At 43.0% G+C, this 964,433-nt stretch overlaps 6 protein-coding genes and 2 long non-coding RNA genes across 14 annotated transcripts; 4 read left to right on the top strand and 4 right to left on the bottom strand.

Annotated features, from left to right (window-relative positions):
• The first annotated feature begins 16,544 nt into the window (after nucleotides 1–16,544).
• LOC129551612 (uncharacterized) lies at nucleotides 16,545–24,734 on the top strand. Of its 2 annotated transcripts, XR_008685108.2 has the most exons (5): nucleotides 16,545–16,794; nucleotides 17,279–17,424; nucleotides 18,620–18,784; nucleotides 22,949–23,009; nucleotides 24,600–24,734. It is a non-coding gene; the product is annotated as an uncharacterized LOC129551612 (long non-coding RNA). The 2 variants fall into 2 exon arrangements; XR_016039638.1 differs by lacking the exon at nucleotides 18,620–18,784.
• Nucleotides 20,599–552,127, bottom strand: KIF26B (kinesin family member 26B). 3 transcript variants are annotated; one of them, XM_055419734.2, is made up of 15 exons: nucleotides 551,224–552,127; nucleotides 550,005–550,406; nucleotides 353,050–353,586; nucleotides 302,446–302,615; nucleotides 187,629–187,812; nucleotides 129,054–129,260; nucleotides 123,533–123,626; nucleotides 122,060–122,322; nucleotides 118,070–118,253; nucleotides 102,715–102,874; nucleotides 49,981–50,143; nucleotides 45,585–48,993; nucleotides 31,868–32,070; nucleotides 31,254–31,404; nucleotides 20,599–27,732 (listed from the first exon to the last, which is right to left on the bottom strand). In XM_055419734.2, exons 1-15 carry the CDS (start codon nucleotides 551,284–551,286, stop codon nucleotides 27,584–27,586), a joined length of 6,339 nt encoding a protein of 2,112 aa, XP_055275709.2. In that variant the 5' UTR covers nucleotides 551,287–552,127; the 3' UTR covers nucleotides 20,599–27,583. The 3 variants fall into 3 exon arrangements, with proteins under 3 accessions (XP_055275709.2, XP_055275710.2, XP_088701634.1); XM_055419735.2 differs by lacking the exons at nucleotides 550,005–550,406; nucleotides 551,224–552,127 and adding an exon at nucleotides 409,789–409,885; XM_088845508.1 differs by lacking the exons at nucleotides 550,005–550,406; nucleotides 551,224–552,127 and adding an exon at nucleotides 365,437–365,603.
• Nucleotides 552,128–595,126: 42,999 nt separating this feature from the next.
• Nucleotides 595,127–731,072, bottom strand: DRC8 (dynein regulatory complex subunit 8). Its single transcript, XM_055419733.2, has 8 exons — nucleotides 730,858–731,072; nucleotides 730,318–730,436; nucleotides 691,549–691,633; nucleotides 636,960–637,032; nucleotides 612,821–612,900; nucleotides 612,191–612,233; nucleotides 612,020–612,086; nucleotides 595,127–604,450 (listed from the first exon to the last, which is right to left on the bottom strand). The coding sequence occupies exons 1-8, from the start codon at nucleotides 731,070–731,072 to the stop codon at nucleotides 604,335–604,337; spliced, it is 798 nt and encodes a 265-aa protein (XP_055275708.2). The 3' UTR covers nucleotides 595,127–604,334.
• On the top strand, nucleotides 730,256–731,306 carry LOC148775174 (uncharacterized). The gene is made up of 2 exons (XR_016039637.1): nucleotides 730,256–730,393; nucleotides 730,759–731,306. It is a non-coding gene; the product is annotated as an uncharacterized LOC148775174 (long non-coding RNA).
• An 86,280-nt stretch (nucleotides 731,307–817,586) lies between these two features.
• On the bottom strand, nucleotides 817,587–818,531 carry LOC148775173 (keratin-associated protein 3-3-like). Its single transcript, XM_088845063.1, has one exon. It carries the CDS (start codon nucleotides 818,025–818,027, stop codon nucleotides 817,698–817,700), a length of 330 nt encoding a protein of 109 aa, XP_088701189.1. The 5' UTR covers nucleotides 818,028–818,531; the 3' UTR covers nucleotides 817,587–817,697.
• Nucleotides 818,532–822,940: 4,409 nt separating this feature from the next.
• Nucleotides 822,941–843,185, top strand: HNRNPU (heterogeneous nuclear ribonucleoprotein U). Of its 4 annotated transcripts, none has more exons than XM_055419730.2 (16): nucleotides 822,941–823,859; nucleotides 824,702–824,813; nucleotides 824,896–824,969; nucleotides 826,881–827,020; nucleotides 827,584–827,683; nucleotides 827,911–828,023; nucleotides 828,338–828,601; nucleotides 828,758–828,877; nucleotides 829,184–829,312; nucleotides 829,402–829,570; nucleotides 829,822–830,076; nucleotides 830,333–830,517; nucleotides 830,879–830,950; nucleotides 831,403–837,001; nucleotides 838,903–839,002; nucleotides 839,633–843,185. In XM_055419730.2, the coding sequence occupies exons 1-14, from the start codon at nucleotides 823,169–823,171 to the stop codon at nucleotides 831,454–831,456; spliced, it is 2,478 nt and encodes an 825-aa protein (XP_055275705.1). In that variant the 5' UTR covers nucleotides 822,941–823,168; the 3' UTR covers nucleotides 831,457–837,001; nucleotides 838,903–839,002; nucleotides 839,633–843,185. The 4 variants fall into 4 exon arrangements, with proteins under 4 accessions (XP_055275705.1, XP_055275704.1, XP_055275703.1 ...); XM_055419729.2 differs by having other exon boundaries at nucleotides 831,403–838,641; XM_055419728.2 differs by having other exon boundaries at nucleotides 831,403–839,002.
• COX20 (cytochrome c oxidase assembly factor COX20) lies at nucleotides 841,114–847,859 on the bottom strand. Its single transcript, XM_055419732.2, has 4 exons — nucleotides 847,513–847,859; nucleotides 841,936–842,050; nucleotides 841,765–841,828; nucleotides 841,114–841,376 (listed from the first exon to the last, which is right to left on the bottom strand). Exons 1-4 carry the CDS (start codon nucleotides 847,552–847,554, stop codon nucleotides 841,235–841,237), a joined length of 363 nt encoding a protein of 120 aa, XP_055275707.1. The 5' UTR covers nucleotides 847,555–847,859; the 3' UTR covers nucleotides 841,114–841,234.
• Nucleotides 847,860–937,934: 90,075 nt separating this feature from the next.
• Nucleotides 937,935–938,692, top strand: C17H1orf202 (chromosome 17 C1orf202 homolog). The gene has a single exon (XM_055418755.2). It carries the CDS (start codon nucleotides 938,050–938,052, stop codon nucleotides 938,494–938,496), a length of 447 nt encoding a protein of 148 aa, XP_055274730.2. The 5' UTR covers nucleotides 937,935–938,049; the 3' UTR covers nucleotides 938,497–938,692.
• The last annotated feature ends 25,741 nt before the right edge of the window (nucleotides 938,693–964,433 follow it).

Here is a 964,433-nt window from a genome sequence, read left to right as displayed (position 1 = left end):
CTAAAGGAGATCAGTCCTGGGTGTTTATTGGAAGGACAGATGCTAAAGCTGAAACTCCAATACTTTGGCCACCTGATGTGAAGAGTTGACTCATTGGAAAAGACTCTGATGCTGGGAGGGATTGGGGGCAGGAGGAGAAGGGGATGACAGAGGATGAGATGGCTGGATGGCATCACCAACTCTATGCACATGAGTTTGAGTGAACTCTGGGAGTTGGTGATGGACAAGGAGGCCTGGCGTGCTGTGATTCATGGGGTTGCAAAGAGTCGGACATGACTGAGCGACTGAACTGATCCTATATTTTCCATTTATCTGGGTTCATCTTTCATGTTATGTTCTGCTTTTTGTCTTGGTGTGTTTGTTTTAATCCCCTTTAATCCCATAACAAACAACTTATGGAGTCTCAGTCCTCCATCCAAGGACTGGGCCTGAACCACTGAAATGGGAGCATTGAGTCCAGGATCTCAGATAGCCAGAGAACTCCAAACCCCAGGGGTATTAATTACTGAGAACTTTCAGGAAGGCCTACACTTGTGCACAAAGTCTGGTAACACCCAGCTGCCAATGGTATCCAGTGCAGGACACTTTACCCAAACAAGAAGCAAGACAAAAACAATCATCAGCAACAGGATTCCCACAGACACTCCAAAACATACCACTTCACACAGCCCTGCCCATCAGAAGAAAAAAGGAAAAAAAACAAACTCACCTGCCTCCAGTAGAATGCAAACACAAGTCACACTCAACAAGAAGTCAACACAAACAACCGAACCAACCTTTCCCACCAAAGGCAAAAACCAAAGGAAGAAGGAATATGACCCTAAAGCCTTGGCAAAGGAGACCTCAAATGGAGTAAATTGGGGGAGAAAAAGAGAAGACAGAGAAATACAACACAAATGATGGAACAAGGTAGAAATTCACAAGACCAAATAAACAAAGAGGAAACAGGCAAGCTACCTGAAAAAATAATTCATAATAATGATAGTAAAGATGATCCAAACCCTCGAAAACAGAATGGAGAAAATACAATAAGCAATCAATTATCAAGGACATAGAAGAAGTAAAAAACAAACAGATAAATAACACAATTACTGAAATTAAAAATAGAAGGAACCAATAGCAGAATAACTAATGCAGAACAAAGGACAAGTGAGACAGAAGATAGAATGCTGGATATATCTGTTGAAGAGCAGAATAAAGGAAAAAGAATGGAAAGAATTGAGGATACTCTCAGAGGCCTCTGGGACAATATTAAACACACCCTCAAGTTACAGGGGTCCCAGAGGAAGAAGAGACAAAGAAAGGCACTGAGAAAAATTTTGAAGTGATTATAGTAGAAAACTTCCCGAATATGGGAAAGGAAATAGTCAATCAAGACCAAGAAGCTAAAAGAGTCCCATACAGGATAAACCCAAGGAGAAACATGTTGAGACACATACTAAATAAGTTAACAGAGTTTAAACACAAAGAAAGAATGTTAAAAGCAGCAACGGAAAAGCAACAAGTAACGTACAAGAGAAAAATCCATACAATTAACAGCTGATCTTTCAGCAGAAACTCTGCAGACCAGAAGGAAATGGCAGGATATATTTAAAGTACTGGGGGGAAAAAAAAAATCTACAACCAAGATTACTCTACTCAGCAAAGATCTCATTCAAAATTGATGGAGAAATCAAAAGCTTTACATATAAGCAAAAGTTAAGAGAATTTAGCACCCAACAAACTAGCTTTATAACAAATACTAAAGGTACTTATATAGGCATTAAACACAAGAGACGGGAAAGACTACAAAAACAAACCCAAAACAATTAAGCACATGCCAATAGAAACATATATATCAATAATTACTTTAAATGTAAATGGATTAAACACTCCAATCAAAAGACATACTGGCTGAATGGATTAAAAAACAAGACCTATATATATGCTGTCTACAAGAGAGCCACTTCAGACCTATAGATACATACAGACTGAAAGCAAATGGACAGAAAAAGATATTTCATGCAAATAGAAATCAAATGAAAGCCAGGGTGGTGATTCTTATTTCAGACAAAATAGACTGAGAATATTATAAGAGATAAAGGAGGATACTACGTAATGATCAAGGGATCAACCAAGAAGACAATAATTTTAAATATTTATGCACCCAAAACAGGAGCACCTCAGTACATAAGGTAAACACAAACAGACATAAAAAGGGAAATTGACAGTAACACAATAATAGTAGGGCACTTTAACACCCCACTTGTACCAAAGGACACATCATCAAAACAGAAAGTCAATGAGGAAATACAAATGTTAAATGAAACATTAGACTAAATGGATCTAACTGATATCTTCAGGGCTTCCATCCAAATGCAGAATACACTTTCTTCTCAAGTGCATATGGAACATTCTCCAGGATAGACCATATCTTGGGTCACAAATCAAGCCTCAGTAAATTTAAGAAAATTGAAATTTTATCAAGCATTTTCTTTGACCATAATTCTATGAGACTAGATATCAATTCAGTTCAGTTCAGTCGCTCAGTCGTGTCCGACTCTTTGTGACCCCATGAATCACAGCATGCCAAGCCTCCCTGTCCATCACCAACTCCTGGAATTCACTCAAACTCATGTCCATCGAGTCGGTGATGCCATCCAGCCATCTCATTCCCTGTCGTCCCCTTCTCCTCCCGCCCCCAATCCTTTCCAGCATCAGAGTCTTTTCCAGTGAGTCAACTCGTCGCATGAGGTGGCCAAAATATTGGAGTTTCAGCTTTAGCATCAGTCCTTCCAAAGAACACCCAGGATTGACCTCCTTTAGAATGGACTGGTTGGATCTCCTTGCAGTCCAAGGGATTCTCAAGAGTCTTCTCCAGCACCACAGTTCAAAAGCATCAATTCTTCGGCAATCAGCTTTCTTCACAGTCCAATTACAGGGGGAAAAAAAAACTGCAAAAAACACAAACACATGGAGATTAAACAACACATTTCTAAATAACAAAAAGGTTACTGAAGAAATAATGGAACTCAAAAGATTGCTAGAAACAAATGACAAAACACAATGATCCAAAACATATGGGATGCAGCAAAAGCAGTTCTAAGAGGGAAGTTTATAGCAATACAATCCTACCTCAAGAAACAAGAAAAACACTGAATAGACAACCTAACTCTACACCTAAAGCAGCCAGAAAAAGAACAGAAAAAACCCAGAGTTAGTAGAAGGAAAGAAATCATAAAGATCAGAGCATAACTGAAAAAGAAATGAAGGAAACAACAGTACAGTAAAGATTAATAAAACTAAAAGTTGGTTCTTTGATAAGATAAACAAAACTGACAAACCGTTAGCCAGACTCATCAAGAAAAATGGGGGAAAGATCAACAAAATTAGGAATTAAAAAGGAGAGGTTACAATAGACAATGCAGAAACACAAATGCTCATAAGAGACTATTATGAGCAACTATGCACTAATAAAACGGACAACCTAGAGGAAATGGACAGATTCCTAGGAAAGTTCAAGCTTCCAAGACTGAACCAGGAAGAAATAGAAATTATGAACAGGCAATTACAAACAATGAAATTGAAACTGTGATAAAAAAATCTCCCAAGAAAAAAAGACAAAAGGGCTAGATGGCTTTATAGGTGAATTCTATCAAACACATACAGAAGAGTTAATGCCTATCCTTCTGAAACTCCTCCAAAAAATTTCAGAGGAAGGAACACTTCCAAACTCATTCTATGAGGCCACAATCAACCTGATACTAAAACCAGACAAAGATATCACAAAAAGAAAATTAGAGGCCAGTATCACTGACGAACATAGATGCAAAAATCCTCAACAAAATTCTAGCAAACAGAATTCAACAAAATATTAAAAAGATCATATACCATGATCAAGTCAGGTTTATCCCAGGGATATAACACAGTCTTCAATATATGCAAATCAATCACTGTGATACCCCATATTAACAAACTGAAAGATAAAAACCATAGGATAATTTCAACACATGCAGAAAAGACTTTGGACAAAATTCAGCACCCATTTATGATAAAAACTCTTTGAAAAATGGGCATAGAAGGAACCAATCTTAACATAATAAAGGTCACATACAACAAACCCACAGCAAACATTATTTTCAGTGGTGAGAAACAAAGCATTCCCTCTACAATCAGGAACAAGACAAGGGTGCCCACTCTTGCCACTATTATTCAACATAGTTTTGGAAGTCCTAGCTACAGCAATCAGAAAAGAGAAAAAAATAAAACGAATCCAGATTGGAAAGGAAGAAGTAAAACTCTCACTCTTTGCAGATGACATGATATTGTACATAGAAAACCCTAAAGATACTATCATAAAATTACTAGAACTAACCAGTGAATTACAAAATCAATACATAGAAATCACCTGCATCCCTATACACTAACAATAAAAAATAAAAAACAGAAATTAAGGAATCCATCCCATTTACCATTGCAGCAAAAAGCATAAAAGACCTAGGAATAAACCTACCTAAGAGACAAAAGAGTTGTATTCAGAAAACTATAAGGCACTGATGAAAGAAATCAAAGATGACATAAGCAGATGGAAGAATATTCTATGCCCCTGGGCTGGAAGAATCAATATTGTGAAAATGACTGTACTACCAAAAGCCATCTACAGATTCGATGCAATCCCTATCAAATTACAATGGCATTTTTCACACAACTAGAACAAAAAACTTCACAATTCGTATGCAAACACAAATGATGCCAAATAACCAAAGCAATCTGGAGAAAAGAATGGAGCTGGAAAAATCAACTTACTGGATTTCAGACTATGCAACAGAGCTACAGTCATCAAGACAGAATGGTACTTAAACAAAAGAAAGAAATATAGACCAATGGAAGAAGACAGAAAGCCCACATACATATGGGCACCTTACCTTTGACAAAGGAAATCTGAATATACAATGGGAAAAAGGTAATATTTTTAATAAGTGCTGCTGAAAGAACTGGACAACTACATGTGAAAGAATGAAATTAGAACACCTCCTAACACCATACACAAAGATAAACTTGAAATATGTTAAAGACTTAAATGTAAGACCAGAAACTATAAACCTCTTAAAAGAAAACTTTCAGAACATTGTATGATATAAATCATAGCAAGATCCTTTATGACCTACCTCCTAGAACAATAGAAACAAAAATAAATAAGTGGGGACTAATTAAACTTAAAAGCTTTTGCAAAGCAAAAGAAACTAAAAAGGTGAAAATACAACCCTCAGAATGGGAGAAAATAATAACAAATGAAACAACTGACGAAGGATTAATTTCCAAAATATACAAGCAGCTCAAACAACTCAATACCAGAAAAACAAACAATCCAATCAAAAAGTGGACCAGAAACCAAACAGACATTTCTCCAAAGAAGACATACAGATGGCTAAGAAACACATGAAGAGATGCTTAATATCACTCATTATTAGAGAAATGCATATCAAAACTACAATGAGGTATCACCTCACACCAGTCAGAATGGCCATCATCAAAAAAATCCACAAACAACAAGTGCTGGAGAGGGTGTGGGGAAAAGGGAACCCTCTTGCACTGCTGGTGGGAATGTAAATTGATACAGCCACTGTGAAAGAGAGTATGGAGATTCCTTAAAAAACCAGGAGTAAAACCACCATATGACCCAGCAATACCACTTCTAGGCATATACCCTGAAACCAAAACTGAAAAACACACATATACCCCAATGTCCACTGCAGCACTTAGATGTCCATTGACAGATGAATGGATAAAGAAGCTGTGGTACATATATACAATAGGATACTGCTGCTGCTAAGTCGCTTTAGTCGTGTCCGACTCTGTACGACCCCAGAGACGGCAGCCCACCAGTATCCGTCGTCCCTGGGATTCTCCAGGCAAGAACAATGGAGTGGGTTGCCATTGCCTTCTCCAATGCATGAAAGTGAAAAGTGAAAGGGAAATCACTCAGTCGTGTCCAACTTTTGGCAACCCCATGGACTGCAGCCTACCAGGCTCCTCTGTCATGGGATTTTCTAGGCAAAAGTACTGGACTGGCTTGCCATTGCCTTCTCCGACAATAGGATACTAGTCAGCAATAAAAGGAACACACTTGAGTCAGTTCTAATGAGGTGGATGAACCTAGAGCCTATTATACAGAGTGAAGTCAGTCATAAAGAGAGAAAAAATATCGTATGTTAATGCATATAAACGGAATCTAGAAAGATGAACCTATTCACAGAGCAGCAATGGAAACAGACATAGAGAACAAACTTATGGACAAGGATCGGGGAGAGGAGCGAGAGGGTGAGATGAGAGGAGAGAGTAGCATAGAAGGATACACACTAACATAGGTAAAGAGAGAGCCAATGGGAATTTGCTGTATGACTCAGGGAACTCACACTGGGGCTCTAGAGGGGTGGGAATGGGCAGGACGTGGAAGGGAGATTCAAGAGGGAGGGACATACGTACACCTATGTTAATTCATGTTGATGTATGACAGAAATCAAACCAGTATTGTAAAGCAATCAATTAAAAATAAATATTAAAAAAGAAAGAAATCTCCCAACAAAAGTCCAGTTGGCTTCATAGGAGAATTCTATCAAGCATTTTGAAAAGAGCTAACACCTATCCTTCTCAAACTCTTCCAAAAAATTGCAGAGGAAGAAATACTCCCAAGCTTATTCTACGAGGCCACTATCACCCTGATACCAAAACCAAAGGTATCACAAAGAAAGAAAATTACAGGCCAATATCACTGATGAATGCAGAGGCAAAAGTCATCAAGAAAATGCTGCTGCTGCTGCTAAGTCACTTCAGTCGTGTCCGACTCTGTGTGACCCCATAGACGGAAGCCCACCAGGCTCCCCCATCCCTGGGATTCTCCAGGCAAGAACACTGGAGTGGGCTGCCATTTCCTTCTCCAATGTGTGAAAGTGAAAAGTGAAAGTGAAGTCGCTTAGTCGTGTCCGACCCTTAGCGACCCCACGGACTGCAGCCCACCAGGCTCTTCCATCCATGGGATTTCTAGTCAATAGTACTGGAGTGGCTTGCCATTGCCTTCTCCGCATCAAGAAAATACTAGCAAACAAAATCCAACAACACAATAAAAGGATCATACACCGTGATCCATGATTCATGAACAGAAGCAGAAGATATTAAGAAGAGGTGGCAAGAATACACAGAACTATACAAAAAAGATCTTCAGGACTCAGATAACCACAATGGTGTGATCACTCACCTAGAGCCAGACATCTGGAATGTGAAGTCAAGTGGGCCTTAGGAAGCATCACTATGTACAAGCTAGTGGAAGTGATGGAATTCCAATTGAGTTATTTCAAATCCTAAAAGATGATGGTGTTAAAGTGCTGCACTCAGTGTGCCAGCAAATTTGGAAAACTCAGCAGTGGCTGCAAGACTGGAAAAGGTCAGTTTTCATTCCAATCCCAAAGAAAGGCAATGCCAAAGAATATTCAAACTAATGCACAATTGCATTCATCTCATACACTAGCAAAGTAATGCTCAAAATTCTCCAAGCCAGGCTTCAACAGTATGTGAACTGTGAACTTCCAGATGTTCAAGCTGGATTTAGAAAGGGCAGAGGAACCCAAGATCAAATTGCCAACATCTGCTGGATCATCAAAAAAGCAAGAGAGTTCCAGAAAAACATCTACTTCTGCTTTACTGACTATATATCAAAGCCTTTGACTGTGTGGCTCACAACAAACTGTGGAAAACTCTTGAAGAGATGGGAATACCAGACCACCTGACCTGCCTCTTGAGAAACCTATATGCAGGTCAAGAAGCAATAGTTAGAACTGGACATGGAACAAGGGACTGGTTCCAAATTGGAAAAGGAGTATGTCAAGGCTGTATATTGTCACCCTGCTTATTTAACTTACATGCAGAGTATATCATGAGAAATGCAGGGCTGGATGAAGCACAAGTTGGAATCAAGATTGCTGGGAGATATATCAATAACCTCAGATATGCAGATAACACCACCCTTATGGCAGAAAGCAAAGAAGAACTAATGAGCCTCTTGATGAAAGTGAAAGAGGAAAGTGAAAATGTTGGCTTTTTTTTTTTTAGTTTTACTCAACATTTAGAAAACTAAGATCATGGCATCTGGTCCCATCACTTCATGGCAAACAGATAGGGAAACAATGGAAACCGTATCAGACTTTATTTTTGGAGGGCTCCAAAATCACTGCAGATGGTGACTGCAGCCATGAATTTAAAAGACGCTTGCTCCATTCGAAGAAAAGCTATGACCAACCTAGACAGCATATTAATAAGCAGAGACATTAAGTTGCCGACAAAGACCCCTCTAGTCAAAGCTATGGTTTTTCCACTAGGCATGTATGGATGTGAGAGTTGGACTACAAACAAAGCTGAGCGCCGAAGAACTGATGCTTTTGAACTGTGCTGTTGGAGAAGACTCCTGAGAGTCCCGTGGACTGCAAGGAGATCCAATCAGTCAATCCTAAAGGAAATCAGTACTGAATATTCATTGGAAGGACCAATGCTGAAGCTGAAACTCCAATATTCTGGCCACTTGATGGGAAGAACTGACTTACTAGAAAAGACCCTGATTCTGGGAAAGATTGAAGGCAGGCGGATAAGGGGATGACAGAGGATGAGAGGGTTAGATGGTATCACCAACTCAATGGACATGAGTTTCAGCAAGCTCCAGCAGTTGGTGATAGGGAAGCCTGGCCTGCTGCAGTCCATGGGGTCACAAAGAGTCGGACATGATTGAGCAACTGAACTGAACTGAACACCATGATCAAGTGGGATTTATCCCAGGGATACAAGGATTGTTCGCAAGTCAATCAATGTGATGTACCATATAAACAAGCAAGAAAAAAACCATATGAACATTTCAGCATATGCAAAAAAAGCTTCTGACAATATACAACATCCAATTATGACTTTTGTTTGCCCAGACTTTACATTTAAACTGCCTTTATATGTACAATCAGAATAAAAACCCTTTACTAAACTACATGCAGATTTTTGGTTAAAAAGAAGATAAGGACCATCAAACCCAGAGGGGATGCTGGGTTGACCAGTCTGTGTGCTGAGCCTTGAGGTATTTATGGTGAAGGATCTGCTCTGAGACCCTGCAGGCCCAGCTCAAGGGATGTGGGTGGAGCATCCTCCTCTTAACCCCTTACCAGCTCTGAGATATAGCGACATTCATTTCATATAAAATGGCTAAGGCCTTTTTACTACTGGAAACAATTTGACATTAATTTTCAAGAGGTGCCATCTTTCAGTTCAATGTGTTTCACGGGTCATATGATCTTCGATTACCAAGGTGACACTCAGGACAATTTTATGGCAAATTGAATCCCAAATTACAGCCCCTGAAGGAGTCTGCATTAACAATGGTCTGTAAGAGCCCAGCAGGGCGTCTGAGCCAGGTTATATTGCGATCAAATGCGGTCACTAACGTAACATTTCAGTGGGAACAAGAGGGATGTATTGTTAAGACACATGCTTTTCTTTTCCCTTCAGAAAAGGAGGGCTCAAATCACCATAGACATGGAATAATAAAGACAGAATTATTTTTGCATGAATTGGGATTTCCTCATAGCTGAGTTAAGAAACATGACCCACTATGAGAGAATGGGAATTACTCACCCTTCCTATTCTTTTCCCCTCCTCTCCTCTCTCGCTTTCATTAAACACTGATTGTTTTAGTTCTACTGTAGGCATTTTACTCCTTACATTTGATAAACCAGTGTCATTAGAATAACAGAGCATGAGAAACTGACTGGGTTACTAAGCAAAACCTGTAAAAATAACAAGCATCATCCACAGACTAGTTTCTGAGGTATTTCATGATGTGAATCCTCTGTACACAGCAATGTGCTAAGTTTTGCAATATCCTAGTAAGACAGGCTTCCTACCTTTTGAGAACCTCCTATAGAAACCAGATATTAACACTGATTTTAAATGCACATGCATTTAAAATCACAAATATGAAACAAATATAAGAGATAAAAAAGTTGATTTTGCCCCATCAAGCAACATTCCCCCATGATTTAGGTAGTTTTCTCATACATTAAATATTGGACAATTAGTGAATTTTTATGATTCTTCAGGGAACATGAACATGGACTTATCACATTGAAAGCACATGTGAAAACTGTACTCTGGGACTTCATTCTATTGGTTCATATTTCTTTGTATAGAATATACATTTCTAACTATTCTAAAAGAATAAATGTTATTCAGTTTTTTGCTGTTCTTCTTTTCTTAAAAAACTTCAAATTAACTGCTATGTGATATGTGACTATTGAACGCATTTAACCACTGAAAATATGTCTATTTTGTGCAAGGCTCTCTTCTGGGTACTGGGAAACAGTTACTGCAGAGCCCATCAGAGCTCACTGCCCAGTAGTGAAGGCATAGAACAGACAAAACAATGATGTGTGATTTTCAGTCACTAACTACTCATCTCCTGAGTTCTGAAGACATAGGATGAGCCTTCTAGCGATTCACTGCCAATTCCCAGAAAATAGAGGGTATAGACTCGAGAGAGAGCAAGTGAGTGCGAGTGAGCATACGTGAGAGAGGAGTTAGGAAAGTAAAGAAATTCAGTATTATAGGATGAATTCTGTCTTCCTTCCCCAAGTTTGTTTGTTGAAATCCTAACCCCCAGTACCTCAAAATATGACTGCATTTGGACACAGGGCTTTTACAGAGGTGACTGAGTTAAAATGAGGCTATTAGGAATGGGTCCTAATTCAATCTGACTGTTGTCCTTAAAAGAAGAAGAAATTTGAACATACAAAGAAATACCAGAGGGGTGTGTGCATGGAGAAAAGACCATGTGAGGATACAGCAAGAGGGTAGCCGTCGGCAAGCCAAGGGGAGAGGGCTTCAGAGAAAACCTACCCTGCCAGCACTTCAATACTGGTCTTCCAGCCTCCAGGAGGGTAAGTTGTTTAAGCCTGTGGTATTTTGTTATTGCAGCCCTCGCCAACTAATATGTTAACCATTCTGTTGGGATTTTTAAGAAAAAACAATCTCAAAATTCCAGAAGACTTGCAAGTACAGGGAAAAAAAAAATTGTTTTTTCCTGAATTATTTCAGACTAAGTTGTTGACACACCAGAAAGTTCCTCAGAGTTTTCTATAAATGATACAGATTGTTGCAGGCATTGCCTGAGGTTGTGGGATGTTAGTGAAAAAGACCAGGAGATTTCTTGTGTCCTGTCTCTACCATAAGCTCTGTGACTTTGGGCAAATTATCTCTGCATCCAGTGACAACTGGGCTAAATAACTTCTGAGTTTGCTTCCAACACATTTTGTGATTTTATATCTGAGGGACATTTTTTTCTACCATGAGGGTTAAAGGGCAAAAATGACTCAGTACTGTCCACCAGTGCCAAGTGCACCTGCCCACCACTTGTCCCTGTGCTTGCCAGCCTGTGGCCTTTGACAGGGCGTCTAGCCTTACTTCCTCCATCTGACCAGAAGCTGCCCACCCTGCAGCCAAGCCCAGCTCCTGGCAGACTGTTCCCTCGTGCCCATGTTAGTCACTCTGTGCCAAACGCCCTTCTGCTTCCCCCTCCCCCATGCTCCTGGAAACTTTCTGCTCACTCTTTCTGACTGTTCCAAGGAGACCTCTGTGCTGCTTAAGCATCTATTCACTCCCCTCAAAACTTATCACAGCAACATAATTGCTTCTCTATTTGTCATCCTCCCCATTAGACTCCAGATCGCTAGAGGAAAGGACCTGGGTTTCTTCCTTTCCTGCAGCCTCAGGTACTGCTGCCAAGCATGGCTCACAATAGGTCATCAGCAGATAAGCATGCCTTAGGAACTGCGGGCTAGACACTGTGCTGGGCTGGGCGGAGAATGGTCCTGCTCTTGGGGAGAAAGATAATAAAAGAGGGAACCACAGTGGAAGAGAGAGTGACGATCACTGTGGCAGAGGCACGCTAGAGGGGACAAGGAAGTTCACCGGAGGGCACCTTTCAGACCTAGAGAACCTTCCATTAAGCCAGGCTGATGCACACTTGGACTTCACCAATAGTACTCTGCCAAGGGCAGGGAGTGAAGAAATGTTTGCTAGACTCTAAGCTCATAAAGGACCTAAGACCATGACTGCCCACATTAACTGTTGTCTCCCCAGCCGACACACTGTGGTAACCAATAAATATTTGTGCAATGAGTGCATGGATGAACCAACAACCAGGCCCTCCTTCCTGTTCTTTTCAAATGCTTTTCCTACCTTCCCTCTCACCTTCTGACTTGTCCTTGTCCAAAGATGCGAGCTAATACTTAACCTAAAGGAGGTGGTGATGAAGATCAAAGACATTAACAAATATGAAAGCACTTAGTACAGTATAAAGTGCTCTATAAACATGAGTTACTACTTACCGCTTCTTCCCTTCCATGGGGCATGTTGACTGAAGCCATTCTGGGCTGACCTGGTTGGGCTTCAGAAGCCCTGAGGACCTTATATGTTCCTGTCAATGCAAAAGAAAAAAAAAAAAAGACTCAAGCCTTCTCAATTTACCATTCTTTAGAAGTGTCCTACGTTTTAATAAGGACCTTAGAGATTCCTTCCAAACCAGAAAAGAATAATTTGGGTGCAGTAATTAGGGTTCACACAGTCACTGCTCCTGTGGACAGTCCTAATGAGGGTTTTTCTTTTTTCTTATTGAGCTCTCCCAAAGGGAGCTCTTATTAGAGAGAAAGGAGTTCCACAGTCATGGTGGGAGGCAGCTTGTATTAGTCAGGGTTCTCCAGAGAAACAGAACCAATAGGATGTGTGTACATACATAAAAAGGAGGTCTGTTCACTGCTGTGGGTCACACAGGAGTATGCAGGGGGTGAACCATGCTTAAATCATGAGCTGGGGCCGGTAAGAGGGGCTGCCACCGGCCTGGAGCCTGGGATGGCTCAGGAGCCTACAGGGAGGTGTATGGTGGAGCAAAGCCCCTCAGCCTGTCTGTGCCTGAGTGAATTGAAACACTCCATCAGGGACAAGGAGAAGCCTCCTTCCCTGCCAAGAACTCCTGAACCAAAAAGTCCAGTTATCTGCTGGGGTGCAGCCAGAGGGAGACACGGACAAACCAGGTGACCTCATGCGAACTGCGAGAAGCCTGAGGGTTCGAGTCGCTCGCTTCTCCTTCTCCAGGCTGGCGTAGCCCATCTAAGGCTCTCGTTTTGGCCTTTTACAGCACGACCTTCCTTGTCTATTAAAAAAAAGCACATATAGGGAGGTGGGAGGGGGTTCAGGAAGGGGAACTTATGTACACCCGGGGCGGATTTATGTCAATGTATGGCAAAACCAACCAATATAATATTGTAAAATAATTAGCCTCCAATAAAAAATAAATAAATAAAAATAAAAAAATTTTAAAAAAGCATATAATGCTGAGTGAAGTGGGTTTCCCAAGTGGCGCGAATGGTTTTAAAAAAAAAAAAAAAAGTCCAGCCAGTGCAGGAGACAAAAGAGCCAAAGGTTGAATCCCTTGGTCGGGAAGATCACCGTGTTAGGAGCCCTAACATCTGAGTAGCCAGGATAGGCCTGAGACCTTGCTTAGGCTTAAGTTTTGATTTCTTGGAGAGAGGGTGGAGGCTAAGTCCACAGAAACTCCTCCCTAAGAAGATCCCCCCGGCGCCAAAATTAAGAAACTCCTCCCTAGAAAAGTCCCGCAGGCGCCAAGAGTCGGGCCAATCAGAGTAAAAAGGGAAATCCCCCAGAAAAACCCCGCTTGGTATAAACTGGCCAATGAGCTTCTGCGCGTGCATGAACTGGCCAATGAGCTTCTGCCAGCTTGATCTTTTGAACAGAAATAGGTGCTTATGTAAGGTGAGACTATAAAAACCGCTGTGACCTGGGCTCGGGGCTCTTGTCCCACTCCACTGCGCTGGAGGAGGCATGAGCCCTAGCTCGAGCTAGAAATAAACCCCATTCTTGCTTTTGCATTGCTGCGAGTGTCTTATTCTACCAGTATGGGGGGACCGGACTCAGGGCATAACAACCGGAGGAGGAAATGGCAACCCTCTTCAGTATCTTTGCCTGGAGACTCTCACGGACAGAGGAGCCTAGTGAGCTACAGTCCATGGGATCGCACAGAGTCGGACGTGACTGAAGCCACTCAGCACACAGCTGAGTGAAGTGGAGAAAGATGGAGATGATGAAATTATTGCCTACCCCTGCCGCCTCAGATACAGCCACCAGGTGAAAACAGTTGGCAAAGGCGGGAAGACGGCGCGGGGGGTAAGCGGAAAAATCAGTTCAGGTTTTCAGGTGTCCAAAAAAGGAAACTCAAGAGGCAGGGCCAGGGGGCTGAGAGAGGCTGTGGAGAAGGTAAAACTGATCTCCCCTCAGTCTCTGAACCTTTCTTACCTCCAGCCCCCTCCACCTTTTTGCCTCGCCCTCGAGGGAGATCCAGCTTCTAAAACTAAGACATTTCCCTTCTCCTCCACAGTTAAAAAACTTTCCAGAAAGATCAGCAGCCTGAAGCTGGTGTGTCTTGGTAACCCAGCCCCGTTGCTCAAGCGGAGGGCAGCTGCACCGTCCCACGGGGTCTGGGTGACCAGCACCTCCGAGGGCGCCGAGGCACGCGGTGGATCGCCGTGCTCTGCAGCGCAGTCCCGGCCCCCAGCAGCCGCGCGTCCGCGTGCAGACTGCGGGCGCGGAGGATCGTCATCACTCTTCCCGGCCCCGACCCGCCCTTCGCCCGGCTCAGCCGGGACCCTGGCGCCGCGCGCCCTTCACTTCTGTGAACCGCGGCGGAGTCCCCGGCGGCCACACATTCGTTCAGCGCCGGGCTGCCTCTCCTCTGACAGGTACGTGCGCGTGCATAGTGCGGAATCGAGCCGTAATTCTTCACTTTTCACTTGTATTCGACAAAGACTCCATTACCACCTCTGCTTGCCCCGGGGGGCGGTGGCCGCAGGAGAATCGGGCTGCGCGGGCCAGGCAGCTCCCGCCACCGTCAAGAGAGGACTGCGCGTGCGCAGAGTGGCCTGGCCGCCCCGGGGGAGGCGCCTGCAGACCGTGCCCTCCTGGGCTGTTCCAGTACATTAAAGCGTTCTTTGTGAACGGGGGTTCCCGGGAGCTGCAGAGAACACCTCAGGGGTAGTAAGCTTCTGCAGCGAAGCCTGAAACCACCCGCCAGGAATGGCTAGCCAGCACGTGAAGGACTCAGAGCCACACAGCACAGTAATCAGTTTAAACCTCATCACCGGAATCAAACCAGGGGGCTCGTAAATTAATAGCTAAGGCATTTTGAAATTGTTTTTCTTAGTAATATTAGAGAGACTGAAGACATGTGGTCGACTTGAGAAACAAACTGAACCATCCTTTGTGGGGGGAGAGGGGGTGTACCTATATCCAGCAAGGCGTTTGGAGTGAGGCCTTGGGTCTGGGGTTCCACTTGATCCTGTGTCCCCATCGCTCAGGGAAGCGCTGGGAGCTATGCCCCCTGGAGCAGCTGCCTGCACTCCTCGGAGTGACTGAGGACGGGGAGCAGGCAGGGTCACAGGATGTTATGAACGTGGGACCAAAGAAAAGTTACACGTGCAGCAGAATGCCACCACCTGGGCCTTCATCAGTCATCCCACCTGGGAGCGGGGTTTGGGGAGTGGGGGACAGACAGCCCGTCTACATCCAGCAGGAGGAGGCCCCTGAGGGCTATAAACGAATGGACCAGTGCTGAATGAGGCCACTGGATCACAGGCACAGCCCGTGGGAGAAGTGAAAGCAGGTCTTTGTTCTAATTATTAAATGCCTGGCACTCTACTATCTTACCACCGGTGAGCATTAGCAGATTCTGACATCCTTCTGCATACAGTGTCTCCTTTCATTGTCAGAACCAGCCCGAGGGACATCGGCCACACATTCACTTCTACACAGACAAGGAATCTGAACCCAAAGATCTCCCTTGACCCCCCTCAAAGTTGAGTGCAGAATGCCGCTCTCAAACTAGCACCCAAGTTGGTGACTTCTTGGCTAGGAGTGAAGACACATGTCAGAATTCTCAGGGAAGTGTTCCCAAAGCGTGTATATTTATAATGTATATAAAAGTTCCTTTCTGAGAACGATGACCCAAACCCTTTGTACACTAACACTTGTGTGCCCGGCACTGTGCCAGACACTATGGGCCATAGAAAGATCTGCGCTTGGAAAAGTTGAAGAACCTGCCACCCACAGCATGCCAGTTTAGCATGAGGGTTATTTTGAACTAAAGGCACTTGAAAAACTGCAGATGTAAGTATGCTCTGATTTCCCCCTCTTATTCCTGAAAACAAGAGATATAACTCCCCTATGAAAGATGCCCTCCCAGTACCGGGGAGAAGAGAAATGTTCTTATCATCAGGATGGGGAGTCAAGGCTGAGAGAACACTGCACATAGAGCATTGTTAAAATAACTCATCTTCCTTTAGCCTACCCACATATTTTAGTTCTCTTTTCACAGCTGCCTCTCTTCAGCTGAGTTTAAAAGCATTTAGGCTTTGCCACTTCTTTGGATCTTCAATTTTTTTTTTAAATGAAGGCTCTCGTGGCCCATAAAGCTTATATTAAATAAATATGTATGTGTTTCTTCTGTAAATCTGCCTTGTGTCAATTTAATTCTAAGGTACCCAGAAGACCTAAGAAGGCTGGAGTTAAGTTTTGTCTCTGCTACACCTCCAGAGCCTGATACAGAGGCAGATACATTTGTCTTCCATCAGATACAAAGGAACGTATAAGGACTTGCTGCATCTTAGAGCAAGAAGGCATCCCACTTTGGAACTCCTTGATATACATTTGTGGGGTGAACAAGTAAGTGAGTCAATGAAGTAGGAATTTAGAGAGGAAGAGATGACTGTAAATGGGGCCATTGGAGGAGGCCTTTAAGTTGTTCAGGTCACTCTCCATGTGTATAAAAGGCACAATTGTAATGTTGGTTTAAAACATGGCTACTGTGTATAAAACACCTTGTAATCTTGGATTCCTCTCGGGAGGAATCACTTCTAGGGATTTATCCTGAGATTTGCCAGAGATGCAAAAAAGAGATTTATGTTCAATATGTTTATTGTAATTTATACCAAAAAAAAGTGGAAACGATTTGAAGGTCCAATAGCAAGGAACTGTAGTACCGAAATGATGGTCAATCCACCCGATGAAATATTCAGGAGCCGTTAAACATTAGTTGTAAGAACACATGTTCTTGACTGGGGAAATAAATGTGCGTTGTAGGGTTATTAGTGGTAGTAGTATTGGTCGCTCAATTGTGTCTGACATTTTGCAACATCATGGACTGTAGCCCACCAGGTTCCTCTGTCCATGGATTCTCCAGACAAGAATACTGGAGTGGATTGCCATTCCCTTCTCCAGAGGATCTTCCTGACCCAGGGATTGAACCTAGATCTCCTGCATCACAGGCAGCTTCTTTACTGTTTGAGCTACAGGGTAAGATTATTAAGGGGGAGGAAAGCAAATTTTGAAAAAGGGTTAAGTCTGTGATTATCCAGTATTTGTACAGGTGTTTTTGTGTGTCTATTATCACAGTGGTTCTCTGAAGTGTGATTAAAGATAATTTTTATTTTCTAATTCCAGCTTTTCAAAATCCTAGTTTTTTTTTTTTTTTTTTTAAGCCTTTTCTTGCTGGCTCTTCAGGGAACTTGGGGTTTGTGGATGGAGCTCTGTGGTTTGGCGGAAAGCCTTTATTTCGAGTTTTTTTTCCAAGCACACACAAGACAATGTAACATACACATCTGGACTTGGGACTGCTATGGAAGGAAGGTGCCCAAGGATGGGTAGATCGAGGGCAATTTAACAATTACAAACAAAAAAAAATAAGCAGGAGAGAGAGAGTGAAGTCACTCAGTCATGTTGGATTCTTTGTGACCCCATGAACTGTAGCCTGCCAGGCTCCTCCATCCATGGAATTTTCCAGGCAAGAATACTGGAGTGGGTTTCCATTTCCTTCTCCAGGGGATCTTCCTGACCCAGGTATCAAACCCAGGTTTCTGGCACTGCAGGCAGACTCTTTACCATCTGAGCCACCAGGGAAGCAACTCAAAAAATAAGTGGACAACACACTATTTACCCAGCACACAGGTGGACCGGGAGCTCCCAGAGCAACTTCCTCGGGTGACCTCCTGGTCACTTCCCCAGATGGAGAGGCCATGTTGGCTTGGGGGGACAATCTATCCCTCACTCCTAAACCCCTCAGGCTCCTGGATTATTTTCAGACTCTTGGTAAATTCAGGGAGAAGCCTTCTGAACAAGGGCTAGAGGACTCAGCTGAGTAGCCCTGGGGATGACAAGCCTTAGCAGGCAGGTTTAGGGCTGGGCCAGCCTGGAACCCCATGGGGAGTGAACTTCCACAGCAGAAATAAGGTGGCTTGCAGGGTGATCCATACTTTTCTTCTCTCCCTCCTTGTCTTCCCAGTCTTGGGCCCAAGAAGATTCTTTTGGAGGTGGGGTCTGGCCCAAGGTTCCAAACAGATGAAAAGGGGCATGTAGTGGGGGTTGGCAGGAGAAACCGTCACCCTACCTTGAGGGAAACTGTGTTTGCCTGTTTATAATGGGGTTTCTGTTTGCCAGCTGGTGTTGTCAATTTACTGAGTTCTTGGGAGGCTGGAGTCTGTTTTGTTTTCAGCCCCAGCAGTGTCTGAGACAAAGCAAGCACTGACTGAAGATTTGTTCCATGGTTACTTTGTAAATGGTGAGAAGGCATCCATGTGCTTGAATGCTACTCTTCTATCTCAAGGAGGCCTGAAGGCCAAGGCTACTCAGTGGTGGGGAAATCAAGGCTGTGTGTCTGGTAAGCAAGGGCTCCAGTTGGTGCCAATTGTAATTACGGACTTCATTCCCAAAGGGGCGTTTGCAGACCTTGTGTTCTTTTGTCAAAGAAGTCTGACATTTCCACACACTTCTGCCCAGGATTTTCCCGTTCCCTCTTCTTCCAAAGGTGATCCTTTCATCCATTCACTCATGCATTCAACTAGTATTGTTTGAGTACCACGTTTGAGACTCTGTTCTGGACCCCGGGGATATAGAAGAACAAGAGACACCCATTGGTGCTGGATGCACTGGTCACTGACAGGCCAATGTGTTTACATTCAAGTGCTCTGTCTGTTTACAAAGGTTTTCTGGAAACAAAACCTTCAACTGGAAGATCAGACATTGCAGTGGGCCCTAAGTGAGACAGGGCAGCATTTTCTCCATGCAGATGTAGGAATGGCCTGGTCTGCTGCTGCTGGAAGGCAGTGTCACCTTGCTTTGGTTTTTATGTCCTTCCAGTCCCCGTGTCTGCAGGAGTGTGCCACGGTCCCATGATAGAGTCATTATGTCCTCCCTGAGACCAAGGGACAGGATGGAAAGGATGAAAAACATAAGTTATGTTAATAACAATTTGGAGAGCTTAATGGTTTAGGCGTGCTGTGATTCATGGGGTCGCAAAGAGTCGGACATGACTGAGCGACTGAACTGAACTGAATGGTTTAGGAGACAAATCCAAGTAAGAACATGGGTTTCCCTGGTGGCTCACTGGTAAAGAATCCACCTGCCAATGCAGGCGAGGGCAGGTTCAATCTCTGGGTTTTGGGAAGATCCCCTGGAGTAGGAAATGGCAACCCACTCTAGGATCCTTGCCTGGGAAATCCCATGGACAGAGGAGCCTGGCGGGCTACAGTCCATGGGGTCATGAAAGAGTTGGACATGACTTAGTGACTAAATGACAAGTAAGATTACATGTTTGGTAGTCCTCCCTTGAGGGAAGAGCGAGGTGTTAGAAGCAGTTCTAGGTGCTGTCTTTATGGTCTCTCGACTCCCAGGGGATGGCCAGGGCTAGGTATCCCCTCCACCAGCTCTTCTATTGAAGGTATTTTGTCTAGAAAACCCTTATGGCTCCAGTCTTCTTAAGAACTTATGACTTCTGCTGCAGTGGCCCAAAGTGAGCCCACGAGGGACCAGTGTAGGATGTGGAGACAAGAGGAGGGTGGGGTGGATGGGAGCTGTGTGTGTCCAGGCTGGCTCAGTAAAGTAGGAGACATGGATTCAGAGCACGCCAGGAACAATGAGTGTGACTTGCTAGGAGTGGTTGCTGCCCTCTCTCTGACTGCGGAGCACTCATCCATTGGATGGATGAGGTAAAACCAGAGAGAAGTGTCTCATGCTGCCCAGGGGAATACCTTCAGTGGGAGGCACCAGACTGTTCTTGAGCATGGTGGACACCTAGGAGGCCTTCTTCCAGTTTCTGACCTGTTCCTGCTTTCTTACCTGAGTATACCCAGTTAGAGGTGAGACCATCACAGCTGTGACAAGGGGCTGTGTGTCCAGGCCCAAGCAGTCTTCATGACTGTCAAGGCCTCTATTCTGTACCAGCCCCAGAGGCACTGGACTGAGAGGGAGTCCCTAGGCCAACAAAGCTATCACCACATCAACACCTAACTTCTTGACACGTTTCATGAGTGATCACCAACCTGTGGACTTTCAGGGATTCAGGACTCAGCCCCACATCCACCCACCCCGCCTGAGCTTCTGAACTTGTTGGGGGCCAGTCCCACAGTGGGAGGAGACAGGCCTCATCCTAGGAAGGCCCTGGGGCCTGGGAGGAAGTCCTCAGCTAATGTGTTGCTCTAGTGAGATGCCCTTGCCCCGGACCTTGAATTGTTTACTCCTCTGTTCAGAAGGATAAACTGGAGAGAGGAATTCATGACTGAGTAGGAGAAAAGTGAACATTTAATGCCACCATAGGTTGATTATTTTTAAACACCAGATTCTTTTTTGACAACATTTTACACTTCATATGCCACAAAAAGTCAGAGATCGTAGCCAGCAAACAATGTCTTCACACTGGAAATGGCACACAGCTTAATGAAATCATGTCACCAGTTTTTGAGAACTATAACTTTCATTTCCAGACTGTTCTCCAGGTAGCCTGCTCACATTTTATCAAGATCAAGCCAACAGTTAACTCTTTTATCACTATGTGAAGGCCCATACACAAAACCAGCCTGTTTGCAAATAGGCTGCTGGGACCTACCCAAGTACAGAATAGTTGAATTTCTGACTTTTAACAAATTTTATTAAAAGCTTTTAACAGCAAACACTTGTAAACTAAGAACTTCATTTTTAAAATGGCACCAATCTTTTATCCAAATAGTGAATTTAACACAATGACATTAAATACCACCATTGAATTAAAAAAAAGATTTTATGAATTTGTTTATGAATTTGCTGTTTCTGACACAATAAATGCACTTGGGCAGGTCTTGTCTCCAATTTTCAAATTGGCCCATTTCTACAGATTAGCATATTTATATACACATACATACATGACTAGAGCTGAAGGAACCACAAAGATCATTTAGCACACTGCCTTCATTTTACAGATTAGAAAACTGTGTTCCAGAAAACTTGGGTAATATATCCAAGGCCATAGGACTATGGTCAAAACTGGAGTGCAAACTCAGGTTCTGTCCTATGTTCTTCCACCACGTCACATACCTTCTATACACACGCATCCGCACACGCCCCCGTGCACACACACACGTCAGTCCCTCGGTGTGGTGAGCGTCCACATATCACACACCCGGTACCACAGCACCTTGTTTGTGGGCAGAGTCCAAGATGCCGGACCCAGATCCCAGTTATGCCATAAAACTACTCTGTGAACTTGGGCCAGTCGTTGCCTATTGACTTCAGTTTCTTCATCTAAAATGATTATCCCCAGCTCCAATACAGAGCTTTCATCTCTTCAAAGCACTTCCCATACCTTTCTCTTTACACTATCCCAGAAGGGCAGCTAACATAACCCCTGATCTTCCACCGGCGAGCCACAGGCCCAGCAAAGTGAAGCGACTTGCCCAAGGTTGCATAGCACGTGAGGAAACCAGACCTGGAGAGCGGCTTCCTTACCCCAAGCTCAAGGCTTTTTCTCCTAGGTTTAGCTGCCTCTCAAATGAGACTACTGACCCCCCAGCCCCTCCCAGCCTCTCGGGGATCGAGGGAGGGGACAAGATGCCTTAAGTATTATGGGTTTTAAGACTCACTAAAGTGCTTTGGTTTCTCCAGAAAAGAACATGTACTCTCTCTCTATATCTCTCTCTCCAAGGTAAGGAATTTCAGGTTCCTTTCCCAAACCCCCTTCAGGAACACCGGGGATGCTGGGGTTTCTCAGGGAAATGTGGGAACTTCATACTCTCTGCACTTTTCAGAAATTTAGGGCAGGGCCAGCAGGAAGAGGCTGGATCCTCTCTCACTAAGGCCCATGGAGGCTGGTTTCCAAGTCCATTATCATCAAGTTCAAAAGGAAAGGATCTTTTCCCTTTCAGCTACTTACTTATTATAGAAACAAACTACATTTTGAACTAAGTCCTGTACTTTGAGGATTGGAGCCGAGTCCCTGTTCTCCTGATTGATTTCCCTTTCCTTCCTGGTACCTGTGTCTCTGTTAATGGAGCTTTCTAGAGTGAGGCAAACAAACAGCCATAGGCAGATCCACCAAACTTACACTTTGATGCATAGCACTTGGATAGCATTTCCAACCATTGATGTATAAGTAATATAAAACATGAGCAATGCTTCAAAACAACAGCCTGAGTTTACAAATAAATTATAACTTCTTCATAAAGTGAATATGACAATGTGGGGTGTTGGTGAGCAGTATGGGGAATAAAACAGTGAGCCTCTTTTGTTTTGAAGGTAATTTCTCTATCTATATAAAATAGATGTGCGTGGGCCCGCACTTCAGGACTCACCCTAATACTCATGCAGATGCTGGGAAATGCATTTAGAGAATATTAATGATATGCAGTGAAGCCTTGATACCACCTCAAGCACCACTATGTCTCTGATATTATGACATCATCTCTGGTTCTAAGGGGGAGCCACCCAAAAGCAGAATATGTTTGTTTAGGGATAGGATAAGTAGCTTCTAAAATTCTGCAAAAAACCTTTCTGTTTTTTTTTTTTTTTTGAGAAGATGAGCCTCTCCTCGATTGGGATGATGCTTTTATCTGGAAATGACAAACAGTTTGGAACAGGTATGTATTTTTTTCAGGAAGATTGTTAAGTGACACAATTTGCGAGATTTTACCCAGAAATGTTGACAGATCTTTGCTGGAGGAAGAGAAAGAGAGGTTAGAAGCCAAAGGAACACTATATTCTACCACCTTGTCCTCCCACTAACCCCCCACCCCCCAAAAAAAACTTAGACCATTTGCTGGCAGTTGTCAGTGAAACTGAGTGTCAGTTTTGATTCATTGGGCACAGAGAAAAGTGGGCTGCACGGCCTCCCTTAGGCAGTCATGCTTCAGTGTGGCAGTGCTGAAGAGTGTCCTCTATGAGGGAAGATGGGCAGTACTGCCTGGGTGGGGGCAGCAGTCAGGCCTCAGGACCTGTGCCAATGGATGGTATATCCAGCATCAACTTGGCAAGAATGGGGCTTTCAACATGTTTCTTATAGGCATGGTTTCAGGGTTTAAAATACATTGCCTTTAAAAGTGAGGAAACCTTTTACTATGTGCTCTAAGAGTGGGGCTAATATTCCAGTAGGAAAAGCACAATGAGTAAATTCATGAATTCTTCTGGTTTCCATTTTGAAATTAGCTCATCTTTAGTAATGTCTGTTATGGCCCAAACCCTTTATGGAAGAGGGAATTTAGACACATTCATCATATCGTTATTCGTGGTGGGAGCCTTGACTACACATCAGCAGTGGCCAACGACACAGACAACTGTGTGGAGAGAGCTTAACAAAAGCCCAGGCTCTTGCAAGCTCTACCTCCATCCCAAGAAACCCAGGTCAGACACCTGCTTTTGAATAGTAACGCCTGTGATAAAGGCTGACGGAGTAACCAAAATTCATGGTCAGCACCTGAAGCTCATAAACGGTCTCTTGCTCAAAATGAACAAAAATCTGAGAACCAGTATAAGATACATATGTATGTGTCAGACTATTTGAACCACAGCCCTGGATGGTTTCTGTGGCTACAGTGAAGTCACTGCCACCTTCCAGGAACACAGACTTCAAGTTTAAGACTAATTTATGACAAATGACCAGATTCCTGCCTGCTGAATTCCCCACTCTGGGCTGCATAGTGTTTTATCGCAGCTTTCTTCTCTCCCCAGTTTGGGATCTCTTGTATGAACCCCACCTGAGTCAAAACAGGACAGACCTCTGCTTCCGCATCTCAAGTTCCCCACCTTCAGAATAGCAATTGCAGAGAAAACAGACAGGGTGTTTCAATTTCAAGTCTGGAAGAGATGAAAGTTAGCAATAGCTTCCCCATGATGAAGAGGGGAATTCAAGGATGAGAAGATCAAAGGTGCCAGCTCTCAGGTGGGGCTTGAAAGCCCAGGATAAAGCAAACTCTCACTCTGTGGCAACATGAAACACCATCGTGATATGGATTTACTCCGAGGGAACAACATCACTATTCCCCTTTTGGGCTCTGAGTTTTGTGTTAATGCTTCCACCTCACACTGAGCTGAACTTTGGAGAGGGAAGATGATTTCAGACAAAGAATCAAGGCTTCTAAATGTTAATTTCAAGTAAATATTTTTCTGGGCCTTTCATTTGTGGATAATAAAATGGAATAATGGGTTCTTTAACATTCTCTTTGCCTTCCTAGGTTATCTGTCATCAAAACCACAAGGGGACCCGGACCATTTCACATTTGGTCATTGAATGAAGTTGTTCTTCAGTTACTGGAACTTCTGCACAACAGCTGATCAGCTGTACAATCAACTGATAGAACCAGAAACAATCACACGATAGCATAAAATTCATGATTTCTTCACAGAGTTCATCAATACAATGTTGTTTGTAGCTGACTTAGGTCAGAAAAGAAAAAAAAAGGAAAAAGTCAGAATGAATAGCCTCCATGCCAAGTTGTTCTGCTACACCATGGCCAACAGCAACCTGCAAGAAGTTCAGTGGTGTGGCATTTTAAGAGGCCAATCTGACTTGGCAAGAGAGCTCTTGGTTTTATTCAACCCTTTGCTATCTCACAAAGTTGTTACATATAAAGCAGGTTTAGGCAGGATGCAAACTGAAGGCCATTACCCCTAGGAAAGATTTCACTGATCAAGATTTGAAATTCCTGTAGATGTTTCTACTTAGTTTCATTCCAGAAAAGGCATGAGGGCCCCCTTGCTGGCCTGTTAAGGAACTCAGCTCAGTGAAGTAAACTGTGGGGAAGATATGGCCAGGGCAAAAGCTAAGGACACTGATTACTAATCAAGTGTGCATGTTTCCAACAAAGAGAAAGATACCTTTGACAGTCAAAGACTTTCCATGAAATGGTATATTTAAAGACAGCAACCAAAGGGATGCCAAGTGGAAAACCCAAACAAATTCAACAGATTGACATCTCTTGGGGTCCAGACATTTCCATTAGGCTGCTTTTTAACAAGTTCATTTACGCAAGTGCAGAGACCAGAGCACACCCAGCCCCAGAACCATGGGGCTGCCCTGCAGAATGGGGTTAGGGTGGGGGAGGCCTGCCTCTCCCAAGGTGACTTGTTAAACTGGAGGGGGAAACCATCCATTCTGGAGTAACATTTCACCATATTTTAGCCCGTGTTAGCTATCAGATGGAGCACAGCTTCTGTGTGCATGATGCCATACAAGCGAGTTTGAATCAAACATAAAGTCAGACAGAAGCTGGCTCCTAGTCTAGGGGGTTGTCTGTGCCCTGTTCTGATCAGTAAAGGGCTGCACTATGAAGCTCACAAGACTTCGGTTCCCACTTAACTGAGTTCAACTGAGCTTTGCCAGTTGCTTAGCCAGGTATGCTGGGCTGCATGTGTACAAAGGAGCATTGACAAAGAAATGCAATTGTTCTTTTTCCTTGGGGAGCAGTTGGGGCTGAGGAGTCAGTTACCCAGGACTGCCTCACCTGGAAATAAATTCATGAAGTTATGCTGCATTTGAGGTAAAAAAGAACAATACTCTGGAAAATCCTGGGCACCTCTATCGATGGCCTGGCTAGAGAGGCCTGGGAGAAGGCCCTGACTGGAAGGTAGGCAAACACCCTGCTGTTGCACAGCTCTTATTAGATAATCCCTGGACCACTCTATGCTCTGGGTTTCCATCACTAAAATGGGTATACTAATCCCTAAGGGAATTGTGGCAGAGATGGACATCTCAATTTGAGAATAAAGTCCAAAGTTCCTGGAGTCAAGCCTTGTACACCCACATGCATGAAACCCTGGGCCCCACTGGTGTGTGATGTATGACAGGAAACCTTTCTCTGCCTTCAGGTGTCAAGGTTGAGCAGACAGGCCGGGTCCTTTCTTGGTATGGAGGCTTTCATTCAAATAGACTGGAACTTCTTGCATTAAACAGCACTCTGGACAACAGAAAAGTTGGGTAACCCCGCTTCCCCCCCATCCTTCCTTGTTCTGGACCAATACTACTTCTGTCTCGGAGCATCTGCAAGTCCAAGAAGGTCTTCAGACTGGGAAAAATCCTCTGCTCTAATAAACTTGCAAAACTGGGGAACAAAAAATATGGCTCCGTTGAACTGGTTCAAGTGTTCTTTAAATCCAGAATCTTTGGAATAAAAATGAATATGAAAAATGTGGTTGAGGACCCCAGCTTCGTGGGTAAAGGAACCAGTCTCACGTGCCTCAGGACTTGTAAAGAGTTGGATGTGACTGAGTAACTGAACTGAACTGACGTGCCTCAGGACTTGGAGGGGAAACTATTCAGCACAAACATCCCACTCAAAGGGTAAGGAGGGCCAGGGTCATAGAGGCCCCTTTCCCCCTGAAGACACACCTGTTTCTCTCAAGCTCACACGCACCTGCTCCATAATCGACCTCCAAGTCTGCCCTCTGACCCTGCCACTGGGGGGAGGTGGCAATGAGCATCACCTGCGGTTCCAACTGTCCCTGGAAACACACTGGCTCGGGCCCAGAAGTCTCTAGCTTCTGTTTGAGTGGCCTTCCCAGCAGAACCATAGCAGACAGTTAACATTTATTCATATGCAATACTGATTAGGAAAAAGCTCTACAAACACAACTTACTTAGAAATAGCAAGTCAGAAATAGGCTGAAACACCAAGAGAAAACGAGCTGTAAATACATTGCAAAAATGTGTTTGATTTTTTTGTCCATGTTGTTTTCATCTTGACTAGCACCATCTGTACACAAGAAAGTATGAACATAAACGTTTGGATAATAACAAAGATTTGCAAGGCACTTAATCAGTCATTCGGGGAAACATGTTGCTGTTTTGTTTTAGCTTTCCACAACAATCCCACGTCCACTCTCGCCCTTTCTCACAACCCAGGAGAAGAGGGAGGTCTCTTTTGCCAGCAGTTCTTATGTACAAACAAGTTCTTCAAAGGTCCTCAAAGTGCTTTTTCAGTCTCACGGGGGCTTCCACGTCCCTTGGGCTTCCCATCATTCGCTCCTCTCCTGTGTGTCTTATGTCTGCACCGTCCCTACAGAAAACAAAAGAAAAACTCGCCTTCCGCTCCACGCTCACTCCAGACTTGCCACCAACCTTCGTCCTCCTTCCGTGGTCTCTGAGCGGCGCCGGCACTAAGGGCCGGCCCAGCGCGGCTGCCTGCGGCTGGGGAGCGAGGGCCGGGCCGGGCGGCTCCCGTCAGCGGCGCCGGGAGGTGATGTCGAAGCAGGTGATCATCATGAGGTGCGCCTTGCAGAAGTTGACGCGGCTCTCCAGGCGCTCCGTCACGCACTCCAGCGCTTCCAGGTACTCCAGGGAATCCAGCTCCAGAACCTGCTCCAAGTCAACTGCAAAGAAGAAGAAGCCCGATGGGGACGCGCCGCCCGCGGGGAAGGGTGACCAGACGGCTCAGCCCCGAGGCTGCTGCGCCTGCACCCGGAGGTCTTAGCCCCGCCGTGCCCTCGACCCTCTGTAGCTCTCAAGTCGGGAACAGAACCCTTTGCTGTACTGTACTGGGGCGCTCCATTCTAATGATAACACTAGATCCCCGACATTTAATTGAGGCTCTGTGTGTGTGCTAAGTTGCTTCAGTCCTATCGACTCTTTGCTACCCTATGGACTATAGCCCACCAGGCTTCTCTGTCGATGGAATTTTTCAGGCAGGAATACTGAAGTGGATTGCCAGTTCCTTCTCCAGGGGATCTTCCCCATCCAGGGATCTGAACCCTGCGGTTTCTCAGTGGTAAAGAGCCCACCTGCAATTCAGGAGACATTAGAGATGAGGGTTCAATCCCTGGGTCGGGAACCCACTCCAGCCTTCTTGCTTGGAGGCTCCTAACAGGCTACTGTCCATAGGGTCACAAAGAGTTGAACAACTTAGCATGCACACGCATGTTAATAACTAGATTCTTAGACTCACAGACACAGAGAACAGACTTGTATTTGCTAAGGGGCAGGGCGGTGAGGGAGGGAACTGGGAGTCTGGGATTAGCAGATGCAAAGTATTATATATAGGATGAATAAACAGGAAGATTCTACTGTATAGCACAGGGAATTCTATTCAATATCTTGTGATTAAGCCATATGGAAAAAACATAGACATGTATATATATATATAAATGTATATATAAATACATATATGTGTGCATGCAACTGAATTATCTTGCTATACTGCAGAAATTAGCACCACATTGTAAATCAACTATACGTTGATGAAAAATAATTATAATTCTTTGCTCAGAAGACAAGCAAGATTTAGGACCCAGATTCTGTCCCTAAAGTTCAGACCTGCACAGAGTTAAAAGTCTGTTTCCTTCAGTTCCTCAAGGGCAATTATATGAGGCCACCTCTCCCGCGCCACTGGCTACTAGTTGGTCCAGTTGTGACTGGGTAGGGTGGTGGGCTGCTGCAGAGTGTCCAGCATGGGGAAGACAGGTGTGGACAGCAGCCAGGGCAGTGGGGTGACCCTGGAATCCAAGGCAGACCTGTACTTGACTCCCAAGAAGGTCACACCTGACCTTCGCTGGCACAGGGTCCTTAAAAGTAACACGAGAGTCATCCCTAGTCTACCTACTTTCCTAACTAGAGTTGTTACGGAGATTAGAACCAAAAGAAATGATGAATGTGAATGTGGTTTGAGAACTGTAACGAGCTATCAGAAAATCTGAGGTGGAAATCAGGGCTGACTTCTTTTGAAGGGGAGTTAACAGAGTTCAGAGAAGGGATGTGTCCTGTTCAGGGTTACATAGTTTATAAGGACAGGGGCTCGGAATAAGGTGGAGGCTCCTGAATACTAGTCTAAAACAAAAAAACCCTCCATAGCTACATCAGGTTATGTTATTGGATCCCCTTGAAAGTGGCATCAGAATTACGAAATTTGAAAAAAAAAATGGATCCCCGCACATATATTTCTATGCTAACACCCTGTCTATTATCCAGGGAATAGTCAGCATACAGCCTTATTGATTTTTTTTGGTCATTCTTGATTTTAATTCATCTTGAAGGGCCAATCTCTGTGCTTCTCCTTTCATGTGGCTTTCTGTTCATTACCTTTCTCAGCATAAAAAAAAAAAAATCACTGATTCCTGACAAGAACAAAGACAAGAAGGAAGCAATTGTTTCCTGGAAGCATCTACATTTGTACCAATGTTTAAGCAGCTCACTTCCTGGAAAAGTGTGACTTTGTAAGATGAAGACAATTGTCAAGGCTGCCTCAGGCATAAACAGCTCTCAAAAATGTTAATGAAAGGATAAAAAAGGAAGAAGAGGAGCTGCTGAATGGGTGCCCCTGGGATTCTGAAGTGCCAGAGGATTCATGGAAGAAGGAAAAGGGTGTATACAGGTGGGAGAGACCAGCATTAGGCTCCATGTTTATGCCATGGCCAGACTTCAGCTAATGTCCTTTCTCGTGTCTTGTCTGCCCCATCACAGCTGAGAGGGAAATACCCTGGAGAGCAGGAGTTTGTGTCTCAGTCAGGATTTCTAACAAGGGGCCCCCCTTGGTGCATCAGGCAACCAGGCACTGAGGAAATCAAATTCCTCAGCCCTTTGAGAACTGCTATTTTCATTAACTCTGATAATACAAACACTAATTACTACTAAATACTGAGCTTTCATCACAGGCAGGCAGTTAACTAGCACTTGACCGACAGTAGCTCATTCACTCTCCCAACAGCTCTATGAGATGGGCAAACCATTCTGTTTCCCATCTGATGGTTAAGGAAATCAAGGCTCAGAGAGGTTAAGTGTCTTATCCAGGTCTCACAGCCACACCCAGAGTGGCTCTGCATAACTGTGGCTGACACCACAGATGGTATAACTCAACATGATAAGATGCATCATGATAACTGGGCCCAGTGTCCTGTCCTCCTATTGGTTTGTTTAATCCTCATATTCATGGGTGATGTTATTAGCGCATCGTTATGGAAAGGAAGCCACCTAAAGACATGCTGTGAAAGTGGCAGGGCACAGCTAGGAGGCTGGCAAATTCTGTCCTTTTCTCTTTGCTCAGCATCATTTCACCCAGTATTTTTCTTAAATCTCAGCTCCAGACTCTGACTGTCATGCTCCCTGCACTGACCTGGGAATGCTGGGAAGAGGTGCTGTGACCTTCAGGGGTCAGTCATGAAGAGAGGGAGACACAAGGAAAAGCTGGTGAGTGCGGGACAGGAAAGGAGGGAAAGGAATTCTAGTGGAAGTAACGCATTTTATTCCAGAGGCTAAGTTGTCCTGCATTGGGCCCCATATCATTGAAACAGTTGGGACCAGATCTGAGCTTTATTTTGTGGTAAATGGAATGGTTAGGAACAAATAAATGAGAGACAATTGAATCCATCTTTCAAAGAGAGCAAAATTGCTCTGAATTGTTACTAGATGGTCGCTGTCATCCTGGGCTTTCTATTAAATGGAAATAACACTGCGAATGTTATTCTTTTCACTCAAAAATGTTTTTTTTTTTTTTGCTTTCTGGGTTCTTTGTGAGGCTTTTCTAGGATTGCACATTCTACCCTATTAAGAGCTCTATAAATTCTTGTCTGTTTCAGGCTAGATATGCAATGTGATTTTGTGGCCTGGGAGCAGATTTGTAATATAGCCTTCATGTCTGGGTGATCGTCCACCACATGCAGGGGGGAGAAAAAAATATCTCATTTTCAGGTGCTCTGGACTGAAACACATAAGAAATAATCTGGCAAGAGCAATGGTCACCACCCCGCTGCCCCCTCCTCCCCATCTGCTCCCAGAAGAGTGGGATTGAGCTCAGGGAAGCTGTCTCCAGCCGCTGGGCAGGGGTGGGGTTCAGACAGCGTCTGTGCCCCTCGGCCTGGTCTGTTTAGTGGGTGAACCCAGGAGTCGCAGTGATGGGCCTTACATTCACTGAGCCACTTGTTAGGGTCCAACATCAGATACTGTTTGGTCGTTTCCAGCTCCTTCATCAGCCATTCGTACTTGGCTCGGACCTCCGCGATTCTCTGCTGGCGATGCTCCAGAATTTTCAGTTTTGCATTAAAACACATGACCTCCTAGGACGCAGATGAGAAGGAGATGGTGGTGGGGGGGCGAAGAGGGGAGGAAACGGGGACCTTCAGATCCAATCCAGCCCACGCAACCTCTTCTGGAAAGGAATACTTCTGCTTCTAATCCATGCAAGGAGGGCGAAGGGGGCTCAGCTCTGACGCCCATGCACAGGACAGGACTACCACAGGCTTATCCCAAATTTAGAAGGCGATTGGCATCCCAAGCTGGAGCCAGAAAAGCCCAGAGGGCTCACCAGTTCTCCCAGTCTTTGAACCTTCCATGTCTCCAGCTGGAGAAATAGGCGGCTCTCCCTAGCAGCTGGGTGCACAGGCCTGGCTGCTTGCCAGAGCCCTTGCCTCCTCCCCGCGTGGAAGCCAATGGTCTCCGGGGCCTGCGCCCCATCTCAAGCGCTGCCCCTGGGGGGTCGACAAGGGGACCTGCGGGGGGCACGGGGTGGGGGAGGCTCACCTTGCTGCTGCCCCCTCGTCGCCGCTGCAGCCGCTCCACGTCGTCGATTTCGTAGACTTTAATCTCAAAAGGTTCTCCGAGGCCCCTCTGGGTGCTGCGCAAGGGGCCGTCCACCCAGCGAACGCCCGCGCTATTGGTAGGTTTTCTCACTGGGGAGGGGGTGTCAAGGGACAGCGCCGGGATGAGCCTCCGTCTCTGGGAACCTAGGCAGGGAATTGAGTCCACAGATCATAATTTAGAATTTATTTTGAACATATTTTTTAATGCTGGGGTGGGGGCATGACAGCCTGCCCCCTCCCCACCACCCTACTCTGCCTGCAGCATAGCTGTGTTTGAAATGCTCTGACCTCCCCCCACCTCAGCATCCACTCCCTTTCACTGGTACTTGCCTTCATCCCCACAAGTTCAAGCCCCACCCCCACCGGTGGTCTCCCCCTTAAAACTCAACAGGCTGGACGACACTAGAACTGACAGCCACTCTGTGGCTGTACCCTCAGCATGGGCACGTGTTAGCATGAAATCAGAGCTGTTCAGTGTTAGGGGAAAATAGATGCTAACATTGGATATTGTAGTAGGAGGAGTTTATTTGCTTCTAACAACATTGGAATCAGCACTGCTCATGCCAGGCCCTACTGGACATACTCTACATGCTTTGATGGAGACCGCTAGCTGTCCCCCAATACCTGCCCTCCTCTTCAAGCTCAGCAAGAGACCCCAAGTGGGAGTTGGGTGCACAGGGTACCAGGGATACCCTGTGTAGTACATGTGACTTAAGCTCCACCAGTGCAATAGAAGTGCCCTTTCAACAGCTATAATAGAAAGTGTCCTGAAAAGGTGAGGTCTGCCCTGCTTGTCCTCTCTCCTTTGTCTCAGATGGAATATGGCCTGCGGCCTGGTCCATGACGTGAAGTTTGTAAATAACAGATAAACAAGACAAGGAGCCAGGATTCCTGGTACCCAGGAGACCTTCATATGATCGCCTATGCAGATTTTTTCTTTTTAAAAAAGATTTACTTTTTCTAGAGAAGGTTTAGGTTGACTGCTAAATTAAGAGGAAGGTACAGTGAGTTCCCATATACCATCGGGCCCCACAGACCCACAGCCTCCCCCACCATCAACATCCCCATTACAGAGGTACATGTGTTAGCGCTGATGAACGTGCACTGACACGTTGTTATGCATATGAACACCCGGAGTCCATAGTTTACATCAGCGTTCACTCTTGGTGTTTACGGCCTATGGCTTGGATAAATGTGTAACGATATGTATCTACCATGACAGTATCACATAGAATATGTACACAGACTTTTACATGATACTGCTAAGCTGCTAAGTCACTTCAGTCGTGTCCGACTCTATGCGACCCCATAGACAGTAGCCCACCAGGCTCCGCCATCTCTGGGATTCTCTAGGGAAGAACACTGGAGTGGGCTGCCATTTCCTTCTCCAATGCATGAAAGTGAAAAGTGAAAGTGAAGTCGCTCAGTCGTATCCGACTCTTCATGACCCCATGGACTGCAGCCTACCAGGCTCCTTCCCAAAGGATGGGTTATGATTAAACACTACAGAATGTGGCACATATTAGGCTGTAGTGACTGAGGATGGACAGATGGGGTGGTGCTGCAGACCAGGATGAAGACCACAGGCAGGGATGGTGATATCTCAGGATGCTGTCACTGCCTGTATTCTGCTTCATGGTCACGATTTTACCTGTATTGTGTTTGTTAAACATTGTATATTTTACCCCTAGTCTGAGTGGAGGGAATCTGTTTGTGAACTGGGGAACCAACGGTAGCCTCCCTGTGAAATGAGTTTGATTGCTGGGTCTGCAGCGAGATGCCTCTGTCATCCTTGGGACTTCCTTGAAAAATTGACCTGGTAAGCATCTGGCTCCAAAGTTTGCCCACCTCTTAGATTCTTGATACTCTTTAGCTGCCGGTGTCTGCATTGCATTTGTGGTATTCAGTTGCAGTGCCCTTCTATATCTGGGACCCCAGAGATATCTGGGAAGAGGGGTGGACCAACATTATAAGGGTCGAGCAGAATATGTAGGGGTGGGGTTCACTGTTATGCCATTTAAGATGGCTGCCCTCTTGCTTTCTATGCATCCCCTGCTTAACCAATCCCGGCTTCATTCACATGACTATCCAATCCTCTTAATTCTAGGGCTTAATCAATCCCTGGTAACCAATGAGACTACCTGACATCAATTGCACCTATAAATGGTAGCCTCCTTCTCCCCCAGGTAGTGAAAACTGCTGCCATGTCCTGCCTGCTGCACAAGGTTGGGTGTCACTCTAGGACCCTTTGTGTAAGATCCCCTGTCCCTAAACCACTGATGTCTCTGTTGCTATCTCCCAGCTCTTTCTTCGGTCTGGGCCAACTACAAGGTTTGCGGGCCTGTGGGGTGCAGCCCAACACATACCATGCAGATTTGAGCCCTAAGAGGCAGGTCTGTAAAGGATTATAAAAAGCAATCACTAAAGGACTGTCAGGACAGGAGGCCCCAATGCACCAAGCACCACTTATTTTGGTGACTGGTGACATGAGTGAGTGAAACCGTGGCCTGGCTTCTGTGGATGGGGTCTAATCTTTTCACCCACATATGAAGTGGATCTAGCCTTCTGCTTTGGGTGACTACCAGGTTTGTCCCCCTGACTCTGGCCCCTCTCCTGGTAGGAGGCTGTAGACCTGGCCTCCCGGTAGGGAAGCCTGGTGCTGCCTCAAACAGCTGCATCTCCTGAGGCACACACCCACCTGGCACCTTCTTTCGCCAGGACCAGACATTAGGAAGCTTGCTTTCTCCTGGAAGGAGGATGGTTGGGAAACAACACCATCCCAACAGGTATATCTTGAAGCTGAAGGGAGCCTGATCTAATTTAACTCAGAATGGATATGTGCGCCCTCCTGCATCTGAGGGAAGACAATGGAGTCTGTGGGAAGCCTTGGCTAGCTGCATATAAAGTCTGAGCTGATTCTTTGAGATAGAATGTGTGTCTGTGCCCAGTTACTCAGTAGTGTCTGACTCTTTGCAACCCCATGAACTGTAGCCCACCGGGCTCCTCTGCACATAAAATTCTTCAGGCAAGAATACTGGATTGGGTTGCCAGTCCCTTCTCCAGTGGCTCTTCCCAACCCAGGGATTGAACCCAGGTCTCCTGCATTATAGGCATATTCTTTATCACCTGAGCTACTAGAATGGACCTCATTAAAGTCAGATTTGATTCCAAATAGGAAAATGAGTACATCAAGGTTGTGTATTGTCACCCTGCTTATTTAACTTATACGCAGAGTACATCATGAGGAACGCTGGGCTGGAAGAAGCACAAGCTGGAAACAAGATTGCTGGGAGAAATATCAATCACCTCAGATATGCAGATGACACCACCCTTATGGCAGAAAGTGAAGAGGAAGTAAAAAGCCCCTTGAAGAAAGTGAAAGAGGAGAGTGAAAAAGTTGGCTTAAAGCTCAACATTCAGAAAACTAAGATCATGGCATCTGGTCCCATCACTTCATGGGAAATAGATACGGAAACAGTGGAAACAGTGTCAGACTTCATTTTTTGGGCTCCAAAATCACTGCGGATGCTGATTGCAGCCATGAAATTAAAAGACGCTTACTCCTTGGAAGGAAAGTTATGACCAACCTAGATAGCACATTAAAAAGCAGAGATATTACTTTGCCAACCAAGGTCCATCTAGTCAAGGTATGGCTTTTCCCACGGTCATGTATGGATGTGAGAGTTGGACTGTGAAGAAAGCTGATCGCTGAAGAATTGATGCTTTTGAACTGTGGTGCTGGAGAAGACTCTTGAGAGTCCCTTGGACTGCAAGGAGATCCAACCAGTCCATTCTAAAGGAGATCAATCCTGGGTGTTCATTGGAAGGACTGATGCTAAAGCTGAAATTCCAATACTTTGGCCACCTCATGCGACGAGTTGACTCATTGGAAAAGACTCTGATGCTGGGAGGGATTGGGGGCAGGAGGAGAAGGGGATGACAGAGAATGAGATGGCTGGATGGCATCACCAACTCGATGGACATGGGTTTGAGTGAACTCTGGGAGTTGGTGATAGACAGGGAGGCCTGGCGTGCTGTGATTCATGGAGTCGCAAAGAGTCAGACACGACTGAGCGACTGAACTGAACTGAACTGAACTGAAGGAGGGCCAAAGAACGTACACACCATGATATGGCAGCCCTGGGAATATGAAGGATACAAAGCACTGAGAGTTTTCTGGAGGCCCCGGAAGATGGGCCATATTGGTCAGTGGGCTGCTGTTGGGGGAAGCGCTGGTCCTTACAGCACCACCCCTGCGGTGTTTGGGGAACTCTGGAGGAGTGAGTGCCCTCTCTCCCCCACGCTCCCTCCATCTTCCTCCCAGATTCCAGTTGGTTCTGCTTGTTGCATGCTGGGCCAGTGTGGCCTGTGTGACGTGATGACCCTTCCAAAGAGAAAGATACTGTACTTTTCTCAAACTTCAAGAGATCTGATGACTGCTAAGAAAAGCTTAAAATATCACAAGCTCAGAGAGAAAAAGAGCCAGAACTCTCTGAAACAGAACCAGGGGGCCAAAGCACAGGATAGCCTTCTCACCAACCTAGGGAGCTGGGAACGTGAAAGCCACTACGTGTAGCTCCAGATGGTGGCAGGGGCGGTGGTGCAGCGCTCAGGGCAGCACGTGCCTGTTCAGAGTGCGGGTGAGCGGTCTTTCCTTCAGGAGACAACGAGGGACTCTAAACACAAAGTTAACTTTCCCTACAGAGCATACTCTCTCCTCTAGGCTCCGTTGGTTTCACATCAAATCTCATTTTGGGGGGCCAGATCTTTATCTTGTGTATGTATGCATGTGCAAACACACATGCATACACACACACACATACACTAACTTATGAAACTAGGAAGTGTCAACCACTGAAGTAAATATCTGTCTCCCTTACAATGGAAATGAACCATCCGGTAGTTTGGGTTTTTTTTTTTTTTTAATTGGTCTGATCATGCCAGCTGACTCTGAGCAAGCGGTTCTGCCTTTGGGGCTCAGCTCCTGTGAGACATGGCTGCTGCAGAACATGCATGGAGGCCAAAGAACACCGAGCATCAGTGGGAAGATGCTCAGCTCTCAGAGACAAGGAGAGTCTGAGCATCCTTCAGGTGGAGACTTGGCCCTCGTTCCTCAGGCTGCAAACACTTGTGGTGGGACTCTTGTAAGCCCTATTTTCTCAGCTGGATAATATATACTGAGCCCCTAGGGAGGTATATGTATGGGCATTGTACATGCTGCAAGTGCTAAGTCGCTTCCGTCATGCCCAACTCTTTGCGACCCTATGGACTGTAGTCTGCCAAGCTCCTCTGTCCATGGGGATTCTCCAGATAAGAATAATGGAGTAGGTTGCCATGCTGTCCTCCAGGGGATCTTCCTGACCCAGGGCTTGAACCCATGTCTCCTGTGGCTCCTGTACTGCAGGTGGATTCTTTACCACTAGCACCATCTGGGAAGCTATATGGGCATCTCAGTGCACCCATCGCACTGGGTGCATGGGTCCAGACATTTCTGGGATGACTCTAAGGATCTGTTCATGAGAAAAAGGGGAGGAACTGAGGAGGCCATGGGATGGGTGGTGTGTCACTTATCTATCACTGTGTGACCAATTACCCTAAACCCAGCAGCTAAAAGTAACAAATGTTGGTTCTCTCACACATTCCTATGAGGCAGGGACCTGGGAGAGGCTGATGGAGCAGGTAGTTTTGGCTGAGTGTCTCTTGTGATCTGCAGTCAAGTTTTCAGCTCACAAGATGGGGCTGCCGTCATCTGAAGGCTTGACTGTGGCTGGAGCATCCACTTCTAAGCTCACTGTTGTGGCTGTCAGCAGGAGTTTCAGTACACTGCCTGGTGGGCCTCTGCACTGGGCTATTTATGGCATGGCAGCTAGTCTACCCAGAGCAAAAAAGAGCAGCTCCAGTGTCTTTCACAACCTAATCTTGAAAGTGACATAACCATCACTTTCATCTACCTTATTCAATTATACACAGAGACCAACACTAGTAGAGTATGGGAGGGGATGAATCACGGGTGATGCCAGGTGGCAGGGCCCACTGGGGAACACCGAGGAGTCTCATTACCACAGATGGGACAATATCAGGAATTAGGGTCACTCTCTATTAGCCTCCTCATCTCTCCAGGGCACCCTATGAGATGAAAGCAGAGATCACCCTGATTGGTGATAGAAAAGTAAAGACGCCTGAAAGGAGAAAGACATTTTACAGGGCTACAATATGCTGATAGAGATATTCTGAAGGTTAATTTCTGTTATCTTTTATCCATGATTTTTTGCAATCTTCTCAACTTCTTCACCATGTCAATCAAGCCCTGCCAGGGTGAGAAGTGAGTGCCCAATGTCAGGTGAATTGCAGTCTAAGGGCTTCTCCTGTGTGTAGTGACTGGCTATCTTGGATTTTCTCAGAGTTCTGAACTTCAGTTCAGTTCAGTTGCTCAGTCGTGTCTGACTCTTTGCAACCACATGGACTGCAGCACGCCAGGCCTCCCTGTCCATCACCAACTCCCGGAGTTTACTCAAACTCATGTCCACTGAGTCGGTGATGCCATCCAACAATCTGTCGTCCCCTTCTCCTCTTGCCTTCAATCTTTCCCAGCATCAGGGTCTTTTCATATCAGTCAGTTCTTTGCATCAGGTGGCCAAAGTATTGGAGTTTCAGCTTCAGCATCAGTCCTTCCAAAGAATATTCAGGACTGATCTCCTTTAGGATTGACTGCTTGGATCTCCTTGTAGTCCAGGGGACTCTCAAGAGTCTTCTCCAACACCACAGTTCAAAAGCATCAATTCTTCGGCATTCAGCTTTCTTTATAGTCCAACTCTCACATCCATACATGACTATTGGAAAAACCATAGCTTTGACTAGATGGACCTTTATTGACAAAGTAATGTCTTTGTTCTTTAATATGTTGTCGAGGTTGGTCATAACTTTTCTTTCAAGGAGCAAGTGTCTTTTAATTTCATGGCTGCAGTCACCATCTGCAGTGATTTTGAAGCCCCCCAAAATAAAGTCTGTCACTGTTTCCACTATTTTCCCATCTATTTGCCATAAAGTGACGGGACCAGATGCCATGATCTTAGTTTTCTGAGTCACACCCAGAAAACTAAGTCAAGGCAAATTTGGCCTTGGAGTACAGAATGAAGCAGGGCATAGGCTAATAGAGTTTTGCCAAGAGAACGCATTGGTCATAGCAAACACCCTCTTCCAACAACACAGAGAAGACTCTACACATGGACATCACCAGATGGTCAATACTGAAATCAGATTGATTATATTCTTTGCAGCTAAAGATGGAGAAGCTGTATAAAAAACAAGACCAGGAGCTGACTGTGGCTCAGATCAGGAACTCCTTATTGCCAAATTCAGACTTAAATTGAAGAAAGTAGGGAAAACCACTAGACCATTCAGGTATGACCTAGATCAAATCCCTTACAATTATACAGTGGAAGTGAGAAATAGATTCAAGGGATTAAACCTGATAGACAGATTTCCTGAAGAACTATGGACAGAGGTTCGTTCTGAACTTGGTCATTGGTAAATCAGGTCCACGAATGAACTGATATCATCCAGAACTTGCACCCACTATTGAGGGGCCTCCCCGCCCCTCACATCTCCTCCAGAAGTACACTGGGAGTCTTACTTGGGGTGTGATGGGGAAAATTGAGGACAGGGGCCAGGGGAATGTGGTCAGACCAGAGGAAATGGAGTTTAATGCTATGAAGGGAATTTCAGAGGGAGAGATGGTGCCCTTGCTCTGCTGGAAATGGCACAGGAAACAACAGTGCAGAAATGCCATTTCATCACTTGGAGAGAATTGACCACAGTGCTTTGGTCTGGGTCCCCATAGAAATATGAGTTCTTGGATTTCCAGCATGCTCTCAAGAAGATGCTTCCTGCTCTCCGCTGCGCCTAGTCCCTGCCAGTGACTGCTCTATTCCAGGCTCCTGGGAGGTTGGGGCAGCACCTTAGTTGGGCAATAGTGATGTGGGACCTGTCAGATGCAGCTGTCTGGTTTGGGATCACTCGTCCTGAACCAGCCTCCCCGCTGATGCCAGTGGGTCATCAGAAGGATTCCTTCTTCTCTATCACTCTGCTCCTCAGCCCAGCACTCTGTATGGACATGGAGACGTCAAGTGTTAAACAAAAAACCTAAAGTTGATAAGTGCCAACAGCTTTGCTTCATGAAATGGCCCCAATCTGACCTGAATCCCCTGCTCTCCCAGCCACTTCAGGCTTGGCTGCCAGTTGCATATGTTTGGAGGGGCCCCCAACCTGTCATGGCCCATCCCACCCTATTCTCCACAGCGCTGATGACTCCAGCAAGGAGTCTGATGTCAGGCCTTCCATTTTTACCATCACTGAGTGCAGATAAAAGTGTCCACACTGAATCTGAAGATGCCGCTTCTTAGGTCAAGTGTCAGAAAACACAGGCATTCCAAGCGCCGAGGCCCACAGCACACCTTGAGGGACACACAGATGCCCACCCCGGCTGCCCATGGAGAACCCGCCTTATCAGCTTTCCTGCCATCACCCTCCATCTTCATTCTGACCCAGGGAGCCGTCACTATGAAGACAGTGAGTCAGAAAGCAGAAAGCACCGCACCGATGCTGAAAGGCCGCCCAGGCATCGGCAATGAGGAGGGGGAGGGGATCAGTGAGCGAGGATTTACTGACCAGCAAGAGCCAGCCAGCCCCAGGCCTCCCAGATGGATGCAGATGTGGCTGCATGGGCAGCTGTAGGGCTCGAACTGAAGAGTGAGCTTGTCCCAGGCTGCAGAGGAGATGGGGAGATGGCCGGCCATGGAGCTCTCCTCTGGGCAGAGCCCAGGCCCCTCACACGCTCACTCAATGCCTCTCAGCCCCGCACCCACCTCCGCCCACACTGCACTCTAAGGAGCTTCCTCAGTGTCTTAGCGAGCCAGACTTTTCTATTTTTTCCCAAAGTATTGTCAAAGCGCCTGTCTTATTTGGAACCCTTTCTCATCTGTTTCTAGATGAAGTCTCTTAGAAACACTCTAGTAATCTTCAATCAGCCAGCAAGCCACTTGCCTTAGCCCTGTTTTCATTAAGCTAGACACCACTGTGTTTCCTGAAATTCATTAAAACAAAAGAAGATTGCACCTGAGAACCGAATGGACCATGGGGAGGGGACAGAGTGAAGCATGGTGCTCTAGGCCCTTGGAGGAGTAACCAGTCACAGATTCCAGTGCAGAAGATCTGTAAACTGAACCCATCAGTCAGTAATGTTTATTCAGCTCCCAGAGAAGGGAAGGCACAGTGTTTGGTGCTTAGAGTGGGAAAGAAAATAAGAGGTTAGGTTCAGTGTTTAAAACGGGTCACCAGCAGGGCAAGCGATCAGAAGTACATAGCAAAGAACTCAGCTAACTTGTAGGACCACACTACCAGCCAGCCAACCAACCAGTGAATCAATCAACAGTGTCCACCTGATTCATGGTAACCTGCCCCAGCCCAGCTCTAGGGACTCAACAGGCTGAGTCAAGTGCTAAACAGGCCTCAAAGAAGCTCCTGCCAGGCAGGTCAGCCCTGGCTGGCTTCTCTCCTGGGCTTTCTGGATGCGGGGTCACACCATACTGGGGCTTGCTGCAGTGGAAATGAACTTCACTCAGACCTAATCTAATTTTCATATTTCCTCAGCCAGCCTGAGAGACAAGTGGGGAGAAAGAAAGAAGTCAAGGGGGTAACACACCAGGTGTGGGGTCAAGTGTCAGGAACATGGGGAAGAAGAGAGAGAGAGAGTCAGGGAAGGCCTACGCGATGGGTGATATAAATGAGCTATCAGTGGAAAGCTGGGGCCTCAGGTGGGGCCCAGCTGATGCAGCCACACAATACACTGCCCATCACGGATTCACATACTTTTAGCAACTGATTTTCAGTTGCTAACCTTTGGACAGGTTGAACATTTGCTCCCTAACTGGACTGGCTGTCATAACTACCTCATGCCTAACAGTTACACCTACATGTCCGTGCACCTATCATAGGGGGGCTGGCAAGGAACGGTGGAGGCACAAAAATGAAAATCCATCAACAGGAAGCAACCCACAGCTTCTGTCACCTTATGACACTCTCAACCAAGAACCTATAAATGACTCCCCGTTGCCAGCTGCAATAATTCTTATCATAGTTGCCAGATGTTCAAGCAATAACTTGATCTGGGCTTAAGTTTTCTGTTTATCATCACATCCATTAAGAATATTACCGTTATTGAGTTAATCCCACTCTGTTGTCCATAAACCTTGCTCTTACTGCCCCAAGCTGCCTCAGCTGACAATGCCCGTTGTCCCAGCATCCTTCAAGGCCCTGGCTCAATCCCAGTGTTTCTCTATAGCCTTCTTCAACTGCTCTGGGCCATCTTTGTCTAAATATTTCCTCCACTTAGCCCTCAATTCCTCGCTCAGCACTTGGCAATGCATCTTGGTTCCTGGTTCACTGTTCTCTGTTTCATGTTCTTTTTCCTTGCTCTCCAATGAGATTACATACTTCTCACAGTAGCTTGGTTTTCTATGCTGCCTGCCCCTTCCCAAACACACTTGGACTTTCATATCACCAAGCTCTAACAGCACAGAAGAGGTCTGAGCAATGTTTAACAACTTAAAAATAAATCCCATTGACTATGCATCATCTTATGGAAAGGAAGGCATATTATCACCAATATTCTTTATGTTATTTGCATCATCTTATACAGTGTGAGCATAGAGAGACCGTGGTGGTTCTCTACCAACCCCTTCATTCTACTTCTATGTGAGAAAACTGAAGCCCAGAGAGTATAGTTATTCCCTAAATGTCACACAGCCCAAGACCCCAAGTCTCCTGCCTTTCTAGCTCAGTCTTCCCACTGCTCCATGCCCACAAGAAAAGCCCAATTCTGCTCACTCCCCACCAGCACGGATCTCCAGGAATGGGACAGGAAAGGTGAACCATCAGGATGTTTGGTTTCTCCACCTGCACTACAAAGCACTCAAACAGCTCAAGGTTATCTTCCTAGTAATATATTTCTAGTTCGTTTTCACTAAGGAGATAACAAAAGAAATGAAGTTTTCCAAATTCGAAAGCAACCTCCACTAACATATGACTGCTTGCCTCCCCTGCAGTTCCCAACATCTCTAGTAACTGTAAAATCCAGCCATCGAGCTAGGAATTTCCTTTGATGAGCTTTATGGCTTCTCTTAAAGAAGTTGCCTTTGATTTATGCTGATCATGTCTGACATCCAGCATTTCTCTTAATAATAATCATAAATAAGTGAGACAAGGTCACCTCACATGCAGGGAGCATATCTCCACTGCCATATCCATTAGGGAGCCCAGGATCTACAGCAGCTGCTCACAGAGGTTCGATGCCCTCAGCACTCTCTATGAAATTCCATCTCTGGCACCTAGCCTGCTGCTTTGATTGTACACCAACAGCCAAACCTAACGAGGGACCTTCAGAGAACACATTTACAAACAGAGGCAGCACCAAGCAAGGAAATGTGCAGAGACTGTGGTCTACTTTCCAAGCAGTTACTTTAGTTTTTCTTCCCCTCTACACCAGTGCAACAGCCAGACCAAACAATTCAAGTAAAAAAAAACAAGTAAAGCTATTGAAAGAATAAACTGGATAGGTAAACTCAAGGTGTTCGAGTATGTGAAAGCACTCTGTGACACTCAAATGTACGTAAGCACATAGCAAATGTCTCACAATAATCTGGATTTTGAAGACCAAGATTGGGTAGATTGTAATAAATAAGGTTTATCAAACAAGTGTTGGGAAGGCCAGACTTTTTTTTTTGGCAAAGGCTCTGGCTTAAACTTTCTTGTTATTTTTAGTAACCACTATCAGTACATTTTAATGCCCTTGACTCTGAAAATAGGACCCAACAGTTGTTATGTCATACTGAATAGATTTCTGTTCTCCTCTTGTATCTTATGGGATTCTGCTCCCAGGTCTGGTGGTGAGATTCAGGGTCAAGGGCCTGATGTGGAGCATCATCAAAGTGAGTCAACGCCTGATGCACACAACACCTAGGAAATAAAAGTGTCAAGATTCTGATAGCCACGATGACTCCCAAACATGCAGGGAGGCTAACATCCTCACAGCATTTCATGATCTGTGATGGGATGGGTGGATGGGGCAATCTATTAATACCTCATAACATCTAGGATTACAACATGACTCTGTTGTCCCTTGAAGTGTTAATATTATTTTTTTTTTAGGCAGACAAATGGTTTATCATGTGCACTGACCACAGTCCTTACATCTGAATTGGAATATTCCAGAGTTTGTGCCTGTCTGTAGTGTGAGAATAGAAAAAAATCAACCCTGGGGTTGAGAGAAAAAAACCTGAGAAGTAGTTGCTGGCTGGAGCAGCTGCAGGAAAAAGGAGACCTTTCTTTTGGGTCTCATCTCATCTTTTAATTCCAAACGTGCTGGTGGCATCAATATTCCATTGGACAATGGTTTCTGAGAGCTCCAGGTTCTGCAGAAGGACCACAGTGTAGCTAAGGACAGACTAGAAGGGCTGGACAACAGACCACTCACACATCAACCAAGGTGCAGAACTGCATGTGAGGCTCTGCAGGAGATGGCTTCATTACAAACAAGTCCCGCGCTAAAGATGAGCAGGGGCAAGTTCTCTGAAGGCCATTTAAGAGCAAAGATGAGTCAGCAAACTTCTCAAGTAGCTAAAGTTGTCCTTGGTTCCTTCTGTCTTCTCTCTCTGTCCCTTTCTCTTTTTACTGACTTTTCACCTCACCTACCCTATGGCCACCTGGGCCATCATCTCTGATCTAGGTCCTCTTCTCCTTGCCCATCACACCTTACTGTCACATGTTCCCCCAAACTCCAAAGAAACAAATCAGTGGGCTTTATACATGGCAGTCCCGCCAGAGGACTTGTCTTTTGATAGGAGATTCCTGGACATAGCAAAGACTTCCTCCAAAAGCATGCATTTTGGTTCCATAGTGAGGGGGTGGTGTGCTCTGTGTGTGTGTGTGTGTGCGCGCACGCGTGCGTGTGTGTGAATGTTGGATATTTCAGGCCTGTGGTGGGAGCCTGACTGTTCCACCAGTGTGTGTGGAGGGGGCAGTGGGGTGGGGGAGGGGCTGCCCCCACTGCACCTTCCATGAGACACTGGGCTTCATCCCACCCCAGAGAACAGCTGCTAGGCTCTGGGGGCCACTGGGTCATAAGGGTAGCTGCTGCTGCTGCTGCTAAGTCGCTTCAGTCGTGTCCGACTCTGTGCAACCCCATAGATGGCAGCCCACCAGGCTCCTCTGTCCCTGGGATTCTCCAGGCAAGAATACTGGAGTGGGTTGCCATTTCCTTCTCCACATAAGGGTAGCTACAATGACCTGATCCCTTGAGTGGTTCTAAGCTGCAGTATTCTTGGTCCTTGAGCAGAGAAACCAGCTGTCTGGGCCCAGAATGGGGAGATCTCATGCAGGAAGAAGCCTCTTCCCGCCCCCCACCTCCAACCCCCCATGGCTGGTGAGTGAGGAGCGGTGCCCCGGGGGCCTGAGTGATGCCTGAGTGATGCCCTGACGGAAGGTCGGTTTTGACAGTGATGGCTCTGTCCCCAGCAGGTGACAGGTGGCGGGGACAGGGGTGCCTGGGCTCCCATCCCTGCATCCCAGGGCCCACCCCGCGCCCACCAGGTGCCCCCGCCTACCTGAGTTGGCGCGCTTCTTTGGGGCTTTGAGGCTGCGGCAGCGCCCGCCCACGGAGCTGCTGTTCTCGCTCATGGAGTCCTGGGTGGACGATGCACTGCCGGTGGCCTCGCTGTCGCGCATCATGCTCTCATAGCCGCTGCTGCCGCCGCTGTGGTAGAAGAGCGCCGTCTTGCCCATGGCTGGCGGCAGCTCCCCGCTTAGCACGCTGCTGTTGTCGCTGCCGTGGCCGCTGCTGCAGCGGTGGGGCCGGCGCGGCGGTGTGATCTTGCTGTAGGGCGAGGGCAGCGGGGCGGCGGGCGGCGGGCGCTCGTCGCTGGGTACGGCGCGCTCCTCCGCCTCGGGCCCCGCGCGCCCGGGCGGCCCCCGCGAGCCCGCGCCGCCCTGCAGCAGCTCCGAGATGCGCCCGTTCACCGCCCGCAGAGGCAGCTTGGACGCCAGGCCCGAGCCCCGGCTCCGGCTCAGCGACTGGGTGGACCAGGACATGTGCTTCCCGCCGGGGGGCGGCCCGGAGCTCTGGCCCACCGCCTGCGGCAGGGACTTGGTGGAGAAGCTCAGGGTCTTGGTGGTGGAGGTGGACAGGCTGCGGGCCTTGGGGCTGGCCAGGAGCAGCTTGCTCACGGCGGAGATCTTGGACTGGCTGGCCTTGGGCGAGGCCCCGGCCGACTGCGTGGGGCCCGGGTTGGTGGGAGAGGCCCCAGCGCTGCGGCCCGGGCTCCTCCCTGTGCGGGGCATAGTGCTGTCCTTGCCCGCGTGCAGCCGGGAGCTCATGGAGGACAGGCTCTCGGCCCTCTCCAGCGAGAGGCATTCGTAGTGGCTGACTGTGGTCCTGCCCAGAGAGTTGGTTCGGCTTGCCAGCTGCTCCAGCTTGGCACTGAAGAGCTTGCTGCTGCTGCTGGCATCCTTCATCTTGCCGCTGGGCTCGTCGGGGAAGCTGGCCAAGAAGGGCACAGGTTGGTTCAAGGGGCTGCTGGAGCTGCTGCTGCAGGTGCTGTGCTGGGGGCTGGCCCGGTTCTTCTGGTCCAGGCTGGACTTCCGGACAGGGGGCAGCGGGGGAGTCCCTTTGGGCCGAGCCAGGACACAGTGCTTGGGGGACGCCACCTTCCTCTCCAGGGTGGCCTTGGAGGGCTGGGTGCTAGAAGCCGAGCCAATGCCATTGGTCTCCGAGGCGCAGTGGTAGAAGAGGCTGTCTAGCTCCTCCTGCCTGCTGGCTTTCTGAAAAGCCCTGGGAAGGCTGCTGGACTTCAGGCTTTTGTTGAGATGCACGGGGCTCTGGGCAGCCACACTGGGCAGGGCCATCTCACAGCCATCCACCACTCTCCTGAAGTTGTCGGCCCCTGGGGAGGCAGACGCCTCACCGCTACTGTTGCTCAGCCCATCACTGGGGCTGGCCTTCTTGTCCTGTTCTGCTCTGGCCTCAGGCCTTGGGGGGCCCGTGACTGTCTCAAACCTACTCCCTTCTTCACTGGGATAAGCATTCTCTTTTTTTACCTCCTCTTCTCGTTTCAGCCAGGGGTCCTCAAATTTCATCTCTTTCTTTGCACCACTTTCCTTGCTCTCCTGGGACTGGGCTGTTTTGGGGACTGAGCTGACGGTGGCCAGGGATGCCTCAGGCTCCTGGACGTTGCGGGGGCTCATGGCGATGCAGGGGTATACTGTAATGTTGGTCTTCATGGGGATGTACCCTTCGCAGTTGCTCAGACTGGCCGTATTAGAGATGGTGACCATGGCCTTGCCCAGGGTGGATATCTTGCAGCCTTTGATGGGGGCTGCCTTGTTGAAGGAGACTTCCCCCATTTCAGACAAAATGAGCAGGTTGTCAGGGCCTGCCTTGGGTTTCTCCCGGCACACCACGGCGGTGTTCTGGATGCTGCCGACAAACTCCGAGGCGGGAGGATCTGCCATTGCTTCCCCATGCCCAAAACACGCCTGTGCTATGAAACTGTGGCACGGCTGCTCACCGTCACTGCCTGTGCTCATCTCACTCAGCCAGGAGCTGATGGAGGAACGTCTGCTCCCCGCCTCCCGGGCCTTCTCGTCCAGGTTCAGCTTTGGGAGGGGCAGGAACTGTGTGATGCTGACCTCGGACACAGGAGCCACGTTTGAGTAGCACTCCAGGTCCTCGCTGATGCTGCCGATGATGCTGACGGGCCGGGAGCCTGAGGCCAAGGCCTGCACCGAGCAGTCGCTGTTGAAGCTGATGATGCTGGTGGGGCGGCCACTGTCTAGCACCCCGCTGATGGTCAGCTCCTCCACCAGCGTGAACACCAGCTCGTCCTCACCATTCAGCTCCAGAGGCTGCTGTACCGTCACCATCGTGGTGCTCAGAATCTCCTTCTTGGAATCTGGGGAAGTTGCTGCCTGATGATCGTCATCCACAGGGGTTTCTGGGAACCCTTCACTCCCAGTCGACATGGATTTCTTCAAAACCTGGGGGCTCATTCCGACTGGGGGGGTGCGTACCTCGGGCTGCAGCAGGGGCTCACTAGACACCATGCCCGAATCCTTGCTCAAGGTGGGCAGCGGGGCTGGAGAAGGCAGGACCCCCTTCTGGGTGTAGACTTTGCATCTCTGGGAAGGAGAGCTGGCTGGCTTGTACTCTGAGGTCTTGGACAGGCTGGCGATGCCCAGCCTGGGGGAGCCCATGGGCCTGGGCTTGCCTTCCACAAAGCCGCAGGAGTTCAGGCTTTCCCGGCTGCTCTGGAGGCTGGGGCTCTGCGCGAGCTGGGAAGAACTGTGCTGGTTGCTGCTGCCGAGGACGCTCCGGGGTGAGGCAGGGGTGGGGCTGTTGGTGAGCAATGCGGCAGGGACCGGGGAGTGATTCCTCTGCACCTTGGAGGCTGGGGGCTCCGCACCTTCTCTGTCTGTCAGCTGGCCATCTGAGCCATCATCTTCCTTATCAGACTCACAGAGCGGGCTTGCCCCGGCTGCCTGGCTCAATGGGACACTCTTGCTTGCCTGCTCTGCCCCAAACTGGGCCGGCAGCTCTTCGAAGGGGAACTTGCTGGGCTCCTCACTGCCATCGATGCAATCCAACCTCTCCTGCAGCTCGGCGAACGTGTTGCACTTCAAGCAGTCCCTTTCCGATTTGCCAGCACCAGCCTCTCCGGCCTCCATGGACCTGCTGTCACCCCTGGCCTTCTGCAGGGCTGGCACAATGGGGACAAAGTCTGGGGGCCCCTCGTTGTCGGTGAGCTCCTTGTCAGAGAGGGCCGTGCCGTTTGGCCCGATGTAGATGACCGTGTCGCAGGACTGCTCGCTGCTGGAGGAGTAGTCGGGGTCGCTGGACAGGTGAGGGATGGGGAAGTCTGACTCGACGGCAGCCCTGGCGTGGAAGGGTCTCAGCTGGGTGGGCCGGCGCATTCTGCCTTCCTCACAGGAGCTCTCTCCCCCGGAGGAGCTCGATGTGTACTGTGAGTGAAAGGGAAACAGTTAGTGTGGCATCGTGGGGCAACTGGCCAGGTGACTGGCCAAGGCCATTGGCTCCACTCTGGCCATCCAGACCCCAGGCCATTACCCGGGTGTGCCAGGCCAGGTGCCCCAGCTCTGCACGTCATGCCCTCATACTACTGTGAGGCACACTGGGGAAGCAGAGGCTGCTCATGAAAGGGGGTGACCGGCCCAGGTCCCATGTAACCTCCTAAGGACTTGAGGGGGTCACCAGTTTGTACAGCCAAGCCATGTATGACAGTTTGTCCCATGGGACACTGGTTGGAAAGATGTGCTTTTGACCAAATATATGTGTGTCTATATAAATACATATATATATAAAGGAGGGGGAAAAGCCCCCACAAGTCACAAGCTGGCCACAGACCAGACTGACCACAATCATAATGATTTTCTCAAACATTCTTGTCATACTGCCACTGTCCTGGCTTTGCCTCTGCCTGACAAAATGAGCCCAGTGGTTTCATCAACCAGAATCAACCCCTGAATTAACAGGATAACACCCCTCGGCCTGAAAAATTGCCTCCTGGAAATGCAGGGGAAGTAGGGTCACCTGAGCAAGGAGTAAACTAACAGTCCCCTTTGGGATCAATCAGTTGAAGGACCTAGGTAGGCAAGATACAAACTCTGGATATTTCCCATTGCTCTTAAAAATTTTCACCTCAAAGTCGCAATCGTTTAAACTCTCTAAAGTGAACCAAGCACTCCCCGTTAGGAGTCCAGGCTGGATGACTGAGGAAATCACCAGCAGGGAGGAGGGGATGGGACCTCTCTATCGGCCAGGAGGCAGTCCTACCCCGAGGTGGATGCTAAGCCAGGCCTTCGGCAGCCAAGCTCACCAGGCCCCTGGTGCTGGGGGATTAGGAATATTGATTCCACTCTTTCTGACTCAGTTCCAGGGCAGGGCTCCGAAAGCTGCATCATCCTCCACACCCCTGGCAAACCCCTTACCTTCGTTTTCTTTTTCTTCATCCTCAAGACTCGCGAGGCGATCTGGATGGTGGACAGGGTTTCGGCGTAGTTCCCCGCGGCGGCAGAGATATGAGCGATCATGGTAGTGCGGCAGTTCACGTTCCCCAGGGACTCCCGCAGCAGCATGGTGAGCTTGCTTTCTCTGCCAACAAAGTGAATTAAGGCTGCATTAGTGGGCCATGCTTCACTCTGGCTGTCAGGGTAGGACTTCGGGCCCCTACATGGCTTGCTGTGGGCAGTGAGGTTTTTTTTCCTTTTTTTTATAATGCGTACTAATTAACATCATCTTCTACATAAAGCTATTTGTAGTTGGCAGCTGAGCAAGTGCTTCTAACCCCAAGGATGGAAAGCATGCAGAACACCTCCCTTGGCACCACTGTCCTGGCTGTGATGGGGTATTCCTGTGTGTCTATGCATATGACACTGTCCAAAAGGAGACCTGGGAATAGAAATGAGAGGCAGAGATGGGGAGAAAACAACTCTGTGACCCGTGATTGGGCATGCTGTCTGCACATCGGGCTTTTCTCTGCAAATTTCCACACCAGGCAATCCCTGCAATAAAAAAAGCACTTTCCCAGCCATGAACTTGTATTGAAGAGCTATGTGTTTATAATGCATGCAAGGTTTCTTTTGCCAAGGAGTTGCACCCACCTTATTGCCATTGTCTCCTAACATATATTTGCATATGGTAGTGACAAAGGAAAAGGTATTCATATTCCTGATTAAAACTGGGACATAGACCCAAGCACTCAATCAGCAACAGAAAGCAGAACTTTCTAGAAGGGACTCCACTAGGGATTTTGCAAGTGCTGTGTGGGGCCAGTGTCCTGAGTAATGAGGCCCAGGAGTTTCCAGATGGTGTTTCTAGGCTCTTTAAAAAGTGATCTGAAGGAACGACTCATGTTTTTTTTTTTTTTTCATTACTGAACTTGTCTTGACATTCTTCCTGCCTTGCTTTTAAGAGGCTTCTGCTTACGTCATCATCAACTCTTGTCTCTTAACTGCTGCCAAATGTCATTTTGTCTCCGGAGCCTTCCCTGATCCTGAAGTCTGAGGGAGCCTCTTTGCTTCCCATGCCCTGTGTTGAGTTTGTTTAGACAGAGGAGAGGGGTTTGTTCTCAGGTTTGTAATCAGGTCGTCAGGGCCCCCCTCGTGGCTCAGATGGTAAAGAATCTGCCTGCAATGCAGGAGACTCAGGTTTGATCCCTGGGTCAGGAAGATTCACTGGAGAAGAGATTGGCTTACCCACTCCAGTGTTCTTGCCTGGAGAATTCCATGGACAGAGGAGCCTGGCAGGCTACAGTCCATGGAGTCACAAAGAGTCAGACACGACTGAGTGACTAACACTTTCACTACTTTCAGCGGTCAGCCATTGCCCCCTCCCTCTCCCCCCCCGCCCCCGCCAGCTCTCTGGAGAGAGTATCCAGCTCAGGAGACCCTCAGGAGACCCCGTGTGACATGTCAGCAGAGATTAGACCTCAGAGACAGAAAACCACTTCACATGTGACCTGCATCAGAACTTCAGGGAGAAAAGACTTGTGTAAGAGGAATAGCTTCCCCTTTCCATCTGGGACCAATTAAGGTGTCAGTTCGGAGATACTGGGCTCACTATGGCTCAGTGCCAGTACAATTTAAAAATACATCATAGTTTCCCTTCAAGGAAAACACTCGGTGATAAAAGTAGTGGAATGAGAATGCTATAGACTGAATGTTTACATCTCCCCCAAATTCATGTGTTACAACCTAACGTCCCATGTGATAGTATCTGGAGGTTGAACCTTTGGGAGGTGATTAGGTCATGAGGGTGGAGCCCACACAAGTGAAATTTGCACCCTTATACAAAAGGCCCTAGAGAGCTTCCTTGTCCCTTCTGCCCTGTGAGGGAACGGTGCGAAGATAGCTACCTATGAGCCAGGAAGCAGGCCCCCACCAGGCACAAATCTTCCAACACCTTGATCTCAGATTTCCAGCCTCTAGAACTGTGAGGAATTCACTTAAGTCCCTCAGTCTATGGGATTCTGTTATAGCAGCTTGAACTGACTTGGACAGAAAAGTAAGTGGATATGGAGGAGGAGCCCTCCAGCTCTAGCTCCTGGCTCTAAACATTTATCTTCCTTCAAAATGTCTATCCGGAACATCATGGAAACCTCTAGAGCTGACAACCAGATGGAGAAGTCAAGTTTCATTCCTGGCACACATTCTCAGTACAGACACTGTCCATGGACAAGTCTAAGCCTTTGTCTTCCATATGGAAAGTGGGAGATACATCCCATTAGAATTAAGTTGTGATCATATATGGTTAATTCTTATTGGTCATGACAGTTATTTTTATTAAGTCTTCAGGAACACTGAGCTAGTGAATGCTGAGCCATGCTCCTAGGGGAAATATGTGGGTTTATGTTCCTGAGACCCCTGGGTCACAATATTTCATCAACTGATCAACACATAACCTTGTTTTATGTGTATATCTATTTAAAGACATCCTAATTTCTATTCCTTATAAATAATGAATTATATGTACCTTCTATATAATAAAACACTAGTTGAGAAGGATTTAACATTTCCTTGACTCTGGGTAACATGACCATAAATTTCTTTGACTTTCAGCCTTATAATATTTTCCACTATGCTTTAAAAGAAAAAAAAAAAAACTGGGCATATTATGAATCTACCAATACAGCCTGTTTCCACAGTATCATCATGCACTTCAGTGTTACTTGAGTACTTTCCAGAACTTTGATGCATCTACATCAGTGAATTTCCTCTTCCTGGATGTACCATATTGTTGATTCAGTAACACTGAACTCACACCAACAGCACTATATCATGCCTGAATGAAGCTTCTCTCACACATGTATTTTTTCCGTAAATCACAGCCTTCTTGCACTAGACAACTACCGCACTATACCTGGGGGCTACTTTACACAGTGAAATCACCAACAAAAAGCATAGATACAAAACAATACAAAAAAGTGTCACTAAATAGACTGCAAAAAGACCCTTGTTTACATGATGAGAGGTGAAACAAGAAGACAGAGCTGTTGGCTTGTCCAGTCTTAGCTGGGAACACGTGCACTGGGTGGCTCAAAATTTTTATTACTAAGCATGTCTGCAAATTACAGTAAAACTATGGATTTTGAACATAATTCACAACATAGAATCTGCAAATGATTCTGAGGATCAACTGTACTATGAAGTTCCTACTGATGAGTCTTGTTCATCAGTTGCTCTGCTGAAGGCACACCCCAGTTATTTATCCACGTGACCCTGTAAAGGCCCCAGGAAAAGATACCAAAGACAAAATAAACAGATATAGCATTGTTATTATCAAACTGTTTGCCCTGTGTGTTTCCACATGATTCCCCGATTCATAAGACAATTTTATATTTTTAAGTCCACATTGTTGGAGGAAGTCAGGGCCTGCGCGTTGCTTGGCAACGAGCATTTTAGCTCTCCTTTGGAAAGCCAGTAAAACTGCCAGCAAGATTGTTTCACGTGGGCCTCTCTAGACTCTAAAACATACCTGATGGGAGTGAAAGATGGTGGCTATAAAGTTTTTGTTTTTTCTACCTCATCATGATCCTTTAACTTGGAACAAAGACAGTTAAGTTGGGGAGAGAAGGTGAAAGAAGGGACAAACTGTAGGTTTAACTCACTGTCTTTGGCAGGAAAGTAAAAAGACTGAAAAGTTTCTAGGGCAGTGATCGGTTCAAACTCAGTGTGCACCTCTGCATAGACACCAAGGCAAGAGAAATAGGAGAGCACAGGTACAGAAATGCTGGCCACCGAGCCCCAGGGCCAGCGTGGATGAGAACTTAGACTTGAGGACCCGTGTGAGAAGGATGGGTTGGGCGGGACAAGAAAGGATGGGTGACAGAGTAGGGTTGACTGGGGTCTGGGAAGGACCATGCCATTCTTTCAGAGAGTCATGCTCTATGCACACGTATTTCACTTCCCTCCCACCCCACTGCACACATTTTTTTAAGTGATTTTTTGAAAAATGTCTTGCTTTTTAAAATAAGCCAACCTTTTATTAGCCATAGCAAGAGAACACCAAAAAATAGCCTAATGAAGAAATTTTAATTAATTTTATAAGAACATGACAGAGCACGTAGTACTCTAGGACAGGAGCTGACAAACTGAGGTCTGCCACCCCAATCCAACCCCCTGCCTGTTTTGGTAAATAAAGTTTTATTGAGACATGGCCACACCAATTTGTTAACATATTGTCTCTGGCTGCTTTCACACTACAACAGCAGAGGTGAATAGTCATGACAGAGTCCATATATTTGCTATCAGGTCTTTTACAGAAAAAGTCCATTGACCCACGCTCTAAAGTATTGACAAGGTGGTTTCATTTTAGACAGAGTGTGGAAAAGTTATCAACAAGAACACAGAGGTATGTCTTAATTTCCTTGTGTACGTGCTCGGTCGCTTCAGTCATGTCTGATTCTTTGTGACCCTATGGACTATTGCCCATCAGGCCCTTCTGTAGATGGGATTCTCCAGGCAAGACTACAGGAGTGGGCTGCCATTTCCTTCCTATGCAACAATCTCTTTCTGTCTTGACAGTTGTCCGTGTTGTCTTTCTTTCAGGTCATCTGTCTTTCTTTCAGATGTTTCCTGAAGGGAGAGCTTTTAAAATCAGCAGCATGGAAACAGGCAGAGGAACAAGCGCTGGTTTTAGAAATCACTTAAGCACCAGGACACAGTCATCAGCGACTGCCCCGTTCACTTCCTATGTGATACAGAAGCAGAGGCTGTCCTTCTCAAGGGGCTATAAGGCTGCTCACCCTCCAACTCATTAACCTGTGGATGCCTAGAGCGGCTCACTCAAATAGCATTTGGTGAATGTGGACCCTCAGGAGGCCATCCTGCAGACCCTGAGGATGTGCAGAGCAGAGGCCCTAGAGCCCACTACCCACTGAGGGAGATATACATGTAAACACACATTATCTGACTTTGCCGGTGGTCCAGTGGTTAAGGATCCACCTGCCAATGCAGGGGACACAGGTTCGATCCCTGGTCTGGGAAGATTCCACATGCCACAGAGCAACTATGCCTGTGTTCCACAACTACTGAGGCTGCATGCTGCAACTACTGAAGCCCAGGAGCCTTGAGTTTATGCTCCACAACAAGAGAAGTCACAGGTCTGTGCACTGCAACTCTCTAGAGTAATCCCCACAACTAGAAAAAGCCTCAGAGCAGCAATGAAGACCCAGAACAGCCAAAAATAAGTAAAACTTAAGAAACCAACACATTATCATACCATCCATTAAAGCCAATGACAGAGAGCAAATCTAAAACAGCACATGATAAAGAAAGACCCTCAAGCCTGGGAGTGTCCCCACCATCTTCCTATTGGCTGGAACACCCGGACTTCAATGGGTATAGCACAGTTCTCTCCTTGGCTGAGAGTCTCCTACGTGGCCCTGCATCCAGGGATATATTTGCTTGAGGTTCCCCCCGAACCCAACAGAACTCTAAATTCCTTTCTGAAAGGACAATCTGGAATCTCAAGATCATTGTTCACTGATCCTGAGAGTTGGGAAACTGTCCCAACTGGTAAGTTGGTACAGGGCTGCCAGAGTCACACATTTACAATGTTGGCCAGGTAATTTCATAAGAAAATAGACATTCCTTCCATGACAGCTGTTAAATATATTTCTTCCCCAGAAAAGAGTTGAAGAACTCTGGATGTAGGAAGAAAGGCATCTACTGACCATGTTCTTTTGAAGAGTAGTGAGCTCTGAATCACCAAGTTGAGCAACTCAAATACAGCACCATGGATGGGCCAGTCCTTCTTCAAGGCCTGATTCTTGGGGGGAGAGAACCATAAATGTCCACTTACAGACATGGATCTGTTTTTAAAAATATGCCTCCTTCAATGCAAACACAATGAGGGCACAGAAAAAAGCAAAGTGAGTTATATTAATTCCTAATAAAACAAAAGGAAAGGAACTTAGTTAATCTAGAAAATTAATCTCCAGAACCAGAGAAAGATTCCTGTGGGCAGCAGACATAAAAATCATAAACACATACATGCATGTGACCTCCAAGACATACACACAGGCATGCTCTTTTTTAGAAAAAGGAGACAGTGTTTGTTTATTTTTAAGCAATACATCATTGGCATTGAAGAACAGAAACCATACACACAAAATTGTTATAGATGTCAGATCAAGATAACAACCAGTGTTTATATGCCAGGAAAATTCTGGTATTCCTCATGTTGTTAAGGATATGACTCTGGAACTACATTGCATTCTAGCAACTCTCCCATTATCTACCCATTTTACCTGTAAACTACCAGAAGCTATTGTAGAGCCCCAAACAGAGCTTGAGATGCTGGGCAAGAGACGCCAAGGATGGATCCAGCTCCAAGATTCTAATCTCCCAGCCTTAGACCCCAAACACCAGGCCCCTGCATCTACTCACTGACCACCAGGGAAGAGGAGAGAAAATAGGAAGAAAGGACAGAAAGGAAAAGAAGGACCAGAGATAGGCCAAAGTCATGAACTTGGCCTAGTTTTTGGCTCCTCTACACCCTCCCTCCCACTGACCCTGCCTCCTTCCCATTCACATCCTATTGGTCTGTGAACATCCTTTTCTACTATTGTCTGAAGAGTCACCAGTGTCCTCCTGAGACCAGATCAAGTATTGAGGACAAGGGTCCCAAGACACCAGGACTTATAACCCAGTGCTCCTGGCCCAGGTGGTCAACATCTGAGTGGTTCTTTATTTCTCACTAGAAAGAGTGTTCATTGTGCAGAGGGTAGATTGAGTCACCAGGCCCCCAGGTGAGGGCAACTCTCATGCCTCTGCTTATCTTTACTTGTGAGACTGCTGAGCTGTGACAATGAAATACATGTGTCCACAAGGGAAAAATCACTTCGCTTGAGTTTATTTCCCTGTAAGGGATGGGTGGTCCCCTGTTCGGTGTTGCTTCACAGACTTTACACATTTGGGAGAAGACTTCACACACCTTTTTGCATGGGAAGATGTTTGCACTGCAGGAATGGCCATTTCTCAACAACGTTCCCCTCAAGAATGCCAACATTTCAGGGCATGAATTTTCTGGTTTCTGGCACTACAGTACAGTCCAAAGCTTGATACAGGCCAAACTATCCTACTGGCATACCCAAAAGGAGTTCATGAAGTTAAAGGGCTTTTGGCTCAGTTTCAGATATTACTCCATTTGTACTGCAAACGGTGTGAGCAGGTCTGTGTTGTGGGATGCTAAGAACAAGCGTGCGTGATCCTGGCAACCTTGATAGAGAAGCATGGTTCTCAGGTCTTCCAGTGAGGGTGATTTTGGCTTTCAGAATAAAGCATTGGCAAAAATAGCTGCCTGCATCTGGCATGTGTGTTTGAGGTACCTCTGCCAGCACTGGCATGCAGCAGTGTGGGAGATGGTGAGACCGCTCATCAGAGGAGACCTTAGAAGAGAATCCTGTGGAGAACCACCCACTGCCAACTGAAGGACCAGCTTTTGTGATCCAACCAATATGCTGCCTGGTATGAGTTCATGCCCTACCTAACTTGAGACCATCTGCTGGTGGAGGTCCTGAGAGTGGTCACAGTTAGCCTAACTGTTCTCTCATAGAGCTCTTTATTAAATACTATAGAACTCTATATTAAATACTATAGAACAGTGACAGATTTTATTTTCTTGGGCTCCAAAATCACTGTGTATGGTGACTGCAGCCATGAAATTAAAAGCTGCTTTCTCCTTGGAAGAAAAGCTATGACAAACCTAGACAGTATATAAAAAGCAGAGACATCACTACGCCGACAAAGGTCCATCTAGTCAAAGCTATGGTTTTTCCAGTAGTGAAGTACCAGTGTGAGATTTGGACCATAAAGAAGGCTGAGCACTGAAAAACTGATACTTTCTTTTTTCTTAAATTTATTTTAATTGGAGGCTAACTACTTTACAATATTATGGTGGTTTTTGCCATACATTCACATGAATCAGCCATGGGTGTACATGTGTTCCCCATCCTGACCCTCCCCATCCCATTCCCTGGTCATCCCAGTGCACCAGCCCTGAGCACCCTGTCTCATGCATCGAACCTGGACCGGCAATCTATTTCACATATGATAGTATATATCAGTTCAGTTCAGTTCAGTCGCTCAGTCGTGTCTGACTCTGCGACCCCATGAATCACAGCACGCCAGGCCTCCCTGTCTATCACCACCTCCCAGAGTTCACTAAAACTCATGTCCATTGAGTTGGTGATGCCATCCAGCCATCTCACTCTCTGTCGTCCCCTTCTCCTCCTGCCCCCAACCTTTCCCAGCATCAGAGTCTTTTCCAGTGAGTCAACTCTTCGCATGAGGTGACCAAAGTATTGGAGTTTCAGCTTTAGCATCAGTCCTTCCAATGAACACCCAGGATCGATCTCCTTTAGAATGGACTGGTTGGCTCTCCTTGCAGTCCAAGGGACTCTCAAGAGTCTTCTCCAGCACCACAGTTCAAAAGCATCAATTCTTCAGTGCTCAGCTTTCTTCACAGTCCAACTCTCACATCCATACATGACCACTGGAAAAACCATAGCCTTGACTAGACGGACCTGGTTGGCAAAGTAATGTCTCTGCTTTTTAATATGCTGTCTAGGTTGGTCATAACTTTCCTTCCAAGGAGTAAGCATCTTTTAATTTCATGGCTGCAGTCAGCATCCGCAGTGATTTTGGAGCCCAAAAAATAATGTCTGACACTGTTTCCCCATCTATTTCCCATGAAGTATATATTTCAATGCTATTCTCTCAAATCATCCCACCCTTGCCTTCCCCCACAGAACCCAAAAGTCTGTTCTTTACATCTGTGTCTCTTTTGCTGTCTCACATAAAGGGTAATCATTACCATCTTTCTAAATTCCATATATATGCGTTAATATACTGTATTGGTGTTTTTGATTCAAATGCATTCTTTTTAATAGCTGAGTAATACTCCATTGTGTATATGTACCACAGCTTTCTTATCCATTCGTCTGCTGATGGACATCTAGGTTGCTTCCATGTGCTGGCTATTGTAAACAGTGCTGCGATGAACATTGGGGTACATGTGTCTCTTTCAATTCTGGTTTCCTCAGTGTGTATGCCCAGCAGTGGGATTGCTAGGTTGTATGGCAGTTCTATTTCCAGTTTTTTAAGGAATCTCCACACTGTTCTCCATAGTGGCTGTACTAGTTTGCATTCCCACCAACAGTGTAAGAGGGTTCCTTTTTCCCCACACCCTCTCCAGGGTTTATTGCCTGTAGACTTTTTGATAGCAGCCATTCTGACTGGTGTGAGATGGTACCTCATTGTGGTCTTGATTTGCATTTCTCTGATTATTAGTGATGTTGAGCATCTTTTCATGTGTTTGTTATCCATCTGTATATCTTCTTTGGAGAAATGTCTGTTTAGTTCTTTGGCCCAGTTTTTGATTGGGTCACTTATTTTTCTGGAATTGAGCTGTAGGAGTTGCTTGTATATTTTTGAGATTAATTCTTTGTCCGTTGCTTCATTTGCTATTACTTTCTCCCATTCCGAAGGCTGTCTTTTCACCTTGCTTAGAGTTTCCTTCACTGTGCAAAAGCTTTTAAGTTTAATTAGGTCCCATTTATTTTTGCTTTTATTTCCATTACTCTGGGAGGTGGGTCATAGAGGATCCTGCTATGATTTACGTCAGAGAATATTTTGCCTATGTTCTCCTCTAGGAGTTTTATAGTTTCTGGTCTTACATTTAGATCTTTAATCCATTTTGAGTTTATTTTTGTGTATGGTGTTAGGGAGTGTTCTAGTTTCATTTTTTTACAAGTGGTTGACCAGTTTTCCCAGCACCACTTGTTAAAGAGATTGTCTTTTCTCCATTGTGTATTCTTGCCTCCTTTGTCAAAGATAAGGTGTCCATAGGTGTGTGGATTTACCTCTGGGCTTTCTATTTTGTTTGATTGATCTATGTTTCTGTCTTTGTGCCAGTACCATACTGTCTTGATGATTGTTGCTTTGTAGTATAGCCTGAAGCCAGGCAGGTTGATTCCTCCAGTTCCCTTCTTCTTTCTCAAGATTGCTTTGGCTATTCAAGGCTTTTTGTATTTCCATACAAATTGTGAAATTATTTGTTCTAGTTCTCCAAAAAATACCATTGGCAACTTGATAGGGATAGCATTGAATCTATATGGGTATTTAGGTAGTATACTCATTTTCACTATACTGATTCTTCTGATGCATGAACATGGTATATTTCTCCATCTATTTGTGTCATCTTTGATTTCTTTCATCAGTGTTTTATAGTTTTATATATATATATAGGTCTTTTGTTTCTTTAGGTAGATTTATTCCTAAGTATTCTTTTCATTGCAATGGTAAATGGAATTGTTTCCTTAATTTCTCTGTTTTCTCACTGTTAGTGTATAGGAAAGCAAGGGATTTCTGTGTGTTAATTTTATATCCTCCAACTTTATTATATTCATTGATTAGCTCTAGTAATTTTCTGGTGGAGTCTTTAGGGTTGCAGATCCTCTCCTTTATGTAGAGGTTCATGTCATCTGCAAACAGTGAGAGTTTTACTTCTTCTTTTCCAATCTGGATTCCTTGTATTTCTTTTTCTTCTCTGCTGTGGCTAAAACTTCCAAAACTATGTTGAATAGTAGTGGTGAGAGTGGGCATCCTTGTCTTCTTCCTGACTTTAGGAGAAATGCTTTCAATTTTTCACCATTGAGGATAATGTTTGCTGTGGGTTTATCATATATGGTTTTTATTATGTTGAGGTATGTTCCTTCTATGCCTGCTTTCTGGAGGGTTTTTATCATAAATGGATGTTGAATTTTGTCAAAGGCTTTCTCTGCATCTATTGAGATAATCATATGGTTTTTATCTTTCAATTTGTTAGTGCGGTGTATTGCATTGATTGATTTGTGAATATTAATGAATCCTTGCATCCCTGGGATAAAGCCCACTTGGTCATGATGTATGATATTTTTAATATGTTGTTGGATTCTGTTTGCAAGAATTTTGTTGAGGATTTTTGCATCTATGTTCATCAGTGATATTGGCCTTTAGTTTTCTTTTTTTGTGGCATCTTTGTCTGGTTTTGGTATTAGAGTGATGGTAGCCTAATAGAATGAGTTTGGAAGTTTACCTTCCTCTGCAATTTTCTGGAAGAGTTTGAGTAGGATAGGTGTTAGCTCTTCTCTAAATTTTTGGTAGAATTCAGCTGTGAAGCCATCTGGTCCTGGGCTTTTGTTTGTTGGAAGATTTCTGATTACAGTTTCCATTTCTGTGCTTGTGGTGGGTCTGTTAAGATTTTCTATTTCTTCCTGGTTCAGTTTTGGAAAATTATACTTTTATAAGAATTTGCCCATTTCTTCCAAGTTGTCCATTTTATTGGCATACAGTCGCTGATAGTACTCTCTTATGATCCTTTGTATTTCTGTGTTGTCTGTTGTGATTTCTCCATTTTCATTTCAAATTTTGTTGATTTGATTCTTCTCCCTTTTTTTCTTGATGAGTCTGGCTAATGGTTTGTCTATTTTATTTATCTTCTCAAATAATCAGCTTTTAGCTTTGTTGATTTTGGCTATGGTCTCTTTTGTTTCTTTTGCATTTATTTCTGCCCTAATTTTACGATACTTTCAAACTATATTGCTGGAGAAGACTTTTGAGAGTCCCTTGGACAGCAAGGAGATCAAACCAGTCAATCCTAAAGAAAATCAACCCTGAATATTCACTAGAAAGATTGATGCTGAAGCTAAAGTTCCAGTACTTTGACCACCTGATGCAAACAGCTGACTCATTGGAAAAGACCCTGATGCTGGGAAAGACTGAGGGAAGGAGGAGAAAGGGCAGACAGAGGATGAGATGGTTGAATGGCATCACTGACTCAATGGCCATGAGTCTGAGCAAATTCTGGGAGATAGTGAAGGACAGGGAAGCCTGGTGTTCTGCAGTTCATGAGGTCGCAGAGTCAGACATAACTTAGTGACTGAACAACAGCAAAGACAACATCAACATAGAACCCTTAGCACAAACAGCACCATTTGGGGATGCCTCTGATGCAGGGAGAGATGTATTCTTCCCCTTGCCATCCTGGTTAGCCAGGACTGGCATCATGGTGGCTCAACAGCTTTGGTGACTGTGCCCAGTGAGAGGCAGGAGAGCAGTGATGGTGCCCAAACAGGGCTATTCCAGGTGAAGCAGTAGTTGTCCCCGGCAGGACTACATGACGAGCATTCATGAGAGCTTCCTGAGGTACATCAAAAATGATCTGGATAGAAAGACAGTTTATATAAACTGGAGAGTTTACATTGTAGGTATGGGTTAAGGCCAAGGAAATGGGAGTTATGACTTTAGTCATCTACCCTTATACACATAGGAAGATGAAATCTAAGGAAATCTGGGCTGCATGAATCCATTTGATCCTGGAATCAGTGTTCTGTTTATCTGAATAAGATAAAATTCATATTAATTCAGCCCACTTCATGACAAAGACCAGCTGTAAACAGGGAACAGACTCAGAATCTTTCAAAAGAAGTATATAATGTAACTTGAATTTAGAGTTAAGAGAAGGTTTCAAGTTAAAATCCTACCTTATCTGCTTCAATCTCACTTAATGAGATATATTTGCTATTCCTGAAGTGTCTATAAAATATAGGTTCACATATAAATTAAATGCTTTTCATGAAAACTTTCTTACTTTATTCATTTGCTTAACAACTCATTCCTTCTTATCTAGAACAAGAAAAAACTTCCATCCTGGTCTAATCATTGATCACTCAGTGAGTAGAATCTGAATTACTCTAGATATTCTAAATCTAAATTTTGCTCAGGAAAACATACATTCATTTCAAGACTAGCACTCAGGTATGACATAAGACATTTTAAAGGTAATTCATGTAATAAGAACACAATTTAGAAAACTCACTAATTCTAGGATATAAGGTTGAAAAATAGGTACAAACTTCCAGTAAATAAGTAAACTTTGTGGATATAATATACAGCATGGTGACTATAACTAGTAACAATACTGCATTGCATATTTGAAAGTTGCTAAGAGAGTAGATTGAGGTTTCCCTGGTGGCTCAGAAGTAACGAATCCACTGCAATGCAGGAGACCCGGGTTTGATCCCTGAGTTGGGAAGATCCCCTGGAGAAGGAAATGGCAACCCAAGCCAATATTCTTGCCTGGGAAGTCCCAGGAACAGAGGAGCCTGGCGGGCTACAGTCCATGGAGTCTCAGAAGAGTCGGACATGACTTAGTGACTAAACAACAACCAGAGAGAAGATATTAAAAGGTTTTATCACAAGAAAAAAATGTTTTGTAACTTATGGTGGTGGACATTAACTAGACTTATTATGGTGATCATTTTGACTTATATACAAATATTGAATCATTATGTTGTACACCTGTTGTATTGTCACCTTGCTTATTTAACTTATATGCAGAGCACATCATGAAAAATGCCGGATTTGATGAGGCACAAACTGGAATCAAAATTGCAGGAGGAAATATCAATAACCTCAGATATGCAGATGACACTACCCATAAGGCAGAAAGTGAAGAGGAACTAAAGAGCCTCCTAATGAAAATGAGAGAGAAGAATGAAAATGCTGGCTTAAAACTCAGCATTAAAAAAATGAAGATCATGCCACTTCACAGCAAATAGATGGGGAAACAATGGAAACAGTGACAGACTATTTTCTTGGGCTCCAAAATCACTGCAGATGGTGACAGCAGCCGTGAAATTAAAAGATGCTTGTTCCTTGGAAGAAAAGCTGTGACCAACCTAGACAGCATATTAAAAAGCAGAGACATTATTTTGTCAACAAAAGGTGGTCTAGTCAAAGTTATGGTTTTTTCAGTAATTATGTACGGATGTGAGAGTTGGACCATAAAGAAGGGTGAGCGCTGAAGAATTGATGCTTTTGAACTGTGGTGTTGGAGAAAACTCTGAGAGTCCCTTGGACTGCAAGGAGATCAAATCAGTCAGTCCTAAAGGAAATCAGTCCTGAATATTCATTGGAAGGACTGATGCTGAAGCTCCAAAGTTCTGGTCACTTGATACAAAGAACTGACCCATTAGAAAATACCCTGATGCTGGGAAAGACTGAAAGCAGGAGGAGAAGGGGACAACAGAGGATGAGATGATTGGATGGCATCACTGACTCGATGGACATGAGTCTGAGCAAGCTCTGGGAGTTGGTGATGGATAGGGAAGCCTGGTGTGCTGCAGTCCATGGGGCTGCAGAGTTGGACACAACTGAGCGGCTGAACTGACTGATACCTGAAACTAATATAATGCTATGTAACTTATACTTCAATAAAAATTCTTGAGAATAAAATAAAAAATAGAAAAATAATTTTAGAACCATAGAGTATTAGAGCTGAAAAGATTCTTAAGGGTCATTTTATTTCCTAATAAGAGTACTGCCACTATTATAGGTGATCTGCTTACTGCCAGAATATTTTTAATGACTGAAAATTTCAAGGCAGCCTGGGTAATATTTTTAAATAGCCTCAATTTTTCTCTCTTATACTGAACTTATATCCTTTTTATATGTCTAACCCACAGACATTCAACTATATTTCCAAGGGGCACACAGATCATCTTTTTGTGCACACTAGCCCTTCACATTTTAAAAGACACTTATCAAGTCCTTAAATGTTCTCTTGCTTGGGAGTAGTCCATGTTCCTTCTATTGCTCCTCAAGTATTTGGTTGGTCATCCAAGCTCATACTAAGCCCCCCTCTACCTACCACATAATTTAGTACTTCCTCTTCACTCAGACTTGTCTTGACTCCTATGCAATAAGGAATATGGCCTCACCCAAAGAGATCTAGCTTTAACCTCAGCTTTTGGGAAGGAATCTGTATTGTATCTGCTAGGGCTACCTCTGTGGAGAGTAGGGACTGGTCACACCAGATCATACAGCCACACCCAATAGTCTTAAGGTGGGAGCTGGCCATGCCTGGAAGATCAATCACGTGATTTACTTCAGAGGCCTTGGGTCATGTGGTATCAGTCAACTTAGAGACCAAGTTCAGCCAGGCTAGAAATTAATCCATCATGTCTCTGTGATGAAGCCCCAGGAAAAACTGCATACCAAAACTCAGTGCATATTGTCACACATTGACAACTGGGAGGGTAACACATTATAGGGGAAGACAATGGAGGCTTCATGTTTGAAACCCCTCTCTCCCCAAACTCTGCCCCCTGCATCTCTTCCTTTGTATGCTTTTAATCTGTATCCTCTGTAACAAGATGTAGCTGTGAGTACTTTCAGCAAGTCTTTGAGTCCTTCTAGTGAATTACCAGACCTGGAGGTGATTTTGGGAACCTCTAAACGTGCGGTTGGTGTCAGAAGTGAGAGTAGTCTTTTCTGGACTCTTCCTCTAATTTTGTAGTTGGATCCTAACTCCTTACTGTTGGTGTCAGAAGTCTTGGGCAGGCTTGGCAGTTCAAGGACTGTGTCCTCAAACCTCACAGTTTGGTCAATGCCAGGAAGCTCTTTTCAACAGGATTCCAAGACCATCGAGGGCAGAAGTTAGGCTTTCAAGACCATCGAGGGCAGGAGTTAGGCTTTCAATTTGATCTTTCTTTTTATTTCGACCTTTCTTCACAGTAATCCAAACAATGTTTATGACTTGGCTCCAGGACAGAAGGGAAAGAGCCTATATTTATTTTTACTTAGTTTAGCATAATCAAGAGCTAGGAATGTCATCACTTTGTTGAAAAACAAAAACAATAACTTAGAGAAGGCAAATTAGTAGACCTTACAGACAAATAGGATTCTCAGGTTGCTTAGTGGTACACAATCTGCCTGCCCAATGTAGGAGATGAAGGATATACAGGTTCGATCCCTGGGTCAGGAAGATCCCTTGGAGTAGGAAATGGCAACCCACTCCAGTAATCTTGCCTGGAAAATCCCATGGACAGAGAAGCCTGGTGGGTTGCAGTCCATGGGCTTGTAAAGAGTCAGACACAACTGAGTGACTGAGCACACATGCAGGCATGCACAGACAAATAGAAAATAATAGGTCCATAGATTTCCCCTGAATTAGCAGACCAGCAAAAATAGAGTGTGGTAGTGAAGTTTAAGATATTATAAAGAAGTGCTCAATGGCTTATTAAGCAGTTACTGAACTCTGCAGACTGGTCTGTATGGATGCATGCTCATTATTTAATCCACCTGCAGGCCCAGAATAGGAGTAATAATCATGTTTATATTGTTACTGAAATTTAGATTATAAATACTACTCTGACATTTTTCACATTAAGTTTTACTTTCTTTTACAAATTTATCGATGCTTTACTATAGACATTTCTATAGCCCTGTCACTTTTTATAGAGCCTTTGCAGTGGTTTATGACAGCTTTACTGGGGGAGAGATAAAGAACTATCTCAATTATGTTGCATTATGACCATTACACATCTTTTGAGTAAAGATGAGCTCATTGTACTATTTAGAGACTTTGCTATTCTTCAGCTTTAAATTATCCTCGGATTTAGAGGATGTGTTAATTCCAATGTCAAAGATCTCTGCAGTAATCCAAAAAGCAAAGATGGGTGATAGAAATGGAGTCAAGAGTCACGTTGTCATGGTAACCCAGAGCTTCTCCCCTGATTTCTGCTCACCCTTGTTCTTCTCCATAGATTCTCAAAGAATTCTCAAGAAGAAAGAAAATGAAAGTTACAAATGGAATTCTTGATATAATAAAATCCTATTTTTGTCTAGTGCCTTCTATCAAATCTTTTCTACTGCCTTCCCACCATACCATCCCTAAGCTTCCTATATCACCTTAGTGATAAACCTATATTTTTAGAACATTATTATGCTTTTTCATGAGGTTTTAATGTTTATTTCAGGCAAGAAACTTACATGAAGCTTACGTTTGATGTGGTATTTTGATGGTGCCTCTTTCTATGGCTCAGTCTGTGATCGCCCTTCAGCGTTGACATTAGAACTGTGCAAAATCTGGGCTTTGAAAATCTGCAAGTGTATTTAGAGTTCTTTCAAAAGAAATGTTTACCAAAAAAAAAAAAAAGTCAGGGAAACATCTGGAAGGGTCTCATCGACTTTTTTTAACTGACTCTCTAACAAAACACAAAGATGACAGAGCAATGTGGGTACTAGGTGAATTATGGGGCTTTTATTTTCCAGCTCTGGAAACCCATATGAACCCTTCTTCTACCACATTCCTTGGAAAGGCCAAAAAGAGGTTAAATAACATGAGATAAAGAGTCTGGGCTTGACAATTACACTTCATTACAATCATGACTATTTCCAGTCTCCTGAGTTCAATTTAGGCAATTCCATGCTTTCTTTCTATCAAAACAAAATGAGCAGAGAAAATGCAAATTTGAGCCCTAGCTGTCATCTTGTTTGCCTTCACTTGACTATGTTCTGATCATGCGCACACAAAGGAAGGTCTAATCTCTCTCTGCTCATCAGACTGCATGCCAGCGGGCACCCCTCGTGTTATAGAATAACCTTCCAAGAGAGGTGACATAAGCTGAATCACTATGTGAAGCCAGGGGTACAGAACATCACCCTGTTGGGAGGGATTCACACCAGTACTTGGGAGGATGGACTAGATGATGAAACGTGTCCCCCCTGTGTTCTCAAGCTCATCTCTCTCCCTGTGCAATGGCTTTTTAAAGGCAGTAGCATGGAGCTTAAAACAGGATTCTGATTGTCAAGGTCAGGATGAGCCATTTGTGCCCTCTTCTTCCAACCTTGCTCCCTAATCCTAGCCAATGGCCTTTCCAAGACTCGGGAATGCTGAAAGTGGCCTCAGGAGGAAGAGTGAAGTGCCACTGCCACAAAGTTCATCACTCACCAAACAGCAGCCCTGAAGTGCTCACCCTGTGAGTGGCTGACTGGCATAACCACAGCTCTAATCCATCTGTTACTTTACTGATTGAAAATTTAGGAGGCTTCCTCCTTACCATGTAAAAGATTACAATAAAGATAACTTGGGGGCTTTGAACCAGATAACTTGGGCAGCCCCCTGAGGAGGAAGCTGCAAAATATCCTAAGGTGCCTTTCTGCACTGTGGACACTGTCCCACCCCACTATTTCTGGAACAAGGGCAGATGTTTATGTCTCTCCTGCATCTGTGTTCATCCCAACTTTCAGCCTGCAAAGACCTTTACTTTATTCCTGTCCATGGAAATTCTTCCATTTACAACTCAATGCACAAATTATTACCCCATTAATTATTAAGGAAAAAAAGGAAGGTCTAATGTAGTAGAAACCCTCAAGGACTTGTGTCCTTGAAAACTGCTTACTTTTCCTTTTTTTTTTTTTTAAACTGTGGTTAAATATACTTAACATGAAAGTCACTATTTTATTTTAACCATAAACTTTAAATTTAGTGTATGGTTCAGTTGAATAATATTCCATTGTGTGGATATACCATATTTTCTATTCATCTCTTGCTGAACACTTACTTGCATTGTTGCTGTATGAAGAATGCTGCCAGGAACATGGGTGTACAAGTGTCTGTTCAAGTCTGCTTTCAATTTTCTTGAGTATATACCTAGGAGTGGAAGTGCTGGATAATATGGCAATTTTATGTTTAACTTTTTGAGGAACTGCCAAACTGTTTTCTGTAGTAGCTGAACCATTTTACATTTCTCCCAGCAATGCACAGAGGTTTCAATTTCTCCACATTCCTGCCAATACTCATATTCCATTTTTTGATAATAGCTTTCCTGAATGGACTCATTTGAAAAGATCCTGATGCTGGGAAAAATTGAAGGCAGGAGGAGAAGAGGACAACAGAGGATTAGATAGTTGGATGGCATCACTGATTCAATGGACATGAACTTGAGTAAATGCCAGGAATTGGTGATGGACAGAGAAGCCTGGCGTGTTGCAGTCAACTCTTCAGGGTTGCAAAGAGTCGGACACGACTGAGCAACTGAACTGAACTGAAATTCCTAATAGATGTGAACTGATATTTCATTATGGTTTTATTTGTACTTGTCTAAGATCATGGCATCTGGTCCCATCACTTCATGGGAAATAGATGGGGAAACAGTGGAAACAGTGTCAGACTTCATTTTCTGGGGCTCCAAAATCACTACAGATGGTGATTGCAGCCATGAAATTAAAAGATGCTTATTCCTTGGAAGGAAAGTTATGGCCAACCTAGATAGCATATTAAAAAGCAGAGACATTACTTTGCCAACCAAGGTCCTTCTAGTCCAGGCTATGGTTTTTCCCGTGGTCATGTATGGATGTGAGAGTTGGACTGTGAAGAAAGCTGATCGCCGAAGAATTGATGCTTTTGAACTGTGGTGCTGGAGAAGACTCTTGAGAGTCCCTTGGACTGCAAGGAGATCCAACCAGTCCATTCTAAAGGAGATCAATCCTGGGTGTTCACTGGAAGGACTGATGCTGAAGCTGAAACTCCAATACTTTGGCCACCTCATGCAACGAGTTGACTCACTGGAAAAGAGTCTGATGCTGGGAGGGATTGGGGGCGGGAGGAGAAGGGGACGACAGAGAGTGAGATGGCTGGATGGCATCACCGACTCGATGGACATGAGTTTGAGTGAACTCTGGGAGTTGGTGATGGACAGGGAGGCCTGGTGTGCTGTGATTCATGGGGTCGCGGAGAGTCGGACACGACTGAGCGACTGGACTGAACTGCACTGAACTGAATGACTAATGATGTAGAGCAGGGGTCCCCAACCTCCGTGATCTAATGCCTGATGATCTGAGATGGAGCTGATGTAACAATAATAGGAATAAAGTGAACACTAATTATAATGTGCTTGAATCATTCTGAAACCATTCCCCCGACTCCCATCCTAGTCCATGGAAAAATCATCTTCCACAAAACCAGTCCCTGGTGCCAAAAAGATTGGGGACCACTGATATAGAGCATCTTTTCATGCCCTTATAGGTCATTTGTATATCTTCTTTGGAGAAATATCTGTTCAAGCCTCTTGCCCATTTTTGAATTGAATTGAATTTTTGTTGTTGAACTCTGGTGGTTCAGTCGCTTAACTGTGTCCGACTCTTGCGACCCCATGGACTGTAGCCTGCCAGGCTCCTCTGGCCATTGGATTTTCCAAGAAGAATACTGGTTGCTTCTGCTGCTAAGTCACTTCAGTCGTGTCCGACTCTGTGCGACCCCATAGATGGCAGTTTATCAGGCTCCTCTGTCCCTGGGATTCTCCAGGCCAGAATAATGGAGTGAGTTGCCATTTCCTTCTCCAATCCATGCACGTATGCTAAGTTGCTTCAGTCGTGTCTGACTCTGTGTGACCCCATGGACAGCAGCCCACCAGGCTCCTCTGTCCACGGGATTCTCTAGGCAAGAACACTGGAGTGGGTTGCCATTTCCTTCTTGAGGGGATCTTCCTGACCCAGGGATCGAACCCTGCTCTCCTGCATTGCAGGCAGATTCTTTAATGACTGAGCTACAAGGGAAGCTACCAGGACACTCTAGGAATTCTTTATATATTTTGGAAATTAATCCTTCATTAGATATATGATCTGCAAATAGTTTCTCCCATCTCCCAGGGTGTTTTTCAATCTTTTGAGAATATCTTTTGATGTACAAAAGTTACTAACCCTTTATAAGTCTCAGATTTTAACATAACATTTTTTGGCATCTGTGATTCAAAAGCATTCCCATATTTGGTATTCCTGTGATAAGCCTGCCAATAAGAGTTACCAATGATTTCTTATGCTATTTTGTGCTTAAAATACTTAATCCAATATGGTCCTTGTTACTTGGAGACCACTAACCAGCCAGCAGATGGGGAAAACTTGAAAGACTATTGTTACGCACATGTGCCATGGACTGCCCTGGGATAAACTTCTTTTGAAATCAAGAATAACTAACTTTAAGGACAGTGATGAGGGAAGCTCTGTTAGAATGCCTTCTGGGTATCATGTGTGGTTTAAAGAAACATGATTCCACAGTCTTCACAAAATGTACCAATTGGATTGGCTCTTGGCACAAAGACCAGTGCCTAGTAATTGGAAGGAATTAAAAGGAAATTAAGTTTAAAAATGGTTTCCATTACTGGTCCAAGTCTGAGAAAAAATGTTACACAAGGTCACAATTCATACATGAAATCTTATTGGGGAACAACATGAAAGCCATGAAAGAATTATGCATTTCTTGAAAAAGAATTAAGAAACATTTGATTTTTCTAGTGACACTTTGTTTATAAAGGGCTATTGCAGCACAGATTCTGCATCTTTTAAGTTGATAAGTTCAATCTCAAATAGCTGTTCATTTTTTAATGGCATAAATGTGGTCTGAGTTCAGAGTCTAGTCACTGTCATTCCTGAGAGATCTCTGAGTGGGCAGTTTCTCAAAGTCCTGCCAGCGACAAGAGGCTTGTAAAAGAGGAATCAATCACAATGTCCTATGACACTTCTTTGCCCCCCACCCCATCTCCACTTTTTGATTTTGAAAACATCTCAGAGTTTTCCCAAAGTGCTAGGAAACACTCCTGGTGGGCTAGATGGATGGTCCAAATGCCACTAATGATGCCTGTTTCCTGGAGAACTCCCTAAGATGGGCAGAAATAATTTCTAATATAGTGCCCAGCTGAGATCTGCCAGCTTCCTACCTCCTTAACTTCCTAACTTCCAAAGCATTACCTTTATTTTCTTTTTGAAGATATAACCTTTTATTTATTTATTTTTTATTGGAGGCTAATTATTTTACAATATTATTTTGGTTGGTTTTGCCATACATTGACATGAATCCGCCTCGGGTGTACATGAGTTCCCCTTCCCGAACCCCCATCCCACCTCCCTCCTCCCCTTATCCTCCCTCTGGGTCATCCCTGCATACCGGCCCTGAGCATCCTGTAATACAAAGCATTACCTTTAAAAAAAAAACCAAAAACTCAAAGTCAGAATACAACCAAGGTAGACACTGCCTTGGCCTAGAACGGGTGCCAAATGCTGAGTATGAGGCTCACAGTCTCACTTGCATAACAGCAGAGAGACTCCTCCAGCCCCTCCAAGTGTTCTGGAGCACAAGCCATGGCCTACATGGGTGTGCACAGCTCAGTCTTCAAGGGTAGATCACAGGAGAGACATGTATACCAAAGTCGCTGTCAGGCCCATCTTGAGAAATATGGACAACAGTCCCCAGAGAGGAACAGCTGGAACCACCAAGATGCCTTCGATTTCAGTCAAGACTGTAGCTAAGTCAAGCCAGGTCAGTCTGCAAACTATGTCTGTGTTACAACCTCAGGGTTCTTCTTAGACTGAGTCCACATAGTTTGAAGGTCTCAGAACAAAAAAAGAAAGTTTGGCCTCAGTAGTGTGTATGGGTTCAATAGAGCCAGCTTGTAGAGTTCAATACATGTGGTCTTTTGGAAAAAATGCTCCAAAATAGCAACAAGGGGTCATCTGCTTGCAGTTAAGTCTTAGCAGAGGAAGCAGCTTCCTGTGTGGTAGGAGGTCAGAGGTCTTGTTACAAAGAACCTGTCCATCCTCATTCCTCTGCATTAATACAAAGAAAGTCTTAGCCAAGCAAATAGGCTATTTTGGGGTAGTTGACCCAACAAGCATGTATTAAGAACCGAGGATAGGGACTTCCTTGGTGGTCTAGTGGTTAAGACTTTGCGCTTCCACTGCAGGAGGTACAGGTTCGATCCCTGGTTGGGGAATTAAGATTCTACATGCTGCTCAGCACAACCGAAAAAAAAAAAAAAAGGAATTAAAGAACCTAGGATATAAGGAGGCCCTCAGCTAGCCCTGGAATTGCAAACACAGATGAGATATATCTGTAAGGCTGAAATTGGGCTGAACATTTTTGTTGTTTAGTTGCTAAGTCGTGTCCCCCTCTTGGGAACCCAAGGACTGTAGCCTGCCAGGCTCCTCTGTCCGTTGGATTTCCCAGAATACTGGAATTGGTTACTTTTTCCTGTTTCAAGGGATCTTCCTGACCCTGGGATCCAACCAGCACCTTCTGCATTGGCAGGCAGGTTTTCTACCTCTGAGCCACCAGGGAAGCCCTAGGCTGAACATAGGTTCTTGTTTACCCAGAATGTCTCAGGTTATGCCTACTATCCTGCATCTATTTGGTTTATTTTGTCCTCAATTTTTCAAGTTTTAAAAAACAGCATTATTATAAAGACTGTAATAAAAGGAGATAGGAAGAGTTGGGGAGACCTTCCCTCTCTGCTCCCTTGGTTCCATCTTGCAACATGTTTGATACAAGCAGTGAAAAGAGTTTACACTTTAAGACATAATGTTCCTAGAAAATGGAAAGACTTATGCTGAAAGGCAACTGTGATTGGTTATTGCACACACATAATTTGTGACTGTGCTCAAACAGACTTCTATTTATACCCAGAGAAATATAAGCTGTAGATGTCAAAATTAGCAAAATTTACATATGAAGAGTTAGAGTAACTGAGCTACAAAAATGTTATGATAAATCTTACATAGGGCTTTCCTGGTGGCTCAGTGGTAAAGAATCTGCCTGCAATGCAGAGTCCAGGGTTCAGTCCCTTGGTCAGGAAGATCCCCTAGAGAAGGAAATAGCAAACCACTCCAGTATTCTTGCCTGGGAAATCCCATGGACAGAGAAGCCCAGCGTGCCACAATTCACGGGGTCTCAAAGAGGTCAACATGATTTAGTGGCTAAACAACAATAAGAAAAGTTTATATGGAAAAAAAACCCTAATGATTACATCAGGGAAGTAAGTAGTTTTGTCTTTTGCTGCCTGCGACCGATTGGATTTGAGAAATGTTTGTGACTTTAAAGAACTAGCTTAAATGATATGAAATTGCTGACATCAGACAGGTTTTTTATGCTATATAAATTCACCTAAGTGTCCTACAAAAAAGCATAGGAGTCTTAGAAACAGGTCTTCTAAATTCTGATTGTACTTTGTTCAAAATAAAGTCATAAATCCATAAGCAAGTGTTCAACAAATGAAATAAATACAGAAATCTCAACCTCTGAAATTTGTAGAGTTGCAATTATTAAATAAGACAACACTTGCAAATAGGGAGGAATGAAATACATTCCTGCCAAAGCAAGGAAGGAACTAAACGAATATCTGACAGCAAGAAACAAGCAATATAAAATTCTATAATTGTGCTCCAAAATTGATCTTGAGACAGATCTTCTGAAACTTTAGCACCGAAATTCTTATGAATTGAGAAACTCATTCTACTGAAATGAACTTATAGTTGGTTGTTATGTAATACTTTTGCACTTGACTATGATATTCTATCAAGAGAAATAGAGGCTGTAATGTATAGATAGTTTTATGTTAAGAAATGTATGTACATAAATATTTAGGTAGGCAGATAACTAAAGAAGCAAAATGCTGAGGCTCTAAGATAATGCTAGAAAAAAAAAAAAAAGAATCTTAAGAAAAATACCAATGACATGACCTTAGGCATAGACTTGGTGAAGGTGACCTAAATACAAAAAGCTGTATCAAGAACAGTTATTCTGCTTATTTTACCATCTGGGCAAACAACAGAAAGATTTTTTTACTTTGGTGCACATTAAATTTTTTATCAGAAAATATTTTATTTTTGAGGGTGATTTTTCAATAGATATATTTTATGGATTGACTAATCTAACTTCAGATAGTTAATAGCATTGAGTACCCATTTTTCACTCTCAGAAGTGTCTGTTTGGATAGTAAATTTTGTGGTTCTGTTACTTATAATTTAGAACAGTAAGAGATGTATAACAGTAAAACATAGAAAAGTAGCCCCCTAAAAGCAATATGGTAATCTGAAAAGACCTTCCTATCAAGTATAATTAAACAGTATGGATAAGATATTTTCACAAATCTTACTAAATGCATTGGTGAGCTTATAAAAGAGTAAAAAAATTTTAGGCAAAAAAGTATATACAAATTTGGGGACTCAAGAGAAGTAGGCAGAACTGAAGTTTGCTTTTACCCTGAAGATATCTACCAAACTAAGTGACATTCAAACTTAGCTTTATATGGCCTCGAAGGGCATGGATAACAATATAAAAGCCCAATGCCTGCCCAACTTGAAGATTTTAATGGGACAATCCCCATCCACAACAATTGGCCCCTTACATACACAAGAAATAAGTCTTGAAATATGGCACTGAGAAAAGAAGAAAGAAATTATCCCCAGAATTTGGAACCAAAGGCAGAATTAACATAGGTTTGCAGTCTTAATTCTCAGTACCTGGGTGGCCCAAAATGTTTCAAGCTGAGAAGATTATTTATAGTATCCTCAACTGGTAGTAATCCCAGGCATTGAGTAGAAATAAATACAAATGCTAAAGTAAACCATCTTTATCCCAGGTCTCAAAGAGTTCTCACAAATAAAATGCCAAAGAAAATGAGTTGCCCCTGGGCAAAAATAAACATACAAAGAAACAAGGCATCTTGAGAAAGATGCAGCAGAAACAACATATGGCAGAAGGAGATGTTCAAACGTAGCTTACAAACAAACAGCAGAAAATGGATTAAGATGTTTAATGAAATAAAATAAATTAAGGGAAAAAAATATTAGGAATGACCAATTTCCACTTCTGGCCATGTTGGAAAAATAGGACCTGGATTTATCCTCCACTCTTAACAATGAGAAAATCAAACGGAATATTAGGGAAAAATTGATTTTGGATACCAGGCAATGGGCAACAGCAGAAAGGAACCTTTGAGAGAAAGGAAACAAATGAGGTAGAACCTGAACTTGCCCAGTTCACTGTCCAGAGAGAACTTTCAGGCCACAGAACAGAGGTGCTCAAACAGAACCAGACAGTGACCTTGCTGAATTGAGGAGACAAAATTTGGAATTTGGGGAGGACAAGGCAGCTAAAATTTTCAGGGAAAAATACAGAAAGAAAGAAAGAGGCATGTTGGAAAGAAAGAGAGAGAAGAGTTTCTCATGTGAAGTTGGGACTAATTTGTGCTCAAGCAGAGTGGAAAGATTTACTAATGCATGGAGCACTGGACAGACTGCTCAGAAAGGGCCAATAAGAAGAAGAATGTTAGGGTCCTCTGTGCTACTGCGCTGCTTCAGTTATGTCTGACTCTGTGTGATCCTATACTGTAGCGCCCCAACCCTGACCAGGCTCCTCTGTCCATGGGATTCTCCAAGCAAGAATACTGGAGTGGGTTGCTGTGCCCTCCTCCAGGGGATCTTCCCAACGCAGGGATTTCTTACATCTCCTGCATTGGCAGGAGTGTTCTTTACCAATACCACCACCCAGTAAGCCCTAGGGTCCTCAACTAATGGTCAAATTAGCCCAAATGCTCTGCACCTGCCCCAGAGATGATTAAAAGCAAGCCTCAAAAGGAACAAACTGATTCCAAATAACTGTGTAAATCAGTAAATAATTCTAAATAACTCGCAGGTAAAAAAAGTAATTTTAATAAAAAACAAAACATTTTGAACTAATAACAATGAAAATAATCATCACTATCAAAACTTGAGGAAAGAGACAAAGCAGTACTCAGTGGATGATGTAAAGAATTAAATGCTTATATCATAAAATAAGAGTGAAAATTGTTAAGCTAAGTAGCCATCTTAAGATGGAAGCTGAAGAATAGCAAAATAATTTAAAAATAAAGTAGAAGGAAAGAAATAGCAAAGAGTAGAAATCCATACAATGAAGAACACACTATAAAAAAGTTACAAAAACCCAAATAATTAAGACAGTTTGGTCTTGGCAGAGGATAGAGAGTCCAGAGACAGACGCCTACATATTTGACCTATATTATATGACCAAAGGAGCACTAGAGATGGGTGGGGATTCGATCAATGATGCAAGGAGAAATTATTTGCAAAATAGAAGAACCCAGAGTTCACAAAGTATCCCTAGGAATTGATAAGCAAAAGCTCAACAACTCTATAGAAAAATAAGTAAAAGATATGAATAAGAGTTATACAAAAAGGAAGAACTAACAAACATGAGAAGATATTCAACCTTATTAGTAATCAGGAAGATGCAAATTAAAATTATAATGATATGCCATCAAGTACCGCGCAGATGGCCAAAATTTTTTGAAACCAGACAATTCAACTATTGGTAAGGTTGGACAGAGAGAGAACTCTGGTCTATTGTTAGACCATTATTAGATCCTACTATTCTAATTTGACCTAACGGAGAAGGAAATGGCAACCCACTCCAGTATTCTTGCCTGGGAAATCTTATGGACCCTGGTGGGCTACCGTCCACAGGGTTGCAAAGAGTTGGACACGACTTAGTCACTAATCACACACTCTCTTGACCTAAGAGAGCACATTAGCTTACCACAGAGCAAGTATGAAGGGAGAACCCACAGTTTTGATGTAGGTATAGAGTCCTGATGATTGGTTTAGATGCAGATCAGTTTTGATGTAGGCATAGAGTTGAATGAGGCCCAAGGTGCTGGGGACTCTCAACACTGGTACAGTCAGGAGGATGGGGGTGGAGTGGCAGACACTGGGCATTCTTGGATATCACAAAGGCCCTGGGTACCCGTGGAGGGGGTGAGGAAGGCATTCATTGGGAGGAAGAGGCACTGAGCACTTAGGGGCGACATGGTAGCTCATAAACTTTGCTTCTTTATAATTTTGTCCCTTCGCAGCTCCACTCACAGTGCTGGGTCAGATGTGGCTGCAGAGATTTCTGTTATCTGCTTCTGCATGTTCCTGGCTGCCATGACAAAGGAAATCTGGAGCAAACCTCCTTTGGTCAATTAGTAGTGCTGGCTCCATGGAACTGTCATGAAGACGAAATGAGCTTTAAAAAAATAAAGAACTGAATATAGGCACATAGTAGGCACTAGATGATATTGGTGGTGATAATAATGATAGTGGTGGTGGTAATGGAAGAGGATGTGGAGCGGGTCGGGACCAATTTGCTTCATTTTTCTGTGTTCTCAGGGTCCTCATCAATAAAATGGTAAAAATAATAGCATTTACCTCTAGGGCTGGTGTGAAGATGAAAAGAGAATACTTGTACAGAGTAGGCTTATACCTAGCAAATACTCCAAAATTGGTAGCTTTGCTAAGGTTATTGCTTTTGCACACTACCCATGGTTCTAAGACCATGCGAAATGGGTCTTTAAATGGGTCTGGAAGAGGGGATTTAATGCCAAAGGGCAATTCCAGCTCATCCAAAAAGCTTTCAGAGGAATAGTCACTTAGTTCTTTTCATTGGGGCTTTTCATTTACAAATTATAGGTTCAAATGAATCACTTTGGTGAGGAAAAACCTCTCGTTTTTGGAAAGGTCAAGTTGTACAGGTTTTTGAACGTGGCTATTCTCCTTTTCTGAAGAAAATTGTCAAGCAGGGGCTGAGATAGGTTTCATTATTCCAGCAAGAAATCATGCAGGGAGGTTCGCTTTTTCAGAATTTGATTGTCAAGGAGTCCACAGTGGGAAGAGATGTAGGCTGTGGATTTATCCATTTCCCTTGAGTGGGTAGAGGTTGAATTAGCCAGAAGTTGGAAGGCTTGCAGGCATTTTCTGGGCTATACAAAGAAGAGACTACTATCTCCTTTACTGCAAAAAGTTAATCACAAGAGCTGATGAAGCCTCATCCACACAGAGCTTATTGGTATCTCTTGGCACAGTTTTCAATACACAGCTCAAATTTTATATTATGGTCAAAAGATGGGCTGCTATTCCCAAAACTGAGGATATTAATTAGTCACAATGGGAGTTTTTCCTTAGGTTTCTAATGCATTCCTGGAACTTCTCTATACTAAATCCTTAGGGCACCAACTTCAAAGCCATGCAATAAATGACGATTATAAAGATGTAGTTTGAATAACTAAACCTCTTAGATGAACAATATGATATATTTGTTTCTGCCAAATTCTAGACATTTGGAGAGTTGTGGCAGTAAATAAGAATCTATGACAGAGAAGGCATATTCAGACAACTTACCGGAACTTCTTACCTCTTTCTTAAATGTATTTTATAATATGGCTTTTAGTGGCACTAGTGGTAAAGAACCCACATGCCAATGCAGAAGATCTAAGAGACATGGGTTCAATCCCTGGGTCAAGAAGATCCCCTTGGGGGAGGGCATGGCAACCCACTCCAGCATTCTTGTTTGAAGAATCCCATGGACAGAGGAGCCTGGCAGGCTACAGTCCATGAAGTTGAAGAGTTGGACATGACTGAAGCGACTTAGCACGCACACTTTAACTGATGTACTATCATAAATAGTGCACGGCCTCAATGCATACAATATCACTTAATACACTGTAGATGCTTGATGAATTGTCAAAATAACCTAGTAGAATGAATACTGGCTTTCCTGGTAGCTCAGCTGGTAAAGAATCCGCCTGCAATGCAGGAGACCTGGGTTCAATCCCTGGGTTGAGAAGATCCCCTGGAGGAGGGCATGGCAACCCACTTCAGTATCCTTGCCTGGAGAATCCCCATGGACAGAGGAGCCTGGAGGTCTACAGTCCATGAGGTCACAAAGAGTCAGACACGACTGAGTGACTAAGCACAGAATGAATATATTTTTGCCATATATCTGATTCAGAAACTAGGGCCATAGCTTCATTTCTTCTCCCCATTCTAAATGGCCGGCATCACTACTTTGTCCTAGCTGAGAATGGGGCTCTGATGGCTACAGTGCAAGTCTGGGGGCCCAAAGGATCCTCCAGGTAATGAGGCAGGTCGTCCAAAGTTGAAGGCAGATGTATGATTCATATCTGTTACTAACAGGTAGGGTTTAGAGCAGGTTGGTTTAATTTAAATTAGTGCAAAAATAATGAGGAATCTGGAGAAAAAGCTTCTGTCATCTTGATGAGCTCACGTGATAGGAGAGATATGTTTTATAAAGAAATAATTAAAATGTAATATCAGTGCCTACCATGAAATACCTAAAGAATGCCACAAGGGGTTAGGGGAGGGAAAGCACTTTTCTGGAGCAAAGAATTAGGAGGGAGGAAAGAAGATCAGAGAAGGATTCAAAGACAGTATAGTATTTGAGATAAGCCTTGAAGGGTACGCAGGAAGGAATGCAACATTTTTTAATATTAGGAGGTTGATTTATGTAATTTACCACATTAAAGAATTAAAGGAGGAGAGCATCTCTTCAGAGGCAGAAATCAATTAGACAAAATTTGGCTATTTTGTTAAACTGCTTAGAAACCCATCAACAGAAGATCAAAAACTCTGACATCCTCCCACAATGAAAAATCATATATCAATGAAAATGAATAGACTATAGCTACACATATCAATATGGGTATCAAAAATGAAATACTGATTGAATTAAGTAAGTTACGAAGGACCAGGGAGGGCATGATTCTATATTATGTAAAGTTCAAAAACAGAGAAAACTAAGCAATGCAGTTTTTAGGGACACAATTTAGGTGGTTAACATTGTAAAGCAAGCAAGGGAATTTTAGATATAAGACTTTTTTCAGCACACTGGGCCCCTCTGGAAAATGTGGGAGGTCAGTGGAATCCGAGAAGAGCACACGGGGACCTCTCGAGGCACTGAAATCTATTTCCTCATCTGGCCGGTGGACACACAGGTATTTGACTTGTTATTTTATAGACTGAGCAGATATGTCTCTACATCTGTTCTATATATGACACAGTTCACAATTAAACCGTACAAGAAACAGGCAGAAGAAGGAGATCCAGCTCAATCCTGGAATATAGTGTGTTCCTGGGAACTATTCACTGAAGGAATGAATGAATGGACAGGTTACTGTGAGCAGAAGCAGCAGCATCTACAAAGCATGTGGGCGTGAGAGGGCACGGGAGTTCAAGAGATTGTGCACAGTTTCTATGATCAGAAAGGTGAGCCTGGCCCAAATTATAAAGAGCTTCATAGGCCATAAAAGGGTTTGAACCTGTAGCCAACAAGAAGCCACTGAAGGATTTAAAGAGGTGGGTGACATCAGATTACATTTTAAAAGCACACTCTGGCAGCTGTGTGGAGGGTTGTTGTTTAGTCGTTAGCTTGTGTCCGACTCTTTGGTGACCCCACAGACTGTAGCCTGCTAGGCTCCTCTGTCCGTGGGGCTTCCCAGGCAAGAATACTGGAGTGGGTTACCATTTCCTACTCCAGCCGATCTTTCCCTACCCAGGGATTAAACTTGTGTCTCTTCCATTGGCAGGTGGATTCTTTACCAATGAATCACCTGAGAAGCCCTGTGTGGACCAGATGGAACTAAAACCTTTTCTGCCTTCCCCAGAAAGAATTCTCGAAGAAAACAGTGGAAACATGCCCTTAGGGCCTCCCCTGGACTCTGTTCGAGAAACTACATACATAAACATCTTCTCAATACAAGCAATTACAATTAGTCCTCAGTGTAGGATTTTATGCTTACAGAAGGCAAGGTTCATGGGAGACATGAGATAAACGGTTTGAAGGAAAGAGCTCACACAGAACTTTTAGGACAGACGTGTTTAACACTCTATTGGCATGTTGGGACACGGAATTGGGAAATGCATGCTTATAAACTGGGCCCTGATAATACTTCCTTTTAGCCAAACCTAGAAACTCCCAAAGTTATTTTACTGATTTCACTGCTAAGGTACTCCTTACAATACCTAAAGAACGGTAAGGAAAAACAGAAATAAATAGCAATTGTGGTTGCTGTCCCAAAGGAATATCGTAAAGTCTCTTCAAGTCTACTATTCTTCAAAGCAGTAACAAATGTACCATAACCTCTATTTCTTGAGTTCTTTATTATATCAAAATAAAACTTTAGCTGTATTTTTATTAAAAAAATTACTAGGTACATTAGACAATTTGGTACAACTTAACTGCTCCATGAATATAACTGAAATTTGTTCAATTACACATGAAATGAATTATCACCTCATGTGCATGGACAAAAAAAAAAAAATCTATTAATGCTCAATTGAGCCTGAACCAGTTGTGAAACAGGTGAGAATTTATGGTTGGATACTCTGATTGAAGCTCTATTAATGTTCAAGAGAGTTTTTAAATGAATTAAGCCCCAACTCATTTGTATGCTCCATCCCTCCTCACGTCTAATGGTGCCTAAATCAAGCCATCCTTGAACAGTCACAGAGCCCTGCACATACCTGAGGGCACCTTGGGCTCTCTGTGCATTGGCCCCAAACTAACCTAAAGCCCTCCCGCTTTGGCTGTTTTCTTCTAACAGCAACATAACTTGTGATATGATGATTAGTTATCATTAAAGATAACAATTAGCTGTGGATTCGGAGTCTTGCCTTTGGCCCAGTAGTTTATCATGATTTGTGTCAGGCTGTGTCGACATCATTCTAGGAAAAGACAGAACAGCTGTGAATGGCTCAGGCATTTAAGGATGGACAGTGGGAAACTCTGGAAAACAGATGAGTGAGAATGGAGAACGAGTGGGAGCACATGAGGAAAGATCTGCCCAGACAGCCTTTACTGCAGGTTTTCTGATTCCCTCGGCCTTACTTGAGTAACTTTCCTCACTGGCGGTTAAGCACTGGTGTTCGTACATCACCAAGTGTGAGACTTGCCTTTTATGTCTCTATCTCCCCTATACTGTAAACTGTCCAAGGAGTGGAAATCATCTGTTTCTCTGTCATATTTCCAGTGTCTTGAGTATTGTAGGGGTCCAATAAGTATTTTTTAATTAACAGTGAGTGGTTGACTAAAAGATAATGACTAAATGCATAAAAGAACTTACAGATATTCTGCTACATATTGCTCAAATTATTTCTTGTGTCTGTTTGTTATGGGCTTCCCTTGTGGCTCAGTGATAAAGAACCTGTTTGCCAGTGCAGGAGACTTGGGTGTGATCTCTGGGTTGGGGAGATCTCCTGGAAGAGGAAATGGCTACCTACCCACTCTAGTATTCTTGTCTGGACAATCCCAGACGGAGAAGCTTGGCAGGCTACGGTGGGGGGTAGCAGAACAGTCAGACACGTCTTAGTTACTAAATGACAATGACAACATGTTTGGTAGCCTCCATCAGACTTGTAACAAAATCAGGCACTTAAACTCCTCCCTCAGTCGGGGGCTCTGGGCCAGAGTTCACCTTGCTGATCAGAATAGCACAGTGCTCCATGAATAATGGAGTTAAACTTGGTGTATCGCTTGGGATATAAAGTGTAAGGTGAAATTTGTATCATCAAGGTCAGCCTTAAAAATCTCTTTGAAAGAAAAATCCTTGTCTCATGAAATCTAACACATTCAGGTTTTGCTTCAGGGTTGGAACATGTCTCTGGCTGAGCCCCAGAAGGCTGTGGCTTGTATTCAAAGCCCATATTATGTGAAAAATTTGTCTTTAACTATTTGAATGGCCAGACAGATACAATGGGGGTACAGCACCCTCTGCTCACCTACTGCCCCCTCTGTGATGGTCTCTCTGAGGCAGGCGGCAGGTGGAGTCATTCACTCCTTAGAGAATCTGTTATTTCTCTCTTTGTGCAGAGTACTCCAGGTTGGAGTCTCTTAAATTAAATGTCTGTATCTGGCAGCAACCCGATACATCAGGCACACAAACTCCTGCTGAAAAATGCATGAAGCTTCCATTTTAACAAAAGGTAATTATAATCCACTTGGCCAAAAGGGATGCATACTTTTAAAATCAAGAATCAAAGATACAATACTGCCAGATTAGTCCGGGTTATAACGTTTTGAAATATATGCAAACTCTCATTTTTACCTTTGGAACATGTTTCTTTTATATTTTATTGGAGGCAAATTACCTTACATTAATATATTGGTTGGTTTTGCCATACATTGACACGAATCCGCCCCGGGTGTACATGTGTTCCCTTCCTTGAACCCCCCTCCCACCCCTCTTCCCCATATCCTCCCTCCAGGTCATCCCTGTGCACCATCCCCAAGCATCCTGTATCATGCGTCGAACCTGGACTGGTGATTCATTTCACATATGATAATATACATGCTACAATGCCGTTCTCCCCAATCATCCCACCTTCACCCTCTTCCACAGAGTCCCAAAGACTGTTCTATATACCTATGTCTCTTTTGCAGTCTCGTATGCAGGGCTAAGGTTACCATCTTTCTAAATTCCATATATATGAGTTAATATACTGTATTGATGTTTTTCTTTCTGGCTTACTTCACTCTGTATAATAGGCTCCAATTTCATCCACCTCATTAGAACTGATTCAAATGCATTCTTTTTAATGGCTGAATAATACTCCATTGTGTATATGTACCAAAGCTTTCTTATCCATTCGTCTGCAGATGGACATCTAGGTTGCTTCCATGTCCTGGCTATTATAAACAGTGCTGCAATGAACATTGGAGTACATGTGTCTCTTTCAATTCTGGTTTCCTTGGTGTGTATGCCCAGGAGTGCGATTGCTGGATCATATGGCAGTTCTATTTCCAGTTTTTTGAGGAATCTCCACACTGTTTTCCATAGTGGCTGTATTAGTTTGCATTCCCACCAACAGTGTAAGAGGGTTCTCTTCTCTCCACACCCTCTCCAGCATTTATTGCATGTAGACTTTTGGATAGCAGCCATTCTGACTGGTGTGAAATGGTATCTCATTGTGGTTTGATTTGCATTTCTCTGATTATGAGGGATGTTGAGCATTTTTTCATGTGTTTGTTAGCCATCTTTATGTCTTCTTTGGAGAAATGTCTGTTTAGTTCTTTGGCCCATTTTTTGATTGGGTCATTTATTTTTCTGGAACTGAGCTGCAGGAACTGCTTGTATATTTTGGGGATTAATCCTTTATCAGTTGCTTCATTTGCTATTATTTTCTCCCATTCTGAAGGCTGTCTTTTCACCTTGCTTATAGTTTCCTTTGCTGTGCAGAAGCTTTTGATTTTAATTAGGTCCCATTTGTTTATTTTTGCTTTTATTTCCAATATTCTGGGAGGTGGGTCTTGGAGGATCCTGCTGTGATTTATGTCGGAGAGTATTTTGTCTACGTTCTCCTCTAGGAGTTTTATAGAATCTGGTCTTATATTTAGCTCTCTAATCCATTTTGAGTTTATTTTGGTGTGTGGTGTTAGGAAGTGTTCTAGTTTCATTCTCTTACAAGTGGCTGACCAGTTTTCCCAGCACCACTTGTTAAAGAGACTGTCTTTTCTCCATTTTATATTCTTGCCTCCTTTGTCAAAGATAAGGTGTCCATAGGTGTGTGGATTTATCTCTGGGCTTTCTATTTGTTCCATTGATCTATATTTCTGTCTTTATGCCAGTACCATACTGTCTTGATGACTGTGGCTTTGTAGTAGAGCCTGAAGTCCAGCAGGTTAATTCCTCCAGTTCCATTCTTCTTCTTCAAGATTGCTTTGGCTATTTGAGGTTTTTTGTATTTCCATACAAATTGTGAGATTATTTGTTCTAGTTCTGTGAAAAATATCGTTGGTAGCTTGATAGGGATTGCATTGAATGTATAAATTACTTTGGGTAGTATACTCATTTTCACAATATTTATTCTTCCAATCCACGAACACAGTATATTTCTCCATCTATTAGTGTCCTCTTTGATTACTTTCACTAGTGTTTTATAGTTTTCTATGTACAAGTCTTTTGTTTCCTTAGGTAGATATATTCCTAAGTATTTAATTCTTTTCATTGCAACAGTGAATGGAATAATTTCCTTAATTTCTCCTTCTATTTTCTCATTATTAGTGTATAGGAATGCAAGGGATTTCTGTGTGTTGATTTTATATCCTGCAACTTTACTGTATTCATTGATTAGCTCTAGTAATTTTCTGGTAGAGTCTTTAGGGTTTTCTGTGTAGAGGATCATGTCATCAGAGAACAGTGAAAGTTTTACTTCTTCTTTTCCAATTTGTATTCCTTTTATGTCTTTTTCTGCTCTGATTGCTGTAGCCAAAACTTCCAGAACTATGTTGAATAGTAGTGGTGAGAGTGGGCACCCTTGTCTTGTTCCTGACTTTAGGGGAAATGCTTTCAGTTTTTCACCATTGAGGATAATGTTTGCTGTGGGTTTGTCATATATAGCTTTTATTATGTTGAGATATGTCCCTTCTATTCCCACTTTCTGGAGGGTTTTTATCATAAATCGATGTTGTATTTTGTCAAAGGCCTTCTCTGCATCTATTGAGATAATCATATGATTTTTATTTTTCAGTTTGTTAATGTGTTGTATTATGTTGATTGGTTTGCTGATATTGAAGAATCCTTGTATTCCTGGGATAAAGCCCACTTGGTCATGATGTATGATCTTCTTAATGTGTTGTTGGATTCTGATTGCTAGAATTTTGTTAAGGAATTTTGCATCTATGTTCATCAGTGATATTGGCCTGTAGTTTTCTTTTTTGTGAGATCTTTACCAAGTTTTGGGATTAGGGTGATGGTGGCCTCATAGAATGAGTTTGGAAGTTTCCCTTCCTCAGCAATTTTCTGGAAGAGTTTGAGTAGAATAGGTGTTAGCTCTTCTCTAAATTTTTGGTAGAATTCAGCTGTGAAGCCGTCTGGACCTGGGCTTTTGTTTGCAGGAAGAGTTCTGATTACAGCCTCTAGTTCCATGCTTGTGATGAGTCTGTTCAGATTTTCTATTTCTTCCTGGTTCAGTTTTGGCAAGGTGTACTTTTCCAGGAATTTGTCCATTTCTTCCAAGTTATTCATTTTATTGCCATATAATTGCTGATAGCATTCTCTAATAATCCTTTGTATTTCTGTGTTGTCGGTTGTGATCTCTCCATTTTCATTTCTAATTTTATTGATTTGGTTCTTCTCCCTTTGTTTCTTGATGAGTCTGGCTAGTGGTTTGTCAATTTTATTTACCTTCTCAAAGAACCAGCTTTTGGCTTTGTTGATTTTTGCTATAGTCTCTTTTGTTTCTTTTGCATTTATCTCTGCCCTAATTTTTATGATTTCTTTCCTTCTACTAACCCTGGGGTTCTTCATTTCTTCCTTTTCTAGTTTCTTTAGATGTAGAGTTAGGTTATTTAGTTGACTTTTTTCTTGTTTCTTGAGGTGTGCCTGTATTGCTATGAACTTCCCCCTTAGCACTGCTTTTACAGTGTCCCAGAGGTTTTGGGTTGTTGTGTTTTCATTTTCATTCATTTCTATGCATATTTTGATTTCTCTTTTGATTTCTTCTGTGATTTGTTCATTATTCAGAAGCGTGTTGTTCAGCCTCCATATGTTGGCATTTTTAATAGTTTTTCTCCTGTAATTGAGATCTAATCTTAACTGCATTGTGGTCAGAAAAGATGCTTGGAATGATTTCAATTTTTTTGAATTTACCAAGGCTAGATTTATGGCCCAGGATGTGATCTATCCTGGAAAAGGTTCCGTGTGCACTTGAGAAAAAGGTGAAATTCATTGTTTTGGGGTGAAATGTCCTATAGAGATCTATTAGGTCTAACTGGTCTATTGTATCATTTAAAGTTTGTGTTTCCTTGTTAATTTTCTGTTTAGTTGATCTATCCATAGGTGTGAGTGGGGTATTAAAGTCTCCCACTATTATTGTGTTATTGTTAATTTCCCCTTTCATACTTGTTAGTAATTGTCTTACATATTGCAGTGCTCCTATGTTGGGTGCATAAATATTTATAATTGTTATATCTTCTTCTTGGATTGATCCTTTGATCATTATGTAGTTTCCTTCTTTGTCTCTTTTCACAGCCTTTGTTTTAAAATTTATTTTATCTGATATGAGTATTGCTGCTCCTGCTTTCTTTTGGTCTCTATTTGCATGGAATATGTTTTTCCAGCCCTTCACTTTCAGTCTGTATGTGTCCCTTGTTTTGAGGTGGGTCTCTTATAGACAACATATATGGGGGTCTTGTTTTTGTATCCATTCAGCCAGCCTTTGTCTTTTGGTTGGGGCATTCAACCCATTTACGTTTAAGGTGATTATTGATAAGTATGATCCCATTGCCATTTTCTTAATTGTTTTGGGTTCGAGTTTATATACCCTTTCTGTGTTTCCAGTCTAGATAAGATCCTTTAGTATTTGTTGGAGAGCTGGTTTGGTGATGCTGAATTCTCTCAGCTTTTGCTTGTCTGTAAAGCTTTTGATTTCTCCTTCATATTTGAATGAGATCCTTGCTGGGTATAGTAATCTGGGCTGTAGGTTACTTTCTTTCATCACTTTAAGTATGTCTTGCCATTCCCTCCTGGCCTGAAGAGTTTCTGCTGAAAGATCAGCTGTTATCCTTATGGGGATCCCCTTGTGTGTTATTTGTTGTTTTTCCCTTGCTGCTTCTAATATTTGTTCTTTGTGTTTGATCTTTGTTAATTTGATTAATATGTGCCTTGGAGTATTTCGCCTTGGGTTTATCCTGTTAGGGACTCTCTGTGTTTCTTGGACTTGGGTGATTATTTCCTTCCCCATTTTAGGGAAATTTTCAACTATTATCTCCTCAAGTATTCTCTCATGGTCTTGCTTTTTGTCTTCTTTTTCTGGGACTCCTATGATTCGAATGTTGGGGTGTTTAATATTGTCCCATATGTCTCTAATATTGTCCTCATTTCTTTTAATTCTTTTTTCTTTTTCCATCTCTGTTTCATTTATTTCTACAATTCTATCTTCTAGCTCACTTATCCTGTCTTCTGCCTCCGTTATTCTACTGTTTGCTCCCTCCAGAGTGTTTCTGATCTCATCTATTGCATTATTCATTGTATATTGACTCTTTTTTATTTCCTCTAAGTCCTTATTAAACATTTCTTGCATCTTCTCAATCCTTTTCTCCAGTTTATTTATCTGTAACTCCATTTTGCTTTCCTGATTTTGAATCATTTTCACAATTAAAATTCAAAATTCTTTATCAGGTAGGTTCCCTATATCTTCCTCTTTTGTTTGTGTTGGTGGGCATTTATCCTGTTCCTTTACTTGCTGGGTATTTCTCTGCCTTCATCTTGCTTATATTGCTGTGTTCAGGGTGGCCGTTCCGTCTTCTGGCAGTTTGTGGAGTTCTCTTTATTATGTAGTTACCTCGTTGTGTGTGGGGTTGGATGGGTGACTTGTCAAGGTTCCCTGGTTAGGGAAGCTTGTGTCGATGTTCTAGTGGGTGGAGCTGGATTTCTTCTCTCTGGAGTGCAATGAAGTGTCCAGTAATGAGTTTGAGATGTCAATGGGTTTGGAGTGGCTTTGGGCAGCCTGTATATTGATGCTCAGTGCTATTCTCCTGTGTTGCTGGATAGTTTGCATAGTATGTCTTTCACTGAAACTTGTTGACCCTTGGGTGGTGCCTGGTTTCAGTGTATGTATGGAGGCATTTGATGAGTACCTATCAATTAATGTTCTCTGGAATGGGAGATCTCTGGTGTTCTCAGGATTTGGACTTAAGCCTCTGCCTCTGTTTTTCAGTCTTATTCTTGCAGTAGGCTCAAGGCTTCTCCCTCTGTTACTTCCAAGGCAGTTCCTTCTGTTGAAAAAGCTCTTCTGTTTTCTGGTCTCCTCAGTTTCTAATTCCCGTCCTGACACCAGGATGCGGTGGTGGACACTTTTTTTTTTTCCTGGCTCACCTGTTCAGTCCTGCTGTGGGGAGGGAGGAACACAGCTAACAAATATCCCTGTCATCGGTGGGGAATGCTCACAGTGTCTCGGCTACACTGGGAACGCTCCCGCTCGAGGCGTGTGTGCTTTCCCTGTTTATGCTGCTTAGGCTCTAGGTTGTTCTACCGGGAGCTGTCCGCGGCTGGCGCTGGGTTGCATGCACTTCCCAGGTCTGAGCGACTCGGGTTCAGGTCCTCAGGTACTCCACAAAGGCACAGACTTGACTGGGCCTGCGTTTTGTGCCTTCCCTGGTCCGAGCAGCTCAGGTGACCAGGCGTTTGGCGAGCGTGGTCGCTGCAACTTATTGCCTTCCCGGTCCCTGCTGCTTGGTTTTCTGGGTGTACAACCGGCGCACTTTCTCAGGCGGATATCCACCAGCCTGAACCAAAGAAGTCTTGGTTAGCAAGGAAGCCTGCCTGCAGCTTGGCACGGGAAGCCTCTCTGGGGCCGCGGCTGCCCCTTCCGGCGCTGGCTGCCCTCCCTGCCTGTGTCAGAGGGGGCTGGGGGATGGGCCACCCGCTGCTGGCTCGCTCTGCTCAGTCCTTTGTTCTGTGAGCGGGGCTGGCGGGGTCCTGGGTTGGGGCTTTACGCAGGCTTTTCACAGCCTTTTGCCTTTTAGCTGCAGCATCTGCTTCACTATTTTAAGTTCGCGCCCTCAGTTTGCCCTGGGGCATTCAAGCCCGGTTCTCCCTCTAAGCGCTGCTGCCGGCGCCTCCCTGCCCAGCCCCCGCCTGCTAGTGGGGGCGCGGGCGTCTGCGCCTTCTCCGCTGAGAGTTTCCTCTGGGCACTTAGTCTGTGAGTTTTAATTATTTACGTCTTTTGTCTCCCAGTTATGCGGCCCTCTGAGGTTCCTCTCGCCAGTGTTTCCAGGTGTTTGGAAACTTCTCTTTTTTTTTTTTTAAGCCTCCCTTCCCGGGATGGAGCTCCTTCCCTCCCTCCTTTGTCTCTCTTTTTATCTTTTATACTATTTCCTACCTCCTTTCGTAGACTATGGGCTGCTTTTCTGAGTGCCTGATGTCCTCTGCCGGTATTCAGAAGTTGTTTTGTGGGATTTACTCAGTGTTCAAATGTTCTTTTGCTGATTTTGTGGGGGAGAAAGTGGTCACCCCGTCCTATTCCTCCACCATCTTCCCATGCTCCCCCTGAAACATGTTTCTTTAAAGGGTTATCAGGGACATTGTCTCAAAGGACTCTATCACATTTCTGAGATAGAGGTGAATGGTCACTCTGAATTAGCTGGTGGAGAAGAAAAGCACAGGAAGAGGGACTTCCCAGGCAGTTCAGTGGTTAAGACTTCCAAAGCACGGGGCAACGGTTTAATCTCTGATCAGGGAACTAAGGTCCTGCATGCTATGGGGTGCACCCCTCAAAATCAGTTCAGTTCAGTTCAGTCGCTCAGTCGTGTCCGACTCTCCGCAACCCCATGAATCACAGCATGCCAGGCCTCCCTGTCCATCACCAACTCCTGGAGTACACTCAAACTCATGTCCACAGAATCGGCGATGCCATCCAGCCATCTCATTCTCCGTCGTCCCCTTCTCCTCCCGCCCCCAACCTTTCCCAGCATCAGAGTCTTTTCCAGTGAGTCAACTCGTCGCATGAGGTGGCCAAAGTATTGCAGTTTCAGCTTTAGCATCAGTCCCTCCAATGAACATCCAGGATTGATCTCCTTTAAAATGGACTGGTTGGATCTCCTTGCAGTATAAGGGACTCTCAAGAGTCTTCTCCAGCACCACAGTTCAAAAGCATCGATTCTTCGGCGATCAGCCTTCTTCACAGTCCAACTCTCACATCCATACATGACCACGGGAAAAACCAAAATAAATAACATTAAAAGGAAAAAAGAAACTGCAGAAAGAGAGTCTGAGTTTCTGGAGGTGGGCAGTGGCCTGGCATGAGGACCCATGTCTCCCTGGTCTCAGCTCAGCATCACCTCCTGAGCCCATGTCACACAATCCTTCTCTTTTGAAAACCACAGGTATTTGGTTTCACATACTTCTCTGGGAGTGGAACCTGAAGAAACTTCACAAATTCCCATTGATAGATGACAGTCTCATCTACTGACTGTAGAAATGCCCCAAACTGTGATTATTAGCCAGGTGTTGGAGGAAGCTCATCACCTCACGCCCCATCATCCTCAGCCCTGCCATCATTCTTGCCTCTCCCCACCTTACCTTTTTTGTGTTCAGCACAATTTCCAGGCCCAGATTGGGTGACGACCGCTCTCTTCCGACAGGGATCTATTCACTCAGGAGTGTCTTAATGCACCTACAGAAGCTTCTGCCAAGGGGGAAGAGGGCTGGAAACTGTCTTATCAGGAGGCTCTGCCCCTGTGCAGTCTCCAGAATGGGGGAGGGTGACACTTCTCATGCAGGAGGCCACCCAGCCAGGCAGGAGGGCTGTCTGGGGGTCCTGTGTCCTCAGAGAGCATTAGAGCATCCTGAAGCTCTTCAGGGTATAAGAAATGGCTATATGAACAGGCTCTTACATGAGAAAGATTACAGAAATTAACAAAGACCAGAAGACTGTGAAATAGCTGAGATCTGCTGAGTTCATCTGCTGGTGGTACCCAGAATACGGCATCAGGATGGCTGAGCTCCTCTGAGAGCCATTTAACAAGGTCAGGCCGAGTTCTCCTTACCAACCCTGCACAAGGTTCTCTCACTTGCTAACTCGAACATTCTCACGTGGTATTTCTGATTCAGCCCTGCCACTGGATTGAGATTCAGGGAGGGGGAATTGTTTCCCATCCTCATCTTTCTTATTTTACTTTCCTCGCTGCCACATCGTGGAAAAGGTGAGGCCAGGAGATGACCCTGAATGGACAGTTAGCCACAGCTGGTCCCCTGCTTGGGACTCACATTTTCACTTACAACCAGCTGCACGTATTCAAGCTTTGCACATACATTTGATCCATTATCTGGCCTTATTTCAACAAGTACTGATTGAGCACCACGCCATTCCGGACACTGTGTCAGGAAGAGGTAATGTACCAGAGGCAGTGAAGTATCTCTGTCACCTACCAGTCCTGTAGATAAGAACAAAAAGTCACTTACTCCTCTGGTCACAGTTTCCCTATCTGTAATACCAGTATGACCATAGCAGTACCTATGCTAGGAGACTGTTCAGTTCAGTTCAGTTCAGTTGCTCAGTCATGACCAACTCTTTGCGACCCCATGAATCACAGCACGCCAGGCCTCCCTGTCCATCACCAACTCCCGGAGTTCACTCAAACTCATGTCCACTGAGTCGGTGATGCCATCCAGCCATCTCATTCTCTGTTGTCCCCTTCTCCTCCCACCTCCAATCCCTCCCAGCATCAGAGTCTTTTCCAGTGAGTCAACTCTTCACATGAGGTGGCCAAAGTATTGGAGTTTCAGCTTTAGCGACTGTTAGGAGAATTAAATCCCCAGCAAGCCTTTAGTGCAGTTCTTGATGCACAGAAAGGGAATGATGGCTATGAGCTGTTATCATTACACTGATGCCCTGGGACATCCCTCAGCCACGGCTCACGCTTGCACATGCCAACCACCTGGATTGGAGTGGAAACCCAGAAAACAAGTACTGGAAACAATTTCCTCCTTCTCCCTAGGACTCAGAAAGTCCATAAATTAGGAATCTCACAGCTGTGCTGTGCTGTGCTTAGTTGCTCAGTTGTGTACAACTCTTTGGGACCCCATGGTCTACAGCCCACCAGGCTGTTCTGTCCATGGGATTCTCCAAGCAAGAATACTTGGGTGAGGTGCCATGTCCTCCTCCAGGGGATCTTCCCAACTCAGGGATTGAACCCAGGTCTCCCGCATTGCAGGTGGATTATTTACTCTCTGAGCCACCAGGGAAGCCCAAGAATACTGGAGTGGGTAGCCTATACCTTCAACAGGAGATCTTCCTGACCCAGGAATCCAACAGGAGTCTCCTGAATTGCAGGAGGGTTCTTTACCAGCTGACGTACCAGGGAAGCCCCTAGAAATCTCTAAGCCCTTGGAAAAAATGAAAACAAAGTTCCCACTCTACTTTTTGCCCTTTTATTTACTTCATCATGCAAAGATGGGCATAATAAAGTACAGAAACAGTGAGGACCTAACAGAAGTAGAAGAGATTAAGAAGAGATTGCAAGAATACACAGAAGAGCTATACAAAAAAGGTCTTAATGACTTGGATAACCACGATGGTATGGTTTCTCACCTAGAGCCAGACATACTGGAGTGTTAAGTCAAGTAGGCCTTAGGAAGCATTACAAAAACAGTGGAGGTGATGGAATTTCAGCTGAGCTATTTCAAATCCTAAAAGATGATGCTGTTAAAATGCTGCACTCAGTATGCCAGCAAATTTGGAAAACTCAGAAATTGCCACAGGAGGAAAAGATCAGTTTTCATTCCAATACAAAAAGGGCAATGCCAAAGAATGCAAAGTACCATAAAATTGCGCTCATTTCAAATGCTAGCAAGGTAATGCTCAAAATCCTTCAAGCTAGGCTTCAACAGTACATGAACTGAGAACTTCCAGATGTACAAACTGCATTTAGAAAAGGCAGAGGAATCAGAAATCAAATTGCCAACATCCACTGGATCATAGAAAAAGCAAGGGAACTCCAGAAAAACATCTACTCTGCTTCATATACTACACTAAAGCCTTTGACTGTGTGGATCACAACAAAATGAAAAGTTCTGGAAGAGACGGGAATACCAGACCACCATACTTGCCTCCTGAGAAACCTGTATTCAGGTCAAGAAGCAACAGTTCGAAATGGATATGGAACAATGGGCTGATTCAAAATCGCGAAAGGAGTATGTCAAGGCTGTGTATTGTCACTCTGCTTATTTAACTTCTATTTCATGTGAAATGTTGAGCTGGATGAAACATAAGCTGGAATCAAGATTTCTTGGAGAAATAGCAATAATTTCAGATATGTAGAGTACACCACCCTAAAGGCAAAAAGTGAAGAGAAACTAAAAGTCTCTTTGATGAAGGTGAAAGAGAAGAGTGAGAAAGCTGGCTTAAAACTCAACATTCAAAAAACTAAAACTAAGATCATGGCATCTGGTCCCATCATTTCATGGCAAATAGATGGGGAAACAATGGAAACAGTGACAGACTTTCTTTTCTTGGGCTTCAAAATCACTGTGGATGGTGACTGCAGCCCCGAAATTAAAAGATGCTTATTCCTTGGAATAAAAGCTATGACAAATCTAGACAGCGTATTAAGAAGCAGAGACATCACTTTGCTGACAAAGGTCAATCTAGTCAAAGCTATGGTTTTTACAGTAGTCATGTATGGATGTGAGAGTTGGACCCTAAGAAGAGAGAGCTGAAGAACTGATGCTTTTGAACTGTGGTGTTGGAGAAGACTCTTGAGAGTCCCTTGGACTGCGAGGAGATCCAACCAGTCAATCCTAAAGGAAATCAGTCCTGAATATTCACTGGGAGGACTGATGCTGAAGCATCAGTTTCAGCATCAATGGCCACCTGATAGGAAGAGCCAACTCATTGGAAAAGACTGTGGTGCTGGGAAAGATTGAAGGCAGGAGAAGGGGGCAACAGAGGATGAGATGGTTGGATGGTATCACTGAATCAATAAGCATGAGTTTGAGCAAACTCCAGGAGATGGTGAAGGACAGGGAAGCCCGGTGTGCTGCCATTCATGGGGTTGCAAAGACTGGGACATGACTTCGCGAATGAACAACAGGAGGAAAAAGGCCTGACTGGTGAGGCTGGTAAATATGGTCATGGGCACATGCAGCCCAATGCTGTCTGTCTGTCTGCCCCTCTGCAGGTCACACATCCCTCCACTTGAGCCATGTGGCTGTCTGGGTAAGGGACTGCTCTGCTGACCCCATTTCTGCCCATTCCTGAGTCCTGGGGTCCTACTCTGTGGAGCGACAGGAGATCTTCCACTCTGCTAGGATTCAGCAGATGGAGAATTCAATTCCCAATCATACGATTTTTTACATAATTTTATTTATTTATTTATCTTTGGCTGCATGGGGTCTTCGTTGCTGTGTAGACTTTTCTCGAGTTCCGGTTAGTGGGAGCTACTCTCTAGTTGTATTGTGCAAGCCTCTCACTGTGGTGGCTTCTCTTGTTCTGAAGCACAGGCTCTAGGGAGTGTGGGCTCAGGAGTCATGGCTCCCGGGCTCTAGAGCACAGGCTCAATAGTTGTGTGGGCTTAGCTCCCCTGAGGCCTATGGGATCTTCCCAGACTAGGGATCGAGCCCGTGCCTCCTGCATTGGCAGGTCGATTCTTTACCACTGAGCCACCAGGGAAGGCCCTAATCATACTCTTGTATCTATTTGCCAACTGGTTTGGAATACAGAGAGAAAAGGGTCTGGTTAGTAGTCTCAGAAATGGCACATCAAAGAGAACCTCCCGAAAAACCAAAAGAGAAATGAAGAAGCTTCCTGATTTCTGCTCAGTCCTCAAACCATATAGGTTCATTATCTGAGAGGGACAAAGAAAACTATATATTTTGGCTTTGCTGCCAAGGATCATGATTGAGTTGGGGGCCTAACAGTCTGCTCCCAATTCAGTGAGGTTCTGTGAGGGGACAGAAAGGGTTCCTCCTGGGAACTGAAAGGATGACACACAGAGCTTATGTGTTGTGTTTGTGTTAGTCACTTAGTCATGTCCAACTCTGTGTGACCCCTTGGACTATAGCCCACCAGGCTCCCCTGTCCATGGGGATTCTCCAGGCAAGAATACTGGAGTGGTTGTCACTTCCTTCTCCAGGGGATCTTCCTGACCCAGGGATTGAACCTGGGTCTTCTGCATTGCAGGCAGATTTTTTACCATCTGAGCTATAGGGAAGTCCCTATAGCTTTATGTGTTTATAGTTTATGTGTTAGACAGTGATGGAAAGACCCAATGTTTGAACCCATGGCTTGTGATCCCAACTGAGTCCCAGGCAGCCTCATTTCTCCCTGAGTGACCTGTATGGTTCTGTGATAATCCTGGTAGAATTCATTTACTGGTAGGTGATGCTCCAACTCTTAAGAAAATAATATCAATCTCTGAGAATTTTCAAAATTAAATGTGAAGATACCACTGGCCAGGGAAGCAAATGGTGGTAGGAGGGAAGAATGAGAGTAAGATGCTAGAATTTCATACAAAAGAGACCATGTACTACTGATTTTCTGAACTCACTTTCTCTGCATCCTAACCGTCATTAAAATGTATAAAAATGGATATTTTGAAGCAGCAACACTAAGAATTATCATTGCTGCAGTTGCTTGGCAACCTGAGACTTTGGTTATTTTATTTCTAAACAGGGAATGCTATAAACTGATATCTGGAGTTTGTGAAAATAGTTTTAAATTGATGTTCTCTTTGTAAATCAGGAAGAGATAATACAGTATTAACATACATTTAAAGGTTGCTAAATATGCATATGTGTGTCTCATACCACATACACACAAAGATTCTTCCTCAGAGTTTCTCTCCATTATATGCTATCTTAAGTAAATCTGGAGAATTAATATCCCTTTGCATTTTTCCTGGAAAGTATCTATTTAATTTCCCTTTGTCAATAATATGCACTTGAGTCCCAAGGAACAAATCTTTTACCTCCTGTGTGAATCAGGGAAACTGAGCATTGCGGCTCATATTAGTCATGAGCTCCTTCCTCTAGCTTCCCAGACACTGTGTGGGTTGCCAGTTCTGAGAAAGTCAAGACAGGCCCAACATCTAACTGGCTACTGGGAGAAAATTATTTCTCAAGACAAGGCAAAGGAATGTCCACCTTCTTCAGAGAAGCAACTCTTATGAAGGTCTGATGAAATCTTAGGGTGCTCCCAGAGATCCTGCCTACGGGTTCCATCATGGATGAAGTATTCACATTTTGAAAAAGTTGCCTCTATTTATAAAATGTCATTTCTCCACATTCTCTTGAATGTGACCTTGGTTCCTGACTCCTCAGTAGGGCCTTAGGAGGAGAAAGACCCTGATGATGAACATCCCTTCCCAGATGGAGATAGTAGTAAAGAACCTGCCTGCCAATGAGGAGACATAAGAGATGCAGGTTCAGTCCCTGCGTTGGGAAGATGCCCTGGAGGAGGGCATGACAACCCACTCCAGTATTCTTGCCTGGAGAATCCCCATGGACAGAGCAGCCTGATGGGCTATAGTCCATGGAGTCACAAAGAGTCGGACATGCCTGAAGCAACTCAGCAGGCATGCACACAAAGTGGCCCCTGCAGTGGTATTTGCTTGCCACTGAAGCTCAGGACAGCAGACTGCCTCGGGCTCCACCTCTCATCTCCAGAGAGAAGGGCACCAGAGAGTCAGATGCCTGAGCCCCAGAGAGTGTCTGTGATGGACTCTAACACTCAAGGATTAGGTCTTGGTCCGAACCACAGACCAAACCCATAAAAGAAGAGCATAGAGCACAGTTCCATCATGGGGCTGTTCATGCAGAACCATGCTTCAAGTTGACTTGGGAAGAGCATCTCAGACAGACACAGCACGAGAGGGTCACAGAATGACTTTCCATGACCTCTTGTTCTGTGGAAGCCGGGACATTATAACATTTCTGTTGTTTAGAAATAGAGGACAGCATCTTATTGGCAAATAATCAAGTAGACCGTTTGACCTATTGAAGTCATTATTTCTCCAAATGGAGTCACAGTTACAAATGAAAGAAAAATGTTTCAGGCTTTAAGTATCACTGTGTGAAGGGTATGCTTCCCCTTACCAGACATCTAAAAGATACCAGAAATTCTATTTTGAGAGAACTGGGTGGTGGTTAGAATTTCCAAGTCTTCGGAAAGACTGGTCCTGCAGATCAGCTGGGACATAACAGAACTTTAGCCAAAGCTAAGTACACACTGACAGATCCTTGTGGTGGCCCTTCTGGGTACCAATTCTAGTGATGTGTGCCTGCCATGCTGGTTTGTGGCATGGGAATTCGTTTTGATGCCACTATATATTTTTTCTCATCTATCCAACGGGAAGGCTATGATGAGGAACAGCAAATGGCTGAGCAATGCAAGGAAACAGGCAAAATGCACTGTCAAAAAAGCTTAGGGCTATGACAGTTTCCCCGAGACAAGAGGTTCCCCAAACTTAGAGAGTTCTGTGTAGCCTGTCTGACAAGGGGGTTGGAGCCTTTGGTGGTCTCCTTCCTATCCCCTGGTGCTTTTCTGAATAGTGTCACCACTTGGGATTGATTGATGGAACTTGGATTGCCCAGCAAACCTGAGCTATGTCACGGCTGTGGCTGGGAAACTATTCTGCGCTTGCATTTATCACTTATAAAGGCAATATCATTTGCAAAGTCAAATACCATTCAGGGCACACCTAGCACCCTTGGGAGTGCCTGGGATGGGTAATGAATCCAAACTCGCTTTCGGGCTTGCTCACATGACAGAGAGTCTGTCTGGCACGATGATGAAGAGAAACGAGGACAGGCTCTATCCCTTCTGTGCACATTCCAGTTAATTTCCCAGAAGCAAACACAAGTGATGTGAGTTCCAAGCACAGAAGTGTCCAGGGTGACAAATGAAGTGGGTTTTTTGTGTACTTTGGAGGGTGCGGGGGGAGGGTCATGAAAGTGGAGTTTGGTTTTCCTTTTTTTTTTTTTTTTCCTTTAACTGAACAAGAATAAGAGGAAAACTGCAAGGGAACAAAACCTCCCTATCTCAGGAACTTACTGCAGAGACAGGGTTTGACATGGGAAAGGTGTTTAGTATGCTAACAAAATGCTGTTTGATGGGGGTTTGGAGCACGGACTGAATTGATAAAAGAAATCTGGGCCATCCTGCTGTGCTGAAGACCTCATGCTGTGCAGAGCAAAGGCAGCTAATATATTACAGAGCTTGATGAGGCTGGGCGAGTGGATTGGTAAGGAACTGCCAAGGTCTCTGAGGCTGTAAAACGTGATGTGGTTTGATCCTGCCACCAACTGGCTGGGTGATTTGAGTAAATCTTGGCCTTATCTTCCTGCACCTTGAAAGAGGATAGTTTATTGTTGACTGATCACTTTGCAAATGCATTCTCAGAACCAAATATTGACTATCTGCTGTGGCTGAGAATCTGAAACAATATTACGGCAACGTCCTTCGAAAGCTCACGCATAATGATGGGCATTAAGGACTGAGAGATGATACAACAGGCTATACAAGTGCACTGCCAGTGAAGATTTGGGGAGGACAGAGCTGGCTGGGTGGTCAGGCCACCATGTTTTCTGACACCAAGCAGTGGGCAGCTCTGCAAGATCCCCAGGAGGATCCTGACGGTGGGGGACAAATCTATGCCTGTGTCTTATGTCAACACCGGATTTATATTAAGGATAAGCCTACTTCAACAGAGAGTGAGATGGTTGGATGGCATCACTGACTCAATGGATATGAGTTTGAGCAAACTACAGGAGATGGTGAAGGACAGGAAGACTGGCGTGCTGCAGTCCATGGTGTGGCAAAGAGTCGGACATAACTTAGCGACTGAACAACAAAGTCTACTTCAGACATGGAGTGTCTTTAATCATCACTCCCTCAGAGCCAGAAGGGAAAGAAGGGGGCTGAAGCAGACAGATGTCTGCAGAGAACGGTGAGTGGAGTTTCCACATTTAGTCAGCCCTTGCAAGCAAGCAGATAGCTGGTCGCTGTGGCTAACTGGTGTATGGTATGTTTAATTTAACAAGAGACCTTGAACTATGAACAAAAACAATTTTTAATGTTGGTAGTAAAACCCAACTTGAACAAAAAGGAAGTTACTTACTTCATCAAAAGTAAAAGTAATTTCATATGCTTACTTTTATCCATCCCCCCCACCATCAGTTCAACAAATATTTACTGAAATCCACAAAAGCATATTGCTCTACAGAAACAATATGAGATATATATATATATATATAAGAGATACAAATATACAAGCAAAATACATAATCAGTGACCTCATAAGGTGGTATTTTGAATTTTGTCTACATCATGATCTGTTAAGTTATCATACTAATACACGTTTCCCTTTGTATGGACAGGAAAGCCAACAAGGGCTGATAACTCTTTCTTTTCTTTCTGAGATCTTCAACCTTGACAGTACCTCTCCAGACCTTTATTTTTTCCCCTCCTCTCTTCTCTCTTTCCTTCCTCCCTCCCTCCCTTCCTTCCTCTCTTTCTTGTGATCACAAGTTGACTTTATTCAGCTGCAGAAATGATAATGAAACTTCATAAACCTTCAAATTGAATTTTTCCTCATAGCAAAGAATCACACAAGGGCTGGAACAGCCACTTCTGGGTGTATCCTAGGATTCCAAACTTCAAGAACTGACACAGACCAGCTTATAATCTCTATTTAAACTCCAAAGTAGGCTAGTAATGGGCTTCCTGGTAGAGAACAAAATCACAGTGTTGGCATCAACTTATGGGAGAGGCAAAGGACAACTCAAGAATTCGTACTGAATCTTATTGTAGAAAAAACTGCCTGACTTACCTACACGACAGAAACTTTTATTTTGTCGAATCCTACAGATTAAAAAATGATTCCATATACTGTATATTTGCTTAATCCTCATGGCAACTCTGTAAGATACGTGTTATTTCCATTTCAATAAGTGGGTATAGGCTCAACCACATTATCGTTATTGGTTATTGACTACAGTGTTACACACTTTACAAAAAACTTCCACACATATCATTTCAAGCCTTTTATCCTAGTTGTGTAAATAAGATATATAGCTATAGCCCTCACTTCATGAGATGGGAAGGTTCAGATAACTAGTGAACAGTGCAGCTGGACCTTGGCAGAGCCTGAAAAATTAGAGAGCTCCCCTCATCCCATCACCACATTGTCCAGTGGAAAAGCTGAACTGGAGCGAAGGTGGTGAGGGGTGGCTTCAGGGCTGGGTCATTCATGGCCAAAGATGATACGGCAAATTTTTGGCTATTCCAGACATAGGAGGAGTTCTAATTTCATCTTTTTGGAGCATAACCAAAAAGAGGAAAAGGATCTTGGAAGTGAAACAAGCATTTGCATGGGATGCTGCTGCTGCTAAGTTGCTTCAGTCGTGTCCGACTCTGTGCAACTCCATAGATGGCAGCTCACCAGGCTCCCCCGTCCCTGGGATTCTCCAGGCAAGAACACTGGAGTGGGTTGCCATTTCCTTCTCCAAAGCAGGAAAGTGAAAAGTGAAAGTGAAGTCGCTCAGTTGTATCTGACTCTTCGGGACCCCATGGGCTGCAGCCTACCAGGCTCCTCCGCCCATGGGATTTTCCAGCCAAGAGTACTGGAATGGGTTGCCATTGCCTTCTCCGTTTGCATCGGATAGTGGGTGGCAATTCCCCAAGCTTTTCAGTTCTCCTAAATAGGATTGCCAGATAAAATACAGGGTGCCCCTATAGCTTATGCAATACTGGGGACATACTTACACTGAACAGAGAAGGCAATGGCAAGCCACTCCAGTACTATTGCCTAGAAAATCCCATGGATGGAGGAGCCTGGTAGGCTGCAGTCCGTGGGGTCGCTAAGGGTCGGACACGACTGAGCGACTTCACTTTCACTTTTCACTTTCCACTTTCACACATTGGAGAAGGAAATGGCAACCCACTCCAGTGTTCTTACCTGGAGAATCCCAGGGATGGGGGAGCCTGGTGGGCTTCCGTCTATGGGGTCACACAGAGTCGGACACGACTGAAGTGACTTAGCAGCACTTACACTGAAAATATTTGATTTTTATCTGAAATTAAAATTTAACTGGGCATCCCATACTTTTATTGGTTAAATATGGCAGCTCTACTCCTAAGGGAATGGTAATTCAATCTTAGGACCCTTGCTCTTATCCCTATAAAGCATTCATACAATGGTGGCAAAAATTTGAGTGCATGAATGCTAAGTCATTTCAGTTGTGTCCAACTCTGCGATCCTATGGACTTTAGCCCCAGGCACCTCTGTCTGTGGGATTCTCTAGGCAAGAATACTGGAGTGGGTTGCCATGCCATCCTCCAGTGGATCTTCCTGACCCAGGGATGGAACCCACATCTCCTGCAGCCCCTGCATGGTGGGCAGATTCTTTACCACTAGTGCCACTAGGGAAGCCTCAATAAGAATCTACCAATGGCAATTGTTTTAAAGCCCTCCACTGAGGTAACTTCCTATTACTTCTGACTTGAGCAGCCTAATGTTAGGACTGGGGCAAATTTATGTATTTCCACAGCTTTTGAATTTGGCAGATCATGCATTATGTAGTTGCTAGCGAAGGCCAGTTTCCGGCACTGAACTGACAATGTGGCCCATACCTCCGTAGTACAACTCTCCCCAGCTGTCACTAGACTGAGAAACCCACACCTAGCCCTGGTACCATGTTTACTTCATCCCATTCTTCAAGTAGAAGAGTCACTTACTTGTATGGGATGTGCTTGCTGCCATTGACGAGAGCCAGGATGACATTGCCCAGGGCAGACAGGGAGAGGCACAGCCCTGAGCCTCCTTCCCGATTTTTGCTAAGAGCTTTCACACAGCTGCCAAGATCGATGAGGTGCAGGCGGCTGCGGCCTCCAGACACTGCCACAGGAGAGAAGACAAGAGAAGAAAGGACAGGTTAAGTTTGGTAAACCCTCATCTGTCCTTCATGTGGCTCCTTGGGAAATCTTAGGGGAAAAAAGAGGAAGTAAAAGGTTGAAGCTCATGATCTAGTATGAGACCCCAACCAAATCATGCAGGGGTAACAAACAGCATGGTCCTCTTAGATTCTGTCCATCACACACCGCTGGCCTTCTGAAACCTATGGTCATTCCTACTATAAATAAAGGAATAATTCCTTTTGGTTGAATTAGATGAGATTTAACAGAGAAGGTAAATTTCTATTAAAAGAGAATAAGATTTGTGCCTATAGAAATTTCTGCCTTTGTGTAACAGAATTCTGAAATTGATCATATTAAAACATGAATAACCCATAAGTGATTATCTGCTTTGGTTGAGTGTCATAGAGACCAGTAACCTAAAGCTCAGCCAGGAATCAGGTTAATAACTCAAATAATAATCAAATGGGTTAAAACCAGTAACGATGAGAAAAATCTTGAAAATAGCCAGAGGGGGGAAATTATGTTATAAGTAAAGTAACAATGATACAATGATGTTTCTCAGAAATAATACAGGTGAGAAGACAATGGAGCAATATTCTTAAAAGTACTGAAAACTTCCAACCTACTGTTATACACCCAACCAGAGTATCATTCTCAGATAAAAGGAAAATGAAGACTTTTTCAGACTTAAAAAAGCTGAAAGAATTCATCACAAAGGATATACACAAAAGAATGAAGAGTTCTGGAAATGACAACCATGTGGATAAATATATGCTTTTCTCTTATTTAAATCTCCTTAAAAGTTAATTGACTGCTAAAGCAAAAATAACAACAATGTAATATGTGGGTATAACACACACAAAATTAAAATGTTTGACAACAATAACACAAAGTTTAGGAGTGGAGAAATGAAAATACTCTAAGGTTCTTATTCTAGACATGAAGTGGTATAATATCACTTGAAAGCAGACTGTGATAACTTAAAGATGCATACAACAAATCCTACAACAATCACTAAATAACAAAGATTTAGAGCTAAAAAACCAGCAAAGGATATTAAGTGGAGTCATATAAAACGTTCAATAAGTTCAAAAGAAAGCAAATAAAAAGGAGAACAAAGAACAGATGGGTTGAATAGAAAACACATAGAAAAATAATACTTTGGGCCACACCATATGAATTATCCCATTAAATGAAGTAGTCTGAATATTAAAAGTCGATATTGTTGGATTTGGTAAAAAGCAACTCTTCTACATGCTGCCTATGGGAAGTGCACTTCAAATATAAATAAACAATAGGTTGCAAATGTAAGTAGGAAAAGGCTATACCATGCAAATAGTTGCCATAAGAAAGTTGAGGCAATTACAACAATATCAAACAAAAGAGACTTAAGACAAAAATATTACTAGAGGGAAAGAGAGGCATTTTATAATGATAACGACAAAATTCATCAGGAGGTCTGAACAATAAAAAATGTTTATGCTTTAATAATGGAAGTTGAAATATATGAAGTAAAATCGGATAGAATTGCAATAATGAACAGAAAACTCCAGACTTATAGTTGGAGATTTCAAATACCCCTTTCTCAATAACTGATATAATAAGTAGACAGAAAATCAGTAAGGATATATAAGATTTGAACAACTATCAATTCATTCTACCTGACATTTACAGAACATTCAACCCAACAACAGCAGAATACACTTTCTGAATTTTTTTTGAATTGCACACAAAATATTTACCAAGATAGATCATATTCTGGTACATGAAACAAATCTAAGTAAATTTTAAAGGTTTCACATCATTCCAACTACACTTTGACACACTAGGGTTAAATTCTAAGTCAATCCAGAAAGATACCTGGAAAATCCCTAAATATTTTGAAACTCAACAACACAGCTCCAAAGAACTTAGGGTCAAAGAAGAAACCAAAATGAAAATTAGGAAGTGTTTTTAAGTCAATGAAAATGAAAACCAACATATCCAAATTAGTAAGACACTTCTATTGTTAGAAGGAATTTACCCCATTAAATGCCTATATCAGAAAACAACAGAGGTCTCCAATCAGTTACCTCAACTTACACTTTAATAAACTAGAAAAAGATGAGCAAATTAAAGACTAAATAGCAGAAGGAAATAATTAATACAAAATCAGAAATCAAGGAAATATAAAATTTAAAGAATAGAGAAAAATCAATACCATCTAAAGTTGATTCTTTGAGATCAACAAAATTCATATTTCTCTAGCATGAATGATCAGGAAAGAGCGAAGACATGAATTTCCCATGTCAGGAACAAAAGAGGTAGTAGCCTCACTACAGTTTCTACAAATAAAAAAAGGATAATAAAGAAACATGATGCCGGTAAGTTAGCACAACTTGGAAGAAGGAACACATTTCTTGATAGATACAAAGTACCAGAGCTTACTCAAGCAGTAATAGATAATGTGACTAACCCTACATCCATTAAGGAAACAGAATCTGTAGTTAACAACCTTTCTACAGAGAAAGCAGTGTATTTAACCACACTAGTGAATTCTACCAAACTTTAAAGGAAGAAATAATATCAATTTTACACAAATTCTTCCTGAAAATTAAATAGAGTGAGTGCGTGCTAAGTCACTTCAGTCGTGTCCAACACTTTGCGACCTCATGGATTGCAGCCTGCCAAGCTCCTCTGTCCTTGGTCTTCTCCAGGCAAGGATACTGGAGTAGGTTATCATTTCCTCCTCCAGGGGATCTTCCTGACCCAGGGATCGAACCCATGCCTGCTACATCTCCTGCATTGGCAGGAGAGTTCCTTGCCACTAGTGCCACCTGGGAAGCCCCAGACAGGAGAGACTACATCCCAATTAATTTATTTGAGACCAGGATTACCCTGATAGCAAAACCAAAGATATTCCAAGAAAAAAGTTGAAAACCAATTATCCCTCATGAACAAATAGGCAAAAGTTCTAAACAAAATACTAGTGAGTCATACTAGAAAATTATAGCTAGGAACATATTAAAAGGATTGGCAAGCCACTCCAGTACTCTTGCCTAGAAAATCCCATGTACGGGGGAGCCTGGTGGGTTGCAGTCCATGGGGTCGCTACGAGTCTGACGTGGCTGAGCAACTTCACTTTCACTTTTCACTTTCACACATTGGAGAAGGAAATGGCAACCCACTCCAGTGTTCTTGCCTGGAGAATCCCAGGGACGGGGGAGCCTGGTGGGCTTCCGTCTATGGGGTCACGCAGAGTTGGACACGACTGAAGTGACTTAGCAGCAGCAGCAGCATACCATAAATAAATTAATTAATGACTAAATAAATGAATTAATCCAAGGAATGCAGGGTTGGTTAACAAAAAATTCATCTATCATTATAATTCACCATATTAGCAGACTAAAAAGAAAAAGATTCTCTCAGTAGATGCAGACAAAGCATTTAACAAACTCCAACATTCATTACTGATATAAATGGTCGGCAAAATATACATCAAAGGTGATATTCTCAGTTTAATAAAAAGTGTCTAGGAAAAACCTGCAGCTAATAGTATTCTTAATAGTAAAAGACTAAAGCTTGGAGAAGGAAATGGCAACCCACTCCAGTGTTCTTGCCTGGAGAATCCCAGGGACGGGGGATCCTGGTGGGCTGCCATCTATGGGGTCGCAAAGAGTTGGACATGACTGAAGCGACTTAGCAGCAGCAGCAGCAGCAGCAAAGCTTTCCAAGATCAAGAACAAGACAAGGATGTTCACTCTTTCTATTCAACATTATGCGGGAGGTTCTAGCCAGCTCAACAGGCAAGAAAAAGAAATAAAATGTATCCAGATTGGAAAGAAATAAGTTAAACTGTCTTTCTTGACAGATTACATGATTATCTATGTAGAAAATCTAACAGACGCCACAAAAAAAGCAACTAGAACTAATAATTGAGTTTAGTAAGTTGTGGAATACTAGGTTCATGGATCGAGATAATTGTATTTCTAAACTGTAGTGACAAACAACTGGAAATTGAAATTTAAAAATACCTTTTACAGTAACATCAAAAATATTAAATACTTACACATAAATCTGACAAAAGGTACATGCACTGAAAACTACAAAACATACTTGAGAAAAATTAATAAAGACTTGAAAAAATAGAGAGAAGTCTGATGCAGGAGACCAAGGAAAACATCCAGGAACCACTGACCTGACCCCAGCCTTGTCTCTGCTCATCCTGTCTTAACTTTACATCTAGCACTAACAAAAAAGGTGATGCAGGTTTACAGAAAACATAAAATTTCAATTCAGGTTCTCCAGTGACTCTGGTACACTTGTGGCAAAAAACTTTCCACATTAAGGATGTTATATTTTGTTTATCTCTGACTATCTCCAATAAAAATCCTTAATAGGAAAGATATAATATGTTACTTTTCTTTTATCCTATTTTGTATTATGCAGGATCAGGCCACTGGCAGCGTGCAAGGGATATAGTTATTTTTAAAGCAAAATATCATCTGTTTTGCAACCTAATTATATAGACAGAAGAAGCTCAGATATTTCATGCACTCTGCAGATTAAAGGGCAAAGACAGGGACCAATTTGGACTTTCAGACTCTAATAGTCCATTTGATGTAATGGAATAAAATTCGTAATGTACACGTAGTAAAATAGAACTCAGAGAACAAAAGCATAGTTTAGACTGTGCTGAAGAATAATATTATAAAATACCTGTAATTATACCTGCATGACTCAAAATGAGAGTCATATTTTAAACAATGTAAAATCAACTTTGCTCTATAACCACCGGAGTTTCAGTAGTCACAGAATCCTGAACTTCACACACAGTGCTGAATCCAGAATGGTACACAGTGAGTGAGCACAGGCCATCAGCTATTATCAAGAATTCCCATTACTACAGGTGGCTGGAGAGAAAATAGTTCTAGAATCAATGAACAATAGGTGATAATTAATAGCAGGTAAGAAGCAGGTTCCTTATGGACTTTGCAGATTTTTGAGGTCAGAGCTGCAAGGTTTAGGAATATAACCCAGTCTGCCTTGAGACTGTTTATATTTGAATATGTATATTTCAAGTCTAGACTTTGACCAAATGAAATTACCCATGTGCCTTACTCTCCCACAGGAAGCAATATACAAATTAACCCCACTCCTGAGTGATTCTTCCAGCTCATGTTCATGGAACCAGGATATGCTAAATTCTCCCCAAAACACTTAATTCCTACAATCCTGCAGGGCAAGAATTCACTCTATTTTATAGATGAGGAAACTGAGGTTCACAGATATTAAATCACTCAAGATCTCATAGAAAATTAAAACTGAATCTAAGACGAAATCCAGATCTAACTTTTACAGTTATAGTTTACTCTTGTAACTCACTTTCTCATAACTTAGTGGTTCCCAAACTTGGCTGCACATCAGAATCACCTTGGGTTATTTACAAAATATGGATGCCTGGCTCCTACTCCCAGGCTTTCTAATTTAACCAGTCTGGAGTACAGCATGGGCTTTGGGATTCATTGGAAGGCTACACAGGTGATTCTCTTGTGCAGCAAAGTTTTGGAACAATGGCCTTGCCACTTGACCAGGTTAACCCAGGCCCTCCATCAGCTGTGTCAGGCACACTATCTAATGCCTCAGCACATTGTAGGCTTGTGACGTGTGGTGGCTGTTCCCTAGCTTGTCTTTGTACTTTTGCACCAAAAACATGAACTGTACACTTATCAACAGGTCAACTGGGTTTCCTCCTAAACCTAACTATGCCACTTGTACTTAATATTATAAATACAAATAATCAAATATTATGTAAATCAATAAAATACGTTTATATAAAGAGTTAATGTTTCTTTAAAACTAGAATCAATGCTTTGGAAAGGTGTGATTAAAATGAGTTAGTTTTTGAAAAAAGATACTGACTTTGGTGTGAATGTCAAGCATCTAGAAAAAGTCTCTAACCAGTTAGTTGCACAAGTGTCTCTTAAGTCCTTGAATCATTCAGAAGAAATTGAAAGCAAAAGCCAGACTATTATTAATATTGAATGTGGTTTATAAAAGTCACAATCTAAAGTTGAAAACTCATCTCAAAGAGAAAACCATGGCCCTGTATCAGAAGACCAATGAGTAAACACACAATTGTATGTTTTAAGTTGAAAATGTTTATGACATGTGTTGATTTTATATCCTGCAACTTTACTGTATTCATTGATTAGCTCTAGTAATTTTCTGGTAGAGTCTTTAGGGTTTTCTGTGTAGAGGATCATGTCATCTGCAAACAGTGAGAGTTTTACTTCTTCTTTTCCAATTTGAATTCCTTTTATGTCTTTTTCTGCTCTGATTGCTGTGGCCAAAACTTCCAAAACTATGTTGAATAGTAGTGGTGAGAGTGGGCATCCTCGTCTTGTTCCTGACTTTAGGGGAAACGCTTTCAATTTTTCACCATTGAGAATAATGTTTGCTGTGGGTTTGTCATATATAGCTTTTATTATGTTGAGGAATGTTCCTTCTATTCCTGCCTTCTGGAGGGTTTTGATCATAAATGGATGTTGAATTTTGTCAAAGGCTTTCTCTGCATCTATTGAGATAATCACATGGTTTTTATTTTTCATTTTGTTAATGTGGTGTATTACACTGATTGATTTGTGGATATTGAAGAATCCTTGTATCCCTGGGATAAAGTCCACTTGGTCATGATGTATGATCTTTTTAATGTGTTGTTGGGATTCTGATTGCTAGAATTTTGTTAAGGATTTTTACATCTATGTTCATCAGTGATATTGGCCTGTAGTTCTCTTTTTTTGTGGCATCTTTGTCAGGTTTTGGTATTAGGGTGATGGTGGCCTCATAGAATGAGTTTGGAAGTTTACCTTCCTCTGCAATTTTCTAGAAGAGTTTGAGTAGGATAGGTGTTAGCTCTTCTCTAAATTTTTGGGAGAATTCAGCTGTGAAGCCATCTGGCCCTGGGCTTTTGTTTGCTGGAAGATTTCTGATTACAGTTTCAATTTCTGTGCTTGTGATGCGTCTGTTAAGATTTTCTATTTCTTCCTGGTTCAGTTTTTGAAAGTTGTACTTTTCTAAGAATTTGTCCATTTCTTCCAAGTTGTCCAATTTATTGGCACACAGAAATCCTTTGCATTCCTATACACTAATAATGAGAAAATAGAAAGAGAAATTAAGGAAACAATTCCATTCACTGTTGCAATGAGAAGAATAAAATACTTAGGAATATATCTACCTAAAGAAACAAAAGACCTATATATAGAAAACTATAAAACACTGGTGAAAGAAATCAGAGAGGATGCTAATAGATGGAGAAATAGACCGTGTTCATGGATTGGAAGAATAAATATTGTGAAAATGAATATATTACCCAAAGTAATTTATAAGTTCAATGCAATCCCTATCAAGCTACCAATGGTGTTTTTCACAGAGCTAGAACAAATAATTTCACAATTTGTATGGAAATACAAAAAACCTCGAATAGCCAAAGCAGTCTTGAGAAAGAAGAATGGAACTGGGGGAATCAACCTGCCGAACTTCAGGCTCTACTACAAAGCCACAGTCATCAAAACAGTATGGTACTGGCATAAAGACAGAAATATAGATCAATGGAACAAAATAGAAAGCCCAGAGGTAAATCCATGCACCTATGGACACTTATCTTTGACAAGGGAGGAAAGAATATTCAATGGAGAAAAGACAATCTCCTTAACAAGTGGTGCTGGGAAAACTGGTCAACCACTTGTAAAAGAATGAAACTAGAACACTTCCTAACACCATATACCAAAATAAACACAAAATGGATTAAAGATCTAAATGTAAGACCAGAAACTATAAAACTTCTAGAGGAGAACATAGGCAAAACACTCTCTGACATAAATCACAGCAGGATCCTCCAAGACCCACCTCCCAGAATATTGGAAATAAAAGCAAAAATAAACAAATGGGACCTAATTAAAATTAAAAGCTTCTGCACAGCAAAGGAAACTATAAGAAAGGTGAAAACCTTCAGAATGGGAGAAAATAATAGCAAATGAAGCAACTGACAAAGGATTAATCTCCAAAATATACAAGCAACTCCTGCAGTTCAATTCCAGAAAAATAAACGACCCAATGAAAAAATGGGCCAAAGAACTAAACAGACATTTCTCCAAAGAAGACATACAGATGGCTAACAAACACATGAAAAGATGCTCAACATCCCTCATAATCAGAGAAATGCAAATCAAACCACAATGAGATACCATTTCACGCCAGTCAGAATGGCTGCTATCCAAAAGTCTACAAGCAATAAATGCTGGAGAGGGTGTGGAGAGAAGGGAACCATCTTACAATGTTGGTGGGAATGCAAACTAGTACAGCCACTATGGAGAACAGTGTGGAGATTCCTCAAAAAACTGGAAATGGAACTGCCATATGATCCAGCAATCGCACTCCTGGGCATACACACCGAGGAAACCAGAATTGAAAGAGACACATGTACTCCAATGTTCATTGCAGCACTGTTTATAATAGCCAGGACATGGAAGCAACCTAGATGTCCATCTGCAGACGAATGGATAAGAAAGCTGTGGTACATTTACACAATGGAGAATTACTCAGCAATTAAAAAGAATACATTTGAATCAGTTCTAATGAGGAAGATGAAACTGGAGCCTATTATACAGAGTGAAGTAAGCCAGAAAGAAAAACACCAATACAGTATACTAACGCATATATATGGAATTTAGAAAGATGATAACGATAACCCTGTATACGAGACAGCAAAAGAGACACAGATGTATAAAACAGTCTTTTGGACTCTGTGGGAGAGGGCGAGGGTGGGATGATTTGGAAGAATGGCATTGAAACATGTATATTATCATAAGTGAAACGAATCGCCAGTCCAAGTTCGATGCATGATACAGGATGCTCGGGACTGGTGTACTGGGATGAACCAGAGGGATGGGATGGGGAGGGAGGTGGGAGGGGGGTCAGGATGGGGAACATATGTACACCCGGGGCAGATTCATGTCAATGTATAGCAAAACCAATACAATAATGTAAAGTAATTAGCCTCCAATTAAAATAAATAAATTTAAAAAAAGAAAATGTTTATGACATGAATGTATCCTTTTATATGATTTTCCTTTTTAACTTCCCAGTAAACTGACCGATTCCTTCTGACCATGTTGCATGAGAGGGCTTCTCTGAACTCACACCACCTGCTTCCACAAGGGGTAAGAGAAAGGTTTTTCTCTTTCTGAGGATTTCCCTGGTGGCTCAGTGGGTAAAGAATCCGTCTGCAACACAGAAGACTGCCTGCAATGTAGGAGACCCGATTTCAGTCCCTGGGTTGGGAAGATTCCCTGGAGGACAGCATGGCAACCCAATCCAATATTCTTGCCTGGAGAATCCCATGGACAGAGGAGTCTGGCGGGCTGCAGTCCAAGGGATCACAGTAAGACACAACTCAACAACTAAACCACCACTACCATCACCTCTTTATGAATCAGCTAAATGAGGTAAGGAAGAAATTCACTCACTGTTTAATACACAGCACACATGGCATTTGGCGTGACACGTAAGAACTGATGGGCAGGCACCTTACTGGGCTGCGGAGGACACTGTGCCAGGTGACAGGAGACTCTGTCCTCAGGGAGCTTGCTGTCTGTCTGATGGGGCTGAGACAAGCCCAGAATGACTGAGCTATAAGGCAGTGGCTTAACATCCCCCGAACTGCTATGGGACTTACAGGAGAAAGATATTCCAGAGGGGAGAATCTGAAAGGCTTATGGGGCGGCAGCTCAAGGGAGAAGTGGGGTTCAGACAAGGCTTTTAAAAAATGTGTGTTTGTCTACATTGGGTCTTAGGTGAGGCACGTGGATCCTCACTGGGTCACGTGAGGCCTCTGGTTGTAGTTTATGGACCGAGGTGTGGCACACGGACTCAGTAGTTGAGGCTCATGGGCTTAGTTGCTGCGTTCCCAACCCTGGAATCTTAGTTCCCCAACCAGAGATTGAACCCGAGTTCCCTGAATTGCAAGGCAGATTGCCACTGGACCACGAGCGAAGTCCCCAGTCAAGGTTTCTTATTTATTTATTTATTATTGATGTTATTGTTCCTTCCAAGAGGAGGCAGTCCTGACTCTAGTGGTAGGAGAGATTGAAAATAAAAGCACAGAAAGATGATTGATGGGGGTCCCCGTTGGTGAGGTCCCAGAGGAGGCAGAAGGGCACAGGATGAAGAACAAAGAGATGGGAGGGGGCAGATCTATGGGAAAGGAGTGGGGGAAAGCGAGGTACATGGACAAGGAGGTTTGGACGCCAAGAGGACAGAAGCTGGGGCCACAGCCAGACTGCCTTGTTCTTCTCCTTAAACAGGAGGCTGCTTATCCACTGAAAGAGAGAGAGCAGGGGCCTCAGGCTCCAAAAGAAGGTTGGGAACACCTGCCCTGATGGAGGTGCTGGGGAGGCCACGAGGCATTACCATAGGAATCCCAGACTGCAGAGTTTGGAAAATTGTCTCCTGGCCCAAGATTTTAAAAATCATATTATAAAAATCTCAAAACATGGAACTGTCATTTCCCTGTTGACGAAGGAGAACGTGAGAACCTGCAGTGGCCCTCATGTGTGGCCATCCTTGCCTCACAGGGCTTTGCAATGATGGACAGCAGAGGCCCAGGTCTGCCTCTTTTAAAAGCAACATTATTTCCCAGATCCCTTTTCCCACATTCACCACCCAAATAATGGATCTCTAGAGTCCTATGGATCACATAGCCCTGGATAGAGCATCAGCTGATTCAAGCCATTCCAAGACACACAGGAAAGCGTGGCTGGTGGTCAGAAGGAAACCGAGATTAAGGGCATAGTCTGATGAGACGTGTAAGCAGAGGAGTGCAGGCAGAGAGTGTCCGTGTCCTCGCCCACTGGTTCATGTGCGCACACACAGATGGAGGCCTGTGTGCCGTACACAATTGCACACACAGCCAGCCCAGCCTCCACTCGGCCTCCACACTTCTTCCCCTGGAGGCGATAAAGTGAATGAACAAATCAGAGACCTAGTGTCATTCTCAACCCTGGGTAGTAGTTGCTTGCAAACTGAGATTACTCATCAAAATGATGCTTTTCAAGACCATCTTAATCAATGGGACTTGTAAAAATCTATATGGTGAACTTTTCCACTGAAGTATCACTAGTACCATCTGGCTTTGAACTCCTAATTCACTCATCTTTATGGGGAGCAACTCCTGACTGTTATGGTTTTAGGGTCTCTTTCTCAATGGTGCAATTTCCAAGGGGCATCTCAAGCCATTACAGAAATAGCTTAGCAAAGCGGGGGAAGGCTCTGTGATGGGTGAAGAATCAGCCTCACTAATTCTCCAACTACCTTTAAACCAGGAAATATTTTTAGCTTAACCTAGTGCTATCTGCAAAGCAGTGATATATCAACACAGAATTTTCTTTTCTATCTTGATTGGACACGTTGAAAACATTTTCGTCTGTCCACTCATATGCGCTTATGTGTATGTATGTGTGTGTTTATAAAATGCATATATGTGGATATGATCCAGGTGCCTATGCACACATGGTGTATTTATTTCTTACAGCAGACAACTAATCTGAACTCTTTGGATCTATCATCTTCACTTTTAATGGCCAGTTACCAGCAGTCTGCTCTGCTCTGCTTCCCTGCAGGGTGACTAATTAATAAACTTTTCCTTAATTGAGTTCTGGCTCCCAGGTCCAAGGGGATTATTACTTATATATAAGTAAACAAAATTTCCATTTTAAACAACACTCCAAATCTCCTCATTATGTTTTAAACAGATATAAATTCACTGAGGTCAAGCAAGCCACAGGCTAGGAGGCTGTGTGCATTCTGGCCTAAATTCTCTTCCTCACAGGAAGCCAGGTGCTGTGGCAGGCAGGTGATGCCCCCAGATCCTTCAGGGCTTACTCCATCATCAGCCTCAATGCCTGCACTTTCTTTGTTCTCATCTACAGCCATGTTTGAAAGTACCTATCGAGGTTCTGGAAGCCATTAATGGTATCTGCCTTTTCTTTAAACATGAATTTATTATTTAAAAGCCATTCACTTCCACAATTTATAAATAGGAAGAAAATGAATTTGATGTTAAATATTTAATAAGTGCCCAGGATTTGTTAAGGGCTGACTTGGGTGGACGGTCGGGTTTAAGGAGTGTCCTGCTGTGGCTGCTACTAAGTCGCTTCAGTCGTGTCCGACTCTGTGTGACCCCATAGACGGCAGCCCACCAGGCTCCTCTGTCCCTGGGGTTCTCCAGGCAAGAATACTGGAGTGGGTTGCCATTTTCTTCTCCAATGCATGCATGCATGCTAAGTTGCTTCAGTCGTGTCTGACTCTGTACAACCCTGAGGACAACAGCCCACCAGGTTCCTCTGTCCACAGGATTCTCTAGGCAAGAATAGTAGAGTGGGTTGCCATTTCCTCCTCCTAGCCTACACTTTTTGGTTAAGTTCTTAGAGTTGAAATAATTTAATCAACTGTTTCTTTGTTTTCAAGATTCCTCCCTACTTTCAGATTCCAGATTGAGAGCAGACCCATGAAAGGAAGTGAAAAACTGACAACAAAGTTGCTTTAACTTGGTTTGAAACCTAGAAGGAGGAGATTGTCCTTCCTCCAGAGCTTTTTGGCTCAGAAACATGTGGAAGCTATTTGGCTCCAGATTCAGATCTTCAGTAAGTCACCCTTTGCTGACAGTATAAGAATCCACTGTAAGCTTTGATTACGATGATTACTGGCTGCTTAAAAGAATAAAATAAATATTTTTTTCAGACTCCCCACATTCATGCTGCTAAAATAGAACCCAGAAAAATCAGTGAGGGCAGGATCTAAAGCCAGATCCCAGATTGTTAGGAGAACTGTGGATAAAGCTCTGTTAGAGAATTTAAAGGTCTGGATCATTTCATCCCTATCCTAATTCCTTGTCTCCTCTTCTAGCAAGTTATTCTAAATGGAAATGCTATACATAATGTGAGCCCTCCACTGAAAATCAATCTCCTCTGAAAGACTCGCATTCAATAGATTTTGCTCATCCCCAGCCAGACCTGTATCAGCACCACTGGTTGTCAAGAGTGATCTGATCAGCTGGTGGACGACATATCTCCTTGGGTGCAAGTGAGGGCCAGTAACTCTGAATTCCTGGGCAGCAGCCAGTATAAGTAGCCAAGGTTGTGGGTCCAAGCCTGGATTAGTGGAATTCTGGCCCCAGCAACGATATCTCGCAAGATTTTAGTCCCAGGACTACACAACCCCATAATAGGAGAGAGGGGCAGGGCACATCTCTGGGCCCAGTTAAAACTAAAGGAGCAGGCAGCAAGAAAAGTGAATGACTGATCCATGTGGCTACAAGGATGCATCTCAAATGCACTGCAGCATGCTCAGCCACTCAGTCTTTTCCAACTCTTTTGCAGCCCCATGGGCTGTAGCCAGCCAGGCTCCTCTGTCCATGAAATTCTCCAGGCATGAATACTGGAGTGGGTTGCCATTTCCTTCTCCAGGGGATCTTCCAAACCCAGGGACTGACCCCCATCTCTTGCGTCTCCTGCATTGGCAGGCGGATTCCTTACTGCTGAGCTACCTGGTAAGCCCCTCCCATGCATTATATTAAATGAAGAAGTCAGACACAAAAGGGCCACACATGGACCACATGATTCCATTTAGGTGATATTCTGGATGAAGGCAAGACTATAAGGACAAGAAGCTGATCACTGGCTGTCATGGGCTGGGGAGGGACTGACTGCTAGGGCTAGAGGGACTTTTCTGTACCCATGGCTCTGATAGTGGTGGTGGTGGCTACACGACTGAATAGATTTGCCAACATTTATTTAACACTATATAAAGAGGGTGATTTTTACTGACTTTAAATTACATCTCATAAACCTGAACTAAACAACAATTAAGGAATAGGAACAATAGCAGAAGATTGGATCAACAAAGGCATTGAGATGGGGGGAGGAGGGAGCTTCCACTTCCCTTAAGTGGAAAGTGGGAATGGAAGCCCCCCACAGCTGCCTCCAGGAGAACCAGTTTCCAACTCTTTGGGCAACAAGGAGCCCAAACTGGGGGGCCCATCCATAGGCAGAGGCCTCATGTCTTAATTCCAGGTTCTATGGAATTTGGTTAGTTGGTTGCCTCCCATTATAGTCAATTAGCTCCACAACTTCTAGACACCAGGGTTGGGCTCCTAACTCAGGGCTTTCATTTGTCTTTCTGGCATCCAGTCAGAGAGTGCTGGGGGCCAACTGCCTGGGTTTTGAAAAGCCCTGTAGAAGGGGACAGAGAGTTGCTGCTACTTGGCCGGCCAAGTGTTGGGGGTCACCCTTGCCTTAGAAAAGCCCAGTGAGGTCAATGGACTACTTTGCCCACAGCCCAAGGTCCCACTTGAGACACTCAACTGAGTGCTGGCACTCAGCTTCTGAGCATGGAGTATATACTACTTGGCAGGCAAAGATTGGAGTGATGCAGTGCTGGCTTTGAAAGCAGTCAAGAGGGGACTCTGTAAGTACTGAGTTGGGTTCCTGGCAGGGCAGCTTGCTCACAGAGCACGTCCTGGGCATAGGTGTTTACAGAGAAATGTCACCTCTGGGCATTTCCTGAGAGAGGGAGGCAGCCAGGATCTGGTTAAAGTCTGATTCATAGTCTATTTTAAAAACATGATTTTGTTTCTTCCAGGTTCATAGAGTGAATTCAAGCTAATGATTAGTAACATGGCCAGGATGCTTTGGTAGACACGTTGGTCTTTCATGATGAGCACTTTTATGGTTTATGAACAAAAATACACTATGAAGCGGTTGTTTTTCTTTACTAAAGTTTGTTCTTTCACGTTCCCATGGCAATTACACGTGTAAATTATCTTTACCAAGCGAGCCCTTTTCTCTTGGATGTTCAAAAGCAAAGGTCAGCCCAGACTGGTGAGATTGTACTACATTTTTTTAAAAAATTCATTTACTTGATATCTTCTTTTTGGCTGAGCCCCAAGGCATGTGAAATCTTGGTTCTCCCACCAGAGATCAAACCCCATGCTCCCTGCACTGGAAGTGCAGAGTCTCAACCCCTGGACCACTGGGGAAGGGCTTAGATTGTGTTATGTTTTAAAAGGTCCCGGGTTGCCCTGGAGGAGAGCCTTCTCCCCAGGGAGGGCAAGGAGGAGCGGGGGTAGAGGTAGACTTACTTCCCCCCTTGCCGCTCTTTTCCATGCGGTACTGATAGATGTGTAGCGTGAAGAGCATGTGTGAGTTGCGGAGGTCATCCTCATCGCAGTCTTGCTGGTTGCCCCGCCGGGAGGCGATGGCCGCATCCAGGAAGAAGGCAGCCTTCTCCGCGGTGGGTGCCCGCAGCTCGCTCTGGTTCTGCAGCTGCAAGACACAAGGGAAGGGATGACGCTGCGGGTGAGAGGGCTCGCCTACCACTCAGGCTGGCTGTCCCTTCCCCACTCTCCAAGGCTGATGTCCTTCTGGAACCAGGGCCCATGCCCATGTGCAATTCTCAGCTTAATTTATTCATATCTGAAAATTAACCCTAAGCATGCTTATTGGAGAAGAATATTTTTACCCATTTTACAATGGAAGTAGAATCTGTAGGTTGTTCTTGTTGTTTGGTTGCTAAGTCATGTCTGCCCTTTTGTGACCCCATGGACTGTAGCCTACCAGGCTCCTCTGGCCGTGGGGTTTTCCAGGCAAGAATACTGGAGTGGGTTGCCATTTCCTCCTCCAGGGGATCTTCCTGACCCAAGGATTGAACCTGAATCTCCTGTATTGGCAGTGGATTCTTTACTTCTGAGCCACCAGGGAAGCCCAGAATCTGTAAGTAGCAGATGTGAAAAGCAAATGGTTTTATCTCAGTGTTCAGTGGGAGCAGATGTCCCGCCCTGACCTCTGCAGAGCCCAGCAAACCCAACATCCTGGGTAATCCATGTACCTAAGGGAACATGTGGGATGTGACTGCATCTTGAGTTCAAAGATTAGACTGTATAGAAGCAGGTAATCCAGAGTACTGTATCTCAAAGAAGTGAAAAAACTTACTTGGCTTTAACTCGACTCTCAATTTTTCCAGCTATTTAATTAAAGTCAATTTTAGGAAACATTTACTAGAATAGTTCTAAAGAAGTAAATGTAAAAGACATGAAAAAAAAAACCCAAGATACTTGAATGTCTCATCTATATCATTTGTCTCATCTAAAGGGATATCTACTTTATCTTTAGTTTCTAAATTATGTTCAAGGCATACTCATTAATTGATTAAAGAAGCATCAAGGGAAATGTATCTAAATCCTATGAGATGTCTTGGCAATTATATTGACAGTAAACCTGACTCAGAACAATATTATCAGCATTTGACCTGCATTTCTTTATCAGGGGAGGGGAAGAAAAGGAAACTAATATTTCTGATTTGTTCAAAGAAATGATTTGCAGTATGAGCCTTAGGGTCAGTAGAAATTTTGACAGTTTTGCTGACAAAGGTCCACTGAGTCAAAGCTATGGTTTTTCTAGTAGTCATGTATGGTTGTGAGAATTGGACCATAAAGAAAGCTGAGTGTTGAAGAATTGATGCTTTTGAACTGTGGTGTTGGAGAAGACTCTTTGAGAGTCCCTTGGACTGCAAGGAGATCCAACCAGTCCATCCTAAAGGAGATCAGTCCTGAATATTCATTGGAAGGACTGATGCTAAAGCTGAAGCCCAATACTTTGGCCACCTGATGTGAAGAACCGACTCATTAGAAAAGTCCCTGATGCTGGGAAAGATTGAAAGCAGGAGGAGGAGGGGACAACAGAGGATGAGATGGTTGGATGGCATCACTGACTCAATGGACATGAGTTTGAGCAAGCTCCAGGAGATAGTGAAGAACAGGGAAGCTTGGCGTGCTATAGTCCATGGGGTCAAAAAGAGTCGGACATGACTGACCTACTGAACTGAACTGATTCTGACTCTAACTGCACCCATAATTCTGAACTAAGAGAGTTGATATTTAGAACCTGAGGCCACCAAAATCCTCAAACTTCAAAGACAGGTCCTCTTGTGCTCATTGTTTTATACTTACTATGGCAGAAAAATAACCCAAAAAATGTTTAATATTCTTCAACAAGAAGGTAAAGAGGACGTGGGTCTTGTCCTCTTCTTCTTAGTTTTCAGTTAATCAGAGCTTTCACCTCTGTGGAACTCCATAATTGATGTTCCACAATTAATGGAACACTAATTAATGTCTAAGTAATCCTGAATGCTTAGAGTGGGAACAGTGGGTAGGGTCACACCAATTCTGTCACAGGTGCTGTTTAGGTGAGGTCTGAGCACATCTTATGCTTCCAACTGTTGGTTCTCAAAGTGTAGTCCCCAGACCAGCAACATCAGTAAAACATAGAAACTTGTTACAAATGCGTATTTCAGGGCTCTATCCCAGGCCTACTGAATCAGAAATTCTAGAGGTGGAGCCCAGCAATCTGTGTTTTAACAAGTATTCCAGGCGACTCTGATGAAGACTGAAGTTTGAGAACCACTGCATTAAGGTTTGTATGACCACTTAGCTTGCATTCTATTTAGGTTTCATATCCAAATAATATCTGATGCATCATTAAAACTATGAAGAGCCAATTTTAGTCAGACCTGGTACAGACCTTTGGGCACTGCTGAGAACTAACCAGATGATCACAAGTGACAGCAGAAACATCCAAGAGGGCTTCCTAGAAGAAGTGACATCTAGCTAATACACCCAAATAAGGAGTTAGCCAGATGAAGAGCAAGAGGAGAGGAACAGGCACTGTTCTATGCACAGGGAACAGAATTTGCAAAGGCCCAGAGTAAGAGGGAGGATGGTTGATGCCTTAGAGTCTTGCTACTGAGAGTGTGGTCAGTCACCAGGAAGCTTGTTAGAAATGCATGATCAGGGGCCCAATCCCAGGCCTTCAGAACCAGAATCTGCATTTTAACAAAATCCTCAGGGCTTCTTATGCACATTAAAGTTTGAGAGTCACTGCTTTCTGAGGTGATCTAAATGTAATTTAAGAAGAGGAGCAAGGAGGGACGGAGAAGGCAATGGCACCCCTCTCCAGTACTCTTGCCTGGAAAATCCCATGGACGGAGGAGCCTGGTAGGCTGCAGTCCATGGGGTCGCGAAGAGTCGGACATGACTGAGCGCCTTCACTTTCACTTTTCACTTTCATGCACTGGAGAAGGAAATGGCAACCCACTCCAGTGTTCTTGTTTGGAGAATCCCAGGGACGGGGGAGCCTGGTGGGCTTCCGTCTATGGGGTCGCAGAGAGTCGGACATGACTGAAGTGACTTAGCAGCAGCAGCAAGGAGGGAAGTGGGAACAGGTGATCCTGGAAGGTCATGTCAGTCTGTGTGAATCGCGAGGATGCACAATGGAAGTAGGAGGATCTGAGATGCTTTAAGCAGGGCAAGAACATGGACAGGTATGAGTAGGAGGGTAATAGAGGGTACCTTCACCTGAAAAAGTAATCCCACTTGAGATGAGACAGGTATTCTACTTATCAAAATGAGCACATCTAAAATGGAGGAATCTGATAAAACTAGAAACTAAAGCCTACTGCTAGAGACTGAAAGAAGTGATTATTCTGGGTGTGAACCAGGGACCTCCCAGGTCATTCCTGCATCTATCATCAAACAGCGAGGTAGAAACACTTTCAACAGACAAGACATCCTGAAGAGGCCAACTGGAACTTCTCTTGGCTTAGCAATTATATCATGGTTCTAATTAGAAAGTGGTTATTAGTTTTTCCTACAGCACCACTAATCCGGCTGTAAACCAGTGCCAGAAACACAGTTTATAGAGCCATAAACAGTCCCAGTAATGGCTGGAGCTATTTGTGCAAAGCAGTAAATATTTCGGCTTGTTGTTAAACAAAAGAAAGATTGTACTTTTTTTTTTTTTTGGAAAGGGGCGTAAAGAAAAGTGAATTCAATTTCCCCCGATTGCTACAACAATTGTGGTTCCTGCTCATTGTCAATTAGATTCAAGGTACAAATATTTAGGTTGAGCGAGCAGCTGGCCCTGCAGCTGCAGGCCATAAAGTTCCAGTCCACTTTAAAGTAAACACTTGCAAGCCTCCCCGGTTTACATGTTGAGTGAGTCATGAGGTGAAGTGCCCCAGCCGCTGAGGTAGGGATGAGCCACCCGCCGCCGACCAAGCCCCCAGAAGCAATCACCTGTGTGCCACAGATGGGGTCCTCACACAGGTACACGCCTGGGGACTGGCCATCCTGCAGGCTGCCCGTGGCCACCTCCGACAGCAGGTCCCGAAGGTTCTCTTCTTTACCCCACACCTCCACGGCTGAGATCCGCACCGAGAAACGTGCTCCAGTCTTTTCCTTCCGTTCGTTGATCAGCTTGAAGAGCCAAGAGATGGCACAGGGGATGATGCCCAGGTTTTGCATGGAGTCGTCTTTGCCGATCATGGTGTAGGACTTTCCTGGGAGAGCGAGGGAAGAAAGAATAGCAGCTTGAGTATCTGGACATCATTCTGTAGTTTCAAGAATAGATGCCAAGGATGCAGGAGAAAGGCCTGGGGAGTGGGGAATGGGAAGAAAGCAAACGAAAAGGTGAAAAATATTCAACAACAACAAAAATTTGACAGCAACAACAAAGAAGACATTTCCAAGTAATATTGATGGAAGGGCTATAGTAAATAATGTGAGAACCCAGACTGATGTCAAGGTTAAATCACAATTGACCTTGAGGAAGATCCTACAACATTACAAGCTGTCCAGTTTCCACATTGTTTTCCTCACGGTGCAAAGGCTAGAGGTGTTTCATCACTGTTCTGGGTCTTTTTATCACACCCCACAGGTTCACTCCACATACTTACACTTTGTATCCGTTCTCAAGTTAAATGCTGTGTATACTTTTATAGCATGAGCAAATTCCCTTTAAAATCTGGATCACTGCTTTGATTAGAGATCAAGAAGACCACAGTGGTAGTGAGATGAAGTGGGCTTTCCATCCTGGCCTAGAACTGGCTCCATCATAGCAAAGTTGCTGCTGGGAGCTCTGCCCAGGGCCATTTTTTGGAACACCCCAAATTACTAACTTATCAAGCATGCCAGCTAAGACCGGGTGAGCAGATGGCTATAGGTCAGGATTAAGAAAGCACTTCAGGGGGATTCAGTCATCAGGCCCTCACAGAGCTAGCTGTGTGGAGGCCTCCTTTCCCAGGTGCTTCAGCACAGGTGAGTTCCCGACTGCTGGGTGATGGGAAGTAGGGGTGCTGCCAGATTGATCCCCCCGGACAGGGGCTAATGGGGTCTGGGCTTTGCTTGGTGGCTGCTCCTCTGGCTTTATGTAGAATCCAAGAGGAAAGGGGGGCCCCCTCCGTTCCCCAACAACCCCTGCTCAGGAAATGTAATTTTCTTGCTGGCTTTCTGGGCATGACCCTGACCCAGACCAAGTGGGAACAACCCCATTAGTCTCTGTTCATCTCCTGGGCTTTGAGGCTTTACTAGATGGCTGGGAATCCACTTAGGGTGAACATCTACATTTCAGAAGCAGAAACGGTTATTCATGATTACTCAGCTCAGCACTGCAGGATGACACCTTCCCCTTCATCTGAGGACAATACAGAAGAAAGGATGAAGTAATGGGGAATCCAGCAAGCAGCATGAAGAAGAGAAGTTCTCACTGACCCAGCTTGGCGTGGCCGAAACAGAACACACAGCCATCTGCCCCGTTGACCACAGACTGGATCACTTCTGCCACGGTTCCAGCACACACTTCAGCCTGGCGGACACAAGAGGAGACACAAGCCGTGAGTGGACCATTAACAGTGGAAACTCAGGGTCGCAAAGCCTTGGCATTTTCAGATGGGTCAGCGCTAATGGAGTTCTGGGGTTCTCAGAACCCTTCTTACTTCCCGCTCCCTTGCAAGCCTGAGTATTACACTCATTACATGCAAACCACCCTCCTGCTTAATCATACATTTCAGTTGCTGTCTCTGCAGACGAGGCAGGAACAGGCTGGAATGGGAATCCAGGGTGCCTTCACGGACCTCACACCCTTCTCTGATTTGCCATTCTGGCCTCCTTGTACAAATATTTAAATTTTCCATTCACCCGCTGCTAACTAGATCTTTCCTTCCTTTCACACACACACACACACACACACACACACAGCATTTATGAAATGGATTAGGCTTTATTAGAGAGTAAAAGGTGATGTGCCATTTCAGGAACGTGACCTTGAGATATATTATAGCTCTAATATAAGCAGGAGGTTAATGATGGATGTCTGCTTTGTCTTTCTAACTCCCTCCTCTTTCTCCATCTCCATCCTTCCCTTTTCAAAACCAGCTTTTTCTTTCTTTCTCTATAGATCCACTCAACGTATACATTATTAATCACCACTGGTCAGGATATTACAATGGGTTTTCTTCAGCCTATTATGTGTCTCATCTCCAATGTGACTATTAAATTTTTAGACAGAGGCCAGGCTCTTGGTGACTTTTGATATTTCCCCATTAACACCCAGTAATACGGCACTCTGCAAATGATAAGAAAGTACATTTTAGGAAGTGATTTGGGGATCTGGGAAATCCCTCTGGTTAGCATCCAGGGCTTTCACAGCAGCGAGAGGGCAAAATCACTTGCCAGGTGCTGCACCTTCTTTCTGCCTCAGCATCGAGGTGGATCTGGAAGCAGTGGGAGGACGTGCAAACTGAGAGCTCCACGGGCATCAGAGCAACCTGCCTCCTAGTGGGAATCTGAGAACTGCAGCCTCGGCAATGAATGCAGTTATTCAACTCCAGGTTGCAGCAACACAATGAACCTAAGTGTTCAAAAATCAGTTTTCTCTCCTAAACTGAAACGGAAAAACCACACTCCCAACAACTGTCAACTGTTCTGGTGGTCACCTCGGCAGCTCGGCTGGGGGCTCCCACTCAATGAAGGTGGTAGCTGGACAAGGTTGTGGTGGGGACCACAGGCACAGTCTCACCCCCAGGGCCTAAGCAATGAGAGCCCAGTGCCAAACCCTGAGATGGAGGCAGTGGAAACTTGATGGAATTTGCTAACATGCCTCTACAGGGCTGGGAGAAGTTATCACCAAATGAATCCCGCCTTCTTTGGATATGAAGTGAGATGGGATCTAGGAGGTTGAGAGCCCACCTAGAGCCATACATAAAATAAACTATATTAGATTCAAGGTCAGCAAAGAGAAAGATGCTTGAATGTGAGCCAAATCCACACACATCCCTGACTCCCCTGTCCAAAGGCCCGAGGACAGAGATACAGGAGTGGCCTCACAGGGCACAGGGTGGGCGGGCAGGTGTTCCCGTGCAGAATTCCTGCCCAGTGTTCACTGAGAAGAAAATGCTCAGCAACATGTCCATCTGGTGTTTGTTAGGAGCTGACTATGGTCCCTGGAGGCCCCTGAACCAAGAGAGGTAGTAGCCTCCCAAGCAGAAGGGTTGGGCAGGGCTGGGTTCCCCACAGGCAGGTCTCAGCTCTCCCGCCCACCCCTCCTGGTGATGACAGAATATTTGTGTTCTCCTTCCTCCACCCAAGTTCATAGGTTGAAACCAAATGTTCCATGTGATGGTATTTGAAGGTGGAACCTTTGGGAATTGATAAGTCATGAGGGTGAAGCCCTTGTAGACAGGATTAGCACTCTTATAAAAGAGGCCCCAGAGAACTCTCCTGATCATCCCACAATGTAAGGATGTATGGAGAAGACAGCTGTCTATGAATCAAGAAGCACCCCTCACCACACATTGAAACTGCCAGCTTCTTGATCTTGGACTTCCAACCTTCAGAACTGTAAGAAATAAATTTCTGTTGCCTATAAGACACCCAGTTTGTGCTGTTTCATTCAGTTCAGTTCAGTTGCTCAGTCGTGTCCGACTCTCCGCGACCCCATGAATCACAGCACGCCAGGCCTCCCTGTCCATCACCAACTCCCAGAGTACACTCAAACTCATGTCCACAGAGTCGGCGATGCCATCCAGCCATCTCATTCTCTGTCGTCCCCTTCTCCTCCCGCCCCCAACCTTTCCCAGCATCAGAGTCTTTTCCAATGAGTCAACTCGTCGCATGAGGTGGCCAAAGTATTGCAGCTTCAGCTTTAGCATCAGTCCCTCCAATGAACATCCAGGATTGATCTCCTCTAGAATGGACTGGTTGGATCTCCTTGCAGTATAAGGGACTCTCAAGAGTCTTCTCCAACACCACAGTTCAAAAGCATCGATTCTTCGGCGATCAGCTTTCTTCACAGTCCAACTCTCACATCCATATATGACCACAGGAAAAACCATTGCCTTGACTAGACGGACCTTGGTTGGCAAAGTAATGTCTCTGCTTTTTAATATGCTATCAAGGTTGGTCATAACTTTCCTTCCAAGGAGCAAGCGTCTTTTAATTTCATGGCTGCAATCAGCATCTGCAGTGATTAAGAGGGTGCAAATGGACTAAGACACCTCCCAAAAGCTGGACCCAGCAGAGGTCTGCCCCAGCAATGGGCAGCTGATGACTGCCAAGCCCACTCGAGGGTATTGAGGGTGGCTTATAAGGAGGAGCAAGGGCTTTTATAATCATTACTTAGCTTCAGAAATCTGATGTCCTTAGAGACCCAGTGAAAGCAAAGCTCATGACTGCTTCAGGCCACTGCGGGGGCTGCTGCTTCACCGGACAACCACAAGGGCCTGAGAGCAGAGGCACATTTGGCACACTTGCCTACTTTCCTGTTTCAGAGGCTCAAAGGGTATTCCCTCGTGGGGGCTGAGGCTGGCCATGCCAGCCGCCTGATATCACTATTAACAATGACAACAGAATACTAAAAATAGCATTTATTGGACACTCACTATGTCCAGGCTCTGCTCTAAACACCTCATGTGTATCCACGCAGTGAATTACAGCAACCACATAAGGCATTTTTTATCTTGTTTTCATTTTATGGTTGAGCACACTGAGGCCCAGAGAGGTGGAGTGACTTGCTCAAGGACACATTGCTAGTAAATAGTGGATAAAATGGTGGGAGGACAAAGATATAACACCATACTGAGCAGGACATGACTTGTTTCCTAGGAAGAATCCAGGATGGATGTTCACCCAGGAAAGGGTCTATGAATGAGACACTGAATTTTTGAGCCTCAGTCTCCTTGTCTGTAATGTGAAAACAGCAATACCTCCCTTTCCAATACCACTGGACTCCAGGAAGAGTCCGAATGGGTTAATGTACATGAAACTTCTTGAAAACTGCACATTTATTAATTCATTTACTATATTAGAATTGTAACAGAATCAAAGCATTCTGAAGTGAGTGCGACTGTCAAGAGTGAGCATACAAGCTCTGGAACCAAGTGTGAAATGTAAGCAAAGACTAGCAATAAAGATGGCTCCCTTTTCCGGAATAAATCTAAAACTCATTAATAGGCCACACTTAATTTAGGGTTTGCTTTGGAATTCTTATGACTTAGGGAGATTTGCTTTTGAAAAGTTTTAGCTTAATTAAATTGTTTGTAGGTCATTTATTAGACCCAATGTCAAGTTTAGATTAGTGAGCCCATTGGGTGGTGGAACACACAAAAAATGTAATGAAGAGAGAAACTATAGAACTTATTCATAAAGTACTTCATCTTCTCATGGTAAAACTCTTTGGGGAAACCACATGCTCGGCTTGTTAATGAATGGAGCCTATAATATGTGCTAAGTGCCTATGGTGTAATATAGGCGCCTGTGTGAATATCATTACTTCCTACACTCAGATGCCACATGGAGGAAATTAACAGGAGCTGCAAATGGCAGCCATCAGCACCCTGTCTTCAGGTTCTGCTCTAGGCTATTCATTACCTGATTGTACATTGTTTTGTATAAATCTTGGGAAGTGCTGGAAATTCATCAGGAAGGTGCAGGTGTCTGATGCCAAAATGCAGGCAAAGTAGGCCACTGTACACCTATAACCTGGGTTACAGATGTCTACTACAAGATCCAGTGCACCAATTCATGGCAGATGAATTGCACCAGATGGTATAAGTGGATCTTCTAGTAGACATCTGTTCTTACTGGGATGGGTTCCAGGAGCTTTGGTTAAGGAATCTTGGCACCCTGGACCCCCAAGAAGCCTCCAAATTATACTCATAACTGAACAACGAAAATGGCCACAATTCTCCACCCCTCTCTATGTGTTTTCCCCTTGCAGTGTGACTCTGCAGCTCCTCCAATCAAGAGGCAGAGCCTCTTCCCCACCCCTCAAATTTTGACCAATCAAATTCAGCAAAAGGGACGATGTGTCAGTTCTGAGCCTAAGACCACAAGAGGCCTGCAAATTTGGATCCTGTCACTCCCATGACAGCAAGCCCAAGATAGCCTGCTGGTTGATAAGAAACAACATGGACGACAGACCAAGTGAGCTGGCCAATGCCACTCTGGACCAGCCTAAAGCTGGCCAACCTTCAAACATGTGATGGCATCAGGCCAAGATCAGTGGAGTTCCTGACCCAAACCAGAGCTGATCACTGATGCACAGGTGTGCCAAGCTGGGTGTAGAGGAAGGCTCAGCTGACCCACAGACTCATGAGTGATAATAAATGATTCCTGTTTTAATCCACTAGGTTTAGGGCAGTTTGTAATGCAGCAAGAGCTATCCCTAGCCTGACCCAGGCCACAGGACTGCATGACAGCCTCAATTTTTCTGCCTAGCACTCCAGGTCCTCACTAGGACTACCCTCTATGGAGCTGGAGAACCCTGCCAGCTAATTCTAACCCAGCTTCTTGAAACACCTTTTCTCTTCTTATAGGCTCACACCCAGAAGCCCAGGCAGAGACACATCCCTGGTGGTTCACTGCAGATGTCCAAGCAGAAGTGGGGTCCCAATGGACCAGTTGCCAGCACCTTGATGTAGCTGTTCCTAAAATTTCCAATTCGGCCTGCTCCCTTCCTGCTCCTGTTTGCCATCCACTGATTGGCTCACTCTTCCTCCTCTCCGAGAGCATGTTCTGATGAAATCCTGACACAGCCTGCCCAAGGTGTGACACCAACCATTCAAAAGGACTGAACTAGTCAATGGAACTCAAAATGACTTGCAAACATTGTTGTGTGGACAGTGGAACTGACCCAACAGACTGTTCTGGAAGGCAGCTATTGGGTCCTAGTGAAGAATTACAGATTCTTGAAACTAATCAATATTGCCTGAACCTGAGGAGGGGTTATACCCACCTGAGAAGCATCTTGTGGAAAAACTGCATCAAAGGCAAACATCTTAGGAGGAACTTGGTTCCCTCTCTTTTGGAAGGCATTTAGACCTCCACATGTCAGGGGGTCATACAAGGTGATTTGCTTCTTCCGTGGGTCCACCTTTAAGAAAGAGCTGGATTCTGAGGTATCGCGAGCCAGCGTGGAACAGATGCGAAGCATGACTTTCACCTGTTAAGAAACAAAGGCAGGAAATGACAGGCATTAAGACACTTGGATAGTTTATGATGGAGTACATTTATGTCCTTTGGAGACACAAGTGTATATGGCAGTGTGGAATCGTCTCATGACAAAGTATGATAAAACGCACAATGAATTAGCAACATAATCCTCAGCAGGTCATGGGAAAACTGACTTATTTATAATTATCAGGTAGAATATTTTGATACGTCTGTTACTTTATTACAGAAATGGCACATCACGCTCTTGGCTTCCTATTAATATAAACAGAAAGTTAACTGTACCCAGGTGGCCCAATTACTTAGATGAAAAGGTAGTCTGGACTGCCACGCTTTGGGGGCTGGTGTAGTTCCCTTGAAGCTTGCAGATCAATAAACCCTGGACATAAAAGTTAGCTCCGTAATTTACTCCTTGCCTCTTGCACATCAGGACTCTTACAGACAAAAACCCACAGTTATTAGTGTCATCATTAGAAGCCTGTGAAAATGGCTTGTTTTTAATGGCCAGCATTTGAAATGTGTTTCAAGGGGCAAAAGTGATAAAAGATTTGTTTGAAACATGTTATTTGGGATCCCATTAAGTGAGTGCATACAAATGGTCATTTCAGGGGATGAAAGCACATCTCTGCGGGAAACAGGAGGCAGCACCCCTTTAACCTGCCTCTTAAGTCATCGAATGTGGACATTTCTAGTGCTCAGTCCAGCCGAGCCCCACCCCAGGGCTGAGCAGGGCTCTTGTGGGAATGGACTGCTTACCCTGTACTCTTTGAGTTGAGTAGAAGTCGAGCTGAAGCCTCACGCACAGTTCTGGAGGCTCAAGTTCTGAGAAAATGGCAGCATTTGCTCCCTTACCAGCTCTTTGTTACTGTGGAGCTAGTTCAGTCCAAATGTGTGAACACCTAACCTAGGAGACAGGCCCTGGGGCTGCAAAGACCATAATACGGTCTTCTTTGCAAAGACTAGCAGGGCAGACAGACACAGAGACAGGGGGATTTTTTAATATAAGGAGGCAAATTCTGATGTTATGAATAGGATCATTTTTATTATTTAAATTTATATATTTATTTAATTGGCTGTGCTGTGTGGAATGTGGGATCTTTGTTCCCCGACCAGGGATCGAACCCACGGCCCCTGCATTGGCTTTGTTGTAATTGGAAGCTCAGAGTCTTAACCACTGGATTACCAGGGAAGTCCCACATAGGGTTATTTTTGAACTCCTCTCTACATCATGCCCTCTTCATCTAATCAATGTTCGGGCCTGATGAAATCTCAATCATCAATTTTGGGGAAAAGGACTGTGAAATTTTACATCAAAGCTTTCAAGCATACAGAAATGCTCAGAGAATACTCTCCACTGTGCCTAGTGAGTGAGGTCATCCTCCTGCTTATCTCAGCCTGTCTGCTGAGATAGATGAGATAGGAACTCATGTGCAGTGGACAAAGCTGAAACATCAAGAACTCCTAGGGCACTGGACTCATCGGAGGTCCTGCATCCTGTCCTGGCTGGGCTTGTTCTTATCACTTAAGAAAAGTACTCTAGTGTGGATCCAGGGGCTGTGGTCATAGTGGAAGAGGGCAAGGCTGGGATGAAGCTGACCTCTCACAGTCAAATCTCTGTTCTCCCACTGAGGTCATATAATTTTGCTGCTCTTGTTGTTCAGTCACTAAGCTGACTCTTTGTAACCCCATGGACGGCAGCAAGCCAGGCTCCTCTGTTCTCCATGATGTCCCAGAGTTTGCTCAGATTCATGTTCATTGAGTTGGTGTTGCTACCTAACCCTCTCATCCTCTGCCACCCTCTTCTCCTTTTGTCTTCAGCCTTTCCCAGCATCAGTGTCTTTTCCAATGAGTCACCTGAGCACTGAAGATGGAGTGCTTTCAAATTGTTGTGCTGGAGAAGACTCCTGAGCATCCCTTAGACAGCAAGGAGATCAAACCAGTCAATCCTAAAGGTAATCAACCCTGAATGTTCATTGGAAGGACTAATGTTGAAGCTCCAATGCTTTGCTACCTGATGGGAAGAGCCAACTCACTGGGAGGTCAAGTAATGGTACCTGCCTTTTGCTGAGGGTCTATGGTATGCTAAGGCTGTGCTGTTACCAATGGTATCTTACTTAACCCTCTCAATAAGCCTGTGCATAGGTGGACTTGTCCAGATTTTATAGATGAGAAAACAGATGTTACAGAACTTGCGGGGGGTACAGCTGGGCTCTGATCCCACCTCTGTCTGACTCCAAAACCCTGAAAAGTATCCAATCCATACTTTTTCCATTATGCCAACTACTGCCTCCCATACATAGTCAAACTTCTCAGAGCCTCAGTTTCCACATCTGTATATGAGGAACAGCAATGCCTATCTCATGGGATCGTTGTGAGGATGAACTGACACGTGGAGTACTGAGCACAGAGTAGGGGCCTAACTCCTGTTCCTCCTCCTCCTCCCTCTTCTCCCCCCACCTCCCGCTTCTTCTGCCTCCCCTCCCCATCCTGCCTGTACTTGCCTCTCTCTGAATCACGATATTCTAGCATTTTCCAATCACGGTGTGAATGATAAGGTTTTGCCCTGGACTCAAACAGGATGCCACAGCGGAATCACTGCAGATGGAGCTGGGTATGAAGTGCTGGGCCTTACAAGGCTTCCATCAGTAAAACACCGTCTAGTCTCATACATAGTCACCGCGTATATGACAATAACCATCACGTCTGCCTACATTTCATTCTGGCAATTTTCTTGTCCACCGTGAATGTCTGCAATCTTATTTCAGTTCCACTCATGTCTATAGACTTGCCCCACTTACACAGCAAGTGTGCTAAGAGCATGTATTCAAACTGCAACTTTTGGTAGGTGCCTGGGGCCTCTGGGCTTTCTGTCAGACAACCTTCTAGCCCAGCCCCTAAACGCTACAAGTCAGGGATGATGCAACTCCAGGCAGAACTGATGGAGTCACATGGCCCACTGCTTTTCTATTTCACAATTTCACATGCAATTTCTGGGTAACTAGAGGTGCTGAATGTAAAATATGAACTAAGCCAGGCAAGGACCCACAAGGAGAAGCAGGAGAGAAGGGACTGGATTGGCGAGTCATTTGTTCAGGGGGAAGGCTTCTGAATCTTAATGAAGTTCCAGGCCTGCGGTTCAATTTTCCCAGACAAGCTGCAGATCTCAGCCGCTGGTCTAACCAAGGAGATCCACAGCTCTTTAAAAACCCATTGAATTCTGGGCTGAGGTAAATGCCACCCTCCACTCTCTTCTTTGCAATTCATTTATATAAATGGATATATATTTTTTTCACCCTTAAAGGAAGGAAATTGGGTTCCTCTGCTTTGTTTCTTTGTGTCATTATTCCTTGAGCCCGGTACTCCACTTCCTACTAACCCTCTGTAATTAAAGCACTAAGGAGATACCACTTGTGATCAAGAAAGTCCCCCGACTTCTTGCCAGGAGTTTGTGCTTTTGTTGCAAAAACTGGTAGGTTCTTGGCAACATCTCTGACAACCTTCCTTCTCGCCACTGCCCTGGGAAGAGGGTCCCCACAGCTGTCGACATGAACAGCCTTCTCCCCAGGTCTCAGGGTCAAGGGGACTATTTTGGGCCCAGCAACTGAGGATCTAGAAAGGCCCAGAGTGGGGGAATGCCTGACTCCCTGAGAGGAGCTGAGCACCTCACCCACCAAAGCGCTCCCTGTAGAGACCACTTTGCCTCATTCATCGAAGTTTTCAGTGGCTGGTGCAGGATAGGATTGCTCCCAACAACACGTATCTTGCTGTCCTGCTCATTAATCATTCCAGCGCCTCCTCCTGGATGGCCTGGCAGGACTAATGGAGAGGCGGGCTTGTGAGACTCACAGAGCCTGGACCCTGAACTGGACAGACTCTCCATCAATGTGAAGCAGCGCCGACTGCCTCAGCCTTCCGGGGAGCCCACAACAGGCAGCCCCACCGTGCTCACTGCTCCGCCCCTGTGATCACCCAGACCCCCACCGATACTGAGGCTGTGTCTCCACCCACAAGCTGTCTGGTCACAGGCTCTCCTCAGACTATACGGCTCAGGAGGCCTGGGGGCCAATTTGGCCATTCAAAGGGTCCCCCATCAGTCAGAGAAAGACTACAGGCAATGGTGAGGTGGTGGGACGTGGAGAGGACACAGCAATCCTTCACAAGTGTGGCTTTGTTTCAGCTCCTTTGTGGAACCTCACAATGAAGGCTCTGGACCAGCACACATGTAACAGGGATCAGTCCCTGGCTGGTGTCTTGGCCCCGGTCAGTGCAATGAGAGTGTGCTGGCAAGGATAAATAGTTTTCCCTACAAGGTTAGGAACGGCAGAGTAAATTAACCACCACCATCTTTCAGCCGCTTTCTATTTCTATATTTTGGTTCTTTATCCTGGTGTCTGAACTCAGAGTTTTAAGAATCAGCTCAATAGAAGCTGGTCATGGTGAAGTCAGATCAACCTAACCATCAACACTGTGTGGCATCATTTCTGCCTCAATTCCGGCAGTATTAGAATTATCTTCACCTTCCACATATATTCTTGAGTTCCCAAAACACGTCTGGAAGTGGTTCTCTGAGGCATGCAGAGTCACATAAGAGGGGTGCGTCAGAACCCACCAACCAGAAGCATGGTGGGGCGAGAAGAGCAGGTGAGACCATCAGAGGGGATTCTAGACCAAAGGAGCCATCTCCTGAGACAGAACCTCCAAAGTGCAGAGCCGGGAGCACTGATAACTCCAGTCCAGGGTCGGTTTCCGTCCCACTGAGGCACGCGGTGACGCTAGGACGGACCATGATGAATGTAAGCCGTGGAAATAGCCACTTTGCCATCTCTCATGGGCGACTTTCTCAGCTCAGATGAGAGAGAGAGAGGCCTGGACCAGAGAGTGAGCTGACATCCAGCCCTGCCCGATCGAGCCGATGGGAGAGCAGGAAGCATTGCTGGGCTGCCCGCAGCACACCGGGAAGCCTTGCCTGGTTTCTGTGTGTGTCTGGATGGAATTCAGCTCTTGAGGAAAAAACATGGGAGAATAACAACAGGCTCTATCACACCTGAAGTACATCTCCATTCTTACAGGTTCTAGGTGTGATGGGCACTGACTTCAGTGAACTGGGAGCCAGGGGACTGGCTTCTTAGGCAAACATCACCACCATGGTGCAGCTGTTCATCTAAGGTGCGACCGGGGTGGGCGTGGGAGGGGGGACTTGGCTTCCTTATCCCTAATGTGGGCTTGTTGTGTCACCTCCTTTGCAGGACAGGCGTGAATAGATAAAAACAAAAAAACAAAGACATACTCTAGAATGACATACAAATGTGAAATATCATTCTTTGAAGAAAAAAAGGAGAAAAAAGGAATGGATTTGCATTCTTCAAACTAATTAGTACAAAATAGACTTTCTGCATCAAATTAATGAAATTAGAAGCCCTTCTCCTAGGTTTAATTATTAAAATTGAAGCAAAAACTTATTTAATGGATACATACAATGACAAGAGAGACAAGAATAAAATACCCTCCTTCTTCTTCCCCCTCAAATTAAATTAAGGCATATACAGTCTGCTTATGTCTTTGTAAAGGTGAGTAATCCATGTAAATTTGGATCTGAGGCTCTAAAAGCTAAATGAGCTCTTTCTCTTATTTTATTCCTTTCTTTTCTGTCTTGATCACACAAGATAATATGCTCACAATGTCTACTTATGGTACATTAGCCACTTCTGGAAAATTCTCCAGCCATTCTAAGTAAGATGATTGACGAGACAGGCACCTTAAACAGTATATATTTCTCAAAGTGTATTCTTCTCAACACACTCACTTTTCTGATCTACCAAGAAATTGAGCAATCTTCTATATTCTTCTGAGCTTTGGACATTCTGTCAAATCTATTATAAAAGATTTTGATGAAGTACCAATTTCTAAAACACACTGCAAGGGATTAAGGGTGTGATTTTCCAGCCATTATTTAAAGAGTGCTTTCCTACTTAGATGGAGAAGGAAATGGAAACCCACCCCAGTATTTTTGCCTGGAGAATCCCATGGACAGAGGGGCCTGGTGGGTTGCAGTCCATGGGGTCGCAAACAGGTGGACACGACTCAGCGACCCACTTCCTACTTAGAGCCTAATGTAGGATTCTATTGCTAATCCACCACTGGCACACTGAAACCCACAAGGATGACTTTCCTTCCCCCTTTGGAGTTACCAAATGTGCCTGATAGGAGAGAGGGGCAAAGATGTTTCGTAAAGAAGCAAATTAAAATTGGGTTTTAGAACAGGAGAAGGTTTAGATATTTTTTCTGATAAAATTTCTAGAAATACCTGAAATTACCTTTAAAAGAAATTAATTAGTTAATTATTTGGGGCTGCTCTGGGTCCCCGCTGCTGCGCATGGTGAGTGGGGGCTACTCGTTCTTGCAGTGCGCAGGCTTCTCATTTCCTGGGCTTCTCCTGTTGTGGAGCATGCGCTCCAGGGCGAGCAGGCTTCAGCAGTGGTGGTGTACAGGCTTAGCTGCCCTGCGGCAGGTGGGGTCTTCTCAGACCAGGGATCGAACCCGTGTCCCCTGCATTGGCAGGCAGATTCTTAACCACTGGACTGTCACGGAAGTCCCTCCAGGAGTTTTTAAGGAGACCATGGAATCATATGCCAAATAGTAATAACCTTGGAGGTCTCAAATAACTCTGATGCTAGCGTGTCCAGGGAGAACCAAACAGGTCCCCTACATTTACAGACGGGGCTTTTGAACATTAGGTTACCAAGTCATTATTCCATCTACACATAGTTGCTGTAACAGAATCACAGACTCACATTGAAGTTAAGTTGTCAGTTACAGATCAAAATTGGATTAAATTTCTTTGCATAAAACCATAGTAGTAGTCCTCCATGACATATTCGTAGGCCAGGGGGCTCTCTTCACCTGGAGGAGGTCCAGGGCAGTAGGATCCAGTGCCGAGTTTGAGGGGTGGAGGGCAGACTTCAGGAGGCTGAGGGCGCTCCAGGCCTGTTTTAAGGCAGTGTCTCCTCTGTGTTGACAAAATCAATCACGTAGTCAGTCAGCCATCTACACCACTGCTATAACTTCTTTTACAAACTTTCATCTACAAAGGACTATCTTGTTTCCATATGGTGCTCCACAACAGCTTTGTTAAGTTAGTTTATTACAATTATTACAGCCATCATCCATACTGTAAGGCCCAAGAGACTGAGATGCAGGGTATTCAAGTGACTCATCCGTCCAAAGCCAGTTGCCTGGCAAAGGTGAGAAGCCTGTGGGTCTGACCAGCTCCTCCTACAGTGAGTGTCCTGGATCAGAACCAGAGAAGGAGCCCTGTCCACCCACTAAACCCAGTGGGGCTTGAACTTGTCCCACTTTGGGCTGGGCTCACACTGAACTACCTTTACAAAGATGGGGGCGCTGTCACTATACTGGGGGTGGCTGTCTTCTCAGAGGTGCCTATGGCTGTTGTTGTTTAGTCCGTCCTGACTCTTTTGCAATCCCATGGACTGTAACCCGCCAGACTCCTCTGTCCATGGGATTTTCCAGGCAAGAATACTGGAGTGGGTTGCCATTTCCTTCTCTAGGGAATCTTCCCGACCCAGTGATTGAAGCCACTACTCCTGCACTGGCAGGCAGATTCTTTACCACTTAGCCATCAGGGGCAGCCCAAGCTCAGATGGTGCCAGATAACAAATAATGAGCAGCGATGCCATCAGAGAGGAAAGATTTACATTATTAAAAGCCAGGCTGGGAAGAGAGATGGGAGGTTGTACAGTGTGTGAGACCAGAAAATAGGGCGGTAAGGGACGTGCTCAGGGAGTGGGGGTGGGGGATTCCCCGATGCCCTCCATCACTAGTGTCTGTCACCAGGCAGCCAGCAGGGGACTGCAGTGCTGGAGGGAGAACGAAGCTAGGGGAAAAGTCCTTCCCATGAAACTCATGACTGGCAGTCCCTGGGACCAGGGCCCCTCACACCAACTAGCAGGCTGGGTAAAGCCTGGCCAGGCTTCAAGGAAGGAGATGGGCACGTTTCAGGGGCTGGGCTGTCAGCAAGGATGGTGACTCTGACAGCCCTTAGCAAAGGCTCCATCTCTACAGTGCTTATCTGAAATGGATGAGCTGTTTAGAGAGACAGCCTAAGACACAGGTATTCTCAGGTCTGAAAGAAAGAGGGATGTGGGATTTTCTCTCCAACATTCAGAATGCTCACTGTCTGCAGGTCCTCCCTCTGACCACGTGGAGTATAGCCCAGAGCTTGGGAGCACAAGCTCTGGAGACCTGGTGCCTGGGTTTGAGTTCAAGTTATATCTTTTATTAATGCATATCTGTGGACGAGGCTTCACCTTCTGCGAGCCACATCTAGAAAGATCATGAACTCTGAAGTCAGAATGTCCTGGCTTCTACAAGCTGTGTGACTATCAACATATTTTAACAGTCTCCTCATGAATAAAATGGAGATAATAATCTCAATCTAGAGAGATTTACAAGATTATGAAGCAAAAAATCATGCTAAGTGGGATTCCCAGATGGCGCTAGTGATAAAGGACGTGCCTGTCAGTGCAGAAGATGTAAGAGATGCAGGTTCCATCCCTGGGATGGGAAGATCCCCTGGGGGAGGGCATGGCAACCCAGTCCAGTATTCTTGCCAGGAGAATCCCATGTACAGAGGAGTCTGGCAAGCTACAGTCCATAGGGTTGCAAAGAGTTGGACATGACTGAAGTGACTCAGCATGCATGTACATGCTAAGTACTTAGCACAAAGTAGGTCTTCAATAAATAATAGTGACCATCCCACTGAACCCTCATTCATGACACTGCTATACGAGCTGGTGTCCTAGAGAGCAGATGATTTCTGCTCTCCCTGTAAACACCTTAGAACACGAATTCAGGCAATCTACTCACTAGATTCTTAATAGTTTTTACCTGTAGGAGAGATCTAGAGAGAGAAAATGTTACATCAACATACAGTACAGAACTCCATGCTTAACCAAGGCTGCCCAATCTGCATAGATGCTAGGTTAGCTCATGTCTTCCAACTGCCACCCACTCTCTCTGTTGCCTGATTTTTTATAAATCCTGGGTAAGTGACAATTAAAGATTTTCCTGAATACCGAGTAGGAAAACCATTGTAGTTAGTTTCTGATGACTGTGGTTATTTTTATCTTTGGAAATACCCATTCAACAGATAAACACAGCATGGAAGACATTTTCGAGAAAAGCAGTAGTGAAAGTGAAAGTCGCTCAGTCGTGTCCAACTCTTTGAGACCCCATGGACTACTGTACTCCATGGAATTCTCCAGGCCAGAATACTGGAGTGGGTAGCCTTTCCCTTCTTCAGGGGATCGTCCCAACCCAGAGATCATACCCAGGTCTCCCGCATTGCAGGCAGATTCTTTACCAGCTGAGCCACAAGGGAAGCCCAAGAATACTGGAGTGGGTAGCCTTTCCCTTCTTAAGGGAATCTTCCCAACCCAGAGATCGAATCCAGGTCTCCCACACTGCAGGCAGATTCTTTACCATCTGAGCCACCAGGGAAGCCCAAGAATACTGGAGTGGGTGGCCTATCCATTCTCCAGCGGATCTTCCTGACCCAGGAATCGAACCGGGGTCTCCTTCATTACAGGCAGATTCTTTACCAACTGAGCTAAAGCAGTAGTGGGAACTCCTTAAATCAGAATTCTTTCAAAGGGACTGTTTGGATTTGGGACCTTATTGGGATTACCTGGTGGCTCAGATGGTAAAGAATCTGCCTGCAGTGCAGGAGACTCGGGTTCAATCCCTGGGTCAGGAAGATCCCCTGGAGAAGGGAATGGCAACCCACTCCAATATTCTTGTCTGGAGAATTCCATGGACAGAGGAGCCTGGCAGGCTATATAGTCCATAGGGTCGCAAAGAAGTCGGACACGACTGAGTGACTCTCACTATTTATAAAAGGCCCATTTACCACTCAAGCTCGCTCATGGGTTCTGACTGGAGAGGTAACTAACAGATCTGTCTTTAAATAGTGAGCATTCAAGAAATGCTGTGTCTGCTGGTGCTGGCTGTCATCAAAGATGCTTTTCAGCTTGGCCACCAACAGGGCCAAGGGAAAGCTGTTTTTCTTTTCTGCAGACCAGTTTATCATAAATATGAAGACTTCAGCTTGCTAACCTGACGCTTGATTTAGTGTCTTCTGCACCTCACTGCTGGATTCTCCTTGGTCTCGGGAATTTCAATATCCCACTGTTTCTGGCCTTTGACCTAGATAAATAAACACCCGAACTCTGAAAATAAGTCAAGTGACCCTGTCAGGGACTGTCCAGAAATATTAGCTACCAGGTCCTCCATGGAATTTAGTATAGCACCACGATAAACAGTGTAGTTCTCTAAATCAAAAAGGCAACAGCAATGATCATCTAATAATTAGCTGTGTATTTCTCTGGTATTCATCATTTCCATCCATTTTCTTTATAAAACTGTGAGTTAGGAACACTGTCCACGCTGCTCCCAAGTTCTATTAAATATATGCGTCTCTCATGGGTTGATCATTTTGTTTCTGGCAACACCTCATATGAATGAGGCCTGGGTAGAATCTAGCAGTGTCAGCATTAGCTGAGTTCTCAGTGCCTCCTGGGTCCAGACGTCAGGTAAGCCAGTACAGAACCCTCTCATACTCAGCACTGAGGTTTTTCCAGGCCCACGCGCTTGGTGCTGGGAGAGAAAGCATCCTGAGGAGGTGGGATCTGACGCAAGGTTGGAGAGTCCCCTCCTGGACAAGCCATGGGGAGCACACTCCAGGATGAGGCTGTTTCTCCAGCTGGAACTCTTCAGCTTTAGTTCCAGGAAAGAGAAGAAGGAGATTCTTGTCCTAGTGACAAAAAGCACCTGAGGGATCTTTAGGGCCAAGAGGTTGAAATGTGAAATAGTCTTAGCTAATATTTAGAGTAAATAAATACTTTGGCCACCTCATGCGACGAGTTGACTCACTGGAAAAGACTCTGATGCTGGGAGGGATTGGGGGCAGGAGGAGACAGGGACGACAGAGAATGAGATGGCTGGATGGCATCACCGACTCGATGGACATGAGTTTGAGTGAACTCTGGGAGTTGGTGATGGACAGGGAGGCCTGGCGTGCTGTGATTCATGGGGTCGCGGAGAGTCGGACATGACTGAGCGACTGAACTGAACTGAACTGAAACATTTCATCAAAAACTGATGCACCCGATGGATCGCCATGCCCAACTCCTCATTCTTGGGACCTCCTCAGACTAAAAGAGGTGGGGAGAGGGAAGAAGGAAGTGGGAGGAAGACATCATCCCAAATCTCAAATCCCTGGGCCCTTCCTAAGTCTTAGAGACTTTCAGTCTCATTCAATGGAAAAAGATGAGGAAAGTTCAATACCAGCAACTCTAGCCACAATTACTCCAATGCTTTCACTGTCAGTTCCTCCAAAAGGCCTCTCTGTTTGAGAGTGCCTCCCTCTAATTCCACTAAACACACATGAAACACACAGTATGGACAGAGCCCTGGTGGCTCAGCTGGTAAAGAATCCGCCTGCAATGCAGGAGACTCCGGTTCAATTCCTGGGTTGGGAAGATCCACTGGAGAAGGGATAGGCTATCCATTCCAGTATTCTTGGGCTTCCCTTGCAGCTCAGCTGGTAAAGAATCCACCTGCAACGTGGGAGATGAGCATTCGATTCTTGGCTTGGGAAGAGCCTTGGAGAAGGGAAGAGCGACCCACTGGTATTCTGGCCTAGAATTCCATGGAGTACAGTATTCCATGGGGTTGCAAAGAGTTAGACATGACTGAGTGACTTTCACTTTCATCTTCCTACCTATTTGAGAGTGCTTGTCTCCAATTCCACTAAACACTCATGAAAAACACAATGTTCATAGAGCCCTGGCCAGGGTTGGACACGGGAGGCACGGGAGGAGGTTGGGGGGAGTGGTAAAGAAAGTCAGACCTACGATAACAGAAAAGGGAGAAGGTGGCATTTCCATTTTAGATCACTTTATTTTCAAGTTTTAGGCTTAGAACCAAAGCAACTTAATTCTCCGCTTAGCTCCAAAGAGCCCGAAGTTCAAAGCTGCCTGCTGGTTGGAAGAACTAGATGGGATCTGATAAACCTGGGCAGCCCCCGAGGTGAAGGGCATGCTAAGAGGCAGGGATGAGTGAAGCCCAGTGGGGAGTAAAGGAGCAACTGCTAATGAAAAGCTCCAGCCACCTTTGGCCAGAGGCAAACCGCTGACCACCTCCAATTTTCTTCACTGACTGGATCTTGGCAGGGAGGCCCTCGCTGGCAGCAAGACACAAGTTCAAAGCAGAAGGGTGAATCTAATATGGAGGATTATTTGAAAGACATGTATTTTCTTTACTTTCTTAAAATGTCTGTGTGAAGAATCAGATTGAGTTGAGAGAGAGAATTACCAAATAAATGTGAGATTGACCTAACTGCGGTCTTATCCTGTGTGCTTATGGTAAGAACTGAAAAAGAAAAACTGTCAAATTAAGGTAGAGACTCATAATCCAGGGGCTTCTGCAGTGGCTTAGCAGTAAAGAACCAGACTGCAGTGTAGGAGACAAAGCTTCAATCCCTGGGTAGGGAAGATCCCCTCGAGAAGGGAATGGCAACCCAGTCCAGTATTCTTGCCTGGAGAATCCCATGGCCCGAGGAGCCCAATGGGCTACAGTCCATTGGGTAGGACATGACTGAAGTGACTGAGCACGCATGCATGCACCCATAATCCAACAATGATAATCTGCTTTGCCTGGAAGGCTGGGGCGAGGGAGAGGACCTGGGAGGGGGGGAATTCTCCCAGTAGCTGAGAGGCTTTGGAAACCTTTAATGAAAGGCGCTTGATCAATAAGGTGTACTACTGCATTTGAGAATTTAAAAGCCTTCCTAGCATGCAGTGTCTGAAGCAAATGTCAGAAGCATTTATCATGTGTTGGGATGGATGGCATGCAGCTCCAGCTTGCCAAACTGTGACAGCGAACTTTGCTTAGGTCCCACACAAATACCCTTGACAGGCCCTTTTATATCACATGGAATCAGCTTTCCTCAAAGATCAGAATGCGTGAGGAGGCTTGATCATGGCTCCGCAGATGAAGACCGCCTCCGGGCTCTGTTACTGGGAAGTGTCCCCATCATGGAACTTTGTTCCTGGGCTCCAGCTTATAAATGAGTGTTTTCTCTTGCTTTCCAGGTAAACACATGAATTGCCCTCCTTGTCTTTTCAAAGAGCCTGAACTGCTGTCCTCTCTTCAGACCATGGTACCCAGTTCATCTTGTTTAGACTTAGAAACCTCAGGCTAGAAGAAACTTGCCCAAGGGACGCGGATTGACAAACAATGGCCAGTGACTCTCCCAGACTCCTGGCCACTCCCCCAACTAGTTGAGGGGGTAAACACCCAAAGCAGGAATCAAGAAACCTTCATCCATTCATTCCTTCAGCATCTGTGGAGCATGTCTCAATCTGAGCCAGGGTACCATGCCAGGCTATGTGTTTACAGAGAACTTAAAGAGCAGATGTTGTCTTCAAGGAACTTAGTGTATCAGGTGAGATAAAAAGTATAACACATGGTACAAAAGAGCTCTATACTGGGGTACAGTGAGGGCCCAGCTGGGAGGGGACATTTCCACTAGGGGATTGGGGCTAGGAAAGGTTTCAGGAAGATGATGATCAGGGAGAGGAGACAGGGTCAGCCAGGCACCTAAGGCAGGGCACAGGTACCTGGGCAGAGTGAGCAGGTAGGCAGAGGCTAACTGGGGTCTGGGAACCTGCAAGTAGCCATGGGGCCTTGAGTCAAGTTTCTCAGGCTCCCTGCACCTTAGTTTCCTCAACTATAAAGTGGGGGTGGAAATAATGCCTACACCTCAAGGAAGTTGTTAAGAGGATTACATGAGCTGATGCATGTGAAACTCTCAGCAAAGAGCCTGGCACAGGGCAAGGGCTCAATGAGTATTGCTTCATGACTTTACTCTGATATTCCTTAGGGTGGGCAGGTGGAGGAGGGGTAAGAAATTAGACTGGAAAAGTAAGTGGATGTCAGATTGTGTAGAGACTTGCCTTCCAAATTAAAAACTCTGTACTTAATTTGGAAAATGGGGAGACATTAAACCAGTGGTCCCCAAACTTTTTGGCACCAGGGACTAGTTTCATGGAAGATAATTTTCTTCATGGACTGGTAGGGCAGATGGTTGGGGGATGATTCAAGCAAATTACATTTACTGTGCACTTGAGTTCTATTATTATTACATCAGTTGCTTCCCCGGTGGCTCACTGATAAAGAATCTGCCAGCCATTGCAGGAGATGTGGGTTCAATTCCTGGGTAGGGAAGATCCCCTGGAGAAGGGAAATGACAACCCACTCCAGTATTCTTGCCTGGGAAATCCCACAGACAGAAGAGCCTGGCAGCGTACAGTCCATGGGGTTGCAAAAGCGTGAGACACAACTTAGCGACTCAACAACACCACCACCTCAGACCATCAAGCATTAGATCCCAGAGGTTGAGAACCCCTGAATTAAAGGACAAAGAAGGAAAGTAACTGGGAGGTTCCCATCATTCTGCAGTAGAGCAGCTTCGGGATCACGATTTCTCCATCCATAAACCAGTGCTAACAATACCACCAACTTTCTTTCAACTTGGGCTGTTACAAAGTTAAAGACGAGAGTGTGTGTGCAGCTAGCACTTTCACAGCATAGCATTTTAGACATGCTGAGTCAATGAGTCTACTGTGGGACTTGTGTAGCTGACAACTCTGCAGAGTTAGAAGTCTGCTCTATGTGAGTGAACTTGGTACTAAAAGCAGCCACGTGACCTGACAAGGAGAATAATGAACCAGTCAACCAACCAATAAATATTTATTAAAATGCCAATGAGCAAGGCACACTCTTTACCTAGGAAAGCAAAGTATGCCAAAACATTTTCATTCAAGGAAAGAGCAAGACAGATCTGCTTCAGAACTCTCAAGAATAGAACACTTGGTGTACGGTAAGCTATATATAAATCCACAGGACCTAGACTGCTCGTAACCATGAAACAAACAATGCTGGTGGTAGTTGGGGACAGAGGAACATCTCTTCTCTCCCTAGTGGAGGAGAATTCATGTGTTGTTGTTATTCAGTTGCTAAGTTGTATCTGACTCTTTGTGACCCTATGAAGTGCAGCACTCTAGGCTTCCCTGTCATTCACTGTCTCCCAGAGTTTGCACAAACTCATGTCCATCGAGTTAGCGATGCCATCCAACAATCTCATCCTCTTGCCCTCAATCTCTCCCAGCATCAGGGTCTTTTCCCTGGCCGAGAAGATGAAGATCCCACATGCCTCAGGGTGACTAAGCCTGTGTACCACAACTACTAAGCCTGTGCGCTAGAGCCTGGGAGCCATAACTACTGAAGCCCACATGCCCTAGAGTCTGTGCTCTGCAACAAGAGAAGCCACCATAATGAGAAGCCCCCTTATAGCAACTAAAGAGCAGCCCCTGCTCACCACAACTAGAGAAAGCCCACATGCAGCAATGAAGACACACCACCGCCAAAAATAAGTGTAAAAAAATTATACTCATTAGGAAATCAACATTAAAGGAAGTCAGCAATTATTCTGAGACCATTTTTCCTCCTGGAGAACATGGTCCTGGCTCTGCAAGGTGTGTGACTCTATGGGCACAAGTGTGGACAAGTGGGCATATTTGAGATTAACATTTAACACTTTCATTGAACAATTTCCAGCATCAATAAGCATGCATGGTTGGGTAGAATGGCCAATATTTATTTCACGTGGAAAACAGTTATTAAAATCAGGCAATTTGGGATCATTTCACCAGGGAAGGATCCTTTGCTCTGGGCCATCATTCCAGAACGATGCTTGAATTTAATGGAAGTGTTTCAGAATAAACCAGTCACTAGAAACATAGTGTCACTAGTAACACTCACTGGGTAGGGCAGAGGAAATGCAAATGCTGCTTTGTTGGGCAGTTGAAAGCTGGCAACTTTCCGGCCAGTTTGTCCAGCTTTGACACACCAAACGTGAGGATGATGATATAACCCAGATCCAACTTGAATCCCATTTAGGTACCAGAAAATTGTATTATGATACTGTCTACCTGTAACACGGGCCAGATGGCAAAGGGCCCTTGAGCAACATGAGAGAAAGCTCTGGTGAACTCTACTCAGAATGAACTGATTTAATAAACTCTCATGCATGACAAAAAACATTCATCTATAAATGAAACGGAGTAAACAAGACTATGATGAATTTCCCCCAGAAGATTGAGTCTGGGATAGAGGTGTCTGGGTGGGGTCATGATAGTGGCAGCTAACAGAGAGACCTGCAGCTGGGGTGTCTGAGTCCAGGGGCTAGTACCCAGATCTGGCAGTTACACTGGCAGTTATGCCCCAGGCAAAAAAAAAATCATTTTCACATTTGTGAGACTGTGGGTGCCTTGGAGAGCCTGCATCTTATTTATCTTCACATTCCAAATATCACTCATGGCATCTTTCACCAGTTTGGAGCTCGGGTCTACAGGATCAGTAAAGTCTTAATCTGAGATTCAGAAAGTAGAGATGGAAGTAATTTGGAAATGGAATCTCTCCTAGGAAGGTTCTGGATGCAGGCACAGAGGGAAATGAAAGAGATAGGAAGGAAAAGGAACATCATTCTATTAATAATAATGACAGACTAGATCATCAGGGGTTGGAAATGTTTTTAAAGCGACCCACCCAGATTCTAAACTTTTTCTTCTTATATTTCTAGAGGGTAGGTAGGTGGTGGTAGTTAAACTGAAGGTGAGGTAGGGGCTGTGTCTGAATTTACAGAACATATGTAGGTAAGTGGGGCTTCCCAGGTGGTGCCAGTGGTAAAGAACTCACCTGCCCAAACAAGAGACCTAAAAGACAAGGGTTCCACCCCTGGGTTGGGAAGATTCCTGGAAGGAGGGCACGGCAACCCACTCTAGTATTCTTGTCTGGAGAATCTCATGGACAGAAGAGCCTGGTGGGCTACATTTCATAGGGTTGCAAAGAGTTGGGCAGGACTGAAGTGGCTTAGCACGCAGGCATGCATAGAGATAAAGTGAAGTTGCTCAGTCGTGTCCGACTCTTTGCAACCCCATGGACTGTAGCCTACGAGGATCCTCCATCCATGGGATTTTCCAGGCAAGAGTACTGGAGTGGGTTGCCATTTCCTTCTCCAGGGGATCTTCCCGACCCAGAGATTGAACCCGGGACTCCCACACTGGAGGCAGACGATTTGCTGACTGAGCCACCAGGGAAGCATGGAGACAAGTGCATTTCAAATGCTGGCTTCTCTGAAGGACAGTGGGGGTGTGTAGGGTTTTTTTGGAAGGTGGTGGTGGTGGGGGATGCTGTTGACCTCTTTGCTCGGAGTCAGCTCTTGCACATGGTTTCAATTTAACAAGCATCTCTCTTTCTTAAATTTATTTGCATCAGGTCTCAGTTGCGGCACTTGGGAATCTTCACTGAGTCATACAGGATTTTTGTTGCAGGACACGGACTTTCTAGCTGTGGTGTGGGCTTAGCTGCCCTGCAGCATGCGGGATCTTAGTTCCCAGACCAGGGATCAAATCCCCACCTCCTGCATTCCAAGGCAGAGTCTCAACTGTTGGACAGCCAGAGAAGTCTCACAAATACCTCAAGAGATGGTGGACTCTTGCGGACTTCACTTTGCCACGCTCTTTGCTAAACCTCCCAGCTACCCTATTAAGGTAGGCCTTTTATTGTCATAGAAGAAATAGGTTCAACAGCACAGAATGGCTTCCCTGAGCTCTCGCAGAAAGTAAGAAACAGACACGGGATTCAAACCCAGCTCTGGATGGAGGTCAGGTACACTGTCCTCTCCAGCACAACAGTCTCGCTGGGCAGATATGGCGAGAGAACTAATACAGACCCTTTAGATCAAGTCCAACCTGGAATATGTAAACTGTGCTCAAAACAGACCTCACACTGAGTATATTTATATTCGCTTTTTTTGGCAGGTTTTGTGGAACTCCCTAAAGTCATTTTTTTTCCCCCTTGTGCTGCCGTGGTTGAGCAAGCTGAAACATATTTCAGCACTTTAAAAACGCACAAGCTATGATTAAGTATATTAAAGGACTTTTAAAACTTAGATTAATGGTCTGATAAGTTGTGAAATAGCTCAAAACTGTATAAATTTGTATTCAGGGATTTTCTAAAATTGTTACTGACTCGATAGATTGTAACAAGTTCTTTGAACCTGTTCTGTTTTATTACTCAAATCTGTACTCTGTAATTTATGGACAGGTTGAGGAACACAAACACCCCCTTGGTGGACTCCCCAGAAACTCTCAGCTCCTACAGTCCTGCATTAAGAGAATCTGCTGACCACTCTGCAGACACATCAGCGGGACTAGAGATGGTTCAATGGTGAAGATGAATGTAGTACCCTTCTTCCTTCCAATAGATCTGACTTCCAAAGGCCATAAAGACCTTTGCTCAAGTCTCAGTGGTTGCCTGGTTTAACAGTTAACATCCAGAGCTAGTAAAATGGTAAGTTATTCCACATTGCTCACCCAGAGAGTACCTGTCACTTCATGCTTATTATATTTACAGGTAAAATAGCTGAGATCTAAAGACGAAAAGTGGGACTTCCCTGGTGGTCCAGTGGTGAGGAATCTGACAGGTCGATCCCTAGTTTGGGAAGATTCCACATGCTGCAGGGCAACTGTCCGTGTGCTATAACTACTGAGCCTGCGTGCTGCAACTACTGAGGCCCACGTCCCCTAGAGCCTGTGCTCTGCAACAAGAGAAGCCATTGCAATGAGAGGCCTGGACATCACAACTAGAGAGGAGACCCTGCTCACTGCAACTAGTGAAAGCCCGCTAAGAGCAATGCAGGCTCAGCTCAGCCATAAATAAATAAATGAGAATTTGTTAAAAGCAAAGAGGTACAGTACCATACACAAGTTCAACAGTTAGATGCAGTGAACTCAGTATAGAGTCCATGCTTCTCCCCTCTCATTTAATAGCTTTCTACCTGGAAATGAGGTGTTAATAAATCAGTGCTTGTGGACTTTAGAGGAAGTGAAGACCTCCAGGACTGAAACCCCAGTCAGCTATCTGAATTTAGATCAAGGCAGGAAAATGGATGGCTCACAGGAGGAAATTGACCCCAGTCTTCAAAACACACACACACACACACATGCACACACACATCTGCCTATCTCCTTTTAACACTCACTAATGTATTTGCAACAAAACTCAATGCTATTCTGACCAAAGGCAAAGCTCTCATCAATAGTTCTGGGTTTGAATTTGGGATAAAACTAGAGGTTGAGAACCTTGTGAACACCCTTCCAGGTAGCATCAACTCTTGCAGGTCTCTTGGGTACTGACAATATATCTAAAGAAATAATCTTCTAAATGCACACGGGAGGTCCAAAAGGGTTGACATCCAAAGGGCGTGCAGTGTGGAATTCACTGGCTGGTGAGTGGGCCAAAGTTGTTGCTATGCCCTTGTGTATCACATGCTCAGAAACTGGTCAAGCGGTGGCAATTGAGAAAGAGGATCTGTATTGAGTAAAATGAATGCAAGCAGCTCAGAGTAACGCCCCACCCTCCGTCCTAGGTCTGTGTCACTCTACTAGCAGAACAAAGCTCACGCTGTTAACAGCAAAAGAGATGATCTGAAATAGCCTTTAGTTTTCGTGACTGTTATCACAGTGTTGGCAGAAGGAGAAATGAGGGCAACAGACAGGACAGAAAATGAAACAGGGGTGAGAGGCATGAGCCACGTCCAGCCAGGGACAGGGAGGGGTGGCGCGAGTGGAAGCCTTTTAGTCTCCAGGAGTGAGCAGGGCTATTTTGAAGGAGTTACTCCGATCCATGCTGGGCCAATTTTCCTCTCTGCCCTCCAGATGCACTCTTCACCCTTCCCCATCCTGCTCTGTGCCAGGGAGGCAGCCTGCCTGGACCACATCCACAGATGCTCGCACATTCCGAAGGGAGGAGGGCATGTCGGGAAACCCCTCTACCCTTCCTATTCTTTGACTCTGAAAGCTGCTCTCTCTCTTCGTTATTTCAGACCAGGGATATGGGCACTCTGCTGTTACTATCCCTGGGCTACTGCATTAGCTTTTCTAGTTTTCTGCAAATGGTCCATACTTCTGTAAACAATCCCTCTATTACAGTCTTCTCAAAATAACCTATTTGAGTATGACACTGTTTTCCTGGTAGGATCCTGCTGATATACCTGCTTGCTCAGGCGGTATCATTTTTCCCTCAGTTTGCAGGCAATGGCCGCTCTTTGAGAAAGGGGAGGAGAGAGAAGACTCTAGTTTTGACATTTATAAGTCATAGAGTGGGAAGAGGCCATGCGTGTGTGCTTCATCGCTAAGTTGTATCCGACTCTCTGCCACCCCATGGATTGTAGCCCACCAGGCTCCTCTGTCCATGGGATTTCCCAGGTAAGAATACTGCAGTGGGTTGCCATTTCCTTTTCCAGGGGAATTTCCTGACCCAGGGATTAAACCTTCATCTCCTGCAGGGCAGGTGATTCCTTACCGCTGAACTACCGGGGAAGCCCTGTGGGAAGAGGCCACCTAATGTTAAATACCGGGTGTGTTGGGGGCTTTCGATGATATGACATTCTTCCCCACCCGTGCACACTTGTGCTCAGAGCATTGCTGTCATGACAGCTGCTACAGCTCTCATCCCCATTCTACAGCTGGAGAAACACAGCAGAGAGAGCAAACACTTCCCTTAATCACACAGTGTGCTCCCTGAGCAGGACGAGACACACACGTAGACTGGTATTAGTGAAAACTGAGGCTCCTTTTTATTTGATTTGCTGCTATTTTCCCCTTAGGAAACTTCAACTGTAGAGATAAACATGGATTTTTTTTTTCTTTGTGCAAAGGTTCCAGAATGTTCCTCCTTTATTTGGTGGAAAATGGAGCACTGTGGTCCACATGCCAAGGGCAGTGAAATACAGCTCACAGAATCAGTCTGGTTTGTTTTTTCCTTTGGATTATGACCAGGCGGCTGGGAAGGGAATAATTCAGAAACACAGAGAATGCCCTACTGTTCATTCAAAGAATGAAAAAAAGAACTAGGAGAGGAAAAGTTTAGAAAGCAATGATTTATGAGAAGAAAACCACGATTTCTGGTAGTGTAAGAGAACCTATTTCCCCTCAGTTCATTAACTCTGCTCTTTGAGCCTATTTAACTACCCTAAAAGTATTTCATGCAAAAGTTCTGTTTCTATGTTGGCATTTCTAGCATCATATAAACAAAAGTCTCAGTGAGTTGAGTGGATTTTTCAGTTTGCCTGTAGGCACAGACACCTAAAGAAGTCTTGTTTTTAGAGGAAAGTCATCTCAGACCAGCTGCAAGGAGCCCAGTGAGCCAAGGACAGAGCCCAGAACAGGCAAGCTAGAGGCTTAGGATCCAGAGCCTTGACAATACAGTTTTCTTATCTTTACACAGTGGAACCCAGGTTCCTAACAGGTCCCAGAATCAGGCAGCAAGAAAACTTCTGATCTCTCACCTATGAATTCCCTCCCTGGTGATCACACTGCCTCCACCAGAAATACTCCAGGGCAGGCATTAGCTGCCACACACCCCACAGTGCTTTCTGTGTTCTTTAAGTTCATAGCCAGGAGAGAAAAGTAACACAGATTTAAAGGAAAAGAATGGAGATCCGTAGAAATTGGATGCTTGTTAGAGCTTAGGGAAAAATGCCAAAGAAACTGTGTGAGTCAGGACTTCCACCAGAGGATTGAGACCAGGGCCCAGATGCCACCCACCTGGTTGGGAATGCACGGAGGCCTACTTACTGCGTGAGGCTCAGGGGGCCTCTTCCCCCGGGCTGGCCCCAAGCTCTGGGTGTGTGGATGGGCAGGAGAGACATTCCTCTGCCTCTAGAATTCTCTCCCTTAATTCTGTTCTCTCTGGACACCCATCATATGATTTTCTAAGACATATTGTCCAGTAGAAGTTCATCCACAAGAGTTGAGTCAATGAGCCACTGGGTCCGGTTCTATTAGCAGCTGGGACACTGAGTAAAGAGAACAAATCTGCCTAGAATTCGTGAAACTCTTCTTTGCTCCTGCCTCCCTAGCCTCCTGAGCCCTCCTCTCTCCCTGGAGAACTGGAGAAACTCTTCTGACCATGACCTTGAGCTCTGCACAGAACTTAATTCTCTTGTCCAGTCTGGATAGGGTGGGACCTGCAGTCAGAACACCTGGTTCTCACTCTTGACTCTGTCACAACCCAAGTGTGCATTTACCTCTAGAACAGTGGTTCTTGACCAGGGAACATCTGGTAACATCTGGGGACATATTCGTTTGGGGAGTGCTCTTGGCATCTGAGTGGGCTTCCCTGGTAGCTCAGTGGTAAAGAATCCAGCTGCCAATGCAGGAGATGCAGGAGATTCAGGTTCAATCCCTGGGTTGGGAAGATCCCCGGGAGAAGGGAATGGCTACCAACTCCAGTATTATTGCTTGGGAAATCCCATGGACAGAGAAGCCTGGAGGGTTTTAGTCCATGGGTTTGCAAACAGGTGGACACAGCTGAGCAACTGAGCACAGAAACATTCAGCATCTGAAGGGGAGATGCCAGGGATGCTCTAAACACCTCATAGTGCACCAGGCAGCCTCCTACAATCCAGAGTTAGCCAGCCCCCAAGAGGCCTTCCCTGGTGGTTCAGATGGTAAAGAATCTACCTGCAATGTTGGAGACTCAGGTTCGACCCCTGGGTTGGGAAGACCCATGAAACCCATTCCAGCATTCTTGCCTGGAGAATTCCATGGACAGAGGAGTCTGTGGGCTACTATCCATGGGGTCTGCAAAGAGTCAGACACGACTGAGCAAACCAGTGCACTCAATACCATAGTGCTGCTCGGAAGAAACCTTGCTTTAGAGTTCTGTTTTCTCATTTGTAAAATGAGAGGTTTTGATTAGATCATCTTTAAAAAAAAAAAAAACACTTTTTGGAGACAAAATTCTGCAGTGTAGGTGAAGTATTTGGGGGAGGTAAATAATCTTACATTAAATTTAGATGTGAATCACCTCATAAATGATGCTGAGAAGTAAAATTAATCCCCTGAAATATATAGGTAGAAATATGGTAGCTCATATCAATAATATAATAACTGAATGTGGCCTGTAGCTCAGGCAGTCCCTTAGGCTATAAAATTGTAAGAAACTGCACTGTGTCAACAACCTAGCCAATAAGGCATTCATTTAGAGGGCAGGAAAAAAAAAAAATCCCAGGTTCCAAATCCCAGGCTTCCACTTAGGAGAGTCTGGTAGGAAGTGGTACATACAAACTCCTCTTTGTCTAAACAACGTGCCAAACAGAAAAAGGCCAGAGGTGATTCATGTGGAAATGGTTTTTTAGAGGAGTTGCAGTAAAGTACCCCCTTTCCCAAGCCCTAAAGAAATGTTAGCTATAAAATCAATGAAACACAGCAGAAAACACCTGAGAAGGCACCAGGGAAAGCTACTTGACACCCAGACATTCGAGGTGCAGGTTCAGAGGTGGCCACGACACAGCGACAATCGGCTCATGCTGGTAGCTCAGGGCACTTCTCCCATCCGGCTATCACATGCACAAAGGCCAGCATCACAGGTCCTTTTGCAGGGATTCATAAAAATGTCCCTAAATCCCCACAAAGACAGCTGACAGTAAATATAATTACTGGGAGGATGGGGGAGCCAGGGAACAAGGAAAAGTCTTAGGATGAAGAAAAAACTCCAGCAATGACAACAATCGACATTCCACATAGAGATGGGTGCCTGGAAACTCCAGGCTTGTTTTCAAGGAAGGTCTGGGTTACCTGGAAACATCTGTCTGGTCTCCTCAGTGATAACCTGTGCTTATGAGTTTCTGAGGCTGGATTTTTTTTTTTATGTTTTTTTATTGTGGTAAAAGTCACTATAGTATAAAACATACTATTTTAGCTATGTTTAATTGTACAGTTCAGTAGCACCAAGTACATTTACATTGTTGTGAAAATCTCGTCATTATTCATCTCTTGAGTTTTTCACTTTACTAAACCAAAACCCCCTCCCACCCCCAAACCCTGGCATCTACCAATGTACTTTCTGACTCTATGAATATGACTATTCTCGGACATCCATGGTGGCTCAAACCCGAAAGAATCTGCTTGCAGTGAAGGAGACCAGGGTTTGATCCCTGGGTTGGGAAGATCCCCTGGAGAAGGGCATGGCAACCCACTCCAGTAATCTTGCCTGGAGAATCCCGTGGACAGAGGAGCCTGGCAGGCTATAGTCCATGGGATCACACAGAGTTGGACACGACTAAGAGACTAAAACCACAGGTACTTCTGAAGGTGAATTATTCTTCGAAAATTGTATTATGTATTTTTGGCTGTGCTGGGTCTTCGTTGCTGGTGTGGGCTTTTTCTTGAGTTGCAGCAAGCCGGGGCCACTCCCTGGTTGTGGTGCACAGGCTCTTGTTCCGCTGGCTTCTCTTGTCGTGGAGCATGGGCTCTAGGGCACGCGGGCTTCAGCAGCTGCAGCTCCCAGGCTCTAGAGCACAGGTTCAGTTGTTGCGGTGCACGGGCTTAGTTGCTCTGTGGCAGGTGGGATCCTCCCCGACCAGGGATCAAACCTGTGTCTCCTGCATAGGCAGGAGACTCTTCACCAGATTCTTGACGGTGAATTTCTATATTTTATTTTCTAATGTTCAGACTGAAGAAAATGCGACAAGTCATAGCCAACTGGACTCTTCAAATATCTGAGCCTGAAAAGACTGACTCTGAGAAGGTGAGCACAATCCTGACCCTCCCCACTGTGTGGAGGCGACCAGACGTGTGTGGAGGATGCTCCCTCAGCTCCAGGTCATGAAAGGCCCCAGGAAAGACCAAGGAAGGGGCGTGAGGGATGGCAAGAAAGCGTTCAGGCCCTAGACTCTCCTCCACAAAGGCCTCCTTTCCATAATTCAAGGAAAATGTCACACAGAAAGAAAACTGACAGAAGAAGTAGTCTCTGTCAATGCCTGTTTTCCTCCTGGGAACATTTATTAAATTATTGTATTGACAGTGCTAATAATGTTATGGATTTTAAATCTTCATTTCCCTGACATCCTTACTGACATGATGGAAGCCCTATGATATGAACAAAGTCACCCTCTAAGGAGGGAGTTAGAGAAGGCAGCAGTTTAGCTGGGCAGGTAGTACAGTCACCCACTCCAGGAACCTGACTTATCTGGGGCTGGAGCGTATAGAGTTCAAAGGCGTATCAGTGAGAACAATTGCTTTATGTTTATTTTATACTTTCAAAAACATACAGGAAAGATAATCTTCCCAACTACGTGTGTTAGTCTCTCAGTTCTGTCCGACTCTTTATGACTCCATGGACTGCAGCGCTACAGGCTCCTCTGTCCATGGGATTCTCCAGGCAAGAATACTGGGGTGGGTTACCATGTCATCCTCCAGGGGATCTTCCCAAGCCAGGGATCGAACCTGGGTCTCAGGCAGATTTGTTTTTACTATCAGAGCCACCTGGGAAGCCCATCACCCTTTTAAAATTGCATTTATTTGGTTATGCTGGGTCTTAGTGGTGGCATGTGGAATCTAGTTTCCTAACCAGGGATCCAATTTGGATCCCTGAATTGGGAGCATGGAGTCTTGCCACTGGACCACCAAGGCTCTTTTTTGAAAAGGAGGATGGTGATGTGCAAGAACTAGGGAAAGGCATGTTTGGAGCAACAGCAGCCCCCCAACCCTCCCCCAACCTTCCCAAACCCACGGTGCTGTTGTAGACGGTACCTCCCCAGGCCTTTGGCACCAGTGAAACTAAGGCTAGAGAAGTGGATGGCCCTACCACCAAACAAAGAAAGGTAAAAAGTGGGCCACAAAACAGCCTGACCCTCAAAACCTCAGCTGGGAGACCCTAACCCTAAAGCAGGACAGCTGGGAGTGAGGCGCCCATCCTACCCGCCACCCCATTGTCTACCCAGGCCCCTGCTCTGTTGCTTCAGGAGCATCTCCCCAGCCTCAGCCCCGACTTGTTTGGATACTTACTCAAATTAAATGATCTCTAAAAACTATGGAGGTTTGATGTAAAATTGACCCCAAACCAAAGCATGTCAATTGATTCTTTTTTTTTTAAGCCACTTTTCAATAAGCAAGAACAAACCTCTGCATGGGGGAGGGAGGGTCAGGGAGACAGCAAATAACCTAAAAGGAAAACAAGACTAAAGGACAATACAGAAAGAACTGATTTTAGGGGAAAAGTAAACTTCATTCATTTAAAAAGCATCATGGCCTAGGCAAATACTGGAGCTTTAATGTGAAAAAAATTGTCTTTAATTTAGATAAAATTTGCATCTATAAGTCCCACTTATAATCATCTCAGGATGTGGCAGAGCAAAAGGCAAATATCCTTGTGTTTGTCACCTGTGTTCTTGGGATTTCTTCTTCTGTTTTTGCATTTTATTCCATGTGCATTTCAACTGGGATAGAAAGGTTTTATTCTTTCTCATATACTGGGCAAAATATCAAGAACTCTGTTGATACGTGTATTTATAAAAATTTTATAAATCAAGTGCTCAGAGCAGGAGCAGGAAGAAAGAGGGTGTGTTTCTGTTTCTCCATTAAGCCGGCACACTTTCCAATAGACAGGGCAACAACAAACACAGCTGAGCCACTAAAAGGCCTTATAACTTGATTACTTTTCGTCAGATAGGCATTTCATAGGATCACACTAAATAAAAACAAACAGATAATATAGGTATGTGACATGTGTGTTAGTTGCTCAGTTGAATCTGACTCTTTGTGACCCCATGGACTATAGCCTGCCAGGCTCCTCTGTCCATGAAATTCTCCAGGCAAGAATACTGGAGTGTTCATTCCCTCCTCCAGGGTATTTTCCTGGCCCAGGGATCAAACCTGGATCACCTGCATTACAGGCAGATTCTTTACTGTCTGAGCCACCAGGGAAGCCCAGGTATGTGGCATATCTTGAAATAAACATGAACAATAGAACATGAGAATTGGGATGAATGTGAGAAGTAAGGAAGGGTGTTACTAGGATGATTCCTTCTGAGGATAACATTGAATATTTATTGAATATTTCGGAGAAGGCAATGGCACCCCACTCCAGTACTCTTGCCTGGAAAATCCCATGGACGGCGGAGCCTGGTAGGCTGCAGTCCATGGAGTCGCTAAGAGTCGGACACGACTGAGCGACTTCACTTTCACTTTTCACTTTCACCCATTGGAGAAGGAAATGGCAACCCACTCCAGTGTTCTTGCCTGGAGAATCCCAGGGACGGGGGAGCCTGGTGGGCTTCCGTCTATGGGGTCGCACAGAGTCAGACACGACGGAAGTGACTTAGCAGCAGCAGCAGCATTGAATATTTATATTTATTGAATATATTGAATATTTTAGTCTTAAAATTTTATTTCTAATTTTTTTGAGATAAAATTCATATAACATAAAATTTTCCATCTTATCCAGGACAAATCAGTGGATTTTTAAAAGATATGTATATTTACAATGTTGCACAACCATCACTGCTATCTAATCCCAGAATACTTCTACCGTCCCCAAAGAAACCCCACACCTGTTTACTGTGTGTGTGTACACTGAGCAGTCACTCAGTCATGTCCGACTTTTTGTCACTCTTTGGACTGTTGCCCGCCAGGCTCCTCTGTCCGTGGGATTCTCCAGGCAAGAATACTGGAGTGGGTTGCCATGCCCTCCTTCAGGGGATCTTCCCGACCCAGGGATGGAACCTATGTCTTCTGTGTCTCCTTCACTGCAGGCTGATTCTTTACCTGCTGAGCCATCGGGGAAGACAGTGACTCCTGATTTCTCCTCCTCTAACTCCCTGGCAACCACTAATCCGCTTCCTGTTTCTGTGGTTCTGTCTGAGAAAGACTCTTCAGACAGAATTCCCAACAGCTGCCACAACAACATCCCCGATTGTCCCAGGGACGGCGACAGGTGCAGAGGAGGCAGGATGGCAGACTGTTTCTGAGCTTTGGGCCAGTGAGAGGGTCCTCTGCGCACTTAGAGATGGCTGAGGCCTCAGCATATAGGAGCTCATGCCTGAGAACAGCCGGGGGAGCAACAGAAGTGTGTCCAGCCTCCTTCTCAGGACCTCACCCTCAAAACTGACTCCCTGGTCAGGCAGCTCCTCTGTTCCCATGATAAGCCAGGAGCCAAGCGAGTGATGAAACCCCAGAACCTCGGCACTCTCGGTGTCCGAATATGAAAATGTCATCTACCTCTTTCTATTTCCAAAAGTGACTCCTGCCGTGGAAGCCACAGCCAGGTGTCTGTGAAAGGGCGATATGCAACATTCCAAGCCGAATGACAAAAAGTAAATAAACCCTGCCTGCCCCAGGGTGAAGCACTCCTACAGGAAGAGGGCCTGTCTTCTGGAGCAGGGATGCAGGCCCTTGGCCTTGCAGCCAAGAGATCTCAGCTCTGTGTGCATTTGCCATACTTCTCATACTTAGCAGAGAAAAGCTATTCCCTGAGGATGTTGTTCCCACAGAATTCTCCATTGCCAAGGCCAGAAGCACACTCCTCTCATCTCAATCAAGGTGGCATAAAGAGGGAAGCCAGCTGTGCATATCTGTTATCTGGACGATTAGCCCTTTAGATGGTAGATTCCTCTCTGAAAGACTGGCACTTACAAACACCTGATTCTCACCAGGAAATAATTTTCCTGAGTCTGTCAAGGGCAAGAAGGATGGACATCCTTACAGCATGGGCTGGAGGCTCGCAATGGAATCCGTGTAAATACACGGGAGACACCCTGGTAACCTCTGACCAAATAGAACACTAGTCTTTGAGAGGCAGAGGCCATACTAGAGATTCCACTGTGTACACAGGGAGCATGTCAGAATGATGCCTCTCCCAAGCCTCTGCTTATTTTTCTAAAATCAAGAGAAAGGCTTTATTAATTCCATTACTGGAAGTGTTTAGAGAGCCTGACAAAAGGAAGTCAAAGCTAATGGACAAGCACCTCTGAAGAAGAGCCGACGAGGATGGAATCACAGAGCAGTGCACACTGCAGAGCCTCTGACCACTTTCTCATGTGGGGAGGAAGAACAGAGATGGGAGGACAGAGAGGCTCTACACACTGGAAATCGGACTTAACCTGCACCTCAATCTGCGGATGAAATAACTTCACACATGTTGATCTCTCAGTCAACACGTTTACTTGGAAGCAGTGCAGTGTCATGGTGTAGACACAGGTGGGAGCTGGGAGCAGAAGACCCCTTTAGTCCCAATGCCATCACCTCCCTGGCCTGGTGCACCGCCGATATCAAGCAACACAACTCCTCTAGGACCACAGGTGTGTACAGGGCTTTCCACGTGACGGGCACTTGCTAATGTCTTATTAGTACCTGAACACATAAACAAGCACAGTTCTTTGTCACTGAGAGATCTACAACCCACCTGGAGAAGGGGGCATGAGGGAAACCAAATAGGATGTAATGCAATTACTTCAAACCATGAAAATGTGAGTGGTAAAGCAGGCAGTATTATCATTCTAACTGATATATATTAACATGATAGGTTTTAAAATTTTAGATGTAACTAAGAGGCTAAAAATGACTTGTAATTTTTGTGAAACGTGACCATGAAATTACAAGTATGAACAGGTTGCCTCGATCCCCAGTCCACAGCAAAATCAGTGAATCCTCATTCCGGGAAAACAAAACATTTCAGTTTGAGCTTTTCCTGACTTTTGTGACCTGACATTTAGTGACTGTGTAACCCTGGGGGAGAAATATAGACTCATGCAACTGGGTGTCTAACATAAACAGAAGTCCATAGACCGGAAGCCAATACTGAGCACTGCTGTGAGTTAGTATCAAGGTACAAGGGGGCACAGCATGTTAGCAAATCTCTGAGAAACATTTCCTACCACAATCATCCCAGGGCCTCCTCGGGTCTCTGCCTGCAACACATGGGAACTGCCAAATGAACAAAGGTGGATTCATATTCCCAAGATTTCAAAACTCAGGGAAGGCATCGAGGAGGAGGCAAAACTGGCCTCTGAAAGGGAATGCAAAAAACCAATATACTGGTCCCAGCATGGGGTGATGATAGCCTTAAAGGGGGACAGTGGATGTGGAGAGAAAGCATCAGATGCAGATAACATTGCAAGGGGAAATTTAGCAGAATTTGGTGATGGGTTGAACTGTGGTGCTGGAGAAGACTCTTGAGAGTCCCTTGGACTGCAAGGAGATCCAACCTGTCCATTCTAAAGGAGATCAATTCTGGGTGTTCATTGGAAGGACTGATGCTAAAGCTGAAACTCCAATACTTTGGCCACCTCATGTAAAGAGTTGACTCACTGGAAAAGACTCTGCTGGTGATGGACAGGGAGGCCTGGCGTGCTGTGATTCATGGGGTTGCGGAGAGTTGGACATGACTGAGCGACTGAACTGAACTGAACTGTATGTAGAAGAAACACAAAAACGATGCCAAAGTTTCAAACCAGTGTGTAATTATCACTTGAAATCCTTGAGTGTTAATTTTCTCATCTATAAAGTGGAAATTAAAACCAACCGTCTGGGTGCTTCCCTGGTAGTCCAGGGGTTAGGAGTCCACCTCACCAATGTAGAGGATACAGGTTCAATCCCACATACCACAGAGCAACTAAGCCTGTGTACCACTACTACCGAGTCTGTGCTCTTTAGAGTCTGCCAGCAGTAACTACTGAAGCTCTCATGCCCGAGAGCCTGTGCTCCACAACAGAAACTACTGCCATGACAAGCCCACTTGCTGAAACGCAGAGTAGCCCCCAATCCATACACAGTAACCAAGACCCAGAACAGCCAAAAAATAACAATAAAAAAATAATATTTAAGAGAAAAAAAGAAGTAATTTAAGAAACAAACACACACATCTGTCCCTATCTAACTCCTAACTCTACCTCAAGGGAAAGATAGTTGATCATTAGAACTGACTCATGAAGAAGACCCTGATGCTGAGAAAGATTGAAGGCAGGAAAAGAAGGGGACAACAGAGAATAAGCTGGTTGGATGGCATCACCGACGCGATGGACATGAGTTTAAGCAAGCTCAAGGAGTTGGTGATGGACGGGGAAACCTGGTGTGCTGCAGTCCACGGGGTCGCAAAGAGTTGAACATGACTGAGCGACTGAACTGAACCGAAAAAGTGCTCAGGAAAAGACAAAAAGAACTCTTGACCATGCAAGAAGCCCCTAGCTGGATTCTTCATTCTGTCGGAGGCAAAGTTTCCCTAAGGCCCAGTGGGATACTTTTGAGGGCTTCCCCAGTGGCTCGGCAATAAAGAATCTGCCTGCAGTGCAGGAGCCACAGGAGACACGGATTTGATTCCTGGGTCTGGAAGATCCCTTGGAGGAGAGAGCGTGGCAAACCATTCCAGTATTCTTGCCTAGAGAATCCCAGGCACAGAAGAGCCTGGAGGGCTACAGTCCACAGGGTTGCAAAGACTAGGACACAACTGAAATGACTGAGTGTGCACACATGGGATACTTTGGGAAGACAGTCAATATAAAGTGGAGTCAACAATACACAGAAAAAGAACAAGAACTTAAGTGGTCATTTCCTTAATCCTCTAGCACCACAAACCAGACGCAATTCCCAGTGATAAAGCTCCACACCTTACCCGATGGCCTAACACAAGATTTATTCACTGATTACAAGGAATACTCTTCACACCCAACCAAACTCTCATAATGCCCCTTAAACCTATTTCTCATCTTAGCCCAGTGAGCTTGGAGCAAGACCAATCATCTTCCTCATTTTAAACCTGGTAATAACATCTAACTTCCTCTGGCTCAAAGTAGAAAAAATCACAGAACTTTATCTGCAGTTTTAAAATCCTTAGAACTGGCTCATGGACACACAGGAGGTAAGAGAGGACGGGCCGAGCTGAGCGTAGCACTGACAGATACGCACTACCACGTGTGAAACAGACAGCAAGCGGGAAACCGCTGTACAGCAGAGGGAGCTCGGCTCTGTGCTCTCTGATGACCTAGCGGGGTGGGATGTGGTGTGCGAGGCTCAAGAAGAAGGGGGTATAGGTACACATATTGCTGATTCACTTCGTTGTACAGCAGAAACTAACACAATGGCTGTAACATAATTATATTCCAATAAACAAAATAAATCACTCCTCTTATACTGGCTCAATTGCAAAGCACAGCTTGGATAAAGCACAGCGAATCTTAAAGCCTCAGATACCATGAAACTCTATTTCCCATATCCGTGCTATGACACTGAGTGACGGGTCAGAGCCTACAAGTGAAAACACAAAATGAATGAGTTCTCCATGCCTTCAGTTTCTCTTCAGTTCAGTTCAGTTCAGTCGCTCAATCGTGTCCGACTCTCCGCGACCCCATGAATCACAGCACGCCAGGCCTCCCTGTCCATCACCAACTCCTGGAGTACACTCAAACTCATGTCCATCGAGGCGGTGATGCCATCCAGCCATCTCATTCTCTGTCGTCCCCTTCTCCTCCCACCCCTAATCCTTAAGAACTTTTTTTAGGAACCCCCCAGGAGACCGTGTGACCCCAGGGCCAGAGGGTGATGATGCTCGTCCACACCAACAGCGAGTCAGTAAATGCTCCCTCTAGCTCCCCGTTCCCTTTCATGCCTTTGCACACAGCAAGGGAAATGCCTACAACTATGTGATGCTCCACATGCCTTCAAGCCTTTCAAACAAGACTTTGAGAGCCCTTTTCCCCTTTGAATTCTTAACCCGAGATTGTTAATTTAGATGAAAATTCGAACAGGGAATGATGACAGAGAACAGAGACAGCATCGTGCTCCCACACAACCTCATCCTGTTTGCACTCTTAGTATTTAAAGGAGAGTTTGGTCCTGAGATCCGGCTACCTAACAGCCCCAAATTCTGCAGAGCTCAGCTTGTGAGAACCATTCAGCAAATCGGCCATCTTTTCTCAGAGTTTGTCACGGTGGACCACTGAATGATCAGTGTGGTTTGGTTTGAAGAATGTAAGAGAGCCCTCCGATCTCAAACTTGTATTCTTGCCACCAGTCATCCCTGTACACTCTGGAGGTCACAATAAAATGCAACATCTGGTTGGGGGTGGGAGAGTCCCTTCGAGCCAGCATCTCTCTCCCACCAAACCTACTCAGCAGATCCTGAGGAGGGCAAGGAAGAAGCGAGCTCCAAGTGGGAATAGAACTGGAGAAGGCAAGTCTGCCTCTCCACCAGTTGGGAAGGCAGGACCCCGAGACACAGCCCTGTGCCCCACTGGACGCTGAAAGGGTGGCCAAATAAGAATACCTGAAATAGCTCCTGAAAAGCCAAGAGCAGTCACTTCTAAAGAGAAGCCCATGTAAGGAAAGCTCTTCCAGGATGGAATAAATCAGGAGCAGGAAGCGCGCTGCCATGTTGCAGTCTACCCAGCAGCAGCTGGGATATCTCCGGGGAAATAGTAATTGCAGGTCTTTATGGGTCTGCTTATTTCTACAGTCTGGTCCGCAGAGACAGTAAACGCTGACTGTGTCTGAAGACAGGAGGCACCTGATCAATCATCATTTGCTATTTCTGACCCTGTGCTCTGGCTGGGGGGCAGGGCTATGCTCTCTGAGGACAAGGAATATGGCGGGAGGCACAGCACAGCCACGTTAACTTTGACCTTGTGCTCTTGGCTCAAGTGTGGCTAGAGAAGCAAGTTTTAGACAGCAGTATGTTGCACTTGAAAGCTTCCGCTTTGTGGGGAAGAGAAAGAATCATTACTCTTGCCCTTAATTTACTTTTTCCTTTTTTTTGTTTACATCTTAGCACAAGCAATTGTATTTATTTGTTTGGTATTCATTCATTCATTCACGCATGTTCTATCTTATTTCAGAAAAGATTTTGTACAGGGTGCACAATTGCCCGGAGAAGCCAATGGCAAGCCACTCCAGTACTCTTGCCTAGAAAATCCCATGGATGGAGGAGCCTGGTAGGCTGCAGTCTGTGGGGTCGCTAAGGGTCGGACACGACTGAAGTGACTTAGCAGCAGCAGCAGCACAATTGCCATCTAATGTGCCTTTAACCTCCAGGACCCTGAAGGCATGCAAGTTGATGGGCAGAACGTGGGGCCCTTAGGATGGAGGAGCTACCTGGAAGCCGGGGGTGGGGGGCAAGTGGGGTAAAGCTGAACTGAAAAGAGGCTCCACAGCCAACTGACATGTTTCATGCGTCATGTGAAAAGGGCTCGATAACTTCCTGAGGGCACTGCAATAACCTGCAAGAACTAACACTGAGCATCTTTAAAGCAGGGCCATAGAGGCAAAGAAAATTACCTCCTTTGTTCTACGTAGATCTGTTTCAGAGGTGTTGGCAGTACTGATGTCATGCTCCTAATGTTTCACCTGAGCAAAAACACACATTAAGGAACACTGTGGGACTTCCCTGGTGGTCCAGTGGTAAAGCCTCCGCTGGCCAGTACAAGGGAGATGGGTTTGATCCCTGGTCAGGGAAGATTCCACGTGTTGTGGGGTCACTAAACTCATGCACCACAGCTACTGAGTCTGTGCTCTGGAGCCTGTGAGCTGCAACTACTGAGTCCACGTGCCCTAGAGCCTGTGCTCCAGAACAAGAGAAACCACCATAAGAGGAGCCTGGGCACCACAGTGAAGAGTGGCCCCCACTCACCATAACTAGAGAAAACCCATGAGTGACAATGAAGTCCTGGAGCAGCCATAAATAGACTGAAAAAAAAGTTTAAAGAAGGAACACTGTGCACATGACTTGCCAAGGGCTGTCATTCTCCACAGTCTTCACAGTGATGTCTGAATTAGTATAGCATTTCACCACAGTGAACTCCAAGAACTGTTGGCGTTCAAAGTTTGCTCTCTATAACGTTATTTTGGAACAGAGACCATTCCCTGGAGTCTGTGGCCTGTGCCCCAATGGGAGGGGCCCTATGTGTATCTTGAGGTTTGGGTTTTGTTGAAAAAGGCTTCTGGATGCCTCATCTAAAGACGCACAGTTGAGGTGGGCCTTTTCCTATCTTTCTGAGTTATTGCAGAAATAACTTATCCCAAGCTTTCAAAATGCTGTCTGCTGCTCACATTTAAAAGGGCAGGGGGTGGGGCATCCCTGGTGGCTCAGTGGTAAAGAATCCGCCTGCTAATGCAGGAGACATGGATCAATCCCTGGTCCAGGAAGATCCTACATGCCGAGGAGCCACTAAGCCTGAGTACCACAACTATTGAGCCCGTGTTCCAGAGCCCAGGAGCCACAACTATTGAGCCCATGTGCCAGAGCCCAGGAGCCACAACTATTGAGCCCATGTTCCAGAGCCCAGGAGCCACAACTATTGAGCCCATGTTCCAGAGCCCAGGAGCTTAAATTCCTGAAGCTCGCACACCCTAGAACCTGTGCTCTGCACCAAGAGAAGCCACCTCAGTGAGAAGCCCGCGCACCACAACTAGAGCAGCCCCTGCTCACCGCAACTGGAGAAAAGCCAGTGCAGCAACAAAGACCCAGCACAGCCAAAAATCAATCAATAAAATTTAAGGAAAAAGGGAAAAGAGAAGCAAGTCCACACTGTGCCGGGGGGAGGAAATGCAATGGTGACCAGCCTCTGCCCTGCAGGAGGTCTCAGCATAGAAGAAAGGCAGAAAGCAGTCCTGGCAGAGACAGGAGGGAAGTGCAAGCACACTGCCTGGGGATGAGGGGTGGAGGGGATGAGCAGCTCGTGTGACTGAGAATGGGGGAAAGCTCATTCCAGCAGAGAGAAGAGGTACAGAGACTCCAGGACACAAAACGTCTCTGAGCGGACACTGAGGCTTCAGTGTGGCTGCAGTGCAGGTGGCAGCATTTGGGGATAGGAGTGAAGTCAGGAGTCTGACCAATATACTGGGATTGGATTGTGCAGAGCCTAGCGTGACTTGCTCAAATGTTTAACATAGTCCAGTGTAATTATGATGCTGGAGAAGACTCTTTCTTGAGAGTCCCTTGGACAGCAAGGAGATCAAACCAGTCAATCCTTACGGAAATAAAGCCTGAATATTGACTGGAAGATCTGGTGCTGAAACTCCAATACAACAACAACAAAGTGTAATTAAGTTTAATGATCACACTCGGAGTTTAGGAGTGTAATTCTGCTGTTGGGGGACACATTAAAGAAGGGGCAGAAACAAGGATGCACTGACCAGGAGAGAAAGCAGGAACCCATGGGAAAGCCCTGGGAAGAACGCCGGGGGCTGGGAGGGTGAGAAGGAGTAAGGATGGGTTCAGCTTTGCACATGGGGTGGAAGTGGTGGGATCTTTGCAGAAAGTGGCATTTGACTCAAAGCATTTGAATTTTGTTGATTTCCGCTTGTAATAGGCTCTTTTCAGAATCCATCGCTTATAAGCTCACATTTCATTCCCTGAACACACAAGTATTAAGTGCCAGCTCCTGTGCTGGGAGGAGGGAAGGCAGCAGATGCCAAGATGGCCATGGAGATGATTTTCTCAAATTCTCATAAGGAATTTGCTGTCGGATGGGGAAGTTGGACCAATAATGGCAACACAACTAACTGGCTAAGTGTATACACAAGGAGAATAGACAGGACAAAATGCTTCTCTTGTTTCACTACTTTCCGTCTTTGTGGGAATTCTTTTCCTGCAAAACTGATGGGCTGGGGCCCCTGTCACTGACCACTTGTCTAGTGGTCAGTACTCAGTGCTCTCATACCATGACGTGGCCTCAATCTCTGGCCAGGAACCAAAGCTCTACTTCAAGCCACTGCAGGCCGAGGCCACCCGAGCTCATTCCTATTTTAAGGGTAAAACCTAAAAATTGCCATTTTTTGCCACCAGGTTATGTTTTTCACAAAGTTTGTCACAATAAGTGCAAAAGGTTAAAGTCACAAACCAAGTTACCTCTCACATCTCATCTTCTCTGTAGGATCCCTGACTCCCCATCCCCACCCTTTGCCCCCTCAACTCCTCCACCCTGCCTCACCTCTGGGCTTTGTTCTTGAAGGTGGCCACTCACACGGTTGGAAGGTGGATTCACGGCCAAGTGTGGCACAGAGAGAACAGGAGGACTAAGTTGTCCATATGATGCGGTCCCTCAAGTTGTCCCAGGAGCCTCCAGGTGTGCAGCAGTGACCACAGTGGTCCCAGGAGACACAGCCAGAGGGGTGTTGTGAAGCACGGGCCACACACAAGGATGAGGCTGCAGAGCTGCACAAGTCTTCATGTCCCCACTGAATCCCTCCATGACTAGGAAACCTTGGTTTCTGCCTCATTTGTAAAATGTTCTGTAGGTCCATTGAGAGGGTCTGGTGGGCTGACAAAACGCTGTGTGTGCAGTAGTTGGTAAGATGAACGCTGATATGCTGCTGATCCTAATCACACCGTCACAGGCATCAAGAGCTGCAAGCAGAGCCAGCCGGAGCTAAGACTGGAGCCAGAGTCGACCCGCTTGACCCTAGACATGTGACTCTCTGTGCTTGCTGCTCATCAGTAAAACAGATTCTTTAAATTAGCTAATGCATGTAAGTGTATGATGTATGTAAATGAGCTAACATGCGTGTTATGCACTGAAACTCTGAGTCCCCCAGAACTCATACGTTGAAACCTAACCCCCAGTGTGATGGTGTTTGGAGGTGCAGCCTTTGTGAGGTGTTTAGGTCATGAAGGTGGAGGCCTCATAAATGGGATTAGTGCCCTTACAAAAGAGGCTCCAGAGAGCTCCCTCATGCTTTCCACCATGTGGGGACACAGCAAGGAGATGGTCATCTATGCACCTGGAAGCAGGCTCTCACCAGACACCAGATCTGCCAGCATCTTCATCAGCGAATTGTGAGAAGCCAATGTTATTTAAGCCACCCAGGCTATGGCATTCTGTTATGGCAGCCCCAAAGGACTAAGACAGCATGTAAACATACTATGTATACAAATGAGTTAGTGTATGTACTATGCACGTAAATGAGTTAGTACATGTAAGTGTACTGTGTGTATCATGTATGTAAATGAGCTAATGTAGGCAAAACACTGAGAACAGGACTTAGCAGTTAGCACTTTGGAAGGATTAGCTAAATTATTATTACATTGGGGATGAGAATGCTACTCCCTTTTTAGCTGGGATTCAAAAACTGATGCTGAGTCAGAACCACAGAGCAAGGTTCAAGTAGTCTCTCCACAGCGCACATACCCGCCCCTTAGTTACTGATATGAAAGCATTTCACTCACTTGGTTTGCCTGTGCATATGACCCTGCCTTTCTCATTCCAGGTCTGCTCTTCTCCCCCGAAGGGGAGCATTCCGCACGCCACATGGCTTTTTACTGTATCTGCAGCCGCTCAGGCGGTTCCCCACATGTCCAACCTCCTCCTCCACCACCCCCGCACTGTCAGCCTGTGCCTACATCATTGCTGTTTCGTTATTAACAGGCCAAGATCAAGCTGGAAATAGCTCTGTGCTGTTGAGTTTCAGCACTGCCTCCTGTCTTCCTGATGCCCCTCATGATAAACAGCTGCCATGAGCTAGAATGATTCCGAGCACTGGGCACTGGGTGACCAGCCTCTGGGGGCAGCACTTGCCCCCCGGACCAAGGTGCTCTGGCTTCCCCTGAAGGGACTGGGGCCAGCGTACATCACATCTGTGCAGGTTGCTATGAACCAGACTTCCCATGGGACCAGAGGGTACAGACTGATCATTCCTGAGCTAGGCTTCCCTTGGGGGCTGTGATTCTGAAGGTGAGACCCTGAAGTCCAGAATCTGTCCTCTCCAGAGCACAGAGGAGTCTGGGGGAGGTCGCCTCGGTGGAGACCCGGTCTGTCTGTCACCACCGTCTGAAAAAACTCTGAAGGGATGGGGAGTGCGTGGTGGAGAGAGGGAGCTGGCAGTTGGAGGGAAGGATGGCTCCAGGGCAGACAGCACACCTGACAGCAGCTGTAACAACCTGAGATTCCCATGTCAGATCTCCGTGGGAGGGGCGAGGCTGAGAGCTTGTCAGGTCTGCATTTCTCTGCTCTCAGAAATTTATGGTGTCCCCAAGAACCTCCATGAAGTCAAGTGAGATGTTTAAAACTACTCTGTGCTCTGTGAAAGCAATCCAAAATCCAAATTCCCTCTTTGTTCTTCTAATAGAATTAGGGACAGAATATAATAAGAGGATTAATATCCAGTGATTTGTTTTAAAACAAATATCATGGCAGAATTAAAATGAAGTAACAGCTTAAGCTACATTTTTATTTCATAGGAAAGAAATAAAATAGTGAGTCACCAGGGCCAGCATCACATGATCACATGTGTAGTGCAACAAGTCTCTCCTCCCTTAGCAGAAGGAAAGCTGTTTAAAGGCAAGATCTGCATCTTGGGGGTATCTGAGTCTCCTTCCAAGAGGGGAGATGCCAAGGGGGAGATGCTCAATGAATTGAAGTAATGGGTGTCTGGGTCTTCAAATGAATAAATACCAAAAAAAAAGGAAAATGATGAATAAGATACAACCCATTTCTTCCACATTCATGGTCAATATGGGGCCACATGCACAGTGGATGGAGGTGCGACAATGGGAGGGACTGCAGGCGGCAGGTGATGCAGGAGGGAGCTGGGCCTGGAGGGAAGAACAGCTTTTTTCAGGCCAACAAATGATGGGGAGACAAGCATCCCTGTCAGAGAGGAGGGCAGGTGAACAGACAGGGAGGCACCACAGAGGGGCCTGGCATGTTGGTTACATATTAATATGATGTGGCATGAAACCTGCAGCCAAAATGTTGAAAATATTAATTGAAAAGAACAGACTTACTCAAGAGCAAATCAAAAACCCTCATTACTTGCTGTCCATTTGGTAGTAAAAGCAGATTTCCTTAAATTTCAATTTAAGTACTATGAGCCAGCATACACAAAGGCTTTAAGAAAACATCTAATAGATTCCAGTATGTGTAGCAGAATGATGAGCTGTTTCTCTTATACAATCTGACAAGAATTCTGCCTCGACTCCTGTCAAAGATTTGAGAGCATCCTATGTAACACTACATCATCGCCTAGACACAAAATGCATGAACTAACCCTCTCCCCTTATCACCTCTTCCTGAGCCTGGGTAAGTGAGACCCTGGAACTGAGGTCTTTTGAGTGACAGTGTCAGGCATTTTGCCTTGCAAATAAACGTGCCCTTTGCAAGTTGTTATGTTGCTGTGCAAGTAAATGGTGACCAAAATCATTCAACCTGAATGTTCTGAGAGGGCAGGCAGGACGGTGACATAGTGGGCACCCTGTCCCTGCAGCTCTCTGCCCTCTGAGCTTCAGTGAATGAATGTTTATCCAGCACCTATGTGTGTAGGGAGCGCCGGGCATGGGCACGGTCAGATGAAGTTCCTGCCTTCAGAGATTCCGAGGAGGGGAAGCGGGCCAAATCCAACACAGCAAAATAAACACTGAATTGGGGGCCTGCGGGGCTGCTGTGAGGACAGCGTGAGGCTTGGGGGCCCAAGGGAAACTTCTAGGAGAGAATAACACCCACATTCAATCCCAAACAAGAAAGATGAAGAGTCAAGGAGGAAGATGCAGGAGCATGGCTGAAGCTCCTCATAGCGCTAAAAACTGTACACTTGGGTTCGAGGGGCCAGCGTGGGAAGGTGGGGCCGGAGAGCAGGAGCAGTCTATGGCAGCCCCGGCTGAATATTTGGATTTTCAGTTGAGGGAAAGGGTCAACTCGAAAGGGAAGCCACGTGATCAGCTGGACAGGAGTGGGGTGAAGAATCTGGACAGCTGCTGGCACAATCCAGGCTCAATCCCCCTACTGGCCTGGGAACAACTCTTGTCTGTCACAAGAGGAGTCTAACAAGTTGCAGGTGGTCACCTGCTGGCTCTGCATCGAGGTGGTTGGTCACCTACCTTTTCTCTAAACTCTCTTGCATAGGCACGCTACTCTTCCTTAGAAACTGCTAAATGAGTGATCCACAAAACGAATTCTCAAAGAAACCCTTATTTCAATAGCTCAGTAAATACTGATAAGGTTGCATTGGAATTTGAGGCGCATCATCCCCTGCATTAGTCCTTCCTAAAGGCTCACTAACCTTCCTGCGAATCCTGAGGATAGCTTTCCTTTGTCTGTTCAGCCTTTCCAGGGGCAGCATCTTCTCCTACTTGGACATGTTCCTCTTCCCTCCAACCCTGATGTTCCGATGGGAACAGACACTTTTTTACATCCCACACCCAGTCGGGGCCAACCCCAGCCCTTCTCTGGAATTTTCAGCTCAGGGCGAGAGAGGAGTCTGTGGGGTCTGCTGGCGGAAGCTGTAAGATAGACTTCAGAGCTGTCAGCAGGTATGTGAGGGCAAAGGCTGGTCTGAACTGAAGACTGAAGCCAAGACGTGGAGAAAGCAGAACTAAGAGGCAGAGAGAGAAACAGAGGGCTGGAGCCTCAGTGAACCCTGCCCCAGGCCTCCCTGACTTTTCCTGCTCTGGGTCCACCGACACCAATATCCCTCCAGTCATTTCCCGCTTCTGACAGTTTGAAACCAGAAAGTTTCAGTTTTCAGTCAGAAACTACAAGTTTCTGACAGTTGCTTGAAACTAGAAGGACTTCTAATTAAGACAAACCCCTCTCATTCTCCTTTAGGTCCCTCCGCTCATCCCCACTCCAGACTGTACCACCTTCGAGTACACTTATTTTTCAAGATAACTTCAGAATCACACTGACCACTGATACCAGTCTCATATCTTAACAGGAGCATCTCACAGGAAACCAGGCAACACGGGAAGTTTGAAAGGTAGGAACTGTCTGCCTCAGTGATAAAAGCAGAAGGAGAATATAGAGAGGGTGGAGGAGCATAACCGCCAAGGGCAGACGGCTTTCTATACAACCTTAAAAAAAGCCCCTTGCTTCAGTCCACCTCAGAGAGGACAAAGGACAAGTATAACTTCCTTATCACATACGTTCAGGGGAATTCTATCTCTCAGTACAGGACACGTGAGTTCTCTTAAGAGAGAGTCTGCAGGAACACAGATGCTCTGCAGGCCACCGCGATTCATTCATACAAATTAATTGCAAGGGAATCTCGGTAGTAGTACATCAAAGTGTTAAAAACAAAACAGAAGTATTGATACATCGTCCCTTGCCTGCTGCACTATCAGCTGTCATCACAATGTAATCTGAATACTTTAGGAATATGATAGTGTGCTCAGTAAAAAAGCAAAGAGGGAGAAAACTCACCAGGAAGCCAATTATCTTGCACAAATTTCAGCTTTATCTGCGGTGATAAGCCAGAGTGATGACTACAATAATAGGTATTTTTAGTTTGAGTTGTCTACCTAAAGAATGATTTTTAACTCTTTTGAATAGCAATTTTTGGAACTCTTAAGGACAGAGAGCATTCTGAACTCATCCGTGTATTCCCAAAGTTACTAGCACATAGCAGGTACATCACACATGTCTTATGAACCAATCGATGGACGGACACATGCATGGATGGATGATGGATAAATGAATGAGGGATGGAGTAGGCAAAAGCAGAAAAAATAATCACAAATTGACTGCTATACTCTTTAATGTCATTCAATTCAGGGAGCTCTATCTGCCTGGCATATGGCTAAACATTTGTGGGGATATGAAAGCAGTATAAACCGAGATCCCCATTCTCACAGACTGAACACTGAGTGGAGGAGATAAATTATACCCATAAAACAATGAGAGCAATATAAAGCAGTAAATGGTTAATGTGCAGAATCCTTGCTTAGGGGTAGGACAAGGTGCAAAACACCACAGAAACCAGATTTGGGGAATAGATACGGGATGTTGACAAAAGGAGGCGCTTAGCCAGATTTGGAAGAGGGGTGGGTGTGGACAAGCGGATAGAGTGATCCATTATGAGAGAAAATTAACAGCAGAAGCCAGCCATGGAGGGCAGGCAAAAGGGGTTCAGGGAGTGCTGCTTCTCCTAGCACTGTCTCCATAGACCACAGCTCAATACATCCTCACAATATACCCTTCTGAAACAAGAGTTGACATTCAAACATCTCTATTGTCACTGAGCTGGTGTTCCAGACAGAGAATTTTAATTGCCCACATGGTTGAATATAGTCTAGGATGGGGTCCACTGTTAGGTCAGCTCCAGGTCCCACCCAGCTCTGACTCAGGGTTGTCACCATTCTGGGCTAGAGTACAAGGGCCTTTTCTCTCAGGGAATTTAGGACATTTGGGGGGTTTGTTTTGGCCTTTAAAAAATCATTTTGAATATTAGTTTACTTTCTTTTTTCAAGCACAGTATTTTAAAAAATCTTTGTGTGGCTGCATGAGGTCTGAGTTGCGACACACAGGCCCCATTGCACGTGGGATCTTAGTTCCCTAACCAGGGATCGAACCCGTATCCCCTGCATTTCACTTAACCACTGGACCAGCAGGGAAGTCCCTGAAGATTAGTTTACTTTCACTCCTGCACTGAAACAGGAGCCACACAGGCAACTCATACCATTAGAGTTTTTAATACAGGTGATAAAACACCACAGGGACAGTAGCAGAGTTCTTCCAGATGATAGCAGGATGCTGGCAGCAGAGGAGGGAGGCCGAGCCCCTGCCTCACCTGTGCTCACCACCCTGCAAATGCAGCTGCAACACCAGGGCCAGGGACATTTGGTTACTGAGCCCTTCCTGAAGCTAAATGTCTGCACGTGAAGGGTGCAGAGAGACAGCATCACATAGTTGTCCAGAGAACAAGTCCCAGAACTGGGGCTCCTGTATATCCCAGCTCCACCACGACCAGGCACATGACCTTGGGCAGCTTTCTCACACCTATTTCAGCTTCTTTGGGTGTAAAATGGGGGTGATTATATCAGATCCTTCCAACAGACTTGTAATGAGGATTTAACAAGTTAATACATGTGAAACTCTCAGAACAGTGTTCCAGTGGCACAAAGAAACGGCCAATATATGTTGCAAGATCAAGAAATGAATGCTGAAAACAAAGCTGGAGAGTGTTCCCATCCACTCTGAAAAGCTGTGACACCTCTGGGAAGTCTCTTACCTTCTCTGAATCTCATCCATCAGCAGGGCCTGCCGCTGCCCCCTCCCCCACACTGCCCACTTCTCAGAGCTGTATGAAAGATCAAGGGAGACGATGTGGATGGAAGGAGGTGTGAGCCATAAGTCTCACACAGATCATCAACGCATCACTGAGACCCAGGTCATGACTCCCATCATCACCTCCTGTGATGGCTAATTCTGCACGTCCATTTGGGTGAACACAGTACCCAGATATTTATGTGGTCAAGCATTGTATGAGATGTTTCTCGGAAGGTATTTTTAGATGAGATTGACATTTAAGTCAGCAGGCTTGAAGTAAAGCAGATTACCCTCTGTAACATGAACAGGCCTCATCCAAACAGTTGAAGGTCTTAACAGAAAAAAACTGACCTCCATGGAAGAAAACAGAATTCTGCTATTAGACTCTCTCCTGGGTTTCCAACCTGCCAGCCTTCCCATACATTTTGGACTTGCCAGCCTCCATGATTGTGTGTATCCCCCCACCCACCTTTCTGCACACACACACACACACACACACACACACACATCCTGTTAGTTCTTCTTCTCTAGAGAGCCCTGACTGATACACCTACGATTTACTGAGCACATGTGTAGGATTCAAAAGGCGGCAAGAGAGACATGGCCCTGCCCTCAAGAAGCTTACAGCCAATAGTGAGAACCATTCAACATGGAATTAAGGAGATCAGTTACCCATAGGGTAACAAATGCAACAACGAGAAACTTGAGGTGCTATGAAAGCACCCTCATGGGGCACCTAAGCAGGGAAATCTTCCTCAAGGAAGTGGCATTCCTGCTTGGAAGGAACTAGCCAAGCAGAAGTTGAGCAGAGAAACAGCAGGACCTCCAGACAAGAGCAAGTGTTCCAGGCTGGATGCCATTCTTGCCCGCACTTTGGCCACCACCAGAGTGGATAGTCTGATTTCAGCACAGTGTAGCTAGTGGTAGCCTGAATGGTATTTTCTTAGTCCTGGAGTCCTTTGGGGCCGCTGCAGGTTGCTAATTTTTACCACATTCTATAGAATGTGGGATAGAGTAGCTGAAGGTAGATCAACAATCCCTGTTCTCTGACCTCCCCATTTCCTATGACTTTTAGCTTTCCACTGCTTTATATGGGACTTCCCTGGTGGCTCAGTGGCAAACAACCTGCCTGCCAATGTAGGACACTCGAGTTCGATCCCTGGGTCAGGAAGATCCCCTGGAGGAGAGTGGCAACCCACTCCAGTATTCTTTCCTGGAGAATTCCATGGACAGAGCAGCATGGCGGGCTATAATCCATGGGGTTGAAAAAGAATTGGACAGCACTTAGTGACAAACAAAAACTGCTTTACTTGACAACACAGTGCAGGCAGTATTTTACTGATCAGGTTTTTAAAACTGTACCCTTCACTGAAAATCTTCTGATACAAATATGGTGAAATGTTTTTCTCAAAATAGTCAAATCACAGAATAGATCAAGTTCACAATGACAGGGATTACTGCCCCTCAGCTCATTCTTGGGGTAAGACATTCCCAAAGGCCCTCTGTCCTCCTTCCCAAATTCAAGGGGTGGGATGGGGTGGGGCAGGTGGCTGCTAAAGAAAAAAAAAAGCCCAAAAGATTCCACAGAAGGAATGGCTACCCGCTCCAGTAACCTTGCCTGGAGAATCCCATGGACAGAGGAGCCTGGCGGGCTACTGTTCATGGCATCACAAAGAGTAGGACATGACTGAGCGACTACCACGTTCACTTTCAACCTCTCTGGACTTACTGTTTGAGGGTCAGAAAGAGCCAGAAGCAGACTGCTTAATGATGATGGTTATAGGTTAGGAATTTGCTAACTGGTTCCACACTGCCTGATCCCATGCTCCCCCCACATGCCACAACACACATGAACTTCCAGAGAGCCACGCCTGGCCCCCAGCAGCTCCTCCATCAGTACCCGCTAAACCAAACTCACTACATGGTCTCAATCCTCTGCCTTTTTCCCAAGCTGGCCTGAGCTGTTCCAGCCTAACAGCTGTGCTATAAGTTGTCAGATACAGACAAGGGTCATAAACACAGTGTAGGTGGTGCTACTCTGGGGGTGGGTAGGGGACCGGGGATTAAGTTGGGCTATCTGGGAACAGTGATGGAGCAGGCAAGAGTGCTCTTATCCTTGGCAGGCATACTATTGTGAGTTCACTCCTGAATGTGCAGAACTGAACCTATAAACCTAAGAAGCTAGCACTGGAAACAAAATGATTTTATCATCCGTGGTTTCAGTAAGAACAAAACCTCTGATTAGCTACAGCTGGTACACTGCTCCACTAATGAATCCACCAGATATTCATTGTTGGTGGTAAAGAGATCTCAACTAAGCTGCACATGGACAAAATTTTTATGTGAATAGTTGGCTGTAGTGTGGAACACACAGGCAAGACCAAAGGAACAGGAAAAGAAACTTGGAAGGAATTTTGTCCCTGCCATGGTTCTACTTCTGTTGTTTCATCTAGAAAGTTATATACTCAAATTCAAGACTAGAATTTGGAGATTGGTTTGTGGATCATATGTTTGTGTCCCCCTGATATCATGTAACGAAATCCTACCCCCCAAGGTGATGGAATTTCGAGGTGGGGACTTTGGCAGTGGTTAGGTCACTAGGGTGGAGCCCTCATGAATGAGATTAGCGTCTTTATAAGAAGAGACAAGAGAGCTTGTTTGTGCTCTTTCTCTGCCTTCTGTCATGTGAAGGACAAGTAGATGACTGCGGGCAAATCAGGAAGAGAGCTCTCATCAGATACAGGCTTTGCCAGAACCTTGACCTTGGACTGCTCAGCCTTCAGAATTGAGAGAAATACATTTTTGTTGTTCCAGCCACCCAGTCTATGGTATTTTTATTATAGTAGCTGGAACAGACTAAGACAGCGTTACAGAACAGAGCGAAACTGAACTTGTAAAGGATGATGAAGGAACCCAGGGAGTGCTGTGCCTCTCAGAAGCCAGACAATTTTTATTTCAGAAACTATTTAACAATCTAAGCGAAATACGTTTTGCTTTTAAGAATGTATCAGAATGATTTCCCCCTCCATAATGATACATTTCAGCTCAATGAAGCATTAGAAAGGAATTCAAACGTTTTGTTATGCTAGTCACTGAGTAGGCAAGAATAGCATTTCCTACTCCCAGGCACAAAGGACAACTTTCTAATTAACTCAGCAGTTTGGACTCACCATTTTTTTTTTATAAAACATTACTATCAATCCTATTTTAATGGGATAATTATAGCAAATCATGATTAACTTTTCTTTCAGCCATTAGCAAGAGAAAGACATAGAAAGATAAGATGTTAGAAATGTTAGTTTAAAATATACCTACGCTTCCCATACTCTTGATATCAGTAATTGTTAAATTGAGCTGAGCCTGACTAAAATGTGGTTTTTGGACAAAGCATGATCAAAAGCCTTATTCTGGCATTACAATCCATCTTATTGCCCTTTGTTTAATTGAGAAAGTGGCATTTATTCCAGGGAGAATTCCCTTATTTTATCTTGTGTTTCCATTCCATAAATCAGGATGCTAATTAGGGATTACAGGTATTCCGAGAAGCCCCAAACCTATCCTCTAATTATGCTAAAGCTTTATAGCCTTTAAAAAAAAAACCCTTAGAAAAATCACCTTCCACCTCCTACCACACAGGTGTGTGCATATGTGTGCATACACACACACACCCCCCTCTCCCATCATCTCAATTCCTTTAAAAAATCATAGACTCGAAGCTGAAGTCACAAAGTTGGGGGAAGTTTAAGAATCACTCACTCAGGGACTTCCCTGGTGATCCAGAGGGCTGACACTCTGAGCTCCCAATGAAGGGGGTCTAGGTTTGATCCCTGGTCAGGGAACTAGATCCCACATGCTGCAACCAAGAGTTTGCATGCCACAACTAAGGCCCAGTACAGTTAAATAAATAAAAACATGTAAAAAAAATGAATCACTCACTCAAATTCTGCCTCAAAGTCTTCATGACTCACAACTGTTTACACTCCAAAGCTTAAACTTTTGACTTCCCCCACAAAAATGGGTTGACAAGTTACTTCATCTTGTTGGGCCTTAGTTTTTTCATATGCAAAATGAAAGGATTGGACAAGATGGTCTTTGGGAAAATCTCTCAGGGAGGGATGCTGCTGGCCCTTGCACATTGCCGGAGTGCCAGCACTAGGCAGCATCTTCTCCCCAGTGTCACCCTCCCAGGGCAACTCAGTGCTGAGGAGTAAGCGGGGCCAAAGACGACTGGGGTCTTTTTCGGCTGTGCTGGGTCTTCGCTGCTGCCTGGGCTTGCGGGGAACTGGGGCTACTCTCCAGTTGTGGTGCTTGGGCTTCTCATTGTGGTGGCTTCTCTTGTTGCAGAGTTTGGGCTCTAGGTCACGTGGACTTCAGTAATTGTGGCATGGTGGGCTCCACAGTTGTGGTTCCGGGGCTCCAGAGCACAGGCTCAATAGTTGTGGCCCACAGGCTTAGTTGCTCTTCGGCATGCAGGATCTTCCTGGACCAGGGATTGAACCTGTGTTTCCTGCACTGGCCGGTGGATTCTTTACCACTGAGCCACCAGGGAAGCCCCACTAGGGTCTTGTCCTTTAGATGCTGCTGGTGCCTTTGCCTTCTTATGACAGCTCTATCGTGCAGGATGGTTCCTACACTGCGCTGAACGCCCAGTTAGGATGCCTAGTACTAAACAGAACTACCATAAAATACTCAACACTTTTTGAGTGTTCTTTATGTAAGCTGGCACTGAAAGAGTACAAACTTCCTCCCTGCTTACCCATGAATCATTTCATGCAGTTTGCTCTGTGTAGATACTTCAGGCAAAGAAAACCAGAAAATTAGTGTTCTATATATAATGTTAATGTGCCATCCTATCAGAAATCTGATGTAATTAAACTGAAATGTGCTGCTTACCCTTCTCCGTCTGCACCTAATAATGAAGCCAACAGAAAAATATATTCGTACAACTTGATCAGCAGTCTTAAAGGCAGTCATATCAATAGTGAAGAACAAAAATGGCCCTCATGCTTTCTTTTACATGTGGTTTACCATGACTTTTCTGTCCAGTAGCCTTTAATGGAGAACATCTTCCCAAAACCTTCTGTCTTTGCAAGAATGAGCCGCTAAACTCAAGAATGACATGGCAGCGGATGTAGAGAAGAGTCCCGCCTCATCACTTAGCCATTCAGGTTGGCTCCAGGACCACCGCAGCCCTCCCAGCAGGGCACCTACAGTTCCTGAGCTTGGAGGGGTCCGGTGTTGCAGCGGCTTACTGCGCATGTGCAAGGGAGGGCGGGCTCTGGGACAGATGCCGACCACTCAGCGTCTGCTGGGGACGGAGACAGAGCGGTGATGGCGAAGAAACCACGAAGATTAATGAGTCAGGACATTTTCTTCAAGTCTCCTTTCTCTGGAGATACAGGTTGGAGAAGGGGTCAAAATAAGAAAGAAAGAAAGGAGAAAAAAACCCAAACTAACTACAGGAGCTTAGCCGACTCAACCAAAACCAACCAAGCATAGAAAAGAACTGTAATTAGGAAATGGAAGTTCACATGAGTTTATTTCCCAGAAGAGTTAACAATTCAGTTTTCAAAGCTATCAAGCCAGCTATCCTGATGAATGAGCATGTTTTATTTAGGCAGTCTATTTCTCCCCAACCCACAAAAGCACACCAAAATAGAAAGCTCAGATTCCTTTCTACTGTCTGGCCTGTTTAAGGGAGTGGGGAGAGTAATCCCTGGTGAGTGAGCAGTGAGATCCAGAATTTTCCATCACATTAGGCCACTGGAAATGAATGTTAAAGGCTGATCCAAATCTTTCCTCTTTGCTTTGGTAAAGTTTTAGGATGAGGAAAGGAAGAAATGATGAATTTGATCATTTGTATACTATTTCAATAACTCAGACCTTGGTGAGTTGGAAGGCATGAAATTTTCTCCTTGGTATTGCCTGGCATCACTCCCTGAACAAGCAAGAGCTACATTGCCCACTTCTACTTGTTGAACAAATGAATAAGAGCTTCGTTAGTACTTTAAAAAAGATCTTATTTAAAGTTGTAATCTAATTTTCAATTTTATTGTTATCCTCTTGTAATCAGAACATAAACTGCACAGGAATCTTGGCTTCTTCTTCCTTAGAGTGTCACAAGGGCTTAGTAATTGAATGACTTCTGCTCTAAAAATGTTAATAAATCTGTAAAGGGAAAGAATCTCTACTGAAAACCACACGTGGTTCATTTTTTTTTTTTCTACCCTATAGTCTACATGCCAAATAAGGAGAATTTTAGAATTAAACTAAGTCTAGACAGTATAGGACCTGGTAACATGAGCCAAGCAGTGAGGGAGAGTGAGTGTGTGTATGTGTGTGGAGGAGGAGATGTTATTTAGAGAATATGTTTTATATTTTTGTTGTTATTGTTCAGTTGCTAAGTCACGTCCAACTCCTTGTGATCCTATGGACTGTAGCAAGCCAGGCTCCTTTGTTCTCCACTATCTCCCAGAGTTTGTGCAAATTTACGTTCTTTGAGTCGGTGATGCTATCTAACTATCTCATCCTCTGCCATCCCCCCTTTTCCTTTTGACTTCAATCTTTCCCAGCATCAGGGTCTTTTCCAATAAATCAGTTCTTCGTATCAGGTGGCCAAAGTATTGGAGCTTCAGTATCAGTTCTTCCAATGAATATTCAGGGTTGATTTACTTTAGGATTGATCTGGTTTGATCTCCGTGCAGTCCAAGGGACCCTCAAGAGTCTTCTCCAGCACCACAATTCGAAAGCATCAATTCTTCAACACTCAGCCTTCTTTACGGAAAAACCATAGCTTTGACTAGATGGACCTTTGTTAGTAACGTGATATCTCTGCTTTTAACACACTGTCTAGGTTTGTCATAGATTTTTTTTTAATAGAGGTCAAAATATGCTGTGACAGAGTTTGAAAAGTAGTGCTAAATAAGAGGCAGATAACTGAAATTTGAGCACTGTGAAGAAGGGCTGCCCAGGTGGCACTAGTGGTTAAAAAAAAAACAAAACTGCTTGCCATTGCAGGAGACATAAGAGACGCGGGTTTGATCCCTGGGTTGGGAAGATCCCCTGGTGAAGGAAATGGCAACCCACTCCAGTATTCTTGAAAGGAGAAACCCATGGACAGAGCAGCCTGGCAGACTACAGTCCATAGGGTCACAAAGTCAGACATGACTGAAGCAACTTAGCACATGAAGAAGAAGAACAGTGGCTCCCACCTATATTGCCCAAGAAAAATAATCTGGCCAGACAAGCAATTCTGTTTCTAAACCACAACTCTGAGGCCTCCTTGGAATTGCCTGCCTTGGGGCTGCACTGTCTACAGAGAAATCTTAGTGAAGTGCTTCAGAAATGCACAGATGGATGGGCATGAGTGTTGGTCAGGATCCAGCATGACGGGAACCACAGCCCTTCTTCTACCCAGAAACTAGGCAAAGGGGGATCCCTAGGAGAAGAAAGCAGCACTTGTAGCTCAGGAGAGGTGGCTGAGGCTGAACGCCAGGCAAGCATTTTCACAGGAGGCTGGAGCCCCTGGAGACCAGGAGATACACCCCCACCCCGCTGTGCAGGCATGTGGCCCAGAGCAGCCCACCAGCTTCTGTGTGCTGTCCCCAGTAGTGGCACCTCCTGCCGGACCTGGAACACAGTATGTCTATAGACATTTCGCTGAGTGAACCGACTATGACAAGCCCACCTCAGCCGGGTTCCAGTTCAATTTTCCATAATTCTTTATGTTTGTTTCATCCAATTTTTATGATCTTTTCCAAGTCTAAAGAGTCTGTTCTCTTGCTGTTATTGTTCTTTAGTCGCTCAGTCACGTCTGGTGCTTTTGCGACCCCATGGACTGTAGCCCGCCAGGCTCCTCCGTTCATGGAATTCTCCAGACAAGAATACTGGAGTGGGTTGACATGCCCTCCTCCAGGGGATCTTCCTAACTCAGGGATTGAACCCACATCTCTTAATGTCTTACTTTGGCAGGCGGGTTCTTTACCACTGAGGCACCTGGGAAGTCCTCCCTTGTTGCTAGCACCCACCTATAGGACTTTTCTTGTATTCACAAAGCGTATTTGAGGGACAAAGGCAGACAGTTGATGATTCCATTCTTTCAAGGCATTCCTGGAGATTATGAAGGAAAAGAAGGTCTCTTTTCCCTTCACGCTTCATGTATTTCCCTTCAGAAATTCTTCTGGGAAGAGGAGAATTAATCATCCCTAATGTAACTGTCACTATCACCATTCTCACCCTTAAAAGCATATATGCCCCCGTGGTGGGGCTGCAGAGCCAAATACTGAGTGAGTTAAACAGATAATGTACGCTTTGCTCTAGAAGCTTGTAATCCAACACTAAGAGCTCAGACATTAATCTGTGACACACTAACAAATGAACCTTAAACATGAATGTTAATTAATTGTGCAAACAAATTTCATGAAGAGCTTTTACTGACTTAGGAGAAGGAACCGTTTTCAAACAGATTAGAAATATCATTTACATAAAGTCAAACCCATGAAATATAAACAGGGACTAAGCTGCTTTGATCCACTAATCATCTTTATCTGTTCATTAAGAATGTCCCTACATGACCACTTAGTACTACAGCTTCTTTATATAACTTGAAAGTTAGGCAGAATTACTTGAAGTCTGTGATTCCAAGTTTTCCTTAAGTCAAATCTTCCTTCATCTTGGTCCAAGTCAGTGAGATGTCTAAGGCTGTCTATTAAAATGATGAGATTATAAGTGCTGTTAGTGCAGGGATTCTGCCTGTATGTCCACTGCGGCAAGCCTAGTGCTCAGCACAGGACCTGACACAAAGAAAAGTGAAAATGTTACCAGCTCAGTCATGTCCGACTCTTTGCGACCCCGTGGACTGTAGCCCACCAGGCTCCTCTGTCCATGGAATTCTCTAGGCAGGAATACTAGAGCAGGTAGCCATTTCCTTCTCCAGGGGATCTTCCTGACCCAGGGATCGAACTCTGGTCTTCCACATTGCAGGCAGATTCTTTACCATCTGAGCCATAGAAGATGCTCAGTAAACATTTGCTGTGTGCCAAGTACTCCTCTAGGTGCCGGGGATTCTGAGATATTTCGTGTGTGTGTGTGTGTGTGTGTGTCGGGGATTCTGAGATATTTCGTGTGTGTGTGTGTGTACTGTGCTTCAGCTCCAGGTACACTGTGTGTGTGTGTGTGTGTGTGTGTACTGTGCTTCAGCTCCAGGTACACTCTGTGTGTGTGTGTGTGTGTGTGTGTGTGTGTACTGTGCTTCAGCTCCAGGTACACTGAAGTTACCCCAAGTTTGTCCATCACTGTGGTCTGCAGAAAAGCTTCTGCCTCAAGGAGCATCTGGCAGCCAGCAATAACTCTGGGTGGAGGACCCGGTGGGGTGGGGGAGGACCGCTGTTGCTGGAAACAGCCGGCAGTGGGATGAGAGCAGGGGAGGGTGGGGAACTTCTGACTTGCTCTGTGTCTACCCTGGCCTGTCACTGCCCTTTCTCTCTCAACCGCGACTCTGAAAAGGGAAGCCTGTCCCCTACAGGATGAAGGTGACTGGTTCCCAATTTATTCTGCTACCCTTCTGGTCCCATTACTTTCTTGTCTCCACTCGAGTTTTTAAAGGTCACGTGAAACAGAAGGGAATAAAATGTCTCACAGGTCCTGACGTCTGGGTTTGACTCAGGAGGCACTGGGAAATCTCCTGCTCCCTCAGGGCCTCAGTTTTCTTGGGGGTAACTGTAAACGAACCCACAAAAGGTGTCTTCAGGTCTCCTGAGGAAGTCCTTGGTGGCTGAAGATGAGAATTGGGGCTGGGCTGGGCTTGCTCCTCACTGGGCCTCAAGAACCCCAGTCCCACCCCACTCCCGGGTTAAATAATTGAGTTACTTTTGGCAATTCTATGAAACTTTTCTACTTCAAATGTAATAGCACCAATTCTTTATGTTCTATATGAAACTTCACTGTATTTCTTTGAAATGTTAACATGTAAATTATGCAACAGAGATAAATTGACAGGGATTTTTCCATACAGGTAAGAAGAATGCTGATGCTGGGAAAGATAGAAGGCAGGACGAGAAGGGGATGACAGAGGACGAGATGGTTGGATAGCATCACTGACTCGATGGACATGAGCTTGAGTAAGCTCTGGGAGATGGTGAAGGACAGGGCAGCCTGGCATGCTGCAGTCCATGGGGTTGCAAAGAGTTGGACATGACTGAGCAACTGAACAAAAACAAGAAGAATGCTGGAGAAGGAAGTGGCAACCCACTCCAGTATTTTTGCCTGGGAATATGCCTGGGAAATCCCATGGACAGATGGGCTACAGTCCCTGGGGTCTCGAAGAGCTGGACACAACTGAGCGACTCAGCGCAAGAATGCAGTTCCTCATGGTAGTGGACTGTCAGGGGGTGAGAGAATCATGAGCCTGGTAAATGGACCTCCGCTAAGAAGCACACGCCTCCAACGGAGGAGGCAGGAGGAGGTGTACTTCTCTACCTCTGGTTTCAGTCGCACGTTTTCAAGTTAAAGCACATAATGACACGGCCTTCCATAAAGCATACCCCCTCCTGCTGTCACTTCCTCTCCACCAGTGCCTACATCTCCACGCTCAGCTGGAAAGCTGCCGCGAGGTCAATCGTCAGACAGAAGTCACACCTTCTGTCATCTTCTGAGACACTCAGCCTGATGACCCCACTGCCATGGACAAACTCTGGGCTTCCTGCAGTCCCAGCTGTTAATGTCACCCTTTCTCTTCCATTACTTCCATGGACACACTCCGGGCTTCCTGCATTCCTGGCTGGTAATGTCACCTTTTCTCTCTCATTCAAAAGAGCACATTGGACTGCAAATGAGTGAGAGGGACAGTATTTTGTTTTTAAAAAAGTAAGGGTATCATCTTTGAGCTTTAGTTTATGAATGGCTTTAATATTAATTGTAGTTATACCTGGTCTTATGCTGCTTATCTTACTTATATGTCTATCTGATCACTACATCTTGGAATCAAGATCAAACCAGTGCCCCCCAGATTATTTTCATTCAAGGCCTGGCTCATCGTGGCTGGAAACAGTCCTTCTGCTGGTTAAGGCCCCTCCTGATGCCCTGATCCCTTTGTCTCAGAATTCCAGGAAGGGGCGCCGGGATGGGGGAAGTGGGGAGAGAAGGTCCTATGCTCAGGGTCCCACCTGAACGTATATCTGCAACAATCATTTTAGAAACCACACACTGGGCCACTGCCACAGATGGAGGAGGATGGCTTCTTATGTGGTTCATTTTGAGGCATCTTGGACAGGGTCATAGTCGGGGTACATGGGTGCCCCAGGTTGGCTAATAGTCGGGTACCTCTTTAGAGTAACAGCATTTAAATATTGGTTCACAGATACACAGAAGAGAAGGAGGATGTCTTTTAGAGCAGGAGAGGAAAAGGAGACTGCAGTGGGAATTTGATGTCACCTTGTCCAGGGTGGTTCAGCTTTGGCACTGAAGTTCCAAACTCCTCTTAGCTAAACCAAAGTCCACGCACACTTAAAAATAGTTCAGAAGGTAAGTTTTCTATTATGCATGCTGCTGCCGCTAAGTCACCTCAGTCATGTACGACTCTGTGTGACCCCATAGACGCCCACCAGGCTCCCCCGGCCCTGGGATTCTCCAGGCAAGAACACTGGAGAGGGTTGCCATCTCCTTCTCCAATGTGTGAAAGTGAAGTCACTCAGTCGTGTCCGACCCTTAGCGACCCCACGGACTGCAGCCCACCAGGCTCCTCCATCCATGGGATTTTCTAGGCAAGAGTACTGGAGTGGCTTGCCACTGCCTTCTCCGTCTGTTATGCATACCTCACCACAATTAAATTAAAAAAAATTTTTTTTTAATTCCTGCAATTACTTGTACCCACCCTTCTTAGAAGGCAGTCTATCAGCCATCCATTATGACCTCAGTGCGCACCCAAGGGGATGCCACTACCACTCAGGTGAGTCCTACTCATGGGGTTTCCTCCATTTCCTTCCATGGCTGGTGATGCTACAGCATCCCTTGCAGGCTGAGCCCAGGCCACTGCCCTGCTGCCTGGTTTCCTGTTTTACCTCTGGGCCTGGGAAAGTCCTATCCAATGCCATGGAGCATTCCAGGATTGAATGCCTTCCATTAGAATAAGCATTATGCTCAGTCACAAAGTTGTGTCTTTGTGACTCTGTGTACTGTAACCCACCAGGCTCCTCTGTCCGTGTGATTTTCCAGGTAAGAATACTGGAGTGAGCTGCTATTTCCTTCTCAGGGATCTTCCCGACCCAGGGATTGAACCTGCATCTCCTGAGTCTCCTGCATTGGCAGGCGAATTCTTTACCGCTGAGTCACCTGGGAAGCCCAGAATAAGCATTGCTTGGGACTAAAGAAGGAAGAAGGCACAGAAGAAATTCATTCATTGACTGATTTCACTTTCTTAAAGAAGGTACTAAACTGATTTTTGGGCTTCCGTGATAGTCAGTTGGTAAAGAATCTGCCTGCTATGTGGGAGACCTGGGTTCAGTCCCTGGATTGGGAAGATCCCCTGAAGAAGGGAAAGGCAACCCATTCCAGTATTCTGGACTGAAGAATTCCATGGACTGTATGGTCCATGGGGTCACAAAGAGTTGGACACGACTGAGCGACTTTCACTTTCAAACTGATTTTTAAAAGTTGGACCATGTGTCTGACAGAGATGGAGGGAAGACCTGAAGTAAAAATTGCTTTGTGCAAAGACCAGAAAGAGCATGGCATGCTTGGCACTTGGAGAGCAGTTTTGTGTAGCCGGTTAGTTGGAAATAGAATGATTAAAAAAGAAAAAAAGAATATTGCTCTATTCAACATAATCTTAAAATGTAAACTCTGTTGGAAAGAGTAGCAGAGTAGATTAGCAAGCTAGTACTTTCCCAGTGGGTAGTGCAGTTGGGGATGGGAAGGTATGGGTTGATATCCCAGGATTGAATGCCTTCCATTAGAATAAGCATTATGCAGAGAAAAGCAGAGAAAATCAGGAAGGAAGAAGGGCAGAGGGTGTGGGGTAAGCTCTAAAAGGACCACTAGTCAGGCTGAGGCCACTGAAGACCGTGAACCTGGGAATAAGCACGCTGAGGATCAGTGACCTCATGAGGAAAATCTTGCAGGAGTTATGTATGGATGTGAGAGTGGGACCATAAAGAATGCTGAGTGCTGAAGAACTGATGTTTTCAAACTGTGGTGCTGGAGAAGACTCTTGAGAGTCCCTTGGACTGCAAGGAGATCAAACCTGTCAATCCTAAAGGAGATCAACCCTGGATATTCATTGGAAGGACAGACGCTGAAGCTGAAGCTCCAATACTTTGGCCATCTGATGCAAAGAGCCCACTTACTGGAAAAGAACCTGATGCTGAGAAAGATTGAGGGCAGGAGGAGAAGCAGGTGACAGGGGATGAGATGGTTGGATGGCATCATCGACTCAAGAGTTTAAGCAAATTCCTGGAGGTAGTGAAGGACCGGGAAGCCTGGCGTGCTGCAGTCCATGCGGTCGCAAAGAGTCAGACATGACTAAGCAACTGAACAACAGCAACAGCAAATAAGGAAAATCTCAGTCCACATAGTCGAGCAGCCACTCCCCTTGGCAAGACCTGCAGCTTCGAAAACGAGTACCACTGAGTCAGCAATGAGAGACCGGCAGGGTGGCATGGTCCAGTCTACTTGTGATGAAAGCCAAAGAAAGAAAACAACCACCCCTTTCTTCAGCTAAATGTTTTCATAAGTCCCAGGTTATTTACCCATTGAAGAGTAAACCGTAAGTTCCTTCACCCAGACGTTCATCTCAGAAGAGAGAGTTAAGAGATGACATCTAAAAACAAAGTTATCCTAAACACAGCTGAGCCAGGTCTTGAGATGGTGTCCCTACATCTCATTGCATGTCTCATCTCTAAGTAACTGTAACAACTCAAAATTGTACTTCTTGGCAAAACGGCACACAGCAAATGCTTCCCAGAGATCCCATCAGTGGTCTGGTTCAAATGAAGAGCTTGTGATTTCTCTAAAGGGGAGGAACAGTGAAAGTGTCACAGGGAAATGACAGAGCATCTTTATGTCTTATTCCTGTACGGTCTCTTGGTCTCTCCTGCTTCTGCCTTCCATCTTTTGTGCTTTGGGGTCTTTTCTTTAATTGGTTACAGTTCTGTCAATCAATACAAGGCTGAGTGTTTTTTTTTTTTTCCTACCAAAACCAAACCACATCTCCAATAGATGGAATGTCTTAACTTACCACTTAGTGTATGCAACCAAAGGAAAATTTTACAATACTTCCCAATGAATATCATTTTGTCTCCTTCTCTCCCTGTCACCTTCTTGTTTTAATTATCCAGTTGAGCCCCCATGCTCTTCCTTGCCTGTGACAGAGAACCCCACAGTCGAAACCTGAGTGGATGCGGCCCAGGTGCCTACCTTGCCCAGGCCTGGGGTGTCCTTCACCTTGGTGACGGCCCTCAGCAGGCAGGGCGGGGCCGGGGGTGGGGACGTCTGGAGAATCCCGCTGAAGCTGGTGGCAAAGAGAGGTGGCTCGGCAACAGAAGAAGTGGAAGGCCGATGTTTCTTTTTCTTAGATGAGAGATTTAACTTCTGGGCAGCTCTGGAGGGAAAAAGTCAGAAAAAAGACCATAAAGGAAAAAGTATGGCACAATCAGATATGCTAGGGTCACTTTATGTCCTTTCCCTCAGAGAAGCCCCTAGTTCTTATCGCAGTGAACACTTCTTTCTCTTCCTCCAAGGGCCAGGTGGTAGCCCCTGATTGTGACCAAGTGAATCCTATGTTGTGCATGCCATGCTAAATCGCTTCAGTCGTGTCCGACTTGGTGTGACCCTATGGACTGCAGCCTGCCAGGGTCCTCTGTCCATGAAATTCTCCAGGCAACAATACTGGAATGGGTTGCATTTCCTCCTCCAGGCGGAAATCTTCCTGACCCAAGGATCAAACCCGTGTCTCTTACGTTTCCTGCACTGAAAGGTAAGTTCTTTACCACTAGCTCCATGAGTGAACCTAGGGAACTGCCTGATTCCTTCACACAGCAGAGCAACGCCATGACCTCACATGGTTCTGCAGCCTCCATCCACAAAGAATTGCTTATTATCCACGAACACTCAGTTTAAGCATGAATAAAGCTGGCCATCTTTGGGGATAAACAGTACCAATTAGGTTAATCATTTCATAACTTCTGGTATAAACTCAAGTGTGAGAGACCTTATGATTTTTTTAGAAGCTCTAACACATTGTAAAATCCAGACTGGTCTGAGGAAGAACCATGTGGTGACCGTTCAAGGTATGCTGTGGATGTGATTGTGGAAGAAAAACACAGACCCCAGTGCAGTGGGGAAATATAAATCAAGCTGTTAAAGAAACATAACACTTAGAATAAACTGCAGCCAAGGTATAGGGTCCTGAGACTAGGGGCAGCTCGCGAGGAAAGCAGGCTTTTGTGCAGGGTGCTGTTTCACTACAAAATGCAATTCATGGGCAAGAGCAAGGGGTGACAGAGTCAGAACTCACAAAGGTGGCAGAGGATGCAAACGAAAAGGTGGGAGCGAGGGTGCTGCTGTCGTTAATAACATTTGTTGTTCTCATCACATCTGCCCTCATTAGAATGTCCTACAACACCTGAAATATGACAATCTTATCATAGAGAAGAGCAAAAAATAAGGCAAAGGCACAGACTATTACATACTCACTTCTGGATTCATTCTTGGTGTTTTCACACTATATTCTTGTTCTAAGAATTCTTCACCAAAGGTGAAGAAACATTTTAGCTGTTGCTTAAAACAAATGGCATTTTCTTTTGATGTATTCTACACATCAAAACCTTATAATCCATCCCATGTTTTTACCAACTGCATAACAGGTCACAAGCAAAGTAGCTCAAAAAGATTAAATCAGCATTGTTTCCACCCCTCCCCACTTCCCACCACCTTCCATCTTCATGTGTGAATCTTAAAGCTCTGGACTTGTTAATTTTAATTTTGTATCAGTAACTGTCATGTTTTTGACAAATCCCCTGAGCTACAAAATGGCCACTGCACAAGTACAGCAAATAGAATTACCACTTCAAAGCTTAATTTTTTCCTTAGCTGTAAAATTGAACATCTTTTTCACAAGAGTGATTTACAGAGGAATGACGCATGATGAGGAGTGACAGATTTTGATGGAATGATACCCTAACAGTCCCAATGCCAAACTTAGGGACCTCTATAGTGAATCTGTAAGATGATGAAAAATGAAGGGCACTAGAAAGAGATTTCCACAGTGCTTTCTTTCCCCAATCAGAAAAAAAACAAAACAAAACACCTAGGAGTAATTTTTTCTCATGCTTTCATTGCCACCCTTTCTGATACTGCCCCTCTAAAATTAAAGGTGAAGTGGGACTGTTCAATGACCGGTCAGGTGCATCTGTTGGGAGTTTTCATTACTCTGTGAGATTTTCTCCTTGGACAAACAGTGACTCATCCAGAGGTGTGTGTGTGGACATCACATTCTACTGACAGCAACCTCTTACTGCTTTCAAGTCAGGGTGCCTACAGACACAGGAGCATTAGGAAGAAGGGTGAAGAAGATGATCTGAACTGAATGGATCGTGTGCTTATCCATTCACATTAGGATTCTTTCCGACGGTGGTAAAAGGACCAAGGAGGTGCTGTGGTTCACACTTCCCCACCAGTTGGGGGTTCCTAGGCCAAAAGTGGAGACAGAGAGGAGAAGGGAGTGACACTTTGACAGGCAGCTCAGAAGAGATGCTGGCTTTCTGTCATTTCTCTTATCTGTACTACCCATGCCCATTTACTCCCCCGACACAGACCCTGCAGAGCAGGAAAGAGAGGGTCCTTAAAATTAAAGTGTATAAAGGGCATTCCCAAGGAGCCAAGGTTTCATTCCTCTGTCTCTCTCCTGATATTAATGTAATGTTTGATAGTTGATATTAATATAATATCAAAATTTTGCTCTATCACTGGCTCAATCCCAACAGCATACAAACATACTGTTATTTCTCCTGTCTTCAGAAATAAAACACAGGTCTTTCTCTTCATTCTTCTTACCCAGCCAGCTACCGTTCTGTTTCCTTGCTCATCTTTGCAGCAAGACTCATGGAAAGTGTTGTCTATACTTGTTTTCTCCAGTTCACCTCCTCCCATTGCCTATAAACTCATCCCAACCAGGCATCCGTCCCATATGTCCTCTGACACAGCTCTTGTCAAGGCCGCAAATGACCTCATGATTGCTAAATGTCATGTTCCTCAGCCCCATTTTACTTGACCTATCAGAGGTCCTTCTGATATCCTACTCAGGCCAATATTTTGAATCTCAGCAAACTTTGTGAAGAAGATACTAATAGTACTCCCATTTAACAGACAAATAAATGAGTCTTAAAGAGTTAAATCCAAAGTCCTTTGAGTATCTGACTTTATTTGAACATCTAGCTTCTTCAGCTACTAGGTAGGTGATAGGTAAGTTACTTAAATTCTGATAATGTTTATATGAAGGGTCCAGTATAGCACCTGAGCATATAGTTGGTACTTAGTAATATTATCATCATTATCTTTATTACACATGTTATTATCGAGCCTCAGTTCTGCATAGTAAGACAGAACAAAAAAAAAATAATCTACCTTTATAGATGTTTATGAAAATTAAATAAGAGTGCAGGTAAAGGGTTTAGTATACAGGAGGTACTTAATAGATGGTACTTTGAAGGAATAAAATAATAAACAGTGGAACTGAGACTGACTCTAGGTATCTGTTCCCCATATTGCATCAGATCATCTCTGAACAGGTAGAAAAACAGGCAGGTGAAATGTAAGGGCATTTGTGGGGTATAGGGCATCTTTCTAAAAATCGGAGTAACCCATTAGTGATGGGTCTGCTTCTTGAAATAGCTTTTATCATCGAAAATGTCCAAGTAGTGGCTAGAAAGCCATTTACAGGGAATACCAGGGAGATGAAAGCAGGCACTGGGGACAGGGTATGATTTCCAAAATTTCTTCCGATGCAAAGACACTGAAATGATCCCTGAAATCTTTATTCCACTCAAGGAAGCCTCTGTTGGCTTCAATGCAGAAAAACAGTAATGCAGGAAATTATTTGGGGAATACATAAAAACTATTTTCTTCTTAAAACATATACATATATGAAATTTCAAGGGGGAAACTTTGCTCACATCACAGTTACGAAAAAAAAAAAAAAATACAAACCCTAAAACATATATATGAAATAAATAGAAGTATTCTAGAGCTTAGAAATCACAATTTAGAGCCAGATATTGCATAAGAACATTTTATTTTAATTTCGACATCATCCTAACCAGCTATTTGATCTCTATTTTATATGTTTCAATTTCTTGGAAGCCAGCAGCCTCTGCTCTTTTTACAGAGCACTTCAATGACACACAGATGGGTCAAGTTTGAGGGACAGAAATCATTTGTATATAGTTGTATTATTCAGTGACATAAAGGAGCAGCAGTCATGAAAGAATTGAAAAGGTAAAGACATTTTGGCTAGCAGTTATTTTGTGTAATTAATGCCTCACAAGTTCTTTTCTTTTTTTTTTTGGTAGGGAGAGGAAGAGATAAGTATGTCGTCTGATAAGATTTTAAACAATAAAAAGTTAACCTAAAAACTGTGAGAAGTAATATTTACTTGACTCATTCTTGGCATGGACTGTATCACATATTTCCTACAGCTATTCAGCCCTGCACACATCTTTAAATATCCCTGGGCTTCACTTAATTCTCTGAACCCTATTTCAATTTAAAAAAAAAAAGGTGGCCTCTCTAGCAGGATGAAATTAATATTCACTGAACAGCTATAAAGAAAGTGACGCCACACTAAGCATTATCAGTCTGTGAGGAGAGGAGCAATAATATGAACTTGGCAAGAATTTAAAGCTAGCGAGCTCAGTGCTTCCCTCTGGGCTCTGCCCTTTCTCTCCATCCTTGCTCGTCTCACACAGGAGACAGTTACCCTAACACAGCAGTGTGATGCCATCTGAATTCAGCAATCAGTTTAGAATTGAGATGACCTTCAAAGGGGATGGTTCCTTGTTCCCCCTGGCCAGATCCACCCAGATCAAAAAGAAAGAGGCAAATAATTATCTAGTGAATTTAATTGGTTTAGGTGGGAGAGAGCTTTAGATCTCAGCTATACAGATCAGAGGGGGAACTTATGGGGTATCTTTTTCTTTTTTTGGATTTATGTGATAGACTATTTGACCTTGGACTTTCAGAATTACGGAGTGTTTAAATGGCAAGCCCTTCATTCAAACGCATCCCATGAGAATTAAGTTGGGGTTTACCCCACTTAGTGTCTAGAGTTTACTAAAATATTGCCCTAACAATATTGTAAGAATTGTTAGCTTCGTGAAGAATAGAACTCTCCATAGAGAATATCAAGCAGGAATATCAGGTAGTACAGTTGTTTTTTTAAGGATTCTTCATCCTTTAAAAAATTCTAAGTACTGTGTTTGCTAACAACACTCTGAGAGCGTTTCATCCTGTCTGAAGCGGGTGTTCAACTGTGAGATGATCATAGAGGTGGGTGAAAGCTTCAAAAATTAAGAGGTCATTCAAGCTCTACTAAATGGAACCCAGGCAATTGACTGGTGAGACATCAACTGAAAAACTGCTCAAGAGGAGGGCAGGGTGAGGCCCTTAGAACTGCCCCATCTGTTGCCCAGAGAGGGTCCTGACCCAGGAGGGAGATGAGAGTGGTAAAATTGCCAGCGTCAGCAGGTAAAAAGACAATCCACATGGCAATTTAATGTGAGATGGCCAGGGCTGTCATAGGCTCCGACGGCTTATGTGCCATTATAAAATATTTCAATGCTCTGAGGATTAAGACTGTCTGGCAAATGAGCAATGGCGTGACAGATCACAGCAGCTCCCAGGAAATCCATGGGGTCAGTGACACAGGGGTGGAAGAAAATAAAACAGATTATAAATAGGGATGAGGTGTGACAAGAACCAGTGGTCTGAGGCAAAGCCCTCTGGAAATAGTTAAGATATCCATCTATGTGTTAAAAAAAAAAATCAGTTAGGCTTCATTTTGAAATAATGCCTATTTAAAAGTATTCTGGCACTGCCATGAAGCACGTTACTCATTCTGGAAATTCTCCAAACAGGGAATAAAAAGCGTCCTCCTTCACCTTTCTGTTTTCTAATTGGCTGTCACTGAGGTCATTTCCATGCCTCCGGAGACCAAAAAGCATACGGGTCTTGGGGTTTTTCAGATTTTTATGTAAATGATCCATTTCATTAGCGTAGGAAGATAATTCATGACATGACTTCAAATAAAATGTTTATTGCTAGGAGGCAAAACATGGCTGACGGTTAACCTCAAACAATATTGCATTAAGACATGGCAGCCAGACACTATTATAATTTGAAAATAGATTGATTTTTGCAACTTGCTGCACAGCATTAACCCAGAGTGATAATCTCTATGAATTTACCCCTACTCTTCTCTTAAAACTTTACCCATTCAAGGCTTCTACAAGTTGCCCTTATCAACTCCTTGAGGCTTCAGCAATTGAGAGGCAATTGAGAGCCTATGTCTTATGTCTCAGCACTTAATGAGACGCCGCTGTGCAGTGTGGTCTTTCCTTCTGGATGCCATTAGTGTTGACTCTATCACTGCATTATTACTGATGTAATAATAGTAGAAATAAAGTATACAATAAATGTAATACACTTGAATCATCCTGAAACAATCTCCATGACCCCCGGTCCATGGAAAAATTGTCTGTCACGAAACCAGTTCCTGATGCCAAAAGGGCTGGGGACCACTGGTGTATACCCACTCAGGGCTTCTTAACTGATCCAGCCTTTGGAGTTAAAGGAACATATGCAAAGTCCCAAGACAATGTATCTGAAATTCTAGAAATGCTTAGACCTTGGAATGCTTCACTCTTTCTAAAGCCTTTTTTACATACTGTCACATCCATCACACTCAGTCCTGTGAGACAAGCAGAGAAGGTGTTTGTACCACAAAGTACAGACGTAAAAAAGCCACGAAGGCACAGAAGTTACCTGATTTTATTTAGTCGCAGGACTAGTGATTCTCCTAACTGAGTTGAGGATTTGTGTGTTCTGCTTTAGATTTAGGGTCAGTCCACCACTTCACGCTGTTATGCAATGTGATAAATAGAAGCACTTATTTTATTTCATTTGGGCAATATAAAACCAAATGATAATCATGTGCCTCATAATGAAGACAGAAAAAAAGCAGTTACATAGTTTTGTATGTAACTCAAATCAAATCATATATAAGCATTTACCAATTACTGATCTAGTTGCTTAGCAACATACCTTCTCATCACAAGAGGAAAATGTCTCAGCTGAGTGAGTCAGGTCATGCCCATTAGGATATGAAAGAATTAGGATATGAAAGGCAAATTATATGGAAATGGTTTCTCGACTTCTGCAACCCCAACCCAGAGCAAGTCCTTGCATGTCAGTAATACCACCACCACAATTACCACCGCCACACACCATTCTTCTGTGCCATTCTCCACTGCCTCATACCTCTCCTTCTACAGATACAAGAAGAATGTTGGAAGCTGCTTAGAATGCATCTCAGTGCTCTGGAAACTGAATCAATCAATCAATGACAACTATATACTAAAGAACTATGCTTCCCCGGTAGCTCAGTCAATAAAGAATCTGCCTGCAAGGCAGGAGACCCGAGTTCGATCCCTGGGTCAGGAAGATCCCCTGGAGAAGGCAACCCACTCCAGTATCCTTGCCTGGAAAATCCTATGGACAGAGGAGCCTGGTGGGCTGCAGTCCACCAGGTTGCAAAGAGTCAGGTATGACCGAGTGACTAACACTTTCACTTTCAAAGAACTATGCAATTAATAGGCTATGCATGTCAGTCAAGTCATCTCTGAGTCACCCCACAGGTGCTCTGTGTTCAAGAGTCTACCCTACGTTGTGGCTATGAGAGGAATCCACACCACCCAACATTATTGAGAACCTCCACTGGCTCCCTAGAAGCTCGGAGAAGGTAGACACTTTACCTGAACTGCACATCATCCATTCATGCCTAGAGGTACAAAATGGGGAAAAAGCAAACTTTAAAAACCATACTGTTGGTGAATACTACTAATCCATTCCTGTCTGGATTTTTTTATGGTCAATGTGAGAATAATAGAGGTGAATGTAAATACGACTAAAGGCAAAAACAATGTGATGAAAAGAAGCCCTTTCATAAAGTAACTTTTCTTTTTTTTAAGAAAGCTATTCAAAGCAAAATCTTCTCCTTTGCTGAAAGCCAGGTACCTAAGAAAGTGTTTGCTGAGCCAAGATCCTTATGTGAAAATAGAAATGCTTTCATATGCTCAAATAAAGCAGGAGATGTTGAATAATAAAAGAATTAGCCATTGACATGGAAGGCTAAGGGCTTCCCTGATGGCTCAGATGGTAAAATAATCCGCCTACAATGCAGAAGACTTGGGTTCGATCCCTGGGTTGGGAAGATCCTCTGGAGAAGGGAATGGCAACCCACTCCAGTATTTTTGCCTGGAGAATTCCATGAACAGAGGAGCCTAACAGGCTACAGTCCATGAGGTTGCAATGAGTCAGACATGGCTGAACAACTAAGGACGCACACATGGAAGGCTAAACAGGAGTCCAAAGCATGAATCTGTTATTTCCTGGCTGAGGAAATGTGGACTGTAGGAACACAGATGCACACTGTGTCAGTGGCAGAATTTACGTCCTGCTGAGGCCCTTTGCCTCCATATCTCTGATGCTCTGTTTTCTCAGGGCTCAGGTAAGCTTCCTTGGTGTCTACAGGGATTTGGAGCATTTTAAGAAAGACTCTTCCACTCGTCTTGCTGGGAGTTAAGCCCTTTCAGCTCATTATACAGCAGCTGCTGCTTGTACTGTGTGGTCCCCCAAGCTCTGTCACCTCAGGCACCTGGCAGCAGGATACCAGGCATGGCAGCCGATCTTGGCAGCTTCCTTAATATTTCATGTGATGGGGCTTTGAGGGAGTGCCTTCACCAACGGCCCAGATGCCATCTTTGGGAGGCTAGGTTCCAGGGCCTGAAAGAAGGCTGGGAACCTCTGCTCTAATGAACTTCATCTCCTCTGGAACTTGACAGTTGGTGCCATACTCTTTTGGCAGCTTGAGGACATGTGGGCTTTCTTATTATACTTTTCTATTTCTGTGTTTTCAGCAAACCCAGTAGGTTAGACCAGAACACTGCTGAGACAACCAGCTCCAGGTCCAACTCTGTGCGACCCCATAGACGGCAGCCCAGGAGGCTCCCCCATCCCTGGGATTCTCCAGGCAAGAACACTGGAGTGGGTTGCCATTTCCTTCTCCAATGCAGGAAAGTGAAAAGTGAGAGTGAAGTTGCTCGGTCATGTTGACTCTTACCAACCCCATGGACTACAGCCTAAATCAGGATCCTCTGTCCATGGGATTCTCCAGGCAAGAGTATTGGAGTGGGTTGCCATTGCCTTCTCCAGGGTACATACCTAAGAACTTTACCAGGGATGGAAAAAGTCTAATGGGCACTGGAGTCTGGAGGCACACCTCTAGGATCCTCTGCTCCAAAGGTGTTCACTACAGATGTCCTGGACAAGGCCACGTGAGGGGACAGCACAAGGCAAGCCCACTGCCCGATCAGGTGGGACACAGCCTTGCCCGCTCTCTAAACAGTAACAGTAGCCACGTACCTGGGTTTGAGGACGCAGCCCCAGCTGCACTCCACATCTCCCTGCTCCTGCTCTACAGCCTGTGCCAAGCCTGGGTCTTCCCAGACTCCTAACCTGACTTCCTGATCTCCTGCATCTTGCCTTCTGCTTGCCGACTTGACTTCAGTTTAGAAACCTTCTGCTTCAGCCTGGACGGATCTCCTAGTCTTCTTTCCTATTGGCACTAAGGTCCTCATGACGTTTCCCTGTGCCAAATGACCTGCTGGCCAAAGTCCCTTCTGATCAGATGCTCCCTGTCGGCAGATCTTTAGGTTCCTGGCCTGATCTGCCCAACCAAGCCTTCTTTTTAGTACCTGGGAAACCAGGTAGCTTTTAACCTCCTCCAGAGTCAGACCTTTGCAAACTGGGCTCAACAAATAAAAGAACTGCAAACCCTGAGGCCATCAGACCCTCCTCAATACAACTGTAGTTGAAAAATCCATCCCAAACTAGGTAATTGTAGTTAATTGCCAGTACTGCTATCTTTCACAAACATGATTAATTGAGAACTAGCTGGTCTTCTTGATTGGAACTGATAAACTCATGTATCTACAACTAGCTATTTCAGCTGCTTATAAATATAGACAAGAGAAAAAGACAATCATAGGCTAATTAAAGCCTATTCCTTAGGAATGCCTGTGTCTGATTTTTCTGCAGGGAAACAACTGTCCATAATATATGTATGGATATCTATTACATTGCAAGAAATAGCTAACTAAAATTAAGGTTCCTTCAAGGAATAAGCATATTCCAGATAATTTGATTTCAAGAATCTAATGAATCTAATATTCTTTTCATTACATCATGCAGCCTTTTAGATGCTAACTCCAGTAGTTTCTAGTTAAATCATTTATATATATGCTAATGTAATGCTCAAAGAAAGAAACCACATGATCTACCATAAACAGAGAGCCCATTTAAAAGCCAAGGGTGACCACTAATTCCTTAGTTTCCCTTAATATTTATCTTCCTTAGCTGTTTGGCAGAAAATTATCTTAAAAAGCATAGGAAACTGAAAAGCAGTTGTTGCTCATTTAATGTCTTTATTTTAAAAGAAACAGTGCTTTACCCTCACTTTCCCCATATTTTGATCATGTGAAATTAAAAACTGACATGAAATTAAATACTTCAGATATAATTTGCTGCCTGAAGCAGCGAGCTGCTATCAAGGTGTGATAGCTAGAAATGGACAGCAATTGCAGAGAAAACAAAGCCTTTAATCTGTAACTCTTTGCTCAATACCTGTAGCTCTCTCACAGCAAAGATAATTAATTGTCAATGCTGGGTGACACACTCTGGTCTGGGGGCTTCTTGGTTAATTAAATGTGAATATACGTTAGTTTTGTTTGCTAATGGAAGTAATTTCTTTTTTCCCCTTTAATATCAATGTTTCTTTTTATTTAACAAATTATTTGGTACAGTTGAAATCTGAGGAAATCATTAAGTAAGTTATTTCAAAGGAAAACAATTTACTAGGGGTCTCTGCATTAAAAAAAAGGTAGGAACCAGACACAGCAGCGATTCAGAATGCCTGCCCTCCATCTCTGTTGCAAGGTCAGGCAACCCCAGATTCGGGGCAATCTTTTAGACTGCTGGTACCTCAGCAGCCCCACTTGAGGGAGAGAGGTAGAAAGAAACTCACATCCCTTCCTCTCATGTTTATTCTACTGCCAGGTCACTTGGAAGGGAGTCTATGCAGATTGTTGAAAAACATGGCAAAATCACATTGCAGGTATACACTCAGTTCAGTTCAGTTCAGTTCAGTCGCTCAGTCGTGTCCGACTCTCCGCGACCCCATGAATCACAGCATGCCAGGCCTCCCTGTCCACCATGTGTAAAATATGCAGTTAGCGGGAAGCTGCTGTATAGCACAGGGAACTCAGCTTGGAACTGTGATGACCTGGAGGGGTGGGAGGAAGGTCCAAGAGGGAAGAGATACACGTATACACATGACTGATTCACGACGTTGTACAGCAGAAACTAACACAGCATGGGAAAGCAATTATACTCCAATTAAAAAATACATAGGTGAACTCATCACAGGCATGTTCAAAGGCTCCAAAGCAGAGGAAAGGAGGCAGCTTTTGTTTTCAATGAAGTTGAGAAGCCATCTCCATGGAGCAGACAGCATAGATGAAAGACTACTCCAGAGGAAAATGACTTGTGAAAGGACGAATCTATAATAATCACGGTCAATTAGGACTACAGGGGTTGGCAGAAAGGAAGGAAATTCTCACACATGATACAGCATGGATGAACCTTAAGGACATTATGCTTAGTGAAATAAGTCAGGCACAAAAAGACAAATATTGTATGATTCTTCTTGTGGTACCTAGAGTAGTCAAAGCCAGAGAGACAAAAAGAAGCATTGTGGTTACCAGGGACCGAGGGAGGCAGGGAATAAGGAGTTACTGTTTCATGGGGATGGAGTTTCAGTTTGGGAAGATGAAGAGGTCTGGAGATGGATGGTGGAGATGCTGCACAACAACATGAGTGGACTTAATCCTACTGAACTGTATATTTTAAAATAGTTAGGATGGGTGTTAGTTGCTCAGTCGTGTCCGACTCTTTGCAACCCTATGAACTCTAGCCCACAAGCTCCTCTGCCTATAGACTTCTCCAGGCAAGAACACTGGAGTGGGTTGCCATTCCCTTCTTCAAGGATGGGTACAACTATGTATATTTTACCATGATAAAATTTTAGTTTATGGTTTGTTTCCAGGTTTCAGCATCAGAAAACAACAACAACAAACTATGGGGGCAATTCTTTTTGTGACTTTGCATCAAGGCTGCTAACAAAGACCTGTGCTTTACTTTCTGTTGCATGTTCTTGCTTATTTGATGATTCTATATGAGCAAGGCAGTTATTCTAGGAAACAGCCTGGGAAGGAAACAGGAGGTAGGTCTGGGTGCCTGTCTCCACTGCCAGGACATGGATTTGACCACCAAGGAGGGATGCTCTCCACCCCTCCCTTTGCACACTGCATCTGGGGTTGTTGAAATCTGGACATGTATATGTGTGTGCATGTGTGTGTGTGTGTGTGTGTGTGTGTGTGTAGCATGGGTATGGAGGGAGGAGGCTGCTGCCACTGCTGCTAAGTCACTCCAGTCGTGTCCGACTCTGTGTGACCCCATAGACAGCAGCCCACCAGGCTCCCCCGTCCCTGGGATTCTCCAGGCAAGAACACTGGAGTGGGTTGCCGTTTCCTTCTCCAATGCATGAAAGTAAAAAGTGAAAGTGAAGTCGCTCAGTCATGTCTGACTCTTAGCGACCCCATGGACTGCAGCCCACCAGGCTCCTCCATCCATGGGATTTTCCAGGCAAGAGTACTGGAGTGGGGTGCCATTGCCTTCTCTGAAATAAATTAAATAATATAGAATAATAAAAAAGATAATGCAGTGGATTTCTCCCAAGTAATTCACCTCTCTCTCAGCTAAAGTCTTTATTGGACTTCCCTGGTGGTCCACTGGTTAAGAATCTGCCTGCCAGTGCAGCGAACACGAGCTTGATCCCTGGTCCAGCAAGATCCTACAGGCCACACGGCAACTGAGCCCAGGAGCCACAGTTACCAAAGCCTGCATGCCCTAGAGCCTGTGCTCCACAACAAAAGAAGCCTCCACAATGAGAAGCCCATGCACCACAACTAGAGAGTAGCCCCCACGCACTGTAACTAGGAAAAACTTGCATGCAGCAACGAAGACCCAGAGCAGCCAAAAAAAATAATAAATTAATTAAAAAATAAAGTCTTTATTACATTCTTGCTACTTTTTTGTCTTATAGTTAAAAAGTATTTTTGAGAACAATGATCAAACAATAATAATTAAACTGGTAAAAAGAAAAAACTATTTTGAAATAAATTTCAGGCAATGGAGAAATTTGTCAAAATACAACGAGGATTTAGTTCAAATTTCCTGGTTAACTCCATAAAGAAACCTGAGCCATGCTAAACTGCACATTTTACTATTGTTTACTTTCCTGGGCCTATTATTTTTAGGCAGGTGAAATCTAAAATGGGTAAATTAAATTTTATATGCTGTAGTTACTCTTAGGTATTAGAATCCTAACTTTAATGATCACCATTTTTGCAGAATTTGGAACATGATTACCTTAAGCACCCATATAGGTTTCAAGTACTATCTCAACTTACTTACGCATCGTTAATTATAACTATAGTTTCCTGACACTCAATCCTTGGCTAAGAATAAAATTCCTAGCTCTGACATTAAGGTAATAATTACATTGGGCTTTGCAGATAGCTCAGCAGTAAAGAATTTGCCTGCAATGCAGGAGACCCAGGTTCGATCTCTGGGTCAGGAAGATCCCCTAGAAGATGAAATAGCAACCCACTCCAGTATTCTTGCCTGGGAAATCCCATGGACAGAGGAGCCTGGTGGGCTACAGTCCCTGGGGTAGCAGTCAGACACAGCTGAGCAACTGAGCATAACATTTATATACTGATAGAGCACCTAGGAACAGATGATGGGATCCCGGTCTCTAGCCCCAGATGCCAGCCAGCTGTGTCTGTGAACAGAGTCACATGCCATTGGACAGAGTGTAATGCATATTATATAACCAATCAATCACCTTCTCCTCCTGTGAATTCTTGCATTTACACAATATACTTCTACAAATTACTTGTAATTTAAGTTTTTACAAATTGAATCTTATTTCACATGGATTTCCATTAAAATTTCAGAGCTACTTTATCTTTACAAATGTTATTCAATTGAAAGTGGCTGGAAACTCTTTAAATTTCTATGCTTTCCCTCTACTCCGTCAAACAAATCACTAGAAACCAATGCAAAGAGCCATTCAGTGCTGTATCCAAAGGTGCACAAAAGTGACTCCTAATGCACGACTAATTGCCAAGAAACGGCTAAGAAATATTTAAGAGTCTCTTAATTTTTACACTTGCTTTTGACTCCATAGACAGAAACCACTTATTTTCAAGATACATAGTCTATGTTTAGAGCTTCATGTATAGTATTTGGATACAAAAACTACTTGGCTTGGTTTTTCAGATTGGAGAATCTTCAGCATGAAGTTGGCAACCGAAGTTGTGTGAATGAATGTGAGATGGCCCAGGGAGGTGCAGAGAAGAATGAGAACTGAAAGTGGCTCACAACAGAACCATCGGAAACCTCAGCATTTAATGACTGGATGCAACAGGAGCTATCAAAGGAGCCTGAAAAAGAGCAGCAGAGAGATGAGGGGAAAGATGGAACAAGACGTCGATAATGTTAATGTTACTAAGAGACCAAAAAAGACGGAGAGTGAAAAGTGTCCACTGGGTTAGAATTAATAAATTCATCATCAACTTTGACCAGAGTCAGAGGAGGGGTGGAGTACATTCCAACAGATTGAGAAATAAATGGGGGCTATAAGCTGAAGCTCCAATACTTTGGCCACCTCATGCCAAGAGTTGACTCACTGGAAAAGACTCTGATGCTGGGAGTGATTGGGGGTGTGAGGAGAAGGGGACGACAGAGAATGAGATGGCTGGATGGCATCAGCGACTCGATGGACATGAGTTAGAGTGAACTCCGGGAGTTGGTGATGGACAGGGAGGCCTGGCGTGCTGTGATTCATGGGGTTGCAAAGAGTCAGACATGACTGAGCGACTGAACTGAACTGACTGATAAAGAAATAAACATAAGGAGGTCTACACCATTGTTTTAAGAAACTATAGAAGCAAAAATATAAAAAATTATATTTTAAGGCTTCACCTAAATGCCTTGAGCTGAATTATGATGCTATGTATAGCTTTGTTTTTATAGAGGCTAACATAAAAGCATCCTTAAACATTTCTATACCTTGTAAAAAGTAAATGGCTTTCATCTTATTATCTATGCATTTATTATTCATGTTATTCTACAAATACTTATTGAATACCTGCTATTTACAGGTAACTATCTGAACTGAACTGATGCTATTGCCCACTGTTCTCTACATTAAAATTCCCTAAAAATCTCCAAGGAAGACTAGGAGTCTCCAGACAAACTCTGTATCTCTTTATTGGGTAAAAATAATAATTCGATATGAAAAACACAGGCTTTGCAGTCAGAGTGTGTGTGCGCTCAGTTGCTCAGTCCGACTCTTTATGATCCCACAGGTCATAACCCACCAGGCTCCTCTGTCCATGGGATTTTCCTGACAAGAATACTGGAGTGGCTTGCCATTTCTTCTACCAGGGGATTCCCAACACCGGGATCAAACCCAAGTCTCCTGCATCTCCTGCATGGTAGGCAGATTCTTTACCAGTGAGCCACCTGGGAAGCCTTGGAGTCAGAGAGTCTTGGTCAAATCCTGGCTTTGCCACTCTTGGATCTAGATAAAGATAATAATGTCCACCGAGAGGGTCTGTGTGAAGATAAAGGGCAGGATGGATGAACAGTGGCCATTAGGATGGTCTGCAGCCAGTGAGCTCAATACGTGTTTTGTTCCCTTCTGCATTTTTTTTACTCTCCTTCTGATTCATTTACCTTGAAAGTGAAAGTTAGTCCCTCAGTTCTGTCTGACTCTTTGTGACCCCATGGACTGTAGCCCACCAGGCTCCTCTGTTCATGGGATTTCCCAGGTAAGAATACTAGAGTGTGTTGCCATTTCCTTCTCCAGAGGATCTTCCCCACCCAGAGATTGAACCTGGGTCTCCTGCAGTGCTGGCAAACTCTTTACCAACTTAGCCAAAGTCTAGTTAATGTCCAATAGCAATAATCAAATTGGTCCAGGAACTGGTATCTTTCTCTCACACACTTCTCTCTCTCTCTGTATGTATATATATATATATATATATATACACACACACACATAATATGTAGAAAAATGTATGGATCTAATTTATTTTATAAATACACAGTTTTATAAGTCACTTAAAATCACTTAGGGTATAAATTCTTAATCTTATATATGACTATCCTGCTATTTATTGATCTTCTAAGTGATTTTCCACACATTTTTATCAAGGCTGCTAAAAGGAGCTCCTACCTAATGCTCAGTTCAGTTCAGTCGCTCAGTCATGTCCAACTCTTTGTGACCCCATGAATCACAGCACGCCAGGCCTCCCTGTCCATCACCAACTCCCAGAGTTTACTCAAACTCAGGTCCATCGAGTCAGTGATGCCATCCAGCCATCTCATTCTCTGTCGTCCCCTTCTCCTCCTGCCCCCAATCCCTCCCAGCATCAGGGTCTTTTCCAATGAGTCAACTCTTCGCATGAGGTGGCCAAAGTATTGGAGTTTCAACTTTAGCATCAGTCCTTCCAATGAACACCCAGGATCTATCTCCCTTAGAATGGACTGGTTGGATCTCCTTGCAGTCCAAGGGACTCTCAAGAGTCTTCTCCAGCACCACAGTTCAAAAGCATCAATTCTTCGGCAATCAGCTTTCTTCACAGTCCAACTCTCACATCCATACATGACCACGGGAAAAACCATTGCCTTGACTAGATGGACCTTGGTTGGCAAAGTAATGTCTCTGCTTTTTAATATGCTATCTAGGTTGGTCATAACTTTCCTTCCAAGGAGTAAGCATCTTTTAATTTCATGGCTGCAATCAGCATCTGCAGTGATTTTGGAGCCCAAAAACATAAAGTCTGACACTGTTTCCACTGTTTCCCCATCTATTTCCCATGAAGTGATGGGACCAGATGCCATGATCTTAGTTTTCTGAATGTTGAGCTTCAAGCCAACTTTTTCACTCTCCTCTTTCACTTTCATCAAGAGTCTTTTCAGTTCAATATTGCATTGATCAATTCTTGTAGTTCTTTTAAAGTTAGTTAGGTGGGCCAAAACTGGTAAGGTGCTATCTGTGATTTTAGATTATTAGATGATAAATGCTCTGTTAAATCTGGGATTTCCCTGGTATCTCAGTAGGGAAAGAATCTCTTGCAAAGCTGGAGACCCACATTTGATCCCTGGGTTAGGATCTAGAATAGAACATTCCAGCCTCTTCCATGCCTATGATTTCAACAGGGCTCAAGGAGTCTCTGGGTAGAGAGAAGAGCTCTGTAAATGAAGCTGTGTGATTCAGTACATGCTCCAGCAAACAATGATTTAGCCTTAAGTACTTTAGCATTTCAGAGTTCCTTCAAGAGGCAGAAAGGAGAAACAGCAGAGTTTACAGATTGTTGAGCCAAGTGCTCTGGGTTTGGATCTTCTGTCTGACACTCACAGCTCTGTGACCTTTGTTGAGTTCCTTACCCTTCCCATGCCACAGTTTCCTCAACTGCAAAACAGGATGGCCACTGTGTGGGGTTGTTGTGAGATTTAAATGAACAGATGTCTTAGAACAGTCCCTGGTGCATAGTACATACCCAGTAAATGTTTGCTTGCTACAATTACTGTTATAATAAAATATTAATATGAAAGCTATATCCTAAATATTTCTTTCCAGAGATTCTTTCCCATAAGCTTCTTAAAATATAATCATAAGAAGAAAGGTAAAAGAGATGCCTTTCCTTTAAACCCTGTTAAGCCATTCTGGGTCAACTCCGAACATGGCTCACCAGGGCTTATTGCAACTGACTCAATGATATTGAATCTGATGTGTTCAAGTCCTGGGCATCTTGAATGAGAATTCTGGTTGTGCTGTTGGTGGGGCTGGGTGGGGAGTGGAGGTGGTATTTATAGCAAAGAAAGGTCAGGAAAGAGGACAATGTCAGTAAATGAATTGGGGAGAGTCGGACACGACTGAGCGACTGAACTGAACAACCTTAAATCAGATGTCAGGGAAGTCTCTGTTGATGCAGTTGCTTCGGCCTGAAAACCACCAGTTGAAACTAGACTCTTACACCAACCATGTGTCTGCAGCTTTTATGTGCTGGACGCAATTATTAGGTAGTTGCTTCTCTGACAAGGAGTCCTTATTCCAGAATGACTGTGAAGGATAACCAGTTTTCATCCTCACTCATTAGGCAGTGTCCTAGAGCACTTAGAAAAATCAATACATATGCAAAATCAAAATTAAGCAAACTAACACGGTTGTTTAAACTGGCCCACAAGTTAAATTGGGTGTAGACAGTATCATTTTCCTTCATGTACAGGAAATAAATTGTCTCTGCTGCAGAGACTGATAGAACCTGACTGCTATGTCTTTCACACCAGCCAGGCACCTGCCAGTGTGGTCCCTGGTCATGATGAGGAATGGACAAAAGTGTGACTTGCCGGTACTGCTTCTTAAAACGGACTGTGATTGTGTTTTCCTTACGATATTAAACGTTCCATAATGTCAGGAGCCATATCTGTCTTTCCTGCAAGTACGTTCTCAGCATTGCCTCAACATAGTGAGCACTTCATAAACATGGATGAATAGATGGATTAATGGATGGAGTTGGCTCCAGATCAAGGACATGGGTTTCCCTGGAAGCTCAGCTGATTGAAAAAAAAAAAAAAAAAAAAAACGCCTGCAATGCAGGAGACCCCAGTTCGATTCTTGGGTTGGGAAGATCGCTGGAGAAGGGATAGACTATCCACTCCAGTATTCTTGGGCTTCCCTGGTGGCTCGGTTGGTAAGAATTCACCTGTCATGCAGGACACCTGGATTCGATCCCTGGGTTGGGAAGATTCCCTGGAGAAGGGAATGGCTGCCCACTCTAGTATTCTGGCCTGGAGAATTCCAAGGACTGTATAGTCCATGGGGTTGCAAAGAGTCAGACATAACCGAGCGACTTTCACTTATCAATGACACTGAAGAAGAAAGTCTGGCTGCCTGTCTTTTGAATAGGAGCAACCCTATGGTCCTCACATGCTTCCCAATAGAAGAGTTTGGAAACATCTGTCTAGCTGGAGGCAATTTACATTCAAGGATTCCTCCAGCCCAGAGGTTCTGCACAGCTATGTTTGGAGGGCACATTCTGATGTATTTAAAATTCTAAATATCTTCCAAACCAAGCCTGTCCATTTATATTAACAGGTTCTTCATCATCTGTGGGAAAGGTGGTTATTTTTATTTTTAGGAGAACTAAAATAAGATTCCATTTATTTCTTTTTAAAGAGTTCAGCACAATCTAACCCAGGAATTTCCAGATTCACCAGTATCTCTGTCAGTCTGACTCCATACCCACAGTCTCACTCATTCTGCTGTGTTCCCTAAGGAAAGGCATATGGTCAGAGCTGGTGCTTACTATCTCCCGCTCCCATGTAAGTTTCATGCAAGGCTTTTGTTTACTTCATTTCTCGCCAAGAATGGTGCCTGGTACACCCACAGGTACTCAAGTACTCAATAAACACATGCATAAACACATGCAGAAATGTGTCAAAAAATGCAGAAATGAATAAAAACACTTTGGGAGGGGTTGTTTTTACATTTTGCTAGCTCCTTAAATGATGGTAATCCATAAAATACTTTGTGTTATGGGATTTTGTTGGCTATTACGTTCATAAAACTAATAGAATTATTGTGCTCAATATTAGTCTGTGCCCAGCATTTGCTGTAGCAAGCTTTTGGGGGAGAGATGTTTTTGAAGTTGCCTGTTGAAGCAAATATCCTCACAGGGTTCTCCATGAATTAAAAGTTGTAGACTTCTGTTTCAGAAGGTTCATTCCAAAAGTCATTTGCTAATTCTTTTTTCCATTTCTGACCTTTAGAAAAGAAACCATTTGCTCCCAGACCAGCCTGGGAGGGCTCTTCCTCTTTCCTCCAGAGGGGGCTCAAAGTCCACATTCTCTTGACTTATCCTTGGGGTAGTTCTAATGAGAGATGCTTTTAGATACTGCTCATATTTATCGTTAACTGATGAATCTTTGATTTTTTTTTTTTTTAGAAAAATAGATATTTGTCACAATCATATTTTCAAGGTAATTAGATCAATAATGTTCTTGTACTTGAACAATATGTTCTTATTAGGCTGTCAACAAATGACAATTCAACAATTCAATTTTAATCCTGCTCTGCATTTCCCCATAATAAAAATATGGCTAAGTCAAACAACTTTACTCACTTATTGGATACTCAAAAATTCTTAAGTAAAGCAACTGTGACTATCTAAGTCTGCATTATTACAGCGAATTCTCAATAAGGGCACAGTCGTACATTTTACTAGGAAACAGTTTTCTATCTTCTGAATTTTAATAACTCCCTTTCATTTTATTTTAAAAATAATTTCCCATTTATATTCTTTACGTCCATGTCTTATGCCCTTACAAAGCTGTAAGCTCCTGGAGGGTACAGCAGTATCTTATCCCAACACTTAGCCTCCATGTGGCAAGGGCGTTAGAAACATTTATAGATGAAAGAATGAATGCACATGTGGACCCAAGAGTGAGTATGTCAGAGTGTGGTGCTTCTCGCTAACTCTGCTCCCAGACACCTGGCACAGTTTCCTTATCCAAAATGCCATTCTTCAAAGAGTCAAAAGCCAACAAAACACCTACGCAAAAATGCTTCTGTAACCACTCTGACATTTTGACTTACTATTAAAAACATCTAGAACCTTACTATACCCTTATAAGGCTCATTAGTACCTTTCCCACTCTCATGAATTCGGGACATTATACCTTTACTAAAAGTGGGCTTACCAGGTGGAGCTAGTGATAAAGAACCCGCCTGCCAATGCAGGAGACATAAGAGACGCAGGTTCGATCCCTGGGTCAGGAAAATCCCCAGGAGGAGAGCATGTTAACCCACCCCCCATCCTTGCCGGGAGAATCCCATGGACAGAGGAGCTGGATGGGCTACAGCCCACAGGATTTCAAACAGTAAGACACAACTGAAGCAACAGCACACACATGCACAAACCTTTAGTAAAGTAAGCAGTTAACAGGCAGGCAGGCTCTTACTACAACTGTAAAAAGGCTTTGGGGACTTCCCTAGGAGACTTGCAAGAGACATAGTTCTGATCCCTGGATCAGGAAGATCCCCCTGCAGAAGGAAATGGTAACCCGATCCAGATTCTTGCCTGGAGAATACATGGACAGAGGAGCCTGGTGGGCTACAGTCCATGGGGTTGTAGAGTCTGACATGACTGAGCGACTAAACGACAACAGCAAGTCAGGATCCAGTGGCTAAGACTCCATGCTCCCAGTGCAGGGGGCCCGGATTACATCTCTAGTCAGGGAATTAGATCCCACATGCTGCAACTAAAAATCCTGCATGCCATAACTAAGACTTGCACAGCCAAATAAACAAATGTTTTTTTTTTTTTTAAAAGACTTTGAGTTATCTGAAAGGTGCTATAAAATCTTGTGCTTTTACTATAGATGCTTTCCCAGTGACTTTTTCTGACTTCTCCAGTGAATTTAAGTTGTTACGTCTCAATCTCCTGTTCTCTCTTCAGAGCAACTCTTCCTTTCCAAGCAATAATTTTTAGAAATGGATACACAGATATAACGAGATACCAGCAATGTAAGACCACCCACCTACTCAGCCACAGAACCAAGGTTCTAAACACAGGGTGGGGCTGCTCCTACATCCTCTCCCTTGTACTTGACTCATGACTCATGATCTACTGTTTCCAATCAGCTGTGAAAATGTGATGTGATTTTGAATCTTACCTGGTTCAGTTCAGTTCAGTTCAGTTCAGTCGCTCAGTCGTGTCCGACTCTCCGCGACCCCATGAATCACAGCACGCCAGGCCTCCCTGCCCATCACCAACTCCCGGAGTTCACTCAAACTCATGTCCACAGAGTCGGTGATGCCATCCAGCCATCTCATTCTCCGTCGTCCCCTTCTCCTCCCGCCCTCAACCTTTCCCAGCATCAGAGTCTTTTCCAGTGAGTCAACTCGTCGCATGAGGTGGCCAAAGTATTGCAGTTTCAGTCTTACCTGGTACCAGTTATTAATTCATCATCATTATAATCCCTATTTGGAGAAGGAAATGGCAACCCACTCCAGTATTCTTGCCTGGGAAATCCCATGGACAGAGGAGGCTGGTGGGCTATAGTCTGTGCGGTTGTAAGAGTCAAGACATGACTGAGCGACTAACACTTTCACTTTCTTTCATAATCTGTATTTAACAGGATCTATTAGGGCTTTCCTGGTGGCTCAGACAGTAAAGAATCTGCCTGCAATCCAAGAGACCTAGGTTCAATCCCTGGAGAATCCCCATGGACAGAGGAACCTGGCAGGCTACAGTCCAGAGGGTTGCAAAGAGTTGGACATGACTGAGCGACTAAGCACACACACACATTAGTAATCACTGTCTATTTTGAGAATCCAAAAGCGATTTTGTTTTAATTGTACAATATGAAGATAAATTTATGACACCCACACACTTTTATGCTTCTGTGTATAAATAGAGACTTAAGCCAATTCCTGTCTAAAATGCCCTCCCCTCCCTGCCACCTCCCTACTCATCCTTCTAGACCCAGCTCTAATGCCTGGCACTCCTTTCCTACCACCCAAAGGAGAATTTATAATTTTCTTCCATATGTTCTGATAATATTTTGTCAGTAGAGCTATTTTGTCGCTTATCATAGTGTATTACACTAGAGTTAATTTGTGTTTTAACCATATCTCTCCTTAATACACTTTTGAATCCCCCAAACTTAAAAACTGCTTGTAATATATTAGGTGCTTGATAAATGTTTGTGCACCAAATACTTGCTTCCTGCCCTGAATCTGATCTGCAGGCCTATATTTTAAAATTAGATATACATTTCATAAACTGCTGATTTGATTTTTATCAAAACTCCTAGTAGAGTTTTAAACACAATACAACAGAGACTGAAATTTGGACAGATTTAGTCATTGTTGCCAAAAGCTAAATGCTGGGCACTATTTTTTCCTGTCATCATTTATATATTTAACCCTCTTCCTATCTCAAGTGCCACACTGCAAAATTCTTGCCCACCAAGAGAGAAAACTCCCTACCCCCCACCCACGGTGGGGTGGGGAGCAAAGCCAGCAGCCATGGAGAGCAGAGAGACCTTTAAAGAGCCATCAGCCCAGCTCCCCCCGCCCCCACTCTCCACTCGCCAGCTTTTAGTCCTCAGCATCCAGGGACAGTCTGGCAACTGGAACTTTGTGTTCAGCTGACGAGCATGTGCAAATGACAGTTTTGGCTGTCAAGGAGCTTATTACCTAAGCGAGGAGCTTACATATTTATGAGCTGACAGCTCAGATTTGTGGCTTTGCAGTATTCCTCAATTTCCCTCTAGAACAGCCAATCGGTGTAGGAAGGCCTTGCAGGCTCATTACTTCACCCTGCATCCCCACCCCAGCACCAAGATACAGCAGGTGGCTCATTTGTGGAGACATCGAGGGTCAGAGGAAAGTGAAAAATGAGCTTGCACAACTCCTGGGCTGGACCTGAAGAGGGGAAAGTGAATAATAGATCCACAGTGCATTCAGCCTAATGGCAAACGCAGCTGCCGTGGGGCTTTTCCACAGATACATGTACATGTGTGTCTGTGTGTGTACACACACATAGTATGAATGTATACATCTCTGTAGAGCTGTTAATAAAGCACACTCATGGACATGATCTCGTCACCTCTGGCCATCTTATGGCTCTGTATCAGGACTGGTCATTAAGAATGACTATTTCTGTTAAACATGATTTCTTTTCTTCCTGCAAAAAAAAAAAAAAAAAAAAATTCTGAAGAAAAAACAGACCTAACACTAAGGCAGAGCTGCTTCATGTTGGGCCAGAGTTCAAGCACTGCTATGGGAAACCAAAACCTTCGGCGAGAGGGCTCAAGAAATACACAGCAAAGTCCCGCCGGTAAGGCTGGAATCCAAACTCAAGTTTGTCAGGCTCCAAAGTCTCTGCTCCTTCCTTGCCTGAGCTGCCTCAGTGATGAAGATGACAACATAAGTGATGTGGATTTTTCATGCCGAGGGTCCTTTTCTTCCTCTCTCTCCCCGCCTCTGCTCTGAGAACCCCTCCTGCATCCTCTCTGGCGGGGACCTGACACCACCCGCTACTCATGCCCAGGAGAGCAAAGCCACACAGGGCTGCCCCCAGGGGCCAGGGCTTTCAGAGCCTTATCTCTCCCTGTGGAATGAGAAGCTTGGTTGCTCATAGTCTCAAACATCAGAGCCTCTGGCCCACATAAAGCCCGTCCTGTTTCTAGACAAAGAATGGATCCCGTACTACGAGGACAGGACAAAAAAGAACACTGTTTTGTGTCACTAAAACATGAATCCTAGGATCTGAGAGACCAACTTGAAACACTGGTACCCAAGGTACACTGTGCCACCTACAAACTTAAAACCAAATGCCATCTCTACTCATCAAAGCCTTCACAAACATTCTTTCGTTTTTTCCTTCCCTCAAGACCAACCATGGAGTCAGCAGGGACCCTGCACTCATCCTTTTACTTGTGCATCCACTCTGCAAGTGTTTACCAAGCAGCGTCCTGGTCTTGACACCAAACGAGGAGCTTCAGGCAGCAGCGTCCCTCTCCAGGCAATGACAGGGCCGCAAGGGGGCAGGGGAGGTGAAGCTTCGTCCATGGGGGTGCCTGGGAATTGCACAGTGGGGGGTCCTGACCTGGCACAGGGATCAGGACAGATCTCATAGAAGAAGAGAAGAAAGGAATTAGCCAAGAGCAGGAGGGGAGGACAGCAGCTGCTTGAAGCGGCATGAATTGAGGTGTGGTGAGCAATGGAGCAACCTGTTTAGGGACAGGGAAGAGTGTCCATGGGGCCAGAGTGATGGGAAGGGGTGATAACATTCTCTAGGTCACACAGCGATTACTAACAGAGCTGGGATGAAAACACCCAGGTCTTGACTCTTACCCACTTCTCTTTATGTTCGATCACACTGTCTTCCTCAAGGTCCCCATCACTTAGGTCATGGGTCCTCTATTGAAAATGTCTGACCGACAGGCCCACTGCTGACAGCAAAATGTGAGGACAGCATCCTCTCAAGGACATGACCCGGCGCCATGCTAAGTACCACATGTCTTCATACCTGATGAGATAAACTTTGCATGCATTTTACCGGTGCAAAGAAAAGAAGTTTAGAGAAACTGAGCAATTTACTGACCAAGGGCTCAGATGTGTAGAGTAACTGTGGGTTCTACTGAAGGCAGATGTAAACTAACAGCGGGTCTTCCAAGGAGTCTTGGAGGAAGGCAGCGAGAGAAGGCAGGTCCTTCCTATCACCAGGAAAAGCTTGCAGAGACAGCTTTCACTGGACAGCTTTCTTTACCACATTTATTGCAGACACATTTCTCTCCTGAAGTCTCTCCCAGGCCTCGGGTGGGCAGGGGAGGTTAAGGATGGGCACAATATATACAGAGGTCATGGTTCTGCAGCGAAATGCACCAGGAAGGTGAACTCCCCTGGTGTTCCAGGAGCCAGTTCCCGGAGAGAAGCATCAGGTATAAAGCTAAGTCTTAAATCAGTTCAAAGGCACAAACTAGACCTGGGAGAAGAGCGATGAGGACCCTAACAGAAGTTCTTTCCCACAGTGACAGATCTGAGGAGGTGGTTTTAAAACCTTCCTTAGCTTCCATTTGTAAAGCAGAAGCCATCACCACGGAAGATGGGGACCTAGAGTTAGAGAACGGGGAGCCGAGCAGAGCGAGGGGACAGGAAGTGCATCCCCAGCAAGGCTTTGCAGCAGAACCCCAGGGCTACAGTGAAATCTGGGCTCCATCTGCAAGGCAGTGATCAGTTCAAGACGGTCTTAACCATCTGGCGTTATCAATTTAGACCTTCTGGGCACTTAACAGAACTTTGCCTGACACTCCTCCGAGACAACAGCTCCTTCCCTCTCTCTTCTTTCACCTTGACTTCCAGGGTTTTTGTTTTGTTTTTAATTGCTCAGCAGTTTTACTGATGCCAATCAGCCACCTCTCTCAAAGACTGTTTGCAGGTGTCAGCGTTACCAGCCCCCTTGCTCACTCGCCACTATAAAGCTCTCTCCACCCTCCCCGAAAACCCTGCCCTCAGCAGCAGATCTTTTTAACAGGACACAGGTGAGATTCAAGGGGGACGCTTCTGAAGCACAGAGAGCCTGGACTGGCAGAGAGAAGGAAGGCAGGAAGGGGACATGGGGATAGGAGAGAGCCACTGGCCCTAAGGGAACACAAACGCAGAAGATGGTTTCTTATTGGCTTTTCTGTTTCTGGAGAAATTGTCCCTCCTTTGCTCAAAATCTAAAAGCAGTAGGAAAGAATCTATCTCTACAAGCCCAGGAAGGCAATGATCAGTGTCTGCTTTAACAGGAAACTAAAACTAAGGATGAGAACTGGAATTTGGGTAAGAGAGTTATTCCATTTCTAGCCTGACCTTGCTTTTAAATGATTTTCCTTTCCCCTTCAGGTTTTGCTTTAGGTTTTTCAGTCCCCCACCCCACCCCAAACCTCTTCCAGATGCACAAGCCTGACGGAATCCTTATAAACAAGAAACCCAAACAAAACAGCATGAGATCGAAGCATTTCCCCTGTGATACTACCACTTCATGTGTAGAGGCACTCACGTGACGCTGCCAACATGTGTTTTCTGTCTCAGATTTCCCTTGATAACAAAGGACATATTTTAAAAGGCGTGGCCCTAGGTATATGTGGCCAGCAGGAATCCGAGAAGAGTGGGAGGATTTCCTTTGATTTTAGGCTGATCCCCTCAGGTGCCCAGTGCTGCAGCCTCTGAAGCTGCAAAATGCCAATCAATAAAGTTAGCAACACTCTGGGTCAGGTTTATAAGATATGATCTCATTCAGTGGCTCATAGAACTGATTTAATATTCAGGAATCAACTGAGCTCATTCAATTCCAAATTTGGCAGCCTTGTGTGTTGCATTACAGAACTTCCTCTGTCCAGGGCTGGGCAGGGCATGCTAAAGGGAATCTTTAGAAAGGTCTTTCATGAGGTTCCAAGACTCAGAGGGAGGATGGGCGCTGGGAGACAGGCAGGGGCAGGGGCTACAGTATGGATGTGATGAATGAGAAAGGCAAAAGATCACTCAGAAAAGCTCTTTACAGTGTCCCTGTTGGAAATCCCTCTTCCAAATAACTAAGCAAGTTTTAAGCCAGACATATTTGTAATAACACTACTGTATAGACTCAAAAAGTTTCAACTGGTCATAAAAATGTTAGCAATCTGTTTTGATGGTCTTACCGAAGTGATTTATGATCTTAAAAGTATCCTTTAAAATGCTGTTTTCTTAAATCAAGAAAGTTTAAGTTACTCTTTCTATACAAAATTAGCCTCATTTCAAATCCTGAAGAAAAGGCAAATCATCTTCTTTAATTTCTATTTCTAACCTTCTAGAGAGCTGTTACTCACTCCTGTGAAATAAACGGGTTTTGGTCTTAAACGTACTTGTTGTTCCCACCTTCCCATCCCAAATACTGAGTATTAAGTGCTTAAATCAAGCCCTGGCACAGAAAAATGGAATATCTTCTGACTGGCATTGACTGGCAGTGAGTGCCTTTCAAATTGCCAATGTCATACAGCCGTAGGGTAACCAGACATTACGTTCTAGAATGGGAGGGGTTCTGTCTCAAGAAAAGCTGAAATGGGAGGTAAATACAGTCAACACTTAACATTAGGGGGAAAAACCCATCTCACATTTATGTAGCCAGAAAGAAGCTATTCTGAGAGCCACAGGCTAACTTCATTTTTATGATCCTATGAAGACAGCACATGTCAATTCCGTCTTTGATTCTAAAATGAGCTAATGTCAATTTTTTTAGCACCTCTGAAGAAGTCTGATTATAGCAATGACTGTCAGTTCAAATCCCTGGTTCATTTATTTCCCATTTTAGCCTCACCCTCTGGGGGATGTTTGTAGATTCTCTGTGGGTAGTTTGTGTGTCTCACTTGATATAGCTGACATATTCTGCAAGTCAGCTGAACAAGGAGAAAGCTCATATAAGCCGGACCCTCCTAACTTCTAACTTCTCTATACTTGATACATTTTATTCTTCACTTTTCTCAAAAGGAAATTCACGGAAAAGCTAAAGCATAAAAGAAAAGAGCAACTAAGACAGACCATCTAACTACAGGAATATAACTGTTACTTACACCGCTTTCCAATCCATCATCATTGATAAATCATGGCTAAATAATCAAGTGCAGAATCCATTTCTTCACATCTGTTAATAAATAGCTTCTCTCAAATGTCTCTCGCAGATCGGGGGCCATCTCAGAAGGAAGTAAGAGAGTACGAAGGTGAAGGAGGAAAGGCTGGGAAATTCTAAAATCCATGGGGGTCTGGGAATTCTCAGAGCAGACCCCGGTGAAACATTCCTGTGATTCCAGCCTTTGGCTAAACCAGGATCCCAGCCTCTCTGAGCGTCCAGCCACCTTCCTGGTCCAGCTTAACCCCTGCTCCAACATTGCATTTCCCTCCAAGAACACTGCATTGATGGACGAGGAACCCACGGGAACCTGCCAATTCACACACACAAGCACGCTTCTCAGGGCAAGCCGCTCCAGTTTCTCTCTTGTCTGCTATCTCAGAGAGAGAGAGGGAGGGAGGGAAGAGCAGAGGCAGGCAGGGAGGGAGGGGGAGAGAGAGAGAGAGGAGGAAAGGCAGGAGCTTTACAAAAAGAGAGCAGCGCAGAGAGAAACACTTGCTAGAACTCCCATTAACCCACAGTAGCTGAGGAATTTTCTGAGCACAGCAGCTGCAAAACAGACTCTCAAAATCAAGTGTTAAAAATCTTTAATTATACATCCATATACACATTTGATGCAGACAAAGCCGGGAGAACCAAGGTTCTGGGTCTGCAAGTGTGACTGTGCAAGTAAACACTTGTAGACAAACAGATGCAAGCATGTGTCCCCACGAGAATCATATTTCCATGCATATATTTCAGTGAAAATGTCTAGTCTCACAGTTTACATGTCTTAAAACTATTCAAATACTCTCAGTGATGGAAGTGCAAATCAGACCAACAGCACTCTTTGCCTCTGACGGCATCCCTGAGCACGCCTTCTCCAGATTTTTAGGGGGCGTTTCTGTTTCTTTTTTCCTGCTTCAGGAAAGAAGCCCCCAAAAGGAAGAGGACAGGAGGCGAGGCAGGGGTTTTCAGCTTGACTGTCAACTTCGTGTGGTGGTTCCTTTGTTTGGGGGCACTCTGCAGACAGAGTCCAGACACATTGTGCCTCAGGCAGGGAGTGGCACGGAGCAGGGATGTGACACACACGTGGGGCTCTGCAGATGGCCAGGGACAGGAGGAGACGTATGAGGAGGAAGAAGCAATAGCAAGAGGGGAGCTGAAGCAGGGGGTAGACGTGAGGAAGGGGCAGCCTGAAGGTGGACGGCACAAGACTATCTCCAACCACTTCCTGAATTTCTCTACAAACCTCCCCTCTCCACTCAAGAAATCCCTTCACCATGTTTCTCCAAGAGTCCCAATCATCTGCATTGGAAATACCTGGTGACAATGTTAAAATGCAGATCCTGGGACTCTCTCCTGAAGATTCTGATTGAGCAGCTGGGGACCAGAATCTGTACCTTTTTTAAAATTAATTTTTGTTGGAGTATAGTATACATTGGCCACATGAGGCAAACAGCTGACTCACTGGAAAAGACCTTGATGCTGGCAAAGATTGAAAGCAGAAAGAAGAGGGCAACAGAGGATGAGACAGTTGGACGGCATCACTGATTCAATGGACATGAACTTGGGCAAACTCTGGGAGATGGTGAGAAACAGGGAAGCCTGGCATGCTACAGGCCATGGGGTTGCAAAGAGCTGGACACAACGTCACCCTGCTTATTTAACTTATATGCAGAGTACATCATGAGAAACCCTGGGCTGGAAGAAGCCCAAGCTGGAATCAAGATTGCCGGGAGAAATATCAATAACCTCAGATACGCAGATGATACCACCCTTATGGCAGAAAGTGAAGAGGAACTAAAAAGCCTCTTGATCAAAGTGAAAGAGGAAAGTGAAAAAGTTGGCTTAAAGCTCAACATTCAGAAAACTAAGATCATGGCATCTGGTCCCATCACTTCATGGGAAATAGATGGGGAAACAGTGGAAACAGTGTCAGACTTTATTTTTTTGGGCTCCAAAATCACTGCAGATGCTGATTGCAGCCATGAAATTAAAGGACTCTTACTCCTCGGAAGGAAAGTTATGACCAACCTAAATAGCATGTTAAAAAGCAGAGACATTACTTTGCCAACCAAGGTCCATCTAGTCAAGGCTATGGTTTTTCCCGTGGTCATGTATGGATGTGAGAGTTGGACTGTGAAGAAAGCTGAGCACTGAAGAATTGATGCTTTTGAACTGTGGTGCTGAAGAAGACTCTTGAGAGTCCCTTGGACTGCAAGGAGATCCAACCAGTCCATCCTAAAGGAGACCAGTCCTGGGTGTTCATTGGAAGGACTGATGCTAAAGCTGAAACTCCAATACTTTGGCCACCTCATGCGACAAGTTGACTCACTGGAAAAGACTCTGATGCTGGGAGGGATTGGGGGTGGGAGGAGACGGGGACGACGGAGAATGAGATGGCTGGATGGCATCACCGACTCAATGGACATGAGTTTGAGTGAACTTCAGGAGTTGGTGATGGACAGGGAGGCCTGGCGTGCTGTGATTCATGGGGTCACAAAGAGTCAGACACGACTGAGCGACTGAACTGAACTGAACTGAACAACAACAACATAATTGCATTACAATGTTGTATTATTTTCAACTGCACAGCCAAGTGCAGTGTATATATATGTATAGCTGATTCACTTTGCTGTTCAGTAGAAAGTAATACAACATTGTAAAGCAACTCCTCAGTGCATTAAGTAGAGTTCCCTGTGCTATACAGTATGTCCTCGAAACAAATATCATATATTAATGCATACATGCAGAATCTGCATCTTAATGAGCCCATGGTTGATCCTGATGCGGCCTGGACTTATCGAAGATTCGTTTCTTCGTCAGCGTGGAGTGAGTAGATGGGTGAAGGGAAAAGTGAACGAAATGAGAGGAGGTCCGAATGGGAGACCTGTGAGAACTCAACCACAGAGGGTGGGGGACAAAGGAAACCGAGCGTGTGCAGTGGGAGTGGTGAGAGGGGACCCCAGAGAGAGCGGTGCCAAGGAAACCAAACGTGAGCCAGGAGGAGGAGTGACTTGCTTCTTTTCCAGATGCCCCATGCTTTTCACAGCTCTGTGACTACACACGCTGTTGCCTTTGCCAAGAATTCGATTCATCCCCAGACAAACCATCCCTTCAAACCCAGTCCGCATCTCATCCTTTTAGAAGCCTTTCTCTCTCGCCCAGAGGTAGGTAATAATCCTATCACATTTTGTTTGTACTTCTGACTGCAAGTACCTTCATATCTTGCCGTTATGTATCAGCTTCTTTCTTTCTTTCTAATGGTGAGTAGTTTAATGGAAACCAATGATCTCTCAATTATTATATACATCCCTAACTTTTGGATACAAAGTTGGTACCCAATAAATGTGCATTCATTAAATGGCTAAATATATTATAAGAGTATTTCTTAACCTGGGTGGTTGTTACGTAGATGTTTGCTCTATTGGTCTTTAAACTGAGTATCTACCCACATTTTCACATTTTATTTTGTATGCACAATACACTTAAAGATAAAGAACATTTTTAAATGAGTCATAACAGCTGGGATTTGGTCCAAAAGTTAGGTCTTAATGAATAATAAAGAGAAAAAAATTGCAAAGAGCTAACCTACAAAAAAGTTAATCGGAGGGGAAAAAAAACCCCGAAAGAAAGCACCAGAGTGAGTGAACCCAGTGGAATAAGCAATAGAGTGGAGGTGGGTTTTGATAAATTGATGGGTTTGGGGCTCAGAAAGGTGTCACAGTTATAAGCAGTGGTGGCAAAGGGGTGTTCTTACAGAGATGGGTTACATGAAGCGGGAATGGACCTTGCACTAAGTCTCCTTGAGAAGGACCACTTAAGTTAACAAAGAACAAAATCTCTCATTTACTTGACTGAAAAAGTTTGGAGGAATTATAAATTGAAAGTTAGGAATTACAATAATAATTGAATTAATGAATGAATGGATGGATGAATGAAAACATGGTTGGATGGATGGATGGATGGATGGATGTATGGATGGATGGATGGGGTACTAAGGCAAAAGGGCCCACATCAACTCTGGGTAACATCACTATCTAATGGTCATTTTTGTTAATGGCTTCCCTGGTGGCTCAGAGGTTAAAGCGTCTGCCTCCAATGCGGGAGACCCAGGTTCGATCCCTGGGTCAGGAAGATCCCCTGGAGAAGGAAACAGTAACCCACTCCAATCCCATGGACGGAGAAGCCTGGTAGGCTACAGTCCACGGGGTCGCAAAGAGTCGGACACGACTGAGCGACGGGACAGACAGAATAGTTTTTAAAGTGTTTCATTTGGTAACAAGATCCCATGTATAACTGAGGAATCCTGGATCAGAAAAGTTCAATGACTTGCTCTTAGTACACAACTAGTAACTTCTAGAAGGAGATATAGAATCCAGACCCTTCTACAGGTAATCTGCTGCATTTCCCGCTATACCCAATTAAGCCCTAACAGGTGAATGTGGTCATTAAACTTGGTAAACAGAAATGGAAATGAAAATTACTCCCAAGATTCCATCTTGAAGCACAGTGGAGAAGCTATCTTGAGGACTGGTCTATCTGTCAAAACATCTGTTCAGCAAGCATCATATTCAGTATTACAGAGTTGGGGCTCTCTAACCAGAAGTTTGAGACGGCCTGGCAGATGGTTGGGAAAGCTGCCATCACCACTTGCCTCTTCACTATCTCTTCGTTCACCGGAAGGCTAGTGACCATGGGTACTGGACGTGGAGATGTGTTCTCTAGATCTTTCTTCAAGGGAGGTCTTGTTGCCCTAGCTATGGGCAGTTAGCCTCTAACTGTCAGCTCTTTTAGGACTCGCCTAGCTGCAGAACGTCACTTTACCCAAATACATGGCCTTCTCTGGGTCACCCACATTCCATGGTTGATGGGGGTTCAAGGACCCAGCCATTAAGTCCAGTACGGCTCATCATGATGGCCATTTATGCTCCAGAGCGCCCCTGTGGTGCTGACTGAGGTTTTGTTTGGCAGCTTGACATTTTCCTCCATATAGTCCTGCATCCTCCTCCTCATTTCTACATCCTTCAGTCTCTAATAAACATCCTGCGTGGGCAAGTCCATCTCCATGTTGGCCTCCCAGGGACCCCAACCTGCAAGGCCATAGGGTGAAGCAGTGCTGTCCTTGTGCTCTGTTTGGGCTTTACTACCAGTGATCTTCACATACTCTCCTTTAGTGATGTCAAAGCTTCAAAGCAATGACAGCTGATTCTTCTGCCCTCACTAAAATGTCAAGCAACTGATTTTATCTCCAGGTCTCAGTTCCCTCATCTAGAGGAAATCAGAGGCTGTGGACCCTGGAGCCACCTGAGTGGCATGAGGCAAGTCAGAGCCCCTTCACCCAGAGTTGGTGGTGATGGTGTTCAGTTTCTAAGTTGTGTCTGACTCTTTGGTACCCCATGGACTATAGCCCACCAGGCCCCTTTGTTCATGGGATTTCCCAGGCAAGAATACTGGAGTGGGTTTCCATGTCCCTCTCCAGGGGATCTTTCTGACCCAAAGATCAAACCCACATCTCCTGGACTGGCAGGCAGATTCTTTGCCACTGAGCCACCTGGGAAGCTTTTAACAAGAGTAACTCTGCTTTTATGTTTTATATGTTGAGGATTTCATTTAAAATAGGAGCTTTACAGTTACACATATTTTTAAAAAACACTGGTTCAGCTGATCCCACAGATACCTCCCATTTGTAACATTCTATGATGCTCTGATTATCCTCCGAGACAACCAAAGAAGTAGGATAATAACTTGGGTGAGTGTGTGTGTGTGTGTGTGTGTCTGTGTGTGTTAGGGCTTCCCTAGTAGCTCAGCAGGTAAAGAATCTGCCTGCAATGCAGGAGAACCTGGTTTGATTCCTGGGTTGGGAAGATCCACTGGAGAAGGAATGGGTAGTCTATCCGCTCAGTCGTGTCTGACTCTTTGCAACCTCATGGACTGTAGTCTGCCAGGCTCCTCTGTCCACACAGTTCTCCAAAAAAGAAACTGGAGTGGATAGATATTCACTTCTCATGGGGATCTTCCTAATTCAGGGATCAAACCTAAGTGTCCCTCATTGCAGGTTGATTCCTTACCATATGAGCCACCAGGGAATCCCAACAACATGGCACCTAAGATGCTCCAGTGATTTGGAAAAACAAATCAACTCACATATAAAGCCAAGATATAGATTAAGAGACAGATGCCAAATAAGGCTGAATTCTAGTTTACTGGACAAATAGGGAACTATAAAGTGGTGATGGAATAAAGAGTTTCCCCGAGGATTTGGACAACATATTAATTTATGGGGCTATCAGAAGGATTTAAGACAGCAAAGTAAAGGAAGCAGCTTTCATTTAAGTGCACCAGATTCCCTGCCTGTGGTGTGCAGGTATCTCCTCCTTCTGAACCCCAGATACAATAAGTCAAGTGTGTGACGAAGGCCATCTTGGAGGACTCAAGAAATTAGGCCCCACTGTTTCTGCAGTAGGCCTGAGAGAGTGATTTCCTTATTCCCTCTTATAAGGAAATACCATTTCAATGAAAATAACTGAAAAGAAAAAGAAATCTAAGCTGTTAGAACTCTAGTGACATATTCTATATAAAAAATGTATGTATTCACATGCAAGGAAGAGGATTTAACGGTTATCAAATCATTATAAACTATGGAGGGGGGGAAACAAGTCTAAAAAGAGAATTATACCTAAATTACCTGTGAATTTCCCTATGGGAAATACCAAACATATGAAAATACTTAATCACTCAAAGACACTCATGCTAATATGAAGCATATGCATTCTGGAAATGCAATGAAGTGATGGTTTAAAAGTAAGTTATGTTCCTTGACATGCTGTGCCACAAAATCTACACCTTTTCGGAATGTTATTTGGTCATTATTTTCAAGATCCGTTTTATTCATATTTGGAAAAGAAAGTGTGACATACAAATCAAGGGATATTATAATATGTGATGAGAGTTGTACCTAGCACCATGTATAGAGTCCTCTCCACCTTCAAAACTTCAATTGCCCATAAGTATGGATCCTGAGTCTGCTAATGAGAGAACTCTATCTCACTATTTGGGCTTTCCCTGGTGACCAAGCAGTAAAGAATCTGCATACAACGTAGGAGTCGCAGGATACGTGGGTCCGATCCCTGGGTCGGGCAGATTGCCTGGAGGTGGGCCTGGCAACCCACTCTAGGATTCTTGCCTGGAGAATCCCATGGACAGAGGAGCCTGATGGGCTACAGTCCATTGGGTCACAAAGAGTCAGACACGAATGAGACAGCATAGCACACACGCACATCTTACTATGTGGAGCAGTCAGGCATGTAGGAGCTGGCATAGCTTTTTCTTTTTTAAAAAATACTATGAGTTAGGTTACATTATGCAGTTCACCCTTCCGTAGGAAGTTAAGGATTGGCTTATTTAATTTATTCAAATTTTACAATTTCTTTTGTAGTCTTCCGTAGTCTTTTGTGCTCCATGTTTTCCAAGCCCCCACATCACAAGATGGGGACAGCCCAGACCACAGGTATAATTTCAACTGAGGAGAGGAGGGAGGGAAAGAGCAGAGAGAAAGGAAGGGAGAGGACAGTGCACAGGGAGGCAGGTGGGGGAGTTGGAGAGGAAGCCCTAGCACTGGCCATCTGTGCCCAGAAGAGCAGAGAAGCCGTGGGGGCCAGAAGGTCCCCCAAAAGATCAGGCTCAGGGCCTCCTGTCTGCCCATGGCTAAAGCCCTGCCTTCTTGGCCTGTCCTCACCAGCCAAGCTCAGACAGTGTGCAGATGGGACAGGACAGCTCTGAAAGCTTGAAGATTGCTATTTTATTAAAGAGCCTCTAGGGATAGAAGAAAATGACCAGAGCAGGGCCAGGTTCCTTTCCCTGGGAAGCTCTTGCACCAGCTGCACTTGGCCACTCAGGAGAGGACCACTGGCAATCCTCTCTAGAAAATCTTTGGACACACCTCTGGCAAATGCCTGGGGTAGGCCCAGGTAGAGTCAGGTGATGTCAAATCCCACAATTTAACAGCTGAATTGGCCGAGGAAAACTACAAGAGCAGCACAGGAGAAGAGCTGTGCTATGCTCAGTCATGTCCAACTCTTTTGCAACCCCATGGTTTGTAGCCTGCCAGGCTCCTCTGTCCATGGGATTTTCTGGGCGAGAATACTACAGGTTGCCACTTCCTCCTCCAGGGGATCTTCCCGACCCAGGGATCGAACTCTCTCTCTCTTGTGTCTCCTGCACTGGCAGGCAGATTATTTTACTGCTGAGCGACCTGGAAAGCCATAGGAAAAGAGAGCGATGTTCAAACCTTCACAAGGCAAGACAGCCACCCTGCGACAAAGCCAAGAGTAAAGAAGCTCCCCAGTCCTCACTCCGAATCCACCCATCCATCCAGGGGTTGAAGCAGCCCTATCACCAGGGAGCCTTCTCTCCTGGACAATGATTGCTCTGCAGATAAGTGGGGTTCTGAGGCCTTGATCTTCGGTTTGGTGGACTTAAGAGAGGATTTTCATCCCTCTCAAAAGAACTGAGGAATTCTCTCCATAGAATGGATTTGAGAACAGAGATCTTTTGTTGAAAATAGTCAGAACATCAAACATTTTTTAAAATGAAAGGTCAAATACCTCTGATATTTAGTTAGATCTGTGTGGGGGAAAAGGAAGTGCTTTCAAGAATGTAAGAACTGAATTTGGGAAAAGCCAGTATCTTAAAAATTCACTTGACATGTGGTATATATGGGGTGGTCAGCACCACCCAAAGAGAGCATGAAAATCTTGGCACCTTACAAAAATTAAAATCTAATTCATACCATACACAGCCAAATAGACATGAAAGCTGTGTGTTAATTAGATATATACATGAGGGAAAATGATACATGAAAATCTATATGTAATGTTTAAAAGACAAATTAGGACAATGCGTGTGTGGTTTGAAAAGAGCTTAGCATAAAGTTCTTTTCCAATTAATGCAGATAGGTTTTCAGGGAGACCTCCCTGATGACAAGGAAGGATTTGGTACCCGCTAATGTCCTGTGTTCTTTCATCCCTCTGTCATTTTATTTCTCTTTCCTTATCCAGAGGCATTTCTTAATGCTCAGATTATGTGTATGCTAACTCACTTCAGTCGTGCCCGACTCTTTGCAACCCTATGGAGCTTGCCAGGGTCCTCTATCCATGGGATTCAATAGTCAAGAATACTGGAGTGGGCTGCCAAGCCCTACTACAGGGAATCTTCCTGACCCAGGGATCGAACCCACATCTTCATTGGCAGACAGTTTCTTTACCACTAACACCACCTGGGAAACCCAAATGTCTATAATCATAATTACTATTTTCATTCATTCACTCATTCAATTAAATATGCACAAAGTGTCTGGAGTAAGACTGACCTAGTTTTGATCTTCTGCAGCCCAACATAAACTAAGCTCATGGTTTCCAGAATAATTTTTGCTGCTTCTTTTTAAACATAACAGCCCCATACTCTACCTTGTTCTCGAAAAAATTTAAGAACGTACATGTTTTATCTAGTTTTTTTATTAAGTTTAAAATCTCTTGTTGGAAGAAATCATGCTATAATAACCTTTCATATCAAGTAGTTATAAAACAATAGACAAAATCACCTTCTTATGAGGAAAGCAAAATGCAGTTATCTGTCCTGGGTCTGGAGTTCTCCTCTGAAGTGCATGCTACCTTAGTTGGATCCTCGATGGTCATATGCTCAGAGAACTGTATCGAGGTACAGCTGGCATCCTATGCACGTGCAGGGCAGCAGTTACCAAAATATCAGGGAAACACAATGTGTGTGTGATGAAGCAATTGCTAGTTCTAAAGAGAGAATTGTAGCCGGGCCAAATTTAGCAAAAGGCTCAACAATCCTCCATTTGTGTGCTGGTAAAGGAACAGTATTATTTTGGACTGCTAGATGCCTCTAAATATCTGGCTAGTCAGGAAAAAAAGACAATCGTCGGTACTTCAGTTCATAGAATCTAATTCTGATATGAATTCTAACTCCTAGCACAGTATAGCAATTATCCTCTCTTTAAAAAGTTTTCTATAGATAAATATGAATCACCATGATACCTATGTATGCTAAAGCAGGATTATCACCTCATTTTAGATGCCAGAAAAAGAAGAAATTTACTCCACTTGCATTTATGAAATCATAAAGCAAGTGACAAAGAACTCTAGCATCAGACTAATCTAGGTTCAAATCTTTTAGCACAGCTAAAAACAAGCAACCACCACAACAGATAATGAACAGCACTTGCCATGTGCCAGGCCCTGTCCAAAGGCTTTACGTGTGTCTGTTTATTTAATCCTCATCACAACATCTGCCATGCAGGTGGCTCAGTGGTAAAGAATCTGACTGCCGATGCAAGAGACACAGGAGACTCAGGTTCCATCTCTGGGTTGGGAAGATCCTCTGGAGAAGGAAATGGCAACCCACTCCAGAATTCTTGCCTGGAAAATTCCATGGACAAAGGAGCCTGGCGGGCTGCAGTCTATGGGGTCACGGAGTCAGATGCAGCTGAGTGACTGAGCATGCACACATGCATGTTATGTAGTACATAACATTATCTGAATTCCACAAATGTGGAAATGGAAACATAAATAAGCTAAAAGCTTTTCTCCGGGTCACACAGCTAAGTGGCAAAGCCAAGATTCAGACACACACGATGTGGTTTTAGAGTCCCCTCCATCAAACATTGCACTAGATTGCTTTGTGTAAATTATTGAAGTCCTCTAAGCTACTGTTTTATCTGTGAATAATGGTACTGACCTCAAGGATTGCCAGGATGTTTAAGATAAAGCAACTAAAAGTGCCTGGCAGGCACATCACATATGCTTAGTCTCTATTTTAATTGTTAGGCAGTGCCCAATCCCTCCTCAACACCTTGCCTCCACTGGGCTAAGTCGTTCATTCTCCCTCTAGGAATATCTATAAGTGACCTGACATTGCCTGCCGTTCTTTCTGGGCTCTGGGGATGTGAAATCACAAAGTCCTAGGCTGGATATAAAGATTCCTCTTCAGTCATCAAGGGGAGGAGGTGGCATTTTAGCTCCAGAAAGAAAGAAGCCCAAGCTGTTGAAGGAAATGAATTTCACCTTTATCCTCACCCTGACTCTTGTGTAAGACTATTGTTCACTCACTCAGTCGTGTCCAACTTTTTCAGACCTCAAGGACTACAGCACGCCAGGCTTCCTGTCCTTCACCATCTCCCGGAGTTTGCTCAGACTCATGTCCATCGAGTCGGTGATGCCATCCAACCACCTCATCCTCTGTCATTCCCTTCTCCTGCCCTCAATCTTTCCCAGCATCAGGGTCTTTTCCAACAAGTCAGTTCTTCACATAAGGTGGCCAAAGTATTGGAGTTTCAACATCAGTCCTTCCAATGAATATTCAGGGTTGATATCCTTTAGGATTGACTGCTTTGATCTCCTTAAGATACAAATCAATTAATTCATCCCATTCTTATTCAGCGTCTTGCCATTCTGAGGTCCCTTCCCAACTCTTCAGAATTCCCTAATTCAACTTGGCTTTTCAAGTTGGCCAGGAGCCAGCCCTCGCCTGTGTGAAGTCTGAACGCTACGTAAGCTACCTTGTCTTGGATGTTCTTCTGAGAGTTTGGGAGCTTTGACAAGTTACTGGCAAAAGAAGAAGACGCTCCTGCCAATTTGCTTCAGGCACTAAGCGTGTTCACAGGTATCATACCAGGTGTTATTAATATGTTATTTACAAGAAACCCAGTGTTCAAACTATTGTTGGGGTTATATAGTATTACAGTTTTTGTACTTACAAAGTAATGTATTTTTTCCAACTCAGAAAGCTTAGAATGTGTGAAGAACTCAGTCCTCAATGTGAGATATATTTATGGCAAGTGAGTCTTAGTTAGGAATCAGGATGTGGGCCAAATGATCAATACTCTTTCTTCAAGTCAAATAATCACTTTAGAAAGCTGAAGACTGGGACAAATGTCACTCTCAGGGCTGAGCTGGTCAAGCTCACAGGTGTAAGGTCAGCACCCTGGCGAAATACCCTACTTTTTCAGTTCCCCAAAGTAAACCGACAACTTCACCCTAAGGAATTTCAAAACTGGAAGGAATGTTTCTGAATGCTCTGCTCTGGGGCTTAGAGAATGGATGTCTAAGACATGTAGTCCCGCAAACTGCCATATTCTTAGCAAGAGTGGGGGCCATCTATCTACAGTCTACTTAATGGTGTGCAGCCATCCAGGCGGAAACAGTGAGCATTGAAAAATCAAAGAACAGGGGAGAAAGTGATGCTCCCGCCTTGGCTAAGCATTGGCAGAAACTTGAGGGAGGGAGAATTCCTTCAAGGAAAATGGCCTCGTCACACATTCCATGCTGCTTACCTGGTGTCCATTATGGGCTCCACGCTTTACCGGGCATCAGACCAACCAGCCTGAACACCAAGAGCAAAACCCCAACAAAAGAAGACTTCTGCCCAGTCTTCCATTCCCGCAGGCCCAGGACATCAACTGGTTAATCTGAAAGCCATATGCACTAATAAGCTATTTCCAAGAAACATGTGCTTTCTGAAGCAATGCTGTCGTCTCTGCCTCCTGGGGTCATGGATTTATTTGTCAGTAAATTATAGAAAATCTGTGATTGGAAACTTTTTGGATTACAAAAATTATACCACTGACAGTTACCTATTTATCTATGAGTCAGGCATGTACCCCCAGCTAATTTAGCCAGCTTAACCTGTCCAAAGAAAATAAAATCAGAAAATAATCTCTATTATTCTTAGTTCCCAAGAAAAAGTCAGTATGAAGAAGGGACTGTATCTTCATCTGACTTTACTTCTAAATTCACTGTGCAGCCTTGGCTATATCATTTAGTCTATCTAGGCTGATTTATTTAACCTCATGATACTCTGATGATGTTGGATTAGTCTAGATTATTTTTGTAAAGTGTTAGAACCCTCTCCCAGAAAGGATACACTCCCCACCTTTACACACACAAGCTATTATTATTTAGTGCTTTCTTACCTTTGTAATATGGGTCACTGCTGAGGACACTGACTTAGAATTGTCTGCAGTTTAGAGCTTCCATACACCTTTCTCTCTGAGCACAGGTAACAAGAGCCACTGCTAGCACTGATACAAGATACCTGATATCGATAAAACCTGGTACAAAAATGCAGTGCGAGTTCTTTTTGCAGTAGTCATACAAGTTTGGCAACCTGCCGTCTTGTGAATGTGACTGAGTCTGCTTCCCTAAAGCACCTGCTTAGCCTCCTCTTCCCTCTTCCCTCACACACACAAACACACAAAACTTTGACTTTTCCTCTACCACCCTTAACTACAGAAGGAATTCTGAAGAGTCGGGAAGGGGCCTCAGGGTGGCAAGGTGCTGAATAAGAAGAGGATGAATTCACGGATTTGTAACTTACACAAGAGTCAGGGGGAAGATAAAAGTGAAATTCATTTCCTTCAACCAGCTCTGTCTCCTTTCTTTCTGGAGCTAAAAATGCCACCTCCATCCCATGACCATAAAAGATGAATCTTTATAGTCAGCCTAGGACTTAGTGATATTACATCCCCACGACCCAGAAAAATGGAGGCAAAGAAGAATGTGAGCTGGAAAAGGAAACGTTGGTAGGCAAGAGAGAGGAGTGAGGGGAGACCAGACTTGCTCCTGCTTTTTCTGTCCGGTCTCAGAGCTGCCCTGTGGACGCACAGAACCTCTAGGCAATGGGCAAGATGGGTCTTCCTCACAGGCAGCTGGTGAGGGCAGCTATTAAATTATTGAAAATTCCAGGCTGAAAGGAAGTCAAATATTAATGAGTATATTATTGAGAGGAAGAAAACTTGACAATCCACACAGATTTAAACTATTAATATCTCTTCAGGAAGAAAGCCCAGTGAACAAAACTGAATGCCGTCAGATATAGCTTCAAAGAAGCTGCCCCCTGCCCACACACTGGCTCCAGGAGAAGACTGCCAACGGCTGCACTTTTTCTCCCATCCTCGCTTTTGCTGGTGGCTGCTGTGGATAAACAGTTTTCAGTTATGGTTCACAAACTGTTTTCGGCATGTTCTTCTTTAACCCAGTTGCTTCTAGAGTGAAGGTTTTTGTTGGTAGAATACATGATGGTATTCCACTAGCTTCTAATTAAGCACAGGGAGCAAACAGTGATAACCTCCAGAGCCAGGCTGACTCATCACTTGGGTTGCCCCTGAGGTTTCTGAATCAGTTTCCAGCTTCTCTGATCACACTACAGCCATCGGGTTGAAAATATTAGAATATACAGCAGGGCAGCCCAGGTTCTCATCCCTCCTACCTCACTTGGCTTCTAGGCAGACTTCCACGTGGGAAAAGAGATACACAGGGAAATGAAAGAAGGTTGCAATTTGATGGATAATAAATGATGTCTGAATGTTGAAAAGTCAATTTGGAAATTATATGTGCATTATTTTCATATTCTGTATTTTTGTATTTTTTTAGATGGATGAATATAATATGATAGAACAAGTGTGTTTTAAAATAGCATCAACTAACCATTGCTTTTTATTTAATAATTGGAAATTTCACATAAAGCACTGGCATTACTATAATCATCTCCATTCTTGTCCCTGTGAGCAATTTGCTTTAAAATACAGTTCTTCAGTATACATGGTGTGATATACATGTGAGTTAACATTAATTTACACTATAGGGAAAGTGAGTTAACATTTAAAATGTCTTAATCAGGAATACATACTTCAAGGATGATTGGTTAGCACTTCATATGTTGAATTTTCATTATCATTGAATTTCAAAATATCATCTAATTTTCACTGAAATTTCTTCTTCAACCCATGGGTTATTTACAGGTGGATTGCTTAACTGCCAAACATTTGGGAATTTTTCTGTTTTCTTTGTTATTGATTTATAGCTTAGCTTCTCTTTTGTCAAAGAAACATATTCTGAATGAATTTCATCTTTGAAATTTGTCAAGATCTGCCTTATAAATGGGTCAATGTAAAGCCAACAAATGGGTCAATTTTGGTAATTTGGGAAAAACACTGTACTGTGTCAATACTGAGTGCAATGGTCAATATATATCAATAAGGTAAAATAAATTAATAGTAATTGTTCAGATCTTTATTCTTACTGAATTTTTGTCTGTGTGTTCTGTTATTTCCTGAGACAGTGGTGTTAAGGGCTCCCACTATGATTATGGATTGATGTATTTATCTTCTTTATTCTGTCACGTTTGTTTTTTACATTTGGAGTCATGTTGTTAGATATATACAAATTCAGAATTGTAACTTTCCTGTGGCTTCATCCTTTAATTATTGTAAAATGTTTCTATTTATCTTTAATGACAATTCTTCCCTTAAAGTCTATTTTCTCTGACCTTAGTAAACTATACCAGCTTATTTTGGTTGGTATTCATAAGATGTATCTCTGCTGCTGCTAAGTCACTTCAGTCGTGCCCGACCCTGTGCGGCCCCATAGACAGCAGCCCACCAGGCTCCTCTGTCCCTGGGATTCTCCAGGAAAGAACATTGGAGTGGGTTGCCATTTCCTTCTCCAATGCATGAGAGTGAAAAGTGAAAGTGAAGTTGCTCAGTCGTGTCCGACTTTTCGCGACCCCATGGACTATAGCCTATCAGGCTCCTCCATCCATGGGATTGTCCAGGCAAGAGTACTGGAGTGGGTTGCCATTTCCTTCTCTACCCTTTCTTTTATTTTCAACTTCTCTGTGTCCTTATATGTAAGAAGTGGTTTTCACAAGCAGCATATAGCTAGACATTTTTGTTCTTTGTAAGTGTTGTGTGACAATAATTATCATTTAGTTGGAGTATTTAGTCAATTTTCATTTAATTCATTTATTGATACATTTGTTTTTATATCTAGCATCTTAGAATTGTTTTCTATTGGTCCACCTACTGTTATTAAGTTCCCTTTTCTCTCCCTTTTCTTAGATTAATCAAGTATCTTTCATTCTATTTCCGCTTCTATGTATTACTTTACTAGTTACTCTAGAGATCACAATGCATGTTCCTGACTTATAGTAAAATTATGACTTTTAATACTTCCAAATGTTGCTGTCACCTTATAACACCATTTAGCCCTCTTCCACTTTTTGCATTATTTTGGCCATACATTTAATTCTACATATATTTCAGACTCCATAAGATTCGATTTTTGCTGTTTTGTGTGATAAACATTCATTTATATTTGTTCATATATTTTTCTCAACATTTTATTCTAAAATGATATTTTTCAAAAATAAAAATGGAAGAATTATGTAGTGAACAACCTCATTCAGATTTTCTAATCAACATTTTTCTATATTTGCTTTACCTCTCTATCCAGCCATCAATTCATTTTATATTTTTAACATATTTCAACTTAAGCACATATTCACCCTATCTGTCACTCTCTATTTCCTCCTGAATTTCTGGGATCATTCTCTTTCTACCTGTAGAAATACTTTTAGTATTTCTTTTAATGTTAGAGTACTGGTGATTGATTCTTTCAAGTTCTGTTTGTCTTAAAATGTCTTTATTTCACATCAACTTCTCATGACTATTTTTGTTGGATTTATGATATTTTAGCTTGGAAGTTATATTCTTTCAACCTGTTAATATGAATTCCACTGTCTTCTGGCACCCATTGTTTCTTCTGAGAAGTGAGCTATTGGTCTTACTGTTGCTCCTTTGAAATTAATGAATTTTTTTTTTCTGGCTGTTTTCACAATTTTTCCCTTTCATTTTATTTTCAGCAGTTTCACTGCATTTTATCCTAGTTGGGACCTGTAAGGCTTCTTGAATCCGTGAGTTTTATCATTTTGATCATTTTCAGAAAATACCATTCCTGCCCTATTCCTTCTCTTCTGGGATGCCTATCACATGTGATGTAGAATAACACATGTTACATACGTCTCTTGGGCTTTTTTTTTTTTTTTTTCATCCTTTTGCTTTCTGTACATCATGCATCCACTTGAATATTTTCTACTGATCTATCTTCTATTTTCACTAAATCTTTCTTGTCATGCATCTAATCTGCAATTAAACACATCTATTGAGCTCTTAATATCCATTATTTCATTTTTTAAGCTTCAGAATTTTCAATTTGTTATTTAACAATTCGTTTCTAATGAAATTTTAAAAATTCCAGTTTTCTAATGAAATTCTTCATCATGTCACCTATTTTCTAAACACACTAATCAGAGTTATTTTAAAGTCTATGAATGATAACACCAATAAATGAGTCATTTATGGTTGGGCGTTTTTTACATAGCATTTTTTTTTCTCTTTTACTTGTTTCCTGGTATGCCTGGTCATTCTTTACTGAAAATATTTATGAAAACTTTAGAGACTCTTAAATATACTCTCTTCTTTCAGTGACCCTATCATCTAGTAGGCAGGATGGGGGGTGAATACCACAACCCAATCAAAGACTCATTAGTTTTTGTATGGCTTGGTCTAATTTGAGTTTACCTCTACTCCTAGGGTGTAACTCTATAAAGATCCATAAATGGTATCTGCTGGGGCCTCTTCTCCTTGAAGGGCTTTGCACGGCAATAATTTTTAGTCAGCATTGTGTGCTGAAAACTCTTCTAGTTTTTTTTTTTTTTTTTTACCTAGCTCCTTAGTCTCTCCTTTCTGTACAGTAATATTTCTCAAATATAATATAAAGGAAATATACTGGTGTATCCAGCTAACTTTTCTGTAATTTCCCTCTCTCAGGCTTTTGACCTTTCAAGTCCTGCCTACCTTGAAAACTCTGAACTCAAATTCGCATGATATTGTCAAAATGTCTGCTACATTCTCAGCAGACGACCTGAGAGAAAAAAGCATCTTCTCAACTCTCTATAGTTCCCTTCTCTCTCAGATCTTAGCTACTCAAGTCCTATTGCCTTGGCAGCTCTCTGACACAACTCTGGCTCAGTAAGGGCCTTCCTCAACCTAGCATAAGCTGAGACCAGAATCTGTCCTGATTGGCCAGTGCCTATGACAGTCCAAGCTATTGTCTGAGAGGTTCTAATTGGAAGGTAACAGTCCTGAAGCGGTTACTAAAATTGGTTTGGCTATCTTTATTACTGGTCAACAGCAGAGACACTGATAATTAAAGTAATGCAAGTTAGAAGTGGTTTATCTTTGGTGAAAATGATTGTGTTCAAAATATGTGGATTGGCTAGAAATAGTATGTAGGTATTCTTACACAAACAGTACGTAGGAATACAGCAAGCCAAAATAGCCTATAGATTAGAACTCCGATTGGTCTACTGTTCAGATCCTTACACATGTATTTTTTTTGCCCGACTTTAACTAGATGTATCACACCATCAGCCAAGAAATACACCTGCCTCTAACGTATTTTTTTATGCAAGGTGCTGTAGGAGTATGTACCTAAAAGGACAAAGATGTAGCTCTTTATTACGTTTACAAAATAGATTGAATAACCTTTTGCCGGCTTGCTAACACATGTTTATAACTATGGCAGAATCTAGTTTGAGATTTATTTTCTTCATAACATCACCTGGAAATGGTTTGTGGAAGGAAACCTATGGACCCACTTAGCTACGGGAGGCTAACATATCTACCAAAATAACTACAGTTAACCAATCGGCCTAGGTCAGTTTGGAAAACATCCTTTGCTTCACAAGTCAGTGCAAAACTTTAGTGGCCATGATGGCTTTATCCTTTGCTCTGGCCTTTCATCTTTGTTTTTCTTTAAAAATATCATGTGAAATATGGTAATCTTGGCTGTTTCATGGCCCCATTTAACCACGTTCTCTTATTAGTTGCACACAAGAGGAACTGGGGTTCTGAAAGGTCTTTCTAAGTTGACAGGTGAACCATATCCAAGAGAACTGAACTCCTCCCCCTCCGCATCAGAAGAAAGTATACAAAGCTTATAATATCACCTTTTCCAGTGGTCATGTATGGATGTGAGAGTTGGACTGTGAAGAAAGCTGATTGCCGAAGAACTGATGCTTTTGAACTGTGATGTTAGAGAAGACTCTTAAGAGTCCCTTGGACTGCAAGGAGATCCAACCAGTCCGTTCTAAAGGAGATCAGTCCTGGGTGTTCACTGGAAGGACTGATGCTGAAGCTGAAACTCCGATACTTTGGCCACCTCATGCGAAGAGTTGACTCACTGGAAAAGACTCTGATGCTGGGAGGGACTGGGGGCAGGAGGAGAAGGGGACGACAGAGAATGAGATGGCTGGATAGCATCACCGACTGGATGGACATGAGTTTGAGTGAACTCCAGGAGTTGGTAATGGACAGGGAGGCCTGGCGTGCTGTGATTCATGGGGTTGCAAAGAGTCAGACACGACTGAGCAACTGAACTGAACTGAAGCAAAGGAAATATTACAAATCCTGAATGCTGCTTCAATGAAACACTTCAAGACTCTAGAGAAACCACCAAAGTGGCATTTCTGACATTTGTGAAGGGCTAAAAACTGCTTCCTGGAAAACAGCTGACAGTGCTCAGCCCTTGTCTTCATGGGGCTTAATAGGAATGACGCCCCCCCCACCCAAATATGCAGAGAGTGAAACGGGATTGATGTTTCATTGTCCTCCTGGGAGAGCAGACACCAGGAGGGTCCTGGGTACAGAGGATCACAGGATCCTCACACTCCTAGACTTGGCAGGAACTTTGAGATATTCTGGTCTATTATTTCCAGTTTATAATTAAAGAAACAGGTCAAGAGAAATTTGGTGATTTAGCCAACATTACTCAGGAGGTAAAGGCCTGATCCAGAATTCAGTTAACTAGATTTTAAATCCATTGTCCTGCTTAGGGCTCCCTGTCTTCTGTTCTCCATAAAGAACTCCTGGAGGCCAGTGGCTCCTCCTCAGGTTACAGTAACATTTCCCCAGGTCGACTCTTCCGATCTACCCCAAGTTAGGTCACCATTCGCTGATTCCAGCACGGAACTTTAGGTGATCCGTGTCTATTCAGCTGTCTTGGATATGAGCAAAATGTCCTAAGCAAAGAAAATGGACAGTTTTTCTATCAGAGTAACAGGAAACAACTGCAGTCAGTAATGTGGGCTACTTTTAATTTTGAAATACCAATATATAGTTCTTTCTTTTCAAAGGAGAACTGTGAAAAGGCTGATGTCAGCAAGACAAAGCGACTTATATGTTAGCTTTGACCTAAATTTTTTAGGTCTTTACATCTCTGGTTGAAATTCATTTCATTCTTTGGATAATTCTGGCAGAGCATAAATATGCTGTCTCAAAAGAAAGAATAAACAAACTTAAATCTGTTCAGTGATTTCTCATGGGACAAATGCCAATCTAAGCAACAAAATGAAAGAGGAAAAATTCTTCATCACTGAAGAGGTGAATATGTGTTTGAATTTCCCGTAAAAATGAAGAATGATGAGGATCCGATTTATTTGCCAATATTACAGATATTTTGAAACAGCATTTACTTGTTCTGTTTTTATTTCTCCACCTACAATTGGAGCTAGCAATGTACTTCACAAACAGGGAAACCACAAGCACCTGGGATTCTTGATAGAAAGGTTCACGTATAGCAATAAACCACTCAAATATTTTTCATCGTACAGACCATTTTCCAAGGATTCAATACTGAGGAAGAAAACAAATCCAAAAGTAGGATTAATGGAAAATGGGCATTGCTTTTGATAAGACACTCATTTGAAATGTCTCCTTTTTATTAGCAAGTAGCCCACTAACAGGCTAGAAATACAAATACAGACTACATGATAAAAATTTGTTCTATGGAAATCCAGATGGCATGTGGTCCACACGGAAGTCCCTCATGTTTGTGAATAATAATACCCCTGGAGAAGGAAATGGCAACCCACTCCAGTATTCTTGCCTGGGAAATCCCATGGACAGAGGAGCCTGGTGGGCTACAGTCCATGAGGTTGCAAGCACTGGACATGACTTAGGGACTAAACTACCACCACCAATATGGGAATGGCTACTTGAGTTTCTTCTTTCCTCTCCCTGGATCTACCCATTACAGATATCACAAATCAATCACAGACAGCACTGTGTTCTGCCAAGTTCAATACTCAAGGTGCAGGCCAACATTTGATTATTGTGGGCAAGTAAGCTGAAACTGACTAACTATTCCAGGTGGTCAAACAATTCTACAGACAGCAGTGCACTGTCATAAACACGGCTTTATGGGCTTCCCAGGTGGCACTAGCGGTAAAGAACCCGCCTGCCAACACAGGAGACATAAGAGACATGGGGTTTGATCCCTGGGTTGGGAAGATCCCCTGGAGGAGGGCATGACAACCCATTCCTGCCTGGAGAATCCCATGAACAGAGGAGCCAGGTGAGCTATAGTCTATAGGTTTGCAGAGTCAGACACAACTGAAGCGACTGAGCATGCGCACGCATGGGCTTTATACACAGGTCAGTCATTAATTAGCAAGCTGTTCTTAGGTATGTTCCTTAACCTCTCTGACCCTTTGTCTTTTCCTTTGAGATAGGATATTAACAGTATCTGCCTCAAAATGTTTCTGTAAAAACTGAGTAAAGTATTAGTATAAAGTTCTTAGCAAAGTGCCAGGCACATTGTAAGCATCCAGTGAATGTTAGCTATTATTAGTAGTAATAGAATAATATAAATAGCATTAGCAGTATCTAAAAAAACAGAGAGTCCTGGTATATATTAAAATAAGTCACACTATGTTACATCATATGATACCTTCTGATCTTTAAGTTTGCTTCTTCCCTTAATAACCTTTTATATTACATACTCACATCCCAAAGAAGAATCAGAAATAGAAAATAAATCACTGCTTTAAAAAACTTCAAACTTAGCAAACATTAAAATGAACTCTTTCAAGAGAGAGGGGTGCTATGTTTAAAATGTACTGGATCTGACTGTCTTGGAAAATGATAGGCTAACACTTGGGGGCTATCCCAAAATCACTTCTGTCCATCCTGGGGCCTGACATCTCTTAGATTTCTACCTCAGGACTTGATCATAGATTGGATAATTTTAAAATGAAATGAGCCATCAAGTTTACTTCCATGAGATATAAATATCTTTTCAATATTTGCATCACGAATCCAGTCCATGTTTATTCATAAGTGACACACAATTGCAATTTAACAAATGATGATGCATTCTCATATCTGCTCTGGAGGGTTGAAAAGGATGCATTAGTCCTCCTGAGGCTGTTGTTTCAAGGAGTTTGTTCAAGAAAACGCCTACAATGCCAAAGGACTGCTATATGGTGGATGTGTTTATAACGATCAGTAAGTGGTTTTTACCTAGATGATCAGCAAAGAGGTTTAGCTGCCGGAGTGTGGAAACTAGACTAGCTGTTCCATGTCTAACAGTGATTTGTAGGAGATAAGAATCTGCTTTCCTGCCCATACAAATCCACAGGACCCACTGCGAGGGATTCTGGGGTGGTGAAGTCCAGGGAATCCTCTGAGATGGGTCCAGGCCATTTGCAAATAAAAGTTCATGAAGCTCCCTTAAGAGTCACTGCTGTTTCTCAGTCGTGTCTGACTCTTTGAGACCCTTTGGACCGTAGCCCGCTGGACTCCTCTGTCCAGGGGATTTTTCAGGCAAGAATACTGGAGTGGGTTACCGTTTCCTCCTCCAGGGGATCTTCCCAACCCAGGGATCAAATCCACGTCTCCTGTGTCCCCTGCATTGCAAGTGAATTCTCTACCCACTGAGACATTGGGGATGCGCAAGAGTCACTAGAGGAGCTTTAATCTTATCAGTATATTTTGCATCTTCCAACTGCAAACCCAGGCTAAGGCCAAAAGAATCAAGTGTTGGTGCCTCTGTTATTAAGGACTCACTCACAAAATTAACCTCTTGTAGATCTGCCCTCTGATTTTAGTGTCTGAAATGCAAATGGAGCACCACTTCAGTGCCTTGAGATAATTATAATAATCTTCTTAAAGCTAAAATGCTTCACTCTCCTCTAAGTCTCCATTACAGCCCAGACCTGAGTCTTCCATTCATCAAAATCCAGACGGGGGATGGATGGGGCCACAGCAGAGGAGTGACATGATCTGTGGTTCAGATCTAACGCCAGGAATGGACAGACCAGGAGGCGCCAGCCTCTCAGGCTGCGAGGGTGATTCGTTCTGTAGAGGCTGTTCCTTCAGGAACCGGGCTGTGTGGCACTGCTCAGACGAAGCTGGGACAGATGCCACAACCGGACCCTGTCTCCTCTCACTCCTGATATCATCAACACGCCATGAGGAGGAGTGTTTACGTGGTAGTGTTTTCAAAAAATGTACCTACTGTTGGGGTCTGTTGCCAAAATTGTGGCCAAATGTCAAGTGGGTGAGAAGCCTTCTGCTCTTTTTTGAGGATTTTTTTAAACCTTAAGTGAGCCTACGTGGGCTTCCCTGGTGACTCAGACAGTAAAGAATCTGCCTGCAATGCAGTCCCTAGGATCAGTCCCTAGGTGGGGAAGATCCCCTGGAGAAGGGCAGGGCAACCCACTCCACTATTCTTGTCTGGAGAATTTTAAGGACAGAGGAACCTGGTGGGCTACCGTCCATGGGGTTGCAAAGAATCAGACACAACTGAGTGACTAACACTTTCACTTTCTTTCAAGTGAGTCTGAGAGTTGCCACCAAAGCAATGAAAGGAGAAGGCACTCCATCATGGGAAGGTTTTCATGCTCCAAGAAGACAAAACACACAAACATCCAATTTTACAATATGGATTAGAGGAATGTTCAGGCCTGAGGACCACTTACTAATGTTTCTTTGAGGTTTCACCGTGTAGGATGTCAAGGAGAAAGGCAGGAAACCATGCTGCTCCTAAGAGGGTGAGCAGAGGCCAAAGCAGCCCCCGAGGTCCGTGTGAAGGAGCCTACAGACCTGCAAGATTGGCCACAGTTACTCCAGGCCCTGTGCTGGGTTTACTATTGTGTTCTCGCCACCTTGAAATTTGTCATCATTTTTGAATGAGGAACTTCATATTCCCTTTTGCCCTGGGCCCCACAAATTTTACAGTGGGTCCTAGCAGTGGCACTTTTCTCTTCTGAAAGTGAAAGTGCTAGTCGCTTAGTCGTGTCCAACTCTTTGCTACCCCATGGACTGTAGCCCACCAGGTTCCTCTGTCCATGGAATTCTCCAGGCAAGAATACTGGAGTGGGTTGTCACGCCCTTCCCCAGGGAATCTTCCTGACCCAGGGATCAAACTTGGGTCTCCTGCGTTGCAGGCAGATTCTTTACCGTCTGGGCCACCAGGGAAGCCCATGTTTAAGGCACATATTTAAATCTGACATATTTAAATCTGTCAAATTTAAAATCTCAAATTCATATGCTAAAGACCACTTAGGAAATACATGGTGGATCATACTTACAAGTTCACAAACAAGGAGGTGATAGAATACGAGTTGCCCTGGTGAAACATTTCAAGGGACTCAAAACACTCCCCTGGTTCAGTTTTTACAGGTGAAGGTTCAAGCTGCATATACATGGATGGAGTCCATAAAGGTTAATTATGGGGTTCCAACCCTCTGCAACTAACCCAGTCCTCAGGCCCGGGACTCTACACTTTGAGATATGAACTCAGGCTCTGGTATGACCTTAGTGAGCTGTTTATGAAAGCTGAAACTTCAGAACAGAAATAATAATTACTTTGCTGTGTTGTTGTGGGCATTAATGAGATACTGAGAATTAAATTGGGCTTCCCCAGTGGCTCAGGGGTAAAGAAACTGCCTACAAAACATGAGACGCAGGTTCGATTCCTGGGTTGGGAAGATCACCTGGAGAAGGGCATAGCAACCCACTCCAGTATTCTTGCCTGGAGAACCCCCATGGACAGAGGAGCCTGGAGGGCTAGAGTCCACGGAAGTTACAAAGAATCAGACACGAGTAAAATGACTGAACACACATACAAGAATTAAATTACTTTATCTATTTTAAGGTTCTGTATAAAACCATTTCTGTAGTACTCTATGTAATGTTCTTTCTTTTTCCCCTTGAATTATCTGCTCAATCGTATACACTGGGACAACTTTTTTCTTAGAAAAGATTCATCAAATCGACAGATGCTTCTTTTGCTTCAAACATGACCTTCATTAAAAAAAAAAAAGGCAGGAATCTTTTTCTGGACTTTCTCAATAATTTTACAAAATGCTCAGTGAAACAGTGTTGGACAAAATAGATGGACAGGATAAAATAAGAATGTGTTACAAAAAGAGACTGGAAAATAGGCACTTAAACTAGAACCAATGTCTCTTCACTTTGCCTACATTAACCCTTGAGAAAGCATACCATCTTCTATTTTTAATCAAGGTATATGGATTTCTTTAAAGCTCCCTTAGCAAAGGTCATGCCTAAGTAAATGCCAGTATATTTAAGAACAGCTAGGAGGAGGTTGCTGCAAAGAAAAATGTTCATATTTAACTAGAAGGTAGGATGAGTATTGATCAGGATGCAAAGCAGTATGGAATCCTCCCTCCCTCCTTCATTCATTTATTCATCACAGCAATAGAAAAATAAATGTCACCCCCACTCATGTGGAAGGACCACAAAGCATTGTCACCTTAGAATCCTGTTTCACAGGGTCTGTGATCCCAGAGAAAGGCTACACGGGGTCACCAATTTATAAGAAGCTGCAGAAATTTCTCCTAAGGCTACCTTCACATACAGAGTTATTTTTTTTAAGAAAATTTTTCATTGTGGTAAAGCATGTATATAATATAAAATTTGTCATCTTTACCATTTTAAGTGTGCATTTTAGTAGCATTAAATACATTCATAATGTTGAACAACCATTACCAGCATCTACTTTCAAAACTTTCATCTTCCCAGACTAAAACTCATTAAGCAATAAGTCCCCATCATTCCTCCCCCAACTCCTGGCAACCACTGTTCTACTCTCAGTCTTTATGAATTTGCCTATTAGGCTTCCCTAGTGGTTCGGAGGGTTAAAAGTCTGCCGCAGTGCGGGAGACCCAGGTTCCATCTCTGGGTTGGGAAGATCCCCTGGAAAGGAAAATGGCAACCCACTCCAGTATTCTTGCCTGAAGAATCCCATGGACAGCAGAGCCTGGCGGGTGATAGTCCATGGAGTCCCAAGGAGTTGGACATGATTGAGCAACTTCACTTTCACTTTCATTAGGTACCTCATATAAGTGGAATCGTACAATCTTTTTCCTTTGTGGCTGGCATATTTCACTTAGCATATGTTTTCAAGGTTCATCCATGTCGGGGCATGTGTCAGAATTTCATTACTTTTTACAGACAAATATTGTTCTGTTGTATGGATACACCACATTTTTGCTTATCCATCATGCCTCTATTGATGGATACTTTGTCAGCATTGTTTTAATTTCTTGGCTTCTGTTGTAAAGATAGACTTAAAATACCAAGCAAAAAAGCATTGCTTTTTTGTCATCCCACTTAATCCAGAGAGGAAAAGTAAGTCTCAGGGCCCTCTGTCACAAAAATCTACTCTGTTGGAAGCTTTTTTTGGAGAAAAGAGAAAGGAAGGAAGGGAGGGAGGAGGGAAGAAGTAAGAGAGTTAATGGCTCACAGTAAAAAGGAAAAAAAAAGTTCTAAAAGGCTAGAATAATCTCCAATCTTTGAACACTGCTTCAAAATATTTCATTGTGCAATAATTTTCTTTTTCATCAGTCCAATTTGTAAACCAAATACTCCAGAGAGGAATCCATCCCAGAAACTACATGGAGGAGTAAAGGGACTGGTCTACATAAAACTGTATCAGAGGAATTACATGGTATCTGGTTTTAGCATTATGAGGTACATCTAACAGATGACTAAGGTCATATACCTTCATTCACTGTTTCTGGACTTTGGGTGAATGCAGTAACATGGCTCCATCAGATGCTTTGAGCTGATCAGCACCTGTAGGATGGAACAGGTATATAAAGGGCCATACCTCACTAGCACATTCTTTGGTGAGGTAAGATTCAGAATATTGCCCAGAATAAGCAAAATTACAGCCCAGAATGATGAACACTTGATAAGTGAGCACAGAGGAGTCAGAAGCGAAGGGAAAGAGAGAAAAGTTATGGAAATGGAAATCTTTGGAGTGGAAGTAGAAATAAACCAAGGAGAAATATTATAAAAAGCAGACTACTGACTGTCCCTGATGACAAAGCACCATTACAGTGAAGAGTTTCAGTTCAAGAGAATCTATTCATTTCAGTTCAGTCCCTCAGTCATGTCCAACTCTTTGAGACCCCATGAATCACAGCACACCAGGCCTCCCTGTCCATCACCAACTCCCGGAGTTCACTCAAACTCATGTCCATCGAGTCGGTGATGCCATCCAGCCATCTCATCCTCTTTCGTCCCCTTCTCCTCCTGCCCCCAATCCCTCCCAGCATCAGGGTCTTTTCAAATGAGTCAACTCTTTGAATGAGGTGGCCAAAGTATTGGCGTTTCAGCTTTAGCATCAGTCCTTCCAATGAACACCCAGGATTGATCTCCTTTAGAATGGACTGGTTGGATTTCCTTGCAGTCCAAGGGACTCTCAAGGATCTTCTCCAACACCACAGTTCAAAAGCATCAATTCTTCAGCACTCAGCTTTCTTCACAGTCCAACTCTCACATCCATACATGACCACGGGAAAAACCATAGCCTTGACTAGACGTCTGGACCTTGCTTGGCAAAGTAATATCTCTGCTTTTTAATATGCTATCTAGGTTGGTCATAACTTTCCTTCCAAGGAGTAAGCATCTTTTAATTTCATGGCTGCAATCACCATCTGCAGTGATTTTGGAGCCCCCCAAAATAAAGTCTGACACTGTTTCCACTATTTCCCCATCTATTTCCCATGAAGTGATGGGACCAGATGCCATGATCTTAGTTTTCTGAATGTTGAGCTTTAAGCCAACTTTTTCACTCTCCTCTTTCACTTTCATCAAGAGGCTTTTGAGTTCCTCTTCACTTTCTGCCATAAGGGTGGTATTATCTGCATATCTGCTGCTGCTGCTGCATCACTTCAGTCGTGTCCGACTCTGTGTGACCCCATAGACAGAAGCCCACCAGGCTCCCCTGTCCCTGGGATTCTCCAGGCAAGAACACTGGAGTGGGTTGCCATTTCCTTTTCCAATGTGTGAAAGTGAAAAGTGAAAGTGAAGTCGCTCAGTCGTGTCCGACCCTTAGCGACCCCACGGACTGCAGCCTACTAGGCTCCTCCATCCATGGGATTTTCTAGGCAAGAGTACTGGAGTGGCTTGCCATTGCCTTCTCCCTGCATATCTAAGGTTATTGATATTTCTCCCGGCAATCTTGATTCCAGCTTGTGCTTCTTCCAGCCCAGTGTTCCTCATGAGGTACTCTGCATATAAGTTAAATAAGCAGGGTGACAATATACAGCCTTGACATACTCCTTTTCCTATTTGGAACCAGTCTGTTGTTCCATGTCCAGTTCTAACTGTTGATTCCTGACCTGTATATAGGTTTCTCAAGAGGCAGGTGAAGTGGTCTGGTATTCCCATCTCTTTCAGAATTTTCCACAGTTTATTGGAGAATGTATTAAAATGAAGGAAAACATATAAAGAGGAAGTGAGGAAACTAACTTATGGATTTTTATATTAATATTTTGCTACTATATTGTTAAAAGCTGAAAAAGAAGAGAAAAAGATTTTACAAACTAATATAAAAAGATACATTCTTGGGGTTTCCCTGGTGGCTCAGTGGTAAAGAACCCACCCACCAATGCAGGAAACTCGAGTTCGATCCCTGATCCGGGAAGATGCCACATGCAATGGAGCAACTCAGCCCATCGGCCACAACTATTGGGCCTGTGCTCTAGAGTCTGGCACAACTACTGAGCCCACGTACTGCAACTACTGAAGCTGGGTACCCTTGAGCCTGTGCTCTGCAACAAAAGAAGCCACTGCAATAAGAAGCCTGTGCAATGCCATGAAGAGTAGCCCCCACTCGCTGCAACTAGAGAAAAGCCTGTGCAATAACAAAGACCCAGCACAGCCAAAACTAAATAAGTTTTTTAAAAGATACATTCTTTTTTTTGGCCTTGCCACATAGCATGTGGGATCTTTCCCAACCCAGCATCAAACCCATGACCCCTGCATCTGGAGTGCAGAGTCTTAACCACTGGACCACCGGAGAAGCGCCAAAGAAATACTCTTTCTGATTCAGTTCCAAGGAGTTATTTTTTTGTAACAAGAATTTGGGGTTTCTACACCAAACCTGACAAAACGTGCAAAATTAATGCTCCAGCTCTTCAAGTTACCTTCTCCTTTTTAACCTCCTGGTCGCTCACTGTTGCAACCACTCCAGGTGCTTCGTCTGTGCCTGCCTGCAACAGCACCTGTAGCGACGTGCTGGGACTTGCTCAGCACCTCCTCCCAAAATTAATCAGTGAAATTTCTTCTCAAAGATTTAAACTTTCCTCCTACACCTGCCCGGCTCTCTGCAAGACAGGTGTAAGTATCTGTGGTAGAGAGACTGTGACACACAACGCTGTAAATCAATATATTTCAATAAGAAAGGAAGAGACTATGGCATTCCAGGCACTTGAGCCAGTTCTGGAACAAGGCAGAGTGGTTCAGGGCTTGAGCTCTAGGGGTCTGGACTTCAATGCCAGCTGGGTGGCCTTGGATAACTCTCTTGATCTCTCTAAGCTTCATTTTCTCACCTATGAAAGGGAACACTAATAGAACCTGTGAGGACTAAAAGAAATGATGCCTTGAGCACACTGTTGGAGACAAAGTAAACGTTCCATAGGGCTTGCCTAGTAGCTCAGTGGTAAAGAATCTGCCCGCAATGCAGGAGACCCGGGTTCGATCCCAGGGTCAGGAATATCCCCTGGAGGAGGGCACGACAACCCATTCTAGTCCTCTTGCCTAGAGAATCCCATGGACAGAGGAGCCTGGCAGGCTGCAGCCCATAGGATTGCACAGAGTTGGCCACGACTGAAGTGACTAAGCAGCAGCAAACGTTCTATAATATGCTCAATTGCTCAATCCTGTCCAACTCTTTGTGACTCCATGGACTGTAGCCTGCCTGGCTTCTCTCTCCATGGGATTCTCTAGGCAAGAATACTGGAGTAGGTTGCCATTTCCTCCTCCAGGGGATCCCCCCAAACCAGGGATCAAACCCTCGTCTCTGGGTATCTCCTGCATTGGCAGGGGATTCTTTACCACTGCACCATCTGGGAAACTCCCAGGTGTTCCATAATGTTATATAATGTCAACTATTAAATATTATTTTTATTACAATTGATTCTGAGACAGCCTTTCTCCACCAGGCTCTTGGATTCTACGTGAAACATCGGTGTGCCTGCAGACCCCAGGCACTTATGAAACCCCCTGAGAACTGGAAGGGACACGAAGAAAGATGAGCCAGAGCTCTGGCCAGCACCTAGCACCCCATCTTCCAAAGGAAACAATACCCCAGAGAGTAACCTAGCACTTGCCTCTTGTGCCTTCTCAGACCTGAAGGGGAGGCTCTCTTCAACAATTTGGACTCACTGTTTCATTTTCCCAGAAACTATGCCCCTGGTACCCCGCGTCATCACACCACACTTTCCAGACTCCAAGCCTCCAACACTGCAGACTACATGCATGTTCATTCATCTCTTAGAACTGGATTTCATGGCACACACTTTTCTCTGAAATCCACATGTTCCCCTGGGTGAACCATTCATTGGTGGGAACACCAGTAGTAATTATCAACCACCCCTGGTAGGAAGCACGTGAGAAACGTGTTAATTAAGGCTCCACAGCCCACCAATAAGGTAAGTTTTCCACTGGACCTGTTCCCATCTCAATCCCACCAGTGTCTTCTCATGGTAAAGGAAGACTTCAGGCAGACGGAATATATAGTACACTGAAAATACTAAATATATATAGTACACTGAAAGCAGGGTGCCCTCGGGCAGTTTCTTCCCAAGCCCTGAGAAGAACCTGGTTAATGATGTTTATATTCAGCCTTCTGGGTTTTCATATAAGACAATATGCATCTCTGAATATGCATCCATCTAGTGAGACACCTAGCTCTAATGTTGGTTATAAAGGATTACTCACTGGAAGTTCTTACTTAAAAAGAAGTATCTATCTCTCCCTGTTGAACTGCCTTCTTGACAATCTCCACTCGTGGTCTGCAATTCTCCTAGAATCAAATTCGCTGCCCACTTGTTATTTCTCTCCTCCTTTGATATGGGCCTCATTAGTGAGGAGAGTAAAAACACACACAGCTCTGAGAGGAGAGCAATTTGGTTCGATGCCACTACACCACTGCTAGGAAAGGACACTGCAGCACCCTGTCACGTCAAATGAGAGGCTCCTCAAGGAGGCAGAGAATATTTATCAGGTCTGTGGGCGAGATTCCCAGCCTAGAGACTCTGGGGGGATTTCTGGAGAAATAAAGCTTAGCACTCAGTAATGGTAACATTTGTATTCCCCTCTTACAGTAATCATCAACACTTGCCCACAACTGTCCTCACTTGTTGAAAAAGAAAATCTATTCCTTGTTTTTATGGGGAGTTGACAGGAGGTCTGACACTCCAGGGAAAGAAAAGAGTATTCAAATATTAGCCTTATGTAAAAAGATCAAAGATCTGGGACTAGGAAGGAGAGCTATGTCTCTCTACCAGAGACCAGAACACTGAGAGACACTGGGGTATGCATTGAGTTTTCCTGTTGAATGATGAGTCCCCAGTCACCACCACGGGAGAAGTTCAAACACGGAAATTTTCTCTTGTCCTTTTTACACTACATTTGAGCATTAGAATGTTTCAGGAGTTCCATTGTTCTCTAGACAGATTGACTGCAACATGGGAACAGGACCCGACACAGTTCTCGTGCCAGCTGAGCTGGTGGCGGTGGGCATTCTCTAAGCAAAGGGAGGGCCACGGAGCTGTGAAGAGAGCCTTTGCCAGTTATCATTTATGGAGCAACCCACACAGAGGGAACCATTTGGTCCACCATTGGTTCTAAGCAGATGCATCTTCCTGAAGCATAAATATTCCAAGACAGCACTTAAAAGTGATATTTTAAACAAGAAAATGCATGTGTGGTGCATGGCCTGCACGGCACAGTATAAGTACTTCTCACATGGTAGTTGTTGCCAGATCTTAAATATGAAGTAACTGTGGTTAAATAACTATAGCAGGGATAAGAAGAGATTTGAATCAACTAACTGCTCTGGGATAAACTGCCAATAGGACCTTATGTCTTCACTTCTATAAAATAAGATAAGCCCACATGATCGTGGAGTCTCTTTCACTGCGAACGTTTAATGACTCCAAGGGTTTGTATCCAAACTTTAAACATTTCTATTCCCAACCCTCTAAAAGTGTTAGGATTAAACTGCATTAGCACTTGGAACACATTAAGTTAAACAGAACAAAGAATCCCAAGGTCTCTATAGAAAGGACAGTCCATGTACCCAAGGGCAGTGTAGTTCTAAAAACCAGCCCAAATTCGGCCTGTCCACCCAACCACTCAGCAGCTCTAACTCTTGGAATGCACAGTTGCAACCCAACCACTCACTTCAACCTGGGATTCACTGGTTAAATAATACCAGGTTGGACTATAATCCTCTGAAGGACCAAGGCCTATTTGTATCACAGAAATGTAGATACTCTCAGAGGCCCTCTCCAAGTCCATCCCCTCTGTTTTTAAGTCTTGCTACCTGAGAATCATAGGATTTGTGAGTTGGCAGAGTGCTCCAAGGTCTGCATCCAGTGTGGTGTCTCTCTGGTCACACCCCGCCAAATGATCACCGAGCTTCTACACAGCAGGCTAAGAGAAGGCTGCTGCACCGCCCCAAACTACCCTGCATATAATACTGCAGCTTTAATGATTTGAAAGTCCCTTTGTATTTAAATGAAAGGTGTCAATTTGCAATCCTTAACCACCAGTCACTTTCACTTTTCACTGTCACGCATTGGAAAAGGAAATGGCAACCCACTCCAGCGTTCTTGCCTGGAAAATCCCAGGGACGGGGGAGCCTGGTGGGCTGCCGTCTATGGGGTCGCACAGAGTCGGACACGACTGAAGCGACTTAGCAGCAGCAGCAACCACCAATCCTATTTCCGCCTAGAGTGAAGACAGCAAGTCTGTATCCTTTCAAACATTTCAGTGTAACTCCTTCCTTCCTCCTTTCCATTTCCTCCAGGCTCAGCCCCCTCAGATCTGAAATTATTCCTCCCTGAGGTGATTTCTAGACCAGTCAGCAACCCACTTGCCTCTGATGGATGGACACAATATTTGGTCAGTGATCTAACAATGCGTTGGTGCTTTTTACCATCCTCTGCCTTCCGCTGTCAAACTGCTTTCTCTACAAGGGAATGAAGCAAATTAGTCTAGTTAGGGAAGGTTACGAGTGGTAACATCTCAACCATACAACCACGCTTACCCCCTCACACCGATCAGAAGCTGAGGTACATGTGCGAGAACAGGAAAACAACCAAAAACCAGACAGAATGATTAGAACAAAAGAGATTTCACAAAATCCTGATGCATGGGCCTTGAGGTCATTAATGAATGACTTGTTACATATACCCTGGGTGCCTGTAGCGTCACCACATTAAATATGTTTCTAGAGAAGTTTCTCTATAATGTGTGTTTTCAGTTATAACATGAGCTCACTGTTGAAACTCAATAAACAAAAAATATTGCCACACTCTATCCACATTCATGTTATTTTGTCCTTAAAATAAATGGGAACCTTGGTGATCTTTCTCAATTTCATGATTCTAAATACCATCTATATGCCAATGACTCCCAAATTTATATCTTTAGACCAGACTATTTCCTGAACTCCAGACTCATTTATCCAACTGCCTGCTTGACAGCTCCTCTTAAATATCTAGTGGACATCTCGACCTCAGCATACATCCAGACTAAACTCCTCGTCTTCCTTCACAAAACTTTTTATCTCACTTAATGGCAATTCCATCCTTACGGTTGATCAAACCAAAAATATTTGGATTAATCTTTATATCCTCACTTTGTCTCAATCTTAAGAGAAATTCTAGCTACCTTCAAAATACATCCAGAATCTGACCACTTCTCCACCATCACTGTTTCTGCCCTGATCTGAGCCATCATTATTTCTCATCTAAGTCAATAAAATAGCCTTCTGACTAGGCTCCCTTGTGTGCACCCGACAGTCTTTTTTCAACAAGGCAGTCACAGTGATCTTCAGATATATTAAAAAAAAAAAAAAAACTTGCTGTGGCTCCCCATTTACCCAGGATAAAGCAAAACAAAGTCCTTCCACTGGTAGGCATGCATGCTCAGTTGATTCAGTTATGTCTGACTCTTTGTGAACCCATGGACTGTTGCCCACCAGGCTCCTCTGTCCATGAGATTCTCCAGGCTGGAATACTGAAGTGGGTTGCCATGCCCTCCTCCAGGAGATCTTCCTGACCCAAGGATTGAACTCAAGTCTGTGGCGTTGCAGGCGGATTCTTTACCCACTGAGCCACCTGGGAAGCCCCCAACTTGTAGGCATGTACTGAAATAAAAATGCATATGCAGGGACTTCCCTGATGGTCCAGTGGTTAAGAATCTGCCTGCCAATGCAGGGAACAGGGGTTCAATCCTTGGTCCGGGAAGATTCTACATATTGTGGGGCAACTAAGCTGCCATACCGCAACTATTGAGCCCGCACACCTGAAGCCTGTGCTCTGCAACAAGAGAAGCCACCACAATGAGAAGCCCTGAGACCACAACTAGAGAGTAGCCCCTGCTCGCCACAACTAGAGAAAGCCCTTGCTGCTGCTGCTGCTGCTGAGTCGCGTCAGTCGTGTCCGACTCTGTGTGACCCCACAGACGGCAGCCCACCAGGCTCCCCCATTCCTGGGATTCTCCAGGCAAGAACACTGGAGTGGGTTGCATTTCCTAGAGAAAGCCCTTACGCAGCAACAAAGACCTAGTGAAACCAAAAATAAAATAAACAAACAAATAAATAAAATAAAAAAAAAACACATATCCACACCAAACAGTGTACAACATATTCATGGCAGCATTATTCATAAAAGCGAAAAAATAGAACCAACTCAAATGTTCATCAGCTGATGAACAGATAAACAAAATGTGACATATCCTTGTGCTGCTGCTGCTGCTGCTACGTCACTTCAGTCGTGTCCGACTCTGTGTGACCCCATAGACGGAAGCCCACCAGGCTCCCCCGTCCCTGGGATTCTCCAGGCAAGAACACTGGAGTGGGTTGCCATTTCCTTCTCCAATGTGTGAAAGTGAAAAGTGAAAGTGAAGTTCCTCAGTCGTGTCCGACCCTTAGAGACCCCACAGACTGCAGCCCACCAGGCTTCTCCATCCATGGGATTTTCTAGGCAAGAGTACTGGAGTGGCTTGCCATTGCCTTCTCCTGGAATGTTATTTGGCTGTACAAAGGATGAAATGTTGATACATGCTGCAAGTTCATGAGCCTTGAAAACATTATGGTAATGTCTGAAGCTCCGATTTCTCCACATCCTTGCCAACACTCAAAACACCACAAAAGCACCATGTCTTTTTCATTATAGCTCTCCTAGGTATGAAACAGTATCTCACTGTGGTTTCGGTATGCATTTGCCTAATGACTAATGAGTTCAAGCATCTTTTCATATGCTTTTAGCTATTTATATATCTTTGGGAAAATGTCTATTCAAACCTTTTACCCTTTGAAAAATTGAGTTGTTGCATTTTTGTCTTTGGGTTGTATGAGTTCTTTTTATAGTCCGGATACTACACCCTTCTAGGATATGTGATTTGTAAATATATTTACCATTCTTCTTGCTGATTTTTATTCCCATCCACCCAGTGACCTTCTGACTCCCAGCCTGGACCCAATCCAGGATATCTCATGTTGCCCTTGCCGCCTTCTCAGCAACCAGCACCAGGCAGTTCCTCCTCCTCAACTGTTGGTCAACTAACACGTCCCCAGCAGAACTGGGGCAAACAATGGCACCCTTGACAAACATGGACAAGTATGATCTGATTGCCATCCAGCAGGTCAACTGTATGTGCAGCTCAGTCCAAGAGGCTGAGGTGGCCACAGTCTCTGCAGGGCACAGTAGCTGGCTGCTCCAGGGCCAATCAAAAGCTCACCATCCAGGGAAAGAGGACACGTGAACAGAGGAGTTGATCAGAGTTCTTAACTTTGAGTGGGCACACAATACCCCAGTCAATCAACGCTAAGGTGGCTAAGAACACTCGTTTATAAAGTGTTGTTTATATAAGCAATGAAACCCTTTTACCAAAAAGAACTGTTTCGTATACAACATGTTCCAATAAGAGCAGAGCTGCACTGAGGAGAGACTAGACGGGCCCCTGGCTATCTGCAGGGCACCTGTTCTCTTGAGCTGGGCAGTCCCTGTCACCTCTTGGAACATAGTCTGAAAACCATGTATTCACCTGTAAGTTCCCTGTTAGTGAGAAAATTGGTATTGTAATTTTATCTGTTGTTATATTTTAAAAAGAAACATTTTCTCAAAGTATTTAGAGCGTTACACTGAGATAGCAACAGTAGTTGCTGGGATTATGAATGTTTAACTTTTTTCTTCTTGCCTTACTTTTCTTTCCCCTTTCTTTCTATCTCTCTCAATAAGGATGGATTAATTTTGTAATAAAACAAGCACGTGAGTGCGAGAGGAAGTGCTTGTAAAGTGCAGATTTTAAAAAGCTCTTCCGTCTCCTTCATTAGGGCACACCCACCCAGATGACCACTGCCCCAGTAATAGCACCAGCTCACTCAAATGACAATGACACACATTAGTTATAAATCCTGATTCGTGCCATTTCAAGATCATAAAATATTTAAGGCTTTCAGGGAAATCAAAGACATCAATTAGAATACTGAAAACAGTAAGAACTATCATATAAAAGATACACTGTAAAACCACTGCACACTAGCTCTCCAAAACAATTGCTTTGCATCTAATAGTAAAGACTTGCTCCGTAAGGACCACTGAACCAAAGAAGGTCTTCTTTGGTCCAGTGATCCTTACTAAGCAAATCAAGGAGGCCATGGTGATACCCACCCACTTATCCAAAAGATTCTCTTGCTCTCATCCCCTCTGCATTTCTCCATGAGTCTTTACTAGTTTGGCTTGCAAGTGTTCTCTTTTTGTATATGATTTATTCATTTTCCCTAAATAAAAGGTTAAGTTGCATAAGGGCAGGAAGAAGAGATTTAAAGGAACAACACAGTGATATGTTGTTGTTTAGTCACTAAGTTGTATTCTGACTCTTTTAGGACCCCACGGACTGTAGCCCGCCAGTCTCCTCTGTTCATGGGATTTCTTAGGCAAGAATACTGGAGTAGGATGCCATTTCTTTCTCCAGGGGACTTCCTGACCCTGGGATTGAACCTATTTCTCCTGCACTGGTAGGTGGGTTCTTTGCCACTGAGCCAAAAGGGAAGCCACAGTGCTATATACACAGAAGCAAATGGCCAGGCTCAGTGCCTTTCATCTCAACAGAAATGATCCCTCTGCATCTACTTCTTGGTTGCACTAGGAAAATAACTTTCTGTGTCCACATTGGAGGAGTCTAGTTTAGAGAATCAGACAGGCATAAAAATTATAATTTCAATGTAGGGCTCAGGAAGGTTCCCTGAAGGAATGATAGCCTTGAAAAGTAAGGATGAGTTATTCTTTTCCATTATCTGAGGGCAAGAGAGCATAGTGAGCCCAGAGATAGAGGGCCAACTAAGGCAGCTGCTCACTTCTCTATTAAGTCTCTTTGGAAAGAAAATACTATACAAGATTGCTTTTATTAGCATAATAAACGTCCAAGAGCCAACAGTCTACTGGTGAAAGTTTTATAAGCAGGAAAATAAATGCATCCATTCGTTCCTTTACTCACTCAATAAGGGCACCAATAATACTTCCCACATGCAAGGCACATGTGCTTGAATGTACATCTTACATGAGTAGAGGTGGGGCTACAATGCTTCCCCCTAGATTTTTGCCTGGTTGATTTCATCGTAGCTTTTTGACTGTCCAGTATTTTCTGGTTTATTTATTGTCTATCTCCTCTGATCAGAATGGAAGATTTATGACAGCATGAAGCTTATCTTTGTGGTCCCACTGTACTCAATCACCTAGAACTATGCCAGGCACGGGCTCAATAAGTGTTTGTTGATAGAGCTAATTAATTCATGAATATAAATATCATATATCTAGACAGAAAATGTCTACACATAGCCCGAAGAGATACAGAGCCTTATATGACAAGAATTCACTGAAGAGTGTGAACTTTTATTAACAGTGAATATTTCAACGCAGGAAAATAAACTTTTGTCATATAAATAGATAGTAAAAGCACTATAAAGGTGTTTGTCAACAGACTATTGACTTTTGTCTCACTTCTGTATCTACATAGATGTCTTTTGGCTGGCAAGAATTAAATAACCATCAAAAGCTGAACAATAGACTCAACTTTAGTAATCACTTTTACATTGTCTTACTTGAGAATAGAAACCATAATATTAAAAGCCAATACAAGAATGGGCTTCAGTTCTCTTGAAAATTCTTCCAGTTAACCAGGAATGGAATGTATCTTGAAATTCTTGAGCCAGTTATCAAATCAAATATATCTTACATATCTATTCATGTGTGAGAGAGAGAAAGAGAGAAGGAAAGAGCTAGGAATCAGATGTGAAATTGTGCTGGGAAATTCAGGTGGAAACGGGCATCTGAAAGTTACACAGACAAGATTTCAAATTATGCACCAATAGGCAGGAAATTATCCAACACAGAAGGCTATCCTGTCCATCAGGAGATCGGGGATGGAGGCTGGAGTTACAGCAGCACTATGCTTCAGACCACAGTGCTCTTCTAAGCATGAACTCTTTGGCCAACCCTTGCCAATTCTTCCTCCATGATTTGAACCCATAGGTTTCTTTTCATGTCTGCCTGATTCAGATCCTCAGTAACCCCAGTCCTGACTACTGCAATAGCCCAGTTCGTCTGCCTTCTGCCTAACCCATTAGGACTGCAAGATCATCAGCATGTTTCCCCTGCCGATAAGATATAAGCCTGGGTGTCGAGGACCCTTCCAATGAGACCCACCTTCTCAACACAGTCCCTGGGCTTAGTAACCCTAACTCCCAACTATCAACATGTACGGTGGGAAATACCCTCTAGCTCCTCTCATTCATCTAAATCCTCTTTACAGGCCTAAATCCAACTCCTGAAGACTCTCCCCGACACTAATCCACCATGACCTCCACTTTCTTTGCACATCTGTAGAATTCCCTTCTGGTACTATTTATTTGGCATATATTCATAGACTACCTTTTGCATGTACACGTGAGTGCTCAGTTGTGTCTGACTCTTTGCAACCCTCTGGACTGTAGCCTACCAGGATCATCTGTCCATGAGATTTTCCAGGCAAGAATATTGGAGTGGATTGCCATTCCTCCTCCAGGGGATCTTCCCAACCCAGAGATTGAACCCATATCTCCTGCATCTCCTGCACTGGTAGGCGGATTCTTTACCACTACCTGGGAAGCTTTAAATGCACATTTTATTCTTTTCAATGAGATCTTGAATTCCTAAAAACCAGGGAGTAGATCATCTCCCCATCACAGGGTGAAGCACAGTACACTTCAGGCAGACAGTAAAAAAAAAAGTTTTAATCAGTTATTTAAGGCAACTGTGTTTGGGATGTGTTGCATTATGGCTGTAAATTGTCTATTTCATTAAGCATGAATAGTGACAACAGCAATCAAACAAGGATAAAGACAAGTATAAGTTTTTACAGGGTTTTAAAGGGCTTGGCTAATACAAAAGTCACTTGAAGGTGCTAATAGATACTCTTAGGTGTGCCGAGCCCCACCTGGAAGTCAGGGAACCACAAAACACATGGTCTAATTCTAGAGGAAAGGGTAACACTGATTAAATCATGATAGTTCTTGCTACAGGTAGGAAATATTAATAATACATACTAAGTATTAATAATATATACTAAATGCCCGAAGACTATGCCAATCAGTTCTGTTACCCACCTACCCCCCCTTTTTAATGGATACCACCAAAGGAAATTGAACCACAAAACCTTCACATTAAAGCCAAGTTAATGGCTTGATTACAACTGAGACGAGAGGAAAGGCATTTTCAAGTCTAGGTAGGCCATTCCTTTCAGACACTCTCCCCTGAGGACCATGTTTCTCTGTGTGCCATAGTGTGTGTGTGTGTGTGTCTGTGTGTCTGTGTGTCTGTGTGTGTGTGTGTCTGTGTGTGTGATCTTCCTACAATGGAATCTGGTGTTGGTGTTAACCTGAGGGGCCATGCTGGTGGGAGCGGGAGGGAGCCAGAATCTCTTTTATGACCCAGCTGGGAAAAGGTGTACAGCATAGACACCCTTCTCTTTCTACCTTAACTGATCTTAAAAGACAAAACCATACACACACACATACATCTTGAACTCCTAAAAAGCAGTTATCTCTCCCCACAGGGTGAAGTACTATACACATTGCAGGCAGATAGTAAGTTTTAATCAATTGCTTAAGTCAACTGTGATTGGGATGTGTTGCAATAGGGCTATAGATTGTATATTTCATTAAACATGAATGGTGTCAATGCCAATCAATCACACACACACACTCACTACATATATAAGATGTGTGTGTGTGCTGAGTCACTTAGGTTGTATCCGACTCTTTGCTACCCCATGGACTGTAGGCGCCTCTCTCAATGGGATTCTCCAGGCAAGAGTACTGGACTGGGTTGCCGTTTCCTCCTCCAGGGGATCTTCCTGACCCAGGGATCGAACCCACATCTCTTAGGTCTCCTGCACTGGCAGGTGGGTTCTGTACCGCTAGCACCACCTAGGAAGCCCACACACATATATATGGTGTATGTATATATTAAAATACACATATTTTAAGTATATATTCATATTTAAAAGTAACTGGTTTAGCAAGTGGTTTCACTTATTAAAGCAATAAGAAGTATTTCCCCTGCAAGAACCCTTAACAGTCCAATGCAAACTGCTAAAAAAAAGCATAGTTAGCAAAAACCAAAACCAAACCATTGCGTATAACTGAGGTTTCTATCAGCAGTTCGACTCCCAGACTTTATAACTTTTTAATAAAGAGAACTGTCACTCAACTCAATAACAAGGGTTCCCCCTTTCTCTCTCTGTCTCTTTAAGATATAAGAATTTCAAACAGTAACTTTCTAAGCCTGAGTTCCCTCTTTTGGCAAACAGCTCTCTTCTTTCCAGCAAAAGCCTCCTTATTTTTTTCATTCTTTTCTCTAACTTCTTTGGGTTTTCATACAAATGGCATATGACTCCTGGGACATTTTGCATTGAAGTTCCACTCTCAGGAGAATGAAATATTGCCACCCTGATGGGCTGCCACCTGCTCTATAAAAGGAGCCTGGATGAAGGTAATTACCTTCTTTTGTGATGAGAGTTCAGAGAAGGGGATCTGTGGAAGCAGTGAGTTCTGGGTAAGGGCACAGAGAGATGCTCTCCCTCCTTCACCTTCTCAGATCAAGGACCCTGTCTGCTGGGTCCTCCATCAGTAACCCAGGGAAGGTGGTTTATGTTAACTCCCCAGGGCTGATTCTCTATGGAGGATGAAAATATCCTCATGATGGTGGGTTAGGGAGGGTGAAAGGCAGAAATGAAGTTGGTGCTTCTGGTAGTTCCAAATCCTTAGAAAGGAATTTAAAGAATTCTAGGTTGGCGCTACTCATCTCCACCCCCCACCCCTCCTCCTGGGAAAGTTCAAAGGCACAGGTGACTCTATAGGTCAAAGGACAAACAATTCAGGAGTATTCAACCTGGTTCTCACTTATAAATCATCTAACACATGATTTAAGCCATTATTAGGGCTTTCCCAGGTGGTGTAGTGGTAAAGAATTTGCCTGCCGATGCAGATGTAGGAGATTCGAGTTAGAACTCTGGGTTGGGTAGATGCCCTGGAAGAGGGCATGGCAACCCACTCCAGTATTCTCACCTGGGAAATCCCACAGAGAGAGGAGCCTGGTGGGCTACAGTCCACGGGGTGGCAAAGAGTCGGACATGACTAAAGCAACCTAACACATACAACATACACAGGACCTCTTAGGAATTCAGATCCAGTGGTTTGCATCTTGGACCCAGAAGAGAGAGAAAGGACTGGGGAATAGAAGCCTCTTTTTGTTTTGGCTGTACTGGGTCTTCATTGCGGCACATGGACTCTTTGTTGCCTCGCATGGGCTTAGTTGCCCCGTGGCACGTGAGACCTTAGCTCCCTGACCAGGGATCGAACCCACCTCCTCTACACTGGAAGGTGGATTCTTTACCACTGGAACACCAGGGAAGTCCCAAGGCCTCCTTTCCTTTGCAAACACTCAAGTTCCAGACACTGAGGTGCTCCAGTAATAAAGGAAAACCAGATTTTTATCTCAAACTCTCACAGCAACCAAAAGTAGTATTTTAAGAAATAATGCACAACAAGCATGACCACCTACACAAAACTCCATGAAGCATCATCCTAATGATTAAACTGAAAACACAGAATAAATAACTTGCATCATCCTTTTAAATTTTTTAATTGAGGTATAATTCATTAAGTTTCAGTGTAAACAGTGATTCAATATTTGTACCTATTGCAAAGTCATCACTCCAATAAGTCTAGTTAACATCCATCACCATACATGATTTTTTTCTTGTGATGAGAACTTTTACAGTTTATTCTCTTAGTAACTTTCAAATATGCAGTACAGTACTATTAACTATAGTCATCACGTTGTACTTTACATTCCCGTGACTTATTTTACCTTTTGACCCCCTTTACCCATTTTGGCTACCCCCACCTCCTTGCCTCTGCTGCTGCTGCTGCTGCTAAGTTGCTTCAGTCGTGTCTGACTCTGTGCGACCCCACAGACGGCAGCCCACCAGACTCCCCTGTCCCTGGGATTCTCCAGGCAAGAACAATGGAGTGGGTTGCCATTTCCTTCTCCAATACATGAAGGTGAAAAGTGAACGTAAAATGGTTCAGTCGTGTCCGACTCTTCGCGACCCCATGGACTGCAGCCTACCAGGCTCCTCCGTCCATGGGAGTTCTCCAGGCAAGAGTACTGGAGTCAGGTGCCATTGCCTTCTCTGCCTCCTTGCCTCTAGCAATCACCAATCTGTCCTCTGTTATCTCTGAGTTTTGTTTTTTTTCTTATTAATAGATTCCACATGTAAGTGAGATCATATAGTATTTGTCTCACTTATCTGACTTATTTCACTTAGCATAATGCCCTCAAGGTCCAACCAGGTTGCAAAATGGCAAGATTTCCTTCTATTTTATGACTCAAAAATATTCCATTGTATATATACACTATACACACACACACACATCACATCTTCTTTGTCCATTAATCCATTAATGAACACTTAGATTGTTTCCATATTCTGGCTATTGTACAAATGCTGCAGTGAACATGGGGGTACACATATCTGAGTTAGTGTTTTCATTTTCTTTGGATAGATACCCAGGAGTGACACCGCTAGATGTCACAGTAGTCCTATTTTAATTTCTTGAGGACACTCCATACTGTTTTTCACAGTGGCCACACCACTTGACATTTCCACCAAGAGTGCGCAAGGGGTACTTTTTTCTCCACATCCTTGCCAGCACTTGGTATTTTTTGCCTTTTTGGTAATAGCCTTTCTCGCATGTATGAGGTGATATCTCATTGTAGTTTTGATTTCCATTTCCCTAAAAATCTGGTGATGTTGAGCATCTCTTCATTTACCTGTTGGTCATCTGCATGTTTTCTTTGGAAAAATGTTTACTCAGATCTTCTGCACATTTTTCAGTAGATTGTTCAGTTTTTTTTTCCCCCTTTGAGTTGTATGAGCTCCTGATATACTTTGGCATTAACCTCTTATCAGATATATGATTTGCAAATATTTTTTCCCATTCAGTAAGTTGCCTTTCCATTTAGTCAATGGTTTGTTTTATACTATAGTTTGATCACTGCTTTTTCCTTCATTCTTTCATACCACCCATCAGGTAGTGTAAATATTTTGTATCTAGGGGAGCCTGGTGGGCTGCCGTCTATGGGGTCGCACAGAGTCGGACACGACTGAAGTGACTTAGCAGTAGCAGGAGAATTTATTATGCAATGTCCAAAATACTGGTATCTAGGTGAATTCTCAAATAACTACAACTGTCCTAGGTCCAAAGCTTAATAACTTCCAGTCTTACGTCTTTTGAATGAAACCAGTCATTTTAAGATAGAAACAGACCCACAGACTTAGAGAACAAACTTACGAGGGGAAAGGGAAGGGGGAAAGGGATAGTGACGGAGTCTGGGATGGATATGTATACACTGCTATATTTAAAATAGATAACCAACAAGGACCCACTGTAAAGTACAGGGAACTATTCTCAATAATCTGTAATGGGGGTGGGGGGCAGTGCGAAGGAGGTTCAAGAGCGAGCAGATATATGTTTAATATAGCTGATTCACTTTGTTGTACAGGAGAAACTAACACAACTTTGTAAAGCAATTATATTCCAAAAAGAAAAATAAAAACATTCTGTAATAACCTAAATGGGAAAAGAATTTGAAAAAGAATAGATACACGTACACATATAACCGAATCACTTTGCTGCTCACCTGAAACTAACAAAATATAACATTAACATCATTAATCAACATTCAGTTCAGTTCAGTCGCTCAGTCGTGTCCGACTCTTTGCGACCCCATGAATCACAGCACGCCAGGCCTCCCTGTCCATTACTACAATATAAAATAAAAATTTAAGGACTTCCCTGGTGGTCCAGTGGTTAAGAATCCGCCTGCCAATGCAGGAGACACAGGTTCGGTCCCTGATCCACGAAGCTAGAGCCCATATGCCACAGAGCATCTAGGCCCATGTGCCACGACTGCTGAGCCGGAACAAGAGAAGCCACTGCAAAGACCGCTTGCCACAACTAGAGAAAGCCCGCATGCAGCAACGAAGAGCCCGTGCTCTGCGATAAACACCCAGTGCAGCCAAAAATAAAAAAATAAAATTTTAAAAATAATTGAAAAGCCATTCATTTTTGCCATTTTAAGCAGAATACTATGCTATTGGCCCCAAGATCCCGAGTGACTATTATCTAAATGGACGCAAAACTAAAACTGAGGGTTAGGTAAGCCTTCCTCTTTAAGTGAATGCCAATAACTTAAGGAGCCAGAGGATTTTTAAAGCATTTATGAGAAAAGGCAACCAAGCACTAAATCAAGATCCTCACAACTGTCTGCCTACACATTTGGTTTTCATTCAGTAAACCAAACGGAGGACAGTAACTTTGCTCTATATCTTACCCTCCCTTCCTATGGCTGATTCTATTTACTTGTAAATCCCAGCCACAGATTTTCCTTTACACTGCTGTCACTTTAAACATTCCCTTGAAATAATGTAGCGTCCTGTACTCCTATTCTACTCACCTGATCCTTCCTTCTAAAGGGCTTATTTATTCTTTTGTTATGTAGAAACAAGAAAAGAAGCGTCTGCTGTCTGCTTACTGCTCATTTGACCTGTGTATCAAGTGCAGGCCATTTTGTTCATTCAGCCTTTACAGGCTTTAGGAAGAACACAAGGTTTTTTATCAAGAGAAAAAAGCTATTCCCGTCAATCTCAGTCAAGAACTCTGACCCTGAGGTCCAGAGATGAGCTGAAAGGAGTGCTGAAACTCCCCGAAAACATAGGCAACATGTTGCATGTTTGGGCATTTTTCTGAGGAGCAGACCTATCATTCTCATTAGATGCTCGTGCTGGGGGTCTTCAATTTTGCCCTCTAGGCCCCTCTCCAGCATCCACTCCTTCAATGCCAGGGCTGGACTGATACACGCTGCATGAACAGACAGATGACCTTCTGGTTTCAGGACGACGGAACACTCAGAAGGAGATGGCAGAGGACAGGGCATTTAGGGCCGCTGAAGGATGGTTGTGTCTCTCAGCTGATGGGCCCAGCTCTTGTCAGGGGTCCTCCCTCTCTAGGTGATGCCAGCAGCATCCTCTCCTTGCCTTCAGGGCTGCCTATGGTAGGAGCGCTGGCTACCCAGCCTAGGGAGCATCCCTCGTGGTTTCTCTGCCCCAGCCACAGCCTTGTAAACAGCCCCCTTTAAAACTGCTTAGTATTCGTGCATGTGTGCCTGCTAAGTGGCTTCAGTCATGTCTAACTCTTCATGATCCCATGGACTGTAGCCTTCCAGGCTCCTCTGTCCATAGGATTCTCCAGGCAAGACTACTGGAGTGGGTTGCCATGCCCTCCTCCAGGGAATCTTCCCGACCCAGGGATCAAACTCTTGTCTCTTATGTGTCCTGCATTGGCAGGCGGGTTCTTTACCACAGGTGCCACCTGGGAAGCCCCAACAGACTGTGCCATCTCTTTTCTGCCAGGACCCAAAGAATATTTAAGAGGCCGATGATCCGAAAGGGTTATGAATATTTATACGCTAGAGGGATCTGTATAAATTTGATGGAAATTGAAATTAGAAAAAAACTAGAAGGCGCATCTCCAGGTAACCGGACAGAAAACCCAAAAGACATTTGCTCCGTGGCTCCTTCCCATCTTTGATGCCATCTCTCTGCCCCGAGTGCCTTCATACGAGCCCCAAGCACTAGGTGTGGGAGCTCCTGCCAGAGCATCAATGCTGCTTCCCCTTCTCATCTGAGTATGCGCTTAGGCTAAGGGGTAACAGCTGCTCACAGGCAGCTCCCTTGGGTCTCTCCTGCGAAACTACAAAAACAGTCCACAGCCCACAGCATGCTGCAGGGAGAGAGCCGGTCCTGCAGGTAATGTGTAGGCTGGTGCCTGGGCGGCTGACAGACCCGTCCACGTGTGCTGGGCTCCATCAGTCAGCCAGTCCCATCCTATTGCTCTGTACCCCAGTGCTGCCCTCTGTTCACCTGCCACCCCGCTTGATCAGTGAACTGCTGTGGATTTCACTTCCTAGATTTGATACTCATGCCCTCCCTAGTACACAGCTTTGGGTTCTTATGAATATTGGCACCACAAAAGAAACACCCTGTCCTGAGCATGTACGTGAACACACCTGCACACACGTGCACTCACAGGTGGGGGGAATGGTCCCACATCGCTCTGTCTGGCCCACCATCTCCTGAGGCATCGATCCCTCCCTTCGTAGTACTTTAAAAACAACCCGGTGTTGTGGGCAATGGATCAACCATAGCATGTTTGGAACCAGAAACCAGCACCCTATTTTGAATATGCATTTAGCTTTTTGTGTTTCCTATTATGACATGCTCCTTTCATCCGACTTGTGCCAGAGAGACAGGCACTGGCGGAAGTTTGAGGATAGACTAGAAAGGGTGGGGATGGCGGGATTAAGTGTGAGTCTGTGCATGTTTTCCAGAGGACGGGGAGGTAATGATTTAGACAGCTCTGTGGTACAGCAATAAAACATCACTAATTGAGGAATGAATCATTTACAAAAATCATTACAGGGAAGCCTTAGGCAACAGACCTCACGGCACAATATTCCCAAGTAGAAAATGAGCAAGAGGGATTCGTCTCTGAGGTGAGTGTACATGGAATCCTACTCAGCCACCACCTATTTCCTGTAGTCACATGGCACTAGTGGTAAAGAACCCACCTGCCAATGCAAGAAAGGTAAGAGATGTGGGTTCAGTCCCTGGGTCGGGAAGATCCCCTGGAAGAGGGCATGGCAACCCACTCCAGTATTCTTTGGAAGTCCCTGGTGGCAGTAAAGAATCTGCCTGCAACGCAGGAGACCCAGGTTAGATCCTTGGGTCGGGAAGATCCCCTGGAGAAGGGCAGGGCAACCCACTCAAGTATTCTTGCCTGGAGAATTCTATGGACAGAGGAGCCTGGCAGGTTACAGTCCAGGGGGTCACAAAGAGTCAGACATGACTAAGCAACTAACACTTTCACTTCACACTCAAAACATACAGCACAATCCTGTATCTACCTCCTCTTCTCCCTTTAATCACAACCCAGACAGTTGGTCCCCAGAGCTGGTCCAACAGTAGCTGCACCACACAAGCAGGGAACATGCTGGACTCCCAGGTCCTGCGACAAGCCAATCTAGAGTAATTTCTGTAACCACTTGATTGCACAGTCCTAGGAAGTCCATGAACTTCCTGATAATGGAAATACCTTCAGGTCTATGACTTGGCTACTGTTACCTTCCTGAGCCCTCTATCCCTCATCTGCCCATTCCAGCTAGGAAGAAAGAAAACTCACCCCAGTACTGGCATATATCTACACGAGACACATAAGATATCATGGGAGTCTTCAGGCTTTTGTGGTCTGCCACACCACTGCTTGGATCCTGACTTCACTGCTACTCAACTGTGAGATCTGGCAAGTTGCTTAGCCTCTTTAAGCCTCAGCTGTCTCCTCTATAAAATGAGAATGATAATCCCTACCTCATGGGATTGGTGTGAGGATTAGATACCGTCATGTATGTAATGGGCTGCTGCTGCTGCTAAGTCGCTTCAGTCGTGTCCGACTCTGTGTGACCCCATAGACGGAAGCCCACCAGGCTCCCCCGTCCCTGGGATTCTCCAGGCAAGAACACTGGAGTGGGTTGCCATTTCCTTCTCCAATGCATGAAAGTGAAAAGGGAAAGCGAAGTCGCTCAGTCGTGGCTAAGAGTTGGTGTAAGTAAATGAAAGTCACTCAGTCACATCCAACTCTTTGCGACCCCATGGACTATACAGTCCATGGAATTCTCCAGGCCACAATACTGGAGTGGATAGCCTTTCCCTTCTCCAAGGGATCTTCCCAACCCAGGGATTGAATCTAGGTCTCCCGCATGGCAGGTGGATTCTTTACCAGCTGAGCCACAAGGGAAGTCCAAAAATACTGGAGTGGGTAGCCTATCCCTTCTCCAGGGTTTCTTCCTGACCCAGTAATCAAACCAGGGTCTCCTGCATTGCAGACAGATTGAGGCAAATATAGAATGGATCATTCAAGAGACAAATAAGCTTAAATTTATTATCAAAGGCAGTTCAACATCTGAAGAAAGTGTGTCCTCTTAACAGAAAGAAAAGCCAAATTCAAGTTTTTGTACCAGCTTAAATTTAAATTCATTTAAAGGTAAACTTCACTTAATTTATTTTAAACTTAGTCCTGTGTTGCTATGAAAGTTGCTCAGTCATTTCTGACTCTTTGTGACCCCATGGACTATGGACTATACAGTCCATGGAATTCTCCAGGCCAGAATACTGGAGTGGGTAGCCTTTCCCTTCTCCAGGGGATCTTCCCAACCCAGGGATGAAACCCTGGTCTCTTGCATTGCATGTGGATTCTTTACCAATAGGATGAGTACAAGGAATAAATATGAGCCGATGCCACTCTCTTTAAAAAAAAACAAAACCAACATTTATTCATTATTTACTTATTTGGCTGCACTGAGTCTTGGTTGTGGCATGAGGGATCTTTAGTTGTAGCAAGATGTCACTCCTGTTGACTTACACTGGCATCCAGAAGCTGTGGGTCCTTGTGAGAAAGGCACCATTGGGGAACATGGGTGCAGGACAGGGGGCGTGTCCTCAGTATTATGTGACCCAAATTATACCACGTGCTATCCAGTTATCCGTCCTGTTTCATTTATGTGTGTTTTGTATCCAGCCTTATCTCCCCAACCCGGTCATAAGCTTTGGCAGGAGCTGTCTCTCTGTGTCCCCTGGAACCTGCTCTTCTCAGTCCGTGTGGCTCATTAGTTTATTCACATCGATTCTTTCACAGGAGGCAGCACGGTAAGGATTGAGAGGGCAGTCTCTAACTTAGGCCCACTGGAGTTCAAATCCCAGCCCTAAAGGACTTGGTGTCACTAGCTTCACTTTCTGAGCCTCAGCTTCCTTGTATGGATGCTGTGAGCACAAAGGAAGATGGCATCTGTAAAGCACTTGTTAGAAAAGAGAATGACATGTGAAAGCCACTCAGTAAATATCAGGTCTTATCGCTCACACTGTGGGTGCATGGTGAATACACAGTGAAGATGCGACCAAAGGTCCGCTGCCATGACCACCACTTTCTCTTTCTTCTTCAGAGCAGGAGTCCATTTCTGGCTTTGATTTGTTGACTGAAATACTCCATAATGTGAAATATGCTTAGCTGATAAGTTTTATGAAGATACCACAAAACTTGACTTGAAGATATTTTGGAGATTAACTTAAAAAAAAAAAAAACATTATCTAGGGAAAAGCATGAGCATGCCTGTGTCATAGCATTCTTTCAGTATGTTTTGAAGCCATTCCATTTGCTCAGATTTTGATGTAACTCACTCTATTCTCAATGGTTCTCCTGAGCAACAAGGTAGATTGCATGGAGTTTTGCAAAATTCTTCCACCACCATTACCAGTTAAGATCTCCTGTCTGCAAGACACCTAAAATCAAATTCCTGAGGCAAGAATAAAATGATATGAATTTCTGCATTCTATCTCTACTAATCCTTCCTTCCTTGTCTGGGGAGAGTACACGGCTTGGAGTACCCAATACATCTGACCACGGTTATAAATGTAAGACGGAGCCCAGAGCCCTCTGCCTCCTGAAAGCCATGGGGCAGTGTTCCCAGGAGGCTCCCATCAGCTCTAGTCAAGGACCAAGCAGCTCGTGGCGACTGGATGGATATTAATTTCTTTTCTCCTCAGTGAGTTTCTCTCAGTGTATTGCCACTGACCACTATCGGCCAGAGTGTGACCTTACTGAACACCTTATCAGCCAATCTGATTGGTTAGAAGATTGTGAAAACTGGGCTGACTTCAAGAAAACAGAACCGAAGAGTCAACCCAGATTTTAGCACATCACCCCTAAGCAATACAGGCTTCCAGTGGGTCCCCAAATGTTGTTGGACAACTGAGATGAGAAACCATTTTCCTGAATGTCAACTTAGCCATGACAGGGAAGATGGCTATTGGATGCTTCCTGTCCTCAGTGAATGGACAGGTTCTTGGTTTCCATTTAGGATCTTTCATGAGAATGAAAGGGACTAGACCTTTGAACTGTGGGTTTGGATCTTCTCCAAATCTTCCCGGCAGACAGAGCTCTTTCCTTGGCTTCCCGTCAACCTTGCTCCTGTCTCTATAAGGGCTCTTCTGGGATCTTTGATTCTGGTAACTTTGTTTTCAAGATTTGCTTGCCTCGCTGCCTCTACTGCCGGGAAGCAGGGGACTGCTTCTGCCTTTTCTGTCTTTGTACCTTCTGTTGTGAGTGCAGAAGATTTCACGAAAAGTCTGTTGAACAGATAGGGAACCATGATGGCCAAAATAACTCTAGGATGGGTGGCATCACTTGGGAGCTGTGCATATGCTCCCACACGGATACCATGGTCCCTGGTCCTGCCACTGAAAGAAAAGGCTGGCTGTCCATACTGTCTGCCTCTCTTTTACAAAATATACATCTTTTTCTCACGAATTTCCCTTACCAAATGACTTTTCAAGAACCTTCGTACACTGGAATTCTCTGAAGGCTGCTTCTTTCTACTCCTTTGGCAAAGAGCTAAGTGGTAAATATTTTAAGTTAAATGGTTTCTGTCCAGCTACACAATTCCAATGTGCATTGTGCGTGCATGCATGCTCAACTGCTCAGTCGTGTCTGACTCTTTGTGACCCCATGGACTACAGCCCACCAGGTTCCTCTGTCCATGGCATTTTCAGGCAAGAATACTAGAGCAGGTTGCCATTTCCTCCTCCAGGGGATTCAGTTTCAATGTATTAGTGCCAGATCAGCCACAGACAACCCATAAACAAATAGGGCACCTCTGCTACAAGGCATCTTTATTTTCAAAACCAGGAGGCTTTAGGCTGAATTTGGCCCTTGGACCATACTTGGCTAACTCCTGATCTAAGAGAAAAATCATCCAGAGAGAACATAATAAACTCATTCTGCTTTAAGGAAACTTTGAAGGCAACGCTGGAGAAAATTAATTCTAGGGCATTTCTTAACTTTCTCATTCTACCATAGGTCACCTGCAGAAAAAAGAATGAGTGGAGGAACAGAGATCTTGAATCCTAGACTTTACAGTAGGCTGCAAACTTGATCACACATCCACATTTCAGAGGTTTTCATCCTTTTATGTGCTGTAACAGAGCACGGAAACCCAGCCCCAGATCTGTAGCACTCGGTTTTTATCCCACTCTCGCATCTCTTTCTGGCTTTGCTGCTTTCTTTAGTTCTTTTACAGTTCGGGTGACCCCAAAGTACCCAGTCACTCTTTTATTGACTCAGTCAATCCGAAGGCCCTTCATAGCAAGGTCACATTCTCTTCTGTATTTCACCACATCCTCCTAGGGACTGGCAGCACCTCACATACAGAGGATGGGCGATTTAGTCAGTGAAGGAGGCGCCACTGCCATCTTAAGGAAGGTATAAGACATGTGGCTTTGTTGGCTCTCAGGATATTCCAAAGCAGATAAGGGTGAACACAAGTAAGATGACATAAACCTGGAATTCCAATCACTGCTCTAAAAGCAGCTTAAAAAAGATTAAAGAAAAATACTAGGTAGGAATGGAAGAGGGATTAGAAAGTCAATCTGAAAGGAAAAAGAGGGATGATACTGAGGAAACCAGAATTGAAAGAGAAACATGTACCCCAATGTTCATCACAGCACTGTTTACAATAGCTGGAACATGGAAGCAACCTAGATGTCCATCGGAAGACGTGTCCATCAGCAGATGAATGGATAAGAAAGCTATGGTACATATACATAATGGAATATTACTCAGTTATTAAAAAGAACAGATTTGAATCAGTTCTAACGAGGTGGATGAAACTGGAGTCTATTATACAGAGTGAAGTAAGTCAGAAAGAAAAACACCAATACAGTATATTAATGCATATATATGGAATTTAGAAAGATGGTAATGACGACCCTATATGCAAGACAGCAAAAGAGACACAGATGTAAAGAACAAACTTTTGGACTCTGTGGGAGAAGGTGAGGGTGGGACGATTTGAGAGAATAGCACTGAAACATGTATATTACCATATGTGAAATAGATCACCAGTCCAAGTTTGATGCATGAAACAGGGCACTCAAAGCCAGTGCACTGGGACAACCCAGAGGGATGGGATGGGGAGGGAGGTGAGAGGGGGATTCGGGATGGGAGACAGATGAACAACCGTGGCTGATTCATGTCAATGTATGGCAAAAACCACCGCAATATTGTAAATAATGAGCCTCCAATTAAAATAATTAATTTTAAAAAGTAATCAAAATAAGCATATGCATTGAAATTGAGCAAAAGTTTTTTCTCAAGTAATAAAGATTCTGTTTTTCTTAGTCAAACAAAAAAAAAAGAGGGGTGATAAGCAGAGAGCTGGACTTAACCGGAAACATAACCAATGAAGCCACTTTGTCTTGTGTTTTTCCAGCACACAGGATGGAAATAATGGGCTGTTTGCAAACAGAATGCAGAGCAAGGAAGCATTCACCCTAAAGCTATAATTAGTTTGTCAGCGCTGCGAGTCTATGATGTGTGCACAAAGAGAAATGCACTCCTCCTGGAGCACCTCCTCTCCCACCTCTGCCTTCTCTTTCCAAAATGGGCTTCAATAATAACAGGCAAATGGAAGGCAGGCTTCAGCCAGCCGCTTTGTAAGCCTGACTCATGACATGTTCCTATCAACTGAGCTCTAAGGCCACGGACAGTTTCATCATCAGCCATTCCAAACACTGATGGGAGTAATAACCCTAGGAAAATTACAGTGTAGGGAGATTTAATTCCATGCCCTTATTTGCAGGCTAAGGACGCTAACATCTCTTCTAACTGGGCTTGCGTCATATTTGATGAATGTTCAAACGTGATCATACCGGTAGCTTTTTCTCTGAAAACTGCAGCGATTACTCATTAGTAAATGAGAGCCCTCAGGCAAAGAATCTGGTCAGAAGACTGAGCACCATGTTACCAACAGATTCAACAAATTAATCCTAAAAGTTTGGCACTTAGAATGGGATTAAAGCACTGCAATTAAAATTTCCATGTATGAGATTAAATCCATTACTACTCCTAAAAAAATCATTTGACCTTTCTATTACAAGCAATCTACCCTGGACTGAAAGAAATTGAAAGCACATGGAGATGTAGCTTTATGCCTTTAGGGACATACAGGTGGGGAGAGAGACACTAAACAGACAGCATAGTGGCACGCTGCACCAGAGCCTAAGATTTAGTCACTGATCCTTGGATCTTGCACAAATTAAGTAACTTTCTGCTGCTTCCTCCTAATTGGTAGACAGTAATACTCCAGTAAGGCTGCTCCCTTCTTCCAAGGTTTCCCATCACCTAAATGGCTGGTGTCTTTGTACCACTATAAATGTGGCCCAGGCAGTGTCTTTCTATAATTTGGAGCATAGCCTAGTGTTAAGAGATAGGTCTTGTAAACTACACTTTTGTGGTTTGAAGGGGCTCTGTCACTCCCTGTATGACCTTAGCCAAGATCTTTGTATCTCAGTTTCCTCACATGTGAAAATGAGATAAGGACTAAATGTACTGAATCATGTAAAAACCCCTAGAATATTTCCTAGCCCACAGTAAGCACTCAAAAAATACTTACTACTGTTATTTATATAAGTGTCCATGGGGGGGAGACTCTGGTATTTATGTGATACCTTTAAAACATGAAAAACAATTTGGCAGTTTCTAATAAAGAAGGAGATGGACCTATTTATGACTCAGGAATTCCAACGCTACCCTACAGAAACTAACAAATGGCATAATCAACAACATTCATTGCAGCAGCATCTGCAAGAGCAAAATTCTGGAAAGACCATCAATGGGAGACCAGATAAATATTCTGTGAAATTTCCACATAATAGAACAGTATTAAAATGTTTGAATCCCCAAAACATAATTCTGAATGAGGAAATAAAGGCTGCAGTATAAAACTTACAGTATGATCCATTTATAAAAGGGTTAAAATGTAGAGCAATAGTCCATATTGTTTACAGATATATGCCTGTGCCATAAAAGTATAAAGCATGTACTCAAATTAAAAGTACCATATTCAGAATAACAGCTGCCTCCGGAGAAGAAAAGGAATGCAATAGAAGGAGGAAATACAGGTGGCTTCAACTATTCTGTGACGTAGTATTTCTTTAAAAAATAATCAAGAAAAAATGATAAAATGCTATTTGATAAAAGTCTTTCTTATATCATTCTATTAACATTTTGCATGCATAAAATATTGTTGAAACAAATGCTGCCTGTACTTTTGTTTTGATTTGTAGCATTTGTTCTCTCTGATGTTCTGCTAGCATGAGGTCATGTATATGAATATAGTTTACTTTTTCTTTTCCATCTTTCTTTTCTGGGATAATTTATCATAAAATAATAAGTTTCTCATGACAACTCCTAATAGACTAAAAATTCTCATTTTAGCTTTACTAACCAACATTGTACATCAACAACATATTTAGATAATGAATCATTCTCTCATTAAAAACCATTTATGTAATCTCTTACATGGACAGCTCTATTCAAAGTACAAAGGTTGGAAAATGAAAACAGCTGGTATCCTTTTATAAGGATACCAGCTATTGCAGCTTCATTAAAAATTTAAAAATCACTAAGAAAAATTCAGATACTCTAATGGAAGGGTGAATATGAAACATACAAAAATTCTAGCAGAATTTAAATAGCTGATGAAAACATGAAAAACATTCAACTAAATAAATAATAAAATGAACAAAATTTACAATGAGATATCACTTTAAGCTACTAAATTGACAAAAGTACTATTCAATACTGGTGTAGTTTCAGGAAATACGGCATTTATATACTGCTGGTGGTTAATCTAGCATTATATATCAAGGGCCTTAAAAATCTGGACACACATTGACCCAGTGATTCTCCTGCTAAGATATACTAAGGAAATAACAGAATATATGCATAAAGATTTGTGTGCAAAGATATTCACTATGGCATCATCTATCATAACAAAACCCCTGAACATGTAACAATAGCATATTCATTAAATAAATATTATCAACATAATACAATAATCTTTAGTCTTCATATATATTTTCATATTTTTTCAAATTGTATTAAATGGACAAATGTTCAAGAGATAATGTTAGTGGAGCAAGCAGGAGACTGCATACATGCATGAATCCAATTCAGCAGAATAACTTACCCACTGGAGAAAGATTGAAAGAAATACTCTAAAAAGTCACTAGTGATTATCTCTGCTCCTGAGATCATGGGTGTCTTATTTCTTTATAACCTGATGTATTTTTCAATAGCCCTGTTTTATAATTAGAAGAAAACACAAATTATCAGATAATTATAGAAACTGAGACCTAGAAAGGACCTTCATTTTTATAGTTGGGAAGAGAATAAGTGATGGTCACACTCCTGAGTGACCATACTCCATCCTGGCCTGGGCAGCCATGTTTTCCAAGGGCCCCAAGGAAGAGCTGCAAGACCTCTACTGAGCCCCAAGGGTCCAGACAGAATAGAACTGTAGACACCATGAACAAGTGCTCTGGGCTGTGTTCATGCTCTCTCACTTTTGGAATATTCTTCCATTTGTATGCAATCGGGTTCATCACAATAACTGGGGAAAGGCGTTAAAAAGATATTTTATTTCACTTGACATCACTACCTCAAGTATTTGCTTTATACTTTAAGCTGCAATTGAAAATAGAAAGTGACATAGCATAGTTTTTTAGAAGTAATTGATGTTTTGGGGGTTTAGAAACACCTAAAATAGGCCTGGCGTGCTGTGATTCATGGGGTCGCAAAGAGTCGGACACGACTGAGCAACTGAACTGAACTGAACTGAAAATCAACTAAAATCAAACAGCAGGTAGGATGGCAAGAGACTAGATGTGTGTGTGTGCTCGCTTGTGCTCAACTCCTTGGGACCCCATGGATGGTAGCCTGCCAGGCTCCTCTGTCCATGGGATATTCCAGGCAAGAATACTGGAGCAGGTTGCCATTAATACAGTAATGGAGCCAGCTTCAAGCAGACGCACCAACAGACCACGAGGAGGAAATAGAGTTTCCCTAGCAGGAGGTTGATGAACAAGTTTTTAATATTCAGGGGCTTTAGAAAACCACACTCACAACATCTAGTGCTTATTTCACCTTAACTCAAACATTTGTCCCAGATAAATTTGTTATAATCTGAAGTTGAGACTCCAGATTTACAGAGTAGATAGGAGATATCTAGGCATATATCCATGTTGGAAAACAAAGCCCAGCTTGAGAGTTATTTTCATTTAAAGAGAGTTCCCACAATTCTTACAATAGAAAGGAGATTAAAAAGGAGAAAGGAAAAAAGACTGTTGGGGGGTGGGGCAATCTTCTCTTCCAGGGCTGGTGGCTCTCCTGATAGAGAACTAGGGCAGTTTCTAGGGCAGATCAGATCCTTCCCATTGAAGCCTCCTCAATAGTTTTCTCAATGTTTGCCTGAAGCAGGAGCTTGCTGACAAAGTGCATTGTATGAAGCCTCCCAATGGAAGGTATCAAAGGAAAATACCAAGTTTTGTTCAGCCAGGGCTTTCCTACTCTGTTACTGATGCCTTTGAGCACCTCAGAAGGAGACAAAGGGGGAAAAAAAAAAAAACCTGATGGACCAAAGCATGCTTTTTTTTCTTTTTCCATTCACATAACAAGACATGCAGAGAGAAACATGAATGCATTTGGAAGGGGCTGGTAAGGCCAAAACTGAGCCATATTTTATTTCCCCTCGTCTTCAGATTTACCTCTCTGAATGCTCCAAGACACAGACACAAGAACCACTTAGAAGAAAAGTAAGAAGGCAGTCTCGAATGCTGCAGAACTGCTTGAATGAAGCCAGTCTAATTAATGTAGAGGCTTTAAGGTTATGGCAAGAAGTACAAAAGGGAAAGACAAGAGACTCTACTCTGTAATGTGCAGCAAAATGACTCCCTTCTTCTCTCATACAGCTTGTAGTAGCTCAAAAAGAAAGCCCAGGATTCCGCTGCTACAACCAAAACTTCTAACTATTCGAGTAGGGTGAATCATCCAAATCAACTGACTGGCCTTCCTCCAGTTCACATCCTTCATACTGGTGTGAGTTTCAGCTCCCTAACAGGGTACCACATTCTGCCCATCCTAAAACCCTAGCTGGGTTTGTGACCCATGTGGTGCTTACGCATAGGAGGCGCTTTACTGCAATTTTGATTTATACAAGTTCAGAAATGACACCATTTCCATATGGAAGTATACTGAGGCTGTTACTGTGTCAGTGCTTAGAAGTAAAGCAATCAACATTTTTAATTCAATAGACACAACTATTTCAACTTCTTCCAAAGTCTTGGAGCCTCTGTTTCATCATTGGTAAACTGAGGACTTGTTAGAATCTCATTTCCTCTTACAATTTGTGATTCTTATATCAGACAAGGTAGAATGCAGGTCAAGAAGCATGAAACAAGACAAATGACACTGTAATACTAAAAGCCACAATTCATAACAAAAGTATAACATTTATGAATTTTTTTGCACCAAATACATGGCAACCACTTTTGAGAAACAAAACTGCATGAGCTGCAAAGAAAAAGAGAAACACACTAAAAACAGGAGCTTTAACTCAAGGCTGGGACTAGGGTGAAGTGAGTGAGGCACTTTCCTTGGATGCACAATTTAAAGGAGTGCCCACAACTCAGAACCAAAATAAATAATATTTTAATGCAATGTTTTAAAAAATATAAATTAATGCATATAATCTTAATAAATGTGAAATTTTAAAATAAAGATAGGAGCTGTATTATTGATTTTTTTCATTTGCCTCGGGCTCCAATATAGCTTAGCATAACACTGGCACTGCTTGAACCTACCACTCTTTGTCCAAGACAATTCAACAATTCAAGAAGACAAAAAATTAAGCAAGGATACAGGAAACCTAAACAAGATGATAAATTAATCAATAAGGTAAATCTCTGGTATGCTAGAAAAACTGGATATCCACATGCAAATAGCGTATTTAGACCTCTACTTCACACTATGGACAAAAACTAACTCAAAATGGATAAACAACCTAAATACAAGAGCTAAAACCACAAAACTTAGAAAACATAAGCATAAATCTTCATGACCTAGGATTTGGCGATAGATTCTGAACTATAACACAAAAGGCAGGAGCAACAAAAGAAAAATACACCATACTTCATCAAAATTAAAAGCTTTTTCATCATAAGCACTATCAAAAAAGGGAAAAGACAATACACACACTGAGAGAAAAATATTTGTAAATCATGTGTCTGATAATACTCAGATAATATAAAGAATTCCTGCAGCTCAACAACAAAAAGACAATTAAAATTGAGCAAAAGATTTAAATAGACATTTTTCCAAAAAATGGACAATAAGCATATGAAGAGATGTTCAACATCATTGGTCATTAGAGAAATGCAAATCAAAACCACAATGATATATCACTTTACACTAACTGTAATGTTAAAACTTTAAACAAACAAAAATGAAAAATAATATGCTGGTGAAGATGTAGAGAAACTGGAATACCCTGAAAACATTATACTAAGTGAAAGAAACCAGACACTAAAGGACAAATATTGAATGATTTCATTTATATGAAATATCTAGATTAGGCAAATTCACAGAGATAAAGCAGAGGTTTTTAAGAGCCAGGGGATGGAGAGTTATTACTTAATGGGTACAGAGTTTCTGTTTGAGGTGATGATAAAGTTTTGGAAAATAATAGTAGTGATAATTGTACAATATTGTGAATATAATTAATGCCACTGAATTATACATTTAAAAATAGTTAAAATGGAAGATTTTATGTTTTATATTTTTTACCAAAATAATATTATAGAAAAATAAATCTTCTGGATACATAGCATACTTTACATCCAAAAAGCAGAGAACGCACCTCCTCACATGCGATTCATGAAAGTTGACTGTACCTTAAACCACAAAGAAAAGTTCAATAAGTTTCATAAGATAGAAGTAATAAAAATATTATCTGATCATAATGTAATATAACCAAAAATAAATAACAAAATAATAAGACCAAAAGGCTCTTCCATTGGAAATTTTAAAAATCTATATTAAATAATTATCAGGTAAAAGGGGAAATATAAACCAAAGCTGCAGAATTTCTAAAACAAAATGTTAATAAAACACTCCATATCAGAATCCATAAAATACAATTAATGCAGTCATGAGGGGAAAATTCATAGCCTGATTTTTACATTTAATAAAAATAAATGCATTAAATTCCAAACTTCAACAACAAAGTAAACCGAAAGAAAGCTGAGATGGAAATAATAAGATTAAAAGCAGAAAGCAGTGAAGTAGCAAATATCAGGTTGACCAAAAAGTTCAGAGTTTTCCAGATGATCATGGGGACAACTCCGAATGAACTTATTGGCCAACCCAATAGAAAAACACTAAAACCGATTAAAAAACAAACAAACAAACACATAAAGCTGCTTGCTCTTTGTGGGGCAGAAAAGAAAGAAACTTTTCCCTGTAGTACATCTAATGGCAATGGACAAGGTGAATTAGTGCCCATGTAGGGACATAACCTCAAACAATCTAAATCAGGCAAGAAATGACTTAGAAGTTCACTTTCTATCTTAAAAATTCATCCAAGTTTCATATTGTATTCGATAGTACATCTCTTTGTGTTTTACTCTTAAAAAGTTGGTCTCATCCTACCCCTAAGGCCTCAAGAAAAACCGATGCTCCAGGGAGATGTGCCATATACTCAACAGCTTCTTAGAGGTCCCGGCACATCACTGGGGTTCAGGTACCTGGGTTTGAGAAGATCCCTTCAGGATTCACATATTTTCATTCCAAATCTTACCACAGAATAATCTATGCAAGAGATATAAATAACACCATTGACCTCATTTTCTCAAAAGATTAAGTCACAATGAAATGATTTTTTTTCACCAAAAGCATCGAAATCAAATAGTACCAGAGATGGAACAATAAATAATTCACCAGCAATTCCTGTTCTCAGAGCCACTGAACAGCACCCTACACTTTATTGAAAGGGCCTTACAGAAAAGGATTACATTATTTTCCCATATAATTAAGATGACTTCTTTCTCCCTCCAGCACTAAACGTGAGAGAAGGCCACTCACTTCCCCTTTCAGAACACCTGGAGCAACAGTGAAAATCTTTTCAGAGAGTGTGATGCCAGACCTTCCCTTCCAATCTTCACGTTCAAATTCGAATCTCAGGCAACTAATGTGAGTAGCTAGCAAGCTATTGTAAATTGTGATTTTCAGCCCTGTAAACCCAGTGATTTGGGACAAGCCACTCTGTTGCTTTCAGGCTAGACAGAGAAAGCAACTTGTGGATGGAAAAACAAATTCAATAGAGAAGAGTGAGAGGAAATGGCCACCAGAAACACCAACTGGGGGTGGGAGGTGGCAGGGAGGTTAACAGGGAGGGGACATATGTATACCTATGGCTGATTCATGTTGATGTATGGCAGAAACCAACACATTATTGTAAAGCAATTATCTTTCAATTAAAAATAAATAAATTTTAAAAAGAACAAAAGATTAAAAAAAAAGAACTAAAGCACACAGACACACAAAAAATATGCCAACTGGAGGAAACAGGTGATTGCTGCAAGGGGCTCAACGGAACGAGAACATGGGAATCCTCCATGTTCTGCCTAGACACACACCAGTTTTATATTGGAATTCTGGTGCTATCCAAAGCAAAATACATGAGCAATCCCCACTGATACATTTTTCTCTCCTATCAATAAATAGCACATCCAACATATATGAATACACCTCACATGTATAAGAATGAAAAATGCTTACACATGAAAAGTTATTATGGATTCCATATATGGTAGACCTACCTGCGATGAACCCATTAGCAGACAGAACTGACAATATCTGCATGAGATATCAAGTAGACTATAAAAAGATTAAAAAGCATCATATGGTAGAGGCATATCCTTGAGACAACTTGTCATTTGAAATTTATGTTTTTTTCTTTTGCTGGATAAACCTCTCCCCCAGCAGTAAAGTATCAAGGGTTATTTTTACCTCTTTATTCAACCATGGGTTTTCAAGCAAACCTTAATTACAAAATTCCATAATTCAGTCTAAAACGGAAAAGTCTTTATAATTTCTGCCTCCTGTTTTGTCAAATGTAAAGAGCTTGAGGCTAGCCAGGTGTTTAGCGAATGCACTTCCCAGCTTGTAGTAAGTTATCTGATAAACAGTACAAAGTGGAAATATATGTCAGTTGTAGAAGGGTGATAAAAATGGAGCTCTTACGGCACACTGAATCACAGGAATTAGGTCAGCGATGAAAATATAGCCCCTTCTGGTCTAGCTACAATGGAAGTGATTACTAGACACTCCATAAACAAATGGTACTCAAAGGCAAGTTATCCAAAGCCTCCTCCAAAAAAATGTTATTGAGAAAATGCATTTTGTTTGTGGCATATCCAGCTTGTTTCTTGACTCAGGCTTGCAAACTGCTCTCATTGATTTTTAGAAACATCTTGGCTCTTTTCACCCCAATCATTTCCATATGACAACAATCCACAGGGATGCAGAGCTCAATGAAAGAAAAATCCTTGATGTGGATGGCATCTGCAAGCTCCAGCCTCTTTCTATTATTATGATGGACTATGTGTTGTATTCATTTTGGTTCAAAAATCCACATGATGTTACCCTGAACTGCAGACTCAAAGCAGCAACAGGAAATCAGTCCTCAAGTACAGGTGTGCTAAATTGACAGTCTCCTCCTTCCAGACACTAGAGGTTCTTTACTCTGAGAATATGCATATTTTGTATTACTTTAAGGATTTAATAGCTACTGGGTGCTTCTGGTTTTAAAAACCACAAGGCTAGCCAAAGTCTAACAGACTTCACTATCTGAAATCCATAGATGTTCAATAAATATATTTTTCAGTGAATGAAGAACATGAAGTTATTAAAATCCAAGGTAGCTCTGTGTATGCAAGAGAGGATTCAACCCTTTGTAGGCTGTCATGTCAATTCTGAATCCTAAAGACAGCTATCTTTCTGCACACCAAGCTGAGAAGAGCTCTGGGCTGTTTCTGTAACTGAGAGAACTCCCAGTCTCCTCCAGGCTTTGGAGCATCAGCCAGACCTTCAGAAAATCTACACTGATTCCTTCTTTCTAAGATTAGTTCTTATTAAGAGTTATGATCTATCCCCCCAGTACTAAGCATATTCTTACTCACTTAGTAGATACAACAAAAGATAAGTTGGGCAGAATGAATTAAAACATTAGGGCTAAAACACTAGCCATGAGTTCCTTGTCACAATCAGTATCAAGGGACCTTCAGGAGAGAACATGAAAGCACAGCTGCAGCATGGAGTTTACTCCACGCAAGCGACAAGCTCCACAAGCCTGATCCATCCCACATGCTGTACAGTGAAGCAGCAAATAAAACGGAGCTGAGAGTTGCAACTGCAGCGTATATTACCACCCATCAGTCAATCAGATCATACCCTAGAATCTATTAGTGTTCACGGCACACGTATCTTTATGAAAGAGACCAGTGGTGTGGTCAGAAACTGTACCTCCAAATATGAAAAGAAAATGAAATTTACTTCCCTAATAATGGAATTATTATTCAGGGTTCTCCAGAATCTGGTCAGTGTCTATGGTAACTCCTTTGCGATAGTAGTAACGATCTTTGTATAAAATGGGAGAGGCTAGAGTTCCATGTGACTGTTTTGTAAATTGGAGCACACTACTTCCATGAGATAAATCATTCACTTAAGAGTTAACGGTTCTATCATAGGTTTTGGGTTATTCTTTAAATTACTCTTAAACCTAGAGGCTTAGGTTCCTCTAATTAAATTCTAGAACCTCAAGACTTACCAAAAGGAGGTGGCCTTGGGGATAAAAATCCACCCAAAGAGAATGCAATGGACACTCTGGGACCAGCCAGATTGTGCTTCCAAAGAGCTTTCTATAGGGATCCTTAAGCATAAGCTAGTTTCATGACCTTTTTTCCTTCTTATTATGGAAGATTTCAAACACATATGCAAATAGAACAATCTATGCAACTATCACCCAGTTTCAACAATTCTCAACTCATTGTCAATCTTTTTCCATTGCTTTTCTCTCCCAACACTTTCCTCTTCTGCATCAGTCAATTTTCATCTGTAAATATTTCAGTATGTATCTCTAAAGGATAAATACACATAAAAAACTATAGTTCCACTATCATCATAAAACATTCTAATTCATTACCTGTTTAAGTATTTGCCCATGCCCCTTTGATGGTTCTCCCAGGCTAAGGTTACCTGGGAGACCAGGCTTACATAACAAGAGAAGCATGGTTCCACTATAATCCCTGATTGCCACGCTTGCATTTCACCCTCTGAGCCCTCAAACAGCCCCAAAAGGAAGAAGATTTGTTCCTGTCCCTGTTCAGTTAAAACCATAATGTACTTGGCATCCAGAGTCCTCGATGCTGATGACTGTGACGGATACAAAGCAAGCTAAGGACAGAACCAGAATCTGCTATAAATTACATTGGCCTTTGGTGTTTGTGTTCAGCTGGAACACATGTGGGGAACCCCCATACCCCCAAAACAAAGAGTTGACATTTCTTTTAGATGGAAGAAATCTGTTTTCACTTAGAATATTACAGCTATGGGTTCACATACTATATACATATATATATATTTTATTTTTTAACATGCAGCTATTGGTTTTGAAGACACACAGGGGTCTAGAATCTTTGCAACACTTCGAGTCACAGCAGGGTTTCAGAAGGGGAGGCTCTCTGTCCTAAGCAATCCCCACTTCATATTTTCCTTTTCCATTTTCCCACCTCATAAGAGAACATGGAAGTTTACTTAGGAACAACTTCTCTTTACTCCCCAGAGGTCTGCCTTGTCAACATGAATTATATCATCCAACATGAAATAACCCAGCGTTCTGTTCCATGCTGACTCAGATGGAACGTGGCTCACCAATCAGACATGTGAACTTAGTGAAGAAAAAATACCATTCCCAGAATTCAGGAAAATCTTTCTTGTGGTGATACAGAAGACAGTGTTGCTTGAAAACACCAGGGGTTCCTGGTGCCCCTCTCTGCTGCCTTCCTGTCCCACCAGTCTCCTCTTTTGCAAGCTGGGCATGACGAGGGGCAGGTGCTAATGACAAGGCTGGTGCAGAGCCCAGGGCCCCTCCGCGCTCTTGCAGCATTTTGTGTGCTCCCCTTCAGTGCACTTCTGCTCCTAACAGCACCTCTGCTGCTGCTGCTGCTAAGTCGCATCAGTCGTGTTCGACTCTGTGCGACCCCATGGACTGTAGCCTACCAGGTTTCTCCGTCCATGGGATTTTCCAGGCAAGAGTACTGGAGTGGGGTGCCAAACACCTCTACTCTTTCCCAAAGGCTTATCCCTGGACTGCTGGAGCCTGCTCTACCTGCATGCACAGAATGCTGGCTGGAAGTCTCTGGGATTTACTGCTCTCCTGCAACCCTAATGGGTGGTCAGGAAGTATGACAGCCTCAGCTCTGCTGCCCAACTCAGGACAGCTCTGAGGTGTAACCCCAGCAGGACCAAGTTGACACAGAAAGCCAACCTCTGTCAGAGGAAGGGTGCAGAGACATCCCCTGCTTTGGCTTTCTCTTATCTCTTCCCTTCCCTGCCTCTCTCAAGTCCTTACCAGTCCCCTGGGAATCACATTCTTAATAAGTCACTTGCTTTGGGATTTGCTTCTGGAGAGATGACCTAAGACAGCAAGTCACCTACCATGCCCACGGTTTACTTTGAGCAATCTGGAGAGTGTCATCCCTTCTTAGCATACACGTGCGTAAGCATCAGGTAGAACAGACAGGTACAGGGCTATTTCACATGTACCCAGAGCACACATGGCAAGCAACTCCTCTGTTATTCCATCTTTGCAGCAAGGTGGTACAGAGCAAAGGCCCACCAGGCATGGGCATATCAGCTTGTCACCTGCAGCGGTGTGACCTGGGTATGTTCCTCAAAGAGTCCAGGGCTCTTGTTTCGATGGTATTCTTTTTCGAATGGTGATAATCCCTACCTTATGGACTTCCCTGGTGGCTTAGTGGTAAAGAAGCCGATTGCCAGTGGAGGAGATATGGGTTTGGTCCTCGGCTTGGGAAGATCCCCTGGAGAAGGAAATGGCAACACACTCCAGTACTCTTGCCTGGGAAATCCCATGGACAGAGGAGCCTGGTGGGCTACAGTCCACGGGGTCACAGAGAGTCAGACACAACTGAGTGACTAAACAACAACAATGGTCCCTACCTCATAGTAGGAGGATTAAATGTGATAACCTGGCACAGAGCAGGTGCTCAAACTGCCTGCTGAGTCTGCATCTCCATTCTGATGGTGCCCATTAGGTCAGAAGTGACCCAAAATCTATCAAAGGAGCCAGCTGCCTCTGCGGTCCGGCTCTTCCCTGGCAGCTGTCTGCCTATGCCTGTGGATTCTTCGCATTTCCAGGGATAGCAACCAGATGCTATCATAACTGCGTGAAAAAAAATGGTCCCTCACCAAGAAAAAAGGCCCTTGACGGACGTTACCAAGGCTTTATGAGCCATCAAGCGCAACAGCTGGATAGTTCCAGGGAACGTATCCACCCAGCGACTGTTAAGCAGCAGGAGATATTTTATTATCTTTTCCCCTCTGTTTAATGTGTTGCTCACCTTCTGCCGAGACTGTTAGCCCTGATTATCAATCTCCACATAAAAATATAGGGACGACCTATTCCTGTTCCTCTCCTGGGGTCTCCCCATGTGGCTCATTACTGTTGGAATCACACACTGCTTAGCCAAGTGGACTGGAACCCCCCCACTTCCTGGAGCCGACAGGCAGTGGGGAGAGGACAAGAAGGAAGCAGGAGAAGCACGGATGGTCATGAGCACCAGAAAATTATATGATTACAACAAACAAGAAGCCAGCAACAGAGAACGACTCTTTCATTCACCTTTGGCTGAAGTGTAGACATCTTGAAAAAAGTCAACTTCTTTTCTAAACTGTACCGCGTTCTGCTTCTTTAACAAAGGAAACCTGGCAGCTGTGTCCTCCAGGAGCTGTGAGACTTTCTGCGTTTTCACTTTAAAATGTGAATCCTCACCATTTCCCAAGCCCAGCTCCACCCCGGTGAGGAACCGGACAGCAGGGCCTCCGTGCTCCGTGCCCTTCTTCATTAGGGCGGCAGATACCAGCTGGATTGCTCCCCGGGATCCAAGCAAGCAGATGGCTGGAGTTCACAGTCCCAAAGCAGTACTTTGCAATTCCACATGAAGCCAAGGAGAGGACGCCAGACCATCACCTGTCCTCTTTCTGAGTCACTGCACTGATTGGGATTTTTATTCTTTCCTGTCTTGCCTCCTCTTGGGCATGAAACAATCCAGGTGCAAGGGGGGACTGTCTAGCATCTGCTATGATGACATTCACGTCCAAAACACCGGATACCAGAAGTCACTCTACACCAACCTGCCCCTGAGTTCGCCTCCAAAGGATAAGCAGTGACATGTGCCCAACCTAGACGTGCCGAAGGGGCTTCAAAATCCTGGTTTGCTTTCAGCCAACTTTATGCATTTACATCAGCCGATTTGTTACTTGAAAAAAAAATGCTCAGGATAATGTAGCCACTTCTTAAAATGCTGTAGGAAAGACCACTTCAGAAATAGATTAGAAGAGCCATGATACTGGCCTGGAGGCCTGAGGCATTGAGCTGAGAATTCTATCTCCTGTACATGAGAGGCAGGTACCTCCCACAGCATCTGAAGCTGGGAATTCACTCCCCAGCTCCCAGCTCTGGCTAGGAGCTCCCCATCAGCCTGCCATCTGTGAATGAATCTGGACCTGCAGATTTATAGTCTCAGTGGGTACCATGTCTGAGGATGTGGAAGACAGTTCACTTTATTTTTCCCTAATGCTGTTTCTTCTCCATCTGAAGACCTAATTCAAGATTTAATGCAAAATCTATACACATGTCACATGAGATACTCTGATTCCCTCCCTCACAGCATCTTCCAGAGTGAGGAGTTCTTCTAACCGCCTGTTCTCAACCGGAAGTTCCTCCACTCCCTCGATGGTTTTTGCTTCCCTCTTATATTTTAAGGTGTACTTATCAAAATTTCCTAAGAACTTCTAGGTTCAAACAAATTTCTATTTTGTCCCAGGGTAAGACAACACCTTTCACTTTGTTTCCAATATTTTCTGTGATAATGTCCGACAAATTTTGTTACTGTTGGTTTCTTGGTTGTAACCTTAGACTGAACCTTCAGGCAACAGGTTCTTATGTTTCCTGCTGCAGCCATCATCAGTTTCTCTGAGTCCTCCATCTCATCGAAGATTTTGAATTATTTCACCGGAACTGCTTCTTCCTGCCCTCATTAGATCGCCCCTGCTCATTTCTTCCCCTGTTCATTCTACCTTGACGATATTTTATTACAGGGAAGAACTTAGCCCTATGCACAAATTTGGAAATTTCCCATGGTGCTTCTTATCTCCATACCTTGAAAAAAATGTTAAACAAGTCTAGTTCAACATGCCTTCCTGGGGGGCGGAGGGTGTGCTATTATTAACCCTTTTTCTCCCAGAGAAAATGATCATTTATCCCACCTCTTCATTTACGAAGACAATTCTCTCTCCATCTCAAAACATTTTCTCTAATCCCCAAAGAACTCAATTACTTAGCGTTAGTGAGGTATAAGTCATGTATAATAAGTGGCGTTAGTGAGGTATAAGTCATGTATAATAAGTGATACACATTTAAAGTATACAATTTGGTGAGTTTTTTGTCATATGTATACACTTCTCCATTGGCTTAGACAGTAAAGAATCCACCTGCAATGTAGGAGACTTGAGTTCAGTCCCTGGATGGGGAAGATCCCCTGGAGAAGGAAATGGCAACCTGCTCCAGTATTCTTGCCTGGGGAGTCCCATAGACAGAGGAGCCTGGTGAGTTACAGTCTGTAGGGTTGCACGAGTCAGACACGACTGAGTGAGCATGCACGTCATATGTATACACCTGGGAAACCATCATGGGATAATGGACATCCATTACCCCTAAAAGCCTCCTCCTGCCCATTTATCTTTCTCTCCCCACCCCCATTCCTAGTCTACCACTGATATGCTTTCTGTCATTGTAGATTAGTGTATATTGTCTATAATCAAATATAAATAAAATCATACCATAGTAGTCTTTTGGTTTTGATGGGAGAGTCTGGCTTCTTTCACTTACTATAATTGACACTCACCCATGTTGTTGCATATATAAATAGCTTGAATATTCTGAGTAGTATTACCTTATATGAATATGCCACATTTTATTTATTTACTGGACACTTGGGTTGTTTCCAGTTTGGGGTCATTATGATAATATTGCTGTGAACATTCATGGACAAGTCTGTGTGTGAACATATGCCTTAACGTCTCTTTAGTAAATACCTAAGAGTGAAAAACTGGGGGTAGGGTAGTACAATATCATGTCTCAGTCAGTTCAGTTCAGTTCAGTCGTTCAGTCGTGTCTGACTCTCTGTGACCACATGGACCGCAGCACACCAGGCCTCCCTATCCATCACCAACTCCCGGAGTTTACCCAAACTCATGTCCATTGAGTCAGTGATGCCATCCAACAATCTCATCCTCTGTCGTCCCCTTCTCCTCCCGCCTTCAGTCTTTCCCAGCATGAGGGTCTTTTCAAATGAGTCAGCTCTTCACATCAGGTAGCCAAAGAATTGGAGTTTCAGCTTCAACATCAGTCCCTCCAATGAACACCCAGGACTGATCTCCTTTAGGATGGACTGGTTGGATCGCCTTGCAGTCCAAGGGACTCTCAAGAGTCTTCTCCAGCACCACAGTTCATGTCTACTGCTTCCAGTATGACATTTGTTAAAATTTATCTTTAATTGGAGGATAATTGTTTTACAAAGTTGTGTTGTTTTCCAGCATACAACAGTGTGAATCAGCCATTAGTATGCATATGCCTCCTCCCTCTTGTGTCTGCTTCCCACCTTCCCACCCCATCCCACCCCTCTAGGTTGCAAGTATGACATATTTTTAAAGGCTTTCTGAAAATCTAAATAAAGTATAGCCTTTCTTTCCCCTTTATGTATTTTCTCAAAAAAAAAAAAATAGTAAACATGGTTCCCAAAGAACAAAATTGAGACGGAAAAGTATATGGGGCCTCATACAACATTGTAAATCAACTATTTTTCAATAAAAACTTAAAAAAAAATGGGTCCTTGATGCTGTACCTGTATTTATTTAGGACTTTTTTCCTCCACCAGGACTCCTCAATCTTAACCTTCAATAAAGTAGCATACAACAGCTACATGGCCCAGGTAACAAGCAATCCCTTAGGGAGAGGAGGAAACATCATTTTCCCACCCTTGGAAGTGCTGTGGTGTGCAGGTGCTAAAACATTTAAGAGGCTAATCAAATTCATTCTACCAGCCCTCTTGGGTGTATTATTTGAGTATATGTAGGAATTTATGGCTCAGAACAGAATGGAAAATAAAGAAGACTTCCCTGTGTTTTGTTTCTGATGCTGTTAGACTTGTTTTGAAATTTATGTAAAATAACAGATCAGAATCAAAACCCAAGACAGAAAGGGAGAGAAAGAAGAGAGAGTGTGAAAAGATGAAGGTTAGAGGAAAAAGATAATGGGACCAAATTCTTAGAGTCTGTGCTTCAGGTAAATATTCCCCTATCCTGAAATATTTTTTAAGCAAAGGTCAAAAGACATGGGTGAGTCATTGCCTGCATATCAAAGCTATGTTGGGAAATCCTGTTTGAGCCATGCCTCTTTTATGAAGGGGGTGATCACAGAATGAACAGATTGTAATTTTGAAGTTCCAGGTGTATAGGAAATACACTTGGTATTTTTAATTTATGAGCTCCTGTAGCAATAGATGTAAGCTAGGATTTTTTCCCCTGAACGTGCAAAGAAATACTAGTGATTTCGAAATTTACTGCAGCTTCCATCCACCCCCCACCAACTAAGCAGGATCTAAGCTCCATAAATCAATCTTCCTCGTGTGCCTAGCTTTAAAGGAAATAAAGAACATGCAAAGCAGTAAATCCACCACTGCAGGACTTTGAGGCTGTGGTTGGTGATTAGGACCACAGGCGAAGCCTAAAGATTCATGATATCAATTTTTATTTTCTCCATCTTTAGTGTGAAAGCTAAAACAAAATGCTCAGCATCTTAAGCAAGAAGTGAAATGGGAGCTCTCCAACTGATCTAAAGGAGACAAGGATTAAATTACACCTGTCCACGGATGGGGACGCTGAGGAGCAAAGGATGACAACCGGACATGGGCAGAGGGAGGGAAGGAGGTACAGCTCCTGAAAACCAGCAGGCTCATCCTCACAGCCCCAGTGCTAAGAAACCAGAGCCAAAAGAAACCTCAGGGGTCTCAGAAGATGACTGGCAAATTGCACAGGATGGAAAGTATTTTCAAGTTAAACTGAGCACTGATTCCAGGTGTGATGGTCCACTTGGCTATGGCACCCAGTTGTTTGGTCAAACAGCAGGCTAGATGCTGCTGTGAAGATGTGATTCACATCTGAGTCAACAGACTCTGAATGAAGCAGATTCCCCTCTGTTATGTTAAGGGAAAACACTCACCTCAGGTGCATGGTTTGGCCAAGGGCTCAGTTCCAAGTGAGCAGAAAGAAGGCCCCACCCTCAAGGCACAGCACTGGGCAGGGCGGGGAGCACTCCTTCTTTCTCTCCTGCCCTGAGCTCAGGCTCTCCCTCTGCGTTGGAGACATGGCTTTCATGGTGGAACTGGGTGACCTGGGATTCAAGTGGTCTCCCCAGGAGAGAAAGGAGGAAACTGGCAGGAACTCTCCATGGCAGACTCCTAACGCTCCTGAGACACACTCACCAAATACTGACTGGGCCCCAGCACCGTTCTAAGAGTTAAGGTTGTAACAGTGGAACAAGACAGACAAGTGCCTCTCTCTATGGATCTTATGCTCTAGAAGAGACAGGAAATGGATGGAGAAGACAATTTCTGATAATACACGCTGTAAAGTCACTGTTAACTTCCAAATAACCTGAAGACTTGTGTAGAGTGATGCCGAGGGTTCTCAAGGACTGTTCTGTCCTGGACTTCCATGCTGTTTATAGACCCTGTGTGCACGCTCAGACAAGTCCAACTCTTTGAGACCCCCATAGACTGCAGCCCACCAGGATCCTCTGTCCCTGGGATTATCACAGCAAGGATACTGGAGTGGGTTGCCATTTCCTCCTCCAGGGGATCTTCCTGACCCAGGAATTGAACCTATGTCTCCTGCTTTGGCAAGTGGATTCTTTACCACCGAGCCATCTGGGAAGCCCCATGCTGTTTATAACTGTTCAGCAATGGAACCGGCTGCCCCTCTGGACAGGGAGCTCCCTGATGGGAGTGGCTGCCTTATTGTCTTCCTCAGTGTCTAATATAATGTCTGGCATAGAGTATGGGTTTACCAAATGCCTGATAAATGAATGAAGGAATTGACACTGAATGGATGCATGAATGAATGGGAATATATTGCCAATATCTTATGCTGGCTTTCCCTAGAAATATCCCTGGATAAGGATGACAGTGCTGATAGGTTTAATTGGAGGGTGATCCAGAAAGCAGTGCAGGGAAGTGGGAAAATAAGACAGGGCGGGAAAAAGTGATCGAGCACATTGCTGATGTGGGCAACTAGGGCTCAGTCCAACTTAGGAAATCAGGGAGACAGGGAAGACCCTGCCTCGGTGTTATGCCAGCCAAGGGGGAAGGGAGCTCAGGTATTTATCCATCAGCTCCTGTCAGCCTTATTTGAGAGCTGCTCCCAACAGGATTAGTTCCATGGCTATCAGGCCAGTCCATGCTTGAGGGCAGTGGATGCCAGCAGCCAGAGAAAACCCTCAGGTAGTCACAAGTCCTGGACCTTGGGAGCTGAGAGGTTTGGTTCAGAAAATGATGAGCAGAAGGGTGTACCTGCTACAGCCAGCTATATGCATCTGGTAAATTCCTGGGGGACTGGAGCCTGTGGTGTGTGAAGGGTCCGTGGAGGCAGTGGGGGTCAGACCTGCTGACACAAGGCTTGTTCATCCTTGGCTCTTTCTCTCTACCTCTCTCAGTTGTATAACCTGATACTTCGAGTCCTCGAGGGTGGTAACAAGGTCTTATTTTTATTTTAAAACACCTGTAGGTGGGAGCATTCATAGGGACTTAAAATTGTTTAGGGTTTTATTTTATCGTCCCTAGAAAGTGCCCTTAAAATCCTGTACAGCCAGGTTCAGGAATATTCTGCCACCTTGCCACTTTGAGTACTAAAGAGACAGATATAATAATAGATGAAAATTTATTTCAGAAAAATGAACCACATTTATTTTTTGAAGTGCCTAAAAGACTGGGAATAAATTTTGAGTGATGGTTTCTATTTTCTCATGTTTTTATTCCAAGTGGCTTGCCTGGTGCTGATTACAACCTTTTCACTACAGACCCCGAGAGAATTTCCTCTTTCTTTGTTACTGCCAAGGCCCTTTTCTTTCCTTTGCAGGGGTTTAAAAGGACAAACTATGGACTCTTAAGGCTTTGGTATCAGAGGATGCCAAGAAAATGACACAGTCCATTATTTCTAGGCTTGAGAAATTATATTTCCCGAATTCCAGAGTACTTCATGAACAAGCACACCAGATGCCAAAAAAGGCATCTAATTACCGTGTGATGCTAAAATCATTTTTGAATCAAATAAATAAAAAAGATGATTATCAGAAATAGTGTCCTGCTGAACCTGTGTTGAAATCAATCATGAAAAATATTCCATTTATTTTTTATCCATCAGAATTATTATCATTAATATTAGTACTTGGAATGACGATAACTCTGCGGTTACACAATCCTACAGTTTCTTTTTAAGTATTTCATTCCTTTGAAAAGCAAGACAGACCTAAGTTTTCAAGCATGGTTGGCTCATTCTTTTAACATTCATGTACTGAGCTCCTCCTCTGTACTAGGCAATGCTCAATGGAGAGGGGCAATTAGATACAGTTCCTGTTCTCATGAAATCTACCCATTAGGAATCAGACAGAAGGAAAATAAAAAGTCACTATTTTCACTTTAGATGAAAGAAAATACAAATCTCACCTTCAGGGACATCTCTCCCTTATGAAAAGCAGAGACTTCAGTGAGCTCTCTTTTAGCCTTCAGTTTTACCTATTTCTCACCAACTGATTTTAACAGTATTCCCTAAATTCCGCTTCCTATACCCGAAATGAGGAGCCAATTCTTAAGTCAATTAACGCCACAGACCGACCGGTGTTTTCATCAAGGATACAAGCCCTCAGCACACTGAGCCTCTACCTAATACGACGTAAGATAATACATCTTTAGTTTCTATAATGTCTTCCACATGATTTTATCCCCAAATGCTTTACATACTTCACTAGGACAGCTATAGAATTAAAATAATAAATCAAAGCCCGGGACAGAAAGCAAAGAGGTTTATTCAAGGGAGGAAAAGACAGGTTTTCAACGAGCCAGGAGAAAAGATGGAGAGCCCTGCTTCATTTGTGCCAGAGTTACAACTCACAGCTCTTTCCTCTGCTTTAACTCTTTCTTTGGTTTCTTGTTCCAGGCAGTACTTCTTATCCCATATCTACAAAGCCTCTTCTTGCAAAGACAACCAGGTACTTAAAGCTTAATAAGAATCTCACTTTCCAAACCACGCCTTTTCCCGCGCTTTGTCACAATGTTATCTCCCCCAAGCATCTCAAATTTAAAAGAATAATTTAATTCCTAAGCAGGTAGTTTTGAATTTAGTGGGAAGAAATGTAAACTTCTCAAAGAAATTCCGTGGAAGACCATCTGGAGACTTAGCAGCACATCTCCCCTTCAGTCTGAAATGCATTCATTTAGTAAATATTCATAAGAGACTATTATGTGGGAAGAGATGCAGACCCTGAATATCTGTGATCCTAAGTAGGCAAGTCAGGGAAGCCCTTGCTATTGAGTGGCATTTGAGCAAAGATCTGAAGGAAAGAAGGGCTGAGTCAAGACGATATCTGGAGAAAGAACAGAGGAAAGAGAAAGAGCAAAGTCTATGAGGAGGGAATGGTCTTGGCACTTTTTGAGGAAAAGCAAGGAAGTCGGGAGCCTAGATCAGAGCAGGAGAGAAGGAGGGTGGTAGAGGAGCCAGGCGGCCAGACTGTGGAGAGAGCCTGATAAGTCACTGTAAAACCCTTAACTTTTACTCCAAATGAGACCAGAAGCACTATTTTAGTAAGCAACAAAATTAGAAGGATAGAGTAGTTGGTCAAAATGTTTCTCCCTATGGCTTCAGTGATGTGCCCTGCATTCACTTCTCTGCTTTGGTCTCACTGATCATCCTTGTGTTGAGGCTGCATGAATGCCTACCCATCACAACCCGTCTTGAGTTTGGAGGCAGGACAGCACAGTAGCTTAGAGCATTTGTTCATGCGTCCAGCAAACATTTCTTAGATATTCTTTTAGGCACTAGGGCTTCAACCCTAGTTGAACAAAGTGGCAAATATCCCCACCTGTATGGAGCTGACATTCTGGCTCATGGTCTCTGGAATCAGATAACCTACTGAAGTTCTTCTAGCTGTCTGACTACAATCAGGTTACTTCATTCTGTGCTTCAGTTTCAACATCTAAACAATGCGATGATAAGAGGGCCAACTTGTGGGGACCTTTGAAGTTTAAATTCATGTAGAGAACTCAAAATGGTGTGTGGTGTATAAGCTCGGCTATTATTAGTTTTAAATGAGGAAAGAACGGAAGGAAAGAACAAGTTACATAGGTATTGCCAACAGGGTGGGGGCAAAAGTGCAGAATAGGAAACACATTTTTGAAATAAGCAGTAGATAAAAGTGTGTCCTGTCCCCATCCATCTTCTCCTTCAGGACACAGGTCATTCCATTATTCTTTTTAATTGACTCCATGCCCCTGAATCCTCCCTCTCCAGCTCCCAATTCAAATCTTGAGGGAATTAACAAAGAGAGTGACTATTTCCCTCTTTTACTTCTATTTTATTTCCTGTTCAGTTAATCTTCATTCTCAGTGTCATGGCAGAATTCCAGCTCCCCACCCGTGAATCGCTACCAAGGTATAAAGTCACAGAATTCGTAATTGCTCCTTTCATCCTCTCTTCCTTTTGTTTTTCTTTCTTATTGTTTGAGAGTTTTGCGAGGACTATAAAACTACAAGAAGAAAGCTTTAAAAGTGTGTAGTCAGCTAGCTAGAGCCCCATCAGGGAGGACAGGATCTCTCTCTGTGTGCATCACTGATGTTTTCAACCACCAGCGGCGCTTCATTCTTTCCAGGTGACGCTTTAAGAGTGTGAGCTGTGGTCCTCAGTCCCCTGTGATGGCAGTTTTGCTCAGAGGCATGATGCTGGATCTTTACAATCACCATGGAGGTCCCTAGGTAGTCATTAGGCTGGATTACAAGGTGCCATGTAAGCACAATATAAAGGTAGGCATGACACAAGTCGCCTGCTCAAAAGGGAATGTTGAGAATTCATTGAATTTCCCACAGGGTAGAATTACATCCTTTTCATAGCAAATCCTAGAGAAGGGAAGAGCAACCCACTCCAGTATTCTTGCCTGGAGAATCCCATGGACAGAGGAGCCTGGCAGGCTACTGTCCATGGGATTGCAAACAGTTGGACACGACTGATTAAGCACAGCACATAGCAAATGCTAACTTAACATCATCTCTAGGATTTAGATGACATTTACAAAGTAGGACCACATTTTCATTTAATCCTCACCATAATCTTATGAAGTAGATATTATGATCTCTGTTTAACAGGAGAAACTGAGGCTTAGAGAGATTAAGTTACTTGCCTAAATTCAGAATGTCAGTGGCAGACTGTGGATTCAACCACGGGCCACTCCATCTTTCTTTATCCAATACACTTCTTCCTCTCCCCGAACTTTGCATGAGTAGAAAAGACATTCGAATTGTACAATAAGAACCAGGATGCCCACCCCTGAGAATATTTGACAAGAACCACCAGGATCCTTCAGTCTCCTTGAACTGCTTTGCCTTCTAACATCCACATCAAGGCATGAATTGGATTTTCAACTGAGGGAAAGCTCTACAAATGATTCCCAGATGTTGTGAGCTGATTGCCAGCACCCCAACTGGCCACCCATCAAACAAAGGACTCGTTTAAGTCAGAAGATGTCATATCTCACACATTCTCCGTGGCAGGAGATGAGAAGAGTGGCAAACACTGACCGTTTCTTTAGTGGAGACCATCGGTTCAGAATGGCATGGACCAAGCCATGAGTGCTACTTCTGTTACAGTCTGCACACCTCAAAACAGAACAGTCCTGAAGCTTCTTGGGGTGGGGTACTGGGTGTTAGGGTTATATATTTAAAGCGTTTGGGATTTTTTTTTAACACAAAGGATAATAGTGTAGAATCATGGCCACTTTTTCTTCAGTGCTTTCTCTGTCTCTCATAAACAATCAAGGATTTACTTCGTCACGCAGCAAATACCTTAAACTATTTCCTGGGGCCACTGAAATCTGACGGCGCTAAGACACATTTGACTTCTTCATGTTTTCCTTTCACATGGCAACTGCTGTGCATTCAAGCAAAACTATATTCATATAGCTATGATTCCTAAACATTCACTGCATCAGTATACAAGAGCACGAGTCCCTTCTTTTCTGAGAAGTCCATGGAGTCTTTTCTAAGTAAAGCTATGACTTGACAGGAATAAATAAACAAGAAACTCAGAGAGTAGGTGTTTGGTTCCCACTTCAAGCTTTCAAAGATCGCTGCCCTGCCGCGGTTTACCCCCAGGGAAGCAGCTGGAGCGGCTGGACCTTACTCTGAGCAGTCGAGAAGTAGATGTCCCTTTGGATGGAAGGAGCACCTCTGCGAGAGGCACCACAGCTCAACCAGTCGAGTCTGAGCCAGAGAGCAAATGGCACAATTACGTATGTCGGTCCTGACCACAGGTGTTCCATACAAGGGTCAACAGTAGCCCCGCTTCCATGGGAGCTGTGGAAGAGGCAGACAGGGAGGTGGACTGGGGTAGGGGGAGAGTTAATGGAAGCAAAGGGGAAAGGGATAGACAGTGAGTCAGCATGAGACCCTAGAACAAGTGAGGAGACCCAGGTGCGCACGTCAATGCAGACAAAACAGAAAAACACAATAATCATCAAGTCCACAAAATGAGCTCCTAAAAGCCCCTTTCATTTTGTTTGTTTGTTTTGGTTTGTTTTTTGTAAAGTTATCATTCTATTGTAATGGACATGGCGCTGGAAATGAACTTCTAATCGGCAAAACTGGGGGCAGAAAGTCTGCCCCATCTCCACAAAGAATTAGCAAGAGAAGAGTCGGATCTGTGCACCCTGCTCCATTTTTCTCCTCCTGGATCACCTGAGACCAATTGTGGCATGTTTAGGATAGTTCTTCTCTGGTAATAACTGTTGATGTATTTATAATGGAAGATGCAAGCATCCCTAAGGAAACTGTACCTGATGGAAAAACAGAACCATGAGCAGTTTCACACTCCTTCGCATCCTTCTTTAACTTAATAAGCTCCTTGCAAATAACCAACTACTTCTGCTCTGTGTCAGCATGCCCAGGGACTAAAGAAAGCCTTCACTGTACAAGATTATATATGAAAAGCATCTGTTGTACCTGGTTTAAACAAGGCACTATTTGAGCTGCCTGTCAGCGACAATGTGGAAAATGGCTTTTAGGAAGGGCCTTCTCTGTAGCAGTTGGAGCTGCGTGTGCAGCAGCACATGTTCAGAGTACTAGCAGCAGGTCTTGTGATAGAGGGGTGGGGTGGGGTGCGGAGATGAACACAGGGACTCATCTGCGGGTAAGGCCTTGGAGCTGGGTGTCAGCCCATTCAGCTCAGCTTAGCCCTGATCCAGAATCCCAGTTGGTCTAGGTTTTAATGCCACAGCAACCTCTGGCCTCAAAGGGATGCTGGTTAAGTCAGTCATAAGAGTCAATGGCATGACAAGGGGCCTCGGCAAAAGCCACTAGGTGATATGAGGAACGGTCTAAGAACAAAGATGGAAGAAACTGCGCAAGAGGTGGATATGGACAGAACTATAATAACATCCCTAAGAAAAGAGTGAGTTCTGGCAAAAGGCAAAAAGTTAGCAAAAGGAAATGAGAAACAGCTTGGCAAGCCAGAGAGAGAAAACAGAGCAAGTGGACCCTACAAAACAACTTTAAGGACAATCCGATATTGAGGTGAACATAAAAATTTATGCAGAAAATTTCAGGAGCAATGTCTTTTTAATCAACAACAACAAAAAAAACTGTGTAAAGATTAGAATCTTCAAGAAGAGAGTCAATAATCACAAAAGGACCCTTTTACTGGAAAAACAGAGGAAAAGAGAGGCAGAAGCTCTAACTAATATGGTGGATCCAACAATGAGCAGACAGACAGACAGTAAGGATTTGAAAGTGAACGTGAAAGTGAAGGTCGCTCAGTTGTGTCCGACTCTGCAACCCCATGGACTATATAGTCCATGGAATTCTCCAGGCCAGAATACTGGAGAAGGCATTCAGTAATCTGAAACAAACAAAACCTACAAAAATAGATTTAAAGGACTTATTGACGTTAAGCAAATAGAGAAATGTAAAAACATCAATAACTAGAAATGCCCTTTATATAATTTTACTTGACATTTTCATTTGAATTTGGTAAAAAGTTACCTACGGTCTTACAAAGGTTGTAAAGTAAAGGTAAAAGTTGTAAATAAAAAAGTATTACAATAAGAAGTGGCATCTGGAAATCCATTTGCTCACCAACCCTACAGAGATGGCAGTGCTAGTTTTGCCAAACTTGAACTTGTCTTAGCAAAGCTCATGTGATATCTGGCAATTTTCACTATTTTTTCCAATACTTGATCTGAATGTAGATTAAAATCATCCAGAAGCTTTAAAACAACAACGATATGATTATCAGTCAGGTTATTTGGGAAAGAACATCAATCCAAAGATATGTGATCACTTCAAAGATTCATTTAATTTACCAGAGTTCCTGGCAGTTCTAGGCATCATCCAGAATTTGTTCACTGTTCTTCAAATTAAAATTAGGATTCCAGTACCTCAACCTGCAATGCTGAGGATTCACCCAAGCGTTTTTATAGAGGTTTCATGCACTTCATACTTTTAAAACACAAAGTACATAATTAAGTAAATCTCAACTACAGTCATCGTATTGTACATTATAGCCCTGGTACTTCGTATTTACCTCATAACTGGAAGTTTGTACCTTTTGACGACCTTCATCCGATTCCCCTTATAGTTAACACTGATGTATGGCACGTTTGAAACTTGTTAAGAGAGGAGATCCTAAGAGTTCTCATCACAAGGGGGAAAATTATTTTTTCTCTTTTCTTCTTTTGTATCTGTATCCGTATGAGGTGATAGGTGTTAGGTAAACCTATGCAGTAATCATTCCACAATACATGTAAGACAAATTATGTAAGGTATACCACGTATACCTTAAACTTGGGGCTTCCCTGATAGCTCAGTTGGTAAAGAATCTGCCTGCAATTCAGGAGGCCCCGGTTCGATTCCTGGGTCAGGAAGATCAACTGGAGAAGGGTTAGGCTACCCACTCCAGTATTCTTGGGCTTCCCTTGTGGCTCGGCTGGTAAAGAATCTGCCTGCAAAGCGGGACACCTGGATTCGATCCCTGAGTTGGGAAGATCCCCTGGAGAAGGGAACGGCTACCCACTCCAGTATTCTGGCCTGGAGAATTCCATGGACTGTATAGTTCATGGGGTCACAAAATGTTCATATTTAAAGAAATAAAGATATTCTGACAAGGGAGATATAGAAGGACAACCTACTTGAGCTTCAATATTTTCTAAAGCAGGGGATTCCCAGGTGCCTCAGTGGTAGAGAATCCACCTGCCAATGCAGAAGACGCAGGTTCAATCCCTGGAAAGGGAAGATCCCCTGGAGGAGGAAATGACAATCCACTCCAGTATTCTTGCCTGGAAAATCCCATGGGCAGAGGAGCCTGGCGGGCTATAGTCCATGAGGTCGCAAAAGAGTCAGACACAACTGAGCACACACACAGATGCATTTTCTGAAGCCGCATTTCTGAACCTACCTGGTGAAAGAATCTCTTTTTTTCTTTTTATTTCTAATTACATTCAAGCCCTTCTTTTTTACTCTTAGATTCAACAGGCATAAAACTCCTGTCAATTTGCTACAGAAGTTGCTAAATTGTTCCTCTGAATTTCCACACTTACCACAGACCAGTAAGTATGTGCCTTTGAGAGACCACACGAGGGGGCAGCCCTGGTCAAAAGTATTATTCAGAACTGGAATTCTTACTTTATAGCTGTTAAATCTGAAATGCAACAAGGTCCACTCAGAACTCTACCCATAGCTCCAGAAAGTAAACACTTTAAAAGAAAGGTTTGTATCACGGAAAAAAAAAAAAAAAGTGGACATCAACAAATTGAGGTTTTGTTGCTGTTCCGCTTATCTTCTCAAACTGACTGCAGGGTCCACTTACTTCTAGGGTTTTATCAGCAATGATCATCAATTCATGATTATGGTGGGAAAATCTTGTAGTAACATATTTCCTGGGCCTACTCATTAGAAAAGCAACAAGGCTCACAGGTAAGAAGGCACGCGGATGGCTCCCTGCCCTGCCACTTCCAGCTGAGCAGCTTTGGGCCGGAGACTTGACTCAGGACACCTCTTATTCCGCTCATCAAACAGGGGAAGTGGCAGGATCTACGTCACAAAGTTACTCTGAGGATTAAGGGAGATTTTGCCCACAAAGAGCTCAGTACACTGAGTGATACATACTGAGCGCTCAGTAAACGTCAGCCAGGGTTGGCCACACATTTGGCAAATGGCGCCCCTCCCAGGTGAAAGAAAATGACGCCAGCACCGTCCCTAAAGGCCAGTCCCCCTGTGCTCAGGAGGAGCTGCGCCGAGTCCAGAGCCCTGCAGGTTCAGGGAGGTGTGTCCATCACACGGTCAAGCTGAACAAGTTGAAAAGTGGTGAGCACAGATGAGGGGAGCTGGCTCTGCCCCCAATCTCGATGTGGAAAGATGCTCCCGTTCTTCCACATAAAGCCTAACTTGACTGTGTTCCACATAAACACTAACCTGTTTGCAGGTTTGGCACCAGTGACAGATCCATATTTTACCCTTCCCTGGTGGCTCAGAGGTTAAAGCGTCTGCCTCCAATGCGGGAGACCCGGGTTCGATCCCTGGGTTGGGAAGATCCCCTGGAGAAGGAAACGGTAACCCACTCCAGTATTCTTGCCTGGAGAATCCCATGGACGGAAAAGCCTGGTAGGCTACAGTCCACGGGGTCGCATAGAGTCGGACACGACTGAGCGACGGAACGGAACGGAACGGAACGGAAAAGCCATCTCTACCATCACCTCACACAGCTTCACTCCAGCAGAAACAAAAAGCTCATCTGATGCAAACTCAGTTTACTGTTTGACAACATAAGCCCGGCTGGTTCTGACTTCTCATGTGGGCCTTTGGGAACCTAACAATGTGAGGTTCCTCCCTGGTTCTCTCTTGACAGTGTGGACCTTGGGCAGATCACTCAGCCTTCTGCTTTCGGTCCCCATCAGTGACAGAGAGGCTGTCAGTACGCTGCCTCCCTTCCTGGAGACATGAGGCCCAACTATTACTGATGAGAACAGCACAGCAAACAGGGTAATGGGTGTGGGGGAATATATATATATATATTCATTCTTTAAACATATATTTAAAGTATATAAATATATATATATATTTAAAGAAGTATTCTTTTTCACACAGTATTTCCCCTTCACTATATACTGTAAACCCTTTAAACACATAACATGTACTTTTTTAAAAAGAAATATTTAGTTCTTTAGTTGATGATATTTTATGTTAAATTCCCTCTTCAATATAAGATGATTTATATATATATAGCTGATTCACTTTGCTGTATACCTGAAACTAACACAACATGGTGAATCAACTATACTCCAATAAAAATTATTTTAAAAGATTTATTTTGCTAATTTATGTAATAAACCAATTAGATTTCCTATATCTGTATGTAAGTATTTCTTATATGAATGTTGATCACCCAACTACGGCATGTAAGGTTATATCTCCATTATTAGTCCTAATCCCTTTTTATTATATATATATATATGTACATATAAAATTGCTTTACAATGCCATATTAGTTTCTGCTATACAACAAAGTGAATCAGCTAAAAGTATATACATATAGCCCCTCCCTCCTGAGCCCCCTCCCCGCCTCATCACATCCCGCCCTCTAGGTCATCACAGAGCACTGAGCTGAGCTCTGTGTGCTATACAGCAGCTTCCCACTAGCTATCTATTTTACACATGGCAGTAAAAGCATGCCATGTACTTTTAATGCCTTAAACCATTAAGCTTCAAGTGCTATCAAAATTCATCACAAAGAAAGCAATAACAAGGATTTAGGCAGCCCTCCGAATTCTTTCCAGCTTTTTGAAAGTTCATATGAGAAGAACTGCCATATGATCCAGCAATCGCACTCCTGGGCATACACACCGAGGAAACCGAATTGAAAGAAACACATGTACTCCAATGTTCACTGCAGCACTGTTTATAATAGTGAGGACATGGAAGCAACCTAGATGTCCATCTGCAGGCGAATGGATAAGAAAGCTTTGGTACATTTACACAATGGAGTATTATTCAGCCATCAAAAAGAATACATTTGAATCAGTTCTAATGAAGTGGATGAAATTGGAGCCTATTATACAGAGTGAAGTAAGCCAGAAAGGAAAATGCCAATACAGCATACTAACACATATATATGGAATTTAGAAAGATGGTAACCTTAACCCTGTATACGAGACAGCAAAAGAGACACAGGTGTATAGAACAGTCTTTGGGACTCTGTGGGAGAGAGTGAGGGTGGGATGATTTGGGAGAATGGCATTGAAGCATGTATATTATCATATGTGAAATGAATCACCAGTCCAGGTTCAATGCATGATACAGGATGCTCGGGGCTGGTACACACGGATGACCTGGAGGGAGGATATGGGGAGGAGGGAGGTGGGAGGGGGGTTTAAGAAGGGGAACACATGTACACCCAGGGCGGATTCATGTCACTGTATGGCAAAACAAACCAATATAATATTGTAAAGTAATTAGCCTCCAATAAATAAATAAAACATAATAGCAAAGATAAATGGGCACAACACTGGAAATTAACAGTCTAGTACTGATTATGCCAACCATGGACTATACAACCTTGAGAAAGTCACTTGATTTTTCCAAACTCTAATTTTATAAAATGATGAAATTGGATGAGGTGGCTGAAATTATTTGGACACTGAATGTTCTTGCCAGAAACAACGTTGGGTAGTCACCCAGTGCAAGCTTGGTCTCCCTCAGCAATGGGGACCTTGCTGTCTCCTGGGGCAGTGTGAATTGTGAGCTAGTTCTCCTTCATTCTGAGCTGAGAGAGCCCTCCCTTTTACTTCAGGTTTTATTTGGCCTCTGCCCACATAATAGGGTGTTTGATACAACCATCCAAATCCCTCTTTTATGTGATGGCCTATGAGACAGCCAAGGGCTCCCATCTCCAGAATAAACCTACCAGGACATGGCTTCCAAGTTCCTCACCATTTGGTCACCCTCCTCCGGACATGTTCTTAATAGCCTACCTAGGACCTGGGGTCTTCTGTACTTGTGGCATTTCCTCATATTCTGTTCCATCTCTTTCTTCTCTCCTTGAATGGCATGGATATGACCTCCCAGTAAGCTTGCACAGTGGTCCCAGACAACACAGAAATTCACGTACAGAAAGAGCTAACATGATGGACTCTGTTGTCAGGCGGCCACTACATACATGTTTCCTGTTAGATCCTATACATTCAAGTTGGCCCAACTGTTCCTAGGACAATACACATGGCACCAAGGAACCCTCGGGACCTCAAAACCAGTCTTCCATCAAGCCCCGTGTGCTGGCTTTATCGTGTCTTATCCAAGAGGTCAGTCTCTGTTCCCCCTCTAACTCACTCCCTTCCTAATCAGAGTCCTTTCAACAGATTTGTGCTTTGGATGTTACCATTCCTAAGGAAAACAAGAAAGCCGAACAGTGTTCCTTCTTACTGACACTCTACTGACATCCATGAAAGTGAAAGTCGCTCAATCATGTCCGACTCTTTGCAACCCCATGGACTATACAGTCCTTGGAATTCTCCAGGCCACAATACTGGAGTGGGTAGCCGTTCACTTCTCTAGGGGATCTTCCCAACCCAGGGATCGAACCCAGGTGTCCTGCATTACAGGCAGATTCTTTACCAGCTGAGCCACCAGGGAAGCCCATAGTGAATTCTCATTTGTATGGCACATACTTTATAATTTACAATCATCTTACTCTTCAGAACAACTCTGAGGATTAGGTATTACCCTCATTTTAAAGATGAGGACACTGAGGAAGTCCAGCAACTCAAACCCATGTGGTCTTCTGATTTCATAGTTGATGCTATTTAGTATACACCCTACTGACTCAGGAGCTCACGAATCTTAAGTCCAGAAAGTTTTCTACAGGTAAGTGAAAGTGAAAGAAAGTGCTAGTCTCTCAGTCTTGTCCAACTCTTGGCGACCCCATGGACTGTTACCTGCCAGGCTCCTCTGTCCATGGAATTCTCCAGGCAAGAATACTGGAGCGAGTAGCCATTCCCTGTTCCAGGGGATCTTCCTGACCCAGGGATTGAACCTGGTTCTCCTGCATTGCAGGCAGATTCTTTACCAGCTAAGCTGCCAGGGACGAGGAGCTCATGAATCTCAGGTACAGAACGCTTTCTATGGTTCAGTTCCAAGCATCAGAGAATGAGTCAGAGAAAAAAGCAGAGGAATCTGGTTTCCATTTCTGGCTTTGCTATAAACTGCCTCACAGTTTAACTTTGGTCCTCAGTTTCCTCTTTCATAAAATAAGGGATCAAATTAGACAGTCTCTGAAGTGCTTTCCTTCCCAGCTGTCCTTTGTCTCCTGCCCTGTCTCTGCCATGTTGCTAAAATTAGGCAGAAAACATTGTTGAAATACCTTTCTTTTTTATTTCTCAGCATTCTTTTTTTAAGTTTCTGGAATGAGCTGGATAGTTTGACAACGATACAGCTAGTCTGTCAGGAAGGAAGAAAACTGCCATCTATTTAATAGTTAAATTGTCAGTAGTTCGTTTTCTGTAATGAGAATACATAGCTGGAAACACCAGCCATGGGGCTGCACCCATAAAAGTCCGCATCCCGTGGAGACCATCTTTAGATGGTCACGTATTCTCAACACAGGTTCTCGATGCAGGCAAAGTTTGGCAACATCTGGGGACAGTTTAGGTTGTCACAACAACTCAATGGACATGAGTTTGTGCAAACTCTGGGAGATGGTGAAGGACAGGGAAGCCAGGCATGCTGCAGTCCCTGAGGTCACAAAGAGTGAGACACGACTCAGTGACTGGACAACCACAACCAGGGAAGGTACCACGGGAATGTGGCAAGTAGAGGCCAAGGTCGCTGCTGAACATTCTATAAGCACATGACAGTCCTCACGACAAAGGATTATCTGGCCCAAGATGTCAAAGAGCTGAGGTCAAGAAACTGTGACTTAAAGAGCAAAGTCAAACAACAGCCCCAAATTCCTGCCAGAGTTTTAGCTAAACTGGTCCACTTGAGAGGCTAACCAGGTGGGCTGACCTGGAAGAACTGAGGCTCTGGACACCTCTCTTACCTGGCGAAGAAGGACGCGGCCACCGAGGTGCCCGAGGAGGTCTCGCTGGCCATGCAGGAGCCCTGTGGGGCGGGGACTCCGCTGCAGGCCGAAGGCTTGTCCGCATTGTAGCGATTCAGCGCCGCCTCTGTTAGGCCTTCCCGGCCAGGCTCTGTCATCAGCTGGGAGATCTGACAAGGAAAACGGATATCGAGCTCATTACCTGTGGCTCATGGCATTTCCTGACCCCCACTGGCAGCCTCTCTGTTTTGGGGTCGAGGCCAGAGTGCAGGGGAGATGGGGATGGGGGGCGGGGGACTGGGAGGAACACATTCCCCACATGCTCTCAGTGACACGGGACACGTACACACTACACGTAGAGTCTAGGGCTTCTCTGAGGCCATTTTCCCGCATTTTAGCTAGTATACCTCACTTTCATTAAATGTAATGGAATAAAATGATCCTCTGACATTGTAAGTTTCAATCACGTCTGTGTCTCCCTTCCATTTGGAGGTGAAAGCAGAAGTCATTAATCAACACTATTTGCAGCCCAAGACCAGACCAGTAAGACCAGCTAGTGCTGGTTTCTTACCAGGAATGGCCCTCAGTGCTCTCAAATAGACAAGTGGGACAAAGATATCATTTTTATTAAGGCAGAAGTGAACCTGCTAATGAAGAACCTAAGAAATTAAACAAAGCACTATTTGTTACTGTTGTTGTTGCTGTAGGCAGTCAGCAAAGAGATGACTTGGAGGAGTTCGTAAAAATACATACAGTCCACCATGAATTACTAATTTTTTTTTTCTTGGAGGGTTTAGACCATTTCAACAGACTTAATTTTCCTACTGGTTCATTAAGATAAATGGTTTCCATTTTATTGGCGATAATTGACTTCATGATGCAAATTCTAGTGGATGGGGATGGGTCCATTTTGCCTAAATGCACATAATAGACCGTGAAGAACCAGACTTCTGGGCAAAGTTAGATACCCATATAGAAATATACTTTTGGAAAGTGCTAATCCCATGGCAAATGCAACAATTATGCAGGCAAGTCTAAGTGTGTTGTCTTCAAAGCCTGGTACTTTAAAACTTCAGTCTACTTACAAAAAGGAAAAACTGTTGGGTTTTTGTTTTGTTTTTTTTTAAGGAAACTTTTTAGTTTTGTTAAAAAAAAAAAACAAAAAAAACTGGTCTCCAGGCAGTTCAAACCTCTTAAATGTTGAGTGGAAAATGTTTCTAATTGCCTAGAAAATACAAGAGCAATAAGGCAAAGATCAGGAACAGTTTCTACTTTGTAACTGAGCAGGCCAGAAGGCCAGTGAAAGAGTCCATTTGTTAACCTTTGAACATAAAACATTTGTACTTTCCATTATTAGAAGAATAGCTATTACTCTTGAGCTCCATAGACTTGAAACTTTGCTCTGCTTCAATTCACGCTCTGACTTGGAAAGTCTTGGCATTATTCACTTGTAACTCTGCCAACACACACTTTCTTATTCTCATTCATTAAATGCATGGTAAAGAAACTCAACCTACATCAGCAAAAGCGGACAGTAGGCAGGAAAGACAGCCCATGGCCTGGAGGACACCCCCTGCAGAGACAGGGACTGCTGCCCTGGGGCTTCCTCTGCTGCTCATGGGGTGTGGGCCCCCCTCAACCAACTGCCACTCTACCAGAGGAATGAGGCAGGCTGGAGTGGGGGCAGCTGAAACAACCAGGGACCTGGCCACCGCCATGCACTTTGTTGTCGGCACAAAACGGGTGTTTATGAAGCACTGGTAGTACATGATGCCATCCTGGACAATGTCCCCCCACAAAACTCCAAAATTTGTAGCACCATTTTCTTTTCATCAAGCAGCTACAATCTAAGAGACACATACACTGCTTTTAATACACAAAGACAACTGAAAAAGAGTCAGTAAACCAGTTGCGTGAGTTTTGCGATTCGTTACCACTTATAAAATGCATTCACTGACTGTAGCTACCATCTGATCTTCTGCTTGTGTTGTTTCCTTTTCATTAATGTCACTATAATCTGAAGTTCGGAGGGAAGGGAATGGAATTCTTCTGCCTCTCTATGTATGAACAGTCCTTGCAGATGCCCTACGAACCCACAGAGAAGACACTAGGATGTTTGGCAAACGATGGCCTAACACAGAGGCACGGGCTTCTGGGCAGCTCTAGGTTCCTGAGTCTGGCCCATGAGGAATGCAATGATCCTGTGCACACATGGCTTTTCACAGTGTCACCCAGCAAATGAATTTCCATGCACTGGCCTCTTTAAAAGAGAGCTACTGGCTACCTTGTGCCGAGCAAGAAACTCTATCCTTTAAAGAACTGGAGCTTAGTGGACATGGGACACTCAATTCTTAAGCCTCTAAATACAATTGCTCAATAATCGGTTGCTTTTATTTTATTTATTTGCCTGTACCGGGTCTTAGTTGTCACACACGGGGTCTGCGATCTTCGTGGTGGCAATCAGGATCTTTTGCTGGCGGCGTGCAAACTCCTACATGCAGCATGTAAACTCCCAGATGCAGCATGAGCAGTCTAGTTCCCTGACTGGGGATGGAACCTGGGCCCCCTATATAGGGAGCACAGACTCGTGGCCACTGCACCACCAGGGAAGTCCCCTCAGTTGCTTTTAGAAATTAGGATCAGAGAATGTTTTAGAGCTAGACGTGAAGTCAAGGTCATCCTGGTTTTCTTAATTAAGGAAACTGAGGAACAGAGAAGTGATTTGCCCAAACGAATGTCGGTTGCGACCAGGATTCTGACTCCAAGGCCAGCACGAGCCCCAACTCTTTTCCTTGACCTCCCCTTCTCCTTCCCTTTCTCCTAATTAAAAGAAAAACTTTACACATATAGGAAAAAAATCAAATAATGATCAGACATATGACAGGGATTATAAAAAACAAAAGTTAACATTTTATATTTTAGGAAATACATTTTAAAAGAAATCAAATCATAGAGGGAACTGAATTGCCCATGTCCCTGGCACATTGCCCTCCCTCCTGGTTCCCCCTTTCCAGACATGGTCAGGGTTGTGATTTCAGTGGGGGCCAATACTTTGGCCACCCCATGCAAAGAACTGACTCATTGGAAAAAAACCCTGATGCTGGAAAAAACTGAAGGCAGGAGGAGAAGATGAAGGCGGGACGACAAAGGATGAGATGGTTGGATGGCATCACTGACTCGATGGACATGAGTCTGAGCAAGCTCTGGAAGTTGGCGATGGACAAGGAAGCCTGGTGTCCTGCAGTCCATGGGGTCGCAAAGAGTCAGACACAACTGACTGACTGAACTGAACTGAGTCCATGATCTTCTTCACCATGTGCCTTCCAAGACATCACACACCCAAAGAGCTTGGCTGAGCTCGCCCTGTGGTTCCTTTGGAGCATCCTCTAGGTTTTGTTCTGCTTGTTGCAAAATGGGAAGGGGGCACCCTCCCAAATGCCAACTGCTGTATGATCTCCCCACCTAAAAGTTCACGTTATTAGTAATTAACACCCAGTGTTGTCTTCAGAGATTACAAACTTTCAGGAAAAATATACAAACAGCTACAGCAATGCTAACTGACCTCCCCCTCAATCTCTATACTCCAGGATTCTAGCCTCCCTTAAGTTTCTCAAACAGGCTCCTCTTGCAACAGGGTCTTTGCACATGCCTTCACTCTCCATTTGGAATGCATTTACTTTTCCTTCAGATCCAAGCTCAAGCATCACTTCTCACAGAAGCCTTCTTCCAATCTGCCTCCAGCCTCTGTGGAGCTTTTACAGAACTGCAGTCCTTCCTTCAGTATCTTTACCTTGGTTTCTAGTATGCATTTAAGAGTAGGTCATTGGGGCTTCCCTGATAACTCAGTGGCAAAGAATCCTCCTGCCAGTGCAGGGAACACAGGTTGGATCCCTGGGGTGGGAAGATTCCCCCAGAGAAGGAAATGGCAACCCACTCCAGTATTCCTCAGAATACTGGACAAAGGAGCCTGGTGGTCTATAGTCCATGGGGCTGCAAGGAGTCAGACACAACTTAGCCACTAAACAACAACAAACAGCATGGTCTCTCACTACACAGAAGCCCCAGGATAGTGGATCAAGGGTTACCACTATATTCCCAGAGAATACACAATGCTGGGATGTCCAAAACATATTTTTGGAATAAATCTAAGCTATTATTATTTTCTACTTCTCATATTTATCTAATTAAATGGTTTTCCTTAAGTCCTTTAAATAAGAAGTCTTAGATCTTTAAAAAATGTCACTGTATTTCTATTTTGTTTGCCTGTTTGGATATACCAGTATCTTCCTTCTCCCTGTCACCACCGAAGTGTAGTGACACCTGGCTCCACTCTGTGCTAGTTTAGGAATCAAGAGCTGCCTCTTTTCCAGACCTGTAATTCATTTGTCCATTACTTCACATGAACAACCACACACTGGGTACTTAGTACGAGCCAGGTACTGTGGCAGGCATATATGCTAACATTTCTCACAGTCTCCTGTATCTTCAATATTTACTTTTTTCCCCTGAAAGCTGTGTACAACTCACTGGCTCACTGGCATCAGTTTTGTATACAAAGATAATCCACAAAATAGCTGGCCTAAAGCATAACTCCTATCTGTTATCTCCCCTTTAGTCAAATCTTTATGATTCTGAAAAATAGCCCAACTAAGTTTGCTCTCAACAGAGGCAACTACAGCTGCTTTAACTGAACAAATAAAATCATATTCTAGGCTGTTCTGAAAGAAAGGGAGCCCCCTTGGCACATAAGCAATGATTTTTCATATACACACTGGAGCAGAGGCTTTAAAATGCTGGGTTTTGATAGAGCTCTTCTTACTATGGTACTGTCATGCTTGTTATAAAAACGTCCCTTTTCCTCAACCCCTCAAACTACACACAAGTTGTAACTGAACTGTCCCACTATAAAAGAAACAAGGTAATTGGCTGAAATTTGGCTATGAAACAACTATTCCCATCCAAATTCTTCCTGTGGCTCTCTGAAATTGTGACAGCTTGTCACTGTACTGGTCACACATTAAGTAGAGAAGGCTAAAGCTCTGTATCTATGATGGTTATAGCATCACGAATAGAAAAAAGGTGGCCCTAATACCTGTTGACCTCTTTGGTGATAATGAACCTCTTCTTCCTCTTACAAACCTCATTTGAAACTATCAATATTATGTTAGGCAGACAAATTGGCTATTATTCCCATTTCACAGATGAGAAAAGAGAGATTCAGGGGAGTCAGTAATTTGTCCATGGCTGTTCAGCCATTAAGTAGGGAAGTTCAGACAGAAATGCAGATTTCTAACTATATTCTTTTTTTTTTAATTATTGTAAGATCTCATCTCAGTGACTGAAGTTTACTGAATAACCTGGGAATCAGACTTGGCAGATTACATGGAATAAACTTTAGTTAGTCACTGACCTCCGGAGAAGGAAATGGCAACCCACTCCAGTGTTCTTCCCTGAGAAATCCCATAGACAGAGGAGCCTGGTGGGCTACAGTCCAGGGGGTCGCGAGAGCTGGACATGACTTTGTGACTAAACTACCACGGTCACTGACCTCAAGAGATTTGAAAGAAAGCTAGAGCAAAAAACTTGCAGTCAGCCAAAGAAAGACGTTTCCTCTCCCTCTCCAAAATAAGGGAGGAAGGGATGTAGGAATGTTGTCTGTGATTTGGCAACGGGGAGCTTCCAAAATGTGTTTCTAGCCAAATCTTTAGGTCAAAGAGGTCCTCAGGGAACCGGAAGGAAAGAAGGTGTCTGTGCTTACCTACTGGCCTTCCTGGGTGAGCAGCTGCTGAACCTGGGTCCCAACCTCCTTCTGAAGGGAAGAGGCCCCGGGTGCGCTCACGGGCTACAGCCCCAGTCATACGACACGAATGACTGAGAGAGACCTCACTGTGAATTCCCTCCACCCCACCGCTTCCTGAGCCAGAGCTGGGTCTCAGGAGCCATGCGGGGCAGACCCTACAGCCCCTAAGGGATTCCGATTTCCTTCCTTGATCATCCTTGTGACAGAACTAACACCCCCTTCCCCACCCCACATTCCCGAGCCGACCCTCCTGGGAGGCAGACCACTGATCTAACAGCACTCACTCTCCCCTGGGTTCTGAATTTTATTTCAGGGCAGTGGCCTTTCCCCCCAGCCAAGGGCCCCCCGCACTTCAAAAGCAAGTCTCTCTGAGAAGGGCCCACTCTTTCACTACCAGCCATAATGAAGGCTCTGTTCTGGACAGATCTGCCCGGAAGACTCTGCTCCTCTAAAGGGCGAAGAGAACCCCAACCCCATCACCAGTTGTGCAGCAATCCCACCTTTGGTGGGGCCAGGTAGGTGGGCGGGTAGGTAGAGCTGAGGGGTGGACTGTAGCGGTCGGTCCCACAGAGCCCTCACTGCAGGCCTGCGGAAGCTGGATTCTAAGAGGCTGATGGTCAGAAAGCCAGGGTGCCTCCTCAGGGGAGAGTGGCCAGTGAGAAGGAGCCAAGACTGGACCCCGATTTGTTTGATTCTGAGATATTTTCATCCTGTTCTCCACACTCCGTCCAAACACCGCCCTGGCTTTAACTGTCCCCTCACAGTGGCTCTAGTGGCCCCCTCCCCACAGTCCACCATGCAAGAAAATGCCCAGACAGCAGGAGTTTCAGACCAGGCCAGAAACAATCTGCAATCAAAAGCCTTCTTTTTAGAGGACTACCGTTTACCTCCGCTTTTCAGACTGTCCTGAATTTCTTCTCTCACGACACTGTGAAAGCTACCAGACTCTTCCTGGGAAAATTCATATCCCCAAAGCTCATTCTCTCCAGGTTAACATGTTTAAAAAATGTAAAGTTCTAGGGGAAAGGATTCGTGATCTTGATTACGTGGGTATGTTAGAGTCTAGAAGCAGCAACTGAAAACCTGCCAGGGGGTTCTAGTCACTAACTTTAGGGGGACTAGATTTTTACCACAGGATTTTGTTTGGTTTCAGGTTTAGTTCTGATTAAAACGTGCAGTTAGCTCCCCCATCTCAGTTACATTGGACAGTTTCACTAACACAACAAACAGTATCTGACTTTCCAAACACCACATCACATCCCTCGAGTGGTGGTCAATTAAACAGGAGACGGGCAGTAAAGGAACCAGGCACGGGGAGGAGGGGGCCTGGGTGTCTGCGCATGTGCGTCCTTGTCCACGTGGGGTCTTCGGTGTGCATGGGCGTCCCCACTAACATTCCTGTGCACAGACCTCACAGATAAAGCTCCTCCCTTACATTCTCATCTTAGGCAAGAGTCATGTCTCACAATCATATTTACATGTTTGCACTGACACCTCAGGACATACTGGTCAACAAAGAAGTCTCAGATCTTACATTCGGTTATAATCAAGACAAAAGATGTTTGGCTATTATCAACCAAGGTGGCTTTCACATTGCAAATCGCAATCTATAAGCCATTGACCTTTAACTTCCCCACCAACAGGAAGGCATCTGAGAGCTTCCAGAGTGTGACAGGTTGAGGGTTCATCTTAAATGGCATTATTGACCCAGAAAGCCATCTCCCTTTGACTCTGCTGAGGCAGCAGAAAACACCACAGTATCCATTTCCTGTGTGGAGACATTTATGGACAGCAAACGCATCCCTCTCAGTCATTGTATTCAATGACATTATGACCCTAAATCCCAGAATATAACATGTAAAGCATTTTCTCTTAGGTGATTCATATTGGGATAGCTCCTTTATTGTTATTTATTACTTACACTGTTACTTAATATTTTTATTTTTTTTTAATTTTTATTTTTATTGGAGGCTAATTACTTTACAATATTATATTGGTTGGTTTTGCCATACACTGACATGAATCCGCCCCGGGTGTACATGAGTTCCCCCTCCCGAAACCCCCTCCCACCTCCCTCCTCCCCTTATCCTCCCTCTGATATGATTTTGAAAACAGTTGTTTTAGGCACAAAATCATGTCCAACTCTTCTTGACCCCATGGACCGTAGCCCACCAGGCTCCTCTGGGATTTCCTAGGCAAAAATACTGGAGTGGGATGCCATTTCCTTCTCCAGGGGAATCTTTCTGACCCAGAGATTGAATTAGCATCTCCTGCACGGGAGGAGTATTTTTTACCACTGAGCCACCGGCAAAAACAGTGATGCTCAATAAATATTTTTGATGTATGTAAGCACAAACCAATTCAGTTATCCTGAAGAGACTGGACACAGCTAATATCAACCTTTGGTATTGTCTATGCTGTCAGCTGTTGCACTCTCAGGGAATGAGGACTGCAGAATACACTTTCAAAAAGCCTATGTAAAATATAGATGAGATAAACAAATCTGCAAAGGACAAGGTCAAAAAATGGACCTCCAAACCAAAGGTAAACAGTTAGAGCTGATGGCATAGACCCTGCATTTCAGTCATAGGGTAATCGGAAGCTGTGATGATAGGGTAAGAGAGCAGTGTCCTTCTCCAGTAATCACACTGCAGTGAGATAGACTGCATTAACTTACTTAGTTTTTGCCCATATCAGAGAGTGGGGGGAGAGAGAATTTTTCTTCCCTTTCTGTATATGAGTCTTTGCTTTCACTGAAGGAATGTGTCAGTCCCTACTTGAGTGACTTCTGGGGCCGGCTGTAACAGCCTCTGGCAGAGGCCCCCTCCCCTGCAACCCTTCCCCTCCAGAGCAGGCTCCCCTTGGGGAAGCAGCTGCACTTGGTGAGGCAAGGACAGCAGCACAGAGGATTCTTGCCAGCACCACGGATGTGTGTCTCTAACTGTGGAACCACTCCTTCTGGGGACCAAAATGCTTCCTTCTATGAGTTATGTTCATTTGATCCTGGCAGGCAGAGAAACAAGAGGAATTACCAACCCACTAGGGAAGCGCTGGGATGTCTCCGAAGCCTGAATGATCTCTTCTTCTGCAGTGTCTGGGCAGGTTAGTGTGGCCTGGGCTGGCTGCCCTCGGCCCTCACTAAGCTGTTCCACTGCGCTCTCTCCTTGTCGTGCCTTTTGCCCCTGAGTGATTGGGCAAACTTGATCCCATCTCAACCCTAATCTCCCTCTGCCTAGCTGTTCTCCCCCTGGAAAGCAGACCTGCCCGGAACTGAAGGGATGCACGCCTCAAAGGCGCTCCGGTCCCATGCGCAGTGGAGAGCATCCTTCCTGAGCAGGATTTGGAAAGGGGCCAGAGCTGATGTCACAGCACAAGGTCTTGCTTAGAAGTCTCAGCAGAAACACTGCAGCAGGTTAACTACTGTTGGCTCTTTTTGCCTGAAGAAAGTCTACTGAAAACTATGGTAGTAAAATGGGTTTCCCACTAATCTCATCTAAAGATGTTTTAACAAAAAAAAAAAAAAGGAAAAATATTGTATGATTCCAATTGTATGAGACACCTGGAGTAGTTAAGTTTATAAAGAAAGAAGGTACAACATTGGTTGCCAGGGGCCTGGGGAGAAGGACAGGGGGAGCTGGAGGAGGAAAGAGTTTCTGTCTGGGAAGATGGGCAAGGTCTAGAGATGGATGGTGGCAATGACCGCACAACACACAAACACACTTAATGCCACAGAACTAACGGTAAATCACAAATTGTTAAAATGGCAAATTTTATCATGTATATTTTACCACAATTAAAAAAAAAAAAAGTTAGACTAAGGAGCACCAGGAGACTGCTGACTAAAGGGACAGCCCGAGAATCCACTCACTGAAAGGACTAAGAAAAAAAGCCTGTGGAAAGAAACCAAAGCTGGAAGGACAGTGCTCCCCTTAATTCACAACACGGCCCCACATCCATGATAACATCTCCAGGGTTCAACTCAGTTATTTGGTTGTACCTGAAAGTTCAGAGCTCTTAAAGCAATGCCTGGCACACAGTTCAGTTCAGTTCAGTCACTCAGTTGTGTCCAACTCTTTGCGACCCCATGAATCACAGCACGCCAGGCCTCCCTGTCCATCACCAACTCCCAGAGTTCACTCAACTTCATGTCCATCGAGTCAGCGATGCCATCCAGCCATCTCATTCTTTGTCGTCCCCTTCTCCTCCTGCCCCCAATCCCTCCCAGCATCAGACTCTTTTCCAGTGAGTCAACTCTTTGCATGAGGTGGCCAAAGTATTGGAGTTTCAGCTTTAGCATCAGTCCTTCCAGTGAACATCCAGGACTGATCTCCTTTAGGATGGACTGGTTGGACCTCCTTGCATTTTGCATGATCATACTCTGCATATAAGTTAAATAAGCACGGTGATAATATACAGCCTTGACGTACTCCTTTTCCTATTTGGAAATAGTCTGTTGTTCCATGTCCAGTTCTAACTGCTGCTTCTTGACCTGCATACAGGTTTCTCAAGAGGCAGGTCAGGTGGTCTGTATTCCCATCTCTTTCAGAATGTTCCACAGTTTATTGGCACATAGTAGGTGCTCTAAATATTTCCCGAATGTTCTAGAATCACTTGAAGAAGTAGTTCAAGAGGAGATTGCCCTGTAGTATGAGAGACTGTGCTGGTGCACAGGCGTCTCCTGGAACATAGCAGAGGTGCTGATATTTTCTCCGTGTGAGACTCACCTCAGGGACAAAAGATTCTTTATCCAGAAACACCAAAGGGGGAAGTTTAGGTTATGTCTATTTTACCACAATAATAAAAACAAAGGAACAAAACAAAAATACCCAGCATCAAAGAGTTAATCCCCTTCAGTTTGTCCCAAGTGGCCTGTGCCTGCTTTGTCATTTTAGAGGGTGTCGTGAGGACTCTGAGGGTCTAGGCCAAGTCAGAGAAGGGGGGGCGTGTCCTCCAGGGACTCTGAGGGTGAGTTTGCAGGGTGGTCTCGGTGACAGGACCCCACCAGCCTATGCCCGCAGCCTACAGGAGATGAGGTCAGCCAGAGTCCTCAGCCACAGAGGCAATGGGAAGGGAAACCAGGAGAGCCAGAAGGGGCTGAAGAAAGCCCCCAGCAGAACTGGACCCTTGGGTTAAACCGCATCTGAATTCGGCACACTTGCCAAGTCAAACGCTATCATTCCTCATCTTCACTCACGTGACTTCACTCACGTCAAATCACACCTGAACAGTGGGTTAACACTCTTTCTATGATGGAGTATTCTAGAATTGGGTTGGTTCAGATCCTTTCCTATGCCACTGTTGACTTTTAGACATGAACGCTTTGGTTAATTTTCCTACAGCCCTCAGCATGCTGTCCACAGAACAGAGGCAGTGCCACATTTAACTTGAGCCTGGTCCCAGACCTGGCCCAGTCCTCACGGCTCCCAGGCGCACAGATCACCTCTCAGACCCTTCGGCTGCCTTAAGTCTGAATAAACTCCCCATGCTGTCCAGTCTCCCCGCCCCCCATCAGCGCCAAGAGGCCATGTTGGGATTCCTATGTTCCATGGCTGGATGTTTGATTACCCTTATTATCTTAGCTTGCTTTGGCTATAAATTTTATTAGTGGCCATAAAATTATCCATCCACAGCGTTTGACTCAGTGACCTCTTGCAAAAGAGAATTGCACACACCGGTGCTACCGGGGCCTGGGAGAAGCCACTTTTCCTCACCCTTAATTTACAGCTTCGCCTTCATCCAGGGTTCTGCCCTGTGTGATGAGACTCAGCAAACAGAGGAGGCTGTTTGTGCTTCATGATACCCGTTATCAGGGCTTAAATCTGGCCCTTCAGCACAGGGTGACTGTCTTCTTTTATTCTTTGTGCTGCTAGAAGGCAAAAGGGCAGGGCCACCCAAAAGCTTTAGAAAAGACTCAGGTACACGGTGCAGCAAAGAGCCAGGTGCATTTCTGTTTTGAATTCTTCCCTTAGATTTCATAGTGCTGAGATGTGCAGCTCAAGGCAGAGCTCAAATATTCCTTTAAAGAATATCTGATAACAAATGATAAAGTCTTACCATTAACCTTATAGTATTTCTACATATGCTTGTTGTTGTTTAGTTGCTAAGTCATGTCCGACTCTTTTGTGACTGCCTAGACGGCTAGCTCCCCAGGCTCCTCTGTCCATAGGATTTCTCAGGAAAGAATACTAGGGTGGGTGAGGTGCCATTTTCTTCTCCAGGGGAATCTTCCCAGCCCAGGAATCCAACCCGTGTCTCCCACATTGGCAGGTGGATTCTTTACCACTGAGCCACCAGGAAAGCCTATTTCTACATACAGATACATGCAAATACATTGACTGAAAATACTTTTAATACTTACTCCTCAAGTATGCTTTGTGGGGTGGTTTGATGACACATTCAAAGACAAATAATGATACTAGGAATCGAGCTGACATGATGAGGTTAGTTTCAGCCAGAGAGAACACTGAGAAATGACAGCAGACATCCTTATGGAGCAATATATTCCTTACTGTTTTTGAGTCAGGTTCTATTCTGAGAGCTTTGTATATGTGTTGCCACATTTAATCCTGGCCACAACCTTATGAAGGAGGTACAACTATTACCAAATAATAGTTTAAACTCTGTCTGCCACATGGAAGAAGTCTGGAGGAGGTAACGTCACCAGCTTCCCTTTCTATCCTTGAGTGTTCTATCTTGCCCTGATCACATCCAGAGAATTCACAGCTCTTCAGCTATGGCTGCCCCATTCAGAAAACGTGTTAACAGCCAATGAGTTGATGAAGAGCAGAGGAAAGGATCATTTGAATAATTTCTCAATATGCACGCAGACTTGCTCTATCCAATGTTTGGTGATTTTTATGATCAAAGGAAAGTAAAATCAAATGGTCTGAATCTTGATGTAATTGAGTTCACTTTCAATTTGCAACTAAGCAAATTCAGACTGAGTAGAGCAGTCAAAGGAAAAATCACAACCCTCATCAAGGGTTAGGCCAGAGGTGACCCTTAGCTCAGCTCCCAAGACCTGGAAAGACTACTGATTTTTCCATGTACTGAATTACGTAGGCTACTCTTTTACTGGGGGAAGGTTACCATTGCTCAGGGAAGCTCCAGTGGCCCAGTGATAAAGAATCCACCTGCCAATGCAGGAGATGTGGGTTCAATCCCTGGGTCAGGAAGATCCCCTTGAGGAGGAAATGGCAACCCCCTCCAGTATTCTTGCCTGGAGAATCCCAAGGACAGAAGACCCTGGCAGGCTACAGTGCATGGAGTCACAAGAGTTAGACATGACTTAGCGACTAAATCACCACCACCACCTACCATTGCTCTCCACCTTAAACATTTCCAAGAGCCAGTGCCCCAGGAAGCATGCCCTGAGCACGCTTCCCCACCCTGAATAATCAGGGCCACCCCTCCATATGGTCCCCACACCTGCCCTTACATCAGAGTATTTGCTTTATTTCATTTTGTAATTGCCTGTCACAGGTCTCTCTTCCTGACTAGATGGTGAGTCCAGTGAGGTTACATACTGGGTCTACCAGAATGGCACAGTGTCTGGATATGGAATATATCTAATAAATATACCAATTAATACAGTAATGAACAAACACAAATAAAAATGAACTTAATATAGTTGGGATAGGATTGCTGGAGTTTTGTTTGCTTTTGAGCGTAGGTGTGAGCTCAGTCCCTAAGTCATATCTTTGCAACCCCATGGACTTTAGGCCACCATGCTCCTCTGTCCATGATTCTCCAGGCAAGAATACTGGAGTGGGTCATCATGCCCTCCTCCAGTGGATCTTACCAACCCAGGGGTCAAACCCATGTCTCCAGCATCTCCTTTATTGGCAGTTGGATTATTTACCACTGAAACACCTGAGAAGTCCTTGTTTTTGAGGGATAAAGGTTATTTTCACCTGATTTTTAAAACTGTGAATGGGCGACATAAAGCTCTATTCAATAAAAATAAGATAGTTCAGCATATACTTCATTCAATACAGTGGTGACACAAATGACTAGAGTGGGGAAGAAAAGGCAAACAGGTGACAAAGAGGCCAAGGAACAGAGAGAAAGAAAAAAGAGAGATAAACAGGAGAAAGGGGAAGAAAGAGAAAAACAAAAAGAAATTACAGAAAGAGATTTTTAAAAAGGAGAGATCAGTTCCTCTCAGCTAGCTTGAGTTCAGCATGTGGTAGCCACAGCTTGGGAGCTGGAATTCTCTGAACCATTGAGGCAATCAATCCTAGGAACACAGTTTCCAGGAGAGACAGAATCAAGCTCAGAGGCTGAAGTCCCTCTGCCTGTCCTTGGCTCTTCCTGGTACCAGGCAAGAGTTTTAGCTACACCCAGAACCCTGAGGTACGTGAAGATAAAAGCTGTGAAGGAAGAAGTTTAAAGACTCATAGGAACTGCCCTGGTAATCCAGTGGCTAAGACTCCGTGTTCCCAATACAGGGGGCCTGGGTTCCATCCTTGTTCAGGGCACTAGATTTCACATGCTGCAACTAAGTCCTGGCACAGCCAAATAAATAAATATGTTTTAAAAGACCCATGTCACAAAATTGAGCCATTCTCTCACCCTTTTCCAATTAAAAAACATAGTTCTAACTTCTGGGGCAAAAGCAGGGGCTTGGAATTGCTCATGTAACTTTTACAGATGGCATTGTTTATTACTTACGGTTCCAAGAGAAAACACAATAAGATTAAGAAACTGAACATTAGATTACAGAACTGATGTAGCATTTAATTCTAATACAGACCATGGCCTTTCCATCCAGGCCTGACCTGCTGTGTTTATACAACATCGTGCAGCTTTAGGAAGCAGTCCCTTTCCAGAACATGCCACTGTTCTTCACCTAAGTCTTGGCTAATGCTTGGAAAACTTTCAAGAAAACCAGCAATGCGTTATGGCCTGGAATTTACAATGTGCATTCCTTGTAGGCACCTCACTTCCTCATATTTTCCTTGAGCTCTCGTGAGAAAAAGTCAAGAGGGACCTGAGACAATATTTTTCTGTAAGTGACCTACCAAGGTCTGCAGAATGGCCACTTCACTAAATGCCAAAGCAAGCTTGCATTCCGGACTAAACCAAGGGGACAATGTTGGGAACTTAACAAACAAAGACATGTACACACACACACAAACATATGTATACACTCACGTGTGCATGCACTCACACACATACACACACATACCCCTCAGTATGCTGGGATGGTAAACAGAGAGTCCACATAAAAGAACGGGTGAGGTTTGCAGCTGCTGGGGTCTTGATCCTGGAGACATAAGAGCACAGGTCTGCAGGGCTCCCAGCACCCAGGAAGGGGCCTGTCCTTTTCAGGTGTCCTTGGAGGAAGCTGACAGCATGGGGGTTGGCTCTAGACCAGAGGATTCATCCTACTCTTCCTTGGCCAGCTCAAACTACAGCGACCAAGAAGAGATGCCCGAACTGGAGACAGGCTGGGCCAAATGGAATTGCCAGTGGAATCCCAGTGCCAAGAAAAGGGTGTTCCACTCACCAGGCCCTTGAAGGGCTGTACTGAATGAGAGATTCCAATTCTGGGTCTGACTTGGTTGATGACAATGTGAGGGACTCGGGGCAAGTCATTTCCCCTTTCTTAGCTCAAATTTCCCCAGGGAGGGGAACTCTTGAGTCTGTGTCTGGGATAAAATGAGATAATGCAGTTCTGGGGCTCCTAAAGTCATTATCACTTAACAAAGCAAGGAGGCTTAGACATATTCTTGGTTCATCTTAAAGTATGTTCCTAATTTAACATTTGTGTGGCCTTTATGCAAAAACATACATATACATCAACTCAACAACAACAACAAAACAGGTAGGGTTCCCCAGCGTAGTACCAAACCATTGATGGTGAAAAAGGGGCTGATTCTGTCCAAGTGATCAGACTTTTGAGGTTCCAGCTTTGAACTGACCTCACATCTTCTGTGTGCCAGCCACAGAACTGCCAAATCCTATACCAGCCAAAAAGCAATTTTCACAAAAATGTTTCAGTGGAGCTGAAGAGTCCTTAGATAGAATCTAGGCCAACTTTCATGTGCAAACATGGAGGGATTGTGGTCCATATTGGTGACCTGAGTTGTCCAAAATCACACATCTGGTTTGTGGCACAGCCAGTCAATTGCAGCACTTATTTAAAAGAGGATCAGACAACTAATACTAGGACAGCAGAACTCTAAAATGATTGAGAATTCCTGGAAATACATACAGAGAGAGTCAGGGTCTGAGTTCAGCAACAAGCCAGGGGCTTGGTTCTAGCTAAAAAGCTGGCTACAGGACCTTCATGAAGTCAATTAACCTCTCTGTCACTTAGTTTCCAAAATCAGGGATCTTCCATAAGGAATATCAAATAAAAACACTTTCAAACATCCTTTTCCTCAAATAACAACAGCTTAAGACTCTAAACTGATGTTTCAAAGTCTCTCATTGAAAAGCTGCGCAAGAGTAGACAAATAGTTGTAGGCTGACCTAAAACAATCCTGTGAAGAGGTCTGGAACTGTACCTTGGTCTAGTCCCTTCTGTTTAGGATCAGTCACTCTATACAGCTGGTAATTTCCACTTCTGTGTGCTCCTACACATCCAGAATTCTGGAAACGGCTCAGCGGGGTTGCTTCCTGGGAAACTCTTGATCATTGATCCCAATCAGGACAGATCCTAATCTTGTCACCAGGCCCATGACAAACTGCATTTGATGGATTTCTGAACTGGTTCACCCAGGGGATCTGGATGCTTAATAAAATACATTTATTTACACAGACATGTTTCCATTGTGTATTTTTCCCTAGTAAAAATAACACCGAGAATGCTTTAGAAGTTTAATAACATTTTGTTGGTCAGTTGCTAAGTTGTGTCCGACTCTTTTGCGACCCCATGAACTGTAGCCTGCCAGACTCCTCTGTCCATGGGATTCTCCAGGCAAGAACACTGGAGTGGGTTGCCATTTCCTTCTCTAGGGGATCTTCCTAGATCAGGGATTGAACCCAAGCCTCCTGCATTGGCAGGCAAATTCTTTACCACTGAGCTGAGGGAAGCCCTTAATAATATTTGGTTATCCCTTATATCCTTAACCCTGAATTTTCAAATTCAAGGATATTTAAAAATCCTGGACCCCATGAGTTGTAAAATGAAATTCAGAAATTAACTTTGCTGTTGTTAGATTTCTTCAAGTCCATATTATTTTCTCAGTACCTCTTCAAGCACCTTTATTTTTTAATTTTTTTAAAATTTTAATTGGAGGCTAATTACTTTACAATATTATATTGGTTTTGCCATACATGGACATGAATCTGCCTCGGGTGTACATGTGTTCCCCATCTTGAACCCCCCTCCCACCTCCCTCCCCATAAACAGAAGACTCTTTTAACATCATTAGCAAAGAGACAAAGAGTTTCTGAGTGCGTTAAACCCAAACTTGTAAAATCTTGTATGTCTTTACTCAACAAAAACCTATTTTTAATCTGTTTGGGCTGCAACATTCATCAAGTGTCCTAATTTCTTCATCTAGTGGTTCTGCTCAAATTTCTTCTCTGTTCATTTAAGATGCTGGTTTTCTCGTCTATTGTACATGCTACGGCTTTTCCCAAAGCTCAGCTATACTTTCCACTTGTCAGAACTTTATAATATGGGTCAGGCCTAGCAAAGTCAATACCAACTAACTGATTGTGAGCCTATCTAACTAGATTCCCCCAGCGAGCAACCTAGAGCCAGCAAGATTGGCAGACCCTGACACCTCAGGGATTGCAGCCAACGCTGTGCTTTATTCTCTCACAGAGTGGGACCCGTGAGTTCATCTCTTCCACATCTGCCCTTATGTTACAAACCTTGAGTCCCAGGAGTCTGCTATTTAAAATGGAGCAGATCTTTGGGGATTCTTGTCTTTCATTCACTCTTGAAAAGCTATTCATCCAATCTTGAGTTAAAAGACTCTAAACTGTATTAACAAATCAGTCTGGTTGCAATTCTCCCAAAATTGAATTATTCTCCTAACAACCTCTTGAGAGAAAGCAACAAAGCATCAACATCTCAGCTGAGTCTGTTGATCATCTTTCCTCAACTCCCCAAACCTTGATTCTCCCCTTAACACAAAGTAACACTGAAGTCTACAGGGCTTCCATATATGGGACAACCATGCAAACAGATCTAGATTCTCAGATCCAGAGTATGGAATCAGCAAAGCCATCGCAGAAAGAAGCTGATGGCCCCAAAATTACGATTTTCAACACAAACTGAAAATACATAGAGGTTGTAGTAACCCCTTATCAGCATGGATGGCAACACAGCCATTTCAGAAGGTCAGGTCCATGAAGGCAGGAAATAAATCTTGCCTTTGGAGTACCTTTCTCACCCTGAGCAGCCCTCTTACAGTAAGTACTGACAACTGCTCTTTGACTTTCTACATGGCCTATCACCAGCACATTCATACAAAGTTGGCAACAGCAAAACAACACATAGACAGTTTATAGTAGGCTAAGATTTAGTAGACTGTTTTTCCCGAGAGCCCAAGATGAGGCCAAAATAAACAGGCACACACAAGGATACACACATACACAAACCCCAGAATTGCTCTTGTTGGAAGAGCAATTCTGCCAAGCAGTGTCTTTGCAAAAAAATGAAAATTACTCCTCTGGGACAATTTTTAATTGAGTGAGGCTGAAAAACGGAAGATATATGATTGTCATAGATATGTAACACTAAAGACTAAGAAATCCACTGAGAAAGTGGGCAAGCATGGTGCACATTAGGTTTAACTCAGAGCTATGGGCTGTCTGGGACAGAGAATGCTAAGAAAAAATTCATGAAATATGCAAAGACACATTTGAGAATTAGCAAACATACCTACTGAGGAAATAATAGAATAAAGAACCTCGAATTAGATGGGCTCTAAAAGGAAGACATCACAGAAGCAGGGCTGTAAGAAGTTACAGAAGCTCCTTCTTTCCACAGAGACCTTAAGAACAATCAAAGTAACCAGCTGTCTAGAAGAGCTCCAGTGTTGATCTACCCAGAGGGAGAGATGTACCAGATGTCTGGAGGAAAACTTTTCCCAAGATGAGTTTTTATGTGTAGGTACTTCTAGTGCACAGAATCCAAACCTTTGCAGCTTCCTAATTACCAAATTGTAATTTCATTAATGTCCCAGACAGACCACAGCTCCGAGTATACCTAATGTACACCACGCTTGCCCACTTTCTCAGTGGATTTCTTAGATAGTCTTTAGTGTTACATATCTATGACACTCATATCTTTCATTTTTCAGACACATTCAGTTAAAATTTTTTGTTACTGGCCTCCTAAGTACATTTACATGTGTCAAATCTGTTCTCCTGAATTTTGCTCCAGGAATTATGTTCGCTCCAGATTGCAGACTTACTATCAATTTTTAACTAGTCATCAGGAGCGAAAAAGCAATATTTATGAAAGATGCTTTACCTTCAGATTCTAGAAAAACTTCCCTCCAATCCAGGTCAGCACGGGGAGCATTTGCCACATCCAAGGGTCAAACATAAAAAGGCAGTAGTGGGAATAAGAGGCGTGGGCCCCCCTCTACCTAGCAAGCCTGCCAAGGCACAGACAGGAGACACTCAGATGAAGGCACCCCATTTAAAGGAACTTTGTTCTGTTTGTGCTTTGTTTCAATCCCAGAGTGGGAGATGACCCACAATAAGCCACTTGAACTTTTTTCTCTGTAAGTCCCCAGTTGAAATACAGTATGTGGGAGTTCTTTCAATAGCAGTTATGCAGGCCTTTTCAAAAACTAAATTTGAATACTCTGCAGTTACCAACTGGGAATATAACTGTTCAACGACAGGCCTGACAGTCAATAGAGCCCCCCCTGGCCTCACTTCACCAGGTTGCCAGCCAGGCCTTCTGGGGGCTTCCCCACAGGCAGCCTTGCTTCAGCCTTCCTGGCCAGGAGACCCAGACTTAGGAGATCTGACCTTCTTCCCAACTGACTGATATTACTTGCACTGTTGCTTATCTATTCGAAGCTGGAGTAATAAGAACAAACTCAGCTAAACTAAATTGGTCCTTTGTTTGCCATTATCATAAAAATTTTATGTAGGAACTAATAAAAACATGCTTTACGTGCAGAGTTACATGGGTTTACACAGGCAATAATATCCAGCAAGTTCTATCTATAAATTCAGTTATAGACACATAGGAATAAATATTTTATCTTTCCCAGTGTTTTCATTTATCGAAGGTGCCAACACAGAAGTGAATGACTACCTGCGGCTTCTGAGGGCCCTAAGTCCCCCCAGATGTCTCTCCAGGAGAGCAGACAGTTCCTTTCATAAGTTTCTGGATAATTTCCATAATTTTTTAGCCTCCTAAGAGCTCAGTATTAATCAACCCTCTAAACTCAGTGAATGGGAAGCTTTTTACAAAGCGTTAAAAAATAAATCACTTTTGAAATGAGTTCAGGATTTTGTTAGAAAAAAAATTTAAGCAAACAAAAAGGTTCAATTCTCCTCTCGACTCGGACCTTACAGCAGATTTACAATAGACTTAATTAAAGAAGCTTAATGAAATCCAAACCTAACTCCTCTTTCCCCAAAACTGGATCACTGGGTAATTCAGCTTTTCCTTTAGTAATGCACTCTAAAACTACACTCTGAGTTGAATTTTGTCTGCGGGTTTTTTGTTGTTGCTGTTTTCTCTATTTTCTTTCCTTACAGATTTATACTGTTCAATACAAATATAATGGGAGCCACAAATGCAAGCTGAGTATGTAGTTCAAAATTTGCTATAGTCACATTAAAAGAGTAAAAAGGAATAGGTGAAATTAAAGAATGTATTATTTTTTTAACCCAAAGTATCCAAACTACTGTCATTTTAATATGCAATCAATCTAAAACAAAATCTTACTAATGAAATATTTTACATTCTTTTTTATTGTCCTAAGTTTTGGAAAGCTAATGTGTATTTTACTTACAGTACAACTGAATTCAGACTAGTCTCATCTCAAATGCTCAATAGCCACATATGACTGACAACTACCCTGCTGGACAGCAAGGGTTTAGAGAATCCTCGACTAGCCTAGGAAAGACAATTTCCAAGAAACTTCATGATTTATGTGATTGCTTTTATACCCTGTGGGCACACGTCTCCCAAGATTGTAACTGTGAATCTAACATATTATAAACTCAGAAAATAATAAAATTACATGTTATTTTAAAAGTCCTTTATTTTTCTGTCTATGAGTAAAATAGGCAAAGTAAGACAAGTGAAAAGGAGAAAAACTTAGAACAGTCAAAAAAAAGAAGTCTATGTCAACTGTTATAAGAGATAAGTTAGAAAGTGTTACTGATCAGACTCTCCACCAGCCTTCAGAACCCCTGCTGTTATTGTTCAGTCGCTCAGTTCATGTCCAACTCTTTTGTGACCCCATGGACTATAGCCTACCAGACTCCTCTGTCCATGGGATTTCCCAGGCAGGAATACTAGAGTGGCTTGCTATTTCCTCCTCCAGGTTATTTTCCAGACAGGGATGGAACCTGTGTCTCCTGCCTTACAGGCAGATTCTTTACCACTGAACCACCAAGGGGCCCCAGCGGCTTCTTAAATACAGACCACTGTGAAGTTTCTTCCATTTGAAATCGCACCTTGGGAAAATGAGAAGTTTAATTTTTTTCCATTTAACTTTTTCCCATATAAAGAAGCTATGGACTAGGGTTCTATAACCTTTCAAAAAATGCTATCTCCTATTACTTTCCCACCATCCCTCAGTCTCTTAGGGTAGATACTTTAAAAAAAAAAGACATACATACAGGGCATTTTAAAAATGAAGGATTAAACCAAAACCATCATTACTGTATCTCTGAATTTTTAACTGAGTGAGTGAGTAAAAGTCACTCAGTTGTGTCTGACTCTTTGCGACCTCAAGAACTGTGGCCTGCCAGGCTCCTCTGCCCAGGCATACTGGAGTGGGTAGCCATTCCCTTCTCCACGGGATCTTCCCAACCCAGGAATTGAACGCCGGTCTCCTGCAAAGCAGGCAGATTCTTTACCATCTGAGCCATTGGGGAAGTATCTCTGTATCTCTGATTTTTTAAGTAAGTTTTGGCAAATTACTTAGTTTCTCTGTGGTTAAATGTTGCCATCTAAAAAAAAATCACCCCAATAATTCTAAGTCTGTGTTATGTTTTGCAAGTGTGAAGCATATTTTTTTCTTGATGTGGTATTCTATTTAATAATGCATACTGATGCATGTTAAGCAAGTTGTTCTGGAGGGCAGAGACCAGAGTTGTTGAATATACACTTTGCTGAGCTAACCAGAGCAACATGTGCATAGAAATCCTTAATTATCCCATGTGTTGCTGCTGTTGGCTCATAAAATGCATGCATGCACTGAAATAAGGGCTCTGAGTAAATGTAAAGGTATTTTTTTTTCTGTTTCTAGATTCATAAGAGTGTGTTGTCTCAAGTTAAAACAAAGAACCTCAAAATAATGACTTTTTTCCTCCTCGAAGACAAAGGCAAGACCTTCTTGTCAATAAGTCAGATTGACAACAGGAGAATTTGAGGATGATTTCAAAGTCTTTGATCTGCTTTTGCGTGTTTTTGTAAAAATATTTGTTTTTATTTATTTGGCTATATTGGGTCTTAGACGTGGCACCTGGGATTTTTAATCGTGGCATTCGAACTCCTGGTTGTAGCATGTCAGATCTAGTTCTCTGACCAGAGATCAAACCCAGTTCCCACTGCTTTGGGAGGGCAGAGTCTTAGCCACTGGACCACCAGGGAAATCCCTGGTGTGTTTTAAATCAAATAAAGAAAAGTCAACCATGTATAAAATGCACATTCAAAGTTCCTTGCCCTTCTCCCTTCTACACCATATTTTCTTTAGAATGGGAGTGGGTTTGGATTCCAGAGAATCCTGCCTCGGAAGTGAACCAATGGATAAAAGTAAGTGAAATATACCCTAAGATTAGAATTATTCTTATCTATAGATTTAGAATAAGGCACTGAGATGACCAGTGAACTTTAATAATGTCACTGTTAAAAGATCTTCTAAAAGAGACATAACAACTAAATCCAAACTAATCCTACACCGAACCATGTACTGGAGGAAGGCAGGGCTATACAGGACATTATTGGGTCAATTTGAAAACACTGGAAAATGGATGGTAAAGTTATTCACCAAAGTTAATTTTACTGAAGTTGAAAACTGCACTCTGGGGCCTCCCTGGTGGCTCAGTGTTAAAGAATCCATCTGACAATGCAGGAAACACAGGTTAAATCTGTGATCTGAGAAGATCCCACAAGCCGTGAAGCAAGTATTGAGCTTGAGTGCTAGAGCCTGGGAGCCACAGCTACTGAAGCCCACATGCCCTAGAGCCTGTGCTCCACAAGAGAAGCCACTGCAACAAGAAGCCCAGGCACCGCAACTAAAGAGCAGCCCTTGCAGCCAGAAGACCCAGCACAGCCAAAACTTAATTAATTGATTTTTAAAAATCTGCACTCTGGCGACACAAAAGAATATCCCATTTCTTAGGAAATACACATTGAAGTATTTAGGCATAAAGGACTGTGGTGTATGCTCCTGACTCTCGAAGGTTCAGAAAAGAAATGAACCGTAGTTAACCTCAGTACAGGAAATATGGGCATCCTTTGTACTATTTTTATTTTTGCAAAATTTCTGTAAGGTAAAAATTATTTCCAAAAAAATTCTAATTATTTGAAGAGTGAATATACATGGTGGGGAAAAAAATTCTTCCGAGCCGTATTTTTCTTCTAGGAGTTTACAATGGCCAGTCCCTTGTCCTCTCTTCCTAATTCCCACAGCAAGCCTCTGGATTTGACTGTAGAAGACTTGGAAAGCAATGACCCGGCTCCCACCTGGTAAAGGGCCCACCTTTCTCCTGGGTCACCCTGGCTCCAGCTCTGAGCTCAAGACCCTTGTCTCGTCTCCTCCAAGGAAAGAATGTGGGCTCTGGGCGCTGGGTCTCACATGGGCCCAGATGTCCTTGCCACACTGTCATTTCCGTGGGGAGAGATACGGGATGAGTCTGTCAATAGTTAATGCAATCTTCACAGTGGCTCTGAAAGGTGATAAGACTCCCTGTAAGGAGATAACCGCAGGCTCCTAGGAACCCTGGCTGTGACACTGCCGCCAGGATGATAGCCAGGATTATGGAGGGTCAAGGCACCTGTGGGAACCCCCAGGGCCACAGAGGAAAGGAAGTGGCTTGTGAAAGCATTTTTACTGCCTTCCCTCGCCCCACCCCCTGAAAACCTACTTACTTTGAAACAAACGAATCCTTCAGTTTTATGCTAAAACCTCCAAGTCAAAGAGAATCATGATGGGGAACATATGTACACCCAGGGCAGATTCATGTCAATGTATGGCAAAACCAATACAATAATGTAAAGTAATTAGCCTCCAATTAAATAAATTTAAAAAATAAATTTAATTTAAAAATACAATTAAAAAAAGAGAATCATGGAAGCAGAGCAGGGCCAACCTTAACGGTCAACAAGTCCACCCTCTCCCCTGATGCAGGGGTATCTTTCAGGCTACTGGGTCACTCAGCCCCTTTTTGGGATTCCCCATGACCAGCTCAGACAACCCTCACATTGTAAGGCAATACACCCCACGATTGGATAACTCTGATTGTTGGAAAGTTCCCCTGGTAGTCAGCCAAAACCTGTTTCCCTAAAATGGACGATGGCATCACCGACTCAATGGACATGAGTCTGAGCAAATTTCGGGAGATTCTGAAGGACAGGGAAGCCTGGCATGCTGCAGTCCATGAGGTCGCAAAGAATCGGACACGACTGAGTGACTGAACAACAACTGAACAAAAATTAAAGAAATTTGAGAGCAGAGAACTTTCCTCATCAGTGCCTTGACAGCAGGCACCAGAAAAAAATAACTTGGGAAAGAATGAATCAATTAATGGATAGTCTGCAACTGGCTCTTTCTCTATCCTCAGGAGCAATGAAAAGCATCCACTATATCTTGTAAGACACAGCATCTCAAGCACTTGAGGACAGTTTCGTGTCCCCTGTCTTCTCCTGTCCAGTCTAAAATCCTCCACCCCTCGTAACTGTCTCACACTGCAGTTTATGAAACACGGCCGGTTACTGTCACCAGCCTCCCTGTACTCCTCCACAACACGTTCATTCATTTGTTCATCTGTTTCCAAAAGAAATTTGTCACGTTACTTTTACAAAAGAGGCAAACACAACAAAATTAATAAGATGGTTATGCAAAAACAGGGTCTAGAGAGATCTAACATGCCAAACAAAAAGTTTGCTCGTTTTTTTATGACCGATTTTAAAACTTGACGCTCATGTTCCTGGTGCAAAAGCGAACAGAGAAACATCCTGAGTCTCACAACTCTGTATTATGAGGATGAAACAGACCAGTTCCTTGGGAGAGAAAAGGTGACTCCCTGTGTAAAGGACAGAGGTCTTGTGTAGGGCATTGGAAACCAGGGACACTGAGCCATGCAATGGATAATCAGCGTTCCTCCTCAAAATTCACAGCAAATGCTGAGCAAAATTAAAGTAATTTTTTTGTAGCAATTTCTGATGAAAGCTTAAAGGTAGATCAAGACGCAATGCTTGATCATAAAAAGGGTTAAGTTGATTTGGTACAAGTACAGAAATATCTTCTTCAGTATTTTAACCTTATTCCAAGATGTAACTTAGAATAGCTAGATAACTTGTAAGTCCTATTTTAAACTGTGCTAAGTCGCTTCAGTCATATCCGACTCTTTGCAACCCTATGGACTGTAGCCCGCCAGGCTCCTCTGTCCATGGGGCTCTCTAGGCAAGGATACAAGAGTGGGTTGCTGTGCCTTCCTCCAGGGGATCTTTCCAACTCAAGGATCGAACCATGTTTCTTGCATCTCCTGCATTGGCAGGCAGGTTCTTTACCCCTAGTGCCACCTGGGAAGCCCATTTTAAGTTGTTGACCCTTAACCAAACTTCTCATCCTCGGGGATTCTGAGTCCTGGAGAGAGGAAAGCTTCAGATCACACTCTCGTGTGAGTATAGTATACTCATCCTATATTCTTGAATTAGGGGCTTCATACATTTTAGAGACCAAATAAACAAAAGGTAAAGTTCATTATTTTGTTATAAAAATGAGGGTCCTTACTAATGATGTCACAACGCTGCTGGGAAACAGAAACAGGCACAGAGGTACCTGCCCACAGAGTCAGGGTTTCCTGCAGGACATAGCTGGGGAGGGCAGACTCGCTATTGTTTATTTTTACAACAATTCTGCTAGATAAAAATAGGGTTTCCATTTTACAGATTCAGAAAGTGAAGATGAGGCTGAGAGAAGTTTGCCAAAGGTCACAGAGCTAGAAGTAGCCAGATCTAAATGTCCAGCTGTCTGGCTCCAATTTCTGTATTTTTCCCACTGTTTCACCTGGCCTCCCTGGACCACAGTAGGACAAGTAAATACAATGTCTATAATGTTGATATAATGACATAATTAGGGCTTCTCAGGTGGCTCAGTGATAAAGAATCTGCCTGCTATACAGGAGATGTGGGTTTGATCTCTGGGTTGGGAAGATCCTCTGGAGGAGGAAATGGCAACCCACTCCAGTATTCTTGCCCGGAGAATCCCATGGACAGAGGAGCCAGGCGGTCTACAGTCCATGGGGTCTCAAAGAGTCAGACATGACTTAGTGACTAAACAATAACAAAGACATAATTATGAAGCTTTAGGAGTTCACCAGGCTGCCCTGAGAGTAACATCAGGTCTAGGCATGATGTGTGGTAAGGATTTTAAGACCAGGAAAAATATCTTGATTTTCAGCATTGCCCATTTCTAAAGGTGTAAGTTCCCCCTCCATGGCCTAGTCATGGGCTCTGGCACAGCACTGCATCTGTAGGGCTTATTTCCAGGTAGCAGAGTCCATGGAAGTCTACCTGCTCCTGGATTGCTTCTTAGCAAACAAGGAAGGTCCATAGTTTCCTGACCTTGTGTCACCACCACACTACCAAACTTATCTTTTACTTTAATGGCATAACATGACCTGTTTCTGGAAAATAAAAGGGAAAGAAGAGAATGAACTAGTCAACTAAATCAAGATCATAAAAAATTCCATCCTGAAAAACCAGAACATCCTTGAAATGCCCCAAAAGTCTCTTTATCTTCAACACTTATATCTGCCCACATCTACTTGAATTTGAACCTGATATTACATTATGATTGTTCAAGGTTGGAACCAAAATCAAATTGCTTACTTTTCTGTTATGCCTATATATTGCAGATACTGGTAAATTTCTTAAAATAAATAAATAACTTTATTCAAGAAATAGGAGCAACCCACTCTTGTATCCTTGTCTTAGCAAATTCATCTACTAATGTAATACAAAAGGTACTTTTATTTTAATACTGAGTATGAAAGTTATTTTTATGCTTTTTAAATATTGAAAAAAGAAACCATCTGGTTAAACTTGGTGGGTTCAATAATGCACTTAGAACTGTTCTTTCCTAAAACCCTAATAAAATGACAATAAAGAGTACTTAAGAGGATAGAAACTTATAAGGCTGCAGAAAATGAGAAAGGAAGCAACTGCAATATAATTTTGTAAGCTGGAACCCAGATAGGTGAGGAGTAACTAAGCCAGCAGACCCAAGAAAGATGAATCCCAAGCCAGTGATGGGCAAGTTGAGAACAACCCAGTTTACACCTTGAAGCCCTTAAAAGGTTCAAGAATTGACAACATCACTGGAAGTAACTGTGATTGAACTAAGCCAAAGGGATTGAGTTTTAAACTCTGTTTAAGAAGTAGCTAGAGCTCTCTAGATGTTCATTCTCCACAGATGAATGGATAAAGAAGTTGTGGTACATATACACGATGGAATATTACTCAGCCATGAAAAGGAACACATTTGACTCAGTTCTAATAAGGTGGATGAACCTAGAGCCTATTATATAGAGTGAAGTGAGTCAGAAAGAGAAAGACAAATATCATATATTAACGCATATATACTGGAGAAGGCAATGGCAAGCCACTCCAGTACTCTTGCCTAGAAAATCACATGGATGGAGGAGCCTGGTAGGCTGCGGTCCGTGGGGTCGCTAAGGGTCGTACACGACTGAGCGACTTCACTTTCACTTTTCACTTTCACACACTGGAGAAGGAAATGGCAACCCACTCCAGTGTTCTTGCCTGGAGAATCCCAGGGACGGGGGAGCCTGGTGGGCTTCCATCTATGGGGTCACACAGAGTCGGACGCGACTGAAGTGACTTAGCAGCAACGCATATATACGGAATCTAGAAAGATGGTACTGATGAACCTATTTGCAGGGTAGCAATGGAGATGCAGACATAGAGAACAGACTTGTGGACTCAGAGTGGGAAGGAGAGAGTGGGACGAACTGAGAGAGTACCACTGAAACATATACATTACCATACGTAAAATTAGACAGCCAGTGGTAACGTACTGTATGAGGCAGGGAGCTCAAATCAGGTGCTCTGTGATAACCTAGAAGGGTGGTATGGGGTGGAAGGGAGGTTGGGTGAAGAGGGAGAGGACATATATATACGTAAGGCAGATTCATGTTGATAAATGGCAGAAACCAATACAATACTGTAAGGCAATTATCCTCCAATTAAAAATAAATAAATGAATAAATTTAAATAAAATTTAAGAATAAAAAGGAAAAACAAAAGAAGCAGTTAGAGCTCCAGACCCCTATCTCTGCTCTGGTTGGTTACTCCTTCCCACCCTGGCAGAGTCTAAAGGTTTATTCCCCGAGATGATAAAACCCAGGGTCTCTAGATTGTAACCCACTAAGCATAGTTATATGTACGGAAGTATAAGGAGGAATTAACATGGCAGAAAGTGAAGAGGAACTCAAAAGCCTCTTGATGAAAGTGAAAGAGGAGAGTGAAAAGGTTGGCTTGAAGCTCAACATTCAGAAAACAAAGATCATGGCATCTGGTCCCATCACTTCATGGGAAATAGATGGAAAAACAGTGGAAACAGTGTCAGACTTCATTTTTTTGGGCTCCAAAATCACTGCAGATGCTGATTGCAGCCATGAAATTAAAAGACGCTTACTCCTTGGAAGGAAAGTTATGACCAACCTTGATAGTATATTAAAAAGCAGAGACATTACTTTGCCAACCAAGGTCCGTCTAGTCAAGGCAATGGTTTTTCCCGTGGTCATGTATGGATGTGAGAGTTGGACTGTGAAGAAAGTTGATCGCCGAAGAATCGATGCTTTTGAACTGTGGTGTTGGAGAAGACTCTTGAGAGTCCCTTATACTGCAAGGAGATCCAACCAGTCCATTCTAGAGGAGATCAATCCTGGATGTTCATTGGAGGGACTGATGCTAAAGCTGAAACTGCAATACTTTGGCCACCTCATGCGACGAGTTGACTCACTGGAAAAGACTCTGATGCTGGGAAAGGTTGGGGGCGGGAGGAGAAGGGGACGACGGAGAATGAGATGGCTGGATGGCATCACCGACTCTGTGGACATGAGTTTGAGTGAACTCCGGGAGTTGGTGATGGACCGGGAGGCCTGGCGTGCTGTGATTCATGGGGTCGCGGAGAGTCGGACACGACTGAGCGACTGAACTGAACTGAACTCAAAGTTTACATATCGAATTTGAGATCTTTCTTGTCTTCTTCCTCTCCAGTCCCAGAAAACTAGCACCCACCAGGATAGAAGAAGAGTCTTTTCTAAGGGAGTTGGAACAATCCCAAAGAAAAGAACTAAAGAAAAAAATGTTTTAATGTTTCCTCTAGGTCATTGCACAGGTACGACCAGACTCAGTCCCCTTCCATGCTCCTCCATTCACCTATTTTGTGACTCCTTCATAAACATGATCAGTCAGCCAAGGAGCACCAAATATTTGAAGAAAGCATCTAAGACAAAAGAGAAAAAGAAGACCGTCTTGAGGAAAGAGAGACTTCAGAGGAAATAAAACTAAAAGAGAACAAAACAAAACCCACTTTCAATAATATTCTCAGAGAGATGAATGAAAATATTATAGCCATACAGCAAGAATGGAATGCCATTTAATAAAGGAAAATTTGGAGAAGAACAATAACAACAACAAAAAGAAGCTCTTGGAAATTAAAAATATGAGAGCAAAAATGAAAATCTTAATAAAATGGTTAATAGACAAAATTGAAGAAATCTTCCAGAAAATATGGGAAAATGAAAATAAGTGTTTGGCAGATAGAAAAGCAAAGATACTTTTTTTAAAACCAGACCATAAGACCTAATAATAGGAGCTCCAGAAAGAATAAACAAGGGAAATGGAGGGGAAGAAAAGTTTCAAAGAAATAAAGTTTCCTAGAATAGGCTAACATGAGATTGCAGATAGGCTGACATGAGATTGTAGATAGAAGGGCCTATGAACTGCAAGAACAATGGATAACAATAGATCCACACCAAAACACATCTCCGATATTTCACAACATTAGGGATAAAAGACTCCTTAAGAGAAAGGCAGAGACAGAGATGAGAAAGGTTGTATATAAATGATCAAGATTCAGATTTTCAGTATAAACACTGGAAGCTAAAAAGTCATTAGAGAAATACCTTTACAATTCTGAGGGAAAATGACTTGCAACCTAGAACTCTACTGTTTAGTCGCTAAGTCATATTCGACTCTTTTGTGACCTCATGGACTATAGCCCATCAGTCTCCTCTGTCAATAGGATTTCCCAGGCAAGAATACTAGTGGGTTGCCATTTCCTTCTCCATGGAATCTTTCTGACCTAAGCATCAAACCCAGGTCTTCTGAATTGGCAGGTGGTTTCTTTAACACTGAGCCACCTGGTCTCTTCTAGCCAAAAATGATTAATTGTCAAGAAAGAATAGAGATAGTATAGATCTAAAATATCAAATTTTACCCCTCTTGTATACTTAAAGGAAAAGTAACCACAGTTAAATGGATGAACTGCAAATACCCTTTATATGTCATAGCAATACCTTTCTATAGCCTTTATATGATCATAATAATCGAATCAAAATTGTTGGAGCAATGGGAAGGCAAGAAATAAGCATATCTGTGGTGTAGGAATGGGGTGGGTGGTGGTAAAAGAAAATTAAATTCTCTTGTTCCTCAGTGGTTAAGCAATTGGTCAGTGATTCTCAAACTTGTCAGTTTCAGGAAAACTTCACAATCTTAAAATTATTGAGGATCGTAAAAAGATCCTTCTTAAAAAGAGCTTTATTGTATAATATTTCTGTTTTTCAATTTGCTTAGTTTTCCATGTATTTATCATTAATTCAACCCCAAGCTATCCTCTGTATTCTATAACTCTGTCCTTAAAACAATCAAACATATTAGCTAAAATGATCATTACATACTTCTCAAGAATTCTTTTCCAAATTCAGACCTGCAGAGTCTGGATAGGTTGCTCTCTCTTAAATCTATCAATATTCACTATATTAGAAATTAAACTAAAACTTTAAATATATATATTTTTTAAATAAAAATAAGCTTATTATATGTTGGCATAAATATTTTATGAAATATATTTATTTTCCCAAGTTAAAAAATGTAAGGAGAAGATTGATACTGTTTTACATTTTTATAAACCTAATACCTAGCTTATGTTGTTTTGGTTATGTGGATTATGTCTGGGTATGTTGTTTCAGTTAAACACAGGAAGAAAATCCAACCTCATACAGATATATGGTTAGTAAATAGAGGACTATTTTAATAAACTTTTCAGATAATTGTGAACATTCTTCTTTGATACTGCACTAAAAATTGACAAATGGTGGTTTCTTAAAGGTTCACTGAAATGAGTAATCTGAATTCACATTAATAAGTATTCAGTACTCTATTGTACGCGGAGAGTCAGACACGACTGAGCGACTGAACTGAACTGAACTGAACTGAACTCTATTGTACTAATATCCATTAGGTTATCTTGCACTTTGAATGGATATTATGTTACAAGATTTTATAACATAATGCATTGGTCATTTGGAAACTATTGGTTTACTGAATTATATATATCTTCCAGATGTTGACACATTGCATTATACAATATTAAAAAAGTTACCTTTGTTAATATCCCCACTAATCTTATCAGAAAAGTCTTTAAGTGTTGAGAAACTTTGCCATGGTAGCAAAATCAAGTTTTCCAAAAGTTGAGATTTCAACTGAAAGCTCAAATTTTACCATTGGTAAAACAACCCCGTCATCTGTTTTCCTCTTAAGTAGCAAGCCTTTGCATTCGTGTTTGAGAAAATGTCTGCCAAATACTCAGGTTATTCTTTCACGTATATAACAATGTATTCCAACAGGGAGTGGCAGGGAGGAGAAGGCCAGTAGCTTACAACTCAGACAACCCCATAAGTGCTTTTCCTCAAGACAACCCTTGAACGTCTCTGAAATACCTCACATTTCAACACACATTTCTAGATTTAATAACATTCATCATTTTTATTGCTTCATCACGGACCTTCTTAAGTGAAAATGCGCTTTTAAAAAAAACTCCACATGCATGATGATGAAGAATACAGTGACTAGAGGTACAGTTTGGCACCACTGTCTTGACTGATGTAGACACGCCAGCAGTTTCACCTGTCACTGCCTTTGCACCATCAGAGCAAATGTCCACACAGTGAAAAAAGGCAAAGGATGTCTGAATAGTACATAAGAGTAGTTTTGAACTCACAGACCCAACAAAAGGATCTTGGGATTCAAATGGTCCACAGAGAACATGTTGAGAGCTGCTGTAATAGGTAATCTAAAACTAACTCAATCAAGCTAATAGGAACATAGAAATGACATGCGATGGAAAGAAATATTAATTGACCTCTGGAAGCAGGAAATGCCCACTACATGGACGTGTCTTTCATATCAAGCTTGTCAAATGATTTAACTCTTTAACCTACGAGCATGTATAGCTTTGATTTAAAAAACTAATAAAGGGACTTCCCTGGTGGTCCAGTGGTTGAGACACCAGGCTTCCACTGCAGGGGGCATGGTTTTGATCCCTGGTTGTTAAACCAAGATCCTGTAAACATCATAAGTAATTTAAGCATTCTTCCAAAACACAATGTACTGCTTCAGATACTTAAGGAATTCAAATATCACTTCAATGGATAAACATGGTTTTGTACAAGAAGCTTGAAATACTTCATTTTTAATGTTGATGTAATATAAGCTACAGTTCTTTGTCAGTCAGTTCAAGTAGTAAAGATGGATAAATTATACCTTATTTCAGTTCTGCCAGGAGAGTTGTGTGCTTGTGTGGACGTGTGAGTGTGCATACATGAAGATGAGCTTTTTAAGAAAGGATAGTACGAACTCTTGAATTATTAAGCACTAGATGCAACTGAAATCCTCCCCCATCTGAAAGGGAATGACATTGCTTGAAACAAGCTTTCTTGCTGACTGGAAGTCTCACTCAAGAGGGTCCAAAGCTCACTGTTCCAAAGTCACCTTACAGAGACAGGAGCACACTTCACACCCCACAGTAGCTTTTCTGTGGGCAGGTCCAAGATTCAGAATCAACCCACTGACTGGCTCTCTGCCCTCCTTGAATAGACACAGACTGAGAGCAGCATTCTTAACAGAAATATAATTCTGGACAAATGGACCTGAAAGGTTAGATGCATAACAGTGATGAAAGGTACATGTGAGGAGGGCTGGTGTGCCTGTCCCTATGAAGAACAGGCCAGGAGCCATCTTTCCATGATGACTCAGACTTGCTCCTCCCCAGGGAAGGCGGGAGACAGATGTGGAAGGAATGAGGGGCCCACTCAGTCATGCTCCTGTAGATGGTGAAAATACATGGGACCAGATTAATTAACACAGTCATTATCTTGGCAGTTTCCAAACACGGCGATAAATGCTAACAGCATCATATGTGCAAGGCAAGAGAAAAAAAGAGCAAATCTGGGCAAATCAGGACTGTGACATTTATGTGACTAGGCATTTAAAGGAGCCACTTTTTCTTCAGTAAATAAAAGTGCATGATTCTAATAGTCACTTTAGTATTATTTTTCAAGGAAAAACATTTTCAATGTGAGCTATTTTTCTACTTCTTCCAATAGGATCGATTCAGAAAGTTATCAGGGCTTCCCTGGTGGCTCGCTGTAAAGAATTCACCTGCAATATAAGAAACACAGGAAACTTGGGTTCAATCCCTGGGTCAGGAAGATCCCCTGGAGAAGGAAATGGCAACCCACTCCAGTATCCTTGCCTGGGAAATCCCATGGACAGAAGAGCCTGGCGGGGTACAATCCATAGGTGGCAAAGAGTTGGACACGACTGAACACATGTGCACACACACATAAAGTTGTCATGTAGATCTTCTCAGAAACTGTTTTCTCAATACTATGATAAAAATACTAAAATGTTCATATCATGGGCCTTTGTCCTGTAAGATTAAACATCTCAGTCTCAAGAGTTTGTACGCCACACCTTTGTTCTCATGCAGATGAGCCATGAAAGACTCACCAGGAAGACAGGAAACAGCTTGCCACTCAGTGTCTGAAGTGGGAGGCATGGAACCAGAGGATCTTTTAACTCAAGGATTCAAAATTACCTATTTGAGCCTCAAAAATATAAATATATATTAGACCAAAGTTGGTAACAGGAGCCCAGGACTCAACATCTCCTGGGTGAATGACCAGAGGCTGGGTAACATGGATGAGGGAGAAAAGTGAGACTTGCACTTGGTCTCTGGAGCTTTCCCCTCCTACCCCATCTGCACAGGGCCACAGCAACACCCGGTTACACTCCGGGGAGCTATCAGGGCAGCCCCGCCTGCTCCTAATATGTGCACACAAGGGAAGCAAGAGATATTTTTAAAAATGGAATCAAGAGCTAGTCAGGATAATATACCTCTACTTCCTCCAATAATACAACATTTACTCTTTATTTCTGGATTACTGTTCAGTTAAATAAACAGTTCATCTAATTCATAGCTATGTAAGTAACCAGTATTAAGATGCATTTTTCCAGATACCCGGATGGACTCCTGTCTGGCTCCCCCTGCTTTCCCACAGCATGGCGTCTGTGCTTCTGCCCTGGCACTGACCCCAGTCTGACCTACGTCAGACTATGCCTCACTGGGAAGTACAGGGAGCTACGCCTCACTCATCTGTGCTTTTCAGCCCCTGACACCTGGCATGTTGTGAGTGTATCAAAACGCTGAATGAAAGGAAATACTGACTTAAATCTATTCTTCGACAGAACTGTCTTTCTCCTCCTAGGATCAGGGAGTGACAAGATGATTAGTGATCTCTGTCATAGGTTAAGCTGATGAAGTTACTCATCACTTATCTTATCAATGGATGGTGCTAAAAAGGAGGTTGTTTAAAGGAGGAAACAATGCCGACACAGGTTGCAAATCTAGTTAGTGGGATCCTGGTGACCCTTGCAGTGTTTATGGACACTGAGATCAGGGTTGGTGATGGGGGAGGGGGCAAGATTCTTCTTCACTGTGGGTGGTCAGGGTCTAGTTTCCTCATAGCTGCAACTCCAGCTGGGCGTCAGGAGCCCCCTGAGCCCACCACCCGTTGTCAGGGTCATAGAGCCTGCCTATCATCTAGGACACAGGAGTCACTCAGTGCCAATGTAAGAACACGACTGTCTGCCCACCCCCAACACACACAAACACACACGTGCGGGTCAAGAAGAGCCACTTAGAACAGCCCATCACTCCTCACTGACCTTCTACACCAAGTCACACTGCTAACAGGCAGCCATAATTTAGCTGTCTCAAGTACTGTGCTTTGTACCCCCAGGAACTAGTATGGTAAGATGTCTGCCTCAAAAAATGTTTGCTGGGGGGCCTCCATGGTAGATCAGTGGGAGAGAATCTGCCCACCAGTGCAGGAGACACGGGTTCGATCCCTGATCTGGGAAGATCCCACGTGCCTTGGAGCAAGTAAGCCCGAGAGCCACAGCTATCGAGCCTGGGCTCCAGCGCCCGGGAACCATGGCTACTGAGCCCACATGTCACAACGGCTGAAGCTGGCATGCCCCAGAGCCTGTGCTCCACACCAAGAGAAGCCACCACGACGACAAGCCTGAACGCCGCAGCTGGAGAATAGCCCCGGCTCACTGCAACTAGAGAAAAGCCCACACAGCAGCTAGGACCCAGCACACCCAAAATAAAAGTACAAATAAATAAATATCATTTTTAAAAATGTTTGCTGAATGGTGAATAAATGTATGTGATTATAACATAGTGACCCTGCTTTTCATGTCTATGTACTGACAAGACAGAATGGTACCATGGAGAAGACATGGAACCAGAGTCAGAAGACCTGGGCTCTGCAAGAATTAGTCCCTCCCATTCCTCATCCACCCAGGAAAATACATACGTTATACAACATTTAATGAATAGTTAACGGTAATTAATACATTTATACCCATTAACCTCAAATGCTGCATTGTGCCATTTACCACTGAGCCTATTATATAGTTAGAAGTTAGCAACTACTCTCAAGAGGTTGAAATGTTTGTGATTTTTAAATTTGTGACTTCCTTTTTAATTCCTGTATTTTAGTTTCCATTACCTTTTCGACATTTTCTATGAATTGCTAACAAGTGATATAGAATTGACCGATTTTCATTTCAAGTCCTTTTATTTCCTTTGCCCACCCATTCTCAGAGATGCAAATAAACCATAATAAAATGAGATTACGAGGGTAGAATGAGGGGAAACACACGAATAACTTATAACCTACATAATTAAGTCTTAGAACTCTCAAGAGGATGATTGTGTGATTTAAAATAAAAATGGAAGAAGGAAAAAGAGATAAAGGACACGTGGGCAAGGTAAGGAGAATGAAGACTGGTGATTAGTAACTAAATAAGGAGAATCGTCAGAATAGAATTTGCTTAATATTAAAGTCAGAAAAAAAAGAATTCCCTCAAGTTTATTATTAATATAAAACTTATTATTATGAACTTATAGAAATGCAATTTACCAAACTTATTTCAACAAATAACTACACACTGAATAAAATACTTGTTGACTAAATTTTTCAGCATGGGCTTCCTCCATGCAAGTGGTGTCTATTCACATTAATTTGTACCTCAGTTTCCTCATCTTTAAAATGGGCAAACGATCTCCTTACTTCAGAGGACTATTGTGAAGCTTGAGTGAAAACACACAAAGCAGCAAGCACAGTGCCTGGCATATGGTGAGAACTCAGTACGAGTTAGCTGTAATTATTATTCTTATTACTATGAAACTCTAGATCATTGATATGCACACACAGCTGTCAAGTTGAGAGACAATGAACTTGGTAACTTTGGAGAGAAATCATACTAGAAATGGCTGAGCACCCAGTAGGAGAATATAAAATGTTAAAAGCTCAGGTGTCTGTTCATAGGCTGACAAAGCTGAGAGCAGAATGGGGGTCAGGGGGAACTCCAGTTTTCCTCTTTGCAAATAGAGAAACCGCCCACAGTCATGAAGTATGTGGGAAGACTTCCCGGGTGATCCAGTGGTTAAAACTCCACACTAACAATAGCAGGGGAAAGTGAAAATGTTGATCTATCAGCTGTGCCCAACTCTTTGCGACCCCATGGACTGTAACCCACCGGCCTCCTCTGTCCATGGAATTCTCTATGCAAGAATACTGGAGTGGGTTGCCATTCCCTTCTCCAGGGGATTTTCCAGACTCAGGGATCAAGCCCGGGTCTCCTACACTGCAGGCAGATTCTTTACCATCTGAGCCATTAGGGAAGCCCAACTGCAGGGAGCTCAGGTTCAATTCCTGGTTGGGGAACTAAGATCCCACAGGCTATGTGTCACAGCCAAAAGATTTTTTTTAATGAAGTAAGTGGTAGAAGTGGGGATGGAATTAAGATTTGTGGTTCTTTGTACTCTACCATCTCCACCGTCCCCAAAGCGAAGGCCATTTCGATGGCTGAAACACTTTTGGCCCATTTTAGCCATCCAGCCACATGCTCAACAACAAATCAGTATATCTCTTCCTCAAAAATAAACGGATCTGGAGCCCTTTTTCTAAAATAGTAAAGCTTCCAAACTACCCTAGTTAGAGGCCAGAGCCTCCTGCTCCTCATTTTTTCCACGAAGCACCAGCTACCCTCATCTTTCTACTCATTACGTGTGGACAAGAATTTTCATTCCTCTGCTCTCTGTCCCTCTCTTACCTCCTAAGGGCTCAACAGCATGGTTGCTGCTGCTAAATGGCCAGTTTCATAAACTGTGACTCAGCACTGGATTTTGAAGTGTCTGGAGGGAATGAGCCACCTAATGAACAGCAGCGATTAATCCCTCAAAGCACCTATACCACTGAAGCATTCTATCAAAAAAGCTATTTAGATGGAAAATATAATCTATACTTAGAGGAAAACAAAACAACTGTTGCCGTCAACAAAAACTCCAATACACAATCTTAGCTGAAATAGGTTCTGATGCATCTTGAAGCTACAGAGTGAGCCTGGGAAATAGCCATGTTCAAGATAACTGTCATGCTATGACAGCTGGAAACTGACCTCAGATACAGGACTGCCTCAGACTTCTGAATTCACCAATTCCATCACTTTTTTCCAGGCTAATGTGTGTTGTTCCAGGTATGTCTCTCTGTGTGTGTGTGCATGTGTTTTAGCCGCTCAGTCATGTCCAACCCTTTGTGACCCCATGGACTGCAACCTGACAGGCTCTTCTGTCCATGGAATTCTCCAGGCAAGAATACTAGAGTGGGCAGCCATGCCCTTCTCCAGGGGATCTTCCCAACCCAGGGATTGAACCTGGGTCACCTATGTTGCAGGCAGATTCTTTACCATCTAAGTCAACAGAGAAGCCCCCAGGTTTATCTACCTCACCTTTAAGTGTATTTTGTTAGGCTGCAGGAAGGCAGAGAGTCATGCTCTAGGAGCAGTCAGTGTAGGTCAATTTTATAGCCTCTCTAAGTATGGGATCTCATTTTGCAAGTGTGTGTGTGTGTAAATTTTCATTAATCTAGTGCTTAGAAATAAAAACAAATTCAGAATAAGTGAACCTAATCCTTAAAACAATCCTAGGAGAGAGATATAAAAGAGAGATTGATATTTTGTGTGGCAAAATGTCACTCAGCTCATAAGCAGGTAAGCCAGACTTTACAGGCAGACCTGGGTGCCCCATCTACTACCCCAAACTGAGTTCCATCTTCACTGGAGATCTTGGCCAACAGAGTCCTTTCTAAAGCATATGTGTTAGGGGACTTTCCTGATGGTCCAGTGGTTAAGAATCTGCCTGCCAATGCAGGGGACACAGGCTTGATCCCTGGTCTGGGAAGATCCCACATGCCCCGGAGCAACTAATCCTATGTGCCACAACTGCTAAGCCCACGCTCTAGAGCATACCAGCTGCAACTACTGAGGCCATGTGCCTAGAGCATATGATCCAAAAGCAAGATAAGCCACTGCAATGACAAACCCGAGCACTGCAATGAAGAGCAGCCTCCTTTCACCACAACTAGAGAAAGCCCACACAAAACACTGAAGACTCAGCACAGCCAAAAATAAATAAATAAGTAATAAAAAAAGAAGAAAGCATATGTGTTAGGACATCGAATTTAAACATCTACTTACTCTGTTCAATAAAGACCACACTGTTAACAAGGAAAGGGCCTGGCTGCCATTTATTAATCTTAGGAAATCAGTATAATTCATGATGAGAGTTCCAGGATTAGGCCTGTTCAGCCTGTCTCTCAGATGAGCTAAAACATGTCTCACTAGATGGCAGCATTGCCTCCACAGCCTTTTTTGTTGATTTTTGGCCCAGCTTTGTCTCAAGCTTCATCCCCACTGGTCTCCCCACCTCCCAGTGAGAAGATGTGATGTAGGGCATTTGTTTCTACACAAATGCACAGAGCAATACAATTTGAACGTGGACTTGCAAGTCTGAGTGACCCAGAACTGCCCACAAAGATATGTTAACAGAGTGTGCTGCTGTGGGTGGCCCTCCCCAAGATGGGGAATGTTGGACCAGTCTGAGGAGTTGGTCCCTCCCCCTGAGGGACGGAGGGCATGGAAAAGGCCAGTACACAGGACGCTCTTTGAATCTCAGCTCTGGCATGGTCGAGCTGCTGTGTGACCGTGGGTGAGTCACTTGACATTTCTGGGCCTTGGTGTATCATCTGTAACTCACAGAGGCATCCTTCCCATCTTGCTTCCCCTGGGGTCTCTAGTGACTGTTTGCTTTAACAAAAAGGGAACCTGTCAAGAACAGGCTAATGGGTTCAATCTTTCCACTGATACAGATCCTCACAGCCTGAGCCATAGGCACCAAGGGAAACCAGGCTTGCTAAAGTGACGAAAACTGTTAGACTGGCTCAGATGTGTCACAGAATCAGAAAACTCCTGGTTATACTCCTTGAGTACAAGACAGGTCTGCTGCTATGCTTGCTTTTCACGTGGTACCTTTTTTCTCCCCAGAATCTCAGTCCTTCCGGGGCACTCAGATAAGCTACTGAAAGAGTATGTTAATTCTTTGTGGCCACTGGTACAGCAGCAACGTGCTAAGTGATCTTCAGAGTCCTAAAAATGGTGACTAATATGCTTCCTAAACACCTAAATTACTCCCCGGGAATAACTTAGGCATATGAAATATATGACTCATTAACTAAACTTCACGAATACCTCTATAAGATAGAGGCATGCTAATTTGTCACGCTAAAGACTGTTAGCACAGTAAAATCTCAATTTAATATTAATTAGGTGTGTGCCTGGGGTGGGGTAGACAAGGAGCAGACCTGAAATCTCCAAGTTGTCGAAGATTCCAAATTATGTAATAATTTCAAAAGAAAGATATATTTGACAAAGATACAAGCAGATAATAAGAAATCTAGAATATTACATTTTATTAGATGTGTAAACTAAGGAAAACAAGAATGAGCGACCTGAGGACTATTTCAAAATGCTCGTGGAACAGGGGTCATGAATCAGGACCGAATAACCTCATATTTCAAATTAACTTCAGAATAATGAGATTCTACTCTTTCGGATTATTTCAAATGCCACCGCTCTACTATTCTGTAGAATTTTAAATTATTCATGTGTATATACTGTCGCCCCTCCTTCTTTTTTAAAAAAGGTCTTCAAAAATGGAGAAAAATGGGTCCATGAGCCTTTCAAATATTTTGTCAATTTACTCACTGATGGTGGGATGAGAGCAATCTGTTTAGAATGTGACCTTCTCTTGTAAGATGTGGTGCAGATACTGAAAGCTGGTTTCTGGTCCTACGTGGCAGTGACTGACGTTGTCTGAGCTGGGTGACATTTATTTCTTGAGCTTGATATTGGTTTGGGTCTTGTTTTTTCATCCACTGTTGGCTTTTATATTGGAAAAGAGGATGCTGATTCCATGCAGTCTTGAGTCTGGGGAACCTGAGTTGACTGAGGGTAAGATGGCCCTCAAATTTCCAGTCCCTTCACCGAGGTCTCACCGTGTGTCAGACATGATGCTAAGTGTTCAACATACATCATTTTGTATAATCACCATAACAGCGCTGCCACTGGCCGCTTTGCAGAGGAGAAAATACAGACATGTAACAGTAAGACACCTGCTCGAGGTCACACTGTCAGCAAGGAAGCTGGACTTCTATTTCCGGTGCATGAACAGCAAATCTAGCGTGACCCGATATCTAGTCCCTCATTGTTTGAGACTTGGATAATATCACTGATGAGTAGCAGTCTCAGGCTCCCCCCTCTGCAGAATCTGTTTACTTTGTCATTTTTAAAAAGCAGCAGCCATTGTTCACTGTGGACCTTTCCTCAGCTCTACAAAGAAAGCCAGTGTTTTGCCCAAGTAAACCAGGGCTGGGAGGATGGCCCAAATGGGAGAGGAGATGAGATGCTGTCTAAAACAAAGATAACTGTGAAAAGGGGTCCCCATCCAGGGAATCCTCTCTCTGTTAGGACTTCACCTCCCTTGCGCAGCCATCCTCAGCTCTGCCCTCCACCCCAGCCTGGCCTAGTGGAGCTGGACGAGAGGGTGGGCCACATTCCCATCGCTTCTCATCTCCCGTCCGCCCAAAGGACCCAAGGGGAGAATAAGAAACACTTTTAAGTAGCACAGCACCTTACTCACTATTTTTAGCCTCTTTCTGGACCCTAGAACTATTGCTGAAGGAAAAAAAAAAAAAAAAACACAAACCATTCCACGAACCTAACCCCAGCGATCAGCTTGGTCAGTAGGAAAGGAATGGAAGCTTCCTGCACTGGTCAATTAGGGAGGTCCTCAGCATAAGCTGACCCATCCCAGGAAGTGTTCCAGGAAGTAGTGTTTACATGTGTATCTATGGCTGTAAAAGCACATATAACGGTATGTGTGTATAAAAGCATATAACGGTATTATATGTGGAAGTTCAGAAGAGGAGGTTGTTATTCCACAAAGAAACGCATGTGAATATTTTTTCATCTGACTTGAAGTATTCTCCATCTGTACAAGGGTGTGCATGGATATGACCTCCCTGCTTTATTTTGCCCCTTGTATCTTTTCTCCTTCCCTTCAATCTTCTCTATCCACAGGACAGAACAAGAATGTGCCACTGTTGACCAGCTGTGAACATCTGCACCTCCTCCTTTCTCAGAAGTGGGATCAGCAAGGAACAAGCATGGGTTGCTCACCTCCTCAATGCTACCGTCATCTTTCACCCATCTGGCTGGCATCTATCTATCTGTAGTCAGAGGAACAGTGACCCCAAATTCATATCCACCCTGAGCCTCAGCGTGTGACCTTACCTAGACACAGGGTGTTGGCAGATGTAATTAGTTAAGGGTTGGGATGACATCATACTGGATTAAAGCGGGTCCTAATCAACGACCAGTGTCCTTATAATAAGAGGAAAGTGACAGACGGAGGAGAACGCTTTTCAAGACAGAGGCAGAGACTAGGGTTACATGACCAGAAGCCAAAGAATGCCTGCTGGAAGAGACAAGGAAGAATTCTCCCACAGACTCTTCAGAGGGAGCACGGCCCTGCCAACACACCTTGATTGTGGACTTCAAGTCTCCAGAAGCATGAAACAATAAAGTTTTGTTATTTTAAGTCACTTAGTTTGTAGTAATTTTATTATGGCAGCCCTAGGAAACAGAATATACTGTCTGGCTATCATCTGTCTGTCTGTCTGTCTATCTGCATTGTTCTCTTCCCTATACTTATTACACTACTGCCAGATAAATGGTTTTTTAAAGCTGGGGTTCTTTGCCCCGGCAGTTCAAACCAAAGCCTGGGTCCCACCTGAGATATTCTGATTTCATTGGTCTGGACTGTGGCTTAGGCACCGGTATTTTTCTTTAAAGCCCCCAAGTGATTCTAGTTGAGAACTCCTGCTGTCAACAAGGAAATCTTTGCATTTTCCTGCTCCAAAATCTCCAGTGGTTGTCTTCTGCCTACCGAATTAAAAGAAAAGGACAGCAACTAAGAACTTCTGCTCTACAGTTGCCAAGGTGCTTTCACATTCATGTGAACCCTCAAAGCACCAGATGACATAAAACTGAATACTGGAGCAGTTCTGTGAAACCCCTTCAATCAGGACAACAGACATGACAGAGAAGATGGGCTTCCTTCTACAGATACTCCTGCCAAGTCTCTCCTCACCCTCCCACTCCCCAGCTTGGAATGTTTTCTGCCGTTTCAACAGTATGAGATACTTACATAACGCTAATTACTAGCTGCTGATGGAGAGGGCTGTGGCGTGCTTGTTATTATGATGCTATAACAATAGGGAAATCTGAGACAATTGAAAACCAACCGCGCAGTATGAGTAACCTCTCATTCTGTGGAGGCACCCAAATGAAATAATCTGACTTGCTAATGCACTGTCTGATCCACCGGGTAATGTAGTTTGTTGTGTGGGATGAAAAGCCCATGTTCTTGGCCGTCCTGCAGGTTTCCACAGCAACTCCTTGGTCCCTATACCTCATTAACTTCTCCTACCAAGCTTCACAGCTACCCAGTGCTTACCAGGTGTATTAGTTTCCTATTCCTGAAGCAAATTACTGAACATTTAGCAGCATAAAGCAGCACGCACATCCATTCTTTACTCCATCAAGTCCAGGGTGTCAGACATCTAAAATGGGCTAGACGGGCTTCTTCTTTCTGCAGACTCTAGGGGAGAATCTGATTCCTTGATTTTTCCAGCTTTTTAGAAGTTGCTTTCACTGCTTGGCTTGTGACCCCTTCCTCCATCTTCAAAGCCAGAGAAGTCGCACCTTCTCTCTTCTGACCTCTGCTTCCATCCTTACATCGTCTCTTTCTGACTCTGTTCCTCCCGTCTCCCTTTTACAAGGACCCTTATGATTACGTTGGAACCATCCAGATAATCCAGGGTGATCTCCCCATCTTAAGATCCTTAACTTTATTGTATCTGCAGAACCGCTTTTATTTTGTAAGGTAGCACATCCATGGGTTTCAGGAATCAGGACATGAACATCTTTGAAGCTCCCCTTCCAGCCTACCAGGCTTCCCTGATAACACTGGTGGTAAAGAACCTGTCAGGCAATGCAGGAGATACAAGAGACAAGGGTTCAATCCCTGAGCCAGGAAGATCCCCTGGAGGAGGGCATGGCAACCCACTCCAGTACTCTTTCCTGGAGTATCCCATGAACAGAGAAGCCTGGCAGGCTACAGTCCATAGGATTGCAAAGGGTCGGACATGACCAAAGTGACTTAGCACACACACACATTCAGCCTACCACCCAAGTAAATGACTAGGTAAAAAATAGTTCTGAAATTTATTGATGAAGTATAAGTGTTCCCTTCAGTCCATGGCTCTGCTCATAGTTATAAGAGGTGATGACTCTTTCAGAATTTCACCCTGAGCACCATATTCTTGAGAAATGCTCTGTCCGTTACAGAAGATACAAACTGATCCCTTTTCTTGTGTCCAGGCTTGTCAAAATGCATAAAGATAAATAACACTCTTTTGGTCATCTATAAACAGGAGAAAACAAAAACTCAAGATGTCAAATGATCTTTCTGATGTCATAACTTATCAAATTGCAACACTTTACGTTATTGGCCGAGCTGGACAGAGCAGCAGCAAATTGGCACTAGGGCTAGACCAAGAAAGGCATTTTGTGTATTTCAGTAACAGGTGTCTGAGCTCTGCAGGGCTGCAAAGAACGTGAATGGGAATCCTCCACTACTGACACACGGCAAACACCTGCCCTGCTCCTTTGTGAAAAGTGGCCCAGTGAGGAAGGAACATGTATGCACCTCATCCCCCAAGGCAACAGCTCTACTCTCCATGTGCTTCTGGGTTCCATGGATCTATCACAGTCAAAGCCTCTGAGCACTGGAGCACAAGTGAGCCTCAGAGTCCACCCTTCTCTTCCAAGGGCACCTGGAAGTCCTCTATAAAAGGATCAGCATCAAGTCTTCCCAGAGCTTCTGACTTCAGAAGACCAAGGCCTGGATATAGCCAAGATCCCACAGTTTAGCAAGCTTGGAACTGCTTTCAGGTTGGTGCTACTATTGCCTCACTCTTGCCTGTATGTTCAAAGACAAAGTCCAATAATGCCTCTGCAAGAATACTGGAGAGGGTTGCCATTTCCTTCTCCAGGGGATCTTCCAGACCCAGGGATCGAACCTGGGTCTCCTGCATTGCTGGCAGATCCTTTACCATCTGAGACACCAGGGAAGCCCAGGCCTCTGTTTACTATATACAATTAACTTCTAAAGATATGAGACAATCCCACATGACTTCAGCCAGAGTTCAGTCTGGAATTATTCCTAACATTGATTCTAATGGATGTTTTTTGAGAAAGCAGGATAATTTTTATCAAACACATGTCCTCAAATCAAGAAACGCACAAATACCTCATCATGTTAAGGATTCATTATGGATTTATCACTTATGTATTAACTTAATATACTCCTGAGTTTTCTTGACAACGTCAGTTTATCAAAGTCCCATAAAATAAAATTCTTCAACCCTTTCAAATGTCCCTATTTTGAGTGTGACATCAAAAACCACCTGGACTACGTTCATTGCACCCAAGGACTTACTGACTATCATTAAGATACTTCAGGTTAAAGATCAGCTTGGAGCCGATTAACTGGTGGTTTCCACCCAAAACCTTGAGGTCTGTATAGGCCTTCTACCCTGGAAATTATTTCCTAAATTTTAGGCCAGTCAGGAGAAACAACTTTAGTGTTTCCTTGAGAAGGGAACTTTTCCTAATGAGTAGACCTTTATTTATATATGTTAGTTGCTATCAGAGACATGAGAATAAATAAATCTATGTTCTCAAGAAACAAAAGACATCAAACAGCATCAGGAAACTCTACCCAAAAGAAACTTCAAATCTCTCAGCCTTGGTTTCTAGACAGCTGATATTGGTATCCCTGTGTTATAGTTTATAAAATATGTTCATACTTTTAAAAAAATTGTTCTCTTGCAAGGTAGGGATTTCATTCATAAGGAAAGAGACTAAAATATTAAGCTACTAAAACAAGATTCAACAGTTGGAGGAGCCATACTCTTGAACTAGGCAGAACCATCTCTAAATCTCCCACCATGGTGCAAAAGGCAATTACTATCCTACAGAAGTGGATTCTAACATGAACATTCTGTGATTAGAGTATTATGTGTAAAGTCTTTCCTGTAAGTATTTCCTGTAATAAATGTAAATTGGGAAAAAGCAGTTGCCATTCAAAAGAGGTATATAATTAATCTGTGGTGAACTACAAGAAATTAATCCAGACATGTTTTCTCAAAGCTAAAATTCATGTGATAAAATGAAAGTTCTAGAGCATTGCACTGACTGTGTTAACTGTCTGTAAGTTAATAAAAGAGCACCTTTCTTTGAAACAGTCCACCTTATCAACTTCTGTGAAATCAACTTGCTATGATATTTAATGAAAAAAATTATCTGTGGTTTGTTTGCCATTTTTTATATAATCTCAGTGCTTCCTAAATTACTATTTTCCTCACTTGTCTGGATAGATTCTTATTTATCTGCAGTGCTTATAGGTCCCCACTCTTTCTGAAGGTAGTCGAGAAATATGAAGGATCTAGCAAAAGAGAATCAAGAAATCTTCCTACTGCGGCCTTTGAAGACTGAATCCCTGAGGACTCATATGAGTAAAGAATCTGCCTGCAAATGGTCGAGAAGATCCCCTGGAGAAGGGAATGGCAACCCACTCCAGAATTCTGGCCTGAAGAATCCCATGGACAGAGGAGCTTGGCGGGCTACAGTCCATAACATTGCAAAGAGTTGGACACAACTGAGTGACTAACAGTTTCACATTTTTACTTTTCCCACACACAGTGCTGTGGGAAACAGGGAACTTGAGGGGCCTGAGGGACACTTCTCTCTCCCATGCAGAGGTTTTACTCTGCTCACTGCTGCAAAGCCCGTCCTCATTCTTGTCATCCCCCTGTATTTAAATGGCAGAACAGCGTCCTCTTCTCCCTTGCTTCTACAGGCTCCAGGTTTGCTGGTGTGGAGCAGTGCCCTCGGCAGCAACAAAGTCTAGATAGGTACTTCTCTGCCCAGAGAACAGCTTTGGCACTAAGCCAGAGGACCATCTGCTCTGTGGGGAGGGAAGTGGGAGTAGGGGTGAGCAGGAAAAGTGAGGTCAGCTTTCAGAGCAGTCAACCATCTCTGGCGAGCTGGCCAGACTGAACTGCAGAATATTTACTGCAGGGAGATGTCCATAAGAGGAGCCATGCAGTCTAGCCAGACCCAGAGCCCCCACCCCAGGGCATGAGGATAACATAGTCACGACACAGGGACATTGGTTCACCAGGCACCAAATCTCTTTATCCCAGAGAGATTTCCTCTGATCCCTTTAACTACTGCTCAGGGGAAATGAAGAAATTAGTCTGTTCTGAGTTGGAAAGAAGCAATTAATGTATCCAAGACAATCTCAAGTTGGTAGCTGCGTGAATCACCTTTGTGCCTGCCTTTGGCCACATCAACACACCCTTGCCCCATGGACTGGACTTCAAGCCCTTCTGCAGGCTCTCAGAGCACACTGGGCATCTGTCTACGTTTGCAAGCACCTCCCTGGATTATAACACGTAGTTCCCCTGCCTTCTTCACTAAGGACCACAGGACAGGAGCCTGGGTTTCCAGCCCATGGCAGGAGCCCCAACCAACACACAGCATAGTGTCTGGCACTTGGGAGAGCTTATAGACACTTGTTATCATACAGGAAATTCTTTTTCCCTCTGAGGTAGAACATGGGGAAGGAAGAGCAGGAAGAATTATTGCACACATTATTTTAAATGTACCAATAATCCCCAATCTTCCTTTTAAGCAGCCTATTCTGCCCGCCACCCCCTACACAGGCTTTCCCCACACTCTGGATGTTTTATATGAAAGCTCCAGTTCCAAGTTCTTCTGTCCTCACTCACCAGCGCTGTGCAGCAGCTGAATCTTCTAACTAGCACCTGATACATGTTACAAGTGCTCTGGGGCCCTGGAAGGTGAAATGTGAGTTGTCTGTGTAACATGAGTGAGTGTGTAGCTAGCACAACCCAGGATGTGTTGAAAGTATGACCTGGGTAAAAGGATGTGCACCAGAGCATTTCATTTATAGTGGTAAAAACCTAAACTCGAATCACTGATGCTTGGCTATATAAATTAGGACAGATTCATATATGGGTAGTATTTATATAATGGAAAGTTAGGCTACCATTAAAGATCCTATTTTAGAAAAATATATAATGGTTGGAAAATACCATGAAGTATATTAAGCAAAAAGCAGATCAGAGAACTGAACATTATCACAATTTTAGAAACTGCGTGCGTATAAAATCCTGGGAGGAAATATACCCAAATGCTGTGAATTTCTATTTCTGGGTGTTGTTGCTTTTTAAAGTCTGTCTTAAATTTTTTCATGTTTTCAAAATTTTATTTTACAACAGACATGTATCACTTTTTATAATTTCTAAAACTATTTTTAAATTACAAACCAAAAAAAAGCATATTATTCAATAATGGAAAGAAGCTATTCTATTCCTGCCCTAGATGGTTATATTCAAACATTAGACTATGAAGTCCCACCCAGGGTGCCACTGATTTCTCATTATATTTTTATCCACAACCCAGAAAATTCTGTCCAAAAGTGAAGTGGCAGGCAGGCCCCCACAGGTCAAAATAGGAGGCCTTTTTTTTGGTGTACCATGTCTTAAAAGAAACCATAGCTGGAAAAGATGTTGAGATAAGTGTTCTGGGGTAAGCTCAGAAAGCTGGAAGCAGCCAGGGAAGGGAAAGCCATTCTCCTGGGCAGGGAAGACCTGGTGCTACTCTGGCACCAGCTGTGTGGCCACGGTAATTATTCCATTTATTTAAGCATCCTGTTTCCCCATCTGTAAGAGGAAGATAAACATCTGTCCTGCTGACCTCACAGGCGTATGGGGGACGGATTAAATAAAATGATGTGTGCTCTATATTTTGTAAACTATAAAGCATCATAAGGTAAATGAAAAGTTTGGCCATCCAAGATCACTAACTTCTCAAGATAAAGATCCATGCTCCCCACTTTCTTTCAAGATATCAAGAGAAACAATCTATACTTCCTTTTACACTCTAGAAAAGTCACCAGGAATTTTATCAGCTGCATTCTACTCATTTTATGTTTCCCTGTACCTCTGTCCCATGAAAGAAAAACTATGCTATGCATTCACTCAACTTGTTTCTTTTTTCTCCTGGACACAGGGGTAGACTGGCTTGCTCAGCCTCCCCTAAGGGAAGATGGGACCAGTAGACTGAAATCTCACCCCCTCCAGGCTGGGCCCCCCACCTCTTCCTGGGAGATCCTCCACTCTCTCTTTCTCCAGTTCCTGGCTGGTTGTACAAGATCTCGTGGAAGACTCTGAGACCGCTGGAAAATGGTGACATGCTATTGATAGATGGAGGAACCTAGGACCCTATGTCATAGTGGAAGACTACCCATCAAACACCCCATACAACAGGGACACAAGTGAGAAATAACTTGAGACCATCTGTTGCACCAATTATCCACCCCGACTAGTACACTCAACGCCAACACTTTCTGCCGCTTCCCACATGAGTGACGCAGCGGTCACAGAGCACATATGATAAACCCAACCCTCCTCCAGCAGAAAACTCACCCAAGAAAAAGTAATAAAACTTTTTTAGATTCCTTGGCAGACTTAAGACCTGCTTTCTTATTTCTATAGGGAAACTTGAGAGTATATGCTAATTTAAATACCAAAAAAGAGAAAATAAGAAAAGGGGAATACATGTTTGGTAACCTAATCCCACAGTATTTAAGTGAAGTGAAAGTGAAAGTCACTCAGTCATGTACGGCTCTTTGCAACCCCATGGACTGTATAGTCCATGGAATTCTGCAGGTCAGAATACTGAACTTTCTTTCCTTTCCTTTCTCCAGGGGATCTTCCCAACCCAGGTATCAAACCCAGGTCTCCCGCATTGCAGGTGGATTCTTTACCAGCTGAGCCACAAGGGAAGTCCAAGAATACTGGAGTGGGTAGCCTATCCCTTCTCCAGTGGATCTTTCTGACCCAGGAATCAAACCAGGGTCTCCTGCCTTGCAGGCTGATTCTTTACCAACTGAGCTATGTATTTTAAGGTAAGATGCAAATAGAAAAGGGTTATGGTCGGTCAAAGTGGGAGAAATTAAGACGAGAGTCTCCCTCTCTTTTGATGGTATAGACAATGGAAACAGAGCACCATCTTGGATCACACTGGTCCCTCAGACATTTTATCTCTATTTAGCATCATCCAGCAGGGCTGCATGGAAACACTAGGCTCTGCATTGGGGAGTTCCCAGAGGGAAAAAGTAGAGAAAGAAAGTGCTACCCACTTCTTTGCTTTGACTGTAGCCAACCCTTTCCTTTTTTACTCAGAGGCTACTTACCTGGTAGGGATACAGGGTGACCCCGTTGGTTCTCGACAGGGACCAGGTGCCGTCCAGGTACTGGTGAGCCTGGATGGCCACTGAGCTGAGGATATTCCCGTTGCTGGGACTGGTGGCCATCTGGAGGCTGACCTTGGCCTGGTGGGTTGGAGACCCACTCTTCTTCTCCGCCCCATTGCTGACCCCGAGGCTGTTGGGTTTGCTGCTATGCTTATTGGTGACGAAGGCTGTGTAGCTGGAGGGGGCATAGGAAGCAGGCACAAAAGCCCAATCTCTGGGCTGCTGGAGGCTCCCCATGTGCCGGGACCCCACCAGAGTAGGGACGTTGGAGAGGGGTGGGGGGGAGCCAGGGGAGCCATCAAAGTGCTCGCTGCCAGCCGCCTGTTCCAGGGTCAGCACCATCTGAATGGCCTCCTGCTTCAGCTGGTTCAAGTGTGTGGCACAAATGTCACAGCGGTTGTCCCTGTCATTCCATGCCTTCCGGATGGTATTGGGGACCTGGAGCTTGTCGTGAATCACAGCCGAGAAAGCGGGATCCTGGAGAACACATAAACAGACAAACCAAAAAAGGAGAGTCTATAAATCAAGGCTGGTAAGTGTAATTCAGATGTTTAGTTTATGAGTTAAGCCCTTCATGTATCCAAGAAGTTGGATTGTTTGATTGACATCCAGCAGAAATGAGCAACCAGATTGGCAGACGAGCCTGTAGTTGACAAACACATTTGACAAATGTAATATTTTACAATGGAGACGTTAAGGAACTAATTTAATACATACATACACACACACACACACATATATATATATATATATATATATATACTTCTAAGCATCCTGCTTACCAGGCTAGTCAAATAAGAACGTTCCAGACTTCTCCCCTTGTGTCCATGGTAACTATATAGGCACACCTGGATGCTCTCAAGGTGTTCACAAATGGGTGAAATAGACACAATTGGGTATCCAGGCCTGGTGGGGGTGAGTACAGTCTCTCTGGACTGATGCTCTGTGCCCCGCTCCATGAACTATGAAAACTTGGTAGCAGATGGAGATACTACTTGTGACCCAGAACAGAGATTCTTTTCTAAGAAAACCCTGGCCTCATTAGCACCGTTTGCTAAGTTCCACTGGAAGAAAAACCAACTAAACAGATTCTGGCGCAGAGATACAGCCTCTCCAGCAGTCCAACAAAACCCTCCAGAGCCCCCGTGTTTACCGTCAGCCTCCAGCAGGCTGGCCGTGCCCGCACCCATGTAGCTGATGTTCTGAACCATCAGAAGAAAAATATCTCTTTCATAAAGAATTCAAGATACTTTTCCCCAGAAACTTCATCTAAAACTATTAAAAAACTCTTTTGCTCGAAGCATATATTTAAAAGAAACCAGCAAATATTTAATGAAGATACTTCTTTCATTTGTGTGTGTGTGTGTGTGCTAAGTCGCTTCAATCATGTCTAACTCTTTACAAACCTATGGACTGTAGCCCACCAGGCTCCTCTGTCCATGGGATTCTCCAGGCAAGAGAACTGGAGTGGGTTGCCATACCTTCCTCCAAGGGATCTTCCCAACCCAGGGATCAAACCCGAGTCTCTCTTACAGCTCCTATATTGGCAGGCAGGTTCTTTACCACTAGCACCACTTGGGAAGCTCCTTTCTTCATTTACTTTGCTTTAATTTTTGTAGGAAAGCAGGACTTTACAGAGAAACAAGCACCAGGTGTGTTAACCGGTTATCAAAATACTTGCATTCTAGTTCCAGTTCTGCTACTCATTAGCTGTGTGACCTTGGACAACTTACAGAGCCTCTCTGAACCTCTCATCTGTCACTCAAGGCCATGGCCTATCTTTATTGTAGGGTTCTTCCAGCTCCATGACTCTCTGTAGGGAAATGGGGATACAGTGGAGTACACTGTAGCGTACAATGTCTGCAGAAATGGACAGAGCCCCTGTGCTGTTTGGGGGCCTGGTTGAACTTTTGAGATTCCACAACTGCTGCAAGTAACTCATGAGGCTTATCTCAATGTGTATTTTCCTGAGGACATTAGAAGAAAATCTTCCCTTCTGAAATTTGTGGTATCTTTTATGGGGTGGAAACCCCATCAGGGCTGAGTGGGATTTGATGAGCTAGGGATGAGGGGGGCAGTGTGGGGCAGCCAGGGTGGGCAGGGAGATCAGTGATGGGAGGGTCATTCTTCATTATGATCCATCTTGATTACGGGCTCCAGCATTTTGTTTTCCCTGTTTAACTACCCTGAACAGCTCCTCAGCATGCACTGATTAATTGATTAATAAATCAAGAAGCCTCTTTACACAGCAGCAGCGAGGAGTGGCTCAGAGGGGTAGAAACTCAAGACGGTCATAGAAAATGATGAGAAACAATAGGAGGTCAAGGTTGACCAAGTCTGACTGATGAAGTGATGCAAACCATATGAGACCTGTTTGTGGCGCCCCTTCTCAGCTGCTTTGCCCAGAGTCCCTGACCGAAACTCAGCACATATGGGACCCAAAAGGATCCCTAGGGACCATTCTAGAGCAGACCATCACCTCAGTTTCCAAATAAGAAAACTGAGCCCCCAAAAGGGTTAAAAGCTTGGACTATATCCAGACTAGCTGACCTCTAGTCCAGGATTTTCCACTGCAAGAGCCAAACAGCCATCTTCATCAATGGACTCCGAATTTTGCACAGACATAAGGTTTTTACCACCTTCATCTATGAAATGCTCATTTAATCAAAAGGAAATATTTGGGCCCCTATATGTGTCAAAATACAGTTTCTTGCTTTTTCACATAATATTACATACTGAGCATTTTTCCTTGTCAATACATATCATTTGACAATGTGATTTTTTTAAATGACCACATGGTGTTTTATCCTGTGGTTGTTTCATAAGTCATTTTTTAATTCCCACGTCTACTACCTAATTAGAGGCCGGGTGAGAAATCAGAGACTGGCATTAAAAGCAATCTGTTCCCCATGGCTTATGCTTTCAAGGCACCAAACTATTTGGTTTCAAGAAAGCTCAAATTAATTGTTTACTTAGAATATTTTTGTTAACCCATCACCTGCAGTAGCATCATAGAAGAAAGGGATTTTAAGACCAGCCCCATCCACACATCATAGTTAATTTTAGATTCCTGTAGAACCTGGATTTGACTCTGACATCTGCAGCCGGAGTAGAAAAGATACATCCACTCCACAAAAACTGCCTCATGCTGAGGACTCATTTCTCTCTTCTTTCTTGATTTTCACACTCTCCCTTGAAGTACCTTCCTCACTTAGCCTGCTGCTATTTGCTGCTTGACTTCCCCCATGGAACAAACAATACACATTGGCTGGGCAGCAGGCTGAGGATCTTGGTTCCTGTTCTGAGTTCAGACTCCAAGGGACCCTTTTGGCTCCTGGACTACTCAGTGCCAGGTTCCCTTGCTGCCCCCTCTAGTCTGGGACCAACCAGCACACAGTCAGGCACATGGAGCCCAGCACTCCCCTCCCAGTACCCAAAGCACTGACAAAACCATCAGAGCACTGCAGCTGAGCCCACAACTAGGATGGCCCCTGACATCCAGGAAGTGGCAAAGCCCAGAGCCCACCGCTGCCTCAAAAAGAGGAAAGCGAGATGGGTGGTTTAATGAGTCTGCCATTGCTGATGGATGTCAAGAGGTGTTCCCTAAATTAAGCCACCCTTGATCTGAAACCTTAAGTGAGTTCTTAGCATCCAAAGGCCTCAGTAAGTCAAAAGATATGTCTTAGGGAAACTAAAATCCCTTTCAAGTGCTGGTCTACATACTGTAAATATTTTAGTGCACCTCAAAACTTCAAAGAAGAAAGGTCAACAGAGTCTTCCGTAAGTGATGGAATAAAGGGAATACTGCTTCCTGAGAGAGTAGGAATAAACAGGGAGAAAAGAAGCCTTCAGAATCATGGAAGACTCACACATGCTGAGTTCTCCTGACATGGACAGGAAAGGACTGTTGTGGCCCCAGGAGATGGACTAGGGGAGTGCCGTCCGGTTCAGCTCGCACCAAAAGAAACCTGGACCCAGAGAGGGAATGGGCTTAGTATGCAGTCTGGCATGCTACCTAGTGTGTGGACTCAAACACTTTCATACTGTCTTGTCCTAACTCATCTTCTGACCTCAGAAAGTCAGGTGGGAATAACAGGAATGTGTGCACAGCCAAACCTCTATTTTTGGAGTCCTGATTTTTATTTCAGCACCTTGGAAAATGGGCTGATGGTATTTGGGCAACATTTTCATCCTGAGTTTTCAACTTAAGGATTCTGTGTTCAAAACATTCTCATCTTTCAAAAATAATACAAAATTATTATTATTCCACATGCATCATGGAGAGGAATTCAAGAAAACACTTGCTGCTGCTGCTGCGTCACTTCAGTCGTGTCCGACTCTGCGTGACCCCATAGACAGAAGCCCACCAGGGTCCCCTGTCCCCGGGATTCTCCAGGCAAGAACACTGGAGTGGGTTGCCATTTCCTTCTCCAATGTGTGAAAGTGAAAAGTGAAAGTGAAGTCGCTCAGTCGTGTCCGACCCTTAGTGACCCCACGGACTGCAGCCTACCAGGCTCCTCCATCCATGGGATTTTCTAGGCAAGAGTACTGGAGTGGCTTGCCATTGCCTTCTCCGAGAAAACACTTAGGAAACTGATAAAGGTCTTTAGCGGGCTTCCCTGGTGGCTCAGTGAGAAAGAACTCCCCTGCCAATACAGGAGATGCAGGAGACGTGGGTTTGATCCCTGGGTCGGGAAGATCCCCTGGACGAGGAAATGGCAACCCACTCCAGTATTCTTGTCTGGAGAATTCCATGAACAGAGGAGCCTAGACATGACTCAGCTAGTGACTAAACAACAAACAACAAAAGGTTCTTAGAAGGAAAGTTAGGGATAGATGAAGCTAGTGTGTGTGTGTGTGTGTGTGTGTGTGTGTGTGCGTGCTCAGTTGCTCATGCAGACACCTATGTCTGCCCAGTGTGTGTGTGTGTGCGTGCGTGCGTGCTCAGTTGCTCATGCAGACACCTATGTCTGCCCAGTTACTGACTGCTACAAAAGAACAAAGAGAACACCAGAAAATGGTTTTCCAATCCTGAGCTCTTCTTCTAGGGTTGTTTCAGGAAAACTGGTGTCCTGCTTCATCCCCTGGAGGTCTCTCATAATCTAATGGCTCTCTAAGATTGCCTCATGTGTATTCCAGCAGACTGATCTAAGACATCATAAATCTCACCGCCTCGGGCAAGGGCATCCCAACCCATGGCTTCCGCAGTCATCTGTATCCCAGTGACTGGGAAATCTCCATCTCCACCACTACCTGGCCTTTCTCTTGAACATTAAGCCTTACAGGCCCCTGGAAAACATCATCCAGATAAACACTCTTCAAACTGACCATTCAAAATTCATTTTATTTTCCCCTAATCCTATTCTTATTTCAATAGTCACTATCAAACTAAATAGTGCTATTATCCACTCAGGGACCCAGGCTAGAAATCTAGAACCTTCTTGCCTCCTCCTGTTCCCTTCAATCCAATCATGAAGTGTAGGAAACGGTCTTTCCTAAAAGCTCTTGAATGGTCCCTCCTCTCCATGCTCACTGCCATGAGAAAGCTTTCAGCATTTCTCACATCATCATGGTTTCCCAGATTATAGCCTGGATCTCAAAACCCTCCCCACACCAAAAAATAAAAAAAGAAAAGGATAAAACAGAAATCAGACACCATCCTGCTTTCTTACAACTCCACTCTTGAAACTATCTTATTATCTGTAGTTTCTATTTGTAGAACTGTTTGTCTGTTAGACTGTCAGCCCCTTAAGAGGAAATATCCTTTCCATCTTTAATTCCTCCAAGTCTAGAATAGTGTCTACTTCACTGCAGGGCCCAACAAACATTTGTCAAATAAACAAATTGAAAGAACTCAACGAAAGCTAAAACGATCAATAATGAAGTTGGTCTTGGTCCATCTGTCATTTATTTTGTCTATGTGAGCTAGTTGTCTCTTATAAAAATGGTCATGAAATAAATTCCTTCAAATCTAAAGCTAATATAGTTTTCCAACAGCACTTGTTCTGCCTGACTAAAGAGCCTAAAGTGTCAACCATAATCTAGATAGCTTCCTTTTACCTGAAGCTTTCTTAAACTACCAGAACAGATCCTCTGTTCTTTCCTTAATACACAACCTATTACTCTTTTCTCTAAGTTCCCAAGAAAATAATGTTGATATGCAAGGAACTTTATTAACCATCAGGCCAGCTCATCAGCAGGCCACCAAGAGAAATCTACTGAAGGGAAAACTCCACGTTGATACCACACACCTGGTCCAATAGGGTTAGGCCCCAGCAAGCGGGTAGTGTGCTTATTTTCCAAGAGCCAGCAGCCAGGTTTCAACACATGAGGTAGGGCTGCTAATAAGCGTGGGAAGTCTGTGGAACCCAAGCTGGAAAACAAGAGCTACCGCCCAGGCAAACCAAGCTGTTTACTAGTGTCTTCACTGTTTTCTGTCCCACTTCATCTTCTAAGGGATGATCTCCTTGGCAATAAACACTCAAGCCAGTTTTGAGGACGGGATTTTTTTCCCCAGTTTTATTTTGGCCAAAAGAGTACTTAGAGTGCATTCCTGCAAAGCCTCTGGGTCTGTGAGGAAGACGACAGCTGGAGTCAGAGTCCAGCATGAGTTGTGCAAACTCCTGCTGATGTTTGCTACTGGTTTATTATTCCAGAGGCCTCTAGTGACAAGCTCAACAAGATTTAAGCTGTTCTTCAAAGGCAGTTTCTTTCCACTTTGTCCCTAAAGTTTCTTCTTCCATAAATGCTATCCCATGAGGCCCAGAGTGGTGGCTAGAACTCCAAGAATGCAATGTTTTGTTCCCCCTGACAGGCAGTTTCCCAGAAGATCAAGGGACTTTACCCTCACACACCTTGTAATCTTTCCACCCGAGGGTCTGCCTCCCACTCCCTGCCACATTCCCCATCCGTGTCCTTTCCATCTCAAGAATCTCAGCGTTCTTCCCAGCAGTCCTATTCCCAAAGGCAAGTGTCCATATTAATAAGTCTCTTAAACAGCAAAATTGGCAGTTTTCAAAACAACATATAGAAAACCTCAGGTGAACCTGATCCAAGAAAACAAATATTTTTTTTCCTTAACATTTTATTTTGTATTGGGGTATTGCCAATGAACAATGCTGTGATAGTTTCAGATGAACAGCGGAGGGACGCAGCCATACATATACACGTATCCATTCTCCCCCAGACCCTTTTCCCATCTAGGCTGCCACATAAGCATTCTCATTCATACCTGAACATTCATATATTTGAATTCAAATGTCTCAAAATAACTGGGACTTTTCCAACTTGGTAATTTCAGAAGGAGAAAAAACAAATTTCACTTAGCCATTGGTATTACTAGGAAGAAGACTCTAAAACCTGACATCTAAGGATACCCCAAAATGTCAACCAGTGGGTGTGACTGCTTTCTCAGGAAAACCTGGTTCCTCCATGCTCCTCAGCCCTGATCTAGAATCTCACTGCCCACATGTGTTTGATGGGACATGCAAGATCGGGGGGATGCAAAGGATTGGGGAACCCAGAGTGTCTCTCACGTGAGACTCTATTCACCGGCTGTCATGCTGAATCTACCCAGCAGGAATGGACAAATAAACATCAATATCCTTTACTCCTGTTGTTCAGAGTTCCCAAATGTACAAACAAGGCAGAGAACCAATTAGAAAGTGTGACAAGCAGTAACATCCCAGTGCTCTTTGTAGAGAAGAGTGACCACCCTCACAGGCTGCCATTCTCGCTGACGCACTGGGGGAACTCAAGAAAGTCCCCGAGTGTTTCACTCAGCTGGGCACAGGGGACACAGGAGGGCTCATTCTCCAAAGTTAGTGACAGGGAGAAAGAGGGGCATGAAAGAGGTGACTGGGTGCATGACAGAGTCTGTTCCAGGTGAGGTGTGAGACAACCCAAAAAACCAGCACCACAGTGATGGCAGCTCAGCCAGGCCCTGGAATCACAGCTGGCCCACAGAGCTGCTCTGTAAACCTGAAACTTCCTAGCCTTCCAGGCCTCATGCAGACCCCAGGCTTTTTATCATTACTGGACTCCAGCACTGATCTTGCATGGAAAAAAGAATGAATATAAAAGATCCTGGGTAATGAGCTTAGGAAGACCAAAAATAAAAAAAAAAAAAAAAGTAAGTCAAAGGAAGAAATGTTAAATGTCAGACCAAAGTTGTTCTACATAAGAAACCAAATTAACCTGGACTGTAGTGATTTTGCACACGGCCTAAGCCACCCTGCCTAGTGTTACAGATAAGAAATGCTGGACCATTAGAGATGCACGTGTGCTTCAATTTGAATGATTATGTTCAGGACGTGAGGCTGCTGGGAGCACCAGATGCAGGCAGGATGCAATTAATAGAGCTGCTTGCTGCAACATGTGAAAAAGTGTTGCATATGATAAGACTTATCTGCTTCAAGGGACGGAGAAGGCAATGGCAAGCCACTCCAGTACTCTTGCCTAGAAAATCCCATGGGTGGAGGAGCCTGGTAGGCTGCAGTCCATGGGGTCGCTAGGGGTCGGACGTGGCTGAGCAACTTCACTTTCACTTTTCACTTTCCACTTTTACACATTGGAGAAGGAAATGCAACCCACTCCAGTGTTCTTGCCTGGAGAGTCCCAGGGACAGGGGAGCCTGGTGGGCTTCCATCTATGGGGTCACACAGAGTTGGACACAACTGAAGTGACTTAGCAGCAGCAGCAGCTTCAAGGGAAAAAGGAGATTTTTAATTGGAACTTCATATGATTAAGAAAACTTCATGGATTCTTTTGAGGAAAAGAATAGTTGAGGTATTTCTCATCATGACCACAGAAATTATTTTTATGTCTATGTCTCTCATCTTTTCCAACTGGATGGCATGGACAGTCTCGATGCTTTTGAAGAAGATTGCTAGTGAGTATAGGAGGTTCAGGTGCTCCCCTGGCGGCTCAGATGGTAAAGAATCTGCTTGCAATGTAGGAGACCTGGGTTTGAACCCTGGGTGGGGAAGATCCCCTGGAGGAGGAAATGGCAACCCACTCCAGGATTCTTGCCTGGAGAAATCCATGGACAGAGGAGCCTGGTGGGCTACAGTCCATGGGGTCACAAAGAGTCAGATAGGACTGAGTGACTAATTCTTCCTCCTAATGGGAAGATCAAGACCTGGCTCCATTACTGGACAGGAAGCCATTTTTAAAAACCTATCCAAGCCTCAGTCTCCTTAAATGTAAAAATGGAAATTGATAATAGTCCCTATTTTAATGAGTTATGTAAGGATTATACATGCAACATGTTTAGCACAGTCCTGATGCCTGGGTCAGGAAGATCCCCAGGGGAAAGAAATGGCAACTCTCTCCAGTATTCTTGCTGCAAGAACCCCATGGAAAGGAAAAAATGATGAGCCTCCCACGTTGGGAGGTGTCAGATATGCAGATGATACCCCTCTGCAGAAAGTGAAGAGTATCTAAAGAGCCTCTCGATCAAAGAGAAGAGTGAAAAAACGGGCTTGAAACTCAACGCTCAAAAAACGAAGATCATGGCATCTGGTCCCATCACTTCATGGCAAATAGATGGGGAAACAATGGAAACAGTGACAGACTTTATTTTCTTGGGCTCCAAAATCACCACAGATGGTGACTGCAGTCATGAAATTAAAAGACACTTGCTCCTTGGAAGAAAAGCTATGACAAACCTAGACAGTATATTCAAAAACAGAGACATTACTTTGCTGACAAAGATCTGTATAGTCAAAGCTATGATTTTTCCAGTAGTCATGAATGGATGTGAGTTGGACCATAAAGAAGGCTGAGCACTAAAGGATTGATGCTTTTGAACTGTGGTGTTGGAGAAGACTCTTGAGAGTCCCTTGGTCTGCAAGGAGATCAAACCAGTCAATCCTAAGGGAAATTAGTCCTAAATATTGGAAGGATTGATGCTGAAGCTAAAGCTCCAATACTTTGGCCACCTGATGTGAAGAACTGACTCATTGGAAAAGACCCTGATGCTGGGAAAGATTGAAAGAAAAGGAGAAGGAGACAGCAGAGGATGAGTTGATTAGATAGCATCACTAATTCAATGGACATAAGTTTGAGCAAACTCGGGGAGACAGTGAAGGACAAGGGACCCTGACATGCTGCAGTCCATGTGATCGCAAAGAGATGGACACAACTTAGCAACTGAACAAGATTAGATGTACTTTTTACATGTGGGCTATGATGAACCATCAGGTGGCAAATGGACTTATTTTCCATCTGTAAGTAGTTGTATTAAAGTGAAAGTTGCTCAGTCATGTCCAACCCTTTGCGACCCCATGGACTGTAGCCTGCCAGGCTCCTCTGTCCATGGAATTCTCCAGGCAAGAATACTGGAGTGGGTAGCCATTCCCTTCTCCAGGGGATCTTCCCAACCCAGGGACTGAACCCAAGTCTCCCACATTGCAGGTGGATTCTTTACTGTCTGCGTTACCAGGGGAGCCCAAGAATACTGGAGTGGGTAGCCTATCCCACCTCCAGCAGATCTTCCAGTCCCAGAAATCAAACCGGGTCTCCTGCATTGTGGGCGGATTCTTTATCAGCTGAACTACCAGCAAAGCCCAAGCTGTATTAAGGAATCTGTTAATTATCTAATTATGAAATTTCCTAATGTTTCTTTTTATTTCTTTAATTGATTTTATGTGTATGAAACACAGCAGAAAACTTGGCTATGTTTTCTTGGACTTACTACAAAAAGATAAAGTACCTAAAATTTGGTGTTGCTGCTGTTGTTTTAAAGATGGAATTTTAGCAGATAAACTCTGTTTTGACCATGTGCTGATGTGCTCAGTCATAGCCGACTCTTTGTGACCCCGTGAGCTGTAGCCCGCCAGGTTCCTCTGTCCATGGAATTTTCCAGGCAAGAATACTGGATTGGGTTGCCATTTCCTTCTATAGTTTTGACCATAAACCACAACAAACTTAAAGACTTCTGCTGGTCCCCCTGTGAGCTAACCCTTGCAACCCAGTGTCAAGGGCCCCATGTAATTTATTTCAAGCTGTCCTGTCAGATATCTTTCTCTGGGTTCCTCATGTGACCCTGCAGGGCAGGCAGGATGGTTTCCCTCTGCCCCTTAGAAGCTCCTTCATTTCCCCTCTCTGTGCCTTGGCTTACATTCCTGCCCTGATGACAATTCCCATCTTGCCTTATAAACCACAAGAAAATTTAGGGGGCTGGGAGTGGGAGGGTAATGGACATGTTCACCAGTGTGATGGTTTCCTGGGTATCTATGTGTGACCAAATATATCAAATTGTACACTTCAGATGTGTACCGTTTAGTGAATGTCAATCATATACCCATTACGCTAAAATATATATATATTGTTTATCCATAGTAAGGCCCAGCTCATCCACAGAGTCTGACTCCTAGGAGGCACTTCCATTGCACTTTTCTGGTCTGAGTGACTCACATCACTTAACAAACACTTCCTTGTTGGTTAGAGTCGTACATGCTCTATCTCCACAATCGTGGTAAATTCCTAGGGGGCAGAAACCATGCCATAATTTCAACAGTAATGATAACTTCTACACTTGCCCCCCTGGTATCTACTCCAGACAGCAGCCAGGGAGATCCTCATAAGTCTTAAATCTGATCCTAGTGGTCCTTGGCTAAAACTCCTCCCATGGCCCCCACCCCACTTCCCTCAGAGTCAAATCAAAGCATTAGAGTCTGTGTTTACAAAACTCATTTTAGATACCAGTCATCCAGTCATTAAATCTCTGACCCTAAACTGACTGAAGTTTGTGGATTCACTTGGATTACTTATTTCAAGTAGCATTTGAAGGATAAAAATTAAAAAGTAATTTGAAGAATCAAAAAGCAAAACTAAACAAAAACCCAAAAACAACAACAAGATCAAAGTGTTTGCACTGGGCTCTATAGGATCTGGCCTCCTGCTCCTTCTCGGACTTCAGCTCCAACCATTGCTCCGTGACTCAGTCTGCTCCAATCACGAGAGCCTGAGTTCTTCCTTCATCACACCAGGAATGCTCACTGCCACCTCAGCAGCTCTGTACTCCCTCCTCCTTCTTCATGGAAAACTTGTGCGTATACATACAGGCCTGACTGTCTCTTACCATCTGCAAGTTGGTCAAATATCCCCTTGTAATGAGGCCTCCCTGACCACCTCATTACAGATGTAAGTCACCCCAAGCACTCCCTAACCCCCTACCCTGCCTTCTGTCATTGTCTAACATAGGAAGAGGATTCCAGAAAAACATCTACTTCTGCTTCATTGACTACACTAAAGCCTTTGACTGTGTGGATCACAACAAACTGTGGAAAATTCTTAAAGTGATGGGAATACCAGACCACTTACCTGCCATCTGAGAAACTTGTATGCAGGTTAAGAAGTGACAGAATCATACACGGAACAACAAAGTTCAGAAAGGAGTATGTCAAGGCTGTATATTGTCACCTTGCTTATTTAACTTATATGCAGAGTACATCATGTGAAATGCCAGGCTGGATGAAGCACAAGCTGGAATCAAGATTGCATGGAGAAATACCAGTAACCTCAGATATGCAGATGACACCATCCTAATGGCAGAAAGAGAAGAGAAATTAAAGAGCCTCTTGATGAAGGTGAAAGAGGAGAGTGAAAAGCTAGCTTAAAACTCAACATTCAAAAAATGAAGATCATGGCATCTGGTCCCATCACTTCATGGCAAACAGATGGGTAAATAATGGAAACAGTGACAGACTTTATTTTGGGGGGCTCCAAAATCATTGGGGTTGGTGACTGCAGCCATGAAATTAAAAGACGCTTGCTCCTTGGAAGGAAAGCTATATTAAAGCAGAGACATTACTTTGTCAACAAAGGTCCATGTAATCAAAGCTATGGTTTTTTTCAGTAGTCATGCACTGATGTCAGAGCTGGACAATAAAAAAGGCTGAGCACTGAAGAACTGATGCCTTCAAACTATGGTGCTGAAGAAGAGTCTTAAGAGACCCTTGGACTGCAAGGAGATCAAACCAGTCAATCCTAAAGGAAATCAACCCTGAATATTCATCATAAGGACTGATGCTGAAGCTGAAGCTTGATTATTTTGGTCACCTGATGCAAGTTCAGTTCAGTAAAAGAGCCCACTCATTGGAAAAGACCCTGATGCCGGGAAAGATTGAAGGTAGGAGAAGAAGGGGACAACAGACGATGAGATGGTTGGATGGCATCACTGCCTCAACAGACAGGAGTAAGGCTCTGGGTACATTTTAATAAGTATCCCGGGTAATTCATTGGTTTGGGCTTATAGAGGAAGGGACGGAAATGGAGACAGAGATGGGGCAGGGAGAAGGAAGAAGTGCCTCTCCCTTTAAAGTTTCTAAGTCTAGCCGTGGCCTTTGGAGAGCAGTTGACCACTTCCTGCAGGGCTCACCATGCCACCCAACGGACTGCAACTGTTCTGAAAACCTCAACTTTTTCTAGACAATAATTCAAGACAGTGATCAATGGCTCTTGCAACACAGCCCAAGACTACAGGTATAAGCAAATGTCTTTTCACTCAGTTCTCTCCTTACTCCCATAGTTTCAACAGCTGGTGATTTTGATCCCTAGGAGACATTTGGAAATACCTGGGGACATTTTTTGTTGTCACAGCTGAGAGGCGGCTACTGTCATCTGGTGGGTAAAGGCCAAGGATGATGCTAAATGTCTTATAATGCATAGGAAAAAACTCTCATGACAAAGAATGATCCAGGCCCAAATGTCAGTTGTGCTGAGGTCAGTCCCTGGCCTGAGCCCTCTCCCTGATTCCTTCTCACATGCTTTCCTAGGAACCTCTAGGCAGAACCAAAAGAGGGCTATTCTAAATCCAGAAGCTGATCTGGGCTCTCATCTGCTTTAGTTTCTCTTAAGTGTAGAGACGCCCATGGCTGATTCATGTTGATGTGTGTCAGAAACCAACACAATGTTGTAAGGCAATTATCCTCCAATTAAAAATACATAAATTATTTTTTTAAATTCTAAAAAGCACAATCTCTACATTGACCTCTGGGTACTGGGTATTGGCTGATTAGCGGGCCAGGCACAGAGGGAGTGGGTGAGTGAGCCAGAGGGCAGGCACTGGCCCCAGGCTAATAAATCCCCCATGCCATGGCCCCCAGCCTAGGGCTGCCCTTGCAATTGGATCACAAGCCACTGCCCTTCCGGGTGAGACAGGCACTGTTAACAGTGCCAGCAGATGTTTTCTAGAGTGTGGTGGGAGAGGCTGACAGGAGACTCAAAGTCCCAACCACACGGAACCGTGAATCTGGTCGGCGGTTCAGGGGGCGGCAGTGAGTCTGTCACCCTCAGCTCTGCCGCTTGCCCTGGTCTGAGAGGGCACTGCTGAGACTGCTATAACTGCAAAACCCTCCAAGCCTCTGGCCAGATTTCATGTCATGGTAACTTTGCAATTTCCCTCTTGGAGAAAGAAAACCAATGCCATGACAAGAAAAAGTCATCTCTGAGATGTAATTTGGTGCAATTATAGAGAAGACCAGAGAGTCTTTGTTCCTGCAAAAACCACATTATGTAGCACAGGCTACATGCCAGGTTCCATGCTGGTTGGGTTTGGTGAGCGAAGTCCTAAAGGCTTCCTCTGTAAGTGCCCCGGCTGAGAAGACTGAGAGGATGAGGACCTGACCAGACATTTCTGTTTCCACTCATGATACGTTAGTGATGCCATAACACACCCTTGGCAAGGGGAGTCCTAGACACATCAGACAGATCACACTTCCACGACCTAGTTATAAGATCTGAGCTTGGCAGCCCGGAACCTAACCATCCGCATCATCAGACATTCATCTGCTCATTTGGGGGTGGGATGGATTAAGCACAGAAGAGCCAGAAATCCTTCTTACCCTTCTTTCTTCCATAATGATCTCGAGTGAAAAGTCACTGAGACGAACAAGACCACTCAAAAAGCTCTGAATATGGGGGGCTGCGAGGGCTGGGGGCTCAGGACAGGCAATAAAGCTTTATCTAGCCTCTCTGCCACTTTTGGTTAGTAACAGTCATTCCTAAGAAGCCAACTGCCATGAACTGTTCACAAACCACAAGTCAGAGAACCAGCCATCCAGCCAGCCTTGATTCAGGGTCCCACCCTCTCAATCCTGACCAGGAGTTACCGCAAGGCAGTGATGGTTTCTAGACATGCCCCTGGGCCTGTACCATGATTGGCATCCTCCTGAGAGACTGCCAACCCTGCCAACCCCCCACCAACACAATTTTAACCTTTCTCAGGGCCTCAACGATTCCTGGCTTCTCAGAGGAGTCTGGTGGCAGGGAGGGCTGCCACAGCATCTTGAGGATGTGAGGAAGGGCTGTGGCTGTCTGTTTTGAGTGCTCCCTTATAGATGCTCCTACACAGGCTCAACCACAAGAAGCCCAGGTTAGTATCAGAAAGAGAGAGAGGGTGAGCAGACCAGGACAGCCCTCTCTGCTGCCTCCAGTCCCTCTATGCACAGGGGAGATGGCATTTGACAGAGTGCCAGTTGTACTATCTGCTACGGTTACATTATTCACCTATCTCCATATTTCCTAAAGGGGCCTTCTGACTAACAGAGCCCACAAAAGACGGGTTTGAACTGGTCGATTCGCATGCATTGTCTATGTACGTAAACTAATTGTGTAAGAAACTTACGGCAGCAGCAACTATCTCACCAAGATCTCTGATGGGTTACTATTCAGCTGCACTGGGTCTTAGCTGCAGCATGGAGAATCCACTTCTGCAACCAGGGATGGAATTGGGACCCCCTGCACTGGGAGTATGGGGTCTTAACCACTAGACCACCAGGGAGAGCTCTCTGACGTGTCAATCTTAGGAAGAACATAACAGCATCAATAGGAAAGGAATGCATTCAGACTGAGGGGGTGGGCGGGCACACTCTATACACACTCCAGGAGGAGAGGGCAACAGAGGATGAGATGGTTGGATGGCATCACCGATTCAATAGACATGAACTTGGGCAAACTCTGGGAGATGGTGAGGGACGGGGAGCCTGGCGTGCTACGGTCCATGGGGTCTCGAAGAGTTGGACACGTCTTGGTGACTGAACAACACACACACTCACGCACGTGCACATACACACAGAAATACACATCTTTCTAGGAAACTAGTAAGATGACTCTGATGGGGCTCAGGGAAAACAGTACAGGTAAGACAGGCTAAGGAATTGAAATTTCCAAGCCTGGGAAGAAAAGTCATCTCCCCCACCTCCCACTCCCTGCCTCGATGAGATCTCCTCAGGACATGTCTTCCAGTGATTTGTGTGTCTAATAAGAGATAAGACAGCAAAACTCAGTCCCAAGCAGAGTTACCTGCCCCAAAGTAAATCTTAAAGAAGTAGGAATGGGAAAATAAGAGCATAGAACACATTCAAAAGTAGATTTTAAGTTTGGTTACAGATTCCAAGAAAATTTTAAGAACCACGGTATGTACTGGATTCAGGCCTTCCATCCTGACTGGGAGTCAGAAGAAATGAAAGACTTTGTGACCACATTTTAAAACTCCTTAACGTGCAGTAAATCCCAATACAAATACAGACTGATAGGTTTTGCCCTGTTTACCTATTCATTCAATATATTCACTGATTCATTTCGTCATTCACTAATTTCATTCATTTATCAAACACTTACTAGGTACCTAATTGTGTCAGGTTCTTTTATAGGTGTTGGAAAACAAGCATAGCCCCAACTTTTATGGACTATTACAAAATATTTTGTAACGAGTCATAACAAAATAGTACATCCTTCTCATCTGGGGGAGATGATGAAGGAGCTAGCAGAGCTGAACAGAGCTCTGGACCTGAATTACCAGCATCTGGGTTTTGGCACAGGCTTTGCTATTTTTTAGTTTTAGAGCCTTGGTCAAATCATTCAGCCTTCCTGAACCTTAGCCTTCTCATTATAGGACAGGATAAGTACTGATGTAAGTATGAAACGAGAGCATAGACATAAAAGCACTTTGTGAAGAGCTCTATAAATGCAACGTGTTATTATTACAAACAATAAGTCTTTCCTATGTTGACGACGTGAAGAACAGTCCGGGGTAAGCCATGTCCTAATCAGACACCTATCTGTTCAAAGCCAGGAGGCTCAAGGTCCAAGTGTCAAAAGGGATAACAGAATAACAGGACCAAAGACAGCCCACACAGGGAGGCCACAGAGGCCAAGGTCAAAGCATCAAGTCCAGCTTCCTGTTTCCAGACAGGGAAACACTCTCAGCTAAGTATGACACAATGAATAGGTCAGAAAAGATAAAGCCAGGGTGGGTCCGCCTCCTCCCTGTGCAGTGAGACCGACTCTGGTATGCTCTGTCCACGTGCCTTAGGACACCTGTGAGAAGTCAGTTCCCTGGCCTCCTCTCCTCTCTGCTGTGGTAGAATTTTCCAGAAGGACAAAGCAACAGAGTTCCTCACTATCTAGACTTCTGTTGTAAGCCCAATTACAAGCCAGGCTAAGGGAACCATTCAACGCTGTGGAATAGTTACCAAGAGCCATGAAGACCTTACACAATGTCCCCTGGAATCATATAACCCCCTCAGTGTAGTGGGTGGGCCATGAGCAACAGCCCTGTCAGGCAGGCCTGGTGGGTCTCTCGACATGACCGATGTTCATCCTAGTGATCTGGGATCCAGGAATCGGGTCCGCATGCACCATGGCCCACAAGATGCAGAGCACACATCCAGAGCATATACGGCTAGAAGAAGGCTCAGGGGACCAGCCTTATGTGGGTTTGGATGGCCACAGATTGCATCCCAACTTCTACTCAGGGTCAAAAGGTCAGCACGGGGCAGGCAGTCCTGTTCAGGAGACACCAGCCCAGGGACAGGAAGGAAACTTGGAACCCAGCTAAAATTTTAACCAACCATGTTTTGAGGGGTTGGCAGAAATTTCTGTGGCCCATGGCACACAGCAAGCTTCAGGGAAGGTCAAGAGTTTCACAGTGACCTGTGAAGTGACATAAGAACCTATGTCTCAGTGAGTCCCTGATTATCTAGAGGGGCTAAGCTGAAACAGGTACAAAACTCTCAAGAAATATCCTTCAGAAAGAAGGGGATTCTGATGCGCCAAGATCTGTGCTCTCCTCTAGCCACTGCTCAGATCACTTTCTGTCATGCCTTGAATGTTGCAGGCCCACTGTGCACACCTCTGGACACCTGCGCCTGGCACCTGACTTCGGGGGCCCACCGAGCCAGACAGTACTGGGCCAACTGTCTTCACAGCCACTGGCTAATCAGACTAATGCCTTTGGTGGAATGTGAAGGGCAATTATTTATGCAAAAAAAATACTCTCTTTTTTTTCTAATACCAGCTACATGGTCAAGAGGCTATCCACACATTTTTTTTTTTAATTGCTGCAAGATAATCCTCTGGAACTGCTGCTGCTGCTGCTAAGTCACTTCAGTCGTGTCCGACTCTGTGTGACCCCATAGACGGAAGCCCACCAGGCTCCCCCGACCCTGGGATTCTCCAGACAAGAACACTGGAGTGAGTTGCCATTTCCTTCTCCAATGTGTGAAACTAAAAAGTGAAAGTGAAGTCGCTCAGTCGTGTCCGACCCTTAGCGACCCCACGGGCTGCAGCCTACCAGACTCCTCCATCCATGGGATTTTCTAGGCAAGAGTACTGGAGTGGCTTGCCATTGCCTTCTCCAAATCTAAGATGTTATAAATGTGTTTCAGGTGCAGTTCTCCGCCGATCTTTTGCAAAAGCTGGTTCTCAAAGGACTGCATGCTTGTGTTATTTAAGTTTCAAATACAGATACGTTCAATATTAACTCCATTGTGTTTGCGAGCTGAAAATAGAGCCCAGCTGTGGACAGTGGTTTGATTGAGACCAGATTTTCCACATTATTATTTATAAGCAGAGTTTTGGTTACTTTTTCTACAAATAGTATTACCTGATTTATTGTTAACTAAGCCTGTCCACATTTCCTTAGGACTTAATTCATTAAGCCAATAGTATTGAGACAAAAACCTTTAAACTCAAGGAAGTTAATATCAGGGTGGGTATTTTGGGTGGGGGGAGGGGTTATTTCTAGTAAATAATTCAACATTAATGAGTACCATGTATTTCAAAGGCTTAGGGAAGTAGTAAAATGGAATTATTGAAGTTTCTCTTTTAAAAATACCGTGGTCCTTTAGGAAAACCATAACCTGTTAATGTTGTTATTTAAACTATTTCTGGATGTTATCATCAACTGAAAACATACTGTAAAAGCTTCTGAAATCTTTTATTACAATTCAGGTGAATTTATAAGCATCATAAAACCTAAGGGAAGAGGAAAGAAAACTCATTTATACATTGTTATTTTACTCATCTTGTAAACATAAATCAATTGACTTAAAAAAAATTAAAGACATGGAGTTCTAAAAGGCATTGTCCATGTGATGACTTCATTCACTCACTCAATAGCTATTTATTAAGCACTTATTACACACCCTACACTGGCAACAGAGTGGAGACCAAGCTCTGCAGAGCTCGGCTACCTGGAGCTCTCTTCTGGAGAAAAATGAATAATGAGCAAGTACATGATCTACCCTGTGGTGACACACGGAGAACAATGAAGCAAGGCAGGTCAAAAGAGACTTGGGAGTTGGAGTAAGGGGCTGCTCTTTTCCACACGACAAGCAGAGACGGCCTGTCTTAAACAGAGACTTGAAGGTAGCAAGTTTGTGGGCCCAGCAGACATCTAGGGAAAGCATCCTAAGCTAGACCAGGTCCAGAAAGCCCAGGTGGGCGCACTATCAGCATAACTAGGAACAGACAGGCCAGCATGGCTGTAGCAGGTGAGTGAGAAGGGGAACTGTTGAAAATGAAGTTGGGGAGAATATCAAGTTGAGAAGTGAGACCCAAGCTAGAGACAACACTTCAGAGGCCAACAGTGTATAGATGGCATTTAAAATCGTGGGACTGGGGGCGCTACCCAGGGAGTGAATGTAGACAGAGAAGAGGTGTGACGACTGAGCTCCCAGGATCTATCTGGGGGAGATAAGAAGGAACCTGCCAAAGATACTGAGAGGAACAGATAATGAGGGAGAAGAGGAACCTGAAGAGAATGCTGTCCAGGAGACAAAGTGAAACAGTGGTTCAGGAAGGAGGGAATGATCAATGGCAAACACAACAGGTAGTCAAGTATCAATAAAATGAGGGCTGAAAGTCATCATGCACACTATATATGGTGGAGAAGATCAATTCTTTCATCTGTTTCTCAGTTTCCTTATCCATGTAATGAGGATAAAAATAGTACCTACCTTACAAGCATATGTGAGCTAATATTCATAAAACACTTACAACAGTGTCTGTAATAGCAGGTGGTCAAGAAATCCTTGTTGAATGAATGAATGTAGCAAGATGATCGTAGCACAGTGAAGGTCTGTTACATCTCACATATCATCCATCTCTCATTACTATCTTCTATGACCTTTGCAAGAGGTTTTGACTGAGGGATGGCAACTAAAGGCTGAATGGAGAAAGTCCAAGAAAAGGTGAAGATGAGAGTCTGAAGATAGAGGTCAAATAAGTCTTTTTTAAAAACAGATTTGCTGCAAAGAGAATCAAAGAAATGGGGCAGTAGTTAATGGGGGATATGAGGTCAAGAGAGCTCTTAATTTTTTTTAAAGTTGTGAGCTATAACAGCATTTTAGTATTCTAAAAGGAATGATCCACAGAGAAGGAAAAAAATGATACAGAAAGAAGAGGAGGCCACTGGAGGATGTCACCAAGCCAGTTGGTGAGGTGGTGTTTAAAGGACACCCAGCCTTGAGGAGTACAAACCCACCCACTGTATCAGCCAGAAGGGAGAACAGGTGGGCAGATGGTAGGAGCCTGGGTAATTCAACTGAGAATGAAGACGGAGAAGGTAGTGTCAGAGGCTGGGAAGAAGAGGAAGGTGTAAAGTAGTCGACCAGGAGAGAAGACAGTGAATAGAACAGTTGCCAGCTGGTTCCGAGAGCCTGCTCAAGGTAAATGGTCAGTAAATGAACACAAAGCAACTGGCAAAGGGATTAATACCCAAAATATATAAGCAGCTCATACAGCTCAATGTCAGAAAAACAAACAGCCCAATCAAAAAATAGGCAGGAGACCTAAACAGACATATCTCGAAAGAACATATACCACAGACCAATAAAGACATAAAAAGGTGCTCAACGTCGCTCATAATTAGAGAAATGCAAATAGAAACTACAATGAGATATCACCTCACAGTGGTCAGAATGGTCATCATCAAAAAATCTACAAACAATAAATGCTGGAGAGAGTGCAGAGAAAAGGGAATCTTCATGCACTGAAAGTGGGAATATAAACTGATAAAACCACTGTGGAAAACAGTATGGAGGTTCCTTAAGAAACTAGGAATAAAACCACCATATGACCCAGAAACCCCACTACTGGGCTTATACCCTGAGAAAATCACAATTCAAAAAGACATATGTACCCTGATATTCATTGCAGCATTATTTACAATAGCCAGGACCTGGAAGCAATCTAGATACCCATCGACAGATGAATGCATAAAGAAGATGTTGTACATATATACAATGGAATATTACTCAGCCATGAAAAGGGATGCATCTGAGTCAGATTGAGTAAGGTGGATGAACCTAGAGCCTGTTACACAGAGTGAAGTAAGTCAGAAAGAGACAAAAATATCATATATTAATGCATATATATATGGAATCTAGAAAAATAGCGCTGATGAACCTATATGCAGGGAAGCGATAAAGATGCAGATGCAGAGAACAGACTTGTAGGCACAGCAGGGAAAGGAAAGGGTAGGGCAAACTGAGAAAGTCTCACTGACATGTATACACTATCATATGTAAAATAAACAGCTAATGGGAAGCTGCTATATAACCCAGGGAGCCCAGTCTGACACTCTGTGATGACCTACAAGGGTGGGATGGGAGTGGGGAGGGAGGCTCAGGAGGGAAGATATACATGTATACATATAGCTGATTCACGTTGCTGTATGGTAGAAACCAACATAACATTGTAAAGCAATTATCCTCCAATTTAAAAAAAATGTATTAAAAGAAACTGAACACAGTCATCATGGTCTTGTATTTTACTTCACCCAGGTTCTGCTGGGCAAGTTCATGGGCCAAGTGGGTGGACAACAGGATTTTACCAAGGCTGCAGTTTTGTAATGAGAGTGGGATGGAGAGAGAGATGGGGAGAGGAAGGAAAGAAGGAGGGAGGGAGAGAGGGAAGCAGGGAGGGAAGGAGAGCAGTAGTTCTGGTTAGAGCAGCACAGGGCCAGAGACCCACCTGCCCCCCAAGACAGTCTGGCGGTTCCACCAAGGAAGCCCTCGGCCTTCTCAGGATGTGGAGGAAGCATCCTGGATTTCTGTTCAACGCTCACCTTCACCAGCGGTGACAGCACAACAAAGGTCTTCTTGCTTTCACCTTGTAAATCAAAACCTCACCTCGGCCAATTCCTCTGCTTTACAGGTGGAACACTGTAGTTCATGATTTATAAGTCAACATCTCATGACCAAATACATCTATTTCACTTGAGACTTTGTGGCCTGTCAAAGCCATCAAGCATTTGACAAGAACAATAAACTGAACCTTGAGCAGCCATGAATGAGGTCTTATCAATTAGGAGCAAAGAATTTGTGCTTACTTCCAATTCCAATTTCCTACCTCTAATCTACTGCTAAAAGCAAAACAAACAAACAAACAAAACCTAAAGTTTTAAAAATTTAGCACGAACTTTTGGCAAACCATGTATTCATATTCACAGGTGCTTTCATCATGCTGATTTGGACAATGACCTTAAGGTGTGGAGGGTATTCATTATCCTGGCAGGCAAATAGAGATTCTCAAAAATATATATATCATGGTAGGAAAAAAACAGATTTTATGAGACTTTCTAAATATTTTTAACAGTCTTTATACAATAAAGTCATTGGCCAGCCCCAATCTTAAATCTCAAATGATCCATGTATGAAATGAACTATTTCTTCCAACAATTCACACCCAAGCAACTAATACACTAAAGATACCAAAGGAATTTATCTTCCTAATTCAGCCAGAAGCAAAGTAATAGTGAAGGCAGATAGTTGGAATATATAAATATATTTATGGTCGTTTCTTTCCAAAATAAACATGAATAATATCTGACTCTTGTTCTCCAAATCCTATTTAAGTCGGTGCTTTCTGTCTGTCCCCTGTTTCTCTCCCCAACTCCTCATACAAAGGTCTTATTCAGCTGGATTGCCCTCCCTGGGCACTGAAGCACTGGGTTCTAATCCTAGTAAACTGGCCTGGATCACTAAGAAATTGTGCAGTGGTCCTCTAACCACTTGGGAAAAAAAGGGGGAAAAAGATAAAAGAGTATCAACTTCAGCAGAAATACAGAAGCAAAATGACTGAAGACCCTACACTGAGGAGCCACCTTGGAATGGGAGACCCATTTTCCCTGTCCCTATAGCACAGGCCCCTACCCCACCCCCGCTTGAATCCACATCATCAATATCCTCAATTAAACAACTTATTTTTTGAAAAAGCAATTTTACATAAAAACACTGAAGACAATTGTCTCTGCACTTTTCTATCCTGGGCTCCTGGACACAGAACACTATTTGAATGACTCAGTTCAGTACAGTTCAGTCGCTCAGTCATGTACGACTCTTTGCAACCCCATAAACCACAGCATGCCAGGCCTCCCATCACCAACTCCCGGAGCCTACCCAAACTCGTGTCCATTGAGTCAGTGATGTCATCGAACCATCTATCCTCTGTCATCCCCTTCTCCTCCTGACCTCAATCTTTCCCAGCATCAGGGTCTTTTCCAATGAATCAGCTCTTCGCATCAGGTGGCCAAAGTATTGGAGTTTCAGCTTCAACATCAGTCCTTCCAATGAACACCCAGGACTGATCTCCTTTAGGATGGACTGGTTGGATCTCCTTGCAGTCCAAGGGACTCTCAAGAGTCTTCTCCAACACCACAGTTCAAAAGCACCAATTCTTCAGAGCTCAGCTTTTATTACCGTCCAGCTCTCACATCCATACATAACTAATCTGAATGACTCAAAGGCCTTCAACTCATTCTTTATCTTGCAGTAGTTTTCTGGTTGGGGAAATAAAAACCCACTGAAGACAAGAAACCGTTTACTGGGTCAAGTGTGTGACAAATCTCAAGCAACCAGGACTCTTAAGGTGCAGACAATCAGTACGCCATCCACCAAAGGCTCAGGGGCAATCAAATGCATTTCCTTGCTATGCAATGAGATTTGAGGATGTTTTCTAGTACCTGGGGTGGTCTCTAGAACAAAGGATTACTTCCCAACTCATTCTATAGTCTGAGAATTTGAAAATCCAGAGAGAAAGTGAAAAAAAAAAAATCTACATCTGTGTAGTAAAGCATCATGTGAACCCTGGAGAGAGAGGATGGATGCCTGGGAGCCCAGGCCCCACACAGCTGCACTGTCTCCCCCAGCCAGTGGCCAAACAACCAGCAAGTGAGACCAAGGTAATTTGGATGCTTTTAAAAAGAGGAAGGAATTTTCACTGTGGAGAACGTAATTTGCTGTGGGGAAGAAGCTTGTGAACTAGTCTGAGTCTCCATGATTTTCTCTAGGTCCCTGTAGGGTCAAGCCTCTCTAGAGCCTTCAGCTTTTCCAGTGACCCCCAGGGACAATCTGGAAAACCTACCCTTTGTATTTCTGCGACCCCGACATTATAGACACAGTTCTAAAGCTCCCCTATGGTTTTTCCAGTAGTCATGTACAGATGTGAGAATTGGACCAGAAAGAAGGCTAAGTGCCAAAGCCTTCAAACTCTGATGCAGGAGAAGATTCTTGAGAGTCCCTTGGTCTGCAAGGAGATCAAATCAGTCAATCCTAAAGGAAATCAACTCTGAATATTCATTGGAAGGACTGATGCTGAAGCTGAAGCTCCAATACTTTGGCCACCTGATGTGAACAGTTGACTCATTGCAAAAGACCCTGATGCTGGGAAAGCTTGGGCAGGAGGAGGTAGGGGCAATAGAGGATGAGATGGTTGGATGGCATCACTGACTCAATGGACTGAGTTTGAGTAAACTCCAGGAGACAGTGAAGGACAGGGGAGCCTAGCATGCTGCAGTCCATGGGGTCACAAATTGTCGGACACGACTTAGCAACTGAACAACAAACACCAAAACTCCCCTATTACCAGTTGACTCTGGGACACTGAATGACTCTTAGTGTACTCAGTGTATTCGCAGCCCAAAGAACAATGCAGACAATCTCAGGAGCCAGAATTGGAAAAGAAGGATGGATTCTAACTGTAGAGATGCAGTTCAGTTCAGTCGCTCAGTCGTGTCCGACTCTTTGTGACCCCATGAATCCGTAGGTCCTGTCAACTCCATCTCCTCAATATGTCTCAAATTCACATTCCATATTCACAGTTGTCCCCATCCTAGTCATGAAGGCCACTATCATCTACTTGGGTGACTGCAATGAATCCCCCCATTCCACACTAACTTCCTCCTTAACACACAGCAATTAGGGTGGGTTTTGTTTTGAGCTTCAGGAATTTCCACAGCTTAATCCAAAATCCTCCCTTTGCCTGCAAGGCTGTCTGTGATGTAGCTCCTACCTTCTGCCTCTCCTCCTTCCCCTGCCATATTTATCCTTCAGATCTTGGCTAAAAAAATCATACCCTCAGAGACACTTCCCTGCCTGCAGACTAAGTCTGGCCCCAGATTGCACCCTTCTATCACAAGATGCTGTACATTTCTCTTGGTGCACTTATCACAACTGTGACTGCAGAATTAATTGGGTAATTAGTCATTTGATGTCTCTGCTCTTCATTAAAACACAAATTTCACGAGCCGTAGGATCCTGTCTATCTTCCCTTTGTGTTCTCAGGGTCCAGCATGTGGTGTAGGATCACTGCAGACACACACACTTATGAGGGAATGAATAAGCAAGTGACCAGTCTCCTTGCACAGGGCCATTCTGGACAGAGTTTGGGGTGGGGTTAGACAAAAGAAGAGAAAGTTCATTGACATCCCAATACAAACTCTACCAAGAACTCTAGCTCAGCCAGAGCAGTTGTCATTTTTGGTAGGCTCTCCTAGGTTCACTTTCATGGAGAGGAAAAGAATTTCAGAGCTAGGAAGCTTGATCAAACCACTGAGGTCTGAGGTTAGGACAGACGGACGGGACATAAGGTCCTGGTGTTCTCTCTGACATGCTCAACTGGGAGGAACAATCTGACGTATAAAATAACTCACGGGACCTAGGACTGTCAGAATCCACACTCAGCACATCCCACGGCACACAGGCCATTTGGTAAATCTCAATAGAGCATAAATATGTGGATTTCAGTGCAACTTGTATGATTACATAGAGTTACTCAAAAATAAACCAGATGTCTTATATTGATATATAAAAAAAAAGATGACTGTGTAACTTTGTAAATATACTAAAAGCTACTGAAATGTACATTTTAAAAAGGTCACTTTTATTACATTTCAATAAAAAAGGCATTCCCTCTGCCACCCCAAACCAGGCTCATTTGAATGACATATATGCACATTTTACCCATAGGGAATCCACAATCTTAGAAGCTTACCTTCCATAGTGAATATTGGCCCCTCGTACTCGAAAATTAATAAAACAAAGTGAAGTATATTAGCAAAAGGCTGAGCAAGAAGTACACTAAAGTCAGAACTAGTCAAAGCTAGCATTAGTGTGGTAAAGCCACATTTGTACAGAATAATAAACAGTGTGACTGCCTTCAAGGGAGAAGTTTTCTCCATGAAATCAGCGGCAAAGGCCACAAGAATAATCTGAAAGCAAACTCTACCTAGAAAAGATTCTATAATCTAGGAAGTATATGATATTTCATGCTATTGCACTTGGATTCCAGTACCATTTAAAAATCCCATAAGACCCTCTGTAATCTGGGATACATAATCATTGAATCCTTCACACTGCCAAGGATATCTGTCTTATATAAGTTGAGTGCAATCAAAATGCCTATACCCCAGGAGCCATTGAGAGGACCGTGAACGTGCAGTGAGGTTTCTGAGGATGCTATAGTTCTCCAGAATGTCTCAGAGGTCACAACACACTATCAGTTGAGCTAAGCAGGAAGAGTAATGACTAACTGGATCCAAAGTCTTTCATAGAGCTATGGAGCTATGTTTCAGCAGTAAAGGAAATGTGGTGCTTAGTATTTAGTTGTGTTTACTATCACACAGAAATGAGTATTTATACACATTTATGTATACAGATCACTCAGCAATGCATGCAAATGTATCAGATGTACACAAGAGCAGAAACTAACATCCTGGAAGAACCCAACATGATTAAATCAGGAATCAGCCCACTTCTCCTCTAAAGCACTAGACAATAAATATCTTGGGGTTTGCAGGCCATATGGTCTCTGTTGCAATGGCTCAATCTGCTGCTACGATGCAAAAGTTGCCATAAATAATATGTAAATGAATGAGCGTGGCCATTTACGATAAAACTTTATTTATAAAGGCAAGCAGCAAACTGAATGTGGCTTGCAGGCCATAATTTTCCACCTCCTGGTATAGCAAATGGAAGCACAAACTTGTCAAGAAACAGTTATTTAAACTATTCCAAAGGACTCCTTCTAAAGAATTAGAGACAACCTTGTCTTCTTATACTTATGAGACATCATTTAAGCATTCAGTGATTCAGTGCCTACTTATAAACATTAATTAATGTCATACCACACTAGATCACATAATATCCAATGGATTGTAAAGTGTAAAAGCTGTATGCTCCTAAACCAACTGGTTCCAGGAGGTGCTACAGAGATTACTGGGGTCTGTTTTTTGTCTCCTCTCGTCCTGTCAAGCTGTTAGCCATCACTTTGTTGGTTCTGTCTCTGTAATTGTCTCTATCTTCAATTTGCCATTGCTGATCTGCTCCAGGCCAAAAACAGTATCTAATGTAGGCCTGGCTTGAAGGACCATATGGCTCTCTTGTGTGTAAAGAAACATGAGCAGAGGGTGAGACAAACTGACAGAGTAGCACTGACATCTATACACTACCACGTGTAAAAGAGCTAGCCAGTGGGAAGCTGCTGTACAGCACAGGGAGCCCAGACTGTGCTCTGGGATGACCGAGAGGGGAGGGATGGGGGTGGGTGGAAGGGAGGCTCATCCACACATACATGTACATATTTATTATGTGTATTTATGACTGATTCATACTGCTGTAGGCAGAAACCAACTCAAATTTGTAGAGGAATTATCCTCCAATTAAAAAAAAAATTTATATATATATATATACAAAAACAAAATAAAAAGAAACAAGAGCCCAAGGTTTATCAACCCCAGGCGTGGCTACTCTGTAGACCTTTAGACTATTTTCTAATTCTGCACTTATTTTACATAATCAAGGTTGCTAGATAAATGACTTATGGGTAAGATGTTACTCTTGCCTGTACGTGTATGTACACCTATCTACACACACATTCAAAGTCATTTATTTATTTGTTCCACAAATATTTATTGCATCACTCTGTGTTGGTCACTGTTCTAAGTACATGGAATACATTAGTGAACAAAAGATTAGCAAACCAAAATAAACATGCACACACACAAACAAAAAACAGCCATCAAGGAGCTTACATTACAGCAGTGGGAAATAGATAAATCATCTTTGTCCTACAGTAGATCTGAATCTACTAAAAACACATGGCTCTTAACATACACACTCATACTTCCTAAGTACTTGTAGGTCACCAGGTTAAATGACTAACAATCTTTAGTTACAAAACGTCTAAATGCCTCCCTCCCCGCCAGACACAGTTAAAGTTACTTCTGTTTGATAAACCAGAATGTTCACTCAGGCCAATTTTCTCTCTTCATCTCATTTCCTGCCTCCTTCCTCCCACGGTAGACCCCCTTGGAAGCCAAGGTAGGTCACAAACCAGCAAAAAGACCTAACGGACTACCTGGGATTGCGAGTGGTCAGTCTGTTTTTGGATCATTTAAAACTGCTTATTTGACTGGTAATGAGGCAATACATTCCTGTGATCTGGGAGGTGAACCAAAAATCCTAGCTCGGGTTTCAGTTTCATAGGCCAGTCTTTCCAGTTTAATGAAGCTGGCTTTGTGGTCCTTGAGCACTCTGGGAAGGGAAGGGATAAGGACTCACAGAGAGTTAGCAACATTCAGGTGGGCAAGGCCAAAAAGCATGCTGCTGATCCAGTACGTGAACAGGAAAAACTAGGAAATGGCTAAACCCCAAAGGCCCTTCGGGAGCTGTCCCCAGCCCTGGTGCCACAGATCCATCACGGCCCACGCCTACAGAGAAGCAAATCAGCTTTAGAGAGACAGAAGATTTCCTGCCATGGAGAATTTCCACATGGAGAAAGGGAAAACTGCATCCTTCCCTGGAACAGATCACCAAGGGCCAGATCAACCGTTCAGCAGCCGGGACGAAGCACACACATGAACGGCTGTCTTGCAAACTGCCCCTAAGTCCTCCACGTCAATCCACAGGCCTCTTTACAGTCCTTCTTCTTTGTATGGCCAACAGCCTCCTTTCCTTGTCTTTTTCCTGGGAACAGAGGATGGCGTTTCTTTTAGAGAGCACCCTTGGGACGTCCCTGGTGGTTAAGAATCTGCCTTGCAATGCAGAGGATGCCTGGTCCGGGAAGATCCCACTTGCCACGAGGCAGCTAAGCCTGTGAGTTGCAACTACTGAATCCTCATGCCACAGCTAGAGAGTCCAAGTGCTGCAACAAAAGATCTCGCCTGTCCCAATGAAGAAAGATTCTGCATATTGCAACTAAGTCTGAGGCAGCCAAATAAATAAAAATAAAATTAATTAGTTTATTATTTTAAAAAATCTTTAGAGAGGACCCTTGGGGCCTAAGGGCTTCCTTGGTGGCTCAGACGGTAAAGAATCTGCCTACAGTGCAGGAGTCCCAGATTTGATCCCTGGGTCTGGAAGATCCTCTGGAGAAGGAAATGAAAACCCACTTCAGTATTTTTGCCTAGAGTGTACCATAGTCAGAGGAGCCTGGCGGGCTACAGTCCATGAGATCAAAAAGAGTCAGACACAATTGCGTGACTAATATTTTCACTTTGCAGCATCAAGGCAAGAGCTACACAGAACAGAGCAGAAATCACTGTGGAGGATTTCTGTTTCCTTTGGGAATTCCAGCTCTGGCTCACTTCCCAAGACTCTCATGGGTAACCAGAGGAGTAACTAACTCATTCAGTGCCAACCACTCACTGGTAAACCAGATGCCAGAGACTGGGATGCCAAACCCGGCGAGGCCACAGTAAGGCCCTAAAAGGAAAGGACACTCCAGATCTAGAATTTGATTGACAGAGTCCTTAGGAGGTAAAACAATAGTGTGCTGGGTAGCACGGCCCATCTGTGAGCTGGGCTGGATGAATTATGCCTTCATGTTGAGCACAGAAGGGCCAGCGGGGCCCCAGAGGCCAGAGACTAGGTTGATGGTCAGGAGTAGCCGTAAGTGAGCAGGGCAGGAGAGGGCAGGCACTCCTTGGTCCAAAAGTGCTTCCATCTGTCTCCTACTTTCTCAAGGTTAACAGAAACCACAGGCCTACTGGGACATTCTGGGGACTCCAGACTAGACCCAGTGCTTATTCTGTTTAGGGTTCATAAGCTTTGGAATCAAACAGATCTGGGTTCAGATCCCAGTTCTGACACCAAATACATGGGTGGCCTTGGCCCAGTGACTTCCCTCTTTGCCCTTTGGTTTCTACATCTACAAAAATGGAAGGAAAGGAACACCCAGTTCATAGGGCAGCAGAAGGATGACAGGATGGGAACTGTGGAAGGTGCTTCGTGGAGGCAGACACGGTGACTGTGTAAAAATCTCACCATCAGTAGAAAACAGACAAACAGCCACACAATACACACTGTATTGCACACTCATTCCCCGTTCTCGAGGGTTGTTTCAGTTTCTTTGCCCGGCCAGCATCCATATTCCTCTCTAGAAGATGGTCCTTCTCTGCCGATCCTTCAGGGAGCACTGGCCCCAACCCAGGCAGTGATAATTTAGCTGGGGAAGGGCTGGGGTCACTCTTCTGAAGGCTCCAGCAGGATTGCTTGCTTTGGTGTCCTTCCTGTGCACCCCAGGGGCTTCTCACCTATGTGCTGGAGGAGGAGGGGCTGAACTGGTAGGAATTTCACTCTTTGCAGAAGACATCTGCTTTGAGGGCAGTAAAGACCCAGGTGGCACTGTTTTGAAGGCAAAGAAATGAAGGGCAATTACCCTGCCATTAATCAGTGAGGCTATGAGGACTGAACAGTGTTACTTAAGACCAGGAAAGAACATTTTAATAACATTCCTGGGGATAAAGACTGAGCAAAACACAAATTAAGTTAGTAGGCATCTACGGGACTGCTTGATATATATCAATGTAGATTTTAAAGCTGCCTGGCAGAATTCAAGGTGAATTAACAGGGAGGTGCTACCACTTCCTCTGAAAAATAAAAACAAGAGAGGCCATTGCCGACTCCCACACATGTCGTTTCCTGTACCTCAGTGTACAGGGAACAACAGACCACCAAACTGTCCTTTCCTGCTTCCTTCCGAGTCCCAAATAAGTTCCCCGTACCACCTCCACCACACTCACAGGGGAGATGTTTAAGTTAAAGATCTGGAGAGGTTAAAAGTTAAGTACATAAAAATATAAAATAGAGAGTGTCAGTGTTTTTTAAAATGTAGTAAAATAGACATAATACAGCATTTACCGCTTCAACCATCTTTAAGTGTACAGCTGAGGGGCATTAGGCATATTCACATTGCTGTGCAGCTATCACCACCATCCATCTCCAGAACATTCTCGCCGTCCCAAAATAAAACTCTGTACCCATCAAAAAGTAACTGCCTCAATCTCCCCACCTCCTCCCAGCCCCTGACAACCACCATTCTACTTGCTCTCTCTATGGACTGGACTGCTCTAGGGACCTCATATTAGTGGAATCATTAATATTTGTTCTTTTGTGTCTGACTTACTTCACAAAGCATAATGTCTTCAAGGTTCATCCATGTTGTAACATCTATCAGAATTTCCTTCCCCCTTAAAGCTGAATAATATTCCAGTGTATGGCAGACCACATTTTGTTTATCTATTCATCTATCAGTGGACATTTGGCTTGTTTCTGCCTTTGGGCTCTTGTGAAAAATGCTGCTCTGAACATGGATGTACAAACATCTGTAGGGATTCCAGTCTTACATTAAATCATCCAGACCATCTTTGTCCTGCTTTTCTTTTGAACGTTGACTCTTCCTTATTTTTCACCAGTCTTCTGACCATTGCTGCCCAACATACCCTTCTGGACCACTGTGATGGCTTCCTGTTGGCACCCCTAGCCTACAACATGCCCTCATTCTGTGGATTTGATCTGGAGAGACCCACTCTGAAAGCACATGGCCTCTCCAGATATTCCTGAGCCCTTCACTCCCACTTCTGAGCTTGCCTCTTACCCCTGGCATTAACCAACACAGCCAGGCACCCACCCCATCTCTCGACACTGATGCAGAGGGGAGGAAGTGTGGTGGCATCTAAGCCACAGCCACCCCTCCCAAAGAACAGCAAACTGTTGAGCCATAAACAGAAGTTCCAGTTGCAGTGCTGGAAGCTGGCAAAGCAGCCAGGACTCCTCATTGTCTTGTGCAAAGCATGGACAATCATCACAGACCGATGTGAGGGCCCCATCACCCCTGTGAAACCTAAAGGAAGCTACAGCTGCCAGGACCCTAGTAGGGGGTCAGCCACAGGGGAAGAGTGACTGTGCAAGGTAGGACAGAGAACGGTGGAGGGGCTGAAACTAACCGGGAAATGAAGGTTAACCAAACAAAAGCTCCTTCAGTAAAGAATCTTCTGGAGAAAAATAAAATTTAAAAAGAAGTGCTTACGTCTGACATTCAGAAGCTAAAGAGAGAACATATTTCAAAACATAAATCCAGACCTAGAGAGTGAATGCTCGTTAATAGTGAGAACCCCTGTTCTGTCCTGAAATGTTACACCCACCTCTCACCTGGCCCTTGTGAGGCTTGCAGGGCTCATGTCATTTTCAGTCATCTGCCTGAATGAATTCACAACAGTCAGAGAAAGGTTTACACACACACTCTTCCAACCACCTATAAACAAGTGTCCTCAGAAGATTCCCCAGCAGCTCAGTCCAGTTCATAATCATATACTTTATTTTCTAATGTCCATTTAGTCTAAACACAAAATCTGAGTTTAAAAAAATCCCTTCATTTCCTCCCTATGGAAGAAGTACACAATATGACATTTTGTGCATTATTGTATTACCCTACATTACATAATCATATATGATGAATATAATTTTGTAGACACCTATCCATTTATCATCGATATCCATCCAGTTATCAACCTAAAATCTCACAGTCAACCAGACCCTAGTGGAAAAACCAAGCCTTTCCTCTATAGCCACCAATCAAGGGACAGTCCCCAAGACCGGGCTTGGGCTCCCCGGAAACCCTGTCTCCCCGGCAGAGTAATACAGGTGTGTGCCCCACACAGTACCATATTTGGGGATGGATGCAATGTTTCCCGCAAATTTGGTTACTTCAAATTTCCCTCATCGATGTCAGATCTGTATTCTCACCTGAAGTCTTGGATGACAGAAGGCTTCCCTTAAAAGCTCCTTGAGTTACTTATTCTTTTATTTTATTTTTTTTTTAAATAAATAAATTTTTTTTTGAGATTTTAAAATTTCATAAAATTATTCTTATTATCATGTGACATAATAAAATTATACTTATATCTTTTTAAACACCTACCCATGTACCCACTCCTCCACTTCAATAATTATCAACATTTTGTCTGGAGTATTATAAATCAAATACCAGATATCATAGTTTTCAATATGAAACAATTCTGCATACTAATCTAATGCCTAGGTGTTCTTTTATTTTAAATATACAGAAAGTTAAGGGCTTTAATTTTTCCCAACTTGGGCCCGTCACTCCTCAAAGTTGACCTATACAACTCTTCTAAAATTAATCTGGGACTTCCCTGGCAGTCCAATAGTTAAGACTTCACTTTCCAGTGCAAGGGGTGAGGGTTCAATCCCTGCTTGGAGAGCAAAAACGTGGATTCCTCATGGTCAAAAAAATCAGAACATGAACAACAGAAGCAATATTGTAACAAATGAATAAAGACTTTAAAAATGGTTCACTTCAAAAAAAAAAATCTAAAATTTATCTTTTAGAGCCCCCACAACCTGGCTCAGTGCTTGTCAGAAACCTTTGGCATTTCTCCACACCCTTCCAGGGCCTGGACTTCTCCGGCAAGGACGGGACTCCAGGCTCTCTGTCTCTCACAGCAGATTGAGAAGCTGTGTTTCTGTCACCCCAAAGCGCCCAGGCCCTTTCCACCACCACACCGTATCACGAATTCCCACCAGCCCTGACACGCTTCTGTATTCCTGCTCCAAGGCATTTCCCGCCTGGATGGCTATATTTCCAGACTGCGGTTTCACGTCACCTCAGGCTGCATTTTTCCAGCCTGCTTCTCCAGAATCTCTAATCCCTCCTATTCCCTTCTCAGTGTTCAGTCTTTGCTGGGGTTTTCCCCACCTCACTCATGAACGTGTTTTCTTAATCACGTAATTTGAATCACTAAGAGAATGAGTGAATAGATCAGACTTCATCTGACACCCTTGCTCCCCCTCCCCCAATGCCATGTCACCCCCTGCTCATCTTCACATGTGGCAGCCAGTCACCAGCATCCTGCCACCTTGCCTGTCCAGAGCCGTCTGTCTGGGATTCGGTTCCCCAGGAGCTATGCTGCTGCTCATCACCTGCCCTACCCGAGGAGTCCCAGCACAGCACCTCTCTGCTCGGACAGTACAATACCCCGACTCCTGACCCCTCAGGTCAGCCCAGGGGGGCTTTGTGTGCTAAGAGTGGACAGCTCACCACATAAAGCCTGGCAGCCAGAGTGGACTAGATAAGGCAGGCTAATAATATTTAAATCCCTTTTTAATTTAATTTTATTTTATTTTGTACACATATCACTCCATTGTTTATCAGACAACTATTTAATTAGTATCTACTGTGATAACATTTGATGAACCCCTAGGTCATACATAGGGCTTCCCAGGTGGCTCAGTGGTAAAATGTGGGTTTAATCCCGGGATTGGAAAGATCCCCTAGAGAAGGAAATGCCAATCCACTCCAGTATTCTTGCTTGTGAAATCTCATAGAGGAGCCTGGTGGAGTCCATGGGGTCACAAAGAGTCAGACACGACTTAGTGACTGAGCACACAATACACACGCAGGTCATACATGGGAGAGAGAGTTGGCGGGGGAAAGGGGTTAATGGAGAACTGAAGTGAACAGTGAATGACCATATATGAGGGGCATCATCATGGCCTCTAACCATCTGGCCCCTGGAAACATGGCAGGGAGGGGATGGTGAACACCCTAGGCTGGCATTCTGGACTTCCAGTCTCTCCCAGGTGCTGCTCCCAGCATTCTGGGTACCTCATCTGTTTGTGGTTCAAATCCCAAGAGAACCAGTACGGATGAGCGAGTGGAGCTTTCCAACCATGGACAAGAATAACCGGGTACTGCTATATATTGTCTCTGCCCTTGTAATTCATTGCACTGGCGATGACTGTTTCTCTCTCAGACTTGTGTTAATGACAGGTGGCGGGCTGACAGCCCTGAAAATCAGATGCTTCTCCAAGGCCTGGCAATGCTGGAGTTAGAAGGAAGCCCAACCCTGAGACTAAGTCAGTGAAAACAATTCAGTCTTTGCTGAGTCACACACTGCTGAAATATTCTCTAGGGACCAGTGGCCACCTCCTCTCCTGCCCCTACCTTCACAAAAAGGACAATCACAGAAATGGTTAAAATTTTTCAAACATACTGCCGCTTTGAGAGCCTGTGAATCAGCTGGTTTTTTTCCAGTGAGTGATAACCAGATGCCCACATTTTAATTCACAATTTAATGCCTTTTGCATAGAATGGCAAAATGACAGAAAATTAGAGAAAATTGCCCTCTAATAGATTATAATATATTAATAATAACACACAACGCATCACAGAAGACGTGTGGACAGAAAGGACTGTGACAGTGAGGCAGTTCTCACTGCAGAGTGAATGAAATATCCTGGCGAATTTCCAGCCGCTGCTCACCCACCTGTCTTCACAAGCTCCCCACAGGAGACAGCTCGAGTGGTCTGATACCTGGCGCCCATCATACCTTGTGATGAGAAAGGCCCTGCCAGAGTGGGCATCAGGGGGAGGTTGATCACAGAATCACAACATGTGTCATGTCCTTCCAGTCTCGTGGAAGCTGAGCCTTTATAAACCAACTAAGCGTTATTAGCACATCCTGATCTTTGCGAGAAGCAGCTTAGTGTCAGGTGGTGGTCACAGTGCAGCTGGCCACTCTCAGGACTGTAGGCGCTATATCACAGACACAGCGTGAACTGAGGCCAGATGCTTACAGCTCATGCAGAGGCACACAGTGTCGGTGCATTCTTGCCACATCCAGGTAACGAACAGGCTAAAATGAACCTAAGGTACCCAGAAGACAAAGTCTAACAGAGTAAGATTACAGCTGCTCACTCACTATCTTGGCCTACTTAATAGGGATATTTTTTAATAAGAATAAATAAATTGAAGGATAACAAACCAGAGGGTTGCCAGGGACCCTTAATTCAGGCGGAATCCCTTGTTTCTATAAACGTTAGGGCTAAGACCCAAAAAAGGAATAAATGGCTCCCCCAACTTGATATGCTCCAAGTGGCACAGGAGTGAGTAAACCCATGTCTCCTGCCCCACGTCCAGGTGGTTCCCCCACATGCCCTCCTAGGTAACGATAGCCCTGTCAGCAGAGCCGCGTACTCGGGGTTCCCTGGGCTTCCTCACCTGTCACTCCCCCGACAGCTGTGACAGGACCAGACAGTCCTGTTCTCTGCCACTCTCCCCTGCACACTAGCTAGGGGTTTCTTGCTGTGTCTAGGATAAGGACATTCCTCCAAACCCAGGTTAGCCCACTATCATTTTCTGGAAGTTACGAGTTCTTGAAGTCTGGTAAACCCCATTTACCACCAAAAATACTATCTTCATAAAAGTATAAAGCACTCCTTTTTTCTCCCATTGGTCTAGTACCTTAAGGCACGGGAATGCACACTTAATTGAAAAGATGGCTAAAACATGTTGATGTTTTGCCGTCATCTTAGAAGAAAAGATATGAGACTAGACTCCTCCAGGATCAATGCTATGAAGCAGTTGCTTTCAACTCCACCAGGGTCCCAGAGCCCTCTGAGATCCAGGTCAAGAGCTCTTGCTGTGTCTTCCAGCCAGTGTAGACTTCTAGAGATATCTCATAGCTAAAAGTTGGGAGGAGGGAGAGTCCAGAACCCAGGGAGGAAAACAAAACAGAAAGGAAAAGGAGCTAAAACAACACATGCAATAACCAATCAGAGGAATTCGGGCCCTGGGACGAGAACTTGAAAAAGAAAAGAACAGACACATGTCTATGTATAACTGAACCACTTTGCTGTACACCGGAAACTAACACAACACTGTTAATCAACTATACTCCAATATAAGATATAAATAAATAAATCTATTTAATGTTAATTCTATTTTTAATACTTTAAGTTTGCCTTGGAATAAACTAACACTTTAGATAAAAAGAGTAACTGGGGCTTATTTACATTTATTCCTCATGCCTTGATCATCTGAAATGATACTACCCTATAAAGGAAGGCTGTTTGATTCAAACCCTCAAACCTGTTCCACTGACATAAGGCATGGGGTGAGGTGCGGGTAGGGGAAATAAAATATGAAACCTTAACCAGAAATGGAATCACCATAAAGCTAAAGGAAGCTTCAGCTTTGGAGTCCTCAGTTGCAGGGTCCCTTCTGGGTCTTGGGGGTGGTGGGTCTAGCAATGTCTGCCCAAGGTCAACTGTATTCTCTCTTTGTTTTTTTCCAGTTTAATTAAACAATAAGTGACATATCAGTCAGTCAATTCAGTCACTCAGTCGTGTCCGACGCTTTGCGACCCCATGAATCGCAGCACGCCAGGCCTCCCTGTCCATCACCAACTCCCGGAGTTCACTCAAACTCATGTCCATCGAGTCGGTGATGCCATCCAGCCATCTCATTCTCTGTCGTCCCCTTCTCCTCCTGCCCCCAATCCCTCCCAGCATCAGAGTCTTTTCCAGTTAGTCAAGTCTTCGCATGAGGTGGCCAAATATTATTATGTAAATTGAAAGTATAGAAATATGATTGCATTCTTGTTCTTAAAGAAGGTCGCCTAAATCATATAAGGTTCATTGTTGTTGTTTAGTCGCCAAGTCGTGTCCGACTCCTGTGGCCCCCTGGACTGTAGCCTCCCAGGCTCTTCTATCCATGGGATATTTTTTAGGCAAGAATACTTGAGTGAGTTGCTGTTTCCTTCTCCAGGGGATCTTTCCGATGTAGGGATCGAACACACATCTCCTTAACAGGTGAATTCTTTACTGCTGAGCCACTTGGGAAGACAGTTCTCACAAAACTTGTTCTGCCCCTGATCCCAACACTGCTGTGACTGTCACAATCTTAACTTCTTCAGACTATGAAGAGTGAGAAGAGAAAGCAGAGAAATTAAGGATTTAAAGAAAACTATGAGAGAGACAGAAGTTGAGAGATGGATGTGAAGGGGAGAAGGATTCCTACTGATCACTTGGACTTTTGGGGCCTGATCATGTACCTGTAAAGGGGGTGTTGATATTAATATTAGTATCAATAGAATAAATAGATGGATTTATTGATAATAATATAGATAGATTTTTCTAACAATGGATATAATTCTTAGGGACAGAGAAATGCCTGCTAGATGTATGTAACCCACAAGATTGTCCTGAATTAGTTTCTGGAGAAATGTGCACCACAGAAGGCCCACACGCTCCTTCCTCCCAGCTGCCTCTCCTGTGCCAAGCCCATAGCAGAAGCCTTGGCCTCTTTGCAAAAGTCAACATTTCTGAGCATTCTGAGGCCACAGGAATTGAAAAAGAAAATGGTTCAGAACCTGTGCTCAGCTGCCCTGGAATAAATCCAACAGCCGTTAGAAATTGAGTCTCTGGGCTGAGGACAGGATAACTACCTTGGTGAGAAGAAGAAAAGGCCATTTCATTGAACATGTGAAGGAGCGGAACACATTTACCACCGTCCAGAAATGCTATTTGCTAAGTAGCCCTAAATAACTCACCTACTAAATCATGTTCTTGATATTTCAGTTGGAATATTATAACAGCTTATTTTCTCTCTAAACAGAACACCTCTGTGACAACAAAAAATGAAGTCAGGAGATGAACTGTTACTGCTTGATGACTTTTATTTACATTTGAAATATATCCGTTAGGTTGACAGTGACTGTTCAAAATTTGCATCCTGCAAAGAACCCACCTTACTTTAGGAGAATTTATACACACTCAGGTCTTGTTAGGTATTTCTCATCTTTATGGAGACACACTCTTTGGGGGTGGGGGTGGGGGAGAAGGAGTCTGTGTTCCTGCCCATCTCTGCATCAAATCCAGTTTACCATGCATTTTGATTTCATTTTTACCATCTCCCCTGCTTTTCTTTCCATTTAATTATAAAGCAAGGGAGCAATAACTGAGACAGGAGTTTCCAAGTATCCCTCAGAGGAGTAAGAGGTCATGATCAAGCCTGCCATGGCAGCTCTGGTTGGAAAGTCTCCATCACAACCTGTACCCGGCAGCGAGCCCTGGGGTCAACTGAAGCTCCTATTTCTAGAATCTGAAGTCTGGATGAAATGGACTCTTAAACTTGTCTATACAATTTCCTGGGCTGAAGGCAAAGTCGCATTCCATGGAAAAGCCTCTATTTAAGCCTCATCAACAAATAAGCCAGCTCATAGTTAAAATGATACTTTTCCCTCCACTGGACTGCAGGGTCTTCCCCCTAAATTGGAATGCCTTCCAATAAGATTCTTGATTTTGTCATTTTAAAAACATAAATACTTCAGGAATCTATACATATCATGGTGATACCTAAAGTGCAGAGATTTATAAATCAGGAGATGAGTGTGATTAACTTACATAACTCTGATTTTTTTAAATGTCCTTTTCCTTAGCTGGATAATAAAGTCAACCAATTTGTCATTTAGTCAACAGAACCATATAGGAGAACTTTCAGCTCTTTCCAGCTTTTAATATATTTCTTATTCAGTTCAGTTCATTTCAGTTGCTCAGTCATATCTGACTCTTTGCTATCCCATGGACTGCAGTATGCCATGCTTCCCCGTCCTTCACCACCTCCCGGAGCTTGCTCAAACTCATGTCCATTGAATCGGTAATGCCATCCAACCATCTCATCCTCTGTCATCTACTTTTCCTCCTGCCTTCAATCTTTCCCAGCATCAGGGTCTTTTCTAATGAGTCAGCTCTTTGCATCAGGTGGCCAAAGTATTGGAGCTTCAGCTTCAGTATCAGTCCCTCCAATGAATATTCAGGACTGATTTCTTTCAGGATTGACTGATTTGATCTCCTCGCATTCCATCTTATTAAAATCTATTATGTGTCAGGTACTTGGCTAAGTGATGTGGATTCAATGATAAACCATGAAGTGGTCCCATCCCATTGTCTACAAAAACATACATAAACATCTCAATAACATACATAGTAGGTTGAACTATATGAAATTGCCATTTTTGTGGTCAAAACAGTGAACAATGGCAATTTCATATGGTTCAACTTAATATATGTAAAAACCATTTTGGGTTTACTTATGAGGAAGTGATTAAGTTGGGTATTGTGTGAGGAGGTGGGCAAGAGATAGTACTTTTTTTTAGGAACACGGTATCTTGGACCCTTCTCTTGTGTTAACAAGCCTGTGCGATCACAGCGATGATGTGTTTGAGGCTCGGCTTGCCCATGATAGGTATCTCAAGAGATTGCACGCTCCAAACACTGTGCAGCGCTCCAAACAGGAGACATCGCAAGTCAAGGGAGATAGACAAGCGACCTGGGCACTGAGCTAAGGAGAAATGTGAAGACAGAAATGAATAAACCTGAACCAAGAGCACCCAGCTCCATTCTGCCTCCCACAGCCTCTGCCGTCTCACCATGTGGAGAACTTCTCTCCGCAGGTCTAAGGGATTTTTCTATGACCTTTGTGAACTCATGGGAAACACTAGCACTGTTTATTGCTTCCACTGAAAGAATTCTTTTTCAGCCAGCTAGTACACCTCAAAGTTCTGTAAGAAGAGGACTGTGCGTCTTGAAGATCAGGTTCCTAAACAACGTATCTTGAATTCTTTTCAGCAGCTCCGTGCACCATATGGGACCTATCTCAACTCTGAAAATGTGCTTTCCGTCAGCGCAGACTTTGTGGCATCGAGACCAATTCCATCTACACTGTCTGCTTCCCACCTTAGCTTGATCCTTGAGGGCATGCAGTAGGAGCTTAGTAAAGGTTTTTTGAGTGAATGAATGAATAAATGTCTAGATGGATTGATTAACAAATTCACAACTACACGAAAAAGTGGTACCTTAGAGAGTAGGAATCTTTTAGAGCCTTTCTTAAATAGCAGATTTAAGCAGTTCTTTCAGGTTGATTGAAGGACACCATCCCAAACAACCTTCTCTGGGAATGGGGAAACTCATTCAACATGCAAATTTTATGGCTCAATGAAAGACACTGTTCGGTCTCTGCATCAAGAAAGACCTTTTTCAAAAGGTTAATCTTCTTGATTTTGGTTAATGATTTTCTTGAAAGTCTTCCACACTTGCTCACAATTTGTTACAAAAGCACTTAAAATTGTGACTTCTGTCTCCACTGAAGATCTTTTTCCTTGATTTTAAAATCATGGTAATTGTATCAAGTTTCAGGAAGCATAACTTCTCTCAATCACAGGTATAAAATGAATGCAAAAACATCCCCCTTCAGAGAAACTGTTGGGAGAATCAAATGGGGTAATGCTTGTAAAAGAACTTTGAAAAACTACAAACTACAGGACACATATACCGTGTAAGCTACACATACATACAGATACACACACACACATATATGTATTGAACACACATACATGTATTGAACATTAACAGTGTATGTGCACATATAGAGCAAGACATACGTATACCATATAAAATGAATATTAATGGTAAGATGCTTTTAATCGGGATACCTATATAACAGCTCAGAGTTGTATACTGCCAGAATGAAACTCTCAGTATGTGTTACCTCATTTGTCCCAAATCAGGGCCAAGTATTGCTATGATTATTCTCCTTTTACAGACCTGGCAAGGGAGATCAAAAGAAATCAAGCAACTTGCCTGGGCTCACCCAAGTATGATGTCAATAAGGGATTGAGGAGCAAACTGGAGAAATTTTGACCCAGAAGCTAGCACTGTTTTCTACTAGACTATGCTGATTGTAGCCATGAAATTAAAAGACGCCTACTCCTTGGAAGGAAAGTTATGACCAGCCTAGATAGCATATTAAAAAGCAGAGACATTACTTTGCCAACCAAGGTCCGTCTAGTCAAGGCTATGGTTTTTCCCATGGTCATGTATGGATGTGAGAGTTGGACTGTGAAGAAAGCTGAGCACCGAAGAATTGATGCTTTTGAACTGTGGTGCTGGAGAAGACTCTTGAGAGTCCCTTAGACTGCAAGGAAATCCAATCAGTCCATTCTGGAGGAGATCAATCCTGGGTGTTCATTGGAAGGACTGATGCTGAAGCTGAAACTCCAATACTTTGGCCACCTCACGCAAAGAGTTGACTCACTGGAAAAGAGTCTGATGCTAGGAGGGATTGGGGATAGGAGGAGACGGGGACGACAGAGAATGAGATGGCTGGATGGCATCACTGACTCGATGGACCTGAGTTTGAGTAAACTCTGGGAGTTGGTGATGGACAGGGAGGCCTGGTGTGCTGTGATTCATGGGGTCGCAAAGAGTCGGGCACGACTAAGCGACTGAACTGAACTGAACTGAACTGATGCTGCCACCTAACTGACAAGGTTAAACACACCCATATTTATCACACCAGCACTGGGACGGGCGCATGAGCCATCAGTGTGTCCACAGCTATCCGATCCGGAGCTATCTCAGCCTTGGTTATCTTTTTAATAAGGAACGCTATCTTTGTTAAAAAGCAAGAAGGGTTTTTAAATATTTTGGGTCCTTCACCATTTTGTCGCTCTAAAAATTGTCAACAACGACCACCCAAGCAACAGAGAACCCACGATAATTAATAATGCCAAGCAAATGCATAATAAGTTACTTAGTGCATTCCTAGCTCCTCTCTCCACTATAAGATGACTTCACAATGTAGTCTCTTCGTCAGCCAATGCTTGTGTTCAGTCCCCATCAAACAAAACAAACAGACAAACACATGAGTTTGCTCTGCCTCCAGCTGAACCTGATTTTTCCTGGGTTTGGGGGTGAGAGGGAAATGAGATCCAAACTTACTATCTTGGTTCCCCTCACCCAGTTCACCTCTCCTCCTCAACCCAGTAGTTCCCCATGGGCCCCAAAGGCTTCCAGGAATTAAAAATGAGTCCCAGCGTAAGTCACTAATTTCTGTGAGGATCAAATCAAATTTGTGGCTTCCTCAAATCTGTTGAGGAAGCCACAACAGTCAGAGCTTCTGTGCTAAAAGGCTGAACTAACTGACACAGTTTCTCCTGTAGGGCTCTCTCTTCGGGGCACTGGCCAATCACAGCTAAAGTCATCAGCATCTCAGACGGAAACAGACGTGGCTTTCACTTTCTGTTCTCCCAGTGTCCTCACTTCAGCAAGCCTCTTTCTCTTTCAATGCCCCAGTTTTCTCAATGGCGAAAGTAAAATTCTCTTGTAAAACAGGTTTACAAGAGAGTAGATCACAGGTAGGATATACTATATTTTGCTGATTTTCCCCAGAGGAGCAAAATTCTTGATATACACAAACAGCTTTGTTGCTGTTATTATTTAGTCACTAAGTCCGTGTCCAACTCTTCGCAACCCCACGCACACCAGGCTCCCCTGTTCTTCAATATCTCCTGGAGTTTACTCAAATTCACATAAACAGTTAGGTCTGTCATATTAAGCAAGGATATCTTGACCAAGACATAAATCTATTGACCATATTCCAACCAGTGGTAAGAAACAGCAAAGGAGATGGTGGTGGGGGAAAAAGCATTTATACATTTTCATGGAAACAATTTAACTCAAATAGAAAGAAACAGTAAACTCTTCGTATTCTTCTTGACTACGCTAAAGCCTTTGATTGTGTGGATCACAACAAACTGTGGAAAATTCTTAAAGAGATGGAAATACCAGACTACCTTACCTGCCTCCTGAGAAACCTGTATGCAGATCAAGAAGCAACAGTTAGAACTGGACATGGAACAACAGACTGGTTCCAAATTGGGAAAGGAGTACATCAAGGCTGTATATCGTCACCCTGTTTATTTAACTTATAGGCAGAGTACAGCATATGAAATGTTGGGCTGGATGAAGCACAAGCTGAAATCAAGATTTCTGGGAGAAATATCAATAACCTCAGATATGTAGATGACACCACCCTTATGGAAGAAAGTGAAGAAGAACTAAAGAGCCTCTTGATGAAGGTGAAAGAAGACAGTGAAGAAACTGGCTTGAAACTCAGTACTCAAAAGACTAAGATCATGGCATCCGGTCCCATCACTTCATGGCAAATAGATGGGAAAAGAATGGAAACAGTGACAGACTTTATTTTCTTGGGCTCCAAAATCAGCCATGAAATTAAAAGACACTTGCTTGCTCCTTTGAAGAAAAGTTATGACAAACCTAGATAGCACATTAAAAAGCAGAGACATTACTTTGCCAACAAAGGGTCCGTAAAGTCAAAGCTATGGTTTTTCCAGTAGTCATGAATAGATGTGAGAGTTGGACCATAAAGAAGGCTGAGCGCCGAAGAATTGATGCTTTTGAACTGTGGTGTTGGAGAAGACTCTTGAGAGTCCCTTGGACTGCAAGGAGATCCAACCAGTCCATCCTAAATGAAATCAATCCTGAATGTTCATTGGAAGGACTGATGCTAAAGCTCCAATACTTTGGCCACCTGATGCAAAGAACTGATTCATTTGAAAAGACCCTGATGCTGGGAAAGACTGAAGGCAGGAGGAGAAGGGGTTGACAGAGTATGAGCTGGTCAGATGGCATCACCAACTCGATGGACATGAGTTTGAGCGAGCTCCGGGAGACAGTGAAGCAGAGGGAAGCCTGGTGTGCTGCAGTCCATGGGGTCGCAGAGTCGGACACGACTTGGTGACTGAACAACAACAATTACTGTTGATATAAAGAAAGAGGAGGCACATATTATATGATTCCAACTAGGTAACATTCTGGAAAAGACAAACCTTGGAGATGGTAAAAAGATTCGCTGGTTGCTGGGAGTGAGCGAGGAGGGCTGAATAAACAGCATAGGGAATTTTCAGGGCTGCTGCTGCTGCTGCTAAGTCACTTCAGTCGTGTCCGACTCTGTGCGACCCCATAGATGGCAGCCCACCAGGCTCCCCCGTCCCTGGGATTCTCCAGGCAAGAACACTGGAGTGGCAGTGGAACCCTTAACCTGTATGGTCCAGAATGGTGGATATCTATTGTTACACATTTGTCAAAACTCATAGAATGGACAACACAAAGGGTGAACCCTAATGTAATCTATGCAATTTAGTAAATAAATAATGTATCAATCTTTTAAAATATTTTTCCATGATCCTCTGTCACAGGATATTGAATATAGTTCCCTATGCTGTACATTAGAACCTCGTTGTTTATCCATTCTAACTGTAATACAACATTCTTTTGTCTCATTTTAAGGTGGTAGTATTACTATATTCAGAAAATGTTTGCCTCTATTCTGGAAATAGAAGTAAGAGACATGAAAAAGAAATGACGTATCAATACTGGCTCATCAGTTGTAACAAGCGCACCACACTGATGCAAGATGTTAATAATAAACTAGGGATGGGAGAGGTAGCATATGGGAATCCTCTGTACTTCTTGCTCAAGTTTTTTAATAAACCCAAAACTGCTTTAAAATTTTAAAAAGTCTATTAATTTTTTTTAAGGTAGTGGAGGGATTCAGGGTTCCAGCCTGCCTATCTCTGGCCCTAAGCACTAATACACGGCAGTGTGTATGTCACATTACCGCTCTAGGCCTCCAGTTTCTCCTCTGGGACAAAGAAGACTAACAACAGCTGATCTACCTCACAGAGCTGACCATCATACCATAGTCAAATACAGTAATATAAGTAAAAGCCTTTGTGAACAGTAAAATCCTGAATAAATGTCACTTCATTACTATGGAAAGTTCTTAGACTGGTAGGAACAAATATATTCTCTGAAGTGTTCATAGACAGAATGATAACACTGGCCTGTCTTTTCATGCTCTTAAATCATTCCCACTTGACGGATCCACACCTAAGGGGCAACAGAAAAATATCATGGACTTATATGAGTCTAAACTTCAAAATGTTTCCCTGTACATATTTCTCAAAGTCACTGGCTGCACTTCATGGACAATTTCTTCTTTTCCAACGTGTCTTCAGCGAAGGGACAGAGACGCCATCAGTAGTGAATCACAGTAATAAAGTTATTCACAAAAATCCTGGAAAATAACCGGCTACTCTGACCAGAGTTCATCCCCAGGAATTGGTGGACACACATTTTTTGGAAGGACAGAGATCTGGTGAGATGCATACAAGAAGACAAAGCTCAGACATCATGAAATGTTCCATAATACCAATATGGGAAAACATTCTATCAGTGTTTTCTTTTGATTTAAGAAAAAGCATAGCAATTATTTTGCCAAGCACGGAAGATGTAATAATGAAGTAACCTCAACAATAATTTTTAAAAATCACTTTATGCCAAGTCGTTTTCACGGCTGTTTGTCAGGCCTGGCACACGGCCAGCGACAGGAGACTTCCTGAAGAACGCTGAGCAAGAGGTGGCCCCGCAAAATGCCACACTGTCACCCGCTCTTCAGCAGGCTGTTATTTATACTAAGTGGTGACAGCTGAGAAAAGCCTCAGAAGTCAGAAAGTCCAGCCCGAGGACAGAGGTCTCAGAAGTCTGAGCACGTGAGTGACCTGGATCTGGACATGTTATTATACAGCCTTATGACCTTCGCTCAGCTCGTGTCTGGCTCTCTGTTGTTTACAGCCAGACAGCTATAACTTCAAGGAAAAGAATATCCACAGTTATACTGAATTAATCCCTTTGGGTCTATGTAGCAGAGTGATTACATCAAACTCAAAACCACAGGCATCTTGCCAGTTTGCCCCATCTTAGCTAAGAGCCTTCATGATCTCCAGATACTTCCCACCAGCTTTATTTCCTCCTTGTTGCTGCCCTCCCAGCCCACTCCCCTCTCTCAATGCCTGTCTGTAGACCTTCACAGAGCTCTTATTCCTTGCAGAGAAGAGCATGGTTCTGCCAGATCTTTTACGCTTGGAAGGAGAGCTTCATCTTCTCCTTGAATCTCCTGGCACCTCAGAATGCACTTTTCTATAAAAGAATTACTGCAGACTCCGTTTTGTGTTCCTCTCTCTCTACACCACTGCCAAAATCCCCCAGCTTTTTCTTCCAGTGTATATACTTCAAGAACCTTAGATTTTTCCTCGAGGCTAAAGATGCATCTTAACCAGAGGATAAAGATATATAAAAGTCGCTATAAATCTCCAGAAGAATCATGAGCCACATACCCCCATGCTCTTCCTATTTAGAAAAGTGTCCTTCTTTTCCAGGAATAAAATGGAATAGTTTTGTTTTGGATTTTTTGTTTTTGTTTGATTTGGGGAGAACTGGTCTCAAATAGTAAAAGCTGACCTTGTTATTGACAAACCCTTTTTCTCTTCACCTTGTGTTGTTGATTTGCTTACGTTGATCTAATCTGGCCATGTTGAATCTCAGGGATGATAGACTTACCAGCAGACAGAGGAAATAAGTTACACACAGCTGATGGAGTTTTCAGAACCACCTTTCTCCCTGGAGATGTAATGTGTATACCAGTCCCCCAAACTCATGTTTGCTGCTTTCTGCCTTAGCCCTGTGATCTTAGCCAGTCACAGCAAAGTCTCTGCTGGGAAAGGTCAGCATCCAGAAGTGACACTGCTCAGCTCTGGGGCAATTCCAGCACTGTTCTGTTACCCACAGCTCAGGAATCAGGCAGACCCTGGTGGGCAAGCCCACCTGTCAGACTGTATATCCCCGCCACTGCCGCCCACCCCGGGGTAAAGAGGGCCCCTTGGAGAAGCAATGGGGGTAGTTAAGCCCCCAGAGAGATACTCAGACTGGTGCTCATAGAATTCTCTCCTTCCAGAAGCTTCCTCTCCCTTCATCTTGCTGAAACTAAGTGGAATTCACACCTGTATTTGCCAGCCATTCATTGCATTGCCTTTTTTGCCCGATCAGTGACAAGTGTTGATACTTGTTAATTGATTTGTCTTGTCTTTCAGGGCCCTGTCTTTTGTGTGTAGCTAATAAATATTTGCTGATCTGACCCAGAGTTAAATCTTAATATGCTTGAGGGTCTCCTCATTCTTGTCTCAGAATTCTTAGCCCTTGTAACAGAGGTAATATAAACGAAGAAGGAAAACAATAGATTTAGAAAAGACCCTGATGCTGGGGAAGATTGAAGGCAGGAGGAGAAGGGGTTGACAGAGGATGAGATGGTTGGATGGCATCACCGACTCAATGGACATGAGTCTGAGCAAACTCTGGGAGATGGTGAAGGACAAGGAAAGCCTGGCATGCTGCAGTCCATGGGATTACAAAGAGTTGGACATGACTTAAGTGACTGAACAACAAGTACTTCTCAATCAGTCTACCTCTGAGAGAGGCCTGGTGAGGGTCTAACCCAGAAATCAGGTGTAGTGGAAGTTTTATCTTAGAGACACTAACTTGCTTAAACATATCAAATCCCCACTATCCCCGTACTGTTCAGGGTCATAGAAGACAGAAAGATAACCTCATGGCCATTCTACTTTAGCAAAGTTTCCCTGTTTTACTTTTTTTTCTATTCATCTGAAAACTTCCCAGTTACTAAAAACTTCCCAGCCTTTCTGGCAAGAAAGGCTGACATTCTCAATGTCAGCCCCATGCCCTCCCAGCACACCTTCCCCAGGCAGTCCCTTGGCCCAGCATCATGGTCTGGGGGAGCTCCAGGGAGGTGCCCAGAAACCTGCAGAGAGGATCCCACCCCTGGGCATTTAAGGAAACCAAACCCTTTTCTGCTGGTCATCATCACAGTCCTGTGGGCCACAGCTCTCCAGGTACACTCACCACCACCCCATTAAGGTCTTCACTCGAAATCCAAGCACAGGCCCATTCCCTTCCTTTTGGAGTTTAGGTGATTAGGCTGTTTTTCTCAGCAGTGCCCCAAACAAACGACCTCCCTTCTAGCTCCAGCCTCAAGCTTAGCATAAACAGATCAATCAACCCCGAGGGAAAACAACAACCCCTGAAAACCCACAGACAATGAACCCCTTGGCCTACCAGACAAGAAAAATGCAAGGGCTGCTAGGCCCCCTTAGTGTTGCTATGGGTTAGGTAAAATTTTAGAATTTCTAGAGCTGGAAGGGATCTTAGTTCAATTTCTTCCTTCTACAGACAAGAAAATTAAGCTTAGCATTTAAGATCTTTTAATTATATAAAACTGGATACAGTATGCCCTTTCTAAAGCAGGTTTCTAGATTTATTTTCCTCTTGCTGAACACAGGAGAGCACAAAACAACATGGCAGCAAAATTCCAGTCTGGGAGTACAGCAACTCCAAATTACCCCTGAAACGCTGAAATCATACATCACCTCCGCGTAACAGATCCAATATGCACTGCTGACTGGGGGCATCCATCACCCAGCTCCTGGGAGCCCCTCCACCACGACTGAAATATCTTAAAGGAAACGTGCTGGAAGCATGTGAAAGGCAGATTACCTGGTTTGCTTGACCATAATAGGGGTCCTTGAGCTAGCATGTGTCTGTCAAAAGCCCCACGGAAATCACACTTTTATTCATACTTAAGCATTTTATATCAAATGCAGCGATTATATCAATCAAGGTCAGGAAATTGGCCATGCCAGCCAATATAAACACTGCTGGGTGGGGTTATATGTGTCTAGATATTTTTAAGGGGATGAGAGGAGACAAATTGTTCCTTAGTAAATGCAGGGGTAGGAAATAGTTTAAAACTTTTTTAAGCAAGTTCTATCAGAGAAAAAAGAAACAAAAGAGATTAATCATGGTTCAAAAAAAATTTGGAAACCGCCAAGCTGGGTTTTCATCTTGGGAGAAAAGGTGGAGAATGTTTCTATTGAGTCAAAACGAATCTCGTTTCAGGAATAATTTTCCTAAATAAGAAGCAGCCAGGGAACCACAATGTACTCAGCTTTAGCAAACTTTCTTGCAGCGTAATCACACACTAGCCTGGTAACATCCAATGGGCTGTGGTCTCATTAGGTGACAATATATTGCAGTCTATGGTCATCTTTAGAGTACTCATTTACTATAGATTGGTATTCTATTTGAACTTATGGAATCAGTGATATAAATTATAATGGGAATCAAATTTTTATTGTGATTGATAAAAATCTACCATTTCAACTCTTTTTAAGTGTATAGTTCAGTGGATTAAGTACATTCACATTGTTATGGAACTGTCACCCCCATCCATATCCAAAATGTTTTCATCATTCCAAAAATGAAACTTCATACCCATTAAATAATAACTCACTCTCCCCTTCCTCCCAACCCCTGGCTATCAGCATTCTGCTTTCTGTCATATGAACCTGACTACTCTAGGGACCTCATTATAAGTAGCATCATACAACAATTGTCCTTTAAACAATAACTCTAATGGGAATTAGAGTAATTCAGATACCTAATGACACTTTTGGAGAAGGAAACAGTAACCCACTCCAGTATTCTTGCCTGGAGAATCTCATGGACGGAGAAGCCTGGTAGGCTACAGTCCACAGGGTCGCAAAGAGTCAGACACAACTGAGCGACCGACCAACCGACCGAATGACACTTTATCAATACTCATGTATTATTCCACAAATTTAAACCTTGTAGGGAAAATAGATTATTTAATATTAGAAATATAAGATATTTCTACCACTTTTAAATCAACACTGAATATTCATTGGAAGGACTGATGCTGAAGCTGAAGCTCCAATATTTTGGCCACCTGATGCGAAGAGCCAACTCATTGGAAAAGACCCTGATGCTGGGAAAATTGAAGGCAGGAGGATAAGGGGAGGACAGAGGATGAGATGGTTGGATGGCATCATCAACTCAATGGACATGAGTTTGAACAAGCTTAGGGAGATGAAGGACAGTCAAGCCTGGTGTGTTAAAGTCCATGGGGTCACAAAGAGTCAGACATGACTTAGCAACTGAACAACAACCACCACTTTTAAGAAAGAATGCTGGAATATAAGGCAAACCAAGGCTACCGTACAAATGTGCACTGACCCCAAGAGTGGGAAAAATAGTGACCAAAGCTCAAAAGTGACCATCTTGACCACAGCTTACCATACAGCCACTGGAGAAGAGAATGAGATCCAGAGACTTCATTCACTCACATGTCCATTCATTTGTTTATTTCACAAATACACAGTCAATTGCTTCCATGCCATAGCTAAGCTCAGTGCTGAGGATAAACCCTAAAGGGCAAGTGCTGCCATCAGCCCCACTGTCTGACCCCAGGGGGTTTTTCATCTAGTTAAGGATTTGGATAAATGAGTAGGATACTACATTACAAAGGTCCACGGCTGAACAGAGGGGCTGACAGAGCATATAGGAAGGGGTTTAACCCAGGTAGGAGAGGACTGGCCTGAAAAGAGTAGGAGGGGCTGGAAGGAAGTACTGCTAGGCAGTGGAAACAGCTTGTGTCCAGACCAGGAGCCAAAGAGAGTAAGCTCACTGGGCAGAGCTGAAGGAAGTTCCATAATCCTGGATCTGGTATGAGTGTGTGAGTACATGAGCTCAGTCGTGTCTGACTCTTTGTGACCCTATGGACTGTAGCCTATCAGACTCCTCTGTCCATGATATTTTCTTGGCAAGAATACTGGAGTAGGTTGTCATTTCCCACTCCAAAGTATCTTCCTGACCCAGGGATCGAAACTGAGTTTCCCGTGTCTCCTACCTCCCAGGCAAATTTTTTACCACTGAGCCACTGGGAAAGCCTGGATATGGTATGAGACACGGTGAAAAATGAGACTGGAGAAGGTGTCGGGGCCAAATCAGGATGGGACTTAGTTGTGTTAGGAGTTTTAACTGTTTCCGCAGGACAAGGGTCAGGGGTGGGGGCGGAATCACTGAAGGATTAATTAGGAAAATGGTGTTTATAAAACAGAAATCACCATCCTTGAACCATATCACAGATATTTAGGAGAGGTCGCACAGTTTATATCTGCTAAATAGCTGTCAAATACTTGGATGTCCCTTCAAAGTAAGTTCCAGTACTATGAACACTTTCCTCGTGATCTGTGACATGGGTGTTTGTCCAAAGAGGTCCTGCTCTACAGGACAGGCCTTTTGGCCTGTGGATGGAGTGGTGGTTATCGCTGGTGGTCACCAGTATTGCTGGCTTTCCTCGCCTTCCAGGACACATGAAGACAAAGTTTCCCATCCTCTCTGCAGTCGAGCAGGGTCATGCAACTGGCGTTATATGTTACTTTTGGGCTGAAGCATCTAAAAGTCAACTTGCAATTCTTCTGTCCCCCTTTTGCTGCCTCGGTGCACCCCTGAAGCTTCATGGTGACATGGGAGTCATGAGATTAAAGCAATTTGGAGAAGTGGAGGGCAACTGTCTCAGAGAGTCACCGGGACCCACAGGGGACTTTGTATAAACAAGTTAAACCACTGGAATTTCCTCTTGCTGCTGCTGCTGCTGAGTTGCTTCAGTTGTGTCAGACTCTGTGCGACCCGATAGATGGCAGCCCACCAGGCTCCCCCATCCCTGGGATTCTCCAGGCAAGAACGCTGGAGTGGGTTGCCATTTCCTTCTCTCTTACCACAGCTTAACTTAGCTTATCCTGACTAATGCAGGTGGAGTACAATATAAACCCATCTTAATCCCATACTCCATCTTTCTATAAGTACTTTATCACTGTTACTATCTGAGACAGCCTGGTGGGGTGAAAGGGCATCAAGATTGTTGCCAGAAGAACTGGGTTCTAGTATGGCTGCTGCAACACATCAGTCATAAGAACTCGGGCAAATCTCATAAGCGCTCAGAGACCACTTTCTTCTATAAAAGAGGGAGTCATACTTGCTACAACCTGAATAGTTGGTGTAGAGTTTAAAATTAAAAGGGAAAATATATGTGAAAACGCCATCTAAGATACACCTTAATGTGCTCATTTTCTTACAACTGCTAACGATAGTGTCCTAGGGGAAAAGGAGAGGAATGAATTAGAAATTCTTTAATCTCCCCTTCTCCCCCACTCAAAAAAACGTGGTGTGGGGGCAAAAGACTCCTGAATTCATGTAGATTAAAAAAATCTCATTTTGTGGCTCGAATAATTTCAGGGTTTTGAAAGCTCATGTGAAAGTTGATTATCACATGCAGCCTCAGATAATTTCCCCAGAGAGCCAAACAAATTAAAATATATTTTTTAACTCCAACAAGCTGACACAGACCATCAGTTGTATCCTTGGTACAAGTTTCATCCTGTAGTTTTAATCAGAACCTGGTGTCTAAGCAATATTTACCTGGTGGGAAGGAAGGATGCAGAAGGGACAAGCCAGGAAGTGGTTAATCAGTCGGGTCCTCCCATCCCAGCACCCATTATATCTGCAGACGGCCACCTCCACACTGGAGGCAGACCTGGCCGTACAAACAGAGGTTGGGCTCCTCACAGCTTGAACAAGGTGTTTCCCCACTCACCCACCCACCCACCCCAACCCACCATCCCAGGAGACCCTCAATCTGCCACACTTGTAACTATAGCCCAACCCAGCCTGGCTGATCATACCAGGGGTGATGCAGATGGAGCAGGTAAGGCTAACTCCCCTGAAATGGTTTTCAGTCTGTTCGGGAAATGATAAAAGGATGAGCAGCCCAGGCATCAACAGCAGATTTATGGAGCACAGACTGTTATGTGAATGACTCCAGACCCAGCCACCGTGCTGGGGTTCTCCAGCCCCGCGCAAAGCACCACTCCTTCTGAGCTGAAGTTAGGATCATGGGAAATGGACAATCAAAAAGCAAAAAGCAGGCAGTGAGAACAACTCCCATATAGGGAGAAGCTAGTCTGAAGGTTGGTGGATCCAGGAAGACCCAATGTTTCACTTCCAGTCTGAAGGCAGAAAAGAAAAAAAAAAAGAGGTCTGAGAGTAAAGACAGTTCAGCAAAGACCCTCACAGGAAGGTCAGCCTTTTTGTTCTGTTCAGGCTTTCAACTGATTGAACAAGGCCCGCCTACATTGGGGAGAGCATCTGCTTTACTAGGTCTATGGATACAAATGCTGCTGCTGCTACTGCTAAGTCACTTCAGTCGTGTCTGACTCTGCGCGACCCCATAGACAGCAGCCCACCAGGCTACCCCGTCCCTGGGATTCTCCAGGCAAGAACACTGGAGTGGGTTGCCATTGCCTTCTCCAATACAAATGCTAATCTCACCCAAAACCCCCCTCATAGACACATCAGGATAATGTTTGACCAAATATCTGGGCGCCTGTGGCCCGACAAGTTGACATATGAAATGAACCATCTCAATGCCACTGGCAGTATTATCAACACTGACAACCCTTAGTTCCAGGCATTTCTGATGCACACTGACCACTCTGACCCTCAGCTGTGCTCCCCACGCACGGTATACACCGCTCCAGAGCACTGCAGTACTTTTCTACAATGTTTTAGTCAGTCCCCCTCACCACTCCATCAAGAGTGAGCACCACATCCTTAAGGAAATGGCTCCCAGGCATCTGTGTTACAGATACTCTTCTTTGGGCTACTGGTTTGCCTTTATCTTCACGGCCCCAAACTGGGTTACTGATCACTTTACTTGCCTTCACTGTCTATGGAGAAGCTTGTGACCAGGTGTGTGGATCACTTCTAGGGAAAACTTCACCCATGTGCTGATCTCACCTTAGCGCTGAACTTATTATTCCCACCCTCATCTTCCCTTCATCTCCATTTCCCCACCTCATCCCTATTTTTGTTCTACTGCATGTAGTTTAAAAGGACATCTCAAGGGCTCCCCTGGTGACTCAGTGGGAAAGAATCTGCCTACAATGCAGGAGACCCCAGTTCGATTCCTGGGTCAGAAAGATCCCCTGGAGAAGGGATAGGCAACCCACTCCAGTATTAATGGGCTTCCCTGGTGGCTCAGGCAGTAAAGAATCCACCCGCAATGAGAAGACCTGGTTTGATCCCTGGGTTGGGAAGATCTCCTGGAGGAGAGCATGGCAACCCACTCCAGTATTCTTGCCTGGAGAATTCCAACTAGAGTCCATGGGGTCGCACACTAAGCAGCACAGCACAGCCATGCCCTCCACCAGGGGATCTTCTTGACTCAGGGACTGAACCCACATCTCACATCTCCTGCATTGGTAGGCGGGTTCTTTACCACTACTGCCACCTGGGAAGGCCAACTAAGCCTGTATATCACAATAATTAAGCTTGTGCTCTGGAGCCCAGGAGCCGCAACTACTGAGCTCACCTGTTGCAACTTCTCAAGCCTGCGGTACTCTCGAGACTGAGCTCTGCAACAAGAGAAGCCTGCGCACCACAGCTAGAGAGTAGCCCCCACTAGCCACACTAGAGGAAAAGCCCACACAGCAACAAAGACCCAGCACAGCCACAGTAAATAAATAAATCCACAGTAAAAAAAAAAAAAAAAGGACATCTCAAATTCTCAAGTTTATTTTTGAATGAGGCAGGCATACAAAGGTATACATCCCCATCTAGGTTATTTTATTTCCCTCTCTCCAGGACCGAACGCCTTGCCATTTTTCTCCAAAACAACTACTAAATTAGACTGCTCTGCATTTTGATAGTCTGTTAAATGCACCATACCTGCCATATCCAAAATGCCCCAGCTGTCACCTAACCCACATTTCAAAGACAAGACCACATTGCCTTTTCTTTACTCTTCCCAGAATTCTAGGAACGTGGTGATAAGAGTCACAGTTATAGAGTGTCCTCCCCTCACCCAGGGGCTGATTTAAATCGACTCAGGGAAAACTCTCATTTAATGGGCTGGAAGGTGGACTTTGAATATTGCAGATAACAGTTTTGGCCTCAAAAAGTTAACAATTCACATCAAAGTAGGGCTGAAAGATTAACCAGTTAAAGATCCCTGGGAGAAGATACTAATTACTTCTGAAGAGGGAGAAGGAAAGTGGGATTGGGGAGGGGAAGAAAAGATTCAATGAGCTGTCTTCGAAATGTCTTTCATCAAAAAGAAAAAAATCCAAAGCCAATATGGCAAAAAGCTAGCATTTGTTAAACATGAGTGGTAGGTTGGTTTGTTGCATTACTCACTGAGCATTTCTGTATATTTGAAATATTTCTAAGCTGATAAATATATTTGCTTAAAGAATTCTGCTTTTAAATAAAGATCCCTAAAGAAAAGGAGCTTTCAATCAAACCTGAATGGATCTCAGGGGCTTATCCCCCAGGGCCAGAAGTCTCTGGGGCCCCTTCATTAGCAGGAGCTGAGGACAGAGAACACTAATTTACTTACCAGATCACAATTCCTTCTTGCTGAAATGGATTGAAGTGTTTTCACAGAGCTGCTGGCATCCTATTCCCTCTTTGTCATGATCGCGCACACGAGACAGTTTTGTTTACAACTATGAGATGCTGCCAGTCTCTCCAGCGACAACTGTACCCAGAAAGAGTGCATTACCTCATCTGACAAACTCACACAGACGATAAAGCAGCTTCAGAGTGCCGCCAAAAGTTAATTGACACTAATTTGAATAGTTACCAGGGTTACAGATAATAACAATACCCTGCACAGTTAGAGTTTTAAGAGTTTCCAAAAATGTCTTCATATGCTTGATCTCTCATTGTTCTTGAAAGACCCTTGTGAAAGAGGTAGGTAAAGAGAGTGTCATATCCAGGGTCACTTCTAATAATTCCATAATCCATTCATTCTATGAAGTGATAAACATTTATTACATACCAGCCAGACAAGACAAGGGGCCAGTCACTAACATGAACAGGCACACTCTCTGGTCTTAAAGAGCTCTCCATCAGATGTAGATAATAAGACAAATATAGAAATAAATACAACATGAGCAGACTATGCCGAGGGCTATAGGAGAGGGGTGAATGGAATATCTATCTAGAAGAAGACACATCCAATTTGACGAAGGATGACATTGGAATAATGTGTAAGGTTAACAAATGTATAGATGAAGAAAAATGTACCATATAAATAAAAGACTTTGAAAGCCAAGCCTTGGAGTTTGAACTTTATTTAGAAGGCAATGGATAAATTTTTTCCCTACATTTTCAAAGAGCTTTAATTGATACAATTCAAATACTACACAGTTCACCCATTTAAATAATAAAATTCTGGGGTTTGAGTGTTTACAGGTTGTGCACACATTACCAAGTTGAGAACACTTTCAACTTCCTAAAAGAAACTCCATACCTTTAGTTGTCACTCCCCACCTAAGCCCCTGGTAACCACTGATCTACTAAATTTCTCTTCAGATTTGTCTATTCTGGAAATTTCATTAAAGTGGGACCCTACAGTTTGGGGTCTTTTGGTCTGGCTTCTTTCACGTACCATAATGCTTTCAAAGTCCATCAATGTTGTGGCGTGTATCATTCCTTTTTATTGCCTAATAATATTCTGTTCTATGGATAAACCACATTTTGATTAGTCATTCACCAGTCGATGGACATCTGGGTTTGTGCCACTTTTTGACTCTTGTGAGTGAGGCTGCCATGAACATTTGTGCACAAAATTTTGTGTGGACTTTCTTTCACGTTTCTCTTGGATATACACCAAGGTGTGGAATTTTAGGGGCATATGGTAATTCTATGTTTAACTTTTTGAGGATCTCTGAAGCTATTTTTCACAGTGACTGCAGCATTATACATTCCCATCAACAGTGTATGAAAATTCGGTTTCTCCATATCCTTGCCAACATTTCATACCACCTGTCTTTTTCACTCAAGTCAAAATGTCCACAGCTACTCCATCACCAGCTGACAGGAGAAGCGTGAGGAAGGGCAAAGTTGGGTATAAAGAGTAGTCTTAACCAACAGTAGTTAAATAACTCAACTGAAAATCTGAAAAAACATATAGTAAAGGTCCTACACAGGACTTCTCTAGTGGTCCAGTGGTAAAGAATCCACCTGCTAATGCAGGGGACATGGGCTTGATCCCTGGTCTAGGAAGATCCCATATGCTGTGAAGCAATGAAATCCATGCACCACAAATACTAAGCCTGTGTTCTAGAGTCCGCGCTCCACAACAAGAGAAGTCAAGTTCACTCTGTGTGCCTTTTAAAGGGGAAGATGGCTAAGGACAGAAGCAAAGAGAGATGTCTCTATTTAAAGAGCTACTGCTGCTGCTACTAAGTCGCTTCAGTCGTGTGACTCTGTGTAACCCCATAGACGGCAGCCCACCAGGCTCTGCCATCCCTGGGATTCTTCAGGCAAGAACACTGGAGTGGGTTGCCATTTCCTTCTCTAGTGCATGAAAGTGAAAAGTGAAAGTGAAGTTGCTCAGTCGTGTCTGACTCTTAGTGACCCCATGGACTGCAGCCTACCAGGCGATCCTCCGCCCATGGGATTTTCCAGGCAAGAATACTGGAGTGGGTTGCCATTGCCTTCTCCATTTAAAGAGCAGAAAGAATAAATAGAATCCTGGAGACTTACATTACCATATATAAAACAAATAGCCAACGGGAATCTGCTGTAGGACATGGGGAACACAAGCAGGGGCTCTGTAACAATCTAGAGGGGTGGGATGCGGAGGCAGAAGAGAGGGAGCTTCAAGAGCAAGGAGACATAAGCATAGCTATGACTGATTCATGCTGATGTTTGGCAGGAAACAACAAAATCATGTAAAGCAATTATCCTTCAATTAAAAAATAAGTAATTATTTTAAAAAAGAATAAATAGAAGCAACAAAAAAGAAACAGGCAACATAAAAACTAGAAAGCACAGTGGTCCAGAATAATGATAATTTCAGTTAATATTTATCGAGTGAGTCTCTGTGAGTGGATTTTAAGTGCTTTCTAGGAAATGGCAACCCACTCCAGTGTTCTTGCCTGGAGAATCCCAGGGATGGCAGAGCCTGGTGGGCTGCCGTCTATGGGGTCGCACAGAGTTGGACACGACTGAAGCGACTTAGCAGCAGCAGCAGCAGCAGACATTGCTTGACAAGACTCATCATAACCCTATGAGAGAAAGACAGAGAAGGAAAAGATTTTCCAGAATGGAAAATCAACAGTGTCAGATGCTGTAATAAAAAAAAAAAAAAAAGTCAAAGACAATGAAGGTCCACAAAACAGCTTAGGAATTGGTGACTAAGTTTGGTCATCAGTAAGTTGTTGGCCACATTTGATAAAGTGGTTTCAGGACAATGTAAGAATTTACAACCAACTGCAGAACATTACAGAGAAGGCAATGGCAAGCCACTCCAGTACTCTTGCCTAGAAAATCCCACGGATGGAGGAGCCTGGTAGGCTGCAGTCCGTGGGGTCGCTAAGGGTCAGACACGACTGAGCGAATTCACTTTCACACATTGGAGAAGGAAATGGCAACCCACTCCAGTGTTCTTGCCTGGAGAATCCCAGGGACGGGGGAGCCTGGTGGGCTTCTGTCTATGGGGTCACATAGAGTCGGACACGACTGAGGTGACTTAGCAGCAGCAGCAGCAGAACATTAAGGAGTGAGTGAGCTGTGAGGAGAAGGAAATGGCAACCCACTCCAGTATTCTTGCCTGGAGAATCCCATGGACGGAGAAGCCTGGTAGGCTACAGTCCACGGGGTCGCAAAGAGTCGGACACAATTTAGCGACGGAACAGAACGGAGCTGTGAGGCAGCGCATGCTGCAAGTACCGACTTTTCTTTCAGAAAGTTGGACAGTGGGTGGAAAATTAGGACACCAATAAGAGAGGCTTGCAGAATGAGGGGACATTTGACTTTAATTTCAACTTAGGCTTATCTGTAAACGAATGAAGATTCAGACGGAGCAGACACCCAGAGAAAGTAGGAGAGAAAAGGACACCCAAAGAGGAGAAGAGTAAAGAAGAGATGGGCTCTTTCTTCTTCAGAGTCAGTGAAACCAAATATTTCTGAGGATTGAAGGGAAGGATCTAAAATGATGCCAAATCCATTTTGTACCATTGGTCAGACATATCTTCCTGAGTAAAAACATCCTCCTTATCATTTTTGCCATCAATTCTTGAGCCTTTTTCTGGTCTTGATTAGTGCCCAGATTGATCAGGGAAGAGAGTGGGATACCGTGCTATTTATCAGCCTCCATCACACCCAGAGTGACTAGATTAAAACTTAGCTCTCCAGTATTACAAAAGAAAATGAAAGTGTTAGTTGGTGTCTGAATCTTTGCAACCCCATGCACTGTAGCCCACAAGGCTCTTCTGTCCATGGAATTCTCCAGGCAAGAATACTGGGGCAGGCTGTCATTTCCTTCTCCAAGGGATCTTCCCAAACCAGGGGTTGAACCCAGGTATCCTGCATTGCAGGCAGATTCTTTACCATCTGAACCACCAGGGAATCACAAAAGAATGAGACTGAAATTCTTCAAAATCCCATCAGACTTATTTGTTATTAGTGTTTTCCCTTTCTCCAAAAGACAGTGCCAATTTTGCGCCCTGAGTAATGTAGCTGGATTATGGTGCTGGAACTAGAATGTTTTTAACTTTTCTTTGGTGTAAGGGGACCTGCTCCTCTGTGAATTTCCCCAGGGACCCTCATCTGAACTGGGGGAGACTGCAGAGCTGGACAACTTTCCAACCAAATGCTTAACTTGAGAAGCATCACATTTGCTCTGCGGTGAAGCCACAGATGAGAGGGTGCATCTTCACAGCCTCACACTTCCTCCTCCTTCACATGTTGTCAAAAAGATGGACAGGATGTCGTTTCATGGCACAAGAGCCAGGAACGACTGACTCTGAAACCTCAGGACTTGATGAAGGGACAGAAGGGCCTGGCCTGGCTATACTGCCTTTATGTTTATTCCACTAGCACTTGCTGTAACAGAGAAGTTGCTTCTAGTTGTAGTTTTTGGGAGAAATTTCACATTTCCTTCACCACACTTTAACATCAGAAACCACCAGCATGCCAGATATTCTTCAGGTGTGTAAGCAGTAATTACCCAGATGCAAACAATTAACACATCCAAATTAATTTCGCTAAGATTAAGTAAATAAACGAAGGGAGTTGATGTATTGAGTTCAATGCCAGAATTGAAAAGGATCCTCAGGGACATTTAGTCTGAAAATATCTTTTCACAGATAAGGAAATTTAGGTCCGGCACGATAAAGAGATTTGCTCAGGGTCCCTGAACATGTTAGAAGCAGAACTGAGAACACAACTCAAATCTCTTGGTTTATTCTGTTTTTCTTAATCACTGTGAAGATGACCATCCCATTCTCTACAATGACACAGTTGTTCATAACCTGGAAGAAATAACCATGATTCTCTGATATACTGGGTAAATCCTCAATGTTTCTTGCTGTGTCCATGACACATAAAGGGGTTGGGGGTGGATTAGAGTGATAAGCTATTTCCTTCCTTGTTGCTGAATTTATGGAAAACCACCTTCCTTCAATCCTATATCCAGAGAACACAACATCTAATTTATGGCTGAATAAAACTGGATGCTTTCACATGACTCTATTCATTTGGACATGTTTGTATACTATCAACCCTCATGTTTTAGAAATAATTCCAAAACAAGTCCTTCAAATCCTTTACCACATCACTGGTTTTCTTTCCCAACAAGAGATTATTCAGGCCCACAAGACTGGCACCCTTTATGGCATTACAGTAAATTTATATTAGATTTTTCTGACTACTACTGATAATAACATGCTGACAGATATAATCCTGTTGATATGATTACACATCAACAAACAGGGCTTGATTGTGAAGCAGCAAATGGACTAATGTAGTCTACTAAGCATAAATCCAAGAAATATGATGGAAAATGACTGCTTAAAGAGGTACTAAGTCACAATAAAAGATCAAACAAAATTCCTCGTCTTTGGTAAACTTAATAAAGTGGTACTTTATTGGCACCACTATTCCAGCTGATGAACATATCCTGGAACACTGGCAGAGACTGTGGGGGTGGGACAGAGAAATAAAAACAGGAGTGGATACTGAGGACACAGAAAGTGAGACAACTGAGTTGATTCCACTCAGCATCTTAGGATGCTAAGGATTTAGTTTTCACACATCTTGGCAACCTGGAGATTGTCATCTTAACAGTGATTAGGAAGTAATCAGGCAGTGGAAGGCAGAAGCATGGGTCAGAGATTTCTTTGAGAAATGGTTCAGCTTTATGGTTCACCAACAGTCTGTTTAAGCTTCAAACCAGATTCATTTAAGCAGTAAACATTTGAAATGATAACAGCAATATAACATTTTCTCTCTTCTGAAGAGCTCTCTGATACAGGTGTCAGAGAATAAAAGCCTACAACGATAAGATACAGGGCAAGGGACAGGATGACCTGGGACTCCAGCCCAAGTCCTAGAGCTCTTTGAGTCCAACCCCCAGAGTCCAACCAGGCAAGTACATCCAGAATTTGGCCAGGCAGCCACTTTATTGCACCGCCTGGCTGTCCACTTATATAAACACACAGCTGAAGAGAATCCAGGAATATCTCCACAGGAGAAAGCCCTGCTTTTGTCTGACAAAGCTGCTCTGACCCCAAAGGAATGCACAATAGGAAATGAAAGTTGGACAGAAAATCAATTCCAACAGGAAACAGGATGATCCCTGCTCAAGCTCAGTTCCAAGATATATCACTGTAATAACCCAGAGCACCATGGCCAGGAGCCCCCACCTCACCTCCTGCATAGTTCGGGAAGCGGGAGAGCCCAAGGAAACCAGGCGAAGGGGCCCACAGTATAGCCATCACAGTTCACTGTCATCTCAACCAGATTTTAATTCATTCATGCCTTGACCAGTGCAAGAATGATAGCTGTGTTTTAAGAGGAACTTGAACTAAAGACATGAAAAACCTCCTTTAAAAGTAAGGGGAGAAGAAATTATGAATGAGTTACGTTCGAAATCTTAAAAAAATACACTTTCACAGAGCAAATCAATCTAATTCCTCACAAGAAGGAACTGGTATCTTCAGAGCCTCCACTCAACACATAGTTCAGTTCAGTTCAGTTCAGTTCAGTCGCTCAGTTGTGTCCGACTCTCCGCGACCCCATGAATCACAGCACGCCAGGCCTCCCTGTCCATCACCAACTCCCAGAGTTCACTCAAACTCATGTCCACAGAGTCGGTGATGCCATCCAGCCATCTCATTCTCTGTCGTCCCCTTCTCCTCCCGCCCCCAACCTTTCCCAGCATCAGAGTCTTTTCCAGTGAATCAACTCGTCGCATGAGGTGGCCAAAGTATTACTGAGTTCCTATTGCATCAAGCATTGGCAAAGTGCCCGAAGAGGAAAGATGAAGAAGATACTCCCTTCTGAATCCACAGTTTAAGGGGTAAGGCAGGTCCTCTATCCTGAGATCAGTCTCCTCTCTCAGGCTCTCTCCCCCCACACTGCTTGTCCTTTGACTCACTTTGCCAGTCTGTTAAAGTGGGTCCAGTGCGGACCACTGTCACAGGCGTTCCTAAAGAACAAAGAGCATGAGAGAGGATTTTTCCCAGGTAGTAAATAACTCATCTGCCAATGCAGAAGATGCAAGAGATGCAAGTTCGATCCCTGGGTCGGGAAGATCCCCTGGAGGAAGAAATGGCAATTCACTCCAGTATTCTTGCCTGAAAAATCCCATGGACAGAGGAAGTTGGTGGGCTCCAGTCCATGGGGTCGCAAAGAGCTGGACACAACTGAGCGACTGAGCAAATATTAATTAATATTAGACACCTCATGCGACGAGTTGACTCACTGGAAAAGACTCTGATGCTGGGAAAGGTTGGGGGCGGGAGGAGAAGGGGACGACAGAGAATGAGATGGCTGGATGGCATCACCGACTCTGTGGACATGAGTTTGAGTGTACTCCGGGAGTTGGTGATGGACAGGGAGGCCTGGCGTGCTGTGATTCATGGGGTCGCGGAGAGTCGGACACGACTGAGCGACTGAACTGAACTGAACTGAACTGAATATCTATGACTTTTTAAATAAAAGACAACAAAGATCTGGTAAGCAGCTTGAAATTGTAGCTGATGCCAAAATTATTTACACTACATTGGACTTCCTCTTCCAGTAGGTAGAGTGGGCTGGTGGAAAGAACTCTGGATATAGACCCAGAAGCTGTCATCTCCAGATCCGGCTCTAGCCAGTGTTATCCGGGCCAGCTTGGGCATACTAGGTAATATCTCTGTGTCTCAGTTCCTCCGATGAAGTGGGCAAATATCTGCTCAGCTCCTTGGGACTGTTGTCAGGATTGAAAGAGATTATTTATGTGAAAAGTGTTTTGAAAATTCAAATATTAACTTTTATTACTTTTATGATTATATTCTGTTTTTCTTACATTAAACATAAAATAAATTGGCCTTTCCTATGAAAACATCGTCTGATGATGGAAGCCAACCGGGTGAGGAAAAGTCAACACAGGATCATGCATTTTCCTCTCATAACACATCAAGCGGGTGATCCAAACTAAGAAAAAATCAATCTGGAATTGAACACAAATGCAAAGTGAAAGCCATTCATTTGATCAGACCTGTTGGAAAAAGGATTTTATTTACCATGTTAGGCTCCGGGCAGGCAAATAGGTCTGGATAACGTAGTAGAAGCTGGCACCAATGCAACAGTAATAAGGAAAAGAAAAAAATAATAATGCAACTGTTCAAACTCAGCTCTGAGAATTTGGGTTAAGCTAAAAGCCAGGCGGGAGGCAGGGAGCTGGGTTAGGAACACAAACAGGTTTAGTAATCAATCCAAAATCACAGTTGTGAAAACCACATAAAATGCCATCTGGCCTCCTGGATCATGTGGAACATTAAGCAAAGGCAGCCTTCCAATACACATGTTCTCATTTCTCTGAGACCAGCTCTTCTCATTACCCCATCAACTGTGCAAGAGTTACCCAGATCCTGGTCCAGGGCTGCCACCCTCGCCAGAGCTACTCTGAACACTAGCAAAGCAGTTCACGTTCGCAGAAGGCTGTCCATATGATGTTTTCTGCACTCTGGAAACCAGCTGGTGGCTGAGGTCTCCTCTGCTTTCCTGAGACTGTTTGCTATGACCATGTCCATCTTCCTCTTGTCTTAAACATGGTTATACATATAGCTGACAATATTCTGGAAAATTAATTTGTGTGGTTTCCCAGGTGGTTCAGCAGTAAAAAATCCACCTGCCAGTGCAGGAGACGTGGATTCCATCCCTGGGTCGGGAAGATCCCCTGAAGGAGGAAATGGCAACTCACTCCAGTATTCTTGACCGAGGAATCAGAAAGAGGAGGCTGGTAGGCTACAGTTCATGAGGTCACGAAAGAGTTGGACACGACTGAGGAATAAAACAACAAGCTGTGTGCTGTGATAGTGCTCAGTCGTGTCCAACCCTGCAACCACATGGAGTGTAGCCCACCAGGCTCCTCTGTCCATGGGAATTCTGGAGTGGGTTGCCATGCTCTCCTCCAGGGGACCTCCCAAACCCAGGAATCGAACCCAGGTCTTCCACATTGCAGGCAGATTCTTTACCATCTGAACCACCAGGGTAGCCCAAACAACAAGCAAAAATATGCATAACATGAACTTTACCAATTTAGCCACTTTTAGGTATACAAATCAATAGCATTGATTGCAGGTCCATAATGTTTTGCAACCATCACCACTATCCATCTCCAGAATATTTTCATCATCCCAAATGGAACCGCTGCACCCAGTAAAAAGTAACTTCCCATTGCCCTCCTCCTGGCCCCTGGCCACCTCTACTTTCTGTCTCCATGAATTTGCCTATCATATAAGGGGAACCATATAATATTTCTCCTTTTGTGTCTGAAATTTCATTTAGCATAATGTCTTCAAGGTTCATGCTACATGCTGTAGCAAATGTCAAATTTTCATGATTTCTAACCCTGAATAATATTCCATTGTGTGCATTTGTTTATCCATTCAGCCACCCACTCTGAACACTACTTTTTGTATAATATAATCTTATTTGTAGTGAATGATGGTCAAATTTGCCCATAGTAGGCATCAGTCTTCCAGATTCGCAAGCACACAGGAAATCCACCACCTTGGTGCCCACCTATCAGGCACTAGGTTGTGAGATTAGGAAGCATAGGAATCATGTCTTCATTTGACCCTGTTCCCATTCCTGTCAACCAGCAGGATGCCTGAAACAGGACAGGCACTTGATAAATACTTCACAAAGGAATACGTAAACCTTGATAACACCTTTTCCCAAAGGTTGCACCTACTCTTTTCCTCTAAGTCAAGCTATTCTCTAGAAAAAGACATACTGTTCAGAAAGATATTTCTAAGGAAGGATTTCATGTTTTTAAAAAATTCTGGCTCTAATTTTTTGAAGGCAGAATTTATTTGACCCATCAAGTTAAGAGGTAGAACGTGGTCATGGAAAGAATATTGGACATGAAGTTGGAAGATACAGCTTTAAATCCCATTCTGCCCTTGACTGGGTGACCTTGGTTAAGTCACTGGACCTCTTTGAACTTCAGTGTCACCATCTGTAAAGTGGAAATAATAATAACTGTCCCCCTCTCCCAACTGAACATTAAATGAGGTGGTTCAGGTGCTCTTTGACAACCTAGATGGGTGGGATGGGGAGGGAGGTGGGAGGTGCAAGAGGGAGGAGACGTGTGTATACCTATGGTTGATTCATACTGAAGTATGGAGGAAACCAACACAATTCTATAAAGCAATTATCCTCCAATTAAAAATAAATTTCAAAAAAATATGAGGTTGGTCATAGAATTCAGTCTGCACAGACCAGTTCTACTTACTGGGACATACCAACACTCAAGTGTGCTATATCAGAAGTCAAAACATAAATGAAATCGCTAAGGAACACTTACAAGTTACATGCAGTTACAAATTACACAGTGCTGTGGGGAGGCTATAAAAAGAATGTTGGAAAAGCTGAGTTTTGACTGGGCCCTTGAGGAAAGTGACAGGTGTGAACTTCTAGAAGAGGGGATGAAATTCTAGGCAAGTGACATAAAGATAATAAAGGTGGAGAAGTGAAAACCGGTAGTTGGAAGGGGACAAGTAAGGTGGACTTTGCTAACAAAGGGATCTGTTCCTGACCTAACATTCTAGGTATCTCATTAAGACTTGAGCCAGCAGAGACTCCTGAATCTAGAGGCTACATGAAGGTCCTTCAATGAGACGTCCACAGGGCCAACCCTGGTGCACCTTGTGCGGATCCAGATCCACTTCCTGACTGCATCTCCTTTTGGGTCCTTATCATTCCCACTTGAATTACTGCCCACAACTCTGATTGTTCTGCTTGCTTCTGGTGTTAAACGGCTCTATCCTGTAACCATAAATTTTAGGCCATAAAGAAGGCTGAGTGCTGAAGAACCGATGCTTTTGAATTGTGAAGCCTGAAGAAGACTCCTGACAGTCCCTTGGACTGCAAGGAGATCAAACCAGTCAATCCTAAAGGAAATCAACCCTAAATATTCATTGGAAGGACTAATGCTGAAGCTCCAATACTTTGACCACCTGATGTGAAGAGCCAACTCACTGGAAAAGACCCTGATGCTGGGAAAGATTGAAGGCAGGAAGAGAAGGGGGCAGCAGAGAATGAGATGGTTCGATAGCATCACCAACTCAATGGACATGAATCTGAGCAAACACCAGGAGACAGTGAAGGACAGAGGAGTCTGGCTTGCTGCAGTCCATGAGGTCGCAAAGAGTCGGACATGACTTAGAAACTGAGCAATGACAACAAACCCTGTAACCATGGAGTCTCAAGACTTTTTTAATAAGGGATGTCAACTGCAAACACAGTTCTTCAGCACAGAGCTGAGAGGAGAGATTTAACCCAGTAGCACGAATACTCCTCACTTGCTCCTAAATAGGGAATACCATGTAAAACATCACCCTCCTTGCACTCTGAACTTAGGGTTAATTTCTTAGCTCATAAAGGAAAAAAAAAAAATGACAACACATCAAAACTTCCAGGACCCTACAGCTCCTTCCCTAATGCCAGAGGTCTTAATAGCAAATGGAGTCCAATTCAATGAATAAACTCAAGAGTTAGAGACTGGCAAACAACCAAACCTGAAGATTTATTTGACTCTTTGTGATCAACATTAGGTGAGACGCAAGGGGTACAAAGATGAGTAATGGAGAGGCAAGCTCAGGTTCAAGTCTGAACCAGAGTCACCTTAAGCAAACGTAAATTCCCCAAACATCTTCACACTCATTCACGCCTCCTTATACCCCAAAGCCATCAAGTCAAAGCAAATCTACCCAAGCCGTTCTCTGAATGAAGTCCAAAAAAAGTCTCTCAGGCAAATCCAGTATACTCAAAACTAGACAGAAAAATTTTTTTCTAAACATATTTAATGGATATCTCTCTTTCAATTACTTCAAGTCCTTGAAAACTAAAGTTTCCAGAAAGGACTTAAGAAAATATTAAATAGCATCATTATCTCTAATGTTCAAATTGCCTCGGGAAAGTTCACTCTCAGTATCTCCTTTATGGCCTGCCACTCATGCAAGCGGGGCAACGTCTTTTCATGTGCTTTTCAAAATGGATTGAAAACACCACTTAATGTGAAGCCAGATGAGACCTGAAAGAGTGTGGATTATGATTTCACTGTATTATTTCAAGAGATGTTCTAGCTCCATGGTTAGAGTTCTCTGACTCTTCCTTAAGTTTGATCACAGTCACTTATCAGTTTGGGCTTCCCTGGTGGCTCAGTGGTAAAGAATCGCCTACAATTCAGGAGACATGGATTCAATCCGTGGGTCAGGAAGGTCCCATGGAGAAGGAAATGGCAACCCACTCCAGTATCCTTGCCTGGGAAATCCCACAGACAAAGGAGCCTGGCGGGCTGCAGTCAGCGTGTATGCTAAGTTGCTTCAGTAGCGTCCAACTCTCTGACTGTAGCCCTTCAGGCTTCACTGTCCATGGAATTCTCCAGGCAAGAATACTGGAGAATTTTCTTCTCCAGGGGATCTTCCTGACCCAGGGATCAAATCCACATCTTTTACATCTCCTGTATTGGCAGGCAGGTTCTTAACCACTGGTACCACCTGGGAGGGCTACAGTCTATGGGGTCGCAAAAGAGTTGGACACAACTTAGTAACAGACTTTCACTTTTCTTCACTTATCAGTTTAACCTTGGTACCCTAGGCCTGTGTCTAAATCACACAATGACCAGTTGGTTCAGGCAGTTAATGGTTCGGTTTTACTAAGAATCAATTAGGAAGTTGGCTGAATTGACCATTTGTTGAACTGAAGTGTCTAATTAATTCAATTAAACTGTTAAATCAATGGTGTGTAGAGACATTTCCCTGGAATATACAGAGTTGTATCTAATGTTTGAAAAGGGATAATATCACTGCATTCACAACAAAGGTTTTTAATGTCTATGCTCCATTATTTTTCTCTTGATTGGTATGACATACGACTCTGGGCTCAAATCTGTACCATCTTTCCCCATGAGTTGAAGCAGACCTGGATATATTTAAGAAAATATCAGAGCAGTCAAAACTGAACTATCCATAGAACTCAAACTTGGCTTCCTTAAGAACATTTCCTTTAGGAACTGGTTTCAGCCCTTTTCCTTGTCTCCTCTCTCTATTCCCAACAAAAGTAGAGCAGAAAGAGAAATTCAGTCATTTAGATGAAAAAGCAAAAGCCTGCTATATACCTGATTCAGGGTTATGTTATTCAAGGGCAGCCTTGTTAACTCTGACTCCTTTAGAAGACAAGTCAGTTCATGATATATGAAGAAGTTCAAAAAAAGTAATACTATAAAATCTGAGATGGGAGTTACCCTGCTCCTTCAAAGATGTAAGATGAGGATTAATTGTTGGAAGGATCCTCGTGTACAGTTAGTCTCTGATCCTTTGGTTCATTCCTTGAGAACATAGTGAGAGGGACGGGGAGGGGAAGGAAAACTTATGGATACTCTCTCTCTATGACCAAGACTGAAATGAAAGTCTGGAGACTGGGGGTTCCCAGCACAACTGTACTGCCTTACGTTTCTACGGCTCCTTTCTCTGAGAAAACTAAACATTCTGTGAACCTTGCCATAGACTTCCCATTCACAGCCCCTCAGGATATAAAACAGGGCCACCATTATGGTCTATATTCCTTACAGGAAGAACTCAAAAACAGTCTAACTGCCTTCCTTCTCCAGGAGAATCTGCCTGTGGGAAATCAGTTTTAACTTGCAAATTCAAATTTATAGTGATGTTCCTTCCAAAAAGACAGATTGGAGTGACTAAATTCAATTTTAAGCATATTCCTAAGCAGAAAAATATAAAGGAAGAAATCTTCCTTCTTTATTGTCACACTTTGTTACCCCAAGAATCCCTTAAGCACAAAGAGCCATCAGTCTGCTGTGAAGCTAAATTCTGTTCCAGAAAGCCCCCCAGAGACACTCAGGCTTGGAGAAATCAGTAAGATTATCCAGAAGACGTAGGCACGTGGTTCATCTGCAGCCAGAGCAAAGACTAGCCCCGACTCTACTTCTGCCGCCAACCCCTACTCACGCAGCGCAGAGCTGGCTCACAGCATGGTCATCCTCAGCATCGCCTTTCCCTCTAGCTGCCCACACTCAGGAAGCACCATCCAGACCATCAGGAACAAAATAAAGACACAGCCCAAGCAGAAGTCAGCAAGAAAACAAGGTTTTTCTTAGCCCTGGGGATGGGATTAAGAAAGATTAAAAAGACACACACAGGTAAGGTTTGAGTCCAAAGCCTGTCTAAATTACATTTTTTGGATTTTATTATATTATCTTTGTGGCACAGTTATTAAACATTAAAGGTAATAACTCCATTCTCCAAGTAACCTGATATTGAACGTGATTGATAAGCAGAAATCATGGGCTTTGAAGAAAACTCCAAATGTTGAAAATTCACAAGCACAGACAAGACAGGAGTAGCATTTGGTGAATGAACTGCTGACCAGAGGGGGACCATCAGTGTTTCCTTAGGCAGAAACTGGCTGGTTTACAAGTTGCTTCTGTGACCGCTCCCCCCTACCCCACCCCGCCAGGATTGACACACACTTGGTTTACTCCATCCATTGACAAAGGTCCATCAGCTACTCCCAGAGTAGCAAAGCTGGTAACACGGGGCTTAGAGACCCTCCTGTAACAAGCCATGCCTGCTTTACCTTGAAAACCAGGTATCCTAAGGTAGCAAAGTTTTTTAAATGACCCCAAATAAAAAGGGTAGGGAAAAAAAAAAAAGGATCAGCCTCTTGCACCTGTTTGAGGACTTACACAGTCACCCAGCCCCTCCAGGCAGGGCAGCCAGGGGAAGAGCCCTCTCCTGGCCCTTCCCACTCCCCTCCCTTCCAATACCCACAGGCTAAGAAGTCACGTGGAACCCTGGGTTCAGGAAAGGACAGCTCTAAAAGTGAATGTTAAAGATGTCTTTGAACAAGCACTAATGACAAGGTTATCATAACTCGTGTGGATTAAGGTTAGTCCTTCTGTTTTCTTCCCAAGCCCATGATGGGGAAAGGGAGTGGGTTTCATGACCTGTCTGGCACTCCTCTAATCTAATTTTCAATGCAGCCCAGGAAGAGTGTTTTTTTTTTTTTTTTTAATCTCTCCCCTGCTTAAAACCCTTCATAGGCTTCTCCTATCTCTTGGGAAAGAGCCTTCTGGGCCTAGGGGCCTGGGAGACCTGCTCTTGCACACTCCTCCCTGGCCCCAGGGCCCCAGTCATCCAGTCCCCCTCCCCTTCCCTCATCCTCCTCTGCCCGCTCTCCCAGAAAATGCTCCACATCGCCTTCTCTGTCTGCAAGAGCCTCTGGGTCAGCCATCTCCAACTGTTCCTTTCAGTCGCATCTCAAACATCACTTCTCCAGTTGTTGTCCGTTCTCTTCAACTCCACGTGTCTTTGTAACTAACTGCACTTGTAATTTCTACTCAAATATCTTCACCACCACAGGACAAGAATTATGTTTCACCTGCACACTGCTGTGTGTAGAGTTGGACTATAAAGAAATCTGAGCACCAAAGAATTGATGCTTTTGAACTGCAGTGTTGGAGAAGACTCTTGAGAGTCCCTTGGTACAAGGAGATCCAACCAGTCCATTCTAAAGGAGATCAGTCCTGGGTGTTCATTGGAAGGACTGATGCTAAAGCTGAAACTGCAATACTTTGGCCACCTCATGCAAAGAGTTGACTCATTGGAAAAGACCCTGATGCTGGGAAAGGTTGAAGGCAGGAGAAGAAGGGGATGATAGAGGATGAGATGGTTGGATGGCATCACCAACTTAATGGATGTGAGTTTGAGCAAGCTCTGGGAGTTGGTGATGGACAGGGAAGCCTGGTGTGCTGCAGTCCATGGGGTCGCAGAGTCGGACACGACTGAGTGACTGAACTGAACTGAACACACTGCTGTGTTCCTAGTATAGAGTCTGGCTTATACTAGGCACTCAGTGGGGCCCAACACATAGCCGGTCAATTGCCTAGGAGGACTTGGGCACTGATGGGGCAGTACACAGGCCTGAGTCCTTGTAAAAGTGGAATGGAGCCACGGGAGTGGGGAAATGAGTACAAAAGCAACATGGAGTGGAACCAAAGAGAAAAGTTTCCTTCTTTGAAAGATCTTCCCAGATTTTGGCTAAATCTAATACTCCTCAGATATAATTCAAACATTTTATTTGTACACTTATCCTCTGCCAAATGCGGTAGATTGCTTGCAAAAACATCCTCAATTAGTCTCTTCCCTGTATCCCTGCTGTCCACAGTAAGACTTTGCAGCTCCCCCCAACCCCCACTAAAATGTGAAGTCTATTTCCATTCCCTTTAAATCTAGACTGGCCTTGTAGTTCCTTTAGCCAATAAAACACAGCAGAGGTGGTACCATGCCGATTCTAAGCTCAGGCTTCTAGGGACCATACACACTCCTGCTCACTCTCTTAGAACCCTGCCCAGTTGCCTCCTGAATGAGCCCAGGTTGGCCTTTTGGACGATAAAAGATCACAACCCACAGCTGACCTGAAAGCTGATCACAGACACATGAGGAAGTCTAGCTAAACGCAGAACTCCTCAGCTGAGTCCAGAACCACAGCTAAATAAATGACGGTGACTTTATGTCCCGAAGCTTTGGAGCAGTTGGTTGTGCACCAGTAGATAACTGACAGACCAAAGAGCACTGGGGATGCAGAAACGAACGTGGTGCAGAAAAGTCCAGCACCTCGGTGAGACAGACACCACTTCCGTTCACTCATTTACTCAGTGCAGGTTTTATTGAGCACCTAAATGAATGAACCGAAGTTAATCGGTTCTATGAAGACCTACAAGACCTTTTAGAACTAACACCCAAAAAAGATGTCATTTTCATTATAGGGGACTGGAATGCAAAAGTAGGAAGTCAAGAAACACCTGGAGTAACTGGCAAATTTGGCCTTGGAGCACGGAATGAAGCAGGGCAAAGGCTAATAGAGTTTTGTCAAGAGAACACACTGGTCATAGCAAACACCCTCTTCCAACAACACAAGAGAAGACTCTACACGTGGACATCACCAGATGGTCAACACCGAAATCAGATTGATTATATTCTTTGCAACCAAAGATGGAGAAGCTGTATACAGTTAGCGAAAACAAGACCAGGAGCAGACTGTGGCTCAGATCATGAACTCCTTATTGCGAAATTCAGACTTAAATTGAAGAAAGTAGGGAAAACCACTAGACCATTCAGATATGACCTCAATCAAATCCCTTATGATTATACAGTGGAAGTGAGAAATAGATTTAAGGGACTAGATCTGATAGATAGAGTGCCTGATGAACTCTGGACGGAGGTTCGTGACATTGTACAGGAGACAGGGACCAAGACCATCCCCATGGAAAAGAAATGCAGAAGAGCGAAATGGCTGTCTGAGGAGGCCTTACAAATAGCTGTGAAAAGAAGAGAGGCGAAAAGCAAAGGAGAAAAGGAAAGATATAAGCATCTGAATGCAGAGTTCCAAAGAATAGCAAGGAGAGATAAGAAAGACTTCCTCAGTGATCAATGCAAAGAAATAGAGGAAAACAACAGAATAGGAAAAACAAGAGACCTCTTCAAGAAAATTAGAGATTCCAAGGGAACATTTCATGCAAAGATGGGCTCGATAAAGGACAGAAATGGTATGGACCTAACAGAAGCAGAAGATATTAAGAAGAGGTGGCAGGAATACACAGAAGAACTGTACAAAAAAGATCTTCATGACCAAGACAGTCACGATAACGTGATCACTGACCTAGAGCCAGACATCTTGGAATGTGAAGTCAAGTGGGCCTTAGAAAGCATCATTACGAACAAAGCTAGTGGAGGTGATGGAATTCCAGTTGAGCTATTTCAAGTCTTGAAAGATGATGCTGTGAAAGTGCTGCACTCAATATGCCAGCAGATTTGGAAAACTCAGCAGTGGCCACAGGACTGGAAGAGGTCAGTCTTCATTCCAATCCCAAAGAAAGGCAATGCCAAAGAATGCTCAAACTACCGCACAATTGCACTCATCTCACACGCTAGTAAAGTCATGCTCAAAATTCTCCAAGCCAGGCTTCAGCAGTATGTAAACCGTGAACTCCCAGATGTTCAAGCAGGTTTTAGAAAAGGCAGAGGCACCAGAGATCAAATTGCCAACATCCGCTGGATCATGGAGAAAGCAAGAGAGTTTCAGAAAAACATCTATTTCTGCTTCATTGACCATGCCAAAGCCTTTGACTGTGTCGATCACGATAAACTGTGGAACATTCTGAAAGAGATGGGAATCCCAGACCACCTGACCTGCCTCTTGAGAAACCTGTATGCAGGTCAGGAAGCAACAGTTAGAACTGGACATGGAACAACAGACTGGTTCCAAATAGGAAAAGGTGTACGTCAAGGTTGTATATTGTCACCTTGCTTATTTAACTTATATGCAGAGTACATCATGAGGAACGCTGGGCTGGAAGAAGCACAAGCTGGAATCAAGATTGCTGGGAGAAATATCAATAATCTCAGATATGCAGATGACACCACCCTTATGGCAGAAAGTGAAGAGGAACTCAAAAGCCTCTTGATGAAAGTGAAAGAGGAGAGTGAAAAGGTTGGCTTGAAGCTCAACATTCAGAAAACAAAGATCATGGCATCTGGTCCCGTCACTTCATGGGAAATAGATGGAAAAACAGTGGAAACAGTGTCAGACTTTATTTTTTTGGGCTCCAAAATCACTGCAGATGGTGATTGCAGCCATGAAATTAAAAGACGCTTATTCCTTGGAAGGAAAGTTATGACCAACCTTGATAGTATATTAAAAAGCAGAGACATTACTTTGCCAACCAAGGTCCGTCTAGTCAAGGCAATGGTTTTTCCCGTGGTCATGTATGGATGTGAGAGTTGGACTGTGAAGAAAGCTGATCGCCGAAGAATCGGTGCTTTTGAACTGTGGTGTTGGAGAAGACTCTTGAGAGTCCCTTATACTGCAAGGAGATCCAACCAGTCCATTCTAAAGGAGATCAATCCTGGATGTTCATTGGAGGGACTGATGCTAAAGCTGAAACTGCAATACTTTGGCCACCTCATGCGACGAGTTGACTCACTGGAAAAGACTCTGATGCTGGGAAAGGTTGGGGGCGGGAGGAGAAGGGGACGACAGAGAATGAGATGGCTGGATGGCATCACCGACTCGATGGACATAAGTTTGAGTGAACTCCGGGAGTTGGTGATGGACAGGGAGGCCTGGCGTGCTGTGGTTCATGGGGTCGCGGAGAGTCGGACACGACTGAGCGACTGAACTGAACTGAACTGAAATGAATTCCAGGCTCTGTATTAAAGCTGGATATATAAAGGTAACAAGACGCAGTCCCATAACCCAAATTAAATGAGAATATACGTAGACAATTCCAAAACAGAGTCTACTAGCACAGGGATAAGGAAACCTAGGGTTCCCTCCTCTGCTCCCCACCCACCACCATGGGTGGCTCAAGTAGTAAAGAATCCACTTGCAATGCAGGAGACACAGGTTCTATCCCCAGGCCAGGGGAGGGATCCCCTGGAGAAGGAAATGGCAACCTGCTGCTGTAGTCTTGCCTGCGAAATTCCCCGTGGACAGAGGAGTCTGGCGGGCTACAGTCCACAGGGTGGCAAAAGAGTTCAACCCAACTTAGTGACTAAACAACAACAAAGGAAACCTAACCGAGTTGGAAGTAGGACTGTGGGTAGAGGAGAGCGGTTTGGGGAGACTTCCTCGAGAAAAGGTTATCTAAGCAGAGCCCTAAGGAATGAGCAAGTTTAGCCAGGAAAAGGAGAAGACTGATACTTATATTTCCAATCCATACTACTTACTGTTGAAAGGAAGATAACATGTATTGTGTTATTCCCATTACATCTCCTGATGCTATTCCACTCTTTATTTTTTTTTCAAAGAACTGAGAAAACTCAGGGATTAAACTCCCAACTCTCCTGCAAATAATTGGCAATTTGGAACCTATTACCCCATAAAAAGAGTTTTAATTGAACACCCTCCCACCCTCCAAAAAGAAGGAAATTTTTTCCAATAGATGGGAAATAAAAACATAGAAGCTCTAAATATTCAAGGAGAAAAAAAAAAAAAGCCACTTTGAGACTGCAAAAACTCATTTGAGCCACAAAGCCACAATTTAAGTTAGCAATTTTCACCCTTGATTTTGCATACCACTCCTGATTATACCAATTAATTAAAGTGGGTGCATCTGGTTCCTTCTAATTTTCTGCTATCAGGCATACAGCAGCTACTAATAAATGTTTATTAGATGATTTTTTCAAGTCCATATACTTGCTGAGTAGAAAATCACAATAATAATTGAAAGGGGTAATAGGGTTCCACAATGTCTGGATTCCTATAACTTGTTGGTAATTTTTTTCAGTGATAGTCTTCTATTTAACAGACAGAAAATGTGTTCATATTCCACCCTGTAAGCATATCTATGATTAAACCAAAATTCAATTTCATTGCACTTTACGAAGAAAGTTGTCTGACTTGATCAATCGGTTATGGTGAGGATTCCAAAATTACTGATGCTTCAGAGAGAAACGTTTTATTTCTGAGCAACTTTTAGCCACCAATTCCAACAACTTTCTTTTTTATGTAAACCACATATAAAAAAAGTAGCACAAATCTCGGACATAATCAAACAAGATGGAGCCCATTTTGCATCAGCTGCCTGTATCTTATACAAGGCAGGTACAAAAAAACAGTTGTGTTATTTGGACTGACTTTCCCCTTGTTGATAAAACACCCTCCCCTCTGAAGCAGCAACAGTAAACTAAGCAAGTATTCAACTGTCAGGGATGTCACAAGTCTTTGGGCAAGAAATCAAGACCTTTAGGTTATTCTTATTGCTGTTAATTACAGAGAGGTTACAAGTGTTACTGCACAGATCTAGTTCTATGTGCTGTGTAGCTCTTCCTCATTGAAACACAAGGAAACCAGACATAAATGAGAATCGACTCATTCAGATTTAATCGATTCAGAACACTGTCATTCATCTTGTGACGCTCTCTCTCTAGAAGTCCTACTGGCTAACTGGTCCACCACTGTCAGCCAAGACTTCATCTGCAATGGACACAATCCTCATTTTTATGGACCACATTCCTATGTTATTTCTCCACATGGGTGCCACCTTTTCTGGGTAAATTTGCCCAATACTCTTTCATGCCAGCTATAATTTCTCCCTGAGATTATGTTCTGGAGGCATTTAGAACAGATTATTAAATTGGATGCTGTATTATCCACAATCCATTTATGCTGTCCATTTTCCTGTCTTACGTTGGTTGCTAAGGAGATTAGTGTGAAATGGGGTCCCTGTCCTAAGGGGTTAATGATTTTATACTGCTCACTCTCTGCAGAAGTCATAATCTGCTGTGTGTGAAATCACATTTAGTTGCTGTGAAAATGATTACAATGCTTGGAATGGAACATTATAGCTTCAGGTGGGAGATAAGTAGAAAGAGCAGATGGACTCCTAGAAAATACAAAAGTTCTTCCCAGGAATAAGGCTCAGTACTAAAAATGAGTGGGAGGAAGGGATGCTGCAGTGAAAGAAAGAACTGGGGGACACAGAAATTAACTCTGCCAGTGGATTTTCTGTTTCCTTCTCTTACATTCTTTTTATCTTTTTAAAAATCTATAATAGTATGATTGGAACCCTCACAAGATAACTATCAAAATCCAGAAGCTGGTGGAAAAGATAAAGATGGGGAGATGAAAAGGAGCAGCTACTTTTCAACAAAATCCTAAATTACGATCAAAATCAGGAATTCATTCCTCTTCGATGGGCACGCATCAGTAAAGAGACAAGGCACTCAGAGATCCTCAGATTACAGGCTCTAACTAATAATGTGATCTCTGAAATGTGCTAAAAGTACCAGTCCACCAATAATCTTTTAATTAGCCTTAAAAATAGAGCCAACTCTCAATAACTGGGGGGAAGAAAACATTTCATAGATTTTGAAAAACTAGAGAAATATGCAAACACCGTTCAGTTTTAAAACAGATGCAGAAGACAGAAGATTGGGGTTCAATCCCTGGGTCAGGAAGATCCCCTGGAGAAGGAAATGGCTACCCACTACCCACTCCATTATTCTTGCCTGTAATAATCTCACAGGCAGAGGAGCCTAGAGGTCTACAGTCCATGGGGTCACAAAGAGTTGGACACCACTGAGTGACTGAGCATGCATGACCATTCTTCTTAACATGAAAATCTAATGACTTTAAGTAATAGAAATTAATAAGTGTGTAAAATGATCCATATATGATTCCTCAAACATTTTTAAAAATAAAGATTAAATGTAATAGTTAAAAATATATAGCAATCACCATAGAGGAAAAATATTTCCAGATTGGCAATGATTTTCCTGTTATATGTGATTTTAAAAAAACTTCTGAAAAGCTGTAAGAAAATAAAAAATGTTTAACTGAAATTTTATTTTGTTTTAATTTGACATATTTTATTTTATCAGCACTTAAACCTTAATATAAACAAGATGATATAAACAATGAATAAAAAGATAAGTTAGAGACTCAGAGAAAATACCAAGAAATGTTAAATGTTTTGAAAAAATTTGCTACTTAAGTTTACTTTGCATTGACTTCTTTAATAAAGAATACTTAATTTATGAATACCATCTAATTTATATTTTTATAAATATGCCAAATATCTGGATATGTTAAAAATGGGACAAATATATATCCCAGTAATTTTTTGCAGAATTATGATATGGTTCACCAGGGGCTTAAGGAGCAAAATCCAAAACATATGAGTCTGGGCTTTGTTTCCTGCCCATTCCAGCCTAAGAATCCCCAGGCAATGCACAGGTATTCCTCAGACCAGGTGACACCCTTGCCCTGTGAGGACTAAGTTTTAACTGCCAAGGCTGCCACGTGAATTCTCTTCTCAGGTGCCCTGCCCTCCGGAAGCAGTGAAGTGGGAGGAAGCAGTGGTTGATTTGAGTTTCCTTCCGCTGATCTTCTTTTTTTTTTTTTATTTTAGGAAACACTCAATCGGGAATATCCCACCTGAGAGAGCTCAGGGATAAAAATGAACGCACTCGAGTGATAAATTCAACCCTCAAAAGATGTAAAGTTCCGAGAATAAAATTTAATGAGTACAAATCCACACACACTAACATGAAGAAGGGTGCTATCCCTGGTGAACTGGATTAGTATCCCAAATTCTTTACATGTATCTGCTGTGTAATTCTGCAGTTGCTTCTACTGAAGGCAGAATACATTTCCTACTCCACTGGGGGCCATATGAATTGCTCTGGCCAGTGGAATGTGGCCAGAGCATGCAACCTTAAGAGGCATGACATCTTTCGCCCAGCAGTCGTGCCCTTCTGCCCCTGCCATGAGAAGCAAATGCTCTCCTGCTCCATGAGGGACGAGAGCCACAGGGAGCTGACTGCACCCAGGGCTCCCCCTGGGTCCCAGGCTGAACCGAGCCCAGCTGGATCAGTAGAAACCCTAGCCGACTTCCCCGGCACAGGAGCAAGAACAAATGGCCATTATTTTAAGCCACTAAGTTCTGTGGTAGCTTGTCGGTGTGGTACCATCCCAACAACAGATAGCAAGTACCTGTTTTCCTATTCTATTGCTATATGTACGCTGCTGAGTGCCTGTGCTCCATGCACTCAGGAGAGTTTGACTCTTTGAGACCCCTTGGACTGAGTAGACTGCCAGGCTCCTCTGTCCATGGGATTTTTCAGGCAAGAGTATTTGAGTGGGTTGCCATTTCTTCCTCCAGGAGATCTTCCCAACCCAAGGATCAAACCTGAGTCTTCTGCGTCTCCTGAGTTGCAGGCAGATTTTTTTTCTTTTTTTACTTTTGAGCCTTTGGGGAAGCCCCAAAGAGACAGCGAGTCTCCATTTTATAGGGAAAAATACAAAAAGACAAGTTAACTAACCACTCAGGTATGTGGCACCACTGGAGCTGGACCTCCTAGCCCAGGCACACAGGTGCCCTGCACAAACCCCTGTTCCTTAGAGAAAGAAACAGAGCTTAAGAAGACACTGAAAGCAGAGAGTCGCAGCTGGAGACAGAAGCAGCTGGAGTTCTCTTACAGGGAACTCTCATCACCCATTTTTATCTCCATCTTCCCCACGAACAGATTAAGTCGTATTAAGCATGCTATTTTCCACAGTGGACTTCTGGAGAGAAAAAGAAATCTCTGATTCAGGAAAGGAATTGCTAATACCAAACAGAGAAAGCAGGAACCCGCCTTTATGTCAGGGCTATTGATGGAGGCCTGAAATTCTGAATACAAAGTAATGAAATAAAGGCGCGCTGAAAATGATAAGTGATGTAAAATAAAAAGCATACTTAATGATGTCCATGACTTGAAAAGAGGACACTTTGGCAGCAAAATCAGTGCAAAGAAATGAACACTCAACAGGACCAGATGATAATGTATAAAATGAGTCTTGCTGACTGATCTACAAGGAAGAGGATGCTGAGGACACAGCATGAACAATGCAGGTAAATTGTTCTCAAATGTATGCATGGCAGAGAGTCTGAAGTGTGATTTCTATGGCAGTACTTGGGGAAAATTACAGCACTCTAATGTAGGTACGCTTTTCCCTTTTGTTATCACTCCGCCTTCCTTTTCCCCTAACCCTTTTAAAACCATTTTCGTGCCTGCCTGCTTTTCCCCACCCCCAGTATTTAATGATTTCTCCCCACCCCCTCAATGGACATGAGTTTGAGCAAGTTCCAGGAGATGGTAAAGGACAGGAAAGTCTGGCGTGCTGCAGTCCATGGGGTCTCAAAGAATCGCCTGACTGCCTGAACAACAACCCCACCTCCTTCCAACTTTCTACCCTCTGCGCTTTGCCACAGGCCATCAGTAAACATGAGACATCAGCCTTGCATGGGAACACTTGCAGGATATTGGCCATGAGAGGGGGGTTGGGGGACAGCCACTCCATGGATTTTATCTAAAGCACTGGGGGCTCATCAGGAGACTCTGCATCAAGCCCCCCTCCACTTCTGGATCATGGGCTCCCTGGGGCTGTAGGAGATACAGCACCTTTAAAGGGTCTTGCCTGGAAAAGGGTCGAGAAAGGCATTTGAAGAGAAAGGAGAAAGAGGATGCAACCTGGAGAGATTTCATAAGGTTTCTTTTCTTAAGTAGCAGAGAGTACCTCCCCACACCAAACAAAATCTCCTAAAAACAGTTCCTCTAAGACAGAGTTGCCTTGGCTCAAGAGGCCAGGAATCTGGAGCCCACGGGCTCCGCCTTTGCTGGCACACTCCCTACAAGGCAGCCCCTAGGGCACCCCCTGGGATCCCCGGGCACTGAGGAATGCAGTCGGACACCACTGACAGGAGCTCCCACCAAACAGCCATGCAGACAACAGCCACAGGCAGGCTGCCCCCCGTGGAGCGATGAGGCTAGACGCTGACATCTGAAACCATCCTCCCCACCCCCAGCCCTGCTTTCCGCAGTAAAAGACCCAAACTCACTTCCAACATTGTATTAGATTCCTAGGGTGACCATAACAAATCGCCATAAACTTGTTGGCTTAAAACATGTGCATTCTTTCACAGCTGTGGGTCCAGAGGTCTGAAAGCAAGGCGTTGGTTCCCTCTGAGGACTCCGAGCAAGACGGTCCTGTGCCTTTCTTCTACTGCTGGTGGCTGTTGACAATCCTGGGTGTTCCGTGAATTCCAGACACATCACTCCAGTCTCTGCCTCCATCTCCACATGGCCTTCTCCCTCTATGCATTTCCTTTTCTGTCTCTTATAAAGGACACTCATTTTGCATTTAGGGCCCACGTTGATACACAATGATCTTAAGATTCTTACCTTAATTACATCTGCAATGACCCTTATTCCCAATAAGGTCACCTTCTGAGGCTTCAGGGGACAGACGTTTGTTGGCAGATCACTGTTCAGCCCTACAGATGGACACACAGCTATGGCTCACGTGTACCAGGTGTGCAAGGCAGGTGTTGACTGGGCGACTAACAGTCTCGGTTTGCTCAGAACTCTCCCAGTTTTAGGGCTTCCCAGGTAGCGCTAGTGGTAAAGAACCCACTTGTCAATGCAGGATGCATAAGAGACATGGGTTTGACCCCTGGGTTGGGAAAATTTCCTGGAGAAGATATGGCAACCCACTCCAGTATTCTTTCGTGGAGAACCCCGTGAATGGAGGAGCCTGGTGGGCTATAATCCAAGGGGTCGCACAGAGTCAGATACAACTAAAGTGACTGAGTACTCCCAGTTTTAGCACTGAAAGCCCTGTGTCCCAGGCAAACTCTCAGGCCCAGGCAAATCAGATATGTGGTCATTCTCAAACATGAACAGACTTACAAACATGGTGTTTACAAAAGAGTTAAAATTCAGAGGCTGGAGGACTAGGAAATGCCTGGACAGATGGCCCAGACCAGTTCAGGGGTCAGATCAAATCCTCCTGGGCTCTGACTTCTGTGTGCTGGCTTGTACACCTCAACTCAAACAGTGGTCCCAGCAGGGCACTGGAAACATGGCTTCATGGATGGCCCAAATTATGAAATAGAAGGAGCACGCAAAGGACCATACTCTCATCCCCTCACTGGTCTGAAGTTCTGCCTTTACTGTCACTCTTTAAGAACCTTCACAACAATGAGGATGAGCTTTCAAACCCTGGTTAAGCAACAAAAAGCTTAGATATAAGAAAGGCCCTCCAATACAAAGACAACCAGCATAAATCCCCAACTCTCCTGAATTCATTCTTGAAGTTCCCTAAAAATTTCCAATTCGTGAATACTTGTCACTCTGAAACACCTAAGTGGTCAAACTATGTACTCTTACCTGAAAGCCTCAATTTAAGAATTCCTCGGAATTTTTCAAGTTCTTGGAATTTGAAACTCACTTGGAATTATAAACTCTTTATCACTTTTTTCCCATTTCCATGATACTTAAAAGCCACGAGCAGTATCTGTTCTTTGTTGTTGTTTAGTCACTAAGTTGTGTCAAACTCTTTTGTGACCCCATAAACTATAGTCCACCAGGCTCCTCTGTCCATGGGATTCCCCAGGCAAGAATGCTGGAGGGGGTTGCTATTTCCTTCTCCAGGGGATCTTTCCAACCCAGGAATTGAACTCTTGTCTCCTGCATTGGCAGGCAGATTCTTAACCACCAGAGCCATCATGCTAGTTAAGCATACCAATCACATACGCACAAGTTCACAGGTAACCACAGTTGAGTTTTCTTGAACAAGCCAATCTAAGAAAAGAGATTTCAGAAAAGAGTAAATTTATCTCAGAGACTGCTTCTTAGAGAGAGGGTCACCAGGGTGTACCTTGACCCCATCCATACACCAGCCCTCTACTTCCCAGTGCTCTTTCCAATGCCCAGGCTGTAACTTCCAAGAAGCATTAAAGGCACCCAGTGATAAAGAAGCAACACATGCTCCCAGAGAATGAACTTTTTGTGGCAGTGATTTTTTTCATACAAAATCATATCTGTTAATAATGACAGTGCTTTTAATTTTTTAAGGAACAATATTTTGAAACCAGATGGCATGAGACCCAAGACCAGTAATTTCCATCAAATAAAACTTTAGCAGGACACAGGGAAGAGATTACAATGAATCCAGTTTCTCTACCTGCCCCCAAATTTAAAAAGATGCAGTCATGTGGGGCAAGGAGCGTGCATATTTAACACTAACACATTTGTTAGATTATTGAAAAAGACAATAATCAGAATTAGTGAGCATCCACTGTATGCAATGCAGCGCTTTGCCTACATTCGCACATCGAAGAATGCTGGTGACCAAGGAAGAAAGGAAAAGAAAACAAAAAACCAAAACTGGAACCTAGTATCTGTTTAGAGCTGTGGTCAAGAGCTGAGAGGGCTTCCCTGGAAACTCAGCTGGTAAAGAATCTGCCTGCAGTGCAGGAGACCCCAGTTTGATTCCTGGGTCAGAAAGATCCCCTGTTGAAGGGATAGGCTACCTACTCCAGTATCCTTGGGCTTCCCTGGTGGCTCAGACAGTAAAGAATCCACCTGTAATGCGGGAGACCTGGGTTCGATCCCTGTGATGGGAAGATCCCCTGGAGGAGGGCATGGCAACTTATTCCTGTCTTCTTGCCTGGAGAATCTCCATGGACAGAGGAGCCTGCCAGGCTACAACCCATAGGGATGCAGAGTCAAAAATGACTGAGAGAAAAAGCACAGCACGAGCTGAGAGCTCTTTGGAGATAGACACCATAATATAAACACCAGGCACTGCTGTTTTATAACACAGGGATATAATGAAATACATCTTGAAGAGAGAAACAATGCACTATTGTGTCTGGCAAAGTTTGGGCCAAATCTCAGTATTGCATGTGTTTGTATTTAGAGAAATAAATCTGCCTTAACAATTCTTTAATCAGTGGCACAATAACGTAGAAGCTGCCATCTGTGAGTTTAATCATCTAAATACTGGAAAAAAACTGATGATGATCCCAAAGGAAAAGCCTCAGCACAAGAAAGCTGGGCAGATGCACGCAGACTGTGGCTACAAGATGACAAAAGAACTAGTCAGCTCATTCAAGTCGGCCAACCAGCTATTTAGCGTTGTGACATCTGTTAACTAACTGTGCTTCTCTTTCTTCCAGATGAATTTTTTTGTATCACCCAGACATCAAATGACTGATGCTTGACTCTAGGAAGACAGTCCTCCACAACAATTGTAATTTTTTAAGGAAATGGGTCTTACAAGTGACATCTCTCCCAAAGGGTCTGGGAAGACTGTTGGCTACCGAACCAAACAGCCCGAACTCCTTAGGGTAGGATGGGGATGAAATCAACAGCAGGGTCTGCCTCTCAGCTTCCTCAGTCCTATCCCAGTGACCAGTGTGTGCTAAGTACTCAAGCGACATTTGTAAGGTATATCGGCAAGCCTCTCTGCAAGTTCAGTTCAGTTCAGTTCAGTCGCTCAGTCGTGTCCGACTCTCCGCGACCCCATGAATCAAAGCACGCCAGGCCTCCCTGTCCATCACCAACTCCCAGAGTTCACTCAAACTCATGTCCATCGAGTCGGTGATGCCATCCAGCCATCTCATTCTCTGTCGTCCCCGTCTCCTCCCACCCCCAATCCCTCCCAGCATCAGACTCTTTTCCATTGAGTCAACTTGTCACATGAGGTGGCCAAAGTATTGCAGTTTCAGCTTTAGCATCAGTCCCTCCAATGAACACCCAGGATTGATCTCCTTTAGAATGGACTGGTTGGATCTCCTTGCAGTCCAAGGGACTCTCAAGAGTCTTCTCCAGCACCACAGTTCAAAAGCATCAATTCTTCGGCGATCAGCTTTCTTCACAGTCCAACTCTCACATCCATACATGACCACAGGAAAAACCATAGCCTTGAGTAGACGGACCTCTCTGCAAAGGCCGCCATTTACACTCTGAGAACCGCTCACCCTCAGCATGTCAATTCATCACTCATGCCTCTGACATGCCTGGAGAGCAAGGAGTGAGCACTAAAATGCCAGAACCTAGCCAGAGCTGAGGCAGCAAGTGTGACGGGGGCGGAACTTCAGATACACGTGTCTGCACCTTCTCTCAGAGAAGCAACTGGAGACATGACCCCATCATAAAGAAATGCAATGGATCAGGGAAATGCGCAGGTCAGAAGTGTGAGCATATGCCAGAGGGCACAGGCTAAATCCACGCATCACTACTAAGGTGGGATCCCCCTGCCGTCACAATTCTCCCATTCTCGGGCTACAAAAGAAGACGTTAGTTAGTCTGAGGCAGGACTTCTTTAATTATTATTAATTTATTTATTTGGCTGTGCCAGGTCTTAGTTTCAGCATGAGGGATCTTCAATATTCATTGCAGCATGCAGGCATGTGGGATCTAATTCCTGATCAGGGATCAAACCTGGGTCCCCCTGCATTGGGAACATGGAGTCTTAATCACTGGACCACCAGGGAAGTCCCCGAGACAGACTTTTGACGTCCCCTTATTGCCCGAAGAATTCCATGGACAGAGGAGCCAGGTGGGCTACAGTCCATGGGGTCGCAAAGAGTTGGACGCAACTGAGTGACTAACTTTCGTTTTCACTTTATCGTGACACTCCCCTTTGCGGCCCACCATGAAATGCTGACCAGAAGTAAAAGATGACGGTAATATTAATAAGAAGAACAATGAATACTTAAAGAGTTTTTATTTTGTGCTAGGCATGGTTCTGAATGCTGTCACACACATATACATGAACTCATGGGGATGAAGCTCACTAAATCCTAAACACTGGCTGAGATATCTGCTGGGTGGTACATGTGTACATGAAATGAACATCTGTCTTCCATCCTTCTAAAAACTCCCCTCTGCCTCCAGAGTAAGACTCCTGAGAGGCTCCTTTAGGAAACCATCCCCTCACTGGACACTACCTAGAAAAGAAATGAAAAAGTGAAGCACAGACAGATGTCTCTTAAGCCAACAAGAAGAGGGACTTCCCCAGGGGTCCAGAGGTTAAGACTCTGCCTTCCAGTACAGAGGATATGGGTTCAATCCCTGGTTGGAGAACTAAGATCTCACAAGCTTTGCAGTGTGGCCAGGAAAAAAATGTCAACAGGGAGGTAAAATGTATTCAGAGCAAAATTCAAGTAATCAAACTCAGCAGCCATTGGTCTTTTCTTCAGTTGGTTACCTTGGGAGGTGGCGGTCTCCTGGACGCCTTACAATATTGATCCCAGGGCATTTAGGTGTGTACATTACAAGAAGGAAAGAAAGGCTCTCCAAGGATAAACACACAGACGGAACCAAGCTGTCTGCCAGCATGGAAGCAGCAGTAATAACGTGCTCCACCTTGAGTATTTCATGCCCCAGTTCAGACAGGATATTTGGAAAATGCCGGCTACACTTATCAGTATCCAAAGCAACAAGGCAAGGTGCTGTGGAGAGAGATGGTTCTAATCTTAGGTCCAGGGATGACTGATAGCCCCCCGATTTCAGATTCTGCTATTAAGAACCATCAGGAAATTTAAGGGTTAACCGCTCAAACTACGCCGTTAGTCAACCAGCCATCACTAAGCATCTGTAGCTGTTCACGGCCCTGGGTGAGGTGCCATGGAGAATATAAGACAGAAGCGTAGCAGACAAGATAGCTGCTGAGCCAAAAAGTTAATAGCAAAAATGCTGCACCTGAAGGCCATTGATTAAACAATGTATACCCCTAGTCAGGAACCTGGGTCTGTGTTTGCTGAGGTGAGCACTTCCCCACCCGGGCCCAGCACAAATGCCAGCATGACATTCACACTTGGCAAAAGGTAACAGACGGGTTAGAAGCACTTCCGTCTTCCTGCCATTCAGGGGAAGGACACTGCACCAGGCAGTGTGACAGGCACCCAAGACACGAGCTTCAAACACTGTCAATCCTCTGTTGCTGTTCAGTCGCTAAGTCGTGTAAAACTCTTTTGCGACCCTATGGATTGTAGCCCACCAAGCTCCTCTGTCCATAGTATTCTCCAGGCAAGAATATTGGAGTGGGTTGGATTTCCTCCTCCAGGGAAGCTTCCTGACCCAAGGATCAAACCCGAGTCTCTTGCATTGTGGGTAGATTCTTTACCGATGGCCCACCAGGAAAGTCCCCATTAATCCTATAGTCCTCACTGGAAGTCTTATATTAAAAATATTATATTTATAAAGCATCAAAACATTCTTATTGAACATTCTTTCCAGGCCTCTAGGGAGAGTCCAACATTCTTATTTCCTTTCTTACAGGTACCCAAACCCCAGAGAAGTTAAGCAACTGCCTTGAACCACACAGCAAGTTGGGAGAAACAATGAGGTAACTTCCAATCCCCCTAAACGGCCCTTACCCAGAGTCCACATTGCTTTACCATACAGACCTGAATTACATTTCTTCACGACAGAAAGGATCAAGTTTGCTGACACTTACAGAGCAATGAGCATGGCTTCCTGATTCTGGAGGCCCATCTCCTGAATTGCACGGAAACTCAGCAAGGGGCAGGCAAACCGTCCACTGGGGGAGTCCAACTCCATCAATAGTTTATTCCACCTTCCTGCCCCCTACCTCCACTCCACTGAAAAAGGAAGTCTGTCTCTTCACCTCCAGAGAAGAAATAAATAGCATCCCATCACGCCATGCCATACCCCAGCAGTACCCACTTCAATAAACTCCATAGAGAAGATTCATCCTTCTTAAGCAGATCTTTTTCAGTTATGATCAATATCGCAAATGGTTTCTTAACATTATGAAAGGTTAGTTTCCAAGTTTCCAGGAAGTGACATTTGCATTTGGTGGTCAGATACATTGGAAAGAATCTGCCTGCAATTTGGGAGACCTGGGTTCAATCCCTGGGTCAGGAAGATCCCCTGGAGAAAGGAATGGCAACCCACTCCAGTATTCTTGCCTGGAGAATTCCATGGACAGAGAAGCCTGGTGGGCTACAGTCCATGGGGTCACAAAGAGTTGGACATGACTGAGTGACCAACACTTTCACATTCAAAGCCCAGGACATTCCTACCCCATCCTGCAGTCTCCATGTGTTCGCTTCTTGGACCTTATTCTCCAGAATCCAGACACCTAATCTGATGAGGGTGTTTAAGTTTATGGGAACTGACCCTAACATTCCTGCCCAGCAACACCTGTTGCCAACACCAGTGGCCAAGCCCTAGTCTCTGTCCAGCTAGGAGAAACGCAGCGGAGCCCAGCTGGGCTGGGGAGGGAAGGCAGGGGCGGGTATGTGTGGTCTTTTCTAAGCCTCCAGTTCCAACACTGGGTAGCAGCGATCAGGGCTGTGCTCCAAACTGGACACAAAAACAGACCTAAGCTGGGAAAGATCTTAAGAAATCATCCAATCCAACAGTGCCTCTTCTTTTTTGTGATAAGCAGAGTGAGACCCAGGATAGAGCTTCAGGTTTAAATATCTCCTGATCCATTACTGTTTCTGTCACCTAACAAACTCTCTAGCCCACCTGCTGCCCCCACAGAGGAGGTGGCTTGTTGTTTAGTTGCTAAGTCCTGTCTGACTTTTTGCAAAGCCTGCCAGGCTCCTATGTCCACGGGATTTCCCAGGCAAGAATACTGGAGTGGGTCACCATTTCCTCATACAGGGGATCTTCCCGACCCAGGGATTAAACCTGTGTCTCCTGCGCTGGCAGGCGTATTCTTTACCACTGAACCACCAGGGAAGCCCCAAGGGGGCAGCTTGGGTTTGGCAACTGAAGGACTTGCAAAAGTCTGATTCACATGAATCTGTGGCATAAAGTGAGGGGTGCCTGTGATTTCAACACAGCCTCACTTTTACCTTTTATGCCAGCGGGCACACCAACATGCCAAGCACTAAAGTGGGTTCACGCATGGCAGGAGAATGAAGCGGAGAGGGTTGGGGAACCTCCCAGAAGTACAGTGAGTCAGCAAGCACCATGGCGGCCTCTGCCTCTTCCCCTGTCCCCCCAGCTCCCCCCGACGGGGCCACTGGCTCTGATGTCATGCTGCCCTCCCGCCAACCCACCCCGCCTTGCTGCTGGAGCCACTCTGCACTGTTATCCTTGGCAAACACCAGGGTATTGTTACCCACAGCCCCAGGTCAGACGCTGTGAGAAGATACTTGGAATGAGACTCTGCAGCGCCACACGGAGCAGGTGGAATCTGGAAAGGAGCCAGCTACTAATCACAGTGAGGCCAACTTTCATTTCAGTCTCCCTCTGCTTTACGGCTCCCGTTTGTTTACCTGCTCACGTCTGCAGGTTAGCCAGAATGAGCTTTGATCCTGCTTCAAGCCCAGCATCACTGTTTGCCCATGGCAGTGAGCAAAGGAAATGTGGCAAGCAAGGTGGGTCAGGAGTGCGCCCCCGCTTCAGTCCCAGGGGATCCTGAAACTCCTCCTCTTGCACTTTGGCACCTGAAGTTTGAGTTTCACTTGGCCCACGTGGCCTAGTGTGTTTTTATCTTTATGTGTTGGTCCTGCCTTCTAGGACTCCAGCCTCCTAGAAGAGGGGATGCTAGCACCTACTGTATAGCACAGGGAACTCAGTGCTTGGGGTGACCTAAATGGAAAGGAAATCCAAAAAAGAGGGGATATATGTATACGTATAACTGAGTCCCTTTGCTGTATGGTAGAAACTAACACAACATCGTAAAGCAACTATACTCCAATAAAAATTTTTAAAAGATGGGGTGATGACAGTGCTGAGGAAATGACAGTGAAAACAGCACAGAACAGCAGCCAAACCAAGGGCCCCAGGGCTCCAAGTCTGGGTGGCTCCCAACTCACCTCCAGAGAATCAAGTACAACAACCCTCTGACCAACAGCCTTGATAACAAACCTGGAGTCGGTCCTGTGCCACCTGAGACCCTGCCATGGTGATGCTTCCAGCCTTGGGCCAGGCCTTTCCGACGACGGGCCCCTGACGAGCCACTCAACCAGTATAAGAATTTGGGGGCAAAGAAAAGAAAGTTCACCAATCTCTTCGCACTAGTTGAGAGGTGAGGAGAAAATAGTGTTTCAGAGACTCACCCATGCACTGGCCGGATATGGGGGATATAACCTGTGAAGCCAGACATGACCTAAAAACCAGCAATATCACAAAAGACTCCTCAGGTGCAAGAGGCTGAGAAGAGCCAGCGAGGAACGACTGCTACAGCTGCCCAGAGACGGCCTGGGCCCGGACAGTAAGACTGCTGGGCTGGACGAAGCTGACAGCGTCTTTTGAATTTAAGGCTGCCACCTGCCTCGTAATGTCATGACAATGCACATGTCAGTTTCATGTTTGTGGTTAACAGATGTCTCACACAGCATATCCATGGAGCCAGATTACATAAAGGCAAATCGGGGTTTTATGTCAAATCCCCAAATGTCAGTAATATTCCTGGCCTATAGCATTGGTGATTTAAGGGTTCAAATTTTGTCATAAATTAGTTGGCCATCAGAGGAGAAGGGATCTTAGATTTTACAGATGAGAAAACTGAGACTTTGAGAGGTCAAACAGCTTGTTCAAGGTCATACAACTGGGTCATACATCCAGGTCCAGTGGACTTTCCAGCACAGGTAAGAGGAGGAGGAAAGGGTTTAAGCAACAGGGGATCAAGAGAAAACAAAACCAAACAAAATAAAATATGCAGAGAAAACTGTCTTAGGATGACTTTAAGTGACTCATCTAATGCTTTATGCCTCTCCGTTTCTACTTCACGAAGAAACGTTTCAAGCATTGGCTAACTCTGAGTACCATAAAGAAATGGGTTATGCAACACCAAAGAAGCACCAGGTCTAATGATTTAGTAACTGCTACTCTGGAGGAAAAAAGAGAGAAGAAAACATTAGAGGTACCATCTTATAAAAAAGGAAAAAGGAATTTTTCCATGTCCCCAGATGTTTTTAAAAATGTTAATTTAAGAGAAAAAGGTTAGATTTTTACATATGCAGATCATTCTACATAGCCTTAAAGAATTATGTTGTAAACTAATCAGGACAAGAATGTTTCAAAAGAAGCCAAATTGCTTTTCATAAGAAGGCGTGGCAGTACCGTCTTGTGTGATCTTAGTACAGCATGAAGGACCACTCAGCTCACCTGTGGGCAGTGGGCTGCAAAAAGGGCATCAAGCAGGAAACACACAAGACATGGCTTACAAGGCGCTTTTCAGAAAGAATATGTGATTATCAGCCAGGGCTCTTTAAAAGGAGAACTTACAAGCCTGACCATATTGCTGATTTCAATCTAAATGGGTTACAAACAGCTCCAATCAGGAAACCTGGTGTGAGTTTTCAGAGACTTCTTCTCTGAAAGACACTGGTTTCAGCGGTTCTAGATACTTCACTGATTTTGAAGGTATGGAAGAAATGTTTTTAGACATCTAAAAATGGGAGGAATGGTTTCTTTTTGTGAAGAAATGTAATTGCTATACTGTAAAAGCCAAGCACTGAAAGGGTCCAACAGTTGCCAGTCTGACACAAGCATTGCATAAACCCAGGGGAGGGCAGCTGTCTTTGAGAATGCACTTGCAGCAAAGGTGCTGGCCCCATGGGTGGCCTCAAGAATAGCTCCGTAAGCCGCAACTACTGAGCCCACACATTGCAACTGCTGAAGCCCATGCACCCCAGAGCCTGTGCTCCACAACAAGAGAAACCACGGCAATGAGAAGCCCACGCACCACACCTACACAGCAGCCCCTACCAGCCACAACTAGAGAAAGCCCATGTGCAACGAAGACCCAGCACAGCCAAAAATAAATACTTTTTTCAAATAAAAAGAACAGTTCTACGAAAAATTACTAAACTGAAATCAATAAAAGGGGGCAAAATGTCCTCCCCAGGTTACTCTTCCCCAAAAACCAAGAACCACCCCCAACTGTATATGTACTTTTGGAAATCTCTATGAAGCGTCTTTCAACAGAAATTGCCCAGGCCTAGAAATCTGAGCTCATCAGTTCAGGCAGGATGTGTTTTAAAGATAAGTCATCATTCAAAAAGAATGTTCTATTTTTCCTTTCACAAAAAGGAAACTGACCCCCTCCCTTTGTTAATTTTCGTAGAATTACCTTTACCCTCTCTCTGTAAAGCATGAAGAAATTCTAGCTTTTTGCTCTGGAAAGTTCCAATCCCTGGTTAATTCTGGGTGCAGTGTCTAACAGAAATGATTGTGTGTCTACTACATGCCAAGCATTGCAGTTATGCTACTTTATGTATGCCACCTATATAATCGTAAGAAATTCTAGAAATAAAGTTAACCATAAAAAAAACTGCTAAAGTAAATCCTTTAAAAGTCACCTTCTTGATGAAAATTTAATGACATAGGAAATGCCCATAATATTAAAGGGAAAAAGTAGTACTTAAAATTCCATATATAATATAATAAAAAAAATTTAATCTGTATACAATTTAAAAATAAGTAGAAAAACTGAACAGTTTTATAATCATTTTTAAAAATTAAATAAGTAGTTAAAATTGACACAATCCCAATGTCAAAATAGTTTTATAGGCAAATTCTACCAAATTTTATCAATCCAATCTTATAGCAAACTTTTCCAGAGAAGAGGAAAAAAAAGGAACCATTCCCACAACTCATTCAACAAAGCCACTATAACTTTGAAACCAAACCATATAAGGACAGGACAAGGAAAGAAAATCATAGGCCACATTCACTCATGAACACAGATGTGAAACCCTTAAGCAAAATTTTAGCACATCAAATCCAGCAAAATATTTTTTAAAATAATAATGATGATAACCAAAGCATCTTTAGCACAAATACTGTAAGAATAGCTGAATATTAGAAAATATCTTAAAGTTGCTCTCCCATTAAATATTGAGGATAAAAATTATAATCACCTCAACAGATGTAGAAAGCCACTTTATAAATTCAATTCCCATTCACAAAAGTTTAAAAATATTAGCAAACTGGAACAAAAGCTTCCTTACCTTGGAAAAGGAAATCTACCCACATCACACAGCAAATATCATGGTAAATGGTTGAATGTGAGATGCAGTTCTTTAAAAACTTTAGAACAAGGATGCCCACTATCACTACCCCCATTCACGATACTACAGAACCTAATAACTAGAAGATATGACAAGAAAAAATCAATAAGAGCCACAAAGAAAAGATGGTCAAAACTACAAGCAATATGATTATCTACACAGAGAATTCAAGAGAATCCACAAAGTTTTAGGCTGAATAAGAGTTTATTTAGTTCATTTGCTGCATATTTCATTAATATGTAAAATATATTAGAGAAACAGGTAAGGAACTACCTTTATGAATGAGGTAGGCAAGGATATATTTTTAGGTACAACATTAAAATTATAAAGCATTGAAGAAGAAATAGACACTACTGCTTTATGATTAAAAGACAACATAAACATAAGTTGGGGGAAGATATTTGAAATGAATATAATTAGTATAGCAGACCTGAGACTAGTGTCTTTAGAAAGGACTCCTTGTAAAATTGGCCCTTGGTTGGCATCTGGAAAGTTGGATTTCAGGAAGTTTCCCATCATTCCCAGAACTGTTATGAGTGGCTTCCTGCCTAACCTGTTTGTTCAAACACTGTGGTTTAGGCTGAGTATCAGCTTTCCCTCTGGGAACCTGGAATTCTGTATGGGCTAGCCAGAGGGTGCCTCTACAAACAGCACCTCCATAAAACCTTGGGCACGGAGTCTCTAATAAGCATCCCTGTACAGTTCATATTAATTGCCACAATTTGTTACTAAAGGAAGTAAGTGAATCCCTGTGACTCCACAGGAATGGAAGTCCTGGAAGCCTGTGCTTAGTTTCCTCTGAACTTCACGTTATGCTCCTTCTCGCTTTGATGATTTTGCTTGTAGCCTTTCGCTGTAATAAATCTTTGCTATAAGACTTTGTCCTGAGCTGAGTTCCTGGTTATTGTGTCACGGGGACCCTGGACACAATAACCATCAAAGACATACATTGAAACCTCCTAAAATTCAGCTGTACCGATGGATGTGAAAAAGATGAGCAATACTATGAGAAAAATGGACAAAGGAAATGAACAGACTATTTTTAGAAGAGAAAAGTCCCATAGCTAATAAAACTAGAAAAGATAGCAACCTCACCAGGAATCAGGGAAATGCAAGTTAAAATCACGAAACATCCTTTCACGCTCATTCATTGTAGACAAATGTCTTTGGAGAACAGTCTAGCGACATCTGGTAAGGCGGAAGTTGCAAATTATGTGAGCAAGATATATGTGAAATACTAACACACACGGATGTATATTAAGCTTTGCTTGTAACAGTGAAAAGCTGGAAGCAACCGCAGTGTCCATCAAAAGAGGAATGGCTAAGTAAACTATGGTGTAGTCATTCATTAGGAAGTTAAACAGCTAAAGAAACTAAATCAGTAGATAAATCCTGAAGCTATCATGGATTGAAATAGTAAGTTCTCAAAGGATATGCAGAGTATGTTACTATTATGAATGACTTTAAAATACACAAAACATACAGCAAACTGTTACTATATAATACTCTACATAGAAAGCTATGGAATTATCCATGACACCACAGATGAGGCTAATTTCCATTATCTCTAGGGAAGAAAACAGGGCAATAAAAGGGGGAGCCTCTGACAATGTTTTATTACACTAAAATGCATCTAAGGGACTTCCCTGGTGGTCCAATGGTTAAGAACTCACCTTGCAATGCAGGGTCAGGGAACTAGGACCCCACATGCCTTCGGGCAGCGGGGGCCAGGAGCTGCAACTACTGAACCCGTGGGCTCCAGAGCCTGTGTGCCACAACTAGAGAGTCCAGGCGCTGCAACAAAAGTTCCCACATGATGCAACAAAGATCCCACCTGCTGCAACTAAGACCCAAGGCACCTAAACACATAAATAAAAAAAGAGACAGAGAATATAGGAACATGTAATGGTAATATTAAAAAATGTTTCTGAAGCAAATATGGCAATGCTAAATATGGATGAAAGCTACATGGATCATATACTATCACTTCCTATAGACTCAAACCAGTCAATCCTAAAGGAAATCAACTCTGAATATTCACCGGAAGGACTGATGCTAAAGATGAAGCTCCAATACTTTGGCCGCCTGATGTGAAGAGCCGATTCATTAGAAAAGACCCTGATGCTGGGAAAGACTGAAGGCAGGAGGAGAAGGGGACAATAGAGGATGAGATGGTTGGATGGCATCACTGACTCAATGGACACGAGTCTGAGCAAACTCCAAGAGATGGTGAAGGACAGGGAGGCCTGGCGTGCTACAGTCCATGGGGTTGCAAAGAGTCAGACATGAATTAGTGACCAAACAACAACAGAATTAAATATCTAAACAATTCTCAAACTTTTAAAAAAGTGGTACATAGGGACTTCCCTGGCAGTCCAGTGGTTAAGAATCTGCCTTGCAATGTGGGGGATGTAGTTTTGATCCCTGGTGAGGGAACTAAGACCCCAAATGCCTTGGGGCAACTAAGCCTGTGCAGTGCAACTACTGAGCCCTCACACCACAACTAGAGAAAGGCTTCACATCACAACAAAGAGCTCATAAGCTGCAGGGAAAGATCCCACATTCTGCAATGAAGATTCTACACAGCCAAATAAAAATTTTTGAGGCAAAAAAATGGTAAACATTTGGAGGATCACATTCAAAACAGATAGTTATAGGACCTTCTGAAAGTGAAGTTTCTCAGTCATGTCTGACTCTTTGCAACCCCATGGACTGTATGCTACCAGGCTCCTCTGTCCATGGGATTTTCCTGGCAAGGGTACTGGAGTGGGTTGCCATTCCCTTCTCCAGGGGATCTTCCCAACCCAGGGATCGAACCCAGGTCTCCCACATTGCAGGCAGACACTTTACCATCTGAGCCACCAGGGAAGCCCTAGGATATTGGAGTGGGTAGCCTATCCCTTCTCCAGGGGATGTTCCCAACCCAGGAATCAAACCTGGGTCTCCTGCATTACAGGTGGATTCTTTGTGGGTTTTTTTTTTTTCCAAGGGTTGCTTTTATTTATTTATTTACTTTACATTATTGTATTGGTTCTTTACCAACTGAGTTAGGACCTTACACTAGGTGGGAAAATAGAATTTCTTCAGTTGCTCAGTATATCAATTTACAGATATGCTAGTTAATGTTACCGTCAGATCAAATGTTAGTATTGTTCTAACCTGTCCTGTACAAACCCCAAAACAAGGTAATCCTTCCCAGATCAGTTCTGTGGATTGACTGTCTAAATTAAATCATGTTAACGTATACCCACAAAGCAGGAAGCTGATATACATCATTTACACCACAGGACTTCCATTTGGCCATTGGAACCCACCCTGTGTTATGGACACCTCTGTGTTTCTTCCTTCACTGCTCTCCCTGCCCTCCTAGCTTACTCAGCTAAAACAAAATCACTTTCTTTGTCCTAAATTCAAGCATCTCTCTCCACAGTAATCTATGGAAGTTGTTCCAGAGATACTAAATCTCTACAAAACCTTCAATGAAAAAAAAAAATGAATAGAAGATTATTTTTATTCACATCCCAACATCTGATTTCCACTTGGGGTACAAAGTGATTTACACTTACTTCTTTGACATGTCATTTAGTGTTTATTTCCACAGGAGAAGCTATGTCAGATGCTGACAAATATCTCAAACAGAAAATAGACGGGAAAAAAATAGCAAATCCACAAATCAAGTTCAGTTTAAACTACTGTGGGGGATAATCACGTGTTAGGTTAAAGAGAGATTTTATGAGAGAATTTAACCATAAAAACCACAAAGTGTTATCTAAGCCTAGATCCCTGCTGTGAAGCACACATGAACATTTCAAGCTCATTACCATTTAGTTCTTGGCACTTACAACTTTCACGACTGTGGAGGATTCAAAAGCAAGCCTACTTCTTTAGCAATCATTAAACATGAGTGATTTGGGTTAAGTATTATTCCTGAGTTCAAGAAGTAACCTTAGTTTAGTCTTTGGCCAAATAACATGCATCTTCATATGTAAAAGCTGCTCTAAAACAGTCATGGAAACACAGTGAGAATCCGGAGCAATCTGAGTAACCTAAGGGATCCTTCTTCCCTCCTGCAGACGGGCAGAAGGTAAAGAGATGAACACTGGCTCTCAGATCTAAGGCAGCCCCTGCAGAGGCTCCTTCCACTACCAAGCCAACCAGCGCTCCAAGTCATATTACTGACGGTCCTAAGTAGGTCTCACCATCTTCATCAAGGCACTCAGGTATTTGGGGTATAAAAGTATACTATCAGCATGTTTATCCCAGAGAGCAAAAAAGCAATGTATCTTAGCAGTAAGCCTCAGACTCACTCAGGATGTTAAGAGGATAATGAAGCCATTTGAATGTTCACGGCAGTGTGTGCACCGCTGGTGGTGTGACTATTAAGACGCTTTCCCTCATCTTCTGGTCCTGCAGTGAGACGGAGCACTGGAACCAGGGCTAATGTGGGCTCTGGTGAGCTGCAGACATCTGCCAGGACACCTCGATGCAGAGGCGGTCAGAAAAGCACACAGAGCGAAAGAAAAGAGGGCAAAGCTCTCTGCGGGCTGTGAAGGTATGTGGTCAAGATGCGGGCTCCTCCTGCATCCTCACGCCTCCAAAAAGGTGAGTTGAAACTGTTCCGGAGCAAGGAGCCCACCTGCTAGTTTAAGCCGTGGCTGGTATTTCTTCATCATGGAATTCTTACTGATTTCATATTAAATGCAAAATTCCAAGTCCAACCTTCAGAGTCCTGCCAACCCTCTCCGCCTCCCCCAGGCCCACTGACCACGACTCCCACAAACCCACCTCCCAGCCAAGCTCACCACTGTGATGGCCCACAGCAGCATCCCCTGCCCAGGCCCTCCTCAGTGACAACGTTTGCCTCTCTTCTCTCCCCATCAACCCACTCTGCCCTAACAATTCACTGACTTGATGTTCCTCCAATCAATCACATTTTTAAAAAATTACTAAAATCCTGGGGCTTCCCAGGTGGTGCAGTAGTAAAGAATCTGCCTGCCAATGCCAAGAGATGCAGGTTCGATCCCTGAGTCAGAAAGATCCCCTGGATTAGGAAACGGTAACCCACTCCAGCATTCTTGCTTGGAGAATCCCAAAGACAGAGGAGCCTGGCGGGCTACAGTCCATGGGGCTGCAAAGAGTCAGACACAACTGAGCGTGCACGTCACACTAAAATCCCGTGTAGCCACAGTGGCAGGCACTGTAAGGATCACAGAAAGAAAATCGTTTACAGCCTAGAGCAGTCTGGCTCTGTCTCACTCTCAGACTCCTTAGCACCTTGCGCTCTTCATCAGCGTCACATGGTGATGCACTGCTTCTTTAAGTTGTGTGTGTTGTTGCGTGTGTGTGTTGTTGCGTGTCTGTGTGTTCCGCCCCGACTTGCAAGTTTTCATGCACCATCTATTATTATAGTGTCTCTAAAAAACCCAGCACATAGCTCTGCATACAGCAGAATTCTTTTGTCTTCTAACCACAGAAAAGGCCCATGTTTTGTTTCATGACATTTTGATATTCACAATATTTAACAACTATTGTGGCATGGACACCTATCAATCAAAAGAGATTTCTCAATGACTCTATGTGAGCATGTGTGGAGAGGTGAGATTGTGTCTGTCTTCCTCGTAGGATAAAAACCAGCCAGAGTCATGAGCAGGGTCCTAGAGACTGCCTGCTGTATCTCGTGTTAACCATTTAGTTGCTGATTGTGAGAAGGGCCTAGACATCCTAGAGAAGTAGCTTGGGTGGTGGGGTGGACTTGGACTCAGATACTGTGTGACGGCGTTTCAGTATTTTAACGACCAGTGTGGTCATACATATGCCTACCAGCTAAATAGCAATCCTGCTGTTGATGCTACTGAAGATGAGGGTGATGAGGAAATAACGGGATCACCAGCCCAGAAGGCTCAATGACTCTAAAGAGCAGAGCCTTGATTCAGGTGGCATCAGGTGACCTGGATTAGATGGAAATTACTTGTAACAAATAATGCAATTAAAAAATATCCGGAAGAGCTGAATAGACATTTTTTCCAAAGAAGACATACCAATGGCCATCAGACACGTGAAAATATACTCAACATTATTAAGCATCAGAGAAATATGTTATCAAAACCACAATGAGGTATCACCTCACACCTATCAGAACAGTCATCATCAAAAAGCATACCAATAAAAAATACACACAAAGATGTGGAGAAAAGTGAGCTCCTGGGTACTGCTGGTAGGAACATAAGCTGCTGCAGCCACCATGAAAACCAGTATGGAGATACCTTGGATTATCTTTCACAGACAAATGACACAAACAGGCTTTTAGGAGAAAATATAGAAAGATTTTTAAGGAAGAATTTTCTTAGATAAGACATTCAAAAAGCAAAAACAATACAGAAGAATATGGGTAAATGTGACTATATTGAAGTTTAAAACTTCTGTAGAACAGAAGATGGAACATGGTGAACAGACCACAGACTGGAAGTAACAACATGCCATAGACAACAAAAGACTATTACTTAGAATATATATAAACTCCTAAACCAACAAGCACAAAACAAGCATCAGGTTTAAAAAAAAAACAGGCAAAGGAGACAACAGGCAGTTTATAGAAGGGGAAATTCCAAAGAGCTAATAAGTATTCGCCATGATGATAATCTTACCAGGAATTAGGGAAAGGCTAATTAAAACAACAATGACATATCACTTCTCACTCATATGACTGGCAAGAATTTACAGCTTTATTTTAAAAAAAAAAAAGCATTGGCAAGGGAGAACAGGATGGGAGTGTCATTGGCGCAATCACTTTGGAGAGTAAGTCGGCAATAATGAGTAAAACTGAAGACATGTATAACCTATGACCTGAAAATTCCTCCCTCCTTTCTCTTTCTCTTTCTCTCTTCTTCTTTGTCTCTCCCCGCTTCTTTCTCTCTCTCTTTCTCAGTATACAAACAGAACTTCCACATAGGTGCCAAAAAAGACATATACAAGAATGCACACATCAGCACTGAAGGTAACAGAGGGCAAAAACCCGAAATCAGAGACTTGTGAATACACCAGATTACACAACAGAACATTGCACAGCAGCTAATAGCATACACATATCAAAAATAAGAATATTGAATGAAAAAGCAAATGTAGAATGCCACACACAACATGATACCATTTAATATGCAACTCTTTAATAGGTCAAGGTGCTCTGAGTCCGAATATTTGTCATACAAACGTGTATCTAGAATATGAACACCAAATATGGGAAGGGTAACCACAAGTTACTTGCAAAGCTACCACTTCGAAGGAAGACAATCAGGACTAGGAAAAAAACACAAACAGCTTTAGCTCAGTCTTTATCATCTCACTTTTATAGATTTAAGGGACTAGATCTGATAGGCAGAGTGCCTGATGAACTATGGATGGAGGTTCATGACATTGACAGGAGACAGGGATCAAGACCACCATCCCCAAGAAAAAGAAATGCAAAAAAGCAAAATGTTTGTCTGAGGAGGCCTTACAAATAGCTGTGAAAAGAAGAGAAGTGAAAAGCAAAGGAGAAAAGGAAACATATACCCACTTGAATTCAGAGTTCCAAAGAATACCAAGGAGAGATAAGAAAGCCTTCTTTAGCGATCAGTGCAAAGAAATAGAGAGCAACAATAGAATGGGAAAGACTAGAGATCTCTTCAAGAAAATGAGAGATACCAAGGGAACATTTCATGCAAAGATGGGCTCGATAAAGGACAGAAATTGTATGGACCTAACAGAAGCAGAAGATATTAAGAAGAGGTGGCAAGAATACACAGAAGAACTGTACAAAAAAGATCTTCACAACCCAGATAATCATGATGGTGTGATCACTCACCTAGAGCCAGACATCCTGGAATATGAAGTCAAGTGGGCCTTAGGAAGCATTACTACAAAGATAGTGGAGGTGATGGAATTCCAGTTGAGTTATTTCAAATCCTGAAAGATGATGCTATGAAAGTTCTGCACTCAATGTTAGCAAATTGGGAAAACGTGGCAGTGGCCACAGGACTGGAAAAGGTCAGTTTTTATTCCAGTCCCTAAGCAAGGCAATGACAAAGAATGCTCGAACTACCGCACAATTGCATTCATCTCACACGCTAGTAAAGTAATGCTCAAAATTCTCCAAGCCAGGCTTCAGCAATATGTAAACTGTGAACTTCCAGATGTTCAAGATGGTTTTAGAAAAGGCAGAGGAACCAGAGATCAAATTGCCAATATCCGCTGGATCACTGAAAAACCAAGAGAGTTCCAGAAAAACATCTATTTCTGCTTCATTGACTATGCCAAAGCCTTTGACTATGTGGATCACAACAAACTGTGGAAAATTCTGAAAGAGATGGGAATACCAGACCACCTGACCTGCCTCCTGAGAAACCTGTATGCAGGTCAAAAAGCAACAATTAGAACTGGACATGGAACAGACTGGTTCCAAATAGGAAAAGGAGTACATCAAGGCTGTATATTGTCACCCTGCTTATTTAACTGATATGCAGAGTACATCATGAGAAATGCTGGGCTGAATGAAGCACAAATTGGAGTCAAGATTGCCAGGAGAAATATCAATAACCTCAGATATGCAGATGACACCATCCTTATAGCAGAAAGTGAAGAACTAATCAACCTCTTGACGAAAGTGAAAGAGGAGTGTGAAAAAGTTGGCTTAAAGCTCAACATTCAGAAAACTAAAATCATGGCATCCAGTTCCATCACTTCATGGCAAATAGATGGGGAAACAGTAGAAACAGAGGCAGACTTTATTTTGGGGGCTCCAAAATCACTGCAGATGGTGAGTGTAGCCATGAAATTAAAAGGCGCTTGCTCCTTGGAAGAAAAGCTACGACAAACCTAGACAGTATATTAAAAAGCAGAGAGATTACTTTTCCAACAAAGGTCCATCTAGCCAAGGCGATGGTTTTTCCAGTGGTCATATATGGATGTGAGAGTTGGACTATAAAGAAATCTGAGCTCTGAAGAATTGGTGCTTTTGAACTGTGGTGTTGGAGAAGACTCTTGAGAGTCCCTTGGACTGCAAGGAGATCCAACCAGTCCATCCTAAAGGAAATCAGTCCTGAATATTCATTGGAAGGACTGATGTTGAAGCTGAAACTCTAACACTTTGGCCACCTGATGCAAAGAGCTGACTCATTTGAAAAGACCCTGATGCTGGGAAAGATTGAAGGCAGGAGGAGAAGGGGACGACAGTGTATGAGATGGTTGGATGGCATCACTAACTCAATGGACATGAGTTTGAGTGAACTCCAGGAGTTGTTGATGCACAGGGAGGCCTGGTGTGCTGCAGTCCATAGGGTCACAAGGAGTCGGACACGACTGAGCGACTGAACTGAACTGAACTGAAGCAAATGTGGCTGCAAGCTGAGATCTGATAAAGTTGCTGATGGACATTCAACATGTGATTCTCTATTCTTATCTAAAGTTTGCATTATTTAAAAATAAACATGAACGTCATGATGCTATTTTAACTCTCACAGGCATTTTTCTCTTTTGATTCCCTAGCAAGGAAAGACGTTACAGGCAGAGGGAAAGGCAAGTTGAAAAGCACAGAGGTTCTGGAAAACCTGGGAAATCCAAGGAACATCAATTAAGCCCCTGCATCTCCAGTGGCCACAGATGAGGCTGCCAGGTCGGGAATGAGCCCTGAAGGCCATGTGAGGAGTGTGGCCAGCGCTCATGCCACGGGCTAAGGGGAGCCACCAGGGTCAACCCCTAAAGCAAATACTGATCAGACACAACTCCTGTTGCCGCTGCTGCTGTGAGCACCTGCCCTGGGCCCCGGAGTCTGCCATGGCCGCTGTCCCCACAGCCCTGTGGCAGTCCCCTGCACCAAACAGGAGGACACAGGTGGGTCACCGTCTCCTGAAGCCCTCACCCTGTAAGGTAAGGAAAAATGAAAGTGAGGGCCAGCACTGATCCCGGCCCTGGACTGTGACCTCGAGGGACCTGGGAGCCCTGCTCCCGCCCAAGGGGCCTGGGATTCTGGATCTCTGCACAACAGCTGGTCTGCTGGCTCCCTTTGGCCAAACAAGCGTATCAAACCTGCCTGCCGACTGCCTCCCCTCCGCCTAGGGCGTTCTCAGGCTTTGTCTTCTCCCCAGCTGCCCCTTCCCCGCTCTGCCTACCACCGTCTTTTCACCTCCGGCTCCGTGCTTCTCTCAGTGGCAATGACTGCCCTAAAAGCTTTGGAGCCACTCATTACTGACACTAATTGGGGTCCAGGGAAGCCATTCCTTACTCTTGATTATTATTCCTCCCACAGGAGAGTTCTGAGACCAGGAAAAGCTGCTTAGTATGATTCAGGGATATTCTGAATGCCCTCAGGGACCCAAGAAAAGGAAGCAGGGAAGACCCAGGGTTCAGGGGAGGTAAATTGGAGCAGGTCCCCAGTGCCGGGACAGAGTGCTCCAGTTCCATCTGGGCAAAGTCCTCTTCTCTGGGTTCTCTGCGTTCCCTGGGGCTCTTTCCCACAAAGCTCTGACTGGCCTCTGCCCTCCCTGCACCACTGGGCCACATCCTCCACCGTCCCCCAGCAGCTCTCCAGGATTTTCTGGCATCCTCCCCATGAAGTCTTCTTCTCCTGGCTCCTCTGAGCACATTCCTGCATCCATCGATGTGCCGAGCTTACAGGACCGTCTCAGCCCAACTTCCCTGCTGCTCCTCTTCTCTGCTGGCTGCTCACTCACCTTCAGCCCTAATGAAGTTCTTGGTAGAAGCATTAACATACTGTGAGCCCTTTTTGCTTCTGAAAGCTCCCCCTAAAAGGGAAAAGACTAAATAGAAACACAGGAGTCTGAGCAGAATGGTGTTTCTCCACAGTAACCTTGAGCACAGGCTTTCCTGGTGGCTCAGCGGTAAAGAATCCGCCTGCAATGCAGGAGAATGCAGGAGATGTGGGTTCAATCCCTGGGTCAGGAAGTTCCCTTGGAGAAGGGCATGGCAACCCACTCCAGTATTCTTGCCTGGAGAATCCCATGGACAGAAGAGCCTGGCAGGCTACAGTCCATTGGGTCATAAAGAGTTGGACACGATTGAAGCGACTGAGCACATGCAGCACAATCTTATGCACACATGTGTGCGTTTATGCACATTATTCGGAACACCCTCAGAATAATTCAGATTTTAAATTCCAGAATTTTATGACATAGAACATTAATTCTACCAACCCCAAAATGCAGTTTTCAGGACTTTTGACATTACAGCACACAGTAATAAGGTGATGTTGCAACTCCACTCTCCTGGCTACCATTATGACACGCTGCCTTTACCCCCCTCCCCCAAGAAAAGAAAAACAAAGCAAATGTGGTAATGGACACTGCAAAAGTGGACTCAGGAAGACACCAGGCATCAGAAAGATTCCTGGGTTTCACGGAGGATGGTGTGACTTTCACAGGAAGGAACTCTTGATGTGACAAAGAAAAGTACACTGTCATGAAAGATAACTTTTGGATGGAAAAGCACAAAAAGTTCAGAAGATCATCGTACTCACCATAATCCTAATGCATGGATCCAAAATTGGTCCCACTCACCTATTACGGCATTTTTGATAAGTTTTGTTGTTTTTTTTAATGTGGGCCATTTTTAAAGTCTTTATTGAATTTATCACAGTATTAATTCTGTTTTACATTTCTTGATTTTTGGCCCTGAAGCATATGGGATCCTACCTCCCCGACCAGGGATCAAACCCACAACCCCCTAAGTTGGAAGGCAAAGTTTTTAAACACTGGACTGCCAGGGAAGTTTCCTCTGAAAAGTTTTTGATAGAAGTCAATGCAAATACAGAATTCATATCCTAGTATAGCACTAAAATGTCACTCTTCTGGAAAATGAATCAGATGACCTTTTTTCTCGGCCTCAGGGCAATAGCTCCCTTTTTTGCTATATGCAGAATCATTATTTTCCATGGGGTCTCAGCTAAATATCTGCATAGATGCAAGAAGAACAGGAATTCATTCTCAGGGGGAACGAGCCAACTGCCGCAGGAAGCAGCGGCATTTCCTCCCACCCCACTTCCATCTTCCACTAAGCGCCATAGGCTTCCAGGTCACACAGCCCATTCTAAGATCAACGAAGTAAAATCAGTGGATTGGGAGGGCGTGGGGGAAGTGAGGCAGAAAATAAAACTTTTAGCATATGTGGAAAAAAAAACACTGAGATAAGAAGCCATATCTCCCATTAAGGGCTACTCAAAGTTATGACTGCAGACAGCCTACTGATTCCCAGAGAAACGTACAGCCATTAAAAGGAAGCATTTAGAATCTTCTGTAGCAATTTGAATATAAGATAGATCCTGTTTCCAATCATAAAAATGAGGGTTTATATTTTCTATGAATTTAGTTTTCTTAATTTTTGTAGTAATTCATTTGTATTGTATTTTAGAAACCTATCAGTATGCAGCATACTGGAAATTATTGAAACTGATCCTTGACCACAGAGAGTTTAGGAAGTTCTGTCCTCTATGACTGATGAATGTTTAAAAAGACTGGTGTTTTGCAACTTGCAAATAATGATTTTCCTATTTGTAGAGAAAGTTGCAGATTCCCTCAAATAATCCAAAGAAAAGCACTTTGTTCGAAAGACAGCCAGCAAAAGACTCCAGCAGCAAAGAAGCAGGGGAAATGTGTTTGTTTCCAAAAAAGTTGAAAGTTGTAAAACTAGGGAGTCCCATCCTGGTTTTTGCCATGATGTTCACAGGCCCCTTCCCTAGTGGCTCTGACAGTAAAGCGTCTGCCTATAATGCAGGAGAAGGTTCAATCCCTGGGTTGGAAAGATCCCCTGGAGAAGGAAATGGCAACCCACTCCAGTACTTTTGCTTGGAAAATTCCATGGACAGAGGAGCCTAGTAGGCTATAGTCCACAGGGTCGCAACAAGTCAGACACAACTGAGCGACTTCACTTCACTTCTTCACAGGCCCTTGGGCCCCAGTTTCAGCATCACAACTCACCAGGGCACAGTTTCCTGAAGCCAGGGACATAGGCTTCACCACAGCTGCATGATCTCTAGCACCATTACCCACTCCAGGCTTCCTGGGTGCTGGAGAAGCACATTCCCCATCATGAAACCTCCATCCAGATGGCCTCCAGGAACCAACGGCACCTTGAAATTGGTAGCAGGAGAGCCAACTTGCTATCAGAGAAATAGGAATGTGCCATCTGTCCATAAAGAAGGGAGGTAACATGCCCACATCTGCCACAGTCTTAGTCCAAGGATGGACTTCAGAGGTGTGTGGTGGGGGATCCGATTTGTAGGTCACAGTTGTCTTTGTCCAAGTCCTGGTGTTGGCAAAGGATACACCACCCGGGGTGATGGCATGGGAGGAAGAAGGAAGTTGGGAAGGAGGGAGGGCAGAAGGGAGGAAGCTAAGCATCCAGACATGGTGCTGCTTAAGGCATCACAATCTTCATTCCCAAGGAATTCAGCTGCTCTGTGAGCCACAGATACATTTATAATTATTATCACCAACCAGAGGCGCCAGTCCCAGCTCTGTCTTACATAATACTTCACGCCTCTGTACCCCATTTTTCCATCTGCAAAATGAGAGCTTTGAGCTATGTGACCTCGAGAGTTTAATCGAGCAACACACAATTATTAGGTATCTACCATGTGCTCTGAGCCAAACAGGAAGGCTCATGTGAAACTCGCTAGTCCCTCCCCTTACCTCTAGCATTAGAGGACTCTGTATCATGTACTTGTATTTCTACCCTCTAGTGTTTTTAGGTCTTCCCTGATGGCTCAGCTGGTAAAGAATCCTCCTGCAGTGCGGGAGACCTGGGTTTGATCCCTGGGTTGGGAAGATCCCCTGGAAAAGGGAAAGGCTACCCACTCCAGTATTCTGGCCTGGATAATTCCACAGACTGTATAGTCAACAGGGTCGCAAAGAGTCAGACAGGACTGAGCGACTTTCACTTTCTATTCAGATTTTTTTACCAAAAGTAAGAAAGTACAAGGAAAAACCAAGTATCATGCATTACACAAAGAAGACAGATATTCTCGAAGAAAACTCACTATATCAAACTCTAATTTATAAAACAAATATAATTCAGAACTGATTAGTAACATTATAAATTTATAAAGGAATTCATTACAACGTTCTCCCAAATAATAAATCCTGTAGTTCCCATATTAACGATTATAATATTTATTGAGCATCAATTATGTCCCAGGCACGGTGCCAAGCTATGTCATATGCAATATCCTTTATAAGCTTGTGATGCAGGTAACAACTCATTCCTGTCTTATAGGAATGAAAAGGATGGAAAAAGATAAGGCTCAATATGCTTAAGACTGAAGTGCCCAGGGACCCGCAGTGGGTAAATGATGGAACCAAGATAAGAAGGTAGCACTTACATGCTTAACTTTCTTACCTGTTCACAATCTGCCCATCAAAACATAAATTATATACTGTGTGCGGGCAACTTGCAGTGGTGGTGGTGTTTGGGGAAGGCGATTGGCATTTTCTTAACTACTCAGAAACCTGCTGAGAAATCAAATGACAAGCCCTTTATGTCATTTACATGTCTTAAAATTGCACACACAGCTCCCAGCTCACACAGGGACACTGCAGGATCTTTTTACTGTCCTTTATACAGCATTACAATACTAAGTCTTTCAATGCCTGTGGACTCTTCCTTTCTATCCCCTGCTTAATGGGAATTAAAAAGCAAATCTGATTTAACTGATACAAACGTTCGCTTTGAATGGCAAAGGACATCAACCTCTAATAAACACGGCCTTCAAAATACAACCTTAAAGTAAGACAGTAATGATCTAATTTACTGAATTCCAACGTATACTTATTTTCCTTGAACACCTCAGCTCTGCAAAACTAAGTCAGCAGTTGCCCCTCCACAGACGACTAAATGCCGTGCAGCGAGCCAAGGAGGGAGACGGAAAAGTCCCTCGTGGCTACTTCACCACACAGGTGCCTATGGAAGCCCATTCGCCTCTTCGGAAGACTCTGCCTTCTGAAAGGCAGGAAGGCCATGGCCACCCCCGCTGAGTGGGCCTGAGGGCCACCAGGCACCAAACAGATTGGCCACCAGGCTGGTGCAGGGCACAGCATTTTAACACAACAGGCTTTCACTCTCTCAGAGACACTCCACAGAAGGCTGATGTTGCAGAGGCCTGGAAGGGAGCCCCCTATTGAGTTCATACAAGTTCAAAGCTTACCATCAAACCCGCAGACCCGGGCATTCACAGCTGAATAAATCAGCCCTTTGCTCCCCCCGCCCCCTCATTTCCTCTTTTCATTGGAATCCCCCAGGAAGCACCAAAGCTCTGGCTGTCCTTCACCCAGGCATGCTCACACGGGACCCAGGAAACACTGCTTCTCACCAGCAGAGCCGGGAAAACTCCCGCCTGGTTCTCTAGCTCCCAGGAACAAGTAGGGGTGGCCAGGTAGCAGTGGGACCTGGGAGACCTCCATGAAGGGCAAGACAGAGCTCCCCACTCAAGTTCCAGAGCCAGGGATGGTCTCCCCTGGCACACGTGTGGGGCGGGGGGGGGGGGGGGGGAGGCGGTGTGATTGGGTGTCTGCATGCAAGTGTGGGTACCTCCCAGCCCTGCAGGGATGCTTTTGGTACCATACTATTGGCTATTTACTTAAAAGTATCAAACAAGGGGCCAAGATTATGGTTCTGAAGTTCCTGCACTGAGCAAAAGATTAGAGTACTGAAAGGCTATTTTTAAATCTTCAATTTTTCATCAAACTAATACTAGTTATGTCATTCACAAACTTCTACTGAGCCAGGCACTATGTTGAATTCACACATGTATTCAGTTCAGTTCAGTTCAGTCGCTCAGTCGTGTCTGACTCTTTGCGACCCCATGAATCACAGCACGCCAGGCCTCCCTGTCCATCACCAACTCCCGGAGTTCACTCAAACTCATGTCCACAGAGTCGGTGATGCCATCCAGCCATCTCATTCTCCGTCGTCCCCTTCTCCTCCCGCTCCCAACCTTTCCTAGCATCAGAGTCTTTTCCAGAGAGTCAACTCGTCGCATGAAGTGGCCAAAGTATTGCAGTTTCAGCTTTAGCATCAGTCCCTCCAATGAACATCCAGGATTGATCTCCTTTAGAACGGACTGGTTGGATCTCCTTGCAGTATAAGGGACTCTCAAGAGTCTTCTCCAACACCACAGTTCAAAAGCATCGATTCTTCGGCGATCAGCTTTCTTCACAGTCCAACTCTCACATCCATACATGACCACGGGAAAAACCATTGCCTTGACTAGACGGACCTTGGTTGGCAAAGTAATGTCTCTGCTTTTTAAGCTCTATCTAAACACACTCCGCAGTGCTTCTCAAACTTTAATGTCTGAATCACCTTGAATCATTTGAATCACCTTGGTATCTTAATAAATGCAACTTCTGCCTCAGTAGGTTTGGTGTAAGGCTTGGGATTCTGCATTCTGCATTTTTAAGCCACCAGGTGATTTCATGCTAGTCCTTAGACCACACTTTGAGTAACAAGGTACAACAGAATGAGAACAAGGGCATCTGCCTTAATAAGTTGTGCATAGTATTTTGCCATGCCTGAACCTTGAGATCTGTCTGACTCCGTGATTTTTCTACAAAGCATTCTATCATCATTACAGTGCTGGCTATAACTTAAGAGTAACATATGTACCAAGCAAGCTCTACACTGCCATTCATTCCTTCTGGGCTCTGGGAACCTCGTGCAGATGTGTCTTGATCATTTGTGTTGTGTCCAGCACCTAAAATGGTGCTTGACATTTACAAAGTGACTAACAAATGCTGGCTGAGGGAACGTCTCCAATCCCATTAGTGTCCACAAACAAGCGGAAGATGCTAACTCAGGAAACTATAAACCCTACAAATAGGGCAGCAAGTGTATCTCCACTTGAACAGATGCCGATAGGATGATGATGGCTGCCAGGCGTGCTATGGAGAGTAGCCTTCTGAGGCTTCACTAGGGTTCAGAGAAAAAGAGAACCATGGCCAGGATCAATTATTAATGCTCATAACTTGGGAGGAACAGAATGAAAGCACATGTGTCATATATTTGCCACCATTTCTAGATTAGGATCTTCCCAAGTCTAGACAACAAAGGAAAGCAGTAGTATACATAGATTTTTCTCTGTAATATACACAAATTACAACTAAAGAGTATTGTCCCCTTAATACCATAAAATATTTTTGTTAAGAACTACACTCTCAAATGTCCTTGGTGCCTTCTCTCAAACAATTTACCAAATTCAAATTTTCTGCTTCTTTTCCTAGAAAACTCTTTCATCTCTTCCCACCATAGTGCTTCTGATCTTCCCAAAGCTCCATTAATCACCTCCAAGTTCTCTCTTTCCCTGCTTTTCACCTTTGGAATCCAGGACCTCCAAAGCCTTGTTGGAAACGCTCCTCAGAGATTCTGGACTTGGTGAAAACACTGCAACTTGGCTCCATGAATTTTTTAAACTTTCTTAGCAAGGATCTTATGGATGATTACATCCAGTTAATCTCAGAAACCTGAGGTCCTTTTTCAAGTAGGTTTGCCACTTGTTTTATTAAATCACCGGGTATTTTGTTAAATTTCTCTAGTTATCTCTTAGTTGGTTGATACCAATCCTCTAGTACCTTCTTCAGGAAGAATTTGCTAGTACAATACTCACTGAGTTTTTGTATGATTAAAATGTCTTCTTATCATTTTGATACTTTAAGGACAGATTAACTAGAAATAAAATCCCTGGCTCACATTTTCCCTAAGTTTCTTGAAAATATTGTCTCACTGTTGTCATGTTTTGCCTCAGTAGCTGACAATCCTGATACCAACCTAATTTTCTCCCTTTGTTAAGTGACCTGGTGAGCTTATTTTTCATTTTTACGTATTTATCTTTGGCCATGCTGGGTCTTCGCTGCTGTTCAGTCTTTTCTCGAGTCGCAGTGTTCAGGCTTCTCACTGCTGTGGCTCCTCTTGTTGCAGAACACGGGCATTCGGAGCATGAGCTCAATAGTTGCAGTTCCTGGCTCTAGAGCACAGGTTCAATACTTGTGACGCACAGGCTTAGTTGCTCTGAGGAATGTCAGATCTTGCTGGATCAGGGATCAAATCTGTGTCTCCTATATTGACATGCGTATTCTTTATTACTGAGTCACCAGGGAAGCCCTGGTGTTTTGCTTTGTTGGATCAGGGGAAAATTTTTGTTTTATTTTAATAGGAGAATAATTAAAATATTGTGATGGGTTTTGCCATATATCAACATGAATCATCCACAGGTATACATGTGTCTCCTCCATTTTGAACCCCCTACCACCACCCTCCACACCCCATACCTCTAGGTTGTCACAGAGCACCAGCTTTGGGTTCCCTGAATCATACATAAAACTCCCACTGGCTATCTATTTTACATATGGCGAAGTTTATATTTCAACACTGTCCTCTCAAATCATCCCACCCTCTCTTTCCCCCACTGTATCCAAAAGTCTGTTCCTTATGTCTGTGTCTCCTTTGCCACCCTGCACATAGGATCATCAGTATCATCTTTCTAGATTCCATATTTATGCATTAATATATAATACTTGTCTTTCTCTTTCTGACTTACTTCACTCTGTATAATATGCTCTAGCTTCATCCACCTCATTAGAACTGACTCAAATGCATTTCTTTTTATAGCTGAGTAATAGTCCATTTTGTGGATGTACCACAATTTCCTTATTCATTCATCTGTTGATAAACATCTAGGTTGCTTCCATGGCCTAGCTACAGTAAATAGTGCTGCAATGAACAATGGAGGCCAGAGAGCTGGTTTTGTCAACCTCCTCCCCTCTCTACTCCTCCTCCTCCTTCTCTTCCTCCTCTGTACTATCACCTCCTTATCATTTGCAACTTCTACATATTTTAGGATATGTCTAGACTTCAATCATTCTCAGTAAACTTTCCCCAATACATGTAAAATTTTTCAGTATACAGATTCTCATCTTTTTTTTCCTGGAAAGTATTCTTGGATTGCAATTTTTAAAGCTCGTTTTATTCCATTGATCTGCTTTCTCTTCAAATGTTTGTGTGCTTGCCTATCTTCAGTATATCACTTCGTCTCTGATCCCTTTCAGCTCTTTACCTTATTTTTGTTGTTTTGACTGATTTTTCTTCTCAATATTTTCAGTAGAATCTGAATTGTCCTCTTGTAACTCTGTCTTCAATTCTGAGATGATTTTGTCTTTTTCTTCAATTTCTCTCTTGCATGTCACAATCTCTAGTTTTACATCTTCCACTTCTTTTGTTTCTATTCTGAGATTTTCAATTTCCTGGTTTGAGGTTTTTTCCTATTTCTTCAAATGCTTGTTCAATGATAATCAGTTTGTGTTGGAGGTAGAATTACAGTTTTCATTTGAGTTGTGGCTGTTTTTAGAAGGAGCATTTTATTCCTTCCACTGAAAAGGTTTTATTCTCTATTTCTGTTTCCTTCTTATAGTCAACTGTTATGCGTGTTACTCGTCATTTTCTAGTCATTCTTAAATAATCTGGATGGTCGTCATTTGGGTAGCTTGCTGAATTACTTAATTCAAGAATGCCTCTTCTGTTGCTAAAGTGCGTATCTTAACAAAGGCCCATGGCGAGTGAATGGGGGAGGGGAGGGAGAAGTTGGCTCTGCTGGTTTTGGATGTTTATTTCCCCACTTATACATGTCTGTTTATAGTATTCTTTGTCTCCTAGTTAAACTTTAGAAGTAGATTATGAGTAGTTTTATTCGCTCTTCCTGTTGATCTTTATACAGACCAACAGGAAAATGAATAGAGAAATTTGGAAAACAATAGAAACTGAGATACAGATGTCAGGTCCTTTAAGTCTAGAGTAACACTTCCATTACACAATAATCAAACACTTCCTTCAACAGTACTTTCAACAATCACTGTGCCCATCACTTGTAGACTATGATGAGGCTGATAATGTTGGTAAAGTATACATGAACACAAAAAGCATACATCAAATTAATGAAAAACAGAATGGCCAACGCCAAAGTTCTTGTGCACCATCAGTGAACAGACTAAATCTTGCACTAGAATATAGCTCTATTCTTGGGCTTTCCAGGAGGCTCAGGGATTAAGAATACACCCGCAATAGAGGAGACACAGGAGACTCAGGTTTGATCCCTGGGTTAGGAAGATTCCCTGGAGGAGAAAATAGCAACGCACTCCAGTATTCTTGCCTGGAGAATCCCACTGATAGAGGAGCCTGGCAGGCGTCCATAGGGTTGCAAAGAGTTGGGCAGGACTCAAACAACTGACTACACACACACATAGCTCTATTCTTACCTATGAAAATCCACAAGTTGAAAGCTAGTAAGTACTGAGCTCCTGACCATCAGGGATTGAGAACTGTATCTATATCACTCTAGGCAGAGAGAGTATACTGCTGTTAAAAGATCATTTGGAAGAAAAATTTGAAACTTCCCTAAAAATACAATTTGGGAATTTGACAATATATTCATTCAGAGAGGTATGGGTTAAAAAAAAAAAAAAATCCCTGTAGCTGGAATGTAACCTTATTTACTTTTGTCAAAGCCCTCAGGCTACTTTCAGCAGATGGTATCAAGTCGTGGTTGGAGGATAAGTTCCGGAGCCAGGCAAACCTGGCTCTGTCTCCCTTCCACCACTGCTAGGTGTGGGACCTCCAGTGCTAAGTCCCAGCTGTGAAATGAGGATGACATTATCTCCTAGGACTATTGTGAGGATTAAGTGAGATAACAGATGTAAATCTTGAGCAGTATTTCCTGCACATAGTAAGCAATTCAACAACTGTGTGTGTTTTGTTGCCATTATTAATTATTTTTTCTCTTTCCTCTAGTCCTAATTATGAAGGAAACTTTATAATTAAAAAGGAGAAATTGACCTTTGTTTCTTAAATCAGAACACATGGGAAGATAAGGACCTAGACATAGCTCTTATAAATATCTAGACACAGAGGTCATTTCAGTTATGGAAATAGTTAAGTGTAGAAAATAAAGAGGGCCACTAAGGAGCTGCTAAGACAGCAAAAGAAGCAATGGAAAGTGAAAAGACATGTCTTCCCAGTCTCCCCATTTCCTGTAGAATCCATGTTGTAGGGATATCACTGGTGGTCCAGTGGCTAAGACACTGAGCTCCCAATTCAAGGGGCCCAGGTTCAAGCCCTGGTCAGGGAACTAGATCCCACAAGCCACAACTAAGAGTCCAAGTGCCACAGCTGAAGATTCCACACATCCAGTAAAGACTGAAGATCCTGAGTGCTACAGTTAAGACCCAGAGCAGCCAAACAAACAAATAAATATTTCCTTTAAAAAAGAATCTATATACTTTATATGACCCTGCTAGTACAAACAGCTTTTGAAGGAAGGTCTACAAATTTTTCATCATGGATGAGTACAGTCAGCATTTTAAAAGAAAAAAACTACAAAAAGATTTTGGGGAAATAACCCAAATACATCAAAGCCTGCAACAGTTAGTGGTTGAGGAAACAATGTGTCTAAAATTCTAACATGTTCATCCCATTCTCCTGTTGTTATTGATTTTAAATTCCACACGCTGGAACAAAGCAGGGAGCAGGCTGAGACGGCAGTGGCTCTGCACACGAGGAATCCAAGATGCACAAGCATCATCAAAGTGCCACATGAGTGGGGCAAAAAGGAAAGAAGAGAGAGAGACAAAGGAGGAGAAGGGAGGCCACAGCCTTAGGCCTGGGTACAGAGACACAGCGGGGCTTCCCTATCGTGTTGGTGTACCCGTTGCCTTGTGACAACGGCATAGGCAAGGCTTTGTCGTGCTATTGATTTTAGCAGACTTGAAATTCTCTGGCTGTGGAATAAAAGGGCTTCTTCTTTACCATACAGGGAAGTAAACGGGGACTTACCTCATCACGGGGACATCCACCCTTTCTTTCAGACCTGTATCCATGGCTCAGTTCAACCAAAAATGGAAGCCCCCCCAGCAACTGGCTTTTGGTAATAAGTCACCTGGTAGTGAAAAAGAAGTTGCCCTAGAACATGTTAAAGGTGACACAGGGCTAACCTAAATCTAGGGGTATTGAGTTCACAGCTTGTCATTCTCTACAGTTCGTTCAGAGAAAACTGCCTGAATTTCAAGAATCTGAAATACACCACCTGACAAACCAGTGATATGGAGCCGATGTCTGTGGAACAGCCTAATGGAGAACAAAAACAAACTTCTTTCCTTAGACCACCTTTACAGACGAAAGGTGAGTCTCTGGGCTTTCTTAGGGCAAATTAGAACCTTAAACGCATGACATCATCATGGTAACTACAGGGCAGCATATGACTCTGCAACAACACCCTTTTCTCTCCAGAACTCCAAGAGATGCATGCTCCCCAGGAATACATACTGAAGGCTGAGATACCCATGCAAGTGTGGCCAAGACAGAAACTGAGCCCCCAGATGGTTGGAAAGACCTTACTTTTAGTCTCAGCTGGGAAAGTCAAAGTCACTCACGTGTCAGACTCTTTGTGACCCCATGAACTGTAGCCTGCCAGGCTCCTCTTGTCCATGGAATTCTTCAGGCAAGAAAACTGCAGTTGGTTGCCATTTCCTTCTCCAGGGGATCTTCCCAACCCAGGGATCAAATCTGTCCTGCATCAGAGGCAGATTCTTTACTGTCTGAGCCACCAGGGAAACCCCTAGGCTGGGAGGAGCTCATTAAATAAAGAGAATGTGTGTTGGCTGTGGGATCTGAGGAGCCCAGCTGATCTGCAGATCCTCATTTTTTTCATTTCACTGTCGGGAGATTTTAGGAGGAAAAGCCATCACTGTTGAACAAAGCCTGGATTCCAGATCTTCCCCACTTTGTCCAAAATTCCTACAGGCAATAAGGACCCTGGGCTCAGAACTGTTGACCTGGTAGGGAATTTACTCCACTCCCCACCCCCTCCCCACCACCCAGACTGCCTGGATTGTGGTGAAGATTAAGTGAGATAAGGGGTGTGAATCACTAGGCACCACTTCCTGCACACAGTGAGCACTCAACAATTGTGAGAACAGTAGTTGAGCACCAACAGCACGCTTGTTCTATTTTTTTTAACACAACATGTTCAGTGAAACACAAAACAAATTTGCCAAGTGCCTGTTCCCTTAATCCCGAACTCCTCGTGCGTTTTAAGGGAAACTAGACCATATGGTTCAGATTTCACTCACAAATAAATCAGCATAATGTTTGTTCAGTAAAAGCTGTTTTATGCTCTCATTTTTATGGGCCTTTTTATCCCAAGTCCTAAAATAATAATAATAAAAGCTCGTTCTGTTTTGCTAAGGGCAAATAAACTCTGGCTTAAACCTTTCTGTCCCCTATGGACTAGGGGTTGGGGGTGCCTCTGAGCATAGCTAAATAAGGCCTCGCTTTGGCTTCAAGCCACCTGCACAGGCCTTGGAAGCCAGGGGAAGAACCCACAGCAAGGGACTCCAGGACTTAGATAGGTGAGGGAAGCCCAACAGAAAAGTAGTTGCTGATTCCTAAAAGGAACTGTTGAATGGTGGGAGCCACAGGTACATCCATTCCTCTTTCCTGATGGAGCCAGTATAAGCAGCAGAAGTCTGTTTTCTCCATTACCCTCCTGCATAAAGTCAGAGATGTTCTTCACATATAACTGGAGCCTCAGAAGACTTAGATGCAAAGAGACTGGACAGTAAAATGTTGCTGCCACAAATAGTGATGTTCTAGGAAGTGTTTTACTGTTAGAAAGAACCCCCTGTGTGGTACTGCTCTCCCGGTTTTATAAAACAGTGCTTTTTAAAAATAATTAATTAATTAATTTTTGTTGTGTCATGCAGGATCTTCGCTGATGCATGCAGGCTCAGCAGTTGCACTGCACAGGCTTAATTGCCCTGCAACATGTGGGATCTTAATTCCCCGATCAGGGATCAAACCTGTGTCCCCTGCACTACAGGGCAGACTCTTAACCACTGGGCCACAAAGGAAGCCCCCAAAAAACAGCACTTTAATAGAGCTCTCCGCACCTTATATCTAGCCGTGCAGTCCTCCTCATTCCAGTTCCCTGCCACCCCCACCGGCATTGCTGTCATTTTGAACCTTGCACTCATTCCTCGCTTCTTTGCCTATTCATATAGTATTATTTCCTCTATATGAATTCTGAAATTGAGTGCATGTGAGATTGCTGTTTTGACCTTATAAAAAGGCTAAAATACTCTCATACATTGTGTTGGGGATTTAGATAATAAACTACTTGGGCAAACCATCTGGAAGTTTCTTACACACTAAACATATACACCCACACTATGACTAGCCCAATTCAATGCCTAAGTATTTACCCCAGAAAAATAAAAACATGTCCACAAAAAGATCTGGAAACTATAGCCTATGACTTACACACTCAAGGCCCATACGGTAAAAAACAAAATGATTACTCAAGAGCCAGAAGCTCGTTTTGCAGAGGACCAGGGAAACCGCAGATACAGAGATAACCTCTGAAAGCCCCTTTGCCTGAGCATCACACAGGCGCATTGAGGGACTACAGTGACCACTAGTGAACTCTGGATATCACAGGATGAAAATCCACCGCATGTAATATACAGAACCTACCCACCTCCAAAACTGCACATGTGATCCATGCATAGATACGAAGGACAGTCATGCCTGTGCAAAGAACACTTGAAACTTCCCCTTACTTCCGCCAATCACTTCCAAGCCCCTTTCCCTCTTACTCCCTACTTTCACTATAAATACCCGCCTCAAAAGTCATGGGAACACAGATCTGAGCATTGCCTCCTATCCTCTTGCTTGGCCAACTTGCAATAAAACCTTTCTCTCTGCAAAAGACAGTTGTCTTGGTATTTTCAATAAAACCTTTCTGCAAAAGACAGTCAACTTGTGCTCAAAAGACAGTTGAGCACAGGGTAACAAGTCTTGCTCAGTTACAATTTATACAAGAATGTACATAACAGCTTTACTCATAAGAGCCAAAATCTGGAAGGAGCCAGATGTCCATCAGTAGAATAAACAACCTGTGGTATATTCACACAATGAGATACAACTCACTCTAAAAAGGAATAAGCAACCCATACAGTAACATGGTCCATCTTAAACGCAAAGTCAGCTGTGTTCAAAGGTTTTGGTCTCAGGATCACTTTACACTCTAAAGTACTGAGGACTTTCCAAAGCCTTTGTTTATGGGGGTTATATTTTATAGCAACAGAAATTAAAATGAGAAAATTCTAATATCTGTATCAATTTATTTAAATATAATAAGCCTATTATAAATTATATTTTAAGAAAAATAATTCTATTTTCCTAAGCAAAAAACCAAGAATGGCCCCTTCCTGTTTTTTCTTTTACATTTTTGCAAATCTCTTTAATGTTGGACTTAATAGGATATAGTTCAGGTCTCAAGTCTTCTTCTGTACTTAATCTGTTGTGGTAAGTTTTTGTGATTAAATATCTAAAGGAAATTCAGCCTCACACAGAGACCCTGTTGGAAAGTGGAGGAGTATTTTAATAGTCTTTTCAGATAATTATGGCTATCATCTTTGATACAAGCCAAAACCTCACAAGTGGTTCTATCTTAAAGGTTAGTTGTAAAGTGGAACCTGAAACCATATCAAAAAAGCTTTTTGCTCTGTTATTAAATACATGAAAACTCATTGGTCTACTGACACTTGGAATGGAACTTTTACCCATGCCTGATGTAACATCATACACGGGACATCTGGAAAATAAGAATTCACTGAGTTATGCAGAATTCCCAAATGTTGACACACATCATGATACACTATTTCAAAAACCGCATTTATTAAAATCACCACCAATCTCATCAGAAAAGCCTTTAGTTGTTGGGAAGCTCTCGAGTTCATCATGATACAAGTTTCCAAATTCTTAATTTTTATATGAAAGTTCAAGTTCTATCAATAGTAACAAAGGCCGTTAGTTATTTCAAGTGAGAGGTTCACTCTGCCACACACTCAAGTCCAAACCAGAGTTTGTCTGCCATTTGTTCTTCCAGACGAAAATGATGTCCCATTAAAAAAAGAAAGCTAGTTCAGCTGCAAATCAAATAATGGGGCACAGGCTGTTCCTGGAGACACAGCAGCAGCACTGCATGCAAGCTTCCCATTCTGTCGCTAAATACTAAGAGGACACAGACTCTTGGGCCAAGATTTAATAAAATTCATTGTTTTTACAGCTTCAGCAGGGGCATTCTTAGGTCATCCAGGTTTGTTCTTCTACAAGTGGAACAGTCCGATGTCGCTGCTTCCATTCTCAGAAACCAGCAGCTTTCCTCCCACCTCCTTCGCCTCATCAACGTGAATATCAACCACAGTATAAAGAGTGAAAAAGGTTTCCGTGTTATTCTGAAATTACTGTGACATCCAGAAAGGGTTTTAGATGCTCCCGCAGATCCACAAAACACTTTAAGGTCTGCTGTGCTATGTACCTGAAAGAAGTCTCCCAAAGAAGGATATTTATTTTATGACTTCATTTACATGCAGTTCTAGGGCAGATAAAAGTAATCTACGGTGGAAATAATCTGAACAGTGGTTGCCTTGACGGGGCAGTCTGAGAAGCTTGGCCAAGGAGGGACCATGTGAGAGCCTTCCAAGGCAATGATCTATGAAACGCATCAAGAAATAAGATAGATTGACACGGGGCTTCTGAACCTCAGCACTAAGGAACATTGGAGCTGGATAATTCTTTGTGGTGGCGCTTGTCCTGTGCAATGTAAGAGGCTGAGCAGCATTTGGTCTCTCCCCTCTAGAGGCAAATAGCACTCTTCCTCAGATGCAGTCAGATGTTCCCTGAGGGCAGTCAGTCCCCACAGGGAACCACTGCATTAATGGGAAGGATGGATGGATACTGTATCTGTAAAGCAAATACAGTAGAATGTTAGTGGTAGAAACTAGACAGTGAGGGTACAGGTGCTCACTGTGAGTGAATTTCTTTCATCTTTAATGTGGGAAATGTTTCCTATTAAAACTTGGAGCAAACATGCTATCATTTTTGTTGTATACCTGAAACTAAAATAATATCATTATGTTGTGTGTATGTGCTAAGTCACCTCAGTAATGTCTGATTACTCGTGACCCTATGGACTGCAGCCTACCAGGCTCCTCCATCCATGGGATTCTCCAAGCAAGAATCCTGAAGTGGATTGCCATGTTCTCCTCCAAGGGATCTTCCCCACCCAGGGATCAAACCTGCATCTCTTATGTCTCCTGCATTGACAGGTGGGTTCTTTAGCACCACCTGGGAAGCCCATATACCTCAACTTAAAAATAAATTTTCAAATGCTATTGTGTTATGAGCAATCTTTTTTGGACTTAATATTATATTGTTAAAATGTACACATATTACTGTCTGTCATTGTAGTTATTAATTTTGGCTGTTCACAAAAATTCCACTGGGTGAAAAAGTCTATAGCTTATCCATCATCCTCTCAATAGACATGTGGGTTGTTTCAAGGTCCTGCTGCTGTGCTCCTGTGAATACGCTTGTGTATATAATTTATAACTCAATCTATCTGTTTTGCTTGCTCATTGATTTTTCTTCCTTTGCTGTCATAGATAAGGCTTCCCCACTCTGAGATCAGATAGAAATTCACCTATATTTTCTCCTCATCTTTTCAGAGTTTCATTTTCTATGATCAACCATTTAATTCCTCTGAAGTCTATGCTGGTATTTAGCATTATTCATTCCAGAACCATTTGTTGAGAGATTCTATCTCCCCTTACTAAGTTGGCATGTAATAGTTCTTAACCATTACAACATACCTCTTCCTGCAAATAAAAGAACTGAGAAAATTCTCCAGAATGACACCCTCACAACTTGGAAGAATTGCTATTCACCTTCTCTGCACCCCGCACAGCCTTTGCCACCTTCTGCCTTGTATATGCTCTTCGTGTACATATGTCTGACTACACTGATAGGCCGTACATTTCAATTAACTCATCAAACAGCCAGACCTAGAACTGAGGGCTCCTGACTTCCTTGTGCTTCAAAGGATAATAAAGGCATTATGAAGATTTTACTTGAAAGCCCAACACTGACCCCTCACAACTGTTGAGCTATTTGGTCAGGCTGCCTGAGCTTGTCAACTGAAAAGGTGAATGCAGCATGTAAAGCAGGCATCGTTAAGAGTAGAGGCAGATCAAGAAAAGCTTGTTTCACTTCCCTTCAGCCTTCAGAGAAAGTAGGGCCACCTCTGACCCGAGGGCCAGCAGCCTTGTTATCAATATTGCTGAGAGCTTTCAGGAATGTGGAAATGGTTTCCGAAGATGCTACTGTTTGATACTGCTTGTTTATTCCTTTTCCTTCTTGGGTTTGACCCCACAAGACTTGCTGGTGACATTAGCTCCCTTGCTTACTGTTAATATTGGTGTTATTTTTGAAAATATTTGGATACAGATTGCATATTTTTTAAAATTGAGGAGAGGAAAATTAATTTCCCATGAACAAACTTACACATACGAATGTCCCCTTAAAGCCTCCATGGACACCAGTTAATGGGAAGGCAGGCCAAATGGTCCTGTCCTGGCTGATATTTGGTTTTTACAGCCTCCCGTATTCCCTGGAGCCTATTCCTTCCTCATTCCCTTCTTTCCCAGGCTTAAATTTGAGCATCCTGCAGACAAAATCAAAGATGGTGAAGCTGTGTGAAATTCATTACCAAGAAAGGACAAAACGGCTCAGGCTGTGGTCTTTCCTCCCCAAGTGTGTCCACGCCCACCCCAGGCCCCAAAACCCCCACCCTGCACTCCTGGAATTTTCATTGTGTTTGGAAATTCTGCGGCTCCCTGAAACAATGCTGGTGTTGCTGGTAGTTAAAGAAAACCAGCTGTAAAATCTCAATCCCATTTTTGTTTTTTGGCAAGAGACAGTAATTACGCCACAAAGAACATATCTCAACCCTGCCCACAGCCCCCACCCCGTGCACACACACACGTGCGCGCGCGCGCACACACACACACACACACACACACTTTATTGGAATAGCACACAGTCAGGCATCTCACCCCTGTGAGATGCCTCACTAATGAGAGAGATGCTCTATCTTGGCCTGCGGGTCAGTGAGGAATCCTCATTCTCCAGCAACTAACACAGATGACCAACTGCAATAAGATCTGTAACAGCCTCCTGACCACCCCCTACTCTCCACTCTAAAACAATGGGACTACCTGTCAAGCGTGGGAGATGAGGCTTCCCAAATCCAAAGCTAGAGGAGAAATGAAAAGAGAAGAGGATGTGAAGACAGTGGACCCTGCATTCCAATCCTTTGGTCACTTAACCTCTCTGAGCCTCAGTTTCTGCATCTGTGAAAAATGGAGTCAGTAACAAAAATTCTCATCTTAAACCCCCACTGGGTTACTGGGAGAAAGGTGAACCTTAATACCTTAATACTGGTGGTCATTAGTACTGTTTGTATAAACTGTCAAAGGAAAAGCAAAGATTTTTCTTTTAACTTTTTATTTAGTATTGGAATATAGCCAATTTCCAGGTGGTGGTAGTGGTAAAGAACCTACCTCCCAATGCAGGAGACTCAGGTTTGATCCCTGGGTCGGGAAGATCCCTTGGAGGAGGGCATGGCAACCCATTCCAGTATTCTTGCCTGGGAAATCCCATGGACAGAGGAGCCTGGTGGGCTAGAGTCCATAGGGTCACAAAGAGTCGAACACGACTGAAGCGACTTGGCTGATTAACAATGTGGTGATAGTTTCAGGCGCACAGCAAAGGGTCTCAGCCATACATATACATGTATTCGTTCTCCCCCAAACTGCTCTCCCATCCAGCTGCCACATAACATTGAGCAGAGTTCCCTGTGCTGTACAATAGGAGACAAAGAATTCTTAAGGAGGAAAACACTGCCCTGCTTTTACATTCTGTCCCACCTTCTAAACTGCTCGCTGGCCTTCAGCGCAAAATAAGACAACATGCTGCTGAGAGAGATGACAGAAGCTCCCTGGGAGAAACCTGGTCTCTGAAAGGCCACCCTCACCGGGCCTCTTGCACAGGCAGGTGAAGGAGCATGCCAGAGTCTGGGCTGATCAGAGCTGTCCAGAGGAGTTAAAGAAAGTGGAATCTGCTCCAACCTCAAAAGCCTTCTAAGACCTAGAAAGGGCCATCCCAGTGGCCTGGGTCGGGGGTTGCCGCCCTCTTCCATCACAACCACCGTGGAAAAAGGAGAGTGACAGGAAATGGCAACGATCAGGGTGAAAACTGCAAGGACACAGCTGGTGCTCTGGTTTCTAATACAAGTAGATGTATGGTGTCTCCTGTGGTGACAGCACTTTCCCCTCTTACACAGACATAAAGAAACCCAAGGTCAGACATTCGCCACGCTCAGGAAAGAAAACAGAAATCCCAGAAAACAGGATGCTCCCTCCCAGCACACGCAGTCTTGGGAGATTTCTGCAAAAGGCAGAAACGTCAGCAGGAGCTGGGAAAACGGTCTCAGGCCTGGCCGAGAGGAGCTGGTCAGATGTGCAAAAAGCAGGAGTTAAGAGCCAATAACTTTTTGATGGTTCGTTATGCCCCAAGCTTTCTTTTGAAAAAGACTCATTTATTTATTAATTCATCAGTTCAGGAATATAAACCCCCTCCCTATGGCAAGGCACAAGGCCTATTTGCTTATTAATTCTTAGCTAGAGCCCGCACACGAAGTACACAGTGAAACTGTCTCCTGCTGGGCAGCCCCATCTCCAGGAACCCCACATGGTGCACTGTGGTGCTCCTGGGCTCACCCAGACCAGAAATGGGGCTGAGGGGGAACTTGGTTCTTGTTCTCCCTTAGACAAGTAACATGCAGATCGCTCACTGGCTACGTGGAAACCAACAGGCCCCATGCCCAACTCCCTCCTGCTTTTTCCCACTCACCCTCTTCTGTTCTTCTGTCTTTCAGATGGGCTAAACGGTAAGCAGGGAGGAGAAAGAAAGCCTTGGAGCATCTTCTGTTTTCACCTGAGCTCCCCTGGGGGAGGCAGCTGCCTAACCTGCACCTGCTCACCTTACACAAACCAGACCAAGGGCCCTGGGGTGGCCAGCATGCACCCCACTGAGAAGTCACAGGCTCAGTCTGCCCCTGGGGCCTGATTTCCCTACTCAGATGACACAAACACACAGATGGGAGGCTGGACTCAGCCTCAGAGTCCTGGGGATCCCAGCCATGGCCTCTGCCCTCTGTCCCCTGCACCAGAAACATGTGTACTCAACTACAGCAGGGCTCTCTTCAGAAGCGATATGTAAAAGGGACAAATAAGGGCACCCAAACATTGTGTCACCAAACTGGGACTGGGGGAAGAATGCGGGGCTAAGTCTGAGTTCTGCCACCAGTCAGCTAATCTCCAGCCATTCACTTATTCTTCCAGTGTCTTCTGGTCTTCATTGTAAAACTGGAGCAATGGTAAAATCTAATTGGCAAGATGGTGATAACCAAGAGAGGTAGGAAAAAGGGAAAGGACAACAGCCATTACTACTCACAGTGAGGCGTGGGGACTTCCCCTGTGTGTGCAGGTGTGCAATGGTAGGCAGCTATTACTACCTATAGTGAGGTGCTGGGAAGTGTGTGCGCAGGTGTGCAATGGTAGGCAGCTATTACTACCTATAGTGAAGTGTTGGGAAGTGTGTGTGCAGGTGTGCAATGACGGGGAGCCATTACCATCATTACTATTAAGATCTTGAGCAGGTCACAAAGCTGCTCCAAGCTTCAGTTTCCTCATCTGAAAATGGAGGTCATAATCTTTACCAGGCAACCACTCAGGATTCTTGGGAGGCCAGGGGGTGTCATGAGATTATACACAGAAATAATGTGTGTGCTGCAATGTTATGAGGAAAAATAACAACTAAACAGAAGGTAAGAAAATTTTCAGAACTAAAAACCTCTTTACTCAAAACAAAATGTCCTCTGTTTCATTGCTAAATTATCAAAGCTGGTGCTCTGGACAACCCAGAGGGATGGGGTAGGGAGGGAGTTGGGAGGGGGGATTCAGGAGTGGGGACACATGTACACCTGTGGCTGATTCATGTCGATGTACAGCAAAAACCACCACAATCTTGTAAAGTAATTAGCCTCCAATTAAAATAAATAAATTTATTTAAAAATAAAAGATTGCTATGGTTAAAAAAAAAAAAGTCCCCTGTTTCACTGCTAAACTGTCGGACTTTTTTGGTCCTTTTAACCACTTACACCTTTGTCTGCTTTTGAATTCCACCAGTTTAGAGCAAATGGGTCCTCAGTCAGAGGGGAACTGGCCATCACATCCCAGGTGAGCAGACAGCAGCGGGCGACCTCCCTGCAGAGACAGACACGCTTCCCCATGGCAGGGATGCCTCTGGGCTGGAACCACAAAGCCTCAGCCCCTCCCAGAACCACCAAGGACACAGTGATATAATGGCCTCAGATATGAAATAAGGCAAAAGTGAACATTTTCACATTAAACAGTTTAAGAAAACTGTAGTCATAACTGAGGCAGGAACATAGCCTCCCTTGAAGATCACTGAGCCTCTTTATATCTTTCAACACCCTGACTTGGTCCAAAAGAACCAATCCGCCAAAAAACAAAGGTCAACCACTGCATTACCCTCTGCAGAGCTGGCCTGTGTGTGTATCCAGGGGCCAGGCTCCCCATCCAACTCGACGAGCTCTTCTTCATTTAAAATTCAAAGATAATTCCTGAGAACATAAAGCACACTCTCCGAAAGGCTACAATAAATCAATTTTTCTTGCCTGCATACAATCTAGATTTAGCCACTTAGTTCATCTTAATAAACAAGTTACTCATTCAAAGGAAAATAAATGAAATGTTTTGCCTTGAGGGACAGTTTTATTTTTAATGGTTCGGTGCTATGGTGACAGAAGTAATATTCTGCGACATGAATTACCTTTTGTTCTTCAGGAGCTCTTGAGGACGGTGGGGGGGTGGGGGCAGGGTGGGGTAAAGGGTTGTCACTTTCTGAGTTCACCCCACTGGTGAGCATAAAAGTCAGATCTTTCTCCTGTTCCTCTCTTTTGTCACAGATACATCCACTCTTGCAAGGAACTTCATGAAAAGATCTCTCTAAGCCATCAGTGCAATGTAGGGTGGTTTTATTCCTCATTAATATTTTTAAGCAAGTAATGACAATAAAATTGGAACTCGGGGAGAAGGGATATCTCTTTTAAAACATAATGATCAAAAAAAAGAAAGAAAGAAAAACATAATGAGCAGTGTAACTATGATGAGGGGGTGTCTGACTCCTTCCATTATCTTGAAAGGAAGATTAGGGCATGCCAAAATTATGCCAGTCTAAATGCTGAAGAAGGTTAGGGCACATTTTCAAATTACCTAAAGAACTAACATTATTAGTCCAAAAAGACACTGATTATGTTCAGTCTCTAAAGAAACACAAAAATACAGAGATGATACACAGAGAACCAATTTCTACGGTATCAGCTTCCCAGGTCCCAAATACATCCTCAAAGGACTCTAAGACTCTAAGGAGTAGAAACCAGGCCCAATTATCTCTTGCATCCTGGAGCCCAGCTAGCTTAATGCGTGGGAGGAAGCAGACACTGAAAGAGTATGTTTTGAGGAAATGAATAAGCAAGTGAGTGGGTGAGTGAGTGAGTGTGAGTGAACTAACAAGTGAAATGAACCTGCAGAGAAGGAAAAGGCTCCATGGCTTTTGGAGCAAAGTTCTGTCTCCACACGTCCTAAAGAGAGGTATCTCCTTTGTGACTAGCACCGTCGCCTCTCTAGTCTCAAAGAGGGCTGTTCAATAATCAGGGAGCTCTGTTCGCCTCAGGAACTGAATCCTCTTCACAGGACTTTTTCCAAACATTCACACAACAGTCCAGTGAAATAAGGTCCCTCAGACCATTTCACAGTGGGGCATCTGGTGGGTCAGCGAGAAGCCTTCCACCACTGCCAGCAACAAGCACCAGCCTAAGCCAAACCTGAGGACATCACAAGCTGAGACCAGTAAAGTATACACAGCAGGTGGAGAGTTTTGGTCTGGGAAAAGGAAGGGAAATGAAAGGGAAAAGATTTAAGCAGAAGAACATAGGCAATCCTAGCAGCTTCACTGTGGTCCAACATGAAATCAGCCTCTCAATGAAGCCCTTCCAAATTCAAACCCAGCAGACAGGAGGCATCCTGCCTCCCTCTTCTTAACAGAATTTTGTTGTTCAGCATTTCTCATTTGTGCATGCATACTAAGTCGCTTCAGTCGTGTCTGACTCTGCGTGACCCTATGGACTGAAGCCTGCAAGTCTCGTCTGTCAATGAGATTCTCCAGGCAAGAATACAGGACTGGGTTGCTACACCCTCCTCCAGGGGATCTTCCTGACCCAGGGATCAAACCCACATCTAGGTGTCCTGAGTTGGCAGGTAGGTTTCTTACCACTATTGAAACCTGGGAAGCCCCATTTCTCACATCAGTTCAGTTCAGTTCAGTTCAGTCGCTCAGTCGTGTCCGACTCTTCGCGACCCCATGAATCACAGCATGCCAGGCCTCCCTGTCCATCACCAACTCCCGGAGCTCACTCAAACTCATGTCCATTGAGTTGGTGATGCCATCCAGCCATCTCATTAGCACCTACCAAATTCTGTCTTCCTGTTATCTATGTACTTGCTTTCTTCTTCCATATCACAATAAACCACAAGCTTCACAGGGACAGAACTACATCTTACTCATCTTTTTATTTTTTTAGGTCATGCAGGAACATGATGGGCACTTAGAAAATATTTATTGATTTAGATTAAGCTGAAATTGAGAGTAAAAATCAGAAATAAATTGGAAACTATGGGAGTCTGGAAAATTCTAGGAAAATAGAACTAAAGCCATAATGTCGATCATTTAAGAAAAGAAAAAAAAGGGAGATGGAACAACAAATCAAAACATCAACGCAAGATTCACCCAAAGAAGAAGAGAATGATCAAACCAGAGAGCAGAGGAAAGAAAAAATGCTAATTTTCTTATAAATTTTCTTGTCAGAAAAGTATATCAGCCCATATACACCAATATCAAAGACTTCTATTCCACATGACCTCAGAGGCTACAGAAGAGAGATCTAAATTAACACCTGACATTCAAAGAAGCAGAACAGCATCAGTCATTTGTAGAAACGAGATTATTCTGGTCACCTAAGAGCAACACACATTATGGTGGGAAAAGGCTTTTCTCTAAAAATTTCTTTTAAGTTTCTAGTCAATTCTGTTCAAATGTAACTTGTTTATGGAGTTCTACCAGGCAGGAAAAACATAATATACTTTGCTTAGAACAAAATGACATATATATTGGTGTGAGTACAAAAAGGGTTTGAGACCATATTCTTTGAGTCTTCACTTTGCTGGGTGTTCTCTTTCCTTAATAGAGGGCATCAGCCACCATACAAGGCATGGACAATGCTAGGCCAATCCCCTGGAGACAGACAGGAAAACAGAAACTGCACTCCTAAAACAAACTGTGCTTCTAACTCAGGCCCAAACTGTGCAAACCTGTCGGCTGGTAAGCAGAGGATGCACCAGTCTCCAGAAGGAACATGCCCAGACCTTGGGGAAGACTACAAATCAACTTCAGAGAGAGTCGTTTTCTGGGTGTGGGCATTTCTATGATGCCTGTGGTCCAGATACCACACACAAGAACACAAGGATCTGTCTACTCACGGGGAGACTGGGGTGTGCAGCAGGCAGTGTTAAACGCAGGTGGCCTGGGGACTCTCAGCTACTGAGGATCTGTCTTAAAGGCCTCTCCCATCTATCAAGTATCCACCCAATTATAAACTCAGATGTGTAGGTACCATCTACACATCCTTCATTGCTCTGAAACAGATTTCCCTGCTAACAAAATTTTAGCTTCTGGTCCCTCTGAAGAAAAATCAAGGTCGTAGGAAGGGATGCAGAAGTACTGTAGGAGTTGTGCTGTATGAACAGGAGGAAACTGCACTGTAGATTTCAGATTTTAGAAAAATTCGCTTTCTGACATAATGACTATGCCACAGTTACCTCAAGGTGGCCCCAAGCTCCATCCCCAATCAGGAAGCCCTGAGGTCCAGTGGAACTAAGGTTGAGACGTCTTCCATCATCTAAACAAGGAATGAGGCTGAAGGTCCAGTGTGGGGCTGCGCACGCATCCACACTGTAGTAAATGCATCTGAATGAGGAAAAAGCTCTGCGAACCTGGCGTGTGATCATCAGCCCAGGATCCAGTGATCCTCCTCCTAACAAGGAAGGCAGCCTGGCTCTGTCACCCACCCCGGTCCCTTTCTTTTCCCCCACTTGTCCGTCCCTTCTCCTTGGCACCACTTTAGGACTGCCCCAGGCAGTCTCTTCCAACCCTGAACCCCATCAGTGATCCCTGGGAGTAAGAAGTTCACTGAACCCTCTACTCAGGAGACGAGAGAGCACAGTTTACTCTAAAAGCAGAAAAAGCATGAGAAATGTGAACCCCTCGGAGGCATTATAACACGCAGTGTTTACTTAACCAGGCAGTCAGCATGACAAGAGGACGCCCCACCAGGGTCTCTATGGAGGAGATGGCCTGAAGTGGTCGGATGGCCCCTCTCCAAGCCCCCCATCAGCCTGTCTTTTGGGGTTAATTGTGGTAACAGAGCCCCCGTCAAGCTTACTTAATTTCTTTTGCTCCAGAGGTTCTTTCGTAAAAATCTAAAACTGACCCAAATTGTTTTGAACCAAAAAAAAAAATCCAAATAGAAGTAGGTTAATTGAAAAAAATAATGCCTGGCTACATCAGGGGTTCTCCCCGCCTTGGAAATCCACACTGAGTTAAAGGATATTGGCCAATAGACCTAAAAATGCATTAATGTTGTTTATTAACTTGAGTTTTAAACAAACTGGGTCAACTTATCACTCAGTTGTTAGCTCCGGGGAGAACACCCATAAATGATGGCTGGAATCCTTTTGTAATTATAGTCATGGAAAATGCCAGCTGTAGAATAATTGTATTCAATTCATGGGTGTTAAGTACTCATTAAGTGGCTGGTACTCCACTGAAGAGCAACCCGGGAGGAGCAGTAACAGAGGTAAAGGAGGATGGTGCAAGCCTGGCAGCGGGGTCCCGCCACAGGGACACCTCTCTGGTGACTTCATGCAAAGTTATACCAAGCGTGCAGACTTCAGTCCCAAACCAGGGCAAATTCTGAATTCACACTGGCAGGACAGTCAAATACAGCCTACTGGGCTGTTGCTCTTCAGTGCATCAGAGAAGAAAGGCAAAGCCAGGTCACCAAGTAGGATCTGGGGCAATGCTGAGTCCTAGGGGGAGGAAGGAAGAGGAAACCTGGATTCATTTTGCCCTCTAAACTCACTCCGGGCATCACAATCTCTTTGTCAAGAGCGGGGAGAACGGGAGGGGGCCCTGGAATTGTGGGGGATGAAGCAGAAGATAGAAAGGACCTGAAGGATGTGTATCCATCACAGAGGAGACAGCAGGACTGGAGAGGAGGCAGGGTGCCGTGCGAGAACCCAGCATTTCCAGTCTCAGCTCCACCGCTTTCTGCGTTATCATGAGCCAGCCACTTAATCTCTCTCAGCCCCAATTCTCACCCTTACAATGGAGACAGACAGGACACCTCTTTCCCAAATGGGATGCTGGGGAGGGCTTCCATGATGGAAGGCTCCAAATATACTCTCACCAGGCACTGACCCAGAGGATGTATCACCTCCCACTTTGACTCAAAACTCCCAGGCAGACAATCTTCTCTGGGGAGGGGGGGGGGGTGGCAGGGGAGGGGCAATGAGTGACCTTGGGTCATGGCTGAGATGTGATCCCCATGTGCTCCCCGGGCCTTGGGCTCTCTCCTGGGTACCCCATCTCCAGGGTACACGCTGAAGGGAAAACAAAAGTGATGTGGCTTGGTGCCAACCAGGCAGACCACATTTTCTAAGGAATAGAGGAGAAAAGATTGCTCCCAAGAGAGAACTTAAGAGTTAGTTCCTGACAGAGAATTCTTTCTCTGTTTGCGGGTAAAGAAAGGGAACGCCTTCCCAGGTAGCGCTAGTGGTAAAGAATTCGCCTGCCAACACAGGAGACGTAAGAGATACGGGTTCAATCTCTGGCAAAAAGATCCCCTGGAGGAGGGCATGGCAACCCACTCCAGTATTCTCGCCTGGAGAATCCCATGGACAGAGGAGCCTGGTGGGCTACGATCCAGAGTTGCAAAGAGTCGGACACAACTGAAGCGACTTCAGACCAGCACAGAGAAAGGAAGAGGAGAGGAGAAAGAAAAGAGAAATTTTTCTTTATGAAAAGTTTTCATGAACTGCACTAGAAATACAAAGGAGCGTAAAAGCAGAATATGATGAACAACATGTATCCATAACCTGGTGTAAGGAATAAAACACGACCATGACATTAGAAGGCCTTTGCCAGAGGATGCATCCCTGGGCAGGCCCCGTTCAGGTGTGCAGGGAAGAGCCCCAGCTCAGACCGGAAATGGGATTCCACAGTCCTCCTCCCCAGGTTACCACGTCTTTCAGCTGCCCTGGGTTTAAGGTTGCCAGCCTCCAGAGCCAGATCATCTTAGCGTATTAAAAAGCAGAGACATCACTTTGCCAACAAAGGTACATATAGTCAAAGCTATGGTTTTCCCAGTGGCCATGTATGGATGTGAGAGTTGGACTGTGAAGAAAGCTGATCGCCGAAGAACTGATGCTTTTGAACTGTGGTGTTGGAGAAGACTCTTGAGAGTCCCTTGGACTGCAAGGAGATCCAACCAGTCCATTCTAAAGGAGATCAATCCTGGGTGTTCATTGGAAGGACTGATGCTGAAGCTGAAACTCCAATACTTTGGCCACCTGATGCAAAGAGCTGATTCACTGGAAAAGACCCTGATGCTGGGGAAGATTGGGGGCAGGAGAAGGAGATGACAGAGGATGAGATGGTTGGATGGCATCACTGACTTGATGGACATGGGTTTGAGCAAACTCCAGGAGATGGTGAAAGACAGGGAAGCCTGGCATACTGCAGCCCATGGGGTCACAAAGAGTTGGACACGACTGAGTGACTGAACAATGAGAGGCAGAAAGCTAGACGGCTGTGGGGAAGGGAGATGGCTCCATGCCTTTGGATGGTGGCCCTTAGCAGGGAGAGGCTTTCCACCACATCACTGATGGGACAGCCTCAGGCCACACAGAAGCCCAGACAGCCATCTGGGGATCCTGTGGTGACTGCTCCCACCCCACGCCCAGCTGAGCACCCCCGGTCTGGCTGGAAGCTAGGCCTTTTCAGTCACAAGGGAATACTGCATTTAGCAACAGTTGGCTAGCCTTTTTCTTTCAGGCCCATCACTGGGAAACATCACCACAAGAAAACACAAAGCCCCTACAAACATTCCCTTGGTGTGAGCTTTTAAAACTGCCATGCTTCCCTGGGATATATTTTTGGTCTCAAAAAACAAACAGGGCTGCGGTATCCGGAGGAGAACTGAGCATCACAGTGGTGAAGAATAGAAGGTGCGGCTGTGGGAGGAAGACGGATCTGACAAAAGGATGTCCTCGGTCTGGGAGGTTTCTCTCGGGAGGAAAAAAGCTACAGACCAGGCTGCTCCAAACACCTCTTCTTCAGGACAAGCCTCGTTCCTGCAGTGTACAGAGCACCTGAGAAGGGCTGTGGGGACCGCCCCGGGGCCCTGCTCTGCAACCTGCTGAGCTCCCCACCAGCGCCAGGACAGAGGTAAGAGCGGATGTGTCCTCAGAGGCTCCCAGGCTCTGGAGGCCCAGCTTCTCCCTCGTGATAACTTCCTCCAGCATCAGTTCTGACCTGACCCTGGCTCTCGGAACTGAAGGGAGATCATGCTGAACTCTGCTGAGGAAGAGGAAAATAAATGCCCCGAACAAGAGAATGTTGGCTCCTCATTCCAGATATTTCTCTAAGGATCCTTTTCCTGTGCTTTGCCTAACAGTTATCCTCCTTCCTGTGACTCCAGCGTATCCTGAAACACTTTAAGGGCCAGAGCTCTAACCTCCTCCCATCTTCCACAAAGCTCCCAGGCTCTACCACGCTATATGAAGGACCGCATGACCTGACATTCAAAACTCTTTTAAAAACCTCACGGGCAATGAATCAAGTCCATCTTTAGCCTGACATTCAAGACCCCCATGACCTGCCTACAGCCTGCATTTCCCCTGGGACCTGCAACTATCTCCCTGCTGCTATTTAGTCACTGAGTCGTGTCCGACTCTTTTTGACCCCATGCACCATAGCCCACCAGGCTCCTCTGTCCATAGGATTCTCCAGGCAAGAATACAGGAGTGAGTTGTCATTTCCTCCTCCAGGGGATCTTCCCAACTCAGGGATCGAACCCAGGCCTTCTCCGTGGCAGGTGGATTCTTTACCACTGAGCCACCAGGGAAGCCCCCCAACTATCTCCCTGCACATATCTGACACTCATTCAAGGCCAGGACACGCCTTGCATTGCTTCTTACATGTACACATGTTCTCTGAATCTATTCCTGCAATGACCAGCCTCCACTCTTCTGTCAACATCTCACCCGTCCTACAGGTGGCATTTCCAGGAAGCCTTCCTGGCTCACCCCAGACAAAGGGGGCACCTTCATCATCTGAGTCCTAATGCCCCTTCTGCACCCTCTGGAGGCCTTATCATGAACTTTTGCTTTTCCAATTTTGCATATACATCTGTACTTGTCTTCTCTCCTCTTTTAATCCACTTGTTAATAACATTCTCTAAGTGTCTACTGTGTTCTAGGTTCTGGAGAAGATCCAAAGACAGGACAGGAAAGAAATCCTTGACCTCAAGGGGCTCACATTCTGGCTGTGAAATGAACAGCAACAACTGGTCTTTTCTTCACAGTCCTTGTGTGCCCAGCATGGAGCAGATGGCCACAACGAAGCACATCAAAGTAGTCACAGGTTTCAGTTGTAAGATATTGAAAGGAAGTAGTTGGCTTAGCTGAGCTCATGGTGACCTATGACAGTGACCCACACATGTCATATTTTTCTATGTGACATGAAGGGGAACTGTAGTCTATAGCCACTCCAGCAAACCCTCCCCTCACGTTACCTCTACCCCTAACCCAGAAACCTTACAGTGTACCTTAAAAATCAACTCCACTTGCAGATGTTGGACCCTGGGTAAGAGGAAGCAAAGGAAAGAAGTGGCTTTTGTAGACAGAGATTTTTCCCTTGCCTCCCTCTCTAGCCCCTTCCTCAACTACACTAAGCCGAGGGCTTTCTGTGCCCATGTCACCTCTCCCCAGGAAAGAAAATAAGCTCCAGCAGAAGCAGCCAACTGGCCCTCTGGAGGAGGCTAAATCAATGTAGCTCTCCAACAAGTCTGTTTGTTTTATATCCTTAGAGAGAGAACCAACCCCTGAAAATGACCAACTTGTGTCAATTACAGAATATAAGGGCCTGGTGCTGTCAATGGGGGAAGATAAATGTAAATTACAGCTCACTGAACTCCAGTGAATTGGCTGTTAAGTGGGACAATGGGCTAAAAGATGTTGTTTAGAGCACCTCATTAATAAAATTCAAAATTGTTTTCTGCAATTATGTGCAATCATTGGTTATTTTACCCCTAGCCAAGCAGACTCCCACTGCCAATCTATTGCTTCAGTTTCAAATGCCAAGAAAATGTCCCTGGCACGGAGGTGAGACTAGAAGAGGGAGTTCCATCCCAGGAGTCCTGGATTAGCTAACAGAGAATTATCTGTTGAGAAAAGGAAACAGCTGAAAAAGGAAACCAGCGAGGGGTCTCCAAGGCAGTGTTCCAGCTGCAAAGCCCACCTCCCACGATTGCTCCATCAGCTTCCCAAATGGTTTTGCAGCCAGAAAGTGGAGAGAAGGGGCTGCTCCCTCCCACTGCAGCCCCTTCTTGCTTTACATTTTCCAGCAGATCTGATGCTGTTGTATATCTGCTGAGGAACTGATTAATACAGAAATCATTAATACAGGACAGAAATGTACACTTTTCTTGACAAAAGGATGATAAAAAATGTGATAAACCTTGGGGGGGGGGGGTGTGTGTGCGTGTGTGTGCACTCTGAAGGAATTGTAGGAAGGTAGGCAGTGAGAAGTGTGTGTGTGTGTGTGCACTCTGAAGGAATTTAGGAAGGTGGGCAGTGAGAAGTGTGTGTGTGTGTGCGTGTGTGTGTGCACGTGCATGTGTGTGTGTGCACTCTGAAGAAATTGTAGGAAGGTGGGCAATGAGAAGTGTATGTGTGTGTGTGTGTGTGTGCGTGTGTGTTTGTGCATGCACTCTGAAGAAATTGTAGGAAGGTGGGCAGTGAGAAGTGGGTGTGTGTGTGTGTGTGTGTGTGTGCGTGTGTGTGTGTGCACTCTAAAGAAATTGTAGGAAGGTGGGCAGTGAGAAGTGGGTGTGTGTGTGTGTGCGTGTGTGTGTGTGCACTCTGAAGGAATTATAGGAAGGTGGGCAGTGAGAAGTGGGTGTGTGTGTGTGCGTGTTTGTGTGTGTGCACTCTAAAGGAATTGTAGGAAGGTGGGCAATGAGAAGTGAAAACTACTAACTTAGCACAGAGGAGAAACAAGTGAAAACTACTAATTTAGCACAGAGGAGAGACAAGCTCCCAAGTGGATTAATCTAATGACGGAAAGAAGACAAGTGCAGAAATCTGTGTAAAACTGGAAAAGAAAACACCTGTTGGAATACAGCCCATGCTATGGTTTCATTCCACATGAATGCCCCGGAAATCCTGTCACATTTCTTCTGGAGAATCCTGCCTTAATTCCATGCTTTCACTGGCTTCATTCATTTGCTCAGCCTGCTCGATCCACGCCTCCCCTTCTCCATGCCAGCGCTGATCGTGCCTTCAAGGCCACAGGCTCCTGCCTCCGAGGAACTGAGCTGAGATCCATTTTATTTACTTACTTTTAGCGGGGCTGGGTCTTTGTTGCTGTGCTCACGCTTTCTCTAGCTGTGGTGAGCAGGGGCCACTCTCGAGTGGTGGTGCACAGGTGTCTCAGCGTGGTGGCTTCTCTCGTTGCAAAGCACCGGCTCTAGAGCATGTGGGCTCAGTTGCTATGGCGCATGGGCTTAGTAGCTCTGTGGCATGTGGGATCTCTCTGGACCAGGGACTGAACTCATGTCCCCTGCATTGGAGGGCGGATTCTCAACCACTGGACCACCAAGGAAGTCCTCTGAGATCCCATTTAAATGTCATCATAGTGATTTAGACTTGATCATTCTAGCCAGTCGAAATCACCCGGACTCTTAATTCTGTGGTCTCTGTCTGGTGTTATTATAGACGATTTTATGTACTTGGTATCTTTTCTACATTTTCCATGTTCTCTATAATGGGAATAAATCACTTTTATGGGCTTTCCTGGTAGCTCAGCTGGTACAGAATCCACCAGCAATGCAGGAGACCCTGGTTTGATTCCCGGGTCACAATGATCCCCTGGAGAAGGGACAGGTTACCCACTCCAGTATTCATGGGCTCCCCTGGTGGCTCAGATGGTAAAGAATCCACCTGCAATGCAGGAGACCTAGGTTCAATCCTTGGGTTTGGAAGATCCCCTGAAGGAAGACATGGCAACCCACTCTAGTATTCTTGCCTGGAGAATCCCCATGGACAGAGGAGCCTGGAAGGCTGCAGTCCATGGGGTTGCAAAGAGTCAGACACGACTAAGCAACTAAGCATGGCGCACAGCACAGCATCACTTTTATAAACAGAGAGATTTTAATTTCCTACTTAAATATAATTTTTATAAATTATGAAATTTACTTTTTAAAGAGCAAAGCATGAGGGAGCAGAAGTGGCCTATAGTCAAAGGGTTCACGGGAATTTGCCAGTCCTACCTCATGATGGTCTTACCAGGGACAACCGACTGACACAGCTGCAGTGGACAGCACCACCCTGATCCAGAGTTAGAGCCAATGTGTCCAGACAGTCTCCAGGATTCTCCCAGCCTCCTTCAATAGAGATGCATCTTATTCCTTGAAGCAGCCATTGAAGTTAATTCTTCAGATCAATAACTGCCTATGTGCAACAGTGCCTTAGGCTACTCCCCAGCCTGAAGTTGGTCTTTTAATGTCAAGAATATATCATTGCATGAAGAAAGCACATGATTTGATTCAGCAAATATCTTCTATTCCCATACCCCTTCCCCACTCACCAGGAATGTTAAATTAAGACATATCACATGGGATTTCCCTGGTGGTACAGTGGATAGAATCCGCCTGCCAGTGCAGGGGACAGGGGTTCAATCCCCAGTCCAGGAGGATTCCACATGCTGTGGGCAACTAAAGCCTGTGCCCCACAACTACTGGAGTCTGTGAGCTCTAGGGCCTGTGAGCCACAACTAATGAGCCCTTGTGCTACAACTACTGAAGCCCGTGCGCTCTAGAGCCCGTGCTCCGCAACAAGAGAAGCCACTGCAACGAGAAACCTGTGCACCACAATTAAGAGTAGCCCCTGCTCCCTGCAACTAGAGAAAGCCTGGGCGCAGCAATGAAGACCCAGTGCAGCCAAAAATACAAAAATAAATATTTTTAATTAAAAAGACCTATCACATGAAACGTGTGCAACAATGCAGGGGCAGTTCCAGGGACAGAGGCAAACAGAGGAAGAAGTGGGGACTACACTGGGTGCAGGTACAGCGAAGGTTCCAGGCTTCACATCCCATTTCTCTACCCTGTGACCCCATTTCTTCCTACCTGAGTGAAAGAGTTCCACAGAGTTATGCCTTCAGCCTGTCCAGGGAGCTGGAGAGTGAGCAGGGGCTCCAGAAATGCTGGGACAGTGAGCTGGAGTAAAAGGGGGGTGCCCACAGTAGCACTCAACAGGGACAGACCTGGGTCACCTCGCCTGGTTCCCTGAGCGCAGCCAAGTCTGGATTCAGAAGCGTTTCCATGGGAAGGCTGCTCTGGACGAGATATGGTGCTAGAGCAATCTTAGAAGTAGTTTTACACAGGAAGACTTGCTGGCTAGTCTACCAGCAATGTCACAGGACTATTTTACTTTCCCAGTGGAATGTAGCAGTTGTCTGAATATTAAGGAAATGTAGCTTGCAACCACATCATTCTTGTGGTATTTGGTGTTGCTGGTTGTGCGTATTATTGTTATTATTCTTGTGTACTTCACTATTTCCCCTAGATTGTTATGAGAAGATTCAATAAAGCAACCATGAGTTCTGGGCCTTAGTTGTTTCATTCTATAGGATAAACACAAATTAGCATGCTTTCCACATACCTTAACAACGATAATCACTATGAATTATAGAAATAATTCTGGCGTACTCTAAGAATAAATTGCATTATAAAACAATTAACTTTAGTAATGTTCTTTTTAACAGCCTCCAGTACTCTGGCAGACACACTATCTGGTGAGGTAGGGAGGCTGGGAGCTAGAAGGTATGCCAGTGACCTGAATTTACAGCAGATGCTATACAAACACATCGACTCCTTTTATTACCCCATCTTAAACAATTAAGAAACACCTCACCAAATAAAGTCCTGTAGAAAAAAAGATAAAAACTTGACATTTTAAAGGGAACCAGTTGTTTTGAGGTTGAGATAGAACATAAGAGGAATTTAAGAGATCCTGACAACACATAAGATGGCATTTCACTACAGTTTCAAATGAATAGTTTCCAAGGTGATGCTCCAAGTAGCATTTATACTTAGGACTCTAGTTGGAATATTCCATATGTGAATTATTATCATCCATCCAACCAGTCCATTCTAAAGGAGAACGATCCTGGGTGTTCATTGGACAACAGAGGATGGGATGGCTGGATGGCATCACCAACTCTGTGGACATGAGTTTGAGTGAACTCCGGGAGTTGGTGATGGACAGGGAGGCCTGGCGTGCTGTGATTCATGGCGTTGCAAAGAGTCGGACACAACTGAGCGACTGAACTGAACTGAACTGAACTGATGAAGCTCCAGGGTGGCTCTTGTTTGTCTCTCCTTCCTAGACCTTAAGTATCTTCCAGGCCCCTCATGAGACTCCTCTTCAAGCCCCCACCCATCAGTTTTCCCAGCTTCCCTGGCATCCAAGCCTGGCAGGACAATAATTGCAGAAGGATATACAAATTGAACCTAAAATATCTGTGTAACAATGTAGGCTAATTGCTGACTCCCTGCGAGCTATTCGTGCACTGGCATGACCAGCATGGGGATTTACACTTCTCTCAGGAACGGGACCCAATTCTTAACTACAGTCAAGAAGCTCTGGTTGACATCAGTTCCCATGAAAGCTTTATCCATAAGCTCTTTAACCACTTAAGTTAACATGGGAGCACCAACCCTCCTCTGCCTCTTTTGGGCTCCAGCCATTGGCATATGAATGTGGCCACAGAGCATTCAGAACATTCTCAGATTCACAGGAAAAAATACACCAGTGGAGATGCCAAGACACTGGCTGCCAGCAGTCAGGGTATGGACAGGGAGGCCAGACCCTCAGGGAAAGGGGCCCTCCGGCTGCACCTCCAGGGGGAGGCAGGAGGAAATGCATCGTGGAAAACAGCGCCTGCAAGAAAAAATCCACTTCCCGATTCAAGATAAAATGAAGGTAAGAAAATCTTTCCAATCTTTAAAAGTGAACGAACGCTAGTTGTGTGGTAACTGAGAATCCCATAATGCATTCCACACACAACCATAAACATCTGCCTCCTGGTCTATTGCGACAGCGTGAAATCCTTGCTGTTAGGACATTCTCCCAGTTAAAAGTCAAAGGCACTCATCTTGGACCACCATAGGATGATCAACAAATGTTTTTTGGGTAAAAATCTATGAAAAAAAGAGGGGGAGGGGAAATGAAAGTGAACTTAAAAGTCGCTCAGTCATGTCCAACTCTGCAACCCCATGGACTATAGCCCATCAGGCTTCTCTGTCCATGGGGATTCTCCAGGCCAGAATACTGGAGTGGGTAGCTGTTTCCTTCTCCAGGGGATCTTCCCAACCAAGGAATCCAACCCAGGTCTCCCGCATTGCAGGCGGATTCTTTACTGTCTGAGCCACCAGGAAAGTCATCAGGGAAATAACGTATATGTATTCACTTTCACTTTCATTCAACATCGGGGTCTTCCAAGGTGGCGCTAGCAGTAAAGAACCCGCCTGCCAATGCAGGAGATATAAGAGACGTGGGTTGGATCCCTGGGTTGTTAAGATTCCCTGGAGGAGGGCACAGTAACCTACTCCAGTATTCTTATCTACAGAATCCTCTGGACAGAGAAGCCTGGGGTACTATGGTCTACCAGGTCACAAGGTGTTGGACATGACTAAAGTGACTTAACATGCATGAATGTGGCAGAAACCATCCTGATGACAATTCATACAAGAAGCAGCTATCTTCTTAAGAGCACCACAATCAGTTTCCTTGTCACTTCAACCCACTTTCAAATGGAGAAACTGATGTTCAAAAGAGTTACAAAACTTTCCCCAAGCTCAGACAGCTAGGTCAGGATCTGGAGCTTGATCTGTTAGACTTCAAAGCCCATGCTCTTTCCAGCAAACCCTATTAGTCCCTGTCCTCCAGCATAAGTGAATTTTTTATTTTCTTGGAGTACATTTAGTACAGACAGAGGTGCACAAGAGCTTGCCTTCTGCAGTAAGGATGCTAGAGTGTTGCAAGGGACCAGGGACATAAATTTGAGCTCTCCCGGCCGACAACAGTTCCCAGGTCTTACTGAAGGTGTATAATGACAGTGAGTGGCAGCCTGCACGGAAGGGCTTGGGGGGAGACGTGGTACAAAGGACCAAGTCGTTCAAAATGGCATAATTGAGTGCATATGGCCTGCCTAGCAATCCTAAATAAAGCTGCTCTGTAATTCTAATGCCCCAAGGCCAGCATAACATAGACCAACAGGCCTCCTGCCTTTCAATATTCAGGCAGACTTATAAAACAGTAACCAGCTAAACAAGAGAAACTTTAAAACCCCAACAGGAAATAAAAAGCTTCTCCCTGAAGCAGAAAGTCAAGCTGCCTTCTCAGATACAATCATACCCCTGTCGTGAAAAATAGCTGGGGGTAAAAATTCTCCCTATTAAAAAAATCCCTACAGAAGCCGGGCAAAATTAGAAATGGATCCCGTTACCCCACGCGCCCCTAAAAAGGAGGCTTGTTTTCATTTTAGAACTTGTTTTAAATAGTAGATAATGACTTCTGGTAATGTTTAGCTTTGATTTCTTCAGGTTGTGAATCTAAGGAAGTGGAAAACTGGTTTTATGTGAAAGCAAAGATCTAAGACCTAGAATTACAAGTCATTTATTGTAGTTATCCTCTGCCTCTAGGAGGTTGTCTTAAAAGTTATAAAGGTACAATTATCCAGATGGCTAATAACCTTTCTGAATTCAGAATTCCCATGGTCAGGGAAGAAACCACAAGCAGAGCTGAACGTTAGAAGGCAAATGGGACCAATCTGAAAATGCCAAGAATCCAGAACCCAGGAACAAAACAACCCCTGGCAGGCACCCGAAGATTTCTGTACCCTCTCTCCTAACACATCTTAAGGCAGGTAACTGTGCTGCTTCTGTGGCCAGAATTGTTTCGTCTCAAGCAAAATATTATCTACATTCTAACAGCTGTTATTTCAAAATGGAACTGACCTGGCCTGCTTGTATGTATAACTTGTAATAACTTGAAAATCAGGAGGTTGAGCAGTGGTGATTTTGAGATTCTCTTTTACTCATGTAGGTAATCCAACCCAAGAACTCCAATCTCAAGCCCAACTCCAACTGTTAGCCATATGGGTTTGAGCATGGCCCTTGATTGCTGTAATCTTTAGCTGCCTGCTGCTGCTGCTAAGTCACTTCAGTCGTGTCCGACTCTGTGTGACCCCATAGACGGAAGCCCACCAGGCTCCCCCGTCCCTGGGATTCTCCAGGCAAGAACACTGGAGTGGGTTGCCATTTCCTTCTCCAATGTGTGAAAGTGAAAGTGAAGTCGCTCAGTCGTGTCCGACCCTTAGCGACCCCACGGACTGCAGCCTACCAGGCTCCTCCATCCATGGGATTTTCTAGGCAATAGTACTGGAGTGGCTTGCCATTGCCTTCTCCGCCTTTAGCTGCCTCACATGTCAAAATGAAGATAAGCCTCCTTCTCAGGTTTGATACTGGGCACATGGTATGGGATTAATTCACCTTTTACTAGAACACTGTTACCTTTTCCAGAAAACAAGTAAAAAGACACATCGACACAACGCATCATATAAATACTCCTCTTAAATAAAGAGGCAACAGCACAGGGGTCTTAACTCTATTTGAAAAATTCTCAGCACTGTAGCTTCACCAGTGCAAACAGCGTGATGCCTGTACATAAGCACCGTGATTTCAAGACTGCTTGGAAAATCCTACTACCCCCAAATCAGACCTGCACATATCTAAATTTAACAATTAGGGAGTCACTCCTTTGGATTAGATTTGATTTCTATGAAAGAGCAAGTTCCCCTCAAAGAAAGAAAAATAATAATTCAAGTCTCCGTCAGTCATTTACAGTGACAATTTTTCATGCTTTTCTGAAAATGAAGATTAAAATGTATATTAATTGCCAGTCCAGGTTCAATGCATGAGACAGGGTGCTCAGGGCTGCTGCACTGGGATGACCCTGACGGATGGGATGGGGAGGGAGGCGGGTGGGAGGGTCAGGATGGGGAACACATGTACACCCATGGCTGATTCATGTGAATGTATGGCAGGAACCACCACAATATTGTGAAGTAATTAGCCTCCAATCAAAGTAAATTTTAAAAAAATGTATATTAAGGTAACCAGGGGCTGCAGGAGAAACATAGGTAGCCCCAAAGAGGAAAGGAAGACATATTTGGGAGGCTGGAGAAATTTATGAGTATACATGTACATTTCCATATACAAAGATATTGACACATTCTCTTGGGATGGAGATTGTGCTGAACAACATCTGCTGTGTAACGCTTGCATTAATTATATTGAAAAAATTTAGGATTTCAGCCATGATATTCCTTCCTCAAAGTCCCTAGAGCTACAGAAGATTTAAATATTTTGTCTCAGAGATTATCAGGGCTCTAGACAAGATCAACCAGACTCAAGAGACCAGAAGGGAAATAAAAAAATGGTTCACGAAATTCTGTTCCTCACTGAATGCCATGTGCTGCTACAATAGTCGCCCAATCCTTCACTGAGCATCTGTGAAAATGAGATTTAGGAAAAAAATGAGATTTGGGACCATCACTGCCCCTATCCTAGAAATTAAAAATAAGCCAGTGAAAAAAACAGCCCGGTGGGATCAACAAGACTGTGATCTTGTGGGTCTGTGTGAATTACAACAAACTGTAGAAAATTCTTCAAAAGATGGGAATAACAGACCACCTTACCTGCCTCTTGAGAAACCTATATGCAGGTCAAGAAGCAACAGGTAGAAACGGATATGGAACAACACTCTGGTTCAAAATTGGGAAAGGAATACTTCAAGGCAATATATTGTCACCCTGTTTATTTAACTTATATGCAGAGTACATTATGCGTAATGCCAGGCTGGATGAAGCACAGCTGGAATCAAGATTGCCGGGAGAAATATCAATAACCACAGATATGCAGATGACACCATCCTTATGGCAGAAAGTGAAGAGAAATTCAAGAGCCTCTTGATGAAAGTGAAAGAGAGAGTGAAAAAGCCGGCTTAAGACTCAACATTCAAAAAACGAAGATCATGGCATCTGGTCCCATCACTTAATAGCAAATAGATGGGGGAAAAGTGACAGACTCCATTTTCTTGGGCTCCAAAATCACTGCAGATGGTGACTGCAGCCATGAAATTAAAAGATGCTTGCTCCTTGGAAGAAAAGCTATGACCAACCCAGACAGCATATTAAAAAACAGAGACTTGCTGACAAAGGTCCATATAGTCAAAGCTACGGTTTTTCCTGTAGTCATGTACAGATGTTAGAGTTGGACCATAAAGAAGGCTAAGTGCCCAAGAATTGATGCTTTCGAATTGTGGTGCTAGAGAAGACTCTTGAGAGTCCCTTGGACTGCAAGGAGATCAAACCAGTCAATCCTAAAGAAAATCAATCCTGAGTATGCATTGGAAGGACTGATGCTTAAGCTCCAATACTTTGGCTACCTGATGCAAGAGCTGACACATTAGAAAACACCCTGATGTTGGGAAAGACTGAGGGCAGGAGAAGGGGACGACAGAGGATGAGATGGTTGGATGGCATCACCAACTCAATGGACATGAGTTTGGGCAAACTCTCGGATGTAGTAAAGGACTAGGAGGCCTGGCGTGCAGTCCGTGGGGTTGCAAACAGTCGGACTTGACTTATCAACTGAACAACAACATGAAGTGAACTAGTTGCCCTTAGGGCCTGGCATGGTCTATCCTCCCTGAAATTCCAGCCTTAGCTCACACACTCTCCTCCTCCTCACCCCTCTTCAGGCCTCCTTCCCACCCCTAGATGCTCATTATGCTTCCTTGACCTCCCAGTCTAACTTGGAGCCCCATTAGTCTCTCTCACAGCATCCTTTATCTCCCCCTTACAGAACATGTCTCAGTTTATAACTTCATATTTATTATTTTTTTAATGTCTGCCCCACCTGATTAGAAATAATAACTTGCATTTATTGAACATTTACCAAAAATTGGTCTCTGGTCTAATTGTTTTATAAGTGTTGTGCTCACTTAATTGTGTCTTTGTGACCCCATGGACTGTAGCCCACCAGGCTCTTCTGTCCATGAGATTTTTCCTAGGCAAGAATCCTGGAGTGGGTTGCCATTTCCTACTCCAGGAGATATTCCTGACCCAGGGATCAAACGCGAATGTCCTGCATTTGTAGGCAGACTCTTTACCACTGAGCCACCTGGGAAGCCCTTACAAGAAATATTTATCTTACCTGAGGGGCTTCCCTGGTGGCTTACAGGGTAAAGTCTGCCTGCAATGCAGGAGACCTGGGTTCAATCTGAGACCTGGGTTCAATCCCTGGGTTGGGAAGATCCCCTGGAGAGGGAAATGGCAACCCACTCCAGTACTCTTGCCTGAAAAATCCCATGGACGGAGGAGCCTGGTAGGCTACAGTCCATGGGGTTGCAAAGAGTCGGACATGACTAAGCAACTTCACTTTCCTTTTTTCCTTTTCCTACAATAAGCTTTGAGACAGGTGTTTTTACCATTCCCATTTTACAGATTGGGAAATTGAGGGCCAGAGACACAGGTAACCTGTCTGGGTGCACTCAGCTTAATAAGTGCCTGATCTGAGACTTGAACTCAGGCCATCTGACTCCAAAGACTGCCCTGACCCTGCTATTATGATCTGAACCTTCCCAAAAAGCAGACATTGGGTCTCTTGCTCACCACTGTATTCCTGATGCCGAGCACAGTGCCTGAGTTCAAGGCAGCATGGAGTAAGTACCTACAGACCTACTGTAGGAAGAAGGATAAAGAAGGGGAGGTGGAAGTCACAAAACAGGATTTCATTCCTTAGCTGCTTCTTTCCCACAATTTGATTAAGGGCATCTGTGTGAGAGAATGCTGGCTGAGGCTGGAAACCACTGGGAAATAATCAAATGCGAAACTGAAACATACTTGTGAAATTCAGCTATGTACAGGAGTGCTAATAATTTTGAGGACATCAGAAAAACATAGTGATTATCCTGGATAACAAAACTGTAGCTGGTTGTTGTCTATATTATAAACATCATTTATTTTACTTTTGAGGCATTAGAATGCCTATATATATATATGTCAGTTTAAATTAATTATAAAAATATACTTCCTCGCAGGTACTTTAACTTTTGGCTCTATTTTTGTACTGTTTTCATTGTTTACAATGAACATTTGTAATGTAAAGAATTACAAGGAACATTTTATAAATTTTTTAAGTCTTTTTTTCTTTTATCTTTAAAAATATATAGACCTCTTCTCACTTGCTTGTCCCTGATTCTCCAGTCTTCTCAGTGGGTAGGCACACAGCTACTATCACTGGCTGTAAGCAGCTTCTGAAGTGTGTATGTTTTAAAGAACAAGGTTATTATAATTATACTGTGCTGAAATAAAAGATCAGTCTTCACTGGCCTCTTCAAAGTGCTCTCCTCTGGAAAAGTAATAACCTGAGGATAAAGCCTGCCCCACCCCTCCTCAGATCTTCCTGGCTGATGGATACTATTCAAGGCTAAGGGATGAGGATAATAAATAGGTTTAAACTATGCCACACACCAGTTCATTAAAAATAATAAATGTTCTCCAAGAAGACCTATAGTTCCTAAGAGGATTACAGGCATAAAAGCAAGACAGCTATGGAGAACTTCCTCCTGGTTTCTCAGGCCTGCATCATCTTGAGTATTTAAGCTTGTTATTCATTCAACAAGTATTTGTTATGGGCCTACTATGGGGCAAGGAATTGAGTGCTGCAGGGGATTCAAATATGAGTAAGATATAATCCCTGCCCTTTAGGAGTCTCAAAGCACTTACCAGAATCTTTAAACATAGAAAAGAATCAACTCACAGTAACATTTCTCATTTCAAAAATTGTTTTGCCACCAAACACTGAGGAATTATATTTTGTTCCTCTCAAAGAGTTTACCATTCAGGCGGGGAAAATAAGGTGAAACATAAGTAAGTGGGTGCATGGTAGGTTCCGATGGCAGAATGATAGGATCATGGTCAGTCAAAGGAGGATGCTCTTAGAGCCACTTGGAGGGCTTGGCAAAACACTATTCAAAGTTCAGAAAGAAGCACTGAAATGACATTCAAGGGAGAATTCTGAAATCTGTTAAACTACGACTCTAGTTTGGCTAGTGCAGTAGTTCTCAAAGCATCACCTGGCGACCTGTTAGAAACAAGTTCTCAGGCTCATTCTAGACCTATTCTGGGTCTGGGGTCCTGCCGTCTATGTTTTTTTCAATTTAATTAATTAATTTATTAATTTGACCTCACTGTGTGGCATGCAGGATCTTAGTTCCCCAACCAGGAATTGAACCCATGCCCCCTGCATTGGGAGCAGAGGCTTAACCGCTGGACAGCCAGGAAAGTCCCTTCAGCAATCTACATTTTAACAAGTCTCCCAAGTGATCCTAGAGCAAGCTAAAGTTGAAAAACGACTGGTTTAGAATACACATGAGGGACTAAATTTTGGAAAGGTAGGTAGGAGACCTGGAGGTCTAAGGAATTTATATGAAGTTTACCATTCAACGGAAAGCCAATGCAGGTTTTTAGGAAGATAAATGATATTTTAAGAGCTATACTTGAAAATAGACTTGAAAAGCATGGTGAGAGTTATATTTAAAGCCATTAGGAACAGAAAGACAATGGAATTAGGGAGACCAGGTGGGAGGCTGGGGTGCCACCAAGCTAAGAGACAGGTACTGACATACTGATTGTTGCAAAGTGGAAATCAATGGCGTTTGGATTTGGCCACAGAGTAACTGCTAGGGAGGAGACCAAAAAAAAAAAAAAGCCACAAATATTATATTTGAAATCTTACTGACCGGGAGAATAGTGGTTTGGGTAAATCACTATTGGCCCATCTACCATGGTCTTGCCATGGGGACAGCATCCAATCATTGTTGCCTTATCTGTAGACCTAATACATAAGGTCGTAAAATGTGACCAAAGGACACTGGCAGCAAATGCTTCTAAGAATCTCTTCCCATTGAAAGACCTCCTCAAAGGACCTGGAAAACAAACTCAAGTTCCAAGCAGGGGTTCCAGTCCATTCGTGTTCCCTAAGGGAGAGTAACAAGCCAATGACTCTTCCCCAAGGCACCCTACACAGGTTGGCCTCCTCCCCTCTGCACTAGGGAGGCACTCAGGAGGCACAGAAGATCCATCTGGGAAGATGAAAGGCAAGGATGTAAAAGTAGAAATGCAGATACCCAATCCTTAAAAAAAAATTCACAGGTTCATGTTTATGTGACCTATTTCTCCTAAGGAATTCAAGAAATGTGCAGCTCAAAGACTGTAAACCACCCAGCACATCTCACACTCTCAGGTGGGATCCGGCTGCCCCCACGGCTGCTGTACACCCCTACTAAAGGATGGTGCATGGACGCAGAGCCAAAGAAGAGTGTCATTCCCAGCTTAGAAAGAGGAAAACTCCCCTGACTGGAGTCAAATGAACAGCAGGAAAATACAGGCATAATCTGCAGATGCTGCTGGACCAAGTTTTGTTCACTTGAGTAAAAGCAACATGCGACAGTGGACTTCTGCCTAGATTGTCAGTGGACAAAGGAGACTTATGGGTCTGCACGTCAATAGCAACCATGCAGGAACAAAATGGTCGCTTTTTAGAGGCAGTCTGTTAAGAAATCCCACCCACTCCCAGATCTCCTTGCTTCCTACATAAAATCCTCGAGGAGCCCATACAGAGCAACAATCACTGAGGCCTCCTGAGCAGCTGTCTTTAATACCAGTCTCTCCTTCACTTTTCTCCACATGCTAAGTGCTTTGGAGTCCGACATGTTTGAATAAGATAATAACCATTTTTACAATGGTCAACCGTAAAACTCTACAGCCCTCTCCAAACACAACACACACACACATAGAGTGAGGAAATTACTGACATTTCTATTATGAGCAGCGTTTGGCTCTTCAAGAAAACACTATTACTTGATTACAAGCATCTCTATTTTTCTTGGTATTCAGGCACCCAGGCCAGTGTTTTTCGTCTGAGTGAGTTAAGCCTTATTAACACTCTCAGGCTAACATGTCAGTTTCTAAAGTGAAAAATGAAATAGTCTGTGATTTCCATACATTGAGTTTGCAGTATCACAATTTTACTGGAGTCTACACAACTCTAATCCTGTGCAGCTTTCCCAGGCATAACCATCTCCTGCATCAAGCCATCTATGAAAAATGAAACTCCAAATCAATTCCAAAACAAGGTGGGAATTTTCAAAATGCATTTAGCACGAAGATGAGAAATGAGGTCTCCTCCAAAGATAAACTAGGGCAGAAATGAGGCTAGAAGAAGAAACCAAAACTTTACATAGAAGGAACTACCTTATTTCTCCTCCTACAAAAATCAAATTACCTGGCATCCTGCATGGACTGCTTTAACAATTAGGTTAGTATTGGCCGGGTATTCTCAAAAGTCCATGCAAAATTCATAAAAGCTCATTTTAAAGCAAGAAGAAACTTTCAAGTGTTGATGTAATTCTCTATCTTCACAAAGCTCAGTTCCTTGAATAATAAATAGCCACAGCCATGTGCAAACCGTGCGTGCTAAGTCGCTCAGTCGTGTCCAACTCTTTGTGACCCTCTGGACTGTATAGCCCGCCAGGCTCCTCTGTCCATGGGATTCTCCAGGCAAGAATACCCGAGTGGGTTGCCATGCCCTCCTCCAAGGGATCTTCCCAACCCAGCGATCGAACCTGTAGCTCCTACAACTCCTGCATTGCAGGATTCTTGACTGCTGAGCCACCAGGGAAGGACACAGCCATATCTCTGCCCCAAATTTCTCTCTGCCATCGATTGCTAGATGCTTCATCAGACGCCAGCCTTGGCCACTCTAAGCCAGAGTTGATTCCTTCATAAAGTACATGTAAATCACCAACAGACTTGGCACAGTGGTGGAAAGACTCTGGGGTCAGATTGCCTTGGTTTGAACACAGGCTTCTCTACTTACTTCACCCCTCGTGCTTATTTCCTCATCCATGCAAGAGGAATAATTACAGTACCATCTTCACAGGACTGCTGTGGAGAGTAAGTGATGTAACACCAATGGAGTGTTCAGCCAGGCCCCTGACTCTTAATAAACCCTTCAGTTCAGTTCAGTCGCTCAGTCGTGTCCGACTCTCTGCGACCCCATGAATCACAGCATGCCAGGCCTCCCTGTCCATCACCAACTCCCGGAGTTCACTCAAACTCATGTCCATCGAGTTGGTGATGCCATCCAGCCATCTCATTCTCTGTCGTCCCCGTCTCCTCCCGCCCCCAACCTTTCCCAGCATCAGAGTCTTTTCCAATGAGTCAACTCGTATAGCTTCCCTAAAATGAGGGAAGAAATATGGAATTTAGGAAAAGTTATTTTAAAATTAAAGCATGAGCTTTCTTTATCCAAAGTCAATTGAAATAGACTTGATCATATCTGACTGTGAGGGCACTGAATATAGTGGCATTAAGAATTCAAATACATCAACACTGCTATATTTAAAATGGATAACCAACAAGGATCTACTGTACAGCACAGGAAACTTCACTCAATGTTATGTGGCAGCCTGGATGGGAGGGGAGTTTGGAAGAGAATGGATGCATGTATACGTATGACTGAGTCCCTTAGTTGTCCACCTGAAATATCACAACATTGTTAACTCCAATATAAAATAAAAAGTTTTTTATAAAGGAATTCAAATACATCAGAGATGACAGTTCACAAACCCATGCCTGGTGACTTATCTTTGACCTCATTTTCACAGAAGGAAAGAGTTACTGTGGGCTGTGCAAGCCCCTAAAATAAACATAATCCTTCCCTCTCTTCTGGAAGATTACACTATTTTAAAAAGTCATCAGTATAGATGCTCATTCAGCAGGACACAGTTTGAAAACTAAGTAACTTCTCATAGGATGGTTTACACAATAGAAAGAAAACTTCCCAGAAAAGGATATGTGAGAATCAAATTTTTACAAAGTGAACCAAAATTTTAAATACTTTGTAAAGTAGTATCTGCTTTTTGTGAAAAATTTAGAGAACAGTTTATAGGAGATTAGCAGCCATCGGAGAAGGCAATGGCAAGCCACTCCAGTACTCTTGCCTAGAAAATCCCATGGATGGAGGAGCCTGGTAGGCTGCAGTCCGTGGGGTCGCTAAGGGTCGGACACAACTGAGCGACTTCACTTTCACTTTTCACTTTCACACATTGGAGAAGGAAATAGCAACCCACTCCAGTGTTCTTGCCTGGAGAATCCCAGGGACGGGGGAGCCTGGTGGGCTTCCGTCTATGGGGTCACACAGAGTCGGACACGACTGAAGTGACTTAGCAGTAGCAGCAGCAGCCATCCATTGCCCTTCCCTGGTGGCTCAGTGGTAAAGAAGCCGCCTACCATGCAGGAAAACAAGTTTCGTCCCTGGATCGGGAAGATCCCCTGGAGGAGACAATGGCTACCCACTCCAGTATCTTGCCTGGAGAATACCATAAACAGAGGAGCCTGGTCGGCTATAGTCCACGGGGCCGCAAAGAGTTGGACACCACTGAGTGGCTAAAACAACAACAAGCCACCATCCATATTGCTCTTTATTAATATTTTAGCCAACAATCACTTTTTTACCTTGACAAGTTTTTAATTATCTAGAGTAGGACATACTCCGTATGCAATGTCACATCTTGCTTTTTGTTCACCTAGCGTAATTATAAACAACATTTTCCCTGAAACACTGGAAACATTTTATAAATGTCATTTTGAACAACCACATAGTATTTGATCAAATTGATCAGAATTTATTTAATCATTTCCATAATACTGAAAACGCAACTTCTTTTCAATGTTTTATAATAATGTCTGAGGAAATATTTCTCAGTACTCAGAATATTTCCAGTACTCTTGCCTGGAAAATCCCATGGATGGAGGAGCCTGGTGGGCTGCAGTCCATGGGGTCGCTAGGGGTCGGACACGACTGAGCGACTTCACTTTCACTTTTCACTTTCACACATTGGAGAAGGAAATGGCAACCCACTCCAGTGTTCTTGCCTGGAGAATCCCAGGGACAGGGGAGCCTGGTGGGCTTCCGTCTATGGGGTCACACAGAGTCGGACACGACTGAAGTGACTTAGCAGCAAATATCTTTATGCATTTTCCTTGCAGTTATGGTTACTTTTTTAAGATAGGTTCTGAGAATTGAAACTGTTAGGTCATAGGCTAAGAATAATTCTAAGGCTCATCAAATTGCTTTCTAAAATAGCTGCATTAAATTACCCTGTGCTGTATGAAAAAACATCACATTTTTTAAAATCTTCACTAAGCTGGGTCAATTTTTGGTAACTCAGTTCAGTTCACTTGCTCAGTTGTGTCTAACTCTTTGAGACCCCATGGACTGCACAACGCCAGGCTTCTGTGTCCATCACCAACTTCCAGAGCCTACTCAAACTCATGTCCATCAAGCTGGTGATGCCAGCCAACCATCTCATCCTCTGTCGTCCCCTTCTCCTCCTGCCCTCAATCTTTCCCAGCATCAGGGTTTTTTCCAATGAGTCAGTTCTTCATAGCAGGTGGCCAAAGTATTGGAGTTGCAGCTTCAGCATCAATCCTTCCAATGAATATTCAGGGTTGATTTCCTTTGGATTGACTGGTTGGATCTCCTTGGAGTCCTAGGGACTCTCAAGAGTCTTCTCCAACACCACAGTTCAAAAGCATCAGTTCTTCAGCGCTCAGCTTTCTTTATACTTCAACTCTCACATCCATACACGACTACTCTCAAAGTTGTTTTAATTGGTAATTTTTGTTATATTTGTCAGCCATTGAGTTTCCCCCTTTGCAAAGTCTGTTCATTAACTTTGTCCCTTTGTTCAGTGGGATTTTTACAGGCACTTCCCTGGTGGCTCAGTGGTAAAGAATCTGCCTGCAATGCAGGAGACAAAGGAGACCTGGATTTGATCCCTGGGTCAGGAAGATCCCCAGGAGAAGGAAATGGCTACTCTCTCCAGTATGCTTGCCTGGAGAATTCCATGAACAGAGGAGCCTGGCAGGCTACAGTCCACGGGGTCACAAAGAGTAGGACATGACTGAGAGACTATCATATCAAAAACTACTTTAACAACTCGTACAAAAAATTACACATCAAGTATATTAACCCTTTTTTAATTTTTTATATCCTCTACAGATTGACTTTACTGATCAAGTGTCCAGTTCTTTCCTGATGTACAGCGTTTAATTTTTATGTAGTCTCACTTGTCCCTAATTTTCTCTTGTGATACCTTCTTTTCTTTCTTTGGTCTTTCTTTTTTTAATCAAAATATATTTGACATATAACGTTGTATATGTTCAGAGCTTTTCAATCTCTTAAGCTTATAAACTTCTCCATCCACTGATTAGTCACCTATACTTTTTCCTATATTTTTTATTTTTTCTTAGATTTAGTTCTCTTATTTAGAATTTATTTTAGTATATAGTATTTTAATTATATTTTGAGGACAACAGTAACAGTAATTTAATGTTAAGATAATTATTAAGGTGATTAATTTAATAGCTTTTGGTAAATTAATTAACAGTGTTTTCAAAAACACAAATATTGTACTCACCTAGAACAGACAAATTCTAGAAACAGAAAGTTATCAGTGGCTGAGGGGGAAGAGGCAGTGGGGAGATGCTTTTCTTTAAGAGTGTGGTTTTTTTTTTCTAAATTTTACTTATTTATTTATTGAGGCTGTGCTGGGTGTTCATTGCTCCTCCAGCTTTTCTCTACTTGGGGCAAGCAGGGGCTACTCTCTAGTTTCAGCGTGTGGGCTTCTCATTGCGGTGGCTTCTTGTTGCAGAGCACAGGCTCTAGGGAGCATGGGGTTCAGGAGCTGTACTCCCAGGCTCTAGAGCACAGGCTCAATAGTTGTGGTCCACGGACTTCGTTGCTCCAGAGCATGTGGGATCTTTCGAGACCAGGGATCTAATCCATGTCTCCTGCATTGACAGGAGGGTTCTTATCCACTGAACCACCAAGGAAGCCCAGGAGTCACTATTTAATGGGTACAGAGTTTCAGTTTGGGAAGGTGAGGAAGTTCTGGAGGTGGATGGTGGTGACAGCTGCACAACACCATGAATGTTCTTAATGCTACTGAATTGTACACTTAAAAAAATAAAATAGCAAGTTTTATGACAGGTACAGTTTAGCTGATCGCTGAAGAATTGATGCTTTTGAACTGTGGTGCTGGAGAAGACTCTTGAGAGTCCCTTGGACTGCAAGGAGATCCAACCAGTCCATCCTAAAGGAGATCAGTCCTGGGTGTTCACTGGAAGGACTGATGCTAAAGCTGAAACTCCAATACTTTGGCCACCTCATGTGAAGAGTTGACTCACTGGAAAAGACTCTGATGCTGGAAGGGATTGGGGGGCAGGAGGAGAAGGGGATGACAGAGAATGAGATGGCTGGATGGCATCACCGACTCGATGGACATGAGTTTGAGTGAACTCCGGGAGTTGGTGATGGACAGGGAGGCCTAGCATACTGTGATTCATGGGGTCGCAAAGAGTTGGACGCAACTGAGCGATTGAACTGAACAGTTTACCACAATAAAATTAATCAACAGTGTTTTATTTAATCATGTTTTATTTAATTACAGAGTTAGAAGTTCCGGTTAGTGAATTGCACACTAAGCAGATTGCAGGGGTGATAGTTAAAATACTTAACACCTGGCACGACCTAGTCCCCAACTGATCATACTTAGATGAGATGCTCAACCCATCAAAAAAGATGCCCAGTACATCAAGAAGGACAATGGCCATAAACAACCAGGTAAGCCTTACTAATATGCAACAGGTGAATATCTGCCCTACTTTCAAGGCTAATTTTATTCATATAACCAATTGTCAAGTACATTCACCCCTGGAAGTTTATAAGGTGTACTGACAAATGCCATCCAATTCTTCTTTTCTTTGGTCAGTCATGGAACCATCAATTAATGGTCACACATTACAACACAACTGAGATGATTATTAATTCCGCTTCATAATAATGATACAGTTATATCTTCCAGAGATCATGACCTGGCCAAACAAGTGCATCCAAGATCAGTCATTTCTTCAGTTGGGTTTGTTTGAAGGTTTTCTGCACGTGGGTAACATTATCAATCAGATGTTGATCTTACAGTTTTCCATGTTGGAGAAAACTTCTTTCCAAGTTTTGGTGTCATCTTACAGGAAAAACTAGGGTCACAAACAAGCAAATGTTTATCTTTATATATATTTGGTACTTGGGCTTCCCTTGTGGCTCAACTGGTAAAGAATCCACCTGCAATGTGGGAGACCTGAGTTCAATCCCTGGGTTGGGAAGATCCCCTGGAGAAGGGAAAGGCTACCCACTCCAGTATTCTAGCCTGGAGAATTCCATGGACTGTGTAGTCCATGGGGTCACAAAGAGTCGGACACGACTGAGCTACTTTCAGTTTCACTTTTGGTACTTGTTTTTTAAAGGGAGACATCCACTGGATCATGGAGAAAGCAAGAGAGTTCCAGAAAAACATCTATTTCTGCTTCATTGACTATGCCAAAGCCTTTGACTGTGTGGATCACAATGAACTGTGGAAAATTCTGAAAGAGATGGGAATACCAGACCACCTGACCTGCCTCTTGAGAAACCTGTATGCAGGTCAGGAAGCAACAGTTAGAACTGGACATGGAACAACAGACTGGTTCCAAACAGGAAAAGGAGTATGTCAAGGTTGTATATTGTCACCCTGCTTATTTAACTTATATGCAGAGTACATCATGAGGAATGCTGGGCTGGAAGAAGCACAAGCTGGAATCAAGATTGCCGGGAGAAATATCAATAACCTCAGATATGCAGATGACACCACTCTTATGGCAGAAAGTGAAGAGGAACTCAAAAGCCTCTTGATGAAAGTGAAAGAGGAGAGTGAAAAGGTTGGCTTGAAGCTCAACATTCAGAAAACAAAGATCATGGCACCTGGTCCCATCACTTCATGGGAAATAGATGGGGAAACAGTGGAAACAGTGTCAGACTTTCTTTTTTTGGTCTCCAAAATCACTTTGGATGCTGATCGCAGCCAGGAAATTAAAAGACGCTTACTCCTTGGAAGGAAAGTTATGACCAACCTAGATAGTATATTAAAAAGCAGAGACATTACTTTGGCAACAAAGGTCCATCTAGTCAAGGCTATGGTTTTTCCCATGGTCAAGTATGGATGTGAGAGTTGGACTGTGAAGAAAGCTGATCGCCGAAGAATTGATGCTTTTGAACTGTGGTGCTGGAGAAGACTCTTGAGTGTCCCTTGGACTGCAAGGAGATCCAACCAGTCCATTCTAAAGGAGATCAGTCCTGGGTGTTCATTGGAAGGACTGATGCTCAAGCTGAAACTCCAATACTTTGGCCACCTCATGCAACAAGTTGACTCACTGGAAAAGACTCTGATGCTGGGAGGGATTGGGGGCAGGAGGAGAAGGGGACGACAGAGAATGAGATGGCTGGATGGCATCACCGACTCGATGGACATGAGTTTGAGTGAACTCCGGGAGTTGGTGATGGACAACGAGGCCTGGCGTGCTGTGATTCATGGGGTCGCAAAGAGTCGGACACGACTGAGCGACTGAACTGAACTGAACTAAGGCATCATGAAACTGAGGGAAAATGGCCACTTCCTTCAAATCAAAGAATGTCTTACAAAGGTGCTGACATTTGGGGGTTTTAAGTTTTTTCCATCAAACACAATGTTAACATTTTTTTTGCAGCGCCACACAGCATGTGGACTCTTAGTTCCCCAACCAGGCATGGAGCCCACACCTTCTGCATTGGAAGCGTGGAGTCTTAACCTCTGGACCACCAAAGAAGTCCCAAAGGTGTGGAAGTTTTAGTGATGTCTGGAAGAAATTTAAGAAAATCATTTTGGGAAACTTACAGGAAAAGACATCTTATGTACAAGAGGAAAATGGATGCCAGCACAGGAGTTTTCAGAATCAGCAGCAGTTGCTCCCAGGGAAACGAGAGACTGTTCTCAGGGAGCCCATGACTGATTCCAGACTATACTAACGGCAGCTGTAAAGCTACCACCCTACATCCTCCCTTATATAGTCCAGACCACATGCCAAGTAATTTGGGCAAAAGATCCAGAAGATGGTCTTAAATGGAAAGTTACCAACCAAATGGCCTGATTCTGAGGATGCACAAAAGGAGGAGGAAGGATTAGTGGCAAGTGAGCCCTAGTGACCAGAGCAACTGCCCACCAGCCCCTTCTATGGGGTATTCTCACCCTGCTTTTCACTTTTCCTCAACACACTTGCAAGTCTAGGGAGGATGATGCTCTTCCTGGCTCCAGAGATGAAATTTCTCAAGCATCACACATGAGGGATGAGGTTTATAACCTTTTACTTAGGGGCTCCTTCAGAAAGAAAATCCTTAGCAGATATCTAGACCCCAAACACTGCCACAGTCTTAGGCCCACAAAGCCCTGAGTGCACGGCAAACACACTTTTAAAAGACAGTCCAATTGTTAGTGTCAAACCTGATGTAAACGTCATGTTTTGATGTAAACGTAAGCTTCCTTGCAGCTTAACAATATAACAGAGTGAGACAAACTTTAAATCACACTAAGCTGCTTTTCTATCAAAGTGTTAAGGTGTGCTTGGCCTAGGAAACATTATCTTTTGTTAGAATTGTTGTTGTTTAGTCGCTTAGTCATGTCCAACTCTTTGTGACCCGATGGACTGTAGCCCACCAGGCTCCTCTGTCCATGGGATTTCCCAGGCAAGAATACTGGAGTGGGTTGCCATTTCCTCCTCCAGGGGATCTTCCTGACCCAGGGATCAAACCCAAGTCTCCTGCATTGACAAGCAGATTCTTTACCACTGAGTCAGCAAGGGAGCCTCCCTTTCTTAGAATAAATGACATTGAAAAGAACAGAACAACCAGAGTTAACTTTCCAAAACTGGAATAACATAGGCGGAGCCTTTTATAATCTATATTTTCCAGATTTTTTTCCAAGAAAAAAAATCACTAACGCAAGATAACAATTGACTATTTTTTTTACTATGGTAAAAATATACGTAAGATTTACCATATTAACCATTTTAGAGTGGACAGTTCAGTGGCGTTAACTATATTCACACCATTGTGGTATCACTGCCACAAGGTATGTTATTGTGATAGATAATCAATTCACCCAAAGAGTCGGACACGACTGAGCGACTGAACTGAACTAAAGTTGCTTTCATTTTCTGACTATTGTGTATAAAGCTGCTATGACTGTGGATGTGCAAATACATGCTTAAGTCTCTGCTCTCCATTCTCTGGGGCACATACCCAGAAGTGGAACTGCTGGATTACATGGTAATTCTATGTTTCATTCTTGAGGAGCCACCATACCATTTTCCATAGCGGCTGTACCATATGATGTTCCCACCAACAATGCACAATAGTTCACAATTTTAAAGTTTACATATTTGTGTAAGTAGAATTTACTTGGCAGCTAGTTTCTTAAAACCCATCATGTTGCTAGTTTACAAGGTGTAATGGCAAAGTTAAAATATCTCTCCTAGATTGAGCTATTAAATTGAACCCAAACATGACAGGATGAAAATATGGTCCTGGAACAAATAGAGGCCCTCAGAGAGGGAAGTGGGTTTTGCTTGTTCCTGCAGTGGCCTCGCCTCCTGCCCACTTGTCCAGCTCACTAGCCACATCTATGCTCCACAGTATCTTCAGTCTGCTCCTTGCTTCCTACTGCAATGTTTGCCATCCTTTTTCAGAGGCTCATCATTCGAACTTGAATTTCTCCAAGATCAGAAAAGTAATCCTCAACCACAATTTTTATTATCTCACTCTTAAGCTCAAGAATATAAATTAATTCCATGTCCTTTGCTTATAAGGAAAGATGGCCTTTAACCAATTTATCCTAACAGGTGACTAATAAATGCTCTAATAATTGTTTAACGCTATCTAGTAAACCATGGCTTCCCTGGTAGCTCAGCTAGTAAAGAATCTGCCTGCAATACAGGAGACCCCAGGAGATTCCTGGGTAAGGAAGATCTGCTGGAGAAGGGATAGGCACCCACTCTAGTATTCTTGGGCCTCCCTGGTGGCTCCGATGGTAAAGAATCCACCCGCAATGTGGGAGACCTGGGTTTGATCCCTGAATTTGGAAGATCCCCTGGAAAAGGGCATGACTGAACGACTAAGCACAGCACAGCACAGTAAACCATGAAAGCTGAATCAACATTCCCACTCACAAAACTCAAACATCAAGAACCTTCCAATCCACATTCTCCTAAGTAGTAATACAAACAAATGTGTTCAGTATTTGGTCAAGACAGGAACCTGAATCATCAATTTTTCTGTTTGTCAGGCTGGTTAAAAGCAAGTGACCACAGAAATACTCCACTTCATTAGCCAAAGAACCAGTTATCCAAAGGTCTTATCATCTTTTATTTTGGAGAAATAAATTTTTAGAAAAGTGCTAGACCTTTAGTCCAATGATATCATAGTTCTTTCAGGGATGATGGTAACAATGAAGTCACTTTATTGACACTTCCACTGTCCCATTTGGCTTTTTTTTTTTTTTTAATTAGAGGCTTGATGGGGAAACAGTGGAAACAGGGTCAGACTTTCTTTTTTTGGGCTCCAAAATCACTGCAGATGCTGATTGCAGGCAGGAAATTAAAAGACGCTTACTCTTTGGAAGGAAAGTTATGACCAACCTAGATAGTATATTAAAAAGCAGAGACATTACTTTGCCAACCAAGGTCCGTCTAGTCAAGGCTATGGTTTTTCCCGTGGTCATGTATGGATGTGAGAGTTGGACTGTGAAGAAAGCTGACCGCCGAAGAATTGATGCTTTTGAACTGTGGTGCTGGAGAAGACTCTTGAGAGTCCCTTGTACTGCAAGGAGATCCAACCAGTCCATTCTAAAGGAGATCAGTCCTGGGTGTTCATTGGAAGGACTGATGTTAAAGCTGAAACTCCAATACTTTAGCCACCTCATGTGAAGAGTTGACTCACTGGAAAAGACTCTGATGCTAGGAGGGACTGGGGACCGAAGGAGAAGGGGACCACAGAGAATGAGATGGCTGGACGGCATCACCGACTCGATGGACATGAGTTTGAGTGAACTCTGGGAGTTGGTGATGGACAGGGAGGCCTGGCGTGCTGTGATTCATGGGGTCGCAAAGAGTCGGACACGACTGAGTGACTGAACTGAACTGAATCACTTTACAATATTGTGTTGGTTTTGCCATACATTGACATGAATCCGCCCCGGGTATACATGTGTTCCCCATCCTGAACCCCTCTCCCACCTCCCTCCCCATATCATCCCTCCGGGTCATCCCAGTGCACCAGCCCCAAGCACCCTGTATCATGCATTGAACCTGGACTGGCGATTTGTTTCACATATGATAATATACATGTTTCAATGCCATTCTCCCAAATCATCCCACCCTCGCTTTGTCTAAAAGGTAACCAGGACACTTAAGACTCCCACTTTACAGAAGACCAGATTGGAGGTAAGTCACTTTCCATACAGCTCTCAGAGGAGAGGGTAGGACTAGAACCTCACTGCTAAGTGTTCTGATTGCTGACCATGTGACCTTCCACTCTGAGCTCCCAATGACTTTCAGTGCCATTCTCTAAAAACAACTCCTGGGGATTTTCCCTGGTGGTCCAGCGGTTAAGAATCCACCTTCCAATGCAGGGGACACAGGTTTGTTTCCTGGTCATGGAACTAAGATCCCACATGACAGAAGCAATTAAGGCTGCACACCACAGCTAGAGAAGCCCCTGCACCTCAGTGAAGAATCCTCACCACATAAAGACTGGGGGCAGCCAATATAAAATAAATATATAAGTAATTAAAAAAAACTCTTGTCAACCATAGAGTTAATGAAATTCTTTCTACCTCAGAGACACAGGGAAGTCACTTTGTCCCAGAGGATAACTTACAAGGGCTGTTTAGCTGATTTCATTTGCACCCAGATAAAGCAGAAAATGAAGAAACTCAGTAAAGAGCTAGGCAGGTGACACTTAGCTGAAGGTTAGGGAAGTGAAGTGAAAGTCGCTCAGTCTTGTTCAACTCTTTGTGACCCCATGGACTGTAGCCTGCCAGGCTCCTCTGTCCATGGAATTCTTCAGGCTAGAATACTGGAGTGGGTAGCTGTTCCCTTCTCCAGGGGATCTTCCCAACCCAGGGATCGAACCAGGTCTCCTGGATTGCAGGAGGATTCTTCCAGGGAGCCCAACAATATCAGACCGGGTAACCTATCCCTTCTTCAGGAGATCTTCCCAACCCAGGAATCAAATCGGGGTCTCCTGCATTGCAGGCAGATTCATTACCAGCTGAGATACCAGGGAAGCCCAAGGTTAGGGAAGCAGAACCCATTCTTTAATCAAGGAGTTTTCACCCAGAGCTCAGGGGTTCCTGCAACATCTCCAGAACCCAACTCAGTCCATGACTCTTTGAGGGGGGGAAATCTTATCCCTGTTGCTGTCATTTATAAAACTAGCACATCTGGGAGAAGAAGACCCATTTTTGAGAAAACATAAATACTTGAAATGCAAGTAAACTGGTGGCAGGAATTCTTGACATTGGTCATGGAACTACCAGATGACTGTGACAGAAGGAATGTGCCACTCTCAGGCTTTGCAGAGAGAAAAAAGAGATCAGAATGGTGCTGACTGAGAATAAAACTCATGTTCAGAGTAGTGAGACGACCTAAGAAAGGATGTTCAGAGTCTCTAAGTCCCAACACAACTTATGTCTCTGGATACTGTCCAGGCTCTACCCTCTTTATACCATTCTAGAAGGCTGGAACCACAAGTCTTAGTATCTCCACCACCTTAGCACACAGCAGGGTCTCAAAAATGTGAGTTGACTTGAATTTGAATTGGATGATTTTCATAATCCCAGAGAACCAAAAAAAAAATAATAATAATAATAATAATAATCTGGCTCTGAAACTTAACTGTGGATTTGAGTGCCCTGGATTCCAATCTAGAATCATATGGTTTCCCATTGTACTAGGATCTAAATACCCAGAGAAGTGTTTTACTGCTCCAGACAGATTTTTTTCAGTGAAGACAAGAGACACATTCAACAATACATCTCTATCTGCTGCAGCAGTAATAAACTTCCATCAATCCTCTCAGGTTTAGGATGAAGAAAGCAAACAATCATGTTTGCTAAAAACGGTCCATCATATACTTACCTCTCCTCCCTAGGACATCAGGTACAGGCTGACTTCCAACCCTAATAAAAGAGTTCCTGAGAAGTCCATCTCAACTGTACCAAAGAGAAACTTCTCTCTAAAGGTAAATCATGGATAAATCATTTTGTGATGAGAACTGATGCTCTATGTTTAAACTCAGAATTTTAAATAGTGGCCTTTTTTTATTTTTATGCAGGAAAGATTAATATATTTGATTTTCCATACTTTCCCCCAAGATTTTAAAATCAAATGATGCCTGGAAGAACATTAAACATGAATCAGCCTCCTGGGAGAATGCACACAGGGTATACTTGTGTGTGTATGCACAGGATCAGACCCTAAGGCCAACACACAACCATTCTCCATGATCACTTGGTTCACTGGAGGACTAAGCTATTCCTGGCAATGTGCCCAGAGTGTTCTGAGACCTGGCCTGGAGCTCAAATTACAGAGTATTAAACTTCCTCTTGACAGCCTACCACTCAATTTGCCTTTTCGATTTATGCCTCAAGAGGGAACATACTATGAGATCACTACATCTAGTGATTTCCATCTTGCGTCACTAGTCTTGGTTTTTGGTTAAAAATATGGCCAGCATCTCACCCTCCCTCCTGCCCTCCCCCCAAAGTCATATCTGATCCTTGGAGGGACTTGGGAGGAAAACCAGACCTATACTTAAGATATAGCTCCTGTGCCTTTTGCAGGAGAATGAGGGGTAGCGTGGAAAAAACAAAAAAAAACTGAAAGCAAGAATAGAGAGACAGCTTTATCAAATAACTACATGACAGCACCTCAGCAAAAAATCTGATCACTGTCTGCCCCTCTGACAGCTCACCTGGCAGGCTGCCACGGTGCCACAATGATTTAATTGTGTCATGCCACCGGCCTCCCTCTGATGATTCATTCGCTTTGTCACCTCTGATGCTGGTCAAGAGGACAAGCTTTCTTCTGCTGAGTGTCAAGGTCCTGCAGTCCATCTCCCACCTCCAAATTGCTTGTGTCGCAGTTCTCCCACCCCTCCAAAGATGTGTTAGAGATTCTGGCACGATCTCCACTCCCTGCCTGCTCATGTGCCAGCTCTCACCACCGTCTCTGCAATCTTAACTCTACCAGCATGTAATGGCCACTATGTTAAGTTTTGCTAAAAAATAAGGTACAGAAAAGAAAATGCACAATGGTATTCTAAATCTATCTTGCTGAAACGTCAATGAGTTTGTGAGAAATTTTTATTGCAGGAAAAGTGAATGATCTTAATTCAAAATGGATCAGAGACCTAAGTTGGAGCTAAAACTATAAAACTCTTCAAAGAACATATAAAAATAAATCTTCATGATCTTGGCTTAGGCAACGATTTCTTTAGATATGACACTAAAAGCACAAAACCTGGTAAGTTGAACTTCATCAAAAATAAAACTTTTGTGCCTCAAATACATCATCAAGACAGTGAAAAGATCAAGAGAAAATATTGACTAATTATATATCTGATAATGAACTTAGCCAGAGTATATAAAGGTCTCTTACAATTCAGTAACGACAACAAAAAGCCCAATTAAAAAATGGACAAAAGAGGACTTTCCTGGTAGTCCAGTGGTTAAGAATCCACCTGATAACACAGGGGACACGGGTTCAATACCTAGTCCAGGTAGATCCCACATGCCTCGAAGCAACTGCGTTCATGTGGCACAACTACTGAAGCACATGTACACCAGAGCTCGTGCTCTGCAACAAGAGAAGCCACTGCAATGAGAGGACCATGCACCGAAACTAGAGAGGAGCCCCTACGGTCTTCAGTGAAGAACCTGCGCTCCTCAACAAAGACCCAGCATCATCAAAAATAAAATAAAAAATAAAATTTTCAAAAAAATAAAATTTTTTTTAAATGGACAAAAGGTCTGATTAGACTTTTCTCCAAAGACAACATATGAATGGTCAATAAGCACATGTAAAGATGCTCAACCACGTTAGTTATCAGTGAGATGCAAACCAAAGCCACAATGCAAGTACCTCTTCGTATATACTAGGGTAAAAAAGACAGACAATAACAATTATTGGTGAGGAAGCAGAAAAAGGAATCCTTATCTATCATTGGTGGGAATGTAAATTGTGCAACCACTTTGGGAAACAGTTTGGAAGTTTCTCAAAATGTTAAACACAGAGTTGCCATAAGGACCAGCAATTCCACTCCTAGGTTTCTACCCACAAGAAAAGAAACCCTATGTTCACACAACGGTTGATACACAAATGTTTATAATAACATTTTTCATAATAGCAAAAAACTGAAAATGACCCACATATTCATCAATTGATGAAAGGACATGTAACATATGCACATCCACATATGGATATGGAAAACTACCTGATAATAAAGGTATGAAGTTCTGACCCATGTTACAACCTGGTGAACCTCGAAGACATCATGCTAGGTGAAAGAAGTCAGTCACAGAAGACCAGGTATTATATGATTCCATGTATAGGACATGTCCAGAAGGTAGAGATAAAGAGAACAGAGAGTGACTGACAATGGACACATTTCTTTTTGGGATGACAGAAATATTCTAAAATTTGATGGCAGCAAAATTTTAGAAATACATTAAAATCCACTGATCTGTATATTTAAAACTGGTGAGTTATATGGCAAGTAAATATCTTAATAAAACTATTTAGAAACAGGAAAGAATAATCTCAAATTCCTACTTGTCCAACAGTCTGGCCTACACACAACCTGGCCTACAAAATCATCACAACCTACAAAAGCATCAGCCAGCCCACGATGGCCAGCACTTCCTCCTCTGCCATTTCAGAGTCTTAAGCTAAGACTAGGGGAATCTTGCCATGGCAATACACCTAATGGTCTCATCTCTTCCCTAAAATCATAATTTCCCAAGAAGATCAATCCTAAAGGGAATCAGAAGAAGAGATTAAAGATGTAAAGTACTTTCTTCTTAATTAATTTTCAGTGCAGTAAAACTGCTTTACAATGTTGTGCTTGTTTCTACTGCACAACAAAATGAATCAGCCATACATATTCATATAACTCTTTTTTAGATTTCCTTCCCATTTAGGACACCACAGAGCATTAAGTAGAATTCCCTGTACTATACAGTATGTTCCCACCAGTTAAAGATATAAAGTACTTTAAAACCTGTTGCTGGGTGTAACCATGCCTTATAAACAACCCACCTCCATAAACACACACACACATGCACACACCAGTCTCAGAACATCACTGGGTGAAGCCACGTTTATTTTTATCTGGATTATAACGAAAGAAATATTTGTCTTCTTATGGCCTTTTTTATTTTTTACTTTACTACTATTCCCTCCTGAATTCTAAGCTAATGTGATACAATCTTGAAAATTTACACCATAATGAGATCAAGAGGGGTTGGCAAGAGCCTGTGCAGTAAATTGGCATCCGTGCTAATCGATAACCCACTTTCAGATGAAAGGAGCCAGGCCCAATCCATCCTCCACACCAAGGCCGCCGAGCAACCAGCAGCCTTCTCCGGGTGAGCGCTAATTGCCACTCTCACAAAGCCAGGGGCAATCTTATCCAGGTGATCCATTAGCAGGAAACTACTATAAAAGGAGCAAGACAGGAGGGGGAGAAAATCAGGGTAAAGAGGTTAAACAGCACAAAAGTGATTTAAAGGAAAGAAAGGGTTTGAATTTGTGTGTGAAAGAGATAAAGAAACTTTCATGTGGAAAGATGGCTGAGAGCTCTGGCAAATTCCTCTCTGGCACAATCATTGTTGCAGCTCTCAGGCCTCTGTCAGACAGGCGGGGGTCGGGGAGGGGAGAGCACCCCTCCCTCCGCGCCCCCCCTCCACCATGGTCTTCCCCACAATAGAGGAAAGAATCTGTTCATTGACTCCAGAGGACCCCAAATGCTGCTCTGGTCAGCAGCAAGTGTGTGAGTATTTCTGCGGCGTGGTTCTCTCTGCTTCCCTTCTCTCACCATGTCCATGGTGAATACTGGCCCAGAAACTGTACACCTACCTCAGGCAGAAAAATGAACACAGTCCTCAGGACTGCATGAGCAGATCGGTACGTTTTAAAAGTGACTACAACCCTCTTTGGAGAAGGCAATGGCAAGCCACTCCAGTACTCTTGCCTAGAAAATCCCATGGATGGAGGAGCCCGGTAGGCTGCAGTCCGTGGGGTCGCTGAGGATTGGACACGACTAAGCGACTTCACTTTTCACTCTCACACATTGGAGAAGGAAATGGCAACCCACTCCAGTGTTCTTGCCTGGAGAATCCCAGGGATGGGGGAGCCTGGTGGGCTGCCGTCTATGGGGTCACACAGAGTCGGACACGACTGAAGTGACTTAGCAGCAGCAGCAGCAACAACCCTCTTAGCCATTCCTCGACAACCTCCAGCTTCTGAAGCTGAATATTCAAACCCAGGAGAGACACGAGTCCCTCCCACACTTAGACATGCGGAGGCTCTGACAGCTTCACAATACTTCACAGGGAAACAAAAGTTCCTGTGAAACCAAATTCCTTTAAAATCTCACAATAGTCTCTCTTTTTTATACACAAATCTAATTTTTTATATGAATTTTATTTGTTTTGGCTGTTCTGGGTCTTCATTACTGGGCAGGCTTTTCTCTAGCTGGGGTGAGCAGGGGGTACTCTCTAGTTGAAGTTCACGGGCTTCTTACTGCCGTGGCTTCTCTTGTTGCAGAGCAGGGGCTCTAGGGCTTCAGTAGCTGTGATCCCCGGGCTCTAGAGCACAGGCTCAGTAGTTGTGGTACAAGGGCTTAGCTGCTCTGTGGCAAGTGGGATCTTCCCGGACCAGGAATCCAATCCATGTCTCCTGCACTAGCAGGCAGATTCTTTACCACTGAGCCACCAGGAAAGCTCTCACAATAGTCTCTTGCCAGGTGTGTCTTGCAGCCCTCTAATTCTTCTCTTTGAGGCTACCAGCAATTATCCTAGAGCACAGATTTGATCCCCTGTTTACAACGCAGTCCGGTCCTCTGCCAGGCCCACAAGACCCTGCACCTAGTGCTCACCTCCCACACCACCACACCCGCACACACAAAGCTCCAGGTGCTTCTAGGCCTTGGCTCTCACAGCTGCCAAGCTCCGGAATGCCTTCCTCCCTCTCTGCTGTCAAGGCCAACACCTGCTTGTCCATCAAGGCTCAGATGCAGGTCCACCCGGATCCTCCTGACACTGCTTCAGCTGTTCCCCTCTCCCCTCCACACCTGCCCTGCAGCCATCATAAGAGGCTGGGGACTTGTTTATTTACATGATTGTCTTCCCTACCAGTTGGTAGACCTCTTGGGACCAAAGTCTGAATCTCATTTGTTTCTGCATCTGTAGCATGTAACACATGGTGCGGGGCACACATGAGGAGTTTAATAGATGGTTGAGGAGTGATTATGTGAATACGAGTTTTAATGGTGTCATATGGGTTTCTCTCCTTGGAGCAGCGGTCCCCAGGCTTTTTTGCATCAGGGATTGATTTAATGGAAGACAAATTTCTCCATGGACTGGGGTGGGGGGATGGTTTGGGGATGACTTATGGGTATTACATTTATTGTGCACTTTATTTCTATTATTATTACATCAACTCTGGAGTGGGTAGCCTTTCCCTTCTCCAGGGGATCTTCCCAAACTAGGGATCGAACCCAGGTCTCTCATATTGCAGGCAGATTCTTTACCAGCTGAGCCACAAGGGAAGTCCGACATCAACTCTACCTCAGATCAACCTCAGATCCTGGAGGTTGGGGACCCCTGACTTAGAACATTCTCTGGAGTGTACCAAACACTATTTTGTTCCAAAATAACTTAGAGCAGGGAGTAGGGGATGGGAAGTAGTTGTCTGATGGGTTTGGAGTTTCAGTCTGGGAAGATGAAAAAGATCTGGACATGGATGACGGTGATGGTTGCATAAATGAATACACTCAATGCTACTGAATTGTACACTTAAAAGTGGTTGAGATGGCAAATTCTATGTCATGTGCATTTTACCATGATTAAAAAAGAAACAACATAGGGACTTCCCTGGAGATCCAGTGGTTAAGACTCCGCACCCCCAACACAGGGAGCCCTGGTTCAATCCCTGGTCAGGTAACTAGATTCCAAATAACACAGGCATGGCCAAAAAAAGAGAAAAGAAAAAAAAAAGAAACAACTCAGAATAAATTGCACCAGGAGACTGTTGACTAAAGGGACAGCCCGAGATCTGCTCACTGAAAGGACTAAGAAAGCCCTTGGACAGAAACCAAAGCTGTAAGGATAGCTCTCCTTAATTTACAACTCAGCCCCATATCCATGATAACATGTCCCGATCACGGTCAGTACCTGAAAGTTCCAAGCTCCTACTGAAATGCCCAGCACATAGTAGGTACTCTAAATATTTTCTGAATGTTCTTAAAACCATTTGAATAAGCGGCTCAAGAAATGGTTCTGGGGCAGAGGCCTCCCTCCTGGGACAGTGCAGGGGTGGGGAGATTTGACTTCCATGTGGGACTCCCTTCAGAGAAGAAACACTCTCCGCCCAGACACTCCAGCGAAGGCCTGGCTCCTTGGTCCCCCGTGAGAGACAGCTCTCCTTGCTGCCTGAGCCTCACTTTTAAGGACTCCTACAGGACCCAAGGCCATCAAGCTTGTGGGTTCCTCAGTTCCGGACAGCGATTTTCTCCCTGTCTCACTTAAGGGTGGCTGTGCTAATGAGAAACAGGCCCAGCCACCACCATATCCCTCACCAGACAGCAAGAAGCACGCACGCATGCACACACACACACACACACACACACACACACGCATGCACATACCAAGGCAAACAAATCAAAACCAAAAGGCCATGAGTTCTACCCCTTCATGTCACAGGGAGTGAGATGGCATTCACACAGAGGGCTGGGGAGGAGGCTGGCCTGGCTCCCCCAGCTGCTCACAGGACATCCATCAGTGTCAGCCATCTGCATTGTCATGTTAAAATGTACCCACAACAGCCCAGGATTTTCACAAGCATGACACCCCACAGTCTTCTCCCCCAAAAGAAGCCCTAAATAGGGTTACTTAGCACTACTCCTTTATTAAAAGATAGTGTTATCTTAGAGGGACTTAGGGATCAATAAACACAGGGTTATCTTTAAAAAACAGAGGGAGTGCCCACACCCCTGGGTGTCCCTGCAAAAGTTACAGCAGATGACCCGCAGAAGCGACCGCAGAGCTCTCTGCAAGCCACCTAGTCACAAGAACATCAGAGAGAGGTAAATGGTTCAGACCTGGCTCTGTTCAGAAGTAGACATCACCCACAAAAGTCACAGGAAGAATCACCTGAAATTCAGGGGGCCCCGAGGACCTGTTGACCCATCCAGTCAGCCATACTTCTTTCACTGCAGCTGAAGGCACTATTAAAGGAAGAGTGGACACACCAGGTGTGCCTGAAGCCCTTATGCGTGCATCCATGCTAAGTCACTTCAGTAGTGTGCAACTCTTTGTGACCCCATGGACTGCAGCCCGCCAGGCTCCTCTGTCTCGGGTTCCCTAGGCAAGAATCCTGGAGAGGGTTGCCATTCCCTCCTCCAAGGCATCTTCCCTACCCAGGGATCAAACCCACATCTCCTATGTCTCCTGCATTGGCAGGCAGGTTCTTTACCACTAGCGTTGTCTGGGAAGCCCAAAAGCCCTTATACTGAGCATGAAAGAGCTGAGCTAGACTCCCCCTGCCTATCTGATGTCTCTGTGGGGGTAGCTAACATATGACTCATTCTACACCTTTCAGGACCTTCCCCACCTTCTAGGCCTTCAACTGCCAGACTCGCATCAAGTGCGTACAGTTTAAGGGACTTCCATGGTGGTCCAGTGCTTAAGAGTCTGCACTGGCAATGCAGGAGGTATGGGTTCAATCCCTGGTTGGGAAACTAAAATCCCACATGCCTCGTGGCGCAGTCAAAAAATTTTAGAAAGGAGTGTGCAGCTTAAGATACAAACTACTCTATATAAAATAGATAAACAACAAGGTTCTACTATATAGCACATGAAACTATATTAAATATCTTGTAATATACCATAATGGAAAAGAATATGAAAAAGAATATATATATACACACACACACATACATATACACCCAAAGGATGCATCTTTTCTTAACCCTCTGGTCCCCTTCCATAGCATATGACACTCCACTTATTAATTAATCCTCATATGACCTTCATGGATCTGAAACTACTTCTTTCCAAACAAATATTTAAAAAAAAAAAAAAAAGAATGTCAGTATCTCACAGAGAATAAATATTGAAATAAAATTTCTCAGGATAAAATTTCACCACTTTTAAATAAAGTCATGCTTCCATGCTTCCAGCTCTCCCCTTTAACTCTAGGCTGGAAGAGAAAACATTCAGAAATGGAGCAAGTAAAAAGAGGCTTCTGATGAAACATTAATACAATAAAATAGATCTTCGAACTTGGATCATGGCTTCTTTGTTATTTTCAAATCATGGCTGGATTCAGTGACTTTCTACACTTTGCCACAAAATTACATCTTCTAATTCCTGTACCTTTTTTTTTTTTCCAAGTCTCAACAGAGTCTCAAATGATCTCAGCCGAAGGAAACTTGCCCTTGGCTGGCATTTGTACAAAGAACCACCTAGTACCTCAAAATAAAAAGGTTGCCCTGCCTCCTGTCCACTTTCCCTCTTCCAAGTTCCCTGCCCTGTGATCATGTCACCACCTCAGCTGAGTCATGCAACATAATTCACAGCACAGGTGACCGACCAGCCACCCACAGTGAATGAGCCTGAACACAGGGCCCTAAGACCTGGAAAGGGAATGGGTTTCAACCTTCTGAGATTCTTATTCAAGTCCTATATACTCATTCTTTGGGGGAGCTAAACAGTATTAACTAAGATTTTATCCTTTCTCAAAACTGCATCAGGGAAAGGGGGAAAAAAATGAATCTGAACCTAATTACTCTAAAATTCATATATATGCCCACTCTATTTGTTCACATGTAACATGCACAGAGACTGTAGCCATATGCAGCCTATATTCCAGGAATATAGGGTTACATCACTGGTATTTTCGTATTAACATAGGTGGTGCCTTTTACAAAAACATGTGCAGAAATGGAAGCTCCATTCCTGGATTTTCCCATACCTATTTTGAGCCGCTATCTGGTGTATACATCACCCTATCCTGCTTCCTTTCTCTGCTGAAATACACTGGAGTCTGGAGTCTGATTGGCTCCAAGACGTAATGGAATATGTAGCCTTTCACCTCTGGGTCATAGGACTGAATCTGGGTCACAACAGCAGCATCTGAAAGCAGTTACTGTACTGTCCATGGCCTTGCTTAAGACAAAAACCACTGTTAACAGCTTTTCATTCTTGTGGAAAGCCTCAACTAGGAAAGGCAGAAAGGAATGAGAAATGGGCTCCCAAAAGAAACTCCCAATTAGCCAGAGTCCATGAGAATGGTTTGAAGGAGCCCTCTACAAGAAAAGCTTTGGTGCTTTATGGCCTGATGGCTGTGGCATGTCATCTGTAGGTACAGTCACCGGGAATGTTATGCTTTGGTAAAATTCCTTTTCCTCAACCTGCAAAGTGTCAGACACCTGTAAAAAGGCAGGAACTTCAATAACCTCTGAAATTCCACAAGCTCAGAGCAGCAGTGCTTCAGAAAAGGAATCTTAGGCCTGACCTGAACTCATGGGTGACACTGATCAAGAGTCCAGGGCTAGAATAGTGACCAGCAAAGAGCAGATGCAGTATTAACAGTTGCTGAATGAATGGGAAGGGGGTGGGGGGGAACGTCTTGATCTCTCTTTCTTTCACTTATTAAATGAATTTAAGACAGACTATCCTATATCCTTCCCTGGAGACTCAGATGGTAAAGAATTTGCCTGCAGTGCGGGAGACCCGTGTTCGATCCCTGCCTGGGTCAGGAAGATCCCTTGGAGAAGGAAATGGCAACCCACTCCAGTATTCTTGCCTGGAGAATCCCATACACAGAGAAGCCTGGTGGGATACGGTCCATGGCATCACAGAGAGTCAGACACGACTAAGCAAAAAACACTTAACACCCTACATCCAGCCATGACATTCCTTAAAGTGAGGCTGTGAGAAAGAAGGGGGAAAGTGGCCAAGGCCCAGTACAGTCACCTGAAGAAAGCAACTATATAAATAGAAGGTTTTGTGAACCTATCTGATCTTTAAAAAGGTCCATTTGGTCTAACTCCAAAATAGCAATACACACAAAATGTGCTGGCAAATTCAGAAAAGTAATACTGCCATTGAACATACTGCTGTCAAGTACCCAAGCACTAATAAGTCATTTTTTTTAAATTAACTGCAAAATGTACAATGCAATTATAGTAACATATTAATAACTATTACGCAGGGAACCATTTAATGTGCTGCCCTCACAAAGATTTATTTGCTAACTTAATGTGTTTACCCAGTGATGATAACTGCCAGTGTAAAACTTTCAGACGATTCCAGGCACAAGTAAAACAATTGCTTTCCACTGGTTTCTGCAGAAAAGAGCAACGTGGGTCCTGCCCGTGACACACACTCTCCCATGGCACATGCAGAGGGAGGAGCTGCCGGGCTTCTGGCTGGCCATGGCCAGTCCTCTTCTCAGAAGGCAAGCGGAAGTAAGAGAAGAGACAGCAAGGGCAAGGAGTATTCCAGCATCCTTTCACAGGCCACTCACCTGGCCCACATCTGCAGTATCTTCCACCTTCCTCCCAAGGGTCTATGGACACAGCACAGCGAAGGGGGTGAGGAGGGGTGAGGATGCTAGTCCAGACACCTAACCTCACTGAGTTTTCTCATCTGTAAAATGGGGACAGTAACCGTACCTCATTCCTAGGATGACTGTGAGGATTCACTGTGATATTGCACATTACATGCTTAGGAAGTTCAGTGGTTAGATCGACCAATGTCATCGTGCATAGTGTTCAGGAGCCCTTACTGGATGCAATCTTCCCTGATCAGGCAGTCCACAGGGATATCTAGTCCCTCAGAACACTGTTTTGTGACACAGTTTGTACTGCTATCTATGTGTGCTTGTTTGTTGAAATACACAATGCAGAAAACTTAACTTTTTAAGTATACGGTTCAGTAGCATTAAGTACATTCTTATGGTTATGCAATTACTACCACCATCCACTTCCATAATTTTTTCTTCTTCCCAAACTGAAACCCCTCACTCACTAAGCAACAGTTCTCTGTTCTCCCTTCCCCCAGGCTCTGGCAACCACTGTTCTGTCTCTATGAATGTGATGACTCTAGGTATCTCATATAAGTGGAATCTGTCCTTTTGTGACTAGCTTATTTCACTTAGCATAATGTCCTCAAGGTTCATCCCCACTGTAGCATGTGTCAGAATTTCCTTCCTTTTTAAGGCTGAATAATATTCCACTGTGTATATACCATATTTTGTGTATCCACTCATCCACTGATGGATACCTGGGTTGCCACTGTGAATAATGCTGTCATGAACATGGGTATTATACTGTTATCCTGATGTATTACATTGTATCATCACTCATTTTTTTCTTCCTTTATTTTTGGCTGAGCTGGGTCTTCAATGCTACACATTTGGGCATTCTCTAGTTTTGGCGGCTCTTTGTTGTGGGGCTCGGGCTTCTTATTGGGTGGCTTCTCTTGTTGCAGAGCACAGGCTCTAGGCGTGCAGGCTTCAGCAGTTGCAGCATGCAGGCTCAGCAGCTGTGGCACACGGGTTTAGTTATGGCAGCAAGTGAAATCTTCCCAGACCACAGATCGATCTTGTGTCCCCTGCATTGACAGGTGGATTCTTATCCACTGGACCACCAGGGAAGTCCAGTCACTTGTTAACACTGATTTATAAATCTAATGTTGTCTTCTAACTTCTTATGAGGGCAATGCGGTTGGCTGGTTACTCTGCGTTTCTCAGGGGTTAGGAAGACCCTCAAGGTTTATTCTTTCTTCATAACATTCCCTGGACTGTCTCACCTTCTTCAGCCTCCACTTAACAGTTCCTACTCATCTTATTAGCCTCCATTCAGCTGTCACCTCTTCTAGGAAACCATCTCATCCCACTCTACATCATGCCATGACACATCTTGGAGGGTGCTGTGAAAAGCAGGTGACAACATTCCTGCACAGTGGCCTGGAGCAGTGGAAGCTGCTCCCTGTGTGCCCCTAACTCCACCCTCGGCACATTGTTTCTCTACCAACTCCACCACCTTGTGGTCCCTGTGAGGGACCCAAGGGCAAGACTTGTCTTAACCATCTTTCTATCCTCAGCACGGAGTCCAGGACCATACACCTATATGTGTGTATGTATGCTCAGTCACTCAGTTGTGTCTGACTCTCTGTGGCCCCGTGGACTAGAGCCTGCCCAGCTCCTCTGTCCATGGGATGTTCCAGGCAAGAATACCAGAGCAGGTTACCACTTCCTACTCCAGGGAATCTTCCCAACCCAGGGACTGAACCCATGTCTCTTCCATCTCCTCCACTGGCAGGCAGATTCTTTACCACTAGTCCCACCTGAGAAGCCCCATATACCTACATGGTAAAGGCCAAAGAAATATTGGACAGGCAGACGAACAGATAGATAGATGCAGAGATGGATGATGAGAGAATGAAAACCAAATGTTCATTTTGTAGAATCAATCTGGGAAAAGGAGGTCACCCTTTAGATATGGAAGTTTTACTTTTCTCTTCTATAAGATGGTAGTTTGGATACTAACATTTAATGAGTGCTTAAAGAGTCGGACACGACTGAGCGACTGAACTGAACTGAACTGAACTACCTACTATGTGCCAGATAAAACATGCCTACAAAGCAATTTTTTAGATGTTAATCTTATGTTTTAATTTTTTAAAGTGCATTTTTATTGAAGTACAGTTGCCATATAATATTATATTTTACAGGCATACAACATAGTGATTCATAATTTTTAAAGGTTATACTCCATTTATAGTTATTATAAAATATTGGCTATATATGGTTATACAATATATCCTTGTATTGATAGTTTGTTTTCTAGCTAGTAATTTGTACCTCTTAATCTACTATTCCTATTCCTTTCCCCTCTGGTAATCTCTAGTTTGTTCTCTTAATCTGTGAGTTTGTTCTTTTTTGATATATTCACTAATTTGTTGTATTTCTTAGATTCCACGTATAAGTGATATTGTACAGTATTTGCCTTTCTCTGGCTGACTTATTACACTTAGTATAACGCTCCCCAAATCCATCCATGTTGCTGCAAATGGCAAAATTTTATTCTATTTTATGGCTGAGTTGTATTCCATTGTGTGGAATGAAATTGAAGATCTTAAACATCTTTATCCATTCATCTGCTGAGGGACACTAAGGTTGCTTCCTTATCTTGGCTATTGTAAATAATGCCGCTATGAACACTGGTATGCATGTATCTTTTCAAATTAGTGATTTTGTTTTTTTCAGATACACTAGGAGTGGAATTGCTGAGTCACACGGCAGTTCTATTTCTAGTTTTTCTGAGAAACCTCCATACTTTTTTCCACAGTGACTGCACCAATTTATATTCCCACCAACAGTGTAGGAGGGTTCCTTTTTCTCCACATCCTCCCCAACATTTGTTATTTATGTTCTTTTTGATATTAGCCACTTTGACATATGAGGTGATATCTCATTATGGTTTTGACTTGCATTTCCCTGATGATTAGTGATGATTAGCATCTTTTCCATTTGCCTGTTGGCCATTTGAGTATCCTCTTTGGAAAAACATCTATTCAGTTCTCTATGAAGCAATTATTACTAACACCATTATGTAAGTGAGGAAACTGAGGCAGAAAGCAATGTCCTTCAAGTTCAAGAGCTGATAAATGATAAAGACTTAAGCCAGATGCTCTGGCTCCGGGCTTTTAATTACAGAAGTAAAGCAACACTGCATAACCTCTAAGGTTCCTTCTATGCTCTCATTCTACGATTATAAAATGCTAATGATTAAAAAGGATATTCTGAAGTCTCCAGGAGGAAAGGTGATGTACAATGTTAAAAATAATGGCATCCATTTAAACTGACATATTATATTGACTTTTGTCCAATGTTAGAATTGTAAAGAGGGTTTGGAAAGCCCAAGATCCTACTAAAAAGATACTAATGGGTGCTCTTAAATGGAGTGGTGAACACAAACTCCATTTCTTTCCAGAATTATCAGGACCTCATTATTGTCTATGGGGGGAAAAAACCACCCTGCTTCCTTGTTACTCTGCAGTGAATGACTGGAAACCAGCCTCTCACCTACTGCATTTCTCCTCTCACCTCAAACTGAAGCAATTCCAAGCCTTTAAAGGGAGAGAGTCCTTTACATTTCCGGACCCCACTCCATCCTGGGTGTGATCATATGTCACCATCTCACCAAGTAACGGAGGCAGAGCAGCACCAACAGTATCAACTATCAGATGAAGGGAGAGATTAAATCGGAGGGGCCCGTGTCTGGGGAAGTAGCCTCAAGCTGCCCTCTCAGTTTAGTTCCTGATGGTGCTAACAAGTTTCCTCCCTGATTACCTGGGACATCATTCTAAGCATCCAGTGAGTGTTCTCATCCTCTCTTATTCTGCCAGACAAGAAGTGAACTGAATAACATTAAACTGAGCAAAAACAAGGATTTATCCACTAACAAGAAATTCACGATCCCCCAAGCTAGCCAGACCATATAAATCCTAGACCAAGATCCATTTGGGTGAGGGAACTGCTCACACTCTGATCTCTGTGGATCTCCCTCTTCTACGAACAGGAGGCCATGACAGTGGGACAGTATCCTGAGTCCTCCCAGGAGTAACCCAGGCATCACCTCCCACCCTCGACACACAGCCAGCATCCCCCTCCTCTCTCACCTTGCCTTATCTTCAGTGAGGTTTTCATCACACAGCAGTGGAAAGAAGATATTTTTTATTCCAAAGGCCAGACATTTTTGGAGAATTCATGCAGTGGAGAAAACAATCACTGTCTACTGGGTAAAATTAATAAGAGTTGATTACTGTGCTCCCAGGGTTCAGAGTCAAGGAGAGCCACATGGGCAAAACAACTGAGTAAATAAATCCTATTAGAAACCAATGGAGAGTCAGGAGCGTGAGGTTTTCTGGGTGACCCTGGGCAAACCTCTTGAACCTTGCTATCATCTTGTCACCCTCTTCCTGACCAACAAAGATGGGTATTACGGAGATTTGCTAATAACCATGAGTACTCTATTTTAAAAAGTAAATTAACACAAACTGCCACCACAAAAATGCCCACAACCAGCAACTTCCTCCCCAAGTGGATGTCTCTCACAGGAAGCCGAGAGCTGATTAGGCACGTTAAAACAGTGCCTTTGTATTACATTTACCACCCTGGCTGCAGGGGGGGGAAAAAAAAAAAAATGCTTGTGAAGCCATCATTAGCAGACTCACAGCTGTCAACCCTCCCTGCGCTCCCAGCCCTCGAGACAGTTAGCCATCCTTCTGTGCTGAATGCCCTTTTAATTGCACACCCCACTTTATTAGCTGCCTTGACCTCCAATAAAAGCTTCGGCCTAACAATGTCTGAAACCTGAGACAGGATGTCTACCGTGTCATCAACTTGTAGGCTTCCTGCAGGGTTCCTGCCAAGTGTATACATGGACACACACAGGCACACGCACCGCCTGTTAGAAAGACTTCTTCCTAGAAACTTCACAAGTAATTATATATGCGAACTTAGCAAGAAAGAGCAAGAGGAGAAATAAAGGATAAGGTATCTGAGAACAGAAGCAAGGGAGACACATGTAGGGTTTGCGGGGCTGCAGGATACACTGCGAGTTCCCCCCAAGGGGCTTCCCTGGTGGCTCATTGGTAAAGAATCTGCCTGCCAAAATGCAGGAGACCCAGGTTTGATCCCTGGGTTGGGAAAATCCCCTGGAGGAAGGCATGGCAACCCACTCCAGTATTCTTGCCTGGAGAATCCCATGGACAGAGGAGCCCCATGGGCTACAGTCCATAGGGTTGCAAAGAGTCGGACACAACTGAGCAACTAAATAACAACAACAATAGGCACCAGGGAACTGAGCTGGAGAACTAGGGCAACAAGCGGTATGCCTGCTCCTACTGGGTCTGCCCCCAAGTCCTAACATGCTTTGGTCTGGGAAAGGCCAAATGAAGGCCTGCTTTTAATATCTGCCCTCCCTGAGCTGTGTTTAGACTATAACAAAAACATAAATTATTGTAGTTGAAAGAAGAATTAGGAAAACATTTCCCAGGAAGTGGACAGTTTAAACAGGCAACCTAGGCTAGTGCTAAGATGAAAAATGAAATTGCTAATAACTAAGTGGGCCTTGTTCACTCAGCATCTGCTACCTGGGCCATCTCCTTTGCAGACCACAGCATCCAAACAACAGGAATTATGAGACCTAAGTCATGGTCGTGGGCTGTGTAAATACTGGTCTAAGTAATTATGACCTTGTCTAGAGATTTGAAGGAGCAGAAAAGAGAAGAATAAAGCAAAGGGGGGAAAAGATTTTCAAAAACATTAAGATGTAGATTTTTTTAAGAATAATGAATGAAACGATTGGAATTCTGGTGTTTCTACATTGCTATCTAGTGAGAACTCCTCACAAATCATTTCTAAAACCTAGTAAGTATGGCAGATTTCCTAACGGAAGACTAACTATAAGCGATCCTTATATGTAAGGCAATCCTTTTTCTCAAAATTCCTTATCAAATTGCTCTCATAAAATCAAACGTCCTTTTGTTTGCCAAGTTGATTTCCGCTCACAAATACAGAAGACAGTAAATAGCTTCATTAAGAAACAGCTATATGGCTTCCTGTTCAAGATGGCAGAATAGGAGTGTGCTCATCTCCTCCTGAGAGAGCACCAAATTGCAACTAGCTGTTGAAAACCATTGATAGGACGACACTGGAACCCACCAAGAAAAGACACCCCGTGTCCAAAGACAAAGAAGAAGCCTCAGTGAGACAGTAGGAGGGCTGTAATCATGATAAAATCAAATCCCATACCCAACGGGTGGGTGACCCATAGACTGGAAAACAATAATACCAAAGAAGTTCTCGCAGTGTTGTAAAGGTTCTGAACCCCATGTCAGGCTTCCCAGCCTGGGGATCTGACAAAGGGACTGGGAATTCCCAGGGAATCTGGCCTTAAGGGCCAGCGGGATTTGATTATAGGCTTTCTAGAGGGCTGCAGAGAAGGCAATGGCAACCCACTCCAGTACTCTTGCCTGGAAGATCCCATGGACGGAGGAGCCTGGTAGGCTGCAGTCCATGTGGTCGCGAAGAGTCAGACATGACTGAGCGACTTGACTTTTCACTTTCATACATTGGAGAAAGAAATGGCAACACACTCCAGCATTCTTGCCTTGAGAATCCCAGGGACGGCGGAGCCTGGTGGGTTGCCGTCTATGGGTCGCACAGAGTCGGACACGACTGAAGCAACTTAGCAGCAGCAGCAGAGGGCTGAGGGAAACAGAGACTGCAGTCTGGGAGGGCACAAACAAAACTTTGCACACACCAAGACTCAGAGGAGAGGAGCACTGACCCCACAGGAGCCTGAACCAAAACCACCTGCTTGTGTTGGAGGGCCTCCTGTGGAGGCGAGGGTCAGCAGGGGCTCACCAGGGACAGGGGCACTGGAAGGTCCCCCTGGGCATAAACCCTCTTGAGTTAGTCATTAGAACTCGCCATTAACCCTACCATAGACCCCAGGGCTCGGTCACCTCAGGCCAAACAACTACCAGGGAGGGAGTACAACCCCACCCATCAGCAGCAAATTGCATTAAAGTTTTACTGAGTAAGGCCCTGCCCATCAAAGCAAGACCCAGTTTTTGCCATCGCCAGTCCCTCCCATCAAGAAGCTTATACAAGCCTCTTAGCCTCATCCATCGAGGTAGAAGAGGCAAGAAGAAGCATAGTCTCACAGTGGCTAAAACAAAAACCATATTACAGAAAGTTGATCATGATGAAAAAGCAGAAAGTTATCTCCCAGATGAAGGGACAAGATAAAATCCCAGGAAAACAAGTAAATGAAGTGGAGATAGGCAACCTTCCAGAAAAAGAATTCAGAATAATGATAGTGAAGATGATCCAGGATCTCGGGAAAAGAATGGAGGCAAATATTGAGAAGATGCAAGAAATGTTTACCAAAGACCTATAAGAACTAAAAACAAACAAACAGAGACAAATAATACACTAGAAGGAATTCATAGCAGAATAACTCAGGCAGAAGCACAGATAAATGACCTGGAGGACAGAATGGTGGAAGTCACTGCCACAGAACAGAATATAGAAAAAAGAATGAAAGCAAATGAAGCCTAAGACACCTCTGGGATAACATTAAACACAACAACATTCTCATTATAAGGGTCCCAGAAGGAGAAGAGAGAGAGAACAGACCTGAGAAAATATTTGAAGAGACAATAGCTGAAAACTTCCCTAATGTGGGAAAGGAAATAGTCAACCAAGTCCAGGAAGCACAGAGAGTCCCAAGAAGGATAAGCCCAAGGAGGAACACACCGAGACACATAGTAATCAAACTGACAAAAATTATAGATGGGTAAAATAGTAAAAGCAACAAGGGAAAAATGACAAATAACATACAAGCAAATGTTCATCAGGCTATCAGGTGATTTCTCAACAGAAACTCTACAAGCCAGAAGGGAATGGCATGATATATTCAAAGTGATGAAAGGGAAGAACCTACAACCAAGAATACTCTACCCAGCATGACTCTCCTTCAGATTTGATGGAGAAATCAAAAGCTTTCCAGACAAGCAAAAGTTAAAAGAATTCAGCACCACCAAACCAGTTTTACAACAAATGCTAAAGGAACTTCTCTAGGCAGGAAACACAAGAGAAGGAAAAGACCTACAGAAAATAAACCCAAAACAATTCAGAAATGGTAATAGGATCATACATATCAATAATTATCTTAAATGTAAATGGATTAGATGCACCAATCAAAAGACACAGGCTAACTGGGTGGATGAAAACCTGTGCATGTATGCACTTCCACTTGCCACATGACTCTGCTTGATCCCCCTGCCCCACAAATTGCATGTATTTCATATTGTTAAGTTAATCTTGTTCCCATTATGGCTTGCAAGTATAATTACCTTCAGTGCAGTTCAGTTCAGCCGCTCAGTTGTGTTCGACTCTTTGGGACCCCATGAACCACAGCATGCTAGGCCTCCATGCCCATCACCAACTCCTGGAGTTTACCCAAACTCATGTCCATCAAGTTGGTTTTGCCATCCAACCATCTCATCCTCTGTCATCCCCTTCTCCTCCCGCCCTCAATCTTTCCCAGCATCAGGGTCTTTTCCATTGAGTCAGTTCTTCACATCAGGTGGCCAAAGTATTGGAGTTTCAGCTTCAACATCAGTCCTTCCAATGAACACCCAGGACTGATCTCTTTTAGGATGGACTGGTTGGACCTCCTTGCAGTCCAAGGGACTCTCAAGAGTCTTCTCCAACACCACAGTTCAAAAGCATCAATTCTTCAGCACTCAGCTTTCTTTATAGTCCAACTCTCACATCCATACATGACCACTAGAAAAACCATAGCCTTGACTAAGTGGACCTTTGTTGGCAAAGTAATGTCTCTGCTTTCTAATATGCTGTCTAGGTTGGTTATAACTTTCCTTCCAAGGAGTAAGCGTCTTTTAATTTCATGGCTGCAATCACCATCTGCAGTGATTTTGGAGCCCAGAAAAATAAAGTCAGCCATTGTTTGCAATGTTTCCCCATCTATTTGCCATGAACTGATGGGACTGGATGCCATGATCTTAGTTTTCTGAATGTTGAGCTTTAAGCCAACTTTCTCACTCTCCTCTTTCACTCTCATCAAGAGGCTCGTTAGTTCTTCTTCACTTTCTGCCATAAGGGTGGTGTCATCTGCATATCTGAGGTTATTGATATTTCTCTTGGAAATCTTGATTCCAGCTTGTGCTTCATATAATTACCTTAATTACCTTTTTTGTTCGGCTATTGATCGTGAAAACTGATAAACATCTTTTACTATTGTGATTATGTAACTATTACTCATTTAATACCACTGCATCATGACTGACCAATAGAAAATAGAATTCTATATTTCCAAAACTAGAATCTAACAGAAAAACCTGTAATCACTTTTTAAAATTCAGATGCATATCAGAATTATCAGAAGTTTTTGAAAAATACAAATGCTCATGTATTACTTTTTTTCTCCAGAGCTCCAGATATGTTTCTAATGAGCAGTCATGTTTAAAAACAACTGGACTATATTATGATCTTTTACTTTTTTCAAGTTTGCGTCACTTTTTCTATTTCACATTCAGTGCTCCCATTTATGTTCTCCAATTTCTCCATCTCTTCCTTTTTTTTTTAAGGTTTTTCCTCAAGATTTTATCAAATGTAGTAGAAAAGTATAATATTTATATTTTAGAAAACATGAATTTTTGCCTAACTAAAAAAAATTATGACACTTTGATTCCACTTGTTTGACTTAGTATGAATAGAATGCTAGATTTCTAATTAAGAAATAGGCAACAAAGCAGCAAAGGTTTACTGTATAGCACTGGGAACTATAGTCAATATCTTATAATAACCTATGATGAAAATAATTTCAAAAATAATATATGTGTATTTGTATAACTGAATCACCTTGCTACGCACCTGAAACAACTATAAGTTGACCTATAGTTGTAAGTCAACTATACTTCAATAAAATATATGTATTAAAAAAAAGAAACAGCTATACGACACAGGGAACACGAATCTGGTGCTCTATAACGACTGACAGGGGTGGGATGGGGTAGGAGATGGAAGGGACGTTCAAGGAGAAGACATATGTGTACCTATGTCTGATTCACGTTGACGGACAGCAGAAACCAACACAATATTGTGACGTAATTGTCCTCCAATTAAAAATGAAATTTTAAAAAGAGAAATTAAAAAATTAAGTGCAAATAAACTTGGGGGGGGAAGAAATAGGAAGAATCCTGTCAGTCAATTTATTAATATGATCAAAATTCCAAAGGCAGAAATATCAGCCACGGCGATGCCAACAAGTATCTTCCTCTGAATGGGAAAAAGGGGGACACACCTTGGCTGACTGAGGGTGGAATTCCCACAGGTGTGCCAACCCATGGAACAGCTTCAGGCTCCAGATTCAGCCAGTAATACATCTAGGACTTTGTCAAGCACATCCCTCTAGAATCTGGGGACAAAGATTGGGCTCCATGAAGTCTTAGGGCTTTCCTCCAGCTTCAGCCACTCACCCTTTGTTTCTCTCACCCACTCTCTTGTCCTTCCTCCTCCTCCTTCTATCTAATTCCTCCCCCTTCTACCCTTACCTCAGTTCCCATCACCGCACTGCCTGGCTGGGCAGAAACAAGGGATGTTCAAGTTCACAGCTGTGAGTCCACAGGGAAGACATTCAAGGCCACCTCTTCAGCTGCTGTGTTCAAGATTGAGACATTCTTCTATGAAAAGACACACACCTGAACCAAGCAGGTGATTATTTTTCATTAAATAATGTCAGTTACTAGTCATTTGCCTGAATTCAACTACGTATTTTCTGTAGAGGGTTCCCTGGTGGCTCAGATGATAAAGAATCTGCCTGCAATGCAGGAGACCTGGGTTCAGTCCCTGGGTTGGGAAGATCTCCTGGAGAAGGGAATGGTTACGAATTCCAGTAGTCTTGCCTGGAGAATTCCATGGACAGAGAAGCCTGACTGGCTGCAGTCCATGGGGTCACAAAGAGTTGGACACAACTGAGCAATGTATAACTCTTTGGTTGGATAGCTCAGTAGCTTTTGGTTGTTATAGGTGGTGGTGGAGGTTTCTTATCAGTTAATTAGTAAGTCTCCTCCTGCTGCATGAAACCACCAGGAAGATGGAGCAGGGAGTAGAGAAATAGTGATTACAACTTTAAAGAAAGCAACCGCTATAAATAAGATGATCGCATTTCATGGGAAAGTGTAGCTGCTCATCACCGCTAATTAAAAGATGGAATAACTTCACAGAAAAATCTCAAGCCCTATAAATTCCTATGTTATCGTCGAAGAAATCCTGAGTTAGCAACTACAAATCCCAGACAGCACTCAGATTAGATAAAGAATTACTCAACATTTACATTTTTCACCCCTGTGGTGGCAAACTGGATTTAAACTGGTTATTCACAATTCATGCTTTAAAAATAAAGATATTTTGCGTGTAAGAACTAGGAAAGCTTTTAAAAACATGCTGTGTGGAGAACTGAAACTTTTAACAAGAACTTTTTGCAGTCAATGACAATATTGAGCTTAAACTCCATTAAGTAGAAAAGATGAATAAAAGTAGTCCTTCGTCTGTAAGTCGGTCTATAATACTTAAAATACATTTAGATATAATTCTGCTGATCAAAAGAACTTACTCTACCCCAGAGCCTTCTGAAATGTTCACCTATAGAGCAGCATAAGACTATCGATTCCCTCTACATAAGAGTTTACACAAAAGGCTCTCTACCCAGGGCAGCTACAACGCTGAGAGCTGAGATTATGTGCAGGAAATACTGCTTGGCGGGGGAGGGTGTCTTTATTTCCAGACTTCTCCACAGGGTCTGGGCGGAATCCATGCGATAGGATCAGCAAAGTATAACTGCAAAGAAAACTGTCTGAGAAAGATAAAACTGGATTGGGAGGCAGATAAGCCCAAATTCCTGGTGCCGCTCAGATTTGCACATCGCATGCGCAGTCACTGGGGGACGTCTGGTCTCCCTCAGTCAGCCGGGCGGAAATGCCAAGTTCGGTGTCTGCGGTGCTCCCTAGGGGGGGCCTCAGAGAGGGGCAGGGCTTAAAGGGGAGGATTTCCATCTGTGGCAAAGAATCTCAATCCATATTCATGGCATCTCAACTAAAAGGAGAAGCGATTTTCTTCGAACAAGCTCTGGTTCTGTGGAGACACCCTATAAATGAATAAATAAGTATGAGATGCTTGATTCACTTGCCCGTGAAGAAATACAAATGAGATGAGCTGAATAGTTCCATCTTCTCTGACAACTGCTTTCCCATTTTGGTGTCAGATCACTGGCAAGAGGAAAAAGAAAAAGAGAAGAAGAAAGGAAGGGAAGAGAAAGAAGTAAAGGAAGTAATTTTCATAAAATTCAACTTCCTGTGGGGAGTCACTGGAATAAAACAGAAAGTGATGACTGGATATCATCTCACAATGTCACCGTCTCCTCACAACAGCCCTGATGGGGCCCCAGCACTGCCCTCATCATAAAGATGAGACTAAACAGGTGTGGAAAGGCTAAGTGACTTGCCTAAGGTCACACACTCAAGTGATGCAGCCTAGTTTTGCACCCAAGTTTGTTGACCCCAGACCTTCATTTTTTTAAGGTCGTAAGAGCCTCAGAAAAATGCATCTCTCTTAATCTCTCGGTGTCCTCAGCAACTCATGAGCTGCCTCAGACGTCCTCACCACTCCTGGATCAGTTCAGTTCAGTTCAGTCGCTCAGTCGTGTCCGACTCTCCGCGACCCCATGAAATTACAGCACGCCAGGCCTCCCTGTCCATCACCAACTCCCGGAGTACACTCAAACTCATGTCCACAGAGTCGGTGATGCCATCCAGCCATCTCATTCTCCGTCGTCCCCTTCTCCTCCCGCCCTCAACCTTTCCCAGCATCAGAGTCTTTTCCAGTGAGTCAACTCGTCGCATGAGGTGGCCAAAGTATTGCAGTTTCAGCTTTAGCATCAGTCCCTCCAATGAACATCCAGGATTGATCTCCTTTAGAACGGACTGGTTGGATCTCCTTGCAGTATAAGGGACTCTCAAGAGTCTTCTCCAACACCACAGTTCAAAAGCATCGATTCTTCGGCGATCAGCTTTCTTCACAGTCCAACTCTCACATCCATACATGACCACGGGAAAAACCATTGCCTTGACTAGACGGACCTTGGTTGGCAAAGTAATGTCTCTGCTTTTTAATATACTATCAAGGTTGGTCATAACTTTCCTTCCAAGGAGCAAGCGTCTTTTAATTTCATGGCTGCAATCAGCATCTGCAGTGATTCTGGAGCCCAAAAAAATAAAGTCTGACACTGTTTCCACTGTTTTTCCATCTATTTCCCATGAAGTGATGGGACCAGATGCCATGATCTTTGTTTTCTGAATGTTGAGCTTCAAGCCAACCTTTTCACTCTCCTCTTTCACTTTCATCAAGAGGCTTTTGAGTTCCTCTTCACTTTCTGCCATAAGGGTAGTGTCATCTGCATATCTGAGGTTATTGATATTTCTCCCAGCAATCTTGATTCCAGCTTGCGCTTCTTCCAGCCCAGCGTTCTTCATGATGTACTCTGCATATAAGTTAAATAAGCAAGGTGACAATATACAGCCTTGACGTACACCTTTTCCTATTTGGAACCAGTCTGTTGTTCCATGTCGGATACACAATGACAATTGCCTACCTTTCTCCAGAGTGCCAGAAATTTCTAACAAAAATCCCCAACCTCTTCCGGATTCCTAGCTCAGTGGAGACCTCAGCCCTTACCCCCTCAGTATCTCCACGGTATCTGACCTTTCATCACCCCTTACCTTCTGGAGCTCACCCCTCCTTCAGTTTCCATGCTACCACCTTCTCCTGTTCTCCTCCCTCTTTTCTGGTCTCCCCTTGATTTGTCTCCCTGCCTCCTCAAGCTGCCTGTCCCTTCAACAGCAAAGGATCCCACAACTCATGCTTCACCATCTGTCACCATATACATCCTCCTTGAAGAGTTCACCCCTTCTGTGGACTCCCACCACCATCCTCACCCTGACCCTTCCCAGATCCATGGCTCTAGCCCTGAATCCACTCTAGAGCCCCGCTGGACCCACTGGAACATTCCACCTTAAGCTCTAGAGAGCCCAAACCAATCCTAGTATCCACACCCATCCTTGAAAATCAGACCTACAATAACAAAACCCACCCTTTGCCTGTATTCCCCATCTCAAATAAAAGTCCCACCACCCACACACTTGCCCTGCCAGAAATCTGAAAGAACTCAACTCCCTCCTCTCCTCTCCTCCCCACCCCATTTCTCAGCTGCCACTGCATGGCAGGGTTTTCCATGGACACGATCTTGTCCACTCTGGGTCCAGGTTTCCTCTTGATTCTCACTGCTACTACCTCAGTTAACTGTGCAAAGCTTTCACTCAGGCCACAGGGAGGGGCCACTCCAATGAACTCCATGCACCACTTTTCCAATCCAGCTTCTCTCTCCCTATCAGAGCAATCTTTCTTAAATGAGTATCTGATCATTTCACTCCCTTCCTGAAAGCCCTTCAATGGCTGCCTATAGAATAACATTCAGATTCTTTGGCCTGCAAGGCCTTCATTCTCTCCCGGCCACCTTCCAAGCCTGTCCCTCACCCATGCACACACTGCGCGATGTCAGAAATGCACTACTGTGATTTCCCCCGGATACTGAGCGTGCCTTATGCTCACCATTCCCCTTTCCTGGAATGCTGATGCTTCACCACAATGGTCCTACTCACTCTGTCAAAGCCAGCTCAAGCCTCACTTCTCTGTTCACCCCCTCCAGCAGCCTCCATCCATGGTCCAGCATTTAATATACTGCACCCTCTTTGGTTTCTTGTCTATCTCTAATACTAGGCTGGGAGCTACGCTAGGGCAGGAATTTTTAGTCTTTTTCATACCTTGGTTATAAGGTGGCATAGTACTGTAGCTGGTACATGAGTGGGAATCAAAAGTGCTTATGGAATATGAATATGACAGGAAAAAACCATAAATAAAATATTAGCAAACTGAACCCAGCAGCATATTCAAAAAATATGCTGTGACCAAGTGGGGTTTATTATGAGAATGCAAGGATGGTTCATTATCAAGAAAGCAATGATAATATTTCACAATATTAATAGATCTAGGGAGAAAAATCATATGATCATCTCCCTAGATACTGAAGAGACATCTGACAAAATATAACACCTACTTCTGACTAAAAATACTAAATAAAATAGGAACTGATGGATACTTCCTTAACTTTTAAAAATATGTATATAGACCCCAGTCCAAAAGTCAACATCTTACTTAGTGGAAAAAGCTATACACATGCCCACCATACATTACCATTTAACATTGTGTTGGAAGCATAATATTGGAAGCATGTTGGAAGCATGTATTCAATATAACAAACAAGAGAGAACTACTAGAAGAATAAAAATAGCAAAAGAGAAGAGTTATGATATTTCTATTCATAAAAGAAAATCCAAGAATACTAATTTAAAAACTAATGAACATAGTAATAGAATCTAACAACAGTACATACAATTAATATACTGTCCTTCTTATATATTAACAACTATCAATTAGAAGAGATAAAGGAAGTGAAAAACTCACTTATAAAAGCAAGAAAAGGTATTTTTAATATCTAAAAATAAATTTAACAAGAAACGCGAAAAGCCTCTATGAGAAAAACCTTTAAAATTACTGAAAAGTAGATGTGTTCAAAACAGAAAGACATTCCACGTTCTCAAGAAGGAGACATCAAAAAGATGCCAAAAATCCCCCAGGGTTAATATATAAACTTAACATGGTCCCGATTTTTAAAAATTTTATGGAGTTAGGCAAGTTGATTCTAAAGTTCATATGGGAAAATAGTCAGGAAGAATAACCAGAAAGCTACTAGGAAGGAAAGGCATTATTTGGGAGAGAGAGAAAGCCAGTGTTCAAATATTAAAACATGGTACAAAGCTTCTAAAATTAAAATAGTGTGGAATTAGTACATGAGAAGACAGATAAATGGGACATAACAGAAGGTGCAGAAGTAGACCCAACTTCTGAAAACCTGGTTTATAAACACAGATATTTCAAATAAAATGAGGGAAAGACATATATTTTAATAAAGAGTTTGGAGACAACTGGATACACATTTCAGTTCAGTTCAGTTCAGTTCAGTCGCTCAGTCGTGTCCGACTCTCCGCGACCCCATGAATCACAGCACGCCAGGCCTCCCTGTCCATCACCAACTCCCGGAGTACACTCAAACTCATGTCCACAGAGTCGGTGATGCCATCCAGCCATCTCACTCTCTGTCGTCCCCTTCTCCTCCCGCCCCCAACCTTTCCCAGCATCAGAGTTTTTTCCAGTGAGTCAACTCGTCGCATGAGGTGGCCAAAGTATTGCAGTTTCAGCTTCAGCATCAGTCCTTCCAATGAACACCCAGGATTGATCTCCTTTAGAATGGACTGGTTGGATCTCCTTGCAGTATAAGGGACTCTCAAGAGTCTTCTCCAGCACCACAGTTCAAAAGCATCGATTCTTCGGCGATCAGCTTTCTTCATGTATGGATACACATTTAGAAAAGGGCAAAATTGACCGACACCTCTCAATATACACCAAAATAATCTCTCAATGGATCAGAGATATAACTATTAAAAAGGAAACCTTACAAATATTCAAATAAAATATAGGTGAATTCCTTTATAACCTGGAAAAGATAGACAACCTTTCTAACCATTATTCAAAATCCAGTTTTCTTATATGGGTCCTAGAACATCCCAAAAGCAATGGTAAGCAGGAGGATGATTTACTATCTTGATAAATATTTCAAAAGTAATTTAGGAATAGAGATGTATTCTCTGTCCTTTTGCACCTACACAAATACAGTATTATTTCTGATTGGTACATGTGAGCCTGAAAGATCAATGAGACCCTGTTCCAAACAGTGCTTCTTTGCCACAATAAGACCACACAGAAGATATTTTTTAATAAAGGAAAGATTCTTATGATTAGCCTGTGACTCAGACAGTGATAAAAAGGAAATTAGCTTTGTATTCCTGAAAACAGACTGGGAACCCTCACAGACAGGCCCAGTGCAGTCTCTACCTGGACAAAACAGAGTGGAGTCTGGCAATCCTGCTGTCTCAGCATTGAAGGTCCAGCTGAAGAATTCAAGCTCTCCGGTGGTCCCCAAGGGCCCCTAAGGCAGGGCTTTTGAGAAGGGCTGCCAAGAGTCTCAGCCACGTGAATGTAAGTATAAGGAAGTTCCTTTGACCCTCTCCAATACATTCAAGAAAATTACTCAGCTCAGGATTCTGACAACCTCACATATTTTCCCCCACCCTGAAAGTGACGTCACCAGGAAAAATAATCCCAGCCTTCTCCCTCAAGCAAGGTTCTCCCACTCAGGCAGTTGTATCAACAGTGTATTAATATTAATTAATTGTTTAGTAATATTAATATCCCCTCAATGACTTTGGAGGGGAAACATTCTTGGATTTCACTGGTCCCTGTATCTTTACTCATGCTTCCTTTTGTGACTTGGACCACGTCCATCACCTGGAATTCCAGGGTAAAGAAAAGAAATCAGGTTCATCTTCATTTTGCCATGAGATTTTATGTACTTATATGTTTGCGTATCTTAGTACAGTGCCTAGCATATACTAGATGATAATTGCCAGCCATTTTTTCTCATCATTATTACTAGATGATAATATTAGTCATCATTATTACCATCACCATTATTATCAGCTGATGAATGGTTCAGTTTGATCTGTGATATAATGCCAAAGAGCAACTAATGTTGCCTATTTTATTGACTTAATCCTGCCAAATGCTGACAAATTACCAGCCTCAGCCATTTAAAAAATCACATTTCTAATGCAATAATCCTATCTGCAATGAGTGTGGAAGAAATTACTACAGGCCAGGGATTTTTACAAAGTGAATTAAATCACTATAAAAACTGACCATGCTGGTTCACAATTAAAAGTCTGGTAGAATGAAATACCATTATTCCATAGCTTACTAATAAGATATTACTGTTCACACGTCTCTACTGGGAATGTTTTTAGAATCCCTAAAATATTTCAGAAATGCTTTAATGACAAATGCTACAGGACTTTTTCACTACTCATATTATCTATTAGCTGATCCCTTATCTAAAATATTTCCAAAATGGAAGTTTCAAATGAAGCATAACCGTGTGTTCTTAGAAGATTTCAGATAGAATTTTCTCATAACTAGTATTTAAAATTCAACATCTATTTATAAACAGTCTTATATTGACTTCTAAAGGATCTTTTAAATGGAGTTATTTTTTCATACCCCTGTTTTGGAACTGAAAAAAATACAGAAAAAAATATGTTATGTGTGTGTATGTGTATATATATACATATATATATGTGTGTGTGTATATATATATATCCCCAAGTCTAGACTTACTTTCAGCCTGGCTATTTAGAGCCTTGTTTGGTATTCTTAAAACTGCTGACACATTCCTTTCTTTAATCTCTGTGATTCCTGGCCACTCTTCTCAGTATGTCTGGCTAATCCTCCTGATATTTCTGAGTCATAAATGAACCCAAAATATATGACCAGCGAAAATTCAGCTAGGAATGTAGTTCTGCACTGTTTTTTACATAAAAGATTTTCTTGTATTGATATGGAAATGAGCAGATGTCTGATAACCTTCTGCCAACCTGGAATTTTTTGCTTACTCCAGGGAGTTCTTAGGGGCTGATGTTTCATAGGGTTTACACTGTCCATTCAAAAATTCTGTCACAGACCTCAAAAGGATTTAGGATAGCCCCCAACTGGGAGATTTGATCTTTGGTACCTATTTCTGGCTTGGTACCTCAACTGTGAATAGAACAGAAAAGACGCTCTTGCCAATGGATATGAAATGGTTTTACATTTATACGCGGGGACGCTACAATGGGTAAAAAGACTGATTTCACTTAAAATCCTAAGACTAAAAAAACAAATTTTATCTGACCACTTTCACTTACTAGCCCTAGGAAAAAAACAAAATAAACCCAGTAAGTTATTCCTTTTTTTTTTTTTTTACTGACTGAAGTGATACAAGTCAATCCAAATGATTTACAGTCTGCACCAAGCAAAAAACTTGACTCACTCAGGTGTTGCTATTTGAAAGACTGACGCAACGCATTGAGGAGGGCTTGGTAACCCACTCCAGTATTCTTGCCTGGAGAATCCCAGGGACTGTAGCCTGCCAGGCTCTTCTGTTCATGGGGCTGCAAAGAGACGGACACTGCTGAGCGACTAAGCACAGCACCTGCAGGGCATCATTAAGAGTTATGTAAGCTCACAGTTGCCCCTTCTACATTCCCAGGTCTGTTTCATTCCTAAATCTGCCTCTACTCTTTCTCTTTTTGCAGAAACCACAAACTCAGTGCATGGAAAACCAAACTCACTAGCATCTCTCTTCTAAAAAGAAGAAAATGTCAAGAGTTTATTGAGGGAGGAGGACCCTTTGTAACTGCCTTCAGGGTATGCTGCTTGATTGTTTGTGTTTTGTATTCTAATTTGTATTGCAAGTCCTTGAGGTCATGAATTTTATTTCCAGCTTCTTCAATGCCCTCCAAGTCCAGGATATACTCTTAGGTCATTCCTGTTAATATTTTAATACTGTTTAGAGCTTCTAAAGAAAGAAAGAAGTTCAAATGCTGCTTCCAGACTTCCTGCTACTCTGTAAAAGCAAGACTCAGTGGCATACAAGAAAGACCACAGGCTTCATATTCTGTCAAATCTCAGTGCAGCGATGACTAAGCTGAGAAAGGTTGAGAAAGTTACTCAACTTCTTTGGAAATCAGTTGGCTCATTTACAGCATCCAGATGATAATACTTGATGCCTACAGTTATTCCGGTGAGACACTATTTGTAAAGAGTATGCCACACAGCAGGTGCTCAGTGAATTGTATTGTATCGCACGCATGCTTAGTCTTTTGTGGACTCTTTGCGGACTCTCTGGGCTGTAGCCTGCCAGGCTCCTCTATCTGTAGGATTTTTCTTCTGAGTTCCTTTCAAATCTGTCTCTCCTCCCATTTCCTGCCTCCGTTAACACTACCCACCCCACCCCCAGTTACATAAGCTGCTGCTGCTAAGTCACTTCAGTCGTGTCCAACCCCATAGACGGCAGCCCATCAGGCTCCCCCGTCCCCGGGATTCTCTAGGCAAGAACACTGGAGTGGGTTGCCATTTCCTTCTCCAGTTACCTAAGCTAGAAACCTCCAAGTCCTGACGTCGTCTGCCAAAAAGCCTCATTCTCCAGTGGTCACATGACTAGTACTGAGGGTGCTCAGAACAGGGTGTCCACACTTCAGGCCACCAGAGCCAGTGTCTAACTCCTGGGACCAGCCTGACACCCCTACATGGGCTCACCAGCAGTTCACCTCCCCTTCTTAGCCAGCTATTTCAGAGACAAAACTGTGGGACTTCAACAGCGCTTGCTATCTACCAATGGGCACAGTGTGACAATTTAGATGGCAGTATATTTGGGAAATGTACTGACCGAGCCAGGTATTGAAAGTGGATATTTTGTAAGAAGAGCCCTACATTCGGTAAAACATAAATCTCACAGAATCTTGTCTAACTGATAATCATAAACATTCCTGTCCTTCTCTGAAGAATGTAAGCACTTTTCAAGCCTTATCGAAAATCATTTTTTGACATTCTAATCATTTGAAAGGTCACCTAGAGTCTGAATCATTTTTTTCCTTTACACTAAGGAAAAAATGGGAAAGTTAAAAATACAGAGGAAAACTGATTTACTCACTGTCACAAAATAAATCAGTGGTAGAGAAAGAACCAAAGCCAACTCTACTCTAAAATAATAAGGTTCCTGGATGTGCTACTCTGCCTTTGACTTTAAAATGCTTACCTAGGAGACCTTTCATACCTCCTCATAGAATGTAGTACTCTATGTAAGAAAAGAGTCCCCTCGTACAGCTAAAAATCTTAAGTGAATTGTGAACATGATGTTTGCTAATTACCCCTCAAAAACATGCCTTTATCTTTCAGACCCTTACTCTTCAGGGCAAACTACATGTTGGAGTCACAGTGACATCTCTTGTTCTTATGAAAATTAACTCCTTCTGTGCCGGAGGGAGGTCCACAGTTCGCTCATAAATCTGGCTCTGGGAAGAAGAAAGGCCTTGTGTCAGAGTTACTTGGGCCTCCATCCATGGTACTTGAGAGAACACAATATTTGGTTAAAATACTGCAAATTTCAAAGGTGTAATGGAAATATTACCTATTCTTAGAGTACCAATATTTTAGAAAGGAAAAAAACCCTAAAATGACTATTCCCAGAGACAGCCAGAGGATTTGTATTTAAAATCCTGGCCCCGTACCTCTTTACTAACAGTGAGGTCATCTGAGTAACACTTGCTTCTGGCCAAGTCGTGTGCTCTCCTTTGCACTAAATGTCATATTTCACTGTGCCATATCACATCTAAAACTCCAGGCAAATTCATGTGTGCAATTTACCTTTGCACACAAGAAGCATGCAACAACACAAAGAAGCTACTGTAAGAACAGGTCTGCAAGAATGTTCTAGAATAAATTGGTAGACTGCAACTTACTAGGGTTGCCAAAAATCAGATACTATATATCTTTAAGAACCAAAGTTCTTAATAATTTACCAGCTGGTCTAGTCTGGTTATACAATCTTATAGCACCCTACACTCGTCCTCTGTTTAACTCACCATAAATGGAAATAAGTTATGAGTTGTGCATTTTGTGGTCAACATCTCTATCCTCCTTGAGAATACAAGCTCCATGTGGACAAGGACTGCAGGTACCTGTTATTTTATTGCTGTGCCTAACACAGTTCCTTGAATGCAGTAAAAAAAAAAATGAAAGAATACTGATAAACGATCACAAGAGGAAATAAATCTGTTAGTGAAGAGCTGGTGTTAAATCAGAGGATAGGGCTTACAAGAGTGAAGTAAGCTTTGAGAGTCCCTGAGATTTATTCTTGGGGGTGTCCTGACAGATTTATTATCAAACTACAAAAATGGCATACTGACAACAATCCACAAGTTAATTATTCTAGAGATAAATTTGGGATTCATAAAACCAATTCTCTTGGTGGCAATTTTCCACGTTTAAAATTTTACAACTTGGGTATTTGTTTAATTTAACCCTTGCATATGAAAAAACATCAGTGTGTGTGTTTGGATAGCAGAAATGGCCAGCAGATGCATTTATTCCTAAACTCCACTACTCTGAATCACAACACTTTACTTCAAAAGTCACAGAACTATAAATCAGAAAATACCACCGAACAGTGTCAGAATTCTCTACAGCAATTCACGCTGTTTTCTTGATATTTCTCTCTAACCGCTGATAAAAACTCTTTGAAGTGAAAGAGTAAATATTTTCATTTGATAGTACTTAGGCCCAACAGTGCAAATACAATTGCATTGTGTTACACTCTGGGGGCTCTGGACACACACAACGCTGGCAAGGTTGCCATGGAGGAGCCAACGTGCTCAGTGCTCGAGCAGACAGAAGTGAGCCTCGCTCAGAGGAGCTCCTCACCCCTTAGTCTTCCTCTGACAGACACACAGAGGTTAGGGGGGAATGCTGGCTTTCCAGTGTGTGTTTCTGTTTGGTAACCCTGGAAAGGAAGGACCACAAATAGGCAATGGGAAATGCCAATTCCTAAACATCAGCCTGCATTTACCACTCCCACCGACACTTTTGTAAAGGAGCACGGATGGGGGTGGGGAGAAAAATCTAATGAGTCGCCCCGGCAGAGGGGTGGGGAGCGGGAGACAGGGTTATTGGGAGGGGGGTGGGAGGCAGGCGGCTGGGCGCCGAATCCCAGCAGCTGGTGTCAGCATGTCCCCGGCCTAACACGCGGTTAAGGTCTGCGGACACGCGGGGGACGAGGGTCTCAGGGAAAGGTAGCACTGCGCGGGTCCATCCGGATAGCTGGGCGAGTGCAGGGGGCACAGTAAGGGCACTCTGGGAAGTGGAGGGAGGCAGGAAGGATAAGCTGGGCAACCCAGGTGGACAGCGAGGCCTGGAACCGCGCACGCACCGTCCATGCAATGCGCCGGAGGAAGGTCTGGTGGCGGAGACGCGCGGGACCGCCCCCCAGGCCCGGAGCTGCCCCGGCGGAGCCAACGACCCGTCTGCAACTGAGCATCGCGTGGCGCGGCAGGTCCCCCACGCCCACCGCCGGCCGCGGCGAGGCGCGCGCAGCTGTGGCCCTCCAGCCCCGTCCCGTCCCCGGAGGCGCTCACCTTGCCCGGGAAGGGCCCCGGGAGGAGCAGCTTCAGAGCCTGCCTCTTCAGCTCCACCAGGCGGGCGTTGCAATTCTCGCACCAGACGCCGCGGTCTGATCCGGGGGAGGAGCCGCCGCCGCTGCCCGAGCCCGGGGAGCCCGTGCCGAAGCCTGGCGAGCCGCCAAGGGAGCCCGGCGAGCTGGTGCCAATGCCCGGGGAGGCGGGGCCTGGGGAGCCCGTGAAGGAGCTCGGGGACGAAGTACCTGAGCCCGGGGACGGGGTCCCCGACGAGCCGAGGGCCGAGCCCGCGCCCTCGGGGGTGGGCCGGCTCCCGGAGCGGGACTCTTCGTACGCTTTCCGGTACCAGCTCTCGGGGGAGAAGGGCGCCGCGGGCTTGGTGGGCGAGCAGACTTCATTCACCTGCAGGGGAGACACGCGGGTGTCAGGGGCCGCCGGGCTCCCGCGCCCCGGTCCAGGGCCACCCTCCCGCCTGCCCGGGGATATGCGTGCCACCGAAGGTCCCGGCCCGGCGCCAATAGGAGCGCCTTCGGGACCGCTCCGGGCCCTGCGGCCAAATCTGCCTCCATCTGTCTGGTTAATTGTCTTTAAGTGAATCCTCGTCGCCCGGGTGTCCCCTGCGCCGGTTTCCGGGTGCCGGCGGACTCCTCCGATCTGGAGGATAGGGACTCGCTTGCTCAGGGAATTTCAATGGTTTATGCAGAGGAACCCACTGATTCAGCTCTCCGCGCTTTTGAACCCGGCACCCATCCCAGAAAGAGCCCACGATTAAGATTCTGGAAGACTATAGCGGGGGACGGGGGACTGTGATTTTGGATTTGTATTAATTCGGGGTGCAGCCCTCTGGATCCTGAAGGTAAATGAAAGGCTTTCCTGATTCCAGGGAAACAATCCCTAACAGCTGCGGAGATTTCGTGGGAAACCCTCCCATTCGACTTAACTCTGCTTGGAAGTCAGGAATGCTGCAAAAGTTAGGGATGCGGGGAAGAGGAGGAACGAGAGGGCCGCAAAAATTCCTAGGGCAAGGCGAGTGTGGCGGCGTCCTCACCGGCAGACCAGCCTCCGCGCGCTCACGCCTGGCTGGCCCGGCCGAGGCGCCGCTGCAGCCGGAGGAGAGCTCGGAGCCGCCCTGCCCCGGCCGCACGTTACCTAGAAAGGGAGACCCCGGTCGGGAAAGAGTCTGGTAACACATCTCCGCATTAGACCCGTCACAACTTACCCCATATTTCTTGCCCCTGGTGGAGACTGCAAGCCTCTCTTTATTCCCAGCTATCGAATTCATGGTGGCTTTTCCAGAGGAGAGTGTCTAAATGTTCCACCAACGCTACATCCAAAAGGTCTTCCAACCCAGAAGGATGCCCAGTGGTAGGGGGCTGTCTCTTGGCCCTCAAGTCAAGGTTTCTTAATGGAGGGGTTGGGGGGATAAAAGCAGATGGACCCCAGAAGTAACAGCACTAATTTGTAGAAGGGTTGGAGTGCCTGGTTTATTCTTCTCTTCAAATAATGCTTTTCCTCCTCTTCTGCTTCCTCCAGTCACACGTCCTCTTTTCACGGTCACATCCAGATAATTGGCATTTTCCTTAGCCTAGTGAGTCCGTTTTCCTCCACGAAGGAAAAGACGAGTACAATCGGGGCACACGGCAGCTGCCGAGGAGGTGGGCGAGACCCCCGCCTCGCCTACCGCCAGGGAACCGGCTGTGGGAACTTGTCTCCTTTCGCGGAGCTTGGTAACTGAGTTCAAAGAAATTCTCCCAAAATATAAAGATCCAGATCGGGGAGGAGCCTCGGCGTGTGGGGGAGCCAATATCCGCCGTCCCGCTTTGCCTGACAGTTGCGCGAGGGCAGAGAGGGGCGGCTGTATGGCCCTGCCGGCGTCCGCGGTCAGGGCGCGCGTGTGCGCCCAGGCGCAGCGCGGAGCCTTGCGAACCGCGGCCCTGCCGGGGAGCCCGCCGCCTGGCTGCCGCCGCCGCCGCCGCGCCTGCCGGGATCCATTTTATGTTGCGGCTCTCCTGCCTGACATTCCGAGGCCGAGAGCCGGGGAAGGGGTCGTAAATCTCGCGCGGTGCGGGGAAGTTGCTGGTGAGTGGCCGGGGTCCAGGGCTCTAATGAAACAGCACTGTGCGAGACTGGAGCTGGGGGCAGAGCAGAGCGAGCGCAGCCGGACAGAAATGCGCCCGAGCTTCCCCGCCCCCAAGTTCTTTCTCTTCCTGGCAAGGCTTGCAGTTCTGCCTTTGAAACGCCGTGTAAGAGGGATTGAGTCACAAACAAGTCCGCAAATATGCCGAGTCCTCCCCCCGCCCTTTGTTCTCCTAGACCTGCCCTGCAAACCTTTTCTGGAATTGCCCTCCTAAGCCCGGCCGGCCGGGGGGCCACCCTCCCAAGCGCAGAGGGAGAACAGGGCCTTCGCCCCAGCCCGCCCGCGACCCAGTGTGCGCTGTGCCTCGCCGCCCAGGGCTGGGACGCACGAGCCTGGGGAGCAAGCGGGCAGCAGCCTCCCGGCAGAGAAACTGAGGGACGGCGCGGGCCTGGAATGGGGGTGTGTCCGAGCTGGCCTTGGCCTCGTTTCGGTCGGGGATCCCTTCGGCACCCGATCCCGGCTCTTCCAGCAGGCAGGGTCCACCGGGTCCCGGGAGCACCCGGTCATCGCCCTCTCCAGTTCCCTTCTGGCCCCCGGCGCAGAGCCCAGAGCCCTGGAAGCCGGCATTTGCCGGGCTGCACACGTAGCTGCTCCAGGGTGTCATTTTTCATCTCCCGAGAGGACAAATCTTCTAGTGAGCCCGCAGGTCTGTTTTGTTGTGACCTTTAATTAACACCCCCCGAGACGCCTCTTGAAGGACCGGCCCCGTGCGGGTATCACATGAGGTGTAATGGCATCTCCGCGCCCAGGGGGTACCGGCCTGGGGGCAGGCGAGGGTGCAAAGGACGCCTGGGGCTTTCCAGACTCTAGTTTCCCTCTGAGATACGGAGGGGGCAGGAAGACAATATCCTAGGGTGCTGGAACCCTGTGGAAGTGGCAACGCCCCCCACACCTGCTTTCCTCGGGGAAAAAATTCCTTCGTGCATCTCTCGCGCTGCCATCCACCACCCTCCCCGCCCCCCGCCCTTCCCGCCGCAGCCCTTGCGTGGGAATGTTTCACAGTCATCACAGCGAGGTAAGAAGGTAAAAATGTAGATGTCGAAAATAGTGTGGAAGTTTCCATTACGTTCCTACTTCCATTTAAAAGTGGTCATATCAAGAGAGGACCTTATGGGGCTGGTACAGCTCCAGGCAACTGCCTGCTTCCGTCCATATCTGTATTCCGCGCAGGTGCTGCGGGAAATAGCATCGCCATTAGCTACGCACTGCTCAGCTGCCGAAAAGCGGCACGTGGCCAGGTGAAACGGACTAGCCCGTGAGCCGCGGGTGGGCAAGGTGAGGTGTCGAGGGAGAGTACTGGGGAGCTGGAAGATTCACCTTGGAGACGGAGGAGACCAGAGGTGGTCTGATTTGCATCCCAAAGTAGCTGGGGCTCCGAAGCGTGTTTGGTGAACTCGGAGCGCCCTCTGTTGATCAAAGTTTGCAACAAGGAGCCCCGCAAGAGAGTTTGCTATGAGGCTTTTAAAAAAATGGATGTAAAATGTACATACCGTGAAATGCACAATTTTTATGTGTATAGCCTATTAATTTTGATAAATGTACACTCCCAGGTAAGGCACCACCTCAATCAAGTTATATATCTCCATCATTCCGGAAAGTTCGTACCCGTGTCTTCCCAGGTTATTCCAATCCGTCCTGTAAAATCGCGGTTCTGATTTCTGTTGTATCACCATAGATTAGTTTTACTTGACTGCGAAGTTTTTGAGCTACATGTTGTTGATAGCACGGGTCTGTTTTCTGTGTGTACTCTGTTTTTCATTCCTGTCTCTCCGGTCTTCTTTTTGTTGATTGAATTTAGTATTTCCCTTTCACCCGTCTATTAGCCTTTTACCTGTTCATTCAGTTAACTCGGTCGTGTGCGACTCTGCGACCCCATGGACTGCAGCACGCCAGGCCTCCCCGTCCATCAACAACTTCCGGAGCTTGCTCAAACTCATGTCCATCAAGGTGGTGATGCCATCCAACCATCTTATTCTCTGTCATCCCCTTCTCCTCCTGCCCTCAATCTTTCCCGGCATCAGGGTCTTTTCAAATGAGTCAGCTTCTTCACATCAGGTGGCCAAAGTATTGGAGTTTCAGCTTCAACATCAATCCTTCCAATGAACACCCAGAACTGATCTCCTTTAGGATGGACTGGTTGGATCTCCTTGCAGTCCAAGGGACTCTCAAGAGTCTTCTCCAACACCACAGTTCAAAAGCACCAATTCTTCAGAGCTCAGATTTCTTTATAGTCCAACTCTCACATCCATACATGACCACGGGAAAAACCATAGCCTTGACTAGACGGACCTTTGCTGGCAAAGTAATGTCTCTGCTTTTTAATATGCTGTCTAGGTTGGTCATAACTTTCCTTCCAAGGAGTAAGCATCTTTTAATTTCATGGCTGCAATCACCATCTGCAGTGATTTTGGAGCCCCCAAAAATAAAGTCTCTCCCTGTTTCCAATGTTTCCCCATCTATTTGCCATGAAGTGATGGGACCAGATGCCATGAAGTGATGGGACCAGATGCCATGAAGTGATGGGACCAGATGCCATGATCTTCGTTTTCTGAATGTTGAGCTTTAAACCAACTTTTTCACTCTCCTCTTTCACTTTCATCAAGAAGCTCTTAGGTTCTTCTTCACTTTCTGCCATAAGGGTGGTGTCATCTGAATATCTGAGGTTACTGATATTTCTCCCGGCAATCTTGATTCCAGCTTATGCTTCCTCGAGCCCAACATTTCTCATGATGTACTCTGCGTATAAGTTAAATAAGCAGGGTGACAATATACAACCTTGATGCACTCCTTTTCCTATTTGGAACCAGTCTGTTGTTCCATGTCCAGTTCTCACTGTTGCTTCCTGACCTGCATACAGGTTTCTCAAGAGGCAGGTCAGGTGGCCTGGTATTCCCATCTCTTTAAGAATTTTCCACATTTCATTGTGATCCACACAGTCAAAGGCTTTGGCATAGTCAATAGAGCAGAAATAGATGTTTTTCTGGAACTCTCTTAATTTTCCATGATCCAGCGGATGTTGGGAATTTGATCTCTGGTTCCTCTGCCTTTTCTAAAACCAGCTTGAACATCTGGAAGTTCACAGTTCACGTATTGCTAAAGCCTGGCTTAGAGAATTTTAAGCATCACTTTACTAGCGTATGAGATGAGTGCAATTGTGCAGTAGTTTGTGCATTCTTTGGCATTGCCTTTCTTTGGGATTGGAATGAAAACTGACCTTTTCCAGTCCTGTGGCCACTGCTGAGTTTTCCAGATTTGCTGGCATACTGAGTGCAGCACTTTCACAGCATCATCTTTCAGGATTTGAAATAGCTCCACTGAAATTCCATCATCTCCACTAGCTTTGTTCGTAGTGATGCTTCCTAAGGCCCACTTGACTTCACATTCCAGGATGTCTGGCTCTAGGTGAGTGATCACACCATTGTGATTATCTGGGTCATGAAGATTTTTTTGTACAGTTCTTCTGTGTATTCTTGCCACCTCTTCTTAATATCTTCTGCTTCTGTTAGGTCCATACCATTTCTGTCCTTTATAGAGCCCATCTTTGCATGAAATGTTCCCTTGGAATCTCTAATTTTCTTGAAGAGATCTCTTGTTTTTCCTATTCTGTTGTTCTCCTCTATTTCTTTGCAATGATCGCTGAGGAAGGCTTTCTTATCTTTCCTTGCTATTCTTTGGAACTCTGCATTCAAATGGGTTTATCTTTCCTTTTCTCCTTTGCTTTTCACTTCCCTTCTTTTCACAGCTATTTGTAAGGCCTCCTCAGACAGCCATTTTGCTTTTCTGCATTTCTTTTTCTTGGGGATGGTCTTGATTCCTGTCTCCTGTACAATGTCATGTACCTCCATCCATAGTTCATCAGGCACTCTATCAGATCTAGTCCTTTAAATCTATTTCTCACTTCCACTGTATAGTCATATGGGATTTGATTTAGGTCAGACCTGAATGGTCATACCTGAAGTGGTTTTCTCCATTTTCCCAGCATCAGGGTCTTTTCCAGTGAGTCAGTTCTTCCCATCAGGTGACCAAAGTATTAGAGTTTCAGCTTCAACATGAGTCCTTCCAAGAAACACTCAGGACTGATCTCCTTTAGGTTGGACTGGTTGGATCTCCTTGCAGTCCAAGGGACTCTCAAGAGTCTTCTCCAGCACCACAGTTCAAAAGCATCAATTCTTCGGTGATCAACTTTCTTCACAGTCCAACTCTCACATCCATACATGACCACTGGAAAAACCATAGCTTTGACTAGACGAACCATTGTTGGCAAAGTAATGTCTCTGCTTTTTAACGTGCTGTCTAGGTTGGTCATAGTTTTTCTTCCAAGGAGCAAGCGTCTTTTAATTTCATGGCTGCAGGCACCATCTGCAGTGATTTTGGAGCCCAGGAAAATAAAGTTTGTCACTGTTTCCACTGTTTCCCCATCTATTTTCCATGAAGTGATGGGACCAGATGCCATAATCTTAGTTTTCTGAATGTTGAGTTTTAAGCCAATTTTTTCACTCTCCTTTCTCACTTTCATCAAGAGGCTCTTCTGTAGGGATTATAATATGCATCTTCAACTTGGGCTACTTAATTTTGTGCCACTTCACCTTAAATGTAAGAAATTTGCAACAGTATAATTCCATTTTACCTCCCTCCTTTATGCTACTATTTGTTGTATTTTATATCCACATACATTGTAAAATCCATAATACCATAGTCTCCATTTTACTTTAAACAACTTATCTTTTGTTGAAGCTGCTGCTGCTGCTGCTAAGTCACTTCAGTCGTGTCCGACTCTGTGTGCTAGAACATTTTAAATATGTGGGTTTTTTTTAATTAATTGGGTAATTCTAAGTAAATATAAAATATATTTATATTAGTGGCTTAGGGGGTAAAGAATCTGCCTGCCATGCAGGAGACCCAGGTTCAATCCCTCAGTTGGGAAGATCCCCTGGAGAGAGGCATGGCAACCCACTCCAGGTATTCTCACCTGGAAAATCAGATGGACAGAGGAGTCTGGAGGGTGGGCTACAGTCCATGGGGTCACAAAGAGTCAGACATGACTGAGTGACTAACACACACACACAAACTATTTATTTATTTGGCTGCTGTTGGTTATTAGTTAAAGCACAAGTGGGATCGTCCTTGTTTCATGGGGGATCTTTTAGTGTGGTTCCCCAGTTCCCTTGCAGCTTGTGGAATCTTCAGACCAGAAATTGAACCAGTGTCCCCTGCATTACAGGGTGGATTCTTAACCACTGGACCAACAGGGAAGTCCCGGGGGTGGGGTGGGAGGGGAGTTGTTGGTTTTTTTTTTCTTTTTATATTTATCAGTTTTATATTTGGAAGACTGATAAAACTTTTTTCCTATAGAGCCAGCTTTTCAACTAGATCATTTCCCTTCAGACTGAAGAACTTCCTTTAACATTTCTTGTACCAAGGGTCTAGTGGTGACAGATTCCCTCAGCTTTTGCTTATCTGTCTTTTTTTCACTTTTGAGTCTGAAGAACAGTTTAACTGTATTTTGAATTTTTGGTTGACAGTTATTTTTCTTTCCACCGTTTAAAGATGTCATTCATTGCCTTCTGTCCTTGCTTGCTTCTGATTAGAAGCTAACATTAACTCTCATGGGAATTCTCGTGTGTATATAATAATGTCCTTTTTCTCTGGATGTTTTGAAGATTTTTCTCTTTACAAGTGGTTTTCAGCAGTTTGGCTATAATGCTTCAGGATGCGGTTCTCTCTGTATTTATCCTGCTTAGGGTTTGCTGAATTTCTAAGACCCGTAATTTGATCTGTAAGTTTTTCAGCAAGTTTGGGGAAATTTCAGTCATTATTTATTGAATTTTTCTAGACCCAATCTCACTTTTCTGTCCTTCTGGGACTCCAATTGCATGTCTATTAGGACACTATTTGAATTGTCCCATGAGTTACTGAGGCTTTGTAATTATTTCAGTCTTTACCCTTTTATTCTTCAGATTAGATAATTTCTATTGACCCTTTATTAAGTTCACTGACATTTACCTCTGCTATCTACAATCTCTGTCAAACCTATTCAGTGAATTCTTCCTTTAAGATATTGTACTTTTCAACATATACCTATATGCTGCTGCTGCTGCTAAGTCACTTCAGTCATGTCTGACTCTGTGTGACCCCATAGACGGCAGCCCACCAGGCTCCCCCGTCCCTGGGATTCTCCAGGCAAGAACGCTGGAGTGGGTTGCCATTTCCTTCTCCAATGTGTGAAAGTGAAAAGTGAAAGTGAAGTCGCTCAGTCATGTCTGACTCGTAGCGACCCCATGGACTGCAGCCTACCAGGATCCTCCGTCCATGGGATTTTCTAGGCAAGAGTACTGGAGTGGCTTGCCATTGCCTTCTCCGATAAACCTATATAGTTCCCCTTTAAATCTGTGGATATATTTATAATGACAGCTTTAATTTTCTTGCCTGCTAATTCCAATATCTGTCTCATTTGGGGGTTATTTTCTATTAATTGTTTGTTCTCTTGACTCTGAATCACATCTTTCTGTGTATTTTCATAACCAGTAAATTTGAACTGCAAGCTGGGTATTGTGGATATTACATCACAGAGATGCTAGATTCTATTACCTTCCTTTGAAAAGTACTGATTTTATTCTAGCAGGCAGTTAAGTTAGTGGTATGTGCATGCATGCATGCTCAATCACTCAGTTGTCTCCAACTCTTTGCAACCCCACCGACTATAGCCTGCCAGGCTCCTCTGTCCATGGGATTATCCAGGCAAGAACACTGGAGTGGGTTGCCATTTCCTCCTCCAAAAGATTGTCCCAACCCAGGGATTGAACCCGAGTCTCCTGTGTCTTCTGCATTGGCAGGCAGATTCTTTGCCAGTGGGTCATCTTAAACTTATAAAGGCTTGGCTTTGTGCTTTGTTAGAGCAGATAGTTCTGTTGAGGTTTGGCTCTTAGATCTGAGAAAAATCCCTTAGTCCTGGGACTTGTTCTTTACCCCGAAAGTGTGGCCCTTCTGGGGTTTTGATGGAAGGACTAAAGTGGGGGCTTCCCTGCTGGCTCAGTGGTAAAGAATCTGCCTGCTAATATGGGAGATACAGGTTTGATCCCTGCCCCAGGAGGACCCCATATGCCACAGAGTAACCAACTCCGAGCACCACAACTACTGAGCCTGTGCTCTAGAGCCCAGGAGTCGCAACTGCTGAAGCCTACACACCCTAGAACCTGGCTCTGCAGCAAAAGAAACCACGTCAACAAGAAGCCCCCTCCCGCCACAGCTAGAGAAAAGCCCAGCGCAGCAACAAAGACCCAGAACAGCCAAAAATAAATAAATAAAATTATTTTTTTAAAAAACAAAATCTAAAGTGTTTATCAGGTCCCTCCAACTTGGGCATTAAACTCCAAGCTCTGCTCCCCTGTAGTGATAGCAGCTGAAATCTCTTCAGCTCTTTCAGCTTCGAGATGCCTTTTCCCTTGGACTTCTTGTAACTCTTCCATGTATGCAAAATTTAAAAATATCAGCCAAGGATTTGAGAGAAATATAATGTGAATTTCAGGACTGCCTCACTTTGACTCTCTCCTCCCTGGGATTTTTTTTCCTCCCTTTCCAGCTACACCCCTGAACTCCACTGCATAATGTCTCTAACCAATAAGACTGGCTTTCCCGTTGAGTTATAGCCACTGTGCCCAGCAGACTGGAAAAACCCCTGTAACCCTTCTTTCAAGGACTGAATCCTTGAATCCCCTCCAGTCTCTGCCCTGCTTTTGGCCACTCTCCAGTACCTTTAAATAGGTTCTTGTTGTCGTTGTAATTGTTTTCTTGTGGAAATTCAGTTGTATGTAAAGCACACCTTCATTTTAGCTTAATAGTGGTTTTTTCAAGTTGACCTTCAGTTCAGTTCAGTTCAGTCGCTCAGTCGTGTCCAACTCTTTGCGACCCCATGAATCACAGCACGCCAGGCCTCCCTGTCCATCACCAACTCCCGGAGTACACTCAAACTCATGTCCATCGAGTCGGTGATGCCATCCAGCCATCTCATTCTCTGTCGTCCCCTTCTCCTCCCGCCCCCAATCCCTCCCCGCATCAGAGTCTTTTCCAATGAGTCAACTCGTCACATGAGATGGCCAAAGTATTGACCTTAGGTTTTTGTAATTCTTGTAGTTTCAAGGGTTTCTGTTTTCTGAGTTAGCAGCCTAAAGAGTTAGTTTTTAAAAAACTAGCTATTATTTTATTTTCTATCTAACTGAAGTTCTGTTCATTATGCAACCCAACTCCTCACGGATAGATAGAAATCTCTATATCTATATAGGCATGTTCAGTTCCAGACTACTGCAATAAAGCAAATATCACAATAAAGTGAGTCTCATGAATGTTTTGGTGTCTCAGTACATATAAAAGTTACTTTTATACTATACTGTAATCTATTAAGTGTGCAATAGCAATATGTCTAAAAAATGTACATAGTAAAAGTTGCTCAGTTGTGTCCAACTCTTTGGGACCCAGGCCAGAATACTGGAGTGGGTAGCCTTTCCCTTCTCCAGGGGATCTTCCCAACCCAGGGATTGAACCCAGGTCTCCCGCATTGCAGGGGGACTCTTTACCAGCTGAGCCACAAGGGAAGACCAAGAATACCGGAGTGGGCCGCCTATCCCTTCTCCAGCGGATCTTCCTGACCCAGGAATCGAACCAGGGTCTCCTGCATTACTGGCAGATTCTTTACCAACTGAGCTATCAGGGAAGCCCCCAAAATGTACGTATCTTAACTTTAAAATACTTTATTGCTAAAAATGCATCATCTGACAATGAGTTACAAACCTTCAATTTGTTTTTTAAAAAAAAAGCAGCATTATAGGTGAGATGCAATAAAATTAGGTGTGCTTGTATACTTCCCACATCTTCATATTTGAGGGTGTTAATGGAATTACTTCAAGATTTAGGTTAAGAAAAAAAAAACACTCATTATGGATAAATTACATACTGACATCAGAAAACCCAGAGCTCCTATTAACACCAATTTATTTATTCCATTGATATCCCTGGGTGAAAAACAGTATCTCCCTGCTATGTTCATAAGTACAAAGTGCAAAAAAAAAATAAATGTTAAGGTCCATTACCTGACTTAGAATGAAATTCTTATTCCATATTCCTTGTTGCTTATTTATTAAGCAGATGTAGCTTCTTTGGGAGTGTTTTGTGGGACTTTTATATTTTCAGAAAATGAAATTTAGCTTTTTCATTATTTATACCTCAGGGGTGAGTAACTCATAAATTTTATAGCTAAAATATATTATGTCTCTGTGCTTTTGAAAGCCCCAAAGTATAAATCAGGAATAACCAAAATCAGGCTGGCAACTTCTAATTGCTAGGCAGAGGGCAGACTATAATAGCTTCCATTCCTCTTTAGCATTTTTCTTTTGAATAATTTCCACATTGGTTCAGGCACCAACATGCCAGCAGAGTCAGTGGAGTGCATGTGCCAGAGGCGCCTGCGTTTCTCCTTGAAAGAGAATCAAAGCAGCTTACACTGTCCATGTGGTATCGTGATGAATATGCAAACAATATTTGCATATGATCTACTGGTGTTCTGGGGACCATATGATCATGTATGGGCTGCCAAAGAATCATCCGCAAGCTGATAACTTCAATTTGTGTACTTGGAGCACTACTGTAGTGCAAGAGAAGGTTGTTATCCTGCAACCTAAGGAAGGTTTTCCACTCTTGGGTGATCATTTCAATCATTAATCATTTTATGCTCACAAATTCCTTTCATGCTAAATTCCAAGTTTGATTTCAGTCCAAAGTTCAGATAGTTCAGAAGATAAAGAGGAAAGGGTGTGAACCAAATTTGTGTGGTTAGAGTGATCTTTTTTTTTTTTTTGGCTTTCAGATTGTGGAGAAAAGACCAATGATTAAAAATAGAAATGCAGGGGCTTCCCTGGTGGCGTAGTGGTAAAGAATTCACCTGCCAATGCAGGACACGTGGGTTTCGGTCCTTGGGCTGGGAAGATCCCACATGCTGCAGAGCAACTAAGCCCAAGCACTACAACTACGGAGCCCATGCACCCTAGAGCCCATGCCCAGCAACAAGAGAAGCCACCCCAATGAGAAGACTGCACACACAACTAGAGCGTAGCCCTTGCTTGCCGCTACTAGAAGAAAGCCCACACAGTGACAAAGACCCAGCATAGCCAAAAATAATAAAATTCAAAAAGAAAGATATATTTAAAAACAGAGGAAGATCTGATGAGTGCCCTCCCATTGACACTGGGCACCAGATGTGATGACCATGGAAGATGCTGCCACTTATAACAAGAAGTCTCCTGCTTTGAAAAGGGATTACAGCACTCTAAATACCATTGTTTATAATAGTGAAGTCAGAGAAACAACTTATGTGTGCATCAGGAAGGGATGGGTTTAAAAACTTACAGTAGTCAGACTATAGATACCATACAGCCATTAAAAATGTTCTCATAAAAGAATAATTTTATGGAAAAAGTGGAAAGATGTTGATGATATATTAGTGTTAAGTTTTTTGTTTGTTTTTTTAGCCAAACCATGGTGCATGTGGGATCTTAGACACCTGACCCAGGATCAAAACCATGTACCCTGCACTGGAAGTTCAGAGTCTTGACCAATGTCTTTCCCGTCAGGGAAGCCAGTGTTAAGTATTTTTAAAATGTTAAGTATGTACAATATAATGATAATTCAGTGGAAACAAAACAAAATTATGCAACAGAAATAAAAGAGAAGTAACATCAAGGTATTAAGAGTACAACAGCTCTCTGGGAGTTTCCTGTATGTTTCCTGAGAAAATTTTAACATTATAATTATTATTTTACTATAAGAAAAGTTTAGTTCAGTCGCTCAGTCGTGTCTGACTTTGCCACCCCATGGACTGCAGCACACCAGGATTCCCTGTCTATCACCAACCCCCAAAGCTTGCTAAGAAAAGTTACTAAAATTAAAAAAACAACACGGAAATTAAAGGAAGTTTCAATTTTCAGAAAATGAATCACAAGGATCTAGAAGGGTAAAGGATATGTGTTCCCTCCTATGTGTAGTCGAAGCCAGGATACAAAAACAAAAGAAATATTAGCAACAACCAAAAAGCGAAAAAATACAATATGCTGGCAAGACAGATGGGTAGAGAATACTGGTGATTAAAAATATTTTACAACAAAATAATACTTCAAAGCACTTTACAAAAAAAAGGAAAAACTAATTTTACATCATTTACCTTCACAACTCACTAAATTTATAGTTAGGAATATAAGAAGGGGGCCCTAGAGCCCTCTAGAGGTGAGGTGACTTGCCCAAGACTCAGATCCAGTGTGGGGTGGGTGGGGTGCAAGGGAAGAAGCACAGACCTTTCTTTGGTCCCCAACCAGGAGCCACACACAGGATCAGAAGTACAGCACATGTTGGTGATAGATGAGACTTTAAAAGGCTGTGAGAGTCCAGGATATAAAACAAAACCACTTCATGTCTAGTTGATGACTGCTCTGATGAACTTAGAGCTGGAGCAGAATATCATTGTATTGTTGGGTGCCGGGAAACATTTTTATATAAAATTTCAAAAACAGCACTTGGTTTAGAGGTAGGTCAGGTAAGCAGGTCAGCAGAACAAAGGAAACAAAAAGTCAAGGAAGTCAGAGAAAGGTGGGATATTCTCACTGAAGAAGTCAGAGAGGAGGAGTGGAGAGTCACTGGGCCTTGCAGGATGGATCAGAGGTTAGGAAAGGGTGGGAAAAACATCAGACGAGAGACCGGCACCCAGGAGAAAAGGGGAGGGATGTCCGAAGTGAACTCTTTTTCCAGAACTCAGGCGCCTGTGGGAGTATGGAGGGATGGAACCATGTCATGTAATAGTTTGAATGTCAAGGATTAGGGTTTTGAACTTCAGCCTGTGGAGAACACTGAGGGTGAGGAATATGGCCAAGATCACACAACATTAATCTGGTAGCACTTTGTAAAAAATAGGTTGAAGAAGTACTATATGGAAGCAGCCATACCAGTTAGGAGGAAAAAGGTAAGGGCAGGTCATAGGATTCAATCATTAGGAACCAAAAATCCTCATATAAAGGCAAAAAATGTGGACAGTGTTTCATCAAAGAAGTTATATAAATGGCTAATAAAGCACATGAAACAATGCTTAACATCGTTAGTCATTATGGAAATGAACATTAAAAACCACAGTGAGATACTACGTCATACTCCCTGGAATGAATATAATCACAAAGACAGACAATAACAACCCTTGTTGAAGTTATGGCGAAACAGGAACCCTCATACATTGCTGGCGGGGATGTAAAATGATGTAGCCACTTTGGAAAACAGTTTGGCAGTTTCTCAAAAAGTTAAGTATAAACTAAGTATCTACCTGAGAGAAATAAAAACAATACCACACAAGGACCGGCACACAAGTTCATAGGGGCATAATTCATCACAGCCAAAATGTAGAAAGAACGTTCACCGGTTGGTAAGGGGTTAGACAAAATGCGGCATATCCATACAATGGAACATTATTTAGCAAGAAAAAGGAAGGAAGAGTTGACACATGCTACAGCATGGATGGTCTGCAAAAACATTAGGCTAAGTGAAAGAAACCAGACATGAGAAACCATATATCGTATGATTTCATTTATGTGAAATTTGCAGAATAGACAAATCTGTAGGGACAGAAAGCAGATTAGCAGTTGCCTGGGGGTGGGGGTAGAAACAGGGATTAACTGTAGGCATGAGGGATCTTACCCAGGTGCTGATAATGTTCTGAAACTGATTGATGATGATAGCTGCACTACTTGCTAAATTTACCCCCCCCAAAAAAATAGAAGTGCACTTGTATACAGTGAACTTGACTATATGTAAAATAAACCTCACTAAAGTCGTTTCTAAAAAGTAACGGGAGAGATAAAACAGCAAGTGGAAATGAAGATTGGCTTCAGAACTATCTGCACTTGATCAGCTAGGCTCAGAGGCCAAACAAACGGGAGGAGGAAACTTGAAATGTGAGGGGTGATTTTCAGGATGTGAGCTGAAATAGCCTTTTTGACAACAAGGAAAAAGGAGAAGAAGATGATGTGTTTCATTTAGAAAAGATACAGCCACAATAATCCAATTGCCTTTCTCTCTGAAGCAAAATTCCCAGAGAGAAGGTTGACCTGCGTGCACACTTCAGGAATTCCGGCAGCTACAGCTGGAACCCCAGAATCTCTCTTCACATCGATCAGAATGAACCCAACACTGGGAAGAACACTAGGAGACACTCGTTGATTGCTGGTGGGAACAGAAGAGTCATGAAAAAACTGAGAATACATGCTTAAGAAAGAGTTGTGATATTAGCATGTCTGTAAGGAACTGCCAGGGGCTTCCCAGATGGCTCAGCAGTCAAGAATCTGCCTGCAATGCAAGAGGTGAGGGTTCAATCCCTGGGTCGGGAAGATCCCCTGGAGGAGGGCATGGCATCCCACTCCAGTATTCTTGCCTGGAGAATCCAAGGACAGAGGAGCCTGGTGGGCTACAGTCCACTGGGTCTCACAGAGTTGGACATGACTGAAGTGACTGAGCACACACGCACGCAAAGAATTGCCAGAACAAGATCGCGGAGGCTGAGAGAAGGGAGTGAGCAAACATTGGCAGGGGCAGGAGTGGTTGGGAGCAGGTGCTGGGAATGAGCACCACAGGCGACCCCAGGAGGTGATGGGCAGACAGATCCGTGCAGCCCAGGGAAGGGCTTCAAAGCCTATGGTAGAGGATAGGTGGCCGCATGAAGATCCTTCCTGAGGGAGAGAGGAGCTTGCAGGAGCTGTGGAATTGCACAAGTTCCTCCAGTGAGAGCTTAGGGTCAAGATCAATTTTTCTAACCAGATGCTGCTCTTGCCCACACCCTAGATCCCCCAGCTATGTGTTGCCTGAGCCCAGGGCACCAGCCTGTGGAGCCTCTGGTCCTCTGAACTGTTGAAACCTCCCCTTTCACTGCAACCACACCCTCTGTCGCCTCCCCCTCCATCTCACCACTCGACAAGATCTGCCAACACACATCTCCTTCACCAAAGACATCCTCTCAGTTCTATTCCTGCTAGAAAATCAATAGTTCTGATCCACCTGCATTTGCCCCATTCAGCTCATGAGCTGGAAATGCAGTGTGTTGGATGGATGAATAGATGGGTGGGTGGGCGAATGGAGACAAGACCTGGGGGGGGGGGAAAGAGGGATCAGATGAAAGAAACTGGACAACAGATGTTCCTTGGTGGGGAAGCAGTGACAGCTCACACTACTTCTGATGGAAAGGGTGTGATTGAGATCAAACTGTGATCTTTCCTGATACTTTTCTAATACTAAAAAAAACAAAAACAAAAAAACAGGATGTAAATTTAAAGTCTCACTTAAAAGCAAAATACAGATACAAAGTGTCAGAGAATTCAGGAGTTACGGTTTCCACAGCAACATTCACGTGGCCATCCAACTACTACTAAATAAATGAAATTAAGCATTTCTATTGCCCTTGACATTCAGCCATATGCTAAGCAATCTCCTTATTGGTTTATAATTCCTTGCAGCCACCTGTGCAAGAGGAAGCCTTTGCACACCCACATTAAGAATGATGAAACCAAGTCCCAGGGGAGTAATAATAACATGCCCAGAGGAACCCCGGCCATCTGACTAAGTGGTGAATCTCACGGAACAGCAAGTGGCAGGGTGGAATGACAGTCCCAGGGCTGCCCAGAGTGCACGAGTAAGGCCAGACACTAGTCAACACCTCTGTGTGCTAGGTCCTGCTGGTGAGCTTTTTCAGGCCCCCGATAATGAAGATGGAGCCACAGGCAACTAATGAAGCAATAAGAAAAACCAGAGGCCTCAGTATTCCGAGTGGAGGGGATGCGAAGAAACACTGTGTAGCCTTGTTTCAGCTGGTCTCTCATGTGACCAACTTCACTACCTGCCCAGAACTCTGAACATATACTAAAGGAAGAAAAATATTCCTCCAGTGGTTCAGAAGAATGAGGGACAATAAACTCCTAGGTTTCACAGAACAGAAGCCAAGCCTAGCACACAAGATTGCCTTTGGAAGTTCCACTTGTTTGACAGATGAAGAGTCCCCACAAGAGGTGACAGATGCTTGCTGTGGTAAAGCTCTTATGGCAACAAATTCTAGCAAATTTCACCTAGCAGATGCACACGGGCACATGGATTAAAAGTATCAATACAACCCAGGGCCCCGAGCCACAAAATGTGACGTGTGGCCCATGATCCTAAGGTGGTAAAGACTTAGTTGTCATCTTAATGAGTGATCTTTAAGGAGAAATAAATGGTGGCTCATGAAATACAGGGCTGAGCTAAATTGGGAGGTGTTGCCAACACACACCTGAAAAACATGAACTAGTGCATGAAAATGCACACTTCTGGTGTGAGAAAATAAAAAGCACAGAGGCAAGCCTCAAACATCACACATCCTGCATCAAAGAGATAGGTTTTGAATCCCAGATTCTGAATGGTAGACAATTAGAAAGTTTTTCCTAAAGGACAAGCAGATAATAGGTTCAAGATTAATATAAACTTTGGCTGTATTAAAGCAGACCCACCTCCTGCAGGAAGTTTTTCCCAATTAGTCCTACTTACGTACCCTACCAGGGCTTCCCTGGTGGCTCAGAGGGTAAAACCATCTGCCTGCAATGTGGAAGACCTGGGTTCAATCCCTGGATTGGGAAGATCCCCTGGAGAAGGAAATGACTACCCACTCCAGTATTCTTGCCTGGAGAATCCCATGGACAGAGGAAACTGGTAGGCTACAGTCCACGGGGTCGCAAAGAGTCGGACATGACTGAGCGACTTCAATTCACTTCACTTCACGTACCCTACAGCCTCTCTGGGACTGCAATCTTATCTTCCCAATATCCCTAATAACCAAGCATTAAGCAGATACCTATATAACAACATAGCCATGCCTGAGCTGTCCATATATCTGTTTTCAGTTGCCCTCTTTTCTCTATTAAGTGGATCATTCCTAAAGAGTTCTAAAGTCACGGTGCAAAGGCACAACCTCATTGTTAATTACAGACCTCCAACTTAAGATATGAGGGATCCATGCAGTATTCCAAAACTCTGTGCATGACATCTGTTAGATTAGAAGCCAGTGGCCACATCCTTAATCCTTATGTTCCTAACACTCAGTGCAATGCTGGGTGTGGCTCTTAATACATGTTTATGGGGGAAATAAATGTGTACCATTACATTAGTGCTTCACTTTTCATATGAAATAGGTGACTTGAAACTTACATTGAACACTGCATTCTGTTCTGAAAGTCTTACAGCCAAAAAGACAAACGAAGTGACAAATCACAAGCAATTAAAGAGCCTCAGAGAGATTGCTCGACAGAGAAGACTGAAGTGACTAGAAAACAGAGTCTAAACAACAACAACAAAAAAAACTATGATAAATCAGGACCGTGTTTAGTAAGTCCATTTCCAGGACTTATTAAACAAGTCCATTCCCAGGACTTGTTCCAGGGGTGAGAACGACAGGAACATACCTCATTCTAGGAGATTAAAATTTAGGAGACAAGTTTAGATTAGAGCTAAGATAGTACAGGCTTTCATGATAAAAATAATGACTGAAAACTCTGTCACAGAGTCACTCTGACACTGAGGACTGTCATCATCTCCCTTAGCTATTGGAGGCAAGCCCGCCAGTGTTGAATTTTCAAGGACACCTGGTTGATCCTCTAGTCCAATATCCAGTTCCATGCCAGCACAGAATATTGTTCTTTAGCAGTTGACTTTTCAGAATACTTTACACCAAGCAATTAGCATTTCCTTACCCGTTATTCTTCTATGAAGACGGCTGGCAGAGTTATTTCACTTATACTGGTGAGATGCCCCAAAACACAAGAAAACTAAACGATATGCCCAACATCACAAAAGCAGTTAAAATGGCAAAGAGGAATTTGAATTCCAAATCTCAAACCATCCTTCTCTAACTTACTCTCTCTTTGCTACAGTGAGCAAGTGATGTTTCTGTGCCAGGATTCCTTGAGGACACGCTTCCTGAGACCTGCTCCTAGCTCGTGTTTCAAACTCTCAGGCATTACATTCCAATAGCCTTTATTTTTATGTTACTGACAAATACACCCAAACCGCACACACCTGAGAGCCCTGGAACCAGTGTTCACACTCCTTAGGGTTGGGGCGGGGAGTGATCAAATGATTAAAAACTCAGGCTGGAGAAGGACATGGCAACCCACTTCAGAATTCTTGCCTTGAGAATCCCCATGGACAGAGGAGCCTGGCAGGCTTTGGGATCGCAAAGAGTTGGACATGCCAAAACAACTGAGCACACACACATGCGTAACAAAAAATTTACCATCTGAGCCACTTCTGAATGTACAGTTCAGTGACATTAAGTACATTTACAGTGTTGTAAGCCATCACCACCATCTACCTCTAGAATTTTTTTATCTTCCGAACTGAAATGTTGAACCATCAGACACTAGCTCCCCATTCCTCGCGGCCTCTGGCAACCACCATTCTACTCTCTCTGTCTCTGACTTTGACTATTCTAGATGCCTCATCTACATGGAATCATACAGTATTTGTCTTTTTGTGACTTTCACTTATCCAGTGGTCATGTATGCATGTGAGAGTTGGACTGTGAAGAAAGCTGATCGCCGAAGAATTGATGCTTTTGAACTGTGGTGTTGGAGAAGACTCTTGAGAGTCCCTTATACTGCAAGGAGACCCAACCAGTCCATTCTAGAGGAGATCAATCCTGGGTGTTCATTGGAAGGACTGATGCTTAAGCTGAAACTCCAAAACTTTGGCCACCTCATGCGAAGAGTTGACTCACTAGAAAAGACTCTGATGCTGGGAGGGATTGGGGGCGGAAGGAGAAGGGGACGACAGAGAATGAGATGGCTGGATGGCATCACCGACTTGATGGACATGAGTTTGAGTGAACTCCGGGAGTTGGTGATGGACAGGGAGGCCTGGCGTGCTGTGATTCATGGGGTCGCGGAGAGTCAGACCCAACTGAGCGACTGAACTGAACTGAACTGAAGGTCCTCATGGTTCTCCGTGTTGGCTGCCATATTTTGAAGGTCAAAATTGGCAGACTGAATGAGAAGACAGAGAATGAGAGGAGATGAGAATGATTGCTAGATTTTTGACCTGAGCTGGATGGATGGAGTCTCCATGGAAAATGGAGCTAATACATCAGTCCACAGCCATGTCTATGTTCCAGCATGTTCTCACATCCCCTTCCCCCCTGCTCTAGCACCTCATGGACCTCACTAGAGGTGCCATAGCAACAAGGGACCAGTGGGATTTCCCTGGTGATCGGGTGGTTAAGAAGCTGCCTCGCAATGCAGGGGACAATGGTTCTATCTGTGGTTGAGGAATTAAGATCCCACATGCCAAGGATCAACTAAGCCTGCATGCTAAGCCCGTGAGTCACAGCTAGAGAGTCTAAGACAGCAAGAAAAGGTCCCACAGGACTCCCACATGCCACAACGAAGACCCGACATAACCAAATAAATATTAAGAAAGAAGAAAAACAAGGCACTGGTGACGCCTTTAAATCTTTCCATCCTCCAAATGAAAGGTGCAAGGAGGATTTGGACATTCATCTTGCCCTCCCCTACTGTCAGAGAAGAGTCTAAGAATACTATCAGAGAACAAGCAAGCACCTCAGTCACCAATGTACACAGCCTCAGAGTCAGCAGCTCACCGGCTAACATGCTACGGGATGGGATGCTGAGAGAACCATGTACGCCTTACTGAACCCGAATAAGGAGTTAACGCTGATAGGCAAGGAGAGTTTTCCACCAGATCTAGCCCAGAGCTGAACGGTTCACTCCCTGACCACAGAGACGATCTTAGAACCAACTGCTTTCCTCTTTTGTCTTCCCATGACTCCTTCCCTAGGTGAGCACTTGCCTCCTCATAGAGGGTGATGGTGGCGGCGTCCACACAGTATGCTAACTCAGGTCTCATCCCAGCCACATAAGTCTTCCAAAGAGGTGCAGACAAGCCATCCCCTGCTCAGAGCTTTAAGGATCCCCTTTATCTAAGGCACAGGACCCTGGGAGGAGGATGCCCCAGCGGACACTTTACACCCTTTGGAGGGGCTCTTTCCAGCTACACCCTCTACTGGAGACGCTCAAACCACCCTCCTGGGGCTGTGCGTTCCCTCCCAACCTGAGAACAGTGCATCTGCACAACAAACTCCTTTGCATGACCTTCAAGGCCCTCCATGATCGGGCGCCAACCCAGCCTATCCACACTTAATCTCTGCTACTTTCTTCCACAGACCCTAACATCCAACCAAGCTGAGACCCTTGTTTGTCCCCCCACACACTGTGCAACCTCTCATCCATGCATCTGCTTTTGCCTTTGCCTAGAATGGCCTTCCATCACCACACGTTCAGTCCTACAGCAACCCTCTTCAATGCCACCTCCTCCAGGAAGCCCTCCTCTGAGCCCTCTACCCAGCTGCACTGTCTTGCCTGAATCCCCATATCTGTCTCATGTGGGCTCCCTTCCTGTGAGAAGGTCCTTCTCTCGTATCAGACCATGAACTCACCGAGGGCACTGGTCAGTCGCATCCCTATTGGATCCTCTCCCGGGGCCTGACATGTGTCGTTAGGGTTCAGAGTTTGTTAAGTCAATGAACAGATATGACAATCATTTATGTGAGTCAAATATATAACTAGAAAATCACTCAGCACAGGGACTCTTGGAAACGTCAGGATCATATTTGTTTCCCGGCTCTATGCCTGCTGCATATCACCTTTATGGTCACATACAAAATCCAAAGAGATAACAGAAAAACATGTCTGAACTCTTATCATAGGTTTGTATTAACTCTCAAGCTCTCAATTGCCTGTTTTTTTCTCAGTCCTACTCCAGATTTTTAATATCTTACTGTTTATCCATTCATTTTACTTTTTTTTTTTACAAAACAAAACCAAAAAAGAACTTTAAATTTTGCCCAATACTCCTGAGAAATTATCCCTTACACTTGTCAAAACAAGGGTAAGTTAACTGTAGTGGGTCGAATTAGAGGAACCCCAGGAGATACAGTCAAATCCTAATGCTCCCCTCTCACCTGTAAATGTAACCTAATTTGGAGATAGAACTTCTGCAGGTGTAATTAAGTAAAGGATCTCAAGATGAGATCATCCCAGACTTGGAGTGAGCCCTAAATCCAGTGACTGGTGGAAGATCTGAGACAGAGACACAGAGGAGAAACAGGGGCAAGGGCAGGCTCTGAGAAGATGGAGACAGGGATGGGAGTGACGCTGCTGCAAGCCTAGGAGCTTCTGGAGCCACCAGAAGCTGGACAAGGCAAGGAATGGTCCCTCCTGGAGCCTTTGGCGGGAGGATGGCCCTGTCAACACCTTGATTTGGGGCTAATGGCAGAACTGTAAGAGAATAAATTTCTGCTGTTTGGAGCCATCAGGTCTGTGGTAATTTATTATGGCAGCCACAGGAAATTAATACATTAACCCATTGTATCAGTCCCCAAATAACACCCAAACCCAACTCTTCAGCCAGTTTCCTCTCTTCCTATTACTCTATAAAAAGAAAAAAAATCATCTCATCTTACCTGGCTTTCCTCTCTCCCACCTTGCACTTGTCAGTCCCTGTCTCAATGTGGGCTGTCATAAAAAAAAAATGAAAGTAAAAACAACTCTATAGACTGGGTGGCTTAAACAATAAACATTTATTTCTCACGTCCTAGAAGCTGAAGTCTGAGATGAGCGTGCCAGCAAATCCGGTTCTGGTGACTTCTTCCAGGTTGCAGACTGCCGACTTCTCCCTGTGTCCTTCCTTGGTAGAAAGAGGCCCATCTATCCCCCTGCCTCTTCTAAGGGCAGTGGTCCATTCCAGAGGGCTCCATCTTCATGGCTAATCTTCTTCCAAGGCCCCACCTCCAAACACCATCACACAGCAGAGGGTGGGTTGCATCAATATTCGGTGCATAACAGTCCCCTTTCCGCCTTTTGGTTTTCTTTCTCTGCTCGCTGTTTCTTTCTGGTTTGGGTGCCACTATTCCTAACCTCGCTTCATCATGCAGGTGGGACCTCTGAATCGCCTTCCTGGAAGTCCCTGCGTGATGAATGCTAGATTTATACTGCACACTTCACCACGTGAGAGTTGAAACCTCTCATCTGGAGCAAAAGCCACGGGAAATAAGCAAAAAGCTACTCATCATGTCATTAGAGAATCTTAGCCCACTTCCAACCTACCCACCCCCTTCCCACATCTTCAGGTCATCGTCTCTCCTGGTAACCAGTAATTTCAGTCATTTTCTACGTGCGTTTCTGTTGGTCTTCTGAGAATTCTCATTTCCCAAAGCAGAAAGGCCACACCGACTTTGGGGAGCCTGGGTGGTCCAGGGGGTTGCGGTGCTGGGGGCGATTATAGTGTGACAGGGAAGGGGGCGAGATGGCGTCACCCCACTTTCTACCCGCCCGCTGCAGAAGGGAGACAGCAGAGCAAACAGCACCTGGGAGAAAGGAGAGATTCTGGTTATTTCCTTCCTGGGTTCTTCCCCGTAGCCTCTGTTATTCCTACCCATCCTGAGCCAGAAAAGAGTTTAGTGAATGAAGAGTGAAATGTCCGAGCCTTGTAGGACGCATGAAGGAAGCCATCAAACCAGGGTGGGAGACCCCCAGCCACAGCAAGACTCTGTGCTCACCTGGTGAAACACCACTCAGCAGTCCCCATGTGTGTGTGTGTGTGTTTGTGTGTGTGTGCATGCACATGTGCAGAAGTCCGCTTTCTGGCATCCTTTAAATTTTCTTCATTAAAGAAATACATGGACATTAGTTTAAAGTCAAAGATGCAAAGTATTTTTACAAATCCTTTGTCCCACTCCCCTGGTTCCCCACCTGTGCCCCTCTTTCCTGGAGCAATTTCTGAACTTCTTGAGGTATTTAGCTTCATTTTTTAAAATGTGCTCGTGCTCCTATTTCTGCCACCTCTTGCTTTATCCATTTCAGACACTGACTCCTCACTCTGCATTGTGATGCATGAAGTTTTAGTTCTCTGCTCTCTCCCTCCTCCCAACAATGGTATTAATAAAAACCAGAACAGGCTCCTAATTATGGGGCCTTTGTTAGGTACCAGGCATGCTCCATTTTGGCGGAGCTGGTCACCCTTTCCTCCCAGATCCCACACTCCCTCCTGTTCCCCCACCTCACTGGTCACTCCCTGGGTCACCTCCGCCAGTTCTCGCTCTCTCCCGTGCCCTCTTAGGGATGGAGCACGCAGCGTTCATCCCTGGTCCTCTCTTCTTCTCCATCCACTCTCCCTGCTTGGTGGCCTCATCTAAGCTCACAGCTCTACGTACGTCCATTTCTTGATGACTCCTGGGGATTCATGTCTCTAGCCCTGACCACTTCCCTGACTCCAGACCCCTATGCCCACCTCTCTTCTTGACCTCTCCACTTAGATAGCCAACAGACACCCCGCACTTAACACAACCCACACCCACTCTGGCTGATCATTCCAAAGCTGCTCCCCCTGCTGACTTCATCATCTCTGTGATAACAGCTCTGTCACTGTGGTTGCACAGGTACAAAACCTGCAGGGAGGCTGGGGTACAAAGAGAAGAGAGTCAGTGAGAAAGTCCCCACAGCAGATGTGGTACAGACATCTTTAAAACAAGCTAATATCCCCAACATTCATAGCAGGACTATTCATAGTAGCTAAAATGTAGAAATACACGAGCATCCAGCAATAGATGAATGGATAAACAAGATGATATACACCCATACAATGGAATATTATTCTACCATAAAAGGAATGAAGTTGATAAATGCTCAAGCATGAATGAACCGTGAAAACCTTATGCCAAGTGAAAGAAGCCAGACACAAAAGGTCACATATTACATGATTCCATTTATATGAAATGTCCAGAATAGACAAAAAGCAGATTATTGGTTGCCAGGGTATGGAGAGATGGGGGGAAGTGAAGAGGAATACTGATGGATACAGGGTTTCTTTCTGGGATGATGGAAATGATATGCGATTAAACAGTGGTGATGGTCGAACAACTAAAAACCAGTGAATTGTACACTTTGTAAGAGTGAATTTTATGGTGTATGAACTACATCTAGAAAACTGTTTTTTATGAGCTAACATTCAAACTTAAATAGTGTGCTGTAATGTGTTACTAAGTAACTCATTCTCATTACTCCAGCCTCCAGTTAAGGACTGCCATATACACTGCCTCTCTTAGAACAGGTTGAAGCAAATTAAGAGAAAAGAATGAGGTTCTGTGTTTGGGTGAATATGGAGAAAAACAGTCACACAAGAACTGCAGAGAGGAGATTAAGGCTAAGGGAAGCAAAAATCAGATCAAGAAGTAACTAGGAGCAACCTAAGGCCTGTGATGCTCCCAAAGGGATCTGCGGTGAAATAAAGTGAGTGTCCGACTCTTTGCGACCCCATGGACTGCAGCCTACCAGGCTCCTCCATCCATGCGATTTTCCAGGCAAGAGTACTGGAGTGGGTTGCCATTTCCTTCTCCAGAGGATCTTCCTGACCAGGGATCGAACCCAGGTCTCCCTCATTTTAGGCAGACGCTTTACCATCTGAGCCACCAGGGGCCTGTGGTTCAGTTCAGTTCAGTTCAGTCGCTCAGTCGTGTCCGACTCTCCGCGACCCCATGAATCACAGCACGCCAGGCCTCCCTGTCCATCACCAACTCCCGGAGTACACTCAAACTCATGTCCACAGAGTGCCAAAGACAGAACCTCCTGGTTTTCCTCCCGTTAGAGGCATGGGGACTCTAGAGATATTTCCTAATTTCCTCCCAGCCCCCAAATTCTCTAGTTTTGTTCAGATATGTACCTCTCCCTGACACGGTCCATATACTGCATGGAAAGCCTTTGGTTTTAGGGGCAGGGTATTGGCCCAGAACTAAGCTACTCAGTGCTGGTCCCAAGATGAACTTAGTGTGTCAAGTCAGAATGAAGTCAAAACAGGAGTCCGGGAACTGCCTTCAGCCATCTTGAGAGGAGGTGGTTTGAAACTGGAGCTAACACAAAGCAAGAGAACCAAGAGTTGGACACTAATTCTGACATATGAGCCGTGGATCAAGCTGCATCCACATCTTTGTCTACTATTAGACTATTCAGTTATGCGAGCCAATTAATTCCATTTTATGGGGTGAGCTTTCTGTTCCTCAGAGCAGCAAAGATCACATCTATAGTCAGGTGATAATGTCTGAGAGCACGCAAAGTGTGCCAACTACACCTTTCTATTTCAGTATTATGTTACTTGGTTTTTCATCAGAGGTTTATAAAAAGGGGCATAAAACCTCCTGAAAATTCTGCTTATGAAATACTTGTATGGGTTTCACGATAACTAATGCAAATCTATAAAGCTTTCAAGACTAAATAAAAATGTAACTGACAAAATTAATTTTGATTTGTGTTAGCCTTAAATATTTTGAAAATATAAGTCTATACTTGACAAACCCAAGTTTGAGCCACATTAATATTATTCCTGTCAACATATCCATCATTTGGTTTCTGTGGAAGGTCAGGTACCATATTGTTTTGGAGTGTGTGTGTGTGTGTGTGTGTGTGTGTGTGCATGCACACGTGCGCTCAATCGTGTCCACCTCTTTGAGACCCTGTGGACTGTAGGCCACCAGGTTCTTCTGTCCATGGAATTTTCAAGGCAAGAATACTGAAGCAGGTTGCCATTTCCTACTCCAGTGGACCTTCCTGCCCCAGGATCAAACCTGAATCTCCTGCACTGACAGGTGGATTCTTTACTGCTGTGCCACCTGGGAAGCCCATTGGAGTTCAGTGGGCTGCAAGTCAAAGTTGGCCAGGCCCAGGCTTGCCCTTAGCCTGTAATCCACCCAGACTCATTACTCCACACAGTTCATGTATCAGCCTCTAGGGGCCATCCCATCCCAGAAACTAGCTTGGACGCTTTTCATGTAATGCTCTAAGTGACAGATGTCTCAGTAAAATGGAAAATTATAGCAATCGCTGGAAATGTCACCATCACTGCACTGAGTATGCAAGAGACGCACCCAAAGCAAAATGCTTAAGCAACGTTGAAAATAGAGTATGAGCAAAAACCTACCAGGCAAATGAAATGAGGAAAAAAATGGAATATTAATGGTTTTAGCAACCTGGAATTTTCCCACCCCCACACTGACTGAAAGCATGCATCAGGCTCAGCCAACACCTCACAGCCACCAGGAACCTGAGCATCGAATTCTCTACCACCTGGGCCCAGCTTCTCACTGAGTTAGTGAATCGGGCCCCTCTCCCAGCTGAGGAGCTGATTAGCTGGCCCTGCTGCTAAGTCGCTTAGTCGTGTCCAACTCTGTGCGACCCCATAGACAGCAGCCCACCAGGCTCCACTGTCCCTGGGATTCTCCAGGCAAGAACACTGGAGTGGGTTTCCATTTCCTTCTCCAATGCATGGAAGTGAAAAGTGAAAGTGAAGTCGCTCAGTCGTGTCCAACCCTTAGCGACCCCACGGACTGCAGCCTACCAGGCTCTTCCATCCATGGGATTTTCTAGGCAAGAGTACTGGAGTGGCTTGCCATTGCCTTCTCTGCAGCTGGCCCTAGGCAGGCACAATTTTCTCTTTGTACAATATCTGCTATAAATCAAACTTTCCTAAAAAGCCCTGAAGGTGGTAAGTAGGATGTTCCCAGTTCTCCGGAGGAAGCTGGAGGGGAAGCAGGAAACCTCACTGCCTCAGCAGTCCAGCCCAGACCACCTGCCCCACATTGTTCTCAGCCCCTTTTCTTTCCTTCAAGATTTACTGATGCCTTCCTGGAAGGATTGCTGTTGCTCTGTCACTCAGTCATGTCCAACTCTTTGCAACCTCATGGACTGTATCCCGCCAGGCTCCTCTGTCCATGGGATTCTCCAGGCAAAAATACTGAAGTGGGTTGCCATGCCCTCCTCCAGGGGATCTTTCCAACCCAGGGACCGAACTCGCATCTTCTGTATTGGCAGGCAGATTCATAGTTTGTTCTAATTCCCTTGTCATCTATTTCTCATGGCAAATGGTGGATAGTTTTTTACTTTTAGGATCCTTAATTTGCCTATATAAATATGGAGCAGTGCAGCCCACCTCATTGTTTCAAAATTATTCAAATTTTGCTCATTCCTGCGTGCCATAACTGCAGCTTCTGCTTGAGTAGCCACTCCCTGCCTGGTAGTCATTATTTCCCATTTGAGGCATATTTAAAACTATGCAGATGTGCTTTAGTCTTGCTGTTATCATTTACCAATAAAAGGAAGCCAGATTCAGAGACAACAAGCTCTCTGCAAATTGCTTCACACTGGATATCTTTGGGAGCCTCTCAAAACTGATTTAAAAAAAAAGAATGAAGAAAAACAGCAATTTTCTTTACAGCGCTTAGAGGCTTTTCCATGGATATTTCTGAATGTCAGATAAGATCATTGCTGCCTTTGTAAGTATTAGCCACAAGAAAAGAGATAAAAACCAATACTTTCCACCACCCTGTACACAATAAAGAGCTAAAGAGCCAGGATATTATACAGTCCATCCGTGTATTGATATTTAGTTGATAAAATATTTCTACAAAAATATTTCTATTTTGACAACATGAATCTTTGTGTCTATAGATTAAGACAAAGAAAGATTTTAGCCAGATATTTAAGGTGGCTGAAAGCTTTAGAAAAATACAAATAAAGATTTTGTATTTATGGTACAAAATAGAAACAAGAAACCCAGGCACTCTCTTCTGCCCTTGGTGGATATCTTTGTTTGAGGCTTGCACCTGTTTGGGGCTTCCCAGGTGGCGCTAGTGGTAAGGAACCCACCTGCCGATGCAGGTAGACTTAAGAGACATGGGTTCGATCTCTGGGTCAGGAAGATCCCCTGGAGGAGGGCGTGGCTACCCAATCTAGTATTCTTGCTGGAGAATGCCATGGACAAGGAGCCTGGAGGGCTATAGTCCACAGGGTCACACAGAGTCAGACACGATTAAAGCAAAGTAGCATGCAGGCAAGCTGGCCGGCTCCAGAAGTTCTGTGCCTTTGCATGTGCCATCTCTACCTGAAACAACCTCCCCTTCCCAGCACTTGGCTGGAAACTTCCTACTTATCCTTTAAGACACAGCTCAGATGTCATCTCCTAATTTCTAGACTCCCCAAGCCGGGGTTGCTGCTGTCTTCTGTGCTCCAGCAGCACTTTGACCGTCACCTGACCGTGGCATTGGCCATCAGTGTTTTGATTCACCTGGTCAGACTTCTGACCTCTTCACTGCACAGCAAGCCCTGGGTGGGCAGGCTCTGCAGGTTAATCTTAAAGGCCCGCTACGTAATTTGGTGTGCCTCACTCAAGGAAGGAGCTGACTGACGAACAGAAAAATGAACGAATGAGTGACTGCAAGATTGACTGAGATGCACACACCCAAAGTGGCAAACAGCTGGCTGAGAATGATGCATCAGTTGTCACCAGGTCCTGCCCACCACGCCACTCCACTTAAGAGCACACCCCTCATATCACTCGTGAGAACTGCCTTCCCAGATGTAACAGCCACTCCTGAGGGTCCAGGAAGTAACTCTCCTTCCAAAGAGTGGGGAACAATTCTTTTAAATAATAATTTAAATTAGTTGATTGATAGCATTTCCCTTTAATGAATTTCTAAGAAACAGAAGCTCTGCCATAGACTGCCTTCCAATCAGGCATGCTCTTCAAGCATCACTGAATTCCCTCTTGAGTAAGAATGGTGAAAATGGGCCTCTGGCCAACCACTGAGCTTTGCATGATGACTACCACAGGCAAGGTGTACAGGAAAGGACCTAGAGACAGCCTCAGAAGCCACTTTTTAAAAAAGAACTCTGGCATGCAGACCAGTAAGGCATTTGGCAGGTGAGACCTCGGATTGTATTATATAAAACCTATGTCATCTTTTCAGATGTTCTTCTAATAAATTCCTCCTGTTTCATTTTCACTTCAATAAAAAATAAAGTGTAAAATCAACTCTTTTCTTTCCAAACTAGACATCCTGAATGATAAAATGGTGCACCAATGGTTGGCCTAACAATGATGATGACTATAAACTTAGACCCTGAAATCAGAGATTTGGGTCAGAATCCCCATTTCATCACTTCTTAGTACCATGCCCTTCATCTCTGTGTGTCAGCCTTTCCCACTGTAAGACGGAGATAACACCAGCCCAGTACAGGGTCTGTGAGTAAAGCGTCTAGCATGGTGTCTAGCATGTGGCTAATGCGCTGACTGCTGGATCTTAATACCATTATTGTCGTTCTTGTTTTTCAGTCACTCAGTCGTGTCCGACTCTTTGTGACCCCATGGACTGCGGCACGCCAGGCTTCCCTGTCCTTCGCTATCTGCTGGGGTTGCTCAGACTCATGTCCATTGAGTCAGTGATGCCATCCAGCCATCTCATTCTCTGTGGCCCCCTTCTCCTCCTGCCCTCAATCTTTCCCAGCATCAGGGTCTTTTCCAATGAGTTGGCTCTTTGCATCAGGTGGCCAGAGTACTGGAGCTTCAGCTTCAACATCAGTCCTTCCAGTGAATATTCAGGGTTGATTAATATGCTAATATTCCAGAACATTAATCGGAATGTATTAATGTTCATAAATGGCATGTTAATTTCAGACTGGAAACCACCATGTTTTCAGTGGCCAGCTCTAAATGGAATGCCCTCTTTCTGTTGCATTTTTCCTCAAGGAGCTGCATTATTGCTCCAGAATTCTAGGTACATTCTTTTCTGGGCCATGCCACATGGCCTGTGGGCTCTTAGTTCCTCAACCAGGGGTCAAACCAGTGTTCCCTGCATTGGAAGTACAGAATCTTAACCACTGGACCACAAACGAGGTCCCTAGGTACATTCTTAATAGCTTTCTCAGAATCTTTATGGAGAAGTACCTGGAAAGCTCATAAAACTAGCATTTCAACTGTGTCTCATTTGGCTGACTTATAAGACAGTGTGATGTGCTTTTCAAGCATGAGGGGAGACTGCATGGGAAAAATAGTCTTGAAAACACAGCATGATGAGCAAACATTATTTAAGGATCAAGTAAACTGTATCCCATTTTTCAAAATCTAAGCCTTTGTTATAAAATTCACATTCAAAAAAGTGTACAGTGAGGACCAAAAGTTATTGTTTCATGGGTACAGAATTTCAGTTTAGAATAATAAATTTCTAGGGACAGTTACACAACAATGTGAATGTACTTACTGCCACTGAACTATATGCATAAACTGGTTAAAATGATGAATTTTTTGTTACGTATATTTTACCACAGTAAAAAGAAAAAAAAAGAGGAAAAAGAAGTTTAACAATCACATGTTTTCACACATCTCTCTAAATGTATGTACACACACGTACAAATTTCAGTAAGCTTCTCTCACCCAGCTACAGATATTTCTTTAAAGCTCCAATAATTTTAAAGATCACCTTAAAGAAAATAATTAACGTAATAAAGATCATCCATTTAAAACAATGATAGTCAAAATCCTTCAGATAAGCAGGTGGGCCACAGGACTTTCAGGGAGTCCCCTGTCTGTGTTCCCTTAAATGAGCTAAGGTACAAAAAGTAGCATGTTCTTTTTTCAGGAAATTTCAGTCAGGAGGGAAAAGCTATCTTTTATCAAAGTGGAGAGAAGAGGGACAAAGAAAGTAAGCACAGGAAATATTTTCAAGGGGTAAGGAAGCCAAAACAGAAATCATGAAACTAAATGATTCAGGTAGCCTTCATTAGGCTTGCTTTTTGCAGCTCTAGAAAAGTTCAAGTGCACTGTAAAAAAATTGTTCGTAGCTCCATCCTTTTCTACAAATGACTCACGGGAGACCAAGGGTGTGAGAGGCCCAACCTTTTCTTTTGCAAACACTCTGTCCTGTGGTCAACAGGTGGACAGAGGCTTGGGCACCTCTGTCCTCTGCAGGTTGCCCTCAGTTCCTGGCACCAACCCACCCACATGCACTTGGTGGCCTCAGCGCAGTGCTCACGAGCGCCAGACACCCACCCCGGACAGGGTGAAGAGACAGGGGGAGGGCTGTCTCCACTCTGCCTTTTTATGCTTTGCTGCTCTTTCTCATCATCCCCTGTTGCCAGAGAGTAAATTATAAACTAAATTTTTAGCAGCAAAGTCTGTGTTTTTTGGTCTGTTTTCCTAGGATATATTTATTAGTAGGTTCAGTATTTGTGTAACCAGGTTTTTATAAGTTTGCACATGCAGTTCTTTTGTTTCTATTAAAGAGAAAAGTATCTTTTTCTCAACTCTCCACGTGCTAGTCTATTACAGTGGGCCTGGGTGGAAGTTTCTTCCCAGTGAGAAGATTTCTCCCTCCCATTTTAGGATGGATGGAAGGTCTACACTAAAGCCTTAAACCCCTTTGGCCATGTGAATTCAATAAACTTTTAAGATGGCAGAGCTCTGGAGGGTGAATAGTCCACTGACACCTCCTCATCTTGCCTTTCTATGACCACAAGCCACCGGCCAGCCTAAAACATGTCCTGTCAACATTCCCAGGACAGGCAACAAAGGCAAAGACAGACAAGTACCACTGTATCAAGCTTTAAAACTTCTGTGCATCAAAATCAGTGGAGGGAAAGACAGCCTACAAAATGGGAGATAATATTTACAAATTGAATATTTGATAAGAGGTTAATATTCAGACTATACAAAAAACTACTACAACTCAAAAAAATCAAATAATCCAATTTTAAAATGAGCAAAGGACTTGAATAGATATTTCTCCAAAAGACAATATACAAATGGTCAAGAAGCATGTAGAAAGTTAGTCAGCATCACTAATCATTCAGTTCAGTTCAGTCGCTCAGTTGTGTCCAACTCTTTGCAACCCCATGAATCACAGCATGCCAGGCCTCCCTATCCATCACCAACTCCCGGAGTTCACTCAAACTCATGTCCATCGAGTCGGTGATGCCATCCAGCCATCTCATTCTCTGTCGTCCCCTTCTCCTCCCGCCCCCAATCCTTCCCAGCATCAGAGTCTTTTCCAGTGAGTCAACTTGTCCCATGAGGTGGCCAAAGTATTGGAGTTTCAGCTTCAGCATCAGTCCTTCCAATGAACACCCAGGATTGATCTCCTTTAGAATGGACTGGTTGGATCTCCTTGCAGTACAAGGGACCCTCAATAGTCTTCTCCAGCACCACAGTTCAAAAGCATCAATTCTTTGGCGATCAGCTTTCTTCACAGTCCAACTCTCACATCCATACATGACCACTGGAAAAACCATAGCCTTGACTAGATGGACCTTTGCTGGCAAACTAATGTCTCTGCTTTTTAAATGCTATCTAGGTTGGTCATAACTTTCCTTCCAAGGAGTAAGCGTCTTTTAGTTTCATGGCTGCAATCAGCATCCACAGTGATTTTGGAGCCTAAAAAAATAAAGTCTGACACTGTTTCCACTGTTTCCCCATCTATTTCCCATGAAGTGATGGGACCAGGTGCCATGATCTTTGTTTTCTGAATGTTGAGCTTCAAGCCAACCTTTTCACTCTCCTCTTTCACTTTCATCAAGAGGCTTTTGAGTTCCTCTTCACTTTCTGCCATAAGGGTGGTGTCATCTGCCTGTCTGAGGTGATTGATATGTCTCCCGGCCATCTTGATTCCAGCTTGTGCTTCTTCCAGCCCAGCATTCCTCATGATGTACTCTGCATATAAGTTAAATAAGCAAGGTGACAATATACAACCTTGACGTACACCTTTTCCTATTTGGAACCAGTCTGTTGTTCCATGTACAGTTCTAACTGTTGCTTCCTGACCTGCATACAGGTTTCTCAAGAGGCAGGTCAGGTGGTCTGGGATTCCCATCTCTTTCAGAATGTTCCACAGTTTATTGTGATCCACACACTCAAAGGCCTTGGCATAGTCAATGAAGCAGAAATAGATGTTTTTCTGGAACTCTCTTGCTTTCCCCATGATCCAGCGGATGTTGGCAATTTGATCTCTGGTGACTCTGCCTTTTCTAAAACCTGCTTGAACATCTGGAAGTTCACGGTTCACATATTGCTGAAGCCTGGCTTGGAGAATTTTGAGCATGACTTTACTAACGTGTGAGATGAGTGCAATTGTGCAGTAGTTTGAGCATTCTTTGGCATTGCCTTTCTTTGGGACTGGAATGAAGACTGACCTTTTCCAGTCCTGTTGCCACTGCTGAGTTTTCCAAATTTGCTGGCATATTGAGTGCAGCACTTTCACAGCATCATCTTTCAGGATTTGAAATAGCTCAACTGGAATTCCATCACCTCCACTAGCTTTGTTCGCAGTGATGCTTTCTAAACTAATCATTAGGGAAATGCAAATAAAAACACTCTTTAGAATGGCTACTATCAAAAAACCTTAAAACAGATGTCGATAAGGATGTAAAAAAAATTGGAAGCCCTGTGCATTATTGGTGGGATGTAAAATGGTGCAATCACCATGGAAAACAGTATGGCAGTTCCTCAAACATTACAGACAGAACTATCATATGAACCAGTAGTCCATTTCTGGGTATATGTCTGAAAGGACTGAAAACAGGCTCTTGAAGAAATATTTGCATATTCACCTTGTTAGCAGGATGATTCTCAATAGACTAAAGCTGGAAGCAATCAAGTTGTTGTTGTTTTGTTGCTAAATTGTGACTCTTTGTGACCCCAGGGACTGTAACCCACCAGGCTCCTCTGTCATGGGATTCTCCACACAAGAATACTAGAGAGGGTTGCCATTTCTGTCTCCATGGGATCTTCCTGACCCAGGGATTGAATCTCTGTCTCCTGCTTGGCAGGCAGATTCTTTATCACTGAGACACCAGGGAAGCCCAACCAAGATGAACAGACCAAAAAAAAAAAAAAAGTATGAAATGTACATGTAATAGAGTATTATTCAGCCTGGAAAAGGAAAGAAATTCTGACATATGCTATGACACAGATAAACCTCAAGGATACCATGCTAAGTGAAATAACCCAGTCACCAGAAGACAAATAATGTATGATTTCACTTACATGAGTTATCTAGAGTAGACAAATTTACAGAAACAAAAGGAGAATGGTGGTTACCAGGGGTTAGGGCAGGGAGAAAGGCGAGTTGTTATTTAAAGGATTGCAAAGAGTTGGACATGATGGAGCAACTAACACTTTCACTTTTCATACCATTTCAGATATACAAGATGAAAACGTTTTGGAGATCTGTTTTATAACATTTTAATTATACTTAACTGTACACTTAAAATGGCTAAGATGGTAAATTTTATGTTATGTGATTTTTTTACCACGATTTTTAAAAACACACTCTGAATCACAGAGCTTAAGAGTTTTAAGGAATTTTTTTTAATGTTTTTGTCTTCTATACATAAACAAAGAAGAAAACGGATTTTCCCTTGATGTGAGTAAGGGTTTTGCCTCTGTGCCCAGGGGAAACCCCAAATAGAGTGAAAGCCACCTAATATTTCAGGGGCTTTCCAGAGGACCCAAACCTTGCACCAGTAGGGCTATTGTGCCTCTTTCTTTCCTGCCCAGCAAAACGTGTCCAAAGGAGTCAAAACAGGCCTCTCTCTCTGTTTTTTAAAGCAGTTTCCTTCCTCAGTGTTTGTGCGCATGATATTAAAATGAAAGTCCAATTTTAATATTAATTCAGCTTCATTGTAATTTTAAAAGTTAATGAAGGCCTTTAGTCTAAGTTATGCAATGGGCCAGGCATTCAAGATGAAACACGAGGGACTCACAGACTAAAAGGCAAGTCAGATGAGTGAATTAATAATTGTGCTACAAAATGACACCTGCTATAAAAAGGCATACACGTGAAAAGGTGCAGCACTCCGCAGGAAGCTGAGGAGAGAACATTTAGTAGGGTTAGAAGGAGTAAGGACGGGCCCCGCTGTGAGCACAGCCCACAAGCAGGAGGCAGCTCATCGTAGCGGTCAACCCACGACACAGACTTTGGAGCAGAGGAACCTGGATGTCAGAACACAGCCCTGCCACTGCTAGCTGTGTGCCAATAAGCTTATTAGTTAACCTCTCTGAGCCCCAATTTCTTTACCTACAGAAAGGAGACAGTAATTTTTTAAAAATATGTAAAGTTATTATAAGGGTTACATTAAATAAACTAACATAAATAAATGACCCATGCTCAATACATACTCAGTGTTATCAGTTAGCCTAAAAGAGAAGGCTCACGTGGAGGCAAGAACACGTGTAAAGGCACAGAGGCACAAGAGGTCTTGTGTTCCCGCCAGTGTGCATAGAAGGTCTTGCCAGGAGGGAGCAGGACAGGAGGCTGGAAAGGCTGTCTGTGGGCAGTGGGGACCCGTGGAGGGTTTAATCAGGAGGGTGATGAGGAGACATTACCTGTGCCCCTCACATTGCCCCATCTTATTGTTCAGTTGCTTAGTCATGTCTGACTCTTTGCGACCCCATGGACTGCAGCATACTAGGCTTCCCTGTCCTTCACTATGTCTCAGAATTTCCTCAGACTCATGTCCACTGAGTTGGTGATGCCATCTAACCATCTTGTCCTCTATCGTCCCCTTCTCCTCCTGCCTTCGATCTTTCCCAACATCAGGTGGCCAAAGCATTGGCGCTTCAGCTTCAGCATCAGTCCCTCCAATGAATAGTCAGGGTTGATTTCCTTTAGGATTGACTGATTTACCCTCCTTGCTGTCCAAGGGACTCTCAAGAGTCTTTTCTCGCACCACAGTTTGAAAGCATCGATTCTTTGGCACTCAGCCTTCTTTATGGTCCAACTCTCATATCCGTACATGACTATTGGAAAAGCCTTATTATTTCAATAACTGGACTGACTTCCATGTCTGAGGGCTACTCAGGCTCCCTTCCCCCAAGTACTGCAGGAGGATCATCCACTGCTGCAGAACTGGCACCTCTCCCTGATCCCAACCAAGCCTGACGAGAGCTGGAACATAAATGCCCCTGCCCTCCCAGCCCTCAGGCAGGATAAATCTGAAGCATGTGTCCACAGTGACTCCACTGGTCCCCCAGCAGGACTCGGCTCCAATTGCTCACACTGGTGCCTGGCTTGATAACACACCCCTTACTGGCTGGCTTCCCTTCCCCAACTCATCTCCCTACTCCCACGGTACCTTTTCCTGAGAGTACCTCCCAAACAAACCAAGAACCAGAATCCTCATCCCAGGACCACTTTTTAACAAAACCTGTACTAAGACGTGTGCCATGACCTTATCTGTTTTAAAAGATGCTTCTTGAAGCTGGTGAAGAATTGATTGGACTGAATGGAGCTAGAGGCAGAGAGTCAGGAGATGCCTGCAGTAACCTATTAAGGAGGTTGTGAGTATTACAGGAGTAGAGTGGAAGCGACACTCCGGAGACAGTGAGGCAGGTCCTTAATGACCGGTGCATGTCACTAGGTTGGGCCAACAAGAGTTGAGGAAAAGCCTCCTCTTGCAGGTTTCGCTGCATATGAGGGACCTGCAGGCCATTCTCTGGTGAAAGCCTCAGTGACAGGTTGGATCTCGAGGTTTACAACTGCAAGTTTTCAGCTTGGAAGTGGTAGATGAGATCATAGGGATGAATGAGGCCACGTGGAAAGAGGATTAAGGAAGAAAAGGTAAGACTAGCTAGTATTTAAGGATAGCAATAAAACGAGGCGCCAGTCAAAGGTAAGAGACAGTCAGTCATCAACAAAAAAGGAGAATCGGTCAAAAGTACATCTTTGAATCCAACAAGCATGAAACACTGCAGTGAATTCAAACTGGTTAAGGCCTGGAACAAGGTTACCAGTGTTGGCAACTGCTGTGTTGGTGGCAGCAGCTTGAGCAAAGTGATGAAGGCGGAAGGCAAAGTGTTGGAGCCTGTGAGACAGAGGGAGGTGTGGATGTGAGCTCAGAGAGGATGGAACCCTCCTTCCAACTGGTGGGCGTGATGGGATGCAGAGAGAGAGACCATGGACCCAGAGGAGAAGGGCAGGGGATAGGAAGGAGAACACCTCTAAGGGAAGAGAAAGCATCATTTTGGGTTTTTTTTTCTACCTTTAAACTTTTTATTTTATATTGGGGTATAGTTGATTAACAGTGTTGTGGTAGTTTCAGGTGGACAGCAAAGGGACTCAGCCATACACATACATGTATCCATTCTCCCCCAACTCCCCTCCCATCCAGGCTGCCACATAACATCGAGCAGAGTTCCACGTGGTACAGTAGGTCCTTGTTGGTTATCCATTTTAAATATAGCAGTGTGTACATGAGGGAAAGTGTCTTTGAAAAGATGGGGTAGACCTGAATAAGATTATGGTCTGAGAGAATAAACACACGGATAAAGGTAAAGACAAAAGAATAAAGAGAATATTTGACAGCGAAAGGGCAGCAGTGAGGCAGCTGGGAGTGGGGACAACTGCACAGAAGGAGGCTGGCTTTGAAGAGGGTGGGGATGTCTGAGAGCAGAGATTAGGAGGTTGGGATAAATGAAAACAAAGGTAAATTTAGATATTAAGAGGACTGCACACTGAACGATTGCATGGAGAGGAAATTTGGGCTGGCACGGGGTGGCAATGGAGAGTGTCTTGAATTAAAGGGCTACTTTGGGAGCCTGAGGGCTTCCCTGGTGGCTCAGATGGTAAAGAATCTGCCTGCAATGGGGAGACACAGGTTCTAACTCTGAGTCAGGAAGATCTGCTGGGGAAGAGAATGGTTACCCATTCCAGTATTCTTTCCTGGAGAATCCCACGGACAGAGGCCCCTGGAGGGCTACAGCCCATAGGGTCACAAAGAGTCAGACACGACTGAGCAACTAACACTTTCACTTTTCACTTTGGGGCGCTTGTGGAGTAGGGGGAGGGGCAGAGAGAACTGGAAGGCCTGGAAACCCGGAGAGGGCAGTGTGGAGGTAGGAGCTGGGGCCAAATCCACAGAGCAGACACTCCAGGACACTCCTTTGCCTGGCAGCTGCACCTTCTGGCCCTGGATCTTAAAGGTGCCATTTGGTCTTTAACGAGGGAGATTGAAGAGCATGCAAGCCTAAAGGTGTATGTTTTCTGTAAAATGAGAGGCCAGGTCCTCTAATCAGAACAGAAGGTCCAGGGGTGGGGTAGGAACTTAAAGAAGAGTTGTATAGATCTGGAGCAGCCTTTGATTTCATGTTGATTAATCAGAGGGTTAGTGATGGGATACAGTGTACAGTGTCAGAGGGCCTGGCCCAGCGAACAGCTTGATGGCCACTTGGCTCCATGAAGTCTGTTACCTGAATGCACACACATTTCTTTTTCCACATCTTGACTCTTGGCTGCACCTCCACTTCTGCAACTTGCTAGCACCTCAAGCCAATAAAACTCCCTGTACTGACCTTCCCTGCATGGTACCCTGTAGGTCTCACAGTGTCCATATCCACTTATGGACATGGTGGAATGACTCCTCGATCACCTTCCTCCCAGAATGGTTTTCAGTTACTGACTGTGCCTTTTAGGCCCAAGAGGCCCACTCCTCTCGTAGGTAGAACTGACCCCGCCCACTCAGGTTCACTAGTGCTTCATTGCTCTCGGTACTAGAGCCCTGGATCTTAGCCATGTATTAGGATAATGTCCATCAAGGAATTAGAAATGCAATCTTTCTTTGGAGTTAGATTACCACTGTTTGGAAGTAGTTCTGTTTCCTATAGCATATGAATTTTTAATCACTAAAGAGAAATTTTAAATTATCTGGTTAATCCTGATTATTACAGAAATTAACTCTAATCTCTACCTGGTTTACAACTCCAAACTCAGTGGTAACCAATATATGTTGTCAAAAGACCAAATTTAAAATGGAAGAATGACGGTAATGATAATTTGCAAGTATGAGTTGTGTGAGTGATTTTCTTCTTTTTTAGTATATTTTCACATACAATTTAAATATATTATTGATAAATATCCAATATATTGTATGTATTAGTGGATTAATGTATTTAGTTAGGGAAGAATTGTATTCAGAATTATTATGAATTCTTGCTGTGCTATTATAATTTATAAGTCGTTATTCTAAATCACCATTTCCCCTGTAACCTTATGATGTTTGAAACCTGTTTCATCAACCTGCAACAGCTTTATTAAATCAAGTCAAACTCAAACACTTCACTTCCACCTACATTAAAGAAAAGATAGACTCACTGTGACAGAAATAGCAGTGTAACTGCTAATACAAACACTGTAAATGCCAGAAAATAATAAGGTAAGAAGAATGTTACCCAATGCAGCCTTGGCTGGCATAGGTGCCAAATGGGGGCTTACACTTCTGATAAGAACACAAGCAATTTCAAGCCCCACCTGTCATACACACAGGTAGAAAAATAAAGTGTGGGTTTTTAAAAGAAATGAAGAAATACTTTTGAAAAATTAAAACAATAAAGTGAACTGCTGTATCCTTGTTAGTACAAACTGCCTTTCAAAGAAGTCAAATGGTCCTTGAAAGAAAATTATCCTAAATAAAGGAATTGCAGCATATATATGCAAAAAAGAATGATCGGATTTTTTAAAAATCACATTTCCCAACTCCTACTAAACCATGTTTATAGGCAAGCGTTAGGGAAAGATCGATGAGGAACATTATTTTGGCTGGATTACACTGACAGCAATTGAACCTGAGCAAGTGACAAAAAGAGAGACGACAGACATCACGTGCCTTCACCAGCGGGGAGGCAATAAAAATACACCACTTTCAATGAAGTTGATTTGTGATGGTTTAGTTGCTAAGTCATGTTCAGCTCTGTGTAGCCCACCAGGCTCCTCTGTCCATGGGATTCTCCAGGCAAGAATACTGGAGTGGGTTGCCATTTCCTTCTCCAGGGGATCTTCCCGACCCAGGGATGGAACCTGGGTATCCAGCAATGTAGGCAGATTCTTTACCAACTGAGCTATGAGGGAAGCCCTACTTCCTACAAGGAAACCTTACTTCAATGAAGTTGATTTACAAGAAAGCAAAACAAAACTGACCTTGAACTCGATAAAACTCGACCTAGCCTCTAGATAAAACAATGGGTCTATAGAGAATACCGGGGAGAGAGGGACATGTCACGTAACACCACAGAAGTGCAATCAGACAAACCCAAAATGTGAGGAACAGAAAAATTCAGAACCAATGGCCAGGGTCCTCAACAGATAAATGGCAAGAACAAAAGTGGACAGGAGCGTTAGAGACCAAAAAACACATTCAGTTCAGTTCCGTTCAGTCACTCAATCGTGTCCGACTCTTTGCGACCCCAGGAATCATAGCACGCCAGGCCTCCCTGTCCATCACCAACTCCCGGAGTTCACTCAAACTCATGTCCATCGAGTCAGTGATGCCATCCAGCCATCTCATTCTCTGTCGTCCCCATCTCCTCCCACCCCCAATCCCTCCCAGCATCAGAGTCTTTTCCAGTGAGTCAACTCGTCCCATAAGGTGGCCAAAGTATTGGAGTTTCAGCTTTAGCATCAGTCCTTTCAGTGAACACCCAGGACTGATCTCCTTTAGAATGGACTGGTTGGATCTCCTTGCAGTACAAGGGACTCTCAAGAGTCTTCTCCAGCACCACAGTTCAAAAGCATCAATTCTTCAGCGATCAGCTTTCTTCACAGTCCAACTCTCACATCCATACATGACCACGGGAAAAACCATAGCCTTGACTAGACAGACCTTTGTTGGCAAAGTAATATCTCTGCTTTTTAATATACTATCTAGGTTGGTCATAACTTTCCTTCCAAGGAGTAAGCGTCTTTTAATTTCATGGCTGCAATCAGCATCTGCAGTGATTTTGGAGCCCCAAAAAAGAAAGTCTGACACTGCTTCCACTGTTTTCCCATCTATTTCCCATGAAGTGATGGGACCAGTTGCCATGATCTTCGTTTTCTGAATGTTGAGCTTCAAGCCAACCTTCTCACTCTCCTCTTTCACTTTCATCAAGAGGCTCTTAGGTTCTTCTTCACTTTCTGCCATAAGGGTGGTGTCATCTGCATATCTGAGGTGATTGATATTTCTCCCGGCAATCTTGATTCCAGCTTGTGCTTCTTCCAGCGCAGCATTCCTCATAATGTGCTCTGCATAGAAGTTAAATAAGCAGGGTGACAATATACAACCTCGACGTACTCCTTTCCTATTTGGAACCAGTCTGCTGTTCCATGTCCAGTTCTCACTGTTGCTTCCTGACCTGCATACAGATTTCTCAAGAGGTAGGTCAGGTGATCTGGTATTCCCACCTCTTTCAGAATTTTCCACAGTTTACTGTGATCCACACAGTCAAAGGCCTTGGCATAGTCAATGAAGCAGAAATAGGTGTTTTTCTGGAACTCTCTTGCTTTCTCCATGATCCAGCGGATGTTGGCAATTTGATCTCTGGTGACTCTGCCTTTTCTAAAACCTGCTTGTACTTCTGGAAGTTCACGGTTCACATATTGCTGAAACCTGGCTTGGAGAATTTTGAGCATGTCTTTACTAGCGTGTGAGATGAGTGCAACTGTGCGATAGTTTGAGCATTCTTTGGCATTACCTTTCTTTGGGATTGGAATGAAAACTGACCTTTTCCAGTCCTGTTGCCACTGCTGAGTTTTCCAAATGTGCTGGCATATTGAGTGCAGCACTTTCACAGCGTCATCTTTCAGGATTTGAAATAGCTCAACTGGAATTCTATTACCTCCACTAGCTTTGTTCGTAGTGATGCTTCTTAAGGCCCACTTGACTTCACATTCCAAGATATCTGACTCTAAGTAAGTGATCACGCCATCATGATTATCTTGGTCATGAAGATCTTTTTTGTACAGTTCTTCTGTATATTCCTGCCACCTCTTCTTAATATCTTCTGCTTCTGTTAGGTCCATACCATTTCTGTCCTTTATCGAGCCCATCTTTGCATGAAATGTTACCTTGGTATCTCTAATTTTCTTGAAGAGATCTCTTGTTTTTCCTATTCTGTTGAGGGGAATGGCAAGCCACTTCAGTATACTTGCTTTGAGAACCCCATGAACAGTATCAAAAGGCAAAATGATAGGATACTGCATGAGGAATTCCCCAGGTCGGTAGGTGCCCAGTATGCTATTGGAGATCAGTGGAGAAATAACTCCAGAAAGAATGAAGGGATGGAGCCAAAGCAAAACCAATACCCAGTTGTGGATGTGACTGGTGATAGAAGCAAGGTCCGATGCTGTAAAGAGCAATATTGCATAGGAACCTGGAATGTTAGGTCCATGAATCAAGGCAAATTGGAAGTGGTCAAACAGGAGATGGCAAGAGTGAACGTCGACATTCTAGGAATCAGTGAACTAAAATGGACTAGATTGGGTGAATTTAACTCAGATGACCATTATATCTACTACTGTGGGCAGGAATCCCTTAGAAGAAATGGAGTAGCCATCATGGTCAACAAAAGAGTCCGAAATGCAGTACTTGGATGCAATCTCAAAAATGACAGAATGATCTCTGTTCGTTTCCAAGGCAAACCATTCAATATTACAGTCATCCAAGCCTATGCCCCAACCAGTAATGCAGAAGAAGCCGAAGTTGAACAGTTCTATGAAGACCTACAAGACCTTCTAGAACTAACACCCAAAAAAGATGTCCTTTTCATTATAGGGGACTGGAATGCAAAAGTAGGAAGTCTAGAAACACCTGGAGTAGCAGGCAAATTTGGCCTTGGAGCACGGAATGAAGCAGGGCAAAGGCTAATAGAGTTTTGCCAAGAGAACGCACTGGTCACAGCAAACATCCTTTTCCAACAACACAAGAGAAGACTCTACACATGGACATCACCAGATGGTCAACACCGAAATCAGATTGATTATATTCTTTGCAGCCAAACATGAAGAAGCTCTATACAGTTAGCAAAAACAAGACCAGGAGCTGACTGTGGCTCAGATCATGAACTCCTTATTGCCAAATTCAGACTTAAATTGAAGGAAGTAGGGAAAACCACTAGACCATTCTGATATGACCTAAATCAAATCCCTTATGATTATACAGTGGAAGTGAGAAATAGATTTAAGGGACTAGATCTGATAGATAGAGTGCCTGATGAACTCTGGATGGAGGTTCGTGACATTGTACAGGAGACAGGGACCAAGACCATCCCCATGGAAAAGAAATGCAAAAGAGCGAAATGGCTGTCTGAGGAGGCCTTACAAATAGCTGTGAAAAGAAGAGAAGCGAAAAGCAAAGGAGAAAAGGAAATCTGATGCAGAAAAAGCATCTGAATGCAAAATTCCAAAGAATAGTAAGGAGAGATAAGAAAGCCTTCCTCAGCGATCAATGCAAAGACACATTAACCAAACTCAATACATAGGCCTTTTTTGGATCCTGACTGGAATAAACCACTAGTAAAATGGCATTTATAAAACAACTGTGGAAATTTGAATAATGTTTGTGTATCAGATGTTATTAAAGAATCATTGTTATATTTTTTGTTATGAAAACAGTTTCAAGATTGTGTGGGAAAAAGAGGAAGAGATCCTTATCTGTTAAAGATATTATCAAAGCCCTTATAGATGTGATGTCCCAGAATTTGTTTAGAAATAATCCAGCAAGGGTAAGAGTTGAGGTCAGGGAAACTGTGGAGGGGAATAGATAAAGCATGATTGGCCATATGTTAATGGGTAATAGCTGCATGGGGGTCTATTTACTCCATTCTTTTTGTGTTGAAATTTCTTAAAAGGAAGTCCTTTATTTAATCACCTATCTGGTGATCGGGCTTTTCTGATAGCTCAATTGGTAAAGAACCTGCCTGCAATGCAGGAGACCCTGGTTCAGTTCAAGGTTGGGAAGATCTGCTGGAGAAGGGACAGGCTACCCACTCCAGTATTCTTGGGCTTCCCTTGTGGTTCAGCTGGTAAAAAATAAAATCCGCCTGCAATGCGGGAGATCTGGGTTTAATCCCTGGGTTGGGATGATCCCTTGGAGAAGGGAAAGGCTTCCCACTCCAGTATTCTGGCCTGGAGAATTCCATGGACTGTATAGTCCATGAGGTTACAAAGAGTCAGACACCAATGAGCAACTTTCACTTTCACAAACTGGTGATCAGTCCCTCGCAAAGATAGTTCCAAAGCCAATTGAACTTGGTTGCGCTCCATTCATAGACCCTTCTCTCATGTCCCCACCTCTCTACCAAAGCAAGCACCCTTTAAACTCTAACATCCCCAGAAAGGCACTTGAAAACAATTCATCGTTGTCTTCTGACTCTATGTTCAGTCTACTGCCCCATGCCTCTTTTTACTGTGTTATCCCCAAACCTACCCTCCCTCCTCAGGTCTATTTCTATGGATCTTAGACAAAGAATGTGACTTCTTTCGCAGTTACCCTCTTGCCAGCCTCCAGCAGCCCATGCTACACATAACCATTCTTCTTTCTTCTCTCCACCTTTCCTTCAGTGGGTCTCACTCCTAATACCAGGGAGTTTTCCAAGCCCCTAGTGGCTGTCGTCTACAGGGTCACACAGAGTCGGACACGACTGAAGTGACTTAGCAGCAGCAGCAGCAGCGGATGCAAACAGTCTTAACCACTGGTCTGCCAGGGAAGTCCCAACAGCCTTTCTTATTCCCAGAAATCCTGTAAGTATCTGGACCCAACCTTGTTTATAATTTTAAAAGATTGAGAACATTGGGGAAATATTTATATTCATCATTCAAAGGATATTCCCTGAGTGCTTTGTAAAGGTAGATACCACTTATCAAGTCCTGGGCAGGTAGCCCTTAATCCTCAAAGCAACCCTGTGAAAAAGTGAAAGTGTTAGTTGCTTAGTCATGTCCTGACTCTGTGCAACCCCATGGACTGTAACCCACCAAGGTCCTCTATCCATGGGATTCTCCAGGTAAGAATATTGGAGTGGGTAGCCATTCCCTTCTCCAGGGGATCTTCCTGACCCAGGGATTGAACCCAGGTCTCCTGAATTGCAGGCAGATTCTTTACCAGCTGAGTGCTTTGTAATGGTAGATACCACTTATCAAGTCTTAGGCAGGTAGCCCTTAATGCTCAGGGTAACCCGACTAGGGTATCTACAAGGTAGACATGATTATCGCCATTTTATACCTGGGCAAGAGGTACAGACACATCAAATGAATTTTCCCACTCACATATTCTGTACCTGACACAACTGTAATCCAAAAGCAGGCCTATTATCCTCCCTAAGCCTAAGCTGTCACTCTATTTTAGCATGAGCCTCAAGCCACCCCATTCCGGCACATTCTTTCCCACCCAGGACTGCAGCAGTACTGCCAATAGGAATAACAAAAACCATTGTGGGTTCATCTGATCAGTTCCTCTAGGAAGCTCTCTGTGAGTTCCACCAACAGAGCTGGCAGCTCTCTGCTCTGATAGCAAAGCACGTTGCTAGCATTGCTGAACAACTATTACTTGTTTGTAATGACTTGTCTCCCTCAAGAATGAAATCTCTCAAGGACAAGGACTATGTCTCCCACTTATTTTGGCACCTGTGGTGCCGAGCACAGCGTCCGGCACGTAGTAGGAACTCAATACATGGTGACTGAATGAGCAAATGAACTGCATTGGGAAACATGTTCCCATCCCAAGAAGCTAGCAGTGGAGCAGATGGCCAGTGGCTTCTTCTTCTGGCCTTGGTGATCACTCCTCACTTCTCATTTGCATGTTTATTTCCCAAGGTCCTGTTTCTTTGCTTGAGTATCTGTGACATCTCCTGCTAACAGTTCTGTGCGACAGTGGCTCATTCTCACTAATCACCTTCTCCAAGTGTTAATCGTTCAGAATGAAAGGGTACCTCTTAAATTCAGTATCTGCCCATCGTGCTGTGTTTTGTGGGATCCATTTCATAGCAACAAGAGGGGTTCTTATATCTGATGGGAAACAATCTGTGAGGTTCAAATTTGGTGCCTCCTTGAGGTGCTGCTGCTGCTAAGTCACTTCAATCGTGTCCAACTCTGTGCGACCCCATAGACGGCAGCCCACCAGGCTCCACCATCCCTGGGATTCTCCAGGCAAGAACACTGGAGTGGGCTGCCATTTCCTTCTCCAATGCATGAAAGTGAAAAGTGAAAGTGAAGTCGCTCAGTCATGTTCGACTCTTCGCGACCCCATGGACTACAGCCTACCAGGCTCCTTTGTCCATGGGATTTTCCAGACAAGAGTACTGGAGTGGGTTGCCATTGCCTTCTCCACTCCTTGAGCTAATCCAATTGAATTCTTCAGTATACATGGTCATGAACCTTTAGAAAGTTCAAGTAATCAACAGAATGCACATTTCAAGAAATCAATCAGATTATTTTTTGCCCATCAGTTTGGCAAAATTAAACACACAAAAAAATGCTGATGAGGTTTGGGATATGAGAACAATCTTCCTCTGAGATACCTTGAATTAACAGTAGACTTTTAAAAAGGTTTCCAGCTCTTTAAAGTTGATCCAACAGTTCTACTTCTAGGAATATGTTCTAAGCAAATAATTAAGATTTAACTACCAGGAGGTATACAGCAATTTATTATAACAGAGAATATTTGAAAATTATTTAAACAACCAGGAATAAGAAATGCACAATGGAATATTACTCAGCTATAAAAAAGAACACATTTGAGTCAGTTCTAATGAGGTGGACGAAACTGGAGCTTACTATACAGAGTGAAGTAAGCCAGAAAGAGAAACGACCAATACAGTATATTAACCCATATATAGGGAATTCAGAAAGATGGTAATGACAACCCTATATGCAAGACAGCAAAAGAGACACTGTAAAAAACAGACTTTTGGACTATGTGGGAGAAGGCAAGGGTGGGAAGATATGAGAGAATAGCATTGAAACATGTATATTCCCATATGTAAAACAGATGACCAGTGCATGTTTGATGCATGAAGCTGGGCACTCAAAGTTGGTGCTCTGGGACAACCCAGAAGGATGTGGTAGGGAGGAAGGTGGGAGGGGAGTTCAGGATGGTGGGACACCTATACACCCACGGCTGATTCATGTCAATGTATGGCAAAAACCACCACAATATTGTAAAGTAAATTAGCCTCCAATCAAAACAAATAAATTTAAAAAAAAAAGAAATTAGTTAAATCAGTTAAGTTACATCCCAACAACTAGATGCCATTCAGTGATTAAAATTTGTATTTCCGGACTTCCCTCATGGTCCAATGGTTAAGAATATGCCTGCCAATGCAGGGGACACAGGTTTGACCCCTGGCCCAGGAAGATTCCACATGCCATAGGGCAATGAAGCCCGCAGGCCACAACTACTGAGCCTACCTGCCCTAGAGCCAGTGATCTGCAACAAGAGAAGCCATCACAATGAGAAGCCTGCATACCGCTACTAGAGAAAAGCCGACTCACAGCAAGAAAGACTCAGCACAGCCAAAAATAGATATATTTTTTTAAAGCCTGATGCAACGAAATAAATACTTTTTAAAATAACAATAATTTCTGTCACACTAACCTTTAAATAATTTTCACTTTCATTATCTCAGACAGTGGCTCTTACACTTTAGCATGCATAAGACTCCCCTGAGAATGTCTGTGAAAATGTGGGTTCCTGGGCTCTACCTCTGGAGGGTCTGTTCTAGAGGTCTGGAATGGGACCTGGGAGTTTAAATTTCTAACAAGCACCCCCTCCCACGTGCTTCTCAGCAGGTGATTGGTCACCTATACTTTCAGTAGGTGCAGGCCCAGGAGACTGTCACACCTGGCACGAGGCAGGCAGATGAAACCAGGAGGTTCTCTGCCTACTTAACCTGCCCAGAAGAGACACTGTAGTAACACTGATCTTCTACAGGGAATTGGCTATATAAATACGGTAACCTTCTTAACTGGAAGTGGTTAGGAAAGGGAAAGGAAGGAAGGGGACAAAGCCCTAAACGCACTCCATTCCACAAAAAATGGAGTGAAAATCCTACCAGTGAAAATCCCAACCAGCCTGCCGTCTTGGACATTCTTCTTCGTCTCTTACCATTTGACACTTGGACATTGGGTACATGCGAAGGGGATTCCATCTGCACTGCTTTTGGAAGGGGGAAGAACTAGAGTGGGGCTCTTTATCTTTCAGACACAGGCACACAGGAGGGAAGTGCCTGACCCAGAGTGGGTCACAGGCAAAACAGAGGTCAGGGCGAGAGGCTCTCTCGATGCCAGGCTTGCAGCCCAGCCTGAGTGATGGAGCTTCCCCAGCCCAGAGGGGTTGAGAGCAGACTTGGGTTTCCGCAGGGCCCGAGATGGTGGGCCCTGCACAAGCCTGGAGTCACATGGACAAGCAACCTTTCTACACAAGAGACTGAGCTCTCTTCTTGCCAGGAAAATACCATTGTGACTTAAACTAGATGCTGAGGGCTAAGATGAGTGAAAGAGGTAAAATATGACTCTAAATGGTTAGAATATAAAGAAAATTGTTCCTTTTGCAAATATGCTGCAATTATCCAGCAACCAGGAGATAAAATAAGATTTCTGTGGGAAGCCTGTTGCATTTCTTCATGGCCTTATAAAAAACAAATTAATGCTAACGATAGAAAAATAAATCATACATAAAACTTTTAACTACTAAAGAGATAAAATTTCCTTGAGACAGGGTGTGAAGTTTGACATCAGTCAGAACTTTTGAAAGTATTCTAGAAGGTGAGACTTGGGGGTACCCAATCCTGAAGCATCCTTCCCCAAAAGAGAATATGACATTACCACTTATGAAGAATGCATGTGGACTGCATGCTCAGTCGTGTCCAACTCTTTGCGATCCCATGAACTGCAGCCCACCAGGTTCCTCTGTCTATGGAATTTTCAAGAATATGAGAATGGGTTGCCATTTCCACCTCCAGGACATCTTCCGGACTCAGGGATCAAACCCATGTCCTTGGGATCTCCTGCATTGGCCGGTGGATTCTTTACCACTGAGCCACCTGGGAAGCCAATTTATAGAGACTGGGGCTGATTCACCAGCCTGTATTTCTCTGTTGTGACCAGAGTCATGCAGGGCGACGGGCTTAGAGATGACAACTCAGAGCTGCCTTGTGGGCTCCCAACCAGTCTGTGCCTGGGCTTCCGCATGGGGCACCAGTGCCCACTTTCACAGTGCGCGTTGGTGCCGGCTGCTGCTGCCGAGTGATATGCCCCGGGTATGCTTCCACCTTCAAGGGTGTTGCATGTCTCTGGCATCCTCCTCCCCAGCTGCAGTGTGTCGCCTATCAGAAACAGACTGTCTGCTAAGGCTCTGGGGGTCATCACACCACCTGCCTCATACTTCTCTGCCCTGGCCTCAGGGCACGTGGCTCATGCTCTCTCTGGGCGGTGATTCTAAGACGCACGGCTGGGTGAGTGGCACCTTACGCCTTCACTTGGCTCTCACCTCAGCACAATCTCAGGACACTAGTGAAGGAAGAAATGCTTCCTGGGAAGCACTTCACAGTAGTTCTTCCTGTGAAGAAATGTAGTCTGTGGTTACTTTTTCATAAAAACTTCTGTAAATGATGATTCCTCGCCACCATTTTGATGCACTGTTTCTCAAATAGGAAGACCACATATTCATCATCTAAACAGGGACACTTCTAAGAGGGAGATCTGTTAACAACTACACTGGGACAACAAGTGAATGCTGAGGCCACCCCCAGGTAGCCTGGGACACTTGGTCACCCTGCTTAGGAAGGAGATGAGCTGCCCAAAGACAGCACGTGAGGCGGAGTCCCAGGTGACAGAAAACATGAACACAAAAAGAGCTCTTCGTGCAGTAAGTCACTGAGGTTTCGGGTTATTTGTTACCATGGCATCACCCAGCACAAACTGATGAATACAGCCTTATAGCTGTGTTACCACCTGGGAGAAATGGAGGTAACATAACACGATCCACGTCACTGGGTGTTTGTGAGGATTAAAGGAGCTAATACAGGAAAAGCACTTAGCTCGGTGCCTGGCACATAGTCATCAGTCACCAGATGTTAGCTAGTGTTATTAACTATAATAACAAGACAGGAGAATGAAAGAACACTCTAAGAACACAGGGAAGTCAAATTTCAAACCAAGCATGCACTTACTCAGGAATGGCAGGAAGGCCAATCACCTCGAACATCCGCCCCACAAGCTGTTTGCCCCTTTGGTCATCGGAGGCCCTGCCTCCTTCTCTCAATCCAGTAGCCCACTTCCACCTGTATCTCTCCTGACCTATGGACCAGAGACCATCATTACAACTGCTCTCTTGTGAATTCCTCTGCTCCTTGACCTTCAGTTGCTTCCATCTCACCCAAATGACAAACCTTAATCCTGAATCAATACAACGATCCATCATTTTTGCTCCTGGGCCCATGTTACTGAACAAAATCCTCCCGCATTTCTTGAAATCTTTATATAGGCTCTTTCTCAATTCTTTCTCCCATTTCCCACAAGAGATATTTCCAAATTTCACCATTCTCCTCGAGCTCTCAGCCCTTTGAATATAAATGTGCCTGCTTGTGTCCACCTCCCTCAGCCTGCTCTCTCCAGCCCTGCGTCTCCCCTTCTCGTCACGGCCACGTTACTGTCCTCCGTGCTCTACTTCCTCCTGCTCCTCCCTCCCTGCTCCTCCACCCACTGGACTCTGCACCCTGTCGCTTCACCCAGTCTTCCCCAGCAGAGGCTATCAATGAACTCTGTTGTGATGGACATTTTCTCTGTCTTTAATTGGCCTCGCCTCTCCCTGACATTTGACAGGGTTGGTTACTGCCTCCGAGTACTTCTCTCCTACCTTGGCTTCATGACGCTTCTCCCCTGCTGGCCCTCCTCTCCAACTTCGCATTCCCACTGTCTTGTGGCTCCTCTTCCTCTGCCCTCTCTTAAATGCTGGTGTTCCCCACGCTTCCCTGGGGCCCTCTTCTCTTTCCTTGCCAAGGCAACAGCTACTATTTAAAAGCCGAGAACTCAGAGATTCATGTCTCTGCCCAGCTCTTCCTCCTAATGATCCAATTGATTATTGAATGTCTCCACCTGGGTATCTCACTAGCTCCTCAATTCCCTGGTGTCCAGAGCCAAACTCATCATTTTGCCTACCAACCCCGACTGGCTTCTTGGATTTCTGAATGAATGACACTACAATTCACCCATTGTCCAAGCCAGAGACCTGGCACTCAGGCTTGACTTTTCCTAATCTCGCTCCTCCCACCAACCAAAGGGCTACCATCTGGTCTCCCTACTTCCAGTCTTCACTCTTCAAGTCTACTTTCCTTACTTACAAATGATCTTTCTCTATAATCTTCAGAAGAAAGTTCAAACTCTTACACTAAAACCTTAACTGTACACTTAACCCAATATCCTTAATGATACAGCTCCTGACTGCCACCCCTCTTTCATCTCTCATGTCCCCAGACCTCCTCCATTCCAGACATACTGAACTAGCAGTACTTTAAATTTCCAGACGGTTCCGTGTTTCATGGCACCTCTGGATTTTTTTCTTTTTTTCTTGAAACCTTTACTGAGAACCTCAGTAAAGGTTTTTGTTCCTGCTGCCCACTTAGTAAACCACTCATCTTGAAGTGAGATGTTACTTGTTTCCAGAAAGCCTTCTCTACTCAAAGTAATCTTTTGTCTCGGAGAAATTTCCCCACTCCACGCTGAGTCAGCTGCCCTCTTCGGCACTTCCACAGTCCCCTGAACATGCCCTGTCTGAAATGTGATTGCTGACGGACTTGCAGGTCTCCCTCACCAAACTGTAATCTTGACTAGTTAGGGACTGATTCATGTGCAACTCCAATTCCCAGTACATTATCTAATGTTGTTGTTTAGTCACTAATTAGTGTCTGACTCTTTTGCAACCCCATGGACTGTAGCCTGCCAGCCTCCTCTGTCCATGGGATTTCCCAGGCAAGAATGCTGGAGTGGGTTGCCATTTCCTTCTCAAAGGGATCTTCCCAACCCAGGGATGGAACCTGCATCTCCTGCACTGGCAGATGGATTCTTTACCACTGAGCCACCAGGGAAGTCCGACATTATCTAATAATTCTCAGTAAAGGTTTCATGAATGAATAAACAGTAATAGTCTTTTGAGTAGCAGCCCCCTGCATGTCTAGGAGGAACAATCGCAAGCAACATTAAATGTTTATATGTCTATATATACACGCACATGTAGTGGTGAAGCACCTTTAAATAAAGATCAGTGTGAGTGTGTATGTGAAAGAGTGATACCGGTTATGGAAAATGACTCATTTTCCTTCACCTGACTTTCCTCTTTGCTTTTCCATTGTGATTCTTTATACTCAGAAAACGTTATTCTGCTCTTTCAACACTTGTACCTCTTATATACCATAAAATTTCTCAATATTCTTACTCAGTATTCAGAACAATATTCTCATGACAGGTATTCTGAATAGGTAAGATTCTAAAAACCACAAGAGAACTGCCACTTCCACACATTATCAGTTTCCAATCAGTCTTCTTTTCTCAAGGGTCAACCATCTCAACTCCTTTAGCTATGCCATAAATGGTAGGTAACATGCTACTGCTGCTGCTGCTAAGTCACTTCAGTTGTGTCCGACTCTGTGTGACCCCATAGACGGCAGCCCACCAGGCTCCCCCGTTCCTGGGATTCTCCAGGCAAGAACACTGGAGTGGGTTGCCATTTCCTTCTCCAATGTGTGAAAGTGAAAAGTGAAAATGAAGTCGCTCAGTCATGTCTGACTCGTAGCAACCCCATGGACTGCAACCTACCAGGCTTCTCTGTCCATGGGATTTTCCAGGCAAGAGTACTGGAGTGGCTTGCCATTGCCTTCTCCAGGTAAAATGCTAGATCAGCCAATTTAAATTTTTACATGCACTAAGTGACTATCATCTCAAATGAGATTTGAAATTGGCACCTACAAGAAATTAACTATTAACATCCATTTCAATGACTCTCCTTCCAGACTCTGACTGATGAAGTGTTTGTTGTTTTAAAGAGAAGCTGTCAACACATTACTACTCATTTTCAATTTGTGGTCATCCTGCCCCATCCCAAGATCTTCATATGCTAAACTTTAGGTCTTTCTAATCAGTCTTCATTTTTGTCAGCTTAATTAATTTGAAAGCAACCTGGGTTTTATTGTAGAACATTAACAATAATCCATGAGTAATGTTAAATATTTTATGAATAGCTTAAAAGCAATGTGTTTAATTAGCAATGTAATGTGTCATTCCATTTGGCTAGACATGCTAAATAGATTTGTATTTTAAACCGTATGATCACCTTTAAAGAACAAAATATCTTGAAATAGTTGTCACAAGACATTAATTAGCAATATGTAGGAGTTATAAGATAAAATGTGAAATTAACAAGGACAAGCAGTCTTTAAAATTATACTTTCAATTAGAAATTAAGTCTTTAGAGTGTTTAATTCTCATCTATCACCATCATTGTTATGTAGTCCTTATAATTAATTGAATTCGATTCTGGATCAATTGCAGCAGACAACATTTCTTCCATTTCCTCCAGAGAAAAAGGTTCACCTGGGAGAACAAGAAGGGACACTCATCATTTACAGTCATCTGATTTTTTTTCCTTTCTCTTTCCACTAGTCCACTAAATTGCCACGGAGCCCCACCATCCCGCATTGTGTTGCAGGTTACTCTCTCTGGGGCCAGAAAGCCAGCATATCACGACAGTCCAGAGGTTCAAAGAGTATGCTCTCGTACTCCTGGCAAATTTTGGAGTTATTTTACCTTGCAGATAGCATAGTTCAAGCAACCTTTAAAATCAATCATTTCAGCCAAAACAGCAGGAGGACATGAAAACATCATAAATAACGTTTTTTATTTAAATTAAAATCACTAAAATTGCCAAAAAGGCAATTAAAAGGATTAACCTGAAGTCATAGTTTTATAGGAAGTCTAATCATTATATTTTTTTCTTTTTTTTTCATTTTAATTGAAGGCTAATTACAATATTGTATTGGTTTTGCCATACGTTGACATGAATCCGCCCTGGGTGTACATGTGTTCCTATGTTTAGTAAGCATATGAAGAAAGGATTAAACGGTTGCTATGCAGAAAGGCTGAACAACAGATAACATGGTTTAAAACTGTAAGTGAAAGTGAAGTCGCTCAGTCGCGACTCTTCGCGACTCCATGGACTGTAGCCTACCAGGCTCCTCCGTCCATGGGATTTTCCAGGCAAGAATACTGGAGTGGGTTGCCATTTCCTTCTCCAGGAGATCTTCCCGACCCAGGGATTGAACCCAGGTCTCCTGCATTGTAGGCAGACGCTTTACCGTCTGAGCCACCAGGGAAGTCCAAACTGTAAGAATGTCTATGCCTATCCTCTAACGAGGGCAGGTCAATTTAGAGACTCAGTTGCACCCAGTGACCACAGATGCCACTCACCAGTCATTTCAAACCAGTCCTCTTTGTTATAGTTTGGCCAGTGTTGCTGTCAAATGAACCCAAAAGTTGGATAGAAAATCTGTGAGCTTTAGTTGGGTTCAGACAACAACTGAAGTCCATCTTGGATACTGGTTTCACCAAGATGAAAAGCAAATTTAGGAAGAACATTGGAAAGACTGTCATCTATTTAGGACAGAACTTTGTTCTGATATTAAACCAAAATACAGAAACATCCAAATTGTCACCTTATTCCTCAAGAGTATTAATCCAAGTAGATAAATTACCAAGGCCTGAGAGTTACCTACTTATGAACTTAAGTCACCTACTACAACAAACCATGCCTTCTAAGGTGGAATTCAGTCATTAATATAGAAATTATTCAAGTGGGGGTTTTTATGACGATGATGATAATATTACCAAATGATGGAACATGCTTGTGGTTTTTTGAAATCATGTTTACATCCTAAGGAAAGAAAGAACGCCTAAAATGTCTAAAAAGACAAACTCTGAATCTTTCTTATAACCTAATTGGTAAATACTAAATCCACTGCCAATGAACCTTGATGGATATGGGAGTCCTTATGAGAACGCTGACAACAAATATTTATCAAGAACCACTGTTTGCCAGGCACTGATCTAAGTGCTTCACAGATACTAAGTTAATCTCCGAACCACCTCATGAGAGGTAAGAACCGTGTATCCCTGCTGAGAGCTGAGGACAGCAGCATATGAGGAAAACAGGCAGGCAGCCCCTGAGCGTGCCTGGAGGAACTGGATCTGCATGCCAGCAGAACAAGTCAGGATCTAGGAACCACACTCGGTCGCTTGGAACAAGGCCTTGTTCACAATGAAATTCAGAAGGTGGTCACTGCTTCCTCAAGCAAGGAGAGAAACAAGTAGTATTTGATTAAGGGTGGGAGGAAAATAGCTTAATCGTTAAAAGCACAGCTTGGGAGCCAGACTGCCTGGGTCCAAATGCTCAACTGCTTCGTTAGCGTTAAGATCCCGGGCAAGTCCCTAACTTCTCTGTGTCTGTTTTCCTGTCTGGAAAATACTGTCTCGTGGGTCTGTTGTTGTTCCGTCACTCAGTCATGTCCGACTCTGCGACCCCACAGGCTGCAGCACGCCAGGTTTCCCTGTCCTTCACCATCTCCCGGAGCTTGCTCGAACTCACGTCCATTGAGTCAGTGACGCCATCACCGTCTCATCCTCTGTCATCCCCTTCTCCTCCTGCCTCCAATCTTTCCCAGAATCAGGGTCTTTTCTAATAAGTCAGCTCTTCGCATCAGGTGGCCAGAGTATTGGAGCTTCAGCTTCATCGTCAGTTCTTTCAATGATGTTCAGGATTGATTTTCTTTAGGATTAACTGGTTTGATCTCCGTGCAGTCCAAGGGACTCTCAAGAGTCTTCTCTAACACCACAGTTCATAGGTTTGTTATGAGTATTAAAATTGTTCTTATTTGAATACCACTTAGAACATTGCCTGGCACATAGGCAGCAATATGTGTTAGTTCAAAAAAGTTCTTTGGAGATCTTTCCTGCTAATAAATACTACTTGACACCATATACATACCTAGACACATGCGGCCTTCTATCCTGTAGGAGCTTGATTCAATGTGACTTATGTTCATCATATAACATCCTGGGCATTTAGAATGTATATTCTCAAACTGATTAGTATTCTGTGGATACTGTGAAAAGCTGCACTGTCTCTGGATGCACTGCGGTCTGATTCCTCTATTTCAGTGAGGACCACCACCTTAATACCCACTACCCAGGCCAAAGCCTTGTTATTTTGACTCAGCTCCCATCTGTGTGCCCTGCATTCGGTTGCTCATCATGCATAACCTGTGGATCTTGCTGCAGACAGTACTACTGTATCAATCCCTTCTTTCCATTCCCATTGCCACTGCTAGATATAGCCCTTATTAGGATACCTTCAAAATGCTGAACCAGCCTCCTAACTGGTCTCCCCAGTCTAACTTCTTTCTTGCTCTTCTCACAAGCCTACCAGCAAGTCAACCTTCCCACAATCCCTCTTGCACTGCGCAGCTCACCTGCTCAAAACCCTACAGTGCTTCTCCATTGCCCATAGGATAAAGTCTCCTGAGCCTCAGCCTCCACAATCTAGTCCTGGTTAATCTAGATTCATTTCCAACAAGACTCTCTGGGTTTTCTCAGTCTCCCAAAATATCATGCTCTTTCCTACCTCCCAATCTTTGTTCATGCTTCTTATCAATCAACGTCTTCCTCTCATCAGCTCCTTCAGCCATTCTACCTCGTTCGCTCATTAATTTAACGAGCACTTCCTAAGACGTATGATGTAAGGGAGTGCTATAATGTATAATATTTTAGCTCTTCTCCTGATAACTCACCCATATTATTCTACCATCTTTAGAAACCTATTTTCTCTTTAAGGCTTCCCAGACCAAGCTTTCCAGGCTGGTCCAGACCACACTGATCTTCTGATACTCACTTTTTTCTACTATCTTACATTTCAAATTGTTTTATTCCCTCCTGTAAGAGTATAATCTCCTTGAGAAAGGGAGCAGATTTTAGTATTATTACCTCTCACTGTTCTTGTATCCCTTACCTACACACAGTAGGCACATCCTGCTAACAATTTGGTCATTTTGACTAAATTCATATTGCCATGATCCAACCAGTCCATTCTTTTTTTTTTTGTACTCAAATATTTACTGAACTCTTAAAACTCAGTACACCTAATTTTTTTTCATGTTTTTGTCATTCAGCTTCTTTTTAATATCTGTCTTTATTTATTTTTTTTTATTTTTTTACAGTTCATAACTTTTATAAATAAAATAAATTAAATGTACAGTGAATAAGTTCTCTGAAATATTTCAATATTTCTGCAGGTTTAGTAACATCGTAAAATACATTTCAACTAAAATTCACAAATCTAAAAACCTGTTAGGCATTTTTAGGCGTTTTAAGTTGGAAATGAAGACCAATGTTACATCGTAATATGCCAATTACAAATAGTACTTCAAATAGCAAATACTACAGTTTGTCCCAAACTTTAAAAACTATTCATGAACTCAACACTGAACTATTGATGGCTATGAGAATTGTTTCCTAGCCTTTTTGAAAATTTCAACCCATTTACGTTTAAGGTAATTATTGATAAGTACGATCCCGTAGCCATTTTCTTTATTGCTTGGGTTCAAGTTTATACACTCTTTCTGTGTTTCCTGTCTATAGAAGATCCTTTAGCATTTGTTGGAGAGCTGGTTTAGTGATGCTGAATTCTCTCAGCTTTTGCTTGTCTGTAAAGCTTTTGATTTCTCCTTCATATTTGAATGAGATCCTTGCTGGGTATAGTAATCTGGGCTGTAGAGTATTTTCTTTCATCACTTTAAGTATGTCTTGCCACTCCCTTCTGGCCTGAAGAGTTTCTGTTGAAAGATCAGCTGTTATCCTTATGGGAATCCCCTTATGTGTTATTTGCTGCTTTTCCCTTGCTGCTTTTAATATTTGTTCTTTGTGTTTGATCTTTGTTAATTTGATTAATATGTGTCTTGGAGTATTTCGCCTTGGGTTTATCCTGTTGGGGACTCTCTGGGTTTCTTGGACTTGGGTGATTATTTCTTTCCCCATTTTAGGGAAGCTTTCAACTATTATCTCCTCAAGTATTCTCTCATGGTCTTTCTTTTTGTCTTCTTCTTCTGGGACTCCTATGATTCGAATGTTGGAGCGTTTAACATTGTCCCAGAGGACTCTAATATTGTCCTCATTTCTTTTAATTCGTTTTTCTTTTTTCCTCTCTGTTTCATTTATTTCTACAATTCTATCTTCTAGTTCGCTTATCCTGTCTTCTGCCTCTGTTATTCTACTGTTTGTTCCCTCCAGAGTGTTTCTGATCTCATCTATTGCATTATTCATTGTATATTGACTCTTTTTTATTTCTTCTAAGTCCTTATTAAATCTTTCTTCCATCTTCTCAATCCTTTTCTCCAGCTTATTTATCTGTAACTCCATTTTGCTTTCAAGATTTTGAATCATTTTCACCATCAAAATTTGAAATTCTTTATCAGGTAAATTCCCTATATCTTCTTCTTTTGTTTGTGTTGGTGGGCAATTATCTTGTTCCTTTACTTGCTGGGTATTTCTCTGCCTCTTGCTTATATTGCTTTGCTTGGGGTGGCCTTTCCCTCTTCTTGCAGTTTGTGGAGTTCTCTTTATTATGTAGTTTCTTCGCTGTGTGTGGGGTTGGACGGGTGACTTGTCCGGGTTCCCTGGTTAGGGAAGCATGTGTCGGTGTTCTGGTGGGTGGAGCTGGATTTCTTCTCTCTCCTTTAGAAGACAATGGGCTGCTTTTCTGGGAGCCTGATGTCCTCTGCCAGTATTCAGAAGTTGTTTTGTGGACTTTACTCCACGTTCAAATGTTATTTTGATGAATTTGTGGGGGAGAAAGTGGTCTTGCCGTCTTATCCCTCCGCCATCTTGTTCCTTCCTCCCCAGAACACTGGATTCTTATATTCCACTTGGTCGTGGAGTATCTCTTCCCAGCTGCTCCAGCAAGGCGCAGCCGCTGTACCTTACCTTGGACGAGGGGTATCTCCTCAAGGCCGCCCCTCCCACTTTGAATGTGGATCAGCTCCTCTCGGCCCTCCGGTGCCCAAGCAGCCACCGCCTCCTGAACGTGGCACAGCTCCTCTCGACCACCGCCCTAACCCTGGGCGCGGGGTAGCTCATCTCAGCCACGATTCTGCACGTGGTCGGCGCCGCCGGAGCCGGGCGTCTCTCGCGTCTGCGCCGCCGGAGCCGGGCGTCTCTCGCGTCTGCGCCGCCAGAGCCGGGCGTCTCTCGCGTCTGCGCCTCCCAACCAGTCCATTCTAAGGGAGATCGATCCTGGGTGTTCATTGGAGGGACTGATGCTGAAGCTGAAACTGCAATACTTTGGCCACCTCATGCGACGAGTTGACTCACTGGAAAAGACTCTGATGCTGGGAAAGGTTGGGGGTGGGAGGAGAAGGGGACGACAGAGAATGAGATGGCTGGATGGCATCACCGACTCTGTGGACATGAATTTGAGTGAACTCCGGGAGTTGGTGATGGACAGGGAGGCCTGGCGTGCTGTGATTCATGGGGTCGCGGAGAGTCGGACACGACTGAGTGACTGAACTGAACTGAACTGAACTGAATATATCCTAGTATTTATTTCCCTTAGTTTAATCCCTAAGCTGATGCTTTGAAACATCACATTTCCATCAAAGTTCATCCCTACGATACTTTTAAGAGGGTCATGAGTTCTTGGTGGCAGCTTTAACAGCCATGTCACACTCACTCCACCCTCCGCATTATCACCTAGCGGTGGACCAAGTCAAAATGGTCAAACCAGCAGCACATGGAGACCCAGTCTTAGGGTTCCGTACTCAAAATTTCATGCACTTCTGATTGTCTCAACTGATTAGCAACTCTGAATTACTCAGGACTCATCTGTGAACTAGTGACTGAACAGAGAGACAGTTTTAACTTGATATGGGAAGAGGGCAGGTGACCAAGGAGAAAGTTTTCAAGAGCATGTCCATTAGGCTACTGACATTCAGCGAAAACAAGTTTACACATCAGACTAAGGAGAGAGAATTCCTAAAGAAAATAGTATGGCCTACAGAGGTGTGCAGGTATTACGTATAAGTGTGCGTGTGTGTACAGTTTAAGTGTAAAGCAAATATATTCACTGTCATTAGCATAAAAATGAAAAATTTAATGGAATTCATATATACATTTGAGTCTGTATTGCCCCTAACTTTACCAACTGAGAAGTTATTTTAAAAAGGAATTTGGGGGCTTCCCTGGTGGTCCACTGGTTAAGAATCTGCCTTGTAATAAAAGGGACACCAGTTCGATCCCTGGTCCAGGGAGATTCCACGTGCTGCAGAGCATGCTGTAAGCGCCTGTGCCACAACTACTGAACCCACACACTGCAACTCCTTAGAGCCCACGCTCTGCAACAAAGAGAAGCCACCACAATGAGAAGCCTGTGCACCACAACTAAGACGCAGGCCCTACCCACCCACTGCAACTATAGAAAGTCTGCACAGAGCAATGAAGACCCACCACAGCCAAAAAAGAAATATAAACAAACCTTTTTTTTTTTTTTTAATAAAAAGGAATTTTTACAGACTCCAGTTGAAATCTTCAATCTAGTAACAAGAGTGATTGACAGTTCACGTTTTCCTAGTGACATACCTTTTACTCTGGAAATACTCTAAGTGAATGAAATGACTTCAATTTATAGAAGTATCATTATACTTTACAAAATCCAATAAGGCAATAATCCATCCCCTCTTAACTTACCCTTTGTCCACCACAAAACTCCAAAACCAAAGTAATAACAATACTAAGTAACTTCTTTTAACTGGAATGATTAAAGTATCCTCTAGAACTTTTGCATAATTGTTTTAAAATTATTAATCATTTAAATAAGTCATTGTTAACAAGTAATAAGACTTCCCTAGTGGCTCACACAGGAAGAATCTGCCTGCAGTGTAGGAGACCTGGGTTTGATCCTTGAGTGGGGAAGATCCCCTGGAGAAGGGAATGCCAACCCACTCCAGTATTCTTGCCTGGAGAATTCCAAGGACAGAGAAGCCTGGTGCTACAGTCCATGGGGTTGCAAAGAGTGAGACCCAACTGAGCGAATTTCATTTATAAGTAATGAGTCACTCTCACCTTCTTCAGTCATATACTTTATCAGTTCATCCTTAGAAAGAAATCCACGTTTATCCGGATCTAATACCTAGGGGGAAGGAAAAGATAGATACTCTATTTTTTGATGAAAATTCCACATGATGATTTTTTTCACGTAAACATAAATATATGTAAAATTTGTGGCTTACATACCTCAAAAGCTCGAAGAAGGATATCTTCCGGAATTGGTCTATATCTAATTATGCAATAAAAGGAGAAAACACCACAGTATTTAGCTCAATCTCCAAATAACAAATGATCACATTTTAAAAAATAAATAAAGCTGCTAGCATACTAGGATAATAATTCATCCCTCACTGAAATATTTTTGGATTTCTGGATAATAAAGTTGAAAGTACTCCACACCCACAAGGAATACTTAATTAAATGTTATCTGTTAGTTTTTTTCACCATTACGGGAACAAAATTCCTACAGTAAATAAACTATGGTAAGCTAATGCTACACTTTCTCTAGAAAAGTAATTAGGGTTAATTCTTATTTATCATTGATAATTCAAACAGAAGCTAATAAGAATGTTGTTGATTTATGCTTTTTGCAGCTTATTTGCCCTTTAATTACACTTTACTTATTATATTAATACTGAAGTGGTGGATATTTCTGAGAACATACCAACTGGCAGTTCAGAAGTGTAGAGAAAAACTAGGAGGAAGCTATTCTGTGATAAACGTTAGCTGAGTATAACATACAAAGTGAAAAGGCCACGTGTTTTGCAATTAATGCAGTTCTAATCATTACCTCAACAATTGTATTTACTTTCTTACCTTCTTTCCAGTAGCACTTCAGTCATCACTGGTAGAAATTTCTCAAATCGAATGTATCCAGTGGGTTCTTCTTCCTCTACCTGAACAGTCAGTAAATAACAGCCACTTATTTATTCAGCAAATGTAGTGAGCAGCCTCTTTTTCCAAACACTGTGCCAAGTACTGGGGATCTGATAATGAGCATACTTGGACACGGTCCCCACTCATAGGGTTTATATTCTGGTAGTGGAGACATAAATCCATCAAAAAAACAACAAAGCTGAGTGTCTAATTATAAGTTTATGTAAGAAACAATGAAGTAAAGGAGCAAGGGTCTATTACATAGAATGCTAAGTCACTTCAGTCGTGTCCAACTCTGTGCGACCCCATAGACAGCAGCCAACCAGGCTCCCCCGTCCCTGGGATTCTCCAGGCAGGAACACTGGAGTGGGTTGCCATTTCCTTCTCCATTAGAACATAGAATAAAGAAAACTTTTCTTGGCCAAATTATCAGGAAATGCATTCATAAAGAAATCACACTTGAGTTGATTATTATAAAGGATGAGTAAAAGGTAATCAAAAACAGCAGGGAAAGACACTCCCAGTAGATGAAATTATAGGAACTAAGACCTTGTGGGATGCACCGGAGGCCAGGAGGCTGAAGCATATGGAGCAAGGAGGAGAATGTTTTCAGATGAGGCTGGAGAGAGAAATGGGGACTAAACCATGCAAGCTATTACTATCCATGAACAGGACTTTGGTTGTTATCGCAAGACACTGTTATCCTAAATCACTGAAGGTCTCATAGATGTGTGTTTAAAAGGTCACACTGGTTGTGGGTAAGGCAGCTTCTGCAGTAGTCTAAGCAGATATGATAAGCGCTTGGATTAGAGTGGTGGCCATGGAGACAGAAGTGGGTATTTTCAAGAAACACTTAAGATATAAAACCAAGAAAACCTGGCAGTGTATCCATCACAGGCAAGGATGAGGAAAAAGAAAAAAAAAAAAGGGTCAAGGACAACTCCCAGGATTCTGACTTGCACAACTGAGATGGACTAATGCTTCCCCTGACATAAGGAACACTGGCTAAGAGACCAGATTAGGGGACCAATCAAACTCAAGGACTGTACTATTCATTAAATAACTAGATGCTCTGTGGAACACTGTTACACCACCACTAATTAAGACGACACCTAACAATTTTGGTGCCCAGAACTATTAGATGAGAATGAGGAAGACTCAAGCTCACAAGGTTCAGCTTTGATGGTGCGGCTGAACGGTACTCCATTGATTTTAAATTTCATGTCAGGCTATTTATGAGAAGCTGTAAATTTTCCACTCCCTTTCAAAAATCCTATTAAAAGGCTCACACATCCCAATTCAACAGTGGCGATTTTAAAAGATTTATTCTTTGAGCAAAAGATAAGAAATCTATAGGTGCTGCTAAGTGGAACGCACTGTCATCAAATGACAACTATTTTTTAATGTTTATACTAGATTCTCACCTAGTATGAGGCAAGCCCTTGAACTCCACTATCAGTAAAAAATGTCATCCATCTAATGACAGAATGATGTGTTTCAGAATTTCTGAGGCCACTGATACATGAGCAATTGTTTTCAGCTGCCTCTAGATCCAAGGCAAGCAATTTGCAAATCAGAGTTCGTGTGGCTCTGGTTCAGACGTGCTCAAGTAGCACTCTAACTCCCAGTCCCACAAACTGCTTAAAACTAAAATGCCAATCTCATGAGATTGCCTCCAGAGGGATAATTTTTAAATTAAAATGTTGTGTTTCTATTCTGATTAATCCAGAAATCTGTTCCAGAACCTAGAGTTATAGTTTGTTTCCCTTTCCCTGTACCCTCAACAAACTGCACAGCCAACAGTCTTGACCAAGGAAGATCAAAAATCCTATGTTATGAGCATCCTCATCAATCCACCAACGGTCCATAGTTTTTCCAAAGGAGTTCAAATCTATAGCACGCTCTCCATCATGTGAGAAGTCACAGACACATCCTATGTCCCTCATAACGTCTACCCCACCATTATCATGCCCCTGGACAACTTCCACAAGCCCTTGGTGCTGTGAATACAGGTAAAACATTATTCTGTGTACAGCCAAATGGCCTGAAGGATCTGTACAGAGCTAAAACTTCACAAAAATAATAAGTTAAAGCAAAACTCCAATGAATCAGGATAGCAGAAGATGAGGCATATATTTTCCTTGATTTTTTTAAAGAGGGATAATGAACAAATAAAGGCCTTAGGGTTAAAAAAGTAAGAAGAAAAATATGTAAGTCCATTTTCAACTTGGACAGATTGTGAAAATCTTTCTATGACTCAACACTGTCCTCTAGAGGCCACATCTAATCTCTTTTTGTATTAAGAGAATTCTAAGCAATGGCATAAAAATAGTACAATTATATAATATTTCTAAATACAGCATTAATGAACTGTATAACATATACTAGACACTACCTTATATTATTAAAAGTTTTTGTTTAAATAAACATATTTTAGAATAGACTCAGTGCCGGGAGCCAGCGAGGGAAATCCTACCCATGGCAAAGGTCAACTGGGGAAGAGGCCTGACGGGCAAAGGCTAATCAGGACTCGAGGAGCCCCCTGGACTTACCTGAGCATCTACCCCAAAGAAAACCGGAATCTGACTGCTTTACTATCTTATGCCTCTTACCAAGTCCTCTAATACTTACAGGGGCTTCCCCCCAACCACCTTTCTCTGAAAACATTAATTCAGAGCTGTAGTTTAAAAGTTCTCCTCGGCTTAATAGGAGTGTTCCAATCCAAGCCCCTCTGATAGCTTTCTAACTTGCATGACAAGTTTGTCCGGGCTCTTACAACTATGAATGTGACTGTTTATAGCCTCCCAGCCATGCAAGGACAGAAAGCCTAATATTCTAAAATACAGGAATCTGTTGAAGAAGTTAAAATCATTAGAGTAGTACTAAAAAAGATTTCATTGTTGAATCAATGCTTGCTGCAAAGTTTCCTCTATCTATTGTATCCTTGGAAATATATTAATCACATATAGAGAATATAAGTAGTAGCCTTTGATTTAACCACATCAGATCTTAAGTTAATAAATTCCTTTCTTGCAGCTCACTACACCGGTGCCTTATAGGAATGTAACTTTGTTATGTGTCTAGCACCTGACTCTAGGAAAGTCACCTTAAAAGAATATAAGCCTTTTACTTGCTAACTAACCTATTGTTAGGAGAGAGGGCCATAAACTGTTAGCAGGCCCCCTGGCCAGAAGAGGATGTAAACCACCTAAAACTTTTATCACAAGACACACAAAAATAAGCCCTGATCCTGATAAGGGTCAAGACTGCTGACCCCACGTGATTTTGGTGTGAATCTATACCTCCCTTTCTCTGTTTCTTATGTGCATAACTTAGGGTATAAAAGCAACACTGGAAAATAAAGTTTTGGGCCTTGCTCACTGAAGCTTGGTCTCCCCGTGTCGTTCCTTCTCTTTTTCCATTCTTTTCTCTATTCTCCTTTTTCTGGTTGAGATCCTTGGAGCGCTGGGCCCTCTGAGTTTACTTATCTACCTGGGCTTCTAAGACCCACTCGAGGGGGTGCCCTGGTGGGGTGCCTCCAGTGATTCGAGAGGGCGCCTGCGGCCTACGTAAACAGAGCAAGCCCCGTGCTGGGGTTTTATTGGTTTCCAGCGTAAACCAAGGAATCATCAGTCCCTGTCTCTCTCTCTCTCTCTCTAACGCCGACGCCGTTCATCCCGAGGATACCCTGGGCCTTATCGAGGCTGGTCCCCGATAACTCAGATTTACAGATAGTAGAGAGTTCTCATATACCTCCCAGTTTCCTCTATTATTTACCCTTGCATTATTATGGTACAACTCTACTTGGTTCATTGTAACACCCACTGAACCAATACTGACGTACGATTATTTACTAAACTCCATGCTTTATTTTGATTCCACTGGTTTTTTAAAGGCATTTTTAAAATACGGTACATTTTTCTATCATAAAAGAGAAGCAAGAAAAGCAGGATAGAACAACCTTCCTGACAATCTGGAAATGGGTGGATAGAGGGGAGGATAATAAGTGCTTCTATTACTTCTGGTGCAGGACAAACTAATTGACTTTATGAGGCCATGAGTAAGATTGGACAAAAACACTACTTTCTATAAATGTTATGCAATAATGGCTCAATGATTATTTAAATGCCTTTAAAATTTAATAGAAATATATCAAATATTGAACCACACTTAATCATATTGTATATAAACATATATAGATAGTTATGGGTTGAGTTATATCTTCCCCAAGTTCATATGTTGGAGTCCTAATCTCTGGTACATCTCAGAATGTGACTTCTTTGGAGACAGGGTAATCAAGTTTATCATCAGTGAGGTAATCAAGTTAAAATGAGGTCATTAGGGTAGGCCCTTCTCCAATATAACTGATAGAAGAAATCTGGACACAGAGACATGCACACAGGGAGAATGTCATGCAAACATGAAGACAAGCCTCTACAAGCCAAGAAGAAAGCCCCAAAACAGATGCTTCTCCCCTAGCCAACAGAAAGAACTAACTCTGCTAACACCCTAATTCTGTACTTCTAGCTTCCAGAACTGTGAGACAATAAATTTCTGTTGTTTAAGACACTGTCTGTGGTACTGTGTTATAGCAGTTCTACCAAACTTTATACGCTTGCACACAAACGTTGTGAGAGATATGACATAAAGGTGATTTGTAAACCTTGAATTATTATGATTATTATTATTTTAATCAGTAGTGTACACACTTCTGGTTCTATATTCTGCAATGACACATCCTCCTAACAGAATCGATCTCTGGTGCTAAAAGTTTAGACACAGCCTCCTTCACCCACCATAGGGAACTGTTTTTTACAGAAGTCTGATCCTGCCTCCTCTCTGTAAAATGCCACATGGAATTTGGCATGAATGTATTAAACTGCTAGGCATATCTAATCCCTTGTCCCTTGCCCCTGCACCCTTGCCTAGAGGAGAGGGTTTGTAGATCAGCAGCCATGATGTCTCCACTTCTGCTGTTCCCCTACTTGCTGCTTGGACTGAAAGCAGAGGAGAGTAACAGACAGCCATCTGTCACATCTTCCTCCTCTTCAAAAGACAAAAACAAAACAAATAATCTTGTTATTGTGTATGTGAATGAGGCAAAGTAAGTTCTAATCTGGTCTGTTTCATCTAAGAGAAAGGCTAAGGTGATAGAAAGGAGGTAATAATTAGAAAGGAAGCTCGGGAGCATTTATGAATGCAGAGGAAATAAAACCTCTTTGTAGGAAGACCTCCAGCTTAGCCTTCAAGTACCATTTATAGGAGGAGCTCATCTTAATAGCCAGCAGGTGTCTATCTGGAAGCAGACTGAGTCCCCAACACACCTGGCTTCTCCTCCTCCAAAGAACTATGGTGGCAGAGGCAATCTGAAGAAAATACCCTGCTTCCCTGACACACAAAGGGGCCCGCCTCCACAGGCTAGCACAGGGCCTCCAGCCACTCCACAGCCTCTTTGCATTCTCCTGCCCAACAAGGCGGAGAAGGCAATGGCAAGCCACTCCAGTACTCTTGCCTAGAAAATCCCATGGATGGAGGAGCCTGGTAGGCTGCAGTCCGTGGGGTCGCTAAGGGTCAGACACGACTGAGCGACTTCACTTTCACACATTGGAGAAGGAAATGGCAACCCACTCCAGTGTTCTTGCATGGAGAATCCCAGGGAAGGGGGAGCCTGGTGGGCTTCCGTCTATGGGGTCACACAGAGTCGGACACGACTGAAGTGACTTAGCAGCAGCAGCAGCAGCCCAATAAGGAGCCATCTCAATAAACATATAAATACTGTGGGATTGTTTTTAAATCAACATTTATCTAAGTTTCAAAGCATGAGGCAAATACTCTTTCTCACTCTACCTTGGGAAAAGACACTTTTCTTCATGTGTTTTGCATCTGAGGATACTCTGGCACAGAGGGGTAAAGCGCCCTCCACGGTCCTCAAGGGCAGTCGGGTGCTGTGATGGGACCACAGCCCAGAGTCCTTTCTCCCATTCCCACAGTGAAGTCATCAGGCCATCTCTTTTCTCATTAAAGCATTATTTATTTTAATACTGAATTCTCTGCATAGGCACAATAAAACACACTGAAAATTCATTTCTCCCCAGGGACATACAATCCGTCAATAAACTGAACTATTTCACGCTTCACAAAAGCAAGATAATACCAGTAGTTAAGATGCTTTATAAAGCACCTACATTTCATCTAGTTCCAGGTCACCAAATAAGACATACATATGAATTTTTTAACTATCTGTAGTAAAAATATAAAAACAATGAGATATTTCAAGTTAGACTTGAACATCACATATGCACATTTTGATATAAATTGTGCTTCAAAACCAAAACACTAATACAATTTAGAAAATACTTCTCTACCTTGGATAGAATAAAATGATAACAAAAATTCACTGGCATTTACCAATTAGTCTTACAAATGGAAAAGCCTAAAGTTACCTGCTTTAGAAAAATTATTTACTCCAAACATCCCAGATGCTGTTGTGTAAAAATTGGGATAAGTACTTCTTTGGGGTTATAAGTCCCTTTCTTACTATAAGAGATATCAAAAAAGACTAACTCATCTTTTGGGTGGACTATCAGAGAGTCTAAGAATCAACAGGTGGCTAGACCATGTAATCAAAAAGGTCCTTTCCTACTGGAAGTTTCCATAATTTGAAGCAATGGGAAAGTCACTTTCTGTCAAGCTATTAACCCCCCCAATTTACCCTCAGGCTGCAGCAGGCACAGGGAGATTAAGGGGCTCCAGTTACACTAATTGGTTTCAGAGCCTTCGGTTTCAGCATCTCACCACCACGGCACTGAGTGTCCCTCCCCACCTCTAGCAGACAGAGGCAGTAAGTGTTGAAGCAATTGTCCCTCAAGGTAATCTGCTATTTATATCAAAAGTAACTGTTTAAAATTGTGTTGCAATAAGGTTGGAGGAAAAGCTCTATCCTGGGTTGAGACTTGGTTAGCATAATAAATATCCAATATCCTAATATCCAGCTTTATTAGGTCCAGAGACAGTTCTAAAATCACATTTATAACAACATGTTAGTTTAAAGGATTACTTATTCTTACATTTCATGAAGCAATCCAAACCCTCAACATATCTTCAACAACAGACTTTCTAAGAGTTCGACTACTTTAGATACCTCAAGTAAGTGGAGTCATGAAGTACTGGTCTATTTTGTGACTAGAATTTTCACATAATATCTTCAAGTTTCATCCATGTTACAGTATATGACAGGATTTCCTTCTTAAAATGTTAGTTTTCCTTAAATTAGATAAGGATGGAAGAATCACTTTGATGTAATATTGAGTGAAAAGGTAAAATACTCTGGTTGTGTTTGAGTGATGGAAACAAGAGCAATCACTCCTCTATATTTTGGGCATCCAATTTTAATCAGCATGCATTTTTTAAAGAATGAAATTTTTATAATAACATGGGAAATTATTGTGATATAATCAGCAAAAAAAAAGCAAGGTTGAAATTGTACATACTGAATTGTACTATAAGATTCAGTTCAGTTCAGTCACTCAGTCGTGTCCGACTCTTTGCGACCCCATGAGTCACAGCATGTCAGGCCTCCCTGTCCATCACCAATTCCGGGAGTTCACTCAAACTCATATCCATCGAGCTGGTGATGCCATCCAGCCATCTCATTCTCTGTTGTCCCCATCTCCTCCTGCCCCCAATCCCTCCCAGCATCAGAGTCTTTTCCAGTGAGTCAACTATAAGATTACTATTATGCTAAAAACATGTATAGGAAAATAATACAGGAGGAAGTGAACTAAATTACTAATACTGATTATATTAAGGTGATGGATTCGGGGTGTCACCAAGATGGCAGAGTAGGAAGACCCCATGCTCCCATGTTCCCACAGCCACATCAAAATCCCAACTACTTGTAAAGCAACTCTCGATGATAATAATTTGAAGACTATCAGGAAAGATTTTTCACAACTAAAAGAAGTAACCATAACAAGGGGGCTTCTGAGGTGGTGCTGGTGATAAAGAAGCTGCCATAACAAGATAGGTAGGAGGACTGGAGACACTATATTGCCAGGACCCACACTCCCAGGTGTATAACACACTCCTAGGTGTATATATGACAAACCTAGACAGAGTATGAATCAAGGCAAATTGCAAGTGGTCAAACAGGAGATGACAAGAGTGAACGTCGATTTTTTAGGCGAACTAAAATGGACTGGAATGGGTGAATTTAACTCAGATGACCATTATATCTGCTACTGTGGGCAAGAATCCCTTAAAAGAAATGGAGTAGCCATCATAGTCAACAAAATAGTAAAATGCAGTACTTGGATGTGATCTCAAAAATGACAGAATGATCTCTATTCGTTTCCAAGGCAAATCATTCAATATCACGGTGATCCAAGCCTATGCCTCAACCAGTAATGCTGAAGAAGCCGAAGTTGAATGGTTCTGTAAAGACCTACAAGACCTTCTAGAACTAACACCCAAAAAAGATGTCCTTTTCATTATAGGGGACTGGAATGCAAAAGTAGGAAGTCAAGAAATACCTAGAGTAACAGGCCAATTTGGCCTTAGAGAATGAAGCAGAGTAAAGACTATTAGAGTTTTGCCAAGGGAACGCACTGGTCACAGCAAACACCCTCTTCCAACAACACAAGAGAAGACTCTACACATGGACATCACCGGATGGTCAACACCAAAAACAGATTGATTATATTCTTTGCAGCCAAAGATGGAGAAGCTCTAGACAGTCAGCAAAAATAAGACCGGGAGCTGACTGTGGCTCAGATCATGAACTCCTTATTGCCAAATTCAAACTTAGATTGAAGAAAGTAGGGAAAACCACTAGACCATTCAGGTATGACCTAAATCAAATCCCTTAGGATTATACAGTGGAAGTGAGAAATAGATTCAAGCGATTAGAGCTGATAGAGTGCCTGAAGAACTATGGACAGAGGTTTATGACATTGTATAGGAGGCAGGGATCAAGACCATCCCCAAGAAAAAGAAATGCAAAAAGGCAAAATGGTTGTTTGAGGAGGACTTACAAATAGTTGTGAAAAGAAAAAGAGTGAAAAGCAAAGGAGAAAAGGAAAGATATACCCATTTGAATGCAGAGTTCCAAAGAACAGCAATGAGAGAAAAGAAAGCCTTCCTCAGTGATCAACGCAAACAAACAGAGGAAAACAACAGAATGGGAAAGACTAGAGATCTCTTCGGAGAAGGCAATGGCACCCCACTCCAGTACTCTTGCCTGGAAAATCCCATGGACAGAGGAGCCTGGTAGGCTGCAGTCCATGGGGTCACGAAGAGTCGGACACGACTGAGCACCTTCACTTTCATTTTCATGCATTGGAGAAGGAAATGGCAACCCATTCCACTGTTCTTGCCTGGAGAATCCCAGGGACAGGGGAGCCTGGTGGGCTTCCGTCTACGGGGTCGCACAGAGTCGGACACGACTGAAGCGACTTAGCAGCAGCAGCAGAGATCTCTTCAAGAGAATTAGAGATATCAAGGGAACATTTCATGCAAAGATGGGTGCAATAAAGGACAGAAATGATATGGACCTAACAGAAGCAGAAGACATTAAGAAGAGGTGGCAAGAATACACAGACGAACTATACAAATAAGATCCTCATGATCCAGATAATCATGATGGTGTGATCACTCACCTAGAGCCAGACATCCTGGAATGCGAAGTCAAGTGGGCTTTAGGAAGCATCACTGCGAACAAAGCTAGTGGAGGTGATGGAATTCCAGTTGAGCTATTTCAAATCCTGAAAGATGATGCTGTGAAAGTGCTGCACTCAATATGTCAGCAAATTTGGAAAACTCAGCAGTGGCCACCAGACTGGAAAAGGTCAGTTTTCATTCCAATCCCAAAGAAAGGCAATGCAAAAGAATGCTCAAACTACCGCACAATTGCACTAATCTCACATGCTAGCAAAGTAGTGCTCAAAATTCTCCAAGCAAGGCTTCAACAGTATGTGAACTGTGAACTTCCAGATGTTCAAACTGGATTTACAAAAGGCAGAGAAACCAGATATCAAATTGCCAATATCCGTTGGATCATCAAAAAAGCAAGAGAGCTCCAGAAAAACATCTACTTCTGTTTTATAAACTATGCCATAGCTTTTGACTGTGTGGATCACAACAAACTGTGGAAAATTCTGAAAGAGATGGGAATACCAGACTCCCTGACCTGCCTCTTGAGAAATCTGTATGCAGGTCAGGAAGCAACAGTTAGAATTGGACATGGAACAACAGACTGGTTCCAAAACAGGAATGGAGTATGTCAAGGCTATATATTGTCACCCTGCTTATTTAACTTATATGCAGAGTATATCATGAGAAACCTTGGGGTGTATGAAGCACAAGCTGGAATCAAGACTGCCAGGAGAAATATCAATAACCCTCATATATGCAGACCTTTATGGCAAAAAAAAAACAAGGAGAACTAAAGAGCCTCTTGATGAAAGTGAAAGAGAGTGAAAAGTTGGCTTAAAACTCAACATTTAGAAAACTAAGATCACGGCATCTGGTCCCATCACTTCACGGCAAATAGATGGGGAAACAGTGGAAACAGTGACAGACTTTATTTTTTGGACTCCAAAATCACTGCAGATAGTAACTGCAGCCGTGAAATTAAAAGATGCTTGCTCCTTGGAAGAAAAGTTATGACCAACCTAGATAGCATATTAAAAAGCAGAGATATTATTTCGCCAACAAAGGTTCATATAGTCAAAGCTATCGTTTTTCTAGGAATCACGTATGTATGTGAGAGTTGGACTATAAAGAAAGCTAAGTGCCAAAGAATTGATGCTTTTGAACTGTGGTGTTGAAGAAGACTCCTGAGAGTCCCTTGGACTGCAAGGAGATCAAACCAGTCCATCCTAAAGGAGATCAGTCCTGAATATTCATTGGAAGGACTGATGATGAAGCTGAAACGCCAATACTTTGACCACCTGATGAGAAGAAGTGACTCATTTGAAAAGACCCTGATGCTGGGAAAGATTGAAGGCAGGAGGAGAAGGGGACGAAAGAGAATGAGATGATTGGATGGCATCACTGACTCAATGGACATGATCTTATGTAAACTCTGGGAGTTGGTGATGGACAGGGAGGCCTGATGTGCTGCAGTCCATGGGGTCGCAAAGAATCAAACATGATTAAGTGACTGAACTGAACTGAACTGAACTGAACTGAGACAGTATTAAAAAGCAGAGACATTACTTTGCCAACAAAAGCCCGTCCAGTCAAAGCTATGGTTTTTCCAGTAGTCATATTCGTAGGTGAAAGCTGAACCATAAAGAAGGCTGAGCACTGAAGAACTGATGCTTTTGAACTGTGGTGCTGGAGAAGACTCTTGAAGAGTCCCTTGGACAGCAAGGAGAGCGAACCAGTAAATCCTTAAAGGAAATCAACCCTGAATATTCATTGGAAGGACTGATGCTGAAGCTGAAGCTCCTATTAATACTTTGGCCACCTGATCCGAAGAGCTGACTCATTAGAAAGGACCCTGATGCTGGGAAAACTTGAAGGCAGGAGGAGAAGGGGACAAGAGAGTATAAGATCATTGGATGGCATCACCAACTCAATGAACATGAGTCTGGGTAAACTCTGGGAGATGTTGAAGGACTGGGAAGCCGGGAATGCTGCAGTCCCCGGGGTCACAAAGAGTCGGACATGACTGAGAGACTGAACAACACTCCCAGGTAAGTCACCCACAAACAGGAGGATAGTCACAATTGCAGAAGTTCCCACCAAGAAGGAAGAGGTTCAAGCCCCACTTGGGCTTCCCAGTTCAGGGTCCTGCACCAGAAGATGAGCCCCCAGCACGTCTGCCTTTGTGAACAGGAGAGCTGGAGGGCTATAGGAAACAGAGACTCCTCTCCTAAAAGGTGTACATAAAATCTCACACTCTGAATGCTAACTCAGAGGCAGTAGTCAGAAGGAGCCTGGGTCAGACTTACTTGCTAATCTTGGAGAGCCTCCCAAAGAGGCAAGAAGCAGCTGGATCTCCAAGGGATGAAGACACTGGTAGCAGCCTTTTCCCCGAGCTTCTTCTACCACAATGACACCAGCACTGCCAAGCTCCATTTCAGAATCCTTCCACTAGCAAACCTCTGCTGGGGGCTTATTCACACACCAGTGGGCTGGCAGCAGCCCCTCCCTCACATGTTCTCCCCAGGCCACACAGACAGCTGCGGATGGACTCAGCCCTGCCCTCCAGTGGTCCAGCAGCAGTTGCCCCCCCTCACCAGGCTGCTCAGCCAAACCACACAGGAAGCCTACCCTACCCTCCAGAAAGAGGCAGGGCCTTGCAAACAAGTGAATTGGGGGCCAGCCCCCTCACCAGCATGCCTACAGTAGTCAACCCTGCCACAATAGAAGGGCACATGCAGCCCACACAGGGGGCATATAGCTCTGGTGATCAGAGGGGAGCATGTTGCTCCACTACTCCAAGACTGGAAAACAAAACTGACCTACTTAACACATAGAAATAAACAAAGAAAATTAGGCAAAATGAAGAGACTGTAACAAGAAACAGAGAAGGACATTACATAGTGAATGACATTAAAACATGTATGTTGTCATATGTGAAACGAATCAGCAGTTCAGGGTCAATGCATGTTACAGGATACTCGGGGCTGGTGTGCGGGGATGACCCAGAGGGAGGATAAAGGGAGGAGGGAGGTGAGAGAGGGGTTCAGGAGGGGGAACTCATGTACACCTGGGGCGAATTCATGTCAATGTATGGCAAAACCAACCAATATAATATTGTAAAATAAAAAAAAATAATAAATTAAATTAAAAAAAAAAAGGGATCAACCCGACAAGAAGATATAACAATAGTAAATATATATGCACTGAACCCAGCAGCACCTAAATACATAAAGCAAATATTAACAGACATAAACAGAGAAATCAACAGTAATAATAATAGTAGGGAACATTAACACTCCACTTTCGTTAATGGGCTTGCCAGCATTTAACATTTTCAGACTCAAATCTTAGACATTCTAGAGGATGTGTAGTGACACCTCATTATCCCCACTGACTAGAGATATTCATCATCTTTTTATGTGCTTATTGGCCACTGATACTTCTTTCACGAAATGTCCATACAAATCTTTGGCTATTTTAAAAATTAGGTTGAAACAGACATTCATATGGGCTTCCCTAGTAGCTCAGCTGGAAAAGAATCCGCCTGCAATGCAGAAGACCCCGATTCGATTCCTGGGTTGAGAACAGCCCCTGGAGGAGGGCGTAGCAACCCACTCCAATATTCTTTCCTGGAGAATCCCATGAACAGGGGAGCCTGGCGGGCTACAGTCCACGGGGTGGCAAAAAGTCAGACATGACCGAGCGACTAAGCGCAGCACACACGTTCATATGTTAGCAAATGAATTATACAATATCAAATAAATTATCATTCAAATATTTCCCCCAATCCACGACTTGCATTTGTTTAAGTTTATTTTTATTTTTGGCTGTGCTCAGTCTTCATTGCTGCATGTGGGCTTTCCCTAGGTGCAGCGAGCAAGGGCTACTCTTTGTCATGGGGTGCAGGCTTCTCATTGAAGTGGTTTCTCCTGTTGCAGAGCATGGGCTCTAGGGCGCATGGGTTTCAATGGTTGCAGCTTAAGAGGTCTAGAGCTTGGGCTCGGGAGTCATAGCACACGGGCTTAGTTGCTCCACAGCATTTGGGATCTTTTTCAGATGAGGGATTGAACTAGTGGCCATTGTATTACAAGGCGGACTCTTAACCACTGGACCACCTGTGAAGCCCTGTATGTTTTTAGCTCCGCCCTTTGATGGGTAAAAGTTTTTAATATTGATGAAGTTAATCATTGTTGTTCCTTGATGGTTCATGCTTCCTTGTCTCTTTATCTAAGAAATCTTTGGCTAACCCAACGTCACGAAGTTTTCCCTATGTTTTCTTCTAGAAGTTTTATAGATTTAGCTCTCATGTTCCGTTCTATGATCCATTTCAAGTTAATTTTTGTATATGGAGTAAAAGAATGTTGAAAAGAGTTTTGTTTCTTTCTGTTCAGATAACCATTTGCTCGAACGCTATTTATTGAAATGATTATCCTTTTCTTATTGAATGATGTTGGCACCTATGTCAAAGATATGTGTGGTTCTATTTCTCAATTCTCTAGTCAGTTCCACTGACCTATATGTGTACCAGTGTACAAAATATCACACTGTGCATGATACCACACAATATGTGTACAAATATAATACTCAAGATTACTGAAGTTTCATAGTAAATCTGCACAGTTCAGTTCAGTTCAGTCGCTCAGTCATGTCTGACTCTTTGCAACCCCATGAACTGCAGCACACCAGGCCTCCCTGTCCATCACCAACTCCCGGAGCCTACCCAAACTCATGTCCATGGAATCGGTGATGCCATCCAACCATCTCATCTTCTGTCATCCCCTTCTCCTCCTGCCCTCAATCTTTCCCAGAATCAGGGTCTTTTCAAATGAGTCAGTTATTTGCACCAGGTGGCCAAAGTATTGACATTTCAGCTTCATCATCAGTCCTTCCAAAGAACACCTAGGACTGATCTCCTTTAGGATGGACTGGTTGGATCTCCCTGCAGTCCAAGGGACTCTCAAGAGTCTTCTCCAGCACCACAGTCAAAAGCATCCATTCTTCGGCGCTCAGCTTTCTTTATAGTCCAACTCTCACATCCATACATGACCACTGGAAAAACCATAGCCTTGACTAGATGGACCTTTGTTGGCAAAGTAATGTCTCTGCTTTTTAATATGCTATCTAGGTTGGTCATGACTTTCCTTCCAAGGAGTAAGCGTCTTTTAATTTCACGGCTGCAATCACCATCTGCAGTGATTCTGGAGCCCAGAAAAATAAAGTCAGCCACTGTTTCCACTGTTTCCCCATCTATTTGCCATGAAGTGATGGGACTGGATGGCATGATCTGAGTTTTCTGAATGTTGAGCTTTAATCCAACTTTTTCGCTCAAGAGGCTCTTTAGTTCTTCACTTTCTCCCATAAGGGTGGTGTCATCTGCATATGAGGTGGTATAAATCCATCTTTGTCCTTTTTGTCAAAATTATTTTGGTTGTTCAAGGTCTTTCATGTTTCCATTCAAATTTTAGAATCAGTTTGTACATTCCTTCTGAAAATTTTGCTATGATTGGTTGAGAATGTGTTGACTCTAGAGATCAATCTGAGAAGAACTAACATCTTAAAAATATTGAGCTTTCTAATTCACAAACATGTATATCTATTCATTTATTTAGATCTTAATTTCCCTCTACAATGCTTACTGCTTTCAGTATATAAGTCTCATCTATCTTTTGTTAACTTTATTATTTCACTTTTTAGGCTATTATAAATGGAACTGATTACTTAATTTTTCTAATTGTTAAGTTATAGTTTATAGAAATATAATTAATTTTGTATGTTGACTTTGTAGCCTGTAACTTGGCTAACTTCATATATTAGTTCTAATGGCTTTTTGGTGAATTTCTTAGGATCTTCTACATGCACAACCATGTTGCTTGAAACAGTTTTACTTTTCATTATCCAAACTGTGTATTTTTTGTTACTATTTCTTGCCTTGTTGCACTAGCTAAGATTTCAAGTACAATGATGAATAGAAGTGATGAACACAGACATTCCTGATTTTAGGTAGAAAGCACTGAGTTTTCACCAATGAGTAAGATGTTAGCCTTAGGGCTTTTTGTAGATGTCCTTAGCCAGGTAAAGAAGTTTCCTTTTCTTCTTATATTGCTGGGTATTTTTATCTTCAATGAGTGTAGAATTTTTTCAGTGTTTTCTCTGTACTTATTCAAATGATCATATCATTTATCTACTTTGTTCTATTAATGTAGTAAATTACATCAATTAATATTAAGCTAACCTTAAATTTCTGGTATAAATGCACTTGCTTATGATGTATTATCGTTTTTAACATATTGTTGAAATTAATTTGATAAAATTTTATTAAGGATTTTTTTGCATCTATGTTAATAAGGTCCATAGTTTTATTTCTTGTAATATGATTGTTTGGTTTTGGTATCAGAGTAATACTAGCCTCAAAAAATGAGCTGGAAAAGTGTTCTTTCCTGTAATATTTTCAGAAAGATTTTTGTATAGAATTGGTATTCCTTCTTCCATAAATGTTAGAGCAAATTCACCAGTGAATTCATCTGAATCTCTAGTTTTCTTTGTGGGAAAATTCTTAATTATAAATTTAATTTTGGTAATCGATATGGGACTATTCAAATTCTTCAGTTTTTGTTGAGTCAGTTTTGGTCATCTGTGTCTCTCAGGGGATTTATCCATTTATCTAAGTTGTCAGACTCATTGGCATACAGTTTTTGATAATGTTTCCTTATTATTTGAAGGATAATGAAAACTCATTCATCTTAAAAATTTTTTTATACAGAAGCTACTCTTTAATTTCTGTTTCAAGAAGTGACTATAGCTCTAGTACTATTAAGAATTGGTAGAAGGGAAATTTCATAATTAAATAAAAGATAATTTAAAACATTTTTTATTAAAGTATAGTTGATTTACAATGTTGTGTTAGTTTCAGGTATACAGCAAAGTGATTCAGTTTTATATTTATATATACATATATATGTTTATATATATATTCTTCTTCAGATTCTTCTCCATTATAGGCTATTACAAGATATTGAATACAGTTCCCTTTAACCTTGATATTGGTAATTTGTATCTTGATGTACTTAGCTAAAAGTTTATCAACTGTATTTGAACAGATTCATATTTTCTTTCAGTGATTTTTCTCTGTCCATTTTCTATTTCACTGATTTCTGCTCTTTATAATTTTCTTCCCTCTATTTATATTGTGTGTATGTTGGTCTTGTTTTTCTAGTTTCTTATGATGAGAATTTAGATCATTATTTGCAGATTTTTTTGTCTTTTCTAATATAAACACTTAACGTGGTAAATTGTCCTCTAAGTGATTTTTTACCTGCATCCCACAAAGTTTGATATGTTGTATCTTCACTATCACTCAGGACAAAATGTTTTCTAATTTTCCTTGTGATTTCTTCTTTGATTCATGAATTATTTAGAAGTATGTTGCTTATGGGGAAAGGGGAGGAGAGGTGAGATGTATGGAAAGAGTAACATGGAGACGTACATTACTATATGTAAACGTACATTAATATATGTAGACCACATTGGCTATATATACATAGCCAACGGGAATTTGCTATACGGCTCAGGAAACTCAAACAGGGGCTCTGTATCAACCTAGAGAGGTGGGACGGGGAGGGAGATGGGAGGGAGTTTCAAAAGGGAAGGGATATATGTATGCCTATCACTGATTCATGTTGAGGTTTGACAGAAAGCAACAAAATTCTGTAAAGCAATTATCCCTCATTGAAAAATTAAATAAAATTTTTTTTAAAGAAGTATAATTCCAAGTACTTGAGGATTTCCTAATGATCTTATTCTTAATTGCTCTCTATTTAATTCATTTTTTGGGGTATTAAAAATCTACTAAGACTTGTTTTGTGGCCTAGTACTTAAACTATCTTAATGAACACTCCATGTACACATGGAAAGAACACGTATATTGCAGCTGTTCAGGGCAGTGTTATATAAATACCAGTTAGGTTGGAGTGGTTGATGGTATTGTTCTTATCTTCTATATCTTTGCTAATATTTTATACAGCTATTCTATCAGTCACTTAGAGAAGCTTACTGTAATCGTCATCTGTGATTATGGAATTTGCTTTTCTCTCTAATCTGTCTGTTTCTTCATGTATACTAAAGCTCTGTTATTAGGTGCACACACATTTTTTATTTTTAGACTTTCCTGATGACTTGACCTTTTTAAAAATCAGTGTGCAATGTAATAATCTCACGCGCATTGATATTATTTTCCAAACATCTTTTAGTTCTCTTTTGTAATTACTTTAAATTCTCCATAAGTACACTTAGGTTTGAACTTTAAAGGATGTAGACCACTAAATATCCTTTCCACTTTTACTGAAATGTCATTATCTCCTCCCAGCTCTTGCACACTGAAGATCCCAGGTGGCTCTAACTTAATATCAAAGGAAAAATTGTTTAGTAACCTGTATGTTGATAAGATTTTCATTAACCTTTCTCATTTTTTCTGGGTTTGTGACATTCCAAATATGCAAAGATTATGTGGGACCAGTGGTTAACTATAGAATATTAAGTAGAGGGATCAATGCAGAGTGATTTTTTTAAATGATCTATTTCAAGAGAAACACTGGATTTCAAATTGATCTCCAGGAAGTGGACAACTGAAAGTTAGTATGAATCTACAATAAAATTCAATTAAATGACAATTAGAGAACCGAACACAGACTTCAATTTTTTATAGAAGAATTTTAAAGTATGTCACTATTTCACTTCAGAACAAAGGAGGCAGAAACAGTTTCAGTTTTGAAACTACTACAGAGCATTTAGCAATATGACATCTACCTCCAGATGTTTACTATTATGGGTCACACAGAGTCGGACACGACTGAAGTGACTTAGCAGCAGCAGCAGCAGCAGCTTTGTATGTAGGAGAAGGCAATGGCAACCCACTCCAGTACTCTTGCCTGGAAAATCCCATGGCTGGAGCCTGGTAGGCTGCAGTCCATGGGGTCACGAAGGTTCGGACACAACTGAGCGACTTCACTTTCATTTTTCACTTTGATGCATTGGAGAAGGAAATGGCAACCCACTCCAGTGTTCTTGCCTGGAGAATCCCAGGGACGGGGGAGCATGGTGGGCTGCTGTCTATGGGGTCGCACAGAGTTGGACATGACTGAAGCAACTTAGCAGCAGCAGCTTTGTATGTATGCATGTATCAAATATCTGTGTGCTTTTTTTCCTCTCAATTATTTGAGAAACTTCAGAAAGGACAGTCACACGCAAACCTTTTCAAGCATATTGCTAGAATGCAATGTGAATAAACTGCATTGTGAATAAGTACAGAAAAACATTAACATAGAACTTAGATAGCTCAGTGATCTTTATGAGACCATAACTGTTCTAAATATCTGTAATTTTCAAAAGTTGTGTCAATGAACCTAAGAAAACGGTAAAGACAAAACAGTGGGACCTGAACACCTACTGTGGCTAACTGCCCAAACCTGTGGGGGTGTTTTGGTAGCAAGTCATCTACAGAGCAAGCAAATCCAAATATGCAGAGTGCCCACCAAGTAACAGCTGACGCCTTACAGTTATTAAATTTAATACTCACAAAACACCATAGTATTGTTGCATTCATTTTGCATGTGAAACCAGACGTTGAAAGATTAAGTGGCTCACCAAAGGCCACACAGCTGTAAGCAGTAGTTATGGGATCTGAACCCCAATCTCCTAACACTAGACATAGGATTTGCTCTACTTTGCCAGAGAAACCTATATATAGATCAGGAGTTGGCAAACCTTTTCTGTAAAAGGCCAGAACCTTTAAACTTTGCAAATCATACAGTCTCTTAACTCCACTCTTGTAGTAAGTAAATAGCTATAGATAATATGTAAGTAAATGAGTCTTAGCCTGATGGTGGGGACGATTGAAGGCAAAAGGAAAAAGGGGCAGTGGAGGATAAGATGGTTAGATAGTTCAGTTCAGTTCAGTTCAGTCGCTCAGTCGTGTCCGACTCTCCGCGACCCCATGAATCACAGCACGCCAGGCCTCCCTGTCCATCACCAACTCCCGGAGTACACTCAAACTCATGTCCACAGAGTCGGTGATGCCATCCAGCCATCTCATTCTCCGTCGTCCCCTTCTCCTCCCGCCCCCAACCTTTCCCAGCATCAGAGTCTTTTCCAGTGAGTCAACGTGTCGCATGAGGTGGCCAAAGTATTGCAGTTTCAGCTTTAGCATCAGTCCCTCCAATGAACACCCAGGATTGATCTCCTTTAGAATGGACTGGTTGGATCTCCTTGCAGTATAAGGGACTCTCAAGAGTCTTCTCCAACACCACAGTTCAAAAGCATCGATTCTTCGGCGATCAGCTTTCTTCACAGTCCAACTCTCACATCCATACATGACCACGGGAAAAACCATTGCCTTGACTAGACGGACCTTGGCTGGCAAAGTAATGTCTCTGCTTTTTAATATACTATCAAGGTTGGTCATAACTTTCCTTCCAAGGAGTAAGCGGTCTTTTAATTTCATGGCTGCAATCAGCATCTGCAGTGATTTTGGAGCCCAAAAAAATAAAGTCTGACACTGTTTCCACTGTTTTTCCATCTATTTCCCATGAAGTGATGGGACCAGATGCCATGATCTTTGTTTTCTGAATGTTGAGCTTCAAGCCAACCTTTTCACTCTCCTCTTTCACTTTCATCAAGAGGCTTTTGAGTTCCTCTTCACTTTCTGCCATAAGGGTGGTGTCATCTGCATATCTGAGGTTATTGATATTTCTCCCGGCAATCTTGATTCCAGCTTGTGCTTCTTCCAGCCCAGCGTTCCTCATGATGTACTCTGCATATAAGTTAAATAAGCAAGGTGAAAATATACAACCTTGACGTACACCTTTTCCTACTTGGAACCAGTCTGTTGTTCCATGTCCTGTTCTAACTGTTGCTTCCTGACCTGCATACAGGTTTCTCAAGAGGCAGGTCAGGTGGTCTGGGATTCCCATCTCTTTCAGAATGTTCCACAGTTTATTGTGATCCACACAGTCAAAGGCTTTGGCATAGTCAATGAAGCAGAAATAGATGTTTTTCTGGAACTCTCTTGCTTTCTCCATGATCCAGCGGATGTTGGCAATTTGATCTCTGGTGCCTCTGCCTTTTCTAAAACCTGCTTGAACATCTGGGAGTTCACGGTTTACATACTGCTGAAGCCTGGCTTGGAGAATTTTGAGCATGACTTTACTAGCGTGTGAGATGAGTGCAATTGTGCGGTAGTTTGAGCATTCTTTGGCATTGCCTTTCTTTGGGATTGGAATGAAGACTGACCTCTTCCAGTCCTGTGGCCAGCGCTGAGTTTTCCAAATCTGCTGGCATATTGAGTGCAGCACTTTCACAGCATCATCTTTCAAGACTTGAAATAGCTCAACTGGAATTCCATCACCTCCACTAGCTTTGCTAGTAGTGATGCTTTCTAAGGCCCACTTGACTTCACATTCCAAGATGTCTGGCTCTAGGTCAGTGATCACTTTATCGTGACTATCTTGGTCGTGAAGATCTTTTTTGTACAGTTCTTCTGTGTATTCCTGCCACCTCTTCTTAATATCTTCTGCTTCTGTTAGGTCCATACCATTTCTGTCCTTTATCGAGCCCATCTTTGCATGAAATGTTCCCTTGGAATCTCTAATTTTCTTGAAGAGATCTCTTGTTTTTCCTATTCTGTTGTTTTCCTCTATTTCTTTGCATTGATCACTAAGGAAGACTTTCTTATCTCTCCTTGCTATTCTTTGGAACTCTGCATTCAGATGCTTATATCTTTCCTTTTCTCCTTTGCTTTTCGCCTCTCTTCTTTTCACAGCTATTTGTAAGTCCTCCTCAGACAGCCATTTCGCTCTTCTGCATTTCTTTTCCATGGGGATGGTCTTGGTCCCTGTCTCCTGTACAATGTCACGAACCTCCGTCCAGAGTTCATCAGGCACTCTATCAATCAGATCTAGTCCCTTAAATCTATTTCTCACTTCCACTGTATAATCATAAGGGATTTGATTGAGGTCATATCTGAATGGTCTAGTGGTTTTCCCTACTTTCTTCAATTTAAGTCTGAATTTGGCAATAAGGAGTTCATGATCTGAGCCACAGTATCAATGACTTAATGACATGAATCTGAGCAAACTCCAGGAGCTAGGGAAGGACAGGGGAGCCTGGCGTGTTACAGTCCATGGGGTTGCAAAGAGTCGGACATAACTTAGCGACTGAACAACAACAAAATGAGTCTAGTTGTGTTCCAATAAAACTTTACAAAAGTAGGTTGCGGACTGGATTTGGCCCAGGAGTTGTGGTTTGCTGACCCCTGCTAGAGATTAAAACATACAAGCAAACCATAAAAGAATTAGGTTCTAAAGTTTCAGAGGTATTTTTCATTACTGCTCCACGTAGTCTACTCAATTACAAACAATAATTGTGATTTCACTGTAAATTCATCTTCCAGTTCCTAGCTCTTCCACAGTGCCAACTTTCCTCTCCCCAATACAAATTCTAGCTTTGATGACAGTCACCTTAAGGGAGTGATCAACACTTTTTGTTAGTGAGGACCAGTGCAGATGTTTTTTCCCGCTACTCAGTAAAAATGTCTTTACTGGATCCCAAAACGGAAGACAGTTTCCTGCTTTATTGGATATTTTTAACTGCTAATAAAAAATTGGTAGTTGGTTTTAGTTATCAAAATGGTAATGTGAATGAACTTATGGACAAAACAAAAACAGACTCACAGAGTTAGAAAACAAACATCGTTTTTAAAGAGGAAATGTGAGGGAAGGATAAATTAGGAGTTTATGATTAACATATCCTTACTACTATGTATAAAACAGATAATAAACAAGGACCTACTATAAAGCACAGGAAACTCTACTCAAGATTCTGTAACAAGCTATATAGGAAAAGAATCTGAAAAAGAATGTATATATGTATGTGTATAACATCACTTGCTTTACACCTGAAACTAACAACACTGTAAATAAACTATACTCCAATACAAAATAACTAAATTTTAAAAGTGTTAATGTGGAGCAACAGTCATCTTTCCAATCTATGTACTTTAGGATTCAAAACTTGTTTTCTGATACATTATTTCATTTATCTTTGATGCAAATTCTGAAGTAAGTATTATTATGGAGAAACTGATGCAGAGGTTAAGCTACTCACCCAGTCACTTCCTTCTCTTCTGGGTAAAACTGAACAAGCAAGTACTATGCTGGGTGCAAGGAATAAGGAGATAAACAAAATCATACATGCTTGCCTTTGTCCCTATCCTCTTTGTTGATACTTGGCCTTCACCAAAACCCACATACCTAATAAGCAAGTTTGAAAAGAGTTTTCTAGTGACTGTCCAGGTAGTTTTACTCCCTCCAGGCCTCTGCCTTGTTGAACTGAAAGTTGGACTTGAAATTTGATCAGATACTTTTCTGGAAAACCAAACAAGGCATGAAGCTCTCTGGTTTCAGGCTTCTCATCACTGTTTACAAGATAATTCCCTCCAGAAACTCATCTACACTATTACAAATAAGCATTTTCAAAATTCAGTGTCAAGTGAGTTATTATTTTATTTACTATTAATTGTGAAAGTTAGTTTTATTTCCTCAAATATAGTCTGTACAGTCTCTACTCTTTCTATTCCCTGTAAACTGACATTATTTACTATACTCTTTTCATCTGTCAATTTTCATTCTGCATACAGTCAGTCCCCTGTGTCTACTGGTCTATCTTCAACTAATTACAAAGAATGTAATATCTAAAGTGACGTCCTTACTTGATCCATCACATTACTTGGTCATAAACATTTCTTTAAGATCTGATATAAATTCTTGAAGATCCTGTTGATTTGCTAATTCACATAGCTGTCCTAGGGCTTCCCTGGTGGCTCAGCAGTAAAGAATCCACCTGCAATGCAGGAGTCACAGTTTTGATTCCTGGGTCAGAAAGATCCCCTGGAGGAGGGCATGGCAACCCACTCAAGTATTCTTGCCTGGAGAATCCCATGGACAGAGGAGCCTGGCTGTCTACAGTCCATGGGGTGCAAAGCGTCAGACATGACTAAAGTGGTTTAGCATGGGCTTCCCTGGTGGCTCAGAGGTTAACGCGTCTGCCTCCAATGCGGGAGACCCGGGTTCGATCCCTGGGTCGGGAAGATCTCCTGGAGAAGGAAACGGTAACCCACTCCAGTATTCTTGCCTGGAGAATCCCATGGACGGAGGAGCCTGGTAGGCTACAGTCCACGGGGTCGTATAGAGTCGGACACGACTGAGCGACGGAACGGAACGAATGGAACGGAATGTCCTCACTCGGTACATTTGGTAATTTAGGGCATTTTTCACTTCAGGTAAGGATTGTTGTTTTTTTCTATTACAAGAAGATAGAGCCACACAAAGAGTCATTCCATTTCAATCAGCCATGAATTAAAGTTTCTTAACCTACTTACCTCTGCAATCAGATCATGTAGCTCTCCTTCACTAGGGCAACATCCTAATGACCTGATAATTGTTCCGACCTCTCTGTGGGAAAAAAAGTAGTCAATTATTTTAGAATATAAACTCTGAAAAAACAAGCACGATGTTTCTCTAAATTATTTCAGAGCAGGTGTAGCACAGCAAACAAAGTTATGTAATAAACATTGCCTCAAGAGGATGGAAGACACTTTCTGAGGAAAGGAAAAGGCACACAAGTGAACCCAAGAGAGAAGAAAGAAGTGTTGTGTTGATTGGCAAGCGCAAACCCTGTCACTTCCTAACTGGTTTTAAGTGTTAGTTAACTCTTGAGCCACAGTGTCCACATCTGTAAAATGAGGATGATAATGTCTAATGAGGTGAAGTCTAGAGGCAGGGTACCTAAAAGTAGGGCCTCTAGTGGCAGACTATTGTTGTTTAGTCACTAAGTCATGTCCGACTTTTTTGAGACCCCATGGGCCATAGCCCACCAGGCTCCTATTGAAGCAGGCTGCCATTTCCTTCTCCCGAGGATCTTCCCGACCCAGGGATCAAACCCTTGCCTCTTGCATCTCTTCCTTTGCAGGCAGATTCTTTACTGCTGAGCCACTGGGGAAGCCACTGGCAGACTGCTAGGGTTCCAACTCCAGCCCTGTAATTTGCTAGACTGGGCAGGTTAATCTACATGCATAAGCCTACCTGATAGATGAAACACAGAGTCTTCCTTGAAATACTCAGAAGTGGGCTGAGAACACTCGAATGGTAAATAATATGAGCCACAATATAAAGCATAGCTCTTGACAGAGTAGCCACTCAACAAATATTAGTTATTCTTCGCCCCCTCCCCCATAGGAATGAAATTCAATTTAACAATAACCTAAGAAAAGTATAAGCTATATTCAGTACTCCCTGGATGCTCAGACAGGGGATTTATAATAGATTATTAAATATTTTCATTTAAAATGGTTAAAAAGTTGTGATATTTTGAAAGTTAACTTATTCAACTAACTAGATGTTAATGTTAACTAATGTTAACAACTTAAGTAGAATATTTAACTTCTTTACCATTCTGGCCAGTATCTGTGGTATTATATTTACTCTCTATTTTACAGAGAAAACATTTTAAATAAGAATTTTTAAGTTCTTCACTTCAGGAGGCTGAAGGATGAGTATCAAGAGAAAAACCTGAAGTCAATAACTGTGGAATATAGGATTCTTGGTGTTCACTGACTGATCTGAGAGCCAACTAAACATGTAATGTTTTAATGTCAACTCCATTTCATACCTCCCTGAGTTCCTTAGTCTCATTGCTTTTCATGCCCACATGCCTCACTGAGGCAGGATCTGAATATGATGCTGTTACTAGAGACTAAAAATATTTTACGAGATTATACTTTCTCTCAAGAAGCAGCTAAAGATGACCCATGAAACTAGCTAACACCAGTGTAGTAATATTCTTATAACATCAGACTGGCTATTGCATACATTAGAACAAATAGTTAATGAGGCAGGGACAAAAAAATATAATTTGATAAACAGTCATGGATTTATCTCCTCCGTAACCTTCTAGGCCTTCTGTTCTGTGAATCAGAGAACTGCTTCAACTCCAGACTCAGAAGGATAAGAATATAGGCTGCCTTAACTCACAGAAACAAAGGGAAGGCAGGCAAGAGAGGAGGGTAGAGTTTGTATGCCCTTGCAGGTTAGAAATCTTGGGGAGGTGAGCTGGGGGAGAAAAAGAGAAACTTCAGGCCTGCACCATGCAATATGGAAGCTACTACCTCCACCTGGCTAAAGAGCACTGGAAATGTGACTAGTCCAGATTAAAACAGGCTCTATGAAAAATATATATGGATTTCAAAAAGAGTATTAAAAAAATGTAAAACATCCATTAATAATTTTTAATTGATTACATGTTGAAATCATATTTTAGACATATTGGTTAAATAAAAAACATTGTTTTACCTGTTTCTCTTTTACTTTTTAAAAATACAGCTACTAGAAAATTTTAAATTATATATGCAATCCTCATTTTGATGGTTCTTTTCTAGGGAATTGCTGCCATCATGATGCACTTTGTGAAGAAAGGTACAGCACATAAAGAGAAAATTAGAATTGTATTGTGCTATGTCAGCAATGTAATTGATCCCCCTGTGCCACTATGAGAAACTTTCAACCTTATTTATTTATTTACTTATTTACTGGCCACATGTCAAAGCATGCAGAATCTTAGTTTTCTGACCAGGGGTCAAACCTGTGCCCCCTGCAGTGGAAGCACAGAGTCTTAACCACTGGACCTCCAGGGAATTCCCTCAACCATATTTTAATGAAGTCCTGGGTTGCTGACCCAGGTCTCACGTCTTCTGCCTATATCCAAGAAACAGTAACAGGCTAACTTACTAGCTTTCGAAGGGGATAAAATCAAAGGGTATACTTGACATGTATAAAGATGCATAAGAGAAAATCTGGGCTAGAAACAGATCTGATAACAAAGCCACAGGAGCAGAAGAACAGTGCCTTGGCTGGAAGAGATGATGACCCAGGAAGAGCTCACAGGAATACCCCCACTGACACAATGGTTCAAGAATAAGGAATCTGCACTAGACTCAGAGAAGAGGAGCCAGGAAATAAGCTGAAATTCAGGACAGGGAGATGTCATGGAAACTAAGGAAAGAGATGGAAAAAACTGAGTCATCTTTAGTGTTAAATGCTGCTGAAAGGTCAAGGAAGATAAGTTCTGAAAAATGTCCACTGGAATTAGTAAAGAAGGAGATCAGTTCTGACTTTTGACCAAGGATACTTCACTTGAAGGCTGAGGAGAAATCAGGGTTGAGGTGGATGGATCTGTGCAGCAAAGGGGAAGAATTGATATCTGGAGGGGGACATGGTGTCAAGGAAGATTTTTTATTTTTTAAGACCAGATAGATGTGAGCATGTTTAAATACCAATGGGAATGAACCAGGGTGAAGTAGAAGACTGATTAGGGCACCATCAGCTGGACAGATGGGCTTCCCGAGGAGGTAGGAAGGGCTGGGTCGGGTGCTTAGTGCTATATCCACATGGCCATCTCATCTGAAGACCTGCCACCAGCAAGCTGCTTCCTATGAGAAGATGGTAGATTCCTCCTTGCAGTCTTAGAAAATTTTACTCTGTCCCTCTTTCCACTTTTCTCTGAAGAACCCATCACCATCTTCTTCTTTCTGAGGACACTGGGCTAGACTGTCTCACTTTGCCCAGGCAGACCACAGAAAACAAAGCCTAATGTCCTCTGAGCATCAAGAAACTTCTTTCTGTCTAGTCCTGATGATATAAGAGAAAAGGGCAAAGACCCTTCGGCTGAGGAGTCCACAGTGGCCTAGAGAACAATACAAAACCTCAAGAGCTCACCTGTACACAAACAGCAGGTTCTCTAGCTCACCCACCCTCCCTTTCAGCGGAAAGCTAGTCTCCTCCTCTGTGCTCCAGGCTCTGGAAGCTGTGGTCCGGATCCCTGCAGTCAACCTGGGCACAGAGGAAGGGGGTGATGCCCATGCCTTCAGGCCTAGACATCTCAGCAGCACAGCGGTTTCCCTGCCCTTGCTTTCCCTAAAGACTACATTATCCTCCTAGTACAATGTGGTCCCTGGTGACTCAGACAGTAAAGAACTGGCCTGCAATGCGGGAGACCTGGGTTCAATCCCTGGGTCGGGAAGATCCCATGGAGAAGGGAACAGCAACCCACTCCAGTATTCTTACCTGGAGAATTCCATGGACAGAGGATCCTGGTGGGCTACAGCCCACAGTGTCGTAAAGAGTTGGACACGACTGAGCAACTAACACTAATTAACTGAGGCCAATATGAGAGAAGAAAAGAAGGAGCCTTCAGATTGCCAATGTTGAACTTTTTCTGGTCTTGCACATGGTGAAGTGGAATTAGATTAGATTTAGGAAGATACAGGACTGAGACACATCCTTTACCTCTAGTCTACTAGACTACTCTAGACACAGTTCACGTCTATGACCCTAGTTCGTGGTTTGGGAGTGGGATGTGACGTCTTCTCTTTCTCTCTCCATTCCCTTCTGCTCCGCTTCCCCGGGGCCTGACCTACTGCACCAGCTCCCTTGCCCCCAGGCTCCCGGTCCCAGTTGCCCAACACGAGGCAGAGCATTGCAGGTTTCCATTGCTGGATCACACACTGCCCAAAATGTGGGGGCTTAAACAACAACGAGTTCTTATTTTTCATAATTCTGTAGGTTGGCTGGATGGTTCCTCCACCGGTTTCCCCTGGGTTCACTCAGGCAGTGTTTAACAGTTAATTAGTCTACACATCAGGCTGCTCAATATTCCACAGTCAACTCTTTAAAATTTCCATTATCACCAGCCCGGATTCTGGGTCCCTTAACTGCCTGCTCTATTGATCCATAACCCTGAGCTTCTCTACATCTCTAATTTTAATTCCTGTCACTGCAAAGCAATGCTGGAAGAAAGCAACAAAAGCCTGTGGCCCACTACAGATTCATGCCATCTAGGATCAAGTGTCCTGGACGTTGCCTGACAATCCTTTCTCTCATCTCCTGTTGATGCCCTAGCAAACTTCCCAAAGAGCTATCCTGAATCCTCTCTGGCCTCAAGCTCCAAGGCATGGCCTCCCTTAATCTCAGCAGAAAACCCTATCACCTACTTCACCGAAGAAATGAAAACTGCTGAAGTCGGCACCATCACCGACCCTCTTCATTCAGGTCCCTACCACGGACTAGGGAACCTAAACCACAGACATTCATTTCTCCCAGTTCTAGGGGCTTGAAGTCTGAGATCAAAGCACTAACTGATTTGGGGTCTGGTGACAGTCTGCATCCCAGCCTGCAGACGACCTTCTTCCTGCTGTGTCCTCACAGAGCGGGAAGAGAGCAAGCTTGGGTCTCCCTCTTCTTTGGGGGGCTCCACTCCCATGACGTCATCTAAACCTAATCACCTCTCACAGGTTCCACCTCCAAATACCATCCTGTTGAGGGTAAGGGCCTCAATATATGAATTTGAGAAGGACTCAAAGCTTCAGTCCATACCACCACCTTTCCATACACTTCTGTCACACCACTACAAGCGTGTACATGAACGTGAAAATGTTAGTCGCTCAGTCGTGTCCGACTCTTTGTGACCCCATGGACTGTAGCCCACCAGGCTCCTCTGTTTATGGAATTCTCCAGGCAAGAATACTGGAGTGGGTTACCATTCCCTTCTCCAGGAGATCTTCTCAACCCAGGGATGGAACCTGGGTCCCATGAATTACGGGATTCTTTACCATCTGAGCCACCAAGGAAGCAAACCACCTTCCTTACACTCTCAACCGTGGAGGGAAAAAAGCACTCTTCCTAACACAGCTAACCCCACTCCGTTTTTCTTAGTTCCAGTCTTGGCTCTTGTTCTTGACACACGTTCCTCTCTTTCAGCATCTTCATTGTTTCCTTTATTATTTGCTACCTCTTTGACTGTAAAACATTCACAATCTTCCTTTTCTTGAAAAATTTTGATGGGTGCCCGACCACCTCCAACTATTCTATTTCTCAGCTTCCTTTTGCTATTACAATACTTAGAAATTATTTCCGTTGTAACTGTCGACTCCATTCCCCACTCATCCACTCATGTCTAACCCCTCTGCAAAATACTTCCATCACTGGCTCTCTACTCATCAATCAGCCCAGGTCTCTCTCACTCCCTCCTCTCTTCCCTTCCCTTCCCTTCATCTGACCCTCTCTTCTTCCTGTAACCCCTTTAAGTGCCCCCTGCTCAGTACCTCTGTTGCAGGATGATCTCTGCTGTTAAAAATATTAAAGATGGCCAAAAGAATAAGAACTATCTTAAATTTGGACAAAAGACCACCACTGGTATCTTAATATGGAGTAGGAAATGGCAACCCACTCCAGTATTTTTGCCCAGAGAATCCCATGAACAGAGGAACGTGGTGGGCTATATCCACAGTCGCGAAGAGTTGGACACAACTGAACGACAGAGCACCACGTGCAGTATCTCAGTAACAGCACTCGAAGAAGAAAGAGGAAGAACCCCACCACCTCCACCAAGACTGCCAGTGGTAAGAAAATCTAGACCAGAGTACAGAATACACAGTTGTGGAGGATGCCCACGGAAGAAAACGCATATCACACCCGACAGCTCACAGCTCCAGACACTCTGTGTCCGGCACATTCTATCAACTCACTTAATCCTCAGGAAGTAAGCACTACCATTATCTCCATTTTCAGAGGAAGAAATTAAATCCCAAAGGCATTAAGGAATTGGCCCGAGGTCACATATAGCCAATATGTTAAAGCAGTGACTTCCTTGGGACTAGGGAGATCTCAGGAGCTGTGGAGAAGTCTGACAAGGGGTCTAAGCAGAGAACAGGGATGAGAACAGAAACAAAAGCCCTCACGATGTGAGGAAAGTAGATTAACTAGCCTTCTGGCTTAGGGATAGACATCTCCTCTAAGACTTCTAGAAAGAACAGACTTTACATCTCATTCACCTCCCTTGTAACATGATCATGATCTGTATGGATATGAGAAAAAATATCTCCTCACAATAGCTCTGTGTGGTAGGCACTGTTATTTTACATATGGGGGAAATTGTAAATTACCAGAAATGTCTGGTAATTTTCCCAAGATCTTAGTAAGTAGTGGAATTGGGATTCAGACACACACACAGGCTGGACCCCACACTCTTAACCAATGCACACCACTATCCCTCATAAATCTCAACTGCACATTTAGTTAAGACTTAAAAAAGAACTCGACTGTAACAAGGTGCTTCTACAGAAAGCTACGGGTATGCCACCCCACGAGAGCCTTGAAGACAGATCCAGGGAGCACAAGCTGATGACCAAAGGAATGAATGTGGCCCTCAGATAAGGTTTTGTTTAGCACAGCATTCGTTTGCTTCTTTGTTTACAGGGACGTATGTAAACATCATAAGAATGGTCCTACACTTCTGATTCACATACTCTATTACAGGCACGTTCCATGTATAAATCTGTATACACCACTCCTGAAAAATACCAATTTTGTACTGTTCAGGAATTTACCTGCAAGAAGCAGGGGAAGGAGCCAAATGGCTTCTTGAAGTTCTCCTCAAGTGCTTGACTCTAAGATTATTTTTAAACACACACACACAACCTATGGCTTATAAAAGAGAACATTCTTGTTCTCAGAGGATATACATTCAAGCATTTAAGGGAAAAGGTCTCCGTGTCTACAGCTTACTCTCAATCTAGTAAAATGATACAAATCAATACCAGAAAAACAAACAACCCAACCAAAAAGTGGGAAAAGGACTTAAACAGACATTTCTCCAAAGAAGATACAAAGATGGCTAATAAACACATGAAAAGATGCTCAACATTGCTCATTATTAGAGAAAAAAAATCTACAAACAATAAATGCTGGAGAGGGTGTGGAGAAAAGGGAACCCTCTTGGACTATTCATGGGAATGCAAATTTATACAGCCACTATGGAGAACAACATGGAAAATCCTTAAAAAACTAGGAATAAAAACACCATATGACCCAGCAATACCACTACCAGGCATATACCCTGAGGAAATCAAAATTTAAAAAGACACGTGTACCCCAGTGTTCACTGCAGCTCTATTTACAATAGCGAGGAAATGGAAGCAACCTAGATGTCCATCAACAGATGAATGGATAAAGAAGCTGTGGTACACATATAAAATGGAATAATACTCAGCCATAAAAAGAAACACATTTGAGAGGGTGGAAGGTATGGAGAGAATACATGGAAACATACATTACCATATGTAAAATAGATAGCCAATGGGAATTTGCTGTATGACTCAAGGAACTCAAACTGGGGCTTGGTAACAACCTAGAGGGATGGGATGGGGAGGAAGGTGGGAGGGATGCTGAAGTGGGAGGGGGCATGAGTAAACCTACAGCTCATTCATGTTGATGTTTGGTGGAAACCAACACAATACTGTGAAGCAATTATCCTTCAATTAAAAATAAAAATTTAAAGAGTGTAGTAAAATTTTCAATATTAAATTCTAAAATACTGAGGGAAAAGGTTGTAACTAGTACATTTTATTGTGCAACTGAGGGCTAAGACATCCTTAATAATCAACTTTTCAAGTCAAAATAATAAAAAACTATATAACATGAAAGGAGCAAATTGTTTCATGAATAGTTTATACAAGGCAGAATTTCAGTTATTGTTTCTTACTACTCTGCTTTTTATTTCAAGAATGAAATGAAGTTTAAAAAACTTCAGACTTACAGACAAATAGTAAATAGTACACTGAACTCGTGTGCACTTTCACTTAGATTCACCAGTTCCCAACATTTTTGCCACACTTGCTTCTGATGTGTGTGCTGTAAGTCTTCCTTTGCTCCTTTCATGTTATACAGTTTTTTATTATTTTTGTAAGGTCAAAACGACCCCATGATGTTAAATAAAAGAACGCAGACGCCAAATAGATAACGTAACAGGCTTTAATGGCGAGGCGCCCCCGGGCGGGATTCCCGGACCTAACAGAGCCAGGTCCGGGAAGTCCCCGCAGAACAAAGGCAAAGGCAAGAGGCAACTTATATAGCTTTAGGCAAGATTTGGAGTGGTGGTCCCTCATAGGTCAGTTAGCCCATGGCGCGGGGGGAGGGGCGCGCGGCAAGACCGGGTTGGTTGCCTGATCTGCTCAAGGTTGTGCTGACGCAGCGGAATAGTTCTTGCCGTTTCTGGGCAGAATGCTGTTTCTGGACAGGAGGTTAGGAGGGGGAGGTTAGGAGAGGGTTGATTTCTACCAGGAACACTCCAGCAGTGGGGGAGGGAATGAGAGAATAGAGCACAACAGTCAGAGTCTGGTGGGGCTTTTTCCCGCTGGCGGGAAGGGGAAGAGAAGGAGAAGCCAAGATGGCCACCGGGGTCCAGCCTTACAATTTTGACTTGAAAAGTTGATTATTAAGGATGTCTTAGCTCTCAGTTGCACAAAAAAATGTACTAGTTACAACCTTTTCCCTCAGTATTTTAGAATTTAATATTGAAAATTTAGCAAGATGATAGATCTAAAGTAGTCTGTTTCCAGAGATACAGGTAGAGGTGAGGCTGGATACCAGTCTACCGTGTTCGCAGGTAGGAGAAAAGTGTGTGGAAAGGATGGAACCCCTCTCATCCCTTCACCAAATACCAAGAAGGTAGCATCAGAACTGCTCCTGCTATCGCAGGAAAACAGCTGGTTTTTGTGAGTGACTCTTACAAGCACTGGGCTCAAGCTCTCCAAAGACAAGCAATGACCAGGTCAGCCTCTGGCCCAGAAGGCAGCTTACTGGGAGGTGCCCTTCTGTGGCAGTGCGTTGATTGACCTGCCCAGTGAAGGCCACAGAGAGGGCGACTAAGAAGAAAGTTACGCAAAGGCAAGTGAGGTGGAGAAGGGAGGGGATGTTTAATGCTCACAGCCCCTTTCTCTCACATGCGCTCTTTCTTCAAAGACAGCTGATGAGGTGAACATATTTCAAGAGGCCTCTCGGGTTCCTAAACAGAGTCCCCGAGAGGACAGTAAAGGGAAATGACAGCAGAAACAAACGTGATGTGGAGCTTTTGTTCTCCAATGTCCTGAAACACGAGGCCAGAGCACTGAAGACCACGTGATCCCCTGAGCTACTCTCACATCATAATTCTAGTGCCAGAACAAGGGACATAACAGGAGGGTTAAGGTGCTCTGAAGAACTCCAGATGGATCTGAGACTCCGGCTGTTCTGAAGGAAAGTATACTGCAAACATCCAGCCCCAGGTGTTGTAAGGCTCCTGAGTGTGAGAAAGAAAAAAAGAGAAATGCAAGAAAGAACAGAGGATAGAAAAAACCGGGTCATTAATTTTTTTAGAAAGAGACAGAGGTCTGGAAAGAAAGAGATCTGAAGAGGAAAATGTAAGAAAACATTGAAAGAGATAAAAATATAGTTTTAAGAGATAAGGAATAGAAATGTCAAAGCTTAATGATGAAAATAAAAGAAGCTCAGAATTAAGAGGAAATATGTATTAGATAGGAACTAGAAAATGAAATAAAAATATGAAATAAGAAAATAACTAATATAATTATATATAATATTAAAGCTGATTAGCCTATTTAACTTTGACTAAATGAGATTTTGAATCAAGCTAATTGATTGAAAAATATTTCAAAATAACCTTTTAAAATTATTATGAAAGTGTTTAGTTGTTTAGTCATGTCTCACGCTCTGTGACCCCATGGACTGTAGCCCACCAGGCTCCTCTGGATGCGGACTTCTCCAGGCAAGAATACTGGAGTGGCCGAGGCAGATACCCTGAGGAAACCAAAACTGAAAGAGACACATGTATCCCACTGTTCACTGCAGCACTATATAGCCAGGACATGAACGCAACCTTGATGTCCATCGACAGATGAGTGGTAAAGAAGTTGTGGTACATATACACAATGGAATACTACTCAGCCATAAAAAGGAATGCATTTGAGTCAGTTCCAATGAAGTAGATGAACCTAGAACCTGTTAATACAGAGTGAAGTAAGTCAGAAAGAGAAAGATAAATATCATATTCTAACACATATATACGGAATCCAGGAAAATGGTGCTGAAGGATGTATTTGCAGGGCAACAGTAGAGAAACAGACATGGAGAACAGACTTTTGGACATGGGGAGAGGGGAGGAGAGGGTGAGATGTGTGGAACGAGTAACATGGAAACTTACATTATCATATGTAAAATAGATAGCCAATGGGAATTTGCTGTATGGCTCAGAAAACTCAAACAGGGGCTCTGTATCAACCTAGAGGGGTGGGATGGGGAGGGAGATGGGAGGGAGGTTCAAAAGGGAGGGAATATATGTATACCTATGGCTGATTCATGTTGAGGTTTGACAGAAAACAGCAAAATTCTATTAAGCAATTATCCTTCAATAAAAAATAAATAAACTTTAAAAAAAAAAAGAATACTGGAGTGGGTTGTCATTCCCTTCTCCAGGGGATCTTCCTGACCCAGGGATCAAACCTGGGTCTCCTGCATTGTAGGCAGATTCTTTACTATCTGGGCCACCAGGGAAGCCCTACTATTATTAAAACTATTAAGTCCTTAAAATCATTAAAGTCACCATTTAAAAGAACTATTAAAAACATATTGATGTCAATGCAATAAAATTAAAATAGTTTTTAAATTTTAATAGTTTCTTCTAAAGTCTTTCTGTCTGGCTTTTGGAAGGGGAGAGAGAGAAGGCACAAACAAACTTATTTGTGTACAGTAGTGTGCGGGTGATCAAGCAGTTTCCTCAGGAGAAAACGCCCTAATCAGGAGCGTTTTGCATCTTCATCGTGCAAATCTACCCACCATGGCCAGTTTCAAGCTACCAATCTGACATCACTCACGATGGAGTTAGTGACAACAGCACCCTATCACAGGGTACTCCCACGCAGGAGACATATATCATCTCCAGAGCATAGATAAGATAGAAATGCAATACAGTAATTAGGAAGTGGTAAGCTCTGAGTGTTTGTCACCTTTGTTATTTTTTCACTGGTAATAAAACGACAACTTGAAAAAGTGTAGAACCATTCTTGAGTTTGTGTGTTACCCTTGTGCAGGGGCCACACTGATTTCTCCGCACCTGGCTTCCCTGGTGGCTCAATGGTAAAGAATCCACCTGCCAATGCAGGAGACCACAGGTTCCATTCCTGATCCGGGAAGATCCCCCAGGCCGCAGAGCAACTAAGCCTATGCACCTCAACTCCTGAGCCTGTGCTCTAGGGCCTGAGAGCCGCAACTCCTGAGCCCGTGCATTCTAGAGCCTGTGCTCCACAAGAGAAACAACCACAATCAGGAGCTCACGCACCACAACTAGAGAGTAGCCCCCACTGTCTGCAACTAGAGAAAGCCCGCACAGCACAGTCAAAGATAAATAAATAAATGAAAAATTTTAAACTTTCTCTGCACCTTTCCAATTTTAGCATAAGTGCTGCCCAATGGAGCACATTTGTTTTTAATATAATTAACTTGTAAGTTTATATAGCTTATTTTTTATATCACTTAGGTTTAACAGGGGCTTACAGAATTCCTGAAAACTTACTCATCAGCTCTGGTGACCTGGTACAAGTCAACATGACTTCACTCCAGCACACCACTGATCCTGTGAGCCCCAACCACCTTACGCAACAGGTCAAGTGACTTCTACCCTGCCAGTTCAAGACAGGAGCATCTCCTGAACAACCAGCAGTTAGGTCCAACTCACTTAGTGTTCTATACACATATACGCAAGACAGAGAGCAAATACAATCTATGTTTTTTTTAAAAAAACGCAACTTTTTCCTTTGGGAAAAAAAATTATTTTTCTTTTAGATAAATTTCATGGGATTTTATTTTTATTATTATTATTTTTTAAATTCATTTTATTGGAGGCAAATTATCTTACATTAATATATTGGTTGGTTTTGCCATACATTGACATGAATCTGCCCCGGGTGTACATGTGTTCCCTTTCTTGAACCCCCTTCCCACCTCCCTCTTCCCCATATCCTCCCTCCAGGTCATCCCTGTGCACCAGCCCCAATCATCCTGTATCATGCGTCGAACCCGGACTGGTCACTTATGATAAAATACATGCTACAATGCCATTCTCCCCAATCATCCCACCTTCACCCTCTCCCACAGAGTCCCAAAGACTGTTCTATATGCCTATGTCTCTTTTGCAGTCTCGTATACAGGGTTCAGGTTACCATCTTTCTAAATTCCATATATATGCGTTAGTATACTGTATTGATGTTTTTCTTTCTGGCTTACTTCACTCTGTATAATTGGCTCCAATTTCATCCACCTCATTAAAACTGATTCAAATGCATTCTTTTTGATGGCTGAAAAATACTCCATTGTGTATATGTACCAAAGCTTTCTTATCCATTCGTCTGCAGATGGACATCTAGGTTGCTTCCACGTCCTGGCTATTATAAACAGTGCTGCAATGAACATTGGAGTACACGTGTCTCTTTCAATTCTGGTTTCCTCAGTGTGTATGCCCAGAAGTGCGATTGCTGGATCATATGGCAGTTTTATTTCCAGTTTTTTGAGGAATCTCCACACTGTTCTCCATAGTGGCTGTACTAGTTTGCATTCCCACCAACAGTGTAAGAGGGTTCCTTTCTCTCCACATCCTCTCCAGCATTTATTGCATGTAGACTTTTGGATAGCAGCTATTCTGACTGGTGTGAAATGGTATCTCAATGTGGTTTTGATTTGCATTTCTCTGATTATGAGGGATGTTGAGCATTTTTTCATGTGTTTGTTAGCCATCTTTATGTCTTCTTTGGAGAAATGTCTGTTTAGTTCTTTGGCCCAGTTTTTTATTGGGTCACTTATTTTTCTGGAATTGAGCTGCAGGAGCTGCTTGTATATTTTGGAGATTAATCCTTTATCAGTTGCTTCATTTGCTATTATTTTCTCCCATTCTGAAGGCTGTCTTTTCACCTTGCTTCGAGTTTCCTTTGCTGTGCAGAAGCTTTTGATTTTAATTAGGTCCCATTTGTTTATTTTTGCTTTTATTTCCAATATTCTGGGAGGTGGGTCTTGGAGGATCCTGCTGTGATTTATGTCGGAGAGTGTTTTGCCTACGTTCTCTAAGAGTTTTATAGACTCTGGTCTTACATTTAGCTCTCTAATCCATTTTGAGTTTATTTTGGTGTATGGTGTTAGGAAGTGTTCTAGTTTCATTCTCTTACAAGTGGCTGACCAGTTTTCCCAGCACCACTTGTTAAAGAGACTGTCTTTTCTCCATTTTATATTCTTGCCTCCTTTGTCAAAGATAAGGTGTCCATAGGTGTGTGGATTTATCTCTGGGCTTTCTATTTTGTTCCATTGATCTATATTTCTGTCTTTATGCCAGTACCATACTGTCTTGATGACTGTGGCTTTGTAGTGGAGCCTGAAGTCCGGCAGGTTAATTCCTCCAGTTCCATTCTTCTTCCTCAAGATTGCTTTGGCTATTCGAGGTTTTTTGTATTTCCATACAAATTGTGAGATTATTTGTTCTAGTTCTGTGAAAAAATATCGTTGGTAGCTTGATAGGAATTGCATTGAATGTATAAATTACTTTGGGTAGTATACTCATTTTCACAATATTTATTCTTCCAATCCATGAGCATGGTATATTTCTCCATCTATTAGTGTCCTCTTTGATTAATTTCACTAGTGTTTTGTAGTTTTCTATCTACAAGTCTTTTAAGTATTTAATTGTTTTCGTTGCAACAGTGAATGGAATAGTTTCCTTAATTTTTCTATTTTCTCATTATTAGTGTATAGGAATGCAAGGGTTTTCTGTGTGTTGATTTTATATCCTGCAACTTTACTGTATTCATTGATTAGCTCTAGTAGTTTTCTGGTAGAGTCTTTAGGGTTTTCTGTGTAGAGGATCATGTCATCAGCGAACAGTGAAAGTTTTACTTCTTCTTTTCCAATTTGTATTCCTTTTATGTCTTTTTCTGCTCTGATTGCTGTAGTCAAAACTTCCAGCACTATGTTGAATAGTAGTGGTGAGAGTGGGCACCCTTGTCTTGTTCCTGACATTAGGGGAAATGCTTTCAGTTTTTCACCATTGAGGATAATGTTTGCTGTGGGTTTGTCATATATAGATTTTATTATGTTGAGATATGTCCCTTCTACTCCCACTTTCTGGAGAGTTTTTTATCATAAATGGATGTTGTATTTTGTCAAAGGCTTTCTCTGCATCTATTGAGATAATCATATGATTTTTATTTTTCAGTTTGTTAATGTGGTGTATTACGTTGATTGATTTGCGGATATTGAAGAATCCTTGCATTCCTGGGATAAAGCCCACTTGGTCATGATGTATGATCTTCTTAATGTGTTGTTGGATTCTGATTGCTAGAATTTTGTTAAGGATTTTTGCATCTATGTTCATCAGTGATATTGGCCTGTAGTTTTCTTTTTTTGTGGATCTTTACCAGGTTTTGGGATTAGGGTGATGGTGGCCTCATAGAATGAGTTTGGAAGTTTTCCTTCCTCAGCAATTTTCTGGAAGAGTTTGAGTAGAATAGGTGTTAGCTCTTCACTAAATTTTTGGTAGAATTCAGCTGTGAAGCCATTTGGACCTGGGCTTTTGTTTGCTGGAAGATTTCCGATTACTTCCTCTATTTCCGTGCTTGTGATGCGTCTGTTCAGATTTTCTATTTCTTCCTGGTTCAGTTTTGGCAAGGTGTACTTTTCTAGGAATTTGTCCATTTCTTCCAAGTTATTCATTTTATTGCCATATAATTGCTGATAGTATTCTCTAATAATCCTTTGTATTTCTGTGTTGTCGGTTGTGATCTCTCCATTTTCATTTCTGATTTTATTGATTTGGTTCTTCTCCCTTTGTTTCTAGATGAGTCTGGCTAGTGGTTTGTCAATTTTATTTACCTTCTCAAAGAACCAGCTTTTGGCTTTGTTGATTTTTGCTATGGTCTCTTTTGTTTCTTTTGCATTTATCTCTGCCCTAATTTTTACGATTTCTTTCCTTCTACTGACCCTGGGGTTCTTCATTTCTTCCTTTTCTAGTTTCTTTAGATGTAGAGTTAGGTTATTTAGTTGATTTTTTTCTTGTTTCTTGAGGTGTGCCTGTATTGCTATGAACTTCCCCCTTAGCACTGCTTTTACAGTGTCCCACAGGTTTTGGGTTGTTGTGTTTTCATTTTCATTCATTTCTATGCAGATTTTGATTTCTCTTTTGATTTCTTCTATGATTTGTTCATTATTCAGCAGCGTGTTGTTCAGCCTCCATATGTTGGCATTTTTAATAGTTTTTCTCCTGTAATTGAGATCTAATCTTACTGCACTGTGGTCAGAAAAGATGCTTGGAATGATTTCAATTTTTTTGAATTTAGCAAGGCTAGATTTATGGCCCAGGATGTGATCTATCCTGGAAAAGGTTCCGTGTGCGCTTGAGAAAAAGGTGAAATTCACTGTTTTGGGGTGAAATGTCCTATAGATATCTATTAGGTCTAACTGGACAACTGTATCATTTAAAGTTTGTGTTTCCTTGTTAATTTTCTGTTTAGTTGATCTATCCATAGATGTAAGTGGGGTATTAAAGTCTCCCACTATTATTGTGTTATTGTTAATTTCCCCTTTCATACTTGTTAGTAATTGTCTTACATATTGCGGTGCTCCTATGTTGGGTGCATAAATATTTATAATTGTTATATCTTCTTCTTGGATTGATCCTTTGATCATTATGTAGTTTCCTTCTTTGTCTCTTTTCACAGACTTTGTTTTAAAATCTATTTTATCTGATATGAGTATTGCGACTCCTGCTTTCTTTTGGTCTCTATTTGCATGGAATATCTTTTTCCAGCCCTTCACTTTCAGTCTGTATGTGTCCCTCGATTTGAGGTGGGTCTCTTGTAGACAACATATATGGGGGTCTTGTTTTTGTATCCATTCAGCCAGCCTTTGTCTTTTGGTTGGGGCATTCAACCCATTTACGTTTAAGGTGATTATTGATAAGTATGATCCCGTTGCCATTTTCTTTATTGTTTTGGGTTCGAGTTTATATACCCTTTCTGTGTTTCCAGTCTAGAGAAGATCCTTTAGTATTTGTTGGAGAGCTGGTTTGGTGATGCTGAATTCTCTCAGCTTTTGCTTGTCTGTAAAGCTTTTGATTTCTCCTTCATATTTGAATGAGATCCTTGCTGGGTACAGTAATCTGGGCCGTAGGTTATTTTCTTTCATCACTTTAAGTATGTCTTGCTATTCCCTCCTGGCCTGAAGAGTTTCTGCTGAAAGATCAGCTGTTATCCTTATGGGGATCCCCTTGTGTGTGATTTGTTGTTTTTCCCTTGCTGCTTTTAATATTTTTTGTGTTTGATCTTTGTTAATTTGATTAATATGTGCCTAGGGGAGAAGGCAATGGCGAGCCACTCCAGTACTCTTGCCTAGAAAATCCCATGGATGGAGGAGCCTCGTTGGCTGCAGTCCGTGGGGTCGCTAGGGGTCGGACACGACTGAGCGACTTCACTTTCTCTTTTCACTTTCACACATTGGAGAAGGAAATGGCAACCCACTCCAGTGTTCTTGCCTGGAGAATCCCGGGGACGGGGGACCCTGGTGGGCTTCTGTCTATGGGGTCACACAGAGTCGGACACGACTGAAGTGACGCAGCAGCAGCAGCAGCAGCAGGGGTATTTCGCCTTGGGTTTATCCTGTTAAGGACTCTCTGTGTTTCTTGGACTTGGGTGATTATTTCCTTCCCCATTTTAGGGAAATTTTCAACTATTATCTCCTCAAGTATTCTCTCATGGTCTTTCTTTTTGTCTTCTTCTGGGACTCCTATGATTCGAATGTTGGGGCATTTAATATTGTCCCATATGTCTCTAATATTGTCCTCATTTTTTTTTATTCTTTTTTCTTTTTCCGTCTCTGTTTCATTTATTTCTACAATTCTATCTTCTAGCTCGCTTATCCTGTCTTCTGCCTCCGTTATTCTACTGGTTGTGCCCTCGAGAGTGTTTCTGATCTCATCTATTGTATTATCCGTTATATATTGACTCTTTTTTATTTCCTCTAATTCCTTATTGAACATTTCTTCCATATTCTCAATCCTTTTCTCCAGTTTATTTATCTGTAACTCCATTTTGCTTTCCAGATTTTGAATCATTTTCACAATTAAAATTCGAAATTCTTTATCGGATAGGTTCCCTATATCTTCCTCTTTTGTTTGTGTTGGTGGGCATTTATCCTGTTCCTTTACTTGTTGGGTATTTCTCTGCCTCGTCATCTTGCTTATATTGCTGGGTTCGGGGTGGCCTTTCCATGTTCTGGCAGTTTGTGGAGTTCTCTTTATTATGTAGTTACCTCGTTGTGTGTGGGGTTGGATGGGTGACTTGTCAAGGTTCCCTGGTTAGGGAAGCTTGTGTCAATGTTCTGGTGGGTGGAGCTGGATTTCTTCTCTCTGGAGTGCAATGAAGTGTCCAGTAATGAGTTTGAGATGTCAGTGTGTTTGGGGTGGCTTTGGGCAGTCTGTATATTGAAGCTCAGTGCTATTCTCCTGTGTTGCTGGATAGTTTGCGTAGTATGTCTTTCACTGAAACTTGTTGACCCTTGGGTGGTGCCTGGTTTCAGTGTATGTATGGAGGCATTTGATGAGTACCTATCAATTAATGTTCTCTGGAACAGGAGATCTCTGGTGTTCTCAGGATTTGGCCTTAAGCCTCTGCCTCTGGTTTTCAGTCTTATTCTTGCAGGAGGCTCAAGGCTTCTCCCTCTGTTACTTCCCAGGCAGTTCCTTCTGTTGAAAAAGCTCTTGTTTTCTGGTCTCCTCAGTGTCTAATTCCCGTCCTGACACCAGGATGCGGTGGTGGACACTTTTTTTTTTTTTCCCGGCTCACCTATTCCGTCCTGCTATGGGGAGGGAGGAACAGCTAACAAATATCCCTGGCGTCTATGGGGAGTGCTCGCAGTGTCTCGGCTACACTGGGAATGCTCCCGCTCGAGGCATGTGTGCTTTCCCTGTTTATGCTGTTTAGGCTTTAGGTTGCTCTGCTGGGAGCTGTCCGCGGCTGGCACTGGGTTGCATGCACTTCCCAGGTCTGAGCGGCTCAGGTTCAGGTCCTCGGGTACTCGGCAAAGGCGCAGACTTGGCTGAGCCTGCGTTTTGTGCCTTCCCCGGTCTGAGCAGCTCAGGTGACCCGGCGTTTGGCCAGCGCGGTCGCTGCGACTTATCGCCTTCCCGGTCCCTGCCGCTGGGTTTTCTGGGAGTACAACTGGCGCACTTTCTCAGGCGGATATCGATCGGCCCGAACCCAAGAAGTCCTGGCCAGCAAGGAAGCCTGCCTGCAGCTTGGCACGGGAAGCCTCTCTGGGGCCGCGGCTGCCCCTGCCCAGGCGCGGGCCACCCTCCCCGCCCGCATCGGCAGGGGGCTGGGGGCTGGGCCGCCCGCTGCCAGCACGCTCCGCTCAGCGCCCCGTTCTGTGGGCGGGGCTGGCGGAGTCCCGGCTTGGGGCTTTTCCTAGCCTTTTCGCCTTTTGGTATCTTAAGTTCGAGCCCTCAGTTTGCCCTGGGGTGTTCAAGCCCGGTTCTCCCTCTAAGCCGCTGCCGGCGCCTCCCTGCCCAGTCCCCGCCTGCTAGTGAGGGGCGCGGGCGTCTGCACCGCTTCTCCGCTGAGAGTTTCCTCTGGGCACTTAGTCTGTGAGTTTTAATTATTTATGTCTTTTGTCTCCCAGTTATGCGGCCCTCTGAGATTCCACTAGCCAGTGTTTCCAGGTGTTTGGAAACTTCTCTTTTTTTTTTTTTTAAGCCTCCCTTCCCAGGACCGTCCCTCCCTCTTTTGACTCTCTATTTCCTACCTCCTTTCGTCGACTATGGGCTGCTTTTCTGAGTGCCTGATGTCCTCTGCCGGTATTCAGAAGTTTTTTTGTGGGATTTACTCAGCGTTCAAATGTTCTTTTGTTGATTTTGTGGGGGAGAAAGTGGCCGCCCCGTCCTATTCCTCCTCCATCTTCCCGTGCTCCTTCATGGGATTTTAAAAAAATTACCAACACCTCAATTTTGATAGGCCATTCAGAGAAAATGAAAATCAACTGTCTCATCTAAAGCCCTTAAAATTTACAGAGACTTTTTTTGGTCAGAGGTCCTATATTGATAAGAGCTACAAGTCGGTCAGTCAGTTCAGTTGCTCAGTCTTGTCCAACTCTTTGCGACCCCATGGGCTGCAGCACACCAGCCTTCCCTGTCCATCACCAACCCCTGGAGCTTGCTCAAACTCATGTCCATCGAGTCGGTGACACTATCTAACCATCTCATCCTCTGTCGTCCCCCTCTCCTCCTGCCTTCAATCTTTCCCAACATCAGGGTCTTTTCCAATAAGCCAGTTCTTCGTATCAGGTAGCTAAATTATTTCAAGAGCTACAAACTTAAGTCCAAAAGCCTTTTTGGTTAAATACTAAAAATGTTTCCACTCCTGCATTATATGAAGAACAGTAGACATGGAGGTGAAATAATTTCACAACAAATGAGTCACAATAAGGTTGTCCAATAGTGGCATCATCGTTTAGTTTACATACAGCAACTAGACCACTTAAAACGTTTGGCCAGGGGCAGGCGGGCTCTTGGGAGGCTGACTTTTGGTGAGTGCAGTACCACGTTCCTGACACAAGGTGGAGCCAGTGGCATTGAGTTAGGTTGTGAGTCTTCAGTTTGAGGGCAGTCTAATGTCAAAAAGATCATAGTGAAGACCTGATTCCACTGGCTCAGAGGTTAAAGTGTCTGCCTCCAACGCGGGAAACGCGGGTTCGATCCCTGGGTCGGGAAGATCCCCTGGAGGAGGAAACGGTAACCCACTCCAGTATTCTTGCCTGGAGAATCCCATGGACGGAGAAGCCTGGTAGGTTACAGCCCACGGGGTCGCATAGAGTCGGACACGACTGAGGGACGGAATGGAACAGGGGAGAAAAGAATTCTAGGCAAGAAGAGATTCTAGGCAGAATATTGCACCTTCTCTATGAAATAGCTGACACTAGGCTAAGTACAAGAAAATGTTTAAAGCAATTCAAAAATGTCTAAGAAGGAACAAAGGGCTTGAAAATGATTTTTATTGATGTAATATTTATTGAACACTACTATGCCAGCTACAACAAAAAACAAAATGAAGACTTTGCCCTTGTGGAAGTCACTTTTTCACCGACTCATTCTTGGCAAAGCCATGAAATGAAGCTTAAAATCATGGCTTATAACACCTATGGTTAATTCATGTTGATGTAAGGCAGAAAATCAAACCAATATTGTAAAGCAATTATGCTTCAATTAAAAATAAATACATTTTAAAAAGAAAAAAAGAGAATCAAAGCATTAATTCCTCTGCCTAAGAGCCCCCAGCACTCCTCAATGCACTGAGAATCTAAACTCCTTTTTTATGGCCTATAAGGCTATACATAATTTGGCCTCTGCTGGCCTTTGCAACTCGATCAAACCACTCTCCTCAAAGCTACACTGTCCTTTATGCTTCTCTCCAACACACGAACCCCTTCCCTCCATAGGGCCTTCATATTTGGTCTCCCCTAGTTCACCACATGGCAGGCTCCTAGTCTTAAAGATCTTAACTCAAAAATTACCTCCAGAGAAACTTTCCCTGACCAGAATGTTTAAACTATCCCCATAGTAGTCATGTATGAATGTGAGCGCTGGACCATAAAGAAAGCTGAGTGCCAAAGAATTGACACTTTTGAACTGTGGTGTTGGAGAAGACTCTTGAGAGTCCCTTGGACTGCAAGGAGATCAAACCAGTCAATCCTAAAGGAAATCAGTCCTGACTATTCATTGGAAGGACTGATGCTGAAGCTGAAACTCCAATACTTTGGCCACATGATGCAAAGAACTGGCTCAATGGAAAAGACCCTGATGCTTGGAAAGATTGAAGGCAGGAAGAGAAGGCGATGACAGAGGATGAAATGGTTGGATGGCATCAACAACTCAATGAACATAGTTTGAGCAAGCTCCAGGAGTTGATGATGGACAGGGAAGCCTGGCATGCTGTAGTCCATGGGGTCACAAAGAGTTGGACATGACTAAGCAACTGACCTGAACTGAATCCCACCTAACCACCCCTCCTTCTCTATACATCAATCCTATTTTCTTGATATCATGTTTTATTACCTCATCCTGTTTTATTTACTTTATGGCACTTATTACTATGAGAAATTTATCTATTTATCTATTTGCTTGTATGCTGTCTGTCTCTTTCTAAAATACAAGTTCCATAAGGACAGAAGCTTTTCACTGTTATATTCCGACCTTCAGAAGGAGCTCACACCTAATAGGGACTCAGTAAATATTTGTTAAATAATAAATGAATACTTTTCTATTTCTCTACATTCACTCATTTAATTCTCATATCAATCCATATCTCATAATCTCCACTTTAAAAATAAGGAAACTGGGACTTGGAGAAGTCATACTGATGCACTCTCTAGGAACATAACTAGTATGGAACAGAACTGGAAGATTTAGAACAGAACCAGCCTCTGACTCCTGCGAGTCTCTCTCTCAGCTCTCTGCAGTAACATCTGAGAACAAATCATGGCGGTGAGTGTAATTTGGAAGGAAAAGTAGTGCCAGAGAAAAAGACTTAGATGCAGATCAAAATCACTATGTCTTTGGCATATTTCTCATGGATGTTTTGGTTATAACAAGAGTTTAATAAATGCTAACTAAATTGACTAAAACGTTTTTCATTGTTGCAAAAGGTCTAAATAGTTCCAAATTCACCATTGCCAAATGGCTGTTTACTGCCCAAACAAAGCAAACAAATAAAATGTCCACTCTCATGGAGCTTCCTGTTTAAGAAGCAACACTGAAACGACTTTTGGCAGACACTACAGTCATGGGGGAAAAAAAAAATCAACCAATAAGTGCTAAAATTAGTGGGCAAATTTGGAGGAGAAATAGGATGTTTGCGTAGTCTTGACGAAAACCTGGCAGACACTATCTTAACCAAGAGAGCAAGGCTATAACATTGAGCACAGCATCACCCTGCCGTGGTGCGCTGAGAAAAATACAAAATCACTTCTGCATTATTCTTGGCAAGAAGGCATTAGCTCAATCTATGCATGAGAAAACATCTAATATACCCAAACTAAGGAACATTCTACTACTACACGCATCCAGGTCATGAAACAAAGACTGAGGAACTGTGACAGCATAGAGGAACTAAAGACATATAATAACTAAATGCAAGCAGGGTTTTGAATTGGATCCCGGAAGAGAGAAGGGAGATTAGTGGGAAAGCTAGTACAAATCAGTAAGATCTAGAATTTTTGTTCACGGTTCTGAAAAAATGTTAATTTTTCTTGATTTCAGTAATTGTACTACAGTTATAAGGCGTGACCATTAGGAGAAGCTGGTTGAAGGAACACCCTGTACTATTTTTGTATTTCTGTAACTACAAAAGTAATTTCAAAATAAAGTGGTTTTTAAAACACTGAAAGGATTAAATTTTAAAATACTGGCATTATAAGGTCTTTTTTGCTCTGTGGGCAAAGAGTGGAGATTTCTGGTTAATCAGATATTTTTAGAATTACCACTTTTACATGTTAGGGATATCAGTCATTTGTAATATAACATTTTCTCAAGTTGTCATTTATCTCTGGATTTAAAGTTTTGTTTTGCTTTTAGCTAAAAAAAAAAACTTCTATGTGGCTGAATGTGTCAGTCTTTGTACTTCTGGATGTTATTTTGAGTTATTTTTCTCTATTTTGAGTCATTTTTCTCTACTCCAAGTTCATAAAGGAATTCACCCACATGTTTTTTTAATACTTATACAAAATTTTATGTCTTATGGTTAGATTTTTTGTTGCATACAACCTTATCTTGGTATATAACCTGAAGTACAGATCTAATTTTACACTTTTCAAATGGCTATCTAGTTATTAAGTCTTTTTTCCCCACTTACTGGAGATGTCACCTATATCATGTATTATCTTTCCATTGGCACTTGGCAATTATTTCTGAATTTTCTGTTCTATTTCATTGGTCTGTCATGCCACACTTTTTTAACTTTGTAAAGGATTTGTAACATGTTTTAATATAGAATAAAGCTAAACTGGAGCTTCCCAGGTGGCCCAGCGGTAAAGAACTTGCCTGCCAACACAGGAGACTTGAGTTCAATCCCTGGGTGGGGAAGATTCCTTGGAGAAGGAAATGGCAACCCACTCCAATATTCTTGCATGGGAAATCCAATGGACAGAGGAGCCTGGCAGGCTACAGTCCATGGGATCGCAGAGTCAGACACAACTTAGGAACTGAACGACAGCAACAACATAGCTAAACTTACTTCCTTGCTCTCCTTTGTCAGCTTTTTATTGGCCATTCCGCTTATTTATCTTTTAACATGAACATTAAACTCACTTGTCTAGCTCCAGAAAAGACTTATTGGTATTTTAACTGTGTTTATAAGTTGATTTAGGATTACTTGACACCTTTATGATTTCAAGTCTTCCTATCCAAAAACATGGTATATCTTTCCATTTGTTCAATTCTATTTGTATATATTTTTCAGGTTTTCCTAATGTAGCATTGCATTTTTTGTTATGTCTGTAAATTTAAACTTTTTTGTTGCTATTATAAATGGGTCTTACCTCTGATTATGGGCTTCCCAGATGGCACTAGTGGTAAAGAACCTGCCTGCCAATGTAGGAGATACAGGAGACATGAGTCAGATCCCTAGGAGTGGGAAAAGGCAACCCATTCCAGTATGCTTGCTTGGAAAACTCCATGGACAGAGCAGCCTGGCGGGCTTCAGTCCGTGGGGTTACAAAGAGTTGGACACGACTGAAGCAACTTAATTCACAAACACCTTTCATTATATATCACCTAATGGGTCATTATTAAGGCTTGATTTCTGTATATTAATTTAATTTCCTACAACTTTATTTAACTTTCTTTTTCTTTGCAGTGATTTTTCATTGATTTTTGGGGGTTTTCTAGATATTTTCTGATTTCCTATATGTAAATAAAGACAGTTCTTTTTCTTCTACATTTTCGTGTCCAATATTTATGCCTCTGTTAGCTCAGGGGGAAATTTTTTAAAGCATTTACTTTTTATGATTTCGGATACTTTGATATAGATTTTGTTTCCTAATCTTTGAGGTAAATCAGTCACTGTTTTTGTCTTCATTGAGCCATACCCCTTTCAAGTTGGTGATTGGGATTCTGCTCTTTGGAATGGCATCAGTTGGGCAGTCATCCAGTTGGAAAAGAAGTGTGCTTTTGAACTGAAAATTTAAAACCAAACTCTGTTAAATTACAGATTGTGGAGACCTGGATTCAGTCCCTGGGTCGGGAAGATCCCCTGGAGAAGGAAATGGCAACCCACTCCAATATTCTTGCCTGGAGAATCCCATGGATGGAGGAGCCTGGTGGCCTACAGTCCATGGGGTCGCAAAGAGTCGGACACGACTGAGCGACTTCACTTCACTTCACTTCACTTATTACTTATCTAATTGCTGGCTAAAGTCTCTAGTTAATACTAAATAATAATGATGAATATGGATATTCTTATTTTGTTCCTGATTTTAATGGAAATGCTGATTGTGCTTCTTCATTAAGTAAGAGACTGGATTTTAGGCTGAGATACATGTATTTCATGTATGGAACTATTTCCTCAAGATGCACTTCACTGAGTGTGATGGCTAATTTTATGTGTCAACTTGATTGGGCTTAAGGGATGCTCAGTTGGCTGGCAAGACATTATTTCTGAGTGCATCTGTGAGGATACCTCCAGCATCCAGCATTTGAATGAGTAGACCTAGCAGAGAAGACGGCCCTCACCAACTTGAGTGGGCATCATTCAATCTGTTGGTATGCTAAGTAGAACAAGAAAGCAGAAGGGCAAATTTTTTCTCTTTGCTTGAGCTGAGACACGTATCTTCTTCCATTCTTGGACAACCATGCTCCTGGTTCTCAAGCTTTAAGGCTCAGAATGATTTACACCACTGGATTTTTATTCTCCCGCTTGCAAATGTCAGATCATGAGATTTCTTGGCCTAATAGTTATGTGAGCCAATTCTTAAAATTCTTCTTCTTTGTGTATTTTAAAGATACACATATCATCAAAATTCGGAATGTGTGCTGAATTCTATCAGATGCCGCTTAAGTATTTATAAATATGATCCTATGCTATTTCTTCTCAAATCGACTAGTATGATGAAATACATATATACTTCCCAACATAGAACTATTCTTTTATTCTTGATATAAACTCCTTTTTGCTTTAATGTGCTATTGCATTTTGTTGCAAGTAATTTATTTGTAATTTTTGTATAGTTCTCATAAGTAAGATTGTTCCTTAGAGTTTTTTAATGCACTCTTTATTAAGTTTGGGGTATCACTATTATACTCACTTCAGAAAAATAATTTGGAAGTTTTTCTTCTTTTCTTATTTCCCAGAAAAGATTAAGTACCATTGTGACTAAAATTTTCTAAGTCTGATAGAATTCTTCTATGAAACCATTTGTACTGAAGCCTTTTTGTGAAAGAACTCTTTGAAAACTTGCCTTCTGATTCTATGGAATTTGGTATGTTTAGATTTTCTGTTTACTGGGATCAATTTGTTTTGTTTTGCTTTTTATTTTTGGTAATTGACTCTTTTTTTAAGTGTATAATTCAGTGGTTTCTAGTATATTCACAATGGTGAGCAGCCATCACCACTACTGATCCTAGAACATTTCATCACCCCCAAAAGTATCCCCATACCTGCCAGCAATCACTTCTCCCTGCCTCCTCATAATCATTAGCCTATGGTCTGTCTCTATAAATTTGTCTGTTATGGACATTTCATATAAGCATCACACAATATATGGCCTTTCCTGTTTGGCTTCTTTCACTTACCATAATGCTTTCTGGGTTCCACCATGCTGCAGCACAGGTCAGTACTTCATTTGCTTTTTATGGATGAATAATATCCATTATATGGATATATCACATTTCTTTATTCATTCATCAGTTGATGGACACTTGAGTTGTTTCTGTTTTTGGTGTATTACGAATAATGTTGCTATGAACATTTATACACAAGTTTTTGTGTGAACATATTTTTTTGTGTCTCTTGGGCATATGATTAGGAATGAAATTCTTGGGTCATATGCTAACTATGTTTAAAATTTTGAAGAACTACAAAACTGTTTTCTAAAGTGACTGTACCATTTTAGATTTCCACCAGCAGAGTATGAGGGTTTCTAATTTCTCCACATCCTCACCATCTTTTGTTATTTTACTTTTTAAAATTACCTTAGTAGATTTAAAGCAGTATTTCTGTAGTTTTGATTTCCATTTCCCTAACAACTAATGATGTTTTGCATATTTTCAGGTGTGTATTAACCATTACATGTGTTCTTTGGAGAGATAGCTATTCAAATCTTTTGCCCACTTTATAAGTGGGTTATTTGTGTTTTTATTATTGAGATATAAGGGTTCTTATATATTTTATATGCTGGACCCTTATCAGATATGTAATTTGAAAATATTTTCTCCCGTTCTGTGGCTGTCTTTTTAGTTTCTTTATTACATCCACTGAAGCATGTAAGTTTTCACTTTTGATAAAGTCCCACTTACCTGTTTTTCCTCCCTTGTTTGCTTATGCTTTACTTATCATATCTAAGAAATCACTGCCTAATCCTTGGTCATAAAGATTTGCACCTGTGTTTTCTTTCAACAGTCCTATAGTTTTATTTCTTACATGTATGTTTTTTCCTCTATTTTGAGTTAATTTTTATATATGGTATGCTATAGGGATCCAACTTCATTCATTGGCATGTGGATATCAAGTTGTGCCAGCATTATTTGTTGAAAAGCCTACACTTTCTCCATTGAATTGACTTGCCAACTTCGTTGGAGATCAATTGATCATAAGTGTAAGGGTTTATTTCTAGATTCTCAACTCTATTCCATTGATCTACATATCCAGCCTTATACCATATGCCAGTATCACAGAATCTTGATTACTGTAGCGTTGTAGTAAATTTTGAAATCAAGAAGTGTGAGTTCAACTTTGTTCTTTTTCAAGATTGTTTTTGACTACTCTGCTGCTGCTGCTGCTGCTGCTAAGTCACTTCAGTTGTGTCTGACTCTGTGCGACCTCATAGACGGCAGCCCACCAGGCTCCCCGGTCCCTGGGATTCTCAAGGCAAGAACACTGGAGTGGGTTGCCATTTCCTTCTCCAAAGCATGCAAGTGAAAAGTGAAAGTGAAGTTGCTCAGTCGTGTCCGACTCTTCGCAACCCCATGGACTGCAGCCTACCAGGCTCCTCCGTCCATGGGATTTTCCAGGCAAGAACACTGGAGTGGGTTGCCATTGCTTCTCCGTTTGACTATTCTAGACCCTTGCAATTCCATAAGAGTATTTAAAAGTTATTTATTTATTTATTTGTGGCTGCACTGGGTCTTCGCTGTGGCGCATGGACTCTCTGCTGCCGTGCACAGGCTTTCTCTAGTTGTGGTGAGCCAGGGCTATTCTCGAGTTGTGGCGTGCAGCCTTCTCATTGTGGTGGCTTCCCTAGTTGTGAGCAGGAGCTCTAGGATGCGCAGGCTTCAGTGGCTGTGGCACAGGAGCTTAGTTTTCCCACAGCATGTGGGATCTTAGTTCCCAGACCAGGGATTGAACCCACGTACCTGCATTGGCAGGTGGATTCTTAATGACTGGACCACTAAGGAAGTCCCTTCATATGAATTCTAGGATCAGGCTGTCAATTACTGAAGGAAAAAAAGATGCAGCTTGGACTTTGATAGGGATTGTGTTGAAGCTGGTGATTAATTTGGGGAGTACTGCCATCATAACAGTATTAAGTGTTCCAACTCAGGTACTCAAGACTAGAACAAGCTTTGACAAATAACTTTTAACTAGAAAGTTGCTTTTTTCATCTGGATTCTCAAATTTGCTTATAAAGTTGTACATACCATTCTCTTATGATATTTTAAAATTTCCTTTGTTTTGATGGTTATTCCTCCCAAGTCACCAGTGCATTTGTGCTTCCTAAAAAAAAAAAATTGCCAGTGGTTTATTGTTTTGTTTTGTTTTTTAGCCTTTTATAAAAATCCGGCTTTTCATTTTATTCACTAGTTCCGACTATTTCCCTGTTTTCCAGTCCCATTAATTCTGTTTTTATCTTTTCTAATTCCTCCCTTTTGCTTTCTCTCAGCTTACCCTTTTCCCCTAGCTTTTTGAATTTAAAGTTCTATTCATTTTTTTATGTCTTTTGTTTTTCTTTACATAGGCATTTCAATTTGGTTACAGCACATAGATTCTGCTGTTATTTCCATTTTCATATCTCAGTTCCATTACAGCTATTTTCTTGATGCTTTCACTTTCATTGTCCTAGAATTTCCCCTTTGACCTAAGAATTGTGCCTGCATGCATCTGTGTGTGCTAAGTCACTTCAGTCATGTCCAACTCTGTGTAACCCTATGGACAGCAGCCTGCTAGGCTCCTCTATTCATGGGATTCTCCAGGCAAGAATACTGGGGTAGGTTGCCATGCCCTCCTCGTGTATAGACTAAAATTTTTCTAGGTTGAACCTGAAATTTGGGTGTAAATGAGATTTCCCAGAAAAGGGTATAAAGTAAAAAGACGAAACTCTGGTGGACATTAATAAGTCAAATGGAGGGATCAGTTCAGTTCAGTCTCTCAGTCGTGTCTGACTCTTTGTGACCCCGTCGACTGCAGCACACCAGGCTTCCCTGTCCATGACCAACTCCTGGAGCTTGCTCAAAGTCATGTCCATCTAGTCGGTGGTGCCATCCAACCATTTCATCCTCTGTCATCCCTTTCTCCTTCTGCCTTCAATCTTTCCCAGCATCAGGGTCTTTTCCAATGAGTCAGTTCCTTGTATCAGGTGGCCAAAGTACTGGAGCTTCGGCTTCAGCATCAGTCCTTCCAAAGAATATTCAGGACTGATTTTCTTTAGGATGGACTGGTTTGATCTCCTTTCAGTCCAAGGGACTCTCAAGAGTCTTCTCCAACACCACAGTTCAAAAGTATTAGTTCTTCAGGGCTCAGCTTTCTTTACAGTCTAACTCTCACATCCATACATGACTACTGGAAAAACCAGAGCTTTGATTAGACGGACTTTTGTTGGCGAAGTAATGTCTCTGCTTTTTAATATGCTGTCTAGGTTGGTCATAGCTTTTCTTCCAAGGAGTAAGCATCTTTTAATTTCATGGCTGCAGTGACCACCTGCAGTGATTTTGGAGTCCAGAAAAATAAAGTCTCTCACTGTTTCCATTGTTTCCTCTTCTATTTGTCATGAAGTGATGGGACCAGATGCCATGATCTTAGTTTTCTGAATGTTGAGCTATAAGCCAAATTTTTCACTCTTCTTTTTCACTTTCATCAAGAGACCCTTTAATTCTTCTTCGTTTTCTGCCATAAGAGTGGTGTCATTTGCATATCTGAGGTTATTGATATTTCTCCTGGCAATCTTGATTCAGCTTGTGCTTCATCCAGCCTGTCATTTCTCATGATGTACTCTGCACATAAGTTTAGTAAGAAGGGTGACAATATACAGCCTTGATGTACTCCTTTCCCGATCTGGAACCAGTCTGTTGTTCCGTACCCAGTTCTAATTGTTGCTTCTTGACCTGCATACAGATCTCTTGGGAAGCAGGTCAGGTGGTCTGGTATTCCCAACTCTTTAAGAATTTTCCATAGTTTGTTGTGATCCACACAGACAAAGGCTTTGGTGTAGTCAATAAAGCAGAAATAGATGTTTTTCTGGAACTCTCTTCTTTTTTGATGCTCCAACGGATGTTGGCAATTTGATCTCTGGTTCCTTTGCCTTTTCTAAATCCAGTTTGAATGTCTGGAAGTTCACGGTTCATGTACTGTTGAAGCCTGGCTTGGAGAATTTTGAGCATGTGAGATGAATGCACTTGTGCAGTAGTTTGAACATTCTTTGGCACTGCCTTTCTTTGGGAAAATAGAGAGATAGTTGACCCCAAAAGAAACTGGGAAGGAACAGTCAGAGACATTGGATGAAAACAAAAGGTGATGTCATGGAAAACAAGGCATAAGACAGTAAGTGACCTCAGGCAACACAGTTAGAATGGGAATAGGGTTGAGAGATAGAAGTCAAATAATAAATTGCATGTTGAAGAATGAACAGTGTGATGGTTATCATTAAAGTAAACTCCTTATCTTATTAAGATTCTTAGCTATGAAGAGAAAGACACAGAACATTAGCCTGGGTGTTACTGGGTAGAAGTTGTTGTTGTTTTTTGTTTTACATGGAAGACACTTACGCAGTGGGATAGTTTAGAACAATAATGGAGATTCTTCCATTTTTAAATCTTTGTATCCTTCCCCCAACCTAGACGGCAAGGGCATTCCAGGTCACTGCCTCAGGGGAGATGGAGAAGGCAATGGTACCCCACTCCAGTACTCTTGCCTGGAAAATCCCATGGACGGAGGAGCCTGGTAGGCTGCAGTCCATGGGGTCGCAAAGAGTCGGGCACGACTGAGTGACTTCACTTTCACTTTCCACTTTCATGCATTGGAGAAGGAAATGGCAACCCATTCCAGTGTTCTTGCCTTGAGAATCCCAGGGACAGGGGAGCCTGGTGGGCTGCTGTCTATGGGGTCGCACAGAGTCGGACATAACTGAAGGGACTTAGCAGCAGCAGCAGCCTCAGGGGAGAAGATAACAGCAGAATACAGAGATCAGCATGAATGCCAAAGAAAGCTTAGTTATCAAAAGAGATCATTACCTGTGTGGGTAAGGCACTTCTACTATCCACGCCTGCCCCTAGAGACATCCTTATTTCTGCCTGGCTTTAGGCCAGGGCTCAGAGAGCCACCAGGCCTTGTTAGCTTGGAGAGCTCTCAGCTGCTCTTCTGCTTTCAGTCCTAACAAATGGGGCATGTGGGCAGCGCTGTAAGACCACCACATAGATAGGGTCATCTAACATTTTTCCCAGCTCTAATTAAGATTCCTTTTCACAGAGTATGGGAATCCCTCTTGCTCCATTATACCCTTGTCTACACCTGATACTGTGAGACTTTGCAGCACTGAAGTTTGTTCTTCAAGTCCCTGGTTCAAGCCGCTGCCAATTTTTCTGTGGTTTTTAGCTCCCTAGCACCCAGCACTAAGAACCACTGCTCTAGTCCATGTGCCAACCTATCCCCCATCCTGCAGCTAGTTTATTTTCTAAAAACTCAAGTCTAGCCTTATCACTTTTCAACATTTACAAATTTATTCTTCCTGTATAACCAAATCCAGTCTCCTTAGGGCAGCAAGCAATCACTCACTGTCTGGCCCCTAACATACCTTAACACTTTCATTTCCTAATAACTCCACAGCTAGTTACATACCTTCTGCTAACATCATCAATGCTGTATACACACAGAGACTGTGTTGTACATATTACACAGCCCAAATATTAGATATGTTTGTCTTCAATAAGTTTATAACTTAAGAGAGACAAGAAATACAAACTTTCATGTAAATATATAAATATTTAACTTAGAGTTAAGTTAGCAAAGAAAAGTCTAAAATGAGCTCTCAGAGGAAGGTCAGAAACTTATAAAATGCATCAGTAGTTTTCAGAAATAAAGTAGACATTTGCTCGTCACTTCTCAGCAATTCAAAAACTAAAATAGAAGAAGGCAAAGGGTTAGGAGCTGGTATGACTACCATGCATTTAAATTAACCAAGAGTTGACTTAAATTACAGTGCTTACACCCTGGCTTCCGGCCTGGCTTCATTACTGCATTATACAGTGGCACCTCTAAATACTTGTTTCTGAACCCTTCGAAGATAAAAATAATGAATGAATTCCCATGTTCCTTGGGACCCTGCTGTTGTAACCGAATCTTTTCCCTTTCATAGCCACCTGAATAGAACCCACATGGGTCCTGCTTTTTTCACCTCCCCCCAGGGAAAGAACAGTTTAGACATCTTGCCTTATTATCTCTGTAGATAAAATGGATGAGCTTTCTGGCACTCACCCTATCTAGAATATATAGAACACTGAATTCCACTGCTGCAACTGACTACTGTTCAGACAAAGTTACTTGCTCTGTGTAACAAGGTAGAACCATGAGCTACTCCTATTGCCCTCCAACTAAATTGAGGGCAATTTCAAACACTGCATCTGATATACAGAGCTTGCAATTTGTAGAAGAAATCTTACAGGGAGATATTCTTCATGCCATGTTTGATGGAGTAGCAAAACAATGTCCCCTCTGAAGGTGGTGCCCTCCCAACCAACTTCATTCAGCCTAGGACACAGCTTAGTAAGATATCTAGGGGACCCAAACTCTTCCCTGAGCTCCAGTGAAGAATATTCAATAACGACAATCTGTGAGGAAAATGGTCATTGTTATAACAAACTCCAACACCCAGTGACATAAGAAGTGGCTTATGTTAAATTCAAAATGAGTTTTCCTCAAAATAGGTGGCCTTCCTAAAAAAAAATCACTCAGAAGCCCAGCTCATTCCGTCTTATGGATCTGTCCCTCTCAATGCATGACTTCCAATGTCAGTCCACTTGTCTGTCTCAAGCTAGAAGGGGAAAAAGCCTGAAGGATCACACATGGAAGCTTTCATGGATCAGTCCTAGAAGTGACGCACATCAATTCCACCTACATCCCACTGCCCAAAACTCAGTTACATTCCAAGCCTCCCTCTATCTTTAAGAGAGTCTAGGAAGCACAGTGTAGCTATGTGCTCAGGAAGTGAGGAAATAGAATTAGACTCCTCAGTCTCCACCACAATCAATCACCCTGACGTGAATCATTAGCAGTATCAAGGAAGGGAAGTATTAAGAAACCAGTAAGTTTAACACAGAGTTCCAAGTGGCCTAGAAACTGGGTTGGAATAGACTAATAATGTACTTGTACAACCTCATCAGGATTTGAGGGACCTGACAAATCCACAATCCTCCTGAGCGTTTCTTAATGGACAGGTTTGTTATGCTTTGTACCACTTGGACTGCCTCCCTAGGCACAGCTGCTTTAACCAGACATGGCTACTTACCCCAAAAATGATCTCTCTCTATAAGCCTACAAAAGAAAGGCCTATGAAGTTGCTTTCTGTAAGAGCTCTGCTCAACAAAAGCACTCTCCACTCAGTACTGACAAATAGCAAAAGCAATTTTTTCTCTCTCCTTCGTTGGGAGTTTTAAAGAAAGACAAACAGAGAGGGACACAGATGACAGAGAGATGGAAGAGGAAGAACATACAGGAAGCAATAAGCAGAATCAGAAGGAATCAAAAACCATAAGCAAATAGAAGCAAAGGAACAGGAAACACACAGTGGAGGTTAAATTAGCAGCAAAGTAGTAAGAAGAATCTGGAAGAGAAGGCACGGAAGTATATGAATAAACAAAGGGGAAAGGTGGTAGGGAGGGATAAATTAGTAGGAGTTTGGGATTAACATACACACTACTATATATAAAACAGATCACCAACAAGGACCTATAGGGAACTCTACTCAATATTCTGTAATAACTTATATGGGAAAAGAATCTGAAAAAGAATAGATGTACGTATAGGTATAACTGAATCAGTTTGTTGAAACTAATACAACACTGTAAATCAACTACTGTTGTTCAGTTGCTAAGTCGTGTCTCAGTCTTTTCAGCCCCATGAACTGCAGCACACCAGGCTTCCCTGTCTTTCACTATCTCCCAGAGTTTGCTCAAACTCATGCTCATTGAGTTGGTGATGCCATCCAACCATCTCATCCTCTGTCATCCCCTTCTTCTCCTGTCCTCATTCTTTGCCAGCATCAGGGTCTTTTCTAATGAGTCAGCTCTTTGCATCAGGTGGCCAAAGTATTGGAGCTTCAGCTTCAGCATCAGTCCTTCCAATGATACATATCAAATCAACTATATTCCAGTATAAAATAAAACATTTTAAAAAAAAGCATATGAGTAAAATCCCCAGCATGTTGGACTACTAGAGTTGAAGTGGAGTCACAGAGTAACTGCCGAAACACTGGAGCCCTATGGTCCCTTTGCAACAAATGTCATTACAGTGGGCTAAGAGGACTGAATACCACTGCAGTTTTTACTTATTCCTTATGAATATAAGAAATAATTACTTATTATACCATTCATTTCCAAGTATATCCTTACAATACACTTGCATTAACTGAGAAAACATAAGGATTATTTTGGTCCCATGCAGCCTGAAAGAGTGTAAGCAACAGAATGATGAGAGGGAGCCAGATTTCCAAATATGCCTGTAGCTATCTGAGCATATGATAATTAATGCTTCTTGGGTTTGTCTCCCCTCTAACTTTCAAAGCTAACGAAGATACTGCCATGAACTGTTTTTTGTTATGTATTTGTATTAAGTCTTCCACATTTAATAACACGGACAGTTTTCAAATGAATCCAATATGTTATTTCCTATGCTAAGGAGAACAGGTTGAGGCTGCAGCTGGCCAAACTTGGAAGCCACAGAGGGTATATGCCCAGAGGCCCCAGGTAGTACACTCCCTGATACCACCAATGATCAGAGAGCCTCTGGCTCCCAATTTTTGTAGACACATAGCAAACTCTGCGCCTGATCTAAATAACACAATAAGTACAATAGACAGATACCTCCCAGCCAGAATCAAGCGAAGTTGATCACCAAAGACATAAAACACAAAAAGGGTCTCCTACAAACAGGCAATTAAGTACCCTGAACAGAACAGCCTGAACCCGAGTGTTATTTTCCTGTCACAGTGCCATCGTATTACTAAACTTTCATCTATAAAGACACATAAAAATAAATAGCTTCAGGAAGTAGAATTTGGGATAGTCTTTTAAACTTTCTTTAAGTGATTCTTTAATCATAGTTTATTAAAAGGGCTATTACAAACAAACCAATTTTTTTACAAATCAACTTGAAAGTGAGATGGTAAAATAACAAGATATAAATCACCCTTTAAAACTATTTATTTTTATGTGTAATTGTGAAATATTTCAGAGAAAAGTAAAGAAAAAAGGATTACATGGAATTCCCTGGAGGTCCAGTGGTTAGGACTCTGGGGTCTCGCTGCCAAGGGCCAGGGTTCAATCCATGGTCATGGAATTCAGATCCCACAAGCTTTGCAATTAGCCCCCCCCCAAAAAATTATAGATTTCATATATCCAATACCAAGATTAAATAGAAGTTAACATGTTGCCACATCTGTTCCCTAACAATAAAACATTGCAGAAACAGCTTAAGTTCTGCTTGTCATTCCTGTCCCTCCATCTTCAGATGCAACCACTACTCTGGATACTGTGTATCACTCTCATGAATGTTATTTGTCTTCATAAACAATAGACTATCACTTTGTATATTTAAATTTTACATTATGTGGTTTTCATTGTTGTAGCCACATGTTCCAGGAAACAAACTCATTCAGAAGGACAATGCAGATAGTGGAGTGCAGTTTATTACACCGGCGGGCCCAAGGCAGAGTCTCTTATTAGCCAAGGACCCCAACCAGTTTTTGTGAAAACCTTATATACCCTAAGTGTAGGTGCTCAAACCCACATCCCCAAATTCTCTGAAACTAGTCTGAACAAAGGAAAAGAAAGATCAATCAAAGTTAACCCGTGATTTGTATGCTTTAAACCCATGATTTGTATGCCTTAAGCCTAGGTAGTTAACAGTGGACAATTATCAATAGGCCTGTGGTCATACCCCAGTAAGCATAATAGAATTTATGATTCTATTCGGTTACACAGATAATTAGGGTATTGTTTTAGGCGAAGGAGAGTCTAGGTACGAGTCCTAGGGCTCTTCCATCTGGGGTCTGGTTTTCCAATTGGTATGTCGTTTCCATAGATACTGGACATATAGCTCAAAGTCCACAGTCCGACACAAGATGGAGTCCTGCTTTCAAGATGGAACCTGTTCTGTTTCCTCCTTCATCATAATTTTCACTTTCTTCTGTAATATTTTAAACTTAACATTTTTCAAATTTATCCAAGTTACTTGTGTAGTTTTATTTCATCATTCATTTTATTCATGCATGTGAATTATCACTGTATGAATAAAATTATAAAAATTCACCCCCTATCAACAGGTCTGTGGGTCTAACAATCCCATTCCTGTATTTATAAAATACTTTTCCAAGCCACAAATGCAGATCCATTTACCTATGCAGTTTTTCAAAAGCTCTTTGAGTGACCCCAAGCTTTCTCTGACAATAATTGCTTGGGGAAACTGTCCATGCAATTTCTCTATATTGCTCACACTTTTACAACCTGATAAAGATGAACTGTGAAATGCTGTATTAACTTCTCTTCAAAAATTGTATTAAAAGTGAAGAAGTAGAAGTAATATTTATGGCACCTCCAATCCTCTTAAGAGTTATTTCTAAATCATTACAAAAAAGTTCTTATCATATACTTATTGAATTTTAGACAAGATCTAATACACTCAATGTTCTTGCCAGTTGCTTAAGAAACTTAAGTCTCCTTATCAGTAAAATAGATGAATACTGGGTGTTGTTAGCCCCAGAGACTCATGCTAAGTTGAGATAATAGCAATGAAAAAGAGATTCTCTGCATTAGCAAAAGGTTATCTGGGGTTGCTGGACTGCATAAAATTTGCATTATTCAAACAGCCAAAAGGTGGAAACAAACCAAATGTCCGTGGACAGAGAGCTGAATAAACAAAGTGTGTTATATACACACAGTGGAATATTATTCAGTCTTAAGGGATGGAATTCTGATACAAGTTACAGTAAGGAATAACCCTGAAGACATTATGCTAAGTCAAATAAACCAGACACAGTGAGGTACCTAGTATAGTCAAACTCATAGAGACACAAAGTAGAATGGTGGTTGCCAGGTTGCCAGAAACTAAGGAGAACAGAATGGGGAGGTGCTGTTTAAAGGGTATGGAGTTTCAGTTTGGGAAAATAAAAAAGTCCTGAAGATGGATGGAAATAATGTAAATACACTCAATACCACTGAACTATACACTTAAAAGAGCTTTCCTAGTGGCTCAGACAGTAAAGAATCTCCCTGCAATGAGTGAGACCTGAGTTTGATCCCTGGGTTGGGAAGATCCCCTGGAGAAGGGAATGGCAACCCACTCCCCACTCTAGCATTCTTGCCTGGAGAATTCCATGGACAGAGGAGCCTGATGGGCTATAGTCCATGGGGTCGCAAAAAGTCAGACACGACTGAGCGACTGAAAACACACCCACACACACTTAAAAATGGTTAAAATGGTAAATTTTGTTACGTATATTTATCACAATAAAAAATATACACACATATATACACATCTGTACTTGCATGGACTATCTCTGGAAGTACTAGAGAAAATTATAATGAATCTTGCCTTTAGAAAGGGGAACCAGAGAGCCAAGTGAAAGTCTACCTATCACTATATATTCTTTACCTTATATATTATCTAGTCAAAAATTTAATTTTCAGTCATACTTCTGATTGGAATCTGAACACAGAGCAGGAAAATGTATGTAAGTCAAAATGTATAATGGTCTATGTTTGTATGAGGCAAAATAAAAACCCCCTAATTGATACTACTAAAAACCTGCCATGACGTTTTTCAAGATGCAACCTTCAAAAACTATTTCACAAGGAAAATGGAAAATAAAACAAACTGCTTCAGAACTGAAAAGATCCAAACAGAACACACAGATATAAGTAAAATGTTCTTCAGTTCAGTTCAGTCGCTCAGTCGTGTCCGACTCTCTGCGACCCCATGAATCACAGCACGCCAGGCCTCCCTGTCCATCACCAACTCCCGGAGTTCACTCAGACTCAAGTCCACAGAGTCGGTGATGCCATCCAGCCATCTCATTCTCTTTCGTCCCCTTCTCATCCCGCCCCCAACCCTTCCCAGCATCAGAGTCTTTTCCAGTGAGTCAACTCGTCACATGAGGTGGCCAAAGTATTGCAGTCTCAGCTTTAGCATCAGTCCTTCCAATGAACACCCAGGATCGATCTCCCTTGGAATGGACTGGTTGGATCTCCTTGCGGTACAAGGGACTCTCAAGAGTCTTCTCCAGCACCACAGTTCAAAAGTATCAATTCTTCGGCAATCAGCTTTCTTCACAGTCCAACTCTCACATCCATACATGACCACGGGAAAAACCATAGCCTTGACTAGACGGACCTTTGTTGGCAAAGTAATGTCTCTGCTTTTTAATATATTATCAAGGTTGGTCATAACTTTCCTTCCAAGGAGTAAGCGTCTTTTAATTTCATGGCTGCTCTTAGGAGAATACAATATAACATTGCTAATCCAGATTAAATAGAGGAAAAACAAGTCTCAATTATTTACTTTAAGAATATAGAGTAGAATAATAATATGAGCTAATATTGTTCTAAGCTTTAAATCCCAAACTAATTTGTTCTTAGTTAATATTGTTCTAAGAGCTTTAGAAATGTCCACTGACAACAGTGGTTCTCAAACTTTTTGGTCTCAGAACCCCTTTAACACTCTTAAAACTTATTCAGACCCACAAAGAGCTTTTGTTTATGTGAGTTATATTTAATATTAAAAATTAAACCTCAAAGTTTAAAAATGTTTATTATTCATCCAGTTCAGTTCAGTTACTCAGTCACATCCAACTCTTTGCGACCCCATGGACTGCAGCACATCAGGCTCCCCTATCCATCACCAACTCCCTGAACTTGCTCAAACTCATGTCCATCAAGTCCAAGCTCATGTCCATCGAGTCAGTGATGCCATCCAACCATCTCATCCTCTGTCATCCCCTTCTCCTGCCTTCAATCTTTCCCAGCATCAGGGTCTTTTCCAGTGAGTCAATTCTTCGAATCAGATGGCCAAAGTATTAGAGTTTCAGCTTCAGCATCATTCACCTTCCAATGAATATTCAGGACTGATTCCTTTAGGATAGACTGGTTGGATCCCCTTGCGGTCAAATTCATAGAAATAACAATAAACTCATTATATGTGCTCAGTGGCTTCAGTTGTGTCTGATTCTTTGTGACCCCATGGACTGTAGCCCACCAGATTCCTCTGTCCTTGGGATTCCCCCAGGAAGAATACTAAGTGGGTTCCCATTTCCTCCTCCAGGAGATCTTCCTGACCCGGGGACTGAACCTGCTTTTCCTGCATTGCAGGTGGATTCTTCATTGCTGAGCCACTGGGGAAGTCCCATATTTGCTTACATAAATATTTCTTGTGTGTGAAAAATAACTTATTTTCCAAAATAAAAAATAAATTTAATTAGAAGAATGGTAGTGTTTTACATGTCTGCTTTAACGTCTGGCTTAACAGAAGACAGCTGGATTCTCCTATCTGGCTCTGCCTTCAATCTGTTGCAATATCACACAAGCAGCTTTTGAAAAACCTCCAATGTACACTTGTGAAAAATGAGAATGAAAATAGCAAATACTGTCTCAGATTTATTACAAGAATAGCTTTGATTTCACAGACTCCTGAAAGAATCCTAGGGATACACAGGGTTCTCCAAACCATTTTGAGACCTTCTAACTTACATCAGTCCTATGTGGCAAATGTAAAAACCAAGGCACAGAAAGAGTAAATAAGTTCAGTTCAGTTCAGTTTAGTCGCTCAGTCGTGTCCGACTCTCCGCGACCCCATGAATCACAGCACGCCAGGCCTCCCTGTCCATCACCAACTCCCGGAGTACACTCAAACTCATGTCCACAGAGTCGGTGATGCCATCCAGCCATCTCATTCTCCGTCGTCCCCTTCTCCTCCCGCCCCCAACCTTTCCCAGCATCAGAGTCTTTTCCAATGAGTCAACGTGTCGCATGAGGTGGCCAAAGTATTGCAGTTTCAGCTTTAGCATCAGTCCCTCCAATGAACATCCAGGATTGATCTCCTTTAGAATGGACTGGCTGGATCTCCTTGCAGTATAAGGGACTCTCAAGAGTCTTCTCCAACTCTTATTTAAATAAGAGTAAATAAGTTACTCTTCGATCCCTGGGTTGGGAAGATCCCCTGGAGAAGGAAATGGCAACTCACTCCAGTATTCTTGCCTGGAAAATCCCATGGACGGAGAAGCCTGGTAGGCTACAGTCCGTGGGGTCGCAAAGAGTCGTGGACACGACTGAGCGACTTCACTTTCACTTTCAAATAAGTTAGAGTGAGTAAATAAGTAATAAGTAAATAAGTTAGAATGACAAAGCTAGGAATGAACTCAGAAAGTCTGATTCCAGTCCCCAGCTTGTCCCTCAGAGCCAGGAGGAAAGCAGCAGGAGCTCATTTAATAATGTTTTACACAGTGATGAAAAAAAACAAAAACAAAACAAAACCTACTGGATGCCAGGCGGTCACAATACCACACCTCCATTCCACCTAAAGTAATAAAATTTCAAATTAAAGTTTTCAATTCATGCAAAGCGGAGGTAAGGGGTGCTGGTCTGCCCTTCAAGAGAAAGAGCATCACTGAAGGATCAAGCACACGAGAGGGCAGAAATAGTCAAAAGCCCAGTAGGTCTCTCAAGGAACAACTCTCTTCCAAACCAAGCTCTTTCGACTGTCTCTGGAACTCTTACTCCATTCAGACACCTCTTTACCCAATCTACACAGAATACTGCCTTCAATTCTTTTTTTTTTTTAAAGTCTTTATTGAATTTGTTACAATATTGCTTCTGTTTTTATGTTTTGGTTTTTGGGCTGCGAGGCCGGTGGGATTTTAACTCCCCAACCATGAATCGAACCCACACTGGAAGGCGAAGTCTTAACCACTGGACCACCAGGGAAGTCCCCTGCCTTCAATTCTTAATTAAAATGCTCAAAAAGAAAAGTAATGAAGAGACTAGTTCTATCAGATAGTGAAGCATATTATATAAATTGAGAGCAATTAACAAAAAGGTTGTCCTAGTATGGCTTCCTTGGTGGTTCAGACGGTAAAGAATCTGCCTGCAATGCAGGAGACCAGGGTTTGATCCCCAGATTGGAAGATCCCTTGTAGAAGGGAATGGCAACCCACTCCAGAATTCCATGGACAGAGGAGCCTGGTGGGCTACAAACCACAGGGTCGCAGAGTTGGACATGACTCAGCGACTAACACTAGTGTATGATGGTGAGGTAAGGCAATAGGTCAAAATACGTAGCCCAAATCAGACCCAATTATAGAAAATGTAGTATATTATAAAAAGAATCGAATAATTCAAGAGATAAATAAATGGAACAATTTAGTAATTTGGAAAAGGAGAGTCTATTTAGACCTTCACTTTTAACCATAAGCCAAAATAAATTCTAGCAAGATTAACTGTTTTCACAAATAGAAGAGCCTGCTAAAGCTAGGAAAAGCAGGACCAGACTTTATTTCAGCACCACGTCCCCTGAGCCTCTTCCAGGGCTGAGGCACAGCTGCCCCAAACAGAAGAAACTAATCTGAGTTTCGACTGTGTCGTTATCCTGTTATTCCATCTTTGGCAAGTCACTGTGCTTCCTGGCTGATTTATAAAAAGCAGAGAGTAACGATACTGGCAGCATGAGAATGCTCACTGTAAACTTTAAAGTGCTATACAAATTAGCAGAAGGAATAAAGACTAGAAACTGCATTCATCCATGTTGCTACCACTTGGATATTTCAGTGCTAAAAACTCTGCCAATTTTCCTAATAACTTTCTTTCGTTTATAAAGTAGACAATTTAAGTAAGAACATATACTTTCCCGCTGGGTCTCAGTACAATTATTTTAATTCTGAGTGGGAACAAAGATTCATCCCCTAAGCATGTTTGTGTGTGTACGTGTGCGCTCAGTTGTGTCCAACTCTTTGTGGCCCCATGGACTGTAGCCTGCCAGGCTCCTCTGTCCATGGGATTACCCAGGCAAGAATACTGGGGTGTTATAGGGCGCCTTACATGTGCTCACAACAAGATGGCGCCTGATAGATGTCAGGAGGACGCGGCTCCAGATAACCACAAAAAATTCTGATTGGCTCCTGAACACCTCCCCTTGCGTGCTTTAATGTGATTGGAAAGCCTCTTTCAAAAACCCCACACTTGCCTATATATAGGAGAAGCTTACACCAATAAAACGGAACTGCCTTGACAGAACCCCCGCTGTGTCTGAGTGTCTCTCTCTGGGCGAGGGAGGCTGTGGGGCGGGCGGTCCGCTCACCTCTTCTTTGGGGCTTGCTCCTTCGGACCTAGACCCCCAGAGCGGCTAATCCCGGGAGGCTCTCTTGCCGAGACCGAGGCTCCCCTCAATCTCTGGCTTCCGTCTTGGAGCGCTACAGGGCAGGAGAAGGGAGAGACGGGATCCCACGTTTGGCGCTGGAAGGACCCACATCTGGTGTTGTGACTCGGATCTTCTCGGTGAGAGCCACCCCCACTGCACAGTCTTGAAAGAGAGACGATGAGACAGCCCTCCAGCTTCAGTGCAGCGGTCCCACTGAGGACCACAACCCCAAGGTAAGTGTTTGCAGGTTGAAAAGAAACCTCCAGGGGTGAGTACAGCAACTGACCCTACTTCTTCACATTTTCATCCTTTCTTCATTTTTCTCTCCTCCCATTTCTTCTTCTCCTTCTTTCTAAGGAGTTCAGTGAATGGCAATCATTCGGTGGAGCAACTGAGGTTTCCTGCCCAGGGCACTCCCTGGGGGATGACTGAAGGCTCTCCGAGTTGGTGGTCTAGTAACGGGAGCCCAATCGGGTGAACGCCCTCCTTCCCTTTCATTGCCAGGGGCAAGGCCAATACCACCCTGTGGGCACAAGTCGGGCACTTAAGAGCCACTAGGGCGCCTGCCACTAGAAGACTCCCATGATAGGATAAGGAGGTCACGGAACGGGCCAGAAGCCATCAGGGCGCCCGCCTCCCAGAAGCAAATTTCCGTGCAAAGTTCAGGCACACCATTGTTAAAGCATACCACAATCCCAAGATACAGGCCGCCACCGCACCCCGTGAGGCTTTTTCGGTGGATATCCCTGGCAACCTTTCTAACTATCCGCGGTCTCTCTTGAATCATGGGGAACTCCATAAGCAAGACAGATGAACCTGCCCTTAAGGCCCTACAATATATGCTCAAAAGTAGGGGACTAGAAATTTCTGACACCCAGGCCATTAAGGTCTGGGGAACTATCACCCGGTTGGCCCCATGGGTAGACTCAGCCAACCTATTCTCCTGGGATACTTGGGACAGAATACATGTCCTAGCAAGAAAGAGGGAAATACAAGACGGGAAAGACCCACCCCTAGGGTTCTACCCCACCATTACTGCCCTTAAGAGTTGTTTCTCTACTGAATCTAAATCCCCCAATGGAGAAGGAGCTTCTACACCTGATTGTGATGAACAATGGGAACAATTTGAGAAAGAACAGCTGACCCCGGGCAATGAGGAGAGAGAAAAGGACATCACCATAAATAATAACCTATGGCCACCAATATGGGGGGAAGATAAACCCAATAATGGTGAAAACCCACCTAGCGTGCCCAAGCCTGAGATTCCTAAGTCCCACCTCTACCCTCCACTGATGCCCACCAACAAAAAGGAGGTCAATGATGCCCAGCCCCATCCGGTAGGAGAATCCCCTTGGAGAATAAAAACCTACCCAGAGGACCCTTGGGGAAGGCCACCACCTTTTACAAATTCAATACAAGCCTTCCCTGTTAATGTAAACCCTGGCGGCAATCGACCAGCAGCTTGGTACCCCTGGGAACCAAACGATCTCAAAGAGCTCAAAAAGGCAGTAGCAGAAGATGGCCCCAACTCCCCATGGGCAGAGACCATTCTCCAGGGCCTAGCCCATCAACCCTGTATGACACAGGATTGGAAAATGTTATGTAAAGCGGTCCTTCCTAGTAACCAGTACATTAAATGGTGTGCCTTTTTTAAGGAGGAATGCCATACTCAAGCTGAGAGGAACCAGGCCGCCAATCCTGTTATCCCCATAACATTTGGAATGTTATCTGGCACGGCCGATCAATGGAGTACAGGTATACAACAAGCCGCCATACCGGCCCCATACACGGATCAAGTTCGGACCATTTGCCTAGCCACCTGGAAAAAGTTAGAGGAGGGTCCCAGTGAGCCCGTAATATCAGGGATCACCCAGAAAAATAATGAAGACCTCCCCACCTTTATCGACAGAGTAGAAAAGAGCATGCAAAGAAAGTTCCCCCCAGGCCCTTCGAGAGACCAATTCATTAAAATGTTGGTATGGGAAGGAATGAATTCAGACCATAAGTTGGCTTGTGCTGGGCAAATAGATAGGTCAATGGAACGTTGGGTAATAGCCACCAAAGATATCGGAACACACCATCACCAGGCGCAAACAATGGTGGCAGCCCTAGAGGCTCAAACTAAGGCTCTGACCAATGCTTTGTCCTGGGCTCTTAACAAAGTGACAACCACTCAAAGCTCAGGCTCAGAAGGGACCCAAAAGGAGAATAAAGGCAGATGCTGTTACCAATGTGAAAAGGAAGGGCACTTTAAAAAGGACTGCCCCCTGAGGCCGGGGAGAATTGGAAATAGAGGACCACCTACAACCCCCTGTCCACGTTGTAAAAAGGGATACCACTGGAGAATAGATTGTAGGTGCAGATTTGATAAAGACGGGAAGCCTTTAAACTAAGTGAGGGGCACTCCCCAGCCCCGTCATCCCAAGGCGAAGCCCCAAGCCCTCCTCCCGGGGTATGCCAGCCTGAGGTTACTGAACTCTCCCAAGAGATGTCTGATAAATTAGAAAAACCCTTCCCCGGGTGCAATTCTACCAGAAGGCCCCCTTACCAACTAATGGGCATTAATAAGCCCCGACCTACCAGGCAAGAAATCAAATCGACTGTCCCTATAGTACCAGGGCTGAGACCAAAAATGGATATAACAATAGGAGGAAAAAGATTCAGATGTCTAGTAGACACCGGGGCAGACAGAACTATACTGAGGCAAGAAGAGGTTCCTCCCACGTGGCCCATGGCGGAGGGACCTCAACTAGCGGGTGTCGGGGGCGTTACATCCTCCAAGGAGTCCTCCAATTGGCTCAAAGAGGAGGATCCTGATGGCTCTGAGGGCCTAGTCAAGCCCCTAATTGCCACAGGACTCAATGCCAACCTATTAGGGCAAGACATTCTAGGGCAAGCCGACGCCTATATAACCACTGACTATCGGGGTTTTTACCAAGATTTGTTAGATGAAGAAGAATATCAACAGCAATTCCAACCTCCCGGAATCCCCAACTACTGGGGGGATCCAGAATTTGAAAAGATAAAGAAGGGAGAACCACTGACTCGATGGAAGCCTCACCGCCAATCCTAAAGGCCACTGCTCCCTTGGCGCCCCCTATCGTTTGGACACCGGGACCCCCTATATGGGTGGAGCAGTGGCCACTTCCCCTTCCCAAACTCCAGGCATTACAATCTTTAGTAGAGGAACAACTTAAATTGGGACATATCCGGCCATCTAACAGTCCCTGGAATACCCCCGTCTTTGTTATCACAAAGGCCTCTGGGAAATGGCGCCTCTTGCAAGACCTCAGAAAGGTTAATGAAAGAATGAAAGTACAGGGAACCCCCTTAAGGGGAATGCCCTGGGTCCCAGCCATTCCCACTGGTTTACACCTTTTAGTGATAGACATTAAGGATTTTTCTCAATACCCTTGAACCCTAAAGACTGAAAAATTTGCCTTCTCGGTACCCTCCACCAACTTTGAGGGCCCTGATGAACGGTATGAATGGGTTGTTTTGCCCCAGGGTATGGCCAATAGTCCTTCTTTCTGCCAACAATTTGTATCAAATCTAATACAACCCGTTCGACAACTGCCAAGCGTTTTATTATATTTGTACATGGACGACATCATCCTTGGCATGCCCAGTGCCCCGGAACTCTTGCAGGCATCCGAGTTACTGCTTGGGTGCCTCACCAGAGGGCAACTCATAATCTCCCCCGACAAAATTCAATATGTGCCTCCCTTTAGGGTTTTGGGCTCTCAACTTACCCTAGAGGCCGTTTCCCCATTAAAACCTCAAATAGCAATCAAAAAATCCTACTCCCTGACAGAACTCCAAAGCCTGTTGGGAGAGATTAACTGGTTATGACCTTGGCTCTTCATATCCACTGGCGAGTTAATGCCACTCTTTGACCTCCTTCGAGGTAAACTCCCTCATGACACGATAACCCTCTTGCCCCCCCATGAGGCGATCCTCCAGAAGGTCCAACAAGCCCTTGATGCCGTCCAACTCTCCAGATTTGATCCCACCCAAGAGCTTCAACTATGGGTGCTAACCTCTCCCGAGACACTCCTAGCCACATTGATACAAAAAGACAAGCCCCTTCAATGGATACATATCTCCTTGAGAGGAGCCCCTCGGGTCTATACTCATCTAGATCAAATGGCCGACTTAATCCAAAGGGGCAGAAATACAGCTCTTAGATGCTTCGCCCAGGATCCTGACAAGATTGTTGTACCATATAGGATGGCAGATTTCCAATGGGCTCAAAGAAATAATAAAAGAATAACCCTGGCCCTAGAAGGTTTCCTAGGAAAGGTCGATTGCCACTATGGGCCCCATAAATGGGTAGCCTCTTTCTCTCGGCTGCCATGGAAGGCTCCCCAATTATTCCCCTTTAAACCTATCTTAAATGCTACTAATGTCTTCACTGATGGGGGAAAACAGGGAGCAGCAGTAATTGTCTTTACCAACTTAAAGACAACCCCCCATAGACATTATTCACCCTGTGAAGGGTCAGCGCAATACAAAGAGCTATTCGCTGTCCTTCTTGCACTTTCCAAGGTTCCTGAAGCTATGAATCTATTCACTGATAGCCTCTATGTAAAAAACCTCCTCCCTGGGCTTATTGATTCTTATATTCGGCTTGATGATAATCCTATTACCCCCCTTATGATGCAAGCCCGCTCCCTTCTCCAAGCTAGGAACCAACCCCTCTACCTACATCATCTCCGAGGCCATCAAGCCCTACCAGGGATTCTTTCTTTAGGAAACTCAATGGCCGACCAAACCACCTCTGCTAATACATACACTGTTCAACAGGCCCAAAAATTCCATGATCTTACCCATGTTAATTGGAAAGGACTACATCAAAGATTCCCTCAGGTCCCTATCAAAGACCTAAAAAGAATCATACATACCTGACGATCATGCATCCCCTTCCTCCAGGTCCCCCCTCTACAATCAGCAGGAGTCAATCCCAGAGGAATGAGGCCCAACACTCTCTGGCAGACGGATGTCACACACTACCCCCCCTTTGGCAAACTTACATACATTTTTGTCTCAATTGACACCTACTCCCACGCATGTTGGGCCACAGCTCACGTCAGAGAAAAGGCACAACACGCTAAGAGTCATTTCCTTCAATGTTTTGCCACTTTGGGGCTACCAATACAGATAAAAATTGACAATGGACCATGCTTTATTAGCAAATAATTACAAGAATTCTTCAAACAATGGAATATTCAACATACCACAGGGATCCCCTACAACCCTCAGGGACAGGCAATCATAGAACGACAAAACAGAATATTAAAAACTCAATTACAAAAACAAAAAGGGGGAATAAACCCCCACCAGCAGCTAGGAATGGCCCTTTTTACCTTAAATATTTTAAATTTTTCAAAAAATGAGCCACTCACAGCCTTCCAAAAACATTGGACCGGCCAGAAGCCAAGGCCAGAGGTGGTAGTAAGATGGAAGGATCCCCTCACGGGACAATGGAGGGGACCCAATCCGCTGCTAACCACCAGGAGAGGATTCGGATGCATCTATCCCATAGGAGAAACCAACCCAATCTGGGTGCCAGCCTGAAATCTTAAATATCTTGACCATCCTGGAGATAATAAACATTCAGCCCAAGAACAATAAAAAGTTCATGAGGCGGTATTCTCTCTTTTTCAGATTGCCCATGGAAGAGGCCAACACCTATCTACCAGTGACCCCTACTGCTGAAGTTGAGTAATGCTCAGTTGGGACCTAGCTCCTTTATCCTTGCCATCCTTGCTGGCCCTATTGTTTGCTGTTGGCTTAATTTCTGTTGCCCCCCCCAGCGACTGGTCGCCATTTCAACGCTTCCTTTTAGGCTTCTTCTATTTACTGGCTTGTATACTCCTAGGCAGCTGTTACTGTTCCTTCGTTCTTACTTCCCTACCAGTTCAGGTCTCTAACCTTAGCCAGCCTTAAACTTCTCCTGACAGACTTGCTCCAAGACCTCCAATTGGCAACTCCTATCACAGACTTTATCTCCTCTACTCAAGCAATTACCAATTTCTGGTTACAAGGCACCTTCCTCCTCTACACTGATACCCAAATAGGCTTCTTCACTTTGATTCTTGCCTATATCCTCTTCGCCTGAGACAAACATTCCCAGCCTTCTACTCCAACATACTCATATACTTAAAAACAATTTAACTCCTACTAAACTCATTATCCCCAAAACCCTATTACCACCCACTGCTAAATCTAAATAATGATGGTGAAATGGCTACTGGTCCTGACCCTGCTCAACGACTGGAGAGGAGACCACGCAAGAGCCAATCCTCATAAACCTTGGGAACAGACATGGATCCTGACTGATGGACAGACGGGTAAAACACTTAACGAGACTACCCACACAGCCCCACTCTCTACATGGTGGCCAGACTTATATTTTGACATCAGGGAACTCTTCGGATCCAGACAGGGGATAGGAGGTAACGACCGTAGCTGGGAAGCATCAGTTAGGGTCAACGGGAAATGGACAGTAGGGTTCTGGGCTTGTCCTGGCAACATACGAAGTAACTGGGAAACCTGCGGTGGCATGGAAAGTTTTTATTGCAAGGACTGGAGTTGTGTGACCTCTTGTGATGGGCCCCGAAAATGGAATGTCGGAAACAGAGATTTAGTTAAATTCACCATCCCCGACCCCAGATACAGGGTATCCCAGGTGCGAGTACAGTTTAACCAGGAATGGGCTAAAGCAGAAAAGCACTGGAAATCTGGATTAACTTGGGGTTTTCAGCTTCACGTGAATTGGCCCGGCCTTTACCCATTCTTAACCATTAAACAGGTTATCAAGGAGGCACAGAACAATACAGCTCCTATAGGTCCAAATAAGGTATTAGCGCCTCCTGCCCCTACCCAGGGACGGGGGAGCCTGGTGGGCTGCCGTCTATGGGGTCACACAGAGTCAGACACGACTGAAGTGACTTAGCAGCAGCAGCAGCAGCCCCTACCAAAAGCCCAGGTGACAAGGGCACCTCCAATAAGACTATAAGACCCCAAAGCCCTGGGGAGGTCACCAGATCCACCCAACCACCCAGGGCGGAGACACCTGCTAGGAGTCCTTCCCAACCCCAAAGGTCACAGGCCTCCGAGGACCCCTTGTGGAAGCTGATGCGCACTATGTATGAGACCCTTAATGCTACCAACCCTAACCTCACAGCCTCCTGCTGGTTATGTTATGATATAAAGCCACCATTTTATGAAGCTATAGGACTAAACATCACCTATGAGATATCATCTGATACAAGCCCCTCTCAGTGTTCGTGGGGGGACCGCAGAGTCGGCCTGACCCTGCAGCATGTGAGCGGCAGCGGGACCTGCCTAGGAAAGGTGCCACGGGATAGACAAGGTTTATGTGCCTCCATAAGTAGCTTCCCTAGTTGGAATGATGGCTCAAAATGGCTTGTCCCGAAAGACAGCGGGTGGTGGGTGTGCACCAAAACGGGCCTCACTCCGTGCCTCTCAACCTCCGTCTTTAACGTCTCTAAAGAGTTCTGCATCCGAGTGACTGATTCCCCGCATCCTCTACCACTCAGAAGAAACCATGTATTCTCATTGGAGTAGAGGTACGGGCAGGAGACGTAAGAGAGAGGCCATCACTGCACTAACTATTGCCACTCTGTTCAGCTTGGGAGTAACTGGGGCCGGGACCGGCATAGCCTCCCTGGTCAATCAACAAACAGGCATGACCTCCCTGAGGGCAGCCGTCGATGAAGATCTAGAAAGAATCAGTTCAGTTCAGTCTCTCAGTCGTGTCCGACTCTCCGCGACCCCATGAATCACAGCACGCCAGGCCTCCCTGTCCATCACCAACTCCCGGAGTACACTCAAACTCATGTCCACAGAGTCGGTGATGCCATCCAGCCATCTCATTCTCCGTTGTCCCCTTCTCCTCCCGCCCCCAACCTTTCCCAGCATCAGAGTCTTTTCCAGTGAGTCAACTCGTCGCATGAGGTGGCCAAAGTATTGCAGTTTCAGCTTTAGCATCAGTCCCTCCAATGAACATCCAGGATTGATCTCCTTTAGAATGGACTGGTTGGATCTCCTTGCAGTATAAGGGACTCTCAAGAGTCTTCTCCAACACCACAGTTCAAAAGCATCGATTCTTCGGCGATCAGCTTTCTTCACAGTCCAACTCTCACATCCATACATGACCACGGGAAAAACCATTGCCTTGACTAGACGGACCTTGGTCGGCAAAGTAATGTCTCTGCTTTTTAATATACTATCAAGGTTGGTCATAACTTTCCTTCCAAGGAGCAAGCGTCTTTTAATTTCATGGCTGCAATCAGCATCTGCAGTGATTTTGGAGCCCAAAAAAACAAAGTCTGACACTGTTTCCACTGTTTTTCCATCTATTTCCCATGAAGTGATGGGACCAGATGCCATGATCTTTGTTTTCTGAATGTTGAGCTTCAAGCCAACCTTTTCACTCTCCTCTTTCACTTTCATCAAGAGGCTTTTGAGTTCCTCTTCACTTTCTGCCATAAGGGTAGTGTCATCTGCATATCTGAGGTTATTGATATTTCTCCCGGAAATCTTGATTCCAGCTTGTGCTTCTTCCAGCCCAGCGTTCCTCATGATGTACTCTGCATATAAGTTAAATAAGCAAGGTGACAATATACAACCTTGACGCACTCCTTTTCCTATTTGGAACCAGTCTGTTGTTCCATGACCGGTTCTAACTGTTGCTTCCTGACCTGCATACAGGTTTCTCAAGAGGCAGGTCAGGTGGTCTGGGATTCCCATCTCTTTCAGAATGTTCCACAGTTTATTGTGATCCACACAGTCAAAGGCTTTGGCATAGTCAATGAAGCAGAAATAGATGTTTTTCTGAAACTCTCTTGCTTTCTCCATGATCCAGCGGATGTTGGCAATTTGATCTCTGGTGCCTCTGCCTTTTCTAAAACCTGCTTGAACATCTGGGAGTTCACGGTTTACATACTGCTGAAGCCTGGCTTGGAGAATTTTGAGCATGACTTTACTAGCGTGTGAGATGAGTGCAATTGTGCGGTAGTTTGAGCATTCTTTGGCATTGCCTTTCTTTGGGATTGGAATGAAGACTGACCTCTTCCAGTCCTGTGGCCACTGCTGAGTTTTCCAAATCTGCTGGCATATTGAGTGCAGCACTTTCACAGCATCATCTTTCAAGACTTGAAATAGCTCAACTGGAATTCCATCACCACCACTAGCTTTGTTCGTAGTGATGCTTTCTAAGGCCCACTTGACTTCACATTCCAAGATGTCTGGCTCTAGGTCAGTGATCAGAGACCTCTATTAGTCATCTAGAAAGATCCCTCCCCTATCCGAGGTAGTACTCCAAAATAGAAGAGGACTTGATTTGTTGTTCCTCCAACAGGGGGGGCTATGTGCCGTGCTAAGAGAAGAATGCTGCTTTTATGCTGACCACACGGGAGTAATAAAAGAATCTATGGCTAAGGTTAGAGAAGGGTTAGCCAGGAGAAAGAAGGAAAGAGGCACAGAAAAACTGGTTCGAGGCTTGGTTTAATAAGTCCCCCTGGCTGCTCTCCATCCTGGGACCAATAATGATCATTGTTATATTTCTTTTGGTTGGACCCTGTCTTGTCAACCTTTTCCAAAAGTTCCTACAGGAGCGGATTCCGACCATTTCCCAGGAACAAGTGAAGACCATCCTCCTCGCTCAAGTACAGGGGACAGACCCAAAATCCCAAAAGACCCCTGGCGACCGTCTGCCTCCTTTAGGCTACAAGCCTAAGGTGGGGGACACTCCAGCTGCCCCAACGAGCCAAGGACACAAAGGCCCAAGAACCTCAATACCCGGTGGGTCTAGTGCCAAGCCCCTCGCCACAGAGCCTAAGTCCAGCCAGCCCTCCAAAAGACCTTCAGCCACGTCTCAAGCCGCAAGAGCCTATGCTTGACTGGGTAGCCAATGACGGGTAAGAGCCCCAGAGGGGTACAACCTAAGACAGGCACAGTCCCTGAGTCTCCAGCGAGGCCATGAGGGTGGCCCCTGATGGCTCCTTCCCCCTAACAAAAAAAAAAAAGGGGGGGGGATATATAGGGCGCCTTACATGTGCTCACAACAAGATGGCGCCTGACAGATGTCAGGAGGGCACGGCCCCAGATAACCACAAAAAATTCTGATTGGCTCCTGAACACCTCCCCTTTAATGTGATTGGAAAGCCTCTTTCAAAAACCCTGCGCTTGCCTTTATATACCAGAAGCTTACACCAATAAAACGGAACTGCCTTGACAGAACCCCCGCTGCGTCTGAGTGTCTCCCTCCAGACGAGGGAGGCTGTGGGGCGGGCGGTCCGCTCACCTCTTCTTTGGGGTTTGCTCCTTCGGACCTAGACCCCTGGAAGGGCTAATCCCCGGAGGCTCTCTTGCCAAGACCGAGGCTCCCCTCAATCTCTGGCTTCCGTCTTGGAGCGCTACAGGGCGGGAGAAGGGAAAGGGAGAGAGGGGATCCCACGTTTGGCGCTGGAAGGACCCACAGGGTGTGTCGCCATTTCCTTTTCCAGGGGATCTTCTCAACCCAGGGATAGAACCCAAGTCTCTTGCATCTCCTGCACTGGTACACTGGTTCTTTACTAGCTGAGCCACCAGGGAAGCCCATGAGCATGTTTGCATGCACGCTCTGTCGCTTTAGTCGTGTCTGACTCTCTGTGAGCCCATGGACTGTGGCCCACCAGGCTCCTCTGTCCAAGGGATTCTCCAGGCAAGAATACTGGAGTGGGTTGTCATGTCCTCCTCATAAGTATGTTTATGTCCCCTGAACTGGCCCTTTTACCAAAAAATGGTGGGCATCACTGCTCTAAGGGATTTGGAAGATTTTCTCTTCACTGCTACTTTTTGGAAGCCTCCCCTCAAAGCAGAAGACTATCCTGTGAAGTCCATGAAGGGTGGGGTGGAGGGGAGGAGGGTGGAAGCGGGTGTCTTGGAACCATTTAAAAGGAAACCATATACCTTGTGGATACTGAGGGATGACTGTAGCTACAATCAGTCATACTCATATTGTTCATCAGTCTAGCTCAGATTTAAAGCATTTAGTCCTCTGACCAGTCTGAAAGTGATGGGACTGGTTTATAAACATCAAATGGTTCTTGCCAAAACCATTTAAAAATCATTTCCCACTGTTGTGCTGGCCTCCATACTGAGTTCTAACTTGAGATTGTGATCCCATCATATATTTCTCAATCAGTTTGGCCTCCTGGAAGGATGATTTCATTACCTTTCTTTGATGTACATGTGTGGTACAGATTCTACAACATGCATAATCTCCTCTATCTTTTGCCTCTTTTTTTCAAACTATTCTTTGTCTCCTGTCCTCTATTCTAAATCTACCAGTATTTGTGTTTTTTTTCCTCATCTTTTTATGTCCTTTTGGTTATTTTACTTGAGGAGTGTATCATGTTTGAGAATTATTAATCCTTCTCTGTAATATCCTATTTATGCTTGATAATACATATCTATGGTTTTTGGTTTTGTTTTGTTTTTTTGCTGCGCTGCTTGTGGGATTTCAATTCCCCATCCAGGAAATGAACCCAGACCATGGCAGTGAAAGTTCAGAATTCTAACCTCTAGGCCACCAGTGAATACCCAGTATCTATGTATTCTAAAAGTAAACTCTGTTCATTCACTCAACAAATATTTACTGAGTGCCAACTGTGTGTCCAGCACTAAAGCTATAGTATAAAAGTTTGTCTCATTTACAGAATTTAGTCTATAGATTAGAATAGGCAATGTGGATATATAGTCTTTCCACTAGATTATGAAGAATAAGAAACAGTACTGATTCAAAACAGCAGCTAGAAAAGACCTTTTGCCGAGCACAGAAACATAAATACTTTAGCATAATAAATTCAAAGAATGTAGAAAGAGAAATGAACCATCTTCTATTTCACGAGTTATGTCAGCAATTTAGAATTAGAAGGAAACATCTCCAAACCTCACATCCACTGTATTATTTGACTCATGGTCAAACACTTCAAAAGCTTCTTTGATTTTTTTGTGAAATTCTGCTACAGCTACCTCTGCAAAAGAAAAAGTAAATAAATATTATTTTACTCTAATTTTAAATTCAAAACAAAAAAATTCAACAACTAGAAATTATTAATAAGGAAGAACACGCAGAACACTTCCCTAGTCTTCTTTTTTGGCGGGGAGGGGAGTTATGTAGGAAAACGTCTTTATTCTTAGGAGAGGCATGCTGAAGTCTTTAAGAGTGAAACGTTACAATATCTGCAATTTATTTCCCCCTTCCCCTTTCCAATATTCTTTTTGTTTGTTTCTCTATTCTTAGATTTATTTTTAAATTTATTTCTTTAATTACTTTATTTGGTTGCATTTGGGCTTAGTTGTGGGATGTGAACAACCATTCTTTCTTCTATTTCATTCAGATGCTCTATTTTTCCAGGTTGCAACATAACCTTCAATTGTAAACTCTAAAAGGGATGTAACAGTTTATTGTTATTTATTAATTATTAATTTATTATAATAACATGGTGGCAAACTGCTAGTTTGATAAGCAAATAAATGTTATCTCATTATTTAAATGTACAGTTCCTTGCTTACAAGTAAATCTGAATAGTGATCCTTAATGCTTGTTTATCACCTCTGTTTTCCATGTTTTGAATAGTCTGTTCAGGTTCTCTGCTCACCCCTACTGGGATCTTCCATTTTTTTTCTTAACAATTTGTATGAGTTCTTTAAATAATAAAGACTTACTGAAATTCTTACTTAATTCTTACTGAAAGAATTACTGAAAACAATTTAAAGAATTACTGAAAACAATTTTCCATGTCAGCTGTTTGCATTTGTCTTCCTAAAATGAAAACAGTTCCATCTCCCTTATGATCATCAAAATCACACGTGATTACTGAAGACAAAAAAAAAAAGTTGAGACCAAGTAAAAATTACTTCAAATCCTAACATGCAGAGTTAACTACTCTTAATGCTGCCCTCTAATCTAATGTTTCACTCAACAGTAAATTGTGAGCATCTTTTCTTTCTCAAAAAATATTTATTATATTATCATTTTTAGTGGCCGATAATCCATTATAGAACTTTATCATAATTTATTAAACCAGCTCCCTGACTGTAGACATATAGGTAGTTTCTAAATTTTTTTGTTGTTAAATACATTAATTCTTAAGTGAACCATTCTGCCCAATTCATCTTTGTGCTTCTGTCTTATTATCTCACTGAAATACGATAAGTTGAATGCAGTTGAATTTGTGTTAGATAGTGGGTACATTCTTACTATTTCTAACAGTAACTTGGGAAAAATCTCACTGGTTATAATACTGTCATTACACAAAACAGATATTTGCTTTTTAAATTTAAGATTACCTTTTAAAAGTACGTTACTTTTTATTTTTATTTTAGTAACACCTGTTGAGATTTCTTATCCTTTAAAATTTAGAAACATAGCCTTTGAAAGGACCACCAAAAGAGAGAGAAAATTATCCTTTTTCTACAGGTTTGGCCAACTCAATTCTATTTTCTTCTACAATTTAAAAATAAACTTTTTAATCCATCTGAAAGTTATTTTGGCATGATTCAAAGTGAAAGATTAACTTCTAATCTGATTTTAATAATTTTTAATTTACTAAGCACTTGAATCCTTTCCTCCTACTTTACAATGTGTTATAGTCCTTTATGTGATGGAGACTACTTCCATTGTCTATTCTACTGATTCCATTCTGAACTGCATTTCTACTGTTATGTCATTGCCATCCCATTTCACTTATTAATATTATCACTGTTTCTGGTCTTCTTCTTAGGAATATTCATTAATATACTCACCAGTGTAAGTCTTCCAAATGAAATTCAGAAATTCAAATAAAATCTAGAAATTCCAAATAAAACACCACTGGGATTGCTACTGCAATGAAGCTATACATTGAGAAAGAATGAACATTTTAAAATAGTTTTCACATCTTAGAGATCTATATTAGCTATATAGTCCCTTTTATATCTCTAAATTAAAGGTTATGCATTATGGCTTTCCTTATACAAGCCACACACAAATTCTCCAAGAAGATTACACCTCAGTATTTTATGGATTTTGGATATTGTGAAGGAATCTTTTTGGAAGCCTTGAAATTTCTAGAAGTAGCGGTAAATATTAATTTTTTAAAAATTTGCTATTGATCTTATATCCATCTATTTCCCCAAACTTTTTATAATCCCTTTTCAGTTGGTTACTTTGTATTTTCTTATAATTCATTTGGTCTCTTCTTTCCAAAATGCATACTTTCTTATTTTTCTTTCATGATTTAGGACACTGGCCAGAACTACCAAAACAAATTGAATTCATAAAATGATAATGATAATCTTTGCTCTTTAAAAACGTTATTATTTGATAGATTAGAATACTAGTCCTTTACCAGTAAATACAATGCTGACTTGTGTTCTGAAATAGGTATTACTAACAAGTCTAAAGCAGTATTCTTCCATTCCTATGCCCAACAATTACTAACTTTTAACAACCTCTAATTAATATTGTTGTGAAGAACTCACTTATTGGAAAGGACCCTGATGCTGGGAAAGATTGAAGACAGGAAGAGAAGGGGACAACAGAGGATGAGATGGTTGGATGGCATTACCGACTCATTGGACGTGGGTCTGAGCAAGCTCTGGGAGTTGGTGATGGACAGGGAGGCCTGGCATGCTGCAGTCCATGGGGTCGCAAAGAGTCAGACATGACTAAGCAACTGAACTGAACTGAAGTTTTCTAAAATGGGTTCTGTTTCATACTCATTCCTCAATGTGTTTCTCAGTAAAAGGCTTCAATGATCAAAAATGCCTGAGAAACGCATTTAAAGGGGGTATTTTTGACAAAAACAGACTCACAATATTATGTTCTCCTCTTGGGGATTTATCATGAATATTAGCATATTAAAGTATTTGAGATGTTCTAAAGAAATTAATGCAGCATTTTCCAAATTTACTGGATCATGAAATCTCCTTTTTCCAATCGTCATCTGTCAGGAATAAATAATGCTTTAATTGACATTTGGAACTTCCATAACTCAGGAATCCTCACCCACTGGACACAGGTATGATGTGAAAGGATTACAAGAGCATCTGGAAACACTGATCCTCTCATCTCTCAGTGTGGCCAGATCAAAGTTAGATCTGGCAAAGTTAGGCAGCTGAAAGAATCTATTGCAGTGATTCCCAGCAGGAGACTCAAAGCAGAACAGGCTCTGACAACAAGCCCCTTGGTCTACACAGGTAGCAAGCACACAAATATCAAGCACCCAGTGCTCCATGCTTGCCATGAAAGTGATTTACCTCATACACTCCTATTTCAGAAAACAGAAATCAAAAGCACCACTGATCACCATGGACAAATGGACAAAGAACCCATGGAGCTAGTGGAGTAGTTTGTGTTCCACATCCCAAGGAACACAGTGTTGGGACTGAGGGGGCTTGTGGCTCTAGGAAACAGCCCATAATCCTTATCTTCATATACACTAGCTAATTCTACCCTTCCACTTATGATACGACCTTTCAGTAGCAGCCAAGCTTGCTGCCTGGCTCTAACAACACATAACATGTTATATAAATTAAATCTACACCATAATTTTTAAATAATGATATGAGAAAGTTCAACTGGATTAAAAAACTATTTGCAGGGACTTCAACAGCTGGTGGTCAGCTGATAAGATTCTGAGTTCCCAATGCAGGGGGCCCAGGTTTCATTCCTGGTGTAGGGAACTAGATTCCACATGCTGCAACTGAGACCAGAAGTAGCCAAATAAATAAATAAAAAATATTTTTTAAAAAACACTTGTACTACATCACAAAATTTTCTAAAGTTATATTTTTCAATCAAAGGGTGTGTGTTTGACAAAAACAGACTCACAGATACAGAGAGCAAACTACTAACTAGTGGTTATCAGTGGGAAAGGAGTGAGAGGTGAAATAGGAGAATAAGACTGAGACGCAAACTACTATATATAAAACAAATAAGCACCAGTCAGAATGGCCACCATCCAAAAATCTACAAACAGTAAATGCTGGAGAGGGTGAGGAAATGTAAATTGGTACTGCCACTGTGGAAAACAATACAGAGGTTTCTTAGAAAACTAAAAATAGAGGTACCACATGATCCAGCAACCTCACCCCTGGGCACATATCCAGAGAAAAATCACAATTTGAACAGATACGTGCACCCCAACGTTCATGGCAGGACCATTTACAATAGCCAAGGCATGGAAACAATCCAAGTGCCCATCAACAGACAGTTGGTTTAAGGTGATGTGATATACATATATACAGTGGAATATTGCTCAGCCATAAAAAATAAAGAAATAATGCTATTTGTCACATGGATGGACCTACAGATTGTCATAGGAGTAAAGTAAGTCAGACAGAGAAAGACAAATACCATATGATATCACTTATATGTGGAATCTAAAAAAAGGGTACAGGGCTCCCCTGGGGGTCTAGTGGTTAAGAATACACCTGCTAATTCAGGGAACATGGGTTCAATCCCTAATCCGGGAAGATCTCACAGGCTGTGGTGCAGCTAAGCCCATGTGCCACAACTACTGAACCCATGTGCTACAACTACTGAAGCCCACATGCCTAGAGCCTGTGGTCCACAAGAGAGGCCACCACAATGAGAAGCTGGCAGACCTCAACAAGGAGTAGCCCATGCTCACCACAACTGGAGAAAGCCTGAGCCCACGTGCAGCAATGAAGACCTAGCACAGCCAGAATAAATATGTTTTTAAAAACAATAGAAATTTTAAAAGGGTACAAATGAACTTATCTACAAAACAGAAATAGTGTTACAGATGTAGAAAACAAACTTAGGCTTCCCTGTGGCTCAGTGGTAAAGACTCTGCGTGCCAATGCAGGAGACATGGGTTCGATCCCTGGTCTAGGAAGATCCCACATGCCGCAGAGCAACTAAGACTGTGCACCACAAGCCTGTGCTCTAGAGCCTGGATACCACTACTGAGCCAACATGGACAACTACCAAAGCCCGAGAGCCCCAGAGCCTTTTCTCCACAAGAGAAGCCACCACAGTGATAAATAAGCCTGAGCACTGCAACAAAGAGTAGTCCCTGCTGGCCAAACTAGAGAAAAATCTGAGCAGCAGCAACGACCCAGCACAGCCAAAAATAAATTTTATTTTATTTAAATAAAATTTTATTTATTTGAATAAATAATGTGGACTGTGCTAGGATTATCTAAAACAAAAATTTGTTCACATGACTTCCTGGTTTAAAATCCTTCGATGATTCCCAAGTTCTTTCAAAAAAAATAGAAAAGCATTCAGCCTCCTAAATCACATCTACAAACTGGCCCTTCCTTATCTCAAAAATGTGATTTCTCGATACTTTTTCATACAGATTCTTCACCTTGGAAGTCTTTGTAGTTTTTCAATTATTGTGCTTATGCGTTGTCATTATGATTAATAGTCCTCTGTATGAAACAGTCCTCTCCCTTTTCTGGATAGTTCCTACTTATCATTCAAGACAGTTTAAGAGTAACACACTTTTCTTTCATCTTCTTTTTGAATTAGGTAACCTCCTGTGTAATCATGTAGCACCCATGGATATCTCTATTATAATATTATATCAAACTGTACTATAATCAGCAGTTAACTAGTCTCTCCTTCCACACTTGTAAACACCTTGAGAACAACTTTGACACTGCCCGTAACATACTAAATTCTCAATAAATGCTTACTAAATCCCCTGGACTGCAAGGAGATCCAGCCAGTCCATTCTAAAGGAGATCAGTCCTGGGTGTTCATTGGAAGGACTGATGCTAAAGCTGAAACTCCAATACTTTGGCCACCTCATGTGAAGAGTTGACTCACTGGAAAAGACTCTGATGCTGGGAGGGATTGGGGGCAGGAGGAGAAGGGGATGACAGAGGATGAGATGGCTGGATGGCATCACCGACTTGATGGACATGAGTTTGAGTGAACTCCGGGAGTTGGTGATGGACAGGGAGGCCTGGCATGCTGTGATTCATGGGGTCGCTAAGAGTCGGACACGACTGAGCGACTGAACTGAACTAGTTAATAATTATATATGAGCCAATCCATGTCCCATTTGGATATGACAACTCACAATTTCCCTTTCTGATGTTTTGTTGGGTATTGTTAACAGAATTATATTTATTTCCTTCATATAACGAAACTGGGGAATGCTTAATTGTTTTTCTATGTCATAAAACAATTTGTGTAGCAAGAGAACTATCTTTTGGGTAAGAAACTAGCAAGGAAAGAATTAAGTTATTATCAAAAAAATGACAGTAAAATGTAGTGGTTAACAAATTCAGCAATATATTAAACGGATTAAACAATAAGACCAAATGGAATTTACTCCAGAGACACAAGACTGTCAATTAGAGTTACATACTACATTCACAGAATGAAGGCAGAAAAGCCACATGATTAGGATAATTGATATAGAAAAAGCATTTGACAAAATTCAACATCTATTCATGGTAATAATATTCAGAAAACTAGGAACAGAAGGAAGCTCCTTCAACATGATAATGGCCTATATGAAAAACCCACAGTTAATATCATTTCCAGTGCTGAAAGACAAAGCTTTTCCTGTAAGTCAGGAATAAGATAAAAAAGGCCTCCTTTACCACTTTCCAATATAGTATTGGATGTTCTAGTCAGTTTATCTGGCCAAGAAAGAGAAATAAAAGGCTTCCAAGTTGAAAAGAAAGAAGTATAATCATTTCTGTTCATAGATGACAATCTTATTATGTAGAAAACCCTCAGTCTAAGAAAAAAAAGAAATCTGACAGAGCAAATAAATACATTCAGTAAAGTCACAGGATACGAAATCAACACACAAAAATCAGTCACATTTCAACATAATAAAAACAAACAATCTGAAAAGGAATTTTTAAAATTCCATTTGTAATATCACAAAAATATCAACCAAACAAAAACACCTAAGTTGGGTGTCATCAAAATTAAAACTTGTGTGAAATCAAAGGACGCTACTAAGACAGTGAAAAAACAACCCACAGAATGGGAGAAAACATTTGCAAAGCATGTATCTGATAGGGATTAATATTCAGAATATATAAAGAACTCCTACAACTAGACAACAACAGAAAAACCAACCCAATTTAAAAAGATGAAAATATTTGAATAGACACTTCTCAAAAGAAGTTATACAAATGGCTAATTAGTACCTGAAAAGATGTTCAACATCACTAGTCATTAGGATATCTGTTATAAAAATAGGAAATAACAAATCTTGGTGAAGATATAGAAAAATCAGTAACAGTTGTACATTACTGATGGAAATATAAAATGGTACAGCTGTTGTGGAAAAGAGTATGGTAGTTCTTCAGAAAATTAAAGTCTAATTACCATAAAACCCAGCAGTTCCACTTTTGGGTATATGCTTAAAATAATTGAAAACAAGATCTCAAGTATTTGCACACCAGTGTTCACAGCAGCATTATTCACAGTAGCCAAAAGGTGGAATCAACCCAAATACCCACTCACAGGTGAATACATAAATGAAAGTGGCGCATATATACAGTGGAATATCATTCAGTCTTAAAAAGGAACAAAACTATGAAGCTATGACACGTGCTACAACATGGATGAACTCTGAAGATGTTATGTGCTAAGCGATATAAGCCAGATAGAGAAGGACAAATATTGTATGATTTCAAACACCTGAGGAACACAGAAAAGTCAAACTCATAAAAACAGAAAGTAGAATGGTGGTTGCCAGGAGCTGGGAAGAATTTGTCAAGAGATAAGAGGAATAGGAAGCTAATGTCTAGTGGGAACCAAGTTTGCGTTTGGAATGATTAAAAGTTCTGATAACGGACAGTGGTGATAGTTGCAGAGCACTGTGAATGTACTTTGCTGCTGCTGTTCACTGAGTCATGTGCGACGTTTGTGACCCCAGGGACTGCCGCACGCCAGGCTTCCCTGTCCTTCACTGTCTCCCGGAGTTTGCTCAAACTCACGTCCACTGAGTCAATGATGCCATCCAACCATCTCATCCTCTTTCGCCCCCTTCTCCTCCTGCCCTCAATCTTTCCCAGCATCAGGGTCTTTTCCAGTGAGTCGGCTCTTCGCATCAGGTGGCCAAAGTATTGGAGCTTCAGCATCAGTCCTTCCAATGAATATTCAGGGTTGATTTCCTTTAGGATTTCCTTCAGGTTTGATCTCCGTGCTCTCCAAGGGACGCTCAAGAGTCTCCTCCAGCAGCAATGTCCCTGAATTGTGCATTTTTAAAAGGTTAGAATGGTTTTTAAAAAATCCTAAAAATCGATGTTCAAAAAAAAGAATCAACCACTCTAATGACACTGTTCTAAAACTGACTGGAAATGGGTGCACATATCTATGAATATATTAAAAACTGAACTGTATATCTTGGAAGAGTGAACTAGATGGTATGTGAATTATATCTCAATAAAGCTGCTATTTAAAAAAATGGAAGGGATATTATAATTCTTACACTCACAGGTAAGATAATTATGTAAGTAAACATTCCTCTTATTCTAATGAATAGAGTAATTATTTTTTAAGTTACTAAAATATTTTTAAAATGCCAGTTAAGGCAATTTTTAACATGTCTGTGAAGGCAGTCCTTCTCAATCTGAACTCTTATTTCCTCTTCTTGTATCATTGCATTAGCTGTCTTAGTCTATTGGGCTAAGATATTGGGCTGCTGTAATGAAGTATCACAGACCAGGTAGTTTATAAACAACAAACTTATTTTTCACAGTTCTGGAGGCTGAAATCCTGAGAGCTCTCTTTCAGGTTACAGACTTCTCATTGTATTTTCACATAGTGGAAGATGGTAGGGACCTCTGCACAATCTTTTTTATTAGGGCAGTAATCCCATTCATGAGGGCTACATCCCCGTGACCTAATCACTTGCCAAAGATTTCACCTACTAATAACGTGACTTTTGGGAGTTAGGATTTCAACATATGGTCTGGTGCTCAAAAATTCAGACCACGGCTCTGTTACCTACTGCATCTTGTTGAAAAGGTGTGGCTAGATAGGACACTCTTGCCGTGTTCCTGATCTTAGCAGGAAAATCTCAAATTTCTCACCATTAAGTCTGATGTTAACTTTAGGTTTTTGTAGATGCTCTTTCTCAAGTGGATGATGTTCCCTCTATTCCCAGTCTACTAGGAACTAGTAATTTTTTTTTTTTACTCTGTTGATGAGATGAGTTACATTAAATGACTTTTGAATGTTGAAGCAGTCTTGCATACCTGGGATAAATCCTACTTGTTTGCAGCATATAATTGTTTTCATATATTATTGGATATATATGTATTCAGTTCAGTTCAGTTCAGTTCATTTCAGTCGCTCAGTCGTGTCCGACTCTTTGCGACCCCATGAATCACAGCACGCCAGGCCTCCCTGTCCATCACCAACTCCCAGAGTTCACTCAAACTCATGTCCATCGAGTCGGTGATGCCATCCAGCCATCTCATTCTCTGTTGTCCCCTTCTCCTCCATTAGAAGCAATTAATATGGATCAGGCAATAATCTAAATTCTTTACACATTTTAACAAATGTAATCATTAACAAACATAATCAAGCTGGAATCAAGATTGCTGGAAGAAATATCAACAACTTCAGATATGCAGATAATACCACTCTAAAGGCAGAAAGTGAAGAGGAACTAAAGAGGCTCTTGATGAAAGTGAAAGAGGAGAGTGAAAAAGGTGGCTTAAAATTCAACATTCAAAAAACTAAGATCATGCATTTGGTCCCACCACTTCATGGCAAATAGACAGGGAAACAGTGGAAACAGCGACAGATTTCATCTTCTTTGGCTCCAAAATCACTGCGGATGGTAACTGCAGCCACAAAATTAAAAGACACTTGGCTCCTTGGAAGAAAAGCTGTGACAAACCTACACAGTATATTAAAAAGGAGAGACATCACTTTGCCAACAAAGGTCCGAGTGATCAAAGCTATGGTTTTTCCAGTAGTCATGTACGGATCTAAGAGTTGGACCATAAAAAAGGCTGAGCGCCAAAGAACTAATGCTTTCGAACTATGGTACTGGAGAAGACTCTTGAGAGTCCCTTGGACAGCAAGGAGATCAAACCAATCAATCCTAAAGGAAATCAACACTGAATACGCACTAGAAGGACTGATGTTGAAGCTGAAGCTCCAATACTTTGCCACCTGATGCGAAGAGTCAACTCATTAGAAAAGACCCTGATGTTGGGAAAGACTGAAAGGAAAGAAGAGGGTGACAGAGGATGAGATGGTTGGATAGCATCACTGATTCAATGGACATGAACTTGAGCAAACTCCAGGAGATGGTGAGGGATAGCGAGGCCTGGGGTGCTGCAGTCCATGGGGTCACAAAGAGTCAAACACAGTTTAGTGACTCAACAACAACAACAAATCATTAACCAGACTTACACGTGTGCACTTGCTAAGTCACTTCAGTCATGTCCAACTCTTTGCAACTCCATGGACTATATAGTCCACCAGGCTCTTTTGTCCATGGGCATGCTCCAGGCAAGAATGCTGGAGTGGGTTGCCATGCCCTCCTCCAGGAACCAAACTTATCAGGATGATGCCATTATTTTTTTATTGTAACACACAACATGAAAATTTCCATGGCCATTCTTAAGTAGACATACAGTTTAGTGACATTGCTGCTGCTAAGTCACTTCAGTCATGTCCGACTCTGTGTGACCCCATAGACGGAAGCCCACCAGGCTCCCCCGTCCCTGGGATTCTCCAGGCAAGAACACTGGAGTGGGTTGCCATTTCCTTCTCTAATGTGTGAAAGTGAAAAGTGAAAATGAAGTCGCTCAGTCGTGTCTGACCCTTAGCAACCCCACGGACTGCAGCCTACCAGGCTCCTCCATCCATGGGATTCTCCAGGCAATAGTACTGGAGTGGCTTGCCATTGCCCTCTCCGTTAGTGACATTAAGTACATTTATATTACTATGCAGCTATCATCACTGTCTATCTCCAGAACTTTGTGATGTATATGCATTAGGTGGGCTTCCCAAGTGGCTCAGTGGTAAAGAATCTGCCTGCCAATGCAGGAGCTGCAGAAGAAGTGGGTTCAATCCTTGGGTCTGAAAGATCTCCTCGAGGAGGAAATGGCAACCCGCTCCAGTATTCTTGCCTGGGAAAACCCATAGACAGAGAAGCCTGGTGGACTACAGTCCATGGGGTCGAAAAGAGTCAGACACAACTTAGCGACTGAGAATGTATGCACATGTATTAGATACTAATTACTATGGTTAAATCTGAACTTAAATAAGTTTCTGTTTCAAAATATTGTATCACAGGATCAAGACTATTCGAACTGATGAGACTAACATGAATGAAGTCTTATGGGGAAAAACAATTTAAAACCTTTGATGAGTCTATATTTAAATAGATTAAAATAAGGCAAAGTTGATTTTTTTAATGCAATTACTCTGGCAGACTCCAACAGTCATAACTGGTAACTGAGAATTCTACCTGAAAGAGTAAACCCAGAGCTCTGGAGCCTGCTAGCTGCAACTGCTGAAGCCCGAAGCCTGTGCTCCTCAACAAGAGACGCCACCACAAGGAGAAGCCTGAGACTACAGCTAAAGAGTGACCCCTGCTCATAGCAACTTGAGAAAGCCCGTGCACAGCAACAAAGGCCCAGCACAGCCAAAAATAAAATAAATAAAATTTTACAAAATAATAAATGGCACACATATTTTAGACAATAAAACAAGTTTAACAATTCTAACACTCCTTCTGAATACTATTATCAAAGGTTCCAAGTAGTTGAGCCAATCAAGAAGCTAAAACCAAACTAAAGCATCACGTTCCCCTCTTGCCCTTTAGTATCCCTGACTTCTTTTGTTTATTTAGATTCTTCATCTTCAAAATACAGCAAGCCAGATTGTGTATATCACTGTCAAAATACAAGACCCAGTCTCATAATATTTGGCTAAAATACCATGGTAACAAATGAGAAAGCTATATTAACCTATTTCCATGTTAACAGCCTAATGGAAGCTTTAAAAAGTTTTTACTGTTGTCAGAAAAAAATATAAACTATTTAAATTAAAGTGAAAGTACAAGAATATGTCTTTGCAACAATGGATGTGAATGTATGCCAAAAATATTAATACTGATTAAATCAGTATTTCAAAACAACAATTAAAATAATGCCTGATGGAAACAACCTTTATCAGGAAAAAATCTTGAGGATTAGAATATAACAAATGAGATACTTGAGGAAATAATTATGTCTTAAGAAACAGACCTTTTTTAACCTAAAAGTATATTAAAATTGAATGTAATGTGATCAAATGTGCTATCACTAATTTTTAAAATGATTTATGTACTCAAAGTACTTCTCTCTATGAATTTGTGTGTATATAACATTATTGTAAGTTGGTACAAGTTTAAGTTGGTCCAGTATATCTTCATTAGTCATTAACATACAGATAATGACTATGCAAATTTTTGAGAAATTTCCAAAACATTTGGCTGATGACATATTTAGGCCAGTAGAGAAAAAAAAAAAAGACAATTGAAAACCTCAGAATCAAGAACTGAAAGAAAATTTATAAGTCATTTAGCCCTCTCAACTAATGAGAAAATCCCCTCTAAAATGTGCTTATGAGGTTGTGGATCAAGAAGCTGCAATACTTTGGCCACCTCATGCGACGAGTTGACTCACTGGAAAAGACTGATGCTGGGAAAGGTTGGGGGCGGGAGGAGAAGGGGACGACAGAGAATGAGATGGCTGGATGGCATCACCGACTCTGTGGACCTGAGTTTGAGTGAACTCCGGGAGTTGGTGATGGACAGGGAGGCCTGGCGTGCTGTGATTCATGGGGTCGCGGAGAGTCGGACACGACTGAGCGACTGAACTGAACTGAACTGAACTGAACTATGTGACTAATCTCTCATTTTTGGTTTTGTTTTTAAGAAGCATTACACTTAAAATGGTGACCAAGAGCACCATTAAAAATGGTGAAAAATATGTTCACATAGCTCTTAAAAAAAAAGAATCCATAGTCAGTCCTCATTCACAAGGCATAAAGTCTCAATTAAATTTAACTCTTTATTAGTCATATCAATAGAAAAGTAAAGTCATAATTCATAAATGTGACAAATGTGCTCTGGAAATAATAAATTTCTTGCTACAGAATATGTTTAAACTATAACTTTAACACATATGAATAAATGCTTGGGAATTCCTTGACAGTTCAATAACGAGGACTGGGCACTTTCACTGCTGTGGCCTGAATTTGATCCCTGGTAGGAACTAAGATCTCTCAGGTTGCACGGTGCAGTTTAAAAAAAAATGCTTGGCTGATAATCCAAGTAATTCCACTTATTTAATTCTTGGTTACATCTAATTCAACATCAAAAATGTTATCTCAAAAATTAAGTAAAGCTAAAATATAACATGCAAGTTTTCAGTAAGGTAGATTCAGTTTTGTGAAGCTTGGGAAAAATATTAGCAATAACATTTATTTCACAGAAATGTCACATTCAGCAGGTGTTCTAAAAAATGTTACTTTTTATAGCATGCTCACTTAGCAAAATACGGAATGACCATATGTGAAAATGAGCACTTTCATAAAATGGTCAGATGGTGAAATAATATCAGAAATACTAGTTAACAAGCACATTTAAAAATTTTTTTTACTTAATTTACTTATTTTAATTGGAGGCTAATTACTTTACAGTATTGTGGTGGTTTTTGCCATACATTGACATGAATCACCCACAGGTATACAGGTGTCCCCCCATACTGAATCCCCGATCCTATCCTTCTGGTTTGTCCCAGAGCACCAACTTTGAGTGCCCTGCTTCATGCATTGAACTTGCACTGGTCATCTATTTTACATATGGTAATATACATGTTTCAATGCTTTTCTCTCATATCATCCCACCCTCGCTTTCTGTCACAGAGTCGAAAAGTTTGTTCTTTGCATCTGTGTCTTTTTTGCTGTCTTGCACATAGGGTCATCATTACCATCTTTCTAAATTTCATATATTTGTGTTAATATACTGTATTAGTGTTTCTCTTTCTGACTTCATTCTGTATAATAGGCTCCAGTTTCATCCACCTCATTAGAACTGATTCAAATGTATTCTTTTTAATGGCTGAGTAATTCTCCATTGTGTAAATGTACCACAGCTTTCTTATCCACTTGTCTGCTGATGGACATCTAGGTTGCTTCCATGTCCTGGCTATTATAAACAGTGCGGCAATGAAAACTGGGGTACACGTGTCTCTTTTAAAAAATTCTCGTTTCCTCGGTGTGCATGCCCAGCAGTGGGATTGCTGGGTCGTATGGCAGTTCTATTTCTAGTTTTTTAAGGAATCTCCACACTGTCTTCCACAGTGGCTGTACCAGTTTGCATTCCCCCCAACAGTGTAAGAGGGTTCCCTTTTCTCCACACCCTCTCCAGCATTTATTGCATGTAGACTTTTGGATAGCAGCCATTCTGACTGGCATGAAATGGTACCTCATTGTGGTTTTGATTTGCATTTCTCTGATAATGAGTCATGTTGAGCATCTTTTCATGTGTTTGTTAGCCATCTGTATGTCTTCTTTGGAGAAATGTCTGTTTAGTTCTTTGGCCCATTTTTTTGGTTGGGTTGTGTATTTTTCTGGAATTGAGCTGCAGGAGTTGCTTGTATATTTTCAAGATTAATTCTTTGTCAGTTACTTCACTTGCTATTATTTTCTCCCATTCTGAAGGCTGTCTTTTCACCTTGCTTACAGTTTCCTTTGTTGTGCAGCAGCTTTTAATTAGGTCCCATTTGTTTATTTTTGCTTTTATTTCCAATATTCTGGGAGGTGGGTCATAGAGGATCCTGCTGTGACTTATGTCGGAGAGTGTTTTGCCTACATTCTTCTCAATGAGTTTTATAGTTTCTGGTCTTACATTTAGATCTTTAATCCATTTTGAGTTTATTTTTGTGTATGGTGTTAGAAAGTGTTCTAGTTTCATTCTTTTACAAATGGTTGACCAATTTTCCCAGCACCACTTGTTAAAGAGATTGTCTTTGCTCCATTGAATATTCTTGCTTCCTTTGTCAAAGATAATGTGTCCACAGGTGCGTGGATTTATCTCTGGGCTGTTTTGTTCCATTGATCTATATTTCTGCCTTTGTGCCAGTACCATACTGTCTTGATGACTGTGGCTTTGTAGTAGAGCCTGAAGTCAGGCAGGTTGATTCCTCCAGTTCCATTCTTCTTTCTCAAGTTTGCTTTGGCTATTAGAGGTTTTTTGTATTTCCATACAAATTGTGAAATTATTTGTTCTAGCTCTGTGAAAAATACCGTTGGTAGCTTGATAGGGATCGCACTGAATCTATAAATTACTTTGGGTAGTATACTCATTTTCACAATATTTAATCTTCCAACCCACAAACACGGTATATTTCTCCATCTATTAGTGTCCTCTTTGATTACTTTCACCAGTGTTTTATAGTTTTCTATGTACAGGTCTTTTGTTTCCTTAGGTAGATATATTCCTAAGTATTTTATTCTTTTCATTGCAATGGTGAATGGAATTGTTTCCTTAATTTCTCTTTCTGTTTTCTCATTATCAGTGTATAGGAATGCAAGTGATTTCTCTGTGTTGATTTTATATCCTGCAACTTTACTATATTCATTGATTAGCTCTAGTAATTTTCTGGTGGAGTCTTTAGGTTTGCTATGTAAAGGATCATGTCATCTGCAAACAGTGAGAGTTTTACTTCTTCTTTTCCAGTCTGGATTCCTTTTATTTCTTTTTCTTCTCTGATTGCGGTGGCTAGGACTTCCAAAACTATGCTGAATAGTAGTGGTGGGACTGGGCACCCTTGTCTCATTCCTGATTTTAGAGGAAATGTTCTCACTTTTTCACCATTGAGGATAATGTTTGCTGTGGGTTTGTCATACATGGCTTTTATTATGTTGAGGTATGTTCCTTCCATGCCTGCTTTCTGGAGAGTTTTTATCATAAATGGGTGCTGAATTTTGTCGAAGACTTTGTCTGCATCTATGGAGATAATCATATGGCTTTTATCTTTCATTTGTTAATACGGTTTACCACACTGATTGATTTGTGAATATTGAAGAATCCTTGCATCCCTATGATAAAGCTCACTTGGTCAAGATGTACGATCTTTTAAATATGTTGTTGGATTCTGTTTGCTAGAATTTTGTTAAGGATTTTTGCATCTATGTTCATCAGTGATACTGGCCTGTAGTTTTCTTTTTTTGTGGCATCTTTGTCTGGTTTCGGTATTAGGGTGATGTTTGCCTCATAGAATGAATTCAGGAGTTACCTTCCTCTGCAATTTTCTGGAAGAGTGAGTAGGACAGGTGTTAGTTCTTCTCTAAATTTTTGGTAGAATTCACCTGTGAAACCATCTGGTCCTGGGCTTTTGTGTGTTGAAAGATTTTTGAATACATCTTTGATTTCCATGAACAACCACATTTTTATAACAGAATGACTATAATATATGTCAGAGTATCTTGTATATTTTTTAAACATACTGTATACTGATGGAAGTTTATTTTTATAAAATAAGAATCTTAGAAGTATTATTAAGAGTATCAACAAACAGGAACACTTTTCAGTTATTGTGTATCCTCCATTTTCCATGCATTCTTATGGGTATTTATTAAAAACTAATTCTTAAATGTGCTTTTAAAAATCATATCCTGTATGTTAACTTTGGTCAATTTTTTTTCTCCTCCTTAAAAAATAATTCAAAATAGTAAAACTGTATAACAGTTTTAGAAAAGAAACTAAAAAGCATGAGAAAAAGTTCGAGTTTTTGCTCCTTTACTTCCTTATAATTGGATGTAACTAGAGCTATTTCTGCTTTATTGACTATGCCAAAGCCTTTGACTGTGTGGATCACAATAAACTGTGGAAAATTCTGAAAAAGATGGGAATACCAGACCACCTGACCTGCCTCTTGAGAAACCTGTATGCAGATTAGGAAGCAACAGTCAGAACTGGACATGGAACAACAGACTGGTTCCAAATAAGAAAAGGAGTATGTCAAGGCTGTATATTGTCACCCTACTTATTTAACTTATATGCAGAGTACATCATGAGGAACACTGGGCTGGAAGAAGCACAAGCTGGAATCAAGATTTCTGGGAGAAATATCAATAACCTCAGATATGCAGATGACACCACCCTTATGGCAGAAAGTGAAGAGGAACTCAAAAGCCTCTTGATGAAAGTGAAAGAGGAGAGTGAAAATGTTGGCTTGAAGCTCAACATTCAAAAAACGAAGATCATGGCATCTGGTCCCATCACTTCATGGGAAATAGATGGGGAAACAGTGAAAAGAGTGTCAGACTTTATTTTGGGGGGCTCCAAAATCACTGCAGATGCTGATTGCAGCCATGAAATTAAAAGACGCTTACTCCTTGGAAGGAAAGTTATGACCAACCTAGATAGCATATTAAAAAGCAGAGATATTACTTTGCCAACCAAGGTCCGTCTAGTCAAGGCTATGGTTTTTCCCGTGGTCATGTATGGATGTGAGAGTTGGACTGTGAAGAAGGCTGAGCACCGAAGAATTGATGCTTTTGAACTGTGGTGTTGGAGAAGACTCTTGAGAGTCCCTTGTACTGCAAGGAGATCCAACCAGTCCATCCTAAAGGAGATCAGTCCTGGGTGTTCACTGGAGGGACTGATGCTGAGGCTGAAACTCCAATACTTTGGCCACCTCATGCGAAGAGTTGACTCGTTGGAAAAGACCCTGATGCTGGGAGGGATTGGGGGCAGGAGGAGAAGGGGACGACAGAAGATGAGATGGCTGGATGGCATCACTGACTCGATGCACATGAGTTTGTGTGAACTCCGGGAGTTGGTGATGGACAGGGAGGCCTGGCGTGCTGTGGTTCATGGCGTCGCAAAGAGTTGGACACGACTGAGCGACTGAACTGAACTGAGAGAAAATGTGGGGAGAGACTTGACGTTATTAAGGGTCTTTTTCAGTAACACACATTAAAGGAATTTGGATTTTATTCTAACGGCTGCTGCTGCTAAGTCACTTCAGTCGTGTCTGACTCTGCGACCCCATAGATGGACGCCCACCAGGCTCCCCCATCCCTGGGATTCTCCAGGCAAGAACACTGGAGTGGGTCGCCATTTCCTTCTCCAATGCATGAAAGTGAACAGTGAAAGTGAAGTCGCTCAGTCGTGTCCGATTCTTAGCGACCCCATGAACTGCAACCTACCAGGCTCCTCCGTCCATGGGATTTTCCAGGCAAGAGTATTGGAGTGGATTGCCATTGCCTTCTCCGTATTCTAAGGGCAATAGGTATCAAACTAGGACTTATCAAGTAGGGAGTATCTGACTAGATTTATAATCAAGAAAGATCACTCTTGCTGCTAGGAGGAAAACTCAATTGGAAGCAAAGAAAGGCTAGTGATCTGGAGAAAGTGTATCCTCAGTGTGTCCTATTCTTTCCCATAATGCTGTAATCACTTGATGGGGGTCCCTCAAGTTGTCCTTCCCCAACCCCCATTAGACTGCCAATTCAGTAAGTCATAGGCTTCATCAGTTCTCATCACTTCTAGGTGGTATGCATTCCAGGATCCCAACAGAGGGACATTCTACAAAAAAGCTGACCATTAATCTTCAAAGCTGTCAAAGTGATCATGAAAAATAAGGAGAGTCTGAGACTGTCACAGCCAAGAGGAATGTAAAGAGACATGACAGCTAAATGCAATGTAGTATCAGAGATGGGATCCCGGGACAGAAAAGGGCATTAGGTAAAAATTAAGAAAAACTGAATAAAGAATGGCTTTAAGAAATAAAAAAGTTACTAACTTCTTACTTTGAAAAAGTTTTGCCACCATTTCTAGGTTGCAGCACAGTATCAGGCTACCTGGGTTTAAAGATCAGATCCATCAATGATTAGCTCTGTAACCTTTTGCAGAGGTAACTTAACTGCTCAATACTCAGTTTCTCTCATCTGCAAAAAGGTATCAAGACTGTCTTAATGTCACAAGGTTGTTTTGAAAGCTACTACCAGAACTACAGTAATATTCAATAAAAGTTACCCATTATCAGACTTTTTTTTTTCTAATTTGGGCAAAATTGCTTAGTATCTCAAGAAAGTAAAGTTATATAAATTTGACTGAGAGAAATTAAGTTTTCTGTTACAGTTGACCCTTGAACAACAGGAGTTTGAACTGCACAGATCCACCTATATGCATTTTTTTTTTCAACTGTAAATACTACAATACTACAAGGGTCCAGAGTTGAATGAATCTGAGATGCAGACCATGGACAAGGGAGAATCACCTATATAAGGAGGACCTATATAAATTATACGCAGATATGCAACTATGCTGTGAGTGGCACCCCTAACCCCACATTGTTCAAAAGTCAACTGTACTCATTTACATCAAATGGAATGAAAGAGAAAAAAGGAAAAACTCTATTAAATAATTTCACCCAGGATTAATAGCATTGGTTTGCGTGCATGTGTTAGTCACTCAGTCGTATCTGACTCTGCGACCCCGTGGACTATGGCCCACCAGGCTCTGTTGCCCATGGAATTCTCCAGGCAAGAAACTGTAGTTGGTACCCATTCCCTTCTCCAGGGGATCCTCCCAACCCAGGGATCAAACCTGGGTCTCCTGCATTGCAGGCAGCTTCTTTACCACCTGAGCCACCAGGGAAGCCCGAGCTTCCTACACTGGTTTTCATGAAGTCGTAAACCTTACTAGAATCTGTTGGTATTTCACTAATAATATTTTTTTAACTAGTAATTACTTTAATTATTGGGTTAGATATCCAAATCATCTTTTTAAAAATACTAAATAGGGACTTCCTTAGTGGTCCAGTGGTTAAGACTCCACGTTCCCAATGCAGGAGGTCCAGGTTCATTCCCTGGTCAGGGAACTAGATCCCACATGCTGCAACTAAGATCCAGTGCAGCCAAATAAATTAATGTTAAAAAAAGATTTTAAAATATTAAATAAAATGTATATATTTTATATTATTTACATTATTCATAGTTGTTCCTACCCTTCTAGGTCACAAAAGCATACAGCAGACTTCTTTTTTATAAAATAAATATAACTAAATTAATATGATACAATAATAAAATACCTTTTAATTGGTGAAATCTCAGAGGCAAGTTATATTCAGTTCAGTTCAGTTCAGTTCATTCGCTCAGTCGTGTCCGACTCTCCGCGACCCCATGAATCACAGCACGCCAGGCCTCCCTGTCCATCACCAACTCCTGGAGTTCACTCAAACTCATGTCCACAGAGTCGGTGATGCCATCCAGCCATCTCATTCTCTGTCGTCCCCTTCCCGCCCCCAACCTTTCCCAGCATCAGAGTCTTTTCCAGTGAGTCAACTCGTCGCATGAGGTGGCCAAAGTATTGCAGTTTCAGCTTTAGCATCAGTCCTTCCAATGAACACCCAGGATTGATCTCCTTTAGAATGGACTGGTTGGATCTCCTTGCAGTACAAGGGACTCTCAAGAGTCTTCTCCAACAGCACAAGTTATATTACTGCACAGTAATTCCTTTTTCTTTCTTCCCATATTACACATTACCAAAGCCAACAATTTGACATATTTGTTTTTCAACAATAGAAATACTTGGGCTAAAAATTATCTATTATACCAAGTTAAAATCAAACCATACCAAGACAAAACCAAAATTGTGCTATGCTTAGTCGCTCAGTCATGTCCAGTTCTTTGTGACCCCATGGACTATAACCCACCAGGTTCCTCTGTCCATGGGGATTCTCCAGGCAAGAATACTGGAATGGGTTGCCATGCCCTCCTCCAGGGGATCTTCCCAACTCAGGGACTGAACCCAGGTCTCCAGCATTGCAGGTAGATTCTTTAACATCTGAGTCACTAGGGAAGCCCCAAACCAAAACTACTTAACATCTTATTTCAAAAGAGGAAATTAATGATAATAAATACAAAAGGAGCTATATTAACCAATATATGTCAAACTGCCTAAGAAAACAGAGAGGTTTTTGTTTTGTTTCCGTTCCCTCTGTCCCATTGAGTGACTGTTGCCACTGACACAGTCCCAGGGCAAGGATGTAATCAAGGGTTTTCAATTTCAGCACCAGCTATCAAATACTGGCCCCACTACCCAGGGAGAATAGAGAAGTTTTTAAATATCACAGCTGGGTTTTTTTCTAAAGCTAAGATGTCTGTATATATATTTAAATACTAGGTACTCAAAACCCCACCTACATAAATTAAGAGAAAATAATAAGCCCCAAGAGAAATCCTTATCATGAGAACTGTTTAAAACACACAACAAAGAAGGTAAAGAAATGCATTCCAGGTTAATTAACTAGAAGTCTGCTGCTGCTGCTGCTGCTAAGTTGCGTCAGTCATGTCCAACTCTGTGCAACCCCATAGACAGCAGCCCACCAGGCTCCCTGGTCCCTGGGATTCTCCAGGCAAGAATACTGGAGTGGGCTGCCATTTCCTAACTAGAAGTATAGATTATGTTATTGTTCTATTTGACCCAAATAATGCCAATACGTATCCCAGAGATATGCTGTTTTAAAAAAAAAAAAAATGTTAAGAATCCATTAAGGTTTTGGGGGGAGGAGGAGTTCTTAGTGAATTCTTATTTTATAAATGGCTTGATCCAAAAACAATACACCACCAAAACACCTGGCTTAAAATACTGTATGCTCATGATCTAGCTTTATGTTACTATGTGCTTTTATTTATCAAACATTTATTGATCATGTACCACAAATGCATTTTAATTTTAAAAGAAAACAAACCAGCTACAGTAAACTATAATAGCAGATGTGCTAAAACTCAGCAAAGTATGTAGACAGTGTTATAGAAGCACAAGAGTGACACCCATCTTAGTTTTGAGGGTGAGACTTAGGTAGAGATGAAGAAATTGTCAGAAATTGAAATGGAGAGGCATTAATTCACCCATAACCCTCTTCTCCAAATCTCAACATCCAGTCCCAAAGAAATTTAGAATCTCTAGGCTCTAAAAACCTTCTTACCTATTTCCTCTGCTACCACCTAGTCCAAGATAACACCATCATGTTATCTTGCCCTGGTCCAATCTGCCACAGTGTAGGCAAGGGACCTTGGACCTCTTAAAAATATAAACTGAATTGTATTATCTCCCTAGTTAAAAGGCTTCAATGACTTCCTCTTGCTCTTGGATAGAGGTCAGTACCCCTGACCTGGTCATCTAATAGGTATGATCTCAGCCAACTTGATAAACCTCATTTCACACCAGTCTTACAGTCTCACCCACCCTCACTTCTTCACACCAGCTACACTGCCCCTTATTCAATATTTCTAGTAAGCCACGCTCCTTTATTTATTCAGGCTTTTGAATCTGCAGTCCTTTTAGCTGAAAACCAGCAGGTTTGGGGGGCTTCCTCGGTGACTCAACGGTAAAGAATCTGCCTGCCAATGCAGGAGACATAGGTTCTATCCCTGGGTCAAGAAGAACCCCTGCAGAAGGAAATGACAACCAACTCCAGTATTCCTGCCTAGTAAATCCCCTGGATAGAGGAGTCTGGTGGGCTACAGTCCATAGGGTCACAAACAAGTCGGACACAACTTAGCAACTACACAACAGTAGGTTTTTCAGAATAGGGAATGCCACACTCAAAGCCCCTGAAGTAAGAAAAAATTAACTCAGGGGTCCCTCTTCTAGAACTTTTTGAACTTATCCCAGATATCACTGAATTATGGTTCTCTTCTCTACGGTATATAATCTCTTAAGACAGTAAGACCCAAATATGTTCTATTCTCCAATGTCCATTGCCATGCCTGACACAGTAAGTAATTAGTGATATAATATATAGAACTCTTACTACATGTGAAACTCTCTGCTACATGCTTTACCACTGTATGAGGTAGCTTCTAATTTACTCATTTAACATGCAAGGAAGTTAGAATAGTTATGTACCTAGCCTAAAATTGCTGCTGTTGTTCAGTCACTAAGTCATGTCCAACTCTTTTCAGATCCAGCTATTAAGAGGTGGAGCTGGAATTCAAATCCATAAAGAGTTACTATCAATTTCATGTTCTAAACCACTAAACAATACCATTTATTCAAGGAAGCCCAGGATGAGAAAACAATATATACCAAGGCTTAGAACTCTCATTATGGAAAAAACAAATAAACTGTTCATTATGGTACAATATAGAAGTCATGGAGGGTGGCACCTACCAGACTTGTGATTAGAGAAGAACCTGGAGAAATAAAACATCATAGTCTGCTCTATTAGAGAATTAAGACCATACTAAGGCAATGGGAAACATGAAAGGTTTTTGACAGAGATTCATTACCAGATAAGCAGATTTTCAACATGGTAAATGAAAATAAGTAAAACAATTAAGAGGCTTTTGCAATAATTCAGTAGATGCACATGTACATATGAACAAATTGAGGAAGCTCCTATTTTTATGACTTGTATTTTCTCTGTCATATAAGAAGTGAAAAAATGAACAGGGAGGATGCCCACTCTTACCAATTCTATTGAACATAGTATTGAAAATCCTAGCCACGGCAATCAGACAAAAAAAAAAATAAAACATATCCAAATTGGAAGGGAAGAGGTAAAACTGTCACTATTTGCAAATGACAAGATACTCGATACAAAGGCATTAAATTCTCCACACAAAAACCATTAGAACCAATAAGTGAATTCAGCAAGGTAGCAGGATACAAGATTAATATAAAATTTGTTGCATTACTTTAAACTAACGATGAAATATCAGAAATAGAATGCAAAAATATAATCTTGCTTAAAAAAAACTGAGAGTCCCTTGGACTGCAAGGAGATCCATCCAGTCCATTCTAAAGGAGATCAATCCTGGGTGTTCATTGGAAGGACTGATGCTAAAGCTGAAACTCCAATACTTTGACCGCCTCATGCGACGAGGTGACTCACTGGAAAAGACTCTGATGCTGGGAGGGATTGGGGGCGGGAGGAGAAGGGGATGACAGAGAATAAGATGGCTGGATGGCATCACCGACTCGATGGACATGAGTTTGAGTGAACTCCAGGAGTTGGTGATGGACAGGGAGGCCTGGTGTGCTGTGATTCATGCGGTCACAAAGAGTTGGACACGACTGAGTGACAGAACTGAACTGAACTGAACTGAAAATTATGTCAAAAAGAAATACCTAGGAATAGACTTAAACAAGGAGGTGAAAGACCTATATGCTGAAAATTATAAAACACTGATAAAGGAAACTGAAAATTATTAAAAGAATGGAAAGATCTCCCATGCTCTTGGATTGGGAGAACTAATATTGTTAAAATGGCTTATCCCACACAAAGCAATCTACAGATCTCATACAATCACTATCAAAATACCCATGACATTTTTCACAGAACTAGAACAAATAATACTAAAATTTACATGGACCCACAAAAGACCCAGAATAGACAAAGCAATCTTGATGAAAAAGAACAAAGCTGGAGGCATAATCCTTCTACACTTCAGAGACTGCTTCTGCTGCTGCTGCTAAGTCACTTCAGTCATGTCCGACTCTGTGTGACCCCATAGATGGCAGTCCACCAGGCTCCCCCATCCCTGGGATTCTCCAGGCAAGAACACTGGAGTGGGTTGCCATTTCCTTCTCCAATGCATGAAAGTGAAAAGTGAAAGTGAAGTCGCTCAGTCACGTCCAATCCTCAGCGGCCCCATGGACTGCAGCCTTCCAGGCTCCTCCACCCATGGGATTTTCCAGGCAAGAGTACTACAGTGGGGTGCCATTGCCTTCTCCGTCAGAGACTACTGCAAAGCTACAATAATCAAAACAGTCTAGTATTGGCACAAAAAAGATATATGGATTAATGGAACAGAATAGGGAGCCCAGAAATAACCTACATACTTACAGTCAATTAATATACAACAAGACAGCAATCAAATACAACTGAGAAAAGATAATCTCTTCAGTAAGTGGTGTTGAGAATACTGGGCTGCTGCTTGTAAATTAATGAAATTAGGACATTCCTTCACACCATATACAAATATGAACTCAAAATGTTTTAAATATAAGACATGACACCATGAAGAGACTCCTAGAAGAGAACACAGGCAAAACATTCTCAGACATAAATTGTAGGAATATTTTCTTAGATCAGTCTCCCGAGGCAAAAGAAATGAAAGCAAAAATAAACAAATATAACCTAATCAAAATTAAAAGTTTTGCATGCAAAGCAAACTGTCAACAAAATGAAAAGATGACCTATGAACTGGGAAAAAATATTTTCAAACAATGTGATTGATAAGAGTAATAGCCAAGAAAATAAACACCCCATACAATTAACTATCAAAAAACAAACAACCCAATCAAAGACCTAAGTAGCCATTTCTCCAAAAAAGACATACAGGTGCCCAACCGGCACAAGAAAAGATGCTCAATATCACTAATTATTAATGTGAATCAAAACCATAATGAGGTATCACCTCATACTGGTTAGAATGGCTATAATCAAAAAAGTCTACAGATAATAAACGCTGGAGGGAGTGTGAAAGAAAGGGAAACCTCCTACACTATTGATGGGAATGTAAATTGGTACAGACACTTTTGGAAAACAGTATGGAGGTTCCTTTAAAAACTAAAAATAGAGTTACACACACAATGGAATATTACTCGGTCATTAAAGACAATGTCATTTGCAACAACATGGATGGGCCTAGAGAATATTATACTAACTGAAGTCAGTCAGAAAAAGACAAATATTATACGATATCATTTATATGCAGAATCTAAAAAGTAATACAAATCAATCTATATACAAAACAGAAACAGATTCACAGACACAGAAAACAAACTAATGGTTACTAAAGAGGAAAGAGTAGGGAGGAGGAATAAACTAGGAGTATGGGATTAACACACACAAAATACTATACATAAAATAGATAAGCAATAAGGATTTACTGTATATAGTAAAAGGCACTATATTCACTATCTTATAATAACCTACAATGGAAAATAATCTGAAAAAAAGAAATATATATATATCTAAACTACTGCTGTATACGTGAAACTAACACAATACTATAAATCAACCATACTTCAATTTTTTTAAGTGTATCTAAATTAAACTTCATAGAGATTTTACATAAGAGATTATCTTTGTTCCTAGGAAATATATACAAAAGCATTAACGAAGAAAGCGGTACAACTGCAACATACTACTCTTAAATGTTTCAAGTAAAGAATATACATATACAACAGATACATACAACAGGTTATATGTATATATATGAGACAGTGATAAAATGTGACACAATATTGAAATTAATCTGGGTAAAGGGAATGTGGGAATTCTCTGTACTATTACAATGTTTCTGTAAATTTGAAATTATTTTACAAAATTATTACTCAAAATTATTCTTAAAAATAATTATTCTTAAAAATAATCAGTGTGAATAAAAAGGCAGTTCAAGAATAAAATATCTGAATTGAAGATGTCAGAAGTCATACAATTCTAGATATTGTAAGATACAAGTTCGGCCACGAAAGTGGGCAGTTGAAGTATAATGCAGATAAAGTCACTGAAACTGGTCACATTTGAAACACCTTCCCTCTCATTTCATTATATTGCACAGTTTCTATGAAACTTCACTTACTGATTTCACCTGAAGTTCTTTAATCTCAAAAGTTCCTTTCACTCTTCTTTTGAAGCCTTTAGCGCTTATACTATTTTATAATGTAGTTACCAATGCAAATCTACTAACCAATTAAAGAGTTGCATAGTTCCCTTTCCTTATAACTAATGAAGATCTTAATTAACAGAATTTCAAATCTCCATCTCTTTAACATCCTATTAAACTGCTACTTTTCAGGTTTATTATCTTGGTTCCTACTCAGAAGTATTTGAGAGTCCCATGGACTGCAAAGAGATCAAATCAATCAATCCTAAAGGAAATCAACCCTGAATATTCATTGGAAGGGCTGATGCTGAAGCTACAGTACTTTGGCCATCTGATGAGAAGAGCCGACTCATTGGAAAGACCCCGATCCTGAGAAAGACTGAAGGCAAAAGGAGATGCAGGCGGCAGAGGAAGAGAAGGTTAGATAGCATCACCGACTCAGTGGACATGAATCTGAGCAAACTCCGGGAGATAGTGAAGGACAGGGAAGCCTGGTGTGCTGCAGTCCATGGGGTCACATCTTTGTGACAACAACAGAAGTATTTAACCTATGTGATACTACTAAATTGAATACAAGTGTTAATGTCAGCTACTATATCAAAGTTGGTGATAATAATAGCACATCACCCCCTACCATCAACTGTGCCAGGCATCCCTGCATCCTGAATCTCTCTGACTTAAATTTCCAGAAGTTATCACCTGGTTACTCCAAAGGATGAGAGATCCAACCATTTGTCGTATGACTTTCATCCAAACCTCACATATTTAGTCTCACTCCACACACAGGCCATCAGAGGTGGCTGCTGCCTCTAATTTTAAAAATTACCAGGATTTCACAGCTCCCCTTGGTTTGTTTCTTTTTGGCTCCATCCTCCACAGGCTTATGTTTATTTTCTTTGGTTCTGCTAAGTTAGTGGCCACTCATCCATCCATGTAACAAATTACTATCTCCTCTAGTAATGTCTTTTTATAAACCCCTATTATCTCCTCTCCTATTCTCTTTATCTTTGTAAGTCTGTGCCTTTTTTTTTTTTTTAATTCTTTTACTGTCATTCTGTGGGATTTCAATAAGGGCAAAAATAAACACGTATACTCAATAATCATGTTGAAACAGAAGTGCCATTCTAGCATTTTAAACGATGAAGTTGGATCTAAAATGTAATTTCCAATCTGAGTACTTCTGCAAATGTAACAAAGGTAGCTCTGAACTATTTTCAATAGTTTTAGAAGGTTAACAAAAAACACATTTACCCATGAAAAGACCATGCAAGATGACACTAAACTACTTTACTCAATATGTTACACTTGGTTCATTTATTCTTTCAACAAAGATGATTGATTACAATAAATCCTATAATTGCTCTAAATCCCAGGGAATTAATAGTAAGTGAAATAAAGTCTCTGACTTTATGAAGTTTCCACTGCAGCAAGATAGACAAACAATAAGCAAATAGGTATCTTACCCTAATCATAAGTTCTGACTGACAACTGTGTATCTTTAATTAATTAATCATTTTTAAAAGAAAATAATATAATTAGTAAAAAGGATCGCCTAAATTACTCACAGAATTTAGAAATGAGATTATCTTCTGTAACTCATAAATAACTAGTATGAACCAACAAAGAGGAGAAGGAATGAAGTCATTTTTCCAAAGGGGATAGACAGTGGGGATCAAAGCTGTGTCAAAAGATTCTTCATACAAGACATTCATTGAACATTTACTGTGGCGGCATTATTCTGCAGCATTATTTATAGCACAGATAGACATCCAATAGTCAGGGAAAGTTTCAGTTCAGTTCAGTTCAGTCACTCAGTTCAGTTCAGTCGCCCAGTCGTGTCCAACTCTCTGCGACCCCATGAATCACAGCACGCCAGGCCTCCCTGTCCACCACCAACTCCCGGAGTTCACTCAAACTCATGTCCATCAAGTCGGTGATGCCATCCAGCCATCTCATTCTCTGTTGTCCCCGTCTCCTCCCACCCCCAATCCCTCCCAGCATCAGAGTCTTTTCCAGTGAGTCAACTCGTCGCATGAGGTGGCCAAAGTATTGCAGTTTCAGCTTCAGCATCAGTCCTTCCAATGAACACCCAGGATTATCTCCTTTAGAATGGACTGGTTGGATCTCCTTGCAGTCCAAGGGACTCTCAAGAGTCTTCTCCAGCACCACAGTTCAAAAGCATAAATTCTTCAGCGATCAGCTTTCTTCACAGTCCAACTCTCACATCCATACATGACCACGGAAAAAACCATAGCCTTGACTAGACGGACCTTGGTTGGCAAAGTAATGTCTCTGCTTTTTAATATACTATCAAGGTTAGTCATAACTTTCCTTCCAAGGAGTAAGCGTCTTTTAATTTCCTGGCTGCAATCAGCATCCGCAGTGATTTTGGAGCCCAGAAAAATAAAGTCTGACACTGTTTCCACTGTTTCCCCATCTATTTCCCATGAAGTGATGGGACCAGATGCCATGATCTTTGTTTTCTGAATGTTTAGCTTCAAGCCAACGTTTTCACTCTCCTCTTTCACTTTCATCAAGAGGCTTTTGAGTTCCTCTTCACTTTCTGCCATAAGGGTGGTGTCATCTGCATATCTGAGGTTCTTGATATTTCTCCTGGCAATCTTGATTCCAGCTTGTGCTTCTTCCAGCCCAGCGTTCCTCATGGTGTACTCTGCATATAAGTTAAATAAGCAGGGTGACAATATACAACCTTGAAGTACTCCTTTTCCTATTTGGAACCAGTCTGTTGTTCCATGTCCAGTTCTAACTGTTGCTTCCTGACCTGCATACAGGTTTCTCAAGAGGCAGGTCAGGTGGTCTGGTATTCCCATCTCTTTCAGAATTTTCCACAGCAGGTATTAAAAATAATGCTGAGAAATACTGATGACATGAAAAAGTGCTTATAATAGTAAGTACAGAAGCTGGATATAAAATTATATACAACGTAATCTCAAATCCGTAAAACAAAACAAAATACAAATCTGTCTAGAAAAAACCTAGAAGGAAATACATTGAAACTTTACCCTAGATTCTAGATCAATGGTTTTTAATAGCATCCTCATCTTCCAGTACCTTTGTTAGAAATGCAGATTTTCAAAAGCCTACCCTCAACCCACCAGCCCCAGACTTACGGGTTCAGAAGCTCTCGGAATGGTGCTTAGCAATCTGTGGTTTAACTAGCCCTCCAGATGAGGGCTAGTTCATTAAAGTTTCGGAAATATTGCTCCAGATAAGGAGATCATGGGCCAAGTTTTCCTTCCTTTTATAATAAAATTCCCCTTGACTTCTCTATGCGGGGTATAGAGGCTAAGAGCATTGGCTTTGGAGTCAGACAGACTTGAACATGAGTCCTTGTTTCAGCAGTTAGCTAAGTGGCTGGCCTTGGTCATACTGCTTTACCTGTCTTTCAGTACTACTTCAGTCCACTCTCTCCTGCTTTACACAGTTTCTGACAAGAAGCCTAGGTAAGGCTTCTTACTTTTTTTCTGACTTCTTTTAGGATTTTCTTGTTATCTTTGGTTTTCTGCAGTTTGAAATATAATATACCTAGGCATAGCTTTTTGGTGTTCAGTGGGTTTCCTGGATCTGATTTGGTGTCTGTCATTACTTTTGGAAAATTCTTGGCCATTTTTTTTTTAATATTTACATGTATTTATTTTATTTAGTCGCACTAAGTCTTAGTTCTAGCATGTGGGATTTAGTTTCCTGACCTGGGATCGAACCTGGGTCCCCTTGTATTGGGAGTGCGGAGTTTTAATCACTGGACTGCCAGGGACCTCTCTCCACTTGGCTGTTATTATTTCAAGTATTTCTTGTGCTTCATTCTTTGATTCCTTTTCTTCTGGTAATTCCAATTATGTGTATCTTAGACCTTTTAAAATTGTCCCAGTTCTTGGATGTTGTGATTTTTCTTTGGTTTTTCATTTTCTCTCTCTGCATTTCAGTTTGGGAAGTGTCCAGTGGCATCATCTTCAACCTCAATGATTCTTTCCGCAGTCACGTTAAGTCTACTGATAGGCCCATCAAAGGCATTCTTTCATTTCCATTACAGTGCATTTGGTCTCTAATACTTCTTTTTCTTTCTTGGAGCTTTCATCGCTTAACTCATCTGTTCTTGCATGTTGTCTACTTTTTCCATTGCAGCCCTTAACATATTAGTCATACTTGTTAAATTCTTTATCTGATAATTCCAAAATTTGTACAGTGTACCTGAGTCTGGTTTTCTGATACTTCCTTTCTCTTCAGGTTGTTTCTCTTATCTTTCATGCCTTGTAACTTCTTGTTAAAAAACATATCTGATGCATCAGGCAGTAAGAAATGAGATAGAAGGTCATTAGCATGAAGCTTTATGCCAGTTTGACTAGGAATAGGGTGTGTTCGAGCTTCCCAGATGGTACTAATGGTAAAGAACCCACCTGCCAGTGGAGGAGACAGGTTCGATCCCTGGGTGGGGAAGATCCCCTGGAGGAGGGCATGGCAACCCACTCCAGTATCCTTGGGAGAATCCCCATGGACAGAGGAGCCTGGCGGGCTACAGTCCATGGCGTCACAGAGAGTTGACATGACTGAGCGACTGAGCACACAGGAGGGTGTGTTTACTGTTTCCTGTAGCTCTAGTGCCAGGTTCCTGTCAGAATTCCTCCTCAGATACAGTCTGCATTTACATTTTTCGGTTGTAAAACACTGGTATTACACTGAGTCCTGTTTATGTGGTGATAAGGTGTGAGTGAACTGAAAAGCAATCTATAATCTCATGATTAATTTTTTTTTAATAGACCAGAGTTTCTGGAATGTGACCCTTATAACTGTTTTTTAGCTTCTCCCCATCCTCTTAGATGAGATAAGAAGGCTATGGGGCACTGTGGCTGGCTAAACACAGATAGGTAGGACAGGGCTCTGGTAACGTCTTTTCCCTCTGGAAAGCAGATCTTTTTATGAAGAATGTTCTGGAGATTTCAAAACGGTTACCTTCCCCCTCTGCCTGCTAGAGCAATCAAGAGGTCTTTCCTGTCCCTTTACCAGATAACCTGGTAGGGTTCCTGGAAGTAAAACCCAAAAAAATATGAGGAACTTCCTAAGACTGTAGGTTTCCAGAAGTTTCTCACTAGCACAGCTTCCACATAGCCTTCAACTATTTGCCAAAATTACTAAGTATTTCTTCCAGTTTACGGCAACAGGGGTGATGACTTCCAAGCTCTTAGTGTTGGAGCGGAAACTAGAATTCTGCCTTACCATCCAAGCCCTGTTATTCATTTGTAGAAAGGGGATAAAAGAGGTCTCTCTCACATAAGTTTGTTCAAAGAATTAAACAAAATAATTCATGTAAAATATTTAGCCCAGTGCCTACTTCAAAGTGCTGATGAGATTGAGAACTCTTTGAACTGAAGTCTAAGGAAATTAAATGACATGCCCAATGAAATCTGGAAAAAAGAAAAGCAGTGTCCAAGTTCAAGCCCAGGTCTTAAGCAACAAATTTATTGCTACATTTTAAATATAAGTTATTTCTTTACACTCATTCATTCCTTCAACAAGTATTTACAGAGTGACTACAATACATCCTACAACTGTTCTAAATCCCAGGGAATTAACAGTAAGTGATATAACTCTTATTGAGAGAGTTAGTTCCTAGGTAGGTTGATAAGAAGTCCAAGGTTCCCGAGGAGAAAGGGGTCCGGAGCCCTCAAGAAGGAGAAAGGGGTCTGGGGTTCTCAAGGAGAAAAGGACAAACATTCTTTTCTACTTTGCTTAGTCTTTGTCAATATAACAAAGCATCTTGCTTGAGGACATGTTTCTCCTTAACAAGAACCTTTTGACTAACCCTGTCATCTTAAAATTATATATGGGAGTGGGTCTGGTAAAATCTTTCTATTGTTCACTCCAATCTTGTCAATTTAAGATGTATGTTGTGGGAGTGGGTCTGAAAAAAATACATAAGGACTTGATAAGACTAGTTAAAAGCAAAGGAGAAAGAGAAAGATATACCCATTTGAATGCAGAGTTCCAAAGAATAGCAAGGAGACAAGAAAGCCTTCCTCAGTGCAAAGAAATAGAGGAAAACAATAGAATGGGAAAGACTAGAGATCTCTTCAAGTAAACTAGAGATACCAAGGGAACATTTCATGCAAAGATGGGCTCAATAAAGGACAGAAGTGGTATGGACCTAACAGAAGCAAAAGATATTAAGAAGAGGTTGCAATAATACACAGAAGAACTGTACAGAAAAGATCTTCACGACCCAGATAATCACGATGGTGTGATCATTCACCTGGAGCCAGACATCCTGGAAAGTGGGCCTTAGGAAGCATCACTACGAACAAAGCTAGTGGAGGTGATGGAATTCCAGTTGAGCTATTTCAAGTCTTGAAAGATGATGCTGTGAAAGTGCTGCACTCAATATGCCAGCAAATTTGGAAAACTCAGCAGTGGCCACAGGACCGGAAGAGGTCAGTCTTCATTCCAATCCCAAAGAAAGGCAATGCCAAAGAATGCTCAAACTACCGCACAATTGCACTCATCTCACACGCTAGTAAAGTCATGCTCAAAATTCTCCAAGCCAGGCTTCAGCAATATGTGAACCGTGAACTCCCAGATGTTCAAGCAGGTTTTAGAAAAGGCAGAGGCACCAGAGATCAAATTGCCAACATCCGCTGGATCACGGAGAAAGCAAGAGAGTTCCAGAAAAACATCTATTTCTGCTTCATTGACTATGCCAAAGCCTTTGACTGTGTGGATCATAATAAACTGTGGAGCATTCTGAAAGAGATGGGAATACCAGACCACCTGACCTGCCTCTTGAGAAACTTGTATGCAGGTCAGGAAGCAACAGTTAGAACTGGACATGGAACAACAGACTGGTTCCAAATAGGAAAATTAGTACCTCAAGGTTGTATATTGTCACCCTGCTTATTTAACTTATATGCAGAGTACGATCATGCAAAATGCCAGGCTGGATGAACCACAAGCTGGAATCAAGATTGCTGGGAGAAATATCAATAACCTTAGATACACAGATGATACCACCCTCATGGCAGAAAGCGAAGAACTAAAGAGTCTCTTGATGAAAGTGAAAGAGGAGAGTGAAAAAGCTGGCTTCAAACTCAACATTCAAAAAACTAAGATCATGGCATCTGGTCCCATCACGTCATGGCAAATAGATGGGGAAACAATGGAAACAGTGACAGTCTTTATTATTTTTTTGGACTCCAAAATCACTGCAGATGGTGACTGCAGCCATGAAATTAAAAGATGCTTGCTCTTCAGAAGAAAAGCTATGACTAACCTAGACAGTATATTAAAAAGCAGAGACATTACTTTGCCAACAAAGGTCCGTCTAGTCAAAGCTATGGTTTTTCCAGTAGTTGTGAATAGATGTGAGAGTTGGACTATAAAGAAAGCTAAGCCCCAAAGAATTGATGCTTTTGAACTGTGGTGTTGGAGAAGACTCTTGAGAGTCCCTTGGACTGTAAGGAGATCAAACCAGTCAATCCTAAAGGAAATCATACTGAATATTCATTGGAAGGACTGATGCTAAAGCTGAAACCACAATACTTTGGCCACCTGCTACAAAGAACTGACTCATTGGAAAAGACCCTGATGCCGGGAAAGATTGAGGGCAGGAGAGCAGGATGACAGAGGATGAGATGGTTGGATGGCATCACCAACTCAATGGACATGAGTTTGAGTAGGCTCTGGGAGTTGGTGATGGACAGAGAAGCCTGTCGTGGTACAGTCCATGAGGTCACAAAGAATTGGACACGACTCATCTACTGATCTGAACACTTAGATTTCATGTCATACATATGGGATCTACTAAACAGCCACTAATTCCCTAAAATGTACCAATCACTTTTCTTCCAATTTATTCAGCATTCCTTTAATGCCAGGCATTGTGGTGGATGATGAATGACTAAGAAGATACTGTCCACATTACAACAGATTATGAAATAGATATAACTATTTCCAGTTTACATTTGAGGAACCTGAAGATCCCTAGATTTAGTATCTTGGCTAAGATCAGATAGAGCTTGAGGAAACTATGATTTAAATTCAATCTTACTTCAGTGCTCACATTTTCTACTATTTTGTACTACACTCTGTACTATCAACAGTTCACTTTTCAAAAAGTAGTATTAACCTGTAATCTCAGTTTTTACTTTAGATTTCCAAATGTTGGGTTTTGAGAGGAATGGCACAATACAGGGAAACAAACACAAAACAAAATTATAAAACTTCTTCCATCTAGGAGCTGATTCCTGAATTGGAGTACTTTACCAAGCAATATTATCAAAGCATGCAAAGTAAAAAGAATATCTTAATACAAACAAAAATCATAAATCCTAGAAAGAACTTTGAGTACCTGAGTCTTATTCAAAAAAACAAAACAAAACTGACATGCTTTCCAAAGCTCAATGGCCTGCCAAAACTTAGAATGTTATTCCTAAACAGTCTGCTTCCTAGACATGATTTTAATCACAAATAGAAGATTCTTCCAGTCCTATATAAAAGTCTCTAAGAGATAGAAACATTAAAATAAGATTTAAAGATCCAACGAATCAACAACTACATTGATTCCTCATTTTAAACAAAACAGAGAAAAAGAAAAAAAATAATGCTCTGGCTGAGGAAACTTATACAGAAATAACAGAACTTCAAAAATAATTTTTCCTAATCCGTTGCAAACATTCTCCTTTTAGTAAAACAAATAAGTACTTAAAAAAAAAAATCAACTTGATTCCAGAATTTCAAGTTCTTTTTTTTAGCTAATATATGTTACATTTTTTAATCTAGGAAAAAAGATAAATTATACTATGTATAAGGTACAAAAATGTTACAAATTAAGCATGATTTCAATGTATATAATCTTACAGAAAATTTTTATAAATAGAGCAAAATAGCCCATCATAGATTTTGTTACTATTTCTTACCAATATTCTATTTGTATCAAGATTAATCCCTAAATGTTGAAGAAGAGCTGGATATGACAACCCAGAAACTTAATCCTTTAGAACTTAAAAAAAATTCAAGATTAAATATGAACAACTTAAAATATATATGTGCTGTTGTTTTTTAAAGACATTCCAATGAATTTTTTTGGCTCTCAAAAAAAATGTTTGTTGAGCCAGATGAAATAAAAGCATATAGCTTACTTGAAAAGAAGAGGGAAAAAAATCTCTAACAATAATTGTATATGCTTTTAGGTGTAGATCTTTGGGGAAACAGTAAATAATGCTTTGATTAAAACAAATAATTTTAATTAAATTATCTGAATGTGACAGTATTTATTGAACTCCTACCATGTGCTTTGCACTTTGCAAGACAATGAGTATAAAGAAATGATCCCCACCCTCTTTGAGCTTATAAGGTAATGGATATAGCCTTCAAAACTATCCTTCTCTTTTGCTTGATTCCATGTACAAGCAACTTTAGAAATATAAATCTACCCTCTACAAAAGCTTAATACACATAAAACAGTATACGACATTGCAGAGGTCAGCTTCTTGATCGATGTTATCAACATACCCCAATTTAAATTAATAAATCATTATTCAGGTTTGTACATCATTCTTTATGAGTTTAGTTAGCTTGAGTGAATCCTCAAAGCCTAGCCTATTCTAATTAATTGGTCAGGTGTTATTTCTGAAACTTCAGAGTAGAGAATCAAATATATGAGTGAAATATGTGTATTCAAAGATGGTTATCAGCAAATGAGTCTCCAGTTTATCCTTAAGACAACATACCTTTATTTCATTCTCAAGACAACACACTTCTATTTCATCATGCCCTTCAAGCTGCAATTATAATTAACTAATAAGACCCTTGTAAAGAGTAACTGAGATATACCTGTTACAGTGCCTCTCAAACTTTAAAGTGCCTGTGGATCACGGGCAGGAATGCATAAACGCAGAGTCTAATTCATTAAGTCAGGGGCAAGGACTGCGCTCCTTCCTTCTTACAAGCTCCCAGTGATACCAGGCTGCTGCCCACATCAGGAGGGGATACAACACACCTGGCAAGCAGCTGGCACATGGGCTGCTCATACCAGTCCAGCTGACTGTTCTCTCCCTTTTGTGAATGTCTTATCTCCCTTATATAGCTCACCTTCTTTGGGAGAAAAAAATACCCTCCAAAGTTCTAACCTAATCAGAATGCCTTCCATATGGTAGGCATTAAACACATGTCGACTGAATGAGTGACACCCAGTCTGATTTTAACAGTCATTAATTACTTCTATGGCTATAGACAGAATGGTTTCTTCTCTGAAATAGTTTACTATAAATAGGAAAGTATCTTTGAAAACTGAAAAACCAATAAAGCTTTCAATCAATTTTTTTAATGAAGAAAAACAAATTGTATATGCAGCATAATCCAGTGCGTCTTTTCTTCAGGCTGACCTAGTCAAATCTTTTTTAAAAATCCACGATTAACTTATCTTCTGAAAGTCCTCCTTTTTTTTTTTTTTTGTAAATAAGAATTTTAATAAATAAAGGTCTTTCTGGGGAACTTTTTTTTTTTTTTTTAGCTGCACTGGTTCTTCTCCAGTTGCTGCCAGCGGGGGCTACTTTTCATTGGGGGCGCAGGAGCGTCTCATTCCCCGGGCTTTTTTTGCTGGAGAGCCCAGGCTCAGTAGCTGTGGCGCAGGGGCTTAAGCTGCTCCCTAGCATTTGCAATCTTTCCCCAAGGCGGATGGAACCTGTGTCCCCTGCACTGGCAGGCGTATTCTTAACCGCTGGACCACCAGGGAAGTCCCTCTGCGGAAAGTTTTAAAACTAATATTAAAAAAGTAATCATTTTCTTAGGACGTACCTTGTACTTTTAAAACAGCACAATAAAATTATAAGAACATCTTAGGAAGGTAACACCTATAAAATGTCTGGCTTTTCAGACTAACGTAATCATAAAAAAAAATTCAAATAGTATTATTGCTATCACTACGTAGCTCTTTGGGCACAGTGCCATGTGTTTCTCTGCCTTTTTTCTGGGATCACCATGACATTTGACTAAATACCTCAGCGCTGGCTTCTACACTTGTAAATATTACTTAATATCATTACATCTTTGTTCCATGCTGAAAAAAATGGTATGCTGATATGTTTCAAGCACTCAAACAAAGAACAAAGGTGGGGTATTATTTTTATTTCTAAGATGTTTACCTCTACCGTTTCAATGGCTTGACGTTTTAGCGACGAGTTCATTACCGAAAGACTTATTTTTGAGAAACTAACGGAGGATGGTAAAAAAAAGAATAAGCATCAACCTTTTAATCAAACTGTGAATTAAAACAACGTAACAGTCTGACAAACATGGATAAGCGGGTTTTCTTTTCCCGAATGATGAAAACGTATTAACGCCTCCCACCCGGCGACCCGAGGCCAGTCCCGCCTCTGCCGCCGCCGCAGAGACCAGGCCTGCGCGCCGAGCTCTACGCGTCCCCTCTGGAGTCCGCGCTTTCATCTTTATTAAAGTTTTTTGTGTTCTGTCTTGTTTTTCGCTTAAGACAAGACGCCAGGCGGGTGGCGCGCGCACGTCGGATCCTGGAGGCGCGGGCGCAGTCGCGGCGACCTCGAGGCCGTCCTCCGACGTCCTCGCTACGAGGGCAAAATGGTGGCCGCAAACGCCCGCCGGCTGGGCGGGGCGGGGTTTCACCGCAGACGGGGAGGAGCACGGCACACGCCCGCAGCCCGCTCGGTCCTCGCCCAGGCCGCCCCGGGGCCCGGAGCCTGAGGAGCTGCCGGCGCGGCGCCTGCGGCAACGAGAGCCCAAGCTCGGGCTCGTAGGCGGCGTCCTCGAGACCGTGAACGAGGCCGCCATTACGGGGCTCCAGGCCGGCGCCCCGGCGGCAACCCGCGCTGGAAGCGAGGCCCGGGGCTCCGAAGGCGGGACGACGCGGGCGGCGGGGCGGATGGGGGCCGGGGAGGCGGGGCCGGGGGAGGGGGCCTCGGCCGCAGGGCGGGCGGCGCGGCCTGGCTGGGCCAGCCTTCTCCCTGAGGGTGGGGCTCCCTCTCCGTCCGGAGCGGGGGTCCCCGCGGCGGCCCGGGGTCGCGGCGGGCGGCGGGGGCTGCGCTCCGCGGCGCCTCTCACCTGTGCCGTCCCTGTCTCTGTCGTCCGCCATCTTGCTGCGGCGCCGTGGCCCGGGCGAGGCCTGCGGCGGAGCTAGGTCACGGCGTCCTGACCCCCTCCGGCCCCGCGGCGAGTCGGCCCTGGAGGATGGGAGGCCCCGAAGCCCGCGGGAAGGGGACCCGGGGGCGGGGGTGGGGGCAGGAACGCTCCCGCCGGGACCCTGTGGCGCTCGGGAGCGCGGATCCGCGCCCGCGACCCTGTTAGCCGCGTCGGTGGCTTCAGCCTGTTCTGCCCAGTACCGAGCCCTGCACCCTGATTTTTCTGGCGTGGAGGAAGTATTTAATCATAAAGTTCGGAACCCCTCCTTTCCCATGATTCTGATCCACCTGGGGACACACTGCTCTCCTCGTCCCCCCAGTTTGTAGTATGTGGCGTGGCTCGACTTTTTTTTTTTTACTGCAGATTTTAAAACGCAGCTGGAGAGCTGGTGCAGAGCTCTGCTCCGGAGGGGTGACAGAAGCAACCCGCAGTGCCGCAGCCTCCCCTTCCCTTCTGCCCCACCTCCGGGCCGCGTTTTCGCCGGTCCAGTGCTCGCCGCCAGCTCCCAGAGACCCGGACTGCACGGCGGGCGAGCGCTGGAGCTGGGACGGAACAGTGGGCTGGCGGGAAGGAAACCAGAGAGCCATTAGAGTGTTACTGGTAGAGCTGAACCGCTGTAGAAAAACATGTTGTAGAATTGGCGCAAACATTGCGTCGTCAAGGCTGCGATTTCTCATACAAAATAGAGGTTCTCATAGCAACAAAGACGTGCCTGTATTGTGTCCACTGTTACGTACATGAAGATGTTCCTACTGGTGAAATTTGACAAGCTGTCCAGCTAAAATTACCGAGGGAAAAGTTTGACATATCGCTTTTCTGAAATTTGGAAGCTGTAACATGTTAAATGTTTGTCTCATTTTAAGTAAAATTTCACTAGAATATTTTCTTTTTAAAATGATTTTTGAAAAATATGCCTAATGGTGTGGTTCGACCGAATATATGTATTTTTAAAACTAGTTTTTGATGGTTTTTTAGTCCATGTGCGTGCTAAGCCGCTTCAGTCGTTTGACCGTTTGCGACCCCCATGGACTATAACCCGCCAGGCTCCTCTGTCCTTGAGATTCTCCAGGCAAGAATACTGGAGTGGGTTGCCATTTCCTTCTCCAGGAGATCTTCCCGACCCAGAGATCCAACCCTGGGTCCCACATTGAAGGCAGATCCTTTACTGTCTGAGCCAGGAGGGAAGCCCCTTTAATGCACGCATGTATTAATTTAAATGACTTAATTTTATGTAAAAATCATTTATAAACTTAACTGTAAATATTAAGAGGCCTTCAAAATATAAGGTATTTAATGGTTTGATTAGCTGAGTTTTTATATTTTTTTTTATTCTGGTTCTATAATCCCTCAGTAAACTCTAAAGAAAACTAATATTCTTTATTAAAATAAGTATTTTTTCAGTGGAAGATATTCCTGTGGTGCTCCAATCAGCATTCTCTTTGAAATTGACTACAAACAACTGAATCCTCACAAAATGGCTCAGAAGATAGATATTTATATAAAATGAGTATAATCATGAACAATAATTTCTTAATGCCAAAAAGGAGAGTAATCTTTAGCACTGACTTCCCTGGTGGCTCAGCGGTAAAGAATCCACCTGCCAATGCAGGAGATGTGGATTCAATCCCTGGGTTGGGAAGATCCCCTGGAGAAGGAAATGGCAACCCACTCCAGTATTCTTGCCTGGGAAATCCCTTGGACAGGGGAACCTGGTGGGCTACAGTTCAGTGGATTCACAAGAGTTAGTTGTGACTTAATGACTGAACAACAACAAATGATTAGTGTTCATGTATATTTAAATTTCATGGTCATTATGGTCTAGTTATTTGTTTTTTCAAGACCCTCTTTTCATAGGTGATGAAGGCCTTTGAAATAAATGTGGGAAACCCCAGCTTCAGTCTTCATGCTCACTACGCACTATACCTTTTCCTGTGCTGCTTTCAGTTTCCTTTTTCTGAAATGCCTTTCTCTCCTCTCTAACATTCTCTAACATTCACCCTCCCACAGACACACGTTTTTTCCCCTCCCTGTGGTCAGTGACCTCCTTGAAGGTCGTGTGCTCCCTGAAGCTTTCCATGTCAACCCCTTCTGAGGTGTTCTACCATAGCCAAACTGTAGACCCTCACAAGGACTTCCCTGTAGCTCAAACGGTAGAGAATCTGCCTGCCTGCCTGGAGATAGTAAAGAACCTCCTCCTGCCTGCCAGGAGACCAGCGTTCGATCCCTGGGTTGGGAGGTTCCTCTGGAGAAGGGAATGGCAATCCACTCCAGAATTATTGCTTGGAGAATTTTCCTGGAATTGGAGAATTGCATGGACAGAGAAGCCTGGCGGGCTACAGTCTGAGGTCACAAAGAGTCAGACACAACTGAACAACTAACACACACACAGACCCTCACGTTGATATACAGTGATTCTGCTTGTTTCCCCCTACCAAAATAAGCTCTTGAGGATGGGAAGTGTTTCACTTGTCCATATTATCTCCATTGCCTAGAACAACTTTTCAGTGTTTATGTCTAAAATAATGTGCATTTCTAGGGCTTTCCTGGTGGTCCAGTGGTTGAGCGTCCACCTCCCAATGCAGGGGACATGGATTCGATCCCTGGTCCTGGAAGATTTCACCTGACATGGGGCAACTAGTCTATGCCACAACTGTAGAGCCAATGCTCCACAGCTAGAGAGTAGCTTCCGCTCACTCCAACTAGAGAACACCCACATGCAACAACGAAAACCTAGCACAGCTGAAAATAAATAAAAGTTATTTAAAAAATAAAATGTGTGAACTCTATCAAACTTGAAAAAATAACGTGCATTTTAAAAACTAGGACAGAATTTAGTCTTCTCAATGACATTGATAGGAAAAGCTTTTTTTTAGATTATTTCAAGCCGCATTAACCTCTAATTCTCAACTTCTACAGCATACTTAAGATAACACTAAATTTGGATGAGTAAAAAATATTTATGTTAATTAATACTCCGCCCAATTAGATTTGAAGATGGATCCTAATATATACATCTTTTGTATCCCCACAGTACCTATCCCAATTTGGGATGCATACTAGGAGCTTAATATGTACTTTTCAGTTGACTAGTTAGACATAAAAGTCTGTTATTATTCTGGAAAACTTTCCACAAAATGAAAAAAAAAAGGTTATCCAAGAGACAAAAGCCCACTATGCAAATGAGTGGGGCCAGAGGCATATGTATAGGTTATGTCTTTTTGCGTGATTGAATTTATAGTGTGATAAATTTGTTCATACAGGCATGAGTTCTGTGCCCATGAGGGACTCAGAAAATGTTTCTTCTGAATACAATTGACTCAGTTACCTAAAATTTGGTAAAGTGAAAGGGTAAGTGGTGTGAATAATGCAAAATGATAGTAAAAAGTTACAGCACTGTTACTTTCCTAGGATGGGGATCATTGACATCCCCTTGGACTAAGAGTAATTTTTTTTAAACCAGATTTTCCTTACCCATTGCCCTGTACTGACCTCATGATTCTAGGCAAGGCATGTAATCTCTTTAAAACCTAGTTAACTTAGGGAAATGAAGATAGCAACATCCAAGCTCCTTGTCTTAAAGTCAAGTCTTATTGAGTCATAAGACTCAACAGATGTAACTGAAAGCTTTGAAAATTTTAGAGAACTTGTGAAGAATCCCCACTTTAATATAGGAAGAAGTACTTAGGGGGTCAAACCCCACCTTCTCTCCCAAGATTCAGCTTCCACTTGGAGAGTTTGCTTTTCCAGGTCTTCAACAGGAGGTTGACTCCAGGTATTACACAGATGACAGAGCTTCATGTTAAGTTTGTAGCCCCTTCCTGATTTCCCACCTTGGATTTTTAATTCTTATCAAGCTTGAGTGGCTTTAAGGATATCTAGATTCTTTGGGCTCTAGACTAGGAAAATGAGAGGGAGGTTGTTACTTCTCAGATCTCATTCCAGTTTTCTAATGGAAGATGTACCTTTCATCCTTCTCTGGATGGTTAACATCAAGAATGTCCAGCCCTTCAAGAAAGACACTGTTCCTAACCTACCCCTACCCATAAGGGGAGTAGCCTTACTCTGTGATCTCAAAAGGAAACATCAGAATATGATAGAATAAGGGTACAGTTTTCTTACAGTTAAAATTATAAAAATAACTCTAAATACTTTGAATATATTATCTCTTTTAAGCCTTCTAAGGCTGATAGTATCTCCATTTCACAGATGAAAAAACTATGTCTTCACATTAATGGCCTGTTTAAGGTCTCACAGCTAGTTGGTAAGAGAGCTGGCAAGGAGTCTAGTTCTGATTCCAGAGCCACTGTGCTTCTCTATAAATGTAAGATACCATTGTTATATTCTATTCAGTAACCTGAATATTTAGAGAAGAATGTTAAGGGCAAAAATCCTGGACAGAATTAGTCACCTTCCTCACCTTTTTTTTTTTTTCACTGCTTCAAAACATCAACCAAAGCAACTGGCAGAGACCCTTAAGGACTTGAAAGGATCCAGATAATGGCATGCATGGTGCCCTTGTCTGGACAAAAAATTAAATGTAAGGCCTAGCTTTTGGGTGGCAGGAGAGGAGGTGAAACCTACTCTTCTACCACGCCCCAGTGGTCTGCTCACCTTCTTTTCTTTCTTTCCCATCTTCCAGCAGATTGAGGTTTCAAGGCCCCTTGGTAATGAGGGAGAATTGTGTTAAATCCTTGGCTCTGGACAAGAGCATTTTCAGTGCCAGAGTTCCTTCAGGCTTTTCAAGGAGACCCAGGGCAGGAAACTGGAACTGCAGCACTTGTGGGCAACTTGAAAGTAAATCTTACATGAAACCACAACTCTTAAAGCGTTTGGAAAAATAACGGTTCCTGGCGTTGCTTCTCTCAAAAGTACATATTTCTTTCTGTTTTCCTTAAGAATGCACATTGACACAACAAGTTACTGTTTAATTCATTGCTTAAGCATTTCCTGTTCTAAGCAGCACTTTTCAGGGACACTCATTGCTAAGCAACTTTTGATGGGTCTCTGGTTCTTTATTCACTGAAAATCAGACCTGAAAGGGGCAGGTTGGTAACTGACCCAGAGACTCAAAAACTGTTCATGATCTCTGATATAACCTCTTTCCTCTTAAGTGTGAAAATAGAGGGAAGGTGTAGAATTATATAGGTGGTTAACTTTGGAATAATGTTTTTTAGTTCCAGCTTCAAAAATAGATCTTTGAACTTAACTTTCATTTCGTACTATATTTACATTAGGAGATGGAACTGTACAGAAGAGTTAAGCCTTAGGAAGTAAATGGACCCAGGACTGAACCTCAGTCCACTGCTCATTAGCTATATGAGTTTAGACATTTTTTCTCCTCTGTAACCTTGGTTTCCACATCTAAGGTAGAAGGAAATGGCAACTCACTCCAGTGTTCTTGCCTGGAGGATCCCAGGGACGGGAGCCTGGTGTGCTGCCGTCTATGGGGTCACACAGAGTCGGACACAACTGATGCGACTTAGCAGCAGCAGCAGCAGTCACTAAGTCATGTCCAGTTCTTTGCAACCCCACGGACTGCAGTACACCAGGCTTCCCTGTCCTTTACCATCTCCCGGAGTTTGCTCAAACTCATGTTCATTGAGTCGATGATGCCATCCAACCATCTCATCCTCTGTCATCCCCTTCTCCTCTTGCCTTCAATCTTTCTCAGTATTAGGGTTTTTTCCAATGAGTCAGCTCTTCGCAGCAGATGGCCAAAGTATTGGAGCTTCAACTTCAGCGTCAGTCCTTCCAATGAATATTAATTCAGAGTTGATTTACTTTAGGATTAACTTGTTTGACGTCCTTGCTGTCCAAGGGACTCTCAAGAGTCTTCTCCAGCACCACAGTTCATGGAGATAAGGAGATGGTTGACCAAATGGGGCATGGAGGCCACCTCTGCTTCTCCCTTGACTTCTGGCCTGATTTAATTTCTTTAGACTATGGCCATGCGTATCTCTTCTGAAACTAGGGCCAATAGTGATAGTATTTGGAGCACTTACTATGTTTTAGGAACTATGCCCAATATTTTATACCATCAAAGTAACCCTATAAGGATACTGATATAGCTCCCTTTTAAAGATGGGAAAAAAAAAAAAAAAAGTTAAGATCCCAAAAGTGCTTCTCTAAGAGGAAAAGTGGCTTTTCTGCTGCTGAGCCCCAAAGCCTTTCCTGAGATGCTCTCAGAATCTTATTCTGAATTTTCCATTTCCTACCTGTATCAGTCCCCTGGGACACGACTGCTCTCCTGTCCAGCCAATGCAGTGAAGAGGGACTGTGAAGGGGGCTGGCGCATCCTGATCTCCACCTCCCCTGCCACCCTGGATACGAACATGCAGGCTAAGAGTTTCACTACTGACATATGGAGAAAGAGATAGGATAATAAAGTTGGCAAATGGGGATGTTGTCAATGTCCTGGAAACTTAGAAAAATTTTGCAGACCTGGTTCCTGATTCATAAAGCTCTTGATGCTCTCTGAGAAGATTAGAGTGTGTGCCTGGCACACCCGGCTCTTCCTTCACTATACCATTCCATTACTGCCACTACTGTAGTTAATTTTCCTTCCTAGAGCTCATACAGATTAATGATAGTCCATGTAGCTCTTTCAGGACATAAATAAATAAATAAAATTTTAAAACTCTAAGTGATAGTTTTATATTGACACAGAATTTTTGTTTTTGGATTATAGTTGATTTACAATATTGTGTTAGTTTGGGGTATATAGCAAAGTGGTTCAGTTAAAAATATGCATGCATTCATTCTTTTTTCAGATTGTTTTCTTATATAGATAATCACAGAATACTGAGTAGCGTTCCCTGTGCTATACAGTAGGTCCCTGTTATCTTTTTTATTTCCTGATTATATCTATCTTATATGTAGTATTGTGTGCATGTTAATCCCAAGCTCCTGATTTATCCCTCTCCACCATGTTTCCCCTTTGGTAACCATAAGTTTGTTTTCGATGTCTATAAGTCTGTTTCTATTTTGTAAATAAGTTCATTTGAACCATTTTTTAAAAAATAGATTCCACATATGAATATCATATTTCTTTTTTCCCCCTTTGGTTGTGCTGGGTCTTTGTTGCTGCTCTCGAGCTTTCTTTAGCTGTGGAGAGTGGGAGCTACTCTCCAGCGGCGGTACATGGGCTTCTCCTGGTACAGAGCACAGGCTCTAGGCAAACCACGAACTTCAGTAGTTGAAGCACGTGGGCTCAGTAGTTGTGGTCCACTGGCTTAGCTGCTCCTCGGCCTGTGGGGTCCTCCCAAACCAGGAGTCGAGCCCATGTCCACTGCAATGGCAGGCAGACTCTTATATTGCATCACCAGGGAAGTCCTGATACTTGTCTTTGAGAGACATATGGATTTTTCAGTTTCAGATACTGAAAAGTAAATTTGTGCTATCATTTTGTATCATAGATAATTCCAGTACTGTTTGCATCTTTAGAACTGAGCAGAAAATGACTCAGTACGGTGCCTCATCTTGACTTTGTAGGCCTGGCCTGTGATTATGGTTGTTTACACTTAATAAAATGCCTGAGAGTAGCAAGCAGTTGAGACTACACACTCTCACGCATTGGAAGCTAACTCCTTGATAAAGTTCCACATTACCTAGTAACTTCCCTAGAACTGCAACTGCAACCCCAAGAGGGAACATCACTAAACAAAATGATACTAACATAAACAGATTTTTAAATCTTCATAGATTCTGCTGGGGTTTTCTTTATCCTTTTTTTTTTTTCTTTTTGAAGTTAACTATATTTTCAAGAAGGTAAGGGAAGGTGTGAGATTGGGAGTGAATAGTGGTGACAGGAAAGAGAGTCAAGAAGTTATTTTTAGGAAGGCTTGGAGGGGAAGGGAAAGTCAATTATATACCGAGAGTGGGGGCAGGGTGACTAAGCCAAGGGAAAGCTGTTAACTGGGGAAGGGTTTACCTAGTTCTCCAGTCCCTCTTGTTTCTTCCTACATGTTCACAATTCTTCCTCACCAAATAGTATAAGAACAGCAGCTGCAAACTCCTGGGTAGGAGGCATGATCTTGTTCATTTCAGCCTCCCTCTCCTTTCCTGGAGAAGGAAGTTTCCCACAGTTATCAGAAAATATTTATGAATATTTTATGTCCTGGGTGCAAGACAGCCTGTTAGGCTCAATAGGGAGTACACAAACATGATAGCTGATAGCTGCTTTCCATTTGCTGAAATACTTTTAAAGCTGGTAGTTTTACCATTTGTGTAGTTATTTTTTGGCTGAGCCACACAGCATGCAGGATCTTATTGCCCCCAACAGGGACTGAACCCGTGCCCTCTGCTGTGGAAGAGGAGAGTCTAAACTACTGGACTGCCAGGGAAGTCCTTAGAGCTGGCAGTTTTAAACTGGCAGTCTTTTGAGACTTCCCTGGCATCCCAGTGGTTAGGACTTAATGCTTTCACTGGTGGGGCCTGGGTTCAATCCCTCGTCAGAGATCTAAGATCCCACAAGCTGTGTGGCCTGACCAAAATACTAAATAAATAAACTAGCAATTTGGGGGGTTTGGGTTTTTTGTCATCTAATCTTTTTGTCCTGAAGTTTACTAAATTACTGGTCCACAAAACTGTAATACCCACCCACCTACTTTCTCCTTCATATGATGGAGAGTGTATACCAGACCCTTCCCATAGTCTGTGTACCCAACAACAGTTTGTATCTACAATAGTGATCAATTATTAGTTATCCAGAACACCACAGAAATGTGTCATTGGATTGAACTAATAGTCTTTTATCCAGAAGATAAGTAGTTGCAAATTTAACTACTTTGACTAAGTCTATTCGCTAGGTTGGGTTTCCCAGGTGGCTCAGTGGTAAAGAATTTGCCTGCCAGTGCACGGGATACAAAAGACAAGAGTTCAATCCCTGCATTGTAAAGATCCCCTGAAGTAGGAAATGGCAGCCCACTCCAGTATTCTTGCCTGGAAAATTCCAGCGGACAGAAGAGCCTGGTGGGCCACAGTCCATGGGGTCCAAAGAGTTGGACACGACTGAGCAACTGAACACATATGCACATTCACTGGATTTTTTTTTTTTAAGGCTGTGCCACAGAGCATGCAGAATTTTAGTCCCCAACCAGGGATTGAACCTGTGCTCCCTCCCTTGGAACCTTGGAGTCTTAATCACTGGAGCACCAGGGAAGTCGTTCTTTAGACTGTTTTATTTCAGTGCCTGGAGTGGGTTCCAAGGCTTTTGACTTCGTAGACCTTTAAGTAGAATATTAAATAGAAATTTACTAACTATGGCTTATACTGGGCTTCCCAGGTGGGCTAGTGGTACAGAACTCACCTGACAAATTCCCTGGGTTGGGAAGATCCCCTGCAGGGAGGGCATGGCAACCCACTCCAGTATTTCTTGCCCACCTGATGTGAAGAGCTGACTCATTAGAAAAGACCTGATGCTGGGAAAGATTGAAAGCAGGAGGAGAAGGAGCTGACAGAGGACAAGATGGTTGGATGGCATCACCGACCCAATGGACATGAGTTTGAGAAAACTCCAGGAGTTGGTAGAGGACAGGGAAAGACAGGCAGTCCATGGGGTCACAAAGAGTTGGACGTGACTGAGTGACTGAACAACAGCAATCAGTATTCTTGCCTGGGAAATCCCATGGACAGAGGAGCCTGGTGGGCTACAGTCCATAGGGCCACTGAGTCAGATACAACTGAAGTGACTTTGCATGCATGCACACACATGGCTTATATCTCATAGAGGAGTGTATATTGTAATCAAGAATCCATGTTTTTTATAGAAAAAAATATACAACCAAGAATGTAATAAATATTTTAAAAATTGATGTCCACAAACATAAAGCCCTTCCTGCTGCTGCTGCTGCTGCCAAGTCACTTCAGTCGTGTCAGACTCTGTACAATCCCATAGATGGCAGCCCACCAGGCTCCCTTGTCCCTGGGATTCTCCAGGCAAGAACACTGGAGTGGGTTGCCATTTCCTTCTCCAGTGCATGAAAGTGAAAAGTGAAAGTGAAGTCGCTCAGTCGTGTCCGACCCTCAGCAACCCCATGGACTGCAGCCTTCCAGGCTCCTCCGTCCATGGGATTTTCCAGGCAAGAGTACTGGAGTGGGTAAAGCCCTTCCTAGATGATCTTAAATAACTATGCCTATACAAAAATGGAAGTCTTCCCTGTAGCTCAAACAGTAAAGAATCAGGGTTTGATCCCTGGGTCGGGAGATCCTCTGGACAAGGGAATGGCATTCCACTCCAGTATTCTTACCTGGAGAATCCCTTGGACAGAGGAGCCTCTCAGGCTACAGTCCATGGGATCGCAAAGAGTCGGACACGACTGAGATACTAACACTACTACTACTATACAGAAATAAGGGTTAAAGTATATCTTCTTTTTAATGACCTTCTCTTTTTTTAAGTTAATTTATTTTTTTATTGAAGGATAATTGCTTTATAGAATTTTGTTGTTTTCTGTCAAACCTCAACATGAATCAGCCATAGGTATACATATATCCCCTCCCTTTTGAACCTCCCTTCCATGGCCTTCTTTTTAAAATGTGAGTGATACAAGTGCCCAACAAATTCTGTTTTTTCTTAACACTGGGTATTTTTTTTTTTTTTAATAATCTCTTTAAGAAGGAACAGCATAATGTGATGGCCAGGCCCAAGAATTTTGAATTTTATTTCTATTTTTGCTCTAGTGTTATTTAGGAATATCTGTTGCTAGAATTTCTGTGGCATATTTATTAGACTTCTATGCCTCCATTTCTCTAAAATGGGTATAGCATTTTTACCACTTAGGCTTTGAAATTTCAGAATGAGAATTATGATCTCTTCCATTAAGTATCACTTACCTAATAAAAGCACGAAGAGAATTTGAGGATCAAACATGTTAAATAGGATTACTATCTTATCTTGACAATGTAAAAGGCAAATTTTGTAACCAATCCAGGGTGCCTACACCTATGTGCCATCCAGATCTATTATACTCACATCTCTGTCTGGTATTGAGTTATCCTGGCAATGAATGCTTCAACATACCCATAGCAAAACACTACTGTTAAAATGAATAAGAAAGATATCAGCTAGAAATAAAAGCAGTTTTAAACAACTGGCCTCAATACCATTCTTTGTTTTTATCAATAACCTTTATTTTTTGGAGCAGTTTTAGGTGTACAGGAATATTAAGCAAAAAGTCGAGTTCCCATATACCTCTTTTTAAGCTCACTCTACACCCACTTTCCCCTATTATTAAAATCCTTTATTAATATATTCTATCACATTTGAATAATTGAAGACAACTATTGCTTGGTGATTAAGAAAATAAGTACTCTAGTGAGCTTAAGCAATTGGACCTATTGGCTACTGACAGAATTTCTTTGGCACCATTTACACACAGACTAAAGTTATTTTATTTGGTAGGCATTCCCATATTTAAAGAGCTACTCAGCTAGTTGGGGGTACAATTTGCCACCAAACATGATAAAGGAAACACTAAACTTAAAACATGAAACTATATACTGAGGTTCTGCCCCTAACTTCCCTTGGCTGGTGGCTTTGGCTGGGTCTCTTTACCTGTGTGAATTAATTTTTTAATCCCTTGTTCCCAAGGGCTCAAATATGTGCGTGTATTTTTCTTTTTTTTTTACTAAGTTCTGTTTCTACTTGAATGTGTATTAAAAGCCTAGTACCTCAGATCCATGATTTCACAAATATCATTGTTTAAGACAAATTGATTTTAAAATTAGTCGATTTATGTGAAATTAAGAAAAATGTTAAGTATCTAATTATATAACCCACTCCAGTACTCTTGCCTGGAAAATCCCATGGGCGGAGGAGCCTAGTAGGCTGCAGTCCATGGGGTCGCTGAGAGTCGGACACGACTGAGCAGCTTCACTTTCACTTTTCACTTTGATGCATTGGAGAAGGAAATGGCAACCCACTCCGGTGTTCTTGCCTGGAGAATCCCAGGGACGGGGGAGCCTGGTGAGCTGCCGTCTATGGAGTCGCACAGAGTCGGACACGACTGAAGCGACTTAGCAGCAGCAGCATACAAGTAACAGGCATATGACAAAAATCAGAAGTAAAGGGCATGGACTTCTCAGTGGTCCAGTGGTTAGGACTCCGTGTTTTCACTGCCAAGGACCCGAGGAACTAAGATTCCACAAGCCATACAGTGCAGCCAAAATAAATAAATAACTGAATAAGTTTTGGGAAACCCTGGATTAATTAATGTACTAATTCACTTGAGAAATTTGTTCAAGTGGGGCTCTGTCCCACAATTCTTTTTTGTAATCTGTACTCCATAATTTGGCTCAATTAAATAACCTTAGAATTTACAGGAAGAAGACAATACAGTAAGAAAAATATCGTATTAGAGAAATGCCAAGAGGTTAGAGACACAGAGCAGAGCGATTAAATCTAATTCCAAAATAACTTCACTATATCTGGAAATCAGACAAAATCTGCTGGGCCAATTTGTGAATAAAAGAAAGGGCTGATTAAACCTGTCTTAAAGTTTTTCAGGCTCTAACAGTTTCCTTACATTATATGGCTTGTAACTTGACAAATTATCCCAAACTTATCCTAGTGTTTAAGTGAATTCATAGCTCTTTCGCAAGTAAAATGCTGTCATGACTCTATCATTAAGCAATCCCATTCTGCACGGCATCAACTGAACTGGCTTTTAATTGGGAAGGAGACATTTGACTGTCATTTTCACATAAAGCTTCCTCTGTCACCTTAAGTATCCAAGGCATGTGACTCTTACTTTAATACATGTGTGGAACGTATAAGGCCAAAATGAGTAATGCATCTTATTCTTCTCCATAAGTCATGTATCTTTGCCAAAGCAAAAGTGAAAGTGTTAGTCGTTCCTTTGTGTCCTACCCTTTGCAACTCCATGGATTGTAGCCCACCAGGCTCCTTTATCCACGGAATTCTCCAGGCAAGAATACTGGAGTGGGTTGCCATTCCCTTCTCCAAGGGATCTTCCCAACCCAGGGATCGAACCTGGGTTTCCAGCATTGCAGGCAGATTCTTTACTGTCTGAGCCACCAGGGAAGCCGTCTTTGCCCAAAGCCTGAAATAAAAACCTGTTAAGCAAGAATTGAAAAAAGCTAATTAAAAATAAACCATGATCCCATTCTGGTAAAGATACACTTAAAGTATCAGTCATTTGAAATTCTTTCATCCATCCATTTTTCTGGCTTTTCCATGCCCTTCTCATGTACGTTAGAAGGAAAAGAACTTGGATGATGTCTCAGTTCCCAACCATAATTTAGAATATAGCACTCTTTTGGAGAGTGGACAAAAGATGCCTCACTTTAATAATTAAGTCTGTGTGTACCAAGCTGCCATTGAAAATATCTGCTATTCCAGGCAATGTCCTGTAGTTAAACGTCCATTTAATAACCTTCTATTTAAGTCTGGATAATTTTCGCTGATGAATGTGTATTGTTTCTTTGCCAGAAACCAAAATCTGTCTTTTTTCCCCTTGCGCTGTGCTTAGTTGCTTCAGTTGTGTCTGATTCTTTGAGACTCCATGGACCACAGCCCATCAGGCTCCTCTCTCCGTGGGATTCTCCCAGCAAGAATACTGGAGTGGGTTGTCATCTCCTCCTCAAGGGGATCTTCCCAACCAGGGATTGAACCCAAATCTCCTGTGTCACGTGCACTGTAGGCGGAGTCTTTACCACTGAGCCACCAGGGAGTACTTGATTATAGTAATCCACTTTTCTCAGGTACTTAGTAATATCTATCACCTCTGTTACTATATTCAGAATTGCTGGGTGCTAGGCCCATAGCTAGCATATAGGACTTTAACACTCACAATGATCCTATGAGTTATATACTATGATTATTCCTATTTGATGTTTTAGAAAACTGTGGCCCAGAGAAGTGAGATTCTGTGTCTTTTGACCAAACTGAGACATGAACTCAGGTAGCCTGACCCCAAAACCTGTGCTGTTAACTACTCTCTCTGTTTTTGTCCCTAATTCTCCTATTTTGCATCATGATCTACAAATAATGTTCCTAAATTTGTAAATCAATTTTATAGCAAGTCCTTCTGTGAGTTTTTTTTTAATCCTTTATATTGTTACTCCAAAAATGTGTTCCCCAAATGTATCTATTTCGGTGTTTGTATTCTTACAGAAAGATTTGCTTGATGTGATGTGCCATTACTTCAAGTTATAATACATAGCTTACATCTAATATATAACTTATGCTATAATACATAATACCTATCTGTCATTCTCTTCTTGATGTTCATGGAATAAAATTACATGATTTAAAGACACACATTTCAGGGCTTCTTCCCTAAATAATCATGCCTACAACTGGGGCACCCTAGCAACTAACTGTGTGCTCCAGACAACATTTTAAAAGTAGGGCACCAAAGGAGGCCCTAAGCTTCATCCCATCTCCTGAAAGCCACTGTGGTCCTGGGGAATGAGTCCTGGGCACAGTGACAAGAGTTTTTATCTGGCATACCAGCTTTCACGGTTTCAGATGACATAATGTTAACCCAACTTTCTAAGTCTGCCACTGTAAATCTACTGGCACAGAGGGAACAGTTATGAATGTAGCTTCTGTCCCCATCCTTGCTAGTTATATACCAGTCTAGCCATGTGTGCATCTGCACCCCTAACATTTTAAACATTAACTGTCCTCTTTCCTCCACCTAAAGATTTTAAGAAAATTCATTTTACGGTAGCGTATCTAACAGTAGGCCAGTCTCACTGTCGTGTCTGACTCTTTGTGACCCCATGGACTGTAGCCCGTTAGGCTCCTCTGTCCATGGGATTTTCCAGATAAGAATACTGGAGTGGGTTGCCATTTCCCACTCCATCTGATCTTCCCGACCCAGGGATCAAACAACGTCTCCTGCACTGACAGGCAGACTTTATCCCTGAACCTCCTGGGAAGCCCTATAGTATATTTGTTATGTGTGAATAAGTACTGAAGCCCCAAAATTAATAGGTTTGTAAATAATGTTATTGCAGACAAGTAAAACCAGAATATATTATCTTTGGTTTTTCCCTTGCCTACAGTGGTTAGGACTCCACGTTTCCACTGCAAGTGGCATGGGTTCAATCCCTAGTCAGGGAACTAAGATCCCATAAGCAGCACAGTGCAGCCAAAAAATAGAAGAATTTTTTTTTAAGAATATATCATCTTAGTTTATTTATTTGTATATGTAGATATGTGCATGTCTGTATGTATTTTCTGCTGTAGAGAAGAGATGTACTGAATCTAGATGGAGGATAGATACTTTTGTGCAAATGCATAATCAGTTTATGTGTGTTCTTTTCTTTGTTGTTGTTGCAACCTCTGTCACTGCTTTCCATGACTTGGTATCTTAGATTGAATTTCTGCTCTTTCTATGTTTAGAAACTATTTTTATCTCGGCCAACTGACTTAACATGGAGCCATGTGAGTGTTGTTATTTTTAAATATATAATAGTCATCCCTAGAACCCATTTAAAGCCCTTAGAAGACCACTGTGTGCCTGTCCCACTCCACTGCACATGTTCCAGGATGTAAGATTAAGGATTTTTTTTAAATAAACATATACTGAGTTCCTACTGTATACCAGGCAACAGACTCTGTGCTTTAATGTTTTTCTCATTTTCTAACAACAACACAAAATCTTGTATTGCTAAAGACTTCTTGCCTTACAAGCATATGGTACCTCTCCATGTCATTATAAGGCTGTGTTGAATGAAATGAGCATGGGTATTAATGCCAGTTAGTCCTGAGTTCAAATCTTATTTTTGCCACTTATTATCTACATGAACTTGGACAAACTACCTAATTTCTTTGAGCCAAAACTTTTTCATTTGTAAAATGAGAATAATACTTCCTTGCTGAGTTGTTATGAAGAAATATTGGGTTGGTGTAGGATACTAGGTCTCTTGGACTTTCCTGGCGGCTCAGCAGTAAAGAATCTACCTGCAATGCAGGAGATGCAGGTTTGATCCCTGGGTTGGAAAGATCCCCTGGCAAAGGAAGTGGCAACCCGCTCCAGTATTCTTGCCTGGGAAATCCCATGGACGGAGGAGCCTGGTGGACTGCAGTCCATGGGGTCACAAAAGAGTCAGACACAACTGAGCAGTTAAACAACTAGGCACTAAGTGTCTGGCACAAAGCAATACAGTAAAAGGCAGTTATTGCTCTTATTATTCTGAGTTTCTTCCTGTCTTAAAAAAGAAAAGATCAAAGAACTTGGAAGACACGTGCTAGTTAAAGAATCACTACATTGCTCCTCAAACTGTTTGACCTGGGCAGTTTAAATTCACATGGTTGAAAAATGGTGTAGCAACCTGATGTGGCATTTGAACAACTGCCAGACCTTTCAGTTGGGGCCTTTTGCCCCTAGGCGTCCTCAGACATCTGCTGGAACCCCATGAGTGAGTCCTGGTAACTGTTTAACAGAATATTAGCTTTGACGGGTGTGTCTCTGTCTGCTTGGTCTTGAGGTGGTATGTTGAAGAGCAGCAATGCATTACACATGCCTTCGGGGGAGACTGTTGGCTCTTATGTCCACATCCACATCCAACTGAGTATGGGTTGACACCACCTGGTAAGGATTCCAGAACCCCTGAAATGTTCTATGGGAAATCTACTAGGTGCTTTCTGGATCAAGGGTCCCTGCAGCTTTTCTGAGTGATCTGAGATTACCTGTTGTAACTTCAAGTTTTCCCTGACTGCTAACAGAGACAGCAGGTTTGGTTCCCCTTCTCCTGCTTTAGTGGGCCTTTTGGGTGGTCTTCTACTGTACCCTTAGAAGAACTTGATATAATTCCTTTAACTGGGGGACAGGAGTTGGGGGACCTGGGCTGCTGCGATCGGTGAGGAAGGAGATAAGAAGTCTTAAATTTGCAGAATACCTAGTATTGTACAAAGAACTTCACAGTGGAGGTAGCATTGCAAGAGGTAACTCAGGGGTTCCAAAACTTCACAGGTTCTAATGGACTTTCCGAAGTGATTATTATATGCTCAGGTATTTATTCACTCCTCAAGTGCAAGAAATTTGGCTTTCATTTTTCTGGCATTTCCCAAATCACCTAAAACAGGTCTCTGTTGCAGTGTCTGCTTCACAGCTGTTGCTGGGGCAATGAAAATTTCAATGATGCTATTTAATACCTCAAGATTAACATTTTTCTAAACAAGCATTTTTGCTTGAAATTTTACACACTGAAGGGCTCTCACTTTGTTTCATAAAACTAAATGATCTAAGCAGTCCTTGAAGATGCTTAATATTTTACATATCTCTCTCTTGTGTGCAGACCTATTTGGAAAACTTGTTTTATTTGCCTTAAGCAGGCAGTCAGGATTTATGTAAATGGTTGATTCTACACATAATACAATTTTGTCAACAAAAAGCAAGTATATAACCACAAAAAAGTTTTATATGTAAAAGTAATACAATTATTCAAAATTTTGAAAAAATAGATTTTGATACTTTAACATCTAAAACAAGCTTAATATCCTGCTCATTATATGTTAAAAAATGTCCTTGTTTAAAAATTCTATGTTCTCATTAGAATTTTAGCAATAGATCAAGCATCTTTGCAGAAATATTTTTCACTTTTATGCCCAGCAGGCAGAGTTTAGAAGTTGTTATAAATAGGTTTTAACACGATTCATTTAACTTCTTTAACTTATATATATTAACAGATTTGGACTTTACTGGTGGTTCAGCATAAAAAATCCTTTGGCAATGTAGGAGACACAGGAGACCCAGGTTTGATCCCTGGGTCAGGAAGATCCCCTGGAAGAGGGCATGGCAACCTACTCCAGTATTCTTGCCTGGAGAGTCTCATGGACAGAGAAACCTGGTGGGCTACAGTCCATAGGGTTGCAGGGTCGGACACAACTGAAGTGACTAAGGATGCACACATGCCTTATCGACTTGAATGGGACTTTTCAGAGAATTTAGTTTGGCTTTTTTGTTAACAAAGCTTTGAAATTTTATCAAAAGAAGCTTTCAGTGAAAAGGATAGTGTAATTTAAAATTCTTTTTCCACCGCTTAAAAAGGATTAACTATTTTTTTGAATCACTAATATATGCACATCGTACAAAATTCAAAAGGTACAAAGGCTTTAAAAGTGAAAAAGCAGTCTCCCTGCCTCCGTGTCCTCCACTCACCTTATGTCCTTCCCTAAATACAGGTACTAGTTTTTTGTTTCTAGTTTTTAAAAAGCAGATGCAAATATATATTTTTTATTTATGTCTTTTTACCTTCCTTTTTGAGTAATCCCCAAAGAGTCCCAGCATATAATCCTTCTGGAAGTCTAGAAGTTCAGTTCAGTTCAGTTCAGTCTCTCAGTCGTGTCCGACTCTTTGCGACCCCATGAATCACAGCATGCCAGGCCTCCCTGTCCATCACCAACTCCCGGAGTTCACTCAAACTCATGTCCATCGAGTTGGTGATGCCATCCAGCCATCTCATTCTCTGTGGTCCCCGTCTCCTCCCACCCCCAATCCCTCCCAGCATCAGAGTCTTTTCCAGTGAGTCAACTCATTGCATGAGGTGGCCAAAGTATTGGAGTTTCAGCTTTAGCATCAGTCCTTCCAATGAACACCTAGGATTGATCTCCTTTAGAATGGACTGGTTGGGTCTTCTTGCAGTCCAAGGGACTCTCAAGAGTTTTCTCCAGCACCACAGTTCAAAAGCATCAATTCTTCGGCGATCAGATTTCTTCACAGTCCAACTCTCACATCCATACATGACCACTGGAAAAACCATAGCCTTGACTAGACAGACCTTTGTTGGCAAAGTAATGTCTCTGCTTTTTAATATACAAAATCCTTATTCTACCTAGGAAGCACAGAGAAAATAAAAATTGCTTATTTTCTCTGAACTGTGGGAAACTTTTTAAATTAAATATTAATACAATAACGATAATAAAGTAAACTCTGCTACAGATTATGAAGGAAATAACCAAAAATGGCAATATTTATATTTTAACTAAATAGAAAACTAGTTTATTAAACTTAAACCTTATAATAAAATATTTTAAGATTATTTGATAATCATTTTTGTATATTCTGTTTAACTCTGATTTTCAAATTCCTGAGTCAAAGCTTTCCATCAATTTATACAGGATTTGAAAAAAAATCTAGTTTCTCTTCACTGGGAATCCTGGTCTTCTTACTATTTTTTTCATATGGCAAGTTTAAAAAGTAGAATGTATTGGACATATTAAATATATTATATCTAATCCTCATAATTGTTTCTGGGCTTCTCAAGGCAAGAATCCTGAAGTGGTTTGTCATTCCCTTTTCCAGTGGACCACATTTTGTCAAGCCAAAGACTCTAATGCTGGGAAAGGTTGGGGGCGGGAGGAGAAGGGGACGACGGAGAATGAGATGGCTGGATGGCGTCACCGATTCTGTGGACATGAGTTTGAGTGTACTCCGGGAGTTGGTGATGGACAGGGAGGCCTGGCGTGCTGTGATTCATGGGGTCGCGGAGAGTCGGACACGACTGAGCGACTGAACTGAACTGAACTGAACTGAACTAACAGGGACATGCCCTTCAGCTACTCAGCATAGCTGGATGACATGCCTGGTGCCCTGACTGTCCCACTGCTGGTCCTCGTTGAGCATTTAAACCTTCACTGGCTATCGGGTGTCAGTCAACATGCAGCCAGGGGTTGAGGCAAAGGCCATGCTGGAGTGGTTGGGAAGAGGGTCCGGAGAAGGTTGGAACTGATGTTGGATGCAGAGTACATTGTGTGAAATGAGGGGCTGGATAAACCACAAGCTGGAATCAAGGTTGCCAGGAGAAATATCAACAACCTCATATATGCAAATGATACCACTTTAAAGGCAGAAAGTGAAGAGGAACTAAAGAGCCTCTTAGTGAAGGTGAAAGAGGAGAGTGAGAAAGCTGGCTTAAAACTCAACATTCAAAAAACTAAGATCATGGCATCCGGGTCTATCACTTCATGGCAAATAGATGGGGAAAATGTGGAAACAGTGTCAGATTTCATTTTCTTGGGCTCCAAAATCACTGCAGTTGGTGACTGCAGCCACGAAATTAAAAGACACTTGCTCCTTGGAAGAATAGCTATGACAAGCCTGGATAGTGTGTTAAAAAGCAGAAATATCACTTTGCCAACAAAGGTCTGTCTAATCAAAGCTATGGTTTTTCCAATAATCACGTACATATATGAGAGTTGAACCATAAAGAAAGCTGAGCCCTGAAGAATTGATGCTTTTGAACTGTGATGTTGGAGAAGACTTTTGATAGTCCCTTAGACTGCAAGGAGATCCAACCAGTCAGTCCTAATGGAAATAAATCCTGGATATTCATTGGAAGGACTGATGCTGAAGCTGAAGCTTCAATACTTTGACCACCTGATATGAAAAGCCGATTCATTGGAAAAGACCCTGATGCTGGGAAAGACTGAGAGCAAGAAGGGGGCGACAGAGGATGAGACGGTGGGATGATATCACTGACTCAGTGGACATGAGTTTGAGCAAGCTCTGGAAGAGAGTGAAGGACAGAGAAGCCTGGCGAGCTGCAGTCCATGAGGCTGCAAAGAGTCAGACACAAGTTTGCAACCAAACAACAAAAATCCACATAACAACCTTGTAAGATTGTATTTTCTGTCCTCTTTGGAAATGAAGAAACTGAGACTCTGAGAACTGAGGTGACGTGCCATAGGTTCAAGTAGGAAGTGCAAGCCTAGGTGCCCCTCTAGCTCTAAGGACCCAAGACATGACCCACAATGTTGTTTGAAACACAGAATCTCTCAGCCTAGAAAAGGAATGACAGTATGGGTCTCATTTCGTCAAGGCAAGTAGCAGAAGCCTGAAGACACATTTGCAAGTGAAATATTAATAGAGTCAGGGAAACTAGGTGAAAATACATTTTGTTGTTGTTTAGCCACTAAGTCGTGTCTGACTCTTTGAAACTCCATGAACTGTAGCCTGCCAGGCTTCTCCGTCCATAAGACTTCCCAGGCAAGAATACTGGAGTGGGTTGCCATTTCCTCCTCCAGAGGATCTTCCTGACCCAGGGACCAAATCACGTCTCCTGCAGGTAGATTCTTTACCACTGGGAAGCCCCCAAAATGGATTTAGGTGAGGTGATAATGAATAAAATAACCATATCCTTCAGATTGATGATTAGCAGCCTAAGTATTTCTGGGAGTAGGTGCAGTAGGATTCCATCCTTGGCACTGTTCTGATCAATGTTTTATTCATGTTTAGGACTAGAGCAGTGACTATAGTATTGTAGGGTATATAAATACCTATTGAATAAATATATGAGTGAAAGAGGATTATGCTAAACATATCTTTAGCTCTCACAAAATAACAAGTCACAATAATTATGTCAAACAGGAAATTTAAAATTAGAGTACCATAACAGGTAAATTTGATAGGTTAAGGCTAAAACAATTAAATTTAATAAGGATAAATGTTAAATCCTAAACTTAGGCTTTAAAAAAATATTTACTTATTTATTTGGCTATGCCGAGTCTTAGTGGTGCCATGCAGGATCTTTAGTTGCAGCATTCACACTCTTGGCTACAGCATGCATGCCCTTAGTTGCGGCATGTGGGATCTGGTTCTCCAAACAGAGATTGAACCTGGGCCCCCTGAATTGGTAACATGGAATTTTAGCTACTGGGCCACTGGGAAGTTCCTAAACTTAGACTTCTATGATCAATTTTGCAATGAGAAGATATGGGCATTAAGACTGGCAGTGCGAAAGAAAGGAAGAGTAGAAAAGGAAGGAAGGAAAGAAAGAAGGAGGGAGGAATGTTTGTACTTTTCATGAATAACAACTTCATAATAAGGCTAATAGTATGATACAGCTACTGAATGAAATTAATAGACAATTGGGGAACAAGGTGGGTATTTCTTGTGGTTGCTCTACAATAGCCAGATCCCATCTAGAATATGTTTCAAGCTCTGGGTCTCTCTTGTTAACGGGAACAATAGAGATCTGAAAAGAATCCATAGGAAAGTGACTAGGGTGATGAACAGAATTAAATCTGTGACACAAAAAGAATAGGGACTTGTAGAGAAAAATAAGTTGGGGAAGCATGATAGCTATCTTTGAGAACCTGAAAAATAAATTGTGTTTACAGGATATTATTGGACCATAGACTCACATGTTTGAAGAATCCTCAGAGGTTATCTCATCCACCTATACATCTGCAGCTGTAATTTTTTGACATTTCTCAGCAAGAGTATAGAAGAGTTGTTGACCTGGAGCCTAAATTAGCGATTCTCAGAGTATAGACCCAAAACTAACACCACCAGTGTTACCTGGGGTCTCATCAGAAATATAAAACTCTACCCCAGATCTACAGAATCAGAAACTCTGGAGGTGGGCCCCAGTATTCAGTGGTTTAACAAGCTCTCCAGGTGATTCTAGTGCATGATAATATTTGAGAACCATGAGATCATCACATGTAGGTGTTTAGCCTAAAACCTTGATTGCAATTTTGTCTGGAAACCTCCCCTCCCCTCAGTGATTCTTATTCATCTATCCTTTAAACATGTCCAACCATTAATCTAATTAATCCTGTGCAATGGATATTTGTCAGGATATTTGGATATCCTGTGCAATGGATATTTGGCTACACAGCTTCCAAATCCCTTCTCTGTTAGGACTGATATTCCATTTTATGAGTCTTAAGGGTAGAAGAGGTGTCCCACTGTGGATCCCAATTGGTCTAGATGGTCCCTCTTCCAACCCTCTGGGAGCAAGATATACACATGTGAGCCAAATGACACATTACTTTCTCCTGCCTGGAACTCTTAACCTTGAACAAGTAACACAAAGACAAAGGGATGATTTAGAGTTCATTCACTGAGCAGGGTCTAGGGACAGCAGTTGGCAGGAGTGTCTGATGCTGGTGGTAGAAGCAGATTTCTGTGGGGTGACCTTGGTTTTGCGGTACTTCTGCCTAGTTTCCTGGCATTTCTGTCCCTTTTCTGAGCCTGGTTCTCCAGCCTTCCTACAAATTCTATAATCCATCCTATATCCTTTTAATATGGTACTTCAAATAAGTTCAGTTCAGTTCAGTTGCTCAGTCGTGTCCGACTCTTTGCGACCCCATGAATCACAGCATGCCAGGCCTCTCTGTCCACTACCAACTCCCGGAGTTCACTCAGGCTCATGTCCATAGAGTCGGTGATGCCATCCAGCCATCTCATTCTCTGTCATCCCCTTCTCTCCTGCCCCCCAATGCCTCCCAGCATCAGAGTCTTTTCCAGTGAGTCAACTCGTCGCACGAGGTGGCCAAAGTATTGGAGTTTCAGCTTTAGCATCAGTCCTTCCAGTGAACACCCAGGAGTGATCTCCTTTAGAATGGACTGGTTGGATCTCCTTGCAGTCCAAGGGACTCTCAAGAGTCTTCTCCAGCACCACAGTTCAAAAGCATCAATTCTTTGGCGATCAGCTTTCTTCACAGTCCAACTCTCACATCCATACATGACCACTGGAAAACCATAGTCTTGACTAGATACTCATAGAAATGGAGTTACATGCTGAGACTGGTACATTTTGCTTAGTGTCATATCCTCAAGATTCATCCATGTTAAAACACATGACAAGATTTCCTTCCTTTTTTAAGACTGGATAATATGCTACGTATGTTCATACCACATATTGTTTATCCATTCATTCATCAGTGGACATTTGGGCTGCTTCTACCTGCCGGTTATTGTGAATAACACTGGTATCTACACGACTGTGCAATATCTCCTTGAGATCCCCATTTCAATTTTTCTGGGTATATACCCAGAAATGAGTTTGCTGGATCATATAGTTGCTCTATTTGTAATTTTTTGAGGAACTGTCATACTCTTTTCCAAGGCAGTTATACCATTTTACAGTCCCAACGCTACACAAGGATCCAACTTTTCCATATCGTTTCCAAAACTTATAATGTTCTGGGTTTTTTTAAATAGTAGCCAACATAGTGGGTGTGAGATGATATTTCACTGCGGTTTTGATTTTCATTCTCTGATGATTAGTGATTTTAACCATTTTTCATATACCTGTTGGCCATTTGTATATTGCCTGGGGAAATGTTCATTCAAGCCCTTTGCCCATTTTTACATTGATTTGATTATTTTGTTAAGTTGTAGTTCTTTATATATTCTGGATATTAACCCCTTATCTGATGTATGATTGACAAATTTCCTCTCCCATTCTGTTAGTTGCCTTTTCACTCTACTGATTGTGTACTTTTTTTTACGATTTATTTATTTATCTATTTTTGCCTGAGCTTAGTCTTCATTGCTCTGTGCGGTCTTTCTCTCGTTGCAGTGAACTAGAACTTTTCTTGTTGCAGAGTGCAGGTTCTAGGCATGTGGACTTAGTAATTATGGCTCCCAGGCCTTAGAGCACTGGCTCAGTATTTGTAGCACACGGGCTTGGTTGCTTCGCGGCATGTGGGATTTTCCAGGACCAGGGATCAAACGCATGTTCCTTGCATTGCAAGGCAGATTCTCAATCACTGTGACAAGCCCCTGACTGTGTTCTTTAATGCAGAAAAGTCTTTAAGTTTGATGTAGTTCAATTTGTCTATTTTTGCTTTTGTTTCCCGGGCTTATGTCATAACAAAGAAATCATTGCCAAATCCAATGTCATAGTCTCCTGTGTTTCCTTTGAGGAGTTTAACTCTGGGTCTTTAATCCATTTTGAGCTAAATCTTGTGTATATATATATATATGATAATGGTCCAATTACATTCTTTTGCAAATGGATATCCAGTTTCCCAGCATCATTTGTTGACGAAACTATCCTTTCTCCACGAGTGGGCTTGGCACCCTTGTTAGAGATCATTTGACCATATATATTTGCAGGTTGATTACACAAATGTTGGTTATTATTTAATGCAAGGAAGAGGGAGTGAGATGGTGGAGGGAGGGCTCTCCAGTTAAATGAGGAACCAGCATTGGCTCGTGGGGTGGCGGCCCAGAATATAATGGATAGGATCATAGAGCTGTAAATATTACTCTTCCAAATTTAGAAATTCTTGGTGAGATCATTTCCCTCCACCTTTTATTTTGCCACAGAATCTTTGTATTATAAAAACTGAAATATACTAAGCCCACGTGCTGTAAGTAGTGAGCCCATGCAACCTAGAGCCTGTGCTCTGCAACAAGAGAAGCCACCGAAATAAGAAACCCATGCACCGCATCTAGAGAGTAGCCCCCACCCACTGCAACTAGAGAAAGCCCACACATCGTGATGAAGACCCAGCACGATCAAAAATAAATAAATAAATACAATTTAAAAAAACATTCTTTAAAGGATTAGGAGGATAGGGTTTTTTAAAAATTGAAATAGAGGTAGTTGAGACAGATGTCTGGTATCTGATTCAGCCTCAAACTACTCTTGCAGCAACCTACCTGGGGTACCCAGTGCTTCCACTAAGGTCACTTGAGCTTCCATTCAGCTTAAGCCAACCAAAGTGCATGCCACGGCCACACGTGGCAGAGGCAGCTGCTTCTCTCCATTCAGTTTGTGCTGTGTCGTTCATTCAGTTTTTTGATATGCTATTCAAAGTCCTTTTTCAGGTGTTCACTTTCTGACCTCTCAGTTGACCAAAGGAGCTTATCTATCTTCTCAGCTGTTTAGTCTCTACCCTAGAGTTCTAGGCACAACAAAAACTCAATTACTATTGATTATCAGAGTCTTTGCCACCAACACAGGCCACTCTACTCCACTACTTCCAGGTCACCTAATAGCCACAGGGTCACCATGACCACTCTAGCTGGCTTCTGAAAGACATACGGTAACACATGGTCATGATTAGAGCATTGATTGGGACCGGGCTCACCTGGTCTCCCCATGGGGCAAGGGTCTGCTCAAGAGCCCCCCAGCACCTGTGTAGGCCGGAATGAGGGGAGCGTGTTGAGGAGCAGAGTGTACTGTGTGCCCACAGGGCCGCTGCCACGTGGTCTTGGCTTTCTGAGTCTGGGTGGCAGCCATGTGGCCCCTACACTCAATTCAGAAATCCTCGGCCCACCCATTTCCGGTCCACACTGCCTCTCACTGCTTGGCTGCTGAGGGCTTCCTTTTCATCAACCTGAGTGGCTGTTTGCATCAAGACTTCCTGGAAAGTTGGCTCCTATGTCTACTGAGGAATGCAATAGGTGGAGGTGCCAGGTGGGCACTCAGAGGGACCCACAGTTTTGGGGAGATGGCTCTAGGCCAGGAAGCCTTGAACTTGGGCCTGCTTGGTCAGGATTCACATCCTCTCCCCAGGAGACTCCCCTCCTGCAATGTTCTCCAGGTCTGCCCATGGAGGCTGGTCAGGCTGGTCCCCCATGGAGCAGGGATCAAGTACCCACACATGCGTGGCCTTGGAGCTATGTGCAGAGGTGGTGTACCCAGGTGTGTGTCTGCTTCTGCAGCCAAGAGTGTCCTGAGCAGAAGCCTGCTTTTATAGATAGCACTGTGGTTTCAGAGAGCTTCTCAGTTGGTGCTAGTGGTAAAGAGCCCACCTGCCAAAGCAGGAGACAGAAGAGATGGGGGTTTGATTCCTGGGTTGGGAAAATCCCCTGGAGGAGGACACAGCAACCCACTCCACTATTCTAGCCTGGAAAATCCCATGGACAGAGGAGCCTAACGGGCTACAGTCCATAGGGTTGCAAAGAGTCAGACATGACTGAAGCAACTTAACACACACTCTGCATATCAAATTAAGAACCAAACAAAAACAAAACAAAAATAAGCAATCTCTATGGGACAACTTGGTGAATCCGCCGGGTTTACCTGGCAGTACCCTGGATGGCAAAGCCCTCCTCTGTTCTCCTGCCTCCCCTCTGATTACATGTATCCATCCCTCCCATGACCTGTTTGAGGACAGGTAATCTTGTCTTCATCTGAGTTGACTAGGATCTCTATCTAAATGTTTCTCACCCTCTCTACTTTTCATCTGAACTACTGCAGCCCAGGTTCGAGCCTTAATTTTCTGGCCTGCCTGCTAAGTGGTCTCCCTGCCTTTAATCCTTGTTGTTGATTAGTCACTAAGTAATGTCCATTGGAAGGACTGATGCTAAAGCTGAAACTGCAGTACTTTGGCCACCTCATGCGACGAGTTGACTCACTGGAAAAGACTCTGATGCTGGGAAAGGTTGGGGGCGGGAGGAGAAGGGGACGACCGAGAATGAGATGGTTGGATGGCATCACCAACTCTGTGGACATGAGTTTGAGTGAACTCTAGGAGTTGGTGATGGATAGGGAGACCTGGCGTGCTGTGATTCATGGGGTCGCGGAGAGTCGGACACGACTGAGCGACTGAACTGAACTGAACTGAACTGAAAGAACCAATATCTTTATGATATTGAGGCTTTTCCTAAGAACATGATCTATCACTCCATGGATACTGATCTTTAGTGTCTCTCGATAAAGTTTTGTAATTTTCTCCATAAAGGGGTTTCTTGTTTTAAATATTTTGTTAGCTATATCCCTAGGTTCCTCGTATTTTTTCCTGCCAGTGTAATATCTTTTATTTCCAAATTATATTTTCTGACTCATTTTTCACCATATGTAAAAAATATAGTTCACTTTCTTTCCATTTTTTAAAAAAATGGTAGGTTTTATTTTTTAAAAAGATTTGAATTTACTGAAAAACTGATCAGAACGAAGAGTTGCCATACACTCTTCCACTCACATGCACACTTTCCCCTATTAATATCTTACATAGTGCGGCACATTTATGAACTGATAAACTGACTCATCCATTATTACTAACTAAAGTCCATTTACATTAGGGTTCACTCTTGTACTGTTATACAGTACTGTTGTTGTACAGTTGCCCAGTCATGTCCGACTCTGCAACGCCATGGACTGCAGCACGCCAGGCCTCCCTATCCCTCACCATCTCCCGGAGTTTGCCCAAGTTCATGTTCGTTGCACCAGTAATGCTGTCCAGTCATCTCATCTGACACGCTCTTCTTCTGCCCTCCATATTTCCCAGCATAAGGGACTTTTCCAATGAGTTGTCTGTTCGCATCAGATGACCAAAATACTGGAGTTTCAGCTTCAGCATCAGTCCTTCCAGTGAATATTCAGGGTTGATTTCCTTTAGATTTGACTGGTTTGATCTCCTTGCTGTACACATAGATGACAAAAACCTCTTTATCCCTGGGTGATGGACAGGGAGGCCTGGCGTGCTGTGATTCATGGGGTCGCAAAGAGTCGGACACGACTGAGCAACTGAACTGAACTGAACTGAATGTCCAACTCTTTGCGACCCCATAGACTGTAGCCCAGCAGGTTCCTCTGTCCATAGGATTTTCCAGGCAAGAATACTTCAGTGGGTTACCATTTTCTCCTCCAGGGGATCTTCCCAACCTGGGATTGAACCTGTGTCTCCTGCATTGTAGTCAGATTCTTTACTGTCTGAGCCACCAGGGAAGTCCTGCCTTCAGTCCTGCTCCACTGAAATCCATCTTCCCCACTGCTTTCTAAATAACATATCACGTTCCCCACATCATCTTCTAAATGACAGATATAATTGAATCACATTCCAGCTCAAAAATATTAAACACTTCTCTGTAGCCTATGGATAAATTCCAGAAGCCAAAATACCCTACAATGCACTTTATCATCTGACATCAGTATAACTTTCTTCCTGTCTAGTGATACCCCAGCTCATACCAACCTTTTCTCTCCCCATTTAAAGTCTGAATGCTTTAAACTACTGTGACATTTGTGCTCAAATTGTCATGTTGACCTGAAAAACCCTATTCCTTGCAGTAAATAACAACTAACGTTTGTATAAAACATTATCTTTCCCGGAGAGAGGCTTTCTGATAAACACTCATTTGAGAGCTTCATATCAGTGATTGGGTTTTAATTCACCACTTATTTGCTGTGTAAACATGTGCAATTTATTTAACCTCTACAAGTTTCTGCTCTTTCAGTTCAGTTCAGTTCAGTTGCTCAGTCGTGTCCGACTCTTTGTGACCCCATGAATCACAGCACGCCAGGCCTCCCTGTCCATCACCAACTCCCGGAGTTCACTCACACTCATGTCCATCGAGTCAGTGATGCCATCCAGCCATCTCATTCTCCGTCATCCCCTTCTCCTCCCACCCCCAATCCCTCCCAGCATCAGAGTCTTTTCCAGTGAGTCAACTCGTCACATGAGGTGGCCAAAGTATTGGAGTTTCAGTTTTAGCATCAGTCCTTCCAATGAATACCCAGGATTGATCTCCTTTAGAATGGACTGGTTGGATCTCCTTGCAGTCCAAGGGACTCTCAAGAGTCTTCTCCAGCACCACAGTTCAAAAGCATCAATTCTTCGGCGATCAGCTTTCTTCACAGTCCAACTCTCACATCCATACATGACCACGGGAAAAACCATAGCCTTGACTAGATGGACCTTGGTTGGCAAAGTAATGTCTCTGCTTTTTAATATACTATCTAGGTTGGTCATAACTTTCCTTCCAAGGAGTAAGCGTCTTTTAATTTCATGGCTGCAATCAGCATCCACAGTGATTTTGGAGCCCAAAAAAAAGAAAATCTGACACTGTTTCCACTGTTTCCCCATCTACTTCCCATGAAGTAATGGGACCAGATGCCATGATCTTTGTTTTCTGAATGTTGAACTTCAAGCCAACCTTTTCACTCTCCTCTTTCACTTTCATCAAGAGGCTTTAAAAAGAAGTTAATAATAGTGTCTGATCTCCTAGGCTTGTTTTGAGAAATAAATGAGTTAATACACTTAAAGCCTTTAGAACATTGCCAGACACACAGCACACACTGAATGGGGGTTAGCCGTTATTTGTTGTCTTCACAACACTCCCACTGTTAGACAACAACTAGCCCAAAGTCTCAGGAGTTAGGATTTAGATCTTCCCACTCTAAAGCTTAGTCAGTGGATTTTGCCCTAGCATATTGCTTTTTCCCCTAGCGAAAACCCCACTCATTCTTCACAGACCCAGCTCAAGAATCACTTTCTCTCATCTATGTGACCCAAGGACACATCCAATGTATTTCACTGAAGATGCCATTGATTGTAAATGCACCATTGTTTTGTGTGTGATTAAGGGGAAAAAGAAACCTACCAATAATAACTGTGAGATATCATCATTTGTAAGATGTATCTCAATTTCAGAGGTGTTAATGAAACAACGTACAGGTGTGCGTTAATGTCATCCAGTCATGTCTGACTCTTTACGATGCCATGCACTGTAGCATGCCGGGCTCCTCCGTCCCTGAATTTTCAGGCGAAAATACTGGAGTGGGTAGCTATTCCCTTCTCCAGGGGATCTTCCCAACCCAGGAATCAAAACCCATTCTCCTGCATTGCAGGCAGATTTTTTTTCACCATCTGAGCCGCCAGGGAAGCCCAAGGAAACCCCTCTCAACTGGATTTAGGTGGACAGCTGCACAAGTCCCTAATGAGTACATATTGTACTGCATTATAATTGGTTTTTAACAAGGCTGCTTTACCTGCTAGATATGAGTAACTTTAGGGTAGGAAATACATCTTACTTACTTTGGCATCCCAATGCCTAACACTGTGCTTGGCACAAGATAGATATTCAATAGCCATTTGCTTAATATATATTGAAATCCTCATAAAAGATCATATTAGACACTATGAGGGGTACGCTGAAACTAAAAGTTAAGTGACAGACTTTGCATAATAATAAAACTTCATTGACCCAACAGTTTAACCAGATATACCTTGGCAAATTTGTCTTCCTGTTTTCAGGTGTAGAAAAATGAATGACACCATAGCTTTCCTCCTGTATTGCCACTACCTTCACAGGAAATAGGGATGTTACCTGCTGGGAAGTATTGTAAACACATATGCATCTTATATGGGTTCTCAAAGACAGACAGCCCTTTTGCCATCAAGAAAAGACTAACAATATTCCTAATAGTCTGAAGATGTCTATTTTTAAATTAAAGAGGATAAAGAAAATGTTCTTCTCTACATTCTTTGGGGATATACCTATTCTTTTGCTTTCTTTCCCTTTTTCTGGAGGGTTCGAATGACCTGCCTTTTAAGGTTTAAAAATAAGTGCCCAGACTTGGCTTTGAAATACTTCAAGAGTACAGAATTACATGAATCCCAGATTCTATAAAGATTTTAGCTACATTGTCATCCCTACAAACACTGTGACTTATGTCACACCTTCAAAAATATTAGCAGTAGTTTTTTTTTTTCCTTTTCTTCAACAGTCCATTAATCTTTCAAAGAAAAGAAAGCTTCAAGTGGTGAAAGAAAGCTGCTTTTGAAATTGAATCTTTTGATCTTAAGCATGCATGTACAGTGCAAACTAGTGGTCCGGGGAAACAAACTGACCCACCTGGAAACACAGTGAAGATGAACTTCTTCTCCACTTAGAAGGATGTCTTTAAAGGGGTTCTTGGCTGGCTTTCTTAATGACAGATCAACAACTGTGATCACTGATTCTGTTTAGTCTCTCTCTCATAAGTTGTATAAAACCAAAGGGAGCGTACAGTGGATGGTCCATGTAACACTACATGTGTGTGGTTGCTTGTATTCTTCTTCAAAGATATGGGTGTTCTTTGAGCATGTGACCTTGCTTTGTGTCATATAACCCTGTAACCTTGGTCTCACTGACTATGAGACTGCTCTAGCCAAAGCCAGTGAGCCATAAAGGGAGAATATAAGCCCATGAAGTGGCCTGGAATAAGAACCCTACCCAATAGGACTAATCCAGATTGCTTATTGATTGGTCAACCTGGTCAGATCATTTATCTTGAGGAACTTTGATTATGAACCAGAGAGAAGGTATTAGAAACTGAATCTGAGAAAATGAGTATGGACATGCCACTAAAGCAGGGTACAAAAGCTTTTACTTCAGAAGAGAGAATAGGATGACCATGTCGTGGGACCTCACTGGCTGTCCACTGGTTAGGTCTCTGAGCTTACAGTGGCCAGGGTAAGGGTTTGATCCCTGACAGGGGAACTGAGATACCACATGCCAAGTGGCAAGGCCAAAAAGTAAGTAAGTAAATAAATAAATAAATATCTAGGTCCTGCTGCTGATGCTGCTAAGTCGCTTCAGTTGTGTCCAACTCTGTGCAACCCCATAGATGGTAGCCCACCAGGCACCCCCGTCCCTGGGATTCTCCAGGCAAGAACACTGGAGTGGGTTGCCATTTCCTTCTACAATGCATGAAAGTGAAAAGTGAAAGTGAAGACACTCAGTCGTATCCGACTCTTAGCAACCCCATGGACTGCAGCCTACCAGGCTCCTCGGTCCATGGGATTTTCTAGGTGAGAGTCCTAGGTGTACTTAAAAAAAAAAAAAGTATGTATATATATATGTGACCATGTCATTAGAGCTGCTATTGTTTCCTACAATGCATTGCTCAGAATTACTGTTTTATATGAAGCTTGAATTTTCTGCTGCTGAGACATTTTCTTGTTTCTTCCTTTAAAAAAATTTTCTTTTTGTTTTTGGTTGTGCTGGGTCTTCATTGCTGCAAGCAGGCTTTCTCTAGTTGCAGTGAGCGGAAGCTATTCTTTGTCATGGGCACCAGCTTCTCAATGCGGTGGCTTCTCTTGTTGCAGACCACCAGCTCTAGGCACCTGGGCTTCAGTAGTTGTGGCTCATGGGCTTAGTTGCCCTTTAGCATGCCCTTCAGCATGCCCTTCAGATCTTCCTGGGCCAGGGATCTTGTCCCCTGCATCAGCACGTGGATTCTTAACTGATAGACCACTAGGGAAGCCAATTTTCTTGTTTCTTTACTTTCCTTGTAGTCTTTATGTTTAAAAAACCTTTTAAAATAAAAAATATGGTACTCTGAACAAACTTCAAACAATAAAGAAATTTATGTTGGAAAAGTCATGCTTTCCCATTTTAATATCCTAAAGATAAATGTGCACATTTATTTTAATAAATCATGTTCTGTTACTTGCTCTTTTTATTCAGCAATAAATCCTGAGTACCTTTACATGTTAAAAAATTTATCTACGTATCTGTCCATCCAGATCTTATTTTTTGTGACAGCTGCATTGTATTCCATCATGTGGGTATAGCATGTTTTACTTAATTTGTTTTATTAACCACAGCAATCTGATACCAATTGCTGTGGAGGCTGTTTAAAATATTCAGAATAACAACTTACAATACAAATACAAAAGTCACCCCTTCCCACACATATTTATGTATTTATGCAAATATATATATATATATATTTGGCTTATAAACAGCAAACATTTATTTCTACAGTTTGAGAGGCTGAGAGGTCCAAGGTCAAGATACCAGTAGAATCAGTGACTGGGAGAGTCCACTTACTGGTTCATCAATAGCTATCTTCTCACTGTGTCCTAACATGATGGAAGGACCCTCTTTTATAAGGGCACTAATTGAGGGCACTAATTCCCTTCATGAAGATTATACCTATTTATGTAAGTACTTCTGTATAATAAATTCTCAAAAGTAGAATTTGGAGGGTCAAAGGAATGCACACTTAAAATTTTAATAGATGTTGCCAAACTGCCTCCCCACCAGTTGAGATCATTTAAGGCTCACTCCGTTTCTCACCATCTAAAGCATGGCAATGTGGATTTGGCTGCACTGAAGGTCAGTCACTCCATCATGGTGAAGTCGATTGTGCCCAAGTTAAAAGCACCTAATGGAATCTACACTTTATTACCTGGGAGAAGGAGATTTGCCTTGTCATGCTGTCAGTCTGTTTTATAGCCCCTTGCTCAAGTAGGTTACACCGAAATGAGTACCTTGCACATTTTGAGAAGTTCTTGTGATTGTCATTCAAGAACTGTTATATATGCTGGGATTTGTCCACATAAAAGGTAACAGTCAAAAAGACACACATTAATTTCAAATGCATTATTTAGTGCAGCAGCGTGAACTGAGGTTAAGTCTAAAAAAAGAGGAAAATTTTATACAAGCCTGCATCAGGCCAATTTTATGTATGGAGGCATAAAGGTAGAAGCCATTCTTGAACTATACTATCTGGAAAGAACATGTCCAATGAAATTCAAATAGACAAAGCAAAAATTGAATTAAGAGAGCTGAACATACCCTTTTAAAATGTAGCAGACTAAAGTGCCAATAGAAGAAGCAAGTTCTAGGCTAAACTGAAGGTAGTCTTCATTCAATAACCTTTTATTAAGAACCTATACTGTCCTGTGCTATGTACTAGGGATTCAGAGACAACTAGGATGGTTCTCTACCTCAAGAAAATTACAGATCTATGAAAATGTGAAAAAAATACCACTTCCCTAGTGGTACAGTAGATAAGAATCTACCTGCCAAGCCTGGATGGGAGAGCAGTTTGGGAGAGAATTGGATATATGTATATATGGCTGAGTCCCTTCACTATTCACCTGAAACTATCACAACATTGTTAATCGGCTATATCTCAATACAAAATGTAAAGAAAAAAATTTTAATGTTAATAAGATGAGTTCTTTTAATATTAATGCAGAGATTTATGCTGTAATGAGTTATGATCATGTACATACTGATAATTGCTCATTAAATGATAAAAAAGGGAAGACAGCTTTTGCTATGCTCCGTAAATTTAAAAGCAAAACAAACAACAACAAAAGAGATGGGGCAACTAACCGGGTCTGAGAGACCTGGGGTAGATTTCACAGAGATGACCTCTGAATGGAGACTTGAAAGATAAATAGGCATTTTTTTCAGATCAGAAAAGAAGGCGGAAGGCATTTTTGGGTGAAGAGACAGGAGATGTAAAATGATCTGGCAAGTCTAAGGAAGATGCAAAGTGCTAAGTTTAGTGCTTTTGTAGGACAGTGCTTGTATGGGTCTTATCAGAAACGCTTCATCTGATGAGTAGCTTTTGTGAGCTGCGTGTCTCCGGCCGGGGCCTTTGCCTCTGTCTTCATTCTCCAACTCGGACGTGGCTGTCCTGTGTGGAAGCCATTGCCCGCCAGTGGCTGCTGAGCCCTTGAAGTGAGTGTGCTCAAGGAACTGAACTTTTAACTTCATTTATATTTTAATTAGCATAAATTTGAAAATAGATACTCCAGTTATTTGAAAAGTTAAGTATATTTGGGATCACTTGAGTATGCGAATGTACTTTTTCAGCTATAAATTGTGTGCACTCTAAATACAGACCAAATATTTCTGATGAAAAATTAACATCTGAATTGAGATGTGCTGTAAGTGCAAAATATACACTGGATTTCACTGACAATATACAAACAAAGGATGTAAAACAGCTCATTGGCAATTTATATGGATTACATCTCCAAATGATAACGTTTTAGAAATACCGGATAAGTGAAATCTATTATGAAAGTCAGTGTCACATGAATTCTTTTTTCCTTTTTAAAATATGGCCAATAGGCCATTTTAAATTATGTGTGTAGCTTGCAGCATAGTTCTGTTGGTATTGCTGGTACTATTCTCATCACTTCATGCCTGGATCTCAGGAATAACTCTTTACTAATTCTTTCTACCATTCCCATTTATCTCATTCTCTACACTATTATTAGATGAATCCCCTCAAACTCCAAGTCACACCTCATGTTCTGGAGTTTCAACTCCTTCCTCTCTCCTCAATCTAGTCTTCATAAGCCTCCTCCACGTCATCCAGTCTCTCTTCTAGTCCAGCCAAATCTGCTTTTCTCTCTGACCTATAATTCAGCTCCATCTTCTGATTTTTACAAGAGAAATCCAAATTCCTATGTAAAAATTTCTGATTTTTAGAAGTATTGACAACTGATAGAAAATTTCTACCCAATATTGATTCCCCTCTATTTTCCTTATAAAAAGAACCCTGCTTTAACCCAGGCAGCAAGTCCATCAGGTTAAAAAAAAATATGTTCTCCATCTTCTTTTTCACTTTGGGTGGATGAGATGAAAAGGGAAGTTGCATGGAGAGTCCAGGTCATCTCCTGGGCCAGCTCAGCTGGAAAGCACTCCCCTTTTCCTCATCTTCCTCCTTCCTGACAGAATGCAATGGCTGGAGCCCCAGCAGCCAATTTTTTTTGTCTTTGTTTTTTTTTTTGAACCATAACACTACATAGAAGGTAAAGGGAATTCCCTGGTGGTCTAGTGGTTAGGACTTGGCACTTTCACTTCTGGGGCCCAAATTTGACCCTTTGTGGGGGAACTAAGGCACAAGCCACTTGGCGCAGCCAAATATGTGTGTAAGCTTGTGTGTGTGTGTGTGTGTGTGTACCACATGATGGAAGCCATGTGTTGAAAACGGTAGAGCAGAAGGATATGTGTCTACGGTCTTCCTGTCTCTGGAGTTACCACCTTGAGTTGCTCACCGTTAGTTTTTCTCTTACATGGGCGAGAAATAAACCTCTACCCACTTTAAGCCACTAAATTGAGTTTTCTATTCATAGATGGCCAGGCCTAAGTTGGCAACTACTTTAATTTTTGTTTTGAAAAGCACTATGCAATGGCAACCCACTCCATTGTTCTTGCCTGGAGAACCCCAGGGACGGGGGAGCCTGGTGGGCTTCCGTCTGTGGGGTCACACAGAGTCGGACACAACTGAAGCGAGTTAGCAGCAGTAGCAGCGGCATGCAGACACAAAGAAACAAAACAAAAACAAAACATGTCCAAGGTTCACTTAAAAGTGTCTGGGCCTCAGTTTCCCTATTTGAAAAATCAATTTATTTAACCAAATTTTGGAGACCATTTCCATGCCTGAAAGTTTGTGTTTACAATGATGATCACATATATGAGTACCTATTATTTACCAGGTATTACTTTAGGCACTAGGGTGTAGCAGTGAACATGAGTATAAATCAAACTCTCCTCTGATAGTCACACTAAGATTCAGTCTATGATGAGCTTTAAGCCCGGGCTTCCCTTGTGGCTCAGTTGGTAAAGAATCTGCCTGTAATGTGGGAGACCTGGGTTTGATCCCTGGGTTGGAAAGATCCCCTGGAAAAGGGAAGGGCTACCCACTCCAGTATTCTGGCCTGGAGAATTCCAGGGACTGTAGAGTCCATGGGGTCACAAAGAGTCAGACACGACTGAATTCACTTTCACTTTCTGCCCTTATACACTGTGCCAACAGTACATGCAACTTAATTTCTTTGTTTTGTTTTGTTTAATCAGTAAATAGATTAATAACGCTTTACCTCAATAACAATAGCTAACATATATATATATTGCTATTTGGAGATTATCTCATTTAATCCTTAAAACTATCCCCAACTTCTTTGGAAAAAATGAGAAAAGCAATTAGATAACTTGCCTGGAAAATCCCATGGACAGAGGAGCCTGGTAGGCTGCAGCCCATGGGGTCACTAAGAGTCAGACACGACTGAGTGACTTTACTTTCACTTTTCACTTTCATGCATTGGAGAAGGAAATGGCAACCCACTCCAGTGTTCTTGCCTGGAGAATCCCAGGGATGGGGGAGCCTGGTGGACTGCTGTCTATGGGGTCGCACAGAGTTGGACACGACTGAAGTGACTTAGCAGCAGCAGCACATAGGTGATGCAGTGGTAAAGAACCCACCTGCCAATGCAGGAGATGGAGGTTTGATCCCCGGGTTGGGAGGATCCCCTGGAGAAGGAAATGGCAACCCACTCCAGTATTCTTGGCTGGGAAATCCCATGGACAGAGGAGCCTGGTGGGCTACAGTCCACGCGGTTGCAAAGAGTGGACAGGTTGAGCAACAGATCAAGGATGCACACAACTTGCACACAGCCAGCAAGCGCTACAGCCAGGTTTCAAAATCAGTCTAATTCTTTGCTCATTTTGAGGATCAAGTGAAAATAAAGAATTCGAAAATATTTTGGTAACTTAGCAAAAGCATGGGCTTCCCGGGTGGTGCTACTGGTAAAGAACCTACCTGCCAATGCAGGAGATACGAGATGCAGGTTAAATCCCTGGGTTGGGAAGATTCCCTGGAGGAAGGCATGGCAACTCACTCCAGTATTCTTGCCTGGAGAATCCCACGGACAGAGGAGCCTGATGGGCTACAGTCCACAGGGTCCTGAAGAGTTGGACCAGACTCAAGCGACTTAGAGGGCACTTAGCAATTGCATGCAAATTCCTTGCATAGCAAAGGTCACTAGAAAACTAGAATGAAAACAGAGTTTGTAAGTGGATGATGCGTGTGACACATATACAAAGGTAATTTTCACTAGCTATTTTTTGTCAGAGATATTGCCAAGAGCTCCATATCCGTTGTTGTTGTTTAGTTGCTAAGTCAGCAAATTGAGAAAAATCCAATAGGTTATTTATGTACTCGATTATTGAAGCATCTGGGGTTCAATTAGTGGTCAGTACACAGCAATTAAGTAAATAAAACAACCAGGCAATAACTAACACTAGGAAAAACTGTGTAGCAAAGAAAATTTAATTAGTTGTGAACTGTATTTATACAATATAAATTATTGTAACAATATAAATCACAAATACTGATTTAACAAAAATTATGATGGGACTGTATTGGGAAGATGGAGAGAAGGTAATGGAACAAGAGTTGGGGGTCATCCTGCAAAAAGAAAACAAGTAGATTCAAATAACCAGAAGAAACAGTTTAAAGGAAGTTAACATGTTTACCTCTAGGGAGCGGGAACAAGGGATTAGGAAAGGTGAAACAAGAGACTGGTGTTTTAATTATAATAGCAGTTTTGACTCTTTAATGTATAAAACTACATTTAAATATCACTGTAGGAACTTCCCTAGCAGTGCCGTGGTTAAGGCTCTGAGCTCCCAGTGCAAGAGGGCATGGGTCCAACCCCTGGTCAGGGAACTAAGATATGCACAGCCAAAAAAAAAAGATTATCATAACTTATATAAACAACCTTTTGGCTTTTCCAACTGCCAGATATGTCAAGTTAGATTATTTGGCCTGACCATTAAGTCTCTCCACAACCTCTCTCCACCTGCCCTATTTATCTTATCTCTGCATTTTTTTCCACCTTGTATTCTTGGTTCCCCTCAAGCATTATTCACTTGGCATTCCTGAATCTCTTCAAAAACATCATGTAGTGACGCCCGGCTCCCGGCGCAACCGACCACGTGCAGAATCGTGGCTGAGAGGAGCTGCCCCGCGCCCAGGGTTAGGGCGGTGGCCAAGAGGAGCTGTACCACGTCCAGGAGGCGGTGGCTGCTTGGGCACCGGAGGGCCGAGAGGAGCTGATCCACATTCAAAGCAGGAGGGGCAGCCTTGAGGAGAAACCCCTCGTCCGAGGTAAGGTACAGAGGCTGCGCCTTGCTGGAGCAGCTGGGAAGAGGTACTCCACGATCAAGTGGAATATAAGAATCCAGTGTTCTGGGGAGGAAGGAACAAGATGGCAGAGGGATAAGACGGCGAGACCAATTTCTTCCCCACAAATTCATCAAAAGAACATTTGAATGCGGAGTAAAGTCCACAAAACAACTTCTGAATACTGGCAGAGGACATCAGGCTCCCAGAAAAGCAGCCATTGTCTTCTAAAGGAAAGAGAAGAAATCAAGCTCCACCCACCAGAACACTGACACATGCCTCCCTAACTAGGGAACCCGGACAAGTCACCCGTCCAACCCCACACACAGCGAAGAAACTACATAATAAAGAGAACTCCACAAACTGCAAGAAGAGGGAAAGGCCACCCCAAGCAAAGCAATATAAGCAAGATGAAGAGGCAGAGAAATACCCAGCAAGTAAAGGAACAAGATAATTGCCCACCAACACAAACAAAAGAAGAAGATATAGGGAATCTACCTGATAAAGAATTTCAAATTTTGATGGTGAAAATGATTCAAAATCTTGAAAGCAAAATGGAGTTACAGATAAATAACCTGGAGAAAAGGATTGAGAAGATGGAAGAAAGATTTAATAAGGACTTAGAAGAAATAAAAAAGAGTCAATATACAATGAATAATGCAATAGATGAGATCAGAAACACTCTGGAGGGAACAAACAATAGAATAACAGAGGCAGAAGACAGGATTAACGAACTAGAAGATAAAATTGTAGAAATAAATGAAACAGAGAGGAAAAAAGAAAAACGAATTAAAAGAAATGAGGACACTATTAGAGACCTCTGGGACAATGTTAAACGCTCCAACATTCGAATCATAGGAGTCCCAGAAGAAGAAGACAAAAAGAAAGACCATGAGAGAATACTTGAGGAGATAATAGTTGAAAACTTCCCAAAAATAGGGAAAGAAATAATCACCCAAGTCCAAGAAACCCAGAGAGTCCCCAACAGGATAAACCCAAGGCGAAATACTCCAAGACACATATTAATCAAATTAACAAAGATCAAACACAAAGAACAAATATTAAAAGCAGCAAGGGAAAAGCAGCAAATAACACATAAGGGGATTCCCATAAGGATAACAGCTGATCTTTCAACAGAAACTCTTCAGGCCAGAAGGGAGTGGCAAGACATACTTAAAGTGATGAAAGAAAATACCCTACAGCCCAGATTACTATACCCAGCAAGGATCTCATTCAAATATGAAGGAGAAATCAAAAGCTTTACAGACAAGCAAAAGCTGAGGGAATTCAGCATCACCAAACCAGCTCTCCAACAAATGCTAAAGGATCTTCTCTAGACAGGATACACAGAAAGAGTGTATAAACTTGAACCCAAAGTAATAAAGAAAATGGCTACGGGATCGTACTTATCAATAATTACCTTAAACGTAAATGGGTTGAAATTTTCAAAAAGGCTAGGAAACAATTCTCATAGCCATCAATAGTTCAGTGTTGAGTTCATGAGTAGTTTTTAAAGTTTGGGACAAACTGTAGTATTTGCTATTTGAAGTACTATTTGTAATTGGCATATTACGATGTAACATTGGTCTTCATTTCCAACTTAAAACGCCTAAAAATGCCTAACAGATTTTTAGATTTGTGAATTTTAGTTGAAATGTATTTTACGATGTTACTAAACCTGCAGAAATATTGAAATATTTCAGAGAACTTATTCACTGTACATTTAATTTATTTTATTTATAAAAGTTATGAACTGTAGAAAGTTTTACTTGTTGGGTCAAATGCTTGTTGCTTCAAATGCTTGTTGCATTTGAAGTGCTAGTTACGAGAAAATCAAATACCTTCAATGTATAAATGCTATTAAGTTTTTAAAGGACTCTGGAGTATAAGTAAGTTTGTTTAAAGAAATTTAGTCTATTCAACCTGAATCAGCTCTGTCAAACATTAATTAAAAGCCTCATTTTAAATAAATAAATAAATAATGGTGGTGGGAGGGAGGGTTGGGAAGCTGGCTGGAGGTGGAGGTGGTGAAATTTATAAATCTAATTAAAAATGAAGTTGCATTTCCATTTTCCAAATCCACCCATCCACCAGCGTACTGTGTCACTAGACATTATGTACGATTTTACTTTGCGACAGAAACCATTACATTTAAAAATTCATTACAGCAAGGTGAGTTAGACACATGATGGATGCAGCTTTAATTCTGCCATATATTATTACAGTTAAAATGTAAATGATGAAAAATATTTTGTGCTTATCAGCATTTATGTGGAAATGTGTTTTACAGTGATATATGATGTTATATTTCTATTATTGTGATGAAAAAAAAAAGCAATACAAAAAGACGAAGTGTTTATTAAAACATGAAAAAAAAAAGAAATAAATGGTTTTGCAGCACTGAAGAAATTATAGAAAGTAAATAAGCTAGATCAGACCTGTTTTATGTAGTAATTTTATAGTTTATTTTAATTATTTCAGTTGTAAAATATTGTTATACTGTTAATTAGTTCTGATTGTTCATATTAAACTATTGTAATGCAAAAAAATAAATAAATAAATAAAATTAAAACAAGAAAAAAAAAAAAAAACATCATGTACCCAGCCTGAGATGGCCTCTCTCCTGTCTGATCTAAAAATCTTACTGGTGGATGAAACAAAGAAGCACTAGACTGAAGGCCATCCTTGGGACAACATGAAGAAGCACCAAAATGTAATAGATGAGATCAGTCAACAGTAGATTGAGAGGTTGATAAACTGGGAAGAGTGCGTTAACAGAAGAGGGATGGTCTATGCTGTACTTTGTTGTTCAGTCACGTCCAACTCTTTGCAACCCCATGGACTATAGCCTGCCAGGCTCCTCTGTCCATGGGGTTCTCCAGACAAGAATACTGGAGAGGGTTGCTATGCCCTCCTCCAGGGGATCTTCCCAACCAAGGGATCAAACCCTGGTCTCCCGCATTGTAGGTGGATTCTTTACCAGCTGACCTACCAGGGAAGCCCCAGTATGGTCTATATGCATCTGTAAAAAGTAGGTTTTTGAGTCATTCAATATAAATTCATTAAGTTCCTAGTATGTACCAAGTAAAAAGCCTCTTGATGAAAGTGAAAGAGGAGAGTGAAAAGGTTGGCTTGAAGCTCAACATTCAGAAAACGAAGATCATGGCATCTGGTCCCATCACTTCATGGGAAATAGATGGGAAAACAGTGGAAACAGTGTCAGACTTTATTTTTTTGGGCTCCAAAATCACTGTAGATGCTGATTGCAGCCATGAAATTAAAAGACGCTTGCTCCTTGGAAGGAAAGTTATGACCAACCTTGACAGTATATTAAAAAGCAGAGACATTACTTTGCCAACCAAGGTCCGTCTAGTCAAGGCTATGGTTTTTCCCATGGTCATGTATGGATGTGAGAGTTGGACTGTGAAGAAGGCTGATCGCCGAAGAATTGATGCTTTTGAACTGTGGTGCTGGAGAAGACTCTTGAGAGTCCCTTGGACTGCAAGGAGATCCAACCAGTCCATTCTAAAGGAGATCAATCCTGGATGTTCATTGGAAGGACTGATGCTAAAGCTGAAACTGCAATACTTTGGTCACCTCATGCGACGAGTTGACTCACTGGAAAAGACTCTGATGCTGGGAAAGGTTGGGGGCGGGAGGAGAAGGGGACGACAGAGAATGAGATGGCTGGATGGCATCACCGACCCTGTGGACATGAGTTTGAATGAACTCCGGGAGTTGATGATGGATAGGGAGGCCTGGAGTGCTGTGATTCATGGGGTCGCGGAGAGTCAGACACGACTGAGCGACTGAACTGAACTGAACTGATGTACCAAGTATATACTCCTGGGAGCGTATAATAGAAAGGGGTATAGTTGAATAGCAAGGATTCAGAGGCACTGAAGTATTGCAGTTGGTCTAGAGGGTTAGAACTTCCTAGAAAAGAGAGGTCGATAAACAACCATAACAATCACAAATGGGGGATTTCCCTGGTAGTCCAGTGGTTAAGACTCCATGCTTCCACTGCAGGAGGCACCGGTTCAGTCCCTGGTCAGGGAACTAAGATCACGCACGGCAAAAGGAAAAAAAAAAAAACCACCACAAAGACCTCATCTACTAAGCAGACATAATCTCTGTAGAGAGAAACACTACAGGCTTGATGATGTTAAATGGAATGGTTTCTTTAAGATCCATTTTGTATAAAATTCTGGGCTAGATTCTTTGTATTCATTTTTCTGAATCATACAACAACCTAATAGACTGAAGTGAAGTGAAGTGAAAGTTGCTCAGTCATGTCTGACTCTTTGTGACCCCATAGACTGTAGCCCACCAGGCAAGAAGAATACTGGAGTGGGTTGCCATTTCCTCCTCCAGGGTATCTTCCTGACCCAGAGATTGAACCCAGGTCTTATGCACTGCAGGCAGATTCTTTACCATCTGAGTTACCTGGGAAGCCCAACATCATGAACTACCTATTATTAATTCCATTTTTCATAGAAACAAACCATGGCTCATAAAAGCCAAGATTTTATGGCTAGTATCAGAGGAGAAATTTGGTTTCTGGTCCAATTCCAAGAAGAATTTAGTGATCATTGATTTTCCACTGTACCCCATAGCCTCCTGAGCCAACTAAATCATGCATATTACGCAATCTCTGATTTAATCTGATTTCATATGTAGGGAAAAAATGCTCTAGTTGGTCAATAAAACCCTACTTGGGCTCCCCTGGTGGTCCAATGGTTAAGAATTCGCCCTCCAATGCAGGGGATGTGGGTTTGATCCCTGGTCAGGAAACTGAGATCCTACGTACAGAGGGGCAACGAAACCTGTGTGCTGCAATTAGAGAGCTTGCACATCTCAATGAAGCACCTGCACCACAACAAAGACCCAGCGCAGGCAAAATATAAATAAATAAGTAAAACCCTACTTTGCTAGGCAGTTAGCAGTAACAGTAAAAATACTAGCTGCTATTACATTAAATATTTGTTACTAGGCACTTTGCTAAGTACTCTGCACACAAGAAGTAGAAACGGTTATCTACATCCATTTTGCAGAGAGGAAAACAAAGACATAAAAGATGTAAATAATTTTCCTTGAGGCACACTGCTAGTAAGAGGAAGAGCTTGTGTTCTTGGCCATTTTACGTGTGTTGCCATCTAACATACACTGTACAGTGGAAAAGACTTTCCTGTAATCATGTTTAGTGAGCACCACTCCATGGTTTGGGGCTTGTTGAGGGAGTAACCGTGCAGCATAAGACCTATTCTTTGACTTCCAAATATTTACAACTGAAGCAAAGAGGCAAGATACACACAGTGAAACTCTTATGTAACAGTTGAGGGGTGTATATAATCAAGTACAAAATTGATTAGCACAACCAATAAGGACATTGAGATTTCAGAGTAGGGAGGTTACCGAGAGCCAGAGCAGAGATGAATAAGCTGGGAACAGAGCCCAGCAAGAGAAGATTCTAAGATGGGAATATAAGCACGGTGCCCCTGGGAACCAGGGACCAGGTGCCCCCAGCAGTGGAGGCTCTTAGTGTGAAGTGATAGGATTCATAAGCAACTTCCTTCAGAGCCTAACTTCAGAAACTCTTGGGTTCAGGAGAAGCCTTCTTGGGGAGATGGTTCAGTTCTCTTCCTAACTCAACTTCAGACAATGAGCTATCCACAGGTAGCATGAGCTTCTCAGTTGTAACCCCATCATCTTCTAAGCAGCTCCCCAGAGACTCAGGGACTAGAAGACAAGAAGCTACTGGAAAAAAGAAAAAAAGAGAAAAGTTCATCCCCATAACCCAGCACTTTTGACAGAGACAGACTCTTGCATGTACTCAACAGATGCTTCTTAAGCCAGGAAGGAAGGACCCCTGCACAGTGTAGACGGGCAGCTAAGGGTGTGAGGGGCAGCAGAGGCTCCAGGGTCTGCTGTGCGACTTTGCAATTACTTCCCCTGTGGAAAGGGTCTACTGGAAGGGTCTCCCTCAGAGTGTTATTGTTGTGAACACTGAATGAATAGAAGCGAAGCACTTTGAACAGGGCTGGCTTCTATTAAGAGCTATTTATGTCGCTGTTAGTAATACAGGCTCTAGAGCCAAACCAAATGGTTTGAAGCCTATCTCTGCTTATCATGGGAGCAGTCCCTTTGAACCTCAGGTTTTCCATTTGTAAAATAGGTATTGTAGTAATACCATCAGTCTCATGAAGCTATTGCGAGGACGAGGTGAGCTAAACACACACAAAGCACTGAGCACAGGCCCGGGGCACACCTCAGTAACACAAGAGAGCATCAGTCGGCTTGCTTAGTCACCAGGTCTCTCCTCTTATTCTGATACTGCATCTGGCAGGTGGTTAGCACATTTCTGAATTAGGCAAGACTTTATTTATGGAGTTGGTGTCGTTCTACCATCACCAGTTCCTCTTCAGCTTCCTTCTAGAGTGGTTTCTATTTTAAAATAAATTAAAAATTTTTATTATGAAATTTTCAAACATATAAAACCAGAGAGAATAACACAGGGCCTCACCATATACTCATCACCCAGCTTCAATGGTTATCAACACATGGTCAAACATACTCCATCTATATTACATCTATGTTCCCTACATCATACCTACTTTCCTCTCCAACTAGATCCTTTTGAAATAAATTTCAGATATTGTAAAATTTTACCCATAAATACTTTTGTATTTATCTCTAAAACAGTATTTCTTAACATACAATCGTACTACCACATCTTAACATTTTAATGCCCATTCCTTAGTACCACCAAAATACCAACCAGCATTAATTTTTCCTTGATTTTTTTCTCATTCATTATCTTTTACAGCTATTTTTAAAATTTATTGGAGCATAGTTGATTTACAATGTTTTGTTAGTTTCAGGTGTACAGCAAAGTGATTTTATTAGAAGTAGATCTGTGTAGGAAAATTGCTCAGTTGTGTCTGACTCTTTGTGACCCCATGGACTGTAGCCCGCCAGGCTCCTCTGTCCATGGAATTTTCCAGGAAAGAATACTGGAGTAGGTAGCCACCCCCTTCTTCAGGGGATCTTCCCGGCCCAGGGATCAAACCCAGATCTCCTTTACTGAAGGTAGATTCTTTACCATCTGAGCTACCAGGGAAGTCCAGGCACACGTCTATTCTTTTTCATATTTTTTTCCCATGTAGGTATTACAGAATATTGAGGAGAGTTCCCTTTGCTATACAGTAGGTTCTTGCTGATTAACACGTCTACAGCTTTTTTTTTTTTTATTGGGATGCAAACAAGGTCCAAAAATTGCGTTTATCTGGTTTTTCCAGTCTCTTCCCATCTATGGGTTTCACACCCTCCTTCCTTTCCCTCTTGCAATTTACTGTTGAAGAAACCAAATAGTTTGTCCTGGAGAGTTTCTCATTCTAAATGTTGTTGCCTGCTTTCCTGTGATGTCGTTTAATATCTTCCTCTGACCCTTGAAACATCCTGTTGTACCGGAAGCAAGATAGCTGTCAAAGATGTCTAGAGTGGTGCCAGACAGACACAAGAGCACTGGCAGGAAATGGGATATTTTGAGCATCAGATAAATAAGTAAATAAATAACCGCAGCACATTGAGATGAATCAAGTACAATAATATCCACAGCTTCATAGTAACTCTCCAAAAATAGATTCACTGGTCACCTTTGAAGGATGAGAAGGAAGCAATTCTTTATTTCCAAAAAATGGATAGATAAAAGAGTCAAGCACTTATTTTGCCTTTCCTGTATGAACTGTATCTCGGGGTAATCAATTACTTAGAAGAGATCCTGCCAATAAATGAAGAAGGAATGATATAATTAAAATATTGCCACTTTGCAGCCCCTAATGAATAAAGTATCTAAAAAATGGTTATCAAGGGCTGCTAAAACCACAGGCGAAGAGCTGGTGGGGAAATTTATAATGAACATACCAGGTTGATAGAATCTGTCACCAAATACTGTCATCATAAAAAGAAAAACCACCAGGGATTATGTGCCCTTGATATGATACAGTGTCTGTGAAGTAATCATGTCCAAAAATTCGAATCTGATTAAGCCTCTTAAAGGTAGTTTGTACTCTTAATATTTATTTTTCCCCAAATGAGCAAATATTAAATGAACCCACCGAAAATCATACAGCACAAGTCAAACTAGGCACCTCTTAATGTGGGTACCCTAAACTGCTCCAGTAAGGAAATACAGGCCCCACAGTTTCAGAACCATTACAGTCCTGAGATGTGGCTCCTCCTATGACAAGTGAAAATTGCAGAGCAGAGGGGACTTTTAGACTTCGGAATGTGCATGCATTCTCTTTTGGCCTGGACCTGTAAGATGAACTTTTGTTCACACGTGCCATGCCTTTAAAATATATTGTTATCGTGTTCAAGAAGATGATGTTACAAAGGCAAGCTGGCATCTGACAGCCAAATTATCTGTCAAGAATCCCCGTCCCTGTGAAGGGAGAAACGAAATTGTGTTTCCGAAAAGCCACAGGCCTGGGGCGAGTTCTGCAGCCCAGGGACTCCGGAGGGGGGCGGACGTGGGCGCGCGCCGGGAGCTGCAGGAGCGGCCAGCGCGCGGAGATGCGGTCAGGAGGGTGCGTGCCTGTCCCCTGGGTCACCCTGTCCCCTGGGTCGCGCGGCACAGTTCCCAGGGAACGCAGGGCCCATCGCTCGCGCTGCCTGCCTCATTATTTCTTTGAGCCTGTTCATGTTTGTGATCCGGACTGCAAAAACCCAACCGCCGTAAGCTTACTCCTATTTTCCAGTATCAAATTCCGTATTCCTGAATAAGAACCTGCAGATTCGGCTATCATTTTCACAGATAACTTAGTTACAGATACTGGGAAAACTACAACTCTTAAACATGACCAGCTGGCCAGTAGTGCCTACCATCATGTATATTTACAGTTATTTAGTACTCCACTTTGTGCTCAAGAACGCTGATATTTTATTTCAGAGATCACATGAAAAGAATGAGTCACAAGGAATTAAATTACAATACAAAAAAGATGGCTAGATGCTTACATTAGAGTCACTATACATTTTTTTAATATATAGGAAAGTTTCAAAGCCCAGTGGATTCTTTATTTTACTTTCGTTTTCAGATGCACACAAAAAATAATTAAATGATGCTTTAAAATAACTTTGAAAAGAAGTTAATTTCATCCCAAAGAGCAGAAGTGACATCTTTTCCTGCTCTTCTAGGTTCTGCCACAACTTGACACATCAGTTAGAAAAGATCCAAGATGTATCCTGGCATTTATCTTGGTTCTCTTTGCTATTCTCCTGGAAATGTGATGAATGCAATTTCTTCTTAATGGTAGTATTCAGCTTAGGTTCTGTGAATTCTATTTTTCCGGGGTGGCGAGGGAGGCAGAGTGGGATACACAGTCAAGCTGAGTCTGAGCTCATTTGACTTGTGTGTTGAATCTGAAAGGAATTTTCCTTGCACAGGATGAAAAGTAAAGGAGAAGTCCCCTCATTTACCATCAGCCCAGGCCAGAATGATTATTTCAAGCCTGACATTTAATACACCCATGATCACAGATATTGCCACTGAAAGCTTTCCCAACAAAGCAGGAACCAAAGAACATTGCAGCAGTGTCTAACTTTAATTCAGAGAAGTGAGGAAGCTGTGAGGTGGGGATAAACCCTGCAAAACACAGTATCAGTATCTCATTAACTCAGGGAAAGGACAGCAAAGTGAAGAGAACTGTGTGTATACATAGAATGCGTATGGGCTTACAAAGAGCATGGCACATCCAAATGCAGTGTGAAAGTCTGACTGTGAAGAATTGTTTAAAGTATGTTATTGATGTTTTACCCAACCCTGTGGGACCCAGGCTCCTGGGAACAGTGTCTATGATACAATCACTAGGCAAAAAATAAACTGGGATGAAGGGAAAGGTAAGATAAAAATTCTTCCTATATGCTGTATCTACCTTTTTTTCCCCTTTCTCTAAGATGCCTAACCCCAATAGTTCTCTTTTACAAAACTGGACAATAGGATGGAGGGGGGAGGAAAATACAGTCATTGTGTGTAGCAGTTGTCATTTCCATGATCTCACCTTTACAGATTTTTAGTGATGCTTATACCAAAATATTAATTCTTCAGTCTATTCATTATCTTATATTTGAATTTATTTCAGCACCCACAAAGAAATATTACTAGGGCTCCCTTTCAGACCAATACCATATTGTTAAATTTTCAAATGTGTATTTCACATACAACTGTTGGTAAGGAATTTTTGTTTGAAAAGTCAAAATGATCATTTGTTAAGGATCTTCTTTATCGTGGGGCCAATATACTGGATGTGGTTTCTACTTTCTACATTGACTCAAGAAAGCTGTGAGCTGGGAATTCCCTAGTGGTCTAGTGGTTAAGAGTCTGCACTTAGTGAATGCAGGTTCAATTCCTGGTCAGGGAACTAAGATCCCACATGCCGCACAGTGCAGCCAAAAAAAAAAAAAAGAAGGCTGTGAGCTTCTCCAGGTTATGGCTATCCTCTCTTCTTCCTTGCCTTAATGTCCTCTGCACTGCTAAGATCGCAGGGGGTGTTCAGCCAGTATTTGCTAAGTAGATAAAAAGTTCATGATTTTACTTAATCATTTCTAAGTCGTGAGATCTAGTGAAATATCATAGGACACAACTGAAAAGAAACCATTTAAAGAATTCAGCTCTTCAGAGACTGTAGGAGGAAAACAAAGTGCTACCTGGGAAAACAACTTGCCTTGAAAAACCAATGTAAAGAGAAGCAAAGCCTAAAGTGGAGAACTGACGTACTAGCCTTGACTCAATGTGGCATCCTTGTCCTGATGAACTGGTTACCTTAATGGAACACAGGAAGGTAATTTACATGCTTATGTTTAAAAAGAAGAGTGAGCATAATTATTATCTTAGGGTCCTTGCTTTTAATTACACATAAGTATTTACTGTGGTGAATTAATTAATTTTAGGGGGCTTCCCAGGTGGTGCTAGTGATAAAGAACCCACCAGCCCATGCAGGAAACATAAGAGATGTGGGTTCGATCCCTGGGTCAGGAAGATCCCCTGCCTGGAGAATCCCATGGACAGAGGAGCCTGGCAGGCTAGTGTCCATAGGGTTGTACACAGTTGGACACAACTGAAGTGACTTAGCATCATGCAGTCAATTTTAGAATAAATTAGTCTCAATGTATAGCAGACATTTAGTTCAGTTCAGTTCAGTCGATCAGTCGTGTCCAACTCTTTGCGACCCCATGAACCGCAGCATGCCAGGCCTCCCTGTCCATCATCAACTCCCGGAGTCCACCCAAACCCATGTCCATTGAGTCGGTGATGCCATCCAACCATCTCATTCTCTGTTGTCCCCTTCTCCTCCTGCCCTCAATCTTTCCCAACATCAGGGTCTTTTCAAATGAGTCAGCTCTTCGCATCAGGTGGCCAAAGTATTGGAGTTTCTATGCCTAATAATTAACCAGAAATTTTTTCTTGTGTACGGCAGAGAGCCTGAAGTACAGCAGCTTGCACTAATCTAAGTATGTTGAATTCTTTGACATACAAAGAAGTCATCAACTTTTAGGGCTGAAAAGAAGCTTGGCAATCTCATTCCAGCATCTTTCATTTATTGAAGAAGGAATTGAGACTCAGAGGTGTGTGAGGACATTCACCGAAACCAACAGAAAGTGATGAGTGCTCTGGCCAGAAACCATAGCTCCTGTCTTAGTTTTGGGACCAGTTCACTGGGGAAGAGCCTGCATGAATTATCCCTTATTTACCTTATTGATTTTTTCTCCCTATTCAAAACTTATAAAATATAAGTTTCTGATTAATAATAGTAATAATAGCAAAGTATGTTAGTCGCTCAGTTGTATCTGACTCTTTGTGACCCCCTGGGCTCTAGCCCGCCAGGCTCCTCTGTCCATGGAATTCTCTAGGCAAGAATACTGGAGTGGGTACCCGTTCCCTTCTCCAGGGGATCTTCCTGACCCAGGGATTGGACCCAGGTCTCCTGTATTGCAGGCAGATTCTTTATCATCTGAGCCACCAGGGAAGCCCAGTAATAATAAATAGCTATAGCATGTCCTCAGATTTATAGAAGCATTTAATACATTATATGCAAAAATCACATCCCCTGATAAAGAAGAGATTTAATTTTTTGAGACAAATACATAAAGAAAAACAGAAAAGGGACTGTGTCAAACTTGCTCAAATGGAGCCTTTTTGTTTTAATCATGTGCAGCAACAGTAAATGATCTAACTTTATAGGAGAATTAAGATGTTGCTGAAGGGTGTAAATCAGTCATTTGCAAACTTTTAAACTGTTGTTCAGAACTCTAAAACATGTAACAGATAAAAGTGGAGCTTCTCTGCTTAAAGTTGAAAAAGAGAATTCCAGCAGTTTATCCTCCTCTGTGTTTCCGTACTGGAGCCTCTGTAGCACTGTTGGAAAAATCAATGATTTAAAGGAAATGGTCAGAATTAAGCCTAGACAAACAGTGCCTGGAGTAGGCAGAGGCTGAATGGTCTCATCAGGCTCATAGCCAGTTGATTCACTACAGCATGATGATTTGAGCTTTGCCACTCTGTGATGATAAGCTCAAATACACTCCCCCTCTCTATTTTTTTCCTGTATGTTTTGCTTGTTCTTTTATTCTCTGTGGCAGGGTTTTAAACTGGAAGGTATGTCACCTGGTGATCTTATTGAAAATTCAACTCCGTAGCCTCCAGCTCCATAATTTCCCTTTTAATGAATCTGGGGTACAGTTCTTTAATTTGCCCTTCAAATGGGTACCACAAGTGAATTTTGAACCCCTCTTTGAGAAACACGACTCTGAAGCATCTATTAATAATAAAATGACTCATATGTGACACGTATAATACTTTTTTCCCTGAATTTAATCTTCACCATATGTATTAAAAGGGGGATTTGTGTTTTCAGATCCTAATGATTATGCAAATTATGATTTTGTTCTGTCGCTCAGTTGTGTCTGACTCTTCGCAACCCCATGGACTACAGCACACCAGGCTTCCCTGTCCTTCACTGTCTCCTGAAGCTTGCTCAAACTCATGTCCATTGAATCGGTGATGCCATCCAACCATTTCATCCTCTGTCATCCCCTTCTCCTCCTGCCTTCAATCTTTCCTAGCATCAGGGTCTTTTCCAATGAGTCAGTTCTTCACATCAGGTGGCCAAAGTATTGGAGCTTCAGTCTCAGCATCAGTCCCTTCAATAAATATTCAGGACTGATTTCCTTTAGGATTGACTGGTTTGATCTCCTTGCAGTCCAAAGGACTCTCAAGTGCCTTCTCAAACACTGCTGTTCAAAAGCATCAATTCTTTGGCACTCAGCCTTCTTTATGGCCCAACTCTCACACCTGTACATGACTACTGGAAAAACCATAGCTTTGTCTAAATGGACATTTGTAGACTAAGTAATGTCTTTGCTTTTTAATATACTGTCTAGGTATGTCATAGCTTTTCTTCCAAGGAGCAAGCATCTTTTCCTTTCACGGCTGCAGTCATCATCTGCAGTGATTTTGGAGCCCAAGAAAACAAAGTCTCTCACTGTTTCCACTGTTTCCCCATTTATTTCCCATGAAGTGATGGGACAAGATGCCATGATCTTAGTTTTCCAAATGTTGAGTTTTAAGCCAGATTTTTCACTCTCCTTTCGTTTTCATAAAGAGGCTCTTTAGTTCTCCTTCGCTTTCTGCCATAAGGGTGGTGTTATCTGCATATCTGAGGTTATTGATATTTCTCTCGGCAATCTTGATTCCAGCTTGTGCTTCATCCAGCACAGCATTTTGCATGATGTACTCTGCATATAAGTTAAATAAGCAGGGCAACAATATACAACCTTGACATAAATATGGGGCTTCCTCGGTGGCTCAGTGATTAAAGAATCTACCTGCCAATGAAGGAAAAGTAAGTTCTGTCCCTGGGTTGGGAAGAGGGAAATGTCAATCCACTCCAGTATTCTTGTCTGGGAAATCTCATGGAAAGAGGACCCTGGAGGGCTAAAGTCCATGGGGCCACAAAAGAGTCAGACATGACTTAGTGACTAAAGGAACAACATATTAAATATAATGTATATTCAAAATGAGTTATGTGGGGCTTTATGGAAACAACTTTTGGTAAAAGGAATTCTGATAAGTACAAAACTAGAAAGCCACTAGTAAAGAAAAAAATAAAAGGAATCTTCTCTCATGTGATACAATCTTTTCTATTTGAAATCAACAACTAACATTCATTTAAAAATCTGAGACAAGGGTGTAAGCTGTGTACCCTATCAATGCTGCTATTGAATGTTGTTCTGCTAGTTATAGCCAATGAAAGACATAAATGAAAAAATGAGTTTGATTATTTGAAAAGAAATATTCTTCTTTTCTCCCTCTTTTTTGCAGTTGCTATGTATTTGTAGCAAGAAACTCCAAGAGAGTCAACTGAAATACTGTTGGAAAGAAGGAGAGAATTCAGCAAACTGATGGTTATAAAATCAACATTGAAAAATAGCTTTCCAGACTTCCCAGTGATCCAGTGATTAAGAATCTGCCTGCTAATTCAGGGGACACGGGTTTGATCCCTGGTTTGGGAAGATTCCATATGCCACAATGAGAACTGATGAGAACTTTTTTAACATGCCCACTGAGACTAGAGAAAAGCTTGAGCCGCAATGAAGACCCAGCACAACCAAAAAATAAGAAAAACTTAAAACAACTCTGTCAATTTTCCCCAAATTAACGCACACATTTTATTCAGTTTCAACCAACAAATACAAAAAAAAAATTCATTGAAAATAAACAAAGTGATTCCACAATTAAACTGGAAGTGTAACTACTTGACAATATCAAATACATGACAGTATGGAAATTTTATAATTAAATTTAGAAAATATATCTTTCAAGGAACTTAGCATTTACTCCTTCTATTTTTGTAACTTCTTAAGGTAGAGTAAAATTGCTTCCATTTGATTTTCATTTTATAGGGCTTCCCAGGTGGCACTAGTGGTAAAGAATCCACCTGTCAATGCAGTAGACACTGGTTCGGTCCCTGGGTAGGAAAGATCCCTGGGAGTAGACAAAGGCACCCCACTCCAGTACTCTTGCCTGGAAAGCTCCATGGGCAGAAGATCTGGTGGGCTGCAGTCCATGGGCCACAGAGAGTAGGACATGACTGAGCAACTAAGCAGCAGCAGCATATATTCTAGTATGTTGCAATTGCATAGAACCCTAGATACATAGAATTTTCATTTTTAGGTGGGAAACTGAAGCACAGGAATGCTTTTTTAAAAAATAGAGGTATAATTGACACACAGTGTACAATGTAATGAGTTGACACTGTATTCACTGAAAAATGATCTGGTTTCCATTTTTATGGTCACCATTTCTCACCATAAAAATTATACAAAAGTATTTTGCTTCCTCGTGATGAGAACTTTCAAGATCCGCTCCACCGGCAACTTTCAAACATGCCCAATGAAGTCGTCGACTATCATCACCATACTGCACCCTGCACCCATGGCTTATTCATTTCACAACTGCAGGTATGTACCTCCCAACCCCCTTCCCTCATTTTGCCCACTCCCAACACCCCACCCCCCACAAGCATCACTCATTTCTCTGGATGCATGAGTTTTGGGAGTTTTGTTCATTTGTTTTGTTTTTTATATTCCATGTATAAGTGAGACCATATAATATTTGTCTTTCTCTGTCTGACTTATTTCACTTAGCATAATACCCTCTTAGCAAAATACCTTCAGTTCTGTGCTGCTGCAAATTGCAAGATTTCATTCTTTTTCATGTCTGAGTAGGATTCCTCTGTGTGTGTGTGTGTGAGAGAGAGAGATCTTTACCCATTTATCCATCAGTGAACACTTAGATTCCTGCAATGAACATAAGGTTGATATATTTATTCAAGTTAGCATTTTCACTTTCTTTGGGTAAATACCCAGGAGAAGATTGTCTCATTTATTAGTTCTATTTTTAGTTTTTTGAGGAAACTCCATATGGTTTTCCATGGTGGCTGTGGTTTAGTTCCTAAGTTGTATCCGACTCTTGTGATCCCATGGTCTGTAGCCTGCCAGGCTCCTCTGTCCATGGGATTTTCCAGGCGAGAATACTGGAGTGAGTTGCCATTTCCTTCTCCAGGGGATCTTCCTGACCCAGGAATAGAACCCAGGTCTCCTGCATTGCAGGCAGATTCTTTACCGACTGATCTATGAGGGAAGCCCATGGTGGCTGTACCACAATTTATATTCCCACCAACAGTGCGCAAGGATCCCCTTTTCTCCACATCCTTGCCAACACTTGTTATTTCCAGCCTTTTGGATAATGGGCATTCTAACAGGTGTGAGGTAATATGTCATTGTGGTTTTGATTTCCATTTCTCTAATGAGTAGTGAGGAAATGGCAACCCACTCCAGTGTTCTTGCCTGGAGAATCCCGGGGACGGGGGAGCCTGGTGGGCTTCCATCTATGGGGTCACACAGAGTCGGACACGACTGAAGTGACTTAGCAGCAGCAGCAGCAATGAGTAGTGATGGTTAGCATCTTTTCCAGTAAGGATAACTTTTAAAGACCATCTCCCCTGAAATCATCCTGCTGTTATCACCATGCTGTCTGTACTAGAGTAGGGCTGTCTCCAAAGATATTAGATTTCTTTTCCTCGTCATTTTCAATTTTTCTATTTCACCAAATTTATGATTCAGTAGCTGCCTCCCTGTGAAAATAATGAAGCCCACCCAAATCTCACCGCTTGCCTCTGTTATGATTATGCATCGACACGCACCTTTGTTTCTTTGATAGTAGTGGCATATATCTCATCACTATTATTTCTATGTGGCTCAGTGTACCATGTATTTTTATAGTCCTCTGCAAATCTACCTCTATTTTCACCTTCTTCCATGGTGTCTGTGACCTAGAGGAAAATACAGATTTCTCATCAGAAGTTAGTCTCACAAGAATTTTGTGTGCTTTACTCATATTTAGTCACCTCAATTCTCTTAGTTGTTTTAGTTTTCACCATAAAAATCTGATTGATTCTTTATCCCTAAAGCGTTTGATAATGACCAAGAAAAAGAATATATCTTTACATGATAATTTTGTTTGTTTGTTTGTTTTTGGCCACATGATATGCAGGATCTTAGTTCCCCAAGTAGGGATTGAGCCTCTGCTCCATGCAGTGGAAGCATGGATTCCTAACAACTGGATCACCATGGAATCCCCTTCATGACAATTTAAAAAATAACATTGTATTCAGTTCAGTTCAGTCGCTCAGGCTTGTCCGACTCTTTGTGACCCCATGAATCATAGCACGCCAGGCCGCCCTGCCCTGTCCATCACCAACTCCCGGAGTTCACTCAAACTCATGTCCATCGAGTCGGTGATGCCATCCAGCCATCTCATTCTCTGTCGTCCCCTTCTCCTGCCCCCAATCCTTCCCAGCATCAGAGTCTTTTCAGTGAGTCAACTTGTCGCATGAGGTGGCCAAAGTATTGGAGTTTCAGCTTCAGCATCAGTCCTTCCAGTGAACACCCAGGAGTGATCTCCTTTAGAATGGACTGGTTGGATCTCCTTGCAGTCCAAGGGACTCTCAAGAGTCTTCTCCAGCACCACAGTTCAAAAGCATCAATTCTTCGGCGATCAGCTTTCTTCACAGTCCAACTCTCACATCCATACATGACCACGGGAAAAACTATAGCCTTGACTAGACGGACCTTTGTTGACAAAGTAATGTCTCTGCTTTTTAATATACTATCAAGGTTGGTCATAACTTTCCTTCCAAGGAGTAAGCGGTCTTTTAATTTCATGGCTGCAATCAGCATCCACAGTGATTTTGGAACCCAAAAAAATAAAGTCTGACACTGTTTCCACTGTTTCCCCATCTATTTCCCATGAAGTGATGGGACCAGATGCCATGATCTTTGTTTTCTGAATGTTGAGCTTCAAGCCAACTTTTCACTCTCCTCTTTCACTTTCATCAAGAGGCTTTTCAGTTCCTCTTCACTTTCTGCCATAAGGGTGGTGTCATCTGCATATCTGAGGTTCTTGATATTTCTCCCGGCAATCTTGATTCCAGCTTGTGCTTCTTCCAGCCCAGCGTTCCTCATGATGTACTCTGCATATAAGTTAAATAAGCAGGGTGACAATATACAACCTTGACATACTCCTTTTCCTATTTGGAACCAGTCTGTTGTTCCACGTCCAGTTCTGACTGTTGATTCCTGACCTGCATACAGGTTTCTCAAGAGGCAGGTCAGGTGGTCTGGGATTCCCATCTCTTTCAGAATTTTCCACAGTTTATTGTGACCCACACAGTCAAAGGCTTTGGCATAGTCAATGAAGCAGAAATAGATGTTTTTCTGGAACTCTCTTGCTTTCTCCATGATCCAGTGGATGTTGGCAATTTGATCTCTGGTGCCTCTGCCTTTTGTAAAAACTGCTTGAACACTGTATTACCAAAAGCATTAAATATTCTTGTTAGATATAAACTGTTAATTTGTATGTATTTTAATAATAATAATAATAATAATTGTTAGCCTCTGGTAAGCATTTGCCATGTACTAGCCATTGCTCTCTAAGTCTTTTACATGCATTAGAAACTTTTGTAATATTAACAACCATATTACTCAGTTATATTTATCATCCCCATATTACAGATGCAGAAATTGAGGAACAGAGAGATAAAAACAACTTGCATATAGTAAAAAGCAAACAAATAACATGAGCCATATCAAAACAATTGCTGAATGAACTGGCATATATTTTTCTTCCTCTATACAGGTCATACGGAGAAGGCAATGGCAAGCCACTCCAGTACTATTGCCTAGAAAATCCCATGGATGGAGGAGCCTGGTAGGCTGTAGTCCATGGGGTCGCTAAGGGTCGGACACGACTGAGTGACTTCACTTTCACTTTCACACATTGGAGAAGGAAATGGCAACCCACTCCAGTGTTCTTGCCTGGAGAATCCCAGGGACGGGGGAGCCTGGTGGGCTTACGTCTATGGGGTCACACAGAGTTGGACATGACTGAAGTGACTTAGCAGCAGCAGCATACAGGTTATAACCGAGCAATTAATAGTAACTACAATGGCAAGCCACTCCAGTGTTCTTGCCTGGAGAATCCCAGGGACGGGGGAGCCTGGTGGGCTGCCGTCTATGAGGTCGCACAGAGTCGGACACGACTGAAGCGACTTAGAAGCAGCAGCAGCAGCAGCACAGTGAACATTTAAGGCAGAAAATTGCAGATTGCGTATTTTCTGTAGTCCTATTATTCACTTAAAGTACTGCATTAATTTTGCACTTTAGAAACCCAAATTTGGAAATTATGGCCCTATTCAGTTTGAAAAATATACCTATGTGTTATATAGGACAGAGGTCACCTGCGTAGAAGTTTGCAAATTCTCCCTAATTTCCTTTAAATATTGGAAGAGCTTGACACAATATAAAAGTTTTGTCAGGTATATTTTCTCTCCTAGAGAATGAGCTTTGCAATTAGAGACCTAAGTGGAGGCCTCTATTCCACCTCGTCAGGTGTTGCTTTTTGAAGTCTTTCTGCCTGGCTATGTGATTGAATTTCCACACAGATGCTGCTGCTGCAATTTTTCATCCCAGGCCATTTTTCCATTTTCTGTTTCTCCATATATTAAATGATACGTGCCTCATCTATAGTTGTTGCTCAATAGTACTTTCCTACTTGGACGGTTTGAGGGATGGGTAGAAGGATGAACAACCTCGTTTTTCATCGTGTTGCTCCTGATCCAAGCATAGGGTCGATCATCAGAACATACCAGAGGAAGGGGCTTTGAGTGCTAAGAAACGGACTTAATTAGGAGACCATAATGGAAAGCGTAGCACTGGGAATGTTAAGCACATTAAAGAAGAGAAAGTCCGAGGCAGTATCAGTCCCTGTGACCATCCACCTGTGAATGCTGGTATTCAACTGACTCCTGTCCCTTCCATTTGCCTCACTCTCCCACATCACCCATGCCCAGCTCAGCTGTGGTGAAAAACTCTTTTCTCTCTGGACTTACCGTGCCATTTCTAATTGATGGTGACCCTCTCTGCACCTTTTGTTTCTAAAAGAACTTTTCTTTCATAACAGCATAAAGCAATTACAAATGGACAGGTATTACAACTTCACAGTTTTTACCACATGTTAGCAAAATTAAGATCTTGGTATAATCTTTTGTAGTAGTATCTTTCATAAAAGAAATCAAAGTTTCTCTTAAAAAGTGAGTAAAATGGCAACAGGAAGACTGACATTTTTTCCACATATTACATGTTAGTGTAATCTTCCCTCACATTCCTTGTAAATGATTTACATGGTTCTTTTTGTACAATTCAAAACAATTTGAATTGTGTACTTTAAAATGGTGAATTTCATGTCATGTGAATTTTACCTCAATAAATAATAATTTCCAAAAAAAGAGTGGATATATGTATACATATATTGATTCACTTTGTTTTACACCTGAAATTAACACAACATTGTAAGTCAACTATACTCCTTATGAAAAATTTAAAAAAAATTTCCATAATGTAAAATTTACCATTTAAATCATCACTAAGTGTACAGTTTGATGGTTTTTTGAACCACATTCACAATGTTGTATAACCCTAACCACTATCTCTTTCCAGAACAATTTCATCATCTCCTGAAAAACCCCTTGTCCATGAAAAGTAGTCACTCTCCGTTTTCACCTCCCCCAGCCTGCAGCAACCACTAATCTACTTTGTCTTTACAAATCTGCCTCTTCTGAACATTACATAAATGAAATCACTATCTTAAGAGAGAGACTTTATTCTCTCTCTTACTGTTCTAGCATTCTAAAATTCTTCAGAGCACTTACAATATTCTTTTATTATTTGGTTAGCTGTTTACTTCACTTTGACAAGGACAGTTTCTGGCACATAGTAGGGGCTCAACAAATATTTATTCAATTAACAAATCAATCAGAAGACTAACAAGACATGGAAATAAGCAACTTGGTTGCCAATTAGAAAGTGGAAAAAAAAAATTCCATGAAATCAGGCAGATGAAGGAGCTGATACAGAAAAAGTGAAGCACAGGTAGAGTCAGTAAGGTAACTGTCATGAACACTGAGTTATGCATGAAAAGCAAGCTTAATGTAATGGAATAAAACTGGACAAAATACACCTTGAGCCTTAAAAAAGTGTTCATACCCTTTGACTTAGTTCCATTCTAGAAATTTACCCTGAGAAAATGATCAGTGATGTAGAAAAATTTATGCTTGAGGATCTTAATTGTGGCATCTGTCACAGGATCAGAAAGTTGGAAACACCACCAGTGTTCCTCAATAGGGAATGGTTACATAAACCATCCACATGGTGAAATACTATGCTGCCATTGCCAATGGATTAACATTGAAAACTAAGATCATGGCATCGGTCCCATCACTTCATGGCAAATAGATGGGGAAACAGTGGAAACAGTGGCTGACTTTATTTTTCTGGGCTCCAAAATCACTGCAGATGGTGACTGCAGCCATGAAATTAAAAGATGCTTACTCCTTGGAAGGAAAGTTATGACCAACCTAGACAGCATATTAAAAAGCAGAGACATTACTTTGCCAACAAAGGTCCATCTAGTCAAGGCTATGGTTTTTCCAGTGGTCATGTATGGATGTGAAAGTTGAACTATAAAGAAAGCTGATCACGGAAGAACTGATGCTTTTGAACTGTGGTGTTGGAGAAGACTCTTGAGAGTCCCTTGGACTGCAAGGAGATCCAACCAGTCCATCCTAAAGGAGATTAGTCCTGGGTGTTCATTGGAAGGACTGATGTTGAAGCTGAAACTCCAATACTTTGGCCACGTGATTTGAAGAGCTGACTCATTGGAAAAGACCCTGATGCTGGAAAGATTGAGGGCAGGAGGAGAAGGGGACAACAGAGGATGAGATGGTTGGATGGCATCACCGACTCAGTGGACATGGGTTTGGGTAGACTCTGGCAGCTGGTGGATAGGGAGGCCTGGCGTGCTGCAGTTCATGGGGTTGCAAAGAGTCAGACACGACTGAGTGACTGAACTGAACACTGCCAACAAGAATACAAAAACCAGATAGGAAAAGTTCAGGGGTACTGATCGAAAAAAATTGCAGGGCTGAGGCCAGGGACATAGTTCTGGGTCTGAAGGAAGTTTCTTGGCAAAAGTTGAAGGAGACGAAATAGGGGAAATTTAGAAATCTGGAATCAGAAGCTGGATAGACACACATTGAGTTAATAAGGGAAAAATCTAACACCTTTATATCACTTTTTAGCTCAAATCGAAACCAGAAGCCCAAAGAAGAACGACCTAAGTCATCAGTCAGATGTTTCATGAGGATCTACTATATGCCAGGTACTGTTCGGCACTGGGAACACAGGACAACTAGTACAGAGAGGTTAGGAAGGCAATAAAATTAAACAAATTATCACTAAATGATCAGTTAATTACAGGTGCACAAACTGTTGTGATGAGGAAGCACAGGTGTTACCAGAATATAAGGGGGTAAGGAAGCAACATTTAAACTGAGAGGTAAAGGAGCTTCAGGAATTCTCAAGGCAACAGGAAAGGTACACGAGGAGGAACATGTACTCCAGGCACTGGGAACAGCATTTGCAAAAGCCCTGAGGTGGCGTGAAGTCCAATCTGAGAAATGGGGGTAGGGGTGAGGAGGAGGGATGTGAAAAGAGGCTGGCAAGATGGGCAGGGTCGGCCATCCAAGGCCTGATGGGCCATGTTAAGGATTAAGGATTCCAGGGAATTCCCTGGCAGTCCAGTGGTTAGGACTCTGTCCTTCCACTGCAAGAGTCCCAGCATCGATTCCTAGTCAGGAGATAGGATCCTGCATGCCATCTTGCATGCCACATGGTGCGGCCAAAAATAAAAAGCTTTCTTTTTTTTGATGAGTGGCATAGTGAGAGTCCCCTTGGATGTCCATCCACCTTTTAGAGTATAGCCTCACTCCCTTGACTATAGATTATTAGACTAGAGGTATCTAACCCAAAATTTCCAATAGGTTTCTTCTTCTTCATTTTTTTTTTTTTGGTTAGACTTTTATCAGATTGAGTTTATAGTCTAATGGCTATGCCAAGTATTAGCTTCTAGTTCTTAAAGAAAGCAAATATTTCCCCTCTATGAACATTTAAAAGAACACTTGAACCAAGCTGTTTTCAAACTAAGAGACACGTAAACAACCCCAAGATGAGAGTTCAAGTATTTAGCTGCTCCAGGGAGAAAACAATCTCTTCTTTTTCCTTTGACCTTATAATCTGACTTACTAAACTATTATCCCAGGCAAAGACTCATACAGTTTGCTATGTGAGTTAAAAAGGCCATGTTCTTGGTCAGAACTGTAGGTTTCTGCAGCAACTCTTGGATCTTTTTTTAAATAGAATATAATTGGCATGTAACATCATATAGCATACAATATAATGATTCAATATTTGTATATATTGCAAAATGATCACCATAATGTGATAAAGTGACAAACATAATGTTATTCTGTATTTGTGGGTTGTTTTTTTTTAGATTTTAAGGGAGGAGGCAGATGGGACCCCCAAAGTAAAGCAACTGGAGATTCATTCTCTATTGACCGAAGTGCCAAGACAAGAAAAGCAGGACAATTAAGGGAGGTTAAACCTTGCACAGACCACCTATTTCTTGTTCCCAAAGTCAAGAGACCTCCCCGACCACACGTGTGCTGAAAAGGCTCCTCAGAGGCCGAAGGGGAGTCATATCAAGGGATGTTCTACCCATAAGCCTTTGCAGTAGAATCCATCTTGGTTAAAAGATGCATGTGTACACATGGGAGGATCCTGAGATACACCAAATATGGACTGTGAACCAGGGAAGTCATAATGACTAGCCAAAGGAAACCCAAGAGAATATGTCCCATAAAAGTAATTCAAACGACCATGAGGGTGCAACCCAGCAACTCAGAGACTCTGCCTCTGAGTCTGCCCACGTGTCTATCCACAAGTACTGTACTCTTTTTCCTCCTAATAAATAGTTTGCTTGCTTCACTACTTTCTGTGTTTGTGGAAATTCTTTTCTACAAAGCCGAAGGGCCAGGGCCCATGTCACTGACCACTGGTCTAGTGGCTGGGATCTGGTGCTTTCACTGCCATGACCTAGCCTCAATCTCTGGTTGGGAACCCAAGACTTGCTCTAAGCCATTACAGGCTGAGGCCACCCAAGATCAGATCAGTTTCACATGTGAGATCATATTGTATTTGTTTTTGACTTATTTTACTTAGTATAAATATCTTCAAGTTCTATCCATGTTGTTGCAAATGACAAGATTTCATTCTTTAATACAGATGAATAAAATTCCATTGTGTATGTATATATCACATCTTCTTTATCCATTTGTCCATCAGTGGACACAGGATGTCTTCATATCTTGGGTATTGTAAATAATGCTGCAATGAACATTGGGATGCATATATCTTTTTGAGTTAGTATTCTCATTTTCTTTGGATAAATATCCAGAAGTGGAATTGATAGATCATACAGTAGTCCTATTTTTAATTTTTTGAGGAACCATCAGAATTCCTTTGGTCTTTATACCTAGTCTTGCTTCTCCTTACCAAATGTTTTAGGTGACCAAATGCTTACCAGAGATAGATAATCAGATATAAAATATTTTTTAGATTTTTCTCATGAAGTGTAGATGTTCTCGTTAAACCAGTAATTCTCAGTTAGTGTGTCTTTGCCCACCAGGAGACATTAAGCAATGTTTGAGACAGTTTTGATTGTCACAGTTTGGATAGGGTGATCCTACTGGCATACAGTGAGTGGGTAGAGGCCAGGTATGCTACTAAACATGTACACAGAAACATATACAGGACAACTCCCTCAAAACAAAGAATTATCTGCTCCAAATATCGATTGTGTTAAAACTGTTATAAGGTAAAGAATAAGCCAACGATCTTCCAGCCATAAAAGAGGTGTTATTTCCCCCTTTTAAAAAAAATTATTTTACCTATAAATATGATAAGAGTTAACGACAAAAAAAACTTTACAAGGATTCCAAGTGTATGGCATTACGGAAAATGCAAAACTCTGGAAACAGTCAAAAGATTAGAGGTTGCCAGGGGTTGGGAGGAGGGAGGGATGAATAGGAAGAGAACAAAGGGTTTTCAGAGCAGTGGCTCAGACGGTAAAGCGGTAAAGCGTCTGCCTGCAATGCGGGAGATCTGGGTTTGATCCCTGGGTTGGGAAGATGCCCTGGAGAAGGAAATGGCAAACCACTCCAGTATTCTTGCCTGGAGAATCCCAAGGACCAAGGAGCCTGGTAGGTTATAGTCCACAGGGCCACAAAGAGTCCGACACGACTAAATGACTAACACACACACACACGCACATGTCATTTTACCTTGGTCCAAAGCCATAGGATATACACCAAAAGTGGGCCCTAATGGAAACAAACTATGGACTTCTGGTGCTAATGATGTGTCAATTATTCGTTGTAACGAATGTACCACTGCACTGGGGGATGTTGATGGTGGGGGAGGCTGTATGTGGGGGCGGTGAGACTGGGAGTATATAGGAACTCTCTGTCCTTTCTACTTAATTTTGTTGTGAACCCCAAACTGCCCTTAAAAATAGTGTTTGTTTTTCAAAGAGAAAATTAATTGGAAAAACAAAACAACTTTTAAGAAGCTTGGTGAATTTCCCACTCTGACCCTATTTGAGAAGAGAAGACCTAAAAATTCATAATGTGAATTTTATAACTAAATCCATCTTTCAGTATAAAATTCTGAAAGATGAGACAATCCCAAAGGCAAGATTCAAGTGTCAAAGATCTAGGTATAACAGCAATCTCCTTTTGTGGTCGATGCAGCATTAGGTCTGCAGTCTGTCATAGGTCTTACGGGAATGAAAGTGTTTGAGAAACTGTGCATTAAAGAAAGTAAAACATTCTGCGGGTTTCTGTTCTTGTTATTTTTCCTTTCATGAAGAACCACTCAGGGTCTTGCAGATGCCCGTGTTCATTGTAAAGTCTTAAGGGGTTTCCCAAACTTTGGTGACCACGGAACACTTCAGGAATATCTGAAGGGACTATCTGGGACACTAGTAGACTCGGGAGAGTCATTCAGGTTGGCTAACACCCTGGTCTCAAGCGGAGATTTTGCTCGTTTCCTTATTTGTGCCTCCTCGCTTGCTTGTTTGGCTTGTTGCTCTCATTGCCTCCAACACTATCGTCTCCAAGCTTCGACCCATTGCCCTAGAACTGAGAGTACAGTGGGCTGTCCCCAAGAGAGGGTCGGCAGCTTCACCGCCTTGAGAGCCTCCCTCGGGCCTCCTGGCCCTGTGCTTCATGTCCGGCGCGTCCTTGCTGAGTAACTTTCATGTTTATACACTTCCTGCAAGTTCACCATACCCACTTTGTGAACCCCAAGCTTGCCTTGCTGTCTCTGAGAAATGCTGAATTTCATTCTCTCCCCATTGCAGAGGAAATTCAAGTCCTTTTAATAGGGTTGGGTAAAATTTTCAAGTCAGCTTCACAAGGCCTCTCTCCTGACATCCCACCTTGCCTATAGTACAGGGGAGTTTCTGTGTTTTTGCGAGTGGGTGTGTCTGTGCTATTCTGGGTCTTTCTTTCCCGGCTGCCAGCAGAGCAGGTGTTTCTCATGGAACACGAGAGCTGCCAGGATCCACGCTGCCTCCCCCTTTGTGCTCAACACTTGTGTCTGGGCTGCCTGGTGCTGCCAGGACTATAGTTTTATTCCCCTGACCTTCTTTTCCATTGCATGAAAAGACGAAGCAATCTGTTAGGCAGATCCATAATTTTCTCTTTGTCTTTACAGAGGAAGAGGAATGTCTGATCTTTGCTTTCTTAATACTTAAAGTAGAATATCTAGTCAAACCCTTGGAATTATTGTCGCAAAGACTGCATAATATTTGACTGAGGTTGTCTGCAGTGTTCCACTTCATCAGACACTTAGGAACCTCTGTATGTCAGGCACTGTGCTGGGTGCTGGGGATCAAGGGATGAATGAGACAGATTCCATACCTGGAGGCTGACACAAACAAGAAAACAAGCAAGTTCAGTAGAGCAGGAAGTGCTTTGAGGGAATCTATACACAGGGGGCCGGTGAGGTACAGGGAGAAACAGTCTACTCACCTGAGAGCTTCAGGTGGGCCCCTGGGAGCAGATGCCGTGAACTGGATCTATGAGATTTCTGCTGAAACTCCCAGCACAAAGTATTTCCTTCAGGTTACAAATGAGTGTTGTATTTTCAGCTTGTTTTGTATAACACATAAGGTTGAGAACATTTTATTTATTTTCAACTTGATTAAGGTTTTAAGGATTATTGCTAAGAGAGTGGCTACCGTTACCAAAGTGCTCATTTTGTCAAAGGTAGTGGGAAGAAAGTCACAACAGAAAAATCTATCAAGGCATCTTAGGAGTCAAATGATAATAAATCACATTTGTGTGTTATTTTAAGAGTTTGCAAAGCATTTTTACATATATTGTCCTGTTTGGTACCAACAATAATCTTACAAAGTAGGTAGGGAGATTGCTGATTAAACACAGCCCAGTTAACACAAGGGTTCATCTCTGTTGCTCCTACTGCTGCTGCTGCTGAGTCACTTCAGTCGTATCCGACTCTGTGTGACCCCATAGACTGCAGCACACAGGCTCCTCTGTCTCTGCGATTCTCCAGGCAAGATACTGGAGTGGGTTGCCATTTCCTTCTCCAATGCATGAAAGTGAAAAGTGAAAGTGAAGTCACTCAGTCATGTCCAACTCTTCGCAACCCCATGAACTGTAGCCCACCAGGCTCCTCCGTTCATGGGATTTTCCAGGCAAGAGTACTAAAGTGGGGTGCCATTGCCTTCTCCATCTGCTGCTCCTGAAGCTCTACTAAATGACAGAAGGGAAAAAGACAGCACAAGACTATAGGGTCAAAGGGACTTCCCAGGTGGCAAAGTGGTAAGGAATCTGCCTGCCAAAAGGGGTGACTGCCGAGGAGACTGGATTCGATCCCAGGGTGGGAGATGAATTGGGAGGTTGGGATTGGCATATGCATACTACTGTATTTAAAATAGATAACTAATAAGGACCTACTATATAACACAGGGAACTATATTCAGTAATCAGTAAAAATCCACATGGGAAAAGAATCTGAAAAAGAATAGACATATGAATATGTATAACTGGGGCTTCCCTAGTGGCTCAGTGATAAAGAATCCACCTGCCAATGCAGGAGATACAATCCTTGGGTCATGAAGGTCCCCTGAAGTAGGAACTGGCAACCCACTCCAGTATTCTTGCCTGGGAAATCCCATGAAGAGAGAAACCTGGCTGGTTATAGTCCATGGGGTCTCAAGAGTCGGACACAACTTAGCAATTAAACTGCCGCCACCAGCACCATACGTAAAACAATCACTTTGCTGTACACGGCAACTAACACAACATTCTGAATCAATCATATTCTAACATAAAATAAGACATTAAAAAAAGAGAGAGAGACAGCTTCAGCTGTGCAAGATCTCAACACTTGCACTTCCTGCACATCCTTCTTTAGCAAGCTGCAAGAGAATAAGATCCACTGGGATGAAGGTATAACCCAAGAAAGAGTACAATACAGAGTCAGGAAAAAAAGAAATCCATCGCAGAAGAGAGGAGGAAGGAAATCTCAGGACAGAAGTTGCCCCAGGGGAGCACCAACCCATGCAGCCCAGGGACAGAGTCACCAGCAGGGTGACATCCAGGGGAAAAGGGTTCCCAATAGATAGACTTAACTTGATGTGTTTGACCACATAGAAAGTCTTGTTCTGGGGCTTTTCAATTCAGTTGGAGAATGCAGAAATAAATAGTGATAATGATATGGGAAACTGAGCAAATGAGAAATTAAGTTGTATAAGAAAGGGAATATAATGGTTATGCATAAATCGGCTCAACAGTAAATAAGACTTGCACAGTAGTAGTAATAAGGCAAAAAATAAATGTTGGCTTAACAAACATTGATATAGTTATGTTTGGGTGATAGAGCAAGCAGAAGGGGAGGGTGGGATAATAGAAGAGTATTGTACCTTCATCTTCCAAAATCAGAAGTCCAATACATCTGACATGTAGCGGTATAAGCACATTAACTCATATACCTCATATTAACTCTTATGAAATTATAAGTAGTGAGAAGAGTCAGCTACAAGAATGGAAAGAGTTTGCTCTCAGGAGGAGGAGACTGAAAGATGAGAAAGATTGGGAAGTCTTCAGGTTACTATTGTGCCTAACAGGTTACTTATCCTCAGATTGCTGCTGTTGCTGCTAAGTCGCTTCAGTTGTGTCTGACTCTGTGCAACTCCATAGACGACAGCCCACCAGGCTCCCCCATCCCTGGGATTCTCCAGGCAAGAACACTGGAGTGGGTTGCATTTCCTTCTCCAGTGCATGAAAGTGAAAAGTGAAAGTGAAGTCACTCAGTCGTGTCCGACTCTTAGCGACCCCATGGACTGCAGCCTACCAGGCTCCTCCATCCATGGGATTTTCCAGGCAAGAGTACTGCAGTGGGGTGCCATTGCCTTCTCCATCCTCAGATTAGGTGGCTTTAAACATTAACAACCGTTTTCTTCATTCTCCCTCCTGGTTTCTCTTGGTCAGGCAGGGCTCTGCTTGGCAGCTGTAAATAAAGCTTGAGCTGTACAATCAGAGGCAGGAAATGGAGCTGGAGCTGGGACAGCGAGGGCCTGGAGCAGCTGGGGCAGCGGTGCCTGGCTGGGTATCTCTCTCTGCCTTCCCATCATCTCAGGGCTTCACTGCAGGATCTCTGCAGGTTGGCTGACTTGGGCTTTTTCATACCATGGTGACCTCAAGGCACTTAGATGCCTAATGCAGCAGTTCAGGATTCCAGAAGTGAGTGGTCCCTCGCTCTTGTTCAGAGCTCTTTATTGCTTTCTGGATGACCAAGGACAGCCACTGTCATTGATATTAATGACCACAATCTAGTTCAATCACAACAGTTAACAAATGAACTGGCTCTCCAACCTCAACATTTTTTAGCCTTACCTGAACATTAGTATGACTTTGAATGCAATTTATCAAATCTCAACTAAGCAAGATCAAGGCAGACACTAATGATGTTTAATAAGATGCATCAGGCACCTGAAAATTGAATGTGGTTTTTCAAGGGACAGACCCTGGAATTGGAATTACATTTAATGCCCTTTAGAGTGATTCTGCCTTAGGCTAAGAATTCTCAGTGCCCACCTAACACACGCACACACACTTGTCAGACTAACACAAAAAACAAAAATCTTTTAAACAAGGCTCTGCCTAGATTAGTATTGCTACCCTTGTCCATCGTCTAAACATCTACCTGCACCAATGACAAATTTCCCACTAAATAACATTGAACTCAGGCCTGTGATTGCCCAAATTCATTCCCATTGCCAGGATGTTGCATTGCTCTGCCACTGAGTCACTGCTTCTGAGGAGCTACTGCTGTTCCCAGACCACAGCCAAGGACTAGGACATCACTCCCGGATAGCCGGGTATATTGGTCAACTTTGAACCTGGTCTATGAAGCAAGAATGCCACATGCAAAACTAAACAACATAAGCTGTAAATTGGAGCAGAGAGAAAAAGAGTGAGGGCCCCCAAATTATATTCTTGAGATGTTTAATGACAGTCAGTGCTGCTTGCTTCATTGAAAATGATGTTGACGAATTTCTGAATGGAAAGAAAATGTTTCGGGGAATCTGGAGTCAAGCTGTGTGGAGGTGAGTGGGATTTAAGTGACTGCATAGCAGAGAATTAAATAATTCTAAACGCTGCTTTAAAGAAAACAAAGGCGTAGAAGAAAAAGGCAGGCAAGAGTGGAACACAAGTTGCAAGAACTCCATTGCAAATAAAAGGGCTTAGAATAGTTTTCAGAAGAATCCAGGTCAAAATGATAGAAAGAAGGGAGAGAGAAAAAGGTTCTAGGGCCCTGCTAGGCAAGCTGAGTTGGTGATAGGGTAGCTGTCACGTGTGAAGAGTTTATAATCAAAGCATTTGGGGTGGATGTGCCCATACAAAGGGATGTGATTCCTTGAGAGATCAGTGAAGATTGCAAGGCAGAGCCCAGCCTTGAGACTAGAAAATAGAAATATAATACCCAAATAGAAGCGCCATGACAGGGTCTTTGAGGTACACTTAGAACTCTGAGTCTATGCAAGGCTGGGTGTCAAGAAGTAATATTCTCACTGTTTGTTATGAGCTGACTTGTGTACACTCCACCCAAATTCCTATGTTGAGGTCCTGACCTCCAGTATCTCAGAACATGACTGTATTTAGAGATAGGGCATTAAAGAGGGGATTAGGTTAAAATAAGTCCATTAGGATGGACCCTAATCCAGTCCCACGTATGTCCTTATAAGAAAAAGACTATGCAGCCTGGTGAATTTATTTTTACCAAGCATAGAAAAGACAATTCTCTATGCCACTAATGCTCTAATTAAAAAAATAAAGCATATTGTGGTTAGAGAGCTATAATATAAATGACAAGCTCTGAGGACTTAGATGGAATGCAAAAGGAGCTGGCTGACTGGTAGGCAGAGTTCTTTCTTCGTCCCTTCTTTGGTTCCCAAGAAGGAATTTTTTAAGACAAAGAAAAAAATTTAAACAACCAACTATAATAAAGTGAAATGGTAAAATAACTTTTTAAATAGGATATTCTGAGGAGGGGAACAGGGAAAAATGAAACATGTCCGTTTAGATTTATCATCTGAAGAGCTTTGACTATCACTCTCGATCCCTAGGTGAGAAAGATCCCCTGGAGGAGGGCATGGAAACCCACTCCAGTGTTCTTGCTGGAGAATCCCATGGACAGAGAAGCCTGGCAGGCTTCAGTCCATAGGGTCTCAAAAAGAGTCAGATACGACTGAAGAAACTTAGCACGCAGCATGCTAAAGACCTTAGATTTTATTTTGTAAGCATGATGAGGCATCTAAAATGCAAAGAGGTAATCACATCAGTAGTTTAGAAAAATAACTACGAGAGCCAGAAGCAGGGGGTGGGGCAACAAGTTGGGGCCCAGAAGTAGGGAAAGCAGTGAAGAGGTTTTATAGTCCAAGGAGAAATGAATTGGCCCTGCATGAAAATCAGGAAAGCAAACGGATTATTACAGAGACACTCAAAGGTAAAAGCAGAAGGAATAAGTGATTTGTTGAAATGAGTAGCACTAGCAACTTAGCAGCAGCAAGGGGGGAGAGTTGTGAAAGGCTTCTAGATTAGTTAGATCTAGTTATCAAGGCTTCTAAATTAGGTAGTGTTTTAGTTTCCACAGCTGTTCTAACAAATCATCATAAATCTAGTGTCTTAAACAATACAGAATTGCTATCTTACAGTTCTGGAGTTCAGAAGCCTGACATGGGCCTCACTGACCTAAAATCAAGGGCTTCATGGACTTCCCAGGTGGCATTAGTGGTAAAGAACCTGCCTGTCAATGCAGGAGACGTAAGAGATGTGGGTTCCATCCCTGGGTCTGGAAGATGCCCTGGAGGAGGGCACAGCAACCCACTCTAGTATTCTTGCCTGGAGAATCCCATGGACAGAGGACCCTGGCAGGCTACAGTCCTTAGGGCACTCACACATAGGGCTGCATTCCTTTCTGGAGGCTCTAATGCAGAGTTTATTTGCTTGCTCTTCCCAGTTTCTAGAGGATGCCTGCATCCCTTGGCTCATGGCCACCTTTTTCCATGTTCAAAGCTGGTACTGGCAGACTGAGTCCTTATCTCTTTGCACATCTGACCCTTCACATCTCTCTTTGACCATAGTCAGGAAAGATTCTCCACTTTTAAAGGACTCATGTGATTAAACGAGGCCCACCTGGATAGTCCAATATAATCTTCCCATCTCAAAGTCTGTAACCTTAATCACATCTGCAGAATTCCTTTTGCCACCTAAAGGGATGTTCCTTTCACAGGAATTCACAGGTTCCCAGGATTGTAGACACATGAGGGAGACATTATCCTGCCTGTGAAAAGTGTAAGTGTTAGCTGCTCAGTAGTGTCTGACTCTTTGCGACCCCCATGGACTGTAACCCTCCAGGCTTCTCCATCCATGGGATTTTCCAAGCAAGAATACTGGAGAGGGTTGCCATTTCCTTCTCTAGGGGATCTTCCCAACTCAAGGATCGAACCTAGGTCTCCCACATTGCGGGAAGACTCTTTACCATCTGAGTCACCAGGGAAGTCCCATTTTGCCCATAACAGGTACCAAAGAGCAGAGCTTTTCAACCTTTTCAAATGGATCCATAAGTGGATTGTGAAATTAATTTCACAGGGCGCTTCCAGTATTATTTTTTTAAAGGAATAGAAATTAATGGAGTACAATGCGTATGCTGGGGCTCCCCTGGTGGCTCAGAGGGTAAAGAATCTGCCTGCAGTACAGAAGACCTGGGTTTTATCACATGGAGAAGGGAATGGCAACTCACTTTCTTGCCTGGAGAATTCCATGGACAGAGTAGCCTGGCAGGCTATAGTCCATGGGATCGCAAAGACATGGACACAAGTGAGTGACTAACACTCACATCACAATATGTATGCTAAGAGTATTGGTGTTTCGTGAAGCTTCAATTTAGTTTTTTCACTTGTGAATATACTGGATTGTGATATAAAATATATTTCTTACTGAAGGTCACAGGAAAAAGTGCTTAAAAGCCATTGGCTTTGATGAGAGGAGAATGAGCGGATTAAGCAAAATAGAACATAATGCTAACAGCTAGCATTTATTGTTTTAAGTCTTAATATTCATTAGCTCATGCCATCTTTCCAACTATCAGTACACTAGATCCTTTCATTTTCTCCATGTTGCAGATGAGGAAATATTAAGAGATTGAATGTATTGCATAAAGTCACACAGCTAGAAAATGGTATTACTGAAATTTAAAATTAGACAGGCCAGTTCCTAGCTTCCAAGGCTGTATAGTTAACACCATCCTGCTGTGTCTAGGGACACCCAGAGTGTGAGAAGAAAGGCGATCTTGCTTCTCTTGTTCATCCTACTACCCCTGAGAACCTTTGCCCATGTATAGTATCTTAGTTAAAATAGGAAAGGCTAATAACTGCAGAGCAGAAAATCAGCTTCTTACATAACTCAAGTATGGTTCTGTAGTGGGAAAAGAAGGGAAAGAGTCTCTCAATTCCCAGTACAGTGACCTTCTCTTTTCAAGCTGAAAGCCTGAACTCAACCTAGGAGCCTAAGTGTAATACACATTGTTAAGACTAATATGTATGCAATTAATATTATTGCCTTAGCAACAAAGGAACTTACTGTTCTTAGATATGCAATACATTATATGTCATACCTAATACAAGTCTGCTGCTGCTGCTGCTGCTGCTAAGTCACTTCAGTCGTGTCCGACTCTGTGTGACCCCATAGACGGAAGCCCACCAGGCTCCCCTGTCCCTGGGATTCTCCAGGCAAGAACACTGGAGTGGGTTACCATTTCCTTCTCCAGTGTGTGAAAGTGAATACAAGTCTAGCATTGTTTTAATTGCTTTGCAAACATTAGTTTATCTAATGCTCATTAAAAACTGAGGGACTTCCCTGGTGGTCTAGTGGTTAGGGCTCCATGCTTCCATTGCAGGGAGCACAGTTTTGATCCCTGGTCAGGAAATTAGGATCCCCAGATTCCCTCACGGCACATGGCACAGCCAAGAAAAGAAAGGGAAAAAACCCCAACTCTGTGAGTGTCTCTTATTATTCTCATTTCATAGACAAGATGCAGGTTCGATCCTCAGGTGGAAAATATCCGTTGGAGGAGGGCATGGCAACCTACTCCAGTATTCTTGCCTGGAGAATCCCATGGACAGAGGAGCCTGGTGGGCTATAGTCCATAGGGTCACAAAGAGTCAGACACGACTGAAGAGACTGAGCATGCATGCATGTAATACTTACTCTCAAAGAAGCTCAGAATATTTTTTAACAGGTGGGGCGTTCTCAGGATTCTAGGGTGTGGAGCCCAATCCACCTTCTTCTAAGCAGGCCTTATCCTGGTAATGTGTCTTCTGCCCCAGAGCCAAGTGTGATTCTTTCTTGGGACTTGGACTTTGTTGAAAGTAAAAAATTGCAAAATTTGCTTAAACATGATGGAGTGGGAACTGGAAATGAACAATTGAGAATAGTTGTTAAAGAAACTGAGAAAGTTGTGTTGACTCTGACAATAGAAAGCTAGAAAGGGATTGCTGTTAACAGAAGTATGTGAAGGAATGGGAAAAGAGTAAAATGGGTAGGAGTGAAGGAACCTCCATGATAATCTGAAATTCTGGTTGTGGAAGCATTTCATCATGAGGAAAGCCCTAAGCAAATACCATGTTACTGCCATGTCCTATTTTTTAATTTGTTTAGTTGTTTAGTTGTGTCTGACTCTTTTGCAACCCTGTGGACTGTAGCTCACCAAGCTCTTTTGTCCATGGGATTTTCTGGGCAAGATTACTGGAGTGGGTTGCCATTTCCTCATCCAGGGACTCTTCTTGACCCAGGAATTGAACCCGTGTCTCCTGTACTGGCAGGCAGATTCTTTACCGCTGAGCCACCAGAGAAGCCCAAAAGGAAACATTTATTGAGCATGAGTTTACCAGTTGACCATTTTTGAGTGTATGATGCTATAAAAACAATTCACATCACAACCATCACTCACATCCATATCTCCAGAAGTTTCTCATCATCTCAAACATAAACCCTGTAGCCATTAAACAAAAACTCCTCATCCCCTCATTCAACAAATTTTTGCGTTACTTCATTCAAAAAATATTTACTGAACACCTGTAATTTAGCCCAATTCTCATTGCAGAAGGTCTGGGTAACAGAACGAATAGAACAGATGTGCTGTGCCATCTCACAGATACAGTCTAGGGAAGGAGATAGCAGGACACCAACAGGAGCAGGGCTAACATTGCTGACTGCTCCCCACTCAACAGCCCATTTGAATTTGCGGTGCTTCTTTGAGGTAGGTCTGTATTTCCACCACCAAGTGTTAGGAAAAGGGAGGTGTGGGCTCCATGTGGGATCAAGCTCAATCTGGACGACACGGCTTGGTCAGGACATTGGAATTACGTTGAGACCAGAAGCTTGAGTGGAGGTTGGCCAGGCTAAGATTTTTCCTGGGGAAGGAAAGGACAACTAGGCCATCCCTGGGAAAAGATGGTTCCGCCAGGCCGATGAAGCACAGCACCGAGAAACAGAGATAAGACTGCAGAGGGAGCAGGAGCCACTTCCTGGAAGACCTGGAGGGTTTCCTGTTCTATTTCCACAGCAGGGGAAAGTCACTCCAGAGCTTTAAGCCAGGCCCTATAAAGATCCATCATTCTAGTGAAATGCTAATAAGTGATTCATTTCCCTCCAGCTCTTTATTATCATGCTGATGGAAAGTAAGTACAGCTAACCTTGATCCACCCATCATAGAAAAGCAATTGGTATTTACACTGTAAAATCTCTGTGTACTCGTGTTTGAAAGTTCCTAATCTGGGAATTCATATTTAAGTAAATGTGAATTTAATGATATAACCTGACTCAAGATCTAAGGAAGGAAAAAACTATAAACTAAGAAAGGCAAAGCCAAAGAATGCTCAAACTACCGCACAATTGCACTCATCTCACACGCTAGTAAAGTCATGCTCAAAATTCTCCAAGCCAGCCTTCAGCAATACATGAACCGTGAACTTCCAGATGTTCAAGCTGGTTTTAGAAAAGGCAGAGGAACCAGAGATCAAATTGCCAACATCCGCTGGATCTTGGAAAAAGCAAGAGAGTTCTAGAAAAATATCTATTTTTGCTTTATTGACTGTGCCAAAGCCTTTGACTGTGTGGATCACAATAAACTGTGGAACATTCTGAAAGAGATGGGAATCCCAGACCACCTGACCTGCCTCTTGAGAAACCTGTATGCAGGTCAGGAAACAACAGTCAGAACTGGACATGGAACAACAGACTGGTTCCAAATAGGAAAAGGTATACGTCAAGGTTGTATATTGTCACCCTGCTTATTTAACTTATATGCAGAGTACATCATGAGGAACGCTGGGCTGGAAGAAGCACAAGCTGGAATCAAGATTGCCGGGAGAAATATCAAGAACCTCAGATATGCAGATGACACTACCCTTATGGCAGAAAGTGAAGAGGAACTGAAAAGCCTCTTGATGAAAGTGAAAGAGGAGAGTGAAAAGGTTGGCTTGAAGCTCAACATTCAGAAAACTAAGATCATGGCATCTGGTCCCATCACTTCATGGGAAATAGATGGGAAAACAGTGGGAACAGTGTCAGACTTTAATTTTGGGGGCTCCAAAATCACTGTGGATGCTGATTGCAGCCATGAAATTAAAAGACGCTTACTCCTTGGAAGGAAAGTTATGACCAACCTAGACAGTATATTAAAAAGCAGAGACATTACTTTGCCAACCAAGGTCCGTCTAGTGAAGGCTATGGTTTTCCCCGTGGTCATGTATGGATGTGAGAGTTGGACTGTGAAGAAAGCTGATCGCCGAAGAATTGATGCTTTTGAACTGTGGTGTTGGAGAAGACTCTTGAGAGTCCCTTGGACTGCAAGGAGATCCAACCAGTCCATTCTAAAGGAGATCAATCCTGGGTGTTCATTGGAAGGACTGATGCTAAAGCTGAAACTGCAATACTTTGGTCACCTCATGCGACGAGTTGACTCACTGGAAAAGACTCTGATGCTTGGAAGGATTGGGGGCGGGAGGAGAAGGGGACGACAGAGAATGAGATGGTTGGATGGCATCACCGACTCTGTGGACATGAGTTTGAGTGAAGTCCGGGAGTTGGTGATGGACAGGGAGGCCTGGCGTGCTGTGATTCATGGGGTCGCGGGGAGTCGGACACGACTGAGCGACTGAACTGAACCGAGCTGAGTCTCATTTTGCATCCAAACAAACCTTATGTTAGGAAGCAATTGTATCACCTCTCAGAGAGATGTCAAGTGTGAGCCTAAAGCATAACCGGCCGTCATCGCTCAACTCGGGAATTTGTGTCAATTCCTTCAGTTCCTCTTGTATTGTTGTTCAGCCGCTAAGCTGTATCCAACTCTTCTGAGACCCCATGGACTGCAGCATGCCAGGCTCCTTGTCCTCCACTGTCTTCTGGAGTTTGCTCAAATTCATGTCCATTGAGTCAGTGATGCTATCTAACCATCTCATCCTCTGCTGCCCTCTTCTCCTTCTGCCTTCAATCTTTCCCAGCATCAATCAGAGTCTTTTCCAATGTTTTTGCTGTTCACATCAGGTGGCCAAAGTACTGGAGCTTCACCTACAGCAACAGTCCTTCCAATGAATATTCAGGGTTGATTTCTGGACAAACATAAATTAAGCTTCTGTTTACCAAGTGCTTTAATTAGCTTGCCTAGGCAAAATTGTTGATAGTAATTTGAAAGTGATTTTGCTTCAGACTCATCTATTGTAGGACTGCTAGGCTGCTCTACCGTTTGTAGAATAAAGGCCAGGTTCAGAATTTCAGTTTCTGGAGGGAGAAGGCCTGGAGAAGGTAAGTACCTCCGAGGTGAAACTCCATTCTGACTGTCGGACTGCACTGCTCTTTCTGCTGCTAAGTCACTTCAGTCGTGTCTGACTTTGTGTGACCCCATAGACGGCAGCCCACCAGGCTCCCCCATCCCTGGGATTCTCCAGGCAAGAACACTGGAGTGGGTTGCCATTGCCTTCTCCAATGCATGAAAGTGAAAAGTGAAAATGAAGTCACTCAGTCGTGTCTGACACTTCGTGACGCCACGGACTGCAGCCTACCAGGCTCCTCCATCCATGGGATTTTCCAGGCAAGAATACTGGAGTAGGGTGCCATTGCCTTCTCACTTCAATATCAAAACCAAGTTAGAGTGGATGGTGAGCGAATTAATCACCACTTGACTGGTAGGCAGTGACTTTGTTCTCACATTTTAAAACACTACACTCTTTTTAGTGCCTTGTCAGTTTTAGATTTTTAACTTTTCACAATAATACCAATGCTTCTGCAGAAATAAGGTAAGTAAGGCAGCTAGTTATTTTTTTTCTTTTGACCAGAGTGGTGCTTGTGAACTGTGTGCACAGATAAGCACTCAAGAGTCAAGAATCCCTCTGGTTTCTTTCTTCCTTCCCCACCTCCCTTTCTTTTTTCCCCAAAATCTATGTTTGAAAACTAATAATGATATGTATACCATTGACATTTTATAGCTTAGTATTTCAGCGCATGTGACTTTTGCCTCTCGGGGGTAGACAGAACAGTATCATTTTACAGGTAAAGAGGCTGAAATTGAGAGAAGGAAACAACTCTGCCTAAAGTAACTGTCTGATAAGGAATACAGCCATTTGCTGAGTTATACTGATCTCCAAAGCATCATTTATTCCACATATCATGTGTCCTGAATGCGTACTTCTCAGTCTGATCTAAGAACATAAAACAAGCTAGACATACAGCAGAGTCCCCTTGAGAAGGTCAATCAGTGGGAGACAGACACAGAAACAATCAGTTCAGTTCAGTCAGTCAGGCATGTCCTACTCTTTGTGACCCCATGGACTGCAGCACACCAGGCTTCCCGGTCCATCACCAACTCCTGGAGCTTACTCAAGCTCAAGTCTGTCACGTTGGTGATGCCACAGAAACAGATCATCATTAATCCATGGGGCAAGAATAGCACTGAAGATTTCGGAAGCTCGGGAGAGGCATACTTAATAAAGGACTGGCAGGGTGGGCTAGGAGCAATCAGGAGAATCTTCTTGGAGGAGGTGCCACCTATACTGAATCTTAAAACAGATTAGAATAAGCAGGTCCTAGCCTTATACACGGAGGAGGCACTGGCGACCCACTCCAGTACTCTTGCCTGGAAAATCCTGTGGACAGAGGAGCCTGGTAGGCTGCAGTCCATGGGGTCGCTAGGAGTCAGACACGACTGAGCAACTTCACTTTCACTTTTCACTTTCATGCATTGGAGGAGAAAATGGCAACCTACTCCAGTGTTCTTGCCTGGAGAATCCCAGGGACGGGGGAGCCTGGTGGGCTGCCGTCTGTGGGGTCACACAGAGTTGGACATGACTGAAGCGACTTAGCAGCAGCAGCCTTATACAATCTCATTATCACCGTGAGGATGAGATAATGATATGATATTCATATGTGTTATATACAATAAGTAATTAAGAAACGAGGCAGTGATATGGCTAGGCAGTGACTCAAGGAGATGACCTGTGGAAAATACAACATCGTTACCTCTTGCTAAGAAACAAAAAGTTGTAAGATTCTCATACATAACATCCCTCCCCTCCACGCGGTCCTCTAACTGGGCCACCTCTTTTCGGTTAAGCTCTGCCTTCAGGGCTGCTTGTCTGCTTTCCTCCCACACATCACCTCCCATTGGATTACAAATTTCCTGTTGTGTTCCTGTACTTTTCAGAACTCTCCTAAATATTCAGTTTAACCCTGTTTCAATGGTATAAATAAGTAAAGGGAACTGAAACAAGTTCCCAGGCCTGCCGTGATCACTAAGGTTTGCTTTGATTCTGTGACTTAATTCATGTGTCTCTTAATCTGTTTGTGGTCATTTAGGGGTGTGTGGAAATGAAAGGAACAGGTTAGAGATTGAGTGCCTCCGTGTATACTTGTCCCCAGATCCCTCAAAACTAGGCATTGCTCAACTTCTCCCTTTCAGTAAGACTGTGCCCCTTCCCACAAAATATTCCATCTCCATTCTAACGGCAGCATTGTTTAGAAAATTAACACAATACATATATTTACCTAGACTGAGCGGTCAAGTCAGAGTCCAAACAAATATCACTGGGGTTTAAGAAAACCCTCAGAATCTTAAATAAGCTTTCTTCACCACTCCTTTACCCTTCTCAAGACTAAACAAGCACATTTGACCTTGTCAGAGTGGTCATCATCACTTCTCACCTGTTTTACTCCAAATAACCTCCTACTTGGTCTTCTCGTCCATGTTCATCTCAAGTCTCTCTAGCCAGGGCTTACAAACAGACGGACAAAGATGCACTTTTTTTGGCCTGCATAGTGTCCGCCACCTCCAAAACTCAGGCAATGTCATAGAAAAATGAAAATTTCCCATATCCCTTAAAAAAATGGAATAACTTGGCAATCCTGAGTCCTATTCCCACATGATTACAGGGTTCACAGTCATAGGGTCATTACTGTTTTTGTTGTTTAGTTGTTCAGTCATGTTCAACACTTTGTGACCCCATGAACTACAGCCCTCCAAGCTCCTCTGTCCGTGGGATTCCCCAGGCAAGAATACTGGAGTGGGTTGCCATTTCCTTCTCCAGGGGATCTTCCTGACCCAGGGAATGAATCTGAATCTCCTGCATCTCCTGAATTGCAGGCGAATTCTTTACTGCTAAGCGACCAGGCCAAAATGACCCTTTATTTCTTTCTTTATTTTTACTTTCCAAATCATGTATTTATTTCTTTAGAAGAGTATAATTTTAAAAATGAAATAATTTGTGAAACAAAGAATTAATTCTTCCCATATTTCCATTGCAAGGAAAAGTATATTTTCATCAAGGTATTGGCCCCCAATTTTAAAAAATTAATTAATTTATTTTAATTGGAGGCTAATTACTTTACAATATTGTGGTGGTCTTCACCACACATCGACATGAATTGGCCACGGGTGTACATGTGTCCCCGCCCCTGAACCCCGCTTCCTCCTCTCTCCCCACCCCACCCCTCTGGGTTGTCCCAGAGCACTGGCTGTATATATATTTTTATTTTTTCAAACTGTCAATATTTTTATTGATCCTGATACCTGGGCTGGGAAGATCCCGTGGAGAAGGAAATGGCAACCCACTCCAGTATTCTTGCCTGGGAAATCCCATGGACCTTGGAGCCTGGTGGGTTATATAGTCTCAGGGCCACAAAAAAGCTGGACATGCCAGAGCGACTAAAAAACAGTAGTGACCCTATGAACATTTCAATATTTTAACTTATGTATAGATAAATTATTTTGTCTAGTTTATTTTCATCGTACTCTACTCACTGACTTTCCCATCTCTGGTGATGAAAACTCCATCCCTCCAGTGCTTAGAAGCCTTTCTTTACTTAAGATCTAGTCAAATAACCAGAAACCACACCAGATCTCTTAAGCAGAAGAGTTATTTTGATACATATGTATTGAAAGTAACCAGAGACCTTTGAAATTTTGGCCAGATTGTATCAATCACCTACCCATAATTCAGATAAAACCTGAATTATTTCCCAACTTTACCCAAAGAAACGTCCGCATCTTTTTATATTCTAAAAGTATCTTCAGCATCTGCCTCTCTATTATTGCTACTACTTCATACTCATGTTCTTCCCATCACTGATTCTGCTATAACCACACGTATTTTTCCTTTCCTTTTGATGTTTTACTCACACTTTTTTCTTTTCTAGTTTGTCATTTTGGCACTGGTTATCTATATCATCAAGAATGTTCTTTACCGATACAAATGAAAAAAATTGTTTTTTGTAGTTTACCTTCCTGATGATGTCTAACTTTAAATTTTTTTAAAAAAGATTTGATTTACCTTTTAGCGGGTGGGAAATTGCTTCACAATTTTGAATAATACGTATTTTATATATTTATTTATTTATTGACTGTGCTGGGTCTTCCTAGCTGCATGCAGGCTTTTCTTTAGTTGTGGCGAGGTGGGCTCCTCTCGAGTTGCGGTGTGCAAGCTCCTCATTGTGGTGGCTTCTCTCTTTGCCCAGCATGGGTTCTAGGCTTTCAGTAGTTGTGGCACATGGGCTTAGCTGCCCCGCTGCGTGTGGAATCTTCCCTGAGCAGGGATTGAACACTTGTCGCCTGACTGGCAGGCAGATTCTTTACCACTGGACCACCAGGGAAGTCCCCGTGGGGTCCTTTAAGTGAGTCCTTTGTTCCAGTTCTCTGAGATTTTCGTCACTCCCAAAGTGCCCCTAATGTGAGACCAAGTGACATTTACATGTCTCATCTTGACAGCCGTTTTCCTTAAACCTTGAATCCTCTTCATTCATTAATTATTTCATGCTCACAACTTGGAACCACATGAGTTTTCAATACTTATATGATCTTTCTAAAATTTGGACCTGATCATGCCACTTCTCAGATCAAAATTCTTTAGTGCTCTCACCCCTCACCTCTTCATCAGTGGATGAAGCTCCAGCTTCTAGCTGATCTGGGTTCTTTTCAGTCTGCCTCTTTGTTCCTTATAACCATTCCCTATCTTTACCCTGGAGAAGAAAATGGCAATCCACTCCAGTATTCTTGCCAGTATTCACGGGCAGAGGATCCTGGCAGGCTACAGTCCACGGGGTCGCAAGAGTCAGACATGACTTAGCAACTAAGCAGCAACAACAACTTTTACTCCTACCCTTGCTCCTGCCCACTTCCCCCAAACTTTGTACTCCAGCCATACTGTATTCCAGCTGTAGGAATGATTCTCATCCCTATGCATCTTCAGGGGCTGTCCCTACTGCCTGGAATGGCCTTCCTTCTCTCTCAACCTCCTTGCTTTTGAAGATACAGCCTTTTCAAGTGTTTTAATCCCCCAAGAAGCCCTTTGCTCCATTTTCCAAACTCAATGCTGCTGCTAAGTCACTTCAGTCGTGTCCGACTCTGTGTGACCCCATAGACGGCAGCCCATCAGGCTCCCCCGTCCCTGGGATTGTCCAGGCAAGAACACTGGAGTGGGTTGCCATTTCCTTCTCCATTCTAAACTCAATACACACTGCTATTGCAGCACTTTGGTAATATAGTACTCCTGTAAAGTAATTGTTGGTTTGCCTGTATCTTTCTCCTGTACTGTAATGTACATAATATGTACATATTGTACACTATGTGTACACATAGTATACATACTGTACACTATGAAATCTTGCTAGAATTAGAGTATGTCATTTCTGACTTGAAACTCTAATGCTTCAAACTCATTGATGCAGGAAAGAGTTTGGCATGGAAGTCAGGCACCCCTGATTGATGTCTTAATTTTACCACTCACTGAACTTGTCAGGTTCCTTAATCCCTCTGTTTTTCAGTTTCCATATCTATAAATTGAGACAAATAATTGCCATATTATGAGATTACTATGAGGATTAGAGATATTTTGTATAAAATATATAACCAGGCACTCAATAACTGGCAGTTGATATTACAAATAAATGAATCAAGAAAAATACTGCAGAATTAAAAGATGACCCATCTGAAATGTGCTTGTGTGGACCAAAGTGAAAACAGTGAAAAGGAAGAAAGGTTATATAAACAAAGAGTATAAACAGATCATGGCATCTGGTCCCATCACTTCATGGGAAATAGATGGGAAAACAATGGAAACAGTGTCAGACTTTATTTTTTTGGGCTCCAAAATCACTGCAGATGCTGATTGCAGCCGTGAAATTAAAAGACGCTTACTCCTTGGAAGGAAAGTTATGACCAACCTTGATAGTATATTAAAAAGCAGAGACATTACTTTGCCAACCAAGGTCCATCTAGTCAAGGCTATAGTTTTTCCCTTGGTCATGTATGGATGTGAAAGTTGGACTGTGAAGAAGGCTGAGCGCCAAAGAATTGATGCTTTTGAACTGTAGTGTTGGAGAAGACTCTTGAGAGTTCCTTAGACTGCAAGGAGATCCAACCAGTCCATTCTAAAGGAGATCAATCCTGGGTGTTCATTGGAAGGACTGATGCTGAAGCTGAAACTCCAATACTTTGGCCACCTCATGCGAAGAGTTGACTCATTGGAAAACACTCTGATGCTGGGAGGGATTGGGGGCAGGAGGAGAAGGGGATGACAGAGAATGAGATGGCTGGATGGCATCACCGACTCGATGGAGGTGAGTGTGAGTGAACTCCGGGAGTTGGTGATGGACAGGGAGGCCTGGCGTGCTGTGATTCATGGGGTCGCAAAGAGTCGGACATGACTGAGCGACTGAACTGAACTAAACTGAGGCAATTAGGACAGTGCGTAAAGTGCTTTTGGTTTGATTTTTTTCCCTTTAACTCCTGACAGCTTTTATAAAAAATTGAGGTATAGTTAACATATGGTATTATTTTAGTTTCAGATGCACAGCATGATTTGATTTTAGTGTAAATATTTGATATTTATATTCAAAATGATCACCGCAATAAGTCTAGCTAACATCCATCATCATACACACACAAAATTTTTTTCTCGCGATGAGAATGTTTAGCATCTACTCTTTTAGCAACTTTCAAATATATAATACAGTATTATTAACTATAGTTGCTATACTATATTTTACATCCCCAGGGCTTATTTATTCTCCTGACAGTTTTTAGTGAAAGACATACTTATCAACTGGCAGAAATCTGCCAATATTAGGCAGCTCTGTATATAAAATAATGAATATGATATAGGATGAAAAAAAGTGAAAGTGTTAATCGCTCAGTTGTGTCTGACTCTGTGACCCCATGGACTATAGCCTGCCAAGATCCTCTGTCCAAGGAATTCTTCAAGCAAGAACACTGTAGTGAGTAGCTATTCCCTTCTCCAGGGGATCTTCTCGACCCAGGGAACAAACCCAAGTCTTCTGCACTGCAGGCAGGTTCTTTACTGTCTGAGCCACCAGGAAAGCCCATTACTGCTAATCACTGCCTACTTGTCATACAATTGACTTCTTGAAGGTGTATGTGTATTGTTTCGTTTTTGCATGTGTTAATGTTTGTAGGTGGGCAAGTGTACAGACATATACCGTGGGAATTCTATAGTTCGGTGGCTGGTCAACATGGCTGAATCCCCATGAAACAGCTGTACCAGTATAACATCCTGATTATAGCTTGTATTTATCCCCAAGCTGCAAACTCCTGGAGGTTGAGGACTGTGTTATTTATATGTGTTTTCCCTGAACATAGTATAGAACTTGGTATGTAGTAGGTGTTTAATGAATATTTATTAAGTAGATCAAAGGATGAATTGGGAGGTTTACTACCCATGTATATATTTCTAAATGTATGATATATTTATATATACGCATATACGAACACTTTCACTCTGATTCCTGGGGCCAGCTTTCGCTTTAGTCTGGCTTGAGCCACATGTAGACTAGGGTTGGTCCCTTGGTATAAACTGTATTTTTAAAACAGTCTATGAACAGCTGTATCCCAAAGAACTTTCTGTGATGATGGATATATTCTATTCATTGTCCAGTATGAGACCAATGGCTACAGAACATTTGCAGTGTGGTTAAGTGATTGAGGGATTGAATTTTCAATTTTAATTTAAATTTAATTAGCTACAGTGACAACTGTATTGGTTAACACTGGTAAATAATTTCCTATGTGTCATCTCTATGTACTTTTCCAGATCATATTCAACTGATATGTTCTTGGTTACACTTTTTTGATGGGGCTTGTATGTGGAGTCGTAAGACTTTCTTAATAGTTTAATACCACTTTCTAAATAAAGTAAAAATATTTGCTGAGCATCTAGTGCTTGGCAATATTGCTGGCATTACGGAGAACACAAAGTCCCTACCTTTATGTTGCTTCTATCTAATGAGGAAATAGAAACAGAAAGATGGAGCATTTAAACAGAAAAATGGACTACACAGCCTTGGGTATAGCTCCACTAAACATGAGTATAAAATCGGTTAACACAATCCTGCTTCACCAGATGAAAGCAATCACACAGTATACTGTCAATGTAGAGGGTAGAGAACCTGGACATGTAAAATCTACAGGCCATAAAAAAAATCTGTTTAGTAGTGCTAAGAGTTTAGGATCTCTGATGGTGTTCACTAATATATGGTTTCCACAAAAAAAAACTGCCAAGTCGAAAGCCTAGCTTGCAAAGAAATTTACTTGTTATTTATTTAACAAGTGCTAGTGTTATGACAAGAAGATTCTGCTGAATAAAATTTATTATTACAGCCTCTACTTGATTTTTTTATAGCTCTCTCTCTTTTAATTTTTATTTATTTACTTTTGGTTGTGCTGGGTCTTCGTTGCTGCACGTGGGCTTTCTCTAGTTGCGGTGATCAGAGGTTACTTCCTAGTTGCAGGGCCCGGGCTTCTCATGGTGGTGGCTTCTCTCGTTGCAGAGAATGGGTTTTAAGGCACCCAGGCTCCAGTCGTTGCGGCATGTGGGCTCAGTAGTTGCGGTTCCTGGGTTCTAGAGCACAGGCCCAATAGTTGTGGCACATGGGTTTAGTTGCTTCTGGGCACATGGTATCTTCCTGGATCAGGGATCAAATCCAGGTCTCCTGAAGGCAGATTCTTTACCACTGAGACACCAGGGAAGCCCAATAACTCTCTTTTAAATCAAGAATCCTTCAGTTTGAGTCAGGGTTGCAGTGCAGTTCACACATTTTTAAGGGATATTTTTTATTTCAGAGCTCCTTTCTGGTTCCCTAGTGCAGTGCCATGCTCCCGTGAATGTTGAGGGAAGACTGCACAGGTGCTTAAAAAGTCAAGTTCCTCTCCCTGCCCTCAAGAAACTTAGACTAACTTCAAAACAGATGATCATATCACAGGTAGAAGGAGGGAACTTATCAGGTCATAATCACTTTAGTCTTTCATCGCATTCTTGACTGTGGTTCAGGATGGTGCAAATATTTTCTTCCTCTTTTTAAATCAGGTACCGTGATACTGGCCAGTCACTGGTAAGGTATAATGGTGTACACTTTCTATAAACTCATTGCTCAACCTGCCTTTGTGTTAGATGAGGTTTGCTAAATGTTAAGCACTCTTCACCTGGTAAATATTTAAGTTATCAGAAAAACCCTGATGTCTTACTATGAACTACATGATTCCAGTTTTCCTTCAGGTTTCTAATGGGTACATCTTGTTCTGCAGACGTTATATAATGTGTGTGAAGATAGATTCATAACATTAAAGACAAGATAGTTCCTACAGAAACCACTTATTTATTTGTTGTCACAGAAATAAAGTTTATTGGAAAACCCATCAAGAAATTACTTTTTCTTCTATGAAAATACTCAGTATAAGAAACGGGATCTTGGAAGCAACATGACCAAGAAAATACAGTCTGAGGTCTGAAAGATTTCAATACCTTTGATAATAGATGACTGTCACCTGCCCAAATGAACCAAATGGCACTCACCCAAATAGCTATAACAAATTTCTTGCTTTTCTTTCCATTAAGATAAAAGGTAGGTTGCCCATATCTAGGCAATCTGGTCTGCCTCAGTATCGAATAAATATACTGAGGCAAGTGAATGCTGAAGAGATAGCTTCCATTATCACCAGACACTAAGGGAAGCAGCCATAGGACAGCAGCAGCTTGGGATGGAGGGCTCATCCCAGGGCTGAGTGAAGGTCACGAGGCTGAGGATCTCCAGGCCTAGGGTGGGCTGGGTGGAGTGGAGCAGGAAGCAGGTGGGCACACAGGGCCAAGGAATGTGGCATGGTGGGGGGCAGCTGTCAGAGCAGGTTGGCTCCGGTAACCAAACTGTATGTGGGCAAGTGCTGAGCAGGCTGAGTCCACATGGGCAGCGTTTATCAGAGGAGCAGATGGTGGTGACGGTGCCAGTGGGGACTCTGCAGCAGTGATGGGAAGCACAGAAAGCCATGGCGGTGGGAATCTGGTTTGCTTTTGGAGAAACCCTTTACTTTAAACCTCTTAGCCTGTGTGGTATCCAAGTTTAAAGTATTGGGTTGACCAAAAAGCTCGTTTGAGTTTTTCCATATAAATGGGAATATTTTGTACCATTTAAAATTTAAAGGCTGTGATACACTAGTTTAAATTTCATGTCTACTAATTAATTATGAAATGCTTCGAGACTCTAATGAAAAGTTTTGAATGTAACAAGTAAAACTTGAATATGAAAAATCAATATTTCAAAGTTTAATAGTGCTCCTCCATGGACAGTGTGGAGTTAGCAAACTGGAGATTCACAGAAGTTTCTCCCTAGAGGGACTCTACGAATCTTCCAGTCTGCTCTGCTTCGTTTATAGATGAGGAAACAAACATCCAGAGAGATGGTGTAATTTGCCAAAGGTCCCCCAGCTGGTTACAGTGACAGTGCCATGCCTAGAAGCGAAGCCTGCAACCTCCTATCCAGACTTCATTTCACTTTTTCCCAGACTGACATTTCACTATGAACAATTCATTGACGATTTACACAATATGTATAATTTCCTAAATAATATTTAGCAATCCAACTCCAGATTTTCTTAAGCTCATTAAATTGCTCAAAGTAGCTAATGAAGACTAACATATACTGAGCTCTTACTGTGCTTCCAGACCTGTCCTCAGAGTTTATACTATCTCAATGCATTTTCCCAACAACCTCATGAGGCAGGTATCATTTTAGATGTAAATACTCTCAGGCACACAGAGGTAAATAGCTTGTGCAAGATCACACAGCCACTATGCTATCTAACTGGAACTGCAGCCCATGTCTCTCTGATATTTATGTTTGTATTTTTAACCATAATTTGAAACATCCTCCCTTCCTACTGTGCATTTCTGTTAGTCTATATGAAAGTGTACTGTTAATAGTAATTTGTAGGTACTTGTAACTTCACACATTTTTGTAGGAAGATTGAAAAATGCATCTCAGTGTGTTTCTTGCTTCTTTTATTAAATTGGCATTGATTTTCTATACCAAAAAAAAAAAAAAAGACATACGGGAAATAGCATCGAGTCCATTGAATCGAGCATTCCTGCCAGTTCTTATCTCTCCACTAGTAACAACCCTTCAGTATCTTCCTTCTCACTGGAGGCAGAAGCCAAAGTCCTTACAAAACCACTGACAAGGCTGCTGGCAATCTGTACCTCCCCTCAACTCCCTGCCCATCTTCCCCCTCAGGACTACTTACTGTTCCCTCCACCTCTTTGAGATATTTACTCAAACGTTACCTTACTTCTTAGGCTCCCCAGACTACCCCATTTATAACTGAAAAACTCCCCCAACCCCAGCACACCTTGCCCCTCTCTTGTTTTACATTTCCCTGCCATACTTGTTACTTTCTCTCTTTTAACTTATTGGCTAATTGTCCCTAAGAGAATGAAGGCATAATTACATAGTTCACTGCTGTATTCCTAGTGCTTGTCTTAATAGAAGGTGCTAAAAAATATTTGATGAATGAACTGTATGACAAACTATAACATCCAGGTATGTGCCTTTGTTTCAACTTCAAAATGTAAGCTACATATTCTGAGCACCCTAACTCTGTAATGCCCTGTCATAGATCTATTACTTAAGGGCAATTCACTAATCTTTTTTTTTTTTTTTTACTATTGAAATTAATTTTCCCCCTCTTCCACTCTGTATTCTTGGTGGTCTCCAGGATTTCAAAAAAGGGGGAATATCAAATTTTTGATAGATCCCTCAGCAATTTAGAGAAAGTGATCTGTACTTTTACTGGTCTCTGTAGAACAGGACTATCATGACAGCATTAAAAATATAAGAAGAAAAACTATTAGGAAAGTGAAGTCACTATTTGTATTCTCAAGTGGTAAAATATTGTTTGTAAAAGGACAAACAGCAAGATGATGGCGCTTTGAGCATCATGTTTGTTGTAGTTGTCTAGTCAATAACTCCGGAGAAGGCAAAGGCACCCCACTCCAGTACTCTCACCTGGAAAATCCCGTGGATGGAGGAGCCTGGTAGGCTGCAGTCCATGGGATCGCTAGGAGTCGGACACGATTGAGCGACTTCACTTTCACTTTTCACTTTCATGCATTGGAGAAGGCAATGGCAACCCACTCCAGTGTTCTTGCCTGGACAATCCCAGGGACGGGGGAGCCTGGTGGGCTTCCGTCTATGGGGTCGCATAGAGTCGGACACGACTGAAGCGACTTAGCAGCAGCAGCAGTCGATAACTCATGTCTGATTCTTTGCGACCCCGTTTACTATAGCCCATCAAGCCCCTCTGTCTATGGGATTTCCCAGGCAATAACACTGGAGTGGGTTGCCATTTCCTTCTCCAGGGTATCTTCCCAACCCAGGGATTGAACCCCTGTCTGCTGCATTGGCAGGCTGGTTCTTTACCTCTGAGCCACCTGGAAAGCCCCTTTGAGCATTTATAAAAACAGTTTTTCTGTTGAATGTTGTCTCGGAAGGCCCAGTGTAATGAAAGAAGCCTGGGTTGGGAGGAGGACCTGGTTTCTTGGGCCATGTAATGAGCAGACTGAGGATGATCTTTGTGATACAAAGCTCTTGGAGACAAAGCCATGAAATTTTCTCATGCCCATCTAAGGTCACTCAGTTCAGTTGCTCAGTTGTGTCTGACTCTTTGCGACCCCATGGACTGCAGCAAACCAGGCCTCCCTGTCCATCACCAACTCCCGGAGTTTACCCAAACTCAAGTCCATTGAGTCGGTGATGCCACCCAACCATCTCATCCTCTGTCGTCCCCTTCTCCTCCTGCCCTCAATCTTTCCCAGCATCAGGGTCTTTTCAAATGAGTCAGCTCTTCACATCAGGTGGCCAAAGTATTGGAGTTTCAGCTTCAACATCAGTTGTTCCAATGAACACTCAGGACTGATCTCCTTTAGGATGGACTGGTTGGATCTCCTTGCACTCCAAGGGACTCTCAAGAGTCTTCTCCAGCACCACAGTTCAAAAGCATCAATTCTTCTGTGCTCAGCTTTCTTTATAGTCCAACTCTCACATCCATACGTGACTACTGGAAAAATTATAGCCCTGACTAGATGGACATTTGTTGGCAAAGTAATGTCTCTGCTTTTTAATATGCTAAGTTGGTCATAACTTTTCTTCCAAGGAGTATCTAAAGTTACATTTCATGTTTACTTTTACAATTGATTTAACATACCAAGAATAATTGTTATAAATTGCTATTTAGGTATACAAACTTTATTTTCACAATGTAGTTTTTCCCAGTTAAACAGAAATTGCTTTCATGTCACTAACATTTAAACATGTAAGTCATATCTAAGGACACATAAACTTAAATGACCACCATAATTACTATATTTAATTCTGGTTCATTAGGGGACTAATTACTTATTTTGTGAACATGGAAGCCCCCCTGTAATTCTTTTCCCATTTTGAACAAGGGCAAAGAATCTGAAAAGTTCAGATTTCAGTTTGCCACTTGTTTGTAAGCTCTAAGGATATTATAACCAAAGGCTAAAATGAGTTTTTGGCACTCTTTGGAAGTTTCTATTTTGGGTGCTATCCCTTCTGCCTCCATCAGCTTGAACTGAATTACCAGTACTTTACATAATCCAATAATTTCAACTCATTTCACAAATGTTAATATTTCATCTTCATATATGACTGCACCGTAAAATACAAGATTCTTAAAAGCCATTGAAGAGAACTTAAAAATTAAATTTATTAATCAGTTAAACCATACTATGGGAGAAAGTTAAATATGTAGTTTTCTAAATTTTGAATTAAAATTGGGGCAGCTTGTGCCAGCCAAAGCACCAAGCAATCTAGTCGACCTTAGACTAGACTAGACCACTGGCTAGCCACTGTGCAGATTCTCTGGGGTTTAAGACATTCATCTCTATCATATATCTAAATTCTGGAAAACTGGAAGAACATTAACACACCTCTTATTTAGTAAAAGGAAAAGCTTCTCAGACCAAAATAACATTTCTCTTTTAGAGTGATAGTTATTTTTCTTTTCACAAAATCACAGCCTTTTATTTTTTCATAAGGTTTTATTAGAGCTTTGGCATAATTTTGCCAAAAGTATATCCATAGGAATAAAATCAAAGTGTGTGACCTAGCTGGGGTCTTACCCTCATTGTTAGTTAAGGGGACTTCATAACTGCATGACCAGGTCCTAAATTGGACATAATAAATCTTACAGGAGGTCTGTCTTCTTGGTAGATATAAAGATAACACAGAAATGCAATTCTGAGGCTAACTTCTTTGGCTATTAATACCATGACAAGGCCTGTAAAGTCGGCTTTGCAGTATGGAGTGGAGGCCACTCTTCAAAAACAAGCATGATCTCCCAAACCCTGCATCAGAGGTCATGGGAGAGACAAAAGAAAGGCCCTTCCTGAGTCTAAAATTCAACTCTCAAGTTAGGATTTAGGAAAATTAAACCAAATGTTAAGCAGAAGAAAATCCCCTGCGTATAATGACTGTCAGCTTGTACAAATCAAATCAAAATTTTAAGGAGTTCTAAGCAAATAGCTGGAGAAACAGATAAATCTAAAATGGAAGAAGAGGTGGCGGATTCCAGCTCAAAATACCAAGTTGAGGATGAACGCATTTGGGTAGAAGCAGCCTCCTGGCCGGAAGGCAAAGAGCATAAACGAGTATTGCCACCAAAGTGCTGGAAAGGCCAATAGAGGCTGCAGCGGGTCGGTTTAACTGAAGGCGGTTTCCACCTCCTCCATTAGCTCGGCCCCAATTGGAAGCGCAGTGCGCGGCGCCGCGCTCCCGGCCCGCCGCTCGGGCGGGGCGGGGCGGGGCGAGCGCGGGCCTTCCGCCGGCGCAGAGGCGGGGCGGCTATATTACGTGCGCGGGGCCGCCCCTGCGAGAGGACGTTGCGTGCTCGCTCGCGCCAGGCGAGTCTCCGCGTCTCCCTCGCGAACTCGGTGAAAGGAATTGGCGCCGTTCGAAACCAGGCGGATCCGCTCTGCAGCACGAACCCACCTCCAGCCGCAGCCGCAGCCGCAGCCGCCGCCCGGGCCGAGGAGCAGCCGTAGCCGCCGCCAGTGGCCGAGTGAGCGGAGCCGAGTTTGAGCCAGCGCCTAGCGGTGAATCGGGGCCTCACCATGAGTTCCTCGCCTGTTAATGTGAAAAAGCTGAAGGTGTCGGAGCTGAAGGAGGAGCTCAAGAAGCGGCGCCTGTCCGACAAGGGTCTCAAGGCCGAGCTCATGGAGCGTCTCCAGGCCGCGCTGGACGACGAGGAGGCCGGGGGCCGCCCCGCCATGGAGCCCGGGAACGGCAGCCTAGACCTGGGCGGGGATTCCGCCGGGCGCTCGGGAGCAGGCCTCGAGCAGGAGGCCGCGGCCGGCGGCGACGACGACGAGGAGGAAGAGGAGGAGGAGGAGGAAGGGATCGCCGCCTTGGATGGCGACCAGATGGAGCTCGGGGAGGAGAACGGCGCCGCGGGGGCGGCCGACTCGGGCCCGATGGAGGAGGAAGAGGCCGCCTCGGAGGACGAGAACGGCGACGACCAGGGCTTCCAGGAAGGGGAGGATGAGCTCGGCGAAGAGGAGGAAGGCGCGGGCGACGAGAACGGGCACGGGGAGCAGCAGCCTCAACCGCCGGCGGCGCCGCAGCAACAACCCCAGCAGCAGCGCGGGGCCGCCAAGGAGGCCGCGGGGAAGAGCAGCGGCCCCACGTCGCTGTTCGCGGTGACGGTGGCGCCGCCCGGGGCGAGGCAGGGCCAGCAGCAGGCGGGAGGTAAGAAGAAGGCGGAAGGCGGCGGAGGCGGCGGTCGCCCCGGGGCTCCGGCGGCGGGTGAGTGCTGCGTGGTTGGTTGCGCGCGGCGGGAGGCCCGCGCGGGGTGGGGACCGTGCCCAGGCCTGCCGGAGCCCCGCGGGGGGGTAGAAGGGAGGAAACCCGCCGCGGGAGGGAGCACCCCCGGGGGGCTGGGGACCGCTGGAGGGGGGCGGGCGGGGCGTGGGGAATCCCGGATTAGGCGTGAGGCCTCGGCTCGGTGTGTGACGGCGGTGGCGGCGCCTCCATTATGTGGCTGGAGAGCCGGGGTGGGGAGGGGGAGGCTGCAGCTGCCGCTGGAGGGGGGAGGAGCCGCGGAGGCGCCGCCGCGCTGCGTGCGCGCGGTGCGGGCACATGTCTCGGGGGGAGGGGAGGCCCGGGGCCCCGGCGGCGCGCCGTGGCCGCTCCGGGCCGCGGTATTGTGCAAGGCGCGCCGGGCTCGGCGTGACGTCACTTCCGGCGGGCGGGGCGGGCCCGGGCGGGGCCCGCGGCGAGCAGTACAATGCGGCCGCGGGGAGCGCGGGCCCGGGTGGGGGGAGGGGAGCGCGGGCGGGGCTCTTCGGCCCCTCCCCCTTTCCTGAACTCTCGCTGGGGTACACGTGGGCTCCGGGCCTGGGCCGCGCTCAATTTTCATTAGCTTTCTGGAAGATTCGAGTAGACTGGCAAAATTAGCAATGTCGTTAGACTGCGTCACCGAGTCCAAGCCGATTCCTAGCAGATTGTTGTTTGAATTCGCAATTGAGTCGTTGATTGAAATCACGACAATGTACAAGTCGAGCTTTAGGGAACCTCCAAGAAAGGGATTTTCTGCTTGTCGTGGCGGCGTGCCGTGGTGTCTTATACAGCGGTGTCGTGTGTTGTAGGAGACGGCAAAACAGAACAGAAAGGCGGAGATAAAAAGAGGGGTGTTAAAAGACCTCGAGAAGATCATGGCCGTGGCTATTTTGAGTACATTGAAGAGAACAAGTATAGCAGGTAGAGAATGCTAACCTAGTTCTGGCACCTGTTCATTATTTGGTGGGGAAAGTTGTATCAGGACACAATTCTGTCTTTTCAGAGCCAAATCTCCTCAGCCACCTGTTGAAGAAGAAGATGAACACTTCGACGACACAGTGGTTTGTCTTGATACTTGTAAGTGAAGCTTTTTCTACCCCGTTCCTGCCTCAGTTATCAAATGTGGTTTTTGGTTACAAAGTGTTAGAAAACTTAATGCGTGTAAACGGTTCTTTTAAAATTAGAAAGATGGTGGATTTTATTCAGATTCTGGTCACTTAATTTAGTCCAGCAGTTGTATTGATAGTTTCCGAGGCTCCAGCAATTTGATTATTTTTTGGTATGATTTTAAAATTCTCATTTGTAGGAATGTTAAATGAATGCCAGTATTTTACTGTCTAGCTAATGGAAACTTGTAAGATTACCTAATAATTTGTCCCTGCAGGGTCTACAATAAAAGTAATGTCATTTTTTTTTTTTGGTGGAATTATGTTAAGTGAGCTACTTGGGCTAGTTAAGTATTTATTAATGACTTTCCCATTAGCACATCACTATATTCCCTATTCTAAAAGATTGTAATATTACTTTCTCAATAACTGCTCTTTTGTTCTCAATTCCAGTTCAGTAGCTGCTGCTTTAACCTAAGTTGGTTTCTTCCAAAGACCTGGGGCAGCAGCAGTGGGCTATCACTGGGCCACTAGCTTTCTTCAGCAGCGAATGGTATCAATGGCAGCGCTGTAAATACTGCTACTTTACCCAGTTGGGTTGCAATTGAGTATGAGGAAGTATTGCAAACCTCTAAATGGGCTTTGGCAGTCAGATTCCTAATTTTTCTCACATACACACAAAATCATTGGTTTAGTATTTTGATCAGAAAGTACAATTTTGTGATAAACAGAAAAAAGGGTAGAAATAATTGCTTAGAGGTAAGGTGTCATCCTGTTCTGTAGATCTAAGGAGTTGAATCTTAGGTTCTCCTGTTTTATTTAGATGTGTATGGTAGTGTAAATGTAAGTCTTGACTTCTTATTATATACCGTTTACATACAGTCAACGTAGTGGAGTCTTTTTTTTTCTTGAAAGAACTGCATATGGAAGAGTAGTTGAATGTTTTATGTTAAGTTTAGTTGCTTAAAATTGGCGAGATACGAAGCAATGGTTTAGGAAGATAATGCTGTTATAAGAGGACTTTTTAGCTTATCAAGGGATACTAGTTTAAGTGCATTATTGGGTTCAAGTATAATTTGTTGTACATTCTGTTAAATGTAAAGAGCAAGGTTGTGTATGGAATTCCAGACTGTAGGTTTAATTTTATCTCACCAGTAAAACTTAAGAAAGTAGCTTTCTTAATTTAGTGTTCCCTCCACTGAGAACTCAGGTGCATGCTAATGAGCCAGTAACCCAAAGGTAGCTAGGTTAAAGTTGTTTTGGATTACTCCGAAGTGTGTAATCGCCCGTTCTTACTAACAGGCAAATCTGGGGAAAGGGGACCTAAAATGCTGTAGTAGTTAACAGCATTGATGATCAGGTTTGTATTGTCTAGACTGAGATTGCCTTCTTCACAAGTTTTAGCAAAGGATTTAAGATCTAGAACCCCTGTAAATTGAGGATCAACAGCTCATACTCTTTACTTTAAAATAATTGGTCATGGCCTCCCTTCAGTTTTATTGTGGCACTGGTAAATTCTACCTGGTCTGGCATGCTTCACTTTGATTTCCTGCTATCCTCTACTGCTTGCCTCTAAATCAAGGTAAAGAGCAGAGCAGGTATGTATAAATGTCACATTGTCTTGATTATTTTATATACTTAAAATACACATATACTAAACCTTGATATTTGTTAGCTGCATAGGTAGTGTACGCTTCAGTTCATAATTTGGCAAGAATGACTTGGTGGGAGTGGGGTTTAAACTGAAAATTAGAACCGAATTTGCAAAAATGTAGTATGCAGCATTCAGAAATATGTGAAAATTTAATAACAGTTTTGTCTACATAGCAGATGTTTATAGTGGGTATCAAAAGAAATAATATAGCATTTGATATAATTGCAGATAATTGTGATCTACATTTTAAAATATCAAGAGATCGCCTCAGTGCTTCTTCCCTTACCATGGAGAGTTTTGCTTTTCTTTGGGCTGGAGGAAGGGCATCTTACGGTGTGTCAAAAGGCAAAGTCTGTTTTGAGATGAAGGTAAAAGTAGTTTTGTGATGTTCTTTTTTTTAAAGCTTTGTGAGGTTTTTGCCTGATGTTATTGAATATCAGTGGAACTTGTATTTTTTTCAAGTTTTTGTGGGTTACAAGAGGGACTAACCCTACGTTATACAGTAGTTGAAGATGTTTGTTATATTAGGAGTTGACATGTAGATAGAGCCAGCATAATTATTATTTAGGGTGTTCATTTTTTATCAGGCGCTTGAAAGGCCCACAAAATTTGAAAAAAATCTTGGTTAGGCACCTGTTTTTGTTCTGAGAAAAACATGTTAAAGGATAAATGTTAGTTGGTTTTGAGTATTGAGAATATATAATTTTGACATTTTCTCATAAATGTGAATCAACCAAGTACATTTTCAGCTTCAAGTTATAAGCCCTTAATTTTTGAAGTTCTTGTAAAATGTTGAGGGGAGCATAAAGTTGGTTTGTTTCTGTACTTAGTAGCTGAAGACGAATTAGCCCATTGCCCAAATGAAATAAACCAGGGTTGATTGAGTGGTTTATTTTTCTTGGTTTACAGTTTGATTATCTTTGACTTTCAGGTTACAGAGAAGATCCCAGTGAGGCATTTATATACAAAAGATATTGATATACATGAAGTTCGGATTGGGTGGTCACTAACCACAAGTGGAATGTTGCTTGGTAAAGTTTCCATTTGAGTATCTTGGTACTCAAGAGTGTTTAGGGTTTGATTTTAGTAGTTAGGCATTCTAAACTTTTTGCCTATTTTTTAGAGATGAATAATAACATTGAGTACAGGCTAAATATTAGGTTTTCTTTCTTATAGTTACTTGGTTTATGGCTGATGGTAAATGAGTCAGTTTATTGTTTTGGAGACTTGATTTAATGAAAGTTAATTATTTTCTTAGGTGAAGAAGAATTTTCTTATGGGTATTCTCTGAAAGGAATAAAAACATGCAACTGTGAGACTGAAGATTATGGAGAGAAGTTTGATGAAAATGATGTGATTACGTGTTTTGCTGTAAGTCATAGCTAAATTTATATGTAAATAGCTAGTTATTAGATAAGATTATTTTAAAGTGTATCAGTATCAACTTTCACTTACTGATTCATTTTGACTGAAAACTTAATATGAAGTTGATCCAAAATATAGTCTTTTTGGGTAGTATTAATTTCTGGTTGTGGACATAGGTGTTTTAGTTGTTCACACCAAGCCATTTTAATAGCCTATATATATAAGCTAAATATCCACAAGATAAGCTTTACTCCTAGGTTGTGTTTTAAGTGTTACAAGAAGCAGATTAAAACCCATTAATTTTTCTCTCCGAATAACAGAACTTTGAAAGTGATGAAGTAGAACTCTCTTATGCAAAGAATGGACAAGATCTTGGCATTGCCTTCAAAATCAGTAAGGAAGTTCTTGCTGGACGACCACTCTTCCCGCATGTTCTGTGCCACAACTGTGCAGTTGAATTTAATTTTGGTCAGAAGGAAAAGCCATATTTTCCAATACCTGAAGACTATACTTTTATCCAGAATGTCCCCTTGGAGGATCGAGTTAGAGGACCAAAGGGGCCTGAAGAGAAGAAAGATTGTGAAGTAAGTCACTGGAAAAAAATTTTTTTTGAAGCTTGGCTAAAGTTCTGTTTAATTTACTGCTTTACTTGTTCCCATTAAAAGGCTGTGAAAGTTCAAATGTGTAAACTGGGCTTTTGTGTATTTTAAAAAAAATTTAAAGAATTCTTTTCATTGTAGGTGGTTATGATGATTGGCTTGCCAGGAGCTGGAAAAACTACCTGGGTTACTAAACATGCAGCAGAAAATCCTGGTAAATACAACATTCTTGGAACAAACACCATAATGGATAAAATGATGGTAAGTAAAATGGGCTTGATGTCAGCATTTTTAAAAGACTAGAAGGTATTCTAGGTAATCTTTTTGTTTTTATCCATTTTGTTTAGTATTTTAGAGATAGGCGTTTGGGCAATTAAATGGTTATGTAAGTAGGTGCTTTACCTGTAAGGTACACTGCTTTCCTTCCAGTGACTACATTTTCTGTAGAAGTTTTTTTAACTCAGTTATCCAGTAGATAAAGATTGGGTGTTGTTATAGGATAAAATGTCCTTTCTTGTAGCATTGAGGAAAGGCATTGTTTAAAGTTTTTTTCAATTTTAAAAAAAGGTGGCAGGTTTTAAGAAGCAAATGGCAGATACTGGAAAACTGAACACGCTGTTGCAGAGAGCTCCACAGTGTCTTGGAAAGTTTATTGAGATTGCTGCCCGTAAGAAGCGAAATTTCATTTTGGATCAGGTAAGCTGTAACCTTGAAGTTGAAAAAACTAATTGTAGAATTAATGTTTGGGGTTATAAACTTTTTTTTTTTTTTTCTTTTTCTGAAAGACAAATGTGTCTGCTGCTGCCCAGAGGAGAAAAATGTGCCTCTTTGCAGGCTTCCAACGAAAAGCTGTTGTAGTTTGCCCAAAAGATGAAGACTATAAGCAGAGAACACAGAAGAAAGCAGAAGTAGAGGGCAAAGACCTACCAGAACATGCAGTTCTCAAAATGAAAGGCATGAAGTTCTATTATGTTAAATATCCTGTGATTTGTATTTGTTAACTTAATGTCAGTAATAACTGTTTCAAGAGTTAAATTAACTGTAAATGAACATATTTATTTAATTTGTGTTTGTAAGAAAATGTAATTAAAATATGACTAGGTGTTGTGTGTTTTGCAAGAATTACAGCTGATTGAGAGTTGTAGGCTTTATTGTGAATGTGTATGTAGTGGGTTTGTAGGTTAATATGATTTTATGTTTTGCAGGAAACTTTACTCTGCCAGAAGTAGCTGAGTGCTTTGATGAAATAACCTATGTTGAACTTCAGAAGGAAGAAGCCCAGAAACTTTTGGAGCAATATAAGGAAGAAAGCAAAAAGGCTCTTCCACCGGAAAAGAAACAGAACACAGGCTCAAAGAAGAGCAATAAAAATAAGAGTGGCAAGAACCAGTTTAACAGAGGCGGTGGCCACAGAGGACGTGGTGGATTCAATATGCGTGGTGGAAATTTCAGAGGAGGAGGCAAGTTAATTTTAATTGGGTATTATTTGGTCCAAGTTGAAACAAATCATAATCTTCTAGATTGGGTCTGTATATTACTTAGCTGAATTTAACATAGGAAGCTTTTGATCTGCATTATTTAAGCTGTCTTAGTAAGCATATCTAGGTTATGTTGAATGGTTAAACATTTTTCTCCTAAAATGAAGGAATGGTCCAAAAGAACCCTAAGTCTCATGTAAAGAAGGTAACAACACACTATTAAATGTTTGTTTTTTAGCTCCTGGGAATCGTGGTGGATATAATAGGAGGGGCAATATGCCACAGAGAGGTGGTGGTGGTGGTGGAAGTGGTGGCATTGGCTATCCATATCCTCGTGGCCCTGTCTTTCCCAGTCGAGGCGGTTATTCAAACAGAGGGAACTACAACAGAGGTGGAATGCCTAACAGAGGGAACTACAACCAGGTAATCGTTGAAGATCTCTGCAGACACTGATTGTATATATAATTTAGTGTGAAAGATTAAATATGTGCAGCCTCAGTTAAGAGTTGAGAACACAGTGTATATGCATAATTATGATAAAACGTAAAATTCATTAATGTTAATTTTCAGGTGCATTAATTGTTAATAGGAACAAGTCAGGTGTGATGTCTCACAGTGAATAAGTTAATCACCTGAAAGGAAACCCAGAACTGTGCTCAGAGGTTAATGGCTGACTGTCCATCCATCCATTTCTGCAGCTGTGTCCCCTCTTTTCCCCCTGCCCCTTAGATAAACCTAACAACTTGTGTTCTGAATTCTTTAAAGGTATTTTTCTTTTTTGTAGAACTTCAGAGGACGAGGCAACAATCGTGGCTACAAAAATCAATCTCAGGGCTACAACCAGTGGCAGCAGGGTGTAAGTAATTCCTTATGTGCTTTTATGTACATTTAATTGTATTTTGAGTTCATAAGAATCAAAAGATCTTGTCCAGGGTTGTTTATAAATATTACAGGGCAAGCTGTGAGTTGTATTGCAGTTGTAGCTGTATACAATCTTTTGAAGGCGAGATAGGTTGGAGTTTGCTGTAACTTAATATTTTTTATTAAAGTAATATTTAATTCATATGTTTTTTTTTTTTTACTGATAGCTTTAATTGTATAAACTAACCGAAGTCGTAATGTGTTTCCTTTTGTAATGTGTATTGATAATGGGATGTTAATACTAACTAAATCTGGCTTGATAAATCAGAGGAATGACAGGTATAAATTTGTTTCCAGCAGTTACTCTGAATTAGATTGTCATTTCCTAAAAGCAATTTGAGTGGCTTATTGATGTTTTTTCTTTAAAAAAAAAATTTTCTCTTACAGCAATTCTGGGGTCAGAAGCCATGGAGTCAGCATTATCACCAAGGATATTATTGAATACCCAAATAAAACGAACTGATACATATTTCTCCAAAACCTTCACAAGAAGTCGACTGTTTTCTTTAGTAGGCTAACTTTTTAAACATTCCACAAGAGGAAGTGCCTGCGGGTTCCTTTTTTAGAAGCTTTGTGGGTTGATTTTTTTTTTCTTTTCTTTTTTGTACATTTTTAATTGCAGTTTTAAAGTGAATCGTAAGAGAACCTCAGCATTGTGCACGATAAGAGAATGTGTCAGTATTTCAGGGTTCTACATTTTATCTGTAAAATGTGACTTTTTTTTTTATCACAACAAAAGTAAAATGTTGCTTTGTACCTGGTGTCTTTTATTAAGAATTTACTCCCCCCCATTTCTCACAGAGATAACAGTCGGGAGTCATTGTCACAATATAATAGAAATGTTAGCAACCAGATTCATGTAAGGACTTAGTGGTCCTCATGAATTGCATAAGACTCTGTACTGCTCATATTACACTCCATCCTCTCTGTAGTTTGCCGAGTAGTGGAGGGGTAAGCTAAATAGTAGTTTTTGACAGTAACTGGGAAGGCTCTTTCTTTTTAAGAAACAATGGAATTGGCATATTTGGGAATGAAGATAAAATTTGGAACTAAGATAGAGAAGATGGAGTGTATGTAGAAGGGCTGTTAAAAAATGTAAAACTTGGTTGCATTATTTGTGGAGGCTCAAACTTGTGAAGGTTTAAGTACCATAATTTTTCCATTTGTTCTGCATTTTGATTCTGAAAAGAAAGCTGGCTTTGCCCATTTCTTATTAAAAAAACTTGTTGTAAATCCAGTTGTCTAATGGGATCTATATGAAGTTAGCTATGTCTGTATGCCCTTCTCCCACAAAATACTGTATAACTAGTGTGCTTGTAGTAGTTAACTCCACCATCTTTGTAAGCTAATGAAATTGTGAGTCACCCATTTATATCTTAATTTTTAATCATGTCAGTTCTTGAATGGGTATCTCCTTAGCCTGCTGATTTCTTTTTCTTTCTAAAGAAAGTGGGTGGAGAAATTAATTTAGACGTTTGTTTGCAATAAAAAGAATTCATTTTACTCTTGTTTTGGGATTCTCGCCATCAAGGTTCAAAATCCCTTTATGAAACTCCCAAGAGGAGAAAATTTAAGTGTGTGCTTTCTGGACAGCTTATTCTTTACTCTGCACTTGGAACATTTAGGTTTTAAAAACTTAAATGTATATTGACAATTGACTTAAAATTATGAAGTTGAACTCTTCCCTTCCCCTCCCCCCCAGATGACTTTAAACATTTAATGAGGGGAAAAGGTACTGGCTGGGAGAAGTTAACACTCAGTTTACCATCTTTACAAAATGCTAATGGCTGTCCTCAACTGATAATTATATATACATCTATATAATACATGAAACTCTGGGAACAGATGCTTTTAGAAGCCATCATGCAAGCCAGTCAATACTACACAACACTGCTAACTTAACTGTAGTTACGTGATAACATTAGATCCCCTAATTGTAATTTTATTGGGTTTGCACAGAACACTTAATCTTCTAAAGGACCCTCACTTAAGGTGAGGAATCAGGAGTCAAACTGTAGAACTAAAACTTGACATGAGTTTAGTGTTTCGTTGGTGTTACAGGTTTCTTCTGGTAAGTATAGGTTTGTTTATTTTTCTGACTGCCTAGATTTTTGTTTTAGCCATTTTAAGTCAGATTTTTAACTTTAGAAATTTTCTTGCTGAAAGATGAGCTGGAGTTTCAGATGATGGTGTAGGTTCTGTTGAGAATGTTTTGGTTATAACACACTTAACCATAGGAATACTTAGCAGTATAAGGTAGTGTCTCAAGGGCTTTTGTCTTTTAGCAATTGCAACTATCTGCATGAGCCTACTTTTCAGGATACATCAGTATTACTAGGATTGCATAGACTTCTCCAGGGGAAAAAAGTAAGCTTTGTTGCCAGTCAGTGTCTAGGTGTCCTAAATGTTTTAAGTACTATTGAAAAACCTTGGGTATACTTTCTAGTTCAAAATTGTGTATTTTGCTACTCTAATCATTGCATTGGGAAAGTGATGGCCAGGGGACAATTCTATAGGCTGCTTGTGTCTGTGTGGCACAGAAAACTTGGGAAAGAGAGATTAAAATGTTGACAGAAAATGTTAGGTTTTAAGAAGCAGTTTCAAGGTCAGAATTACTGTTTACTAGTAATGTCTTCATTTGTGTGAAATGAAACAAACCTAGAGAATATATAAGAAATTTAAGAAGAGGGAGTGCACCATATAGCAAGCAAGAGGAAAAGTTGATGCCAAGTTTGGCAGAACAAGATCTATAAACAAAAAGCTTGGTTTACTGTTCACCTCTCCCCTTGCCTACATCCCCTCTATGGCAAGCAAAACTGGATAAATTTCTGAACAGATGTCCCAACTACACCTTAGAAAACTCACCTGTGAGACTGTTGTTTAAGAGATGCTTTCACTAGAAACTTTTGCATATAGTTGATTATACCTATCATCCTGAGGCAAGAATTGGATTAGATTGGTTACTTGGTACAAAAACAGCATAAAGATAGAAATGAAAAGTTAAAACTGAAGCTGCAAAAAGTTATCTCTGTTGGTCCCTTATATCTTGTTGCTCATACCTGGCCTTGGGTGGAGAGCCCCAGCTCTGAGGAGCCTGAGACTGCCTTTGTGGCCCTAATACACAGACAGCAAGGTGAGATCTTAGGATGAAGGCGGAATCCAACCAGTTTGACATTGAAATGACACGTTAGATGCAGAAAACAAGCTCTCGTTTGCCTTAGGATCTTGTCTGAAAATAAGAAATATGAAACTAGTTTTAAATGCTAGCAACAGGTATTATGCTTCTTAAAAACAATTCTTTTCAAGGAAAGATGACTCAGTATTTTTGAACTCTTGGGGAATTAACATTCATGGAAAGAATGTGTGCTGTGTATGCCTCAGGTGTGGGAGTTGAATTGACATGATTTCCTATGAACTTAATATATGAACAGGCTTTTTATCCTAGGATTGTTTTTGTAACAGGTTGCATTGCACAAACAATATTTTGGTAGTATTTAAGGCAGTGGTGCAAACACCTTTTACACAGGAAGAACTGATTGTAAATCTGGAAGCGTGTTTCTGATGTATTTTGAAAGCCAACACCAGGATAAATATATTAAGGAGAAATTAAGGAAGGTATAAACTTGTGTCTTGGTAGTCCAAGTTGAAGTTTTTGGTATTGGACACAAAACATTTTGGTTTTCATAATTCACATATAACTTAAAATGTCTCTCTTTTTAAAAAAGTGGAGCCTGTAGGACAGAAAAGTCATCCACTTTTCAGCCCCCCAGAAGACTAATTTTGGAAGGAACCTGATTCTTCTAAATCATTTTTTTAAATTCTTAAGATGTTTGAATCTAAACTTGTTCATATTTCTGGGGCTCTGGAGCTCAAAAATGGGTTTGCTGCTAAGTCGCTTCAGTCGTGTCCAACTCTGCAACCCCAAAGACGGCAGCTGACCAGGCTCTGCCGTCCCTGGGATTCTCCAGGCAAGAACACTGGAGTGGGTTGTCATTTCCTTCTCCAATGTGTGGAAGTGAAGTTGCTCAGTCGTTTTAGGCTTTAACATTTTAGTAATACTTAATGAAGGTAAGGATGTATGATAATGACCTGGCAGTAAGTTGCAATCCTTAGTTTATGTATTGGAACTCTTTCTTACATGTGAGTTTTAAGGGACCATTAGTGCTTTTAAGAAGCTTAGCAGCTGCTTCAGATCTCTTAAAGATTGGGATTTATTACTCATGTAAACTTCAGTCTCTTAAAAATCATTAGTTGCCTTAAACTTAACTAAAAATAGTTGAGAGTGCAGTATTTTTGTGATAGTGGCGAGCCTTTTCCTTGCATGATTTTGAGATGTGACTTTTTGGCCGTCAGTCCCCAACTCCTATACTCAAACATGCAGGTGATAGATGTAGCCAGTTTAGTGCCTAGAGTTTTATTTGGGATGTTGGTCGCAAAGAGTTGGACACGACTGAGCGACTGAACTGAATGCCCAGTTTTAAACTTTGTACTGTTAATCGTACTACACGTACATGATTACAAGACAGTAAAAATACATTGTTCACCTAACCACTGTTGAAGTGACATTTATCTTAACTAGTCCTTATTAACCTTGATAATAAAAAAGTAAATCCTTAAGAATTAATTTGGAAATGACCTACTGGACTGGTTGATTGTAGTGTGTGTCCTTGAGTATGTTGCAGTAGAAAAAATTAAAAACCATGACTTTAACATTAATTTTAAATGATAAGCTTATACATTTGAACAGGTAATAACCTAATTTTTAAATTCTGCTAATCAGGTGTGCCATTTTATTTGGTGGTCACAATAGTGACTTTCAGCTATGGAAATAGCTGGAGCTCAGAAAATAGGTTTAGGTTTAGGTAGGAGGGTAATGGCTAACAAAGATAACACTTAAGTGAGAGTATATACATACATACATATATATACTTTCACATCCTAGCCGATCAAAGATTCAGGGGATAGGTTAGTGTTTAGTTTGCCCAAGGAATTTAGTCCATGAGGAATAATAAACTGAAAATAGGTAGAAATATTACTCAAAAGGTTAACCCAGAATACTCAAAAAGGTAACACCTGTACATTGTGTGATCGGGTTGAGAATGTGCTGTCCATTTGAGAAGCTGAATAAGTACTGTTTGACATGTAGACAGTTGGTAGTTTCCCTTGTGATTGTGGATCCAATATTATGGGAGTGAATGTTGCAGGTAACTGTTAGGCCAGGACATCTGTAATCTCTGGTTAGGTGAGTGATTGGGACAAGAACTTAATCATGTATTTAATGTAGTCAATTCTAATTACTTAGGAATATTGTAATTTTCTCCTTACACCAGGAAAGGTTTCAGTTCCTTAGATATTTCAGTTAAAATCAGTGCGTGCAGTGGCACAGCAGTTACTACTGCGAATGTTCAGTTCACCTTGGGTATCTGCACTAGTGGATATTCCATAGGGATGACAGGCTTGGAAAGCTAGCATCGAGTTTGGAACCTGTAAACACCAAACTGCTTGTTGCATGTTCTTCCTGCCAGTCCTCTAATACTCCCATTGCATTATCTTACAGGAAGTAAAATTAGTTTTGGCTAGTAACATTGTACACTTTGCCAAGCACTTGAGAAGCATTGCCACAAATTAGCATCAGCCGAAAAGTCTTTGAGAATAGGCATTGTAGACAGCTTGCACGGCGTGAAATCTTCAAAGGTATTCAGGCATACATAGAATGAGAACAGTTGAAGCTTACTTGAATGACAGGATAATCTTTTACTTTAGCTATTATTAAGGTACCCTTTTAGTTGTAGTTCAGGGAGATGGGAGAATCATGGCCAAGTACAACAGAAGGTTCCAACTTACTGGGTTTTTTTTTTTTTTTTTTTAAATCAAAAGATAATGTGCTGATTTAAGTTTCATCTCCTTTTCCTTAGTCTGTCCATGTGAATGTGCTGTGTGGAAGAGTAAAAGGGCCCAAGTAAATGTGTTCCAGTGATTCCAATAGGTATTCCAAATTAATTGCTGCTTGTACGTTTAACAGTTGTTATATCGGGCTTCCAGGGTCTCACCTTAATTAGAAGTTCAAAATAAGAAGGGAAAGGGAGAGTAACTAGGTGGATAGATCTGTCTATAATTAGAAGAAAAAAAAAGTTCTAATAGCTCCTTTGTGTACCTGAAATGTGAAGCATATTTAGTAGAATGTTAGTTGGTGGTCCTCTTGTATAGATCAGAGGCAGTACATGCAGATAATCTTCTCCTCATTCTAATGGTTCAGATCCCTTTTGTTTAATGTTTTGTATGTTTCAACACCCTACTTGTAGTTTAAATACTTAAAATATTCTAATGCAAAGAGATCTAGAATGCCTATGTCCTTGGGTTCCCAAAATCCTGCAACTATGTTAAATGCACAAATAAGCAGCTTATAAAGCTTGGAAAACCATCTTTTGGATAATGAAGTGATACACATTTATATCAAAAGTCCATTAAATCAGGAATTGAAATCTTAAAGATGAGGACTTTGATTATGCTAGTTCAGAAGCATGTATGAAACTTAGAAACTTTCCTCACTACAATAATGTATTTTGGTGAAATGAGAGGACTTGGGTACTATACTGATGGGAAATAAAAAGATCAGGATTTCCTCAGTGAAATAGTTTTATTCTGTCAAAACAATATCTTAATGGCTTTTGAAGAAAATTAACCATTTTTATTGGAGAAAAAACCATACAAGCTAGGAAAATGTTTTTAAAGCAGACTTAGAATTTAGATAGTAAATTTCATTTCACATCACTTGTCCTTGGGGCCTAAGGAGGAAGACATTTTAATGAAAATTTACCCTGTAAGAAACCAGTTTGTGCTGATCAAAACCAGTTTGAATATCCTAAGGGTAGGCCATAAAACTAGGTGTTGCCTAACTTACAGAACTCTGGAAATTATTCTTAGAAAAAAGGTGGAACAGATAACTGCCCATTAAGTCCATGTGAATATTAGTGAACAACAGAAACCTTTGACTTTACTACTTATTTATAATATAGTCAGTGGTAGTTTTCTCAAGATAAAAATACTTGCAGTCTATAATCTCGAGAAAATAAAAGGCGAATGCAGTGGTCAAAAAGACTCATGTTTGCAACACTGATCAGTAGCACCTACATTATAAACTTTGAAATGTAATACTTTGAAAAATACCGTGTAAGACAATTTGTCGCTATGGCGTCTCTTTTCAGAGAAAATTTACGAATTGAACTTAATGCACACACGCAAAGATATCCTGTGTAAGATATCAGTATTTGGGTGGTAGAAGATACACTGACCTGATTTGATGACCAATGGACCATATTTTTAAGATGCTTCCAAAAGATATTTTATTCTAGAGGACCATTAAAAACTATAATTAAAACAATCATTGTACTTTTTCTACTTTCCTCATTAAGGTATTCTGCTTTCCCAAAGTCATGTACCTTACATGACTTAAGGGGTGCCTTAATCCCCATCCACCAGATTTTTACCTAGGAATAGAAGGATTCAAACCCTATTTGAACCTAGCATTTTGCTGAAAAGTGTGCATAAACAGGAATCCTGAATTTATTATATAGACCTCCTCGCATTATAAAAGCGAAGCAAAGGGAAACCAGCGATGGAGTAGAGGTACGTAGACTGAAGAGATGCTTACAAGTAATGGTACTAGGGATAGTCAAATTATTGGCAAACTTGGTCAATATAAATCACAAGTCCAGAGAAAAGCTAGTTAATTTTAAAAACCCTGAGGTTCTTCTATTGAAAGGTAAAACAAGGAAAAAGGAGGGGTGGGGGGAGACGGGGACTGCATAAAGCACTTAGAGATGGTGGGTGTAGATAAGCCACGAAAAGTTTCAAACCTACTAATGACGGCAATTCTATTTCAATCAGCTATTTAGCTGGTACCTACTGCTATATCACGTAGTGTGAAAACTCGGATTTAATGGAATAATGAAGCAGTGCTGCTGAAGCCTTCATGTGGGCCTGGAAGGTAGGTTACTCTTTCAGCTTAAGTGTGAAAAGCATGTAAGCTTCTGGGTGAGAGGGATTAGTGAATGTTTAATAATTCAACTGACTATTGCTTTATGCCAGACACTTTATTGGGAATGTAAGGATAAAAATTGACAGGGTTCTTAGCTATAGTCAGTGACCAATGAAAGTGTCTACCACTAATGGTGTAACAGATGAAACAAACTGCGAGCCTAAATGAGATGATGATGAACCTAATTCTAGAAGTTGGTGAGCAACAGGATGTTACAGAGAGGAAATAGGAGAAGGGCACTCTTAAGTGAAACAAGAAAGTGAGCAGTGGTGAGTTCAGTTCATAGTGAGCCAGAGGTACACTGGCAATAGGACTGGCAGAATCTACTAGCTTGAAGTTGGATGGCAGAGTGGAAGATTGGACTGGAGGAACCAGAAGTGGAAGTGTCAAGATTAACTTGGAGACCCTGTTCAAAGTATCTAGTAGCAATGTGTGATACAGGCCTAGAGCATGTTACGTGGTCCAATAATTCATTTTGTATCATCCTAGTAGTTCAAGAAGAAAATGTGCTAATACTGTAAATTTATGAAATGACATTTGAAAAGTAATCCAAATAAGTAAACTTCTGTTTTTATCCAGGTTTCCAGTTTGTGCACTCTTTCTTCTGTGAAAATGAACTAACCTTGTTACTGGTGAAGGCCTTGGAAATTTTTGCCAGCCGAGAGGTTTTTCTCTTAACTTGGGGTAAGATTTAATAATAGTGTGTTAGAGCTGGAAGGGATTTAGTTACTTAATCCATTGGCCTGATTTTATATGTTACATGTTATTAAAATTTGATCCGTCTTCATCAGTTTCCCACCTACCCCGCCCTTTAGAACAGATGACTGTTGTATCACGGGATTGTTCACACAGTTTCTCAGGTCAATGTGAATAATGTAGACTGCACTGAGCTTTGATTGATGCCGGGTAACAGGAGGCAGGGGATCTTGTGAAACGTAGTTATCTAGTCAGTGTCGGAGGTTCTCCCTGTGGTGGTGGCCAGATAACTAAGATCAGTAAAGATCAGAACAGTGGTTCCCAGCTCTTTTGGCACCTGGGACTGGTTTCATGGAAATCAACTGTTCACCTCCTGCTGTGCGGCCCAGTTCCTAACAGGCCATGAACCAGTATCGATCCTGGGGTTGGGGATCCCAGCTTTTGTGTACATGCTTGACAGTGTCACTCATGATATGGACAGCATTTGATAAACCATAAACACTTATGTACCCTAAGCCATAAGAAGGTGGGCACAGGAGAGAAAATGCTACCTTTCTCATGAAGTGAACTGGTGCAAGCCCTGCCTATCCTAAAAAGAGGCACAAATAAGAACATAAGTCTCAAGACATCTCTTTCTTCCTCTGTTTAGTTAACCATGATAATCAGTAGGCCCAGCAATAATGCTGTAATTCTATCCACCAGCCTCTAAGCTTGTGTTTTAATGTTGATATTTACAAAAACCAAAAATGGATGGATGAATGAGTGGATGCTCTGGGCTTAGTTGGGTGTCAGGTGCTTTTTTTTTATTTATTACAAATGTCTTTACATAATGGAACAACAACGTGTGTAATTTTGCAATTGTTTTTTCTTTGCACCACACAAGTTTCAGAAGATATTTTTACGCATGCCATGTGCAAGTTTAAATTCTACTTAAAAATAAAAACCCTACATACTTCCAAGAAATATTAGAGCAGCTAAAAATCACGTTTCCTTTCTGAGAGATAACTTACCTGGTAAAAATGGGAGAATACAGTCAAGCAATAGGTACATTTTAAAAGTAACAATTGGAAAGCGATGATCCATTAGTTTTAAGTCTGATATAACATCACTGACTTTAGAGACCAGAAAGTATTCCTTCATTTTTAACAGGGTATAATAATACAGTTGTTGACTTTTGTTTTTAAGGCAAGTTTTAACATCCAACTGAGATTTTATTTGTTGAGACATCAGCTGTACTCACTGCTTACTATAAGGAAACACTTTTCTAAGCAAGTTAAACACACGGATTATTTGAAGTGAGTCCATCATGCTATACTGACAGTAGATACAGGGCCAGAATAAGTTTGTAAATACTCAGACACATGTAAAAAAAAGACTACAACTTACACATACTTTATTTACTTGATTGAAAGCTGTCTTATGGTACATAAAATGTTTTCTGTAGTTCATCTCAGCTTTGTTCACAATGAAGTGAACTGTATCTGCTCAGTTGCTGCTGCTGCCGCCATTGGTCTGTTTTCTTGCAGGATCAAGGTGGGTACTTTCATATAAAATCTTGTTTTTAATGCCTTCTCTGGCAAGTCTTTCCTGGATTCTTAGCTTTGCATAATTATACCTACAGTGGAACCTAGTAAGGAGAACGTGAATAAATTACCAATATAACATACCTATGGGAACTAATTTGAAATTTTTAAAAGCTTACAGATTACACTGGTACCATAGGCAGGGATGAAATGAGCATTAGGATAAAAGGTTGAAGCCTTCCTAAATGGAGTATAAACCCTGGCATGGCATTAATGCAGTGTCTGATGTCACACTCATCGGTTCATTTGACAAATGACACAAAACACATGTGTATATATATGTATTTAAAAGATTAAAGGCAGTCCAGCAATATCATTTTGTAAGATAATCGTCAGTAAGGGTGGGAATCTCCCAGTGGGAGATGGCTGAGTATAGCATGTGCTTTGGAATTAGATGAACCTATTAAAATCTTGAATACTTAACACTCATACCAGCATCCTAAAGTCACCACGATAAATCCTCCTACTCCAACGTCACATGATCTTCTAATTCTGCCTGTCGAAAGGAATCATAAACACTATAATCAGGATTGTGATACTTCATCTAGAACAAAACTGTAAACATATAGAGAAATGTTTTTTATGAAAAACAGATATACTCACTAGTTAACAAAAAATGTCCAAGGCCAGCCACAACAGATCCTAATGAACCATATAATATTGAATCCCGTGCACAGGGAATGTTTTCAACATCTAAAATTCCTAGGAGTTTAAAGGGCTAGGAAAAATAAAAAATTACATTGAGTAAAAGAATATTTTACTTCAGGGTAGTTTGGCAAAGATTAAAAACAAACCATCCTGCTTTGGTATCTAATATGAATGAGTCTAAAATGGAAACCTTGAGAATTTGACCAGAAAGTACTAAGTAGTAGAGTAAATTAAACCTAAATAGATTATGGTATCATGGTTACGCCATAATTTGTTAATCAGCTGGTTTGGAGATAGGGGCATACATTATTTCATGAGTTCTTTAAATATCTCTATGGAATCTCTTGGGGATGTAGCTATCACTGAAGGTAAAAAGGAGCATAATTACAATTTGAGAAATAGATGGGAAAGTGAAATTGATCTAACCATGTTTCTTATTTAGTATACGGTTTTAAATTCCTTTAAGGATGACTGCAGATTTTATCTGTGTTAACTAGTAATAGCACTTCAGTTTTGTTTATAATAATAAATATTTTGACAAGTCCCTTGTCTGTTTCCTTGCCTGTGATATGAAGTTGCACTTGATTTTCTTTGTTGAAGTACATAGTAAGCTCATCTAGATGTGATGGAAAAGTGGAAATCTAAGAGGGTTGGACTTTAGTCTCAGCTCTGCCTGTAACCTGTAGGATATATTTTTATTTGGCCTGCAGTCTGTAATGAAGGGGTTCAGCTAGGTTCTTTCAAGTGCTAAAATGGTTTTTAAATTCTTTATACAGTCTGCATTGGATTTATGGATTTGTTCTCCCTCTTTGAAAAATACTGCCACATTAAGTGTGACATTTTCAACCTGATGTCTTGTTGCTCTCACTGTATACTTTGGGGTTGGGGGGGCAGACATTTTTTAAAGTCACACTTAATGTTTTGCTGCAGCACTCTACTATTCATTTTGGGAAAAAAAAATTTCAGTAATGTAACTTTTAGAAAGGAAGTCACTTGCCCATTCTTAGGAATGAGATGATACCTAGACGGTAATATAAGGGAAAAAGGAGACTGAATTGGAAGAAATAGGGAAAGGACAGTGAAGGGCAAGTTAGATTCAAGGTTGAAACATGCAGGTATTCTTGACTGTGTTTACTTTGGCTAAAGCTTCTACAGAAAAGACAATGTGACTTGGTTCCTAATAAAGCAAAAGTTACATACTTTCAGATCACTGTTTCTTTCTTTCGTCTCTGCCTGTCCCCCACCCCCCCACCGAAACATGTTTGAACGCAGCAGGTGCTTCTTAAAGTTGGTGGACTCCAGTGGCAGGCTCTTCAGTATAAATCTTCATATACAAGAGGTTAGGATTTAACTTCTGGGCTTTTCATTTAATTTAGAAAAAAAAAAAGATTGTTCTTTACCTTCAGATCAAGAGCCCAGTGGCATTTATGGCCCCAGAGGGGAAGGTGTGAACTGTTCTGCATGTAGGCGATTGCCCTGGGTCGGGAGAGGCTGCTAGAAAGACTGAGATTGGGGGTGATGGTGTTTAATGTCAGGTCTTAGAAGCGAGAACAGCAGCTTCTATCATGGGAGAATGTTAAAATGGCTTTCCCATTTAAGCAGAGAATGAAAGGAACCATTAAGTGTTAGCCACAGCATGCCAGACACCATATACCCCAAGACAGCACAAGCTCTTTCAAGGCATCTGGACCTTTTCATTTGGATTCTCCTCCATAAGGGAGTCCTAGTGTAACCCCAGGAAACACTATAGAATGTGCCAGCTTTTGGAGGGGGGGGCACTTGGATAAAATGATCAAGTGCAGTTTTTTGCCAGGTGTGTAAACATGCTAGACATCTGAAGGGTGCTGTTTAAATCAACTACGTAACTTTCTAAGCTTTTTTAGAGATTTTCCAGTCCCACCCTGATTCTGACTTAATAGGCCATGGGCATTTATGTTTAGGAAACTGACCACACCCCCATCCCTCACCCGAAACCCAGACTGGGAGAAAACAATGGAGATCTGAGTTTTGAAAATTTTTGAAATTGCAAATGGTAGAATAATCCAGCTTACTTTGAAAGGTAACATCCTTAAGTGATACCTTCTAAAACCAATATATGGTTTCAGATGCCAAGGATAGTCCTAAACGTGTATCACTTCCAACAAAAACTGCCTTGGTTGATGTCAATAGCACCAGTGTTGAGAAGCCAGTACTGGTCTACTTAAAACAATCTTAAAGTTTAGAGATACTAAGGGGTTACTGGTACCAAGCTCTTTATATTCCTTGTTTTTAATTTTCTCAGCCTTTATGATATTTTTGAAACAGGCTCAGGGGTTTAAGTAGAAGCCTCATAAATGGTGGCAGAGTGGAAGTCAGTCTGACCCTGAAAGCCTGTCATTTCCATTGGAGCATTTAACTGTTTCAAGGATCACATATAAGGAGTAACAGAACTAAGTACATAACTGTAGATCTGCGTGTGTGCTTAATCACTTCAGTTGTGTCCCAACTCTGGGTTCCTATGGACTGCAGCCTGCCAGACTTTTCCATGGGATTCTCCAGGCAAGAATACTGGAGTTGAGTGGGGTGCCATGCTCTCCAGGGAATTTTCTCTTGGGTCTACCTGCAGGCAGATTCTTTACCACTAGCGCCACCCTGACTCAAAACTGGGTATAAGATATTTTAGTAAAAGAATTTTCACAGCCTCCTGATAAATTTGAAAGTTAGACTGCTGATGCTGCTAAGTCGCTTCAGTCGTGTCCAACTCTGTGTGACCCCGTAGATGGCAGCCCATCAGACTCCATCTCGGATTCTCCAGGCAAGAACACTGGAGTGGATTGCCATTTCCTCCAGTGCAGCAAAGTGAAAGAGAAGTCGCTCAGTCGTGTCCGACTCTTAGCGACCCCATGGACTGCAGCCTACCAGGCTCCTCCCATGGGATTTTCAAAGTAAGAGTACTGGAGTGGGGTGCCATTGCTGTCTCCTGAAGGTTAGACTAGTGATGGTTTAAAAGCAAATAAAGAATACTGTAATAAAAGTCTTTGAGTTTATATAATATATTGATAGTATCTGAACTGTGAGTCTCAGAAATGGAAAGAATCTAAGCCTGAAGTCCTTTTGAAGTAGTTGTAATGCTCAAGGCATGTAGCATTCCTCTTTTATTCCCTAAGTAGTCTGCAAACTTAAGGTTCACCTGTTATTAACAAAGCCTTTAAACATAGATTATATTTTAGGGTAAACTGTATTTGAAGCTTAGATTTAAAAGGGCAGCTTTACCAGCACACCTTGATGGAATTAGGAAAGCTCAAAAATTTCTAAACCAGAATGCCAACTTAATGATTTATAGAGAATAAGTCAAAGCTGCTTCATTTTCCAGTTAAATGTATCTGGCTTCATCAGTGCTCATTTACCTTTTATTTCCAAGGAGGAGCTGGCCCTACTATTTAAAACTAATCCTCACTGTGCAGCTGATTACTCTTAAGGACTTTGCTTCTAATGGTTATCCCTTACTTTAATTGCATTATTTTTTCCCCCTCTATTTAATAATCTCCAGTTGAGAAATATACAAATTACCCTCTCAGCACCCTGTTCCCCCAAGCCACCACCCCATTTTTCTGCTTCTTACTACAAAACTCAAGTTACCAGTGTGTGCTCCTCTCCACTTAGAAACCTACTCTGCTTTTAACCCAGTTCAACAAGACATCTATCCCCTACCCTCCACTGAAAGGGCACCACTGAGGTCTTCTAAAAGAGCCATTTTGCCAAATCCGTCATACTTTAGATCTCTACACATGTGGCACAGATAATCATTTGACTTTGGAACATGTTCTTTGTTTCACTTCAAATACAATATTAATTTCTTTTTTCTTTGAGTTTTCTTTATTTTCAATGGGTTAAACCACCATCATGACCCTAAAATGACAGCAATTACCTATCAAATGTGAACAGTCATATACACAAGGGATAAAACAGCCCATTGAAGATGCCAGTGTCCACAAAGCTGTCTAGAATTTTGTGTTTGAAGTTAGATGCCTCTTGAAATAAGTGTCAAACAAGGGTACCTTTTGTTCTACTAAAGCATATTGCAAATGGCATGTGAGACACTAAAAACAGAAAAGGCACCAAGACAAACTGGCAAATTGGTAATAAATATGGAAGCCATTTATCCAACGTTCATAACCATTGATGATCTAGGCCAAATTTATTTTTTGGTTGAGCCACGTCACATGTGGGATCTTAGTCTACCAATCAGGAACTGCACCCCACCCCCCCACATCGGAAGCTGGAGGGAAGTGTCCCATCTAGGGCAAATTTAGATGGAAAATTCCCCAGAGCAGCAAGAACACTGAAGAAGCACTCAAAATTTTCAAGCTGAGCAGATCTAGATCTACAGATTTGGTGCAGTGTGGCAGAGTGGGTCTTCCATAAATATTTGTGACTAACTGATCCAACGTTAATCTCTGGTTTACGATGTATAAAATTTTTTTCTGTGTATTTTTTATGAGCACTTAATCTGCATTGAGGATATAAAAATTGGATTCCTGCTCTTAAGGAAAACAAGACATAAATTAACTTTCAGTATAATGCTGTAATGATAACAGCTATGTATAAGGTGTCAGGGAGATGAGGACAGAAGCACCTCAGCTACCTTTGGGGAGTCAGGAAGCCCTTGCCGGAGATAGCCCTGTTGAGCTTTAATACACTTGGAGAGGAAAGTATGAGAAGAATCGCAGAGACTGAACAGTTAAGAGTTAGGTGAGATTTATACGCTTCCCAGGTGGCACTGGTGGTAAGGAACCCGCCTGCCAATGCAGGCGACCTGAGACTCGGGTTCTATCCCTGGGAGGAGGGCATGGCAACCCACTCCATTACATCACAGATCGAGAAATTCGGATTTATCCTGAAAGCTGCTACGGCTGAGTTTTAAGCAGATGTAAAATAATCCATTTCACAGGTTAGCCCACAAAGACAACTGTGGATGATGGGCTGAGAAGGCAAAGCAGGACACGAATGTCAGCTAGCGAAGCTGTTGGTTGCATATAATAATGCAAACTCCACGTGGTTGACTGAAAACTAGTTAACGGAAAGAAATCTCAAATCTTTTCACCTGAGTCTCCTGCTCTGGATATACATTCACTCGAATATAGCAAAATTTTCATTGCTCAGCATTTGCCCAATTCCTCCATGTTAAATGTTGTGATGTATACAGCCTTAGGGCCTGTCCTCAGGGAACTTTAAAATCACTCTTTATCAGCCAATTACAATATGAGGCCTCTCAGCAAAATTTTCTTTGCACAGGGACGAGTCTTGGGGCCTGCAGTAAGTTATCGGTATCGGTCCCCTCATCCTCTTAGTTTGGGTCACTTGAACCGTGTCACGATAAAAATGTCGCTGAATGGGGGGCTGTACGATTGCAGAGAAGCTAGTGACACGTGCTCCCACCCAGGGTCTCCCGGCTTCAGAGACCGTGTCCTTACCGCCGCGCGCCCGTACCCCACTCGCCCCCACGCCCGCCCGCCCACCCCGCCGCCCCTCTCCCGTCTCCGCCCGAATTACCTTCCCCTTGCCGGGCTCGCCGGGCTCCGGCGCAGCCGCCATGGGGCCCGTCAGCGCCGCTGCCCCGCCCCGCCGCCGCCGGCCGCCGTGGGCGGACGCCCCGCCCCGCGCCTGCGTCCTCGCTGTCCGCCATTTTAGGGAACGTTTCCCAGTCGCTTAGGCGGCAACACCGGCTGTCCCGGTTACCTCGGGCACGGCCGCCATTTCCTTTGTTCAATCGAACGGGTCACGTCTTCTCCACCGGGGCTTTCCCCAGGTCGAAGGCCTGGAGAAGAGGAGGAGGGCTAGGGAAGCAACCGTGCACCCGCGCTCTTGGCACTCGAGGCTGCGCTTTTGCCCGCACCCCCCCCCCTCCGTCGCCAACCGCCATTTCTAACCGTCGCCCGCGCGCGTGCTGCCGCGCGCGTGCTTGGCCGCCGGGCGCGCGCGGCGGGGGCGGGCGGGGCCGCGCGGAGCAGCCGTGCGCGCCGCCGCCGCTTTGTCCTGTGGACGGGAACCCCCGCCCGCCCAGCCCACGGCCCGGAAGTCGGCCCGTCCTGGCGAGCGGCCCGAGTCCCCTTGCTGTCCTTTGTCCTCCCGCCGCGGGACGAGCCCTGGGCGCCGCTGGAAGCTCCATGCAGCCTCGGCGTCCGGCAGAGTGTGGTGTGGCGCCCACATCGCCTCCTCTCTCGCTTTGGTTTCGTCAGGGAGTTGTTTTAAAATAGCGCCGCTCCTTTCGCTTGAAGGAGACTGGGGACAAAATGGAGGGCGCGCCTCTCAGTGAGGATGCGTCGAGACGTTTGTGCCCGGCGTGGAGGCGGGGGACGGCGTAGGGGTGGAGAAAGGCCTGCGACACGCGTTTTCGAATGTTAGGTGTGTTCAACGTGCATCACGCCCTGCCACTGCGACTAAACCTGAAATCTGCATTTTAGCGGCAGCGGTCGTCTGAGGCGAGATAGGGCTTGCCCGCTCCCTCAGCACTCTGCTGCTGCTGCTAAGTCGTTTCAGTCGTGTCCGACTCTCTACAATGCGTATCCTTGTTCCGTATTTTTTCCTGTGCACCGTAAGGAAAACGCCCTTATCAAAACCTCATGCCTCTTTTACTTATCTATATATTTCAAAATACATTCCTGGGAAGATGTTCAAGCTTTCGCGTGTGTATTATTATTGTGCATAGTCATGCTGCAGTGCACAGAGTAAACGCTGCATAAGGTTCGCGATGATTGTTTGCCGTCATCTGTCATTAGCTGAGCGTTTTCTTACTCTTACCACTTTCGTGATCGTTTAATACCTTTCTACAATCCCAGTAAAACACTTAAACTGACTTATGTGTGTATGTGTCTGTGTTTTAAATAAGTAACTTCGGGGGAGATTAAGCTGCTTTAACATACTCCTCTAATATTAATTAGGAAATAGAATAAATGTCACCCTGCCCATGATATCCTGCCAGTTTGGGGTTCTTAGCTGAAAATCTAACTATGCTTTGAAATCTTGGTCTGAAAGGTAGTATTTAGTCCATTAAAAGTGGAGAAATGGCAAATCACTCCAGTATTCTTGCCTGGAGAACTCCATAGACAGAGGAGCCTGGAGGGCTGTATTCCATGGGGTCGCAAAGAGTAGGACACTTCTGAGCGACTAACACACACAGTCCCTAAAGGAGTGAGGGATTCTTTTGAAGTAATTCATAGTTGTGTCCTAAAGGAAGAATTGGGAAAGTACTAGAGCCTTCCTATTTTATTTTTTTATTGTGACTTCGAAAAATTGCTAGGGTAAAATTAGGGTCCATTTCATTTATCTTTGCTGTATTTTCATATATTCTTTGTATTAAAATTTTAAATTTCACAAATGACATAATACATGTTTTTTAAATTTTCATATAAAGTGAAAAGTAAAAGTCTTTTTCACTTTCACCCCTTTTTTCTTCCCTATTTAAGGTAAACACAAGTAACAGTTTAATACATCTCTTTCCAAAGTGTTTTCTTTTTTGTTAATTTAAACAACCCTGGAATATAGGTTAAAAAGTAAAAGTCTCTCTATATCAGACCTACCTTCATACTTGTGTGTTTGTATATGGCTCACACACATGTCCATGTCTGTGCTATGTGCTTTACATAATTTTAGCATTTAATACTATGCATTGAAATTTTTTTCATGTAAGCATCTATGGACTTACGCATTTATTTTAAAGGCTGCTCAGCAGTCCTTTAGTTTCCTTCTGATTGACCTAGCTTTCCAGTACTGTTGCCAGTTTACATTCCCCATTAACAGTGTATGAGAGTGCTTGTTTCCTCACAACATTTATTTATTCATATTTTAAAAATTTTGGCTGGCCTGGATCTTCCTCATAGCTTGGGCTCGCTCCTTTAGTTGCAAACTGCAGGCTTAGTTACCCTGGGGCGTGTAGGATCATATTTTCCCAGCCAGGAGTCAAACCCCAGTACCCTGCATTGGAAAGTGGTTTCTTAACCACTGGACCACTGGGAAAGCTATCCTCACATTTCTAACACTGCATATTATCATATTTGAAATTTTTTGTCTATGATGAGTGAAATATGTTTTGTTTTTTAGGATTTATTTATTTATTTTTGTCTGTGGTGGGTCTTTGTTGCTGCAAGTGGACTCTAGTTTCCTCAAGCAGGGGCTACTCCTCATTGTGGTTCTGTGGCTTCTCGTTGCAGTGGCTTTTCTTGTGGAACCTAAGCTCAGTAGTGTGGCCCCCCAGGCCTTGGTTGCTCCAAGGCATGTGGGATCTTTCCAGAACAGGGATCACACTGGTATCACAATAGCCTGCATTGCAAGTTGTATTCTTAACCCCTGGACCACCAAAGAAGCAAAACTTTCCTGATTATTAGTATGGTTGAATATTCTTTCAAATGTTTATTGGTCGTTCTTTTCCCAAAAATCTATTTGTCAATTTTTTATGGATTTTTTTTCATTTTAACTTTTAATTTATTATTATTATGGAGTCCAATATGTCAATTCTTTCTTTTATGGCTTTTGATCTTGTGTCTTCCCGAGGCCATGCTTAAGGCCTTCTTGACTCCCATTTAAAAAAAAAAATTCTCATAACTTTTAAAATCATCATATACTCTCTCATTTCTTAACAGATCAACTTTTGGTATTATTGACCAAGAAAAGTTTGTAAGTTTCATTTTATATTTTACATTTTTTTTCTACTAATGTGGTATCTATTTTGAGATCTTTTATCTAGCTTTTTTAATTGACTGCTTAAATTCACGTATTCGCCATCTTTCTTGGTTTCTGAAAAATGTATTCCAGGCTATAGAATTTCCTCTGAGAATCATTTTATCATATGTTGTCAACAGAGTTTTGACAGGTAATGTTTCTATGACCTTTCTTTTCTAAATTTTCTTTACTTTCAGTTTTTCTTTCTTTTCAAGTGCATATATTTGGATATGCTTTTGGTATTAAATTTTAGGTGGCCCATGTAGTTGTACTTTGGGGGAATTTTTCAATTTTTGTGTATGTGTGTGTATTACCTAAGAGATCATTTTGTACATGTTCCATAGGCTCTTGAAAAGAATATGCGTTCTCTACCTTAGCACTGTTAAGCTTATTTATTTTAATAGTAAAATGTATACACTATAACATATATAACATGGTTAACTATATGATAATAGCATTAAACTTCTTATTTGCCATTCAGCCATCTATTTGTATGATGAAGAGGTATTTCATTGCAGGCAACAGACTGACTGTAGTTAGCTTAAAACAAGAAAGAAATTTATTGGGAAGATGTGGAGAAGCTCACTGAATTGATAAAAAGTTGGAGTCTGGTCTTAAAGGACAACATCCAGGACGGTTCGGGGGGTTGTGATAGCAGGAACTAAAGGAATGACTTTCTAGGATGACAGTGACATCCTGTTCAGTCTTACTTCTACTACTGTGCTTTGCTTTTCAACTGTGCTGTCTGTAAGACTCTTGTTTGTCTGGTCATGGATGCAGATGTCCTGAATGCGGTGGTGGTTTAGCATAGTGGGGCCAGAAAAACTCTCCTTTGAGGGTTCCTTCCCCCACGCATTGGCTGCAATCCCCTGGCACACTGCCCAGAATGCCTGCTTTCATTCTCTCTCTAGGAGAGAGTGTTTGGAGCCAGTAATCCCACGCTAGACCTATAGTTATCTGTAGGCAGCAGGAGGGGGAGGGCTGAAATGGTTACGTCATTTTAGGAATTTGGTTGGGTTGTGCTGGCAAACTCTCTTTTTGAGGTTCTCTCTTAAGCTTGTGTGAAGTCATTATGTAATCAGGAATAGTGTGTTTAATAATGAGTTTGATCTCAACTCTGTATCATTGGGAAGTTCCTAAGTGTCCTGGTCAGTTGATGGTATACTCTCCTGTCTTTCCAAAGGAAGTGTCAGTTTATTTTTATTTTTACATTGCTTTTTTCATTTCAGTGGGATTTGGAGAAAGGGATGGTAAAAAGAAAAATGGGTTCAGTCAACCCTCTGTAACCAGCAGTCTGAATTTTCCCGCTCTTCTTCCCTATCTGTGTGTGTCTGTGCATGTGTGTACGTGAGCGTGTGGTTCAACCTAATGGTGCTACAGCACCTGATAGGAAAACAAGTTGTTTTCCACCATGTTTCTCTCCATTCTGGAGTTCTGTACCCCACTGCTGCTGCTGCTAAGTCACTTCAGTCGTGTCCGACTCTGTGTGACCCCATAGATGGAAGCCCTCCAGGCTCCCCCGTCCCTGGGATTCTCCAGGCAAGAACACTGGAGTGGGTTGCTATTTCCTTCTCCAATGTGTGAAAGTGAAAAGTGAAAGTGAAGTCGCTCAGTCGTGTCCGACCCTTAGCGACCCCACGGACTGCAGCCTACCAGGCTCCTCCATCCATGGGATTTTCTAGGCAACAGTACTGGAGTGGCTTGCCATTGCCTTCCCCGTCTGTACCCCACAGGCAGTGACTTTTGTCTCTTTTGGCTCTTTCTTCTGGTAGTTTACTTTTGTTATTTCTAAGTAAAAATACTCATTCTCCTATTTCTTAGTTTTTCAGTTTTAGGCATTATCTATTGACAATAAAAATTTACCCTTCTTTTCTACTCCTTTCCCCTTTCCTCATTCTCTCAATAGGGTTGTGTCGCATTTCCAAAAGCTAAATAAACATTCAGTATGTACATTATTATGGCATTGCAAGTGGTCATAGCTGAATCATGTGGGATACTATGATTTCATTTATTTTCTTGTAAAATTTTTAATTTTTCCTAGAGTTAATAATTGCTGTGTTTGTTTGCTTAATTTTGTTGAAGCTAGCTCTTGTTGATCCTTCCTTCCTTTTCTTTTTCATAAGAGGTTATCTAAAATTTAACATATAATACTCATTTGGCTGATGGGACATTTGACTCTTGGGACAACTGCGTATTAAATGCTCTTCCCTGCTGCTGCTGCTGCTAAGTCACTTCAGTCGTGTCCGACTCTGTGTGACCCCATAGACGGAAGCCCACCAGGCTCCCCCTTCCCTGGGATTCTCCAGGCAAGAACACTGGAGTGGGTTGCCATTTCCTTCTCCAATAAATGCTCTTCCCTACAGCCCCCTTTACTGTTTGTTAAGAGTCAGTTAAACACATCTCTTGCCAACTCTTTGTTCAGTGACTTCATCCTGATTACTTGAATTTTGCTATAGTGGAGTATTTATGCCACAGAAGTCAACGAGTGCTACACATCAGAGCTGCTTTCTTCCTTTTTTCCTACTTTTCCCCCTTCTTAAACAGGTAGTTTATCTATATGCCACTGAACGCACCTCTGATTAATTTTTCTCTCAAAATTCCTCTAAAGAGTTGTAAAAGTCTCCATAATATAGTAAAAAATGTTGTATAATCTGCTTGTCATTTTATTTTAAAAGACATCTCTTCTGGAGCTCATCTCCTCTTGGTCCCTTCTGGAATGGTTGCTTGCTACGACTGATTCCCAAATACCATCCTGGGGGTTCTCATCATCTCATGCCTACTTGGAAATCACCTGCTTCCTCAATTTGTAATCTTCCTCTTTCCTGGCTTATTCCCTCGTTTCAGAGCAGTATATCCTCCAGTGGCTTCCTGGAAAAAGTTTGCATAGAAGGTAAATATTTTGAGATCATCATGCCTATGCATATTTTTTTTCTCCTGATAGCCTTGATATTTGGTTAAAGTGGCATTTCTGGAATTATTCCTCCTCCTAAAAATAAAGCAAACACTTTTATAATCATAATGTCATTGTCATGCCTAAGAGTTAGATAATTTCATAATTCATCCAGAAGGTACTACATATTCAAAATTCCCTTCAGTTCAGTTCAGTTCAGTCACTCAGTCGTGTCCAACTCTTTGTGACCCCATGGACTGCAGCCTCCCTGTCCATTACCAACTTCTGGAGTTTACTCAAACTCATGCCCACTGAGTCGTTGATGCCATCCAACCATCTCATCCTCTGTCGTCCCCTTCCCCTCCTGCCTTCAATCTTTCCCAGCATCAGGTCTTTTCAACTGAGTCAGCTCTTCACATCAGGTGGCCAAAATACTGGGAGTTTCAGCTTCAACATCAGTCCTTCCAATGAATGTTCCGGACTGATTTCTTTTAGGATGGACTGGTTGGATCTCCTTGCAGTCCAAGGGACTCTCAAGAGTCTTTTCCAACATCACAGTTCAAAAGCATCAATTCTTCTGTGCTCAGCTTTCTTTATAGTCCAAATCTCACGTCCATACATGACTACTGGAAAAACCATAGCCTTGACTAGATGGAACTTCCCTAATTGCACATTGTTTTTAAATAAGGATCCAACACTACATTTAGTTATTGTATCTCTGAAAGAGATGGGAATACCAGACCACCTGACCTGCCTCTTGAGAAACCGCTATGCAGGTCAGGAAGCAACAGTTAGAACTGGACATGGAACAACAGACTGGTTCCAAATAGGAAAAGGAGTACGTCAAGGCTGTATATTGTCACCCTGCTTATTTAACTTCTATGCAGAGTACATTATGAGAAATGCTGGGCTGGATGAAGCACAAGCTGGAATCAAGATTGCTGGGAGAAATATCAATTACCTCAGATATGCAGATGACACCACCCTTATGGCAGAAAGTGAAGAAGAACTAAAGAGCCTCTTGAAAGTGAAAGAGGAGAGTGGAAAAAGTTGGCTTAAAGCTCAACATTCAGAAAACTAAGATCATGGTATCTGGTCCCATCACTTCATGGGAAAATAGATGGGGAAACAGTGGAAACAGTGTCAGACTTTATTTTTTGGGCTCCAAAATCACTGCGGATGCTGATTGCAGCCATGAAATTAAAAGATGCTTACTCCTTGGAAGGAAAGTTATGACCAACATGGACAGCATATTAAAAAGCAGAGACATTACTTTGTCAACAAAGGTCCGTCTAGTCAAGGCTGTGGTTTTTCCAGTAGTCACGTATGGATGTGAGAGTTGGACTATAAAGAAAGCTGAGTGCTGAAGAATTGATGCTTTTGAACTGTAATGTTGGAGAATTCTCTTGAGAGTCCCTTGGACTGCAAGGAGATCCAACCAGTCCATCCTAAAGGAGATCAGTCCTGAATGTTCATTGGAAGGACTGATGTTGAAGCTGAAATTCCAATACTTTGGCCACCTGATTTGAAGAGCTGACTCAATTGAAAAGACCCTGATGCTGGGAAAGATTGAGGGAGGGAGGAGAAGGGGACGACAGAGGAAGAGGTGGTTGGATGGCATCACCGACTCAATGAACTTGAGTTTGGGTAAACTCTGGGAGTTGGTGATAGGCAGGGAGGCCTGGCGTGTTGCAGTTCATGGGGTCGCAAAGAGTCGGATAGGACTGAGCAACTGAACTGAACTGAATCTCTCTTAGCCTCGGACAGTTTTAGCTCTTTTAGTTCTTTTATGACGTTGATTTTTTAGAAAGTTATTTTGTAGACTGTTTCACATTCTAGATTGTCTCTTGGTGTCATTTAATTGTTTGTCCCCTTTGTTTTCTATAAAATAGAAGTTTAGTCTAAGGCTGCATGCTTCATGTGGCTATTCAGCACCCAAAATATGGCTAATGCAACTGAGGAACTGGATTTTAAAATTTAACTTGAATTAATTTGAATTTGAACTTAAAAGCTCATATTTAATTTCATTATTGGAAAAATTTTGAAAGAGAGCAGACCCCCCCCCTTGTCCTCCCCCTGCCTATTGTCTGTGGAAAAACTTTAGCTAAAGAATAAGTTTAACCAGAAAAGTGAGAAAATGCAGAAATAAAGGAAAACTATTAAAGGAGATCAAATAATAATAATAATATAGTCAATAAATATAATTAAGTTCCTTTAGTTTCTTCTCAGGGGCTAGAGATAATATTCTGAGGCATATCCTGTGACCTGTGTTTTATATACTGAAACCTCCACCTGGTGGAGAAGTTAACTGCATGATGGCCAGACTGTAGCCATGACATAAGCTGCCACAGTTCTGAGAAATGGCCTCATGGAAATGGAAACAAACTGACCCTAAAGCTGAAGATTAACTGTGCTTAAAACAATCAAGAGATAATGCTGGTCAGACCAGCAAGGGCCAATTTCAAGATGACTGTCAGAGCTGACTGTGCCGTTTCTTCATGTCGCCCCCTCCCTCAATATAGAAAGGCTGTTCCCCACTGGGGAGTTGGCCTTTGGACTGGCCTCAGCTCTCCCCTCACCCCTAGTTATCAACATCCAAAATAAAGCAAACTTTCCATCACCCTGGCCTCTTTAATGGCTTTTGAGCAGCAAGCTGCTGGACTCCACTTTCAGTTAAATTTTAAGTAGGTTTGGAACAACTTGAGTATGCAGATCTACTTCTTCAACCATAAATTTATGAAAACTAAATAAATATATATCAAGTATTTTCAATGAAAATTTAGTATCTGAATTGAAATGTGCATTAAGTATAAAAATACACACTGAATTTTGAATACTGTACAAAAAAAGAATGTAAAATATTTTTTAATATTGATTACATGTTGAAATACTAATATTTGGTTATTTTGGGTTAAAGCATATTACTGTATTAATTTCATCTGTGGCTTTTGGTGTTTTTACTTTTTAAATGTGGCTACTAAAAAATTGTAATATTACATATGTGGCTAACATTGTATTTTTAATGACATGTGCTAGTCTAGAAGCCTGATTAAGTCTACCTCATGCAACGAGTTGACTCACTGAAAAAGACTCTGATGCTGGGAGGGATTGGGGGCGGGAGAAGGGGACGACAGAGAATGAGATGGCTGGATGGCATCACCAACTCGATGGACATGAGTTTGAGTGAACTCCGGGAGTTGGTAATGGACAGGGAGGCCTGGCGTGCTGTGATTATGGGATCGCAAAGAGTAGGACACAACTGAGCGACTGAACTGAACTGAACTGAAACCTTCTTTGCAAGAATACTTCTAGATGTTGTTGTATAGTTCATTTTTCTTTTTGACCACAAGTCTTGCAGGATCTCAGATCCCCTACCAGAGACTGAACTTGGGCCATGGCAGTGAAAACCTAGAATCTTAACCATTAGGCCACCAGGGAATTCCCTGTTGTTCTGTTTTTCAAATTTCATCATATCAGGAAGCACATATTGTCCCCCTATTGGTGATCCTATCCTTGGTCCCTCAGTTAAGATGGAGACTGCCAGAACTTACCATTGTGAAGATACACTTCCCTTTTTGCAATAAAAAATCTGTGCAAATATTCTGTTACCGAAAACCCATTCACCTAATGGTTTTAGCACTTTTTGATGATCCTTGCTTTGAATCCATGATTACCTTGAAGGTTGCCAAAAGACGGACATTCTTATTTTTGTTAATTCATCTCCATTTATTAGCTGACATTGGTCTGTAAAGAAGAGCTTCTCACTTCTCTGGATTTAAACAATTTACTTATTCAATATGTAACAGTCAATTAAGATCATCCTCTTGGGTGCTCAGTGCACTTCTTTGTACATTCCCGGCTCCTGACTTGTAATCAACCATTGTTTCAAAGAACTCAGGCTCCTTTTAGTGAGGATTAAATTGCTTCTTAAAGCAACTTGAGGTGAATCTTTTTTTTTCTTTTAATTTTAATTGGAGGCTAATTACTTTACAATATTGTATTGGTTTTGCCATACACTGACATGAATCCACCCTAGGTGTACATGTGTTCCCCATCTTAAACCCCCCTCCCACCTCCCTCCCCATACCATCCCTCTGGGTCAACCCAGTGCACCAGCCCTGAGCATCCTGTATCATGCATCGAACCTGGACTGGCGATTCGTTTCACATATGATTTTTTTAGTATAAGAAAAACACTGAAAGAATTTTATTCAAGGTAGTTTCTAATGCTTTATATACATGTCAACTTATATTGCCGCACTTAGAGCTAAAGCATTGTACCTCCAAAAATTATTTTCTTCAGTTCATGTTAAAACTAAATCTTGGGGCTTTCCTGGTGGTCTACTGGTTAAGAATTCACCTGCCAATGCAGGGACACAATTTAATCTGGTCTGGGAAGATCTTGCATGCTTCGGGGTAACTACTGAGCTTCTGGTCTAGAGCCCGCAAGCTGCAACTACTGAAGCCCGCATGCCCTAGAACCCATGATCTGCATGCAACAAGAGAAGTCACCACGATGAGAAGCCCTTGCACGACAACAAAGAGTAGCCCCCACTCGCCACAACTCAAGAAAGCTGGTGAGCAGCAATGAAGACCCAGCACAGCCAAAAATGAATAAATTTTGAAAAACAAAACTAATTATTGGATAGCTTGAGGTCTCATATTTGCAAAAGTAGGTTAAAATACTTCTCTGAAAACGAGTATGCCGAGTTCTCAGTTCATTCTTGTTACTATATGCTAGGAATTTTACCTATGCTTGTGGGTCCTAGGTTGTAAGTCATCATTGTCTCTCCCTCTCTTCCCATATCCTTTTTTTAAAAAAAAAATCTCAGTCATATTTTTACAACTCCTCAGTTCATATTTTAACAATCTTTTCTGGTATCTATTCATATGAATTTGATGTTATCTCAAAGTGCACAAATATTACTCATATTTCCTGTAAATGTACTAAACACTGACAAGAAAATACTTATTAACTTACTAACACACAAATATTTAAAGGTTTCAACATAATTCCTTTTTCAACATATGATTTTTTCCTCACCTAAACCAATATACATTTACATTGGGTTTATGTGTAGATATGTAAACAGATACAACCTAAGTCAACATACATTTACATTGGGTTTATGTGTACATATGTAAATAGACACATTCCTCAAATTGATCTAAGATAAACCAGCATATAGTGCACTTCTCTCTGGATATAATTAACTTTTCAGAAGTAAAGTGGTTCAAATGGGAGCAAATAAGCTTACCTCCTCATGAAATAAGACCAAATATTTAAGAAATATTGGAGTGCTAAAGAGTAACCCTATAAATCTTTCATTTCTATCCTTTTGACAGATTGTGTGTGTTATGTGTGTTTATGAATCAAAACACTTCTATGCTCGATTTTAAGCACCTGTGTGTGGGGCTGTCCGTATTCAGTAAAAGGCCCGAAAGTAGCAAGATGAGCACTCTTATAGGTGGAGAGAGGACATTCGTTGTTCACCGGGTCACCTACATAAACTCACTGAATAGGCAGAGGAGATCATTTGTCTTCATGGGCTCAAATGTTGACCTGAGTCTTAAAGTTTCACTTCATTATATTTTATTGATTTGCTAATTTGTTTGTTCCATTATTTTTAAACCTGGCCAAGGTGGAGATTCAAATGGTCTAAGAACACTTAGTATTACTCATAAACTTCCTGAATCAAAGATTTTTATTTGTTCTTCTGACAAACATGGCAACTGATTTCCATCTACAACTATTTTTTAATTATTTGGTTATTTTTGGCTGTGCTGGGTCTTCAAAGCCCTCTGCATGCGGCCTTTTCTCTAGGTGCAGAGAGTGGAAGCTACTATCTAGTTACCATGCTTGGGCTTCTCATTGCGGTGGCTTTTGTTGTGGAACACAAGCTCAAGGTGCACAGACTTCAGTAGTTGCCACGCAAGGGCTCAGTAGTTGTGGCTTGCAGTTGCTCTGAGGCATGTAGAATCCTCCTGGACCAGGGATCGAACCTGTGTCCCCTGCATTGGCAGGTAGATTTTTATCCACTGCATCAGTAATCCACTGCTGGTCTCCCCAGAGGGAATGGTTGCAATGTTGTCAAGCTTCTCTGAAAAGGTGCTAACACACCCCCTCCGCCCCCAGGAAAGAAAATGAAAGTGAAAAGCGCTCAGTCGTGTCCGACTCTTTGCAACCCCATGGACTGTATAGTCCATGGAATTCTCCAGGCAAGAATACTGGAATGTGTAGTCTTTCCCTTCTCCAGGGGATCTTCCCAACCCAGGTTGTTCTCATTGCAGGTGGATTCTTTACCATCTGAGCCACAAGGGAAGCGCCGCCCCCCCCCCCCCAGGACACAGTCTCAAGTTAGAGTCAGTCCCATAGTAGGGACATTCAAGAAAATGTTTTTGTGGATCATCAGTTCAGTTCAGTTCAGTTCAGTCACTCAGTCGTGTCCGACTCTCTGCGAACCCATGAATCACAGCACACCAGGCCTCCCTGTCCATCACCAACTCCCGGAGTTCTCTCAAACTCATGTCCACAGAGTCGGTGATGCCATCCAGCCATCTCATTCTCGGTCGTAGCTCTCAAGTAACTCGATTTTAGCCTTGTGTTTTTAAATGGGATTACTTTTTCTGTTCAGATCTCTCAGATTGAGTTCATCCTTCCCTAGTATAACCAAGTGGGGCAGTCTTCTTTTAAGTACCCTATTTCATATGTAGACGTCTCTGCACTATCTGTCTTCCAATAATTAGAAACATTCATCTGAAATGGGCACACTCCCACCTCCTGTTGCACTGTTTCAATCCTGACAGTTCTCAAGGGCAAGTTCAACTGCCCCTCAACCGTGAAGACTCCCAGATCACCTTCACTTGAAGACCTTCTCTTCCTGAGAAGTCGTAAATAGTAGGCATTCTGGTAACCATGAGTTACCAGCTCTTTGATTTTGAGCTTCTTTAATCTCTCAAACTATAATATGAGGATGATAATAACTCCCTGCCTATAATTACTGTGAGGATAAAATGATGTCAAGTGTTCAACAGTTCATAGTGTAAATGGTCAATAAATTATTTTCTCAACTCCCAGAGTAACTCTTGTCTGAACTTATAGATTATTTGCTGGTTTGAACTGTTAGTTTCCTCAGCCTGAATTTGTCATCTCGAGTTGTCTCAAGGATAGAAACCATGTCTTTGCCTTTTTTCCTTCTGCGTTCATTGGATACAGTGCTCTTTCATTCAGGTGATTGATTATACCTAGAAACTCAAAAAATGATTCACTGTCAATATGACACCACGTACTGAGTGGCAGCTTTGAGCCTGATGGTGTCTTAGAAATGAGGATACAATATTGAGCAGCAAAAACAAGGTTCTTACTTTCCTGGGGTTTATTACAGGTCTGGGGAGATGGATAAGCAAGTTAGTAGGGCTTGCACAGAATTAAAATGTGGTTGTAAATTATAGTACCTCATGATGACTTCTGATTGTGTGGTAAGAGAAGTTCTCTCTGAAGGTACAGAAAACAGGGAGCCAGCCTGGGGAAACTGGTTGGGGAAGAAAAAGCAGAAAGGAAAACCTGGTGCAGAGACCACATGTGGGAATAAACTGTGGGGGAGTCCAGGGGCTGGTGTTACTAAAGTGAGGTGGGTTCCAGGGGATGTAGGGAATGTAGTTGGAGAGGTGGGGTGCCAGGACCACAGGACTGGATGGATCCCTGACTGGGGGTCTGGATGTTGTTCAAAGTGTGATAGAAAGTCGTGGAAAGATTTTAGGAGCTAGATGACACTTTGAGATTTATATCTAAAACTGATTATTCTGGCTGCTTACTGGTGGGAGCAGGGAAAAAGGGATATCACACACCAGAGAGGAGGTTTTCTACTTCCTAGATTTCAGCAAAGAAATAGGTAGAGCTTCTTAAACGCTTCCAAGATGGAACCTCATTTGAATGCCTTCTGTGAGTGCATGCCATAGGCCCACTGCTTTCAAGCAGGTCCTTCCTAAAGTAAGCCATGGATGAGTTCTAAGATATTACAGAATTTTACCAGTTTGGGAGTCTTTTCTCATTTCCTTATGAAAAAAATAAATAATTTAAAATTATTCAGTTTAGGGACTTCCCTGGTGATTCAGTGGGAAGAGATTCCATTTCAGGGGGCTTGGGTTCCATCCCTGTTCAGGGAACTAAGATCCTACCTGCCATCTGGTGTGACCAAAAAAAAAAAAAAGAAAAATCATTCAATTTATTTTATACCATAGTCTCTTCTATCAGTTCAGTTCAGTTCAGTCGCTCACTCGTGTCCGACTCTTTGCGACCTCATGAATCACAGCACGCCAGGCCTCTCTGTCCATCACCAACTCCCAGAGTTCACTCAAGCTCATGTCCATTGAGTCGGTGATGCCATCCAGCCATCTCATTCTCTGTCGTCCCTGTCTCCTGCCCCCAATCCCTCCCAGCATCAGAGTTTTGTCCAGTGAGTCAACTCTTCCCATGAGGTGGCCAAAATATTGGAGTTTCAGCTTTAGCATAGTCCTTCCAATGAACACCCAGGACTGATCTCCTTTAGGATGGACTGGTTGGATCTCCTTGTAGTCCAAGGGACTCTCAAGAGTCTTCTCCAGCACCACAGTTCAAAAGCATCAATTCTTCTATAGTAAGTAATATAAGGAAATTCCAGCTTGTTACTTTAATAATGAATCTGCTTAGTGCTGCTTTGTATTATTATTTTCAACCTTATTGTAAAATAAGACAGGAGCCTCATTAAAAAAGTTATTTATTTTTGGCTGTGTTGGGTCTTTGCTGCTGCAAGGGTTTTCTCTAGTTGCAGTGAGTGGGGGGCTACTCTTTAGTTGTGATGGGCAGACTTCTCATTCCAGTGGCTTCCCTGTTGCAGAGCATAGGCTTTAGGGTGCATGGGCTTCAGTAGTTGTGCCACGTGGGCTCAGTAGTTGTGGTTTCCCACGCTCTAGAGCACAGGCTCAATAATTTGTGGTTCATGGGCTTACTTGCTGTGCAACATGTGGGATCTTCCTGAATCAGGGATTGAAGCCACGTCTCCTGCACTGGCAGGCAGATTCTTTACAACTGAGGCACCAGGGACACCCAACAACCTCATTTTTAAAAAAGAAGTTTATGCTTTATCTGGAGTGTAATTCTTTTGAATATTCCCATACAACCTAAAAGACTGAACATTGTGCATATTTTGAAATATAGAAGGATTAAGTGTATATGAAAAACCAATAAAATGAAATGGGATAGCTGTTTTAAGCAACAGAAGGGACATATATTTTTAGCAAATATCTATACTCCAATAGTTGAATCTTATTGTTGTGGGTAGTCACAACAGTTCAGTTCAGTTGCTCAGTCGTATGTGTTTCTTTGTGACCCCATGGACTGCAACATGCCAGGCTTCCCTGTCCATCACCAACTCCTGGAGCCCACTCAACCTCATGTCCATCGTGTTGGTGATGCCATCCAACCATTTCATTCTCTGTCGTCCCCTTCTCCTCCCACCGTCAATCTTTCCCAGCATCAGGGTCTTTTCCAGTGCGTCGGTTCTTCTCATCAGGTGGCCAAAATATTGGCGTTTCAACTTCAACATCAGTCCTTCCAAAGAATATTCAGGACTGATTTCCTCTAGGATGGACTGATTTGATCTCCTTGCTGTCCAAGGGACTCTCAAGAGTCTTCTCCAACACCACAGTTCAAAAACACCAATTCTTTGGCCCTCAGCTTTCTTTATAGTCCAACTCTCACATCCATATATGACCACCAGTAAAACCACAGCCTTGACTAGATGGACCTTTGTTGGTAAAGTAATGTCTCTGCTTTTCAACACACTGTCCAGGCTGGTCATAGACTTTCTTCCAAGGAGCAAGTGTCTTTTAATTTCAAGGCAGAAGTCACCATCTGCAGTGATTTTGGAGCCCAAAAAAGTAAAGTCTGTCACTGTTTCCATTGTTTCCCCATCTATTTGCATTGAAGTGATGGGACCAGAGGCCACAATCTTAGTTTTCTGAATGTTGAGTTTTAAGTCAACTTTTTCACTCTCCTCTTTCACTTTCATCAAGAGGCTCTTTAGTTCTTCTTCGCTTTCTGCCATAAGGGTGGTGTCATCTGCATATCTGAGGTTATTGATACTTCTCACAGCAATCTTGATACCAGGTTGTGCTTTATCCAGCCTGGCATTTCACATGATGTACTCTGCATATGTACTCTTTAGGCCTTCCCTAGTAGCTCAGATGGTAAAGCATCTGCCTGCAACATAGGAGACCTGGGTTCAATCCCTGGGTAGGGAAGATCCCCCGGAGAAGGAAATGGCAATTGACTCCAGTATTCTTGCCTGGAGAATCCTGTGGACAGAGGAGCCTGGCGGGTCACAGTTCATCGGGTTGCAAAGAGTCGGACGCGACTGAGCAACGAAACACACACATACTCTGCATATAAGTTAAATATCACAGCATTATGTAATTATAAATTTGGAAATAATTATAAGTTGAAGTAATGAAGATAAAACTATAAGAAGATTTATGCATTTGAAAAGCATATTATTGGAAACTGTCAAATAGTTTCAAAATAAAGAAAATGTAAACTAAAATACATCCATCATTCTCATATGCTGATGGTGGGAGTGTGTAATGATATGATCACTTTGGAAGCCAACTTGGGATTATCCAGTAAAACTAAGGATGAGACAACTCAGTGATTCCACTTCTAAGTCCAGAGCCTAGGTTTGCTGACCCCTGCCCATCCACAAAATGATTGTTACTGAGCTGCATGGAGATAGGTGCAGAAATTGAGAGTATCTTTTGAGAAACCTGTGAGGCATTCACATTGCTAAAATATCCAAACATATGATTTTTGTGTTTTACAAAATTTCATAACAGATTTAAAAACCAAAACAGAACTTATAGTTTGAGAAGTACTGCTGCTTCTAGACCAATACTTCTTAAACTTGCATCGTGTATACAGAGTTCCTGGGAGTATAGTTAAAATGCAGATTCTAATTTGGTAGGTCTGGTGTGGGGCCAAAGATTCTGCATTTCTAGCTCCCAGAAAATGATGATACTGCTCCTCTTGGAACTCCACTTTGAATAGCATATGTCTAGATTCAACTTTGATATATGTGTAGAAGGGGTCATATGTGAGAATACTCATAGTCGTATGTCTGTAATAGCAAAAATACTGAGAGCAACCTAAATGTTCCTGAATAGAAGAATGGTTAAATTGATTATGGTAAAGTCATGAATAAAAGGCTTCCCAAGGGGCACAGTGGTAAAGAATCCACCTGCCAAGGCCAGAGATGCAAGCAACGTGGGCTTGATCCCTGGGTCAGGAAGATTCCCTGGAGCAGGAAATGGCAACCCATTCCAGTATTCTTGCCTGGAAAATTCCTTTGACAGAGGAGTTTGGTGGTCTACAGTTCATGGGGTTGCAAAATGTTGGACACAACTGAGCATAAGCATCCATAAAAATGCATGTGTATTTTATATGTATGTGTGTGTATATACATATATGTGAATAATAATAGTAAAATGAAAAATAATATGAAATGAATAATAGTAATGTAACAACATGGGTGATTTTTACAATGATGTTGCTAAACAAATTGTAAATAGCACAAAAATATATAAAGTATGATACCATGTATATAAAGCTTAAACTCATGAAAAATAATAGTATCTATGTAGGGATGCATATGCATTTAGCAAAAGCATAAAGATACCCCTAGAAATGATGACATCAAATTCAGGCAAGGGTTTCCTCTTGTGGGGGGCTTCTCAGGTGGCGCTAGTGGTTGGTAAGGAATCCACCCGCCAATGCAGAAGACCTAAGAGACTCAGGTTTGATCCTTGGTTCAGGAAGATTCCCTGGAGAAGGGCATGACAACCCACTCCAGTATTCTTGCCTGAAGAATCTCCGTGGACAGAGGAGTCTAGTAGGCTACAGTCCATGGGGTTACAAAGAGTTGGACCTGACAGAGACTAACACTTTCACTTTCCTCTTATGGGAGGGAGGAGAATGTGACTGGAGAGAGGTAACTCAGAGGATTCTATTCATCTTTATAGTTTATTATTACTTCAGTGGGATGACAAACAGGTAATTGTGTGTTTTTTTTTCCTTTGGCCAAGCCATGTGGTATATAAGATTTTAGTTCCAGGAGCAAGAATCGAACCTGTACCCCCTGCAGTGAACATTTAGACTCTCAACCCCTGGACCACCAGAGAAGTCCCCTGTAATTTTATTTTACAATCTCTAAAAGTTTAAAATATTTTTATAATCACATTCAAAAAAGCAGTTTAAATTCATCCAGTGTAACTTTACCAACCACCATCAACTGGCTCGTTGTATTCAGAATTAAATCTGAAGTCCTTAGCACAACGTCCTTGGCCTCCGCAAGCTGGCCTCTCTTATGACACCAGTCTCATCTACTGCTCTCCCCTTTTGAGCCCACACTCTTCCCCACCAGTCTCCATGTTGTTTAGCCAACACAGAAGCTCTTTCTTGATTTCAAGGCCGCGAATGCTATCCCCTTCCTGGATCATCTCTTGGTTCTCTCCTCCCACCAGGCAGGTCTTTGCTCCGATGCAGCTCCTTAAAGAGGCCATCTCTGATCATCTTCTCAAGGGAGCACCCTTCTTCCTCTACTCTCTGAACCTTTAGCCCGCTGCTTCTTCTTAACCCCGACTGTCATCAGAGATCTCATGAGATTGATTTACTGCCTGATGTCACATACATTTGACTATAAGCACTTGGCCGGTGGTACTTCCCTGGTGGCTCAGTGGTAAAGAATCTATCTGCTAAGCAGTTTGATCCCTAGGTCAGGAAGATCCCCTGGAGAAGGAAATCCTTTTTGGGTTTGCTGGAGTGCAGCCTATTCCAGCATTGTTTCCTGGGAAATCCCATGGGCAAGGGAACCTGATGGGCTGCAGTCCATGGGATCAACAAGAGAGTTGGACACAACTTAGCAACAGATTTTCACTTTCATAAGCTCTTGGAAAGCAGGGCTTTACCTCCAGGGCCTAGAACAGTGCACCCTGGAATATAGGAAGTGGTTCATAAACATTTATGGAATCATGGATGAATAAGGCAGAGAATTTTGACTACTTGCTGAGACTGGGCAGCCACATTTAATCTACTGATTGGCAGATAACTCAGGAACAGTATTGCTTATTTTATTAGAAACCAATAAATTCTTGATAAAACACATTGCTCATTGGTCATTCTTGGACCATATGAAGTTATTAAGCAGCCCTTTTTTCCCAGCCCAGTTGAACATCTTCATATTAATAAGCAGTGTTTACACATTTTCAGGAAATAAGAATTAACATTTAATGCTCACTATGTTCTAGGCGCAGGAGAAGGCAATGGCACCCCACTCCAGTTCTCTTGCCTGGAGAATCCCATGGATGGAGGAGCCTCGTAGGCTGCAGTCCCTGGGGTCGCTAAGAGTTGGACACAACTGAGCGACTTCACTGTCACTTTCCACTTTGATGCATTGGAGAAGGAAATGGCAACCCACTCCAGTGTTCTTGCCTGGAGAATCCCAGGGACTGGGGAGCCTGGTGGGCTGCCGTCTATGGGGTCGCACAGAGTCAGACACGACTGAAGCGACTTAGCAGCAGCAGCAGCAGCAGCATGTTCTAGGTGCAGACGCGGCGGCGCAGACGCGAGAGACGCCGGCCCCGGCGGCGCAGACGCGAGAGACGCCGGCCCCGGCGGCGCAGACGCGAGAGACGCCGGCCCCGGCGGCGCAGACGCGAGAGACGCCGGCCCCGGCGGCGCAGACGCGAGAGACGCCGGCCCCGGCGGCGCAGACGCGAGAGACGCCGGCCCCGGCGGCGCAGACGCGAGAGACGCCGGCCCCGGCGGCGCAGACGCGAGAGACGCCGGCCCCGGCGGCGCAGACGCGAGAGACGCCGGCCCCGGCGCAACGAGCCACGCAAAGAGGTGCGGCTGTGAGGTGCTACCCAACGCCTGAGCCCAGGGCCGGTGGCCGAGAGGAGCTACCCCACGTCCAACAGGCTGTGGCTGCGTGGGCGCAGGAGGGCCCAGAGGATCTACTCCACGTTCAAGGTCAGGAGGGGCGGCCTTGAGGAGATACCCCTCGTCCAAGGTAAGGTACAGCGGCTGCACTTTGCTGGAGCAGCTGTGAAGAGATTTTCCACGACTAAGGTAAGAGAAACCAAAATAAGATGGTAGGTATTGCGAGGGGGCATCAGAGGGCAGACACACTGAAATCATAATCACAGGAAACTAGCCGATCTGATCACATGGACCACAGCCGAATGTGGTCCACTGGAGAAGGGAATGGCAAACCACTTCAGTATACTTGCCTTGAGAACCCCATGAACAGTAACAAAGGGCAAAATGATAGGATACTGAATGAGGAATTCCCCAGGTCGGTAGGTGCCCAGTATGCTACTGGAGCTCAGTGGAGAAATAACTATAAAAGGAATAAAGGGATGGAGCAAAAGCTGGGAAAGGTTGGGGGCGGGAGGAGAAGGGGACGACGGAGAATGAGATGGCTGGATGGCATCACCGACTCTGTGGACATGAGTTTGAGTGTACTCCGGGAGTTGGTGATGGACAGGGAGGCCTGGCATGCTGTGATTCATGGGGTCATGGAGAGTCGGACACGACTGAGCGACTGAACTGAACTGAACTGATGTTCTAGGTAGGGGCGTCCCAGGTGGCTCAGTGGTAAAGAATCCGCCTGCCAATGCAGGAGACGCAGGAGATGCAGGCTCCATCCCTCGGTCGGGAAGGTGCCCTGAAGGAGGAGATGCAACCGCTCCAGTATTCTTGCCTGGAGAATTCCATGGACAGATGAGCCTGGTGGGCTACAGTCCATGGGGTCTTAAAAGTCAGACACAACTGAGCAACTGAACACGCATGTTCTAGGTACTTTGCATATATTATGATTTTGTTTCTTATTCCTTTTTTCCCCAGCAACTCTATGAGACAAACGTTTTCATTTCACAAAGAAAATGAGGTTCAGAGAGGTTAAGTATTTGCCTGGAGTCACAGATTTGGTTCCATAATCTATATCTTAGAGTTGAGGTAAAGTTGTGTGTTCTATGCCTGTATGAGGGGTCATTATCTGCATCACTGAATGTTGTTGCTGGAAGGATATTTAGACGCCTTTAATCCAGCCTCCTCACTTTACAGGCAAGAGAACTGAGGTTGGCTAGAACACATGTCTGCTCACCTCTTAGCAGCAGAGCAGCCTCAGGGTTCGTGACCCTTTCACATACCTCCTTCTGCACCAACTATTGAGTTGGCCAAAAAATTTGTTTGGATTTGAATGCACTTTTTTGCCAACCCAATAGATACAGTCTTTCCTGTAGTTATCTGCAGATACCATATTTGTGAATTCACCTCTTAGCTAAAATTTGTAACTCCCAAATTAATACATGTGGCACTTTTATAGTCATACACAGGCTTCCTTAGTGACTCAGGAAGTAAAGAATCGACCTACAGTGCAGAAGACTCAGGTTTAATCCCTGGGTTGGAAAAATCCCCTGGAGAAGGGCATGGCAATCCACTCCAGTATTCTTGCCTGGAGAATTCCATGGACAGAGGAGCCTGGCGGGCTACAGTTCATGGGGTCGCAAAGAGTTGGACTTGACCGAGCCACTGAACACAGACACACACATAGCCATACACAGATGGTGGAAATTTCGAGTTGCCCACTGCACGTGTTCTCAGCCGAGGCTAAACAAGGCTGCATTCAGCTTTTCTGTATTAGCACAAATGCTGTAAAAAGTGCCCCTTACCGTGGTCTCTTTAATGCCATTTCTTTTTTCATTTTTGTTGGTGATTATACAGCTACAGTCCATGGGAGTCACAAAGAGTCAGACATGACTGAGTGACTAACACACACATGCTGTTTAAAGTGGCCCCAAGTGCAGTGCTGCAGGGCTGTTTAGGGTCCACAGAAAGTTGTGATGTGCCTTAAGGAGAAAAATATGTGTGCTGGACAAGCTTGGCTCAGGCATGAGTTACAGTGTGGTTGGCCGTGAGTTCAGTGTGAATGAATCAACAGTATGTGTTAAATAAGGTGTATTTAAACAAAAAGGCGCATGAAACAAGGTTCTGTTTTGATTGGTTGACACAAATATTGTCACCGGAAGCTCACAGAAACCAAGGCTTGTATCTCCCCTGCTGCTGCTGCTGCTAAGTCACTTCAGTCGTGTCTGACTCTGTGTGACCCCATAGACGGAAGCCCTCCAGGCTCCCCCGTCCCTGGGATTCTCCAGGCAAGAACACTGGAGTGGGTTGCCATTTCCTTCTCCAATGTGTGAAAGTGAAAAGTGAAAGTGAAGTCGCTCAGTCGTGTCCGACCCTTAGCGACCCCACGGAATGCAGTCTACCAGGCTCCTCTATCGATGGGATTCTCCAGGCAATAGTACTGGAGTGGCTTGCCATTGCCTTGAAATTCACTAACTCAGCTTTCTTGATGACTTGACAGAACACAGCTATAAGAATTACCAGCGTTTGAAGAACACACTGCAGACTTGCATCTAGTTCCAGAGGCCAGAAAGAGGGAATGATATTAAAAAAAAGAAACAAGTTCCAATCACTAAAAGAGCTAGTATTTAGCTATAATTTAAAAGTATGACAGTGGGACCTCCCTGGTGGTCAGTGGCCTGAGATGGATCCCTGATCAGGGAACTAGATCCCACACGCCACAGCTGAAGAGCACACTGCTGCAACTAAGACCCAGTACAGCTAAATAAAATAGATAAGTAAAAAAAAAAAATTTTTTTTGATAAGTAAAAATTTTAAGGAAATCTGGTGGTATTTTATTGCTGCTAAAATCTTAGTTAAATCTCTGAAGCTTCAGGAATTGCACTCTCCAGGGTGGGAACACTGTTGCTGCTAAGTCACTTCAGTCGTGTCCGACTCTGTGTGACCCCGTAGACGGGAGCCCACCAGGCTCCCCCATCCCTGGGATTCTCCAGGCAAGAACACTGGAGTGGGTTGCCATTTCCTTCTCCAATGTGTGAAAGTGAAAAGTGAAAGTGAAGTTGCTCAGTCGTGTCCGACCCATAGCAACCCCATGGACTGCAGCCCACCAGGTTCCTCCATCCATGGGATTTTCCAGGCAAGAGTACTGGAGTAGGGGGCCATTGCCTTCTCCGGGTGGGAACACTAGGGGAATGTAAAAACAGTTATTCTCACTGTCAGTTTCTGATTGCCTGCATGCTGTATCTTTAGTATTTTGTTTTCGACCTTTTCTAAGACAGTCATACACTCTCATTGTTAAAATGGGAGCTAATTGTAGTAAGGCGGAAAGAGCACTCCATTTGGAGACAAATTCTGGGGCTGAGTCAAACTCTGATGCCTGCTGGCTGTGTAACCTTAAGCAGATTTCTGAACATTTCTAACTCAGTTTTCTAATCTGTAAAAACAGACAGCAGCCAGTCTTGGCTAACTCACACATCTCAGGTGTTTTAAAGGCTCCTCATCTGACCTTCGCAACCCTGAAAGCGCCTCAGTTTACAGAGAAGACAACTGAGGCCCAGAGAGGTCAAGTGACGTTTGTGATCACACAGCTTAAGAGAACAGAGCTAGGACTATGAGTCCAAGATCCTTACTGGTCCTAACCACGCACCCCCAGCCCCTTGGTGGCCCTCACCACCTGCTGTCTCAAACAGTGCTGAGGGGTTGGGAAGGTGACATAAGGGGATAAACCCCAGAGTTAATAAAATGTAAGCTATTACTATTTTTTTCCACAGGGTTAACATTTTGAATATTAATATTTCAAAAGGGGATTTTCCCGTAAGATATTTAGTTTTCAAAAAGTTTGTTGAAATCATTAAGTATGCTTGTGTTCATTCAGGGGTCAATTTTTTGTTGTCATTGTTGCCAAGACTCATTTCTAATTTTCTATGGAAAGTGAATGGAAATGAGTTTAAGTGAATGTTTTCTTTATAGCAATCCTTTGTGGAACTTACCTTTTGCATTTAGAATGGAATATTTGTCTTTGTATTTGAGAGTGATTTTTCAAGAGCACAGCATGTTAAGCCATAACTCCAAGAACTGTTTCACCAGCAGCAATATAAGCTAATTGTATTTGACAAAAGAAAAAGAAGAGGGTAAAAAATAGCAGCATACAATTAGGGAACCATTGAAAGTCTGTGCAAGCTAATAAATCCACCCTTGAAAACTCCATCCCCCGTTCATGAAAATAAAAAGTTTGTCATTAAATTGAAACTAAAATTTTCTCTGGTGGGTTTCACTCATTCATGCACTCAATTGCTTTCAGATTTTTTTTTAAATTGTTTGCTACATGCCTGGTACTCCTCTACACCAAGAGGATACAGCAAGGAGCAAGACAGGCCCAGCCCCTCTCTCAGGAAGCTTCCTTTTATTGAGGGAAGATGGGCAAGTCTGACATGGCACTGTTTTTTGCTGGTGTGCTACTGTGTGAGATCGTAAATGCTTGCGGGCTTTATTTCATTCGTTTGTTTATTTTTGGCTGTGACGGGTCTTCACTGAGGCTCAGGCTTTCTTTAGTTAGAGAGCGAGGGCTCCTCTTTAGCTGAGGTGCACCCACTTCTAGTGGCGTCTTTGGTTGCGGAGCACAGGCTATAGGGCCCACGGGCTTCAGTGGTTGCAGCCTGTGGGCTTAGTTGCCCCATGGCATACGGAATCTTCCTGAACCAGGGATCAAATCTGTGTCCCCTGCACTGGCAGATGGATTCTTAACCACTGGACTACCAGGGAAGTACTGCTTGTGTGTGTGTGTTTTTTTTTAATTTTATCCATTCTCCCAAATTATCCCACCCTCGCCCTCTCCCACAGAGTCCAAAAGACTGCTCCACACATCCAAGTCTCTGCTGTTGTATTGTATACAGGGTTATCGTTATCTTCTTGCTATATTCCATATATATGTGTTAATATACTGTATTGGTGTTTTTGTTTCTGGCTTATTTTGCTTTGTATAATAGGCTCCAGTTTTGTCCACCTCATTGGAACTAATTCATATGTATTCTTTTTAATCGCTGAGTAGTACTCCATTGTGTAAATGTACCACAGCTTTCTTATCCATTCGTCTGTGGATGGACATCTAGGTTGCTTCCATGTCCTGGCTATTATAAACAGTGCTGCGTTGAACATTGGGGTACATGTGTCTCTTTCAATTCTGGTTTCCTCGGTGTGTTTGCCCAGGAGTGGAATTGCTGGGTCGTATGGCAGTTCTACTTCCAGTTTTTTAAGGAATCTCCACACTGTTCTCCATAGTGGCTGTACTAGTTTGCATTCCCACCAACAGTGTAAGCGGGTTCCCTTTTCTCCACACCCTCTCCAGCATTTATTGCTTGTAGACTATTGGATAGCAGCCATTCTGACTGGAGTGAAATGGTACCTCATTGTGGTTTTAATTTGCATTTCTCTAATTATGAGTGATGTTGAGCATCTTTTCATGTGTTTGTTAGCCATCTGTATGTCTTCTTTGGAGAAATGTCTGTTTAGTTCTTTAGCCCATTTTTTGATTGGGTTGTTTATTTTTCTGGAATTGAGCTGCAGGAGTTGCTTGTATATTTTTGAGATTAATCCTTTATCAGTTGCTTCATTTGCTATTATTTTCTCCAATTCTGAAGGCTGTCTTTCCACCTTGCTTGTAGTTTCCTTTGCTGTGCAGAAGCGTTTAATTTTAATTAGGTCCCATTTGTTTATTTTTTCTTTTATTTCCAATATTCTGGGAGGTGGGTCATGGAGGATCCTGCTGTTATTTATGTCGGAGAGTGTTTTGCCTATGTTCTCCTCTAAGAGTTTTATAGTTTCTGGTCTTACATTTAGATCTTTAATCCATTTTGAGTTGATTTTTGTGTATGGTGTTAGGGAGTGTTCTAGTTTCATTCTTTTACAAGTGGTTGACCAGTTTTCCTAGCACCACTTGTTAAAGAGATTGTCTTTTCTCCACTGAATATTCTTTCCTCCCTTGTCAAAGATGAGGTGTCCATAGGTGTGTGGATTTATCTCTGGGCTTTCTATTTTGTTCCATTGATCTATATTTCTGTCTTTATGCCAGTACCATACTGTCTTGACTGTGGCTTTGTAGTAGAGCCTGAAGTCTGGCAGGTTGATTCCCCCAGTTCCATTCTTCTTTCTCAAGATTGCTTTGGCTATGCGAGGCTTTTTGTATTTCCATACAAATTGTGAGGTTATTTGTTCTAGCTCTGTGAAAAACACCGTTGGTAGCTTGATAGGGATTGCATTGAACTTATAAATTACTTTAGGTAATATATTCATTTTCACAATATTTATTCTTCCTATCCATGAACATGGTATGTTTCTCCATCTATTAGTGTCCTCTCTGATTTCTTTCACCAATGTTTTATAGTTTTCTGTATATAGGTCTTTTGTTTCTTTAGGTAGATATATTCCTAAGTATTTTATTCTTTCGTTGCAATGGTGAATGGAATTGTTTCCTTAATTTCTCTATTTTCTCATTATTAGTGTATAGTAATGCAAGGGATTTGTGTGTGTTGATTTTACATCCTTCAACTTTACTATATTCATTGATTAGCTCTAGTAATTTTCTGGTAGAGTCTTTAGGGTTTTCTGTGTAGAGGATCATGTCATCTGCAAACAGTGAGAGTTTTACTTCTTCTTTTCCTATTTGAACTCCTTTTATGTCTTTTTCTGCTCTGATTGCTGTGGCCAAAACTTCCAAAACTATGTTGAATAGTAATGGTGAGAGTGGGCACCCTTGTCTTGTTCCTGACTTTAGGGGAAACGCTTTCAATTTTTCACCATTGAGGATAATGTTTGCTGTGGGTTTGTCATATATAGCTTTTATTACGTTGAGGAATGGTCCTTCTATTCCCGCCTTCTGGAGGGTTTTGATCATAAATGGATGTTGAATTTTGCCAAAGGCTTTCTCTGCATCTATTGAAATAATCATATGGTTTTTATTTTTCAATTTGTTAATGTGGTGTATTACATTGATTGATTTGTGGATATTGAAGAATCCTTGCATTCCTGGGATAAAGCCCACTTAGTCATGATGTATGATCTTCTTAATGTGTTGTTGGATTCTGATTGCTAGAATTTTGTTAAGGATTTTTGCAACTATGTTCATCAGTGATATTGGCCTGTAGTTCTCTTTTTTTGTGGCATCTTTGTCAGGTTTTGGTATTAGGGTGATGGTGGCCTCATAGAATGAGTTAGGAAGTTTACATTCCTCTGCAATTTTCTGGAAGAGTTTGAGTAGGATAGGTGTTAGCTCTTCTCTAAATTTTTGGTAGAATTCAGCTGTGAAGCCATTTGGACCTGGGCTTTTGTTTGCTGGAAGATTTCTGATTAGTTTCAATTTCCATGCTTGTGATGGGTCTGTTAAGATTTTCTATATCTTCCTGGTTCAGTTTTGGAAAGTTACACTTATCTAAGAATTTGTCCATTTCTTGCAAGTTGTCCATTTTACTGGCATATAATTGCTGATAATAGTCTCTTATGATCCTTTGTATTTCTGTATTGTTTGTTGTGATCTCTCCCTTTTCATTTCTAATTTTATTGATTTGGTTTTTCTCCCTTTGTTTCTTGATGAGTCTGGCTAGTGGTTTGTCAATTTTATTTACCCTCTCAAAGAACCACTTTTGGCTTTGTTGATTTTTGCTATGGTCTCTTTTGTTTCTTTTGTATTTATTTCTGCCCTAATTTTTAAAATCTCTTTCGTTCTACTGACCCTAGGGTTCTTCATTTCTTCCTTTTCTAGTTGCTTTAGGTGTAGAGTTAGGTTATTTAGTTGGCTTTTTTCTTGTTTCTTGAGGTATGCCTGTATTGCTATGAACCTTCCCTTTAGCACTGCTTTTATAGTGTCCCACAGGTTTTGGGTTGTTGTGTTTTCATTTTCATTCATTTGTATGCATATTTTGATTTCTTTTTTGATTTCTTCTATGATTTGTTCGTTATTCAGCAGCGTGTTGTTCAGTCTCCATATTGGAATTTTTAATAGTTTTTCTCCTGTAATTGAGATCCAGTCTTACTGCATTGTGGTCAAAAAAGATCTTTGGAATGATTTCAATTTTTTTGAATTTACCAAGGCTAGATTTATGGCCCAGGATGTGATCTATCCTGGAGAATGTTCTGTGTGCACTTGAGAAGAAGGTGAAATTCATTATTTTGGGGTGAAATGTCCTATAGATATCTATTAGGTCTAACTGGTCTATTGTATCATTTAACTTTTGTGTTTCCTTGTTAATTTTCTGTTTAGTTGATCTATCCATAGGTGTGAGTGGGGTATAAAGTCTCCCACTATTATTGTGTTATTGTTGATTTCCCCTTTCATACTTGTTAGTACTAGTCTCACATATTGTGGTGCTCCTATGTTGGGCGCATATATATTTATAATTGTTATATCTTCTTCTTGGATTGATCCTTTGATCATTATGTAGTTTCCTTCTTTGTCTCTTTTCACAGCCTTTGTCTTAAAATCTATTTTATCTGATATGAGTATTGCTACCCCTGCTTTCTTTTGGTCTCTCTTTGCGTGGAATATCTTTTTCCAGCCCTTCACTTTCAGTCTGTATGTGTCCCTTGATTTGAGGTGGGTCTCTTGTAGACAACATATATGGGGTCTTGTTTTTGTATCCATTCAGCCAGCCTTTGTCTTTTGGTTGGGCATTCAACCCATTTACGTTTAAGGTAATTATTGATAAGTATGATCCTGTTGCCATTTTTTTTTTTTTATTGTTTTGGGTTCAAGTTTATACACTCATTCTGTGTTTCCTGTCTAGAGAAGGTCCTTTAGCATTTGTTGGACAGCTGGTTTGGTAATGCTGAATTCTCTCAGCTTTTGCCTATCTATAAAGCTTTTGATTTCGCCTTTATACTTGAATGAGATCCTTGCTGGGTACAGTAGTCTGGGCTGTAGGTTATTTTCTTTCATCACTTTAAGTATGCCCTGCCATTCCCTCCTGGCCTGAAGAGTTTCTATTGAAAGGTCAGCTGTTATCCTTATGGGGATCCCCTTGTGTGTTATTTGTTGCTTTTCCCTTGCTGCTTTTAATATTTGTTCTTTGTGTTTGATCTTTGTTAATTTGATTAATATGTGTCTTGGGGTATTTCGCCTTGGGTTTATCCTGTTTGGGACTCTCTGGGATTCTTGGATTTGGGTGATTATTTCCTTCCCCATTTTAGGGAAATTTTCAACTATTATCTCCTCAAGTATTTTCTCATGGTCTTTCTTCTTGTATTCTTCTTCTGGGACTCCTATGATTCGGATATTGGGGTGTTTAAAATTGTCCCAGAAGTCTCTGAGATTGTCCTCATTTCTTTTATTTTTCTTTTTTCCTCTCTGCTTCATTTATTACTACTATCTTCTAACTCAGTTATTCTATCTTCTGCCTCCGTTATTCTACTATTGGTTCCCTCCAGAGTGTTTTTTATCTCATCTATTGCATTATTCATTGTATATTGACTCTTTTTTATTTCTTCTAGATCCTTATTAAAACTTTCTTGCATCTTCTCAATCCTTGTCTCCAGATTATTTATCTGTAACTCCAATTTGCTTTCAAGATTTTGGATCAATATCACTATCATTATTTGGAATTCTTTATCAGGTAGATTCCCTATCTCTTCCTCTTTTGTTTGGGTTGGTGGGCATTTATCCTGTTCCTTTATTTGCTGGGTATTTCTCTGCCTCTTCATCTTGCTTATATTGCTGTGTTTGGGGTGGCCTTTCTGTCTTCTGGCAGTTTGCAGAGTTCTCTTTATTGTGGAGTTTCCTTGCTATGGGTGAGGTTGAACGGGTGGCTAGTCAAGGTTCCCTGGTTAGGGAAGCTTGTGTCAGTGTTCTGATGGGTGGAGCTGGATTTCTTCTCTCTGGAGTGCAGTGAAGTGACTAGTAATGAGTTAGGAGATGTCAATAGGTTTGGAGTGACTTTGGACAACCTGTATAGTCACTTCCAAGGTGGTTCCCTCTGTTTTAGCTTCTGTTTGCTGGTCTCTTCAGTGTCTAATTTCTGCCCTGACACTAGGGGTTGGTAGTGGACACTTTTTAAAGCTCACTTGTTCAGTCCTGTTCTGGGAAGGGAGGAACACTGCAGAGAAATATCTCTGGCGTCTGTGGGGAGTGCTCGCAGTGTCCCGGCCACACTGGGTTTGCCTTCACTCACGGCATGTGTGCTGTCCCAGTCTACATTGCACAGGCTCTAAGTTGCTCTGCCGATAACTGTCTGAGGCTGTCGCTGGGTTGCATGCACGTCCCAGGTCTAAGCCACTCAGGTTCAGGTACTCGGATACTCCACAAAGGCGCAGACTTGGTTGGGCCTGCGTTTTGTTCCTTCCCCGGACTGAGCAGCTCAAGTGACCAGGTGTTTGGCGAGTGCAGTCGCTGCGACTTATCACCTCCCCGGTTCCTCCTGCTCAGTTTTCTGTGTATACAACCGGCGCACCTTCTCAGGCGGATGTTAACCAGCCAGAAACCCAAAAAGTCTTGGTTAACACTGAAGCCTGCCTGCAGATTGGTATTGGATGCCTCTCTGGGGCCGCGATTGCCCCCTTCTGGCTCTGACTGTCCTCCCCTGCCTGTCTCAGCCTGGGCTGTCCGCAGCCGGCTAGCTCTGCTCAGTCTTTTGTTTTGTGAGCAGGGCTGGCAGAATCTTGAGTTAGGGCTTTTCGCCTTTTCGCGGGGTAGCTACCCCACAGTCTGCTCTGCTGTCTCCAGTCAGCTCCCCCAGACTGCCCTCGCGGCATTCAGGCCCGGTCCTCTCTCTAAGCAGTTCAGCTGGCTCCTCCCTGCCCAGGGCCCGCCTGTTAATGGCGGATGCGAGCGTCTGCTCTGCTTCTCCGCTGGGAGTTACCTTTGGACTTGTAAGCTGTGAGGTTTGATTATTTATTTTTCTCCCGGTTGTGTTGTCTTCTGAGGTTCCAAGGCTCGCCACAGACTCGCCTATGAGAGTGTTTCCTGGTTTCAGAAACTTCTCTCTTTTTTTATGCCTCCCTTCCCGGGACGGAGCTCCGTCCCTACTTCTTTTGTCTCCCTTTTTATCGTTTATGTTTTTTCCTACCTTCTTTTGAAGACAATGGGCTGCTTTTCTGGGTGCCTGATGTCCTCTGCCAGCATTCAGAAGTTGTTTTATGGACTTTACTCAGTGTTCAAATGTTCTTTTGATGAATTTGTGGGGGAGAAAGTGGTCTCGCCGTCCTATTCCTCCGCCATCTTGTTTCAGCCTCTGCTTGTGTTTTTAAACTGCTGAATTTGGGGGTAATTTGCTCTGCAGCAGTAGTTATCTATGACATACCTAAACTCTCATGTTCAATTTTTCTTCCTTTGGCATCCTTGGCCAACCTCCAACAACCTGACGAAGCTGGACGTTCTTCTTTTGTGAACTCAGAACCAGGCTACAAAACAACCAACCAACCAAACAAAACATTACAAAGAAATTTTCATGTTCACTGATGTCATTTGGACCCTCAACACTACCCTGCAATGTTTTCCTACAGAATTCTTTCTTTTTCAAGTCTTCTCCACTGTTTTTAAATCTCTGAGCCCTTCACCTTCGCTCCCTGGCTCAGGGGCCCTCACTGTCTAGATAAGAGGAAGAGACAAGCTCTGTGCTTCTAGAATCTCCCATTCCATCTCCTCCTACCTTCTTAGGCTCCTTCCTTTTTCAACAGCATTTCCCTGCCCTCAGCTCAGCCATATCAGGATATAACCAAGCTCCAGTCTCTCCACTCTGAAAAAGAAAAAAAAATCCTCTTCCAAACCCATACCCTTCTCTGTTTACACCCTGTCTCTTTCTTGCCTCCACTGCTTAATCCATTCAGTCTGGCTTCTGCCTTCATGAAACTATTCATGCAGAGGTTACTGGTCTCTGTCATAATAAATCCAAAGGCTACATTTTTATTATGGAAAAATAATAAAAAAATTTTGTTATGGGAAATTTCAAACATATACACAAAAACAATAGTGCAGTGAACCTCCATGTGCTTAACACCTAGCTTCCACAACTAACAACTCATGGCCCATCTCATTGGAAGTGTCCCCACTTGCCCCGCCCAGGAATTATGTTGAAGGAAATAATCAAGTCTTTATTTTGATTAGCCATTCAACAACATCTAACACTGTGTTTTATTCCTCCCTAAATTTAGAAGTCACCATCCTTTTTCACTCTTCTTGGTTGCTTTCTGACCTCTACTTTGAAATTTTCATGTTGCCTTCATCTCCTCTACAATCCCCTGATTTCCCTGCTGTCCATTCAAACCCAGCCCAGCAAGCCCAGCCCTCCCAAGCTACACTGGCCACCTGCTTTCAGGGGAGCCTGTGGCCCCACCCTGTTTCTTGAACTCCAGGCTCTGCTATCTAACTCCCTACTTGACTACTTTCCCAGGATCTCTCACATGTTCTTCAACTTGACAGATTTAGAATTAAACTTGTCACTTTTCCCACCAATCCTCCCCTGTTTTGTTTTTTGTTAAAAGACACCACCCAGCTGCTTAATCCAGAAATCCAGGAATAATCTCTTTGCTCTCCCTAAATCCCCCTACCCCCACCATGGAGCTATTCATCAATAAGACCTGTAGAAGGGATCATCAGAGTAAGTCTAATATCCACTCACTTCAGAGTCACCATTGTCATTCAACCAGATCACCAGTGCTCTAACTGGTTTTTCTGCTTCTACTCCAGGCCAGCTCCCACCCACCCCACCCTGTCCACCTGTCCCACTGCAGCCACAATGTAGAAAATCCTGTCTTGTAATCCACACCTAAAAGCTTCTGTGGCTCTTCATTGTTTCTAGAATTAAAGAATCACAGTCCTTAGCACCCATCCCCCTTATTTTCCAGTCTCATCCATCCATGCCATTTTCCTCCTCACTCTTGAAGTTATTGCCAAGAATTTAGAAATATTTTAAGCGGTTTAATTGAAAAAAAAAGGACCTAGGTAATTTGGCCACTTCATGTGAAGAGTTGACTCACTGGAAAAGACTCTGATGCTGGGAGGGATTGGGGGCGGGAGGAGAAGGGGACGACAGAGAATGAGATGGCTGGATGGCATCACCGACTCGATGGACATGAGTTTGAGTGAACTCCAGGAGTTGGTGATGGACAGGGAGGCCTGGCATGTCATGGGGTCGTAAAGAGTCGGACACGACTGAGCAACTGAACTGAACTGAACTGAACTAAGGTAATTTGAATTGTTAATCTGTGGACTCATTCTGTTGATAAAACTATATGTCTTTCTGGTTTCTGTATCTGTTACTGGAATGGCCTATAATCCCGTTAAGGGTTATATCAAAACTCCAAATTTGTTTGGCTGTGCTGGGTCATTGCTGAGCGGGCTTTTCTTTAGTTGTCGCAAGCGGGGCTTGCTCTCTAGTTGGGGTACAGGTTCCTCATTGCAGTGGCTTCTCTTGCTCTAGGGCACCCGGGCTTCGGTAGGTGCAGTTCCCAGGCTCTAGGGCTCAGGTTCAGGAGTTGTAGCGCTCTGCCTTTGTTGCTCCTCGGCACGTGGGATCTTCCCAGATCAGGGATTGAGCCCCTGCCCTGGTAGGCAGATTCTTTACCACTGAGCCACCCAGGAAGCCCTCCAGATTTCCTTAAATTCTGAATTTCCCCCCTTTCTGAACTTGGGCCTTCTTCAGGCTGGAAAACTAGCAGCAGTTTCTGACCCCTCTGGGTTGGGTTGAGGAGAGGGTGGCATAAGGGAGAGAGCAGTCCTGTCTCTCCTGTCTGGTGGCCGGGGTGGCTGTAGCTGGGCGATGGCTGTCTGTAGAGGTGGTCTGCACAGGTGGGGCCTGTCTGAGCCCACCGCTGGCTGGTGCTCTTAGATGACTTTCTGACCTCCTGTCTTGGTGGTCCCACCTCTGCGTGTGCTCTGAGATGAAGTCCTTGGATAACTCCAGGCAACACCCCAGCACGGGGTCCACATGTGGTCCTTGGAAACATTTCTCTTTGCCCTGCCATTGAGGAAGTACATCTCACTTCTAAGTGATTCTTCCTCACTCTGCCCACAGACAGGGGCGCTTCTGCCACGGCCTTTCACCTTTCCAACACCCACCTGCATGTCTCCCCAGCCTCCTGCTCTCTCAAGGGCCTGTTGGAGTCCCTCCACAAGCTTGAGGGAGAAAGAAGGACCCTCAATCTTTCCCCCTTGGAGGGACACACAGCTCAGCGTCAAAGTCTCTTCATCCCTTAAGAGGTGGAACTAGCTTGGATTTTGTCCTTTACAAGTCTGGTGTAGATGGTCTAGCCTAGTCAGTATCTCAATTTATAAGTGGGGATCTTGACACTTATTGTTCACTATTTGGCCTTTTTGGCCTCTGGGGCCTGTGCTGAAACTCTGACAATGAGAAGGGTTACATTTAACATCTGGATGCAATCATTGATATTTTATTTACCAACTCTTTGAAACTTCTTAGTCCAAGTCATTACATCAACTTACACTTAATAAAAATACGGTCTGTTGAAATTAAATACAATTATTCTAAAATTATAATTATAATTAAAAAATTAGTTCTGCCTGACCTTGATTGTCCTTATTCCAAATTAATGAAATTTAATATATTTTTTACCACTGACATAAATTTAAATTCTAAATATAAATGAAAAATTTTTATTTTGAAAGACTTTAAATATACCCCAAATAGAGGGACTAACATATGAGATCTCAGGTATCCTTCATCTAACTTTAACAATCAACCTTTGACCTATCTTCCTTCATGTATATTATCCCATCCCTGTTTTATTAGAATATTTTAAAGCAAACCACAGACTAAATTCTTTTGCCATAAATACTAAAGTAGCTATTTCTGAGAGATAAGAGCATTTAGGAAAAAATAACTCCATTGGTATTATTGCATTTAATAAAATTATCAGTGACATTAACTAGGACTAAGTTTATATTCACATTTCCCTGAATGTCTCAGAATTGTCATTTTACAGTTGATTTCTTCAAATTAGGACCCAAACAAGATTTACCAACTGCCTTTGGTGACTATTTCTTTTGAGACTATTTTAATCTATTTTAATAATTGCTATTTTCCCCAAAATATGCTCTTTTTTTTTTTTTTTTAAGAAACCAGTTTATTTGCCTGTAGAATTTTCACTGTGTTGAATTTGGCTGATTGATTACTGCTGGTTCATTTACCTGTTTGAGTATCCTTCTATTTCCTGTATGCCAGTAGGTAGAGTCAGGGGCTTGATTAGTTTCAGGTATGCTGGGAAGAATACTTCTATATAGTCCCGCATACTTCATTTCTCACTTTCAAAGACTGGCCAAGTGAGACTGAGGTGGTGTCAACCTGATCCCACAACTTTAAAGCTCCTGATCTACCTTCCAAGGATGGTTTTAGTAGCTGTTGATAACTGTGTCCTAAAATTACATCATTTAATTAGTGGCTACCATTCCCTCCAGATTTATTAACCAAAATTCTATAAAGAAATTTCCTTCATCAACTGTTCAGTTACCTTGTAAAACAGGCTGAATATGAAGATATGGTCAGGATAAATGTTTCTCTTTTCCTTCATTTACCAATTTTCAGAAAAACTTGTTGATACCAAAGCCACCTCCAAAGACAAGCAATGAGGGTGTGTGTGTGTGTGTATGATTATGTCATTATGAACACTTGGGTTTTTATAATTGTCTTGTTTTTCAGTCCATTATAAACATTATCCTTTTGACACCCAAACTGTTTCATTTTTGGCACATGAATTGGCTCCTGTATCTAACAGTGTGGCCTTTCTATTACTCGGGTGCTGTTGTATCTAGGCTCTTACAGTGGGCAGAGATAAAAAGAAAAATTTTGTTAAATGATTAATTTATACTGAAATTCAAATTAGGACATTTACAGTCTGGGCACTAGGGAGGCTCACTGTCATTAGATGTGGTTGCTTCTTGGCCTTTTTAGTAGACAGCTACTGTATACTAACTAATAGTACATATTAATGAGTTACGGGATTTTTACCCATGTTTTCTGGATTTTATATTCCTGTCTCTTTTCTTTTATATTGAAAATCTTGGTTCCTAAGATAATGATTTTCCTTATCTATCTGTCTATCCACCTACCTACCTATTTACCTTTTGTCCTTGGAGTATACCCTGCCAGGGTGTGCAGAGTGTGCCAGGGTATACTAAAATAGCCTTCATGTGGATACGCCACCAACCTGATGGGCAGCTAGATTCATTCATTTGTTTCACTTGGTCAAGCGACTAGAAGTTTTAAAAATTTCCCTGCCCTTTGTTAATTTTATAATAAAAATGTTCCCAGGAGATACGTTTGAATAAATACCCTGAGTAGATGCATCTAGGAGAGAAGGGGCTCCTCCCTTTGCAAAAGTGTTTCTCTAACACCCCAAAATGCTGCAGTCACCTTCATGTGTGCTAGGCACTCTGCTAGGGCCTTTGCAGACACCTTCTTTTTTTAAAAAAAAATAATTTTATTTATTTTCAGCTGTGCTGGGTCTTCATTGTTGCGTGCAGACTTTTCTCTAGTTGCATCAAGTGGTGGCAACTCTCTAGTTGCAGTGTGGAGTCTTCTCATTGCAGTGGCTTCTCTTATGGAACCCAGGCTCTAGGATGCGTGTGCTCAGTAGTGGAGGCTCGCTGGCTCTGAGCGCAGCCTCAGAAGTTGTGGCACACGGGCTTAGTTACTCCGTGGCATGTGGGATCTTGCCAGACCAGGGAACGAAACTGTGTCTCCTGCCTTGGCAAGTTGGTTCTTTACCACTAAGCCACTGGGGAAGCCCCTGAAGACACCTTCTTTTGTGACCATCTTTCTGTAAATGAGGGAGATATTTTTATTACTATTTTGCAGATGAATAAATTGATTCTCAAAGAGGTCAACTAATTGCCCAAGTCATACAATTAGTAAGTGGAAAGTCCAGAGCTTATCACAAGTGTGCCTGAACTAAAACCCTATCTTCTTTTCCATTCTCCCTCATTAACCTGTCAATAATAACTCAACAACATGTGTAAATTTAAGTCCAGAACTTTGTCCCATCCTGTTTCAGTAGAGGTTCGGCATGTTTCTTTTTTACTTCTTGAGGCTACATCTGGCATGTTCCTAGCATCTTTCTTGGTAATAGTCCAAACTGGAAACAACCCAATTACTCATCAGCAGTAGAATAAGAATGAAATAATTACTGCTAATGTGACAACTTGGGTGAGTCTCAGAAACAGAGGTTTGAGTGGAAAAATGCCAGATGTAAAAGTGTGTATGCTGTAGACTATCACTTATATAAAGTTGAAAAACCAAGATAAATCTGTGGTCTAGAAGTTGCGGGGAGTGGGGTCAGTGATTGGGAGGGGGCGGCAGTACTGGGAGCTGCCTTTTTCTTGATTTGGTTGAGTGTTTGCTTTGAAAAAAAGAATCACTATTAGGTCAATATTATTATCCTCATCATTTTTATTTAATGACAAAGGAATTCAAGGCTTAGAGAGGTTAAATAATTTGCCCAAGGTCACATGAAAGTGGCTGAACTGGGATTCTAACTCGGTTCTCTCCAAGGCTGCAGTCCATTTGCTTAACCACTGCATGAACGAGAGAAGATGAAAAGGTGGACGAAGCATTTCTGTGGGCAGGAGGCGACCATCTGGGGTGAGAGGCTGGCAGTGGCTGGAGCAAGCCGAGAGGTGGGGGACACTGTGGGGTACTTAAGCCAGAGGCAAGTACCAAGGTGTGTCCTGGAGGCTCCTAGGAAGGTTCTAAAATGAGAGAAGGCTGATTTTCGTCTCTGGGGGTGAGTCATGGGGTCCCTGAAGAGCACTGGGGATTAGGGAAAAGCCATGGTGTCCACCCGAGTGGAAATGTTTAAATCTGTGACCCTCCCAATGTGATCTGGCCCCATGCATCCTCTCCACTCCCCTTTCTTCACTGTCCATCTGCATCCCACGTCTGCACCACTAAGACCCTGTCATCACAGAGGAAGGATACGTGACCTTAGTACATGAAATCTCAAAAAGGAACCAGAATGAGTAATTCTAATCCATTCTAACAAATGTATACACAAATACACCCACAGACACTGTATCACACCTTCAGGATGGCTAGAGAGGTATGGCAAATGCTAGAATAACAATTAATGTTAAAAGTTAAGACTTGTTGTATTAGCTGTTGAAACCTTGTGAAAAAATTCCAAAATTCAAAGTATTTTTTTTCTTAATCTGTGAGCAATTCATAAACTTTTATTTCTTTAGTAATACAAAGCAGCTCAGGTCCATGATTTATTAACAAAAGGAGGTTGTATCACCTGTTCCTCCTTTTGAGAAAAGATAAGCAGCTATTACAGGAGAGCCACTTTTTTTTTCTCACCTAAGATGCAGGACTCTCAAGCTTAGCATGAGCTCCTATCAATAAATCCTATGGACAGCAGCCCTTTCCTCACTGCACATAATGAAAGATGCTTCTTGGATTAGCAGTCATAGGTGACCTCATCCTGGCCCCTCAAAGACCACACTTCTTTCCCGATTGACTCTCAAAGTCCGGCCGGCGCGCTGTTATTCTCCACCCACCTGGAGCTGGGTGATGTATCTGAGAGGAGGTTCTGAATAGCTCCCAGTGTTTCTGTCCCTGCTACCAGTGGTCTATCATCTCTTAGTAGAAGACCAAGGATGAAAGCTTCTCACCTTTCATTCTCCACATGTCAGGTCCTAATGTTTTGTTACAGTGGTTTATGAGCCTTTATTATAACATAAGTACATTAAGACTTATTTGAAAGGAGATAGCTGTAGTATTTTCAATACTGTATTTACATGTTGAATCTAATCTTCCAAATAAAAGTTGCCAGCACTGACACTCACTTACATTGACTGTAATCAAAGGATGATGAGTCCTTTATCCTAATACTCACATGGCATTACACAAACATTTAAAAACCCCGTTTTCTCAGTGGAAGCACAGAAGCTATGGGCAACAAAGAACACACCCTAGTGGCCAATTCCTGTAATTGTCATTACATTATGGCTCTAAAGATAAGTGTGAAAACAAAGTTACAAAAACCCACTCTGTGTTGATGTGAGACGATTCCACAGTTTTCTGCCTTGCAATTTCTTTATATTACTTTAAAACTTTTTATTGGAAAACAAAGCATAGATACAGAAAATCACACAAAAATGAATGTATAATATAATGAATCACTATAAGACATATATATTCAACTTAATACTTATATTAAATAATTTAATGCTTGTAGTAAATACTTATATTTAACATTTATTAATATTTAACATTGATATAACATTGATATAACATTATATTAACATTTAATGTAGTTAAATGTAATTAACATTAATTTAGTTGTAAGGCATATATTAATAAATCACTATAACAACCTTATAACTACCATCCTGGTCAAGAAATGAAATTTTTCCAGTCACTCAGAAGACACTCTATGTGCCCCATCCCACTCATATCCTTCACTCTCAAGTAACCAGTAAAATAATCCCTTACTTGTGTTTCTTTATAGCGTTGACCCTGGAACAACACTGGGGATAGTGGTGCAATTGAGGGGGTCAAAAATCCACATGTAACTTTTGACTCCCCCTAAACAACTACTCGATCCTGGGTGTTCATTGCAGGGACTGATGCTGAAGCTGAAACTGCAATACTTTGGCTGCCTCATGCGACGAGTTGACTCACTGGTAAAGACTCTGATGCTGGGAAAGGTTGGGGGCAGGAGAAGAAGGGGACGACAGAGAATGAGATGGCTGGATGGCATCACCGACTCATGAGTTTGAGTGAGCTCCGGGAGTTGGTGATGGACAGGGAGGCCTGGCGTGCTGTGATTCATGGGGTCGCGGAGAGTCGGACATGACTGAGCGACTGAACTGAACTGAAACAACTACTAGTAGTCTACTGTTGACTGGAAGCATTGTGTGCTAAGTTGCTTCAGTTGTGTCCAACTCTGTGCGACCCTATGGACTGTAGCCCACCAGGCCCCTCTGTCTATGGGGATTCTCTAGGCAAGAATAATGGAGTGGGTTGCCATTTCCTTCTCCAACTGGAAGCCTTACCGGTAACATAATAGTCTGCTGCTGCTGCTAAGTCACTTCAGTCGTGTCCGACTCTGTGTGACCCCATAGACAGAAGCCCACCAGGCTCCCCCGTCCCTGGGATTCTCCAGGCAAGAACACTAGAGTGGGTTGCCATTTCCTTCTCCAAACATAATAGTCTATTAACATATATTTAGTACAGTATATGTATTATATACTGTATTCTTACAATAAAGTAAGCTAGAGAAAAGAAAATGCTATTAAGAAAACCATAAGAGAAAATACATTTACAGTGCATATATGTATTTATTGGGGAAAAAAAGTGCTGCATCTAAGTGGACCTGTGCAGTTCAAACCTGTGTTATTCAAGGGTCAACTGTTCTTTTTTTTAAATTCTATTTTGTTATATGCTGGAGCATAGTTAATTAACAAAGTTGTGTTAATTTCTGATGTATAGCAAAGTGATTCAGTTAACATATCCATGTATCCTTTTTCAAATTCTTTTCCCATTTAAGGAAATATATTGAGAATATTGAACAGAATTTCGTGTGCTGTATAGTAGGTCCTTGTTGGTTATTTAAATATAGTAGTATATATATGTCAGTCCCAAACCCCCAATCTGTCTCTCCCTTCCACTCTGCCACCCATAACCATAAGTTTATTCTCTAAGTCTATGAGCATGTTTCTGTTTTGTAAATAGGTTCATTTGTATGATTTCTTTTTAGATCTCACATATAAGTGGTATCATATGATATTTGTTTTTCTCTGACTTACTTTACTTAGTATGATAATCTCCATGTCCATCCATGTTGCTGCACATGGCGTTACTTCATTCTTTTTAACAACTGAGTAATTAATATTCCAGTGTCTATATGTACCACAGGAGTGGGATTGCTGAATCATATGGTAGCTCTGGGGCTTCCCAGATGGCACCAGTGGAAGGAATCCGCCACCAATACAGGAGACGCAGGTTCGATGCTTGGTTGGGAAATATCCCCTGAAGGAGGGCATGGGCAACCCACTCCAGTATTCTTGCCTGAAGAATCCGATGGTCAGAGGAGCCTGCCCCATGGACAGGTTACAGTCCATGGGGTTGCACAGAGTCAGACACAACTGAAGTGACTTAGCACACACACATGGTAGCTCTATTTTTATTTACTTTAAAAATTTTCAATTATTAAAAAAACTTTTTATTTTGCATTGCAGTTTAGCTGATTAACAATGTTGTGATAGTTTAAAGTGAACAGCAAAGGGACTCGGCCATACATATACATGTATGCATTCTCCCCCAAACTTTCCATCCACCCAGGCTGTCCCATATCATTATGGTAGGTCTGTTTTTAGTTTCTAAGGCACCTCCATACTGTTCTCCATAGTGGCTGTACCAGTTTACATTTCCACCATGGGTGCAGGAGGATTCCCTTTTTTCCACACCCTCTCCAGTATTTATTGTTTGTAGATTTTTTGATTGGTGTGAAATGGTAACTCATTGTAGCTTTGATTTATATTCCTCTAATAATTTTCAATGTTGAGTATCTTTTCATATGCCTCTTGGCCATCTGTATGTCGTCTTTGGAGAAATGTCTGTTTAGATCTTCGACCCATTTTTTTTATTGTATTGTTTGTTTTCTTGATATTGAACCACATGAGCTGTTGTAAATTTTGGAGACTAATTCCTTGTTGATTGCATTGTTTGCATATATTTTCTCTCATTTTTTGTGTTATCTTTTTTGTCTTGTTTATGGTTTCCTTTGCTCTACAAAAGCCTTTAAGTTTAATTAGGTCCCTTTTGATGGGTCCCCTAATATTCTCCAAATATGACTTAAACTTTTTAAATATATATATGTAATACAATTTTTAAAAGTATAAAATGATTTTTAAAAGTGATTTAGGCAATTTCAGTCCCTTTGTATCTTGAATCATAGATTGCCCCATCTTTGGTTAGTGAATGCCTCTTCCAATTGGCTCCTAAATTCTCTTTATAAGACCTAGTGGTTTTTTATAACTTCACTGTGATCTGATCTGACAAGATGATACTTTAAGGGTCAATGTGTATATTTCCTGCTCCAAGTCAGGAATCAGCCACTCACTCATTTGTTTTATGCTGTATTACTCATACACCAATCTCAAAGCAATAATATTAATACCCCTGAAGGAGGAAGCAGACAGAACAGGCTCCATCTTGAAAGCAGGACTCCATCTTGGGCCGGACTGTGGACTTTGAGCTATAAGCCCAGTATCTATGGAAATAACATACCAACTGGAAAACCAGACCCCCTAGATGGAAAAGCCCCAGGGCTCATACCTAGACTCTCCATTGCCTAAAAGAATACCCTAATTATCTGTGTAACAGAATAGAATAATAAATTCTATTATGTTTATTGGGGTATGACTACAGGACTATTGATAATTGTCTTTTGTTAATTACCTAGGCTTAAGGCATATGAATCACGGGTTAACTTTGATTGTATCTTTCTCTTCCTCTGTTCAGACTAGCTTCAGGGAATTTGGGAAGGTGGGTTTGGGCACATATACTTAAGGTATATAAGGTTTTAACAAAAACTGGTTGGTCAGGGTCCTTGGCTAAGAGGAGACTCTGCCTTGGGCCCACTGGTATAATAAACTGCACTCCATTATCTGCATTGTCCTTCTGAGTGAGTTTGTTTCCTGGAACACGTGGCTACAACATCACCGCTGCTGATGTGATTAGCAAAAACAGTTGCTTTAAAATAAAAACCTTTTTGAATAGATAACATGTATATAAATAAATGAATTACTTTGCTGTACACCTAAAACTGGAAAAGGTCAGTTTTCATTCCAATCCCTAAGAAAGGCAATGCCAAAGAATGCTCAAACTACCGCACAATTGAACTCATCTCACATGCTAGCAAGGTAATGCTCAAAATTCTCCAAGCCAGGCTTCAGCAGTACATGAACCGTGAACTTCCCAGATGTTCAAGCTGGATTTAGAAAAGGCAGAGGAACCAGAGATCAAATTGGCAACATCTGCTGAATCATCGAAAAAGCAAGAGAGTTCCAGAAAAATATCTATTTCTGCTTTATTGACTATGCCAAAGCCTTTGACTTATGGATCACAATAAACTGTGGAAAGTTCTTCAAAAGATGGCAATACCAGGCCACCTGCCTCTTGAGAAGTCTGTATGAAGGTCAAGAAGCAACAGTTAGAACTGGACATGGAACAACAGACTGGTTCCAAATAGGGAAAGGAGTACGTCAAGTATATTGTCACCCTGCTTATTTAACTTATATGCAGAGTACATCCTGGGAAATAGATGGAGAAACAGTAGAAACAGTGTCAGACTTTACTTTTTGGGCTCCAAAATCACTGTGGATGCTGATTGCAGCCATGAAATTAAAAGACGCTTACTCCCTGGAAGGAAAGTTATGACCAACTTAGATAGCATATTAAAAAGCAGAGACATTAATTTGCCAACAAAGGTCCATCTAGTCAAGGCTATGGTTTTTCCAGTAGTCATGTATGGATGAGAGAGTTGGACTATAAAGAAAGGTGAGTGCTGAAGAATTGATGCTTTTGAACTGTGGTGTTGGAGAAGACTCTTGAGAGTCCCTTGGACTGCAAGGAGACCCAACCAGTCCATCCTAAAGGAGATCAGTCCTGAATGTTCACTAGAAGGACTGATACTGAAGCTGAAATTCCAATACTTTGGCCACCTGATGCGAAGAGCTGACTCATTTGAAAAGACCCTGATGCTGGGAAAGATTGAAAGCGAGAGAAAAAGGGGACGATATAGGATGAGATGGTTGGATGGCATCACTGACTCAGTGGACATGAGTTTGAGTCAACTCCAGGAGTTGGTAATGGGCAGGGAGGCCTGGTGTACTGCAGTCCATGGGGTCATAAAGAGTCGGACATGACTGAGTGATTGAATTGAACACCTAAAACTAACACAACATTGTTAACTATACTCCTTTATAAAATAAAAAGTTAAATAAAACACAGAAAAACCTTTTTTTGGTATGCTCCATACCCTGGTCTTACACCATTGAGAAAAACATCTGTACTATATCTACACTGTCAGAGCACAAGGCTACTACAAATAATACTCACTCTCTTTTAGCTCTCATTTGGACTGAATTCCACAAGTAACTATGCATTTAGTGATTACCACTAGTCTACCTCCATGTCTCTCCAGCAAAAGCTCAGATTCATTTTCCTATGAAAGAGGAGGAAAGAATATGACCAACTGTGTCCATGCTGAGATGAATTGCAAATAGTAGATAACATTTCATAATGCCTACCTAATAAAATTCAACCTGCAAACTCTGAACTCTCTTGCACATATGTGTTGCACATAACACAACTCTCTTGCACATTAATTCTCATTTATGACCCATAGTTGGTGGCGATGGTGATGAGACAGTCGGAGGGAAAGAGTAGGCTGGACTTTCTCCCTCCTGTTCCCTAAGCCAGGGTTTCTCAACTTTGGCACTGTTGACATTTTAGGCCATTGATTCTTTGTTGTGGGGGCTGTCCTGTGCCTTGTAGGATGTTTAGCATCATCCCTGGCTTCTACTTGCTGGATGCCAGTAAGCCTCCCCCAATCCCACCTAGTGACAACCGAAAATGTTTCCAGACGTTGCCAAATGTCCCCTGGAGGGTGATCACACCTGATTGAGAACCACTGCCCTGGAAATCGCTGTTTCCATCTTCATGATTGGACTCATTATCATTTCAGTTAATCCCTGTGTGAAAGGGACTTGTTGTAAGGTACAAGGTCCAGATTAATTCTGTCTTGTCTTTGCTGCTGCTGCTACTAAGTCACCTCAGACGTGTCCGACTCTATGTGACCCCATAGACGGAAGCCCACCAGGCTCCCCCGTCCCTGGGATTTTCCAGGCAAGAACACTGGAGTGGGTTGCCATTTCCTTCTCCAATGTGTGAAAGTGGAAAGTGAAAGTGAAGTTGCTCAGTCGTGTCCGACCCTTAGCGACTCCACGGACTGCAGCCCACCAGGCTCCTTCATCCACGGGATTTTCTAGGCAAGAGTACTGGAGTGGCTTGCCATTGCCTTCTCCATGTCTTGTCTTTGAAGTGAAAGTGAAGTCGCTCAGTCGTGTCCGACCCTTAGCAACCCCACGGACTGCAGCCTACCAGGCTCCTCCATCCATGGGATTTTCTAGGCAAGAGTACAGGAGTGGCTTGCCATTGCTTTGAAGGGAAAATTTTGTGGCCGAGAGCTAACATTTGTATAGCATAACGTTCATACAATTCACAAAACACTTTTCACTGACCACTTAGTTCACTTAACAGAGTTTTGTGAACTCTGTAGGGGTTATTAAAATTTCCTGTTTTATAGATGAGAAAGTGAGCCCCCAAAAGGTTCAGTATCTTGTATGAGATCAGAATAGAAGCAGCAGAATAAAAGACACATTCTTGATCAAGCTCGTGATCAAGCTTGAGATTCACTTTCATAGAATGATAGATCCTTTCTATCTTTAATGCACAAGGAGGAATACACACACACGCAAGCATGTCTACAAGTACACTTCTTTTTTGTTGCTAACTCTATGGACTGTTTCTTAAAATTCTCTTTTAATTTCATTTTCATGAGGACTAAACCAGGAATCCGCCATTAGAGCGGCTCACGATGTTATTGCATATCTTACCACCAGGTGTCGCCAAAGCACATTTACACGTGTTTCTTCCATTGGTGAATTTACTGAGTTCTCCAAGGATTGATACCCAAGCTAATTTTAAAAGAAGTGTATCAGGCAACTCGAAATAGCCCAGGGAGCATAATGAGGAGTAAAACGGTAAAGAAGGTGATATAAGAAGACCAGTAAAAGAGGAATCACAGTAAGAGGGGATTTTTTTTGTTTGTTTTTTTACTTCACCGTTCACTTGGCATATACAGGAAAGCAGATGCTTGACCTTCGTCGCTATAATTCCTTTAAGGAAAAAAAATTGCTATGGACTGAATGTTTGTGTCTCTCCCAAGTTCATTTGTTGAAGCCCCAATTCCTACATTTGGAGGTGGGGCCTTTAGAAGGTGATTAAGATTAGATGGGGTCATGAGAGTAGGGCCCTCAGGATGGGACTAATGTCCTTATAAAAAGAGGAAGAGACTTGAGATTTATTCTCTCTTTCTCACATGAGGATACAGCAAGAAAGGCAGCCATCTGAAGGCAGGAGAGCACTCGCTGCCAAGGGATCTAATTGGCTGGCACTTTGATCTTGAAGTTTCCAGCCACCCAGTTTATGGTATTTTGTTATATCAGCCTGAGCAGACTAAGACAAGTGTCCATATTTTCCCCATTCTGATTTTCAAATAGTGTAGGTACATTTTTATTTTTCAAAAAGCCCTTTACATGTGCTCAGTTGCTAAGTTGTATTTGACTCTTTGAGATCCCATGAACTATAGACCTCCAGGCTCCTCTGTCCATGGTATTTTCCAAGCAAGAATCCTGGAGGGGCTATTTCCTCCTCCTCCATTTCCTCCTCCAAGGGATCTTCCCAACCCAGGGGTCAAACCCTAGTCTCCTGCATCTCCTGCATTGGCAGGTGGATTCTTCAACTACCAAGCCACCTGGAAAGCCCACACAGTGCTTTTAGATTGCCAAATATTTGTGTTTAATTCAGAACAAAGATTGAAGGTGGGGGAAGTGTGTTGTGGATGCTAAAAAAATGTAAGGCAGTTTCCACTTTTAGGAGCTCACATTCTACCTGTGGAGACAAAAATGCCCTTGCAAAAACCAAGTACCCAAGACAACTTAAGATCCAGGCCCTAAAAGGCCTTTCAGATCCTAAGGGCTGTGTTACTGGCTGGGTTCTCTGGGGAGCAGAATGTTTACTTAGCAGTGTCCTTGGGACCAGAGAGAATGGACTGGAAGGGGTCAGAGCTGGATTGTGTAGAGGAAGAAGTCAGGCTGGGGCATGGGAGCTCTAGAACTGGAAACTCCCCTTCAGAGCTATCTTGGATTGAGCCAAGATTGTTAGACCTTTATACTCCTGCATGTACCAGCAGTGGATATGGGCACACCAGAAGAGGGGTGAATATTTGAAAGCGCGTATGAAAATGTTAATACATCAAAATGGCACACCTTGAGCATTACTGACATTATACTGATAAAACAGATGAGTGATCCCAGGACCACTGATCAGTCAGTTTCTGGATGCCTCAAACATCAATGGCATGGAAGTAGGCTATTTGACCTTCCAAAGGTCAAGGCTAAACCAAAGCCAGTTAGGAGTTTGGGACCAGATACTGAAACCAAAGTCCCACTTGCATGCAACTTTTGGCTTACAGATTCCATTTCAAGGAGTCTATTTTAACTGCAGTGGACAGTGTTGACTGTCTTGCATCTATCCCTGTGGGGACTGCACCCCTTCCCCTTGGGGAGTTTTCACCTTAGACCAGGAGGCTCCCTGTGGCAGAGTTCCACAGACTAGAGCAGCTGTGTGTGTGTCCATACAGTTTAGAATCATAATGTATTTATTGTTTCAGATTTGTACCTTTCTTTTTACTTCATGTCCCTCTTACTAGGTCCTTAGGTTTTCTTTCCTTTTCTTTTTTTTTCCTCTTCTTTTTCTGCAATTATACCACTTTGTGAACATCCCTTGTATGCATTTCTGAAAATGTCCTCAGTATGTTACTAAGAATCTTTCAGTTGCAAGCCATAGAAGCCCAACTCAAACTAGCTTGAGGCAAAAATGGAATGTATTTGCTCCATAATAGACGGCAGAAGAGCTGCTTCAGAGTTGACTGGTCCCGAGGGCTCAAAGGAGGCCCTCTCCCTGTCCTCGGACTAGGTTTTCTTTTCTCCAACTCTGTATAATCTTCATTTATGCCCTGAGGTAGCTCCAGCTTTAAGAGGTCTAAACATAAAACTCGGGTTTCCCTGGTGGTTCAGTTGGTAAAGAGTCTGCCTGCAATGCAGGAGACCCGGGTTCGCTCCCTGGATCGGGAAGATCCCCAGGAGAAGGCAATGGCAACCCACTCCAATATTCTTGCCTGGAAAATCCCATGGACAGAGAAGCCTGGCGGGCTATAGTCCATGGTGTCACAAGAGTCGGACACCATTTAGTGAATAAACCACCACCAAACATAAACCCCAAAGGGAAGAACATACTTGATCTCTACCCCTGTATGTAAAAAATCCCCTGTAAGGGCTCTGGCCTGGGGTGAGTGGACACCTACTTTGGGATCCACAGTGGGCCCTATAATTGGTAGCTTTCACCAGAGCCACAGAGCTGAAAAGGAGGAGGAAAAATTCCCCAAGGGAAGGAACTATGGTCCCCACAAGGGTGGATATTGAACAAAGTCACATTTATCCACTACTGTTAGAATAGACTCCTAGAAGTTAGATTTCTAGGTCAAAAGATGCATGCCAATTGGGCTTTGGTTTCAGTTTCTGGCCCCAGTCTGCTAACTGGCTTTGGTTTGGTTTTGACCTTGAGAAGACCAAATAGCCTACTTTCATGTCATTTTGTTTATGACATTCACAAACTGGTAACTGATCAGTGGTTCTCTGATCATTTATTTATCTTATCAGCACAGAAATGTCAGTAACACTCAAGAATGTCATTTTGGTTTAGTATTAAAATCACTTCACTTTCAAATATAAGCAACTTTCTTGATGTAACTTGGAGTGAAAAGATTTATCTATGTTCACAGGAGATAAAAGATGGTCACTAATTCTTTAACCCTTCTCCCACTGAGAAGCAAGGTCACTCATCTCACTGGCCCTTTCGCTTGAATCTGAGTGGTTTCTGTGCCTGCTGTGACCAGTAAAGTAAGAAGGAGTGATGCTGTGCCAGTTTTGGGGTGCATGCTTTAAGAAACTGGTAACTTAACCTTCCTGTCTCTTTGAACACTTTGGGATCCCTGGACCACCATATAAGACATCCCTTTACTCTGAGACCACTGTGCTCGAGAGTCCACATGAAGGCTCTCTGATGGACATTCCCAACTGAGTCCAGTCCTTCAGCCACCACTGCCACCCTGTCACATATGTGAACGGAGCTGACTTGGGCCCTCCAGATTAGCCCATCCACCAGCCAAATGGGTGACCTTAGTACCGCATGGAGCTGAGCCCTGCCTAAATTCTTGAGCCACAAAATTATGAAATAGAATAAGGTGACTTTTTTAAGCCTTTATATTTTAAGTCAAATAAGTCTTGGAGTGTTTTGTTCAGTTCAGTTCAGTTCAGTTCAGTCGCTCAGTCGTGTCCGACTCTCCGCGACCCCATGAATCACAGCACGCCAGGCCTCCCTGTCCATCACCAACTCCCGGAGTTCACTCAAACTCATGTCCACAGAGTCGGTGATGCCATCCAGCCATCTCATTCTCCGTCGTCCCCTTCTCCTCCCGCCCCCAACCTTTCCCAGCATCAGAGTCTTTTCCAGTGAGTGTTTTGTTACAGGGTGATAAATAACTGGACAGTGTTGGTGCATGTGGTTGGGTGGACTGCTGTTTCACTGTTTGACTATAGTACAGGTTATTTATTTATTCTCCTGTCTGTGGCCTTGGGTTGTTCCCATGGTCTGCTATTAAGAACAATTTTGTATATGTATTTTGGTATAAAACTGTAAGAGTGTTCTTGAGCGTATTAATAAAGGCGGAATTGTTAGGTTACAGGATATATGTCTTTAGCTTTACAATATTATCTTGATCTGTTTACCAAAGTGCTTCTAATACCTGCTTCCTCTGCCATGAATGACACACCCATTGATCTATATCTTCTGTAACACTTAGTGTTGTCAATCATAATTTTTGTCCTTTGAATGCACTCTGCATCACTTTGCTGTACACATGAAACCAACACAATGTGGTAAATCAGCTATATTTCAATTTTGAAGAAAAAGGGGACTTCCCTGGTGGTCCAGTGGTTGAGAATCTGCCTGCCAATGCAGGGACATGAGTTCGATCCTAGTCTGGGAACTAAGATCCTACATGCTGTGGAGCAACTAAGCCCATGAGCAGCAACTACTGAAGTCTTCGCCCTAGAGACTGTGCTCTGCAACAAGAGAAGCCACTGTGATGAGAAGCCTGAGCACTGCAACACTAGAGTGTAGCCCCCACTTGCTGCAACTAGAGAAAGCCTGCCTGCAGCAACAAAGACCCAGCACAGTCAAAAATAAATAAATGAACAACAACAAAAACAAAATTTGAGGAACAGAAGTTGCTCTATAGCAATGCTCTATACTCTATACTGGTTATGTTTTTAAAATGTTCAATATAGATCTTTGTTTGTTTAAAATATAACCAGTATAGAGCATAGAGCAATATAGATCTTTGTTTAAAATATAACCAGTATAGAGCATTGCTCTATGCTCTATACTGGTTATATTTTAAACAAACAAAGATCTATATTGAAAATTTTAAACTAAAACCCAAAATGAACATTGCTTTGCTGATCTGGTGCAGAGTAAGTCCTTCTTTTTGAGGATCAGTTGATTGGAGTTCTGTGTGATTTCTTGAATAAGCCACATTCATAATTCATTATAAGCAGTATCCAGTTTTGGTTACTTATTTGGAGGAAGAATGTAGAGAGATGCTCAATAATCTGAGTGCTAAACCCTTCCAGATTATCACAATTTCTTTCTTTAATTTTTGATGGATACCTTTCCCATTTCTTGTTACATAGCCGCACAGTCATTTTCAACTCTTTTGTGTTTATATGGACTGTAGCCTGCAGTGCTGTTCTGTCCATAGGATTTCCCTGGCAAGAATACTGGAGTGGGTTGCCGTTTCCTTCTCCAGGGGATCTTGACCCAAGGATTGAACTCTCATCTCCTCCAGTGCAGGCTTCTCTGGTGGCTCAGCAGTAAGGAATCTGCCTGCAATGCAGGAGTCACAGGAGGCACAGGTTCGATCCCCTGGAGGAGCGCATGGCAACCCACTCTAGTATTTTTGCCTAGAGAATCCCATGGACAGAAGAGACTGGTGGGCTACAGTCCATGGGGTCACAAAGAGTGGGACATGACTGAAGTGACTTAGCATGCATGCATGCACTCCTGCATTTCAGGCAGATTCTTACAGCTGAGCTTCCAGGGAAGCCCTTATCTTTTCCATTGGTAGCACTAAAAAAACAAAAAATAGTAGATCATCTATATCTCATCTTTCCAAAGCTTTCCTCATAGTTTCCATAGAAACATTTACCCTAATATGTCATTGATTTATATATATACTTTTAGGTTTCATAGTTGAAATAAGTGAGATTAACATAAATGAATTTGTGAGCAACAAAATCGGATGTTTGCAAGCAACCAATTTGCTTCAGCCAAGGATGCTTCTAGATGAAGGGGCAGACATGTAATGGTGTCCAGAAGAGCAATCTTACCACAGAGAAGTTCCAGGGGCTCCTAACCCAACCCTGGTAGGGCAGCCTGTGGCAGGCATGGAGAGCAGGATGGGGTGAACCAGCTAAGTGGAAGTCAGTAATGAGCACGTCTATTATGTCCGAATAAAAGTATAAACTTTTGGGACTTCCACGGTGGTCATTTAGCTGTCTCAAAGCACTGCCCTTGATTCACAAAATAAATAGAAAACACAAAGTAATATTTAAGAAACAGAAAAGCTAGGTACAAGTTAAGAACATCCTCCTGATTGCTATCAATGATTAGCTCTCACTTTAGATTTTATTTCCTGGGTCTGAAGCCTTTGAGTGCATCTCCAACCTCAAGATGTGGGGTTCCCAGGTGGCTCAGTGGTAAAGAACCGGCCAGCCAATGCAGTAATTGTCGGAGATTTACTGGAAAAGGCAATGGCACCCCACTCCAGTACTCTTGCCTGGAAAATCCCATGGACAGAGGAGCCTGGTAAGCTGCAGTCCATGGGGTCGCTAAGAGTCGGACACGACTGAGTGACTTCACTTTCGTTTTCAGGTTCCTTCCCTGGGTAGGGAAGATTTAAGGAGGAAATGGCAACCCACTCCAGTATTTTTGCTGGTATAATCCCATAGACAGAAGAGTGTGGTGGATTACAGTCCATGGGGTCTCAAAGAGTCGGACACAGCTGAGTAACTGAGCATGCAGAAACCTTAAGGGAGGTTTGAATATGCAGATTTGGGTTTACCAGGCCCACAATAGGCCTGAGAACCTGCAGGTCCACCTTGAAAAAGGTCAAGAGTCCTTTGTAATCAAATGCCTGATGATCTGAGGTGGAACTGATATAATAATAATAGAAGCAATGTGCACAATAAATGTAATGTTTTTGAATTATCCCAAAACCATCCCCCCTACCCCGTCCATGGAAAAATTGTCTTCCATGAACTGGTTCCTGGTGCCAAAAAGCTTGGGGGCTACGATCTTAGGGCTGAGTGGGGGCTGATAGGCATTCACACTCAGAAGGGGGCATTACAGATTTTTTATTTCGTTTTGTTTACCAGGTTTATTGAGACGTAAATTATAGACTTTGCGATTAGCCTATTTTATGTACAGTTAATGGCATTAATATATTCAGAGTTGTGCAACCATCAGCAACATCAGTTTTAGAACATTTTCCTCATCCTGAAGACTTCTATAAATTAGCCATCATTTTCCTCTTCCACTCCTTAATCCCCAGGCCACCACCAAACTACTTTCTGTCTCTATAGATTTGCCCATTCTGGGCATTTTAAACTAACACAGTCATACAATAGGTAATCTTTTGTGTCTGGCTTCTTTCACTTAGCATAGTATTTCAAGGCTCATTCATATTGTAGCATGTATTAGTACAATATTTCATTCCTTCTCGGGGGGGAGCACACTGTGTGGCATGTTAATTCTGCAACCAGGGGTCAAACCTGAATCCTCCGTATTGCAAGGTGGATTCTTAACCACTGAACTGCTGGGGAAGCCCCCTTCATTCCTTTTTATTGCCCAGTAGTATTCCATCGTGTAGATATACAAACATTTGGTTTATCTATTCATCAGTTGACAGGCATTTGGAGTTGTTTCCAGGTTTAGGTTATTATGAGCAATGCTGATAGAACATTCATGTACAAGTATTTGTGTGGACATGTTTCAGTTCTCTTGGCTGTATATCGATGAGTGGAATCCCTGGTCATATCTTAACTCTAGTCTTATTATTTTGGGCAACTGCCAACTGTTTTCCAAAGTGGCTGCACCAGTTTCATATTCTTATCAGCAATGTATGAGGGTCCCAATTTCTCCACATCCTCATCAACATGTTTTTTCATTTTTATCATACTTTTTGAGAGGTGATATTTCACTGTGGATTTAATTTGCATTTCCCCAATGGCTAATGAGACATTTTTGAACGTCTTTTCATGTGCTAATTGACTATTTGTATATCTTCCTTGGAGAAGTGTGCTTATTCAGATCTTTTGCCCATTTAAAACTTCTGTTGTCTTTTCATGATTAAGTTGCAAGATTTCTTTATATGTTCTGATGCAAATCTCTTATCAGATACATGATTTACCAGTATTTTCCTCTAGTCTGTGAGTTGTCATTTTATTTTCTTGATGGTATCAGTTGAGGCACAGTAGTTTTCAATTTTGATGAAGTTCAGTTTATTTATTTTCTCTTTTGTTGCTTATACTATGAGTATACTATGAGTCTTAACCCAGGGTCACAAAGATTTACTTCTATGTTTTCTTCTAAGAGTTTGTAGTTTTAGCTCTTCCATTTAAGTCCATGATCCATTTTGAGTTAATTTTTGTGTGTGGTATAACTAAGGGGACATCAAGTCATCCCTGTGCAGCTTGTTGAAAAGATTATTCTTTCCCCATAAAATTGTCTGGGCACCCTTGTCAAAACTCAAGTGACAAAAAAAAATTAATCATTAAAGTGAGAATTTATTTCTAGACTTGCAAATGGTGCAAGTTCAATCCCTGCAATGGTGACTGTAGCCATGAAATTAAAAGATGCTTGCTTCTTGGAAGGAAAGCTATGACAAACCTGCTGCTGCTGCTGCTGCTAAGTCACTTCAGTCGTGTCCGACTCTGTGTGACCCCATAGACGGAAGCCCACCAGGCTCCCCCGTCCCTGGGATTCTCCAGGCAAGAACACTGGAGTGGGTTGCCATTTCCTTCTCCAATGTGTGAAAGTGGAAAGTGAAAAGTGAAAGTGAAGTCGCTCAGTCGTGTCCGACCCTTAGCGACCCCACGGACTGCAGCCTACCAGGCTCCTCCATCCATGGGATTTTCTAGGCAATAGTACTGGAGTGGCTTGCCATTGCCTTCTCCGATGACAAACCTAGACAGCTATTAAAAAGCAGAGACATCACTTTGCCGACAAAGGTCCATATAGTCAGAGCTATGGTTTTTCCAGTAGTCTGTACAGATGTGAAAGTTGGACCATAAAGAAGTCTGAGAGCTGAAGAATTAATGCTTTTGAATTGTGGTGCTGGAGAAGACTCTTGAGAGTCCCTTGCACTGCAAGGAGATCAAACCAGTCAATCCTAAAGGAAATCAACCCTGGATATTCATTGGAAGGACTCAAGCTGAAGCTCTAGGACCTGATGTGAAGAGCTGACTCATTGGAAAAGATCCTGATGCTGGGAAAGATTGAGTGCAAAAGGAGAAGGGGGGTGGCAGGGGATGAGATGGTTAGACAGCATCATCGACTCAATGGATATGAATCTGAGCAAGCTCTGGAAGATGGTGAAGGAAAGAGGGGCCTGGTGTGCTGTAGTCCATGGGGTTGTAAAGAGAGACATGACAGTGACAGAACAACAACAGTTCTATTCCATTTATCTGTAAGTCTGTCCTTAGGCCAGTATCACACTGCCTTGATTACTGTAGCTCAGTCCTATTTTAATATTGGGAAGTGTAAGTCCTCCTCCTTTTTCAAGATTGTTTGGGCTCTTCTAGGTTGCTTGCAATACTCTGAATTTTGGGATCAACTTGCCAGTTTCTGCACAAAGTTGGCTGGGATTTTGACAAGGATTATATTGAATCTATAGATTAATTTGAAGCATATTGCCAAATTAACAATGTCAAGTCTTCTGATCCATAAACATGGGATATCTTTCTATTTATTTTGGTCTTCGTCTCTCAAGAAAGTCTTGTAATTTGCAGAATATAAATTTTGCATTTATTTTGTTGCATTCATTGTTAAGTATTTTATTCTTTTTGATGCGATTATAAATGAATTTTCTTAACCTCATTTTTGTATTGTTCATTGAAACAATTAGATTTTGTACAGAATACATACAAGTTGAATTTTGTACATTAATCTTGTATTCTGTGACCTTGATGAATTTGCTTATTAATTCTAGTATTTTATTACTGGATTTCTTAGGATTTTCTTTTTTGTAGTTTTATTTATTTATTTATTTATATATTTTTGGCTGTGCTTGGTCTTCATTGCTGCGTGGGCTTTTTTCTAGTTGTGGTGAGTGGGGGCTTGTCTCTAGTTGTGATGTGCAGTCTTCTCTTTGCAGTGGCTTCTCCTGTTGAAGAGCACAGGCTCTAGGGCGCTTGGGCTTCAGTAGTGGCAGCTCCCAGGCTCTAGAGCACAGGCTCAGTAGTTGTTGAGCACAGGGCTTAGTTGCTTTGCTGCTTGTGGGATCTTCCCAGATTAGGAACTGAACAATTGATTCCTGCATGACAGGTGGATTCTTTACCACGGAGCTATCTGGGAAGCCCCTAGAATTTTCTATATGTAAGATGATGTCATCTTCCAAAAGAGATCATTTGGTTTCTTCCTTTCCAACTGGAAGCCTTTTATTTCTTCTTTCTTTTTAAAATTTATCTATTTATTTATTTGCCTAATTGCCTTCTCACTACAGTTTTAGAGCTGTCATTATTACTTTGATGGGTTAAGTCCTTGCCATTCCAGTCCTTATACATCTGGAATCCGGAGCCAAGCTCTGGGCTCCTGGGCTGAGCAGAACTCTTTTTTTTGGCTGCATCAGAAGGCATGAGGAATCTTAGTCCCCTGACCAGGGATGGAATCTGTGCCAGCTGCAGTGGATGCATGGAGTCCTAATTCTTTTTTTTTTTTTTTACTGGAGGCTAATGCTTTTGAACTGTGGTGCTGGAGAAGACTCTTGAGAGTCCCTTGGACTGCAAGGAGATCCAACCAGTCCATTCTGGAGGAGATCAATCCTGGGTGTTCATTGGAAGGACTGATGCTAAAGCTGAAACTCCAATACTTTGGCCACCTCACGCGACGAGTTGACTCACTGGAAAAGACTCTGATGCTGGGAAGGATTGGGGGTGGGAGGAGATGGGGACAACAGAGAATGAGATGGCTGGATGGCATCACCGACTCGATGGACATGAGTTTGAGTGAACTCCGGGAGTTGGTGATGGACAGGGAGGCCTGGCGTGCTGTGATTCATGGGGTCGCAAAGAGTCAGACACGACTCAGCTACTGAACTGAACTGAATTACTTACAATATTATATTGGTTGGTTTTGCCATACATTGACATGAATCTGCCCCGGGTGTACATGAGTTCCCCTTCCTAAACTCCCCTCCCACCTCCCTCCTCCCCATATCTTCCCTCTGGGTCATCCCCATGCACCAGCCCCGAGCATCCTGTATCATGCGTCAAACCTGGACTGGCGATTGGTTTCACATATGATAATATACATGTTTCAATGCCATTCTCCCAAATCATCACACCCTCACCCTCTCCCACAGAGTCCAAAAGACTGTTCTATACACCTGTGTCTCGTATACAGGATTATCATTACCATCTTTCTAAATTTCATATATATGCGTTAGTATACTGTATTGGTGTTTTTCTTTCTGGCTTACTTCACTCTGTATAATAGGTTCCAATTTCATCCACCTCATTAGAACTGACTAATTCTTTTAATAAGCTAACTTAGAGTGTTAGCCTGTCTCCCAAGCTCTGCTAATGACTAACTCAGTGAAGGAGCCATCTGAGGTTAGATCCCTTCACAGTCAAACCCAAAGACCTCACACCTCCGGAGCCTCAAAGTCACACATATCCTGCATTTGCCTTGCAGTGAGGTCTCCCTATCCATGTCACTGCCTTCAGTCACCCTAGTCCACTTTATCAATACTCTTTGCCAACCCCTGCCGTTCAACAGTTTGCCGAGGACCAAGTTCCTTTCCTCTGAACATTTTCTACACATTTGAACACTTTTCAAACTTTAAAGTAGGGAAATGTAGGTATATTCCCACTGTTAACTCAAAGGAAAAATGTGTGATCTGAGAACTGCTGACATGACTAAGTTTCAATAATATATGTGAACACCCATATGCATCTGGTTTTGCATCTGACAGAGGTAGAAACTCTCCACAGCCATGATGGCAAGGATCAGGGAGTGTTATTGCTCCCATTTGGCTTCTGCACAGGATGCTGCTCTGTCTCCCCAGGGAGTGGACCACAGCTTGGAGCCCTCATTTCTGGGCCCTGAGTGCAACGTGTGCACTCAGAGCTATAATGTCTGCCAACCAGAGGAAAGCTCAGAGCAGAACCCAGGGCCCCCCTGGCCCTCGCTGCTTGGGAATCCTGCCCTCCTGCAGAGAAGAAAGGAATAAATCAAAGATGGTGACTTTTCAGCTCTGACAAATGTTGGGTGAGCAGCGGTCTCCTGTGTGTTCAGCTCTCTTGCCTAGTGGCATTGAGATTCGTCTGTCTGAAGTGTCAGCATGCGGGGTGGGGTGAGGTCACATGCACCTCCCTGGGGCCTTCATTGTAGAGGTCCTGGCAGTTAATCAGTGGGAGGAAATGAACAGCAGGTCAGCAGCTACATTTGTTTTCCTGGTGAAGTCTTTGCAGCTAAACTGATCACGTTGTTCTCTAGATTGACAGAGTGGTCAGTTTTTCAATCTAATTTGTACACAGAATGATATTACTAGCACTTGAGAAGGCTTAACTGTTCAGAAGAAAAAGACTTCTCACTTCCATCATCATCTCACAGCTCAGACCTGGAGAAGTTGACCCTTTTACTGTGAGGGTGGTGGGCCTCCGTTTTCCATTAAAGTCTAGGAGTGAAACCATGTACGGTTGTGTTAGGGAACGTTGACTGAAACTGCCTGCCATAGCCAGGCTTGATAACAATCACTTGCCTGAGTTGTCTCACGACAGGCGGTCCCCATAAAGAGCAGGGAGATGTCACTGAAAACTAACAGGGAGGATTTGGGTGGGGACAAATGGAGGAGGGAGAAGACGCCAGCCCATTTGTCCTGCCTCCCAGAATCCTTCACACTGGAATCTCTCTTGACTGAGAGATGCTCATGCCAGCAAGAAGGACAGTCAGACCAAATAGAGGCCAAGCAAGATGATCGGCCAGAGACAACCTGGAAACTAACCCCACTACTGTAAAATCTGGGACTGTGAGCCTTGTGGTAGAGGGTTCCCTTACCCTTCTGCTCTCTGCCCAGCCACCCCTTCCCAATGAAGTCTTGCTTTGTCAGTATGTTGCCTCCTTGGACAATTCATTTTCAAGTGTTAGCCAAGAGTCCACTCTAGAGCCCCTTCCTGCAACAGTTGTATGAACTAAGTCACACTCTTGAGTTCAGTGCTATCCAGTAGGGACTTTTTGCAGTGACGGAAATATTCAATATCTGGGCACCCACGGGTGGCTATTGAGTACTTACAACATGGCTAGTCTTCCGGAGGAACTGAATTTCTAATTTGAACTAATTTAAATTTAAAGAGCCACATGTGATAATTGGCTACTGTATTAGTGCAGCTCTATATAGAATACCTAGATTTGCAGCAACGTGGATGGCCCTGGAGATTATCATACTAATTTAGACTCAGAAGGACAAATATGTGATATCACTTATATGCACAATCTTTAAAAATATGGTACAAATGAACTTATTTATAAAACAGATACACAGACTTTAGAGGATGAATTTATGCTTACCAGGGGGAAGGGGGAGAGGGAGGGACAGATTGGGAATTTGGAATTGACATGTACACACTGCTATATTTAATATAGATAATCAGGGACTTCTCTGGTGGTCCAGTGGTTGAGACTCTGCACTCTAATGCAGGGGGCACGGGTTCAATCCCTGGCTGGAGAACTAAGATACATTCAGTTCAGTTCAGTCGCTCAGTCGTGTCCGACTCTCCGCGACCCCATGAATAACAGCACGCCAGGCCTCCCTGTCCATCACCAACTCCCGGAGTACACTCAAACTCATGTCCACAGATTGGTGCAACCTAAAAAATTAAGAAAAAAAATAATAACCAACAAGGACCCTACTGTACAGCACAGGGAAGTCTGTCCAATATTCTGTAGTAACCTAAATGGGAAAAGAATTTGAAAAAGAATAGATACATCTATACGTATAACTGAATCACTTTGCTGTATACCTGAAGTTAATACAATATTGTTAATCAACTATACTCCAATAAAAAATAAGAAATTTAAAAAAAGAATACATAGAAACACAGACACCAAAGGACTCCCATATTAGAGACACCTTTGCTTCTGGGACAGAGTTGTAGTAAACAAAGTTATCCTCTAATTAAAGTAAAGTGCTTTTATTTTGCTTATGAGGAGGAAGAGGGTTGCTGCTGCTGCTGCTGCTGCTAAGTCACTTCAGTCGTGTCCGACTCTGTGTGACCCCATAGATGGAAGCCCACCAGGCTCCCCCGTCCCTGGGATTCTCCAGGCAAGAACACTGGAGTGGGTTGCCATTTCCTTCTCCATCCTTTAAAATTTTTACCCACCAGGCAAAAGTCTCATTGTAAAGAAAAAGTTGGGAATGTTTAAAAGAGAAATCTGAGGATTTTGTTTTTCTAAAAGTAGGATATTACTAAACAAAATTTTAACACCAAAATAAAAGGGCTTTTATTATTTGGAAATAATAAGAGGAATTATATTGTAAACGGTATGATTTTGGGTTAATCATAGTCTCTTTCTGCTAATGGAGCCTTTTATTTGTCAAGAAAGTCCTGGCAAATCAGAAAGTGCTGATGAATGACGGGTAAAACTCTCCTTCAAGTTAACAAGGAAATGTTAGTTTGGCAGTGCCAGTGGTTCTGAGCCTTGGAGGCACATTAGAGTCACCTGGGTTTTGTTTAATATTACACGAGTGCCTGCACCCCCTCTCCAGAAATTCGGATTTAATTTTACCTAGCCCAGGCTGGGGCCAGACTAAACTCCCTAGCCAATCCCCACTAGGTGATTCTAAGATGCAGCCAAGGCTGAGAACCACTGATTTATAGATGAGCTGAGGATCCAGTCACCCTGATCTGCTAATGCTATTAATTCAAGTGAGACACAGGCTTTCAAACTTGTTGTTTAAATAAAAATTCAATGAAGTCCTCAATTTTCTTTTAGCTCTTTGCCTGTGGGAGAGGAAGGATGATAATCTTCTTCCTGCCTAACACATAAAACTCACATGTATTTAGAAGATAGAGATGTCAATTTTAATAGAATTACTACCAAGGAACAAATTAGGTGGTGAGATAAACAGTATTTTAAGGGCTAAAGGTTATTTTTCAAGACAATTTCTGAAATCCCAGTATCATACCAGATTTTTTTTGCTAGAAGTCAATATTTGCAAGGATATTTTATGATGCAGAAGGGCACCTATTTTTCTCCAGGTTCCAGAAAAGAGAGCATGCTTTTCTCCTTTTCATCTTGATGAGTTGTTTTTCATCAGCCTTTTTAAGAACCTGAGGTTTTCAAAGCTAAGTGCTTGAATTCCATCAGTGTGACTGCAGACGGGAAAAAATGCAAGCTGAGAAGATGAACATTTAAAATACAGATTTTAAAAAGGGCAGAGAGGGGAACTGAACAAATGGAGTATTTGCAATGTACCCCTATTAGCTTACAAAGGTTTGATCAGCTGCCCCATTTTGCTATGGAGTTTGCAGCCCTTTTGAGGAAGAGCCAGGTTTGTGGCTCTTTTCTGATCTTGGACTTCTCAACCCAAAAGTCCAGGGTGTCTGTGACTAGATTTAAAAAAAAAAAAGGTCTGTATCAGTGCAATGTCAGAGCTTCTCTAGAAAAACCTACTTCCATAGTTACTTTCTCTTAACATTGGACTCACTTGGGAACCCTCCACTGTTAGTGGGAATGTAAATTGGTACAGCCACTATGGAGAACAGTATGGAAGTTCCTTAAAAAACTATAAATAGAGCTACCATATGATCCAGTAGTCCCACTTCAGGAAATATACCCAGAAAAGAGGAAAACTCTAATTGGAAAAGATACTTGCACCCTAGTGTTCACAGCAGCATTATTTACAATAGCCAAGGAAGCAACCTAAATGACCATCGATAGATGCATGGATAAATAAAATGTGGTATAGATATACAATGAAATATTACTTAGCCATAAAAAGAATAAAATAATGCCATTTGCAGCAATATTGATGGACCTAGAGATTATCATACTAAGTAAGTCAGACAGAGAAATATAAATAGCATATGGTAGCACTTATATGTGGAATCTAAAAAAAAAAAAATGGTACAAATGAACTTATTTATAAAAGAGAGACTCACATAGAAAACAAGCTTATGCTTACCAAAGAGGAAAGGGGTGGGGAGGGATAAATTTGGAATTTGAGATGAACAGATACATACTGCTATATATATAATAGATAATCAACAAGGACCTACTATATAGCACAGGGAAATATATTCAATAGCTTGTAATAACCTATAATGGAAAAGAATCTGGAAAAGAGAATATATATATATATCTGAATCACTTTGCACCTGAAACACTGTAAATCAACTATACATCAATAAAAAGTAAAAATAAAAACTAGGCACATCTTTCCTAGGCTAAATGAGACTCTTCCCTGTTGTAGCTAAAGCATATTTCTTCCGTGGAAATGGAAAGCAACTTGTCTGCATCCCTTCAATAACAAATAGCCGCCTTTTAAATTACCAGTAAGATTCTTTCCATGCCAAGCACCTGCAGCTCCTATAACTTTTCTCACCACTAATAAAATTAATTTCCATTCTCCAAGTGCCTACTACATGTCAGGCACAGTAGTAAGTACTTTACATGAACTATTGCATTTAATCCTTCAATTGTTCTATGAAGTGGATGGCATTATTCCCATTTTATGATGAAGAAACAGGTTTAGAGAGAAAAAGTGTTTTTCCCAGGCAGAGCAGAAAGTGCCAGACGGAAGCAGACACCTGGCTTATGGCCAAGGAGGGTGGTATGGGTGGAGCGGAATGAGGCGGGGAGAGGGGAGGAGGGTCAAGAGCTGAGGGGCAAGATCAGGTGGGGGCCATGGTCCATGCTAAAGCCTGTCCCTCCATGAAATGGGATGCACTGGAAAGTTTTAAGTAGTGGGGTGATTGAATTTAACCGGATCATTCTGGAAGCTCTATTAAGGATAGACTGTAGGGGATCAAGGACAGAAGCAGGGAGACCTGATGGGAGGCTATTGCAGGAATCCAAGCAAAGGATGATAGTGGTTTGAGAAAGAGTGGCAGCAGTGGGGATATGAAAAATGGTTGGATTTTGGATATGCTTTGAAGGTTGTCGTTGTTCAGTCGATAAGTCATGTCTGACTCTTTGCAACCCCCTGGACTGCAGCACACCAGGCTTCCCTGTCCTTCACCATCTCCTGGAGCTTACTCAAACTCATGTCAATTGGGTCGGTGATGCCATCCAACCACATTGTGTCCTCTATTGTCTCCTTCTCCTCCTGCCTTCAATCTTTTCCAGCATCAGGGTCTTTTCCAGTGAGTCAGCTCCTTGTATCAGGTGGCCAAAATATTGGAGCTTCAGCCTCAGCATCAGTCCCTTCAATGAATATTCAGGATTGATTCCCTTCAGGATTGACTAGTTTGATCTCCTTGCTGTCCAGGGGACTCTCAAGAGTATTCTCCAACACCACAGTTCAAAAGCATCAATTCTTTGGCGCTCAGCCTTCTTTACGGTCCAACTCTCACATCCATACATGACTACTGGAAAAACATACTAGATGGACCTCCGTAGGCAAAAAAACCTCTGTTTTTTAATATGCTGTTGGAGAAGGCAATGGCACCCCACTCCAGTACTCTTGCGTGGAAAATCCCATGGACGGAAGAGCCTGGTGGGCTGCAATCCATGGGGTCACGACTGAGCGACTTCACTTTCACTTTTCACTTTCATGCATTGGAGAAGGAAATGGCAACCCACTCCAGTGTTCTTGCCTGGAGAATCCCAGGGACGGGGGAGCCTGGTGGGCTGCTGTCTATGGGGTCGCACAGAGTCAGACACGACTGAAGTGACTTAGCAGCAGCAGCAGCTAGGTTTGTCATAGCTTTTCTTCCAAGGAGCAAGTATCTTTTAATTTCTTGGCTGCAGTCAGCATCTGCAGTGATTTTGGAGCCCAAGAAAATAAAGTCTGTCACTGTTTCCATTTTCCCCCCGTCTATTTGCCATGAACTGATGGGACTGGATGCCAGGGTACAGTCAATGAGATTTGCTAACGGACTGATATGTGATGGGGGACAAAGGAAGCAGTCTGGGATCATAGCAATGTCTTTGGTTTAAGCACCTAAAAGAATATATTTGCCTTGAGCCAAAACAGGGAAGATGACTAGAATGGCTTGTGAGTGAATTGGGAGCTCCGTCAGGAGCCCATGAAGAGGTTCAGTCAAAATCCAAGTGAGTTTCAAGTAGCAGTTGGATAAGTGGGTATGAAGTTCAGCAGAGAGGTTCTTGCTGAAGATTAAAAATTTGAGGGTCATGATATGGCAACCCACTCCAGTGTTCTTGCCTGGAGAATCCCAGGGATGGTGGAGCCTGGTAGGCTAATATCTATGGGGTCGCACAGAGTCGGACATGACTGAAGCGACTTAGCAGCAGCAGCAGCAGCAGCAGCATACACATATTAGGAGACGGCAATGGCAAGCCACTCCAGTACTCTTGCCTAGAAAATCCCATGGACGGAGGAGCCTGTAGGCTGCAGTCCATGGGGTGTTGGACACGACTGAGCGACTTCACTTTCCCTTTCACACATTGGAGAAGGAAAAGGCAACCCACTCTGGTGTTCTTGCCTGGAGAATCCCAGGGATGGGGGAGCCTGGTGGGCTGCCATCTATGGGGTTGCACAGAGTCGGACACGACTGAAGTGACTTAGCAGCAGCAGCAGCAGCATACACATATTATTTAAAGCCCTAAAGCCATACAAGATTCTCTCAGAATTGATTATGGATACAAGACAGAACAGGTCCAATACTGAGCCCTGGAGCACGCTGACATTTAAAGATGGTTATGAAAAAAGCAGCAAAGGAACTTGAGGAAAGTGGCTAAAAAGCAGGAGGATAGCTAGGAGAACATGGTGGCATGGTGGTGTGGTGTTCTTGATGTCAAGATAGAGATTCAAGAGGGAAGGAACATCAGTGTGTCACATATTGCTGATGGATCGAGTAGAGAGAGGGCTAATAGGTGACAGGAAACCATTGCTGACCTTGAGGGCTACTCAATAGAGTGGTGGGAGTGAAAGCCTGGTTGTGGAGGATTCAAGGGAGAAAAGAAGGAACACTGGTGGTATCAGAAGGACAGAAAGAATTTTGTTGTAAAGGAAAGAAGAGAAATAGGCTGGTGGCTGTAAGAGGCAGTGACACAAGAAATAGAGATGCTTCCTTTTAAAAATTTTGCATTATTTATTTATTTATGGCTGCACTGGGTCTTTGATGCTGCACATGGGTTTTCTATAGTTGCTGTTGGCGGGCTTCTCATTGTGGGGGCTTTGCTTGTTGCAGAGCACAGGGTCTAGGCTCCTGGGCTTTCGTAGCTTCAGCACGTGGGTTCAGTAGTTGTGGCTCTGGGTTCAGTTGCTCCGCAGCATTTGGAAATCTCCCAACCAGGGTTCAAACTGTGTCCTCTGCATTGGCAGGTGGACTCCCAACCATTGGACTGTCCAGGGAAGTTCAGAGATGTTTCTATGTTGATGGGAATGGTTCAGGAGAGTGAAGACGTGATGGTGCAGGAACATGGGCTGAAGCAACTTCCCTGAGTGGGTGAAAGGTGTTTTGAACCCATAGGTTGGGGGGCTTGGTCAGAGCAGGATGGTTCACCGTAGTAACAGGGGAGAAAGCTGAGTGTGCAGACACAGGTGCAGGGGGTGGGGGTGCAGGGAGTGTGTAGGAGGTCTTTTCTGATGACTTCGATTTGCTTGGTGACATAGGCAGCAAGATTGCTGAGAAGGAGCTTGGGGAGGAGGTGTTGAACGTTTGGAGAATGAAGAGAAGGTATGAAATCTGGGAGTGGCAGAGAGAATAGACTAGTAAGTATTTGGTTGGTCAAAATATTCATTCTGTAAGATATTATGGAAAACCTGAAATGAATATTTTTACCAACTCAATATATTAATAGTATGTTTGTAGGGCATCATCAATCCTGACTAGTCATTGGAAGGACTGATGGTGAAGCTCCAATACTTTGGCCACCTGATGCAAAGAGCTGACTTATTGGAAAAGGCCCTGATGCTGGGAAGGATTGAGGGCAGGAGGAGAAGAGGGAGGAAGAGGATGAGGTGGTTGGATGGCATCACCGACTCAATGGACTTGAGTTCGAACAAACTCTGGGAGATAGTGAAGGATGGGGAAGCCTGGTGTGCTGCAGTTCATGAGGTTGCAAAGAGTCGGACACGACTTAGCGATGGAACAACAGGGCACATTCTGGTCCCACTTGACTTTATCATGAATTTAAAGAGCGACTAGAGAGTGTGATTGGGTGCTTTTGTCCAGCTATTGGGAGGTGCAGGCCCAAAGCAGGTGGAGAGTTAAATTAACCACAGTTATGATTTCATCAGTTCAGTTCAGTTCAGTCACTCAGTCGTGTCTGACTCCCCACGACCCCATGAATCACAGCACGCCAGGCCTCCCTGTCCATCACCAACTCCCGGAGTTCACTCAAACTCATGTCCACAGAGTCGGTGATGCCATCCAGCCATCTCATTCTCTGTCGTCCCCTTCTCCTCCCGCCCTCAACCTTTCCCAGCATCAGAGTCTTTTCCAGTGAGTCAACTTGTCGCATGAGGTGGCCAAAGTATTGCAGTTTCAGCTTTAGCATCTGTCCTTCAAATGAACACCCAGGATTGATCTCCTTTAGAACGGACTGGTTGGATCTCCTTGCAGTCCAAGGGACTCTCAAGAGAATTCTCCAACACCACAGTTCAAAAGCATCGATTCTTCGATGATCAGCTTTCTTCATAGTCCAACTTTCACAGCCATACATGACCATGGGAAAAACCATAGCCTTGACTAGATGGACCTTTGTTGGTAAAGTAATGTCTCTGCTTTTTAACATACTATCAAGGTTGGTCATAACTTTCCTTCCAAGGAGTAAGCGTCTTTTAATTTCATGGGTGCAATCAGCATCTGCAGTGATTTTGGAGCCCCCAAAAATAAAGTCTGACACCGTTTCCACTGTTTTTCCATCTATTTCCCATGAAGTGATGGGACCAGATGCCATGATCTTTGTTTTCTGAATGTTGAGCTTCAAGCCAACCTTTTCACTCTCCTCTTTCACTTTCATCAAGAGGCTCTTGAGTTCCTCTTCACTTTCTGCCATAAGGGTGGTGTCATCTGCATATCTGAGGTTATTGATATTTCTCCCGGCAGTCTTGATTCCAGCTTGTGCTTCTTCCAGCCCAGTGTTCCTCATGATGTACTCTGCATATAAGTTAAATAAGCAAGGTGACAATATACAGCCTTGACGTACTCCTTTTCCAATTTGGAACCAGTCTGTTGTTCCATGTCCAGTTCTGACTGTTGCTTCCTGACCTGCATACAGGTTTCTCAAGAGGCAGGTCAGATGGTCTGGGATTCCCATCTTTTTCAGAATGTTCCACAGTTTATTGTGATCCACACAGTCAAAGGCTTTGGCATAGTCAATGAAGCAGAAAATAGATGTTTTTCTGGAACTCTCTTGCTTTCTCCATGATCCAGCAGATGTTGGCAATTTGATCTCTGGTTCCTTTGCCTTTTCTAAAACCTGCTTGAACATCTGGGAGTTCACGGTTCACTGAAGCCTGAAGCCTGGCTTGGAGAATTTTGAGCATGACTTTACTAGCGTGTGAGATGAGTGCAATTGTGTGGTAGTTTGAGCATTCTTTGGCATTGCCTTTCTTTGGGATTGGAATGAAGACTGACCTTTTCCAGTCCTGTGGCCACTGCTGAGTTTTCCAAATTTTCTGGCATATTGAGTGCAGCACTTTCACAGCATCATTTTTCAAGATTTGAAATAGCTCAACTGGAATTCCATCACCTCCACTAGCTTTGTTCGTCGTGATGCTTTCTAAGGCCCACTTGACTTCACATTCCAAGATTTTTGGCTCTAGGTCAGTGATCATGTTATCATGACTATCTTGGTCGTGAAGATCTTTTTTGTACAGTTCTTCTGTGTATTCCTGCCACCTCTTCTTACGATCTTCTGCTTCTGTTAGGTCCATACCATTTCTGTCCTTTATCAAGCCCATCTTTGCATGAAATGTTCCCTTGGAATCTCTAATTTTCTTGAAGAGATCTCTTGTTTTTCCTATTCTGTTGTTTTCCTCTATTTCTTTGCATTGATCGCTGAGGAAGGCTTTCTTATCTCTCCTTGCTATTCTTTGGAACTCTGCATTCAGATGCTTATATCTTTCCTTTTCTCCTTTGCTTTTCGCTTCTCTTCTTTGAAGGGCTTAAGTTAAGAGAGGAGCAAAGCAGTGGAAGGCATGAGTGAGTGATCATAGTGAATAGTTACAGAAGCCGGTGAATAAAGACAGAGGAGAGGACGTGAAGAAGCTGGGAGCAGCGAGGTCTGTAGGTTGTAGGATGGTAGGTCTCAGTGGGGTCACGGGGTTGCTGGAACTGGGATATTGATAGAGTTAGTGGGGCGGAGAGGAGAGCAGTCTGAGAGTGAGCTACAGACAGGATGCAGTGGTAGGTAATGACAAGGTTAAGGGCCTGACATGCTGTAATTAGACAGGAGGGGAGGAGGTCCAGGGCCTGGGAGCCCAGAGCTCCTCTCTCTGCCTTGTCTTCTTGTCTCCTTCACCATGAGGCCATCTCTGTAAGTTTCTGTGCTCTTTGCCATGAAAGAAAGGCTCCGTGCCCTGACTGTGTCTGTTAGCAACCCACCATCCATCACTCCTTCTGCCTGCTGTGACAACTGTGCAGCCTGTAGTCCATCAAGATGATGAGGGACTTGATTTATTTAACTTGGTTCTATGGGGCTTGGGCCTTGGGAAGTCACTTAACCTCTCATGCTTAAGTTTCCTGGTCTGCAGAAATGGGGAATCACTTCTATTTTTCTACAAAGTTGCTGAGATGATCCAATGAGATAATTATAAAAATGCTTTGAAGCTAAAAAAAAAAAAAATCACCTAGTGTTTTATCTTTGTGGAAATAACAGCAAATGAGGGCAAGAAATTTGAGATGGAGGGAGAATGAGCGTGAGTTACACGCTGGATGGAAAAGGGCCCTAAATAATGTAAGTCTTCAAGGAGTCAGCCATCCTAGACTGGATCCCCATAAAAATCAAATTGGGAAGAAATAAAGAAAAGAAGTTAAAGTTCACTGCTGAAAAACCATGTTTTTCCCTGGCCCTGTGGGAAGAGAAGAAGGTTATTATTTTAGTGTGGGAATAGGAATATAATTCAGTTTTTCCCAATCAGAGCCTTTTGATGTGTTACCATGATTCATAGGCTATGACTCACATATTAAAATTCTCTCTAGTATATTACTAATAGTTTATGTTCCCTAAAAAAAGAGATATGTTGAAGCAGAGGGATTACATAATTATTTTCTTTTCAGCCCATACCTTGGATTTATCTGACATGATAATTTAAGGAAGAGAAACTTTCTCTAGTTCCTGCTGGGAGAACCTCATTATATTCTCCAGTAACCACATCTTTAAAATGCTTGTTAAAATCAGCCTTAGTACTGTTATTATTATACTTTGTAACCTACTATGTAAGAAATTATTTTTCTAAGGCTAGGAGAAAGGTTAAATTGGGATCCCCCACCCCAAGTTTCTTCACTGTTAATTCACTGTCAATTCTTAAGTACATTTATTATGTATTATTTTTGTCATTGTGAATTATGATTATCAAGATTTAAAAATCCGTAAGTTCATCAAAATGCAATTAAGTACACCACTCTCCTACCTTCACTCAGATCATCAAAAGATTCAATCAAATATAATACAAGTAACAAGCCAAGTATAATAAAGCTATTTAAAATACATTTCATTTATTCTATTTTATTGAAAACAAGCATACCTAATTGAAAATACTCTAATCTGGTAGATTCAAGACCTACTGATGACTTGAATCTTGTTTAGATATTATTTAAATGCTGTTGAATGGAAAGTTACAAACTTCCTGAAGAATAAAAGGGTTTATCTTCTATTTGGGCTTCCCTGGTGGCTCAGATGATAAAGAATCTGCCTGCAATGCAGGATACCTGGGATCAATCCCTTGGTTGGGAAGATCCTCTGGAGAAAGAAATGGCTATCTCAAACTACCTTGACTTCTTAGGCCAGACTCACATTGGACTTCTCAGGATGTTGAAATAACGACAACAATGATGAATACATATCAGTCATCAGAGTAACTATAATGACTTCAGCACTTTGTATATTTAAAATCCATCCCACAACACTCAACTTTGAGGAAACAGCCTCCTAGAAGTTAAATAATGTGCCGAAGGCCAGTCAGCTTGTGGGTGGCTGTACAGTCCCACACCAGGTTAGACTTTTCCTAGCATTGACATGATGCCTAAGTAAATACTCTACCAAATGAAAAGAGAAACTCAATTTAAGAATTTTAACAAGGCACTTGATTCAGGCCAGCATTTTAATTTGGAGGCCAAGCAATTTAGCTTGGCTCTCTGCCTTGGTTAACCTAACCAGTCAATTTCTTATCTCCCTGGGTGCCTCTGGATTTGAGTCTCAAAGAATATGCACTTGGAAGAATTAAGAGGAAAAAAAATTTCTTCAGACAATATGCCTTCAAAAAATCATCCAAAGCTCATTTGTGCTGTGGTTTTCCCCAGAGCCAGATATGAATCGGGTTTTAAATCGATTTCTTTCTGCCCAGAAATTTCAAAGCAGGAATGTTCAGAAGGAGACTCTGGGGGAGCAGGACAGAAACAAAAATGGAAGAAAACCTGGCTGCATGATGTTAGCTCAGTGTGGTCAGTTTTGCCTCGATTTTGCAGTTGTGGCCTCATATGACTGGACTGGGTCCTGCCTTTCTGGCAGTAGCGTGAGGGTCCCCTGGCCAAGGTGTGCCTTGTCCTTCCTATCAGGAGCTCCACATGAGGCAAAAGAGATCCTCCTTAACCCAACTAGGCTTTGATTTAAGGGAATCAAAGCAGGGACTGTAGGATTCTGTTCCCCATCCAGGAATCTGAGAAGCTAAAAGATACCAGCCAAGAAAACATGTTATCTCCCAGAGATAATACTTCCCTGATAGTACTGGGCTTCCCTGATATCTCAGTTAGTAAAGAATCCGCCTGCAATGCAGGAGACCCTGGTTTGATTCCTGGGTTGAGAAGATTCACTGGAGAAGGAATAGGCCACCCACTCTAATATTTTTGGGCTTTCCCTGTGGCTCAGCTGGTGAAGAATATGCCTGCAATGCAGAAGACCTGAGTTTGATCCCTGAGTTGAGAAGATCCCCTGGAGAAAGGAAAGGCTACCCACTCCAGTATTCTGGCCTGGATAATTCCACGGACTGTATAGTCCATGGGTTCGCAAAGAGTTGGACACAACTGAGTGACTTTCACTATCTCCTAGAACATTTCAACAGATGTTCCCAATAGACCAAGTACCCCCCTCCCACCTTCTCTTTAAAATCTATGGAATTAAAGTATAACATACATTCAGAAAAGGATATAAATCCCAATATAGCTCAACAAATGTTCATAACATGAAATACCTTTGTAACCACCATCAACTCAGGAAGTAAGACACTGCCGCTAACCAGAAGCCCTTCCGCAGCAGCCCCTCTCCTGACTGTTTACAGAATGGATCAGCTTTGCCTGTGTTTTCACCTCACGTAATTGGAATATATTGTTAGACTCAGTGATTAATTTTATGTGCTGACTTGATGGGCCATGAGGTGTCCATATACTTGGTCAAACATTATTTTGGGTGTGTCTGTGAGGGTGTTTTTGGATGAAATGAACTTTTGAGTCCATAGATGGAGGTTGCCCTCCTGCATGTGGATGAGCCCAGCCCAGTGAAGACCTGAAAAGAACAAAAGTCTGAGTGAGCAGAACTCCTCCTGCCTGTCTTTAAAAAAAATTAATTACTTTTTGACGGTGTCAGGTCTTAGTTTTGGCACGCAGGATCGTAGTTGCAGCACTCGGGTTCAGAAGTTTCTGCACACAGCCTTAGTTGCCCCTAGGAACAGCGGATCTTAGTTCCCAGACCAAGGATCAGTCCTGTGTCCCGTGCATTAGAAGGTGGATTCTCAAGCACTGAACCACTAGGGAAGTCCCTTACCTGGCTGTCTTGAGCTGAGACTCAAAGTTTTTCCTGTCTTTGGACTTGAACTCAAACATGGGCTCTTCCAGGTCTCCAACCTACCAGCCTTGGGGTGAAACTTACACCTTCAGCAATCCTGGATCTCCAGCTCACTGACCACAGATCTTGAGACTTTTCAGTTTCCACAACTGTGTGAATCAATTCCTTATAACAAATCACTATATTGATATTTTATTGGTTCTATTTCTCTAAAAAACTCTACATACCCTGCTTGCTTTTGCAGTATTTTAACTTAATGTAATGAGCAAAGTCTGTGTCGATTAACAAACTTGAGCTGAGTATGTGGAGTGCTTATCTAGCATCTGTCAAGTCTTATCAATGAAAATCTTATTTTTCCTATTGTATTTTTTAATTATAATTTTGGAGAGATGGAGGTTTCCAGAGGACTATACATCTTGTTTTCAGTCTAGCTGAAAATTCATGCCTCCCCAAATGAGGACAGTTATAAATGATGGAACCAGTAGGTGTGAAATTTCACTTGGACCCTTAATGCACGGGGTTGAAACCCTGGATCCAAGCCAGTCATCAGAGCTGTGCTGTCTGAATGGATGATTTACCTAATCTGAAGGTGAATGAAAAAACAGACCCAGTCAAAGTAGCAAAGTGAATTTTATCCGATGAAGACTTATGACTGTGGTCCTATATACAGAGCCCCACTTGACTTTCACTTTAATACATCCTTGATAGTCAGTAGGGGTTGGAGGAGCAGGGAGAAAGCTACATCTGGGTTTGGGGTGCCTTGTCCACATTGGTCAATTGGTCAATCATTTATTGGAATATGATCCAGATGCTAGTCAAGGCCTCCCTGTCCATCTGCCTCCTGCATTCATATAATGTCACATTATCCTTGGTATAAAACTTGATCTCTTCACTGGTTTTCAATGGAAATCCATCTGTACCAACAATTTTATGAGTTTTAATAGAATTCTACTGCAGGTTTTGGAGTAGAGGCCTCATGGTAATACAATGGACAGCGCCCTTGTCTTGTTTCCCACCTCTGCTTTGCTTTTCCTCTTTCTCAGAAGCTCCATAAATTACTCTTCTGATCTTAGGGGTAGTAATTTAACAAACATTTTGAGTTTCTTGAGAATGCCCTGCTCAGAATCAGAGCAAGGTGGCGCTTGGTGTGGGTTAAACATGTGTCTTTCCCTCTGCAGCCTGTCCTCCTCTCCTGCTGTCATCCTCTCGTCTTCTTTTTCTTCTTTTGTATTGGGGTATTGCCAACTAACAATGTTGTAATAGTTTGAGTGTACTCCGGGAGTGGTGATGGACAGGGAGGCCTGGCGTGCTGTGATTCATGGGGTCGCGGAGAGTCGGACACGACTGAGCGACTGATGTGATCTGATCTGAATAGTTTCTGGTGAAGAGCAAATGAACCCAACCACGCATACGCTTGTATCCATTCTGCTTCTAATCCTCTCTTCTCTGTTAACTCCTGTTGTGACATCCCCACACTCCACCACCACTGTGGCTTCCTGAGGCTTTGCCTAGAAGAGGCTCCTAGACAAATACAATGTTGCCAACCAACTGGACTTCAATAAAAAAAATTTTTTTTTTATTTACAAAAGTTTTTGAAAAGATGCTCCTAATGCCCCAGCTAATAAATAATAAATGAATTGGTCCTGCTGTCCTGGAGGGAAATCTTCTCCAAGTTTTATCCAATGGAGACTTATGACTGTGGTCCTACATACAGAACCCCACTTGGATTTCACGTTAACGCATCCTTGATAGACAATAGGGGATGGATGAAAGGGGAGAAAGCTACATCTGGGGTAGAACCTGGAATTGCTTGCTTCCTTAGAAGGGATTCCTAATGGGGGACTATGAAAAGGTTTCAGGAAGTTCATGGACCTAGGAAGTTCAGTTCAGTTCAGTTCAGTCGCTCAGTCGTGTCCGACTCTCCGCGACCCCATGAATCACAGCACGCCAGGCCTCCCTGTCCATCACCAGCTCCCGGAGTACACTCAAACTCATGTCCACAGAGTCGGTGATGCCATCCAGCCATCTCATTCACCAACCTCCAAATGAAATCCGGCATTTCCCTCTGTTACAAATAGAGCAACAAACCACAGCAGCACCAGCCGTCCCCTTGACTCTGTCACCAGCAGAAACCACAGATACTCTCTATCACACCCCGATGCTTGGGGTATCAGGGATTACTGTCTGTTCTCATCACTTTCACAATTTTGATAGTTACAGTAGAACTTCTGCTTGATCTTGCTATTAATTATGCTAATAATGAAGCAAGTAGATTATCACAAATTTTTTAAACATTTGATTTGTTTCCTTTATAATCCTATGCAATTTAACACATCTAGAAACAACATTCTTATAAGAGGCCTATACACTTCACCAGACTGCCAAATGAGTCCATGGCACAGAAAAAGTTAAGATACCCCACCATATTCTCAGTTTGGGTCTAAGCTGTGTTCCTTTGCATGGAGTTGCTGCATAGAGTTCACCATAAATATGACTCATGCATCAGAGAACTGCCAAAACATGGGACTCAATAGAACACGGTTGCCTGGAAACTAAAGCCTGATAAGATTGTTACTTTTTTCTTTTTTTAAGGAAAGAAAGCATCAATGCCTACAGCAGGCTGACACTTGGTCTCCTTGCTCCCAGGTACCTCCAAAAACCACCCCTAGAATCTCCAGCTGCCACCAGAGGTCAGAGGGTACGCCCCCCTCCCCTCACTTCCTGACTTGCGTTCTCTTTCACCCCTGGTCTGTGGCTTGTGTGGGTGGTGAGGGTGGGCATCAGTATACTTTGAAATAATCAAAATAATCCTCCTTGTTCTCAAAAATTCATTAAGTACTTCCTACGGACAGGACTTTGGGGCTTCCTTGGTGGCTTAGTGGTAAAGAAGCTGCCTGACAATGCAAGGGACACAGGTTCGATCCCCGGGTCAGGAAGATCCCCTGGAGAAGGAAATGGCAACCCACTCCAGTATGCTTGCCTGGAAAATCACAAGGACAGAGGATCCTGGCAGATTTCAGTCCATGAGGTCACAGACTGAGTGACTAAACAACAACAGACAGGACCGTGAGTTCGGTGTGAGTGTAATACAGTGAACCTCTGTTTCCCCATGAATTCATAATAATGTCTCACGTCTTATTGCACCTAAGAAAGTACTTTCAAGGTGATGGGGTTTAGTTGCTAAGTCATGTTCAACTCTTTGCGACCCCATGGACCCCGCCAGCCTCCTCTGTCCATGGAATTTTCCAGGCAAGAATACTGAAGTGGGTTGCTATTTCCTTCTCCAGAGGATCTTCCTGACCCAAGGATTGAACCCACATCTGCTGCTTGCTTCCCATTTAATCCCCACCCTTTGAAGATGATATTATAATAGTCTCTGTCTTACAAATGAAGAAACTGAAGTCTCAGAAAAGTGAGGAAAGTTGGCCCCACAATAGCTGAGCTAAGGCTTGGAAAAAACCCTTTGCACGTCTGCTGTGACTGCAGGCCTGGGGTCCTGTGCTGTGCCCTGGTGTCAAGACAGCTCCTCTGACCCACTGCTGGGGGTCAGATTCTCTGAATTCCCTTGTGACCGATGGCAGGGGTGGGTATGAATCGTGGCTTCATCAAGGCCCTAGCTTCTCTAGTTAGACCCTTGTGCGTGACCCAGGGGTTAGAAAGGATGGTGACAGTTGCCACCTGGCAGCTTGGAGAAATTCACAGAGCGCATTCTCTCTTGTGCTCCGAGTGGGGGTCTCTTCATAACCTCCAAGGAAAGAAGCCCTCGGAATGCAGCATGAACTTCTGATCCTCCCTGCAGGCCTGAGGGAGCAGTTTTGGCCTCCAGAAAGGTGCACGGTGGTGGAGGAGCCTCAGTTCTCAGGCCCCACCTCACGCGGGGCCCATATCCCATGGGACCCCCCCCCCACCTTCTTCTGTTCCTCAGTTAACCTGCTTCTTGCAGTTTTTCATCTCCCTGAATCTTAACTCCTCAGGTAGACGACCTCCACTCACTCTGTGCTGAGGCTGCTGGAGAGAAGGTGATGAATTCAGCCTGGGTCACGTGGGGTTTAGGAAGACCCAGGGTGATTTGTCCACTTCTGGGAAATACGAATGCAACATTCCTAAGAGCAATAGTCCCCAACCTTTTGAGCATCAGGGACCAGTTTCATGGAAGGCAAGTGTTTCACGAACTGGGGTGGGGTAAGTGGTGGGGAATGGTTTAGGCATGATTCAAACGCCTCATTACATTTATTGCACACTGTATTTTGCAAAGAGTCGGACACGACTGAGCAACTTCACTTTCACCTTTCTATTTCTATTATTATTACATCAGCTCCACGTCAGATCATCAGGCATTAGATCTGGGAGGTTGGGGACCCCTGCCTCAGAAAAATCTAAGCTACCAGCTTGGTACTTTGTTGTGAACACCATTCTGGCTGTGGTTTTAGAATTTGGATGTCAAGGAAAAAGCAAATCCTGTTTCTTCAGACTTCTCAACAACTTCATGCCTGAAAAAGACGAAGTGTTAATGATTTCATTTACAGACCTTGAGGAATGTTACAAAGTGTTAAGTGTTCTACTATGAAGAAGTGAAAATTTAAAAATCTATTTGTATTACTTTCCAAAAATAAAAGAAGTGCAATCAGAGAAACTGTAGTGTTTCTGCCCTCAGAGATACCGGGTGAGCAGTTCACACTTAATAGATTCTGTCACAGAGATTTTTCTCTGTTCTTACAAATGCTTTTGTAGGAGTGGAAAGCTAAAAATAGGGCTGAAGGTAACATGCATAACCTAAAATATACATAATTTGGAAGATCTGCCAGCTACAGTGATTTCAGGGCCTGGTAATTTTCTGCTGAATACTAGCTGTTTTGATGATAGCCCTAAATTTTTCAGGTTACAATGCTGCTTAGCACACAGCACTGTCAGATTTTAATTCGTGTTATCTTGGTAGTCGAACATATGTGTGTGTGGCCTTCCAGGGGAGGTAGCAGTTCTCATTCATAGGGTATAATATGACTTTGGATTTAAGAAATCCAAATTCTGGTTTGATTTTCTGGAGCATTATTATATGACCTTGAGAAATAGCTTCACGTGGCTGCTAAAAAACCTGTCTGTTCTATCCCTGAGAATGGATGGGACCCGCACCTGACAGGGGTTTGAGTGTATTGAAGAGATGGGTATTTCCACATTTCTATGTATGTGAAGCTCAGGAGTGACATGCCCTCACCCTGAATTGACATGACTTTTTGGGTCCACCCACATGTACCTGACCAGAATCTCTGACCCAATCCCAGTTTCTGAGGGAGACAACTTCTCTGATGTACTCTGAGTTCTAGACTCTGTCCTGGGAGGAGTGAGGTCATTTATTATGGGGAGTGGGGGCTAGGGCAGTTCTTAGGGAAGTGGGGGTTGGGGGGCAAGAATCCATCTCTATCTCCCTGAGTCTTCCTCGTGGTGAGTGGTCTGGTCTGTGGATGACCTGCAGGAAACACAGCAACATGCAGAGCTGGGGCTGCTCCTGGGAGCTGGGAGAACCAGCTCCTGTGTGCAAAAGAAAGCTATACTGCAATGACGTCTTCCAATGTCCCATCCCTTCTCCTCACCTCCACAGGCTGGAAAAGTTTCCAAAACATGCCTGGACCTAATATTTCACTGGCTAGTGTCTGAACTACAGACATTTCAGCCTTTGTTTCTTTTCAGAAACAATATTAGCCACGCACCCAAATATTTTCTCTTGAAACTGCCAGGCTATTGAGTGTTTAAGAAAGAATTTGTTGACTGAAACAAATGTTTCGGGTTTCCTGAAACAAGACATTTGCCAAAGCAAAAGAAGCCCTTGGCCAAGTCTTTTCCTACAAAGCGGAAATTGGAGCAAAGCTGCTTCTCCTAACCATCTAGGGTTCAGCCCGTTTAGGTGAATCGCCTGGATTTTCTGCCCCACTGCCTCAGGGGTTTCTGACAATCATGCAGCAAACTGCTGCAATTGTCCACGTGATGTTGACAGCAAAGTTTTTGGTGCCAAAGGCCAACAAGGAGTTGAGGGGCTGGAAATTGTTGTCCAGCTGATTTCTTCATGATAATGGGTATCCGTGAGAGCCTCCCAGCTGCCCTTGAAATAAAGCAGATTTGGTTGACCCCTTCTTAACTTACAGGTTTCCCAGGTGGCTCAAGTGGTAAAGAAACTGCCTGCCAATGCAGGAGACCTGGGTTTGATCCCTGGGTTGGGAAGATCCTCTGGAGAAGGGAATGGCTACCTATTCCAGTATTCATGCTTTGAGAATCCTACAGACAGAGCAGCCTGACCGACCACCACCGCCACCTCCCCGCCCCGATAGCAGCACTCTTTACAAAACCAAGATATGGAAGCAACCTGTCCATCAACAGATGAATGGATAAAGATGTGGTACACATATGTACTGCTGCTGCTGTTGCTAAGTCACTTCAGTCGTGTCCGATTCTGTGTGACCCCATAGGCGGCAGCTGACCAGGCTCCGCTGTCCCTGGGATTCTCCAGGCAAGAACACTGGGGTGGGCTGCCATTTCCTTCTCCAATGTGTGAAAGTGAAAAGTGAAAGTGAAGTCGCTCTACTCAGCCACAAAAAAGGGCAAAAATTTTGCCGTTTGAGGCAACACGGATGTACTTGGATACTAAATGAAGAAAGTCAGAAAGACAAATACTGTGTGATATCACTTATAGGTGGAGTCTAAAAATACAACAATCTAGTAATTACAACCAAAAATAGACTCAGGGAACAAGCTAGTGCTTACCAGTGGAGGGGGCAGGGGCAATAAATTGCATCAAAATTGTTAAAAATAAATTTAAAAATCCCCCTTTTTATATCTTCCTTATAACAAATAAAGTAGGCTGGCGTCATCTAAAAGAATAACAAAGATAGCAAAACAAAAACGGAAATGAGAAAAACCACAAAAATCACTCAAAGATTATAAAAAATTATGTTTACAAACTATAGGTCACTGACCGTACTCTAACTAATGTGATTGACAAGCACACAGACCTGGTTCCTTTGAACACTCTGGTTTAAAATAATTGGATTCTTTTTTTTTTTTTTTTACAGTTAAAAGTATTTTTATTAAAAAAGCACAAATGCAAAGAAATGAACAGAGGAAAAATTATGCGTCGAACCTGGACTGGTCACTTATGATAATATACATGCTACAATTCCATTCTCCCCAATCATTCCACCTTCACCCTCTCCCACAGAGTCCCAAAGACTGTTCTAAATGCCTATGTCTCTTTTGCAGTCTCTTATACAGGGTTCAGGTTACCATTTTTCTAAATTCCATATATATGCGTTAATATACAGTATTGATGTTCTTCTTTCTGGCTTACTTCACTCTGTATAATTGGCTCCAATTTCATCCACCTCATTAAAACTGATTCAAATGCATTCTTTTTGATGGCTGAAAAATACTCCATTGTGTATATGTACCAAAGCTTTCTTATCCATTCATCTGCAGATGGACATCTAGGTTGCTTCCATGTCCTGGCTATTATAAACAGTGCTGCAATGAACATTGGAGTACATGTGTCTCTTTCAATTCTGGTTTCCTCGGTGTGTATGCCCAGGAGTGCGATCGCTGGATCATATGGCAGTTCTATTTCCAGTTTTCTGAGGAATCTCCACACTGTTCTCCATAGTGGCTGTACTAGTTTGCATTCCCACCAACAGTGTAAGAGGGTTCCCTTCTCTCCACACCCTCTCCAGCATTTATTGCATGTAGACTTTTGGATAGCAGCCATTCTGACTGGTGTGAAATGGTATCTCATTGTGGTTTTGATTTGCATTTCTCTGATTATGAGGGATGTTGAGCATTTTTTCATGTGTTTGTTAGCCATCTTTATGTCTTCTTTGGAGAAATGTCTGTTTAGTTCTTTGGTCCATTTTTTGATTGGGTCACTTAGTTTTCTGGAATTAAGCTGCAGGAGCTGCTTGTATAATTTGGAGATTAATCCTTTATCAGTTGCTTCATTTGCTATTATTTTCTCCCATTCTGAAGGCTGTCTTTTCACCTTGCTTCGAGTTTCCTTTGCTGTGCAGAAGCTTTTGATTTTAATTAGGTCCCATTTGTTTATTTTTGCTTTTATTTCCAATATTCTGGGAGGTGGGTCTTGGAGGATCCTGCTGTGATTTATGTCGGAGAGTGTTTTGCCTACGTTCTCCTCTAGGAGTTTTATAGTTTCTAGTCTTACATTTAGATCTTTAATCCATTTTGAGTTTATTTTGGTGTATGGTGTTAGGAAGTGTTCTAGTTTCATTCTTTTACAAGTGGCTGACCAGTTTTCCCAGCACCACTTGTTAAAGAGACTGTCTTTTCTCCATTTTATATTCTTGCCTCCTTTGTCGAAGATAAGGTGTCCATAGGAGCGTGGGTTTATCTCTGGGCTTTCTATTTTGTTCCATTGATCTATATTTCTGTCTTTATGCCAGTACCATACTGTCTTGATGACTGTGGCTTTGTAATAGAGCCTGAAGTCTGGCAGGTTAATTCCCCCAGTTCCATTCTTCTTCCTCAAAATTGCTTTAGCTATTCGAGGTTTTTTGTATTTCCATACAAATTGTGAGATTATTTGTTCTAGTTCTGTGAAAAATATTGTTGGTAGCTTGATAGGGATTGCATTGAATGTATAAATTACTTTGGGTAGTATACTCATTTTTACAATATTTATTCTTCCAATCCACGAACACGGTATATTTCTCCATCTATTAGTCTCCTCTTTGATTACTTTCACTAGTGTTTTATAGTTTTCTATGTACAAGTCTTTTGTTTCCTTAGGTAGATATATTCCTAAGTATTTAATTGTTTTCGTTGCAACAGTGAATGGAATAGTTTCCTTAATTTCTCTTTCTATTTTCTCATTATTAGTGTATAGGAATGCAAGGGATTTCTGTGTGTTGATTTTATATCCTGCAACGTTACTGTAATCATTGATTAGCTCTAGTAGTTTTCTGGTAGAGTCTTTAGGGTTTTCTGTGTAGAGGATCATGTCATCAGCGAACAGTGAAAGCTTTACTTCTTCTTTTCCAATTTGTATTCCTTTTATGTCTTTTTCTGCTCTGATTGCTGTGGCCAAAACTTCCAGAACTATGTTGAATAGTAGTGGTGAGAGTGGGCACCCTTGTCTTGTTCCTGACTTTAGGGGAAATGCTTTCAGTTTTTCACCATTGAGGATAATGTTTGCTGTGGGTTTGTCATATATAGCTTTTATTATGTTGAGGTATGTCCCTTCAATTCCCACTTTCTGGAGGGTTTTTATCAAAAATGGATGTTGAATTTTGTCGAAGGCTTTCTCTGCATCTATTGAGATAATCATATGATTTTTATTTTTCAGTTTGTTAATGTGGTGTATTACGTTGATTGATTTGCGGATATTGAAGAATCCTTGCATTCCTGGGATAAAGCCCACTTGGTCATGATGTATGATCTTCTTAATGTGTTGTTGGATTCTGATTGCTAGAATTTTGTTAAGGATTTTTGCATCTATGTTCATCAGTGATATTGGCCTATAGTTTTCTTTTTTTGTGGGGTCTTTACCAGGTTTTGGGATTAGGGTGATGGTGGCCTCATAGAATGAGTTTGGAAGTTTCCCTTCCTCAGCTATTTTCTGGAAGAGTTTGAGTAGAATAGGTGTTAGCTCTTCTCTAAATTTTTGGTAGAATTCAGGTGTGAAGCTGTCTGGACCTGGGCTTTTGTTTGCTGGGAGATTTTTGATTACAGTTTCAATTTCTGTGCTTGTGATGGGTTTGTTCAGATTTTCTATTTCTTCCTGGTTCAGTTTTGGAAAGTTGTACTTTTCTAGGAATTTGTCCATTTCTTCCAGGTTATTCATTTTATTGCCATATAATTGCTGATAGTATTCTCTAATAATCCTTTGTATTTCTGTGTTGTCAGTTGTGATCTCTCCATTTTCATTTCTAATTTTATTGATTTGGTTCTTCTCCCTTTGTTTCTTGATGAGTCTGGCTAGTGGTTTGTCAATTTTATTCACCTTCTCAAAGAACCAGCTTTTGGCTTTGTTGATTTTTGCTATGGTCTCTTTTGTTTCTTTTGCATTTATCTCTGCCCTAATTTTTATGATTTCTTTCCTTCTACTGACCCTGGGGTTCTTCATTTCTTCCTTTTCTAGTTGCTTTAGATGTAGAGTTAGGTTATTTAGTTGACTTTTTTCTTGTTTCTTGAGGTGTGCCTGTATTGCTATGAACTTCCCCCTTAGCACTGCTTTTACAGTGTCCCAGAGGTTTTGGGTTGTTGTGTTTTCATTTTCATTCATTTCTATGCATATTTTGATGTCTCTTTTGATTTCTTCTATGATTTGTTCATTATTCAGCAGCGTGTTGTTCAGTCTCCATATGTTGGCACTTTTAATAGTTATTCTCCTGTAATTGAGATCTAATCTTACTGCATTGTGGTCAGAAAAGATGCTTGGAATAATTTCAATTTTTTTGAATTTACCTAGGCTAGATTTATGTCCCAGGATGTGATCTATCCTGGAAAAGGTTCTGTGTGCGCTTGAGAAAAAGGTGAAATTCATTGTTTTGGGGTGAAATGTCCTATAGATATCTATTAGGTCTAACTGTTCTATTATATCATTTAAAGATTGTGTTTCCTTGTTAATTTTCTGTTTAGTTGATCTATCCATAGATGTAAGTGGGGTGTTAAAATCTCCCACTATTATTGTGTTATTGTTAATTTCCCCTTTCATACTTGTTAGTAATTGTCTTACATATTGCGGTGCTCCTATGTTAGGTGCATAAATATTTATAATTGTTATATCTTCTTCTTGGATTGATCCTTTGATCATTATGTAGTTTCCTTCTTTGTCTCGTTTCACAGCCTTTGTTTTAAAGTCTATTTTATCCGATATGAGTATTGCTACTCCTGCTTTCTTTTGGTCTCTATTTGCATGGACTATCTTTTTCCAGCCCTTCACTTTCAGTCTGTATGCATCCCTCGTTTTGAGGTGGGTCTCTTGCAGACAACATATATGGGGGTCTTGTTTTTGTATCCATTCAGCCAGCCTTTGTCTTTTGGTTGGGGCATTCAACCCATTTACGTTTAAGGTAATTATTGAAAAGTACGATCCCGTAGCCATTTTCTTTATTGCTTTGGGTTCAAGTTTATACACTCTTTCTGTGATTCCTGTCTATAGAAGATCCTTTAGCATTTGTTGGAGAGCTGGTTTGGTGATGCTGAATTCCCTCAGCTTTTGCTTGTCTGTAAAGCTTTTGATTTCTCCTTCATATTTGAATGAGATCCTTGCTGGGTATAGTAATCTGGGCTGTAGGTTATTTTCTTTCATCACTTTAAGTATATCTTGCTACTCCCTTCTGGCCTGAAGAGTTTCTGTTGAAAGATCAGCTGTTATCCTTATGGGAATCCCCTTGAGTGTTATTTTCTGCTTTTCCCTTGCTGCTTTTAATATTTGTTCTTTGTGTTTGATCTTTGTTAATTTGATTAATATGTGTCTTGGAGTATTTCGCCTTGGGTTTATCCTGTTGGGGACTCTCTGGATTTCTTGGACTTGGGTGATTATTTCTTTCCCTATTTTAGGGAAGTTTTCAACTATTATCTCCTCAAGTATTCTCTCATGGTCTTTCTTTTTGTCTTCTTCTTCTGGGACTCCTATGATTCGAATGTTGGAGCGTTTAACATTGTCCCAGAGGTCTCTAATATTGTCCTCATTTCTTTTAATTCATTTTTCTTTTTTCCTCTCTGTTTCATTTATTTCTACAATTCTATCTTCTAGTTCGCTTATCCTGTCTTCTGCCTCTGTTATTCTACTGTTTGTTCCCTCCAGAGTGTTTCTGATCTCATCTATTGCATTATTCATTGTATATTGACTCTTTTTTATTTCTTCTAAGTCCTTATTAAATCTTTCTTCCATCTTCTCAATCCTTTTCTCCAGGTTATTTATCTGTAACTCCATTTTACTTTCAAGATTTTGAATCATTTTCACCATCAAAATTTGAAATTCTTTATCAGGTAGATTCCCTATATCTTCTTCTTTTGTTTGTGTTGGTGGGCAATTATCTTGTTCCTTTACTTGCTGGGTATTTCTCTGCCTCTTCATCTTGCTTATATTGCTTTGCTTGGGGTGTCCTTTCCCTCTTCTTGCAGTTTGTGGAGTTCTCTTTATTATGTAGTTTCTTCGCTGTGTGTGGGGTTGGACAGGTGACTTGTCCGGGTTCCCTGGTTAGGGAAGCATGTGTCAGTGTTCTGGTAGGTGGAGCTGGATTTCTTCTCTTTCCTTTAGAAGACAATGGGCTGCTTTTCTGGGAGCCTGATGTCCTCTGCCAGTATTCAGAAGTGGTTTTGTGGACTTTACTCCACGTTCAAATGTTCTTTTGATGAATTTGTGGGGAAGAAAGTGGTCTCGCCGTCTTGTTCCTTCCTCCCCAGAACACTGGATTCCTATATTCCACCTGGTCGTGGAGTATCCCTTCCCAGCCGCTCCAGCAAGGCGCAGCCGCTGTACCCTACCTTGGACGAGGGGTATCTCCTCAAGGCCGCCCCTCCTGCTTTGAATGTGGATCAGCTCCTCTCGGCCCTCCGGTGCCCAAGCAGCCACCACCTCCTGGACGTGGTACAGCTCTTCTCGGCCACCGCCCCAACCGTGGGCGCGGGGCAGCTCCTCTCAGCCACGATTCTGCACGTGGTCGGTTGCGCCGGGAGCCGGGCGTCTCTCGCGTCTGCGCCGCCGGGAGCCGGGCGTCTCTCCAATGTAGTAGATTTCTATTGGGCAGTCCTTCCAGCACCCTTTTCCGACTGTTTAACAATGTTGGAGTCAACAGAGCTTGTTTTCCTCAAAGTTCTTCCAGCCTGAAATTGAACAGCCTAGGCCTTAGTTACTCTTAAAATAATTGGATTCTATTCCCAGAAACCCAGCATAGCTTTGTCTTGGTCCCTTTCGTACAAGTTCCCTATTTCCATGGGGCCAGAACCTTCCTGTTTCCCAATATAGCATCTAATTGTGTATCTTGTCCTGCCTTCAAGAACACTGTGAAAGCTTCTTCTCTCATAAAAAAAATCCTAAACTTCCCCCACCCCAAAACCCCCAAGCAAACCCATATCTTTGCCTGGTTCAAACCTTCCTGCCCTCTCTGCCCCAATCTGGTAGTACCTAGTTTTCTTCCTGGGAGGGCAAGTCAAATTCTCAGTTGATTCACAAGGCAGGGTTATGATCACAAGCCTTTCCTGGTGTAGCCTGCTGTCTCCGCTAGCCATGGATCCTTCCACAGCAAAGTACACACCAGTGTCCTCATCAGTGAAATGGGATACTCTTTCTACCCCATAGGCCTGTTGTGGGGCTGAAATGATATCATGCCTGTAATACCCCTTATGGGACAGTGTGGTGTAAAATGGCAAGAAATGGATGATGGGAATGATGATGTAATGATGGCGGTGATGAAGGCACTGATTCTGTTGATGCTGATTCAGGACTACGTCTCCTCCTTCCTCACTCACCCACCCACCACCTCTGATCTTGCATGAAAGTCATCCTTCAAAGGTCTAGATTATAACAATAGAAATGAACTCAATGTAGGGAGGTGAAAAGGTTTTCTCTGAGGTGGAGACATCTCTCTATAGGAAAATTCCAATCCGACTGAGGTGGGCAAGATCCTGGAGTCAGGTATCTACAGGTGGTGAAGAATCCGTAGAAAGGGGACTCCTTTGCCATGAACAAGGGAGAGGAATATTCTTTTTGTTTTTTCTTCTTATGAGGAAGAGGAAAGAAAAGTGGAGATCAGAGAGGAGAGTGGCAGGGTTGGAAAGAGCTAGGAAGAGTGATAAAGTCGGTGAAGGCCATGGATGCTCCACAGAGGTGAACACTTTGACATTAAATGTTACCTGGGACATCATTTGTATTTTTGTGTTTGTGATTTGTGATCCTGTTATTGAGTTCCTGCTCCAAAATTTCCATGAAAATCTATGAACTTTGGAATATTTCATGCTTTATGTGGGAAGGAGTTTGTGAAAGTCAGAGAGAGAAGTACATTGGGAGACGAAGGAGTTGCAGAAATCCTGGGAAGAATTCTTTGAATTTCCACAGGCTATGGTTTTGGGGGCTTCCAAGGGTTGGCCTGTTTGATATCAAGGCTGTACTAACATTGCAGTAGCCTTGACATCCTGATGATAAGATCTACCTACGCACAGTAAAAGGAAGAGAATCTGGTTCTCTCATGGTCACTATAATATTCAGTAGGGTACAAACATTCGAGGGTGTAATTACCCAATGTCCTTGGATGCAGATCCTGGAATTTGCTTTCCTAATATGGAAACCAGGCCTTTCCTAGGGTGCATTTGTTTCATCACAATTTTATCTCAACATATCTGGATAAAACACTGGTTTTTATAATAAAGAGCGATTTTGAAATAGTCACCTTGGGAAGTCTATATACTAGAATGAGGTCAACATCCACAGAGAAGAGGCAAAATCTGTTCTATTTTGTTCGGTAAATACCCCACTTCTGGCCCAGTTATCTGGGGAATGGCAGGGGTCACCCTTGGTGGTCTCACTCTCCCACTTCATGTCTCTGCTAACAAACATGTCACTTTTCACATGTCACGTGTCACAGGGAATGATGTCCCTGGGCTCACCTTGCTGGATCCAAGTGCTGACATAATCTGCTCCTGGGGCTCAGCTGATGCTGCTCTGCCTGGACCTGGTGGAGCAGTCAGCAGGTGTCCGAGACAGGGCAGTGTTAGGCTAGAGAAGTGAGGACGGTTATCTCATGGTCCGGGTCCGCTTGGCACAAAGCTCACTCCCACAGAGCTAACTGACCTTTCACTGTCCACACCACAAAAAACCCGAAGCCATCTGTTTTCTATCCCATGTCTCTGCATCCCAAATTTTCCTGGGAATGTGTCCAGGAGTTGGAGCTCCCAGAGCTTGCCATGAGCTACAGGCCTTCAGAAAAGGAGACTCTGCTGGGACTCATGTTGGGAGAAACTGTGTGTGCTAGAAGTGTTGGGGTGGGAGATGGGAGCATGAAGATGGAGAGGATTCCACAGCGGTGGCGCCAGTACCTCTCAAGCACCTGCTTTGTGTCAGGCACGGCGTTAGGGCCTGACATGCCCTGTCTCTTTGTTCCTCACAATGGATGACAGCGTGAGTTAGGTGGGACCAGCGGCTCTGTGCTCTGATGAGACAGCTGAGGTTGAGAGAGTTTCCATGCCTTACTCAAGGCACGTTGCTAACTCTGAATCAGGTCTGAATGACCCCAAAGCTAATGCTCTTAACCGTGCTATTCTGTCTCTTTTTCTGTGTTTGGAGGGGGCAGGTACCAAGGACTCTGTCTACATCTGTTGTCCCTTCTTGCTCTTCCTAACTTTGGGGACTCCAGGTCTCTGGTGCTATTCTGGGTATGTGGATTAGGACAAGGTGGGTCCGAGAAGCCTGATTCTGCTGGGCTCCAGGCCATGGGAAGTGCTGCAGCCTCTGACCAGCGTTGGGTCCAGGAGATCTGCTGAGGGACCTGGAGGAAACCCCCTCAAAGTGCCTTAATGGAGTGTGCCCTGGACTCTCCGCAGGATCCTAGTAGGGTAGCAAGTGAAAATACAGAAACCCTGTTAAATTTGCATTTCAGGTAAATAATTCTTTAATAGACATACAGCCTATGCAATATTTAGGATACACTTATTCTAAAATACTATTTGTTGATTATCTGAAATTCAAATTTTAAAAAATAATTTTTATTTTAACTAGTTTATCTTTGGCTGTGCTGGGTCTTCGTTGCTGTGTGCGTAGGTCTTCTCTAGTTGCAGTAAGCAGGGGCTACTCTCTAGCTGCTGTGCATGGGCTTCTCATCCTGGTGGCTTCTCTTATTGCAGAGCACGGGTTCTAGGCTCTAGGCATGTGGGCTTCAGTAGTTGCAGCAGAAAGGCTCAGTAGTTGTGCTGCATGGGCTTTAGCTGCTCTGTGGCATGTGGAATCTTCCCAGACCAGGGATCAAACCCGTGTCCCCTGCATTGGCAGCAGATTCTTATCCACTGCACCACCAGGGAAGTCCTGAAATTCAAATTTAACTAAGCATCCTGTATTTTATCTGGCAACCCTAGACTCAGTGTCCTCTCGGACCGAGTAGCTGTGCAGGTGACAGGTATCTCAAAATTCCAAACTGTAAGCCAGGCCGGAGGCTCTGTTTGAGGCTGCCCAGACTTTCCATGTGGCCTGGGCACACAGGGGCCTCAGAGCAGTGGCAGATGCATAGGCCTGGCAGGAGTCACACAGAGGGCATCCATACAGTGAACCTTACAAGGAGGAGCCTGTGCACAGAGGTGTGCCAAGGTGCCAAGCCTGTGCCAAGGTGATCCTTCCTGGCAGAATGGAATGACCGAGGAACAAGAAGGGGATTTGAGGCAGAATAAAATAGGAGGCAAAGCCAGTCAGCCAGTATGTTAGTTTGCTAGGGTTGCCATAACAAAATATCATAGATCAGGTGGCTAAACAATAGAAATTAATTTTCTCACAATTCTGGAGGTTGGAAGTCCAAAATCAAGGTGTTGGCAGGTTTGGTTTTTTATGCAGCCTCTCTCCTTGGCATGTAGGAGGCCACTTTCTTCCTATGTCTTCACATGGTCTTCCCTTTCTGAGTGTCTGTGTCCTAAGTTTCATATAAGCACATCAGTCACATTGGATTACTGCTCATCATCAGCACCTCATTGTAACTTAATTACCTATTTGGACTCTATCTTCAAATATAGTTGCATTCTGAGGTTCTAGGGGTTCAGACTTCAATATATGAACTTTGGTGGTGGTGGGGTACATAATTCAGTTCATAGCAGCCAGAAAAAGATTCCGGAAGCATGAGAGTTGGCTTGTGAAGGGAAATGGCTCCGTCATGGTGCCCTGGGGACCTTGTGCACATCCACAAAGGACACAGGCCAGGCTTGACTTGTTGCTGAATCTAAATCTTGGCAGAACACTCTGTAATCTTCCTGGAGCATGAGGGCATGCAAGGCTTGTAAGGAGCAGCAAGACCATTTTCTACTTGCCTCCTTTCTTCCTAGGAGGCTGTTGTGAGAGTTTCTTATCCCCTCTCAGGTTCCCATGATGCATGAGACTTTCTGCCTTGTCCTCTGGCTCCTGGGCCCAGTTGCAGCCTGTAAACTAGCTGCAGCATGGCATCAGCTTCTCAGCAACAGGGTTTGCTTTGCAGTCACCTGGCCCTTCTCTTCCAATGCTGCCCTGTGTACGGCTGTGGGAAGGTGGTGTCCTTGGCTGCTCCTCCTTGCACTGTACATGTAAACAATCTGTCTGAACTGGGGCTTGTTGTTTCATTACCAATTGTACCAACTAGGACTTACCTTGTGCTCACTGTCTGGTTCCGGTGGCAGGAAGCACAGACGGCGTGAATACAAGAAAAGAGGCATTCATGGAGAGTTGGGGAAGGAGTGACTAAAACATAAAGCAGTTCTTAAAGGGAAATGGCGTGTGGGGTTTGGTTCTATGTAGACAGGCCAAGGTGAGAGGGACATTTACTGTTATGGTGTGCTCAGGGATGATGGGAATGGACAGGCTCCTGTCAAGATAATTAGAAGATTTTAAAGTTGCTAGAAAAAAAGGCTGAATAGCTGAGTTTTTTTTTTTCTCCCTCCTCCTGTTTTGTGTTTTCTTTTTTTATCCAAAGGCCACACAAGTATTAAATGTTGACCCTTAACTATTAACTGTGGACATTTTTGATGATAAATGTACCAGAAGAAGGAATGCTATACTGGTAGGGTGAATAGTTGAAAGCTCAACAGCAGCAGTCATTTACTATCCTGGGTTCAAAGAATCTGGGATTCAAATCATAGCTCCTTAGTTTACAAGTTATGTTATCTCAGGTAAAAGATTTTACCTCTCCAAGCTTTAGTTTTCTTAATCAGCAAAGTGGGAATTTTTCATTTGGGAACCACTTTGAATTGTTGCGAGGAGTGTGTAAATAATTTATTGCACACTTAACATGTGCCTAGTGCTTTATGTATTTTATCTCGTTTAATTCTCACAACAACTCCCAGAGAGGTAGGATTGTTATTATGTCAGTTTTACAAATGAATAAACTGCAGCACTAAGAGGTTAAGTAACGTGCCCAAAGTTAAAGCTAGTAACTGTGAGAGCCAGAATTCAAACTCAAGCAGACTCACTCCTGAGCCTGCTCATTTGTCAGTGGGCCACAAAATAAAGCAGGAAAATTATGCAAAATATTATTAGGGTGCTTAGCACATATAAGCATGACACATGGTAGCCATTATTTTAGCTTTTCCTTAGTTGAATTTAACGAAATTAACAAATGCAAAAATGTATACAAAGAAGCAGAAAAAAAAGTTTTCTTTTTTGTATCTGTGTTTTTCAAAAATTCCTTAAAAATCTTACGTGCGCCATCAGAAAAAATTACTGGGGAAAAAGAAAAAAATTCAGTGATAATCCTACAAGGAAAGAGATGTTTGCTGCTGCTGCTAAGTCACTTCAGTCGTGTCCGACTCTGTGTGACCCCATAGACGGAAGCCCACCAGGCTCCCCCGTCCCTGGTATTCTCCAGGCAAGAACACTGGAGTGGGTTGCCATTTCCTTCTCCAATGTGTGAAAGTGGAAAGTGAAAAGTGAAAGTGAAGTCGCTCAGTCGTGTCCGACCCTTAGCGACCCCACGGACTGCAGCCTACCAGGCTCCTCCATCCATGGGATTTTCTAGGCAATAGTACTGGAGTGGCTTGCCATTGCCTTCTCCGGAAAGAGATGTTTAGGTGAAGAAAATCAGGTTTTGAGAGTTTTCCAGAAACTCTGGTTTCCTGCTGGCTGAAAATACAGCACACCTGAAACCAGTCCACAAACTATTAGAAGCCTCCAGGGCAACAAGAGCGTGGGGCTGATTTCTAAGTGATCAGTGAAGGCTGTGCAGCCTAATATGGTAAATGTGGCTCTGGACCTCAGGAACCTCCTAGGGCCCTTCTGGTCTGTTTGAGGCCCTGTCTGAAGATCACTCAACAGCGAACTCCGCCGGCTTACTTACTGGTGGCTGGAGGAACCGTGGCGGGCTCTGGATCCTGGGATAGGGTTCGTGCTTGGTACCCTGAGAGCATGCCTCAACCTGGCATTGTGCAGTCAGCGTTCGGGTCTCCTTGGTAACATCTACTGGGTAAGGCCATTGGGCGCACCCGGGAAGGGGCACAAAGGACTCGAGCGGCCCTGTCGCGTTCTGAGGCCGCTGCCTAGCCGCCCGGCCCATGTGTTCCCGAGTCTCAGGCCGTGGCCCCAGTCCGACGCGCTCGCAGGAGAGGCCCGGGCCCGGCATGGCGGACGCGCGGCGCGGCGGGGTGCGGCCCGGGCTGCTGGGGAGGATGGCGCCCCTCGGGCGGGACGGCCCGCCGCGCGCCGAGCCCGAGGCGGCGGGGCGGCGCGCGGCCGGCGACGGCGGCTCCGGCTCGGGCTGCTGGTGCTGGCGGCGGCTCTTCCGGCGGGGTGCGGCCCGCGGCCCGCGCAGGAAGAAGGCGCGGTACGCGAGGCCCGGGCCAGCGGCCCAGGAGCGCGGCCGCTGGGGCCCCGCGAGCCTGCGGAGGCTGCTGCAGAGGCTGGTGGCGTGGAGGCGGCGCTACCTGCGGCGCGGGGAGCGGTGCGCGAGGCTGGAGGAGATCCCGCTGCTGGTGCTGGACCGCGCGCAGGCCCGCGACTAGGCCGCGGCCGCCCGGAACCCTGCCCCGCCTCCTGCAGCCAGAGCTTTGATTTTGTTTTGTTTAGTGAAGGCAAGATATGAAAATAAACCCAGTTCCATTTGAATGAAAGGATGCGGGTGTTTTTTTTTTTTTTTGGCGGGGATGGTGGGAGGGCATGCGTTTGAAACCAAGGTTTTAGTGATGTGAACTAGCTTAACTCTCCTCCTCTGGGGACTGGGGCCTTGATGCAGTAACGGATCAGGAGGTAGTCGCCGCAGAGGCCCAGGGATCCCTCTGATCCCTGCATATTCTCTGGCGGTTGCTGCCAGGCAAGGAAGAGCTGAAAAATGAACCGGGGGCTCATCTTTCCCTGAACACCCCAGAAGAAGGTGGGAGGGGCAGTGGTCTTCAATTGGAGGCAGGCCCTCTGGGATTAAAACATTTTTGTTTTTCTTTTAAAGAGGGATGCTTGAAGTCTTCACCTCACACTACCAACAGCAAATCCTGCTTTGATCTTTAGTTTACAGGCGTTTATGAACCCGTGTAAACCAACATTAGGGCCAAGGCCTGGTGGCTAATGCTGGGGTTTGAAAACTTGTGCTGGAGATAAAAGTGCAAAGGGAGAGGAATCCGGGAGATGCCTGGATGCGTCTTTAACTTCTTCCTCTTCCTCATTAATAAAAACTTGCTAATGATACTCTGTATCTACAGGCCTGCAAGGATAAAAGTAAAATATTAGAAGTGAAAGTGCTCAAAGTACACTAAAAGAGCTGTATGCAGTCAAGGTATTTATTAAACTGGTATAATTGTCTCTCCTTAGGCTACTCCCAGACCACTATTGACCCTACTGCCCTCCCTTCCTGCCCCACCTGGCCAAAGCAACGCTTCAAACAAACTAGAGACACTGAGCAGTGGGCCCTCAGGTTCTTCACTTGACGTTCCTGATGTTGTTGGGGAGTTCCTGGGGCCTTCCAGGGGTCTCCCCATGCCCTTGACCTAGAAAGTCATCTTTGGGGAATCGGGCATGAAGGACCATCCCTTGTTCAGTTCATTTCTGTGGTAAGGAAGGAATGAGGATTCGGGAGACCGGATCCTAGGAAACTGAGAACAGCAGAAAAAAGCAAGGCATAGGCCAGAAAGCTGGGACCAGGAAGGGAGGTCCTACAGGACACAGTTCTCTGTGATTGAGGTTAGGTGTATTTTGTACTTCTACTAATTTTTTTTTTTTTAATTCCTAGCATCGTCCAGACAGCTTAGATTATTCTATAGGGTTGGGATAAGGGAATGCATTTTCAACAGAATAGCCATTAAGCTTCATAGTCAGCATCCATCCTTATAAGGAAACCAGTCTGGCTATCTTGCCTTGTAGTTGATTGAACCAGGGATCTCAAGATGCCTGAATTACAAGTTGTTCCATAGGGAGCAGCCCAGTGGAATCTTCCTTGCTTGGAGAGGTTGAAACTAAGAGACCATAAAAGGAGAAGCTATTAAAAGAATATCAAATTACTAAATCTTCAAATAGCAAAACAGAGGTGCTGTTGAATAATATGTAAGAAATTCCAACTGTTTAATGTTTCCTGGGTTTATTTATTTCAGAGAGGAAAGAGTCAAACTAAAGCAGAGTTGATTTTTCTCTGATCCTTAATTTGAATGTAGCTGTGCCTTTTTGTTTTGACTGACAGGCCATGGCCTCTACAATACCTCTTCTTCATGAGACTAAGGAAATTAGGCTGTGCCTGGGTCTGTGTGGACACATTTCCACTAACTCACACACATGTGCATACACACATTCATTTCAGCTCTGTGTATAAGCACATGGCATAATGTAAATGTTTATCTTAGAGAATTTGTTCTATCTTCTTGTTCTGTCCACACAAAACCTTACATTTTTGGTAGTGCTGTCTGCCTGATTGGTTCCTCCTGACAGCTGATTATAATGAATTCCTCCTAGGCCAAGACAATGGTAGCTTCTACCACTCTCTGGGCTATTATACCAGCCAGTATGTATGTGCTTGCTAAGTCACTTCAGTCCTGTCTGACTCTGTGACCCCACAAACTGTGGTCCACCAGGCTCCTCTGTCCCTGGGGATTCTCCAGGCAAGAATACTGGAGTTAGTTGCCATGCCCTCCTCTAGGACATCTTCCCCACTCAGGGATTGAACCCTTGTCTCCAGCATCTCCTGCATTGGCAAGAGGATTCTTTACCACTAGCACCACTTGGGGAGCCCCATACCAGTGGGTATCTCCTGCCAAAGCCCATCTTCAGCAGAAACATGGCCTTTGGTTGTGGATGCTACATCAGGGTACTGGGGTAGAATACCTGCTGGCGGTTTCTTCTCCCACTAAACCCTCCTTCCCCTGGAATTTTAGAGTATTTCCTGGTGACAGTGCTAACTTCTGATCCTCTGGGGCTGGAGCAGTATCAGCTTGTGATTTGTTCTTCCTCCTATATCCATTTTCCTTTGAATTGAAAACCAACACAAAGAAATGCAGCCCCTCATTATTCAGCCACTTTTGGTTGAGTGTTTTCTGGTGCAGATATTCCAGAAGCATGTCTCTTGGCCAGAGGAGGTAAGTCCGGTTGGGTCTTCCCTTGAGTTAAGCTCTTTTCATTGCCTCTTGCCAAGGCTTCTCTAACTGCAGATTTCTGTAAGGTAGCTCTACCTCAGGCCACTTCAAGGGGAAAAATGTTTGCTGTAAGGATCCAGGAGACCACAGACCTTGAGGTAGTTCTGGGACAGGCTTGTCCCCCTGCTTCTCTTGAGCCCCCTCTTGGGGAAGAGTTTTTATAGGCAAAATTTGGGGTGGGGGCTGCAGGGTGTGTGACTTTCTTCTGATTGGTTGGTGGAGAGGTAATGGTGTTCCAGGAATCTGGTACTCACCCCGAAGTTACCATCCTCCACCAGGGTGGGGGCCTTGGTTCCTGTAGAACTCAAAGATATATTGTCATATACACCATGGCATATCAGTATATCTCTTGAGGAACTGGGACTGGGCTTTATTGCTGCACAATTGTTTTCTGACTGCCTTTCCTCTGTTTCTGCATTCCTACTTCCTTAATTAGTAACTGTTTGAATCTGCCCTTTAGAATTACGGGAAGGTCTATGAGGCTGAAGTCTTTTTCAAAGTTTTTACAAACGAGAGACATGGGTATATTGTAAGGCTTTTGTATCGGGAGGGCCTCACAGAGTCCTACTTGGTTTTAGAGAGTGTTCAAGAGAGAGCTTAAAATGCTTTACCCTTTGAAAGAGAAGGGAGGGAGGCTGTTGATTTGGGTTACCAGTGAGGAGCCCAAGAGGAGAAGCCTCAGCTCACTAATAGGCCAGAGTTTCAGGCTTTGCTCTGCCAGGGGTCTCCAAGGGCTATATAGAGGCCCAGGTTTAGGTATGTGAGGTAGACTTCTCCCACCAAGGGAGTTGTTTGTTGTTGTTTAGTTGCCAAGACATGTCCGACTCTTTGCAACCCCATGGACTGTAGCCTACCAGGCACCTCTGTCCATGGGATTCTACAGGCAAGAATACTGGAGTGGGTTGCCATACTCTTCTCCAGGGGATCTTCCCAGCCCAGGGATCTCACCTGCATTTCCTGCTTGGCAGGTGGATTCTTTATTATTGAGCCACCTGGGAAGCCAAGGGAGAGAAGTAAGATTTAAGATGCCTCTCCACTCCCCCTATCTGATTTATATGGGAACAGGTAGAATTGCTTTATTTACATTTGTGTATCTGTGTGTGTGTGTGCGCACGCTAAGTTGCTTCAGTTGTGTTTGACTCTTTGCAACCTTATGGACTGTAGCCTGCCAGGGTCCTACTGGAGTGGGTTGCCATACCTTCCTCCAGTGGAATTTCCCAACTCAGAGATCGAACCCATGCCACAATACTATGTTCCTAACAACTACTATGTGACTTGAATCATTTAAAAAATACTTCTAGTTGTGGTAAAATAGACATGAAGTTTATTATCTTGAGGCAGGAGCTAGATGGGCCCCGGGTTGAGCAACTGCAGTTTGTTTGCTGTGGACAGATATTTCAAGATGAAAGAAGAACTGATCCCGTCCCAGATAAAGAGACCACATATTTCTCATTCTTGAGGTTGAGGAGACCTTCCTTATGACACATGTGCAGAAAGGCTCCTCAGGGGTCAAAAATGAAGGGAGTGCCACCCCACAGGTGATGTCAACCTACCCATAGGCCTTTTCCCAACCCAGGGATTCAACCTGGATTTCCTGCACTGCAGGCCCAAGAATACTGGAATGGCTTGCCATTCCCTTCTCCAGGGGGTCTTCCTGACCCAGGGATTGAACCTAGGTCTCCCATATTGCAGGCAGATTCTTTACCGTCTGAGCCACCAGGGATGCCATAGGGCCTTTCACTAGAATCCATCTTGGCTAAGAGATGCTCGTGCACACAGGGGAGGACTCTGAGATAAACCAAATATGGACTCAGTGCAAGATGACTGGTCAGAGGAAACCTGGAAGAAATGCCCCATATAAGTGACTCAAACTACCACAAGGGTGCAACTCTGAGTCTGCCCATGTGAATGTACTCTCTTTCCTCCTAGAGACACTCGTTTCACAATATTCTGTCTCTTTGTGGAAAGAAATGCATTTCTACAAAGCTAACAGGCCAGGACCTTGTCACTGGCTCTCGTGGTCCAGTGGCTAGGATTCAGTGTTCTCACTGCTGTGGCCTGACTTCATTCTCTGGCCTGGGAACCAAAGTCCTGCTTCAAGTGGCTGCAGGTTGAGGCCACACGGGATCAGTCTGAACCATGTGGTGTTAAGCACATTCACATCATTGTGTAACCATCAACACCATCCATCTCTAGAACCCTTTTCATCTTGCAAAACGGAAACCCTGCCTGCCTTAAACAACAACTTTCCATTCTCCCCTTGAAACCTAGCAGGATCCTACAGGGCCTTCCCAGGTACAAAAGCTCCTCCATGTCCCTTCTTTCTTGTTTGCAGAAAGAAGGCATTAGTCTCCTAGGCTTTCCCTGAGTTTGGTACCAGTAGTTACTAATTGGGGAAGTGAGGGAAAAGCAGAAATTAAGGAAAAACAATTAAACAAGAAGAGTAATGACAGGGACGTCCCTAGTAGTCCAGTGGCTAAGACTCCACACTCTAATGTAAGGGACCTTGGTTTGACCCCTGGTCACGGAACTAGATCCCCCATGCCACAGCTAAAGATCGGGCATGCTGCACGAAGATCGAAGATCCCGAATGCTGCAACTAAGACCTGGCACAGCTGAATAAATAAATAATTTTTTTGAAAGGAAGAGTAATGACAATATTTTAGTGATAAAACAGAGTCCTGTTTCCTACATAACAATCTGACATATCTGCAGGGTTGTTCTGTATTAAGACCCTACCCAGCTGGAGCATGCTGAGCATAAGTGCTAGATCTCAGACTGGTTGGAACCAGAAGCCTGATGATTAAGATTCCTGAAACATCATCTTGTTACCTCAACACCAATCAATCAAAGAAAGTCATGCACCCTGCAGCTCTCACCACAAGCGCTGCCTTTAAAAACTCTTCCCTGAAAGCCATCGGGGAGTTCAGATCTTTGGGGCATAAAGTGTTCCTTCTTGCTTGGTACCTGCAATACACACTGTACTGTCCGTCACTGCAACCCAGTGTCAGTAAATTGACTTTGCTGCATCGTAAGCGAGCAGATCAAAGTTCAGTTCAGTTAGACACTCCCTCCCAAACTCTTGCAACTATGGTTCTACTTTCTGTGTCTATGCATTTGACTAGGTATATTTAGAATATTCTAGGTATGTTCTAAAAAAAGGAATCACACAGTATTTGTCTTTTTGTGCTTGGCTTATTTCACTTAGCATAAAGTCCTTTAGTTTCCATGTTGTAGCATATATCAGAATTTCCTTCTTTTCTAAAACTGAATAATATTACAACTATATATACATACCACATTTTGCTTATCTGTCAGGGACACTTGGGTTTCTTCCACCTTTGGCTATTGTGAATAATGCTGCTATGAACATGGGTGTACAAATACCTCTTTAAGACCCTGCTTTCAATTTTTGGGTACATACCTGGAAGTGGAATTGCTGGATCATATTCTAGTAGAAAATTCTGAAAGAGATGGGAATACCAGACCACCTGACCTGCCTCTTGAGAAACCTGTATGCAGGTCAGGAAGCAACAGTTAGAATGGACATGAAACAACAAACTGGTTCCAAATAGGAAAAGGAGTATGTCAAGGCTGTATATTGTCACCCTGCTTATTTAACTTATATGCAGAGTACATCATGAGGACGCTGGGCTGGAAGAAGCACAAGGTGGAATCAATAACCTCAGATATGCAGATGACACCACCCTTATGGCAGAAAGTGAAGAGGAACTAAAAAGCCTCTTGATGAAAGTGAAAGGAGAGTGAAAAGTTTGGCTTGAAGCTCAACATTCAGAAAACAAAGATCATGGCATCTGGTCCCATCACTTCATGGGAAATAGATGGAGAAACAGTGGAAACGGTGTCAGACTTTGTTTTTTTGGGCTCCAAAATCACTGCGGATGCTGATTGCAGCCATGAAATTAAAAGACGCTTACTCCTTGGAAGGAAAGTTATGACCAACCTAGACAGCATATTAAAAAGCAGAGACATTACTTTGCCAACCAAGGTCCGTCTAGTCAAGGCTCTGGTTTTTCCAGTGGTCATGTATGGATGTGAGAGTTGGACTGTGAAGAAAGCTGATCGCCGAAGAATTGATGCTTTTGAACTGTGGTGCTGGAGAAGACTCTTGAGAGTCCCTTGGACTGCACGGAGATCCAACCAGTCCGTTCTAAAGGAGATCAGTCCTGGGTGTTCATTGGAAGGACTGATGCTAAAGCTGAAACTCCAATACTTTGGCCACCTCATGCTACGAGTTGACTCACTGGAAAAGACTCTGATGCTGGGAGGGATTGCGGGCGGGAGGAGAAGGGGACGACAGAGAATGAGATGGCTGGATGGCATCACCGACTCTGTGGACATGAGTTTGAGTGAACTCCGGGAGTTGGTGATGGACAGGGAGGACTGGCGTGCTGTGATTCATGGGGTCGCAAAGAGTCAGACATGACTGAGCGACTGAACTGAACTAAACTGAGTTCTGTGTTTAAGTTTTTGAGGAATTACCATACTATTTTCTACAGTGGCTGAATTGTTTAACCTTCCCACCAAGAATTGGAGCATCAGTGTTCCAGTTTCTTGAATTCCTCACCACTTGTAAAGCATGGATTAGGTTTAACTGGTTCTGATTCCTTCAGGCACACTGTTGATTAATCATACCTGTAGTTATCCTACAGATACAGCACTGCCCACGAGCAAGAGGGGACCTATGTTTCTAGGATGACCCCAGAACCAAGAATCTTCAGTCTATGGAATTCAAGGAATAGAACTGTTCTATTCAAAGAATACAACTGTTGTCTAACCAGAGCCACAGACTAGAAGTCCTTCAATAAGGAAAACCCAGCTTCCGAGCAGCCTGAGTATCTTGGTTAACATATATACAGACTGGGTAAAGACTGGTCAATCAGCTTCTGCCCCAACCCCTTTTGTTCTGCCCCAACCCTGGATTAGAGAGACAGATTTGAGCCTTGCTTCTTGTTTCCTTGCCAGTCAGTCTTACAACAAAACTTTTTCTTTTCTCAAAAGTTGGTGTCATAGTGTTGGCTTCAATGTACGAGGGGCAGCAAGCCCTTGCTCAGTAATATTTTCTGTTTTCTTGTTTGTTTTTTTTGACTGTGGCTATCCTAATGGGTGTAGGGTAGAGTTTCGTTATGCTTTTGGTTTCCATTTCCCTCATGCTTGGTGATGTTGCACATCTTTTCATGTGTTTATTGTTTATTTGCATGTCTTTTAATCTTCTTTGGAAAAAAGTCTATTCTAGCTCTTTGCCCATTTTTTAGTTGAGTTTTTTCCTTCAATTGTAGGAGTTCTTTTTATTATATATATGCATACATATACATATATATTACTATATACTTTTACCATATATAATATATAATTTAAGAATATTTTCTCCCATTCTGTAGGTTGCCTTTTCACTCTATTGATTTGTATTCTCTGATGCACAGAAGTTTAAAATTTTGGTGTAGTCCAATGTATTTATTTCTTTTTTTTTTTTTTTTAACTTTACAGTTTATTGGTTCAAACAAGCATCCAAAGAAGGTACAGCTATTGTGAATGGCTAATCTTCCACGGGCTTCCCAGGGGGTGTAGTGGTAAAGAATCTGTCCGCCGATGCAGAAGACTCAAGAGACACGGGTTCAATTCTTGGATCAGGAAGATCCCCCAGAGTAGGAAATAGCAACCCACTCCAGTATTCTTGGCTGGAAAATTCCACGGGCAGAGGAGCCTGGCGGTCGGTCCATGGAGCCTCCACCAGGCATGCCTCCCCACCAAACGTGACCATAAATTCCTTTTTTGCGGGGAGGGGCAGGGCTGTGCTGGGTCTTCGTCGCCGCGTGGAGCCTTCTCTAGTTGCAGCACGTCAGCTTCCCTGTTGTGGCACGTGGGCTTAGTTGCCCTGCAGCACGTGGGATCTTAGACCCCGGACCAGGAACTGAACCCTCTGTATTTATTTCTTTTCTTGCTTGTGCTTTTGTTGTCATATCCAAGAAATCATTGTCAAATCTAGTGTTTTCTTCTATGAACTTCACATTTTTGGCTGATATGTTTAGGTCTCTGGTCTGTTTTAAATTAATTAAAAATTTTAAATTATTTTAAATTTTTGGTTATTGGGTCTTTGTTGCTGTGCAGGCTTTTTTCTAGTTGTGGTACGCGGGGGCTGCTCTCTAGTTGCGATGTGTGGGCTTCTCAGTGCAGTGGTTTCTCTTTGGAGCACAGGCTCTAGCACATGGGCTTCAGTGGTTGTGGCCTGTGTGCTCAGCAGTTGTGGTTCCAGGGCTCTAGAGCGCAGGCTCAGGAGTTGTGGCACACAGGCTTAGTTGCTCCTTGGCCTTTGGGAACTTCCTGGTCCAGGGATCAAACTGGTTTCTCCTGCATTAGCAGGCAAATTCTTTACCACTGAGCCACCAGGGAAGCCCAAGAATAACTACTATTAATTGAAAGGTTACCACTTGCCATGGCTTACATTAGGGTTTACTCTTGTGTTCATCCTATGGATTTTGACAGTTATATGACATCCTGGAAAACATAAAACTATAGACACAGTAAAAAGATCAATGGTTGTCAGGAGCTTGGTTGGGGAGAGGGAGGAAGGGATGACTAGGCAAATCACAGAGGGTTTTTAGGGCAGTGAAACTACTCTGAAAGATGTTATAATGGGCTCCATCAGTCTGTTGACTTAGACTACTAGGAGGCGATGCCCAGGGAATCACCTAGGGAATCTGTGTTTTAAGCTTCCCAGGAGATTCTTTGGCCTGCAACTTGGGGAGCACCTTGGAAGCATGGGGGTTTTGGGGGAGGCCTCGGTGGGTCATTGGATCACCTGTTCTCTCTCCAGGCCCACCTCCTGGGTCAGGCTGGCCCTTTCCTGAGCCTATGCTGAAGCTCAACAAACTGGAAAATTCTTAAAGAGGTGGAGTACCAGACCACCTTACCTGTCTCCTGAGAAACTTGTATGCAGGAAAAGAAGCTACAGTTAGAACTGGACATGGAACAACGAACTGGTTCAAAATTGGAAAAGGGGTTCTCAAGGCTGTATATCGTTACCTTGCTTATTTAACTTCCATGCAAAGTACACCATGTGAAATGCCAGGCTGGATGACTCACAGGCTGGAATTTAGATTGGCAGGAGAAATATCAGCAACCTCAGATATTTAGATGATACCACTCTATTGGTAGAGTCTTCTGAGGAGAGTGAAAAAGTTGGCTTAAAACTCAACATTCAAAAAACTAAGATCATGTGTCTGGTCCCATCACTTCATGGCAAATAGATGGGGAAAAATTGGAAACAGTGACAGACTTTATTTTCTTGGGCTCCAAAATCACTGCAGATGGTGACTGCAGCCATGAAATTAAAACATGCTTTGCTCCTTGGAAGAAAAACTGTGACAAAACCTAGACAGCATATTAAAAAGCAGAGACATCACTTTGCTGACAGAGGTCCATATGGTCAAAGCTGTGGTTTTTCCAGGAGTCACGTGTGGATGTGAGAGTTGGACCATAAAGAAGGCTGAGAGATGAAGAATTGATGCTTTTGAACTGTGGTGCTGGAGAAGACTCTTAAGAGTCCCTTGGACATCAAGAAAATCAAACTATTCAATCCTGAAGGGAATCAACCCTGAATATTCATTGGAAAGACTGATGCTGAAGCTCCAATACTTTGGCCACCTGATGCAAAGATCCACCTCATTGGAAAAGACCCTGACACTGGGAAAGATTGAGGGCAGGAGGAGAAGGGGACGACAGAGGATGGAATGGTTGGATGGCATCACCGAATCAATGGATGTGAGTCTGAGCAAACTCTGGGAGATAGTGAAGGACAGGGAAGCCTGGCGTGCTTCAGTGCATGGAGTCGCAAAGAGTCAGACACGATTTAATGACTGAACAACAATGCTGAAGCTGCCTGTGCATGTTACCCTAAACCAGAAGACAGTGACTGTGGGGAGCAGTAATCTCCTTTTACAGAGGAGGGAACTCAGCCTCAGAGGAAGGAATTGAATTTATCCCACACGTCAGGGCTGGAACTAGAATGAACATTCCCTGTCTTTTCCCACTGTGAGCAAGGAGCATGAATATACAGCCCTCACTGGTCAGGCCCCCAGTGTCCTGGTGGGGAAGGAGGTGGGTGGTGATCAGGGACCTTTCCCATGCAAGTGTTTCTGGTAAACTGACTAAAGAAGTCTGAGAAACAAAACAAAAACTAAAGAGCCAGAATCTCTAAGACTCCGGTAACTTGCTTTAACTTCTTTTTCTCATTCTAGACACATGCTGACTTTCATATTGTGTAAACCTCAGGCCCTGCAGCCTGCACACTGCTAGTCGAGGTTGATTGCAGACTAAAGCTGTCTCTTGCCCCAAAACTCCCTTTTGTGAAGCAGCCAAGGGAAGGAAGGCAGCCTTAAACCATGATTGCCTCTAAGCTAGCTTTCCCAGCCCAAGAAACAGAGCTCAGAGACGGAGTTGAGACATGGTGTATTGAATCATTTGAAAACACACAGCCTGGGGCTGCCCAGGTGGCTCAGTGGTAAAGAATCCACCTGCCAATGCAGGAGACACAGGTTAGATCTATGATCCAGGAAGATTCCCCTTGCTGTAGAGCAGCTAAGCCCGTGTGCCACAACTATTGAGCCTGTGCTCTGGAGCCCAGGAACTGCACCCACTGAAGCCTGAACATCCTAGAGCCTGTGTTCCGCAACAATAGAAGCCACCGCAATGAGAAGCCTGCATCACAACTAGAGGGTAGCCCCTGCTCACCGAAACTAGAGAAAAGCCCGCACAGTAACAAAGACTTAGCACAGCCAAAAATAAATTAATAAATAAAATTATTTAAAAAAAGAAAAGAAAACACACTGTCCGAAGCAATGAAGATGAGATGGTTAACACACAGATCGGGTGGAAAGACCTCTCGGTTATCCAGTCATCAAGACAGCAGCCTGGATTCCCTCCCACCTGGAACACTAAGAGTCTGGGGAGTGAGGGGCCCTGAAGCTTAAGCCACATGAGCTTCAGGGATAATCCCGATGTGTCTCTCTGCTGTGTCAGCTCATTGCAGTGATGGAGGGGTTGTAAGGAGCAGGGCTGAGGATGGCAAGGTGGCTCGACAGACTGAGGATGTTTGAGGTCAGCGCTCCTTCTGTTGAGGAGAGATGCAGGACGAGCTTGCCTGGCCACAGCTGCGCTCATCCATTGCCTATGGAATTGCTAGAGAATTTGCCTGGTAGGCTGGAGCCAGAGGGATGTCACCAAGGGGTGATTGTGTCAGTCAAGGTTTTTTTCTTTTCTATATTTTATGATGCTTTGACATTTTTGGGCTTTGCAGACCTGGGGAGGGACTGCTGCTCCCAGGGTTAGCTAATTCCTCCAGATGACCCACAACTTGTCTATGATCTTGTCTTTGATATTCAAATAATCAATCCAGAGTCTCTAGGCTCGCACAGTCTGGGACACTATCCCTCTGCTCCCAACTACCCCTGGGCCAGGCAGTTAAAAAGTAGGGACTGTGTCTATAGCCCGGAGCCTGCAGAAATTCAAACTATCCAATCCTCTGCCTGCTCAGTTTGCCTACCCTTCCTTGCCTGTTTCTTTCTAGGGAAACTGCAATAAAGCCTCTTGCCCATGCTTTCCTCTTGCTTGTTCTGCTTCCTAACTCCCCTTGGTGCTTCCCCATGTGGACTGGCATGCCCATTTCTAGGGATTTGTGAGTATAAAAATGCCTTCCTTCATGACAGTCATTTCTGTGTCTGTATGTCTCACCATATTTGGCCTTCCCTGGGGCTTAAGTGGTAAAACCCATCTGCCTGCAGATGCAGGAGACCATCTACAATGCATGAAACAAAGGACATGCAGGTTTGATTCCTGGTTCGGGAAGACCCCCTGGAGAAGGAAATGGCAACCCACTCCAGTATTTTTGTCTGGGAAATCCCATGGATAGAGGAACCTGTTGGGCTACAGTCCATAGGGTAAGAGTCGGACACAACTTAGTGACCTAAACACCATGTGTCTTACCATACCTGATATATTTTAAAAGTAATGACCAATTTAAGACTCATGACTACTGAGTACCTCACGTACATCATGAATATCTGGTGAGTTTTGGTGCCTAGATTGCACTACTACCATATTGTAGTATTTGATTAAAAAAAATGTGTTTTACCATGTGGTATTTGGAGTTCCAGTGTATCATACAGTGAATAATGAGTATTTGGAACTTCATGTGCTTCTGTGGTCTTCCTATCCATCCTTGCTGTTTAGCACACATGTGTTCTACTTATTTGTATATTGAACGTGTCTCACTGCTAACTAATTAATTAACTATACTTAACTCATTTTCTGAGTTTTGAGAATATCTCACAAGCTATTTGCGTCTTCGGCATGTCTGCTTAACATGAATGTTTGTCTTTCCCCGGTATTGGCCTCGTCCTCTCCAGCAGGAGCGCCCATTCTCAGTGACGCCGTCCCACACACTTTGAAAGGCTGTGGAACCAGAGTCTCTCCCCACCTGGTGCTGGCTTTGTCCTGCCAGAAGGGCCTTGTCTCCTCACAGCCTCTCACCCTGAGCTGCTATGCTGAGATTGAAACGAGCAAGTGGGCCCCTGGGTGGCTGAGGCCTGACTTGTTACAGGGTCACCTGGCCCCGGAGCTGGCGCAGGGTCACAGAGGACCGTGCAGAATAGCCACTGAGCCACACACATGCCTGCCTCGAGGGCCACTGGGGACTTGGGGGGAAGCACTCACTGAGCTGAGGGGCACACCTGGAGAGAGACCGGAGCTGAATCTCACAGGTGAGGCTCCCCAACGAGGAGTCCCTGGGGAGTCCCTGGACCCTGTTTTGAAACCTTTAATCTGCCTGGCTACTTCTATTAGTTATTTCTTTCACATTTAAAAATTGTATTTTACTCACTTCTTCTCCCAACTTTATTATTTTTTATTTTTGGTGGTGCTGGCTCGTCATTGCTGCATATGGGCTTTCTCCAGTTGCAGCAAGAGAGGGCTACTTTTCGTGCTGGATCTTCATTGCTGCATATGGGCTTTCTCCAGCTGCAGCGAGAGAGGGCTACTTTTCGTGCTGGATCTTCATTGCTGCATATGGGCTTTCTCCAGCTGCAGCGAGAGAGGGCTGCTTTTCATTCTGGATCTTCATTGCTGCATATGGGCTTTCTCCAGTTGCAGCGAGAGAGGGCTACTTTTCGTTGCGGTGGGCGGACTTCTCATTGCGGTAGTTTCTCTTCTGGTGGAGCACAGGCTCTAGATGCGTCGGTTTCAGTAGTTGAAACATGTGGGTTCAGTAGTTGTGGCCCACAGGTTTAGTTGCTTTGTGGCATGTGGGATCTTCCCGGACCAGGGATTGAACCCCTGTCCTCTGCATTAGCAGGCAAATTCTTATCCACTGTACCAGCAGAGAAGTCCTCTCCCCACTTTATTAATCAAAGACATTTATAATAAAAGACTTTCAAGTAGCACAAGGTAACCAGTATATCACACTCACTTGATGCAATCTGAATCACACACAAAACACAATGCAATGCAATGCAATTATACTGAAAATTTAATACATGTCACCATCATTACTACTTTGAAAGCCTTGGATACCCTAATTTCAGAAGATTTCAGTTCAGTTCAGTTGCTAGTTGTGTATGACTCTTTGTGACCCCATGGACTGCAGCACACCAGGCTTACCTGTCCATCACCAACTCTCGGGAGCTTGCTCAAACTCATGTCCATTAATCGGTGATGCCATCCAACAGTTCATCCTCTGTCATCCCCTTCTCCTCCTGCCTTCAATCTTTCCCAGCGTCAGGGTCTTTTCAAATGAGTCAGTTTTTTGCATCAGGTGGCCAAAGTATTGGAGCTTCAGCTTCAGCATCAGTTCTTCCAATGAATATTCAGGACTGATTTCCTTTAGGATGAATTGGTTGGATCTCCTTGCAGTCCAAGGGACTCTCAAGAGTCTTCAGAAGATTTACTCCAGATTAAATAGCACTTACAGCACTGGCTGGCATTCCCTGAACATTTACTACATGCCAGGCTCTGTTCCAACAGTTCTGCAATTAACCTCAGTGGATTCTCACGGTTGCCTGTTGAGTGAGATATGCTGTCAGTCCTGTGTTACAGGAGGACAGAAATGGCAACATATGTGGGTTAAACAGCAGCTGGAAACAAAGGAAACAGTTCCTGAGAAAGGGACTGTACCTGTAGGTGAGAACTGGGTCTTCCATTTGCTCCTGAGAGTGGTATTGTCTATTCCAGTGTAGCAGAATAAGATGATCTGCAGAGGTAGATAATTTTACAGAAGAACTTCGTGACTGCAGGATCACTATATACTCTGGGGAAATAGAGGCTGGATCATGACCTGTGAATCCTCTCATCTCTTAGGTCCTTTATCAACTATATATAAAGATCTAAATTTTTTCCAATTGTAATAAAATATTTTAAAGCAGCAGTCCTTAATTTTTGTCTACTTCTTCCTTCCCAGCCCCTACCTCTGCTTCCTGAGCCTTAATATTTTCAGATATATGTGTGTCGAATGCAGCAAGCAGTGTGATACAAAAGATCAAGAGAAGAATTCAGTTAAAGTGATCCTGAATGGATTGCTCCCACATGCAGCTGGCAGAGGCTCATGTAAATCCTCTTGGGAGCAACACAAATTCAGCATGGGCCTGAGGGAATCTCCATAGCTAAAGTTCCAGGGAACAAGAACTCACCTTAAAATAAAATTATGAAGCACACAAAGAAGCAAGGCACTCTATGCATGAGCACAAAAAATATAAGCTAGCAGCAATAAGCACATAAAGATTTAGACACTGGATTTATTAGACAGGGAATTTAAAAAGTATTTTTAAAGAAATTTAAGCTTGAAAGTATAAGCAAGGAGCAAAAGATTATTTAATGACTAAGAGGATTTGGAAAATATTTAAATAGAAATCCATGCTACGAACATATAACTGAAATAAACTCAGTGGATAGATAAACAGACTGACAAAGCTAAGGATAGAGACAGAAAACTGGAAAGTAGATACACATATATTACTCAGGATGCAGAACAGAAAAACCATGAAATGGGAATATATAAAAGAGAAGTTAGGAGACACAGAGCATGTTGAGGGTGTAATAAAAGCCTAGTTGGAATTCTAGAAAGCAATCTTAGAATAGATGAGAAGAAATATTCAAAAGGATTATGGCCGAGAATTTTCCAAAGCTGTTAAAAGTATTGCTTTTCAGATGCAGGAAGCCAGAAGACTCTCAAGCAGAGTACATACAAAATCATCTCTACCCAGACAAGTTATAGTGAAACAGCAGACTACTAGAGGAAGAAATAGATAATATGAACAAACCAATTACTGGTAATAAAATTGAATTGAAAAAAAAATATTCCCCTTAAATAAAAAAGCCTAGAACCAGATGCCTTCACAAATACTTACTACCGTTTAGAGAAGCGTTAACACCCCTTCCTTCTAGCTATTCAAAAAAAAAAAACTGTAGAGAAAAGAATGTTTCTGAACTCATTCTATGAGGCCAGCATCACCCTGATACCAAAAATAGACAAAGATACCACAGAAAAAGAAAATTACAGGCCAATATCACTGATGAACATAGAGGCAAAAATTATCAACAAAATATTAGCAAATCAAATTCAACAATACATGAAAAGGATCATATACCATGATCAGGTGGGATTTATCCCAGGGCTGCAAAGATGGTTCAGTATCTGCAAATCAATTAGTGTGATACATCACATTAATAAATTTAAGAACAAAAATTATATGATCACCACAATATAAGCAGAAAAACCTTTTGACGAAATTTAACATCCATTCATTATTAAAACTTCCACGAAGTGGGTAGAGAGAGAACATACCAAACAAAGTATAATAAAGGGCATAAAAGACCCTGATGCTGGGAAAGATTGAGGGCAGAAGGAGAAGGGGGCGACAGAGGATGAGATAATTGGATAGCATCATCGACTCAATGGACACAAGTTTGAGCAAACTCTGGGAGATAGTGAAGGACAGGGAAGCCTGGCATACTGCATTTCATGGGGTCACAAAGAATTGGACATGACTGAGGAGACCGAACAAAAAAATCATATTTAATGGTGAAAGTGAAGTGAAAGTGAAAGTCGCTCAGCCGTGTCCGACTCTTTGCGACGCCATGGACTATACAGTCCATGGAATTCTCCAGGCCAGAATACTGGAGTGGGTAGCCTTTCCCTTCTCCAGGGGATCTTCCCAACCCAGGGATCGAACCCAGGTCTCCCGCATTGCAGGAGGATTCTTTACCAGCTGAGCCAAAGCTGAATGCATTTTGTCTAAAATCAGGAAAAACACAAGAATGCCCAGTCAGACTAGAAAGGCTTTGTTAATCATCTGGAGTATTCCACAGTGAGGCCTGAAGGGTCACACTTAATAGGATGGCTGAATCACCCCAACAGCATGGGCTATTGTGCACCTGCCGTAAAAGCTTACAAACAAGCCTTGAAAATATCAAACTGATATGCAAACTATTTAATTGGCAGCCAGGAAAAAAAAAGTCCTGAACATCCTTTAAAATACACTCCTCAGGAGTGTAACATTGAAATATGTAGCATTCAATCAAAAAACATTATGTTTGCCAATAAGCAGGAAAATGTGACCCATAACCAGAAGAAAAACCAGTCAATAAAAACAGAATTTAAAAACAAACCAACCATAAATGAAAGATATGACAGAATTATCAAATAAGGACTTTAATATGATTAAATAAATATGTTCAAGGATTTTAAGGAAAACATGAACAGAATGAGGAGAGGTGGAATGTCTACAGAGATTAAAAAATATACTAAATGAATATTTCACTTATTGGGATTTATACCAGATAAAGCATTGCAGAAGAAAATATCAGTCAACATCGACAAATAGTAATAGAACTATTCGCATAAAAGCACACAGAGAAAAAGACCAGGAAAATGATCAGAGCGTCTGACCTAGTGACAATACCAACCCATGTTAACATATGCATAACTGGAGTTTCAGAAGGATAGAAGAAAGGATGGGGAGTCAAAGGGAATGACTGCAGGAAAAAGTATTTGAAGACATAATGACTAAAATTTTTCAAGGTTTTGAAAACTAAAGAAAACCACTGGATCACAAGAAACATTAAAGGACTTATTCGTGTGAAAGGAAAATGATGCCAGATGAAAACTTGGATCTACACAGATAACCCTGGAAATGGTAAATATGTGGGTAGGTTTTAAAACATTTTTTGTCATTTAATGTCTCCCTGAGTGGCTCAGATGGTGAAGAATTCGCCTGCAATGCAGGAGACCTGGGTTTGATCCGTGGGTTCGGAAGATCCCCTGGAGAAGGGAATGGCTACCCACTCCAGTATTCTTGCCTGGAAAATTCCATGGACAGAGGAGCCTGATGGGCTATAGTCCATGGGGTTACGAAGACCCAATGTCATTTAACAGTTTCTTTAAAATATAAACATTTTAAAGCAAAAGCAAAGTACTGTGTGGTTTAAAACAGATACAAATCTAAAAGGTATGAAAACTAGCAGAGAGAATGGGAGAGAAGAAACTGAAGTATCCTGTTTTAAGGTTCTAACAATATATGCGAAGTGGTATATTATTATTATAATGTAGATTGTTATAATTTAATGATGTGAGTTGTAAACCATGAGCAATCACTAGAAACAAAACAAACTCAAAGACATAGGAGCCTAAAACTGCCCTAGAAAAATAATCTTTAAAAAATCCAAAGACAGATTGCTAATAAAGCAGACAAAGTAGATTACTAAAATATTCTATATAAATCCTCAAAAAAAGTCAGGAAAAAGGAATAAAGAGACCAAACAAACAGAGCAAAAACCACACAAAAAACAAAACCCCACAGGACAAGTGGTTAAAAAATAGGTAAGTGGTAGATTTAGATGAAATTGTATTGATATTTGCATTCCTTGTGAATGTCTAAAAACTCCAGTCTAAGAAATTGTCACACTAGGATAAAAATGTAAGATTCGATTATATGCTGTATGTAAAAAAGAAAAAAAATCCCTCCTTAAACGTAATGACACACAGATTGAAAATAAAAGGATGGAAAAGATGAAAAACACTCATTATAAGAAAGTGTGGTTATATAAATACCAAAGTAGACTTCAGCAAGGATTCAGTTCAGTTCAGTTCAGTTCAGTCGCTGTCGTGTCCGACTCTTTGCGACCCCATGAATCACAGCACGCCAGGCCTCCCTGTCCATCACCCAGGGATAAAGAGGTTTTTGTCATCTATGTGTACAGCAAGGAGATCAAACCAGTCAAACCTAAAGGAAATCAACCCTGAATATTCACTGGAAGGACTGATGCTGAAGCTGAAACTCCAGTATTTTGGTCATCTGATGCGAACAGACAACTCATTGGAAAAGTCCCTTATGCTGGGAAATATGGAGGGCAGAAGAAGAGCGCGTCACATGAGATGGCTGGACAGCATTACTGATGCAACGAACATGAACTTGGGCAAACTCCGGGAGATGGTGAGGGATAGGGGGGCCTGGCGTGCTGCAGTCCATGGCGTTGCAGAGTCGGACATGACTGGGCAACTGAACGACAACAGTACTATATAACAGTACAAGAGTGAACCCTAATGTAAATGGACTTTAGTTAGTAATAATGGATGAGTCAGTTTATCAGTTCATAAATGTGCCGCACTAATGTAAGATATTAATAGGGGAAAGTGTGCATGTGAGTGGAAGAGTGTATGGCAACTCTTCGTTCTGATCAGTTTTTCAGTAAATTCAAATCTTTTTAAAAAATAAAACCTACCATTTTTTTAAAAAATGGAAAGAAAGTGAACTATATTTTTTACATATGGTGAAAAATGAGTCAGAAAATATAATTCGGAAATAAAAGATATCACACTGGCAGGAAAAAATACGAGGAACCTAGGGATATAGCTAACAAAATATTTAAAACAAGAAACCCCTTTATGGAGAAAATTACAAAACTTTATCGAGAGACACTAAAGATCAGTATCCATGGAGTGATAGATCATGTTCTTAGGTAAAGACTCAATATCATAAAGATATTGGTTCTTTCAGTTCAGTTCAGTTCAGTCACTCAGTCGTGTCCGACTCTCCGCGACCCCATGAATCACAGCACGCCAGGCCTCCCTGTCCATCACCAACTCCTGGAGTTCACTCAAACTCATGTCCACAGAGTCGGTGATGCCATCCAGACATCTCATTCTCGGTCGTCCCCTTCTCCTCCCGCCCCCAACCTTTCCCAGCATCAGAGTCTTTTCCAGTGAGTCAACTCATCGCATGAGGTGGCCAAAATATTGCAGTTTCAGCTTTAGCATCAGTCCTTCCAATGAACACCCAGGATTGATCTCCTTTAGAATGGACTGGTTGGATCTCCTTGCAGTACAAGGGACTCTCAAGAGTCTTCTCCAACACCACTTTACAAATTGATAAATAAATTCAATGCATTCCAATAGGATTTGCACATGGGTATGTAACTTGAGAAGTTGATTCCAAAATATACACCGAAGAGTAAAGGACCAAGAATAACCAATAACTTCCAGAAGAAGATGGGAAAACTTGCTTTACCACATATTGAGGTTTATTATAGAGCGTTAGTAATTAAGACAATGTATCATTAGTGGGCCTAGTAAATAAACCAATGGAACTAGAGAGCCCAGAAACAGACACATGTATATATGGAAACCTGATTAATGGAAATGGAACTTGTAGATCTGTGGGTAAAGGATAGCCTACTCAGCATATTGTGTTAGGGCAAATAGTTATCTTTACAGAAAAAAGAAAAAATAGATAACTCACACCCAAATCAGTTCTTGTTGGATTAAAGTCTTAAAAAAGGAAACATCAAAATATTTAGGGGAAAATGTACGAGAATATCTTTCCAATTTAGGTAGAGAGATGGATTTCTTAAGATTCAAAAAATATTTACCACAGATAATATTATTGTGTAGTCAATAATATTAGTAATATTATTAAAACAAACTTGTTTTACCCTGAAGATAGTGAAAAGACAAATCTCAAACTGGTAGAAAATATTTGTAGCACATAAGAATTGTCAAAGACTAGTAATTAGAATATGTAAATTTTTCTACAAATCAGTAAGAAAAAGATAAATAACCTAATAGAAAAATAGGCTAGGAGCTTCCATGGTGGCTCAGTGGAAAAGAATCTGCCTGCCAATGCAAGAGACACAGGTTCAATCCCTGGGCTGGGAAGATCCCACATGCTGTGGAGCAGCTAAACCCATGCACCACAACTACTAAGCCTGTTCTCGAGAGCCCAGGAGCTGCAACTACTGAAGCCCAAACGTCCTAGAGCCTGTGCTCCGCAATAAGAGAAGCTACCACAGTGAGAGGCTGTGTACTACAACTAGAGAGTGGCCTTTGCTTGCTGCAACTAGAGAAAAGTTCGAGCAGCAACAAAGACCCAGCATAGCCAAAATAAATATTTTTTAAAGATAGGACAGAACTGTCACAGGAAAAAAAAAATAAGTCCCAGAGACATAGAAAGATTCTTATCTTATTAATAGTCAGGAAAATGCAAATTAAAAGCATAGCTAGATGCCACTTTATGCCTACCAGATTGGCAAACATTGCAGAGTTAGTCAACATGAAATCTTGGCAAGGGTGTGGAGTAAGGGGAATGAAAGTCTTCTGCTTGTGAGAGTGCAGAGTGTTATGGCCACCTTGAAAAACAATTTTGGTGCCGTGTTGACAAGATGATACAAGAACTTTCAGATGACTTGTTAAATAATATATCTAGCAGGGGTTTCGATTTTTCCATCATGCTTAGCTCATAGGAAAAGGTGCCATGATCCTCTTCCTATCTGAAAGAGAAGTTTGTTTTTTTTTCCAAGTATCTGTAACTTTTAGGAATACTGGGATCTCACTTACAACATTATAATTGTCAGTGAATTAAGTAAGACAAGCAGCCAAATATAGGTTTCTTTGGAGGTTATTTTCACATAGTGGTTATTGTCACAGGATGTGGCAACAATTTCTAGTCGTAGAAGTCTATCTAGACTTTGCTGCTCTGAGTTGCAAGACACATTCTGCTGAAGGTTCTTAACCAATCAAGCAGATCCTTTGAATGACTTTTGTGATGTTGAGTGTTGTCTTCCTAGGGATTGTGTGGGAGCTGAGCACAGTTCTTACCTCTGAATAATGAAAAAAATACTTTCCAAGCCCAGCCTCTGAAATTTCATTATGCAATATTATAAGACAATAACTAGCCTGTGGAGCTCTGTTTGACTAGTAGATGAAGAGAGGGCCGAATAAGATTTTATTTAATGAAAGTGCAGTAAGAAGAGTATATATTTTTTTCCCTAAAAATTAATAAAGTTGGATGTGCACATTCCCTCCAACTCTGCAGTTCCTCTCCCAGATAAGGGGAAACCCTCCCCCATGTTCCCTCCAACCTCAAAGTTCTGCCCCTAGAGGGACCTTTCTATCTCAGCAGAAGGTATGTCTTAAACAACATTCACAAGAGCATTAGGGCTGTTTTGGTAAACAGCCCAAATGTCCATTAAAAGTAGAATATATATAAAACTGTGTTATAGGTATACAGCAGAGTACTATACAGCAGTGAAAGTGAACTATAACTACTCACATAAATAGGCACGAATTCAAGAAATATATAAAATTTTTTTAAATCATGGGAGAACATATACAAAGTGATTCCATTTATAAAAGCTTTGAAATAGGTAACACCAAATAATATACTGTCTAGGGATGCATAAGTGAGGTATGAAAAACTGTTAAAAACAGGAATGATTAACACACGGTTCAGGATGGTGGTCATCCCCTCGGTGGAGGGACAAGGAAGTGACTGTGGAGGGAGATGCAGCTTCCTGCTCATGTTCTATTTTTTTAAGCTGGGTGGTGGGTACAGGGCGGTTTTCATTTCATAATTTTTCAGGCTGAAATATATATGTATGTAAACCAAAATATTATTTATGAGTGAATAGGACTTGAAGGTGCATGAACTTTTGTTGTGGACAGAAATCGGGAAAAGTTGCCCTGCTAGGGATGAGCGGGTGAAGGGAGAGTTTGTCTTGGATTGTTGGTTTTAGCTGGGAAAGTGTGGAACATGTTTTGTGCTGATAGGAATGATCCAGTGGAGAAAAGGAAACTGATGTTTCAAAGGAGACAGGGAATAAAGTTGGGGCAAGACCTTGAGAGATGAGAGGGCGGGGATCTAGTGATTAAACAAGGACTGGCTTTTGGAAACAGTAAGGACGTTTTCCCATTGTAAATGGAGAGTGACTCTGGCTTCAAGCTCTGATGAGTATGGAAGCCAAAAAATTGGAAGTTGTGAGATAATAGGAAATATAAGTGTTGGTCCTTGGCCCCGATTCCAAGAACAGAGCTCCTAGAATCCTTGTAAACTCCCTAGTGGTAAGAGTAGCAGGAGCAGCTTTTGTTCTGTTGAGGCCACTCTGGGTGGGCACCTTATGGCTCCTGGTCTCCAGAAAGACTAAGCCATGACTGCATGCGTGGTTAGTTGCTCAGTTGGGTCTGACTCTTGGCGACCCTTATGGATTGTAGCCCGTCAGGCTCCTTTGTCCATAGGATTTCCCAGGCAAGGATGCTGCAGTGGGTGGCCATTTCCTTCTCCAGGGGATCTTCCTGACCCAGGCATCAAACCCGTCTCCTGTGTGTCCTGCGTTGGCAGGTAGATTCTTTACCACTGAGCCACCTGGGAAGCCCCAAACCATGATTAGATGCTTGGAATCTTTTCCCATCATCTCTACCCCTGAGAGGTAAGAAGGGCTGAAAATGGAGTTAATACTTACTCATCCCTAAGTGAAGAAGCCTCCATAAAATCCCAATAGTATGGGGTTTGGAGATCTTCCAGGTGGCTGAACACATCCACATACCGAGGGTGACGCACCCCGGCTCCAAAGGGACAGAAGCTCCCCTGTGTCCTGGATACTCAGAGCTCACCTTGTATTTCTCTTTATCTGGTTGTTCATTTTTACCTTCTAAATCATGTCCTTTAATAAATTGGTAAGTGAAAGTGTTGCTCCGAGTTCTGTGTGTCACTGTAGCAAATCAAACTCAAGGAGGGTGTTGTGGGAACCTCTGATTTGTAGCAAAGTCAGACAGAAATTGTGGGTAACCTGGGGCCCTACTACTAGTGATTGTCATCTCAAGTCGGGGGCAGTTTAGTGGGACTGAGCCCTTAGCCTGTGGAATTGATGCCATCTCCAGGCAGATCGCGTCAGAACTGAGTTGCAGACCCACCAGCCCGTGTTGTGGAGAACTGCTTGGTTTGGAGAAAACCCCCACACATCTGGTGATAGAAGTGTCACGAGTAGGGTGTTCTGTGTGACAGGAAAGCAGAAACAGGGGAAGAAGAGCCTCCCCCAATATCGAGGTCAACTGCCCGATTTTTTTTTAATGATCTGTAGGATCATAAATTTTATTGCTCTGTTCAAATTTTAAAATATAATAATAAATATTCATAATTTATTTACATAATTTTAAAGGTCATTTTTTTTTCATTTTTTTCTCAAACCTTTTAAAGCATATACATACAACCCGGGTTATAATATTTATAATACATTTTTAAATAATACATGTTGTTTTATCTTACTGGTCACTGGTTTTAATATATTAACTTAGTATTTATCAAACAATGGGCAATTAAATAAAACATTTAATATTGGACATTAACTACTTAAGAAGCATGTTCAGCTCAAGCTTTAATGTATTTTAGGATTATTCTGGAGAATATTTAACTGTGTATTTAACAATTTAACAGTATTTAACAATGTTAACAGTATTTAACAATTTTTCTCTGCTGGTGACCTATTAGTTTCTTACTCCCTGAAGGAAATATTTTATCACAGTTATTATTTATTGACATAAACAGTGTGGTGGAATTACAAATATTTCTATTTTTTAAAGCAAATTCAAATCCATATTTTAGCTGAGGCCACATACCTTGGGGCCTATTTTTATTAAAAAATTTTTTTTCCTAGAGTTGCTTTCCAATGTTGTGTTAGTTTCTACTGTACAGCAAAGTGGAAATGAATGCATTCCTGAGCTGGAACTGAGAGCAGGCCTTGCTTAACCTTGGGCTTCCCTGGTGGCTCAGCTGGTAAAGAATCCGCTTGCAATGCAGGAGACCTGGGTTCGATCCCTGGGTTGGGAAGATCCCCTGGAAGAGGGCACGGCAACCCACTCCAGTATGCTTTCCTGGAGAATCCCCATTGACAGAGGAGCCTGGCTGGCTGTGGTTCATGGGGTCTCAGAGTTGGACATGACTGAGCGACTAAACACATACTTGCTTAACCTTAGCTTTTCCCTTGGCCTTGACAAGATAGGAACTATTCACACTTCCCACTGTAGGAACAAAGTATAATCCTTTTTGGGAAGATCTTTTTGGGGAAATGATCAAAGAGACAAGCTTGAGAGGGCTCAGCAGTTCTCTGGGTTCAGAATCCGTATGGAAGTAGCTGCCTGCCTCTAATCTTCCTCTTGCAATGCATAGCGTGGAGCATTCATCTTTATTAACACAGACTTCTGCACACTGAGAACAAGGTCAGTATCTGGGTGACGGGAACTTCAGGAGAAGTAAAGACCATTGTCCCTCAGTGTATTTTGCATCCTTTCTATAGGTAAGACCAGTTGCTTTACCAGACTGGAACTGGCAGTCTATTAAAAACCTATTTAAACTTGGGGGAAAGCTCCCCTTTGGTTTCTGTCCTTGAGAACAAATGAGTTGTAGATCATTCCTAGTTAGCAGAGAGTGAACAGGCATTGACAGATCATAAACGGCCACCATTTTTTTTTTTTTTGGCTGCATCACGCGGCATGCGGGATCTTAGTTCCCCAACCAGGGATTGAACCTGCACCCTCTGCAGTGGAAGCAGTCTTAACCACTGGACAACCAGGGAAGCCCTAGCCACCACTTGTGAAGTGTTTGAGTTTGTGGAAGGACTAGGTACAAAACGAAGACGGGGCAAGGGTCAGGTTGGAGGTGCAGAGAATAGGTTCGCAAGAAACTTGGAGCACAGTCACCCAGGCTCCTGCTCGCTTGGTGCTTCTAGACAGGCAGTGTGTGTTCAGGGAGAGTGGGGGCCATTCCCCCACAGGTCTCTCCCCTGCACTCCTGGCGGAGACAAGAGGGCATAGTCTCCCTCCCCAGCTTTGCCTTCATCCCCCAGAATTCGGGGCTGGCACTGCTGCCTGGGAGCATGTGTGGTTATGCTTTGACCGTTAAGGAGCTGGTCCATGGACCTGAAGTTCAGCAGGAATACATGAGTAAAAGTACATGCAAATACAAGAGGGATATACAGTGAAGAAGGGTGGACTATGT

The sequence above is a fragment of the Moschus berezovskii genome, chromosome 17 (assembly GCF_049115385.1).
Source record: "Moschus berezovskii isolate FMDL1 chromosome 17, NW_MosBer_1.0, whole genome shotgun sequence".
Lineage (NCBI taxonomy): Eukaryota > Metazoa > Chordata > Mammalia > Artiodactyla > Moschidae > Moschus > Moschus berezovskii.
Note: the sequence above shows the minus strand (reverse complement) of the source record. Positions and strands in the feature narration are given on the sequence as shown.

Excerpts from the sequence above, each read along its gene's own strand:
- COX20 (XM_055419732.2), bottom strand. The coding sequence starts at position 847,554 with ATGGCGGCTGCGCCGGAGCCCGGCGAGCCCGGCAAGGGGAAG. Across the intron at positions 842,051-847,512 it reads GCGAGCCCGGCAAGGGGAAG|CCCTTTAAACTCCTAGGAAT; the intron begins GTAATTCGGGCG and ends TATTTTTCCTAG. Across the intron at positions 841,377-841,764 it reads GTGGTGACTTTAGGATGCTG|GTTCCACTGTAGGTATAATT; the intron begins GTATGAGTGTTA and ends TCTCCTTACTAG.
- KIF26B (XM_055419734.2), bottom strand. The coding sequence starts at position 551,286 with ATGAATTCGATAGCTGGGAATAAAGAGAGGCTTGCAGTCTCCACCAGG. Across the intron at positions 129,261-187,628 it reads ACACCCCAGGCCTGGGCAAG|GTGAAAGTCATGCTTCGCAT; the intron begins GTAGGCACCTGG and ends GTTTCTTAACAG. Across the intron at positions 123,627-129,053 it reads TTCCACAAGATGCTTCTCAG|GCTGAAGTGTGTGCTGGAAC; the intron begins GTGGGTATAACC and ends TGTGTCCGCCAG.
- HNRNPU (XM_055419730.2), top strand. The coding sequence starts at position 823,169 with ATGAGTTCCTCGCCTGTTAATGTGAAAAAGCTGAAGGTGTCGGAGCTG. Across the intron at positions 828,024-828,337 it reads ATGTGATTACGTGTTTTGCT|AACTTTGAAAGTGATGAAGT; the intron begins GTAAGTCATAGC and ends TCCGAATAACAG. Across the intron at positions 828,602-828,757 it reads AAGAGAAGAAAGATTGTGAA|GTGGTTATGATGATTGGCTT; the intron begins GTAAGTCACTGG and ends TTTTCATTGTAG.
- DRC8 (XM_055419733.2), bottom strand. The coding sequence starts at position 731,072 with ATGAGAAATCGCAGCCTTGACGACGCAATGTTTGCGCCAATTCTACAA. Across the intron at positions 730,437-730,857 it reads GGCGAAAACGCGGCCCGGAG|GGCCGACTCGCCGCGGGGCC; the intron begins GTGGGGCAGAAG and ends CCCATCCTCCAG. Across the intron at positions 612,901-636,959 it reads TACATGATCTGATTGCAGAG|GTAGAGGAAGAAGAACCCAC; the intron begins GTAAGTAGGTTA and ends CTGACTGTTCAG.
- LOC148775173 (XM_088845063.1), bottom strand. The coding sequence starts at position 818,027 with ATGGCTTTCTGTGCTTCCCATCACTGCTGCAGAGTCCCCACTGGCACC.
- C17H1orf202 (XM_055418755.2), top strand. The coding sequence starts at position 938,050 with ATGTGTTCCCGAGTCTCAGGCCGTGGCCCCAGTCCGACGCGCTCGCAG.